Raw genomic sequence first — 1153433 nt, forward strand, 5'->3', positions numbered from 1 at the left:
AATCGGGGTCCACAAAATACACTATTGCAATGCACAGCTCAGGCCCCATTTAACAGTATTTTTATCTCATACGGAAAACACGGGGTGACAGGTTCCCTTTAAGTTGACTGTCCGATAAATTGATATCTACTAGTGGTAAGCGAATAGCATTGTTGATCGGGTCTCCCCGAGCATGCTCGGGTGATCTCCAAGTATTTGTTAGTGCTCGGAGATTTAGTTTTGTCGCCTCAGCTGCATAATTTACAGCTGTTGGACAGCCTGAATACGTGTGGGAATTCCCTAACAAACAGGCATTCCTCACATGTATTCAGCCTGTCTAGCAGCTGTAAATCATGCAGCTGTGGAGACGAAAACTAAATCTCCGCTCACTAACAAATACTCAGACCACCGGAGTATGCTCGGGAAAACCCAAGCAACGAGTATACTCGCTCATCACTAATATCTACCCTTCAAGCCAAGCAATCAGAAAACCCATAACCTCATACCATTCTCTGAAAGACTGCGTTCAAAAATTTTGCTCCTTCCTTACCAAGCCCTTCTGTGCAGCTAAACAGTAGTATTCCCCCACATATGGGGTATGTGCATACTCAGGAGAGATTGCATAAAAAAAATTTGAGTTCCATTTCTTTCTGTTACCCTTGTGAAAATATAAAATTTGGGGTTAAAACATTTTTGTGGTTAAAATATTTTTTATTTTCACAGCTCAATGTTATAAACTTCTGTGAAGCAGAATGATTGGTCTAGTTTCCAAAATGGAGTCACTTTCCATTGTCCAGGCACTTTGGGGGCTCTCCAAAGGCGACATGGCAATCTTGATTCCAGCTGCTTTTGCGTTCAAAAAGTCAAACAGCACTTCTTTCCTTCCATGTAGTTTTTACCCAGATATGGGGTATCAGCATACTCCTTTCAGAACAAACTTTGTGGTACATTTTCTCGTTACCCTTGTAAAAATAAAAAATGTGGGGCTAAAGTAACATTTTTGTGGAAATTTTCTTTTAAAAATAATTAAAAAATTGTAAATTGTTTTCATTGCACGTTGCTTTAATTCCTGTGAAGAACCTGAATGGTTAATCAACGTCTCAAATGTGGTTTTGAGAACTTGGGGAAAGTGGGGGCAGTTTTTAGAATGGTGTCACTTTTGGGTATTTTCTGTCATACAGGACCCCCCAAAGTCACTTTAAATGTGATGTAGTTCATTAAAAAAAATGCTTTTGTAATTTTTTTTTTTAGGAAAAATGAGAAATTGCTGGTCAACTTTTACCCCTTCTAACTTCCTAACAAAAATAATATATATAGGTTTCAAAAATGATACATATGTAAAGTAGACCTGGGGTAAATGTTATCTATTAACTATTTTGTGTGACATAACTCTAGGTTTAAAGGCAGAAGAATTGCAAAAGTTGCAAAATTTTCACCAAATTTAAAAGAAAGCCATACCACACAAATTTTACCACTATCATGAAGTACATCAGGAAAAGAAAAAAATCTCAATCACTGGGATCCGCTGAAGAGTTCCAAAGTCATTACCCCATAAAATGTGACTGCTCAGACTTGTAAACTTTGGTCTGGTCATGAAGGTGAAAACTGGCTTGGGGGCTGAAGGGATTAAGCAGCTTTCCCCTATCCTCAATAGTGGCCAAAATGTGGACCTCACTCACATCTATATTTTGTAAATGCTGAGGGCAGATATAACAAAACAATTTTTAATTAAGTGATTTTTTCCTAGAATGATCCAAAACAGACCATCCTGCCATATGTAATAACCACTGAAAGTTTTGGAAGTGTTACATTATTTTACAGTTCTTGTTGGAATTAGACAATACCATGGGTATCAAAAGAAAAAAAAAAACTGAAAAATTACAGTATTTTTAAAATCTGTCCTAAATGCATCAAATGGGTTTAGCAGTATCTAGTTTATCATGTTGTCCAACAACAACCACACTTTAAAAAGATTACTAAAGTAACAGAACTGTACATTAAAAACCTTCTAAAGAACAAACTTTTACACTGTCTAAAAGAATAGAAGCTTCAAAAGCACATTTTAAACAAAAGGTTCACTTTTATAAAAATTCCAACAATTGTGACTCATCCATGAAATCCAAGAGGCTACATTAGTTGTTCTGCGTCATTTGTTGCATTACAACTGCAAAAAGACTGAGCATTTGTAGGTATTCATCAGCTCCATCGGCCAAACACTTGTCCACTTCCTGTAAAACAAAGCCAACAAAAAATCTCTTAATTTAAAATTTACAAGGTAACTTATACAGTCAATAAGTTGTTTTTTTTGTTTTTTTTAACAAGTATGTTGTATATGTGTTTTCAAAGGATAGAACACACACACCCATTACAGTTGTGGCCAAAAGTATTGACACCCCTGCAATTCTGTCAGATAACACTCCGTTTCTTCCTGAAAATGATTGCAATCAGAAATTCTTTGGTATTATTATCTTCATTTAATTTGTCTTAAATGAAAAAACACAAAAGAGAATGAAGCAAAACATTGCTCATTTCACACAAAAGTCCAAAAATGGGCCAGACAAAAGTATTGGCACCCTCAGCCTAATACTTGGTTGCACAACCTTTAGCCAAAATTACTGCGACCGACCGCTTCCGGTAACCATCAATGAGTTTCTTACAATGCTCTGCTGGAATTTTAGACCATTCTTCTTTGGCAAACTGCTCCAGGTCCCTGATATTTGAAGGGTGCCTTCTCCAAACTGCCATTTTTAGATCTCTCCACAGGTGTTCTATGGGGTTCAGGTCTGGACTCATTGCTGGCCACCTTAGAAGTCTCCAGTGCTTTCTCTCAAACCATTTTCTAGTGCTTTTTGAAGTGTGTTTTGGGTCATTGTCTTGCTGGAAGACCCATGACCTCTGAGGGAGATCCAGCTTTCTCACACTGGGCCCTACATTATGCTGCAAAATTTGTTGGTAGTCTTCAGATTTCATAATGCCATGCACACGGTCAAGCAGTACAGTGCCAGAGGCAGCAAAGCAACCCCAAAACATCAGGGAACCGCCACCATGTTTGACTGTAGGGACCGTGTTCTTTTCTTTGAATGCCTCTTTTTTCTCCTGTAAACTCTATGTTGATGCCTTTGCCCAAAAAGCTCTACTTTTGTCTCATCTGACCAAAGAACATTCTTCCAAAACGTTTTAGGCTTTTTCAGGTAAGTTTTGGCAAACTCCAGCCTGGCTTTTTTATGTCTTGGGGTAAGAAGTGGGGTCTTCCTGGGTCTCCTACCATACAGTCCCTTTTCATTCAGACACCGACGGATAGTACGGGTTGACACTGTTGTACCCTCGGACTGCAGGGCAGCTTGAACTTGTTTGGATGTTAGTCAAGGTTCTTTATCCAACATCCGCACAATCTTGCGTTGAAATCTCTTGTCAATTTTTCTTTTCCGTCCACATCTAGGGAGGTTAGCCACAGTGCCATGGGCTTTAAACTTCTTGATGACACTGCGCACGGTAGACACAGGAACATTCAGGTCTTTGGAGATGGACTTGTAGCCTTGAGATTGCTCATGCTTCCTCACAATTTGGTTTCTCAAGTCCTCAGACAGTTCTTTGGTCTTCTTTCTTTTCTCCATGCTCAATGTGGTACACACGAGGACACAGGACAGAGGTTGAGTAAACTTTAATCCATGTCAACTGGCTGCAAGTGTGAATTAGTTATTGCCAACACCTGTTAGGTGCCACAGGTAAATTACAGGTGCTGTTAATTACACAAATTAGAGAAGCATCACTTGATTTTTCGAACAGTGCCAATACTTTTGTCCACCCCCTTTTTTATGTTTGGTGTGGAATTATATCCAATTTGGCTTTAGGACAATTCTTTTTGTGTTTTTCCATTTAAGACAAATTAAATTAAGATAATACCAAATAATTTGTGTTTGCAATCATTTTCAGGAAGAAACTGAGTATCACCTGACAGAATTGCAGGGGTGTCAATACTTTTGGCCACAACTGTCTAATGGACAGTTTACAGGTCAGTGTTTTTTGTTTTGTTTTTTTACAGTGTCTGCAAAGAAGAGAAAAAAAATCAAGAAAAAAAGGAAAAATCTTGGACTTCAAAAATCACCAATAAAAGTCTTACAGACCCAGAAAACCACAGCACATGTCAACGGTCCATGTGATGTGCTGTCCATTTTTAACATGTGTTTGCCTATGGTTATCTGAGCACAGCTGGAGTCAGTTAAAGCCCCCGTCTCACTAAGCGAGATCGCTAGCGAGATCGCTGCTGAGTCACAAGTTTTGTGACGCAACAGCGACCTCAGTAGCGATCTCGCTATGTGTGACACGTAGCAGCGACCAGGCCCCTGCTGTGAGATCGCTGGTCGTGTCGGAATGGCCTGGACCTTTTTTTGATCGTTGAGGTCCCGCTGGGTAGCACACATCACTGTGTTTGACACCTTACCAACGACCTCGTTGACGACTCAGAAACTGAATCTTCATAATAGCTCCCATGTGACATCGTTGTACAGGTCGCTGGTGAGATGTCAAACAGTGAGATCGCAGCAGCGATCGTTGGGAAGATCTCACTGTTTGACATCTCACCAGCGACCACATAGCGACGCAGCAACGATCCCTGACAGGTCGTATCGTTAGCGACGCTAAAGCGATCCCGACAAGTGAGACGGGGCCTTAACACAGCAGCGCTCAAGTCTATCCAGTACAGGAGTAATCCTCCTCCTTCACAGTGGGTGCAAAGCATGGTAGAGTCACAAAACATAAAGAAATCTAACTAAAGATTAAAAGAAAAAGAAAAGGCTGCAATTTCTCCCAAGCACCATCAGCAGAGAAACTTATCTGTTATACCCATAAACAACAAGCAAGTGATATCTGTCACTGGTAAGTGCCTAATCCTCTTCAGGGGTGGATGTAGCCATTTCTAGATCTAGTGGATGTACTGCTCAGTACATCTATGAGATTGCAGAGCCAATGCGTCAACCACCACCTAAAATACTGTGGTCAATAGCAGCCATGGCAATTTAAGGAATCTGTATCAAATTAAAAATGGCATAGCCCAAAGTTTACCAGTCAGTGTAAAAATTAAAACGTATAAAAAAAAAAAAAATTAAGAAAAATAGAGATTTTTTTGTTTGTTTTTTAAAGAACATTACTCTAGGTGCTTTCATGCATGCCATTTCAATGCTGGATTTATTGCCAGAACTAGATTAGCACAAAACATGTGTGAAAGCATATTTAAAATCCACCTTAACTGTTCTTGCCACAGATTGTACATACACAGGCCGAAAACCCTATTTATACATCCCATACAAAGCCTATATATTTAGTGCTCAGTAAATGTTGTAAACAAGACTAAAAGCATTTAATGTTCGGAGAACAATAAAATTCAGAGTTCGTGGGTGTAATGGTTTCAAAGGCTGGATGGCCGATGTTCTAGCCAGAAATAGAAGAAAAGTAGCACACTCTACACGGTGTTCCAAATTATTATGCACAAAGAGTTTATGAGTGATAAGGTTAGAATTTTTTTGTTTGTCAATTAAACTCATTGATGGTGATGTGTGTCAGGGCTCTTTATATCACTGAAAGCAATTGCAGATACCTGTGCAAATTAGTTTGGCAGGTGTGTCCAAATAAAGGCAAGACTACTTAAGAAGGCTGTTCCCCATTATTAAGCAGCCTACATTTTTTGCCAAAATGGGAAAGAAAAAGGATGTGTCGGCTGCTGAGAAGCAACAAATTGTGGAGTATTTAGGTCAAGGTATGGCTACAATCAACATTGCCAAGACACTTCATCGTGATCATCACACAATCAAGAAGTATGTAGCCGATTCCCAGCACACACGTGTGCGTGCTGATAAGGATAATTGAGGACTCTTTCCAACAGGCAATTGCGTAAGGTTAAAAGAGCAGCTGAAAAAATGCCTCGTCATAGCAGCAGACAAGTTATTGAAGCTGCTGGTGCCTCCAACGTCCCCAGAACAACAAGATGCAGGGTCCTTCAGAGGTTTGCAGCTGTGCGTAAGCCATCCTGTCGACCACCTCTATCCACTGAACACAAGCAGAAACGGCTCCAGTGGGCCAAACTATACATGAAGACTGACTTCCAAACTGTTTTGTTCACCGATGAGTGCCATGCAACGCTCGATGATCCAGATGGATGGAGTGGAGGATGGCTGGTTGATGGACACCCCATGAAAACACGGCTAAGCAGGGTGGATAAAAATCAATGTTTTTAAAAAAATCAAAAAAATCGGATTTTTTTGATTTAAATCGGATTTTTTTCAATAAACTGCTTTTTGAGGAAAATATTTTACCATCCAAAGGTTCTTCCATCATGAGATAAAGCTGAGTTGTTTAACCCCTTCCTGACATCCGACGTACTATCCCGTCGAGGTGGGGTGGGCCCGTATGACCGCCGACGGGATAGTACGTCATCATCGATCAGCGGCGCTCACGGGGGGAGCGCGGCCGATCGCGGCCGGGTGTCAGCTGCATATCGCAGCTGACATCCGGCACTATGTGCCAGGAGCGGTCACGGACCGCCCCCGGCACATTAACCCCCGGCACACCGCGATCAAACATGATCGCAGTGTACCGGCGGTATAGGGAAGCATCGCGCAGGGAGGGGGCTCCCTGCGGGCTTCCCTGAGACCCCCGGAGCAACGCGATGTGATCGCGTTGCTCTGAGGGTCTCCTACCTCCCTCCTCGCCGCAGGTCCCGGATCCAAGATGGCCGCGGCATCCGGGTCCTGCAGGGAGGGAGGTGGCTTACCGAGTGTCTGCTCACAGCAGACACTTGGAAAGCCTGCAGCCCTGCACAGCAGATCGTCGATCTGGCAGAGTGCTGTGCACACTGCCAGATCAATGATCTGTGATGTCCCCCCCTGGGACAAAGTAAAAAAGTAAAAAAAAAATTTTTCCACATGTGTAAAAAAAAAAAAAAAAAAATTCCTAAATAAATAATAATAAAAAAAAATATATTATTCCCATAAATACATTTCTTTATCTAAATAAAAAAAACAAAACAATAAAAGTACACATATTTAGTATCGCCGCGTCCGTAACGACCCAACCTATAAAACTGCCCCACTAGTTAACCCCTTCAGTAAACACCGTAAGAAAAAAAAAAAAAAAACGAGGCAAAAAACAACGCTTTATTACCATACCGCCGAACAAAAAGTGGAATAACACACGATCAAAAAGACTGATATAAATATCCATGGTACCGCTGAAAACGTCATCTTGTCCCGCAAAAAACAAGCCGCCATACAGCATCATCAGCAAAAAAATAAAAAAGTTATAGTCCTGAGAATAAAGCGATACCAAAATAATTATTTTTTCTATATTTTAGTTTTTATCGTATAAAAGCGCCAAAACATAAAAAAATGATATAAATGAGATATCGCTGTAATCGTACTGACCCGACGAATAAAACTGCTTTATCAATTTTACCAAACGCGGAACGGTATAAACGCCTCTCCCAAAAGAAATTCATGAATAGCAAGTTTTTGGTCATTCTGCCTCACAAAAATCGGAATAAAAAGCGATCAAAAATGGTCACGTGTCCGAAAATGTTACCAATAAAAACGTCAACTCGTCCCGCAAAAAACAAGACCTCACATGACTCTGTGGAGCAAAATGTGGAAAATTATAGGTCTCAAAATGTGGAGACGCAAAAACTTTTTTGCTATAAAAAGCGTTGCTGGTTTCACACTTGCGTTTTTGTCTGCAGCGTTTTTTGCACAAAAAAACGCATGCGTTTTTTCCCTATATTTGACATGAAAAACGCATGCGTTTTTTTTGTACGCGTTTGGTCGCGTTTTCAAACGCATGCGGTTTTTTTCTGCATGCGTTCATTTTCAGAAATACAACCTGCAGTATTTTCTTGCATTTTTAAGCACATGCGTTTGTTTGCGTTAAAAACGCATGCATTTTTATCGAAAAAAAACAGAAAACACACTGAAAAGCCACCCACCACCATCAAGGTGATAAAGGGATCCAAACCCTAATCCTACCCCTAAACTCATCCCTAACCGTTTAATGAACATTTTCTGACAGTCATAGTGCCACGTATTTCAGTGCCACGTATTTCAGTGCCACGTATTTCAGTGCCACGTATTTCAGTGCCACGTATTTCAGTGCCACGTATTTCAGTGCCACGTATCACGTATTTCAGTGCCACGTGTTTCAGTGCCACGTATTTCAGTGCCACGTATCACGTATTTCAGTGCCACATATTTCAGTGCCACGTATTTCAGTGCCACGTATTTCAGTGCCACGTATTTCAGTGCCACGTATTTCAGTGCCACGTATTTCAGTGCCACGTGTTTCAGTGCCACGTATTTAAGTGCCACGTATCACATATTTCAGTGCCACGTATTTAAGTGCCACGTATTTCAGTGCCACGTATTTCAGTGCCACGTATTTCAGTGCCACGTATTTCAGTGCCACGTATTTCAGTGCCACGTATTTCAGTGCCACGTGTTTCAGTGCCACGTATCACATATTTCAGTGCCACGTATTTAAGTGCCACGTATTTCAGTGCCACGTATTTCAGTGCCACGTATTTCAGTGCCACGTATTTCAGTGCCACGTATTTCAGTGCCACGTGTTTCAGTGCCACGTATTTAAGTGCCACGTATCACGTATTTCAGTGCCACGTATTTCAGTGCCACGTATCACGTATTTCAGTGCCACGTGTTTCAGTGCCACGTATTTAAGTGCCACGTATCACGTATTTCAGTGCCACGTATTTCAGTGCCACGTATTTCAGTGCCACGTATTTCAGTGCCACGTATTTTAGTGCCACGTATTTCAGTCACGTTTAGGGTTAGGGTTAGGGGTAGGGTTAGGGTTGGAGGTAAAGTTAGGGTTAGGGTTTGGATTACATTTACGTTTGGATTAGGGTTGGGATTAGAATTATGGGTGTGTCAGGGCTAGGGGTGTGGTTAGGGTTACCGTTGGGATTAGGGTTAGGGGTGTGTTTGGGTTAGGGTTTCAGGTAGAATTGGGGAGTTTCCACTGTCCAGGCACATCAGGGGCTCTCCAAGCGCGACATGGCGTCCAATCTCAATTCCAGCCAATTCTGCGTTGAAAAAGTAAAACAGTGCTCCTTCCCTTCCGAGCTCTCCCGTGCGCCCAAAAAGGGGTTTACCCCAACATATGTGTTATCAGCGTACTCGGGACAAATTGAACAACAACTTCTGGGGTCCAAGTTCTCTTGTTATCCTTAGGAAAATAAAAATTTGGGGGGCTAAAAATCATTTTTGTGGGAAAAAAAAGATGTTTTATTTTCACGGCTCTGCGTTATAAACTGTAGTGAAACACTTGGGGGTTCAAAGTTCTCACAACACATCTAGATAAGTTCCTTGGGAGGTCTAGTTTCCAATATGGGGTCACTTGTGGGGGGATTGTACTGTTTGGGTACATCAGGGGCTCTGCAAATGCAACGTGACGCCTGCAGACCAATCCATTTAAGGCTGCATTCCAAATGGCGCTCCTTCCCTTCCGAGCTCTGTCATGCGCCCAAACAGTGGTTCCCCCCCACATATGGGGTATCAGCGTACTCAGGACAAATTGGAAAACAAATTTTGGGGTCCAATTTATTCTGTTACCCTTGTAAAAATACAAAGCTGGGTGCTAAAAAATCATTTTTGAGAAAAAAAATAAAAATTATTTTCACGGCTCTGCGTTATAATCTGTAGTGAAACACTTGGGGGTTCAAAGCTCTCAAAACACATCTAGATAAGATCCTTAGGGGGTCTACTTTCCAAAATGGTGTCACTTGTAGGGAGTTTCAATGTTTAGGCACATCAGGGGCTCTCCAAACGCAACATGGCGTCCCATCTCAATTCCAGTCAATTTTGCATTGAAAAGTCAAATGGCGCTCCTTCCCTTCCAAGCTCTGCCATGCGCCCAAACAATGGTTTACACCCACATATGGGGTATCAGCGTACTCAGGACAAATTGGCCAACATTTTTTGGGGTCCAATTTCTTCTCTTACCCTTGGGAAAATAAAAAATTGGGGGCGAAAAGATCATTTTTGTGAAAAAATATGATTTTTTATTTTTACGGCTCTGCATTATAAACTTCTGTGAAGCACTTGGTGGGTCAAAGTGCTCACCACACATCTAGATAAGTTCCTTAGGGGGTCTACTTTCCAAAATGGTGTCACTTGTAGGGAGTTTCAATGTTTAGGCACATCAGGGGCTCTCCAAACGCAACATGGCGTCCCATCTCAATTCCAGTCAATTTTGCATTGAAAAGTCAAATGGCGCTCCTTCCCTTCCAAGCTCTGCCATGCGCCCAAACAATGGTTTACACCCACATATGGGGTATCATCGTACTCAGGACAAATTGCACAACATTTTTTGGGGTCCAATTTCTTCTCTTACCCTTGGGAAAATAAAAAATTGGGGGCGAAAAGATCATTTTTGTGAAAAAATATGATTTTTTATTTTTACGGCTCTGCATTATAAACTTCTGTGAAGCACTTGGTGGGTCAAAGTGCTCACCACACATCAAGATAAGTTCCTTAGGGGGTCTACTTTCCAAAATGGTGTCACTTGTAGGGGGTTTCAGTGTTTAGGCACATCAGGGGCTCTCCAAACGCAACATGGCGTCCCATCTCAATTCCAGTCAATTTTGCATTGAAAAGTCAAATGGCGCTCCTTTCCTTCCGAGCTCTGCCATACGCCCAAACAGTGGTCTACCCCCACATATGGGGTATCAGCGTACTCAGGACAAATTGTACAACAACTTTGGGGGTCCATTTTCTCCTGTTACCCTTGGTAAAATAAAACAAATTGGAGCTGAAATAAATTTTGTGTGAAAAAAAGTTAAATGTTCATTTTTATTTAAACATTCCAAAAATTCCTGTGAAACACCTGAAGGGTTAATAAACTTCTTGAATGTGGTTTTGAGCACCTTGAGGGGTGCAGTTTTTAGAATGGTGTCACACTTGGGTATTTTCTATCATATAGACCCCTCAAAATGACTTCAAATGAGATGTGGTCCCTAAAAAAAAATGGTGTTGTAAAAATGAGAAATTGCTGGTCAACTTTTAACCCTTATAACTCCGTCACAAAAAAAAATTTTGGTTCCAAAATTGTACTGATGTAAAGTAGACATGTGGGAAATGTTACTTATTAAGTATTTTGCGTGACATATGTCTGTGATTTAAGGGCATAAAAATTCAAAGTTGGAAAATTGCAAAATTTTCAAAATTTTCGCCAAATTTCCATTTTTTTCACAAATAAACGCAAGTTATATCGAATAAATTTTACCACTAACATGAAGTACAATATGTCACGAGAAAACAATGTCAGAATCGCCAAGATCCGTCAAAGCGTTCCAGAGTTATAGCCTCATAAAGGGACAGTGGTCAGAATTGTAAAAATTGGCCCGGTCATTAACGTGCAAACCACCCTTGGGGGTGAAGGGGTTAACTCAGTAGAATAAAGGCTGTATATGTGTAACATTCACAATGCCATGCTCTTCCAGAGGTTTCTGTAGGATGCTGACTATCCAACAAGTTTGGGCATGTCAACTGAATGGAAAAAGAAACTAAACCAAAAGTGAAACCAAGCTAGAAGTGTGGAATTAAAGGGGCAGTATGAACAAAATGTGGAGGCTATTAATAGTTTATACAATTAAGACATGCTGCTTTTAAACACCTACCTATTGCCATATAGTAAAACAAAAAAGATTTTTACTTACTTTGGGGTCCCCCCCTCACCCTGGCGTTAGATCGTTGCCCCTAGTTTCGTCCGTGTAACTATGGGCGCACATGCGCACTGCTCTCACTTCTCATTTTAATCGTGATTTATATTAAAAAAAATCTTTTGATTTAAATCGTGATTTAAATCATGATTTAAATCGGCGTGATTTAAATCAATCCACCCTGCGGCTAAGGCGCCAACAAGGAGGAGGTGGAGTAATGTTTTGGGCTGGAATCATGGGGAGAGAGATTGTCGGCCCCTTTATGATCCCCTAAAGGGGTAAAGATGAACTCCATAATCTATGTGGAGTTTCTAAAACAACACTTCCAGCCATGGTTCAAGAGGAAGAACCGTGCTTTCCGCAGCAAGATCATTTTCATGCATGATAATGCACCGTCTCATGCTGCAAAAAACACATCTGCATCTCTGGCTGCTATGGGCATAAAAGAGGACAAACTTATGGTGTGGCCACCATCTTCCCCTGACCTCAACCCCATTGAGAACCTCTGGAGCATCATCAAAAGGAGTGTCTATGATTGCAGGAGGCAGTTCACATCTAAGCAACAGCTCTGGGAGGGTATTCTGTCCACATGCAAAACAATTGAAGCAGAAACCATCCAAAAACTGACAAATTCAATGGACGAGAGTTCAGAAGCTTCTTTCGAACAAGGGGTCCTATGTGCAAATGTAACATCACCTAGAATAAAGCTTTCACTTGAAAACTGTTTGATTTCATTTTGTAATAAGCTGATAATGCTTATAACTTCACAATTGACCATTTTTTGTTCAAAATAATAAAAAAAAGGTTAAAAACTGCTGTGCATAATAATTTGGAACATTCATTTTGAGTGTTTAATTTTTTAAAAAATTCATAGGCAGTTTGTTCCAAAACATTGCAATTATACTAGAATAGTAGATGACTGGAAAATAATGACTGCAATTCAGATAGGTAATTTAGAGAAAATATGCGGAAAAATTATTTGCATAATAATTTGGAACACAGTGTAAAAAGTCCACTGAAGAACTATAGATTCACGTACTGCTCACAAGTACTGGTGAACAATGGGTGAAAAAAATCCTCAGTTTTTCACTGAACCTTTGGTCACTTTATCTAGAATACTGTCACAATAAACATTCACAGTGATATCAGACTTACGGCAAGTTTCTCTGTAATGACTGCCTTCTGTTTATCAGTCAGATCTTCTCGCTCCAGTACAATATCATGAAGCTGGTTTACGAGCTGGGTTGCAGCATGGCCATTATTTATCAAATTCTTGGCAAGTCAAATTGAAAGGGAACAAAAAACAAAACACAATCAGCATTTATGGGATTGATAGAACAAATTGAATCTTGATGGTGAGCACTTTTCATCAAGTTTTTCATGCTGAACGTGACATACAATGCATGTATATTTATTGTGTATAATGTGTATAATATGTATATGCATATTTATTTATTTTTTTTTTTTTTCAACTTTCTCCCCTCACTGGGACTCTGTACTTTTCCCTGTATGATGATGTTGAACCAAAAGAAGGCAGCAACAAACTGGAGAAAGTAGAACACACCCCAATAGCAGGTTTCTCAGCACGTGAGAAGTACAACAGACCTGATATCCTGGTCTAACCTCCCGAATTATTATAAAGTGCTGCGAATAGAGTACAGATGACTCGCACCTTTTAGATAAGGTCCTGTCAGACCATGGGGGGCAGCACAGACGAGTTTAGCTGTGTCACATTATAAACCCTTCTATTAGCCCATCTCCTCTCATAGTACTGTAACCTCGGCTGTACTGTACCTCACACCACACTGCCTGTTCAGAGCCAAGGACACTGTCAGTAACTGTTCAGGGCAACTTGTTATTCCTCTGAAGTGAGATCAGAACAAGGTGTCATTAAGTCTCATACAGGAGTACCTCAGAACAGGCAGGTTCACTCTTGTGTGAGATATAATGACAGACAATCCAATCTCATTGCAGAGGGATTACAAGTTGCGATGAGCACAGCAGACAAAAGTTTGATTATCGACACCTTCGAGTTCTTTTGTTCCAAGCAGTGTGGAAGAAGGGGGTATTACAGCAGTGGTGAAAATGCAAGAGAGGAGACAGCTGATAGGCAATGAGGAAAAGATGGTTCTCCAGCGGGGAAAAAGTAAAATTTTATCTTTAATGAAAAATTCATAAAAATAGGCACAATGTGGATAACATGTAGATCCCGAGGGGCTACCAATCGACGCATTTCGACAATACAGTCTTAATTCCCCCAGGATCTACATGTTATCCACATTGGTACTATTTTTATGAATTTATCATTAAAGACAAAATTTTACTTTTTCCACGCTGGAGAGCCATCTTTTCCTCATTTTTGGCACCTGCACGTCCAAGCCAGGGCGGCTCCGTGCGTGGAACGCATTCCTAGGAAGAGACTGCAAATGGTGATCTGACTTTCCTTGTCCCCCCATCCCTTTCTATACAGCTGATAGACAAGTATGTAAAGTAATCGTACAATTTTACAGTAGTTTGACTTTTTTTTTTTTTTTTTTTAACAAAACACTATTTGGTTCAGCATAGTCCTGGCGATGCTTCTCCACACACTGGAGAATAAACAGCTTCGGGTCATTAACAAACTGAATGTACTCATGAGTGCAATGGAGCATTCAACGGCATCATTCATGATTTTAAATCTGCCGACTTTTGAAGATGCACTGATGTAACTTGCATTACTATTCCCACAGACAAGCACCTTGATGAAAAAAATACTGGTTTATTTCCAGTGCAACGAACAGCTTTTTTTGTTGCTGGATGACATGAATTGATTAAGCTTTTTGTGTAACAAAAAGTTCTTGGCAAGTTGCACGTGAGTTGAGCAGACATCATTGCCTTCCTCTGCAGAGCCAGTACCAACCCTTTCCGCGGTTGGAACCTATACACGGTGTTTCAAATTATTATGCACAAAGTTTATGAGTGATAAGGTTAGAATTTTTTTGTTTGTCATTTAAACTCATTGATGGTGATGTATGTCAGGGCTCTTTATATCACTGAAAGCAATTGCAGATACCTGTGCAAATTAGTTTGGCAGGTGTGTCCAAATAAAGGCAAGACTACTTAAGAAGGCTGTTCCACATTATTAAGCAGCCTACATTTTTTGCCAAAATAAGAAAGAAAAAGGATGTGTCGGCTGCTGAGAAGCAACAAATTGTGGAGTATTTAGGTCAAGGCATGACTACAATCAACATTGCCAAGACACTTCATCGTGATCATCGCACAATCAAGAAGTATGTAGCTGATTCCCAGCACACACGTGTGCGTGCTGATAAGGATAATTGAGGACTTTTTCCAACAGGCAATTGCGTAAGGTTAAAAGAGCAGCTGCAAAAATTCCTTGTCATAGCAGCAGACAAGTTTTTGAAGCTGCTGGTGCCTCCAACGTCCCCAGAACAACAAGATGCAGGGTCCTTCAGAGGTTTGCAGCTGTGCGTAAGCCATCCTGGCGACCACCTCTATCCACTGAACACAAGCAGAAGCGGCTCCAGTGGGCCAAATTATACATGAAGACTGACTTCCAAACTGTTTTGTTCACCGATGAGTGCCATGCAACGCTCGATGGTCCAGATGGATGGAGTGGAGGATGGCTGGTTGATGGACACCCCATGAAAACACGGCTAAGGTGCCAACAAAGAGGAGGTGGAGTAATGTTTTGGGCTGGAATCATGGGGAGAGAGATTGTCGGCCCCTTTATGATCCCTGAAGGGGTAAAGATGAACTCCATAATCTATGTGGAGTTTCTAAAACAACACTTCCTGCCATGGTTCAAGAGGAAGAACCGTGCTTTCCGCAGCAAGATCATTTTCATGCATGATAATGCACCGTCTCATGCTGCAAAAAACACATCTGCATCTCTGGCTGCTATGGGCATAAAAAAGAGGACAAACTTATGGTGTGGCCACCATCTTCCCCTGACCTCAACCCCATTGAGAACCTCTGGAGCATCATCAAAAGGAGTGTCTATGATTGCAGGAGGCAGTTCACATCTAAGCAACAGCTCTGGGAGGGTATTCTGTCCACATGCAAAACAATTGAAGCAGAAACCATCCAAAAACTGACAAATTCAATGGACGAGAGAGTTCAGAAGCTTCTTTCGAACAAGGGGTCCTATGTGCAAATGTAACATCACCTAGAATAAAGTTTTCACTTGAAAACTGTTTGATTTCATTTTGTAATAGGCTGATAATGCTTATAACTTCACAACTGACCATTTTTTTGTTCAAAATAAAAAAAAAAGGTTGAAAACTCTGCTGTGCATAATAATTTGGAACATGCATTTTGAGTGTATTTTTTTTTTTTTTAAAGATACTGTTTTCATAGGCAGTTTGTTCCAAAACATTGCAATTATACTAGAATAGTAGATGACTGGAAAACAACAATGACTGCAATTCAGATACAGTTATATGAAAAAGTTTGGGCACCCCTATTAATCTTAAGCTTAATGTTTTATAAAAATAGTTTTTTTTTGCAACAGCTATTTCAGTTTCATATGTCTAATAACTGTTGGACACAAATGTTTCTGCCTTGAAATCAGGTTTATTGTACTAACAGAAAATGTGCAATCTACATTCAAACAAAATTTGACAGGTGCATAAGTATGGGCACCTAACCAGAAAAGTGACTTAAATATTTAGTAGATCCTCCTTTTGCAAAAATAACAGCCTATAGTCGCTTCCTGTAGCTTTTAATGAGTTCCTGGATCCTGGATGAAGGTATTTTTGACCATTCCTCTTTACAAAACAATTCCAGTTCAGTTAAGTTTGATGGTCGCCGAGCATGGACAGCCCTCTTCAAATGATCTCACAGATGTTCAATGATATTCAGGTCTGGGGACTGGGATGGCCATTCCAGAACAGTGTAATTGTTCCTCTGCATGAATTGAATGCCTGAGTAGATTTGGAGCGGTGTTTTGGATCATTGTCTTGCTGAAAGATCCATCCCCTGCGTAACTTCAACTTTGTCACTGATTCATGAACATTATTGTCAAGAATCTGCTGATACTGAGAGGAATCCATGCGTCCCTCAACTTTAACAAGATTCCCGGTGCCGGCACTGGCCACACAGCCCCAAAGCATGATGGAACCTCCACCAAATTTTACTGTGGGTAGCAAGTGTTTTTCTTGGAATGCTGTGTTTTTTTGCCGCCATGCATAACGCCTTTTTGTATGACCAAACAACTCAATCTTGGTTTCATCAGTCCACAGGACCTTCTTCCAAAAAGAAATTGGCTTCTCCAAATGTGCTTTTGCATACCTCAGCCGACTGTTTGTGGCGTGCTTGCAGAAACGGCTTCTTTTGCATCAGTCCCAACACATCAGTCCCAACGGTGGCAGCATCGGACACCGTACCAGGGGCCTCCCCGCTGCCAGTATTCGGACTGGCCGGCCCCGGATCTTCTATTCTTCTAAAGGTACCGTCCAGACTGAAGGTTACCCGTCGCGGACAGGAAACCAACTGATGCGAGGGAGAGGAACCGCCCTTTTATCTGTAGGTTCCCTGTCCCTGAAGGGCGGATCCCCTCTCTCCATGGTGCTGTCATGGGGGATAGAGAAATATACATACACATACCTACAAAAACACATTCACCATGCAGTATGAGTAATAGGACAGTTTTATTACACTAAGTTATATTAAGTCAGTACGATTAAAGTGGGACAAGGTTTAGTGTTTTTTTTGTTTTTTGTTTTTTTTAAAAGTGTCACTTTTATGCACTAAAAAATGTTTTGGTTTTGTTGGAAAAAAAAAATGTTTTCTTTCCCTAATCTCTAAGATTTATAACTCTTACTTTTTCTCCAAACAGACCTGTATACCAGCTTGTTCTTTGAGAGACAAAGTTGAAGTTTTTATTAAACCCTTTTCCCCCAAGGGTGGTTTGCATGTTAATGACCGGGCCAAATTTTTACAATTCTGACCACTGTCCGTTTATGAGGTTATAACTCGAACGCTTCAACGGACCCTGATGATTCTGACACTGTTTTCTCGTGACATATTGTACTTCATGATAGTGGTAAAATGTCTTTAATATTACCTACGTTTGTGAAAAAAACGAAAATTTGGGGAAAATTGTGCAGTTTTCCAACTTTGAATTTTTATGCCCTTAAATCACAGATATGTCACACAAAATACTTAAAGGGAACCTGTCACCCCCAAAATCGAAGATGAGCTAAGCCCACCTGCATCAGGGGCTTATCTACAGCATTCTGTAATGCTGTAGGTAAGCCCCCGATGTATCTTGAAAGATGAGAAAAAGAGGTTAGATTATACTCACCCAGGGGCAGCCCCTCTGTGGTCCGGTCCGATGGGCGTCGCGGTCTGGTCCGGGGCCTCCCATCTTCTTACGATGACGTCCTCCTCTTGTATGCACACTCCGGCTCCGATGCAGGCGTACTTTATCTGCCCAGCTGAGGGCAGAGCAAAGTACTGCAGTGCGCAGGCGCCGGGAAAGGTGAGAGAGGTCCAGCACCTGCGCACTGCAGTACTTTGCTCTGCCCTCAACAGGTAGACAAAGTACACCTGGCACTGGAGCCGCACCGTGAAGACAATAAGAGGACCGGACCGCGACACCCATCGGATCAGACCACCCACCCAGGTGAGTATAATCTAACCTCTTTTTCTCATCTTTCAGGAGACATAGGGGGCTTATCTACAGCATTCCAGAATGCTGTAGATAAGCCCCTGATGCTGGTGGGCTTAGCTCATCTTCGATTTTGGGGGTGACAGGTTCCCTTTAACCCCTTCATGACCCAGCCTATTTTGGCCTTAATGACCTTGCCGTTTTTTGCAATTCTGACCAGTGTCCCTTTATGAGGTAATAACTCAGGAACGCTTCAACGGATCCTAGCGATTCTGAGATTGTTTTTTCGTGACATATTGGGCTTCATGTTAGTGGTAAACTTAGGTCGATAATTTCTGAGTTTATTTGTGAAAAAAACGGAAATTTGGCGAAAATTTTGAAACTTTCGCAATTTTCACATTTTGAATTTGTATTCTGTTAAACCAGAGAGTTATGTGACACAAAATAGTTAATAAATAACATTTCCCACATGTCTACTTTACATCAGCACAATTTTGGAAACAAATTTTTTTTTTTGCTAGGAAGTTATAAGGGTTAAAATTTGACCAGTGATTTCTCATTTTTACAACAAAATTTACAAAACCATTTTTTTTAGGGACCACCTCACATTTGAAGTCAGTTTGAGGGTTCTATATGGCTGAAAATACCCAAAAGTGACACCATTCTAAAAACTGCACCCCTCAAGGTGCTCAAAACCACATTCAAGAAGTTTATTAACCCTTCAGGTGTTTCACAGCAGCAGAGGCAACATGGAAGTAAAAAATGAACATTTAACTTTTTAGTCACAAAAATGATCTTTTAGCAACAATTTTTTAATTTTCCCAAGGGTAAAAGGAGAAACTGGACCACGAACATTGTTGTCCAATTTGTCCCGAGTACGCTGATACCTCATATGTGGAGGTAAACCACTGTTTGGGCGCACGGCAGGGCTCGGAAGGGAAGGAGCGCCATTTGACTTTTTGAATGAAAAATTGGCTCCAATCTTTAGCGGACACCATGTCGCGTTTGGAGAGCCCCCGTGTGCCTAAACATTGGAGCTCCCCCACAAGTGACCCCATTTTGGAAACTTGACCCCCCAAGGAACTTATCTAGAAGCATAGTGAGCACTTTAAACCCTCAGGTGCTTCACAAATTGATCCGTAAAAATGAAAAAGTACTTTTTTTTCACACAATTTCTTTTAGCCTCAATTTTTTCATTTTCACATGGGCAACAGGATAAAATGGATCCTAAAATTTGTTGGGCAATTTCTCCTGAGTACGCCGATACCTCATATGTGGGGGTAAACCACTGTTTGGGTGCACGGCAAGGCTCGGAAGGGGAGGCGTGCCATTTGACTTTTTGAATGGAAAATTAGCTCCAATCGTTAGCGGACACCATGTCGCGTTTGGAGAGCCCCTGTGTGCCTAAACATTGGAGCTCCCCTACAAGTGACCCCATTTTGGAAACTAGACCCCCCAAGGAACTTATCTAGATGCATAGTGAGCACTTTGAACCCCCAAATGCTTCACAGAAGTTTATAACGCAGAGCCATGAAAATAAAAAATAATTTTTCTTTTCTCAAAAATGATTTTTTAGCCCACAATTTTTTATTTTCCCAAGGGTAACAGGAGAAATTGGATCCCAAAAGTTGTTGTCCAGTTTCTCCTGAGTACGCTGATACCCCATATGTGGGGGTAAACCACTGTTTGGGCACATGCCGGGGCTCGGAAGGGAAGTAGTGACGTTTTGGAATGCAGACTTTGATGGAATGGTCTGCGGGCATCATGTTACGTTTGCAGAGCCCCTGATATGCCTAAACAGTAGAAACCCCCCACAAGTGACCCCATTTTGGAAACTAGACCCCCCAAGGAACTTATCTAGATGTGTGGTGAGCACGTTCAACCCCCAAGTGCTTCACAGAAGTTTACAACACAGAGCCGTGAAAATAAAAAATAATTTTTCTTTCCTCAAAAAAGATGTTTTAGCAAGCAATTTTTTATTTTCACAAGGGTAACAGGAGAAATTGGGCCCCAATATTTGTTGCCCAGTTTGTTGCGAGTATGCTGGTACCCCATATGTGGGGGTAAACCACTGTTTGGGCGCACGTCAGGGCTCGGAAGGGAAGTAGTGACATTTGAAATGCAGACTTTGATGGAATGGTCTGCGGGCATCACGTTGCATTTGCAGAGCCCCTGATGTGCCTAAACAGTAGAAACACCCCACAAGTGACTTTATTTTGGAAACTAGACCCCCCAAAGGAACTTATCTAGATGTGTGGCGAGCACTTTCAACCCCCAAGTGCTTCACAGAAGTTTATAACGCAGAGCCGTGAAAATAAAAAATAATTGTTCTTTCCTCAAAAAATTATGTATTAGCAAGTAATTTTTTTATTTTTGCAAGGGTAACAGGAGAAATTGGACCCCAACAGTTGTTGCCCAGTTTGTCCTGAGTACGCTGGTACCCCATATGTGGGGGTAAACCACTGTTTGGGCGCACGTCGGGGCTTGGAAGGGAGGGAGCACCATTTGACTTTTTGAACGCAAGATTGGCTGGAATCAATGGTGGCGCCATGTTGCGTTTGGAGACCCCTGATGTGCCTAAACAGTGGAAACCCCTCAATTCTAACTTCAAAACTAACCCCAACACACCCCTAATCCTAATCCCAACTGTAGCCATAACCCTAATCACAACCCTAACCCCAACACACCCCTAACCACAACCCTAACCGCAACACACCCGTAACCCTAATTCCAACCCTAATCCCAACCCTAACCACAACTGTAACCCCAACACACCACTAACCCTATCCGTAACCCTAACCACAAGCCTAATCTTAACACTATTTCCAACCCTAGCCCTAATTCCAACCCTAACTAATTCCAACCCTAACCCTAAGGCTATGTGCCCACGTTGCGGATTCGTGTGAGATTTTTCCGCACGATTTTTGAAAAATCTGCAGGTAAAAGGCACTGCGTTTTACCTGCGGATTTACAGCGGATTTCCAGTGTTTTTTTGTGCGGATTTCACCTGCGGATTCCTATTGAGGAACAGGTGTAAAACGCTGCGGAATCCGCACAAAGAATTGACATGCTGCGGAAAATACAACGCAGCGTTTCTGCACGGAATTTTCCGCACCATGGGCACAGCGGATTTGGTTTTCCATAGGTGTACATGGTATTGTAAACCTGATGGAAAACTGCTACGAATTCGCAGCGGCCAATCCGCTGCAGATCCGCGGCCAATCCGCAGCGGATCCGCGGCCAATCCGCTGCGGATCCGCGGCCAAATCCGCACTGTGTGCACATGCCATAACCCTAACCCTACCCTAACCCTACCCCTAGTTCTAATCCTAGTTCTAACCCTAACCCTAGTGGAAAAAGAAAAAAAAATATTTTCTTTATTTTATTATTGTCCCTACCTATGGGGGTGATAAAGGGGGGGGGGGGTTATTTATTATTTTTTTTATTTCGATCGCTGTGATAGAACCTATCACAGCGATCAAAATGTACTTGCAACGAATCTGCCGGCCGATTCGGCGGACGCACTGCGCATGCGCCCGCCATTTTGGAAGATGGCGGCGCCCATGGAGAAGACGGATGCACACCGGGAGCCTCGGTAAGTATAAGGGGGGGCTGTAGATCGGGGCATGGGGGGGGGGGGGCGTCGGAGCACGGGGGGGTGGCATAGGTGCACGGGGGGAGCGGACAGGAGGACGTGGGAGCGGAGCACAAGACGGAGGGGAGCGGAGCACAGATCGGTGGCTTGGGGGGGGTCACATAAGTGTTTCCAGCCATGGCCGATGATATTGCAGCATCGGCCATGGCTGGATTGTAATATTTCACCAGTTTTTTAGGTGAAATATTACAAATCGCTCTGATTGGCTGTTTCACTTTCAACAGCCAATCAGAGCGATCGTAGCCACGGGGGGGTGAAGCCACCCCCCCGGGCTGAAGTACCACTCCCCCTGTCCCTGCAGATCGGGTGAAATTGGAGTTAACCCTTTCACCCGATCTGCAGGGACGCGATCATTCCATGACGCCACATAGGCGTCATGGGTCGGATTGGCACCGACTTTCATGACGCCTACGTGGCGTCAAAGGTCGGGAAGGGGTTAATAAGTAACATTTCCCACGTGTCTACTTTACATCAGTATAATTTTGGAACCAACATTTTTTTCGTTAGGAAGTTATAAAGGTTAAAAGTTGACCAGCAATTTCTCAATTTCTCCAGCGACCAACGATGCCGAAGTCCCCGGGTAACCAGGGTAACCATCGGGTTACTAAGCGCAGGGCCGTGCTTAGTAACCCGATGTTTACCCTGGTTACCATCGTAAATGTAAAAAACAAACAAACCGTACATACTCACATTCCGGTGTCCGTCAAGTCCCTAGCCGTCTGCTTCCCGCACTGACTGAGTGCCGGCCGTAAAGTGAAAGCAGAGCACAGCGATGACAGCAGGAGATCCAGCGACGAAATAAAGTTACAAACGATCTGCTACGACGTACGATTCTCAGCAGGGTCCCTGATCGCTGCTGCGTGTCAGACACAGCGATATCGTATGGATATCGCTGGAACATCACAGATCGTACCGTCGTAGCGACAAAAGTGCCACTGTGAGACGGTACCCTAAGATCAGAGAGGGGTTAATACCATTTTGGGCTCGGCCACACGGAACCCCGAGGATGCTCTGGAAAACCCGAGCAACGAGTATATTCGCTCATCACTACCCTTAAGGTGATTTTCAGGAATTAATGCAACGTGGCATGACAGGAATGAAAAGTGTATGTTTACCCACCTAAATGTTGCGAACTTCTGAACAGGTCACTATAGCCGGCAGACTCTGCGGCCGTGAATTGCCATGGCAAAAATCAGGATAACACAATCATGATCTCAGGGTGCCGCTGGGGTTAAAGAGGAACACCCCCCTCCCCCCCCCCGTTAACCATTTATATGATGTATTCACTATTGACAGAAGCATCTAAGGGGTTAAACGACCATAGTTGATGCCAACACTGATTGTGGCTGATACAGCAAGTTGTCAGCTATAGTGTTCAGCCGACAGTTGCTGGATTGTCACCTGTATGGGAATGCTATTCTTTTATATATCACAGGTCAGTAAAAAGACATATCGTCAGTCATTAAAGGTTTAATATAGATTACTATAATAATTAGGGCATAGTATATTGACCAAATATCAAATAAAACCGTTATCAACTTTCTTACCTTCACTACAATTTCTAATTTCTCAAAGGATCCACTCTGGCAAGCTGCCAAGACTCCCTCAATGGTTTCCTTTGGGATTACCTACATGATAGTGTAGGGAGAAAGGCAATATTAATCCCAATATTTCAGTTACCGAACTACAAATGATACAAATGATAAATGTATAGATACACAAAGAACAGATGCATTTATTAACTAATATGAGCACATCCTCTATTAATAGAAGAAGTTCTAAACAAGTAAATCACCGAGGGAGAAATAGAAACATGGTAGCATCTTACCCCAGCTATTTCTGTTACCACTTGTTCGGTTATCTCCTTTCCTGCATTAAGCCTGGTGGCACTTTGAAGAAATGTAATCGCTTTCCTCAAGTCTCCTTCCGAAACCTCAACCAGATGACTTACTGCCTACAGAAAAGTACATTCAAGAAGAGTCCATCAATATTGGAGCTCTGCATCTGTTAATAAGGTTTTAATATACAGCCATTTCTCAACACACTGAAGAGTAATTCCAGTTAATACCTTTAGTGATTGGATCGTAGGCTACCAAGGCCCCAATTCATCAAGACCAGAGATTTTCACACCAGTATTTTTTGTATTTTTTTATTTAACCCCTTTCTGCCAGCTGACGGAATAGTACATCAGCTGGCAGAACCCCTGCTGTGAGGTGGGCTCCGGTGGTGAGCCCACCTCAAAGCTGCGACATGTCAGCTGTTTTGTACAGATGACATGTGCGCGCAATGAGCGCAAGCGGAATCGTGATCCGCCCGCGCCCATTAACTAGTTAAATGCCGCTGTCAAACGCTGACAGCAGCATTTAACTAGCGCTCCCGGCCGAAAGTGCTCGCACCGCTGACCCCCGTCACATGATCCGGGGTCATCGGTGCATTGCCATAACAACCAGAGGCATGGTTGTTGATGGCCGATTGCTTTGAGCGCCACCCTGTGGTCGGCGTTCAAAGCAACCCTGCATTTCTGCTACATAGAGGTGCTCTGTGCTTCACCTCTATGTAGCAGAGGCGATCGTGTAATGCATGCTTCTAGCCTCCTATGGAGGCTATTGAAGCATGCCAAAATTAAAAAAAAAAATGTTTAAAAATATAATAAAAATAAAAAATGTATAAAAAGTTTAAATCACCCCCCTTTCGCCCCATTCAAAATAATAAAAAAAAAAAATCAAACCTACACATATTTGGTATCGGCGCGTTCAGAATCGCCCGATCTATCAATAAAAAACAAAGGATTAACCTGATGGCTAAATGGTGTAGCAAGAAAAAAATATCAAAACGCCAAAATTACTTTTTTTGGTCGCCACAACATTGCATTAAAATGCAAAGGGCGATCAAAAGAACGTATTGTGATAGAAATATATATATATATATATATCATGTAGATCTCACTTGCATGTATACTCCTCTATAATCATATATACTCATATATCCACAGCTAATATATTATTCAGCTAGTTTATAATCAATGGTTTAAAATGGCTGACAAACTGATATAAGCCAGATTGTATGGGGTTTTCCATGCAAAAGCGGAACAACGCCAGATGTACTAAGTGCTGATCAGATGTCTCAACTCTGTCCTAGATGCAGAAAGCTCAATTTTAGTTGCTTAATCAGCATTCATATGTGCATTAATCACAATATTCCATATATGTTTAGATAACCAATGACAGAGGAGCTAGACAATATGGTTATTAACTAACCACCCCTAACCACTCCTTTCTATATGCAATTATAAAACTATGTATGTACAATAAAGTATCAGTATTGGTGGAATGTTATTGACACAACAATGGTGTGCAGTCTCATTCCTTGAGCGCTCACAATACCTAGTCTTACTGGGAACGGCCGCAGCACACACACAGGGATAAATTTATCCAAACCAAATTTCCATGACAAATGGTGCCCAAGATCCGGGAGAGGAAAGGAACAGTGACTGTTTTGCTTGTGGTTGCTTGGTAACAGACCGCAGGAGGTCAAATCGCTCGATAAGTTATTGCAGGATTCCCGTGCATAGGAGGGACAGGTAGAGTCCCGGGGCAGGTAGTCCCAGGCTCCATGCACGGGTAGTGATAACTTAGAGGGCTACTGCAGATTCCCGTAGTGCCGGCGATCCAGTCAGGACGACCGGACCGGGGTGGTAGATTTCCCGCTTGTTGTGCTTCTCACTCAGGTGGCCCGGGCACAGGTGTGCCCAGTGCGATTGGCAGTAGTCTGCTCCCAGCGCAACCTGAACAGAATAATAAAGGGGCATCTCCCGGACGTCTATTTCTGCTTGTCATGTATCGCTGCTTTAAGAGCATGCAATTGTAAAAGAACGTGTTTTTTTTTTCTCTGTTCTGAACTTCCCCTATTCCACTCTGCTAGCAGAGATATATGCATTGTAAATCACACTGTCACATCTATTTTTTTTTCCTGGCTGTTTCTGCAATCCAGACTATGGTGTAGCTATTTGTGAAGACGTGAAACAAATTGTATCTATCATTTTTGATGCGACATACTTGTTTTCAGATACGTGATTTTAGAGACATTGGATACAATAGCATAAGAAAAGGGGAAGTGTGTGTCTCTGACTGCGTTGAGCGCAGAGGGAAAAAAAATATATAGCTGTTTTTTTTTTTACTCTACTCTTTTGAAGGTCTTTATTCTGGTTTTTTATATTTTTAAAGTTTAAGGTTTTTTTTTTATTAAGTTTTCCTTCAATCTGTTTACCTTTTACTTTTTTTGAAAAAGGGTTTTTTCCTTTTGTATCGAAATTTTGAGTTTTTGATCGTGTACCAGGTTTTTGATGGTTTTCTGTTCTTTGGGGGGTTTTTTTGGAGATTTTATATACTCATTTTTAGAAGTTTTTGCTGTTTTTTTTTCTTTTTTTTTGTTTGTTTTTTATTTGGTTTTTGCCATGGGGTATAAGGTGGCCCAGCAACAGGAGGGTCTTTTACTTCCTGATGAGAAAACCGCCCCCCAGATAGTGGCAGAACACGAAGGTGTTAAGTATGTGAAGAATTTTGGAAGGTATAAAGTATGTGAAATTCATAAGAATGGCAGACTTCAAGCTGCGGAATGGCATGACGTAGAAAGGAAAATAAGGGAAGTTAGCTGATGTTAAATTGCTGAATACTAATACATGGTATACAGTAGCAGCAGAGCTTACATCGTTTAGGTGGTACAGAAAGATATGTGAGCAAACCAGGAAGTGATTTTTTGTGTGTATAAGACGGGAGATATTGGATCTGCGCAGTCTGCTCTCAGCAGAATCCATGGTATATAGGGAGTTGTTTTTTGCACAGTATGTGGCGCGCCCCGTCCCTCCCTACAGGGAGAAGGCATCATTGCTCCTCTCTACTGTTCTTGTTGTTCTTCTCTATCCTCCTTTTTCTCTGTCACTCTCTCCTCCTTCTCTCTCACTCTCCTTTCCTCTCCTCTTTCTCCACACTTTTCTCTTCTCTCTCTCCTCCACACCTCTCTACTCCTCCATCTCCTTCTCCACACTTCTTCCCCCAACACACCTATCTTCTCCACCGGTTTCTTCTCCACTCCAATCTACTCCTGCTGCTTCTCCTTACCCTCTCTCTCTCCTTCTCCACTCCCCCACCACACCAATCTCCTCCTGCTCTTCCTTCTCCACTCCTCCTCCTCTCTCTTCCACACCTCCCATCTTCTCCCTCTGTTCCTCACTCATCAACCCCTCCGCCTTCTTCCTCTTCTTCTGCTGGGCCAACGCCCAGTCCAAACAATGTGGTGCTTACAGCACAAGGCACCCCTTCTATGTCCCTGGCACAATCCAGCCATTGCCAGTTGTGATATCGGGGAAAGAAGGTGAAAATCCCCCTACACACAATGCAGTGGGCAGCCCCCAGACACATTACGTAGCAGACAGCTCAGCCCTGGGTGCAGAGGAAGGGGGGAGGACTGATATCACAATCTATTGATAATGTACAAGTTACTTCAGCACCGGTCAGAGCTGCCTACATTCACAACAACAAAGCCTAATCCATCACAGCTTCAGCAAGGGGGAAGACATCCTCACAAAAAAAAAAAATAGTAGTTACCGATAACGGTGTTTTTCTGAGCCCATGACGGCACCACGGAGAGAGGGGCTCCGCCCACCAAGGACAGGAAACCTACAGATAAAAAGGCGGTACCTCTCTCCCGCATCAGTTTGTTTACAGAGCATAAAGAGAACATCAGGTTAATGATTACAAATGTTTCAACATTACTAAACCTTTAATAAAGATACCGCGTGCTTATTGATTATATACATAACTAAACATTATAAGAATGTGCACACCCACGCGTGAGGGAGGGAATGTACGGGTGCCGTCATGGGCTCAGAGAAACACCGTTATCGGTGAGTAACTACTATTTTCTCTGTCCCCCATGACGGCACCACGGAGAGAATTGCAGAGACTGTACACTAGGGAGGGACTACCGCTTCCAGAACCCTTCTACCAAAAGTAAGGTCTGAAGAAGAAGTTAAGTCCAACCGATAGTGCTTAAAGAAAGTCGAGGGTGAAGACCAAGTAGCAGCTCTACATATCTGGTCTATTGTTGCTCCGGCTCTCTCTGCCCAGGAGGCCGCCATCGCCCTAGTTGAGTGAGCTTTAACTTCCCCTGGAGCTGGCATCCCGCTTGAGGTATACGCGAGGTTGATGGCATCTCTGATCCATCTTGCCAATGTACCCTTGGAGGCCTTTTTGCCTTTCCGAGGGCCCTGAAAACACACAAAAAGAGATCCTTCCTCTCTACACTCCCTAGTAGCCTCCAGGTAATGGATGAGACACCTTCTAACATCCAATGTGTGTAGTGATTTTTCCCCCTCGTTCTTAGGGTTAGGACAAAAGGAGGGAAGGGAGATCTCTTGGGACCTATGGAACCGGGAGGCCACTTTTGGTAAGTATGCCGGATCAGTTTTTAATACCACCCTGTCCTCCAATATTAGTGTGAAGGGTGGCCCGGCTGACAAGGCTTGTATGTCGCTAATTCTTCGGGCTGAAGTGAGGGCTACCAAAAGGGAGGTTTTAAAGGATAAGGGAAGGATTTAAGGGAAGTTCTTTTAAGGGCTCAAAGGGGGCTTTGGTAAGGGCTGTGAGAACTAGATTTAAATCCCACTGTGGGGCTCTACGTGAGGGTAGAGGCCTAGATCTTTCTGCCGCCTTAACGAATCTGGAAATCCAACGATTCTTTGCTAGATTGTAATTAAACAGTGCCCCAAGTGCGGCAATATGAACCTTCAGTGTATTAGTGGCTAGGCCTTTTTCCAGCCCATTTTGCAGAAATTCTAACACCGATTTGAGAGGGATTCCTTCGGAGACTTTAGCCCCTGAGGAAGAGAGGAATTTTTTCCAGATTTTACCATACTGCTTAGTAGTTGTTAATTTTCTACTTTTTAAGAGGGTTGACACTAGACCTTGAGAAAAGCCTTTCTCTATCAGTAACCCCCTCTCAAATTCCAAGCTGTCATGTGCAACCTCGCTACCTGCGGGTGTGATACTGGACCCTGGAAGAGGAGATTGGGCAGGTCTGGGAGTATCCAAGGGTCTGTTATGGACATTCTTCTGGCCCAGGAAAACCAAGTTCTCTTCGGCCAGAAAGGGGCAATCAATATCACCCGGGCGCTGTCCTCCCTTATTTTCCTCAGAACCGCTGGTATCAGTGTGATAGGGGGAAATGCATAAGCCAGTTTGTACTTTCAAGGAGTCATGAAAGCATCCAGCGCCACCGGGTTCCCTGCTGGGTTTATGGAACAAAAGGTGGTCACCTTCCGATTTAGGTTGTTTGCGAAGAGATCTATTGTCGGAGATCCCCACATGTCCGTTATCTGATTGAATATGGACTGGTTCAGTTCCCATTCCCCGTTTTAGGCAGACCCGACTCAGGTAGTCTGCCTTGAAATTGTCCACCCCTTTTATGTGAAGTGCCGTCAAGGATGCTAAATTTTTCTCGGCCATCTGTAAGATTGAATGTGTCATTTCCATCAGTGGTTGAGAGTGTGTTCCCCCCTGATGGTTTATGTAGGCCACTACCACCCTGTTTGTCTGAAAACCATCTTACATGATGTGAGTGAAGGGGTTTTTGGAATTCTGTAAGAGCGAATTTTACTGCCAATAATTCCCTCATGTTGGAGGATGCTTCTTTTACGTCGTCTGACCATGTCCCCTGAACCACTAGATTGTGTAGGTGAGCCCCCCAGCCGATGGGACTTGCGTCTGTGGTTACCACCTTTGACACTGGGATTACTCATGGTAGACCGCGGCCCAAATTGCTGTCTTTTGTCCACCAATCTAGAGAGAGAATTGTGTTTAACGAGAAGGTGAACTGACTTTCTAAATTTCCCTTCAGGGAAATTTCTTCTGCTAATATTTGCCATTGCAGTTCCCTTGTATGTGACTGGGCCCATTGGACGGCAGAAATGCAGGCTGTCATGGACCCGAGGAGAGACATTGCTTCTCGAAGCGATATAGAGGGGAGATCTCTTGCCCTGGACACTAACCCTACCATCTTTTGGATCTTTTCTTGGGGTAGGCGACATTCCTGGGAGATGGAATCCATCGTGGTTCCCAGGTACTCCTGAATCTGATTCGGTATTAGCCTGGACTTCTTCAGATTCAGGAGCCACCCCAAGCTTTCCAATGAGTTCATAACTAACTCTAGTTGGTTTTTGCAATGTTGGGGAGAGTTGCCTATTATCAGGAAATCGTCCAGATATGGGACGATTAGGGTGTTTTGTTTTGTTTTCTCAGGTCTGCCATGACTTCCGCTATCAATTTGGTAAATACCCTTGGGGCTATTGCGAGACCGAATGGTAGGGCTGTAAACTGATAATGCTTTACCATCCCCCCTATTTCGATTGCCACCCTGAGGAATTTTTGGAAGTCTTTGTGAATGGGGACGTGGTAGTATGCGTCCTTTAAGTCGAGTACTACCATGAAACAATGCGGAAACAACATTTTGACTGCTGTCTTTATTGTTTCCATTTTGAAAGGTTCCACAATCAGGTGTTTGTTTAAGTTTTTTAAATTGATGATTGTCCTGAAAGACCCGTCTGGCTTTTTCCTGAGAAAAATCGGAGAGTAGAACCCTCTCCCTTTTTCCTGGAGGGGGACCTCCCGAAGAACCCCTTTGCTCAATAATGTTGTGACTTCCTGTTCCAGGGCTATCTGCTCCTGCGGAGAAGCTCTCTGAGATGTCACCAGGAAGGACGGCTGAGGGAATGTAAGAAATTTGAATTTCAGTCCCGATTGTACTAAGTCCAGAATCCAGGCACTGCTGGTTATCTTTTCCCAGGCTGAGAGGAAGAGGGACAATCTTCCTCCCACCTGGGGCAAAAGTTCATTGTGAGGGTTTTTTGGTGTCGGTGGGGCTTTTGTTGAAAATAAACCCTTTATTCTTACTCTTTGTCTTCCCATCTGTCCTGTAGCCTAGGGGGCTTCCTACGGAAGAATTTTTTACTCCGAAAAGGACGTTTGTAAGATGGGTATTGCAGGACGGGAAAGGACTTCTTTTTGTCCCCTGCCTTTTCCAAAATATCATCCAGAGTAGAGCCGAAAAGAAATTCTCCCTCACAAGGAATATTACAAAGTTTTGCCTTCGTTTGGAGGTCTCCGGGCCAACATTTGAGCCAGAGGGCTCTTCTGGCTGCACTGGAGAACACCGCTGACCTGGCCGAAAGCCTGATGGAGTCTGCTGACGCATCGGCCAGAAAAGCGGCTGCCCCCTTCATTACTGGTAGGTATTTAGTATACTGTCTCTGGATGCTTTATCCTTGAGCTGGGATTCCAGCTGGTCAAGCCACACCATAAGGGAGCGGGAAGTGCAAGCTGCGGCCACCGCTGGTTTTAGGCCCCCTCCTGCTGCTTCCCAGGAACTTTTTAGGAAAGCATCCGCTTTTTTATCCATGGGATCTTTTAAGACCCCCATGTCTTCAAAAGGTAGGGCAAACTTTTTTGACGCTTTAGCGATTGCTACGTCTAATTTGGGTGCTTTTTCCCAAAAGGAGCATGCAGGGTCTTCAAAAGGGTATTTCCTTTTGGGTGTAAGCAGGGCCTTTCTTAAAGGTTTTTTCCACTCTTTGTTTATTAAGGCTTGTATTTTATCATTAAGGGGAAACACCCTTCTTTTTTTCTGCTCCAGTCCACCGAACATGATATCTTGGACTGATTTTTTTAGTGTGGGAATCAGCAAGACCCATGGTACTTCTGACCGCTTTAATTAGGGAGTCCGTTTCTTCTAATGGGAAGCAACTACGACCTACCTGAGAAGAGGATGATGAAGAGGATGATGAAGAATTGGAGGAATTTGAACTAATCTCCCCGCTATCCGAGTCACTAGAGTCAGATATAGGGGTTTTTTGTTTAATTTTTTTACGTTTTTTACCCTCCTGGAGAGACTTAAAGGTATCTTCCACCTGACTTTTAATTAGTGTTTTGAGTTCTGTGGCGAACCCTGGAAGCCCTTCACAGAGTCTCCTCCATACAGGATTTACATAATCTTGTTTCCCATGAGGCAGGTAAATCTTCTTTACAGAGTGCGCAGATCCTGTGTTTGGACTTTCCTGCGCTCTTCCTTCCCTAAAACAAGCAAGAGAAAGGTAGGCTCTATTAGCCAGAGCATTCACGGAGATCACTCCACCTGGTGTACCCTCAGTACCGGCTGTGGATGGTCCGTATCAACTGTATGGTGCTCCTTTGATCCGGATGCAGCACTAGAATTTTTGCTGTGCTGAGATCCAGACCGTGCTCCAGCTCCACGCCGCTGGACATGAGAGGCCCCTTGCCCCTGCTGCCGGCGTTTCTGCTGCTGCGGTGCCTGAGGTTGCTGCGCTGGTGAGCCCTGCAATTCGGGGTCACTCATAGCTGCTGGGGAACGCTGGCTGTACTCCATTAGAGCAACTAGCCAGGGAGTCAGGCCCCATTTAAATATTCTGCGCGCCGATTTCCGCACACTCCCCGACGCTTAGCCGTGCGCATGCGCGAATCCCAGCATGCCCCGCGTTGTCCCAGCAAGCCCTGCGCCGCCCAGAATGCCCTGTCCGACCAGAAGGCATTGCGGCACCCGTGCATGCGCATTTCAACCAGGAAGTTCAGCAACACGCCGCTGGTGTCTCCTGATGCGCCGTTTGAGCGCGCATTGCCGCGCCGTGCTCCACCTATGGAGGGACCCCTCACAGTGGATTTCGCGCGGGTGTGCCATTTGGAACCCCCACAAAGTGAGGATTCCTCTAGGAGCCGCAGCGCTGCTGCTGCGGTCTCCCGCTCACCCTAGAGACCTACTGATCCCAGCGGTGGCGCTTCGGGTGGCCCAGGCTAGCCGAGGCAGGGAACCCCCGCTGCCTGAACCGGTCTGACTGGCCCCGGAATCCAACGACGATCTGAGGTAAGATCTGCAGGTCCCGTCAAGGACAGGAAACCAAACTGATGCGGGAGAGAGGTATCGCCTTTTTATCTGTAGGTTTCCTGTCCTTGGTGGGCGGATCCCCTCTCTCCGTGGTGCCGTCATGGGGGACAGAGAAAAAAGCAACTTCTAAGTCCAAAATCAGTCAGTGTATGACCCCAGTACACGCTATCACAACTATTTCTCGGATGAAGATTAAGAGGGAACATCATACATGTTGTCCAGTACTAGGAAAAGAAACCCACAGGCACCAAGAATGCAGGGGCGGATAGAGGCACCACCATTACACTACGCACTGCACTTCAAGTCAGGTGACAATCCTCCAGACCCAGGGATGCATCCCATGCCATTTTACCGAAGAATGTAGCAGAACTAGCGAACATATGCAGCCACCTGGAATGATCTCTGGGCCATGAATGGAAATAGAAGCAGGTGATGCACTCTGGCCAATCATGAAGGAACAATTCAAACTTCCAGCAGAATTAGATGTACACGCTTGGGAGTCAGGGCCACAGCTAATTGAACAGCTCAGAGAGTGGGCCAAAGGCAGATTGGCAGGACAAGCCCTCAGCTTACATGACATGAGCCAAGACAAGACAGTCTGTAAAGAAGTTTCGAGTAATGCAAAGTATTCCAAGAATGGACTGAGACAGCCAATCAGGAAAACACTGATAGTGGTTAGGCCTGAGAACAGGTCAATGGCAGTGGACTGACCCAGCAAAATGGTTTATGTGCGCCTAGGAGACTGTTTATTGCCAATTGTCGCCAAAACTGCTGCCATTATAGCACCACAAAGAGTGCGAAGAAGGAAATGGGTGCCGTGCTGCTGAGAACGCCAGAAGGGGAGCCAGAGGTGAAGATGCTGCAAAGTGCCGAGCGACACACCGGAAGAACCGCTGCAGACTCCGGAGAGGAGACACCGACCTCAATAAGGTTAGCAAAGGGGGAAGTGATGGCAGATGCAGCCGCAGCCCCTGTAATGCCCCAAGACCTTGGGTTGGATGCAGCCGCCGGTCTCATGGCACCCCCGGGCCTCGCCACGGACGCACCTGCAGGCCCCTTCTTACCACCGCAGCTTCAATCAGCAGGCCGAACCCCGCCGCCGCTATAGTGCCCATCATGCCGTTGTCCACAGTAGCCAAAGGGATTGAGTCCCAACCAGGGGTGAAGAAGACAGCCCCTCTCATGGTGACCACTGACCTGGAAGCGAAACCACCCTATAAAGACAGAAGAAGTGGCAAGTGTTGCAACTGTGGCAAGTTTGGCCATTTCCGGAACCAGTGCAGAGCATCCATGCAACCCAAGAGTTGGTCCAGAGAAACAGGTCAAGGAAGAAGTACAGAAAGCAGTGAAGTACCCCGTCCATAGGACAGGGGCAAGCAAGCCAGGTCCGCAAGATACTACGCTCCTGACATGTAAAACCTCATCTGCAGGACCAATACCTCAAATTACCCTTAAAGTGGATGGCGTTGTCAGATCTTTTCTTCTGCACACTGGTGCAGCCAGAAGTGTGATGAGACCTGTGGAACTCACTGTTCCCACCTGCCTATCAGAATCCTCTGTGTCTCGCATGGGCATTGATGGTCAAGTCAGACATTCTCAGCTTACAAAGCCACTGAGCCTGTGCACTCAGCCAGGACACTCTATCCTGTCACAGTTTGTGGTGTCAAGGACTTGCCACTCAACCTGCTGGGGACAGACCTACTGCAGAAGCTGAAGGCAACCACAGTGTTCCAGGAAGATGGGACAGTGACACTTCATCCCTGACCCAAGAAGAATCATGATGGCGCCCCTACAAGAACCTTAAACAACCGATGAGGCCTACCCAAGGAGGTACTGGACGTAGTACCAGAAAGTCTATGGTCTAAGGGACCCCAGGACGTGGGAAAACCTCAAGTTGCCCCAGTACGGGTGTCACTCAAGCCAGGTACCCCGTACCCTCGTAAGGCCTAGAGTCAAGCTGCCTCTGACCAACTGAAGGTCTACCTGGAAATAGGAATCATTGTTCCTTGCACATCACCTTGCAATACTCTGCTTTCCCTGTCAAGAAAAATACTGTAAAAGGAGAGCCAGCCAAGTTCAGAATGGTACATGACCTGAGAGCTGTGAATGATGTTACGGTGTTTGAAACTCCAATTGTGCCGAATCCGCACACTCTGCTCTCAAATGTGCCTTCCACAACAAAAGTGTTCAGTGACCGACCTGGCTAATGAATTCTCCAGTGTTCCCCTTCATCCGGAAGACCAGTTCATGTTTGCCTTAACGCACCAGGGGAGACACCACACATGGACAGTGATGCCACAGTGGGCCCAGAAGAGCCCTTCACAGTTCACCAAAGCAATGTCCACAGTCCTCACCAACTGGGTCACAGAATATGCAGAAGTAACCCTGCTACAATACGTGGACAATCTACTCCTTTGTGCAGTTGGCTTTGGCCCATTTCTTGTATCTCCTACTCTACCTGGTGGAGCAGCATTGCAAAGTCTCAAAGAACAAAGTCCAGTGGTGGCTGAAGCAAATTACGTTCCAGAGACACTGTATTGCTCACCAGGCGAAACGCCTGACAGATGACCGGAAGACCACAGTGGAGAAGATGGTTCCTCCAACAACTCCAAAGGTGCTACAGGCCTTCCTTGGTCTAGTTTCGTATTGCAGAGCCTGGATCCCTGATGCTTCAGTCCTAATGCAGCCTCTGTGTGAATACATCAGCGTGACCCCGTTCCTCCTGACAGATGCAGCCTTCAGCTCGTTCAACAAGTTAAAAGGTTCTGTAGTCTCAGCGCCAGTACTAGGCCTACCTGACTTAGAGAATCCATTCCGTCTCTACTTGATGGAAAAAGAAGGCCTTGCTACTGGAGTCCTGACGCAGCTTCAGGGGGGAAAGCAGAGACCTTTTGACTACTTTTCAGTTACAAGGGGAGCCTCTTCCTCCTGCATGAGAGTAGCAGTTGCAGCACACGCCCTCCTGGACAGGACTGCTGACATCATTGGAAAAACCATTGGAAATCCTGGCTCCGCATGACATCTCCGCAATCCTCAACCAAACCCAGCCAAAACATCTCTCCACCGCCAGGCATCTTCGCCTCCAGTGCTCTTTACTCCTGCCCGACAATGTCACCATCTCCAGATGCACAGTCCTCAATCTGTCCACTCTACTCCCACTCCCAAGGGGGGATACAGACATGGACACTCAGATAAAAAGTCTGATCAAAATCTGCATACCACCTTCTGCAGGGATCTGGATTTGCTTCGGACGGATGACCATGATTGCTTCAGCATCATGCAACAGGAAACAGCAGGACTACCCAAAGTGGCAGAAGAGCCACTGACCAACCCAGAATTGATCCTCTATGTGGATGGCTCCAGATTTGCAGATGATGAAGGAAGATTCCACATGGGATGTGCAGTGATCAGCAATCAAGAGATCCTGTGGTCCAGAAGTCTGCTGCCTAGTCTGTCAGCCCAGGAAGCAGAACTGATAGCGCTGACGAAGGCCTACCAGATGGCAGAAGACAAGACTGCGAAAATCTATACCGATTTGAGGTACTCGCATGGCATAGCACATGACTTTGGGCCCATCTGGGCTGCAAGAGACTTCATCACAGCAAGCGGAACAACCGTGAAGCATCATGGAGCCATTAAGGACCTGCTGAACGCACTTCAACTTCCAAAAGTGGTGGCAGTACTGAAAGTCAAAGCGCATGGAAAACTAAACACAGTAGAGGCACGAGGAAACAACATGGTGGATATGGCAGCCAAAGAAGCAGTCAAAGGAAGACAATATGGAAAAATGGGAGAGGTCGTAGAGCCGGACGGCTACTACATGACGACTGAAGACAAGAAACCTGACCAGATGACGTCCTGGGATCTGCTCAAAAGCTGCAAGAGCAAGCCCCAAAGGACAAGAAGGAATGCTGGATGTGGAAGGGAGCAACACATGAAGTGGGAAGGGTATACTCAATGGACGACAAACCCTGTTTACCCCGAAGCATGTACCCTATGGTGGTCCAGTGGGCACATGGGCTCACACACAGATTAAAGACAGATGAATGATCCGATTGGTGCTTACTGGTTCGCTCCAGGGATCTCCACCCTAACAGCCAAGTTCACTAGCAGCTGTCTGACCTGCGGCAAATGCAACCCTGGAAGAATGGAGAAAGTTCCCACACATCGTCTTGCCAGACCACTGTACCCCTTCCAGAGGGTCCAGATAGACCACATCCAAATGCCACCAAGTGGAGGATTCGAATATGCCCTTGTGGTCGTGGACGTGTTCTCAGGATGGCCAGAAGTTTTCCCAGTGAGGAACCAGTCAGCAAAGACTACTGCAAAGAAGCTACTCTCAGAGACGAGATATGCAGCTATGGGGTCCCAGAAGTGATAGAGAGTGACCAGGGACCCGCATTCACAGCAAATCTCACACGAGAAATCTGGTTAGCAGTAGGGTCAGACTTAGGCCTACACACTCAATCACACTACTCAGTGTTAGGCACACTCTCAGAGGCCCAGAAAAGCTGTCACCATATGAAATTTTGTTTGGGTCTAGTCCCAGGTTAGGTTTCCCTCAGCAGCTGACAATGTAATATGATACTTTGTCTGCTTATGTAATTGAACTCACCAAGAAACTTGCTAACATCCATTATCGAGTTTTTTTCTTCATTGCCAGATCCAGATACAATGTCCGGTACGCACTCCTTGAAGCCAGGAGACCGGGTGTTGGTGAAAAAAAGTTTGTAAGGAGAACACCACTCGATCCCAGATTTGATGGTCCTGTTCAAGTGCTGCTGATGACACCAAACTCTGTGAAACTGGAGGGAAGACCCACTTGGATCCACTCATCGCATTGCAAGAAAGCTCCCCTACAAGACACCCAAGCGACAATGATGTTGTGGATGCCCTGCCTGACCGAATAGATGACCTACCTGATAAAGAATACACTACACATGCTATTGACTAAGAGACTGATTGCAACGAACCCCCGTTAGGGACAGATCTCCTGACCGCCCATTTGCGAAAAGTCTGTACGGAGTGGGGCGTAGGCGTTAGGCTTGCATCAGTTCACCGGCAGCATAAAAGAGTTGCAGCGCTTTGGGACAGGAGGCTAGGATTAGGGCAAGTGATATCTAAGGGGGGCTTGTGATAAAAATATATATATCATGTAGATCTCACTTGCATGTATACTCCTCTATAATCATATATACTCATATATCCACAGCTAATATATTACTCAGCTAGTTTATAATCAATGGTTTAAAATGGCTGACAAACTGATATAAGCCACACAGGGATAAATTTATCCAAACCAAATTTCCATGACAGTATCTGCACCAAAATGGTATCATTAAAAACGCCAGCTCGGCACGCAAAAATTAAGCCCTCACACGACCCCAGATCACGAAAATTGGAGACGCTACGGTTATTGGAAAATAGCGCAATTTTTTTTTTTTTATTAAACTTTGGAATTTTTTTTTTTACCACTTAGATAAAAAAAAACCTAGACATGTTTGGTGTCTATGAACTCGTTAATGACCTTGAAAATCATAATGCAGGTCAGTTTTAGCATTTGGTGAACCTAGCAAAAAAGCCAACACAAAAAACAAGTGTGAGATTGCACTTTTTTTGCAATTTCATCACACTTGGAATTTATTTCCCGTTTTCTGTTACACGGCATGGTAAAACCAATGATATCGTTCAAAAGTACATCTCGTCCCGCAAAAAATAAGCCCTCACATGGCCATATTGACGGAAAAATAAAAAAAAGTTATGGCTCTGCGAAGGAGGGGAGCAAAAAACGAAAAAAGCTCTGGGGGTGATGGGGTTAAATACACTTCAATTTTTACAGGAAAAGAAAAAATATATAGCCATTTTAAATTTTTCACTATCATTTATAGGTTGTCAACCAATGTTATTCCATAATAACATATTTAAAGATTTTCAAGTGTATAAAGTGTAAAAGCTCATGAACGAACAAACACAGACTCAGACAAAAAGGAAAACAGGGAATATGATCTAGAATGTTGTGACCTATTATTATCCAGCTCATAGAGGTCATATTTTTAACATGGCCCAAAAGGAATCCCAAGAAAAGCAAACAAGGTTAAATCTCTCTACAGTATTGTCATTAAGGGCGGCTGGTACTCAAAACTCCCGACATCCTTGATGCGAGAATATAGATCTAGTTGGGAAAGTGGAGAGGTTTGCTTCCAGTGGTAAACAATCAAACAGCGAGCTGCTGTCAGCATATGTAAAGGCAGTCTAATGGATCTCTTAGATATGGACTCAGGGGAAATATTCAATGGACTCAGGGGAAATATTCAATAGACAGAGCCGAGGATCTAGATGGACTTCTACCCCTGAAAACTTGCTTACTGAGGTTTTGGACTTTCATGCAAAACAGTATATTTAAAGGGCAGTCCCCAAAAATATGAAAAATAGAACCTCTAGATAAGGTGCACTGCCAGCAAAAGGGGAGGAATAGATGGGTCCATTTTATGTAAAAATTCAGGTGTTCACACCAGTCTTGATGAGGGGGTGTAGTGGAATCAGACACTCCCAATACATTAAGAAAGTAATGCCTCTTAATGAATTAGAAATGTCTGACAAGTGGCATGCATCTTGCCACTAATCTTACTGAAGTCAGGAACTGGAATAAAATTTGTGGTGAAAGGAACACAGTCATTCATCATGGATAAGGTGAGCTGTGGCATCACAACACCCCTGCACCCATGAAAGAATCAATTTGCAGGACTCTAGTCCATCGGCCAGGTCAGTAATGTGTGACGCTGGACAGGAGGCCTGCTAATCGCTTTTCAGTTTTCTCTGCCCCTGCAGACAATGTATACAGTTTCCCCACTCACCACTGTTGAGATCTGTGTAACACCTCCAGTCACACAATGCCAATACAATTTAGGAAAAAGTGGGATGTACAATAACAAATTATATTGTGGTACTTGTTAGCCAGAAAAATCGATGTAAATACTTTTCTGCCCAATGACGACAAAAGTATTCTGGGAGTGATACCTTTATTGGCTAACCAGAAAATAATATGTTTGCAAGCTTTCAGAGTACAGAGGCTCCTCCTTCAGGCAGGATTACAAATAGATTAAAGAGACTCTGTCACCCCCTCCAGCCATTAGAAACTAAAAGAGCCACCTTGTGCAGCAGTAATGCTGCATTCTGACAAGGTGGCTCTTTTAGTTATTGGTGCAGTCAAAGCAGAAATAAAGCGTTTTATAATTTCGCAAAAATACCTGTCTTTAGTCGTGGAGGCAGGTCTTAACCCCCCTGCTGCACATGCCACACAGCCGTCACTCAAGGCTTCTTCGATGCCGGGCGTCGCCCCCTCCGTGCTGTTTTCAAATCCAATCCGGCGCCTGCGCGGTTTTGTTCTGCCTGGGGCAGGCGCAGTGAGCGCTGCCCGACTGACCTCAGATGCAGTCTCACAGACTGCGCCTGTGCGGCCACCCTGCCTGTGAATCCCAGCCCCGCAGTGTGTTATGCATTATGCATAGTGCGGGGCTGGGATTCACAGGCAGGGTGGCCGCACAGGCGCAGTCTGTGAGACTGCATCTGAGGTCAGTCGGGCAGCGCTCACTGCGCCTGCCCCAGGCAGAACAAAACAGCGCAGGCGCCGGATTGGATTTGAAAACAGCATGGAGGGGGCGGCGCCCGGCGCCGAAGAAGCCTTGAGTGACGGCTGTGTGGCATGTGCAGCAGGGGAGTTAAGATCTGCCTCCACGACTAAAGACAAGGTATTTTTGCGAAATTATAAAACGCTTTATTTCTGCTTTGACTGCACCAATAACTAAAAGAGCCACCTTGTCAGAATGCAGCATTACTGCTGCACAAGGTGGCTCTTTTAGTTTCTAACGGCTGGAGGGGGTGACAGAGTCCCTTTAATAAGAAGAAAGCACAACATTTAAAGAATACTACAGTAGGACATTTGTTAGGGGGTGGGAAGTGTGATGAGTCCATAGATAAGCCAAGGAAATCAAATTAAGCATTCTCTTACAAATGGAGAGGCAGTGGGAATGATGTTCTTAGTTATCTGGAGTCCGTCTGGTGGAGGTGTGAATTGTATCCATGTAGTGAGTCATAAATCCAGGTGTTAAATTGAGTCCTAATGTTAAAGAATTGTACATCTTCATTAGTTTGGATTCCCAAATTTTTCTTTTCCTGTGGTCCTTAACCCCTTAAGCCCGTATGACGTACTATCCCGTCGAGGTGGGGTGGGCCTTAATTCCCGGTGACGGGATAGTACGTCATACGCGATCGGCCGCGCTCACGGGGGGAGCGCGGCCGATCGCGGCCGGGTGTCGGCTGCATATCGCAGCTGACATCCAGCACTATGTGCCAGGAGCGGTCACGGACCGCCCCCGGCACATTAACCCCCGGCACACCGCGATCAAACATGATCGCGGTGTACCGGCGGTACAGGGAAGCATCGCGCAGGGAGGGGGCTCCCTGCGGGCTTCCCTGAGACGATCGGTACAAGGTGATGTACTCACCTCGTACCGAACGTCTTCTCCCTGCAGGCCCCGGATCCAAAATGGCCGAGGGGCTGTATCCGGGTCCTGCAGGGAGCACTTCCGGGTCGGAGCAGGCTGCAGATGAAAGCTGCAGCCTGCTCCGATGAAAGTATGATCGCGGATCTGATAGAGTGCTGTGCACACTATCAGATCTGCGATCTGTGATGTCCCCCCCTGGGACAAAGTAAAAAAAAAAATTTCCACATGTGTAAAAAAAAAAAAAAAAAAAAAATTCCTAAATAAATAATAATAAAAAAAAAAATATTATTCCCATAAATACATTTCTTTATCTAAAAAAAAACAAACAAAAACAATAAAAGTACACATATTTAGTATCGCCGCGTCCGTAACGACCCAACCTATAAAACTGGCCCACTAGTTAACCCCTTCAGTAAACACCGTAAGAAAAAAAAAAAAAAAAACGAGGCAAAAAACAACGCTTTATTACCATACCGCCGAACAAAAAGTGGAATAACACGCGATCAAAAAGACGGATATAAATAACCATGGTACCACTGAAAACGTCATCTTGTCCCGCAAAAAACGAGCCGCCATACAGCATCATCAGCAAAAAAATTAAAAAGTTATAGTCCTCAGAATAAAGCGATGCCAAAATAATTATTTTTTCTATAAAATAGTTTTTATCGTATAAAAGCGTCAAAACATAAAAAAATGATATAAATGAGGTATCGCTGTAATCGTACTGACCCGAAGAATAAAACTGCTTTATCAATTTTACCAAACGCGGAACGGTATAAACGCCTCCCCCAAAAGAAATTCATGAATAGCTGGTTTTTGGTCTTTCTGCCTCACAAAAATCGGAATAAAAAGCGATCAAAAACTGTCACGTGTCCGAAAATGTTACCAATAAAAACGTCAACTCGTCCCGCAAAAAACAAGACCTCACATGACTCTGTGGACCAAAATGTGGAAAAATTATAGGTCTCAAAATGTGGAGACGCAAAAACTTTTTTGCTATAAAAAGCGTCTTTTAGTCTGGTTTCACACTTGCGTTTTTATCTGCATGCGTTTAAAAAAACCGCATGTGTGAAAAAATGCATGTAAACGCGGTAAAACGCATGCGTTTTTATAGAAAAACACAAGAAAACAAGAAAAAAACAAAAAACCCTAACCCTACCCCTAACCCTACCCCTAACCTGAAATACGTGGCACTGAAATACGTGGCACTGAAATATACGTTTATATACGTATATACGTATATAAGTGCCACGATATTTCAGTGGCCACGTATATAAGTGCCACGTATATAAGTGCCACGTATTTCAGTGCCACGTATTTCAGTGCCACGTATTTCAGTGCCACGTATTTCAGTGCCACGTATTTCAGTGCCACGTATTTCAGTGCCACGTATTTACGTGCCACGTATTTACGTGCCACGTATTTACGTGCCACGTATTTACGTGCCACGTATTTACGTGCCACGTATTTTTCAGTGCCTGAAATACGTGGCACTGAAATATCGTGGCACTGAAATACGTGGCACTGAAATACGTGGCACTTAAATACGTGGCACTTAAATACGTGGCACTTAAATACGTGGCACTTAAATACGTGGCACTTATATACGTGGCACTTATATACGTGGCACTTATGACTGTCAGAAAATGTTCAGTAAACGGTTAGGGGTGAGGTTAGGGGTAGGGTTTCAGGTAGAATTGGGGAGCTTCCACTGTTCAGGCACATCAGGGGCTCTCCAAACGCGACATGGCGTCCAATCTCAATTCCAGCCAATTCTGCGTTGAAAAAGTAAAACAGTGCTCCTTCCCTTCCGAGCTCTCCCGTGCGTCCAAAAAGGGGTTTACCCCAACATATGGGGTATCAGCGTACTAGGGACAAATTGAACAACAACTTCTGGGGTCCAAGTTCTCTTGTTATCCTTGGGAAAATAAAAATTTGGGGGGCTAAAAATCATTTTTGTGGGAAAAAAAATATGTTTTATTTTCACGGCTCTGCGTTGTAAACTGTAGTGAAACACTTGGGGGTTCAAAGTTCTCACAACACATCTAGATAAGTTCCTTGGGAGGTCTACTTTCCAATATGGGGTCACTTGTGGGGGGTTTGTACTGTTTGGGTACATCAGGGGCTCTGCAAATGCACCGTGACGCCTGAAGACCAATCCATTTAAGTCTGCATTCCAAATGGCGCTCCTTCCCTTCCGAGCTCTGTCATGCGCCCAAACAGTGGTTCCCCCCCACATAGGGGGTATCAGCGTACTCAGGACAAATTGGACAACAACTTTTAGGGTCCAGTTTATCCTGATACCCTTGTGAAAATACAAAACTGGGGGCTAAATTTCATTTTTGTGAAAAAAAAAAAAAATAATATTTTCACGGCTCTGCGTTATAAACTGTAGTGAAACACTTGGGGGTTCAAAGTTCTCACAACACATCTAGATAAGTTCCTTGGGGGGTCTAGTTTCCAATATGGGGTCACTTGTGGGGGGTTTGTACTGTTTGGGTACATCAGGGGCTCTGCAAATGCAACGTGACGCCTGCAGACCAATCCATTTAAGTCTGCATTCCAAATGGCGCTCCTTCACTTCCGAGCTCTGTCATGCGCCCAAACAGTGGTCCCCCCCACAAATGGGGTATCAGCGTACTCCAGACAAATTGGACAACAACTTTTGGGGTCCAATTTATCCTGATACCCTTGTGAAAATACAAAACTTGGGGGCTAAAAAATCATTTTTGTGAAAAAAAAAAATATTTTTATTTTCACGGCTCTGCGTTATAAACTGTAGTGAAACACTTGGGGGTTCAAAGCTCTCAAAACACATCTAGATAAGTTCCTTAGGGGGTCTACTTTCCAAAATGGTGTCACTTGTGGGGGGGTTTAATGTTTAGGCACATCAGGGGCTCTCCAAACGCAACATGGCATCCCATCTTAATTCCAGTCAATTTTGCATTGAAAAGTAAAATAGCGCTTCTTCCCTTCTGAGCTCTGCTATGCACCCAAACAATGGTTTACACCCACATATTGGGTATCAGCGTACTCAGGACAAATTGTACAACAACTTTTGTGGTCTAATTTCTTCTCTTACCCTTGGGGAAATAAAAAAATGGGGGTGAAAAGATCATTTTTGTGAAAAAATATGATTTTTTATTTTTACGGCTCTGCATTATAAACTTCTGTGAAGCACTTGTTGGGTCAAAGTGCTCAACACACATCTAGATAAGTTCCTTAAGGGGTCTACTTTCCAAAATGGTGTCACTCGTGGGGGGTTTCAATGTTTAGGCACATTAGGGGCTCTCCAAACGCAACATGGCGTCCCATCTCAATTCCAGTCAATTTTGCATTGAAAAGTCAAATGGCGCTCCTTCCCTTCTGAGCTCTGCCCTGCGCCCAAACAATGGTTTACACCCACATATGGGGTATCAGTGTACTCAGGACAAATTGCACAACAATTTTTGGGGTCCAATTTCTTCTCTTACCCTTGGGAAAATAAAAAATTGGGGGTGAAAAGATCATTTTTGTGAAAAAATATGATTTTTTATTTTTACGGCTCTGCATTATAAACTTCTGTAAAGCACTTGTTGGGTCAAAGTGCTCACCACACATCTAGATAAGTTCCTTAGGGGGTCTACTTTCCAAAATGGTGTCACTTGTTAGGGGTTTCAATGTTTAGGCACATCAAGGGCTCTCTAAATGCAACATGGCGTCCCATCTCAATTCCAGTCAATTTTGCATTGAAAAGTCAAATGGCGCTCCTTCCCTTCCGAGCTCTGCCCTGCGCCCAAACAATGGTTTACACCCACATATGGGGTATCAGCGTACTCAGGACAAATTGTACAACAACTTTTGGGGTCTATTTTCTCCTGTTACCCTTGGTAAAATAAAACAAATTGGAGCTGAAATAAATTTTGTGTGAAAAAAAGTTAAATGTTCATTTTTATTTAAACATTCCAAAAATTCCTGTGAAACACCTGAAGGGTTAATAAACTTCTTGAAAGTGGTTTTGAGTACCTTGAGGGGTGCAGTTTTTAGAATGGTGTCACACTTGGGTATTTTCTATCATATAGACCCGTCAAAATGACTTCAAATGAGATGTGGTCCCTAAAAAAAAATGGTGTTGTAAAAATGAGAAATTGCTGGTCAACTTTTAACCCTTATAACTCCGTCACAAAAAAAAATTTTGGTTCCAAAATTGTGCTGATGTAAAGTAGACATGTGGAAAATGTTATTTATTAAGTATTTTGTGTGACATATGTCTGTGATTTAAGGGCATAAAAATTCAAAGTTGGAAAATTGCGAAATTTTCCAAATTTTCGCCAAATATTCGTTTTTTTCACAAATAAACGCAAGTTATATCGAACAAATTTTACCACTAACATGAAGTACAATATGTCACGAGAAAACAATGTCAGAATCGCCAAGATCCGTTGAAGCGTTCCAGAGTTATAACCTCATAAAGGGACAGTGGTCAGAATTGTAAAAATTGGCCTGGTCATTAACGTGCAAACCACCCTCGGGGCTTAAGGGGTTAAAATTACCTTTCAGTATTAAAGGGAAGGTGCCATCAAAAAAATGTTTTTTACAGCAATTGCAAAAATGTAAAGAATTAATGTTTACATTTTCTTAAAAAATATTATCATTTGTTCATAATTTAGTAAAATATGAAAAATAATTTGAAAAGTTTTGGAATTTCCACTTTTAAACACTAGGGGGAGCAGCTGCTGAAATTTCAGAAAAACCTAGTGTACAACTAGCTCACATTACTGCACTGCAGTAATTATGGGCGGAGTCTGCTGACGTGTGTGATGTCTCCTCCCCTTCTGGGTGTTTGCTAAGGGATAAGAGGATGATATTCAGGAACCCAGTGAGCAGCCATTTTGTTGGTGACTGCAGAGTAAGGCTGCCGTCACACTAGCAGTATTTGGTCAGTATTTTACATCAGTATTTGTAAGCCAAAACCAGGAGTGGAACAATTAGAGGAAAAGTATAATAGAAACATATGCACCACTTCTGCATTTATCACCCACTCCTGGTTTTGGCTTCCAAATACTGATGTAAAATACTGACCAAATACTGCTAGTGTGACGGCAGCCTTAGGCTACTTTCACACTAGCGTTGATGGCTGTACGTTGCAAAGTTTGCGTCGTGTTTCGGCGGACCACCGCCACAAAAAACGTTACGAAACTCCACCCCCTCCTCCCCAGACCTTGCAATGGGGCAGCGGAAGCGTCGTAAGACTGCTTTCGCTGCCCACGTCGGGCATTTCTTCCACAGCATGCGTCGGTACGTCAGCCCGACGCACTGCGACGGGCCCGTACAGACGCTAGTGTGAAAGCAGCCTTATACTGACAAGCAGACAGTCAACGAGGATGGCAAGCAGCAAGGATTCTGGGAGATATATGGTGGAGGGAGCAGGGTGACAGCAGCACAGAGTATTTCAGGAGAGCAATGTGCTGGTCTATGGGGGCACCCTGTTTGGTGCGCGGAGCAGCCAGGGATTGTACATAGAGCGCTGTCTTTTATACACGTGGATGGACCGTCTGTTCCACAGAAATCCAGGAAACATTTCTGCGGATTGATGGCCTGTTCTGATCCAGACTTTGCATGCAGACCCCATTCCCCTCCTCAGATCCTGTCTTCTCCATCCTGTCCTGGTGATGTGTGAAAGCGAGGTGACAGGCGAAGTACGGGGTGACGCTGGGGGGAAATGTAGCCATATAGTAACGATAAAAATGAGACCCCTCTCTTCAGCTGCCTCACCAACCTTCCCCTGACTGCACCTAACTGGAGGTCATGCTGCCCCCTCTATTACCCCAGACCCGCGTGCAGGTGCTAAGCCAGAACCACCATAGAATGGGTCCGCTTTCTGAAGATAATACTGCCATAGTGTTCTCACATAATACCGCCATATAGATCACACATAATACCGCCATATAGATCACACACAATTCTATCAAATAGATCACACAATACTGTCTCATAGTTCTCACATAATACCACCATATAGATCACACATAATACCGCCAGTGTTCTCACATACCGCCATATAGATCACACACAATACCACCATATAATTCTCACAATACTGATCAAGCATAATACCACCATACAGATCACATAATACCGTCATATAGATCTCACATAATGCCATAATACAGCATGACCCCTGCAGCTCCTGTTATCGCACGCATTGAGTTGTGTGTGCAATGGGGAAAGATATGCAGGGGGGAGAGGAGTGCATAGGACAGGATTAGATACACGGTTCACCAGACAGTATCACACAGGAGAGGATTAGATACACGGTTCACCAGACAGTATCACACAGGAGAGGATTAGATACACGGTTCACCAGACAGTATCAGACAGAAGAGGATTAGATACACGGCTCAGCAGACCATATCACACAGGATAGGATTAGATTAATGGCTCAGCAGACCATATCACACAGGATAGGATTAGATACATGGCTCAGCAGACAGTATCACACAGGAGAGGATTATTAGCTACACGTCTCAGCAGACAGTATCACACAGGAGCGGATTAGATACACGGCTCAGCAGTTAGTATTCCACAGGAGGATTAGATACACAGGTCAGCACAGTATAGGATTAGATACACGGCTCAGCATAGTATCACACAGGATAGGATTAGATACATGGCTCAGCATAGTATCACACAGGATAGGATTAGATACACGGTTCACCAGACAGTATCACACAGGAGAGGATTAGATACACGGTTCACCAGACAGTATCACACAGGAGAGGATTAGATACACGGTTCACCAGACAGTATCAGACAGAAGAGGATTAGATACACGGCTCAGCAGACCATATCACACAGGATAGGATTAGATTCATGGCTCAGCAGACCATATCACACAGGATAGGATTAGATACATGGCTCAGCAGACAGTATCACACAGGAGAGGATTATTAGCTACACGTCTCAGCAGACAGTATCACACGAGCGGATTAGATACACGGCTCAGCAGTTAGTATTCCACAGGAGGATTAGATACACAGGTCAGCACAGTATAGGATTAGATACACAGCTCAGCATAGTATCACACAGGATAGGATTAGATACACGGCTCAGCATAGTATCACACAGGATAGGATTAGATACACGGTTCACCAGACAGTATCACACAGGAGAGGATTAGATACACGGTTCACCAGACAGTATCACACAGGAGAGGATTAGATACACGGTTCACCAGACAGTATCAGACAGAAGAGGATTAGATACACGGCTCAGCAGACCATATCACACAGGATAGGATTAGATTAATGGCTCAGCAGACCATATCACACAGGATAGGATTAGATACATGGCTCAGCAGACAGTATCACACAGGAGAGGATTATTAGCTACACGTCTCAGCAGACAGTATCACACAGGAGCGGATTAGATACACGGCTCAGCAGTTAGTATTCCACAGGAGGATTAGATACACAGGTCAGCACAGTATAGGATTAGATACACGGCTCAGCATAGTATCACACAGGATAGGATTAGATACACGGCTCAGCATAGTATCACACAGGATAGGATTAGATACACGGTTCACCAGACAGTATCACACAGGAGAGGATTAGATACACGGTTCACCAGACAGTATCACACAGGAGAGGATTAGATACACGGTTCACCAGACAGTATCAGACAGAAGAGGATTAGATACACGGCTCAGCAGACCATATCACACAGGAGCGGATTAGATACACGGCTCAGCAGTTAGTATTCCACAGGAGGATTAGATACACAGGTCAGCACAGTATAGGATTAGATACACGGCTCAGCATAGTATCACACAGGATAGGATTAGATTTAGAGCCCCATCGGGGAAAGCGATGATAATGTGTGCAAACTGCAAAGTGCTGCGGAATATGTTAGCGCTATATAAAAATAAAGATTATTATTATTATACACGGCTCAGCAGACAGTATCACACAGGAGAGGATTAGATACATGGCTCAGCATAGTATCACACAGTATAGGATAAGATACACGGCTCAGCATAGTATCACACAGTATAGGATTAGATGCATGGCTCAGCAGACAGTATCACACAGTATAGGATTAGATGCATGTCTCAGCATAGTATCACACAGATAGGATTAGATACATGGCTCAGCAGTCAGTATCACCAGCAGCGTTAATTAGATAGCAATGAGCGTGCCGAGCGTTAGCTGGCTGGAAACATCTAGTTACCTTATAGTCCTGATTTGTGTTTGGAATGTGGACTAGATTTGTTGGCAATATGTGGGTACACGTTTTGCATTTTTTATTGTTATAGTGGAATGTGCCAGTCACTGATGATGATGATGAGAGGACACTTCTGACAAGCAGATTCCTTAAGTTAGGGGGCTGTTTATAGGAGAGAAGTGATAGTTCTGGGAATAAGTCTTTCAATTTGTGGTCTCTGTGGAATATGGGTTGGAGATCAGCACCAATTTTCCTTAGGATGCTCATGTGGGGGTTGTATGTGACCACAAGAGGCACCCTGTTATCCCCTCTCAGTTTGTACTCCAAGAGGCTGTTTCTTGGGATCCTTGTAGCCCTGTGATCTATTACCTGTGGATGGTATCCTTGTTGTAGGAATGTATTCCTCAGTGATAGCAGCTGTAGTTCCCTGTCTTTACTGTCTGAGCAGATCCGAATATATCTCAGAGCTTGACTGTAGATGATGGATTTTTTTGTGTTGGATGAAAGCTGTTCCATCTAAGATAAGCCGGACGTCCGGTGGGCTTGTGGTAAATGGATGTCTGTATGGCATTGTCCTTGATGTATATGGTCATGTCCAGAAAATGTATTTGGGTCTTTGAAAAGTTGAGGGTGAGTTTGATGGTTGGGTGGTACTTGTTGAAGTTATTGTGGAAGCTGAGTAGATCATCTTTTGAGCCTGTTCATATTATTAGCAGATCATCAAGCATTTCAGTGCGAAACGCGCGTCGGGTGATGGTGGGCTTCCAACAGCGCTCCTCCTGGTAACTATACCATTACTCTCCTGTGTATATTCTTACCTGTGTAAGTTTCTTACTATGTATCACTGCTTACTATGTATTACTGCTTATTTGCACATGATCGTTTGCACAATGATTTAATCACATGGACATACTATTGCTTGTATCTGTGATATTAATGTGTATGGAGTGTCTGTCTGGTTAGCCCTCCGTGTTCCTGTGTCTTAGGAGTTTACCCAGATTTTGATTGTCATTTATTGTATTGTGGTTAATAAAGCTGTTCAATTTTTTATTGCCTCATATGAAGTTGGTTTCTTGGTGCTGGATCATCAATGTAGCGGAAGTATGCAAAAGGTTGAACAGAGCAAGATGACAAAAATTCTTCCTCCAGTTTCGCCATAAATAAGTTAGCATATTGTGGAGACATTTTGCTTCCCATGGCGCTACCCATACACTGTTGGTATAAATTGTTCCCAAAAGAAAAATAGTTGTGATGGAGCACAAACCTGATAAATTGCAGTGTTGGTTCTGTGGCTACATTGTTCTTTTGAAGGAAATACTTACATGCTGCAATTCCATCCTCATGATGAATGTTGGAATAGAGAGACTACATCCATGGTGGCTAGTATCTTGTCCTCTGGAAGTGAGCCCAGCGCTGACAATTTGCAAAGAATATCTGTTGTGTCCTGGATATACTGTAGCTGGGTGTGCGCCTCACCAAGAGTTTCAGAATGTTCTCCACCCAGCCTGAGATATTCTCAGTTAGAGTCCCAATACCAGAGATGATAGGCCTCCCAGAATTACCTTCTTTATGTATTTTAGGCAACATGTAGAAGGTACCTGTTTGGGGATTGTCTGGTATTAGCTCCAGCAGTGAGGATGAAGTAGAATCAAATACCTTGATGATATTTGTTAGTTCCTCTGTGTACTTTTTGGTTGGATCTCCCTGAAGTGGAGTGTAGTATTTTATATCCAAGAGTTGTCTGTTTGCTTCCTGGATGTAATCTGCCGTGTTCATTATGACTACAGCTCCTACTTTGTCTGCTGGTTTGATGAAAAAGTGGAGTGTAGCAGAAAGCAGTCACAACCAGGAACTGACCGTTTTATAACAGTTTTTCAGACAGTGAGCTAGATAAAGGATTTCCAGAAACTCTACAACAGTAAAATGGTAATTACGGTATGTTCTGGATTATTAATTGTATGTTTGAAATTACACAACCAAGAATAAAACAAATTCTATGAAGTTCCTACGTTTCCCTTCTCAAACCCATTCCTATTGTGCAATGTACCTTTACCATGTATTTGGACTAAAAGAAAAAAACTTCAGTGCAAACAAATTCCTTTTTGTTTTTTAAAACCCTAAAAGCTGAATATTTTCTTATTTTGTCATTCAATATAACAATGTTTCTTGTAGTGAGAAAGATCAAATAATTTTACAACTGTCAAAAAAGAAAAAAAAAACAAAAAAAAACAAACACATACCTCTGTTGTAATGAGTACATTTTCCTTTTTGCAGATGTCAAGAACTCTCTTTGTTTGTATCTCATCCGAAAGAGGTTTAAAGCGAAACTTAGAGCAACGAGATGTTAAAGGTTCAATAATTCTAGCAGAAAAAAAAGTGGTTTAGCTGTTGTCATTTACTGCCCCACCGAAAAATTTGAAGTAGGAACTAAAGAATATTGTAATTGTGTTTTATTGCTGATGCTGCCCATTTAAGCTAGAGCACTGGTGTCAACAGCTCCAATCCGCATTAGTCACATAGGAATATACCAAGGTTAACATGTAATTATCACTTTATAAGTCTTTATGCATTTCAGATGCTGCAGTGTTGAGGATCTGTGGCGAGACCTCCATTGACCACTTAAAATACCTCTCAGAATTCCACAGCACCTGCATGAGCTTTGCACATAGAGCGGTTTACCAGCTCATTAGTAGCTCTATGGATCCATATACAGCTCTGTGAGGGTAAATGTACTGACCCAACTACTATTCAGGCCCTAGCCCACTCCAATCAAACAATAGGCATGTCTGGAATATATAAAAGCTTTTATAAAATGTCAGGTATACATTAAGAAAGAGTCAATATAGCACCATGGACAAAAAAAAAATAAAAATACCAAGCAGACATAGATAAAGATTGGAACGCCTTAGGCTACTTTCTCCTGGGAGTCACTATTTTGCATCAAAATTTGTAGGCCAAGATAAGGTAGCGGTAAAGAAAACCTTTCCATTATACTTTGTGTAGCTTCCACTGATGGATATGGCATAGAGACCCCAACAATACAAAATGGAGAGGTGACTGGGACAACTCTACATTGCCAAGCACCGTACTATGCAGATGGCATGCGGGTAAACTGAGCCGAATAGGTTGCAGCGTTAATCAGCTGTTTAAAGGGGGCCATACAGCTTGTCTAATAGGAATGGTCCACCTTACGTATAGGCCAACCAAATTATTAACATAGAAGTGCCCTTTAGGGTATGTGCACACGTTCAGGTTTTCGCGCTTTTTTCGCGATAAAAACTCATTAAAAATGCATACATTATGCATCCTATCATTTAGAATGCATTCTGCATGTTTTGTGCACATGGTGCGTTTTTTCCCGCAAAAAAAACGCATCGCGGTAAAAAAAGCAGCATGTTCATTAATTTTGCGGATTTTCCGCGTTTTTCCCGCAATTCTATGCATTTGGAAAAAAACGCACAAAAAAAGCATGAAAAAACGGAAAAAAAACGCATGCGGTTTTCTGGCAGAAATGTCCGGTTTTTGTCACTAAAATTTCTGCAAGAAATCCTGACGTGTGCACATACCCTTATAGAAAATCAGGCAGCTCAGATAAAATTTATTTTTGCAATGTATACAGTATACATGGCTCTGTGTATGTTACAGATACTTTTCACTAGTTGCCTCTGGTTTGAGTTCAGAAAAAAACAAAAAACATGAAACACTGATTGGAGCAATCCACAGGCACGGGGCGTTTGTCCTCAATATGTTTTCATGATTTCTCTGCAAATTGTCAGCATCAGTTTGTCTCAAGTTGCACAACATCCTGCCCTCCACTCCATTACTAGAGAGTGACTCACAGTAAAGCGGGCTTGCTCATCATGTGCCAGCCATTCTGTCCAAAATATTAGAAGAACTTACCTACTGACATAATTACAAATGAGACAAAATCTGGTGGTTTTGGACTCTTTTTCCATGGTGCGTCTCAAAGCAGCCTGTGCTGCTGAGGTCATCGAGTCTGCTTCATCCAGAATAACAATTTTAAATGGGGGACATGCTTTGCCACTACAAACAAGAGACATGGAATTTGTAAAAATCCGTATAAAACATTATGCTAGTCGCAGATATAGGTGCCATGTAAATTCTACAGTGAGGGACACAAATATTGGAGACTAAGCCCGAAGCTGGAAGGGAATATTAAAGAACTGGAATAACATGCGTGTATTAGCCAAACTTATGCGCAGTACTGTTTTAAAAACTTGAACAATCCCATTAAAATCATAGACACATACAATGATTGTTAGAGGGAACCTGTCAGCAGGATTGTGCACAGTAACCTACAATGTCAGGTCGGCGCCGTTATACTGAAAATCATCCCTTGGTTGAGGAAATTTGTCTTGTGGTTGTTCTTCAATCTTTATTTGCAGTTTTCAGTTAATGAGATTTGTGTGTGGTGTTCTGATTACATATTCATCCTTCTAGGCTTATGACAGGTCACTGATCCTTCAGGGACCTGCCCCCTATTTTACATACAGCATCTTATTGTTTGGAAAAAACTGTCATTTCATATCAAGTGGTCCAAATATGAATATTTTTTTACCTGACGTCTTTAGATTTTTTTTATTTTTTGTTTTTATGAAGTACAACTTTAGTTAATTACAAATTAAAAGTTTAAAATTTTTCTCTTTATCAGTTAATTATTTACAGATTTTTAAAGTTTTGAAAAAGTGCGGATTTTGGCCTGGTATGGCTACCTTTTTTATCATATCTCGGGCTGGAATTAAGATAAAGAGGTGGGAGAGGCATCATTTTTCTCAGAACGACGGTACCAGCTTTTATTTGATATGTCACAAGACTGTTTCTTTATATTTTGTTTTGGAGAAATCAAATTCAAAATTTTGATGCGCAATTGTGAAAAAAACGTATGTTTTAAAATTGTGAAAACATGCATGTGTGTTACTTGTGTTCTTGTTTATATTTGCAAAGGGATTCAACTTGGGACCCATCAAATTTTTTTATTTTTTTTTTTTAAGCATTGAATCATTTGATTTTATGTTTGTGTGTGTTTCTTCCCTTTTTCTTTTCAAATTACAACTTATTGAATTCAACATTTATATGCAACAATAAAGAAACAAAAAACAAATACCAAAGTGCCAGAATAAATACATCTTAATCATCATAACACAACTTGCTCAGCATTTTCAACCTGAATTCATTGAACAAACCAAAAGAAAAAAAAAAAAAGGTGATCATATCCTGAAGTGTGGTTTTCTAGATACCGTATATACTCGAGTATAAGCCGACCCCCCTAATTTTGCCACAAAAAACTGGGAAAACTTATTGACTCGAGTATAAGCCTAGGGTGGAAAATGCAGCAGCTACCGGTGAATTTCAAAATTAAAAATAGATGCTCCATACCGTTCATTATGGCCCCATAGATGCTCCACATAAAGCTGTGCCAGATATAATGCTCTGCACCGTTCATTATGGCCCCATAGATGCTCCATATAAAGCTGTGCAACATATAATGCTCTGCACCGTTCATTATGGCCCCATAGATGCTCCATATAAAGCTGTGCCACATATAATGCTGCACCGTTCATTATGGCCCGATAGATGCTCCACATAAAGCTGTGCCATATATATATATATAATGCTCTGCACCGTTGCCCCATAGCTGTGCCATATATATAATGCTCTGCACCATTGCCCCATAGCTGTGCCATATAGTGCTCTGCACCGTTGCCCCATAGCTGTGCCATATATATAGTGCTCTGCACTGTTGCCCCATAGCTGTGCCATATAGTGCTCTGCACCGTTGCCCCATAGCTATGCCATATATATATAATGCTCTGCACCGTTGCCCCATAGCTGTGCCATATAGTGCTCTGCACCGTTGCCCCATAGCTGTGCCATATACAGGTCCTTCTCAAAACACCGGATTACGTACCGGTAATGCTCTTTTATAGAGCCACGACAGCACCCACTGAGAGAGGGGATCCGCCCCTAGGAACAGGAAACCCTATGGAGAGATAAAAGGGGCGGTCCCCCTCGCTCCCACAGTTTGGGTTACAGAGATTGCGAGGAACCGCCCACCAGTATTAGTAGGCAATTATTATCATTTTATCTTAAACTACTAATATTTACAAGAACCAATCACCCTTATCCGTGCTCATATGCAAACTAATATATAAGGGAGGGAAGTGAAGGGGTGCTGTCGTGGCTCTATAAAAGAGCATTACCGGTACGTAATCCGGTGTTTTCTCTTCGCCACGACAGCACCCACTGAGAGACTTTCAGAGATAGTCATTTGGGGGGGATTATTGTGTTAAGAACTGATCTACCGAAACACAGGTCAGTGGAGGCAGATAAATCTAGTCTATAGTGACTATAGAAGGTAGTAGGAGACGACCAGGTTGCGGCCTTACATATGAGTTCTATCGGAACCTCTGCTCGCTCTGCCCAGGATGATGCTATCGCCCGGGTGGAATGTGCCTTTACAGTCTCAGGTGGATCTTCCCCTTTAGACGAATAGGCCAGGTATATCGCCTCCCGAATCCATCGGGATAATGTGCCTTTAGTAACACCAGCTCCTTTCCTTTGACCCTGGAAGTAAACAAAGAGCCCTGCTCTTCCTCCAGGGACTAGTCCTGTCTAGATAGGTTATCACAGCCCTTCTCACATCTAAAGTATGGTACTTTTCTTCTTCTTGATTTGTAGGGTTATTATAGAAGGTAGGAAGAAGAATTTCTTGAGATCTATGGAATTTAGTACACATTTTAGGCAAGTAGGAAGGGTCTGTTTTTAGGACAATCCTATCTGGCAATATTGACATGAATGGAGGATCTACTGATAGCGCCTGTATGTCACTTACCCTTCTTGCCGATACTAAGGCGACAAGAAGAGCAGTCTTGAGGGAGACATGTTTAATGTGAGCAGAATGTAGAGGCTCAAACGGGTGGTCTGTCAAGGCTTCAAGGACCAGATTAACATCCCAAGGTGAGTGGGGAATTTGGACCGGTTCTGCTCTCTGGCAGGCTGAAATGAATCTGGATATCCACCTATCTCCCGCAACGTTGTGACTATACAAGGCCCCTAGTGCAGAAACTTGCACTTTTAAGGTATTAACCGAAAGGCCTAAGTCCCGTCCTTTCTGGAGAAATTCGAGAATGATAGAGACTGGAATTTCCTTTGACAGGGCTGAGGGATAGAGGCTTAAAAAAATGTTTCCATACTTTTACATAGATCGATGTAGTGGATCTTTTCCTACTCAGCAGTAGGGTATCAATTACTCTATCAGAGAAGCCCCTTAGTTTTATCTAGTATAGACTGAACTTTATTCCTCACCGTTATCTGTTTAGATTCTGGGAGAAAACATTTTTGACTTATAGAACCTAATATAATCCCCAAAAATACTTGCCGAGTCGTTGGGATCAGCCTAGATTTTTCCCAGTTTATTATCCATCCTAAGTTCTGCAAGGATGAAATCATGTGACTTAACCTTTGCTGACATTGTGAGGGGGATTTTCCTACCACTAAAAGGTCGTCTAGGTATGGGATTATGAGGGTGTCTTTTAATCTTAGATATGACATGACCTCTGACATTAGTTTAGTGAATACCCTTGGAGCAATTGATAGTCCAAAGGGCATTGCCGTGTACTGAAAGTGCCGTATATATCCTTTTATCACAACCGCCACGCGGAGATATTGTTGATGTTTTTTAAAGATTGGGAGATGGTAATACGCATCTTTCAAGTCCAGAACCGTCATAAAGCAATGGGGAAACAGGAGTTTTATGGTGGATCGGATAGACTCCATTTTAAAGGTTTGATTTTCTAAGAAGGTGTTTAATTTCTTAAGGTTTATAATGGTTCTGAATGATCCATCCGGTTTTGGTATTAGAAATAAAGGGGAGTAAAACCCTTTGCCCTCCTGAAGAAGTGGAACTTCCACCAAAACCCCCTTGGACAGAAGACTCATTACTTCCTGCTCCAATGCCTCCTGTTGTGATTGAGATTTTAATGAAGTCAATAGAAATGAGTCCGGAGGGACTCGGGAAAATCTTAATTTTAAGCCGGAGGTGACAAGATCATTGGCCCAACTATTTGATGTTATCAGCCGCCATTTATCTGAGAAGGAGGATAATCTACCTCCCACAGGTAGATCCGCTCTAACGGGGTTTGTCCTCAGGTTTGAAAGGGCGCTTCCCAAGAATGCACCCCTTTGTTTGGTGTCTCTAGAGGCCCAGCGGTCTTGGTTTTTAAAATCTTTCCTTCTATTAAACACAGGCTTCCGGAATGCTCTCCTATAGGATGGAAGGTAATTAACGTTAGGGAAGCCCTTCTTCCTCTCTCCCGCTTTAGTTAAGATCTCGTCTAGTTTAGTACCAAACAGGTACTCACCCTGACATGGGAGGCCACACAATTTAGATTTTGTTTGGGGATCACCCTTCCATCCTTTAAGCCACAGGGCTCTGCGTGCTGCATTCGTGAGTCCTGCTGACTTAGCCGCCAAGCGTATAGAGTCAGCAGATGAGTCCGCCAGGAAGGCTGTAGCCCCTCTGATCAGGGGTATAGAGGACATTAATTTGTCTCTAGAGAGACCGCTTTTTAGTCCCTCCTCCAAATCATTTAGCCAGACTAGCATGGACCTAGCGGTGCATGTAGCCGATATTGCCGGCCTAAAGGCTCCCGTACATGACTCCCAGGCTCTTTTTAAAAGAGAGTCGGTTTTACGGTCCAGTGGGTCCTGCAATGAGCCCGAATCCTCCACGGGCAGTGAGGATTTTTTGGATGTGGATGCCACTGCTGCATCCACCTTCGGGGCTTTTGACCATAATGAGAACTCTTCATCATTGAAGGGATAACGTCTTTTTGAGGTTGGTGGTAAACCCCTTTGCCCCTGGCTTTCCCACTCTTTCTTGATTAGATCTTTTACCGCTGCTATTACAGGAAAGGAGGGCCTTCTCTTTTCCGACAGACCAGCAAACATTATATCCTGCTGCGTTTTAACAACCTTAGAATCTTCAATGCCCATGGTGTTGCAGACTGACTTTACCAGGTTATCAATGCTATCGGTGGGAAAGCACGTATCTTGATCCTCATCTGAGGAAACGTATTCACGGGAAATGTCAGAGTCTGCATTTTCTCTATCAGACGACTGGTCAGATATAGGGGAAACGTACCCCTTTTTCCCTTTAGTACGCGGCTCTTTGTCAGAACTATGTAAGGCTCGTAATACTTCTCTAATCATGCCCCTAATGTCCTCTGATCTAACCGAGGCTTCTTCACGTTAGGTAGAGTCAATACACGGTTTACAAAGCCTCTTTTTATGACTATCCGGAAGGGGCTGGAGACATAATGCACACTGTCTGTGTTTCGTTTTTTTCAGTCCTTTTGGCCTAGGGTGTGAGGGAGAGGGAACAGTAATCAGCCTAAATAGGGAAGATACACACTCACCCAGTGAAGCTGTCTGTGAAGGTACCGGCTGATGAGGAGGAGACTGAGGCACAGGTTGAGGAATAGCACGATCCGACTTGCTCTTCCTAGAAGATCCGCTCTGCTTAGAGCGGCTGGTGCTGGCATGGCTGCGTGGAGTGGATGCGGTGGCTTCTAAGGAAGACATCACAGCGTCCTGCGCAGAATCCATAGTGGACGCCGGAGCGACATCGCCGGCGTCCTTTCATATGGGGGCCGCCATCTTCTTCCGGTTGTACCCGGAAGCGCTAGTCACTTCCGGGTCGCGGCCATATTGTATGCGCCTGCGCTGCCGCCGGTGTCAGCGCAGGCGCTGTCCTCCTCCATCACCCTGGAAGTTTACCTGTACTTCCGGGGGAATACACTGGGGCTCCATGCTGTGTATGCGTCCGCCGAGGACGGCGCGACGCTGACCGCACTACAGCGCTGCTCCCGCAGACGAATCCGGCTGGTATCCCGTGAGCCAGCAACCACCCGTCCTGGCCTCACGGCGTCTGCCAGCAGAGGGGGGAAACTGAGCCAGGACCCCCGACGCTGCTTCCAGCCCTGGAGCCCTTGCCGTCCTCTAAGGTAAACCGCGCAAGCGGCATCCAGGCTGGGTATCCTCTTCTCTCCATGGATTCCCGTAGGAACAGGAAACCAAACTGTGGGAGCGAGGGGGACCGCCCCTTTTATCTCTCCATAGGGTTTCCTGTTCCTAGGGGCGGATCCCCTCTCTCAGTGGGTGCTGTCGTGGCGAAGAGAAAAAATTAGCATATAGTGTTAAATTTCATTATTTACCATAATGTAATGATTACAATTAAACTTTCATATATTATAGATTCATTATCCACCAACTGAAATTTGTCAGGTCTTTTATTGTTTTAATACTGATGATTTTGGCATACAACTCCTGATAACCCAAAAAACCTGTCTCAATAAATTAGCATATCAAGAAAAGGTTCTCTAAACGACCTATTACCCTAATCTTCTGAATCAACTAATTAACTATAAACACATGCAAAAGATACCCGAGGCTTTTAAAAACTCCCTGCCTGGTTCATTACTCAAAACCCCCATCATGGGTAAGACTAACGACCTGACAGATGTCAAGAAGGCCATCATTGTCACCCTCAAGCAAGAGGGTAAGACCCAGAAAGAAATTTCTCAGCAAATAGGCTGTTCCCAGAGTGCTGTATCAAGGCACCTCAATGGTAAGTCTGTTGGAAGGAAACAATGTGGCAGAAAACGCTGTACAACGAGAAGAGGTGACCGGACCCTGAGGAAGATTGTGGAGAAGGACCGATTCCAGACCTTGGGGAACCTGAGGAAGCAGTGGACTGAGTCTGGTGTGGAAACATCCAGAGCCACCGTGCACAGGCGTGTGCAGGAAATGGGCTACAGGTGCCGCATTCCCCAGGTAAAGCCACTTTTGAACCATAAACAGCGGCAGAAGCGCCTGACCTGGGCTACAGAGAAGCAGCACTGGACTGTTGCTAAGTGGTCCCAAGTACTTTTTTCTGATGAAAGCAAATTTTGCATGTCATTCGGAAATCAAGGTGCCAGAGTCTGGAGGAAGACTGGGGAGAAGGAAATGCCAAAATGCCTGAAGTCCAGTGTCAAGTACCCACAGTCAGTGATGGTGTGGGGTGCCATGTCAGCTGCTGGTGTTGGTCCACTGTGTTTCATCAAGGGCAGGGTCAATGCAGCTAGCTATCAGGAGATTTTGGAGCACTTCATGCTTCCATCGGCTGAAATGCTTTATGGAGATGAAGATTTCATTTTTCAGCACGACCTGGCACCTGCTCACAGTGCCAAAACCACTGGTAAATGGTTTACTGACCATGGTATTACTGTGCTCAATTGGCCTGCCAACTCTCCTGACCTGAACCCCATAGAGAATCTGTGGGATATTGTGAAGAAAAAGTTGAGAGACCCAAGACCCAACACTCTGGATGAGCTTAAGGCCGCTATTGAAGCATCCTGGGCCTCCATAACATCTCAGCAGTGTCACAGGCTGATTGCCTCCATGCCACGCCGCATTGTAGCAGTCATTTCTGCCAAAGGATTCCCGACCAAGTATTGAGTGCATAACTGAACATTATTATTTGATGGTTTTTTTGTTTGTTATTAAAAAACACTTTTATTTGATTGGACGGGTGAAATATGCTAATTTATTGAGACAGGTTTTTTGGGTTATCAGGAGTTGTATGCCAAAATGATCAGTATTAAAACAATAAAAGACCTAACAAATTTCAGTTGGTGGATAATGAATCTATAATATATGAAAGTTTAATTGTAATCATTACATTATGGTAAATAATGAAATTTAACACTATATGCTAATTTTTTGAGAAGGACCTGTATAGGACCTAGCCTATACCCTGTGACCCTCCACATCAGACAAGCAGTCGGTCTACTGAGGAAGGTCTCATTGTTTTGACCGAAACGTTTATGCTGGACTGCTATCCAAGTAATAAATATTTATTTCTTAAAATCATCACCATACACAAGTTGAGTGCCAAGTTATTTACTTCCTATATGTTTACTGGTGTGGGCAACCTATCTTGAGCACCGACACAGCTGTGCCACGATATACTTTACAAATGACACATGCGTCACAAAACGCTTGACAACGCATGCCGGCGCATGTCCATGCGCCCCCCATCTTAAAGATAGGGGCGCATGACGCATGCGTCGGTATCAGTCGACGACGCTGCGCCCAACACCACAAATGTGAACGTTACCTTACTAGCAATGGCCATTTCCTTTTGTGTCAGAGTATGTGAGGCCTGTCATGGTGTCCGGCTCCACCTGAGTTACCGTATTTTTTCGACTGTAAGACGCACTTTTTCCCCCTAAAAATTGTGAGGAAAATGGGGGGTGCGTCTTATAGTTGGAATGCAGGCTTACCGGCAGCGTGGCGGCGGCAGAGGTGCAGGGATGATGTGGCGCGGTGAGCGGTATGGCGTGAGCCAGGGTCCCTTCCACATTTGAGGTGACGCCGCGGCCCGGTATTGAAGGAGAGCAGCAGAGCTGGGTGAGTCACGGCTTTCCCGGTGGCAGCGGCCACCTTCCTGAGGCCGCACGTGCGCAGATTGAGTTTTCTGCTTCCCGGGGCTTCAGGAAAATGGCTGCAGGAGGCCGCTCGTGCGCAGATTGAGATCGCGGTGGCCATTTTCCTGAAGCTGAGTTCGCAGATTGAGATCTCAGCTTCAAGAAAATGGCCGCCGCGATCTCCATCTGCGCACACGCGGCCATTTTCCTGAAGCCCTGGGAAGCAGAGTACTGAATCTGCGCACGCGCGGCCTCAAGAAGATGGCCGCCACCACCGGGAAAACCGTGACTCACCCAGTTCTGCTGCTCTTCTTCAATACCGCCGCGGCGTAACCTCAAATGTGAAAGGGACCCTGGCCGCCACCACATGAAGAAGTGACCGCACATCTGCCGCCGCCACAGCACTGCCGCAACCTCCTCATGGACACCAGGCCATGGCGTCTCCCACCTAAGCAGGAAGGGACCCTGCTCAGGTGCACGCCGTACCGCCCACCGCGCCTCAGCATCACCGCACCTCTGCTGACACCATGCCTCCTGTGACCCTGCTCTGCCACTGCCAGCCCTCAGGTAAGATCTTAAATTCGGAAAATAAGACGGACCCCCATCTTATAAAAAAAAATTCTTTTTTTCTGCAATTTTCACCCCAAATTTGGGGTGCGTCTTATGGTACGGTGCGTCTTATAGTCCGAAAAATACAGTAATATCTTATTTTTGTTAACTTTTACAACGTCTTGTTTTCTTGGATACACAAAGGATGGCGCTGGACCAGAAGGTGCAGAAAAGTCCTTTCTACGTCTTCATTTTCACAATCTTTGGAGAGTACAGTAGCCACCAGCGGCAATCATATTCACAGGTCACATCACCAGTTCTGTCATCCATGGCCGATCTCGTGCCGCCTTCTACCACTTCATGGACTTCACTGTCTTTGCTGAATGAGAAAATCCTTGTTTTTATTTCTGTGTCACTACATGGGATGACAGTCCGGTATTGCCGAGTCCCTGTGATGGGTTCTGCTTCCTGTAACCGATGTTTTCACAAACTCTCCTCCTCTTCGTAGTCCTGGTTCGTATAATACATGAACTGGATGTTAAGAATATTTTACTCCATTTGAGGAGTTGCCTGGGTGAATGTGGCCTCTGGAGGCTGGAACTGGTGACCTGTCATCTGTTCTGCAGTCACTGTCTACCCCTGTTCATTCTCAGGTTGAGCCCTAACAAAGCTTTCTCCTCTGTTCTCTCCTGCTTCTAAGGCTACTTTCACACTAGCGTCGGGCTCGGCCCGTCGCAGTGCGTCGGGCTGAGGTTACTGACGCTAGCGTTGTATACGCAGCACAACGGGGGCAGCGGATGGGAGGTGGGGGCGGAGTTCCGGCCGCGCATGCGCGGTCGGAAATGGCGGTCCGTCGGCAGCAAAAAACGTTACATGTAACGTTTTTTGCATCCGACGGTCCGCCACAACACGGACGTGTGGCAATGCGTCGCTAATGTTAGTCAATGGTGAAAAAACGCATCCTGCAAGCACTTTTGCAGGATGCGTTTTTTCGCCAAAACGACGCATTGCGACATATTGCAAAAAACGCTAGTGTGAAAGTAGCCTAAGTGGTAACATAAAATACTACAGGGATATCTAACAATCATGGATTATTTGGTAAATATGGACCCCACACTTTTAGACCACAGGCTGAACAGATCTGAAATCAAGATTTTTGAACTGACACTGTAATAGTTTTATTTTTTTAAATATGATCCCATCACGATCCCAGCTTATATTTTGGTACAGATGTGGCAAGGAGCATAGCAGGCACATGTGCAGTTTTTGAAAATTTTAAATTAAACTTTTTCTCGGAAATGCATTTTAAAGTTTTGCGCTTGCGTTCGCATAGGTAAAATATCAAAAATACTCTTATAACATTTAGTGAAAGCCTGTACAGTTCTGAGTAGAATGGTGTTTATTTTGTTTCTCTATCTTTTTTCTAGCCTGAGTTATGGGGAGAAATGTAAAGGCAGGCAACACCGAAATTCACACTTTTTCCGAACTTTGAAAATCAATAAAAAAAAAAAATATCTAGAATATTTTCTTTCTTCACATTTTGCATTCTCTGACACACTATTACCAAATAACAAAATCTCAAAAGAATTAAAAATATAGTGGTAAAAATCACTTGACATGGAATGACCCAAAAAAAAACATTAGTCATGCAGGCGCTGATGCTGTAGCAAACACAATCTATAATATCCATATTATCATTTGATTTGGTCATATAAATTTCTTGGGAAAAAAAAAGTCATCTTAATTAAAGTGGTGCCGGCGGCTGCGCTATTCGGAACGCAATAGTTGCTACTGCGCAGGCGCAGCTGGCACCATTTTGCTAGAAAGAAAAAAAAAAAGGCTCCATAAAGGCGGCGCCTGTGCAGTAGCATCTATAGGAACGTGATAGATGCTACTGCACAGGCGCCACCGCATGATGAATGTAATTTTTTATGTGCAGTATGAAAAATAGGGGGTGGGTCAGTGAGGGATCAGTGACCTGTTATTAGCCATACAGATGCATATGTATGCAGAGCACCACATAAAGCCCCCCACAGGCCACCACGAAGCACGTGAATCTCATTAACTAAAGATTATACAACAACCACACGATTGATTTCATCAACCAACGTATCATTGTAACCAGTATAACGGCGTCACCTTGACACTGTCCGTAGTTTACTGAGCAAAATCTTGCTGACTGGTTCCCTTTAAGACAATGAGACGCGCTTAATGGTAAACAGTGCTTTGGCACTGGATATTTGACAGACTGAAGCTATTTTGCCCTGCATAAAAATCATCTTATGAGGAAAGAACAATCTATTGCTTACTCAGAACGCGTCCCGCCAACTGTCAGCTGAGCAAAGTTCTTTACTTTCTCACGAACCACTTGTATTCCTCTTTCATCAGATGCATTTAGTTCCAGAACACGTTGTCGAAACAATTCTGGCCTGAAAATATTTAATAAAATCAAGACAGTTGTAAAAAATAATACATACACACTGTATAATATATTATGTAAAACACTATACATATTTAAATGAGACGTGTATGTGTTGTAACAAAGCCAAGTACGCTAGGGTTAAATCCTAGCTCTACAGGTTCTGATTAGATCACCTGGCCAGCCTTGCATATAACCATGCTAGCTGCTCTACTTAGTTAGCTTAGGGAAGCTGACCAGACAAGGGGTGTCTTGGAGCTGAAGAGAGATTGTCCATAATCCCTTTCTGAGAAGAGTCTACACAGGCCATGTCCAGAGAACAGAAAACATCAGTGGGTGCTATGGACAATAGCAGTTTTGTTCAACTGAGCTGAGGCTAGCTCACCTTTGTGAGAGTAGCCAGGGTCTGTTCTGTTTAGTCAGCACCTGGACAAGGTTAGGGATTAGTGATGAGCGAGTGTACTCGTTGCTCGGGTTTGATCGCCGAGTATTTGTTAGTGTTCAGAGATTAAGTTTTCATCGTGGCAGCTGAATGATTTACAGCTACTAGACAGCTTGATTACATGTGAGGATTCCCTAGCAACCAGGCAACCCCCACATGTACTCAGCCTGGCTATTAGCTGTAAATCATTCAGCTGAGGAAATGAAAACTTAATTTCCGAACACTAACATACTCGGAGATCACCCGAGCGTGCTCGGAAAAACCCGAGCAACAAGTACACTTGCTCATCACTATTAGGGATTTATGTTTACAAGATTGTTTTGGTGCTGTGCAACCTGTGGAAAGCAACAACAACAAAAAAAACTGCACGTGTTTGGACTAAAACTGCATTGCCTGTGTGAAGGTTACATATACACACAGATTTTCGATTGTGTGCACGCCCGTTTGTCCATGGCCCCCATGTGCCTTCATAATAGAGCCCCAGAGACATAACTATAATTTTTCACTTGTCCATGGTTTATGAGTCAGGAAAACCATAATTTACATGTTCCCAGAGAAGTATGAGTATTGAAGAGGGCAAGGATGTTCTATGTAAAATCCTCAAATCACCGTCTGACCACTGTGGGAAGTAGCATTATTCAGGCCTGTAACTGTTGGGACTTGTGAAACCAGCCTGACATTCGTGGTCTGGACAAGTAAGTACTCAGACTGAATGCTGGAAGTACGAAAATGATCTTACTAGTGTATACTTTATATTACCGTATATACTCGTGTATAAGCCGAGGCACCTAATTTTGCCACGAAAAACTGGGAAAACGTATTGACTCGAGTATAAGCCGGGTATGCATTGTCCCCTCATCCCCATCCTTGTCTGCATGGCTCCTCATCCCAATCCTTGTCCGCATGGCTCCTCATACCTGCGCTGGTATGCATGGTTTCTCATACCTATCCTTGTATGTATGGACCGCAATGGAAAAGCATTAAAAAAAAAAAGACCCACAAAGGCAAAAACCATACTACTTGCCTTCTATGCACGCCCTCGCAGCATCTTGTTCCCGCGCCAGCAGCATCTGCGGCCGAGCGATCACGTGTACCTGCTCATTAGGGTAATTAATATTCACCTCTCCACGCCTATGGGAGTGGAGAGAGATTAATATTCGTTACCTTAATGAGCGGGCACCCATGATAGCCCGGCAGCTGCTGGAAGCAGGCGGCTGACAAAGTGCACGCTTTAAGAGAAATGAATATTCACTGCTAGTGCTGTGAAAATTCATTTCTCTTTAGCAGCGGGCATTGTCAGCAGCAGTCACACGTTCCTGCCTTCTGTGACCCTCTGCTCCCCCTCCCCCCGCAGTCTTCTTGGACAATGACTCATGTATAAGCCCAGTTAGGCCTTTTCAGCACACAAAAAAAAGTGCTGAAAAAAACTCATCTTATACATGAGTATATACAGTAAAAGAAAAAAAAAATTCCTGTGTCTCCGACACGTGGTGGACCAGAAGTAAGAAGAATTTCCTTACGAAGCTACACTTTTAAAAGATATAGGCAATAATTTGCACCCAACCATAACCTAGTAATTTTGCAGGTAAACAGGCTCGAAGTTTCTCATACGCAGTGTACATAGGACATTGGTATAATCCAGCTAAACAAATACACCTTTACACATAATGCTGAAGAACTGAGCACAAACTAGGAGGCAATGAAATGACCAGAATCAGACTCGGCAATTAATGGGGGTTTTGCACTTTGTTTTCTATTGTCACATACCCATACAGCTCTCTAGCTGCTGCCAAAATTGTAGATGTTTTCCCAGTTCCAGGTGGCCCATAGAATAGCAGATTAGGGAGCTGGTAAAGGGGTAGAAGAAAAGACTTTGTAAGCAAACGCATCAAAACAGTCAGTGCAAACAGCACATTCTGACATATCAGAAGAAAACCACCAGATACTCAACTAGTTCTACTTATTTATGGCACCTGTGATCCAGCTTGAGAGATCAAAGTGTACCATGGCAGGTAAAGGGTTAAGGATCACACACCTGACCATGTTCAGTTACCTTGCAGTGCATTTTTCGTATATGCATTTTCCATATTACTATTGGTGTTTCGGGCAGTGTCTATATCTTTGCACACGAAACCCACTTTTACCCTTAGCCCTCCCATCAGCTCACACTGCTGCCCAGTGTTATAGATGGTTGTGACTGACATTACATCATTCCATATATTGTACTTTGTTCTGTACCTTGTCTCATGTTGATTTACTTGCTTTTGCTAAATCTAAAGTTGCCACACACATTAGGTAGTGGGAAAGCATCCGCTGACAGTCTCCTCCGACAGTGGCTTATTTCCAACCTGCTGGAATCACCCCCACAGAGCACCTGCTAGAGCACCTGCTGTAACACCTCCATACACACGCTGCATTTATATCTAGTTTGTTGAAAGCACAAATGTTGATGGGGTAATTTACGCTATTTAGACAGCCACTTCAAGTGAGGCAAATCCCTATGTGGTATAGAGGGCTATAGATGTTAATCATTATATAACAGACTTGCAAGAAACCAAAAGCGAACATACAGATGTGATCAAGTTTACTGTGACAAATAATGATCCATCCTGATAACTTGTTACAGAAGCGCATTGATGGCCCAGATCGGAGAGGTCAGTCTTCTGGCAACGCAGCCAATCAAGTGGTGCCATGGCGGCTGGATGTGATCAGTTGTGGAGCGGAACAGCTCAGCAGTGTCATCTGTATAATGGCCGCAGTAGGGCACTGCAGATCCTCCGCTGTTCATTTGGATAGGAGCAGGAGTGGGGTAGTCAGCCGTGGTCACTACACAGTGGAAAGAGCTGTACTGTTCCACTCTGCAATTGATCACATCTGGCAGCACCCGGCACAAGCTGATCGGCTGGGGTTGCCAATGCAGCACTCTCACATATATGGTCTTAAATTACCTATGCTAAGGCACAAGCATAGAATTATGACAACCCCTTTAAGAGGATTACCATATGTTACCTTAAAGGGATTCTGAGCATAATATACACTCACCGGCCACTTTATTAGGTACACCATGCTAGTAACGGGTTGGACCCCCTTTTGCATTCAGAACTGCCTCAATTCTTCGTGGCATAGATTCAACAAGGTGCTGGAAGCATTCCTCAGAGATTTTGGTCCATATTGACATGATGGCATCACACAGTTGCCGCAGATTTGTCGGCTGCACATCCCAAAGATGCTCCATACAAGGCAGGATGGATCCATGCTTTCATGTTGTTTACGCCAAATTCTGACCCTACCATCCGAATGTCGCAGCAGAAATCGAGACTCATCAGACCAAGCAACGTTTTTCCAATCTTCTACTGTCCAATTTCGATGAGCTTGTACAAATTGTAGCCTCAGTTTCCTGTTCTTAGCTGAAAGGAGTGGTACCCGGTGTGGTCTTCTGCTGCTGTAGCCCATCTGCCTCAAAGTTCGACGCACTGTGCGTTCAGAGATGCTCTTAGGCCTACCTTGGTTGTAACGGGTGGCGATTTGAGTCACTGTTGCCTTTCTATCAGCTCGAACCAGTCTGCCCATTCTCCTCTGACCTCTGGCATCAACAAGGCATTTCCGCCCACAGAACTGCCGCTCACTGGATTTTTTTTCTTTTTCGGACCATTCTCTGTAAACCCTAGAGATGGTTGTGCGTGAAAATCCCAGTAGATCAGCAGTTTCTGAAATACTCAGACCAGCCCTTCTGGCACCAACAACCATGCCACGTTCAAAGGCACTCAAATCACCTTTCTTCCCCATACTGATGCTCGGTTTGAACTGCAGGAGATTGTCTTGACCATGTCTACATGCCTAAATGCACTGAGTTGCCGCCATGTGATTGGCTGATTAGAAATTAAGTGTTAACAAGAAGTTGGACAGGTGTACCTAATAAAGTGGCCGGTGAGTGTAGAGAGACCCAGTAATGCGTTATCTGCGTTCATGTAAATTTGGCTACATCTATATTTTATGCACCTGCCACTCAGGGAACACAAGAAATCTAATAGATATTTTTATTTTTTTTTAATGTTCACATTACGCGTGCAATAAACAGGTAATCATGTGACTAGTTAATAACGCCAATGGCACTAACACACTGTGCATGCATTTAGGACAAGCAGCCAGTATTAGATTTGTGGTGTTCATTGACCAGCTGCAAGCTGTGTCCCCTAGTCATTGTAGTGGCTGGGCCTCGTCCTACACCTTTGTCCTATTTAAGCCAATACAATAAAGCTGCAAAACACAGCTTAGCCACCAAAGTTATGCAGTACAGGGCACCATAAACATGAAGGGAAAACATCTGCCTCCTAGACATGCCACAGCTTACTGATGGAAAGGAGGATAATCATTCTCCCAATAGTCTATTACTGTGGCCTATCCTAAAGAAAAGCCCTTCATGTTATAGAACAAGAATAAGGCCGGGGTCACACTCGCGAGGGCAATGTGAGAAACTCGCACGAGTCTCTCGCATCAATACCCGGCACTGCCACCGGCACTCGGACCGAAGCGTGCGGAAGCATGTATTTCTATGCAGCTGACATCCGGTCCCGAGTGCCGGTGGCAGTGCCGGGTAGTGATGCAAGAGACCAGGGCCGCCATCAGGGCATTACAGCCGTGACTGGCGTATGGGGCCCGGTGGGCAGAGGGGGCCCCTCATCTGCTCACCGGGCCCCTACCGGCAGCCGCAGGCTGAACCGGGCCCTTAGCGGCGGCCGGCGCTGCAGCTGTTTAACGCTATTGACGTGCGGGCCCGCTCCCGCACGTCAATAGTTCACAGCCGCCAGCCAATCTGAGGCTGGCAGCTGACGTCAGCCGCAGCGTGCATGTCGCCGGCGTCTGAAGTCATTGTCAGTCGCCAGCGAGTGCACGCTTCAGCTGCGTGGAGAGAGCAGGAGCGCGGCAGGTAAGCAGAACTTTTTTTTTTTTCTTATTTTGAGCGGCGATCCGGGGGGCCCAGGGCAGAACGCTGGACACACTTGGGGCAGAACGCTGGAGACAGATGGGGCAGAACGCTGGAGACACAGGGGGCAGAACGCTGGAGACACAGGGGGCAGAACGCTGGAGACACAGGGGGCAGAACGCTGGAGACACAGGGGGCAGAACGCTGGAGACACAGGGGGCAGAACGCTGGAGACACAGGGGGCAGAACGCTGGAGACACAGGGGGCAGAACGCTGGAGACACAGGGGGCAGAACGCTGGAGACACAGGGGGCAGAACGCTGGAGACACAGGGGGCAGGACGCTGGAGACACAGGGGGCAGAACGCTGGAGACACAGGGGGCAGAACGCTGGAGACACAGGGGGCAGAACGCTGGAGACACAGGGGGCATGACTGGAGACACAGGGGGCATGACTGGAGACACAGGGGGCATGACTGGAGACACAGGGGGCATGACGGTGATACGGGCATGATTGGAGACACTGGAGGCAGGATTGGAGACGGATGGGGCAGGATGCATACGATGGAGACAGATGGGGCAGGATGGGGAGATCATATGAGGCAGGATGGATACTCATTAGGGCAGGATGGGAGAACATATGGCTGACGCCAGGAATGAGACACACGGGGGCTAGGATGGCGAATATTATTACCATAGGGGCTAATTAAGGGATATTATTACTGCAGTGATGTATTTATTTTATTTTTTGAGTACTGTTTTAAATGGAGGGGCGGTCCTACCTACTGTGTAGAGTGATACTATGTCGCCTTCTTCATGTGGTGTAATGTAGAAGTTGGGAAAATTAATGTGTTCTGCAAGCGGAACTCGAGATAACTGTTATTTCCTGCAGAGACGAGTCCTGGCTGGATGAAGTGATGGCGGTCTGTGCGGGATGAAAGATGAAGGACTTCACCTAGAGACGTCACTGGTGAGTCAGTGTGTTACCTATACACTGACACTATACACTGTATACTATACTATACTGTGTATAATGTCACCGGTGATCACTGGATTACCTATACACTATATACAGAGCTCCTGTGTATAATGTCACTTATGGTGATAGTATTGTGGGGGGTTTTTTTATTATTGATCAGTATTGTAGTATTCAGTCACTATGTGGTGGTAATATGTGGTCTGGTCATGATGTTGTGGTATTTGTTCCTTGTATTTGATATTATTCGATCACTGTGGTGGTAATATGTCATCTGGTCATGGTGTGGCGGTATTTCTGCCTTGTAGATAGTATTATAGGTCACTGTGGTGATAATATGGTGTCTGGTCATGGTGCTGTGGTATTTGCTCCTTGTATGTGGTATTATAGGTCATTTTAAAAATTGAAAAATAAATAAAAAAATACCTAAATTGTATTGCATATTTTAACAAATATTTAATAGGTTACAGTAGAGTAGTGCCTGGCCAAAAGTGTCTACCTTGTCATTTTGGTGGCTTAAAAAATCTTCTGGCCAAAACAAAAGCTGCCGGCTATATGTGTGATCTGGTGATGGGAACTGTCAATGTGTGATAGGTGAGAAGTGGAGATTTTCCAAGAGCGGTGGGACTGTGGACAGTTTGAGGGGTGGAGCGTGGAGGCGGGGCTGGGGTGGAGACTGGGCGGAGTCTCAAGGGGGCCCCGGAAATTTTGCCAGTATGGGGCCCCGAAATTTCTAGTGGCAGCCCTGCAAGAGACGCGTGAAAGTTTCTCACATTGCACTCGCAAGTGTGACCCCGGCCTAAAGAGAATGGGAAGTCAATTAATGCTCCTATGAGGGATAGAGAACTGTATTATGTGCTGTCCGGTGTTACTTCAATATACAATTTAACCTGGGAAATAGCACTGAATCTTTCTGCTCCACTTTGAAGATACTTAACTTCCCTCAAAGTGGATATATTTTAGGAAGTAAATAATAGCAATTGTGTAATTCACAAAGGGGTTGTCCATTGTGTCAACCTCTTCCTGACATAGCCAATTTCTGTTTTTCCTCCCCTTCTTCCAAGAACCATAACTTTTTTAATGTTCTGCACATTTTAATGACACCACTCATTTTACCACATGGTGTACTGGAAATCAGGAAAAAAAATTCTAAGTGCCAAGAACTGGCGGGGGGACACAAAAAGACAACTAACTTTTTTTGGGAAATGTTTTTTTATGGCACACATTGTTGTAAAAATGACGTGGTAATAGGATTTTGATCATCAATACAATTACAGCAATACTAAACTTACCCAGTTTTATTATTATTTTTATCGTGAAAAAAATTTTTCTTCATTTTCCATGACAACTTTAATTTTTTTATATACCATTTTCAGATAGATATGACATTTTGGTTGTTTCTTACTACATTTTACTGTGTCGACCAAAAACAATGTAATTGGTGATTTTTTTTTTTCGTATCGTTTTCTTGAGCCAACGTTCAACAATGAGATCCCTTTACTGCGTGGCAAGCCATATAGGGACCGTGGCTTTTGCTGTAAAATGCTACAATCACATCCCCAATTATAAGAGGGTGTTCACAATTCTGCAACCACATTATTTTATTCTCCCCCCCCAATAGAATTTCAGTTTCTTAATGGATTTGGACTTATTAAAAGTGACATAAAAGGAACAAAAAGTTAAATTTGAAAAGAAAAAATAAAACAGTAGTGGCCACTATGTAAAACTGAAAGGTTTCTATATTATATTTTTAATACAGACGGTGATGAGCAAAAAACAAAAACATTGCCAACATTAACATATTAAACAAAATGTAATTTAAACAAACAGCAAGTGATTTTCTGAATATAATTTTGGTAATAACATCCATGACATCCTGCAGCAGCACAATAACAATATCATTTAACAGAGAGAATGATGTGTGGCTAGTGAGATTCTACTACTTTGTAAATCAATCTGAATACTAAAATTACAACTGGCATTTAAATATTGACCTACTAAGCTTACTTAAATGTCTTGGATAGCTACCTACTATATTTTTAGAAGCCAAAAAGCTCAGTCAGTGTCTTTTACCATCACCATAAGAACATTTTTACACAGCCAAAAAGGTTATTGGTATCACTAGCTACCTTGAGAATATACTTGGGCCTTTAGAGTGGATAGACTTTACAGTAGTTCTGTACAGCAAACAAAGGACAGAGTGCAAGAGGTATATCATTTTCTCTCCGAACATACAGACATGCGAATATACAGTTATATGAAAAAGTTTGGGCACCCATATTAATCTTAAGCTTAATGTTTTATAAAAAATTTTTTGCAACAGCTATTTCAGTTTCATATATCTAATAACTGTTGGACACAGTAATGTTTCTGCCTTGAAAAGAGGTTTATTGTACTAACAGAAAATGTGCAATCTGCATTCAAACAAAATTTGACAGGTGCATAAGTATGGGCACCTCACCAAAAAAGTGACATTAATATTTAGTAGATCCTCCTTTTGCAAAAATAACAGCCTCTAGTCGCTTCCTGTAGCCAAAAAGTCATAACTTTAAAAGGGCCAATCTAATCAACTATAAACACAAAATAGGAACCGGAGTACAAAAAAAAAAAAAATACATTTCAGCAGGTGGTCTGGACTAAAGTCAAAATGAAAAATATTTGGCTGCAACAAAAGGCAGTTTGTACACAGGAGGGCTAGAGAGCCTTACAGTACAGAGTGTTTGCAGTCAACAATGAAGCATGGTGAAGGTTCTTTGCAAGTTTGGGGCTGATTTGGATATATGGGCAAGATTAATGGTGACTTCAATGTTGAGATATGCAGGCAGATAAATATCCATCATGCAAAATCATCAGGGAGGTGTCCGATTGGTTCCAAATTTATTCTGCAGCAGTTAAAAATACAAACATACAGCCAATGTGATTAACCCTGTCACACCATTCGCAGTACATGTGCGTTGCGGGAAGTGCGTTCCGACAAACCACCGTACAAACACAGTGACTGAGTCATGTTGACTGCTGTCTCGGATAGTAGACTTTCCTTGCACGTCATCAGGAGGGCTGTAACGCCACTCCGTGTCAGCGATTGCTGTGATTGACCAGTCAATCACAGCATTTTAACAATTAAGTTAAAAAAAATAAATCAATGTGGCATGCTATGATTGGTGGGCTGAGAAATTTGCATTCTGCGCTGAGCATCCATACTCAATTTTTGGCACGCTTTCTTTTGTGACACTAATGTGTGCGCTTCCCATGTTTGCAGTGCTAATAAGTATTGCTGATCAAAGTATGCGCCAAGGGACTCTTTCTACATGTCCCTTCCACTGTGAATTTTCTGCTTTGATACTTGGGGACAACCTCCTTTAGGCTGTGTGCACACGTAGCATATTTTTCGCGTTTTTTTCGCGTTTTTTCGCTATAAAACCGCGAAAAAAACGCTTACATTAAGCATCCTATGTAATAGAATGCATTCCGCATTTTTTGTGCACATGCTGCATTTTTTTCCTGAGCGGAATCGCATTCCAGAAAAAAACGCAGTATGTTCATTAAAATTGCGGAATCGCGGCGATTCTGCACACCTAGGAATGCATTGATCTGCTTACTTCCCACACGGGGCTGTGCACACCATGCGGGAAGCAAGCAGATCATGTGCGGTTGGTACCCAGGGTGGAGGAGAGGAGACTCTCCTCCACGGACTGGGCACCATATAATTGGTCAAAAATAAAGAATTAAAATAAAAAATAGTCCTAATACTCACCCTCTGATGGCCCCCGAAGTGTTCCCGCCTCTCATTGGTGCATGATCTCTCTTCCGTTCCTATAGATGACGTCAATGTCTTGTGATTGGTCGCGTGACCGCTCATGTGACTCACGCAACCAATCACAAGACAGTGACGTCATCGCAGGCCCTTCACTGCACTCCAGCTATAGGAACGGACGCCGCAGAGGTCTGCAGGTGAGTATAACCATTTTTTTTATTATTTTTAAACATTCGATCTTTTACTATAGATGCTGCATAGGCTGCATCTATAGTATAAAGTTGGTCACACTTGTCAAACACTATGTTTGACAAGTGTGACCAACCTGTCAGTCAGTTTTCCAAGCGATGCTACAGATCGCTTGGAAAACGCTAGCACTCTGCAAGCTAATTATGCTTGCAAAACACTAGTTTTCTGCGGGTATATGCATGCTAATTCTGCATGCGATATACCCGCGGCAGGAGGCGCAGAATTGCCGCGGAAATTTCCGCGGCAATTCTGCAACGTGTGAACTTAGCCTTAAAAGGGAACCTGTCACCCCCAAAATCGAAGGTGAGCTAAGCCCACCAGCATCAGGGGCTTATCTACAGCATTCTGGAATGCTGTAGATAAGCCCCCCCATGTATCCTGAAAGATGAGAAAAAGAGGTTAAATTATACTCACCTCGGGGGGCGGTCCGATCCGATGGGCGTCGCGGTCCGGTCCAGGGCCTCCTATCTTCTTACGATGATGTACTCTTCCTGTCTTCACGCTGCGGCTCCGGCGGACTTTATCTCCCTGTTGGGGGCAGAGCAAAGTACTGCAGTGCGCAGGCCTCTCTGACGTTTCCCGGCGCCTGCGCACTGCAGTACTTTGCTATGCCCTCAACAGGGCAGACAGAGTACGCCTGCACTGGAGCAGGAGCATGAAGACAAGAAGAGGACATCATCCTATGAAGATGGGAGGCCCCGGACCAGACTGCAACGGGACCACCCCTGGATGAGTATAATCTAACCTCTTTTTCTCATCTTTCAGGATACATCGGGGGCATATCTACATGTGGTGTTAATATGATCACTGCACCCAAAGCTGAACTCATCGAGAAGGGTAGTTTATAAAATGTCAATGACTGGGGATTTCAGTTGTTCTGGCACTTCAGGAAATCTGCCAATGTGACATCGCAACCTCAAACCAGTGCAGAAAAATCTGGCGCTTCTTCCCTTCTGACATTTGCACTGTACCTGCAAAGTAGTTTTCGACCATAATTGGGGCATCTGCGTATTCAGGATACTTTGCACACAACAAGTTTTGGGGTCCATTTTGTCTTATTCCCCTCGTGAAGATAAATTTCAAGCTAGAAGAAAATGTGTGTGAAAAATGTTTTTTATTTTCACGGTTCCATATTAACTTCTGTGAAGCAGATGGGGGTTCAAGGTGCTCACCACACTTATAGATACATTCCTTGAAGGGTCTAGTTTCCAAAATGGGGTCACGTGGGGGGGGGGGGGGGGGTTTCCACTGTTTAGGCACATGAGGGGCTCTCCAAAAGCGACATCACACCCGCAGACCATTCCATCAAAGTTTGCGTTCCAAAACGTCACTCCTTTCCGGAGGCATGCCAGGTGCCCAAACAATAGTTTTTCCCCCACATATGGGGAATCAGGGTACTCAAGAAAAATTGCACAACAAATTTCAGGGTCCATTTTCTCCTGTTACCCTTGTGTAAATGCAAAATGTGGTGCTAAAAACCATTCTTGTGTGAAAAATATATCTATTTTTTTTATTTTCACAGCTCAACGTTATCAAATTCTCTAATGCACCTGTGGATTCAAGGTGCTCACCACACCTCTAGACAAGTTCCTCAGGGAGTATAGTTCCCAAAATGGTGCCACTTTTGGGAGTTTCCATTGTTTAGGCATGTCAGTGGTTCTACAAACGCGACATGACTCCCTTATCTGTTCCAGACAATTTTACGTGTAAGAAGTCATATGGTGCTCCTTCCCTGCCATGTGCCCAAACAAAATTTTTTCCCCACATCAGTGTACTCAAGAGAAATTGTACAACAAAGTTTGGGGTCAATTTTGTTCTGTTATCCTTGCGAAAATGAACAATTTGGGGATTACTCAATATTTTTGTGGGAAAATGTATTAATATTTTTTTCATTCCACATTGCTCCAATTCCTGCGACACACCTAAAGGGTTAATACACTTCTTGAATGTGGTTTTGAGCACTTAAGGGTACAGTTTTTAAAATGGTGTCACTTTTGGGTATAGTCATATAGACCCCTCAAAGTCACTGCAAACGTGACGAGATGCCTAAAAAATAATTTGTTTTTCAAGTTTATGGGAAAAAAAAAAAAGAAATTGCTGATAGAAGAGTTAACTTATCTTCCTAACAACAAAAATGATGCAGATGTAAAGCAGACAAGTGGTAAATGTTATTTATTGACTATTTTGTGTGATAACTCGTTTAAGGGCATACAAATTAAGAAAAAAAAAAAAAAAAAAGTGTTAAAATTGTGGGGGGTTTTGCCAAATTTCCAATATTTTTACAAACAAAAAATATTGACCTAAATTTATCACTACCATAAAATACAATGGTTAACGGAAAAACATCCTAAAAAACTTTGGGATACGTTGAAGTGTTCCAGAGTTATTAGCACAAAATGACACTGGTCAGAATTGTAAAATTTGGCCTGATCAGGAAGCTGAAAACACAGCCCTCATCTCAACATTTCTGTCTCTGATTACGTGAAGAAATAAAACGACTTGTACAAGCTTACATCCACAGAAGATGTGTGGTTAGGCATCCATGATGTTTGGAATAACCTCCTTGCCGAGTTCTTTCAAAAGCTGTGTTTAAGTGCAAACTGGAAGAATTGATGCGTTCTGAAGGCAAAGTTCGGCAACACCAACTATTGATTCATTTTACAGTTCATGATTAATCACTAGCTTGTTTACTTTTATCAATAACCAAAACGAATTTGTACTTTGCAGCATTTTTCCCCACAAAGGCCCAAAACCTTTGTACAATACAGTATACCCATTTCTCTTGTTAAAGGAGGTTGTCCCCAAGTATCAAAGCAGAAAATTCACATTGGTAGGGACATGTACTGATCTATTGGGAAGAATACATGGCGGCTTGCTAAAGTATTCGCCGTCCACCCCCCTTGGGTTTTTAACTATTTTGTTACATTACAACCTGTGTTTAAATATTTTTGATCTCCAATTTGTGTGTGATCCATCAGCATTAAATAGTCTATGTTGGTGAAGTGAGAAAAATGAAAGCATAAATTACATTATTGGGATCAAAACTAAAAATTGGCCTGTGCATATGTATTCACCCCTTTTGCTATGAAGCCCATAAAAATTTCTGATGCAAGCAATTACCTACATAAGTCACAAGCTTAGATAGTACAAGGAAGTGTGTGCAAGGAAGTGTGTGCAAAGTGCCACATGGTCTGTGAACCCACAGATACGACACAGAATTTGAGAACATTAAATTGTCATACTTGAATATGTCGTCATTGGTACTGAGAGCAAGTGCTCGCTACTCCAGTTTGCATTGGGTGCTCAGGTATGCACTGAATATCGCGGGTGCTCAAGCGACATGCTCATCTCCCTGCCCTGCATGTTTCACGGGTGTTAAGACACCCCAACAAAAAAAAAAAAATCTGGGGATTCACGATACCACGTGCATACCGAAGCACCTGATGCAAACTCGAGTAGGGAGCACTTGCGCTCAGCAATAGCCGCTATATTGTCATTTGTTTTACTTTTGAAAACAACCCCAATTCTAACCCTAACCCCATCACAACCCTAGACCTAGGATCTACCACAGCTATCAAAAGGAACCTATAGGAAAAATTCCCTATTGTTGCCATGTATTGGTTAGCAGATCTCTGTGGGCGCACTGAGCGTGCACCCTACATTTATAATAATAATTTAAAAAAATAAAATAAAAGGATGACGCGGAGGACCAGGGGGATGGCGAAGGTATTTCTCTCTTCTCTGATTATGTTAGATTATAATCAGAGGAGTGAGAAATCAGACCTTTTTTTGTGACTGCCATTATTCGGTAAATAATGGCAATCACTGGACAGGGACCAACCCTGAGGTATAGCCTCATTTCTCAGCACCGCTAAAAAGCAGCGCTGAGGAATAAGTACCCTTAACTGCCACCCATTAAAAAGGCATATCTGCAATCCTTAAGGGGTTAAGCAAGAAGCACCACTAACCAAACACCATGAAGGCCAAGGAGATCTCCAAACAAGTCAGGTACAAAGTTGCTGAGACGTACAAGTCAGGGTGGGGTTATAAAAAATATCCCCATCTCTGATGATCCCCCGGAGACCCATCAAATGGAAAGAACATGGTACCACAACAAACCTGCCAAGAGACGGCCGCCCACCAAAACAACCACAATAAGACGTACGCTCCATAGAAGTGGCTTTTATGGGAGAGTGGGCAGAAAATATCGGATTACGTACCGGTAATGCTCTTTTATAGAGCCCACGACAGCACCCACTGAGAGAGGGGATCCGCCCCTGGGAACAGGAAACCTACAGAGAGATAAAAGGGGCGGCCCCCCCTCGCTCCTCAGTTGTTTTACAGAGAATAAGGAGGAACCGCCGCCAGGCTTATTAGTTCAACAGGTTCAGTTATATATACATATTTACAACTTCATAGCCTCTTACTCTATTATATACATCTCCCTACAAGACACCACGTGCAACTAAATAAAGAAAAGGGAGGGAATCGAATGGGTGCTGTCGTGGGCTCTATAAAAGAGCATTACCGGTACGTAATCCGATATTTTCTATTCGCCACGACAGCACCCACTGAGAGATTTACAGAGATTGTAGATTGGGTGGGTTAACTGAGTCAAGAACCGAAACCCCAAAGGTTAGATCAGAAGCAGCAGATAGGTCTAGTCTATAGTGCTTATAGAAGGTATTAGGCGAAGACCAAGTTGCAGCCTTACATATAAGGTGTATTGGCACGTTCGCTCTTTCTGCCCAGGAAGTCGACACGGCCCTAGTGGAGTGTGCTCCGATATGCAGAGGAGGATCTCTTCCCTTAGATTTGTACGCCAAGATTATAGCATCCCGGATCCAGCGCGACAGTGTGCACTTTGTGACTCTGGATCCTTTGTTTTTCCCCTGGAAAGACACAAAGAGAGACCTACTCTCCCTCCAGTCCCTAGTTCTTTCTATATAGGTTAGAATAGCTCTTTTAACGTCTAGGGTATGAAGCCTAGCTTCTTCTGGAGTCGAGTGGTTCTCATAAAAGGTAGGTAACAAGATCTCCTGAGACCTATGAAAACTAGTGGCTACCTTAGGGAGATAACATGGATCTGTTTTTAAAACTATTCTGTCAGAAGTCACTGATAGGAATGGAGGATCTACTGATAAGGCATGGAGATCACTCACCCTTCTGGCAGATACTAATGCCACTAGTAATATCGTTTTTAATGAGATATGCTTCAGAGAGGCTGTCTGAAGAGGCTCAAAAGGGCTTTGTGTCAATGCATCCAGGACTAACGTCAGATCCCACTGAGGAATCTGTGGTACTCTAATAGGTTTTGATCTCTCGCAAGCAGAAATAAACCTAGATATCCATCTATTGCCTGCAATATCAGAATTAAATAGAGCTCCTAGAGCCGAAATTTGGACCTTTAATGTGCTAACCGAGAGTCCCAAGTCCAGACCCTTCTGTAGAAATTCTAATATTGAGAATATAGGAACTTCCGAAGAGAGTTGTGCAGTATGGAATTCAAGAAATTTCTTCCAAATCCTAACATAAATTCTGGTAGTGGAAGGCTTTCTACTCCTCATGAGGGTATTTATTAGCCCCCTAGAGAACCCTCTAAGCTCTAGTAATTGCCTCTCAAATTCCAGACAGTCAAGTTCATTCCTTTCACTTGAGGATGTAGGAACGGCCCCTGAGATAGAAGGTCTTTGGTCTGAGGCAGAATCCAGGGGTCTGAAATTGACATCGCTCTGAGCCACGAAAACCATGGCCTCTTGGGCCAGAATGGGGCTATCAGCAGAACTCTTGCCCCTTCTTCCCTTATCTTTCTTATGACCACTGGCAGTAGATTCCATGGAGGGAATGCATAGGCTAGGTCGAATGCCCATGTTATATGGAGGGCATCGAATATGTCTGGATTGTCCTCTCTGCATAGAGAGGCGAACATCCTCACCTGACGGTTTGCTCGTGTGGAGAACAAGTCTATCTGGGGTACACCCCATTTGGCTGTTATTAACTTGAACACTTTCCTGTTGAGCATCCATTCCCCCTGATGCAGAGTGTGGCGGCTGAGGAAGTCTGCACGAAGATTGTCTATGCCTCTGATATGAACTGCCGACAAGGATAGTAGGTGACCTTCGGCTAGCTCCATGATGTCTGAAGCAACTCCCATAAGATTTTCTGACCGAGTACCTCCTTGACGGTTCAGATAGGCCACTGCGGTTGTGTTGTCGGAGAAGATCCTTGTGTGAGAGCCTCTCAGCTGAGGGAGAAAGTGGAGCAGGGAATAAAATATAGCCTTCAACTCTTTTACATTAGAGGAATTTTCAAGCTCTGCATAAGACCAGAGACCCTGGGCTACCTGATCCTGAAAGTGTGCTCCCCAGCCATCGGGACTAGCGTCCGTGGTAACGTTAGTGGATGAAGTGATAACCCATAAAACTCCCTTAGATAGATTGTCCCAATCTAACCACCATGCAAGGGAGTGTATTACATCTGACGTTAGAACGACTGTGTCATCCAGCTTTCCTTCCCTCCTAATGTCCTCTTGTAATACAAATTTCTGTAGCTGTCTAGTGTGGAATTGCGCCCATTGGACAGCGGGAAGACAGGAAGTCAGGGAACCTAATAAAGACATGGCATTCCTCAATGACATACTACGCTTACTGATGGCTATACTCACTTTATGTATTATGGTGGTCTTTTTCTCATCAGGAAGCCTACATATCTGGTCAACTGAGTCCAATAGGAGCCCCAGAAATTTCTGACATGTCACAGGCTGGAGCCTGGATTTTTCCCAGTTTATAATCCAGCCCAGTTTTTGCAAAGAAAATACTACTTCCCCCAACCTCCTCTCACACTGTAGGGAATCTCTACCTACAATCAACAGGTCATCTAGATACGGAATTACTAGTGTGTCCCTTACTCGTAGGAAGGACATTACCTCTGATAGTAATTTGGTAAAAACCCTTGGAGCCATGGATAAACCAAATGGCATAGCCCGGTATTGTAGGTGACAGACCTGCCCCTCTATAACCACTGCTACCCGGAGAAATTTTTGGTGTAACTGGTGTATGGGGAGATGGTAGTAAGCATCCTTAAGATCCAATACTACCATGTAACAATTTGGAAACAAATTTTTAATAGCTGAACGAATAGATTCCATTTTAAATGTTCTGGGTTTTATAAAGGAATTTAATTTTCTCAAATTGATTATGGTTCTGAAAGAGCCGTCCGGCTTAGAAATTAGAAATAAGGGGGAGTAGAAGCCCTTCCCTATCTGGGATGGTGGTACTTTTATTAATACGTGTTTGGATATGAGGGATCTAATTTCCGTTTCCAGGGCCTCCTGCTGAGGCCTAGATTTTAAGGATGTAAGAAGGAAGGAATCCGGAGGTGTTTGGATGAAATCTAAAGCGAGGCCTGAAGAAACTAAATTGATGGCCCACGGATTGACCGTTATTTCCTTCCATTGCTCTGCAAAGTGTAGAAGTCTAGCTCCCACTGGCAGAACCGGGTCAACGGAATTTATCCGCTGGCTTAAAGGGACGTTTATTGAATAGATTTCCTTTTTGTTTGAATTCTTTATTATTATTCCATCGGTCTTTAAAGCCTCCCTTCTTGCCGAATGGTGGCTTCCTGAACGCCCTTCTGTAAGAAGGAATAAAGGGATTAGGGAACCCCTTCTTCCTTTCACCCGCCTTAGTGAGTATTTCGTCTAACACTGTTCCGAAGAGGTACTCACCCTGACAGGGTATGGCACACAATTTGGACCTGGACTGGGCATCTCCTTTCCAGTTTTTTAGCCATAAGGCTCTACGAGCCGTGTTAGTAAGACTGGCCGTTCTGGCCGCTAGACGGAGTGAGTCAATAGAGGCATCAGAAATAAATGCTGCAGCCCCCTTAATTAAAGGAATAGCGGAGCGCAATTTTTCCCTGGAAACTCCGGCCTTAATGTTTTGGTCCAGCTGGTCGAGCCAAACTAGCATAGACCTGCTAGTAGATGTGGCTGCAATTGCAGGTTTAAAGGCAGTTACACAGGTCTCCCATGACTTTTTAAGTATTGTGTCAGATTTCCTGTCCATAGGATCTGATAATGAACCTGCATCTTCGACTGGCAGGGAGGAACGGCGGGAGGTGGATGCCACAGCCGCATCCACTTTAGGTACTTTGGACCAAGTGGTCAAGTCCTCATCATCGAAGGGGTATCTCCTTTTACATGAGACTGGCACAAACCCTTTTTGTCCTTTATTCCATTCCCGTTTAACCAGGTCCTTGATGGCCTGATTCACTGGAAATACATGGCCTTTCTTTTGCGAAAGACCAGCAAACATAGCGTCCTGAGGTGTCTGAGGTTCTTTAGACTCTGATACTCCCATAGTACCCCTCACTGACTTAATCAGACTATTTACGCTGTCTGTAGGGAAACAGACGTAATCCTCGTCATCCGAGGAGCCCGATCTTTGAGAAACGTCTGAGCTGACCTCCCCACTTTCTGCTGACGTGTCTGCTGCAGGAGAAGGCGCCTTCCTGGTTCTTTTTCCCACATTCACCGCCGGACTACTACCCAAGGACTGAAGTTCTTCCCTTATCATGAGACGAATCTCCTTCATCCCTACCGAACTCTCCTGCTGCAAGGTGTAATCTATGCAACTCTGACATAATCTTTTAATATAGGAGTCCGGCAGGGGCTCATTACACATCGCACACTGCTTGTGCCTAGATTTCTCCGTCCGCTTACCCTATAAGATAGAAGCAGGAGAAACTACCATTAGCCCCCATAAAGCCAGCTACACATTTACCCAGGAGTAAGGTTAAATACCGTCTGCCGGGTTGTACGATCAGCTTTTGGTGCAGAGCGGCCTGACTTTTTCACCGATTTCTCAGTGGAGTCACTCCTCTTTGAGTGTCCACTGCCTTTCTCTTTGGCATCACCACTAGGCAGGATTAAATCCTCCAGTGGGCGCTCGATATCCTCCTGGGACGACATGTTGCGCAACCAGGAGAGCTCTAAACTGCCTTATATAGCACCGCCTGTGCCTCACAGCTGAGAAAGCACTCCCCTTTTTTTTTTTTTTTTTATACCTGATCAACAGAGGAGATCAGCGATTATCCCAGGTGTGTGGCCCGCAGTCTCCTTCTCCAGCCGCAGATGCTTGCAGTAATTACCGGCAACCGCTGCGCCCATAGACGAGCCCAGGCTGCCCCCGCGACCCCGGAAGTTGAACCAAGCATTTCCGGGACGCCGCTGCTACTGCGCATGCGCCGGCGTCTCTGCTACACGCTGGAAGACGCTCTAGCGCTGTACCTGCAGCCCTGTTAGCTTCACTCTGGAGGGACCAGGAGGGGAACAAAAAAACCCCCGGGGAGACGCCAGCCTACCGCAGCTCCACCAGGAGCATATCTTCCTACCTGCCCCGGACCCCGGGCTGGACGAGGTAGGTGCCGCTCTGCAACATCGGTGGCCTCATACAACAGTGTCCCAGCAGGGAGACTGTTGATGGCTTCAGCAGATGAGGGGTCCACAGGATCATCCCCCCGTCTCTGTTTACCCGCTCTGGAGCCCCTGCCGCTCAGCAGAGTCGTACAGGCGGCAGTCCAGGCGGGTCTTCCTCTTGATAGCAACTCCATAGAGTCTTCTCTGTGGGTTCCCGTCTAGGAACAGGAAACCAACTGAGGAGCGAGGGGGGGCCGCCCCTTTTATCTCTCTGTAGGTTTCCTGTTCCCAGGGGCGGATCCCCTCTCTCAGTGGGTGCTGTCGTGGCGAATAGAAAAAAAGCCTTTACTTACCATTTGTGTGTGTAAGGCTTGCTTTGCGTTTGCTAAAATACATGTGGGAGACTCCCCAAATGTATGGAGAAAGGTGCTGGTCAGAGGTGACCAAAATTGAACTTTTAAACCAACAAGGTAAACGCTATATCTGGCATCAAACCAACACAGTTCATAACCCCAATAACACCATCCCCACAGTGAAACATGGTGGGGACATCAGGCTGCAGGGATGTTTTTCAGCAGCAGGGACAAGGAACATGGCCCAAGTTGAGGGGAAGGTGGATGAGGCAAAATGGAGGGATATCCTTGAGCAAAATCTGTTTCAATTTGTCAGTGATTGGAGAGTGATTTAAGTGGAAACGTGTAAATGTTTTGGAGTAGCCTAGTCAAAGCCCAGACCTTAATCCAATTCAGAATCTATGGCCAGACTTGATTACTGTTCAGAGGAAAGGAGGAGCTGGAGAATTTTGCCTTGAAAAATGAGCAAAAATCTCAGTGACAAGATGTGGAAAGCTCAGAGACTTATCAAACGCGACTTACAACTGGAATTGCCACAAAAGGAGGGTCTACAAAGTACTGACTTTAGGGGCGGGGTGGGGCGAAATGCACAAATACATTTTCAGTTATTTTGTCCTATTTGTTGTTTGCTTTGCAATAAAAAAAAATCTAATGTTCACAGTTGTAGGTATGTTATGAACATGAACTGATGCAAACCCTCATAAAAAAACAACAAAACATTGAAATTGTAGGTTGTGAGGTAGAAAGACACGGAAAATGCCAAGGGTGTGAAAGCTTTCGCAAAAGACTGCCTCTTTAGAGAAAAACAATTTGAAGATGACAGATTTCAAATGGAGAAAGGGGAAAAACAGAATAAAACCTGAATATGTGTGTTTGGGTCTCACTGACTACAGTGGCTAAAACCCATACCTCTGTACACAACCTGTGCATTTTGCAGGAAAATCATGTCGCTGTCTATGTCTGTCCTTGTGTTTTAGTATGCATTAAAGATACTGTATTTGTGAATATATTGTTTTGGTAATCCAAAACAAGCTCTCTATGACTTACTTACATCAGCTCCTTCCAGTGACTTCTTCAGCACAGCCACCACCTCTTCTTGGAAAGCAACTTCATCCACACATTTGGGACGGCTGCACAGAAACCATATGATGAATACAAGATGAAACAAAAAGCACGATATGCAATCACAATCAGGAATTCAAGCCATGTTTCTTACTGTCACAAAACTAATGTAGGTTTTGTAGTCAAATGCATTAGTCGAGTAGAGTATTAAAAGGTTTATAAAATCAAAGAAAAAGAAAAAAAAAACACACAATTACAATAAAGGATAGTGTAAAGATAATAAAATGTTACGTTAGAGTGCCCTCATATGACAACTACAAACATTACACCAAATAGAAAATGTGAAACAATTAAAAAAAAAAAAAAAAAAACACAGAAAGCAAACCAGATTACCAGCAAATCCAAAAAGACACAGGACTTTTAATAAGTACAGCAAATACTTTGTGATAACAAATCTCATGATACCGAGGTGGATGCCAACAATGGAAAAAAAAAAAAAAAATCAAAAAGTCAACCACGGGTCATTCCATATCAAGTGATCCAAATATGAATATTTTTTTTACCTTACGTCTTTAGATTTTTTTTATTTTTTGTTTTTATGAAGTACAACTTTAGTTAATTACAAATTAAAAGTTTAGAATTTTTTTCTTCATCAGTTAATTTTTTACAGATTTTTAAAGTTTTGAAAAAGCATGGATTTTGGCCTGGTATGGCTTTACATTTTTTATCATATCTCGGGCTAGAATTAAGATATAGAGGTGGGAGAGGCATCATTTTTCTCAGAACGGTACCGGCTTTCATTTGATATGTCACAAGACTGTTTCTTTATATTTTGTTTTGGAGAAATCAAATTAAAAATTTTGAGGCGCAATTCTGAAAAAAACGTATGTTTTAAAATTGTGAAAACATGCATGTGTGTTACTTGTGTCCTTGTTTATATTTGTACTGGAATTCAACTTGGGATCTATAACATTTGTATTTTTTTTTTTAAGCCTTGAATCATCTGATTTTATGTTTGTGTGAGTTTCTTCCTTTTTTCTTTTCAAATTACAACTTACTGAATTCAGCATTTATATGTATCAATAAAGAAACACAAAAAACTACTGAAGTGCCAGAATAAATACATCTTAATCATCATAACACAACTTGCTCAGCATTTTCAACCTGAATTCATTGAACAAACCAAAAGATAAAACGTGATCACATCCTCAAGTGTGGTTTTCTAAATACAGTCTGATCCTAATTATATGTTAAAAACAAGATTAAAAGAACCAATATTTCTACCACCTATTTATACATGGAACGATTTTTTTTCTACTATATCACTAAACATGTCATTTCTGAAGTGTTTAAGAAGAATAGTCCAGTAGTTAAATAAAATATGAACTAATCAAACAATTAGTAGGTTTTTACACTGGCGTCATCAATGTGTCCCTTCTAGTGGGTGAAATGTCATCTTGCCCATAAGTGCTCACTAGCAATGGCCGTTTCCTTCTGTGTCAGAGTATGCACGGCCTGTCATGGTGCTCGGCTCCACCTGAGTTTTATCTGATTTTTGTTCACTTTTACAATGTCTGATTTTCTTGGATACACAAAGGACGGTGCTGGACCAGAAGGTGCAGAAAAGTCACTTCTACGTCTTCATTTTCACAATGTTTGGAGAGTCCAGTAGCCGCCAGCGCCGATCATATTCACAGGTCACATCACCAGTTATGTCATCCATTGCCGATCTTGTGCCGCCTTCTACCACCTCATGGACGTCACTGTCTTTATTTCCACTACATGGAATGACAGTCCGGTATTGCGGAGTCCCTGTGATGGGTTCTGCTTCCTGTAACTGATGTTATAACAAACTCTCCTCCTCCTCTTCGTAGTCCTGGTTTGTACAATACATGAACTGGATGGTAAGAATATTTTTCTCCCTCCATTTGAGGAGTTGCCTGGGTGATAAGATTTGGTGTGAATACGGTCTGTGGAGGCCCGAGCTGCCGGCCTGTCTTCTGCTCTGCAGTCACTGTCTACCCCTGGTCATCCTCAGCCCTAACAAAGCTTCTCCTCTGTCCTCTCCTGCTTCTAATACTCTGTAACATAATAAATAATACCGTAATATCTAGCAATCATGGATTATTTGGTAAATCTAGACCTCACACTGTTAGACCACAAGCTGAGCAGATCTGAAATCAAGATTTTTGAACTGACACTGTAATAGTTTTATTTTTTAAAATATGATCCCATCATGATCCCATCTTGTATTTAGGTACAGAAGTGAATAGGAGCATAGCAGGCACATGTGCAGTTTTTGAAATTTTTAAATTAAACGTTTTTTTCGGAAATGCGGTTTAAAGTTTTGCGCTTGCGTTCGCATAGGTAAAATATTATCAAAGATACTCTTGTGACATATCTGGTGAAAGCCTGTACAGTTCTGAGTAGAATGGTGTTTATTTTGTTTCTCTATCTCTTTTCTAGCCTGAGTTATGGGGAGAAATGTAAAGGCAGGCAACACCGAAATTCGCACTTTTTCCGAACTTTGAAAATCAATAAAAAATTTAAAAAAAAAATCTAGCATTTTTTTTTTCTTCACATTTTGCATTCTCTGACACACTATTACCAAATAACAAAATCTCAAAAGAATTAAAAATATAGTGGTAAAAATCATTGGTTCACTTGACATGGAATGACCCCCACCTCAGATAGTGTAAAGTGTATCCTTAAGGTACCTTCACACTAAGCGACTTTACAACGATAACGATCCGTGACGTTGCAGCGTCCTGGATAGCGATATCGTTGTGTTTGACACGCAGCAGCGATCAGGATCCCGCTGTGATATCGCTGGTCGTTGCTGAAAGTTCAGAACTTTATTTGGTCGTCAGATCGGCGTGTATCGTCGTGTTTGACAGCAAAAGCAACGATACCAGCGATGTTTTACAATGGTAACCAGGGTAAATATCAGGTTACTAAGCGCAGGGCCACGCTTAGTAACCCGATATTTACCCTGGTTACCATTGTAAAAGTAAAAAAAAAAAAAAAAAAAAAAACACTACATACTCACCCTCTGATGTCTGTCACGTCCCCCGGCGTCCGCGCTGCTGCTCAGAGCTACCTGCACTGAATGTGTCAGTGCCGGCCGTAAAGCAGAGCACAGCGGTGACGTCACCGCTCTGCTGTTAGGGCCGGCGCTTACACAGTGCAGGGAAGCGGACGCCTGGGGACGCGAATGTAAGTATGTAGTGTTTGTTTTTTTACATTTAACACTGGTAACCAAAGTAAACATCGGGTTACTAAGCGCGGCCCTGCGCTTAGCAACCCGATGTTTACCCTGGTTACCCGGGGACTTCGGCATCGTTGGTCGCTGGAGAGCGGTCTGTGTGACAGCTCTCCAGCGACCAAACAGCGACGCTGCAGCGATCGGCATCGTTGTCGATATAGCTGCAGCGTCGCTTAGTGTGAAGGTACCTTTAGTGTACAAACAGATTTACATAGTGTTAATGAAATGGTAGACTCCAAATTAAGCAGTCTGGTGTAAATTACACAAAAAAAAAAAAAACACAACAACTGAAGTAATAGGAACGAATAAATCCAACAGTCTCTGAAAGACCAAAAGATTCAAGTTGAAAACCTTTATTGATAACAGTAGAGCAATTTGTTAAAGGGGTTTTAAGGTTTCTCATGAAAGTCTGCAGACATGTGAAGTGCGCACAGTGCTGCAGTTATCAATGGATGCCTCCTGCACAGCACAGCCGGCACACACTGTGTATGGAATGGGCTCAGCTCTAGAGCCCAATATAGAATGCACTGCTACATCCTACCGGGACTGTGGAGTCGGTGTCCATTCTGGTGGAGTTGGTATAAAATGGATCAACTCAGACTCCCAAAATATATAATACATTGGGTACAGACAGTAGTACAGTGCAGAATGTGCTGCAAATGTTGTCATAAGAATCTGGGAAAGTTATGAAATGTCCTATAACTGTCTGTTCTGTTCCTGATCTAAGGATCTCGGCTTTTAGCTGAGAGGAATCTGTGCTGCACTTTATGTAAATGATCAGTAGTGACCAGTGCTGTGAGGTCGGGAGTCAGGGAAATGGAGGAGTTGGAGGTTTGGCTTACCGCCTCCACAGGCTTGCATCCTACGTCAGAAAGGGCATATACAAACATTACGAAAACAGTGAAAGATTGATATAGAAAATATACCAAACAATCTTAGGAATGTTCATTCTACAAGGAGTAACACATTTTCTGGAACCAGAATATATTTAAAGGGAACCTGTCACCCCCCCAGGCGTTTGAAACCAAAATTGCCACTAAAAGAGCTGCATTCTTTCTGAGAAGGTGGCTCTTTTAGTTATTGGTGCTATAACTGCAGAAATAATCAGTTTTTTTAATTTGTCCTAAATACCTTTTCTTCAGTCCTGGAGGCAGGTCTTCCCCCCCCCTGCAGACGCCACACAGCCGTTACTCAAGTCTTCTTGGCGCCGCCTCCTCGCCGCTGTTTTCAAATCAGCCGGCGCCTGCGCTCTTTTGTCATGCCTTAGGCAGGCGCAGTGAGCGCTGCCCGTCCTCTGTCCTCATATGCAGTCTAGCTGACTGCGCCTGTGCGGCCGCCCTGCCTGTGAATCCCAGCCCCGCAGTGTCTTCTGATTTATTCTCACTGCGTTTTTTCACCCATTGACTTGAATGTGTGTTGAAAAAAGCGCAGCAAAACTGCAGGTATCATTTGCTGCTGAAAATCCAAGGACATTAGCATGGACAAAGAAAAAAAACGCACTAAAAAAACGCACCAAATACGCAACAAAAAACGCACCAAAAACACACCTAGACCTGCGTTTTTGACGCAGCTTCTTTCCTGCCAAGAAGATCAGGCTTTGCTGCAGAAAAAACGCCCTGTGTGAACTTACCCTAACTGTGTAAGGCTATGTGCCCATGTTGAAAAAATGGATGCAGAAAATTCAGCACAATTTCTAATCTCTCGGCAGGAAAAACGCAGCTGCAAAAACGTGAATTTTTGCCCTGCGCTTTTGACTGATTTGTGAAGTCAATGGTGAAAAACACAGGGCTAAAAACACACAAAATTGACATGGTGCAGATTATTTTCTGCACCAAATTTGCAAGTCACAAATAAGCAACATGTGCATGACACTTCAGGATGCTCATTCACTTTACTGGCATCAGGTTTGCTTCAGGTTCTGACAGCAAATCTGCAACGCATGAACAAGCCCTAACACATTTAGGCCATGTTCACACTTTGCGGTTTTTACCGCAGATCCGCAGCGATTTTGATGATGCGGGTCCGCAGCAGTTTCCATAGCGTTTCCATTTACATGTAAACCCTATGGAAACCGCAAACCGCTGTGCACATGCTGCGGGAAAAACCGCGCAGAAACGCAGCGGTTTAAAACCCGCAGCATGTCACTTCTTTGTGCAGAATTGCTGCGATTCTGCACCCATAGAAATGCATTGAACCGCTTACTTCCCGCATGGGGCTGTGCCCACGGTGCGGGAAGTAAGCGGTTAATGTGCGGGTGGTACCCGGGGTGGAGGAGAGGAGACTCTCCTCCAGGCCCTGGGAACCATATTTGGGGTAAAAAAAAAATAATAAAAATTAAAAATCATGTTATACTCACCTCTCAGCGCTGCACGCAGCCGGCCGGTCAGAGTTGCTGTGCGAACAGGACCTGCGGTGACGTCGCGGTCACATGACCGTGATGACGCCCGGGTCACATGACCGTGACGTCACGAAGGTCCTTCTCGGCACAGCATCTTTGGAACCGGAGCGCCGCATGCAGCGCCGAGGAGATCCGGACATCGGAGGGTGAGTATAACCAATTTTTATTATTTTTAACATTACTATTGATGCTGCATATTGCTGCATATGCAGCATCAATAGTATAGGAGTAATCCTGCAGCGGAAACCGCGGAACAAACCGCAATAAATCTGCAGGGATAACCGCAGCGGTTTTACCCTGCAGATTCATCAATTCCGCTGCGGGAGAACCCGCAGAGGGACGCCGCAAAGTGTGAACGTGGCCTTACACCATGGGCGCACAAAGCTATGGGACACGGACCAGCACTGGTAGTCTGCTCTTGCTTCCTGCGCTTCAGTCGCTTTGAACTTGTGTGTCCTCGTCTCTGGCGACATCCAGTTATATCTCTCTCCGCAGAAATGATTACAGTCTAGTTACACCAATTGTAGGAAAAAACCCTCTAAATTTAGTCATGCCACAAACGCAGAAGGCACCAAGAGTAAAACTGATTAAGTAGGTTTACAAAGCAATCAGTTTTAGATATTCCAGGCGTCTTTATTCTGATCCGCTTTAATGAAATATTCCTACCAAATCCAATCTAGTTATTAATGTTGCAGTAACTTTATCCAACTATATTGAAGGCTCTTTATTAAGGTGTACTTACTATCAAAGGTGAAATATCAGTATGAAGCAACTTGTGTGTGCCGGGTTGTTAACTACAGAAAACTACCTGCTATATAGTCCTCTGTAGTTTTTAGTTCAACCAGATTTCAGGAACCCCAGGAGGCAATTGGAGGGGAGTATAAAGGTACCGTCACATTAAGCGACGCTGCAGCGATATAGACAACGATGCCGATCGCTGCAGCGTAGCTGTTTCGTCGTTGTGTGGTCGCTGGAGAGCTGTCACACAGACAGCTCTCCAGCTACCAACGATGCCGGTCCCTGGGTAACCAGGGTAAACATCAGGTTACTAAGCGCAGGGCCGCACTTAGTAACCCGATGTTTACCCTGGTTACCAGTGTAAATGTAAAAAAAAATAAATAAAAACACTACATACTTACATTCCGGTGTCTGTCGCGTCCCCCGGCGTCCGCTTCCCTGCACTGTGTAAGCGCCGGCCCTAAAGCAGAGCGGTGACGTCACCGCTGTGCTCTGCTTTACGGCCGGCCGGCGGTGACACATTCAGTGCAGGAAGCTCTGAGCAGCAGCGCGGACGCCGGGGGACGTGACAGACATCAGAAGGTGAGTATGTACTGTTTTTTTTTTTACTTTTACAATGGTAACCAGGGTAAATATCGGGTTACTAAGCGTGGCCCTGCGCTTAGTAACCCGATATTTACCCTGGTTACCATTGTAAAACATTGCTGGCATCGTTGCTTTTGCTGTCAAACACAACGATACACGCCGATCTGACGACCAAATAAAGTTCTGGACTTCTAGCTCCGACCAACGATATCACAGCAGGATCCAGATCGCTGCTGCGTGTCAAACACAACGATATCGCTATCCAGGACGCTGCAACGTCACGGATCGCTGTCGTTAAGTTGTTCAGTGTGAAGGTACCTTAAGCTTTATTATTTTATGGAGGCCAAACATTTTGATCAAGAAGGGGTTGCCCTAGTAGAGGACAACCCCTCTAAGGTGACATGGTTGTATTGCCATCATTTTTAAGATGCATAAGAATTAGCAGCTTGTGCAAAGGTCTACACTACCATGCGCCATTTGATATTGGTTACCTGTTCTTTTGAACATTGGGAAGTGTGTCAAAAAATGTTGCAATTTGTGCAAAATGTATTTCATTATCACACTATTCTCAATCTTTTCTCTAACAGTGAGGCACGTACTACCATGCTTATCAATTTACATCAAATGTATCATTATTAAGCTTTGATAAATGTGGAGTGGCAAAGTTGAAGCATGGTCACTAAAAATGTAACGCAAATACCTACATTTATAAAAAAAAAAAAAAATGGTGTTAAGTGTCTACAGCTATGCTGTAAAACTAAAGCAAAGGAACTCAAGCAGGAGAACATAAGGGCAGATTCATTATTAGTAGTATGACTTGAATTTTTTGCAGACTATGACATGTTGGCGCAAGTTGTCACATCTAGTTTTGGACACATTTAGGCTATGTTCACAAGTTGGGTCTTTGCTGCATTTTTTTTTTTACACAAATCTTCAGCTGCATTTTACAGCACCAGCAAAAGCTATGAGATTTCAGAAATCTCACGCACACACATTGCTTTGCTTTTTTCTGACTGATTTGGAAAATTCCAAAGACATACTGATCGGAGACAGGATGATACTACCGGTTAGAGGAGGTGCTTGAAGCTGGATGTGACTGTGCTGGGAGTGCGTGATGGGAGAATGCTGAATGTGGTGGGAACCCTTGGATCTCGGTATACTGCTTTTGGGTGATTTGTGTGGAAAAGCATTGGTTATCATTATACCCATAATGGGGGCTTTGGTTGCCACTACTGTGAGGGAGGGGCAGTAGCTGGATGTGGCTCTCAAGGTCAGAAAGGTTGGGACCACTGCTCTAAGGCAACACTCACACGTTGCGTTTTTTGCTGCATTTTTCAGCAGGCAAAACCTGCTCTCTTGACAGTAAAGAAGCTGCTTACAAAAAAGTTTTGCTGCGTTATTATTGCATCTTGTGCATGCTGATAAGTTTGGTGCCACAAAAAAAAAAAAAAAAAAAACATTATGTAACTTTCTTAGGTTTTTGCACCAAAACCTGATACTTGCGTTTTTAATGCATTTTTGTAGTTACTCATTGCTTTCTATGGGTGAAAAAATGCTGAAATAAGTGACATGTTTCAGTTTGCAAAAACACAGCAGTTTTCCAATTCAGCCAGGAAAAAAAAAAATGTGTGTGCATGAGACTGTAGATTGCCTGTTTTTTGGAAAAACTGTCTAAAAGCTGGAATAGTAATAACATAAAAAGGGCAAATACTTATTTGCAGGAGATTGAGTAGGGCATTGCATTATGTTAGCACGTATCTAGCTCTAAGCACTCAGACATCAGTTTTACATATCCATACTCTATCAGTGTTTTTCAGATAGAACACATATCCATCATAGTCTGTGGGCTTCTCACAGCTACTGTATGGTACACACACAAAGAAGAAAAGAAAAAGATGACAATCTGTCTGCCTTTCGTTTAAGTTGTGGATCAAACTCACCAATGCAAGTCTATGGGTTTGTGACAACAATGGACAGTATGTGGATAATGTCATCTGTGTATTCTGCTTTAAACATTGTAATGGGTAAAAGACTGACTTTTTTTTGCTTACAAGAAAATCATTGATGTAAGGCCGGAGACACACTGCTGTGAGATACGGCCAAGTCTCGCTGGTTAAAAGCAAGCTGTGGCACCGTCACTCCGGAGCGGAGCGTGCAGCTCCATGTATTGCTATGCAGCTGCACGCTCCGCTCCGGAATGCAGGTGCCACAGCTTGCTTTTAACCAGCGAGACTCGGCCGTATCTCGCACCAGTGTGTCTCCGGCCTAATACAGACACTAACCAAACCCGGATGGAGATCTGATCCAAACACTGGGCTAATGCTGAAGTTACTAGAAGTGAATAACAGGGATCTGAACACATCAGCGCACATCTATCTGATGATGTATTCGTGTAAACGATGCTATGCTCAGAAACCTGCCATGAGATGCATCAAATATCTATTTGTTTGGGCAACACAACACCAAGAGTCCTTAACCTGGCGGTATACTTTTTGTTTTGTTTTTTTAAACCCCTTTCCGACACTGGATGTACTGGGTATACCTTGGCTACAATTTCCGTTAACAGATGACAGGCCTGAGTGGGGACTTGCTTTTTTGTGGATTGAGTTGAAGCTTTTGTGAGGGACATTTTACATGACATTTCGGATCACATTTATCCAGCAATCTACCCTGAGCACTTACATCAGGGTTTTCATCTAAATCTCCAAGTGAAGTGACAGATGAAACCCCTGAGGGATCCATTCACTATAATGAGGCAGCAGAGGTACTCTGGACTCCGTCTGGTCTCTGTTCAGCTGTGTCGTTCTTTTAAGAAGTGCATAAAACTGTTGTGGACCGCCGGATCATAGGCAGCCAGACAGCGTCCACAGTGCCTCCATCTGCCTCATAGGGAATCTTTCGCCAGAGGTTCTGTCTGAATCGCTTATTTCAAAGATTTACACAGAAACCTCGACACAAGAGCTCAGCGCAGAGAGCAGGATAAATGTGCACCAAGCCTTACTGCGATCTTTGAGAGACAGGGGAAAATAATAATAATTCAACAGCAGGTGAAGAATAGGTTTTATTTATTTTTTATGTTGTTCCTTGTGTGGTATAAGGCTACGTTCACATTTGCGGTCAGCGCCGCAGCGCCGCCGCATGCGTCATGCGCCCCTATATTTAACATGGGGGCGCATGGACATGCGTTGTGCTGCGTTTTGCGCCGCATGCGTTGGACGCAAGAAACGCTTCAAGTTGCATTTTTTTTGCGTCCAACTTTCGGCCAAAAAGGACGCATGCGGCGCAAAACGCAGCGTTTTAGCGTGCGTTTTGCCGCGTTTTTGTTTGCGTTGTGCGCTGCGGCGCCGACGCTGCGGCGCACAACGCAAATGTGAACGTAGCCTAAGTGATTAGATGACTATTCTTCGGGTTTGTGCAATTACAGCTATACCAGATGTATAGCTTTTTTTGTGTTTGGCTGCTGTCACACACTAAAAAACGCTTTTTATTGCAAAAACAAGTTTTGCATCACCATATTTTCATAACTATAATTTTTCCATATTTCGGTTGATAGTCACATGAGGGCTTATTTTTTTGCAAGAGGAGTTGAAGTTTTTATTTGTAACAATTTTAAAGCACATGATATTTTTTGATCACTTTTTATTCTGATTTTTGGGAGGCAGAATTAACAAAAACCAGCAATTCAGAAATTGTGGGTTTCTTTTTATACTGTTCCGGTTGTGGTGAAATTGTTAAAGGGAACCTGTCGACCCCCCAAGGCGTTTGTAACTAAAAGAGCCACCTTGTGCAGCACTAATGCTGCATTCTGCTAAGGTGGCTCTTTTAGTTGGGGTCCCTGCCACCACTTAAAGAATCGCTTTTATAATTTGCCCCTCATACCTGTAGTTTGTCAGGGGGGAATGTCTTTCCTCCCAGGACACAAACGCCTCCCAGCCATCAGTCATTTCCTCCTTTCCCCTGGGCGCCGCCTCCTCAGCGTTCAGTTATGTCCCCGGTGCCTGCGCTGTATTTGTTTTTCTCGGGCATGCGTACTTAGCGCTGCCCTTCCACTGACAGCACATGATGTCTTAATTCTCGTGCTTGCGTGTACTCGTGGCCCGAGATCCCGCCCCGCAGTCTCTTCTGATTTATTCACACTGCAGGGCTGGGAATCTTGGGCATGCGCAGTAGTTCTCTGCAGCTCTCCCTCATCTCCCGCCGCCTCGGACGATTCCTATGACACTGCACCGTAGGAAAGAGGCGGCCCATGCTTTCAGTGGTCGAAGGGACCCCAACAAAAAGAACCACCTTGACAGAATGCAGCATTAGTGCTGCACAAGATGTCTTTTACATACAAATGCCCGGGGGTGGGGCGACAGGTTCCCTTTAAGACAGCTTTATTCTCTTCGGGTCAGTACAATTACAGCAACTCCCCATTTATATTTTTTATATTTTGGTGCTTTTACACAAAAAATATATTTTAGAGAAAAAAAAAACAATTATTTTTGCATTGCTTTATTCTGAGAGCTATAACGTATTTTTCCACTGGAGGAGCTGTATGATGACTTGGTTTTAGCGGGACAAGATGAGGTTTTCAGAGATTTCATATTTGTCTTTTTGATCACATTTTATTCCACTTTTTGTTCAGAGGTTTGATGATAAAGCATCATTTAGTTTATTTACTAGTGCTTTATTGAAGGGGCTAACTAGCGGGACAGGTTATGACAGCGGCACCACAGGATCGCGGTGCTAGTGGTCGCTGATTGGCTGGTGGGGTCATGTGGCATGCCATCACACAAGCCCAGGTGCCACTGTGGGGCAGTATGAGGGAACACGGGAAATGAGAAGGGTGCTCAGAGTCTTCCCACTGACCCCAGTGTTAGTAATGGTCAGCAGCGCTGCAGCCAATCAGTGGCTCGGAGAGGTTCGTACTAACTACTTAGGGAAAGCCGCTGAGCTCAGTGATTGTCTGCAGCACTGGGGACAATAGGAGACACTGGGAGCAGCGGTGGAGACAAGTATCAGGGCTGGGTATATTACTGGGATCATTGGGGGCCACTGCCCTAGCAGTGAAGACCCCTGGAAGTGTCCGCTGCTTTATAGCCATTTACATGATCGGCAGAGGCTAGAAATGACAGACGTGGGGGCGACGAGGGCTGTGACTGGCAGACTGCCGGCCGGCCGCCCGGAGGTGGGACGTGCGGGAAAACTCACTATTTCTCCACCCAAGGAATTGGCTTCTGCTTCTTGCCGTCAGCGCCAGAGGTGGAGGCCGAAGTCTTCTCCTTCAGTGGCTTCGTGCTGATGGACGTCCCGCCTTTCAGAAACGCCTGCATTCTCCAGCTGTAAGGCCGCGCTGACCGCCGCACACTGCACTGCCGCTCTCAGCTTCAACTCCGGCAGCCAGCGCGCCAAAACCGCGCCAATCACTTCCCGGTCACGTGGCTGCCTGCGCCAACAACATTAGTAAACGAGTAGCCATGTGACCGGACCTACCAGTGACATCACTGAGTCATGTGACCGCCGCCGCCTTCTCCTGTCCTCCCTCAGTGTGAGTGTGTGATGTGGAGCACGAGTGTCGCATACACTGGTCTAAAGGAGAGGAGGCGGCCAAATACTCCGCCGAATACAGGCTGGGAGGCGGACAGTCACTAGAGAGAGGAAATGGGGTAACTCTCCCCTACAGACGAGACTAAATAGCTCATAATTGTAAATATAGGCTACTTTCACACTAGCGTTGTTGGCTGTACGTCGCAATGCTTTGTTTAGGAGAAAAAACTAAGGCTGCTTTCCTTACCTCCCAACTTTCGAAGAAGGGAACGAGGGACAAAGTCAGCGTCGCGCACAGCGTGCCGCAGCAAATTTTAGGCCACAACTCTGACCACACCCATTTCACAACTAGTCACGCCCCAACCACACCTATTTAGCACTTCTGATCACAATGTTTCGTAAACAATAATTATAAACAAAAAAAATATGGCCACACATGATGCTCCATACTGTATAATGGCCACACATGACGCTCCATACTGTATAATGGCCCCAAATGCTGCTGCGTAGTGTACTGGCCCCACATGATGCTCCATACAGTATAATGGGCCCACATGATGCTGCATACTGTATAATGGCCACACATGATGCTGCATACTGTATAATGACCACACGTGATGCTCCATACTGTATATTGGCCACACAGTGCTCCATACTGTATAATGGCCACACAGTGCTCCATACTGTATAATGGCCATACATGATGCGATACTGTATAATGGCCACACATGATGCTCCATACTGTATAATGGCCACATGATGCTCCATACTGTATAATAGCTACACGTGATGCTCCATACTGTATAATGGCCACACATGATGCTTCATACTGTATAATGGCTCCACATGATGCCCCATACTGTATAATGGCCACACATGACGCTCCATACTGTATAATGGCCCCAAATGCTGCTGCGTAGTGTACTGGCCCCACATGATGCTCCATACAGTATAATGGGCCCACATGATGCTGCATACTGTATAATGGCCACACATGATGCTGCATACTGTATAATGACCACACGTGATGCTCCATACTGTATATTGGCCACACAGTGCTCCATACTGTATAATGGCCACACAGTGCTCCATACTGTATAATGGCCATACATGATGCGATACTGTATAATGGCCACACATGATGCTCCATACTGTATAATGGCCACATGATGCTCCATACTGTATAATAGCTACACGTGATGCTCCATACTGTATAATGGCCACACATGATGCTTCATACTGTATAATGGCTCCACATGATGCCCCATACTGTATAATGGCCACACATGATGCTCCATACTGTATAATGGCTCCACATGATGCTCCATACTGTATAGTGGCCACACATGATGCTCCATACTGTATAATGGCTCCACATGATGCTCCATACTGTATAATGGCCACACATGATGCTTCTTACTGTATAATGGCTCCACATGATGCTCCATACTGTATAATGGCCACACAGTGCCCCATACTGTATAATGGCCACACATAATGCTCCATACTGTATAATGGCCACATTATGCTCCATACTGTATAATGGCCACACATGATGCTCCATACTGTATAATGGCCCCAAATGATGCTGCGTACAGTGTACTGGCCCCACGTGATGCTCCATACAGTATAATGGGCCCACATGATGCTGCATACTCTCTGCCTCTCTTGAGGAAGGACTATCCGAAACGCGCGTCGGGAGGTGGGGGACGCCGCATCACATACCCGGTCAATACTGTCATCAGGTATGCTACTGGTCCGCTGTGCTTTTGCCCGCTGCTACTTATTTTCCCACTGTTGGGTTATCTTGTGTATATATATATATGTATGAGCAGGGGACTCTCTTGGGCTCTTATGGACTAGTATACCTTTACTTGAAGGTTATGAGTTGCTGTGTCCCTCTTGTATGTGCAATTTGAGGGCTGGTTGTTTACCCCTCGTCATTTTAGCCTTTTTTGTATATGGTTGTATTTCAATAAAGCTTATATTCTTTTTTACTCTGGACTAGTACACCTTCTTTTTGTGGTTGTATACTGTATAATGGCCACACATGATGCTCCTTACTGTATAATGGCCACACAGTGCTCCACACTGTATAATGGCCACACAGTGCTCCATGCTGTATAATGACCACACATAATGCTCCATACTGTATAATGGCCACATGATGCTCCATACTGTATAATGGCCACATTATGCTCCATACTGTATAATGGCCACACATGATGCTCCATACTGTATATTGGCCACACAGTGCCCCATACTGTATAATGGCCACACATGATGCTCCATACTGTATAATGGCTCCACATGATGCTCCATACTGTATATTGGCCACACAGTGCTCCATACTGTATAATGGCCACACAGTTCTCCATACTGTATAATGGCCACACAGTGCTCCATACTGTATAATGGCCACACATGATGCTCCATACTGTATAATGGCCACACATGATGTCCCATACTGTATAATGGCCACATGATGCTCCATACTGTATAATGGCCACATGATGCTCCATACTGTATAATGGCCACACATGATGCTCCATACTGTATAATGGCCATTGGCCACATTATGCTCCATACTGTATAATAGCCCCACATGATGCTTCGTACTGTATAATGGCCACACATGATGCTGCGTACTGTATAATGGCCAAACATGATGCTCCATACTGTATAATGGCCACACATGATGCTCCTTACTGTATAATGGCTCCACATGATGCTCCATACTGTATAATGGCCACACAGTGCCCCATACTGTATAATGGCCACACATAATGCTCAATACTGTATAATGGCCCCACATGATGCTGTGTACGGTATACTTGCCCCACGTGATGGTCCATACAGTATAGTGGCCCCACATGATGCTTTGTACAGTATAATGGCCCCATACGTTGCTGGGTACAGTATAATAGCCACACATAATGCTGGGTACAGTATAATGGCCCCTCACAATGCTCCATACAGTATAATGGCCCCACACAATGCTGGGTGCAGTATAATGGCCACACATGGTTACCCCACCCCCATCATTGCCTTCTCCATCACTACACACACACACCTTTCACCGCGCTCCCTCGCAGCAGCCGGCAGCTTCCACTCCCACGGAGCTGAATGGTGTCATCCAGCTGCGCCGCTGACTGCTCACGTCGCTGCAGCTGTGATACGCCACTGATAAAGACCTCCTGTGCCAGTCAGTGTCAGAGCGAGGAGCAATATCTGCTCCGATCCGACACAGCCAGCGTCCGCTCCGTACACCTCGTACACATGCGACTCCGCTCCATACACCTCGTACACACACGACTCCGCTCCATACACCTTGCACATGCGGCTCCGCTCCGCACACCTCATACACACACGGCTCCGCTCCGTACACCTCATACACACATGGCTCCTCCCCATACACCTCGCACACACACGGCTCCACTCCATACACTTCGTACACACACGGCTCTGCTCCATACACCTTATACACACACGGCTCCGCTCCGTACACCTCATTACACACACACGGTTCCTCTCCATACATCTCGTACACACACGGCTCCACTCCATACACCTCGTACACACATGGCTCCGCTCCATACACCTCGTACACACACGACTGCGCTCCATACACCTTGCACATGCGGCTCCGCTCCGTACACCTCGTACACACACAGCTCCGCTCCGTACACCTCATACACACACACGGCTCCACTCCGAACACCTCGCACACACATGGCTCCACTCCGTACACACACGGCTCCGCTCCATACACATTGCACACGCTGCTCCGCTCCGTATACCTTGCACACACGGCTCCGCTCCGTACACTTCATACACACATGGCTCCGCTCCATACATCTCGTACACACACGGCACCACTCCGTACACCTCGTACACTCACGGCTCCGCTCCATACACATTGCACATGCTGCTCCGCTCCGTATACCTTGCACACACATGGCTCTGCTCTGTACACCTCATACACATACGTTTCCTCTCCATCTCGTACACACACTGCTCCACTCCGTACACCTCGTACACACACAGCTCCGCTCCGTACACATTGCACACGCTGCTCCGCTCCGTATACCTTGCACACATGGCTCCGCTCTGTACACCTCATACACACATGGCTCCGCTCCGTACATCTCGTACGCACACGGCACCACTCCGTACACTCACGGCTCCGCTCCATACACATTGCACACGCTGCTCCGCTCAGTATACCTTGCACACACACGGCTCCGCTTCGTACACCTCATACACATAAGGCTCCTCTCCATACATCTCGTACACACATGGCACCACTTCGTACACACACGGCTCCTCTCCATACACCTCATACACACACGGCTCCACTCCGTACACCTCGTACACACACAGCTCCGCTCCATACACATTGCAGACGCTGCTCCGTATACCTTGCACACACATGGCTCCTCTCCATACACCTCATACACACACGGCTCCTCCCCATACACCTCATACACACACGGCTCCTCCCCATACACCTCGTACACACACGGCTCCACTTCGTACACACACACGGCTCCGCTCCGTACACCTCGTACACACACAGCTCCGCTCCATACACATTGCAGACGCTGCTCCGTATACCTTGCACACACATGGCTCCTCTCCATACACCTCATACACACACGGCTCCTCCCCATACACCTCATACACACACGGCTCCTCCCCATACACCTCGTACACACACGGCTCCACTTCGTACACACACACGGCTCCGCTCCGTACACCTCATACACACACGGCTCCTCTCCATACATCTTGTACACACACGGCTCCGCTCCATACACCTTGTACACACACGGCTCTGCTCCATACACAGGGGCCACGCAGTATATAACACAGCCCAAACAGTATACAACACAGCCCACGTACTATATAACACAGCCCATGCAGTATATAGTAGCCACGCAGTATCTAACACAGGCGACGTAGAAAACCCTTTCAAAGATTGGCTGTAAAAACAGTCAATATATAGTTTTCCCTAGTTTCCAGTAGTCAATCACATTTAGGAGACTCCCATTTTTTGGCAGGGAAAACGGATCCATTTACGCCTATGCAGCATCAATAGTAAAAAGATCTAATGTTAAAAATAATTTAAAAAAAAACCCCTGCTATTCTCACCTTCCGTCGTTCGACAATGCGCTCGCGCCTGCCGCCATCTTCCGTTCCCAGAGATGCATTGCAAAATTACCCAGAAGACTTAGCGGTCTCGCGAGACCGCTAAGTCATCTGGGTAATTTCGCAATGCATCCTGGGAACGGAAGATGGCGGCAGCCGCGCGCGCAATGCCAGAGCTTCGCTGGATCCCGGCGGGTGAGTATATAACTATTTTTTATTTTAATTATTTTTTTTAACAGGGATATGGTGCCCACACTGCTAAATACTACGTGGGCTGTGTTACATACTGTGTGGCTGCTATATACTACATGGGCAGAGTTATATACTGCGTGGGCTGTGCTATATGCTACATCGCCTGTGTGCCTGTGTTATATAATGCGTGGCTGCTATATACTGCGTGGGCTGTGCTATATACTACGTGCTCTGTGTTATATACTGCGTGGCCTGTGTTATATACTACGTCGCCTGTGTTATATACTACGTCGCCTGTGTTAGATACTGCGTGGCTGCTATATACTGCATGGGCTGTGTTATATAGTACGTGGGCTGTGTTGTATACTGTTTGGGCTGTGTTATATGCTGCGTGGCCCCTGTTATATACTGCGTGGCCTGTATTAACGCATCAGGTATTCTACAATATGTATGTATATAGCAGCCACATAGTATATAGCACAGGCCACGTAGTATTTGTCTGCTATATACTACATGGCTCCTATATACTACATGGCCTGTGCTATATACTATGTGGCTGCTGTATACATACATACATATTCTAGAAGACCCGATGCGTTAGAATCGGGCCACCATCCAGTGCACAATATATATCAACTACAGAGCTAATACATGAGCAATAAACTGCTGATTCATGCCCGAAACATAGCTAATATATGTGCAGTACATACCCAATATATGGCCAATAAATAATACATGTGCAAAATAGGCTCCATAATCTGTCTCCCCCATATACAGGTGCTTCTCACAAAATTAGAATATAATAAAAAAGTAAATTTCAATTCTTCAATATAATAAGTGTAACTCACATATAGTAATTTAGTCATTACAGAGTGATCTATTTCAAGTGTTCATTTCTGTTAATGTTGATGATTATGGCTTACAGCCAGGTACGGACTGGGGCTAAAATTCAGCCCTGGCATTTGAAATCATACAGGCCCATGGTGTCCCCGCCCCTGAGCACCAGATGGGCATATATTACTAATATTACCCTGGATGGAGGAAAGCAAGATTTACTACAAGACCAATATTTCTAATGATACCTGTGGCCTGCTGGGGTAAGTGACGGAGTTAGCGACCTTGTGCTTCGTCACAACTCTTAGCAGTAAGGATGTCTTGAGAACATAGATTTTGCTATCAACGTAGCAGACAAGGCAGCCCACAACTAGACAGGCCCTGCTGGCATTTGCCAGATGGCCAGTCCGGCAATGATTACAGCCAATGAAAACCCATAAGTCATTATCTCAGTAAATTAGAATAATTAACAAAAAAACACCTGCAAAAGCTTCCTAAGTGTTTTAAAAGGACCTTCGTCTGTTTCAATAGGCTCCACAATCATGGGGAAGTCTGCTGACTTGACAGATGTCCAGAAGGCAGACATTGATACACTCCACAAGGAGGGTAAGCCACAAAAGGTCATTGCTAAAGAAACTGGCTGTTCACAGAGTGCTGTATCCAAGCATATTAATGGAAAGTAGAGTTGAAGGAAAAAGTGTGGTAGAAAAAGGTGCAGAAGCAACCGGGATAACCGCAGCCTTGAAAGGATTGTTAAGAAAAGGCTATTTAAAAATTTGAGGGAGATACACAAGGAGTGAACTGCTGCTGGAATCATTGCTTCAAGAGCCACCACACACAGACCTATTCAGGACATGGGCTACAAGTGTCGCATTCCTTGTGTCAGGCCACTGTTGACCAATAGACAATGCCAGAAGCGTCTTACTTGCCAAGGAGAAAAAGAACTGGTGTAACGCCCACAGGGCGTAGGGAAATATAGTGGACTCACTAGACCACTGATGAAGCAGTGGTAGCTGTATACCCGGTACACAAGAGACAGGAGAATGTGCTTCCAAAAAGCAAAGGTATTTATTTAAATGAAAAACAAACAGAAAGAGGTGCCTGAGAGAAGAACCCTTCTGGACCACAACACAGAACCATGTAGTGGAGCACCGGGCAAGGTGTACCCCTATACAGGGATTCCCCCGTCACAACACCAGATGGCCAAAATGCCGCAGTACCCGGACCAGAGGGACGACCCGTACAGACCGTATAAACAAGATGGTGGAACTCAGGCTCAGTCAATGAAGAGGATCCTGGAAGCTCTGTGAAGTTTTTGGAAAGGCTGATCCAGCCGGCAGCCAAATCTGGATGGTTCAGTGAGGAGCAGCTTAGCCAGCCTGAAGTGGAAACCGGAGAGTCCAGGAGGATCCAGAATAGAGAACTGCCAGCGGAGGATACTGAGGAGACAGAGGGATTAGCAACCAAAATTAAAACTATACAGAGCAGAGCACAGCAGAGTGTGGCCTGGGCAGAAGGCCACAAACAATGGAATGAACACATTGCCCAAGCACCTCCCTAAAGGTACCGTCACACTAGGCGATATCGCCAGCGATCCGTGACGTTGCAGCGACCTGGATAGCGATATCGCTGTATTTGACACGCAGCAGCGATCTGGATCCCGCTGTGAAATTGCTGGTCGCTGCTAGAAGGTCTGCACTTTATTTGGTCGCTAGGTCGCCGTGTATCGCCGTGTTTGACAGCAAAAGCAAGGATACCAGCGATATTTTACACTGGTAACCAGGGTAAACATCGGGTTACTAAGCGCAGGGCCGCGCTTAGTTACCCGATGTTTACCCTGGTTACCAGCGTAAAAGTTAAAAAAAACAAACAGCACATACTCACCAGCGCGTCCCCCAGCCTCTGCTTCCTGACACTGACTGAGCGCCGGCCCTAAACTGAAAGTGAAAGCACAGCGGTGACGTCACCGCTGTGCTGTTAGGGCCGGAGCTCAGTCAGTGTCAGGAAGCAGAGGCTGGGGGACGCGCTGGTGAGTATGTGCTGTTTGTTTTTTTAACTTTTACGCTGGTAACCAGGGTAAACATCGGGTTACTAAGCGCGGCCCTGCGCTTAGCAACCCGATGCTTACCCTGGTTACCCGGGGACCTCGGCATCGTTGGTCGCTGGAGAGCGGTCTGTGTGACAGCTCTCCAGCGACCAAACAGCGACGCTGCAGCGATCGGCATCGCTGTCGCTATCGCTGCAGCGTCGCTTAATGTGACGGTACCTTTAAGGGGAGGGTGCTTTTTATACACAGAGCATCACAACACAGACAGCCCTAATAACGAACAGGTGTCCTGCTGTTTCAAGTATGTGCAGGAAGCAGGGCGCGGCTCCTAAGAGCATTTCCAGGAGACCTGCCAAGAGGATGCAGGTTCCTAGCAGAGAAAGAAGCCGCTGATCGTCTGGAGCCACGGACAGGGTGAGTAAGGGTGTGTGATAGGCGCCGGTCTCCCTGCACAGCGGAGACTGGGCCTGCGGCTGAGGGCATGACAGTACCCCCCCTCTTATGCCCCCCCTTCTTCAAACCTGTCAGGAACCTTCTAAGAAGAACTGGGGCATTAATGTTCTCCTCAGGCTCCCAGGATCTCTCCTCAGGACCGTATCCCTTCCAGTCAACCAGAAAGAGTGACCTGCCCCCTCTTTTCTTCATGGCCAGGATGTCCTTCACTTCATAAACATCCTCGGAACTGACAGGAGAAGGAAAATTACCTGGATCCTGGGTGAAGCGGCTGAGAACAACTGGTTTTAGCAGGGAAACATGGAAAGAGTTATGGATCCGTAAGGAAGCAGGCAATTTCAAACGATAGCACACATCGTTGATTTGGTGGAGTACTTCAAAAGGACCAATGAAACGAGGAGCCAGCTTATAAGAAGGGACTTTAAGTCGGATGTGCCTGGAAGACAGCCATACCTTATCTCCGGGATGGAAAGGTGGAGGATCCAGACGTCTCTTATCCGCATGTTCCTTGGTTCGAACCGATGCCTGCTCCAGCGAGGTCCTCGTCTCAGTCCAGACTTTTGTGAAGTCCTTGGCCAGGGACTCAGCTGCAGGATTGCCGGAAGCAAGAGGCAGTGGAGTCGGGATCTTAGGATGCTGTCCGTAAACAATGAAAAATGGGGAGTTAGAGGAGGACTCACCGACATGATTATTGTAGGAAAACTCAGCCCATGGCAGCAGGTCGGCCCAGTCGCTGTGGTGACCATTCACGAAGTGTCGCAGATAGTTGGTGAGGACTTGATTCACTCTCTCCACTTGGCCATTAGATTGTGGGTGATAGGCCGAGGAGAAGTCCAGGGTGACATCCAACAGTTTACAGAGGGATCGCCAGAATCGGGAAATGAATTGGACTCCTCTATCGGAAACAATGTGAAGTGGAAGTCCGTGAAGACGAAGGACATGCTGGATGAAGAGCTCTGCGAGTTTAGGAGCGGAAGGAAGACCAGACAGTGGAGTGAAATGTCCCATCTTGGAGAACCGGTCTATAACAACCCAGATTACTGTACAACCAGATGATGCTGGCAGATCTGTGATGAAATCCATGGCAATGTGTTGCCAGGGAGCAGACGGAATCGGGAGCGGAAGGAGGTGACCGGCTGGCAGTTTCTTGGGTGTTTTATTACGAGCACAGGAGGGACAGGCTGCAACAAAGTTCAGAACGTCTTGGCGCAAGGTGGACCACCAGTAGTGTCGAGAAATTAGTTGTAACGTCTTCTTTTGACCAGCGTGTCCGGCAAGCTTAGAAGAATGACCCCAGCGCAGAACTCGCTTCTTGTCTCTTTCAGTTACAAGGGTCTTACCGGGAGGGAGCTGCGACAGCCTGACTGGAGCCACCGTGATCATCTTGGACGGTTCAATAATATGTTGAAGCTCCTCTTCAAGGTCGTCTGACACGAAGGACCTGGAAAGCGCATCTGCTTTGATATTCTTCTCTGCAGGACGGAAATGGAGAGAGAAATTGAACCGAGCAAAGAATAATGACCAACGAGCCTGGCGAGGATTGAGCCTTTGAGCAGACTGAAGATAGGACAGATTCTTATGATCAGTGTAAATGATGACTGGATGAACTGCGCCTTCAAGCAGATATCGCCATTCCTCTAAAGCTAGCTTAATTGCCAGTAACTCTCTATCGCCAATTGAGTAGTTACGCTCACAGGGTGAAAATGCCTTGGAGAAGAAACCACAGGTCACCATCTTACCGGTAGGCAGTTTTTGTGTGAGGACTGCTCCGGCTCCGGATGACGAGGCATCCACTTCAAGAAAAAACTGTTTGTTGACCATAGGCCGATGAAGAGCTGGTGCGGTTGAGAAGGCTTGTTTGAGAGAGGCGAAAGCTGATTCGGCCTCAGGAGGCCAATCCTTAGGTTTGGCACCTTTACAAGTCAGGGCAGTGAGTGGTCTTACCAGAGAGGAGAATTGGGGAATGAATTGCCGATAGTAGTTGGCGAATCCAAGGAACCGCTGAATGGCCTTGATTCCTTCAGGTTTTGGCCACTTTAAAACGGCAGAGACCTTCTCTGGATCCATCTCGAGACCTGTATCGGAAATAATATAGCCAAGAAAGGGTAAAGACCTCCGTTCAAACAGACATTTCTCAAACTTTGCGTAGAGACGATTCTCCCTCAATCTTTGAAGAACGAGACGAACATTCCTCCTGTGAGTTGGTAAGTCAGGAGAAAACACCAGGATGTCATCCAGGTAGACCACCACACAAACATAGAGCAGGTCACGGAATACATCATTGACAAACTCCTGGAAGACGGCGGGTGCATTGCTTAACCCGAAAGGCATGACCAGATATTCGTAGTGACCATCACGCGTGTTGAAGGCGGTTTTCCACTCATCCCCGGATCGTATCCTGATGAGGTTGTAAGCCCCACGGAGATCCAACTTGGTGAAGATCCTGGAACCTCGAAGTCGATCAAAGAGCTCTGGAATTAAGGGAAGAGGGTATCTGTTTTTTACCGTAATTAGGTTGAGACCACGGTAGTCGATGCATGGGCGAAGAGACCCATCTTTCTTCTTGACGAAGAAGAACCCAGCTCCAGCTGGGGAGGAGGATTTCTGGATAAACCCTCGAGCCAAATTCTCCTTGATGTAATCGGACATGGCTTGAGTCTCAGTAGGAGAAAGAGGGTAGATCCTACCTCGAGGCGGAGTAGATCCAGGGATTAGATCGATGGGGCAATCGTAAGGCCTGTGCGGTGGAAGTGTCTCGGCTTCCCTCTTGTTGAATACATCTGCGAAGGACCAGTAGGCAGACGGTAACCCAGGTAAAGCTGCCGGAGGCCGTGGGGTAGAACCAGGCCGTACTGATTTGAGGCAGTGTTCGTGACAAGACTGACCCCATCGAAGGACATCTCCAGACCGCCAATCCAGGACAGGTTCATGGAGGCGCAGCCACGGAAGACCTAGAAGGAATGGTGGAGAAAGATTCGGTAACACATAGAAGGAAATTTTCTCCCTGTGGAGTGCCCAGATTAGAAGCTCGACTTCTTCGGTGATACCGATAATGGCATCTTTCAGGGGTCTACCATCTACGGAGGTGATGCGCCAGGGCCGCTGCAGTGGAACAATAGGAATCCCGAATCGCCTGGCCACAGCTTCCTGGATGAAATTTCCACCAGATCCTGAGTCCAGATAGGCCGTCTCGGAGAACCGCACCTTCCCGAAGACCACCTGTATGGATATGGTTAGCGGGAGAGAAGAGTCATTCTCATCTAGGGAGGTCTCCCTTACCTGTCCTAGGCGGACGAGTTTTTCTGACCTCTCAGGTCCACTGCATTGACCGGAAGTGGAGCGTCCACTGTAACGATATGGATTCCTGGAGGGAATCTCCTCCTGCTGATTCCTCTTCACCTTTACGCGGTCAAGCTCCACGGGCTCATCCTTAAAGACCGGAGCAGGACAAGGCGGAAACCGAGGTTTCGGTGAAGAAGATGCTGGATGAGGAAATTGCTTCTCGAGAAGCCTCTCTCTGGAGCGCTGCTGAAGACGCAGGTCAATCCGAATGGCAAGGGATATGAGATCATCCAGGGTTTCGGGTAGGTCCCTGCCTGCCAATTCATCCTTGATTCTTCCAGATAACCCACGCCGGAAGACTCCGACCAGGGGCTCATTGGTCCACTGGAGCTCCGAAGCCAAGGTGCGGAAACGGATGGCATACTGACCGACAGAGAGAGAGCCCTGTTGCAAATCGAAGAGAGACTCCATGGCAGATGTGGCACGACCAGGCTCATCGAATATCTTGCGGAACGTGACCAAGAATACCTGCAGATTAGACACGATGGGATCATTCCGCTCCATTAGGGGGTTGAACCAAGCTAAAGCCTCTCCCTCCAGATGAGAGGCAAGGAAAGCCACCTTGGCCATGTCTGTCTGAAAATGCTGAGGCAAAAAATGAAAATGCAGCAAGCATAAGTTGAGAAATCCTCTGCATAACTTGGGGTCACCATAGTAACGAGGAGGTTTGCAAAGACGAGGACAGGGTCTCATGGTGGGTTCAACCGTCGGATGCTGTACCTTAGTTAACCGATCATCCACAGAGGTCATGAAGTCCAACAAGCGGGTCTGCGTCTCATGTTGGCGATTGAATTCCAGACGGAGCTCTGCTAGCTGGGTCACGTTAGTGGACTCGGCAGCCTGTAGGGTGGATAAGCGGGTATCCAGAGTTTGCATGAATGCAATTAGCTGATCCTGACTCTGACAAAGCGTAGCCAACTCTCTCTGGACTGAGTATCGGGTATCAGCGGAGTCCATGGCTTGGGCAAACTGTAACGCCCACAGGGCGTAGGGAAATATAGTGGACTCACTAGACCACTGATGAAGCAGTGGTAGCTGTATACCCGGTACACAAGAGACAGGAGAATGTGCTTCCAAAAAGCAAAGGTATTTATTTAAATGAAAAACAAACAGAAAGAGGTGCCTGAGAGAAGAACCCTTCTGGACCACAACACAGAACCATGTAGTGGAGCACCGGGCAAGGTGTACCCCTATACAGGGATTCCCCCGTCACAACACCAGATGGCCAAAATGCCGCAGTACCCGGACCAGAGGGACGACCCGTACAGACCGTATAAACAAGATGGTGGAACTCAGGCTCAGTCAATGAAGAGGATCCTGGAAGCTCTGTGAAGTTTTTGGAAAGGCTGATCCAGCCGGCAGCCAAATCTGGATGGTTCAGTGAGGAGCAGCTTAGCCAGCCTGAAGTGGAAACCGGAGAGTCCAGGAGGATCCAGAATAGAGAACTGCCAGCGGAGGATACTGAGGAGACAGAGGGATTAGCAACCAAAATTAAAACTATACAGAGCAGAGCACAGCAGAGTGTGGCCTGGGCAGAAGGCCACAAACAATGGAATGAACACATTGCCCAAGCACCTCCCTTAAGGGGAGGGTGCTTTTTATACACAGAGCATCACAACACAGACAGCCCTAATAACGAACAGGTGTCCTGCTGTTTCAAGTATGTGCAGGAAGCAGGGCGCGGCTCCTAAGAGCATTTCCAGGAGACCTGCCAAGAGGATGCAGGTTCCTAGCAGAGAAAGAAGCCGCTGATCGTCTGGAGCCACGGACAGGGTGAGTAAGGGTGTGTGATAGGCGCCGGTCTCCCTGCACAGCGGAGACTGGGCCTGCGGCTGAGGGCATGACAACTGGACTGTTGCTCAGTGGTCCAAGGTGTTGTTTTCAGATTAAAGTGAATTTTGCATTTCATTTGGAAATCAAGGTCCCAGAGTCTGGAGGAAGAGTGGATAGGCCACAATCCAAGCTGCTTGAGATCTAGTGTGAAGTTTCCACAATCAGTGATGGTTTGGGGAGCCATGTCATCTGCTGGCGTAGGTCTGCTGTGTTTTATCAAGACCAAAGTCAGTGCAGCCGTCTACTAGGAAATTTTAGAGCACTTCATGCTTCCCTCTGCTGACAAGCTTTATGAAGATGGAAATTTTATTCTCCAGCAGGACTTGGCACCTGTCCACACTGCCAAAATACCAATACCTGGTTTAAAAACAACAGTATCACTGTGCTTGATTGGCCAGCAAACTCGCCTGACCTTAACCCCATAGAGAATCTATGGGGTATTGTCAAGAAGAAGATGAGAAACACCAGACCCAACACTGCAGACGAGATGAAGGCTGCTTTCAAAGCAACCTGGGCTTCCATAACACCTCAGCAATGCCACAGGCTAGTCGCCTCCATGCCACTCCGCATTGATGCAGTAATTGATGCAAATGGAGCTCAGACCAAATATTGAGTGCTTTTACTGAACATACATTTCAGAAGGCCAACATTTCAGATTTTAAAATCATTTTTAAAGCCGGTGTTATAAAGTATTCTAATTTACTGAGGTAATGACTTTAGTGTGTTCATTGGCTGTAAGCCATAATGATCAACATTAACAGAAATAAACACGAGAAATAGAACACTCTGTTTGTAATGACTCTATATAATATATGAGTTTCACTTTTTGTATTGAAGAAGTGAAATAAATTAACTTTTTTACTATATTCTAATTTTGTGAGACGTACCTCTGTCTCCTAAATAATCCCCAGATACCTTCCTACACATACCCGCCTGTCCTCCCAAGACCTCTTCCTCTCCTCAACACTGATATGTTGCTCACCCAGTCACCTCTAAGACTTCTCCCGAGTGTCCTGCATCCTTTGGAACTCTGTGCCCCAACACATCCGATTTGCTGCCATACTCAGAACCTTCAGACAGAACTTAAAAACCCATCTCTTCAAGAAAGCTTACAGCCTGCAATGACCCCACTGCCACCTCACCACCACCAGAGCTGCAGCATTCTCCCTAACCTACTGTCTCCTTCTCCATTACCCTGTAGATTGTAAGCCCACAAGGGCAGGACCCTCTCCCATCTGTACCAGTCTGTCATTGTTAGTTTGTTCATATTTTATGTTTTTGTATGTATGCAACCGCTTCTCATGTACAGCATCATGGAATCAATGGTACTCTAAAAATAAATAATATCAAATACATGCTCGGTACATGCCCAATATATATATATATATATATATATATATATATATATATATATATATAGTTCAAAATGGATAAAGATAACCGAAACGTCGCCACGCCGTTCAGGCATTAAAGCCCTTTTTTTTCTATTTTTTTTGTGCTGTCTTTCTTTTTTTCATCTATATATATATATATATATATATATATATATATATATATATAATACATGCAGTACCCAATATATGTGCTACGCTCGCGCCCTTGGGTGGCGTGAGCGAAGGGATTGTGGCCCCACTGTGCCACAACCAGACTACCCTGGAAGGGGCGTGACTAAGGCTACTTTCATGCTAGCGTTAACTGCATTACGTCTCAAAACGTCTTTTTTCATAAAAAACGCATCCAGCAAAAGTTTTTGCTGGATGCGTTTTTTCCTGCAGGATGACATCAAGTGACCTACAAAAAGGAATGACAAATGGCAGCTGGGGAGAAGTGCATGGCAAGAACAGTTCATAACAGGCTCCTAGAGGCAGGACTCAAGTCATGTAAAGCTAGAAAAAAGCCTTTCATCAATGAGAAGCACAGGAGAGCCAGGCTGAAATTTGCCAAAGACCATAAGGATTGGACCTTAGAGGACTGGAGTAAGGTAATCTTCTCTGATGAGTCAAATTTTTAGCTTTGCCCAACAACTGGTCGTCTAATTGTTAGACGGAGACCTGGAGAGGCGTACAAGCCACTGTGAAATTTGGTGGAGGATCGGTGATGATCTGGGGGTGCTTCAACACGGCTGTAATTGGGCAGGTTAATCTTTGCGAAGGACCAATCAAGCCACATACAAGGTTATCCTGGAAAAACAGTTGATTCCTTCTGCTCAGGCAATGTTCCCCAACTCTGAGGACTGTTTTTTTCAGCAGGACAATGCGCCATGCCACACAGCTAGAATAATCAAGGTGTGGATGAAGGACCACCACATCAAATCCCTGTCATGGCCAGCCCAATCTCCAGACCTGAACCCCATTGAAAACCTCTGGAATGTAATCAAGAGGAAGATGGATAGTCACAAGCCATCAGACAAAGTAGAACTGCTTAAACTTTGGTACCAGGAGTGACAGAAGGTCACCCAAAAGCAGTGTGAAAGACTGATGGAAAGCATGCCAAGACGCATGAAAGCTGTGATTAAAAATCATGGTTATTCCACAAAATATTGATTTCTGAACTCTTCCCAAGTTAAAACAATAGTATTGTTGTTTCTAAATTATTATGAACTTGTTTTGTTTTTTTGCATTATTTGAGGTCTGCAAGCAGTGCATTTTTTTGTTATTTTGACCATTTCTCATTTTCAGAAAATAAATACAAAATTTATTGCTTGGAACTTTAGACATGTTGTCAGTAGTTTATAGACTAAAAAAACAATTTACATTGTACTCAAAAATATACCAATAAAGAGAAAAAAAATGACAATTTTGCAGGGGTCTCTTACTTTTTGCCAGAACTGTAGTATAACAGGGTCTGTTGGGGGTCATAATAGAGTATATAAGGGGCTGTGGGGGCCATAACACAGTATTATATGGGGCCATAGTACAGTATATAAGGGGCTGTTGGGCCCTAATACACTATATACAGGGCTATGGGGTCGTAATACAGTATACAAGGGGTTGTCGGGGTCATAATGCAGTATATAAGCTGTTGGGGCCACAATAGAGTAGGAATAGGGCTGTGGGGACAGTAATACAGTATATACAGGGCTGTGGGGACCATCATACAAGTTATAAAGTGAGCTGTGGGAATATCATACAGTATATAGGGAGCATGTGGTGGCACTCAGCATATTATTCGTTTTAAATAGGTGCATTATTAGCTTTGATTGGGGCTTTCAGGGGCATTGTTACCTTTTTGGGCGTGTGGTATTATTACTTAAAGGGGACACTGTTGCTTGAAGGTGGGACTTGGGATATTATAACTTTCAAGGTAACATATTGGGAATTATAACTTGCTATGTACCACAGTGAGGGCACTGCTACTTTCTATGGGACAGTTGTTTTTAGAGGCTAACTCTATCTGGCATGCTGTCTTCGTAGAATTAATTGGTGGAGGGGTAATCATAGTAATGACAATTTTTAAAGTATTAAGGTCGCTGTTCTGCACCAGAAGAGCAGGCAGCATGGGGAGGATGTGCAAGTTAGGAATAGATAGAAATGGTGCTGGAAATATAAGAAGTCAAATGTGACTTTATTGTAATCTCTGCAGACGAGTGGTGGCTGGAGATGACGTCTTGTTGGTCTGAGCCAGATGGAAAAGAAGGAAAAAGTGAACGACTGCATCAGAAAGAACAACAGCTGTAAAGCCTTATACTATATATACAGTGCCTACAAGTAGTATTCAACCCCCTGCAGATTTAGCAGGTTTAATAAGATGCAAATAAGTTAGAGCCTTCAAACTTCAAACAAGAGCAGGATTTATTAACAGATGCATAAATCTTACAAACCAAAAAGTTTTGTTGCTCAGTTAAATTTTTATAAATTTTAAACATAAAAGTGTGGGTCAATTATTATTCAACCCCTAGGTTTAATATTTTGTGGAATAACCTTTGTTTGCAATTACAGCTAATAATCGTCTTTTATAAGACCTGATCAGGCCGGCACAGGTCTCTGGAGTTATCTTGGCCCACTCCTCCATGCAGATCTTCTCCAAGTTATCTAGGTTTTTTGGGTGTCTCATGTGGACTTTAATCTTGAGCTCCTTCCACAAGTTTTCAATTGTGTTAAGGTCGGGAGACTGACTAGGCCACTGCAACACCTTGATTTTTTGCCTCTTGAACCAGGCCTTGGTTTTCTTGGCTGTGTGCTTTGGGTCGTTGTCTTGTTGGAAGATGAAATGACGACCCATCTTAAGATCCTTGATGGAAGAGCGGAGGTTCTTGGCCAAAATCTCCAGGTAGCCCGTGCTATCCATCTTCCCATGGATGCGGACCAGATGGCCAGGCCCCTTGGCTGAGAAACAGCCCCACAGCATGATGCTGCCACCACCATGCTTGACTGTAGGGATGGTATTCTTGGGGTTGTATGCAGTGCCATCCAGTCCAAACGTCACGTGTGTGGTTGGCAGCAAAGATCTCGATCTTGGTCTCATCAGACCAGAGAACCTTGAACCAGTCAGTCTCAGAGTCCTCCAAGTGATCATGAGCAAACTGTAGACGAGCCTTGACATGACGCTTTGAAAGTAAAGGTATCTTACGGGCTCGTCTGGAACGGAGACCATTGCAGTGGAGTACGTTACTTATGGTATTGACTGAAACCAATGTCCCCACTGCCATGAGATCTTCCCGGAGCTCCTTCCTTGTTGTCCTTGGGTTAGCCTTGACTCTTTGGACAAGCCTGGCCTCGGTACGGGAGGAAACTTTCAAAGGCTGTCCAGGCCGTGGAAGGCTAACAGTAGTTCCATAAGCCTTCCACTTCCGGATGATGCTCCCAACAGTGGAGACAGGTAGGCCCAACTCCTTGGAAAGGGTTTTGTACCCCTTGCCAGCCTTGTGACCCTCCACGATCTTGTCTCTGATGGCCTTGGAATGCTCCTTTGTCTTTCCCATGTTGACCATGTTTGAGTGCTGTTCACAAGTTTGGGGAGGGTCTTAAATAGTCAGAAAAGGCTGGAAAAAAGAGATAATTAAACCAAACATGTGAAGCTCATTGTTCTTTGTGCCTGAACTACTTCTTAATACTTAGGGGAACCAAACAGAATTCTGGTGGGTTGAGGGGTTGAATAATAAATGACCCTCTGAAAAGACTTTTCACAATTTAAAAAAAAAATAAACAAAGAAATAACATTCTTTTTTGCTGCAGTGCATTTCACACTTCCAGGCTGATCTACAGTCCAAATGTCACAATGCCAAGTTAATTCCAAATGTGTAAACCTGCTAAATCTGCAGGGGGTTGAATACTACTTGTAGGCACTGTATCTGTACTGTACTCTCTGTAATATAGTCAGCAGGACTGGTATCCATCACTATATGGTGGTAGTGCAGCGCCCCAGGGTCCTGCTCGTTGCAGTAATATCATTCTCCTCTAGGGGGGAGTGATGTTACGTTTGGAGGCAATAAAGGAAATCTCTTTACCAGGTATCATAAACATACAACACATTTCAAACTCCAGTCCACCAGGGGGAGCTATGCTCCTACTTATTAGGGCACTCTTCACTCTTAGGCAAAACTGATGGCCTGGAGAGGAAGTTAGGCAGTTGCTGTCTGAGTTTTGCTCAGGTAGTTGGTCCCTGACAGTGATCCAGACAGAAGGTCACAGAGCTGCGCCTGCCCCACGTGCGGCCGTTCCTAAGGACACGAAAGTAAACTGTCTTGTAGAGAGGGTGAGAAAAGAAGTCATAGCAAAAGGAGTGGAAACCAGAAGGAGTTCTGCCCTGCACAGGCTGCCTCCTTCTGAGGCGCAGAATCCCGGTAGCTGGAACACTGAGGGAGCAACCGTCCTTTATGCCTTGCTCCAGAGACCGGCAGGACAGCTAATTTTACGTTACTGATCTGCCCCATACCTAGGAGGCAAGGTGGTACCCACGAGAGGCCGGGGCATGATAGAGTCCCTGTAAAAAGCCTCAAGCCACCGGTCATATGGGTTTGTCCTATCCATCTGGGGGACAGAGAGAGAGAGAGAGACATAACATCTACAACATCTGTGAGGACCTTATGAGAGGCTCAGCAATAAGGTACTACAACACCATGGCGCTAGAGAAAGGCTACTGATTTCTACCTGGATAAGGGGACTTTGGATTTGCCTCCAAACCGGCCGGACTCTGCCTGCACTGTGATCTGTGCTCTGGACTGTGGATCCTGAAGCCTTCAGTAAAAAGGTAAAGAGACTGCAACCTTGTGTCCTCGTTCTTCACTGCGCCTCTCACCATCCACCATCTACACACTGGGAAGCCCTGGGGATACACTTCACCTGTGGGAAGGTATACCATCTAGCTGCAATAACATCACCCCAGCGGACCCCTTAAAAGCAGCGTCAGTCACCCTGACCGAATACCACAGGTGGCATCACGAACACTTCCCCTTTAAAGACCTTTCCCTTTTACACGGGCGTCCCTAGGGCCACGGACCAGGTCAGCCACTGTGACATCCCCCCTGTGAACCAAAGGACCCGATACAGAGTACTGTTGTGATTTTGCTTTTTGCTCCCTCTAGTGGTCATTAGTGATTTGACTCTGGAGCTTCTGTCTTTTCCTATATCCTCACCTGGGCCGTTAGTTCAGGGGCGTTGCTATATAAGCTCCCTGGACCTTCAGTTCTATGCCTGGCATCGTTGAAATCAGAGCTAATCTGTTGTGCTCTTGTCCTATGATCCTGGTTCCTGTATTTCAAGCTAAGTCTGCTTTTTTGCTTTTTGCTTTTGTTTTGTTTGGTATTTTTGTCCAGCTTGTTCCAATCTGTATCCTGACCTTTGCTGGAAGCTCTAGGGGGCTGGTGTTCTCCCCCCGGACCGTTAGACGGTTCGGGGGTTCTTGAATCTCCAGCGTGGATTTTTATAGGGTTTTTGTTGACCAGATAAGTTATCTTGCTATATTCTGCTATTAGTAAGCTGGCCTCTCTTTGCTGAACCTGGTTCATTTCTGTGTTTGTCATTTCCTCTTACCTCACCGTTATTATTTGTGGGGGGCTTGTATCTTGCTTTGGGGTCCCTTTCTCTGGAGGCAAGAGAGGTCTTTGTTTTCTTCTCCTAGGGGTAGTTAGATTCTCCGGCTGGCGCGAGTCATCTAGCGATCACCGTAGGCATGATCCCCGGCTACTTCTAGTGTTGGCGTTAGGAGTAGCTATTTGGTCAACCCAGTTACCACAGCCCTATGAGCTGGATTTTTGAATCTCGCAGACTTACACGTTCCTCTGAGACCCTGTCCACTGGGGTCATAACAGTATGCCAGGCCAGTATTAAATGTTTAATGCATTGCAGAAGTGGGATTATAAGAAAGAAAATTTTGAGTTTTTTTTTTTCCCTCTCTCTCATTTTTTTTTTTTTTTTTTTCTTTTCCCCTTTACCTCAGAGTGGCTTAAGCTTGCTGCAGACATGAATGTCCAGACCTTGATTACAAGTGTGGACCAGCTTGCTGCTCGTGTGCAGAGTATACAAGATTATGTTATCAGAAATCCTAGGTCTGAACCCAAGATTCCGATTCCTGAACTGTTTTCAGGAGACCGATTTAAGTTTAGGAATTTCAGGAATAATTGTAAATTGTTTTTGTCCCTGAAACCTTGTTCGTCTGGAGACTCTGCTCAACAAGTTAAAATTGTTATTTCATTCTTACGGGGTGACCCTCAGGATTGGGCTTTTTCGTTGGCGCCAGGAGATCCGGCATTGGCTGATATTGATGCGTTTTTTCTGGCGCTCGGTTTACTTTATGAGGAACCCAATCTTGAGATTCAGGCAGAGAAAGCCTTGCTGGCTATGTCTCAGGGCCAGGACGAGGCTGAGGTGTATTGCCAAAAATTTCGGAAATGGTCCGTGCTGACACATTGGAACGAGTGTGCACTGGCCGCTAATTTTAGAAATGGCCTTTCTGAGGCCATTAAGAATGTTATGGTGGGTTTTCCCATTCCCACAGGTCTGAATGATACCATGTCCCTGGCTATTCAAATTGACCGGCGGTTGCGGGAGCGCAAAACCGCAAATTCCCTCATGTTGTTGTCTGAACAGACACCTGATGTGATGCAATGTGATAGAAAAACCGCAAATTCCCTCATGGTGTTGTCTGAACGGACACCTGATTTGATGCAATGTGATAGAATCCTGACTAGAAATGAGAGGAAAATTCATAGACGCCGGAATGGCTTGTGCTACTACTGTGGTGATTCTACACATATTATCTCAGCATGCTCTAAACGTATATCTAAGGTTGTTAGTCCTGTCACCGTTGGTAATTTGCATCCTAAGTTTATTCTGTCTGTAACTTTGATTTGCTCACTGTCATCTTATCCTGTCATGGCGTTTGTAGATTCAGGTGCTGCCCTGAGTCTTATGGATCTCTCATTTGCTAAGCGCTGTGGTTTTATTCTTGAACCATTAGAAAATCCTATCCCTCTTAGGGGTATTGATGCTACGCCATTAGCAGAAAATAAACCGCAGTATTGGACACAGGTTACCATGTGCATGACTCCTGAACACCGCGAGGTGATACGTTTTCTCGTTCTACATAAAATGCATGATTTGGTTGTTTTGGGGCTGCCATGGTTACAGACCCATAATCCAGTCCTTGACTGGAAGGCTATGTCAGTGTCTAGTTGGGGCTGTCGTGGTATTCATGAGGATTCCCTGCCTGTGTCTATTGCTTCTTCTACGCCTTCGGAAGTTCCGGAGTATTTGTCTGATTATCAGGATGTCTTTAGCGAGTCCAGGTCCAGTGCATTGCCTCCTCATAGGGAATGTGACTGTGCAATAGATTTGATTCCAGGCAGTAAATTTCCTAAGGGAAGACTTTTTAATCTGTCGATACCTGAACATACCGCTATGCGTTCATATATCAAGGAGTCTCTGGAGAAAGGACACATCCGTCCGTCTTCTTCCCCTCTTGGTGCGGGATTCTTTTTTGTGGCTAAAAAGGACGGATCTTTGAGGCCTTGTATTGACTATCGGCTTTTAAATAAGATCACTGTCAAATTTCAGTATCCTTTGCCGCTGTTGTCTGACTTGTTTGCCCGGATTAAAGGTGCCAAGTGGTTTACCAAGATAGACCTTCGTGGTGCGTACAATCTTGTGCGCATTAAGCAAGGAGATGAATGGAAAACCGCATTCAATACGCCCGAAGGTCATTTTGAGTACTTGGTGATGCCTTTTGGGCTCTCTAATGCCCCTTCAGTTTTTCAGTCCTTTATGCATGACATTTTCCGGAACTATCTGGATAAATTTTTGATCGTTTATCTGGATGATATTCTGGTTTTTTCTGATAATTGGGACTCGCATGTGGAGCAGGTCAGGATGGTCTTTAAAATTTTGCGTGAAAATTCTTTGTTTGTCAAGGGCTCAAAGTGTCTTTTTGGTGTACAGAAGGTTCCCTTTTTGGGGTTCATTTTTTCCCCTTCTGCTGTGGAGATGGACCCAGTCAAGGTCCGAGCTATTCTTGATTGGACTCAGCCCTCGTCAGTTAAGAGTCTTCAGAAGTTCTTGGGTTTCGCTAACTTCTACCGTCGTTTTTTCGCTAACTTTTCTAGCATTGTGAAACCTTTGACGGATATGACCAAGAAGGGCTCCGATGTGGTTAATTGGGCTCCTGCTGCCGTGGAGGCTTTCCAGGAGTTGAAACGTCGGTTTACTTCGGCGCCTGTTTTGTGCCAGCCTGATGTCTCGCTTCCCTTTCAGGTTGAGGTGGATGCTTCAGAGATTGGAGCAGGGGCCGTTTTGTCGCAGAGAGGCCCTGATTGCTCTGTTATGAGACCTTGCGCCTTTTTCTCTAGGAAGTTTTCGCCTGCGGAGCGAAATTATGATGTGGGCAATCGGGAGTTGTTGGCCATGAAATGGGCATTTGAGGAGTGGCGTCATTGGCTCGAGGGTGCTAAGCATCGTGTGGTGGTCTTGACTGATCACAAAAATCTGATGTATCTCGAGTCTGCTAAACGCCTGAATCCTAGACAGGCCCGCTGGTCATTGTTTTTCTCCCGTTTTGACTTTGTTGTCTCGTTTTTACCAGGTTCAAAAAATGTGAAGGCCGATGCTCTTTCCAGGAGCTTTGTGCCTGATGCTCCTGGAGTCGCTGAACCTGTTGGTATTCTTAAGGATGGTATTATCTTGTCAGCTATTTCTCCTGATCTGCGACGTGTGTTGCAGAGATTTCAGGCTGATAGGCCTGATTCTTGTCCACCTGACAGACTGTTTGTGCCTGATAAGTGGACCAGCAGAGTCATTTCCGAGGTTCATTCCTCGGTGTTGGCAGGTCACCCAGGAATTTTTGGCACCAGAGATCTGGTGGCCAGATCCTTTTGGTGGCCTTCCTTGTCTAGGGATGTGCGGTCATTTGTACAGTCCTGTGGGACTTGTGCTCAAGCTAAGCCTTGCTGTTCTCGTGCCAGCGGGTTGCTCTTGCCCTTGCCTGTCCCTAAGAGACCTTGGACACATATCTCCATGGATTTAATTTCTGATCTTCCGGTGTCTCAAGGCATGTCTGTTATCTGGGTGATATGTGATCGCTTCTCCAAGATGGTCCATTTGGTTCCTTTGCCTAAGCTGCCTTCCTCTTCCGATCTGGTTCCTGTGTTTTTCCAGAACGTGGTTCGTTTGCACGGCATCCCTGAGAATATTGTGTCAGACAGAGGATCCCAGTTCGTTTCCAGATTCTGGCGATCCTTTTGTAGTAGGATGGGCATTGACTTGTCGTTTTCATCTGCTTTCCATCCTCAGACTAATGGACAGACGGAGCGAACTAATCAGACTTTGGAGGCTTATTTGAGGTGTTTTGTCTCTGCTGATCAGGACGATTGGGTGACCTTCTTGCCGTTGGCTGAGTTTGCCCTTAATAATCGGGCTAGTTCCGCCACCTTGGTTTCGCCGTTTTTCTGCAACTCTGGTTTCCACCCTCGTTTTTCTTCGGGTCATGTGGAACCTTCTGACTGCCCTGGGGTGGATTCTGTGGTGGATAGGTTGCAGCAGATCTGGAATCTTGTGGTGGACAACTTGAAGTTGTCACAGGAGAGGGCTCAGCGCTTTGCCAACCGCCGCCGCGGTGTGGGTCCCCGACTACGTGTTGGGGATTTGGTGTGGCTTTCTTCCCGCTTTGTTCCTATGAAGGTTTCCTCTCCCAAATTTAAACCTCGTTTTATTGGTCCTTACAAGATATTGGAAATCCTTAATCCTGTATCCTTTCGCCTGGATCTTCCTGTGTCGTTTGCTATCCACAACGTATTTCATAGGTCCTTGTTGCGGCGGTACGTTGTGCCTGTGGTTCCTTCTGCTGAGCCTCCTGCTCCGGTGTTGGTTGAGGGCGAGTTGGAGTACGTGGTGGAGAAGATCTTGGATTCTCGTCTCTCCAGGCGGAGGCTTCAGTACCTGGTCAAGTGGAAGGGATATGGTCAGGAAGATAATTCCTGGGTGGTCGCCTCTGATGTTCATGCGGCCGATTTAGTTCGTGCCTTTCACGCCGCTCGTCCTGATCGCCCTGGTGGTCGTGGTGAGGGTTCGGTGACCCCTCACTAAGGGGGGGGTACTGTTGTGATTTTGCTTTTTGCTCCCTCTAGTGGTCATTAGTGATTTGACTCTGGAGCTTCTGTCTTTTCCTATATCCTCACCTGGGCCGTTAGTTCAGGGGCGTTGCTATATAAGCTCCCTGGACCTTCAGTTCTATGCCTGGCATCGTTGAAATCAGAGCTAATCTGTTGTGCTCTTGTCCTATGATCCTGGTTCCTGTATTTCAAGCTAAGTCTGCTTTTTTGCTTTTTGCTTTTGTTTTGTTTGGTATTTTTGTCCAGCTTGTTCCAATCTGTATCCTGACCTTTGCTGGAAGCTCTAGGGGGCTGGTGTTCTCCCCCCGGACCGTTAGACGGTTCGGGGGTTCTTGAATCTCCAGCGTGGATTTTTATAGGGTTTTTGTTGACCAGATAAGTTATCTTGCTATATTCTGCTATTAGTAAGCTGGCCTCTCTTTGCTGAACCTGGTTCATTTCTGTGTTTGTCATTTCCTCTTACCTCACCGTTATTATTTGTGGGGGGCTTGTATCTTGCTTTGGGGTCCCTTTCTCTGGAGGCAAGAGAGGTCTTTGTTTTCTTCTCCTAGGGGTAGTTAGATTCTCCGGCTGGCGCGAGTCATCTAGCGATCACCGTAGGCATGATCCCCGGCTACTTCTAGTGTTGGCGTTAGGAGTAGCTATTTGGTCAACCCAGTTACCACAGCCCTATGAGCTGGATTTTTGAATCTCGCAGACTTACACGTTCCTCTGAGACCCTGTCCACTGGGGTCATAACAGAGTACCCTGCCGCCCTGGGGGCGCTCCAGTAACATCAGTCTTTTTAATAGCGTTTTTTTAATTTAATAACAGCCTTATGCATCTCAGTCATTATGAAGCGGTAGGTGTATGTCAATATTGGCAGTATTGGTCTTTGTATATTATGTTTTGTTATGCAGAGTTAATGGTCATATATAATACTAGCTATTGAACCCGTTCTACGCCCGGGTGGCGAGCATTTATATTGGTATATGGTCTCCATCCGGGTATGTGCTTCTCCCATCTTGCTCTCCCATCCTGTCATGTGCTGCTCCATCATGCGCCCCCATCCTGTCATGTGCTGCTCCACCGTGTCATGTGCTGCTCCATCCTGCGCCCCCATCCTGTCATGTGCTGCTCCACCGTGTCATGTGCTGCTCCATCCTGCATCCCCATCCTGTCATGTGCTGCTCCACCGTGTCATGTGCTGCTCCATGCTGCATCCCCATCCTGTCATGTGCTCCCATCCTGCGCCCCCATCCTATCACGTGCTGCTCCATCCTGCGCCCCATAGTGCGGGCGGCTGTGCTGAGTGCGGGCGGCTGTATGTGGCTGTGCTGAGTGCGGGCGGCTGTATGTGGCGCGGCTGTGCATGGCTGTGCTGGGTGTGGGCGGCTGTGCGTGGCTGGGCTGGGTGCGGCGGCTGTGGACGGCTGTGCTGGGTGCAGCGGCTGTGCGTGGCTGTAGGCGGCTGTGCGTGGCTGTGCTGGGTGCGGCGGCTGTGCTCGGTGCGGCGGCTGTGCTGGGTGCGGCAGCTGTGCGTGGCTGTGGTGGGTGCGGCGGCTGTGGGTGGCTGTGCTGGGTGCGGCGGCTGTGCTGGGTGCGGTGGCTGTAGGTGGCTGTGCGTGGCTGTGGGCGGCTGTGCGTGGCTGTGGGCGGCTGTGCGTGGCTGTGCTGGGTGCGGCGGCTGTGCTGGGTGCGGCGGCTGTGCGTGGCTGTGCTGGGTGCGGCGGCTGTGCTGGGTGCGGCGGCTGTGCGTGGCTGTGCTGGGTGCGGCGGCTGTGCGTGGCTGTGCTGGGTGCGGTGGCTGTGCTGGGTGCGGTGGCTGTGGTGGGTGCGGCGGCTGTGGTTGGCTGTGCTGGGTGCGGCGGCTATGGACGGCTGTGCTGGGTGCGGTGGCTGTGCGTGGCTGTAGGCGGCTGTGCGTGGCTGTAGGCGGCTGTGCGTGGCTGTGGGCGGCTGTGCGTGGCTGTGCTCGGTGCGGCGGCTGTGCTGGGTGCGGCGGCTGTGCGTGGCTGTGGTGGGTGCGGCGGCTGTGGGTGGCTGTGCTGGGTGCGGTGGCTGTGCGTGGCTGTAGGCGGCTGTGCGTGGCTGTGGGCGGCTGTGCGTGGCTGTGCTGGGTGCGGCGGCTGTGCTGGGTGCGGCGGCTGTGCGTGGCTGTGCTGGGTGCGGCGGCTGTGCTGGGTGCGGTGGCTGTGCTGGGTGCGGTGGCTGTGGTGGGTGCGGCGGCTGTGGTTGGCTGTGCTGGGTGCGGCGGCTATGGACAGCTGTGCTGGGTGCGGTGGCTGTGCGTGGCTGTAGGCGGCTGTGCGTGGCTGTGGGCGGCTGTGCGTGGCTGTGGGCGGCTGTGCGTGGCTGCTGGGTGCGGCGGCTGTGCTGGGTGCGGCGGCTGTGGTGGGTGCGGCGGCTGTGGGTGGCTGTGCTGGGTGCGGCGGCTGTGCTGGGTGCGGTGGCTGTGCGTGGCTGTAGGCGGCTGTGCGTGGCTGTGCTGGGTGCGGCGGCTGTGCTGGGTGCGGCGGCTGTGCGTGGCTGTGCTGGGTGCGGTGGCTGTGCTGGGTGCGGTGGCTGTGGTGGGTGCGGCGGCTGTGGGTGGCTGTGCTGGGTGCGGCGGCTATGGACGGCTGTGCTGGGTGCGGTGGCTGTGCGTGGCTGTAGGCGGCTGTGCGTGGCTGTGCTGCGTGCGGCGGCTGTGCTGGGTGCGGCGGCTGTGCTGGCTGTGGTGGCTGCGGCGGCTGTGGGTGGCTGTGCTGGGTGCGGCGGCTGTGGACGGCTGTGCTGGGTGCGGTGGCTGTGCGTGGCTGTAGGCGGCTGTGCGTGGCTGTGGGCGGCTGTGCGTGGCTGTGCTGGGTGCGGCGGCTGTGCTGGGTGCGGCGGCTGTGCGTGGCTGTGCTGGGTGCGGTGGCTGTGCTGGGTGCAGTGGCTGTGGGTGGCTGTGCTGGGTGCGGCGGCTGTGGACGGCTGTGCTGGGTGCGGTGGCTGTGCGTGGCTGTAGGCGGCTGTGCGTTGCTGTGGGCGGCTGTGCGTGGCTGTGGGCGGCTGTGCGTGGCTGTGCTGGGTGCGGCGGCTGTGCTGGGTGCGGTGGCTGTGCTGGGTGCGGCGGCTGTGGGTGGCTGTGCTGGGTGCGGCGGCTGTGGATGGCTGTGCTGGGTGCGGTGGCTGTGCTGGGTGCGGTGGCTGTGCTGGGTGCGGTGGCTGTGCTGGGTGCGTCGGCTGTGGACGGCTGTGCTGGGTGCGGCGGCTGTCGCCACCTGGATTCACTTCCGCCGCCATTTTCTTGGTCCTGCTCCCAGAATCGGCGCCTGCGCAGTCCGCGCTTTCCGGCGCCATTTTCTTGAAGACACACTGCAATGTGTCTTCAAGAAAATGGCGCCGGAAAGCGCGGACTGCGCAGGTGCCGATTCCGGGAGCAGGACCAAGAAAATGGCGGCGGAAATGAATCAGGTGGTGTAAGTAACAAATAGCTGTGGCATGAAGTGCCACAGCCTCATGGCACAGCAATTTGTTACTTGCGCTACCTCATTCATTTCCGGAGCCATTTTCTGTGTCCTCCTGGTGCCGGAATCAGCGCCTGCGCAGTCCGCGCTTTCCGGCGCCATTTTCTTGAAGACACACTGCAATGTGTCTTCAAGAAAATGGCGCCGGAAAGCGCGGACTGCGCAGGCGCCGATTCCGGGAGCAGGGGGACATTCATGGCCCGGAATCGCGTCGGTGGAACGGGACAGGTAAGTATACTCACCCTCCGCCTCCCGGCTCGTCCCTGCTTCTCCGTTGGAGATCGCGGTGTGCGTTCAGCGCTTACGCATACCGCGATCTCCTGGGAGCGTCGCTCTGTGGGGTCCAGACTGCGCCGGCGCTTGCGCTTGCGCAGTCTATAAAGGCTTCGGACAGAGTGACACTCCCAGCGTTATATTATAGATTATGTACTAACTGTGTAGCGGTAATTTCAGGGGACATTGTGTAGCGGTATTATTTTGACCTTGTATAGTAGTAAGTTTAATAAATGTCAGGACTCTGAACATTTTTTTACCTTTTATGCATTACTGCCCTTTTCCAAGATGACGTCTTTGGTCTCATGTGCACTGTGTCTTCCTGCTATAAAACTCCACCCCAGCCTTCAGTCTGTGCTAGAGTGTTCTGCCTTGCATCCAGCTCCTGACTCTGATTACTCCCTGGCTATACACCTGCTCCTGTGAACCTGTGTGGTGATCCTGCTACTCTGCAGTAGCAGCAAGGTAGTAGTATTAAATAAAAAATAACTTTTAATAAATATCTTAAAAGAGGACTCAAGGACTTTAAGATATTTATTAAAAGTTATTTTTTATTTAATACTACTACCTTGCTGCTACTGCTAACTATTGGGATTGGTAGTTTTTTGTGATAGATCCTGCTACTCTGCTCTGAGTTCCTGCTGCATACATCAGTTTCCAGTAATCCTCCTTCATCTGCTGCTCGTGTTTACTTCCATCTGCATTTGCTGGACATGTAAGCTGTTGCTGCTCTGCAAAAACCTGAGACTATTACCCAGGCCTCCCTGGTTGAGATAAGATATTATTTGAACTGCCTTATAAGCATATCTATCTGTGTTTTGGACTAAGCAAGGACTTATTCGTGTCAAGTATCCTCAAGAATAATTGTGCTTCATAGACTTTCTGCGTGATTGCATTTTCCTCTGAAGTTTCCTATAGACTGCTAAGCTGCGTTTAATATTTACACCAAGTGTTGTGAACTTGAGTTTCTCTCTGCACCTGTTTGAATCACCGTGTGATAATATAGGCTTTACCACTTATAAAACTGTGTCCTGTAGTTGTCTTGTTCCATGCAAAGAGTCTCCTGAGTTATCCCCTATAATTATTACAATAATATTGTTTTTTGTATAGTGTGTTTTAGGGTTAGCAACAGTGGTATACTGTAATTATATGTGTATAGATCCTCTCTTAATTGGCGGAGAGGTCATATGAGGAGACATGTACTTTTGGGCTTGGGCCTTTGATATTTTCGGACCCTAGCAATGCCCTTGCCCAGTACATATCCAATGTATACCCAACACAAAGCTAATAAATGCTCAGTATATACCCAATAAATAGCTACTATATGAACAGTACATACCCAATATGTGACCAATGCATAGCTAATAAATGCCCTGTACATACTGTAGTGATGAGGCAGTGACCCAGCAAAGTTCAAAGCAAAAGTCTCTTTACAGGGAACCTGACACCCCCCCCCCCCCTCCCAGGGCGTTTTAAGTAAAAGAGCCACCTTCAGCACTAAGGCTGCATTCAGTGAAGGTTGCTGTTATGTTTAGCATCCCTAGGAATGCTGAAATAATCTCTTTTATAAATTTGGCGCCATACCTCTACTGAGTCAGGGAGATGATGATTTCTCCCTGACTCAAGCGCCTCGCAGCCATCCATCATCCCACCGGGTGCTGCCTCCTCTCTGTCGTGACGCCACCGGCGCCTTCGTGTAGCTGAGACCCCAGATCCCTCCCCGCAGTGTGTTATGACGTATTCACACTGTGCGGCTGGGAATCTGGCGCCTGCGCAGTGGAGCGGGTCACCGTGCTCCATTGAAGATAGTGCCGAAGTCTCGTGAGATTTGTGAAGTAAGAGGTATGGTGCCAAATTTATAAAAGTGATTATTTCAGCATCCTAGGGATTCTAAACATAAGAGCCACCTTCACAGAATGCAGCCTTAGTGCTACTGAAGGTGGCTCTTTTACTTAAAAACGCCCTGGGGGGTGACAGGTTCCCTTTAATGTTTAACTCACAAATAATGCACAGCACACGACATCCTCTGGATCGCAGCTGGGAACCATATCCTCCTGTTTACAGCCAATAAACACGCCAGTCCACCTCCGAGACCAGATGCTGTGGGCGACTGCACCGCTGTGTATACTCTGGGTGTCAGACCTCTCAGCTCCCTTGGCTGTTTGGCTCCAATTGCCCGTGTTGTCTCACACAGGTGGAGCTCTGCAGAGCTGACTGCTCTGCACTCTAGCAAACACCAAACTGACTCTGGCCCTGACACACCCAAACTCTTTACTGCAAGGATTTTAACTAGAATCAGTGGCCATGGGCCACATGGAAAACCCAGGCCGGGAACGAAACGGACTGCCACACAACCATCCTGCAGTTTGTTTCAAAACAAAAATGCTCAGAGCAGGTTTTCCCTAAATCTGCCCTAGACACATAGCCCAGGACCAATACTCACTTTTATTCTGCATTGCAATCACAGCTACACCTGTCCTGCAATGCACTCCCATGGCCTCAATACGCCTCTGTGCGTATCCTGTGGGGAACACACAGTGACCCTCACATGTAACACCAGTTACTGCCTCACAATACCCAATATATGACCAATACATAGTTATTACATGCCCAGTACATACCCAATTTATGACCAATGCATAGCTGATACAAATATCCAATATACTGTATGACCAATACATAGTTAACACATGACCAGTACATACATAATATATGCCCAATACCAAGGGGTAACAACCACGGTCTTAAAGACTGCGATCAGGCCCATGCAGGTAAAGAATCCGCTAATGGCATCACAAACTGCAACTGGATGTGCATCCTGTGCAGCTGAAGTGTATAGCAGCGCATAGACCTCTGCACGGCAATACATACTGCTGTTCCATCAAAGGCCTAATACAAATAGAGAACAAAACCAGTACATCCAAGCTAGTGTGAACAGGCGCCAACCAAAAAAAATATAAGTTGAAAAATGATAAAGGTTACACCATTATTTAAGAATGATTACTCTAGAACATTGAAAATGCATTACTGCCATAGAAAATAGGAAAAAAGCGCTATATAATGTACACATGAAATATTTATCTGAAAAAATTGCTATGAAAAAGGAAGGTACTTTGCGCATAAATTGGCAAATGTATATGAGCCCAATTGCCACGTCAAGGCGTCCTTCGTAATTGGGTCCCTGTCCTGTTTTGTCACCTCTCCTGGGCAAAAAAGCCTACAATTTATGAGTCAGGAGTGGACCAGCTAATTACTTAAAATCACCTGTCGCTATTGGGAATGGGAGTGCACATGTCCGAAAAGGCTTAATACAAATAGAGAAAAAGACCAGCACATCCAAGCTAGTGTGAACAGGCGCCAAGCAAAAAAACATATAAGTTGAAAAACGATAAAGGTTGCACCATTATTTACCAAGAATTATTACTCTAGAACATCGAAAATGCATTACTGCCATAGAAAATAGGAAAATAGCGCTAAATAATGTACACATGAAATATTTATCTGCAAAAATTGCTATTAAAAAAGGAAGGTACTTCGTGCTTAAATTGGCCAATGTATGTGAGCCCAATTGCCATGTTAAGGCGTCCTTCATAATTGGGTCCCTGTCCTGTTTTGTCACCTCTCCTGGGCAAAAAAAGTCTACAATTTATGGGTCAGGAGTGGACCAGCTAACTACTCCCCCGGAAGAAGGCACATGGCCGAAACGTACGTTGGGGCAGGTGGCACCACAGAGTGTCAGGTACCATTAAGGTAATTATTATCTCTTGCTATTTTTTCTTTGCTCAGCACCGCTTTCCTGAGATGTGGTTTACAGCCCTCTTGGATACTTCTCGCACTTTACGGTCTGGTTAATGATTTCCAAGGCTATTAGTAGATATGTCATATTGTTATCATGTATGTGCAATATTTGAGCTAAAGTGTTTATTTTTATATACCTTTTGGCTACTTGCCCTGTTTGTGGTTCCATCCCTTTCTTGGTTTACCGCTGTCACATTCCTATGTACTACTAGTTTTATGATTTTACTTATTGTTATCAATAAAGTTTCTATTTTTTACTACTTGGATCTTTTTGGTGCTTGCTCCTATATGATCTTTATACAATTTGGTACTGAACCTGCTCTACCCATCTTTGTTAATTCACATTGGTTGTGGGTGTTGGCCTTCTTATAGGTTATACTATACTGTGTGTGAGGGGACTGCACTATACTGTGTGTGTAGGGGTGGCATTATACTGTGAGTGGAGGGAGCTGCATTATACTGTGTGGGGGGCTGCATTATACTGTGTGTGGCTTCATTATACTCTGAGGGGTCTGAATTATACTCTGTGTGGGGGTGCATTATAATCTGGGGGGCTGCATTATACTGTGTGTGCGGAGCTGCAGTATACTCCGAGGAGGGCTGCATTGTACTCTGAGTGGGGCTGCATTATGCTCTGAGCGGACTACATTATACTCAGGGGGGCTGCATTATACTCGGAGGAGTCTACATTATACTCTGAAGAGGTTGCATTATACTGTGTGTGTGGGGGGCTGCACTGTACTCTGAGGGGGCTGCATTATATTCTATGAGGGGACTACATTATACTCTATGAGGGGACTGCATTATACTCTCAGGGGGCTGCATTATACTCTGAGGAGGGCTGCATTATGCTCTGAGGGGACTACATTATACTCTGAGGGGGCTGCAGTATACTGTGAGGAGGCTGCATTATACTCTGAGGGGGGCTGCATTATGCTCTGAGGGGACCGCAGTATACTCTGAGGGGGCTGCAGTATACTGTGAGGGGGCTGCATTATACTCTGTGAGGGGTTGCATTATGCTCTGAGGGGACTACATTATACTCTGAGGGGTGTTAGGGCTAGCGGAACGCACCAAATAATTAGAAAGATAGTGTAAGGTGTGTTCGCAGCCCGGGGTCCACCGCGCAGAGATGGAACCTGCTGCTAAGTAATGACGGACTATATGGCGGTATAATAAAGATTCACACATGGGTTAACTTCACCCAGTATGAAGAAAGTGAACCCTGTTGCGTCACAGGGCCGCGGTACCGCACAAAGAGCGCAAGCAAGGAGACACAACTCTACCCCAAGACTCGGGATAGAGTACAACTAGACCTCTTGCGGTTGACACCGCAACTGGGGTGTCAGAGTAACAGAAATAATAATTAAGATGCACGAGAGTGCGTGCAGTGCCGCACTGGCGGACGCCACTAACCACCCAGACTTGGGTTAGGAAAGCACTGTGATAGCGCACGGCGCTGCACTGGCGGTCACAGCAAATAGACACTGTTTCGTGTGTTCTAGTGCTCATAACAAGTCGGGCGCTAGATAGAAATCATCCACCTTTCGCAAGCAGTCAAACACAAGGGAGGGGATAATTAAAGAGCGACTTTCTCTCATCAACACACACACGTTCCCAAGTGTTCCCGAGCGGCCATGCGAACCTTTTATAGCGCCAGTGCTACAAGACCTTTCAGATGGACCAATAGGAGCCGCAAAAGGACCTGAGCATGTGACCCCCAGCCTCCAATTGGAGGTCGACCCGTGGGCATGCTCAATATGTGAAAAGCAGGACTTCGTCCCAGAAAGTTCTGCTCACTGCTGAACATTGCTGGCTACAGGGACAGAGCCTGGAAGGGCAGTAGTAATCAGTCGTCCAGTATCAGCCTGAGCTAGATGCTGGGACCGATTTCTCTGCTGAGCAGACTCCACTGCGGCTGGAGAAGAATGGGAGACCGCAGCAGAGATGGTTTGAGATTCCCCCTGTGCAGAGGCGGGAACTTGACACCTAACAAGGGAGCTGCATTATACTCTATGAGGGGTGCTGCTCTATATGAGACCTGCATTATACTGTATCAAGGACTATCTGGACCCATCATTCTTCCTCAGCTGGTGTAAAGAGGCTGGGAAACAAGCATTGAACTACTTCAATATTGTCAATCACGCTTGTTTAAGTGGCCTGAACTCAGAAAATGTAAATACAATAGAAATGTTTCTGTGTGATGGTCCAATATGTGAGTATTTGGGGCCCCACTTTGTCTGAAACCAGCCCTGGATATGATGGCACTACAACTGCATAGTGTGAAGGTGGAGAGTAGAAAGAAAAATACATGTTGACTACAGTGAAACATAGTGGTGGCCAGGGCCGGACTGGCCATCGGGCACTTCTGGCAAATGCCAGAATGGCCGGTCCCTCTAATGGGCCGCTCGATCACCTCCACTCCCTCTTCAGCGTGCATGTCTGGCAGGCGCAGCATTAGCTTGCCTGCACACACAATCACGCTGCACTGATGAAACCAGCAGGACCAGGAAAGGGGCGGCACTGTGCTGTTCTGTGCCGCCCCTTGGCTCTGCTGATTTCAATTCTGCAGCGCGATCATGCACAGGGGGCGCTGTGCAGGTCTGCCCCGTGCAGAAGTTTTAGGCCTCCCAGCACTGTACTGTACCATCAAGTTGTACAAGTGCCGGCCCGGACATCCCAGGATTGCAGACACACCACATGATGGAGGGTGGACGTCACCTGCGAGCCGGCTGGGCTGAGAGGAGCTTCAGTGATGAGGTCAGCAGAGCAGGGGGCCGGGGCAGGAGGTCTCTGACAGAATCGGATCTTGTCTTGCCGTGGTGTCTGCAGTCAAGCTGAGGCAGGTGAGATGATTTATTGTCCAGCTTGAAGCTTCACACAGATGGGGTCGCCCTGTCAGTGGGGTCATCAGCTCCAGTGTGGCCTGATCTGTGTGCAGGAACAAGCTTCAGCAATAACTCCCAGCAGACAGCTGTATACAGGATCATAGGCTGACTGCTCCTGAGCCTGGCTGCAGGACATCATACACTATATATATATATATATATATATATATATATATATATATATATATATATATATATATATATATATATCCACTGTATATTATATCATGTATGTCCTGTACTCAATACAAAACTCACAAAAATTAATACATATGCGTGGCCGAGAGACAAGGATTGTTATATCTCTCCCAATATTTCTGTCCGAAACAATAGGACAGTCTAGGAAACTCCCCAATAAATACAAAACAACAGAACGGAGTATACAAGTCCCAATACGCATTTTATTTAAAAATTGTATAATTTTATTTATATTATCAAAATATATAATTCAAACTGAGTAATCAAATATAAATACAATACATATAAATAACAGGATTAGTGGAGAAGGAAACACTATAATAGTGGCGGAGCGGATGACAACACCTATCACATCATATCACAAGGACTGCTATTGTGGGAGCCATAGTATGAAAACAGTCTGTGGCAATAGCCCTAATCATCATAGCTATATTGCTCAAAAAGAAAAGAAAAAAAAAAAAAAAAAAAAAAGTTGCAACAGTGCAGGTTATATCACTAGCTAAAGTGCCATAGTGCCTACAGGACTCATCACCTCATATCATATAAAGCAGCTTACCCATTAGGTCTGAGATGTCTCACCACGCTCCACACACCACCCCCTGACGCACGTTTCGCGGTCGCTTTCTCAAAAAGGGGTTTCAAACCCCTTTTTGAGAAAGCGACCGCGAAACGTGCGTCAGGGGGTGGTGTGTGGAGCGTGGTGAGACATCTCAGACCTAATGGGTAAGCTGCTTTATATGATATGAGGTGATGAGTCCTGTAGGCACTATGGCACTTTAGCTAGTGATATAACCTGCACTGTTGCAACTTTTTTTTTTTTTTTTTTTTTTTTTTTCTTTTCTTTTTGAGCAATATAGCTATGATGATTAGGGCTATTGCCACAGACTGTTTTCATACTATGGCTCCCACAATAGCAGTCCTTGTGATATGATGTGATAGGTGTTGTCATCCGCTCCGCCACTATTATAGTGTTTCCTCCTCCACTAATCCTGTTATTTATATGTATTGTATTTATATTTGATTACTCAGTTTGAATTATATATTTTGATAATATAAATAAAATTATACAATTTTTAAATAAAATGCGTATTGGGACTTGTATACTCCGTTCTGTTGTTTTGCATGTATGTCCTGTAGCCTGGTCCAGGAGCAATCGGTCAATGCATATATCATAATATACAATACACAGTGCACATAGTATACACAGTGCACATAGTACACATACTGTACAGGAGAATATGTCACTCATATCCTATACTATGTGCACAGACATCTGATCTTATATACAGGATAATATGTGATGATATAAGATCTGATGTCTGTACTCATAGTGTAATATACAACATGACATATAATCCTGTATATAGCATCTGATGTGTGTACACATAGCATAGGATATATCAGGGATATGATATAAGTGGTGCACAGATATCAGAAGTTATATACAGGGAACTATGTGACTGGTGTAACGTCTTATGTCTGTAGCCACAGTATACAGCAGCGCAGCAACCAGGTTGCAGAGTGGACGGTTACCCTGGGCCTCAGGGGTCACACCCAAAGCTGCACTACCCTTAATTAATCAGCATGTATAATGTGCATATACAGTTGAGCCCTGCAGTAGATCTCCCTGCACTACCGCTCTCTGTTCTGTAGACCGTAGACCGCTTTATGCCTCAGGTCTACCGAACCACCGAGGCGCTGACGCACGCTGGGGACGTCAGAGTCCTGGCGCATGCTACACTGCGTTACCTTGCCACTGGACTTGTCAGGATCCTGGGTTAGATGAGTACCGTATTTTTCGGACTATAAGACGCACTTTTTTTCCTCCAAATTTGGGAGGAAAGTGTGGGTGCGTCTTATAGTGCGGATGTAGCATGTGGGGAGGGGGGCAGCAGTGAGTGGGATCGCATTGTTATCCCACTTCAGGATGTCCCCACTGCCCGGAATCAGCTGCTGGGGAAACTACATGGCCCCGCTGATTAAGTGCAGTGAATATTTATTAGCTGCTCCCCGCCCACCGATCAGCTGAGCGGTGAGCCGGGAGCAGCAAATGAATACTGCACTTAAGCAGGGACACACAGTTTCCCCAGCACTGATTCCGGGGAGAATCTGTGTGTCCGGGGGAGGAGGAGGCAGCAGCAGGGGCCAGGAGATCGCTGTCTACCTGCCTGTGCTGGACGCTGAGCTGTCTGGTGCACAGGGAGGACCTGTGTGATGTCAGAAGTGGGCGGGCTGGAGCATCACATGGCAGCTCAGAGCCCTCCCTCTTCTGACATCATCACAAGTCCTTCAGACTCCCACCTAGAATCTGCAGCTTCCTCTTATGTCCTGCGCTGTGGAAAGGCAACAACAACAGGGAGGGCTCTGTGTGTGTGCAGCCATGGGATGCTCCAGCTTTTACCTCGCAACAGTGTGGCTGGCTGCCACAATTAAGAGGTCAGTCTTTACAAAACACAATAAAGCACTCTGCCACTCCTTTGGTAAACTATAACTCCCAGCATGTCATAGGATCTGCAGGACATGCTGGGAGTTATAGTTCTCCCATGGTATTTTAAAGCAGCACTCCAGTGCTATTTTGCAGTGCTGGAGTGGTGCTTTCACTATAAGCCCTGTGCACCCATTCTTAGGGCTCATTTCCACATGCGAGGCACACGTCCGTATCTCGCATGTGGAAACCAAGCTGTGGAGCCGGCACTCCAGAGCGGAGCGTGCGGCCGCATAGGAACACATGGAGCTGCACAGCTCCGCTCCAAAGTGCCGGCGCCAGAGCTTGGTCTCCACATGCGAGATACGGACGTGTGCCTCGCATGTGGAAATGAGCCCTTATACTCACTCTCCAGCGTCTTCATATCGTACTTCACAGACACCACACTGGTCCCGCAGCTTCCAACATAATAACATACTATTATACATAATAACACCACATATAATAGTATGTTATTTATGTTATTAAATATTTTACCACATTTTTTTTGCTTCAAATATTTTTTTCCATCTGTAAAACCTGGGTGCGCCTTATATTCCGGTATGTCTTATAGTCCGAAAAATACGGTATATGATTTTTTTTAATTAAAACTTGTGATGTGATGTGGGGGCATCATAAACAATGGGAGACCCTTCTACGTAGTGTGTGGGACTCTGAAACTTTGTGGGGGGCCCTCAAACAATTCAGGGACTAATTCAGCATCTGTTATACAGCTTGTGGACTAATGCAAGGGTCACTATACAGCTTGAGGACTAATGCGGGGGCCATTATACAGATTGGGGACTAATGCAGGGGCCATTATACAGCTTGGGGACTAATGCAGGGTGTTGTGGATTCTGTTTTTGGGCTCCCTCTGGTGGTTACAGCTGGTACTGGGTGACTTTGGTGGGTTGCGTTCTCTGGTTTCCACCTGTCCATCAGAGGCTGGGTGTTTCCTATTTAACCTGGCTTTCCTGTTATTCCCTTGCCGGCTATCAATGTATCAGTGTGTCTCTGTTACCTTTGCTACCTGCTCCTAGGCCTTCAAGACAAGCTAAGTCTGGATTTCCCTGTTTCATGTTTGCTTTCATGTTTTTAGTCCAGCTTGCAGATATGTAATTCTCTGCTGCTGGTTGCTCTAGTGGGCTGAAATTACCACTCATGTACCATGAGTTGGCACATGAGTTCAAGTAATTTCAGGATGGTATTTTGAAGGGTTTTAAGCTGACCGTGCAGTTTACCTTTTGTATCCTCTGCTATCTAGCTTAAGCGGGCCTCATTTTGCTGAATCTGTTTTCATAACTACGTTTGTGCCTTCCTCTCATTTCACCGTCATTATATGTGGGGGGCTGCTATTTCTGTGGGAATATTTCTCTGGAGGCAAGATAGGTCTGTGATTCTTCTGATAGGGGTAGCTAGATCTCCGGCTGGCGCGAGACGTCTAGAGTCCCCCCAGGAACGTTCCCCGGCTGCTGTTAGTTGAGTGTTGAGGTTCAGGATCGCGGTCAGCTCAGGTTCCATCACCCTAGAGCTCGTCCTGTTTTTGCCCGTGTTATGTGTTTAATTCCCTGCCATTGGGAACATGACAGCAGGGGACATTTTACAGCTTGAGGACTAATGCGGGGGCCATTATACAGATTGGGGACTAATGCAGGGGTCATTATACAGATTGGGGACTAATGCAGGGGCCATTATACAGCTTGGGGACTAATGCAGGGGCCATTTTACAGCTTGGGGACTAATGGAGGGGCCATTATACAGCTTGAGGACTAATGCAGGGGACATTTTACAGCTTGGGGACTAATGCAGGGGCCATTATACAGCTTGAGGTCTAATGCGGGGGTCATTATACAGATTGGGGACTAATGCAGGGGCCATTATACAGCTTGGGGACTAATGCAGGGGACATTTTACAGCTTGGGGACTAATGCAGGGGCCATTATACATCTTGAGGACTAATGCGGGGGCCATTATACAGCTTGGGGACTAATGCAGGGACCATTATACAGTTTGGGAGCTAATGTGGAGGAGCATTATAGTGTACAGTTTGTGAGCTAATGTGCGGGGGCCATTATGCAGTTTGGTGACTAATTTGGCGGTCATTATACAGTCTGAGGGCTACTGTGGTAGTCAGTATTTTGGGGGAGCAGTGGGGACATCATACTCTGTATAGCGGAGCTGTGGGCCCAATATACTGTGTATAGGGGAGCTGTGGGACCACCATACTGTGCATTGAGAAGCTGTGGGCCCACCATACTGTGTATTGGAGAGCTGTGGGCCCACCATACTGTGTATTGGGGAGCTGTGGGCCCACCACACTATGTATAGTGGAGTTTAAGGCCCATAATGCTGTGTAGAGGGCAGTTGTGGGAACATCATATTGTGTATAGAGTAACTGTGGGTGTATTATACTGTATATAGGGGAGCTGTTTGCCCATCATAATGTATATAAAGGAGTTGTACATTGGGGACTCAGGGGACTTTAGTAGATGTTAACTGGGCACTTAAGAAGCATCATTGTTATAGGGGCACTCAGAGTATTATGGCAGTCATGTGCACAAGGGGCATTATTACTTTCTAGGGGAAAAATGTGGATACTGTTTTCAAGTGCATTTGCACAGTGCATTAATATTTTCTAGTGGGGGCAATTTTACCATATAGAGGGCACAAAGGCATTATTACTATTTAAAGGGCACAGTGGTGGCATTATTATGTAGGGCAGTAAAAGGAGTGCTGTTTTTGTACCACACAGCAGGTGCAGTAATAGGGACACATACGGCAGCAGCGGCTCAGTATTGGGGTATCAGGGGCAGTAATAGGGACACATATGGCAGCAGCGGCTCAGTATTGGGGTATCAGGGGCAGTAATAGGGACACATATGGCAGCAGAGGCTCAGTATTGGGGTATCAGGGGCAGTAATAGGGACACATATGGCAGCAGCGGCTCAGTATTGGGGTATCAGGGGCAGTAATAGGGACACATGGCAGCAGAGGCTCAGTATTGGGGTATCAGGGGCAGTAATAGGGACACATACGGCAGCAGCGGCTCAGTATTGGGGTATCAGGTGCAGTAATAGGGTCACATATGGCCGCAGGGGCTCAGTATTGGGGTATCAGCAGGATGAGGAGTTTGTGCAGGTTGGGAATAGATGGTGATGAGGCTGGAAAATGAGAAGTGAAATTTGTCTTTGTTGTATTCTCTGCAGACGAGTTGTGGCTGGAGAAGTTGTCATGTCGGTCTAGGCCAGATGAAAAAGATGGAAAAAGTGAACGAGTCAATCAGAAAGAAAGTAATCTGTAAGTCATTATCTGTAACTGTGCTGTGATCTCTTATATGTTATGCAGAGCTGATATCTACTGCTATATGGTAACGATATGGTGTTAATACAGATCTTGGCCTTTGTAGAGATTTTTGGTGGCTCAGTGGTTAGCACTGTTGCTTTGCAGCGCTGGGGTCGTGAGTTCAAATCCCACCAATGACAACATCTGCAATGAGTTTGTATGTTCTCCCCGTGTTTGTGTGGGTTTTCTCCGGTTCTCTGGTTTCCTCCCACATTCCAAAGACTCATAGGGAATGTAGATTGTGAGCCCCAATGGGGACAGTGATGATATTGTCTGTAAAGACCTGTGGTGCTATATCAGTGAGTAAAATAAATACATAAATATTAGCTCATTGGTATCTGACCCTTTGCATCACTGTCCATCAGCTACTGTGTAAGAAGAGGCCGCAGCACCATGTAGAGCGCAGCATCATCTTCATTATCTATGAGACCCCACTCTGTGTGTAAAATAGCAGTTTTGCCCGCTCCTGCACCTGCAAGAGCAATAAATAGGACTGAGCTGTAATACTGGGCACAGCTGTGACTATATGTTATATAGTCGTGTTACACGCACCTCACTTCTTGTGACTTACAGGTGCACAAAGATATTACATATTCACCATGTGACAAGTGGGCCTGTGTACCTTCAAATGCCAGGGCTGAATTTTAGTCCCAGTCCGGCCCTGGTGGTGGCAGTGTCCTTATGTGGGGCTGCACGACTGCTGCTGGTGCTGGGGAGGGCCATGTCATTGATGGTATTTTTCTATGTTAGACAACCCCTCTAAAAGGGTTGATCAGGCTTTGTTTAAAGGGAATCTGTCACCCCAAAAATGGCCTATAAACTAAAGCCACCGGCATCAGGGGCTCATCTACGGCATTCTGTAATGCTGTAGATAAGCCCCCGCCCCCTGATGTATCCTGAAAGATAAGAAAAACGGGTTATATTATACTCACCCAGGGGCGTTCCCGCTGCAGTCCGGTCCGATGGGCGTCGCGGTCCGGTCCGGGGCCTCCCATCTTCATAGGATGACGTCCTCTTCTTGTCTTCACGCTCCGGCGCAGGCGTACTTTGTCTACCCTGTTGAGGGCAGAGCCTCTCTGACCTTTCCCGGCGCCTGCGCACTGCAGGACTTTGCTCTTCCCTCAACAGGGCAGACAAAGTACACCTGCACAGGAGCCGCGGCAAGAAGACAAGAAGAGGATGACATCATATGAAGGTGGGAGGCCCCGGACCTGGACCACAGCAGGACCGCCCCTGGGTGAGTATAATATAACCTGATGTTCTTACCTTTCAGGATACATCGGGGGCTTATCTACAGCATTACAGAATGCCGTAGATGAGCCCCTGATGCTGGTGGCTTTAGTTTATAGGCCATTTTTGGGGTGACAGATTCCCTTTAAAAGTCTGCAGTTACTTTGGGAGACTGTAGACTTCTGAATTCTAACAGTGCACTCTCCGCACGCTGACAGGATTCTCCAGGGAGAGAGGGTGATCTCGTGGCTGCAAGTACGCAATGTGCATACTTCCAACTACATTCCAACTAGACATTATTGTCCACTTTCAATGCACTTTTATTGAGAAAGGATAAATCGCATGCTTGCTGTCACATGACTGCCCACTGTCACATACAACACCAGAGAATCCTGACAACGTGCACACTGCAGGGATTCAGAAATCTGCAGCCACATAGAGTTCCTGCAGACTTTCATCAGAAGACCAGACAACCCCTTTAAGTTCAGTAAGAGAAGAATCATAGGAAAAAATAAAGGCTTGATGATAAAAATAAAGGTGGGACAAAACTGACTGAATGCAGTATATTGCTGCTTTCTGCAAAGTTACTGGGAATTCATCCATAACGTTAATGACACAGATATTTTTGCAAGTTTATCGCACTCATTACCATGGAAACCAGTCCTTAGACCTCTGTAATTTTCTCCCTGGTGGTGATTGCTTGCTGTTTTAGTAAAATGTCTCACTAGAGGCTCACTTAAAGCCTAAAGGAATTAAAATAAACTGAAAGAAATGTGGCCAAGTCTCAGGAGGGAATAAAAGACATTCTCATAGCTTGATGGTGGTTTGCATATCCTGAACTGCCAGCACTTTAATTAAGCAGAGTTATGATGTCAGTCACTAATGCTCTTACAATGTAACATGATAACCTCTTCTACTATTCTAAAAGTTTCCACATCATGTAAAAGCCTTCTAATTACATTATTGTCTTCACCTAAAAGTTGTTTCCATGTAGTTAAATACACTATATGGACAAAAGTACAGGGACAGCTGCACTTTTCACTTGCTCATTACACCCACAGTTTTTTGACTGCCCATTCCAAAGGTAATATGGTAATATAGAATTTGTGCCCACTGTGAGATTCTAACAGATTTCACTCTTCTGTGAAGGTTCTAGAAAATTTTGGAGTCTGTTTATGAGAATTTTTGCCAGTTCATCGAGAAGAGCCTTTGTGAGGTCAGAGACTCCCGATGAACACCAGGTGCCACTCCAAGACAGACCAATGGACGTGCAGCAGCTGTACCCATAGGACAGTCTGGAGGAAGCAGCAGACAGAGTTTGCACCAGAGTGCAGCAGGCAGAATCTGCTTTAGAGTGCAGCAGGCAGTGTTTGTATCAGAGTGAGGCAGGCAGGATCTGCATCAGAGTGCAGCGGGCAGGATTTGCACCAGAGTGCAGCAGGGACTGGTATGCAATCTTACACAACTTAGACTGCAAAACAGGAAGCTTGCTCAGGCACCTCCCCAATGGGGAGGAAGCAGTATATACATAATGTCCCACAGCTATTGGCTGGGGAGGAAATAGCAAGTGCAAGCGCTGACCCTTTAAGAGGGCGGGAGTGCCACCCACTGATGCCCTAAGGACATGGCCAGAGGACCGGATAGAAGCATGCAGAGCATGGGGAAGGGAAGAACTGACTGCAGCACGGGTGAGTGAAGAGACACGCCAGAGACCCTGCCTGTCAGAGCATGACTCCGATGTGGTGCTAACAGTACCTCCCTTTATGACCCCTCCTCTTCAGGCCATCGAGGAATTTCTGTAGGAGAATCAGAGCGTGAATGTTCTCCTTTGGCTCCCAGGATCTCTCTTTGGGACCAAATCCCTTCCAGTCAACGAGGAAGAAGGTCTTGCCTTTCACCCTCTTCATGGCCAAGATTTTCTCCACTTCAAAAACATCATGCGAGGCTGTTGGCATGGGCGTGGTACTGGGATCCTTGAAGAAGGGACTCAGGATGACCAGCTTTAGTAGAGATATATGGGAGCAATTTGGAATCCGTAAAGAAGGAGACAGCTTCAATTTATAGGAGACCTCGTTGATCCACTTCAGCACCTCGAAAGGCCCGATAAAACGAGGACCCAACTTGTAAGAAGGAACGTTCAGTCGGACGTACCTGGACGAGAGCCATACCTTGTCACCAGGATGGAAGCACAGAGGATCCAGATGCCTTTTGTCTGCATGTCTCTTCATACAGGCAGAGGATGCTTCCAAAGTGGCTTTGGTGTCCTCCCACAACTTACATCCGCCGCAGGGACATCAGAAGGAACCGTCACCGGGAGGGGAACCTTGGGTTGCCGAACTAACACAATGTAGACCGGTGATTCTCCTGAGGCTTCACCAACGTGTTTGTTGTATGAGAACTCAGCCCAGGGAAGCAACTTCACCCAATCATTATGGTGGGCATTGATGAAGTGTTGCATGTAATTGCCCAGGACCTGGTTGACACACTCCACTTGCCCATTGGACTGGGGTGACTGGGGGTGATAGGTGTTATGATCCTAGTGGCAAGGATCGCAGGTCGGACTAGCTAAGTAACTGGACAGACGACTAGCTCTGGGGAAGTGGTAACTAGATTGACCGCAACCTGATCCTATCCGCAAACAACTATAGGTAGCCGTGGAACGTTACCTGAAAATCCTAGACGTCTCTTCACGGCCTGAGAAACTGACTATTCCTGGAGGGAAAGAAAGTCCTCTCTTGCCTCAGTGGAATGACCCCAAAGAAATAGAATAGCCCCCCACAAATATTAACGGTGAGTTAAGGGGAAAGCACAAACACAGAGATGAAATTAGATTTAGCAAATGAGGCCCCGCTAATACTAGATAGCAGAAAATAGGAAGGGAACTGTGCGGTCAATAAAAATACCCTATTCAAAATATCCACGCAGAGATTGCTCGAGCCCCCGAACCAACTAAAGGTGCGGGGGAAGCAACTCCGTACCCCAGAGCTTACCAGCAACAAGAAATCACATATTAGCAAGCTGGACTAGACTCATCATACACAGAAATCATATTGCAGGCAGATGAGCAAAAAATATTCAAACAGAACTTAGCTTATCCTGAAGAGGCAGAAAACGAGATAATCAGGAGTAATCAGAATAGCACTGAATACATTGACAGCCGGCAACAAGTGGAAGTGAAGCAGAGCGAAATAGGAGCCTCCCTGGTGAATAACGAGGCAGCTGATCCAGCCAGACCCGCAGGATAATAAACCAAACCACCAGGGGGAGCCAAAAAACCAAAAGTCACACAATACCATCTGTGACCACAAGAGGGAGCCTGAAAACGGAGTTCACAACAGATAGGCTGATGAGAAATCCAAGGCGATATCCAGATGTTTACAGAGAGCTCACCAGAATCTGGAAGTGAACTGTGAACCTCGATCAGACACAATGTGATGAGGAAATCCGTGCAGGCAGAAAATATGTTTGATGAAGCTGTCAGCCAGTTTAGGAGCGGACGGTAGAGTAGATAATGGGGTAAAGTGCGCCATTTTGGAGAAGCAATCCACGACAACCCAGAAGACAGTGCAAGCCTCGGATACTGGCAAATCCGTAATGAAGTCAATAGCTATGTGCTGCCATGCACCAGATGGTATGGGTAATGGCAGGAGAGAACCATCAGGAAGTCGTCTGGGGAAAAATTAGACAGGCAGCCAAGTAAGCATGGATCTCTCTCCTCATGGACGGCCACCAGTAGCGGCGAGAAATCAACTGTAGAGTCTTCCTTTGTCCCGCGTGACCAGCCACCTTGGATGAGTGGCCCCAAGACAAAACTTGATCCTTCTCGGATTCAGCCACAAGGGTCTTCGCTGGGGGAATTCGTGACAGACTGACTGGAGCGACAGTGATCATCTTGGATGGTTCAATGATAAATTATGCATCCTCCTCTTGATCCTTAGACAGAAAAGAGGGAGAGAGGGCATCGGCTCTGACATTCTTGTCACCGGACCTGAAATGTAAAAGAAAACAAAATAGCGAGCAAAAAACAAAGACCGCCTACCTTGGCGTAGATTAAGTCTCTGGGCGGACAGGACCTCTTAGTCAGCCGAACAACTCAGGAATCAGTGGGATAGGGTGTGAAGAAACCAGATTGTATCTTAATTTTCCCAGACAACCATGTTTTTGCAAACCAAAAGAACCGTCTTTTTATCTGTATATTGGCTTGTGAATTTAAGTGTTTGTGTCTGGTGGGTCAAGAAGACAGGCTTGCCAACTGATATACTATCTAACATACTGTGTAAGTCTGTAATAGTGACTGTACATAGAGTGTGTTAAGCTTTGTTTATTGATGTGTTCTGATATGCTAATAGTGCTACCTTGATCCCATCACCATTGTTTACCTTATCTTCATGTTGGACTGAAGGACCCTGGGTAATTCTAAAAATAGCTTACATGCCTAGTCAAGAAGACAGACTTGCCAACTGATATACTATCTAACATACTGTGTAAAGGTACCTTCACACTGAGCAACTTTCCAACGAGAACGACAGCGATCCGTGACGTTGCAGCATCCTGGATAGCGATCTCGTTGTGTTTGACACGCAGCAGCGATCAGGATCCTGCTGTGATATCGCTGGTCGGAGCTAGAAGTCCAGAACTTTATTTCGTCGCTGATCACCCGCTGTCATCGCTGGATCGGCGTGTGTGACGCCGATCCAGCGATGTGTTCACTTGTAACCAGGGTAAACATCGGGTTACTAAGTGCAGGGCCACACTTGGTAACCCGATATTTACCCTGGTTACCATTGTAAAAGTTAAAAAAAAAACAGTACATACTCACATTCTGATGTCTGTCACGTCCCCCAGCGTCCACAGGGTTAAAACTGCTTTCGGCAGGAGCGCATGCTAATGCTGTGCTGCTGCCGAGAGTTTCCTGCACTGACTGTGTCAGCGCCGGCCGTAAAGCAGAGCACAGCGGTGACGTCACCGCTGTTACTGCCGGCACTGACACATTCAGTGCAGGAAGCTCTCGGCAGCAGCGCAGCATTAGCAAGCGCTCCTGCGAAAGCAGTTTTAACCCTGTGGACGCCGGCGGGGGACGTGACAGACATCAGAATGTGAGTATGTAGTGGTTTTGTTTTTTGTTTTTATTACTTTTACAATGGTAACCAGGGTAAATATCGGGTTACTAAGCGTGGCCCTGCACTTAGTAACCCGATGTTTACCCTGGTTACCCGGGTGCTGCAGGGGGACTTCGGCATCGTTGAAGACAGTTTCAACGATGCCGAAGTTGTTCCCCTGATTGTTGGTCACTGGAGAGAGCTGTCTGTGTGACAGCTCCCAAGCGACCACACAACGACTTACCAACGATCACGGCCAGGTCGTATCGCTGGTCGTGATCGTTGGTAAATCGTTTAGTGTGAAGGTACCTTTAGTCTGTAATAGTGACTGTACATAGAGTGTGTTAAGCTTTGTTTATTGATGTGTGCTGATATGCTAATAGTGCTACCTTGATCCCATCACCATTGTTTACCTTATCTTGATGTTGGACTGAAGGACCCTGGGTAATTCTAAAAATAGCTTACATGCCTTGGGTATAAAAAGACTCAGAGATCACATCCTGGGAGACTGAAGTAACACAGAGCTATCAGCCAGACTTTCTGCAAACCACCCAACAGACAAGAGAAAGGACTGCAGCCAATTCATCATGGCACCATCACGAGGACACTGATCTATGATTCTATAGGAAACAACCCAGGGGTTTTCGGCTCTGGTTGGAAGGACACAGATCTGATCCAGTGACATCTCTGAACCATGGATATGTTTGGAGAAAGCCAGGGTTGGGACCCGCTGGTCGCCTGGTTTCATGGAGATGGTCAGATAAGCCAGGTGGTGACTCTCGTGTCAACTGGCTTTGGACCTTGTATGGACTCTATGGACAGTTGTTGGTCATCTCCATATGCTTGTCCTTACCCCTTCTCTGTGCGTGCATCCACAAATGGAGTAGCGACCCTGAGAGCTCTGACATCATGTCAACTGGCTTTAGACCTTGTATGGACTCTATGGACAGTTTTTGGTCATCTCCCTATGCTTGTCGTTACCCCTTCTCTGTGCGTGCATCCACAGATGGAGTAGCGACCCTGGGAGCTCTGACATCATGTCAACTGGCATTGGACCTTGTGTGACGCTATGGACAGTTCTTATAATAATAATAACAATTTTTATTTATATAGCGCCAACATATTCCGCAGCGCTTTACAACTTATAGAGGGGACTTGTACAGACAATAGACATTACAGCATAACAGAAATCACAGTTCAAAACAGATACCAGTAGGAATGAGGGCCCTGCTCGCAAGCTTACAACCTATGAGGAAAGCTGAGACACGAGAGGTGGATGGTAACAATTGATTTAGTTATTTGGACCAGCCATAGTGTAAGGCTCGGGTGTTCATGTAAAGCTGCATGAACCAGTTAACAGCCTAAGTATGTAGCAGTACAGACACAGAGTGCTATTAACTGCATAAAGTGTATGAGAACATGATGCGAGGAACCTGATTATGTTTTTTTTTTCTTTTTTTTTTTTTTTTAATAGGCCACACAGGGATAGTTAGGTTAATGCGTTGAGGAGGTAGGCCAGTCTGAACAAATGCGTTTTTAGGGCACGCTTAAAACTGTGGGGATTGGGGATTAATCGTATTAACATGGGTAGTGCATTCCAAAGAATCGGCGCAGCACGTGTAAAGTCTTGGAGACGGGAATGGGAGGTTCTGATTATTGAGGATGCTAACCTGAGGTCATTAGCGGAGCGGAGGGCATGGGTAGGGTGGTATAGAAGGGGTGTTATTTGGCGTGCACTCGGCCTGGTGAAACGAGGTGCTGGTGTAATGGACCAGTAAGCCCTGAATTAGCAATTAATCAAATTCACCGCACTCTCTTTGGATATATGAAGAAATTGCAATAGTTTATTAAACCTGATGGGAGCGTAACAGAATATTACAGCATATGCGATTAACAACGTTTCGGCTCAACCTGAGCCTTTCTCACGTTATCGCTGTGGAAAAAGTACATAAACAAAATAAATACAACAAATGGTAGGTATATAGAACAGCAAAAAAACAAAAAGAAATCCTAGGCAGTAGACAAGAGAATAGCAGGGTCAAAACACTGCATAGGTCCACCGATCGGGACATAGGAAGGTGTCCAAGAAGGTGAAGAGTCAGGGATTAGAACCTGAGTAGGGTGAGGAGAATTTCATAAATCCTGTGGGTAGGGACGGTAAAGTGAGTGAGATTCAATACAACAACATAGCATAATATCATAGTGTGTATATAGAGACATAGCATTGCTCTAGTCAGACATGGTACCACAAAGTATAACTACATGTGTCAGAATGGTAAGGTGACATGCTGCAATCATATAGCATAGTACACAAGAGATATGACTGCCAGGAATCATGGCGCAGAGGGTTTTTACCTTATTCCAATAGAAGATAGTGTATAGGAAGGGATAAGTCCCAGTGGTGCAGCAGGTTCTGCAGAGAATAGTGAACAAGGGTTAGCCAGTGTAAATCATAGCAGTGCCCATTGTATTGTATGTTTACCTTTAAGTAATAGGATTGATATGTAAATAGCGGTTCCCCTTGTGGAGGGTATGGACCTAATGGGAAGTAAACAATGCATATTCATATGGGTGTCTAAAGTGGGCAATAGAAGGTGGAGACCCACTATACTGGCATTTACCTTGTAGATCTAGATGGAGAGCGGCGCTCCCGCGCTGTGCTCGGTCTCTGCGTTTGTCAGGTGCATTTAATGGGACCATGTGTAAGGTTAATATAGCGCCGTACCGGAAGTGGACGGCGCAAACCGGAAATGACATAGCGCCACTGTGTGTAGTCTCTGTGCGCATGTCTGGGGTTGATTGTGGACACCTAGCAACTCGGCGCTTGTCAATCAAGCTCAGGGCGGAGCCATGGGACTAGGGCAGAGTGCGCATGTCAGAAACTAGTTGTAACAACCCTGTAATTAAGCGCTGTTGGTGGCTAGGAATAGAGCGCTGTGTTAGGTATCTAGTGCCTGTGGATCAGGCAGAGGCCGCAAAAGGACAATGTGAGCACTGAAAATAATGTCTAAGTGCTATGTAGTAAAACTTAGTTAAATTGACAGGATACCAGAGGGAAAATCAAAAATAAAAGTAAAAATAATAGAAACAAGGAAAAAAAAAGGTAAAAAGTAACATTGGGGGCAGAACTAATCAGGGGACTGGGGGCAACTCACCCATCTAAGTACATTGAGTCCTAGGGGATAATGTTTTAGCGGGTCTGTAGAAAGAGAATAAAGTTGTAAGATTATTGGAGCTCATGTATAAGCAAGTCTGTAAAAGGAAAATATGGTTATTAACAAGGGCTCATATTAATCAATCCATTCACGAGGGCTCATATTAACCAATCTATTTCCCTGTTTAATCCTTTGGGGGCCAGGGTGTCTAATTTGTAGATCCAGAAGGTTTCACGGGCTCTGAGCAATTTCACATGGTCACCCCCTCGTCTAGGGCGGTGGACTTTTTCAATAACCTGGAATTTAAGTTGAGCCACAGTATGTTTAAACTTAGAAAAATGATCCGGTACAGGCAACCAGTTCTTGCCACACCTGATGGTGGATTTATGACTGGAGATTCTGTCTTTTATATGTTGGGTCGTCTCCCCTACATAGAGGAGACCACATGGACATTTGATAAGGTATATGACAAAATTAGAGTCACAGGTATGAAAGCCGCGTATTGGGTACGTTTTGCCAGTTCTAGGGTGAGTAATGGTACTGGACTTGATGACATTTGAACAAGATGCACAATTGAGGCATGGGAAAGTACCATTGCGTTGAGCACCTAATAGTCTCTGTGTGGTGACCGGTCGTTTACTGCCAATATCCGCTCTCACGAGTTGATCCCTGATATTAGATGGTCTCTTATTACACATCAAGGCTGGTTCCTTGAAGGAAGGTACGTTCGGATACGCTTTAGCTAGAAGTGGCCAATGTCTCTTGATGATAGAATGAACTTTAGGAACTAACGGATGGAATCTATGTACGAATGGGATCCTCTCTATTGTATTTCTCGGAAGCCGAGGAGGTGGAGGTGATAGAATGCGTGCTTTCTCGTCGGTGAGAAGTTTGGGGGGGTAGCATCGCTCCTGAAATTTAGATGACATCTCGTCCAATCTATCATTGAGTTTAATGGGATTGGAGACAATGCGGGCTACTCTGTTAAGTTGGGAGCGCGGCAAACTATTTTTAAGTGAACGCGGGTGGCAGCTAGTATAGTGCAAGAGACTATTGCAGTCAGTGGGTTTTCGGTACATATCTGTAGAAAGATCTCCATTGGTATCCTTAATGACAATAGTATCTAGGAAGGGTACTGAATCGGTATCGTGATGGATAGTGAACTGGAGCTCTGGGAGGATGGAATTAAGGTAGGAGTGAAAAGCCACTAATGTATCAGGGGGGCCTGTCCAAATAAGAAAAATGTCGTCAATGTAGCGGTGATAACATAGTGCATGTTGTGAATAAAGTTTGTTGGTATATACATGAGTTGTTTCAAAGTGGTTCATGAATGCATTTGCATAAGCTGGCGCTACATTTGAGCCCATAGCGGTCCCGCACTTCTGGATGTAGAAGGTGTCCTCAAACAAGAAATAATTCTCATATAGCACTAGGGTAAGTAGGTCTAGGCAAAATTGGATGGCGTCATCTGGTATTGTGGATTGATGAAGTAATAATTTAGTAGCCTCGATGCCCTTAGTGTGTTGGATAGCCGTATAGAGGCTATTGACATCTAGTGTAACTAGGGTACTGTGGGGTGGTACTGTGCCCAATCGTCTAATGATGTCTAGAAAGTGACCGGTATCGAGGAGAAAAGATTGAGTAGTTTTGACCATGGGTGTCAAGATCCTTTCCAAAAAGATAGACAAAGGGGACAAGATCGAGTCTGTGGAGGCCACAATGGGGCGGCCAGGTGGGTTTCGTAGGGATTTGTGGATTTTAGGTAATACGTAAAATACAGGTGTTATCGGGTGGGGATTAACCAGAAAGGTCGCTGTTTTTTTGTCGATAGTGTGTTTGACTAGATATGTGTCAATCACATTTTGGATTTTGCGACTGATGGTTGCCACCGGATCTCTGGGTATGGTACCGTAAGTGTTGGTATCCGCCAGTTGGCTATATATTTCGCCAATGTACTGTGTACGATTCATTACCACAATCGCTCCCCCTTTGTCTGCCGGCTTCACTACAATAGAGTTGTTAGTGTGAAGAGAGGACAGAGCTTGTTTTTCAGTGGTAGAGAGGTTAGAGTGCAGAGGAAAAAAGCCAAGGCGTTGCTGGTGAATAAGAGAGTCAATTTCTTTATCAACCAAAGAGATAAATGTTTCGGCTGCGTGATAGGTCCTCGGTGGACAGAAGTTGCTTCGGTTACGAAGTCCAAGGGTGGTGATTGACAGCGCTGGTAGTGTGTCTTCCCTTGTAGGTAACGGGGTATGTAAATTGTCCGTAGCGAGGCCAAAGTGGGTTTTTAGTCTAATAGTCCGGTAGAAATTTTCCAAATCCTTTTTCAATTGTAAGGCGTCCCAATTTGGTGTCGGGCAGAATGAGAGCCCCTTTTGAAGAACCGCAAATTCTGTGGGGGAAAGAAGATGATCTGATATATTAATTACCAGGTTGGTGGTCTCACCTGAGATCTTGTTGCCATTCTTTCGCCTTGCTCTCCTTGTGGGTCTCCTTCGTGATGTCCTCCTCTCCGTCCCTTGGATAAAAAACGTCGCCGGTTGAAATTGGAATTGGTTGAGGAGTCGCTGCCGGAGCTGTAATATCCATCTCTGCGCGGATAACGTGATTGGCGCCTGGTGGAGGTAGAGGAGTCGGTCCATTTATAGACCCTGTTGTTAGCGTAGTCCTCGGTGTCACGTTGGAATTTGGCTCTCTTGCGTTCCTGTAGGACCTTCTGGTGTTCTGCCAAGGTTTTCTCTGTCTTTGTTTTCAAAGTAGACCACTCCGTTGAGGATAAAGTTGATGAAAGTTGTGTCTCTATATTCTGAATATTCTGTTTGGTTTCTATGATTGCTTTCTGGAGAAACTCTATTGTTAGTATAATAATATCCAAAGAGCACTTGTTAAGAATCCTCTTATATTTTTCACAGTATTCCGGAATGTCCGAGAATAAAGTGGGGTGCAAGTTGCACCTAAGGCCCCTGGGTATTTTGTTCTGCTTATAGTATTCAGCTAGGGTTGTACAATGAAGGTCGTAGGAAATGAGCCTACGCCTTTCTTTTTCAAAATCCCTGGTCCTCAGTTCGTGGACTGGGGTCCTGAGAAATTCGCTAGATCCTGTCACGTGGGACAGTATATCTGAGCTTGTGGCCACATCAAATGCAAACGTGTCGGTAGACATGGAAATATTGCACAGATTATAATAGGAATGGTCGGTGCTACAGCCAATGTAATAGTATAGAAGGGGTGTTATTTGGCGTGCACTCGGCACCACCCTACTCAGGTTCTAATCCCTGACTCTTCACCTTCTTGGACACCTTCCTATGTCCCGATCGGTGGACCTATGCAGTGTTTTGACCCTGCTATTCTCTTGTCTACTGCCTAGGATTTCTTTTTGTTTTTTTGCTGTTCTATATACCTACCATTTGTTGTATTTATTTTGTTTATGTACTTTTTCCACAGCGATAACGTGAGAAAGGCTCAGGTTGAGCCGAAACGTTGTTAATCGCATATGCTGTAATATTCTGTTACGCTCCCATCAGGTTTAATAAACTATTGCAATTTCTTCATATATCCAAAGAGAGTGCGGTGAATTTGATTAATTGGGTAGGGTGGTAGACTGAGACCAGAGAGGAGATGTAGGGTGGTGCTGAGCCATGGAGTGCTTTGCGGATGAGGGTAGTAGTTTTGTACTGGATTCTGGAGTGGATGGGTAGCCAGTGTAATGACTGGCACAAGGTAGAGGCATCGGTGTAACGGTTGGTGAGGAATATGATTCTGGCAGCAGCATTCAGGACAGATTGGAGCGGGGAGAGTTTGGTAAGAGGGAGGCCAGTAGAGAGTTACAATAGTCCAGACGAGAACGAATAAGTGAAACAGTAAGAGTTTTTGCAGAGTCGAAAGTAAGAAAAGGGCGAATTCTAGAAATGTTTTTGAGATGCAGATAAGAAGAGCGAGCCAGTGATCGGATGTGGGGGGTAAATGAAAGCTCGGAATCAAGGATGACCCCAAGACAGGGGGCATGTTGCTTTGGAGTAATGATGGAACCGCACACGGAGATGGCAATGTCAGGCAAAGGTAGGTTAGTAGAGGGAGAGAACACGAGGAGTTCAGTTTTTGACAGGTTCAGTTTCAGATAGAGAGAGGACATGATGTTAGAGACAGCGGTAAGACAATCACTGGTGTTTTCTAAGAAGGTCGGCGTGAAAGCAGGAGAAGAGGTGTATAATTGGGTGTCGTCAGCATAGAAATGGTACTGGAAACCAAATCTACTGATTGTTTGTCCAATAGGGGCAGTATACAAAGAGAAGAGGAGGGGGCCTAGGACTGATCCTTGAGGAACCCTAACAGTAAGGAGAAGGTGAGAGGAGGAGGAACCAGCAAAACATACAGTGAAGGATCGGTCAGAGAGATAGGAGGAGAACCAAGAGAGAACGGTGTCCTTGATGCCGATGGAGCGGAGCATAGTGAGGAGGAGCTGATGATCCACAGTGTTGAATGCTGCGGAGAGATCCAAGAGAATTAGCATGGAGTAGTGACCATTAGATTTAGCTGTTAGTAGGTCATTAGAGACTTTAGTGAGGGCAGTTTCAGTAGAGTGTAAAGAGCGGAAGCCAGATTCAAGAGGGTTGAGAAGAGAGTTATCTGAGAGATAGCGGGTAAGACGGGAGTGGACCAGGCGTTCGAGGAGTTTAGAGATGAAGGGAAGATTAGAGACAGGTCTATAATTAGCGGCACAATTTTGGTCGAGGGAGGGTTTTTTAAGTAATGGATGTATGATGGCATGCTTAAATGAGGAGGGAAAAATACCGGAAGTGAGGGAAAGGTTGAATATTTTTGTTAGGTGAGAGGTGACAGCCGGGGAAAGGGACTGGAGGAGATGTGACAGAATGGGGTCACTGGTGCAAGTGGTCGGGCGAGAAGATGCAAGGAGCCTGATTACTTCTTCTGTAACTGGTTCAAAGTTAGAGAGTGAACTAGATGCAGTGGGGGAGGGAGGACAGTGCATGGTATGAAGAGATTGGGAGATGATTTCCTGTCGAATGTGGTCAATTTTTTCTTTGAAGTAATTGGCCAGATCGTCAGCGCGGAGATCTGTAGTTGGGGCCTGATCTCTTGGGTTGAGTAGGGACTGGAAAGTGTCGAAGAGACGTTTAGGGTTCTTGGTCATCTCTCTATGCTTGTCGTTACCCCTTCTCTGTGCGTGCATCCACAGATGGAGTAGCGACCCTGGGAGCTCTGACATAACATCTACAATTATCTCGGCGAGTCAGCGGAAGGGTGAGGCCCTGTAATGTGCACCATCTTGGGGTAATTGGTGGGATTGTTCTGTTTGCTATTGTGTGTTGTGGATCAAAAAAGTATTGCCACACTGTTTTACCTTAACCCTGAGTTGTCTGTGTAGTGTATTGCCCACTGGGAGATAGAGCGGGCGTTCAATGGTATGAGCCGTGGTCCATGCAGTCTTGCTAAAGACAGCCGGGCCAGTGGACGAGAGCACCCACTGACCCCGTTTCTCCACAATTGGTGGCAGCAGTGGGATACTACTCAGCCCGGCGGAACAGGGGGAGCTACAGGGGACTGGTGTTCTCACACACCATCCAGGGCTCCAGAACAAGGGAGGTATACAGACAGACCCAGCAGACCATTGATGAGGCATGCACAGCAGGTTTTGGATGCCACTATATCCAACCCCACCAAATCGGCCTTGGGAAGAGGACCAGAGTGGCTATATGACCTCAACAAGAAATGGAAACTACAGGAGATGTTCCAGCTTCAACAGATTGAATAAAATGTAATGCAGGAACTACAGAATGTGGAGGAAGCCATGCGTGGACCCAATGGATACCAGTAGTTACTCTTCAATTACGTATGGAGTTTATTCTCGTAAGGAGCATATGGAATATGCTCTAGGGAAACTGGATGATCAGAAGCCTATCATGTCTGGTTAATAAAGATGGGGAGGAATGTGAAGAAACCAGATTTTATCTTAATTTGCCAGACAACCATGTTTTTGCAAACCAAAAGAACTGGCTTTTTATCTGTATATTGGCTTGTGAATTTAAGTGTTTGTGTCTGGTGGGTCAAGAAGACAGGCTTGCCAACTGATATACTATCTAACATACTGTGTAAGTCTGTAATAGTGACTGTACATAGAGTGTGTTAAGCTTTGTTTATTGATGTGTTCTGATATGCTAATAGTGCTACCTTGATCCCATCACCATTGTTTACCTTATCTTCATGTTGGACTGAAGGACCCTGGGTAATTCTAAAAATAGCTTACATGCCTTGGGTATGAAAAGACTCAGAGATCACATTCTGGGAGACTGAAGTAACACAGAGCTATCAGCCAGACATTGTGCAAACCACCCAACAGACAAGAGAAAGGACTGCAGCCAATTCATCAACGCACCATCACGAGGACACTTGTTATGACCCCAATGGCAGAGGGTCTCAGAAATAAATACCAAGTCTGCAAACACAAAAAACCAGCTCATAGGGCAGTGGTAACTGGGCTGACCGTATATCTAATCCTAGCACCACAAATAGCAGCAGCCGGGGAACGTGCCTACGTTGGTTCTAGACGTCTCGCGCCAGCCGGAGAACTAACTAACCCTAGAAGGGAAAAGATAGACCTTTCTTGCCTCCAGAGAAAAGACCCCAAAAGTTGGATACAAGCCCCCAACAAATAATAACGGTGAGGTAAGAAGAAAAGACAAACGTAAGAATGAACTAGGTATTTAGCAAAGAGAGGCCCACTGACTAATAGCAGAATATAGTAAGATGACTTATACGGTCAGCAAAAACCCTATCAAAATTTCCACGCTGGATATTCAAGAACCCCCGAACCGTCTAACGGCCCGGGAGGAGAATACCAGCCCCCTAGAGCTTCCAGCAAAATCAGGAATCACATTTAGTACAAGCTGGACAAAAAATAAGAGCAACACAAATAACCAAAAAACAAGGAAGCAGGACAGCTTAATTTTGCAAAAACCAGGACCAGCAGACAGGAGCAAACAGAAAGGACTGATTACAACGATGCCAGGCACCAGACTGAGAATTCAGGAAGTTCAAATAGCAACACCCCTGGACTAACGACCCAGGTGGGTGCCAAACTGAGGAAAGACAATCCCAGAGTCATATCACTAGTGACCACAAGAGGGAGCCAAAAAAGTCTAATTCACAACAGTACCCCCCCTTTAAGGAGGGGTCACCGAACCCTCACCAAGACCACCAGGGCGATCAGAATGAGCAGCGTGAAAGGCACGAACTAAATCGGCCGCATGTACATCAGAGGCAACCACCCAGGAATTATCCTCCTCACCATAGCCCTTCCACTTGACCAGATACTGAAGCCTCCGCCTGGAGAGACGAGAATCCAAGATCTTCTCCACCACGTACTCCAACTCGCCCTCAACCAACACCGGAGCAGGAGGCTCAACAGAAGGAACCACAGGTACAACGTACCGCCGCAACAAAGACCTATGGAACACGTTGTGAATGGCAAACGACACCGGAAGATCCAAGCGAAAGGACACAGGATTAAGGATTTCCAATATCTTGTAAGGACCGATGAAGCGAGGCTTAAATTTAGGAGAGGAGACCTTCATAGGAACAAATCGAGAAGACAGCCATACCAAATCCCCAACACGAAGTCGGGGACCCACACCGCAGCGGCAGTTGGCAAAACGCTGAACCTTCTCCTGTGACAACTTTAAGTTGTCCACCACATGATTCCAAATCTGCTGCAACCTATCCACCACAGAATCTACCCCAGGACAGTCAGAAGGCTCCACATGTCCCGAGGAAAAACGAGGATGGAAACCAGAGTTGCAGAAAAATGGCGAAACCAAAGTAGCGGAACTAGCCCGATTATTAAGGGCAAACTCAGCCAACGGCAAGAAGGTCACCCAATCATCCTGATCTGCAGAAACAAAACACCTCAAATAAGCCTCCAGAGTCTGATTAGTTCGCTCCGTTTGTCCATTAGCCTGAGGATGAAAGGCAGACGAAAACGACAAATCAATGCCCATCTTAGCACAAAAGGATCGCCAGAACCTGGAAACGAACTGGGATCCTCTGTCAGACACGATATTCTCAGGAATGCCGTGTAAACGAATCACATTCTGAAAGAACAAAGGAACCAGATCGGAAGAGGAAGGCAGCTTAGGCAAAGATACCAAATGGACCATCTTGGAAAAGCGATCACATACCACCCAGATGGCAGACATGCCCTGAGACACCGGAAGATCTGAAATGAAATCCATGGATATGTGTGTCCAAGGCCTCTTCGGGACAGGCAAGGGCAAGAGCAACCCGCTGGCACGAGAACAGCAAGGCTTAGCTCGAGCACAAGTCCCACAGGACTGCACAAATGACCGCACATCCCGTGACAAGGAAGGCCACCAAAAGGACCTAGCCACCAAATCTCTGGTGCCAAAAATTCCCGGATGCCCTGCCAACACCGAGGAATGAACCTCGGAAATGACTCTGCTGGTCCACTTATCAGGAACAAACAGTCTGTCAGGTGGACAAGAGTCAGGTCTACCAGCCTGAAATCTCTGCAACACACGTCGTAAATCCGGAGAAATGGCTGACAAGATTACTCCCTCTTTAAGAATACCAACTGGTTCTGTGTCATGAATCCCCAATGGCTAGGGATAGCACAGGACAAGCAAAGTATAACAAATATCGGACGAGCTCTAGGGTGATGGAACCTGGGCTGACCGCTGCCCTACGCCTGACCAAACGCAACTAGAGATAGCCAGGGAGCGTGCCTATGTTGGTTCTAGACGCCACGCACCAGCCTAAGAGCTAACTAGTACTGCAGAGAAAACAAGACCTCACTTGCCTCCAGAGGAATTAACCCCAAAAGGTATAGTTGCCCCCCACATGTATTGACGTTGAAATGAGAGGAAGGCACACACATAGAGATGATGTATATAGCTTTAGCAAATAGAGGCCCGCTGAAAACTAGAAAGCAGAATGATACAAAAGGGGACTGAGCGGTCAGCAAAAAACCCTAATCAAAAAAACCATCCTGAGATTACAAGAACCCATGTGCCAACTCATGGCACATGGGGAGAACCTCAGTCCACTAGAGCAACCAGCTAGCATAGAGACTTTCTAAGCAAGCTGGACCAAAAACCAAACAACTGAAAATCAGCACTTAGCTTATCCTGAAAGATCTGGGAGCAGGTAGGCAGGAACCAAACAGAGCACATCTGAACACATTGATAGCCGGCAAGGGAAATGACAGAAAGGCCAGGTAAAATAGGAAACACCCAGCCTCTGATGGACAGGTGGAAACCAAAGGCCGCAACCCACCAAAGTCACCCAGTACCAGCAGTAACCACCAGAGGGAGCCCACAAACAGAATCCACAACAGTACCCCCCCCTTGAGGAGGGGTCACCGAACCCTCACGGGAACCCCCAGGGCGATCAGGGTGAGCTCTATGGAAGGCGCGGACCAAATCAGTCGCATGAACATCGGAGGCGACCACCCAGGAATTATCCTCCTGACCATAACCCTTCCACTTAACCAAATACTGGAGTTTGCGTCTGGAAACACGAGAATCCAAGATCTTTTCAACAACATACTCCAATTCTCCCTCCACCAGCACCGGAGCAGGAGGCTCGACCGAAGGAACAACGGGCACCTCATACCTCCGCAACAACGACCGATGGAACACATTATGAATAGCAAACGATGCTGGGAGATCCAAACGAAAAGATACAGGGTTAAGAATCTCCGAGATCCTATAAGGACCGATGAACCGAGGCTTGAACTTAGGAGAAGAGACCTTCATAGGGACAAAACGAGAAGACAACCACACCAAGTCCCCAACAAGAAGTCGGGGACCCACGCGGCGACGGCGATTAGCAAACTGCTGAGTCTTCTCCTGAGATAACTTCAAATTGTCCACCACCTGATTCCAAATCTGATGTAGCCTGTCCACCACCACGTCCACTCCAGGACAATCCGAAGATTCCCCCTGACCAGAGGAAAAACGAGGATGAAACCCCGAATTACAAAAAAAAGGAGAGACCAACGTGGCAGAACTAGCCCGATTATTAAGAGCAAATTCGGCCAGTGGCAAAAAAGCAACCCAGTCATCCTGATCAGCAGAAACAAAACACCTCAAATAAGTTTCCAAGGTCTGATTAGTTCGCTCCGTCTGGCCATTCGTCTGAGGATGGAATGCAGACGAGAAAGACAAATCAATGCCCATCTTGGCACAAAACGTCCGCCAAAATCTAGACACAAACTGGGATCCCCTGTCAGAAACGATATTCTCCGGAATCCCATGCAAACGAACCACGTTCTGAAAAAACAAAGGAACCAACTCAGAGGAGGAGGGCAACTTAGGCAAGGGCACCAAATGAACCATCTTAGAAAAGCGGTCACACACAACCCAGATAACGGACATTTTCTGTGAAACCGGGAGATCAGAAATAAAATCCATGGAAATGTGCGTCCAAGGCCTCTTCGGGATGGGCAATGATAACAACAACCCACTAGCCCGTGAACAGCAAGGCTTAGCTCGAGCACACACTTCACAAGACTGCACAAAGGTACGCACATCCCTAGACAAGGAAGGCCACCAAAAAGACCTGGCCACCAAGTCTCTTGTACCAAATATTCCAGGATGACCAGCCAACACAGAAGAATGGACCTCGGAGATGACTCTACTGGTCCAATCATCCGGAACAAACAGTCTTTCTGGTGGACATCGATCCGGTTTATCCACCTGCAACTCCTGCAATGCACGTCGCAAGTCTGGGGATACGGCGGACAATATTACCCCATCCCTAAGGATACCAGCAGGCCCAGTGTCTCCAGGAGAGTCAGGCACAAAACTCCTGGAAAGAGCATCTGCCTTCACATTCTTTGAACCTGGCAGGTATGAAACCACGAAATTGAAACGAGAAAAAAATAACGACCAACGAGCCTGTCTAGGATTCAAACGCCTGGCAGACTCAAGGTAAATGAGATTCTTGTGATCAGTCAAGACCACCACGCGATGTTTAGCACCCTCAAGCCAATGACGCCACTCCTCAAATGCCCACTTCATGGCCAAAAGCTCCCGATTACCCACATCATAATTGCGCTCGGCGGGCGAGAATTTTCTAGAGAAGAAAGCACATGGCTTCATCACCGAGCCATTAGAACTTCTCTGTGACAAAACCGCCCCCGCTCCAATCTCGGAAGCATCAACCTCCACCTGAAAAGGAAGTGAAACATCTGGTTGACACAACACAGGAGCAGAAGAAAACCGGCGCTTAAGTTCCCGAAAGGCCTCCACGGCCGCAGGAGACCAATCAGCAACATCAGCACCCTTTTTAGTCAAATCAGTCAAAGGTTTAACAATACTGGAAAAATTAGCAATGAACCGACGATAAAAATTAGCAAACCCCAAGAACTTCTGAAGGCTCTTAACAGATGTAGGTTGTGTCCAGTCACAAATAGCCTGAACCTTAACGGGATCCATCTCAATAGTAGAAGGAGAAAAAATGTACCCCAAAAAAGAAATCTTCTGGACTCCGAAGAGACACTTTGAGCCCTTCACAAACAGAGAATTGGCCCGCAAAACCTGAAACACCTTCCTGACCTGTAAAACATGAGACTCCCAGTCATCAGAAAACACCAAAATATCATCCAAATACACAATCATAAACTTATCCAGATATTCACGGAAAATATTGTGCATAAAGGACTGAAAGACTGACGGAGCATTGGAGAGTCCAAAAGGCATTACCAAATACTCAAAATGGCCCTCAGGCGTATTAAATGCGGTTTTCCACTCATCACCCTGTTTTATCCGCACCAGATTATACGCACCACGAAGATCTATTTTAGTGAACCACCTAGCCCCCTTAATGCGAGCAAACAAATCAGTAAATAATGGCAATGGATACTGGTATTTGACTGTAATCTTATTCAGAAGGCAATAATCTATACAAGGCCTCAGGGAACCATCTTTTTTTGCCACGAAAAAAAATCCTGCTCCCAGAGGGGACGAAGATGGACGAATATGTCCCTTTTCCAAGGACTCCTTAATATAATTCCGCATAGCAGTATGCTCTGGCAGTGACAGATTAAATAAACGACCCTTAGGGAACTTACTGCCAGGAATCAATTCTATAGCGCAGTCACACTCTCGATGAGGAGGGAGCGAATTGAGCTTAGGCTCCTCAAAAACATCCCTATAATCCGACAAAAACGCAGGGATCTCCGAAGGAGTAGATGAAGCGATAGAAATCGGAGGTGCATCATCATGAACCCCCTGACATCCCCAGCTTAGCACAGACATTGTTTTCCAGTCCAGGACAGGATTATGAGTTTGTAACCATGGCAGACCAAGCACTAGTACATCATGTAAATTATACAGTACAAGGAAGCGAATCACCTCCTGATGAACGGGAGTCATGCGCATGGTCACTTGTGTCCAATACTGCGGTTTATTCATAGCCAATGGTGTAGAATCAATTCCCTTCAGAGGAATAGGAACTTCCAGAGGCTCTAGACTAAAACCGCAGCGTTTAGCAAATGACCAATCCATAAGACTCAGGGCAGCACCTGAATCCACATAGGCATCGACGGAAATGGAAGACAGTGAAAAAATCAGAGTCACAGACAAAATGAACTTAGACTGCAGAGTATCAATGGCAAAAGATTTATCAACCCTTTTTGTGCGTTTAGAGCATGCTGATATAACATGAGCTGAATCACCACAATAAAAACACAAACCATTTTCCCGCCTATAATTTTGCCGTTCACTTCTGGACTGAATTCTATCACATTGCATAGTCTCAGGTGCCTGTTCAGAAGACACCGCCAACTGGTGCACGGGTTTGCGCTCCCGTAAACGCCGATCAATCTGAATGGCCATAGCCATAGACTCATTCAGACCTGTAGGCGCAGGGAACCCCACCATAATATCCTTAATGGCCTCAGAAAGACCATTTCTGAAGTTTGCAGCCAGGGCGCACTCATTCCACTGAGTAAGCACCGACCATTTCCGAAATTTCTGACAATATATTTCCGCTTCATCATGCCCCTGAGAGAGGGCTAATAAAGCCTTTTCAGCCTGAATCTCTAGGTTAGGTTCCTCATAGAGCAATCCCAATGCCAGAAAAAACGCATCCACACTGAGCAACGCAGGATCCCCTGGTGCCAATGCAAATGCCCAATTCTGAGGGTCGCCTCGTAGGAACGATATAACAATCTTGACCTGTTGAGCAGGGTCTCCAGAGGAGCGAGATTTCAAAGAGAGAAACAATTTACAATTGTTCCTGAAATTCAGGAAGGTAGATCTATCTCCAGAAAAAAACTCTGGAATAGGAATTCTAGGTTCAGACATGGGAGTGTGAACAACGAAATCCTGTATGTTTTGAACCTTTGCCGCGAGATTATTCAGGCTGGAAGCCAAACTCTGGACATCCATGATAAACAGCTAAGATCAGAGCCATTCAAGGGTTAAGAGGAGGTAAGAAGCAGCTAGACAGCAATTAAGGGCTAGGCAGCAAAACTCTGAAGGAAAAAAAAAAAAAAAAAATTTCCCTTGAACACTTCTTTTTCTCCTGCTTCAGCCCAAACAATTAACACTTTGTGGGCCGGCTATACTGTCATGAATCCCCAATGGCTAGGGATAGCACAGGACAAGCAAAGTATAACAAATATCAGACGAGCTCTAGGGTGATGGAACCTGGGCTGACCGCTGCCCTACGCCTGACCAAATGCAACTAGAGATAGCCAGGGAGCGTGCCTACGTTGGTTCTAGACGCCACGCACCAGCCTAAGAGCTAACTAGTACTGCAGAGAAAACAAGACCTCACTTGCCTCCAGAGGAATTAACCCCAAAAGGTATAGTTGCCCCCACATGTATTGACGTTGAAATGAGAGGAAGGCACACACATAGAGATGATGTATATAGCTTTAGCAAATAGAGGCCCGCTGAAAACTAGAAAGCAGAATGATACAAAAGGGGACTGAGCGGTCAGCAAAAAACCCTAATCAAAAAAACCATCCTGAGATTACAAGAACCCATGTGCCAACTCATGGCACATGGGGAGAACCTCAGTCCACTAGAGCAACCAGCTAGCATAGAGACTTTCTAAGCAAGCTGGACCAAAAACCAAACAACTGAAAATCAGCACTTAGCTTATCCTGAAAGATCTGGGAGCAGGTAGGCAGGAACCAAACAGAGCACATCTGAACACATTGATAGCCGGCAAGGGAAATGACAGAAAGGCCAGGTAAAATAGGAAACACCCAGCCTCTGATGGACAGGTGGAAACCAAAGGCCGCAACCCACCAAAGTCACCCAGTACCAGCAGTAACCACCAGAGGGAGCCCACAAACAGAATCCACAACAGTTCTGCGACTCCAGGAGAGTCAGGCACAAAGCTCCTTGAAAGAGCATCAGCCTTCACATTCTTTGAACCTGGTAAATACGAGACCACAAAGTCAAAACGGGAGAAAAACAATGACCAACGGGCCTGTCTAGGATTCAGGCGTTTAGCAGACTCGAGATACATCAGATTTTTGTGATCAGTCAGGACCACCACACGATGCTTAGCACCCTCGAGCCAATGACGCCACTCCTCAAATGCCCACTTCATGGCCAGCAACTCCCGATTGCCAACATCATAATTCCGCTCAGCAGGCGAAAACTTCCTAGAGAAAAAAGCACATGGTCTCATTACAGAGCAACCAGGGCCTCTCTGCGACAAAACGGCCCCTGCCCCAATCTCAGAAGCATCCACTTCAACCTGAAAGGGAAGTGAGACATCAGGCTGGCACAAAACAGGCGCTGAAGTAAACCGGCGCTTCAACTCTTGGAAAGCTTCCACGGCTGCAGGAGCCCAGTTAGCAACATCAGAACCTTTCTTGGTCATATCCGTCAAAGGTTTAACAACGCTAGAAAAATTAGCGATAAAACGACGGTAGAAGTTAGCAAAACCCAAGAACTTCCTAAGACTCTTAACTGACGTGGGTTGAGTCCAATCATGAATAGCTCGGACCTTGACTGGGTCCATCTCCACCGCAGAAGGGGAAAAAATAAAATCCAAAAAGGGAATCTTCTGTACTCCAAAGAGACACTTTGAGCCTTTAACAAACAAAGCATTCTCACGCAAGATCTGAAACACCATCCTGACCTGCTCTACATGCGAGTCCCAATCATCAGAAAAAAACAGAATATCATCCAGATAAACAATCATAAATTTATCCGGATACTTCCGGAAAATATCATGCATAAAGGACTGAAACACTGAAGGAGCATTAGAGAGCCCAAAAGGCATCACCAAGTACTCAAAATGACCTTCAGGCGTATTAAATGCAGTTTTCCATTCATCTCCTTGCTTAATGCGCACAAGGTTGTACGCACCACGAAGATCTATCTTGGTGAACCACTTGGCACCTTTAATCCGGGCAAACAAGTCCGACAACAGAGGCAAAGGATACTGAAATTTAACCGTGATTTTATTCAGAAGCTGATAGTCAATACAAGGTCTCAAAGATCCGTCCTTCTTGGCCACAAAAAAGAATCCCGCACCAAGAGGGGAAGAGGATGGACGGATATGCCCCTTCTCCAGAGATTCCTTGATATACGAACGCATTGCGGTATGCTCAGGTACAGACAGATTAAATAATCTTCCCTTAGGAAATTTACTACCTGGAATCAAATCTATAGCGCAGTCACAGTCCCTATGAGGAGGCAGAGCACTGGACCTGGACTCGCTGAATACATCCTGAAAATCAGACAAATACTCAGGAACTTCCGAAGGAGTAGAGGAAGCAATAGACACCGGTGGGGAATCATCATGAATTCCCTGACAGCCCCAACTTGACACAGACATTGTCTTCCAATCCAAGACTGGATTATGGGTCTGTAACCATGGCAGACCCAAAACGACCAAATCATGCATTTTATGCAGAACAAGAAAACGAATCACCTCCCGATGTTCAGGAGTCATGCACATGGTTACCTGTGTCCAAAACTGCGGTTTATTTTCCGCCAATGGCGTAGCATCAATACCTCTAAGAGGGATAGGATTTACCAACGGCTCAAGAACAAAACCACAGCGCTTGGCAAATGACAGATCCATAAGACTCAGGGCAGCACCTGAATCCACAAACGCCATAACAGGGTAGGAAGACAATGAGCAAATTAAAGTCACAGACAAAATAAATTTAGGTTGCAAATTACCAATGGCGACAGGACTAACAACCCTTGTTAGGCGTTTAGAGCATGCTGATATAACATGTGTAGAATCACCACAGTAAAAACACAACCCATTCTGACGTCTATGATTTTTCCGTTCATTTCTAGTCTGAATTCTACCACATTGCATTAAATCAGGTGTTTGTTCAGACAACACCACAAGAGGATTAGCGGCTTTGCGCTCCCGCAAACGCCGGTCAATTTGAATAGCCAGCGCCATGGAATCATTCAGACTTGTAGGAATGGAGAAACCCACCATCACATTCTTAATGGCTTCAGAAAGGCCATTTCTGAAATTTGCGGCCAGAGCACACTCATTCCACTGAGTAAGCACGGACCATTTCCGAAATTTTTGGCAATACACTTCAGCTTCATCCTGGCCCTGAGAAATAGCCAGCAAGGCTTTTTCTGCCTGAATTTCAAGATTGGGTTCCTCGTAAAGCAATCCGAGCGCCAGAAAAAACGCATCAAGATTTGCCAATGCCGGATCTCCTGGCGCTAGCGAGAAGGCCCAATCCTGAGGGTCGCCCCGTAAGAAAGAGATAACAATTTTAACTTGCTGAGCTGAGTCTCCAGATGAACGGGGTCTCAGAGATAGAAACAATTTACAATTATTCCTGAAATTCCTAAACTTAAATCGGTCTCCAGAGAACAGTTCAGGAATAGGTATTTTAGGTTCAGACATAGGACTACTGGTAACAAAATCTTGCATGCCCTGCACACGAGCAGCAAGCTGGTCCACACTTGTAATCAAGGTCTGGACATTCATGTCTGCAGCAAGCTCAAGCCACTCAGAGGTAAAGGGGAGGAAGAAAGAGAGGAAAAAAAAAAACTCAGAATTTCCTTTCTTATTATCCCACTTCTGCAATGCATAAACATTCAACTTTGGCCTGGCATACTGTTATGACCCCAATGGCAGAGGGTCTCAGAAATAAATACCAAGTCTGCAAACACAAAAAACCAGCTCATAGGGCAGTGGTAACTGGGCTGACCGTATATCTAATCCTAGCACCACAAATAGCAGCAGCCGGGGAACGTGCCTACGTTGGTTCTAGACGTCTCGCGCCAGCCGGAGAACTAACTAACCCTAGAAGGGAAAAGATAGACCTTTCTTGCCTCCAGAGAAAAGACCCCAAAAGTTGGATACAAGCCCCCAACAAATAATAATGGTAAGGTAAGAAGAAAAGACAAACGTAAGAATGAACTAGGTATTTAGCAAAGAGAGGCCCACTGACTAATAGCAGAATATAGTAAGATGACTTATACGGTCAGCAAAAACCCTATCAAAATTTCCACGCTGGATATTCAAGAACCCCCGAACCGTCTAACGGCCCGGGGGGAGAATACCAGCCCCCTAGAGCTTCCAGCAAAATCAGGAATCACATTTAGTACAAGCTGGACAAAAAATAAGAGCAATACAAATAACCAAAAAACAAGGAAGCAGGACTTAGCTTAATTTTGCAAAAACCAGGACCAGCAGACAGGAGCAAACAGAAAGGACTGATTACAACGATGCCAGGCACCAGACTGAGAATTCAGGAAGTTCAAATAGCAACACCCCTGGACTAACGACCCAGGTGGGTGCCAAACTGAGGAAAGACAATCCCAGAGTCATATCACTAGTGACCACAAGAGGGAGCCAAAAAAGTCTAATTCACAACAGACACTGATCTATGATTCTATAGGAAACAACCCAGGGGTTTTCGGCTCCGGTTGGAAGGACACAGATCTGATCCAGTGACCATCTCTGACCCATGGATATGTTTGGAGAAAGCCACGGTTGGGACCCACTGGTCGCCTGGTTCCATGGAGATGGTCAGATAAGCCAGGTGGTGACTCTCGTGTCAACTGGCTTTGGACCTTGTATGGACTCTATGGACAGTTCTTGGTCATCTCCCTATGCTTGTCGTTACCCCTTCTCTGTGCGTGCATCCACAGATGGAGTAGCGACCCTGGGAGCTCTGACATCATGTCAACTGGCTTTGGACCTTGTATGGACTCTATGGACAGTTCTTGGTCATCTCCCTATGCTTGTTGTTACCCCTTCTCTGTGCGTGCATCCACAGGTGGAGTAGCGACCCTGGGAACTCTGACATCATGTCAACTGGCTTTGGACCTTGTATGGACGCTATGGACAGTTCTTGGTCATCTCCCTATGCTTGTCGTTACCCCTTCTCTGTGCGTGCATCCACAGATGGAGTAGCGACCCTGGGAGCTCTGACATAACATCTACCATTATCTCGGCGAGTCAGCGGAAGGGTGAGGCCCTGCAATGTGCACCATCTTGGGGTAATTGGTGGGATTGTTCTGTTTGCTATTGTGTGTTGTGGTTCAATAAAGTGTTGCCACACTGTTTTACCTTAACCCTGTGTTGTCTGTGTAGTGTATTGCCTACTGGGAGATAGAGCGGGCGTTCAATGGTATGAGCCGTGGTCCATGCAGTCTTGCTAAAGACAGCCGGGCCAGCGGACGAGAGCACCCACTGACCCCGTTTCTCCACATAGGGTATTTATTTTTCACCATGATCTGGTTAAGACTTCGATAGTCAATACGTGGTCGGAGTTATCCATCCTTCTTCTTAATGAAGAAATCCAGGCCCCAGCATTAGAGGAGGATTTCTAAATGAACCCCCTGGCCAAATTCTCCTGAATATAGCCCGACAGAGCTGAAGTCTCAGCTGGGGACAGAGGTTAAATTCGGCCTCTAGGTTGTGTAGATCCTGGAATCAAGTCGATAGGGCAGTCATACAGCCTGTGTGGCTGCAAAGTCTCTGCGTCCTTCTTGTCAAAAGCATTGCAAAGGACCAATAGGCAGATGGCAAACCAGGCAGCAATGCCAAACAAGACAGGGCCTTAGCCCAAGTACTGGAGCCAGACACTTCTCATGACAGGAATGTCCCCAGCGGAGCGCCTCTTCAGTTCTCCAGTCCAACACAGGTTCATGCCACCGTAGCCATGGTAGGCCTAAGAGAAATGCGTGAGAAATGTGGGAAAGAACATAGAAGGCAATCCTCTCAGCATTAAGCATCCCAATACGGACCATAAGCGGCTCAGTAGCCAGACGAACCGTCTCCCGAAGAGTTCTCCCATCGACAGATGTTATTGCCAGGGGGTTCTTGAGCGGATGAACTGGGATTTGGAACCAATCAGGGGTTTATGGAGCTCATTCAAGTTCTTGCACACCATGGCTTCATGGACCGTGCATTGAGCACAATCATGCTGGAACAGAAAAAGGGACTTCCTCAAACTGTCCTCATAAAGTTGGGAACATTCAATTGTCCAAATCTTTTATATGCGCAAGTATTAAAGGGATTGTCCACTACTTTCATTCCCCACACGTGGCCCCGATAAAATAAAAAAGCCTTTACTCCCCTACCGTGAGGAAGATTCAGGTTGCAACCACTTTTGGACCAGGTGTAGGAGGTCGAATATTTGGGACTCGGGAGGTTTGTCACTGCAATAAGCCCAGTGGTGCACCTGTTGCACGCTGACAGAGTCACTACTAAGGGCACCAAGATCTCAGTTTTCAACTTGGCATACACTTTTGCATCCTGCAAGACCAGATCATAATAGACCTTCTGCGGTTCCCCTGTTAAATATGGCACCAGAACCTCTACCCATTGCTCCAAAAGCAATTTCTCCCATTCCGCCACCCTTTCAAAAACTGACAGGAACGCCTCATCGTCATCACCCAGGGCATCTTTTGTAAGACTTTCCTTACCATTTTACTCACGTATGAGTCATCACCTGGCTTTCTGGTTGGGGCTGTTGCCTTGCCACGGATCGCCTCAAGGGGTGAAAAAGGCATTACCGGCGAAACGTGCGTCGGGGAGGGTGCTCCTGGACTTACTCCTGGCTATTATTCAGGTAATAGCATCAGTTGAGGCACTCTGGTAAACATTTTTGATTAGTATAGGAGTTTACTATGGGGTTAGACGTGGCCATATGTGGAAGATGCAATACTGAGGATGATTATATGTAATATTAGATTTCTCTAGCCACCATATCCCTGAATACTATGTCTTTGTGAGCGCCATATTTTTCGCATGTGCTATTTGGTGTAACCGCCCTTTTTCTTCCTGTACCTGTGTATTTAATAAAACGATTTTTTGCATTTATAAAAAAATTTCCTTGGAATTTTTGATCGCGGTTTTTCTTTTGGATTATTATGTTTTTGGTGATTTTTCCAGCACTGTCCATGGATGCATGATCATGTAAATTATATTACTAAAGATCATAGAGTATTTGTATTGTGATACATGTGTTTCTCAAGAGGTGTTTATACAACCTGGACGATGCATATTTCCCCTCAAGAACATGTCCAGTGGGCTATCTTACAGTGTGTATATAATAGTGTACAGGTGCTTTATCATGCTACAGAGAGAAGAAATAACCTGGGAGTGGATCCTCTGAGTCATGGCCCCAGAGCCCCCAAGGGCGAGCAAACCTGGTGGATGCCCCCCATATACAGGAGCGTTAGGAGTAGGCCCTAGGAGGATGGAACCGCAACTGCGGGAGCCAAAGGGACGAAGTAGCAGGACGAAAGGGAATATGCAGGAACCAATGATGGCTGAGGCGGAGAGCTGAAAATGAAACAGAAAGAGTAAATGACGGGTACACTGGAGAAAACGGACACAGAGAAGGACCATAGGACATGGACAGGACGAGACTGGGAAAGGACGGAAATAGGGAAAACAAAGGAGTGGTAACAAACTAGCAAAGAAGGAAAAGAGCACGTAAGGCCGATAAATGAGAAAACAGGAATGGCCTGAGGACGATGAAGGGACATCTAAACAAACGGCGTCACACCAGCGAAGATTCACAGGCGCCTTACCTGGGTAAGCGCCGAACAGAAATACCCGGTGGGCGGCGCCATTTTGGAGGCGGAGCAACCGGGTCACGACCTCCCAGAATCCCAGGCAGTGGAAGAAGCGCTACGGCACATGCGCTAAGCGCCAGGAGCTGGAGAAGCCGGGCAGAATGCGGCCAGGAGGGACATCGGGAGCGCGCCGGCTGGACAGGTAAGTATGAGCGGTCATGACAGTACCCCCTCTCTTACTCCCCCTCTTTTTAAAGCTGGAAGGAAACCTCTTTAAAATATGGGGTGCATTGATGTTCTCCCGGGGTTCCCACGATCTCTCCTCAGGACCAAATCCCTTCCAGTCAATTAAAAATAAAGTCCGACCCCTAACAGTCTTTTGGGCAAGAATATCCTTAACCTCGAATATATCATCAGTAGTGGAAAATGAGGGGAAATGAGTTTGGGACAAGTAAAAACGATTGAAGACTGCGGGTTTAAGAAGCGAGGACCTAGTTTTTGAGAGGGAATCTTTAATCTAATGTAACGAGAGGAAAGCCAGACCTTATCCCCCAGTTGATATGGAGGAGAGTCAAGACGTCTCTTGTCAGCATACTTTTTCATTCGATTACCAGCTTTTATAAGAGCCTCTTTAGTCTCTTGCCAAATTTTGGAGAACTCCAAGGACAGAGAATCCGCCGCCGGTACGCCTGAGGTGCAAGAAACGGGAAGAGGAATGCCGGGGTGTTGCCCAAAGACCACGAAAAATGGAGACTTGGAAGAGGATTCACTGGGGTGATTGTTGTAGGTGAATTCTGCCCATGGAATCAGGGAAACCCAATCATTCTGATGAGCATTGGAGAAATGTCGTAGATAGGACGTGAGAACTTGGTTAACACACTCAACCTGGCCATTAGACTGAGGATGATAAGCGGAGGAGAAATCAAGAGTCACTTTCATTAAACCGCTCAAAGCCCTCCAGAATCGAACTGTGAACTGGACTCCTCTGTCTGAAACAATATGCAGGGGGAAGTCGTGAAGTCGGAAAATATGATGGACGAAGATCTTTGCCAATTCGGGAGCAGACGGTAGTCCAGATAAAGGAATGAAGTGGGCCATCTTGGAAAATCGATCCACAACTACCAAGATAACGGTGCAATTTGAAGAGCGAGGGAGATCCGTGATAAAATCCATAGCCATATGACTCCATGGAATTGAGGGCACGGGAAGTGGATGCAAGAGCCCAGAAGGTAATTGCAGAGGAACCTTGTTTCTGGCGCAAGAGGAGCATGAAGCGGTGAAATCTAGGACATCTTGGTGAAGAGTCGGCCACCAATAATGACGTGAAATAAGAGAGAGAGTCTTCCTACCTCCAGCGTGCCCAGCAAACTTGGAGGAGTGACCCCACTGCAGAACTCTCATTCTGTCACTGCTTGCCACGAAGGTCTTCCCTGGAGGAGGAGAAACAACATTTAAAGGAGCCACGGAAATGATCCTAGCAGGATAAATAATATGTGCAGAATCCTCCACTTCATCCAAAGGCTGAAAGGATCTTGAGAGAGCGTCGGCTCTGATGTTTTTATCACCAGGAAGAAAGTGGAGCTCAAAGTCAAAACGTCCGAGGGTTTAGCCTTTGGGCAGACTGAATGTAAGCCAGATTCTTATGATCCGTAAAAATGATAAAGGGATGAACAGCCCCTTCGAGAAGATAACGCCAACTTAATGGCCAACAGTTCTTTGTCACCAATGGAATAATTACGTTCAGAGGAGGAGAAGGATTTAGAGAAGAAGCCGCAGGTGACGATGCGTTCGGAAGAGGATCTTTGAAAAAGAACTGCTCCAACTCCTACAGAAGATGCATCCAAAAGGGTTTGTTGGCATCCGGACGGTGCACTACTGGGGCGGCAGCAAATCTTTGTTTCAAAGTTTGAAAAGCGCCCTCTGCCTCCAGGGGCCAGTTGTTGGAATCGACTCCCTTGCGGGTGAGAGCAGAGATGAGCCTGGTTAAGGAGGAGAAATGAGGACTAAATTGCCTGTAATAATTGGCAAAGCCAAGAAAACGTTGAATGGCCTTTACCCCAACGGGCCGTGGCCAATCGAGAACAGCAGACACCTTAGCTGGATCCATCTTCAGACCAGAATCAGAGACAATAAATCCAAGAAAGGGTACACTAGACTGCTCAAAAACACACTTCTCGATCTTGGCGAAAAGATGATTCTCCCTAAGACGTTGTAAGACTAGACGAACGTCTTGACGATGAGTGGAGAGATCCAGAGAGAAGACAAGAATGTCGTCCAGATAGACTACGACACTAGAATAGAGACAATCTCTGAAGACATCGTTGACGAACTCTTGAAAAACAGCAGGAGCATTACAGAGACCAAAAGGCATGACTAAGTATTCGTAGTGACCATCACAGGTGTTGAAGGCGGTTGTCAGGACTCTGAACATTTTTTATTACCTTTTTGTGCATTACTGCCCTTTTCCAAGATGGCGTCTTTGGTCTCATGTGCACTGTGTCTTCCTGCTATAAAACTCCACCCCAGCCTTCAGTCTGTGCTAGAGTATTCTGCCTTGCATCCAGCTCCTGACCTCTGGTGACTCCCTGGCTATATACCTGCTCCTGTGAACCTGTGGGGTTATCCTGCTACTCTGCTCTGAGTTCCTGCTGCATACACCATTTCCAGTAATCCTCCTTCATCTGCTGCTCGTGTTTGCTTCCATCTGCATTTGCTGGACATGTAAGTTGTTTCTGCTCTGTAAGAACCTGAGACTATTACCCAAACCTCCCTGGTTGAGCTAAGATGCTAAGATATTATTGGAACTGCCTTATAAGCATATCTATCTGTGTTTTGGACTAAGCAAGGACTTATTCGTGTCAAGTATCCTCAAGAATAATTGTGCTTCATAGACTTTCTGCGTGATTGCATTTTCCTCTGAAGTTTCCTATAGACTGCTGAGCTGCATTTGATATTTGCACCAAGTGTTGGACTCGAGTTTCTCTCTGCACCTGTTTGAATCGCCGTGTGATAATATAGACTTTGCCACTTATAAAACTGTGTCCTGTAGTTGTCTTGTTCCACGCAAAGAGTCTCCTGAGTTATCCCCTATAATTAATACATACAGTTCTTAGGTTATATAATCTCTCCCCAGGGGCTGAACATGGAATCTGGTAAGATTCAGGCTATCCTTGACTGGCCGGTACCCAAGAACGTTAAGGAGGTCCAACGTTTTATTGGTTTTGCAAATTTCTACGGACGCTTCATTCGAAATTTTTCTGATATTGTCTGTCCCATTACTTCCTTGACAAAGAAGGAAAAGCCCTTTAAGTGGTCATCACAGGCTCAAGAAGCTTTTGATCGGCTTAAGATCTGTTTCACATCAGCACTGCTGTTGATACACCCAGATCCAACACTTTCTTTCATTGTGGAGGTGGACGCTTCTGATAATGCTTTGGGGGCTATTCTCTCCGAAAGAACTGGAGAGAAGGGTCTGCTACATCCTTGTGCTTTCTTTTCCCATAGACTAACCTCAGCAGAGAAGAATTACGACGTGGGAGACAAGGAATTGCTGGCTATTATTGCGGCTTTCAAAGAATGGAGGCATCATCTGCAAGGAGCTGCACAACAGATCATAGTGCTAACTGACCATCACAATTTAGAGTTCCTTAGATCCGCTAGATGTCTTTCTCCTCGTCAGGCTCGTTGGAACTTATTTTTAAATCAATTTAACTTTGTTATCTCGTACCGTCCAGGTTCTCGTAATGGGAAGGCTGATGCTTTATCCCAAATCCATGCTGCGGATTCCGTACCTAGAGCCCCGTCCAAGACCATTCTATCTGATGCCAATTTCATCTGAGTTATCCACGATCAGGACTTTTGGAAGGAGTGCAGAGAGGCCTATAACAGTGATGTATTTCTGGTCAACCCACCTGTGGATATTAGTCTTGTCTTTAAGGGTGGCATGTGGTTCAGAGATCGACGTATCTACGTCCCTGAGGTCGTCCGTCTGCAGATCCTCAAGTTGGTACATGACTCCAAGTTGGCTGGTCACAGGGGGGTACAGAAGACACAAGAGTTCCTGAGCCGATTCTTCTGGTGGCCAACTTGCCTGAAGGATACCAAGGACTATGTTCTCTCTTGCGAGGTATGTGCTCGTTACAAGACTTCTACAACCATTACCTGTCCCGTCCCGCCCTTGGGGGTCTATATCAATGGACTTTATTGTGGAGCTGCCTACATCGGGGGGCATGAATACAATCATGGTGGTAGTTGATCGCCTGACTAAAGCTGCTCATTTTGTTCCGTGCACCGGCCTCCCCTCAGCTAAAGATACAGTGAACTTGGTTATACAAAATGTCTTTCGGTTGCATGGGATTCCGGATGAGATCATCTCTGACCGTGGAGTGCAGTTCACTTCAAGATTCTGGAAGGGGTTTTGCTCTGCACTCAATATTAATGTCTGTCTCTCTTCTGCTTACCATCCCCAGACAAATGGTCAGACTGAGCGTACCAACCAGACGCTGGAACAATATCTAAGATGCTATGTCAGCCATCTCCAGGATGATTGGTTGGAGTTGCTGCCGTTAGCCGAATTTTCATATAACAATTCTCAGAGTGCCTCCACTAAATTTACACCTTTCTTTGCCAATCTGGGTTATCATCCGTGTATCTTACCTAGGTCTCCAATTAATTCTCCGGTTCCGCAAGTGGAGGAAAGGCTGACTGCGATGAGGCAAAATCTGGAGGTTCTGAAGGAATCCCTGACCACAGCTCAAGAACGTTATAAGAGATCGGCTGATAGATGTCATAAACCTGCACCCATGTTCAAGGTAGGAGATTCCATGTGGTTAGCAGCTAAGAATCTGAAGTTAAACGTTCCTTCTCAAAAACTTGGACAGAAATTCATTGGCCCTTTCAAGATCAACGGTATTGTGAGCTCTGTGGCCTGCCGCCTGAAGCTGCCTAGGACTATGAAGGTACATCCAGTTTTTCATGTATCTTTACTAAAGCCTGTATCTCCTAATACCTTCCAGGGACATGTTGTGCCACCTCCGCAGCCTGTGGTGATTGATGGGCAAGAACAATTTGTGGTGGAGGAAATTATTGATTCCAGAATTCGCAGGAATCGGCTCCAATATCTGATAAGATGGCAGGGATATCCCCTTGAGGAAGACTCTTGGGAACCTGTGGAAAACATCAATGCCCAACAGAAGATTTCTCTTTTTCATCAGAGATTCCCTGAGAAACCAGGTCCAGGATCGTCCTGAGGCCGCTTCTAAGGAGGGAGTAATGTCAGGACTCTGAACATTTTTTATTACCTTTTTGTGCATTACTGCCCTTTTCCAAGATGGCGTCTTTTGGTCTCATGTGCACTGTGTCTTCCTGCTATAAAACTCCACCCCAGCCTTCAGTCTGTGCTAGAGTATTCTGCCTTGCATCCAGCTCCTGACCTCTGGTGACTCCCTGGCTATATACCTGCTCCTGTGAACCTGTGTGGTGATCCTGCTACTCTGCTCTGAGTTCCTGCTGTATACACCAGTTCCAGTAATCCTCCTTCATCTGCTGCTCGTGTTTGCTTCCATCTGCATTTGGTGGACATGTAAGCTGTTTCTGCTCTGCAAGAACCTGAGACTATTACCCAGACCTCCCTGGTTGAGCTAAGATATTATTGGAGCATATTTATCTGTGTTTTGGACTAAGCAAGGACTTATTCGTGTCAAGTACCCTCAAGAATAATTGTGCTTCATAGACTTTCTGCGTCATTGCATTTTCCTCTGAAGTTTCCTATAGACTGCTGAGCTGCATTTGATATTTGCACCAAGTGTTGTGGACTTGAGTTTCTCTCTGCACCTGTTTGAATCACCGTGTGATAATATAGACTTTACCACTTATAAAACTGTGTCCTGTAGTTGTCTTGTTCCATGCAAAGAGTCTCCTGAGTTATCCCCTATAATTATTACAGTGGTCTTCCACTCATCCCCTGCACGAATACGAACCAGATTGTAGGATCCTCGAAGATCAAGCTTAGTAAATATTCGTGCCCCTCTAAGACGGTCAAAGAGCTCAGAGATTAGCGGTAATGGATATTTATTTTTCACCATAATGTTATTCAAACAACTGTAATCTATGCAAGGACGAAGAGAGCCATCCTTGTTGTGAATTCCGTTCTCGAACTCCCTCCTGTGGTCATGAATGGTACTTCGGTGAGTTCTGTCCGTGGACTCCCTCTGGTGGCTGTGAGTGGAGCTGCTGGTTCTGAGATTCCTTCTCCAGCTGCCCTCGTTTGGGGCTAGGCTGATTCTCTATTTAACTCCACTCAGATCGTTACTCCATGCCAGCTGTCAATGTTCTAGTACTGGTTCAGATCTCTCCTGGATCTTTCTGAGGACCTGTCTACTCCAGCACAAGCTAAGTTCCTGCTTGTTCATTTGTTACATATGGTTTTTCTTGCTAAGTTCTAGTCCAGCTTGCTATCATGAAACTACCTGGCTAGCTGGAAGCTCTGGGGGTGCAGAGTGGCACCACCGCATCGTGAGTCGGTGCGGGGGTATTTTTTGCACACTCTGCGTGGTTTTTGTAGCTTTTTGTGTTGACCGCAAAGATCCCTTTTCTATCCTCAATCTGTTTAGTTAGACTGGCCTCTCTTTGCTAAAACCTATTTCATCCTGTGTTTGTGATTTCCTCTTATCTCACAGTCAATACTTGTGGGGGGGCTGCTTTTACCTTTGGGGAAATTTCTCTGAGGCAAGTAAGGCTTTGTTTCCTTTCTTTAGGGGTAGTTAGCTCTTAGGCTGTGAAGAGGCGTCTAGGCAGAGTCAGGCACGCTCCACGGCTGTTTCTAGTTGTGTTGATAGGAGTAGGGTTTGTGGTCAGCAGAGTTCCCATTTCCCCAGAGCTCGTCCTGATTCCGTGTTTAACTATCAGGTCATTCCTGGTGCACCTAACCACCAGGTCCATAACACATCCTTCTTTTTGCCGAAAAAGAAGCCAGCACTGGCAGGAGAAGAGGATTTCCGAATGAAGCCTCTGGCGAGATTCTCTTGAACATACTCAGACATGGCTTGAGTCTCTGCTGGCGAAAGGGGATAGATTCTTCCTCTCGGAGGCATAGTTCCAGGAATGAGTTCTATTGGGCAGTCGTAGTTGCGATGCGGAGGAAGATTCTCTGCTTCCTTTTTATTGAAGACATCAGAAAAGGAACTGTAAACAGAAGGCAAACCAGAAGGAATGAGGGAAGGGCGAGAAACACCAACAGGACGCACCGGCAGCAGACACCGAGCCCAACAGGAATCTGCCCAACAAAGAATATTGCCATTATGCCAATCCAAAGTGGGTTCGTGGGTCCGCAGCCAAGGTAGGCCGAGGAGTACTGGATGCGAAATATTGGCCAAAACATAGAACGCTATTTTCTCCTTATGCAGGACCCCTACCTGAAGTTCAACAATCTGCGTGATTTGGGTTATAGTCTCCTGCAGAGGCTTGCCATCCACAGAGGCGAGGAAGAGGGGATTTTCTAAGGTCCTAACAGGAACAGAGAATTTAATTACCTCCTCTAGCCTAATAAAATTCCCCGCAGCACCCGAGTCGATATAGGCTAGCAAGGAAAAACGTTTACCAGAAACGTGCAATAAGACTGAAAGAGTGAGGGGTAGAGAGGTATCACATGCACCTAGGGAGGCCTCTCTTACCTGGCCTAGGTGGAGGAGGAGTTTTCCGGACGATCAGGGCAAGCACGAAGAAGATGGGAGGCACTGCCGCAGTAAAAACAAAGACCTTGGGTGCGTCTCTCCTGGCAACGTTGCTCAGACATTTTGAGCCGATCTACTTGCATCAGTTCCTACGCCGGTACGGAGGTGGACACCCTGGAACGAGGACTAGGTGGTCTACAAGAAGACTGGGAAGGCCGAGGATTCCTCCTCTCACAGGCTCGCTCCTGAAATCGAAGGTCAATACGGGTAGCCAAAGAGATAAGGTCCTCTAAATTGGTTGGTGTATCGCAACCCGCTAACTCATCTTTAATACTCCCGGATAAGCCTTGCCAAAATGCTCCCACCAAAGCTTCATTGTTCCAACTTAAATCGAAGAGTGGGGTGCGGAACTGAATGGCATACTGACCCACAGTTAAAGACCCCTGCTGTAAATTAAATAGGGACTCAGTAGTAGAGGCCAGATGACCAGGTTCGTCAAATACTCGACGGAAGGTCTCAAAGAAATTAGCTAACTGCGAAATTACAGGGTCATCATGCTCCCCGAGAGGATTCACCCACGCCAACGCATCTCCCTCCAGATGAGAAATTATGAAAGCTATCTTGGCCCGATCAGTAGGGTATTGTAAAGGCAGAAGCTTAAAATGGAGGCGGCACTGATTTAAGAATCCCCGACATGATTTGGGATCACCGTTATAGCGTGGTGGTTTAGCCAGACCGGGAAGAGGGTGAGGAGCTGAGAGAGGAGCGGCAGCAGACTGCAAGGAGAGAAGTCGAGTATCTACGGAAGCCATGAAACTTAAAATATGGGCCTGAGTGTCTCGCTGTTGCGCCAGCTCTTGTTGTAAGCTGGCCAACTGAGAAGCATTACTGGGGTCTGAGGTCTGAAGAGCGGACAGACGAGAGTCCATGGACTTCATAAAGGACATCATATGGGACTGGTTTTCACGTAAAAATATTAACTCTTTCTGGGCAGCTGAGGCTCCAGCGGGATCAAAGGCCTGTGATTACTATCACACTACAGAGAGATGAAATAACCCGGGAGTGGACCCTCTGGGTCACGGCCCCAGAGCCCCCAAGGGTGAGCAAACCTGGTGGATGCGCCCCCTATACAGGGAGTGTTAGGAGCAGGCCCTAGGAGGATGGAACCGCAACTGCCGGAGCCAAAGGGACGACTGGGTCAAGGCGAAGTAGCAGGACGAAAGGGAATATGCAGGAACCAATGATAGCTGAGGCGGAGAGCTGAAAATGAAACAGAAAGAGTAAATGATGGGTACACTGGAGAAAATGGACACAGGGAAGGACCATAGGACATGGACAGGACGAGACTGGGAAAGGACGGAAATAGGGAAAACAAAGGAGTGGTAACAAACTAGCAAAGAAGGAAAAGAGCACGTAAGGCCGATAAATGAGAAAACAGGAATGGCCTGAGGACGACGAAGGGACACCTAAACAAACGGCGTCACAGTAGCGAAGATTCACAGGCGCCTTACCTGGGTAAGCATCAAACAGAAATACCCAGTGGGCGCCGCCATATTGGAGGCGGAGCCACCGGGTCACGACCTCCCAGAATCCCAGGCGGCGGAAGAAGCGCTACGGCGCATGCGCGAACCGCCGAAGCGCCTGGAGCCGGAGAAGCCGGGCAGAATGCGGCCAGGAGGGATGTCGGGAGTGCGCCGGCCGGACAGGTAAGTATGAGCGGTCATGACATGCTTCTCATAAAATTAGAATATCATCAAAAAGTTAATTTATTTCAGTTCTTCAATATAAAAAGTGAAACTCATATTATATAGAGTCATTACAGAGTGATCTATTTCAAGTATTTATTTATGTTAATGTTGCTGATTATGGCTTACAGCCAATGAAAACCCGAAAGTCATTATTATCTCAGGAAATTAGAAAACTTTATAACACCAGCTTGAAAAATGATTTTAAAATCCGAAATGTTGGCCTACTGAAATGTATGTTCAGTAAATGCACTCATTACTTGGTTGGGGCTCCTTTTGCAACAATTACTACATCAATGTGGTGTGGCATGGAGGCGATCAGCCTGTGGCACTGCAAGGAGTTATGGAACCCCAGGTTGCTTTGATAGCAGCCTTGAGGTCGTCCGCAGCATTACTTGGTCGAGGCTCCTTTTGCAACAATTACTACATCAATGTGGCGTGGCATGGAGGCGATCAGCCTGTGGCACTGCAAGGAGTTATGGAACCCCAGGTTGCTTTGATAGCAGCCTTCAGGTCGTCCGCAGCATTGTTGGGTCTGGTGTCTCTCAACTTCCTCTTGAAAATACCCCATAGCTATGGGGTTAAGCAGGTCAGGCGAGTTTGTTGTCCAATCAAGCACAGTGATACTGTTGTTTTTAAACAAGGTATTAGTACTTTTGGCAGTGTGGACAGGTGCCAAGTCCTGCTGGAGAATGAAATTTCAATCTCCAAAAAGCTTTTCAGCAGAGGAAAGTATGACGTGTTCAAAAATGTCTTGGTAGACATTGGAGTCAGTATGGGTAAATGTACATGTTGATGGCAGTAATGAGAATCTACTAATTGGAGTTTGCTACAAGCCTCCTAATATACAGGGAGGAAAATAAGTACTTGATACACTGCTGATTTTGCAAGTTTTCCCATCTACAAAGAACAGAGAGGTCTGTAATTTTTAACGAAGGTACACTTCAACTGTGAGAGGCAGAATGTAAAGATTAAAAAAAAAAAACAGAAAATCACATTATAGGATTTTTAAATAATTAATTTGCATTTTATTACATGAAATAAGTATCATCTACCAATCATCAAGAATTCTGGCTCTCACAGATCTGTTAGTTTTTCTTTAAGAAGCCTCCTACTCACTCATTTCCTGTATTAATTGCACCTGTTTCAACTTGTTACCTGTATAAAAGACACCTGTCCACACACTTAATCAATCACCCTCCAACCTCTTCACCATGGCTAACATCATCGAGTTGTATAAGGACACCTGAGATAAAAGTGTAGTCCTGCACAAGGCTGGGATGGGCTACAGGACAATAGACATGCAGCTTGATGAGAAGGCAACAACTGTTGGCACAATTATTACAAAAAGGAAGAAACATAATATGACTGTCAATCTTCCTCAGTCTGGGGCTCCATGCAAGAACTTGTCTCATGAAGTAAGGATGATTCTGAGAAAGGTCAGAAATCATCGCAGAACTACATTGGAGGACCTAGTCAATGACCTGAATAGAGCTGAGACAACAGTCTCAAACATTACTGTTAGTAACACGCTTTGATGTCATGGATTAAAATCCTGCAGGACATTCAAGGTACCCCTGCTCATGCCAGCACATATCCAGGCCTGTTTGAAGTTTGCCAATGACCATCTAGATGATCCAGAAGTGGCATGTGAGAAGGTCATGTGATCAGATGAGACCAAAGTAGAACTTTTAGCTATTAACTCCAACCGCCATGTTTGGAGAAAGAAGAAGCATGAGCACAATCCCAAGAACACCGTTCCATCTGTGAAGCATGGTGGTGAAAACATATTTTGGGGGTGCTTTTCTGCAAAGGGAACAGGACGACAACATCGCATTGAGGGGAGGATGGATGGAGTCATGTATCGCGAGATACAACCTCCTTCCCTCAGTAAGACGAGGCTGTGGCTCCATAATAATCATTTCAAGGTCCTGGAATGGCTGAAACCTGAAAGATCTGGAGAAGTTCTGTATGGAGGAGTGGACCAAAATCTCTGCGGCAGTGTATGCAAACTTGGTTAAGAACTACAGGACCTCTGTAATTGCAAACAAAGTTTTTTCACAACTCCCGGGTATTACTACTGCGGGGAGAGCTGCACGCTGCAGCAAGGGAGCTAAGAGCAGAGCGGCCGGGATCTCACCGGCTAGCAAACAGGACCTGAACCATGTGAAAGGGAAGGAGGTGGTTGAGGGCGGCGCCAGACGCCGGGGTGCAGAGGAGACGATATACACTGGAGAGTAGTTAAACATGCCAAGATCAAAACCAAGAGATAATGAGGTAACCAAGGGGTGAGACGGATGGATAATCAGAAAAGGAAATCAAAGGTCAGAAAGCCAGAAGAACAAACCAGCAATTGCAAACCGAGCACACACTCAAGGGGTCAGACACACAGACTAAAGGAAAATATAGCTGACAGGGAATCCTAGTCTAGAGTGAGTATAAATACCCCTCCCAGATCCAAATAGAAGCCAGCAATATCAAACTTGAGAGAGCAGGACTTGAACCATGTCCTATACCATGACAGTACCCCCCTCTTAATGGGGGCCACTGGACCTCCTGGCTTCTCAGGGTATCTGGCATTAAAAGCCCACACCAGTCGATCAGCATGCACAGAACTGGCCGGAACCCATGACTGATCCTAAAGGGTTGATCACCTCCACAATCTTGTACGGACCTATAACCCTGGGGCCCAGTTTCATAGAGGATATCTTAAGCTTGATGTTATTTGTGGACAACCACACCTTCTCCCCACTGCCAACATTGGAGCTGACCCCCTCCTCCTGTCCGCAAATCATTTGTACCTTTTCTGGGTTTTAGAGATGTTCCCCTGGACCTCCCTCCAAAGGGTTCTCAAATGTTGTACCATGGCCTCAGCACCAGGGCAACCTGAATCCATGAGGGAAAATTCCCCAAGCTGCGGGATAACCCCATAATTGACCTGAAAGGGTACTTTACAGTAGACTGATTTATACGACAAATGAACGCAAATTCTGCCATGGGTAATACCTCACACCAGTCTTCCTGTCTGGATGAGGCCAGGCATCTCAGAATTTGCTCCAATGATTGATACCTGTGTTCAGTCTGTCTGTTAGATTCTGGGTAAGCAGAGGAGAATGATAACGTGACCCCCAACTTCTTACAAAATGCTCTCCAAAACCTGGCCACAAATTGCACCCCCCTGTCTGACACCACATTCACCGGTACTCTATGCAACCGAACTATGTGTTGTATAAATAAGTGGGCCAAGGTTTCAGCAGCTGGTAACGCGGGTAACGGTACAAAATGGGCTCGTTTAGAAAACCTATCAACCACCACCCATACCACAAAGTTGCCCTTGGAAGGAGGAAAATTAGTGATAAAGTCCATGGACAGATGTGTCCATGGCTTATCCGGAATTGGCAAAGGCACCAATTCCCCGGCCGGCCGGCCGGACCTTGGAGCATTTAAAGTGAGCACATACCTCACAAGTATTCACAAACTTTTTGATATCAGCAACCATAGAGGGCCACCAAAAACCTCTAGCCATTGACCCCCTGGTAGCTGCAGTGCCAGGGTGTGCACTTAACACAGCATCATGAAACTCCTGCAGGAATGTAAGATGGAAATGTTCGGGTACAAACAATTTACCGAGGGGGTTTATTCCTGGAAGCTCGTGCTTGTGCATCCAGAATCTCTCTCTGTAGCTCAAATGAGACTTCTGCCACAACCACTCCCAGTTGAAGAATGAAGGAAGGATGTTCTGGAGGGGACACAGAATCAAAATTTGGGATAAGGCATCCGCCTTTTTTCATTTTTAGCCCCTTGTTGGAATGTAATGGTAAAATCAAATTGAGAAAAAAAAAGTGCCCACCGAGCCTGTCTGGGGGTCAATCTCTTAGTGGACTCGATATAGGCCAAATTTTTATGATTAGTGATGACTAGTGTTGAGCGATACCATCCGATACTTGAAAGTATCGGTATCGGATAGTATCGGCCGATAACCGAAAAGTATCGGATATCGCCAATACCGATACCCGATACCAATACAAGTCAATGGGACACCATGTATCGGAAGGTATCCTGATGGTTCCCAGGGTCTGAAGGAGAGGAAACTGCCCTTCAGGCCCTGGGATCCATATTAACCCCTTAACGACCTTTGACGCATACGCTGCGTCATGAAAGTCGGTGCCAAAACGACCTATGACGCAGCGTATGCGTCATGGAATGATCGCGTCCCTGCAGATCGGGTGAAGGGGTTAACTCCTATTTTACCCGATCTGCAGGGAGAGGGGGAGTGGTGCTTCAGCCCAGGGGGGGTGGCTTCACCCCCCCGTGGCTACGATCGCTCTGATTGGCTGTTGAAAGTGAAACTGCCAATCAGAGCGATTTGTAATATTTCACCTAAAAAACTGGTGAAATATTACAATCCAGCCATGGCCGATGCTGCAATAACATCGGCCATGGCTGGAAATACTAAAGTGCCCCCCCCCCCACACCCACCGATCGCCCCCCCAGTGCTCCGTTAGTCCTCCGGTCCCCTCCGTCCGCCTGCCGGCTCCCCCGTCCTGCTGTCCGCTCCCTCCTTGCTCAGATCCCTCCCCTGTGCTCCGATCACCCCCCCTGTGCTCCGATCCACCCCCCCACCACCCCTTCATACTTACCGATCCTCCCGGTGTCCGGCCGTCTCCTCCCTGGGCGCCGCCATCTTGGAAAATGGCGGGCGCATGCTCAGTGCGCCCGCCGAATCTGCCAGTCGGCAGATTCCTTACAAGTACATTTGATCGCTGTGGTAGGTTCTATCACAGCGATCAAAATAAAAAAAATAATAAATAACCCCCCCCCCTTTATCACCCCCATAGGGACAATAATAAAATAAAGATTTTTTTTTTTTTTTTTTCCACTAGGGTTAGGGTTAGAACTAGGGTTAGAACTAGGGGTAGGGTTAGGGGTAGGGTTAGGGTTACGGGTAGGGTTAGGGGAAGGGTTATGGCATGTGCACACAGAGCGGATCGGCCGCGGATCCGCAGCGGATCGGCAGCGGATCGGCAGCGGATCGGCAGCGGATCCGCAGCGGATCGGCCGCGGATCCGCAGCGGATCGGCCGCGGATCCGCAGCGGATCGGCAGCGGATCCGCAGCGGATTGGCCGCGGATCCGCAGCGGATTGGCAGCGGATTGGCCGCGGATCCGCAGCGGATTGGCAGCGGATCCGCAGCGGATTGGCAGCGGATCGGCAGCGGATTGGCCGCGGATCCGCAGCGGATTGGCAGCGGACCCGCAGCGGATTGGCCGCGGATCCGCAGCGGATTGGCCGCGGATCCGCAGCGGATCGGCAGCGGATCCGCAGCGGATCGGCAGCGGATCCGCAGCGGATTGGCCGCGGATCCGCAGCGGATTGGCAGCGGATTGGCCGCGGATCCGCAGCGGATTGGCAGCGGATTGGCCGCGGATCCGCAGCGGATTGGCAGCGGATCCGCAGCGGATTGGCAGCGGATCGGCAGCGGATTGGCCGCGGATCCGCAGCGGATTGGCAGCGGACCCGCAGCGGATTGGCCGCGGATCCGCAGCGGATCGGCAGCGGATTGGCCGCGGATCCGCAGCGGATTGGCCGCTGCGAATTCGAAGCAGTTTTCCATCAGGTTTACAGTACCATGTACACCTAAGGAAAACCAAATCCGCTGTGCCCATGGTGCGGAAAATTCCGTGCAGAAACGATGCGTTGTATTTTCCGCAGCATGTCAATTCTTTGTGCGGATTCCGCAGCGTTTTACACCTGTTCCTCAATAGGAATCCGCAGGTGAAATCCGCACAAAAAAACACTGGAAATCTGCTGTAAATCCGCAGGTAAAACGCAGTGCCTTTTACCTGCAGATTTTTCAAAAATCGTGCGGAAAAATCTCACACGAATCCGCAACGTGGGCACATAGCCTTAGGGTTAGGGTTGGAATTAGAGTTAGGGTTGGAATTAGGGCTAGGGTTTGAAATAGGGTTAAGATTAGGCTTGTGGTTAGGGTTACGGATAGGGTTAGGGGTGTGTTGGGGTTACAGTTGTGGTTAGGGTTGGGATTAGGGTTACGGTTGGGATTAGGGTTAGGATTAGGGTTGGAATTAGGGTTACGGGTGTGTTGCGGTTAGGGTTGTGGTTAGGGGTGTGTTGGGGTTAGGGTTGTGATTAGGGTTATGGCTACAGTTGGGATAAGGATTAGGGGTGTGTTGGGGTTAGTGTTGAAGTTAGAATTGAGGGGTTTCCACTGTTTAGGCACATCAGGGGTCTCCAAACGCAACATGGCGCCACCATTGATTCCAGCCAATCTTGCGTTCAAAAAGTCAAATGGTGCTCCCGCCCTTCCAAGCCCCGACGTGCGCCCAAACAGTGGTTTACCCCCACATTTGGGGTACCAGCGTACTCAGGACAAACTGGGCAACAACTGTTGGGGTTCAATTTCTCCTGTTACCCTTGCAAAAATAAAAAATTACTTGCTAAAACATAATTTTTGAGGAAAGAACAATTATTTTTTATTTTCACGGCTCTGCGTTATAAACTTCTGTGAAGCACTTGGGGGTTGAAAGTGCTCACCACACATCTAGATAAGTTCCTTCGGGGGTTTAGTTTCCAAAATGGGGTCACTTGTGGGGTGTTTCTACTGTTTAGGCACATCAGGGGCTCTGCAAATGCAATGTGACGCCCGCAGACCATTCCATCAAAGTCTGCATTTCAAATGTCACTACTTCCCTTCCGAGCCCTGACGTGCGCCCAAACAGTGGTTTACCCCCACATATGGGGTATCAGCGTACTCACAACAAACTGGGCAACAAATATTGGGGTCCAAATTCTCCTGTTACCCTTGTGAAAATAAAAAATTGCTTGCTAAAACATCTTTTTTGAGGAAAGAAAAATGATTTTTTATTTTCACGGCTCTGCGTTGTAAACTTCTGTGAAGCACTTGGGGGTTGAACGTGCTCACCACACATCTAGATAAGTTCCTTGGGGGGTCTAGTTTCCAAAATGGGGTCACTTGTGGGGGGTTTCTACTGTTTAGGCATATCAGGGGCTCTGCAAACGTAACATGATGCCCGCAGACCATTCCATCAAAGTCTGCATTCCAAAACGTCACTACTTCCCTTCCGAGCCCCAGCATGTGCCCAAACAGTGGTTTACCCCCACATATGGGGTATCAGCGTACTCAGGAGAAACTGGACAACAACGTTTGGGGTCCAATTTCTCCTGTTACTCTTGCAAAAATAAAAAATTCTGGGCTAAAAAAATATTTTTGAGGAAAGGAAACACATTTATTATTTTCACGGCTCTGCATTATAAACTTCTGTGAAGCACTTGGGGGTTCAAAGTGCTCACCACACATCTAGATAAGTTCCCTTGGGGGTCTAGTTTCCAAAATGGAGTCACTTGTGGGGAGTTCCTACTGTTTAGGCACATCAGGGGCTCTGCAAACGCAACATGATGCCCGCAGAGCATTCCATCAAAGTCTGCATTTCAAAACGTCACTACTTCCCTTCCGAACCCCGACGTGTGCCAAAACAGTGGTTTACCCCCACATATGGGGTATCAGCGTACTCAGGAGAAACTGGACAACAACTCTTGGGGTCCAATTTCTCCTGTTACTCTTGCAAAAATAAAAAATTCTGGGCTAAAAAAATATTTTTGAGGAAAGGAAACACATTTATTATTTTCACGGCTCTGCATTATAAACTTCTGTGAAGCACTTGGGGGTTCAAAGTGCTCACCAGACATCTAGATAAGTTCCCTTGGGGGTCTAGTTTCCAAAATGGGGTCACTTGTGCGGGAGCTCCAATGTTTAGGCACACAGGGGCTCTCCAAACGCGACATGGTGTCCGCTAATGATTGGAGCTAATTTTCCATTCAAAAAGCCAAATGGCGTGCCTTCCCTTCCGAGCCCTGCCGTGCGCCCAAACAGTGGTTTACCCCCACATATGGGGTATCATCGTACTCAGGACAAACTGGACAACAACATTTGGGATCCAATTTCTCCTATTACCCTTGGGAAAATAAAAAATTCTGGGCTAAAAATCATTTTTGAGGAAAGAAAAATTATTTTTTTATTTTCACGGCTCTGCGTTATAAACTTCTGTGAAGCACCTGGGGGTTATAAGTGCTCACTATGCATCTAGATAAGTTCCTTGGGGGGTCTAGTTTCCAAAATGGGGTCACTTGTAGGGGAGCTCCAATGTTTAGGCACACAGGGGCTCTCCAAACGCGACATGGTGTCCGCTAACGATTGGAGCTAATTTTCCATTCAAAAAGTCAAATGGCACGCCTCCCTTTCCGAGCCTTGCCGTGCACCCAAACAGTGGTTTACCCCCACATATGAGGTATCGGCATACTCAGGAGAAATTGCCCAACAAATTTTAGGATCCATTTTATCCTGTTGCCCATGTGAAAATGAAAGAATTGAGGCTAAAAGAAATTTTGTGTGAAAAAAAAGTACTTTTTCATTTTTGCGGATCAATTTGTGAAGCACCTGGGGGTTTAAAGTGCTCACTATGCCTCTAGATGAGTTCCTTGGGGGGTCTAGTTTCCAAAATGGGGTCACTTGTGGAGGAGCTCCAATGTTTAGGCACACAGGGGCTTTCCAAACGCGACATGGTGTCCGCTAACGATGGAGATAATTTTTCATTCAAAAAGTCAAATGGCGCTCCTTCCCTTCCGAGCCTTACCATGTGCCCAAACAGTGGTTTACCCCCACATGTGAGGTATTGGTGTACTCAGGAGAAATTGCCCAACAAAATTTAGGATCCATTTTATCCTGTTGCCCATGTGAAAATGAAAAAATTGAGGCTAAAATAATTTTTTTGTGAAAAAAAAGTACTTTTTCATTTTTACGGATCAATTTGTGAAGCACCTGGGGGTTTAAAGTGCTCACTATGCTTCTAGATAAGTTCCTTGGGGGGTCTAGTTTCCAAAATGGGGTCACTTGTGGGGGAGCTCCAATGTTTAGGCACACGGGGGCTCTCCAAACGTGACATGGTGTGGGCTAAAGATTGGAGCCAATTTTTCATTCAAAAAGTCAAATGGCGCTCCTTCCCTTCCGAGCCCTGCCGTGCGCCCAACCAGTGGTTTACCCCCACATATGAGGTATCAGCGTACTCAGGACAAATTGGACAACAACGTCCGTGGTCCAGTTTCTCCTTTTACCGCTGGGAAAATAAAAAAATTGTTGCTAAAAGATCATTTTTGTGACTAAAAAGTTAAATGTTCATTTTTTACTTCCATGTTGCTTCTGCTGCTGTGAAACACCTGAAGGGTTAATAAACTTCTTGAATGTGGTTTTGAGCACCTTGAGGGGTGCAGTTTTTAGAATGGTGTCACTTTTGGGTATTTTCAGCCATATAGAACCCTCAAAATGACTTCAAATGTGAGGTGGTCCCTAAAAAAAATGGTTTTGTAAATTTTGTTGTAAAAATAAGAAATCACTGGTCAAATTTTAACCCTTATAACTTCCTAGCAAAAAAAAAAAATGTTTCCAAAATTGTGCTGATGTAAAGTAGACATGTGGGAAACGTTATTTATTAACTATTTTGTGTCACATAACTCTCTGGTTTAACAGAATAAAAATTCAAAATGTGAAAATTGCGAAATTTTCAAATTTTTTGCCAAATTTCCGTTTTTTTCACAAATAAACTCAGAAATTATCGACCTAAATTTACCACTAACATGAAGCCCAATATGTCACGAAAAAACAATCTCAGAATCGCTAGGATCCGTTGAAGCGTTCCTGAGTTATTACCTCATAAAGGGACACTGGTCAGAATTTCAAAAAACGGCAAGGTCATTAAGGCCAAAATAGGCTGGGTCATGAAGGGGTTAATGTGTAAAATAAAGAATAAAAATAAAAAATATTGATATACTCACCCTCTGACACGCCCTGGTTGTAACCGCCAGCCTCCGTTCATAAGAAAGTCCTTAGATGACGTCGCGGCCTGTGATTGGTCGCGTTACCACAAAAGTATCGGATCTCGGTATCGGAATTCCGATACAGCATTTATCGGCCGATACCCGACACTTGCGGTATCGGAATGCTCAACACTAGTGATGACCGTAATGCCTCCATTCTTCGAAGGCCTATTTAACCGCCAACAATTCCCTGTTGCCGACGTCATAGTTCTCTCGGCTGAAGAGAATTTTTTAGAGAAAAAGGCGCAGGTATTGAGGTTAGTGAGGCTGGGAGGGCCCTGGGATAACACTGCCCCCACCGCCACCTCAGAAGCGTCAACCTCTACAATAAAAGGTCTCGACAGATCGGGTTGTACCAACACAGGGGCTGAAGTAAAACATTTCTTCAGTGTCAGGAAGGAATTTTTTGAAGAAAGGACCAATTTTTTACATCCGCCCCTTTGAGAGTGAGGTCCGTCTAGGGTTTCACCACCTGCGAAAACCCTTTAATGAACTTCCTATAGAAGTTAGCGAAGCCCAGGAATCGCTGCAACCCCTTCAGGTCATGAGGCTGCACCCAATCCGTAATGGCCTGAACCTTCCCAGGATCCATGCGGAACCCCTCCCCTGATATGATTAATCCGAGAAAAGACAGTTCCTGCACAAAGAACGAGCATTTGTCCAGTTTAGCGCATAAGTGGTTCTCTCTGAGTCTCATGAGAACCATACGCAGATGATGTAAATGAGACTGACTGTCCTCCGAGTATATCAGAATGTCATCCAGGTAGATGACTACATAACGCCAATCAGGTCAGAAAAAATAACATTAATAAAATTCTGGAAAACAGCAGGGGCGTTAGTGAGACCGAAAGGCATTACCAGGTTTTCAAACAGTCCCTCGGTTGTCAGGAATGCTGTTTTACATTCATCCCCCTCCCGGACCCTAATAAGGTTATAAGCCCCCCCATAAATCGAGCTTAGAGAACCATTTGGCCCCCGTGAGTTGGTTGCATAAATCGGGAATCAGAGGGAGAGGGTACGCGTTCTTTGTAGTAATTTTGTTCAGTTCCCGAAAATCGAGACACTGACGCAAACCACCATCCTTTTTCTTTACAAAGAAAAACCCTGCTGCCACGGGTGAGACAGAAGGCCGAATATGCCCCTTGCGGAGGCTCTCTGAGATCTACTCTTTCATGACTTGGCACTCAGGCACGGATAAATTAAACAGACAGGCCTCGGGTAATTTGGCTCCTGGGACTAAATCAATGGCACAATCAAAAGGTCGATGTGGTGAAAGTGCCTCAGCTTCGCTTTCGGAGAGCATGTCTCGAAATCCTTAAGGTATTCCGGAATACCCTCCAGACCGACAAACGACACAGATACAGATTTTACCGGGTTGACAAAAGGTCCCAGATTACAACATGGACCGTTATCCTTACATGCCCACTGAGTGATCTCCCCCGTCACCCAATCAGTGACAGAATTGTGGCGTTGCAGCCAAGGCATCCCCAGTACCAGTCCTGCAGGCAAATTATTCATAACAAAACAACTTAATTTTTCCATGTGAGTGGAACCCACTTTCAGAGAACAGACATCAGACATGAAACAAATTCCATCCCGAATAAGAGGGGATGAATCAACAGCCACAATTTTAACAGGGTCTTTCAGCCTGACAATCCCTATCTTATTAAGTGTCACAACTTGGGCATCAATCAGATTAATGGAGGAACTGCAGTCAACAAAGGCGGTGGTCATGACAGGACCGCTAGCAAGTTCCAATTCCACCTGGAGCACAATTTTAGCAAGTGAGGAAAAATGTACCTTGGAGTCTGGACAACCTCCTCGATTGTTGCCCAGACTCAGTCATTTTCCAATGGTTTCACTGAAGAAGGGCAGGAGGGACAGTCCCTTTTCCAATGTCCAGAGGCTCCACAGTAAAATCATAGTAGGTTGTTTCTACAGTGCCTTCTCTCTTTTTCCTTTACCAAAATAGCCCCAATCTCCACGGGCTCAGGTACCAATGTAGTGTCACACAATTTGGAGTAAAAGGGAGTTTCTTGTTGCATCACTCCTCTAGCACGGAGTCTCCGATCCATACAAACCGCCTGCGTCATTGCATCCTTCAGGGTATCTGGAGGAGGATGTAATGCCAGAGTGTCCTGTAGACAGTCGGACGTGCCTCCATGTGACAGGGAAGGAGGTGGTCGAGGGCGGCGGCAGACACCGGGGTGCAGAGGAGACAATAAACAATAGAGAGTAGTTAAACGTGCCAAGATCAAAACCAAGAGATAACAAGGTAACCAAGGGGTGAGACAGATGGATAGTCAGAAAAGGAAACCAGAGGTCAGAAAGCCAACAGAACAAACAAGCAATTGCAAACCGAGCACACACTCAAGGGGTCAGACAGACAGACTAAGGGCTCATACTCACTTGTGAGCAAAACGGACCAGTGCAATTCGATAAAAAATAGGTCAATAGGTGACATCTCATTTGCAATTTTTTTCTCAGCCGAAATCGAACTGAGAAAAAAATCGCAGCATGCTGTGATTTGCTGTGAGTCTCAGACAAGACTCGCCAATGCAAGTCAATAGGTGCGAGAAAAAAATCGCACAGCACTCGCACCATGCGAGTGCTGTCCGATTTTTACACATCGGTGTTCTTTGAAAAGCCGGTAATTCAGCGCGGTGTACAGTAAAATCACACTGATAGGTTAGAATAGAATAGATATATACACATAGAATAGGTATATATATATATATATATAGAGAGAGAGAGAGAGAAACAAAAAAAAGGAACAGCACAGTATAATACTTATCTTCGGGTGCAAGGCCCCTAGACAATCTGTCCAATGATTATCCAACCTTCATAGAATTCCAAGAAAGAGGCAGCACTCCATTGTTTTAGTGGGAAAATGTGCAGGATTTTAATCAACCCACATGTCTGGGCGTCATTTCGGCTACAAATGAGCCTTTCTCAAGCTTGAGAAAGGCTCATTTGTAGCCTAAACATCGCCCAGACATGTGGGTTGATTAAAATCCTGCACATTTTCCCACTGAAACAATGGAGTGCTGCCTCTTTCTTGGAATTATATATATATATATATATATATATATATATATATATATATATATATATATACAGTGTATATATATATATATATATATATATATATATACATACAGGTCCTTCTCAAAAAATTAGCATATAGTGTTAAATTTCATTATTTACCATAATGTAATGATTACAATTAAACTTTCATATATTATAGATTCATTATCCACCAACTGAAATTTGTCAGGTCTTTTATTGTTTTAATACTGATGATTTTGGCATACAACTCCTGATAACCCAAAAAACCTGTCTCAATAAATTAGCATATTTCACCCGTCCAATCAAATAAAAGTGTTTTTTAATAACAAACAAAAAAACCATCAAATAATAATGTTCAGTTATGCACTCAATACTTGGTCGGGAATCCTTTGGCAGAAATGACTGCTTCAATGCGGCGTGGCATGGAGGCAATCAGCCTGTGACACTGCTGAGATGTTATGGAGGCCCAGGATGCTTCAATAGCGGCCTTAAGCTCATCCAGAGTGTTGGGTCTTGCGTCTCTCAACTTTCTCTTCACAATATCCCACAGATTCTCTATGGGGTTCAGGTCAGGAGAGTTGGCAGGCCAATTGAGCACAGTAATACCATGGTCAGTAAACCATTTACCAGTGGTTTTGGCACTGTGAGCAGGTGGCAGGTCGTGCTGAAAAATGAAATCTTCATCTCCATAAAGCATTTCAGCCGATGGAAGCATGAAGTGCTCCAAAATCTCCTGATAGCTAGCTGCATTGACCCTGCCCTTGATGAAACACAGTGGACCAACACCAGCAGCTGACATGGCACCCCACACCATCACTGACTGTGGGTACTTGACACTGGACTTCAGGCATTTTGGCATTTCCTTCTCCCCAGTCTTCCTCCAGACTCTGGCACCTTGATTTCCGAATGACATGCAAAATTTGCTTTCATCAGAAAAAAGTACTTGGGACCACTTAGCAACAGTCCAGTGCTGCTTCTCTGTAGCCCAGGTCAGGCGCTTCTGCCGCTGTTTATGGTTCAAAAGTGGCTTTACCTGGGGAATGCGGCACCTGTAGCCCATTTCCTGCACACCAGACTCAGTCCACTGCTTCCTCAGGTTCCCCAAGGTCTGGAATCGGTCCTTCTCCACAATCTTCCTCAGGGTCCGGTCACCTCTTCTCGTTGTACAGCGTTTTCTGCCACATTGTTTCCTTCCAACAGACTTACCATTGAGGTGCCTTGATACAGCACTCTGGGAACAGACTATTTGTTGAGAAATTTCTTTCTGGGTCTTACCCTCTTGCTTGAGGGTGTCAATGATGGCCTTCTTGACATCTGTCAGGTCGCTAGTCTTACCCATGATGGGGGTTTTGAGTATTGAACCAGGCAGGGAGTTTTTAAAAGCCTCAGGTATCTTTTGCATGTGTTTAGAGTTAATTAGTTGATTCAGAAGATTAGGGTAATAGGTCGTTTAGAGAACCTTTTCTTGATATGCTAATTTATTGAGACAGGTTTTTTGGGTTATCAGGATTTGTATGCCAAAATCATCAGTATTAAAACAATAAAAGACCTGACAAATTTCAGTTGGTGGATAATGAATCTATAATATATGAAAGTTTAATTGTAATCATTACATTATGGTAAATAATGAAATTTAACACTATATGCTAATTTTTTGAGAAGGACCTGTATATATGGGTTGGACAAAATAATGGAAACACCTGGAAACATCAACAAAAGTTAGTTTAATATGGTGTAGGTCCACCTTTTGCGGAGATTACAGCCTCAATTCTCGGAGGTATGGATTCATACAAGGTGTGAATTGTTTCCAAAGGAATTTTAGCCCATTCTGCAGTTAAAACACCCTCCAGTTCTTTGAGCGACGATGGTGGCGGAAATCGACGTCTAACTTGAATCTCTAAAATCCACCATAAATGCTCAATAATGTTGAGGTCTGGGGATTGTGGGGGCCAGATGAGATGCTCAACTTCATTAGACTGTTCCTCGTGCCATGCTTTAACGATTCTAGCTGTATGAATTGGTGCATTATCATCCTGACAGTGCTTGAACCATTGGATGCACTTGGTCGCCCAAAATGCCTAAATAATCTCGGCTGTTAATTCTTCCATGAAGGCAGGGCCGGACTGGCCATAGGGCACTTCTGGCAAATGCCAGAAGGGCCGGTGCCAGTGGTGGGCCGCTCAATCCGCCGCCCCCGCCGTCGCATTCAACTATACCGGCGTATAGACGCCGGTACAGTTGAGTGCAATGATGGAGGAGAGAGCGTCTACAGACGCTCCTCTCCCATCATTCCCCGCTCTGCCTCTGACACTGCGGGTGCGCGATGATGTCATATCATCGCGCACCTGCTGTGTCCCGGGCAGACTGCAGCTGCTGAGACAGGAGCAGGAACCAGGAAGCAACGCTGGGCACGAGGAGAGGTGAGGAGAGTTTTTTTTTTTTCTGGACTGTGGGGCCATTCTCGGAGGAGGTGAGGGGAGGAAGAGAAGAGATGTGGGCTGTATATAGTTCTCTGTGGGCTGTGCTCTGTGCTGTATACTGCTGTGGGCTGTATATAGTTCTCTGTGGGCTGTGCTCTGTGCTGTATACTGCTGTGGGCTGTATATAGTTCTCTGTGGGCTGTGCTCTGTGCTGTATACTGCTGTGGGCTGTATATAGCTCTCTGTGGGCTGTGCTCTGTGCTGTATACTACTGTGTGCTCTGTGCTATATATAGTTCTCTGTGGGCTGTGCTCTGTGCTGTATACTGCTGTGGGCTGTATATAGTTATCTGTGGGCTGTGCTCTGTGCTGTATACTGCTGTGGGCTGTATATAGTTCTCTGTGGGCTGTGCTCTGTGCTGTACACTGCTGTGGGCTGTATATAGTTCTCTGTGGGCTGTGCTATGTGCTGTATACTACTGTGGGCTGTATATAGCTCTCTGTGGGCTGTGCTCTGTGCTGTATACTACTGTGGGCTGTATATAGTTATCTGTGGGCTGTGCTCTGTGCTGTATGCTACTGTGGGCTGTATATAGTTCTCTGTGGGCTGTGCTCTGTGCTGTATATAGTTCTCTGTGGGCTGTGCTCTGTGCTGTATACTACTGTGGGCTGTATATAGTTATCTGTGGGCTGTGCTCTGTGCTGTATGCTACTGTGGGCTGTATATAGTTCTCTGTGGGCTGTGCTCTGTGCTGTATATAGTTCTCTGTGGGCTGTGCTCTGTGCTGTATACTACTGTGAGCTGTATATAGTTATCTGTGGGCTGTGCTCTGTGCTGTATGCTACTGTGGGCTGTATATAGTTCTCTGTGGGCTGTGCTCTGTGCTGTATATAGTTCTCTGTGGGCTGTGCTCTGTGCTGTATACTACTGTGGGCTGTATATAGTTATCTGTGGGCTGTGCTCTGTGCTGTATGCTACTGTGGGCTGTATATAGTTCTCTGTGGGCTGTGCTCTGTGCTGTATATAGTTCTCTGTGGGCTGTGCTCTGTGCTGTATACTACTGTGGGCTGTATATAGTTCTCTGTGGGCTGTGCTGTATATAGTACTCTGTGGGCTGTGCTGTATATAGTACTCTGTGGGCTGTGCTGTATATAGTACTCTGTGGGCTGTGCTGTATATAGTACTCTGTGGGCTGTGCTGTGTATAGCACTCTGTGGGCTGTGCTGTATATAGTACTCTGTGGGCTGTGCTGTATATAGTACTCTCTGGGCTGTGCTGTATATAGTACTCTCTGGGCTGTGCTGTATATAGTACTCTCTGGGCTGTGCTTTATATAGTACTCTGGGCTGTGCTGTATATAGTACTCTGGGCTGTGCTTTATATAGTTCTCTGTGGGCTGTGCTGTATATAGTTCTCTGTGGGCTGTGCTGTATATAGTTCTCTGTGGGCTGTGCTGTATATATTACTTTGTGGGCTGTGCTGTATATATTACTTTGTGGGCTGTGCTGTATATATTACTCTGTGGGCTGTGCTGTATACTACTGTGTGGACTGTGCTGTATACTTCTACGTGGGCTGTGCTGTTTACTACTGCGTGGTCTGTGCTGTATACTACTGTGTGGTCTGTGCTGAATACTGCTGTGTGGGCTGTGTTATCTACTACGCGAGCTGTGCTATAGTATGCAGGCTGTGCTGTATACTATGCGGTTTGTGCTATATAATATGCGGGCTTTGCTATATACTATGGGGAGTATATTATATTCTATGGGGGAGGCCATGTTATGTACTATGTGGCTGTGTTATATACTATTGTGGGGGTATATTATATTCTATGGGGGAGGCTGCGTTATATACTATGGGGGGCTGCATTATATTCTATGGGGGGCTACATTATATATTATGGGGAGGTGGGCTGTATTATATTCTATGGGGGTTACATACTGTGGGGTGGCTGCATTATACTCTGGGGTGGCTGCATTATACTCTGGGGTGGCTGCATTATACTATATGTGGGCTGCATTATACTGTATCGAGGACTATGGGGAATACGTTATACTATATGAAGAACTATGGGGTGCATTATACTATGGGAAGTGAATTGTACTACATGGATGACTGTGGCGGTGCATTATACTATATGGAGCACTATGAGGATTGTATTATGCTATATGGAGGACTATGAGGATTGTATTATGCTATATGGAGGACTATGAGGAGTGTATTATACTATGTGGAGGACTGAGCAGTGTATTTTAATATATGGAGGACTATAGGGAGTGTATTATACTATATGGAGGACTATGGAGCACATTATAATATATGGAGGACTATGGGGTGTATTTTACTAAACAAGTAAAATGCTACATATTCGGATTGTTTTTGCTGGAACAAAAAGCCTTGTTGTCAGCAGCACATTGCCAGTGTAAACTGTAGATGTGCTGCTGAAAACATGATACTGTATGGTGATCTATTAGTGATCGTTCTGTCTCATCATTATTCCTCAGCTGGTGGAAAGAGGCCGGGAAACAAGCGTTGAACAACTTCAGTATTGTCGATCAAACTCGTTTAGCGGCCTGAACTCAGCGCATGTAAATACAACAGAAAGGCTTCTGTGTGATGTGCAATATGTTAGCATTTGGGGACCCATTTTAAACTTTGCCTAGGGCCCCACTTTGCCTAAAACCGGCCCTGCCTACAAGTGTACAAAGATATTATACAGTCACCATGTGACAAGTGGGCCTGTGTAACTTCAAATGCCAGGGCTGAATTTTAGTCCCAGTCCGGCCCTGCATGAAGGGATATCATTCGCCTGGCGGATCTCCACGAAATAGCACCCCAGATCATCACAGAACCTCCGCCATGTTTTACAGTTGGGAGAAGGCAGTCTGGATGGAACGCTTCTTTTGGCTATCTCCAAGCGTACACTCGTCCGGAGGTCGGAAATAGGGTAAACGATGATTCATCTGAGAATATCACGTTTCCACTGCTCGAGGGACCAATTTTGGAGGTTTCTACACCATTCTAAACGCTGGGAAACATTTGTCATTGAAAGCAGCGGTTTTCTAATTACAGCTCTTCAGTGGAATCCAGATTTGTGCAGCTCCCGACGAACAGTTTTCATGGAAACTGGGTTCTGTAGGTGTTCATTGAGCTCAGCAGTGATTTTCAGAGCCGTGGTCTTGCGATCCTCTCTCACAATTCGCTTTAGAGTCCGACGGTCTCTCTCAGTCAACTTTGACTTTCGGCCGGACCTGTGCTTTGCTGCGGATGTTTTTTCTTCTCTTTCAAACGCAGTCATTACTTTGGAGACAGTATTTTTGACACGCCAAGCTTTCGGGCACTTTCTGTTACTCTAGCGCCTGCCATATGAGCACCAACAATTTGGCCTTTTTGAAAAACCGAAAGAGGTCTGCCATTGGTATCAGGTTCTCATCAATGTTCTTACAATTATGCAAAACAAACAGTTAATTTACATACACATATCACATTACACAAATAATCAACTACAAAACATTACTACCATATGTCACGGTTTGCATGCTTATAACATGTTCGAATATTATGATGCCAAAACGTTAGGTGTTTCCATTATTTTGTCCAACCCCTGTATATATATATATATATGTGATATATATATATATATATGTCAGTGAGGCACATATATATATTTATATTTCATACAGCGCTAGATAGCAGTAAAGCCGGTAATTCAATTGCCGGCTTTTGCTATCTCCTTCCCAAACCCGACAGGATATGAGACATGGTTTACATACAGTAAACCATTTCATATCCCTTATTTTTTTACATATTCCTCACCATATTCCTATTTCTAGCCGGGGGGGGGGGGGGCAATAACCATGGGCCCTCTCTAGGCTATTAATATCTGCCCTCAGTCACTGGCTTTTCCCACTCTGGCGGAGAAAATTGCGCGGGAGCCCACGCCAGTTTTTTTCCGTGAATTAACCCTTTCTTTTAACAGCTAGAGCCCCCAAATTTTGCACACATACACTTGTAACATTATTAGTGCGGAATATGTAAAAAAAATAAGGGATATGAAATGGTTTACTGTAAGTAAACCATGTATCATATCCTGTGGGGTTTGGGAAGGAGATAGCAAAAGCCGGCAATTGAATTACCAGCTTTTCTGCTATCTAATGCTGTATGAAATATAAATATATATATGTGTCTCACTGAAATATATATACTGTATATACCTACAGTACAGACCAAAAGTTTGGACACACCTCATTTAAAGATTTTTCTGTATTTTCATGACAATGAAAATTGTACATTCACACTGAAGGCATCAAAACTATGAATTAACACATGTGGAATTATATACTTAACAAAAAAGTGTGAAGCAACTGAAATTATGCGTTATATTCTAGGTTCTTCAAAGTAGCCACCTTTTGCTTTGATGACTGCTTTGCACACTCTTAGCATTCTCTTGATGAGCTTCAAGAGGTAGTCACCAGGAATGGTCTTATAACAATCTTGAAGGAGTTTGCCTTCACTCTGCGGTCTAGCTCACCCCAAACCATTGGGTTCAGGTCTGGTGACTGTGGAGGCCAGGTCATCTGGCGTAGCACCCCATCACTCTCCTTCTTGGTCAAGTAGCCCTTACACAGCCTGGAGGTGTGTTTGGGGTCATTGTCCTGTTGAAAACTAAATGATGGTCCAACTAAACGCACACCAGATGGAATAGCATGCCACTGCAAGATGCTGTGGTAGCCATGCTGGTTCAGTATGCCTTCAATTTTGAATAAATCCCCAACAGTGTCACCAGCAAAGCACCCCCACACCATCACACCTCCTCCTCCATGCTTCACGGTGGGAACCAGGCATGTAGAGTCCATCCGTTCACCTTTTCTGCGTCGCACAAAGACACGGTGGTTGGAAACAAAGATCTCAAATTTGGACTCATCAGACCAAAGCACAGATTTCCACTGGTCTAATTTCCATTCCTTGTGTTCTTTAGCCCAAACAAGTCTCTTCTGCTTGTTGCCTGTCCTTAGCAGTGGTTTCCTAGCAGCTATTGTACCATGAAGGCCTGCTGCACAAAGTCTCCTCTTAACAGTTGTTGTAGAGATGTGTCTGCTGCTAGAACTCTGTGTGGCATTGACCTGGTCTCTAATCTGAGCTGCTGGTAACCTGCGATTTCTGAGGCTGGTGACTCAGATGAACTTATCCGCAGAAGGAGAGGTGACTCTTGGTCTTCCTTTCCTGGGGCGGTCCTCATGTGAGCCAGTTTCTTTGTAGCGCTTGATGGTTTTGGCCACTCCACTTGGGGACACTTTAAAAGTTTTCCCAATTTTTTGGACTGACTGACCTTCATTTCTTAAAGTAATGATGGCCACTCGTTTTTCCTTACTTAGCTGCTTTTTTCTTGCCACAAAACAAATTCTAACAGTTTATTTAGTAGGACTATCAGCTGTGCATCCACCAGACTTCTGCACAACACAACTGATGGTCCCAACCCCATTTATAAGGCAATAAATCCCACTTATTAAACCTGACAGGGCACGCCTGTGAAGTGAAAACCATTCCCGGTGACTCCCTCTTGAAGCTCATCAAGAGAATGCCAAGAGTAGCAAAGCAGTCATCAAAGCAAAAGATGGCTACGTTGAAGAACCTAGAATATGACTTATTTTCAGTTGTTTCACACTTTTTTATTAAGTATATAATTCAACATGTGTTAATTCATGTTTTGATGCCTTCAGTGTGAATGTACAATTTTCATAGTCATAAAAATGCAGAAAAATCTTTAAATGAGAAGGTGTGTCCAAACTTTTGGTCTGTACTGTATACTATGTGTAGACATTTATTTTATCTATTTTATTGCAACCTGTCAGTGTGATTTTACTGTAAGTGCACAGGAATTGCCGGCTATCTATCTATCTATCTATCTATCTATCTAGCACAGAAAAAGGAACAGCACAACAATTTTACTTATCTTCGGGTGCAAGGCCCCCAGGTAATCTGTCCAGCGATTAACCAAGTTCATAAAGATTCAAAAAAGAGGCAGCACTCCATTCCTGAAGGAATGGAGTGCTGCCTCATTTTTGAATCTCTATCCATCTATCTATCTATCTATCTATCTATCTATCTATCTATCTATCTATCTATCTATCTATCTATCTGTCACATATATACAGTATATATATATGTGTGTGTTTTGAACAATATTTCGTTGTAAATCGATGTGTAAATGTCAAAGAACTGCTTTATGTAAAAGCTCATGTTAAAATCGAATTGCACCCGGATTGCATACGGATGTAATACGGATGTCATACGGATGTTGCGATAAAAAATCGCATTGACATCGCATGACACTCGCATGTTTTGCCTCCGTTTTTTCGGTCCAGAAATCGGACCGGTTTTTTTTCTCACATATGGGTATGAGCCCTAAAGGAAAGTATAGCTGACAGGGAATCCTAGTCTGGAGTGAGTATAAATAACCCTCCCAGATCCAAATAGAGGCCAGCAATATTATCCCTGAGAAAGCAGGATATAAACCATGTCTGTCATGCTCGCGCCCAGACTGGTTGGCGCGGGCGTGCGGGGGAGTGGCCCCACTGGACCACAGACCAAACCTCCCTGGAAGAGGCGTAACTAAGTAGCTTCCTAGGTGTTCGCTGGAGCCTCTGATGGTGAGGTCAGACTTGTGCAATAGGAAGTTACCAGGTACCACTCCAGGGTGGAGTCTGGTTGTGGCTGCTGATCCCACCGGGGAACGGAACATAGACAAGCAAGCGGGCACGGCTGGCACATAGGCAGGCAGACGGGTACAACAGGAACACTGTCAGGCAGGCGGGCACGGCTGGCTCTCTGGTAGGCAGGCGGGCACGGCTGGCTCTCTGGCAGGACTGGTGGACAAGACTGGTACACTGGAAGAACCGGTAGGGACCGGTCTGCAGGCAGGTATGTAGAACGGGTAAGAACCTGTTCAGACACGAGGACCTAGGAATAAGTAGATAAAGACCGCAAGAGCGGATGCAGAGCGAAAGCACAGGAGCTAGAGCCAAGAACAGAAATGCAGGAGGCGGAGCCAAGAGCAGGAGGCGGAGCCAAGTGCAAAACCGCAGGAGGCAGAGCCAAGAGCTGGAGGCGGAGCCAAGTGCAAAACCGCAGGAGGCGGAGCCAAGAGCTGGAGGCGGAGCCAAGTGCAGCCAGGCAGGAGGCGGAGCCAAGAGCTGGAGGCGGAGCCAAGTGCAGACAGGCAGGAGGCGGAGCCAAGGGCTGGCGGCGGAGCCAAGTGCAGGAGAAGTAGAACCGCAAAGAGCGGAGCCAGGTAGAACCGCAAGGAGCGGAGCCAGGTAGAACCGCAAGGAGCGGAGCCAGGTAGAACCGCAAGGAGCGGAGCCAGGTAGAACCGCAAGGAGCGGAGCCAGGTAGAACCGCAAGGAGCGGAGCCAGGTAGAACCGCAAGGAGCGGAGCCAGGTAGAACCGCAAGGAGCGGAGCCAGGTAGAACCGCAAGGAGCGGAGCCAGGTAGAACCGCAAGGAGCGGAGCCAGGTAGAACTGCAAGGAGCAGAGAGGAGCTGCGGGAGGGGTCTCTGCAGCAAAGCTGAGCAGAGCCACAAAGAATGTGGAGAGAAGCTGCAGCAAGGGATAACTGCAACAGCAGAAGATAAGCTGAGTAGAAAGGAGCAGAAACGCAGAAGTGAGGAGCAGAGGTAAAGTCACAAAGGTTCAGAGCAGGCAGAGCTGCAAGAGTGCGGAGTGAAAGCAGACTGAGAATACAAGGAAAGACAACAGGGAAGGAAGCCAAAGACTAGGAGACAGAGATAAGACTAAGTACAGACAAGGCAATGGAACAAGACACAAGGACAAAGACACTGGGACCAGGATATTCTGCCTCCTGGTGGGCGGACAACAAGACCAAGGAAATAACACAGAGAATCCTCCAGAGAGGGAGTAACTCAGAGCAAGGCCAGGCAAACTCAGAAGCAAGACACTAACTGAGCTAACACATTGCACAGGCCCAGAACACTGGGTGGAGCTGCACTATATACTGGAGGCCTCTTGACAATTGGTCAGGAACAGATTGGACAGATGCACCTGATTCCTATAAGAACCAGAGAGTTCAGGCGCCGGCCCCCTATACACACACAGCCATGAAGCATGCAGAGAGCAGAGTCACAGAACATGGAGCTGGCAAGAAACAGAAACCACATCATGACCTGGAGCAGTGGGTAAGATAGTGTGAGAAATGCGAGGCCATGCCGTGATGCCAGCAGAGTTGTTACAATGTCCTTTACCATGACATTTCTGTGCTAAATATTAAGTTCTGTTTTTCTATTGTATCAAATACTTATTTCATGTAATAAAAAGCAAATTAATTATGTAAAAATCATACAATATGATTTTCTTTTTTTTCTTTTTTTAAGATTTTGCCTCTCACAGTTGACGTGCACCTACGATAAAGATTACAGACCTCTCCATTATTTGTAAGTGGGAAAACTTACAAAATCAGCAGTGTATCAAATACTTATTTTCCCCGGTGTAGCTGCACACAAAGACGATGAAATGCTTCAACAAATTAAAAAGGAAGCATATAATAATAGGGTCCTTATCCTTATTATGGGGGATTTTAATTATCCAGACATTCAATGGGACACAGAATCTTCTGTTAGGGTACCGTCTCACATAACGATTTACCAACGATCACGACCAGCGATACGACCTGGCCGTGATCGTTGGTAAGTGGTTGTGTGGTCACTGGGGAGCTGTCACACAGTCAGCTCTCCAGCGACCAACGATGCCGAAGGCCCCGGGTAACCAGGGTAAACATCGGGTTACTAAGCGCAGGGCCGTGCTTAGTAACCCGATGTTTACTGTGGTTACCAGCGTAAAAGTAAAAAAAAACAAACACTACATACTCACATTCCGGTGTCTGTCCCCCGGCGTTCTGCTTCTCTCCACTGTGTCTGTGCCAGCCGGAAAGCACAGCGGTGACGTCACCGCTGTGCTCGCTTTCCGGCCGGCCGGCGCTCACAGTGCAGAGAAGCAGAACGCCGGGGGACAGACACCGGAATGTAAGTATGTACTGTTTGTTTTTTTTTAACTTTTACGCTGGTAACCACGGTAAACATCGGGTTACTAAGCGCGGCCCTGCGCTTAGTAACCCGATGTTTACCCTGGTTACAAGCGAACGCATCGCTGGATCGCTGTCACACACAACGATCCAGCGATGACAGCGGGAGATCCAGCGACGAAAGAAAGTTCCAAACGAGCTGCTACGATGTACGATTCTCATCAGGGTCCCTGATCGCTGCTGCGTGTCAGACACAGCGATATCGTATGGATATCGCTGGAACGTCACAGATCGTACCGTCGTAGCGACAAAAGTGCCACTGTGTGACAGTACCCTTACTGCTAAAAGCTGCAAGTTCTCATCCTCATTTGAGGACAATTACCTCTCTCAGCTGGAAGATGAACTAACCAGGGGAGATAATCTGCTCGATCTGGTTATGTCAATAAACCAGGTACATTTTCAAATCTACAGGTCGGGAAGCATTTGGGATGTGGTGACCATAATATGCTAAGTTTAAATGTAATTTTCAATCAAACATTGAAAAGGAGAAATGCAAACACCTGGAACTTTAGGAAAGCTGATTTCAACGAATTATGGGAAGAGCTTAATTGGGTAGACTGAGACCATGTCATGGTAACTGGGGATACCAAACATAAATGGGGCATGTTTAAGAATCCTGTAGAAAACTCATACCCTCTGGTAATAAAGTGTTAAGGAATAAAAAGACACCATTATAGATAAATAAGACAGTGCAAAGTTTAATAAGACAAAAACAAAGGGCATTCAAAATCTTGAAGACTGAGAATACAGAACTAACATTTCAGGAGTATAAAGCTCTAAATAAGAAATGTAAAAAATAAATCAAGCTAGCAAAGTTACAGTTGTGCTCAAAAGTTTACATACCCAAGCAGAATTTTTGCTTTCTTGGCCTTTTTTTCAGAGAATATGAATGATAACACCAAAACCTTTTTTCCACTTGTAGTTAGTGGTTGGGTGAAGTCATTTAATGTCAAACTATTGTGTTTTTTCCTTTTTAAATCATAATGACAATCCAAAACATCCAAATGACCAAAAGTTCACATACCCCATTTCTTAATACCGTGTATTGCCCCCTCTAACATCATTGACAGCTTGAAGTCTTTTGTGGTAGTTGTCGATGAGGTTCTTTATTTTGTCAGATGGTAAAGCTGCCCACTCTTCTTGGCAAAAAGCCTCCAGTTCCTGTGAATTCCTGTGCTGTCTAGCATGAACTGCGCGCTTGAGGTCTCCCCAGAGTGGCTCAATGATATTGAGGTCAGGAGACTGAGATGGCCACTCCATAACTTTCACTTTGTTCTGCGGTAGCCAATAGCAGGTCGAATTGGCCTTGTGTTTGGATCGTTGCCATGTTGGAAGGTCCAAGTACATCCCATGCACAGCTTCCAGGCTGTTGAGTGCAAATTTGCCTCCAGTATTTACTGATAATGTTTTGCATTCATCTTTCCTTCAATTTTGACCAAGTTTCCTGTGCCTTTCTAGCTCACACAGCCCCAAAACATCAGTGGTTGGCGCTCATAGCAAGTCAGTAATTCTGCTATGTAGAGGCGATCTGAACATTGCCTCTATGTAGCAGAGCTGATTGGGCTATGGCAGCTTCAAGTCTCCTATGGAGACTATTGAAGCATGCCAAAAGTAAAAAAAAATGTTTTTAAAAATATATAAAAAAAATAAAAAAATACAAAAGTTCAAATCACCCCCCTTTCCTTCCATTCAAAATAAAACAATAAAATCAAACATACACGCATTTGGTATTGCCGCATTCAGAATCACCTGATCAATTAAAAAAAAGGATTTACCTGATTGATAACGGCGTAGCGAGAAAAAAGTCAAAACACCAAAATTGCGTTTTTTTTGGTTGCAGCGACATTACATTAAAATGCAATAACGGGCGATCAAAAGAACGTATCTGCACTAAAATGGTATCATTAAAAACGTCAGCTCGGCACACAAAAATTAAGCCCTCACCTACTGTTACTGTATTGATTATCTTGCAGAGTTTAGTGTCATCTGCAAATATTGAAATACTACTCTGTATGCCCCCTACAAGGTCATTAATAAATATGTTAAAAAGAAGAGGGCCTAATACTGACCCCTGTGGTACCCCACTGCTGTGACCCAGTCTGAGTATGCTCCATTAATAACCACCCTTTGGTTCCTATCCTTGAGCCAGCTCTTAACCCACTTACACATATCTTTCCCTATCCCCATTGTTCTCATTTTATGTATCAAGCCTTTGTGTGGCACCGTATCAAAAGCTTTTGAAAAGTTCATATACACCACGTCCACTGCATTTCCTTGGTCCAGTCCAGAACTTACCTCTTCATAGAACCTGATCAGGTTAGTATGACAGGAACAGTCGATCGTAAACCCATGTTGATATTGGGTCATAGCATCTCTTAGAATACCCTTCATGATTTTACCCACAGTAGAGGTTAAGCTTAGTGGCCTATAATTTCCTAGTTCAGTTTTTGTCCCTTTTTGAATATTGGCACCACATTTGCTATACGCCAGTCCTATGGTACTATGGTGTAATTGAATGCTTCAAAAAAATGGAAGAGTGTCTCTATATCTCTCTCTCTCCCCACCCCTGCAGCTGCTGCTGCTCCAACTAATGTTGCTCCAACAGACGTACTGGCATGCAACAGAGGCTTCAGGCCAGTGTCGCACTGGTCCACCAGAGAACCGGATTCTCCGGTGGACCCAGGCACTGACACCTGCTGGCATACTGGCCAGGAGCTGCCTAAGACCCTCACTGCTCTAGGGGCCCCCAGCCAGTGGTTAGGGGCCCGAGTCAAGGTGGCCCACCCTGTGCCAGTAGAGCAGCAGTGGGTGACAGGAAGCCACGCCTGTCCCCGCTGCTAAAAAGAAATGAATATTCATGCTTCTCCACGCCCCCATGGAGGTGGAGAGGAGTGAATACCATTTCACTTTAATAGCGGGCAGCGTTAGCCGCAGGCTGCAGCTAACACTACCCGCATGTAAAGCCCCACCACCACGGCACCACTCTCTCACACTCACACACAAAGCACCGAACCACACCACATACACACACGCACGCAGACAAACACACAGCACCACTCACCTCTCGCAGCACATCCCGATGTCCTGCTTCCTGCCCGGCGCTTCCTGTCTGAGACAGCGCAGCTGGATGAGGTCATGATTCATCGAGTGGCTGTTTCAGACAGAAAGCTGAGGAAGAGGCTGCCGGGATGTGCTGCGAGAGGTGAGTGGTGCTGTGTGTCTGTCTGCATGCGTGTGTGTATGTGGTGCGGTGCTGTGTTTGTGAGAGAGTGGTGCGGTGGTGTGTGTGTGTATGTGGTGCGGTGCTTTGTGTGTGAGAGAGTGGTGCAGTGCTGTGTGTGTGTATTGGAGATGTGTGTATTGGAGATGTGTGTATTGGAGATGTGTGTATTGGAGATTGGCAATGATAGGGTGGTTGAGAAGGACGATGGCGGTGGTGGGGAAGGAGGCAATGATGGAGGTGGTGAAATGGGCAATGAAGGGGTGGTGGGGAAGAAGGCAATGATGGTTGTGGTGGAAACAGGGGTGGATTAAGGGTAGCCAGGGCCCCGGGCTGTTCAGACACTGTGGGCCCCCCCGGTCATGTGACGGGGTCATGTGACGGGGTCATGTGACAAAGATTTTGTAAGCCGCCACCATAACACGGTAGACACTTTTGGCCGGGCCCTACTCTACTGTAACCTATTAAATATTTGTTAAAATATGCAATACAATTTAGGTATATTTTGATTTATTTTTCAATTTTTAAAATGACCAATAATATCACATACAAGGAACAAATACCACCGCACCATGACCAGACCACATATTACAACCACAGTGATCGAATAATATCACATACAAGGAACAAATACCGCTACACCATGTCAAGACCACATATTACTACCACATGGTGACCAAATAGCACATACAAGGGACAAATACTGCAACACCATTTCCAGACCACATGTTACCACCACATAGTGACTGAATACTACAATACTGATCAGTGATAAAAAACAAAAAAACACAATACTATCACCATAAGTGCCAGTATTCACAGGAGATCTGTACTTAGTATGCAGTGTCTGTGTAGAGGTTATACAGTGATCACCGGTGACATTATACACAGGACCTCTGTATATAGTATACAGTGTATAGTGTCAATGTATCGGTAACACTGACTCACCAGTGATGTCTCTAGGTGAAGTCCTTCATCTTTCATCCAGAACAGACTACCATAATTTCTTCCAGCCAGGGCTCGTTTCTGCAGGAAATAACACAGTTATCTAGAGCTCCGCTTGCAGAACACATTACTTAATTTTTCCCAACTTCTACATTACACCACATGAAGAAAAAAAGGCGACAGTGTCACTCTGCACAGTAACAGGACCGCCCCCCCATTTAAAACAATATACTCAAAAAATAAAATAAATACATCACTGCAGTAATAATATCCCTTAATTAGCCCCTATGGTAATAATATTCCCTATCCTGCCCCGTGTATCTCATTCCTGGCTCCAGCCATATGTTCTCGCATCCTGCCCTCATGAGTATCCATTCTACCCCATAGGATCTCCCCAACCTGCCCCATCTGTCTCCATCATATCCATCCTGCCCCATGATCCTATCCTGCCCCATGTCTTTCATTCTGCCCCGTGTCTCCAATCATGCCCCGTATCTACATTCTGCCCATGCCTCCATTCCTGCCCCCAGTGTGTCCAGCATATTGCCCCCCGTGTGTCCAGCAATCTGCCCCAGTGTGTCCAGCATTCTGCCCCAGTGTCTCCAATATTGCCCCCAATCTGTCCAGCAATATGCCCCAGTGTGTCCAGCATTCTGCCCCAGTGTCTCCAGCATATTGCCCCCAGTGTGTCCAGCAATCTGCCCCAGTGTGTCCAGCAATCTGCCCCAGTGTGTCCAGCAATCTGCCCCAGTGTGTCCAGCATATTGCCCCAGTGTGTCCAGCATTCTGCCCCAGTGTCTCCAATATTGCCCCCAGTCTGTCCAGCAATCTGCCCTAGTGTGTCCAGCATTCTGCTCCAGTGTGTCCAGCACATTGCCCCCAGTGTGTCCAGCATATTGCCCCCAGTGTGTCCAGCAATCTGCCCCAGTGTGTCCAGCAATTTGCCCCAGTGTCTCCAATATTGCCCCCAGTCTGTCCAGCAATCTGCCCCAGTGTGTCCAGCAATCTGCCCCAGTGTCTCCAGCATATTGCCCCAGTGTGTCCAGCATTCTGCCCCAGTGTCTCCAATATTGCCCCCAGTCTGTCCAGCAATCTGCCCCAGTGTGTCCAGCATTCTGCTCCAGTGTCTCCAGCATATTGCCCCCAGTGTGTCCAGCATTCTGCCCCAGTATGTCCAGCATTCTGCCCCAGTCTGTCCAGCATATTGCCCCAGTGTGTCCAGCATTCTGCCCCAGTGTCTCCAATATTGCCCCCAGTCTGTCCAGCAATCTGCCCTAGTGTGTCCAGCATTCTGCTCCAGTGTGTCCAGCACATTGCCCCCAGTGTGTCCAGCATATTGCCCCCAGTGTGTCCAGCAATCTGCCCCAGTGTGTCCAGCAATTTGCCCCAGTGTCTCCAATATTGCCCCCAGTCTGTCCAGCAATCTGCCCCAGTGTGTCCAGCAATCTGCCCCAGTGTCTCCAGCATATTGCCCCAGTGTGTCCAGCATTCTGCCCCAGTGTCTCCTATATTGCCCCCAGTCTGTCCAGCAATCTGCCCCAGTGTGTCCAGCATTCTGCTCCAGTGTCTCCAGCATATTGCCCCCAGTGTGTCCAGCATTCTGCCCCAGTATGTCCAGCATTCTGCCCCAGTCTGTCCAGCATATTGCCCCCAGTGTGTCCAGCATATTGCCCCCAGTGTGTCCAGCAATCTACCCCAGTGTGTCCAGCAATCTGCCTGAGTGTGTCCAGCAATCTGCCCCAGTGTCTCCAGCATATTGCCCCCAGTGTGTCCAGCATTCTGCCCCAGTGTCTCCAATATTGCCCCCGTCTGTCCAGCAATCTGCCCCAGTGTGTCCAGCATATTGCCCCCAGTGTGTCCAGCATTCTGCCCCAGTGTCTCCAGCATATTGCCCCCAGTGTGTCCAGCATTCTGCCCCAGTGTCTCCAATATTGCCCCCAGTCTGTCCAGCATATTGCCCCCAGTGTGTCCAGCAATCTGCCCCAGTGTGTCCAGCATATTGCCCCCAGTGTGTCCAGCATATTGCCCCCAGTGTGTCCAGCATATTGCCCCCAGTGTGTCCAGCATTCTGCCCCAGTGTCTCCAGCAATCTGCCCCAGTGTCTCCAGCATATTGCCCCCAGTGTGTCCAGCATTCTGCCCCAGTGTCTCCAATATTGCCCCCAGTGTGTCCAGCATATTGCCCCGTGTGTCCAGCAATCTGCCCCAGTGTGTCCAGCATATTGCCCCCAGTGTGTCCAGCATATTGCCCCCAGTGTGTCCAGCATATTGCCCCCAGTGTGTCCAGCATTCTGCCCCAGTGTCTCCAGCAATCTGCCCCAGTGTCTCCTCCCCAGCATTGCCCCCAGTGTGTCCAGCAATCTGGCCGTTTGTAAAGAAAAAAAACGAGTTCTCACCTGGCCTGTGCGCTCCAGCGGCGAGCTCCCTCCAGCAGCTCGCAATCGCCGGCGACTGACAATGACATCAGATGCCGGCGACGTGTGTGCTGCGGCTGCTGCCGACTTCAGCTGCCAGCCTCCAATTGGCTGGCGGCTGTTGTTTACTATTGCCCGCATGTCAATAGGTGAAACTACCGCAGCGCCGGTAGGGCCCCCTCTCTGCCCACCGGGCCCATACGCCAGTCAGGGCAGTAATGCCCTGACTGGCGGCGGGCAATCTGAGCGGTAGCCGAGGGCCCCCCCACACCGCTGGGCCCTGGGCTATTGCCCAGATTGACCCTATTATAATCCACCCCTGGGTGGAAAGGACAATGATGGTGGTGGGGGAGACAATGATGGAGGTGTTGAAATGGGCAATGATGGGGGTGTTTTAATGGGCAATGATGGGGGTGGTGGGGGAGAAAGCAATGATGGTTTTGGTGTAAATGACAATGATGGTGGTGGTAGAAAAGACAATGGTGGTTGTGGAATGGGCAATGATAGGGGTGGTAGGGGGAACGATGATGGAGTTGGAGAGGGGATGCATTATACTTTATGAGGGGGGCAACATTATATTCTGTGGGGAGGACTGCATTATTCTCTCAGGCGACTACATTATATTCTGGGGGGCTACATCATGCTATATGAGGGGGCTACAGTATACTCTATGGGGGGGCTACATTATATTCTGTGGTGGGGCTGCATTATTCTCTCAGGGGACTACATTATATTCTGGGGGCTACATCATACTATATGAGGGGGGCAGCATTATGCCCAATGAGGGGGATACAGTATACTCTATGGGGGGGCTGCATTATACTATATAAGGGGCGCTGCATTATACCCTATGAGGGTGCTACATTATATTCTATGGTGGGGCCTGCATTATACCTTATGAGGGGGTTGCATTATATTTTGTAGGGTGCTGCATTTTATTCCATGAGAGGGGGCTGCATTATATTCTATGAGAGGGGGCTGCATTATATTCTTTGAGGGGGGGCTACATTATTTTATGAGGGGGCTGCATTATATTCTATGAGGGAGGCTACATTATATTCTATGAGGGAGGCTACATTATATTCTATGAGGGGGCTACGTTATATTCTATGAGGGGGCTGTATTATATTCTATGAGAGGGGCTACATAGTGGGCCCCAAGAATGATTTTCTCTGGTGGGCCCAAGGTGCTTCAGTCAGACACTGCTTCTGGCAGAAGGACACATCGCCGGTTATATTATAGGTAGGAGCTAATGTGGGACCCATTAGATAGTGTGGGAGATAATGCAGAGACCATTGTACAGTTTGGAGCTTACTGTGGGTTCTTTTATATAGTTTGGAGGATAATGTGAGCGCCATTATACAATTTGGTGGCTAATGCGGGGCACTTTTTACAGTGTGGGGGCTAATGTGAGAGACATTATACAGTATGCAAGCTCATGTGGGGGCTATTATACAGTTTGGTGACTAAAACAATGGCCATTGTACAGTTTGGGGGCTAATGTGGGAGCAATTATACAGTGTGGGGGCTAATGTGGGAGCCAATATACAGTGTGCAAACTCATGTGGGGGCTATTATACAGTTTGGTGACTAAAACAATGGCCAATGTACAGTTTGGGGCAATTGCACAGTTTGGGGGCTAACATGAGGCCCATTATACAGCTTAAAACGTAATGTAGGGGGCCATTATACAGTTTGGGGGCTAATGTGTGAAAATTATACAGTTTGGGGGCTAATGTGAGGGCCATTATAGAGTTTGGGGCTTACTGTGGTGGCCATTGCAGTGTTGAAGCTAATACTGAGGCCATTATTTAGTTAGATGACTAGTATGGGGACTATTGTGGAGGACACTATACAGTGTCAGGGCCATTACACAGTGTGAGCACTTCTGTGCGAGTCATTATACTGTGTTTTGGGGGAGCAGTGTGAATATCATACTATGTATAAAGGAGCTGTGGGGGTACCATACGTGTACAGCGGAGCTGTGGGCCAAATATACTGTGTATAGGGAAGTTGTGGGGACATTATACGCTGTATAAAGAAGCTATGGCCCACCATACGGTGTACAACGGAGCTGTACATTGGGGGACTCAGTGGACATTCTTAAATGTAAAGTGTTTACTTTGAAAGCATTATTATTATGGCACTCAGAGTATTGAGGCCATCAAAGTGGCAAAATGTGGACACTTTTCTAGGGCATTTGCACAGGGCCTTCATTTTTTCTAGGGGGCAATTTTACCATCTAGAGGGCACAAAGAAGGCATTATTATTATGTAAGGTGCACAGTGGTGGCATTATTATGTAGATCACTAGGAGGAGCCCTGTTATTGTGCCAAACAGCAGGCGCATTAATAGGGACAGATCAGCAGCAGTGGCTCAGTATTGGGGTATCAGTAGGATGAGTGAGGGGTTTGTGCAGGTTGGGAATAGATGGGAACGGTGCTGGAAATGTGAGAAGTCAGATGTGTCTTTGTTGTAATCTCTGCAGACGACTCGTGGCTGCAAGTACTTGTCATGTAATGTTGGTTTGGGCCAAATGGAAAAGATCTGAAAAATGAACGAGTCAATCAGAAAGAACGCCAGCGGTAAGTCACTATATATAACTGTACCTTAACCACTTGTATGTTCTGTAGGACTGGTATGTACCACTATATGTCCCCATATGGCAGTAATATCAGTGTGCCACTGCAGCGCCCCAGAGTCCTGGTCGTTGCAGTACTGTGGCTCCGCCACTATGGGGAGCTATGGTGCGTCTGATGGCACTGAAGGAGTTCATCGGATCAGGTATCACAGACACCAATACATTTCACAGCCGGGCCTCCGGGGGGAGCTAAGGGTGCTATTCATTAGGCCACTCCCCACCATAGTGGGTAAACTGGGGGTCAGGCAGGAAGTTAGATCAGAAAGCTGACTGGGTTGGAACCAGGCAACACCTTGTGGCAGAGGGTGTTGTGGGGGAAGATACAGTAGGGTCTCTGTCAGGGGTGGGATCCTGACAGAGGCTTGGCAACTTGAACGAACGTAACGGGACCGTGCCTGCTCAGGATAGCGGCGGTGCCCAAGGAAGGACTAGAAGAGAGATAGATTGTGCTGAGTGAGAAACGAGATCACGCAAAGGAGAAATACCAGTAGGAGTCGTGCTGTAAGACCGAAGCAACATCCTATTGAGGCGCACTACCGGTGGCCGGAACGCCGAGGGAGTATCATAACATTCAGCTTCAAGCAATACTCCAAACAGCGGCAGGACAGTCAGTCTAAGGCGGGCTGTCTAACTTATATCACCTATGCAGTCTTGGGGGGCAACTTGTGGAGAGGGGCGACTCTAGGGTCCCGGAAGAGCTCCGAGCCTACCCGTCAAACGGGTGCCGTCCCAACCAGAACATCAGGGAGGGACGGGGGATTAGCAGAACATCATCTAATCGAGTTGTGAGGGAACTTAAGAAACAGACACAACAGTTGTGGGGGACTTTCCGTAAGCACAGCAGGGAAGGACCACAACACATAGCGCTAGTAGGAAGGCACCGATTTCCACCTGTGAAGAGAACTCTGGAGGTGCCATTGGACCGGCCGGACTTGCGCAGCCTGGTGAACCGTGTTCCGGACTGAGGACTCAGAGATCTTCAGTAAAGAGGTAAAGAGACTGCAACCTGGTGTCCTCGTTATTTACTGCACTGCACCACTACAGCGTCACCACCATCATCCATATCTATTATTCACTGAGCGCCCCACGGCAGGGTCACGGACCGGGGCCTAGCCGCCGTGACAACCCCAGAGCAGAGACTCAGAGGCCCGGTACCGGGTACCCCTCGGCCCTGCGGCGGTGGGGGCGCTACAAAACTTGGCGTCACGAACAGGATCTACTTAAGCCTGAAGAATCAGGTCATGTGTGCCTTGGAACTGTGATTTACTGTACTTTATTACAAAAACAAAACAAAACTGTGGATTGTCACTTGCCGCCAAAAGTTCGCGCCAAAACCGCCGCCATTGCGGTGTCACAGGGAGCGCAGAGGAAGAAGAAGGGCGTGTCATGAGGGACCAACTACCAGCATGGGTGCCGGGGGACAAAGATCACCCCCAGACTTGGAAGAATAAGCCTCGATACCATGAATATGTAAATAGTTCTTTGACTGTTTGTTGGTTTCCTGTTTTGCTGCTAAACCCGTCCAGGGTTAACTCTTAAAGGGATCCTTCTGTTGACCTGGGATCCCTATTGTTTGCTTTTGTTTGTTTTTCCAAAGTTTCGCACAAGTTTTTAGTTGAAAAGAACTGCTGAAATCATGAACAGTGCATGATCCGAACTTCTTGTATATAGTTTGCACCTTATTAAAGGCGCTCCCTACTGGTTTCACTTAAAGAAGGACTCTTTGTGAAGATACCACACTGGAACCTTTGCTGAGTATGGACTGGTGGCTTGAGGAGACACGCTACCTCATAGAGACTTGGTCCCCTCTTAAAGGGGATGTTCATTTGTTGCGCTTAGACCGTGATATTGCTTTAAGACTGGAAGCAATAATGTCTTGACCAAAGAAAGTGATGATAATGTTTATGTGAGTAAGTTATATGTATTTAACTAGTTGATTGTGAAGAAATGCTGATGATGTTCTCTGAAAAGAAAAAGTGAAAGATAGTGAGAAAGATAATGAGAAGGCTTAATGTTTAGTAGAGAATGTTCTGATAATGTTGATAGGTAGTTAGGATAGAAGGTAAACCCTGAGTCCTCATAGGAGTCATGTAGAGATGGCTCAGTGCTCTTAAACTGAAAGTAATGTTATGTTCTATACTGTGTATAGTAGTGGAAAAGGCAGTAGGCCCGGGCTGAACGGGGCGGTCCTGTATAGAAAGGAGAGGCAGTAGGTCTGGTGCCGTTAGGACAGGCGGTCCTGCAGATTTAAAGAAGGAGAATGAAAAAGTTAAATTACCTTATGTCACGATTCACACCGTGACTGTCAAGATCCCTTAGCCGCTGCCCACAATATGTCACGGATTGGGGTGATTTTAAACCAACAGACGGCTATCACATGTGCAGGGGGCTTATCTTAGTTATCCCTCCACTGCCTCAATGTGATGAAAAACCACACACGAGGCTATTGACCTCTTAGTTTACAGCAGGGGCTTATTTTAGGTATCCCACTGCTCTTCAATATACCATGAACTGCAGGGATTTGTGTCTATCCCGCTTACAGTTCCACTTAACACTTGCAGCTCTCTGGCGCCCCCCCTTACTCTCAGGTCAGATTAGGTACTGCACATAGGGTAATTGGTCGCCAGAAACGCTGCCTGCTATGTACTGGCTATTGGGCACGCTGCAGCGACGCGATAACTACTCCCACTCAGGCAGGAACAATAATTATCAAGCCGCAGTCGCTACAGTGAAACCCAAAGGCCTGCACAGTACACGGTATCACTGCCACCAGCCTCGATTAAACGGGTCCGAAGCAAACCCCAAAACAGTAGCGTACTTTCCCTTCAAGAGACAGGGTACGTTTTTAGAGCATGGAGAAATAACTGGCATGAAATAATATACCCATAAAGTTTATGCAGTGTTTATCAAAATATTTTACAAAGATGTTATAAATGAGACAATTGCAAATATGTACAAGGTAATTATGAAAATAAAGGGATTAAAGGAAGAAAAGATAACTCACATGTTCTTAGTTCATATCAGTTCAGGCAAACACCATGCTAGGGGGGAGGGGCTCCCAAAAATCCCAATGCATGAGGTACAGCTCTTCAGGTCAGACCCCCATGTTCTTCCAGCAACAGACTCACTGCTGGAGTCCGGCCAAAACAGTTATAGTTTTAGCCTGGTGACCTCACCAAAAGGGCTGGCTATCCCAGTCCCTCCTCTCTCTGCATTCTGACTAAGTATAAGCTAAATCTTTCTAAGACTTGTAATTCCGCTGCTGAACATCTCATAGCCGTAATACAACCAGCATTCATCTCGTATTATCGCTGGCATTCTAGTGAGACCAAATATGTCCTATTTGGGATGTATATTTACAGAGAAATCCCTACTTCTTCCCCTGATGGAGTTAAAAGCTCATGTTTAGAGTGATGGGTAGCTCCTTCGATGGAGATTACAAATATATGTTTTCGTGGTCTTAACTTAAACGATTTGCCTAATATCTTCCAAAAACAGAACAAAAGACTTTCATTTTCTGGAAGGTTCTAGTCCAGTGATACCTGGACACGAGCTTACACGGCAGGAAATGCCGGTCGTAAATGCCTTTCTTCAATAAAACTCCCCTCTCACATACATTGGCAAGGCAGCTCTTGGCTGAGTGAAAGGGAAGGGGGGTTTTTAACCCACAGCTTGCTAGCAACAGAACTAAACTTATATGATATTTCATACCATATCGTGACACCTTATAATGTGATTATAGGAAGGTCTTTAGTGGATTCAGAGTGTATGTCCTTAAAGGCAATGTTAAATTATTGTTCAACAATTTTGCACTTAGTAGAATACCCGGTTGGGTAAGAAGAGTTATTTATAGCATGTTGCTATGATATTTTACCATGTTTGTAACGTTCAAGTGTCCTCACCTCCCATAAAGGGAAGCCTGTTTAAGTATACTTATTGTTATTGCACTCAACAAAACTGTATGTCTTTTTGCTAACTTGTATTGTTGTTTTCTTACCAGTCCCGGAGTACTGTGTTTAACCAGGGGGGAGTGCAGCACCCCAGAGTCCTGGTCGTTGCAGTACTGTGGCTCCGCCACTATGGGGAGCTATGGTGCGTCTGATGGCACTGAAGGAGTTCATCGGATCTGTCACGATTCACACCGTGACTGTCAAGATCCCTTAGCCGCTGCCCACAATATGTCACGGATTGGGGTGACTTTAGACCAGCAGACGGCTATCACATGTACAGGGGGCTTATCCTCGTTATCCCTCCACTGCCACAATGTGATGAAAAAAAAAAAAACACACACGAGGCTATTGACCTCTTAGTTTACAGCAGGGGCTTATTTTAGGTATCCCACTGCTCTTCAATATACCATGAACTGCAGGGATTTGTGTCTATCCCGCTTACAGTTCCACTTAACACTTGCAGCTCTCTGGCGCCCCCCCTTACTCTCAGGTCAGATTAGGTACTGCACCTAGGGTGATTAGTCGCCAGAAACGCTGCCTGCTATGTACTGGCTATTGGGTGCACTGCAGCGACGCGATAACTACTCCCACTCAGGCAGGAACAATAATTATCAAGCCGCAGTCGCTACAGTGACCCCCAAAAGCCTGCACACGGTCGCTGCCACCAGCTCCAATTGAACGGGTCTGGAGCTAACCCCAAAACAGTAGCGTAATTCCCTTCAGAGACAGGGTACGGTTTAGGGCAGGAAGAACGAACTAGTATTAAATATTATACCCCATAAATGATTTTTAGGCAGTGTTTATAAAATATTTTACACAGATGTTACAAATGAGACAATTGCAAATATGTACAAGGTAATTATAAAAATAAAAGGATTAAATGAAGAGAAGGTAACACTCACATATTCTCAGATCATTGCATTGCAGGCCACAGGCTATGATAGCTTTCCATCTATCCCAGTGCATTTGCACTCGCAGTCTGGTCGCTTCAGGTAAAAACTCACAACTCCCCCCCTGGAAGCCTGCCAGCAACTTTATAACCTACAGCCTGTGACCTCACAGAAAGGGCTGGTTTTTCCAACCCCTCCTACTTCTTCAGTATTACTCACTGGGCATTAAATATATCTGATGCCCGTAACTTCGCTACAGAACATAAAATAATCGCACCATACCCATCATTCATCTCGTAGTATCGTGGGCATTCCGATGAGATCAAATATGTCCTATTTGTCACGCACACTGACAGAGAAATCCCTACCTCTGTACCAGATGGAGTTAAAAGCTCATGTTTAGAGTGATGGGTAGCTCCTTCGATGGAGATTACAAATATATGTTTTCGTGGTCTTAACTTAAACGAGTTGCCTAATATCTTCCAAAAACAGAACAAAAGACTTTCATATTCTGGAAGGTTCTAATCTAGTTAAAGCTGGGCACTTTCCACCACAGGAAATACTGGTCGTAAATGCCTTTCGTCAATAAAACTCTCTTCCCCTATCTACATTGGCAAGCAAGCTCAACTCTGAAGTAAAAGAGAAGGGGGGTTTCTTAGCCCACATCCTGGGCTGACAAGAGAAACTAACTTATGATATTTCATACCATATCGTGACACCTCCCCCTTTTGGCGTGCGCTACGGCGGCAGAACCTCTCGGTATGCCTCCATGCGCACCTCCGTGGGTTCACCCTGGCGGGAGAGTCCATCTGCATTCCCATGCTCTTTGCCTGCTTTGTGTTTAATGGTGAAGTCAAATTGCTGAAGGGCAAGGCTCCAGCGTAGCAACCTGCCATTGGTTCCACACATGGTGCTTAGCCAGCGCAGAGGGTTGTGGTCGGTCACCACGGTGAAGGTGCGACCGTACAAGTAGGGCTGCAAGCGCTGCAGGGCCCAGACTATGGCCAGGCACTCCTTCTCAATGGTGGAGTAGGCCACTTCCCTCGGCAAAAGTTTCCGGCTCAGGTACAACACGGGGTGCTCTTGGTCCTCCGAGTCAACCTGGCTGAGCACAGCACCAAGGCCAAACTCACTGGCGTCGGTCTGTACCAAGAACGGTCGACTGCTGTCGACTGCTTTCAACACAGGGGCGTTGCACAGTGCTGTTTTCAACGCCTGGAAGGCCCCCTCACAGCCATCTGTCCAGTTGACGATGTGGGGTAGCTTCTTCCTGGTGAGGTCCGTCAAAGGTTTTGCCAGGCTACTATAGTGCTGCACGAAGCGCCTATAGTACCCTGCAGTGCCCAGGAAGGACATCACATGTTTCTTGGTCCTGGGAGTGGGCCAGTTCACGATCACGCCCACTTTGTCAGGCTCTGGTTTTAGGGTGTTTCCGCCTACCCGGTGCCCCAGGTAGTGAACCTCCCTCATGCCCATCTGGCACTTTCCCGGCTTGATAGTCAGGCCTGCTTGGTGAATTCGCCTGAGCACCTCCTCGAGATGCTGCAGGTGTTCTTCCCAGGAGGGACTGAAGATGGCAATGTCATCTAAGTACGCCACGGCGTACTTCTCCAGTCCCTGAAGCAGGAGATTGACCATCCGCTGGAAAGTGGCAGGGGCATTCTTCATACCAAAGGTCATGACCGTGGACTCGTACAGTCCAAAGGGTGTGATAAAGGCGGACTTCTCCTGCGCCTCGGGGCTCAGGGGAATCTGCCAGTATCTGCGACTCAGATCCATGATTGTCAGGTATTTTGCGCCAGCTAACTTCTCAAGCAGCTCCTCGATGCGCGGCATTGGGTGCGCGTCAGAGGCGGTAATGGCGTTGAGCCCCCTGTAGTCCACGCAGAACCGGGTGGTCCGGTCCTTCTTTGGCACGAGAACTACAGATGAGGCCCACGCGCTCTTTGACCGTCGAATCACCCCCAGCTGTAACATCTCATCGATCTCCTGGCGCATAATCTGCTGCACCTGGTCAGAGATTCGATAGCGTGTTCGCCGTAGTGGGGCGTGATTCCCGGTGTCCACCTCGTGGACCGCTAACTCAGTCCTTCCAGGCCGGTTGGAGAACACGACCCGGAAGGGTTCCAGTGTGGTTTGCAACTGCAACCGCTGTGGTTCATCTAGCGAGGCGCTTACCTCCACGTCCTCAATGGACCCATGGGCCTTGGCTTGGGCCAGCATGTCCAGGAGGGTGTCTTCCTCCCCTTCTTCGGGTGCGCTGCAGACCGGTAGGACGAAAGGTTCACGTTCGTGATGAGCCTTCATCATGTTGACGTGAAAGGCTTTTCGCCTACCCCGAGTGTGGTCAAGCGTGACCACATAGGTGACCGGGTTGAGCTGTTGGTGGACGACGTACGGGCCCTCCCAGGCTGCCTGAAGCTTATCTGTTGGTACAGGAACCAGCACCCAAACCTTTTGACCCACGTGGTAGGTCCGCTCCCGGGCGTTTTGGTCGTACCAGTGCTTCTGATCAGCCTGAGCCTGCGTCATGTTGTCATGCACCAACTGCGTCAAGGTCTGCATCTTGTCACGGAAGCGCATGACATACTCCACTATGGACACTTCAGAAGGGTTCGGCTCCTCTTCCCAGGATTCTCTTACCAACCCAAGGGGTCCCCGGACTCGCCTACCGTACAGGAGCTCGAAGGGGGAGAACCCCGTCGAGGCCTGCGGAACCTCTCTGTAAGCGAATAGCAGGTGTGGGAGGTACCGCTCCCAGTCGCGCCCTTGTGTCTCAACCAGCATGCGTAGCATCTGTTTGAGGGTACCATTGAAGCGTTCACACAAGCCATTGGTCTGTGGGTGATACGCACTCGATACCAGGTGCTTCACCTGCATTTTCTTACAGAGAGCCTCCATTAGGTGAGACATAAATTGGGTCCCTCGATCAGTAAGCATTTCCCTGGGAAATCCTACACGTGAAAAGATGGCCAACAGGGCATCCGCCACCTTATCTGCCCTAGTTGACGACAGAGCTACTGCCTCTGGGTACCGGGTAGCGTAGTCTACCACAGTAAGAATATATCGCTTTCCAGAGCTGCTGGGGACGGCCAGCGGGCCCACAATGTCCACCGCGATCCTCTGGAAAGGCTCCTCTATCACTGGCAAAGGGATCAGGGGAGCCTTAAGAGCAGGCCCCGCCTTCCCCACTCTCTGACAGGTGACACAGGAGCGGCAGTAGTTTGACACATCTGTCCCCATCTTAGGCCAATAGAAGTGTTGAGACAGCCGGGCCTTAGTTTTGCTGATCCCCAAGTGTCCACCTAGCGGGATCTCATGGGCAATCCGCAACAACTCACCCCGGAATTGCTGTGGGACGACCAGCTGTCTTTCCCTCAACCACTCCTTTTGTGATTCTCCGGGTACTGTCTCCCGGTACAACCTTCCTCCTTCCCAGAACACCTTCTCCTTATCAGTCTCGGAGAATGACGTCCCGGCGAGTCGTCTCAAACTCTCTAGGCTCGCATCTGTGTGCAGAGCGGCCTGAAACTCCTGGCTAGGGGAAGCCAGAAGCGATGTCAGGGTCCCTTCCCCACGGGAACCCTCTGGGACCTGCTCTGGGTCCACCTCTGGTTCAGTCACACTGATGACTGAGGAGGGTCCGGAAGGCAGACAGGTATCTGCGTTCCGGGCACTCTGACTGCGGGTGACAGCAGCTACATAGGCTGTCTCCCCGGGGGTTTCTACAGACCCATCAGCCGACGCTGCTATGGGCTCTACCTCCCCATCCACCCCCATTTCCTCAGGAGCATTGCTACTTATGGGCCAGTTACCTTCCTCGGTGGCACTGGTCAATTGCATGGCATCACCTTCCTCACGGTTCCCATGTATCTCCCCATTTCTTGTAGCACCGACACTTGCCCCTGCTAGGGGTTCCTCAGCCGTCTCACTCCGCAGAGCAACGTGGCTGAGCACTCCTGTACCTATGGACACATCAACTTTCACAGAAACATCATTATCAGGTACAGTTGGCACAGGTACAACATTTTCACCATCAGTCCTAGGGAAAAAATGGTTAACAGATGCATCATTACAAGATAAAGCATGGTCAGGTAACACATGCGATTTCCCATCATCATCATCATCATTAGGGTTAACTTTACCCTCATTAGTAGATTGGGGAGGAGGGTCATCCACGAAGTATGCAACCAACCTCCCCAAATCAGTCCCCAACAAAACATCAGTGGGCAAATTATCAGACAGCCCCACTTCCTTCACCCCGCTCCCGGCACCCCAATTAATATAAACCCGGGCCATCGGTAAGGGACAGCTGATGCCCCCAATCCCAGTGACAGTTAGGGTTTTCCCCGGAATGATTTCTTCAGGGGCCGCCAGTTCGGGTCGGATGAGGGTTCGTTCAGCCCCGGTGTCTTTGAGGCCTGTAGCAACATGACTCCCCACAATGACATGCTGTACGTTATCACACCCCCTCCCAGCCACACCACCCACCAAAAGAACTGCTGCATTAGGCCCTGGGGCCTGGGATGAGGGGTTCTTCTGCTTGGCTGGACATCGGTGACTGAGGTGTCCAGTCTGCCTGCAGTGGTAACACTGGCGAAGTTCGGTGGTAGGTCTGGTGCTGTTGGCCACGGGGACAGGACCTCTGGTGTGTTGGCTGGCAGGGGTACTGGCGTTGGATGCAGGCTTACCCCCTCTCCAGCTGGAGGTGACTGGCTTCCGCACTTCCGATCTACGGTTGGCCTCATAGGCATCGGCAATCTGCGCTGCTTTCGTCACGTCTTTGGGTTCTCTGTCCATCACGAACTGTCGCACCTCAGTTGGGCAAAGACGGAAGAACTGGTCTTTGATCATCAGGTCTCGCAGCTGTGCAAAGGTGGTCACTGACAGTCCTTGGGTCCACTGGTCAAAGTGGGTCCCCAGTCCATGCACCACATCACTGTAACTGTCGTGTGGGCCACGTTGGAGGGTCCGAAACTTTTTACGGTACACCTCGGGTGTAAGCTGGTACTTGGCTATGAGGGCCTGCTTGATAGCCTCATAGTCACCATCTTGTTCTTGAGGGAGGGCAGCAAACGCCTCCAGAGCTTTTCCTCTCAGCCCTGGTGTCAGGTACCGTGCCCATTCTTGTGTAGGCAGCTGGTACTGTCTGCAGGCTTTCTCAAAGGCCCGCAGAAAAGTGTCCAAGTCCCCATCCTTTTCCATAACAGGAAAGTGGTCGGGCCGGGGCTTTGGTGTCTGAGCGCTGCTGGGCTCACGGCTCTGGGCAGTGGAAGGCATCCCCCCCCGCCGGAGCATCTCCAAACTTATTTGCGCAGAGTTCTCGCAAGAACTTTCTGCAAGTTTTTAGTGAGAGGAATGATTGCTCAAACCAAATCACTAATGCTCTAATATCCCACCGCTGCCACCAATATGTCTCGATTCACACCGTGACTGTCAAGATCCCTTAGCCGCTGCCCACAATATGTCACGGATTGGGGTGACTTTAGACCAGCAGACGGCTATCACATGTACAGGGGGCTTATCCTCGTTATCCCTCCACTGCCACAATGTGATGAAAAAAAAAAAACACACACGAGGCTATTGACCTCTTAGTTTACAGCAGGGGCTTATTTTAGGTATCCCACTGCTCTTCAATATACCATGAACTGCAGGGATTTGTGTCTATCCCGCTTACAGTTCCACTTAACACTTGCAGCTCTCTGGCGCCCCCCCTTACTCTCAGGTCAGATTAGGTAATGCACCTAGGGTGATTAGTCGCCAGAAACGCTGCCTGCTATGTACTGGCTATTGGGTGCACTGCAGCGACGCGATAACTACTCCCACTCAGGCAGGAACAATAATTATCAAGCCGCAGTCGCTACAGTGACCCCCAAAAGCCTGCACACGGTCGCTGCCACCAGCTCCAATTGAACGGGTCTGGAGCTAACCCCAAAACAGTAGCGTAATTCCCTTCAGAGACAGGGTACGGTTTAGGGCAGGAAGAACGAACTAGTATTAAATATTATACCCCATAAATGATTTTTAGGCAGTGTTTATAAAATATTTTACACAGATGTTACAAATGAGACAATTGCAAATATGTACAAGGTAATTATAAAAATAAAAGGATTAAATGAAGAGAAGGTAACACTCACATATTCTCAGATCATTGCATTGCAGGCCACAGGCTATGATAGCTTTCCATCTATCCCAGTGCATTTGCACTCGCAGTCTGGTCGCTTCAGGTAAAAACTCACAACTCCCCCCCTGGAAGCCTGCCAGCAACTTTATAACCTACAGCCTGTGACCTCACAGAAAGGGCTGGTTTTTCCAACCCCTCCTACTTCTTCAGTATTACTCACTGGGCATTAAATATATCTGATGCCCGTAACTTCGCTACAGAACATAAAATAATCGCACCATACCCATCATTCATCTCGTAGTATCGTGGGCATTCCGATGAGATCAAATATGTCCTATTTGTCACGCACACTGACAGAGAAATCCCTACCTCTGTACCAGATGGAGTTAAAAGCTCATGTTTAGAGTGATGGGTAGCTCCTTCGATGGAGATTACAAATATATGTTTTCGTGGTCTTAACTTAAACGAGTTGCCTAATATCTTCCAAAAACAGAACAAAAGACTTTCATATTCTGGAAGGTTCTAATCTAGTTAAAGCTGGGCACTTTCCACCACAGGAAATACTGGTCGTAAATGCCTTTCGTCAATAAAACTCTCTTCCCCCATCTACATTGGCAAGCAAGCTCAACTCTGAAGTAAAAGAGAAGGGGGGTTTCTTAGCCCACATCCTGGGCTGACAAGAGAAACTAACTTATGATATTTCATACCATATCGTGACAGATCAGGTATCACAGACACCAATACATTTCACAGCCGGGCCTCCGGGGGGAGCTAAGGGTGCTATTCATTAGGCCACTCCCCACCATAGTGGGTAAACTGGGGGTCAGGCAGGAAGTTAGATCAGAAAGCTGACTAGGTTGGAACCAGGCAACACCTTGTGGCAGAGGGTGTTGTGGGGGAAGATACAGTAGGGTCTCTGTCAGGGGTGGGATCCTGACAGAGGCTTGGCAACTTGAACGAACGTAACGGGACCGTGCCTGCTCCGGGTAGCGGCGGTGCCCAAGGAAGGACTAGAAGAGAGATAGATTGTGCTGAGTGAGAAACGAGATCACGCAAAGGAGAAATACCAGTAGGAGTCGTGCTGTAAGACCGAAGCAACATCCTATTGAGGCGCACTACCGGTGGCCGGAACGCCGAGGGAGTATCATAACATTCAGCTTCAAGCAATACTCCAAACAGCGGCAGGACAGTCAGTCTAAGGCGGGCTGTCTAACTTATATCACCTATGCAGTCTTGGGGGGCAACTTGTGGAGAGGGGCGACTCTAGGGTCCCGGAAGAGCTCCGAGCCTACCCGTCAAACGGGTGCCGTCCCAACCAGAACATCAGGGAGGGACGGGGGATTAGCAGAACATCATCTAATCGAGTTGTGAGGGAACTTAAGAAACAGACACAACAGTTGTGGGGGACTTTCCGTAAGCACAGCAGGGAAGGACCACAACACATAGCGCTAGTAGGAAGGCACTGATTTCCACCTGTGAAGAGAACTCTGGAGGTGCCATTGGACCGGCCGGACTTGCGCAGCCTGGTGAACCGTGTTCCGGACTGAGGACTCAGAGATCTTCAGTAAAGAGGTAAAGAGACTGCAACCTGGTGTCCTCGTTATTTACTGCACTGCACCACTACAGCGTCACCACCATCATCCATATCTATTATTCACTGAGCGCCCCACGGCAGGGTCACGGACCGGGGCCTAGCCGCTGTGACAACCCCAGAGCAGAGACTCAGAGGCCCGGTACCGGGTACCCCTCGGCCCTGCGGCGGTGGGGGCGCTACACCACCATAGTTCGAATCAGGGTTACCTGAATAGGGGCCCACTCAGATGTTTCGTCCCTCTGAGCAGAAGCCCTAGCTATGCCTCTGGTGCACACTGCTAGTATTTCCCAATTTTATAGACATTATTCATTTTTGTTTATTTTTTATGAATTAATGTTCCTGTCGTCGTTTTGCTCGTGACATGCAGATATGTTTGCTGGCCTTCCACCTGCTGATGTACAATTGATCTGATGCTAGCAGAGCCTGTGTTGCCAGAAGATAAGGCTTGGAGGATTGCAGTTTTTCACTTGACTTGTTTACCATCTGGGGCCAGATCTGATGTAGGAAAGCACCATTATACACACAGTCGTCCAGCGAAGCAGAAGGATGGACAGGCCCCAAGGGTGCAGAGTCTGGTCTCTGTAAGCACAAGCAGCTGCTGCCCACCCTCCTCATCACTCCCCTTCCCTACAAGAAAGAGGAAGAAAATCATAAATGTGAAAAGATATTCTATAATACAATACAACTAGAATAATATGACACACAAACCATGCAATCTGTGTAATGTTTATGTCATTGTGAGACCTATGTATAAATAAGGTACACGGCAGAGAAAGAAATAAGTGCTGCCATGTGCTAACCAAGCATCACTGGTGTGCGCCATGCTGTGTTCTCCAACCCCACACACCAGCCTTACAAGAGATAGGAGCACAGATTATGTCTGCCTTATAGAGAGGATGTTAGTACATCAGTCACACTTTTTTGAGAGAATAGTTGTCCCTATATCCCTTTTCCAATACAAATGAAGGCACGTTCTACCTGGAACAATAGTGGTGTTCATGCTGGACAGGTATACTTACACTGACAGTATGGACTAGTATGGACTGGTATACTTACACTGACAGTATGGACTAGTATGGACTGGTATACTTACACTGACAGTATGAACTAGTATGGACAGGTATACTTACACTGACAATATGGATTAGTATGGACTGGTATACTTACACTGACAGTATGGACTAGTATGGACTGGTATACTTGCACTGACAGTATGGACTAGTATGGACTGGTATACTTACACTGACAGTATGGACTAGTATGGACTGGTATGCTTGCACTGACAGTATGGACTACTATGGACTGGTATACTTGCACTGACAGTATTGACTGGTATACCTGCACTGACAGTATGGACTAGTATAGACTGGTATACTTGCACTGACAGTATAGACTAGCATGGACTGGTATACTTGCACTGACAGTATAGAGTAGTATGGACTGGTATACTTGCACTGACATTATGAACTAGTATGGACTGGTATACTTGCACTGACAGTATGGACTAGTATGGACTGGTATAATTGCGCTGACAGTATGAACTAGTATGGACTGGTATACTTGCACTGACAGTATAGACTAGTATGGACTGGTATACTTGCACTTATAGTATAGACTAGTATGGACTGGTATACTTGCACTGACAGTATCGACTAGTATGGACTGGTATACTTGCACTTATAGTATAGACTAGTATGGACTGGTATACTTCCACTGACAGTATGGACTAGTATGGACTGGTATACTTGCAATGACAGTATCGACTAGTATCGACTGGTGTACTTGCACTGACAGTATGGACTAGTATGGACTGGTATACTTGCACTGACAGTATAGACTAGTATGGACTGGTATACTTGCACTGACAGTATAGACTAGTATGGACTGGTATACTTGCACTGACATTATGGACTAGTATGGACTGGTATACTTGCACTGACAGTATAGACTAGCATGGACTGGTATACTTGCACTGACAGTATAGAGTAGTATGGACTGGTATACTTGCACTGACAGTATGGACTAGTATGGACTGGTAAACTTGCACTGACAGTATAGACTAGTATGGACTGGTATACTTGCACTGACATTATGGACTAGAATGGACTGGTATACTTGCACTGACAGTATAGACTAGCATGGACTGGTATACTTGCACTGACAGTATCGAGTAGTATGGACTGGTATACTTGCACTGACAGTATGGACTAGTATGGACTGGTAAACTTGCACTGACAATGTGGACTAGTATGGACTGGTGTGCTTGCACTGACAGTATAGTCTAGTATGGACTGAAGCAAAAAAACAAGAGAACAAACAAACTGGTGCACTGGTGGACTGGTATACTTGCACTGACAGTATAGACTAGTATGGACTGGTATAGTTGCACTGACAGTATGGGATAGTATGGACTGGTATACTTGCACTGACAGTATGGACTAGTATGGACTGGTATACTTGCACTGACAGTATAGAGTATTATGGACTGGTATACTTGCACTAACAATATGAACTAGTATGGAGTGGTATACTTGCACTGACAATATGAACTAGTATGGACTGGTATACTTGCACTGACAGTATGGACTAGTATGGACTGGTATACTTGCACTTATAGTATAGACTAGTATGGACTGGTATACTTGCACTGACAGTATGGACTAGTATGGACTGGTATACTTGCACTGACAGTATCGACTAGTATCGACTGGTGTACTTGCACTGACAGTATGGACTAGTATGTACTGGCATACTTGCACTGACAGTATAGACTAGTATGGACTGGTATACTTACACTGACAGTATGGACTAGTATGGACTGGTATACTTACACTGACAGTATGAACTAGTATGGACAGGTATACTTACACTGACAATATGGATTAGTATGGACTGGTATACTTACACTGACAGTATGGACTAGTATGGACTGGTATACTTGCACTGACAGTATGGACTAGTATGGACTGGTATACTTACACTGACAGTATGGACTAGTATGGACTGGTATGCTTGCACTGACAGTATGGACTACTATGGACTGGTATACTTGCACTGACAGTATTGACTGGTATACCTGCACTGACAGTATGGACTAGTATAGACTGGTATACTTGCACTGACAGTATGGACTAGTATGGACTGGTATAATTGCCCTGACAGTATCGACTAGTATGGACTGGAATACTTGCACTTATAGTATAGACTAGTATGGACTGGTATACTTGCACTGACAGTATCGACTAGTATGGACTGGTATACTTGCACTGACAGTATCGACTAGTATCGACTGGTGTACTTGCACTGACAGTATGGACTAGTATGGACTGGTATACTTGCACTGACAGTATAGACTAGTATGGACTGGTATACTTGCACTGACAGTATAGACTAGTATGGACTGGTATACTTGCACTGACAATATAGGCTAGCATGGACTGGTATAATTGCACGGACAGTATGGACTAATATAGACTGGTATACTTGCACTGACAGTATAGACTAGCATGGACTGGTATACTTGCACTGACAGTATAGACTAGTATGGACTGGTATAATTGCACGGACAGTATGGACTAATATAGACTGGTATACTTGCACTGACAGTATAGACTAGCATGGACTGGTATACTTGCACTGACAGTATAGAGTAGTATGGACTGGTATACTTGCACTGACAGTATGGACTAGTATGGACTGGTAAACTTGCACTGACAATGTGGACTAGTATGGACTGGTGTGCTTGCACTGACAGTATGAACTAGTATGGACTGGTATACTTGCACTGACAGTATGGACTAGTATGGACTGGTATACTTGCACTGACAGTATGGGATAGTATGGACTGGTATAATTGGACGGACAGTATGGACTAGTATGGACTGATATATTTGCACTAACAGTATAGAGTATTATGGACTGGTATACTTGCACTGACAATATGAACTAGTATGGAGTGGTATACTTGCACTGACAGTATGGACTAGTATGGACTGGTATACTTGCACTTATAGTATAGACTAGTATGGACTGGTATACTTGCACTGACAGTATAGACTAGTATGGACTGGTATACTTGCACTGACATTATGGACTAGTATGGACTGGTATACTTGCACTAACAGTATAGGCTAGCATGGACTGGTATAATTGCACGGATAGTATGGACTAATATAGACTGGTATACTTGCACTGACAGTATAGACTAGCATGGACTGGTATACTTGCACTGACAGTATAGAGTAGTATGGACTGGTATACTTGCACTGACAATATGAACTAGTATGGACTGGTATACTTGCACTGACAGTATGGACTAGTATGGACTGGTATACTTGCACTGACAGTATAGACTAGTATGGACTGGTATACTTGCATTTATAGTATAGACTAGTATGCACTGGTATACTTGCACTGACAGTATGGACTAGTATGGACTGGTATACTTGCACTGACAGTATCGACTAGTATCGACTGGTGTACTTGCACTGACAGTATGGACTAGTATGGACTGGTATACTTGCACTGACAGTATAGACTAGTATGGACTGGTATACTTGCACTGACAGTATAGACTAGTATGGACAGGTATACTTGCACTGACATTATGGACTAGTATGGACTGGTATACTTGCACTGACAGTATAGGCTAGCATGGACTGGTATAATTGCACGGACAGTATGGACTAATATAGACTGGTATACTTGCACTGACAGTATAGACTAGTATGGACTGGTATACTTGCACTGACAGTATAGACTAGTATGGACAGGTATACTTGCACTGACATTATGGACTAGTATGGACTGGTATACTTGCACTGACAGTATAGGCTAGCATGGACTGGTATAATTGCACGGACAGTATGGACTAATATAGACTGGTATACTTGCACTGACAGTATAGACTAGCATGGACTGGTATACTTGCACTGACAGTATAGAGTAGTATGGATTGGTATACTTGCACTGACAGTATGGACTAGTATGGACTGGTAAACTTGCACTGACAATGTGGACTAGTATGGACTGGTATACTTGCACTGACAGTATAGACTAGTATGGACTGGTATATTTGCACTGACAGTATGAACTAGTATGGACTGGTATACTTGCACTGACAGTATGGACTAGTATGGACTGGTATACTTGCACTGACAGTATGGGATAGTATGGACTGGTATAATTGGACGGACAGTATGGACTAGTATGGACTGATATATTTGCACGAACAGTATAGAGTAGTATGGACTGGTATACTTGCACTGACAATATGAACTAGTATGGACTGGTATACTTGCACTGACAGTATGGACTAGTATGGACTGGTATACTTGCACTGACAGTATAGACTAGTATGGACTGGTATACTTGCATTTATAGTATAGACTAGTATGGACTGGTATACTTGCACTGACAGTATGGACTAGTATGGACTGGTATACTTGCACTGACAGTATCGACTAGTATCGACTGGTGTACTTGCACTGACAGTATGGACTAGTATGGACTGGTATACTTGCACTGACAGTATAGACTAGTATGGACTGGTATACTTGCACTGACAGTATAGACTAGTATGGACAGGTATACTTGCACTGACATTATGGACTAGTATGGACTGGTATACTTGCACTGACAGTATAGGCTAGCATGGACTGGTATAATTGCACGGACAGTATGGACTAATATAGACTGGTATACTTGCACTGACAGTATAGACTAGTATGGACTGGTATACTTGCACTGACAGTATAGACTAGTATGGACAGGTATACTTGCACTGACATTATGGACTAGTATGGACTGGTATACTTGCACTGACAGTATAGGCTAGCATGGACTGGTATAATTGCACGGACAGTATGGACTAATATAGACTGGTATACTTGCACTGACAGTATAGACTAGCATGGACTGGTATACTTGCACTGACAGTATAGAGTAGTATGGATTGGTATACTTGCACTGACAGTATGGACTAGTATGGACTGGTAAACTTGCACTGACAATGTGGACTAGTATGGACTGGTATACTTGCACTGACAGTATAGACTAGTATGGACTGGTATAGTTGCACTGACAGTATGAACTAGTATGGACTGGTATACTTGCACTGACAGTATGGACTAGTATGGACTGGTATACTTGCACTGACAGTATGGGATAGTATGGACTGGTATAATTGGACGGACAGTATGGACTAGTATGGACTGATATATTTGCACGAACAGTATAGAGTATTATGGACTGGTATACTTGCACTGACAATATGAACTAGTATGGACTGGTATACTTGCACTGACAGTATGGACTAGTATGGACTGGTATACTTGCACTGACAATATAGACTAGTATGGACTGGTGTACTTGCACTGACAATATGAACTAGCATGGACTGGTATAATTGCACAGACAATATAGACTAGTATGTACTGGTATACTTACACTGACAGTATGGACTAGTATGGACTGGTATAATTGCACGGACAATATAGACTAGTATGTACTGGTATACTTGCACTGACAGTATAGACTAGTATGGACTGGTATACTTGCACTGACATTATGGACTAGTATGGACTGGTATACTTGCACTGACAGTATAGGCTAGCATGGACTGGTATAATTGCACGGACAGTATGGACTAATATAGACTGGTATACTTGCACTGACAGTATAGACTAGTATGGACTGGTAAACTTGCACTGACAGTATAGACTAGTATGGACTGATATATTTGCACGAACAGTATAGAGTAGTATGGACTGGTATACTTGCACTGACAATATGAACTAGTATGGACTGGTATACTTGCACTGACAGTATGGACTAGTATGGACTGGTATACTTGCACTGACAGTATAGACTAGTATGGACTGGTATACTTGCATTTATAGTATAGACTAGTATGGACTGGTATACTTGCACTGACAGTATGGACTAGTATGGACTGGTATACTTGCACTGACAGTATCGACTAGTATCGACTGGTGTACTTGCACTGACAGTATGGACTAGTATGGACTGGTATACTTGCACTGACAGTATAGACTAGTATGGACTGGTATACTTGCACTGACAGTATAGACTAGTATGGACAGGTATACTTGCACTGACATTATGGACTAGTATGGACTGGTATACTTGCACTGACAGTATAGGCTAGCATGGACTGGTATAATTGCACGGACAGTATGGACTAATATAGACTGGTATACTTGCACTGACAGTATAGACTAGTATGGACTGGTATACTTGCACTGACAGTATAGACTAGTATGGACAGGTATACTTGCACTGACATTATGGACTAGTATGGACTGGTATACTTGCACTGACAGTATAGGCTAGCATGGACTGGTATAATTGCACGGACAGTATGGACTAATATAGACTGGTATACTTGCACTGACAGTATAGACTAGCATGGACTGGTATACTTGCACTGACAGTATAGAGTAGTATGGATTGGTATACTTGCACTGACAGTATGGACTAGTATGGACTGGTAAACTTGCACTGACAATGTGGACTAGTATGGACTGGTATAGTTGCACTGACAGTATGAACTAGTATGGACTGGTATACTTGCACTGACAGTATGGACTAGTATGGACTGGTATACTTGCACTGACAGTATGGGATAGTATGGACTGGTATAATTGGACGGACAGTATGGACTAGTATGGACTGATATATTTGCACGAACAGTATAGAGTATTATGGACTGGTATACTTGCACTGACAATATGAACTAGTATGGACTGGTATACTTGCACTGACAGTATGGACTAGTATGGACTGGTATACTTGCACTGACAATATAGACTAGTATGGACTGGTGTACTTGCACTGACAATATGAACTAGCATGGACTGGTATAATTGCACGGACAATATAGACTAGTATGTACTGGTATACTTGCACTGACAGTATAGACTAGTATGGACTGGTATACTTGCACTGACATTATGGACTAGTATGGACTGGTATACTTGCACTGACAGTATAGGCTAGCATGGACTGGTATAATTGCACGGACAGTATGGACTAATATAGACTGGTATACTTGCACTGACAGTATAGACTAGTATGGACTGGTAAACTTGCACTGACAATGTGGACTAGTATGGACTGGTATGATTGCACTGACAGTATAGTCTAGTATGGACTGAAGCAAAAAAACAAGAGAACAAACAAACTGGTGCACTGGTGGACTGGTATACTTGCACTGACAGTATAGACTAGTATGGACTGGTATAGTTGCACTGACAGTATGAACTAGTATGGACTGGTATACTTGCACTGACAGTATGGACTAGTATGGACTGGTATACTTGCACTGACAGTATGGGATAGTATGGACTGGTATAATTGGACGGACAGTATGGACTAGTATGGACTGGTATATTTGCACTAACAGTATAGAGTATTATGGACTGGTATACTTGCACTGACAATATGAACTAGTATGGACTGGTATACTTGCACTGACAGCATGGACTAGTATGGACTGGTATACTTGCACTGACAATATAGACTAGTATGGACTGGTGTACTTGCACTGACAATATGAACTAGCATGAACTGGTATAATTGCACAGACAAGATAGACTAGTATGTACTGGTATACTTACACTGACAGTATGGACTAGTATGGACTGGTATACTTGCACTGACAGTATAGAGCAGTATAGACTGGTATACTTGCACTGACAGTATGGACTAGTATGGACTGGTATACTTGCACTGATAGTATAGACTTGTATGGACTGGTATACTTGCACTGACAGTATGGACTAGTATGGACTGGTATACTTTCACTGACAGTATGGACTAGTATGGACTGGTGTACTTGCACTGACAGTATGGACTAGTATGGACTGGTATACTTGCACTGACAGTATAGACTAGTATGGACTGGTATACTTGCACTGACAGTATGGACTAGTATGGACTGGTATAATTGCGCTGACAGTATCGACTAGTATGGACTGGTATACTTGCACTTATAGTATAGACTAGTATGGACTGGTATACTTGCACTGACAGTATGGACTAGTATGGACTGGTATACTTGCACTGACAGTATCGACTAGTATCGACTGGTGTACTTGCACTGACAGTATGGACTAGTATGGACTGGTATACTTGCACTGACAGTATAGACTAGTATGGACTGGTATACTTGCACTGACAGTATAGACTAGTATGGACTGGTATACTTGCACTGACATTATGGACTAGTATGGACTGGTATACTTGCACTGACAGTATAGGCTAGCATGGACTGGTATAATTGCACGGACAGTATGGACTAATATAGACTGGTATACTTGCACTGACAGTATAGACTAGCATGGACTGGTATACTTGCACTGACAGTATAGAGTAGTATGGACTGGTATACTTGCACTGACAGTATGGACTAGTATGGACTGGTAAACTTGCACTGACAATGTGGACTAGTATGGACTGGTGTGCTTGCACTGACAGTATGAACTAGTATGGACTGGTATACTTGCACTGACAGTATGGGATAGTATGGAGTGGTATAATTGGACGGACAGTAGGGACTAGTATGGACTGATATATTTGCACTAACAGTATAGAGTATTGTGGACTGGTATACTTGCACTGACATTATGGACTAGTATGGACTGGTATACTTGCACTGACAGTATAGGCTAGCATGGACTGGTATAATTGCACGGACAGTATGGACTAATATAGACTGGTATACTTGCACTGACAGTATAGACTAGCATGGACTGGTATACTTGCACTGACAGTATAGAGTAGTATGGATTGGTATACTTGCACTGACAGTATGGACTAGTATGGACTGGTAAACTTGCACTGACAATGTGGACTAGTATGGACTGGTATACTTGCACTGACAGTATAGACTAGTATGGACTGGTATAGTTGCACTGACAGTATGAACTAGTATGGACTGGTATACTTGCACTGACAGTATGGACTAGTATGGACTGGTATACTTGCACTGACAGTATGGGATAGTATGGACTGGTATAATTGGACGGACAGTATGGACTAGTATGGACTGATATATTTGCACGAACAGTATAGAGTAGTATGGACTGGTATACTTGCACTGACAATATGAACTAGTATGGACTGGTATACTTGCACTGACAGTATGGACTAGTATGGACTGGTATACTTGCACTGACAGTATAGACTAGTATGGACTGGTATACTTGCATTTATAGTATAGACTAGTATGGACTGGTATACTTGCACTGACAGTATGGACTAGTATGGACTGGTATACTTGCACTGACAGTATCGACTAGTATCGACTGGTGTACTTGCACTGACAGTATGGACTAGTATGGACTGGTATACTTGCACTGACAGTATAGACTAGTATGGACTGGTATACTTGCACTGACAGTATAGACTAGTATGGACAGGTATACTTGCACTGACATTATGGACTAGTATGGACTGGTATACTTGCACTGACAGTATAGGCTAGCATGGACTGGTATAATTGCACGGACAGTATGGACTAATATAGACTGGTATACTTGCACGGACAGTATGGACTAATATAGACTGGTATACTTGCACTGACAGTATGGACTAGTATGGACTGGTATACTTGCACTGACAGTATCGACTAGTATCGACTGGTGTACTTGCACTGACAGTATGGACTAGTATGGACTGGCATACTTGCACTGACAGTATAGACTAGTATGGACTGGTATACTTACACTGACAGTATGGACTAGTATGGACTGGTATACTTACACTGACAGTATGAACTAGTATGGACAGGTATACTTACACTGACAATATGGATTAGTATGGACTGGTATACTTACACTGACAGTATGGACTAGTATGGACTGGTATACTTGCACTGACAGTATGGACTAGTATGGACTGGTATACTTACACTGACAGTATGGACTAGTATGGACTGGTATGCTTGCACTGACAGTATGGACTACTATGGACTGGTATACTTGCACTGACAGTATTGACTGGTATACCTGCACTGACAGTATGGACTAGTATAGACTGGTATACTTGCACTGACAGTATGGACTAGTATGGACTGGTATAATTGCCCTGACAGTATCGACTAGTATGGACTGGAATACTTGCACTTATAGTATAGACTAGTATGGACTGGTATACTTGCACTGACAGTATGGACTAGTATGGACTGGTATACTTGCACTGACAGTATCGACTAGTATCGACTGGTGTACTTGCACTGACAGTATGGACTAGTATGGACTGGTATACTTGCACTGACAGTATAGACTAGTATGGACTGGTATACTTGCACTGACAGTATAGACTAGTATGGACTGGTATACTTGCACTGACAATATAGGCTAGCATGGACTGGTATAATTGCACGGACAGTATGGACTAATATAGACTGGTATACTTGCACTGACAGTATAGACTAGCATGGACTGGTATACTTGCACTGACAGTATAGACTAGTATGGACTGGTATAATTGCACGGACAGTATGGACTAATATAGACTGGTATACTTGCACTGACAGTATAGACTAGCATGGACTGGTATACTTGCACTGACAGTATAGAGTAGTATGGACTGGTATACTTGCACTGACAGTATGGACTAGTATGGACTGGTAAACTTGCACTGACAATGTGGACTAGTATGGACTGGTGTGCTTGCACTGACAGTATGAACTAGTATGGACTGGTATACTTGCACTGACAGTATGGACTAGTATGGACTGGTATACTTGCACTGACAGTATGGGATAGTATGGACTGGTATAATTGGACGGACAGTATGGACTAGTATGGACTGATATATTTGCACTAACAGTATAGAGTATTATAGACTGGTATACTTGCACTGACAATATGAACTAGTATGGACTGGTATACTTGCACTGACAGTATGGACTAGTATGGACTGGTATACTTGCACTGACAATATAGACTAGTATGGACTGGTGTACTTGCACTGACAATATGAACTAGCATGGACTGGTATAATTGCACAGACAATATAGACTAGTATGTACTGGTATACTTACACTGACAGTATGGACTAGTATGGACTGGTATAATTGCACGGACAATATAGACTAGTATGTACTGGTATACTTGCACTGACAGTATAGACTAGTATGGACTGGTATACTTGCACTGACATTATGGACTAGTATGGACTGGTATACTTGCACTGACAGTATAGACTAGCATGGACTGGTATACTTGCACTGACAGTATAGAGTAGTATGGACTGGTATACTTGCACTGACAGTATGGAAGCAAAAAAACAAGAGAACAAACAAACTGGTGCACTGGTGGACTGGTATACTTGCACTGACAGTATAGACTAGTATGGACTGGTATAGTTGCACTGACAGTATGAACTAGTATGGACTGGTATACTTGCACTGACAGTATGGACTAGTATGGACTGGTATACTTGCACTGACAGTATGGGATAGTATGGACTGGTATAATTGGACGGACAGTATGGACTAGTATGGACTGGTATATTTGCACTGACAATATGAACTAGTATGGACTGGTATACTTGCACTGACAGTATGGACTAGTATGGACTGGTATACTTGCACTGAAAGTATGGACTAGTATGGACTGGTATACTTGCACTGACAATATGAACTAGTATGGACTGGTATACTTGCACTGACAGTATGGACTAGTATGGACTGGTATACTTGCACTGACAATATAGACTAGTATGGACTGGTGTACTTGCACTGACAATATGAACTAGCATGGACTGGTATAATTGCACAGACAAGATAGACTAGTATGTACTGGTATACTTACACTGACAGTATGGACTAGTATGGACTGGTATACTTGCACTGACAGTATAGAGCAGTATAGACTGGTATACTTGCACTGACAGTATGGACTAGTATGGACTGGTATACTTGCACTGATAGTATAGACTTGTATGGACTGGTATACTTGCACTGACAGTATGGACTAGTATGGACTGGTATACTTGCACTGACAGTATGGACTAGTATGGACTGGTGTACTTGCACTGACAGTATGGACTAGTATGGACTGGTATACTTGCACTGACAGTATAGACTAGTATGGACTGGTATACTTGCACTGACAGTATGGACTAGAATGGACTGGTATACTTGCACTGACAGAATGGACTAGTATGGACTGGTATACTTTCACTGACAGTATAGAGTAGTATGGACTGGTATACTTGCACTGACAGTATGGACTAGTATGGACTGGTATACTTGCACTGATAGTATAGACTTGTATGAACTGGTATACCTGCAGTGAGAGTATGGAGTAGTATGGACTGGTATACTTGCACTGACAATATAGACTAGTATGGACTGGTGTACTTGCACTGACAATATGAACTAGCATGGACTGGTATAATTGCACAGACAATATAGACTAGTATGTACTGGTATAATTACACTGACAGTATGGACTAGTATGGACTGGTATACTTGCACTGACAGTATGGAGCAGTATAGACTGGTATACTTGCACTGACAGTATGGACTAGAATGGACTGGTATACTTGCACTGACAGTATGGACTAGTATGGACTGGTATACTTTCACTGACAGTATAGAGTAGTGTGGACTGGTATACTTGCACTGACAGTATAGAGTAGTATGGACTGGTATACTTGCACTGACAGTATAGACTTGTATGGACTGGTATACTTGCACTGACAGTATGGACTAGAATGGACTGGTATACTTGCACTGACAGTATGGACTAGTATGGACTGGTATACTTTCACTGACAGTATAGAGTAGTATGGACTGGTATACTTGCACTGACAGTATGAACTAGTATGGACTGGTATACTTGCACTGACAGTATAGAGTAGTGTGGACTGGTATACTTGCACTGACAGTATAGAGTAGTATGGACTGGTATACTTGCACTGACAGTATAGATTTGTATGGACTGGTATACTTACACTGACAGTATAGAGTAGTATGGACTGGTATACTTGCACTGACAGTATGGAGTAGTGTGGACTGGTATACTTGCTCTAACAGTATAGACTAGTATGGACTGGTATACTTGCGCTGACAGTATAGAGTAGTGTGGACTTGTATACTTGCACTGACAGTATGGACTAATATGGACACAGTATGGACTAGAATGGACTGGTATACTTGCACTGATAGTATAGACTTGTATGGACTGGTATACTTGCACTGAGAGTAAGGACTAGTATGGACTGGTATACATGCAGTGACAGTATAGACTAGTATGGACTGGTATACTTGCACTGAGACTATGGATTAGTATGGACTGGTATACTTACACTGACAGTATAGAGTAGTATGGACTGGTATACTTGCACTGAGAGTATGGAGTATTATGGACTGGTATACTTGCACTGACAGTATAGAGTAGTATGGACTGGTATACTTGCACTGACAGTATGGACTAGTATGGACTGGTATACTTCCACTGACAGTATGGACTAGTGTCACGATATGGTATGAAATATCATATAAGTTTAGTTTCTCTTGTCAGCCCAGGATGTGGGCTAAGAAACCCCCCTTCTCTTTTACTTCAGAGTTGAGCTTGCCTTGCCAATGTACATGGGGGAAGAGCGTTTTATTGCCTAAAGGAATGTTTACGACCAGGTAGAAGCTTCCTCCAGCAAGAACTGGATTCTAAGTCTCTAGAACCATGCGGTCCTTTGTTCCATTCTTGTAAGATATTAGGCAAACGATTTAAAATACGAACACAAAAATATATCGTCATAATCACACTCGGAGGATCTACCCATCACTCTAAGCATCAGCGTCTAACTCCATCGGGTGAAGAAGTAGGGATTGCTCTGTAAATAATAGGACATATTTGATCTCCTTACAAAGCCCACGGTAATCTGAGATGAATGCTGGGTTTGTCAGGACTATGATATGTTCAGCAGCGGAATTACAAGTCTTAGAAAGATTTAGCTTATACTTAGTCAGAATGCAGAGAGAGGAGGGACTGGGATAGCCAGCCTTTTTGGTGATGTCACCAAGCTAAGCTATAACTGTTTTGGCCGGACTCCAGCAGTGAGTCTGTTGCTGGAAGAACATGTGGGTCTGACCTGAAGAGCTGTACCTCATGCATTGGGATTTTTGGGAGCCCCTCCCACTAGCATTGTGTTTGCCTGAACTGATATGAACTAAGAACATGTGAGTTATCTTTTCTTCCTTTAATCCTTTTATTTTCATAATTACCTTGTACATATTTGCAATTGTCTCATTTGTAACATCTTTGTATAATTTTGATAAAGCACTGCCTAACCTTTCTGGAGTATAATATTTAATGCTAGTTCTTCCTCCCTGCTCTAAAAACGTACCCTGTCTCTTGAAGGGAAATTACGCTACTGTTTTGGGTTAGCTCCGGACCCGTTTGATCGGAGCTGGTGGCAGCTTACCGTGTGCAGACTTTTGGGGTGTTGTTTCAGCGACTGCAGCTTGATAATTATTGTTCCTGCCTGCGTGGGAGTAGTTATCGCGTCGCTGCAGCGTGCCCAATAGCCAGTGTTGTGAACTATACTTCTTGGCTCCCTCTTGTGGTCACTAGTGATTTGGCACTTGGATTGTCTTTTACCAGGTTGGTACTCACCTGCTTCGTTAGGCCTGGGGTGTTGCTATTTAGACTTCCTGGATTCTCAGTCCAGTGCCTGGCATCGTTGTAATCAGTTCATTTCTGTTTGCTCCTGTCTTCAGGTCCTGGTTCTTTGCAAGATAAGCTAAGTCCTGCTTCCTTATTTTTTGTTATTGTACTTTGTTCATATTTTTGTCCAGCTTGTACAAAATGTGATTCCTGATATTGCTGGAAGCTCTAGGGGGCTGATATTCTTCCCCCTCACCGTTAGTCGGTTTGGGGGTTCTTGGATATTCAGCGTGGATATTTTGCAGGGTTTTTTGCTGACCATATAAGTCATCTTACTATTTTCTGCTATTAGTCAGTGGGCCTCTCTTTGCTAAAATCTAGTTCATTCTTACGTTTGTCTTTTCTTCTTACCTCACCGTTATTACTTGTTGGGGGCTTGTATTACTTTGGGGTCTTTTCTCTGGAGGCAAGAGAGGTCTTATTTTTCCTGATAGGGTTAGTTAGTTCTCCGGCTGGCGCGAGACGTCTAGGATCAACGTAGGCACGTTCCCCGGCTACTGTTAGTGTTTGTGCTAGGATCAGGTATATGGTCAGCCTAGTTACCACGTCCCTATGAGCTGGTATTTATGTTTGCAGACTCTTGCTGTAATCTCTGAGATCCTTGCCATTGGGATCATAACAGTATGCCAGGCCATGAATAGTTAATGCATTGCAGAAGTGGGATTAAAAGAAAAGGAGTTCTGAGGTTTTTTTTTTGTTTTTTTTCTCCTCTTTCTTCCTTCCCCTTTTTCTCAGAGTGGCTGTAAGCTTTGCTGCAGACATGAATGTTCAGACCTTGATTACTAGTGTGGATCATCATTCAGGATTTTGTTGTTAGCAGTCCTATGTCTGTGCCTAGGATACCTATTCCTGAGCTGTTCTCTGGAGATCGATTTAAATTTAGGAATTTTAGGAATAATTGTAAATTGTTTCTATCTTTGAAACCTCGTTCGTCTGGAGATTCAGCTCAGCAAGTTAAAATTGTTATCTCCTTTTTGCGTGGCGACCCTCAGGATTGGGCTTTCTCGTTAGCGCCAGGAGATCCGGCATTGGCGGATATTGATGCGTTTTTTTCTGGCGCTCGGATTGCTTTATGAGGAGCCTAATTTTGAAATTCAGGCATAAAAAGCTCTACTGGCTATCTCTCAGGGCCAGGATGAAGCCGAAGTGTATTGCCAAAAATTTCGGAAATGGTCCGTGCTTACTCAATGGAATGAATGTGCTCTGGTCGCAAATTTCAGAAATGGCCTTTCTGAAGCCATTAAGAATGTGATGGTGGGTTTCACAATTCCTACAAGTCTGAATGATTCTATGGCGCTGGCTATTCAGATTGATCGGCGTTTGCGGGAGCGCAAATCCGCTAATCCTCTGGCGGTGTTGTCTGAACAGACACTTGTTTCAATGCAATGTGATAGAAACCCCGATCCAGAAATGCAATGTGATAGAATCCTGATTAGAACCGAACGACAAAATCATAGACGACAGAATGGGCTGTGTTTTTACTGTGGTGATTCTACACATGTTATATCAGCATGCTCTAAACGCCTAACCAAGGTTGTCAGTCCTGTCTCCATTGGTAATTTGCAGCCTAAATTTATTTTGTCTGTGACTTTAATTTGTTAATTGTCTTCCTACCCTGTTATGGCGTTTGTGGATTCAGGTGCTGCCCTGAGTCTTATGGACTTGTCATTTGCCAAGCGCTGCGGTTTTGTCCTGGAGCCTTTAAAAATTCCTATTCCTCTTAGAGGAATTGATGCTACGCCACTGGCGGAAAATAAACCGCAGTTTTGGACACAAGTGACCATGTGCATGACTCCTGAACATCGGGAGGTGATTCGTTTTCTTGTTCTGCATAAAATGAATGATTTGGTCGTGTTGGGTCTGCCATGGTTACAGACCCATAATCCTGTTTTGGATTGGAAGGCTATGTCTGTGTCGAGTTGGGGTTGTCAGGGAAATCATTGCGATTCTCCACCGGTGTCTATTGCTACTTCTACTCCTTCAGAGGTTCCTGAGTATTTGGGTGACTATCAGGATGTATTCAGTGAGTCCAGGTCCAGTGATCTTCCTCCTCATAGGGACTGTGACTGCGCTATAGATTTGATTCCTGGCAGTAAATTTCCTAAGGGACGATTATTTAATTTGTCTGTACCCGAGCATGCCGCGATGCGTTCTTATGTCAAGGAGTCTTTGGAGAAGGGGCATATTCGTCCATCCTCTTCCCCTCTTGGTGCGGGATTCTTTTTTGTGGCCAAGAAGGACGGGTCTTTGAGACCTTGTATAGACTATCGGCTTCTGAATAAAATCACTGTTAAGTTTCAGTATCCTTTGCCACTATTGTCAGACTTGTTTGCTCGGATTAAGGGTGCCAAGTGGTTCACCAAGATAGATCTTCGTGGTGCGTACAACCTTGTGCGCATTAGGCAGGGAGATGAATGGAAAACTGCATTCAATACGCCCGAAGGTCATTTTGAATACTTGGTGATGCCCTTTGGGCTCTCTAATGCTCCTTCAGTGTTTCAGTCCTTTATGCATGATATCTTCCGGAAGTATCTGGATAAATTTATGATTGTTTATCTGGATGATATTCTGTTTTTTTCGGATGATTGGGATTCTCATGTAAAGCAGGTCAGGATGGTGTTTCAGGTTTTGCGTGATAATGCTTTGTTTGTGAAGGGCTCAAAGTGTCTCTTTGGAGTGCAGAAGGTTTCCTTTTTGGGTTTTATTTTCTCCCCTTCTGCTGTGGAGATGGACCCAGTCAAGGTCCGAGCTATTCATGATTGGACTCAGCCCACGTCTGTTAAGAGTCTTCAGAAGTTCTTGGGGTTTGCTAATTTCTACCGTCGCTTTATCGCTAATTTTTCTAGCGTTGTTAAACCTTTGACGGATATGACCAAGAAAGGTTCTGATGTGGCTAATTGGGCCCCTGCAGCCGTGGAGGCCTTCCAGGAGCTGAAGCGCCGGTTTACTTCGGCGCCTGTTTTGTGCCAGCCTGATGTCTCACTTCCCTTTCAGGTTGAAGTGGATGCTTCTGAGATCGGTGCTGGGGCTGTTTTGTCACAGAGAGGCTCAGGTTGCTCTGTGATGAGACCATGTGCCTTTTTCTCTAGGAAGTTTTCGCCTGCTGAGCGGAACTATGATGTCGGTAATCGGGAGTTGTTGGCCATGAAGTGGGCATTTGAGGAGTGGCGTCATTGGCTCGAGGGTGCTAAGCATCGTGTGGTGGTCTTGACTGATCACAAAAATCTGATGTATCTCGAGTCTGCTAAGCGCCTGAATCCTAGACAGGCTCGTTGGTCATTGTTTTTCTCTCGTTTTGACTTTGTGGTCTCGTACCTGCCTGGTTCGAAGAATGTTAAGGCTGATGCTCTTTCTAGGAGCTTTGTGCCTGACTCTCCTGGAGTCTCGGAGACAGCTGGTATTCTTAAAGAGGGAGTAATCGTGTCGGCCATATCTCCTGATTTGCGACGTGTGTTGCAGAGATTTCAGGCTGGTAGACCTGACTCTTGTCCACCCGACAGACTGTTTGTTCCTGATAAATGGACCAGCAAAGTCATTTCCGAGGTTCATTCCTCGGTGTTGGCAGGGCATCCGGGAATTTTTGGTACCCGAGATTTGGTGGCTAGGTCCTTTTGGTGGCCTTCCTTGTCACGGGATGTGCGGTCATTTGTGCAGTCCTGTGGGACTTGTGCTCGGGCTAAGCCTTGTTGTTCTCGTGCTAGCGGGTTGCTTCTGCCCTTGCCCGTCCCGAAGAGGCCTTGGACACACATTTCCATGGATTTCATTTCTGATCTTCCGGTGTCTCAAGGAATGTCTGTCATCTGGGTGGTGTGTGATCGTTTTTCCAAGATGGTCCATTTGGTACCCTTGCCTAAGTTGCCTTCCTCTTCCGATCTGGTTCCTTTGTTTTTTCAGAATGTGGTTCGTTTACACGGCATTCCGGAGAATATCGTGTCCGACAGAGGATCCCAGTTTGTGTCCAGATTCTGGCGATCTTTTTGTGCTAAAATGGGCATTGATTTGTCGTTTTCATCTGCCTTCCATCCTCAGACTAATGGTCAAACGGAGCGAACTAATCAGACACTGGAGGCTTATTTGAGATGTTTTGTTTCTGCGGACCAGGATGATTGGGTGACCTTCTTGCCATTGGCGGAGTTTGCCCTTAATAATCGGGCTAGTTCCGCTACTTTGGTTTCGCCATTCTTCTGCAACTCTGGTTTTCATCCTCGTTTCTCCTCGGGTCATGTTGAGTCTTCTGACTGTCCTGGGGTGGATTCCGTGGTGGATAGGTTGCAGCGGATTTGGAATCATGTGGTGGACAATTTGAAGTTGTCGCAGGAGAAGGCTCAGCGTTTTGCCAACCGCCGCCGCGGTGTGGGCCCCCGACTTCGTGTTGGGGATTTGGTTTGGTTGTCTTCTCGGTATGTCCCTCTGAAGGTTTCTCTCCTAAGTTTAAGCCTCGCTTTATTGGTCCTTATAAAATTTTGGAAGTTCTTAACCCGGTTTCTTTTCGTTTGGATCTTCCGGTGTCGTTTGCCATTCACAACGTGTTCCATAGGTCTTTGTTGCGGCGGTACGTTGTGCCTGTGGTTCCTGCTGTTGAGCCTCCTGCTCCGGTGTTGGTTGAGGGCGAGTTGGAGTACGTGGTAGAGAAGATCTTGGATTCTCGTCTCTCTAGACGGAGGCTTCAGTATTTGGTCAAATGGAAGGGCTATGGTCAGGAGGATAATTCCTGGGTGGCCGCCTCTGATGTTCATGCGGCCGATTTGGTTCGTGCCTTCCACGCTGCTCATCCTGGTCGCCCTGGTGGTCTTGGTGAGGGTTCGGTGACCCCTCCTTAAAGGGGGGGTACTGTTGTGAACTATACTTCTTGGCTCCCTCTTGTGGTCACTAGTGATTTGGCACTTGGATTGTCTTTTACCAGGTTGGTACTCACCTGCTTCGTTAGGCCTGGGGTGTTGCTATTTAGACTTCCTGGATTCTCAGTCCAGTGCCTGGCATCGTTGTAATCAGTTCATTTCTGTTTGCTCCTGTCTTCAGGTCCTGGTTCTTTGCAAGATAAGCTAAGTCCTGCTTCCTTATTTTTTGTTATTGTACTTTGTTCATATTTTTGTCCAGCTTGTACAAAATGTGATTCCTGATATTGCTGGAAGCTCTAGGGGGCTGATATTCTTCCCCCTCACCGTTAGTCGGTTTGGGGGTTCTTGGATATTCAGCGTGGATATTTTGCAGGGTTTTTTGCTGACCATATAAGTCATCTTACTATTTTCTGCTATTAGTCAGTGGGCCTCTCTTTGCTAAAATCTAGTTCATTCTTACGTTTGTCTTTTCTTCTTACCTCACTGTTATTATTTGTTGGGGGCTTGTATTACTTTGGGGTCTTTTCTCTGGAGGCAAGAGAGGTCTTATTTTCCCTGATAGGGTTAGTTAGTTCTCCGGCTGGCGCGAGACGTCTAGGATCAACGTAGGCACGTTCTCCGGCTACTGTTAGTGTTTGTGCTAGGATCAGGTATATGGTCAGCCTAGTTACCACGTCCCTATGAGCTGGTATTTATGTTTGCAGACTCTTGCTGTAATCTCTGAGATCCTTGCCATTGGGATCATAACAAGCCAGTACATAGCAGGCAGCCTTTCTGGCAACTAATTACCCTAGGTGCAGTACCTAATCTGACCTGAGAGTAAGGGGGGCGCCAGAGAGCTGCAAGTGTTAAATGGAACTGTAAGCGGGATACACAAAACCCTGCAGTTCATGGTATATTGAAGAGCAGTGGGATACCTAAAATAAGACCCTGCTGTAAACTAAGAGGTCAATAGCATTGTGTGTGTTTTTTTTATCACATTGTGGCAGTAGAGGGATAACGAGGATAAGCCCCCCTGCACATGTGATAGCCGTCTGCTGGTCTAAAGTCACCCCAATCCGTGACCTAATGGTGGCAGTGGTCAGGAATCCCTGTGGATTTTCGTGACAAACTGCGGGCCACGGCTAAGGGATCGTGACAATTGGTGACAGTCACGGTGTGAATCGTGACAACTAGTATGGACTGGTATATTTGCACTGACAGTATTGACTAGTATGGACTGGTATACTTGCACTGACAGTATAGAGTAGTGTGGATTGGTATACTTACACTGACAGTATAGAGTAGTGTGGACTGGTATTCTTACGCTGACAGTATAGAGTAGTGTGGACTGGTATACTTACACTGACAGTATAGAGTAGTGGTATACCTTCCCACAGGTGAAGTATATCCCCAGGGCTTCCCAGATGTGTAGGTGGTGATGATGGTGGACGATGTAAGGCGCAATGAATGACGAGGACACAAGGGTTGCAGTCTCTTTGCCTTTTACTGAAGACTTCAGTGCGGCGCGCCCCCACACCGCCGCAGGGCCGAGGGGTACCCGGAGCCGGGCCTCTAGTTCTCAGTCTCGGGGTTGTCACGGTGGCTAGACCCGGTCCGTGGCCCTGTCCGTCAGTGGGGGACGTCCGGTGTAATAGGTGGTAGTAATGGTAGCGATGTAGCGGTGCGGTTGTGGGGTGTAAGTCGCGGTAAATAACGAGGACACCAGGTTGCAGTCTCTTTACCTCTTTACTGGAGATCTCTGAGTCCTCAGTCCAGAACACGGTTCACCAGGCTACGCAAGTCCGGCCGGTCCAATGGCACCTCCAGAGTTCTCCTCTCAGGTGGAAATCTGTGCCTTCCTTCTAGCGCTATGTGTTGCAGTCCTTCCCTGCTGTGCTCACGGAAAGTAACCCCACAACGGTTGTGTCTGTTTCTTAAGTTCCCTCACAACTCGATTTGATGTTCCTCTGTAATCCACCCCTTCCCTGTATTCAGGTTGGAATGGCACCCGTTTGTCAGGTAGGCCTGGAGTTCTTCCGGGACCCTAGAGTCGCCCTTCTCCCGCAATTGCCCCCCAAGACTTCATAGGTGATATGTGGTAGACAGCCCGCCTGAGACCGACTGTCCTGCCGCTGTTTGGAGTATGGCTTGAAGCTGTATTCTAATCCACTCCCTCGGCGTTCCGGCCACCGGTATTGCGCCTCAGCAGGGTGCTGCCTCTTTCAACAAAACCCCTGCTGGTATTCTCCTTCTGCTTGATCTCGTTTCTCACTCAGCACAATCTATCTCGCTTCTAGTCCTTTCTTGAGTCCCGCCGCTTCCAGGAGCCTGCGCGGACCCGTTACGTTCTTTCAATGCCAAGCCTCTGCCAGGATCCCACCCCTGGCAGAGACCCTACAGTCTCTCCCTTCACAACACCCCCTGCCACAGGGTGTTGCTCCGTTCAATCCCGTCAGCGTTCTCTCTAACTTCCTGCCTGACCCCCAGTTTACCCACTATGGTGGGGAGTGGCCTAATGAATAGCACCCTTAGCTCCCCCCGGAGGCCCAGCTGTGAAACATATTGGTGTCTGTGATACCTGATTGGAGGAACTCCTTCGGTGCCATCGAATGTACCATGGCTCCCCTTAGCGGCGAAGCCACAGCACTGCAACGACCAGGACTCTGGGGCGCTGCACTCCCCCCTGGTTAAACACAGTACTCCGGGACTGGGAAGAAAAACAACAATACAGATTAGCAAAAAGACATACAATTTTGTTGAGTGCAAAACGATAAGTATACTTGAACAGGCTTCCCTTTATGGGAGGTGAGGACACTTTTAACGTTACAAACATGGTCAACATTATAAATTACAGGCTATGCATAACTCCTGTTACCCAACCGGGTATTCTACTTAGTGCAAATTCTGGAACAATAAATTAACATTGCCTTTAAGAAACATACACTCTTAGTTTACCAAAGGCCTTCCTATAATCACATTACAGGGTAAGGTAACTTCACATTCTCCTACTTTGAACCTGCAGGACCGCCTGTCCCTATGGCACCAGACCTACTGCCTCTCCTTTCTTTTACAGGACCGCCCCGTTCAGCCAGGGCCTACTGCCTTTCGCTACTATACATAGTATAGACATAACATTCCTTTCGTTTAAAGAACTCTGAGCCCGCTCTACTCGGCTCCTTTAAGGACTCAATCTCTAACCCCTACGGGTTCGCCTTCTGTCCTTAGTAACAAAGTAACTTTCTATGGGGACGCAGGGTTGACCTTCTATCCTCACCTTCATCATTACTTCCTTACTTTCAGCTATGCAGATCTCTATCTCTACCCCTACGGGCTCTCTGCATCTTTTCTTTTTGCAAAACATTATTTAGATTTCACATTTCAACAAATTCAACACATATAACTTAGCATGTAAAACAGTTACATTTCTTTTTCAAGCTTCATTATCACATTACTGTTCTGCAACAGTATCTTTCTCAAGTTCAATTTCACACATCCCCTTTAAGAGGGGACCAAGTCTTTCTGAGGTAGCTCGTCTTCTCAGCCTACCAGCCCACGCAAAGGTTCCGGTATGGTATCTTCGCAAAGTGTCTTTAACTAGAACCGGTAGGAAAGGTATCTTCACAAAGTGTCTTTGGCTCAAACCAATAGGGCAAATATCTTCGCAAAGTGTCTTTGGCTAAAACCAGTAGGGAGCACCTTTAAGAAGGTGCAAACTATTTACAAAAGAAAGTTCGAATCATGCACAGTCCATGATTTCTGCAGTTTGTGTAACTTGGTGCAAAAACTTGTATAAACTTCAGGAAAACAACAGTGACCCCGGGTCAACAAAGGGGTCACCTTTAACCCTGAACGGGTCTAGCAGCAACTTGGAAGAACAGTAACTATGTACATTTAGCAGTAATATTACTTTACCGTTGAGATGTGGCCGGGGGTCTTCTCTCCGGCCTCACCAAACCAACAGATCGTTCCGGTGAGCCAGGGCGTCGTTCCGGTCCCAGCAGTGCCAGAATCCCCCGCTGGGAGATCCTCGTTGTCGGCAACCGTACACGTTCCCCCGGGGCACGGTGAGGTCGAGCTTCTGATGGTTCCGCGGGACCGGGCTCTGCAGCTTTCCTCGCCGGAGTATCGTCTTCCGGTGCCCCTGCAGCAGCCTGGAGGGCAACGCATCGCTGCACGCCTCGGGCTATCCAGCCCGTCTCACCCGCGGCCCTCCTCCACCGCGTGTAGGTGACAGCATCACCTGGCTCTAAGTTGCAATCGAACCTCCCGCTGCTTGGTTCCACCTCTATCCGATCCACACGGACCTGTAGTGGCTCCCCAATCTCCTGGATTATTCCCCGTCCAGACTGGGGATTGAAGGCCACCACTACACCCCAGTGCAACGGTGGGATCTCTGGGGGGCTTACCAGGTCAATCTGCTCGGCGGGCTGGGGCCGGCTCCGCCAGGCTGCCATCAGACGCCGGAAGTGTTCCGCATCCGGAATTATTTTCAAGTCCGGCGTCGGTGGTGTATCTTCGGACGCGGCCAGGTGGGAAGGAGCAGGGGACACTGGGGACAGGCGGATTTCTGTTGGCTGCCCCATCCGAGCTAGCACACGGGTGTCATTCTTTAGGCGGCGTGCCAGCTGTCGGGTCTCGGCTGCAGCCGCACACTCCGCAGACATCGTCGGAGGGGGTCGTCCCATCGGTGGCCCTGCCAAGGCCGAACCCCGCAATGTGGGCGCCCCTGAGGCTACCCCAGGCTGCGTATCCTCAGGCTGAGCCGGGTCAGCTCCGCGTGGTACTCTGAATGTCGCCATCTTTTTCTCCTCTTCCGCGTCGTCTTCCCGCGGTCTCTTCCGTGGGCGGCCCCGTCCCCATGGTCTCCACCCTCCGGCCAGAATCAGGAGGCGGACCTCGGCAGTTGACGGGCACGTCCTCAGGACACAAAAATACTTAGACTGGGCGGCCATTATTCTTCGCGCTCTCCAGCTCGTCTACGCCCACTCCACGCCCCTCTTCTCTTCCTGCGCTTTCCTCAGCGCTGCAATGGCGGCGGATTTTGGCGGCAACTGGCGCAGCACAGTCTTTGTAATAAAGTACAGTCCAAGCACAACAAATCACAGTCTCTAGGCACACATGACCTGATTCTTCAGGCTTAAGTAGATCCTGTTCGTGACGCCAAGTTTTGCGGCGCGCCCCCACACCGCCGCAGGGCCGAGGGGTACCCGGAGCCGGGCCTCTAGTTCTCAGTCTCGGGGTTGTCACGGTGGCTAGACCCGGTCCGTGGCCCTGTCCGTCAGTGGGGGACGTCCGGTGTAATAGGTGGTAGTAATGGTAGCGATGTAGCGGTGCGGTTGTGGGGTGTAAGTCGCGGTAAATAACGAGGACACCAGGTTGCAGTCTCTTTACCTCTTTACTGGAGATCTCTGAGTCCTCAGTCCAGAACACGGTTCACCAGGCTACGCAAGTCCGGCCGGTCCAATGGCACCTCCAGAGTTCTCCTCTCAGGTGGAAATCTGTGCCTTCCTTCTAGCGCTATGTGTTGCAGTCCTTCCCTGCTGTGCTCACGGAAAGTAACCCCACAACGGTTGTGTCTGTTTCTTAAGTTCCCTCACAACTCGATTTGATGTTCCTCTGTAATCCACCCCTTCCCTGTATTCAGGTTGGAATGGCACCCGTTTGTCAGGTAGGCCTGGAGTTCTTCCGGGACCCTAGAGTCGCCCCTCTCCCGCAATTGCCCCCCAAGACTTCATAGGTGATATGTGGTAGACAGCCCGCCTGAGACCGACTGTCCTGCCGCTGTTTGGAGTATGGCTTGAAGCTGTATTCTAATCCACTCCCTCGGCGTTCCGGCCACCGGTATTGCGCCTCAGCAGGGTGCTGCCTCTTTCAACAAAACCCCTGCTGGTATTCTCCTTCTGCTTGATCTCGTTTCTCACTCAGCACAATCTATCTCGCTTCTAGTCCTTTCTTGAGTCCCGCCGCTTCCAGGAGCCTGCGCGGACCCGTTACGTTCTTTCAATGCCAAGCCTCTGCCAGGATCCCACCCCTGGCAGAGACCCTACAGTCTCTCCCTTCACAACACCCCCTGCCACAGGGTGTTGCTCCGTTCAATCCCGTCAGCGTTCTCTCTAACTTCCTGCCTGACCCCCAGTTTACCCACTATGGTGGGGAGTGGCCTAATGAATAGCACCCTTAGCTCCCCCCGGAGGCCCAGCTGTGAAACATATTGGTGTCTGTGATACCTGATTGGAGGAACTCCTTCGGTGCCATCGAACGTACCATGGCTCCCCTTAGCGGCGAAGCCACAGCACTGCAACGACCAGGACTCTGGGGCGCTGCATCAGCATCCACAGTCCAGAGTACCGTTCACAGGGCAGGCAGGATCCGGCCGGTCCGAAGGCACATCCAGAGTTCCCTTATGCAGGTGGAAATCAGTAGCCTTCCTACTAGCGCCTATGTGTTGTAGTACCTCCCTGCTGAGCACCACGGGATAGTCCTCACAACTTTCGTGGATGTTTCAGATCTTCTCTCTCTCTGTCCCCCAGATGGTATGGATAGGACAACCCGTATGACGGGGTAGGCCTGGAGCTTATTTATAGGGATCCTAGTGACGCCCCTCTCCCACAATTTGCCTCCGTGTCTTCTTAGGTATTAAGGTTGGGCAACCAACTTGGAATTGACTGTCCTGCCGGTCTCTGAAGTAAAGCGTAGAGTCAATTACTCCCTTGGTGTTCCGGCCACCGGCTACGCGCCTCAGAAGGAGGCTGCCGATCTTGGGGCAGAACTCCTCCCGGTATTATCTCCTTGTGCTGTGACTTCGTTTCTCAGTCTCCACAATACAATTCCTTTCTTGTCCTTTCTTAGGATGCTGCCGCAATGAGTGCAGGCGCAGCTCCGTAACGTTCTATCTCGTGCTTGGCCTCTGTCAGGATCTGAAAGGATGTTTCTCCTTTCCCCTGTCTGCCTGACAGGTCCTCTCTGGGTCAAACCCAGGCAGCTTCTCCCTCACTTCCTATCCAACCCATCAGTTTTACCCGTGTGTGAGGAGTGCCCTAATAGAAAGAAGCAAGGCTCCCCCTGGTGGACTGGAGTGTGAGGTGTAGTGTGTGACTTGTGATACCTGGCAAGGTGAACTCCTTTAGTACCATCAGACGTAATATCACTCCCCCTGGTGGAAGAGCGACATTACTGCAACGACCAGGACTCTGGGGCGCTGCATCTCCCCCTTGCAGTTCCTTGTAACACTGATGATCAATAATTAGATCTAGAGCGTAAAAAAGTACTCTGTCCTGAACTGTCGCATACATGGGCCAAGTCGATCTCCACACTCACATTGAGGAATTCCATTTGTCTTTTCGGTTTAGAAACAAAAGAAGTTGGCCTCCACAACGGTTCCCTTATCGTAAGTAACACAAGCGGAAGCAGAAGGGTCCATTTTTGGCAGTTATTAGACTCTGTTCACACATCTGTATGGATAATTCATTTAGCTGTTTTATTGTAGGAACAGATCAATGGAATAAGTGATCTGCTACATTACTTATGGAAACGGAAGAAGAGGGTCCCAACCTGTTATAAGAGGGTCCGAGTTCTGTTTGTTAGAAAGGAAGAAAAAGTTGTGTATGTAGGAGTCTTTCTATTCTAAAAAGAGAAACTAAACAGACCCCATAATTATCAATGAGGCATTGGGGGCCTCTGTGTCTGTATTTATCAGTTATGAAAAAGATTTGTCTGTTGTATATCTAATATATAAAGCTGAATGTGTGTGTGTGTGTATGTATGTATGTATGTATGTATGTCCGGGATTGGCATCTGAACCGTAGCAGCTACAGCCACAAAATTTTGCACAGTCACACGTCTGGACCCCGAGAGCGTCATAGGCTATGTTGTGAGGTGAAATTTTAACCCCGCGCTTTCCAATTCACCAAACAATTTTGCCCCTATCTACATAATGGGGAAAAAGTGAAAGGAAAAGTGTTGGAGGCGTCGCAGCTACAGGCACAAAATTTTGCACAGTCACACGTCTGGACCCTGAGAGCGTCAAAGCTATATTGTGAGGTGAAATTTTAACCCCGCGCTTTCCAAGTCACCAAACAATTTTGCCCCTATCTACATAATGGGGAAAAAATGAAAGGAAAAGTGTTGGAGGCAAATTAACAGCTGCCAGATGTGAACAAGGGGGACTTAAAGAATGACAGCGATGGCACCAAAGAGTATATACTGTACAGTTGCTAAGGTGGGGCCCCAACATGGGATAATCACACCACCACGGGGATATGAACACACACACAAAATGCGCCACACACTACCACGTGCTCGAACACATATACCACCCTCAGTGCACATTTCACCACACATACACCAACCTCGCCACATAAAAGTAGAAACACAAAAGTCGCCGCTCAAAACTCGCCACGCGCAAAACTCTCCACATGCAAAACTCGCCACACGTGCAAAACTCGCCACACGCAAAACTTGCACACGCAGAAAAATTGCCACACGCAGAAAAATTGCCACATGCACAAAAGTTGCAACACATGCAAAAGTTGCCTCACACAAAACTTGCACATACTCAAAAGGCACCACACATAAAACTCGCCACGCGCAAAACTCGCCATGCGCAAAACTTGCTGCACACAACTTGCTACACTAACCTGTCACATGCAACTCGACACACAAAAAGTTGCTACACGCATGTCGCCACACAAAACTCATCTCACAAAAGTCCCTACATGCATGTCGCCACACGCAACTCAACACACACAACTTGACACACGAAACTCGCCCTAAAACACACACAAGTCTGGTATCCTTCAAAAATAAAAATCTGATTAATAAGCAGACAAACTACAAGAGCAACAAATGTACCATATAGGAATCCGGCAGCTGTCAGTCACATGACCAGTCTATTATGTGTATGTGTGAGCTAATATATACTGCCAGGGGGTGGGCTTACTGTTGGCTGGGGATTTATCAGGCTGCCATTTTAGCTTACAAATACTGAGGTAAAAATACTGACCAAATAACGTGTGAACGAGGGCTAATACAGGAGGAGATGGCATACAGCTATATACTATATACAGGAGATGACACACAGGTATATACTATTTACAGGGGAGATGACACACAGGTATATACTATATACAGGAGGAGATGACACACAGATATATACTATATACAGGAGAGATGACACACAGGTATATACTATATAGAGGAGGAGATGACATACAGGTACATACTACATACAGGAGGAGATGACATACAGGTATATACTATATACAGGAGGAGATGACACACAGGTATATACTATATACAGGAGCAGATTACCTACAGGTATATAGTATATACAGGAGGAGATGACACAGGTATATGCTATGTATAGGAGGAGATGACATACAGGTATATACTATATACAGGAGATGACACACAGATATATACTATATATAGGTGAGATGACACACAGGTATATACTATATACAGGAGATTACATACAGGTATATCTAATATATAAAGCTGAATGTGTGTATGTATGTATGTGTGTATGTCCGGGATTGGCATCTGTACCGTCGCAGCTACAGCCACAAAATTTTGCACAGTCACACGTCTGGACCCCGAGAGCGTCATAGGCTATGTTGTGAGGTGAAATTTTAACCCCGCGCGTTCCAATTCACCAAACAATTTTGCTCCTATCTACATAATGGGGAAAAAGTGAAGGGAAAAGTGTTGGAGGAAAATTGACAGCTGCCAGATGTGAACAATGAGGACTTAAAGAATGAGAGCGATGGCGACAAAGAGTATATACCGTACAGTTGCTAAGGTGGGGCCCCGACATGGGATACTCACCACACACGGGGATATGAACACAAACACAAAATGCGCCACACACTACCACGTGCTTGAACACATATACCACCCTCAGCACACATTTCACCACACACACACACCAACCTCGCCACATAAAAGTCGAAACACAAAAGTCACCACTCAAAACTCGCTACATGCAAAACTCGCCATATGCAAAACTAGGCTCACGCAAAACTCGCCACACGTGCAAAACTCACCTCATGGAAAACTCACCTCATGCAAAACTTGCACACACAGAAAAATTGCCACATGTACAAAAGTTGCACCACATGCAAAAGTTGCCTCACACAAAACTTGCACATACTCAAAATGCACCACACATAAAACTCGCCACGCGCAAAACTCGCCATGCACAAATCTTGCTGCACACAACTTGCTACACTAACCTGTCACATGCAACTCAACACACAAAATGTTGCTACACGCATGTCGCCACACAAAACTCATCTCACAAAAGTCGCTACATGCATGTCGCCACACGCAACTCAACACACACAACTTGACACATAAAACTCGCCCTAAAACACACACAAGTCTGGTATTGTCCTTCAAAAATAAAAATCTGATTAATAAGCAAACTACAAGAGCAACAAATGTACCATATAGGAAATACGGCAGCTGTCAGTCACATGACCTGTCTATTATGTGTATGTGTGAGCTAATATATACTGCCAGGGGGGAGGGCTTCCTGTTGGCTGGGGATTTATCAGGCTGCCAATAGCAACCAATCACAGCTCAGCTTCTATTTTGCTACAGTTAATTAACCTGAGCTCTGATTGGTTAATATAGGCAACAAAGACATTCTCAGTATAACAAAGCTAATATATGTTGTGAAATGCTTCTATTTGCTTAGTTTTTGCCTTTTAATAATTACATTTCTATCTATTTGTTTTGTGGTTTTTGTGTGCAGAATAAATTTTTGTTAACACATTCTATTTTGCTAACAGCAGTCATTAACCCGGGCGAAGCCGGGTAGTACAGCTAGTCTAATATATAAAGCTGAATGTGTGTGTGTGTGTATGTATGTATGTATGTATGTATGTCCGGGATTGGCATCTGAACCGTAGCAGCTACAGCCACAAAATTTTGCACAGTCACACGTCTGGACCCCGAGAGCGTCATAGGCTATGTTGTGAGGTGAAATTTTAACCCCGCGCTTTCCAATTCACCAAACAATTTTGCCCCTATCTACATAATGGGGAAAAAGTGAAAGGAAAAGTGTTGGAGGCGTCGCAGCTACAGGCACAAAATTTTGCACAGTCACACGTCTGGACCCTGAGAGCGTCAAAGCTATATTGTGAGGTGAAATTTTAACCCCGCGCTTTCCAAGTCACCAAACAATTTTGCCCCTATCTACATAATGGGGAAAAAATGAAAGGAAAAGTGTTGGAGGCAAATTAACAGCTGCCAGATGTGAACAAGGGGGACTTAAAGAATGACAGCGATGGCACCAAAGAGTATATACTGTACAGTTGCTAAGGTGGGGCCCCAACATGGGATAATCACACCACCACGGGGATATGAACACACACACAAAATGCGCCACACACTACCACGTGCTCGAACACATATACCACCCTCAGTGCACATTTCACCACACATACACCAACCTCGCCACATAAAAGTAGAAACACAAAAGTCGCCGCTCAAAACTCGCCACGCGCAAAACTCTCCACATGCAAAACTCGCCACACGTGCAAAACTCGCCACACGCAAAACTTGCACACGCAGAAAAATTGCCACACGCAGAAAAATTGCCACATGCACAAAAGTTGCAACACATGCAAAAGTTGCCTCACACAAAACTTGCACATACTCAAAAGGCACCACACATAAAACTCGCCACGCGCAAAACTCGCCATGCGCAAAACTTGCTGCACACAACTTGCTACACTAACCTGTCACATGCAACTCGACACACAAAAAGTTGCTACACGCATGTCGCCACACAAAACTCATCTCACAAAAGTCCCTACATGCATGTCGCCACACGCAACTCAACACACACAACTTGACACACGAAACTCGCCCTAAAACACACACAAGTCTGGTATCCTTCAAAAATAAAAATCTGATTAATAAGCAGACAAACTACAAGAGCAACAAATGTACCATATAGGAATCCGGCAGCTGTCAGTCACATGACCAGTCTATTATGTGTATGTGTGAGCTAATATATACTGCCAGGGGGTGGGCTTACTGTTGGCTGGGGATTTATCAGGCTGCCATTTTAGCTTACAAATACTGAGGTAAAAATACTGACCAAATAACGTGTGAACGAGGGCTAATACAGGAGGAGATGGCATACAGCTATATACTATATACAGGAGATGACACACAGGTATATACTATTTACAGGGGAGATGACACACAGGTATATACTATATACAGGAGGAGATGACACACAGATATATACTATATACAGGAGAGATGACACACAGGTATATACTATATAGAGGAGGAGATGACATACAGGTACATACTACATACAGGAGGAGATGACATACAGGTATATACTATATACAGGAGGAGATGACACACAGGTATATACTATATACAGGAGCAGATTACCTACAGGTATATAGTATATACAGGAGGAGATGACACAGGTATATGCTATGTATAGGAGGAGATGACATACAGGTATATACTATATACAGGAGATGACACACAGATATATACTATATATAGGTGAGATGACACACAGGTATATACTATATACAGGAGATTACATACAGGTATATCTAATATATAAAGCTGAATGTGTGTATGTATGTATGTGTGTATGTCCGGGATTGGCATCTGTACCGTCGCAGCTACAGCCACAAAATTTTGCACAGTCACACGTCTGGACCCCGAGAGCGTCATAGGCTATGTTGTGAGGTGAAATTTTAACCCCGCGCGTTCCAATTCACCAAACAATTTTGCTCCTATCTACATAATGGGGAAAAAGTGAAGGGAAAAGTGTTGGAGGAAAATTGACAGCTGCCAGATGTGAACAATGAGGACTTAAAGAATGAGAGCGATGGCGACAAAGAGTATATACCGTACAGTTGCTAAGGTGGGGCCCCGACATGGGATACTCACCACACACGGGGATATGAACACAAACACAAAATGCGCCACACACTACCACGTGCTTGAACACATATACCACCCTCAGCACACATTTCACCACACACACACACCAACCTCGCCACATAAAAGTCGAAACACAAAAGTCACCACTCAAAACTCGCTACATGCAAAACTCGCCATATGCAAAACTAGGCTCACGCAAAACTCGCCACACGTGCAAAACTCACCTCATGGAAAACTCACCTCATGCAAAACTTGCACACACAGAAAAATTGCCACATGTACAAAAGTTGCACCACATGCAAAAGTTGCCTCACACAAAACTTGCACATACTCAAAATGCACCACACATAAAACTCGCCACGCGCAAAACTCGCCATGCACAAATCTTGCTGCACACAACTTGCTACACTAACCTGTCACATGCAACTCAACACACAAAATGTTGCTACACGCATGTCGCCACACAAAACTCATCTCACAAAAGTCGCTACATGCATGTCGCCACACGCAACTCAACACACACAACTTGACACATAAAACTCGCCCTAAAACACACACAAGTCTGGTATTGTCCTTCAAAAATAAAAATCTGATTAATAAGCAAACTACAAGAGCAACAAATGTACCATATAGGAAATACGGCAGCTGTCAGTCACATGACCTGTCTATTATGTGTATGTGTGAGCTAATATATACTGCCAGGGGGGAGGGCTTCCTGTTGGCTGGGGATTTATCAGGCTGCCAATAGCAACCAATCACAGCTCAGCTTCTATTTTGCTACAGTTAATTAACCTGAGCTCTGATTGGTTAATATAGGCAACAAAGACATTCTCAGTATAACAAAGCTAATATATGTTGTGAAATGCTTCTATTTGCTTAGTTTTTGCCTTTTAATAATTACATTTCTATCTATTTGTTTTGTGGTTTTTGTGTGCAGAATAAATTTTTGTTAACACATTCTATTTTGCTAACAGCAGTCATTAACCCGGGCGAAGCCGGGTAGTACAGCTAGTCTAATATATAAAGCTGAATGTGTGTGTGTGTGTATGTATGTATGTATGTATGTATGTCCGGGATTGGCATCTGAACCGTAGCAGCTACAGCCACAAAATTTTGCACAGTCACACGTCTGGACCCCGAGAGCGTCATAGGCTATGTTGTGAGGTGAAATTTTAACCCCGCGCTTTCCAATTCACCAAACAATTTTGCCCCTATCTACATAATGGGGAAAAAGTGAAAGGAAAAGTGTTGGAGGCGTCGCAGCTACAGGCACAAAATTTTGCACAGTCACACGTCTGGACCCTGAGAGCGTCAAAGCTATATTGTGAGGTGAAATTTTAACCCCGCGCTTTCCAAGTCACCAAACAATTTTGCCCCTATCTACATAATGGGGAAAAAATGAAAGGAAAAGTGTTGGAGGCAAATTAACAGCTGCCAGATGTGAACAAGGGGGACTTAAAGAATGACAGCGATGGCACCAAAGAGTATATACTGTACAGTTGCTAAGGTGGGGCCCCAACATGGGATAATCACCACACCACCACGGGGATATGAACACACACACAAAATGCGCCACACACTACCACGTGCTCGAACACATATACCACCCTCAGTGCACATTTCACCACACATACACCAACCTCGCCACATAAAAGTAGAAACACAAAAGTCGCCGCTCAAAACTCGCCACGCGCAAAACTCTCCACATGCAAAACTCGCCACACGTGCAAAACTCGCCACACGCAAAACTTGCACACGCAGAAAAATTGCCACACGCAGAAAAATTGCCACATGCACAAAAGTTGCAACACATGCAAAAGTTGCCTCACACAAAACTTGCACATACTCAAAAGGCACCACACATAAAACTCGCCACGCGCAAAACTCGCCATGCGCAAAACTTGCTGCACACAACTTGCTACACTAACCTGTCACATGCAACTCGACACACAAAAAGTTGCTACACGCATGTCGCCACACAAAACTCATCTCACAAAAGTCCCTACATGCATGTCGCCACACGCAACTCAACACACACAACTTGACACACGAAACTCGCCCTAAAACACACACAAGTCTGGTATCCTTCAAAAATAAAAATCTGATTAATAAGCAGACAAACTACAAGAGCAACAAATGTACCATATAGGAATCCGGCAGCTGTCAGTCACATGACCAGTCTATTATGTGTATGTGTGAGCTAATATATACTGCCAGGGGGTGGGCTTACTGTTGGCTGGGGATTTATCAGGCTGCCATTTTAGCTTACAAATACTGAGGTAAAAATACTGACCAAATAACGTGTGAACGAGGGCTAATACAGGAGGAGATGGCATACAGCTATATACTATATACAGGAGATGACACACAGGTATATACTATTTACAGGGGAGATGACACACAGGTATATACTATATACAGGAGGAGATGACACACAGATATATACTATATACAGGAGAGATGACACACAGGTATATACTATATAGAGGAGGAGATGACATACAGGTACATACTACATACAGGAGGAGATGACATACAGGTATATACTATATACAGGAGGAGATGACACACAGGTATATACTATATACAGGAGCAGATTACCTACAGGTATATAGTATATACAGGAGGAGATGACACAGGTATATGCTATGTATAGGAGGAGATGACATACAGGTATATACTATATACAGGAGATGACACACAGATATATACTATATATAGGTGAGATGACACACAGGTATATACTATATACAGGAGATTACATACAGGTATATCTAATATATAAAGCTGAATGTGTGTATGTATGTATGTGTGTATGTCCGGGATTGGCATCTGTACCGTCGCAGCTACAGCCACAAAATTTTGCACAGTCACACGTCTGGACCCCGAGAGCGTCATAGGCTATGTTGTGAGGTGAAATTTTAACCCCGCGCGTTCCAATTCACCAAACAATTTTGCTCCTATCTACATAATGGGGAAAAAGTGAAGGGAAAAGTGTTGGAGGAAAATTGACAGCTGCCAGATGTGAACAATGAGGACTTAAAGAATGAGAGCGATGGCGACAAAGAGTATATACCGTACAGTTGCTAAGGTGGGGCCCCGACATGGGATACTCACCACACACGGGGATATGAACACAAACACAAAATGCGCCACACACTACCACGTGCTTGAACACATATACCACCCTCAGCACACATTTCACCACACACACACACCAACCTCGCCACATAAAAGTCGAAACACAAAAGTCACCACTCAAAACTCGCTACATGCAAAACTCGCCATATGCAAAACTAGGCTCACGCAAAACTCGCCACACGTGCAAAACTCACCTCATGGAAAACTCACCTCATGCAAAACTTGCACACACAGAAAAATTGCCACATGTACAAAAGTTGCACCACATGCAAAAGTTGCCTCACACAAAACTTGCACATACTCAAAATGCACCACACATAAAACTCGCCACGCGCAAAACTCGCCATGCACAAATCTTGCTGCACACAACTTGCTACACTAACCTGTCACATGCAACTCAACACACAAAATGTTGCTACACGCATGTCGCCACACAAAACTCATCTCACAAAAGTCGCTACATGCATGTCGCCACACGCAACTCAACACACACAACTTGACACATAAAACTCGCCCTAAAACACACACAAGTCTGGTATTGTCCTTCAAAAATAAAAATCTGATTAATAAGCAAACTACAAGAGCAACAAATGTACCATATAGGAAATACGGCAGCTGTCAGTCACATGACCTGTCTATTATGTGTATGTGTGAGCTAATATATACTGCCAGGGGGGAGGGCTTCCTGTTGGCTGGGGATTTATCAGGCTGCCAATAGCAACCAATCACAGCTCAGCTTCTATTTTGCTACAGTTAATTAACCTGAGCTCTGATTGGTTAATATAGGCAACAAAGACATTCTCAGTATAACAAAGCTAATATATGTTGTGAAATGCTTCTATTTGCTTAGTTTTTGCCTTTTAATAATTACATTTCTATCTATTTGTTTTGTGGTTTTTGTGTGCAGAATAAATTTTTGTTAACACATTCTATTTTGCTAACAGCAGTCATTAACCCGGGCGAAGCCGGGTAGTACAGCTAGTATATATATATATACAGATAGATATATCTAATATATAAAGCTGAATGTGTGTATGTGTGTATGTCCGGGATTGGCATCTGAACTGTCGCAGCTACAGCCACAAAATTTTGCACAGTCACACGTCTGGACCCCGAGAGCGTCATAGGCTATGTTGTGAGGTGAAATTTTAACACCGCGCTTTCCAATTCACCAAACAATTTTGCCCCTATCTACATAATGGGGAAAAAGTGAAAGGAAAAGTGTTGGAGGCGTCGCAGCTACAGGCACAAAATTTTGCACAGTCACACGTCTGGACCCCGAGAGCGTCATAGGCTATGTTGAGGTGAAATTTTAACCCCGCGCTTTCCAATTCACCAAACAATTTTGCCCCTATCTACATAATGGGGAAAAAATGAAAGGAAAAGTGTTGGAGGCAAATTAACAGCTGCCAGATGTGAACAAGGGGGACTTAAAGAATGAGAGCGATGGCGCCAAAGAGTATATACTGTACAGTTGCTAAGGTGGGGCCCCGACATGGGATAATCACCACACCACCACGGGGATATGAACACACACACAAAATGTGCCACACACTACCACGTGCTCGAACACATATACCACCCTCAGCGCACATTTCACCACACATAAACCAACCACGCCACATAAAAGTCGAAACACAAAAGTCGCCGCTCAAAACTCGCCACGCGCAAAACTCTCCATATGCAAAACTCGCCACACGTGCAAAACTCACCTCATGGAAAACTCGCCACACGCAAAAATTGCCACATGCACAAAAGTTGCAACACATGCAAAAGTTGCCTCACACAAAACTTGCACATACTCAAAAGGCACCACACATAAAACTCGCCACGCGCAAAACTCGCCATGCGCAAAACTTGCTGCACACAACTTGCTACACTAACCTGTCACATGCAACTCGACACACAAAAAGTTGCTACACGCATGTCGCCACACAAAACTCATCTCACAAAAGTCGCTACATGCATGTCGCCACACGCAACTCAACACACACAACTTGACACACGAAACTCGCCCTAAAACACACACAAGTCTGGTATTATCCTTCAAAGATAAAAATCTGATTAATAAGCAGACAAACTACAAGAGTAACAAATGTACCATATAGGAATCCGGCAGCTGTCAGTCACATGACCAGTCTATTATGTGTATGTGTGAGCTAATATATACTGCCAGGGGGTGGGCTTACTGTTGGCTAGGGATTTATCAGACTGCCAATTTAGCTTACAAATACTGAGGTAAAAATACTGACCAATTAACGTGTGAACGAGGTCTAATACAGGAGGAGATGACATACAGATATATACTATATACAGGAGGAGATGACACACACGTATATACTATTTACAGGGGAGATGACACACAGGTATATACTATATACAGGAGGAGATGACACACAGATATATACTATATACAGGAGAGATGACACACAGGTATATACTATATAGAGGAGGAGATGACATACAGGTACATACTACATACAGGAGGAGATGACATACAGGTATATACTATATACAGGAGGAGATGACACACAGGTATATACTATATACAGGAGCAGATTACCTACAGGTATATAGTATATACAGGAGGAGATGACATACAGGTATATACTATGTATAGGAGGAGATGACATACAGGTATATACTATATACAGGAGGAGATGACACACAGATATATACTATATATAGGTGAGATGACACACAGGTATATACTATATACAGGAGGAGATTACATACAGGTATATACTATATATAGGAGGAGATGACATACAGGTATATACTATATACAGGGGAGATGACACACAGCAGGTATATACTATATACAGGGGAGATGACATACATGTATATACTATATACAGGAGATGACATACAGGTGTATACTATATATAAGGGAGATGACAAACATGTATATACTGAGGTGAAAATGAGAGGTGTGAGGTGAAAATGAAAAGGTGTGAGTGCAAAATGAGAGGAGTGAGGGAAAATAGTGGAGTGATCGGAAAATGACAGATGTGAGGTCGAAATGACAAGTGTTAGGGGGGAATGAGAGGAGTGAGGGGGAAAATAAGAGGAGTGAGGGGGAAAATGAGAGGTGTGAGGGAGAAAATGAAAGATGTGATGGGGAAAATGAGAGGCGTGATGGGAAAATAAGAGAAGTGAGGTGCTATAACTAACCACATATATTTACTATGCCCAGGCAACGCTGGGCTCTTCAGCTAGTAAATATATAAAAATGGAATAGCAACACTCCAATTTCAAAGAAATGAACATTTGAGTTCATGTGTGAAGCTTTGCTTAAGAAAAGCTGCTATTCCATTTTTAACTGGTTCTGCATCTCATTTTGACTTTTTACACAGATAGACGGATAAACAAATGACTAGATGATAGATAGATAGATAATAGAGATAAATTATGTGATATATAGATATATAGATAAGAGATACATAGAGATAGATGATAGATATTAGATACCGTAGATAGATAGATAGATAGATAGATAGATAGATAGATAGATAGATAGATAGATAGATACAGAGATAGATAGATAGATAGATAGATAAATATTTGGTAGAAAGCTAGGTAGATAGATATGAGATAGATAGATAGATAGATAGATAGATAGATAGATAGATAGATAGATAGATAGATACAGAGATAGATAGATAGATAGATAGATAGATAGATAGATAGATATTTGGTAGAAAGCTAGGTAGATAGATATGGGATAGATAGATAGATAGATAGATAGATAGATAGATAGATAGATAGATAGATAGATAGATACAGAGATAGATAGATAGATAGATAGAAAGATCGATCGATCGATCGATAGATACAGAGATAGATAGAGATAGATATTTGGAAGGTAGATAGATAATGTGATATACAGCTAGCTAGAAATGAGCTATTAGATAGAACTGTGAGTCCCTTCCGTTACTAAGTAGATCGTACACAGCAGTAGTCCAGTCCCTATGGCCTGTAGTCGGGTTGCGCACATTTCAGCTGCTGTGCTCTCTTGTTGGTATAATATGCAGTCACAGCAGCTTGCACTCGTTCACACTTGTTTTATTCCATACTTTATAGACAGCTGATTTCATTCCAATGGATGCATTTGTAGTGACCCCCGAGGAGCCCCTGCCAGACCCCTTCCATGGACGGATGACTGCTGTGTGCAGGACTGGCCCTCAGGCTCCGTACATCCGGGCTCCTCGCCATTAGCATCTCCCTCCCCGCAGCCCCCGGCAGGTGTGAGCCGCAGCCATGTCCTGCCTCACACACAGCGGCCGGGGATTGCAGCATCAGCAGCCCGGCCCATTGTGTGCTGCGCTCTCTGCTGCCAGCGTGCGTTGCCTAGTGACAGGTGGCTGTCAGCCTGGCGAGCTGGGAGTGGCACCCGGGCTTTGTACGCTGCTCACCGGCACATTGCGGTCTGGCGCCGAGCATCTTTCACTGGAAATGCTTTTTTGGCTGAAACAAGAAGAGATGTCACATCAGGAGCTCACACAGAGGCTGTCCACGGTCATCACCCATGTCGGTAAGAGCGGTTACATCATGTCTGACAGGAGAGGAGACGTTTGTGTGCCAGGGCTGTATCATCTAGGATGTGTGTAGTGTATATACCAGGCTTATTATATAGGATGTGTATAGTGTATATACCAGGCTTATTATATGGGATATGTGTAGTGTATATACCAGGCTTATTATATGGGATATGTGTAGTGTATATACCAGGCTTATTATATAGGATGTGTAGTGTATATACCAGGCTTATTATATGGGATATGTGTAGTGTATATACCAGGCTTATTATATGGGATATGTGTAGTGTATATACCAGGCTTATTGTATAGGATGTGTAGTGTATATACCAGGCTTATTATCTGGGATATGTGCAGTGTATATACCGGGCTTATTATATGGGATATGTGTAGTGTATATACCAGGCTTATTATATGGGATATGTATAGTGTATATACCAGGCTTATTATATGGGATATGGGTAGTGTATATACCAGGCTTATTGTATGGAATATGTGTAGTGTATATACCAGGCTTATTATATGGGATATGTGTAGTGTATATACCAGGCTTATTATATGGGATATGTGTAGTGTATATACCAGGCTTATTATATAGGATATGTGTAGTGTATATACCAAGCTTATTATATAGGATATGTGTAGTGTATATCCCAGGCTTATTATATAAGATGTGTAGTGTATATACCAGGCTTATTATATGGGATATGTGTAGTGTATATACCAGGCTTATTATATAGGATATGTATAGTGTATATACCAGGCTTATTATATAGGATGTGTAGTGTATATACCAGGCTTATTATATGGTATATGTGTAGTGTATATACCGGGCTTATTATATAGGATATGTGTAGTGTATATACCAGGCTTATTATATGGGATGTGTGTAGTGTATATACCAGGCTTATTATATGGGATATGTGTAGTGTATATACCAGGCTTATTATATGGGATATGTGTAGTGTATATACCAGGCTTATTATATGGGATATGTGTAGTGTATATACCAGGCTTATTATATAGGATGTGTAGTGTATATACCAGGCTTATTATCTGGGATATGTGCAGTGTATATACCGGGCTTATTATATGGGATATGTGTAGTGTATATACCAGGCTTATTATATGGGATATGTATAGTGTATATACCAGGCTTATTATATGGGATATGGGTAGTGTATATACCAGGCTTATTGTATGGAATATGTGTAGTGTATATACCAGGCTTATTATATGGGATATGTGTAGTGTATATACCAGGCTTATTATATGGGATATGTGTAGTGTATATACCAGGCTTATTATATAGGATATGTGTAGTGTATATACCAGGCTTATTATATGGGATATGTGTAGTGTATATACCAGGCTTATTATATGGGATATGTGTAGTGTATATACCAGGCTTATTATATGGGATGTGTGTAGTGTATATACCAGGCTTATTATATGGGATATGTATAGTGTATATTCCAGGCTTATTATATAGGATATGTATAGTGTATATACCAGGCTTATTATATAGGATGTGTAGTGTATATACCAGGCTTATTATATGGTATATGTGTAGTGTATATACCGGGCTTATTATATAGGATATGTGTAGTGTATATACCAGGCTTATTATATGGGATGTGTGTAGTGTATATACCAGGCTTATTATATGGGATATGTGTAGTGTATATACCAGGCTTATTATATGGGATATGTGTAGTGTATATACCAGGCTTATTATATGGGATGTGTGTAGTGTATATACCAGGCTTATTATATGGGATGTGTGTAGTGTATATACCAGGCTTATTATATAGGATGTGTAGTGTATATACCAGGCTTATTATATAGGATATGTGTAGTGTATATACCAGGCTTATTATATGGGATGTGTGTAGTGTATATACCAGGCTTATTATATAGGATGTGTAGTGTATATACCAGGCTTATTATATGGGATATGTGTAGTGTATATACCAGGCTATTATATGGGATATGTGTAGTGTATATACCAGGCTTATTATATGGGATGTGTGTAGTGTATATACCAGGCTTATTATATGGGATATGTATAGTGTATATTCCAGGCTTATTATATAGGATATGTGTAGTGTATATACCAGGCTTATTATATAGGATGTGTAGTGTATATACCAGGCTTATTATATGGGATATGTGTAGTGTATATACCAGGCTTATTATATGGGATATGTGTAGTGTATATACCAGGCTTATTATATGGGATATGTGTAGTGTATATACCAGGCTTATTATATGGGATGTGTGTAGTGTATATACCAGGCTTATTATATGGGATATGTATAGTGTATATTCCAGGCTTATTATATAGGATATGTATAGTGTATATACCAGGCTTATTATATAGGATGTGTAGTGTATATACCAGGCTTATATGGTATATGTGTAGTGTATATACCGGGCTTATTATATAGGATGTGTGTAGTGTATATACCAGGCTTATTATATGGGATGTGTGTAGTGTATATACCAGGCTTATTATATGGGATATGTGTAGTGTATATACCAGGCTTATTATATGGGATGTGTGTAGTGTATATACCAGGCTTATTATATGGGATGTGTGCAGTGTATATACCAGGCTTATTATATGGGATGTGTGTAGTGTATATACCATGCTTATTATATAGGATGTGTAGTGTATATACCAGGCTTATTATATGGGATATGTGTAGTGTATATACCAGGCTTATTATATGGGATATGTGTAGTGTATATATCAGGCTTATTATATAGGATGTGTGTAGTGTATATACCAAGCTTATTATATAGGATATGTGTAGTGTATATCCCAGGCTTATTATATAAGATGTGTAGTGTATATACCAGGCTTATTATATGGGATATGTGTAGTGTATATACCAGGCTTATTATATGGGATATGTGTAGTGTATATACCAGGCTTATTATATGGGATATGTATAGTGTATATACCAGGCTTATTATATGGGATATGTGTAGTGTATATACCAGGCTTATTATATGGAATACGTGTAGTGTATATACCAGGCTTATTATATGGGATATGTGTACTGTATATATCAGGCTTATTATATAGGATGTGTATTGTGTATACCAGGCTTATTATATAGGATGTGTAGTGTATATACCAGGCTTATTATCTGGGATATGTGCAGTGTATATACCGGGCTTATTATATGGGATATGTGTAGTGTATATACCAGGCTTATTATATGGGATATGTATAGTGTATATACCAGGCTTATTATATGGGATATGGGTAGTGTATATACCAGGCTTATTGTATGGAATATGTGTAGTGTATATACCAGGCTTATTATATGGGATATGTGTAGTGTATATACCAGGCTTATTATATGGGATATGTGTAGTGTATATACCAGGCTTATTATATAGGATATGTGTAGTGTATATACCAGGTTTATTATATGGGATATGTGTAGTGTATATACCAGGCTTATTATATGGGATATGTGTAGTGTATATACCAGGCTTATTATATGGGATATGTATAGTGTATATTCCAGGCTTATTATATAGGATATGTATAGTGTATATACCAGGCTTATTATATAGGATGTGTAGTGTATATACCAGGCTTATTATATGGTATATGTGTAGTGTATATACCGGGCTTATTATATAGGATATGTGTAGTGTATATACCAGGCTTATTATATGGGATGTGTGTAGTGTATATACCAGGCTTATTATATGGGATATGTGTAGTGTATATACCAGGCTTATTATATGGGATATGTGTAGTGTATATACCAGGCTTATTATATGGGATGTGTGTAGTGTATATACCAGGCTTATTATATGGGATGTGTGTAGTGTATATACCAGGCTTATTATATAGGATGTGTAGTGTATATACCAGGCTTATTATATAGGATATGTGTAGTGTATATACCAGGCTTATTATATGGGATGTGTGTAGTGTATATACCAGGCTTATTATATAGGATGTGTAGTGTATATACCAGGCTTATTATATGGGATATGTGTAGTGTATATACCAGGCTTATTATATGGGATATGTGTAGTGTATATATCAGGCTTATTATATAGGATGTGTGTAGTGTATATACCAAGCTTATTATATAGGATATGTGTAGTGTATATCCCAGGCTTATTATATAAGATGTGTAGTGTATATACCAGGCTTATTATATGGGATATGTGTAGTGTATATACCAGGCTTATTATATGGGATATGTATAGTGTATATACCAGGCTTATTATATGGGATATGTGTAGTGTATATACCAGGCTTATTATATGGAATACGTGTAGTGTATATACCAGGCTTATTATATGGGATATGTGTACTGTATATATCAGGCTTATTATATAGGATGTGTATTGTGTATACCAGGCTTATTATATAGGATGTGTAGTGTATATACCAGGCTTATTATATGGGATATGTGCAGTGTATATACCGGGCTTATTATATGGGATATGTGTAGTGTATATACCAGGCTTATTATATGGGATATGTATAGTGTATATACCAGGCTTATTATATGGGATATGGGTAGTGTATATACCAGGCTTATTGTATGGAATATGTGTAGTGTATATACCAGGCTTATTATATGGGATATGTGTAGTGTATATACCAGGCTTATTATATGGGATATGTGTAGTGTATATACCAGGCTTATTATATGGGATATGTGTAGTGTATATATCAGGCTTATTATATAGGATGTGTAGTGTATGTACCAGGCTTATTATATGGGATATGTGTAGTGTATATACCAGGCTTATTATATGGGATATGTGTAGTGTATATATCAGGCTTATTATATAGGATGTGTAGTGTATATACCAGGCTTATTATATAGGATGTGTAGTGTATATACCAGGCTTATTATATGGGATATGTGCAGTGTATATACCGGGCTTATTATATGGGATATGTGTAGTGTATATACCAGGCTTATTATATGGGATAAGTGTAGTGTATATATCAGGCTTATTATATAGGATGTGTATTGTGTATACCAGGCTTATTATATAGGATGTGTAGTGTATATACCAGGCTTATTATATGGGATATGTGTAGTGTATATACCAGGAGTATTATTTAGGATATATATAGTGTATATACCAGGCTTATTATATAGGATGTGTGTAGTGTATATACCAGGCTTATTATATGGGATATGTATAGTGTATATGCCAGGCTTATTATATGGGATGTGTGTAGTGTATATACCAGGTTTATTATATGGGATGTGTGTAGTGTATATACCAGGCTTATTATATGGGATATGTATAGTGTATATACCAGGCTTATTATATAGGATGTGTGTAGTGTATATACCAGGCTTATTATATGGGATATGTATAGTGTATATACCAGGCTTATTCTATGGGATATGTATAGTGTATATACCAGGCTTATTATATAGGATGTGTAGTGTATATACCAGGCTTATTATATGGGATATGTATAGTGTATATACCAGGCTTATTATATAGGATATGTGTAGTGTATATACCAGGCTTATTATATAGGATATGTGTAGTGTATATACCAGGCTTATTATATGGGATATGTGTAGTGTATATACCAGGAGTATTACGTAGGATATGTGTAGTGTATATACCAGGAGTATTATGTAGGATATGTGTAGTGTATATACCAGGCTTATTATATGGGATATGTATAGTGTATATACCAGGCTTATTATATAGGATATGTGTAGTGTATATACCAGAAGTATTATATAGGATGTGTGTAGTGTATATACCAGGCTTATTATATGGGATATGTGTAGTGTATATACCAGGCTCATTATATAGGATATGTGTAGTGTATATACCAGGCTTATTATATAGGATGTGTGTAGTGTATATACCAAGCTTATTATATAGGATATGTGTAGTGTATATACCAGGAGTATTATATAGAATGTGTGTAGTGTATATGCCAGGCTTATTATATAGGACTAGATGGTGGCCCGATTCTAACGCATCGGGTATTCTAGTATATGCATGTCCACGTAGTATATTGCCCAGTCACGTAGTATATTGGCCAGTCACGTAGTATATTGCCCAGCCACGTAGTGTATTGCCCAGTCACGTAGTATATTGCACAGCCACGTAGTATATTGCCCAGCCACGTAGTATGCTCCATGCAGTTATGGCCCCATAGATGCCCCATATAATGCTCCATGCAGTTATGGCCCCATAGATGCCCCATATAATGCTCCATGCAGTTATGGCCCCATAGATGTCCCATATAATGCTCCATGCAGGTACCACGTGACCGCTGAACAGAGGAAGAGCTGCAGCGCGGGAGACCATGGGACAGGCTGGGACAGCGTTAGGAGCGCCAGGAGCAGGTGAGTATGCGACAGTCCTCTCTCCCCCTCACCCGCCGACCATGACTCGAGTATAAGCCGAGAGGGGCAGTTTCAGCCCAAAAATTTGGGCTGAAACTCTCGGCTTATACTTGAGTATATATGGTAGTTGGGGACACAAAGGGTTAATAGCAGCGGTAACGGAGTGCGTTACACCGCAGCCCGTTACCGCTGCCATTAACCGTGTGTGAGCGGTGACTGGAGGGGATTATGGAGCAGGGAGATGGTCCCTCCATCCACCCCCCTCCTTGTTTCCACTCATCTGTTGGTAAGCGCTGCATTTCTTGCCATGCACTATTGCACCTTAGATGTTAGATAGACAGGTGTAACTTTATTCCCGATCATCTGGTTCATGCATGCTGCTTCCCTGACGTCCATGTTTGGACTCACTATCTTTTCCCTGAGTTACGGTCTTTGGACCTTTATTTATTTATTTTTCCAGGGACTGAAGTGTATATGTGGGGTGGGGATAGGTGTGGGTGGGGTTCATAACAGTCTGCATTGTTTTTTGGTGTTCTATATATTATTGTGACATTTTACCTTTTCTATGATATAATAAAATTATATTATATCTTTTAGATATAATCAGTTTGCTCTTTTTGTCCTCCTGCTGTTATCTGATATGTGTAGTGTATATACCAGGCTTATTATATAGAATATGTGTAATGTATATACCAGGCTTATTATTTAGGATGTATGTAGTGTATATACCAGGCTTATTATATAAGATGTGTGGGAATGCTGTAATTCTTGTGGTGGTGGATAGGTTCAGTACAATGTCTCATTTTATCGCTTTACCATTATTTCGTCAGGGAGATAATTAGATTGCATGGGATCCTGACAGATATTGTTTCTGATCGAGAGGTGTAGTTTGTCTCCAAATTTTGGAGGGCATTTTGCACCCGTCTGGGGATCCATTTGTCCTTTTCTTCCGCAGTCTATCGGGTAGACTAAATGGGTTAACCAGAATCTAGAGATGTACCGTATATACTCGAGTATAAGCCGAGATTTTCAGCCCAAATTTTTGGGCTGAAAGTGCCCCTCTCGGCTTATACTCGAGTCATGATCGGTGGTGGGGTCGGCGGGTGAGGACTGTCATATACTCACCTCACCTAGTCCCGGTGCTCCTGACGCTCCCCCTGCCTGTCACACGGTCTCCGGGTGCAGCAGCTCTTCCCCTATTCAGCGGTCACGTGGGACCGCTCATTAGAGAAATGAATAGGCGGCTCCACCTCCCATAGGGGCGGAGCCGCATAATTCATTTCTCTAATCAGCGGTGACGGTGACCGCTGATAGAGGAAGAGGCTGCGGCACCGAAGACCAGCTGTCCGGGGGAAGGAGCGGGACGCCGGGAGCAGGTAAGTATCTCATAGTCACCTGTCCTCGTTCCACACGCCGGGCGTCGCGCCATCTTCCCGGCGTCTCTCCGCTCTGACTGTTCAGGCAGAGGGCGCGATGACGCATATAGTGTGCGCGCCGCCCTCTGCCTGATCAGTCAGTGCGGAGAGACGCCGGGAAGATGGCGCCGAGGAGCTGCAAGCAAGACAGGTGAGTATGTGTTTTTTTTTTTTTTATTGCAGCAGCAGCAGCAATGGGGCAATAATGGACGGTGCAGAGCACTATATGGCACAGCTATGGGGCAACGGTGCAGAGCACTATATGGCACAGCTATCTATGGGGCAACGGTGCAGAGCACTATATGGCACAGCTATGGGGCAACGGTGCAGAGCACTATATGGCACAGCTATGGGGCAACGGTGCAGAGCACTATATGGCACAGCTATGGGGCAACGGTGCAGAGCACTATATGGCACAGCTATGGGGCAACGGTGCAGAACACTATATGGCAGCTATGGGGCAACGGTGCAGAGCACTATATGGCACAGCTATCTATGGGGCAACGGTGCAGAGCACTATATGGCACAGCTATGGGGCAATGGTGCAGAGCACTATATGGCACAGCTATGGGGCAACGGTGCAGAGCACTATATGGCACAGCTATGGGGCAACGGTGCAGAGCACTATATGGCACAGCTATGGGGCAACGGTGCAGAACACTATATGGCAGCTATGGGGCAACGGTGCAGAGCACTATATGGCACAGCTATCTATGGGGCAACGGTGCAGAGCACTATATGGCACAGCTATGGGGCAATGGTGCAGAGCATTATATATATGGCACAGCTATGGGGCAACGGTGCAGAGCATTGTATATATGGCACAGCTTTATGTGGAGTATCTATGGGGCCATAATGAACGGTGCAGAGCATTATATGTGGCACAGCTTTATGTGGAGCATCTATGGGGCCATAATGAACGGTATTGAGTATCTATTTTTAATTTTGAAATTCACCGGTACCTGCTGCATTTTCCACCCTAGGCTTATACTCGAGTCAATAAGTTTTTCCAGTTTTTTGTGGCAAAATTAGGGGGGTCGGCTTATACTCGGGTCGGCTTATACTCGAGTATATACGGTATCTCAGGTGTTTTGTGTCTGAAAATCAAGAGGACTTGGTTATGGAGCGCCCCACGTGTAAGGGCAATGGGGTACTCGGTACCGGGTCTATCTCTCTCGGTTCTGAGGATGTCACGGTGGCCCGACACGGCCCGTGGACCTTCCGAGGGGCATCCAATTAAAGGTGAAGTTTGTCTGGTGTTCGTGACGCCACCTGTGGTACTCGGTCAGGGTGACTGACGGTGCTTAGGGGTCCGCTGGGGTGATGGAATGGCAGCTAGATGGTATACCTTCTCACAGGTGAAGTATGTCCCCAGGGCTTCCCAGAAGTGTAGGTAGTGATGGTGGACGATGTAAGGCGCAATGAATAACGAGGACACAAAGGTTGCAGTCTCTTTACCTTTTACTGAAGACTTCAGCGTCCACAGTCCAGAGTACCGTTCACAGGGCAGGCAGAGTCTGGCTGGTCCGAATGCATATCCAGAGTTCTCTTAACCAGGTGGAAATCAGTAGCCTTCCTACTAGCGCCTGTGTGCTGTCGTACCTCCCTGCTGAGCACCACGGGATAGTCCTCACAACTCTCGTAGATGTTTCTGATGTTCTCTCTCTCTCTGTCCCCCAGATGGTATGGATAGGACAACCCGTATGACTGGGATAGCCTGGGGCTTGTTTGTAGGGACCCTAGAGACGCCACGACCCCCACAATTTGCCACCGTGTCTTCTTAGGTATTAAGGTCGGGCAGCCAACTTGGAATTGACTGTCCTGCCGGTCTCTGAAGTAATGCGTAGAGTCAATTACTCCCTCGGTGTTCCGGCCACCGGCTACGCGCCTCAGAAGGAGGCTGCCGATCTTGGGGCAGAACTCCTCCCGGTATTATCTCCTTGTGCTGTGACTTCGTTTCTCACTCTCCACAATACAATTCCTTTCTTGTCCTTTCTTAGGATGCTGCTGCACGTAGGGGCAGGTGCAGCTCCGTAGCTTTTTATCTCGTGCTAGGCCTCTGTCAGGATCCCACCCCTGACAAGGGCCCTCTGCAGCTCAGATGTTCCTCCTTTTCCCCCCCTGTCTGCCTGACAGGTGTTGCCTGGGCCAAGCCCAGTCAGCTTCTGACTAACTTTCTATCCAACCCACCAATTTTACCCATGTGTGAGGAGTGCCCTAATAGATAGAAGCAAGGCTCCCCCTGGTGGACTGGAGTGTGAGGTGTAATGTGTAACTTGTGATACCTGGGAAGGTGAACTCCTTTAGTACCATCAGACGTAATATCACTCCCCCTGGTGAAAGAGCGACATTACTGCAGCAACCAGGACTCTGGGGTGCTGCAGTTACCTACTTACTGTTGACCGAATTAGCTGTAAATAATCGTTGTCAGGAAAAATTAAAAACTAGAGTTCCAGATTGCGAAAATCTTGGACTCTCGTCTCATCCGTCGTTGCTTCAGTATCTGGTACATTGGAGGGGGTACGGTCCTGAAGACAGGATGTGGGTACCAGCATCTGACGTTCACACGGCGAGACTGGTCCAGGCTTTTCATGTGGCACACCCTAATAAACCTGGTCCTGAGGTTCCGAAGGTCCCTCATAGAAGAGGGGCTACTGTCACAGGGTTACCGCAACAGAGTGGAGCCAGAGGACCACAGATTCTGATTGCTCCTACTCCGGTGCTGAGAAGAAGCACTTCTCCGTCATATAATGTGTGTATTTCTTCTGGCAGAACAGGGGTTAATCAGACATGTTGGGACTCCCTGTGCTCAGCTGTGCTCGGTTAGGCTACTTTCACACTAGCGTCGGCCCGGCGTACCGACGCACATTGTGAAATAAATGCACAATGGGGGCAGTGGATGCAGTTTTTCAATGCATCCGCTGCCCCATTGTAATGTCCGGGGAGGAGGGGGCGGAGTTTCGGCGCGCATGCGCGGTCGAAAATGGTGGACACGACGCACAAAAAACATTACATGGAACTTTTTTTGTGCTGACGGTCCGCCAAAACACGACGCATCCGTCGTACAACGTCGCAATGCGTCTCTAATGCAAGTGTATGGAGAAAAACGCATCCTGCGGGCAACTTTGCAGGATGCATTTTTTCTCCAAAACGGCGCATTGCGACATGCGTCACACGACGCAAGTGTGAAAGTAGCCTTAGCCACTCCTTTCCCCTATATAATCTGGGCTCTGCTACTAATCCTCCTCAGAGCTAGATTTTGCTGCATTGCTAACGGAGGGAATGGAGTTGGTATGAGAAGGGGAGCTGGAAGAGTTATTAGTGACTGTTGTTTGGTTTGTAAGCGTGGTAATTCCCTATCCTTCTCTGTTTTGTTTTTTCCCCCTCCTACACACCCTGATGGCAAAAACTGCTACCGCGCCGGTGCGGACAGTGTCATCTTGGAGGAGGATTTTTTTTTCTCTAGCAAGATGGTGTCGCCGGTGCCTGAACATTAGCAGCTATCGGATCACCTCTATATACACCAACTGCTGCTACTGAAAAGGCATGGCGGGCTTCACTTTAAAAAGCTCAACCACATGTAGTACCTACACATTAAACATGCGAGTATGTTGCAGGGCAGGTGCCATGGCTGGCGCCAACCTGCTGAAGGTTTTTTTTTCTTCAGTATGTACAGGTATTCATTATGCAGACTAGGGGACAGGTCAGTGAGGGATCAGTGACCAGTCTGCATTTTGAATACCTAATCAGATCACCACATAAAGAATAGAGATGAGTGAATTTGTTCGGCTCCTTCCTGATTCGGCAAGCTATAGCGCTTACCGAATAAGCTGCAGAGGGATCAGCTGTCCGGTGCCGCAGCTGCATGTGTCACGGCTGTGTGACATTCACAACACATGCATGGAGAGCCTGTTTGTTGCTTCCCCCCAAGCCCATTTAATTTTATTAAAAAAATGTAAGAAAATTTCATACTTACCTGTCATGATCCACTTCTAGTGTCCTCCAGGAGTGGTGCGCGTATATGCTGGCACGTCGCAGAAGAGGTGGAGGATGGCCCTCAGGAGCGTCACCTGACACGCTCTCCTCCCTCATTGCATCTAACTGTATCTGCATCTATGATGCTGATACAGTGGAATGCACGATTCAGGTTGGGTGGGGGACTGAAGCCAGTGCTGGCATCGGGCCCCCCGACTCACGTGCCCCATAGCGGCCACATGGTCTTTCGCTATTAGCAGCATGCCACTGACTGGGAGCCCCTGTGTGAGTGGCGGCCCTAGGCAAATGCCTGGTTTGCCTGCCCCTAACACTGGATCTGGCTATTAACTCTTTCACGACATCCGCTGTACATGTACGGTGCTGTGGAAGGTGCGATCCAGCAAACCGCCATACATGTATTGCGTGACGATCATGCGGGCTCACTTTGAGCCATCAAAAGTGGGTGTCAACGCTATATGAAACTTGACGCACTGCATCAACTCCCACGAATGCTGATCACGGGAGCTTAACCCCTTTGGTGACAGTGTCGATAGTGACAGCCACATCAATCGGGTTGCAGAGGGAGGAAGCTCCTTCTCTACTCTGATTGGCACAAGGTGACCCTAAGCAGAAAGATGGTGGCAGGGTCATTAAAGTACAGTGATCACCAAGGTATGGTGGCCTGTAAGTTCTTACTCAGAACATGTGTGTGTACTGATCTAATCACCTGATCTAATGCCCTGCAATGCAAAAACATTGCAGAGTATTAGATCAACGATCAGGGCAGGGAAAGTTGATGCCCCATCCTGGGACAAGGTAGAAAGGTAAAAAGAAAAGTTTTAAAAAAATTGTAAATCTAATATATAAAGCTGAATGTGTGTATGTATGTATGTATGTATGTGTGTATGTCTGGGATTGGCATCTGAACCGTCGCAGCTACAGCCACAAAATTTTGCACAGTCACACGTCTGGACCCCGAGAGCGTCATAGGCTATGTTGTGAGGTGAAATTTTAACCCCGCGCTTTCCAATTCACCAAACAATTTTGCCCCTATCTACATAATGGGGAAAAAGTGAAAGGAAAAGTGTTGGAGGCGTCGCAGCTACAGGCACAAAATTTTGCACAGTCACACGTCTGGACCCCGAGAGCGTCAAAGCTATGTTGTGAGGTGAAATTTTAACCCCGCGCTTTCCAATTCACCAAACAATTTTGCCCCTATCTACATAATGGGGAAAAAATGAAAGGAAAAGTGTTGGAGGCAAATTAACAGCTGCCAGATGTGAACAAGGGGGACTTAAAGAATGACAGCGATGGCGCCAAAGAGTATATACTGTACAGTTGCTAAGGTGGGGCCCCAACATGGAATAATCACCACACCACCACGGGGATATGAACACACACACAAAATGCGCCACACACTACCACGTGCTCGAACACATATACCACCCTCAGCGCACATTTCACCACACATACACCAACCTCGCCACATAAAAGTAGAAACACAAAACTCGCCGCACAAAACTCGCCACGCGCAAAACTCTCCACATGCAAAACTCGCCACACGTCCAAAACTCACCTCATGGAAAACTCGCCACACGCAAAACTTGCACACGCAGAAAAATTGCCACACGCAGAAAAATTGCCACATGTACAAAAGTTGCACCACATGCAAAAGTTGCCTCACACAAAACTTGCACATACTCAAAACGCACCACACATAAAACTCGCCACGCGCAAAACTCGCCATGCGCAAATCTTGCTGCACACAACTTGCTACACTAACCTGTCACATGCAACTCGACACACAAAATGTTGCTACACGCATGTCGCCACACAAAACTCATCTCACAAAAGTCGCTACATGCATGTCGCCACATGCAACTCAACACACACAACTTGACACATGAAACTCGCCCTAAAAGACACACAAGTCTGGTATTGTCCTTCAAAAATAAAAATCTGATTAATAAGCAGACAAACTACAAGAGCAACAAATGTACCATATAGGAAATACGGCAGCTGTCAGTCACATGACCTGTCTATTATGTGTACAGGTCCTTCTCAAAAAATTAGCATATAGTGTTAAATTTCATTATTTACCATAATGTAATGATTACAATTAAACTTTCATATATTATAGATTCATTATCCACCAACTGAAATTTGTCAGGTCTTTTATTGTTTTAATACTGATGATTTTGGCATACAACTCCTGATAACCAAAAAACCTGTCTCAATAAATTAGCATATCAAGAAAAGGTTCTCTAAACGACCTATTACCCTAATCTTCTGAATCAACTAATTAACTCTAAACACATGCAAAAGATACCTGAGGCTTTTAAAAACTCCCTGCCTGGTTCATTACTCAAAACCCCCATCATGGGTAAGACTAGCGACCTGACAGATGTCAAGAAGGCCATCATTGACACCCTCAAGCAAGAGGGTAAGACCCAGAAAGAAATTTCTCAACAAATAGGCTGTTCCCAGAGTGCTGTATCAAGGCACCTCAATGGTAAGTCTGTTGGAAGGAAACAATGTGGCAGAAAACGCTGTACAATGAGAAGAGGTGACCGGACCCTGAGGAAGATTGCTGAGGAAGCAGTGGACTGAGTCTGGTGTGGAAACATCCAGAGCCACCGTGCACAGGCATGTGCAGGAAATGGGCTACAGGTGCCGCATTCCCCAGGTAAAGCCACTTTTGAACCATAAACAGCGGCAGAAGCGCCTGACCTGGGCTACAGAGAAGTAGCACTGGACTGTTGCTAAGTGGTCCCAAGTACTTTTTTCTGATGAAAGCAAATTTTGCATGTCATTCGGAAATCAAGGTGCCAGAGTCTGGAGGAAGACTGGGGAGAAGGAAATGCCAAAATGCCTGAAGTCCAGTGTCAAGTACCCACAGTCAGTGATGGTGTGGGGTGCCATGTCAGCTGCTGGTGTTGGTCCACTGTGTTTCATCAAGGGCAGGGTCAATGCAGCTAGCTATCAGGAGATTTTGGAGCACTTCATGCTTCCATCGGCTGAAATGCTTTATGGAGATGAAGATTTCATTTTTCAGCACGACCTGGCACCTGCTCACAGTGCCAAAACCACTGGTAAATGGTTTACTGTCCATGGTATTACTGTGCTCAATTGGCCTGCCAACTCTCCTGACCTGAACCCCATAGAGAATCTGTGGGATATTGTGAAGAGAAAGTTGAGAGACGCAAGACCCAACACTCTGGATGAGCTTAAGGCCGCTATTGAAGCATCCTGGGCCTCCATAACATCTCAGCAGTGTCACAGGCTGATTGCCTCCATGCCACGCCGCATTGAAGCAGTCATTTCTGCCAAAGGATTCCCGACCAAGTATTGAGTGCATAACTGAACATTATTATTTGTTGTTTTTTTGGTTTGTTATTAAAAAACACTTTTATTTGATTGGACGGGTGAAATATGCTAATTTATTGAGACAGGTTTTTTGGGTTATCAGGAGTTGTATGCCAAAATCATCAGTATTAAAACAATAAAAGACCTGACAAATTTCAGTTGGTGGATAATGAATCTATAATATATGAAAGTTTAATTGTAATCATTACATTATGGTAAATAATGAAATTTAACACTATATGCTAATTTTTTGAGAAGGACCTGTATGTATGAGCTAATATATACTGCCAGGGGGGAGGGCTTCCTGTTGGCTGGGGATTTATCAGGCTGCCAATAGCAACCAATCACAGCTCAGCTTCTATTTTGCTACAGTTAATTAACCTGAGCTCTGATTGGTTAATATAGGCAACAAAGACATTCTCAGTATAACAAAGCTAATATATGTTGTGAAATTCTTCTATTGGCTTAGTTTTTGCCTTTTAATAATTACATTTCTATCTATTTGTTTTGTGGTTTTTGTGTGCAGAATAAATTTTTGTTAACACATTCTATTTTGCTAACAGCAGTCATTAACCCGGGCGAAGCCGGGTAGTACAGCTAGTATATATATATATATATGCTGCCGTCCTGGTGCTGCCTGACTGCTGTGCTGTTGGACTACTGCGTGTAATGTAAGTATTGGTGTCCATTTTTTCTTTTTCTTGTGCTACATTGTGATTGGCTCTTAAAAAGTTACATTTTTCTTATCTGTTCTTTTCTCTAGTGTTTCACTTGACTGCTGCCTGCTCTTCCTACATGTCCTCCACTGAAGCTTCCGAAAGTGGACATGACACAGATTATGTAATCACATTTGATACACTGATTGTTAAGTATTGACTGTCAATACTAGACATGTGTTAAATCATGTATTTTTTTTACAGGTACCTGACAGTGCAGAAGAGCAGGAGCAGTCTAGTGGAAATGATTCTTTCCAGGGTCGTCGGCCTCAAGTTGCTGAGGAGGAAAGGGCCTTTATCATAGTTGTAATTGAATTTGTTTTCAGTTTTACTTACAAATTTTTTTTTGTATTTTTTTGGTATTGCTGTAAATGTTGGTGTCTTTTTACAATAAATTTTTTTCTCTTCCCCCTTCACAGTGAAGAGAATAAAAGTCAATAAGGACTTCAATAAGGACATGAGAGAAGAGATTTCGGTTCGAAGTGGTGCTGCTCAAAAAGTCCGAAAGTGTAAGTACCATCAGCGGCTTTTTTTTTCTGAGGCCTGCGCTTGCTCAACGAACGTGAGTATTTTTTGTGTTGTCTTACTATTATTTAAACTTTTATTTTTTTTCTAATGTTTTTCATTTATTTTCCACACAGAACCTGGTGCAGCACCACAGAACCTGGATCGTCCTCTGTTGGAGCTGCCCCTAATCGACCAGCCAACAAACAGGCCCAGTCCCAATCATCCACCAGTGATGGAGCAACCAGGCAGGTTTCACAGGCTGGGAATCAGAAAGCCGGTCCATCTGCTCTTCCACTCTCAAAGCCCCCTGACACTAGTTTACTTGGGTCTGCTCGCCAGTGGCTGAGGGCCTGGGAGAGGTCAGTCATGCCCGAGGTTATTCACTTAAGCTCGGTCTTCCAGGCTGGGATGAAGGCAGTTGTAGAAAGACTGGATAGTGGGTTTACTCAGGTGAACACACGTTTCCAGGACGTTCACAGACGCCTTGACCGTCTGGAAGCAGACCTTAATAGACCGGCGCAACATTTTCCAATATAGAACAGGGCGTGACGGAAAACCTTAGTCCTGATCTCCAGCTCTATGTGATGAAGGCCTGCCAGGATGCTTATACTGAGGCCATGCAGTGGTCCCGATATCAGCAGCAGGCACAAAGTTCTTTCCCTACAGGACAACAAGTTCCAGGACAGCATCAGTGGCACTATCCACCACAACCACCGCTGGACATTAGGACTGTTCCACCAGTACCCAGCAACACCCTGCAGCCGAGTGCAGCAGCCCAGCCTTCCCCTTCAACCACGCAGCCGAGTGCAGCAGCCCAGCCTTCCACTTCTACCATGCAGCCGAGTGCAGCAGACCAGACTTCGACTCCCACCACGCAGCAGCAGGAAGGAAAAGGCTGAGGAGCAGCAAAACCAAGTCCAGGAAACGTAAAACTGAAAAAAAAAATTAAACACCCCCTCTACCCTCACCTCCGAATGTGTCTTTTTTTTCAAGTCTGTCCACACCTTCCCTTGGTTCTTTCCCATCCAATGTGTCAATCCCTTGCAACTTATTTTCCACTATTAATGTGTCCTCTTCCCCCAATGTGTCCTCTGCCAATGTTTCTGACTCAATCCTCCAATTGTCTGCCACTTCCACTTCCCCTACTTCCCCAGCCACTCCAAGCCTACCATCAAAGCCCGACACCCCCAGGTTCACCATGTCACTCCCTCCCGCAGAACCCGAAAGTAATCACATTTTCTTTTTTTTTTTCATTTAAAGGGAACCTGTCACCACGTTTTTGGAAGATGGGATAAAAATAGCGTTAAATAGGGGCAGAGGTGGGCGTTACATTAGTGTGTGTGTTATGCGTTTATTACCCACCTAAGTTGCCGAAATAACTTTGCAAAGTCTCCGTTTTCGCCTGTCAATCAGGCTGGTCAGGTCACATGGGCGTGGTGTCTTCACCCAGATTTGGCGTAGTTTTCCGTTGGTGGCGTAGTGGTGTGCGCATGCCCAAAGTCCGGAATCCTCTTCCAGGGGATTTAAAATAGCGCGGTGTTCGTTATTGCATTGGTGATCGGTGGGCGCGGCCATCTTCCTTTGGCCGCGCGTGCGCAGAAGCGGCGCTCTGCTGGCCGCGGCTTCAGGAAAATGGCCGCGGGATGCCGCGCGTGCGCAGATGGATATCGCGGCGGCCATTTTCCTGAAGCCGCGGCCAGCAGAGCGCCGCTTCTGCGCACGCGCGGCCAAAGGAAGATGGCCGCGCCCACCGATCACCAATGCAATAACGAACACCGCGCTATTTTAAATCCCCTGGAAGAGGATTCCGGACTTTGGGCATGCGCACACCACTACGCCACCAACGGAAAACTACGCCAAATCTGGGGGAAGACAACGCCCATGCGACCTGACCAGCCTGATTGACAGGCGAAAACGGAGACTTTGCAAAGTTATTTCGGCAACTTAGGTGGGTAATAAACGCATAACACACACACTAATGTAACGCCCACCTCTGCCCCTATTTAACGCTATTTTTATCCCATCTTCCAAAAACGAGGTGACAGGTTCCCTTTAAAATTGTTTTTATTTTTGTTAATAAAATTTCTTTTGATTCACAATAACTGTCTCACTGTGTTTTATTTAGCTCTTTATTTAAACATGTGTGTATTGTTGAGTGTATTGTTGAGTGAAGTTTTTATATCTATTTACACATGTGTGTATTGTTGAGTGAAGTATTAACGGGTGTTACAGTTAAGGTATTTATTATTGAAGTTACATTCAAGGTGTCAGTATTCCAGTCAGAAAAAAGAACAGGTACATAACATTCCTGGTACATTTTAAACCATTTCATCTTGCTATGACACACATCCAATATTAGAGGCAGCCAATTTATCTTCAGAGGGTGATCATGATAATCTGGCAATGTGGTATTAAAAGGTTCCTCAAGTTCGAAGTGGGGTTGCTCTTTTGCCAGGATGTAATTATGCAGAACAACACACGCTTTCACAACCTCATCAATTGTCTCTTTTTTAAGATTGATTGGTGTTCCCAAAATGCACCATTTAGCTGCCAGCAAACCAAAGGCACACTCCACAGTTCTTCGTGCCGTTGTCAGCCTGTGGTTGAAAATCCTTTGGGTGTGATTCAAGTCCCGACTTGAGTATGGTTTTATGAGGTTGGCGCACATTTGAAATGCCTCATCCCCAACAACAACAAATGGCATTGGCGACCCTTCAGTGTTCGGAAGAGGTTGTAGCGGTGGAAAATTAAAATTATTCGCATACAAACGATGTCCCATGTCATAGTTTTTAAAAATCTGTGAGTCATTTCATCGTCCAAATGAACCAATGTCAGACAAATCGACATTTAGCATCCGCAATCGCCATGAGAACAATGGAAAATAATTTTTTATAATTGAAGTACTCGGATCCACTTTCAGCAGGTTTTAGAATCTGAATGTGTTTGCCGTCCACTGCCCCCACACAGTTTGGAAAATTACGAATTTCCTTAAATTTTTCATCATTTTTCAGCTAGAGTTCATTTGTGGGTTGGGGGAGGAATTCTGCACGGAGAACGTCACACAATGCACGGCAGGTGTCTCCATCAATCCCAGAAAGGGTGGACAATCCAATCCGAAATTGAAAATGTAAAGATCTTAAGGTCTCTGCGGTAGCCAGGATTCTGTGGAAAAGAAATTGGGGGAAAAAAATCAGTACATGGCTTTTATAACAAGAATATTAATGTCAGGTGTTTCTTTTTCTAAATTACGTACCTTATGGTCACCAACAGATGTTCCGCAGCAGGAATTGCTAAACGTAGTTATGTGTCCTGCCTGGTGATGGATCCTCGCACACGATGCAGCAATTCATCGAAGCTCTGGTCAGACATCCTCGTGTATTCAAAAACCATTTGTGGGTTTTCACGAAGCTCGGTGTACAATGAGTGGTAGGCTCCACGTCTCTCTCGGACTTCAACAATGGGGTGTTGCCAATAGCGACAACGACATCTTCTCCGTCTTTCTCTTCTCCTTTCTTCCTCACAAGCCACATCAAAAGCAAAAGCCAATTTCAATGATAAATCCAGATTCAGATTCAAGCTCTCCACGCTAAGATCCATCTTGCAGCAGGATACAGCAACAAAAGAAGAGGATCTCATCTGTGCAGGGTCTATATATAGAAATCCCATAAGCCACGCCCATTGGGAAAGACAGTACGCATGCGCATAAACAACGCAAATGCATGCAAAAACACATACAAACGCATTCACACGCAATGTTTTTTTGCCGTCATGCGTAAGATCATGTGGATAAAAAACGCTGCGTAAACATGCGTTTGCATGCGGTTTGACATGCGTTTGCGCATGTAGATGATACGCTGCGCACATAAATGTTAATGTGAACCTAGCCTAAGAAAATGGGGCCGCATGCGCAGTGCACCCGCCGAGATCTGCTGAACGGCACCTGGCAGCAATAGGAGATTTTTTCCTATTGGTTCATTTTGATCACTGTGATAGACCCTATCACAGTGATCAAAATAAAAAAAATAGTAAATGAACCCCCACTTCATCAACCCTTTAGATAGGGAAAAATAATGAAATAAAAAAATATATTTCCACTTTTCCATTAGGGATAGAGTTGGGCTAAAGTTAGGGTTAGTGTTGGGGCTAAAGTTAGGGTTAGGGTTGGGATTAAGGTTAGGATTAAGGTTAGGGTTGGGAATAGGGTTAGGGCTAGGGTTGGGATTAGGGTTAAGGTTGGGATTAGGATTAGGATTGGGATTAGGTTTAGGGTTGATATTAGTGTTAGGGTTGGGTTTAGGGTTAGGATTAGGGTTGTGATTAGGGTTATGGTTAGGGTTGAGATTAGGGTTAGGGGTGTGTAGGGGTTAGGGTTGGAGTTAGAACTGGGAGGTTTCCACTGCTTAGGTACATCAGGAGTCTCGAAACACGACATGGCGCCACCATTGATTCCAGCCAATTTTGCGTTCAAAAAGTCAAATGGTGCTCCCTCCCTTCTGAGCTCTGCCGTGCGCCCAAACAGACCATTACATCAAAGTCTGCATTCCAAAACATCACTACTTCCCTTCCGAGCCCCGACGTGTGCCAAAACAATTGTTTTCTCCCACATTTGGGCTACCAGCATCCTCAGGACCAATTGGACAACAACTCTGGGGTCCAATTTCTCCTGTTACCCTTGTGAAAATAAAAAAAATTGCGGGCTAAAAAAAAATCATTTTTGTGGGAAAAAAATGATTTTATTTTCATGGCTCTGCGTTATAAACTTTAGTGAAACACTTGGGGGTTCAAAGTTCACACAACACATCTAGATAAGTTTATTAGAGGGGGTCTAGTTTCCAAAATGGGGTCACTTGTAGGGGGTTTCTACTGTTTATGGCGTCTGATCTCATTCCAGCCAATTCTGCATTGAAAAAGTCAAACGGCGCTCCTCCCTTCCGAGGTCTGCAGTGCGCCCAAACAGTGATTTACCCCCACATATGGGGTATTGGCGTACTCAGGACAAATTGCACAACTTTGGGGGTCTAATTTCTCCTGTTACCCTTGTGAAAATTAAAAATTTTGGGGCGAAAAGATCATTTTTGTTGAAAAAATATGATTTTTTTTCACGTCTCTACGTTATAAACTTCAGTGAAGCATGAGGCACTTGGGCGTTCAAAGTGCTCACCACACACCTAGATAAGTTCCTTAAGGGGTCTAGTTTCTAAAATGGTGTCGCTTATGTAGGCACATCAGGGGCTCTCCAAATGCACATGGAGTCCAATCTCAATTCTAGCCAATTCTGCATTGAAAAAGTCAAACGGCACTCCTTCCCTTCCAGGCTGTGCCGTGCGCCCAAACAGTAGTTTACCCCACATATGGGGTATCGGCGTATTCAGGAGAAATTGCACAAAAATGTTGTGGTTCATTTTCTCTTTTTTTTTTAAATAAAAAAATTGGTTCTGAAGTAAAATATTTGTAAAAAAAAGTTAAATGTTAATTTTTTCCTTCCACATTGCTTCAGTTCCTGTGAAGCACGTAAAGGTTTAATAAACTTCTTGAATGTGGTTTTGAGCACCTTGAGCGGTGCAGTTTTTAGAATGGTGTAACTTTTGGGTATTTTCTGTCATGTACACCCCCCCAAAGTGACTTTAAATGTGAAATGGTCCCTAAAAAAATGGCTTTGTAAATTTTGTTGTGAAAATGAGAAATCACTGGTCAACATTTAACCCTTATAACTTCCTAACAAAAAAAAATTGTTTCCAAAATTGTGCTGATGTAAAGTAGACATGTAGGAAATGTTATTTATTAACTATTTTGTGTGACATATCTCTCTGATTTGAAGGGAACCTGTCACCCCCAAAATCGATGATGAGGTAAGCCCACCGTCATCAGGGGCTTATCTACAGCATTCTGGAATGCTGTAGATAAGCCCCCGATGTATCCTGAAAGAGGAGAAAAAGAGGTTAGATTATACTCACCTGGGGGGGCGGTCCCGCTGCTGGTCCGGTCCGATGGGTGTCTCAAGTCCGCTCCGGCACCTCCTAGCTTCATCCCATGACGTCCTCTCCTGGTTTTCACGCCGCGGCTCCGGCGCAGGCATACTTTGTCTGCCCTGTTGAGGGCAGAGCAAAGTACTGCAGTGCGCAGGCGCCGGGCCTCTCTGTCCTTTCCAAGGCCTGCGCACTGCAGTACTTTGCTCTGCCCTCAACAGGGCAGACAAAGTACGCCTGCGCCGGAGCCCCGGCGTGAAGACCAGGAGAGGACTTCATGGAATGAAGATAGGAGGCGCCGGAACGGACCTGCGACGCCCATCGGAGCGGGACCGCCCCTGGGTGAGTATAATCTAACCTCTTTTTCTCATCTTTCAGGATACATCGGGGGCTTATCTATGGCATTACAGAATGCTGTAGATAAGCCCCTGATGACGGTGGGCTTACCTCACCATCAATTTTGGGGGTGACAGGTTCCCTTTAAGGGCATAACAATTCAACGTTTGAAAATTGCAAAATGTAAATTTTTTTGCCATATTTCCGTTTTTTCATAAATAAATGTAAGTAATATTGAAGAAATTTTACCACTACCATGAAGTACAGTATGTCAGGAAAAAACAGTCTCAGAGTCAACGGGATCCGTTAAAGCGTTCCAGAGTTATAATCTCATAAATTGACACTGGTCAGAATTGTAAAAATTGGCCTAGTCATTGAGCTGCAAATTAGCTCTGTCATTAAGGGGTTAAAGTAACTTCTGGCTGTGAAATCTTAAAAAAAATAAAATAAGCAAGAATAAATTGCAAAAACTCCATCAAAATGCATTAAAAAGCTTCACAAAAACATAGTATGGAGATCTAATGATGGGTGCAGATGAATGAAGGCCAGTTTTCCATAAAAGATGTTTATTTTTAATCAATTTTCATTTTTCCATAAATTAAAAAAAAAACAAAGCAAAAAGTCTGTCCTGTGAACCCATACTAAGTGAAGTCCATTATGTTTGTGTTTACACCAACATGTACTGTAGATATTATTTATTTTCTTTTTTACATCTTACAATGTTCGTGTTATATATGTATTAACATATTTATTTTATTATTAATTTACACTGTAAAAATATAAAGAATATGAAAATAATGTAGTATACCATTTCTAGAAAGGGAAACTAGATTAGGATAATAGCTATGAAAGCTAAGATACGGTAGGTGGGGATGAATGAGCAGTGTTAACTTGCCAGGTGGAGGCAGTATTGGAGCACAGACCATAGACACAAGAGACTGAGATTCTGAATACTAAACTTGTCATAGGCACAAGTAACTTTAGTCCCATAGATGGTTAATCAGGTTGACCCAATATACTCACAAACAGCGGTGGTGCTTCACCACAAACGAGAAGAAACTACACACTATCCAAACAATACAAAAAGTTGGGGAATGTCTCTTACATAACCCCGATATTTGGGGTGTAGTTTACACAAATCGTATGATCTCCGTAATGGTGGCAGTATTTTTTAAGCGATATGCTTCATATAAAGAAGTGCAGGATCCTAAATATATAAATCCTGAAGCACCAAAATTCCCATCAAAACAGCTAGAATACACACAGAAAAGACTTTGGGGTATACGTTCACATCGGCTGTTACTGTATATGGGATTAAGGAAAGATATATATCTTGGTACCGTGTTAGCCAGTAGATAAAAAAATATTTAGAAATGAGTCCTCAGTGCTTGATACCTTTTATCTTAATTTAATTCTGCTTCATGTCACCTGTCTTATCCATTTTTTTTTTTTTCTGTGCTATGTTGTGCATAAATATGTGATTCTTCAGAACTTGCTTTAGTCTTTGCCTGATGGAGAGACCTGTGTAGTCTCGAAAGCTTGCAATTTGTTACCATCTTTTCAGTTATCCATTAAAAGGTATCAACCACTGAGGACTCTCAATTCTAAATATGGGATTTATGCATAAGTCAGATTATTTTATACTCATCTGCCATTTCTTGGTTACTTTCCCAGTCTTATGCAGGTTGAGTTTAACTGAACCGTCTTGCGGCTTTCAAAAAGATCCGCATATTTTCTTTCAGATCCTATTCATCAAAGCATGCCTCCCAACGCGTTTCATCCTGTATAGACTTATCGGGGGTTACGGCATATGTTCAGTTCAAGTGAGCAATCGCACCTTCATGACCAGGCCAAATTTTAGAATTTTGACCACTATCACTTCATGAGGTAATATCTCTGGAGCGCTTCATCAGGTCCCAGTGATACTTACCGTATATACTCGAGTATAAGCCGAGATTTTCAGCCCATTTTTTTTGGCTGAAAGTGCCCTCTCGGCTTATACTCGAGTAATTGTCCCAGGGGGTCGGCGGGGGAGGGGGAGTGGCAGTTGTCAAATCATACTTACCTGCTCCCGACGCATCTCTCCATGTTCCTGCTTCTCTGGAGCCCGCAGCTTCTTCCTGTGTTCAGCAGTCAAGTGGTACCGCTCATTAAAGTAATGAATATGGACGCATATTCATTACTTTAATGAGCTGTACAATGTGACCGCTGAACACAGGAAGAAGCTGCGGGCGCCAAAAATCACCTGTCAGTGAGAAGCTGCCAGGGACCGCGCCGGTAGCAGGTGAGTATAATGGGGACTGGATGATGAGTATTGCGTGATATTCACCTGTCCACGTTCCACCACTGGGCGCCGCTGTGTCTTCTGCATCTTCTGCCTGTGACGTTCAGGTCAGAGGACGCGATGACGCGATTAGTGTGCGCGCCGCCCTCTGCCTGAACAGTCAGTGCAGAGGACGTGGAAGACACAGCGGCGCCCAGTGGTGGAACGCGGACAGGTGAATATTGCAAGTGCCAGGGGCCTGCTCAGGACAAGAATTGAGTATGTAATTTTTTTTTTTTATCGCAGCAGCCGGCTATGGGGCAAATGTTTCTATGGAGCATCTTATGGGGCCATAATCAATCTATGCAGCATTGTATGGGGCACATTATCTATGGAGCATCTTATGGGGCCATAATCAACCTACGCAGCATTGTATGGGGCATATTTTCTATGAAGCATCTTATGGGACCATCATGATCTGTATGGAGCATTACAGTATATGGGGCTCCTGATTCAATATGGATATTCAAAAACACGTAACCTACTGATGTCTCAATTAAGTTTACTTTTATTGGTATCTATTTTTATTTTTGAAATTTACCGGTAGCTGCTGCATTTTCCACCCTAGGCTTATACTCGAGTCATTAAGTTTTCCCAGTTTTTTGTGGCAAAATTAAGGGTCTCGGCTTATACTCGACATATTGTACTTCATGATAATGGTAAACTTTATTCAATATGACTTGCGTTTATTTGTGAAAAAAAACCACGGAGATTTGGTGAAAATTTTGCAATTGTAAAACTTTTAATTTGTATGGCCTTAAATTAGAGCGCTACTACACACAAAATAGTTAATAAATAAAACTTCCCACATGTCTACATCATCACAATTTTGGAAGCATATTTTTTTTGTTAGGAAGTTATAAGGGTTAAAAGTTGACCACCGAATTCTCATTTTTTTTACAAAATTTACAAAACCATTTTTTCGGGACCAACCACTTCACATTTGAAGTGACTTTGAGGGGCCTCTATGACAGAAAATACCCAGAAGTGACACCATTGTAAAAACTGCACCCCTCAAGGTGCTGAAAACGACATTCAAGAAGTGTATTAACCATTCAGGTGCTTCGAGGAATTAATGGAATGTTTATTTTCGCAATTGTAAGAAGAAAAAATGGACCACAAAATTTGTTGTGCAATTTCTCCTGACCATGCCAATATCCCATATGTGGGGGAAAACCACTGTTTCGGCCATATCGCGTTTGGAGAGCCCCTGATGTGCCTAAACAGTGGAAACCGCCCACAAGTGACACCATTTTAGAAACTAGACCCCTCAGGGAGAAACTTATCTAGACTTGTGGTGAGCACCCTGAATCCCCAGGTGCTTCACACAAGTTTAAAATATTGAGCCGTGAAAATAAAAAAATCAAATTTTTCCCACAGAAATGTTCTTTTAGCCCCAATAAGTGATGTTTTGGAATGCAGACATTGATGGAGTGGTGTTATGTCACGTTTGGAGAGCTCCTGATGTGCCTGAAGAGTGGAAAACCTCCACAAGTTACCCCATTTTGGAAACTAGTCCCCTCAAGGAATTTATCTAGATGTGTGGTGAGCACCTTGAACCCACGCGTGCTTCACAGAATTTTATGTTGAGGTGTGAAAATGAAAAAAACATTTTTTTTCCTCCAAAAATGTTGTTTTAGCCCCAATTATTTTCATTTTCACATGGATAGCAGGAGAAAATGTACCACAAAATTTGTTGTGCAATTTTTCCTGAGTACGCCGATAACCTATATGTGGTCAAAAACTACTTTTGAGGCACAGGGCACAGCTTAGAACTGAAGAAGCGCCATATTGCAATGCAGATTTTGCTGGACTGGTTTGAGGGTGCAATGTCACATTGACATTGGCAGAGCCCCTGAGGTACCAGAACTGCAGCATCCCCAATAAGTGACCCCATTTTAGAAACTACACCTCACAATGAATTCATCTAGGGGTGCAGTGATCATATTAGCCTCAGATTTTACATTTTCACATGGGTAAAAAATGGTACCAAAATTTGTCCTTCAATTTCTGCTGAATGTAAAAATACCCCATATGTGGCTGCTTAGCCATACAGCGAGACTTGGGGGGACGGAGCACTATTTGCCTCCTGGAGCACAGATTTTCCTACAATAGTTTGCAGACTCCATATACAGAGCCCCCAAGTGCAAGAAGAACATAATTTTCCTTCAAGTGACCCAATTTTGGAAATTATACCCCTTAGGGAATTTATCAATCTCCAGTGACTCCATTAGTGTTGACTCCATGGCTGGATGTTGCTTAGTGAAAATTTAAAACTGCCGTTATAGTGACCAGTATGTTGTAATCCCCGGTATATTGTGCCCAGCTCATGTTTCTGGAGATGCCAAACATGTGGATGCTAAATGTGGTTTAGGCACACTGGGACTCATAAATGAAGGTGCATTTGGACTTGGGAGTGCAGAATTCACTGGATTTATTTTGTGTGGCGAAGAGCCATTTTGCTTTTTTCAGAGCCTTTGTTCTACCAGTAATGTGGAAGCCACATATTTCCATTGACAAATGACTGTCCTGAGTGGGGACTTGCTTCTTTTTGGGAATTGATTTGAAGCTTTTGTTAGGAACGTTTGACATAACATTTGTGATCACATTGTGATCTGCTCTACCCTGAGCACTTATATTGATGTTTCCATCTAAATCTCTGAGTGACGTGATTCAGATAAAATCCCTGAGGGCTCCATTCACTATAATGAGCAGAGTTGCTATGGACTCCATCTGGCCTCTGGTCAATGGTGTTTTTTTTTTTAAGAGGTGCACAAACCTGTGCCTGATAGCACTTTTATGCATGCCTAAAAAGACGCACACCACTGGATCATAGGCCAGACAGCATCCACAGTGCCTTCATCTGCCTCATTAAGGGAATAGGGAATCACGTATTTCAGAGATTTACACGGAAACCCTGGTGTAAGCGATCTTATGCACCGAGCCTTTCCGCGATCTTTGGGAGGCAGAATGAGCAAATCAACAGTAGGTGAAGAATTGGTTTTATTTATTTTTTACGACGTTCCTCGGGCGGTATAAGTGATTAGACAACTTTATTCTTCGGGTCGGTGTGATTACATCGATACCAGATTTATATATTTTTTTTATGTTTGGCTGCTGATCGCGATTCCACCTGCCGCTATTTCGGGCACATGTCAGCTGTACAAAACAGCTGACATGTCCCGGCTTTGATGCGGGCTCACCGCTGGAGCCTGCATCAAAGCAGGGGTTCTGACCTCGGACGTACTATCCCATCCAAGGTCAGAAAGGGGTGAATACATAGTAACATAGTTAGCAAGGCCGAAAAAGACATTTGTCCATCCAGTTCAGCCTATATTCCGTCAGAATAAATCCCCAGATCTATGTCTCTCTAAAGAACCTAAGAACTGTATGCTACAATATTGTTGCGCTTCAGGAAGACATCCAGGCCTCTCTTGAACCCCTCGACTGAGTTCACCATCACCACCTCCTCAGGCAAGGAATTCCAGATTCTCACTGCCCTAACAGTAAAGAATCCTCTTCTATGTTGGTGGAAAACCTTCCCTCCTCCAGACGCAGAGGATGCCCTCTTGTGACTGTCACCTTTCTTGGTATAAACAGATCCTCGGAGAGATATTTGTATTGTCCCATTATATACTTATACATGGTTATTAGATCGCCCCTCAGTCGTCTTTTTCTAGACTAAATAATCCTAATTTTGCTAATCTCTCTGGGTATTATAGTTCCCCCATCCCCTTTATTAATTGTGCTGCCCTCCTTTGTACTTGCTCTAGTTCTATTATATCCTTCCTTAGCACCGGTGCCCAAAACTGTACACAGTAGTCCATGTGCGGTCTAACCAGGGATTTGTACAGAGGCAGTTTAATGCTCTCATCATGTGTATCCAGACCTCTTTGAATGCACCCCATGATCCTGTTTGCCTTGGCAGCTGCTGCCTGGCACTGGCTGCTCCAGGTAAGTTTATCATTAACTAGGATCCCCAAGTCTTTCTCCATGTCAGATTTACCCAGTGGTTTCCCGTTCATTGTGTAAGGGTGACATTGATTCCTTCTTCCCATGTGTATAACCTTACATTTATCATTGTTAAACCTCATCTGCCACCTCTCGGCCCAAGTTTCCAACTTATCCAGATCCATCTGTAGCAGAATACTATCTTCTCTTGTATTGACCGCTTTACATAGTTTTGTATAATCTGCAAATATCGATATTGTACTGTGTGAACCTTTTACCAGATCGTTAATAAATGTGTTGAAGAGAACAGGTCCCAATACCGACCCCTGCAGTCCCCCACTGGTCACAGCGACCCAGTTAGAGAATATACCATTTATAACCAAGCCAGTTACTTACCCATTTACACACATTTTCCCCCAGACCCATCATTCTCATTTTGTGTACCAACCTCTTGTGCGGCACGGTATCAAACGCTTTGGAAAAATCAAGATATACCACATCCAATGACTCACCTTGGTCCAGTCTATAGCTTACCTCTGGAGCAATTCCTCATAAACCCATGCTGATATGGAGTTAAAAAGTTATTCTCGTTGAGAATAATTATGATTATCCTAATTGACTTAAAACAGGAAAAGTTTATTCTAATTTCATGTCAGATATTGAGAAAAGCATGCATATGTGTGTTTTTATATAGTGTAAACTTCTGGTTTCAACTGAATGTCACCATTTCTAGTGGATGGTGGGATATTCCCTTGTACATTATATATTCCTTTCTTTAAAAAAAAAGAAAAAAGGATGGACTACATGGAATGCAGGATTATAAAGGGATTTACCATGATATCTCAGAGCAAACTCTGCAGACATTCTATTAAAAATTTAACAGTAAAATGTATTATGGATGATTACTTGGATGACTATCTGCACCATAATGTAGTAAGGTATTGGTGTTGAAACTGCTTATCTGCTCAAATAAATCATTGTACAGTATCTCATATGAAGGAGGACATTCTGCAGATAGAAATAGCCATACAGATAGAAGGAAGTGGAAATACTATTCCCAGGATGGCTCAGAAATCCTTGTTATTCAATGAACTCAATATTCTGTTGCTTACTAGGAAGCAATAGAACATGAAGCTCCAATAAAGCTATTAATGTAGATTATTTATAGGTGATGTCTGGAACCCATCTGGATTATGAATGCACCAGCACAGACCAGCTATATACGTCCTCTCTTACAACTACTTATTATTATTGTGCTCAGAGGAATGTAACATCTATGTGCAGGGAGAACCTTAAAGGCAATCAGTCAGCAGATTTTTGCTATGTAATCTGAAGACAGCATGAGGTAGGGGATAAAATACAGATTTCAGCAATGCCTCTTATCAAGCTCTGAGGTTCTGTTTGCTTACAATGAATCTTTTAGCACCAGTAGCTCATCATTGCTGAGACACAGCAGCATTTCCATGATAGTCCGACACGCCCCCTCCTGCGATAGGGACCTCACTCTTTATAGACATTTTATATATTGAGCCGGGTGTGGGCAGGGTTAGCTTTCTCAGCTCTGCTTCATTCTAAATATAAAGACTCTGATTGTATCAGAACTGCTACACCCATTAATCTAAGTGATACATCGTTGGATTCAGCTTCTCTTTGCCTACATCAGGCTGCTCTCAGATGAGGTAGCAAAAGCCTGCTGACAGATTCCCTTTAACAACACTGTTAGGTTCACTTGGTGGGATGGATTCAGAATGCTTCAGGCTGTACGTGTGACTGGGCCTTAAGAGAACTAGTGAGATGATGTCACTGAGATGTGCTGGGAAACTTGTAAAATCCGTCATTGAGCACAGCAAATGACAGTGGCCAAAAGGGAAAGGAGCAGAGCGTGGTCCAGTCAGGACAGATACGTAACACTTTGAGTTCAGGATTGAGGCAAGACTTCCTCCCATCCCCTCTTAGATTCCACCTTTCAGTTAGTTATACCGTATGACCGTACTAATGACTCACCTTTACTCTGGTATATACAAAACAAGAGGGGATTATAGGGAGAGAAATGGGAAGCGCAGACTTCTGAGTGTAGCAGTTAGTTTCCAAAGATGTATACTCAGTGTGAATCCACTCTCCTTTTTGGTGTCCTGAGATACTGCGTATAGAGCCAATCCATGGATCACTCCATTCCTCTTTCCATTCAGTTTGATGCAGAGATCTGGGAACTGATGAGCGCACTGAACACTGCTTTCATAGGCGATAACACTTTGTAAATATTTTTCCCAGCAATATGCGCTCCTGAAGGATGATGATGGAACTGGATATTCTGATTCAAGGATGATTTTTATTTCAAACTAAAATACAACCGGTTGCATGACATTATACCTAAGGAAGACTCCAAGAAGTTGAAACCGGTTGTATTTTAGTTTGAAATAAAAATTATCCTTGAATCAGAATATCGAGTTCCATCATCATCCTTCAGGAGCGCATATTGCTGGGAAAAATATTTACAATGTGTTACTCTGTCTGGTGGGATAATTTCCAGGTGTTCTGCTTTGATGCTTTTGCTTTTAGCATTTTCAGGTTAATGTGTTGCAACTGTTGTTCGTAGACAGCTGTTCACATAGTCACAAGAAGATATACGTTACCATCAACTCCCAAAAGAGGTGACATGTTCTGTCTGTGTTAAGGAGAATCTGTTGTGGCAGTCTGCTTATCAGAAAGTATCATGTCATACTGGAACAATGGAAACAAGGGTGCAGGGAAAGCAGTGGTTTTGCCCACAGCAATCAGAAAGCTAGATCATTTTCTGACCTTCACTAGCAAAATGTGAGTTGAAATAAGGATACTTGCCATAAGGAACATCACTCCTTTGGTTCACCAATTTTGTGTCTTGCCTTCACATCGTCTTTTCCACATCTGAGACTACATAATTTCCAACAGGTAGAAAATAATCATGTTTTATGTTTACTTAGCTTACAATCCAATCCAACTCTGAAGTAGCATGGGTAGCCAGCACCTGGGGCAAGGAAAGTAGTGCTCTTCCTAACCCCATAATATTATGAGAGTTCCCTCGCAAAACGAGTAATGGCACTTAATATATAGAACCAGCCACATTTAAATACAAAAGGTCACCAATATATTAACTCAAACTAAATATTGAAGAAATAGGAGAACTAGATTTTTCATATATTTAAAGAGTTCTACTGTTTATGTCAAAAAAGTTTTTTTTAAATGCACATTATACAAAAATTATATACATAAATAAATAAAATGTTTAATTACATATCATATTCATAGAGATTGATCCTAAAAGGTGATAACAGAGCTGCCGCCAGCCGGGACAAATGTAACACAGTGCTGAAAACTATGTCTACATGAATCATATGTCAAGTCATGGGCTCACAATCCTAGTACAATAGGAAAAAGGTAATAGCAAGATGCTAGTTAAGCCATGCAATTAATCCTAAGCAAAAACGACACAGTTCATTTCTTGTCGTAATGCAGCGCTGTTGCAGAGAAACATACACACATTAACAAAATAAGGGGTTAATTACCCATGACGGTGTCTCTGTTTATGTCCAGTCCCGGGGGCGACCACTCACCCCAACGTGTGTGTAGCGAGCGTGATTGTCGCTTCCTCAAGGAAGGTAATTAACCCCTTATTTTGTTAATGTGTGCGGAAAAAGTGGTATAATGTATTTCCGTCATTCCCGTCATTCTTCTTCCTGCTCCAGGATGCTCCCATGTTGAGTTCTAGTACACCCAGCCAAAAGTCGGTGGCATTTGCACTGCCCCTAATCTTCGGTGCCAGTTGAGCTCAGGATTTGGACAAGGTATTTTGATGCCCTTGGCAGATGAAGCTGATGTCACTCCACGATGAACCCTTAGCACCCAAGTAAAGGAATGGGCCACAGGATAAAGTAACAGGAGCCCTAACACATTCTTCTTCCCCCTACGATGGGTCAGGTAACAAGCTCACACAACTACTTTCATTAGAATTGTTACTTTTATCACCAAAAAATACCAGCATAAGTTAAAAAAAAAGTGGTGTACTGTACGGGTGAGGCTCAACAGGGAGTGCATTTTCACAGTTAGATATGATTATGGTAATTATTGTTTGTGAACCATTGACATAATACGAGGGACAAATAGTGATATTTATCCCTGACATCCTATATTTTAAATCTTAAACCCAAGGACGGTCATGGAAGCTAATATAGCTTAACTATAAAGACAGCTGTTTGGTTTCAATTAAGGTGTCTAGCTTTTGGCAGATATCTTAATGGAAAGGAAACACCCCCCCATCAAGGGATATGTATGATGGTTTTTATGTCCATCTTGCAACAAACACAGTTTTCAAAACTGATAGTGGTTCTTGTGCCATATTCGTTTATAGATAGTGGTGACTTATTCATGTACTGATGGTGGTACTGGTGTAGTGTTCCTGCATTGATGGTGGTTGTGGTGACGTTTATATGTAGTGATAGTTGTTCTGCTGCTGTATTCATGTACCACTGATGGCTCTGGTGATGTATTTATGTAGTGATTATGGTTCTGGTGCTGTATTAATCACCAGAACCATCATCAATACAGGAATACAAACTCAAAATTATCATCAGAGCATAAATAGAGCACTAGAGCAATCAATAGTACATAAATAAGGTGCAAAAACCATCATGAGTAAATAAATAGGTCACCAGAACCACTATCAGTATATGAATGCATAGCCAAAATCACCATTAGTACAAGAATATGGCACCAAACCACCATCAGTAGATTAATGCATTAACATGAATACATCATCAATACCACCTACATGAATGCGTTACCAGAACCACTGTTAGTACATTAATGTGTCATCAGAACCTCATGAGTAAATGAATGCATCACCAGAACCAGTACATGAATATATCATGAGAACTGCTATCAGTAAATGAAACACCAGTACCATCATCAGTGCATGTATACATCACCAGACCACCATCAATTACATGACTACATCACAAGAACCACCATCAGTAATCAATTATACTGTCAAGTTAGGCCCATATACATTTGTATTTCATTAACCTACAATTCTCAGTATTTCCTTAAAGGGAACCTGTCATGTAAAATAACGCTATTAACCTGCAGATATTGGATTAATCTGGAGGTTAATAGTATTCTGACACCTCTATGACACCTCTATGACTGAACGCTGAAATAACGCTGCCCCTGATGAAGTCACAACACACGTCGGGCTAACAGGAGCCGGTCTCTGCCTCTACACCCTAATTACTGCACAATGGGTTTGGTTCTGTGAGCATATCTTGAGATCTTAGCTACTTATGCTAATTAGATGGTTATTTGCTTGATAGGTTATTGTTATATTGTGCATGCTGAGCTCTGAATCTATCTTTCTGGGACCATATACATTTGATGTTGTTGGTCTATTTTCTTTGAATACAGATCATTAGGTGGCTTTAGTGACTCTTAAACATTGACGCTCATGTTTGGATAACCAGCTAATATACAACACATATACATCTTTTTGTATTCGGTGCCAATCAGTTTCACTTGATGAATGTGATATATAATAGGTTTTTATCCTATTTTGAACCACAATATTACCTATAATCAGTATCTTTATGAACCCCTTTATAGCGACACAGACCCCCATTGTTTGATATTGTATTATATGTGTTATTTATAGGTGCTAGTTGTTAATCTGCAGCTCCTGCACACAATAAGCATATATTATGCAATATTCATTTTAAATGTTTTTAAATTTCATATGTGGTTTTAAATGTACTAATAAAATTTCCATTTTTATGGTGATCCCTGCTTTCATGTATGTCTCTTTGTCTCTGGATGCTATTTGTCAGTTTTATAAGACATACTGCAGGTTGATCCCTTTCTACATAAGCATGATGGTGCCCTCCTTTTGTGTTTTTAAAGGGGCAATTTTAGTTAATTTCCTTCCGGCATAGGGGCTCTCAGTGCGGTGTCTGCTCTTCTGTCTGGTACAGCAGTGTGCGCTGGGTGGCACAATGACATCATTGCATCCATCCGACGTCCCCTGTGTGCGCCATCTCCAACAGGGCGCAGGCCGGAAGTTCCTGCATTCTGATAGAGATCCCAGTGGAGCAGGCGGCTGATGGCAGCTCCAATGCTCCTGTTCCAGGTGGTGCTGACAGCAACTGTATTCACATCTGATGTCAGTGACTGACCTCTCCCCTGTGTGCCTTCACCCCGGCCGTTACTGTGCTGAATGCCTTCAGCAGGAGGAAGGTGCCGGGTGGCCACAGGCATTCAGCAATGTCAGTTTTTGTCTTTTTTTTCCCAAAAAGTGCTCCCCTCTATGGGAGGTAAGAGGTAGCACCCTAGGCGAGTGCCTACCCTGCCTACACCTCATACCAGCCCTGGATGTGCTAGTTATTTTTTCTTTTGCATTTTTACACTTTTAAGAATTTCATGCCCAGATCAATCTCGACCTTCCTTATACAATGAGCACTGTCATATCTTAATTGACAGAACTCAAGTAAGTGGTGCCTGAACTCTGTAGCTACACTCACTTAGTGTTATTGCAGTCAGTCATTGCTGGCTCATGTGTGTAGTACAGTACCAAGCAGCAGCTGCAGACAGGAGCCAGTGACGAGAGCCGGCAATAATACTATGTGAGCGCAGCTGCGTGTCCGTGTGGAGGTTCAGATCTACTGGTTGTCATATGTTTATTGACTGTTCTGAACTGAAATAGCGTCTCTGCACTTCACATAGTATCATTGCCGACTGTCAACATTAGCTTTTCACTTGGAATTTATTTCTAGGTTGTTGTATTTTATATGGTAAAATTAATGATGTAATTCAAAACTACAACTCGCCCTGCAAAAATCAAGCTCTCGTATTTCTATGTAGACCAAAAAATAACAAAGTTATGGATCTTGAAACAAAAGAATGAAAAAGTGCAGAAATGACAAAAGTCTGAAAACTTTTAGAGGGAGTTGAAAGTCCGTGTTGCCCAGCGACAGGCCCAAAACATCACTGCTGTAGAGGAGTGGGCCAACATACCACCAACAGTGTGTGCCAACCTTGTGAAGACTTACAGAAAACGTTTGACCTCTGTCATTGCCAACAAAGGATATATAACAAAATATTGAGATGAACTTTTGTTAATGACCAAATACTTATTTTCCACCATAATTTGCTAAATATATCTTACCAAATCAGACAAGGCGATTTTCTGGATTTGTTTTCCCATTTTGACTCCCAGTTGTGGTCTACCTATGATGTCAATTACAGGCCAATTGGTGGCTGACTAAATACTTTTTTTCCCCGCTGTAAATTTTCTAGTAAAATTCCCAGGGCGTTTTAAGCATGCTTATTACAGGATCATCCACTTCCCACAATCCCCATGTATGATAGAAGAGTCCACAAATGATGAACTAGTCCGATAGCATCCTCTTGCTGACCCCCCGGTGATCATCTTTGGGGGAGCCGCGCAGCAAGTGTTCAATATTTCAGTACCACCCGGGTTGAAAGAAAGGTTAATACAGATCTCACTTGAATATATGGTTTTCTGTATCACATTTGTCTAGCAATTAGATTTCTTTCATACCAGATAAAGCTTTTTCCTAGCGATAGCATTTTACTTTATTGTACACAGTGGGTTAGAAATTGCATATACTAATAATATTGCAGTAACGCAATAACCGAGTGTTACCAGTGCGATCTTCCTAATGGTAATGTTCTGTACATGTGAGATGTGCTGCAATTGGCAATGGGAGCGCTTGTGCGCAGTGCTCGGACCTGAACTGCTCAGTAGGGTGTGATTCTGTGTGACTGCACACCCATAAAATGTGCGGGGATAGATGACTGCGCACATCTTGTGTTCCCACATGGCTTATATCAACATTTTTAATTTTTCTTTCATATTGTCTTGGCTTACATTAGTGCATGGGAATTAGAATCTGTCACTTTAATTTTTTTGAGGGGGCTGCTCTCAAAATATATCATTAATAGGGTATATTTTGTTTCTGGTGCATGGCGCTGTCACACTTTGTTAGTTGTCATGGTTACATTATAGATATTGCTAGAAAATTGAAGTGGAGCAGTTTAGCAGCGAACTGAAGCTTTTCTTCACAATGTTCTTTTATGACATACTGTATAATTAAACAAGAACTTTGAATGTCACCAGTGACGGGTTGCATTCAGAATGTTTCTTTCCAAAATGAAAGAAAAAGTAGATATTAGCAGTTATTATTGCTCGATACACATGTAAATCATCAGATTAAATGGGATTATTAAATTAGACAAGTGACCTACTGTATTTGGACACAGCTATATAAACTGTATAATATGCAATGACAAATTTAGCCCAGATTGCTGTGCATTACTGATTGTGGGGTCTACCAGTTACCCCCATATTGATCGGCCTTATACAAAAGCTATTATGCAGTGTGCCTTCACTGCGTCAAAAACACAGCATTTTACATTTTCAGAAAAGTGGAGCTGCGGTGCGAGTTTCAGATCCGCAACAATACATGTCAATTTCTTCTACTTGTACACGGAGTTTTACGTGTAGATTTTTCCCATAGACTTGCCTTAGATACAAAAAAAATATGTAGAGCAGAAACGCATTAAAAACGCATGTAATCCTCACATGACTATATCAATAAAGTTTTGTCAAAGCCAAATACCAGGAAGTATCAAAAACAAAGAAACTTTATTAAGAAATGACATACCAACCAAAGACAAAAAAACACAATAAAAAATGTAAAAAACGCGCTCAAAAGCACAATGAAAAAAAAAAAAACAAAAAAGAAAGGAAAGAAGTTATGTAAACTCAGAGGATCATCATAAGCAAACATTTATCTTTTTTCTTATATTGATTCTATAAATTATTGTTTTTGGTGATCCTCCATGTTACATACCTTCTTATTTTCATCTCTCCATTTGCGCCTCATTTAACCAGTTCAAGTATAGGCCATTTAGCCCCATTCTTGACATTTTCATTTTTTTCATACAAGAGCAATAAAACGTTTTCTCGTTCAGATATTCAAGCAGTTTTTGCAACTTTTTTTGTGATACACAAGGCAAATAAAGGATACAAGTGTCTGTTTTTCCCCATTTTTTTATGATCACAAATAATTACTGAAATACATAAACAATTTTTCCCCCCATTCTATATCTAATAGTTTTATATATTGGACATGGTTTTTTTTTATGGGGGCAGGCCTCATAACAGCAATTTGGATTGTCATTGGAATTTTTTATTTAATCAATTTCCTTATTTTTACCGATTATTTTTATTTATTCACTTATTTTTCATTTGTTTTACAAGACCTTTGGAGGGGGCGTTCTTATTTCCCTTGTAAATGGGGCTTGTTTTTTAGCCTCAGTTACATGGGAAATGCCTTCTGGCTGTATAGCAGGGCTGTCTGGCCTCCTATGACCCAGAGCTCCGGCTCACTCTCTGTACAATGACACACAGTAATCATGTGACCGCGATGTATGGAGGAGGAAGTGCAGTCAGCGCTTCCTATTACTGTGCACAAAACACTTTTTTAGCGCTGTGTATAAAGTGACAGAACAGGCAAAGACAGTAATATAATGTCTCCGACAGCCAGATCCTGCTGCCACAGTGACGTGTAAGAACCCGGAAGTTTAAACTCTATGGGCAGTCGGAAAGCAGTGAAAGTCTTAGGTTTAGTTTAGGGTCTCCAGATGTTTTTATCTGATTCGTTCTTTGCGACTCTTAAAAAAGTTGAAACATTTTTCACAAATGTACGCCATTAGTGATTTTATGCACAACTGAAATTTTGATGCATTTTTTTGCTCCATTTTAGCGGAACATGCATCTTTTTTTAGTCTAAATGGTTGCAAAACAGTTTAAAGACAAAAATATAGACCAATTTTTATTGTGCACAAAATTCAGGAGCCGTGTGCGCTATTTTGATGAATTTTGGGGGAAAAAATGTCATTGAATGCCACAAGACAAAAAAATGACTTAAAAAAAAAAATCACAAATAATGAGTCTGGCCCTTAGACCGGGGTCACACTTGCATGTGCAATGCCATAATAATAAAGACACAACCATATTGTTATTTGGTAAAAATCAAATACACTAAGGCCGGGTTCACACTCGCGAGTGCAATGTGAGAAACTCACGCGAGTCTCTCGCATCAATACCCGGCACTGCCACCGGCACTCGGGACCGGAGCGTGCGGCTGCATGTATTTCTACGCAGCTGAACGCTCCGGACCCGAGTGCCAGTGGCAGTGCCGGGTATTGATGCGAGAGACTCGCCCGAGTTTCTCGCATTGCACACGCAAGTGTGACCCCGGCATTAGTGTATTTGATTTATACCAAATAACAATATGGTTGTGTCTCTTTATTATTATTATTGTTTATATAGCACCATTAATTCCATGGTGCTGTACATGAGAAAAGGGGTTACGTACAGAATTATTAATAGTTTTAGAGTACCGTATATACACACAGGTCATAGATGAAAATCTGCAGTGTAATCCACTAAAAGGAAACACAGCAGCATTCATTACAGAAACGGTGTAGATTTTCGCTATATGATAAGCAACATAAATTGACTAGCTGGAGATTTCAAGTCCACATTATTGCTGAACCCCTTCATGACCTTGGGATTTTCCGTTTTTCCGTGTTCGTTTTTCACTCCCCTCCTTCCCAGAGCCATAACTTTTTTATTTTTCCGTCAATTTGGCCATGTGAGGGCTTATTTTTTGCGGGACGAGTTGTACTTTTGAACGACATCATTGGTTTTAGCATGTCGTGTACTAGAAAACGGGAAAAAAGTTCCAAGTGCAGTGAACTTGTTTTTTGGTTTACTTTTTTGCTAGGTTCACTAAATGCTAAAACTGACCTGCCATTATGATTTTCCAGGTCAGTACGAGTTCATAGACACCTAACATGACTAGGTTATTTTTTACCTAAGTGGTGAAAAAAAATTCCAAAGTTTGCTAAAAAAAAAAAAAAGAAATTGCGCCATTTTCCAATACTCGTAGCGTCTCCATTTTTCATGATCTGGGGTCAGTTGAGGGCTTTTTTTTGCGTGCCGAGCTGGCGTTTTTAATGATATCATTTCGGTGCAGATACGTTCTTTTGATCGCCCATTATTGCATTTTAATGCAATGTCGCGGCGACCAAAAAAACGTAATTCTGGCGCTTCAAATTTTTTTCTCGCTACGCCGTTTAGCGATCAGGTTAATGCTTTTTTTTATTGATAGATCGGGTGATTTTGAACGCGGCAATACCAAATATGTGTAGGTTTGATTTTTTTTTATTGATTTATTTTTATTGGGGGCGAAAGGGGGGTGATTTAAACTTTTATATTTTTTTTATTTTTTTCACATTTTTTTTTACTTTTTTTTTAACTTTTGCCATGCTTCAATAGCCTCCATGGGAGGCTAGAAGCAGGCACAGCGCGATCGCCTCTGCTACATAGCAGGGATCTGCTGTTTGCTGCTATGTAGCAAAAAATCAGGTGTGCTGTGAGCGCCGACCACAGGGTGACGCTCACAGCTGCCGGTGATCAGTAACCATAGAGGTCTCAAGGACCTCTATGGTTACTATTCTGAAGCATCGCCGACCTCCGATCATGTGACGGGGGTCGGCGATGCCATCATTTCCGGCCGCCCGGCCGGATGCGGTAGTTAAATGCCGCTGTCTGCGTTTGACAGCGGCATTTAACTAGTTAATAGGCGTGGACAGATCGCGATTCTGCCTGCGCCTATTACGGGCACATGTCAGCTGTTCAAAACAGCTGACCTGTCCCGGCTTTGATGCGGGCTCACCGCCGGAGCCCGCATCAAAGCGGGGCTTCTGACCTCAGACGTACTATCCCGTCCGAGGTCAGAAAGGGGTTAATTCACACTGCAGATTTTCTCTCATTGTAAAATGAGAATTCGTAAAATATCATAGATAAATATTGGATCAAACTCAGACATGCTTTCCTGGTCCAAAGAAAAAATCGTACATGTGCACAGCTCCATAGACTAACATTGGTCCGATGTTTTCTCAGATTAGCTCGGAGCGAAAATATGCTTGTCTGTACCTGCCTTAAGAAAGACGAATTAGGCTATGTGCACACGTTAAGTACAATTTTTGTACCATTTCTGCATCTCTTGGCAGGAAAAACACAGCGGCAAAAAAGCGTGTTTTTGCCTAATTTTTGGTGTGTTTTTGCTTGTGTTTTTGACTGATTTCAGTGAATTCAATGGTGAAAAACGCAGGGCAAAATTGCACAGAAATTTGACATGCTGCAGATTATTTTCTGCACCAAATTTGCAAGTCAAAAATAAGCAACGTGTGTATGACACTTCTGGTTCCTCATTCACTTTGCTGGCATCAGGATTGCTTCAAGTTTATCTAGAAAATCTGCAAGGAAAAAACGCACCAAATCTGCAACGTGTGCCTTATACGGACTGATCCCAGTTCAGATGAGTACTGAATGAACTGTAATAAGGCCATGTGCACACGTTGAGTATTTGGTGTTTTCTGTTACCTCAGTATTAGTAAGCCAAAACCAGGAGTGGAACATTCAGAGGAAAAGTATAATAGAAACATGTCACCACTTCTGCATTTTTCACCCACTGCTGGTTTTGGTTTACAAATACTGAGGTAAAATACTGACCAAATACTGAACGTGTGCACGTGTCCAGAAAAACGCACTCTGACGTTCCGTAATTTTATTACTTCAGGGAAAGGAATTCAACTGCCTGTTTCTTCCTACTTTATGGTTTTGCAGCTTCATACAAGGCCTTTATCATCTAAGTAATTTACCATAAGATCTTATTACTTCATACATTAATTATGAAAGTGTGTAAACCTGCAAACTGCACCTGGTAAAAGTATAGTGAAAAGCCTTACTTCCCATTCACCTCCTGTATTCATCCACGTGACTCCCATCATAGTGCAATACCATTTCCCTCAGTGATAATCCCCTGGCGATGCCGAGATAAAGCGGCCGAGGATTTGCCTTGATCCAAACTATTTATACAGCAGTGTGCACCTGCTCTGTGTGTCTGGTGTCTCCATCGCACAGTCACCTACAGGTCACACAGAAATGATGTAGATTAAATCATGTAATATAAGTCCAGTGATAAATAATCACTAATCTGTGCAAATCACCTTTGGCTTAAAGGGGTGTTCCTGTCTGTCCATAGGATATGTCATATATGCCTGATATTTGTAGATTCCGACTCTGGTACTTTCACCTCTGGGGGGTCCAGTGACCCAGTATGTGGATTCTGGCTGCAACACTATCCATACGCTGCAATGGAAAGGTGGCTACACTTGTGAGCGTCCCACTACATTGTAATCTATTAAAGCTGTGGGAAAAGTTGAACTTTTAGGAAAAGATTGTGAGCCCAGTGATCATGATGTTTGTAAAGCACTATGGAATTACCGTAATATACATATAGCGAGTAAAATAAAATAAATAGTGTACTTTATTTATCCGCTAAGGCACCTCAATCCCACGCTCTGTCTGTACCTCATCCTAATACCTGTTTTTTTTCCAATATGTAAGGTTACAACTGTTTTGAGTGTAATAGTTTTAACGTTTGGCGCCAGGTGAGCTGGAACACTCCTTGTTTATAGATCTAATTTATGGGGTGTATGATAGTTATGCTTTTGGCTCAGACATTACAGATATTTAAGTTGTATGATTTAGAATTCAGCATCTCTACATTGTTATCACTTGATATTAGGTACAATATTTAGAATCATTCCTCATTATTCAGCCGATTCCTGCAAAGCGTGTTCTTTAATGAGGACGATCACTAGCATCATAAGGGAAGCACGACAGCCATTAAGCTGTGAAGGTATTAACCTGCTTCACCAGTGAGTTGTCTCCTAAGAATATATCCTCCTGAAGTCTTAAGAGAGATAAGTTGCTGGCTTGGGAATAAGACTTTGTGCTGTGCAGGCTATGTATCACAGCTCCTTCCTCCTCTGCCCATGTCATACTGGTGTTCAAGATGTGGCCAACAGATGCCAAAAAATGTAAAGCTTTTCACCTTGGTTCGAATAACAGAAGGAGAGATGGCATCATATCATTATTTCCTTGGAAGGTGCCTTAATCTTGAATATGCCGCAAGGAAATGTACGTACACATGCTGTCTCATACTCTTTATTGTCACTTTAGACACTGCTTCATGATTGATGTTTTCTTGAGCATTTACATCTTCATCTATGTTCTATATGGCTGTTTATTGGTATTTCTGCAAAGGCCTGTGACCACTGACTTTATTGTAAATTGGATGACACAGAATATATATACTGTATAGTACAAAGGGACTTGCAACCGTATTTCATGCCCTCCATACATTGTATTTTAGATTATCCAGCTAATGTTGACCGGTGTTATTTATAAAACAGTATGTCTTTTTTTAATACTTGCACGATGGTGACCTGCTATGGATGGGCAGCAATCTTTATTGGCTCAGATTAAAGTCCACTGATTTTGGCAGTCTAGACCATCATGTAATGTGTATAGGGGCGTCTCAACTTTCCACTGATGATGATGATGTAGGTCAGAATTTGGAAACTTGAATTTAAATGCATGGTCATTTTGTTCTACCTGTAGATCAGACACCAAGATGGGTGTCTACAGTGGATTTTTCACCTTCTCCCCACCGAAAACACAAACGCTCAACTGAGCTAAATGTCCATGTATATCGGAAGTTGGGAGAGATATCAGTCAGCCAAACAAGTGTTCTAAGGTGTATGGCATTTATGGATTGATACCCCTGAAAACTGCACTGTTATGTTGTTCTAGTGGAAATCAGTGCTTTCAAATTGACTATAAAAGTCGTTTTGTGAATAAAAACGGCAGTTTACCTATGTCATTGCATGACCATTAATTGCACCCAACGTTTGCTGAAAATTCCATGTTTTCACTATTTTTGCAGAATTACCACCCTGTCACTTCATCATTTCATAGCTTTATAGGAGTTACATCTTGGATTTAGTGTTTTCTTTACTCTACATATTGTGCTATAATAACTAGTGATGAACGAGTATACTCATTACTTGAGATATCCTGAGCATGCTCGGGAAATCTCGAGTAACGAATATACTCGCTCATTACTAATAATAACCCCTGAAAAGTATTAATCTACATTTTAGCATACTACTATGAAAATTAAAATCTTGGCTTAAAAGGGTATTACCAACTCGTACATAAATGTATAGTAGATACAGGTTCCATTAGAGTGATCTGGATCTATCTCAAGAATGGGGCCTCGTTTTTCATCAATGTCAGTGGGAGGGGTGGTCTTATTGGTGGGCCCTGCATCTATTAAACATTTATAGCTTCATTGATTTCTGTTCTGCATTGTTGATAAGGCCAAATTCACACATTTGAGTTCCATGGTCTGAGTAAGGACCCAAACATGACGTAGAAGCATTTTGGGTTTGGGTCCAGACCCCCCAACTAGTCTGTGCATTGCGGTTCGAGTACAGCAAAACATGGATGTGTGAAACCGACCTAACAGTGGCATAGCGGCACTGAATGAATGTTAATCACATTCATGGGAGTGGTACTAGGCAGGGAATGATGCTGATCAATGAGTCTGACTACATGAGTACAATAGTAATGATCTGTCAACAGATATTTTTTCTATCAAGAAATACATTGCAAAGTAAGCCAAATGTGATATACCCATAGACCACAACAGGGAATCTGCTTTAATTATTCATATTTGGTATAGAAGGAGAATACAAAAATCAATATTGCGGTTCCCAGAATGACTTATTCTTGTATTATCCTTTTTGGTCCAGTTCCAGAACCCATCCAATATCCTACCTTACTGTACTTTATTTTAAGCTTCTCGTCAGTAGTAGACAGTGTACGTGTGTCTGCAGTTTCACTATGATTCAGCCTTGGAGATGTTGTGTTCCAGTTCTTTAATTTAACAAAGTGGTTTAGAAGAGGGAATAGGAACAAGAGAAGCAGTCAGTGGTGTAAGGGAAAATCCACCTAATTTTCTCCCTATTCAGCTAATCCAGCATCATTTTCTTGTTCCCACGTGACACAATCATCGTCTGAACATTCACTTACTTTGTGTACTGTTGGGGAATTTGAGGTGGATTTCTCCTCGTCTATACATTTCGAGATGTGTCCTCCATCAAGCCTTCTAGTTAAATGACTTTATCCTTTATTTTTAGCATAAGTTAATTCTTTATTCCATTTCAGAATTTTTCACTATAACACAAGCATGAAAGAATAAACTTCTGAAAGTTCAGTGAGCACAGTGTGTAACAAAGAGATCCCAGTGTAAGTAGTGCAGCCTGATGAAGGAGCTCGGTCCTGGCGGCTGTCTACCACACAGCAAAGCCATTCAGCGCAGACTCAAGCCTGGTTTTCATAGAGTGCTCAGGGGCAAAGGCTGGTCACAGGCTGTGCGCTGAGGTTAGCAAGCCTCAGTTCTCAACGTGGAACAAGGAATGGACCTAATTGTCAGCTATGCATGAATAATGACTGCGCTATGTCTGTATGGGGTTATGTCTTTTTCGCGCTGAATAACTACGGAGGGGATGGAAAGTTGAGACACTCAGTACAGATTTTTCAGGAAGAAGTTTGTTTACAGCTAGAAATCACATGGAAACATCTGAGCTGTTGCTTTCTTTTTCATATCGCATGTTTTGTCAATGATCTGACTTAATCAGGATTTTTCATTTTCTACAGATGAAATTATGCAGCAAGAGATCAGGCCACTGCTCGCTGTCGATATTATGGAACAACTGCACAGACAGTTTGCTACCTTGCCGGGTAAGTTCTACATTGTTCTGTCAAATGTATGTAAGGCCTAATTCAAATGTCTGAGAATCTGCACGTATGCAAAAAATGGTAGCGGTGTCATCAGTATTTTGGATCCTAGGTTCATCGATAAAAGGTCATTGAGGGCTGTAAACGGCCTATGGATCTGAGGTTCCGCACCCCTGGCTTAGGCAGTTTGACTTTAGACAGAAATTCCCCCATTTCGGATTAATTTTTTGGGTGATCTAGGGGAGTATAATGTAGAGTAATAGTCATGAAAAACCTTTAGTATTTCTTTGTTTTCCGTGGCAGTTAACCTCTTTTCATTAATTATTGTTGAAATGTAAGGGGAACCATCTTGAGCCCTAATAATTGTAGCTAAGAGATGTCCAGTGCTCTCTCCCACCTCAAAATATTTCTGCTTAATAAAGAGTCTTTTATGATCTGCATATAACTTCTAGGCCTCTTCCCAATTTAGTCTTTTTACTTTTTGATGGATCGCTAAGAAATAGGTGTTCTGAATGATTTACTTCTTCCTGAAGCTTGTTTGTTACTATTTTAGATTTAGTTTTAAATTTGCTAATAAATGCCTTTATTGTTTCCCACAATATGTCCATGGAAGTAGAATCTGTATTGATATCAAAATACTCCTGTAGATAATTTAGAATACTCTGCCAAGCCACCCCAGTTGGTCAATTGCCTCTCCCAGATTTATCTTAACTCTAATATTTGAAAGATCTGAAACACTTCACATCAAATATTCTACACCAGCGATTACAGGTACCATAGATTCAGATCCAACAGCTAGGTCTATCCTAGACAACGTATGGTGAGATGAGAAATAACACGAATATGTCTTATCTTTAGGGTTTCTTACTCACCATACATCGTTATATTCCATCTCATGTAGAATTGATGCCATTGAGGTAGGAGAAACTGATTCATTGTTAAAATCACCAATAATGAGAACAGTGCCAGGGAGCAGGTGGCAAGAAGCAAAAGATCTTTTTAAGTATTTCGCCAAAATAGGGGGGAGGAATATAAAGTGCAACCAGAATTATAGTTATATTAAAGATGGAGCACACAAGACATACATTTCTCCCATCCGCATCTATGGATGATTTCATAAAAGTAAAAGAGATAGAGCGGGGTACTAATATACTCACCCCATGGGCGTGAGTTTAGTAAACTGAATGGTAGGAAAATCTCACTCATGGGCAACTAACGATTTGAATCTTATCTTTTATCAAATGTGTCTCAGAGAGGCATATTATAGCGGGCTAGAATTGTTGGAGTAGTGAGAAGAACACATATCTCTTATTCGCATCCCCCATACCTCTCACATTCCATACAACAACATTTACATTTTGAGACATATCATAATCAAAGACAAATAATGTAGTGAATTGATCCGTATTATCTATAATTACCGTATTTTTCGGACTATTAAATGCTCCGGACCACAAGATGCACCCCAAGTTTAGAGGAGAAAAATAGGAAAAAAATATTTTTTATCCTGCTATCCGGATCAGGCATGTCAGGAGTCACAGGTGCATCTCACAGTCCGTATGTAGCAGCGGTGGAGCGGGGTCACAGAAGGGAGGTAGGAGCAGGGTCACATTTGTGTCATTTTACATCAGAAGTGGGAGTGATGCTCCAGGCCCTGGGCTAGGAGGAGGGAGGTCCCGACGGTGCAAGGCAGGAGCGGAGTCCCTGTTGCACACATTGATCTTGTGACACGCTTCAAGAAAGTAGACTCAAGTAGATGAACAGCGCTCCAACCAGGTGTAATCATCAAAGTGAAAAATTTATTAAGCCATGATACAGCAACGTTTTGACCAAAAATGTGGTCTTTTTCAAGCATACATATCAACACACAACATGCTGGCTTATATAGTGTGGATACCACGCAGGGCACCAATCACCATCCAGCCATCAATTACACTACATAGAAAAACAACACAAAATATATATCAAATAACCATATGATAAATACACATCGTTAAAAAACAATTCCCCACATAGATAATATAAATATATAGTCATATACACAAGAAGGATGATTTGTTTATCTTCCGGTCAGCGAATAGAAGCAAGGCATCCCCGTTTCCATAGTAATGTTCCTCCAATGTCCATGTGCATAAGGGAATCCGCAAGACCAATCGCATATCAGCATAATCCGGCGCCAAAAAACACAGGTAGCGAATAGTAACAGCACACATAAAGTGTGCTGCCTAGAATACCAATCAGACGCTCTGTTACATAGTACCTCCATACCTTCGTTATACAAATGCGTCCATCACCAGGATCCACCACCGGGTCATAGGTCCAGCAGGCACCGCATCGTGAGAGCGCAAGCGCACCATCCGCTAGGCACGCCCACATCACATGACCGCGATGCGAACATGCCCAGCGACGCAGCGAAAGCCGCTCCCACCACCCGGAGCCCACGTGACCGAGACTGGAAGCGGTAACCTAGGTAACCGCAAGCTGTGACACCAAATTGCATGTCACGCAGGCACCGCGACATGTAGGTGCCCGCACATCATCAGCCCGATGAACCCCCATCGTGATTCACGAGGTGGACAGATCAGGCAAAAATGTGCACGCAACCCACAAGCGCGTATCTACATGACCGCGGCAAGGCAGCAGCCTAAATGCTTTAAGGGAAAAATTTTTTTTATTGCGGAACAACCTTCAAATATAAGGATGACATACAGAATACAAATTGTATCAAAACAAACCACATAACACACCCTATGACCTTATAATGAGGCAGTCGGGAGACAATATACCAGAGGCCAATATACAAAATCCATGTATTCCTCATTGCGTAGAAGACATAATCTTAAATGCAATTTCCAAAGAACTCCAATGGTCTGTCCACCGACTGTCACATCCTTTACCTATTAGGAAGAATAGGATAAAAAATACAAACAAAAATGTGTTATTAAAAACAAGAATACCAATGACAACACTACAACAACTCGGAAGAGCAAAATTAATCTTTGGAGACACATACTTGTAAATTGAAGTCTAGATTCAGACCCCTAGGTTGTAAGGACCCCCAATTCATAGATCCATCTCATCTCCTTCCTTTTCAGCAATGTTAACCTATCACCTCCTCTTCTAAGAGTAGGGACACTGTCTATTACTCTAAAACGTAACTGATTGACCGAATGTTTATTATCCAAAAAATGTTTGGGAATTGGCAGATCAATAAGACCTGTTCTGATAGTGCTTTTATGCTTGCTGATACGGGCCTTCACCTCCATTGTGGTCTCACTCACGTACAGCAAACCACATGGGCAAACAATCATGTAGACCACAAAACTGGAGGTGCAGGTATACCGTCCCTTTAAAAAGATCTTTTTTCCTGTATGAGGATGATAGAAAAATTCCCCTTTCAGCAAATTATTGCAACAAGCACAACCCAGGCATGGAAAATTCCCATTCGCTTCAAGAAAATGGCACCACCTTCAGCAAAAAATCACCTTCAGCAGGTAGGCGCTGGTGGCGGCGCCTGCGCTGCAGCATGCTTGCATGTATAATTTTCATTAAATTGTTTTATTTAGTCATATATATTGATTCTGAAAAAAAAATCTTTCTCAAAATTGCGATGGCAGCCCCTGCGCAGTAGCATCTATTGACGATCCGATAGATGCTACTGCGCCGATGCCGCCAGCTCCATCTTGGTGGAGACAATTTTTTTTTTCCTCTAGCAAAATGATGCCATCAGTATGAATACATAAGCAGAGCACCACATGAAGACCCCCCAACAGGCCGCCCCGGAGCACGAGAATCTCATTAACTCAAAACTGAAAATAAAGATTAAACAATGGATTTCATCAACCCAGGTATCATTTAAGCTTATATGATCAGAAGATCATAGGCACTCAGCCATAACCACTTCTCTCTACATGGATCACCGCTCGTCATGTCCTAACCGCGCTTCCTTGAACTCCATCCACAGAAGAGCTTCTTTGGAGGATCCTAATATATGGACTTCAGCAGTTCCTACACTGCCAAGTAGGATACAGCATTGTATAGGCGACGTCTAAAACACGCAAGCGTTTTCTTTATATCCATAAAGTGTGCTCTCTATTTTTGAACCTCCACAGAGAAATCTGGAAAAAAGGTTATTTTCTTTTCCTCAATAATCAGATTGTGTAAGATAGTGTCCCGATCCTTAAAATGCAGCAGCTTAATCAGCACAAAGTGAGGTTGTGCCCCAGGAGTTAATGGGCTCTGGGGAACCCTGTGGGCCCTCTCTGGCAAACAGAGGCGAAAGAGTGTTCTTTCCAAAGCACTGTATGAGACAATTTTCAAAAAAGGCCAACGTCATCTCTTTCCTCCTCCTTTTCTGGAACCCCGTCCAGTTGTATATTATTCTTTCCGAGTCTGTTTTCCAGATCATCCATCTTCTTTAAGAGCATATTAACATTCTGTACATTCCAATTAGCTACTTTCTGGGATTATAGGAATCTGGTCTTCAAGTGTACTCACTCTGCCTTCAACCGCTTTAATTCTCTCATTCACTTTTTAAGTCTCGTTTTATGAGGGACGTGTCCTTTTTGAGACTGCCCATATGTATATTCATGGAGGCCTAGTGGAATTACGGGGGGAAACTGCTGCAAATGCATCACGTGTAGTTGGTTCTACACGTAAAGGGCTCATTTCCACTGGCGAGGAAAACGGACGAGTGCAATCCGATAAAAAATCGGATTGCACTCGGACCAATGTTATTCAATAGGTGTCTTTTCATTTGCGATTTTTTTCTCAGCCAAAATCGGACTGAGAAAAAAATCGCAGCATGCTGCGTATTGCTGCGATTCTCGGACGAGACTCGCCAATGCAAGTCAATGGGTGCGAGAAAAAAATCGCACAGCACTCGCACCATGCGAGTTCTGTCCGATTTTTACGCACCAGTGTCCTTTGAAAAGCCGGTAATTCAGCGCGGTGTACAGTAAAATCACACTGCAGGTTAGAATAGAGTAGATATATACGCATAGAATAGGTATATATACATATATATATGTCAGTGAGACACCTATATATGTATATTTATATTTAATGCAGTGCTAGATAGCTTAAAAGCCTCTAATTCAATTGCCGGCTTTTTCCTTCTCCTTCACAAACCCGACAGGATATGAGACATGGTTTACACACAGTAAACCATCTCATATCCCCCTTTTTTTATTACATATTCCTCTTCACTAATGTAACAAGTGTCTGTGTGTCAAATTTGGGGGCTCTAGCTATTAAATTAAAGGGTTAAATGGCGGAAAAAATTGGCGTGGGCTCCCGCGCAATTTTCTCCACCAGAGTAGTAAAGCCAGTGATTGACGGCAGATATTAATAGCCAGGAGAGGGTCCATGGTTATTGGCCCCCCCGTGGCTAAAAACATCTGCCCCCAGCCACCCCAGAAAAGGCACATCTGGAAGATGCGCCTATTCTGGCACTTGGCCACTCTCTTCCCACTCCCTGTAGCGGTGGGATATGGGGTAATGAAGGGTTAATGCCACCTTGCTATTGTAAGGTGACATTAAGCCAGATTAATAATGGAGAGGCGTCAATTATGACACCTATCCATTATTAATCCAATAGTACGAAATGGTTAATAAAACACACACACACATTATTAAAAAGTATTTTAATGAAATAAACACACAGGTTGTTTTAATATTTTATTGCTCTCTCAATCCATTTGAAAACCTTCAAAACGTAATAATTGACGCCTCTCCATTATTAATCTGGCTTAATGTCACCTTACAATAGCAAGGTGGCATTAACCCTTCATTACCCCATATCCCACCGCTACAGGGAGTGGGAAGAGAGTGGCCAAGTGCCAGAATAGGCGCATCTTCCAGATGTGCCTTTTCTGGGGTGGCTGGGGGCAGATGTTTTTAGCCAGGGGGGGTCAATAACCATGGACCCTCTCCTTGGCTATTAATATCTGCCCTCAGTCACTGGCTTTACTACTCTGGCGGAGAAAATTGCGCGGGAGCCCACACCAATTTTTTCCGCGAATTAACCCTTAAATTTAATAGGTACAGTGCCGAAATTTTGCACATACACACTACTAACATTAGTAGTGTGGAATATGCAAAAAAAAGGGGGATATGAGATGGTTTACTGTATGTAAACCATGTCTCATATCCTGTCGGGTATGGGAAGGAGAAATGAAAAGCCGGCAATTGAATTAGCGGCTTTTATGCTATCTAGCGCTGCATTAAATATAAATATACATATATAGGTGTCTCACTGACATATATATATGTATATATACCTATTCTATGTGTATATATCTACTCTATTCTAACCTGTCAGTGTGATTTTACTGTACACCGCGCTGAATTACCGGCTTTTCAAAGGACACCGGTGCGTACAAGTCGGACAGTAATACGGATGTCATACGGATGATGCGATTAAAAATCTCATTGCACTCGCATGACACTCGCATGACAATCGCATACGCTACATCCCTTTTTTCGGTCCAGAATACGGACCAATTTGTTTCTCGCCAGTGTTTCTCCACACCTCTCAGATCAGTGTCAAGCTGCACACCTTCGCTCTACTGGTGGTGCTGGAGGAAAAAGTTGCCATCTTAGAATCATCCTCTCGAACATGTGCTCCCTAGTCTCCTGGCTGTTCCTCTGGTCCCTCACGAGCCACTCTGGCTTGCTCCAGACGTGAAGCAACATCCGTCGCTCTGTCTTTTTCAGACGGCTCCATGTTGGAGAGCTCATCCTCACTCTGCTCTACTGTTGGATCATAATGCAGATTTTCATGCACATAACAAGGTGTGAGGCCACACGATTATAGCAGAGAGCTTGCAGGAGACTTTTATAAATAAATTAAGGATTATTGCAGGAATTCCTCTGCACAAGTCTTCTCACATCTCCTTGCAGTCCAACCCTTGTGTGTGTTAGAGATTTTCATATAAAGTGGGGGAAATAAGTATGTGATACATCACCGATTTTGCAAGTGTTCCCCCCTACAAAGAATGGCGAGGTCTGTAATTTTTATCATAGGTACACTTTAAAGGGGTTGTCCACTACTTTCAATTATCCCCCCAATGTATCCCCCCGGGGCCCCTGATGAATTGTGTAAATACCTTGCGTTGCCTTTTTCCCCTGTGAGCGGCGCTATGCTGGTGGCTGAGTCCGGGTCACGTGACCCCCAGGCTGCAGCCACCGCTAATTTCCGCCGACGTCACGTCAATTTCCAGACTCTGGAAATTGACGTGACGTCAGTGACAGGCGTGTCTCAGCCGCACAGTCAGCAGTCACTCAAGAGTGACTGGGCTGTGGGCGGGACTGTGCTGTACTGGGGGCGGGCGGGGCTGTGCACTGCAGGTGTCTGGTGCTGGGATCTGCTTGCCGAGATGTGCTGCGGCGGCGGCGGCTGGTGCTGAAGGTGGCTGTGCGGTGGTGGCGGCGGCGTTGTCTCTGTGTGCAGGCATGTCCGATGGGACTACAAGTCCTATCGGGCTCTGCCTGCTACAGTGACAGTGAGTGACACATTAGCCAATGATGGGACAGTAGTAGTCCCATCATCCGGCTAATGTGTTGAATGTAAAAAAAAAAAACAGAAAAAAAAACAACACATATACAGTACATACATACATAGAACACATACAGGACATGCGCCATGCGCCGACATGCTGCATGCGACGACATGCGCCATGCGACGACATGCTGCATGTGACGACATGCGCCATGCGACGACATGCGCCATGCGACGACATGCGGCATGCGACGGCATGCGACGACATGCGCCATGCGACGACATGCTGCATGCGACTACATGCGCCGACATGCTGCATGCGACGACATGCTGCATGCGACGACATGCTGCATGCGACGACATGCACCATGCGACGACATGCTGCATGCGACGACATGCGCCATGCGACATGCTGCATGCGACGACATGCGCATACAGTACATACATACAGTACATACATACAGACATACAGTACATACATATAGACATACAGTACATAAAACAGAGTACATACTCACCATCACTTGTCACTTTGATCCCCGAAGCCATTGTCATCTGTAAAAAATATTAAAATAATAAACAAACAATACACTCCCTGATCCGCAGAAATCCAATTAAAACGAGTGTCCCACGACGATCTCCCGTAGAGAGCAGGAGCATCAGCTGACGCAACCACTCTCCCGGGGCTCCAGGAACACAATGAGGGGAGGAAGGTATCCTTCCACAATGTATTCCCCACAATGTATTCCTACGCCCCTGTGAGAAAATAGTCCCTAGTCTCACTTTATGGCATGCTGTATGAGAAAGTTCCCACGCAGCTTTTTGCCATAAAGTCAGACCAGTGAACTATAGTAACCTCAGTGATGCACTACAGGAGCCATTGCCTCCTGTCAGTGTGTCACTGAGGGTCCTATAGAGCAGTGACATCACCCGATGTCACTGCTCTATAGGGAAGATCGTCGTGGGACACTCGTTATTAATTGGACTACAGCGGACAGGTAGTATATGGTTTATTATTTTACGTTTTTTGCAGGCACTGAAGTATGGTAAGTATGGTTAAATGAAGAATATTAAAATACTTTTTCCTAATGTGTGTGTGTGTTTTATTAACCCTTTTTTAGTATTGGATTAATAATGGATAGGCGTCTTATTGACGCCTCTCCGTTATTAACCCGGCTTAATGTCACCTTACAATAGCAAGGTGACATTAACCCCTTATTACCCCATATCCCACCGTTACACGGGAGTGGGAAGAGAGGGGCTAAGGCTGGTTTCACACTTGCGTTTTTATCTGCATGCGTTTTATAAAAAACCGCATGTGTGAAAAAACGCATGTAAACGCGGTAAAACGCTGCGTTTTTTAGACGCATGCGTTTTTGCATGTAGAAAAAAAAACGCGGCGTTTTGCTGCGTTTACATGCGTTTTTTTCATGCGTTTGCGTTTTTAAAACGCATGCTGAGAAGTGTGTGACAGCTGCCAATCATCAAAATCCACAAGAAAACCCACTATAAATAGAAATAGCTAGGGTTAGGGGTAGGGCCTAACCCTAACCCTAAACGTGACAGAAATACGTGGCACTTTAATACGTGACACATAGGTGGCACTTAAATACGTGGCACTGAAATACGTGGCACTTACATAGGTGGCACTTAAAAACGTGGCACTTAAATCCGTGGCACTGAAATACGTGGCACTTAAATACGTGGCACTGAAATACGTGTCACGTGGCACTTAAATATGTGGCACTTATATACGTGGCACTTACATATGTGGCACTTATATACGTGGCACTTACATACATGGCACTTAAATACGTGGCACGTGGCACTTACATACGTAGCACTTATATACGTGGCACGTGGCACTTACATACGTGGCACTTATATATGTGGCACTTATATACGTGGCACTTAAATACGTGGCACTGAAATATCGTGGCACTATGACTGTCAGAAAATGTTCATTAAACGGTTAGGGGGGAGGTTAGGGGTAGGGTTAGGATCCCTTTATCACCCTGATGGTGGTGGGTGGTTTTTCAGTGTTTTTTCTGTTTTTTTTCTATAAAAACGCATGCGTTTACATAGACAGCAATGCATTTTTTTGCCGCAAATAAACGCATGCGTTTTTTGCGGCAAAAAAACGCAGCTAAAAATTAACTACAGGTTGCATTTCTGCAAATGAACGCGCGCGTTCAAAACGCATGCGTTTTTAATGTTAAGTATAGGAAAAAAAACGCATGCGTTTTTTAGCGCTAAAACGCAGCGTCCAAAAACGCAAGTGTGAAACCAGCCTCAGTGCCGGAATCTGTAAGATGCGCCATTTCTGGGGTGGCTGCGGACTGGTATTTGTAGCCGGGGGGGGGGGGGGACCAATATCCATGGCCCCTCTCTAGGCTATGAATATCAGCCCGCAGCTGTCTGCGTAGCCTTTCTGGCTATAAAATATAGGGGGACCCCACGTCATTTTTTTTGGGGGGGTCCCCCTATTTTAATAGCCAGTAAAGGCTACGCAGACAGCTACGGGCTGATATTTATAGCAGGCTACAAATATTGGCCCCCGGCCGTCGGCTTTCCCCCTCTTGCGCAGAAAATTGCGCGGGAGCCCACGCCGTTTTTTTCAGTTTTTAATTAAATTAAACGCTCATTAAGGCCTGTTTCACACTTGCGTCGGCACGGGTCCATCGCTATGCGTTGGGCCGACGTACCGACACACGTTGTGAAATTTGTGCACGTCGTGGGCAGCGGATGCAGTTTTTCAACGCATCCGCTGTCCATTCTGAAGCCCGGGGAGGAGGGTGTGGAGTTTTGGCCGCGCATGCGCGGTAGAAAATGGCAGACGCGACGGACGTGCCAACGGTCCGCCAAAACACGACGCATCCGTTGCACGATGGACGCGACGTGTGGCCATCCGTCGCGATCCTTCACTAATACACGTCTATGGGTAAAAAACGCATCCTGCGAGCACATTTGCAGGATCCGTTTTTTTCCCAAAAAGACGGATTGCGAAAAACTCAAGTGTGAAAGTAGCCTTATAGAAACATCGGCCTTTCTATTATATATCTATGGATATATCTATCTATAGATATATTTATCTATAGATATATCTATAGATACATAGATGTATCTATCCATATATTTGGGTGCTTTCACACATCAGGTTTTTGCCGTGAGGCACAATCCGGCGAGTTTTGAAAAAAACGGATCCATTTTTTTCCGTCGGATCCGTTTTTTTCTCAGAGAGTTTCATCCGTTTTTTCCGGATCCGTCAAAAAAGCTGTTTCCGCCGGATGGAAAACACATACAGAGGAACATTTTTTCTGTCCGGCGAAAAAACGCACAGCGACGGATCCGGCAAAAAAACGTATGAAACTGAGCTGTGAAATGATGAATCCGGCCTTGGAATCCGTTTTTTCATGCATGTTTCCATTCAAATCATGCACATTTTCCGTTTATTTACTTATTTCCAAAAACGGCATTAAAACCGCGCATAAACCGCACCAAAACTGCACCAAAAACTGCATCAAAACTGCACCAAAAACTGCATCAAAACCTGGTGCAGTTTTGGTGCGGTTTTGATGCAGTTTTTGGTGCGGTTTTGATGCAGTTCTTGGTGTGGTTTTGGTGCGGCTTTTTCCGCAGCATGTGCACAACAAGTCTGCGGCTCCCATAGGCTTACAATGGTTGTGCACTACACTGCGGATTTGATGCAATTCAGTGCAGCAAAAAACGCTGCGGATCTGCAATCAGATCCGCAACGGGTGCACACAGCCTTAGCATTTAGTGAACCTAGCCAAAAAGCCAAGCAAAAAACAAGTGTGGGATTGCACTTTTTTACCATTTCATTGCACTTTGAATTTTTTTCACATTTTCTGCTACACGACATGGTAAAACCAATGATGTCGTTCAAAAGTAGAACTTGTCCCGCAAAAGATAAGCCCTCACATGGCCATATTGATGGAAAAATTATGGCTCTGGAAAGAAGGGGAGCGATAAACAAAAACAAAAAAGCTCCAGGGGGTGAAGGGGTTTAGAAACATGGATATGGACATACCTATGGAAATAGACATAGATATATAGATATATCTGTATCTATCTATCTATCTATCTATCTATCTATCTATCTATCTATCTATCTATCTATCTATCTATCTGTCTATCCCATATCTATCTATCTGTCTGTCTATCCCATATCTATCTATCTATCTATCTATCTATCTATCTATCTATCTATCTATCTATCTATCTATCTATCTATCCCTCTATCCGTGTGTAATGGAGTGTGGGTTGGACAAATGTAATGAGGTTGGACAGAAATGACATCACAAATCTTTTTGAAGATAGAGGGGGGAGAGGAGGGAGGGGTTGGGGTGTGTTTTGGAGTGGCTGTGGTAGGTTCGTGCTTAGTAGCAGTGCAATGCATCATGGAACTTGTAGTATTAGAGCACAGTAACTCAGGAGAAAGGAAGTTGTCGATTAACCCCATGAGAGCTGAATCCAGCACTGAAGATGTGCTGCTACAGCATGATAAAAGGTAATATTGCTAAAATAAACACAGTAGATGTTTTCAGTGGCCTATAATAGCAAGATTTATGAAAAAAAAAAAAAGTTATAGTAGTGGACAACTTCTTTAACTGTGAGAGACAGAATTTTTTTAAAAATATCCACAAAATCACATTGTATGATTTTTTTGCATAATTATTTAGCATTTTATTGGATTAAATAAATATTTGATACGATAGAAAAACAGAACTTAACATTTGGTACAGAAACCTTTGTTTATAGTTACAGAGGTCAAGACATTTCCTGTAGTTGTTGACCAAGTTTGCACACACTGCAGCAGGGATTTTGGCCTGTTGCTCTGTACAGATCTTCTCCAGATCTTGAAGGTTTCAGGGCTGTCGCTGGGCAACATTGAGTTTCCGCTCCCTCCAAAGATTTTCTATTGGGTTTAGGTCTAGAGACTGGCTAAGCCACTCCAGGACCTTGAAATGCTTCTTACGGAGCCACTCCTTAGTTGCCTTAGATGAGTAATTTTGGTCATTGTCATGCCGGAAGACCCAGCCACGAATCTTTTTCAATGCACTTACTGAGGGAAAGATGTTGTTGGCCAAAATCTCAAGATACATAACCCCATCTGTTATGACCCCAATGGCAGAGGGTCTCAGAAATAGTTTCTAAGTCTGCAAACACAAAAACCAGCTCATAGGGCAGTGGTAACTGATCTGACCATATATCTAATCCTAGCACCACAAATAACAGCAGCCGGGGAACGTTCCTACGTTGATTCTAGACGTCTCGCGCCAGCCGGAGAACTAACTAACCCTAGAAGGGAAAAGAAAGACCTTTCTTGCCTCCAGAGAAAAGACCCCAAAAGTTGGATACAAGCCCCCAACAAATAATAACAGTGAGGTAAGAGGAAAAGACAAACGTAAGGATGAGCTAGGTATTTAGCAAAGAGAGGCCCACTAGCTAATAGCAGAATATAGTAAGATAACTTATATGGTCAGCAAAAACCCTATCAAAAATATCCACGCTGGATATTCAAGAACCCCCGAACCGTCTAACGGCCCGGGGGGAGAACACCAGCCCCCTAGAGCTTCCAGCAAGGTCAGGAATCACATTTAGTACAAGCTGGACAAAAATGAGAGCAAGCAAATAACCCAAAAAACAAAGAAGCAGGACTTAGCTTAATTTTGCACGAACCAGGACCAGCAGATAGGAGCAAACAAAAAGGATCTGATTACAACGATGCCAGGCACAGGACTAAGAATCCAGGAGGTTTATATAGCAACACCCCTGGACTAACGACCCAGGTGGGTGCAAACTGAGGAAAGAAAATCCCAGAGTCATATCACTAATAACCACCAGAAGGAGCCAAGAAGTCTAATTCACAACAGTACCCCCCCCCTTAAGGAGGGGTCACCGAACCCTCACCAAGACCACCAGGGCGATCAGGATGAGCAGCGTGAAAGGCACAAACTAAATCGGCCGCATGCACATCAGAGGCAACCACCCAGGAATTATCCTCCTGACCATAGCCCTTCCACTTGACCAGATACTGAAGCCTTCGTCTGGAGAGACGAGAATCCAAGATCTTCTCCACCACGTACTCCAACTCGCCCCCAACCAACACCGGAGCAGGAGGCTCAACAGAAGGAACCACAGGTACAACGTACCGCCGCAACAAGGACCTATGGAACACGTTGTGAATGGCAAACGACACCGGAAGATCCAAGCAAAAGGACACAGGATTAAGGATTTCCAATATCTTGTAAGGACCGATGAAGCGAGGCTTAAATTTAGGAGAGGAGACCTTCATAGGAACAAATCGAGAAGACAGCCATACCAAATCCCCAACACGAAGTCGGGGACCCACACCGCGGCGGCGGTTGGCAAAACGCTGAGCCTTCTCTTGTGACAACTTTAAGTTGTCCACCACATGATTCCAGATCTGCTGCAACCTATCCACCACAGAATCTACCCCAGGACAGTCAGAAGGCTCCACATGTCCCGAGGAAAAACGAGGATGGAAACCAGAGTTGCAGAAAAATGGCGAAACCAAAGTAGCGGAACTAGCCCGGTTATTAAGGGCAAACTCAGCCAACGGCAAGAAGGTCACCCAATCATCCTGATCTGCCGAAACAAAACACCTCAAATAAGCCTCCAGAGTCTGATTAGTTCGCTCCGTTTGTCCATTAGTCTGAGGATGAAAGGCAGACGAAAACGACAACTCAATGCCCATCCTAGCACAAAAGGATCGCCAGAACCTGGAAACAAACTGGGATCCTCTGTCAGACACAATATTCTCAGGAATGCCGTGTAAACGAACCACATTCTGAAAGAACACAGGAACCAGATCGGAAGAGGAGGGCAGCTTAGGCAAAGGCACCAAATGGACCATTTTGGAAAAGCGATCACATACCACCCAGATGACAGACATGCCCTGAGACACCGGGAGATCAGAAATGAAATCCATGGAAATGTGTGTCCAAGGCCTCTTCGGGACAGGCAAGGGCAAGAGCAACCCGCTGGCACGAGAACAGCAAGGCTTAGCTCGAGCACAAGTTCCACAGGACTGCACAAATGACCGCACATCCCGTGACAAGGAAGGCCACCAAAAGGACCTAGCCACCAGATCTCTGGTGCCAAAAATTCCCGGATGACCTGCCAACACCGAGGAATGAACCTCGGAAATGACTCTGCTGGTCCACTTATCAGGAACAAACAGTCTGTCAGGTGGACAAGAGTCAGGTCTACCAGCCTGAAATCTCTGCAACACGCGTCTCAAATCAGGAGAAATGGCTGACAAGATAACTCCCTCTTTAAGAATACCAACTGGTTCTGCGACTCCAGGAGAGTCAGGCACAAAGCTCCTTGAAAGAGCATCAGCCTTCACATTCTTTGAACCTGGTAAATACGAGACCACAAAGTCAAAACGGGAGAAAAACAATGACCAGCGGGCCTGTCTAGGATTCAGGCGTTTAGCAGACTCGAGATACATCAGATTTTTGTGATCAGTCAAGACCACCACACGATGCTTAGCACCCTCGAGCCAATGACGCCACTCCTCAAATGCCCACTTCATGGCCAGCAACTCCCGATTGCCGACATCATAATTCCGCTCAGCAGGCGAAAACTTCCTGGAGAAGAAAGCACATGGTCTCATTACCGAGCAACCAGGGCCTCTCTGTGACAAAACGGCCCCTGCCCCAATCTCAGAAGCATCCACTTCGACCTGAAAGGGAAGTGAGACATCAGGCTGGCACAAAACAGGCGCCGAAGTAAACCGGCGCTTCAACTCTTGGAACGCCTCCACGGCTGCAGGAGCCCAGTTAGCAACATCAGAACCTTTCTTGGTCATATCCGTCAAAGGTTTAACAACGCTAGAAAAATTAGCGATAAAACGACGGTAGAAGTTAGCAAAACCCAAGAACTTCTGAAGACTCTTAACTGACGTGGGTTGAGTCCAATCATGAATAGCTCGGACCTTGACTGGGTCCATCTCCACAGCAGAAGGGGAAAAAATAAACCCCAAAAAGGGAACCTTCTGTACTCCAAAGAGGCACTTTGAGCCCTTAACAAACAAAGCATTCTCACGCAAAACCTGAAACACCATCCTGACCTGCTCCACATGTGAGTCCCAATCTTCAGAGAAAACCAGAATATCATCCAGATAAACAATCATAAATTTATCCAGATACTTCCGGAAAATATCATGCATAAAGGACTGAAACACTGAGGGCGCATTAGAGAGCCCAAAAGGCATCACCAAGTACTCAAAATGACCTTCGGGCGTATTAAATGCAGTCTTCCATTCATCTCCTTGCTTAATGCGCACAAGGTTGTACGCACCACGAAGATCTATCTTGGTGAACCACTTGGCACCTTTAATCCGGGCAAACAAGTCCGACAACAGAGGCAAAGGATACTGAAATTTAACAGTGATTTTATTCAGAAGCCGATAGTCAATACAAGGTCTCAAAGATCCGTCCTTCTTGGCCACAAAAAAGAATCCCGCACCAAGAGGGGAAGAGGATGGACGGATATGCCCCTTCTCCAGAGACTCCTTGATATACGAACGCATTGCGGCATGCTCAGGTACAGACAGATTAAATAATCTTCCCTTAGGAAATTTACTACCTGGAATCAAATCTATGGCGCAGTCACAGTCCCTATGAGGAGGCAGAGCACTGGATCTGGACTCGCTGAATACATCCTGATAATCAGACAAATACTCAGGAACTTCCGAAGGAGTAGAGGAAGCAATAGACACCGGCGGGGAATCAGCATGAATTCCCTGACAGCCCCAACTTGACACAGACATTGCCTTCCAATCCAAGACTGGATTGTGGGTCTGTAACCATGGCAGACCCAAAACGACCAAATTACCAATGGCGACAGGACTGACAACCCTTGTTAGGCGTTTAGAGCATGCTGATATAACATGTGTAGAATCACCACAGTAAAAACATAACCCATTCTGATGTCTATGATTTTTCAGCTCATTTCTAGTCTGAATTCTATCACATTGCATTAAATCAGATGTTTGTTCAGACAACGCCACCAGAGGATTAGCGGTTTTGCGCTCCCGCAAACGCCGGTCAATTTGAATAGCCAGCGCCATAGAATCATTCAGACTTGTAGGAATGGGGAAACCCACCATCACATTCTTAATGGCTTCAGAAAGGCCATTTCTGAAATTTGCGGCCAGAGCACACTCATTCCACTGAGTAAGCACGGACCATTTCCGAAATTTTTGGCAATACACTTCAGCTTCATCCTGGCCCTGAGAAATAGCCAGCAAGGCTTTTTCTGCCTGAACTTCAAGATTGGGTTCCTCGTAAAGCAATCAGAGCGCCAGAAAAAACGCATCAATATTTGCCAATGCCGGATCTCCTGGCGCTAGCGAAAAAGCCCAATCCTGAGGGTCGCCCCGTAAAAAAGAGATAACAATTTTCACTTGCTGAGCTGGATCTCCAGATGAACGGAGTCTCAGAGAAAGAAACAATTTACAATTGTTCCTGAAATTCCTAAACCTAAATCGGTCTCCAGAAAACAGTTCAGGAATAGGTATTTTAGGTTCAGACATTGGACTACTGGTAACAAAATCTTGTATGCCCTGCACACGAGCAGCAAGCTGGTCTACACTTGTAATCAAGGTCTGGACATTCATGTCTGTAGCAAGCACAAGCCACTCAAAGGTAAAGGGGAGGAAGAAGGAAAAAAACAACAACTCAGAATTTCCTTTCTTATTATCCCACTTCTGCAATGCAATAAACATTCAATGTTGGCCTGGCATACTGTTATGACCCCAATGGCAGAGGGTCTCAGAAATAGTTTCTAAGTCTGCAAACACAAAAACCAGCTCATAGGGCAGTGGTAACTGATCTGACCATATATCTAATCCTAGCACCACAAATAACAGCAGCCGGGGAACGTTCCTACGTTGATTCTAGACGTCTCGCGCCAGCCGGAGAACTAACTAACCCTAGAAGGGAAAAGAAAGACCTTTCTTGCCTCCAGAGAAAAGACCCCAAAAGTTGGATACAAGCCCCCAACAAATAATAACGGTGAGGTAAGAGGAAAAGACAAACGTAAGGATGAGCTAGGTATTTAGCAAAGAGAGGCCCACTAGCTAATAGCAGAATATAGTAAGATAACTTATATGGTCAGCAAAAACCCTATCAAAAATATCCATGCTGGATATTCAAGAACCCCCGAACCGTCTAACGGCCCGGGGGGAGAACACCAGCCCCCTAGAGCTTCCAGCAAGGTCAGGAATCACATTTAGTACAAGCTGGACAAAAATGAGAGCAAGCAAATAACCCAAAAAACAAAGAAGCAGGACTTAGCTTAATTTTGCATGAACCAGGACCAGCAGATAGGAGCAAACAAAAAGGATCTGATTACAACGATGCCAGGCACAGGACTAAGGATCCAGGAGGTTTATATAGCAACACCCCTGGACTAACGACCCAGGTGGGTGCAAACTGAGGAAAGAAAATCCCAGAGTCATATCACTAATAACCACCAGAGGGAGCCAAGAAGTCTAATTCACAACACCCATCCATCCTCCCTTCAATACAGTGCAGTTGTCTTGTCCCCTTTTGTAGAAAAGCACCACCAAAGTATGATGTTTCCCCACCATACTTCACGGTTGGGATGGTGATCTTGGGGTTGTACTCATCCTTCTTCCTCCACACATGTTGAGTGGTGTTCATACCAAAAAGTTCTATTTTGGTCTCATCTGACCATATGACCTTCTCCCTTGCCTCCTCTGGATCATCCAGGTGGTCATTGGTGAACATCCCGTGTAGTTCTGGGCTGATTCCTGACCTTTCTCAGAATCATCCTTACCCCACGAGGTGAGATTTTGCATGGAGTACCAGACCAAGGAAGATTGACAGTCATCTTTTGTTTCTTCCATTTTCTAATAATTGTGCCAACAGTTGTTGCCTTCTCACCAAGCTGCTTGTCTATTGTCCTGTAGCCCATCCCAGCCTTGTGCAGGTCTACCATTTTGTACCTGGTTTCCTTAGACAGCTCTTTGTTCTTAGCCATGGTGGAGAGGTTGCAGTGTGATTGATTGAATATGTGGACAGGTGTCTTATATACAGGCTATGAGTTCAAACAGGTGCAATTAATACAGGTAATGAGTGCAGGGTAGGAGGGCTTCTTAAAGAAAAACTAACAGGTCTGTGAGAGACAGAATTCTTGTTGGTTGGTAGGTGATCAAATATTTATTTCATGGAATAAAATCCAGTTTTATTATTTAAAAATCAAACAATGTGATCTTCTGGGTTTTATTTTTAGATTCTGTCTTTCACAGTTGAAGTGTACCTACAATAAATATTACAGACCTCACTATTCTTTGTAGGTGGGAAAAATTGCAAAATTGGCAGCGTATCAAATATTTATTTTCCCCACTGTGTGTGTGCATGTGTATATATATATATATATATATATATATATATATATATATATATATATATATATATATATATATATATATAATATATAATTGCCTAGAATACTACTTCCTGCAATTTGTGCCAACTTCCGTGGCTTTGTCCGGAGATAATGTCCGGAGATAATGTCCGGAGCTAATGTCCGGAGCTAATGTCCGGAGATAAGTGACGTCACCAGTGTCCTACACCCAGGCAGAGCACAGGGGGCCCAGGCAGCATATGGGGCCCCAGGCAGAGCACAGTGGCCCCAGGCAGAGCACAGGGGCCCCAGGCAGCATATGGGGCCCCAGGCAAAGCACAGTGGTCCCAAGCAGAGCACAGGGGCCCCAGGCAGCCTATGGGGCCCCAGGCAGAGCACAGTGGCCCCAGGCAGAGCACAGGGGCCCCAGGCAGCATATGGGGCCCCAGGCAGAGCACAGGGGCCCCAGGCAGCATATGGGGCCCCAGGCAGAGCACAGTGGCCCCAGGCAGAGCACAGGGGCCCCAGGCAGAACATGGGGCCCCAGGCAGAGCACAGGGGCCCCAGGCAGAGCACAGGGGCCCCAGGCAGCATATGGGGCCCCAGGCAGAGCACAGGGGCCCCAGGCAGCATATGGGGCCCCAGGCAGAGCACAGTGGCCCCAGGCAGAGCACAGGGGCCCCAGGCAGAACATGGGGCCCCAGGCAGAGCACAGGGGCCCCAGGCAGAGCACAGGGGCCCCAGGCAGCATATGGGGCCCCAGGCAGAGCACAGGGGCCCAAGGCAGCATATGGGGCCCCAGGCAGAGCACAGTGGCCCCAGGCAGCATATGGGGCCCCAGGCAGAGCACAGTGGTCCCAGGCAGAGCACAGGGGCCCCAGGCAGCTTATGGGGCCCCAGGCAGAGCACAGTGGCCCCAAGCAGAACATGGGGCCCCAGGCAGAGCACAGTGGCCCCAGGCAGAGCACAGGGGCCCCTTGCAGAACATGGGGCCCCAGGCAGAGCACAGGGGCCCCAGGCAGAGCACAGGGGCCCCAGGCAGCATATGGGGCCCCAGGCAGAGCACAGGGGCCCCAAGCAGCATATGGGGCCCCAGGCAGAGCACAGGGGCCCCAGGCAGCATATGGGGCCCCAGGCAGAGCACAGTGGCCCCAGGCAGAGCACACACCAAATCGGAGGCCGAGGGGCCCCGCCAACCAAATCGGAGGCCGAGGGGCCCCGCCAACCAAATCGGAGGCCGAGGAGCCCTGCCCACCAAATCGAAGGCCGAGCGGCCCCGCCCACCAAAGCGGAGGCCGAGGGGCCCGGCCCCGCCCACCAAAGCGGAGGCCGAGGGGCCCCGACCACCACATCGGAGGCCGAGGGGCCCCGCCCACCAAATCGGAGGCCGAGGGTCCCCGCCCACCAAATCGGAGGCCGAGGGTCCCCGCCCACCAAATCGGAGGCCGAGGGTCCCCGCCCACCAAATCGGAGGCCGAGGGTCCCCGCCCACCAAATCGGAGGCCGAGGGTCCCCGCCCACCAAATCGGAGGCCGAGGGTCCACACCATCCAAATCGGAGGCCGAGGGGCCCCGCCCACCAAATCGGAGGCCGACGGGCCCCACCCATCAAATCAGAGGCCGAGGGTCCCCGCCCACCAAATCGGAGGCCGAGGGTCCCCGCCCACCAAATCGGAGGCCGAGGGTCCCCGCCCACCAAATTGGAGGCCGAGGGGCCCCACCAACCAAATCGGACACCGAGGGGCTTCGCCAACCAAATCGGAGGCCGAGGAGCCCCGCCCACCAAATCGAAGGCCGAGCGGCCCCGCCCACCAAAGCGGAGGCCGAGGGGCCTGGCCCCGCCCACCAAAGCGGAGGCCGAGGGGCCCCGCCCACCACATCGGAGGCCGAGGGTCCCCGCCCACCAAATCGGAGGCCGAGGGTCCCCGCCCACCAAATCGGAGGCCGAGGGTCCCCGCCCACCAAATCGGAGGCCGAGGGTCCTTGCCCACCAAATCGGAGGCCGAGGGTCCCCGCCCACCAAATCGGAGGCCGAGGGTCCCCGCCCACCAAATCGGAGGCCGAGGGTCCCTGCCCACCAAATCGGAGGCCGAGGGTCCCCGCCCACCAAATCGGAGGCCGAGGGGCCCCGCCAACCAAATCGGAGGCCGAGGGGCCCCGCCAACCAAATCGGAGGCCGAGGAGCCCCGCCCACCAAATCGAAGGCCGAGCGGCCCCGCCCACCAAATTGAAGGCCGAGCGGCCCCGCCCACCAAAGCGGAGGCCGAGGGGCCCGGCCCCGCCCACCAAAGCGGAGGCCGAGGGGCCTCGCCCACCACATCGGAGGCCGAGGGGCCCCGCCCACCAAATCGGAGGCCGAGGGTCCCCGCCCACCAAATCGGAGGCCGAGGGGCCCCGCCAACCAAATCGGAGGCCGAGGGGCCCCGCCCACCAAATCGGAGGCCGAGGGGCCCCGCCCACCAAATCGGAGGCCGAGGGTCCCCGCCCACCAAATTGGAGGATAAGGGGCCCCGCCCACCAAATCGGAGGCCGAGGGGCCCCGCCAACCAAATCGGAGGCCGAGGAGCCCCGCCCACCAAATCGAAGGCCGAGCGGCCCCGCCAACTAAAGCGGAGGCCGAGGGTCCCCACCCACCAAATCGGAGGCAGAGGGACCCCGCCCACCAAATCGGAGGCCGAGGGGCCCCGCCCACCAAAGCGGAGGCCGAGGGTCCCCGCCCACCAAATCGGAGGTCGAGGGTCCCCGCCCACCAAATCGGAGGCCGAGGGTCCCCGCCCACCAAATCGGAGGCCGAGGGGCTTCGCCAACCAAATCGGAGGCCGAGGAGCCCCGCCCACCAAATCGAAGGCCGAGCGGCCCCGCCCACCAAAGTGGAGGCCGAGGGGCCTGGCCCCGCCCACCAAAGCGGAGGCCGAGGGGCCTGGCCCCGCCCACCAAAGCGGAGGCCGAGGGGCCCTGCCCACCACATCGGAGGCCGAGGGGCCCCGCCCACCAAATCGGAGGCCGAGGGGCCCCGCCCACCAAATCGGAGGCCGAGGGTCCCCGCCCACCAAATCGGAGGCCGAGGGTCCCCACTTACCAAATCGGAGGCCGAGGGTCCCCGCCCACCAAATTGGAGGCTGAGGGTCCCCGCCCACCAAATCGGAGGCCGAGGGTCCCCGCCCACCAAATCGGAGGCCGAGGGGCCCCGCCAACCAAATCGGAGGCCGAGGGGCCCCGCCCACCAAATCGGAGGCCGAGGGTCCCCGCCCACCAAATCGGAGGCCGAGAGTCCCCACCCACCAAATCGGAGGCCGAGGGGCCCCGCCAACCAAATCGGAGGCCGAGGGGCCCTGCCCACCAAATCGGAGGCCGAGGGGCCCCGCCCACCAAATCGGAGGCTGAGGGTCCCCGCCCACCAAATCGGAGGATAAGGGGCCCCGCCTACCAAATCGGAGGCCGAGGGGCCCCACCAACCAAATCGGAGGCCGAGGAGCCCCGCCCACCAAATCGAAGGCCGAGCGGCCCCGCCCACCAAAGCGGAGGCAGAGGGACCCCGCCCACCAAATCGGAGGCCGTGGGGCCCCGCCAACCAAATCGGAGGCCGAGGGTCCCCGCCCACCAAATTATTCTTACATTTAAATAAATAAAGTATATATGGATTCTAGACTCCCGATTCTTTAGAATCGGGCTGCCATCTAGTATATATATATATATATATATATATATATATATATATATATATATATATATATACATATATATATATATATATATATATACGCACTGCTCAAAAAAATAAAGGGAACACTTAACAGAATATAACTCCAAGTAAATCATAGTTCTGTGAAATCAAACTGTCCACTTAGGAAGCAACACTTTGACAATCAATTTCACATGCTGTTGTGCAAATGGAATAGACAACAGATGGAAATTATTGGCAATTATCAAGACGCACTCAATAAAGGAGTGGTTTTGCTAGTGGGGACCACAGACCACATCTCAGTACCAATGCTTTCTGGCTGATGTTTTGATCACTTTTGAATGTTGGTTGTGCTTTCACACTTGTGGTAGCATGAGACAGACTCTACAACCCGCACAAGTTGCTCTGGTAGTACAGCTCATCCAGGATGGCACATCAATGCGAGCTGTGGCAAGGTTTACTGTGTCTGTCAGCGTAGTGTCCAGAGGCTGGAGGCGCTACCAGGAGACAGGTCAGTACACCAGGAGACGTGGAGGTGGCCGTAGGAGGGCAGCAACCCAGCAGCAGGACCGCTACCTCAGCCTTTGTGCAAGGAGGAACAGGAGGAGCACTGCCAGAGCCCTGCAAAATTACCTCCAGCAGGCCACAAATGTGCATGTGTCTGCACAAACGGTTAGAAACCGACTCCATGAGGATGGTCTGAGTGCCTGACATCCACAGATGGGGGTTGTGCTCACAGCCCAACAACGTGCAGGACGCTTGGCATTTGCCACAGAACACCAGGATTGGCAAATTCGCCACTTGCGCCCTGTGCTCTTCACAGATGAAAGCAGGTTCACACTGAGCACATGTGACAGAGTCTGAAGGCGCCGTGGAGTGTGATCTGCTGCCTGCAACATCCTTCAGCATGAACGGTTTGGCAGTGGGTCAGTAATGGTGTGGGGTGGCATTTCTTTGGAGGTCCGCACAGCCCTCCATGTGCTTGCCAGAGGTAGCCTGACTGCCATTAGGTACTGAGACCTCAGACCCCTTGTGAGACCATATGCTGGTGCGGTTGGACCTGGGTTCCTCCTAATGCAGGACAGTGCCAGACCTCATGTGGCTGGAGTATGTCAGCAGTTTCTGCAAGATGAAGGCATTGAATCTATGGACTGACCCACATGTTCTCCACACCTGAATCCGATTGAACTCATCTGGGATATCATGTCTCGCACCGTCCACCAACATCACGTTGCACCACAGACTGTCCAGGAGTTGGTGGATGCTTTAGTCCAGGTCTGAGAGGAGATCCCTCAGGAGACCATCCGTCGCCTCATCAGGAGCATGCCCAGGCGTTGTAGGGAGGTCATACACACTACTGAGCATCATTTCCTTGTCTTGAGGCATTTCCACTGAAGTTGGATCAGCCTGTAACTTCATTTTCCACTTTGACTTTGAGCATCATTCCAACTCCAGACCTCTATGGGATGTTATTTGTGAGGTACGTTGACAATTTTTTGGTTTTATTGTTGTCAACACATTCCACTATGTAATGAATAAAGATTTAAAACTGGATTATTTCATTCAGTGATATCTAGGATGTGGGATTTTAGTGTTCCTTTTATTTTTTTGAGCAGTGCAACTAAAGACACAATAATTTGTCATAGGCCATATATGCATATTGATGGAGATTTGAATTGGGGAGTTTAAATCTTAAAGATGCCTATCGATTTTGAAAGTGTATTGCTATCTGTGGAGATATAGTATTTTGTGAACTTCGCTCTGATATATAGGCTTTTTTGGTACGGAGGATTGACTCCAAGACGTGTGTTTTGTTTTTTTTTTATCTGTGCCTCTGTCATCCTAATATAGAGTGAAACCATATGATAGTTTTCAATTATCTATGAGAACTACTCGGACATTGGGAGTGATATCTTACCCTAATAAAGGATTCGTATATGCAACTGGAATCTTTCATTAATATTATTGTCTGGAGAGATTATTACAATATATATTGAGGGGTTATTACTATATATTTTTTTTTGAATACTATATTCTCCTGCACTCCAGCACCTTACATTACGTCTATGCATTGCCCTGATATTATTTTATTAGGGTGATTTTTTGCTTGTCGAGGAGCGGGGGTGCCATTTACCGTAAAAGTTTAGGCTGCCGACCTCCGCTGTAAGGCAGGGACAGAAGTAGGGACAGTTTATCTCTCACTAGTCCCTAGTCCTGACATTTAATACATTCATTTTTTCTACCCACTCCCTATAGGGATTTGTATGGTTAGAAGGGACAGTCGACGGTGAGCGGGGGCGCCATTGCGCAGGTCTAGGGTGCCAACCTCCGCTGTCAGGTAGGGAGCTGACGAGAGATAGGCACCTAGAGATATAGTGGTATTTTCTAATACATATTATGTATGCTTTTGGTGATGATTTTGTGCGCACTAGTTTTTAATATTTATGTAATAAAGGTATTTTAGCTATTTTGGGGGTATTCCTGTGAATTGTTTATTTAGTTTTCACTCCAATATTTTTATCAAGTTTTTTCTGTGAATTTTAGGATGTGGGATTTTAGTATTCCCTTTATTTTGTTGAGCAGTGTGTATGTATAGTTATTTTATGTAGTAAGCCTGGTCAACCTCTTCAAAATATGGCCTACTTATGTCTGGTCCATAGATAGGGAGAGTTAACTAGGGATCTATCTACACACTAGGTACTAAACTCTGTTGCAATCTCCATTAGAATTGATGGTGAGAATGGTGTAAAGTCCAGTTCTCTTCTCCTTGTCAAACAACAAACATATTGTATGAGTCAATTGAAAGTTGTATGGTGGATCCAGCAGTGCAGCGTGGCTTTCAATTCATATGGAAGGGATTGTTAGTGCTCTGGAGTTTAATGAATGTTCTCCTGAGTATTTCTATAAAGTTATTTTCTTTCTAATCGTAAAATAGGAAGTAGAAATGCACAAATGCACGTTGACTCTAGGTGGCAGCATATTGTCATACAATCCAACAGCAAAATGTGTAGCTGTTGAATACTTTGATGATCTGATGAATGATCATGCCTCAATCTGTTGGGTGTATGTCAGATGGTGATAAACACTGGCAGAAAAAAAAGGGATGGTTTGGGTTTTTTGCATAGCCGCTTGCTGAGCAACACTTCCTTCTGATATAAGGTGTGTGTTACTTTTAGAGCTGTTTGCAGATGCAAAGCTGAGTGATACAAATACTTCATGTGCTGTAAGTGGCCAAAGATTTCCCATCTACATGAATAGAAACCTCAGAAAATGTGCAACCCAATTGTTTCTGCATGAAGTCTGTGCGGTTAATTAATTTACACCATCAGTTTTCACTTATTTTCTCAGATCCTTATATGCTAGTTGCTTTTAATTTTATGCCTGTAAGTAGGTCCATTCCTTTATGTATTCTGCCTTCTATGCAGAAAAAAAAACGCGCAAGAAAATACTGCAGGTAGCATTTCTGAAAATGAACGCATGCAGAAAAAACGCATGCGTTTTTAAACGCGACCAAACGCGTACCAAAAAAACGCATGCGTTTTTAATGTTAAATGTAGGGAAAAAACGCATGCGTTTTTTTGTGAAAAAAACGCTGCAGACAAAAACGCAAGTGTGAAACCACCCTAAGACAGTGATTGGGTCTGTGATGTGCTTATCCCTTGATTGGAAAAACAGTTATAACCTGTGTATACTTAAACATTTTTTATAATGTATAGAACCTTATAGGCACCAAGGTGCATGGTTAATGTATTGCTATAATAAGTGGATGACTCGATGTGTTCAGATAAATGTATTTTAGATATAGGGAAAGGATAAGATTAGTACATAGGACATAGGTTTAGATATAGCGATAAGATAGGGATGAGATGAGAGATTGTGCCGGGTCATTGCTCCTGAACTGTCGGAGTCGTTATAAGTTGGCCATTGGGCCGTTGTGTTTTCATATGTGCATACTGTGTCTGGATACCTGGAAAAGTGGAATTAAAAGTGGCATTGGGTCATGCAGACCCATGTTTAAAAGGAAATGGGACACTTTGTGTCAGAGTTCCACATTGCTGGAACTCATGCAACAGGCAGATGACCCATAAGCATGCCGAGTTGAAGAGAAGGACTGTGCCCATGTGTGTTTGGATGATTATTTGTGTGGGCCAAAGGTCCGGTGTAAGAAAAGGACTCTAACAAAAATAGTCTTAAATTTTATGCCTATATAAATGTGTTTGGTGTCTCACAGGTGTCGTCATCGTTGGGACGACAATGTTTTAAGAGGGAGGAATGTAAGAGGGTGACCAAGACGGTCATGTGCTTCTCCCTTGATTAGAAAGATGGTTATACCCTGTGTAAACGAAAAAGTGTTTTATATTGCATAGAACCTTATAAATGTGTTGGGAAAGGATAAAATTAGGACATAGGACATAGGTTTAGATTTAGCTACAAGATAGAGATGAGATGGGAAGACTGAACTTTTGGAGTCCAAATCCAGAGGGCTGAAAAGCTCAGGAAAACATGATCTTTTGGCGCAGTATGCGAATGTGTTGTGAATTTGCTTTTTGCTCCCTCTAGTGGTTACTAGTTTTTTGACTCTGGTTTTTCTGTCATTCCTTTTATCCGCACCTGGGTCGTTAGTTAGGGGTGTTGCTATATAAGCTCCCTGGACCTTCAGTTCAATGCCTGGCAACGTAGTTATCAGAGCTAGTCTGCTGTGCTCTTGTCTACTGATCCTGGTTCCAGTTATATCAGCTAAGTCTGCCTTTTGCTTTTTGCTATTTGTTTTGGTTTTGTATTTTTGTCCAGCTTGTTCCAAATCTACATCCTGACCTTTGCTGGAAGCTCTAGGGGGCTGGTGTTCTCCCCCCGGACCGTTAGACGGTTCGGGGGTTCTTGAATTTCCAGTGTGGATTTTGATAGGGTTTTTGTTGACCATATAAGTTACCTTTCTTTATTCTGCTATCAGTAAGCGGGCCTCTCTGTGCTAAACCTGGTTCATTTCTGTGTTTGTCATTTCCTCTTACCTCACCGTCATTATTTGTGGGGGGCTTCTATCCAGCTTTGGGGTCCCCTTCTCTGGAGGCAAGAAAGGTCTTTGTTTTCCTCTACTAGGGGTAGCTAGATTCTCCGGCTGGCGCGTGTCATCTAGAATCAACGTAGGAATGATCCCCGGCTACTTCTAGTGTTGGCGTTAGGAGTAGATATATGGTCAACCCAGTTACCACTGCCCTATGAGCTGGATTTTTGTATTCTGCAGACTTCCACTTTCCTCTGAGACCCTCGCCATTGGGGTCATAACAGTTTGCCAGGCCAGTATTAAATGTTTAATGCATTGCAGAAGAGGGATTATAAGAAAGAAGATTCTGAGTTTTTTTTTTTTTCTTCTTCCCCTTTACCTCAGAGTGGCTATGCTTGCTGCAGACATGAATGTCCAGACCTTGATTACAAGTGTGGACCAGCTGGCTACTCGTGTGCAGGGCATACAAGACTATGTTATCAGAAATCCTATGTCAGAACCTAAAATACCGATTCCTGAACTGTTTTCCGGAGACAGGTTTAGGTTTAGGAATTTCGTGAATAATTGTAAATTGTTTTTGTCCCTGAGACCCTGTTCATCTGGAGATTCTGCTCAGCAAGTAAAAATTGTTATTTCGTTCTTACGGGGCGACCCTCAGGATTGGGCTTTTTCGCTGGCACCAGGAGATCCGGCATTGGCTGATCTTGATGCGTTTTTTCTGGCGCTCGGTTTACTTTATGAGGAACCCAATCTTGAGATTCAGGCAGAAAAGGCCTTGCTGGCTATGTCTCAGGGGCAGGACGAGGCTGAAGTGTATTGCCAAAAATTTCGGAAATGGTCCGTGCTGACACATTGGAACGAGTGTGCACTGGCCGCTAATTTTAGAAATGGCCTTTCTGAAGCCATTAAGAATGTTATGGTGGGTTTTCCCATTCCCACAGGTCTGAATGATACTATGGCACTGGCTATTCAAATTGACCGGCGGTTGCGGGAGCGCAAAACCGCAAATTCCCTCATGGTGTTGTCTGAACAGACACCTAATTCGGTGCAATGTGATAGAAAAACCGCAAATTCCCTCATGGTGTTGTCTGAACAGACACCTGATTTAATGCAATGTGATAGAATCCTGACTAGAAATGAGCGGAAAATTCATAGACGCCGGAATGGCTTGTGCTACTACTGTGGTGATTCTACACATGTTATCTCAGCATGCTCTAAACGTATAGCTAAGGTTGTTAGTCCTGTCACCGTTGGTAATTTGCAACCTAAATTTATTCTGTCTGTAACTTTGATTTGCTCACTGTCATCTTATCCTGTCATGGCATTTGTAGATTCAGGTGCTGCCCTGAGTCTCATGGATCTCTCATTTGCTAAGCGCTGTGGTTTTACTCTTGAACCATTAGAAAATCCTATCCCTCTTAGGGGTATTGATGCTACACCATTGGCAGCAAATAAACCGCAGTATTGGACACAGGTTACCATGTGCATGACTCCTGAACACCGCGAGGTGATACGTTTCCTGGTTTTACATAAAATGCATGATTTGGTTGTTTTAGGGCTGCCATGGTTACAGACCCATAATCCAGTCCTGGACTGGAAGGCTATGTCAGTCTCAAGTTGGGGCTGTCGTGGTATTCATGGGGATTCCCTGCCTGTGTCTATTGCTTCTTCTACGCCTTCGGAAGTTCCGGAATATTTGTCTGATTATCAGGATGTCTTCAGTGAGTCTGAGTCCAGTGCACTGCCTCCTCATAGGGACTGTGACTGTGCTATAGATTTGATCCCAGGCAGTAAATTTCCTAAGGGAAGACTGTTTAATCTGTCGGTACCTGAACATACCGCTATGCGTTCATATATCAAGGAGTCTCTGGAGAAAGGACATATTCGTCCGTCTTCTTCCCCTCTTGGTGCGGGATTCTTTTTTGTGGCAAAAAAGGACGGATCTTTGAGACCTTGTATTGATTATCGGCTTTTAAATAAGATCACTGTCAAATTTCAGTATCCTTTACCGCTGTTGTCTGACTTGTTTGCCCGGATTAAGGGTGCCAAGTGGTTCACCAAGATAGACCTTCGTGGTGCGTACAACCTTGTGCGCATTAAGCAAGGTGATGAATGGAAAACCGCATTCAATACGCCCGAAGGTCATTTTGAGTACTTGGTGATGCCTTTTGGGCTCTCCAATGCGCCTTCAGTTTTTCAGTCCTTTATGCATGACATTTTCCGGAAGTATCTGGATAAATTTTTGATTGTTTATCTGGATGATATTTTGGTTTTTTCTGATAATTGGGATTCGCATGTGGAGCAGGTCAGGTTGGTCTTTAAAATTTTGCGTGAAAATTCTTTGTTTGTCAAGGGCTCAAAGTGTCTCTTTGGTGTACAGAAGGTTCCCTTTTTGGGGTTCATTTTTTCCCCTTCTGCTGTGGAGATGGACCCAGTCAAGGTCCGAGCTATTCTTGATTGGACTCAGCCCTCGTCAGTTAAGAGTCTTCAGAAGTTCTTGGGCTTCGCTAACTTCTACCGTCGTTTTATCGCTAATTTTTCTAGCATTGTGAAACCTTTGACGGATATGACCAAGAAGGGCTCCGATGTAGCTAACTGGGCTCCTGCTGCCGTGGAGGCTTTCCAGGAGTTGAAACGCCGGTTTACTTCGGCGCCTGTTTTGTGCCAGCCTGACGTCTCTCTTCCCTTTCAGGTTGAGGTGGATGCTTCGGAGATTGGGGCAGGGGCCGTTTTGTCGCAGAGAGGCCCTGGTTGCTCTGTTATGAAGCCTTGTGCTTTTTTCTCTAGGAAGTTTTCGCCTGCCGAGCGAAATTATGATGTGGGCAATCGGGAGTTGTTGGCCATGAAATGGGCATTTGAGGAGTGGCGTCATTGGCTCGAGGGTGCTAAGCATCGTGTGGTGGTCTTGACTGATCACAAAAATCTGATGTATCTCGAGTCTGCTAAACGCCTTAATCCGAGACAGGCCCGCTGGTCATTGTTTTTCTCCCGCTTTGATTTTGTTGTCTCGTATTTACCAGGTTCAAAGAATGTGAAGGCCGATGCTCTTTCTAGGAGCTTTGTGCCTGATGCTCCTGGAGTCGCTGATCCTGTTGGTATTCTTAAAGATGGAGTTATCTTGTCAGCTATTTCTCCGGATCTGCGACGTGTGTTGCAGAGATTTCAGGCTGATAGGCCTGAGTCTTGTCCACCTGACAGACTGTTTGTCCCGGATAAGTGGACCAGCAGAGTCATTTCCGAGGTTCATTCCTCGGTGTTGGCAGGTCACCCGGGAATTTTTGGCACCAGAGATCTGGTGGCCAGGTCCTTTTGGTGGCCTTCCTTGTCAAGGGATGTGCGGTCATTTGTGCAGTCCTGTGGGACTTGTGCTCGAGCTAAGCCTTGCTGTTCTCGTGCCAGCGGTTTGCTCTTGCCCTTGCCTGTCCCGAAGAGACCTTGGACACATATCTCCATGGATTTCATTTCTGATCTTCCGCTATCTCAGGGCATGTCCGTTATCTGGGTGATATGTGATCGCTTCTCCAAGATGGTCCATTTGGTTCCTTTGCCTAAGCTGCCTTCCTCTTCCGATCTGGTTCCTGTGTTTTTCCAGAACGTGGTTCGTTTGCACGGCATCCCTGAGAATATTGTGTCAGACAGAGGATCCCAGTTCGTTTCCAGGTTCTGGCGATCCTTTTGTAGTAGGATGGGCATTGATTTGTCGTTTTCGTCTGCTTTCCATCCTCAGACTAATGGACAGACGGAGCGAACCAATCAGACTTTGGAGGCTTATTTGAGGTGTTTTGTCTCTGCTGATCAGGACGATTGGGTGACATTCTTGCCGTTGGCTGAGTTTGCCCTTAATAATCGGGCTAGTTCCGCCACCTTGGTTTCGCCTTTTTTCTGCAACTCTGGTTTCCATCCTCGCTTTTCTTCGGGTCATGTGGAGCCTTCTGACTGTCCTGGGGTGGATTCTGTGGTGGATAGGTTGCAGCAGATCTGGAATCATGTGGTGGACAACTTGAAGTTGTCACAGGAGAAGGCTCAGCGCTTTGCCAACCGCCGCCGCGGTGTGGGTCCCCGACTACGCGTTGGGGATTTGGTATGGCTTTCTTCCCGCTTTGTTCCTATGAAGGTCTCCTCTCCCAAATTTAAACCTCGTTTTATTGGGCCTTACAAGATATTGGAAATCCTTAATCCTGTATCTTTTCGTCTGGATCTTCCTGTGTCGTTTGCTATTCACAATGTATTTCATAGGTCCTTGTTGCGGCGGTACATTGTGCCTGTAGTTCCTTCTGCTGAGCCTCCTGCTCCGGTGTTGGTTGAGGGCGAGTTGGAGTACGTGGTGGAGAAGATCTTGGATTCTCGCCTCTCCAGGCGGAGGCTTCAGTACCTGGTCAAGTGGAAGGGCTATGGTCAGGAGGATAATTCCTGGGTGGTCGCCTCTGATGTTCATGCGGCCGATTTAGTTCGTGCCTTTCATGCCGCTCATCCTGATCGCCCTGGTGGTCGTGGTGAGGGTTCGGTGACCCCTCACTAAGGGGGGGGTACTGTTGTGAATTTGCTTTTTGCTCCCTCTAGTGGTTACTAGTTTTTTGACTCTGGTTTTTCTGTCATTCCTTTTATCCGCACCTGGGTCGTTAGTTAGGGGTGTTGCTATATAAGCTCCCTGGACCTTCAGTTCAATGCCTGGCAACGTAGTTATCAGAGCTAGTCTGCTGTGCTCTTGTCTACTGATCCTGGTTCCAGTTATATCAGCTAAGTCTGCCTTTTGCTTTTTGCTATTTGTTTTGGTTTTGTATTTTTGTCCAGCTTGTTCCAAATCTACATCCTGACCTTTGCTGGAAGCTCTAGGGGGCTGGTGTTCTCCCCCCGGACCGTTAGACGGTTCGGGGGTTCTTGAATTTCCAGTGTGGATTTTGATAGGGTTTTTGTTGACCATATAAGTTACCTTTCTTTATTCTGCTATCAGTAAGCGGGCCTCTCTGTGCTAAACCTGGTTCATTTCTGTGTTTGTCATTTCCTCTTACCTCACCGTCATTATTTGTGGGGGGCTTCTATCCAGCTTTGGGGTCCCCTTCTCTGGAGGCAAGAAAGGTCTTTGTTTTCCTCTACTAGGGGTAGCTAGATTCTCCGGCTGGCGCGTGTCATCTAGAATCAACGTAGGAATGATCCCCGGCTACTTCTAGTGTTGGCGTTAGGAGTAGATATATGGTCAACCCAGTTACCACTGCCCTATGAGCTGGATTTTTGTATTCTGCAGACTTCCACTTTCCTCTGAGACCCTCGCCATTGGGGTCATAACACGAATGGCTGCAACAAACTTCTGCGGACCTTCCCGGGATGTTCGAGGCCTACTGTTCTAATTAGATAGAGAAGAGAATGCCTTATTCAAATTCTAGCTAAACCATGAGTGTAACCCAATTCACACAATGCACAAGGGAGGCAGGACATTATTTATTTGTGGGATACCAGGGAGCAGGAACACAGCAGCTCCTCGACAATGACTACACCTTACGCCCCAATTCATAATTTATGGAAGGTTTAAATATTTTTTGTCTTGTCCTTCTTTATGCGATAGTGGATTTGGGGCCAAATACATAAGCTTTAAAATGTCACAGGTTAGTCTACAGGGTACTGGAGAAAGATTAGCGGTGGTGTCCGAGTGCTGCTAACAATGTTTCAAGTATTGATGAAAATTATTTCTTTAACACAACGCATTTCCTCAGATATCCCTTACCTAAGGAAGGAGTTTAACCCACTCCAAAACGCATTGTTATAAATTGTGTTCATCAATACCTGAAACATTGTTGGCAGCACATGGACACCACCGACAATCTTCCTCCAGTAGTCTGTTTCTCTCTCCACCCAGGTGGGTGTGAGTGCAATGGGGTGGGTGAGTGTGAGTGCAGTGGGGTGGATGGGGTGAGTGCAGTGGGGTGGGTGAGTGCAGTGGGGTGGATGGGTAGGAGTGCAGTGGGGTGGGTGAGTGTGAGTGCAGTCGGGTAGGTGGGTATGAGTGCAGTGGGGTGGGTCGGTGTGAACGCAGTGGCCGGAGCAGCAGCCGTTCAGTGTTTTTACAACAGAGTTGTTCTGCACACAACTTACCCAGGTGAACAGTTCTCATCCCACCACCCTCCCAGCTGTCTTGCGTTTTACACAGGGAGCACCTATTTTCTGTTCTTCTTTTACACACGTTAGTCTACAACGCAGCAAAAAGATAGACATATTGTAGTCCAGTACAGCACTATAAAGTATAATTGCTCTAAAAGTTTGTGACATTTCAAAAAGTCACAAATGATGAATTAGATAAAACCTCTTGATAACCAAAATACTGTACAAGATATAAAACAGACAAAATACAGTAAGTAAAGTTAACTTAAAGAAGGTGCATATTAAATAATGAGTAAGTCGTAAATGAAATACAAAGTCAACATTAGGTCACGTTCACACAAAATTGTCAGAGTTTAATACAGAAAAGCAAATTTATATGATAAAATATATTACAGAGTTTCTCATTTTCACATGAACTATTGATTAATGGAAAAAAAAAATATAATTAAAATGACGATTACTCATAAAACTCTGTGGTTGGTTGTTGACACTTTGCCATAAGAAGCTTTAATTACTATATTCTTTTAATTTGATATGTGTGAAATGTATGTGAAATTAGAAGAAAACAGTAAATGATATTTTCTATTTTCAGGTGGCAGAGGAAAAGATGGAGCACCTATAATATCCTTTCCGGAATATCCCAACTTCACAGAGATTCCTGACGATGATTTTCTGAATGTTGTTACCTATTTAACAAGCATCCCAAGGTAAGCATGCCAACAGGCAAAACCAATTGGTGCAGATGGGAAATGCATTCTGATTGGATTATTTTCATCTAATGACTAATTTCAGACGATCCTAAAAAGAAATCAATAATGCGAAGTACAACATAGGTCACAGGAGTTAAATCAGATTGTGAATGTAGAACATATTTTCATGTTACATTCACAATATGTGATCTGTTACTCATCAGTTAATGACCCAAACGAGCAGATACTGTATGAGATCTGAGCAGTGTCAGACTGGGGTGCCAAGGGCACACAAGTATGCAACTCCAGGGCCCCAGTTTTCAGCTACATGCAAATGTGACATTATCCTCAATCACAAATTTACATAACAATGAACTGGGCAGATTGTTAAATGAATAAGATGCTGCCTTTATCTGTACATAGTGATTCAAGTATATTATGCCAAATACTGCTCCTATAAGAGGGTGGTGGCCCACTCTTGTGCAGGTGCCAACTGGATGATTCTCCAGTTCTCCTGTGGTCCAGTCCAAGCTTGGATCTGAGCCATGAGGAAAAGGTGTCCATGCCGTCCCTTGCATTCAGTGATCATCCACATGCCATTATTGTGGGCAACACGTCCACTTTTCTCCCACTTAATAAAATTGATACATGCGGTCTGGTAAATGTAGTAATTACATTTATAAATTGGATTTTAATTCTACTGTATAGATTATGGTGGTATGGTAGATGTGAGATCTTCATATGCTCCCTAGAGGCTTTCTGTAGGATCTGCCTTCAAAATCAGATCAGTGGAGGTCCAAATCCCAACTCTCAAGAAGATTGAAGGTACTCGAGCATGTAGCCTGTCCTGTTGATTTTCGGGCAAAGCTGTTTTAGTTCTGTTATATACTGGGTGATGAATAAGGTGGTGTTTCTCCTACACATATTTTGTATATAAATGTACAGTTGTGTCGTTTGCCAAAAAAACTTTTGGCTGACAAAGTGTTGGTCTACCAGAAACTGTTTGACAAAGGCCCTCATCTAGACCCTCACCTGACAAGTATTCCCATAGTTCTAGCTTAAGCAAATAGTCTCCTTCACAAAGGAAAAGAGCAAAGACTCTAGCGCCACCTATTGGACATAGTAATCCTAAAAGTTAACATTGACTCTTTAAAGGGCCTTACGACATGACTTAAGGTACCTTCACACGAAGCGACGCTGCAGCGATAGCGACAACGATGCCGATCGCTGCAGCGTCGCTGTTTGATCGCTGGAGAGCTGTCACACAGACCGCTCTCCAGCGACCAACGATGCCGAGGTCCCCGGGTAACCAGGGTAAACATCGGGTTGCTAAGCGCAGGGCCGCGCTTAGTAACCCGATGTTTACCCTGGTTACCAGCGTAAAAGTAAAAAAAACAAACAGTACATGCTCACCTTCGCGTCCCCCAGCCTCTGCTTCCTGACACTGACTGAGCTCCGGCCTTAAAGTGAAAGTGAAAGCACAGCGGTGACGTCACCGCTGTGCTGTTAGGGCCGGAGCTCAGTCAGTGTCAGGAAGCAGACGCTGGGGGACGCGCAGGTGAGCATGTACTGTTTGTTTTTTTTACTTTTACGCTGGTAACCAGGGTAAACATCGGGTTACTAAGCGCGGCCCTGCGCTTAGTAACCCGATATTTACCCTGGTTACCAGTGTAAAATATCGCTGGTATCGTTGCTTTTGCTTTCAAACACAACGATACACAGCGATCGGACGACCAAATAAAGTTCTGGACTTTATTCAGCGACCAGCGACATCACAGCAGGATCCTGATCGCTGCTGCGTGTCAAACGAAACGATATCGCTAGCCAGGACGCTGCAACGTCACGGATCGCTAGCAATGTCGTTTCGTGTGAAGGTACCTTTAGGATAAGAGGCCAAACAGATCCTCTATTTGCATGTTCTGTTTTTTTCCACCCTTGTAAGTGCAAAACATGAGAACTGGTTGGCTGGGAGAGATTCCTTTGATAGTGTGCCAAGTCAGGAGAAGGAGCCTTATAAGCCATGCAATTCTCCCCAGAAAATTCAATGTGCAATAGTTTTTACTGTAATTATGCAAGTATGAAAAGGAGCATACAAGAAACATATTTCCAATATTCTTTTGTCTCAGCCACACATGCTTTTTTGTAGTGAAGTAAGCCTAGCTGTTGTTATCATTGTCATTTATGACTAAGAAAACTTAGAGTAGATGTTCTAGATGATGGCTCAGTTTCCATCCATTGGACCTGACAAATTTAGCCAAATGTGGCAATAGATTAATATTGTTATCATTTGTGTAAGGTTACCTACGTTTGAAAAACTTGTTCTTATTTTAGCAAAGTATTTTTGGGTGTAAATGCAGTCCATCTGGTTCAGATTAAGACTGTTAATACTGTTTCTACATATGAACCAGGCCGCAGTGGCGTAAAATAAGGAGTTGTGCTTTTCCAGCAGATGTAGGCTGTCATGAAAGCCAGCCAAAATTTTCATGGGGCAGTCACACCATATGACACATCTCCTATGCTCTCATGTTCTTTTTGTGTAGTAAACGTTCTCTTGCCGTAGCTGAATATGTCAATCAATGGTTTCCCGTTCTACGGCTCCTCACTCTGACACAGAGACTTTCCTTTGAGAATCATAATATTAAAGTACAGAATACCCAAGGTTTTTGCTGTACACATTGGTATTCTGCAGTAGTAGTGTTGTTCTGACTCAGTGACTTGTGCAGTATTTCCCTGTCAGCCTGTCTTTTCTGCGAATACATTTTCTATTTTGGTTATAGTGACATAATTCAGTCAACAAGTATGGACTGTGCTTCTTCCAGGTCAGTTTACTTCTTGCGGCCTCCTGCTGTTTTATTAACCATTCATAGCTGCCCTGATGTCAATATACAGGTACACTGCCAAATGGAAGTGTAAATACGAGGCAAGTCCACAATGTTATATATATATATATATATATATATATATATATATATATATATATATACTGTACATATCTACATATATTTATTTTTTCATATTATCCTACACTAGATACTTCCCCCTCATATAGTATGAAAAACAATGCCCTATACACATTGAATACGCTGCTCCCTGAAAGTACTGTAATCCAAAAAATACAAAACAGACAACAGCACCAGGATCTTGAAAAATTGAAAAATGTATAACAACCTAATAGTCTTCGAGGTGTCAGCTCAACAATGAGCCTTTCTCCAGGTTTGTTGCCATTGTTGACCTGAAAGACACACATGTATATAAATATATCTCAGTGGAGACAATCATTCCTCATGCATGCAAAAGTTTAAGTGCTCCTGACCCCACATCTCCTGGCCAAGTGAGGAAGCAAGCAAAAGAGAGTATATAGACAGAACAGGAGGGGATCGCAGCTGCTGCTTTCTGTGAGGTAAAACATTTCCCTGCCTGTTTAAAAATAATGTTTTACCTCACTGAAAAAATAGTTTTTCTTCACAGAATCGGCTGTGATCCTATGTTGTCCTGTCTGTATACTCTTTGGCTTCCCCCCCGCCCAGGAGCTGTGGTATGATCAGACCATGTTCCTGCACTGTAAGACACAGCTATTACACAGTACACAGCAGGGGCAGATTTATGAGATTTGCTCAGCATAGGAACATTTTTTTACTCATCCAAATGTGGAACATATTATCCTATTGATTAAAATGCACTTTGGCCCTGAGAAAACCATTTTAAAGGTTTCTGTACTGGCATGTCAAGTGGTATATGCATGAGTGTGCGATTTTCTAGGCACTCTGTGAGCCAGAAGGGCAAAGAATAATGAATCCATGCAGCTTCAGTGTCCTGAGGGTGCAGGTTTGCTACTTAGAAATTATAGGACAGCTCTATGGCTGCTTTGCACTTTTTCCTCCTGTTAACAACTAATCAGAAATCCAACAAAGAAGACTGATATAAAGTCAAGACATGAATAAAAGAATGTAACCTTTATTCAACAAGAATAAAGTGGGTGCGGTGGAAAAACAACAAGAAAAAGAGCACACATGGAATAAACAAGAATAAAAAAGTATGACATATAAATACAATTGTAAAACAGTTGTAAAAAACTGGCAGGGCTTGACAAAGACTACTCCGAAACGTGACTTCTTCCTTGGAGTCTGCTACCACTAAGGTACATTACGACATATTAGCCCAGAGCATATACATCTTTATTTCACATCTTTTTTGCTATTCAAATGACTATTACCCAGTATCACTAATAACGTCCACATTATTTACTTACCTGTTTCAGGTCCCACTATGGTATTACGATGAACTCTGGTTTATCACATACCATATATCATTCCATCATAGGATTCTCTTTTCTCACTGTGTAGCTTTTTCTCTCAGTTTTTTTTACTAAATGTATATGAAATTTTATTCCATTTCCCTGTACAGCTTACCGTATATAAATGTGTGTGCATTTTACATTATCTTGTGCTTTTACGCTAAGCAACTAATAAGGTAGACTAGTTTTAACCTCTTCCCTCTTGCCTGAAGTCACACAGCAGTGAGGCTGTCAGTCAAGCAGCAGAAGTCGTAACTGGGAGGAAAATAGAGCTGGAGTGACAGAGGCTTCACATCTACAGCCTCATTTCCATATCAATTCAAATGCTGATTTCTCAGTAGGGGAGGAAGGGACTGACCATGTAAAGGTATTGCTAGACTTGTCTTTGAAAGCTCTACATGCTGTGAGGCAGTGAGGGGAATTATATGTGAGGGACTGTATGTGTCCCCCAGGATGCGCAGAGAAGCGTGCTGAGCCCGCTGTAGTGCATTGCAGTCACAGACATAGCTGTGATTGCAGTGCAGTATAAAAGTAAGTTTGGACTTGGTCAAGCTATTTGGCCAAGGCAGATTTAAGAAAACCCAGTATGGGCTTTTATTTTTGGAGTGAACTACAGGATGGCAGTGGGGCGGTTCCCTCACTCCAGCCGGGTCCTACAAGTGGCCCATGGCCACATATCCCCATTTAAAAACCCTGCAGCAATGAGTTGGGTGTGTCAGTGTTTGCTTGCAAGCGGCAGAGCAGGTGGCGCTGCAACAACCGGCTTGTGTGAAGTCAACACTGAGCCGAGGGAAGCATAACTCCTGGCGCCCCCTCAGCGTGACGGTGGTGCAGTTGCCCACGGCAAATTGTCTCGGGTACGGACTGTTTTGACGCCCGGCTGCAGTCCGCAGGATACCGTTTTGACTTTAAGTTGTGAGTTTTTTGACACTAATGACATTTGCATTGAACTTTACTGGGTCGCTGCCTCATTATAGCATGGTGTGAACACCGCCACACTACAATGCGCATATTAATAGTTTTGAGGAGTGAAATACTGCTGACAGATTCCCTTTAAAATTGTTTTTCAGTAATGTATACAAAAAGTATTTTGTGAGACTTTGCTATACTTTGCTAGAAAATGCAGACATATTTGCTTTTGTAAATGTTTAAGAATCAAAGTTAAACATGGAATAATAATTTCTTTCACCATCCATATATAGAACGCTAGATAAATTATGCTGTCAAATATATGACATGTTAATGCTAGAACTGGTCATCAGTATGAGATTGGTGGAGGTCCAGTACCCCAACCTATCAGCTGAAAACTGCTCTTGCAGTGGCTAAATATAAGTGAGGTCATGGCGGTACACGTCAGTGTGTACAGGGCGGTATTCATAGCCTACTGGCTGCTGTTGAGTGCTGCGCTTTATCTGCCATTCAAGTTTAAAATTAAAGGGGTTGTCTGCTACTCGGATATTCACTTCTCAATCACTATATTTCCTCAGTGTAAAATAATAACAGCTATGCTCACCTCTGGTAAAGGTGCCATTCTAGGGACGTCAACACCTGTTTTCCCAGGCTAGCATGACGCTGTCATGCCAGTCCTGCAGCCGATTACTCTTACTTCCTTTGAACAAAGTTGTCATCCGGAACAGGTGAAAGCTGACGCTGGTCTCTGACTTCCTCCGAATGTCAGTTATGTCTGAAGGAGGTGACAATGAAGTGGTTTCTGATTGGCTGCGGGGGTTCATGTGACAGCAACGTTATGCAAGCCCCAGAGAGCAGGTGCTGCCGTTCCTTTAACAGCAGCGGCACCAGAGGTGTGTATAACTGTTATTAATTTACATGGGGGAAATATAGTGACTGAGAAGGGGGTTGTCCGAGTAGCATACGACCCCTCTAATATAAGTTGTATAGAGCTGCCTCAGAAAATCTTGGGTGCTATTTGATAGCATTCATTGTTGTTTCTGACAGAATACTCATGCTCATTCACGCATTGCATTTTTGCTGCTTTTTTCCTCACGTTTTTGCAGTGGAATAAAGCACAGCACAGCACAATACCAGCCAAACCATTGTGAAATCTCGTTTTTTCTCCTTGTGCATTTCCAGCTGCGGTGCATTGTTTCAAATCTGCAGCATGTCAATTCTTTTAGCATTTTTGCATCGTTTTTTAACTAGTGATGAGCGAACGTGCTCGGATAAGGTGTTATCTGAGAATGCTTTAAAAATATATCCGAGTTTCCCGCAGCTGCATGTCTCACCGCTGTTCAACAGCCGCATAACATACAGAGATTGCCTAACAAACAGGGAATCCCTGCATGTGTTGCGGTTGTCAAACAGCGGCGAGACATGCAGCCGCAGGGACTTGAACACATTATTCGAGCATGCCAAAGACACTTGGTTAGCACACGTTATCCAAGCTTGTTCCCTCATCACTATGTTCAAGTCATTAAAAAATATAGGGAAAATGCACATAAAAAGCATTTAAAAAATGTATATAAAAACATGTCAAATATGTATTTTCTGCAGTGTTTTTCATACAAACACCCTGTTTTTCTGGTGGAGAAATGTCGGCTGTACGTATACTACGCGTCCTCATGGCCTATCAATATATTGAATTGTCAGAGTTGCAGTAATCTGTAATAATTCATTTGTGTTCAGAATATCTTCTCGTGTTTCATTTTCATGCTGTTCCTCCTTTCACCTGTGTATTTCCATATTGTACGTTATCCATTGAGTCACTGTGAACAGGACAATCAATATACATGGGTATATTGTCATTAACTCCTTCCTTGTACCACCCATTTTATGGCTATTTGCATAATTATTTTATTGTATATTACTTAGGAAACGGTTTACGGAGACATGGAAGAGGCAGCTGGTAATTAGGAGAGCAGCCACATGTACTTTGTATCTCTTAGTATTCCTATTACACACAGCAGTGAAATGGATATGATATCTTCAGAGCTGCAAACATTTTGAACAGTTCAGCTTTAAATAAATTTGATATTTGTTACATTTTGAGTGTGTTTACATTATGATTTTTAATATATACTTTTTATATAATTTCTACAATCTCTTTATTGCAGTCAGAGCTCTGATTTTCCTGTAGAGGTAGCTAAATCCTCTCCAAATTCATAGTTACTTGTTAGGCTGCCGTCACACTAGCAGTATTTGGTCAGTATTTTACATCAGTATTTGTAAGCCAAAACCAGGAGTGGGTGATAAATGCAGAAGTGGTGCATATGTTTCTATTATACTTTTCCTCTAATTGTTCCACTCCTGGTTTTGGCTACAAATACTGATGGAAAATACTGACCAAATACTGCTTGTGTGATGGCAGCCTTAAAACTTTGTCTTTTTTTTTTCTAAACAAGTGGACTAATGTAACTTTTCAAATTCTGTTCTTCTTTGGAGATGAGCGGATCGATCTGCGGAGGATCGAGTTTGAATCGTATTTCCTGAAATTCTTGGTTTCATGTAAAGTTGAACATTTTGAAATGTGATTTGCTGTTCGCAAACAGAAAAAAAACATGCCTGGCACAATTTCCCATATGGTCAGCGGGGTCCTCTTTCTTTCTCCTCTCCCCCACGTGTATTCTCTGAACGATTACAAGCTTTCCATTGAGATTCATGCAACTGTATTCATCACGAATCAAGTTTAAAACAATCCACTCATCCTTACTCTGCATTCTTTGATGACACACACAAAAAATGGATAAGTATTATGTCATTCTGTAATGCTGTAGATAAGCCCCGATGTATCCTGAAAGATGAGAAAAAGAGGTTAGATTATACTCACTTGGGTGGGGGTCCGATCCGATGGGCGTCGCAGTCCGGTCTGGGGCCTCCCATCTTCATAGGATGACGTCCTCTTCTTGTCTTCTCGCTGCAGCTCCCGCGCAGGCGTACTTTGTCTGCCCTGTTGAGGGCAGAGCAAAGTACTGCAGTGCGCAGGTGCCGGGCCTCTCTGACCTTTCCCGGCACCTGCGCACTGCAGTTCTTTGCTCTGCGCTCAACAGGGCAGACAAAGTACGCCTGCGGCGTGAAGACAAGAAGAGGACGTCATCGTAAGAAGATGGGAGGCCCCGGACCGGACCGCGACGCCCATCGGACCCGGACTGCATCGGTACCGCCCCTGGGTGAGTATAATCTAACCTCTTTTTCTCATCTTTCAGGTAACATCGGGGGCTTATCTACAGCATTACAGAATGCTGTAGATAAGCCCCTGATGCCGGTGGGCTTACTTCATCTTCAGTTTTGGGGGTGACAGGTTCCCTTTAATGGGTAAAAAAATGAGCTTTTTTGAATTTAACAAATGGCTGCAATGAAACAAAGAGTGAAAAATTTAAAGGGGTCTGAATACTTTCTGTACCCACTGTAGATAGATAGATTAAAAGCCGGCAAATGATCTGCCACGTATAGTATAATCACATAGTGACAGGTTAGAATAGAATAGATGGAATAGAAATATACACATAGAATACATATGTATATACATGTCAGTAACACACATATGTATATGTATTTATTTTGCACAGAAAGATAGATAGAAGAAAAGCCGGTAATTCATCTGCTGGCTTCTGTAAAATCACTGCAGGAGCTGACAGGATAGAAGAGATGGATTACATACAGTAAATGTGTGTATGCAAATTAGGGAACATGTATGCAATTGATAAAGTAATTAATAAAAGATTCTTCTTGGGGAAAAAAATGTCGTGGGCTCCTGCGCAATTTTCAGAACCAGCATAGGGAATGCCAGTGCCTGGGGGCTGATATTAATAGCCTAGGAAGAGACCATGGTTATTGCCCCCCCCCCCCACACACTAAAAACACACGCCAATTCTGGCACTTAGCCTTGCTCATCCCATTTGCCCAGTAGCGGTGGCAAGTGGGGTAATAGTTGTGGAGTTGATGTCACCTTTGTATTGTAAGGTGACAGCAAGCCCACGGCTTAGTAATGGAGAGGTGTCAATAAGACCATCTCGGCTGAAACTACTGGTGAATTAGGAGATGCTGGGAGTGGAGCTTCAGTGACTAGCGGTGACGTCACTGATGCTGCGCTACCTCACAGCCTGACCTGCGCTGAACTTTGGAGCGTGGGAAAATGCCAGTTCAAATGTTACCATATACAGTGTGACGTGATAACAGTCATTCAAGGTATAGTTGATCTTTAGAACCATCTGCATACAATTACAAGCATATTAGTTCCGGTATTGCGCAATTGCAACCTGAATTCTTTCAGCTCCATCTTGGTAAAGCTTCTATGAAGTTTTCCTTCCTGACATGCACATTGTAACCTATAGGATGCTGGTTTTCATTGCAATGTACTGTTAGACAGATGGGATGAGCCATGTACTGTACTTAATTGTATACAGCTGGTTCTAATGATCAATTATATCTTGAAGCACTGATATCACGTCACACTGTTTATGGTAATATTTTTTTGCACTGTATCACTTTATGTAATCATGCTCTGACATATTATTATGTGAATCATGTTGTTACACTGCTGTATTTTTATATATTGATGTTAAATGCTTTGCTAATCAAGTTACCTTAAATATTCTGCACATGCACTTTTGTAAATGTCCACGCTTGGGATTGAAACGTTGCCACATGGGCTATTAAAAGAGCACTTAATTGCTATAGTTGGTGTGGTGCCTCAACTCTATTTATATATATTTATATGTATATATCCCATTCCTCACCCATCCCCTGCAGACTGTGAGCCCTCGCGGGCAGGGTCCTCCCTCCTTCTGTACCTTTTAGTGCCTTGTTTTTTGCTCATGTTTATTGTATTTGTCTATTTGCCCCCTTTTCACATGTAAAGCGCCATTGAATAAATGGCGCTATAAAAATGTATAATAATATATATATTTATGCGCTAAGAATCTTCATTTCATCTATTACTGTAAGTTTTATGAAAAAAAAATTTTGGGAAAAAATTTGTGAAAAATATTTTTGAGAAGTATAATTCATATTGAATATTTGTCTGTGTTTTCACATGACCTAGATTCATGTACATGTGCTGCTGTGTTCTTTTATATATATATATATATATATATATATATATATATATACAGTATATATATATATACACACACACACACACACACACACACACACACACACACACACACAAACTCCCGCACAGTACAGGACCTGTGTTATCATCATGGTCACATGACTGCGATGTCACCAAAGGTCCTTATGCAGTCTCAACATCACAAATTACATTGATATTGCAGAGCTATTAATGTAATTTCTGATGTAGACACTGGGGGAGTGGGAGCCCTGGGCAATTACCCAGTTTGCTGTCTCTACTAACGCCAGCCCTTGATGGGTGCTTAGTGCCAGGAGAACACATTGTAATTGGGGTATTTAAATATAGGGTTAGGAATGAAAACTGAACTTTTACGTGAGATGTCCTTCTTTTACTAGCTGAAATTATTTGGCACTCATTAATGTTTTATAAATATGTTTAACCATTCACGCCGCAGACCATTTTTATTTTTGTGTTTGTTCTTTGCTCCCTTGCTTCTCAGAGCCTGAACTTTTCTATTTTTCTGTCAATATGGCCATGTGAGGGCTTGTTTTTGAGGGACGAGTTGTACCTTTGAACGACACCATTGGGTTTTACCATATTGTTTACTGGAAAACAGGAAAAAAAATTCCAAGTGCTATGAAATTGCAAAAAAATGCAATTCCACAACAGTTTTTTGTTCTTTTTTACCATGTCCATGAAATGTCCATTCTGATTTTCCAGCTCATTAAGAGTTTGTAGATGCCAAACATGTCTAGGTTCTTTTAAATTTAAGTGATGAAAAAAATCCAAAGTTTGTTAAAAAAAAAAAAAAAAATTGCGTCATTTTCTGAGACCCATAGTGTCTCCATTTTTCGTGATCTGGGGCTGGGTGAGGGCTTATTTTTTGCGTGCTGAGCTGACATTTTTAAATATATCATTTTGGTGCAGATATGATCTTTTGATCGGCCGTTATTGCATTTTCATGACCAAAACAAATGTAATTCTAGCGGGTTTTTTTGTTCACTATGCAGTTCACTTATCGGATCTTGATAGATCGGGCAATTCTAAAAGCAGCGATACCAAATATGTGTATTTTTATTTTTAAAAAATAGTTTTATGAATGGGGGAAAGGGGATATTTGAACTGTTATATATTTTTTATTTTTTAAATATTTTTAAAAACATTTTTTCTTACTTTTCACTTGGTTCAATAGTCTCCATGGAAGACTAGAAGCTGTAATAATCCGATTGCTTCTGCTACACATAGGCCATGATCAGATCGCCTGTGTGTAGCAAAAATGCTCACTTCCTATGAGCTCAGGGTGGTGCTCATAGCAATCTGGCGCTGACAACCACAGGGGTCTGCTGCAGACCCCAGGTTGTCATGACAACCCATTGGCGACCCGCGGTCATGTGACTCCGGGCGCGGATGGGCGGGATTAGTGACATGCTTCCAGCGTCATCACATTAAATGCTGCTGTCGGAGAATGACAGCGGCATTTAACAGGTTAACAGCCATGGGTGGATTGCAATTCCACCCGCGGCTGTTGGGGGCACATGTCAACTGTTCAAAAAAGCTAAAATGTGGCAGGAAAGATGTGGGCTCAGTCCCGGAGACCACATTAAAGGGAGAGACACAACATGCGCAGTACATGTACAGCGCATGTCGTGAAGGGGTTAATATGTGCAGACATAAAACTGTGTACACAAGACATGTGAATGCTGATATTTGCACTTGTTTCTGTTTACACCCTTTCCCATGGTGTTCTGGTGTCTCTGTGTTTATCCTTGGCAGTGCCACAAATTTATCATGGTTTTTTCCACGGACATGTATTGTGATTACACACAGATTACATTATTTTATTTGATTATGTTAAGTCCAAGTTTAAAAAGGTTTATAAGTTCAGGAAATAAGCCAAGTTACTGTCAATTCAAAGTAACAAAATAATTAACACAAAAGAGCTGTGACTTGAGGCTACAGATAACAACAGATGACGTCTGTGTTCCTGACTACCTTAGATAATCAGTTTTAGCACCTATAAAATCTTTGTAAATAATCTGTATCCAATATATACATTGAATTAAAACACCAAAAAGGAAAACTTGTGGAATTATGGGAATCACAGGATCAATAGACATGTTAATCTTATGAAAAGAATTAAAAAAATTGAAACATTTTCAAAACATTTTTCTACAAAATGTCCCAGGAGCATTTTTTCAACACAACAACACTAGGCTTCATGTTGCTTGTGCTACTGTTAGCAACCTGTGTAGCTTAAAGGGAACCTGTCACCCCCAAAATCGAAGGTGAGCTAAGCCCACCGGCATCAGGGGTTATCTACAGCATTCTGGAATGCTGTAGATAAGCCCCCGATGTATCCTGAAAGATGAGAAAAAGAGGTTAGATTATACTCACCCAGGGGCGGTCCCGCTGCGGTCCGGTCCGATAGGCGTCGCGGTCCGGACCAGCACCTCCCATCTTCTTAAGATGACGTCCTCCTCCTGTCTTCATGCTGCGGCTCCGGCGCAGGTGTACTTTGTCTGCCCTGTTGAAGGCAGAGCAAAGTACTGCAGTGCGCAGGCGCCTGGAAAGGTCCGAGAGGCCCGGCGCCTGCGCATTTCAGTACTTTGCTCTGCCCTCAACAGATCAGACAAAGTACGCCTGCGCCGGAGCCGCAGCGTGAAGACAAGAAGAGGACGTCATCCTATGAAGATCGGAGGCCACAAACCGGACCGCGACGCCCATGGGATCGGACCGCCTGCCCAGGTAAGTATAATCTAACCTCTTTTTCTCATCTTTCAGGATACATCGCGGGCTTATCTACAGCATTACAGAATGCTGTAGATAAGCCCCTGATGACAATGGGCTTAGCTCATCTTCGATTTCGGGGGTGACAGGTTCCCTTTAAATGTTCTACCATGGCCTGCATCGTCTGTGAACTTGTCCCCCATCGAACACATCTGAGATATCATTGCTCAGCAATTTTTGTGTGTAAGTAAATACTCTTCCATAAAGGCCAACTCTATGGATTGTACAGCTTATGGTGGTCATATGGACACTCCAGTCTCATATTGGGAACTCTGCAGCTCCTTCAGGGTTACCTCTAGTCTATGTTCTGCCTCTCTCATTAATGGTCCCCTTATACAGCCTGAGAGTTTTGAGACTGGAATATTTTTTTATCACCCAACCCTGACTTGTACTTCTTAATAACTTTGTCCCCGACTTGTTTGGAGACCTCTTTGGTCTTCATGGTGTTGTTTGGTTAGTGGTGCCTCTTGCTTAATGGTGTTGCAGCCTCTGTGGCCTTTCAGAAAAGGTGTATATATACTGACAGACCATGTGACTTATGAAGGTAATTGCTTTCAACACAGAGGTGTAGCTAGGGTTTTGGCCCAGGGGGGGCGAAACTTCTGAGTGGGCCCCTAACCAGATAACCTTGATTACAACTCGGTGACGCGCCCTATAGTGGAGGAGAACCTCAGCAGATGACTGTTCTGTTACTGAAGATAATCTCTATATAACGACCAACATGGATATTACCGCCATATGGTCAGTGGTACATACCAGCCTTACAGAACATATAAAAGATCACTGCACAGTTACAGATAATGTCTTACCGCTGATGTCCTTTCTGATGGAATCGTTCACTTTTCCCATCTTTTCCATCTGGCCCAGACCAACATGACAACGTCTTCCAGCCACGAATCATCTGCAGAGAATACAACAAAGACACATTTCACTTCTCATATTCCAGCCCCATCACCATCTATCCCCAACCTGCACAAACTCCTCATCCTACTGCTACCCCAATACTGAGCTGCTGCTGCCGTATGTGTCCCTATTACTCCACCTGATACCCCAATACTGAGCCGCTGCTGCCGTATGTGTCCCTATTACTGCACCTGATACCCCAATACTAAGCCACTGCTGCCGTATGTGTCCCTATTACTCCACCTGATACCCCAATAGTGAGCCGCTGCTGCCGTATGTGTCCCTATTACTGCACCTGATACCCCAATACTGAGCCACTGCTGCCGTATGTGTCCCTATTACTGCACCTGATACCCCAATACTGAGCCGCTGCTGCCGTATGTGTCCTTATTACTGCCCCTGATGCCCCAATACTGAGCCGCTACTGCCGTATGTGTCCTTATTACTGCCCCTGATACCCCAATACTGAGCCGCTGCTGCCATATGTGTCCCTATTACTTCACCTGATGCCCCAATACTGAGCCGCTGCTGCCATATGTGTCCCTATTACTCCACCTGATACCCCAATACTGAGCCGCTGCTGCCGTATGTGACCCTATTACTGCACCTGATACCCCAATTCTAAGCCACTGCTGCCGTATGTGTCCCTATTACTGCACCTGATACCCCAATACTGAGCCGCTGCTGCTGTATGTGTCCCTATTACTGCATCTGATACCCCAATACTGAGCCGCTGCTGCCGTATGTGTCCTTATTACTGCACCTGATACCCCAATACTAAGCCACGGCTGCCGTATGTGTCCCTATTACTGCACCTGATACCCTAATACTGAGCCGCTGGTGCCGTATGTGTCCTTATTACTGCCCCTGATACCCCAATACTGAGCCGCTGCTGCTGTATGTGTCCCTATTACTGCACCTGATACCCCAATACTGAGCCGCTGCTGCCGTATGTGTCCTTATTACTGCCCCTGATACCCCAATACTGAGCCGCTGCTGCCGTATGTGTCCCTATTACTGCACCTGATACCCCAATACTGAGCCGCTGCTGCCGTATGTGTCCCTATTACTGCACCTGAGACCCCAATACTAAGCCGCTGCTGCCGTATGTGTCCCTATTACTCCACCTGATACCCCAATACTGAGCCGCTGCTGCCGTAGGTGTCCCTATTTTTGCATCTGATACCCCAATACTGGGCCGCTGCTGCCGTATGTGTCCCTATTACTCCACCTGATACCCCAATAGTGAGCTGCTGCTGCCGTATGTGTCCCTATTACTGCACCTGATACCCCAATACTGAGCCGCTGCTGCCGTATGTGTCCCTATTACTGCACCTGATACCCCAATACTGAGCCGCTGCTGCCGTATGTGTCCTTATTACTGCCCCTGATACCCCAATACTGAGCCACTGCTGCCGTATGTGTCCCTATTACTGCTCCTGATACCCCAATACTGAGCCGCTGCTGCCGTATGTGTCCTTATTACTGCCCCTGACACCCCAAGACTGAGCCGCTGCTGCCGTATGTGTCCCTATTACTGCACCTGATACCCCAATACTGAGCCGCTTCTGCCGTATGTGTCCCTATTACTGCACCTGAGACCCCAATACTAAGCCGCTGCTGCCGTATGTGTCCCTATTACTCCACCTGAGACCTCAATACTGAGCCGCTGCTGCCGTATGTGTCCCTATTACTCCACCTGATACCCCAATAGTGAGCCGCTGCTGCCGTATGTGTCCCTATTACTGCACCTGATACCCCAATACTGAGCCGCTGCTGCCGTATATGTCCCTATTACTGCACCTGCTGTGTGGTTCTCTGTGCCCTCTAAATTCTAAAGCACCCCTCCATAATATAGTAATGCCGGGTGCAAGTGCCTTAGAAAACAGTGCCCATATTTTGCCCCTAGAAAGTAATAATGCCATGTGTGCCCCTTTGATAGCCACAGTAACCTGAGTTCCCCTATAACAATAAGTGCCCACTTTACATTTAATAAAGTCCCGAGCCTCCCCCATGTACAGCTCCCCTATACACAGCATGATGCTCTCTTATACACAGTATACTGACCCCTTAGTAGCCCCCAAACTGTTTGATGGCTCCAACAATGTATAATAACCCCCACACTGTAATCTCCATACTGTATGATGGCCCCCTAGATAGCCTCCATATACAGTAGCATAATGCACCAAATAGTCCACAATATAGTATAATGCACTCTCCATAGGCAGACACTGTAATAAGGCAGCACCCCCATATAGGCAGACCTTGTAATAAGGCAGTACCCCCATAGTCATACTCTGTAATAAGGCAGCCCCCATAGTCAGACCCTGTAATAAGGCAGCACCCCTACAGGCAGACCCTGTAATAAGGCGGCAGACCCTGTAATAAGGCAGCACCCCCATAGTCAGACCCTTTAATAAGGCAGCCCCCATATACCCTGTAATGAGGCAGCCCCCCCATAGTCAGACCCTGTAATAAGGCAGCACCCCCATAGTCAGACCCTGTAATAAGGCAGCACCCCTATAGTCAGACCCTGTAATAAGGCAGCACCTCCATAGTCAGACCCTGTAAAAAGGCAGCCCCTGTAATAAGGCAGCACCCCCATAGTCAGACCCTGTAATAAGGCAGCACCCCCATAGTCAGCCCCTGTAAGGAGGCAGCACCCCCATAGTCAGACCCTGTTATAAGGCAGCCCCCATAGTCAGACCCTGTAATAAGGCAGCACCCCCATAGTCAGACCCTGTAATGAGGCAGCACCCACATAGTCAGACCCTGTAATAAGGCAGCCCGCATAGTCAGACCCTGTAATGAGGCAGCACCCCTATAGACAGACCCAGTAATAAGGCAGCACCCCTATAGGCAGACCCTGTAATAAGGCAGCCCCCCATAGTCAGACCCTGTAATGAGGCAGCAGCACCCATTAAAATAAATAAATAAATAAATAAATACTCACCTCTCTTCTTCCTGGTTCCTGCGCTGCTCCAGCTGATCTCCTGATAGCGGGCGCCGGGCAGTGACGTCATCGCGCCCGCTGTCAGTGTTGGCGACGTCAGACGCTGACACTGACAGGGGGATGATGGGAGAAGGAGCGTAGCGCTCCTTCTCCCATCATTGCGATCAGCTTTATCGGCTAAATGCCGGTACAGCTGATCTTCCGATGACGGCGGGGGGCCCACTGCTGGCACCGGGGCCCCCCGCCTGCTCAGGGGCCCCATAGCGGCCGGCGGCAGAGCAGGGAGATCGATTCTCCCTGGTCTGCCGCAGAAGTTAACTGTATCGGCACGCTGCGAGCGCCGATACGGTTACAGTGGCGTAGCTGCGGGTGGTCCCCCTCAGAGCACCGGGCCCGGGGTGCCCGCACCCTCTGCCCCCCCGGTAGCTACGCTACTGTTGCAACAGAAATTTTTAGGGTCTCCTTTGGAAAAGATGTGAATACATATGCACATGCCAATTTTTAGCTATTTTATCCCATAAATGTAATTTATGCCTATATTTTTCTCACTTTACTTCATCAACTTAGACTACTTAGTGCTGATGGATCACACACAAATCGGATTACAAAAATATTTAAACACAGGTTGTATTGTAACACAATAGGTAAAAAGCCAAGGGGGTGAATACTTTCGCAAGCCACTGTATAACCCTCTCTTTCTTATTTTACAGTCTCGAGGCTGCCAGCATTGGGTTTATCATCATTATAGACAGACGGAAGGATAAGTGGAGCTCAGTGAAAGCATCGCTTACACGTATAGCGGTATGTCCACAATTTGTCTGTTGTTCCTTGAAATTGTCTCCAATCATGTCTCATAGCCATTCTCTCATAGAAAACTAGTCTTCAACCTAAATCTTTTCTCTTCCTGGATATCTCTACTAGTGATGACAGAGAACTAAAATGCTGGAGTTCTCGAATCGAGCTGTTGGATGCTCGGATGGGCTTGACTTGAGTGCCAAGAATAATGCAGGTTAATGGGAAACTCAAGAATTTTTCCGAAAGATCCTGAGAAGAGAGATAAGGAGGCAGGAAAATTGCTGCTGAAATTCATGGAAACAGCGCTCAATTGGAATGGGAACTGCATGTGGAAGACGCCTGGATGCATCTCTGACTTCCAGGTTGCTTCTGGGAACATTGTTGTCAGAGTATTGCTCTACTTTTACGGACTGTCAATAAAACATTCAAAACCGAATATAAAATGGATTTTAAAGGAACAAATGTTAGGAAATGACTTGTATATAAGGCAAAATGAAAACAAAAAGGTTCCTCACCCCTTAATAGCTGGGCCATCTCTCACTGTATTTCCTCGTCGCCTTTGACTACAGTAGATGACATAGTGAAATAAAACTACACCCACAGGTAGATGTAATTTTAAGATTTTACTACCTTATCTGGGCATGTGGTGTGTATGACATGGTCATTACACATCCTGTTTAATTTATGAAGGAAGGATTCTGAAACTCATAACCCATGCGGACAATGCAGGAGCTGACAAAAATTAGAAGGAAGAGAGACACCAATACATCCTGTATTGGACATAAAGGAGGGCCTCATAAACATTCTGTTAAAACTTTTAGATAGTGGATCTCTGTCACGGATGTGGTTTGTGGAACCACTGTGTCACGGACCAGGAGAGCCTGGAGGGGCTTGACTAAGTGAGCACCGAACTGTTCACTAGAGCCTCTGATGGTGAGGTTAAGCTTGGCTCACGATAAACACCAGGTGCCACTCCAGGACAGACCAACGGACGCGCAGCAGCTGGACCCAGTAGGAAAGACAGAATGGTGCAGCAGGCAGAGTTGGTATCAGAGTGCAGCAGTTAGAGGATGAATCAGAGTGCAGAAGGCAGAGTTGGTATCAGAGTGCAGCAGGCAGAGTTGGTATCAGAGTGCAGCAGGCAGAGCTTGAATCAGAGTTCAGCAGGCAGGATCTGCACCAAAGTGCAGCAGGCAGGATCTGGACCAGGGTGCAGCAGGCAGGATCTGCACCAGAGTGCAGCAGGCAGGAACTGCACCAGAGTGCAGCGAGCAGGATCTGCACCAGAGTGCAGCAGCAACTGGTACGCAACCTTACGCAACTTATACTGCAGAACAGGAAGGTTGCTCAGGCATCTCCCCAGTGAGGAGGAAGCATTATATACATAATGCCCCACAGCCACTGGCTGGGGAGGAAATAGCAAGTGCACGCGCTGGCCCTTTAAGAGGACAGGAGCGCGCACACACGTGCCTTAAGGACATGGCTGGGAGCCCAGCTGGAAGCATGTAGAGCATGGGGAAGGAATGAACCGACTACAGCGCGAGTGAGTGAAGTGACACGCTGGAGACCCTGCCTGTCAGAGCAGGGATCCAGCGCAGTGCTAACAGTCTCCTAGACTCATAAAGCCTATGCACTAAGTGCAAGGGCTGCAAAAATGTAGAAAGAGGGACTGTAATACATCCTGGAGGACGCGTAGAGCAGGGCCTCAGAAAACCTTTTTTCTCACATTTTAAGGAGTAGGACTCCTAGACTGCTAAAGCCTATACACTAAGTGCAAGAACTGCCAAAAATTAGACCTTGGTGGTGGTCAGGCTGGTAGTGGTCAGGCCCCTGCTGATCTTGGCACCACACAGATTGAAAATGACCGTTCTTTTATCTTCCGCACATTCTTTAAACATTCACCAGACTGGTGAACTCCTAACCCTTGGCCTAGGAACTTGCTGCATGTGAGTGCTCTGGTGAACAGTTGCCCTCCTTCTCCCTCTTGCCTCCCCACTACCTCTTCCTACCTGTTGCAGTGCTGCAGATTCCTCACCCTCTGCACTGCTGTCCTTGCTCTGAACAGCACCTTCCCAGATTGGGTCAAGTGACTCTCCCGCCTTGTCTTCCACTTCAGCACTCTAGTCCTCTTGATTGTGGCCCACGGCCTCGGCCTCTGCATGCACCATCAGCAACACGTTCACTTCCCCATCCCTTACCGCATGCCTTGCTCATTTTAAATTAAGTACATAGCATTTGCTTGTAATCTTTCTGGTATTAATAGGGAAAAGAAAATATGTAGCCCTGAAAAGGACTTTTGCTTTTAGGTTGTAGCAGCAGTATACCTATAGAAGGACTGCAATAAACCCTGTCTATATGCCTTAACAACATCATTGTTTGCAAATGAATTTGGAGCATCTTTCAACTGTCATGCACCCCCACCAAAAATTTACGTCAGCCAGAGACTGGAATACATTTCCAGTGTAATTTACAACACCTTAGTAATGGAAATTATTTTTAATTAAATGAGTGCGCTTGGTCATGCTCCATCCCGCCCTCCTCAGCCCACTTTTCTAAAAGTTGGAGCCCATCTGGAGTGGTGTAAAAACGACAAACGTCACAGTGTTTTTGCTCAAACACTTTCCTACATTTCAAGGTGTTTTACACTAGGATTTTGGTGAAAACAGCTTGATGAATTGGGCCCAAAGTGTTTAAAGGTGGCTTTTGTTGTAGTGGCGCTGGGTGGTGTATGCCTGGAAGTCTGTCGGAAGTTTAAGTCATGAAATGCTTTCAACATACAGTATACCTCTGATGGAAGGACAAACCAAGATTAGAATGCTGCAGTTGTGCTAGGTAGTTTCTCAGAAACTGCCCCACAAACCAGCTGAATAAACAAGAACTTGACCATAACTGGATAAAATAGGACAAAGGTGATGCACACAGTAATACTCTTCTCAACATTGGAATTGCAGTTAAAGGAAATGTAATGGAATTATGAAAATCACAGTCCGAGCAAGGAGGGCATTAATCAGAGAGGCCGCACAGAGACCAAAGGTAACCTGAAGAAGCTGCAGCGTTCCCAAGCAGAGACTGGAGTATCTGCCCATATGAGCACAATAAGCCGTACACACCATAGAGGTGGCCTTTATGGAAGAGTGGGCAGAAAAAAGACTTTACTTGTATACAAAAATTTCCTACCAATGAGATCTCAGATGTACTTGATGGAACAGAAGTCCAAAGACGATGGTAGAACATTTAGGCCACGCAGGTTGCTCACAGTAGCACAAGCAATATGTGGCCTGGTGTGGTCGTATTGAAAAATAGGCTCCTGGGACACTTTGGTGAAATGGCTATACTACTGGATCCACCACCAAATCAATGTAACGCCGAGCTGTATTTGTAATGAAGACTAGAGATGTCCGACTACCGTACATTATGCTACCCCACACTGATTCCAATAAATCTTTTATCTTCACGATTTAGTTTCTTCTACTGTTGGATTGCAATATGATAAAAGTCAATAATACTTACATTTCTCATTGGTAAATATAACTAACCAGTGTAATAATTATTCAGTACTGTGTGCTATGTAATGATTAGATTATTCCAATGGCTTGTAATGAAATGTGAAGAAAGGGGAAAAGGACACAGTGTTTTAATAATATTCATATATCTTCTGATTCTTCTTAGGGTGCCTTCCCAGGGAATCTGCAGTTAGTTTTTATTTTGCGCCCATCTCGGTTTATACAAAGGACTATTGCAGACATTGGAATTAAACTCTACAGAGATGACTTTAAAATGAAGGTACCGGTAAGCGTGTATTTTCATCTTGTGTTCAGCGGCATGTGCTCATGTATATCACTTTGTGTCACTGATCCTTGATTCTACTCCTTACAACAGCAGTTTCTGCAACCCATGTGAGAAGTCATTGGTTCTGATCCTGATGTTGTTACACAATTCAAACCCAATTCACATCTCTTCAGGTACATAGAAACATGCAGAAACATCAAGTGACATTTTTTGGTGTTTATTGAAAAAAGTCACGAAAAATCAGATGGACCAACGCAGATCTATAAAACTGCAGTGCAAATGACCAATATAGGCAAAACATTTTGTCTATTTTATCAAGTTCACGAATATATCTAAGGGTAAATACATGGCATTCTCTCCCCGGTCTTGTGTAGTGGAAACCCCCTTTAAACATAGCATATATTAACTTTAAGTTTGCTTAATTTATTTAGGCTTTGTACATGAAATGGATCTTCCTATCTAACAAATGAACTGCAAATCATTACTTTTGGATTAGTGGAGGTCTGATCTCTGGGACACCCAATGATCTTTAAAATTAACTGTATTAGTGCTTTGGCCCCTGTAGTGCAGCGGTAGCACACTTATGCAGTGATGAGGCAGTGACCCAGCAAAGTTCCAAACAAAAGTCTCTTCAATGCATTTACTTCACAGCATGAATGTCCAATTCACACAAGTATGCATCCTTAAAGTCCAATTCACAGCACTACATAGTACTGGTATCCTCCGGATCGCTGCCAGAACCATATCCTCCGGATTACAGTCACTAAACACACCAGTGCACTTCTGACCAGTTGCCATGGGTGACTGCACCATCATGTTAACCCCTTCACCCCGAAGCCTGTTTTCACCTAAGTGACAGGGCCAATTTTTACAATTCTTACCACTGTCACTTTATGAGGTCATAACTCTGAAACGCTTCAACGGATCCTGGTGATTCTGACATTGTTTTCTCGTGACATATTGTACTTCATGATAGTGGTAAAACTTCATCGATATGACTTGCATTTATTTGTGAAAAAAACAGAAATTTGTCGAAAATTATGAAAATTTAGCAATTTTCAAATTTTTTGTTTTTATGCCCTTAAATTAGAGAGTTATATCACATAATATAGTTAATAAACAACATTTCCCACATGTCTGCTTTACATCAGCACAATTTTGGAAACATATTTTTTTTTGTTAGGGAGTTATAAGGGTTAAAAGTTGACCATCGATTTCTCATTTTTGCAACAAAATTTGCAAAACCATTTTTTTTACGGACCACCTCACACTTGAAGTGACTTTGAGGGGTCTATATGACAGAAAATACCCAAAAGTGACACCATTCTAAAAACTGCACCCCTCAAGGTACTCAAAACCACATTCAAAAATTTTATTAACCCTTCAGGTGCTTCACAGTAATTTTTGGAATGTTTAAAAAAAATTGAACATTTAACTTTTTTTTTACAAAATTTTTACTTCAGATCCAATTTGTTTTATCTTACTAAGGGTAACAGGAGAAATTGGACCAAAAAAGTTGTTGTACAATTTGTCCTGAGTACGCCGATACCCCACATGTTGGGGTAAACCAATGTTTGGGCACATGGCAGAGCTTGGAAGGGAAGGAGCGCCATTTGACTTTTCAATGCAAGATTTGCTGGTATTGAGATCGGAACCCATGTCCCGATTGGAGAGCCCCTGACGTGCCTAAACAGTGGAAACCCCCACAAGTGACACCATTTTGGAAAGTAGACCCCCTAAGGAACTTATCTAGATGTGTGGTGAGGACTTTGAACCTCCAAGTGCTTCACAGAAGTTTACAATGTAGAGCCGTAAAAAAAATTTCATATTAATTTTCACAAAAAATGATCTTTTCGCCCCAAATTTTTTATTTTCCCAGGGGTAACAGGATAAATTGGACCCCAAAAGTTGTTGTGCAATTTGTCCTGAGTACGCTTATACTTCATATATGGGGATAAACCACTGTTTGAGCGCATGGCAGAGCTCGGAAGGGAAGGAGTGCCGTTTGACTTTTCAATGCAAAATTGGCTGGAATTGAGATCGGAACCCATGTCGCGTTTGGAGAGCCCCTGACGTGCTTAAACAGTAGAAACCCCCCACAAGTGACCACATTTTGGAAAGAAGACCCCCTAAGGAACTTATCTAGATGTGTGGTGAGCACTTTTAACCCCCAATTGTTTCACTAAAGTTTAGAATGTAGCGCCGTGAAAATTAAAAAATCATTTTTTCTTTCCACAAAATGATGTTTTAGCCCGCAATTTTTTTTCCCAAGGGTAACAGGAGAAATTGGACCACAAAAGTTAGTGTCCAATTTGTCCTGAGTACGCTGATACCCCATACATGGGGGAAACCACTGTTTGGGCGCACGGCAGAGCTCGGAAGGGAAGGAGCGCCGTTTGAAATGCAGACTTAGATGGATTGGTCTGCAGGCGTCATGTTGCATTTGCAGAGTCCCTGATGTACCTAAACAGTAGAAACCCCCCACAAGTGACCCCATATTGGAAACTAGACCCCCCAAGGAACTTATCTAAATGTGTTGTGAGAACTTTGAACCAACAAGTGTTTCTCTACAGTTTATAACGCAGAGCCGTGAAAATAAAAAATATTTTTTTTCCACGAAAATGATATTTTAGCCCCCACATCTTTTTTTCCCAAGAGTAACAGGAGAAATTGGACCACAAAAGTTGTTGTCCAATTTGTGCTGAGTACGCTGATACCCCATATATGGGGGGGAACCACTGTTTGGGCGCACGGCAGAGATCGGAAGGGAAGGAGCACTGTTTTACTTGTTCAAAGCAGAATTGGCTGGACTTGAGATCGGACGCCATGTCGCATTTGGAGAGCCCCTGATGTGCCTAAACAGTGGAAACCCCCCAATTCTAACTGAAACCCTAGCCCTAGCCCTAACCCTAGCCCTAACCCCAACCCTAACCCCAACCCTAACTCTAGCCCTAGCCCTAACCCTAGCCCTAACCCTAACCCTAGCCCTAATGGGAAAATGGAAATAAATACATTTTTTTAAATTTTATTATTTTTCCCTAATTAAGGGGGTGATGAAGGGGGGTTTGATTTACTTTTATAGCGTTTTTTTGGCAGATTTTTATGATTGGCAGCCGTCACACACTAAAAGATCCTTTTTATTGGAAAAAATAGTTTTTGCATCACCACATTTTGAGAGCTATAATTTATCCATATTTTTGCCCACAGAGTCATGTGAGATCTTGTTTTTTGCGGGACGAGTTGACGTTTTTATTGGTAACATTTTCGGGCACATGACATTTTTTGATCGCTTTTTATTCTGATTTTTGGGAGGCGGAATGAACAAAAAACAGCAATTCCTGAAATTCTTTTAGGGGGGGCGTTTATAGCGTTCCACGTGTGGTAAAATTGATAAAGCAGCTTCATTCTTCAGGTCAGTACGATTACAGCGATACCTCATTTATATAATTTTTTTATGTTTTGGCGCTTTTACACAATAAAAACTATTTTATATAAAAAAAATAATTGTTTTTGCATCGCTTTATTCTGAGAGCTATAACTTTTTTATTTTTTCTGCTAATTATCCTGTATGGTGGTTTTTTCTTTGCGGGACAAGATGACGTTTTCATCGGTACCATGGTTATTTATATGCGTCTTTTTGATCGCGTGTTATTCCACTTTTTCTTCGCCTGTATGATAATAAAGCGTTGTTTTTTGCCTTGTTTTTTTTTTTTTTTTTTTGCGGTGCTCACTGAAGGGGTTAACTAGTGGGATAGTTTTATAGAGCGGGTCGTTACAGACGCGGCGATACCAAATATGTGTACTTTTATTGTTTTTTTTAGTTTACATAAATAAATGGATTTACTGGGAAATTTTTTTTTTTCCTTTATTTGGGGATTTATTTTTTTTTATACATTCTATTTTTTTTTTTTACTTTCTACTATTGTCCCAGGGTGGGACATCACTGTATTACATCTGATCGTTGATCTGACAGTGTGCATAGCACTCTGTCAGATCAACGATCTGACAGGCAAGCTTAGGAGGCTTTCCGGCGCCTGCTCTCAGCAGCTTTTGCAGGCGCCGGCAAGCCAGGTCATTTTATGACCCGGAAGGAGTCCCACGGCCATCTTGGATCCGGAGACTCCTTCCGGATCACCGGAGCAACGCGATCTCATCGCGTTGCTCCGGTGGGAGAGCGCAGAGAGCCCCCGTCCCTGCGCAATCCCCCTCTATGCCGCTGTCACTACTGACAGCGGCATCAGAGGGGTTAGATGCCCGCGATCGGCGCTAGCGCCGATCGTGGGCATCGCTGCGGGGTGTCAGCTGTCATATACAGCTGACACCCGCACCCAATCAGTGATGATCGGTGCGCCGTACTAGTACTGCGGCTGGCACAAATGCAGTGCCGGCAGCGCAGTACTAGTACGGCGCATGGCGCGAAGGGGTTAATGTCTCTTTACTCACAGCTTTCCACAGTACACAATATCTTTCAGTTTACAATCACTAAACACGCCAGTTCCTTTCTGACGAGTTACCAGTTGCCACTGTAACTGTAGCTGCTGCAACTACAGTGCCTTTTGCTGCTGCTGCAGGAACTGCAGCACCTCTTGCTTCTGCTGCTGCCACTGCTACTGCTGAGACTCTCGCTGCTGCCGCACCTCTTGCTTGTGCTGCTGCTCCATGAGGACCAACTCCTTCAAAAGCTCCTCCATTTTTCCAACAGGTTTGAGCTGTATCGATGCCGGTTTGCTCACTGATCTTCAGCATGCTTTGTGGTATGCCTCAAATCACACTGCCTACATTCTCCACCATATGTAGAGCAGCGGTGGCACACTTAAGCAGTGATGAGGCAGTGACCCAGCAAAGTTCCAAACAAAAGTCTCTTTAATGCATTTACTTCACAGCATTAATGTCTAGTTCACACAAGTATGTATCCTTAAAGTCCAATTCACAGCACTACTTAGTACCCGGTATCCTCTGGATCGCTGCCGGAACCATATCCTCTGGATTACGGTCACTAAACACTCCAGTCCACCTGTGACCAGTTGCCGTGGGTGACTGCACCACCATCTCAATGTCTCTTTACTCACAGCTTTCCACAGTACACAATATCCTTCAGTTTACAGTCACTAAACACACCAGTCCTCTTCTGACCTGTTACCGTGGGCAACTGCACCGCTGTGCACACTGTGGGTGCCAGGCGTCTCAGCTCCCCTGTCTGCTTGGCTCCACTTGCCTGTGTTACCTCACACAGGAGCTCTGCAGAGCCGAGTGCTCTGCCCTCTAGCTTACACCAGTCTGATACTGACTCTGATCCTGACACACCCAAACCCTTTACTGCAGGGATTTTAACTGGGATCTGTGGCCTTCAGCCACATGGAAAACCCAGGCCTGGAATGAAATGGACTGCATGACTACCATCCTCATATCATCAACAGCCCCCGGAAGAAGCCTACACGAACTGCGCGTCGGGGCATAGTGTGCGGCACCTTTGACAGCGATGGGGATTTACATGGGGTTATGACCCGGTGACATTTTAGCGAGGGACAGACTGTTTCTTTACACCTCACTTGGGGATTTACTATGTCTTTGCTGATATGATCTCTGGGGCCCCTTTCTTTACCTTATCTTTGCACTGACACTTTATGTATATTTAAGAGTATACTTGAATCATGCTGTCACACTATTGGTGCAGCAATTGTGTTGCACCGGTGTCTCTCATCAGTATTCTGTCTTAATTTTTGCCTTTATGTTTGTTTAAAACCTTTGTGAAATTATTACGCATAAATATATTAATTGAATTTTATCAGTGGATTTGCACTCTGTTGTCTTGCATGTTTAAAAATGACTACAATCCTGCAGTCTGTTTCAAAATACAAAAACCCCAGAGCAGGTTTTCCCAACTCAGCCTTGGACACTACCATGCCCAAGACTAACACTTCTTTTTTGTCTGCATTGTAATCACAGCTACACCTGTGCCTACAATGCACTCTCATGGCCTCAATACACCTACACCCAGAGGTCAGACACCTACAGTTGTGGCCAAAAGTATTGACACCCCTGCAATTCTGTCAGATAATACTCAGTTTCTTTCTGAAAATGATTGCAATCACAAATTCTTTGGTATTATTATCTTCATTTAATTTGTCTTAAATGAAAAAACACAAAAGAGAATGAAGCAAAAAGCAAAACATTGATCATTTCACACAAAACTCCAAAAATGGGTCAGACAAAACTATTGGCACCCTCAGCCTAATACTTGGTTGCACAACTTTAGCCAAAATAACTGCGACCGACCGCTTCCGGTAACCATAAATGAGTTTCTTACAATGCTTGGCAAACTGCTCAAGGTCCCTGATATTTGAAGGGTACCGTCTCCAAACTGCCATTTTTAGATCTCTCCACAGGTGTTCTATGGGATTCAGGTCTGGACTCATTGCTGGCCACCTTAGAAGTCTCCAGTGCTTTCTCTCAAACCATTTTCTAGTGCTTTTTGAAGTGTGTTTTTGGTCATTTTCCTGCTGGAAGACCCATGACCTCTGAGGGAGACCCAGCTTTCTCACACTGGGCCCTACATTATGCTGCAAAATTTGTTGGTAGTCTTCAGACTTCATAATGCCATGCACACGGTCAAGCAGTCCAGTGCCAGAGGCAGCAAAGCAACCCCAAAACATCAGGGAACCTCCACCATGTTTGACTGTAGGGACCGTGTTCTTTTCTTTGAATGCCTCTTTTTTTCTCCTGTAAACTCTATGTTGATGCCTTTGCCCAAAAAGCTCTACTTTTGTCTCATCTGACCAGAGAACATTCTTCCAAAACGTTTTAGGCTTTTTCAGGTAAGTTTTGGAAAACTCCAGCCTGGCTTTTTTATGTCTCGGGGTAAGAAGTGGGGTCTTCCTAGGTCTCCTACCATACAGTCCCTTTTCATTCAGACGCCGACGGATAGTATGGGTTGACACTGTTGTACACTCGGACTGCAGGGCAGCTTGAACTTGTTTGGATGTTAGTCGAGGTTCTTTATCCAACATCCGCACAATCTTGCGTTGAAATCTCTTGTCATTTTTTCTTTTCCGTCCACATCTAGGGAGGTTAGCCACAGTGCCATGGGCTTTAAACTTCTTGACGACACTGCGCACGGTAGACACAGGAACATTCAGGTCTTTGGAGATGGACTTGTAGCCTTGAGATTGCTCATGCTTCCTCACAATTTGGTTTCTCAAGTCCTCAGAGAGTTCTTTGGTCTTATTTCTTTTCTCCATGCTCAATGTGGTACACACAAGGACACAGGACAGAGGTTGAGTCAACTTTAATCCATGTCAACTGGCTGCAGGTGTGATTTAGTTATTGCCAACACCTGCTGGGTGCCACAGGTGTTGTGAACTCTGTTTCCGGGCTCCCTCCTGTGGTCATGAGTGGTACTGTGTGAGTTCTCTCTTTGGGCTCCTCCTGGTGGCTCTTTTTGTTATTTTGCAGGTTTCTGGCAGGATCAGCTGTCTCGTCATCTGCTAGTTAGGTTTCCTATTTAATCCACCTGGTCCTTCATTCCTTGCCTGTTGCCGTTGTATTCAGTGCTATTCTGATTGCTCCTGTCTACATCCGTTATCAGTCTCTCCAAGAGAAGCTAAGTTGTGTTTGCTTATTTTTGCTCATCTGTGTTCAAGATGTTTCCTAGTATATGATGAGTTTTTGTCCAGCTTGCTAATATGTGATTTCCCTGCTTGCTGGTGCTCTGGGGTGCTGAGTTGCTCCCCCCACATCGTTAGTTGGTGTGGGGGTTCTCGCATTCAATTTTTGCATAGGGTTTTTTTACTGACCGCACAGATCCCTTGCTATTTTCTGCTATCTAGCGTTAGCGGGCCTCATTTGCTTAACCTGTTTCATCTCTGCGTTTGTCTTTTCCTCTTAACTCACCGTTATTATTTGTGGGGGGCATCTATATCTCTGGGGGATTTCTCTGAGGCAAGTGAGGTCTTTACTTTCTCTTTAGGGGTAGTCAGTTTCTCAGGCCGTGAAGAGACGTCTAGGATTTCAGGAAACGTTCCACGGCTGCCTATAGTGTGTGCGGTTAGGATCAGGTTTGCGGTTAGTCCAGTTACCACATCCCCAGAGCTCGTCCTATTATTTTCTACTTAGCTGGTTAGATTTGTGATCCTAAGCCACTAGGATCATAACACACAGGTAAGTTACAGGTGCTGTTAATTACACAAATTAGAGAAGCATCACATGATTTTTCGAACAGTGCCAATACTTTTGTCCACCCCTTTTTTATGTTTGGTGTGGAATTATATCCAATTTGGCTTTAGGACAATTCTTTTTGTGTTTTTTCATTTAAGACAAATTAAATGACGATAATAATACCAAAGAATTTGTGATTGCAATCATTTTCAGGAAGAAATTGAGTATTATCTGACAGAATTGCAGGGGTGTCAATACTTTTGGCCACAACTGTACATACCATAAAATTATGGCACATAATAATAATATGCTATTCATACAAAATCAGAATAACCATTTACACAAAACTTTTTTTCTTATTACAGAAAAAATAATCTTTCCTAATTTTTCATTTACTTCTTCCCTCCTGCACTAATCTTTCACACTCAAAAATTGCTTAAATCGGTCTACAGTTCTGTCTTCAGTGAAGGATCAAATCTTACCTGCTAACTATTAAAGAGGGAAGGGATGAAAACAAAGGGAGAAAAAGAACACAAAGTGACACTGTCAAGGGTTCTAGTGGCTAGAATGAGGAAACTGCTAAAATCGCTGGATACAAGTCAAATATTGATTATCCTCATGTACACATATAACAGCCTATTCAGAAAAGTTATAAGAAAGTGCAGTTACCCTTTAACCCACAGTGGCTCAGACATTTGTCTTTCAGCCATTTGGGAATGGAAGGAAGATTCTAAATACAGTCATGGCCGAAAGTGTTGGCACCCTTGAAGTTGTTCTAAAGAATGAAGTATTTCTCCCAGAAAATCATTGCAATTACACATTTTGTTATACACATGTTTATTTATTTTGTGTGTATTGGAACAACACAAAAAAAATGAAAAAAAGAAGGAAAATTGCACAGAATTTCACACAAAATCCCCAAAATGGGCTGGACAAAATTATTGGCACCCTCAATTTAATATTTGGTTGCACACGCTTTGGAATAAATAACTGAAATCAATCGCTTCCTATAACTATCACCAAGCTTCTTACACCTCTCAACTGGAATTTTGGACCACTCTTCTTTTGCAAACTGCTCCAGGTCTCTCATATTTGAAGGGTGCCTTCTCCCAACGGCAATTTTAAGATCTCTTCACAGGTGTTCAATGGGATTTAGATCTGTACTTATTGATGGCCACTTCAGAACTCTCCAGTGCTTTGTTTCAATCCACTTCTGGGTGATTCTTGAAGTATGTTTGGGATCATTGTCCTTCTGGAAGACATATGACCTAGGATGCAAACTCACCTTTCTAACACTGTGCACTACATTGTGACCCAAAACAAGTCAAGACACCCAGTTCCAGAGGCAGCAAAACATCCCTAAAACATCTTTGAACCTCCACCATATTTGACTGTACGTACTGTGTTCTTTTCTTTGAAGGCCTCATTCTGTTTTCGGTAAACAGTAGAATGTTTTATTTACCAAAAAGCTCTATCTTGGTCTCATCTGTCCATAGGACACTTTTCCAGAAGGATTTTGACTTGCTCACATACATTTTGGAAAACTACAGTCTAGTTTTTTTATGTCTCTGTATCAGCAGTGGGGTCTCCTGCCATAGCGTTTAATTTAATTCAAATGTTGACGGATAGTTCACGCTGACTCTGATGCACTCTGACAGCTTGAATTTCTTTAAAACTTGATTAGGGTTATTCATCCACCATCCGGACTATCCTGTTTTGCAATCTTTCATCAGTTTTTTTCTGTCGTCCACATCCAGGAAGATTAGCTACAGTGCCATGGGTTGCAAACTTCTTGATTATTTGCACACTGTGGACAAAGGGACATAAAAATCTCTGGAGATGGACTAATAACATTGAGATTGTTGATATTTTGCAATAATTTTGGTTCTCAAGTTCTCAGACAGTTCTCTTCTCCTGTTTCTGTTTTCCATGCTTAGTGTGGCACACAGACACACAATGCAAAGACTGAGTCAACACCTCCCCTTTTTATCTGATTTTCACATTGCCCACACCTGTTACTGGCCACATGAGAGTTTGAATGAGCATCACATGTTTAAACCAAAGTTGTTTACTCACATTTTGGAAAGGTACCAACCATTTCTGTGGTTTTGTGTGAAATTATGTTCAATTTGCCTTTTTTTCTCACGTGTAATTGCAATAGTTTTCTAGGTGAAATACATTATTTTCTGGAACAATTCTAAGGGTGCCAACACTTTCGGCTATGACTGTATATTCGATTTTCAGATCTAATGATATTTTTTTATTCTGCCTCAACGTTCTCTATTTGTATTATTCCCTTAATTTCTGTTACTACTTTTTCTGATGTTGAGAGATTCAAATCAGTGCTCTAAGCAAAAGGAAGAAAAGATGAAAGGGAAATTGATGGTTTATGTTTCCTCTGGGTTTAGCCTTTGCCAGGGGAACATTTGATTGATTTTTCTCTTGCTTGCCAGCCTCTTGATATTAGTGAGTTTCCCGTAGTTTTTTCTCTTGGTTACAATTATATTTTAGAAACTAAAGTAGCTTAAGATTACATAGTTAAATTGAGAAACAAAAAAGAGACAGAGAGAGATTTGTATTGATCACACAAATGTAAATGAGATCATCTTTAAGACATCTTTTTCTTAACTGAATGTAGTCTGATTTTTGCTGCCTCTCATTGTCATAGAGACCTTCCATTAAATGTAATAATTGAGTTGACTTTTCACCTCTTGAGCACTCTAATGTTCTTTTTAAAATTTTACAATGTGAACTTCAAAAATGAATCCCATACTCAACATGAAATCTTATATAAGGGATTTATAGAGGGGTCATATTACATTGGGATCATTGGTTTTATTTCTCTTTTTGCCTTATTCATTTCTGTTGCTTCTGAAGTCTTTCTCTTCAGTTATTTTCCATTTTTTGCATTATTATGATTACTGCATCCCAGGTTGATTACTTGATATTTTACTATATTTGGTTGAATCTGGCATGTTCTTGCCCATTTTGACAGCTAATTTAGGTCTTTTATGTCATATTTTACAATCAAGTTTAGTTTTAACTATCCGATAAAGTTTTATGTCATCAGGAAAAACTGACACTTTTCTTTGAATCCCAAACATAAGATCATTAATAAAGAGATTAAAAAGAATTGGGTCTATAACTAATTGGGTCTTATACTGATCCTTATGGTTTCATAATACTGACTTTAGTCCACATAGAATATGTATCATTTGCAATTACAATTTGTTTTTGTTCATTAACGGGGTTATCTCTTTTCAGAAAAAATTATGCCAAAAACTAAGTCAGTTAAAAAAAACAACAACCCAGAAATCTACAAATACTTTCCCTCCCCACCTCCAGCACCAGCTCTGGACAACCCCTTTTAAATCTGTGGTTGATTATGACACAGTTGGGTTTTACAGTATCAAATACTTTCTCAAAATCTAGAACACACTATATGCATAAATGTATTGGGATAATGTTCCTAATTTTTCGGTTCACGTTTTCCATTCATTCCCATTGACAAGGTGTATCACATCAAACTCCTCACCATGCAGTCTGCCAAAACAAATACTTTTAAAAGAATGGGTCGTTATAAAGAGCTAATTGAATTTGAGTGTGGAACTATAATAGGATACTGCCATGGTTGCAGCTAGTCAGTTTTGAGATTTTTTCCTCCTAAATACTATCAACTGTGAGTGTTATTATTAAAATTATAAAAATTGTGCATTGGGAGCTTTATGGTATAGGATTCTATGGCAGAGCATCTGCATGCAAACCTTACATCACTAAGCACAATGCAATGCACCAGATTGTTGTTGTAAAGCTTGACACAACTGGATTCTGGAGCAGAAGAAACGTGTTCTATGGATTGGCGAATCATGTTATTTGTTGGGTATGCTAATGGACAGGTTTTAGAGAATATTACCTGCCTGATAGCATTTAGTCACCTGTACAGTTTGGTCAAGGAGGGATAATGCTATGGGATTGTTTCTTAGGGGTTGGCATAGGCCGCTTAGTACAGTTTAAGCCTATCAAGACATTTTGGACAATTGTTTGTTCCTAAACTTTGTGTGCGGCAACAGTTTAGAGAAGGTTCTTTTCTGTTCCAGCATGATTGTGCTTAGTGCACATAGCAAACTCCATAAAGACATGGTTAGGATAGTTTTCCTGTCGAAAAACTTGACTGGCCACAGAGAGTCCTGACTTCAACCCCATCAAACACCTTTTGGATTAACTGAAATGGAGATTGTGAGCCAGAGCTTCTCATTCAACATCAGTGTCTGACCTCACAAGTGCTCTTTTGGATGAATGGGCAAAACTTCACACAAACACACTCCAAAATTTTGTAGAAATCATTCCCTGAAGAAAGGATGCCATTTTTGCTGCTACGGGGGAACCAACCCAGTATTAATTCTTATGGATTCAGAATGTGATGTAATTTAAGCTCCTGTAGGAGGAATGTGTCTCAATACTTTTGTCCGTGTCACATCATTTGCATGACCAACATTCAGATTAGCAATTAACTTCTCATTAAATCTAAGTATGTTGGTTAGACGTGACCTGTCATACATGAAATTTTGCTGATTATCAGTTATTACATTATTCACGAGCATAGTCTCTTCTTCTGGGCCATTTATTTCTTATCCATAAAATTGTCAAAATAAGATCTGACCAATCTGATAATCGCCTTCTTCAGCACACCCTACCTGTTCTTGAGATCTGAAAAATCTGTGGAAATTTTCTGTATGTCAGCACATAGTCAAAATCTACATAGTTGATAAGTGGTATACACTTTTGGGTAGGGAACATCTGATTGTCAGTGAAGAGAAGATAACAGTTCCTGCCTCATTGAAGCATTTATCATTAGGACCATAAAGGCTTGCTCACACTAGCATATAGCGTGTTTTATCGGATAGCACATGGCCCAGTGCTATATTCTGGGGCAGTGCAGGTCTGCGTGCTGCGAGTGCATCTGATAATCGGATCATGCGCCCCATACAAGTCTATGGATGCGTGTTAAACATCGGACTGCACTTGGATGACACAGACGATGGAGAAGATCGAGAAACTAAGTTCTCCGTCTTTTGCATGTGTGCTGCAATTCTCTCATGCGAGAAAACGGATTACAATAACATGACACTCAGATCAAATTCTGAGAGAATTTGAGCATAGTGTCATTAGCGTAATCTGCCCTATCCTCTCACCTGAGAGAATCGAGAGCTGTGTGACCCTGGCCTAAGAGTCAGCCCGGGGATATGTCTTCACAAAGTATTAATTACTAATACGCTTTTAAAGATGTTATCACTTGTGTATTTGATATTCTCAGGACGTGTTCTATATTGATCCAATTGGTTCTGTGGTTCACACTGTTGCCTTCTAGTTATGGGACATTAAAGCACCACTCAAATGTTCTTTTAATTGCAGTGCTGGAGTGGTGCCACTAAGCTAAGTTCCTTGAACCTAGTCTTCTACTTATCAGCTGCCATCTTCACCTCTTCCCTACACATCTCTGGTCCCACATATTGTGGCCGCAATTTCTGACTGAACAGTAGTCAGAGGTAAGAGTCACAAGCTGTCAGTGAAAGTCTATAAGGGCCTCGTTCTAACTTTCACAAACTGGAGAAGTGAATTGAGAAGTGTTTGTCAATGGCTTGCATGGCTTGCCATGCTAAAACTGTCTTCACAACCTGCTGAAGACCACCGAAGCGGCGCTGATAACCAATGAACATGGTGGCTGATAAATATCATTCTAAGGACAGGGAACTTAGATTAATGAAACCACTCCAGCAATAAAATTAAAAAAAAATGATGCTTTAACTCTTTTCTTATTGTAACGAGATAAAACTGGGGGCTTAGCAAGAGTTTCTGTGGTAATCACCCCAAAAGTGGTATAGCGCATCAATCAAAGAAGACAACACTAGTGAAAAATTTGGTATGCAAAATATGCTGACACTTGCAGCAAATGCTTAGAAATTCAGTTAATAGCAGAAGAAACTGGGAGGCACATGGCTTGAACTGTCTTTAGTTGGATGAAATGTGGTTGTTGCTGCAATATCACAGGCTTCCAACCTTCTGTCTTTTGTCAGGCCAAGGCTAAAGCTCTTTTTCTGGCTGTAGGCTCACAGACATCTGCACTGCAGCCGCGTAATGGCCCCAAACACTTTGATCAATGTTACTCTCCTTACAAGGCAGTCTAAAATATGGGAATTCATTACATCCAAGCTAGGTACTGAAACAGCAACATATTAATCCACAGAGATCAAATGCAGCAATAACAAGTTTCTACGGTTTAAACCCTGTTCAGTCTGTTCCTGACCTGCACCCTGGTAGATGCGGTGCTCACTGCACACAGAACACTGCCACAACTCTTTGTAGGGTCCTCACTCTGTCTTTTTTCATCATTGTGTGACAAGTTTCTGCTACATCTTAGCGCACCCTTCACCTCTGACCCTGCCACCATTCATCACACCACGGTAAACAGCTCAACATCACACTTGTCATCATTATCATCATAGACTGTTTAGTTACACACATGATTAGGACAAAACATCACCATTTAGTTCATATCCACCACCAAATTAAAAATTTAATACATTTTCATACTCAACATTTCTGTATATTTGTCTCTTTTGTGTATAGATTTAGTAGAATAATTATATGTAATAATGTTTCTCCTTGTTAAAAAAAATTATAGATTATTATGGTAAATTCTGTCTCGGATCTTCATGGATATATTGATAAAAGTCAGTTAACCAATGAGCTGGGTGGGACCTTGGACTACAGCCACGGTCAGTGGATACAGCATAGAACAGTAAGTGATTATTATGGCTGGCTATTTTTCAATATGTGATTTTTCAACAATAGTAATATGTCACATTTAGTATAAACAATTTTAACGAGTGCTTAGATATAGTGTTTTTTTTTTCTTTTGTTAAACATCGATATCAATTTCTTAGCATTTGCCTTTGAAGTTGTCAAAGTTGTCTCATATAGAGGAATCACAGGCAAGTCATCAATGTCAGGTAGGAAACTATTGACCAGAGATTTTAGCGGGTCTGAGGTCCACCGGATTGAACTGTAGGGTATTTAAAATGTACAGGTCCAGCAGTTGTATGGGCACTTCAGAGATTTCTCAGCCACAGTCTGGTATATTCCTTCAAAGGTGGGAGCTTACCCTACTAGAGAGGTGGAAATAAGCCAGCATTGATGAATAGGCCTATGTGGGGACTCCATTACAGGACATGGAATAGTGATGGCATGATGAAGATCTGCACTACAGCAGAACCATGGCAAAACTGCATGTAGGTACAAGTGTTTTGCTGTTTTGTTATAGCAAAGCCTGTATTTAAAGTGACATGTCAAACCAGGATTACATATTAAAGGACATCTGTCAGCAGGTTTTTGTTACTTTATCTGAGCGCAGCCTGATGTAGGCAGAGAGACCCTGAATCCAGCGATGTATCACTTAGATTACTGGGTGCTGCGATTCCAATACAATCAGGGTTTATAGATTTAGCAATGAAGCAGGGCTGAGGCACTCTGTCACCTGGCTATGAATTTTTCGAGGCCCTATACTACACGTAATTGCCATATATAGTCTTTTGTTACACTTCCCTTTTCAAACATTTTAAACTAATCATTGACCACATTTTGTTCCTAAAATGTCCTTTTTTAAGATTCTTTGCACTGTAACAAGTTAAATTTGGAATTTATTTAAATGATGTATAAGATACATACTTCTCTTTTTTTACACAATGTTAACTGGTGGATAAAGACTCCACTGTTTCACCAAAAGCTTGTACTAACAGCAAATAAAAGCTTTATGTGCAATACAACGCATTTCATACATAATGTGCTAACCAGACTATCTGCAAATCATTTTGTTTTTCAAAATTATGTAGTCTTAAAGGGAACCTGTCACTCTGAAATTGCAGTCCAATCTGCTGTCACCATGCTATAGAGCAGGAGGAGGAGCAGAATGATCATTTTGTAAGAAAAGTATAACCTGAATTTTAATCATTTACACCTCTACCCTTTCTGGGATTTTTGGCCCAGTGGGCGGTCCTATCAGTGACTGACAGCTATGCACTGATAGGACCGCCCACTGGGCCAAAAATCCCCAAAAGAGCAGAGGTTTAAATGATGAAACACAGGTTATACTCAGGCGTTTATCACAAAACTATATATTAATCTGCTCAGCTCCCCCTGCTCTGTGCCTGCAGATTGGATGACATTTTCAGAGTGACAGGTTCTCTTTAAACTTCAAAAATTAGCCCAATATGCCGGTCACAAGGTGTCTCTGTTCTGTCTAACTTGCTGCTCATTGCCTGTTGTTGAGTGTAATCTGTATGTAGTCGCTGAAAAAGATTGCAGGAAATGTGAACAATTCTTGATTTCTCTGCTCCTGTTCTGCTGTCTGTCAAGCACCATGTAAATATGTTAGAACAGCATCTGTGTTCCAGGTAAGCTCACGTACTATGATATATATTCCCTGAAACAGGCCATTGAGAGCTTTGCTCAAGTTGTGAAAACGACAGCCCAGAATTTGCAGACATTTGGAACTAGCCTGGCAGAAACCGAACTCCCCAATGATGTCATCTGCACAGAGGAGCTACTCTTGTCACATACAGAGCATCAGACCAAGCTGAAAGTAGGTGCTGCATGTCCTTCTCCTTGTAATGTACTTTATTGTATTACTAAAAGGTGTTCTAGCACATAATAATCTCTTAACGTGGATCTGTCAGACTGTAAAGGTAGCATGGTTCGGGGACAGGAGCGCGCTCATATACACTGTGTTCCAAATTATTATGCAAATAATATTTCCTCATATTTTCTCTAAATTACCTATCTGAATTGCAGTCATTGTTATTTTCCAGTCATCTACTATTCTAGGATAATTGCAATGTTTTGGAACAAACTGCCTATGAAAACAGTATCTTTTAAAAAAAATAAACACTCAAAATGCATGTTCCAAATTATTATGCACAGCAGAGTTTTCACCCTTTTTTTTTATATTTTGAACAAAAAATCGGTCAATTGTGAAGTAATAAGCATTATCAGTTTATTACAAAATGAAATCAAACAGTTTTCAAGTGAAAACTTTATTCTAGGTGATGTTACATTTGCACATAGGACCCCTTGTTCGAAAGAAGCTTCTGAACTCTCTCGTCCATTGAATTTGTCAGTTTTTGGATGGTTTCTGCTTCAATTGTTTTGCATGTGGACAGAATACCCTCCCAGAGCTGTTGCTTAGATGTGAACTGCCTCCCGCCATCATAGACACTCCTTTTGATGATGCTCCAGAGGTTCTCAATGGAATTGAGGGCAGGGGAAGATGGTGGCCACACCATAAGTTTGTCCTCTTTTATGCCCATAGCAGCCAGAGATGCAGATGTGTTTTTTGCAGCATGAGACGGTGCATTATCATGCATGAAAATGATCTTGCTGCGGAAAGCACGGTTCTTCCTCTTGAACCATGGCAGGAAGTGTTGTTTTAGAAACTCCACATAGATTATGGAGTTCATCTTTACCCCTTCAGGGATCATAAAGGGGCCGACAATCTCGCTCCCCATGATTCTAGCCCAAAACATTACTCCACCTCCTCCTTGTTGGCGCCTTAGCCGTGTTTTCATGGGGTGTCCATCAACCAGCCATCCTCCACTCCATCCATCTGGACCATCGAGTGTTGCACGGCACTCATCAGTGAACAAAACAGTTTGGAAGTCAGTCTTCATGTATCGTTTGGCCCACTGGAGCCGTTTCTGCTTGTGTGCAGTGGATAGAGGTGGTCGACAGGATGGCTTACGCACCTCTGAAGGACCCTGCATCTTGTTGTTCTGGGGACGTTGGAGGCACCAGCAGCTTCAAAAACTTGTCTGCTGCTATGACAAGGCATTTTTGCAGCTGCTCTTTTAACCTTACGCAATTGCCTGTTGGAAAGAGTCCTCAATTATCCTTATCAGCACGCACACGTGTGTGCTGGGAATCAGCTACATACTTCTTGATTGTGCGATGATCATGATGAAGTGTCTTGGCAATGTTGATTGTAGTCATGCCTTGACCTAAATACTCCACAATTTGTTGCTTCTCAGCAGCCGACATATCCTTTTTCTTTCCCATTTTGGCAAAAACTGTAGGCTGCTTAATAATGTGGAACAGCCTTCTTAAGTAGTCTTGCCTTTATGTGGACACACCTGCCAAACTAATGTGCACAGGTATCTGCAATTGCTTTCAGTGATATAAAGAGCCCTGACACACATCACCATCAATGAGTTTAAATGACAAACAAAAAAATTCTAACCTTATCACTCCTAAACTCTATGTGCATAATAATTTGGAACACAGTGTAAACACAAGTGGCAAACAAACCTCCTATATAGTCAGACATGGCTTTGGGGAAGCATTTATGCATAGGGTGTTTATGCACATTTTATTCCAAGTGCATTTTTTCAAAGTGCCTTGCAGTTAGTCATGGCAGTAAGACAGGGCAGGAGACAGGTAAGACATTTAACCCCTTTAAAACCTTAAACGTATAGTTACGTCTAAGGTTGGCTACCATCAGGTTTGCTGCAGGCTCCGGCACTGAGCCCGCAACCTTTCCAGCACGTCAGCTGATTTCATTAGCTGACATGTGCCCCCAACAGCCGCTGGTGAAATCGCGATCCACCGCAGCTGTTAACTTCTAAAATGCCGTTGTCAATCTCTGACAGTGGTATTTAACATGCTCATGCTGGAAGGGCATCACTAATCACGCCCATCGTCGACCATGTCACAAAACCGCTGGTCGCTGACGGGTTGGCATGACAACCCACGGTCTGCGGCAGACCCCTCTGGTTGTCATTGCCAGATAGCTATGAGCATCGCCCAGCAGTCAGCCCTTACAGCAAGAGAGCTGAAGCCCTGCTCTGTGTAGCACAATTGATCGCATAATCGCAGCTTCTAGTCTTCCATGGAGACTATTGATGCAAGTGTAAAGTAAAAAAAAGTTTTTAGAAATATAAAAAAATATAAAAGTCCAAATTACCCCCCCATTCGCCCCATTCAAAATAAAACAATAAGACAAATACACATATTTGGTATCGCCGTGAACAGAATCGCCTGATCTATCAATATATAAATAGAATTAATTAGATTGTTTAATGGTGTATTGAGGAAAAAAATCAAAATGCCAGAATCAAGTTTTTGTTTTGTCGCCGCAACATTGCATTTTATAATGGGCGATCAAAAGATCGTATCTAAACTAATATGGTATCAATAAAAATGTTAGCTCAGCACGCAAAAAATAAATCCTCACCCAGCCCCAAATCATGAAAAATGGAGACGCTATAGGTCTTGGAAAATGGTGACTTTTTTTTTTTTTTTTTTAGAAACTTTGGATTTTTTTCCACCACTTAAATAAAAAGGAACCTAGACATGTAACTACTAAATAATAGCAGGTCAGTTTTAGCATTTAGTGAACATGGTGAAAAAAAAAAAGAAAAACTATGGTGGAATTGCACTTTTTTTGCAATTTCACCGCTCTTTGAATTTTTTCCCATTTTCCAGTACACTATATGGCAAAACCAATGGTGTCATTCAAAAATACGACTCGACCTGCAAAAAACAAGCCCTCACACGGCCATATTGACCAAAAAATAAAAAAGTTATGGCTCTGGGAAGAAGGGGAGCAAAAAACGGAAACTCAATAATGGAAAAAACCCAAGGTGGTGAAGGGGTTAAAAAAACTATTTCCAGAACATTTGGATTGCAACAAATATTCACCTTATTTATTGGTATAATTTATATCCTGGCTGCTGCAATCACTCATATTCACTGTCCTTGCACAACTCTTTACACCCCATCCTTATCAGCCCTTCTGTCCTCTCCTCTCCTGTGTACAGCATTTACGCTCTTTTCACAATGCTAAACTGCACAGATCCATTCAGTCCCACCATAACACACAATAGACGCTGTCACAAATCACTTAACCATCTGCTCACTCTTTCTGTCCTCCTTCTCCTAGTCGCAGGAGATATCTCTCCCAACCGTGGCCCTTCATGTTGTAGTAAGTCGAACCCCTCACCTACTATACTCAGAAACCCTGCAAATCTCATTAATATTCTATGCATGCCTTCTGTCTCTTTTAAAGGGAACCTGTCATCCATTTGGCCAATATGAGTTACGGCCACCTCCTTTCAGGTCTTATCTACAGCATTCTATAATACTGTAGATAAGCCCCCCGGTCCGACCTGCAAGAGAAGAAAAACAACTTTTATTATACTCACCTGAGGGCGGTCCGGTCCGATAGGCGTCGCAGGTCTTGGTCTGGCGCCCCCCATCTTCTTGCGATGCTGCCCTCCTGCTTGCTTCACAGGCTCCCAAGCATTGTGCTCCTGCACAGACGTACTTATCTGCTCTCAGAGCAAAGTACTGCAGTGCGCAGGCGCTGGACCTCTCTGACCTTTCCCGGCGCCTGCGCACTGCACTATTGTAATCTTCCTCTTGGCATCTGTTGATATATGTCATTATTATTGTTCTGTAATGTCTTTTATTGTCTGTACAATTCCCATCTAAAATGTAAAGTGCTGTGGGATATGTTGGCGCTATAGAAATAAAATTTTTATTATTATTATCATTATAAGTGGCACAAAAATATGCCATTTTGCCTATAGGAGCCATGGAAGACTCTTAGTTCACTGTATTTATGGTGTAAGCTCTCTTCCTTCCACCCTTGCCCCAATTACCTGTGACTGATGGCTGACTAGTGTATATGAAAAACACTTACATTCTGTTTATATTGTTTTAGCGCTTGGTCCACTTCTGATGCCCACATAATTTCTCTTTTTTATGTTTCTTCCTTTTTTCCTCTTTGAAAGCTCCAAACTTGTGGGCTTTTTTTGTTCCTTTTATCTGCTGTACATCTCTCTTCTGGTTTTGTAAATTATTAGCTAAAGTTCTCTTTATATTTTTCTTCCTGCCATAAACAGTCTTAGACAAAAGTTTTGAGATTGAGAAAAGATTTGTTTTTTACAAAGTTTGCTGGTTCTGTCACGCTGCTGCTATGCAAGTAGAAGCAACTCCCCTAGATGGCAATAGAGTGGAGGGAGGACTGCACACAGCAGGAGCAGACCTGCAGCGCAGCAGAGAGGCCACCACCAGGTGGCAGTGGAATAGTAAAACAAGCTGGGTCGATGTTAGTCTGTAGCGCAGTACAAAAGGAATCACCAAGCACAGAGTCAGAAACAAGCCAAATGTGTCAATACTGGTAAGGAGCAGATATGCCAAAGACAAGACATGACACAGCAGGTCAGAGTCCAAGCCAAGTCAGGTACCAGGGAATCCAAACATGAGAGTGGAACTCAGTCGGACAGGTGACGGAAGGGATGGAGGCTCAACAGCGGAAGGTACAAATGACTTCAGGAGGGACTTATGGAACACATTGGGAATCTCTCACTGTATTACACCTCTCTCCCGCAACCTCCGATCCATCCGAATGGCCTGAGTCATAGCCTCCTCCAAGGAGCTGGATGGAGAATGGAGAGCCAAAGCATCCTTAAGATGATCCGACATTCCCCTCTTGAACTGGCATCTTAGTGCAGAGTCATCCCAGGTCACTTCAGTGGACCACTGCCTAAACTCTGAGTAGTACCATTCGGCAGTGAGTTTACCTTGGGATAGACCCATAATAGTGTCCTCTGCCACCCTGACCCAGTCCGGTTCATCAAAAATCAGTCCTAAGGCCTCAAAGAACCTATCCACCGACACACGTTCAGGGGCAGAAGCAGATAAAGAGAAAGAGAAAGCCCATGTTTGGAGACCCTCCCGCAGTAACAAAATAATTATCCCCACCCGTTGACTCTCGTCTCCAGAGGATCGGGGTCTAAGAGAGAACAGAAGATTACAGCTCTCCCTGAACGTATGGAATTTCTCCTTTTCTCCAGTGAAAGTATCTGGGAGCCTGACCGTAGGTTCAGGAGAGTGTAGCAAAACATCTACAGGGTCAGAGTGCTTACAGGTAGTTTGGGAAATAGAACGCTGAAGGGTGTTAACAGTCACAGAAAGCTCCCTCTGCAGACGATTATGGGACATGGCCAGGGCTCTATGTTCCACAGACAAATCCTGCAACATTAGTGTCAGGCTAGACATCTGATCCACCAAGGTACTGAGCGGACCCAAAAATAGAGAAGCAAGGAAAAAAAAACCTGTCTGCGGTCAGTTATAATGTCACACTGCTGCTATGCAGGTAGAATCTGCTCCACTAGATGGCAATAGAGTGGAGGGTAGACTGAGCAGCAGCGACTCCACTGCTAGGTGGCAGTGGAATAGTAAAACAAGCTGGGTTGATATTAGTCTGTAGCGCAGTACAAAAGGAATAACCAAGCACAGAGTCAGAAACAAGCCAAATGGGTCAATACAGGTCAGGAGCAGATATGCCAAAGACAAGAAACGAAACAGCAGGTCAGAGTCCAAACCAAGTCAGGTACCAGGGAATCCAAACACGAGAGGGGAACACAGAGTCCGGACAGGAAGAGGGGAATAAACAGACAAGGGTACAGTCAGCAAAAGCAGTAGGACGAATCAGGGTACGCAGAGTCAGCTACACACGCCGTAGGCAGAAACTATAACTGACACCGCCTGCAAGATACAGCAGAGCTAAATAGCAAACCTGAACCCAGAATGAGGCAGAGCAAAGTTAACCCCTGACATAATCAGCCCGGGAAAAGGGCAGACAGAACTCAAAACCCGGACTGGATCATGACAGCTTCAGTATTTTTAGATTTTTTTGCAGATCAAAGACTACTGCATTTTGCCTTGGCATGCTGCATATCAATGCCATTGAGAACCTGTGGTCAATTCTCAACAAGCAGGTGTCAAACAAAACATAGAAATTGAGAGAAACTCCAAGCATAGATTAGACAAGAATGTGTTGCTATTAGGGATGAGCGGACATGTGGACGTGCAGGAACAAAGTTCGGTTCTGGTACTAGAGCTGTATGTGAACTTGAACCAGAACCTGAACCCCATTCAAAAGAATAAGGACCTGGAATTTTGAGCTGGAAAATGTTCCCTCTCTCTCTTTCTTCCTCCTCAATGGACTTACCCCGGAACGCTGAACATTGTAACAGACTTCTAGGAGAAGTCCGTGTTCGGCATTTAGCACCGGACACTAACTGTCCAGTACAATCCCCAAACTTTTAAGTTCGGGTTTGCTCATCTCTAGTTGCCATCAGTCAGAATTTGTCCCAGAAATTGATGTCCAGCTGTCAGGGCAAAGAGCAGAAGTTTTGAAAAATACGGGTCTACATTGTATATTTATAGTCTTTTCCTAAACTTGTATGTTTTCGTGTTTATAATTGTGCATCAGCAATCAAAAAAGATCTGATGGAAAGATTAAAAAACAATGACGCAGCAAACTTTGTGAAAATTAAAATTTGTGTTAGTCTCAAAACTTTTGGCCACGGCTTTAGTCACATTAACAGTCATATGTATTTCCTATGCTGTGATCCGTTACCACATATGCTGAGACCATATGTATAGACAACCACTCTGTATGGCTATCTATGCTTTTACCGACTGCACTTCTACTTTTTAGAAATCGCCACCAAGATTTCTATTGCTCTAATAAATCTATCGTTTTACAATATCCTGTCATTTTGTCTGTACAACACCTATTCAGACCTATGAATTTCCATGGTTACAGACATAAGCTCTGTTCTTGATGAATACTGGATCCAATAGCCCATACTAAAATAACCAAAACCTTTTTTTTTTCTATTAATCAGAGTCCTCCCAAAACAATATAAACCAATAATCAATTCATCAAATAGATACTATACTCAAGAATGAAGCAATAGAAAAACTCATATGCATAAATAATTGTATTAATATTAAATAATTTTAAGCACACAAAAATTCCAACACCTAAAAACACCCCATTTTAAGCTGGAAAAGTGTGGTCAATGGTATATCATAACATGGCAATAAGAATAATAGATACCGTATATACTCCAGTATATGCCAACCTGAGCATAAGCAGCTAATTTTGCCACGGAAAACTGGGTAACCTTATTGACTCGAGTGTAAGCCGGGTATGCATTGTCCCCTCATCACTGTCCTGCTATGCGTGGCTTCCCCTGTCATTGTCCTGCTATGTGTGGCTCCCCCCCGTCACTGTCCTGGTATGTGGCTCCCTCGTCCTGTCCTGGTATGTGGCTCCCTCGTCCTGTCCTGGTATGTGGCTCCCCCGTTTTGTCCTGGTATGTGTGGCTCCCCCGTCCTGTCCTGGTATGTGTGGCTCCCCCCATTCTGTCCTGGTATGTATGGCTCCTCTGTCTTGTCCTGCTATGTATGGCTCCCTCCCGTCCTGTCCTGGTATGTGTGGCTCCCCCTGTTGTATGCATGACTCCCCTGGTCCCACATGGCTCACCCCCCCATCCCATCGTTGTATGCATGGTTCACTCCCCACCCATCCTACTCACCCTCCTCACGCTGTCACTGCATCTCCATTGTCTCAGCACGGCAGCTCTCCTGTGCTGAGCGGTCACGTGGTACCGCTCATTAAGGTAACGAATATGCACTCCATGCCTATGGAAGTGGAGACGCGTGCATATTCATTACCTTAATGAGCAGTACCACGTGACCACTCAGCACAGGAAGAGCCGCCAGCGCTGGGACGGAGATGCAGGGACGGAGATGCATCGACGGCGCAAGGAGGGTGAGTATTATGTCTTCTGTTAGCCAAACTCCTGCGGCTGCTCCACCGCTCCCCCTTCCTCCATTGGCTTTCTGTCCAATGACTCATGTATAATCCAAAGGTGGCGTTTTCAGCACAAAAAATTTTTTTTTTAAATCTCGGCTTATACACAAGTATATACTGTAATTAAATCAATAGTAAATAAAAAAAATCTATGATTTTAAAGTGCTTGCACAAAATCAATCAGACACAATAATACTCGGGGAGCAATGAACATACTTATATCAAAGGTAATATAAAAAAACATGCAAAAAGACCCTTCAGTGAAACTCTGACCATCTACCTATCTATAATAAAATATAAAGCAATTTATACACAAAAGAGAGCCCAAACCAGAGCTTCAAATTAAAGTGCATTAGCACCAGTACCCACCAGCATTTGACATCATAAAAGTACCATATGAAGGACCACACTGTTCAGCACCCCAACGCACATTTCGCGTATTAGCTTTGTCAGGGGGTTCTTTTCATGGTCTGATTTTTCTAATCCACTGGGACTGATTTACTAAACTATCCGCGCCACAAATCTTATATGCATAAAGAGGTTTTCCACTTTTAGAACAATAAAACCCAAATGATCACATAGTAATAGTACTAATCCTCACTCGCTCCAGTCTCGGCTCCCAGATGCTGTTCCGGTGCCTGTAGTCTGACTGAGGTGGTGATGTCATAACTACAGCATGCCTCACTGCTGCAGCCAATCACTAAGCTTAGCAGCTCTGCTGTTGTTGGCACAAGCCTCGAAGTTCAGTGATTGCTTGCAGTGGTGATGCGTTCTTCAGTAGTGATGTTACTGCTGAAGTCAAAACCAAGGAATCAGGACAGCAGTGGGGACCAGCACTGAGGGAGGTTGAGTACTATGCCTATAGATTTTCGTACTACTTTCTGTTTGGTTGAGGTCCACTTTTCTAAAAGTGGAAATCCCTTTTAAATGTGTATAAGAAAACTGTTTTGCACTACGTTTTAGGCTACTTTCACACTTGCGTCGGTATGCGGCCGTCGCTAAGCGTCGGCGCGACGTACCGACGGACGTTGTAAAAATTCTGCACAACGTGGGCAGCGGATGCAGTTTTTCAATGCATCCGCTGCCCATTGTAGAGTCCCGGGGAGGAGGGGGCGGAGTATCGGCCGCGCATGCGTGGTAGGAAATGGCGGACCCGACGTACGAAAAAACATTCCCTTGAACGTTTTTTCCGTGACGGCGGTCTGTCAAAATACAACGCATCCAGTGCACGACGGACGTGATGTATGGCCATACGTCGCGATCCGTCGGCAATACAAGTCTATGGGAAAAAACGCATCCTGCGGGTACATTTGCAGGATGCGTTTTTTTTCCCAAAACGACGGATTGCGACGGAGGCCAAACGACGCAAGTGTGAAAGAGGCCTAATTGATTTAAAATTTTTTATGCAAATTGATAAAAAAAACAAATAAAAACTATATATAAAAAATATGGTGGCAATCTCGAACGTCTGCGATCATCAGGAGTGAAGATATCGCATAAGATGGGCATTTCATAAAATCTTGAAGGGCTGAAAACATCCCATAACCCGACCCATGTGAAGTGATCACTGGGGGATGTGTGGATTTAACCCAGGTGCTGACTAAAAGATCCAGACAAATTATTATTATTATCATTTTTCAATCAAAGTACTCTCCTTCCCTAGACCGAATCATATCTGTGATCACCGCAGTAAGTTTCATTTGTTTTATCCATTTTATTTTATGTAACTGTATATGCTGTATTGTTTTGTCTCCTTTGTAAATTTTTTTGTATATTTTTCTTATAAACACTGCCTATCGTTTTGGATTAAGTATAACATTTAATAGTTCTGTTCCTTTTGTTCTGTAACCTGCACCCTGAAACCATACGCAACCAGAACCAGACCTCCAGTCAGCTTGTATAAAACAAGACTGGTGGTGGTGCAGCACCCCAGAGTCCTGGTTGTTGCAGTACTGTGGCTCCGCCACTATGGGGAGCTATGGTACGTCTGATTGCACTAAGGAGTTTCTCTGACCAGGTACATTCTCACCACACTTCACACTCCGGCCACCAGGGGGGGGTGGTCCTATCTAGTAGGCCACTCCTCACAACTCTGGTAAAACTGGGGGTTGGACAGGAAGACAGGGAGAAGTAGCTGGGAAGAGCTAGTGAGAGGACCTGTCAGGGATGGGGATCCTGGCAGACTCCTCAGAGCAGAACTAACCAGCAAACAACGGGAATACAGAAAAGGAGAATACCAGCAGGGGTTTTGTTGAAAGAGGCAGCACCTTGCTGAGGCGCAAACAATCGGTGGCCGGAACGCCGAGCAAGTAAGAGACTTTAAGTACATTGCAAACCACGGCAGGACAGCTAATTACAGGTTGGCTGTCTCACTTAACACCTAAGCAGACAACGGAGGCAGCTGTGGGAGAGGGGCGACTCTAGAGTCCCGGAAGAACTCCAGGCCTACCCCGTCATACGGGTGCGTCCTACCATATCACCTGGAGGACGGAGAACGAACAGTAGAGACAGAAAGAAACAGTTGTGAGGACTATCCCGGGAGCTCAGCAGGGAAGAACTACAACACACAGCGCTAGAAGGTAGATACTGATTCCCACCTGTGAGGAGAACTCCTGATGTGTCGTTGGACCGGCCGGTCTCTGAAAACCCAGTTAACAGCGCTCTGGACTGAGGTCTCCAACATCTTCAGTAAAGAGGTAAAGAGACTGCAAACTGGTGTCCTCGTTATTTACCGCGACCTGCACCGTTACCACACCACTTATTGCACCGGACGTCCCCCATTGACAGACAGGGCCACGGACCGGGTCTAGCCACCGTGACAACCCCAGGACTGAGACCTAGAGGCCCGGCTCCGGGTACCCCTCGGCCCTGCGGCGGTGTGGGGGCGCTCCAACTTGGCGTCACGAACAGGATTTACTTAAGCCTGAAGAATCAGGTCATGTGTGCCTTGGAACTGTGAGTTATTGTGCTTGGACTGTACTTTATTGAAAAGACTGTGCTGTGCCATTTGCCGCCAAAATTCGCCATTGCCGCGCGCGGAGGGAGGAGCCTTAGCTACGTGGGCGGGATCAGCCAAAAGAAGCGCGGAACGGAAAGCGCGGTGAGGTGCCAATCCCGGAAGAGGAACTCCAACCTCCAGCAGGTTAGTGGGAGGAAGGGACGGCCATGTCCGAGTCGGGAGGAGAGGAGGTGGCGGTCGCAGCCGCGGACGCAGAGGCAGCTCCGGTCCCCGCAGCGGGCGAAGCCGCGGCCCTAATACCACCACTGACTGCCGCAGAACCCGCTGCCCCCATCAGCCAGTCGGACACTGCCGCTAATGCAAAAGCCATAATGCCCTTCTCCATGCCCTACCTGCCCGGAGCGGCCTGGCTCCCACGATACTCTGGGGAGGCGCATACGTTCACTGACTTTAAAGAAGGGCTCTGCAGCCTGCTCGAGTTCTATCCCCTAACCGAGCCCCAGAAGGTCCATATGATAACCGGCCAACTCTTTGGGGCGGCTCTGAGGGAATTGAAATCCTGGCCCGCTGAGGATAAAGGAACTGCACAACAGATTTTTGCCAAGCTTAAAGCCACCTTTGACACTCGCACTGCTACAGAGATTAAACTGACTTTTTATGGATGCAAACAAAAGTCACAGGATAGCTTGCGGGACTATGCCCTTAATCTCCAGGAAGCGATGCGGGCCATTAAGCAGAGTGACCCCGGCAGCATGCAGGATGAAGATAAAATCCTGAAGGAGCGGTTCATTGAGGGGCTCCTGTGCAGTCACCAGCGGGGCCAATTGCACTTTCTGGCCATGCAAAATCCAGACTTGACTTTTGCGCAGTTTAAAGATAAAGCTATCCAGGCATTGCAGGAGCGACAGCCCAGCCGCGCAGTACCACCCAGGCGCCCCGCTCTCACATACCACCAGGAGGTGGCATCGGATACCCCAGTTGCCGCGGAGGCCGACGCCCAGAGCTTCGAGGACGACTCCCCTGCAGGACTTCGTCTCCAGATGCAAGAGCTAACCAAGAGCGTTGCTGCCCTGGCCCGGACGGTGCAGTCCCTACAGGAGGCCCCCAAAGAGAAGATCCAGTTGGCTTCCAGCCCGGAGGATGTCCCTTGGATGCGACAGAGGAGGACTCCGCCGACCAGGAGCCGGCCCGACGATCGCTTCCACCAGGATGGACGACCCATCTGCCGCCGCTGTCACCAGGTGGGCCATCTTGCAAGGTACTGTCCTTTAAACGAGCAACCCCTGGGGCAAAGGGCCAACCCCCAGGAGTAGGATGGTCAGGCCCGCAGCATTGGAGAACCAAGTATATTGGAGGACGACCAGTTCTCCCTGTAGTGATTGATGGAATCCCCTTGAATGCTTTGCTGGACACCGGTTCTCAGGTGACGACTATACCTTACGTGCTCTACAAACGGTATTGGGAGGACGCTGATATTACTCGTGGCCCTGATGATGATTTCACCATAATCGCCAGTAATGGTCAGCCATTGCCACAAGTGGGGTATAAGGAGGTCACCATCAAAGTGGGGCGGGTGGAATTGAAAGCCCAAGGGATTGTGATTGTAGATATTGATCGTCGAGAATGTAATCCCATGATGACTCTTGGTACTAATGTTATAGAAAATTGTCTTGCAGAAGTGATTGTTTTGTTGCAACAGGTGGCAGAAAACGCTGGCCACAGTGAGCAACGTGCCCTGCAGAAGGAAATCAGAGCTCTGATGCAGAGACAGCAGGTAGAGCTGACTGGTGGTGAGATTGGTCGTGTCACTGTAAGTGATTCAAACCCCATCGCGATACCTCCCAAGAGTGAAATGTTAATATGGTGTCGAGCAGCCATAGGCCTCAGGGGTAAGGACTACCAGGCCTTGGTAGAACCTGTATATTCAGACAATAGGCCTACTGTTCTGACAGCCCGGGGGGTGGTAGACGTCCGACAGGGGAGAGTGCCTGTACGTGTCCTCAATTGTGGGGAAGAAGAGGTCCACCTAACCAAGTATACTACGCTCGCCAAACTGTTCACTGTCAATAATAGTGTAATACAGACACCTGAACCCTTGGGCCCGTCAAACGTGGCGGAGAACAAAGGTTCTGCAGAGCACTCGAAAGATTGGTGTCGGGAATTGCATGTGGGCACTGACTCTACCCCATCTCATCAAATACAGGGGGCTTACAGGGTGGTACACGAGTACGAACAGGTATTCAGCAAACACCCCTCAGATTTTGGGCAGGTGAAAGGGATCCAACATCACATCCCCACGGGAGATCATCGACCCATAAAAGAGAGATATCGCCCTGTACCCCCAGCTCATTACCAGTGTGCCAAGGACATGTTGCGGGAAATGAAGGAGGCTGGGGTGGTGAGAGACAGCTGTAGCCCCTGGGCGGCTCCGTTAGTCCTTGTTAAAAAGAAAGATGGTACAATGAGGATGTGTGTTGATTACAGACAGTTGAATCGCATTACACATAAGGACGCATACCCACTGCCCAGGATAGAGGAGTCTCTGGCTGCTTTAAAATCTGCTAACTATTTCTCTACCTTAGATCTCACCAGTGGGTACTGGCAGGTTCCTGTGGCGGAGGCGGACAAGGAAAAGACGGCCTTCACGACGCCAATGGGCCTCTGTGAGTTCAACTACATGCCCTTCGGATTGTGCAATGCTCCCGGAACGTTCCAGAGGATGATGGAGAGCTGCCTGGGACACCTGAACTTTGAAACCGTGCTGCTATATCTGGATGACGTCATAGTCTTCTCTAAAACCTACGAAGACCATCTGAAGCACCTGGCCGAGGTGTTTGAAGCCTTGTCCAAATTCGGCCTAAAAGTGAAACCGTCCAAGTGTCATCTGCTGAAACCTAAAGTGCAGTACCTGGGCCATGTGGTGAGCGCTGAAGGAGTGGCCCCAGACCCCGACAAGGTCACAGTGATCCAGGACTGGCCAAAGCCTAGTGACCTCCACGAAGTCCGGCAGTTCCTCGGGTTGGTAGGTTACTACCGGAGATTCATTAAGGATTTCACCAAGAAGGCCGCACCCTTGCAAAATCTGCTGGTGGGCCAACCAAAGAAGACCAAGGGGAGGAAAACCCCCTTTGATTGGAACGAAGAGCTGGAGGAATCCTTCACCTGCTTGAAGTCGGCGCTGACGGGGGAAGAGGTACTGGCTTACCCCGAATACGACCAACCGTTTGTGCTGTACACAGATGCCAGTAATGTGGGACTAGGAGCCGTGCTGTCTCAGGTCCAGAACGGCAAGGAAAGAGTGATCGCTTACGCCAGCAGGAAACTCCGTCCCACGGAAAGGAACCCTGACAACTACAGTTCCTTCAAACTGGAATTCCTTGCCCTTGTCTGGGCAGTGACGGAGAGGTTTAAGCACTACCTGGCTTCCGCGAAATTCACCGTCTTCACGGACAACAATCCGCTAACGCATCTGGATACCGCCAAACTCGGGGCCTTGGAACAGCGGTGGATGGCCCGGCTGTCCAACTATGATTTCACCATCAAATATCGGGCAGGGCACCAGAATGCCAATGCCGATGCTTTGTCCCGAATGCCCAATTTACCAGAAGTGGGAGAAGACCCGGAGGCACTTGAAGAGGTGGAGCTGCCTGCCTTCCATCGCCCCAAAGCCACTCAGAGCTCTCACCATGTGAAGAACAGGCACAAGAACCAACCGGATGCCACGCTGAATCCCCTGCCCCACCACGGATGGGCAGAAACCCAGGATAGTGACCCCGCGGTCCGTCAGGTGAAGGAGCTCTTGACGCAGGCTGGGTTGCACCCTGGCCCAGATGATCCACAAGAAACCCAACAGCTGTGGAAGGGAAGAAGCAAGCTGTTTATCCATGATGGCAAGCTGTGCAGGAGGAGCATCGACCCACGTACTCATGAATTGGTGTGGCAGATAGTGGTGCCAAGGCGAGATGCGCCCATGGTTCTGGGAGCCTACCATGATGGAGCCGGACACTTCGGATGGAAGAAGCTGGAGAAGCTACTCCGAGGGAGGTTCTATTGGATTGGCATGAAGAGAACCATTGAGAAGTGGTGTCGGGAGTGTGGTCCATGTAGTCTGCGCAGAAAGGACCGTGACAGCCAACGGGCCCCCCTGCGGCCTATCATCACCAAACGGCCGCTTGAACTGGTCGCGCTGGATCATGTGAAGCTGACACCTAGCCGGTCGGGCTATATCTACGCCCTTACCATCGTGGACCACTACTCCAGGTTTCTGGTGGTTGTGCCTGTTAAAGATCTAACGGCCAGGACTGCCGCCAGGGCCTTCCAGCAGCACTTTTGTAGGCCCCATGGCTACCCAGAGAAGGTACTGACCGACCAGGGACCTGCCTTTGAAGCAGAAGTATTCCAAGAATTCTGCCAGTTGTACGGGTGTAAGAAGATCAGAACTACACCGTACCACCCTCAAACCAACGGGATGTGCGAGAAGATGAACCAGGTAGTAATCGATTTATTGAAGACCTTGCCTGTGGAGGAACGGAATCTGTGGCCGACAAAGTTGCCTGACTTGGTGGATATGTACAACCACATCCCAGTAAGTTCCACCAACTGTACTCCAGCGTACCTGATGCGAGGAAGGTCTAGTCGGTTACCCGTTGATCTGGACATGGGGGTCCTAGTACCCGAAGATACCTCGCCGGATGCGGATTGGGATGCAGAAAGGCAGCGAAGGTACCGCGAAGTGCAAGAGTGTGTGGAGAGAAGTCTCGCCCAGGCTAGGCAGAGGCAAGAAAGGGACTACAACCAACACGCTCCTGCGATTCCCCTGTCACCTGGTGAGCAAGTGCTTAAACGAAAGAGGAGGTTACACAAGCTCGATGACCAATGGGAAGCGGAACCGTATACCATCTTGCCATCCGACTTCGACAACACTAAGGTCTGTCTCATCAGCAAGGACAAAGGGGAGACCTCGACAGCGGTATCCAGGGATCACCTTAAGGTCTGCCCCGATAAATTGAAAGAGAGGGGCACGGCCCCAGAAATCTCCCCGCCGGTGGAAAAGGAGAAAATGTTCCATACGGTCCTTGGTGACTTTCCCCAGTCCTGGACTCTGATAAACCAAGCCGTTGCGGTACCTGTTGTAATGTTTGAACAGCCGGACCCGCCAGAAACAATGGTGGAACCAGATCATCCGGCCCCGCAACCTCAACAAGCCTTGCCTGAAGAAGCCATGCCAACCGTTGAACCGGCAAATCCTCCCTCTGCTATCAGTGAGCCTGCCGTACCCACTGTTGATAGCAGCAGCTCTGAGAGCCCCAACCTGCCAGTGCTACCCAGACTCACTAGAAGTGTAGTTAGAAGACAGCGCACTACACCAGCGGTAGCAAGCATAGCGGGCCCTGTTAGGCCAATAGCAACCCCTGCGCTGCGAAGGTCCACACGCAGCACACAGAACCAAACTCCCCTCCGCTACAAAATGTGGAGGTATTGATAAGGGCTGCTATTTCATTAAAAATGTTTGTATGCATATCTTTTTGTTACAGGTTGTTAAAATGGACAATAGAGTAATGGACAGTGAATTGCTCAAAAACTTTCATAAGGGGGACCCCTTTGTTTACCCGGGGTCCCCGCTGTTTCAACCACTGAACTGAGAGTCATAAACTGTGCATGACCTAACTTTTGCAACGTTCAAGAATCCTCACCTCCCGTAAAGGGAAGCATTGTTATGTTCAATTGTTATGCTATTTCAAAAGTTTGTGTGTTTCCTGTTAACATGTATTATTGTTCTTGTTTTCCCAGTCCCGGAGTACTGGATTTAACCGGGGGGGAGTGCAGCACCCCAGAGTCCTGGTTGTTGCAGTACTGTGGCTCCGCCACTATGGGGAGCTATGGTACGTCTGATTGCACTAAGGAGTTTCTCTGACCAGGTACATTCTCACCACACTTCACACTCCGGCCACCAGGGGGGGTGGTCCTATCTAGTAGGCCACTCCTCACAACTCTGGTAAAACTGGGGGTTGGACAGGAAGACAGGGAGAAGTAGCTGGGAAGAGCTAGTGAGAGGACCTGTCAGGGATGGGGATCCTGGCAGACTCCTCAGAGCAGAACTAACCAGCAAACAACGGGAATACAGAAAAGGAGAATACCAGCAGGGGTTTTGTTGAAAGAGGCAGCACCTTGCTGAGGCGCAAACAATCGGTGGCCGGAACGCCGAGCAAGTAAGAGACTTTAAGTACATTGCAAACCACGGCAGGACAGCTAATTACAGTTTGGCTGTCTCACTTAACACCTAAGCAGACAACGGAGGCAGCTGTGGGAGAGGGGCGACTCTAGAGTCCCGGAAGAACTCCAGGCCTACCCCGTCATACGGGTGCGTCCTACCATATCACCTGGAGGACGGAGAACGAACAGTAGAGACAGAAAGAAACAGTTGTGAGGACTATCCCGGGAGCTCAGCAGGGAAGAACTACAACACACAGCGCTAGAAGGTAGATACTGATTCCCACCTGTGAGGAGAACTCCTGATGTGTCGTTGGACCGGCCGGTCTCTGAAAACCCAGTTAACAGCGCTCTGGACTGAGGTCTCCAACATCTTCAGTAAAGAGGTAAAGAGACTGCAAACTGGTGTCCTCGTTATTTACCGCGACCTGCACCGTTACCACACCACTTATTGCACCGGACGTCCCCCATTGACAGACAGGGCCACGGACCGGGTCTAGCCACCGTGACAACCCCAGGACTGAGACCTAGAGGCCCGGCTCCGGGTACCCCTCGGCCCTGCGGCGGTGTGGGGGCGCTCCAGTGGCAGCGAGAAGTCTGGGGTTATTGCGGAGTTTGCAGGGACTGTATCAGGGGGTGTACACATATATTCTATGCTTGGGAATTGGCGGTGTGTATAGCATACACTCACTGTTAGTTTCCCGATAACCGGCCTAGTAGTGGAAACAGCCTGCGGCCTTCGTTGATTGTTGGTCAATCGCTTAATTGTCCGGATGATAGGGGGCAGCAGAGAGCTGTTCACTCTAAAGATAATAGCGGGTGGATCTGCGCGACCTCGCAGGCTGCAATCTTTGACAACTTTGAACAAAAAGCTGTAGCTGATGACCTTTTACTTCTACTTGCAAACCCAAAGCAATTCTTCCCCTAACTTACAGAACGTTTCGAAAAATTTGGTGAAATATCAAACTTTAGAATCAATGTAGATAAATCAGAAGCCCTCAACCTCTCGCCCCCAAAAAGTGATATTGTGACTCTCCATAAAATACCCCATTTAAATAGCCATCAAAACATATAAAATACTTAGGAGTTAAAATTACCAACGATGACCCAAGAGCCTTATACCAGAGCAACTTTCTACACTTTATCAACGCTATAATAGCCCTTCTAAAATCCTACGACTTACCTTGGTTGTCTTGGATGGGTACAAAAAAAATAATAAAGTCCTACATAATGGAGCTCAATGAAAACAGAGGCTGGACAGACATCTGTCTCAGATGGTTTAGTGAAACCTGCATTGAACAGGGGGTACACGATGACCCTTGAGGACCCTTCCAACTCTAACATTCTATGATTCTACCTCTTAAAATATTATATACGATGAACATGCCATCCTACTATAAAGCAATCCACCTTGGTGAGTGGTTGAAATTGGTTCAAACTTAAATACAAACTAGAAAATATAACCTTGAACTACTTCTACTTGGCAGATAATCACATCAATATATATTTTAACTAATAATTCTCCAACAGCAGGCTCTAAATTAGATTATATCACTACCATGACCATAAAAATTAGAAGAGATCTAGTAAATGCTCCATCAGCTTTAGCCCCCATTTGCATCATACCGTACCTTCTCGATCCCACCTATGTAGATATATATGACCTGTGGTCCTATTTGCCCATATACACTATTTCCCAATTTTTAACAAAGACCCATGGAATAGTCCTAGCTAAAGGAAGCAAAGAAACACCCTTCCAACTTCCTGCAACAAATCCACGTTACTCACATATTTTAACAATTTACCCCTTCAAGTCGCGGCCCTTTTTCGTTTTTGCGTTTTCGTTTTTCACTCCCCTCCTTCCCAGAGCCATAACTTTTTTATTTTTGGCCATGTGAGGGCTTATTTTTTGCGGGACAAGTTGTACTTTTGAACGACACCATTGGTTTTACCATGTCTTTTACTAGAAAACTGGAAAAAAATTCCAAGTGCGGTGAAATTGCAAAAAAAGTGCAATCCCACACTTGTTTTTTGTTTGGATTTTTTGCTAGGTTCACTAAATGCTAAAACTGACCTGCCAGTGTGATTCTCTAGGTCATTACGTGTTCATAGACACCTAATATGTCTAGGTTATTTTTTATCCAAGTGGTGAAAAAAAATTCAAAACTTTGCTTAAAAAAAAAAAAGTGCCATTTTCTGATACTCGTAGCGTCTCCATTTTTCGTGATCTTGGGTCGGGTGAGGGCTTATTTTTTGCGTGCCGAGCTGACGTTTTTAATAATATCACTTTTGTGCAGATATGTTCTTTTGATCGCCCGTTATTGCATTTTAATGCAATGTCGCGGCACCAAAAAAATGTAATTCTGGCGTTTTGAATTTTTTTCTCGCTACGCTGTTTAGCGATCAGGTTAATGCTTTTTTTTATTGATAGATCGGGCGATTCTGAATGCGGCAATACCAAATACGTGTAGGTTTGATTTTTTTTTATTGTTTTATTTAGGATGGGGCGAAAGGGGGGTGATTTAAACTTTTTATGTTTTTTATATTTTTTCATATTTTTAAAAACATTTTTTTTACCTGTGCCATGCTTCAATAGCCTCCATGGGAGGCTAGAAGCTGGCACAACTCGATTGGCTCAGCTACATAGCAGCGATCATCAGATCGCTGCTATGTAGCTGAAATGCAGGTGTGCTGTGAGCGCCGACCACAGGGGGGCGCTCACAGCAGGCCGGCATCAGTAACCATAGAGGTCTCAAGGACCTCTATGGTTACTGTCCTGACACATCGCCGACCCCCGATCATGTGACAGGGGTCGGCGATGACGTAATTTCCGGCCGCCCGGCCGGATACGGTACTTAAATGCCGCTGTCTGCGTTTGACAGCGGCATTTAACAGGTTAATAGCGGCGGGTGAATAGTGATTTCACCCGCCGCTATTGCGCGCACATGTCAGCTGTACAAAACAGCTGACATGTCGCGACTTTGATGTGGGCTCAGCGCCGGAGCGCACATCAAAGCAGGGGACCCGACATGCGCAGTACATGTACGGCGCATGTCGTGAAAGGGTAAAATTCTCGACTGAGAAGCTGGTCCTGGCTTGACTTACTCTCCAAGATCCCCTTCCCCAAAATGATGTTTAAAATATATAATTATCTAACCACATCCGCAAAAGCTTATAAACCGATATATCTGACTTCTTGGAAAGAGGAACTTTATATGAATTTAACTGATAGTGAAGTCAAGAATATTCTTTCTAATTCGCATGACTTTTCTAGATGTATGCTTTTACAGGAAAACTCTTACAAAATACTATCTCGCTGGTATAGGACCCCTATCTAACTCCAATTTGTGCTTGAAATGTGGTACCCATATATTGAACCTATTGCATATAAATTGGCATTGCCCTAGTTTACAACAATTCTGGACAGATATTAACTGTACTTTAAGTAACCTAGGTTTAATAACAAGAAACCAAATGCAAGATGAAGTACTATTGTACTGCCCCTTCACAAATTTTAAAACAAAAAACATAAAATTTTGCCACTAGACAAAATATGTATGATTTACTGACTAGAAGAATTATCTTGTTGGGAAGTGCACACACATTCATCATTCTGGAAAACTTAGACACTGTGGACACTAAAATTCGGCACAGACACCTAACCGATATATTATCTCTGACCTTACTTTGCCCTACTCCCCTTCCTCCCTTGGCCACCATCTCTTATTCACCCCTTCTTATTTACCCCAATTTTATTGACATTATTCTATTCAGTCTTTATATCATTCTCTTACCCAGATTTGATGGACTCACCTAGTTTATTCTGTTCTAGTCATTTGTTATTATTTTTCTCGTTTGTACATAACAACTCTTTGATATGGTTTTGTATCCTTCCTATATACCCTGATTCATATTATTAATTTTCAATCACATGTATATACAATTGGTTGTTGTTACTTTATATGTTATTTAAGTAAAGAAAAAGTCAGGGAGAAAATACAATAAATTAAAGGAATAATAAAAATAGAAAACTTTCATTATTTTGCAGTCTGCCACCTCGTGGTTTACCTTGTAGCACATATGGGACCCAGCCAAGGTTACCAACTTCATTTTTTATTTTTTCTGGGCAGCCTTTCAAAAAAAATGATGGACAGACAATATTTTTTACAGACACATTGGAAAATCATAATAAATCATTAACATTATCACTACAGCTCATTATTGCTATATGAAGACATCATCTGTATTCACTGTGAACTATAAAAGGATGTTAATTACAGTCAAAATATTATTGTACAAGATTCTTACGCTTCAAAAAAATCATGGACACCTTAATTATTTCTTATGGGCAAGGCAAAAAAGCCCCCTATTTTTACGGACTGTCCTGGAATTTTTAGACAGGATGCAGCAGCTAGGATGCCTGATGAAACATTTGCCATTGGTGTTAGGGGCATCATCAATACACCTTGCCATGGGCAGGGTATGTCAATACCAGGCTAAAAACTAAATCTCTGCCTCACTTGAAGGGAGTTCTAAACTTGTGTGCAAAGTGAAGTGGCTGGTGAAGACACACAAAGGGACATCTGTCTTTGACTACGTTATAGCATAGGTAATAAGATGGTTTCAGTATTTTCCTTATTAGATAACGCCAGCAATGACTCAGGTAATATCCTATGTAATTAATAAGATGAGATCCATTGAAACTATATTTGATCTATTTTTGGGGGATTTATTTTTTTATATATATATTCAAAGTAAATAAAATGAAAGCAAGAGAGGTATGCAGATAAATATGAGAGTGACCAGTCCAGGATTCTTCTCATTGAAACTTTCCAAGGCTGATTTTGCATTTTTTTTCCAAAGTTAAATCCAGAGACAATATACTGTATGGACAAAAACAACATAAGTAACCTCCTTATACCGGCTCAATATTTATTTTCCAGGATGATTTAAAGCTAGCAGTGCAACAAGGTGGGACCCTGCTCTCCTGCATAAAGGAGCCTGTGTCCAAAGACCCAAACTGCAAACTGACAGCGGATGAGCTGGAGAACATGGCTACTGTTGAAAGGTCTGTACAGTGCTCACAAGTTCTCATTAAATCATCCCCATTTAGTTTAAAATGGCAAATCTCTGAGTGAGATCTAGCAAGACCATAACAGTTACATATTTGTAGGACTGACTTAGTCATGGATTACCCAAGTAGCTGTAAACATACGTCCTTCTGTGAGTATGTCCATCAATATTTCACTACAGATTGTTTTGCTAAAGTATTAGGAACAGCGAGAAAGTAAGTAATTTATTCCTTTCTCTTTCTTATGGAATTTTTACTTGTAGAGATTATAACACTTTCAGGACACTAGTCTATATCTAGGACGTATGAAAAGTTGAAGTATGTGGAAATATTCTGCTTTCATTCATTTCATTCCTCAATGCACTTTTTTTCTGTTGCCTTTGTTAAAATAATTGATTAGTTATTAAAGAGAGATTCCAAAATTGAAGAAGCCCAGCACAAGGGTTTATTAAGACAACTGTTTTTCACGGCTAGAACATATACCCATTATAGCTTATGGAGCTGTTCACAAGTCGGTCCTTTTTTTGCAATTCATGTGTCCAACCAAAAAAATCACAAAGATATGTCCATCTCTGATCCAAGTCACTGATCAAAATCACCTATACAAGTTTCATGGTCAGTGAAAGCCACGTGCAGCACATGTGTGTCATCTGTGTGCAACCCATATGCAGTTTGTTTTTAACATTGCATCGGGTCGGAGGGCAACAGCATTTGAGACTTTTCAAGGTGACTATACAGTTAGGTCCATATATATTTGGACAGAGACAACATTTTTCTAATTTTGGTTATAGACATTACCACAATGAATTTTAAACAAAACAATTCAGATGCAGTTGAAGTTCAGACTTTCAGCTTTCATTTGAGGGTATCCACATTAAAATTGGATGAAGGGTTTAGGAGTTTCAGCTCCTTAACATGTGCCACCCTGTTTTTAAAGGGACCAAAAGTAATTGATTCTCAATTAAGCAGATAAAAAGGCCTGGAGTTGATTTGAGGTGTGGTGCTTGCATTTGGAAGGTTTTGCTGTGAAGAAAACATGCGGTCAAAGGAGCTCTCCATGCAGGTGAAACAAGCCATCCTTAAGCTGCGAAAACAGAAAAAACCCATCCGAGAAATTGCTACAATATTAGGAGTGGCAAAATGTACAGTTTGGTACATCCTGAGAAAGAAAGAAAGCACTGGTGAACTCATCAATGCAAAAATACCTGGGCGCAAACGGAAGACAACAGTGGTGGATGATCACAGAATAATCTCCATGGTGAAGAGAAACCCCTTCACAACAGCCGACCAAGTGACCAACACTCTCCAGGAGGTAGGCGCATCAATATCCAAATCTACCATAAAGAGAAGACTGCATGAAAGTAAATACAGAGGGTTCACTGCACGGTGCAAGCCACTCATAAGCATCAAGATAAAAAGGCTAGACTGGACTTTGCTAAAAAACATCTAAAAAAGCCAGCACAGTTCTGGAAGAACATTCTTTGGACAGATGAACCCAAAATCAACCTCTACCAGAATGATGGAAAGAGAAAAGTATGGCGAAGGCGTGGTACAGCTCATGATCCAAAGCATACCACATCATCTGTAAAACACGGCGGAGGCAGTGTGATGGCTTGGGCATGCATGGCTGCCAGTGGCACTGGGTCACTAGTGTTTATTGATGATGTGACACAGGACAGAAGCAGCCGAATGAATTCTGAGGTATTCAGAGCCACACTGTGTGCTCAGATCCAGCCAAATGCAGCCAAACTGATTGGTCCTTGTTTCATAATACAGCTGGACAATGACCCAAAACATAAAGCCAAAGCAACACAGGAATTTATTAAAGCAAAGAAGTGGAATATTCTTGAATGGCCAAGTCAGTCACCTGATCTCAACCCTATTGAGCATGCCTTTCACTTGTTAAAGACTAAACTTCAGACAGAAAGGCCCACAAACAAACAGCAACTGAAAACCACCGCAGTGAAGGCCTGGCAGAGCAACAAAAAGGAGGAAGCACAGCGTCTGGTGATGTCCATGAGTTCAAGACTTCAGGCAGTCATTGCCAACAAAGGGTTTTCAACCAAGTACTAAAAATGAACATTTTATTTAAAATTATTTAATCTGTCCAATTACTTTTGGTCCCTTTAAAAACAGGGTGGCACATGTTAAGGAGCTGAAACTCCTAAACCCTTCATCCAATTTTAATGTGGATACCCTCAAATGAAAGCTGAAAGTCTGAACTTCAACTGCATTTGAATTGTTTTGTTTAAAATTCATTGTGGTAATGTCTATAACCAAAATTAGAAAAATGTTTTCTCTGTCCAAATATATATGGACCTAACTGTATGTAATTTCCACTTAGATCTATCCTGCTTATATTGAGATTTTTTTTTGATCTGTCATCAAAATATGCTGCCCTATATAAGCACAGTATATTAAAGCTAAAAATGCATAGTGCACTGTAATGTTATGAGATTTTACTGCTAGGAGCCCTAAAACATTAGTGTAGTCAGGGCATCAACTGACAGGCTCCTGTTTATGTACATACAGTATTTACAGCAGTCCGTGAAAGCAAGGTTGGGTGGAGGTGAGCGCTCTCCTAAACTATGGGCCGCGGATTCATCAATACTGGTATTAAATACACACTTTGTGATGGAGAGTGTGCTGGAGTAACATGCTTTCTTAACCAGGATGGCTGATGGAGAATTTGCTCTTTGGGTGGGGGGATAAAAATTATGGGGGATAAATATACAATTTTTCATATTTTCTGTTCATGTTCTGCATTTGCTTACATTTTTTCTGCCTTGTTCTCACCAGGTTGCTGGCTCAGTTGGATGAAACAGATAAAGCTTTCAACCAGTTTTGGAGCCGTCATCATCTGAAACTAGAACAGTGCTTACAGCTGCGACACTTCGAGCATGATTTCAGAGAGGTAATTAAAGTGTAACTGAGACTCATTGGGGCATATTTATGAGAAGTGTCTAAGTTTACACTATTTAAAACTTAGACATGCAGTGTTGGTTTTATACATATTTATGATTCTGGCATAAATTGTGTCCATAATTGACTTATTCAGTATTGAGTATGAGTGCCACATGCAGAAATATCTGTCTTGGCTGCTATCAATGAGGTTATGAATGGTTGTCTTAGGAATGTTCTCCCATCCTGAATGCACGCAATTTATCAAGATCCACTGCTGGAAGCTTCATTTGCCGTTGCCGACCAATGACATCCCAGATGTGCTCAACAAGGCCACGCAGTCTGCTCACAGTAGCATGAGCAACATGCAGCCTGGCATTGTTGTGTTGAAAAATGGCTCCTTTGACATTTTGGAGAAATGTTGGTACCACTGGTTCCACCACCAAATAAATGGAATGCCAAGCTGTTAGTGTATTTGGAATGATGACTAGAGGGGTCCGAGTATTGTCAATGTTCCTACTTCTCACCATAAGCCCAAGAGAAGGACAGATGATGCTCTCTTGTGAAGGTCCACATAGTTGTATCAGATTAGAAGAATGGAATATAACGATCTATTTTGAACTGCAAGCGAAATTAGGTACTACATACTAAGCGTAAGGAGTTAAGGAGCATCTAGACCATTGTTTCTCAACTCCAGTCCCCAAGACCCACCAATAGGTCAAGGTTTCAGGATATCCTTAGTATTGCACAGGTGATAATTTCATCACCTTCTCAAGCATTAATTCCATTACCAGTGCAATACTAAGGAAATCCTGAAAACATGACCTATTGGTGGGTCTTGAGGGCTGGAGTTGAGAAACACTGGTCTAGACAAACCATGAGAAGGCATTTCATAACATTGGACTACAGGCAAAATGTCTAGCTACTGGTGCTTCATTGACTTCACGGGATTTCTTTCATAGGCTATCACAGTACCGAAAAAACTGTGAGTCAAAAGACCCAAAGGAAACGACCAAAAGAAATCCAAATGATGATGAAGTAAAAAATATATATAACCTTTATTATGCATAAATATTATAATAGAACCATCACAATTAAGAAACAGGTGAGGCAAAATGCCACAGGGTGTGCACAGACACCACTAGAGAAACATACACAGGACGCACGGAGCCGGGATCCCAACCCCCACCCATAAGTGTGCATAGTGGACCAGAGAAAGATCCATACTATAATGCTCCAAGCTGGATAACGCATGCAGGCATATAAATAAAGAAGGAAAAAACACCAATATCAAATATCAAAATATGCACATTACCTAAATGGAGACGAATAAGTGGGGTGGATCCAGGGTCCGTGCGCCCTCCCCGACGCACGTTTCGGTAGTAAAACCTTCCTGAGGAAGGTTTTACTACCGAAACGTGCGTCGGGGAGGGCGCACGGACCCTGGATCCACCCCACTTATTCGTCTCCATTTAGGTAATGTGCATATTTTGATATTTGATATTGGTGTTTTTTCCTTCTTTATTTATATGCCTGCATGCGTTATCCAGCTTGGAGCATTATAGTATGGATCTTTCTCTGGTCCACTATGCACACTTATGGGTGGGGGTTGGGATCCCGGCTCCGTGCGTCCTGTGTATGTTTCTCTAGTGGTGTCTGTGCACACCCTGTGGCATTTTGCCTCACCTGTTTCTTAATTGTGATGGTTCTATTATAATATTTATGCATAATAAAGGTTATATATATTTTTTACTTCATCATCATTTGGATTTCTTTTGGTCGTTTCCTTTGGGTCTTTTGACTCACAGTTTTTTCGGTTCTATGTTACAGCGACTTATCCTTATGTAATGGTCCGTTCTATGTTGTGGTTTGTTATGTATCTAATCATAGGCTATCACAGTGTAGAGCAGGACCGCAATGGAGGCCAGAATAGAGGTCTATAGTTTTCAGTGATGAGTCCTGTTTTTGTCTTCGTTGCTATAATAGCCAGACATTGGTCTTGAGACCACGTGGGCAACACCATGAAGTTGCCTTCACAAGTGAACAAGAAAGTGTCCTAGGAGTGCTTTTAAGACATGACAATATCAGGTCAACACACAGCTGTTCGTGCTACTGTTAGCATACTGCATGGTCTAAACATGGTACCATGGACTGCAGCATCTCCTGACTTGTCTCCCATCACACATATCTGGTTTGAGATGTCATTGGTCAGCAATTACAAAGGGAGCCGTTGGTAGTGGATCTTTGATGATTTGTGTGCCACTTGCTTTCGGCGTGGCGGAGCATTCCTCACACAATCATTAATAACCTCTTTGAAAGCAAGCCAAGGTGTGTAAGTGTTTGCATTTCACTTATATTCATTAATTAATAAATCAAAATGTTTTGAAAATATTATTTACATTTTTTCATCATTTGCTCATCATCAACATGTCGTTCTCAGTCGCTTCATTGGGGGACATGGGAACCATGAGTTAACATGCTGCCACCTGGAGGCTGACACTAACAATACATCTTATTAATAAAAGCTGATTCCTCACTACCAGACTACACCTGAGCAGCTGACACCCTGCTATTAGTTTTCCCAACCTCGAGACAGCTTTACGACATTACATGGTTCCTGTGTCCCCAAATAAAGTAACTAAGAAATAAAGATTTTTGGTACAGTAATATCGCTTTCTTGTAGTCTTCAACGGGGGACATAGCGCCCTATATTTTTTGGTGGAGGGTCTTATTTCTGTTCCTCCTACTGCTTTTGCACTATGGAATAACTGACTGTCAACTGCCCAGCTAAATTCTGGTGGGGAGGAGTCAGCTATTTTTTTAAGATGTATTCTTAGTGTCACACTTCAGCATATGGTTCCTCTGTCTCCCAATAAAGGCTATGAGAAAGAGATCTTACATTGAGTATCTTTATATCTATCCTGTGAACTCCATAATTCCTGGTCAATGCCAGGATTCAAACCAACATCCTGTGATTTGGAAGGCAAAGCTCTTAGCACTGAAGGTCCGTTTACAGGAACTGACCGGCGGTGCCATATGACCACTGATCAGTAAACCTTTACCTATTGGCAGTTTACACAGGGAGATGAAAGTAAATGATGCGCACTAAGCGATCTGTGATAGATCACTTGGTGCTCATAGGCTACCATGGTTATCAGCAGTGCGACTCCTGTTTACACAGGACGATGCAACAGCTAAAACAATCATTTTTTGTGCAGCGCAAAAGACAATTTCAACAGATAAACTAAGAGTTTTGCTCTTTGACCAGGTGATCGTCAGCCTGTTTACACTGCATGATAATAGTGAAACGAGCGTTTTCAAGAACGCTCTTTTATGTTTATCTTTCAAGTGTAAATGCATCTTAAGCCACAAGCTGTAGTAATACAATGTATTCTAGAAAATTTCCACACCGCTTCTTGTACTCAAGTCCTACAAAAAGGTGTATATTCATACAAAAGAAAATAAGATTTACCTTACTGATATTAACGGTAATGCCATTTTTCATTCTTTCAAAAAGAATGCTCATGTTTGTTATTTTTTTTACATTACACACTTGAGTACAGACATCGAAGAATTTGAAGCTTCAGTCCAAAGTCGACTGAAGGGTGGAATTTTTTACATTTTGTAATTAATATGCATGCAAGGAGTATGCCACTTTTAAGCTATTAAATAGGAATGGATATAGACGGAGGAGACAACTTGATGGACACATACATGAAATCTTCACCCAGGTACCTGTAGCTGGCCAGCAGTATTTGTAAGTACATAGTCAGCAGTTCTGAAATACTTGCTGCTGATGAAGTGATTGTATTTATGAGATTTGACAGCTAACAACTAGGCCCATAAAGCTGTATGCATCTATAATGCAGCACTGTTGGATATTTATGACTTCAACCAGTCAAATGAACAGTAAAAAAAACAAGTGGAAAATGCATCAAAATGCATCGAAAAATGCACCGATTTTATGTAGCGTTTTTCCAGCCTACAGCTGCAAATACTCAGAATGTGCAGATACCCTTACAGTAATGGTTCTGCTAAATGGGAGAATACTGGAATACTTGTGTATCGCTGAGTGTGGTGCTTCTGCATTGCAGACCCTAACGTGCCATGATATTATGGCCATCTAAACTGCTTGTGCACATTATTCTGCAGTACTTTACTGTATTGAGTGCCGTAGTGGAAATAGTCCTTCTGTGGGGGGAATATGATGCCCCAAGTGGCTCTCAAATAAATCTGCTTTGTATTGAGAAGTATGTAGTGGATATGAAAGAAGGCATTGTGCAGATTATTGGAAAAGTGAGCTCTTCCATAGCACTCTGTGTTATGTACATATTCCCTTCAGACACTCATTCATATGACTGTATTTCGGCCTCAAATCCTAGCATTTTTCTGATTTTACCAACCGTAAGTGACAGCACCTTACATTCTGACATCTGGGACGCCGGGAAACTGATGATCGGGTAAGATGTCTATTGGGCATGTCAGATTTCGGACTGATCGCATTGTCCTCCCTGAGATAACCGCCGGCTGATGTGTCAGCAGGAGGCTCTCATAGAGAACACATGAGCGCCCAGCCGAACAAGCCGTCCTGTGTATGGGAGAGTCGCCTGAGATCTAATGTGTATGGGGCCCTGACGCAGTGTGCTCTTAGCCTTGTCGGTTGCACTCCACCAGCCTATGATGGGATTTAGCTTCCATTTAACACTAGGGTACTCTGATGATGGACATAGTAGCTTCTGTATAGCCAGTAAGTTCAGCTTGTAATGTTTGTGAGCTGAGATCATAGTTTCTGCTATGATATCCCCTTACACTATGCTACGTCATCTCACGCTGTTCTTATTGTTATTTTGTTTCTACTGAGTTCAGTTTGAGAGAGCTCCTTCCTATAAGCAGATAGTGATACCCAAGGCCGAGGGACGCTGAGCCTGTTACACATGTATTTCATTTCTGCATTTCTGCATTAGAACAGATAGAAGTAAAGTGACATGCTAATTCACAGTGTATTACTGATATTCATGTCTATAAAGTATGAATGTAAAATATATTTTTATTTATTAGAATCACCACCTCTATAGTATAGTTGTAGCAACATAACAGGACACGCTGTATTTTTGGCCTTAATCCTGGTGTGTTAGTCAGCGGCTTCAATCTGCTTCTTTGGGGATGAGTCAGCGCTATAAATGACATCTGTTTATCTCCCAAAGCAGAACCAGCTCTGCCATTTAGTTTAGTACAGTTGTGTAATGAAGCTTAAAAATACTTTGACACACATCTTTAAAACATTTTTCATGAACAGAACTTTTTTACAACTCGTACACATCATTTTTGCTGGGTTTATTAAAAGTGCACATAAAGGTACATATTTTCCCAGGATCAGATAAGAATAAGGGAGTGGAATAGTCACTAGTGACTGACTGTCTGTGTCCTGTGACCACAGGCTCTTATATCACCAGGCTGTTAGTGAGGCCATTAACCAAGGTGACTTCACAATGCACAAGTTTGTAATCTACCATGGATCCCATGACTGGAATTGTGGGACGTCCCTTTGAGATGTAACTTTTGTAGGGTTTCTCTCAGGTAGTGCTTGAGGTAGGCCTTAGGCAGCATTCACACAGGCAACATTTTGAGTCCAACAAGGCAAGGTTTATTAGCTTCATAAACCGCGGTGGGATTTCACACAAAACAGCGGTGCTTTGGCACAATACTCCGGCAGATATAGGTCCACCCAAACACAGGTCAGTATGAGATCTCCCCAGCTTCACGCTTATAGCTGGTGGATGTAACCAAGGAGAACCAATTCAAACAGTGAATGTTCCACTGAATATTTATTGTTAGAGAACTTGTCATCTGTGCACTTCTTAAATACGTGTATCTATGATCATTCGTTATTTTAAACAATGAGGTTAATTATGGGGAATGTCTGGGGAGACAATCCTGCTGATGTCATCATAAAAAAATACTTTTATACATTTTGTTAAGAGTGTGGCATTGCAAGACTTGGAATTTTTACATTTTTAGGTTCAATTACATTTTTGTTTTCTTGATATATGTACCAGCGCCTTTCTATTTTTCATCAGGTAAAGAAATATTTTATATGAACATAATACATTTGGCCTTAATGTGAATAAATTACTTGACAACAAAACTGATCACAGGCGAATGAGAGGATGATTCAGAATATCGGAACGTAAAAGCAGCCAAACTACTGTGCATTGTTTTACATTTAATATCCCTGCATCTATTGGTAGATCTGGTAAAAAACAACCAAGGACTTTTTCTAAATTCTCCCAATTTCTCAAACTTTACCTGGTAATCCAGGCACTTACCACCCCTGCCAACACTGATATTTTGTGTGCTCTTGGCTCCTGCAACTCTATCTTACTGGGAATTTGACTGCCACAGTATGTTGTTCAGTTCGGTGCCCTGTGTGCGAAATATCGTCCCGTGGATGCATGCTCCATAGTATGGCGTAGAATAAGAAACATGCTATCCGATACCTAAAGAATCAAACAGAATACATCTATATACTGTATATATGATTGTCTAAGGGGTTCTTCCGGCTGGCCGCGACCTATCAGCGACGGGGACAGTCCTGCCGCGAATTCACCCTTTTTTATTTTCGTCCAGTCAGTGCCCCCTCCCTACTCCCCAGTCAGTGCCCCCATAGCGGTTTAGCAGTCCGTTAAACGGACTGCGTTACACTGCGGCATAATGCAGTGTAACGCAGTCTGTTAACGCTGCTATTAACCCTGTGTGACCAACTTTTTACTATTGATGCTGTCTATACAGCATCAATAGTAAAAAGATCTAATGTTAAAAGAAATTAAAAAAATAAAAAATCATTATATTCTCACCTTCCGGCGCCTTTCCCTCTCCTTGCGACGCTCCGGTCCCAAGAATGCATTGTGGCAATGACCAGAAATGACGTAGCGGTCTCGCGAGACCGCTACATCATCACGTGTTATTGCTGCAATGCATTCTTGGGACCGGAGCGTCGCGAGGAGAATTGCTAAACGCCTGCGCTGGATCCGGGGACCGTCGGAAGGTGAGTATATAACTAATTTTTATTTTAATTCTTTTTTTTAACAGGGATATGGTGCCCACATTGCTATATAGTACGTGGACTGTGTTCTTATGCTACGTGGGCTGTGTTATATACTGCATGGATTGTGTTATATATTGCGTGGCCTGTGTTATATACTACGTCTCTGTGCTATATACTATGTGGGCTGTGCAATATACTACGTGGCTGTGTTATATACTGCATGGGCTGTGTTATATACTGTGTGGGCTGTGTTATATACTAAGTAGGCTGTGTGATATACTACGTGGGCTGTTATATACTACGTGGCTGTGCTATATACTACGTGGGCTGTGTTATATACCACATGGCTGTGCTATATACTACGTCGCTGTGCTGTATACTACGTTGCTGTGCTATATACTACGTGGCTATGCAATATACTACGTGGCCTGTGTTATATACTACGTGGCTGTGCTATATACTACGTGGCTATGCAATATACTATGTGGGCTGTGCAATATACTACGTGGGCTGTGCTATATACTACGTTGCTATGCAATATACTATGTGGGCTGTGCAATATACTACGTGGGCTGTGCTATATACTATGTGGCTATGCAATATACTACGTGGGCTGTGCTATATACTACGTGGCCTGTGTTATATACTGCGTGGCTGTGCTATACACTACTATACATATTCTAGAATACCCGATGTGTTAGAATCGGGCCACCATCTTGTACTCTGTATAATTCTGTATGAAAATGAAGAAATGTTGAGGTGCAGTAAGGACCTAAGTACATCTATAAGAGACCTATGACTACTCTCGCATACTTGAGACTTAATTCATACAATATCTAGTGAAATGTCAAGGATATAGTGAAAGGAAATAAATGATATTTACTGTAATGTTGACTGATACATTTTGAGCACAATAATGGTGTGTCAATGTTTAGAAAAATGGAACCTAATACCAAAAGAAGAAAAGTAAAGAGAATTATCTGTATTTCTCTCACAGCTAAAGCTGACACTGGATGGCCTGATGGATGCTCAAGCTTCATTTACAGACATAGGAGACAGCGTGTCGAGAGTGGAGCAACTTCTCAAAGAGTTAAAACTCCAAGAGGAGAAAGGACAGGTAAACATTACAAATCATCCATCCACTAGGTAAAGAAAACCAAAGCAATATTGGATAGGAAATGTAAACAATAATACTGACTAATCAAGTTCATGGCCAATAGGGAGTATGAAAAAGGAAATGCAAATGTGAACCCAAAAAGGTATCCAGGGAGAAAGGTGACAACACTGGTCACAATTCATAAGTTTCAGTTGTGAAAAGTCGATTCAAACTTTTCATCCAACCTTATTATAGTCTATGTTCTAGATGTCTCCTACATAAGAATTCTGTTTTGTACTTACCTTCCCTGAAAATCTTACAGAAATTACCAGGTTCCCAATTTAGTTACACCATCTGATGAACTTGATTAAAAGACAGGGCATAATGGGAAAGAGCAGTGTTGGACTGGGATACAAGGAGCCCACCAGTAACAATGAGTAACAATGCCTCTGGTGGCCCACTGTTTAGCTACATGTAATAATACCGGACCTTCATTCACACATTTACCTTTCTTCTATATGATAATAAACTGGGTAAGTTGATAAATGAATGATGAGATGCTGGCTTGTTCTGTGCATAGTCAGACAAGTGTGCTGTGACAGCTTCTTATCATATGGGAGAGTGGAGGGCCAAGTTGTGCACAGGGGCCCACCAGGGATCCACCAGTTCCACTGTGGGCCAGTCCAAGTCTGGGAAAGAGATATTTCTGTGAGCATTTATTTCCATGGTTCTAAATAATTGATGTTCTAGAGAGGTAATATTCATCAGCTGTCGGTGACGAACTCTGTGGTTTACCAGCATTTAATGCTCACTTCTCACTCGAGCCATCTGAATTTTGATAACCTGCTCATCTGATCCATCCTTTGTATCATGCAGAAAAAATCTTCAGCCAAGCATTTAAAAATATGGTATTATTTTATTGTACAGATTTGGACTAAGGGCGTATTCACATGGTCTGGTTTTATGAGAAATGTGTACATTTATAATTATGTATGATACAGGAAAGAAATATATCTTGGTACCGTGTTAGCCAGTAGATAGAAAAATATTTAGAATTGAGAGTCCTCAGTGATTGATACCTTTTAATGGCTAACTGAAAAGATGGTAACAAATTCTCGAAAGCTTGCAATTTGTTACCATCTTTTCAGTTAGCCATTAAAAGGTATCAACCACTGAGGACTCTCAATTCTAAATATTTTTCTAATTATGTATGAAAATAGCTTAATTGGTTATGTAAATTTGTAACCTCCTATACACAATTCTGTAAGAAGTAATGCTTTTATGGAAAGTTGTAAACTGTGTGCATTACTTCAAAATCGGACAGAACTTGATGCTTCAAGGAGAAAATTGTGTAAATAAATGATATGTTGTGCAGGAACCTGTATTGTCTCTTCTACAGCCAGAATCTCCAGGCATCTACATTCAGTGTGGACCGGGTCGATTTAAATTTATACTGACCCTCTCTAATTAAGAAAAGATCACATTCTAAGCACAAAAAACCTCCAAAATGTAAACAAACCTTCAAAATATAACCAACATATTTCAAAATACAACACAACACAAATATAGTGAAACATTACAAAGGTGAAAAAGGCGATAGAAGAACATCTTGTGTTAAAGCTAAGGTTTTCACAATGAAATTCAGAAAGGAGGTCAACAATTTTAGGTCGGATTTGGTGTTATTTTTCTCCACTTTCTAATTAGGAAAAAAAGACAGAAAATATTAAAAGGAATCTGTCAGTAGGACCAACGCTCTTAAGCCATCTGTACGGGCTTATGGATCATAGGAAGCTGAATAAAATCATACCTTGATATCTGTGATCTGATGTTTTATTCCAGAGAAATCCATGTTTCTCTTATGTATAAATGAGCTATGGTTGGACAAGGATCTGCATGAGAATCTGCCTACAGTGAATATTTCTAATAAAAGAAGGCGTTACCAGTGTGAGACATGTAATGCCTGACAGTCTGCTCTCTTAATCTACATGTCTCACACTGGTAATGCCCCTTTTCATTTAAAATAAGCTCTGGAGGCAGATTCTCATGCAGATCAGTGTCTGGCCCATAGATCTTAACAGCTCATTTACATATTAATAAAAACATGGATTTCTCTGGATTAAGACATCGGATTGCAAATATCAAGGTATCATGTTATTCAGCTTCCTATGACCTACATTCCCATATAGACGGCTTAGGAGGGATGATCCTACTGACAGATTCTCTTTAAATGTCACATGTCAGATTTTTCAATGTATCGATGCCACAAATCCTACATCTTTGTAGTTGCATACTTTTACCAAAATTAAAGATCAGTGTCCAAATCTGTCATTGTCTCATTGTATCCTGGTTATCTGCAGATATTTCTATAATCAGTATAGCTTTTAGTTTTCTAGTTACCGTACTCCATAATAGATATATATTTTTTTTTTCAAATTATCTTTCACAACAGAAACCTATACGAATATTTGCCAATTTATTTATATAAGTTTTTACTTACATGAGTTTTGAATACATTGAAAAATGACATTTTACATTTTCACCAGGTCTGATATTGTATTGTTTTAACCATTGCATAATATTAATTAATAAGACATGCACCCAGCTAATTATTATTGCAGTAGAAAAAAAGAACAATAATTTTTTCATTATTTTTTATAGTACCTCATTCATTCCTGCATCAGCCATAACATCAGCATTCAAATATGATATTCATTCATTTTATTTGCCATTTGCACCAATAATTTCCACAGTGCTATGCAGAACTTATTATGGTTGTCCCCATGAGAAGTAAAAAGTCCAAATTAGCCATATACGTGTTAGGATAATACCCAAATAGGAAGAAAAGACAACAGGTTTCTTGCTGATCACGTAGTATACTGAAGACACTACATTGTATTACTGAGCCAGGTGTAATGCCAGTTACAACATGTGATATCACAAGAATGCTCACAGAATATGCACACACCAGTTGGACAGTTTGGAAAAAGGAGAAGTTGTCTTACTGCAGACATATTTCAATTTTTTCACAACGATTTCAAAAAGAGCCATCGTGACCTTTTAAGGAACATGCAATCAGTAAGATGGCGAAACGGGAATTTAATACAGAGAAAAATGAAGCATAACTGATATTTCAAAATGTGTAGTAATAGTGTAAAGTGAATGGTGGCTTTCAAAACTACAACCTGTTCGGCAAACACAAGCTTCTCTCAAGAGAGAAAGGGTTATGACACTCGGAAGAAATTACAAAATGGTAAAAATGACAACTGACTGCGAAAAGAAAGAGTTAAACATGTACTGACAATCCTTTATGTAGAGAAAACCAAATTCTATGTAAAAAGACTCAAAACTATAAAATTGCAAAATATATCCAATAAGTTCCAATATACAGCACTAATCAAATATATACTTATGTAATGTTATGTTACAATGTTGAAAAGGTGATATATAAGAATAATGTATAATGTATATGTGGAGTTCACAAACTAGTACCACAATGCCACATCAGACCTGTCACTGTCTTCCTACACTTTTCTAATTAGAATATCAATTATGTAATAAATCAATGTCAGACAACCTACAGCTTCAGTATACTGTATATCGTTACACCTAATTCTCTAATCCTCTCATTGTCTTGGTTTATCCTGTTTATCTGAATGTATCTCTATAATCAGAATAATATCTCTATAATCAGTATAATTCTTTTGTTTGTTTTCAGGGTTTTTTAATCATCTTTCTTTAAGGGTGATGTCGAAATACATTTGTCGTAAATACATTGAAAAACGTAATATTTTCCATGAGTTCTCACCTGGCTATTTAACCCATGTGCCACATTTATCAACCTGACATGCACCCTGGTAATAAAAGTGGTACTCATTGCACTGAATGAAAAGATCCAATAAATCTTCCTTGTCTCTAATATCTTCATAGAATGATTTGATGAGTCAAAAACTATTAGAGAGGTTGTGTTTTATTTTTTATCTGCTGGATTTTCTGGTAATATCTTTAAAAGGAGACTGTCAGCTGTTTAAACCTAGATAGGAGAGGTGTAGAGATTTGGGGTTTTGCAGCTCATGAAATAAAATGTTTAGTTTTCATGTGACCAAATGGCCCAAAAGGTGATCAGCACTGGTGGAGTGACCTTAGCTCGTTGCAGTTTTTGCTCCACAACTCTTGCCCTCTGCACTTTAGTGATGGCTGTAGCTCCAACCAGAAGCCCATAACAGCAGCAAAGGGTACTTCATGTTCTTCATTGTTTTAATAGATGTAAGGTGTTACAAAGTTAATTTCATAATAGCTTGGCAGCTCTTAATAAGACTTCCACTGACAGACATTGCACTAACTACTCCACTTAGTAGGTCACAGGGGAACCCTGGCCATCATCCTTTACAGGGATATGGACTTACGCAAGCTTCCTAGGTTACATCCATGGAGTGGCTGGTGGAGCAGGCTGGTATCGCATAGTCATATTAATCAGGTCAAAACCAGAGACCAAACAACACAGGAGACAGAGACAAAGTCAGGGGTCTGCCAGATTCAAAAGCAGTAGGTCGATGTAAGGGGCAAAATCTTTAGGCAGAGAAAGGATCACATCATTCCAGGGTGAGCCATAAATATAGCAAGTGGATCTGGTAGTCTGAACCAGGGTTAGGATAGGTCTATAATGGGCAGCTTGAGACAGACTTCTAGGGGTTTGAATAGGAAGGAGACTTGTCCTTAGCTCCCAGCAGATAGAAAATTACATCTGATAACCAGCTCTCTGTAGCAAAACAAAGGTTGATTGAATGGAAGGGCCAAAAGTCTCAGCTATACTAAAGTTTCATTGAAACATGCTTAAGTTGCTTGGGGAAATCCACAGTATCAGTACGACGCTGCCTAGTGACAGAAACAATGTTAGAAGGGGCTTGTTCAGACACAAATGTGACACAAGGCTTGTCTGTATGAGCAGCTGTCTGGTAATGCAGATTACCTCCATTAAAATAGAGGAACTACTGTGCCAGTGCGAATAACAAAGCGGGAAGTCCCGAGCATTGGATCTCCCACCATTAAAACAATGATGGCATATGCTACAGTCATGAAAATTCCTTTAATAAAAATCTTAATCAAAGATGTTTTACCAGAAGATGCAACTAAAGTAATCACAGTTCACAACTACCCCTTGTACCCAATTCTTTCACAACTACCTCTTGTAACCAGTTGTCCTCCATTACCCACACCTTGGTGTTCATTAGTGATGTTAGAAACTCCATAACTGTTTACTTCTCATAACTATCACTTCCACAAAAAAAATCATAATAAGTAACGTGGTAAGAAATTTCCTTAAAGATACCTTTCTTATTTGTGTATACAGGAGTATTCTATCCAGATATGCATGCGTAGCACAGAAATCTTCATATTAACAATTACATGTGAAAATGTGAACCTTTTGACTTAATTCTTGTATTGGTTTATCCCCAGGGTATACTAGAGAAAGCCCAGCTACATGCCCTTCATGGAGATCAGCTGATACAAAATAACCACTATGCTGTAGACTCCATTAGACCAAAATGCATAGAGCTTAGGCGCATCTGCGATGACTTTAGCAATGAAACCAAGAAAAAATATGACATTCTGGGAAAATCATTGGAGCTACACCAGCAACTTGACAAAGTAAGTCATTTCTCTTGATTGTTGGTTATTTTATCTTAGTGATATATTCTATGAATTTATATGCTTGGTGGCAGGACATATATTGAGGGAGTTTTACTAAACAAAGTCTAAAATTGAGCCAAAACTCAAACATACAGTGGGAAAAGTTAAGTATTTGATTTACTGCTGATTTGCAAGTTTTCTCACCTATAAAGTTTGGAGAGGTCTGTAATTTTTATCGTAGCTAAACTTCAACTGTGAAGGATAGATTCTAAAGATTCTTTTCTGCAAAGGTGACAGGACAACTGCACCATATGGAATGGAGGATAGATGGGATCATGTATCGCAAGATTTTGGCCAACAACCTCCTTCCCTCAGTAAGAGCATTGAAGATGGGTCGTGGTTGGGTCTTTCAGCATGACAATCATCAGAAACACACAGCCAGAAAAACTAAGGAGTGGCTCTGTAAGAAGCATTTCAAGTGTAGTGTAGCCAGTCTCCAGACCTGAACCCAATAGAAAATCTTTGGAGGGAGCTGAAACTCAGTGTTGCCCAGTGACAGCCCCGAAACCTGGAGAAGATCTGTATGGAGGAGGGGGCCAAAATCCCTGCTGCAGTGTGTGTAAACTTGGTCAAGAACAACATGAAACATCCAACCTCTGCAATTGTAAACAAAGGTTTCCGTACCAAATATTAAGTTCTATTTTTCTATTGTATCAAATATTTAATGAAATAAAATGCTAATGCTTTATGTAAAAATCATGCAATGTGATTTTCTGGATTTTTTTTAAGATTCTGTCGTCACAAATTGAATTGTACCTATGATAAACATTACAGACCTCTCCATTCTTTGTAGGTGGGAAAGCTTGTAAAATCGTCAGTGTATGAAATACTTATTTTCCCCACTGTACATCCCAGGTGCCATATTTATTAAAATGGACTCTGTCAGTAGGATCCATTCTCCTAAGCCATGTACATGCAGGTCATAGAAAGTTAAATAAAATACCTTGATATCTGCAATCCGATGACTTATTCCAGAGAAATCCACATTTTTCTTAATATGTAAATGCGGCGCGCCCCCACACCGCCGCAGGGCCGAGGGGTACCCGGAGCCGGGCCTCTAGTTCTCAGTCTCGGGGTTGTCACGGTGGCTAGACCCGGTCCGTGGCCCTGTCCGTCAGTGGGGGACGTCCGGTGTAATAGGTGGTAGTAATGGTAGCGATGTAGCGGTGCGGTTGTGGGGTGTAAGTCGCGGTAAATAACGAGGACACCAGGTTGCAGTCTCTTTACCTCTTTACTGGAGATCTCTGAGTCCTCAGTCCAGAACACGGTTCACCAGGCTACGCAAGTCCGGCCGGTCCAATGGCACCTCCAGAGTTCTCCTCTCAGGTGGAGATCTGTGCCTTCCTTCTAGCGCTATGTGTTGTAGTCCTTCCCTGCTGTGCTCACGGAAAGTAACCCCACAACGGTTGTGTCTGTTTCTTAAGTTCCCTCACAACTCGATTTGATGTTCCTCTGTAATCCACCCCTTCCCTGTATTCAGGTTGGAATGGCACCCGTTTGTCAGGTAGGCCTGGAGTTCTTCCGGGACCCTAGAGTCGCCCCTCTCCCGCAATTGCCCCCCAAGACTTCATAGGTGATATGTGGTAGACAGCCCGCCTGAGACCGACTGTCCTGCCGCTGTTTGGAGTATGGCTTGAAGCTGTATTCTAATCCACTCCCTCGGCGTTCCGGCCACCGGTATTGCGCCTCAGCAGGGTGCTGCCTCTTTCAACAAAACCCCTGCTGGTATTCTCCTTCTGCTTGATCTCGTTTCTCACTCAGCACAATCTATCTCGCTTCTAGTCCTTTCTTGAGTCCCGCCGCTTCCAGGAGCCTGCGCGGACCCGTTACGTTCTTTCTATGCCAAGCCTCTGCCAGGATCCCACCCCTGGCAGAGACCCTACAGTCTCTCCCTTCACAACACCCCCTGCCACAGGGTGTTGCTCCGTTCAATCCCGTCAGCGTTCTTTCTAACTTCCTGCCTGACCCCCAGTTTACCCACTATGGTGGGGAGTGGCCTAATGAATAGCACCCTTAGCTCCCCCCGGAGGCCCAGCTGTGAAACATATTGGTGTCTGTGATACCTGATTGGAGGAACTCCTTCGGTGCCATCGAACGTACCATGGCTCCCCTTAGCGGCGAAGCCACAGCACTGCAACGACCAGGACTCTGGGGCGCTGCACTCCCCCCTGGTTAAACACAGTACTCCGGGACTGGGAAGAAAAACAACAATACAGATTAGCAAAAAGACATACAATTTTGTTGAGTGCAAAACGATAAGTATACTTGAACAGGCTTCCCTTTATGGGAGGTGAGGACACTTTTAACGTTACAAACATGGTCAACATTATAAATTACAGGCTATGCATAACTCCTGTTACCCAACCGGGTATTCTACTTAGTGCAAATTCTGGAACAATAAATTAACATTGCCTTTAAGAAACATACACTCTTAGTTTACCAAAGGCCTTCCTATAATCACATTACAGGGTAAGGTAACTTCACATTCTCCTACTTTGAACCTGCAGGACCGCCTGTCCCTATGGCACCAGACCTACTGCCTCTCCTTTCTTTTACAGGACCGCCCCGTTCAGCCAGGGCCTACTGCCTTTCGCTACTATACATAGCATAGACATAACATTCCTTTCGTTTAAAGAACTCTGAGCCAGCTCTACTCGGCTCCTTTAAGGACTCGCTCTCTAACCCCTACGGGTTCGCTTTCTGTCCTTAGTAACAAAGTAACTTTCTATGGGGACGCAGGGTTTACCTTCTATCCTCACCTTCATCATTACTTCTTTACTTTCAACTATGCAGATCTCTACTTCTACCCCTACGGGCTCTCTGCATCTTTTCTTTCTGCAAAACATTATTTAGATTTCACATTTCAACAAATTCAACACATATAACTTAGCATGTAAAACAGTTACATTTCTTTTTCAAGCTTCATTATCACATTACTGTTCTGCAACAGTATCTTTCTCAAGTTCAATTTCACACATCCCCTTTAAGAGGGGACCAAGTCTTTCTGAGGTAGCTCGTCTTCTCAGCCTACCAGCCCACGCAAAGGTTCCGGTATGGTATCTTCGCAAAGTGTCTTTAACTAGAACCGGTAGGAAAGGTATCTTCACAAAGTGTCTTTGGCTCAAACCAATAGGGCAAATATCTTCGCAAAGTGTCTTTGGCTAAAACCAGTAGGGAGCACCTTTAAGAAGGTGCAAACTATTTACAAAAGAAAGTTCGAATCATGCACAGTCCATGATTTCTGCAGTTTGTGTAACTTGGTGCAAAAACTTCAAGAAAAAGAAAAACAAACAAAGGGGATCCCGGGTCAACAAAGGGATCCATTAACCCTGGATAGGTTTAGCAGCAACTTAAAAGAACAAACAGTAACTATTTACATTTTCATGGTATCGAGGTTTATTCTTCTTCTGGTGGCTTGGGTTCTGGGGCCCCGGTCACTGCAGCGCCAGCATCCGCGGTTCGAACATGCAGATGAACCCGACTGGCCAATTCCGGGGCTGCTACTAGGCGTACCGTTGCGATGGTGACAAGTTCGGGTGCCCCCGGGACCAGGTCTGGGGCTGCAGGTGCCGCAGGTCCAGACATACACCGCCGAACATTCCGTGCATACCACCCAAGTGGGTTCAAGTGGCGGCTGTAGGTCACAGGATCCCCCTTCTGTAACGGTTCTCCGCTTCGGCCACAACAGGGAGCCCTCACGTTACAATGCGCAACGAAAACATCAGTATCCAGTCCCGGCTCGTGTATGAGGCCCCACCCCCTTTTTACATGGTAGGCCAACACAGTGCCCCGCCTTACCGCGTCTCTGTCATCCCATGCCGGGGGGGGTTGTTGTACTTTCGATGGGCCCATCGACTCAGCTCCTTTCCGTCCTTTCCACTGCAGAATCAAGCACTGTCTATATTGCTCCCATGTAAGCACCGCAAGGGTGGACCCGTTCTCCCGGGATCCATCTGCTCTAAACCAGGGGGTGTCCCACCGAAGAACTACTCCATCTAAGCTCACGTCCACGGGCTCCCCCACTCCGGTCGACATCGGTGGCACCATCCTCCCCAGATCATCGGGGGATAGCACCATTAGCCCTGCCGAGATAAGTCGCTCCCTACTGAGATGGAGGTGGGTCATAGAAGCGGGCTCGTGAAGGGGAGCAGGGACGTCGGCCATACCTGCGCCTAATGTGGTTCCATCGGTGTCGCTCTGGTCCGTTAACGAGGACGCTGGAGTCGGCTGCAGCCCGGACCGGGGCTCCTCCAATGGGATACTCGGACTCCGCTCCGCTTGCTGTGGTTCCTCCTCCTCTAACTCCGAGGTCGGGATTGGTGGACGTAGCTTCGCTGTCGGATCCGCAGGCTTCCGGTCCATCTCCGGTGAAGAAAGGCAGGCCTGAACCGCTTCTTCCCCGCTCAGGCACTCGCCGTTCATCATCGCCACCTGATAGTCGCTGGCAGTGCATGCACCTAACTCCGCCATTTCTCTGAGGTCGGGCTTCTCCGTCACCAGCCTCTCGCCGTTACATATCAAGGGGTGTTTCTCTTCTGCTTTGGGGCAGGTCATTCCTCTGCAGCCAGAAGTGCAGGGGGCGGTAGCCATTTCTCGCGCCACACTGGGAGTCTCCGCCCATAACACGCCCTCCTTCCCCTTGGGTGTAGCAATGGCGGCGCCTTTTGGCGGGAACTTTTGGCGGCTAATGGCGCAGCACAGTCTTACAATAAAGTACAGTCCAAGCACAACAAATCACAGTCTCTAGGCACACATGACCTGATTCTTCAGGCTTAAGTAGATCCTGTTCGTGACGCCAAGTCTGCGGCGCGCCCCCACACCGCCGCAGGGCCGAGGGGTACCCGGAGCCGGGCCTCTAGTTCTCAGTCTCGGGGTTGTCACGGTGGCTAGACCCGGTCCGTGGCCCTGTCCGTCAGTGGGGGACGTCCGGTGTAATAGGTGGTAGTAATGGTAGCGATGTAGCGGTGCGGTTGTGGGGTGTAAGTCGCGGTAAATAACGAGGACACCAGGTTGCAGTCTCTTTACCTCTTTACTGGAGATCTCTGAGTCCTCAGTCCAGAACACGGTTCACCAGGCTACGCAAGTCCGGCCGGTCCAATGGCACCTCCAGAGTTCTCCTCTCAGGTGGAGATCTGTGCCTTCCTTGTAGCGCTATGTGTTGTAGTCCTTCCCTGCTGTGCTCACGGAAAGTAACCCCACAATGGTTGTGTCTGTTTCTTAAGTTCCCTCACAACTCGATTTGATGTTCCTCTGTAATCCACCCCTTCCCTGTATTCAGGTTGGAATGGCACCCGTTTGTCAGGTAGGCCTGGAGTTCTTCCGGGACCCTAGAGTCGCCCCTCTCCCGCAATTGCCCCCCAAGACTTCATAGGTGATATGTGGTAGACAGCCCGCCTGAGACCGACTGTCCTGCCGCTGTTTGGAGTATGGCTTGAAGCTGTATTCTAATCCACTCCCTCGGCGTTCCGGCCACCGGTATTGCGCCTCAGCAGGGTGCTGCCTCTTTCAACAAAACCCCTGCTGGTATTCTCCTTCTGCTTGATCTCGTTTCTCACTCAGCACAATCTATCTCGCTTCTAGTCCTTTCTTGAGTCCCGCCGCTTCCAGGAGCCTGCGCGGACCCGTTACGTTCTTTCTATGCCAAGCCTCTGCCAGGATCCCACCCCTGGCAGAGACCCTACAGTCTCTCCCTTCACAACACCCCCTGCCACAGGGTGTTGCTCCGTTCAATCCCGTCAGCGTTCTTTCTAACTTCCTGCCTGACCCCCAGTTTACCCACTATGGTGGGGAGTGGCCTAATGAATAGCACCCTTAGCTCCCCCCGGAGGCCCAGCTGTGAAACATATTGGTGTCTGTGATACCTGATTGGAGGAACTCCTTCGGTGCCATCGAACGTACCATGGCTCCCCTTAGCGGCGAAGCCACAGCACTGCAACGACCAGGACTCTGGGGCGCTGCATAAATGAGCTGTTAAGATATTTGGGCCATACACAGGTGGCTGTTTTTATCAGTAGTTTGCACCTGTGCAGCCCCTGACTTATTAGTGTTGGCCTGCTGCATCCTGCTACACAGTACAGACCAAAAGTTTGGACACACCTTCTCATTTAAAGACTTTTCTGTATTTTCATGACTATGAAAATTGTACATTCACACTGAAGGCATCAAAACTATGAATTAACACATGTGGAATTATATACTTAACAAAAAAGTATGAAACAACTGAAATTATGTCTTATATTCTAGGTTCTTCAAAGTAGCCACCTTTTGCTTTGATGACTGCTTTGCACACTCATGGCATTCTCTTGATGAGCTTCAAGAGGTAGTCACCGGGAATGGTTTTCACTTCACAGGTGTGCCCTGTCAGGTTTAATAAGTGAGATTTCTTGCCTTATAAATGGGGTTGGGACCATCAGTTGTGTCATGTAGAAGTCTGGTGGATACACAGCTGATAGTCCTACTGAATAGTCTGTTAGAATTTGTATTATGGCAAGAAAAAAGCAGCTAAGTAAAGAAAAACTAGTGGCCATCATTACTACAAGAAATGAAGATCAGTCAGTCCGAAAAATTGGGAAAACTTTGAAAGTGTCCCCAAGTGCAGTGGCAAAAACCATCAAGTGCTACAAAGAAACTGGCTCACATGAGGACCGCCCCGGGAAAGGAAGACCAAGAGTCACCTCTGCTTCTGAGGATAAGTTTATCCGAGTCTCCAGCTTCAGAAATCGCAGGTTAACAGCAGCTCAGATTAGAGACCAGGTCAATGTCACACATCTAGCAGCAGACACATCTCTACAACAACTGTTAAGAGGAGACTTTGTGCAGCAGGCCTTCATGGTAAAATAGCTGCTAGGAAACCACTGCTAAGGACAGGCAACAAGCAGAAAAGACTTGTTTGAGCTAAAGAACACAAGGAATGGACATTAGACCAGTGGAAATCTGTGCTTTGGTCTGATGAGTCCAAATTTGAAATCTTTGGTTCTAACCACCGTGTCTTTGTACGACGCAGAAAAGGTGAACGGATGGACTCTACATGCCTGGTTCCCACCGTGAAGCATGGAGGAGGAGGTGTGATGGTGTGGGGGTGCTTTGCTGGTGACACTCTTGGGGATTTATTCAAAATTGAAGGCATACTGAACCAACATGGCTACCACAGCATCTTGCAGCGGCATGCTATTCTATCCGGTTTGCGTTTAGTTGGACCATCATTTATTTTTCAACAGGGCAATGACCCCAAACACACCTCCAGGCTGTGTAAGGGCTATTTGATCAAGAAGGAGAGTGATGGGGTGCTACGCCAGATGACCTGGCCTCCACAGTTACCAGACCTGAACTCAATCGAGATGGTTTGGGGTGAGCTGGACCGCAGAGTGAAGGCAAAAGGGCCAACAAGTGCTAAGCATCTCTGGGAACTCCTTCAAGATTGTTGGAAGACCATTTCCAGTGACTACCTCTTGAAGCTCATCAAAGAGAATGTGAAGAGTGTGCAAAGTTGTCATCAAAGCAAAAGGTGGCTACTTTGAGAAACCTAGTCTTATTTAATATAAGACATAATTTCAGTTGTTTCAGACTTTTTTGTTAAGTATATAATTCCACATGTGTTAATTCATAGTTTTGATGCCGTAATTGTGAATGTACAATTTTCATAGTCAAGAAAATACAGAAAAATCTTTAAATGAGGCGTGTCCAAACTTTTGGCCTGTACTGTATATCAGAGGTGTCAAACTGCATTCCTCGAGGGCCGCCAACAGGTCATCTTTTCAGGATTTCCTTGTATTGCACAGGTGATAATTTAATCACCTGCACAGAATGATTCCAGCACCTTGTGGAATGCTAAGGAAATCCTGAAAACATGACCTGTTGGCGGCCCTCGAGGAATGCAGTTTGACACCTCTGCTGTACATTATATATATATATATATATATATATATATATATATATATATATATACAAACACACACACAGTTGAAACTAGAAGTTTACATACACTATATAAAAAGACCCATAGGCATGTTTTCTCAATATCTGACATGACATCAGCATAAACCTTTCCCGTTTTAGGTCAATTAGGATTACCATAATTATTAATATTTGCCAAATGCCAGAATAATGAGAGGGAGAAAATGTTTTAAGGCATTTTTATTACTTACTGCAAGGTCAAAAGTTTACATACATTTCATTAGTATTTGGTACCATTGGCATTAAAATGACTTGGGTCAAACGTTTGGGATATCTTTCCACAAGCTTCTCACAATAGTTGGTCGGTATTTGGGCCCATTCCTCCTGACAAAACTGGTGTAACTTATTTCCTCTGGGAAATAATAATGTCCCAGAGGAGCATGCATGACCTATAAGTCTCCTCACTCTGACATGCCAGGCCTGGTTTGTCACTGCCCACAAGTTTAAACAGTAAGTACACAGTCTTTGAATTCTATGGTTTCATGTATCAGAACATAATAAAAAAAAATATCTGGTCCTCAAAAGGTCTTGAGCAGGGCCGGACTGGGACTAAAATTCAGCCCTGGCATTTGAAGTCACACAGGCCCACTTGTCGCATGGTGACTGTATAATATCTTTGTACACTTGTAGGCTACAAGAAGTGAGGGGAGTGTAACACGACTATATAACATATAATTACAGCTGTATCCAGCATTACAGCTCAGTCCCCATAGAATGTAATACAGCACAGCCCCCATAGACTATAATACAGCACAGCCCCCATAGACTATAATACAGCACAGCCCCCATAGAATGTAATACAGCACAGCCCCCATAGAATGTAATACAGCACAGCCCCCATAGAATGTAATACAGCACAGCCCCCATAGAATGTAATACAGCACAGCCCCCATAGAATGTAATACAGCACAGCCCCCATAGAATGTAATGCAGCCAGCCCCATAGAATGTAATACAGAACAGCCCCATAGAATTTAATGCAGCACAGTCCCCATAGAATGTAATACAGCACAGCCCCCATAGAATGTAATGCAGCCAGCCCCATAGAATGTAATGCAGCACAGCCCCCATAGAATGTAATGCAGCCAGCCCCATAGAATGTAATAAAGCACAGCCCCATAGAATATAATGCAGCACAGCCCCATAGAATATAATGCAGCACAGCCCCATAGAATATAATGCAGCACAGCCCCATACAATATAATGCAGCACAGCCACCATACAATGTAATGCAGCCAGCCCCATAGAATATAATGCAGCACAGGCCCATGGAATGGAATGCAGCCAGCCCCATAGAATATAATGCAGCACAGGCCCATGTAATGGAATGCAGCCAGCCCCATAGAATATAATGCAGCACAGGCCCATGGAATGGAATGCAGCCAGCCCCCATAGAATGTAATGCAGGCAGACACCATACAATATAATGCAGCACAGCCCCCATAGAACGTAATGCAGGCAGGCAGCCCCCATAGAATGTAATGCAGGCAGGCAGACCCCCATAGAATGCAATGCAGGCAGGCAGCCCCCATAGAATGTAATGCAGGCAGGCAGCCCCCATAGAATGTAATGCAGGCAGGCAGCCCCCATAGAATGTAATGCAGGCAGGCAGCCCCCATAGAATGTAATGCAGGCAGGCAGCCCCCATAGAATGTAATGCAGGCAGGCAGCCCCCATAGAAAGTAATGCAGGCAGGCAGCCCCCATAGAAAGTAATGCAGGCAGGCAGCCCCCATAGAAAGTAATGCAGGCAGGCAGCCCCCATAGAAAGTAATGCAGGCAGGCAGCCCCCATAGAAAGTAATGCAGGCAGGCAGCCCCCATAGAATGTAATGCAGGCAGGCAGCCCCCATAGAATGTAATGCAGGCAGGCAGCCCCCATAGAATGTAATGCAGGCAGGCAGCCCCCATAGAATGTAATGCAGGCAGGCAGCCCCCATAGAATGTAATGCAGGCAGGCAGCCCCCATAGAATGCAATGCAGGCAGGCAGCCCCCATAGAATGCAATGCAGGCAGGCAGCCCCCATAGAATGTAATGCAGGCAGGCAGCCCCCATAGAATGCAATGCAGGGAGGCAGCCCCCATAGAATGTAATGCAGGCAGGCAGCCCCCATAGAAAGTAATGCAGGCAGGCAGCCCCCATAGAAAGTAATGCAGGCAGGCAGCCCCCATAGAAAGTAATGCAGGCAGGCAGCCCCCATAGAAAGTAATGCCCTCCCCCCCCCAATAGCTCCACAATCCAGTCATCACTCATTGATAAAAAAAAACAAACACTCTACTCACCTCTCTCCTCGTGCCCCGCGCTGCTCCTGGCTCCGGCCTCAGCAGTCGCAGTCTGCCCGCCCGGTCACACAGCAGGTGCGCGATGATATGACATCATCGCGCACCCGCAGTGTCAGCGGCAGGCAGAGCGGGGAATGATGGGAGAGGAAGCGTCAGCAGACGCTCTCTCCTCCATCATTGCATTCAACTGTACCGGCGTCTATGACGCCGGTTTAGATGAATGCGGGGCCGGGAGTGTGCCGCGACAGCGTGGGGAGTGTGCCGACAGCGGCACATTCGAGCGGCCCACTACTGCCATCGGCCCTTCTGGCATTTGCCAGAACTGCCCTATGGCCAGTCCGGCCCTGGTCTTGAGGTTGAGTAAATCAAACCTCAGCTGAACAATGGCCTATGACAAATTATTGTGTCTTTATTTACACTGCTCAAAAAAATGATAAAAGGAACACTAAAATACCACATCCTAGATATCTCTGAATGAAATATTCCAGTTGCAAATTTTTATTCATTGCATAGTGGAATGTGTTCAGAACAATAAAACATAACAATTATCAATGTAAATCAAAATGAATATCCCATGGAGGTCTGCATTTGGAATGATACTCAAAATCAAAGTGGAAAATCAAATTACAGGCTGATCCAACTTCAGTGGAAATGCCTCCTGACAAGTCAAAATTATGCTCAGTAGTGTGTGTGGCCTCCACGTGCCTCTGTGACCTTCCTACAATGCCTGGACATGCTCCTGATGAGGAGCTGGATGGTATCATGAGGGATTTCCTCCCAGACCTGGACCAAAGCATCCGCCAACTCCTGCACAGTCTGTGGTGCAACATGACGTTGGTGGATGGAGCGAGACATGATGTCCCAGATGTGCTCAAGCGGATTCAGGTCTGGGGAATGGGCAGGCCAGTCCATAGCTTCAATGCCTTCATCTTGCGGGAACTGCTGACACACTCCAGCCACATTAGGTCTGGCATTGTCCTGCATTAGGAGGAACCCAGGGCCAACCGCACCAGCATATTGCCTCACAAGGGGTCTGAGGATCTCATCTCGGTGCCTAATGGCAGTTAGGCTGCCTCTGGCGAGCACATGGAGGGCTGTGCGGCCCTCCAAAGAAATGCCACCCCACACCATTACTGACCCACTGCCAAATCCGTCATACTGAAGGATGCTGCACGCAGAAGATTGCTCTCCACAGCATCTCCAGACTCTGTCATGTCTGTCACATATGTTTAGTGTGAACCTGCTTTCATCTGTGAAGAGCACAGGGTGCCAGTGGCGAATTTGCCAATCCTGGTGTTTTGTGGTAAATTCCAAGTGTCCTGCACGGTGTTGGGCTGTGAGCACAACCTTTTGATGTCGGGCACTCAGACCATCCTCATGGAGTCAGTTTCTAACCATTTGTGCAGACACATGCACATTTGTGGCCTGCTGGAGGTCATTTTGCAGGGCTCTGGCAGTGCTCCTCCTGTTCCTCCTTGCACAAAGGCGGAGGTAGCGGTCCTGCTGCTGGGTTGTTGCCCTCCTACAGCCCCCTCCACCTCCTGGTGTACTGGCCTGTCTCCTGGTAGTGCCTCCATCCTCTGGACACTACGCTGACAGACACAGCAAACCTTCTTGCCACAGCTCGCATTGATGAGCAATCCTGGATGAGCAGCACTACCTGAGCCACTTGTGTGGGTTGTAGAGTGTGTCTCATGCTACCACGAGTGTGAAAGCACAACCAACATTCAAAAGTGACCAAAACATCAGCCAGAAAGCATTGGTACTGAGATGTGGTCTGTGGTCCCCACCTGCAGAACCACTCCTTTATTGAGGGTGTCTTGATAATTGCCAATAATTTCCATCTGTTGTCTATTCCATTTGCTCAACAGCATGTGAAATTGATTGTCAATCAGTGTTGCTTCCTAAGTGGATAGTTTGATTTCACAGAAGTTTGATTTACTTGGAGTTATATTCTGTTGTTTAAGTGTTACCTTTTTTTTTGAGCAGTGTATTTAACAAAAACTAAGACTAGAGAAGCAGTGTGTGAAGAATTACAAATTTGCCTCCAGCAATTAAGAGGGTAAGCATCAGTTAGGAGCTGTTAATCAAGTGTCCTTGATTAATTGCTCATCAGTAAGTGTGATCACCTATATAAAAGCAGAAGTTTGGGCAGTTTGCTGGTCTGGAGCATCCAGGTGTATGTTAACACAACGCCAAGGATGAAACAAATCATCAATAATCTCATAGAAGAATTATCCCTTATTGATAGATCTTTAATCTTACATTGTGCTTTGGTTTGTCACAGGCTAACCAGTGGTGTGAAGATGGAATCTACCTCCTAGCCTCTCAAGCTGTGGATAAATGTCAGTCTCAGGATGGCGCGGAGTCGGCTCTACGAGACATCGAGAAATTTATTGGTAGTTCAAAAGTCCACCAGCTGTCCAATCCTACTGATTTTTATCACAAGTATGAAGTTATCCTCACTGCTGAAATAAAGGTAAGAAGACCTTCTAATATTAGGTATGTTATTGTGTACATCATGCTATCCTGAAAAATAAAACACTAGATTTCTAAGCCAGTTACATGGCTCGAATTTTATTAATTACCCCTGACATGTAATTTTACACACAAAAGGTAAAAAATATGAAATACCTTGCAATTAGCCAGACTATGGTGTCCTGTTTGTCACACAAAGAAGGACAAAGACTAAGGTTATGTTTGGTTGACTACCCATATTTTCCTTACTTAAGAAGGTAGGCGTAAAACACATACTAAACAATCTTTAGCTATATAGACCAATTTACAACTGCTGTATATTAGTAATCTTGTGTAAATCTGTATAGCCTTTGGTATTAGGCTTACCACTGCTCTCACCATACCACTGAGACAGCTATCTTGGAAGCAAGTCGAAAGGAACTCATGAGCAGATGAGGCAGTAAAATGGAGGGCACCAGGTTGGGTGACTATACATGAGAAATATACAGTTACTTTTAAGTCCCAGAATGAAGGGACACTTCAGTATATATTTAATATATATATATATATTACTGTGTGACATAGTCATCCTCAGTGACATTCTTCTATGACTGTTGTCCCAGCATATCTAGTCTTTCCTTGTAGAGGTCTATCTTGTCTTCTTATAGCCAGTCACTGGACTCAGTAGTTTGGGGTTGACATAACTGCTGAGCCCAGTGTCTGATTTCAGCAATCAAGTTGTCTGTAGTCATGACATTACAACTGCAGCTTGACAACAAGGACTGGGGGCTGCAGCAGGGAGGCAGCACTTGATCGCAGAAAGATGAGAAGAATGCTAAAATCATATTTAACCATAATAATCGTACAAGGAGAAAAAAACCATAGACCTTTCTCTTCATGTCACCAATGCCACGTGTGTTCCTTTTTGTGTGAAAGGGAGCAAGCTGCTGCCAATTTGCTGGTGAAGGTTTCTATATTTTCTAAGAGCAAAATAATTGGTCATCCTGCCAGTTGCTTTCTGGGGAAAATTGGGGGCCCTCATACCTATCTAATGATCAGCTGGGCCCATTTAAATTGGTTTGGTTGACATTAATCTAAAGTGTACGGACAGTTTTTACCTGTCATTAGATGATTAATGAGATACGGTCATATAAAATCTTACTTGTTCACTATATGTAATTACATACATCAATAAGATCTTCAAAACCTGTTAATTGTATGTATAAGATTCTTCCTGCAGGCAGGTGTCAGTAAAATATAAAACGGCAGCTTGTGGGAACGTGGTCCTAAATTGATATTTGCATTAGGCTGCGTTCTCACTTTGCTGCCAATAGCGATTGTGGCAAAAACCGCACCATTTTGCTGCATTTTACTGCTGCAAAAAAATGAATCTCTACTGCTTTGTGCTCTTAAAACCTAGCTCTGTACCCACGCCAGCTGCATTAATAGATCAGTTATTGGGAAATTATCAGAAAGTCAAATAAAAGCCTGCACTGGGCGAGTACGGTATCCAGATTTCATACTGATCAGAGTACTAATTATATGCAGATAAAAGAACGTTAGACAGCAATGTGGACATTTTATATTTATATGTATATACTTTCTTGAATTAGATCACTCGATGACCAAGAACGTAGGTGCAGCATATTTATCAATAGGTGACCCACCTGAATGGAGAGGGAGAAACAGCATTTGGTCATACATGAAGAAATCCTTAAGGAGTGTACAACCAGAAAGTGCTACGATGGTAGCATGGCATCCTCCTGAGGCGGGCAAATGTCAATGCAATTGTGATGCAAAATCTTGCAGCAATTGGCCATGGCGATGGGTGGAAGTGGGCCAAATGTGGTCTGATGCACCCCAAAAGATACTTCTGGAGCTATCTGAATAGATTAGTATGGAGAAGGAAGGTTGCCGCAAATTTCTTGGACACCCCTTTTCAATAGGCAGTGAAATTACTCACATTGTTGAAGGAGTTTTCCTTTTTTCATCACTGGCACAGGAACAGTTCAGCATAGAAGCTCAGGTCCCAGAACTGGGTATGCCAACATAGGGTTTAGCAGCTGGTTTTAATAACATAGGGTATGCTAGCTAAGGCTGCTTTCACACCAGTGTCGGTACGGGGCCGTCGCGCTGCGTCGGCCCGACGTACCGACACATACTGTGAAAAAAATGCCTGACGTGGGCAGCGGAAGCAGTCTTACGACGCTTCCGCTGCCCAATTGTAAGGTCCGGGGAGGATGGAGTGGAGTTTCGGCCGCGTATGCGCGGTCGAAAATGGCAGACACGACGTGCAAAAAAATGTAACGTTTTTTGTGCCGACGGTCCGCCATAACACGACGCAACCGTCATACAACGGTTGCGACTTGTGACAATGTGTCGCTAATAAAAGTTGCGGGCAACTTTGCAGGATGCGTTTTTTCTCCAGAACGACGCATTGCGAAGTACAGCCAACAACGCTAGTGTGAAAGTAGCCTAAGCCCGCTACATGACTGTATGTCGCACTGGGTTCAGGGGTACAGTAACAAGAAATATATGCTGCACATGTTGAAGAGGCAAGGGGCATGAGATTTGGACTGGATCAAAGTTTGCACTGGGGCCCAAAGGACTCTAGTTGCTATGAAGGTCTTATATGTTATATGCAGCATGAACAGTGAACTGAATTAGAACTGGAATCAAGGCAAACAGACCCCACTCTTATGGTATATAATATGCCAACTTATTAATATGTTGTTGATGGTAAGGTACAAACCAAAGGAAATTTTTTTAAAAAAGTGCGGTAAGTGTTTGTGAAGCAGCAGGGGTTATGACCTTGATAATGTGCAAAGTAGGGTGACATACATTTCTTACAGTTTGATATTGTATATCCAAATGCCTGGTACTTTACGTTTCATTTATTCATGACTTCCAGGCTAGTGTTCAGAAAGTACTACAGAAGCTGGCTGATGTTCAGGAAATGTTTGAGAAGAGGCAAGCAAGCCTGAAGAAGCTGGCAGCCAAACAGACAAGGCCTGTCCAGCCTGTAGCTCCACATCCAGAGTCATCTCCTAAAAGGGTATCTCCGAAAACAGCTCGGCCAACATCTCTGGGTAAGATTTTAAGGCTTGTGTGTGCTTTTCTAGTGTCAGGGAAAACATCTGTAAATAGGTGAAAGTAATGAGCACAAGATCCAGTGTAGCGCACGGTCACAGCTAGCTAGAGGAGAATTCAGCCAAAACTAATTTTGAGGATTGGGTGTAGGCAGAGATGATCCTATAATTAAGAAAAAAATGATTTTGCTGTTTCCCCTTGTTTTCTATTCTTTAGTGGAAAAATTCTATGACAATAAGGCCATCAGTAATGGTCTGTGACATGCGACTTAAGTCAATTGCTAAGTTGAAAAGGCTCTGTCCCTCTCTAATGTACCTAAAGGAGTTGTACCATGAATAACATCTGATTCAGTCAACTAAAGAATGTAATTCTTAACACATTTTGTATTGACACTTTTAACCCCTTTACCCACGAGGGTGGTTTGCACGTTATATGACCGGGCCAATTTTTACAATTCTGACCACTGTCCCTTTATGAGGTAATAACTCTGGAATGCTTCAATGTAAATCCCACCACAAGTGACACCATTTTGGAAACTAGAGCCCCAAAGAGCTTATCTAGATGTGTGGAGAGCATTCTGAACCCCCAAGTGCTTCCCAGAAGTTTATAACAAAGAGCTGTTAAAATAAAAAAAAATCATGTTTTTTCCACAAAAATGATCTTTTCGGACCCAATTTTTATTTTACCAAGGGTAGCAGGAAAAACTGGACCCCAAAAGTTATTTTGCAATTTCTCTTGAGTACGCTGATACCCCTTATATAGAGGAATTCTACTTTTGTGACATAGTGCAAAGCTCGGAAGGGAAGAGGCTTTTGCTGGAATGGTTTGAGGGTGCCATGTCACATTAGCAGAGCCCCAGAGGTGCCAGAACAACAGAACCCCCCATATAGGAACTGATTTTACATACTACACTCTCCAATTAATTAATCTAGGGGTGCAGTGCTCATATTAACGCTACTTGTGCCTCACAGAATTTTATACCACTAAAATGTTGTTTTAGCTCCACGGTTTCAATTTTTCTAAAGGCTAATAGGAATTTTTTTTTACAACAAACTGAGATCCATTTTTTCCTGACTGCTCCAATAGCCTACATGTAATCGAGAAATATTTATCAGGCACAGTGCAAAGCTCAGAAGGCAAGGAACGCCAGATTTTACTGTTGTGGATTGCAGGTGCCATGAACCACTGGGAGAGCCCATGAGGTGCCAGAACAGCAGAACACCCCATAAGTGACCCCATTTTACGAACTATACCTCTCAATAAATTCATCTAGGGGTGCAGTGATCATAGTGACACCATGGGTGTGACACAGAATGTTATACCATTAAGCAGTTTAGACAAAATAACTAAATTTTTATCACCAAAATTTTGTTTTAGCCCCAGATTTTACATTTTCACACAAGAAGTGGGTAAAAACAGCACCAAAATTTGTCCCACAATTTTTACAGAACGTGGCAATATCCCATATGTGGCTGTACAGTACTACTTAGCCATACGGAGAGACTCGGGAGGTATGAAGCTCTATTTGCCTATTCAAGTGAATGGGTCTGTGCACATGTCAGTGTGTTTCCATGGAATGCTGGCATCGGTCGCCGGGGAAGAAGCGTTACAGTAAGCGCTGTTCCCTGGCGCCAAGTCCTGAACCTGGCTCTCATCATTCTCCTCTGCTCTGCTGGCGATCGAGGGAAGAATGATGAGAGTTACATTTAAGTGAGGTTGTCATTATGATTTAAAAAGAGAAAACACAGTAGTTTGACAATAAATGGCTTCACCCAACCACTAAGCATGAGTGGAGAAAAAGTTTTGGTGTTATCATTCATACTCTCTGAAAAAAGGCCTAGAAAGCAAAAATTCTGCCGGGGTATGTAAACTTTTGAGCAGAACTGTATATAGTAATCTTCAATTCTCACGCTGGCCACTAGTGCTATTTTACACTGATTCTTCCTGTCCTTTCAGGAAGATTTGTCACCACGGCTCCTTATCATCATAGGCAAGATTACAATTGCTGGTAACTCCTCCATACACAGTTGGTAACACAGGATCAACTATTCACAATAAACAATGTCATGCCTAACCTTTCTCCTCTCCCTTCACAATGCCCTTTCCACCCACTCAATACAAAAATGTTGGTGTCCGGGTCTCACCATTGTGTCTATGTACATTTGTTGTTTCCTGATGCAAAAGGTCGATGTAGTCTAAAGAGCTTCTCTTTAAACACTATTTAATTTTCTGATGATCACTTCCCTTTAACAATGCAAGCTATGGAGCGGCCTCAACATGTGTGCCCTGCCTTAACACACATTTTCCACACCTACCTTCCCAATTATTATCAATTATTATTCTACGAGTGTTATCTATATTCCATCAAGCAGGAAAACAATACATTTAGAATTGTATACATGACTACATTATACGTAAATACTTGTCTGTAATTGCTGGTAAGCTGTTAACAGCACTTGTATTGGCGATTGTCAATTATCAGCTTGTAAAAATGGGCCTTTATGTGATTGATTTTTAGCATGCTCAAGTTTAGCCTTAATCTTTTTATCTAGGGAAATACCAAGAAATACCTCCAGTGAAGCCACTTGCAAGTAGGAGCAATCATCAATTCGGGAGAAATCCTTCCCATCTACAGAATGATTCCTTCTGTATCAATATTTGTCTGGAACTGAATACTTAAATGTCCTAATATTATTGTGAACTGCTTATAAGAGGTGTGAGTTTATTGTAGCAGTGACTGACAGCTTGATTTACTTGGCAGCTTATTCTTATCTGGAGTTAGATAAGACACATCTCAAGGTGAAACATGAAAGAAACCTCCCAGGCATAGCATAGTATATATAGTCAATATCATCAGGGACACAATATCATAAACAATGATCAACAGTGTAAATCATCGAGTTATTTTACTCTGCAAATACCAAGCTACCAGCAATAATAAAGTTATGTCTATTATTCTTTCCCAGTTTGAATAGGGCTTATTGGGGGTCAGATAACATTATACTACATTGTTTATCTTCTGACTACAATCTGCCCAAACCCACCATTTACAAATGTCCAAGTGTGTTCTGTTGAGTAAATACTGGACTATCTCAAATATCTATATATATAAGAGGCATCGTGATTACTCGCTAATCCCGCCCCCTGCACAGTAGCTCCGCCCCCACCACATCACTACACATAATCCTGCCCCCACCCCATTACCACACACAATCCGACCACATCACCACACACAATCCCGCCCCCCAACACATCACCACACATAATCCCGCCCCCCAACACATCACCACACAATCCCGCCCCCCAATACATCACCACACAATCCCGCCCCCCCAACACATCACACAATCCCGCCCCCAACACATCACCACACATAATCCCGCCCCCACACCCCATTACCACACATAATCCCACCCCCCACCGCATTACCACACATAATCCCGCCCCCACCACATTACCACACATAATCCCACCCCCCAACACATTACCACACATAATCTCGCCCCCCCACCACATCACCACACATAATCCCGCCCCCACCCCATTACCACACACAATCCCGCCCCACCACATCACACATAATCTCGCCCCCACCACATTACTACAGACAATCCCGCCCCCCCACCACATCACCACACATAATCCCCCCACCCCACCACATTACTACACATAATCCCGCCCCCATCACATTACCACACATAATCCCGCCCCTCACATTACCACAGATAATCCTGCCCCCCCACCACATTACCACACATAATCCCGCCCCCCACCACATTACTACAGACAATCCCGCCCCCCCAACATATCACCACACATAATTCCCCCCCACCCCATTACCACACATAATCCCGCCCCCCCACCACATTACCACACATAATCCCACCCCCCACCACATTACTACAGATAATCCCGCCCCCCGCCACATTACTACACATAATCCCGCCCCTCACATTACCACAGATAATCCCGTCCCCCCACCACATTACCACACATAATCCCGCCCCCCATCACATTACCACACATAATCCCGCCCCCCACCACATTACCACACATAATGCCGCCCAACACCACATTACCACACATAATCTCGCCCCCCACCACATTACCACACATAATCTCACCCCCACCACATTACCACACATAATCCCGCCCCCACCACATTACCACACATAATCTCGCCCCCCCACCACATTACCACACATAATCTCACCCCCACCACATTACCACACATAATCCCGCCCCCCACCACATTACCACACATAATCTCACCCCCACCACATTACCACACATAATCTCGCCCCCCCACCACATTACCACACATAATCTCGCCCCCCCACCACATTACCACACATAATCTCACCCCCACCACATTACCACACATAATCCCGCCCCCCACCACATTACCACACATAATCCCGCCCCCCACCACATTACCACACATAATCCTGCCCCCCACCACATTACCACACATAATCCCGCCCCACACATCACCACACATAATCCCGCCCTGACCACATCACCACACATAATGCCGCCCTCCACATTACCACACATAATCCCGCCCTCCACATTACCACACACAATCCCGCCCCCACATTACCACACATAATCCCGCCTCCCCACCACATCACCACACTATTATTATTAACTTCATTTTAAGTTAATTTACAACCTGCGCTAATGAATGTTGTCATTATTTACTTTACTTTAATCACCAGCAGCGTTAATTAGATAGCAATGAGCGTGCTGAGCGTTAGCTGGCTGGAAACATCTAGTATTATTATATGCTGTACCAAGGAGCAGTAGCCAGGGTCCTGGGTAGTTTAGAAGGTGGGACCCCAGGTACCTGATGTATCCCGGGATATGTCACATGATCCCCTTTGATAGATCATGTAAGTAATACACAGGTGCTCTGGGGCACATCCGCATACGTAAAACGTCAGAGACAGCTTTTTTCCCTTATTTATAGCACTATATTTAACATAGGGCTATACAAAATAGAGCAAGGGTGGCAGATTAATTTTCCCAAGGGGACACATGAGAGACCGTGACTATTGTGGAGGCCAAACCAATAAACCAATAGGCTGAAATTAATTTTGCTCAATATTAATATAATATAAACAAATCATTAATAATTGTGTGACTTAATATTGAGCAGATTTAAGTATGTCGACGTCCCGCTATATACAGTATGACTCGCCGCATAGCGCCCTCAATCAACAATCAAAGCAATCAACCTACGGGGCTTTTATACATGTAAACCATAAAAAGAAAACTTAAAACATTCTATCTTTATTTAGTTAGTTTAAAAACCATATAAGGGGAGATAGGGGCTAGTTTTGCCATTCACACTACCTGACAGCGTAGGTTGGCGCCCTAAGTTGAAATCATATGGTGCCCCTGTTCTACACAGTATGAGTCTGCATATAGCCTCCGATATACAGTATAAGCCCTTAAATAGCCTCGTATATGCAGTTTGAGTCCACACATAACTCCCTATATGCGGTATGTGCCCACATATAGTCCCTTGTTTATACATAGTATGAGCCCCTATATAGTCTACTATATGCAGTATGAGCAAGTACAAAGCCTCCTATAGTATTAGCCATCATATAGCCTTCTATTTACAGTATGAGCCATTATATAGCCTCCTATATGCAGTATGTGCCCCTTTATAGGCTCCTATATATACAGATAACCACAAAAAGAAGGTGTACTAGTCCAAAGTACGTATAAATATAAATTTTATTGAAATGCAAACATGTATACAAAAGGCTAAAATTGACGAAGGGTGAAAACCGGCCCTTGGATAGCACATAAGAGGGGGACCCAGCAAATCACATAAACCAGACAGAGGAGTATATAGATGCACACTAGTCCATAAGAACCCCCTGCTCACACTTATATTTATATATGTAGACACAAAGTGACCCAACAATGGGGAAACAAGTAGCAGTGGTAAAAAATAACAGAGGACCAGTGGCATACCTGATGATAGTATTAGCTGGATATGTGATACAGCATCCCCCACCTCCCGACGCGCGTTTCGGTTAAACCTTCCTCAAGAGAGGCATGTCCATAATGCAGAAACCCCATCCTTTTATGTCCGCTGTTTCCGGAAATCCATCCGCCATTCGAACCGCCCACCACGTTGGTACACATGGGCCCATGTGACCAGACGCGGGGAGACGGCAGGGAATAGCAGAGGAATAGCAAATCGCATACTGCGCATGGCCGGAAGTGTAGTCGCGGCCATCTTGGAACAGGTATAGTATGCCCACATCGCAGATATATGTTCCATGTAGATAAAATTACATTTACACAGGTGGCCGCACCTCAAAAACAATAAAGCAATAAAGCATAAAGTTGCCATTATATATATATATATATATATATATATATATATCTCAACAAGGGAAGACGGCTATCTAATTAGAACAGAAAAGTGCGACGTATAATGCCATATGCATAGAGTCATATATATAGAAAAGTACAGCACACAAAAAAGAGAGCAATATAGGCATATATTAAACAATATTATGACCGGTATACATAACACAAATAGAACAAAAATATATCATAAATATACAAATAACCGTAATAGGGACACAATGGCACATTGCCATATAAAGGTTACTGACTAACATATCACATATCAGCCATAAACGACAGTTGTTGAAGAAATATATGACTAATGCTGATACATGATGTCGACGTAATCTATTCAGATGGGGAATAACGGCCACATGCTTGAAACTGCAAATAATAAAGGAAAAATTAGAAACAAAGATTAAAACCATGGTAAAAACAGGTGCAACCAAGTGCACTATTCTGGTGCACAGCAGCCAGCAGACATCAATTTAAAGAAAGGGAGCAAAGGAGAGTCCCTCATTTAACCCAAACGGATGAATAGTATTAAGTTGCCAAATCCATCTGGTCTCCAGTCTACCCAATCTTTTTGTAAGGCCACCCCCCCTGATGTTGATTTTAAGGGCATCAATCCCTTTAACTTTCAGGGAGGTACCATCACAGTTATGAAACTCCTTAAAGTGGCGGGGTAGGGTCTTAAGTGTGGATGTATCCGTGTGGGTGCGTGCCGCCTCAATGCCCAGTACGTGTTCTCTTATGCGGACCTTTAGTTGGCGCGTTGTTAGTCCAACATAAATTAATCCACACGGGCATGTGGCATGATATACCACATACCTCGTGGTACAAGTAATCCGCTGTCTAATTTTGAATTGTTTGGTGTTATCAAAGTTAGAGAATTCACTACATCGCATAACATTGGGGCAGGCGACACACCCCCCACACGGAAAACATCCAACACTCCTGGAGAATTTGTCAAGAAACGTAGCCACCCCGTCACTAGAGTAATGACTGGAGACCAGATGGTCCCTCAGATTTTTAGCACGCCGAAAAGCCAAAGATGGCCTCTCAGGGAGCAATTTGGCAATACTAGAGTCCACCCGTAAAATGGGCCAAGCCCTTTGGAGGATAGATCTAAGCCTATCCGAGTGTGAGCTAAAGGTAGTAACGAATCTTAGTATAGAGGGATTATCAGTGTTAGGCTGTGCTGTATTGCCAAATAAGAGATTCTGGCGAGTAGCATGTTTGGCACGATTGAAGGCCCGTTTGATAGACCGATTACTGTACCCGCGGGATCTAAACCGATCACTCAAATCCTCCGCCCGTAAGAGGAAATCCGCCTCTGATGAACATATCCGGCGTAAACGGAGAAATTGCCCCACAGGTACAGAATTGATCATGTGGCGTGGATGGCCAGAAGAGGCGTGTAAAAGTGTATTTGTGGAGGTTTCCTTTCTGTAAATGTCCGTCTGTAGGGTTCCGGAGGGATCTCTCCTTATTGTCACATCAAGAAAATCCAAAGACTCACCACTATATATGAATGTAAGATGGATATTGAGATCATTGTTGTTAAGGGTGTGAATCAACCGCTCAAGATCGACTGGAGTGCCCTGCCACATGAAGAAGATATCGTCAATGTACCGAGTCCAAAAGGGGACCCGGTCCATAGACCCCAATTCATCAGACAGGAAGAGTTCCCTCTCCCACAGCCCCAGAAAGAGACCGGCATAGGCAGGCGCAAATGCCGCCCCCATGGCGGTCCCCTGGAGCTGCAGGTAGAAGTTGCCCTTAAACACAAAGAAGTTGTGTGTGAGGGTAAACTCCAAGAGTTCCAGCAGGAGGTCCCTAAATCCAATAGATAAAGATGAAGTAGAAAGGAAAAAACGGACCGCAGATAGCCCATCCTTATGTTTGATGTTAGTATACAGGGATTCCACATCTGCTGAAACTAGTAGAGTGTCACCCTCAATTTGCAGTCCATCGATCCTGCGCAGAAGATCACCCGTATCCTTGAGAAAGGAGGGGAGGCCCGAGACAAGAGGTTTGAGGTGATAATCAATCCACTTGTTGATATTCTCCAAGAAGTTACCCCTACCCGAAATAATCGGTCTGCCTGGTGGAGAGGATGAGCTCTTGTGGATCTTCGGGAGGAGATAGAGGGTGGGAATAGTCGGTTCAGAAACCATCAGAGCGAGTCTAAGGTCACGGGTGATAACGTCACTCTCCAGCGCACGTTTCAAAATGATGTCTAGTTGACCCGAATATGCCGAGAGTGGATTATAGGTAAGCCTCCGGTAGCAAGTGCTGTTATTAAGCTGACGGAAAGCCTCCCTCTCGTACATATGTGCTATCCAAGGGCCGGTTTTCACCCTTCGTCAATTTTAGCCTTTTGTATACATGTTTGCATTTCAATAAAGTTTATATTTATACGTACTTTGGACTAGTACACCTTCTTTTTGTGGTTATCTAGATATCTTGGTGTGTCCTGCACATTGGTTCCATTTGGCTTCTATCTATGGCACTATGTTGCTTTATTGTGGTAGAAGCCATATATGCTTTCCGTGTCTTTATCCTATATATACAGTATGAGCCATTATATAGCCTTCTATATGCAGTATGAGCCCGCACATAGTTCCCTATATTCAGTATGTGGCCACATATAGCCTCCTATATATAGTATGAGCCCTCTCATCCCATACACATTAATACAAATAAAAAAAACACATACAGACATACTCACCTCGCTCCCATTCCCCTGGCGCTCTGCTCCGGTCTCCAAGGCTCCGCTTCTACTGGCCGGCGCGTACATGTTAGCGCAATGATGTCATCAGGCTGGTATGTCACAGCAGAGGTAACGGGAGCTTCCCTGGAGCTGCGCTGCCATTCTGCATCATCGGCCACGCCAAGAAAGCTCCCTACCAGGATACGTACAAATTGGCGGTGCACAAAACATAATGTGGGCAGTCTGGCGATGGCCTCCCCTGTGGCCTTGGGTGGAAGCCCAGATTGTCCTCCTAATAATCCACCTGTGTGCTGGACTAGGTCACAGTGATAGTATTGTCAAATGATGAAAATCAGCACAATTGATCCATACACTGGCCATGTGCCATTTAAAAATTGTGGATTTTATTTTTTTCTACTGTGGCCAAGGTCCTTTGCCCCCTTTTAAGGCCGCAGGGCCTAGGTGCAATTGTTACCACTCTACCCATTATAGCTACACTCCTGGTGTAATCCTGAGTTTATAGTTAGTTTTCTCATGTCAGGTATCTATGGGTTACTTTTATAGGGTTTCACTAAGACTTTAGATCAGTTCATAATGAACTCATGATATGAAATGCACTTTTCATGCTAAACTGATCTCAAAAGCAACAATGCAAACATTTTATTATTAATCCAAGCCAATCTATTAATACCTGTATGTCACATCAAGAATTTAACAAAAAATTACAGTACTTTTTATGTTAAAGGTAATCTGTCACCTCATTTTTCGCATATAAGCTGCGACCACCGCCATTAGGGGCTTATCTACAGCTCTCTGTAATGCTGTAGATAAGCCCCCGATGTAACCTGAAAGATAAGAAAAACAAGTTAGGGTACTGTCACACTCTGCAACTTTCCAACGATCACGACCAGCGATACGACCTGGCCGTGATCGTTGGAAAGTCGTTGTGTGGTCGCTGGAGAGCTGTCACACAGACCGCTCTCCAGCGACCAACGATGCCGAAGTCCCCGGGTAACCAGGGTAAACATCGGGTTACTAAGCGCAGGGCCGCACTTAGTAACCCGATGTTTACCCTGGTTACCATCGTAAAAGTAAAAAAAAAAAAAACGTACATACTCACATTCCGGTGCCCGTCAGGTCCCTTGCAGTCTGCTTCCCGCACTGACTGAGTGCCGCCGTAAAGTGAAAGCAGATCACAGTGGTGACGTCACCGCTGTGCTCTGCTCTTACTTTCCGGCCGGCAGTCAGTCAGAGCGGGAAGCAGACGGCAAGGGACCTGACGGACACCGGAATGTGAGTATGTACTGTTTTTTTTTTTTTACTTTTACGATGGTAACCAGGGTAAACATCGGGTTACTAAGCGCGGCCCTGCGCTTAGTAACCCGATGTTTACCCTGGTTACAAGCGAACGCATCGTTGGATTGGTGTCACACACAACGATCCAGCGATGACAGCGGGAGATCCAGCGACGAAAGAAAGTTCCAAACGATCTGCTACGACGTACGATTCTCAGCAGGGTCCCTGATCGCTGCTGCGTGTCAGACACAGCGATATTGTATGGATATCGCTGGAACGTCTCGGATCGTACCGTCGTAGCGACAAAAGTGCCACTGTGAGACAGTACCCTTAGATTATACTCACCCGGGGGGCGGACCTGCACCTGTGACGCCCATCGGACCCAGACCGCCCCTGGGTACGTATAATCTAACTTGTTTTTCTTATCTTTCAGGTTACATCGGGGGGCTTATCTACAGCATTACAGAATGCTGTAGATAAGCCCCTAATGGCGGTGGCTGCAGCTTATATGCGAAAAATTAGGTGACAGAATTTCAATCATATGGATACCTTTGGTAAATGTTGTTTTTCAGTTAAACTAATGTGTGTTTAGCTAAGAAAAAAACATTTTTGCAGTAGGGTATCTTTAAAATTATTTGGCTTCTACAGCGTCTATGCATAACTGTACATAGCAGACTGCAGAATTTTCAGTTAAATCTGTCAATGACTCGTTCTGAGCCCGATTGAGAGAAGTGCCTTATTTGGAAAGCCTAGTAATGAATTGGATTTTAGATGCTCATCTGGCTCACCCTGAGCTCTATTATTAGGCCGGGGTCACACTTGCGAGTGCTATGCGAGAAACTTGCGCTCGATACCCGGCACTGCTGCCAGCACTCGGACCGGAGCGTGCGGCTGCATGTATTTCTATGCACGCAACCACAGTCCCTGAATCCAAACTATTGTAGACTATATTACAGAGGTCAATGCACAAAAATCTTTATGACATCCCAGCAATGTTTTATATATAAAAGTATATTCTCAGAGGACAGTTCAAAGGAAAATAAATATTTCTGAGTAATCTTATTCAATGGAAATATTTAGCGCGTTACTAGGAAATTTGCTTAGAATAGAGAATGTTTGGAGAGTAGAGACCACTCAGAATATTTACGACCAATTTCTTAAAAAGACAAGTTTTTTTTAAATGTTTCCCTTTATTACTCATGAGAAATTATAACGTCAACTGTGAGAAATAGGTATGATATCTTAGATCACAGAAACCCTTGTAACATCCAACAGGAAATGTACAAGATGAACATTTGTAGCATATATAGATTGTATACAGGATTGATGTCTGTAAATATAAATGATATACAGTGGATACGGAAAGTATTCAGACCCCTTTCAATTTTTTTTCACTCTTTGTTTCATTGCAGCCATTTGGTAAATTCACAAAAGTTCATTTTTTTCACATTAATGTACACTCTGCATCCTATCTTCACTGAAAAAAGCAGAAATAAAGAAATTTTTGCAAATTTAATAAAAAAGAAAAACTGAAATATCACATGATCATAAGTATTCAGATTCTTTTCTCAGACACGTCTTTCTCTAATCAAACTCTTATACTACCTTACTGAAAAAAACATTTTAAAGAGTTAATGGGCAATAGATAATACTGGGCTTACTGAAATAAGTGGGTTTAACAGGGATGGCCAGCTTTCAAGGGAAACTATCCATAAGATTTTGCAATATAATCTAAGAGCATCATTATACAGAGGCAAATACTGTGATTACGGTGATGTATCACTTATTGGCCTATGTTTTGCTGTTTCGATACAATCAGCATTTTATCAGCAAGAGATTATCATTACAGGACAACTATGCACATGCAGGGTAGTCCAACCACACTCCCAGTACTGATTACCAGCTCTGTGTCACTATACCATGTACACTGAAGCTGTGGGTGGCAACTATCATGACTGCTGCACCCAGTACGCTAAGCGATACATCGCTGGAATCGGGGTCTTTGTCCCTTCATCATGGTGCGCAAAAACCTGCTGACGGATTCCCGTTAAAAGCTGCCCACATATACCTTCTGTTTTATCGGATGTGATTTAGGATACCAACAAGTCTGACTAGAGCAATAACTAGCTTATTTAGCACTTCATAATACTATCTTGATCTTTCAATGAAAGGAGTTGTCCATTTTCAGGAAAGTGATTCCCAATAGCTAATATAACTAAAATAACAAATTCAGGAGGAATTCACATTCCCTAAGTCTAGCGTTGGCTCCTCACTGCTACTCCTGTTTGGGTGTTCTGGTAACACGCATCACCCACTGTAGCGAATCATTCAGCATTAGTGGTTGTGTCTAGGTTGATGCCACGTGCCGCTGAGCTCAGAGATTGGCGGGAGGAGTGACGCGCACCGCTGGCATAACGTCACCGCCATAGCCAAAGTTCAGAGAACAGAGCAGCAGCTGGGAGCTGGTGAATGGGTTCATTAGTACTTAGTCAGTAATGGATGGTGGGGGAGAGAAAAAATAAGCGAAAAAAAGCAAAAAAAGAAAAATGCAGAGAGGTTGCTGAGTTATAATAAAAGCATAATGTGTTGTGGGAGAGAGTTTGGACACAGATGAAAGATAGCATGTAACCACCTCCTTCTTCTGTCCTCCGTGGTGGATGGAAAGTCTGCTACACAGGAAAGTTCAATCCCACTTTGCGATAACATTCTGTATGGTTTCTCTAACCACCCAGGGTTGCTGCGCTCCATAGTACTTTCCATATTAGTCATGTGCCGCAGGAGTTTTGCATTGAATATACTGATGTCTTCAGAAACGAAACTTTTTCAAACCATTTTTTGTTGATGTGATATTATGTTTTTGGAAAATGCCTATGTGAATAAATCTGACCAATAAAAGCATAAATTACAAGCACTGGCCCCGATTTCTCTTTTTGGAAGAATTAAAAGAATCTTGTACGCATGAATCTGTGTTCTGGGTATTGCTCGGTTAGCGGCACATTAACCATCTGTATCCGGTTCTTGAGATCCAAATAAGATCACAAACGGCCAAATTTGATGCAGAATATATTTACATAGTATGGTGAGGCATGCCCATCAAAAGTAACTGCAAGTGATCATCAGGTATTACATTTTACAAATTAATTATCGTTTGTATAAACATTAAATTGACAACATCATCAGCAATAAGGTTTTATTTTTTAAAGCAGATCTGAAAAAAGAACTTGCACTTTTAATTCATGAGGAAGAGTAATACATTACCATAGACGGACGGCTGCCCACCAAGAGGAGCACTACAAATAAATGAAGTGTCCACTCCAATTATAAAATTAAAATATAAAATTCTTAGCATAAAAGAGAGACAGGATCAGCCCGTCCATGGCTTTTTGTTTTAATAAGGACACTGTTAGGCTTACCCAAATTAATCCGTGGGAAACTAGGATAGGAGTTATTAGTAAACACAGCTGCGTGTGAGCAATTTCTGTTCCCATTGTCCATCATCCACAATTTGTGTTCTCATGTTTACACTCATGCAATTCATTACTTAATATGTGTAATGCTTTGATTCTTTAAACTCAATAAGTGGAGTTTCTGCATTTGGTGAATTGTTGACTAAACACGAGATAAGTTAATAATGGCTTCTGGGCGTTTATACAAGGATAAAAGAGCGCTCAGTGGAGTGTATCACACAGGATGAGATTAGATACACAATATCTAATGTATGGAATGTTTGACATCACTCCATCCACTTCTGTGGGAGCAGTGGTGTAATGTGTGACACCGCTCCATCCACTTTTAGGGGATCAGTGCTAATGTTGACACCGCATTGTCCACTTCTATGGAAGCAGTGGTGTAATGTGTGACACCGCTCCATTTACTTCTAGGGGAGGAGTGGTGTAATGTGCAACACTGCTTTGTCCACTTTTAGGGGAGCAGCGATAATGTATGACGCAGCTCTTTCCACTTCTACGGGAGCAGTGGTGTAATGTGATGGGCATTGGATACAGGTCCCTGGGACGCACCACACATTCTAGCATTAGATACATTGATATAGCAAAGTTATGTCAGTGATCAGAGCACAGCCGCATGATGATAACTCTGTTGTGCTCTGAACATAGCGGCAGCAGGGAGCAGCGATCAGCCGTCTGGTTTTCTACTACTGTCAGGCTGCTAACACCGCCACAGATACTCGACTCATCCCAGCACTGCTTGCACTGAGCACTGTGGGTGGTGACAAGGGGAAAGTCAAGCATAGCTGCAGGCTTCAAAAAAATGGTGCCCATCTCCTCCCACAGCTGTGACCTAGACAGCCCAGGCCACAGCTGGAGGCAGCCACAATACAGGTGATGCGGTTGGACACCGACTGCAGTCTCCTATGTACATGTACAGGGGCTGCCGTATTTGAGGTGTCTAAGTGTCGTGCTCAGACACTTACACACCACCAAATGTAAATGGCAGCCCCCAGTGAAAAATAATTGATTACATAATTAGTAAAATACTAACTATGGTTTATATCTATCCTTCAAAGAAAAGAAGCGAACATAATCTCTATAGAATGGATACAGGGTGCACAAAAATTAAAGAAATGTTATTCATTATTATTTACAGTTGAATACAATCTGCGCTATATTTTATCTACGCACACAAGATAGCTGTCTGCCACCTCTCCCAATTCCACAGCTGGCCCTAATGCTGAGCCGCTGTGCTGTCAGTGAGAGCCAGAGGCTCGATTTCCGCCCTCTCTATATATATATATACAGGGCGGTGAATGAATCCACTTTTTAAACATATCCAATTGTGTATATTATTATTTCAAGATGAATTGGTTAAAATCAAGTTTAAAATTAACTTTCTTAGTGGGAAAACCCCTTTAACATGCAGATTAACACCATATCTGTAGGTTAATAAGAGTTTTTTCAGGAGACAGGTTCTCTTTAAAGGGGTTCTGTTGTGTAAACATTTTATTAAGGCTGTAGGCTTGCAGACTTCTAAAATAAACTCAACTTTTACTTGATGGCCTTCATCCACTGCTCCAGTTTTTTTTTGATCGACTGCTGTAATGACAATTTCTACAGGGCTTGTAATCGCTGCAGTTATTTGCTGGATTCAGCCTCTTTAAGCTGCTAACCTTTAATATTCCTTTAAAGCGAATCTGTCACCACTTGAACACTTTTATGCTATTACTATGAGCATACAGGTAACAAAATGGTTAAAATAGTCTTCCCTGTATGCCTCATAGCTGCGCTGTGACTCCCCAGTGCCTGAGCAGTAGCAGTATGAAGACACTGCCCATAGTAGGCTAAGGTACTCAGAACAGATTATATATATATACTAGCTGTACTACCCGGCTTCGCCCGGGGTAATAACTGCTGTTAGCAAAATAGAATGTGTTAACAAAAATTTATTCTGCACAAAAAAAACGCAAAACAAATAGATAGAAATGTAATTATTAAAAGGCAAAAACTAAGCTAATAGAAGCATTTTACAACATATATTTCAACACCAGAGATATTCCACACAGATTTAACTAAATTGGCCAAGTAATGTGAAGTAATCTTCTACTACTTATTCGAGAGCCTTTTGATAAACGACATTCTTAGTTTTTCCTTCAGGTGCAAAGACAAACAGATTTTTGGCTGTTCCAACTCTTGAACAGGCCACATAAAGTTGACCATGAGAAAAGCATGGAGATTGTAAATCTAAGCTAGCTGAAGAGCCCGGCGTTGCCTGGGCATAGTAAATATCTGTGGTTAGTTATAGCACCTCACTTCTCTTATTTTCCCATCACGCCTCTCATTTTCCCCATCACATCTTTCATTTTCCCCCTCACATCTCTCATTTTCTCCCTCACACCTCTCATTTTCCCCCTCACTCCTCTCATTCCCCCCTAACACTTGTCATTTCGACCTCACATCTGTCATTTTCCGATCACTCCACTATTTTCCCTCACTCCTCTCATTTTGCACTCACACCTTTTCATTTTCACCTCACACCTCTCATTTTCACCTCAGTATATACATGTTTGTCATCTCCCTTATATATAGTATACACCTGTATGTCATCTCCTGTATATAGTATATACCTGTATGTCATCTCCCCTGTATATAGTATATACCTGCTGTGTGTCATCTCCCCTGTATATAGTATATACCTGTATGTCATCTCACCTATATATAGTATATATCTGTGTGTCATCTCCTCCTGTATATAGTATATACCTGTATGTCATCTCCTCCTATACATAGCATATACTTGTATGTCATCTCCTCCTGTATATACTATATACTTGTAGGTAATCTGCTCCTGTATATAGTATATACCTGTGTGTCATCTCCTTCTGTATATAGTATATACCTGTATGTCATCTCCTGCTGTATGTAGTATGTACCTGTATGTCATCTCCTCCTCTATATAGTATATACCTGTGTGTCATCTCTCCTGTATATAGTATATATCTGTGTGTCATCTCCTCCTGCATATAGTATATACCTGTGTGTCATCTCCCCTGTAAATAGTATATACCTGTGTGTCATCTCCTCCTGTATATAGTATATATCTGTATGTCATCTCCTCCTGTATTAGACCTCGTTCACACGTTATTTGGTCAGTATTTTTACCTCAGTATTTGTAAGCTAAATTGGCAGCCTGATAAATCCCCAGCCAACAGTAAGCCCACCCCCTGGCAGTATATATTAGCTCACACATACACATAATAGACTGGTCATGTGACTGACAGCTGCCGGATTCCTATATGGTACATTTGTTGCTCTTGTAGTTTGTCAGCTTATTAATCAGATTTTTATTTTTGAAGGAAAATACCAGACTTGTGTGTGTTTTAGGGCGAGTTTCGTGTGTCAAGTTGTGTGTTGAGTTGCGTGTGGCGACATGCATGTAGCGACTTTTGTGAGATGAGTTTTGTGTGGCGACATGCGTGTAGCAACTGTTTGTGTGTCGAGTTGCATGTGACAGGTTAGTGTAGTAAGTTGTGTGCAGCAAGTTTTGCGCATGGCGAGTTTTGCGCGTGGCGAGTTTTATGTGTGGTGCCTTTTGAGTATGTGCAAGTTTTGTGTGAGGCAACTTTTGCATGTGTTGCAACTTTTGTGCATGTGGCAATTTTTCCGCGTGTGCAAGTTTTGCGTGTGGCGAGTTTTCCATGAGGTGAGTTTTGCACGTGTGGCGAGTTTTGCATGTGGAGAGTTTTGCGCGTGGCGAGCTTTGAGCGGCGACTTTTGTGTTTCAACTTTTATGTGGCGAGGTTGGTGTATGTGTGGTGAAATGTGTGCTGAGGGTGGTATATGTGTTCGAGCACGTGGTAGTGTGTGGCGCATTTTGTGTGTGTGTTCATATCCTCGTGGTGGTGTGGTGATTATCCCATGTCGGGGCCCCACCTTAGCAACTGTACAGTATATACTCTTTGGCGCCATCGCTCTCATTCTTTAAGTCCCCCTTGTTCACATCTGGCAGCTGTTAATTTGCCTCCAACACTTTTCCTTTCATTTTTTCCCCATTATGTAGATAGGGGCAAAATTGTTTGGTGAATTGGAAAGCGCGGGGTTAAAATTTCACCTCACAACATAGCTTTGACGCTCTCGGGGTCCAGACGTGTGACTGTGCAAAATTTTGTGCCTGTAGCTGCGACGCCTCCAACACTTTTCCTTTCACATTTTCCCCATTATGTAGATAGGGGCAAAATTGTTTGGTGAATTGGAAAGCGCGGGGTTAAAATTTCACCTCACAATATAGCCTATGACGCTCTCGGGGTCCAGACGTGTGACTGTGCAAAATTTTGTGGCTGTAGCTGCGACGGTTCAGATGCCAATCCCGGACATACATACATACATACATACATACATACATACATACATACATACATACATACATACATACATACATACATTCAGCTTTATATATTAGATATATATATATATATATATATATATATATATATATATATATATATATATATATATATATACTAGCTGTACTACCCGGCTTCGCCCGGGTTAATGACTGCTGTTAGCAAAATAGAATGTGTTAACAAAAATTTATTCTGCACACAAAAACCACAAAACAAATAGATAGAAATGTAATTATTAAAAGGCAAAAACTAAGCAAATAGAAGCATTTCACAACATATATTAGCTTTGTTATACTGAGAATGTCTTTGTTGCCTATATTAACCAATCAGAGCTCAGGTTAATTAACTGTAGCAAAATAGAAGCTGAGCTGTGATTGGTTGCTATTGGCAGCCTGATAAATCCCCAGCCAACAGGAAGCCCTCCCCCCTGGCAGTATATATTAGCTCACACATACACATAATAGACAGGTCATGTGACTGACAGCTGCCGTATTTCCTATATGGTACATTTGTTGCTCTTGTAGTTTGCTTATTAATCAGATTTTTATTTTTGAAGGACAATACCAGACTTGTGTGTGTTTTAGGGCGAGTTTTATGTGTCAAGTTGTGTGTGTTGAGTTGCGTGTGGCGACATGCATGTAGCGACTTTTGTGAGATGAGTTTTGTGTGGCGACATGCGTGTAGCAACATTTTGTGTGTTGAGTTGCATGTGACAGGTTAGTGTAGCAAGTTGTGTGCAGCAAGATTTGTGCATGGCGAGTTTTGCGCGTGGCGAGTTTTATGTGTGGTGCATTTTGAGTATGTGCAAGTTTTGTGTGAGGCAACTTTTGCATGTGGTGCAACTTTTGTACATGTGGCAATTTTTCTGTGTGTGCAAGTTTTGCATGAGGTGAGTTTTCCATGAGGTGAGTTTTGCACGTGTGGCGAGTTTTGCGTGAGCCTAGTTTTGCATATGGCGAGTTTTGCATGTAGCGAGTTTTGAGTGGTGACTTTTGTGTTTCGACTTTTATGTGGCGAGGTTGGTGTGTGTGTGTGGTGAAATGTGTGCTGAGGGTGGTATATGTGTTCAAGCACGTGGTAGTGTGTGGCGCATTTTGTGTTTGTGTTCATATCCCCGTGTGTGGTGAGTATCCCATGTCGGGGCCCCACCTTAGCAACTGTACGGTATATACTCTTTGTCGCCATCGCTCTCATTCTTTAAGTCCTCATTGTTCACATCTGGCAGCTGTCAATTTTCCTCCAACACTTTTCCCTTCACTTTTTCCCCATTATGTAGATAGGAGCAAAATTGTTTGGTGAATTGGAACGCGCGGGGTTAAAATTTCACCTCACAACATAGCCTATGACGCTCTCGGGGTCCAGACGTGTGACTGTGCAAAATTTTGTGGCTGTAGCTGCGACGGTACAGATGCCAATCCCGGACATACACACATACATACATACACACATTCAGCTTTATATATTAGATATACCTGTATGTAATCTCCTGTATATAGTATATACCTGTGTGTCATCTCACCTATATATAGTATATATCTGTGTGTCATCTCCTGTATATAGTATATACCTGTATGTCATCTCCTCCTATACATAGCATATACCTGTGTCATCTCCTCCTGTATATACTATATACCTGTAGGTAATCTGCTCCTGTATATAGTATATACCTGTGTGTCATCTCCTCCTGTATATAGTATATACCTGTATGTCATCTCCTCCTGTATGTAGTATGTACCTGTATGTCATCTCCTCCTCTATATAGTATATACCTGTGTGTCATCTCTCCTGTATATAGTATATATCTGTGTGTCATCTCCTCCTGTATATAGTATATACCTGTGTGTCATCTCCCCTGTAAATAGTATATACCTGTGTGTCATCTCCTGTATATAGTATATAGCTGTATGCCATCTCCTCCTGTATTAGCCCTCGTTCACACGTTATTTGGTCAGTATTTTTACCTCAGTATTTGTAAGCTAAAATGGCAGCCTGATAAATCCCCAGCCAACAGTAAGCCCACCCCCTGGCAGTATATATTAGCTCACACATACACATAATAGACTGGTCATGTGACTGACAGCTGCCGGATTCCTATATGGTACATTTGTTGCTCTTGTAGTTTGTCTGCTTATTAATCAGATTTTTATTTTTGAAGGATACCAGACTTGTGTGTGTTTTAGGGCGAGTTTCGTGTGTCAAGTTGTGTGTGTTGAGTTGCGTGTGGCGACATGCATGTAGGGACTTTTGTGAGATGAGTTTTGTGTGGCGACATGCGTGTAGCAACTTTTTGTGTGTCGAGTTGCATGTGACAGGTTAGTGTAGCAAGTTGTGTGCAGCAAGTTTTGCGCATGGCGAGTTTTGCGCGTGGCGAGTTTTATGTGTGGTGCCTTTTGAGTATGTGCAAGTTTTGTGTGAGGCAACTTTTGCATGTGTTGCAACTTTTGTGCATGTGGCAATTTTTCTGCGTGTGGCAATTTTTCTGCGTGTGCAAGTTTTGCGTGTGGCGAGTTTTGCACGTGTGGCGAGTTTTGCATGTGGAGAGTTTTGCGCGTGGCGAGTTTTGAGCGGCGACTTTTGTGTTTCTACTTTTATGTGGCGAGGTTGGTGTATGTGTGGTGAAATGTGCACTGAGGGTGGTATATGTGTTCGAGCACGTGGTAGTGTGTGGCGCATTTTGTGTGTGTGTTCATATCCCCGTGGTGGTGTGATTATCCCATGTTGGGGCCCCACCTTAGCAACTGTACAGTATATACTCTTTGGTGCCATCGCTGTCATTCTTTAAGTCCCCCTTGTTCACATCTGGCAGCTGTTAATTTGCCTCCAACACTTTTCCTTTCATTTTTTCCCCATTATGTAGATAGGGGCAAAATTGTTTGGTGACTTGGAAAGCGCGGGGTTAAAATTTCACCTCACAATATAGCTTTGACGCTCTCAGGGTCCAGACGTGTGACTGTGCAAAATTTTGTGCCTGTAGCTGCGACGCCTCCAACACTTTTCCTTTCACTTTTTCCCCATTATGTAGATAGGGGCAAAATTGTTTGGTGAATTGGAAAGCGCGGGGTTAAAATTTCACCTCACAACATAGCCTATGACGCTCTCGGGGTCCAGACGTGTGACTGTGCAAAATTTTGTGGCTGTAGCTGCTACGGTTCAGATGCCAATCCCGGACATACATACATACATACATACATACACACACACACACATTCAGCTTTATATATTAGATATATATATATATATTTTTTTTTTTTTATATATATTTCAGAGAAAACCAGTTTAAAAGCCCCTGGAGACCAAGCCACATAGGAAACTAGTCAGACAGGCGGCTCCATGGAAGCTTCTCCCCACCGAGTAGGTCTCTCCCTGCATGCACACGTATGGAGAGACTTGTCACTCCAGGGAAGCAGGCAGGAAGAAGCCAGCTGTCCAACTAGTCACCCGTGTAGCTCAATCTCTGGTGGCTTGTAAACTACTGCTGCGGCATTTCAGAGTGAAACATACATGGCTGAACTGATACAGACCTGGTCAGATACATGTTACTTGTGGTTTGGGCTGCATGCATCTGCTGTCAGGTTTCTACAAAAGATATTGTAACTCATACTTGGCTTTATTATAACCATTATTACCATATATAGTTATATGTTTATGAGCATATGATTTCATGGTAATGAGACTGTTGTGAATGTATTAAATCAGATGGTTTTCCCAGTTTTGAATTTTAGCTAACTACTTGATCAGGTTGCAAAAGTGAATAAAAGTATCACATGTACAGTGGGGAAAAAAGTATTTAGTCAGCCACCAATTCTGCAAGTTCTCCCACTTAAAAAGATGAGAGAGGCCTGTATTAACATCATAGGTAGACCACAGCTATGAGCGTTAAAATGAGGAAACAAATCCAGAAAATCACCTTGTCTGATTTGGCAAGATTTATTTTGTTAATTATGGTGGAAAATAAGTATTTGGCCATCTAAAAAAATGAAAGATTTCCAACTCCCGCAGACCTGTAACTTCTTCTTTAAGAGGCTCCACTCATTATCTGTAGTAATGGCACCTGTTTGAACTTATCAGTATAAAAGACACCTGTCCACAACCTCAAGCAGTCACACTCCACTATGGTGAAGACCAAAGAGCTGTCGAAGGACACCAGAAACAAAATTGTAACCCTGCGCCAGGCTGGGAAGACTAAATCTGCAATAGGCAAGCAGCTTGGTGTGATGAAATCAACTGTGGGAGCAATAATAAGAAAATGGAAGACACACAAGACCACTGATAATCTCCATCGATCTGGGGCACCATGCAACATCTCACCCCGTGGGGTCAAAATAATCACAAGAACGGTGAGCAAAAATCCCCGAACCACATGGGGGGACCTAGTGAATGACCCGCATAGAGCTGGGGCCACTGTAACAAAGGCTACCATCAGTAACACACTATGCCGCCAGGGACTCAGATTCTGCAGTGCCAGATGTGCCCTCTTGCTTAAGCTAGTACTTGTCCGGGCCTGTCTGAAGTTTGCTAGAGAGCATTTGGATTATCCAGAAGAGTAATGGGAGAATGTCATATGGTTTGATGAAATCAAAGTAGCGCTGTTTGGAAGAAACAAAACTCGTGATTGGAGGAGACAGAATGCTGAGTTGCATCCAAAGAACACCATACCTACTGTGAAGCATGGGGGTGGCAACATCATGCTTTGGGGCGGTTTCTCTGCAAAGGGACCAGGACGACTGATCTGTGTACATGAAAGAATGAATGGGGCCATGTATCGTGAGATTTTGAGTGCAAACCTCCTTCTATCAGCAAGGGCATTGAAAATGAAACGTGGGTGGGTCTTTCAGCATGATAATTATCCCAAGCACACTGCCAGGGCGAAGAAGGAGTGGCTTCATTAGAAGCATATGAAGGTCCTGGAGTGGCCTAGCCAGTCTCCAGATCTCAACCCCACAGAAAACCTTTGCATGGAGTTGAATGTCCGTGTTACTCAGTGACAGGCCCAAAACATCACTGCTCTAGAGATCTGCATAGAGGAATGGGCAAACATATCACCAACAGTGTGTGCCAACCTTGTGAAGACTTACAGAAACGTTTGACCTCTGTCATTGCCAACAAAGGATATATAACAAAATATTGAGCTGAACTTTTGTTAACCCCTTTCTGACATGTGACGTACCATCCCGTCGAGGTGGGGTGGGCCCGTATGCGCACCGACGGGATAGTACGTCATAGCGATCGGCCGCGCTCACTATCGCAGCTGACATCCGGCACTATGTGCCAGGAGCGGTCACGGACCGCCCCTGGCACATTAACCCCAGGCACACTGCGATTAAACATGATCGCAGTGTTCTGGGGGCATAGGGAAGCATCGCGCAGGGAGGGGGCTCCCTGCGGGTTTCCATGAGACCCTCGGTACAATGTGATATGCTCGCATTGTACCGAGCGTCTCCTCCCTGCAGGCCCCGGATCCAAAATGGCCGCGGGGCTGCATCCGGGTTCTGCAGGGAGGTGGCTTACCAGCTGGTAAGGGGCTGGTAAGCCTGCAGCACTGTAAGTCTGATCAGCGATCTTACACTATAACATGATGCCCCCCTGGGGCAATGTTATAGTGTAAAAAAAAAAAATAAATTCCTAAATAAAAAAAAAAATATATTGTTCCCATAAATACATTTCTTTATCTAAATAATAATAAAAGTACACAATAAAAGTACACATATTTAGTATCGCCGCGTCCATAACAACACGACCTATAAAACTGTCCCACTAGTTAACCCCTTCAGTGAACACCGTAAAAAAACAAAAAAAGAGGCAAAAAAACGCTTTATTATCATACCGCCGAACAAAAAGTGGAATAACATGCGATCAAAAAGACGGATATAAATAAACATGGTACCGCTGAAAACGTCATCTTGTCCCGCAAAAAAGGAGCCATCATACAGCATCATCAGCGAAAAAATATAAAAGTTATAGTCCTCAGAATAAAGCGATGCAAAAATAATTATTTTTTCTATAAAAGTTTTTATCGTATAAAAGCACCAAAACATAAAAAAATTATATAAATGAGGTATCACTGTAATCGTACTGACCCGAAGAATAAAACTGCTTTATCCATTTTACCAAACGCGGAACGGTATAAACGACCCCCCCCAAAGAAATTCATGAATAGCTGGTTTTTGGTCATTCTGCCTCACAAAAATCAGAATAAGCGATCAAAAAATGTCACGTGCCCGAAAATGTTACCAATAAAAAACGTCAACTCGTCCCGCAAAAAACAAGACCTCACATGACTCTGTGGACCAAAATATGGAAAAATTATAGGTCTCAAAATGTGGAGACGCAAAAAATATTTTTTGCAATAAAAAGCGTCTTTTAGTGTGTGACGGCTGCCAATCATAAAAGTCCGCTAAAAAAGGCTATAAACAGTAAATCAAACCCCCCTTCATCACCCCCTTAGTTAGGGAAAATTAAAAAAATGTATTTATTTCCATTTTCCCATTAGGTTTAGGGCTAGGGTTGGGGCTAGGGTTAGGGTTTGGATTACATTTACGGTTGGGATTAGGGTTAGGGGTGTCAGGGCTAGGGGTGTGGTTAGGGTTATGGTTGGGATTAGGGGTGTGTTGGAGTTAGGGGTGTGGTTAGGGTTGGGATTAGGGTTAGGGGTGTGGTTGGGGTTAGGGGTGTGGTTGGAATTAGGATTAGGGGTGTGTTTAGGTTAGGGTTTCAGTTAGAATTGGGGGTTTTCACTGTTTAGGCACATCAGGGCTCTCCAAACGCAACATGGTGTCCCATCTCAATTCCAGTCAATTTTGCACTGAAAAGTCAAACGGCGCTCCTTCCCTTCCGAGCTCTGCCATTCGCCCAAACAGTGGTTTACCCCCCACATATGGGGTATCAGCGTACTCAGGACAAATTGCACAACAACTTTTGGTGTCCAATTTCTTCTCGTACCCTTGGGAAAATAAAAAATTGGGGTCGAAAAGATCATTTTTGTGAAAAAAATATGATTTTTTATTTTTACAGCTCTGCATTATAAACTTCTGTTAAGCACTTGGTGGGTCAAAGTGCTCACCACACATCTACATAAGTTCCTTATGGGGTCTAGTTTCCAAAATGGTGTCACTTGTGGGGGGTTTTAATGTTTAGGCACATCAGGGGCTCTCCAAACGCAACATGGCGTCCCATCTCAATTCCAGTCAATTTTGCATTGGAAAAGTCAAACGGCGCTCCTTCCCTTCCGAGCTCTGCCATGCGCCCAAACAGTGGTTTACCCCCACATATGGGGTATCGGCATACTCAGGACAAATTGTACAACAACTTTTGGTGTCCAACTTCTCCTGTTACCCTTGGTAAAATAAAACAAATTGGAGCTGAAGTAAATTAAGTTAAATGTTAAAAATTTTTTTTAAAACATTCCAAAAATTCCTGTGAAACACCCGAAGGGTTAATAAACTTCTTGAATGTGGTTTTGAGCACCTTGAGGGGTGTAGTTTTTAGAATGGTGTCACACTTGATTATTTTCTATATATAGACCCCTCAAAATTACTTCAAATTTGATGTGGTCCCTAAAAAAAAATGGTGTTGTAAAAATGAGAAATTGCTGGCCAACTTTTAACCCTTATAACTCCCTAACAAAAAAAAATGTTGGTTCCAAAATTGTGCTGATGTAAAGTAGACATGTGGGAAATGTTACCTATTAAGTATTTTGTGTGACATATCTCTGTGGTTTAAGGGCATAAAAATTCAAAGTTGGAAAATAGCAAAAGTTTCAAAATTTTCACCAAATTTCCCTTTTTTTTCACAAATAACTGCAGGTAATATCAAAGAAATTTTACCACTATCATGAAGTACAATATGTCACGAGAAAACAATGTCAGAATCACCGGGATCTGTTGAAGCGTTCCAGAGTTATAACCTCTTAAAGGGACAGTGGTCAGAATTGTAAAAATTGGCCCGGTCATTAACGTGCAAACCACCCTTGGGGGTAAAGGTGTTAATGACCAAATACTTATTTTCCACCATAATTTGCAAAATAAATCTTGCCAAATCAGACAAGTTGATTTTCTGGATTTGTTTTCTCATTTTGACTCTCATAGTTGTGGTCTACCTGTGATGTCAATTACAGGTCTCTCGCATCTTTTTAAGTGAGAGAACTTGCACAATTGGAGGCTGACTAAATACTTTTTTTCCCCACTGTATACATGGCTTAAACATTAGTAGTTACGAAGTTTATAACTTGTAAAATATACTTTTTTTTTCTTAGCTACAACTCGAAGAGCTCCAGATATTCCCTCTGCACCTCCAAAATCACTGTCCGAAGCTGATCTGTCAAGAAAACGAAACAATAAAAAGGCAAAAGGTGGCATAAAGGTAAGGCGATATGTTTAACTACATTCTTCCTGTCATCGCTGGGTCATTTCTTACAATGGGGACAAACGAGTTGGAAAGTAATATTTGCTGATCTTTAGGCCGGACACAGTATTACAGTACTTGCTTTCTTTTTTTCACAAAGAACGTTTTATTTAACAAAACTAGTCTAGACAATTGCTAATAATCCAAGAGGCAGAACTACAGTGCTGGGTTAGGCTTCTTTCGGGCCCTTGTGGCTCTGATTAGAGAAGGATGGAAGTGTTCACTTAATTTTTATCTCTCATTTGCCATAAACTCTAGATTGAAGTCATGCATGAAGCAAGTCAAGGTGGGACAAGCCGATCCCTAGTGATGAGTGAAAGTGAGGAGAATCTTTGCACTAGAAAAAGGTAGGCCAATAACCGGCATGGTGATTTTTCGTTTTTTTTCTTTCAGCTCAAGTTTGTTTATTAATGACTGCCTATGCTTTGAGAAATATTGCACAATAAATACGTCATACATACAAGAAGGCACAATTTTACAACAGAAAACATAACAGCTTTCAATCACTGGTTAAGGAATCATCTTTTAGCAAACCTTGCATCAGATATGTCATTACAAGATGTTTGTTTTTTGTTGACTACTGGACTACATTACTTATATCCAGATCTGCCTTCACAAATTTCAAGACCCCGTACATTGAAATTGTCTGTGATTCCATTACGCTAATTAGTGGGAGAGGATGTAGGGAGAAGAGACAAAATAGCAGGGGTTAAGGTTGAGAACGACATACATAGATGTATGTAATTTTTATTTAGTTTTTAGCTTTGATATACACAAGTGCTTTACACTATTCTTGCTTAAAAAAATAAAATGCTACAGATTTTGCGCTAATATCTTGTGACTTATTTTGCATAGCAAAAATGCTAATTCTTTCCCTCACTACTTTTCAAAAGTGGTAGCAGAAATGGCTGGCTTGTAGCATGAGGACAGGCCCACCCTCCGCCATTGCTGACAAATTATGTATAATTTACACCAGTAATTTGTGTAATTTAGAGCATGGTAATGTTTGAGACTGTGGTCATCTAGTGTTTCTTCCATTTTCTAATAATTGTGCCATCAGTTGTTGCCTTCTCACCAAGCTGCTCGCCTATTGACCTGTTTCCCATCCCAGCCTTTGCAGGTGTTCAAATTCATCCCTGGTGTCTTTAGACAGCTCCTTGGTCTTGGCCATGGTGGAGAGGTTGGCGTGTGAATGATTGAGTGTGTGGACAGGTGTCTTTTATACAAGTAACCCGTTCAAACAGGTGCAATTAATACAAGTAATGAGTGCAGAGATGCAACGGTCCAGGGTAAGAACCACTGGGGAATGAGATGCTGCGTTTTTCACCCATTGACTTGAATGGGTGTTGAAAAAACGCAGGTATCATTGTTTGCTGCTGAAAATTCAAGGACATTAGCATGGACAAAGAGAAAAAAAACGCACCAAAGATGCACCTAAACATGCGTTTTTGACGCAGCTTCTTTCCTGCCAAGATCAGGTTTTGCTGCAGAAAAAAAAAAGCCCTGTGTGAACTTACCCTTAATCTCAATATCGACTCTTTAATGAGCCTTGCAATATGACTTAGGCTAAAAGCCAAACCAGAATCTAATTTGCAAACAAGATGTTTCATGGTGTTGGCCATCATCAGTGCAACTTAGGGGATCTGATTTGGTCTAGTGAGAGGCTCTGGACTCGGGTGTAAGGGGTAACATTTCTCCTTGTTGAGAGTTTGGCCTCTTTCACACTTCCGTCTTTTAGAATCAGTCACAATCCGCAAAGTGTTGAAAAGACGGATCCTGTGCAGATTGTAAAAAACGGATGCACTGGATCCTGTTTTTTTACAGATCCGTCAATGCAGCAGCTGCAGGAAAAATGGGTTAAATTAAAGGAATAGAAATCCTTCCAGGCATGCTCAGTGTAAAAAAGCGGAATATGTTGCTGGATTCCATCATTTGACAGACAGCAACGGTCCTGCGCCCATAGGCTTCCTTTCTAGCCAACGACGGACACCGTAGGATCCATCGCTGTACGTTTTTTCGACGCAGACAAAACAATGTTACATTGAACGTTTTTTTCCAGACGACGGTCCGCCAAAACACGACAGATCCGTCGCACGACGGATGCGACGTGTGGCCATCCATCGCTAATACAAGTCTATGGGAAAAAAATGGATCCTGCGGGCACATTTGCAGGATCCGTTTTTTTCCCAACACGACGCATTGCAACGGATCTGAAAAGACGGAAGTGTGAAAGAGGCCTCAGGGTAAGGTTCCACGTTCCGGATTGCCGGTGCTTTGGACGGAGCGGAAAAGCGCCGCCCCCTTCTGTACGGGCGGTGATTCCAGATGTGTTTATTGCACACATCCGGAATCTCCGCACCCCACACATAGGGCCCTGTGATTTACCTTGTGTCGCCGCAAGGTAAACGGACATGCTACGTTCTAAAAAGACGCGCCGCATGTCAGGAAACACAGGGCCGCCGGGTGCGTGTTCACACGCATAGTGGAGACGGGATTTCATTAAATCCCCTCCACTATGCTGTAATATCTGGACACTGCGGATTGAACGCTGCGGTTGTACACAGCGTTCAATCCGCAAATATTCTGGATGTAATCCGGCACGTGGAAACATACCCTAACAAGTCTGGCATGTCAGAGTGAGGAGACTTATAAACCATGCATACAAAATGTTTTGAAATTCACTTCCTTTTTAAAGGCGTTTGTAACTAAAAGAGCCACCTTGTGCAGCACTAATGCTGCATTCTGACAAGGCGGATCTTTTAGATATGATGCCTGCACACGCTGAAATAATCACTTATAAAATGTGCCCCCTCATACCCTGAAACCGTCCGGGAGGCGGGACTTTTCTTCCTAATCAGATGCAGCACAGCCGTCACTCCGGGCCTGTGCGCGCCGGGCGCCGCCTCCTCTTGCAGCATTATCGTCCCCGGTGCCTGCACATTAAGTTTTTTTTTCGGGCATGCGCAGTTGCGCTGCCCTTCGTACTTACAGCGCAGGTGCCGGGGACGATAATGAAGCAAGAGGAGGCGGCGCCCGGCGCGCACAGGCCCGGAGTGACGGCTGTGCTGCGTCTGATTAGGAAGGAAAGACCTGCCTCCGGGACGGTTTCACGGTATGAGGGGGCACATTTTATAAACATTTATTTCAGCATGTGCAGGGAGCATAACGAAAAGAGCCACCTTGTCAGAATGCAGCATTTCTGCTGCACAGGTGGCTCTTTTAGTTACAAACGCCTGGGGGGGTGACAGGTTCCCTTTAAAGCTTACAGTATGTATCAAAACAAAACACAGCCATAGATGTGCATTCGTGTCAGTAGACAAGTAACATTTAGTTATGCAGAAATGGTTTTTTTTTTTTTATAACCTACAGATTTTGGCGAGGGGCCGGCCCGGTGGTTGTTACCTCAGCTGGATCCTGTGAATTAATATGCTCTTCTCATTTACTTAGTGGGCAGACATCTTGCAAGAGCTGTGATGTGTGCTCTCAGGAAAACAGATGTCTTCACCATCTCACAGCACGTGTAACACAGACACATACAGGTCCTTCTCAAAAAATTAGCATATAGTGTTAAATTTCATTATTTACCATAATGTAATGATTACAATTAAACTTTCATATATTATAGATTCATTATCCACCAACTGAAATTTGTCAGGTCTTTTATTGTTTTAATACTGATGATTTTGGCATACAACTCCTGATAACCCAAAAAACCTGTCTCAATAAATTAGCATATCAAGAAAAGGTCCTCTAAACGACCTATTACCCTAATCTTCTGAATCAACTAATTAACTCTAAACACATGCAAAAGATACCTGAGGCTTTTAAAAACTCCCTGCCTGGTTCATTACTCAAAACCCCCATCATGGGTAAGACTAGCGACCTGACAGATGTCAAGAAGGCCATCATTGACACCCTCAAGCAAGAGGGTAAGACCCAAAAAGAAATTTCTCAACAAATAGGCTGTTCCCAGAGTGCTGTATCAAGGCACCTCAATGGTAAGTCTGTTGGAAGGAAACAATGTGGCAGAAAACGCTGTACAACGAGAAGAGGTGACCGGACCCTGAGGAAGATTGTGGAGAAGGACCGATTCCAGACCTTGGGGAACCTGAGGAAGCAGTGGACTGAGTCTGGTGTGGAAACATCCAGAGCCACCGTGCACAGGCGTGTGCAGGAAATGGGCTACAGGTGCCGCATTCCCCAGGTAAAGCCACTTTTGAACCATAAACAGCGGCAGAAGCGCCTGACCTGGGCTACAGAGAAGCAGCACTGGACTGTTGCTAAGTGGTCCCAAGTACTTTTTTCTGATGAAAGCAAATTTTGCATGTCATTCGGAAATCAAGGTGCCAGAGTCTGGAGGAAGACTGGGGAGAAGGAAATGCCAAAATGCCTGAAGTCCAGTGTCAAGTACCCACAGTCAGTGATGGTGTGGGGTGCCATGTCAGCTGCTGGTGTTGGTCCACTGTGTTTCATCAAGGGCAGGGTCAATGCAGCTAGCTATCAGGAGATTTTGGAGCACTTCATGCTTCCATCGGCTGAAATGCTTTATGGAGATGAAGATTTCATTTTTCAGCACGACCTGGCACCTGCTCACAGTGCCAAAACCACTGGTAAATGGTTTACTGACCATGGTATTACTGTGCTCAATTGGCCTGCCAACTCTCCTGACCTGAACCCCATAGAGAATCTGTGGGATATTGTGAAGAGAAAGTTGAGAGACGCAAGACCCAACACTCTGGATGAGCTTAAGGCCGCTATTGAAGCATCCTGGGCCTCCATAACATCTCAGCAGTGTCACAGGCTGATTGCCTCCATGCCACGCCGCATTGAAGCAGTCATTTCTGCCAAAGGATTCCCGACCAAGTATTGAGTGCATAACTGAACATTATTATTTGATTGTTTTTTTGTTTGTTATTAAAAAACACTTTTATTTGATTGGACGGGTGAAATATGCTAATTTATTGAGACAGGTTTTTTGGGTTATCAGGAGTTGTATGCCAAAATCACCAGTATTAAAACAATAAAAGACCTGACAAATTTCAGTTGGTGGATAATGAATCTATAATATATGAAAGTTTAATTGTAATCATTACATTATGGTAAATAATGAAATTTAACACTATATGCTAATTTTTTGAGAAGGACCTGTACATGCAGGCACTGTGTTCAACTGAGCGTTCATGTATTTTCCACTGGGAAAGAAGAAACTCACTGCTAGACTCCTTTGGCAGTGCCTTATCTCCAAGAAGAAAGGATTTGTCAGTTGGTTGTTCAGTCCCGTAGAGATCAGCAGGTTCAGACGATTCGTCTAAGGCAAAGTTCACATTTGCATATATGGGTGCAGCATATCATCTGCATACGCAAATTCATGTTTACGGAGCGTTTATCTGCATCATCTTACGCATGACAGCAAAAAAAAGCTGCGTGTGCATGCTTTTTTTGCCTGCGTTTGCGTTTTCTTATGCGCATGCCATTCAATATTTCCAGGAGGGAGTGTCTCAATCAGTTCCTGGACATGCGTAGTCCAAAGTACGCAACGACATGCATATGCATGCGTTCCTAAAGACCAGGGGTGGGGAATCTTTTTTTCTGCCAAGGGCTATTTGGATATTTATACCATCCTTCGGGGGCCGTATAAACTCCGACCACAAAGTACATCCTGACTCTGGCACTGGTTTCAGGAAGTAATCTTTCATTGCATGCCCTTCAGTGTTCAGTAGTGAACACCGAGTGTGTGCTAACAGAGCAAGAAGAAAGTAATGAGCTGGTGACAATCAAAATACAGCTCCCTGCCCAAGAATGCGGTCCCTGAGAATCTCCTCGGGGGCCTGATAAAAGGTCATCGAGGGCCGTAAATGGCCGTGGGGCCTGAGGTTCCCCATCCCTGCCAGACAGTAATGCATTTTTTTAATGCACTCATTCGCATGCCTGCCTTCGCTTACTTGACGCTTCCAAAAATGCAACATGTTGCGTTCGCTGGACCCCGCCGCACACCACGAAATGACACATGCGTACGCAAAAGCATGCGAACGCATGTCCATGCATATACCATGTTAAATATATGTGCACATGACGCATGCCGATCAAAACACTGCACGAACAGACGCAAATGTGAAACCAGCCTAATTTCTACAAGAGTCTTAGGAGTTTCTTTTTTTTTTTCTTTTGTTGAGCCCTAACCTTTGCAGGCTTACACATCTACAGATTTTAGGGAAGTATTTTTAAAGCAGAAGTGGTTAAAGAATAACCAGAAGAGTATAAACCCTTAAAAATTATTTGATTGAATTAAATAATTAAAATTGTTTACATACAAAAATACTACTGCACATTACACAAGAATGGGGATGCCAATCCATACATCATGTCATAGTGCCCTGTGCCTTATCAAGCTAGTTGTACCTAAGAGAATATAATAGTATCAGGGATTTACTTTCCCCACATAAATCAATAATTATACTCTATTTTTATATAGCGCTAACATGTTCTTGAATCCATACATTATAACATCAAAAAGCAAGATGGCAGCTAGTGATGAGCGAATATACTCGTTACTCGAGGTTTTACCAAGCACGCTCAGGTGACCTCCGAGTATTTTTTAGTGCTCGGAGATTTAGTTTTCCTCACCGCAGCTGAAGGATTTACATCTCTTAGACAGCTTGATTACATGTGGGGATTCCCTAGCAACCAGGCAACCCCCACATGTACTTATGCTGGCTAACAGATGTAAATCATTCAGCTGCGGCGATGAAAACTAAATCTCCAAGCACTAAAAAAAATAATCGGAGGTCACCTGAGCGTGCTCGAGAAATCTCGAGTAATGAGTATATTCGCTCATCACTAATGGTAACACTTACTTAGATATAAACTTGAAGGAGACGTCCCCAACCACTCCAACTCACGTTTCGTGTCCATATATGACATGATGTATGGATTGGTATCCCCATTCTTGTGTAATGTCCAGTAGCATTATTGTATGTAAACTATTTTAATATTTAATTCAATAAAATAATTTAAGGGTTTATACTCTTCTGGTTATTCTTTAACCACTTCTGCTTTGCAAAGTATATCTCATGAGTTAAAGTACCCATAAATTCTAGTGGGTTGTGTTTGTGTTTTATAGCTCAAAATTTTAGGGAAGGCAGGGCAGAGGGGAGATGTTTATTTTCCTCTGTTGGATTCTGTGAATTTTTTAGGTGTTCTCTTAGCAAGAGCTTCTATGTGTGCTCAGGCAAAATTATGTCTTCCATACTATCCCCAATCACAGCACAAAGCTCTCACACAGACACGGAGAGGTACTGCTGCTGCACCCCCTACTCCGGAGTCTTATCTACAGTTCTACATTATGCAAATATTTTTAGGAGTTTTATAAAAATTTCCAATGACGAGAAAAATATGTCTCTAAAATATATAATTTGCTCTATTTAAAAACCCATGCAGCAAGAAAAAAAAATGCTTCAATGGTATTTTATAGTCAAAATAGATCTCCTCTGTCTGGTATACAGATTTCTCATCCCTGCAAGCAAAGTAGCAGTACAAGAGGATCAATGTGTGTTGTTGAGTAATCATTTCAAAGCCATTTTTCTAAATCATTTAATGAAAACTGTTAGAAAGAAAACTTTACAAAAAAATAGCTGAAATTATTTCTAGCATTAATATAAATAACATACAAAATTAATAATATACAAAGAAAAATAATCACATCACACACATGTTACTCATCCCATGTTACCTAGGACAATGGTCATATTTATTAACATGGTGGAAAGATGTATGATCGCTTTAGCAACTAGACATAACATTCTAGGACAGTTATATGGTATTGCCATATATAATCCATGTTTCACTACAAACTAATGTGTGCTTTTCAAGAGCAGCAGCATTTGAGCACCTTGTTTTGTAATTTTCAGAGATGGACAACAGGGCTGCATGCTCTCCATTTTTGCTCGATAATACCTGGAAGATTATGGTGAAAGACTAGGGGTGCCCATAAATATAGTGGTAGTGTGCTGCAAAGCAAAGATCTGCAATGTGGTTTTTGACTGTGGTTTCTAGAGGTATGACAGTTAAAACCATGTGGGGGGTTTTCCAGGATAAACTGTAAAACCAGGTCAATTCAATGGAAAGATCTGTGCAGTTTTGCATTGCTGTTCTTTGCCTGCGTGGCCCAGTACCGCTATACACACCCGAAATCTGTGTTCACACTGTAAACTTTTATATATATTATTCTACTACACAAAAGTAAAGCCTAAACTGAGAAATTCTACTGAATTATAAAAAAAAGAAAAAAAAATCCAAATCTAAAAAGTTTGATAACAGTCACAGCAGCAGAACAGGTTTTCCAGGTCTGCGTTGGATAGGTCCCAAGCAGATAAACAGTGCACGCCTAGGTCCTTTCATCAAGATTAGTGACCACAAGGTGCGAAACAGTATTACAGTTCAGGCCAGTTTCCATTGCATGCCTTCATAACTATAAGAATAAATAACCATTTTCATTGCCATAGAAAAATAAATGTATTTTTGAACAGACCTGCTGTATTTCACGCTACTCTCACATTGACAAGCAAATGCCAATTGTAAATATAAAAGCTCTATCGACAAAAAAACAACAAATATTATCATAAGGGAACAGCATTTGATAAAATGTTATCAGCTAGCGAGTGCTCAGCAGAACAAGCTAGACGGAGATAGGCCTAAACCTAAACAAATTGTGCCAACCTTGAAGACTGACGTGTATTCACTGAACATCAACTGCAGAAAGTAGAAAACCAGTGCAACACTACGCGCTCACTAATTCCCATCTCCTCCTCTACTAGGGCCTTGTGTTCAGGATTAGAATATGGCTCTTTAACGTTTGCAGCGCTGTATTATCTCACTAATAAAAGGCTGAAGGCTCGTTCTCTACCTCATTATGTGCCCAATTTCATACAACGGCATATGGAGGTTTTTGTACTGTCGAGCCATAAGCACTAGACCCGTAGGTTTACTACAGAGCCATTAGGACATGGATTATTATATAGTATGTCAAAATACAAGTTCTGTGACCATGGCTCATTTCCGACATGTACATAGAGATCTAAGAAAAATGTACAGAAGAAAGTATCAAATGTACAACATACTAAGGTGCTCTGTTTGACTTTTCCAGTGATCATTATTCCATGATAAAGGAGGAGTTTTACAGCCCCAACAGCTGAGAATATAAAAAGGAGTAATACTCAATTTACCAATGCACAGCTGCTCCCAGGCCAATGCCTCCCAACCCCCTGCTGGTCTCCGCATACCTGGCTCCAGCAATGACAAGCCATCTTAATACCACTAGGCCAGTGATCGGCTGCAGCGGTCACATACTGAGATGACACAACATAGCTGAAGTCAGGTAAAAAGACACCTGCAGGGATCAGCATTGAATCAGCATAGAATTGGCAAGGTAAGTTGCTTTTGTTGTTTTATATATATTTTTTCACCATCACTGGCTGTTTGAAAACCCTTTAAAAAAAAAAAAAGAAGAGATATCTTTTGGCTATCAAATGAAGAATTGTTATTTGCCAACTAAGAGTAAGGATAGAAAAAGAAACATTTATTACATGCTCATTTGCAACCACACGACTGAGGGGCACACCAACTGGGTTAAAAATTTAAGTTAAAGGGAACCTGTCACCCCGTTTTTTCAATATGAGGTAAAAATAGTGTTCAATAGGGACTGAGCTGTGCTGGACAATAGTGCCTTTATTATCCCCTGATTCCCCATCTTTGCTGCCAAAATACCTTAGTAAAGTCGCCGTTTTCGGCTGTCAATCACACAGGTCTGGTCAAAAGGGCGTGGTGAAATCACGGTTTCTCCCCGGCGTTGGCGTAGTGTTTCACGCATGCATAACAGCCGAATGCACTGCGCAACGGCAGAAAAAGAGCGCGATCTTTGCTTTTCAGTGGTTTATCGGTGGCGGCGGCCATCCTCCTGAGGCCGCGCGTGCGCAGATGAAGTGCTCTGCTTCCCGGGGCTTCAGGAAAATGGCCGCCGCGATCTCCATCTGCGCACGCGCAGCATCCCGCGGCCATTTTCCTGAAGCCCCGGGAAGCAGAGCACTCCATCTGCGCACACGCGGCCTCAGGAAGATGGCCGCCGCCACCGATAAACCACTGAAAAGCAAAGATCGCGCTCTTTTTCTGCCGTTGCGCAGTGCATTCGGCTGTTGCGCATGCGCGAAACACTACGCCAACGCCGGGAAGAAAAGCAAGAGGTGGGGGAGAAACAGTGATTTCACCATGCCCATTTGACCAGACCTGCGTGATTGACAGCCGAAAACGGCGACTTTACTAAGGTATTTTGGCAGCAAAGGTGGGGAATCGGGATAGTAAAGGCACTATTGTACAGTACAGCTCAGACCCTATTGAACACTATTTTTACCTAATATTGAAAAAACGGGGTGACGGTTTCCCTTTAAAAATCACATTTTGCAAATGACGCATGGAGTGTAGCAGACACTGCCATCCACTTGCCAGAGAAATACTAATCCTGTGATCTTCACATGAGTCAGAGGTATATTAAAACATCATGCAGTCAGCAGCAGATGCCAGGGAGCTGTGGGACCTCTGCCCTCCTGTGATACTTTCTGCTTACACGGCTTGTAAAATGCAAAACAAAGCAGTTCGTGCCTTCATCATAGTCAATCCACAGACTGCAGAGATGCAGAAATGAGCATGTGTAAAAAGGCAACAGTTTTAATAAAAGAAACAAAACAACAAAAGTGACACTTTTATAGGCATATGATGGAGAGAAAAGCAACAAAGTGCACAGAGTAAGGCCATTTACAGTATCCACAACTAAATGTGTGGAACATAGTAAGGGAACAGAAGATAGAAAATAATAGGTCTCTAATAATACAAAGTACCAGATATTTTAAATAATCTATTGCAGTTTTTGCAAAGAAGCTTCAGAAGGAAATTAAAGCTGTTGAATAACTGATCTTACATACAGGTTACAGGTAGAGAAAGAACGTTCAGAAGATGTATTGTTTGGTTACTGTGGTTGTCTGGGACTTTAACATTGTTGGCCTATCCTCTATGTCTGATCAGCGGCGGTGCGACACACGGTACCCATGCCGATGAGCTGTTCCCTGTGTCACCAGAGGCAGGAACTGCTCAGTTATGGAGCTGCACAGCACAGTTCTATCGCCAGAATAGTATCTTCAGCTGGATTCTACATATCCACCACCTATTCATATCTATAGGGGTGCGAAGGTGCAGTACTCGGATGCAGACACTATTCTGTTGATGTGCAGCTCCATAACTGATCAGTTCCAGCCGCCGCTGACACCTGAAACAGCTGATAAGCTATCCTAAGGGTAGGCCATCAATGTTGAAGTCCCAGACAACCTCTTTAAACTAAACAAATGCATCCAACCAATGTTGCTGGGCATCAAATATAGCCTTCTAATTGCTATTGGGATGTATACAGAGTATCCACAACTAAATACCAAACAAAAATTACATTTATGTGCATCAGTAAAATTCTTCAGCAGTCTAGTAGAGTGATCTGCAAGATTTCCTAGTTATGCCTTTTTCTTCATAAATGCCATAAATATGAAATAGCATAATCAACTCCATTGTAAAGAAAGCATGAAAAATATGACACTGTCACAAGCAGGGGACACAAACAATTTGGCATTTTAAAAAATGATGTTACAGCTTGAAGATCAATTGTGGGATTGGGCACAAAAATACAATATTTAGGTAATAGATCATTTATTCAAGTATTAGGACCATGCTGCAGAACATGGATATGTATCCACGTATCGAATCCTACAAAGGAGCATCATATTTACTAATCTACAGTAAGCATCGCCCCAGAAGCCAGATGTCAATTCCTTCACTTTTGGATCTGTGGCTTGCTTCCATAGATAATGAAGGTCATCTAGATGTCCATGGGAAGTCATCATTCTGTTATAGATGCATTGGTGATAAGGTGCCTTTCCTTCCCCTGAAAAGAAATGATGATACAGAGGCACAACTCCCACTTTATTGGCACAAATTCCCATAAAAACATCATCTATGTAAAGACTGGTATTTAAAGTTTGTGAGGCTTCATACACTTTAGCGGCCACATCCTGAGAAACAACATAGGCAGCCCCTGCGGTGTAATCAGGGTAGGATGACCACTGATACATTTCATAAGGCACATAATACTTGCTATTTTTATTCCTAACGGGAGGCGATCCTCGGTGGACTCTACCAATCCAGAAGTCCTGGACGCCAATTCGGTCCAAACCTTTTAAGTAGGAAACCAGATTGGGTGTATGAATAAAAATGTCATCATCTGCAGTCATTATAAATTTTGCATTGGGACAGTATGTATTCACCCATCCAAACTGCAGAAGAAACTTCAATGTTAAGTTATGGAAAGTGTCCAGAAAGTCTTGTTGTACCAAGTCATTATATACTTTGTTTTCATTTTCAAGTTGCTTTTGGAGCAAATTGCGTTTTGTATGGTCTCTTTCAACCCCAAGGGCAAACATAACTTTCATGTTGGCATCATATTGGGAACGTATATAATGCACATTACCCCATGTCCGCCTTATGGCATCCCGGCGTCTTCGGTTCTCCGGTGAGGTTTTTACAAAGAGAAGGAGGAGCACATCTTCTTTCCGACACTTATCTTTGTTGCTGATCAAGTAATTGTAGCCGTGTGCATCAGATTTATCCCGTACTATAGTCATGCTGTTATTCACAAAATTATAGCTATTAATGAGGTATCTGTAAGAGTAGGATTTGATGTGGTTCACAACATCATTGTCATTCTGAACCCACATGAGCATTAAGGACATGACAAAACAAGATGCCAAAACATGTAACAACTGGCATCTTTTTAGCCGCCTAGTACTAATAAACATTCTGGGGAAATGGGAATCTTGCAGACTGAAAAACGTCTGATCAGTTCATGAAGTTTATTTCTGAAAGGTTTACAACTGAGAGATAAAAAAATGTCATTGTTAGTGCAGGCAACAAATCAAGTCATCATGGGACCACGTGTCTTGAATCCACTCATCTGTCTCAGCAGCTGTATGTAGGTTGGTGTCATCCAGTCAGTGTCGAGTAGCAGAATAAGCACCACCACCTGAAAAAGCAACAATACATTATTTTCTGTTACACACTTTATTCACAATACATTAAATCAGCATTTCATTTAAAAACACATCTAGTTATCTTTGTTGAATGGTTTGTAAAAATCTATTTTTTGTGATAGGTTGCTTCTGCAGCTTGCTGTGATATTATCGGGCTACGTTCACCTGTCCAGTAGTTAATTACGTTTTCGGATGAAAGATAGATATACAGGTGCTTTTCACTTAATTGGAATACCATCAAAATGTTAATTTCAGTTCTTCAATACAAAAAGTGAAACTCGTATATTATATAGAGTAATTACAAACAGAGTGTTCTATTTCTTGTGTTTATTTCTGTTTAGGTTGATGATTATGGCTTACAGCCAATGAAAACCCAAAAGTCATTATCTCAGTAAATTAGAACACTTTACAAACACCAGCTTGAAAAATGATTTTAAAATCAGAAATGTTGGCCTACTGAGATGCATGTTCTGCAAATGCACTCAATACTAGGTCGGGGCTCTTTTTGCATCAAATACTGCCTCAAAGCGGCGTGACATGGAGGCGATCAGCCTGTGGCACTACTGAGGTGTTATGGAAGCCCAGGTTGCTTTGATAGTAGCCTTCAGCTCGTCTGCATTGTTGGGTCTGGTGTCTCATCTTCCTCTTGACATACCCTATAGATTCTCTAAGGGGTTAAGGTCAGGAGAGTTTTCTGGCCAATCAAGCACAGTAATACTGTTGTTTATAAACCAGGTATTGGTATTTTGGCAGTGTGGACAGGTGCCAAGTCCTGCTGGAGAATGAAATTTCCATCTCCAAAACGCTTGTAGGCAGAGGGAAGCTTGAAGTGCTCTAAATGTCCTGGTAAATGGCTGCGCTGACTTTGATCTTGATAAAACACAGTGGAGCTACACCAGCAGATGACATGGCTCCCCAAACCATAACCGATTATGGAAACTTCACACTAGACGTCAAGCAGCTTGGATTGGGTGCCTCTCCACTCTTCCTACCAGACTCTGGGACCTTGATTTCCAAATGAAATGAAAAATTTACTTTCATCTGAAACCACCTGGGACCACTGAGCAACAGTCCAGTTCTTTTTCTCTGTGGCCCAGGTAAGACGCTTCTGGTGTTGTCTATTGGTCATGAGTTGGTTGAGATAAAGTAGCCCATGTCCTGGATACGTCTGTGTGTGGTGGCTCTTGAAGCAATAGCTCCAGCAGCAGTCCACTCCTTGTGAATCTCCCCCAAATGTTTGAATGGCCTTGTCTTCATCCTTTCAAGGCTGCAGATATGCCGGTTGCTTGTGGACCTTTTTCTACCACACTGTTTCCTTCCACTCAACTTTCCATTAATATGCTTACATATAGCACCCTGAACAGCCAGTTTCTTTAGCAATGACCTTTTGTGGCTTACCCTCCTTGTGGAGTTTGTCAATGACTGCCTTCTGGACATCTGTCAAGTCAGCAGCCTTCCCCATGATTGTGGAGCCTACTAAAACAGACTAAGGGACCTTTTTAAATGTTTAGGAAGCCTTTGTTGGTGTTTTTTGTTAATTATTCTAATTTACTGAGATAATGACTTTTCGGTTTTCATTGGCTCTAAGCCATAATAATCAACATTAACAAAATAAACATTTGAAATAGATCACTCTGTTTATAAGTTAACTTTTTGATGATATTCTAATTTTGTGAGAAGCACATAGCAAAAAAATTGAAGGAAGCACACCAGTAGATAAAGATTCACATGCAGCTTAATGGCCCATGTGCAAAAATGTAAGTTTGGGTAGAGTTCTGGTGCCTGAATCGAAATTTGGACTAAAGTACGGTTGATCCCAAACAGTCACTGGTCAGCTCATCCCTGCCCCAGAGCAAATACTTTGTAGGACCACCTTTCGCTGCAATTACTGCTGCAAACCTTTTTCGGTATGTCTATCTGCTTTGCACATCTAAAGGCTGCAATTTTTGCCCATTCTTCTTTGCAAACTAACTTTAGCTTTTTGAGATTGGATGGATAGAGATAATGTGAACTGCAATTTTCAAGTCTTGCCAAAGATTCTCAATAGGATTTACCGTATATACTAGAGTATAAGCCGACCCGAGTATAAGCCGAGGCACCTAATTTTGCCACAGAAGACTGGGAAAACGTATTGACTCGAGTATAAGCCTAGGGTGGGAAATGCAGCAGCTACTGATACATTTAAAAAAAATAAAAATAGATATCAATAAAAGTAAAATTAATTGACACATCAGTAGGTTAAATGTATTTGAATATCCATATTGAATCAGGAGCCCCATAAGATGCTCCAAACAAAATATGCCCCATATAATGCTCTATATAAAGTTCTTGATGTGCCCCATAAGATGCTCCATACAAAATACGCCCCATATAATGCTCTATATAAAGTTCATGATGTGCCCCATAAGATGCTCCATACAAAATACGCCCCATATAATGCTGCATAAAGGTTAATGATGGCCCCATATGATGCTCCATATTAAAATATGCCCCATATAATGCTGCTGCGATTTAAAAAAAAAAATAAAAAAATGACATACTGTACCTCTCGTTGCAGCCCCTCAGCATCGCCGGCTCTCTACAGTGACTGTTCAGAGGGCACGCACTAACCACGTCATCGCGCCCTCTGACCTGAAAGTCACAGCCAGAGGACCCGGAAGACACAGCGCGGCGGTGGAACGGGGACAGGTGAATATTGCATGACTCACCATCCCCCAGTCCTGCTCACCCTCCTGGCGCTGCATATCAGTTCCTGCATCTTGGGCGCTGGCATTTCTCTTCCTGTCTTCCTTCCTGTGCTGAGCGGTCAGTGATACTGCTCATTAAAGTAATGAATATGCGCTCCACGCCTATGGGAGTGGAGACGCGTGCATATGCATTACCTTAATGAGCGGTACCACGTGAACGCTCAGCACAGGAAGGAAGCCAGGAGCAGAGATGCCGGTGCCTGAGATGCAGGGACTGATATGCAGCGATGACACAAGGAGGGCGTGTATGATGTCTTCTGCTCCCCCCCTCCTTTCCCCGCTGGCAATGACTCATGTGTAAGCCGAGAGGGGCGTTTTCAGCACAAAAAAAGTGCTGAAAATCTCGGCTTATACACGAGTATATACGGTAGGTATGGACTTTGAGTGGTCCATTCACACACATGAATAAGCTTGATCTAAAGCAGCGTTTCCCAAACTCCAGCCCACACGGCCCCCCAACAGATCACATTTTCAGTATTCCCTTAGTATTTCACAAGTGACTGAATTTTATCGAGGCATCAAAAATTAGCATATGTTCTCTCACCTGTGCAATACTAAGGAAATACTGAAAACATTATCTTTTTGGGGCCCTGGATACTGCAGTTTGGGAAACACGGATTTAAACCATTCCATTGTAGCTCTGGCAGTATGTTTAGCATCGTTGGCTTGATGGAAGGTGAATATACTTCACAGTCTCAAGTCTGTTGCAGCCTCTAACAGGTTTTCCTCCAGGACTGCCCGATATTTAGCTCCATCCATAGTCATATAATCTCTGACAAGCTTCCCTATCCCTGCTGAAAAAAAGCATACTGTTGCCACCATCATTTTTGACAGTGGGTAAGGTGTTTTGAGGGTGATGTTCAATGCTAGTTTTCTGCCACACATAACGTTTTGCATTTAGCCCAAAATGGTTCTACTCCGGTCTCATCTGAGCAGAGCAACTTTTTATAATAGTTGTCCTGTAGAGATTCTCCCACCGGAGCTGTGGATCCCTGCAGCTCTTCCAGAGTGACTGTGGGCTTCTTTGGCTGCTTCTCCTAGTAGAGATAAGCTAACGTGTTTGGAAAATGTTCTTCAATCTCAACTTCGGCTCTAACGTAGCACACTTAGATTTGTGTTTACATTCACAAGCATTTTTATTCAGTCAGCAAAAGTCGGTCACAGTTCGGTATATCATCATATATTCCACTAATGCTTTTGTATTACTTTGGCTACAATATCGGTGCTGTATGAGTGGGAAAAATTGGGGGTGAGAGATGTGTTTCATAAGGGAGGGGGTGTGGAGAGGTTAAAGGAGCGTCTCAAGAGATTACAGGAGTGGTACACGCTTTTTTTTTACCTTAACTAAGTGTGTTGATTCCATCAACTAACCAGGGCACAGAAACCATCCACAATATCATGACACAAGGTTTTCTGTGATTGTCCCTCGGCATATAAAAAAAGTACATCTTGTTTTGCTGGCGCCATTTGCTCAATGTCAAAAGAATGACAAAATCCAGAGAAGGAAAGCATCTGCACCGATGCCCAAAATATTTTCATGTTGGGTACAGGATCGGACCAAGTAGGGTCCAAACAGAATCCAGACCCTCATCACCAGACGTTAACCACAAAGGGTGGAGGTGATCCTGAGAAGACTCAGATACCAGGAGCGCACGCAGACTGTACTGTAATGTCAGGGCAGGAAAAGGAGGAGGGTGACTCTCAGGGTGAGCAGTGTGAGTACAGAGAGGATGACGATGAGGTTGTACATCCTACTTGGTATGAAACCAGAGGTAGACAACTGAGTAGCTCAGCAGAGGAAATGGAGGAGGAAGATGAGGTTACATTGCGGCTTCCCACACAGACATGAAGTGATGCAACCACGACAGGCACTGCTTGTGTGCAGTTTGCAGGGTGGAAAGGGTTGCCTTGCCTAGGCATTTTTTGAGACCGCAAACAATGACCCAACACACGTGATCTGTCAAATTTGAAGAAAAAAAAATACTCTGTAGAGGCAAAAATTGCAATAATTTAACAACTACATGCATGAACCGGCACATGCGCGATCAACATGCCTTAGTGTGGGAATCCCACTGCACTAAAATGGGCCTCTCCAACCACCAGCCGTTCCATCAACCTTATCTGCTGCTGCTTCTTCCTCCATCAACATTCCAAGTGTTCACAGGTCTCCGGCCGCAGAAACTACAATTGTTTAGCTACCACAGTTGGGGTTAGTGAAAGCCGGTCAGCTGTTATGGACGTAGACTGCTGCTTTTGTGTCACCTAGCACAAACACATCTTTCTCAATCCACCATAACATCTCTGCCTGCACCTCACACACAGTTCAGCAGTTTGTCCTACTCTCCGTACTCCGCCGCCCTCTCTCAGCACAGCAGCCAGCTCTCAGTCCCACAGTTGTGGTCACGTAAAAGAATGTTCCTCCTACACATGGCAAAGCTAAGAGCTATAACTCCATCTCCAATCTCTTGGCCACGGAAACAATATCTTTCCGCCTGGTGGATACAGACGGTTTCTGAAAGTTGATGGCTGTCGCAGTCCCCCAGTACCAGTTGCCCAATTGCCATTACTTCTCAAAGAAAGCAGTGCCTGCGCTAAACCATAATGTCACAGACATCACCCATTCCCTGAAAAAAATCTATGTCTGCCAAGGTACATTTCACATCTGGACGAGCAAACCTGGGCAGGGGCATTACGTCTCGCTGACTGGGCACTGGGTGACTCTGGAGGCTGTGGGGGCACGCAGTCAAGGGGCTGCTCCACAAATCTTGCAATACCCAAGGCTAGTGGGACAAACCTCTGTATCTAATAGTTCCTCCACTGCTTCTGCCTCCTCCAGGGCCTGCACCTGTGCCCTCAACCTCTACCTTAATCAGACACACGTTCCAACAGTGCAGATAGAATCTCCTCCAGCTCTATACTGCATTGGAGATCACAGTCACACAGCTCAAGAGTTGTGGACAGGTGTCCAGGCAGAGTTAGAGCAATGTCTCCATTAAACCTGGAGTCAGAGAAGTCCATGTACAATAACGGTGCAAACCTGGTGGTTGCCCTATGCCATTGCAACCGCACACACATGCTCTGCATGGCTCACGTCCTCAACCTGGTGGTACAGCAATTTCTCCACCACTATCCCAGCCTCGATGCACTGCTGCAGAAACAGTTGCTGTGTGCTCACTTCCAAAGATTGCTTCCCGCAGGTCATCGACTTGCATCGCTACAGAGGTCTTTCGGCCTACTGGTTAACCGTTTGATTAGCGATGTTCTGACATGGTGGAATTCCTTTCTGCACATTTTGCAGCAGCAGTGGCAGCAGTGACAAGCCCTGGTGCAGCATAACCTGAACCAATGCAGTACAGTCGTAGTGCAAATCACGCTTGCGGAGTGGGCTCAGGTGAAGGACCTCTGCACCCTTCTGCAGTTTTGAAATGGCTACCAAGATTGTTAGTGCTGATGATGCAGTCATCTACATGCTTTTGCACACTTTGAATAGTCTGCGTGAGGAGGTGATGGTCCCAGAGGAACAGCTGGAAGCAGAGCGTATGCAGAGGGGATAACAATATATCAAATTTCCAGACTGTCGTTGCATAGGCAGGTGCCATGGGAGGGTGGCTTACAGCAATCAAGGGGGGCTAATGGTACTAAAAAAAACTGTTAGTGAAGATGCAGGCACCAAGGAACAAATGGAGGAGAATGAGATGGACGTGCAACAGTCAGGAGATGAAGAGGATAACGATACGCTCTGTTGTCCGTGGTTGGCAGGAGGTGACAGAGAGAGAAACCTTGAGTGTTACCCCGCCACCAACACAGCATGGACTTGGACCTCATCATGGAAGCTCCCGACACATGAGCACCTTCTTGCTGCACTGTCTTAAACACGATGTCCGCATTCTTAGAGTTAGAAATAGTGCTGACTACTGCGCTGCCACTCTGTTAGATCCACGGTAAAAGAATAAATTTAGCCAGATGCGCGCCCCCCCCGGAAAGGGATGTGCGCATGCTGGAGTATCGAAATACGCTTACAGACAATCTTAAGCGTGGTTTTCCCCAAGACAGCAGTGAGACACACAGTGTGCATCCCAGTTTTACACATCCCACCCCGGAAACCTCAAGGCGTCATCGCAAACACATTAGCAGCAGCGTATGTTGCATAAGCAATTTCTGCGAGTCGTTTAACACATTTTTTACACCAGCCTGTGCACCAGCAAAACAGAGTACAAGTCTGACAAGAACAACTTGAGAGGATGGTGCAGGAGTATCTGGAGCTGAATATCAATTTTGGACTCTTACATTTTGGTCTTCAAAATTGGAAGAGTGGCCTAAGCTCGCCTGTCATGCCTTGAAGGTTTTGTTATGCCCAGCAGCCAATGCTCTCTCAGAACGGGTCTTCAGCGCTGCTGGTGGCGTCCTGATGGCTAAGCGCATCTGGCTGTCCCCTCAAAGTGCAGACTGCCCAACTTTAAAAAAAATTAAAATGAACAAGTCATGGATCTGAGATGACTTTTGCACCCCAGTCACAGATTGGGCAGACTAGGCGATGGTGTTTTTAGTGTCATGTATTCATGTCACATTATTGCAGTCTGTGCCCTCTTTGTGGTGTCTTCTGTGGTGTTGCTACTGCTGCTGATTTTACAATTTTTTGAAATGTGGAGACTCCAAGTTGGGTCTCCATCTGGTGGGTTGCTCGTGTAAGTAGGTCTTTCAGTCAGGCCTGCACTTTTAGTCAACTGCCTGAATTACGTTCCATACATTTTTGCACCAATATTACTGTATGAAACTGATGTATGTGCCATCTGTGTGTAGCTGGAATAATAAAAAAATAATTGGAAGTGTTGTATGAGGTGTCCCGACTAAGAAGGCTTACATCGCTCCCTTATCCACCAGGTCCTCATTGAAACTTCAATTCCAAGCTGTAAATTGCTGGGCCAGGCCCTGATACCTCATGCATGGCTGACTGCTGCTGTGCCATTTGCAAATTTCTACTGTGGGTCAATTGATGCCACTTTTCATGGTGTCTGCCCCTAATTTTAGCTGTTTGGAAGCTTTTTGTCACCACTTAAGGTGTTGTCTATGCGTTTGGTTTTACCTGCCATTGAATCAGCGAACGGAAGGCCGTTCAGCGAATCTCAACCGAATCTTGAAAGGTTCGCTCATATCTACAAATTAGTGCTCTCCTTGCTTGGGATGCCATGTCGTGGTAGGTCTTTAGTTGGGCCAGATTCCTTCTATTTTTGGATAATGAATTGAACAGTGCTTCTTGAGATGTTCAGAGATTGGGCTATTTTTTTTTTTATTTTTTTTTTATTTTATAACCCAACCCTGCTTTACTTTCTCCACAACTTTATCACTGACCTATCTGGTGTATTCCTTGTTTTTCATGATGTGGTTTGATCCCTAATGTTGTCTGAGGCCTTCATAGAACAGCTGTAATTATACTGGGGAGGTGGACTCAGTTTACTAATTATGTGACTTCTGAAGGCAATTGTTGAATCAGGAATGTATTTAGTTTCATTAGGACTACAGTACATCGTGCGGAATAGAAATGCACATGAAATTTTCAGATTTATATTTTTCAAATATAACCAGAAAACCATGTATCATTTCCTTTGCACTTCATACATTTGTTACTTTATGTTGGTATATCATGTAAAATCCCAATAATATACATTTAAGTTTGTGGGTACAACATGAAAAATATGGAAAAGATTATGGGGTATGAATACTTTTCCAAGGCCATATACGACAGTGGTAAGAGTAGTGGTGAGGCATACACCACTTTGCGCCATACCCGATTCATTAACTCCTTCACGAGATATGACGTACAGTTACATTATATGTTGTGTCTCTACCTGTCATGCTGGCTCGCATGGCGAGCCTGCATATTTTCCAGCAGATGATGGCTGATTTAATCAACTATCTGCCTCTTAACAGCCGTGGGTGGAACGAAGCTGAGCTGTTACTTCTGACAGTGGTATTTAACACGCTTCGGCATGGGAGGAGCATCATTCCCCGTGCCAATCGACACACCCGTGACGACCATGGGTTTCCATGACAGCTGGGGGTCTGCTGAAAACCCCCATATCTGTCATTACGATACTCCTGTAAGCGTTTAGCTGAAGTTAATAGAATTTCGAGATTTTAGCTATACATAGCAGCACTATGCATCAGGATGCATGAGGAGCTGCAGCCGGTTTACATCAGCCACCCCTGTACCAGAGAGGAGATTGTGAGTTGTGTATATGAGCTGGTATCTCTGGTGTGTGTGTGATATCTGTAGTATGTGTGTGTGTGTGATATCTGAAGTGTGTGTGTGTGTGTGTGTGTGTGTGTGTGTGTGTGTGTGTGATATCTGTAGTGTGTGTGTGTGTGTGAGGCAGCGGCGTAACTACCACGGTCGCAGCTGCAAGCGGCTCTGGCAGGTCAGGGGGCCGTGTGTCCCCTTGAGCCTGTCTCCCTTATGCTTGTGTCCCCATGTGCCAGTCTCCCTTTCCCACTTGTCCCTGTGTGTCCCCTTGTGCTTGTATCCCTTGTCCCCTTGTGTCAGTCTCTTGCCCACTAGTCCCTGTGTGTCCTATTGTGCCTGTCTCCCTTGTCCTCCCCTTGTGCTTGTCCCTTGTCCCCGTGTGTCCCCTTGTGTCAGTCTCCATTGCTCACTAGTCCCCTTGTATCAGTCTCCCTTGCCCACTATTCCCCGTGTGTCAGTCTCCCTTGCCCACTAGTCCCTGTGTCCCCGTGTGCCAGTCTCCCTTGCCCACTTGTCCCCGTGTGCCCCTTGTGTCAGTCTCCATTGTCCCCTTGTGTCAGTCTCCCTTGCCCACTAGTCCCCTTGTAACCTTCTCCCCTGCCTCCTAGCCCCCATGTGTCCCCTTGTGCCTGTCTTCCTTGCCCCCTTGTGCCCTCTCCCCTGCCCCCTCGTCACCATTTGCTCGTGTCTTTCTCACTGCCCCTGTATGGAGGGGCTGCATTATACTATGAGGGGGGCTGCATTGTATTCTATGGGGGTTACATTGAATTGTATGGCGGGGGGGGGGCCCATTTGGAAGTTCGCACCGGGGCCCATAACTTTGTAGTTACGCCACTGGTGGTCCTGATGTTTGCCATGGCAGTTCATGGCCAAATAGCGGCCTTAGAGTCTCCCAGCTACAGCGGTCTGTTCAGAAGTTAGCGACATTTAGGTGGTAAACAAACACTTTTTCATTCCTGCTACACCAATTTGCATTAATTCCTGAATATCACCTGAAGGGTTAATAAACTACCTGACAGCAGTTTTCAATATGTCAAGGAGTGCCGATTTTAAAATGGTATCACGTTTGGGGGGGGTTTCCAATATATATAGGACCCCCAAAGTCACTTCAAACCTGGATAGGTCCCTAAAAAAAATAAGTTTTGAAAATTTCCTTGAAAAAATGAAAAATTACTGCTATATTTTTAAACCTCCTAAAATGCTAACAAAATAAATTAGCGTTTTAAAAATGGTGCTGATGTAAAGCAGACATGAGGGAAATATTATTTATTAATGTTTTTCTGTGGTATGACTATCTGGATTAATGGGATATTCAGTCAAATTTTGAAAACTATAGGTAAACATAATACCCCAGCCCATTCTCCTATACCTAGGGTGGGCAACACGTCATCAAATATACAAACATACTGACCATTTGGATATTAAGCCAAATGAAATAATGAAGTGTCCTTAACTCTTTACTTAAAAAATTAACCTTTATTTACATATATAAAAACAATACATTCAACAATACGATATTGTCTCTACAACAATAGCAAATAGTTCTTAGAGGTCAGCTGGAAATTGCACATACAGCAATTAAAGGTACATTGTTTGGGAATAAAACAACTGTCTGCTACTCATATACTCATTATACGTTACTTATCAGTAATATAAAGGGCATTCCTATTCCACTTAATAGCCAAACACAGGTTATACAAAAATCTGTTATCCTAGAAATAACTGCACGAAAAAAACCGTATTGGCCCCCCAGGAAGAAGCACAATGCGCAACGCGCGTCGGGCAGTAGAAGGTTCAGCGTGTCACTCGGCATCACGTTTAGGAAGCTGTACATCTACTAAGGTAATATGAATTGATTGGGATTGGCATATGACCGTGAGTCGAACGGCATTATCCATGATAGAGGGTGCAGTGGTATATTAATGGATTCAGCAATGGATTCACTTGTAGAATTGAGCTTGTTACACACGTGCATTATCGGATGATAGCCGTAGAATGGAGTGGATCCTGTGGTGTAGTGGATTTGCCACGTATTTATAGGATTGTGTTACAGTTTGCACATAGCCATACCCTGTACACACGCTCTCAACTTAGCCTTACCATATGCTCCTTGTTTTGGATATTTTGAATAGAGTTTTTTTCAGCAGTTATTTCTAGGATAACAGATTTTTGTATAACCTGTGTTTGGCTATTAAGTGGAATAGGAATGCCCTTTATATTACTGATAAGTAACGTATAATGAGTATATGAGTAGCACAGTTGTTGTATTATTATTATTATTATTTATTGTTATAGCGCCATTTATTCCATGGCGCATTACATGTTTATTCCCAAACAATGTACCTTTAATTGATTGTATGTACAATTTCCAGCTGACTTCTAAGAACTATTTGTTATTGGTGTAGAGGCACTATCTTATTGTTGAATGTATTGTGTTTTTATATATGTAAATAATGGTTAATTTTTTAAGTAAAGAGTTAAGGAAGTACTTCGTTTGTCCATTCTCTGGTTTCCGGAAGTGGTACGAGTGTCTCAGACTCCAGAGATTTTGGAGGTTTTTGCGGATTTTTACGAGGACCTATATTCCTCTCGGGTGGATGGGACGGTGGGAGACACAGTGGCGTTCCTTGAGGGTCTGAAGCTCCCGAGGTTGAGTGATGCAGATAGAGAGGGCTTAGAGGCTCCTATCACGGAGGAGGAACTGGGTCGGGCATTACAGTCTATGGCTAATGGGAAGGCGCCTGGAGTAGATGTGTTTCCTGCTGAGATCTATAAACATATGGGGGAGGTGCTAATTCCCAGATTAAAGGCGGTCCTAGAGGAGGCTAAGACTAGAGAGTGTCTGCCTGCATCCATGAGGCCATAATAGCGGTGATTCCTAAGGAGGGGAAAGACTTGGGGCAACCTGAGTCATTCCGGCCAATCTACTTGCTCACTATAGATGTCAAGCTTCTGGCCAAGGTATTGGCGATGAGGTTGACGAGTGTAATCTCCGGCCTGGTGCACCCATACCAATCTGGCTTTATGCCTGATAGATCCACGGCGGTCAACCTACGGAGGCTATTTATGAATCTGCAGCTTAGGTCTGATAACTGTGGCCAGAGAGCTATTGCATCTTTAGACGCCCATAAGGCGTTCGACAGTGTGGAATGGGGATATATCTGGCAGGTGTTGCAATATATGGGGTTTGGCTCGCAGTTTGTGTCCTGGATTCGGCTGCTGTATTTGCAGCCGATGGCCAGAGTCCGGGTGAATGGGGAGTTATCACGGACTATACAATTAGCTAGAGGGACAAGGCAGGGGTGTCCGCTCTCTCCTCTTTTGTTTGCTCTGGCCATGGAGCCATTGGCTGCTAAACTTCGACAGTCTGACGAGGTGTCTGGGTTTAAATATGGGATGATTGAAGAGAGGGTGGCGTTGTATGCGGACGATATTCTACGGTTTCTAGCTGACCCGGTTGCTTCCTTGGGGGGGGGGGCTATTGGGATTATTGAAAGATTTGGCTCACTGTCAGGACTGACGATAAACTGGAGTAAAGCCTAAGTCACACTGAACGACTTACCAACGATCACGACCAGCGATACGACCTGGCTGTGATCGTTGGTAAGTTGTTGTGTGGTCGCTGGGGAGCTGTCACACAGACAGCTCTCTCCAGCGACCAACGATCAGGGGAACGACTTCGGCATCGTTGAAACTGTCTTCAACGATGCCGAAGTCCCCCTGCAGCACCCGGGTAACCAGGGTAAACATCGGGTTACTAAGTGCAGGGCCGCGCTTAGTAACCCGATATTTACCCTGGTTACCATTGTAAAAGTAAAAAAAACACTACATACTCACATTCTGATGTCTGTCACGTCCCCCGCCGGCGTCCACAGGGTTAAAACTGATTTCGTCAAGAGCGCTGCTAATGCACGCGCTGCTGCCAAGAGCTTCCCTGCACTGAATGTGTCAGCGCCGGCAGTAACAGCGGTGATGTCACCGCTGTGCTCTGCTTTACGGCCGGCGCTGACACAGTAGGGAGGCTCTCGGCCGAAAGCAGTTTTAACCCTGTGGACGTGACAGACATCAGAATGTGAGTATGTACTGTTTTTTTTTTTTTTTTTAACTTTTACAATGGTAACCAGGGTAAATATCGGGTTACTAAGCGCGGCCCTGCACTTAGTAACCTGATATTTATCCTGGTTACAAGTGAACACATCGCTGGATCGGCGTCACACACGCCGATCCAGTGATGACAGCGGGTGATCAGCGACCAAAAAATGGTCCTGATCATTCCCCAACGACCAACGATCTCCCAGCAGGGGCCTGATCGTTGGTCGCTGTCACACATAACGAGATCGTTAGCGGGATCGTTGCTACGTCACCAAAAGCGTGACTTTGCAACGATATCGTTTACGATATCGTTATGTGTGACTCAGCCTTAAGTCAATTTTGTTTAAAGTGGATGACGTAGGGGAGGAGGGGAGTGAGCTGCTGGAGGATGGGCGACTGAAGGTGGTAAGTCAATTTAAATATCTTGGGATATGGGTATCTATGCCGGTTACGGATTACATACATAGGAATCTGACTCCGATCTTAGGTGTTCTTAAGGCAAAAGTGGATGCTTGGGTTAAGCTGCATTTATCTGTGGTGGGCAGGGTGAATCTTATCAAAATGATTTTGATGCCGAAGATTCTGTATGTTCTTCATAATGCGCCAGTTTGGATACCGCGCGGGAAATTTTGGCAGATTAACTCCCTGTTCAGGAATTTGGTATGGGGGAGACAACATCCACGTATCAGACTGGAGACACTTCAGCGACCCAAGGAAGATGGGGGCTTGGCATTGCCTAACCCTGAAGTATATTTTCTTGCAGCCCAGAGTACTTAAAGGGCTGGGCGCATGAAAAGTCGGCCGGGGCGGTACAGCAATTAATGGAAAAGGTGACAAAAAGTAGGCCAGCAGTACAATGTCTGGAGGATGGCTCCCTGGGGGCTTTGGGGAAATTGTATCCAACTAGGTTATTGATATGTACGGTAAGCTGTGGGGTAGACTAAAACATATACGTGGGATTACGGGTCTGACCAGATTCTCCCCGCTATGGCATAATAATAATTTAAAGGAGTTTGTGGCAATGGGGGTATTACCAGAATGGCAGTTCAAGGGGATTCAATGTCTATCAGATAATTGAGCAGGGAGAGTTGAAATCCTTTTCCCAATTGCAGGTGGAATTTGATCTCGGGCCTGCGGGGGAATATCAATATTTGCGGATGAGACACGCATTTGGAGCTCAGAATAGGGACAGAGGCATCAGTATTCAAAGGGATATAGTGTTAGAGTATGTGTGTGGTGAAGGGACTACTGGGGGGGTTATTTCCACTCTTTATAAAGACTTGCTGCACACTTTCCTGTTAAGGTTTCCAATACTGGCGAGAGCTAAGTGGGAGAGGGATCTGGGCCCAATGGAGAATGAAACTTGGGAGTCTGTGCTGGAGTGGATTCCACGGCTATCTCTGAGCGAACCGTATAGGCTGTCACAGCTTTATGTAATACACAGAGTTTACAAATCTCTGAAGGTGTTATATAAGGCAGGCTTGCGTGATGATTCTGAGTGCCCGAGGTGTAAATCTACAGATGCAGATACAGTGCCTACAAGTAGTATTCAACCCCCTGCAGATTTAGCAGGTTTACACATTTGGAATTAACTTGGCATTGTGACATTTGGACTGTAGATCAGCCTGGAAGTGTGAAATGCACTGCAGCAAAAAAGAATGTTATTTCTTTGTTTATTTTTTTTAAAAATTGGGAAAAGTATTTTCAGAGGGTCATTTATTATTCAACCCCTCAACCCACCAGAATTCTGTTTGGTTCCCCTAAAGCAGGGGTCGGGAACCTATGGCTCGCGAGCCAGATATGGCTCTTTTGATGGCCGTATCTGGCTCGCAGACAGGGCTCCTACCTGTCTATGGGAAGGATGCATGCACCGCGCTCCATCAGGCCGCGGTGCACGCTGATATTGGTAGTTCTTTGATGGCCTGATAAGCATTGGCGGCAGTGGTGAGCGGCAGGGAGCATGGACTACATTTCCCATAACTCCTTGCATAGCCGCGCCGTCTGCAAGCACGCACCTGCGTCCCCTAGTGAAGCGGCATCTGCCTCCTCCCTTGTGTCTCCCTTGGACGTTCCAGAAACCCCTGGCTGTGCTGCTGCTTTGAAGGTGAACATTATAACATGGAAATTGTTACACAGCCTCATGGTCAGCAGCAGTGAGCTGCATCAATAAAGGGGCTGTGTAATACAGTGTGTCCCACCAACCCCCCCTTCCCACTTCACCCCTGAAAATAATCCCACATAATCCATTATATAGCCCCCCCCCCAAAAAAAAAATATGGCCTTAAAAAACATCTGCCACCCATATTACACTCTTGGGGGCTTTAAATTAATCTCTTGTGGGCATAAGAAACTGATTTAAAGGACCACTATCAGGGCAAAAATCTGTTCTGAGCGCTTCTTTACAGTTCTGGAGGTCTCCCAGAGCTGTAATAAAGCGCTCAGGAACGGCGCCCGTGCTATATGTTATTGGGGCGCTAGCCCCTGTTTTTACCTTCTCCCATAATGCAGCGATTCCACCCGATGACGTATCTGTGTGGGATCGCTGCATATACTTTCACTCTAGCACGCATGCGCCGCCGGCTCTGCCTCCTCGGCGCTTGCTGAACCGAGGAGACATGAGCTTCATAACCCCCTCCATTTATATTCGTTGTGCTCCGCAGCTCTTACTTCCGCGTTGAACCGTGCATCTTACGTCGTGCTGCCACTGGTGCGCATACGCTGCCAGCAGATTCCATTTACCTCTGAGAGAGGGAGCAGCGTGACGTAAGATGCAGGGATCAACCCGGTAGTCGGAGCTGCAGAGCACAACGAATATAACTACATATTCGGCAGGTACCGATCGCTGCTAGTTCACTCTTGGGGGGCTTTAAATCAGTTTCTTATACCCCCAAGAGATGATTTAAAAGCCCCCAAGCATGAAATATAGGTGGCAGAAGTCCTTTAATTCCAGGGGAGTCCTGAGGGAGAGGTTTTATTTGGGGATATGGCTATGTTCACACTGTAGAACAGATTTTATCTGTCGCTGAATCAGCGGCAGATAACATCTGCCGTAATCAAAATTTTCTCTATGCAGATTTCACTGCATTATGCTGATGCTTATTTATATTTACGGGAATGCAATCTGCAGCCCCGTAGAAGTCTATGGGACTTCCGCCAAATATAGGACACTGCAATAGGTTGAATCGCAGCAGATTCTGCAACTGTGGCATGGATGCAGAATCCGCAAGTCTCCATAGACTTCTATGGATAGCAGATAAAATCAGCGCATATGTACCACTTTAAGTAGTAAATGCTTTAGTTCCCTATGGGTCTGAGCCTCTCTTTTTTGTTCATTTTCTGTAAGACCAACACTTTTAAAAGGGCCACTGACAGATACAATTGCTCCAGCGGTCACTTAGTACACAAAGGAGTGTTCCTCTCTGCTGCACTAAGCCACCGCTGGACCTAAACAATAATTCGCTGTAAAATAATAAAATAGATAATTGACATAACTGACAATGCGTTGTGTGACATGTCCAACATTCCAGCTTCTTTCTTCTGCGAATGCCTCAAAGCTGGCATTCTCTCAACATCAGGTGGGAAGAATGCCAGCTTCCAGTCATGCGCAGGAAAAAGAAGAAGCCAGACTGCTGGACTGATGTCATGCATCGCAAGCTCACAATGTAAGTTATTTATTTAATTTTTTTACTGCTAATTACCATTGTTTCAGTCCAGTTGTGGCTTTATACAGCAGGGAGGAGCATTCCTTGCTGTACTAAGTGAACATTGGAGCGATTGATCTGTCAATGGCCCTTTAAACATATTGTACGGCTCTCGCGGAATTATATTTCAAAATATGTGGCGTTTACGGCTCTTAGCCAAAAAGGTTCCTGACCCCTGCCCTAAAGTATTAAGAAGTAGTTCAGGCACAAAGAACAATGAGCTTCACATGTTTGGATTAATTATCTTTTTCCAGCCTTTTCTGACTATTTAAGACCCTCCCCAAACTTGTGAACAGCACTCATACATGGTCAACATGGGGAAGACAAAGGAGCATTCCAAGGCCATCAGAGACAAGATCGTGGAGGGTCACAAGGCTGGCAAGGGGTACAAAACCCTTTCCAAAGAGTTGGGCCTACCTGTCTCCACTGTTGGGAGCATCATCCGGAAGTGGAAGGCTTATGGAACTACTGTTAGCCTTCCATGGCCTGGACAGCCTTTGAAAGTTTCCTCCCGTGCCGAGGCCAGGCTTGTCCGAAGAGTCAAGGCTAACCCAAGGACAACAAGGAAGGAGCTCCGGGAAGATCTCATGGCAGTGGGGACATTGGTTTCAGTCAATACCATAAGTAACGTACTCCACCGCAATGGTCTCCGTTCCAGACGAGCCCGTAAGGTACCTTTACTTTCAAAGCGTCATGTCAAGGCTCGTCTACAGTTTGCTCATGATCACTTGGAGGACTCTGAGACTGACTGGTTCAAGGTTCTCTGGTCTGATGAGACCAAGATCGAGATCTTTGGTGCCAACCACACACGTGACGTTTGGAGACTGGATGGCACTGCATACGACCCCAAGAATACCATCCCTACAGTCAAGCATGGTGGTGGCAGCATCATGCTGTGGGGCTGTTTCTCAGCCAAGGGGCCTGGCCATCTGGTCCGCATCCATGGGAAGATGGATAGCACGGCCTACCTGGAGATTTTGGCCAAGAACCTCCGCTCCTCCATCAAGGATCTTAAGATTGGTCATCATTTCATCTTCCAACAAGACAACGACCCAAAGCACACAGCCAAGAAAACCAAGGCCTGGTTCAAGAGGCAAAAAATCAAGGTGTTGCAGTGGCCTAGTCAGTCTCCTGACCTTAACCCAATTGAAAACTTGTGGAAGGAGCTCAAGTTTAAAGTCCACATGAGACACCCAAAGAACCTAGATAACTTGGAGAAGATCTGCATGGAGGAGTGGGCCAAGATAACTCCAGAGACCTGTGCCGGCCTGATCAGGTCTTATAAAAGACAATTATTAGCTGTAATTGCAAACAAAGGTTATTCCACAAAATATTAAACCTAGGGGTTGAATAATAATTGACCCACACTTTTATGTTTAAAATTTATAAAAATTTAACAGAGCAACAAAACTTTTTGGTTTGTAAGATTTATGCATCTGTTAATAAATCCTGCTCTTGTTTGAAGTTTGAAGGCTCTAACTTATTTGCATCTTATTAAACCTGCTAAATCTGCAGGGGGTTGAATACTACTTTTAGGCACTGTATATTTCATATGACGTGGACGTGTCCGAGACTGGCTGCTTTTTGGTTGGTAGTTTTGAGTCGTGTGGAAGGAACATACAGATGCACGGTGCCAAGGGACCCGATGGTGTGCTTGTTGGGGTGCGTGGATGAAATTGGAGTGGATAACAACCTGAAGACAGCTATTGCCAGATTGCTGTACATGGCCCGGAAGGTAATAGCGTGAAATTGGATTAAGGACGAGCTGCCTTCAAGAAGAGAATTCCTCCAATATGTGAAGCAGGGCCTGAAACTGGAAAAGGGGTTTTATCAGAAAAGAGGGAAAATTGAAATGTTCGATAAGCTGTGGTCTCCGTGGCTTGCCATGGGATAGGTTTGTTATAGAGACCGGGTGAATCAAGACCCTGAATTGGTGAAAACATAACACGTGGCCTATGGTCCTAACTGAGGGGATAGTCATCCTATAGATTTGAGTGAGGAGCTATTAAACAAGGTGGGCTGTCTTATTGGGGGGGGGACAACTTTGTACTGAAAACAAGAATGTAACATGTCAACTGTAATGTTATTCTTAATAAAAATGTATTTGAGTTAAAAAAAAAAAAAGTAAAGAGTTAAGGACACTTCTTGATTTCATTTGGCTTAATATCCAAATGGTCAGTATGTTTGTAAAACTTGAAAACTGCATTTTTTTTACATTGTCAAGTTTTTAGGTTGATTTGTGTTTATTTATAAAAAAAAAAAAAAAAAAAAAAATCATAAACTTACCGTCATAAATTAAAAATGTGCCACGAAAAAAACAGTCTCAAAATGAATGGGATTTGTTGAAGCGTTCCAGAGTTATCACCACATAAAGTGACACTTGTCAGAATTAAAAAAAATTGGCCTTGTCACCATGAGGTTAAGTTCCAAGTGATTTCTGAGTCTGAAGCCCCTGCCTTTCGTTAGTGCAGTGATTGACTGTTTTGCACAGGATCATTGGATGTGGTAGGTATGCATAATATGTAACTGACATGTTTCTAATGGCGTTTGTCCAGTAATTATTGTGCTTGTGTGGTGTGAATACTGTGCTTATTAAATTGTGAGCAAAAACAGCAGCTGAAAAACAGAGAGCGCCACGCACCAGTGGTACGTGAAGATACAGCACTATATTGTGGTCGTCACATAAGAGGAGACCGAGGTAAATGACTTACCACTTTATGGATGGAACAAGTACATGAAAAACGGATGTCTGAAGGAGGTTTAAGTGTTGGTGTACTGCTGCCACTTAACCCCTTAACGACCTTTGACGCATACGCTGCGTCATGAAAGTCGGTGCCAAAACGACCTATGACGCAGCGTATGCGTCATGGAATGATCGCGTCCCTGCAGATCGGGTGAAGGGGTTAACTCCTATTTTACCCGATCTGCAGGGAGAGGGGGAGTGGTGCTTCAGCCCAGGGGGGGTGGCTTCACCCCCCCGTGGCTACGATCGCTCTGATTGGCTGTTGAAAGTGAAACTGCCAATCAGAGCGATTTGTAATATTTCACCTAAAAAACTGGTGAAATATTACAATCCAGCCATGGCCGATGCTGCAATATCATCGGCCATGGCTGGAAATACTAAAGTGCCCCCCCCCCCACACCCACCGATCGCCCCCCCAGTGCTCCGTTAGTCCTCCGGTCCCCTCCGTCCGCCTGCCGGCTCCCCCGTCCTGCTGTCCGCTCCCTCCTTGCTCAGATCCCCCCCCCCTGTGCTCCGATCACCCCCCCCTGTGCTCCGATCCACCCCCCCACCACCCCTTCATACTTACCGATCCTCCCGGTGTCCGGCCGTCTCCTCCCTGGGCGCCGCCATCTTGGAAAATGGCAGGCGCATGCTCAGTGCGCCCGCCGAATCTGCCAGTCGGCAGATTCCTTACAGGTACATTTTGATCGCTGTGGTAGGTTCTATCACAGCGATCAAAATAAAAAAAATAATAAATAACCCCCCCCCCTTTATCACCCCCATAGGGACAATAATAAAATAAAGAATTTTTTTTTTTTTTTTTTTTCCACTAGGGTTAGGGTTAGAACTAGGGTTAGAACTAGGGGTAGGGTTAGGGGTAGGGTTAGGGTTACGGGGAGGGTTAGGGGTAGGGTTATGGCATAGCGGATCGGCCGCGGATCCGCAGCGGATCCGCAGCGGATCGGCCGCGGATCCGCAGCGGATCGGCAGCGGATCGGCAGCGGATCCGCAACGGATCCGCAGCGGATCCGCAGCGGATCCGCAGCGGATCCGCAGCGGATCGGCCGCGGATCCGCAGCGGATTGGCAGCGGATTGGCCGCGGATCCGCAGCGGATTGGCCGCTGCGAATTCGAAGCAGTTTTCCATCAGGTTTACAGTACCATGTACACCTAAGGAAAACCAAATCCGCTGTGCCCATGGTGCGGAAAATTCCGTGCAGAAACGCTGCGTTGTATTTTCCGCAGCATGTCAATTCTTTGTGCGGATTCCGCAGCGTTTTACACCTGTTCCTCAATAGGAATCCGCAGGTGAAATCCGCACAAAAAAACACTGGAAATCTGCTGTAAATCCGCAGGTAAAACGCAGTGCCTTTTACCTGCAGATTTTTCAAAAATCGTGCGGAAAAATCTCACACGAATCCGCAACGTGGGCACATAGCCTTAGTGTTAGGGTTGGAATTAGAGTTAGGGTTGGAATTAGGGCTAGGGTTTGAAATAGGGTTAAGATTAGGCTTGTGGTTAGGGTTACGGATAGGGTTAGGGGTGTGTTGGGGTTACAGTTGTGGTTAGGGTTGGGATTAGGGTTACGGTTGGGATTAGGGTTAGGATTAGGGTTGGAATTAGGGTTACGGGTGTGTTGCGGTTAGGGTTGTGGTTAGGGGTGTGTTGGGGTTAGGGTTGTGATTAGGGTTATGGCTACAGTTGGGATTAGGATTAGGGGTGTGTTGGGGTTAGTGTTGAAGTTAGAATTGAGGGGTTTCCACTGTTTAGGCACATCAGGGGTCTCCAAACGCAACATGGCGCCACCATTGATTCCAGCCAATCTTGCGTTCAAAAAGTCAAATGGTGCTCCCGCCCTTCCAAGCCCCGACGTGCGCCCAAACAGTGGTTTACCCCCACATTTGGGGTACCAGCGTACTCAGGACAAACTGGGCAACAACTGTTGGGGTCCAATTTCTCCTGTTACCCTTGCAAAAATAAAAAATTACTTGCTAAAACATAATTTTTGAGGAAAGAACAATTATTTTTTATTTTCACGGCTCTGCGTTATAAACTTCTGTGAAGCACTTGGGGGTTGAAAGTGCTCACCACACATCTAGATAAGTTCCTTCGGGGGTCTAGTTTCCAAAATGGGGTCACTTGTGGGGTGTTTCTACTGTTTAGGCACATCAGGGGCTCTGCAAATGCAATGTGACGCCCGCAGACCATTCCATCAAAGTCTGCATTTCAAATGTCACTACTTCCCTTCCGAGCCCTGACGTGCGCCCAAACAGTGGTTTACCCCCACATATGGGGTATCAGCGTACTCACAACAAACTGGGCAACAAATATTGGGGTCCAAATTCTCCTGTTACCCTTGTGAAAATAAAAAATTGCTTGCTAAAACATCTTTTTTGAGGAAAGAAAAATGATTTTTTATTTTCACGGCTCTGCGTTGTAAACTTCTGTGAAGCACTTGGGGGTTGAACGTGCTCACCACACATCTAGATAAGTTCCTTGGGGGGTCTAGTTTCCAAAATGGGGTCACTTGTGGGGGGTTTCTACTGTTTAGGCATATCAGGGGCTCTGCAAACGTAACATGATGCCCGCAGACCATTCCATCAAAGTCTGCATTCCAAAACGTCACTACTTCCCTTCCGAGCCCCGGCATGTGCCCAAACAGTGGTTTACCCCCACATATGGGGTATCAGCGTACTCAGGAGAAACTGGACAACAACTTTTGGGGTCCAATTTCTCCTGTTACTCTTGCAAAAATAAAAAATTCTGGGCTAAAAAAATATTTTTGAGGAAAGGAAACACATTTATTATTTTCACGGCTCTGCATTATAAACTTCTGTGAAGCACTTGGGGGTTCAAAGTGCTCACCACACATCTAGATAAGTTCCCTTGGGGGTCTAGTTTCCAAAATGGAGTCACTTGTGGGGAGTTCCTACTGTTTAGGCACATCAGGGGCTCTGCAAACGCAACATGATGCCCGCAGAGCATTCCATCAAAGTCTGCATTTCAAAACGTCACTACTTCCCTTCCGAACCCCGACGTGTGCCAAAACAGTGGTTTACCCCCACATATGGGGTATCAGCGTACTCAGGAGAAACTGGACAACAACTTTTGGGGTCCAATTTCTCCTGTTACTCTTGCAAAAATAAAAAAATTCTGGGCTAAAAAAATATTTTTGAGGAAAGGAAACACATTTTTTATTTTCACGGCTCTGCGTTATAAACTTCTGTGAAGCACTTGGGGGTTCAAAGTGCTCACCACACATCTAGATTAGTTCCTTGGGAGGTCTAGTTTCCAAAATGGGGTCACTTGTGCGGGAGCTCCAATGTTTAGGCACACAGGGGCTCTCCAAACGCGACATGGTGTCCGCTAATGATTGGAGCTAATTTTCCATTCAAAAAGCCAAATGGCGTGCCTTCCCTTCCGAGCCCTGCCGTGCGCCCAAACAGTGGTTTACCCCCACATATGGGGTATCATCGTACTCAGGACAAACTGGACAACAACATTTGGGATCCAATTTCTCCTATTACCCTTGGGAAAATAAAAAATTCTGGGCTAAAAATCATTTTTGAGGAAAGAAAAATTATTTTTTTATTTTCACGGCTCTGCGTTATAAACTTCTGTGAAGCACCTGGAGGTTATAAGTGCTCACTATGCATCTAGATAAGTTCCTTGGGGGGTCTAGTTTCCAAAATGGGGTCACTTGTAGGGGAGCTCCAATGTTTAGGCACACAGGGGCTCTCCAAACGCGACATGGTGTCCGCTAACGATTGGAGCTAATTTTCCATTCAAAAAGTCAAATGGCACGCCTCCCTTTCCGAGCCTTGCCGTGCACCCAAACAGTGGTTTACCCCCACATATGAGGTATCGGCATACTCAGGAGAAATTGCCCAACAAATTTTAGGATCCATTTTATCCTGTTGCCCATGTGAAAATGAAAGAATTGAGGCTAAAAGAAATTTTGTGTGAAAAAAAAGTACTTTTTCATTTTTGCGGATCAATTTGTGAAGCACCTGGGGGTTTAAAGTGCTCACTATGCCTCTAGATGAGTTCCTTGGGGGGTCTAGTTTCCAAAATGGGGTCACTTGTGGAGGAGCTCCAATGTTTAGGCACACAGGGGCTTTCCAAACGCGACATGGTGTCCGCTAACGATGGAGATAATTTTTCATTCAAAAAGTCAAATGGCGCTCCTTCCCTTCCGAGCCTTACCATGTGCCCAAACAGTGGTTTACCCCCACATGTGAGGTATTGGTGTACTCAGGAGAAATTGCCCAACAAAATTTAGGATCCATTTTATCCTGTTGCCCATGTGAAAATGAAAAAATTGAGGCTAAAATAATTTTTTTGTGAAAAAAAAGTACTTTTTCATTTTTTCGGATCAATTTGTGAAGCACCTGGGGGTTTAAAGTGCTCACTATGCTTCTAGATAAGTTCCTTGGGGGGTCTAGTTTCCAAAATGGGGTCACTTGTGGGGGAGCTCCAATGTTTAGGCACACAGGGGCTCTCCAAACGTGACATGGTGTGGGCTAAAGATTGGAGCCAATTTTTCATTCAAAAAGTCAAATGGCGCTCCTTCCCTTCCGAGCCCTGCCGTGCGCCCAAACAGTGGTTTACCCCCACATATGAGGTATCAGCGTACTCAGGACAAATTGGACAACAACGTCCGTGGTCCAGTTTCTCCTTTTACCGCTGGGAAAATAAAAAAATTGTTGCTAAAAGATCATTTTTGTGACTAAAAAGTTAAATGTTCATTTTTTACTTCCATGTTGCTTCTGCTGCTGTGAAACACCTGAAGGGTTAATAAACTTCTTGAATGTGGTTTTGAGCACCTTGAGGGGTGCAGTTTTTAGAATGGTGTCACTTTTGGGTATTTTCAGCCATATAGAACCCTCAAAATGACTTCAAATGTGAGGTGGTCCCTAAAAAAAATGGTTTTGTAAATTTTGTTGTAAAAATAAGAAATCACTGGTCAAATTTTAACCCTTATAACTTCCTAGCAAAAAAAAAAAATGTTTCCAAAATTGTGCTGATGTAAAGTAGACATGTGGGAAACGTTATTTATTAACTATTTTGTGTCACATAACTCTCTGGTTTAACAGAATAAAAATTCAAAATGTGAAAATTGCGAAAGTTTCAAATTTTTTGCCAAATTTCCGTTTTTTTCACAAATAAACTCAGAAATTATCGACCTAAATTTACCACTAACATGAAGCCCAATATGTCACGAAAAAACAATCTCAGAATCGCTAGGATCCGTTGAAGCGTTCCTGAGTTATTACCTCATAAAGGGACACTGGTCAGAATTTCAAAAAACGGCAAGGTCATTAAGGCCAAAATAGGCTGGGTCATGAAGGGGTTAAAAAAAAAAATAAACAAACTGGGGGGGGTATTTTTTTATGGCTTTGTGGATTTTTTTTTTGCTTTGCCAAGAATGCTGTAGTCAAACTTCAGCTCTCCAAAACTACCTGGGTTTTTCTAAACAGGCTTCAGCAGTGATGTCGTGATGACTACACCGCATGTGATCCATTACTTTGCTCAGTGGTCTCGCGCTGTCTGCCTTGTCATGACCACTGATCCGAGGAATTCGTAACAGTGGGCACATGCTGTGTAGTCATGACGTCACCACCGCAGTCCATCAAACTACAGGAGTACTGATGGAAAGGCAGTGCTGGACATGGGGAGGACGTGTTGGTGCATTTGCTATTATCTATATCTGCAAGCCAAGGGGCAAATACAAATGAATCCTGGACAACCTGTTTAAGTAGTGAGGGTCATGACAAAGTAAGGCAAAGTTCACCAAACCTAGCATTCACGCTGCTGTTTTTCCTTTATGGGTGGTGGCGACAAACATGACTGGCCCACCTACATGCTATGTGTCGAGGCTCAGTTTTAGTCCCTGGTCCTGGACCCAAAGATTACATTTAGGCTTCAAAAATGCATACGGTAATACTTTCCAGATATAAACTCATAAGAAAAATGGAACTCTGATTTCACCATGCTGCTTTCTTTACAAATTTATTTCATGAATCCCACCTTCCATTTGCAGCCTATATTCTGACTACAGAAGTCTGTGTTAAAACATTCAAAGAACGAAGCCACCCCCCCATATCACAGCATAAAAATATGAAAAAATATTCTTCTGAAGTAATTTAATGGCAAAAAACAATGTAGTAGCATCCGCAAGAACAGATATACATTGTTTACAAGGGTAATCAGACCTGCAATGATTATCCTTACTCTGTCTCAAATGTAACTGAAGAGTTTGAAAACCTGTGTAGTATAGGCAGAGGCAAATCTGAATATAACTGGACCCAGGACAAATATTCCGTTGTCCCGTCCTATGCACAGCTTAAGGGCAAGTCCAGGTGGGACGGTCAAGCCTCAGTCCTAGTGCAGCTGCAGAAGGTTGTTTTTGTTTTTTGTAATTGATGGTTAGTCTGCGTTCATACATGGCAGTCATGTCGCGATTTATTTTTCATAATAAAGCCACAATATTTTGTTATGATTGAGAAAAAAAAAAGGCAAAAAAATGCTGACAGCACCAACTATACCAACAAAAACAGTAATGACAATACCAACAGCGGTGACAATACCAATACAGGCAGTATCAATAACATCAGCAAAACCAACTTTTACAAACAATATAGTGATAGAATATACAAAGAAAGTAGCGGGCACCACAAAGCATAAGTCAGTCAGGGATCAACCATATGCATATGAGAAAGACTATCAAGAAAAACTAAGAAAAGGATATGCATAACACTGGGATCGACCATCAAACGATAACAACTGTATTCATACAAAGAGGCACATCAAAACAAGACATACATTTAAAAGCATTTAAAAACGGAAAAAACAGCACATGGCTAGTAAGCTATATGCAACCCCCCAGACAGTTGGAGACAAATGTCGTTTTAGCACTGAACAATGTGACAAATATTTAGAGAAGGTGCGTGCATATGAATTGAAACACGTACACTAATATATACTCATATACCCTACAGACATCAAACAGTATTGAGGACAAAGGTATAATATATTCAAAAATATTGGCTCAGAGTATGCCCCCTCATGCTCCCTAAAAATTCCAATGACAGCAAAACAATATACCGTATATACTCGAGTATAAGCCGAGATTTTCAGCCCAAATTTTTGGGCTGAAAGTGCCCCTCTCGGCTTATACTCGAGTCACGGTCGGCGGCAGGGTCGGCGGGTGAGGGGGAGAGAGGATTGTCGCATACTCACTTAGTCCCGGCGCTCCTGACGCTGTCCCTGCCTGTCACACTGTCTTCGGGTGCCGCAGCTTTTCCCCTGTTCAGCGGTCACGTGGGACCGCTCATTAAAGTTATGAATATGGACTCCACTCCCATAGGGGTGGAGCCGCATATCATTTCTCTAATGAGCGGTAACAGTGACCGCTGACAGAGGAAGAGCTGCGGCACCCGAAGACAGTGTGACAGGCAGGGACAGCGTCAGGAGCGCCGGGACTAGGTGAGTATTTTATATTCACCTGTCCACGTTCCACCCGTTGGGCGCCGCTCTGTCTTCCGCGTCCTCTTGCTCTGACTGTTCAGGTCAGAGGGCGCGATGACGTACTAGTGTGCGCGCCGCCCTCTGCTTGAACAGTCAGTGCGGAGAGACGCCGAGACGGGACGCTGAGGAGCTGCAGGCAGCAAGAGAGGTGAGTATGTGTTTTTTCTTTTTTATTGCAGCAGCAGCGTTATATATGGCACAGCATTAAATGGAGCATCTATGGGGCAATAATGAACGGTGCAGAGCATATATGGCACAGCTTTATAAGGAGCATCTATGGGGCCATAATGAACGCTATAGAGCATATATGGCACAGCTTTAAATGGAGCATCTATGGGACCATAATGAACGGTGCAGAGCATTCTATATGGCACAGCTTTATAAGGAGCATCTATGGGGCCATAATGAACGGTGCAGAGCATTGTATATGGGGCATCTATGGGGCCATAATGAACGGTGCAGAGCATTGTATATGGGGCATCTATGGGGCCATAATGAACGGTGCAGAGCATTGTATATGGGGCATCTATGGGGCCCATAATGAACGCTATAGAGCATATATGGCACAGCTTTAAATGGAGCATCTATGGGGCCATAATGAACGGTGCAGAGCATTGTATATGGGGCATCTATGGAGCCATAATGAACGGTGCAGAGCATTGTATATGGGGCAGCTATGGGGCCATAATGAACGGTGCAGAGCATTGTATATGGGGCAGCTATGGGGCCATAATGAACGGTGCAGAGCATTGTATATGGGGCAGCTATGGGGCCATAATGAACGCTATAGAGCATATATGGCACAGCTTTAAATGGAGCATCTATGGGGCCATAATGAACGGTGCAGAGCATTCTATATGGCACAGCTTTATAAGGAGCATCTATGGGGCCATAATGAACGGTGCAGAGCATTGTATATGGGGCATCTATGGAGCCATAATGAACGGTGCAGAGCATTGTATATGGGGCATCTATGGGGCCATAATGAACGGTGCAGAGCATTCTATATGGCACAGCTTTATAAGGAGCATCTATGGGGCAATAATCAACGGTATGGAGCATTATATATGGCACAGCTTTATATGGAACCTCCTTTGGGGCCATAATGAACGGTATGGAGCATCTATTTTTATTTTTGAAATTCACCGGTAGCTGCTGTATTTTCCACCCTAGGCTTATACTCGAGTCAATAAGTTTTCCCAGTTTTTGGTGGCAAAATTAGGGAGGTCAGCTTATACTCGGGTCGGCTTATACTCGAGTATATACGGTATAAGATGTTAACCAGAAAACTGGGGGTAAGATAACCATGTATTAGATCAAGATATACCACCCAGAAACAATAGCCAAGTTATAAAGGAATATATCACCTAAAGACCAGGAGCGAAGCAGATAGTAAACTCCAAAAGAGCCTAAAGTGCAAAAATGCCAAGTAGAGATGAGGTAGTTCAAATATAAAGTGCTAATACTGGGGAGAACTTGAGCCCCACGCGTACCGATGCTACAAGGGCATCTTCCTCAGGGGAAATGTGCAATATTGCCTTGCGCTGGCGTGTACTCCGGAGGACAGAGAATGAACTTCAATCCAATATTGCGGCCAGCATGCAGCCAGCGGGTAAGGAAAGGGTGAATCAAACACCCGAAAACCCCGCCCATATGACCCAAAACCGGTCCCGCCAAATTCAGGTGACAGGTTCCCTTTATGAAAATTAAGTTCCGTGCGTTTTTTCATTGCGTTTAAGTGCGTTGTTTTAAAGTGCATTTTGCAAATCACTTTTTTGTTTTTTTTATAGGAATTCTGTAGGAAAAAAAAAAATACACAAAACTCAAGTGTACTCAAGAGAAATTGACATAAGGTTGATCTGACACATGCACCGCAAGTCAGTTTATGCCGACTATAAAAAAAGCACATTGGATGGGAGTTCTAGAAATCTGATGCCCACTTTGCTAGAACTGTATTTTTGAGGCAGCTAAAATACACAACATCAAAAACTCATTGTGGGCACACAGCCTTAGTCCAGGGGATGTGAATAATAAAAAATACCTTACAAAATAAAAATCATCATTACGCACATGTTAAATCACCATGCCACTAATACTGACCCTTAGTTTTTCTATGGCACAAAACAGCTGAGGCGAGCGATTATCAGTAGTGGTCAGGATGGAAGTATTTGGCAACAAAGATTGGCGAGGAGTACCGGAGCATCAGTACTAAAGGGCCGATTCTAACAGAGTAATGGTAATTTTTTTTTTAATCCTTTAAGGGCTGGCCACATTTTTTTTTTTTTTTTTAAGCACTTTCATTTTTTTCTCCCCTTCTTCAACGAGCCATAACTTTATATTTTTTCTGCCGACATAGCCATATGAGGTCTCATTTTATTGTAGGACAATTTGTATTTTCGAATGAAACCATCCATTTTATAATGCAATGTACTGGAAACAATATTTAAAGTTTGGTGAAATTGCAGAAATTCTCATTTGCGTTTTTGGGACTTTGTTTTTATGACATTCATTGTGCAGTAAAAATGATTTGGCAATAAGATTCCCCAGGTTAATGAGAATACGGCAATACCAAACTTCCATAATATTTTGAGTAATGAAAATTAAATTAGAAATTTCTAAAGCCCCATGCAGTAAATGCTGTGGCTGTTGGAGACATGATTGCTGAATAACACAGCCATCATTTGCCAGGTATACTGCAAGTAGGGCGCTTGATGTTAAGGGGTTAAATTATCACATTTCCTATTGTTAGGCTAATTTTTGAGGCTTCAGAAAACTCTTGCAGGATAGGTCTACAAGGGATTAATCTGCATAGTAGGAAAATCTGTATCAAGTCATATGAGTAAGATACAGAAATGCTGCAGCTGAGAGACACTTGAGCAGCTACTATTGCAATCACTTGTGGACTCCTGTGTCTTCGGTGCCCCTTGCTTGCTGCACATGCCCCTTCTTCCAACCCTGTCCCCAGCCAGTTACACCCCTGAGGATAGGTCTTATGAAAAATCTTGTATCCTACAGATGTTCTAATTTTACATAAGATAAGGTATGAAAAACCTGGAGACTTACATGTTTATGTTCTCACTCATATTATACACACACAGTACTGTGCATAAGTTTTAAAGGTAACCTGTCACCCCCAAAATGGAAGATGAGCTAAGCCCACCGGCATCAAGGGCTTATCTACAGCATTCTGTAATGCTGTAGATAAGCCCCCGATGTATCCTGAAAGATGAGAAAAAGAGGTTAGATTATACTCACCCAGGGGCGGTCCCGGTCCGGTCCAATGGGTGTCGCGGTCCGGTCCGGCGCCTCCTATCTTCAACAGATTACATCCTCTTCTGGTCTTCATGCTGCGGCTCCGGCGCAGGCGTACTTTGTCTGCCCTGTTGAGGGCAGAGCAAAGTACTGCAGTGCGCAGGCGCCGGGCCTCTCTGACCTTTCCCGGCACCTGCGCACTGCAGTACTTTGCTCTGCCCTCAACAGGGCAGACAAAGTACTCCTGCGCCGGAGCCGCAGTGTGAAGACCAGTAGAGGACGTCCTCCTATGAAGATGGGAGGCCCCGGACCGGACCACAACGCCCATCGGATCGGACCGCCCTGAGTATAATATAACCTTTATTTCTCATCTTTCAGGATACATCGGGGGGCTTATCTACAGCATTACAGAATGCTGTAGATAAGCCCCTGATGCCGGTGGGCTTAGCTCACCCTCGATTTTGTGGGTGACAGGTTCCCTTTAAGCAGCTGGGGAAAGAATGCTTTGAAAAACAGTGTCAATAGTGTATTTTCTAAATTAAAATTCAAAGCGAATTCACAAAAGAGCTCTAAAGCACATCAATATTTGGTGTGAACGGGCATGGTTTCCTAAATAGCTTGAATTCTAGGTACACTTGACGGTTTTGAAGGAACTCTGCAGGGAGGTTGATCCAAATATCTTGAAGAACAGATCTTCTGAGGAGGCAGGCTTGTGCTAATTTTTCTGTCTCTTTGTAATCTCACACAGACTGGTTGATATTGAGATCAGGGGCCAAATCACCACTTTCAGGACTTTTTTTCTTGGTAGCAATTTTTGCACAGTATCTATATTAGTCTGATTTACAAGATGAGAGATCAGATTTTCTTGTAGGGGCTGTCCACCATCTGAGGACACTGAGCTTGTGATGAAAAGCATTTCATGGGACAGCTCACACAATGCTTCTGTCCTGTTGTCTGGATAGGATCCTGGCCGGACAGTTGCTGAGTATTTAGTTCTTGTACACCCCTTTGTTTTAGATGAGTGCTCAGCATTTCTGCGCGGTCAGGTACGCCGTTCTCTTTGTGTCGCACATCCACATTACAACTGCTGCATGCACATTTTGTTGGAGGAATTTCCAGGCCTAGCTGGATTGAACTATTATAAATATATTTTGCTCAGCAATTTACTTCCCTCCTTTTGATGTGTGCTCTGATTTACTAGATAAATACCTCCTGAAATGTACCAGTTTTTAAAAGCTAAAACCACAAACCAATTTTAAATTTGCCAATTACCATGAAAAACAAAATTACCGTATATACTCGAGTATAAGCCGACCCCCCTAATTTTGCCACAAAAAAACAGGGAAAACTTAATGACTCGAGTATAAGCCTCGGGTGGAAAATGCAGCAGCTACTGGTAAATGTCAAAAATAAAAATACATACCAATAAAAGTAAAATTAATTGAGACATCAGTAGGTTAAGTGTTTTTGAATATCCATATTGAATCAGGAGCCCCATATAATGCTCCATACAGTTCATGATGGCCCCATAAGATGCTCCATGCAAAATACGCCCCATATAATGCTCCATACAGTGTATGATGGGCTCCATAAGATGCTCCATATTAAAATATGCCCCATATAATGCTGCACAAATGTTGATTATGGCCCCATAAGATGCTCCATAGAGATATTTGCCCCATATGCTGTTGCTGCAATTAAAAAAAAAAAAAAAATTACATTCTCACCTCTCAGGCCCCTGGCACTTGTTGTACCTTTCCCGTTCCACCGTCGGCGCCGCTGTGTCTTAACCGTCCTCTGCACTGACTGTTCAGGCAGAGGGCGGCGCGCACTAATCGTGTCATCGCGCCCTCTGACCCGAGCGTCCGGGCAGAGGACACAGCGGCGCCGACGGTGGAACTGGGAGCAGGGGAATATCGCGCACTGCGTTATACTCACCTGCTCCTGGCGCGGTCCCTGCACGTCTGTTCCCTGGCGCCGGCAGCTTCTACCTGTAGTGAGCGGTCACATGGTACCGCTCATTACAGTAATGAATATGCGGCTCCACCCCTATGAGAGTGGAGTCCATATTCATTACTGTAATGAGCGATACCATGTGACCGCTCACTACAGGAAGAAGCTGTCAGCGCCCGGAGAACGAGGGACGCCTAGGGACCGTGCCAGGAGCAGGTGAGTATTATTAAACAGTCCCTGCTCCCCGTCCCCTGCTGACCCATGGGTATGTCTCGAGTATAAGCCGAGAGGCAATTTCAGCCTAAAAAAATGGGCTGAAATTCTCGGTTTATACTCGAGTATATAGGGTATACTGCTCTTGTTTTAGATCATGAAAATAGCCATACATATACACAGATGAGTATATATTGAAAGTCATTGAATGCATCAATTCTCTATCGGGACATTAAAAAAAAACAACACATTTTTATTCCAGGAAATTATTGAAATTGTATTATTGCTGTGCTCTTCTGTAATTTCCTTAAGCTAAGTAGAATGGTATATATTATTGTGGGAAAAAAGTCAGTATAATTTGTTTTTCATTCATTGAAATCCCTGATGTTTCTACATATGTCCGGTGGGCGGTCTTACTCATTGACTGAAAGCTATGTGTGCATACACGGTCACACAGGGATGCCTGCCAGTCACTGAACAGGACCATATCTGGACTCCTGCAATGAATAAAATACAAGGTTTACTAAAACCTTTCCCACAAAAATGTATATAATCAATCTGATCAGCTTCTCCTGCTCTATATTAGATACCATTTTCAGCATGACATGCTCTTTAAGGCTGTGTGCACGTTGCGTTTTTTTGCTATAAAAACGCATAAAACACGCATACATTATGCATCCCATCATTTAGAATGCATTCCGCAATTTTTGTGCACATGATGCTTTTTTTTTCGCAAAAAAAAACACATTATGTTAAAAAACGCAGCATATTCATTAATTTTGCGGATTTTTCGTGTTTTTCCCCACTATTTAATGCATTGGAAAGCTCCGGAAAAAAATGCGTCAAAAACGCGGGAAAAAACGCATGCGGATTTCTTGCAGAAAATGTCCAGTTTTGCTCAGGAAATTTCTGCAAGAAATCCTGAATGTGTGCACATAGCCTAAAAGGGACACAAAGACCTTCCAATTTTATAATGATTCCTGCCTGGTGATGATCACCTAGGTCCTGCTGCCATTCATTCATGTAACATATGGATAGGTCAAATTGGCCGGCGTGTTGGTGATACATACAGGTGCTACTCACAAAATTAGAATATCATCTAAAAGTTAATTTATTTCAGTTCAATACAAAAGTGAAACTCGTATATTATATAGAGTCATTACAAACAGAGTGATGTATTTCAAGTGTTTATTTCTGTTAATGTTGATGATTATGGCTTACAGCCAATCAAAACCCAAAAGTCGTTATCTCAGTAAATTAGAATTCTTTATAACACCAGTTTGCAAAAAGGATTTTAACCCCTTCATGACCTTGGGATTTTCCGTTTTTCCGTGTTCGTTTTTCGCTCCCCTCCTTCCCAGAGCCATAACTTTTTTATTTTTCCGTCAATATGGCCATGTGAGGGCTTATTTTTTGCAAAACAAGTTGTACTTTTGAACGACATCATTGGTTTTAGCATGTAGTGTACTAGAAAATAGGAAAAAAATTCCAAGTGCGGCGAAAATGCAAAAAAAGTGCAGTCCCACAATTGTTTTTTGTTCGGCTTTTTTGCTAGGTTCACTAAATGCTAAAACTGACCTGCCATTATGATTCTCCAGGTCATTACGAGTTCATAGACACCTAACATGTCTAGGTTCTTTTTTTATCTAAGTGGTGAAAAAAAATTCCACACTTTGCTTAAAAAAAAAAAAAATTGTGCCATTTTCCGATACCTGTAGCGTCTCCATTTTTCATGATCTGGGGTCGGTTGAGGGCTTATTTTTTGCGTGCCGAGCTGGCTTTTTTAACCCCTTTCTGACATTGGACGTACTATCCTGTCGAGGTGGGGTGGGCCCGTATGACCACCGACGGGATAGTACGTCCAGCGCGATCGGCGGCGCTCACGGGGGGAGCACGGCCGAGTGTCAGCTGACTATCGCAGCTGATATCCGGCACTATGTGCCATGAGCGGTCACGGACCGCCCCCAGCACATTAACCCCCGACACGCCGCGATCAAACATGATCGCGGTGTGCCGGCGGTACAGGGAAGCATCGCGCAGGGAGGGGGCTCCCTGCGGGCTTCCCTGAGACCCCCGGAGCAACGCGATGTGATCGCGTTGCTGCGAGGGTCTCTTACTTCCTCCTCGCTGCAGGTGCCCGGATCCAAGATGGCCGCGGCATCCGGGTCCTGCAGGGAGGGAGGTGGCTTACCGAGTGCCTGCTCAGAGCAGGCGCTTGGTAAGCCTGCTGTGCTGTAAGTCAGATCGGTGATCTGACAGTGCTGTGCAAACTGTCAGATCACCGATCTGTGATGTCCCCCCCTGGGACAAAGTAAAAAAAAAAAGTTTCCACATGTGTAAAAAAATAAAAAGAAAAAGAAAATTCCTAAATAAAGAAAAAAAATATATATATATTATTCCCATAAATACATTTCTTTATCTAAATAAAAAAAACAAACAAACAATAAAAGTACACATATTTAGTATCGCCGTGTCCGTAACGACCCCACCTATAAAACTATATCACTAGTTAACCCCTTCAGTGAACACCGTAGGGGGGAAAAAAAAAAAAACGAGGCAAAAAACAACGCTTTATTATCATACTGCCGAACAAAAAGTGGAATAACATGCGATCAAAAAGACGGATATAAATAACCATGGTACCGCTGAAAACGTCATCTTGTCCCGCAAAAAACGAGCCGCCATGCAGCGTCATCAAAAAAAAAAATAAAAAAGTTATAGCCCTCACAATAAAGCGATGCCAAAATATTTATTCTAAAAGTTTTTATCGTATAAAAGCGGCAAAACATAAAAAAATGATATAAATGAGGCATCGCTGTAATCGTACTGACCCGAAGAATAAAACTGCTTTATCAATTTTACCAAACGTGGAACGCCTCCCCCAAAAGAAATTCATGAATAGCTGTTTTTTTGTCATTCTGCCTCACAAAAATTGGAATAAAAAGAGATCAAAAACTGTCACGTGTCCAAAAATGTTACCAATAAAAACATCAACTCGTCCCGCAAAAAACAAGACCTCACATGACTGTGGACCAAAATATGGAAAAATTATAGGTCTCAAAATGTGGAGACGCAAAAACTTTTTTGCTATAAAAAGCGTCTTTTAGTGTGCGACGGCTGCCAATCATAAAAATCTGCTATAAAAGTAAATCAAATCCCCCTTCATCACCCCCTTAGTTAGGGAAAAATAATAAAATTTAAAAAATGTATTTATTTCCATTTTCCCGTTAGGGTTGGGGCTAAAGTTAGGGTTAGGGTTGGGGCTAAAGATAGGGTTAGGGTTGGGGCTAAAGATAGGGTTAGGGTTGGGGCTAAAGATAGGGTTAGGGTTGGGGCTAAAGATAGGCCTAGGGTTTGGATTACATTTACGGTTGGGATTAGAGTTAGGGGTGTGTCAGGGTTAGGGGTGTGGTTAGGGTTACCGTTGGGATTAGGGCTAGGTATGTGTTTGGATTAGGGTTTCAGTTAGAATTGGGGAGTTTCCACTGTTTAGGCACATCAGGGGCGCTCCAAATGCGACATGGCGTCCGATCTCAATTCCAGCCAATTCTGCATTGAAAAAGTAAAAGAGTGCTCCTTCCCTTCCGAGCTTTCCTGTGGACCGAAACAGGGGTTTACCCCAACATATGGGGCATCAGCGTACTCGGGACAAATTGGACAACAACCTTTGGGGTCCAAGTTCTCTTGTTACCCTTGGGAAAATATAAATTTGGGGGGCTAAAAATCATTTTTGTGGGGAAAAAAAAGGATTTTTTATTTTCACGGCTCTGCGTTATAAACTGTACTGAAACACTTGGGGGTTCAAAGTTCTCACAACAGATCTAGATAAGTTCCTTGGGAGGTCTAGTTTCCAATATGGGGTCATTTGTGGGAGGCTTCTACTGTTTGGGTACATCAGGGGCTCTGCAAATGCAACGTGACGCCTGCAAACCAATCCATCCAAGTCTGCATTCCAAATGGCGCTCCTTCCCTTCCGAGCTCTGCCATGCGCCCAAACAGTCGTTTACCCCCACAAATGGGGTATCGGCGTACTCAGGACAAATTGCACAACAACTTTTGTGGTCTAATTTCTTCTCTTACCCTTGGGAAAATAAAAAATTGGGGGCAAAAAGATAATTTTTGTGAAAAAATATGATTTTTTATTTTTATGGCTCTGCATTATAAACTTCTGTGAAGCACTTGGTGGGTCAAAGTGCTCACCACACATCTAGAGGAGTTCCTTAGGGGGTCTACTTTCCAAAATGGTGTCACTTGTGGGGGGTTTCAATGTTTAAGCACATCAGGGGCTCTCCAAAAACGCAACATGGCGTTCCATCTCAATTCCAGTCAATTTTGCATTGAAAAGTCAAATGGCGCTCCTTCCCTTCCGAGCTCTGCGGTGCGCCCAAACAGTGGATTACCCCCACATATGGGGTATCAGCATACTCAGTACAAATTGTACAACAACTTTTGGGGTCCATTTTCTCCTGTTACCCTTGGTAAAATAAAACAAATTGGAGCTGAAATAAATTTTGTGTAAAAAAAAAGTTAAATGTTCATTTTTATTTAAACATTCCAAAAATTCCTGTGAAACACCTGAAGGGTTAATAAACTTCTTGAATGTGGTTTTCAGCACCTTGAGGGGTGCAGTTTTTAGAATGGTGTCACACTTGGGTATTTTCTGTCATATAGACCCCTCAAAATGACTTCAAATGAGATGTGGTCCCTACAAAAAATGGTGTTGTAAAAATGAGAAATTGCTGGTCAACTTTTAACCCTTATAACTCCCTAACAAAAAAAAATTTTGGCTCCTAAATTGTGCTGATGTAAAGTAGACATGTGGGAAATGTTACCTATTAAGTATTTTGTGTGACATATCTCTGTGATTTAATTGCATAAAAATTCAAAGTTGGAAAATTGCGAAATTTTCAAAATTGTCGCCAAATTTCCGTTTTTTTTCACAAATAAACGCAAGTTATATCGAAGAAATTTTACCACTACCATGAAGTACAATATGTCACGAGAAAACACTGTCAGAATCGCCAGGATCCGTTGAAGCGTTCCAGAGTTATAACCTCATAAAGGGACAGTGGTCAGAATTGTAAAAATTGGCCCGGTCATTAACGTGCAAACCACCCTTGGGGGGTGAAGGGGTTAATGATACCATTTTGGTGCAGATACGTTCTTTTGATCACCAGTTATTACATTTTAATGCGATGTCGCGGCGACCAAAAAAACGTAATTCTGGCGTTTCGATTTTTTTTCTTGCTACGCCATTTAGCGATCAGGTTAATGCTTTTTTTTATTGATAGATCGGGCGATTCTGAACGCGGCGATACCAAATATGTGTAGGTTTGATTTTTTTTTATTGATTTATTTTGAATGGGGCGAAAGGGGGGGGTGATTTAAACTTTTATATTTTTTTTATTTTTTTCACATTTTTTTTTTTTACTTTTGCCATGCTTCAATAAGCTGGCACAACTCAATCACCACTGCTACATAGCAGCGATCATCAGATCGCTGCTATGCAGCAGAAATGCAGGTGTGCTATGAGCGCCGACCACAGGGTGGCGCTCACAGCTACTGGGGATCAGTAACCATAGAGGTCTCAAGGACCTCTATGGTTACTATACAGAAGCATCGCTGACCCCCGATCATGTGACGGGGTCGGCGATGTGCTCATTTCCGGCCGCCTGGCCGGAAGCGCCGGTTAAATGCCGCTGTCTGCGTTTGACAGCGGCATTTAACTAGTTAATAGCAGCGGGTGAATCGCGATTTCTCCCGCCGCTATTGCGGGCACATGTCAGCTGTTCAAAACAGCTGACATGTCCCGGCTTTGATGTGGGCTCACCGCCGGAACCCTGCATCAAAGAGGGGGATCTGACCTCGGACGTACTATCCCGTCCGAGGTCAGAAAGGGGTTAAAATCCGAAATGTTGGCCTCCTGAAATGTATGTTCAGTAAATGCACTCAATACTTGGTCAGGGCTCCTTTTGTATCAATTACTGCTTCAATGTGGCGTGCCATGGAGGTGGTCAGCCTGCTGAGGTGTTATGGAAGCCCAGATTGCGTTGATAGCAGCCTTCAGCTTGTTTGCATTGTTGGATCTGGTGTCTCATCTTCCTCTTGACAATGCCCCATAGATTATGGGGTTAAAGGGAATCTGTCACCTACTTTTTCATATATAAGCTTCGGCCACCACCATCAGGGGCTTATCTACAGCATTTTGTAATGCTGTAGATAAGCCCCCGAAGTAACCTGAAAGAAAAACAAGTTAGGTTATACTCACCTTTGGGGGGCGGTCCGGTGCTGTCTGATGGGCGTCGCGGTCTAGAACTTCCCATTTTCATGCGATGACTTCCTCTTCCTTGCTTCCTGTCGTGGCTCCTGCGCAGGCGTACTTTATCTGCCCTGTTGAGGGCAGAGCAAAGTACTGCAGTGTGCAGGGAAAGGTCCGAGAAGCCCAGCGCACTGCAGTACTTAACTTGGGTTTTCATTGGCTGTAAGCTATAATCATCAACATTAACAGAAACAAGCAATTGAAATAGATCACTATTTGTAATGACTATATAATATATGAGTTTAACTTTTTGTCTTGAAAAACAGAAATAAATTAACTTTTTGATGATATTCTAATTTTTTGAGAAGCACCTGTATATCTGTACTGGTCTGGGTCACAGGGAGGAAGGCTCAATTAAGGACAGTGTCAATATCTCAAAATAGGGGTCATCTTTAAAGGGCCACTGTCACCCCCTCCAGCCGTTATAAACTAAAAGAGCCACCTTGTGCAGCAGTAATGCTGCAGTCTAACAAGGTGGCTCTTTTAGTTTTTGATTAAGTTATTACCTCAATAAAGCGATTTGAAAATTGTCCACAAAGACCAGCTATTGTACCGGGAGGCGGTCCGAAGCGTCCTGTATGAATCCCCCAACGGCCGTCACTCTTCTCTTCAGGGGCGCTGGTTTCCGCCCCCTGAGCGCTGTTATCTTCTGAAATCCGGCGCTTGCGCTGTTCTTTCCTGCCTGGGGCCTGCGCAGTGTTTACTGTGAGTCACAGCACAGACGCAGGGTGCCTGACTGCGCCTGTGCCGGCAGTGCGGCCGCCCTGTTACTGAATCCCCGCCCCGCACTGTGCATAATGAATAACACAGTGCGGGGCGGGGATTCAGTAACAGGGCGGCCGCACTGCCGGCACAGGCGCAGTCAGGCACCCTGCGTCTGTGCTGTGACTCACAGTAAACACTGCGCAGGCCCCAGGCAGGAAAGAACAGCGCAAGCGCCGGATTTCAGAAGATAACAGCGCTCAGGGGGCGGAAACCAGCGCCCCTGAAGAGAAGAGTGACGGCCGTTGGGGGATTCATACAGGACGCTTCGGACTGCCTCCCGGTACAATAGCTGGTCTTTGTGGACAATTTTCAAATCGCTTTATTGAGGTAATAACTTAATCAAAAACTAAAAGAGCCACCTTGTTAGACTGCAGCATTACTGCTGCACAAGGTGGCTCTTTTAGTTTATAACGGCTGGAGGGGGGTGACAGTGGCCCTTTAAACAACCAAATAAAATAACCTGTTTGGAGCTAATAAAATGTTTTAGATGCAAACTATAAGATGCCAAATATTGGAAGCAGCATGTTAGGTGATATTCCTAGGTGATGCTGCTGTGAATACCAATGCCACTATGTTGCCATTGTAGAATTGACAATGATGCTATGATGCCGAAAGCAAAAAAAAAACACTTTTTAATTTTAAGTGTAGCTACTTAACTTTAGTCAGTCTCTCCACATGGACAATAGATTTTTGTGGAAAGGGGAGCCAGGCTCAAAATTAGGGTATTTGCCCACAATCTTGTATTTATGCAACATCAAAACCGCAGTGGCAAGATGTTACAGCATAGTGGATGGGATTTCAAGATATTCCAAGTCCACTATGCGTCCACAGATGCCCGGGGATCACCCGCAGAGACAGACGTGTGGCACAGCTTTCCAGACCGCAGCATGTCAATTACATCATAGAATGTATTGAATGCGGTGAATCTGCACGGTTCAGTGAACACATGCGGATTCGCCTGCATTCAATAGAACATGCACTGGGTCCAAAGCCCTGCTACTTCTGGATCGTGGGTCCCCGGCCTTAGTCAGGTTATGTGCGCATGGCGCCTTTTAAACACCAGTGCACACAAAGACTTATCAAAGGAGAAGTCCCTATAGGAAAATATTGGCAATGTTTTTTTCCTGAAGAGTCTCCTTTGGTTTCTCATCTGTTGTTTCTACAATGGCTTCTGTGTCGGTTTCCAAGCTGAAGCTGCCAGAAGAATGGTCTGACCACTTTCTTTTAACTACTCTGCGGCAGTCGAAGCCTGGAGCTTTAAAAAAAAGGCAGAACATGTGCACAGATACGGTAGTTATTTTGACATTACTGTGCATATGTTCATTCTTTTTGGCAGCATTTTTTAGAGCGTTAAAAGCAGAATCTACCTAAAAAAAAAGTGTGCACATACCCTAAGACGGCAAAGTTTGTGACCTAATACAAGATGTCCAAGATTCGTGTGTGGGGTTCAGAGAGGTGTGCCATTTTGGTGATAATTCACTAGAGGGGCACTGGTCAGAAGGAAATCCATTATCTGTGTGTTCCCTGCTGGCCCCATATTTAGATTACGGATATAGTAATAATAATCTTTATTTATATAGCGCCAACATGTTCCGCAGCACTTTACAGTTTAACAGTTTCAAACACAACAGTCATAGGTAACAATGTTAACAATACAGTAATAAAGCAAAATAAGACAAAATAAGACGACCCTGCTCGTGAGAGCTTACAATCTACAATGAGGTGGGGAGATACAAAGTACAGGTGTGTATTTACAATGATGTATTTACAATGATGGTCCAGCCATCTTCAGGGGGTGGGGGGTAGATGGAGATAGTGAATGGGCTACACACACACACACACACACACACACACACACACACACACACACACACACACACACATAAAATGACTGATTAGGGAACGTGATAGGCCGCTCTGAACAAATGAGTTTTGAGCGAGCGCCTAAAACTATGCAAGTTGTGGATGGTCCTAATATCTTGGGGTAGAGCATTCCAGAGGATTGGCGCAGCACGGGAGAAGTCTTGGAGTCGGGAGTGGGAGGTACGGATTAGTGCAGAGGTTAGTCGAAAGTCGTTTGCAGAGCGCAGCGGTCGGCTAGGCCGATAGACAGAAATGAGGGAGGAGATGTAAGGGGGTGCCGCACTGTGGAGAGCTTTGTGGGTGAGAACAAGTACTTTGAATTGTATCCTGTAATGAATGGGCAGCCAGTGTAACGACTGGCGAAGAGCGGACACGTCCAAGTAACGATTAGCCAGATGGACGACCCTGGCTGCTGCATTAAGGATAGACTGGAGAGGGGAAAGTCGCGTGAGGGGGAGGCCAATTAATAGAGAGTTGCAGTAGTCCAGACGGGAGTGGATTAGGGCGACAGTGAGAGTTTTTGTGGTCTCCATGGTGAGAAAAGGGCGGATTCTAGAGATGTTCTTTAGGTGTAAGCGGCATGAGCGGGCAAGAGATTGTATATGGGAGGTGAAGGAGAGATCAGAGTCAAACATAACACCCAGACAGCGTGCCTGCTGCCTAGGCGTTATTATGGTGCCACCCACGGAGAGGGAAATGTCAGATTTAGGGAGGCTAGTAGAAGGCGGGAGCAGAAGAAGTTCAGTTTTGGAGAGGTTGAGTTTCAGATAGAGAGCGGACATGATGTTAGAGACTGCAGACAGACAGTCAGTGGCGTTCTGTAGTACAGCGGGGGTAAGGTCAGGGGCTGACGTGTATAGTTGTGTGTCATCAGCATAAAGATGGTACTGAAAGCCAAATCTGCTGATGGTCTGTCCAATTGGGGCCGTGTAGAGGGAGAAGAGAAGGGGGCCAAGGACTGAGCCCTGAGGTACCCCGACAGTGAGAGGAAGAGGAGATGAAGTGGAGCCGGAGAACAGAACACTGAAGGAGCGTTCAGAAAGATAGGAAGAGAACCAGGAGAGAGCAGTGTCCTTAATGCCTAGTGACTGGAGCCTAGAGAGTAGGAGAGGGTGGTCAACAGTGTCAAAAGCTGCAGAAAGATTGAGAAGAATGAGCAGAGAGTGGTCACCGTTACATTTTGCTGTCAGAAGGTCATTGGTTACCTTGATGAGTGCAGTTTCTGTCGAATGTAGGGGGCGGAACCCGGACTGTGAAGGGTCTAGGAGGGAATGAGTGGAGAGGTAACGGGTAAGGCTACTTTCACACTAGCGTCGGGCTCGGCCCGTCGCGGTGCGTCGGGCCGAGGTCCCCGACGCTAGCGCTGTCTCCGCCGCACAACGGGGGCAGCGGATGCATTTTTCCAGCGCATCCGCTGCCCCATTGTGAGGTGCGGGGAAGTGCGTGGAGGTGGGGGCGGAGTTCCGGCCGCGCATGCGCGGTCGGAAAAAGACGACCATCGGGAGCAAAAAACGTTACATGTAACGTTTTTTGGTCCCGACGGTCCGCCACTGCACGACGCACCCGTCACACGACGGGTGCGACGTGTGTAAATCCGTCGCAATGCGTCGTCTAATATTAGGCTATGGGGAAAAAACGCATCCTGCAAACACTTTTGCAGGATGCGTTTTTTCGGCAAAACGACGCATTGCGACGGATTGCAAAAAACGCTAGTGTGAAAGTACCCTTAGGCGGGAGTAGACTAGGCGCTCCAGGAGTTTTGAGATGAAGGGGAGATTGGAGACCGGTCTGTAGTTGTTTGCGCATGATGGGTCAAGGGTGGGTTTTTTTAGTAATGGAGTAATGATAGAGTGTTTGAAGGAGGAGGGGAAAATGCCAGAGGAGAGGGAGAGATTAAAGATTGTAGTTAGGTGAGTTGTGACGACTGGAGAGAGAGACTGGAGGAGGTGTGAGGGAATGGGGTCGGTGGTGCATGTAGTTGGACGAGAAGAGGAGAGGAGCTTGGAGACTTCTTCTGTGATGGGATCGAATGTGGAGAGTGAGCCAGGGGAGATGCAGGGAGGAATGGGAGTCATTGCACTTGGTGTCTGGGAGCGGATTTCCTGATGGATATTGTCTATTTTCTCTATAAAGTGGGAGGCCAGGTCATCAGCACAAATGTCTGTGATAGGGGCTTGTGCTTTTGGCCTGAGGAGGGAGTGAAAGGTGTCAAAAAGTTTCTTGGGGTTGTTGGATAGTGATCAGATCAGAGTGGTGAAGTAGGTCTGTTTGGCAAGGTGAAGGGCAGAGTTATAGGTCCTTAACATAAATTTGAAGTGTATGAAGTCTTCTGGGGTGCGAGTTTTCCTCCATAAGCGTTCAGCACACCTAGAGCATCGCTGGAGAAATCGGGTTTGCGATGTGAGCCAGGGCTGTTTCACTCTGTGTTTGGAGGTTCTGAGGGTGAGGGGAGCTACTTGGTCTAGGGTGCTTCTAAGAGTGTCATTGTAGTGATGTACCGCCAGATCAGGACAGGAAAAAGAGGAGATTGGGGACAGTGATGAGTGTAAGGAGTCTGAAAGTGTATGAGGGTTAATGGTATGTAGATTTCTGAATGTGTGGTAGGTAGGAGGGTGCTGGGGTGGGCGAGGAGTTGTGAGTGTGAAGGAGAGAAATGTTGTGGTCAGAGAGGGGAAGTGGTGAGTTATCTAGGTAAGAGATTGAACAGAGTCGGGCAAAGACCAGGTCCAGGGTGTTACCGTCTTTGTGTGTTTCAGAGGTTGAGAGCTGTGAGAGGCCTAGGGAAGTGGTTAGTGATAGAAGCTGGGATGCAGATGTGGAAGTGGAGCTGTTAATGGGAATGTTGAAGTCTCCCAGGATAAGGGTTGGTAGTTCTGAGGACATGAAGTGCGGCAGCCAGGCTGAGAAGTGGTCCAGGAAGTGGGTGGGTGAGCCTGGGGGCCGGTATATGACCGCTACTCTGAGGGAGAGGGGACGGAAGAGCCTGATGGTGTGGACCTCAAAAGAAGGGAATGAAAGTGAAGGAACTGGGGGTATAACCTGGAACGTGCATTGGGGGGACAATAGTATGCCGACTCCACCACCAGGTCTATTAGTGGGTCTTGGGGAATGGGAGAATTGTAAGCCACCATGGGAAATAGCAGCAGGGGAGACAGTGTCAGAGTCTTGGATCCAGGTTTCAGTGAGGGCCAACAGATTGAGAGAGTTGTTCAGAAAGTAGTTGTGCAGGAAAGGGAGCTTGTTACATACAGACCGTGGATTCCAAAGGGCACAATTGAAAGGGAGAGGTGAGGGAGTGCAAGTAATATTAATAAGGTTAGTATGGTTTTGATATGAGGTAGGGTAGCGGTTGAGGTTGGGGGATATGTCCCCCGAAATCAGTAGGAGTAACAAGATAAAAAGCAAATAGTTTTTTGAAGCATTTGAAGTTTTTTTGTGCAGTGTGTTTGGGTAAGATGGGCTGAGGTTTTTCAGGAAGGTGAGAAGTGCATGGGAGCTGTACATGGGAGATGGAAGCAGTGAGGAGCTGATGTGTATGAGTCGTGGTGGAGGGGGGATTGGGCGGTGAATGTGCATTGCAAGGGAGCATAGGAGGATAGGAATGAAGCACATGGATAGAAGGGAGAGCAGAGTGTGGGTTACCTGACTCCTGCCCTGACTCACTTCCATGAAATAACTGCGGTATAACGACGCTTATCTTCCGTGACGCTTTGCTTATGTGACGCGTGCACCCCCACTAGCGTGCCCCCCTAAGGATGGTTCTACATTTATAGTCCAGTGATGGGTCAGAAGAGATGGATTATGGGACCAGGGTGGGGATAATTTGGCAGCTGGGGCCAGCACACCAGGGGGTGGTTAAATGATCAAAGGCATTGTGGCTGGCAACATGCTATAAGGGTACCGTCACACAGTGAAATTTCCATCGCTGCGACGGCACGATTCGTGACGTCGCAGCGTCGTATGAATATCGCTCCAGCGTCGTAGACTGCGGTCACACTTTGCAATCACGGCGCTGGAGCGATGCCGAAGTCCCCGGGTAAACATCGGGTTACTAAGCGCAGGGCCGCGCTTAGTAACCCGATGTTTACCCTGGTTACCAGCGTTAACGTAAAAAAAAAAAAAACAGTACATACTCACATTCCGGTGTCTGTCCCCGGCGTTCTGCTTCTCTCCACTGTGTAAGCACCATAGCCAGAAAGCAGAGCGGTGACGTCACCGTGTCACCGCTGTGCTCGCTTTCCGGCCGACAGGAGCTCACACAGTGCAGAGAAGCTGAGACGCCGGAGGACAGACACCGGAATGTGAGTATGTACTGTTTGTTTTTTTAACGTTTACGCTTGTAACCAGGGTAAACATCGGGTTACTAAGCGCGGCCCTGCGCTTAGTTACCCGATGTTTACCCTGGTTACAAGCGAACACATCGCTGGATCGGTGTCACACACAACGATCCAGCGATGTCAGCGGGTGATCAAGCGACGAAAGAAAGTTCCAAACGATCTGCTACGACGTACGATTCTCAGCGTGATGTCTGATCGCAGTAGCGTGTCAGACACAGCGATATCGTAACGATATCGCTAGAACGTCACGAATCGTGCCGCCGTAGCGATGGAAATTTCACTCTGTGACGGTACCCTAACACCTTCACCTGATTGTATCTAGAGTGGCTACAGTAATGGATATACATCAAACAGTGAGTACATCCTACAATACAACCAATGAATTATACCAAACATTACGCAGGCACATTAAAATAAGTTGATAGATGGTACAGTGGCAGATGACAGACAGCAAGCAGAGGTGGGAAGCTATACCATTAGAGTCTATTGCAGCAGATGAGACATGAGACAGCAAGCAGAGGTGGGAAGCTATACCATTAGAGTCTTCATTGTTACCAGTGATCTGTATACATACACATACTGTACAGTGAAGACAGACTGTTTTACAGGTCAATATGTAAGACATTCTACTGGAAGGAGAGTATAATATAATTAACCGCTTCTAAAAGTAGAAATTCCAGTCTGTATGCCATCTTTCCAGAATATCCTATTTATTCCAATAGGCAAGTCTCCAAAGTGGAATGAAGAAACCAGTCTGCCTGAGAAGATCAGCTGATATTACCTTACCATGGAGTTCCGTTCAGTATCGGAGGATAATAAAGGACTGCATTTACTTCAGTGTGCAAAATCACTTACTAGAATCATGTGCACTGCTGTAAATTTGAGTGAAAATAATGTGAAATAAAAACTATACTATTATCAGCTTTAAGTAATATATTGGAGCACATTTATGCAAATATCTTCTCATTATAAATATTTGGTAGAACAAAAATGGCTTCGACAAATAGAATTAAACATGCCCATGGAGCACTTTGTAAATGTTGCCTTAAACTGGAGATAGACAAAAAAAGGAAAAGCGCTACTTGAATTTGCCTCACTGGCCAGTGATTTTAATCCACACTGGTTCCCATTACTCTTTCCTTGTATCTTGAGGAGCACACCACTGCCTTGGCCTCTAAGCTTCCCGCTTGCTGTGGGGCAGTGCCTCCTAATATTTGACAGTTCGGACCGCAGCTTGTTGGAGCGGTGCGCTCTCCCAGGATGTTGGCGGAGTGCAGGGGCACTGAATCTGGTTCAGATCCAGCCAGCTTCAGGGAAATCCGACACTGACCCTTTAACAGAATTGAACATTTTTTTCAGTAAATTTTATAGACCGTATTTGGGACTGTATAGCAAACCAATACGGGCCCCACAGTACCTTCCCAATACAGGCTCAAACAAGAGCTGTATGTATGGCATTATCATTCCATACAAATAATGCTTCTAAGGGCTCACACAAGCGTATAAATTGGACAAGTGTAATCTGATTCTACACAGACCAATGTTATTCTCTAGGCAAGGCTGTGATTATTTTCTCATGCCAATTCAGCATGAGAAAAACAATCGCAGCATGCTGAGCCTGCATCCGAGAGTCAGATCATAGTCACCTATACAAGTCTATGAGTGCATGTGAAACATCGGACTGCACTCAAATGACATCCAAGTGCAGTCTGATTACCGCAGATGCCGGAAATGGATAAATTTCTCCTCCACACCTGTGCTGTGATTCTCTCATGCTCTAACAAAGTTTGGGCCAAGTGTCATTTATATAATCGGCCTCTCACATGAGATCCCGGCATAAAAGTGTGAATACTAGTGGTGAGCGAGTGTACTCGTTGCTCGGGTGACCTCCGAGTATTTTTTTAGTGCTCGGAGATTTAGTTTTCATCGCGGCAGCTGAATGATTTACAGCTACTAGCCAGGCTGAGTACATGTGGGGGTTGCCTGGTTGCTAGGGAATCCCCACATGTAATCAAGCTGTCTAGTAGCTGTAAATCATTCAGCTGCCATGATGAAAACTTAATGTCCGAGCAGTCATAAATACTCGGAGGACACCCGAGCGTGCTGGGAAAACCAGAGCAACGAGTATATTCGCTCATCACTAGTGAATACCTATTGAACTCAATGGAGCATGCCGTTTTATTCTATAAAGTAACTCCTATCTTTATTGGGACCGTGGCCCTTAGCAACAATGAGGTTGTATACAGTTATCTGGTTGTGTGTATGACGTCTTATATTGTTTTTCCTTCTTCCCACCATTCGTTTTGTCCAAGGTCCTGTTCCCCGAGTTCCTACAAGAGCTTCCGTAAAGCTGTCTAGTCTATTTTTGATCTGGTAAAGTAAATTGTCAGCACTGGTAATAGCTGTGGAGGTGCCAGTAAGAAGAATCAGCTGAATATATTTTAGAAGTACAGCTCTCTCCAGTTCTTGTTTTTTTGAAATTAAAAGGATTGGATAGGCAAAATAACAGAAATCAGCTCAGAGATTTATTGCTTTTTGTGATATATTGTGCTGTGTCGGCCCCTTCCTGAGTCTTGATCTCACTGGAGAGTGCTGTATTTCTAGAATATATTCATAGATTATTTTTTTATGGTAGCCCACAATGTGATTCTTGCCATGAAAAACATTTGTGTCTACAGTATAAATCCATATTTGAAGTATCTGCTATTTTGCAATATCAGGTTCACATAGAGCAGTCGGGTGCTGTTTGTGATTATTGTTTCAGTCAAAAGCCAGGAGTAAAAATACTAGAGAAAGGAAAACCATTAAAGACTTTGAATACAAGTGTGTGAACAAGTCCTTACAGGGAATCTGTCAGCAGGTTTTTGTTACCTCATCGGAGAGCAGCACAATGTAGAGAAAGAGACCCTGAATCCAATGAGTACTGGGTGCAGCAGTTCGGATATAATCACAGTTTTTAGACTTAACAATGAAGCAGAGGTGAGAAAGTTCCCCACCCCCCATAACCAGGTTCTACAATATATACAATGTCTATAGACAGTGAGCTGCTTATCACAGATGGTGGTGGAGTTGGACCAGGAGGTACAGTGCTGCCGAGTCCATGCTAAAATAATTATTGCAAGTAAACGAAACCACTGGTCTTGATAATAGACATCTTTATCTGTGTTTTAACCTCTTCAGCACGAGTTGTTCAGATTACATATCAAATACCAGCTGACAGATTCCCTTTAAAATGGACTGTCTAATCTCAGCAAGTTATCGTCTACCCACATGTTAGGCGATATTTGGTGAGGGTCCAACCAGCGAGACCCGCTGACCAGTCCCCAGAATAGGGCTCTAAAATGCAGTGCTAGCATGGAGCCAATTATCCATTTATTGCTCATGGGTCTGCCAGAGCTAGAGTACAGCTCTAAAATGCCCTGCTACAATGGAGTAGTTGCCACTCATGCATGCCACTGCTCCATTCATTGTCTAGATGACTGCTGGCAATAGCCAAGTACAACAGTCACTGATCCATTCTTACAGAGCTTTTTAGAGACATCCCTGTTTGATTGTATGTACTGAACCATAATATTATGCTTTTTTTATACACAGCTGACATAGGAACCCAATACAGAGTCATATAGGTCTCAGATTTTCTAGAATTTTTTTTTCCTGAAGGACAAATTGTGACAATCTCCCTATGTATATTAGTATTATCCCCTAAACATGGTTTCTAAAACAGAATAGCCCATAGAATCCCTGCGGCTAGTGTGAATGAAGCTGTAGAGCTTTCTGCTAGCCACCATAGGCTATGGGCAGGCAGTGCTGATGTACACATTACCAACGCATGCACGGTTTGTTATCTGCTTGTAATGGATCCAGTGTGTGGGGAAAAAAAAAAAGAAAACAATTGGATCTGATACAAATGGAGCAAACACGGATCGGATGCGCACTTTGGTTTTCGTTTGGCACCCCTTTTATAGCGTTTGTACTAGAGGTGTGTCTGAACACTCCTATTAGTCTGTGCATGTGCAGAACTTAAAAACGGATCTAATAAAGAATGATGTAACAGATGAAATGCGTTATTTTTTTATAGATTTCAATGCTAAAGAGACAAAGAACAGAAAAGAACCCAAACAGATCAAACTGCTATTTTTTTCTTTTTGTCTCAAAAAAAAAAAAAAAAAGTCGTGCAGACTTTTTTTGATCCTACTTAAAAACAGATTGCAGTCAAATGGAAAATATTTTGGGACATTTCTGTCCCCATTCTTATTAATGTATCTTGTACTAAATCATTTTTATCGTTTCCATTTCTAACCATCCCAAAATAGATACAACAATGGAAATAACTACTAGAGAAGTTAATATAGCTTAACATTCTTAAGCAGCTCCATTTGAAAAAGAGACTCGCTTCCCTCCTCACCTTTATTTGGCGTATTCATTGTTTGGTCAACCACCATGTATAATCTACGTTCATCGCAATTCACTTCGCAACTAACTAGCCAAATGACAGGTTTTTCCAGGTAAAGCAGCATAGTTATTACAGAAGCTTTCTTCACGCTTCTTGTTAGATAGTATTTTAAATTGTTCAAGAAAAAAAGACAAATGTGGTCTGCTGGCTTTGCTCCATGGGACTATGGACACCGTAGTGACATGGTATTGAACAAGATACAGTAAATACACTGCTCAAAAAAATAAAGGGAACACTAAAACATCCTAGATATCACTGAATGAAATATTCCAGTTGTAAATCTGTAATCATTACATAGTGGAATGTGTTGAGAACAATAAAACCTAAAAATTATCAACGTAAATCACAACTAATATCCCACGGAGGTCTGGAGTAGGAATGATGCTCAAAATCAAAGTGAAAAATTAAGTTACAGGCTGATCCAACTTCATTGCAAATACCTCAAGACAAGGAAATGATGCTCAGTAGTGTGTATGGCCTCCACGTGCCTGTATGACCTCCCTACAACTCCTGGACATGCTCCTGATGAGGCGGCGGATGGTTTCCTGAGGGATCTCCTCCCAGACCTGGACCAAAGCATCCGCCAACTCCTGGACAGTCTGTGGTGCAACATGACGTTGGTGGAGCAACATGGATGGTGTGAGACATGATGTCCCAGATGTGTTCAATTGGATTCAGGTCTGGGGAACGGGCGGGCCAGTCCATAGCTTCAATGCCTTCATCTTGCAGGAACTGATGACACACTCCAGCTACATGAGGTCTGGCATTGTCCTGCATTAGAAGGAACCCAGGGCCAACTGCACCAGCATATGGTCTCACAAGGGGTCTGAGGATCTCATCTCGGTACCTAATGGCAGTCAGGCTGCCTCTGGCGAGCACATGGAGGGCTGTGCGGCCCTCCAAAGAAATGCCACCCCGCACCATTACTGACCCACTGCCAAACCGGTCATGCTGAAGGATGTTGCATGCAGCAGAACACTCTCCACGGCATCTCCAGACTCTGTCACGTGCTTAGTGTGAACCTGCTCTCATCTGTGAAGAGCACAGGGCGCCAGTGGCGAATTTGCCAATTCTGGTGTTCTGTGGCAAATGCCAAGCGTCCCGCACGGTGTTGGGCTGCGAGCACAACCCCCATCTCTGGACTTCGGGCACTCAGACCATCCTCATGGAGTCGGTTTCTAACAGTTTGTGCAGACACATGCACATTTCTGGCCTGCTGGAGGTCATTTTGCAGACTCCTTGCACAAAGGCTGAGGTTGTTGCCCTCCTATGGCCCCCTCCACATCTCCTGGTGTACTGGCCTGTCTCCTGGTAGCGTCTCCAGCCTCTGGACACTACGCTGACAGACACAGCAAACCCTTCTTGCCAAAGCTCGCATTGATGTGCCATCCTAGATGAGCTGCACTACCTGAGCCACTTGTGTGGGTTGTACAGTCCATCTCATGCTACCACGAGTGTGAAAGCAAAACCAACATTCAAAAGTGACCAAAACATTAGCCAGAAAGCATTGGTACTGAGATGTGGTCTGTGGTCCCCACCTGCAGAACCACTCCTTTATTGAGTGTGTCTTGACAATTGCCAATAATTTCCATCTGTTGCCTATTCCATTTGCACAACAGCATGTGAAATTGATTGTCAATCAGTGTTGCTTCCTAAGTGGACAGTTTGATTTCACAGAAGTTTGATTTACTTGGAGTTATATTCTGTTGTTTAAGTGTTCCCTTTATTTATTTTTTGAGCAGTGTATAATAGACGAAATATGCATCCAAGGCCAGGGACATCACGTGCCATACTATATATTACCAGGTTTGGGAGCATGCACACTACAGTATTTGCAGTAATAATCCTATAATATTAAGAACTCATTTGAAGCCATGGGTGTAGTAAATATAGCTTAAATAGTCATCAAAAATTCTGCAGAAAAAGAATTAAAGGGAACCTGTCACCCCCCTCAGGTATTTGCAACTAAAAGAGCCACCTTGTGCAGCACAAATGCTGCATTCTGACAAGGTGGCTCTTTTAGTTATGATGCCTGTACACACTGAAATAAACGTTTATAAAATGCGCCCTTCATACCCTGAAACCGTCCCGGGGCGGGACTTTCCTTCCTAATCAGACGCAGCACAGCCATCACTCAGGGCCTATGCGCGCCGCCTCCTCTTGCTGCATTATCGTCCCCGGCGCATTAAGTTTTTTTTTCAGGCATGCACAGTTGCGCTGCCCTTCGTACTTAATGCGCAGGCGCCGGGAACGATAATGCTGCAAGAGGAGGCGGCGCGCATGGGCCCTGAGTGATGGCTGTGCTGCATCTGATTAGGAAGGAAAGTCCCGCCCCAGGACGGTTTCAGGGTATGAAGGGCGCATTTTATAAACGTTTATTTCAGTGTGTACAGGCATCATAACTAAAAGAGTCACCTTGTCAGAAGGCAGCATTTGTGCTCCACAAGGTGTCTCTTTTAGTTACAAACACCTGAGGGGGGTGACAGGTTCCCTTTAAGAATGTTCCTACGTCATCTGAAATCTCCTAGCACAAGTACCATTTAGAAAAACTTCATTCGTATTATAAAAGGGTATGTTCACACTAATATGATATTGTTGCAGAAATTTCAAGCATAAAAAATGTGTTCCATTCATCTAAATTGGTTTGTTTTTACATTCAAAAAGCCATTCGAGTAATTGGGACACTCACAGGAATTTCTACAGCAAGTTTGCCACATGTGACTGTACGCTCAGCTGTTGAGTGTTCGGTGTTTTATTTTAATGAAACTTAGGGTATGTGCAGACGATCAGTAATCGCTGCGAGTTGGACACTGTGTACTTGTGCAGCGTCCAAAAATGTTACAGCATAGTGGGTGGGATTTCAAGAAATCCCATACCCTGTATGTGTCCGCAGACGCCCATGGCTCACCCGTGGAGACAGACATGTGGTGCGTCTATCCAGACTGCAGCATATCAATAACATCATAGAATGTATTGAATGCGGTAAATTTGCACTGTTCAGTGATCATATGCGGATTCACCTGCATTCAATAGAATATGCGCTGCGTCCAAAGCCCTGCTACTTCTGGATCGTGGGCCCCCGGCCTTAGGCCGGGTTCACAATAGCGTTTGAGTCTGCAGCGTGGTGCTGTGGATTTTTTATCCTTAGCTTCGCCTACTTCCACATGCGTCCTGCATACCTATCTTTAACATTGGGTACACAGGGACATGCGTTGTATGCGGATGCGTCCATTGTTTTGACATGCCCGCTGAACGCAAGAAAATGCAACATGTTGCGTTCGGCGAGCACGTCAAAACGACGCATGCGGACGCATCCGCATACAACGCATGTCCCTGTGTACCCAATGTTAAAGTACGCAGGACGCATGTGGAAGTACACGAAGCTTAAGGAAAGAAGTCCCCAGCACCACGCTGCGGACTCAAACGCTAATGTGAACCTAGCCTTAGTCAGGTTATGTGCGCATGGCGCCTTTTAAACACCAGCGCACATAAAGACTTATCAAAGGAGAAGACCCTACAGGAAAACATTTTTTCCTGAAGGGTCTTCTTTGGTGTCTCATCTGTTGTTTTCCCAATAGCTTCTGTGTTTGCTTCCAAGCTGAAGCTGCCAGAAGAATGGTCTGACCACTTCTTTTAACCACTCTGCAGCTGAATGGCGTCTTTGCAAGTTAAATTTTACCAAGAAAATGTATGGGACGCGGTGAATCCACACGGTTCAGTGAACACATGCGGATTCACCTGCATTCAATAGCCGGCAGCGCTGTAGATTCAGCGTACATGCACTGTACATCCAAAGCGCTGCTACTTCCGGACCATCTGAACATATCCTAATAGATTTTTTACAAGATAATTGCTTGAGTCATTGAAGCCAATAGCTGGTCCTTGCACTCGGACCCCAATAATGCTATTTTCGAAAACATCTTTAAAAGACATTCCAGAAGGTGTACACAATCCTAAAAAAAACAACAGCAGCAGCCGAAATCTGATAATTGTATTAGTTTTACTTGCTTCAAATTTTACGCCTTGTTGTTATTTATTATGCCCATTTTATGCAAAAGTTACAAACAGTAAGGGAGATTCTATTAGTTGTCACTTTTCAATTCCCAAGAAATAAATGGCTTATTTAATGCCAAAGTGAAGGCATTATCAACTAAAGGTACCTTCACACTAAGCGACTTTGCAACGATAACGATAGCGATCCGTGACTTTGCAGCGTCCTGGATAGCGATATCGTTGTGTTTGACATGCAGCAGCGATCAGGATCCCGCTGTGATATCGCTGGTCGTTGCTGAAAGTTCAGAACTTTATTTGGTCGTCAGATCGGCGTGTATCGTCGTGTTTGACACCAAAAGCAACTATGCCAGCGATGTTTTACAAAGGTAACCAGGGTAAACATTGGGTTACTAAGCGCAGGGCCGCGCTTAGTAACCCGATGTTTACCCTGGTTACCAGTGTAAAAGTAAAAAAAACAAACAGTACATACTCACCTTCTGCTGTCTGTCACACGTCCCTCGCCGGCGGCTTCCCGCACTGACTGTGAGTGCCGGCCGTAAAGTAAAAGCAGAGCACAGCGGTGACGTCACCTCTGTGCTGTGCCTTACGGCCGGCAATCACAGTCAGTGCAGGAAGCAGACGGCGAGGGACGTGTGACAGACATCAGAAGGTGAGTATGTACTGTTTGTTTTTTTTTACTTTTACACTGGTAACCAGGGTAAACATCGGGTTACTAAGCGCAGCCCTGCGCTTAGTAACCCGATGTTTACCCTGGTTACCCGGGGACTTCGGCATAGTTGGTCGCTGGAGAGCTGTCTGTGTGACAGCTCTCCAGCGACCACACAGTGACGCTGCAGCGATCGGCATCGTTGTCGATATCGCTGCAGCGTCGCTTAATGTGAAGGTACCTTAACTTATAAGCAACAGTCAGCAATTCCTGTTGCCACCTTTGCAAAAATGGCTACCAAAAAGGAAAAAAAAGCCGGATTACTCACCGGTAATGCTCTTTTAATGAGTCCACGACAGCACCCCACATGAGAGAGAGGGATCCGCCCATAGGAACAGGAAACCTACAGAATAAAAGGAGGCGGTCCCCTCTCCTCCTCAGTTTAGTTTACAGAGTACAAAAAGGGAACCGCAAAAGCTTTAGTATTAATTCTTATTCAGCAAAATAACTTAAACTCTATACAACCATTATTTGTGAATTTAAAAGGAAGAGCTGTGCATAACTTAGGGAGGGTAGTAAATGGGTGCTGTCGTGGACTCATTAAAAGAGCATTACCGGTGAGTAATCCGGCTTTTTACCCTTCGCCACGACAGCACCCCACATGAGAGATTTTCAGAGATTCATTATTTGGGTGGGATTACTGTATTAAGAACAGCTCTACCAAAGGTCAGATCAGAAGATGTAGATAGATCAAGTCTATAATGGTTGTAAAAGGTAGAAGGTGTAGACCAAGTTGCGGCCTTACATATTAAATGGATCGGTACATCCGCTTGTTCCGCCCAGGAGGAAGCCATGGCTCGTGTTGAGTGCGCTTTAATACCCGCTGGAGGAATCTCGCCTTTTGACGTATAGGCCAAGCAGATAGCATCTCTGATCCATCGAGATATGGTAGCTCTCGTGACCCCATGTCCTTTCTTGTGGCCCTGAAAGGAGATAAACAGAGCCCTACTCTCCCTCCATGTCTGACACCTTTCTATATAGGTCAGGATGGCTCTTCTGACATCTAAGGTGGAATTTATGCTGTTCTGGAGTTACAGGTGAATCAAAAAAGGAAGGGAGAAATATCTCTTGGGACCTGTGGTAGGTGGACGCTACCTTAGGGAGGTATGAGGGGTCTGGTTTTAGGATTATCCGATCATGGAATATCAGTAAGAAGGGTGGGTCTACTGATAGGGCCTGGATGTCGCTAACCCGTCTAGCTGAGGTTAGGGCTACCAAGAGGGCTACTTTATATGTCAGGACTTTTAAAGGTATTGAATCTAGTGGCTCAAATGGGGAGCTGGTTAAGGCCTCTAGTACTAGATTTAAATCCCACGGAGGTAGACGGGGAATATGGACCGGTTTACTACGTTCACAAGATTTTATGAATCTGGAGATCCACCTATTAGCTGCTATATTGCATCCATATAGGGCTCCTAATGCCGAGACCTGAACTCTTAAGGTATTTACAGATAACCCCAACTCTCGGCCTTTTTGCAAGAACTCTAGAATAGGTGTGACTGGAACTTGCTTAGTGAACGGTACCGTGTAAAAGTCTAAGAATTTATTCCATACCCTACTATATATCAGGGTGGTGGATCTTTTCCTGCTCAATAAGAGGGTGTTTACTAGTTCTGCTGAGAACCCTCTTGATCTTAGTAGTTGCCTCTCAAATTCCACGCCGTCAAGTGAAGACCTTTCACTTGCGGGTGGAAAAAGGGGCCTTGGGACAGCAGTTTCTTGTCTGATGGGAGAATCCATGGATCGCATAGGCACATGGTCTGGAGACAAGAGAACCATGGTCTTTTCGGCCAGAATGGTGCAATGAGGATCACTCTTGCTTGTTCCCTCCTGATTTTTCTGATCACTAGTGGAATCAGAGACATCGGAGGAAAGGCGTATGCCAGCTGGAACCTCCAAGGATGGTGGAGAGAGTCCAACATATCTGGGTGATCCATGGCGTTCAGGGAAGCGAACCTTCTTACTTGCCGGTTGTCTCTTGTGGCAAATAGGTCGATTTGTGGTATCCCCCATGATTCTGTTATCATACTGAATATGGATCTGTTTAAGGTCCATTCCCCTTGACGTAACTCGTTTCGGCTGAGGTAGTCTGCCCTGATGTTCTCTACACCTCTTATGTGCAGGGCTGTTAGGGATGTTAGATGAGTCTCTGCCAGCTGGAAGATGTCTGCAGCTATGGTCATTAGACTTCCTGACTTTGTACCACCCTGACGGTTCACATATGCCACTGTGGTGGAATTGTCCGAGTAAATTCTTACATTTGCTCCTTGAATCTGCGGAAGAAAGTGATTTAAGGCATATTCTACCGCTTTTAACTCCTTCCAATTGGAGGAACATGACAATTCTGCCTGGTCCCAAGTATCTTGGGCCAGACTGTCTTCCATATGTGCTCCCCGCCCAATAGGGCTGGCGTCGGTGGTAATTATTTTAGACGGGTCTATTATCCATGGCACACCCTCTGAGAGGTGGTCCATGTCTAGCCACCAGGATAGTGATTCTAAGACATCTTCGGAAAGAGATATTCTGCTTTCTAGATGTCCGTCTTTTCCCTGAGCCGACAATACCTCATACTGTAATTGACGAGTATGAAATTGTGCCCATGGTACAGCAGGGATACATGATGATAATGACCCCAGTAAAGACATGCCCTTCCTTAGTGTCATGTAGGGGTTGCGTATTGCGTCTGATACCCTTGATTGTATAGTCAGTTTCTTTGCCTGGGGAAGGAAGCATCTCTGACTTACGGAGTCTAGCTGGATTCCTAGAAATGTCTGGACGGTTTCTGGATTCAGCCGGGATTTTTCGAAGTTGACGATCCAACCTAACTCCTGTAGGGACGAGATCGTATTAGATAGACGAGTTTTACACTGAAGCATAGAGTTTCCCACCACTAGAAAGTCATCTAGGTAGGGTATTATCAAGGTATCTCGTTGACGTAGATGAGCCATCACTTCTAATATCACCTTAGTGAAGATGCGGGGGGCCATAGAAAGCCCAAATGGCATTGCAACATACTGAAAGTGATGAACCTGTCCTTCCAGGGTGACTGCTACCCTTAGATACTTTTGATGTTCGGCATGTATGGGAAGATGATAATAGGCATCCTTTAAGTCTATTCCAGCCATGACACACCTAGGAAACAAGAGTTTTATGGTTGAACTAATGGATTCCATTTTGAAGGTATGATTACGTAGGAAGGCGTTAACATCTTTTGAGATTTATGATGGTTCTAAATGAACCATCAGGCTTATTGATCAAAAATAAAGGGGAATAGAACCCCTTCCTTTCTTGATCCTGGGGAACTTCTATCAGGACTTTTTTAGACAGAAGAGATAGGATCTCTGATTCCAGAGCCCTTTGTTGGTCTTGACCTTTTGGAGATGTTACTATAAAGGAATCCCAAGGGATTCGGTCAAATTCCAATTTTAGGCCGTGTTGCACAATGTCCAGAATCCACTGGCTGGATGTTATTTGTTTCCACCTGGGGAGGAAGAATTTTAATCTGCCGCCCACCTCCTGGTTAGCGGTATTTGCGTTTCGGGTTATGGGACCCGCTAAAAAAGGCACCTTTTTGCTTCGGGTCCTTCGACTCCCATCGCTCCCTTTGTTCGAACGGCTTGTTCCTGGTAAAGGGACGTCTTTTGAAGGCTCTCCTGTAGGATGGAAGATACTGGTTAGGGAAGCCTTTTTTCCTTTCTCCTGCTTTACTCAGGAGTTCGTCCAGCGCTTTTCCGAAAAGGAACTCACCCTGGCAGGGGATCGCACAAAGTTTTGCTTTGGCCTGTGCGTCCCCTTTCCAGTTCTTTAGCCAGAGTGCTCGCCGGGCTGTGTTCACTAGGCCGGCTGACCTGGCTGCTAGGCGTAGCGAATCCACAGAGGCATCAGCCAGGAATGCTACTGCTTCTTTGATTAGAGGGAATTTCGGCAGGATTGACTCTCTCGAAGTTCTACCTCTAATTTGTTCCTCCAGTTGCTCCATCCACACTAGTAGTGACCTCGCAGTGCAGGTACTAGATATGGCGGGCCTGGACGCCCCCGTGTTGGCTTCCCACGACCTTTTTAGTAAAGCTTCTGCTTTATGGTCCAGCGGGTCTGTCAGGACTCCTGAATCCTCCACCGGTAAGACCGACTGTTTGGTTGTGGAGGCTACAGCGGCATCAACCTTCGGCACCTTTGACCAGGTATTTAGCTCCTCGTCGCTGAAGGGATAGCGTCTTTTAGAGGATGATGGTAGAAAACCTCTATTTTGCTTATCCCACTCTTTTTTTTACTATTTCTTTAATAGTTTTTATGACGGGGAAGGACCTACGTTTCCTCTGTCCTAACCCCGCGAACATGATGTCCTGAGCCGATTTACTTTCTTTCTCATCTGAGCACCCCATCGTGCTTCTGACAGATTTTATTAAATGGTCCATACTGCTGTTGGGAAGACAAAGTCCCCCTTCAGTCTCGGATGAGCTCGGCTGGGATTCCGCTTCACCTGAGGATATACGTACATCCTCTGACTGTGAACTGACTGGAGACTTGGACCTACTAAGCTGACGGGTACTGGTGGTACTTGTCTGCGCCAACCCCTGCATTTCTTCCCGGATTATAGCTCTGACATCTGATGGCGTCATTATGTTTTCCTGCCGTAAGGTTTGCATGATACACTCCGAACACAGTTTTTTAACATAATCATCCGGGAGGGGCTGCGTACATAAAGCACATTCCTTGTGCTTGGACTTGTGTGTCCTTTTCTTAGTCTAGAGCAAAGATACAGGAGGAACATATATCAGCATATAGGAAGAGACTCTTTCAAAAACTCACCCAGTGAAGCTGACAGGTACCGGTTCTGGAGGCGGATTTCGTTTGTTGGTAGAACCCTTCTCTGGAGGTCGACCACCACTCTTTGTGCTGCTCTTAGCGCTTCTCTCCTTGCTAGGAGAACGCTGTTGCACTGCGGGCAAGTGCGCATCGTCGGCCGGTGAAGCCATCTTACACACACCGGCCCGACGCTAGCGCTGCATTTTTGAATCTGCCGCTCATTCTCCTGCCTCCCCGGACCAACCCGGAAGTGCTCCAGCGACATCCGGGTTAGACGCGCCGCTCTCACTCACCATGCGGCGGCTAGGGATATTAAGCCGGCCGCAGCAGCGCGCGCGTCCTCACGGTGCCGGGCGGACCCACGGTGACCGGACCCGGACCGTGGATGCTTGGCCAGACGAGGGGGGAGGCTGCAAGCAGGGGCTCCCCCGCCGCTGCTTCTGGAACCGCAGCCCCTGCCGTTCCCTTAGATACCGACGCAGGCGGGTGCATGGCCCAGGGATCCCTCTTCATCTGTAGGTAAGCTGGGTCCCTGTAGGAACAGGAAACCTAAACTGAGGAGGAGAGGGGACCGCCTCCTTTTATTCTGTAGGTTTCCTGTTCCTATGGGCGGATCCCTCTCTCTCATGTGGGGTGCTGTCGTGGCGAAGGGTAAAAAAATCTGTTTATACGAAAAAAACAAACATAGTAAATGTAAGCAACTGATCTAATTTATAATTCCACAATGATGGCCAATTATGCGGCTACGAGTCCACTTAAGTGACAAACCATATTCACGCTGCAACTTTGAACTGCAGCAACCCTGTACCAGAGCGTTCTTTCCACTGTTTTCCTGCATGATGAAGTGGCGCAGGGCTGCTGGTGTTAAGTCACAACATGACTGCTGTATGCGGGTGCAGCCTTGTAGGAACTTTTACATGTTCCAATTAAATGCATGTTTTTCAATACAATGTCAGAAATAGATTACAATTGTAGGGAAATTATACAAAAACACTTTAGTACCTTCCTAATTTTAGCTTTCAAAGCTGTATAAAAAAAGGCATTAAAAAGGTACAAAAACGCCATTCCAGTGAGTAATTACATATTCCTGTTAACTGTATGAGGTTATAGAGACGTTGCTCTGGATGTGCTTGTGTTTGGAGCCTGCAGAAGTTGTTGCGCTTAATCCAGAATATTCAGGCGCTACATTGTATAGTGAAGAATCCGGAAGCGAGATTAGCAAAAGGGTTAAATTATTCAGAGCCCTCATTATATTTCTAGGTAGGAGAGGCGCTAAACTGACATTATACTTACTAGTTGTCAAGCGAAGCTCATTAATGTTTCAAGCAAGCTTCTGGAAGGAAATCATGGTCTCCATGTTCCCCCTTTGTTGTTGACTACCATAGCATCGGTAATAATTAATCACATTGTCACTGTTATTCCTGGAGACAACAGTTGTTACTCTTAAGAGGACATCAGCTATGTTCACACAATGCAGTTTAAAGTGTCCCTTCAGGTATATTCTCCCTGCCCAACATACGGTAAGTCACGTAGAGATAACTGCAAGCAGCACACTGGCCGAGGCAACCATACAATGGCCAACACAAGTCCCCTGTAATTAGAATGGGACATGTGCACAATGCAGTTGTACAAGTATTAGTGTCTCTCCAAGTCTCATCTAAAATTGGTGGAACCTGTTGGCCAACAAGTTGTTACCCAACAGAAAAAAATATATCAGGAATTAAAATTTAAAACTACTCAATACTTTCACTACCAACTATTAATCTGAGGTGGTGGGGGTGGAAGTACGGCGGCCCCCATACACATCACTGTTCCCATCGAAATTACTAACAAATACAAATGGGATCCTTAAAGTTTCATACCCATGACAAAGCCATGCCAGATGCTTGTATGATGTGCCCTACTGTCCAACAGGTGTATGCCCCCCAAACAAAGAAAAAAATACTTTTCAGACCCCAGTCACATCAGATTCCCTGTTGCACCAGATTGATTCTCTGCAACATAACTATCCAATGTGTCCGGGTCCAGTAATTCACATGCTTAATTTTCACAGGTTAAAGTAGCAGTTCTTATAAACGGAGGTTAACATATGACTGTGCATTCAAACAAGTTATGTCACTGAAGAAAAAAAAAACTGGCCCGTCACGATAGTAACCATGTGATTTTACATTGTTCAAAAGTTTACTTTTCTCCTCAGTGAAACAGAACATTACATAATAGCAAGTTAGGCTATGTGGTGTCTGTGCCAGGAAAGCTTTGGGGACATATGTGAAACATATCCGCAGATTCCAAGTCACCAGATAAAGTTTAAAAGTCTCACCAGTCCGCCACTACTCCTGATAGGGCTCATACTCACTTGCGAGAAACTCAGATGAGTCTGGCACGGCGATACCCGGCACTGCACCCCGCACTCAGGAGCGGAGCGTGCGGCTGCATGTATTGCTATGCGGCCGCACGCTCCGATCTGAGTGCCAGCAGCAGCGCCGGGTATTAACATGCGCGAGACTCATCTGAGTTTCTCGCAAGTGAGTATGAGCCCTTACACTGTTTCACTGGTCTCATGCTCCCGTACGGCACTTGACTATCGCTGTCAGTCCTGTAGACTGGGGAGTGGGGAATCTTTTTTTTTTTTTGCCAAGAAGCGCCATTTGGATCTTTATACCATCCTTTGGGGGACGTTCAAATCGTGCACTAACTCCACCCACTACGGTCCCTGGTGCCCGGGTAAAAGGTCATCGAGGGTCATAAATGGCCCCCTGGCCTGAGTTTCCCCACCCCTGCTGTAGACAAAAAGAACAGCATCACACCTGCTCATCCAATCACTATAGGAAGATGAGGAATAACGGGATCAGTCCCCCTATTCTAGCGACTGTGGGGTTACAGAGGTTGGACTCTCACTGATCACACATCTAAGCATAGGAAAGGTTAGAAGTGATAACTTTCCTTGGTAGTAAAATTCATTTTAAACATGTCCTTTAAATGTTTAGCTTCCGGTTACTATAAAACCAGGTGTGATGTGATATGCCAAACTCATAACTTACTTAAATGCTTTTCCTCAGCGACACCACGTGTAGGCCAGACATTTGTGTTACAGGTATGCGAGGTATTTTGTATCGAATCTACAGGAGAAAATCCTGCTCATCATATTTCTAAAAGTCAATTCTGTAACATCGCACAATACATTTGTTGCAAATTGACAGTGCAAAATCCACTTCATCTGAACAAAGCCATACACGCTGTGCTTCCTTGTGATGGAGATAAGAATCCATAAACCTTTTGTTTCCTCATTTGCAAGTAACACAATCTGGCCAGACACCTCAGCGATCTGTCAGCAGAATATTCACGTGGCCATCAGTTCTTTCTCCCAGGCAAGTGTGCTCTACGGACAGTGTGCTCTACGGACAGTGTGCTCTACGGACAGTGTGCTCTACGGACAGTGTGCTCTACGGACAGTGTGCTCTACGGACAGTGTGCTCTACGGACAGTGTGCTCTACGGACAGTGTGCTCTACGGACAGTGTGCTCTACGGCGGGAGAACAAAAGGATTGGGCGATAGACTTCTAATCACCCAAATCCTTATCTCTCCTTTGCCTACTCCAATATTTGTACAGAGCCCCCATCCCATCCATATTTAGAATACATTCACATGTCCAGTAATCAATAAAACTGATTCATTCATTTTTACTTACAGGGAACCTGACAGCTGCTACAAGTGGCCCGATCCCCTGGCAGCATGTCTCAGACACTGGCTGTACCATTCCAGGCATAAATATTTCATTCTAAAACACGGCAGCGCTTCAGAGTTAAACAGTTTAATAGCTGTAAGGGACCGAGCCGCGCTGTAAACTTCCCGTTCACTGATCTGGAGTGACATGTGTCAGGTCCCCCCTAAACAGTTTAATAAATGGATCCAGCAGCAATTGTTTTTTTTAAGCCTGCCCAAAAATTTTTGCCAAGCTAAAATCTGATTGCTGCTGGATTCGTTAGTGAAGTCATTAAAGTAATCGTGAACAAATTAATTTAAGGGCTCATACAGACGACTGTGGATTTTGGTTTGATCTCAGACCGCAATGCACGGACCGGCCGGCCAGAGCGTGACAGCTCCATATTCTTCAATGAGACTGTCACACATGTTAGGAGAGCTGCAGCTTATAAATTCTTCCAGGGTTTTTCACACATTCAAATGTATGGAAAAAAACATGCAGGTTTTACACAGTGTTTTACTGCAGAAAAATCCGTTGCAAATACTTAACCTGTGCACAGAGCCAAGGATAGTTGGCCGATCCAACCAAAATCAGTGGGTCTGCCCAACTTTTATCTAACGTTTATGTATGTATCTTTCAGTTACCAAGAGACTTACACATTCTAAAGGTACGTGCACACGCTGAGGATTACTCTGCAGATTTTTCCGGACTGATTTTTGTAAATCCGCGTTTTTTGCGTTTTTTGTGCGGATTCCTATTATGGAGCAAGTGGAAACTGCTGTGGAATCTGCACAAAGAATTGACATGCTGTGGAATAAACAACGCTAGGTTTCCGTGTGTTTTTTCCGCAGCATGTGCACTGCGGATTTTGTTTTCCATAGGTTTACATGGTACTGTAAACTCATGGAAAACTGCTGCGAATCCGCAGTGGCCAATCCGCTGCGGATCTGCAGCAAAATCCACAATGTGTGCACATAGCCTAAGGGCTCGTTCACATGGCTGGATTGTTGGTTTGAGTGCTGTCTGTGGAAACTCGGGGACAGTACCTTGACCAATATTATTTATTCAATGGGGCAGTGCAGATGAGTGGGTCCCCCCCCCCCGACAGAATCTGCGTGAAAACAAATTAAAAATTACAGCATGTACTAATGTTTGTTCCGAAAATCGGATGAGACTCGCCCATTCAAGTCTATAGGTGCGCAAAAAGAATTGGATATCACACGGAGCCACAGTATAATATCTGATTATTACAGATACAATTCTGTAACAAAGGAAACTATAAATAATTAATAGCTGCTGGGAAGAAAAAACGTATTGTATACACTCGCTCGTGTGAACCTACCGAAAGGGTGAAGTAACTGACCGGCCTTCTACTTATCGGACACCATGTGGCTGACCTCCAGATAAGGGCTACTGCTATTAGAAATTGGTGGTCCTGCACCATGGAATCAGGGACATAGAGGGAATAGGTGTTGTGCACTACATGGCCAGGTATCAGACAGCCCCCTCTTTCCGGTTATGTTAGATGTAGCTTTAGGCGAGGAGGATTTCGTCTGTAGGAAGGGTCTGATGGGACCTGAACCTTTCCTGAGGCCGCTGTCAGCTCTGATGGGATCAGAGGTCTTTGTCCCATTTCATCATAAATAACGTGCAGCTTCATACTGTTGTTACCTACCTGGCATTAAGGAACTGATGTAATCAATTTCTAATCTAAAGATATCCCCAACATAATGAGCCGGAAAGTTTGAGGACGAACTTCTTGGTTCAGATTGATAAGGTCTGAAATGCGCTTAGATATAATGTACAATCTGTGAAGTTGTGGCTGTAACATCACTCTGCAGTGTGTGATCGAGAGCGTGAGCGTCCAATTCACGTGTATCGTGGGAATTCCGGGACAGAATCCATCCCGAATCTGCACTGTGTGGACTGGACACAAATCAGTCCTATATTTAAAGAGGATTTCCAGTCCAAACCGATGTGACTTTGGTCGGAGAGATTCTAGCGCACACTGTGGAGGCAACTGTGCAATGTCCTGTGAGAATAACATACACCTCTATGGCGGACAGATGCCAAGCGATTCCACTAAGATCGTGGGCACCTTGGGCTGTATACGCCTGGCACAGTCTGATCGCAGCCAGATTTCCATGTCTAATAGACAAGGGAGATATATATATATATATATATGTATATATAGATATATAGATATATATAGATATATATAGATATATATATATATCTCACACATACTACAGTCGCCGACAGTCTAGTATGTAGGGGGGGGGCTGCGATAGCATTAGAACATTTACAACCGATGGACAAAAATCCCCTGGAACTGAAAACAATCATTTTAGTAACACATATAACAAAAAGAAACAAACCATAATGTGGAAGTGACTGCTGCTGGGGAAAGAGAATGGATGGCCGGCCATGTAACGTAATGGTGAATCCTGAAAAGAGGCGCTGTCTGTACAATGTCCTAAGAGGGCGCACGGGCCGGGTTCTCCTATAATTGTTTTGCTATAGAAAAATCAATAACGACCACTAAAAGGAACAAATAGCAGACACCAGAGCGCCTGCTCGGGAAGGATGCAGGGGTCCTAAACAATCCACCAACTGCGCCCCAGCCGGGAGTGTGCGCCCCTCAGGCAGACCTCCTAGTGAGCCAGCAGCACTCAGTGCCACACACTGCCCTACAGCACCACGCTACATACACGACCCATTACTAGATAGATACACACCGTGCACAGGGGGCTCCGCGGACGGGACTGGCCGGAGGAGCGGTCTCCACAGACGGCAGCGTGCTGAGTGCTGAGCTCCGTGTACTGATCCGGGGAGGGTTACTGGCAGCCAGTCACGTGCTCCCTGACACCGCGGCACTGTCCAGTCTTCGCCTGAGGATGGAGCGAGCTGCGGACTGAACGCCGCCAACTGTTAGGATGGAGACAGTGCCGCCCGCTGTGTGCCGGAGCTATGGCGGATGACAATGAGCCTCACAGTGTGCACGAAGCCAACTGGCAGCCATGCAAAGCTGCGCCCCTCCGAGCCTGCTGCTGATTGTCCCGGCTGTGCGCAGTGCGAGGACAATATGGGAGTCCGGGCTGCGCTCCAACTTGTTGATAAGGCCGGCGTCACACTAGTGAGTTTTACGGACGTATGAGCCCAGAAAATACGGATTACACACGGCCCAATGATTCCCTATGTCCCAGCTCCTATCTGCCGTATTTTACGGATCCGTATTATACGGTCTTGTACGGCCGTAGAAAATCGCAGCATGCTGCGTTTGTCACTGTATTGCGCAAAAAAATCGCCAATGAAAGTCTATGGGGGCGAAAAAAATACAGATTACACAAGGACCAGCAGTGTGACCTGCGAGCAGGGGCTGGCTGGCACTTTTCAGCCTGGGGGGCAATCACAAGGCAGTGGCCCTTGAGTTGCGGTGGCCCTCCTTTTCCCTGCTTACCTCTGGCCATTGCATTAAAGCAGCAGACATAACAGGCTTTAAAAACAGGCTGGTACAGAGATATGGGAACAGAACTGAGCTTGCTGCATAGATATGGGAGCAGAACCAAGCTTACTGCAGAGATATGGGAGCAGAACGGAGCTTACTACAGACATATGGGAGCAGAACCGAGCTTACTACAGAGATATGGGCGCAGAACAGAGCTTCCTATAGAGATATAGGAGCAGAACAGCTTACTGCAGAGATATGGGAGCAGAACGGAGCTTACTACAGACATATGGGAGCAGAACGGAGCTTACTACAGACATATGGGAGCAGAACGGAGCTTACTACAGACATATGGGCGCAGAACGGAGCTTACTACAGAGCAGTATAATATAGTAAAATATATAGATGAATTAGAAATGGCGACACACGCAAACGTCATCTGCATTAGTAATACATGCACCATTACATAATTAGTTGTAGGCTGGGTTCACAAGAGTTAAGTTTACATTCTGTATACGCACCACAACCTCCAGCCTCGCGGAGGGTATCCCTCCTGTAAACCCAGCCTGACGGGGACAACCCCTTATAAATGGAAGTGTGCTCCTCTAAACCATGCAATCACTGGCAATCCTCCAACCGTAAGTGGTGAATTTCCAGAGCTGGGAAATGGAATTTCAATATTAGAACACGTCAACTTTGGTTCCCGTCCCTCCTCAAGGAAGTAAGGCAGACAGGTGTGATAAGACTATTAGAAAAACTACTGCCACACACACGGCAGTACATACTGGCAGAAGTGTGAGGGCATTAGTGCCTGTGTATGGACATGTCAGAGGCTAGAGAGAAGAAAGTTTGGTCCCTCTTAGCTTCTGGCAATGTTTTACCTCAGCTCACATTTGGGCCATGCCATTGTAAAACAGGTAGACACATTTACCCACTGACCCTACTATTCATAAGGAACTGCTGTCTACCCCTTAGTTGCCCACTGTATATAGTCAGTGTGGGGATGTGGGCTACAGAACAACACAGGGCGATGACACTGCTACCTGAACCCTTCAGCTGCCCCACAATATGCAGGGAGTAAAACCAGTACAAAGTATGGCAGCCTCCCTGCAGAGCTGTCCAGGGCCGGACTGGGACAAAAAAGGAGCAATGCCACACAAACCCCACCAGCCCACAGACTATAAAGGTACCTTCACACTCAGCAACTTTACAACGAGAACGACAACGATCCATGACGTTGCAGCGTCCTGGATAGCGATCTCGTCATATTTGACACGCAGCAGCGATCTGGATCCCGCTGTGATATCGCTGGTCGGAGCTAGAAGTCCAGAACTTTATTTGGTCGTCAGGTCGGCGTGTATCGTCATGTTTGACATCAAAAGCAACGATGCCAGCAATGTTTTACATGGAGCTAATGACCTGTGAGAACTATAAATGAGTCACCGTTACGTCACTGGATCGCTCCTGCATCGTTGTGGAGCTGCTGTGTTTGACGTCTCTACAGCGACCTAAACAGCGATGCTGCAGCGATCGGCTCGTTGTCTATATCGCTGCAGTGTCGCTGAGTGTGACGGTACCTTAACACTCCCCCCACACCCGATCAGTGGATTTTCCTATACTGTGTTGTGCCCTTCAATGCTCCTCTTAAAGGCGTTATTTGAAGAGCTATGTGTGAATGTCGCCACAGTGCCCACGATTGATCGCTTCTTTAGAGCGCCGGTTCTCGAGATCATGGGGGTCCCAGCGGTCGGACCCAAGCAACTACAAAGTTCTCGGGAAAGGGGATTACTTGGTATAATCCATTTAAATGTGTTTTCCAATATATATATATTTTATTTTCCCATAGTATTCCTGAAAATAATAAACCAATATTAACCCTCCCAAAGACCAATGTCACCTATCCGAGAACAGGACAGGAACAGGATTGGCAGGAGGAGTGGTACTGTGCAGTGTATATATACAGGACAGGAGGAGTGGTACTGTGCAGTGTATATATACAGGACAGGAGGAGTGGTACTGTGCAGTGTATATATACAGGACAGGAGGAGGGTACTGTGCAGTGTATATACACAGGACAGGAGGAGGGTACTGTGCAGTGTATATATACAGGACAGGAGGAGTGGTACTGTGCAGTGTATATATACAGGACAGGAGGAGTGGTACTGTGCAGTGTATATATACAGGACAGGAGGAGGGTACTGTGCAGTGTATATATACAGGACAGGAGGAGTGGTACTGTGCAGTGTATATATACAGGACAGGAGGAGGGTACTGTGCAGTGTATACAGGACAGGAGGAGTGGTACTGTGCAGTGTATATATACAGGACAGGAGGAGTGGTACTGTGCAGTGTATATATACAGGACAGGAGGAGTGGTACTGTGCAGTGTATATATACAGGACAGGAGGGGTGGTGCTGTGCACTGTATATATACAGGACAGGAGGAGTGGTACTGTGCAGTGTATATATACAGGACAGGAGGAGTGGTTCTGTGCAGTGTATATATACAGGACAGGAGGAGTGGTACTGTACAGTGTATATATACAGGACAGGAGAAGTGGTACAGTGCAGTGTATATACACAGGACAGGAGGAGCGAACTGTGCAGTGTATATATACAGGACAGGAGGAGTGGTACTGTGCAGTGTATACACTCACTGGCCACTTTATTAGGTACACCATGCTAGTAACGGGTTGGACCCCCTTTTTCCTTCAGAACTGCCTCAATTCTTCGTGGCATAGATTCAACAAGGTGCTGGAAGCATTCCTCAGAGATTTTGGTCCATATTGACATGATGGCATCACACAGTTGCCGCAGATTTGTCGGCTGCACATCCCAAAGATGCTCCATACAAGGCAGGATGGATCCATGCTTTCATGTTGTTTACGCCAAATTCTGACCCTACCATCCGAATGTCGCAGCAGAAATCGAGACTCATCAGACCAAGCAACGTTTTTCCAATCTTCTACTGTCCAATTTCGATGAGCTTGTACAAATTGTAGCCTCAGTTTCCTGTTCTTAGCTGAAAGGAGTGGTACCCGGTGTGGTCTTCTGCTGCTGTAGCCCATCTGCCTCAAAGTTCGACGCACTGTGCGTTCAGAGATGCTCTTAGGCCTACCTTGGTTGTAACGGGTGGCGATTTGAGTCACTATTGCCTTTCTATCAGCTCGAACCAGTCTGCCCATTCTCCTCTGACCTCTGGCATCAACAAGGCATTTCCGCCCACAGAACTGCCGCTCACTGGATTTTTTTTCTTTTTCGGACCATTCTCTGTAAACCCTAGAGATGGTTGTGCGTGAAAATCCCAGTAGATCAGCAGTTTCTGAAATACTCAGACCAGCCCTTCTGGCACCAACAACCATGCCACGTTCAAAGGCACTCAAATCACCTTTCTTCCCCATACTGATGCTCGGTTTGAACTGCAGGAGATTGTCTTGACCATGTCTACATGCCTAAATGCACTGAGTTGCCGCCATGTGATTGGCTGATTAGAAATTAAGTGTTAACAAGAAGTTGGACAGGTGTACCTAATAAAGTGGCCAGTGAGTGTATATACAGGACAGGAGGAGGGTACTGTGCAGTGTATATATACAGGACAGGAGGAGTGGTACTGTACAGTGTATATACACAGGACAGGAGGAGTGGTACTGTGCAGTGTATATATACAGGACAGGAGGAGGGTACTGTGCAGTGTATATATACAGGACAGGAGGAGCGGTACTGTACAGTGTATATACACAGGACAGGAGGAGTGGTACTGTACAGTGTATATACACAGGACAGGAGGAGTGGTACTGTGCAGTGTATATATACAGGACAGGAGGAGGGTACTGTGCAGTGTATATATACAGGACAGGAGGAGCGGTACTGTGCAGTGTATATATACAGGACAGGAGGAGTGGTACTGTGCAGTGTATATATACAGGACAGGAGGAGGGTACTGTGCAGTGTATATATACAGGACAGGAGGAGTGGTACTGTGCAGTGTATATATACAGGACAGGAGGAGGGTACTGTGCAGTGTATATATACAGGACAGGAGGAGCGGTACTGTGCAGTGTATATATACAGGACAGGAGGAGTGGTACTGTGCAGTGTATATATACAGGACAGGAGGAGGGTACTGTGCAGTGTATATATACAGGACAGGAGGAGTGGTACTGTGCAGTGTATATATACAGGACAGGAGGAGGGTACTGTGCAGTGTATATATACAGGACAGGAGGAGTGGTACTGTGCAGTGTATATACACATATACTTAGATTTACACCACGCAGGCAATATATATATATAACTGAGCAGCACCAAATATTTAAGGGCTTGTCCACTACTAGGACAACCCCTAAATGTTCGGCCCCGATAAATTAATAAAGCCTATACTCACCTCCTGTGCCGCGCCGTTCCCACAGTGGCTGTGATGTGGTGTTATGACATGTGATGCCCGGAACCAATCAGTGCTGGTGTCACTGTCTCAATCTTCGCACAAACTGAACATGAAGAGGACGTCCGGGATCAAGCAGCTCATCCTGCACTTCCTCTTCATGTTCAGTTTGTCTGAAGGCAGAGACAGTGACACCAGCACTGATTGGTTCCAGGCAACATGTGGCATAACACCACATAACAGCCACTGTGGGAACGGCGCGGCACGGCAGGTGAGTATAGGCTTTATTAATTTATCGGGGCCGAACATTCAGTTTAAGACGAGGTTGTCCTAGTGGGAGACAATCCCTTTAAGCAATGGACTCTTTATTAGCCCATATTCTTGGCCATATTCTCGGAGTCCACCGCACACACACAGGGAACCGTGGAATTACCGGGGCTCTGGCCTGTCGCAAAATGGCAGCGCCGGACACCCACGCAGCACTGCTGGGCCCCGGAGACACCCGCAGCACCGGCCAGCAACCGCCAGGCACCCAGAGACACCCGGCAGCAGCATCGGACATGCACCAGCACAAGACCCCCCACACCATCACGTCGCACATCAGAGCCCCCCTCATCCTGGCCTGCAGCAGCACCCCACTCCTGCCTCCTCCAGCAACGACCCTGAGACCCCCCTTCACTGCACCCACTACTCCCAGTAAGCAATAAGACGCATGGATTATAAGAAGCACCACCATTTTATTAAAAAATATTTTTTTCTTATTATTTGGGGTGCGTCTTATAATCCGGAGCCTCTTATAATCCGAAAAATAAGTGGTGTGTATAATTATATATATATATATATATATATATATATATATACATATATATATATACATATATATATATATATATACACACAGATAGACACACACACACATATACAGTGCCTACAAGTAGTATTCAACCCCCTGCAGATTTAGCAGGTTTAATAAGATGCAAATAAGTTAGAGCCTTCAAACTTCAAACAAGAGCAGGATTTATTAACAGATGCATAAATCTTACAAACCAAGAAGTTTTGTTGCTCAGTTAAATTTTTATAAATTTTAAACATAAAAGTGTGGGTCAATTATTATTCAACCCCTAGGTTTAATATTTTGTGGAATAACCTTTGTTTGCAATTACAGCTAATAATCGTCTTTTATAAGACCTGATCAGGCCGGCACAGGTCTCTGGAGTTATCTTGGCCCACTCCTCCATGCAGATCTTCTCCAAGTTATCTAGGTTCTTTGGGTGTCTCATGTGAACTTTAATCTTGAGCTCCTTCCACAAGTTTTCAATTGGGTTAAGGTCAGGAGACTGACTAGGCCATTGCAACACCTTGATTTTTTGCCTCTTGAACCAGGCCTTGGTTTTCTTGGCTGTGTGCTTTGGGTCGTTGTCTTGTTGGAAGATGAAATGACGACCCATCTTAAGATCCTTGATGGAGGAGCGGAGGTTCTTGGCCAAAATCTCCAGGTAGGCCGTGCTATCCATCTTCCCATGGATGCGGACCAGATGGCCAGGCCCTTTGGCTGAGAAACAGCCCCACAGCATGATGCTGCCACCACCATGCTTGACTGTAGGGATGGTATTCTTGGGGTCGTATGCAGTGCCATCCAGTCTCCAAACGTCACGTGTGTGGTTGGCACCAAAGATCTCGATCTTGGTCTCATCAGACCAGAGAACCTTGAACCAGTCAGTCTCAGAGTCCTCCAAGTGATCATGAGCAAACTGTAGACGAGCCTTGACATGACGCTTTGAAAGTAAAGGTACCTTACAGGCTCGTCTGGAACGGAGACCATTGCGGTGGAGTACGTTATTTTTTGTATTGCATGAAACCAATGTCCCCACTGCCATGAGATCTTCCCGGAGCTTCTTTCCTTGTTGTCCTTGGGTTAGCCTTGACTCTTCGGACAAGCCTGGCCTCGGCACGGGAGGAAACTTTCAAAGGCTGTCCAGGCCATGGAAGGCTAACAGTAGTTCCATAAGCCTTCCACTTCTGGATGATGCTCCCAACAGTGGAGACAGGTAGGCCCAACTCCTTGGAAAGGGTTTTGTAACCCTTGCCAGCCTTGTGACCCTCCACGATCTTGTCTCTGATGGCCTTGGAATGCTCCTTTGTCTTTCCCATGTTGACCATGTATGAGTACTGTTCACAAGTTTGGGGAGGGTCTTAAATAGTCAGAAAAGGCTGGAAAAATAGATAATTAATCAAAACATGTGAAGCTCATTGTTCTTTGTGCCTGAACTACTTCTTAATACTTTAGGGGAACCAAACAGAATTCTGGTGGGTTGAGGGGTTGAATAATAAATGACCCTCTGAAAAGACTTTTCACAATTTAAAAAAAAAAATAAACAAAGAAATAACATTCTTTTTTGCTGCAGTGCATTTCACACTTCCAGGCTGATCTACAGTCCAAATGTCACAATGCCAAGTTAATTCCAAATGTGTAAACCTGCTAAATCTGCAGGGGGTTGAATACTACTTGTAGGCACTGTATATACATACGGTATATACATAGACACACATAATTACACACACACACACACATAGACAGACACACACATATATATATGTATATACATACAAACACATACATACATAGACACACATACATGCATACGCACGCACACACACACATACATAGACACACACACACACATATATATGTATTATATATATATATATATACACATACACACACACATATAGACACACACACACATATATATATACACATACATACATGCACACACACACATATATATATACATACATACACACATACATGCACACATACATAGACACACTCACTCACACATTATATAGGTGAAACTGCGACTGCGATACGTACATTATATAGGTGATACCACTGTGTGTAATATACTGCGACCGCTATGTATAGCCCATATAGGCCAGGCGCTCTGTGTGTGTATGTGTATATATATATATATATATATATATATATATATATATACACACACATATACACACACACACACATATACACTGCGGCTGACCTATATGGGCTATACACAGCGGTCGCAGTATATTACACACAGTGGTATCACCTATATAATGTATGTACCGCAGTTTCACCTATATAATGTATATAGACTGCTGTACATACATTATATAGGTGATACTGCTACTGCGGTATATAATCGCAGTATCACTTATATATTGCATATACAACAGTCAATATACATTAGACAGGTCAAACTGCAAATGCTGCATATACATAAAAAAGTTTTCATCTTGGGTCTCATCTGAGATAGGGGAGGATGAGGAGGGTCCACTGTCCAGCCAGCATCGGAGGTGCGGAGGATGTGGAGCAGATGCAGGCCGGGGATTGGTGAGGAGAGCACTGTTCTCTGACACTGGTTCTGACCAGGGTCAGACACAGTAAGGCTCAGGCATCTCTGCGCGCGGTGGCGGCCTTTTCAAACCTTTGCACAGGCCCTGGTGCGTGCGCTCTCCTGTTTTCCCTCACTGACAAAGGCGGCAGCCATGTACGCAAGCAAGAACGAGGGCCGTGCTCATGTGGGCCGCCACGGCCTTGGTCAGCGCGTTCACCAAGAGAGCACGCACCATGGCCTGTGCAGAGGATTTAGAGGGCCGGCGGCCCATTTTGTAGCTCAGCGTGCTTAGGGGCCCCTTAGCACTCCGGGCCCCGCTGCAACCTCTGTAGTTACGCCCGATAGGGGTATACTATAGGCACAGGTACACAATGTTATATACACTGGATGGATCAATCCTGCACCTGGCCCACGACATACATGCACTGTATATATACGGGGCCATGTATATAGCATGTGATGTCCAGTCACCAGGTTCAGGCGTGATCACTCCAGTGCTGGGTTCTGTAGACAGTCTCTGCTCACTCTCAGTATAGGGAGATTTATTGCAGGAGACTGAACTTTCCTGCAGTCTGGTAACTCTGGAGCCGATGACCTGGCACTGACAGGGTGAAAGTTCAGACTCCTGCAATAAATCTGTGAGCATCAGCAGAGCGGCCACTGATACTATAGGGACCGGCCCCGGACTAATCAGGAGGTGAGCAGCAGCGTCCATCCCCTCACCGCACACAGAGCTGAAGGTACTCACTGATGTGTGAGCCGTCCACATGCAGATCTCCAGCAGTTACATGCAGCAGTGTTCCCTCTTCCTCAGCAGCCGGCCGGCCGCACACAGGGGCAGGGGGCGTGTCTGCTCCACTGTGAGGCAGCTGCCAGGACACAGAGAACACAGCGCCGGCCACCAGCAGCCCGAATCAGCTGCTTGGTGACCGGCCCGGGGGGCACATGCCCCTTTGCCACCCGGCCCAGTCCGCGCCTGCCTGCGAGAAATACGCAGCGGTGTTCTATAGAAAAGTCGGTAATTCAATTGCCGGCTCTTCATTTCTCCTTCACAAACCCGACATGATATGAGACATGGTTTACATACAGTAAACCATCTCATATCCCCTTTTTTTTTTTGCATATTCCACACTACTAATGTTAGTAGTGTGTATGTGCAAAATTTGGGCGCTGTGGCTTGTAAAATAAAGGGTTAAATCGTGGAAAAAATTGGCGTGGGCTCCCGCGCAATTTTCTCCGCCAGAGTGGTAAAGCCAGTGACTGAAGGCAGATATCAATAGCCTAGAGAGGGTCCATGGTTATTGGCCCCCCCGGAAGATGCGCCTATTCTGGCACTTGGCCACTCTTCCCACTCCCATGTAGCGGTGGGATATGGGGTAATGAAGGGTTAATGTCACCTTGCTATTGTAAGGTGACATTAAGCCAGGTTAATAATGGAGAGGCGTCAATTATGACACCTATCCATTATTACTCCAATAGTACTAAATGGTTAATAAAACACACACATTATTTACAAGTATTTTAATGAAATGTCCTCCTGAACTGGAGCCTGGTAAAAGTTCCCACGCTCGAGTATATATGAGGACATCCAGCAGAGGGCGCCTCACTGCAACTCAAGGTAACTACAGGTCACCCTGCGCTCCATTCATTCCCGGGGGTTTTACAGCCACGAGCACTGCTTTAGCACAGCTCCTGGCTGTAAAATGATTTAACCCCTTCAGATGGATTTACTTCGTGGGACTTGACATGAGCGTCGGAAAGTATGAGATATTGTTGTTTTTTTATTTTTCCTTTGTTACAGAACGAGGGTCATCAGGTGGATTACCAGTATAATAAAATATTACAACACCCTGTGTCTTTATTTCATTAAAATACTTGTAAATAATGTGTGTGTGTTTTATTAACCATTTCGTACTATTGGATTAATAATGGATAGGTGTCATAATTGACGCCTCTCCATTATTAATCTGGCTTAATGTCACCTTACAATAACAAGGTGACATTAACCCTTTATTACCCCATATCCCACCTCTACACGGGAGTGGGAAGAGAGTGGCCAAGTGCCAGAATAGGCGCATCTTCCAGATGTGCCTTTTCTGGGGTGGCTGGGGGCAGATGTTTGTAGCCAGGGGGGGGGGGCAATAACCATGGACCCTCTCTAGGCTATTAATATCTGCCCTCAGTCACTGGCTTTACCACTCTGGCGGAGAAAATTGCGCGGGAGCCCACGCCAATTTTTTCAACCATTTAACCCTTTATTTTACAAGCTACAGTGCCCAAATTTTGCACATACACACTACGAACATTAGTAGTGTGGAATATGCAAAAAAAAAAAAAGGGATATGAGATGGTTTACTGTATGTAAACCATGTCTCATATCATGTCGGGTTTGGGAAGGAGAAATGAAAAGCCGGCAATTGAATTACCGGCTTTTCTGCTATATCGCACTGAATTAAATAAATAAATATATATATATATATATATATATATATATATATATGTGTCAATGACATATATATATACTGTATATATGTTTTACCGAACATTTGAGCCCATAAATCCATTAGATGTCGGTTTTGCAAGCCTGCGAGAAAATATCGCAGTATGGATGCCATACGGATTACATACGGAGGATGCCATGCGCAAAATACGCTGCCACACCCTGCCTACGGATGACATATGGATGACTATTTTGGGAACATTTCTGCGTATTACGGCCGTAAAAAACGGACCGTATTGTCTTACGTCTAGTGTGGACAGAGACGTACAAACTGCTGCCGGGAAAGTGCTCTCCGCGCCGACCAATCACCTTACAGCTCTTACCTGGAAAGTTGGAAGCTATGAGCCGTGATCTGATTGGCTGCGGCGGTGCTATGGCTACCTGCTCCACATTTATATTGTACTAGATGGAGGCCCGATGCTATCGCATCAGGAGGGCGGTAATGTCACGATGGGGGCAGGTATGCGGCGCTGTTGTTGCCTAATGGCATCCTGTGATAATCTAATGACTTTTGCATCAGGGGACTCATGTACTTGATGCCTACACTTATATGCATTGTTTTTGTCCCAGCGATGCAGTTGCTCTTCAAGAGTCTCATTTGCCCGTTGTTGTCTTCAACGTTGTGTCCTTGCTGCTTTCCTTTCATTGTCATTGGCGTACTTTTTATGAGGAGCCATGTTGGTGTTGATAATTGCTTTTTAAAGGGGTTTTCCCACGAACAAAAGTTCATTTTAAAAATTGACTGTGTCTGACCATGTACAGAGCATACAACATCTCCTGGGCAGGGGAGGTAGCAAAAGACCATACTGATATTACAGCAGGAGATCGCAGATGATACATTTTGTGAGGTAAAATATTTTTAAAAAACTGTAATATTTTACCTCACAAAGTGAATCCACTGTGATCCCCTGCTGTAATGTCAGTATTGTCTTTTGCTTCTTCCCCTGCCCAGGAGATGTGGTGTGCTCCATACACGGCACAAGGCAATCTTGCCTTACGCAGGCGTGTACTATGGAGGACAGAGAATGAACTTCAATCCAATATTGCAGCCAGCATGCAGCCAGCGGGTAAGGAAAGGGTGAATCAAACACCCGAAAACCACGCCCATATGGCTGAAAATTGTTCCCTCCAAATTCAGGTGACAGAGTCCCTTTAACATAAATTATCATCACTGTCCCAATTGGGGCTCACAATCTAAATTCCCTATCAGTATGTCTTTGGAGTGTGGGAGGAAACCGGAGTACCCGGAGGAAAACCACGCAAACACGGGGAGAACATACAAACTCCTTGCAGATGTTGCCCTTGGTGGGATTTGAACCCAGGACCCCGGCGCTGCAAGGCTAACCACTGAGATGGGATTTATAGAAATCTGCTCGTTGATATTTTTTTAACTTGGCATAAACTGAGCTGCGATGCCAGTTTCAAAGCCGCAACATGTCATCTCTTGCAGATACGCTGAGTGTTACGTGCGTCCCGTAGACTGACATCAGATGCAGATAATCTGCAAGTAAAAAAAAAAAGTGAATTTTTAGTGCATTTCTGTGGCGGAAACACCTCCATCACGCATGTAATCTGCACATGACTGTATCAATAAAGTTTTGTCAAAGCCACATAAAAAACAAAGCATCTTAGTTTAAAACATGACAGACCACAAAGAGTCAAAAACGCAGCGTTAAAAATGAATTAAAAACACAATGAAACGCAGCGTGCTACAGTTCCAGCAATTATTTTTTTTATTTAGTGTCATCGCGCTTTTTTAAGCATTGTAAACTGCCCTGCGGTGCGTTTTTGAAATCCGCAATGTCATTTTCTCTTGCGATAAAGAAGCTATTTATTTGCAAAATTACGTCATAGACTTGAATGAGATCCGCAGGTAAAATAACGCATCCAGGTGCTTCGGAAATGCACTAAAATGCATGTAATCTGCACATTACATCAAATAAAGTTTTATGAAAGCCAAAATCAAAGCAGCTTTACTTAAAATATGTCATGTCAAAAGGGAACAAAAACTGCCGTGCCAGAAATGCAATAAAAACACATGTAAAAAACACAAGTGAACTAAATTTAGCTAATAAGTGCAGAAATTCTGCAACATCAAAACTTGTCATGAGAACTTAAGGTACCTTCACACGAAGCGACGCTGCAGCGATAGCGACAACGATGTCGATCGCTGCAGCGTCGCTGTTTGGTCGCTGGAGAGCTGTCACACAGACCGCTCTCCAGCGATCAACTATGCCGAGGTCCCCTGGTAACCAGGGTAAACATCGGGTAACTAAGCGCAGGGCCGCGCTTAGTAACCCGATGTTTACCCTGGTTACCAGCGTAAAATCTAAAAAAAACAAACAGCACATACTTACATTCACGTCCCCCTGCGTCCACTTCCTGACTGACTGAGCGCCGTACAGTGAGAGCAGAGCGGTGACGTCACCGCTGTGCTGCTTTCACTTTCACTTTGCGGCGCTGAGTCAGAGGAGGAAGCAGACTGCAGGGGACGCAATGTGAGTATGTGCTGTTTGTTTTTTTTACATTTTACGCTAGTAACCAGGGTAAACATCGGGTAACTAAGCGCGGCCCTGCGCTTAGTAACCCGATGTTTACCCTGGTTACCAGTGTAAAATATCGCTGGTATCGTTGCTTTTGCTTTCAAACACAACGATACACAGCGATCGGACGACCAAATAAAGTTCTGGACTTTATTCAGCGACCAGCGACATCACAGCAGGATCCTGATCGCTGCTGCGTGTCAAACGAAACGATATCGCTAGCGAGGACGCTGCAACGTCACGGATTGCTAGCGATATCGTTATAATGTCGTTTCGTGTGAAGGTACCTTTAGCCTGAGGCTGTGTTCACACGTTGCGGTTTTGCAGCTTTTTTATGCCAAATTTCCGCTGTGTTTAAGCTACGTACAAAAAGCAGGTTTAGCTTAGTTTTTGCTGTTTTTTAGGCTTAGTTTTTGCAGCGGTTTTGCACTATCCATGAAAGAGGCTGCAAGAACGCTGAAAGAAGTGACATTCTGCATTTTGCAAAAACAAAGCTGTTCTGATAAAACAGAAAAAAACAATGTATGCATGAGATTTCTGAAATCTCAGATCTTGCTGGTACTGTAAAATGTAGCTGAACAAAAAAAGGCTGAAAAAAAGCTGCTGAAAAAATGCAACATGTGAACATTGGGCTCATACAGACGTCTGTGGCTCTCAGTACGTGATCAGATTGCAATGTACAGACTGGCCACAGGTCAGCATGACCGCTTCATGTATTTCTATGGCACTGTCACGTTTGGGTCAGGAGCCGCCAGTCCGTGCATTGCAGTCTGATCTCGGACCGAGGTACACAGATGTCTGCATGAGCCATTAGGATTCCTACGCCTTTTTTTTTCAATTAAGACTTGCAATGCAATGAACTTCATGCAGGTTTTAAAGGGGTTTATTTCATTATTTTGTTCATACATTTCAGTAATACATTTTTTTCACAAATCTTTTTTTCTACAGAGCAGCCTATGGGGAACACACCCCAACTAAACATACTTAGTTTTAAAAAATAAGATATGCTATAAATGAAAGAAAAAAGTGACTCAAAAACTCAAAAAAGAGTATGTGCACATTCCTATTATATACTATAGTGGGTACATGCTCTATTTTTGGAAAACATAGATAGGAAAGGTACATGAACCATGTGAATGACGTCGGTCTTATATATTTCTTCACCATATTCCTTGCAATGCCGCACGTTGTTTGAAGAATGTAATATTGATACTTTATTGCACATTTTGTTCCTTTTTAATTAGAAAACTGAAGGACTTTGGCTCCTTTTCCTCATTTGCAATTTGTATTGAGTCACTTTTTTGTCCCATGGTAGTTGGCCCTTTTTTAAGTCTTTGATCTGTTTTGTGACTTTTTAGTGCAAAAAGTCACACATTGCGCCAAAATACCTAATCAAACAAAGTCCAGCTCACCATGGTCGACATCCTTGGAGACTCGGAGCACGGAACCGCTGTGTCAGGGCGTGGAAGAATCAAGAAAATGATGAGGAATCCAGCTCAACAAGAAGTGAAAAAAGCTTTTCTTTATTCACTTGGAAAATGTGTTCAGTGGAGGATAAAAACATCAGCAATTACAGAGAATAAAATGCGATATCAACGCGTTCCTGGTGACCAAGCACCGTTAGTCATGATAATCATGAGTGATGTTTTTATCCCCCACTGAACACATTTTCCAAGTGAATAAAGAAAAGTTTTTTTTCACTATCTTGTTGAGCTGGATTCCTCATCATTTTTTTTCCAAAATACCTAACATGCATAAAATCTAGTGCTGAGCGAATATACTCGTTACTCGAGATTTCCCAAGCACGCTCGGGTGTCCTCCGAGTATTTGTTAGTGCTCGGAGATTTAGTCTTCATCGCCGCAGCTGAATGATTTACAGCTATTAGCCAACTTGATTACATGTGGGGATTCCCTAGCAACCAGGCAACCCCCACATGTACTCAGCCTGGCTAATAGCTGTAAATCATTCAGCTGAGGTGATGAAAACTAAATCTCCGAGCACTAAAAAATACTCGGAGGACCCCCGAGCGTGCTAGAGAACTCTCGAGTAACGAGTATATTTGCTCATCACTAATAAAATCACTGGGTGGGGAGAGGACTGGAGTGCTTTTGTGTCTCATTTTATGATTGAAATCAGGCCCTTGGTGGATAAATCAATATTTGGCCTATTAGCAAAACCAATATTCCTAGCACACCTTACCATTTTAGAGTACAGAATATGTATACATGTGCCTGTCTTTGTGAAATTCATTGTTTTTTTGTTTGCCAAACCCCAGAAAATATTGTAATTTGTCCAGAGAAATAGCAAACAGTAGAAGCTAAAGGTTTCTCAGAAATAATACTACCACTTTATGGCATGCAGGTCTCTCAACTGTTACACAGGAAGACATCGCCACATGTACGTGGCAGCTGGTTGGCTGCGTGTGAATACAACCATTTCCATTCATCTTCCTGCAGTGCTGTTTTACAGCCATAAAGTCAAAATGATTGCCAGTCAATGCCATTGTATTTAGATCTATTTATTCCTATGCCAAAGGTCAGCAAATGAGGAAGGACTCAGTCTAGCAAAAGTTCAAATGGTGGAATAAGAAAGCATAACTTTTTGATAGTCGTGTACTCACCCTAGGCAAAGTGTAACATCGGTGATACTTCCTGACAATGGAATACTTCCTCCACTACATCCTAGATAGTCAAGGGTACTAAATAGTGATGAGCGAACGTGCTCAGATAAGGTGTGATCCTGGCATGCTCATGTGCTAATCGAGTGTCTTCAGCGTGCTCAAAAACTATGTTCGAGTCCCCGAAGCTGCATGTCTCGAGGCTGTTTGACAGCTGCAACACATGCAGAGAATCCCTGTTTGTTAGGTGTCTATGCTTGTCACATTCTTTTTCTAGCCTTGTAATGAGGTGGAGTTGGTAATGCTTGCTTCAGTTATTTCCACTTACAAAATTGCTGTAAAGTATAAATAAGGTATTATTACCTCGTAAAAAGGAAGCAGTTTAAGGCCAGTCTCACACGTCCAGATAATTCCGGTACCGGAAAAATCGGTACCGGAGTTATCCGTGTCCGTGTACTCACGTGGCACATCAGTGTGGCACACGTGCGGCAGCCGTGTGCCGCCCGTGTGGCAGCCGTGTGCCGCCCGTGTGCCGACTGAGGACCACACGGACCATGCAGGAGACAGCGCTACAGTAAGCGCTGTCCCCCCTGCGTGTGGTGCTGAAGCCGCCTTTCATTACTTCTCCCCAGCAGCGTTCGCTGGAGAGAAGGAATGAAAAATCATGTTTTTTTAATTTTTTTTGTTTTTAAAATAAAGTTCCCGATCACCTCCCGCATCCCACCCCCTGTGCGCCTGCCCGCTTGCATTACAATACTCCCATAGGGGTGGAGCCGCATATTCATCCCTGTAATGAGCAGTACCATGTGACCGCTCATACAGGACAAGCTGCGGCGCTGAAAGGAAACATCGTGGGAGCTGGGTGAGTATTTTAATGCAAGCGGGGGAGAAGGAATGAATGGCGGCTTCAGCACCACACGCAGGGGGGACAGCGCTTACTGTATCGCTGTCTCCTGCACGGTCCGTGTGGTCCTCAGTCGGCACACGGACAGCACACGGACGGCATCCGTGTGCGGTATGTGTTGACACGCACCCATTGAATTTAATGGGTCCGTGCGCTCCCACGAAAACTGACATGTCTCCGTGTTTTGCACACGGACACACGGTCCGTGAAAACATGCTGACATGTGCAGAGAGACATTGATTTTAATGTGTCTACATGAGTCAGTGTCACCACACGTACCGGAGCCACTGACGTGTGAAACAGGCCTAAGAAAAAGACCAAAAAGCGACGCTCCATAATGTGGAGGTTTTGGGTAAATGTAGTGACTGAGGGCTCGCTTACACTAGTGTATACCACAGCCGAGTTCTATGTGATGTTTTATTGGGTAGAACTAGGCCCAATGTTATACTATGTTGCAGTGCAGATCTGCAATTTTTTTTCTTACGCTGATTCGGTATGAGAAAACAATTGCAGCATGCTGTGAGTGCATTCGATAATAGGATCACGTGCACCCATGCAATTCTATGGGTGCGTGTGAAACATCAAACTGCACTCAGATGTCATCCGAGTGCAGTCCAATTACCACGGACACAGACAATGGAGAAGATGGAGAACTTAAGTTCTCTGTCTTCTCTACACCTGTGCTCCGATTTTCTCATGCAAGAGAATCACATCACACTAAGGTAACAGAGTTTGATCAGAGTGTCATTAGTATAATCGGCCCAAGTTTCTCGCGTGAGAGAATTGACAGCCATGTGAGTGAGCCTTGAGAGTAAATGGAACTGGTCACCTTAGCAAGGTACGTGAAAAACAGACGTGTAAGCATTTAGTGAATGAATCTGATTTCACATGTCTCTTTACCGTGTTCATTCAAATGCTGCACTTTGTTTAACCCTTTAGCACAATATAATATACATAATTATGGGGGTGATCATGTGTGGACATGGCTCAGGAACGAAGCGCTCTCCAAATGTGGCAGATACTGGCTATATTAATCTGTCTCTTTATCCATTTAAATGCTGCTGTCAAAATTATGGGGACACAACTTTGTCTCAATCATGTGATGCTTGTTCAAACTCACTGTCACGGGTTTACCACGACAGAGAGAAGCCAGAAGACCGCAGCATCTGATTTCTCCTATTCCTGCACTGATTAGAAGCACTTCACCTTCATATTAAATGGTACAAGTTTCTTTTAGCAGTGCAGGGGTTAATCTGTTCATTTGAGAGCTCCTGGAAGCGTTCCTGCATTAAGGCTCTTGGCTGTTCACCATTGACCACTCCCATCTCCTATATATTCTGGGCCCTGACTAGTACTCATTGTCAGAGCTAGCTTTTGCTGCATGGCTGGTAGTACTTGCTGGTTGTTATTGGTGAAAGCATTTGGTGGATTCATCTGGGACTGTTGCTAGGGTTTGAGTGTGTGATAATTCCCTTCTACTTTAGTTTAAATGTTTGCATTGTGTGTCTGTGTGGCCCACTAAGCATGGAGAACAGAACTGTTTGAGGACCTGAGAACCAAATTGTTTAAAAATATTAACAGTAATGAAGTTTACAACTCATGGCACTGTAGCTATTCTCCTTGGACATAGAGAGCACAGAAAAATTCATAAAAGTTTACTCTTGATGCCTTGACTGTGTGCAATTTATTGTGTTTATTGGTGGGTCCGAAACGTCATTTTTTCATAACGCTTTATGATTGCATTTTGTACAGTGATGCTACGTTGTTTATGTACGCAATAAATTGTTCATGTGTTGCATGATATTCCACTTGTGAGTGCGGTATAATTCTAAGTTACTATTATTTGGGACCTTGGTCCACTATACCAGCACCACCCATCTACCTTTCTAAAAAGTGTGCAGACCAATTATCTATATATTGACTGTGTGCAAGGCATCATGAACTCTGAAGTTCACCAAAGGATTTTGGGTTTCAATGTAGTGTCCAGTGTCAGAACACTGAGTTTGTGTCCTAGGTTATGTGTCTTCCAGCAGGACAATTACCTCAAACATACTTCAAGAAGCACCCAGAAATGGATGGAAAAAAGAGCTGTAGAGTTTTGAAGTGGTTCCGGATCTAAATCCCATTGAACACCTGTGGAGAGATCTTAAGATTGTTGTTGGGAGAAGGCACCCTTCAAATATGACAGTTTGCAACAGAAGACTGGTTCAAAATTACAGTTGTGAGGTGTAAGAAGCTTGGTGATGGTTATAGGAAGCGATTAATTACAGTTATATATTCCAAAGAGTGTGCAACCAAATATTAAATTGAGTGTGCCAATAATTTTGTCCTGTCCATTTTGGGGGGTTTGTGTGAAATGATGTCCAATTTTCCTCTTTTTCCTCTGTTTTTTTTTGTGTTGTTCCAATACATGCAAAGTATTATTGCAATATTTTTCTGGGAGAAATATTTCATTTTCTGGAACCAATACCAAGGGTGCCAAAACGTTTGGTCAAGACTGTATTTATACAATGTGCTGCAATATTTTTGTCTTGCTGTATACACTACAAGTGATCGGACAATCGCAGATTCAAATCCCCTAAGTGATCTAATAAATAAAATAAAAAATACATTTAAAAAAAAAATAGGCTGAAATCATCCTCCCTTTTTACTCATTGAAATTTATTTTTTATTTTTTTTAAAAAGACACATACGTGGTATTGGTCCAATCTATCAAAATATAAAGATAATTAACCTGATCGGTAAACTCTGCAACGAGAAAAAAAGAAAATGTGGGTTTTTTTGGTCACTTTTCCTCCCTAAAAAAATGCAATCAAAACCTTGTATACAGCCAAAAATGGTATTAATAAATTTCAGTTTGTCACTCAAAAAATAAGCCCTTGCCAGTGCATTCGATTTAAATACAAATAGGATACAGGTCTCAGAAAATGGCGACTCAAAGCAAAAAAATATTTTTTACAAATGTTTTATCTTTTTTCACTTAAAGGGTATCTGTCATGTGGAAAAAACAACCCCCGGTTTTTTTTTGTTTTTCGCTCCCCTTCTTTCCAGAGCCATAATGTTTTTATTTTTCCGTCAATATGGCCATGTGAGGGTTTTATTTTACGGGACGAGTTGTACTTTTGAACGACATCATTTGATTTTGCATGTCGTGTAACAGAAAGCGGGAAAAAAAATCCAAGTGCAATGAAATTGCAAAAAAAGTGCAATCCCACACTGTTTTTTGTTTGGCTTTTTTGCTAGGTTCACTAAATGCTAAAACTGACCTGCCATTATGATTCCCAGGTCATTATGAGTTCATAGACACCAAACATGTCTAGGTTCTCTTTTATCTAAAAGATAAAAAAAAATTCCAAAGTTTGCTAAAAAAAATAAAATAAAATTGCGCAATTTTCCGATACCCGTAGCGTCTCCATTTTTCGTGATCTGGAGTCGGGTGAGGGCTTATTTTTGCGTCCCGAGCTGACATTTTTAGTGATACCATTTTGGTGCAGGTACGTTCTTTTGATCGCCCATTATTGCATTTTAATTCAATGTCGCGGCGACCAAAAAAACTTAATTTTGGCGTTTTGATTTTTTTCTCATTACGCCATTTAGCGATCAGGTTAATTCTTTTTTTTTTGTTGATAGATCGGGCGATTCTGAACACGGCGATACCAAATATGTTTAGGTTTTTTTTTTGTTGTTGATTGTTTTATTTTGATTGGAGCGAAAGGGGGGTGATTTGAACTTTTGTATTTTTTTTGTATTTTTTTTATATTTTTAAACCCTTTTTTTTTTAAATTTTGGAATGCTTCAATAGCCTCCATGGGAGGCTAGAAACATCCACTACTCGATCGCCTCTGCTACATAGAGGTGATGCACAGGTCACCTCTATGCAGCAGAATTACAGGCTTGCTATGAGCGCCAATCACAGGGTGGCACTCATAGCAATTTGCCATCTGCAACCATAGAGGTCTCGATCACGTGACGGGGTCAGCGGTGCGCGTACTTCCGGCCACGTGACTGGCAGCGCTAGTTAAATGCCGCTGTCAGAGTTTGACAGCGGCATTTAACTAGTTATTGGGCGCAGGTGGATCGCGATTCCGCTCACGCCCATTGCAAGCACATGTCAGCTGTTGAAAACAGCTGACATGTCGTGGCTTTGAGGTGGGTTCACCGCCGGAGCCCACCTCAAAGCGGGGGGATACTGCCAGCTGACGTACTATCCCGTCAGCTAGCAGAAAGGGGTTAACCTGAAGATGTGGGGTTAATATGCAGGTTAATAGCATTCTGAACCTGCCCAGCACCTGCACTGAGAGCCCCAGAAGGAAATTAACTTTATTCCTCCCAGCAGTGATCGGGTTTAAGTAACGGGGGTGGCGCTGGCGCGGGATCGGTCGTCACTCTGTTTATAGAGAGCAGCGGCTCTAACCTTGCTCTGGCACTGACTAACAGCCAGCTCTGCAGTGCATCAGTACAGAGCCAGCTGTCAGTCAGCTCTGAAAGCCCGGCTGCTGGGAGGAAATTGACTTATTCCTCCTGGCAGATGGGCTTTCGGTGTGGCGGCCACTCAGCTTTAGGCCAGTTTCACACGTCCATTTATTTCCGGTGCTATAAAAACTGGTACCGGAGATATCCGTGTCCGTCCATGTGCCGCATCAGTACCACACGGACAGATGTCAGGGAAGAAGCGCTACAGTAAGTGCTATTCCCCGGCACTGGGTGCTGAAGCCCGCTCTCATCATTCTCCCCTGCTCTGCCGGCAATCACAGCAGATCGCCGTGACAATTTCTGCTATTTGCAGTGAAGATAGTGAGCTTGAACTGAGGTGACCTCATCATTGGCATTTCCCACGGTCCTGAGGTCACCGCAGTTCAGCCCGGCTGGGAACCTCGATGATGTCACCGCTGGTCAATGATGCTGCGCTAGCAGCAGCTCATTCACCAGTGGTTCTCAGCCTGGATGGTCGCATCTTGGCACCGTCCAGGTTGAAAACTATTTATCCCCCAGACATGGATTACGGCGTGGGACAGAACGACATACAGGTATGGTATATTGTTTTTTTTAATTTTAGTCTTATTACAGGAGAACAAGGGCTTCGGTGGAATTAGGTGTTTGGTGAGTATAACTGTTTGTTATTTTTAAATATAAAAGGAAAACTGTTTTGTTTCTAATAAAAGACTTTATTCTGGCTGTGTCTTTATTTACCATATAACTATAAGATTAGTAATGGATAGGTGTCTTATAGACGCCTCTCCATTACTAAACCGTGGGCTTGATGACAGTACAAAGGTTGACATCTACCCCACAAATATGAACCCCACTCACCACTGCTACAGGGCATCTGGGAAGAGCCAGGCAAAGCGTCAGCATTGGCACATCTAACAGACGCACCTTTTTTGGGCAGCTGTGGGCTGCTATTTTTAGGCTGGGAGGGGCCTATATCAATAAAATTAGCAAAAACAGACATCACATGTTTCTTATGTGTATCAAATCCATTTCCTGCACAATTCTAATCACTGAACTGCTGCCACTTTTACCTTTCCTCTATGCTCCATAATTGCTTGTCTGTAATATGGCCTCTGATGAAGCATTTGTGAAACGTGTGTCGGGTATTTGGTGGGTGAGCTTACTACAACTGACTCTCCATATTTATTACCCATTACCTCCCTGTGAGGTACACTAACTTTTCCTGGTATTGAAACCTTTACATAGTTGTTTGTTTATATACTCTTGAATATTGATTCATTCTTAACTGTATTTCATATTTATCTGTGATCCATACATTATACCTTTATCCATATATTATACCCACGGGTGCTCACCCACCAATTTTAATCCTTGTCAGTACTGCCGGATTTAATTGTATGTTGTTGTTTTTATTAATTGTACTTAATAATGTTCATTATATTTTAATTATTGATATGACTTATTTTGTCCTGGCACACATCCCCTTCTTAATTTTTTTCTATTTCTATAGTGCCTTTTTGAGACACCTACACTTCCTAGGATTGCAGGCTTTAGTAGCTTATAATATGGCTTTGTAATACGGACATGGTGTGATTCAAGATGCATCAGTATTTGCATTCATTTTCTACATTTTCAGCAAACAGCACACTATTTTATATAGAAAATTATACCAATGAATGCAAACACTGATGGACTACCAATAAAATACTGATGCATCTACTATATAATTGTCTATTTCTCTCTGTTTGTCTGTAACGGAAATCCCGCGTCGCTGATTGGTCGCCACATAGTTCGTTCACGTTTACTGAACAAGTGCTGTCAGTCACAGTGCCACGCAGTTCAGTCACGTTTACTGAACAAGTTCTGTCAGTCACAGTGCCACGTAGTTCAGTCACATTTACTGAACAAGCTCTGTCAGTCACAGTGTGATGTAGTTCAGTCACGTTTATGGGACAAGTTCTGTCAGTCACAGTGCCACGTAGTTCAGTCACATTTACTGAACAAGTTCTGTCAGTCACAGTGCCACGCAGTTCAGTCACGTTTACTGAACAAGTTCTGTCAGTCACAGTGCCACGTAGTTCAGTCACATTTACTGAACAAGTTCTGTCAGTCACAGTGCCACGTAGTTCAGTCATGTTTACTGAACAAGTTCTGTCAGTCACAGTGTGATGTAGTTCAGTCACAGTGCCACGTAGTTCAGTCACGTTTACTGAACAAGTTCTGTCAGTCACAGTGCCACGTAGTTCAGTCATGTTTACTGAACAAGTTCTGTCAGTCACAGTGCCACGCAGTTCAGTCACGTTTACTGAACAAGTTCTGTCAGTCACAGTGCCACGTAGTTCAGTCACATTTACTGAACAAGTTCTGTCAGTCACAGTGTGATGTAGTTCAGTCACAGTGTCACGTAGTTCAGTCACGTTTACTGATCAAGTTCTGTCAGTCACAGTGCCACGTAGTTCCGTCACGTTTACTGAACAAGTTCTGTCAGTCACAGTGCCATGTAGTTCAGTCACGTTTACTGAACAAGTTCAGTCAGTCAATGTGATGTGCAAAAATATTTTGGGTTGATATTCTTAACAAATATAGTGTCTGTACTTCTTTCGTCCAATGATTTATTTAAATACAGTTAGATATTCATGTAATGGTTTATATATTTTGATGATCTGTTTAATAATTTCGTTCAGTTGTATTGCATTATTCTTTAAATCTTCATAAATAAACTACATACATACTCTAGAATACCCGATGCGTTAGAATCGGGCCACCATCTAGTTGATATTATAAATACCCTCCAAAGACTATATTGGATGTATGCTATCTGTAAAAGAAATTAATACAGAATATGTTTTTTTCAGTAAAACACCATGTAATAGAACATTAGATTTATATTTACCATATTACGAGCTACAAAAAAGAAAGGATACACATTTAAAAAACGCTGTCTGAAAGAATTAGATAGCCCAAATTATTCCCATTAATAAGCACCAATCAACAATATACAAGTTGATCAGCACTCGTTTACTGGCCTCTTTACTCAGACGAGAGAACAATGGAAACAGAACGATCGTTAATATATGATCATTCTTTCCCCATGACGCATCATGTTATCAGTAGCTCATCTCTGGGTAATATGCCACTAGGTTCTATCCAATTACGCGACAAATAATCGTTTTGCTCCTTTGTCCAATGATCACCAGCATGTTTATACAGGTCGATAATCAAGAACAAGAGTTCCAGTAAATGCTCGTTCAATGATTATTTGCCTGTCTAAATGAACCATTACAGTATGTATCTACAAAGTTGTGGTAACACTGTAATTTTAATATAGAAATATGGGAATATGACTATGCGATATATTAATGTCGCTAAATAAGTTTTATTTGACTGACTCTTCCCACACTTGAGTCTTCAAGTAATTTAAGGTTTGATATTATTCCTCCTGTCATGCCATAATGTAGCGTTTACCAACCATCTATTATTCCAATCCATCCTCTGTATAAATGTTACATATTAAATGGCCAATTTCTCTACAAATAGACTAATGCAATCAAAAACATAATTTTAAAAACTCCAGTAAAATGCACCACAGTTCATGAGTGCCGCTAATCGTTTGTGCTGAAATAGGGACTAACAATTTGACCTCACCTGATATTCCTAAAAATATTTTTTTACTTACCAAAGACCACAGACTTGAACCAAATGGGATTGTAAATGGTGTATTGCAAACTGAATTTTTCTTCTATTTGTATAAAGTTAATGTTAATCATTGCATACAGGATAAAGATCAATATGAGGTTTCCACCAGTGATGAGGAAACATGCTTGGATAAGGTGTTATCTGAGCATGCTCGGGTACTATTCGAGTGCTGGAAAAATATGTTCAGGTCCCCACTGCTGCATGTCTCGCTGTTAGAAAGCGCAACACATGCAGGGATTGCCTAACAAACAAGCAATCCATGCACGTGTTGCAGCTGTCGAACAGCCGCGAGACATGCAGCCGTGGGGACCCGAACATATTTTTCGAGCATGCCGAAGTCACTCGGTTATCACCCAAGCATGCTCAGCTAATACCTTATCTGAGCAAGTTCGCTCATCGCTAGTTTCCTTTACTCATTTCCTTTTATACTGGTTGTAAGAACTGTTCGGAGAAATGATGCTATGTGGTTAGTTATTCCTTACATTATATTAGGCAGGCATGTGACAGTTTATAGGCGCACGTATAAAGTGTGATTGTGACAGTTTACACATCATGTCGTAAAGATCAACACTATATTCCAATAAAGAATATGAAGTGAGTCTTAAACTAACTTTATACTTTTTTTTTTTTACAGCCATATTATAAATGAACTGATAGAAACAGAGCGTGTCTATGTTGAAGAGCTTCAAAGTATCATAGAGGTAAGAGCCTTTCAAAACCACTACTCAATGCATTCAACATTCATCTAGTAATTCCATTTTAATCCACCTTCTGTTTTATAATTACTTATTTATGACATTTATGACATTTTCAAGATTCTTGCTAATTATTATATTAGTTGACATTTCATTTTTCTCTTATACAATATACAAGTGTTTTTCACTAAATTGGAATTTCATCAAAAAGTTCATTTATTTCAGTTCTTCAATACAAAAAGTGAATGTCATATATATAGTCATTACAAACAGAGTGATCTATTTCAAGTGTTTATTTCTGTTAATGTTGATGATTATGGCTTACTGCCAATAAAAACCCCAAAGTCATTATCGCGTTAAATTAACAAATACCTGCCAAGGCTTCCTAAACATTTAAAAAGGTCCCTTAGTCTGTTTCAGTAGGCTCCACAATCATTGGGGAGACTGCTGACTTGACAGATGTCCAGAAGGCAGTCATTGACACACTCCACAAGGAGGGTAAAGGTAATTGCTAAAGAAGCTGGCTGTTCAGAGTGCTGTATCCAAGCATATTAAAGGGAAAGTTGGGTGGAAGGAAAAGTGTGGTAGAAAAAGGTGCATAAGCTACTGGGATAACCGCAGCCCTTAAGGGATTGTTAAGAAAAGGCCATTAAAAAATTTGTAGAGATTCACAAGGAGTGGACTGCTGCTGGAGTCATTGCATCAAGAGCCACCACACACAGACGTATCCAGGACATGGGCTACAAGTGTCACATTCCTTGTGTCAAGCCACTCATGACCAATAGACAACACCAGAAGCCTCTTATCTGGGCCAAGGAGAAAAAGAACTGGACTGTTGCTCAGTGGTCGAAGGTGTTGTTTTCATATGAAAGTAAATTTTGCATTTCATTTGGAAATCCCAGAGTCTGGGGGAAGAGTGGAGAGGCCACAATCCAAGCTGCTTGAGGTCTAGTGTGAAGTTTCCACAATCAGTGATGGTTTGGGGAGCCATGTCATCTGCTGGTGTAGGTCCACTGTGTTTTATCAAGACCAAAGTCAGCGCAGCCGTCTACCTGAAAATTTTAAAGCACTTCATGCTTCCGTCTGCTGACAAGCTTTATGGAGATGGAAATTTCATTCTCCAGCAGGACTGGCACCTGTCCACACTGCCAAAATTACTAATACCTGGTTTAAAAATAACAGTATCACTGTGCTTGATTGGCCAGCAAACTCGCCTGACCTTAACCCTATAGGTAATCTATGGGAAATTGTCAAGAGGAAGATGAGCGACTCCAGACCCAACAATGCAGATGAGCTGAAGGTTGCTATCAAAACAACCTGGGCTTCCATAACACCTCAGCAATGCCAGAGGCTGATTGCCTCCATGCCAGGCTGCATTGATGCAGTAATTAATGCAAAAGGAGCCCTGACCAAGTATTGAGTGCATTTACTGAACATACATTTCAGGAGGCCAACATTTCGGATTTTAAAATTATTTTTCAAGCTGGTGTTATAAAATATTCTAATTTACTTAGATAATGACTTTTGGGTTTTCATTGGCTGTAAGCCATAATCATTAACATTAACAGAAATAAACACGAGAAACAGATCACTGTAATGACTCTATATAATATGAGTTTCTCTTTTTGTATTGAAGAACTGAAATAAATTAACTTTTTAATGATATTCTAATTTAGTGAAAAGCACTTGTAGTTTTTCTGTGGCATTGCCAGGGTCAAGTCCAGAGAATGAGGCTATGTGCACACAAAGTTTTTTTTAGTAGTTTGGGCTGTCCAATTTAGAATAAAACACCTGAAAAATAGCTTCAAAATGCCTGAAAACGTTCTTATTAATTTTTATTCTAAAAACCACATTGCACTTTATACGTTCAGTCTTTTGAGCATTTTTTCTGCCTTTATATTTTGAAAACTGTTATATAAAAAGTAAGTGCATGTCATATTTTTGATGCAGGTCCTGATCTAAAACGTTCTTAAAAGGGTAAAAAAGTGCATCGGGAAAAAAACTATTCAAACCTTTTCAGGACACACTTCAGAATGAGAAAACTTCTCCAAAAACTCCCCACAGAAGGAGCATTTTTTGAAGTGGCTTCTACTCGTTTTATGCAGGCATTCAAAATATGTGCACATGGCTTTAGGGAGAGACGTGAGGCAGAAGAGTGAACTTAACAATCCCCAGTGGAATCAATGAAGGCATTCAAGGGGTTAATAAGCAGAGTAGTCAAAGTACTCCAGACATGTCAGTCATCATGCAAAGGTTGCAACCAAATGTAGCACATCTTTAACCCCTTTCTGGCATTGGGCATATTATTCTGTCATTGTGACCTGGGACTTAATTCCCATGGACGGAATAGTACGTTATAGGTGATCAGCCACGCTCACGGGGGGAGCGTGGCTGATCGCGGCTGTGTGTCAGCTGATTCTCATAGCTGACACCCGACATTAAGTGCCAGGAGCGGTCACGGACCGCTCCCGGCATATTAACCCCCAGAACACTGTGATCAAACATGATTGCAGCGTTCCGGAGCCGGGGTCCCGATCGCTGCCATGGAGACCCGATGTTGTCATGACGACATCCAGGTCTCCAGAGCTGAGAGACTTCCTGTCATGCGCAGTGCATGTCAGGAAGTCTCTAAGGTCAGTGTACAGAAGCTGCAGTGCTGACAGCTTATATAGCATATAAACATAAGGGTGAATGACCTCGGGGAGATCAAAACATCCAACACCGTGGAGACACCATCACGTGTTTCTCAACGCAGTGATCCAGAACACTGCCCCCATCCCTAATGGGAAATATGCAAATGCATGTAGAAAAGCCGCGGAGACACCATCACGTGTTTCTCAACCCAAGCAATGAATAGCCAGGTCTTTCACCAGGAAGGAACCACGGGAAGGGCAGCATCCAAGAAAGGAAAACCACCTATGCCAAAACATGCTATCCATCCACAGACAGCTGTTTCGGGGTATTTGCCCCTCATCAGTGTGGAGTAGGAAACTGGCTATTAGGAGCAGTGCCTAGTAAAAGGACTATAAACATAAAGGTGAATGACCTCAGGGAGATCAAAACATCCAACACCGCGGAGACACCATCACGTGTTTCTCAACGCAGTGATCCAGAACACTGCCCCCATCCCTAATGCTATAGAAGCGATCAACCTGCACAAAATGAGTGTCCCATAGTGGGACAAAGTGCAAAAGTAAGAATGAACTAAAAAATTGGTTTTTAATAATTGTAAAAATATTTTAAAAAATAATAATAAAAATATCTATATTTATTCCATCAATAAATAAATATTTGAATTAAAAAAATCTAAACAATAAAAGTAAACCTATTTAGTATCACCGCGTCGGTAACGACCTGACCTATAGAACTGTCCCTCTAGTTAACCACTTTAGTGAACACCATTGAGAAATAAAAAGGCAAAACAACAATGCTTTATTATCATAGCGCCGAACAAAAAGTGGAATAACACGCGATCAAAAATATGGATATAAATAACCATGGCACCGCGGAAAACATCATCTTGTCCCGCACAAAACAAGCCACCATATAGCTCCATCACCAGAAAAATAAAAAAATGATAGCTCTCAGAATAATGCAATGCAAAAATAATTATTTTTTATATAAAATAGCTTTTATTGTATAAAAGTGCCAAAACATAAAAAAATAAATGAGGTATCACTGTCATCATACTGACCTGAAGAATGAAACTGCTTTATCAATTTTACCACGCGCAGAACGGTATAAACCCCCCCAAAGAAATTCATGAATTGCTGGTTTTTGTTCATTCTGCCTCACAAAAATCGGAATAGAAAGTGATCTAAAAATATCATGTGTCCAAAAATAGTACCAGTAAAAACGTCAACTCGTCTCGCAAAAAACAAGACCTCACATGACTCTGTGGGCCAAAATATGGAAAAATTATAGCTCAAAAATGTGTTGATTTAAAAACCTATTTTTTGCAATAAAAAGCATATTTTAGTGTGTGACAGCTGCCAAACATAAAAACCCGCTATAAATTCCCACTATAAATAGTAAATCAAACCCCCCTTTATCACCCCCTTAGTTAGGGAACAATAATAAAATAAAGTATTTATTTCTCTATTCCCATTAGGGTTAGGGTTGGGTCAAAAGTTAGGGTTAGGGTTGGGGCTAAAGTTAGGGTTAGGGTTGGGGCTAAAGTTAGGGTTGGGGCTAAAGTTGGGGTTAGGGTTACGGTTGGGATTAGGGTTAGGGGTGTGTTAGGGTTAGGTTTGTGGTTAGGGTTATGGTTAGGGTTGGGAATAGGGTTAGGGGTGTGTTGGGGTTAGGGATGGGGTTAGAATTGGGGGATTTCCACTGTTTAGGCACATCAGGGGCTCTCCAAACGCGACATGGCGTCCGATCTCAATTCCAGACAATACTGCATTGAAAAAGTCAAAAGGTGCTCCTTCCCTTCCGAGCTCTGTCATGCGCCCAAACAGTGGTTTACCCGCACATATGGGGTATCAGCGTACTCAGGACAAATTGCACAACAACTTTTGGGGTCCAATTTCTCCTGTTACCCTTGGGAAAATAAAAAAAAATTGGAGCTGCAGTAAATTTGTGAAAAAAAGTTAAATATTAATTTTTTTAAACATTCCAAAAATTCCCGTGAAGCACCCGAAGGGTTAATAAACTTCTTGAATGTGGTTTTGAGCACCTTGAGGTGTGCCGTTTTTAGAATGATGTCACTTTTGTGTATTTTCTATCATATAGACCCCTCAAAGTGACTTCAAATGTGATGTGGTCCCAGAAAAAATGGTGTTGTAAAAATGAGAAATCGCTGGTCAACTTTTAACCCTTATAACTCCCCAACAAAAAAAAATTTTGGTTCCAAAATTGTGCTGATGTAAAGTAGACATGTGGGAAATATTACTTATTAAGTATTTTGTGTGACATATCTGTGTGATTGGAAAATTGCAAAATTTGCTAAATTTACGTTTTTTTCACAAATAAACGCAAGTCATATGAAAGAAATTTTACCACTAAAGTGAAGTAAAATATGTCATGAGAAAACAATGTCAGCATCACTAGGATCTATGGAAGCATTCCAGAGTTACTACCTCATAAAGGGACAGTGGTCAGAATGGTAAAAATTGGCCTGGTCATTAACATGCAAACCACCCTTGGGGGTAAAGGGGTTAATGAATTTGGCACATCTTTCAACTGTCTTGCACCACTTCCAAAAATGTACCCCAGGCAGAAATTGGAGTAGATCTCTGACGTAATTTATGCCACCTTTGTGCTCAAGTCTTGTCTACTTTTCAAAACGTTGTCAGGGCTGGCCAGGACTGCTGTAAAAATGTCAAAAGACACAAACATTTTGCAACGTTTCATGCAGTTTTACTCCAAAATTCTAGCAAAATCTAATGAACCGGGCCCTAATCATTTCAAGAATTGGGGTAATTTAAGTATTTCTATGTAGTAATTATACAAAACTGATAATGATATAAACACACTGATGTAAAATACTGACCAAATACTGAACATGTGAACGTGGCATTAGAGTTTGAGGAGAGTGTCAGCTGAGTGTGATCCGATTCTCTTGCATGAGAAAATTGCTACACAAGTTCGGAGAAGATGGAGAATTCATTTCTCCATCTTTTCCATTGTCTGTGTCCACGTACATCGGATTGCACTCGGATGACATCCAAGTGTAGTTTGATACTTCGCACGCACCCATAGAATTGCTCCGATAATGGGATGCACTCGCAGTATGCTGCAATTGTTTTCTCATGCAGGATCGGCGTAAGAAAAAAATTGCAGATTTGCACTGCCCCAGAATATAACATTGAGCTAAGTGCTAGCCAATAAAACATCACATAGCACTCGGCCGTGGGGACCTAGCTGCACGCTTACATCTTAGGTAAAAATGAAATCCTTATCTCCTTTCAAGCCCATTGCACATGCACTTTACTCAGGCTAATTTTATATTAGCCAGCACCCATTGTGCTCACATGCTTGGTCGTCATGGCTACGGCATTACCATGTATGGCAGGCAATCCCCGCGTCTTCATTAGTTGAAACATAGACTCGAGTATGGCGCTTGTTGTGGATTCTGTTTGTGGGCTCCCTCTGGTGGTTACTGCTGGTACTGGGTGACTTTGGTGGGTTGCGGCCTTTGGTTTCCACCTGTCCATCAGAGGCTGGGTGGTTCCTATTTTACCTGGCCTTTCTGTCATTCCCTTGCCGGCTATCAATGTATTCAGATGTGCTCTGTTTGGTTCCTGCCTACCTGCTCCCAGATCTTTCAGGATAAGCTAAGTGCTGATTTTCAGTTGTTGTTTTTTTTGTCCAGCTTGCTTATTATGTCTCTATGCTAGCTGGTAGCTCTAGTGGACTGAGGTTCTCCCCATGTGCCATGAGTTGGCACATGGGTTCTTGTAATCTCAGGATGGTTTTTTTTGATTAGGGTTTTTTGCTGACCGCTCAGACCCCTTTTGTATCATTCTGCTTTCTAGTTTACAGCGGGCCTCAATTTGCTGAACCTATATATATCATCTCTATGTGTGTGCCTTCCTCTCATTTCACCGTCAATACATGTGGGGGGCAACTATACCTTTTGGGGTTCATTCCTCTGGAGGCAAGTGAGGTCTTTATTTTCTCTGCAGTACTAGTTAGCTCTTAGGCTGGTGCGTGGCGTCTAGAACCAACGTAGGCACGCTCCCTGGCTATCTCTAGTTGCGTTTGTCAGGCGTAGGGCAGCGGTCAGCCCAGGTTCCATCACCCTAGAGCTCGTCCGATATTTTGTATTACTTTGCTTGTCCCTTGCTATCCCTAGCCATTGGGATTCATGACAGGCGCTCCAGCACTCGCGATACTTGATTAAGTAGCGAGCGTACCCAAGCACTCTCGCTCATCACTAAGCGTGACCTCTTCTTGCCTCAGCAACCTTGGTATTTTCAGTATTAGATCAGAAACACTGGGTAAACAGTAGTGTGGACAGCCTCTTACCTCAACACACCCAACATTAGGTCAGAAAAACAGACTTGACTGTAGTGTGAGCAGCATCTTATTACATCAGCAGTCCTTGTATCTCCAGTATTAGATCAGAAAGACACAGTAGACAGCCATATGCGCATCCTCTTCTTACCTCAGCCACTCTCCAGTACAGGTTCAGAAGGACAGGTTGGACAGCAGTCTGAGCAGCCTCATCTTACCTCAGCACTTCTGGCATCTCCCGTATTAGATCAGACAGGGTGGACAGCAGACTGAACAGCCTCATCTTACCTCAGCACTTCTGGCATCTCCCGTATTAGAACAGACAGGGTGGACAGCAGTCTGAGCAGCCTCATCTTACCTCAGCACTTCTGGCATCTCCCGTATTAGAACAGACAGGGTGGACAGCAGACTGAGCAGCCTCATCTTACCTCAGCACTTCTGGCATCTCTTCTGTATTAGATCAGACAGGGTGGACAGCAGGGTGAGCAGCCTCATCTTACCTCAGCACTTCGGCATTTCCCTTATTAGATCAGACAGGGTGGACAGCAGTCTGAGCAGCCTCATCTTACCTCAGCACTTCTGGCATCTCCCGCATTAGATCAGACAAGGTGGACAGCAGTCTGAGCAGCCTCATCTTACCTCAGCACTTCTGGCATCTCCCGTATTAGATCAGACAGGGTGGACAGCAGTCTGAGCAGCCTCATCTTACTTCGGCACTTCTGGCATCTCCCGTATTAGATCAGACAGGGTGGACAGCAGTCTGAGCAGCCTCATCTTACCTCAGCACTTCTGGCATCTCCCGCATTAGATCAGACAGGGTGGACGGTGGTGTGACAATGCCTTTTCTTATATCAGAACCTAACCTTACTACTTGCACACAGTTTGAATTACAGTAACAATATATCCTTTGCATGAATAAAATCTCTTTAAATAAACATTAAAGTCAGGCTATTTTTTGCATTATTTTCCATTATATGTATTTTGTATGGTTTTGGAGACGAAGGGAGGGTTCCCTGTAACTTAAAAAGTTGTTGTGATAGAGAAAAACTGGGATCACTTTTGGATATAGAAGTGAAAAGTTATTCAAAAACAAGTATCAGATCTACAGTAACTAAATGAAAATTGTGTTCCCCAGTGTAATAGGAGCGTTATTTGTTGATTGATCAGTTCCACAGAGAATGTTTTCTATTATTTCTAGTATTTATGTTATAAATATCTGTAATAAAAGCATAATATCCATAAGAAAATAATTGTCATATATCTGTCATATATAGAATCAAACATAATTCTGTACTAAAAAATATACTAAAGTCCTACCAGTTTGACTGAACAAATAAGAATTGCAAAGCATTTAAAGGAAATCTGTCAGTAAGATCAACCCTTCTAAGCTACTATGGTCACTTACTGTAGCCCTGATGTTCTCGCTGCAGCTATGTCGGCAAAGATCGGTGGGCTGCCTCAACGAGGCACTGCTGTCGCTGCAAGGGTTAAGTAATGATTATTTTGCAAGTCTATGGAATAAAAAAAATTGGAAACCCTTTTTAAACAGAACCAGTCAGCAAGTTTTTACATGTGGAAGTAGGAGTGTGGCTGCATAGACGCTTGTCCCCCACTAAAAATGATATTGTATGGTAGAGATCCAATATGCGAGTGATAAGAAATATAGCCATATGCAAATCAAGCTGGAAGTGCACTGGAGGCATTTCCATTCGTATGGAAGGATTCTTTCGAGTACAATGACATTGCCAATTACCGATCATCTCTGCTTTCTGAGGTGGCCAGTCTTCTAGGCAAGGATCAGTGTTTGCAAGCTCTTTGCTACAAAGTTTTGAACTGCTAGCTTCAGTGCCCTTGCATTACTATCATAGTCTAAGGCAAAGCTGCCTCTACTTGCAGCATGTGCGAGCCCGCAGCTTAGGCCAGTAGTATGGCCATGTCACTGGTTTGAACTGTCAATCATTAGGGGCGCTGGCATGCATCTGGGAGGCAGGGGAGCAGTGAAGATAGAAGACAAATCCACCCCTTAAAGGATAGGATATGGTTGGGACCAGCATTATCTGGAACTACACTAACGTTCAAAAGTTTAGGGTCACCCAGACAATTTTGTGTTTTCCATGAAATCTCATACTTTTAGTAATCAAATGAGTTGCCAAATGAATTGAAAATCTAGTCCAGACATTGACAAGGTTCTAAAAAATATTTTTATTTGAAATAATAATTTTCTCCTTCAAACTTTGCTTTCATCAAAGAATGCTCCCTTTGCAGCAATTACAGCATTGCAGACCTTTGGCATTCTAGCAGTTAATTTGCTGAGGTAATCTGGAGAAATTTCACCCCATGCTTCAGAAGCCCCTCCCACAAGTTGGTTTGGCTTGATGGGCACTTTTTGCGTACCATGCGGTCAAGCTGCTCCCACAGCAGCTCAATGGGGATGAGATCTGGTGACTGCGCTGGCCACTCCATTACAGATAGAATACCAGCTGCCGGCTTCTTCCTAAATATTTCTTGCATAATTTGGAGGTCTGCTTTCGTCATTGTCTTGTTGTAGGATGAATTTGGCTCCAATCAAGCGCAGTCCACAGGGTATGGCATGGCATTGTAAAATGGAGTGATAGCCTTCCTTATTCAAAATCCCTTTTACCTTGTACTAATCTCCCACATTACCAGCACCAAAGCAAACCCAAACCATCACATTACCTCCACTGTGCTTGACAGATGGCGTCAGGCACTCTTCCAGCATCTTTTCAGTTGTTCTGCGTCTCACAAATGTTCTTCTGTGTGATCCAAACACCTCAAACTTGGATTCATAGAAACATAGTAACATAGTTATTACGGTTGAAGAAAGACTTTAAGTCCATCTAGTTCAACCCATAGCCTAACCTAACATGCTCTAACATGTTGATCCAGAGGAAGGCAAAAAAAACCCATGTGGCAAAGAGTAAACTCCACATTGGGGAAAAAAATTCCTTCCCGACTTCACATACGGCAATCAGACTAGTTCCCTGGATCAACGCCCTATCAAGGAATCTAGTATATATAACCTGTAATATTATACTTTTCAAGAAAGGTATCCAGTCCCCTCTTAAATTTTAGTAATTAATCACTCATTACAACATCATATGGCAGAGAGTTCCATAGTCTCACTGCTCTTACAGTAAAGAATCCGCATCTGTGATTATGCTTAAACCTTCTTTCCTTCAGACGTAGAGGATGCCCCCTTGTCCCTGTCTCAGGTCTATGATTAAAAAGATCAAAAAGGTCTTTGTACTGTTCCCTCATATATTTATACATTAAAATAAGATCACCCCTTAGCCTTCCTTTTTCCAAACTAAATAGCCCCAAGTGTAATAACCCCCCAGTTCTCTAATAACCTTGGTCGCTCTTCTCTGCACCCGCTCTAGTTCAGCCATGTCTTTCTTATACACCGGAGACCAGAACTGTACACAGTATTCTAAGTGTGGTCGACCTAGTGACCTGTATAGAGGTAAAATTATGTTCTCCTCATGAACATTTATGCCTCTTTTAATGCATCCCATTATTATATTTGCCTTTGTAGCAGCTGCCTGACACTGGCCACTAAATGTGAGTTTGTCATCCACCCATACACCCAGGTCTTTTTCATTGACGGTTTTGTCCAGAGTTTTAGAATTAAGCACATAGTTATACATCTTATTACTTCTACCCAAGTGCATGACCTTACATTTATCCCCATTAAAGCTCATTTGCCATTTATCAGCCCAAGCTTCTAGTTTACATAAATTATCCTGTAAAATAAAATTGTCCGCCTCTGTATTGATTACCCTGCAGCGTTTAGTGTCATCTGCAAATATTGAAATTCTGCTCTGTATGCCCCCTACAAGGTCATTAATAAAAAGGAGAGGGCCCAATACTGACCCCTGTGGTACCCCACTGCTAACCGCGACCCAGTCCGAGTGTGCTCCATTAATAACCACCCTTTGTTTCCTATCCCTGAGCCAGCTCTTAACCCACTTACACATATTTTCCCCTATCCCCATTGTTCTAATTTTATGTATCAACCTTTTGTGTGGCACCGTATCAAAAGCTTTTGAAAAGTCCATATACACTACGTCCACTGGATTCCCTTGGTCCAGTCCGGAACTTACCTCTTCATAGAAATTGATCAGATTAGTCTGACAGGAACGGTCCCTAGTAAACCCATGTTGATATTGGATCATAAGGTTATTCCTCTTCAGATACACCAGTATAGCATCCCTTAGAATACCCTCCAGAATTTTACCCACAGTAGAGGTTAACCTTACTGGCCTATAATTTCCGAGTCCAGTTTTTGTCCCCTTTTTGAATATTGGCACCACATTTGCTATACGCCAGTCCTGTGGTACAGACCCTGTTATTATGGACTCTTTAAAAATTAAAAATAATGGTCTATCAATGACTGTACTTAATTCCTGCAGTACTCGGGGGTGTATCCCATCCGGGCCCGGAGATTTGTCAATTTTAGTGATTTTTAGACGTCGACGAACTTCCTTCTGGGTTAAGCAGGTGACACTTAATGGGGAATTTTTGTTATCACTGATCATATTGTCTGCCATGGGATTTTCTTGTGTAAATACTGATGAAAAAAAGTCATTTAGCATATTGGCTTTTTCCTCATCCTCATCAACCATTTCACCCAGACTACTTTTAAGGGGGCCAACACTATAATTTTTTAGTTTCTTACTATTTACTTAGTTAAAGAATATTTTGGGATTATTTTTACTCTCTCTGGCAATGAGTCTCTCTGTCTCAATTTTTGCTGCCTTGATTTGCTTTTTACAGAATTTATTAAATTTCCTGTATTTATTTAATGCCTCCTCACTACCTACTTCCTTTAATTCTCTAAATGCTTTCTTTTTGTCACTTATTGCGCCCCTTACAGCTCTATTTAGCCATATTGGTTTCCTCCTATTTCTAGTATGCATATTCCCATACGGTATATACTGTGCACAGGTCCTATCCAGGATGCTAATAAATGTCTCCCATTTTCTTTGTGTATTTTTATGTCTCAGGATATCATCCCAGTTAATTGCACCAAGATCCTCTCTCATCCGTTGGAAATTTGCCCCCCTGAAGTTTAGTGTCCTTGTAACCCCTCTACTACACATCTTATTAAAGGATACATGAAAACTTATTATTTTGTGATCACTATTCCCCAAGTGACCCCCAACCCTTATATTTGATATGCGGTCTGGCCTGTTGGTTAATATTAGGTCTAGCAGTGCCCCCCTTCTTGTTGGGACCTGAACCAGTTGTGAAAGGTAATTGTCTCTCATAGTTGTCAAAAACCGATTACCTTTGCTGGAACTGCAGGTTTCTGTTCCCCAATCTATTTCAGGGTAGTTGAAGTCCCCCATAATAATGACTTCTCCTTGAGTTGCAGCTTCATCTATTTGCTTTACGAGGATATTCTCCGTTGTTTCCATTATTTTTGGAGACTTCTAGCTAACCTCCCTAATGTCCCGTTGCCTCTCTGGCGTGGCACGTGGTACAGGCAGTATTTCGGAAAATACCACGTTGGAGGGCCTTGCTTTCAGCTTGCAGCCTAATTCCCTGAAATCATCTTTAAGGACCTTCCACCTACCTCTAACTTTGTCATTTGTGCCAATGTGCACCATGACCGCTGGGTCCTCACCTGCCCCTCCCAATAATCTGTCAACCTGATCAGCGATGTGTCAGACTCGAGCGCCGGGTAGGCAGCACACCGTTCGACGATCCCTGTCTTTGTGACAGATTGCCCTATCTGTTCCCCTAATAATTGAGTCCCCCACTACCAGCACCTGTCTGGTCTGCACTGCTCTGCTATTTCCCTCCTTACTGTAGCAGTCACTCCCCCGGCTTTCAGAGGACATGCCTGGCTGCAGCAGAGCTACCCCTGTACCGTCACCCCCCTCATCTGCCAACTTAGCAAACTTATTGGGGTGTGCCAGATCAGGACTAACATCCCTGGCACTCTTCCCTCTACCCGGCCTTCTAACTGTCACCCAACTTGCTGCTCCACTGTCCTGCAGCTCCATCCTACCATTCCCCCCTCATCTATCCCATTGAGCAACTGCTCAGTGAGCAGAAGACTCCTTTCCATATTGTCAGTGGATCTCAGTGTTGCCAGCTGCACATTTAGATCCAGAATCTGGGCTTCCAAATGCACAACGTGCTCACATCTCGCACAGCAGTATGCACCCTCGACCGGCTGATCAAGGACTGCATACATGTGGCAAGATGTGCACTGGATGGCATTAACAATGGTGGAGCACATTTCCTAATGGGGATTGCACCAGACAGAAAAGTTAAATTAAAAATAAATACAAAGTATTAATAAAATAGACAGCAATTCAGTAATTCCTCCCTTGGAAACTCCCTGAATCCAAAGTCACTGAATCACAAGTCACACACTTACCGCCATTCACACTTACGCTCAGGTCACACTCAGCTCGTTCACACTCACTAAGCTGAAGATTAAAAGAGATTTTTTTCTTTTTCCCTTCAGCACCAATGCACCTTGCTGTTCAATGCACTTCCAAATGTCCGTAACATTTTTTTCCAATCTTCCTCTGTCCAATGTGTTCTTTTGCCAATATTAATCTTTTTCTTCTGTTAGCCAGTCTCAGATATGGCTTTTTCTTTGCCACTCTGCCCTGAAAGCCAGCATCCCGGAGTCGCCTCTTCACTGTAGACATTGACATTGGTGTTTTGCGTGTACTATTTAATGAAGCTGCCAGTTGAGGACCTGTAAGGCGTCGATTTCTCAAACTACAGACTATTGTACTTGTCTTGTTGCTCAGTTGTGCAGTGGGGCCTCACACTTCTCTTTCTACTCTGGTTAGAGCCTGTTTGTGCTCTCCTCTGAAGGGAGTAGTACACACCGTTGTAGGAAATCTTCAGTTTCTTGGCAATTTCTCGCATGGAATAGCCTTCATTTCTAAGAACAAGAATAGACTGTAGAGTTTCTCATGAAAGTTCTTTTTTTTCTGGCCATTTTGAGAGTTTAATGGAACCAACAAATGTAATGCTCCAGATTCTCAACTAGCTCAAAGGAAGGTCACATTTATAGGTTCTCTAATCAGCCAAACTGTTTTCAACTGTGCTAACATACTTGCACAAGGGTTTTCAAGGGTATTCTAACCATCTATTAGTCTTCTTACAAAGTTAGCAAACACAAAGTACCATAAAAACACTGGAGTGATGGTTGTTGGAAATGGGCCTCTATACACCTATGAAGATATTGCATTAAAACCAGACGTTTGCAGCTAGAATAGTCATTTACCACATTAACAATGTATATAGTATATTTCTGAATCATTTAATGTTAGCTTCATTAGAAAAAAATGTGCTTTTCTTTCAAAAATAAGGAATTTTCTAAGTGACCCTAAACTTTTGAACGGTAGTGTAAATACATTGGATAGTATGTAATAGACGATTATAACAAAGTAATTGTATTTGTTCGTACATAGTAGTTTACATGCACAAATGTATCTATTTACAAAAATATTCAAAGGCAAAATACAGAGTAGGCAAAATGACACGGCCCTCTGACATGATCAATTGTCAATATCAATATTCCAGACACTGCTGCTACAGAGCAATGTGTGTTCGTATAGTGCTTCTAATGATAGGATTAGATATACTGTGCCAGTAAAAAAAACTTTGCAGGTTCAACAAAACCAAAAAATCATAACATTCAAGTGTTTTATTGTGAATATTTTGTTACAATTAGCATTGAGAAGTGAACGCTGAGCTTTGATTGTTTGCTATGAGCAACCAAGCTAGTTTTGCTATTATGCAGTTTTCAAATATCTCCCCCCGTCGTGTGCAGTTTTAAGAATTGAAATCATTACAAGGATTTTAACTGTAACGGTTTTTTTTTGCCACACAAATGTAAAGATTTTTTTTTGCAATGTACTCTCAGTTGGTGAAATAGCCTTCAAGGTAGACGGACTGCTACATCACTAGTGTTTGCAGCAAGGGAGTGTACTGACTGTATAACAGAGAACCTAAGATAAAAACAGAACGAGAAAATACCCTTATACCAACATGTGCTCTGCCTCATGTTTTTGGCTTTGGTATAGTTTTTTGTAGTTTGTACAAACAGGGGCACTGTTTTTGGATTTTTTTTTTACCATTTCTCCTTTTCAGAAAAAAAAATACAAAATGTATTACTTGGAAATTTGGAGACGTTGTCAGAAGTTTATAGAATAAAAGAACCATGTACATTTTACTAAAAAATATACCTATAAAGAGAAAAAACAGAAAAAAATGAACATTTTACAGTGATCTCTTAAGTTTTGCCAGAGCTGTATATTGTTTTATATTTCGTTTTTTATTCTCTTGTTGTGTAATTAGGTTTTATTTTTCTGTTGTGTAATCATGCTTTAATATTCATTAGTAAAGTATTATATTGTACATTTTCTCTCTGAATACATTATTTGGTTGGTGAGTTTTAGTAGAGGACCTATGAATACAGATTAACGAATTTGTTCCACCAACAAAGTACATTTTAATCAATATATTTTATAATAATAATAACTTCCATAATTGGATGTGTTTAAATAAAATGTCCCTGCGCTGAGATAATCTTATACATGTGCCCCTGCTGTGTACTGTGTAATGGCCGTGTCTGACCGTACAGGGACACGATCTGATCATACCACAGCTCCTGGGCAGGGGAGGAAGCAAAAGAGTATACAATCAGGACAGGAGGGGATCACAGCTGATATTTTCTGTGAGGTAAAACATTTCCCTGCCTGTTTAACCCCTCTCTGACCTTAGACGTACTATCCCGTCGAGGTGACCTGAGCCTATCTGACCCTCGACGGGATAGTACGTCATAGCGATCGGCCGCGCTCACGGGGGGAGCGTGGCCGATCGCGGCCGGGTGTCAGCTGACTATCACAGCTGACATCCGGCACTATGTGCCAGGAGCGGTCACGGACCGCCCCTGGCACTATGTGCCAGGAGCTGTCACGGACTGCCCCCGGCACATTAACCCCCGGCACACTGCGATCAAACATGATCGCAGTGTTCCGGCGGTACGGGGAAGCATCAAGCAGGGAGGGGGCTCCCTGCGTGCTTCCCTGAGATCCTCGGAGCAATGCGATGTGATCACGTTGCTCCGAGCATCTCTTACCTCCTATCCCTGCAGGCCCCGGATCCAAAATGGCCACGGGGCTGCATCCGGGTCCTGCAGGGACTACTTCCGAGTCCAGAGCAGGCGCTGGTAAGCCTGCAGCACTGTAAGTCAGATCGCTGATCTGACAGAGTGCTGTGCAAACTGTCAGATCAGCGATCTGTGATGTCCCCACCTGGGACAAAGTAAAAAAGTTTAAAAAAAAATTCCACATGTGTAAAAAAAAAAAAAATCCTAAATAAAGAAAAAAATATATATATATTATTCCCATAACTATTTCTTTATCTAAATAAAATAAAAAACAATAAAAGTACACATATTTAGTATCGGCGCGTCCGTAACGACCCAACCTATAAAACTATCCCACTAGTTAACCCCTTCAGTGAACACCATAAGGAAAAAAAAAAAAACGAGACAAAAAACAACGCTTTATTATCATACCACCGAACAAAAAGTGGAATGACACGGCATGGCATCCCATCTCAATTCCAGTCAATTTTGCATTGAAAAGTAAAATGGCGCTCCTTTCCTTCCGAGCTCTGCCATGCTCACAAACAGTGGTTTACCCCCACATATGGGGTATCAGCATACTCAGGACAAATTGTACAACAACTTTTGGGGTCCATTTTCTCCTGTTACCCTTGGTAAAATAAAACAAATTGGAGCTGAAGTAAATTTTTTGTGTAAAAAAGTTAAATGTTCATTTTTATTTAAACATTCCAAAAATTCCTGTGAAACACCTGAAGGGTTAATAAACTTCTTGAATGTGGTTTTGAGCACCTTGAGGGGTGCAGTTTTTAGAATGGTGTCACACTTGGTTATTTTCTATCATATAGACCCCTCAAAATTACTTCAAATGAGATGTGGTCCCTAAAAAAAATGGCGTTGCAAAAATGAGAAATTTTTGGTCAACTTTTAACCCTTATAACTCCCTAACAAAAAAAATATTGGTTCCAAAATTGTGCTGATGTAAAGTAGACATGTGGGAAATGTTACTTATTAAGTATTTTGCGTGACATATCTCTGTGATTTAAGGGCATAAAAATTCAAAGTTGGAAAATTGCGAAATTTTCTAAATTTTCGTCAAATTTCCATTTTTTTCACAAATAAACGCAAGTTATATCAAAGAAATGTTACCACTATCATGAAGTACAATATGTCATGAGAAAACAGTGTCAGAATCGCTAAGATTTGTTGAAGCGTTCCAGAGTTATAACCTCATAAAGGGAGAGTGGTCAGAATTGTAAAAATTGGCCCGGTCATTAACGTGCAAACCACCCTTGGGGGTAAAGGGGTTAAAAACAATATTTTACCTCACAGAAAGAATCAGCCATTGCACAGTATATAGCAGGGCACATATATGATAAGATTATCTCAGCACAAGAACATTTTTTTAACACTTCCAATTGTTGATTAAAATGTACTTTGATCGTAGGACTACACGTTAAATATACATTGTTTATGAAATTATATGAGTGTCTTCTGTATCTGTCGTTGATTACAGGGGTATGTAACGTCGCTGGACAATCCAGAAATGAATCCTTTGATTCCTATCGTATTACAAAACAACAAAGATGTACTTTTTGGAAACCTTCCTGAAATCTATGAATTTCATAAAAGGTATGTAGAATGTGTTTTAAAATCACTTGTGAAATGTAGAGCAATAAGGCAAAAAGAATGCATTGTAATATTGAATTCTTACATAATTACATAGGTTGAAAAAGACCTAGGTCCATCAAGTTCATCCTTTCTCCACTAATTATAGATTTTTTATCACTAAATTATCTCTAACCCACAATGTTATTTGTACTGAGGAAAGCATCCAGCCCTTGTTTAAAAGCTGTTATAGTTTAAAAAATGCAAAAAGGAAAAAGGACCAATGCAAAAGTTTGGGCGCCCTTGGAGACTTTTGTGTTCAGACACCTTTAACTAAGGTTTCAGACCTTAATTTGCCTGTTAGGGTTGTGGCTTGTTCACTAGCATCACTGCAAAAGGCCAAGTGATTTCCCAGCTTTATAAAAACCAAGCCTCCTCTAGAACCTTGTGAAGAAAATTGCAAAGCATTTTCAAGTTGACTGTTCCTAAGTTTGAAATGTAATTAAGAAATGGCAGTTGACAGGAACAGTGGCGGTCAAGATAAGGTTTGGAAGACCAAGAGAAATTTCAGTGAGTTCTGCTGGTAGGATGGCTTCAGAAAGATTTAGTAGACTCTCTGGAGTTATAGTAGATTGTTCTACTACAGAGACACCTTCACAAATATGGCCTTCATGTAAGAGTCAGCAGAAAAAAACCTCTTCTACGTCCTCACCATAAAATTCAGCATCAAAAGTATGCAAAATAGCATTTAAACAAGTCTGATACATTTTGGAAACAAGCCCTATGAACCGATGAGGTTAAAATAGAACTCTTTGGCCACCATGATCAATGTTATGTGTGGAGAAAAAAGGGCACAAAATTTCAGGAAAAGAACATCTCGCCAACCATTAAGCATGGGGGTGGATCAATCATGCTTTGGGATTGTGTTACAGCCAATGGCACGGGGAACATTTCATGGGTAGAGGGAAGAATGGATTTAATGAAATTTCAACAAATTCTTGATGCAAACATATCATCTGTAAAAAAAAGCTGAAGTTGAAAAGAGGATGGCTTCTACAAATGGACAATGATCCTAAACACACGTCAAAATCTACAATAGACTACCTCAAAAGGTGCAAACTGAATGGCCTCGCCGTACACTGATCTGAACATCATTGGAAACCTGTGACTAGAGCTCAAAATAGCAGTACATGCAAGACGACACAGAAATCTCACAGAACCGGAAGAATTTTTCAAGGAAGAATGGATGAAAATCAAACGAACAAGAATTGAAAGACTCTTGGCTGGCAAAAAAAGCGTATACAAGCTGTGATACTTTCTAAAAGGGGTGCTAGTAGGTACTAAACATGCAGGGTGTCCAAACGTTTGCATCTGACCAATTTCCTTTTTGTAATTTTCAAAATGTAAAAGTTGAAAATATATATTTTTTTTGCCTGCAATACAAACCAGGTGTGTCATCTCTAACTTTTAGGCCTTTTAGAGATAATTTAATCTTCAACTTGCTTAACTGTTCTCAATAGTAATTTTGACCAGGGTTGCCCAAACCTTTACATGCCACTGTAGGTGGTAATAGTGCACTGAGCTGTACCAATAGCACATCATAGTGCATGCCACGATGCACAAATCAGCCACGGACATCCGGACCCAACTCGGCTACCTCAAAAGAATATATGAAAATACTGAATTCTGGTCAGGAGAACCATCGATGATTCCTGCATTGCAGGCTGTACTCGGAGCTCGACACACGGATGTGTCTAGTTTTATAAGGATTAGGTATTTTGAAATAGTGACATCAATATTACTAATTAAAGGACTACTCTGTTTTATGCAAATATGCATTATGTGTTTTCATAATTTGTAATCTTTTACTTTTAGAACAATGATTAGATATTACAAATTGGGCCTTATCCTTGCACTCTTTTTTTATGCAAATAAAGGATCAAATTTGCCATGCCAGGGATCTGCTCTTGAGACCTGATCTTCTGAATAAATTGCCCATATGGGGGGATATTTACAAAGATAAATGTAACAGAATTCTGGCGTAATTGGCAGCAACCAAAAAAATGGTCTTTCATGACTTGCACAATATTAATTGTGTGCTTTAGACTATTTCTACACCTTAGTCGACAAGAGAGTGTGGGCTCTATGAATAATGGTATGGTTTAAAGGAAAAAGGCACAGCCTAACATTCAACACCATAAAGCAAAAAAATGCACCATCATTTTGCTACAAATTTCTGGCACAAAGTAAGTCTATTAGGTAGTGCAAACTTATACTAGACAATTTAAAAAAGGACCATACTGATACATTTTCCCCTTTTTTATTCTGTCTAGTCTAAGTTTGCACTGTCTGAGCATAACACAATATTAATTGAATAAATATGCCTCAATATGAGCACATACCTTGGCTTTTAAAACCAGTTCACTGCATTTTTTTTAAATAGATTTTTGTTTTCTTACTGCAGAACCTTCTTAAAAGAGCTGGAAAATTGCATTGAAGATGCAGATTCTCTTGGAAGATGCTTTTTAAAAAGGGTAATTTAATTATCACTGCATTTCACTAAAAAAACGCTTGCAGAGCAATGTTAGTCACCAGTTGAAGGCTTGACAGCAAAATTAGTTTGAGATATGTAAGTAGAAGGGTCGTATTGCTCTGCTGAGGTTATACAGCTGCGTAGTTGGGAGAAGGGCCTAAGTGTCAGTTGAACTTGCCTAATTTACATTGAGGTATGGATGTGAAGGAGAATGCGAAATTACGGTACCTTAAAGTCCTGCCTTCTTGTTTTCTTGACTTATAGTAGGAAGAACTTTTTACAAGCTGTTGTAGCTTGAAGTAGGCAGCAGTTTTGTTAAAGCAGTTGTTTCAAGTTATTAAATGTTTAAAATTGCTTATTGAAAATCCTCTCTGTGGATCACGGAGTCCAACCAGCTTCAGCGCCTCTGCACTTCTCCTGCACTTCTCCCAGGGCTGCCACCAGGAATTTCAATGCCCCATACTGGCACAGTTTTTGGGCCCCCTTGAGACTCTGCCCAGGCTCCACCCCAGCTCCGCTTCCACCCCTTGAGCATTCCACAGTCCCACTGCCCACTCTTGGAAAAACTTCACTTCTGCACCACGGCCTCAACAAATCACAAATTAACAGTTCCCATCAAACACCATATCACACACATAACCAGCGTTTTTTGTTTTGGCCAAAAGATTTTTTAACCCCTTAGTGACAGAGCAAATTTGGTACTTAATCACCAAACCAATTCTGACCACTGTCACTTTATGAAATCCTAGCTTTCGAAGACTTCAACGTATCCCACTGATTCTGAGACTGTTTTTTCGTGATATTTTGTACTTCATGTTAGTGGTAAAATGTATTCAATATAACATGCTTTTATTTATGAAAAAAATGGAAATTTGGCAAAAATGTTGCAATTTTCAAACTTTTAATTTTTGTACCCTTAAATCAGAGAGTGCTGTCACACAAAATAGTTAATAAATAACATTTCCCACATGTCAACTTTACATCAGCACAATTTTGGAAACATTTTTTTTTGTTAGGACGTTATAAGGGTTAAAAGTTGACCAGCGATTTCTCATTTTTCCAACAAAATTTACAAAACAATTTTTTTAGGGACCACCTCACATTTGAAGTTAGTTTGGGGGGGTCAATATAACAGAAAATACCGCAAGATGTCACCATTCTAAAAACTTCACCCTTCAAGGTGCGCAAAACCACATTCAAGAAGTTTATTAACCCTTCAGATGCTTCACGAGAACTAAAGCAATGTGGAAGGAAAAAAATGAACATTTTACTTTTTTCACAAAAAATTTAGTTTGGAGCCATTTTTTTAATTTTCACTGGGGTAAAAGGAGAAAATGAACAGATAAAGTTGTTGTGCAATTTCTTCTGAGTACGCCGATACCCCGTATGTGTCAGAAAGCCACTGATTGGGCACATGGCAGGGCTCAGAAGAGAGGGAGCACCATTTAACTTTTTGAACGCAAAATTAGCTGGAATCAATGGTGCGTGCCATGTTCCGTTTGGAGACCCCCTGATGTATCTAAACAGTGCGCGCAATGATAGGGGGAAAGTGGAGCCCACAGCATACACTACGAGCTCCACAAAGATGGCTGCAATCTCCTCCCACAACTGTGACCTGGACAGCCCAAGGGGCGTGCCCAGGTAACAGCTACGAGGCAGACGGAGCGGCCTCCATACAAAAGATGCTGTCGCAGTCCGACCACAGTCTTATGCCCAGGGGCAGCCGTAAGTGATCTCACTGTTCTGCTCAGACTCTTACACTCCCCCAAATAAAAATGGGAGCCCCCAGTGGCTAAAGTAAAAATGAATACATAGAAAACTAATAAAGTTGTGCACTTAATTAAATATGTATACAGTGAGTACGGAAAGTATTCAGACCCCTTTACATTTTTCACTCTTTGTTTTATTGCACCCATTTGGTAAATTCAAAAAGGTTCATTTTTTTCTCATTAATGTGCACTCTGCACCCCATCTTGACTGAAAAAAATCAGAAATTAAGTAATTTTTGATAATTTATTAAAAAAGAAAAACTGAAATATCACATGGTCATAAGTATTTGCTCAGTAATGAGTAGACGCACCCTTTTGAGCTAGTACAGCCATGAGTCTTCTTGGGAATGATGCAACAAGCTGTTCACACCTGGATTTGGGGAGCCTCTGCCATTCTTCCTTGAAGATCCTCTCCTGTTCTGTCAGGTTGGATGGTGAACTTTGTTGGACAGCCATTTTCAGGTCTCTCCAGAGATGCTCAGTTGGGTTTAGGTCATGGCTCTGGCTGGGCCAGTCAAGAATGGGCACAGAGTTGTTCTGAAGCCACTCCTTTGTTATTTTATCTGTGTGCTTAGGATCATTGTATTGTTAGATGGTGAACCTTCGGCCAAGTCTGAGGTCCAGAGCACTCTGGTAACGGTTTTGATCCAGGATATCTCTGTACTTGGCCCCATTCATGTTTCCTTCAAGGACAACCAGTCGTCCTGTCCCTGCAGCTGAAAAACACCCCCATAGCATGATGCTGCCACCAGTATGTTTCACTGTTGGAATTGTATTGGCAGGTGATGAGCAGTGCCTAGTTTTCTCCACACATGCCACTTAGAATTATCACCAAAAAGGTCAATCTTCGTCTCATCAGACCAGAGAATCTTATTTTCTCATAGTCTGGGAGTCGTTCATGTGTTTTTTTTAGTAAACTCTATGCGGGCTTTCATATGTCTTGCACTGAGGAGAGGCTACCGTCAGGCCACTCTGCCATAAAAGCCCGACTGGTGGAGAGCTGCAGTGATGGCTGACTTTGTGGAACTTTCTCCCATCTCCCTACTTCACCTCTGGAGCTCAGCCACAGTGATCTTGGGTTTTTTCCTTATCTCTCTCACCAGGGCTCTTCACCCTCGATTGCTCAGTTTGGCTGGACAGCCAGGTCTAGGAAGACTTCTGGTGGTCCCAAACTTCTTCCATATTATGGAGGCCACTGTGCTCATAGGAGACTTGAATACTGCAGAAATTCTTTTCTAGCCTTGGCCAGATCTGTGCCTTGCCACAATTCTGTCTCTGAGCTCCTTGGCCAGTTCCTTTGACCTCATGATTCTCATTTAGTCTGACATGCACTGTGAGCTGTGAGGTCTTATATAGACAGGTATGTGCCTTTCCAAATCAAGTCCTATCAGTTTAATTAAACACAGCTGGCCTCCAATGAAGGAGTAGAACCATCTCAATAAGGATCACAAGGAAATGGACACCATGTGATTTAAATATGAGTGTCTCAGCAAAGGGTCTGAATCCTTATGACCATGTGACATTTCAGTTTTTCTTTTTTATTAAATTTTTTAAAATTTTTACATTTTGCTTTTTTCTGTCAAGATAGGGTGCAGAGCGTGAGAAAAAAATGAACGTTTTTGTATTTACCAAATGTCTGCAATGAAACAAAGAGTGAAAAATTTAAAGGGGTCTGAATACTTTCCGTACCCACTGTACAACTAAATATTAGGTTAGTGATTAACCCCTTAAGCCCCGAGGGTGGTTTGCACGTTAATGACCGGGCCAATTTTTACAATTCTGACCACTGTCCCTTTATGAGGTTATAACTCTGGAACGCTTCAACGGATCTTGGCGATTCTGACATTGTTTTCTTGTGACATATTGTACTTCATGTTAGTGGTAACATTTCTTCGATATAACTTGCGTTTATTTGTGAAAAAAACGAATATTTGGCGAAAATTTTGAAAATTTCGCAATTTTCCAACTTTGAATTTTTATGCCCTTAAATCACAGACATATGTCACACAAAATGCTTAATAAATAACATTTCCCACATGTCTACTTTACATCAGCACAATTTTGGAACCAAATTTTTTTTTTGTGACGGAGTTATAAGGGTTAAAAGTTGACCAGCAATTTCTCATTTTTACAACACCATTTTTTTTTAGGGACCACATCTCATTTGAAGTCATTTTGACGGGTCTATATGATAGAAAATACCCAAGTGTGACACCATTCTAAAAACTGCACCCCTCAAGGTACTCAAAACCACTTTCAAGAAGTTTATTAACCCTTCAGGTGTTTCACAGGAATTTTTGGAATGTTTAAATAAAAATGAACATTTAACTTTTTTTCACACAAAATTTATTTCAGCTCCAATTTGTTTTATTTTACCAAGGGTAACAGGAGAAAATAGACCCCAAAAGTTGTTGTACAATTTGTCCTGAGTACGCTGATACCCCATATGTGGGGGTAAACCACAGTTTGGGCGCATGGCAGAGCTTGGAAGCAAAGGAGCGCCATTTGACTTTTCAATGCAAAATTGACTGGAATTGAGATGGGACGCCATGTTGCGTTTGGAGAGCCCCTGATGTGCCTAAACACTGAAACCCCCCACAAGTGACACCATTTTGGAAAGTAGACCCCCTAAGGAACTTATCTAGATGTGTGGTGAGCACTTTGACCCAACAAGTGCTTTACAGAAGTTTATAATGCAGAGCCGTAAAAATAAAAAATCATATTTTTTCACAAAAATTATCTTTTCACCCCCAATTTTTTATTTTCCCAAGGGTGAGAGAAGAAATTGGACCCCAAAAATTGTTGTGCAATTTGTCCTGAGTACGCTGATACCCCATATGTGGGTGTAAACCATTGTTTGGGCGCAGGGCAGAGCTCGGAAGGGAAGGAGCGCCATTTGACTTTTCAATGCAAAATTGACTGGAATTGAGATGGGACGCCATGTTGCATTTAGAGAGCCCTTGATGTGCCTAAACATTGAAACCCCTAACAAGTGACACCATTTTGGAAAGTAGACCCCCTAAGGAACTTATCTAGATGTGTGGTGAGCACTTTGACCCAACAAGTGCTTTACAGAAGTTTATAATGCAGAGCCGTAAAAATAAAAAATCATATTTTTTCACAAAAATGATCTTTTCACCCCCAATTTTTTATTTTCCCAAGGGTAAGAGAAGAAATTGGACCCCAAAAATTGTTGTGCAGTTTGTCCTGAGTACACTGATACCCCATATGTGGGTGTAAACCATTGTTTGGGCGCAGGGCAGAGCTCAGAAGGGAAGGAGCGCCATTTGACTTTTCAATGCAAAATTGACTGGAATTGAGATGGGACGCCATGTTGCGTTTGGAGAGCCCCTAATGTGCCTAAACATTGAAACCCCCCACGAGTGACACCATTTTGGAAAGTAGACCCCTTAAGGAACTTATCTAGATGTGTGTTGAGCACTTTGACCCAACAAGTGCTTCACAGAAGTTTATAATGCAGAGCCGTAAAAATAAAAAATCATATTTTTTCACAAAAATGATCTTTTCACCCCCAATTTTTTATTTTCCCAAGGGTAAGAGAAGAAATTGGACCCCAAAAATTGTTGTGCAGTTTGTCCTGAGTACACTGATACCCCATATGTGGGTGTAAACCATTGTTTGGGCGCAGGGCAGAGCTCAGAAGGGAAGGAGCGCCATTTGACTTTTCAATGCAAAATTGACTGGAATTGAGATGGGACGCCATGTTGCGTTTGGAGAGCCCCTAATGTGCCTAAACATTGAAACCCCCCACGAGTGACACCATTTTGGAAAGTAGACCCCTTAAGGAACTTATCTAGATGTGTGTTGAGCACTTTGACCCAACAAGTGCTTCACAGAAGTTTATAATGCAGAGCCGTAAAAATAAAAAATCATATTTTTTCACAAAAATTATCTTTTCACCCCCATTTTTTTATTTCCCCAAGGGTAAGAGAAGAAATTAGACCACAAAAGTTGTTGTGCAATTTGTCCTGAGTACGACGATACCCCATATGTGGGGGTAAACCACTGTTTGGGTGCATAGCAGAGCTCGGAAGGGAAGGAGCGCTATTTGACTTTTCAATGCAAAATTGACTGGAATTAAGATGGGATGCCATGTTGCATTTGGAGAGCCCCTGATGTGCCTAAACATTAAAAAACCCCACAAGTGACACCATTTTGGAAAGTAGACCCCCTAAGGAACTTATCTAGATGTGTTTTGAGAGCTTTGAACCCCCAAGTGTTTCACTACAGTTTATAACGCAGAGCCGTGAAAATAAAAATTATTTTTTTTTTTCACAAAAATGATTTTTTAGCCCCCAGTTTTGTATTTTCACAAGGGTATCAGGATAAATTGGACCCCAAAAGTTGTTGTCCAATTTGTCTGGAGTACGCTGATACCCCATTTGTGGGGAGGGACTACTGTTTGGGCGCATGACAGAGCTCGGAAGGGAAGGAGCGCCATTTGGAATGCAGACTTAAATGGATTGGTCTGCAGGCGTCACGTTGCATTTGCAGAGCCCCTGATGTACCCAAACAGTACAAACCCCCCACAAGTGACCCCATATTGGAAACTAGACCCCCCAAGGAACTTATCTAGATGTGTTGTGAGAACTTTGAACCCCCAAGTGTTTCACTACAGTTTATAACGCAGAGCCGTGAAAATAATTTTTTTTTTTTTTCACAAAAATGAAATTTAGCCCCCAGTTTTGTATTTTCACAAGGGTATCAGGATAAATTGGACCCTAAAAGTTGTTGTCCAATTTGTCCTGAGTACGCTGATACCCCCTATGTGGGGGGGAACCACTGTTTGGGCGCATGACAGAGCTCGGAAGGGAAGGAGCGCCATTTGGAATGCAGACTTAAATGGATTGGTCTGCAGGCATCACGTTGCATTTGCAGAGCCCCTGATGTACCCAAACAGTACAAACCCCCCACAAGTGACCCCATATTGGAAACTAGACCCCCCAAGGAACTTATCTAGATGTGTTGTGAGAACTTTGAACCCCCAAGTGTTTCACTACAGTTTATAACGCAGAGCCGTGAAAATAAAAATTATTTTTCTTTTTCACAAAAATGATTTTTTAGCCCCCAGTTTTGTATTTTCACAAGGGTATCAGGATAAATTGGACCCTAAAAGTTGTTGTCCAATTTGTCCTGAGTACGCTGATACCCCCTATGTGGGGGGGAACCACTGTTTGGGCGCATGACAGAGCTCGGAAGGGAAGGAGCGCCATTTGGAATACAGACTTAAATGGATTGGTCTGCAGGCGTCACGTTGCATTTGCAGAGCCCCTGATGTACCCAAATAGTACAAACCCCCCACAAGTGACCCCATATTGGAAACTAGACCTCCCAAGGAACTTATCTAGATGTGTTGTGAGAACTTTGAACCCCCAATTGTTTCACTACAGTTTACAACGCAGAGCCGTGAAAATAAAACATATTTTTTTTCCCACAAAAATGATTTTTAGCCCCCCAAATTTTTATTTTCCCAAGGATAACAAGAGAACTTGGACCCCAGAAGTTGTTGTTCAATTTGTCCCTAGTACGCTGATACCCCATATGTTGGGGTAAACCCCTTTTTGGACGCACGGGAGAGCTCGGAAGGGAAGGAGCACTGTTTTACTTTTTCAACGCAGAATTGGCTGGAATTGAGATTGGACGCCATGTCACGTTTGGAGAGCCCCTGATGTGCCTGAACAGTGGAAACTCCCCAATTCTACCTGAAACCCTACCCCTAACCTCACCCCTAACCGTTTACTGAACATTTTCTGACAGTCATAAGTGCCACGTTTATAAGTGCCACGTATATAAGTGCCACGTATTTAAGAGCCACGTATTTAAGAGCCACGTATTTAAGAGCCACGTATTTAAGTGCCACGTATTTCAGTGCCACGTATTTCAGTGCCACGATATTTCAGTGCCACGATATTTCAGTGCCACGTATTTCAGTGCCACGTATTTCAGTGCCACGTATTTCAGGCACTGAAAAATACGTGGCACGTAAATACTTCAGTGCCACGATATTTCAGTGCCACGTATTTCAGTGCCACGTATTTCAGGCACTGGTAAATACGTGGCACTTAAATACGTGGCACTGAAATACGTGGCACTGAAATACGTGGCACTGAAATACGTGGCACTTAAATACGTGGCACTTAAATACGTGGCACTTAAATACGTGGCACTTATATACGTGGCCACTGAAATATCGTGGCACTTATATACGTATATAAACGTATATTTCAGTGCCACGTATTTCAGTGCCACGTATTTCAGGTTGGGGTAGGGTTAGGGGTAGGGTTAGGGTTTTTTGTTTTTTTCTTGTTTTCTTGTGTTTTTCTATAAAAACGCATGCGTTTTACCGCGTTTACATGCATTTTTTCACACATGCGGTTTTTTTAAAAAACGCATGCAGATAAAAACGCAAGTGTGAAACCAGACTAAAAGACGCTTTTTATAGCAAAAAAGTTTTTGCGTCTCCACATTTTGAGACCTATAATTTTTCCACATTTTGGTCCACAGAGTCATGTGAGGTCTTGTTTTTTGCGGGACGAGTTGACGTTTTTATTGGTAACATTTTCGGACACGTGACCATTTTTTATCACTTTTTATTCCGATTTTTGTGAGGCAGAATAACCAAAAACCAGCTATTCATGAATTTCTTTTGGGGGAGGCGTTTATACCGTTCTGCGCTTGGTAAAATTGATAAAGCAGTTTTATTCGTCGGGTCAGTACGATTACAGCGATATCTCATTTATATCATTTTTTTATGTTTTGACGCTTTTATACGATAAAAACTATTTTATAGAAAAAATAATTATTTTGGCATCGCTTTATTCTGAGGACTATAACTTTTTTATTTTTTTGCTGATGATGCTGTATGGCGGCTAGTTTTTTGCGGGACAAGATGACGTTTTCAGCGGTAACATGGTTATTTATATCCGTCTTTTTGATCGCGTGTTATTCCACTTTTTGTCCGGCGGTATGGTAATAAAGCGTTGTTTTTTGCCTCGTTTTTTTTTTTTTTTCTCTTACGGTGTTTACTGAAGGGGTTAACTAGTGGGCCAGTTTTATAGGTTGGGTCGTTACGGACGCGGCGATACTAAATATGTGTACTTTTATTGTTTTTGTTTGTTTTTTTTAGATAAAGAAATGTATTTATGGGAATAATATTTTTTTTTTTTATTATTATTTATTTAGGAATTTTTTTTTTTTTTTTTTTACACATGTGGAAATTTTTTTTTTTACTTTTTTACTTTGTCCCAGGGGGGGACATTACAGATCGCTGATCTCACAGTGTGCACAGCACTCTGTGAGATCTCCGATCTCACTTACAGCCGTGCAGGCTGCAGCTTTCATCTGCAGCCTGCTCCGACCCGGAAGTGCTCCCTGCAGGACCCGGATACAGCCCCTCGGCCATTTTGGATCCGGGGCCTGCAGGGAGAAGACGTTCGGTACGAGGTGAGTACATCACCTTGTACCGATCGTCTCAGGGAAGCCCGCAGGGAGCCCCCTCCCTGCGCGATGCTTCCCTGTACCGCCGGCACACCGTGATCATGTTTGATCGCGGTGTGCCGGGGGTTAATGTGCCGGGGGCGGTCCGTGACCGCTCCTGGCACATAGTGCCGGATGTCAGCTGCGATATGCAGCCGACACCCGGCCGCGATCGGCCGCGCTCCCCCCGTGAGCGCGGCCGATCGCGTATGACGTACTATCCCGTCACCGGGAATTAAGTCCCAGGTCACCTTGACGGGATAGTACGTCATACGGGATTAAGGGGTTAACAGGAATGCTAAATCGACAAAAAAAATGCATATTGTGAGTTTGTAAAGCAAATGCAGACACCGCTGTTTTTTAGAGCAGCCCAATGTTCATTTTTTGTTATTTTCTGTAAAGTAGTTAAAAATTATGTACATTTCTCTTCATGTTTTCAATGAGAAAACCGTGTGCAATGTTCCCAATGCATAGAAATAAAAACTAGTCTAAAGATTTTGTGATTAACTCATGTTTGTGAAGACACTGTTATTATTTTGAACACTACTGTATGTTTGTGTTAAGCATGGACAGAAATCCTACCAGACACACATGATTTGCTTGCTTGATTACCAGCTGGAATATCATATCTTCTTTTCTTAGTTTAGTTTGAAAATTAGAAAATATGACAAATCTGTTTCTTCCAATTATGAGGAATATTATTGCTTTGAGAAAAATAAAAGCTTAAATAGGAAAATATTTCAAAGTCGTGAACAATATGCTATATTCTATATCATATTATAATTATTCTGCTCCGCATGCCAGTCATTCTAAGCAAATGCTTGTACTTTTTCTTCCTTATCTCAATAATAATATAGAACGTGACATGACTTAAACTGCTTTTACAAGGTGAAGTTAATCTATCCATAAACTGCATTTTTAATAAGTTGTTGATCACTTGAATTTAAAAGGAAGTAAAATACAACTGTAATTTATACCTATACACAGAGATCCGTGAACTAAAGAGCATGAAAATATTAATTTTTTAAAAATACAGTCATAGGGAAGAAAAGAACATTCCCTTTAAAGGTTATGTGTTGTTATATACAATACAATACGATATGATACACTTTATTGATCCCGGGGGAAATTACGGTATTACAGCAGCAATACAAACAGCAGTACATAAAATATTAGGACACAAATCTTACACAAGTATACCAACATTACATAACAAATAAATGTGGGTAGTTCAGGTATATAAGTCACTGTTAATTGACATTAGTACACCAGCAATCAGTAATTGTTGTCTACCACCCATAGGAAATTATTATACATCCCCATAGCAGTAGGTACAAACTATTTTCTGAATTTCTCCTTCTTACACCTTAGTAGGATTAGGCGGCTGCTGAATTGCATAGTGATATTGCAACCACTAGGGGCAGCACCGGCAGGTAGCGTAGTCAGGGATAGCCAAGGAGTCGACACACAGGAACAGCAGTGTAGTTTGAAGGAATAAGCAGTAATTGTAGTCAGGAAAGCCAGAGGTTAATATCAGGAACAGCAGTGTCGTTTGAAGGAATAAGCAGTAATCGTAGTCAGGAAAGCCAGAGGTCGATATCAGGAACAGCAGCGTTATTTGAAAGAATAGGCAGCGGGTGGAAGGACGCTTGACTAGAGGCTGGTAGCTCAATAATCGTGCAAGGAAATGAAAGCAAGGCCAGGTTTAAATAAGGTGTGCAATCAGGATGAGCCAATCAGGAACTCAGGGTGGTAGCCAACAGGAAACTCAGGGTGGAGACATCAGAAACAACATAGGTACAAGTATTTGGATTAGCACCGAACTGTCCAGCGAGCTGAATAGCTCAGAGGGAAGAGCTGCCATCTGGTGCACAGGAGCTGCTAGGTTCAAATCGTGACAGTACTCCCCTCCTTCCAGGATGGCCTCTAGACATCTTAGGTGCTGGCTTCTTTGGATGTCCAGATGAAAAGCTCCTGTAAGCATGGGTGCATGGACGTATACCTCCGGCTCCCATGTATTATCTTCTGGTCCGTAACTCCTCCATTGTACCAAATATTGTAGTCTCTATCTAAATGTTCTAGAGTCCAGAATTTCATCCATGATGTACTTTTCTTCACATGGACTTTTTTCTGGTGGAGGAGGTGGCTGAGTTCTTCCTGGAAATGGGTTCTCATTGAATAGCTTGAGCAAGGACACATGGAACACAGGGTGAATTTTAAGGCTGCTAGGAAGTTTTAAACGGAAAGCAACTGGGTTAATTTGTGCGGAAATTTGAAAACGTCCTATGAATTTTTGACCCAATTTAGAAGACGGTACATTTGTTTTCAGATTTGTGGTAGAAAGCCAAACCTTGTCACCGACCTGAAGGGTAGAAGGGGCTTTGCGACGTTTATCTGTTGTTTCTTTGTATTCTTCTTGGACCTTTTGTAACATCTCAGTTAGTTCTTTTTGAGCTTTCTGCAACTCTGTAAGTCTGTTTGTAACAGCCGGAACCGAGGTATTAAATGGAAGATTAGGAATAAATACTGGATGCAAGCCATAGTTAGCAAAAAATAGGCTTTGGGATGTAGAACTGTGTTTGGAGTTATTATATGCACGTTCTGCTGTTGGTACACAATCCACCCAGTGATCCTGTAGGTAAGAAATAAAACAGTGCAGGTATTGTTCAAGTGTGTGGTTAGTTGTTTCAGTCTGGCCATTGAATTGTGGGTGGAAGGCAGTAGACAAATTGACAGTAACTCCTAACACTGTGCAGAAGGTTTTCAAAAATCTTGATGTAAACTGAACACATCTATCAGAAACGACATTGTCAGGAATTCCATGCAGTCTGAATATCTCTTTGACCACTAATTCTGTGGTTTGTTCAGCGGTAGGAATTCCTTTAGTCGGAATAAAATGGGCAATCTTTGTGAGCCGATCCACTACAACAAGGACAACGGTCATTTCTTTTGAAGGAGGTAGGTGCACGATAGAATCTATTGACATTGATCCCCACGGCCTAGATGGAACTGGAAGAGGGTGAAGAAGCCCTAGAGGAGAATATTGTGGTGTCTTGTTTAGAATCATGGACACGTTTGTGGACTTCAAGTCGAGCAGATTTGGGGACATATACTTGGTGGTTCTGCATCCAAAATCCCTCCTTAAAAGAAATGTCACTGTCTTTAGAAGGATGGCTAAGAAAGAAGTCAATTTGGTATCCCTCTTTAACTTTCGTCAAAAATTCTTTGGAGTCCAGTATTCCCAAAAAATGTTTTGAACGTAGAATGGAACAGTCAGTGCTAGACATCTCCTGAGGTTCAGGTTCAGCAAAAATCCTTGACAGAGCATCAGCCTTGCCATTTCTTGAACCAGGCTGATAAGAATGTATAAAATTAAGCTTGGAGAAAAATAAGGCCCAATATGCTTGTCTTGCAGACAACCTCTTAGCTGTATGGATAAATTCTAAATTTTCTTGGTCATTTAGAACAGTCACCGGATGTTTGGCTCCTTCCAAAGACGCCTCCATTCGGAGAAGGCAACTTTAATGGCTAAAAGTTCCTTAATCCCAATGTCATAGTTCTTTTCTGCAGCTAACATGGTATGAGAAAGAAATGCAAAATGATGAAGCTGCATTTTGTCTCCAACTCGCTGTGATAAAACGGCTCCCACCACAGAGTCTGAGTCATCTACTTCAACAACAAACGGCAGTTCAGGGTTTGGATGGACAAGTAATGGTGTGGAAGTAAAAAGTGTCTTTAGTTTGTCAAGCGCTATTTGTGCCTCTGAAGACCAAAAAAGCACTCTGGTTTTCTTTGTGAATGAAGCAATTGGTAAGATTATTTTAGAAAAGTTTTTAATGAATCTTCTGTAGAAATTTGCAAATCCTATAAAGCGCTGAACTTCTTAAATTTCTTGGGGTAGGCCAGTCAACTACCGCTCTGATTTTACTGGGATCCATGCTGAGATCTTCTGGGGAGATAATATACCCCAGAAATTGAGTTCTGGTTTGTTCAAATTCACATTTTTTGAGTTTGATATAGGGATGGTTTTCCAGTAGACGTTCCAGGACTAATTGGATATGTCTGCAATGCTCCTACAGGGTTTCTGAAAATATAAGACTGTCATCGAGATAAACAACAACAAATTGATCCAAAAAATCCAGAAAAACATCATTGATGAAGTGCTGAAAGGTGTCAGGGTCGTTGCTAAGGCCGAAAGACATAACCAGATATTCAAAATGTCCATTTCTTGTTCTACAGGTAGTTTTCCACTCATCTCCCGGGTGGATTCGTATGAGATTAGAAGCCCCCCTTAGATCGAGTTTGATAAAAAGTCTGGCAGAACGCAGTCTCTGCAGCAACTCAGGGATTAAGGGGGGTGGGTAGCGATTCTTAATGGTAATTTCATTGATTTCTCTATAATCAATACATGGCTGCAGGGTTGAGTCCTTTTTTGCTACAGAAAACAAGGGTGCTCCAGCTGGCGAAGAAGAAGGTTGAATAAAGCCTTTGTCTAAATTATCATCTAGGTATTCCGTTAATACTTTTAATTCTGGCTCAGAAAGATTGTAAATTTGCCCAAATGGAATCGACGCTCCAGGAAGCAATTCAATGGGACAGTAATAAGGACGATGAGGAGGCAGTTGATCGGCTTTCTTCTTACTGCAGACCTCACTGAACTGTTGGTACTGAGGTAGTAGTTTATCAAAATTGTGATGAGAAATTTTGGAAATTTGAATTTGTTTGGAAACAGAAACATTAGCATGGCAATTGTTCTTACAGTTCTCAGAGGGAAAGGTAATGGTCCTTGATGCCCAGTTGATAGATGGGTTATGAATTGAAAACCAGGGAATTCCTAGAATAACTGGAAATTTTGGAGATGAAATAAGATGAAAACTAACCGCTTCATGATGATTCGGTTCAATAAAGATTTCCAGTTCAAATGTCTCATTAGTAACAGGTCCAGACAATAAATGTGATCCATCCACAGTTTCCATATCGATGGGCATGGATTTAGTCCTACTTGCAGTGTTTTTGTCAAGTGTGAATTGTAAGTCCATGAAATTCCCTCCTGCTCCAGAATCTTACATGGCAGAGCATTGTGTTTTTCGGCTCCCAATTATGACCTGTATGGGAATGACAAATGAGATGATAGTGATTGCTCTTTGCCTTTATCTTGCATTACGGACGAGATGGCCTGCAGAACTGGATCTGGCAATTTAATGAGGTCTAAATCACTTTCAGTCCTGACATTTGTGAAGGTTATGGTTTTTTTTATTAGGACAGTTGATGGCAAAATGGCCAGTGCCCCCACAATAGAGACATAGATTCTCTGTGCACCGCCTCTCCTTCTCTACTGCAGTGAGAGGTATACGGATTATATCAATTTGCATAGGTTCAGAAACTCTTTCCTTTTCCTGTTGTTTTTTTAATGCTGATTGAGCAAAGGAGTAGTTAGGGGTGTTTTCAAATACTTGCGGTCTTTCCTTTCTTCGTTCAGTGAGTCTCTGGTCAATTTGGATACATAGGTGAATAAAGTCCTCCAAATTATCAGGGGTCTCAACCCTTGCAAGTTCATCTTTTATTAGCTCTGATAATCCTCATCAAAATTGACTCCCCTGGGCAGCCAAATTCCATGTGGTGTCCGCCACCCAGAGGCAGAATTCGGAGGTACATTCAGCTACAGAACGCCGCTCTTGACGTAGGTTAAGCAATTTGGTTTCACCTGTAGCTCAACAATTTGGGTCATCAAACACTTGGTCTAAAGCAGTGATTAAAGAAACTAAGTCCTTTAGGGGCTTGGAATTCTTCTCATAAGGTGAAGCCCATGCAAGAGCCTCATCAGTCAGGAGATTAATGATAAATAGAACCCTTTTCCTGTCACTGGTAAACAGAGAAGGATGCATCTGGAAATAGATACATAATTGATTTAGGAATCCACGATAGTGATAACGATTCCCGCTGAACTTTGCAGGTAGCGGCATGAGTGCCTTTGATTTTGGGCCAGAGTTGCTCAATTTCAGAAGTTGCCTCTGCAACTCAATAATTTCCTTTTGCTGACCCAACACCTGTGTTTGCAACTTAGAAAATTTTTCTTGGTATGTGGTACCAAAATTCTGAAGTTCAGCAACTTCTTGCCTCAGTTGGGCTACAACAGACTCCATTTTGTGCACGTGATTATTCTGTTAAGGACTGACCTGGTTTGCGGTAGTGATATTGCAACCACCAGGGGCAACACCAGCAGGTAGCATAGTCAAGGATAGCCAAAGAGTCAATACACAGGAACAGCAGTGTAGTTTGAATGAATAAGCAGTAATTGGAGTCAGGAAAGCCGGAGGTCGATATCAGGAACGCCGGAGGTCGATATCAGGAACAGCAGTGTCGTTTGAAGGAATAAGCAGTAATCATAGTCAGGAAAGCAAGAGGTTGATGTCAGGAACAGCAGTGTAGTTTGAAAGAATAAGCAGTAATTGTAGTCAGGAAAGCCAGAGGTCCGTATGAGGAACAGCAGTGTTGTTTGAAGAAATAAGCAGTAATCGTAATCAGGGAAGCCAGAGGTCAATATCAGGAACAGCAGTGTTGTTTGAAGGAATAAGCAGCAGGTGGACTAGAGGCTGGTAGCTCAATAATCACTAATCAATAATAGGACATCAGCAACATCATAGGTACAAGTATTTAGGTTAGCACGGAACTGTCGAGCGAGTTTAATAGCTCAGAGGGAAAAGCTGCTGTCTGGTGCACAGGAGCTGCTAGGTTTGAATCCTGACTGGCTCATTCTTCGGGTGAAATGTTTCTTAAGCTTGCTTAAAAATCATTGTTCTCAGCAGCACATTGTCCTATGTAAACAGGTGATGTTCTGCCAAAAACAATAATATTATATATCCGAATGATTGTTTCGACAATCGTGTGCACATGGAAGTGTGGTTGGTTTGTGCAAAAAGGATGTTAAACATGAATGTAACTGATCGAAGGTCCAACATTCCAAATTCTTTTTTTTCCTGGAGGTTTAATTAGGATATTACATACACATTAATTGGTCCCATTGTCCTACTGAGATCAGTGGGCTTGGTGGACATTCATCTTGTGTGACTTTCATCTAGAAACTATTTGCGTTATTACAGATTCCTAAAGGTGGCCATACACATTAGCCAAAATATTTAATGTGAATGGAGGTTTCTCACCTCTCACCCAAATGTCATTCAGGGCAAAGGAGGATCTGTCATGTTGGATTTAGGCATTTTTCTCAAAGGAGACAATCCACCACTTGAGATGACATCAGCTATATTCCTGTAGCTATTCAGAACATGCATACTCAGCAAAATAGTGATATGTATAGGGGGATTGAAAGTAAAACTTATTGGTCACACAAGTGTTCAGCCATTTGCTATTTAATGTGTAAGCTTTAAATCAGGTCACGATATGATCAGAGTTTTAGCCTCATTACTTTTTGTTAGATGATATGGAATTTCTTTTCTCTTACCTTTTTTTACTGAAATCAATTGCATGTATATTTAATAAGAAGATACATATTTATCTCCTCTCTGTAGAAGGAAGACCTTCAAATTTATGAAAAATATTGCCAAAATAAGCCAAGATCTGAAGCCCTTTGGAGACAGTGTGCTGAAAGCATTTTCTTTCAGGTAAGGTGCATTTTTTAAAATTATAAATAATATACAAGTTTTAAAAAGTTTTTTTTAAAACAATGTTCTACACCAGGCACCATATTTTTACTTATATGGCATTATTGGTTATTATTGCTGTACTTCATGGGTGCTTATAGGCATTTTGAAACCTTTATACATATTTTCAGTTGTATATTTTTATGTAAATCGTATCATTTATAACTTTCACTTGCCTCATTCTCAGCTTGTTTCCTTTAATGCAGACTGCCAATGACTATCTACTATCTATCTATTGTACTTGTTTTTATTATGTATACTCCTCTTCACATGTAAAGCGCCATGGAATAAATGGCGCTATAACAATAAATAATAATAATAAATAATAATAATATTAGAAACAGCAAAAAACCTAACAGGTCACATAGTATGACCTAGGGATGTCTATATTTGATTCAACTTAATTCAAATTTGTTTATACTGTATGTAAATCTTTAATGCAATGCTGTATGATTTTTACATTGTAACCTTTATTGTCTCTTGTTTGCTATCTTTAAGGAGTGCCAAAGGAAACTGGATCACAAACTTTCTTTAGATGCTTATCTTTTGAAACCTGTACAGAGAATAACCAAGTATCAGCTACTTTTAAAGGTTTGTGTTCAATACTTAATTTTTAATTACTTTATTTTATTTAAAATTTAGATTTTTATAAATTAAACCTGATTTCTATCTTCTAAATCCTCCAACACCACATGATTGGTTACTTGATTTCTCAAACAAATTGGTGTGGTCTATGTTCTTACAGCTCTGAGTTGATTTTACCCTCTTCCTACCAAATAATATAACTGTCAATAATGTAATATTAATAATATTTATATTGCTATACCACCAACATTTTCCTCAGACCTTACAATTCAGAGGGGACATGTACAAATTGTATAAGACTTTACATAGGGGTGACAACCCTGCTGGTAAGTTCACAATCTATGAAGAAATAAGGAGGACACAAAAAGTAAAAAGTGCTTGTTGTGTATGGTTCAGCTATCATTCATTTTGATAGATAAATATACCATATTTTGCGGTTTATAAGACACACTCTTAATTTTAAATTAATTTTTAAATTAATTTTTGTGATTTTAAATCACAAATTTTGGGAAGGAAAATATGATTTTGTTTTTAAATAAAATGGTACATGTTATAATATGGTTTTGCTGTAGCTTACCTGGGGGGCAATGGTGGTGGAGCGGGGTCCCAGGTGGAAGGGTTGCTGCAGGCAGGGGCAGGGGATCCTGCGGGCTCCAGGCTGGTAGGACGGGGTGTTTGGCGGCAGCAGGAGTCGGGCCATGGCTGCGGGCCCCAAGCTGGTACAAGTGGGTGTTCAGTGGTGCGGGGGCTCCATCGACATTTTGTGACAGTCCGGAACCCAGCACCTTCCATACTTTCTAATGTGGTGGACTCCGGGAAAATTGCCGCCAGTTGTGGCACATGCGCAATTGAGATATCGGAGGATGAGATCTTGGTGCTGAGATCTCAATTTGCGCATGCTCCGCCTCCAGCGATCATTTTCCCTGAGTCCACCACATAGAAGAGCATGGAAAGTGCGGGGCTCTGGGTTGTAACAAAATGTTGGCGAGGCCACCGCACCGATGACCAACTCGTCATACCAGTGTGGGGCCCACAGCCATCATCCAATTCCTGCCTCCGCTGGCACCAGAAGCTTCGGGCAGCAACGACCCTGGATCCTACTCCACCACAGGCGGTAAGCTCCACCACAGATACACTTCAGATTATAAGATGCACCCCCATTTTCCCAACAAATTTGAGGGAAAAAAGTGCATCTTATAATCCGAAAATGATAGTCAGGGTATGGGAAAAGATAATGAAGAGACCAGATTCTGAGGAAAAGTTAGGAAGTGAGAACGAAATAGAGTAGTGAGGGGAGGTAATAGGCCAGTCTAGAGAAATCTTTTTTTGAACACTTATAAAACCGTTGATCCTGGGAATTAACACATTTGTCCAGGGTGGTGCATTCCAGAGAACTGGCACAGAACAAGAGACATCTTGGAAACAGAAGTTTAATGCTTGGATTATGAAGGATTTTAGCCATAGATCATTAGTAGAACAGAAAGTATGGGTTGGGTGATAGACAGAGATGCAAGAGGACATGTAGGGGAATGCAAAAAAGAGGAGAGCTGTGTGGGTTAGCGTGAGAAGTTTATATTGTACTCTGAAATGGATAGGCAACAAGTTCAAAGACTGGCACAGGGTGGAGGCATTGGTGTAGTGTCTGGGCATAAATGTAATCCTGGCACTGCATTCAGAAATGATTGGAGAGTATAACATGAGGGAGACCGATTAATGAAGAGATGCAGTAGTCCAGGTGAGAATGAATAAGAGCAACAATAAGAGTTTTTGCCATGTCAAAGTTAAAAATAGGATGGATTCTCGAGAACTTTTTGAGGTGCATGTGACATAAGGGAGCAAGTGATTTAAAATAGGGAGGCAGTGAAAGAAAGCTCTGAGTCAAATATAAACCCTAAACAGTGAGTGCCTTGCTTGGGAGTTATTGTAGAACATGCCATCGAAATAGCAATTTTGGGCTTAAGTAGGATAATAAAGGTATGAAACACAAGTAGTCCAGTTTTGGACAGAGAGAGTGGTATCCTTGAGAGCAATAGAGTGGAGCATAGTGAGGAGGAGTTTATGTTCCACATTTTAGTTACAGGTGTTTCTCAGAATCACCCGATCGCTAAATGGCGTAGCAAGAAAAAAACCTCAAAAACATCAGAATTAGGTTTTTTTTAGTCGCCGCTACATAGTAACATAGTAACATAGTTATTAAGGTTGAAGGAAGACTTTAAGTCCATCTAGTTCAACCCATAGCCTAACCTAACATGCCCTAACATGTTGATCCAGAGGAAGGCAAAACAACCCATGTGGCAAAGAGTAAGCTCCACATTGGGGAAAAAAATTCCTTCCCGACTCCACATACGGCAATCAGACTAGTTCACTGGATCAATGCCCTATCAAGGAATCTAGTGTATATACCCTGTAACATTCATAGTCTCACTGCTCTTACAGTAAAGAACCCGCGTCTGTTATTATGCTTAAACCTTCTTTCCTCCAGACGTAGAGGATGCCCCCTTGTCCCTGTCTCAGGTCTATGATTAAAAAGATCATCAGAAAGGTCTTTGTACTGTCCCCTCATATATTTATACATTAACATAAGATCACCCCTTAGTCTTCGTTTTTCCAAACTAAACAGCCCCAAGTGTAATAATCTATCTTGGTATTGCAGACCCCCCAGTCCTCTAATAACCTTGGTCGCTCTTCTCTGCACCCGCTCTAGTTCAGCTATGTCTTTCTTATACACCGGAGACCAGAACTGTGCACAGTATTCTAAGTGTGGTCGAACTAGTGACTTGTATAGAGGTAAAATTATGTTCTCCTCATGAGCATCTATGCCTCTTTTAATGCATCCCATTATTTTATTTGCCTTTGTAGCAGCTGCCTGACACTGCCGAGTTCCGAGTTCAGTTTTTGTCTTCTTTTTGAATATTGGCACCACATTTGCTATACGCCAGTCCTGTGGTACAGACCCTGTTATTATGGAGTCTTTAAAAATTAAAAATAATGGTCTATCAATGACTGTACTTAATTCCTGCAGTATTCGGGGGTGTATCCCATCCGGGCCCGGAGATTTGGCAATTTTAGTGATTTTTAGACGCCGTCGTACTTCCTGCTGGGTTAAACAGGTGACACTTAATGGGGAATTTTTGTTATCACCGATCCTATTGTCTGCCATGGAATTTTCTTGTGTAAATACTGATGAAAAAAAGTCATTTAGCATATTGGCTTTTTCCTCATCTTCATCCACCATTTCACCCAGACTATTTTTAAAGGGGCCAACACTATCATTTTTTAGTTTCTTACTATTTACGTAGTTATAGAATACAATGCAATAAAATGCAATAATGGACGATCAAAAATCATATCTACAACAAAATGGTATAAATGCAAACGTCAGCTTGGTGTGCAAAAAGTAAGTCCTCAGCCAGCCCAAGATCACGAAAAAATTGAGACGCTACAGGTCTTGGAAAATTGCGCCATTTTTTTTTGCCAAATTTTGTATTTTTTTTTACCACTTAAATAAAAAAAGAACCTAGACATGTTTGGAGTCTATGAACTCGTAATGACCTGGAAAATCATAATGGCAGGTCAGTTTTAACATTTAGTGAACATAGTAAAAAAACCTGTGGAATTGCACTTTTTTTGCAATTTCACCACACTTGGATTTTTTTTTCCCGTTTTCCAGTACACAGTATGTTAAAACCAATGGTGTCGTTAAAAAGTACAACTTGTCCCACGAGAAACAAACCCTCACATGGCCATTTTGACCAAAAAATAAAAAAGTTATGGCTCTGGGAAGAAGGGGAGCAAAAAACGAAAACAGAAACACCCCTGGTCATTAAGGGGTTAAAAAAGACAATGAAAAACTGGAGCAAGTTCAGAGAAGAGCTACCAGGATGGTGAGCGGACTGCAAACTATGTCCTATGAGGAATGATTATAGGATCTGGGAATGCTTAGCTTGCAAAAAAGAAAGCTAAGAGTACAGTTAACAGCTGTCTACAAATATCTAAAGGGATGTCACAGTGTAGAGGGATCATCATTTTTCTCATCTTTCATGAGATGAGAAGACATGATCCTGATGCTGTTGTAACTTGACGTATTATGGTAATTGGTCCCTCTTAGCCGGTCAGCGGATCTCAGAAAGGTAATTTGATGCAGTCTTATCTTTAATATGCTCCATTGCTCCTATTCTAACAGTGGACATGTACTTTATAAATGGCCACACACCTCAGATCCCAGTGAAGAACCTCCGTTTTTTATAATGACAGATTATATTTAAAATATAGATAAGACATAGGTGTTTGTTAATGCTTTTAAAAATTAATAATTTATTTGTTTTATTGTTGGTTCGCTTATAGCTTGACTGCAAAGTTAAAATTTTAGCATCCATTAATCCACGGGCCTATTGGCAAACTCTTTCCGTTCAACTTTAAGGCAGGTTTCAAATAATATGATAAGGCTTCATTTAATCATCTGTATTACATGTGCGAGGCTTGGACCCCTCCTGTGGGTTTATTAAAGAAACTAAAACTTTCATTCGTTTGTCTGATACCAGTCTTAATATCTTCTGTAATTGCGTCAGCACATATAAATTATGTCTAGAAAGCATGTACGGTACGTTATTTGTCCTTGTGGTGCAACGTAATGCATTGGAATGTTGATGTCAGTTCTGAGATTAATAATTTTCAAAAGGAAACCGAACTAATTTAGGCATTCCCCTTCCCCCAATCTTCCCGCCCAATAGCTCACATCCTATGTTCTCCCCCTTACTCCCCACTCAGATTCATTAATTCTTTGTTTGAAAAAAATAAAGATTATTTGAAACAAAATTTTTCAAGAGGAGGAAACAGCTCTGTAAAGGAACAAGTCAAACTATTGTTGTTTTGTGAACTAAATACTATTTCATGTGCTAAACTATCTTAGTTCAAGATTTCATGTATGATTATTACTGACTTAAGCGATGAGGGGCCTAAGTGGAACTAATCAGAAAAACAAGTAAGAGGATTCACACATCAGAGGATGCAGTTGGAGAAACAAAGACATAGGGTCTAACATTTGGAGATTCATTCATGTGAAATACCAGTGTCATCTGCAAAAGCAAAAATAAAGTTCCTGGTGGTAGTATTAAAGGCAAGGTTGCAAATAAAGAGCCACAAATAAAACTGGAAAAAGAATAAAATGGGCAAGAATACACAGGCATTGGAATTTGGATATGAGGAAAAGAATATTAATGATGGAATTTGAAGAATTAAGTTTGATGTATTAAAGGGTTTTGCCAGGATATAGAGAAAATAAACTACCATAATGAAAAAGTACATTATTTTTTAATAAATGGAGAAATATGTATTATTAGAAATACTTATTATTAATTATTTACTCTTTCTACACTAATGTCTCAGCAGCCATTATAAAAGCATAATTTGTGCTCCCTAGACAAAATAAAGGTAATTAAATAATAAAAAACTAATATAGAGCTCCATAATGTAGTGACTCAGAACCTGATTTCAGGGATGTGTCACTTACTGGGCTCCTTGGTGCTTTATTGCTAGAATCCCTGTTTTCTCTGTTGTAGATGCAACAGTTGCCAGATTGCTAAACTTTGTCTAACCCCGCCCACAACGCTAACTGGCAGCTTCTTGTGTACATTGTGCATTGTTGGAAAGCTGCCAATCAGTGGTGGGAGACCTAGTCCTGTAGTGATAATCACCTTCAGGTAAAACACTGATTGTATTGAAACTACAGCACACAGCCTAATAACTGACACATCCCTCTAATCAGGCTTTTATGCCATACATTGATGCTGCTCTCTGAATAAATAGCAAAACCATACTTACATTTTCCCTTTAATTCATTTTCTGTTATTTCATGGAAAAACTCTTTTAGAAGAATATATGACCGATGTAGACGTAAAAGATGCTGAAATATTCCTTAATTATTTGTGTAAAGTTTAGAAGAGGAAATGTAATGGTATAGGGTGACTTTAATTTTGGCAGGATGGCACATTTACACAAAGTGTAGTAAACCTGAAAGAATAATCGGACAATCCTATATTTTCTGTCATGCTGCATCCTATGGACAGGGCTCAATTAATGTATATTTTAATATGTAGTAGGACATTGGTCAAAAGCACACCTCTACATATGTTACCTGTCTCAACTAACTGTAAACGTGCATGCTTGGCCTGAATGAACAGACGTGTTGTTCTAAATGAGGAGAGGGGAGTAAGCAGCTGTCTTACTCATCTAGTTGGAACAAAGAATCAGCATATTATAATCAAATGTGTTTAATGTTTCTTATTCCCTGACATCTGCTTTTGGGGAACATTCGGAGTCCGTCATACACATTAGATTACGATCTGACTGGTATAAATTAGTGGATTCAGAAAAATGGACATTTTAAGAGTTGTGTTTTTGTGGACAATCATAGAGTGGGTGGGAGGTTGTCCACCTTATCTCCACCCTAGGGTGTGGTCTGAGGCTTAAATAGTCGGCCTCCAGAAGCATTGAGTGTTCAGTAGGGCTGGAGAGAGGAACTCCAGTGATTTGTGTCCTGAGAGGGAAAAACTAAACCAGTGAGTGGTTATTATCCTGATTGGTCAGATACCTGCAAATGCAGAAACTGTATACCATTTTGTTTTGTTTTTTCTTGTTTTGCCCAAAGCCCTGTGTTTATTTTCACTTTGTCTTCCTTTATGCAACCTGTATAATAAACCAACAGAAGAATTAAAGAGACAATGTTTACCGGTGTCTACCTCTTACCACAGTACAAGTGCTTCTCACGAAATAGGAATATCATCAAAAAGTTAATGCATTTCAGTTCTTCAATACAAAAAGTGAAACTCCTCTATTATATAGAGTCATTACAAACAGAGTGATCTATTTCAAGTGTTTACTTCTGTTAATGTTGATGATTATGGCTTGCAGCCAATGAAAACCCCAAAGTCATTATCTCAGTAAATTAGAATAATTAACAAAAAACAAATGCTTCCTAAGCATTTTAAAAAGGTCCCTTAGTCTGTTACAGTAGGCTCCACAATCATGGGGAAGACTGCTGTTATGACCTGGTGGTTAAGAGGCCATACTGATATGACCTTGTGGCTAAAACGCAACATGGGACAAGCTCTGAGAAGGTGGTATCTCTACTGACCGCAGTCCCTAATCCTAACAACACTAGTAATAGCCGTGGGATGTTCCTGACTCTCCCTAGACACCTCTTCACAGCCTAAGAACTAACTACCCCTAAAGAAGGAAATAGAAAGCTATCTTGCCTCAGAGAAAACCCCAAAAGGAAAGACAGCCCACCACAAATATTGACTGTGAGTGAAGAGGGAAATGACGTACACAGAAATGAAATCAGATTTCAGCAAAGGAGGCCAATACTAAACTTGATAGACAGAGAGAAAAGGATACTGTGCGGTCAGTATTAAAAACTACAAAATCCACGCAGAGTTTACAAAAATGAACTCCACACCGACTCACGGTGTGGAGGGGCAAATCTGCTTTCCCAGAGCTTCCAGCTAGCCTGAATATGACATAGTGACAAGCTGGACAAAAAGAGACATATTTGCAGAGCAATAGAGTCCAGGCAAATGGACAAACAAAAACTTAGCAAAAACTTATCTTTTGCTGACAAGGACAGGCCATATGAGAAATCCAAGGAGAGAACCAAATCCAACCAAGAACATTGACAGCTGGCATGAACTAAAGCCCAGAGCAGGTTTAAATAACAAACCCAGGCAAGGCGATTAGTGAAGGCAGCTGCCACAGCTACCTAAAGAAGCAGCAGTTCCACTCGAAACCACCAGAGGGAGCCCAAGGGCAGAACTCACAAAAATACCATTAACAACCACAGGAGGGAGCTCCAGAACGGAATTCACAACAGACTGCTGACTTGACAGGTGTCCAGAAGGCAGACATTGACACACTCCACAAGGAGGGTAAGCCACAAAAGGTAATTGCTAAAGAAGCTGGCTGTTCACAGAGTGCTGTATCCAAGCATATTAATGGAAAGTTGAGTGGAAGAAAAAAGTGTGGTAGAATAAGGTGCACAAGCAACCGGGATAACCGCAGCCCTGAAAGGATTGTTAAGGAAAGGCCATTCAAAAATTTGGGTGAGATTCGCAAGGAGTGGACTTCTGCTGGAGTCATTGCTTCAAGAGCCACCACACACAGACGTATCCAGGACATGGGCTGCAAGTGCCGCATTCCTTGTGTCAAGCCACTCATGACCAATAAACAAGGCAAGAAGCGTCTTACCTGGGCCAAGGAGAAAAAGAACTGGACTGTTGCTCAGTAGTCCAAGGTGTTGTTTTCAGATGAAAATAAATTTTTCATTTAATTTGGAAATCAAGGTCCCAGAGTCTGGAGGAAGAGTGGAGAGGCACACAATCCAAGCTGCTTGAGGTCTAGTGTGAAGTTTCCACAATCAGTAATGGTTTGGGGAGCCATGTCATCTGCTGGAAGCCAGGAAGTATGCACACACCAAGCAGAGGACACGTGGTTTACAGCATGGAGCAGGTGGAGGACAGAACTTACAGCATGGCCCTGAGTGGTGAGTAAGTCGGTGTATCAGCCTAATGGGAGATGGGAAGCCATGCAGTGATGCCAGCAGGGTTGTTACAGGAGGTAGACACAGGTACACTGTCATGAATAAAAGTGTTGGCAACCTTGAAATCGTTCCAGAAAATGAAGCATTTATCCCAGAAAATTATTGAAATTACCCATATTTTATTATAAGCATGTTTGTGTGCTTTGCAGCAACACAAAAAAAATAGACAGAAAGGCAATTTGGAAATAATTTCACACAAAATCCTCAAAATAGGCTGGACAAAATTATTGACACACTCTTCTTAATATTTTGTTGCACACTCTTTGTAGACAATAACCGCAATCAATATGTTTGGGGTCATTGTCCTGAAATACCCATGACCTAAAACGCAAACCCAAGTTTCTGACACTGGGCACTACATTGCGACCGAAAATCCTTTGGTAATCTTCAGATCTCATGATACCTTGCACATAGTCAAGGCACCCAGTGCCATAGGCAGCAAAACAACCCCAAAACATCTTTGAACATCCACTGTATTTGACTGTAGACACTGTGTTCTTTTCTTTAGAGGCCTCATTCTGTTTTCGGTAAACAGTAGAATGATGTGCTTTAGCAAAAAGCTCTAGTTTATTCTTATCTGTCCACAAGACAGATGGATTTTGGCTGCTTTTTGGGCCGTTAGAAGGTGTGCATGCCTTTGTTTTTACCTCCCATTGACTGTAATAGCGATCGGTCATGTTTGTCGAATATTTGACAAATAAATCGGCAAATATTGCAAATTTGGTGATCGTACTCCGAACATTGAAATATTCGCTCATCTCTACTGGGGATGCGGTTAGACTAGGATGCACAAGGACAGTTGTCCCATAGTGATAATTACCTGTTGATAAAACACTGATTGCATTGAAACAACCAAATGCAGCCTAGTAAGTGAAATATCACTGTAATCAGGATCTTCTCCAAAACATCATGGTGCTCTCAGATTATGAAAAACATGTTGACAGATTCCATTTAAACAAAGAGAGCATCACCATCATAAGAGGTGGGTGCAAAAAACCTCCAAGCATATGAGCTAACACTATAGTCCTCAATATTGATATTGCAACAACAAGAAGGAAAAGTCATGAAATTATTTTTCCACAGAGCAACACCAGGCTGCATGTTGCTCAAGCTACATTAAGAAGCCTGTGGCATCTGAAAGTGCTACTATCGGATGCATAGTCTCCAGACTTATCTCCCATCAAACACCTCAGGGACATCATTGGTCAACAATTGCCAAGGAGCTGTCAGCAGCGCAACTTGATGATGTGCGTGATCAAGTATTATCAAGCATGGCAGTACATTCCTCAGAGAGCCATTATTATCCTCTTCTTATGTATTTCTCTACGTGGCACTCATAATGAAAATTAACTAATTTGAGATGTGTTGAAAATTTTGTTTACAATTTTACATTTGCATATCAATAGCATGTCTATAGATTCTGTAATTTCCATAATTTCACAATTTTTCCATCAAGGTGTTGTAATTTAAATGATGAGGAATCTACATAGTACTGTACAAACGTTTTAGGCAGGTGTGGAAAAAATACTGCAATGTAAAAATGCTTTAAAAGTGTAAGTAGTTTGTTTTTCTCAATCAACAAAATGCAAAGCGAATAAACAAAAGAGAAACCTAAATAAAATGAATGAAAAACATTTTGGCAAACTGCAATGTAGCTTTTTTACGTGTTTGTGTCACCAGTGGGGTCCTCTTTGGTCTCCTGGCATAGCGTTTCATTTAATTCAAATGTTGATAGATAGTTTGCGCTGACACTGATGCACCCTGAGCCTGCAGGACAGCTTGAATTTCTTTGGAACTTGATTGGGGCTGCTTATCCACCATCCAGACTATCCTGCGTTTGAACCTTTCAACAATTTTTATCTGCCGTCCACGTCCAGGGAGATTAGCTACAGTGCCATGGGTTGTAAAATTCTTGATTTTGTTGCGCACTGTGTACAGAGGAAACATGAAGATCTCTGGAGATGGACTTGTGACCTTGAAATTGTTGATATTTTTCAACAATTTTGGTTCTGTATTCAACAGACCGTTCTCCTCTCTTCTTTCTGTTTTCCATGCTTAGTGTGGCATACATACAGTACAGACTGTTATGATCCCAGTGGCTTAGGATCACAAATCTAACCAGCTAAGTCAGAGACAATAGGACGAGCTCTGGGGATGTGGTAACTGGACTGACCGCAAAGCTGATCCTAACCAAACACACTAAAGGTAGCCGTGGAACGTTTCCTGAAATCCTAGACGTCTCTTCACGGCCTGAGAAACTGACTACCCCTAGAGATAAAGTAAGACGTCACTTGCCTCAGAGAAATAACCCCAAAGAAATAGAACAGCCCCCCACAAATAATAACGGTGAGTTAAGAGGAAAAGACAAACGCAGAGATGAAACAGGTTAAGCAAATGAGGCCCGCTAACACTAGATAGCAGAAAATAGCAAGGGATCTGTGCGGTCAGTAAAAAACCCTATACAAAAATATCCACGCAGAGAATGCGAGAACTCCCACACCAACTAACGATGTGGGGGGAGCAACTCAGCACCCCAGAGCTACCAGCAAGCAGAGAAATCACATATTAGCAAGCTGGACAAAACTCATAATATTCTAGGAACATATTGAACACAGATGAGCAAGAATAAGCAAACAGAACTTAGCTTCTCTTGAAGAGACTGGTAACGGATGTAGACAGGAGCAAACAGAATAGCACTGAATACAACGACAGCAGGCATAGACTGAGATTCCAAGTGAGCTTAAATAGAAAACCAGCCCACAGATAACGAGACAGCTGATGCCAGTCACAAACCTGCAGAAAGACAGCACTCACACAGTACCACTTGTGACCACAAGAGGGAGCCCAGAAATAGAGTTCACAGCAGTACCCCCCCCCTTGAGGAGGGGTCACCGAACCCTCATCAAAACCCCCAGGGCGATCAGGACAAGCCACATGGAAGGCACAAACCAAATCGGCCGCATGAACATCAGATGCGACAACCCAGGAATTATCCTCCTGACCATAGCCCTTCCACTTAACCAGATACTGAAGCCTCCGTCTAGAAATACGAGAATCCAAGATCTTCTCCACCACGTACTCCAATTCGCCCTCCACCAGCACCGGGGCAGGGGGCTCAACAGAAGGAACCACAGGCACCACATACCTCCGCAACAAAGACCTATGGAACACATTATGAATGGCAAACGACGCTGGGAGGTCCAAACGAAATGACACCGGGTTAAGGATTTCCAAAATCTTATAAGGACCGATGAAGCGAGGCTTGAATTTAGGAGAGGAAACCTTCATAGGAACATACCGAGAAGACAGCCATACCAAATCCCCAACACGAAGTCGGGGACCCACACCGCGACGGCGGTTGGCAAAGCGCTGAGCCTTCTCCTGTGACAACTTCAAATTGTCCACCACATGGTTCCAAATCTGCTGCAACCTATCCACCACAGAATCCACCCCAGGACAGTCAGAAGGTTCAACCTGACCCGAGGAAAAACGAGGATGAAAACCAGAATTGCAGAAAAAAGGTGAAACCAAAGTAGCAGAACTAGCCCGATTATTAAGGGCAAACTCGGCCAATGGCAAAAAAGTCACCCAATCATCCTGATCAGCAGAAACAAAACATCTTAAATAAGTTTCCAAGGTCTGATTAGTTCGCTCGGTTTGGCCATTCGTCTGAGGATGGAAGGCCGACGAAAAAGACAAATCAATGCCCATCTTAGCACAAAAGATCCGCCAAAATCTGGACACAAACTGGGATCCTCTGTCAGACACAATATTTTCAGGGATGCCGTGCAAGCGAACCACATTCTGAAAAAATAGAGGAACCAAATCGGAGGAGGAAGGCAACTTAGGCAAGGGCACCAAATGGACCATATTAGAAAAACGATCACACACCACCCAGATGACAGACATTCTCTGAGAGACTGGAAGATCCGAAATAAAATCCATGGAAATGTGCGTCCAAGGCCTCTTCGGGACAGGCAAAGGCAAAAGCAAACCGCTGGCACGAGAACAGCAAGGCTTAGCCCGAGCACAAATCCCACAGGACTGCACAAAGGAACGCACATCCCGCGACAAGGAAGGCCACCAGAAGGACCTAGCCACCAAATCCCTGGTACCAAAAATCCCAGGATGGCCTGCCAACACCGAAGAATGAACCTCGGACATAACTCTGCTGGTCCATCTATCTGGGACAAACAGTCTCTCTGGTGGGCAACGGTCAGGTTTATCCGCTTGAAATTTCTGCAGCACTCGTCGCAAATCTGGGGAAATGGCAGACAAAATCACTCCCTCTCTGAGGATACCAGCCGGCTCTGAAACTCCCGGAGAGTCAGGCACAAAACTCCTAGAAAGAGCATCAGCCTTCACGTTCTTCGAACCAGGCAGGTACGAGGCCACGAAATCGAAACGGGAGAAAAACAACGACCAACGAGCCTGTCTAGGATTCAGCCGCTTGGCAGACTCGAGATAAATCAGATTTTTGTGATCAGTCAAGACCACCACACGATGCTTAGCTCCCTCGAGCCAATGTCGCCACTCCTCAAATGCCCACTTCATAGCCAACAACTCCCGATTACCAACATCATAATTCCGCTTGGCAGGCGAAAACTTTCTTGAAAAGAAAGCACAAGGCTTCATCACAGAGCCATCAGAGCTTCTCTGCGACAAAACAGCCCCTGCTCCAATCTCAGAAGCATCAACCTCGACCTGAAAAGGAAGAGAGACATCAGGCTGACACAAAACTGGAGCCGAAGAAAACCGGCGCTTCAGCTCCCGAAAGGCTTCCACGGCCGCAGGAGACCAATTAGTCACATCAGAACCCTTCTTGGTCAAATCCGTCAAGGGTTTAACCACGCCAGAAAAATTAGCAATGAAGCGACGGTAAAAATTAGCAAAACCCAAGAACTTCTGAAGACTCTTAACAGATGTAGGCTGAGTCCAGTCATGAATAGCCTGGACCTTGACTGGGTCCATCTCAATAGTAGAAGGAGAAAAAATAAAACCCAAAAAGGAAACCTTCTGTACTCCGAAGAGACATTTTGAGCCCTTCACAAATAAGGCATTAGCACGCAGGACCTGAAATACCATCCTGACCTGCTTCACATGGGACTCCCAGTCCTCAGAAAAGACCAAAATGTCATCCAGATACACAATCATAAATTTATCCAGATATTCTCGGAAGATGTCATGCATGAAGGACTGGAACACAGAAGGAGCATTAGAGAGTCCAAAAGGCATCACCAAGTACTCAAAATGGCCCTCGGGCGTATTAAATGCTGTTTTCCATTCATCCCCCTGCTTAATACGCACAAGGTTATACGCACCACGAAGATCTATCTTGGTGAACCAACTGGACCCCTTAATCCGAGCAAACAGATCAGATAATAATGGCAAAGGATACTGAAATTTGACCGTGATTTTATTTAGAAGACGATAATCTATACAAGGTCTCAGAGAACCATCCTTCTTGGCCACAAAAAAGAATCCAGCACCAAGAGGGGAGGAGGACGGGTGAATATGTCCCTTCTCTAAAGACTCCTTTATATAACTCCGCATTGCGGCATGTTCTGGTACAGACAAATTAAAAAGTCGTCCCTTGGGGAACTTACTACCAGGAATCAAATTTATAGCACAATCACAATCCTTGTGAGGAGGCAGGGCACCGGATCTGGGCTCATCAAATACATCCTGGTAGTCTGACAAAAACTCAGGGACCTCAGAAGGAGTGGAAGAAGCAATTGACACCAAAGGAGCATCGCCATGAATCCCCTGGCAACCCCAACTTGAAACAGACATAGCTTTCCAATCCAGAACTGGATTATGGGCCTGCAGCCATGGGAGACCCAAAACGACAACATCATGCAGATTATGCAGCACAAGAAAGCGAATCACCTCCTGATGTACAGGAGTCATGCACATGGTCACTTGAGTCCAATACTGAGGCTTATTCTCAGCCAATGGTGTAGCATCAATACCCCGCAGTTGAATAGGGAATTCCAAAGGCTCCAGGACAAAACCACAGCGCCTGGCAAACGACACATCCATCAGGTTCAGTGCAGCACCCGAATCCACAAAAGCCATAACCGAGTAGGATGACAAAGAACAAATTAAAGTAACAGACAAAATGAATTTAGGCTGTATAGTACCAACGGTGACAGATTTAGCGATTTTTTTTACGCGCTTAGAGCATGCTGAGATAACATGAGTTGAATCACCACAGTAAAAGCACAACCCATTTTGACGTCTATGATTTTGCCGCTCAATTCTGGTCAGAATTCGGTCACATTGCACAGACTCAGGTCTCTGTTCAGAAAACACCGCCAGATGGTGCGTAGATTTGTGCTCCCGCAAACGCCGATCAATCTGAATGGCCAAAGCCATTGAGTCATTCAGACTTGCAGGCGTAGGGAACCCCACCATAACATTCTTAATGGCTTCAGAAAGACCTTCTCTGAAATTTGCAGCCAGGGCACACTCATTCCATTGAGTAAGCACCGACCATTTCCGAAATTTTTGACAATACACCTCAGCTTCATCCTGGCCCTGAGAGAGAGCCAGCAAGGCCTTTTCTGCCTGGTTCTCAAGATTAGGTTCCTCATAAAGCAGTCCAAGCGCCAGAAAAAACGCATCCACATTCAGCAATGCAGGATCTACTGGCGCCAGGGAGAAAGCCCAATCTTGAGGGTCGCCGCGTAACAAGGAGATAACAATTTTAACTTGCTGAGCGGAATCACCAGAGGAACGAGGTCTCAAAGAAAGAAATAATTTACAATTATTCTTAAAATTCAGAAACCCAGATCTATCTCCAGAAAACAACTCAGGAATAGGTACTTTTGGCTCAGACATAGGACTGTGAACAACAAAATCCTGAATGCTTTGCACCCTTGCAGCAAGATGATCCACACTAGAAGTCAGACTCTGAATATCCATGTCTGCAGCTGAACTCAAAGCCACCCAGAGATTAAAGGGATGAGAGAAGCTGGACAGACTGCAGCAAAGGGAGAGGAGAAAAAAAAAATTGTACTCAGGACTTCTCTTATCCCACTTCTGCGATGCATTAAACACTTTTCAGGCCTGCTGTACTGTTATGATCCCAGTGGCTTAGGATCACAAATCTAACCAGCTAAGTCAGAGACAATAGGACGAGCTCTGGGGATGTGGTAACTGGACTGACCGCAAAGCTGATCCTAACCAAACACACTAAAGGTAGCCGTGGAACGTTTCCTGAAATCCTAGACGTCTCTTCACGGCCTGAGAAACTGACTACCCCTAGAGATAAAGTAAGACCTCACTTGCCTCAGAGAAATAACCCCAAAGAAATAGAACAGCCCCCCACAAATAATAACGGTGAGTTAAGAGGAAAAGACAAACGCAGAGATGAAACAGGTTAAGCAAATGAGGCTCTGTGTGGCATTGACCTGGTCGCTAATCTGAGCTGCTGTTAACCTGCAATTTCTGAGGCTGGTGACTCGGATAAACTTATCCTCAGAAGCAGAGGTGACTCTTGGTCTTCCTTTCCTGGGGCGGTCCTCATGTGAGCCAGTTTCTTTGTAGCGCTTGATGGTTTTTGCCACTGCACTTGGGGACACTTTCAAAGTTTGCTCAATTTTTCAGACTGACTGACCTTAATTTCTTAAAGTAATGATGGCCACTCGTTTTTCTTTACTTAGCTGCTTTTTTCTTGCCATAATACAAATTCTAACAGTTTATTCAGTAGGACTATCAGCTGTGTAGCCACCAGACTTCTGCACAACACAACTGATGTTCCCAACCCCATTTATAAGGCAAGAAATCCCACTTATTAAACCTAACAGGGCACACCTGTGAAGTGAAAACCATTCCCGGTGACTACCTCTTGAAGCTCATCAAGAGAATGCCAAGAGTGTGCAAAGCAGTCATCAAAGCAAAAAGTGGCTACTTTCAAGAACCTAGAATATAAAACATCATTTCAGTTGTTTCACACTTTTTTGTTAAATATATAATTCCACATGTTAATTCATAGTTTTGAAGCCTTCAGTGTCAATGTACAATTTTCATAGTCATGAAAATACAGAAAAATCTTTAATTGAGAAGGTGTGTCCAAACTTTTGTCTGTACTGTACACACAATGCAAAGACTGAGTCAACTTCTCCCCTTTTTATCTGATTTTAGTTGTGATTTTCATATTGCCCACACTTGTTACTTGCCACTGGGGAGTTTGAGTGAGTATCGCAAGCTTGAAACAAAGATATTTACCCACAATCTTGGAAAAGAGCCAAAAATGTTGTACGGTCCATTTTGGGGGTTTTGTGAGAAATTTTGTCCAATTTGCTTTTTTTCTGTTTTTTTTTTGTGTGTTGTTCAAAAAACACACATAGGAAATAAACATGTAAATAACAGAACGTGTAATAATATAGCATCAATTTTCTGGAACAATTTCAAGGGTGCCAACACTTTAGGTCATGACTCTATATAGTATATTATACATCATTGTTTAGTTCATTGTTGCAAAGATTTGATGTCCAGAAGATTTTTTCTGTACATGATTCTCAGTAGATTTATTATTGTACATATCAATATTTTAATATTACATGGCATTTATTTAATGTCACTATATTTTGTGATGCTGGAATATCCTACTTACAGTAATGGATTATAGAAATACTCTTCCTAGAAGCGATTGTTTCATCTGAATCTGTACGACTCCAGTAGAGTAAAATTGTACTCCGCAAGTTGCTCAGTATGGTTGCATAGACTTTAATGGTTGCTATTAGGGATGAGCAGACTTGTGGAAGTTCGGGTTCTGGTACCCGACCTGAGCTTTATTCCAAAATTCAGTTTGGGTACCAGAACTGTACCTGAACTTCCACCACAACCTGAACCCCATTGAAAACAATGGGGACCTGTACTTTTGAGCTGGAGAATTCTCTCTCTCTGCAACTGACTTTCCCTGCAATTCTGTTGTGAAATTGGATTTTGGGCTCCCCCGGTGGCCACTGGTGGAATTGAACTGGTGTGCATCATCCCCTCCGTTCACCTGTTTCCATCAGGATGTGGGAGTCGCTATTTAGCCTTGCTCCTCTGTCACTTCCATGCCGGTCAACATTGTAATCAGAAGCCTTTCTGTGCATGTTCCTGCTACTAGACAACTCCCAGCTAAGTTGGACTCTAGTCCTCGTTTGTTTTTGCATTTTGTTCCAGTTCACAGCTGTAGTTTCGTTTCTGTGTCTGGAAAGCTCTTGTGATCTGAAATTGCCACTCTGATGTTATGAGTTAATACTAGAGTCTTAAAGTAATTTCAGGATGGTGTTTTGACAGGGTTTTCAGCTGACCATGAAAGTGCCCTTTCTGTCTTCCTGCTATCTAGTAAGCGGACCTCAATTTTGCTAAACCTATTTTCATACTACGTTTGTCATTTCATCTAAAATCACCGCCAATATATGTGGGGGGCCTCTGTCTGCCTTTCGGGGAAATTTCTCTAGAGGTGAGACAGGACTATATTTTCCTCTGCCAGGATTAGTTAGTCCTCCGGCCGGCGCTGGGCGTCTAGGGATAAAACGTAAGGCAACGCTACCCGGCTACTGTTAGTTGTGCGACAGGTTTAGTTCATGGTCAGTTTAGTTTCCATCCTTCCAAGAGCTAGTTCTTAAGTTTGCTGGGCTATGTTCTCTTGCCATTGAGAACCATAACAGTTTGACCGGCCCGAAAAGGGTTAAATTAATTGACAGAGAAAGGAGAGAAAAGAGAAGTCTGCTGAAGATTTTTTTTTTTCTTTTTTTTTCTTCCCTTCAGTTCTGAGTGTGCTTGTAATTGAATCTCTTGCAAGTCTGCCTATATTGCAGCCTTTCTCTCTCTCTCTCTCCTTCTAATCCTGGAATGGCTCTGTGTTCACCTGTTTAAAATGGATATTCAGAGTTTAGCTGCAGGTTTGAATAATCTCACCACGAAAGTTCAAAATTTACAAGATTTTGTTGTTCATGTTCCTATATCTGAACCTAGAATTCCTTTGCCTGAATTTTTCTCGGGGAATAGATCTTGCTTTCAAAATTTCAAAAATAATTGCAAGTTGTTTTTGTCCCTGAAATCTCGCTCTGCTGGAGATCCTGCTCAGCAGGTCAGGATTGTGATTTCCTTGCTCCGGGGCGACCCTCAGGATTGGGCTTTTGCATTGGCTCCAGGGGATCCTGCGTTGCTCAATGTGGATGCGTTTTTTCTGGCCTTGGGGTTGCTTTATGAGGAACCTCAGTTAGAGCTTCAGGCGGAAAAGGCCTTGATGTCCCTATCTCAGGGGCAAGACGAAGCTGAAATATACTGCCAGAAATTCCGTAAATGGGCTGTGCTTACTCAGTGGAATGAGTGCGCCCTGGCGGCGAATTTCAGAGAGGGTCTCTCTGATGCCATTAAGGATGTTATGGTGGGGTTCCCTGTGCCTGCGGGTCTGAATGAGTCCATGACAATGGCTATCCAGATCGATAGGCGTCTGCGGGAGCGCAAACCTGTGCACCATTTGGCGGTGTCTACTGAGAAGACGCCAGAGAATATGCAATGTGATAGAATTCTGTCCAGAAGTGAACGGCAGAATTTTAGACGAAAAAATGGGTTGTGCTTCTATTGCGGCGATTCAACTCATGTTATATCAGCATGCTCTAAGCGTACTAAGAAGCTTGATAAGTCTGTTTCAATTGGCACTTTACAGTCTAAGTTTATTCTATCTGTGACCCTGATTTGTTCTTTATCATCTATTACCGCGGATGCCTATGTCGACTCTGGCGCCGCTTTGAGTCTTATGGATTGGTCCTTTGCCAAACGCTGTGGGTATGATTTGGAGCCTCTTGAAACTCCTATACCCCTGAAGGGGATTGACTCCACCCCATTGGCTAGCAATAAACCACAATACTGGACACAAGTAACTATGCGGGTTAATCCGGATCACCAGGAGATTATTCGCTTTCTTGTGCTGTATAACCTACATGATGTGTTGGTGCTTGGATTGCCATGGCTGCAATCTCATAACCCAGTCCTTGACTGGAAAGCTATGTCTGTGTTAAGCTGGGGATGTAAGGGGACGCATGGGGACGTACCTGTGGTTTCCATTTCATCATCTATTCCCTCTGAGATTCCTGAATTCTTGACTGAATATCGTGACGTTTTTGAAGAACCTAAGCTTGGTTCATTACCTCCGCACCGGGAGTGCGATTGTGCCATAGATTTGATTCCGGGTAGTAAATACCCTAAGGGTCGTTTATTTAATCTGTCTGTGCCTGAACATGCTGCTATGCGAGAATATATAAAGGAGTCCTTGGAAAAGGGACATATTCGTCCTTCATCATCTCCCTTAGGAGCCGGTTTTTTCTTTGTGGCTAAGAAAGATGGTTCTTTGAGGCCGTGTATTGATTATCGGCTTTTGAATAAAATCACGGTTAAATATCAATATCCGTTGCCACTGCTGACTGATTTGTTTGCTCGCATAAAGGGGGCCAAGTGGTTCTCTAAGATAGATCTCCGTGGGGCGTATAATTTGGTGCGAATTAAGCAGGGGGATGAGTGGAAAACCGCATTTAATACGCCCGAGGGCCACTTTGAGTATTTGGTGATGCCTTTTGGTCTTTCAAATGCCCCTTCAGTTTTTCAGTCCTTTATGCATGACATTTTCCGTGATTATTTGGATAAATTTATGATTGTGTATCTGGATGATATTTTGATTTTTTCGGATGACTGGGACTCTCATGTCCAGCAGGTCAGGAGGGTTTTTCAGGTTTTGCGGTCTAATTCCTTGTGTGTGAAGGGTTCTAAGTGCGTTTTTGGGGTTCAGAAGATTTCCTTTTTGGGATATATTTTTTCCCCCTCTTCCATCGAGATGGATCCTGTCAAGGTTCAGGCTATTTGTGATTGGACGCAACCCTCTTCTCTTAAGAGTCTTCAGAAATTTTTGGGCTTTGCTAACTTTTATCGTCGATTTATTGCTGGTTTTTCTGATGTTGTTAAGCCATTGACTGATTTGACTAAGAAGGGTGCTGATGTTGCTGATTGGTCCCCTGCTGCTGTGGAGGCCTTTCGGGAGCTTAAGCGCCGCTTTTCTTCCGCCCCTGTGTTGCGTCAGCCTGATGTTGCTCTTCCTTTTCAGGTTGAGGTTGACGCTTCTGAAATCGGAGCTGGGGCGGTTTTGTCGCAGAGAAGTTCCGATTGCTCCGTGATGAGACCTTGTGCTTTTTTCTCGCGTAAATTTTCGCCCGCCGAGCGGAATTATGATGTTGGGAATCGGGAGCTTTTGGCCATGAAGTGGGCTTTTGAGGAGTGGCGTCATTGGCTTGAGGGGGCTAGACATCAGGTGGTGGTATTGACTGACCACAAAAATCTAATTTATCTTGAGTCCGCCAGACGCCTGAATCCTAGACAGGCGCGCTGGTCGTTGTTTTTCTCTCGGTTTAATTTTGTGGTGTCCTACCTGCCGGGTTCTAAGAATGTTAAGGCGGATGCCCTTTCTAGGAGTTTTGAGCCTGACTCCCCTGGTAATTCTGAACCTACAGGTATCCTTAAGGATGGAGTGATATTGTCTGCCGTTTCTCCAGACCTGCGGCGGGCCTTGCAGGAGTTTCAGGCGGATAGACCTGATCGTTGCCCACCTGGTAGACTGTTTGTTCCTGATGATTGGACCAGTAAAGTCATTTCTGAGGTTCATTCTTCTGCGTTGGCAGGTCATCCTGGAATCTTTGGTACCAGGGATTTGGTGGCAAGGTCCTTCTGGTGGCCTTCCCTGTCTCGAGATGTGCGAGGCTTCGTGCAGTCTTGTGACGTTTGTGCTCGGGCCAAGCCTTGTTGTTCTCGGGCTAGTGGATTGTTGTTGCCCTTGCCTATCCCGAAGAGGCCCTGGACGCACATCTCGATGGATTTTATTTCGGATCTTCCTGTTTCTCAGAAGATGTCTGTCATCTGGGTGGTGTGTGACCGTTTCTCTAAGATGGTCCATTTGGTTCCCCTGCCTAAGTTGCCTTCTTCTTCCGAGTTGGTTCCTCTGTTTTTTCAAAATGTGGTCCGTTTGCATGGTATTCCGGAGAATATCGTTTCGGACAGAGGAACCCAATTCGTGTCTAGATTTTGGCGAGCATTCTGTGCTAGGATGGGCATAGATTTGTCTTTCTCGTCTGCTTTCCATCCTCAGACTAATGGCCAGACCGAGCGGACGAATCAGACCTTGGAGACATATTTGAGGTGTTTTGTGTCTGCAGATCAGGATGATTGGGTTGCTTTTTTGCCTTTAGCGGAGTTTGCCCTCAATAATCGGGCCAGCTCTGCCACCTTGGTGTCTCCTTTTTTCTGTAATTCGGGGTTTCATCCTCGATTTTCTTCTGGTCAGGTGGAATCTTCGGATTGTCCTGGAGTGGATGCTGTGGTGGAGAGGTTGCATCAGATTTGGGGGCAGGTAGTGGACAATTTGAAGTTGTCCCAGGAGAAGACTCAGCTTTTTGCCAACCGCCGGCGTCGGGTTGGTCCTCGACTTTGTGTTGGGGACTTGGTGTGGTTGTCTTCTCGTTTTGTCCCTATGAGGGTTTCTTCTCCTAAGTTTAAGCCTCGGTTCATCGGCCCGTACAAGATATTGGAGATTCTTAACCCTGTGTCCTTCCGTTTGGACCTCCCTGCATCTTTTTCTATTCATAATGTTTTTCATCGGTCATTATTGCGCAGGTATGAGGTACCGGTTGTGCCTTCCGTTGAGCCTCCTGCTCCGGTGTTGGTTGAGGGCGAGTTGGAGTACGTTGTGGAAAAAATCTTGGACTCCCGTGTTTCCAGACGGAAACTCCAGTATCTGGTCAAATGGAAAGGATACGGTCAGGAGGATAATTCTTGGGTGACTGCCTCTGATGTTCATGCCTCCGATCTGGTCCGTGCCTTTCATAGGGCTCATCCTGATCGCCCTGGTGGTTCTGGTGAGGGTTCGGTGCCCCCTCCTTGAGGGGGGGGTACTGTTGTGAAATTGGATTTTGGGCTCCCCCGGTGGCCACTGGTGGAATTGAACTGGTGTGCATCATCCCCTCCGTTCACCTGTTTCCATCAGGATGTGGGAGTCGCTATTTAGCCTTGCTCCTCTGTCACTTCCATGCCGGTCAACATTGTAATCAGAAGCCTTTCTGTGCATGTTCCTGCTACTAGACAACTCCCAGCTAAGTTGGACTCTAGTCCTTGTTTGTTTTTGCATTTTGTTCCAGTTCACAGCTGTAGTTTCGTTTCTGTGTCTGGAAAGCTCTTGTGATCTGAAATTGCCACTCTGATGTTATGAGTTAATACTAGAGTCTTAAAGTAATTTCAGGATGGTGTTTTGACAGGGTTTTCAGCTGACCATGAAAGTGCCCTTTCTGTCTTCCTGCTATCTAGTAAGCGGACCTCAATTTTGCTAAACCTATTTTCATACTACGTTTGTCATTTCATCTAAAATCACCGCCAATATATGTGGGGGGCCTCTGTCTGCCTTTCGGGGAAATTTCTCTAGAGGTGAGACAGGACTATATTTTCCTCTGCCAGGATTAGTTAGTCCTCCGGCCGGCGCTGGGCGTCTAGGGATAAAACGTAAGGCAACGCTACCCGGCTACTGTTAGTTGTGCGACAGGTTTAGTTCATGGTCAGTTTAGTTTCCATCCTTCCAAGAGCTAGTTCTTATGTTTGCTGGGCTATGTTCTCTTGCCATTGAGAACCATAACACAATTCCAAACATTGCAACGGGCTTTCTGGAGAAGTCCCCCATGTTATTTTTTTCAGGGTCCCCCCATTTATAATACCCATCAAAAGCAAAGCAGAAAAGTGGGGGCTGATAGTAAAAGGCCGGGAAGCTTCATCGATATTGGCCCCTTCCCGGCATAATAAGACCTGGTCATAGCTGCCTGCTTTCCCTTGGCTGGTTATTAAAAATAGGTGGGACCTCACTTCGTTTTTTTCATTTATGTATTAACAAGTACAGTAAACTACATACGCAAGGCATAGCTCCACTAATAAGTCCGCCTCCCGGTTCAAGATTATTATTTTTTATATTCTATGTTATTTTAAATAATTTCCCTATCCAAATTTGTTTGCAGGGCCATCGTCCTGCTGCTACCCCAATTTGCTTCCTTTTCCAGCCCCCTAGCCCCTACTACGACCAGCACCAAATTTTGGGTCTTCGTTGGCTTCTATGAGGTTGGTGGTCAAGTTCAGGTCAAGTTCTAGTACCCAAACTGAACTTTGGATGTTTGGCCAAACACAATGAACTCAAATGTCCATGGTCAGCTCATCCCAAAAGACCTATCAATCACCTGGAGTAGTGTGGGAAGAAGTTAGCTGATGGTGCTGCCGGACTAGTCACATCTCTCCTTATAATCCACGGTCAGCTGTTCACACTATGTTTTCTCTGAAGTGACGAAGCGTTTCGGAGGAAGGCATACCTGGCTGCAATCATGCAGCCAGACTCTGCCCTTTATATACTGTATAGCAGAGGTGTCAAACTGCATTCCTCGAGGGCCGCCAACAGGTCATGTTTTCAGGATTTCCTTGTATTGCACAGGTGATAATTTAATCACCTGCACAGAATGATTCCAGCACCTTATGGAATGCTAAGGAAATCCTGAAAACATGACCTGTTGGCGGCCCTCGATGAATGCAGTTTGACACCTCTGCTGTATAGCTTCTCTTTACAAAACTAATATTTATGAGATGTCTGATTAGAAGCCTGCCAGAACTTGTTTCAGTTGTTGATGATGCTGACTGTATAATTGTACATTGTCTCCAAGTTACCAAAAGCATCACTAACACTAATATGTCATTATGAACGCACTAAGCAATGCAAAGGCAATCATTGCTGAGACATTTTAGTTTTCTATTGCAGACAAATTTTAAACTTTCCCTTTAATATTTACAGAGATAGAAAGGGCTTTTATTATTTGTGAAAGGGTCTTTTGCTGTGAATGCTAAATTGAATTTTACTGATGTTTCAAGTTTTTCTTAATTCCCCTGTCGCTGGCATCCTTACATACACTGAGTGGAGATACTATACATAGTGAGCTTTCACAGCCTGTGGATTCTGGTTGGGTACAAAAATGAAGCCCAATTAGGTTGTTATATTTTCTCTCTGTATATATTGTTTCTCGTTAATTTTATGTGTTTAGGTAAACATTTTGTTAGTTTGGGTTTCATACTGCTGGTGAGAAGAAAGCTGTTTCTCGAGTGCTGCCCTGCAAGTAGCAGGAATCCCTCCTCCGCCTGTGTACAGGAGGATTTGGGCAGTAGGACTGAGCTTCTGAATACAGTGTGTACAATATGTGAATACAGCACTAGACACGTTAGGTGGACGTACTGAGAAAGAAGCCAAAATACACCAAAGGCCATAATAAGAAGTTAACCTCTTATTCTAGGCGGTTTTGTTTTCTTTTGTTTTTTTTAGTGATTGTATTTGAAAACGTTTGTAAGGTAAAAGAGTGAATGAATATTTTTTCATGGTACAACTCCATTATCAAAAGTCAAAATGGTCATCCATGTCTCTTGATTATAATTTTCTAGAAATAACTTACTGTGACAATAGCATTATAAGTGTTTCAAAGATTTTGTATACAAATGTCATATATACAGTACGTTTAGCCATTTTTTATAAACAGAATAAAAGTGGTATAAAAGCTTTTGTGTAAGAACTTAAAAAGTACAATAAACATAAAACATATAGTGTGAAGGACATTTTGTTGGGCTAAATCTATCCCCGTGTGTGCTGCATATGTTTCCAATTAAGTTAAGTATTTGAGCGCTCAAGAACGACACTTTACATCAAGGTGACAGAATAACATTCCTTCAATACTGATGCTTTATTTTAGTAACATATGTTTTTATAGTTGCATATAGAAAGGGAAGGTTAGTTAAGGATCATATGGTCAAGCTTCTCTGTTATTCGTTATCTAAATATATGGGATATTGTGGTTAAGGCATATCAACAGGCTGATTAACGCATAACTGTCGCCTTTACTACAGTTAGGCCAAAATTCTAGACATCTGGTGTTCACTTCCTCTTTATCTCGGAAAGTCCCAAGGCGTTGTCTGGTCTGTGGTGGCCATTTTAAGCAATTGACTATAATGTATATATTAGCTGTTAATATATATGCAAGTGTGTTATATATTTCTATCACAATAGAAAATAGAGCAAGTTGGTAAACTAAACAGAACAAGGCACAATAGGAAAAGATATTGAAGTAAGTATGTCTGCTACTCAGATTTTATCGTTAGTATATGCGGAAATAAGACAGACTTAGATAAGGGTGGCTAGCTATCAATAACCATAGTCAGAAAACAGTCTAGTGCAAAATAGCAACCAGTCATTCCCAAATGAACCTTGTTGATCAGCCAAGGTGTCGAAGTGCTGAGGGGTTATTAATAATTAGAGGTTTCCAGCGAAATGCTGAGCACCACCAGGCTGGCCATGATACGTAAGAAACTTGGCACTCAGCGTGAAACAGAGTCTGTTGTGATTCGGTTCGTGGGCTCCCCCGGTGGTCTCTTGTGGTACTGGTGTCCTGCAAGCTTGCCTTCTCAGTTCACCTGTTCCTATCAGGATGTGGGAGTATCCTATTTAACCTTGCTCCTCAGTCATTCTAATGCTGGCCATCAATGTATCCAGAGTGATTCTGTTGCATGTTCCTGCTCCCAGTTTTCTGCTCAGCTAAGTTGGACACTTTAGTCCTTAAGTCTATTTTTGTATGTTTTGTCCAGTTTGCACTTATGTGAATCTCTGCAGCTGGAAGCTCTTGTTGGGCTGAAATTACTACTCCAGTGGCATGAGTTGTCACATGAGTTAAGGTAATTTCAGGATGGTGTTTTGAAGGGTTTTGCAGCTGACCGCGAAGTCCTCTGTTGTATCTTTCTGCTATTTAGTTAGCGGGCCTCTCTGTGCTAAATCTGCTTTCATACTACGTGTGTCTTTTCATCTGCTCTCACCGTTATTATATGTGGGGGGCTGCTATCTCCTGTGGGGACATTCTCTGGAGGCAAGCCAGGACTGTGTTTTCTTCTACCAGGGGTAGTTAGTTCTCCGGCTGGCGCGCGGCATCTAGAGACAACGCAGGAATGCCCCCTGGCTACTTCTAGTGTGGTGTGTAGGTTTAGCATCGCGGTCAGCTCTAGTTTCCATCACCCGAGAGCTTGTCCGTTTATTCTATGCTTCTGATGTTTCCTTGCCATTGGAAACCATAACAGTATGGCCAGCCCAAATGTTTAATCTATAGGCTGAAGCAGGAGAGAAAAGGAACTGTGTGAAACCTTTTTTTTTTTTTTTTTCCTTCCTCTGAAGTTGCACTCCAGCTCTAATTGCAGTCTCCTGTTTTCCTCTCCTCTTAACCCCTGAATGGCTCAGACTTTATCTGTTGAAATATGGATCCCCAGAGTCTGGCTACCAATTTGAATAATCTTGCCTCTAAAGTTCAGAATATACAAGATTTTTTGTTACATGCTCCTCGGTCTGAACCTAAAATTCCTATACCGGAGTTTTTTTCTGGAGATCGATCTTGTTTTCTAAATTTTAAATACAATTGTAAATTGTTTCTTTCGCTGAGATCTCATTCTGCTGGAGATCCTGCCCAGCAAGTAAAAATTGTTATTTCTTTACTGCGGGGTGACCCCCAAAATTGGGCATTTTCATTGGCACCAGGGGATCCTGCGTTGCTCAATGTGGATGCGTTTTTTTCTGGCTTTGGGGTTGCTTTATGAGGAACCAAATTTGGAGATTCAGGCTGAGAAAGCCCTAATAGCCCTCTCTCAGGGGCAAGATGAAGCCGAAATATATTGCCAAAAATTTCGAAAATGGTCTGTGCTTACTCAGTGGAATGAGTGCGCTCTGGCGGCAATTTTCAGAGAAGGTCTCTCTGATGCTGTAAAAGACGTCATGGTGGGGTTTCCTGCGCCTACTGGTCTGAATGAGTCCATGACAATGGCAATTCAGATTGATCGGCATTTACGGGAACGCAAACCTGTGCACCAGTTGGCGGTGTCTTCTGAAGAGGCACCACAGAGTATGCAATGTGATAGCTTTCTGTCCAGAAGCGAACGACAGATTTATAGGCGCAAAAATCATTTGTGCTTCTATTGTGGAAATTCTACTCATGTTATATCAGCATGCTCTAAACAAACAAAGAAAGTTGATAAATCCTCTGCTATTGGCACTTTGCAGTCCAAGTTTATTTTGTCTGTAACTCTAATTTGTTCGTTATCTTCTATTGTTGCGGATGCGTATGTGGATTCTGGCGCCGCTTTGAGTCTTATGGATTGGTCCTTTGCCAGGCGCTGTGGGTTTGATCTAGAGCCTCTGGAAGTTCCTATACCTTTAAAGGGTATTGATTCTACACCATTGGCTAGTAATAAACCACAATACTGGACACAAGTGACTATGCGTATGACTCCAGACCATCAAGAGGTGATTCGCTTCCTTGTACTGTATAATCTACATGATGTGTTGGTGCTGGGATTGCCATGGTTGCAAACTCATAACCCAGTCCTTGACTGGAAAACAATGTCTGTACTAAGCTGGGGATGTCAGGGAAATCATGGGGACACATCTTTGGTCTCCATTGCTTCATCTATTCCCTCTGAAATTCCTGAGTTTTTGTCTGATTATCGTGAGGTTTTTGAGGAATCTACTCTTAATTCTCTTCCTCCTCACAGAGATTGCGATTGCGCCATAGATTTGATCCCTGGCAGTAAATTTCCTAAGGGTCGTCTATTCAATCTGTCTGTACCTGAACATGCTGCCATGCGAGAGTATATTAGGGAGTCCTTGGAAAAGGGACATATTCGTCCTTCTTCGTCTCCTCTTGGAGCGGGGTTCTTTTTCGTAGCTAAAAGCGATGGTTCTTTGAGACCTTGTATTGATTATAGACTCTTGAATAAGATCACAGTCAAGTATCAGTATCCTTTGCCATTGCTGACAGATTTATTTGCTCGCATTGAGGGGGCGAAGTGGTTCTCTAAGATTGATCTTCGCGGTGCGTATAATTTGGTGCAAATTAAGCAGGGGGATGAGTGGAAAACCGCATTTAATACGCCCGAGGGCCATTTTGAGTATTTGGTGATGCCTTTTGGTCTGTCAAATGCCCCTTCGGTCTTTCAGTCTTTTATGCACAATATTTTCCGTGAATATCTGGATAAATTTATGATTGTGTATTTGGACGATATCTTGATTTTTTCGGATGACTGGGAATCTCATGTTCAACAAGTTAGGAGGGTTTTTCAGGTTTTGCGGACCAATTCTCTGTTTGTTAAAGGTTCAAAGTGTGTTTTTGGGGTTCAGAAGATTTCTTTTTTGGGGTACATTTTTTCCCCCTCTTCTATTGAGATGGATCCTGTGAAGGTTCGGGCTATTTGTGACTGGATGCAACCGACTTCTCTTAAGGGCCTTCAGAAATTTTTGGGCTTTGCTAACTTTTATCGTCGATTCATAACTGGTTTTTCTAGCGTTGTCAGGCCTTTGACTGATTTGACTAAAAAGGGTGCTGATGTTGCAGATTGGTCTCCTGCTGCTGTGGAGGCCTTTCGGGAGCTTAAGCGCCATTTTTCTTCTGCTCCGGTGTTGTGCCAGCCTGATGTTTCTCTTCCTTTTCAGGTGGAAGTTGATGCTTCCGAGATCGGAGCGGGGGCGGTTTTGTCGCAGAAAAGTTCAGATTGTTCAGTGATGAGACCTTGTGCGTTCTTTTCTCGAAAATTTTTGCCCGCCGAGCGAAATTATGACGTCGGTAATCGGGAGCTTTTGGCGATGAAGTGGGCATTCGAGGAGTGGCGTCATTGGCTTGAGGGTGCTAAACATCAGGTGGTGGTCTTGACTGATCACAAAAATTTGATTTATCTTGAGTCGGCCAGACGTCTGAATCCTAGACAGGCGCGCTGGTCGTTGTTTTTCTCCCGGTTTAATTTTGTGGTTTCGTATCTGCCAGGTACTAAGAATGTGAAGGCGGATGCCCTTTCTAGGAGTTTTGAACCTGATTCCCCTGGTGATTCTAAACCTACGGGTATACTTAAGGATGGGGTGATATTGTCTGCTGTCTTCCCAGACCTGCGACGTGCTTTACAAGAGTTTCAGGCGGATCGGCCTGATCGTTGTCCGCCTGGTAGATTGTTTGTGCCGGATGAGTGGACCAATAGAGTCATCTCGGAGGTTCATTCTTCTGCGTTGGCAGGTCATCCGGGAATTTTTGGTACCAGAGATTTGGTGGCTAGGTCCTTCTGGTGGCCTTCCCTGTCTCGGGACGTGCGTACTTTTGTGCAGTCTTGCGATGTTTGTGCTCGGGCCAAGCCTTGTTGTTCTCGGGCTAGTGGGTTGTTGTTGCCCTTGCCTGTTCCTAAGAGGCCTTGGACACACATCTCTATGGATTTTATTTCTGATCTCCCTGTTTCTCAGAAGATGTCCGTCATTTGGGTGGTGTGTGACCGCTTTTCTAAGATGGTTCATTTGGTGCCCTTGCCCAAGCTGCCTTCCTCATCTGAGTTGGTGCCCCTGTTTTTTCAGAATGTGGTTCGGCTGCATGGTATTCCGGAGAATATCGTTTCCGACAGGGGATCCCAGTTTGTGTCCAGATTTTGGCGGGCGTTTTGTGCCAGGATGGGCATTGATTTGTCTTTTTCGTCTGCATTTCATCCCCAGACAAATGGCCAGACGGAACGTACTAATCAGACCTTGGAGACTTATTTGAGGTGTTTCGTGTCTGCTGATCAGGATGACTGGGTCTCCTTTTTGCCGTTGGCTGAGTTTGCCCTTAATAATCGGGCCAGTTCTGCCACTTTGGTCTCCCCTTTCTTTTGCAATTCAGGGTTCCATCCTCGTTTTTCATCTGGTCAGGTGGAGTCTTCGGATTGTCCTGGAGTGGATACCATGGTGGATAGGTTGCATCGTATTTGGGGGCAGGTGGTGGACAATTTGGAGTTGTCCCAGGAGAAGACTCAACGTTTTGCTAATCGCCATCGTCGTGTTGGTCCTCGTCTTCGTGTTGGGGACTTGGTGTGGTTGTCCTCCCGTTTTGTCCCTATGAGGGTCTCTTCTCCTAAGTTTAAGCCTCGGTTCATCGGTCCTTATAAGATTTTGGAAATTCTTAACCCTGTGTCTTTTCGTTTGGACCTCCCAGCATCCTTTGCTATCCATAATGTCTTCCATCGGTCATTATTGCGGAGGTATGAGGTACCACTTGTGACTTCTGTTGAGCCTCCTGCTCCTGTGCTGGTTGAGGGTGAATTGGAGTACGTGGTGGAGAAAATCTTGGACTCCCGTGTTTCCAGACGGAGACTTCAATATCTGGTGAAATGGAAGGGCTACGGTCAAGAGGATAATTCTTGGGTTACAGCTTCTGATGTTCATGCTTCTGATTTGGTCCGTGCCTTTCATAAGGCTCATCCAGATCGCCCTGGTGGTTCTTGTGAGGGTTCGGTGCCCCCTCCTTAAGGGGGGGGTACTGTTGTGATTCGGTTCGTGGGCTCCCCCGGTGGTCTCTTGTGGTACTGGTGTCCTGCAAGCTTTGCCTTCTCAGTTCACCTGTTCCTATCAGGATGTGGGAGTATCCTATTTAACCTTGCTCCTCAGTCATTCTAATGCTGGCCATCAATGTATCCAGAGTGATTCTGTTGCATGTTCCTGCTCCCAGTTTTCTGCTCAGCTAAGTTGGACACTTTAGTCCTTAAGTCTATTTTTGTATGTTTTGTCCAGTTTGCACTTATGTGAATCTCTGCAGCTGGAAGCTCTTGTTGGGCTGAAATTACTACTCCAGTGGCATGAGTTGTCACATGAGTTAAGGTAATTTCAGGATGGTGTTTTGAAGGGTTTTGCAGCTGACCGCGAAGTCCTCTGTTGTATCTTTCTGCTATTTAGTTAGCGGGCCTCTCTGTGCTAAATCTGCTTTCATACTACGTGTGTCTTTTCATCTGCTCTCACCGTTATTATATGTGGGGGGCTGCTATCTCCTGTGGGGACATTCTCTGGAGGCAAGCCAGGACTGTGTTTTCTTCTACCAGGGGTAGTTAGTTCTCCGGCTGGCGCGCGGCATCTAGAGACAACGCAGGAATGCCCCCTGGCTACTTCTAGTGTGGTGTGTAGGTTTAGCATCGCGGTCAGCTCTAGTTTCCATCACCCGAGAGCTTGTCCGTTTATTCTATGCTTCTGATGTTTCCTTGCCATTGGAAACCATAACAAGAGTCGCCTATTTGAACCAGTGGTGGACACCACGTTCAGTGCTTCCTAGTTGACCCAGGGGATAAAATGCAATCTGATATCTTTTCAGTTGGACAATAGGCACACTGAGGAAGGTCTAATGTAGGCCGAAACGTTTGTGAACCTTTATTGTTGGATTGCATATTAAATAATTTATTTACTTTCATCTACTCTGAGTGCCAAGTTTTCTTACATATCATTGAAGGGGATTGGATCCTTCTTGTGCACAGTGTACAGTATTGTCATGGTCATCTGTAATCTACTGGCCATGGTATCAAGCTCCAGTGGTGTAACTAAGTTACCGGCGTATGTGGGACAAGTAGGGGAATCTGCCTACTGTACTGGGAGGCGCACTGGCTTTAAACTTTTTTCTTTTCAATCAGTACTGCATTGTAAACAGGATTGTACGAATACAACAATGATTTGATCATTGCATAAATTGTAATCTATTCCTAATAATCAGGTTCCTCGCATCATGTTCTCATACACTTTATGCAGTTAATAGCCTCTGTGTCTGTACTGCTACATACTTAGGCAGTTAACTGGTTCATGCAGCTTTACATGAACACCCGAGCCTTACACTATGGCTGGTCCAAATAACTAAAGCAATTGTTACCATCCACCTCTCGTGTCTCCCCTTTTCCTCATAGTTTGTAAGCTTGCGAGCAGGGCCCTCACTCCTCCTGGTATCTATTTTGAACTGTGATTTCTGTTATGCTGTAATGTCTATTGTCTGCACAAGTCCCCTCTGTAATTTGTAAAGCGCTGCGGAATATGTTGGCGCTATATAAATAAAAATTATTATTATTATTATTATTATTCCTAATGGCCCTTTTTCATCATAGGAAATGCTAAAGTGTAGCAAGAATTCTGAAGGAACAGCTGAGTTAGAAGAAGCACTTGCGACTGTGTTGGATATCATAAAATCTGTGAATGACTCAATGCACCAAATAGCCATTACAGGTTACGAGGTAAGTATTGAAAAAGGCACAGGTGTAGCACGTGACTTCATTGTGTTCCATGACTTTAGCCTCTTTGTGTAGTTACGGGTAAATAAAAGTAAATGCTAAGAAAGCAGATATCTACAGATCTCCAACTACATAGCAACATTTACAGAATGAAGTGTGGACAACAATAAAACAAATCTGAGCAAATAGACCTTTACAGTAATGTTTGTGTAATACTTGCTGAATGGTCACAGCCAAGCGTCAGACCAGTTCAACCAGGTAATTCATTGTTCCACATTTCCTGGCAGTATTTTCTAAAACCAGGCAATTTAACCAATTATTATTATTACTAACAAAAACATGTTTGTAGTAACTCCTGACCTCATTTAGTTCTAAGCAAATCACAAAATCAAACAGGTAACATGTATTTTTAAGTGTCTATATGTTAAGTTTTTGACCACAGAAAAATCACAGTTTTTGCATATATGTGCTAGTTTTTAATTTTTTTATAGTATTGCCACCTTAAAAATTCTCAGTTTTTGCTAATACGTGTGTAAATTATTTTTAAGAACTACTTTTTTGAAAACATTCATGCACACCTTCTAAAAGTGGATTCTAGTAGCTGCAGGTGATCTGAGAAGGGTCCCATGCAATATTACGTACATGTAGAACATCAGAGAGAAGAAGTTAGAACACTGCGCTAACTATAATGGGTAATGGAATAAAATAAAATAAATAGAACATGTTCCAACAAAAGATCGCACTAAAGGTACCGTCACATTAAGCGACGCTGCAGCGATATCGACAACGATGCCGATCGCTGCAGTGTCGCTGTGTGGTCGCTGGAGAGCTGTCACACAGACCGCTCTCCAGCGACCAACGATGCCGAAGTCCCCGGGTAACCAGGGTAAACATCGGGTTACTAAGTTCAGGGCCGCGCTTAGTAACCCGATGTTTACCCTGGTTACCATTGTAAATGTAAAAAAAAAACAGTACATACTCACCTTCTGATGTCCGTCAGGTCCCTGGCCGTCTGCTTCCCGCACTGACTGTGAGACGCCCCCTCGTCGTCATCGGGACCACTCCCACCCAAAAGGCACATTAGTCACCGGCCACCCACCATATACACCCGGTGTACAAGACGATACCCGGCGTATAAGACGACCCCCGACTTTTAAGAAGATTTTCAGGGGTTAAAAAAGTCGTCTTATACGCCGGAAAATACGGTAATATGGCACAAATCAGCAGCTGTGGTATGAGTTGTGATTGGCACACTGGGAGCTATCTCCTGAAGTGTTCTCTTTTCTTTTTTGTCATGTTTCCATATTTGCCCATGGTGAACCCCTTATAGTATCATATGGTGGTGCCCCCCACGCCTTTCCTCATTAAACCTGTTGACATGTAATCCTTCATATTTATGAGCTCTGTACAACCCCGCCTCCATTACTGATTGGTAGCTTTCTGCCTATGCACAGTGTACACAAACATAAAAAAAAATGTTCAGGGTTATACAGGAGTCAGAAGTGGTAGATCTACAGCAGATAAAACAGCAGTAAGCAGCCCAATAAGTGACACATTGCTGGAATCAGGGGTACTATCCCTACATCATACTTCTGTCAGATGGGGTAGCCAAACCCTGGTGACAGATTCTCTTTAAGGCCGGGATCACACATACGCGAGATACGTACGAGTCTCACAGGTGAAAACCCAGCTCTGGCGCCAGCAGTCCGGAGCGGAGCGTGTAGCTCCATGTATTGCTGTGCGGCTGCACGCTCCGGAGTGCCGGCACCAGAGCTGGGTTTTCACCTGCGAGACTCGGACGTATCTCGCGTATGTGTGATTCTGGCCTTAAAGGGATTTACAACAATTTGAGAAAAAAGAGCAATAAATGCACTAAAACCCCAGTACTTACCTATTTAATCACTTGCTGATCCAGCGCAGAAATTCAGCTAGTCTTTGTTTAGATGCTGTATCAAATGTGTGGCCTCAGTGGACAGGTTCTATCTTACTGGGATTCAATTTTAAAGAAGCACTGCCATCAAAGTTATTAAATTATCTGTAAATTCCCTGCAACTCCAGTGGCCCCACCAATCCTGCAGTGATGACAGCAGGATCATCATTTACGTGCCTACTGCGGCCGGTCATTGGCCTCAGCAGTTATGCTCCCAGGTATGGCACCTTATCACACAGATCACTTGATCGGCTGCAGCAGTCATATCAATGATGGCTAAAACATCATTCATTTGGATGGAGGATCACTGAAGCTCTCACACTGGAACAGTGGATGATTGAACAAATGATTGATAATATTTTTATTAATTATTTTATACCACTAGCTGCTTTCAGGCAACTTTTTAAAATTGCCGACAACCCTTTATTCTGCCACTGACTGCTGCATTTATGCCCTTTGCTTTTAGTGTGTCTTCTACTTGCAGGGTGATCTCGGTGAGCTCGGGAAGCTGCTTATGCAGGGCTCTTTTAATGTGTGGACTGATCACAAGAAAGGCCATAACAAAGTAAAAGATCTGGCCAGATTTAAGCCAATGCAAAGGCACCTTTTTCTGTATGCCAAGACACTTCTCTTCTGCAAGAAAAGAGAGGAGAGCACAGAGGGGCATGAGAAATCTCCTTCCTACAGCTTTAAACATGCATTAAAGGTAATGTTCCCCTCATCAGTACAGTCAGGATTATATGGTTGTATGTGAGTTTACCACCGGCTATGACAAAGTGCTGGAGAATTTAGCTGTGGAAGGCTTTTGGAAGGATCTGCATATGCAGACTTTGGTGTCATGACGTTGTGAAATTGTGTTTAATCTATTCATGTTTATTTTTCTTCTACATTATATTTCATAAATCAGATGAGTTCTGTTGGTATAACTGAAAATGTGAAAGGGGATAACAAGAAGTTTGAAGTTTGGTTTAATGGCAGAGAAGAAGTGTACATAATACAGGTAATGACTATCTCTAGCTATCAATGCCATCAATATTCTAGTAACACACATTTTATTAGTTATGCCGCACATCATTTGACTTTCTCTTCTCAGAATTCCTTTAACATTTCCCTCTTAGGTTTCCTTTTGTATTTCTTTTTATGCTGTGTGTAAAGCACAGTGTACATCATAGATTTTTATGTTTTACATACTGTGTACATAATTGATTTCTATGTTTTTACAATAAGTCCTACGAACAATATATCTTTTCTGAGTTGAACTGTAAAATGAGTATGGGATGGAATGCAGACACTTATTGTAACTTAGTCTTAGTGATCTTTGTGTTCTTGAACTTAGCATTAAGTATATATATACTTTTTTTCCCCCCTTTTTCTATACTTTAACGCACCCATTTACCATACTAATACCAAAAGTAGGTTCATTAGGATTCAGGCTGGCAAGTGTGCATCTTCATACAGTTTATTTAGTGCTCTTTTCTATACAGACTACAATTTCCCATATAGAGGTTTATCACAAAAGGTATACTGTATGGCAGTGATCCCCAACCTTTCTTACCATGAGAGCCACATTCAGCTCTAAGAGTCACGAGCCACATTTAGAGCCACCACCCTTCTCGGTAGTGAGCCCCCCATTGTCAGCACGACATCCAAAGCTTTCCACAGAAATCACACCACATCTTGTGCCCTCTCCCTTATTGGTAATATACTTACATCCAGATGATCTCACTTACCCCCTTTTCAGTATTCTCATATCATGCCCACCCACCTACTATTACTGCATCAGGTGCCAATCACCTCTCTAACCAGCAGTATCCTCCGATCACCAGTTTACCATGTATATCCTCCCATGCCACCACCCACTATGTGCTCATTCAGATCTGCTTTACTGTGCGCCAAAGTCACCATCTAGAGATCTGTCCTTCATAGCTGTTTGCTAATATGGTGCTAATGCACCAAACATGTAGACAGCCGCAAGCCACATATTCTGGGCCCACAAACCACAAGTGGGGGACCCCTGCTGTATGGTCATGTACAATGGTCCCCCATGGTGGATGGATGTCTAGGCTTATTCCTGTTGAGTATATGCATCTAACACTGACAGTGGCTACAAATGCAGTATGCACTTAGTCTACAGTAAGCTCTGAGCAAAAAAATTAACAAGAAAGCATTACTTATAGGTACCAACTTATATATATAGTTTTTGGACAGTCGTTTTTAGTTTGTGAAAATGACTACTCGCATGTTCCTCATTGTGTTACAAAAATTTTAAGCATGAAATCTGTGTTCACTTCTCTGTGCAGTTCTACGGAGGGAGTAAACCATGTCCTATCAACTTAGTATATTTATATTTACATACATTAATATTTTCTATGGCTCTTCATTCTGTTTCTTTGAAAATGAGATAACCCAAAAACTTAAATCTGGATCTTTTTGTTTTTGTGTAGGCATCAACTGTTGAATTGAAAAACCTTTGGGTTTCTCAGATTCGAAAAGTTTTGACTGGTCAACTTGAAGCATGCAGAGGTAGTCTTAATTTTATAAAACAAAAGTGGGGGGGGGGGCATTTACCTTATAACCTAAAGGGACATTCCCACAATTGAAAATTCATTCTTTATCTATAAGACTGCATGACAATGCCAACTAGAGTAACTGTTTCTGGCAGTCCCATGGACAATGAGTGGATCAGCGTTTGAACATTGGCATCTGTGCACCAATCAGAAGGGGCTTACAAAGAACTTCTCTCAGGATCCAGAGCACTGTTCTCAGGAGTGTTGGGGGAGTCAACCCCTTCAATCAATAAGTTATCCAATTTCCCACTTTCAGTTGGGGCAATACCCCTTTAAGTACACTGTAAATTTTGATAATTGTACTATTATTCATAAGATAATGCATTACCTAATGAAAACAATAAGAATGTATAAAAAGCTTGAGGAGTGTCTGGAATACTTAAAAAGAAGGCTGCTGGGAATAGGGAGTACTTTAATAATGACAGTACATGCGTTGTCTGTTGTAGAACTTTTGTAGATTAAATGTGAGATCTGATTGCACCAGTGGCCTAAACTGGAAGTAGCATTTGTGTTACGTATTGTCCTGTTTGGCTTGGTGCTCATGGTTTTGACACAAATGCTTGGCATTTACAGTATGCTGATGTAAATTTTGTGGTTACAGGGCAACTCACAATAACTTAACTTGTACATAGTTATACAGGTGCTTTTCACAAAATTAGAATATTATCAAAAAGTTAATTTATTTCAGTTCTCCAATGCAAAAAGTGAAACTCATATATTATATAGAGTCATTACAAACAGAGTGATCGATTTCAAGTGTTTATTTCTGTTTATGTTGGTGATTATGGCTTACAGCCAATCAAAACCCAAAGGTCATTATCTCAGTAAATTAGAATACTTTATAACACCAGCTTGAAAAATTATTTTAAAATCCGAAATGGCCTACTGAACTGTATATTCAGTAAATGCACTCAATACTCAATCGGGGCTCCTTTTGCATCAATAACTGCATCCATGCGATGTGGCATGGAGGCGATCAGTCTGTCGCACTGCTGAGGTGGAAGCCCAGGTTGCTTTGATAGCAGCCTTCAACTCGTCTGCATTGTTGGGTCTGGTGTCTCTCATCTTCCTCTTGACATTACCCCATAGATTCTCTAAGGGGTTAAAGTCAGGCGAGTTTGCTAGCCAATCAAGCACAATGATACTGTTGTTTTTACACCAGGTATTGGTACTGTGAGGATCTGAGGTTGTGGGTTATAAAAATCACCTAGGCAGGTTAACAATGTAACTATTTTTATTCCATACATCCATGGTTGTACAACAAATACATGTAGATGGCCAACATACAGTCCACAAGTTCCCAATCTGAGATCGGTACTTCCACTGTCCCTGTACCAGGCGAAATAGCCACTGTCTCCCAACTTTTGGTTGGCCCACAGCTTTTGGTATCTCCAGTCAGTATAGTGTGTCGTCACAGCCTTTGTTCCTCCAGACGATGGATATTACGACCATAGCTCATGGATACACCACCCAACAATCAATCTCTAAAAACTCCTTAGTTCTTCCATCCATCCCAGCTTGTATCCTCTCTTCGAAGTCCCTCCAACAACTGCCTGATTCAACCCTGCTTACAGAACAAAGCATATTCCATCACCCGGGACTGTATGTGAAACCCTCTGTGGTGACAGCTCCCCTGGGTCTACTATCTCCATCCACACAATGGGCCTAGGCTGATAGTTCAATGGCGTGAGACCTTGAGATACAAAGGGATTTGATAAGATGATTGCTTTACAAGTACCTTTAGCAATCTACTGTTTACATAAGATCCAGCCTGCTCATCTTCCTCTGCTTATTGTCACTGGATGTAAACATTGATTCCTAAGGGTACCGTCACACATTGAAATTTCCATCGCTACGACGTTACGATTCGTGACGTTCTAGCGATATCGTTACGATATCGCAGTGTCTGACACGCAGCAGCGATCAGGGATCCTGCTGAGAATCGTACGTCGTAGCAGATCGTATGGAACTTTCTTTCGTCGCTTGATCACCCGCTGACATCGCTGGATCGTTGTGTGTGACAGCGATCCAGCGATGTCTTCGCTTGTAACCAGGGTAAACATCGGGTAACTAAGCGGTGCTGCGATCTGCTCTCACTGTACGGCTGCACTCAGAGCAGGAAGCAGACGGCAAGGGACCTGAAGGACACCGACGGGTGAGTATGTACTGTTTGTTTTTTTACGTTTACGCTGGTAACCAGGGTAAACATCGGGTTACTAAGCGCGGCCCTGCGCTTAGTTACCCGATGTTTACCCTGGTTACCCGGGGACTTCGGCATCGCTCCAGCGCCGTGATTGCAACGTGTGACCGCAGTCTACGACGCTGGAGCGATATTCATACGATCGCTGCGACGTCACGGATCGTGCCGTCGCAGCGATGAAAATTTCAATGTGTGACGGTACCTTAAGGGTACTGTCACACAGTACCATTTTAATCGCTACGACGGCACGATTCGTGACGTCGCAGCGTCGTATGATTATCGCTCCAGCGTCGTAGACTGCGGTCACACGTTGCAATCACGGCGCTGGAGCAATGCCGAAGTCCCCGGGTAAACAGGGTAAACATCGGGTTACTAAGCGCAGGGCCGCGCTTAGTAACCCGATGTTTACCCTGGTTACCAGCGTAAACGTAAAAAAAACAAACCGTACATACTCACATTCCGGTGTCTGTCCCCCGGCGTCTCAGCTTCTCTCCACTGTGTAAGCAGCAGAGCCGGAAAGCACAGCGGTGACGTCACCGCGTCACCGCTGTGCTCGCTTTCCGGCTGGCCAGCGCTCACAGTGCAGAGAAGCTGAGACGCCGGAGGACAGACACCGGAATGTGAGTATGTACTGTTTGGTTTTTTTTACTTTTACGCTGGTAACCACGGTAAACATCGGGTTACTAAGCGCGGCCCTGCGCTTAGTTACCCGATGTTTACCCTGGTTACAAGCGAACACATCGCTGGATCGCTGTCACACACAACGATCCAGCGATGTCAGCGGGTGATCAAGCGACGAAAGAAAGTTCCAAACGATCTGCTACGACGTACGATTCTCAGCAGGATCCCTGATCGCTGCTGCGTGTCAGACACAGCGATATCGTATGGATATCGCTGGAACGTCACGGATCGTACCGTCGTAGCGATCAAAGTGTGACTGTGTGACAGTACCCTTAGGTACCCTTACGCTCCAACAGCACGATCCGTGACGTTGCAGCGTCGCTTGATTATCGCTCCAGCGTCGTAGACTGCGGTCACACTTTGCAATGCACGGTGCTGGAGCGATAATTTCATGACGTAGTTGCGATGTAGAATTCATACGGGACATTGGGAATATCGTGCACACCTTTGTTACACGCTGCGACGAAATAAAGTTTCAAACGATCTGCTACGACGTACGATTCTCAGCGGGGTCCCTGATCGCAGTAGCGTGTCAGACACAGCGATATCGTAACTATATCGCTGGAACGTCACGGATCGTGCCGTTGTAGCGACCAAAGTGCCACTGTGTGACAGTACCCTAAGGACTGTAGACTCCACTCTATGTCCATTTAGTAAGCTGCCATATCCTCACAGGTACTTTTGGCAGTGTGGACAGGTGCCAAGTCCTGATGGTGATTTTAATTTCCATCTCCAAAAAGCTTGTCAGCAGAGAGAAGCATGAAGTTGTCTAAAATTTCCTGGTAGACAGCTGTGCTGACTTTGGTCTTGATTAAACACAGTGGACCTACACCAGCAGATGACATAGCTCCCCAAACCATCACTAATTGTGGAAAATTCACACTAGACCTGTCACGGGGATACAAGGAGGGCGAGAGCTAATAACCCGGGCCCCTGCAATTTCCCTCAGACTAGGGAAACCCTGTCTGACCCTCTACCTGAAGTTTACACTGAAGGTGTGCATGTTCAGGCCTCCACCCTCACCCTGACTCCTGATTCAGCCCTAGACTGAACACCACTGCCCACCACCCAGTGAATGCAATAGACCAATACCCACAGTTATAACAAACAAGGATAAAGGAAAATATACACCACGCCGCAGTCAATCAGGAATACACTATAAAGGTGCAGGGCAAAATAAATACAAATATAGGAAGGAGTAAATAAGACAAAGGAAAATACACCACCAGCAACGATTCTCCAACAACCAGCTCTCCACTCCGGACCGAGATAACTACAGATAAGACAGAAGCTATAATCGGCGACGCCCAAAGATCAGGAGAACCATTTAAAGGAAATGGGCATGGCCCAGCTTCCAATCCGAGGATCAGATAAATTAACCCCGGAGCAGCCAGACGAAAACTAGCCGACGTCAATGAGCAAACAGTGGTCAAACGCGGAATTACCGCTGTCTGTCAGACGACCTGGTCTGAACAGTGCCCGACATGACAGTACCCCGCCTTCTACGAGGGACCCCAGGGCCCTCACGGCTTATAGGACCCGGCTTGTCCGGATGGTGACGATGAAAACACCTGACCAGCCGATCCGCATGAATGTCTGAGGCTGGTACCCAAGACCTCTCCTCAGGCCCATAACCACGCCAGTGTACCAAATATTGTAAAGTGCGGCGCACCACACGAGAGTCAACCACCCTGGAGACTTCAAATTCTAGGTTACCATCCACCAAGACTGGAGGTGGCATAGGCGCCGCGTCCACAGAACCCACCACCTTCTTAAGAAGAGACCTGTGGAACACGTTGTGTATTTTATACACCGTAGGGAGCTCCAGTCGGTACGCTACTGGGTTAATGACGGCGGTGACCCTAAATGGACCAATAAACCGTGGACCCAATTTAAGGGATGGTATCTTGAGTCTTATGTTTTTTGTGGATAACCACACCCAGTCATCCATACTCAGGTCCGGACCTGGCACACGCCTACTGTCAGCCACACGTTTGTACCTAGCACCCACACTCAGCAGGCGCTGTTTCACTCTCCTCCAGACTGATGACAATTGTGTTCCTAACTGGTCTTCCTCCGGAACGCCGGAAGAGCCTCTCTGACTAAACGTACAAAACGGAGGATGTAGCCCGTAAACACAAAAAAACGGAGACTCCCCAGACGACTCCTGGCAGTGATTATTGATGGCAAACTCAGCCAAAGGAAGAAAGGTAGACCACTCCTCCTGGTTATCAGAGACAAAGCAGCGCAAGTACTGCTCCAAATTTTGGTTCATACGCTCGGTCTGACCATTTGACTGGGGATGAAACGCTGACGAATGAGACAACTTGATCCCCAGCCGTGAGCAAAATGCTTTCCAAAATTTTGATACAAACTGAGTACCCCTATCTGACACGATGTCAGACGGAACTCCATGAAGCCTGGCCACCTCCTGCACAAACACCTGAGCAAGAGTCTTAGCGTTAGGTAAAGAAGGCAAAGACACAAAGTGCGACATTTTTGAAAAGCGATCCACAATCACCAAAATGACCGTGTTCCCAGCTGAGGGAGGCAAATCAGTGATGAAATCCATGGAGATTTCCATCCATGGCTTACTAGGTACCTCCAGAGGAAGTAGTGTGCCAACAGGACGGGAGCGGGGCGTCTTCGCCCTAGCGCACGTGGTGCAAGCTGACACATGAGACCACATCCTGTCGGATTTTGGGCCACCAAAACTGACGTGACACCAACTCCAAAGTACCTCTAACCCCTGGGTGGCCAGCCAGGACAGTATCATGATGCTCCGCCAACACCTTTAGGCGGAGATGAAGCGGTACAAAAGATTTGTTGATGGGAAGCTCAGATGGTACCTCCTCCTGAGCCTCGGCAATCTCAGCCTCAACCTCCGTAGTGAGGGCTGAAACCACAACACCCTTTTGGAGAATGGGTACTGGGTCTTCCCGAGGTTCTCCCCCCGGAAAACACCTGGACAGAGCATCCGCCTTAGTGTTTTTAGACCCTGGTCTGTAAGTGACAACAAAGTTGAACCGCGTGAAAAACAATGCCCAGCGAGCCTGCCTGGGAGACAGACGCTTGGCAGACTCCAAATACAGCAGATTCTTATGGTCGGTAATAACAGTGACCTGATGTACCGACCCCTCCAAGAAGTGTCGCCATTCCTCAAAGGCCAACTTAATAGCCAACAACTCCCTGTTGCCGATATCATAGTTACATTCAGCGGACGACAGTTTTTTTGAGAAATAGGCGCACAGACGCAAATCACTTAAAGATGAGCCTTGAGATAGTACCGCCCCTACACCAACCTCAGACGCATCGACTTCCACGACAAAGGGTTTAGATACGTCTGGCTGCACAAGAATGGGGGCTGAAACAAAACTGTTCTTGAGAAATTCAAATGCGCGAACAGCAGCCTCAGGCCAAACAGAGAAATTGGTACCCTTTTAGTCATGTCAGTTAGCGGTTTAGCAATGATAGAATAATCCTTGATAAATTTCCTATAGTAGTTAGAAAACCCAAGGAACCGCTGAAGTGCTTTCAGGTTATCAGGACGTTCCCAATGCAGCACCGCTTGCACCTTAGCGGCGTCCATTTTAAAACCAGAAGCAGACACAATATAACCCAAGAACGGCAACTCTTGAGCAAAAAATACACATTTCTCAAGTTTAGCATACAGCTTATTCTCTCTGAGAAGCTGTAACACCTGCCTAACATGATCTAAATGAGCATCACGGTCGCAAGAATATATGAGGATGTCATCTAGGTACATGATAACGAATTTCCCCAAAACATGCGAGAACACATCATTGATGGAATGTTGGAACACTGCAGGTGCGTTAGTTAACCCAAAAGGCATCACCAAATTTTCAAAATGACCCTCAGGGGTATTAAAAGCCGTCTTCCACTCATCACCTTGACGGACTCTTATGAGGTTGTACGCCCCCCTGAGGTCAAGCTTGGTAAACCACTTAGCACCTGCCACCTGGTTGAACAAGTCAGGTATCAGTGGCATAGGGTATGGATCACGAACCGTAATCTGGTTCAACTCCCTGAAATCCAAACACGGGCGTAATCCGCCATCTTTCTTCTTCACGAAGAAGAACCCTGCTGCCACCGGCGAGGATGACGGCCTGATGTGCCCTTTGCTCAAACTTTCAGAAATGTAATCCTTGAGCGCTTGTCTCTCCGGACCGGAGATGTTGAACATCCTTGCTTTAGGCAACTTGGCCCCTGGTTTCAACCTGATTGAACAGTCATAGGAGCGGTGTGGCGGCAACTCTGAACAACCCTTCTCAGAGCACACATCCGCATAATCCTGAAGTGACTCAGGAACGCTTGAAGTAACAGCGGACAGACATGTGGCCAGGCAATTCTCCTGACAGAAATCACTCCACTGGATTATGTCCTGAGTTTTCCAGTCAATCACCGGGTTGTGTGTAGACAACCATGGAAAACCCAGAACCAATTGTGCCGGAAGACTCTTGAGCACCTTACATGTGACCTGCTCGAAATGAAGAACCCCAATGTTGAGTTTAACCTCAGCCACGAACTCAGTAATCTCCCCCTGTGGAAGAGGAGCAGAATTGATGGTGACCACACGGATAGGATGAGGCAGTTTTTCAATCTTAAAACCAGCAGTGCGCGCAAACTCCTCATCAATGAGATTTGTGGCGGAACCACTATCTACAAAAATAGTGATTGGTATCTCTCTGCCAGCGACAACAACTTTGGCAGGGAGCATGCACTGAGAAATCATCATGGAGGATATACATAAGCTCAGATTGGACTCCTCCACACCCTCTGAGCTCAGAAGTTTTCCGCCGTTGCGTTTTTCTTTAACAGCAGAGGACAGATATCAATAAAATGACCAATTTTACCGCAGAAAAAACAGGCTCCCTGCTTCCTGAGTACAGTGGTACGATTCTTAACATGTGACACCCCTGCGATTTGCATAGATTCCGTGGGCTCACTTGCAGCAACCTCACATGAACCTAAACCTTCACCCACAGGCGGCGTCTCATGATTCCCCTGACGCAAACGGCGATCAATGCGGACAATAAGACTCATAGCGGAATCTAGTGAAGCAGGAGTCTCGTACATCAGGAGGGCTTTTTTAACCCTATTAGAAACTCCATGAATAAAGTGACTCCGCAATGCTGGCTCATTCCACTGAGTGTCAACCGCCCAGCGGCGAAATTCAGAACAGTAATCCTCTGCAACACGCTCCCCCTGGCAAATAATGCGTAACTTAGATTCTGCTAGAGCCATTCTGTCTGGATCGTCATAAATGTGTCCTAGAGCAGAAAAGAAACTCTCCACTGAGTTAAATGCAGCAGAATCAGACGGCAACGAAAATGCCCATGCTTGGGGATCCCCGCTTAATAATGACAACACCAGGCCCACATGTTGAGCCTCATTACCAGAGGAGATCGGGCGCATACGGAAATACAGTTTGCAAGCCTCACGAAAAGAAACAAATTTACTGCGTTCCCCAGCAAATTTTTCAGGCAAAGGAAACTAGGGCTCATTAACTCCTCCTGTCGCTCCAGTTTGTATATTAGATACTGCTAGTCCCTGTTGCTGCACTGCTCCCCTCAACTCAGTGACCTGTAGGGACAGCGCCTCCAACTGGCGGGTTATGGAAGTCATGGGATCCATGACAAAACACAGAGAAGAAAAAAAAAAAAAAGGAACCCCTTTTTTTTTTTTTTTTTGTTGGGCCGATTATAATGTCACGGGGAGACAAGGAGGGCGAGAGCTAATAACCCGGGCCCCTGCAATTTCCCTCAGACTAGGGAAACCCTGTCTGACCCTCTACCTGAAGTTTACACTGAAGGTGTGCATGTCCAGGCCTCCACCCTCACCCTGATTCCTGATTCAGCCCTAGACTCAACACCACCGCCCACCACCCAGTGAATGCAATAGACCAATACCCACAGTTATAACAAACAAGGATAAAGGAAAATATACACCACGCCGCAGTCAATCAGGAATACACTATAAATGTGCAGGGCAAAATAAATACAAATATAGGAAGGAGTAAATAAGACAAAGGAAAATACACCACCAGCAACGATTCTCCAACAACCAGCTCTCCACTCCGGACCGAGATAACTACGGATAAGACAGAAGCTATAATCGGCGATGCCCAAAGATCAGGAGAACCATTTAAAGGAAATGGGCATGGCCCAGCTTCCAATCCGAGGATCAGATAAATTAACCCCGGAGCAGCCAGACGAAAACTAGCCGACGCCAATGAGCAAACAGTGGTCAAACGCGGAATTACAGCTGTCTGTCAGACGACCTGGTCTGAATAGTGTCCGACATGACAAGACCTCAAGCAGCTTGCATTGTGGCCTCTCCACTGTTCCTCCAGACTCTTGGACCTTGATTTCCAAATGAAATGCAAAATTTACTTTAATATGCAAATAATACCTTGGACCACTGAGCAACAGTCCAGTTCTTTTTCTCCTTGGCCCAGGTAAAACACTTCTGGCATTGTCTGTTGGTCATGAGTGGCTTGACACAAGGAATGTGACATTTGTAGCCCATGTTTTGGATATGTCTGTGTTTGGTGGTTCTTGAAGCAATGACTTCAGCAGCAGTCCCCTCCTTGTGAATCTCCCCCAAATTTTTGAATGGCTTTTTCTTAACAATCTTTTGAAGACTGTGGTTATCCCGGTTGCTTGTGCACCTTTCTTTACCACACTTTTTCCTTCCACTTAACTTTCCATTAATATGCTTGGATACAGCACTCTGTGAACGGCCATCTTCTTTAGCAATTACCTTTCGTGGCATGCCCTTCTTGTGGAGGGTGTCAATGACTGCCTTCTGGATATCTGTCAAGTCAGGAGTCTTCACCATGATTGTGGAGCCTACTGAAACAGACTAAGGGACCTTTGTAAACGCTTAGGAAGCCTTTGCAAGTGTTTTTTGTTAATTATTCTAATTTACGAGATAATGACTTTTGGGTTTTCATTGGCTGTAAGCCATAATCATCAACATTAACAGAAATAAACACTTGAAATAGATCACTCTGCTTGTAATGACTCTATATAATATATGAGTTTCATTTTTTATATTGAAGAACTGAAATAAATCAACATTTTAATGATATTCTAATTTTGTGAGAAGCACTTGTATGTAAGCCACAGGTCTCTGGTCATACTGCTTAGGGCTGGGGGGGGGGGTCATATGGCTTCTGTTCATTTACTCCAGGTCAGGTCCATCCCACAGTTTACACAGATTACACCAAATTGGGTCAGCAACTATTCACTTGAATGTTTAGGAGGACACTGCAAATGATGAGAAACCATTTGGCAACATACACATGGTCTTTGCCTTTGGAGGTGATGAAACCTGACTGGCCTCAAAAAAGATGGCAGATGGGTCAATCTACACTGACTCTATGTGACACACTACTCTCTAGAGCCCCCAAAAGTTACAGTCTTTAGTCTGTCTCCACCCTAGCACAGAGCCTCTGCTGTGCCACGCTCCTTGATCCACATACATGACCAGATATCCCTCTTTACCTATGGTGCTTCTTGTAACTGTGCAATCACATAATCAATGTAAAATTTACGGAACCTTAAAACAAATACATGTACTGCCCACAACATGCAGTAGCAGCACAATTTTACATAACAAGGTAATCCACTTAGTTTGCAAACATCCAATATAATAATTATCCAATTTCTTGTATTTTATAGAGGCAAGCCAATTACATCAGAGGATAACAGAGAGTGTATACCACGCTCCTATGAATTCTTGTGTTATCAGGTAAGAGTCCAAATATTTCCCAAATCACTTCTCAAGTAAACTTTGAATGTAAACCTATCAAAGGAATTATCAAGGGCTATCATTCTGATAATCTATCTTAAGAACAGGTCATCACTTTCAGATTGTTGGGTGTCTGATACGTTGCATCCTGAACCCCCCCCCCCCCCCCAATCATCTGGTAGCAGTTCCTGCAGCTCCTGGAAGTGCTGTGTAGAGCTGAAACACCACTGCTCCATATAACATGTAGTGGATGTTCTGCAGTACTGCAGCTCAGCTCCAATTTACTTCAGTTCAATGTTAAATGGTTTCACTTTTTGAAATATGATTATTTGGCGGTCACAGAATAATAATACAAGATAATAAAAAGTAAATTATATTTTTATACATATATATATATATATATATATATATATATACTCCCCCACCGTATCCCTGCCGTTTCTCATTAGTGCTGCCCTTGTCTCCCATTGGTTTCCTGAGTTTCTCTTCCATCATGGAATGCCATAGGACCACTGCAGCTAGAAGTCCGGTCAGGGATTTGGGCAGTGATAACAAGGAATATCGGTGGTTTGATAAGTACTGTATTTTTCAGACTATAAGATGCACCAGACCATAAGACCAAATTTTCAGAAGGAAAATAGGGAAATAAATAATGTGTCAAATGGGGGTCCATCTTACAGTCCGAATTCAGCTTACCAGGGAAGGGATTGGCACAGGTGGAGGAGTGGTCACGGGTGTCGTTCGGTGGTCCAGGCTGGTGCAGTGGCCTCAGTGAAATCCCATCCCAGGCTGGTGCGGCGGTGCTCTGTGTGGTGGCGGTGCTCCAAGGGGTGACTGGGCTCTGTGGGGTGGCTGGACTCTGTGGGGCGGCGGGGCTCTGTGGACCAGCAGCGCTCTGTGGGGCGGCAGCACTCTGTGGTGTGGTGGTGGCGGGGCTCTGTGGTAGTGGCAGGGCTCCACCGGCATTTTGTCAAAGCCCGAAAGCCCCCGCTGCCCCATTGCTGTTATGTGGTGGCTCCGGCAAAATGGCTGCCAGGGGCTCAGATTCAGATCTTGGCAACGAGATCTCATCCCTAGATGCTGTGATGCAATGCGGTGGCCTCCGGGCTTTGACGAAATACCAGTGGAGCCCCAACACCACAGAACCCCGCCACCACCACACCACAGAGCACCGCCACACCAGCCTGGGAAGGGAGGCTGCATCTGGACCGCCACCACCAGGACCGCCGCCACAGGATTTGTAAGTATATTCCTACCATTAGACGCGCCCCCATTTTCCCCAAAAAATGTTGGGAAAAAAAGTTTGTTTTATCGTCCAGAAAATACTGTAGTAAATGTTTTTTTTTTTAGTTAATTTTAAGATCACCATGAGCAAATGTTTTAAATAAAAAATAGAGTGAGCTATCCATTTTAGTGTGCATATAAGATTTCATTGCAAGCTCTTCATGAAAAGACAAGCTATTGAGAGCTGTTTATACAGATAAACTACTCAAGTGAATGTTTTAGTCCTAAACTGAAAAATGACATTTATCAGTTATACATAGTAAAGCTTGTGATAAAACATAATATCTTACCACTACGTTTCTACTGTTTGGTAAGAATGGTATGTATCAATGTTTCTTGGATCTGACTGCATACAGGCATTCCTCTTTCTGTGGGCCTTGTGATTGACATTGGCACTGTGTTTTTTTCCTTTACGTTTTAGGGTCACCTTTATATATTTTAGCGTTTTACATGTTCTTCAACTAAATTGTAGGTCGACTTTATATAAGCCAGATAATAATTGAAAATGAAAAAAAGGATGTTTGAGCTAAAATGTGGATCAAAGAGCCAGTGAATATGAGAAGAGAGGAAATTATTGCTTATCGTTTCAAGTTATACAGTGGGTATGGAAAATATTCAGATCCCTTTAAATTTTTCACTCTTTGTTTCATTGCAGCCATTTGGTAAATTCAAAAAAGTTCATTTTTTTTCTCATTAATGTACACTCTGCACCCCATCTTGACTGAAAAAAAATGTAGAAATTTTTGCAAATGTATTAACAAAGAAAAATTGAAATATCACATGGTCATAAGTATTCAGACCCATTGCTCAGACACTCGTATTTAAGTCACATGCTGTCCATTTCCTTGTGATCCTCTTTGAGATGGTTCTACTCCTTCATTGGAGTCCAGCTGTGTTTAATTAAACTGATATGACTTGATTTGGAAAGGCACACAACTGTCTATATAAGACCTCACAGCTCACAGTGCATGTCAGACCATATGAGAATCATGAGGTCAAAGGAACTGGCCAAGGAGCTCAGAGACAGAATTGTGGCAAGGCACTGATCTGGCCAAGGTTATAACAGAATTTCTGCAGTACTCAAGGTTCCTAAGAGCACAGTGGCCTCCATAATCCTTCAATGGAAGAAGTTTGGGACCACCAGAAGTCTTCCTAGGACTGGCTGTCCAGCCACACTGAGCTATCGTGGGAGAAGAGCCTTGGTGAGAGATATAAAGAAGAACCCCAAGATCACTGTAGCTGAGCTCCAGAGATGCAGTAGGTTGATGGGAGAAAGTTCCACAAAGTCAACTATCACTGCAGCTCTCCACCAGTTGGGTTTTTATGGCAGAGTGGCCCAACGGAAGCCTCTTCTCAGCGCAAGACATATGAAAGCCTGCATAGAGTTTGCTAAAAAACACGTGAAGGACTCCCAGTCTATGAGAAATAAGATTCTCTAGTCTGATGAGATAAAGATAGACCTTTTTGGTGATAATTCTAAGCGGTATGTGTGGAAAAATCCAGGCACTGCTCATCACTTGCTCAATACAATCCCAACAGTGAAACATGGTGGTGGCAACATCATGCTATGGGGGTGTTTTTCAGCTGCAGGGACAGGAGGACTGACTGTCATTGAAAGAAACATGAATGCAGCCAAGTACAGCGTTATCCTGGATGAAAATCTCTTCCAGAGTGCTCTGGACCTCAGACTTGGCTGAAGGTTCACCTTCCAATAAGACAATGACCCTAAGCACACAGCTAAAACAACAAAGGAGTGGCTTCAGAATAACTCTGTGACCATTCTTGACTAACCCACCCAGAGCCCTGACCTAAACCCAATTCTCCATCTCTGGAGAGACCTGAAAGACCTGACGGAACTGGAGAGGATCTGCAAGGAAGAATGGCAGAGCATCCCCAAATCCTGGTGTGAAAAACTTGTTGCATCATTCCCTAGAAGACTCATGGCTGTACTAGCTCAAACGGGTGCTTCTACTCAATACTAAGCAAAGAGTCTGAATACTTATGATCATGTGATATTTCAGTTTTCTTTTTAAATAAATTTGCAAAAATTTCTAAATTTCGTTTTTTTTTTCAGTCAAGATGGGGTGCAGAGTGTACATTAATGAGAAAGTAATAAACTTTTTAAATTTACCAAATGGCTGCAATGAAACAAAGAGTGAAAAATTTAAACGGGGTGAGAATACTTTCCGTACCCACTGTAGCTGGGCTCAAGTACATTTAATAGTGTTGGATTTGTTAGTTTTTGCTGCTTGTGGATTTTTGTACTCCATTATTTGCTTATATTTATGAAATCTTGCTATTATCTTGGAGTGTTTTAATTGATTCATGCACACAATAATATATGATAGATTTATTTTACATTTCTGTTTTATTGAAAAAGGCCAAATAAAGCATCATTAAACAATCAAAACAAGGCAGAATCAGCCAGCAATAATAACAAGAACAGAACATCAAGTCCAGTTGGAAGACAAGCTAAAGGTAAGTTCACGAATATTAGCTGATGGCATACCCAAAAAAATCCACTATTATTATTCAGCTGTATTTTTATATGGTCTTTTGTGATAAAAACAATAAAGCTTGAATTCATTGTAAATGTTGCAGAAGGTGGTAAAAGTGATTTCAGATCTCTCCTAGTTCTACAGTGCACAGTGTGATTTGTAGAAGTGAAAACTTACGCATTGAGATCATGAGGATGATTAAAACAGAAAAACAGATACTGTAATATGAAAGTTGTGAAAAAAACAGGAAGGGCGTCTAAAATCGAGGAGCCTTAGAGACTGTGCAGTCGGTCACCTTCTCAATAGTGCTTTATATAAAATAATGCAAAAATGTTCACTTTTAGAAGAATGATAAAAATGTATTTTTTTTTATTTTTTAATTTATCAGTAGTTGTGCTATATAGGTACATATTTAGGTTGAGACCTATATGAAACACAAATTTCAATCTAGTAAAGTTTTTTATAACTTGCACTTGCACATCACCATGTAAATACATACTCCGTTAATAAATCATTTTGTGGCTTAAAATTTAAAGAGGGATGGCCGGATAATTTGTCTTCCAAGGGTTAATTCATCCATAATGTACAAATAATGAATAAAAAGATATCTAATTAATGAGAATAGATGTCATCAGTTGCATTAGCTGTTCTGTCCATCATCCCATTCATTCTAAAACAGTATTTCTAGTTTTTCTGTCATTTTTCTGTCATTATTTTACACCATACTGTAGATTATTATTAAGGATTTTAACATATTGCAAACATGATACTTTACAGAAACATTAATACAAGCATGTAATCAAAAGGAGCCATAAGGGGGACGTATATATTAAGGGTCTGGGAGGAGAAAAGGATGAAGGGAAGGGATCATGTCTAATCATTGCTGGATATTTCATGAAGAGCCTGATATATCAGGAGTTTTAAGGCAAAAGGGGGCATGGTAAAAGGGGTAGAGTTGTCGTATTCTGCCCAAAGGGAACCAAACTTTCTTTCATTTTTAATTTTTTGTTAATCATGTACCATGAGAGATGTCTCTCGACTTCAGTTAGGTCTAGACCTGATTTTTTCCAGGCCGAGGTTATGTCATGTTTAGCCGCTGGATATATAAGCGAGATTAGGGTTTGAGGATATCAGGTATACAATTTGTTAAGTAAAGCTTCCCAGCAGTGGCGTAACTACAAAGTTATGGGCCCCGGTGCGAACTTCCAAATGGGGCCCCCCCCCCCCACCTCCGTGACGCCCCCCCACCCCCTTCCCCTAGATACGCCTCGGACTGTTGCAGGAATCTCCTGCACTGCAACATGGTGTTGGGTGCCAGCACAGCCCGCACAGTGGTATATCCAGCACAGCCCGCACAGTGGTATATCCAGCACAGCCCGCACAGTGGTATATCCAGCACAGCCCGCACAGTGGTATATCCAGCACAGCCCGCACAGTGGTATATCCAGCACAGCCCGCACAGTGGTATATCCAGCACAGCCCGCACAGTGGTATATCCAGCACAGCCCGCACAGTGGTATATACAGCACAGCCCGCACAGTGGTATGTACAGCACAGCCCGCACAGTGGTATATACAGCACAGCCCGCACAGTGGTATATACAGCACAGCCCGCACAGGGGTATATACAGCACAGCCCGCACAGGGGTATATACAGCACAGCCCGCACAGGGGTATATACAGCACAGCCCGCACAGGGGTATATACAGCACAGCCCGCACAGGGGTATATACAGCACAGCCCGCACAGGGGTATATACAGCACAGCCCGCACAGGGGTATATACAGCACAGCCCGCACAGGGGTATATCCAGCACAGCCCGCACAGGGGTATATCCAGCACAGCCCGCACAGGGGTATATACAGCACAGCCCGCACAGGGGTATATACAGCACAGCCCGCACAGGGGTATATACAGCAGAGCCCGCACAGGGGTATATACAGCACAGCCCGCACAGTGGTATATCCAGCACAGCCCGCACAGGGGTATATAGAGCACAGCCCACACAGGGGTATATACAGCACAGCCCACACAGGGGTATATACAGCACAGCCCGCACAGGGGTATATACAGCACAGCCCGCACAGGGGTATATACAGCAGAGCCCGCACAGTGGTATATACAGCACAGCCCGCACAGTGGTATATCCAGCACAGCCCGCACAGGGGTATATCCAGCACAGCCCGCACAGGGGTATATACAGCAGAGCCCGCACAGGGGTATATACAGCAGAGCCCGCACAGGGGTATATACAGCAGAGCCCGCACAGGGGTATATACAGCACAGCCAGCACAGGGGTATATAGAGCAGAGCCCGCACAGGGGTATATACAGCACAGCCCGCACAGGGGTATATACAGCACAGCCCGCACAGGGGTATATAGAGCACAGCCCGCACAGGGGTATATAGAGCACAGCCCGCACAGGGGTGTATACAGCAGAGCCCGCACAGGGGTATATACAGCACAGCCAGCACAGGGGTATATACAGCACAGCCGGCACAGGGGTATATACAGCACAGCCCGCACAGTGGTATATACAGCAGAGCCAGCACAGGGGTATATAGAGCACAGCCCGCACAGGGGTATATACAGCACAGCCCGCACAGGGGTATATACAGCACAGCCCGCACAGGGGTATATACAGCAGAGCCCGCACAGGGGTATATACAGCACAGCCAGCACAGGGGTATATAGAGCACAGCCCGCACAGGGGTATATACAGCACAGCCCGCACAGGGGTATATACAGCACAGCCCGCACAGGGGTATATACAGCAAAGCCCGCACAGGGGTATATACAGCAGAGCCCGCACAGGGGTATATACAGCAAAGCCCGCACAGGGGTATATACAGCAAAGCCCGCACAGGGGTATATACAGCACAGCCAGCACAGGGGTATATACAGCACAGCCGGCACAGGGGTATATAGAGCACAGCCAGCACAGGGGTATATAGAGCACAGCCCGCACAGGGGTATATAGAGCACAGCCCGCACAGGGGTATATACAGCAGAGCCCGCACAGGGGTATATACAGCAGAGCCCGCACAGGGGTATATACAGCACAGCCCGCACAGGGGTATATACAGCACAGCCCGCACAGGGGTATATAGAGCACAGCCCGCACAGGGGTATATAGAGCACAGCCCGCACAGGGGTATATACAGCAGAGCCCACACAGGGGTATATACAGCAGAGCCCGCACAGGGGTATATGCAGCACAGCCAGCACAGGGGTATATAGAGCACAGCCAGCACAGGGGTATATAGAGCACAGCCAGCACAGGGGTATATAGAGCACAGCCAGCACAGGGGTATATAGAGCACAGCCAGCACAGGGATATATACAGCACAGCCCGCACAGGGATATATACAGCACAGCCCGCACAGGGATATATACAGCAGAGCCCGCACAGGGGTATATACAGCAGAGCCCGCACAGTGGTATATACAGCACAGCCCGCACAGTGGTATATACAGCACAGCCCGCACAGGGGTATATAGAGCACAGCCCGCACAGGGGTATATACAGCAGAGCCCGCACAGGGGTATATACAGCAGAGCCCGCACAGGGGTATATACAGCAGAGCCCGCACAGGGGTATATACAGCACAGCCAGCACAGGGGTATATAGAGCAGAGCCCGCACAGGGGTATATACAGCACAGCCCGCACAGGGGTATATACAGCACAGCCCGCACAGGGGTATATAGAGCACAGCCCGCACAGGGGTATATAGAGCACAGCCCGCACAGGGGTATATACAGCAGAGCCCGCACAGGGGTATATACAGCACAGCCAGCACAGGGGTATATACAGCACAGCCAGCACAGGGGTATATACAGCACAGCCGGCACAGGGGTATATACAGCACAGCCCGCACAGTGGTATATACAGCAGAGCCAGCACAGGGGTATATAGAGCACAGCCCGCACAGGGGTATATACAGCAGAGCCCGCACAGGGGTATATACAGCACAGCCAGCACAGGGGTATATACAGCACAGCCGGCACAGGGGTATATACAGCACAGCCCGCACAGTGGTATATACAGCAGAGCCAGCACAGGGGTATATAGAGCACAGCCCGCACAGGGGTATATACAGCACAGCCCGCACAGGGGTATATACAGCAGAGCCCGCACAGGGGTATATACAGCACAGCCCGCACAGGGGTATATAGAGCACAGCCCGCACAGGGGTATATAGAGCACAGCCCGCACAGGGGTATATACAGCAGAGCCCACACAGGGGTATATACAGCAGAGCCCGCACAGGGGTATATGCAGCACAGCCAGCACAGGGGTATATAGAGCACAGCCAGCACAGGGGTATATAGAGCACAGCCAGCACAGGGGTATATAGAGCACAGCCAGCACAGGGATATATACAGCACAGCCCGCACAGGGATATATACAGCACAGCCCGCACAGGGATATATACAGCAGAGCCCGCACAGGGGTATATGCAGCACAGCCAGCACAGGGGTATATAGAGCACAGCCAGCACAGGGGTATATAGAGCACAGCCCGCACAGGGGTATATAGAGCACAGCCCGCACAGGGGTATATACAGCAGAGCCCGCACAGGGGTATATACAGCAGAGCCCGCACAGGGGTATATACAGCACAGCCCGCACAGGGGTATATACAGCACAGCCCGCACAGGGGTATATACAGCACAGCCCGCACAGGGGTATATACAGCAGAGCCCGCACAGGGGTATATACAGCACAGCCCGCACAGGGGTATATAGAGCACAGCCCGCACAGGGGTATATAGAGCACAGCCCGCACAGGGGTATATACAGCAGAGCCCACACAGGGGTATATACAGCAGAGCCCGCACAGGGGTATATGCAGCACAGCCAGCACAGGGGTATATAGAGCACAGCCAGCACAGGGATATATACAGCACAGCCCGCACAGGGATATATACAGCACAGCCCGCACAGGGATATATACAGCAGAGCCCGCACAGGGGTATATGCAGCACAGCCAGCACAGGGGTATATAGAGCACAGCCAGCACAGGGGTATATAGAGCACAGCCCGCATCTCATCTCCCCCCCCCCCCCGATAATGGCCCCACAGTCCGGTGAAAAAGAAAAAAAAAAACTCTCCTCACCTTTCCTTTTGCCCGCGCTGCTCCTGGTGGCTGCAGTCTGCCCAGGACACTGCAGGTGCGCGATGATATGACGTCATCGCGCACCCGCAGTGTACTGTCAGAGGCAGAGCGGGGAATGATGGGAGAGGGAGCGTCAGGTGACGCTCTCCTCCATCATTGCATTGAACTATACCGGTGTCATAGACGCCGGTATAGTTAAATGCGGCGGCGGCGGCGGCGGCGGCGAGGAACAGTGCAGCGGCCCACTACTGGCATCGGCTCTTCTGGCATTTGCCAGAAGTGCCCGATGTCCAGCCCGGCCCTGCCCTGACCTGCCGGCCCGGGGCCCCTGACCTGCGGGGCCCGGTCGCAATGGCGACCGCTGCGACCGCGGTCGTTACGCCCCTGCTTCCCAGGTTTGAAGGTTAAAGGGAATTTGTCACCCCAAAAATCGTATATGAGCTAAGGCCACCAGCATCAGGGGCTAATTTACAGCATTCTGTAATGCTGTAGATAAACCCCTGATGTAACCTGAAAGGTAAGAAAAACAGGTTATATTATACTCACCCAGGGGAGGTCCTGCTGCGGTCCGGGTCCAATGGGCGTCGCGGTCCGTGTCCGGCGCCTCCCATCTTCATACGATGATGTCCTCTTCTTGTCTTCCTGCTGCGGCTCCGGCACAGGTGTACTTTGTCTGCCCTGTTGAGGGCAGAGCAAAGTACTGCAGTGCGCAGGCTCCGAGAAAGGTCAGAGAGGCCTGGCGCCTGCGCACTGCAGTATTTTGCTCTTCCCTCAACAGGGCAGACAAAGTACGCCTGCGCCAGAGCCGAGGCAGGAAGACAAGAAGAGGATGTCATCTTATGAAGATGGGAGGTGCTGGATCTGGACTGCGACGCCCATCAGACCGGACTGCAGCCGGATCGCCCCTGGGTGAGTATAATCTAACGTGTTTTTCTTATCTTTCAGGATACATCGGGGGCTTATCTACAGCATTACAGAATGCTGTAGATAAGCCCCTGATGCCGGTGGGCTTAGCTCAAATACGATTTTTGGGGTGACAGAGTCCTTTTAATATATGTAACAGAAAGAATAAGGTGGTATACTCTAATCCAGAGTCTGCAAACTATTGGGCATAACCACCATATGTGGATCATGTCACTGGTGAAATTACAGCCTCTAAGACAGTTGGAGAGTAATTAGGGACTGCTGTGGTTTCTCTAGCTGGGGTCAAGTACCAGATACTTAACACCTTATTGTTCGTTTCCAACATTAAGGTATTTAATATTCCTCCAGTACATGAGGACCAAATTTGAGACCATTCTGAGTCAGTTAAAGTGGATCCAATGTCAGATTCTCAACGGGAGGTAAAAGTCAAATTATGTAAATGCGATGTGTGATTTATGTGAGACTAAAGGAGATAAATGGTTCCAGAAGTGTGTATTTTTATGTCATTATCAAAACCAATGGGATAACAAATGGATGTCCTCTCTGACATTTGCCATTTAAATCCATCATCTCATTGGCTTTGGTTTAGAAAATATCAGTGAGATGATGGCTCCTATGATGGACATTATTTGCTCCTGATACAGTTGCATATTGACTCTGATCAGCCATAACATTAAAATCACTAAGATGTTAAGGGAATTACCATTGCTTATTTTATTGGAGTGGCAGCATGGGGGGATTTATTAGGCATCTAGTAAAAAGTCTTTATTTTTAATAGAATTCATGTGTTAGAAGTAGGAAAAAAATGAGCAAGTGTAAGGGTAGGAGAAACATTCTAAAAAGCTAAAATGTGCTGCTAGACAGCTGGATCATAGCATCTCCAAAACATCAGGTTTTGTGGGGTGTTCCTGATATGCAGTGGGGAAAAAGGATTTAGTCAGCCACCAATTGTGCAAGTTCTCCCACTTAAAAAGATGAGAGAGGCCTGTAATTGACATCATAGGTAGACAACTATGAGAGTCAGAGTGAGAAACAAATCCAGAAAATCACCTTGTCTGATTTGGCAAGATTTATTTTGCAAATTATGGTGGAAAATAAGTATTTGGTCACCTAAAAACATGCAAGATTTCTGGCTCTCTCAGACCTAAACCTTCTTTAAGAGGCTCCTCTGTCCTCCATTCATTACCTGTAGTAATGGCACCTGTTTGAACTTGTTATCAGTATAAAAGACACCTGTCCACAACCTCAAATAGTCACACTCCAAACTCCACTATGGTGAATACTAAAGAGCTGTCGAAGGACACCAGAAACAAAATTGTAGCCCTGCATCAGGCTGGGAAGACTGAATCTGCAATAGGCAAGCTGCTTGGTGTGATGAAATCAACTGTGGAAGCAATAATTAGAAAATGGAAGACATGCATGACTGATAATCTCCCTCGATTTGGGGCTCCACGCAAGATCTCACCCCGCGGGGTCAAAATGATCACAAGAACGGTGAGCAAAAATCCCAGAACAACACGGGGGACCTAATGAATGACCTGCATAGAGCTGGAACCACTGTAGTAAAGGCTACCATCAGTAACACACTACGCAGCCAGGGACTCAGATCCTGCAGTGCCAGATGTGTCCCCCTGCTTTAGCTAGTACATGTCCGGGCCCATCTGAAGTTTGCTAGAGAGCATTTGGATAATCCAAAAGAGTATTGGGAGAATGTCATATGGTCTGATGAAACCAAAGTAGAACTGTTTTGTAGAAACAAAACTCGTCGTGTTTGGAAGAGCCAGAATGCTGAGTTGCATCCAAAGAACACCATACCTACTGTGAAGCATGGGGGTGGCAACATCATGCTTTGGGGCTGTTTCTTAGCAAAGGGACTAAGACGACTAATCCGTGTACGAGAAAGAATGAATGGGGCCATGTATCGTGAGATTTAGAGTGCAAACCTCCTTCTATCAGCAAGGGCATTGAAGATAGGTCTGTCAGCATGATAATGATCCGAAGCACACTGCCAGGGCAACGAAGAAGTGGCTTCGTAAGAAGCATATGAAGGTCCTGGAGTGGCCTAGTCAGTCTCCAGATCTCAACTCCATAGAAAACCTTTGGAGGGAGTTGAAAGTCCGTGTTGTCCAGCAACAGGCCCAAAACATCACTGCTCTAGAGGAGATCTGCATGGAGGAATGGGCCAACATACCACCAACAGTGTGTGCAACCATGTGAAGACTTACAGAAAACATTTGACCTCTGTCATTGCCAACAAAGGATATATAACAAAATATTGAGATAAACTTTTGTTAATGACCAAATACTTATTTTCCACCATAATTTGGAAAATGAATCTTGCCAAATGAGACAAGGTGATTTTCTTTTCTTTTCTCGGTTTGACTCTCATAGTTGTGGTCTACCTATGATGTCCTGTCTCATCTTTTTAAGTGGGAGAACTTGCACAATTGGTGGCTGACTAAATACTTTTTTCCCAAAACTGGTCCACTGAAGAACTAGGTACAGGACCATGAGGAACTTAGGATAGCCTATCTAGTCCAATTCTACAGAACGGCTGAACGGCTCCTGTAACACAAATGGTTTAAAAGCTAATTGTGGAGACACAAAGGTCAGTGAGTGCTCTCGTCCTTTAGCTGAAACCGCATGAAGCAGGGCTCATCCCACCAAACGCCCGCTCTCCTTTTACCATGGGCATAATACTACTCAGACAACATAGAGTGGCAAACAGTGTTGCAATAATTTATTGAACCAACAAACAATAACACATAGAACAGTCCCAGCAAAATACCCAAGATGATGCAAAATTGTAGTCTTACTCTTCCGCTGACTCCCTGGGATTAAAACCAGCTGCGACTTACTGTGGGTAAAATCCTGGAGGGCATTCTAAGGGATGCTATGCTGCAGTATCTGAAGAGGAATAACCTCATGACCCAATATCAACATGGTTTACTAGGGACCGTTCCTGTCAGACTAATCTGATCAATTTCTATGAAGATGTAAGTTACGGACTGGACCAAGGGAACCCAGTGGACATAGTGTATATGGACCTTTCAAAAGCTTTTGATACGGTGCCACACAAAAGGTTGATACATAAAATGAGAATAATGGGGATAGGGGATTATATATGTAAGTGGGATTAGAGCTGGCTCAGGGATAGGAAACAAATGGTGGTTATTAGTGGAGCACACTCGGACTGGGTTGCGGTTAGCAGTGGGGTACCACAGGATTCAGTATTGGGCCCTCTTCTTTTTAACATATTTATTAATGACCTTGTAGGGGGCATACAGAGTAGAATTTCAATATTTGCAGATGACACTAAGCGCTGCAGGGTAATCAATACAGAGGAGGACAATTTTATATTACAGGATGATTTATGTAAACTAGAAGCTTGGGCTGATAAATGGCAAATGAGCTTTAATGGGGATAAATGTAAGGTTATGCACTTGGGTAGAAGTAATAAGATGTATAACTATGTGCCTAATTCTAAAACTCTGGGCAAAAACGTCTATGAAAAAGACCTGGGAGTATGGGTGGATGACAAACTCACATTTAGTGGCCAGTGTCAGGCAGCTGCTACAAAGGCAAATAAAATAATGGGATGCGTTAAAAGAGGCATAGATGCTAATGAGGAGAACATAATTTTACCTCTATACAAGTCACTAGTTCAACCACACTTAGAATACTGTGTACAGTTCTGGTCTCTGGTGTATAAGAAAGACATAGCTGAACTAGAGCGGGTGCAGAGAAGAGCGACCAAGGTTATTAGAGGACTGGGGGGTCTGCAATACCAAGATAGAGTATTACACTTGGGGCTATTTAGTTTGGAAAAATGAAGGCTAAGGGGTGATCTTATTTTAATGTATAAATATATGAGGGGACAGTACAAAGGCCTTTCTGATGATCTTTTTAATCATATACCTGAGACAGGGACAAGGGGGCATCCTCTACGTATGGAGGAAAGAAGGTTTAAGCATAATAACAGACGCGGATTCTTTACTGTAAGAGCAGTGAGACTATGGAACTCTCTGCCATATGATGTTGTAATGAATGATTCATTACTTAAATTTAAGAGGGGACTGAATGCCTTTCTTGAAAAGAATAATGTTACAGGTTATATATACTAGATTCCTTGATAGGGTGTTGATCCAGGGAACTAGTCTGATTGCCATATGTGGAGTTGGGAATGAATTTTTTTCCCCAATGTGGAGCTTACTCTTTGCCACATGGTTTTTTTTTTGCCTTCCTCTGGATCAACATGTTAGGGCATGTTAGGTTAGACTATGGGTTGAACTAGATGGACTTAAAGTCTTCCTTCAACCTTAATAACTATGTTACTATGTTACTATGACTTTCAGGACCAACTACCCCCACCTGTGGCATTCACAGAGAGAAGGCAACGACAAGCTTAGATAACTGACAGTCCATTGAGGTATAAGGCCAGGTGACCTGAGGGTCACAACCTGGCTTCTCTGAACATCTCCTTGGAGCCAGGTGACTGGTGGCTTTCCCAAATGTATCCATGGGTTCAATGATGGTCAGTGAAGCAGATCTGAATTCTTTCAGTCGGGGCCATGGTCTCCTAAGCTGGCATCCTGTAGAATGTCAAATCTGTGTCCCTTGTGATGGAGTCATGATCTGGCAGATATCCTGTAGAGTCTTCCTGGCTGTGGTTTTGTAAAGAGTCTGTGGATCTCTTGGATGTCTGGATGTGCATTGTTACAGAGGCGTACCCCCTTTTTATAGTTCACAACTGTTCTTCAAGCCATTATTCACAGGTTAATGGGAAGAGGTGGTGAGATTACCTGGCATTTTTTGATTATTTAGTTTATCCTTCAATGTTTGCAAATCAAGAAACTGCATGGCCTGGTATAATGTGTAATCAATATATCAGCAAATATCATTGTTCAGTGACCCTGCATCCCTGTTTTGCAAATTTACGATTGTAATAAATCATAGGAGCTGATATAAGAGGTAAATATCAACTATTCATCAATTTACAAATATCAATTCAACCTACAAGAAGAGTCAACAAAAAGATAAGTCTTTGCCTCCTTGCTGACTGAAAATAGACATCTAGATAATGAAGATAAAATGCTTTGTCATCAGTGATGACTCATCACACTAATGCTATCTTCGAAAGATAGTGTTTGGTGCATATGCTTCTTATACAGTTGTATGTTGACAGTGATCAGCCATAAGGCCATGTGCACACGTTCAGGATTTTTCGTGTTTTTTTCGCGTTTTTTCGCTATAAAAATGTGATAAAAACGCAAAAAAAACGCTAACCTATGCCTCCTATTATTTACAGTGTATTCCGCATTTTTTGTGCAAATGTTGCGATTTTTTCCGCGAAAAAATTGTATCGCGGAAAAAAAAGCAACATGTTCATTAAAAATGCGGAATTGCGGGGATTCCGCACACCTAGGAGTCCATTTATCTGCTTACTTCCCGCACGGGGCTGTGCACACCATGCGGGAAGTAAGCCGATTATGCGCTGTTGGTACCCAGGGTGGAGGAGAGGAGACTCTCCTCCACGGACTGGGCACCATATAATTGGTCAAAAAAAAAGAATTAAAATAAAAAATAGTCATATACTCACCTTCGATGTCTTCCCGCCTCTCAGGTGCATGCTGCCGCTTCGGTTCCTGTAGCTGGTGTGCGGTGAAGGACCTGCGATGACGTCACGGTCCTGTGATTGGTCGAGACCGCTCACGTGACCGCGACGACATGGAAGGTCCTGCGTGCACACACCATCTATACGGAACGGACGCCGCTGAGGTCTGCAGGTGAGTATAAGCATTTTTTTATTTTTTTTATTTTTTTTAAACATTCTATCTTTTACTATAGATGCTGCATAAGCAGCATCTATAGTAAAAAGTTGGTCACACTTGTCAAACACTATGTCAGTCAGTTTTCCAAGCGATGCTACAGATCGCTTGGAAAACTTTAGCATTCTGCAAGCTAATTACGCTTGCAGAATGCTAAAAAAAAAACGCAAAAAAAACGGAAAAAAAACGCAAAAAAAAAAATGCGGATTTCTTGCAGAAAATTTCCGGTTTTCTTCAGGAAATTTCTGCAAGAAATCCGGACGTGTGCACATACCCTAACATTAAAATCAACTATATGTGAAGTGAAATAACATTGACTATCTTATCAAAATGGCATCAGTCATTGGAGAGATATATTAAGCAACTAGTGAATAGTCTTTGTTCTTAGGAGAATGCATTTGTTAGAATGAGGAAAAAAGGCTAGTATCCCTGGTCCAATCCTACAGAAGAGCTGCTGCATATATAGTACTATGTAGCCATAGACCTATCACAGTCTCAATGCTTATTCCTGACCATCACTGAAACCTCCTACAATGGACTTGTGAGCACAAGGCAATGGATCATGACACAAAGGAAGATGATGGCCTTATAAATTACGTTTTCTTTAACATCATTTGAGTGGCCAAGTTTTTCTGTTTTTCTGCATTTCTTCTTGTGTGTTTGTGAAATCTCTAAAAATAATAATATGGTACTGTTTTTCCCTTCATAGCAGTGTCCTGTCCAACCACTCTGTAGGAAACTGCAACACAGCCCCATTCATAGAGTTATGGTGTATCACTTAAATGGGATAGCGATTTAAAGGATCTGCTTTAAGCATTTGGGAGCCATATAACACAGGACAAGTTTAGAGGTTTTATGGAGCCCATGCTTCAACAGGTCAGAGCAGTTTTGGTGGCACAGTTGGTACCTACCCAGTATTAAACCGATGGTTTTAATGTTATGGTTGTTTTTTTATTTTAATTCAATTTGTAAAACAAAATTATCGTAGTTGGAAAAGTTCATTTATTCTTTTTTGATTAATTTTGCTGTGTGGTTTTGGGCACAAGTTAAAATAGCACATTGGGGAAGTGGAGGAAGAAAAGCAACTAAACAAAAACATTTGAGTCATGAAAGAATATACAAATTGCCTCTTAAGAGAAAAAGAGGACTTAAACTCTATAGCGCCACCTGTTGGAAGTAGCGATCCTACAAGTCACATTCAACCCATTAACGAGTCTTGCAATATGACTTAGGATAAAAGCCAAATCAGTATCTCAATTCACAGACACGGTGTTTCGGGCTGTTGGCCCTCGTCAGTGCGAAGCATGATAACTGATTTGGCTAGGTGAGTCATGAAAGAACTCAGTTATCAGCTAAAAGTTGTTTAAATGAAGAGAATGGCACAAAGCAATATAATATCCTTATGTGCTGTAAATATGCTCCTGTCAAAATTTTATGACAGTGCAGTCTATTTGTAAACCAAACAAAGAACACAACTCCACCTCTTGCTGGAGCTGCAAAGTTAAAGGTAATGTGTCAGTAGGATCAACCCTCATAACCGTCTAGAAGGTCATACAGGTCGTAGGAAGCTGAATAAAATGATACCTTGATATCTGAGATCCAATGTCTTATTCCAGAGTAATCCACATTTTTCTTAATATGTAAATGAGCTGTTAAGATCTATGGGACGGACACAGATCTCCCTTAAAATTTTTAAATGAAACAGTAATGACTGACAGTCTGCTCTCCTGATCATATATGTCTAACATTGGCAATGCTCGTTTTCATTTAAAATAGGCTCTGGAGGCAGATTCTCATGTATATCACTGTTAGCACCATGCTGGATCCCTGCTCTGACAGGCAGGATCTCCGGCGTGTCACTTCACTCACCCACGCTGCGGTCGGTGCTTCCCATCCCCATGCTCTGCATTCTTCTAGCATAGCTTCCATTTGGGCCTCCATCAATGTCCTTAGAGCTTGCACGCTCTCCCTCCCTCTTAAAGGGTTAGCACTTGCTACATCCTTCCCAGCGAAGGCTGTGGGGCATTATGTATATGTTGCTTAGTCCCCACTGGGGAGGTGCCTGAGCAACCTTCCTGTTCTGCAGTCTAAGTTGTGTAAGGTTGCGTACCAGTCCTTGCTGCACTATGGTGCACATCCTGCCTGCTGCACACTGGTGCAGATCCTGCCTGCTGCACTCTGGTGTAGATCCTGTCTGCTGCACTCTGGTGCAGATCCTTTCTGCTGCACTCTGACCCGAACTCTGCCTGCTGCACTCTGATACGTACTCTACCAGCTGCACTCTGATTCAAACTCTGCCTGCTGCACCATCCAATCTGTCCTTCTGCGTCCAGCTGCCAAGCGTCCGTTGGTCTGTTGTGAATTTGGATTCTGGGCTCCCCCGGTGGCTACTGGTGGAATTGAACTGGTGTCTTCATCTTCTCTGTTCACCTGTTCCCATCAAGATGTGGGAGTCGCTATATAACCTTGCTGCTCTGTTAGTTGCTTGCCGGTCAACAATGTTATCAGAAGCCTCTCTGTGCTTGTTCCTGCTCCTAGACAACTACTAGATAAGTTGGACTCTTGTCCATGTTTGTTTTTGCATTTTTGTTCCAGTTCACAGCTGTAGTTTCGTTACTGTGTCTGGAAAGCTCTTGTGAACAGGAATTGCCACTCTGGTGTTATGAGTTAATGCCAGAGTTTTAAAGTAATTTCTGGATGGTGTTTTTGATAGGGTTTTCAGCTGACCATGAAAGTGTCCTTTCTGTCTTCTGCTATGTAGTAAGTGGACCTCAAATTTGCTAAACCTATTTTCATACTACGTTTGTTATTTCATCTTAACTCACCGCCAATACATGTGGGGGGCCTCTGTCTCCTTTCTGGGTATTTCTCTAGAGGTGAGCTAGGACTAATATTTTCCTCTGCTAGCTTTATTTAGTCCTCCGGCTGGTGCTGGGCATCTAGAATCAACGTAGGCATGCTACCCGGCCACTGCTAGTTGTGCGTTAGGTTTAGTTCATGGTCAGCTCAGTTCCCATCTTCCAAGAGCTAGTTCCTATATATACTGATGCTATGTTCTCTTGCCATTGAGATCATGACTGTTTGACCGGCCCACTAAAGGGTTAAAATCCTTGGCTGAGAAAGGAGAGAAATAAGTAGTCTGCTGAAATTTTTTTTTCTCTCCTTCTAATCTTTGAATGGCTCTGTGTCCACCTGTTTGTAATGGATCTTCAGAGTGTAACTGCAGGTTTGAATAATCTCGCCACGAAGGTACAAAATTTGCAAGATTTTGTTTGTCATGCACCTGTATCTGAGCCGAGAATTCCTTGGCCGGAATTTTTCTCGGGGAATAGATCCGGGTTTCAGAATTTTCGAAATAATTGCAAATTATTTTTGTCCCTGAAATCTCGCTCTGCCGGAGACCCTGCACAGCAGGTCAGGATTGTGATTTCCTTGCTCCGGGGCGAACCTCAAGACTGGGCTTTTTCATTGACACCAGGGGATCCTGCGTTGCTCAATGTGGATGCGTTTTTTCTGGCCTTGGGGTTGCTTTATGACGAACCTCATTTGGAGCTTCAGGCAGAAAAAACTTTGATGTCCCTATTTCAGGGGCAAGATGAAGCGGAAATTTACTGCCAAAGATTCCGTAAATGGTCTGTGCTTACTCAGTGGAATGAGTGCGCCCTGGCGGCGACTTTCAGAGAGGGTCTCTCTGATGCCATTAAGGATGTTATGGTGGGGTTCCCTGTGCCTGCGGGTCTGAATGAGTCCATGACAATGGCTATTCAGATCGATAGGCGTTTGCGGGAGCGCAAACCAGTGCACCATCTGGCGGTGTCCACTGAGAAGTCGCCAGAGAGTATGCAGTGTGATAGAATTCTGTCCCGAAGCGAGCGGCAGAATTTTAGACGGAAAAATGGGTTGTGTTTCTATTGTGGTGATTCTACTCATGTTATATCAGCATGCTCTAAGCGCACTAAAAAGCTTGGTAAATCTGTTCCCATTTGCACCTTACCGTCTAAGTTTATTCTATCTGTGACCCTGATTTGCTCTTTGTCATCTATTACCACGGACGCCTATGTCGACTCTGGCGCCGCTTTGAGTCTTATGGATTGGTCCTTTGCCAAACGCTGTGGGTATGATTTAGAGCCTTTGGAGACTCCTATTCCTCTGAAGGGGATTGACTCCACCCCATTGGCTAATAATAAACCACAATACTGGACACAAGTAACTATGCGTATTAATCCGGATCACCAGGAGATTATTCGCTTTCTGGTGCTGTATAATCTACATGATGATTTGGTGCTAGGATTGCCTTGGCTGCAATCTCACAACCCAGTCCTCGACTGGAGAGCTATGTCTGTGTTGAGCTGGGGATGTAAGGGGGCTCATGGGGATGTACCTGTGGTTTCCATTTCATCATCTATTCCCTCTGAAATTCCTGAGTTCCTGTCTGACTATCGTGACGTCTTTGAAGAATCCAAGCTTGGTTCGTTACCTCCGCACCGAGAGTGCGATTGTGCCATAGATTTAATCCCGGGTAGTAAATACCCAAAGGGTCGTTTATTTACCGTATTTTCCGGCGTATAAGATGACTGGGCGTATAAGACGACCCCCCAACTTTACCAGTTAAAATATAAAATCTTCTTAAAAGTCGGGGGTCTTCTTATACACCCTATGTCGTCTTATAGGGCCGGTGAATATGTGCCTTTTGGGGGGGGGGGGGGGAGTGATCCTGATGACGAGGGGGCGTCTCACAGGAAAGTGAGTGTCCCCCATTACCTTATCGTAGCGGTGCAGCGTGGGGGTCTCAGTGCTGGGAGTGGCGGCGGCGGCTGCTGTGCTCTGGTGCGGCGGCTGCTGTGCTCTGGTGCGGCGGCTGCTGTGCTCTGGTGCGGCGGCTCCTCTTCTGTGTGGGGCCCCTGTGCTGTGGGGTGGCGGTGGCATATCTTTATCCAGTTGGGGCTCCTCCGGCATCTCCTTAGCCCTGGAGGCCCCGCCGCAACTCCATCGGTGCAATGCAGCGGCCATTTTCCCGGAGGCAGCTCAATAGGTGCGATGCGGTGGCCTCCGGGAAAATGGCCGCTGCTCAGATTCAGATCTCGTCCCGAAATCTCGGGACACGAGATCTGAATCTGAGCAGCGGCCATTTTCCCGGAGGCCACCACATTGCACCGATGGAGTTGCGGCGGGGCCTCCAGGGCTAAGGAGATGCCGGAGGAGCCCCAACTGGATAAAGATACGCCGCTGCCGCCGCCACCCCACAGCACAGAGGCCCCACACAGAAGAGGAGCCGCCGCACCAGAACACAGCAGCCGCCGCCGCTCCCAGCACTGACACCCCCACGCTGCACCGCTAGGATAAGGTAATGGGGATTACTCACTTTCCTGTGAGACGCCCCCTCGTCATCAGGATCACTCCCCCTCCCCACCCACCATATACACCGGCGTACAAGACGATTCCCGCCGTATAAGACGACCCCCGACTTTTAAGAAGATTTTCGGGGGTTAAAAAGTCGTCTTATACGCCGGAAAATACGGTAATCTGTCTGTGCCTGAACATGCTGCTATGCGAGAATATATAAAGGAGTCCTTGGAAAAGGGACATATTCGTCCATCGTCATCTCCCTTAGGAGTCGGTTTTTTCTTTGTGTCAAAAAAAGACGGCTCTTTGAGACCATGTATTGATTATCGGCTTTTGAATAAAATCACTGTTAAATATCAATACCCATTGCCGTTGCTGACTGATTTGTTTGCTCGCATAAAGGGGGCCAAGTGGTTCTCTAAGATTGACCTTCGTGGGGCGTATAATTTGGTGCGAATCAGGCAGGGGGATGAGTGGAAAACCGCATTTAATACGCCCGAGGGCCACTTTGAGTATTTGGTGATGCCTTTTGGTCTTTCAAATGCTCCGTCAGTTTTCCAGTCCTTTATGCATGATATTTTTCGCGATTATTTGGATAAATTTATGATTGTGTATCTGGATGATATTCTGATTTTTTCGGATGACTGGGACTCTCATGTCCAGCAAGTCAGGAGGGTTTTTCGGGTTTTGCGGTCTAATTCTTTGTGTGTGAAGGGTTCTAAGTGTGTTTTTGGGGTACAGAGGATTTCCTTTTTGAGATATATTTTTTCCCCCTCTTCCATTGAAATGGATCCTGTCAAGGTTCAAGCTATTTGTGATTGGACGCAGCCCTCTTCTCTTAAGAGTCTTCAGAAATTTTTGGGCTTTGCTAACTTTTATCGTCGATTTATTGCTGGTTTTTCGGATATTGCTAAGCCATTGACCGATTTGACTAAGAAGGGTGCTGATGTTGCTGATTGGTCCCCTGATGCTGTGGAGGCCTTTCGGGAGCTTAAGCGCCGTTTTTCCTCTGCCCCTGTGTTGCGTCAGCCTGATGTTGCTCTACCTTTTCAGGTTGAGGTCGACGCTTCTGAGATCGGAGCTGGGGCAGTGTTGTCGCAGAAAAGTTCTGACTGCTCCGTGATTAGGCCTTGTGCCTTCTTTTCCCGTAAATTTTCGCCCGCTGAGCGGAATTATGATGTTGGGAATCGGGAGCTTTTGGCCATGAAGTGGGCTTTTGAGGAGTGGCGCCATTGGCTTGAGGGGGCCAGACATCAGGTGGTGGTATTGACTGACCACAAAAATTTGATTTATCTTGAGACCGCCAGGCGCCTGAATCCTAGACAGGCGCGCTGGTCATTATTTTTCTCTCGGTTTAATTTTGTGGTGTCATACCTACCGGGTTCTAAGAATGTTAAGGCGGATGCCCTTTCTAGGAGTTTTGAGCCTGACTCGCCTGGTAACTCTGAGCCCACAGGTATCCTTAAGGATGGAGTGGTATTGTCAGCCGTTTCTCCAGACCTGCGGCGGGCCTTGCAGGAGTTTCAGGCGGATAGACCTGATCGTTGCCCACCTGATAAACTGTTTGTTCCTGATGATTGGACCAGTAGAGTCATCTCTGAGGTTCATTCTTCTGCGTTGGCAGGTCATCCTGGCATTTTTGGTACCCGGGATTTGGTGGCAAGGTCCTTCTGGTGGCCTTCCCTGTCACGAGATGTGCGAGGCTTTGTGCAGTCTTGTGACGTTTGTGCTCGGGCCAAGCCTTGTTGTTCTCGGGCTAGTGGATGATTGTTGCCCTTGCCTATTCCTAAGAGGCCTTGGACGCACATCTCGATGGATTTTATTTCAGATCTGCCTGTTTCTCAGAAGATGTCTGTCATCTGGGTGGTGTGTGACCGTTTTTCTAAGATGGTCCATTTGGTTCCTCTGCCCAAGTTGCCTTCTTCTTCCGAGTTGGTTCCTCTGTTTTTTCAAAATGTTGTTCGTTTGCATGGTATTCCTGAGAATATCGTTTCTGACAGAGGGACCCAATTCGTGTCTAGATTTTGGCGGGCATTCTGTGCTAGGATGGGCATAGATTTATCTTTTTCGTCCGCTTTCCATCCTCAGACGAATGGCCAGACCGAGCGGATTAATCAGACCCTGGAGACATATCTGAGGTGTTTTGTGTCTGCTGACCAGGATGATTGGGTTGCTTTTTTGCCATTGGCGGAGTTCGCTCTCAATAATCGGGCCAGCTCTGCCACTTTGGTGTCCCCGTTTTTCTGTAATTCGGGGTTTCATCCTCGATTTTCCTCTGGTCAGGTGGAATCTTCTGATTGTCCTGGAGTGGATGCTGTGGTGGAGAGATTGCATCAGATCTGGGGGCAGGTGGTGGACAATTTGAGGTTGTCCCAGGAGAAGACTCAGCTTTTTGCCAACCGCCACCGTCGTGTTGGTCCTCGGCTTTGTGTTGGGGATTTGGTGTGGTTGTCTTCTCGTTTTGTCCCTATGAGGGTCTCTTCTCCTAAGTTTAAGCCTCGGTTCATCGGCCCGTATAAGATATTGGAGATTCTTAACCCTGTTTCCTTCCGTTTGGACCTCCCTGCATCCTTTTCTATTCATAACGTTTTTCATCGGTCATTATTGCGCAGGTATGAGGTACCGGTTGTGCCTTCCGTTGAGCCTCCTGCTCCGGTGTTGGTTGAGGGTGAGTTGGAGTACGTTGTGGAGAAAATCTTAGACTCTCGTGTTTCCAGACGGAGACTCCAGTATCTGGTCAAGTGGAAGGGATACAGCCAGGAGGATAATTCTTGGGTGAATGCATCTGATGTTCATGCCTCTGATCTGGTTCGTGCCTTTCATAGGGCCCATCCTGATCGCCCTGGTGGTTCTGGTGAGGGTTCGGTGCCCCCTCCTTGAGGGGGGGGTACTGTTGTGAATTTGGATTCTGGGCTCCCCCGGTGGCTACTGGTGGAATTGAACTGGTGTCTTCATCTTCTCTGTTCACCTGTTCCCATCAAGATGTGGGAGTCGCTATATAACCTTGCTGCTCTGTTAGTTGCTTGCCGGTCAACAATGTTATCAGAAGCCTCTCTGTGCTTGTTCCTGCTCCTAGACAACTACTAGATAAGTTGGACTCTTGTCCATGTTTGTTTTTGCATTTTTGTTCCAGTTCACAGCTGTAGTTTCGTTACTGTGTCTGGAAAGCTCTTGTGAACAGGAATTGCCACTCTGGTGTTATGAGTTAATGCCAGAGTTTTAAAGTAATTTCTGGATGGTGTTTTTGATAGGGTTTTCAGCTGACCATGAAAGTGTCCTTTCTGTCTTCTGCTATGTAGTAAGTGGACCTCAAATTTGCTAAACCTATTTTCATACTACGTTTGTTATTTCATCTTAACTCACCGCCAATACATGTGGGGGGCCTCTGTCTCCTTTCTGGGTATTTCTCTAGAGGTGAGCTAGGACTAATATTTTCCTCTGCTAGCTTTATTTAGTCCTCCGGCTGGTGCTGGGCATCTAGAATCAACGTAGGCATGCTACCCGGCCACTGCTAGTTGTGCGTTAGGTTTAGTTCATGGTCAGCTCAGTTCCCATCTTCCAAGAGCTAGTTCCTATATATACTGATGCTATGTTCTCTTGCCATTGAGATCATGACATTGGTCTGTCCTGGAGTGGCACCTGGCATTCATCGGGATCCAAGTCTAACCTCACCATCAAAGGCTCTAGTGAACAGTCCGGTGCTCACTTAGTCACGTCCTTCCAGGTTCTCCGCAGTCCGAGGCACAGTGGTTCCACAAACCACATCCGTGGCAATCTGTGACCTACCCATAGATCTTAACAGGTCTGTGATGCTAGTCACTACTCACAGACAAGCAGTGAGGCTGGGTAGTGAGGAGGTCTGAGGTCAAAAGCCACAAGAATACGTCATATATAGAGGGGTGGGACAAAGGTGTAGTCAGGTAACAGTCCAAGGTGGGAATTCCAATAAGGTAGCATATCATTACAAAAGGGTTAGGCAAACGGATGGTCAAGGCAAATCTAAGGATGAGCAGAAAAGATCAGAATACATAACTAGGATCACAGAACAAACACACATCTCTTCAGCAAAGCTTCAGTTGGGAGCAATCTAAGGCAGAGAGCTAGCTAAATAGCTAGGTAATAACTGTGAACATGGATGAAGTCCTGGAGCACCCTGGTCCTGATTTGACGGCTAAACTGTCACTCAAGACACTGACAGCTCAGCATGTCCTAGCATCCGATTGGACAGCTGAGCTGTCAATCACCATACAGACAGCTCAGCACATCCCTGTCCTAGATTGGATGGCAGAACTGTCATTCACTGCATACTATCACACTGATAGGAGGTATCGTGATAGGTCATTTACAGTCATGGTCAATAGTGTTGGCACCCGTGAAATTGTGCAAGAAAATGAAGTATTTCTCCCAGAAAAGTACTGCAATTACACATGTTTTCGGAAAAAGGCAAATTTGACATCATTTCACACAAAACTCCAAAAATGGGCCAGACAAAATTGTTAGCACCCTCAACTAAATATTTGGTTGCACACCCTTTGGAATAGATAACTGCAATCAATCACTTCCTGTAACCATCAACAAGCTTCTTACACCTCACAACTGGAATTTTGGATCACAGTTCCTTTGCAAACTGCTCCAGGTCTCTCACGTTTGAAGGTTGCCCTCTCCCAACAGCAATTGTAAGATCTCTCCACAAGTGTGCAGTGGGATTTAAATTCAGACTCATTGCTGGCCACTTCAGAACTCTTCAGTGCTTTGTTTCCATCCATTTTTAGGTGCTTCTTGAAGTATGTTTGGGGTCATTGTCCTGCTTTAAGGCCCTGACCTAAGACGCAAACCCAGCTTTTTGGCACTGGGCACTACATTGCAGCCCAAAATCCTTTGGTAATCTTCAGATTTCATGATGCCTTGCACACAGTCAAGGCATCATGAACCTCCACCATATTTGATTGTAGGTACTATGTTCAGCAACTTTAATCTTTTATCCACATCTAGAGAGATTAGCTTCAGTGCCATGAGTTGTAAACTTCTTGGTTATGTTGTGTACCGTGGGCAAAGGAACCGTAAGATCTCTGGAGATGGACTTGTGTTGTGGATTCTGTTTGTGGGCTCCCTCTGGTGGTTACTGCTGGTACTGGGTGACTTTGGTGGGTTGCGGCCTTTGGTTTCCACCTGTCCATCAGAGGCTGGGTGTTTCCTATTTTACCTGGCCTTTCTGTCATTCCCTTGCCGGCTATCAATGTATTCAGATGTGCTCTGTTTTGTTCCTGCCTACCTGCTCCCAGATCTTTCAGGATAAGCTAAGTGCTGATTTTCAGTTGTTTGTTTTTTTTGTCCAGCTTGCTTATTATGTCTCTATGCTAGCTGGTAGCTCTAGTGGACTGAGGTTCTCCCCATGTGCCATGAGTTGGCACATGGGTTCTTGTAATCTCAGGATGGTTTTTTGATTAGGGTTTTTTGCTGACCGCTCAGACCCCTTTTGTATCGTTCTGCTTTCTAGTTTACAGCGGGCCTCTATTTGCTAAACCTATATATATCATCTCTATGTGTGTGCCTTCCTCTCATTTCACCGTCAATACATGTGGGGGGCAACTAAACCTTTTGGGGTTCATTCCTCTGGAGGCAAGTGAGGTCTTTATTTCTCTGCAGTGCTAGTTAGCTCTTAGGCTTGTGCGTGGCGTCTAGAACCAACGTAGGCACGCTCCCTGGCTATCTCTAGTTGCGTTTGTCAGGCGTAGGGCAGCGGTCAGCCCAGGTTCCATCACCCTAGAGCTCGTCCGTTATATATTTGTACCTTGCTTGTCCTGTGCTATCCCTAGCCATTGGGATTCATGACAGTATAGCCGGCCCACAAAGTGTTAATTGTTGGGGCTGAAGCAGGAGAAAAAGAAGTGTTTAAGGGAAAATTTTTTTTTTTTTTTTTTCCCTTCAGAGTTTTGCTGCCTAGCCCTTAATTGCTGTCTAGCTGCTTCTTACCTCCTCTTAACCCTTGAATGGCTCTGATCTTAGCTGTTTAACATGGATGTCCAGGGTTTGGCTTCCAGCCTGAGTAATCTCGCGGCAAAAGTTCAAAACATACAGGATTTTGTTGTTCACACTCCCATGTCTGAACCTAGAATTCCTATTCCAGAGTTCTTCTCTGGAGATAGATCTACCTTCCTGAATTTCAGGAACAATTGTAAATTGTTTCTTTCTTTAAAATCACGCTCCTCTGGAGATCCTGCTCAACAGGTCAGGATTGTAATATCTTTCCTGCGGGGCGACCCTCAGAGTTGGGCATTTGCATTGGCACCAGGGGATCCTGCATTGCTCAGTGTGGATGCGTTTTTTCTGGCATTGGGATTGCTCTATGAGGAACCCAACCTGGAGATTCAGGCTGAAAAGGCTTTGTTAGCCCTCTCTCAGGGGCATGATGAAGCGGAAATATATTGTCAAAAATTTCGGAAATGGTCGGTGCTTACTCAGTGGAATGAGTGCGCCCTGGCTGCAAACTTCAGAAATGGTCTTTCTGAGGCCATTAAGGATATTATGGTGGGGTTCCCTACGCCTACAGGTCTGAATGAGTCTATGGCTATGGCCATTCAGATTGATCGGCGTTTACGGGAGCGCAAACCCGTGCACCAGTTGGCGGTGTCTTCTGAACAGGCACCTGAGACTATGCAATGTGATAGAATTCAGTCCAGAAGTGAACGGCAAAATTTTAGGCGGAAAAATGGATTGTGTTTTTATTGTGGTGATTCAGCTCATGTTATATCAGCATGCTCTAAACGCACAAAAAAGCTTGATAAATCTTTTGCCATTGGTACTCTGCAGCCTAAGTTCATTTTGTCTGTGACTCTGATTTTTTCACTGTCTTCCATTTCCGTTGATGCCTATGTGGATTCGGGCGCTGCCCTGAGTCTTATGGATTGGTCATTTGCTAAACGCTGCGGTTTTAGTCTGGAGCCTCTGGAAGTTCCTATTCCTCTGAAGGGAATTGACTCTACACCATTGGCTATGAATAAACCGCAGTATTGGACACAAGTGACCATGCGCATGACTCCCGTTCATCAGGAGGTGATTCGCTTCCTTGTACTATATAATTTACATGATGTACTAGTGCTGGGTCTGCCATGGTTACAAACTCATAATCCTGTCCTGGACTGGAAAACAATGTCTGTGTTAAGCTGGGGATGTCAGGGGGTTCATGATGATGCACCTCCGATTTCAATCGCTTCATCTACTCCTTCTGAGATCCCTGAGTTTTTGTCTGACTATAGGGATGTTTTTGAGGAGCCTAAGCTCAATTCGCTCCCTCCTCATAGAGATTGTGACTGTGCTATAGAATTGATTCCTGGCAGTAAGTTCCCTAAGGGTCGTTTATTTAATCTGTCACTGCCAGAGCATACTGCTATGCGGAATTATATTAAGGAGTCCTTGGAAAGGGGACATATTCGTCCATCTTCGTCCCCTCTGGGAGCAGGTTTTTTTTTCGTGGCAAAAAAAGATGGTTCCCTGAGGCCTTGTATAGATTATCGCCTTCTGAATAAGATTACAGTCAAATATCAGTATCCATTGCCATTATTGACTGATTTGTTTGCTCGCATTAAGGGGGCTAGGTGGTTCACTAAGATAGATCTTCGCGGTGCGTATAATTTGGTGCGGATAAAACAGGGTGATGAGTGGAAAACCGCATTTAATACGCCTGAGGGCCATTTTGAGTATTTGGTAATGCCTTTTGGACTCTCCAATGCTCCGTCAGTCTTTCAGTCCTTTATGCACAATATTTTCCGTGAATATCTGGATAAGTTTATGATTGTGTATTTGGATGATATTTTGGTGTTTTCTGATGACTGGGAGTCTCATGTTCTACAGGTCAGGAAGGTGTTTCAGGTTCTGCGGGCCAATTCTCTGTTTGTGAAGGGCTCAAAGTGTCTCTTCAAAGTCCAGAAGATTTCTTTTTTGGGGTACATTTTTTCTCCTTCTACTATTGAGATGGATCCCGTCAAGGTTCAGGCAATTTGTGACTGGACACAACCTACATCTGTTAAGAGCCTACAGAAGTTCTTGGGGTTTGCTAATTTTTATCGTCGGTTCATTGCTAATTTTTCCAGTATTGTTAAACCTTTGACTGATTTGACTAAAAAGGGTGCTGATGTTGCTGATTGGTCTCCTGCGGCCGTGGGGGCCTTTCAGGAACTTAAGCGCCGGTTTTCTTCTGCTCCTGTGTTGTGTCAACCAGATGTTTCACTTCCTTTTCAGGTTGAGGTTGATGCTTCCGAGATTGGAGCGGGGGCGGTTTTGTCACAGAGAAGTTCTAATGGCTCGGTGATGAAGCCATGTGCATTCTTCTCTAGAAAATTCTCGCCCGCCGAGCGCAATTATGATGTGGGTAGTCGGGAGCTTTTGGCCATGAAGTGGGCATTTGAGGAGTGGCGTCATTGGCTTGAGGGTGCTAAACATCGTGTGGTGGTCTTGACTGATCACAAGAATCTCATTTACCTTGAGTCTGCCAGGCGTTTGAATCCTAGACAGGCTCGTTGGTCGTTGTTTTTTTCTCGTTTCAATTTCGTGGTTTCATACCTGCCAGGTTCAAAGAATGTGAAGGCAGATGCTCTTTCCAGGAGTTTTGTGCCTGACTCTCCTGGAGACGCTGGGCCTACTGGTATCCTTAGGGATGGGGTAATATTGTCCGCCGTATCCCCAGACTTGCGACGTGCATTGCAGGAGTTTCAGGTGGATAAACCGGATCGTTGTCCACCAGAAAGACTGTTTGTTCCGGATGATTGGACCAGTAGAGTCATCTCCGAGGTCCATTCTTCTGTGTTGGCTGGTCATCCTGGAATATTTGGTACTAGAGACTTGGTGGCCAGGTCTTTTTGGTGGCCTTCCTTGTCTAGGGATGTGCGTACCTTTGTGCAGTCTTGTGAAGTGTGTGCTCGAGCTAAGCCTTGCTGTTCTCGGGCCAGTGGGTTGTTGTTATCCTTGCCCATCCCGAAGAGGCCTTGGACGCACATTTCCATGGATTTTATTTCTGATCTCCCGGTTTCACAGAAAATGTCCGTTATCTGGGTTGTGTGTGACCGCTTTTCTAAGATGGTTCATTTGGTGCCCTTGCCTAAGTTGCCTTCCTCCTCTGAGTTGGTCCCTTTATTTTTTCAGAACGTGGTTCGTTTGCATGGGATTCCGGAGAATATCGTTTCTGACAGGGGATCCCAGTTTGTGTCTAGATTTTGGCAGACGTTTTGTGCCAAGATGGGCATTGATTTGTCTTTCTCGTCTGCATTCCATCCTCAGACGAATGGCCAGACGGAGCGAACTAATCAGACCTTGGAAACTTATTTGAGGTGTTTTGTTTATGCTGATCAAGATGACTGGGTTGCTTTTTTGCCACTGGCCGAATTTGCTCTTAATAATCGGGCTAGTTCTGCCACGTTGGTCTCTCCTTTTTTTTGTAATTCGGGGTTTCATCCTCGTTTTTCCTCTGGTCAGTTGGAGTCTTCGGATTGTCCTGGAGTGGACGTGGTGGTGGACAGGCTACATCAGATTTGGAATCAGGTGGTGGACAATTTGAAGTTATCTCAGGAGAAGACTCAGCAGTTTGCTAATCGCCGTCGCCGTGTGGGTCCCCGACTTCTTGTTGGGGATTTGGTGTGGTTGTCTTCTCGTTTTGTCCCTATGAAGGTCTCTTCTCCTAAGTTCAAGCCTCGGTTCATCGGTCCTTATAGGATCTCGGAGATTCTTAACCCTGTATCTTTTCGTTTGGATCTCCCAGCATCGTTTGCTATTCATAATGTGTTCCATCGGTCGTTGTTGCGGAGGTATGAGGTGCCCGTTGTTCCTTCGGTTGAGCCTCCTGCTCCGGTGCTGGTGGAGGGAGAATTGGAGTATGTTGTTGAGAAGATCTTGGATTCTCGTGTTTCCAGACGCAAACTCCAGTATTTGGTTAAGTGGAAGGGTTATGGTCAGGAGGATAATTCCTGGGTGGTCGCCTCCGATGTTCATGCGACTGATTTGGTCCGCGCCTTCCATAGAGCTCACCCTGATCGCCCTGGGGGTTCTCGTGAGGGTTCGGTGACCCCTCCTCAAGGGGGGGGTACTGTTGTGGATTCTGTTTGTGGGCTCCCTCTGGTGGTTACTGCTGGTACTGGGTGACTTTGGTGGGTTGCGGCCTTTGGTTTCCACCTGTCCATCAGAGGCTGGGTGTTTCCTATTTTACCTGGCCTTTCTGTCATTCCCTTGCCGGCTATCAATGTATTCAGATGTGCTCTGTTTTGTTCCTGCCTACCTGCTCCCAGATCTTTAAGGATAAGCTAAGTGCTGATTTTCAGTTGTTTGGTTTTTTGTCCAGCTTGCTTATTATGTCTCTATGCTAGCTGGTAGCTCTAGTGGACTGAGGTTCTCCCCATGTGCCATGAGTTGGCACATGGGTTCTTGTAATCTCAGGATGGTTTTTTGATTAGGGTTTTTTGCTGACCGCTCAGACCCCTTTTGTATCGTTCTGCTTTCTAGTTTACAGCGGGCCTCTATTTGCTAAACCTATATATATCATCTCTATGTGTGTGCCTTCCTCTCATTTCACTGTCAATACATGTGGGGGGCAACTAAACCTTTTGGGGTTCATTCCTCTGGAGGCAAGTGAGGTCTTTATTTCTCTGCAGTGCTAGTTAGCTCTTAGGCTGGTGTGTGGCGTCTAGAACCAACGTAGGCACGCTCCCTGGCTATCTCTAGTTGCGTTTGTCAGGCGTAGGGCAGCGGTCAGCCCAGGTTCCATCACCCTAGAGCTCGTCCGTTATATATTTGTACCTTGCTTGTCCTGTGCTATCCCTAGCCATTGGGATTCATGACAGACTTGTAACCTCGAGATTGTTGATATTGTTCACAATTTTGTTCAATGTTGGGGCAGGGTCACTTTGAACCCCCATATCTCTGAGGGAAAGCGCTGCCAGCAAACTGTTGGCAAAATTTTTGTAGTTTTCCCTTCACAAACTATGTAACAAATTGCATTAATTTCTGCTTTAACAATGAATTACATAGTAAGCAATACTTCATGTGAATGTTCTTATGTTTCCTTATTGATAACATATGACATTTGAAATTTATGTGAATATTTTAAAAAAAATATTATCAGGCATAATCATTACATTTTCCCATCTCTTATGCAATAAAGTACAAATTGAAGCAAATTTCTGTGTTTGATATTTAGTGGCGACCAAAAGTTTTGCATTTTTTTAAAGTGTGATTACTTCTGTCTGGTTGTTTTGATGCCATTTTCCTAGTGATAAGTTGAAAGTGCATGAAGTTGTCGTCATGCAAGACCTTAATTTTAACCAGTATGCTTTAGAATATAGATATGGTCATTTAATGAAAGAAAACTGAATGCCAAAAGTTTTGGACAGACTATTTATTGATCACAACATAGAGAGTAATTAATTGTTTACAATGCCATAACTTAGTATTTTGTAGCATAACCTCTTGCTTTATTTACTGCACCTCACCGACGGGGCATTGAAGCCACTTGGGTATTCAAGACATCCTGAGGGATCTTGCTCCATTCCATTTGCAAATCTGCAAACAATTAATCTTTATTGCTATGGGTACGGGCCCCAGCTTGTTACCCTAACTAATCTCAAAAGTGCTGTATAGGGTTTAAATCAGGTGATTGGCTTGGCCATTGCAACAGGCGAACATTTTTCTTTGCTGACCAATTTTTGACTAAATTGGATGTGTGCTTAGGATCATTGTCTTGCTGGAATTTCTAGTCCCTGCCTACTTTGGTTTTATCATGTGGCAGCATTACATTCTTCAGTATATCCTTGTACATGATAGCATTCATATTTCCATCAGTTCTATGCAGAGAGCCAATAGCAGATGCAGAAAAGCAGCCATAAATCATGACAGTGCCACCACCATGTTTCACTGTAGGTGTTTGGTACTTTACATCATTATGTTTTCCAATTAGGCGGTATATATAGTGCTTACCATCACTACCAAACAGATTGAACGTAGATTCATCTGACAACACCTTAGAGCAATTTGACTCTTTCGATTGGCTGTGTTCTTTGGCAAACTTGTTGTGAATTTGGATTCTGGGCTCCCCCGGTGGCCGCTTGTGGAATTGGACTTGTCATCCTCTTTCCTGTTTCACCTGATTCCATCAGTAGTGGGTGTCGCTATTTAAGCTCATTTCTCTGGTGGTTTCTTGCCGGTCAACAATGTTATCTGATGCCTCTCAGTGCTTGTTCCTGCTTCTAGACTACTACTAGATAAGTTGGACTTTTGTCCATGTTTTGTTTTGCCTATTTGTTCCAGTTCACAGCTGAAGTTTTGTTACTGTGTCTGGAAAGCTCTCGTTGATCAGGGATTGCTACTCTGGCGTTATGAGTTAATGCCAGAGTTTAAGGTAATCTCTGGATGGTGTTTTGTTAGTGTTTTTCTGCTGACCATGAAAGTATACTATCTGTCTTCTGCTATCTAGTAAGCGGACCTCAAATTTGCTAAGACTATTTTCCTGCTGCGTTTGTTGTTTCATCTGAACTCACCGTCATTATATGTGGGGGGCTACTGTCTTCTTTGGAATATTTCTCTAGAGGTGAGCCAGGTCTTATATTTCCCTCTGCTAGCTATTTAGGTCTTAGGCCAGAGCTGGGCATCTAGCGATAAATAGGAAATGCTACCTGGCTATTTCTAGTTGCGCGGCAGGCTTAGTTCATGGTCAGTATAGTTCCATCTTCCGAGAGCTTGTCCCTCTATAGGCTTGCTATGATCTCTGCCTGCAGAGATCATGACAGTTTGACCGGCCCGTAAAGTGTTAAAGACCCAGGTTGAGAAAGGAGAGTTATAAGAAGTCTGCTGAAATTTTTTTTTTTTTTTTTTTTCCTCCAGTCTGCCTTGCTGCAGTCTTTTCTCTCTCTCTCCTCCTAATCTCTGTATGCTCTGTGTGCACCTGACAATAATGGATCTCCAGAGTGTAACTGCGGGTTTGAATAATCTCATCACGAAAGTACAAAATTTACAAGATTTTGTGGTACATGCTCCGGTATCTGAGCCGAGAATTCCTTTGCCGGAGTTCTTCACAGGGAATAGAGCTAGCTTCCAGAATTTCCGAAATAATTGTAAGCTTTATTTGTCCCTGAAGTCTCGTTCAGCTGGAGACCCTGCTCAGCAGGTTAGGATTGTGATTTCCTTGCTCAGGGGTGACCCTCAAGATTGGGCCTTCTCATTGCCAGCAGGGGATCCTGCGTTACGCGATGTGGATGCGTTTTTTCTGGCCTTGGGCTTGCTTTATGAGGAACCTCATTTGGAACTTCAGGCAGAAAAAACTTTGATGGCACTATCTCAGGGGCAAGACGAAGCTGAAGTTTTCTGCCAAAAATTCCGTAAATGGTCTGTGCTTACTCAGTGGAATGAGTGCGCCTTGGCGGCAACTTTCAGAGAAGGTCTCTCTGATGCCGTTAAGGATGTTATGGTGGGGTTCCCTTTGCCTGCAGGTCTGAATGAGTCCATGACAATGGCTATTCAGATTGATAGGCGTCTGCGGGAGCGCAAACCGGTGCACCATCTGGCGGTGTCTATGGAAAAGACGCCAGAAAGTATGCAGTGTGATAGAATTCTGTCCAGGAGCGAGCGACAGAATTTTAGACGGAAGAATGGATTGTGTTTCTATTGTGGGGATTCTACTCATGTTATATCAGCATGCTCTAGGCGTACAAAGAAGCTTGATAAGTCTGTTTCCATTAGCACCATTCAGTCTAAGTTTATTTTGTCTGTAACCCTGATTTGCTCTTTGTCATCCATTGCCACGGACGCCTATGTTGACTCTGGCGCCGCTCTGAGTCTTATGGATTGGTCCTTTGCCAATCGTTGTGGTTTTGATTTAGAGCCTTTGGAGACTCTTATTCCTCTGAAGGGGATTGACTCCACCCCATTGGCTAATAATAAACCACAATACTGGACACAAGTAACCATGCGTATCAATCCGGATCACCAGGAGATTATTCGTTTCCTGGTGCTGTATAATTTACATGACGATTTGGTACTGGGATTGCCATGGTTGCAGTCTCACAACCCAGTCTTGGACTGGAGAGCAATGTCTGTGTTGAGCTGGGGATGTAAGGGTATTCATGGGGACGTACCTTTGGTTTCTATTTCGTCGTCCATTCCCTCTGAAGTCCCTGAGTTCCTCTCTGATTATCAAGACGTCTTTGACGAACCCAAGCTTGGGTCGTTACCTCCGCACCGTGAGTGCGATTGTGCCATAGATTTGATACCGGGTTGTAAATATCCAAAGGGTCGTTTGTTTAATTTGTCTGTGCCGGAACATGCTGCTATGCGGGAATATATAAAGGAGTCTTTGGAAAAGGGACATATTCGTCCATCCTCTTCTCCCTTGGGAGCTGGGTTTTTCTTTGTCTCAAAAAAAGACGGCTCTTTGAGACCATGTATTGATTATCGGCTTCTGAATAAGATCACTGTTAAGTATCAATACCCATTGCCATTGCTTACTGATTTGTTTGCTCGTATAGAGGGTGCTAAGTGGTTCTCTAAAATTGATCTTCGTGGGGCGTATAATTTGGTGCGGATCAGGCAGGGGGATGAGTGGAAGACCGCATTTAATACGCCCGAGGGCCACTTTGAGTATTTGGTCATGCCTTTTGGTCTTTCTAATGCCCCTTCAGTTTTCCAGTCTTTTATGCATGATATTTTCCGCGATTTTCTGGATAAATTTATGATAATATATCTGGATGATATTCTGATTTTTTCTGATGACTGGGACTCTCATGTCCAGCAGGTCAGGAGAGTTTTTCAGGTTCTGCGGTCTAATTCTTTATGTGTGAAGGGGTCTAAGTGCGTTTTTGGGGTCCAGAAAATTTCCTTTTTGGGGTATATTTTTTCTCCCTCTTCCATTGAGATGGATCCCGTCAAGGTGCAAGCTATTTGTGACTGGACTCAGCCCTCCTCTCTTAAGGGTCTTCAGAGATTTTTGGGCTTTGCCAACTTTTACCGCCGATTTATTGCTGGTTTTTCGGATGTCGTTAAACCACTGACTGATTTGACCAGACAAGGCGCTGATGTTGCTAATTGGTCCCCTCATGCTGTAGAGGCCTTTCAGGAGCTTAAGCGCCGTTTTGCCTCTGCCCCTGTGTTGCGTCAGCCTGATGTGAATCTGCCTTTTCAGGTTGAGGTTGACGCTTCGGAGATCGGAGCTGGGGCAGTGTTGTCGCAGAAAGGTTCCGACTGCTCCGTCATTAGGCCTTGTGCCTTCTTTTCTCGCAAATTTTCGCCCGCAGAGCGGAATTATGATGTTGGGAATCGGGAGCTTTTGGCCATGAAGTGGGCGTTTGAGGAGTGGCGCCATTGGCTCGAGGGGGCTAGACATCAGGTGGTGGTATTGACTGACCACAAAAATTTGATTTATCTTGAGACTGCCAGACGCCTGAATCCTAGACAGGCGCGCTGGTCTTTATTTTTTTCTCGCTTTAATTTTGTGGTGTCATACCTACCGGGTTCTAAGAATGTTAAGGCAGATGCCCTTTCTAGGAGTTTTGACCCGGACTCTCCTGGTAATTCTGAACCCACAGGTATCCTTAGGGAGGGAGTAATTTTGTCGGCCGTTTCTCCTGATCTGCGGCGGTCCTTGCAAGAGTTTCAGGCGGATAGACCGGATCGTTGTCCGCCTGATAGACTGTTTGTTCCGGATGATTGGACCAGCAGAGTCATCTCTGAGGTACATTCTTCTGCATTGGCAGGTCATCCCGGAATTTTTGGTACCAGGGATTTGGTGGCAAGATCCTTCTGGTGGCCTTCTCTGTCACGAGATGTGCGAGTCTTTGTGCAGTCATGTGACGTTTGTGCTCGGGCCAAGTCTTGTAGTTCTCGGGCTAGCGGACTGCTGTTGCCCTTGCCTATTCCTAAGAGGCCTTGGACACACATCTCGATGGATTTTATTTCAGATCTGCCTGTTTCCCAGAAGATGTCTGTCATCTGGGTGGTCTGTGACCGTTTCTCTAAAATGGTCCATTTGGTTCCTCTGCCCAAGTTGCCTTCTTCTTCTGAGTTGGTTCCTCTGTTTTTTCAGAATGTTGTCCGATTGCACGGTATTCCTGAGAATATTGTTTCTGACAGAGGTACCCAATTTGTGTCTAGATTTTGGCGGGCATTCTGTGCTAGGATGGGCATAGATTTGTCTTTTTCGTCTGCTTTTCACCCTCAGACTAATGGCCAGACCGAGCGGACTAATCAGACCCTTGAGACATATCTGAGGTGTTTTGTCTCTGCTGACCAGGATGATTGGGTTGCTTTTTTGCCATTGGCAGAGTTCGCCCTCAATAATCGGGCCAGTTCTTCCACCTTGGTGTCCCCGTTTTTCTGTAATTCGGGGTTTCACCCTCGATTTTCCTCCGGTCAGGTGGAATCCTCGGATTGTCCTGGAGTGGATGCGGTGGTAGAGAGATTGCATCACATTTGGGGGCAGGTTATTGACAATTTGAAGTTGTCCCAGGAGAAGACTCAGCGTTTTGCCAACCGTCATCGTCGTGTTGGTTCTCGGCTTTGTGTTGGAGATTTAGTGTGGTTGTCTTCTCGTTTTGTCCCTATGAGGGTCTCTTCTCCTAAGTTTAAACCTCGGTTCATCGGCCCTTATAGAATATTGGAGATTCTTAATCCTGTTTCTTTCCGTTTGGACCTCCCTGCGTCCTTTTCCATTCATAACGTTTTTCATCGGTCGTTATTGCGCAGGTATGAGGTACCTGTTGTACCTTCAGTTGAGCCTCCTGCTCCGGTGTTGGTTGAGGGTGAGTTGGAGTACGTTGTGGAGAAAATTTTGGACTCTCGTGTTTCCAGACGGAAACTCCAGTATCTGGTCAACTGGAAGGGTTACGGCCAGGAGGATAATTCTTGGGTCAATGCATCTGATGTTCATGCTTCTGATCTTGTTCGTGCCTTCCATAGGGCTCATCCTGGTCGCCCTGGTGGATCTGGTGAGGGTTTGGTGCCCCCTCCTTGAGGGGGGGGTACTGTTGTGAATTTGGATTCTGGGCTCCCCCGGTGGCCGCTTGTGGAATTGGACTTGTCATCCTCTTTCCTGTTTCACCTGATTCCATCAGTAGTGGGTGTCGCTATTTAAGCTCATTTCTCTGGTGGTTTCTTGCCGGTCAACAATGTTATCTGATGCCTCTCAGTGCTTGTTCCTGCTTCTAGACTACTACTAGATAAGTTGGACTTTTGTCCATGTTTTGTTTTGCCTATTTGTTCCAGTTCACAGCTGAAGTTTTGTTACTGTGTCTGGAAAGCTCTCGTTGATCAGGGATTGCTACTCTGGCGTTATGAGTTAATGCCAGAGTTTAAGGTAATCTCTGGATGGTGTTTTGTTAGTGTTTTTCTGCTGACCATGAAAGTATACTATCTGTCTTCTGCTATCTAGTAAGCGGACCTCAAATTTGCTAAGACTATTTTCCTGCTGCGTTTGTTGTTTCATCTGAACTCACCGTCATTATATGTGGGGGGCTACTGTCTTCTTTGGAATATTTCTCTAGAGGTGAGCCAGGTCTTATATTTCCCTCTGCTAGCTATTTAGGTCTTAGGCCAGAGCTGGGCATCTAGCGATAAATAGGAAATGCTACCTGGCTATTTCTAGTTGCGCGGCAGGCTTAGTTCATGGTCAGTATAGTTCCATCTTCCGAGAGCTTGTCCCTCTATAGGCTTGCTATGATCTCTGCCTGCAGAGATCATGACACAAACTCAAGTCAGACCTTCTGGTTCTTTGCAGAGATGAAAGGCTTTTTGACTGGAACTCGTGCATTCAACCCTACTGCTCTTAGCCGTTGCACCACATTTTAGCAACTCACTTTGACCCCATATTCTTCATTCATTTCATGCAAAATCTGTACAGCTCTTTTATGGACATCAGATAATGGCTTTCTTAATAATATGATCAACTTTGGAGGAAGTTTTCCGTGTTCGTCCACTTGTAGGTTTGTCAGCTATTCCATAACCTTCTTTTTCTTTCTGTAGTATACAGTACATGACACTCGACTCTGAGAGCGGTTGAAATCCCTAGTTATCTCTTTTTGGCTTTTGCCTGACTTCACTCTCAGAATAATAAGCTTCCTGACATCTGGTGATAAATTTGTCTTTGTCTTTTCCATGTTTTAACCGAAAAACACACAAACCAAAAATTTTTTTGCCAGAATTCGACTACCTATGATAAAATATGCAAAACATTTGGACTAGAAAATGTAGGAAAAATAACATATACAGGGATGAAACAATGTCAAACACAATTTTCATCCTTACAGCTGACAACCATTTCCTTCCAGTGTACTAAAATCACCAGGAAAATGACATCACAGCAACTAGACAGAAGTAATTACACTTGTAAAAAAAATGCAAAACTTTTGGTCACCACTGTATATCTTTAGTCAAGAGGATACTCACAATCTGTCCCAGACACACACAATGGAGTCTTTTTTTCACATAAAGCTATTTAACCTATCCATATGTTATTATGGTTGGGCAGAAACCGAAGTACAAGTATAATACTGTATACTGACTCAACACTGTAAGCCAACAACATGCAACTGTGCTCTCCTGCGCTTTGGTCCAGATTTTTGAGGTGATTTTATTATTTCATTTATTTGAATCAGATCCAAATAGAGGTAATAATAACTAAATGATTAAATATGGTTTGTTATAGCTAACCCTTCATCTACACTCCACAGTTTCTAATAGAAATTTCTGCACAAAAAATAGTGAGGTCATCACCATCCAACCTTTCCCTTGTGTGCTTGCTGGTTATCCTAACTAACCTCACTCCCCTCCAGCTTTACTGCTTTCCCTCTCCCTCTCTCCTAGCTGATAATCCTGCCAGTCATAACCTTGAGCGCTCAGCGCTTGCTAGAAAGAGGTTCACATTGCAGGGCCTTTCGAACCGCAGAACTCCACCCAAAGGTAACCTCAACAATTTGCACTTTGTGGTGTCTTGTCTGCATGACCTCATGAAGTTGTTCCATCAGCATTCACCTTTCTTCTTGTCGCATCATCATTTATGTCCAAGCCACTAATAAAGAACATCCTGTAGGTACAATAGCATAGTCAGTCTACTGCAGGTTCATTTTTGAGTATGTCTGTGACTCCACTTTTATCCAGTAATTATCTTAGTAATTTAAGGAGGTCACCTTCTGTGGTTAGCAGAAAGTATGACCCTATAACAGTATTTTCACACCGAGTTTTCTATAGATGGAAAAATCTGACATTATATTCAAAAGAAAGCTACATCTGAAATCCATACAGTGTTCCAACAATATTTCTGTTTAATTTTTACATTTTTTTGTAGTCTTTTAACTTGAATCTAAAGTTTGGTGCAGATTTCCAGAAGAATCAGCATCAAAGAAAGGTCACATCCCGTTTTTTGTTTGTGCCACTAGTGTAAAAACCTTGCTGGAATAAAAACTACATGAACAATAATCAGGGTTTCTCATTGAAATTAATAGGGAACTTATTCAAAGAGTATTTGAAGCAGATTTCATGTTTTTTTTTTATCAGAATCTACAAAGAAATTCACTTAAAAAAACCTCCCTAGGAGCATAACCTAGTGATTGCAATTAGTGATTGGTACCTAGCATCTGTTTCCTGAAGAGACATCAAATAACTCAGAAAAGCTGCCAAGAAATAAAAAAAAGACTTTATGTTACGATATCTCATTGACCTGTACTTACGGGTGTCTTTACCAAGAGGCAAATGCTTTTTAATGTATAGCATTATATGATGTTGATGGCTTCTCAATAACATGATACTTAGTCTTACTCAGTCTTACCACAAGAAACAATACGTTTCTCAAATAGCTTTACCTTTCATAGCACTTAAATTGCTAGAGACAGGTGCACAGAAACACTCTGGGTGTAGCAGAGACATTATAGTCACCAGATGTGTTTGTTTTTCATAACTATATCCGTGAATACTGTACTTCTGTTTAGTTTCTATCTGTGTGCACAATGTGAAAATCTGCCATTGTAGAATGTGCTTATTAAGATCTGCCGGTAAATTTACTGAACAAAATGCTATAAATACTATAAATATTTAATGTTACCTACATACATGGTGCTAAAATTTTAATCTATTTGCATATGATTATAAAATAGCAAAGGGAATTTCTATTTTTATCATTATGTTGCTTTTAGGTCCACAAGTGTGGACTGAACTTTTTTCTGATACAGCACTTTAACCTTCATACATAGACATACATTTCAAATGATATTGTGCTGTGTCTGTAGCCAACATTAGTGGGAGCACATGATGTTATTGCATGGTACTTTATTATAGTAAAGTAGGGGTGCACAACATTTTTTTTGTTTAAGGACCATATTGCCATACTGAACCAATACCTAGGGCTGGAAAATGTTTAAACGTGGTAGTTACATGAATACACCACCAGAAACATCATCAGTACATTAATACATCACAAATTTTGAGTATTTGAGAAGGATTTGGAGAGTTTCTTCTCGGTTTCTTTGTGACCACACGCTAACTTAAACTGAGTTTTTTGGAGTAGAAACTCTCAAAATCCTCTTCAATCTCAAATCACCATTAGCACACGAGTGCAGCAACAGAACCACAATAAAGACATGAATGCAGAATCAGAACTACCATCAGTATATTAATGCAGCATCAGAACGGCCATCATTAAATGAATACAGCACCAGAACCACCATCAGTACATGAATACAGCACCAGAACCACCATCAGTACATAAATGCAGCACCCGAACCACCATTAGTAAATGAATGCAGTGCCAGAACTATCTTATCATATATAATTGTATCGTGTGAACCTACAACTCCCCGCATGTCATTAATAATGGTCAGGAGATACTGGTCGTTGTTACCAGCCATTGTCAGACTGTGGACCAGTCAAAAGCCACAATACTGATAAGACTCAGTATGGGTCACAAATAAACATTTACACCCAGGTACCATATAGGTTACATCTTCTCTGATTAGAGTTGTGCCTATCCGTTTTATCTCCATGAAGCACAGATGCCATGATGAGATTTCATGCCCAGAGTACCTGCACAAAATACCCCCTTCCACTCTGCCCCTCTCCTTAATATACCCCCCACACAGCCCCTCTCTGTGCTGTCCCCCACATACTACCCTTCTCCATAATACACTCTCCATAATTTTCCCCCACAAACTGCCCCTTTACATATCTTTGCCACACTGCTTCTCTGCATAAATCCCCCCACCCCACTGCCCCTCGCTATACTATGCCCCATTTCACAATCCCCCTAATTTCCCCTTAATGTCCTAAATTACACCATAGTATCTCAAATAGCCCCATAATGTCCTCCTTTAACCCATAATGTCCCCCCTTGCCACATTATGTGACCCCATAGTAACACAACTCTCCCATTTCCCTCATCTAAAATATCATAGAATTTAATCTTCAGCTCCTCCATGGAGTGCTTACCAGGGCATGATGCCTCTGTTGCCTGTGCAGCGCTGGTAGCAGTGTGATGACATCAGCAGCGTGCTGACCTCATCACGTCACTGCATGTCAGGGCCTGGCTGACAGGCGCTCCTCTTCCCAGTCCCGGCACGCAAGTGAGCAAATACATTTGAATATAGGAAGGAAAGAATGGCATGTCCCGGACAGCTACGATGGCTGCAATAAACCCTTTGGCGAGCCGTATGCATAGATTGTGCAGGTGTCACACACCACAGGTCCAACAATGTACCTCCACAATTTCTCCGGTGATTGTTTGCTGTGGCAGTGACATCATGTTAGTTGTACTGTCACCAATCATGGGGCTCATTGACTCGTGCCATGGAAGTTGACAGTGCCATTGAGCCCAGTGATTGGCTGCAACCCTGTTGACATAGGCATGACTCAGAAGCGGACACAGAAAGAAGAGAGCCCCTGTTCAATAAGAATATATGGCCCTTTGTAGTTCAAAAGTTAATCATAAAGCATAATTCCACCTGTTTTGGAGACGGGAGTGGGCCCCCTTACCTCTAGCTGCACAAATTGTTTGTCCATCTCTGACCTGACCAATTAACCAGTAACAATCACTGGCGCAGTGGCAAAAATTAAGTGCTGGACTCGGGGATAGAGAATACCTAGTGTTTCTTTTCATTTTAACATGTGAATGCTAATGGCATGCAGACTGGTGAAAGGGGAAACCCCCTTTAAATATAGAAATGGAACAAGCACATGGACACCAAAAATATACAGATTTAGTTGTATGTCTCAAGGAAATAATAGAGTATGTAAATTCTGTTATGAAAGAAAAGCATAAAAAAGGAAATTATGACAGTCACAACTGTTTCAGAATTAATTTCTAGAATCCACCTGTTGAAAGTAGAGCCAGTGGTGGCTTTGAGGACATTAATATTATCATTTGCCACCTTGCATTACAACATTCATAATTTCTTTATTATACTATGTTCAGTGGCATGTAAAAATTTGGGCACCCTTAGTCAAAATTACTGATATATATACTGTATATACTAGATGGTGGCCCGATTCCAATGCATCGGGTATTCTAGAATATGCATGTCCCTGTAGTATATGGACAATGATGATTCCAGAATTCGCGGCAGACTGTGCCCGTCGCTGATTGGTCGAGGCAACCTTTATGACATCATCGTCGCCATGGCAACCATTATGACATCTACGTCGATACTGTGCCCGTCGCTGATTGGTCGAGGCGAATTTGCGGCAGACTGTGCCCGTCGCTGATTGGTCGAGGCAACCTTTATGACATCATTGTCGCCATGCTGTGCCCGTCGCTGATTGGTCGAGGCCTGGCGGCCTCGACCAATCAGAGACGTGGGATTTCCAGGACAGACAGACAGACAGAAAAACCCTTAGACAATTCTATATATAGATATATTTACATTTTAAATACTACAAAAAGAAAAATGGGCTGATGCAAAAGTTTGGGCACCCTTGGAGATTTGTGTGGTCAGATAACCTTGACCAAGGTTTCAGAATTTAATTAGCCTGTTAGGGTTGTGGCTTGTTCAGTAACATCGTTAGGAAAGGACAGATGATGCAAATTTACCAGCTTTAGAAAATCCCAGGCTCCTCTAACCTTATTCCAAAAACTGCAACTATTAGTTCTTTTAAAAAGCTGCCTAGCACTCTGAAAATGAAAATGGTGAAGGCCCACAAAGCAGGAGAAGGCTATAAGAAGATAGAAATGCATTTTCAAGTTGCCCCTTCCTCAGTTTGAAATGTAATTAAGAAATGGCAGTTAACAGGAACAGTGGAGGTCAAGATGAGGTCTGGAAGACCAAGCAAAATTTCAGTGACAGCTGTTAGCAGGATTGCTAGAGAGGCAAATCAGAACCCTAGCTTCACAACAAAAGACCTCCAGAAATATTTAGCAGACTCTGGAGTTGTGGTATATTGTTCTACTTTTAAGAGACACTTGCATGAATATAGCCTTCATGGAAGAGTCAGCAGAAGAAAACCTCTCCTGCATCGCCACCATAAAATTCAGCATCAGAAGTACACAAAAGAACATCTAAACAAGCCTGATGCATTTTGTAAACAAGTCCAGTGGACCAATGAAGTTAAAATAGAACTCACTGGCTACAATGATCAAAAGTATGTGTGGAGAAAAAAGGGCACAGAATTTCAGGAAAAGAACATCTCGCCAACCATTAAGCATGGGCGTGGATCAATCATGCTTTGAAGTTGTATTGCAGCCGATGGCATGGGGAACATTTCACAGGTACAAGTAAGAATGGATTCAATTCAATTTCAACAATTTCTTAATCAAACATAACCCCATCTGTAAAAAAAGTTGAAGTTAAGAAGAGTATGGCTTTTACAAATGGATAATGATCCTAAACACATGTCAAAATTCACAATGGATCACCTCAACAGGCACAATCTGAAGGTTTTACAATGGCCCTTGCAGTCCCCTGATCTGACTATCATTGAAAATCTGTGGCTAGACCTCAAAATAGCAGGGCATGCAAGATGACCCAGAAATCTCACAGAACTGGAAGAATTTTCCAAGGAAGAATGGATGAAAATTCCTTGAACAAAAGTTCAAAGACTCTTGGCTGGCTACGAAAAGCGTTTACAAGCTGTGATACTTGCAAGAAGGGGTGCTGCTAGGCACTAACCATGCAGAGTGCCCAAACCTTTGCATCAACCCATTTTTATTTTTGTAATTTTTAAAATGTAAAAAGATGAAAAATATTTTTTTTGCCTAATACAAAGGAAACATGTCATCTTTAACTTTAGGCCTTTTAGAGATAATTTAGTCTTCAACTTGCTTAACTGTTCACAATAAAAGTAATTTTGACCAGGGGTGCCCTAACTTTTACGTGCCACTGTAAGTGCGATGTTTTGGTACATATACATACTGTACGTTTTTCAATTTTACTAGCTTTTATTTTGTAAGAAATGCAAAAAATGTTTTTCCACTGCAATTGTTATTATTTTTAAGGCATTCACACTGGGTTGTGTTTTTGTATCATTTTTTGTAATATTTCTTATTTTTAATCCTTTGGGTGTTCTGTTAATTCTGATCATGTTTGGCTTATATCATTAGGTTTGCACATTAGTCAGTGCACCGATAGTATATGTATACAAGAAACTGTTAAGACACACCTAAATATAAATCCAAAAAATATGGCATATTGTCAGACGTTAAATTATGGACATGCATAATCTCAGACAGGTCCTTTTTAAACTTTTTAAAGCGATGGTGCTGTAAAAAAAGAATTCAACTATTGAAAAAGTGTAAAGTATTAATGTTTTAATTAAAAAAAAATATTATCATTTGTTTTTAATGGAGTAAAATATAAAAAATAATTTTAAAAGATTTGATATTTTCCACTTTTAAACACTAGGGGGAGTAGCTGCCAAAATTCGCCCTGAAAACCTAGTGTACAACTAGCTCACATTGGGACTGCAGTAAATTGGGGTGGGATCTGCTCACATGGGTGTGACATCACTCCTCCCCTTCTGGGCATTTCCAAAAGGATAAGGGAGGATTTAATTTAGGATTGCAGTGCAAATGAATGAACGAAGTGTGCAAAATAGTTAAGATTATCAAATATAAAAATACATTATTTAAAATGCTAGAACAAACAGTGACATACTGTAATTCTAACAGCAATTAAAAAGCAAAAAGACTAAGATAATCCACCGGATGTGTCCATGTTAGGACTAACAGCCCTCCACCAATGTCCACACCAAGGTAAAATGTTAACCAAATAGAATGGTGACCACAGTAAATGATGTACTACCATGGAGCATGCAAAATGTTTCTGTACGAAAAACCTAAAAAGTGCATAATATTTACAAATGTGTACAACAGTGAAGTAAGTCATAGACTAGAGACATATGAGTCCTGCAAGTAGAATTCAGGTGTATAAGATCAGATAAAGATCCACGTGCTACAAGACGAACATGTAACAACTATGTCCAATGAACACATAAAACAAAGAGGTCAGAGATGGAAGCAAACATGCTCCACAAGGATGATAATATAAATGACTGTGAGGAAAGAGATGAGGCAAGATGACCATCTATCAGTAGAGCTGGTATGCACGGACAAAGTGTCTGTGAGGAGTAGGAACCCGATGCGTATCACCACCAGAATGGTGGCTTCCTCAGGGGTAATGGTCACAGAGACATTTTGTTGGTGACTGCAAAATGATACTGAGATGTGGACAGTGTCACCGAGGATGGCTGACAGCACTGATTCTGTTACTTGGTGTTACTCACTGTATCATCAACTGGGGTCAAATACGCGCAGTGTATCATGTGGTGCGATTAATCCCAGCGTGTGTTACACTCTGCGTATCTAATCGCAGCACATAATACACTACACTGAGCCCTCTAGATATGCAGAGTGTATCACATTATGGGATTAGATACATGAGTCTGGGGCGTATCACAAATGATGGGATTTGATAAACCGATCTGGGGCATATCACGCATGATATGATTAGATGCCCGGGTCTGGAGCATATCATGCATGATGGGATTAGATGCACTGGTCTGGAGCATATCATGCATGATCGGATTTGATACACAGGTCTGGGGCATATCACGCATCATGGGATTAGATGCACCAGTCTGGGGCATATCACGCATCATGGGATTAGATACATGGGTCTGGGGTGTATCACACACGATGGGATAAGCTACACGGGTCTAATCTACATATTGAGATTCTATAGATGACGCGGGGCATATGGCTGCTCCTGTACACTAATACAAGTTATTTGTCAAGGTAATCAACAGATGTATCTTAAAATATATTGACAACAAATGGGACATTTTCTTTAAATTCTCTTTTTTTGTGCTAAAATCAATTTTAGCAATTCATTTTCATTGAAAATGTTGTACCATTTACCTTTCGTTGCATTGTTTACTGCTGGTTGCAGGATAATTAGATTTCAGCTTTGAGGCAAGGGTGTACATGGAAATCATGGGGCCACATAGCAAAGGGTCTAAATGGACCCACCCCTCCCAAATAAAATAAAATAAATAATATTCAGCGGGGTCACAGAAGATTATGTCTCACAATTTTGTAGCCATTATAATGTAATTTTGCTCCTATTGAAGCCCCTAGGTTCCCCTTTCATTGTCCCCATAAAGTATGATGCCAATAAAAGTGCCCTACAAACACAGTATTACACCCCGACAGTGAATTCTTTGACATTACCCTCCATAAGCATGGTGTGATGACCTTACTGTAAACCCCTCAACTCCGCAGGCAAAGTATTGTGAACCCAATGCAAAATGATCCTTCAACTGTGACCCTCCATATAATGTTCCATATATTGTAATGAGTCTACATACAGTATAAATGCCCCCACACCTCTTCACACTGTATATTGGCCCCTACTAGCTTTCCAAACACTATTATGGCCCCCACACAAACCTTCACACTGTATAATTGCTTGCATACAGTAGAATGACCTCCACATAGTCCTCCATAAAGTATAGAGGCTCCCATCTAGCCTTCCAAATATAATGGCCCCCACATAGCCTTCCATATAGTGTAACGGCCTCCACATAGCTTTCCATATAGTATAATGCTCCCCCATAGTCCTCCACAATGTATAATACACCCCCATAGTCGTCCACAATGTATAATGCACCCCATAGTACTCTATATAGTATAATGCACCCCATAGTCCTCCATATAATATAATGCACAACCCATAGTATAATGGCATTACATACACAGCTCTGCTATGGAAATGTACGTAATATGCCACTATCTTACACTGACTGACCTGAGATGATATCTAGAAGTGTTTATAATCACACTCAGCTCTGAACTATACTATTCCTTAGCTGCAGAGATTAGTGCTGAAAGGTAGGCGTCTTCTTTTTTCCCCTGCATGATGTCATCTGCTTCTGATTGGTTAACCTTATATAGGAGACAAAGTACACAACCCCAGAGAAGAATCTCTGGTAACCACCATGTGGGCTTATGATAAATTATTATCTAGACCAGTGGTCCTCAACCTTTCTGACCTTGAGAGCCACATTCAGCTTAGAGAGAGGGTCGCGAGCCACATTCAGCACTGAGAGAGGGTCGCGAGCCATATCCAGCTCCCACCCCCTTCAAAGTAGTGTCAACCAAAGCCCCCATTACAGGTATAATGATAACCAAAGCTTTTCCACAGAAATCACTCCAAACTGAGATCCATGGGTTCCCACAATACCCCCATTCAGTATTCTCCCATCAAGGACTCCCAACACACTGTCACATCCAGTTTTGAGCACCTCCTCTAACAGGTAGTACCATCTTCTAGTGTACCATACCTAAAACATCTCTAAACCTTTAAGATCAGTAAATGTGCATCCAGATCTGCACTTCTGTGCAGGGCTACTCACAAAATTCACCATTTTGAGATGTGCTATTCATACCAGTTTGCTAGACATGGAGCTAATGCATCAAGCTGGCAGACATTCGCGAGCCGCAATTCATGGGACCGCGAGCCATATGTGGCTCCCGAGCTACAGGTTGGGGACCCCTGATCTAGACTTTACAATTTAATAGCTCCGCAACAGAGAGGAGAAATTAAAAAATAAAGAAGAAGCTTTACTTAGCAGCCATTATTCCATGATGGTTGGCAGCATTGGCTCAATCTCTTCAGCATTGGTAAATTTAAAACTTGCTTCTGTGTTTCCCTATAGATCATAGTTTATCTCTATGATCAGCCTCAATCAATCCCCACCTTTATTGTGTATTTTCCAAAGTGAGCAATCCCTTTATACTTACATAATAATCAGCGAATATCTAAAAATCCCCGCTAACAAATGAGAAAGGTGTGCCCGTACAAGTACCATCATTGCCATGATGAATATCATTGTCTCACTCACATTGATGGCTGAACTGATGCATCTGTTTGTCCGTGTTACAAGAGGCTTATGGATCTTTAATTACATGGTTGTCTCCTGTATTGTAACAAAGTCTTGCTATGAATCTGTGTCCATTAGAGTCCGAATCTAAGGAGAAAGAAGCTGCTCGTCGCTTTTCATTAGCTTCTTCTATCAGTTCAACAGCCATTAGAGTTCCTGCTCGCACAAAAGGTAGAGATCCCAAACCTTTGCATCCATTCTTATGTACATGTGCTGCTCTTTTATAAATGTGTCGGTACATTCTACAATGACTTTGTTTTTTTTTATATGTCATAGCACTGAAATTGATCAGTATAATCTGTGTTAGTATTGTCTGCAAGTTTCAAAATGCCTATCTGCAGTGTAGTAAATTATTAATCTTTAGCCAGAACAGCCCTCTATGTACACTGAGACTAAATCTCTCTGCATATACAAGGTATGAATACATAGAGTCATTCACCAGCTGGCATTTCAGAGTTAGAGACTAGTGATGAGCGAACATGGTCGGAGACGGTGTTATCAGGAGAGTTGAGTGACTTTTTCAAAATTCGGTTCCAATTACGATCGGCGGCCAATATTGTTTTTGGAATATTCACCGAACTCAACCGAAGGTCAATGGAGTCAATGGGACTCGAAATTACCGAATATGTTCGGAACCGAACATCAGACATAAATTTGGCACGAATAGAGTACCAATATGGCACGAATATGGCAGATTCCGATTCAACGACCGATTCCGAACATATTCGCTCAACTCTAGTTATCAAAGCATGCTCGTGTGCTAACTGAGTTTCTACGGCGTGCTCTAAAAATATGCTCTAGTCACCACGCCTGCATGTATCGCGGCTGTTCAACAGCCACAACACATGCAGGAATTGCCTAACAAAGAGGTAATCCATGCATGTGTTGCGGGCATCGAACAGCTGCGATATATGCAGCCGCGGAGGATGGAACAAATTTTTCGAGCACGCCGTAGACACTCGGTTAGCACCCAAGCATGCTCTGATAACACCTTATCCAAGCACATTCACTCATCACTCTTTGAGACATGGTACTGCTCTGTAAATGGCTGAACTATAACTTCGCAAGGGATGAAGAATTTGTACTTCATTATTATAACATACTGTTATATACAAAATCTGCTTAGGCAAATGCTGCCTCCAAGTATGTAAGCTGGTAATCAGTATTCTCCATAGAAAAAAAAAAGAAATGTATCGTTAATATTTTGACCATGGCTCTCCATTGTCTTCACTTTATGCCTGGGATGTACAGTTCTCACCCTATTATAATACAGCAGGATATATGCTATTTGTAGGTTTATTAAAGTTTTCTGTAAATGATAAATATGTATTAAAAAATCTGATTTATTAACAGCCCTTAATCTAAAATACAGTTTCATATTTTCCCTTAACATCTATTGGGCTTTGCTGCATTTACAGCTTTGTGATTTATAAAAGGAGTTGGATGGAGTTTACTGAGCTCATAGCCGAGAAATGATCAAGGCTGCTGCTGTTTTTACCGAATTATTCCCACTACACAAGCAATCATCATCTTGCTTTATAAACTGGAAATCATGTGAAATTGTAGTGTTGCACCCTGTTTTAGGAAGAAAAGTTTCAAGAACAGTTATTGCCTTACATAGGTTTAGCAAGAATCCGCCACACTGCATCCCGAAATCACAATCACAGGGTTAGTGGCAAAGTCACAAAGTTCGCCCTGACCGGATGTTTCAATCCTGATTTGATTTTGGATTTATCCTCTTTTCGCTTCCTTCGTTGCTCAGTTATGGAACTGACAATACTAATACTTGTGTTTTATTGTCCAGATACAATTGACAAACGTCCAGGAAGAATGAAATGTCCAGTCGGGTCTATCTGTGCGATGCACAGTGTGCCAGTCGCATCATTGTTAGCTTCCGCACATGTTTAGTAAATACTAAAGCCAAATATAAAGTTCCATGATGCTCCAGAATTAAAAGCAAACATGTTAGGAAAATAGACAGGTCCACTTTAAGCTGTGTAAAAGTTAACCTGAGCGAGACGTCCATTTTATTTTTTCATACATGTAGAAACAGACAGTTGTTCATTTCTGTGCTGAATACAACCTTCATCCTTTCTTGGTCCGTGTGTCCGGTTTTGCCATCAGTGTGACATCCGTTTTTTCTCATATGCGGACATGAGTAAATTCCACGCTTCTCCTACCCACTAAATTTGAAAAGCGGACAGCACTCACATAACCCATGGATGTTAGCTTTTGTGCTGCCGTTTTTTTTTTTCATTGATCCATTGATTTGAGTCTGATCCATTCATCCGGATGAAAAACAGACATGTCCTTTTTTAATGTGGACCCTTCTGGGCCAATTCAGAAAGATTTGCATAGCGCACAATCGCACTACGTCAGTCTTGCTGAAATTGAAGGCGCCAAATCTATTAAGAGGCTTCTCAGAGGAGATCTGATAGGTATGAATACATGTGTGATCAATACAGAGGACTGGCACACGACTTATTCCTTCCAAAGACCATACAAAGGACTAGGGAGCACTCATTACGGGTGGAAGAAAGGTGATTCCGGCAGCTAAATAGGAAAGGGTTCTTTACAGTTAGAGCAGTCAGGGACTGGAGAAGCATTTTTCATGTACAAAGCACTGGCATGTTTGATTAATCTGATGGGGAACATGGTCCTTTAGTATGCAAAAAACATGGACATATGAGCAGCCCCATGAACTATGCTGGATACATGTTCATAATACATGATACTTAAGTGAAAAACGACTTACAACTGAGTCTTAAGTGCCAGCGATGCATAATGTATGTCTGTACTAATTTAAAGTATAACAAAACCCGGCACTCAATGTGAGTGCCGGGTTTTGTTATACTTGCAGTTTAAGGTGTGGGAACCTACCCGTGCACCTATGTAGCAGTGCTCACGGTTTAGTTCACTGTACTAATTTAAAGACCAAAAGTGCATGATATGTTGTTAAAACCAAAAGTTACGGTATTATTTATTGGTATTTTACAATTATTTTTACACAATATTTGGACTCAATTGTGTTCCACATTTGTAAACTTAATAGGTCCTCTTGGTCCAGATGTTAAAGCAAAAAGGCATGAAATTAAGAGTGACCCAACACCGCTGGGTCTTGAAGGTATAAGTGCTGTGATTTTGCATGTAGGTGTGATTTCCTGTTTGTTTTGTCCTGCACATAATATGTTGTGTTTTTTCTTTATTTTTCTCCCCTCATGGTATAATAAATACAAATGAAGAATGAACATATCATAATGTGTTTTGAAAATCAAGATTAATTTGTCATGTACTGGTTGATAACAGAAACTAGTCATACAATTGACTGTTAGTAGTTAGGTACTAAAGTTTTCCCAGGATGAGGCCAATCAATAAAAGGAATGTGTCACCAGGTTTTTGCCACTTAATCTGAGAGCAACATAATGTAGAGACAGAGACCCTGATACCAGCGATGTGTCACTTACTGGGCTTCTTGACGTAGTTTTGGTAAAGTCACTGTTTTATCAGCAGGAGATTATCATTGGAGCACTAGTAAACCTGCTGTCAGGTAGTCAGACAAATTCATGAGCTCTGTATAACCTCGCCACCACTGATTGGCAGCTTTCTGTGTTCAATGTACATGGGCAGAAAGCTGCCGATCAGTGGTGGGGGCGGGTTATACAGAGCTCCGTATTCTGAGAACTGCTACATCTGCAGCAGAGAAAACAGTGATTCTATCAAAATGCTATCAAGCAGCACAGTAAGTGACACATCACTGGAATCAGGGTCTCTATCCCTCCCTACATTATGCTGCTGTCAGATGGGGGGGCAAAAACCCAATGACAGATTCCTTTTAATGATAATTCTTAAATCTAGGATGAGTCTATGTAAGACTGAGTCCGATCAATGGAAATCTGTTCATTCTTCAATTTTTTTTTCATTGTGTAGGAAAATAGATGTGGAGCTATGAGCAATTCAAGGGAAAAAAATAGCATGCCAATTTAGGAAAAACTGCTTGTCATGATCACATTGTTACGTCTGTGTAATGTCTGTAATATAAATCACTTACTGATGATAGTCAGGCACTTTATGCTTTCCATATTCGCTGACATACAGAGCAGGGCTAGGGGAGTTATAATCCATCAGTTCTGAAATATGAGTGGACCGAGAGATCTGCGAAAAATGTGGCACAGTGTGGTGCTGGATGAATGTTCCACATGGGGGCTTCCCGATAAATACAGGGAGGGGGATACCACCTTTTGGCCGGATTCACACAGTCCAGTGTTCCTGCATTGTCTGCATAGATCCTAAAATAGAAGAAAAGAATTTCCTTTATACTTTCTTACCTTTGGGATCCCCTTAGCTTTATCTCAGAAACACACGAGAACTACCCTAATCTTCCCTGTGTGAATCAGGCCTAACTGGTTATGTCTCTGAGCCCATGTAACAAAAGGTTAGTCCAGACTAAACTTGTCTGAGCTGCATTGTATTACTTTGTATATATTGTATTGTACATATTATATTTGTATATACTCGGGTTTAGTGGCGTAACTCATGGGCCCCGATGCAAAAGCTCCAGCGGGGCCCCCAAATATTTTAAATCTTTAATAGCAATAGTCTTTTTCTATAGGCCAAAGGGACTTTTAGGGCCCCCTAGGCTCCAGGGCCCAAGTGCGATTGCAACCCCTGCACCTGTTGTAGTTATGCCCCTGCTCAGGTTAAGTTCCCATGATGACCCACTGTGCTTATTTTTTTAGCCAGCATAAACTGACCTGTGGTGCACATTTTAAATCTGCAACATGTCAACTTCTCTTGTTGATACCCTGAGTTTTATGTGCGGATTTTGTCCATACAATTGCATTAGATGTGGAAAATCTGCATATAAAAATGCTTGTGTTTCTAATGCGTTTCCGCTTCGGAAACACACCGACACCGCTTGTAATCTGCACATGACTGAATCAATTTGTCAAAGCCAAATACCAATAAGTATAAAAAAGCAGCTTTATTTAAAACATGGCATCCGAAAAAGGCAAAAACCGCAGCATCAAAAAAGCAATAACAAAGCATGTAAAAAACACGTAAACTGATTTATATAATAGGTGCAGAAATCTGCAACATCAAAAACTCACCAAACGCTCATCGTGGGTACGTAGCCTTAGTGAGTCTAATTCCTCCCTGCAATCCTGGCCACAGACGGACACAAAAAAAGTTAAAATATTTTTTTAGTACAAATTGTGCACAGGATACCGTAATTGGGAATGGAAACAAATACATATATGGAAAAACTGCAGAAAACCAAAACAGGGCGCACAAGATGGGAGCAATAGAATGATATACCTGGAACTCACTAGACTGGTGCTAGTGCTACTAGGTAGTATGTATATATATACATATATGTATGTATAGAATCCTGCATAGAAAAGATGGAATGGGTGATAAATGTGTCAAGGCTCAATATCAAGTAATCCCTATACAGTTGTGCTCAAAAGTTTACATACCCCGGCAGGATTTTTGCTTTCTTGGCCTTTTTTTCAGAGAATATGAATGATAACACCAAACCTTTTTCTCCACTCATGGTTAGTGGTTGGGTGAAGCCATTTACTGTCAGACTACTGTGTTTTCTCTTTTTAAATCATAATGACAACCCAATACATATACTAGCTATAGATTTTGTTTGGCTTTGTGCTTCCATAGGGGGTATATAAATGCAAATCTGAATGATTATAAACAATATATTTGAGAACTTGCAAATAAATTAATTTCTGCATGGTTTGAAAATAAATGACAGTAATGTAATTTTGTTTGTGTCCGTCGCATGTTTTTTGTATACATAAATGTTCATGTTTTTGTGTTTGATTTACATATTGTTATGTTATATATTGTTGTTCTCAGATGAATAAAATGAGGTCAAAATGCGAAAGCTGTAACTAGCCCCATGGTCCTCCAATGTGCAGATGAGTTGTTGCGACGCCAGTGCCCAGGCATAGTTGTGTCCCTTATTCAACGGCAGTAAAATATATTTGTTAAAGTGCCAGGTGAAAAGACCAAGACTTGGGTTCTCAACACAAAACTCCAGTTAAAGTGGTTATCCTGGACTATATCCCTTTTTTTTACCAAGGGTCTAATAACTATCAGGCAGGTAGTTGCTAACTATCATGTCTGTTGTACTCGATGCCGAACAGACCACTGCTGTCAGCAATTCAGCGGCATTCGCTAATGTCACTTTGACAGAGCAGTGGCTTCTCTTCCCCTCTGTTCTGTTAACAGGGCGTGACTGTCAATGTCATGTTGATTGACTGTCAATGTTGTGCTGATTGACAGCAGACTCTGAGCCTGGTAGAACATGAAGGTGGTCTGTTAGCAACTACCTGCCTGTTAGTTTTTTGGCCTAAAGTAAAAAATATACAGTAGTCTTGAACAAGCCTTTAATAATGAAAAATCCTATTTATTGAGCACATTGCAAAAATTTGACTTCATTGTATTCTCTACTACAATTTCTACATTGTTGCTGCCAGCAGTTATTTCCTTGACACGTTTCCCATAGTATGATAAGATTGTGACCTAACTAGAACAAAAAACACATTACAGATCTGCAATATTGATTTTCTAAAATAATTGACATTGTGTATCAGTGTAACATTATGTAATGACTGGAGCATATCATGAAACACTGCAGCCACGCTGCCATGATTAGTGTTGAATTTTTTTCTGTAACTGGAATCCTTCATGTTGTCTCTGCAGCAATCAGTCACGCCCTCCTGACGATGCCTTCCTGACGATGTCCTCCTGACGATTTCCTCATGACAATGCCCTCCTGACATTGCCCTCCTGACAATGCCCACCTGACAATGCCCACCTGACATTGCCCTCCTGACGATGCCTTCCTGACGATGTCCCCCTGACGATTTCCTCATGACAATGCCCTCCTGACAAGGCCCACCTGACAATGCCTTCCTGACGATGCCCTCCTGACGATGTCCTCCTGACATTGTCCCCATGACAATGCCCTCCTGACAATGTCCTCCTGAGGATGTCCTCCTGACAATGTCCTCCTGACAATGCCCTCCTGACGATGCCCTCCTGACGATGTCCTCCTGACGATGTCCTCCTGACTATGTCCTCCTGACAATGCCCACCTGACGATGCCCACCTGACGATGCCCTTCTGACGATGTCCTCCTGACTATGTCCTCCTGACAATGCGCTCCTGACGATGCCCAAAAATTACAGTTTAGTAAGGCATTGTACATGAAAAGTCTATGTGATATTATATTAAATAGGAACTGAACTTTTTCTATTCAGCACATATTTCCTAGCAGTACTATTAGTAGACTGGGACGAAAACCTTTAACATTGAGATATCAAATATATTTCTGTTTTTTTTCTTCTGTAGATTGGCCAAAGCATCTTAATTCTCTGGAAACATATGAAGATTTTTCTGCTATTCCTTCTAGCAATGATGAACTTTCAAATTCTGATCTTGATGAAGAAACCACCACAACCAAAGTAATATATTCACACCCTGCAACTGGGTTTCTCACTTTGGGTTATGTTGTAGGCCATGTTTGTCTAATGGTAGATGTTTCTGGTTTGGATTTAGACTTTTCACTGAAGACTCATTCAGAAGAAGTTTAATAGATGCTTACAGGGGTTGTCCGGCCTTAGGACTCTTTCAGACTGTCTGTGATCATCGGTCCAATGTTGGATCACAATTCATGGGCTAACTGCGAGTCTCCCAAATCGAGTGTGACAGCCTCATATATATGAAGCTCGGGTAAAGAGGTGCATGGCCTGCCGGTCAGTGCATTGCTATCTGAGATCGGAGAGATGATCATGGACGTCTGGAAGCACCCTTAAGGTACAAGTCTGCAGTCACTCTATGTGACTGCAGACTTGTGACTCCTCACAATGAACACACTGCTTGCTTTTAAAATTCTCCAGTGCTGATAATGGCAGTGAACGGTCTTGAGATCTGCATACATGTGGCCACATTCTGACTAGGCTTTTTCGGCCTCGCTCAATACACTGCTTTGAGCAATGCCGCGCCCATGTCGTTGACACATGACGGCATGTATGGAAATCACATACTTGTGGTCATTTGCTCTCCGCTCCTAGCGCTGGCACCCGAGAACCCTCACAGCGCCATGCACCCGATGTGAGGATTCACAAGTCTGCAGCCATGTAGAGTGACTGCAAATTTATAGCTCGAGGCTAGACATCCCAATTAAAGGGAATCTTTTTCCAGATTTTTGCCTCGTCATCTGAGAGTAGCATGATGTAGGGGCAAATACCCTGATTCCAGCGATTTGCCACTTACTGGGCTGCTTGCTGTAGTTTTGATAAAATCACTGTTTTATCATCAGGAGATTATTACTAGAGGACCAGTAACCTGCTGCCAGGTAGTCTTCCATATTTATGACCTTTATATAACCCCATTGCCACCAGTGATTGGGAACTTTCTGCCTATGTACAGTGTACACAAAAGGCTGCCAATTAGTGGTGTGTGCAGGGATATACAAAGCTCAGCATTCAGATAAAACGTTGATTTTATAAAAAATGTCTGCAAGCAGCCCAGTAGGTGACACATCATTAGAATTAGGGTCTTTGCCCCTGCATCATGCTGCTCTCATAAATTAAACCTAGTGATAGATTGTCTTTAACAAAAAAGATAGAGACCTCTATTGATACTGTAGATGGACTAATAGGTGCAGCTCATGTTCTCAGTTCACTTGTTTGAGATTCTTCATTTACAGAAGTTATTTATTTATTTATAGATATTAACCCCTTAGTGACAGAGCCAATTTGGTACTTAATGACCGAGCCAATTTTTACAATTCTGACCAGTGTCACTTTAAGAGGTTATAACTCTGGAACGCTTTATCGGATCCCGCTGATTCTGAGATTGTTTTTTCGTGACATATTGTACTTCAAGTTAGTGGTAACATTTCTTCGATATTACTTGCGATTATTTATGAAAAAAATGGAAATATGGCGAAAATTTTTAAAATTTTGCAATTTTCAAACTTTGTATTTTTATGCCCTTAAATCAGAGAGATATGTCACAAAAAATAGTTCATAAATAACATTTCCCACATGTCTACTTTACATCAGCACAATTTTGGAAACAATTTTTTTTTTTGTTAGGGAGTTATAAGGGTTAAAAGTTGACCAGCAATTTCTCATTTTTACAACACCATGGTTTTTTTAGGGACCACATCACCTTTGAAGTCATTTTGAGGGGTCTATATGATAGAAAATAACCAAGTGTGACACCATTCTAAAAACTGCACCCCTCAATCTGCTCAAAACCACATTCAAGAAGTTTATTAACCCTTTATGTACTTCACAGGAACTGAAACAATGTGGAAGAAAAAAATGAACATTTAACTTTTTTTTGCAAACATTTTACTTCAGAACCATTTTTTTTAATTTTCACAAGTGTAAAAACAGAAATTTAACCATAAATGTTGTTGTGCAATTTCTCCTGAATACGTCGATACCCCATATGTGGGGGTAAACCCCTGTTTGGGCGCACCGCAGAGCTTGGAAGTGAAGGAGCACCGTTTGACTTTTTCAATGCAGAATTGGCTGGAATTGAGATCGGATGCCATATCGCGATTGGAGAGCCCCTGATGTGCCTAAACAGTGGAAACCCCCCACAAGTGATACCATTTAGGAAACTAGACCCCTTAAGGAACTTATCTAGATGTGTGGTGAGCACTTTGAACCCCCAAGTGCTTCACAGAAGTTTATAACGTAGACCCGTGAAAATAAAAAAATCGCATTTTTTCTACAAAAATTATCTTTTTGCCCCCAAATTTTTATTTTCACAAGGGTAACAGGAGAAATTAGACCACAAAAGTTGTTGTGGAATTTCTCCTGAGTACGTCGATACCCCATATGTGGGGGTAAACCACTGTTTGGGCGCACCGCAGAGCTTGGAAGAGAAGGAGTGTCGTTTTACTTTTTCAATGTAGAATTGGCTGGAATTGAGATCGGACGCCATGTCACGTTTGGAGAGCCGCTGATGTGCCTAAACAGTGGAGACACCCACAAACGACACCATTTTGGAAACTAGACCCCTTAAGGAACTTATTTATATGTGTGGTGAGCACTTTAAACCCCCAGGTGCTTCACAGAAGTTTATAATGTAGAGCCGTGAAAATAAAAAAATCGCATTTTTTCTACAAAAATGATCTTTTTGCCTCCAAATTTTTATTTTACCAAGGGTAACAGGAGAAAATGGACCCTTGAAGTTGTTGTTCAATTTGTCTTGAGTGCGCCAACACCCCATATGTGGGGGTAAACCACTGTTTGGGCGCATGGCTGAGCTCGGAAGCAAAGGAGCGCCATTTGACTTTTCAATGCAAAATTGACTGGAATTGAGATCGGACGCCATGTCGCGTTTGGAGAGCCCCTGATGTGCCTAAACAGTAGAAACCCCCCAAAAGTGACCCCATTTTGGAAACTAGACCCCCCATGGAATTTATCTAGATGTGCAGTGAGAACTTTGAATGCCCAAGTGCATCACAGAAGTTTATAATGCAGAGTCGTGAAAATAAAAAATATATTTTTTTTAACAATAAAGATTTTTTAGCCCCCAAGTTTTTATTTTTACAAGGGTAACAAGAGAAATTGGACCCCAAAAGTTGTTGTCCAATTTGTCCTGAGTATGCTGGTACCCCATATGTGGGGGTAAACCACTGTTTGGGCGCACGGCAGAGCTCGGAAGGGAAGGAGCGCCATTTTGAAATGCAGGTTTTGATAGAATGGTCTGCGGGCGTTATGTTGCATTTGCAGAGCCACTGATGTACCTAAACAGTAGAAACCCCCCAGAAGTGACCCCATTTTGAAAACTAGACCCCCCAAGGAACTAATCTAGATATGTGGTGAGAACTTTGAATGCCCAAGTGCTTCACAGAAGTTTATAATGCAGAGTAGTGAAAATAGAAAATATTTTTTTTTCCACAAAAAAGATTTTTTAGCCCCCAAGTTTTTATTTTCACAAGGGTAACAAGATAAATTGGATGCAAATATTTGTTCTACAATTTGTCCTGAGTATGCTGGTACCCCATATGTGGGGGTAAACCACTGTTTTGGCACACGGCAGAGCTCGGAAGAGAAGGAGCGCCATTTTGGAATTCAGACTTTGATAGAATTGTTTGTGGGTGTTATGTTGTGTTTGCAGAGCCCCTGATGTACCTAAACAGTAGAAACCCCCCACAAGTGACCAAATTTTGGAAACTAGACCCCCTAAGGAACTTATCTAGATATGTGGTGAGAACTTTGAATGCTCAAGTGCTTCACAGAAGTTTATAATGCAGAGTAGCGAAAATAAAAAAATATTTTTTTTTCCCCACAAAAAAGATTTTTAGCCCCCAAGTTTTTATTTTCACAAGGGTAACAGGATAAATTGGACCCCAAAAGTTGTTGTCCAATTTATCCCGAGTACGCTGATGCCCCATATGTGGGGGTAAACCACTGTTTTGGGCGCACGGCAGAGCTCAGAAGGGAGGGAGCACCATTTGACCTTTTTAGCGCAAAATTGGCTGTCGTGTTTGGAGACCCCCTGATGTACCTAAACAGTGGAAACCCCCCAATTCTAACTCCAACCCTAACTCCAACACACCCCTAACCCTAATCTCAACCTGATCCATAATCCTAATCACAACCCTAACAATAATCACAACCCTAACCCCAAAACAGCCCTAATCTCAACCCTAACCATAACCCTAATCAAAACCCTAAATCCAACACACCCCTAACCCTAATCCCAACCCTAATCCCAAACGTAACCCTAATCCCAACCCTAATCCCAAACGTAACCTAATCCCAACCCTAATCCAAACCCTAACCCTAATCCCAACTCTAACCCTAACTTTAGCCGCAACCCTAACCCTAACTTTAGCCCCAACCCTAACCATAACTTTAGCCCTGTCGTCACAAAAAAAGTTCAATGTAACCTTTTTTTTGTATGTCGCATCCGCCATTTCCGCGCATGCGTGGCCGTAACTCTGCCCCCTCCTCCCCAGGACATAGACTGGGCAGCGGATGCGTTGAAAAACTGCATCCGCTGCCCACGTTGTGCACAATTTTCACAACGTGCGTTGGGCCGACGCATTGCGACCGCCCCGTACCGACGCAAGTGTGAAAGAAGCCTAAGGCTACTTTCACACTAGCGTCGTACTCAGCCCATCGCAGTGTGTCGGGCCGATGTACCGACGCTAGCGTTGTAAGCGCCGCACAACGGGTGCAGCGGATGCTGTTTTTTCAACGCATCCGCTGCCTTTTTGTGAGGTGCGGGGAGGCGGGGGCAGAGTTCCAGCCGCGCATGCGCGGTCGGAAATGGCGGACACGTCGCACAAAAAAGTTACATGTAGCTTTTCTGTGCCGACGGTCCGCCAAAGCACGACGCATCCGTCGCACGACGGATGCGACGTGTGGCAATCCGTCGCAATGCGTCGCTAATGCAAGCCAATGGAGAAAAAACGCATCCTGCAAGCACTTTTGCAGGATGCGTTTTTTCTCCAACGACGCATTGCGACGGAAGCCAAAAAACGCTAGTGTGAAAGTAGCCTAACCCTAGCCCTAACCCTAGCCCTAACCCTAAATTTAGCCCTAACCCTAGCCCTAACTCTAACCCTAACCCTAAATTTAGCCCCAACCCTAACCCTAACTCTAACCCTAAATTTAGCCCCAACCCTAACCCTAACCCTAGCCCTAACCCTAACTCTAACCCTAACCCTAACCCTAAATTTAGCCACAACTCGCCTCTCCTGCCGGCCGGCAGATGGCAGCAGATGGCGGGCGCACTGCGCATGCGCCCGCCATAAGGAAAAAGCCGGCCGGAGGAGACAGAAGAGGACCCAGGGACACCGGGTGAGTATCATAGGGTCCCCGAATCCCCCTATTTCTCTGTCCTCTGATGTGCGATCACATCAGAGGACAGAGAATAACAGATCGCTTTTTTTTTTTTTTTTGCGGTCACCGGTAACCTGTTAATTACCGGCGATCGCAAATCAGGGGTCGGTGCAAACCGACCCCGATCATGTTCTTTGGGGTCTCGGCTACCCCCGGCAGCCGAGACCCCAAAGATCTTCCGGGTGCCAGGCGGCGGGCGCACTGCGCGTGCGCCCGCCATTTTTTCCCGGAAAAAAGATGGCGGCGCCCATCGGGAGCCACGAGGAGCACCGGGGAGAGGTAGGTGAGTATTGGGGGGCTATCGGGGGCCATCGGGGACCCTATTTCTCTGTCCTCCGATGTGCGATCACATCGGAGGACAGAGAAATTAAATGGCAAATCGCGTTTTGTTTTTTTTTGTTGCGACCGCCGGTAAACGGTTAATTACCGGCGATCGCAACTCGGGGGTCGGTAAAACCCCCCCGAATCATGTTCTCTGGGGTCTCGGCTACCCTCGGCAACCGAGACCCCAGAGAAAATCCGACTCTGGGGGGCGCTATTCACTTTTTCCACAGCGCCGTTAATTAACGGCGCTGTGGTTTAAGTACCCTTAGCGGCCGCCGTTAAAAGGCGTATCGGCGGTCGTTAAGGGGTTAAATATCTCTTCCTCATAGAAGCATTAGCAGGGACTGACCATGTAAGGCTATGTGGAAGATATAGTACACCGCACACTCTATAAGTATTTTGCAACAGTGAAAATTTTCACTGTTGCAAAATACTTATAGAGTGTGCGGTGTACTATATCTTCCATGTACACGGGGCTCCTCACAGCCCACTACACCTGCACCTCGCTCCCTCATCATCCTGAGTGCGCGCCAATTTTCTTCATGTAAGGCTATGTACACACGTTGCGGATTTGCTGCGGATCCGCAGCGTTTTTTGAGGTGCAGAAACGCTGCAGATCCGCAATTGATTTACAGTACAATGTAAATCAATGAGAAAAAAAAATGCTGTGCACACTTTGCGGAAAATCCGCTGCGGAAACGCTGCGGTTTAAAAGAAGTAGCATGTCACTTCTTTTTTGTGGATCAGCAGCGTTTTTGTAGTCACTCCATTATAGAAAACCACAGGGTTAAAAACCGCAGCAAATCCGCAAGAAAACCGCAGCAAAAACGCACAAAAAAACGCTGCGGAACCACACTAAAAACCGCAGGTGCGTTTTCTGCCAGGAGAGGCAGAATCCGCACCAGAAATTCCTAAGCCTAATCCGCAATGTGTGCACATAGCCTAAGGGTTTTACTGAACTTGTCTTTGATAGAGCTGTACACACATATACATAGTTTGACTTGTGAAATCCTGCTGACAGATTCACTTTATGCTGTTAAGATGCAATTAGAATTTTAGAAGGTTCATGTAAGCCTCAATATGGCTTCCGTTACAAAAGTAAAAAAAAAAAATATTTACATGTGTAAAGAAAAAAAAATCCTAAGTAAATAAAAAAATATATATATCGTTCCAATAAATACATTTCTTTATGTAAATAAAAAAAGCAATAAAAGTACACATATTTAGTATCTCCTCGTCCGTATTGACCCGACCTATCAAAAACTGTCCCACTAGTTAACCCCTTCAGTGAACACCGTAAAAAATAAATAAACTAGGCAAAAAACAATGCTTTATCATCATATCGCCGAACAAAAAGTGGAATATCACGCGATCAAAAACACAGATATAAATTAACATTGTACAGCCGAAAACATCATCTTGTCCCACAAAAAACGAGCCACCATACAGCGTCATCAGCAAAAAAATAAAAAAGTTATAGCCCTCAGAATAAAGCGATGCAAAAATAATAATTTTTTCTATATTATATATTTTTATTGTATAACAGCGCCAAAACATAACAAAATGATATAAATGAGGTATCGCTGTAATCGTACTGACCTGAAAAATAAAACTGCTTTATCAATGTTACCAAATGCGGAACGGTATAAATGCCCCCCCCCCCCCAAAAAAAAAGAAATTCACGAATTGCTGGTTTTTGTTCATTCTGCCTAACAAAAATCGGAATAAAAAGCGATCAAAAAATGTCATGTGCCCGAAAATGATACCAATAAAAACTTCAACTCGTGTCGCAAAAAACAAGACCTGACTTGACTCTATGGACCAAAATATGGAAAAATTATAGCTCTCAGAATGTGGTAATGCAAAAAATATTATTTGCAATAAAAAGCATCTTTTAGTGTGTGACAGCTGCCAAACATAAAAACCCACTATAAAAACCCGCTATAAATAGTAAATCAAACCCCCCATTATCACTGCCTTAGTTATGGAAAAATAATAAAATAAAAAAATGTATTTATTTCCATTTTTCCATTAGGGTTAGGGTTAGGGTTGGGGCTAAAGTTAGGGTTGGGGCTAAAGTTAGGGTTAGGGTTGGGGCAAAAGTTAGGGTTGGGGCTAGAGTTAGGGTTAGGGTTTGGATTACGTTTACGGTTGGGTTAGGGGTGTGTCAAGGTTAGGGGTATGGCTAGGGTTGGGATTAGGGTTAGGGGTGTGTTGAGGTTAAAGGTGTGTTGGGGTTGGGATTAGGGTTAGAGGTGTGTTCGGGTTAGGGGTGTGGTTAGGGTTGGGATTAGGGTTAGGGGTGTTTTGGGGTTAGGGGTGTGGTTAGGGTTGGGATTAGGCTTAGGGGTGTGTTGGGGTTAGGGTTGAAGTTAGAATTGGGAGGTTTCCACTGTTTAGGCACACCAGGGGCTCTGCAAATGCAACATGACGACCAATCTCAATCCATATAATTCTGCGTTGAAAAAGTAAAATGGTGCTCCTTCTCTTCCGAGCTCTGCCATGCGCCCAAGCAGTGGTTTACCCCCACATATGGGGTATCAGCGTACTCAGGACAAATTTGACAACAACTTTTGGGGTCCAGTTTCTCCTGTTACCCATGGAAAAATACAAAACTGGGAGCTAAAAAATATTTTTTGTGGAAAAAAAAAGGATTTTTTATTTTCACGGCTCTGCATTACAAACTTTAGTGAAACACTTGGGGGTTCAAAGTGCTCACCACACATCTAGATAAGTTCCATGGGGGGTCTAGTTTCCAAAATGGGGTCACTTGTGGGGGTTTCTACTGTTTAGGTACATCAGGGGCTCTGCAAACGCAATGTGACACCCGCAGACCATTCCATCAAAGTCTGCATTCCAAAACGCCACTTCTTCCCTTCCAAACTCTGCCATGCGCCCAAACAGTGGTTTACCCCCACATATGGGGTATCAGCGTACTCAGGACAAATTGCACAACAAGGTTTGGGGTCCAATTTCTCCTGTTACCCTTGGCAAAATTAAAAATTGGGGGCAAAAAATAATTTTTGTGAAAAAAAATGAGATTTTTTATTTTTACGGCTCTACATTATAAACTTCTTTGAAGCACTTGGGGATTCAAAGTGCTCATCACACATCTAGATAAGTTCCTTAGGGGGTCTACTTTCCAAAATGGTGTCACTTGTGGGGGGTTTCAATGTTTAGGCACATCAGAGCTCTAGAAACACGACATGGCGTCCTATCTCAATTCCAGCTAATTTTGCATTGAAAAGTCAAATGGCGCTCCTTCCCTTCCGAGCTTTGCCAAGCGCCCAAACAGTGATTTACCCCCACATATGGGGTATCGGCGTATTCAGGACAAATTGTACAACAACTTTTGTGGTCCAATTTCTCCTGTTACCCTTGATAAATTAAAACAAATTGGATCAGAAGTAAATTTTTTGTGAAAAAATGTTAAATGTTCATTTTTTTTTTAACATTCCAAAAATTCCTGTGAAACACCTGAAGGGTTAATAAACTTCTTGAATGTGGTTTTGAGCACCTTGAGGGGTGCAGTTTTTAGAATTGTGTCACACTTGGGTATTTTCTATCATATAGACCCCTCAAAGTCACTTCAAATGTGATGTGGTCCCTTAAAAAAAAATGGTGTTGTAAAAATTAGAAATTGCTGGTTTTAACCCTTATAACTCCCTAACAAAAAAAAATTTTGGTTCCGAAAATGTGCTGATGTAAAGTAGACATGTGGGAGTAGACATGTGGGAAATGTTACTTATTAAGTAGTTTGTGTGACATATGTCTGTGATTTAAGGGCATGAAAATTCAAAGTTGGAAAATTGCAAAGTTTTCAAAATTTTTGCCAAATTTCCGTTTTTTTCACAAATAAACTCAAGTTATGTCAAGGAAGTTTTAACACTAACATGAAGTACAATATGTCATGAGAAAACAAAGGCAGAATCACCGGGATCCGTTGAAGCGTTCCAGAGTTATAACCTCATAAAGTGACAGTGGTCAGAATTGTAAAAAGTGGCCCGGTCATTAACATGCAAACCCTTGAGGGTAAAGGGATTAATCAGTCAGACTCTAACCTCTACAACATGGGCTAGAGCAAAGAGCTTTATAAGGCTGTCAGGGACAAGATCACAGACCTGCACAAAGCTGGAATGGGCTGCAAAACCATAAGTAATATGCTGGGTGAGAAGGAAACAACTGTTGCTGCAATAGTAAGAAAATGGAAGAAATACAAAATGACTGTCAATCGACATCAATCAGGGGCACCATGCAAAATCTCACCTCGTGGGGTATCCTTGATCATGAAGGTGAGAGGTCAGCCTAAAACTACACGGGAAGAACTTGTTAATGATCTCAAGGCGCTGGGGCCATAGTCACCAGGAAAAACATTGGTAACACATTACGCTGTAAAGGTTTAAAATTCTGCAGTGCCCACAAGGTCCCCCTGCTCAAGAATACACATGTGCAGGCCCGTCTGAAGTTTGCCAATGAACACCTGGATGATTCTGTGAGTGATTGGGAGAAGGTGCTGTGGTCAGATGAGACAAAAATTGAGGTCTTTGGCATTAAATCAACTCGTCGTGTTTGGAGGAAGAGAAATGCTGCCTATGACCCTAAGAATACCGTCCCCACTGTCAAGCATGGAGGTGGAAACATTATGTTTTGGGGTGTTTCTCTGCTGGTGTTTCTGAAGACTACTTCACCGCATCAATGGGAGAATGGATGGAGCCATGTACTGTAATATCCTGAGTGACAACCTTTTTCCCTCCACCAGGACATTAAAAATGGATTTTGGCTAGGTCTTCCAGCAAGACAATGACTCAAAACATACAGCCAAGGCAACAAAGGAGTGACTCAAAAAGAAGCACATTAAGGTCATGGAGTGGCCTAGCCAGTCTCCAGACCTTAATTCCATAGAAAACTTATGGAGGGCGTTGAAGCTCTGAGTTGCCAAGTTACAGCCTCAAAATCTTAATGATTTAGAGATGGTCTGCAAAGAGGAGTGGACCAAAATTTCTCCTGGCATGTGCACAAACCTCATCATCAACTACAAAAAACGTCTGACTGCTGTGCTTGCCAACCAGGGTTTTGCCACCAAGTCTTGTTTGCCAGAGTCTTTTATAAAGGTGACTATGTAAGACAGGTGTCTTTAATGCAGGTAACGGGTTGATTAGGAGCGTCTAACTGGTCTGTAGAAGCCAGAACTCTGAATGGTTGGTAGGGTATCAAATTCTTATTTCTCACTGCAAAATGCAAATGAATTTATATAATTTATACAATGTGATTTTCTGGATTTTATTTATGATATTCTATCTCTCAACATTAAAGTTAAACTACCCTTAAAGAAGTTGTTCACTACTATAACCTTTTTTTTTTTTTTTTCATAAATCTTGCTATTATGGGCCACTGAAAACATCTACTGTGTTTATTTTAGCAATATTACCTTTTATCATGCTGTAGCAGCACATTTTAGTGCTGGATTCAGCTCTCATGGGGTTAATCGACAACTTCCTTTCTCCTGAGTCATTGTGCTCTAATACTACAAGTTCCATGATGCATTGCACTGCTACTAAGCCTGAACCTAGCGCACCCTCTCCAAAACACACCCAAACCCCTCCCTCCTCTAGCTTCAAACAGATTTGTGATGTCATTTCTGTCCAACCTCCTCTTTTACATTTGTCATATGGGATGGATAGATAGATAGATAGATATGGGATAGATAGATAGATAGATAGATAGATAGATAGATAGATAGATAGATAGATAGATATGGGATAGATAGATAGATAGATAGATAGATAGATAGATAGATAGATAGATAGATAGATATGGGATAGATAGATAGATAGATAGATAGATAGATAGATAGATATGGGATAGATAGATAGATAGATAGATAGATAGATAGATAGATAGATAGATAGATATGGGATAGATAGGTAGATAGATAGATAGATAGATAGATAGATAGATAGATAGATATGGGATAGATAGATACAGATACAGTGCCTACAAGTAGTATTCAACCCCCTGCAGATTTAGCAGGTTTACACATTTGGAATTAACTTGGCATTGTGACATTTGGACTGTAGATCAGCCTGGAAGTGTGAAATGCACTGCAGCAAAAAAGAATGTTATTTCTTTGTTTATTTTTTTTTTAAATTGTGAAAAGTCTTTTCAGAGGGTCATTTATTATTCAACCCCTCAACCCACCAGAATTCTGTTTGGTTCCCCTAAAGTATTAAGAAGTAGTTCAGGCACAAAGAACAATGAGCTTCACATGTTTGGATTAATTATCTCTTTTTCCAGCCTTTTCTGACTATTTAAGACCCTCCCCAAACTTGTGAACAGCACTCATACATGGCCAACATGGGAAAGACAAAGGAGCATTCCAAGGCCATCAGAGACAAGATCGTGGAGGATCACAAGGCTGGCAAGGGGTACAAAACCCTTTCCAAGGAGTTGGGCCTACCTGTCTCCATTGTTGGGAGCATCATCCGGAAGTGGAAGGCTTATGGAACTACTGTTAGCCTTCCATGGCCTGGACAGCCTTTGAAAGTTTCCTCCCATGCCGAGGCCAGGCTTGTCCGAAGAGTCAAGGCTAACCCAAGGACAACAAGGAAGGAGCTCCGGGAAGATCTCATGGCAGTGGGGACATTGGTTTCAGTCAATACAAAAAGTAACGTACTCCACCGCAATGGTCTCCGTTCCAGACGAGCCCGTAAGGTACCTTTACTTTCAAAGCGTCATGTCAAGGCTCGTCTACAGTTTGCTCATGATCACTTGGAGGACTCTGAGACTGACTGGTTCAAGGTTCTCTGGTCTGATGAGACCAAGATCGAGATCTTTGGTGTCAACCACACACGTGACGTTTGGAGACTGGATGGCACTGCATACGACCCCAAGAATACCATCCCTACAGTCAAGCATGGTGGTGGCAGCATCATGCTGTGGGGCTGTTTCTCAGCCAAGGGGCCTGGCCATCTGGTCCGCATCCATGGGAAGATGGATAGCACGGCCTACCTGGAGATTTTGGCCAAGAATCCCCTCTCCTCCATCAAGGATCTTAAGATGGGTCGTCATTTCATCTTCCAACAAGACAACGACCCAAAGCACACAGCCAAGAAAACCAAGGCCTGGTTCAAGAGGCATAAAATCAAGGTGTTGCAGTGGCCTAGTCAGTCTCCTGACCTTAACCCAATTGAAAACTTGTGGAAGGAGCTCAAGATTAAAGTCCACATGAGACACCCAAAGAACCTAGATAACTTGGAGAAGATCTGCATGGAGGAGTGGGCCAAGATAACTCCAGAGACCTATGCCGGCCTGATCAGGTCTTATAAAAGACGATTATTAGCTGTAATTGCAAACAAAGGTTATTCCACAAAATATTAAACCTAGGGGTTGAATAATAATTGACCCACACTTTTATGTTTAAAATTTATAAAAATTTAACTGAGCAACAAAACTTTTTGGTTTGTAAGATTTATGCATCTGTTAATAAATCCTGCTCTTGTTTGAAGTTTGAAGGCTCTAACTTATTTGCATCTTATTAAACCTGCTAAATCTGCAGGGGGTTGAATACTACTTGTAGGCATTGTATATCTATATATCTATGTCTATTTCCATAGATATGTCCATATCCATGTTTCTAAACCCCTTCACCCCCTGGAGCATTTTTGATTTCCTTTATCGCTCCCCTTCTTTCCAGAGCCATAATTTTTCCGTCAATATGGCCATGTGAGGGCTTATCTTTTGCGGAACAAGTTCTACTTTTGAACGCCATCATTGGTTTTAGCATGTCGTGTAGCAGAAAATGTGAAAAAAATTCAAAGTGCAATGAAATGGCAAAAAAAGTGCAATCCCACACTTGTTTTTTGCTTGGCTTTTTTGCTAGGTTCCCTAAATGCTAAGGCTGTGTGCACCCGTTGCGGATCTGATTGAAGATCCGCAGCGTTTTTTGCTGCACTGAATTGCATCAAATCCGCAGTGTAGTGTACAACCAATGTAAGTCTATGGGAGCCGCAGACTTGTTGTGCACATGCTGCGGAAAAAGCCGCACCAAAACCACACCAAGAACTGCATCAAAACCGCACCAAAAACTGTATCAAAACCGCACCAAAACTGCGAAACTGCACCAGGTTTTGATGCAGTTTTTGGTGCAGTTTTGATGCAGTTTTTGGTGCAGTTTTGATGCTTTTTTTGGTGCGGTTTATGCGCGGTTTTAATGCCGTTTTTGGAAATAAGTAAATAAACGGAAAATGTGCATGATTTGAATGGAAACATGCATGAAAAAACGGATTCCAAGGCCGGATTCATCATTTCACAGCTCAGTTTCATACTTTTTTTGCCGGATCCGTCACTGTGCGTTTTTTCGCCGGACAGAAAAAAACGTTCCTCTGTATGTGTTTTCCATCCGGCGGAAACAGCGTTTTTGATGGATCCGGCAAAAAACGGATGAAACTCTATGAGAAAAAGACGGATCCGACGGAAAAAAATGGATCTGTTTTTTTCAAAACTCGCCGGATTGTGCCTCACGGCAAAAACCTGATGTGTGAAAGCACCCAAATATATGGATAGATACATCTATGTATCTATAGATATATCTATAGATAAATATATCTATAGATAGATATATCCATAGATATATAATAGAAAGGCCGATGTTTCTATAAGTCTACTTTCACACTTGCGTTTTTCGCAATCCGTCTTTTTGGGAAAAAAACGGATCCTGCAAATGTGCTCGTAGGATGCGTTTTTTACCCATAGACGTGTATTAGTGAGGGATCGCGACGGATGGCCACACGTCGCGTCCATCGTGCAACGGATGCGTCGTGTTTTGGCGGACCGTTGGCACATCCGTCACGTCTCCAATTTTCTACCGCGCATGCGCGGCCAAAACTCCGCCCCCTCCTCCCCGGACTTCAGAATGGGCAGCGGATGCGTTGAAAAACTGCATCCGCTGCCCACGACGTGCACAAATTTCACAACCTGCGATGGACCCGTGCCGACGCAAGTGTGAAACAGGGCTTAATGAGCGTTTAATTTAATAAAAAACTGAAAAAAAACGGCGTGGGCTCCCGTGCAATTTTCTGCGCCAGAGGGGGAAAGCCGACGGCCGCGGGGCCAATATTTGTAGCCTGCTATGAATATCAGCCCGCAGCTGTCTGCGTAGCCTTTACTGGCTATTAAAATAGAGGGACCCCCCCAAAAAAAATGACGTGGGGTCCCCCTATATTTTATAGCCAGAAAGGCTACGCAGACAGCTGCGGGCTGATATTCATAGCCTAGAGAGGCCATGGATATTGGTCCCCCCCCCCCCCGGCTACAAATACCAGTCCGCAGCCACCCCAGAAATGGCGCATCTGTAAGTCTACGTTCACATTAGCGTTCGGCTCCGCAGCGTCGCCGCATGCGTCATGCGCCCCTATATTTAACATGGGGGCGCATGGACATGCATTGTGCTGCGTTTTGCGACGCATGGGTTTTTTTGGCCGCAAGCGTTGGGCGCAGAGGACGCAGCAAGTTGCATTTTTTTTGCGTCCAAACTTTCAGCCAAAAAGGATGCATGCGTCGCAAAACGCAGCGTTTTAGCGTGCGTTTTGTTGCGTTTTTGTTTGCGTTGTGCGTTGCGTCTCCAACGCTGCGGCTCACAACGCAAATGTGAACGTAGCCTTAGATGCGCCAATTCTGGCACTGAGGCTGGTTTCACACTTGCGTTTTTGGACGCTGCGTTTTAGCGCTAAAAAACGCATGCTTTTTTTTTCCTATACTTAACATTAAAAACGCATGCGTTTTTTCGCATGCGTTTTGACGCGTTTTCGGCAACGCGTGCGTTTTTGAACACGCGCGTTTGTTTGCGTTAAAAACGCATGCGTTTTTATAGAAAAAAAAAAACAGAAAAAACACTGAAAAACCACCCACCACCATCAGGGTGATAAAGGGATCCAAACCCTAACCCTACCCCTAACCTCACCCCTAACCGTTTAATGAACATTTTATGACATAGTGCCACGATATTTCAGTGCCACGTATGTAAGTGCCACGTATGTAAGTGCCACGTATGTAAGTGTCACATATGTAAGTGCCACGTATATAAGTGCCACGTGCCACGTATATAAGTGCCACGTATGTAAGTGCCACGTATGTAAGTGCCACGTATTTAAGTGCCACGTGACACGTATTTCAGTGCCACGGATTTAAGTGCCACGGATTTCAGTGCCACGTGCCACGGATTTAAGTGCCACCTATGTAAGTGCCACGTATGTAAGTGTCACGTATGTAAGTGCCACGTATATAAGTGCCACGTATGTAAGTGCCACGTGCCACGTATATAAGTACCACGTATGTAAGTGCCATGTGCCACGTATGTAAGTGCCACGTATGTAAGTGCCACGTATGTAAGTGCCACGTATGTAAGTGCCACGTGACACGTATTTCAGTGCCACGGATTTAAGTGCCACGGATTTCAGTGCCACGTGCCATGTATTTCAGTGCCACGGATTTAAGTGCCACCTATGTAAGTGCCACGTATTTCAGTGCCACGTATTTAAGTGCCACGTATGTAAGTGCCACGTGCCACGTATTTCAGTGCCACGTATTTCTGTCACGTTTAGGGTTAGGGTTAGGCCCTAACCCTACCCCTAGCTATTTCTATTTATAGTGGGTTTTCTTGTGGATTTTGATTGGCAGCTGTCACACACTTCTCAGCATGCGTTTTAAAAACGCAAACGCATGAAAAAACGCATGTAAACGCGGCAAAACGCCACGTTTTTTTCCTACATGCAAAAACGCATGCGTCTAAAAAACGCAGCGTTTTACCACGTTTACATGCGTTTTTTCACACATGCGTTTTTTAAAAAAACGCATGCAGATAAAAACGCAAGTGTGAAACCAGCCTAAGCCCCTCTCTTCCCACTCCCGTGTAGCGGTGGGATATGGGGTAATAAGGGGTTAATGTCACCTTGCTATTGTAAGGTGACATTAAGCCGGGTTAATAACGGAGAGGCGTCAATAAGACCCTATCCATTATTAATCCAATATTAATAAAGGGTTAATAAAACACACACACATTAGGAAAAAGTATTTTAATATTCTTCATTTCACCATACTTACCATACTTCAGCCCCTGCAAAAACGTAAAATAATAAACCGTATACTACCTGTCCGCCGTAGTCCAATTAATAACGAGTGTCCCACGACGACCTCCCCTATAGAACAGTGACATCGGGTGATGTCACTGCTCTATAGGACCCTCAGTGACACACTGACAGGAGGCAATGGCTCCTGCAGTGCATCACTGAGGTTACTATAGTTCACTGGTCTCACTTTATGGCAAAAAGCTGCGTGGGAACTTTCTCATACAGCATGCCATAAAGTGAGACTAGGGACTATTTTCTCACAGGGGCGTAGGAATACATTGTGGGGAATACATTGTGGAAGGATACCTTCCTCCCCTCATTGTGTTCCTGGAGCCCCTGGAGAGTGGTTGCATCAGCAGATGCTCCTGTTCTCCACGGGAGATCGTCGTGGGACACTCGTTTTAATTGGATTTCTGCGGATCAGGGAGTATATTGTTTGTTTATTATTTTAATATTTTTTATGACACTGGCTTCGGGGATCAAAGTGACAAGTGATGGTGAGTATGTAATCTATGTTACATGTACTGTATGTCTATATTTTTTTTTATGTCTGTACTGTATGTATGTACTGTATGTATGTATGTACTGTATGCGGCATGTCGCATGTTGTCGCATGTTGTCGCATGGCGCATGTCGTCGCATGGTGCATGTCGCATGTCGTCGCATGCTGCATGTCGCATGCCGTCGCATGGTGCATGTAGTTGCATGGTGCATGTCGTCGCATGGTGCATGTAGTTGCATGGCGCATGTCGTCGCATGGTGCATGTCATCGCATGGTGCATGTAGTTGCATGGCGCATGTCGTCGCATGGTGCATGTCATCGCATGGTGCATGTAGTTGCATGGTGCATGTCGCCGCATGCTGCATGTCATTGCATGGTACATGTCGCATGACGCCGCATGGTGAGTGTCATTGCATGGTGCATGTCGCCGCATGGTGCATGTAGTTGCATGGTGCATGTCATCGCATGCTGCATGTCTCGCATGTCGCATGACGCCGCATGGTGCATGTAGTTGCATGGCGCATGTCGTCGCATGCTGCATGCCTCGCATGTCGCATGTTGTCGCATGCTGCATGTCGCCGCATGGTGCATGTAGTTGTATGGCGCATGTCGTCGCATGGTGCATGTCGCATGTCATCGCATGGTGCATGTAGTTGCATGGTACAAGTCGCATGCCGCCGCATGGTGAGTGTCGTTGCATGGTGCATGTCGCCGCATGCTGCATGTCTTGCATGTTGTTGCATGGCGCATGTCGTCGCATGCTGCATGTCGCCGCATGGCGCATGTCATGCATGTTGTTGCATGGCGCATGTCGTCGCATGCTGCATGTCGCCGCATGGCGCATGTCATCGCATGGCGCATGTCATTGCATGGTGCATGTCGCATGCCGTAGCATGGCGCATGTCGCCGCATGGTGAGTGTCGTCACATGGCGCATGTCGTCGCATGGTGTGTGTTGTATGTATGTATGTATGTATTTTTTTTTTTTTATTATTATTACATTCAACACATTAGCCGGATGATGGGACTACTACTGTCCCATCATTGGCTAATGTGTCAGTCACTGCCACTGTAGCAGGCAGAGCCCGATGGGACTTGTTGTCCCATCGGACGATGCCTGCATACAGAGACACACACACACACACCCGAGCACATACCGGTACGCACAGCGCCGGCGCCCGGGACCGCACAGCACCCGCGACCGCACAGCGCCGACACCCGCGACCGCACAGCGCCGGCGCCCGGGACCGCACAGCGCCGGCGCCCGGAACCGCACAGCGCCGGCGCCCGGAACCGCACAGCGCCCTGGGACCACTCGGCACCTGCGACCGCACAGCGCCGACACCCGCGACCGCACAGCGCCGGGGACACACAGCACCGGCGCCCGCACGCACATCCCTGATTAGCCCCGCCCGCCCCCAGCACAGCCCCACAGGCAGCCTCAGCCCCGCCCACAGCCCAGTCACTCTTTATGAGTGACTGCTGTCTGTGGAGCCTGGGGACACGCCTGCTACTGACGTCACGTCAATTTCCAGAGTCTGGAAATTGACGTGACGTCGGCGGAAATGAGCGGCGGCTGAAGCCTAGGGGTCACGTGACCCGGACTCAGGTACCAGCATAGCGCCGCTCACAGGCGAAAACGGCTAAAGAAGGTAATTACACAAATCATCAGGGGCCCTGGGGGGATACATAGGGGGGTTAATTGAAAGTAGTGGACAACCCCTTTAACCCCTTAATGACCGCCAATACGTCTTTTAACTGACCTGAGATATAAGAGACTAGCCTCTCCATACAGGTGACAATCTAGCAGCTGTCGGCTGTACACGATAGCTGACAAATTGCTGCATCAGCCACGATCAGTGTTTGCACCGTCCAAACCTGTTTAACCCCTTAGATGCTGCTATCAATAGTGACTACATCATTATAAATGGTTAACAGAGTGTGGGGGATTCCTATTATCCCAATTGGTGCCCTCAGATCATGATTTTGTGGTCCTGATGTTTGGCATGACAATTCACGACCAAATAACGGTTTTAGAGTCTGACGGCTGTTGTAACCTGTTCAGAAGTTAGAGGCATTTAGGTGGTAAAAATACACATTGTCATTTCTGTCATGCCACTTTTAATTAACCGCCTTTGGTGGGACCTTAGTTCACTGAAAAACTATAAAGAAAAAAATGTCATCCCAAGAGGGTTGAGAGTGAAGAAAATTCCTAGCACTGTGTTTTCAGACACCTTTGTTCAGGAGTGGAACACAATTTTATCTGACTGTTCGTTGACACTAATTGCACTGATAATACAACACGAGGAAAATTCTCTGATTCAGTTGCAACAAAACATCGAGACTATGACCAGAGAAGTGAAGGACAAAATGACATCAGCACAATTCGATGAGTTCATTAACACCAGTAACTCTAAAATCTCTAAAGCGGAGGAAGCTATTATGGACATAAAAAAACGCAAGTTGGATCGTGATCTTTATGACTATGCTAATGAACAGGTTTATGAGTGGGGAAGGTGGGATAAAATGAACCAATCCCAAAGCTCAATCCTTAAACCCCACAGAAACCGCACGCATAGAAATCGCATGCGAAGACAGGTCACTTTCAGCTCGTCAGATTTGGATACTTCAACTGGAGCCACGGAGGACTCAGACTCTGAACCTGCACAGAGTTCAAAAAACTCCTATTACAAAAAAAGCAAACCTCCGTTTTTCAACAGAAGAAGATCTATCGAAGAAAAGGAAGGAAACACCGAAGCAAACAGAAATCCTCCGAGATATCATCTCAGACGCCAGCGTTAGGTCATTACAATGTTGTCAATATGTCTTCTTTTTCCCTTACAGATGACCAACAAGAACTTCTATCATATGGCCTTAATTTTGTACCAAGCTGCAATTTTGACCTTTTTTCCACGGTTTGTGATGTGAATAGATTTTGTCATGATCTCAATGGCAAGAGATCATAGCATCAGCATATATAGGAACTAGCTCTTGGAAGATGGAAACTGAGCTGACCATGAACTAAACCTAACGCACAACTAGCAGTGGCCGGGTAGCATGCCTACGTTGATTCTAGATGCCCAGCACCAGCCGGAGGACTAAATAAAGCTAGCAGAGGAAAATATTAGTCCTAGCTCACCTCTAGAGAAATACCCCGAAAGGAGACAGAGGCCCCCCACATGTATTGGCGGTGAATCAAGATGAAAATACAAACGTAGTATGAAAATAGGTTTAGCAAATTTGAGGTCCACTTACTACATAGCAGAAGACAGAAAGGACACTTTCATGGTCAGCTGAAAACCCTATCAAAACACCATCCAGAAATTACTTTAAAACTCTGGCATTAACTCATAACACCAGAGTGGCAATTCCTGTTCACAAGAGCTTTCCAGACACAGTAACGAAACTACAGCTGTGAACTGGAACAAAAATGCAAAAACAAACATGGACAAGAGTCCAACTTATCTAGTAGTTGTCTAGGAGCAGGAACAAGCACAGAGAGGCTTCTGATAACATTGTTGACCGGCAAGCAACTAACAGAGCAGCAAGGCTATATAGCGACTCCCACATCTTGATGGGAACAGGTGAACAGAGAAGATGAAGACACCAGTTCAATTCCACCAGTAGCCACCGGGGGAGCCCAGAATCCAAATTCACAACAGTACCCCCCCCTCAAGGAGGGGGCACCGAACCCTCACCAGAACCACCAGGGCGATCAGGATGGGCCCTATGAAAGGTACGAACCAGATCAGAGGCATGAACATCAGATGCATTCACCCAAGAATTATCCTCCTGGCCGTATCCCTTCCACTTGACCAGATACTGGAGTCTCCGTCTGGAAACACGAGAGTCTAAGATTTTCTCCACAACGTACTCCAACTCACCCTCAACCAACACCGGAGCAGGAGGCTCAACGGAAGGCACAACCGGTACCTCATACCTGCGCAATAATGACCGATGAAAAACGTTATGAATAGAAAAGGATGCAGGGAGGTCCAAACGGAAGGAAACAGGGTTAAGAATCTCCAATATCTTATATGGGCCGATGAACCGAGGCTTAAACTTAGGAGAAGAGACCCTCATAGGGACAAAACGAGAAGACAACCACACCAAATCCCCAACACAAAGCCGAGGACCAACACGACGGTGGCGGTTGGCAAAAAGCTGAGTCTTCTCCTGGGACAACCTCAAATTGTCCACCACCTGCCCCCAGATCTGATGCAATCTCTCCACCACAGCATCCACTCCAGGACAATCCGAAGATTCCACCTGACCAGAGGAAAATCGAGGATGAAACCCCGAATTACAGAAAAACGGGGACACCAAAGTGGCAGAGCTGGCCCGATTATTGAGAGCAAACTCCGCCAATGGCAAAAAAGCAACCCAATCATCCTGGTCAGCAGACACAAAACACCTCAGATATGTCTCCAGGGTCTGATTAATCCGCTCGGTCTGGCCATTCGTCTGAGGATGGAAAGCGGACGAAAAAGACAAATCCATGCCCATCCTAGCACAGAATGCCCGCCAAAATCTAGACACGAATTGGGTGCCTCTGTCAGAAACGATATTCTCAGGAATACCATGCAAACGAACAACATTTTGAAAAAACAGAGGAACCAACTCGGAAGAAGAAGGCAACTTGGGCAGAGGAACCAAATGGACCATCTTAGAGAAACGGTCACACACCACCCAGATGACAGACATCTTCTGAGAAACAGGCAGATCTGAAATAAAATCCATCGAGATGTGCGTCCAAGGCCTCTTAGGAATAGGCAAGGGCAACAACAATCCACTAGCCCGAGAACAACAAGGCTTGGCCCGAGCACAAACGTCACAAGACTGCACAAAGCCCCGCACATCTCGTGACAGGGAAGGCCACCAGAAGGACCTTGCCACCAAATCCCTGGTACCAAAAATGCCAGGATGACCTGCCAACGCAGAAGAATGAACCTCAGAGATGACTCTACTGGTCCAATCATCAGGAACAAACAGTTTATCAGGTGGGCAACGATCAGGTCTATCCGCCTGAAACTCCTGCAAGGCCCGCCGCAGGTCTGGAGAAACGGCTGACAATACCACTCCATCCTTAAGGATACCTGTGGGCTCAGAGTTACCAGGCGAGTCAGGCTCAAAACTCCTAGAAAGGGCATCCGCCTTAACATTCTTAGAACCCGGTAGGTATGACACCACAAAATTAAACCGAGAGAAAAATAATGACCAGCGCGCCTGTCTAGGATTCAGGCGCCTGGCGGTCTCAAGATAAATCAAATTTTTGTGGTCAGTCAATACCACCACCTGATGTCTGGCCCCCTCAAGCCAATGGCGCCACTCCTCAAAAGCCCACTTCATGGCCAAAAGCTCCCGATTCCCAACATCATAATTCCGCTCAGCGGGCGAAAATTGACGGGAAAAGAAGGCACAAGGCCTAATCACGGAGCAGTCAGAACTTTTCTGCGACAACACTGCCCCAGCTCCGATCTCAGAAGCGTCGACCTCAACCTGAAAAGGTAGAGCAACATCAGGCTGACGCAACACAGGGGCAGAGGAAAAACGGCGCTTAAGCTCCCGAAAGGCCTCCACAGCATCAGGGGACCAATCAGCAACATCAGCACCCTTCTTAGTCAAATCGGTCAATGGCTTAGCAATATCCGAAAAACCAGCAATAAATCGACGATAAAAGTTAGCAAAGCCCAAAAATTTCTGAAGACTCTTAAGAGAAGAGGGCTGCGTCCAATCACAAATAGCTTGAACCTTGACAGGATCCATTTCAATGGAAGAGGGGGAAAAAATATATCCCAAAAAGGAAATCCTCTGTACCCCAAAAACACACTTAGAACCCTTCACACACAAAGAATTAGACCGCAAAACCTGAAAAACCCTCCTGACTTGCTGGACATGAGAGTCCCAGTCATCAGAAAAAATCAGAATATCATCCAGATACACAATCATAAATTTATCCAAATAATCGCGAAAAATATCATGCATAAAGGACTGGAAAACTGATGGAGCATTTGAAAGACCAAAAGGCATCACTAAATACTCAAAGTGGCCCTCGGGCGTATTAAATGCGGTTTTCCACTCATCCCCCTGCCTGATTCGCACCAAATTATACGCCCCACGAAGGTCAATCTTAGAGAACCACTTGGCCCCCTTTATGCGAGCAAACAAATCAGTCAGCAACGGCAATGGGTATTGATATTTAACAGTGATTTTATTCAAAAGCCGATAATCAATACATGGTCTCAAAGAGCCGTCTTTTTTTGACACAAAGAAAAAACCGGCTCCTAAGGGAGATGACGATGGACGAATATGTCCCTTTTCCAAGGACTCCTTTATATATTCACGCATAGCAGCATGTTCAGGCACAGACAGATTAAATAAACGACCCTTTGGGTATTTACTACCCGGGATTAAATCTATGGCACAATCGCACTCTCGGTGCGGAGGTAACGAACCAAGCTTGGATTCTTCAAAGACGTCACGATAGTCAGACAGGAACTCAGGAATTTCAGAGGGAATAGATGATGAAATGGAAACCACAGGTACATCCCCATGAGCCCCCTTACATCCCCAGCTCAACACAGACATAGCTTTCCAGTCGAGGACTGGGTTGTGAGATTGCAGCCAAGGCAATCCTAGCACCAAATCATCATGTAGATTATACAGCACCAGAAAGCGAATAATCTCCTGGTGATCTGGATTAATACGCATAGTTACTTGTGTCCAGTATTGTGGTTTATTATTAGCCAATGGGGTGGAGTCAATCCCCTTCAGAGGAATAGGAGTCTCCAAAGGCTCTAAATCATACCCACAGCGTTTGGCAAAGGACCAATCCATAAGACTCAAAGCGGCGCCAGAGTCGACATAGGCGTCCGTGGTAATAGATGACAAAGAGCAAATCAGGGTCACAGATAGAATAAACTTAGACGGTAAGGTGCAAATGGAAACAGATTTACCAAGCTTTTTAGTGCGCTTAGAGCATGCTGATATAACATGAGTAAAATCACCACAATAGAAACACAACCCATTTTTCCGTCTAAAATTCTGCCGCTCGCTTCGGGACAGAATTCTATCACACTGCATACTCTCTGGCGATTTCTCAGTGGACACCGCCAGATGGTGCACTGGTTTGCGCTCCCGCAAACGCCTATCGATCTGAATAGCCATTGTCATGGACTCATTCAGACCCGCAGGCACAGGGAACCCCACCATAACATCCTTAATGGCATCAGAGAGACCCTCTCTGAAAGTCGCCGCCAGGGCGCACTCATTCCACTGAGTAAGCACAGACCATTTACGGAATCTTTGGCAGTAAATTTCCGCTTCATCTTGCCCCTGAGATAGGGACATCAAAGTTTTTTCTGCCTGAAGCTCCAAATGAGGTTCGTCATAAAGCAACCCCAAGGCCAGAAAAAACGCATCCACATTGAGCAACGCAGGATCCCCTGGTGTCAATGAAAAAGCCCAGTCTTGAGGGTCGCCCCGGAGCAAGGAAATCACAATCCTGACCTGCTGTGCAGGATCTCCGGCAGAGCGAGATTTCAGGGACAAAAATAATTTGCAATTATTTCGAAAATTCTGAAACCCAGATCTATTCCCCGAGAAAAATTCCGGCAAAGGAATTCTCGGCTCAGATACAGGTGCATGACAAACAAAATCTTGCAAATTTTGTACCTTCGTGGCGAGATTATTCAAACCTGCAGTTACACTCTGAAGATCCATTGCAAACAGGTGAACACAGAGCCATTCAAAGAGAGAGAAAAAAAAAAAAAAAAAAAAAAAAATTTCAGCAGACTACTTATTTCTCTCCTTTCTCAGCCAAGGATTTTAACCCTTTAGTGGGCCGGTCAAACTGTCATGATCTCAATGGCAAGAGATCATAGCATCAGCATATATAGGAACTAGCTCTTGGAAGATGGAAACTGAGCTGACCATGAACTAAACCTAACGCACAACTAGCAGTGGCCGGGTAGCATGCCTACGTTGATTCTAGATGCCCAGCACCAGCCGGAGGACTAAATAAAGCTAGCAGAGGAAAATATTAGTCCTAGCTCACCTCTAGAGAAATACCCCGAAAGGAGACAGAGGCCCCCCACATGTATTGGCGGTGAATCAAGATGAAAATACAAACGTAGTATGAAAATAGGTTTAGCAAATTTGAGGTCCACTTACTACATAGCAGAAGACAGAAAGGACACTTTCATGGTCAGCTGAAAACCCTATCAAAACACCATCCAGAAATTACTTTAAAACTCTGGCATTAACTCATAACACCAGAGTGGCAATTCCTGTTCACAAGAGCTTTCCAGACACAGTAACGAAACTACAGCTGTGAACTGGAACAAAAATGCAAAAACAAACATGGACAAGAGTCCAACTTATCTAGTAGTTGTCTAGGAGCAGGAACAAGCACAGAGAGGCTTCTGATAACATTGTTGACCGGCAAGCAACTAACAGAGCAGCAAGGCTATATAGCGACTCCCACATCTTGATGGGAACAGGTGAACAGAGAAGATGAAGACACCAGTTCAATTCCACCAGTAGCCACCGGGGGAGCCCAGAATCCAAATTCACAACAAGATTTATTAGAAATATCACTCTTAAATTGCATTTTAAGGATGATTCATCAGAGGTAAAAAGCAATACTAATTCTCATAATAATGTATTCAGATCTCTTGACTTTTCAGACCAGTTATCACTCATGTGTCTATTAGAACTACAGGAAGAAAGTTTAGAGGCGAGTAAAGATTTAACTATTCCAAAAAATGTAATTAAAGTGCCTAACCCTCATTATTATCCTGTCCAAGCACGCAAACCTGCTATGGACAGATTTCAAAATGTGATGGAATCTCAGTTGAGAAATCTCTCTGAAGGCACGCGGGACAGACACCTGCACAATAGTAATCTTAAACCCAGGTTACAGAAGGCATTTCGTGAACTACAAAATAATGACGCCCTTGTCATTAAAAACTCTGACAAGGGTGGGTCCGTTGTTATAATGGACAAAGCTAATTATATCACATGGGTTAATGACATGCTCATGGATTCAACTGTATACAAGTGCCTGCCTGCCAATCCCACTCTACAAATACAAAATAGAATCCATAGTCTGATAGACGAGGGGCTTAATTTGGGATTATTTAACAAAAAGGAAGGTGACCATCTGAAAGTTTTAAATCCAGTAACTCCAATTTTGTATGCCTTACCCAAAACCCACAAAAATAAATATCCACCACCCATGAGGCCGATTGTATCGGGTATTGGATCTCTGGGTGAGAGGCTGGGGGAGTGGCTGGATCTGCTCCTCCAGCCTCTCGTCCAGAGAACTCCTGGCTATCTTAGGGACAGTACTGATGTCCTCAACTTCATGGAGGAGTTCATATGGCAGCCAAACTTTTCATGGATCACCTCAGATGTCACTTCGTTATATACCTCTATACCATATGAAGTGGCGTTATTTGCTCTTAAATTTCACATGCAGAAATATAGTGATTTCTCTGCGGACCTTCAGTCCTATGTTATAAAGGTCACCTCTTTTCTCATGACCAACAATTTTTTCTGCTTTAATCAAATGTATTTCATGCAAATTAGCGGAGTGTCAATGGGTGCTAAATACTCACCTTCCATTGCCAATTTGGTAATGAGTTGGTGGGAAGAATCCTATATATACAATGATGAAAACCCATTTAAGGACTGCATATGTTGGTACGGTAGATACATCGATGATTTGATATTAATCTGGAATTCTGATGTATCTACCGTACAGGATTTAACAAATTATTTCAACGGCAATCCCTTTAATCTTGAATTTATTTCTCGCCAAGATTACACCTGTATAGAGTTTCTAGACCTAAAATTGAAGGGCATACCATATGCTCCTATTGTTACCTCCACATTTCGGAAAACCACGGCAGGAAACACGATATTGCGCGCAAACAGTCACCATCCCAAACATACAATTAAAAGTATTCCTGTGGGGGAAATGGTAAGAGCAAAACGTAACTGTAGCACACAGAAAGATTATTCACAAGAAATCGAGGGTATAAAAGAAAGACTTTCACAGAGAGGCTATAGTGACTGGCACTTAAAAAGAGCAGAAAAAATCGTCGCACGACGACCACGTTTTCACAAAAAACAAAACCAAAGTCTACTTCCTCAAGATCCAATCACTATAGTTCTCCAGTATAGTAATCAGTTTAATTTAATAAAAAAAACGATTATTAATAATTTGACTATTCTAAAAGAGGATCCTGATATAGCCAAAATTTTGAGTAATGGATGTAGAATTGTATCCAGAAAAGCACCTTCTTTGGGTTCCAGCTTATCACCGAGCTCTCTCAATACCCCTATTGCACAGCCCTCTCATTGGCTTAGTACGAAAGGCTTTTACAAATGTGGTGCGGTGACATGCAAAACTTGCAAATTTTCGGGAAAACGCTGTAATTTTACTGATGCTAGTGACCAGAATACTTTCCCTATCAAAACATTTTTGAATTGCAACACCAAAAATGTGGTATATATCATGGAATGCACAATGTGTAACCTCAAATATGTGGGGAGTACCATACGTTCCCTAAAAACACGCATCCGTGAACACATTTATGATGTTGAGAATATCAATGTCAACAGAAACATATCACAAGTTTCACAACATTTTATTAATTTTCATCATTCAAATCTTGAGTCACTTAAAGTTTATGCGATTGAAAAAATTCATAAATCATTTAGAGGAGGAGATGTTGAGGTGATCCTTAGAAATAGAGAAACATGGTGGATCTTCAAGCTTGGTACTAGAATACCACATGGCTTAAACAAAAGAAAGGATCTAATGCTCTTCTATTAATCTTCTGACAGCTTATGGACTGCGCATTCGTTTATCTGCTTACTATATGTATAGGTTACATTTTCTGTATGTTTCCCTGTTTTCCTGTTATGTATAATATTTTTTTATTTATTTATCTATTATTTACTATCCATTTAAAATGATTCCTTCCTGTCGGCCGCTTCTACATTGTAACGGCGTCTCCTGCTGTGCACTAATTCACTTCGACTTTGATTGCCTCTAATTTGTTTACTTTGCTCTTTCAGCCTTGGCCATCTATAAGTCCGTAACATTCCAAGGCCGACTCTCGAGTCAAAGAAGCTTGTAGCTCCGTTCATTACGAGATTTACATGCATGTCTCACCTCCGAATAAAGAACTCATATGAGTTCGTGTCCCACTTCAGGCGATTTTGTTTTCCCTTGTAAATTTCTCTCCCTCCCATGTAAAATTGTCATCAACTCAAGTGGATTAGGTTGCTTCCACAAATTTAATTTATATTTAAAAATAGTATTTTTTTCATATTGTCATTAGAATATATTTTATTATATATCATATAAATAATTTTTTCTATATATTTTAGGTTATTTAATTACAATTATAATTAAACTTTGTATAGATCTATTTATTTAATTAATTATTTCAGTGTTAAATTTTGTATGTAGTTTTTCTATGCTTTTTCTGTATTCCTTTTTCCGTAATTCCATCCAACTAGAACATTTGCCTTAGTTCTATTACCATGCTTGTTTTGTGCTTATTTTTCATGTGTGTCCATTCTATTGGATTGATTAATTGTCATGCCGGTGTGCCGACCGGATACCAGTATAAAAGTACGAGACATGACATGTGCCAGGTATCATGATTAAGGGTGCTTAGTCACCGGAAACGCGTTGATCTTGGTTTTTAACCCTTTTGTATGCTGATGTTTTGTCCTTACACCATGCTATTTTCGAGGTGAAATAAAACTATGGACTTTTCACTATATCGTTGAGCTGGATCTTCTCCTTTTTTCCTGTTTGTTCACGCCCTGACACAGCGGTTCCGTGCTCCGAGACCTGGGGAATGTCGGTATGGTGAGCTGGACTTTGTTCCTTTACTCTGTTTATTTGTGTCTCCGTGCTTGCCTGGACCCCCATTATTTATTTTGGCAAAAGGATTTATCTTATCTAAACATCAGCATAACGGACTTTGATGCAACAAAATGGATAGGTCAAAAAGACAAAACAAAGCAGAGAAATTGTTTGCATCGTCAGCCACGGAGGAAACTCCTGTGACTAGTAATAAGGATGGATTACTTGATAATTTATTATCTTCAATGCTTAAGGAGAACCGCCTTTGGTGGGACCTTAGTTCACTGAAAAACTATAAAGAAAAAAATGTCATCCCAAGAGGGTTGAGAGTGAAGAAAATTCCTAGCACTGTGTTTTCAGACACCTTTGTTCAGGAGTGGAACACAATTTTATCTTACTGTTCGTTGAAACTAATTGCACTGATAATACAACACGAGGAAAATTCTCTGATTCAGTTGCAACAAAACATCGAGACTATGACCAGAGAAGTGAAGGACAAAATGACATCAGCACAATTCGATGAGTTCATTAACACCAGTAACTCTAAAATCTCTAAAGCGGAGGAAGCTATTATGGACATAAAAAAACGCAAGTTGGATCGTGATCTTTATGACTATGCTAATGAACAGGTTTATGAGTGGGGAAGGTGGGATAAAATGAACCAATCCCAAAGCTCAATCCTTAAACCCCACAGAAACCGCACGCATAGAAATCGCATGCGAAGACAGGTCACTTTCAGCTCGTCAGATTTGGATACTTCAACTGGAGCCACGGAGGACTCAGACTCTGAACCTGCACAGAGTTCAAAAAACTCCTATTACAAAAAAAGCAAACCTCCGTTTTTCAACAGAAGAAGATCTATCGAAGAAAAGGAAGGAAACACCGAAGCAAACAGAAATCCTCCGAGATATCATCTCAGACGCCAGCGTTAGGTCATTACAATGTTGTCAATATGTCTTCTTTTTCCCTTACAGATGACCAACAAGAACTTCTATCATATGGCCTTAATTTTGTACCAAGCTGCAATTTTGACCTTTTTTCCACGGTTTGTGATGTGAATAGATTTATTAGAAATATCACTCTTAAATTGCATTTTAAGGATGATTCATCAGAGGTAAAAAGCAATACTAATTCTCATAATAATGTATTCAGATCTCTTGACTTTTCAGACCAGTTATCACTCATGTGTCTATTAGAACTACAGGAAGAAAGTTTAGAGGCGAGTAAAGATTTAACTATTCCAAAAAATGTAATTAAAGTGCCTAACCCTCATTATTATCCTGTCCAAGCACGCAAACCTGCTATGGACAGATTTCAAAATGTGATGGAATCTCAGTTGAGAAATCTCTCTGAAGGCACGCGGGACAGACACCTGCACAATAGTAATCTTAAACCCAGGTTACAGAAGGCATTTCGTGAACTACAAAATAATGACGCCCTTGTCATTAAAAACTCTGACAAGGGTGGGTCCATTGTTATAATGGACAAAGCTAATTATATCACATGGGTTAATGACATGCTCATGGATTCAACTGTATACAAGTGCCTGCCTGCCAATCCCACTCTACAAATACAAAATAGAATCCATAGTCTGATAGACGAGGGGCTTAATTTGGGATTATTTAACAAAAAGGAAGGTGACCATCTGAAAGTTTTAAATCCAGTAACTCCAATTTTGTATGCCTTACCCAAAACCCACAAAAATAAATATCCACCACCCATGAGGCCGATTGTATCGGGTATTGGATCTCTGGGTGAGAGGCTGGGGGAGTGGCTGGATCTGCTCCTCCAGCCTCTCGTCCAGAGAACTCCTGGCTATCTTAGGGACAGTACTGATGTCCTCAACTTCATGGAGGAGTTCATATGGCAGCCAAACTTTTCATGGATCACCTCAGATGTCACTTCGTTATATACCTCTATACCATATGAAGTGGCGTTATTTGCTCTTAAATTTCACATGCAGAAATATAGTGATTTCTCTGCGGACCTTCAGTCCTATGTTATAAAGGTCACCTCTTTTCTCATGACCAACAATTTTTTCTGCTTTAATCAAATGTATTTCATGCAAATTAGCGGAGTGTCAATGGGTGCTAAATACTCACCTTCCATTGCCAATTTGGTAATGAGTTGGTGGGAAGAATCCTATATATACAATGATGAAAACCCATTTAAGGACTGCATATGTTGGTACGGTAGATACATCGATGATTTGATATTAATCTGGAATTCTGATGTATCTACCGTACAGGATTTAACAAATTATTTCAACGGCAATCCCTTTAATCTTGAATTTATTTCTCGCCAAGATTACACCTGTATAGAGTTTCTAGACCTAAAATTGAAGGGCATACCATATGCTCCTATTGTTACCTCCACATTTCGGAAAACCACGGCAGGAAACACGATATTGCGCGCAAACAGTCACCATCCCAAACATACAATTAAAAGTATTCCTGTGGGGGAAATGGTAAGAGCAAAACGTAACTGTAGCACACAGAAAGATTATTCACAAGAAATCGAGGGTATAAAAGAAAGACTTTCACAGAGAGGCTATAGTGACTGGCACTTAAAAAGAGCAGAAAAAATCGTCGCACGACGACCACGTTTTCACAAAAAACAAAACCAAAGTCTACTTCCTCAAGATCCAATCACTATAGTTCTCCAGTATAGTAATCAGTTTAATTTAATCAAAAAAACGATTATTAATAATTTGACTATTCTAAAAGAGGATCCTGATATAGCCAAAATTTTGAGTAATGGATGTAGAATTGTATCCAGAAAAGCACCTTCTTTGGGTTCCAGCTTATCACCGAGCTCTCTCAATACCCCTATTGCACAGCCCTCTCATTGGCTTAGTACGAAAGGCTTTTACAAATGTGGTGCGGTGACATGCAAAACTTGCAAATTTTCGGGAAAACGCTGTAATTTTACTGATGCTAGTGACCAGAATACTTTCCCTATCAAAACATTTTTGAATTGCAACACCAAAAATGTGGTATATATCATGGAATGCACAATGTGTAACCTCAAATATGTGGGGAGTACCATACGTTCCCTAAAAACACGCATCCGTGAACACATTTATGATGTTGAGAATATCAATGTCAACAGAAACATATCACAAGTTTCACAACATTTTATTAATTTTCATCATTCAAATCTTGAGTCACTTAAAGTTTATGCGATTGAAAAAATTCATAAATCATTTAGAGGAGGAGATGTTGAGGTGATCCTTAGAAATAGAGAAACATGGTGGATCTTCAAGCTTGGTACTAGAATACCACATGGCTTAAACAAAAGAAAGGATCTAATGCTCTTCTATTAATCTTCTGACAGCTTATGGACTGCGCATTCGTTTATCTGCTTACTATATGTATAGGTTACATTTTCTGTATGTTTCCCTGTTTTCCTGTTATGTATAATATTTTTTTATTTATTTATCTATTATTTACTATCCATTTAAAATGATTCCTTCCTGTCGGCCGCTTCTACATTGTAACGGCGTCTCCTGCTGTGCACTAATTCACTTCGACTTTGATTGCCTCTAATTTGTTTACTTTGCTCTTTCAGCCTTGGCCATCTATAAGTCCGTAACATTCCAAGGCCAACTCTCGAGTCAAAGAAGCTTGTAGCTCCGTTCATTACGAGATTTACATGCATGTCTCACCTCCGAATAAAGAACTCATATGAGTTCGTGTCCCACTTCAGGCGATTTTGTTTTCCCTTGTAAATTTCTCTCCCTCCCATGTAAAATTGTCATCAACTCAAGTGGATTAGGTTGCTTCCACAAATTTAATTTATATTTAAAAATAGTATTTTTTTCATATTGTCATTAGAATATATTTTATTATATATCATATAAATAATTTTTTCTATATATTTTAGGTTATTTAATTACAATTATAATTAAACTTTGTATAGATCTATTTATTTAATTAATTATTTCAGTGTTAAATTTTGTATGTAGTTTTTCTATGCTTTTTCTGTATTCCTTTTTCCGTAATTCCATCCAACTAGAACATTTGCCTTAGTTCTATTACCATGCTTGTTTTGTGCTTATTTTTCATGTGTGTCCATTCTATTGGATTGATTAATTGTCATGCCGGTGTGCCGACCGGATACCAGTATAAAAGTACGAGACATGACATGTGCCAGGTATCATGATTAAGGGTGCTTAGTCACCGGAAACGCGTTGATCTTGGTTTTTAACCCTTTTGTATGCTGATGTTTTGTCCTTACACCATGCTATTTTCGAGGTGAAATAAAACTATGGACTTTTCACTATATCGTTGAGCTGGATCTTCTCCTTTTTTCCACTTTTAATTAATCCCTGAAAAACACCTGAAGGGTTAATAAACTACCTGACTGCAGTTTTCAATATGTCAGGGGGTGCTGTTTTTAAAATGGTATAACTTTTGGGGGTTTCCCAATATATAGGACCCCTAGAAAAGGCACTTCAAACATGGATAGGTCCCTAAAAAAGTAAATTTTGTAAATTTCCTTGAAGAATTGAAAAATTGATGCTACATTTTTAAACCTCCTAAAATGCTAACAAAGTAAAAGAACATTTTACAAATGGTGCTGATGTAAAGCAGACATGTGGGAAATATTATTTATTAACTAGATGGTGGCCCGATTCTAACGCATCGGGTATTCTAGAATATGTATGTCCACGTAGTATATTGCCCAGCCACGTAGTATATTGCCCAGGCACATAGTATATTGCCCAGCCATGTAGTATATTGCCCAGCCACGTAGTATATTGCCCAGCCACGTAGTATATTGCCCAGCCACGTAGTATATTGCCCAGTTATGTTGTATATTGCCCAGTTACATTGTATATTGCCCAGTGACGTAGTATATTGCCCAGTTACATTGTATATTGCCCAGTGACGTAGTATACAGCACAGAGCCACATAGTATATTGCCCAGTTACGTAGTATATTGCCCAGTGATGTAGTATATTGCCCAGTGACGTAGTATATTGGCCAGTGACATAGTATACAGCACAGAGCCACGTAGTATATTGCCCAGCTGGAGCTCCCCCGTGTGTAAGGGCAATGGGGTACTCGGTACCGGGTCTATCTCTCTCGGTTCTGGGAATGTCACGGTGGCCCGACCCGATCCGTGGCCCTTCTGAGGGGCGTCCACTTAAAGGGGTAGTTGTTTGTACGGTGTTCGTGACGCCACCTGTGGTATTCGGTCAGGGTGACCGACGCTGCAAGGGGTCCGCTGGGGTGATGGAATGGCAGCTAGATGGTGTACCTTCCCACAGGTGAAGTATGTCCCCAGGGCTTCCCAGATGTGTAAGTGGTGACGGTGGACGTCGTAAGGCGTGGTGAATAACGAGGACACCAAGGTTGCAGTCTCTTTACCTTTTACTGAAGACTTTAGAGTCCACAGTCCAGAGTACTGTTCACAGGGCAGGCTGAGTCTGGCCGGTCCGAAGGCACATCCAGAGTTCCCTTATCCAGGTGGAAATCAGTATCCTTCCTACTAGCGCCTGTGTGTTGTAGTACCTCCCTGCTGAGCACCACGGGATAGTCCTCACAACTTTTGTGGATATTTCTGATGTTCTCTCTCTCTCTGTCCCCCAGATGATATGGATAGGACAACCCATATGACGGGGTAGGCCTGGAGCTATTTTATAGGGACCCTAGAGACGCCCCTCTCCCACAATTTGCCTCCGTGTCTTCATAGGTATTAAGGTCAGGCAGCCAACTTGGAATCAACTGCCCTGCCAGTCTCTGAAGTAATGCGTAGAGCCTATTACTCCCTCGGTGTTCCGGCCACCGGCTACGCACCTCAGAAGGAGGCTGACGATCTTGAGGCAGAACTCCTCCCGGTATCTCCTTGTGCTGTGACTTCGTTTCTCACTCTCCACAATATACTTTGCTTCGTGTCCTTTCTTAGGATGCTGCCGCAATGAAGTGCAGGCTCAGCTCCGTAACGTTCTATCTCGTGCTTGGCCTCTGTCAGGATCCCACCCCTGACAGGGACCCTCTGTCTGCAGCTCAGATGTTCCTCCTTCTCCCCCTGTCTGCCTGACAGGTCCTCTCTGGGTCTAACCCAGGCAGCTTCTGACTCACTTCCTATCCAACCCACCAGTTTTTCCCGTGTGTGAGGAGTGGCCTAGTAAATAGAACCTTTGCTCCCCCTGGTGGACTGGTGTGTGAAGTGTAGTGTGTGACTGTGATACCTGGTCAGGTGAACTCCTGTAGTACTATCAGATGTAACATCACTCCCCCTGGTGGAAGAGCGACATTACTGCAACGACCAGGACTCTGGGGCGCTGCACAGCCACGTAGTATATTGCCCAGTGACGTAGTATACAGCACAGAGCCACGTAGTATATTGCACAGCCCATGTAGTATATTGCCCAGCTATGTAGTATCTTGCCCAGCCACGTATGACACAGGTTAAAAAAATAAAAAATAAACATATACTCACCTTCCGCAGGCGCGTTGTAGCTCTGTCGCCTGTGTGGGGTGCAGGTGGCAGCTTCCAGTCCCAGGGTGTGATGACGTCGTGGTCACGTGACCGTGTCACGGTCACATGACCATGACGTCACTTCAGGTCCTTGTCGCGAAGGACCTGTGATGAAGTCGTGGTCACATGACCGTGTAGCGGTCACATGACCGTGATATCACGGCAGGTCCTTTCCACGCAGGCACGCAGGACTTTTGATGACATTGCAGTCACATGACCGTGACGTCATGGCAGGTCCTTCTGCCAGACCATCCTTGCCACCGGAACGTGCCGCTTGCATCGCGAGGAGCGGGAAAGGCGGCGTAGGTGAGTATATAATCATTTTTTATTTTTTTTATTATTTTTAACATTAGATGTTTTTACTATTGACGCTGCATAGGCTGCGTCAATAGTAAAAAACTTGGTCACACAGGGTTAATAGCAGTGGTAACGGAGTGCGTTACCCGCGGCATAACGTGCCCGTTACCGCCGGCATTAACCCTGTGTGAGCGGTGACCGGAGGGGTGTATGCGGGTGCCGGGCAGTGAGTGCGGGGAGTAAGGAGCGGCCATTTTCTTCCGGACTGTGCACGTCGCTGATTGGTCGTGGCAATGGTCGTGGGCGTTTTGCCACGACCAATCAGCAACTTGGATTCCATGACAGACAGAGGCCGCGACCAATGAATATCCGTGACAGACAGAAGGACAGACAGACAGACAGAAAGACGGAAGTGACCCTTAGACAATTATATAGTAGATGTTTTGCTGTGGTATGACTATCTGGATTAAAGGGATAATCATTCAAAGTTTGAAAATTGCTAATTTTTTTACATTTTTCTGAAATTTCTGATATTTGTTATAAATAAACACAAAACATATCAACTCAAATTTATTATCATAAAGCATAATGTGTCACAAAAAAGCAATCTCAAAATCACTGGGATTTGATTCCAGAGTTATTACCACATAAAGTGACACTGGTCAGATTTCAAAAATTTGGCTCCGTCACTTATAGACTGTTCATGTCTATGTCAGTGGGCAAACTTACAAAATCAGCAAGGGATCAAATACTTTTTTCACCCACTGTACTTTACATTGTATTACGCGTATTTCAGGATATAGGGGGCTCTGTGTCTTCCACCTTCTTATAACATTGGTGGTTTTTCTATCTATTGAATGAGGATTTTTCCTATCTGTTTGTAATTCTATGTGGATATTATTTTACATTATTGTACATGTGACCTAACATAAAGGGGCTTGAGAACATTTATTTGTAGCATATCTTTTTGGGAATTTGCATATTCAAATTATAGTACTAGCTTGGTCTATTGTGGACCTATGAGGTGTCATTTATGGAATCATTTGGTTTTTAAATGCTTTTGACGTGTGTTTTCTATGGTGCTTAATAAAATATATACTATTAATAGTATCCAGGTGTGCTCATCGCTTATGTATTCTCTTTCCCCTTATGTACTGTTTGATACTTTACATGATGTAGCACCCTATTCATTATTTCTGTATTTAGTGGTCCACTCTGCGTTGCATGCATACCACGTTATGTCATGTTAGCCCTACAGCCAGTCAGTGACCGCTTCACTCTCACTTCCTTCTAACAAAACAGACATCTGGAAGAAGTGGGAACTGCTTTTGCCTTCTCACTTCCTTTGAATGTCAGTTATGTCTGAAGGCCCGAGGTGAGAACAGGCTGGTTTTTAAACATGGAGGAATAAAGCAAAATAGAAGGGATTGTGGTGATTCAATTGTTATTTTTACTTAATTTTTTTAGCCCCCTCGGGGCCTTGCTCTAAACACTGAACTTACAGTGGGTCCGGAAAGTTTTCAGACCCCTTTAAATTTTTCACTTTTTGTTTCATTGCAGCCATTTGGTAAATTCAAAAAAGTTCATTTTTTTCTCATTAATGTACACTCTGCACCCCATCTTAACGGAAAAAAACAGAAATGTTGAAATTTTTGCAAATTTATGAAAAAAGAAAAACTGAAATATCTCATTGTCATAAGTATTCAGACCCTTTGCTCAGACACTCATATTTAAGTCACACGCTGTTCATTTCCTTGTGATCCTTGAGATGGTTCCAGCTGTGTTTAATTAAACTGATATGACTTGATTTGGAAAGGCACACAACTGTCTATATAAGACCTCACAGCTCACAGTGCATGTCAGACCATATGAGAATCATGAGGTCAAAGGAACTGGCCAAGGAGCTCAGAGACAGAATTGTGGCAAGGCACAAATCTGACCAAGGTTACGACAGAATTTCTGCAGTACTCAAGGCTCCTAAGAGCACAATAGCCTCCATAATCCTTAAATGGAAGAAGTTTGGAACCACCAGAAGTCTTCCTAGACCTGGCCGTACAACCAAACTGAGCAATCGTGGGAGAAGAGACTTGGTGAGAGAGGTAAAGAAGAACCCCAAGATCACTGTGGCTGAGCTCCAGAGATGCAGCAGGGAGATGGGAGAAAGTTCCACTAAGTAAACTATCACTACAGCCCTCCGCCAGTCGGGCCTTTATGGCAGAGTGACCCGACGGAAGTCTCACCTCAGTGCAAGACATATAAAGGCCCGCATAGAGTTTGCTAAAAAAACACATGAAGGACTCCCAGACTATGAGAAATAAGATTCTCTGGTCTGATGAGTCGAAGATAGACATTTTTGGTGATAATTCTAAGCAGTATGTGTGGAGAAAACCATGCACTGCTCATCACCTGCCGAATACAATCCCAACAGTGAAACATGGTGGTGGCAGCATCATACTATGGGGATGTTTTTCAGCTGCAGGATGACTGGTTGCCATTGAAGGAAACATAAATGTGGCCAAATACAGAGATATCCTGGAGGAAAACGTCTTCCAGAGTGCTCTGGACCTTAGACTTGGCCGAAGGTTCACCTTCCAACAAGACAATGACCCTAGGCACACAGCTAAAATAACAAAGGAGTGGCTTCAGAACAACTCTGTGACCATTCTTGACTGGCCCAGCCAGAGCCCTGACCTAAACCCAACTGAGCATCTCTTGAAAGACCTGAAATTGGCTGTCCAACAAAGTTCACCATCCAACCTGATTGAACCGGAGAGGATCTGCAAGGAAGAATGCAGAGGATCCCCAAATCCTGGTGTGAAAAACTTTTTGCATCATTCTTGTTGCTTTGTACTACAGTAGCTCAAAAGGTTGATTCTACTTAATACTGAGCAAAGGGTCTGAATACTTATGACAATGTGATATTTCAGTTTTTCTTTTTTAATAAATTTGCAAAAATTTCTACATTTCTGTTTTTTTTTCAGTCAAGATGGGGTGCAGAGTGTGCATTAATGAGAAAAAAATTGTGTTTTTTTGAATTTACCAAATGGCTGCAATGAAACAAAGAGTGACAAATTTAAAGGGGTCTAAATACTTTTCGTACACACTGTATGTTTCCTGCCATTGTCACTGCTGTGTTCAGAGCTCAGTAGTGACATCATCATAATGCTGTGCTTTGAGCACTGACTGCGTTCATTCATTCAGATGTCTCAGTCGTTACTGCACTCTGTAGATTAAAGTTCGATATGCAGAGCATTGTAGCCAGTGACAAAGTAATCAGGTCTGCTTCAATTTGCAGACACAGCAGTAAAGCCTCATTCAGATATCCATGCATCACATGGCGTTATACTGACTATATGATTATTAGAATCTGAGCTCAGAACACTGCACTGTACTAATACCAGGCTACTGACCTGTTCTCACTTCTAGAAAAAGTTACAGCCACAATCATTCTCTAACCATTTATAGCAGATCAGCGGTGGTAACTTCCTTCAGTGGATGGTAGTCTGGCATTAGAACAGTGCTAGGCTGCCTGGCTTATTGTCTCCGCCGCTGCAGTGCGCTGTTGCTAGGACCTTTGTACACCTCTGATCACTGTAAGTAGCGGGTTAGTGGTGACAAGGGAAATTGTAGTTGAGAACATAACGCTGACCACAATAAAATTGTGCCTGGCGCCCCCCAGAGCTGTGAACAGGACAATCCAGGGGGTTTACACTGTTCACAACTGGAGCAGTCCGACCCTATCTCCTATACAGTGGCTGCCACATTTGCTGTGTGTAAGGCTACTTTCACACTAGCGTTAACTGCATTCCATCACAATGCGTCGTTTTGCTGAAAAAACGCATCCTGCAAAAGTGTTTGCAGGATGCGTTTTTTCACCATTGATTAACATGAAGCGACGCATTGTGACGGATTGCCACACGTCGCACCTGTCCTGCGACGGATGCGTCGTGCAGTGGCGGACCGTCGGGAGCAAAAAACGCTACATGTAACGTTTTTTGCTCACGACGGTCCGCTTTTTCCGACCGCGCATGCGCAGCCGGAACTCCGCCCCCACCTCCCCGCGCTTCCCCGCACCTCACAATGGGGCAGCGGATGCGCTGGAAAAATGCATCCGCTGCACCCGTTGTGCGGCGGAGACCACGCTAGCGTCGGGAACGTCGGCCCGACGCACAGCGACGGGCCAAGCCCGACGCTAGTGTGAAAGAAGCCTTAGTGTTGTCGTCAGATGCTTATACACCAGCAAATAAATGTTTTTCATAAAAAGAAAATCTGACATCAGTGTCATAGTTTTTGCATTTCTTTTGCAAATTTTTTTGTGAAAGATGAATAATTGTTTATATTTTTTAATACAAAAGTAAATTGCAGCGGAATCGGAGAATCCTCACAGTGCACAGTGTGTGCGATGTGAGGATTCACAAGTCTGCAGTCATACAGAGTGACTGCAGACTTGTAGCCTAAGGCTAGATAACCCCTTTATGAATGTGGAACCCACTAGTAAAAGCAGAACCAGTACTGGCACCTTTCTTCCAGGTAGTAACACTACGAAGTGCAGGCTACAATTGGGTTGCCTACTGCAAGTCCATTAGTGAGGAGGTAAAGGCCATGAGCAATTGTCCCACTGTTTGAATGGTATATAGCAGCATAGCAGGTTGACACTTTGCCTAATCGAGTCTGCAGTGGTGACATGACATTATAGCATACAGTGGATCCCGGGATATCTAACATTGGGTGCCTGGGTATATCTGCCTGCTCCAAATACTCCCATGTCACCATCACAGACCCCCTATACAAGCACTGCACTTTAAACAATTGTCCTATAATTGAGGCTCTATATGGCATTGTTGATATTTGCTAATTGGTTTATGTACGATGATTAAAGTGTTTTTATTGATGTCCCCAGCCAATAACGTTCCTCACAGTTGAGTCATTCGTTTTAATCTTGTGATCATTGAATGTTTATTTTTGAATAATTAATAAAATTTTAATTTTTTAACTCATTTAATATTTCCTTGTGCATTTCTGGCCACTTTCTCTGTGTAGGGTATGTAGTCTAACAGATGGAGATTAATTGCTAAGCTGTAAGCACCGGATACTACAAGGATCAAAGAGTTTTGATTTAATTCTACATACGCACTTGTCTTTTAGAACTATGTGGATTTTCCGCCTCTAACCACAGTCTATTCAGGGATAGTACTCAGAGGAGATTAGCATTTCCGTTACAGAAATTGACATGCTGCGGCTTGTAAACCCACACCGCATGTCAGTTTACGCAGTGTTAAAAAGAAGCACAGTGGCCATGAGTTTTCTATAAATCACATCCACTGTGCTTGTAATGTAGAACGCAGCGAAAATACACTGCCTCCAAAATGCTACTATTCCGGATTGTGGGCACCTACACTTAGAGTTTTGAATTACATAACTCATGTTTGGCAATAATACTGTGACTATTGTGCTCCTCTAAGTAGTGCGTTCTTCCTCTTGTGAATTTTATTGAACTTGACCTGAAAATATCTACATACTGTATACATTTATTTTTGTTTTACTTTTGCAGATTTCTAGCCTTTTCTGTGTGGAAAGTAGTTTTGAAACGTGTTCACCTACAGCCTTTTCCCTTCAACCAGGGGATGTAGTACAGTTTCAGCAATGTGGAGAGAATGGACAGTGGTAAGTATAACAACATGTGATATCATGTATCTTTATTCAGTAATTAGTGTACTCAGAACAATGTCATTTTATACTGTATCATATATATTCTGAAACTATCGCCGTTCCCCTATTATTCTTCCTGCAAATAGTTACCCACTGAAATGCAATACTTTATTCTTCCAGTAAAATCTTTTAGTTTCTGGGTTATGCTTCCTGGCTTCTCTATCAGGAAGCTCTATCTTTCATTGTGTAGTGCTGTGAGAGTGTGAAAGAAGTAACGGCATTGCAGGCAAAAGGATGTACTTGTTCCCCTAAAAGAGTGACTACCTCATTACACAACACATTAAGTTAAATTATGAATTTCTACTGCAGGCAAAAAGGACTGTGATCTCAGATGCCCAGAAAGAATCTAAAAAAAGTACCTGGTGGTCATTCACTTTGCTAGACAAACATACAGTAATGTGCAAAAGTTTTAGGCAGGTGCAAATACTGCAAAGTAAGAATGCTTTAAATATCGAAATTTTAATAGTATATTTTTTTATCAGCTAACAAAATGTAAAGTAAGTTAACAAAAGATAAGCAAAAATCAACTAAATATTTGATGTGACCTGACCACCCTTTGTCTTTTTTATCACCATCATGTATCCAGGTACACTTGCACAAAGTAAGGGATTTTGTAGGCATATATTCATCATTTTTATTTGTAGATTGAAACAGTCATTTACTGAAACAGAAAGAGTTGGGTAACAGGCTTGAAAGTGGGTGAGGAACTGCCAACTTTACTACAATTTCATGTCACAAGTCATACATGCATCATGGCATGTGATCCGAGCGAAGCTGTCTGAAGTGTCTTCCCCGGCAGCTGCATTCTGCCGCCCACCGGACTGGGAGTCAGCAGTTCTTTAAGCTGGCTGTCAACTGCAGTGCATCTGCTCCCAGAGATCAATTGTACTTACATCTAACAGACGCGAGTACAATTGTTACTCTACCCCCGGGTCAGTGCGACACCAGCAGTGTGAATATGTCATGTGATCATTCTGCTAAGTATAGAAAAACTGACTGAACAGCCATCTAGTCTGAACTGGTGCATAACCAAAAAGTCTTACATAGCAAATAGATAATGGCTGCACTCAAGTTTATTGTGCTAAAGCAAGGAAATGTGCAATACATGAAATGTGAACAGCATAATGGCTTGTGAAATTTATGAAAAAACACATGAGATTTTTAGCACAAAATTTGGCCAAAAGTTGTGAGCCCATTCACCAAACGTCAAGGTAATCTCAGATCGAATGGGTAACTAACCTGTCTGCCTAGTGTGAACACTTACCTATGGCTAATAAAATGGTAAAGCCTGCATTTATAGAGGAGGTTAGAACCAACTGTGTTTGGATGTAATTAAAATCACAGCATGGTGAAGGGCGGGGCGTTCAAGTCAGAAAAAGCAATACATAGTAAATATAGAAAAACTGACTGAACAGCCATCTAGTCTGAACTGGTGCATAACCAAAAAGTCTTACATAGCAAATAGATAATGGCTGCACTCAAGTTTATTGTGCTAAAGCAAGGAAATGTGCAATACATGAAATGTGAACAGCATAATGGCTTGTGAAATTTATGAAAAAACACATGAGATTTTTAGCACAAAATTTGGCCAAAAGTTGTGAGCCCATTCACCAAACGTCAAGGTAATCTCAGATCGAATGGGTAACTAACCTGTCTGCCTAGTGTGAACACTTACCTATGGCTAATAAAATGGTAAAGCCTGCATTTATAGAGGAGGTTAGAACCAACTGTGTTTGGATGTAATTAAAATCACAGCATGGTGAAGGGCAAGTGCTGACATCACTTGCCGGCCCCGCCGAGGTGCATACTGGTGGTAAATGCCCCACACTGGAATTGAAAATACCGGAGATATAGGGAGGTGTATTTACTGCTTGGAGGGGTATTTCATTCATGGGGGTGTATTTACTGTGTGGAGGGGGTATTTAATTGGTGTAGGTGGTGTTTACTGGAGGGGTGCATTTACTTTGTTTGTATTTACTGTGTGTGGGTGGAAAGGTATTTACTGGGTGTGGGTGGTGTTTACTGGGGGTGGTGCATTTACTGTGTGTTTGTGGTTGTATGTAGGGAGGTATTTACTGTGTGTGGGGTGTATTTACTGTGTGGAGGATATTTACTGTAATGGGGCTGAAGGAGATTTACTGTGATTGGGTATTTAGTGTAACAGGGCTGGATGAGATTTCATGTAACGGGGGAGGATTTGAGGACAAGTTTGGGGAGCAAGGAAGGGATAGGTGCCGACCCAATATGAGGAGCCAGAGAAATTTGATGACACAATAAGAGGAGGAAGGTATGAGATGGGGGCATGTGTGGGGGGGATGGGTGCAGACACAGTATGTGGAATGAGGGGAAAATGTATGAGGACACAGTTTGGGGAGCGAGGGTGATGTGATAGGTGAGGATACAGTATGGGGAGTGGATGTGTGATGAGGCAGTATGTAAAGTGAGAGGGTAAGTGAATGAGGAGGGAGAGGGAAATGTTGGATGATACTATTGAGGGGAACAGTGTGAGGAGACAATATGGGAGGAAAAAGTTTGCATGAGCACAGAATAGAGACTTAGTAGTGTGGGAGTGTAGCATGGGGGAACAGTGTAAGGGCACAACCAGGAGGCGACAGTATACCAAGGAAGGGGAGTGTGATGAGGGGGCACAGTTTAGAGAGTGGGGCCTATAGGGGGACTCAGTGTGAGAGAATAGCATGAAGAAGTGGGCCCAGTATGGAAAGGAGTGAGCAGTGTGGAGAGCATGTACCATAAGAGGGACAGTGTGGCGATCATATTTTGTGCAGAGAATATAGTGAGGGGCAATTATTCATTCAGGGGCTCAGTGTAGGGCAGATATTTTTATTCGGGGGTATTATAATAACACTGCTATCTATAAGGTCGTTGTGTGGGGATGTGCTGCAGAGGACCAGAGAAGATGGAAGTCTGCAGCGATGAGCTGTGAATGAGAAAACTCATGGAGTCTGGACAAGATGAAGAATCAAGTCCCATCAACTTAATTAAACACAGCTGGGCTCCAATGACGGAGTAGAACCATCTCATGGAGGATCACAAGGAAATGGACAGCATGTGGCTTAAATAACAGTGTCTGAACAAAGAGTCTGAATACTTATGACCATGTGATATTTCAGTTTTTCTTTTTTATTAAATTTTCAAAAATTTCTACATTTCTGTTTTTTTCAGTCAAGATGGGGTGCAGAGTGTACATTAATGTGAAAAAAATGAACTTTTTTGAATTTACCAAATGGCTGCAATGAAACAAAGAGTGAAAAATTTAAAGGGGTCTGAATACTTTCCGTACCCACTGTATATGGGTTTCATTTTTTTTTTTTTATTAAAGAACTGAAATAAATTACTGTATTTTTCCGACTATAAGACGCACTTTTTTTCCTCCAAATTTGGGAGGAAAGTGTGGGTGCGTCTTATAGTACGGATATAGCATGTGGGGAGGGGGGAAGCAGCGAGTGGGATCGCAATGATATCCCACTTCAGGATGTCCCCGCTGCCCGGAATTAGCTGCTGGGGAAAGCACATAGCCCCGCTGATTAAGTGCAGTGAATATTTATTAGCTGCTCCCCGCCCACCGATCAGCTGAGCGGTGAGCGGGGAGCAGCAAATGAATGCTGCACTTAAGCAGGGACACACAGTTTCCCCAGCACTGATTCTGGGGAGAATCTGTGTGTCCGGGGGAGGAGGAGGCAGCAGCAGGGGCCAGGAGATCGCTGCATACCTGCCTGTGCTGGACGCTGAGCTGTCTGTGGTACACAAGGAGGTCCTGTGTGATGTCAGAAGTGGGCGGGCTGGAGCATCACATGGCAGCTCAGAGCCCTCCCTCTTCTGACATCATCACAGGTCCTTCAGACTCCCACCTAGAATCTGCAGCTTCCTCTTATGTCCTGCGCTGTGGAAAGGCAACAACAACAGGGAGGGCTCTGTGTGTGTGCTGCCATGGGATGCTCCAGCTTTTACCTCACAACAGTGTGGCTGGCTGCCACAATTAAGAGGTCAGTCTTTACAAAATACAATACAGCACTCTGCCACTCCTTTGGTGAACTATAACTCCCAGCATGTCATAGGATCTGCAGGACATGCTGGGAGTTATAGTTCTCCCATGGGATTTTAAAGCAACACTCCAGTGTTATTTTGCAGTGCTGGAGTGGTGCTTTCACTATAAGCCCTGTGCACCCATTCTTAGGGCTCATTTCCACATGCGAGGCACACGTCCGTATCTCACATGTGGAAACCAAGCTGTGGAGCCGGCACTCCAGAGCGGAGCGTGCGGCCGCATAGGAACACATGGAGCTGCACAGCTCTGCTCCAAAGTGCCGGCGCCAGAGCTTGGTTTCCACATGCGAGACACGGACGTGTGCCTCGCATGTGGAAATGAGCCCTTATACTCACCCTCCAGCGTCTTCATATCGTACTTCACAGACACCACACTGGTCCCGCAGCTTCCAACATAATAACATACTATTATATATAATAACACCACATATAATAGTATGTTATTTATGTTATTAAATATTTTACCACATTTTTTTGCTTCAAATATTTTTTTCCCTATTTTCCACCTCTAAAACCTGGGTGCGCCTTATAGTCCGGTGCGTCTTATAGTCCGAAAAATACGGTAACTGTTTGATTATATTCTAATTTTGTGAGAAGCGCATGTATACCACCAGTTTGGGTATACAATTCTGATGACAGGTTCCATTTACTGTAAGTCTGTATTATTTGCAATAGAATATTTGCTCTTCAAGTAACAGGATGTTTGAGTCAACCACAGACTAGTGGTTTCTCAAGATGTTTGTCAGAAATAGATGAGTCCTTCGATAAATAACTATGGCAACATTCAGTGAACTTTAATACCTCTAAATTTCTGCTCATGTTTTTGTTATTATCATTGTTATTTTTAATTTAAAAAAAATAACAGGCACATTTATTTAAAATTTCTTCAAAGGATTGGTGAATAATAGATAGTAATAAAAGTGTTTACCTCACTTTGGATTTTGTTCTAACTTCTGAGCTTCAAGTTAAACAGGCAACACATACAGGACTGACTTGACAAGTAATATTTTTTCTATTAATAGTGTAGTATTCTTTAATTGTAAGTAATGCCACCCATACAGGTAAAGAATCATACAGGTGGCGCAGGGCTGCCACTAGGAATTTCGGGGCCCCATACTGACAAAATTTTTGGGGCCCCCTGAGACTCCACCTAGGCTCCACCTCAGCTTCGCCTCCTCCCCTCGAACTATCCACAGCCCCACCTCTTGGACAAACTCCACTTCTCACCAATCATACCTTAACAGTTCCCATCACCAGATCACACATATAGCCAGCAGCTTTTGTTTTGGCCAAAAGATTTTTTAAGCCGCCACCACGACAAGGTAGACTCTTTTGGCCGAGCACTACTCTTCTCTAACCTATTAATCATTTATTAAAATATCCAATACAGTTTTGGTATATTTTTATTTATTTTTCGCCTTCAATAAAAATAAAAAAAAACTTTCTTCTTACCTTGCTGTGCTCTTGCGATGAAGTTCCCTCCATGCAGTTCCAGCACGCACTCAACGGCAAATGACAATGACGTCAGCTGCCAGCCTGTTATGACCCCAATGGCAGAGGGTCTCAGAAATATTTACTAAGTCTGCAAACACAAAAACCAGCTCATAGGGCAGTGGTAACTGGGCTGACCATATATCTAATCCTAGTACCACAAATAACAGCAGCCGGGGAACGTGCCTACGTTGATTCTAGACGTCTCGCGCCAGCCGGAGAACTAACTAACCCTAGAAGGGAAAAGAAAGACCTTTTTTGCCTCCAGAGAAAAGACCCCAAAAGTTGGATACAAGCCCCCAACAAATAATAACGGTGAGGTAAGAGGAAAAGACAAACGTAAGAATGAGCTAGGTGTTTAGCAAAGAGAGGCCCACTAGCTAATAGCAGAATATAGTAAGATAACTTATATGGTCAGCAAAAACCCTATCAAAAATATCCACGCTGGAAATTCAAGAACCCCCGAACCGTCTAACGGCCCGGGGGGAGAACACCAGCCCCCTAGAGCTTCCAGCAAGGTCAGGAATCACATTTAGTACAAGCTGGACAAAAATGAGAGCAAGCAAATAACCCAAAAAACAAAGAAGCAGGACTTAGCTTAATTTAGCACGAACCGGGACCAGCAGATAGGAGCAAACAGAAAGGATCTGATTATAACGATGCCAGGCACTGGACTAAGGATCCAGGAAGTTTATATAGCAACACCCCTGGACTAACGGCCCAGGTGGGTGCAAACTGAGGGAAGAAACTCCCAGAGTAATATCACTAGTAACCACAAGAGGGAGCCAAAAAGTCTAATTCACAACACCAGCCTCCGATTGGCTGGCGGCTTTTAACTATTGCCGTGTGGGCCTGGGCAATAGAGTTTAACTTCAAAACACATCAACCAGGACTTTGAATCTTTTTTGTTTGGGATTTTATCCTTGGATGATACAACTACCTATTTGATGATGTGTATTTTCTTTTGAGCAATGTTTTCATTGATGAAATAAATTTTGCATTTTATCTGAAGTGCTTGATCAATCCCTCTTTTTTTGTGGACTACCTTATTAGTTTATTATTGTAAAATGTTACATAAACTGTGATGTATAGTGTGACTTGTATGTTAAAGGTGTTAGCAATATTGATGTGTGTAGTTTGACAATAGGGATAGTAAGAGTTAATGGTTGGGACTAGCTTAGAATGAAAGGGGCAGGATTAATTTCTTGTCAGAGAGTCAGATAGGGCATGGCTACATAGCATGTGAACCTAAAGGACCGAGGTGAGCAGTGCCACAATTTGGGGTGTCCCTGAGTGAGAGGAGAACGAACTATAGGATTATCGAGATCTGGAGCAGAAGTGACTAAGAGAGTGATCCTCTGGAGACGGGTCCTGGCAGAGGACGCCTAGCAGAGAGGCCTGGAGTTGGCAGCACTCCAAATAATGAGCCTGGACAAAACTGAGTACGAGAGACAAGTTGATTGTCCCAGGCAGGAATTACAGAGCATCAGAGAGCTTGAAGCTATGTTCAGCCATACTGGCAACCTAAGGTGAAAGAAGACGCGGGGTGAGTAAAGGACTGTTGTTAAGCAGGACTATAAAGTTAAAGCTGGGTTTTAGTAAAGTAGTGAGAACCAGTGGACACAGAGTGCAATAGAGAAATGAAGGAAGGAAACTGTGTGGAACATGTTTCAAGCTGAAAAGGAAACATTCATAAGACTGTGTACCTGCTATCTCTGGTAAATATTCCCTACCAGGTTCCCACTCAGTAAAAAGTTTATTTTTGAATGGTGGTCTCATTGAACGGTGAAACATCTGATTCTGGTAAACCAGCAACATCGGTTACATGCGGCCTGCTCGGGCATAGCGCCCTCACAGCACAAGTCCACAAACCCATCCAGGAAGCCCTCTTTCCTGTGACCTGCTGGAGCATAAGAGATGAGGATCGTAACCCACAGCGACCACGTTACAAGATAACATCAAATTTTAATGTGTAGTGAAATAAGAAGCACATAGAAGCTGAACTGTGCAACTTTTTAAAGAAACACAATTGCAAAAATAATTTTTAGCTCTAAATGCGTGCTTTTAAGTAAAAATAAATTTGTCCCCAAAGATAAAAAAAACCCCTTTAATATGTATACAGTGGATGGGTGATAACTTGTTTAAGCCGAAATACCTCTGTCAATAAACCAACCCCCATCAGAAAATAATTACCGTATATACTCGTAAATAAGTTGACCCGGGTATAAGCCAAGGCGTCTAATTTTGCCTTGAAAAACTGGGAAAACGTATTGACTCGAGTATAAACCAGGTATGCATTCTCCCCTAATCCCTATTCTGGTATGCATGGCTCCTTATCCCCATCCTTGTATGCATGGCTCCTTATTCCCATCCTTGTCATCCTTGTATGTGTGGCTCCTTTGTTATGATCCGGTGACCTAGGAGCCGCATGAGAGACGTTCTCAGGAGTAAGTGGTATCTGTACTGACCGCGAACCCTAAACTGACACCGCAACTAGAAGTAGCCGTGAGGTGTGCCTGACCCGTCCTAGACACCTCGACACAGCCGGAGGACTAAATACCCCTATAGGTGGAAATGGGAATTCTATCTTGCCTGAGAGCAGAGCCCCAAAAGGATAGACAGCCCCCCACAAATATTGACTGCGAGTATAAGAGGAAAGACACACGCAGACAGAAAAACAGAATTTAGCAAAAGAGGCACTTCTAGCTAAATAGAAAAGGATAGGACAGAATTCTAAGCGGTCAGTATTAAAATCCTAAAAATATCCACAACAGAAAATACAAATATACTACATCTAACTAAAGACATAGCAAGTATATCTGCAACTCCTGAGAATCCAGCATGACTGAAAAATCCAGACAAAGTGTAAGCTGGACAAAAACACAAATGAATTGCACTGAATTACAAGCACACTGCATGTGTGCACAGAGACAAAAAACCAGACACTTATCTTAGATGAATTGGCAGCAGAGCATGAGGAACCAGAGAGAGAAGCAATCCCTCCAAGAACAATGGACAACTGGCACTGACTAATGAATCCAGCAGCCCTAAATACCCCAGTCAGGCCTGCAATCAGCAGGAACACCTGACCATGATTGCAAGCCAGAGACAGCTGCAATACCACCAACAACCACCGGAGGGAACCCAAGAACAGAATTCACAACACTCCTTATCCCCATCCTTGTATGCATGGCTCCTTATCCCCATCCTTCTATGCATGGCTCCTTATTCCCATCCTTGTCATCCTTGTATGTGTGGCTCCTTATCCCCATCCTTCTATGCATGGCTCCTTATTCCCATCCTTGTCATCCTTGTATGTGTGGCTCCTTATCCCCATCCTTGTATGCATGGCTCCTTATTTCCATCCTTGTATGCGTAGCTCCTTATTTCCATCCTTGTATGCGTGGCTCCTTACTCCCATCCTTGTATGTGTGGCTCCTTACTCCCATCACTGTATACATGGCTCCTTACTCCCATCCTTGTATGCGCGGCTCCTTATTCCCATCCTTGTATGCATGGCTCCTTGTCCCCATTGTTGTATGCATGGCTCCTTCTTTCTATTCTTGTATGCGTGGCTTCTTACGTCCATCCTTATATGCATGGCTCCTTATTCCCATCTGTGTATGCATGGTTCCTCATCTCCATCCTTGTATGTATGGCCACCTATGAGAAAAGTATAAAAAAACAAAAACATCCTACTTATCTTCCCGCTGCGCCCTCGCAGCATCTTGTTCCAGCAGGTCTTCCGGCCAGGTGATCACTTGTCCCTGCTCATTGTTATTCACCTTTCTCCAGCCTTTGGGAGTGGAGAGAGGTGAATATTCATTACCTTAATGAGCGGGCACCTGTTAGAGCCCATCAGCTGCGGGAATCCGGAGGCTGCGGCTGAAACTGCGCGCACTATAAGAGAAATTGATATACATTGCCAGTGCAGTGAACATTCATTTCTCTTAAGCAGCGGGCACAGGCTTTAGCTGCAGCCACCGGCCCCTGCCTCCTGTGACCCGCTGCTCCACCACTCCCCTCTCCCGCCATAAACTGGCTCGTGTATAAGCTGAGGGGGGCATTTTCAGCACAGAAAAAAATGTGCTGAAAAACTCGGCTTATGCACGAGTATATACGGTATGTCGACTCGTAATATTTCTGCATCCAGCTAGGAGTAGACTTCCTTGTTGCAGTTACCAGTTACAGTGGTGTTCAAAAGTCCTGCATAGGTATAGGATAAATTGATTTTTCAAGTTTTAAACATTTTCTGTCGAATATCTTTGATGCTAATATGACATATTATATATGGTTTTGTTCAGAATACAATTTTGCATTCTCTCCCTGTAATATTTTTAGCTTTTGAAGCAGTTTTGCCTGATATTATTGCAACAATATGGGAATTGAAAGCACAACTAAATATTGTACAGCTTCAGATCCAAAATTAGCCAATCACAGATGAGGTTCTTGTGACCAATCATAACCTGGATATGGCAGCCAATCACATTACATCCCATCTGCTGCTTTGTTTGTTTGTTTTATCTGTTGGTCTATCTAGCTGAGTCATACTGTAGAGTTTTATGATGGGAGCCTTCAGATTTTTGTCAGTGGAGGATCGTGTGCGAGTTGTGGTGCTACATGAAGAGGGTTATACTGGCCCCCAGATCGCAAGGAAGGTCGGCTGTAATCAGAGTACAGTCGTAAAAATTTTGCAGAAACATAAGCAGCTTGGAATTACCCAGGACAGGCCCAGATCTGGTCGGCCCAGAAAGTCAACTAAAAGGGAGGATAGAGTACTGATAAGAACATCCCTTGCCAATCGAAAGCTCACCTCTCCTCAGCTTCTGCGAGAATGGCAAGAAAAGTGCAATATTGAGGTAACAACATCAACTGTTAGGAAAAGATGTTTGGAAGCAGGATTGAGAGGGTGCAAGGCCCCAAAGAAGCCATTGATGACAGCCATACAAAGACAAAGGCGAAAACTGTGGGCATTGAAATATTTAAAATGGAGGAAGGAGGAGTGGGAAAAAGTGCTATTTAGTGATGAAAGCACTTTTTGCATTTTAGGAAATGATGGCAAGTCTTATGTGAGAAGGTTCCCACATGAAGAGTACAAGCCAGAGTGTTTGAGCTTCTCTGTGAAACATCCGATGAAAGTAATGGTCTGGGGCTGTATGGCAGCCAATGGTGTTGGAAGGCTTCATATTGTGGAGGGTATGGTTAATTCAAAAAAATACATGGACATCCTTAATAAGAAAATGCTTCCTTCTGCTCAACACCTTTTTTCAGGGGATTACATCTTCCAGGATGATAATGCTCCTTGTCACAGAGCTAAGACAGTAACGGAATGGAAAAAAAAGAACAAGGTGGCTACTATTGACTGGCCAGCTCAGTCCCCGGACCTCAATCCAATTGAAAATTTGTGGCACAAGGTATCATTAGAGATATCTAGAAAACAGCCAAGGACCAAGAGTGAGTTGATTGAGGCTCTGATACAGGCCTGGAACCACATCATCACTCGTGAACATCTGCAGAAGCTTGTTCACTCAATGCCACAGAGATGCAAGCTGGTGCTCAAGAGCAAAGGCTGGCCAATAAAGTATTAGAAGCTAAAGATGCACTCTAAAGGCCCTTTTCAGGACTCTGAATTAAATAAAAAATAATAAATCTTAAAAAGTTAAATCTGTGTGAACTTGCATTGGAAGTTAATGAACTTAGAAACCTGTTCACCATTCTACACACTGTACTGGTGTAGGTATGGTTATGCTGTAAAAAAATTATCAAAAATGCGCTTACCATAACAATGTATACACTTGGGACATTCAAAAATGAGTATGGCATACAATGAGGGATTACAAAAACATATATATCCCACCAGTTTCACTGTAGAGATGCAGAAGTATGAAACATATAGTTTTCTTCACGCCTATGCAGGACTTTTGAACACCATTGTAAACATGTACCACTCACATGTATAGCAAAAACATGATGTGACCATAGCATTTAGGTTGGGTTCACACCACAACTTGCTTCCCATTCATGTCTCATTCTGGTGCTGCCACATACTTCATTTTGGTGTCTGGCTAAGGCCCCTTTCACATTATTTTCTTCCCCATGGTCAGTGGTCCCGCCTAGGCTTACCTCTGAACCTCCCAAATCAGGGTTCAGGTCAATGCACTGATGGGGTCATGGGGGACTATAATAGAGCTGACAGTCAACTTGTGTTCTGAAATGCATCATTTTCAGGTGTATATGTCTACTGGAGGCAGACACTCTGATGTAGTAGACTGCCTGTGAGTGTCGGCCTCCAGTAAGTGATATGCCCTAAAATGATGCACATCAGAGCACAAATTGACTCTGCTGGCTCCATTACAGTCCATGTCCCCGTCGACATGTACGTCCAAATCCCGTTTTGCAGGAGGTTCAGACTTAAAGCCCCAATGGGACCACTGAGCTTGAGGAGTAACACAGTGTAAAACCTAAAACAACTCTGCTGGAATGAAGGTCAAGTGGACTCCAAAGTTTCTAATTTTGGACTCCATTTACATCAATGAATTCCTTTGCTCTATCAAAGATACGTTTGGATCCCATTCTTTTGAGTATTCAATTGGAAGCCCCCAATTGATTCATGAATATGGACAAAAATGCTGTAAAAGATTAAGGCAGCCAACACAATTGTGTATACAGGTCCATATTATATTATGGGCTGTAACTCAGGATAAGTAACAGATAAGTAATGCAATGTATTTGCAAATTCTCTTAATGGGGTATTCCGGTCTCCAAGATCATGTCTCAGTATGTGGAAGATGTAATGATAATAATAGCAAATACCTCAAATTAGAAATGTAGTATAGATCTTCTGATTCATAATGTCGCGTATCCCATGTACAGTAGGCCATTGCAGTAACTTAGGTGTCCATGCTTATGACCACTCATATAGTGACAGTTAGTTAGCTGTTAGTGGTCTTAACCATGGATACCTAATCTATTGCAAAGCTCTACATGGGGAAGCAACATAGCAAATCTGAAGAACTATACTACATTTCTAATTGGAAGTATTTACTAAGATTATTATTATTACACCACCTATGTTGGGATAGGATCTTGGAGATGGAAATACCGCTTTAACTTTTTACATTTATCCTATGTGTGAATATTAGAAGGAGAACATATGCTTTAAAATCTTTATACAGTAATGATGAATATTTTGTAATGTAGCCATTTATTTTTGTTTTACTTCCAGGTTAATTAAAGAGCTTATTTCAAAGAAAAAGGCCTGGGTACCTTCCAGTATATTAACACCAAAAATGTCTGCCAATAAATGTCTGAAAGATAACAGTGCAGGTAATGGTCACTATATTTCTGCTGACTTTTTTTTTTTTATCTAAAGGAGTTTTCCAGTTTGTCTACAAATTTCTGCCGTCACTTTATATGACTGCAAATAACTGAATCGTGACAGTGTGCAATGCACCAACGGTAATGATTCCCCTGCTGTCCCGGTGTTAATTTAAAGGTAACGAAAAGCAAGTATGCTGTTTGCCAACTAGATTCTCATCTGCTTCTCTCAATGTTCTATTGAAAGAAGTGGATGAGAATGACTACAAGTATGCAAACATTGAGAGAAACAGGTGCTTATTTAGTGACTGTAATAATGAGAACCACATGCTTGCCGGCATGTGAAAAAACCTGTGTGCATTATATATGTACAGCTCTGGCAAAAATTAAGAGACCACTGCAAAATGTTCAGTTTGTCTGATTTTTCTCTTTATAGGTATATTTTTGAGTAAAATGTAAATTGTTCTTTTATTCTATAAACTACTGACAACATGTCTCCGAAGTTCCAAGCAATACATTTTGTTTTTATTTTCTGAAAATGAGAAATAGTCAAAATAACAAAAAATGTATTGCTTTCAGACCTCAAATAATGCAACAAAAGAAACAAGTTCATAATCATTTAGAAACAACAATACTAATGTTTTAACTCAGGAAGAGTTCAGAAATCAATATTTTGTGGAATAACCTTGATTTTTAATCACAACTTTCATGCGTCTTGGCATGCTTTCCACCAGTCTTTCACACTGCTTTTGGGTGACCTTATGCCACTCCTGGTACAAAACTTTAAGCAGTTCTTCCTTGTTTGATGGCTTGTGACTATCCATCTTCCTTACATTCCATAGGTTATCATTGGGGTTCAGGTCTGGAGATTGGGCTGGCCATGACAGGGAATTGATGTAGTGGTCCTTCATCCACACCTTGATTGACCTAGCTGTGTGGCATGGCACATTGTCCTGCTGGAAAAACCAGTCCTCAGAGTTGGGGAACATTGCCTGAGCAGAAGGAATCAACTGTTTTTCCAGGATAACCTTGTATGCGGCTTGATTTATACGTCCTTCGCAAAGATTAACCTGCCCAATTCCAGCCTTGCTGAAACTTCCCCAGATCAACACCTGGTCGCCCAATGGTTATTCTGGTTTCACACGTGTACGTGTGGTGACAGTTTCCTCACGTACCAGAGACACTGACTCACGTAGGCACATTAAAATAAATGTGTCTCTGCACATGTCAGCGTGTTTTCACAGACCGTGTTTCTGTGTGCAAAACACGGAGACATGTCCGCGTTTCTCCGGGAGCACGGTCCGCAAAGCGTCCCGCACACGTGCACACGGAGAACAGTGTGCACTCTCCTCCGTGTGCACGTACCGCTGCAGGAGAAACAGCACTAGAGTTAAGCGCTGTCCCCTGCTTTTGGTGCTGAAGCCAGCATTCATTCCTTCTCCCCAGCAGCGTTAGCTGGAGAGAAGGAATGAAAAATCAAGGTTTTTTTATTTTTTTGTGTTTAAAATAAAGTTTGGGGTCACCTCCCTTCTCCCATCCCCGTGCGCCCGCCCACTTGCAGAGAAATACTCACCCAGCTCCCTCGATGCCTCCTCTCAGCGCCGGCAGCTTGTCCTGTGTGAGGGGTTACGTGGTACCGCTCATTACAGTGCTGAATGTGCGGCTCCACCTCCCATTAACTGTAGTGCTGTCTCCTGCACAGTCCGTGTGGTCCTCAGTCAGCACACGGGCGGCACACGGCTGCCACACGTGTGCCACACTGATGTGCCACGTGAGCACACGGACACGGATAACTCCGGTACCGATTTCTCCGGTACTGGAATTATCTGAACGTGTGAGACTGGCCTTAGATGGAGACCTGGAGAGGCGTACAAGCCACAGTGTCTTGCACCCATTGTGAAATTTGGTGGAGGATCGGTGATACTAGATGTAGTATCTTTGATGTGGGGTGTATACATTGTTACATCAACTAGTTTGAATAAAACTGAAGATTTTGTAAAGAAAGCTGTATTATTAACCTTACTTTCATGTTATGGGTTAAAAAAAATATTCTAGGAAACTTATCAAAATTTTGGATATTGTTCTTGTGTTCAGTGAGATATTCAACAAAATCTTATTTTCAAAGGGAGTGTACTCATGTATGCGAGCACTGTATACATTTACACATGCTCATCTTTTGTGTACTGTATAAATTACTACTTCAATAACCAGGCTGTTCAAATGAGTTTTGAGATAAAAGCACAATAATGTTTTTTTAATTCTTCTTTTTTCATATGTGAACATAATGCACTTGTTATTTCCTCTTTCCAGAGGGAAATATTGCATTTTTCATTTCTTTGAATTGTGTAGCTAAGATACTTCTGATACCTATAAGTTTGGGTTAAGTGTTTTTAAGTTAAGTTTTTAAGTTTTACATTCCTGAGTAATACAGGGATCCACATTCATGTAAGGGAATCTTACAGGTCATTCTTACTGCTGAACCACAAGCTCATGAATCGGGGGGCAAGCTCCCTTACTGCATGTATCAGTGGCTAGTGTTATCAGTCACCTGTTTGCTGCCACCCTGTATGTAGTTTGGTTCCTGTGTTTCGGAGTAAATAATAGGTATGTGCAATATTGCAGACTGTCGCTTGTTTGGATAGAATGAATCACCTGCCCAGAATCTTTTTTTTTTCTTGCTTGACCATGCCCATTTTTCTCCCAACCTACTCTTAATTTTTTTTTTTACCAATTTTCGTTGTAAAGTTTTAATCTGTGCAATATCTGCACAAAAGAATAGTAATTGTGAGCTTTATAAACCTGTTCAAACAGATCATATATTACGCCACCACAACTAATATACCTCTTTACGATTGTATCTTCTTAGCTTACAGTGGCATGAGCCAGATGACATCCACCAATTTGAAAGAGAAGCAGAATGAGCATAAAAGAAGTCTTGTTGCGGAGCAGAAGGCTGTAAGTTGAACTTGGTTGAGCTGGCATCCATTTAATCCAGTAAACTGCCCATGATCTACAATGCAGCCCAAGTTGCCTCTCCCGTCGTGGATCTACAGATAAATTGCTACTGGTACAAGTTTTGGAAAAACTATGAGACGATCTGCAGAGCTTTTCATCCCTACAAAATGCTGTATGTTCTTTTCTATAGTGGCCTACATTAGGTCTAGAACAGAGAGAAATATGAACTATGCACGTAGCTCTGCGCAGCTTCTTGGCTCCTGCATTGGCAGACTATAGTATTTATATAGTGTGATGATTGACCTTCATTACATAAATGCACAGATCAAAGCTTTACTGCAGGAATAACTAGAAGCACCTTTCCAAAATGTCAACAAATACCAAGGCTGTGCAGCTCCACCGATCAGGACTTAGAAATGTATCGCATCTTGGGTGTATTTGGGGCGGAGTATATTCTAAGGGACTTACCATATCGCTTCTTTGTGTCGCCGTTTGTGAGGATCATCTCTTTCTGGGAACACTATCATCTTACAACAGAACTGAATGTAGATTAACGGGCATTTTCCAACCTGCACATTGAAATGTTCACTTTCTAATGGATTATTTTATATGACTGAAATGGTTTACCTTGACGTGTCCAGTTGTGTATTATTCGGGCTCGGTTGTGCATTTGTTTTACTGACATAAGTAGTAGAGCCTACGTTTTTCTGGATATTATTACACAGGGAAATTATTTTTCGAACATGAACTGTTCACTATTTCGCAATCTTAAAAGTCTGGAGCTTCTTCTGTACTTCAGGCTTCAGTGTGTTGGGTTTCATACATTTTCTTACATATGGATACAGATGTTCAATTAACGGGAACCTGTTGACTTATTCATACTGCCGGAACCATGGGCAGCATAAATCAGAGACCAGTTCCTGCATTCTAAACATCTATGTCACAGGGCTTTCAGAGATAGTCGTGAGTGTGGACAGTGATGAGGTGACTGGTCCAAAGCTAAGGTTCCCGTCTGCTTTTTACTTGTCCGCTCAACTAGGCTGACCGATTTTTCCCTACACACAAGGAGAGATCTATCAGTCTTGCTGAGCAGGCAAGGAGAAGCTGGCGGAGACTTCCCTCTTGGATTGTCCTGGCTGTGCTTTCTAACTATGCTTATCTTTGAAATGCTGCTACGTTTCGGAGTGAAGTATAGATATTTAAGATGCAGGCGTCATGAATCAGCCAACAAGTTCCCTTTAATTATATTACAGTTTGTATTAATACTATAAAAGCCTCAAATTATACCACTGTGCTGCTGGAGGACCCCATTCCTCCCCAAGTCAGAATATCGGTCTGTGGTTTGTAAATGTTTTTCTGTTTTCACCTACATACTTTTCACCATACGACTTTCTGGTACCAGTAATGTTCTGTTATGGGATCACACTAAATGGCATTAATGTGAACTTACCTAAAATGGACAACAGTGAAATGTATCTACAGTTATAATCATATGTAGGCTCTAAAAGGTGTCTATTATTCATTTATGTAAATGGAGACCAACAACCAAAGTAAAAATGAACATTTACGGTAAATCCATAAGAGGAAGAGTTTACTGTTTTAAGTTGGCAAAACTCCTGCACAAAATGTATGTGTTACACATGGATTTTACTGCAGTTTTGAAAAAGATTTACCCTTTCCACTAAGAATGAAATTAGCTGGGGGATTTATGGTTTTTCCAAAGTGTAATGGGCATGCAGCAGATTTCTGAGTAGAGTTTTCCTGCAACATGTAAATGGGGTTTTCAAGACCTTCATCCGCATGTATTGTGCTTGAAATTGCTGCAGATTTGTGGTGTAGAATAATCACCGCACATTTGCAGCTTTTAATTTTAATATCATATTTTATTATAGATTTTAAGTGAAATACAACATTTTTATATCAATAAAGTATCAACAAACAGAACAAGAGAAGTATATAGATGGTATCTACACTGGGTATACAGATAGTGTGAAGGAGAAAATGTCTAATGAAATCAATTATTAAACCTTATATAAGTCAGTTCAGATATGGGATATGGTGTAGCAAGATGGCGATTGTGTCTTTGAAGCTGTCTTGGAGATCCTTGAAACTGACCTGGAAGGAATCTTTGGAATGCAGGAGTGAAGGCACTGGAATACCCCACATTCGGAAACAAAGTTGGAATGAACCAATCAGAGTGACACTAACTATTCAGAAGTTGTGCGACCTCCCCCATTTCCTGTTTTTAGTATCATCCTTTGTTCAGAATAAAGTTCAGTTGGGCATCATCTTTGACTGAGAGAGGCTGTGTGTATCGTCTTTGTGAATCTGATGCATTCTTATCCTCTAAGCTAGCACTCAGCTTATATTTGGTCAGGTACAAGCAATCATATTGATCTCACTTTAAGAGATCACCCTCACAATAGCGCTCATCTCTCAATCTTAAAGGAAGCCATCTGTGTGACTGACACTTCATATAAGGTGCACAAAGGACACCATTGACATAATATCGTCCACCAGATTTCTGCCAGGTTTTCATTTATTTACTAATATTTATGCCATTCTAAGCTATGGAAAAGTGACCAAACACCTGATGGATGCACCAAATCCTTGTGTGAACATACAGTATACAAAAAATGATGACTTTTAGGTTTCTAATCTGGCAATTTGGTTCAGCGTTCCACCGGTAGATCCTAATTCATAGAAGTGCAATGAACTTGCAGGCCGGGACATGTCTTCTTTCGTTTCAGAACTGATAGAATCCATGCCATGAATACGAACTATTGGTTTGAAAACGTGCCAACGTACCCCACCTTCCTGTCTTTTTGTATGTTATTTTATTGGTTTTAAATAAACTAAAACATTTCTAGTTTTTAAAGGGAACCTATCACCCCGTTTTTTAAAGATTAGATAAAAATAGTGTGAAATAGGGGCAGAGCTGGGCTTTACATTACTGCCTTTTCGGTGCCTTTACACCCCCGTTAGGCTGCCGAAATACCTTTGTGAAGTGGCCGTTTTGTCCTGTCACTCAAGTTGGTCAGGTCGGATGGGCGTGGTCACAGCGCTGTTTCTCCCCCAGATCAGGCTCATCATTACGTTGGTGGCGTAGTGGTGTGCGCATGTCCAAGGTCCCGAATCCTGCACAGGGGTGTGAAAATAGCAGCGATGTCCGTTATTTCATTGGTGGTCGGTGGGCGCGGCCATCTTGCTTTGGCCGCGCGTGCGCAGAAGCGGCGCTCTGCTGGCCGCGGCTTCAGGAAAATGGCCGCGGGCATCCGCGCGTGCGCAGATGGCTATCGCGGCGGCCATTTTCCTGAAGCCGCGGCCAGCAGAGCGCCGCTTCTGCGCACGCGCGGCCAAAGCAAGATGGCCGCGCCCACCGACCACCAATGAAATAACGGACATCGCTGCTATTTTCACACCCCTGTGCAGGATTCGGGACCTTGGACATGCGCACACCACTACGCCACCAACGTAATGATGAGCCTGATCTGGGGGAGAAACAGCACTGTGACCACGCCCATCCGACCTGACCAACTTGAGTGACAGGACAAAACGGCCACTTCACAAAGGTATTTCGGCAGCCTAACGGGGGTGTAAAGGCACCAAAAAGGCAGTAATGTAAAGCCCAGCTCTGCCCCTATTTCACACTATTTTTATCTAATCTTTAAAAAACGGGGTGATAGGTTCCCTTTAAGAAACGGCTGGGTTGCGTTGTGCATTCTTCTACCACAGTTTGTGAAGCCTGTCTATACAGTCCTAATGTTGGTAATTTGTTCTAGGGCATACTGTAGGTAATAGCACACTATAACATAAAATTACAATTCCTTTCTTTATATGTGACAATTTTTTTTTTACTTTTCCCTTTATTCCTGATGATTTTCAAATACCTTTTTTGCGGTATGCAGATGAAGAAATGTCTGTTGAGCCTACAATGATCTACAATGGTGTTTGAAGGCGTCCATATCACATGAGCTATAGCCATAAAGAGTGGGATCCTCATCACAAACTATGGAAGGGCTGTTTTTTTTTTATTTAAAATTCTGTGGACAATGTATATTCATTTATAATTTGACCTTGAGTTGGCCTATAATATGACAATTGCTAAAATATGCCTAGTGCAATAACAGAACCACAATATCTGTGGAGCTGGAAGACAACTGAAAACTAACTGCAGAATTTATTGTATACAGAAGCACAAAAATGTGACTTTAACAGTGTTTACTCATGTGCAAAACTAGAATATCAATAATTGATGTACCGAAATATATTACATGACTGTGTTTAAGGTCTTCTATATTTTTTTCCATTTTCTGACTATTTAATGTCTTTGAATGTTACTTGGAGAACTATGTAAGTGCAGAAGATTTTCTCCTTAAGGGTCAGTATGTATCCTTGTTACATTAATATAAACACATGTAGGGGTCATGTATGAAAGTTCACACAATGTTTGTTTTTAGGCAAGAAAGCAAACCTTGTCACCGATATTATACAAATATCTTTACACATAGTTACCTCTGAGCTGTCAGGAACTCATCTATGTAGATGACGTTGAGACATTTCAATATCTCAGAAGTCATGTCTTCTGTTCTGCTGCCAGGTTAGAACAGTTTTCATACATAATCCCATTGTTTTTATGACTATGTACTATTTGAATGATGTAAATATATTGGCAATGTGTTTTTAAACTTAATAAATTACAAATTCTTCATTATTTTTGAAATATGTTTTTTTTTTTTTCTTTTGGGTCCTTATTGAATTCTTTTTTGAGCTAACCAAGACTTGCGATAAGGTGCTGGACTGTCCATTGACTACCGTATAGACTCGAGTATAAGCCGACGCAAGTATAAGCCGAGACCCCTAATTTTGTCACAAAAATCTGGGAAAACTTACTGACTCAAGTATAAGCCTATGGTGGGAAATGCAGCAGCTACTGATAAATTTCAAACATAAAAATAGATACCAATAGAAGTAAAATTAATGGAGATAGAGCGCCCCCAGGGGCCGTGGGGTACTCGGTACCGGGTCCTGCGGTTCACAGGGGGATGTCACGGTGGCTGACCCAGTCCGTGGCCCGAGACATCCGTATTAAAGGGGAAGGGTCTTTAACCCCTTTCTGACATCTGACGTACTATCCCGTCGAGGTGGGGTGGGCCCGTATGACCACCGACGGGATAGTACGTCATACGCGATCGGCCGCGCTCATGGGGGGAGCGCGGCCGATCGTGGCCGGGTGTCAGCTGCATATCGCAGCTGACATCCGGCACTATGTGCCAGGAGCAGTCACGGACCGCCCCAAGCACATTAACCCCCGGCACACCGCGATCAAACATGATCGCGGTGTGCCGGCGGTATAGGGAAGCATCTCGCAGGGAGGGGGCTCACTGCGGGCTTCCCTGAGACCCCCGGAGCAACGCGATGTGATCGCGTTGCTCCGAGGGTCTCCTACCTCCTTCCTCGCTGCAGGTCCCGGATCCAAGATGGCCGCGGCATCCGGGTCCTGCAGGGAGGGAGGTGGCTTACCGAGTGCCTGCTCATAGCAGGCGCTGGTAAGCCTGCAGTGCTGTGAGGCACATCGGTGATCTGACAGAGTGCTGTGCACACTGTCAGATCACCGATCTGTAATGTCCCCACCCTGGGACAAAGTAAAAAAGTACAAAAAAAAATTTTCCACTTATGTAAAAAAAAAAAAAAAAAACCTAAATAAAGAAAAAAAAAATATTATTCCCATAAATACATTTCTTTATCTAAATAAAAAAAAAACAAACAATAAAAGTACACATGTTTAGTATCGCCGCGTCCGTAACGACCCAACCTATCAAACTGCCCCACTAGTTAACCCCTTCAGTAAACACCGTAAGAAAAAAAACAAAAAACAAAACACGAGGCAAAAAACAACGCTTTATTACCATACCTCGGAACAAAAAGTGGAATAACACACGATCAAAAAGACAGATATAAATAACCATGGTACCGCTGAAAACAAAAAAGTTATAGTCCTGAGAATAAAGCGATACCAAAATAATTATTTTTTCTATAAAATAGTTTTTATCGTATAAAAGCGTTAAAACATAAAAAAATGATATAAATGAGATATCGCTGTAATCGTACTGACCCGACGAATAAAACTGCTTTATCAATTTTACCAAACGCGGAACCGTATAAACGCCTCCCCCAAAAGAAATTCATGAATAGCTGGTTTTTGATCATTCTGCCTCACAAAAATCGGAATAAAAAGCGATCAAAAAATGTCACGTGCCCGAAAATGTTACCAATAAAAACGTCAACTCGTCCCGCAAAAAACACGACCTCATATGACTCTGTGGACTCAAATATGGAAAAATTATAGCTCTCAAAATGTGGTAACGCAAAAAATATTTTTTGCAATAAAAAGCGTCTTTCAGTGTGTGACGGCTGCCAATCATAAAAATCCGCTAAATAACCCGCTATAAAAGTAAATCAAACCCCCCTTCATCACCCCCTTAGTTAGGGAAAAATAAAAAAATAAAAAAAATGTATTTATTTCCATTTTCCCATTAGGGTTAGGGCTAGGGTTAGGGCTAGGGTTAGGGTTAGGGCTAGGGTTAGGGTTAGGGCTAGGGTTAGGGCTAGGGTTAGGGCTAGGGTTATTGCTAGGGTTGGGGCTAGGGTTGGGGCTAGGGTTAGGGCTAGGGTTAGGGCTAGGTTTAGGGCTAGGGTTAGGGTTGGGGCTAGGGTTAAGGCTACAGTTAGGGTTGGGGCTAAAGTTCGGGTTAGGGTTTGGATTACATTTACGGTTGGGAATAGGGTTGTGTGTGTCTGGGTTAGAGGTGTGGTTAGGGTTACTGTTGGGATTAGGGTAAGGGGTGTGTTTGGATTAGGGTATCAGTTATAATTGTGGGGTTTGCACTGTTTAGGCACATCAGGGGCTCTCCAAATGGGACATGGCATCCGATCTCAATTTCAGCCAATTCTGCGTTGAAAAAATAAAACAGTGCTCCTTCCCTTCAGAGCTCTCCCGTGTGCCCAAACAGGGGTTTACCCCAACATATGGGGTATCGGCATACTCAGGACAAATTGGACAACATCTTTTGGGGTCCAATTTCTCCTGTTACCCTTGGGAAAATACAAAACTGGGGGCTAAAAAATAAGTTTTGTGGGAAAAAAAAGGATTTTTTATTTTCACGGCTCTGCGTTGTAAACTGTAGTGAAACACTTGGGGGTTCAAAGTTCTCACAACACATCTAGATAAGTTCCTTGGGGGGTCTAGTTTCCAATATGGGGTCACTTGTGGGGGGTTTGTACTGTTTGGGTACATCAGGGGCTCTGCAAACGCAATGTGACGCCTGCAGACCAATCCATTTAAGTCTGCATTCCAAATGGCGCTCCTTCCCTTCCGAACTCTGTCATGCGCCCAAACAGTGGTTCCCCCCCACATATGGGGTATCAGCGTACTCAGGACAAATTGGACAACAACTTTTGGGGTCCAATTTATCCTGATACCCTTGTGAAAATACAAAACTGGGGGCTAAAAAATCATTTTTGTGAAAAAAAAAAGAATTTTTATTTTCACGGCTCTGCGTTATAAACTGTAGTGAAACACTTGGGGGTTCAAAGTTCTCACAACACATCTAGATAAGTTCCTTGGGAGGTCTAGTTTCCAATATGGGGTCACTTGTGGGGGGTTTGTACTGTTTGGGTACATCAGGGGCTCTGCAAATGCAACGTGACGCCTGCAGAACATACCATTTAAGTCTGCATTCCAAATGGCGCTCCTTCCCTTCCGAGCTATGTCATGCACCCAAACAGTGGTTCCCCCCCACATATGGGGTATCAGCGTACTCAGGACAAATTGGACAACAACTTTTGGGGTCCAATTTATCCTGATACCCTTGTGAAAATACAAAACTGGGGGCTAAAAAATAAGTTTTGTGGGAAAAAAAAGAATTTTTATTTTCACGGCTCTGCGTTATAAGCTGTAGTGAAACACTTGGGGGTTAAAAGCTCTCAAAACACATCTAGATAAGTTCCTTAGGGGGTCTACTTTCCAAAATGGTGTCATTTGCGGGGGTTTTTAATGTTTAGGCACATCAGGGGCTCTCCAAACGCAACATGGTGTCCCATCTTAATTCCAGTCAATTTTGCATTGAAAAGTAAAATAGCGCTCCTTCCCTTCCGAGCTCTGCTATGCGCCCAAACAGTGGTTTACCCCCACATATGGGGTATCGTCGTACTCAGGACAAATTGCACAACAACTTTTGAGGTCTAATTTCTTCTCTTACCCTTGGGGAAATAAAAAAATGGGGGCGAAAAGATCATTTTTGTGAAAAAATATGATTTTTTATTTTTACGGCTCTGCATTATAAACTTCTGTGAAGCACTTGTTGGCCAAAGTGCTCAACACACATCTAGATAAGTTCCTTAAGGGGTCTACTTTCCAAAATGGTGTCACTTGTGGGGGGTTTCAATGTTTAGGCACATCATGGGCTCTCCAAACGCAACATGGGTCCCATCTCAATTCCAGTCAATTTTGCATGGAAAAGTCAAATGGCGCTCCTTCCCTTCCGAGCTCTGCCCTGCGCCCAAACAATGGTTTACACCCACATATGGGGTATCAGTGTACTCAGGACAAATTGCACAACAATTTTTGTGGTCCAATTTCTTCTCTTACCCTTGGGAAAATAAAAAATTGGGGGCGAAAAATCATTTTTGTGAAAAAATATGATTTTTTATTTTTACGGCTCTGCATTATGAACTTCTGTGAAGCACTTGTTGGGTCAAAGTGCTCACCACACATCTAGATAAGTTCCTTAGGGGGTCTACTTTCCAAAATGGTGTCACTTGTGGGGGGTTTCAATGTTTAGGCACATCAGGGGCTCTCCAAATGCAACATGGCGTCCCATCTCAATTCCAGTCAATTTTGCATTGAAAAGTCAAATGGCGCTCCTTTCCTTCCGAGCTCTGCCATGCGCCCAAACAGTGGTTTACCCCCACATATGGGGTATCAGCGTACTCAGGACAAATTGTACAACAACTTTTGGGGTCCATTTTCTCTTGTTACCCTTGGTAAAATAAAACAAATTGGAGCTGAAATAAATTTTGTGTGAAAAAAAGTTAAATATTCATTTTTATTTAAACATTCCAAAAATTCCTGTGAAACACCTGAAGGGTTAATAAACTTCTTGAAAGTGGTTTTGAGTACATTGAGGGGTGCAGTTTTTAGAATGGTGTCACACTTGGGTATTTTCTATCATATAGACCCCTCAAAATGACTTCAAATGAGATGTGGTCCCTAAAAAAAAATGGTGTTTTAAAAATGAGAAATTTCTGGTCAACTTTTAACCCTTATAACTCCCTAACAAAAAAAAATTTTGGTTCCAAAATTGTGCTGATGTAAAGTAGACATGTGGGAAATGTTACTTATTAAGTATTTTGCGCGACATAGGTCTGTGATTTAAGGGCATAAAAATTCAAAGTTGGAAAATTGCGAAATTTTCAAAATTTTCGCCAAATATTCGTTTTTTTCACAAATAAACGCAAGTTATATCAAAGAAATTTTACCACTATCATGAAGTAAAATATGTCACGAGAAAATAATGTCAGAATCGCCAAGATCCGTTGAAGCGTTCCAGAGTTATAACCTCATAAAGGGACAGTGGTCAGAATTGTAAAAATTGGCCTGGTCATTAACGTGCAAACCACCCTTGGGGGTGAAGGGGTTAAAGGGATAAAATTTATGTTCGTGACGCCACCTGTGGTATTCGGTCAGGGTGACCGACGCTGCTTTGAAAGGTCCGCTGTGGTGATGTTATGGCAGCTTCCCACAGGTGAAGTATAACCCCAGGGCTTCCCAGTGTGTAGATGGTGAATTGTGAATGGCGCAATGAAGAGCGAGGACACAAGGTTGCAGTCTCTTTACCTTTACTGAAGACTAAAAAGAATCGTGCTTATAACATGGTGAGGCCAAGAAACCATTCACAACAGAGAATATACTGTATATAATTAAAGTATTTATTTATTACAAGGTATACATCAATTTAAAAAAACAAATATTAAAACATTTTTTCATATACATGTATGTAATATTCGTGCCCATACCTATTTGGCTGCCATCCTATATAATATATATATACCCATAAGGACTCCAAATTACTTGTTATAATATAAAATAATAGTGTAAAAAGAAAAAACTGAATTTAGCAAAAATTAATGTAAGAGTTCCTATTATATTAAAGTGCAACAATGTGCATACAAGCAAGGGGACAAGGTAAAGTGCAATCAGTGAAAAAAGTGCAGCTGCATTAGGTGCAAAAAAGAGCCCATATGTATAGAGTGCTAACAATTGGATCCACATATGAAGTCACTTACTTTTGGATATAGGGGATTAAAAGATGTACCGCCAATAAGGTATGGTGCACCCCGATGCGCATTTCGGACGCACAGCTCCTTCGTCAGGGGGACGAAGGAGCTGTGCGTCCGAAACGCGTGCAGCGATATGCAGCGATGACACCAGGAGGGTGAGTATGATGCTTTCTGCTTCTGCACCCCACCTCCCCCACCGGCAATGACTCGTGTATAAGCCGAGAGGGGCATTTTCAGCACAAAAAAATGTGCTGAAAATCTTGGCTTATATACGAGTATTCACTATAATGGTGACCAGACATCAATAAAGAGTGATCTCCAAAGTAGTACTTTTCATTAAAATATTGCTTTATTTATAAACATTAAAAATCAGTGTACATAAACAGAAGGGTACTGGATCCTAAGAAGAGGGACTCAATTACCATAGGGTATTCCAAAATATTGACCGCATACACAATTAAGTAGACATCTCTTTGTAGTTAAAAATAAAGTTCAGCCTCTAGTAATTACCTTTAATACAAGTTGGTTTCACACCATGTAAGAGTTAATGGAATTCTTTATGCATTATTGCTATATGTGGGGGCAGAAAATCAACTATTAGTACATTTCTTTGCTAGATTAGATCTGTTTTTATCCGCCTATGCCTATGTGCATAATGATATAACATGATTTTGCTCAAAAGGTAATTACTAAATAGAGTTTATGTTACCTATTGTGCAGCCACGTGGAGATCCCTCGGCGTCCCTCTGCCCCGACGCATGTTTCGCACTGCTTCTTCGGGAGGATTATATACGAGTATATACGGTATTTGCTCTTAGTGTGGCCCCATAAATACATCTTGCTGCCTATGTATTAATGCCAGCATATGTTCAAGGTATGTCAAGTATGATTTTACAGTCTAGCTTCCTCTAATCAGTCACCTTTAGAAGAAGAAGGAACAGATGGATGAAAATGTCACATCAGGCTACACATACTGTACTTGGTTATTTGTAGTCTGTCACCAGGGAGCCACATTAGTTTGCATTCCAGAATGCTGTAGATAAGCCCCTGATGCCAGCGGGCTTAGCTCACCTTCGATTTTGGGGGTGACAGGTTCCCTCTAATAATATTATGATCCGTTAAAGGATATCAGCTATAAGAATAAATATTGTAGATCTCTTTGTTAAAATCTCTGCATGGATTTCTTCTTCTCATTTGACTTGATATTGATTATACAACACCTAATAATATCCACTTAATAAAGCCATGAAGTGAGATAATGCAGCACCAAGAAACCAACTTCACATAAGGCAATAAAAAACTTTATTAACTACATTACAATAAATTACACTCAAAATCTGGGTAAACTCCTAAGACACAGGAACTTGGAGGACTAACCAAACAGGCACTCCATAAACATAAGTTCACAAATACAGGCAATAATATGTTCATGTGATTAAATCATTGTGCAGATGATCACGTGCAAATCACGTGATCATCTGCACAATGATTTAATCACATGAACATATTATTGCCTGTATTTGTGAACTTATGTTTATGGAGTGCCTGTTTGGTTAGTCCTCCAAGTTCCTGTGTCTTAGGAGTTTACCCAGATTTTGAGTGTAATTTATTGTAATGTAGTTAATAAAGTTTTTTATTGCCTTATGTGAAGTTGGTTTCTTGGTGCTTGATATTGATTATGCATTAGTGATGAGCGAACATGCTAGGATAAGGTGTTATCAGAGCATACTCGTGTGCCAACCGAGTGTCCTGGACGAGCTCGAAAAATATGTTCGAGTCCCCACTGCTGCATCTCGCAGCTATTCCACAGCTACAGCACATGCAGGGATTGCCTGTTTGTTAGGTAATTCCTACATGTGTTGCAGACCGCGGGACATGCAGGAGCAGGGACTTGAATATTTTATTCGAGCATGCCGAAGTCACTCGGTTAGCATGCGAGCGTGCTCGGATAACACCTTATGTTATAGTAATTATATTGTACATAATTACTTTTAATAAGGTTTATTTCTTAGAAACTAAAACATTAACATACAGGAAATAATTTTCTTCTGTTCTTTGGAAATGCAACTATAATCAAAGATTATGTGGTTCATCCAGAAGGATTATAAAATATATCATTCATATGTAAACAGAGAGTGTTTCCTGTCCCTCCATAGGTCCCTAGCTGCCTGCTGAGTATTTTAATCAGTTTGAGTCATCTACCCCTTTATTTTGAACAGTATTATGTGGTGTGTTTGTGGGATTATTCAGCAACAGAGACCTGTCGAAACCTTTCTGTTTCCATTATTACAGCTTTCAGTTTGCAGACCTAGACTGCCATGATGTCTTCTCCAACACTGTGGGGTCTGACGTCACAGTTTCTCCCTGTGACTTGCAAGCAGAGTCTGGTGAGTTTACTGGCCTGACAGCATCTCTTGCTTTTTCTATACTTCCCGGACCTGTAGGGTTGTGTCTGGTGTGTGCACAATCGACTGCCAGCACTGCTCTCACCATGGCCCTTGCCAAACTTGGTGAGTGATGAGTGCACAGGTGCCTGTCAGCACTGCTCGCGTTATCATGATGAGCAGTCTAAGTGCCTCGCACCACATACATCGTAGGACGGTGACTTGGGTAGATTCCCTCCTCTTTTTGGCATCAATGCTAGGTACATGCTCAGCGCTGATACACTTTAACAAGGCACAATTTTCAGTTTATGTGTTGCACCTTTGCCAGGCAGTAACACCTTGCTGTCAGTAATGTAATTACTTTTGCTGAAGTGCAGCCCAAGGCGCATCATGGTATTTGCTCTTGCTCACGCATTGATTTTTTTGTTTTGGATGTCCAGCTTAAGTTATCTAATATATAATTGCCTAGAATACTACTTCCTGCAATTTGTGCCAACTTCCGTGGCTTTGTCCGGAGCTAATGTCCGGAGCTAATGTCCGGAGATAAGTGACGTCACCAGTGTCCTACACCCAGGCAGAGCACAGTGGCCCCAGGCAGAGCACAGGAGCCCCAGGCAGAACATGGGGCCCCAGGCAGAGCACAGGGGCCCCAGGCAGAGCACAGGGGCCCCAGGTAGCATATGGGGCCCCAGGCAGAGCACAGGGGCCCCAGGCAGCATATGGGGCCCCAGGCAGAGCACAGTGGCCCCAGGCAGAGCACACACCAAATCGGAGGCCGAGGGGCCCCGCCAACCAAATCGAAGGCCGAGCGGCCCCGCCCACCAAAGCGGAGGCCGAGGGGCCCGGCCCCGCCCATCAAAGCGGAGGCCGAGGGGCCCCGACCACCACATCGGAGGCCGAGGGGCCCCGCCCACCAAATCGGAGGCCGAGGGTCCCCGCCCACCAAATCGGAGGCCGAGGGGCCCCGCCAACCAAATCGGAGGCCGAGGGGCCCCACCAACCAAATCGGAGGCCGAGGGGCCCCGCCCACCAAATCGGAGTCCGAGGGTCCCTGCCCACCAAATCGGAGGCCAAGGGGCCCCGCCAACCAAATCGGAGGCCGAGGGGCCAAGCCCACCAAATCGGAGGCCGAGGGGCCCCGCCCACCAAATCGGAGGCCGAGGGTCCCCGCCCACCAAATCGGAGGATAAGGGGCCCCGCCCACCAAATCGGAGGCCGAGGGGCCCCACCAACCAAATCGGAGGCCGAGGAGCCCCGCCCACCAAATCGAAGGCCGAGCGGCCCCGCCCACCAAAGCGGAGGCAGAGGGACCCCGCCCACCAAATCAGAGGCCGTAGGGCCCCGCCAACCAATGCGGAGGCCGAGGGTCCCCACCCACCAAATCGGAGGCAGAGGGACCCCGCCCACCAAATCAGAGGCCGAGGGGCCCCGCCCACCAAAGCGGAGGCCAAGGGTCCCCGCCCACCAAATCGGAGGTCGAGGGTCCCCGCCCACCAAATCGGAGGCCGAGGGTCCCCGCTCACCAAATCGGAGGCCTGTCCCCGCCCACCAAATCGGAGGCCGAGGGTCCCCACCCACCAAATCGGAGGACGAGGGGCCCCACCAACCAAATCGGAGGCCGAGGAGCCCCGCCCACCAAAAGTAAGTGCGGCCCCAAAAGTAAGTGCGCCCCCGGTTGCAAAAGTAAGTGCGCACCCGGGTGCAAAAGTAAGTGCGCCCCCGGGTGCAAAAGTAAGTGCGCCCCCGGGTGCAAAAGTAAGTGCGCCCCCGGGTGCAAAAGTAAGTGCGCCCCCGGGTGCAAAAGTAAGTGCGCCTCCGGGTGCAAAAGTAAGTGCGCCCCCGGGTGCAAAAGTAAGCGCGCCCCCGGCCCCGGGTGCAAAAGTAAGCGCACCCCCCAGTCCTGTGTGTGAAAAGTGCTGCTGTAAAGCTGGTAGCGCTGTTCAAGCACCATGTATTTCCTTCAAAAAATGCCCATCTAATATATAATTGCCTAGAATACTACTTCCTGCAATTTGTGCCAACTTCCGTGGCTTTGTCCGGAGCTAATGTCCGGAGATAATGTCCGGAGCTAATGTCTGGAGATAATGTCCGGAGCTAATGTCCGGAGATAAGTGACGTCACCAGTGTCCTACACCCAGGCAGAGCACAGGGTCCCCAGGCAGCATATGGGGCCCCAGGCAGAGCACAGTGGCCCCAGGCAGAGCACAGGGGCCCCAGGCAGAACATGGGGCCCCAGGCAGAGCACAGGGGCCCCAGGCAGAGCACAGGGGCCCCAGGCAGCATATGGGGCCCCAGGCAGAGCACAGGGGCCCCAGGCAGAGCACAGGGGCCCCAGGCAGCATATGGAGCCCCAGGCAGAGCACAGGGGCCCCAGGCAGCATATGGGGCCCCAGGCAGAGCACAGTGGCCCCAGGCAGAGCACAGGGGCCCCAGGCAGAACATGGGGCCCCAGGCAGAGCACAGGGGCCCCAGGCAGAGCACAGGGGCCCCAGGCAGCATATGGGGCCCCAGGCAGAGCACAGGGGCCCCAGGCAGCATATGGGGCCCCAGGCAGAGCACAGTGGCCCCAGGCAGCATATGGGGCCCCAGGCAGAGCACAGTGGCCCCAGGCAGAGCACAGGGGCCCCAGGCAGCATATGGGGCCCCAGGCAGAGCACAGTGGTCCCAGGCAGAGCACAGGGGCCCCAGGCAGCTTATGGGGCCCCAGGCAGAGCACAGTGGCCCCAGGCAGAACATGGGGCCCCAGGCAGAGCACAGTGGCCCCAGGCAGAGCACAGGGGCCCCAGGCAGAACATGGGGCCCCAGGCAGAGCACAGGGGCCCCAGGCAGAGCACAGGGGCCCCAGGCAGCATATGGGGCCCCAGGCAGAGCACAGGGGCCCCAGGCAGCATATGGGGCCCCAGGCAGAGCACAGTGGCCCCAGGCAGAGCACAGGGGCCCCAGGCAGCATATGGGGCCCCAGGCAGAGCACAGTGGCCCCAGGCAGCATATGGGGCCCCAGGCAGAGCACAGTGGCCCCAGGCAGCATATGGGGCCCCAGGCAGAGCACAGTGGCCCCAGGCAGAACATGGGGCCCCAGGCAGAGCACAGGGGCCCAAGGCAGAGCACAGGGGCCCCAGGCAGCATATGGGGCCCCAGGCAGAGCACAGTGGTCCCAGGCAGAGCACAGGGGCCCCAGGCAGCCTATGGGGCCCCAGGCAGAGCACAGTGGCCCCAGGCAGAACATGGGGCCCCAGGCAGAGCACAGGGGCCCCAGGCAGCCTATGGGGCCCCAGGCAGAGCACAGGGGCCCCAGGCAGCATATGGGGCCCCAGGCAGAGCACAGTGGCCCCAGGCAGAGCACAGGGGCCCCAGGCAGAACATGGGGCCCCAGGCAGAGCACAGGGGCCCCAGGCAGAGCACAGGGGCCCCAGGCAGCATATGGGGCCCCAGGTAGAGCACAGGGGCCCCAGGCAGCATATGGGGCCCCAGGCAGAGCACAGCGATATTTTGGACCACTGTGCGGTGTTTCAGACCCCCTGTGTGATGTCTGGGGCCCTGTTCTTAAGTATATTAAAGATTAAAGTAACGTATATTAAAGTATATTATAGATCAAATTTGACACGTTTATGAGCACCATTGAGTGATATACTCAAGAATGACATAATTTTTCAACATTTTATGGTTTCAAACTGTAAACACTCAGAGTTTTTTTTACTTCAACCAGAAAACCTTAACGGTTCATAAAAAACTTGACTGTTCAGGATATGATAAAAGTCATAGTATTCTGAATCTTTAACTTATAAAGATACCTTTACATGGGGTGATTATTGGTTCCAGAGAGGCTTTCGGCCGATAATCGTACACATGGCTGGTGACAGGACAATACAATATAAACGTTCAAAGGTAAACACTGATAACATTAAAATCTAATATATAATTGCCTAGAATACTACTTCCGGCAATTTGTGCCAACTTCCGTGGCTTTGTCCGGAGATAATGTCCGGAGATAAGTGACGTCACCAGCGTCCTACACCCGCTCAGGGTGGACAAAGATATATGCCTTCGTGGTGCGCGGCACTTTTCTGATTGGTTGCCACCTGCCGCGAGCGACCAATCAGAAATGTGCCGTACTGTCAAGAATTGTCAAGAGCTGGTGAGTGCAGCCATTTTTTGTTCTTTCTTACTATTATTTATTAATTGTATTATTCTTACATTTGAATAAATAAAGTATATATGGATTCTAGACTCCCGATTCTTTAGAATCGGGCTGCCATCTAGTTAAGTATATAAAAGACCTGGAAAATGTCCCTACAGATTCTTCCAAGAATGTCAGCAAACTCTCCCTGATTGATGTTGTGAGAGGCATGCTGTCTGTGTTATAGAAGATCCACCTTCTAATTCAGAAGCGAGACAATTCTTTTTTTGTTTTTTAAAACTCTCCTAAAATAATACTCTACTAATAAAATAGGCCCTAGACTAAAAAGAGGAGGAGAGATGTGAATCTATCCTCCAGTTCTGACGATCCACGTAAGAGTCTCTCTGAAGGTCAGCGAGTTTCTAATTCCTCATCTGAATCATGGTAACTTTTTTAAGTCTACTTGCATTTTTTTATAGTACAAAATAAGTAAATTTGAATAAAAACAGTATGTGCAGTTGTAGCGCCCCCACTGCCGCAGGGTCGAGGGGTACCCGGTACCGGGCCTGTGAGTCTCTGCTCTGGGGTTGTCACAGTGGCTAGGCCCGGTCTGTGACCCTGCTGAGGGGCGTACAGTAATAGATGTGGATAGTGGTAGTGGTGGTGGTGGTGCAGTGCAGTAAATAACGAGGACACCAGGTTGCAGTCTCTTTACCTCTTTACTGAAGGCTTCAGGGTCCTCAGTCCGGAACACAGTCAACCAGGCTGCGCAAGTCCGGCCGGTCCGATGGCACCTCCAGAGTTCCCTTTGCAGGTGGAAATCTGTGCCTACCTTCTAGCGCTTGTGTGTTGTGGTCCTCCCCTGCTGTGCTTACGGGATAGTCCCCACAACTGTTGTGTCTGTTTCTGATGTTCCCTCACAACTCGATTAGATGATGTTCTGCTAATCCGTCCCTTCCTGATGTTACGGTTGGGACGCACCCGTATGACGGGTAGGCTCGGAGCTCTTCCGGGACCCTAGAGTCGCCCCTCTCCACAGGTTGCCCCCTATGTCTTCTTAGGTGATTTAGGTGAGACAGCCCGCCTATGACTGACTGTCCTGCCGTTGGTTTGAAGTATTGCCTAAGGCTGTATATAGAAATACTTCCTCGGCGTTCCGGCCGCCGGTTGTGCGCCTCAGTAGGATGTTGCCTCGGTCTTACAGCACGACTCCTACTGGTATTCTCCTTCTTGCTTTGATCTCGTTTCTCACTCAGCACAATATATCTCGCTTCTGATCCTTTCTTAGGGCACCGCCGCTATGCTGAGCAGGCACGGTGCCGTGACGTTCTTTCTCGTTGCCAGGCCTCTGTCAGGGTCCCAAATCTGACAGGGACCCTACCGAATCTTCCCCCACAACACCCTCTGCCACAAGGTGTTGCCTGGTTCCAACCCAGTCAGCTTTCTGTCTAACTTCCTGCCTGACCCCCAGTTTTACCAGTATGTGAGGAGTGGCCTAATGAATAGTACCCTTAGCTCCCCCTGGAGGCCCGACTGTGAAATGTATTGGTGTCTGTGATACCTGGTCAGATGAACTCCTTCAGTGCCATCAGACGTACCATAGCTCCCCTTAGTGGCGGGGCCACAGTACTGCAACGACCAGGACTCTGGGGCGCTGCACAGTCACATAATGAACATTGCACTCTTTCCCCTTCTACTTGAGCCAAAAAAGAATGGCAAAAAAAACCAATTCCATATCCTCCAGAATGACCCCAAGTCACCTCATAAATTATTCAGAATCAGCCATATATTTTCAAAATCTGAAATCTTTTCACTACTATTATACCAGGTTTTCTCATATTCCATTGTTCACCAAAGTCTATTTCATCATTTTTTGTATAGTTGGAGTATTAGCTGTGCCCCACGATCTGTCTATCAAAGTCTTTGCAGCTGTTAGCCTGTTGTTTAACATCTGTAGTTTTCATCCCAGCGGCCAAGCCCAATCTTGTGAACAAGCCAATATCGCAATCTTTATCTCAAAAGGCTCCAACTCCTAAATACTTTCTCCCCAAAATTCTGATGACCTCACAGCTCCGTATTACATGAATGAAATCTGCTTCTGGCTCATCATATTTCACCCATTTTCTTGACTTTTTAGCTGGATTCAACCTGTTGATTAGTGGAGGGTATAATTCTAACGTGGAAAATATGCAGAGAGAATCCATCCACCTCTTCGGCTTTAACAAAAGCTTTTTTGGAATCTAAGTGTCACTATTTAATATCTTTTAATCAATCCAGCTAGGGCGAGCATTTAACATGTGTATCATTTGGGACAGTAGCACCATTTTCACCAATGTCACCCTGTTTGCTCTGAACAAGGAATCCTTGTCCACACTGACATTTAGCCTTTATTTTCCCCAAAGTGGCATGACATTCTGTTCTACTGTGAGTCAGCAGATATACTAACCATTGCTAAATGCTGGATAAATAAATCAAAAGGTAATGGGGAGAGGGTACATCCTTGACTATTTTGTCGAGAAAGTTGAAATGATTCAATGACTTCCCCATTAATCCTGAACGTGGCTGTGGAACAATATTGCAACAACTGCACCCGTCTGCTAAAGCTGTCACATTACCTAACTATAGAAATTCAAAAATGCTTTATTCTGTAAATATTTGCCCTTTTTTGGGTTAAAACAGTAATGCCTTCCTTCATTGATCCTGGGGGAGATCTCTCCTTCAATGAAATATATAAAACCTCCAGGAAAAATACAGATTTTTTTGTGCCTATACTTACTGTACAGTATGTGTTAAATGGTAGACCACCAACTCCCAGAGCATACAGTGGCATATAAAAGTTTGGACACCACTGGTCAAGATTACTGTTTGTGTGAACAGTTAAGCAAGATGAAGATGAAATGATCTCTAAAAGGCCTAACGTTAAATATGACACATTTCCTTTCTATTTAGCCCCCCCAAAAAATTATATTCATTTTTTTTCATTTTAAAAATTACAAAAAGGAAAATGGGGTGATGCAAAAGTTAGGGCACCCTTGTGTGCTCAGACCTTAATTAGCCTGTTAGGGTTATGGCTTGTTCTCTATCATCATTAGGAAAGGCCAGGTGATGCAAATTTCCCAGCTTTATAAGTGTTCTGTCTCCACATAAGGCAAATGGATGTATCGATGACTGATAAGGTGCTGTGAGATTTTCCTTCCTCCATATCCAAGATGAGGAGCAGATAGCACCAGCACAGACTCATTGTCCGTAGACCCAAATGTAGAACCACAGCATGGGTACAATTGAAGACTTGGTTCAGCTAAACCCAGATACAGAAATAATACTTGTTGGTACAATACTGTACTTCCTGAAATTGAAAACTTCACAAGCTCAGCACTAATGGTCCCTGTCTCACAGCCATCGGGCTATAAAATGGCTGTCAAGAGCAATGACCCATGAACAGCTGGGTAAAGCCACACCCAGTTTGAACCAACTTAATTGGAATAAACAAGAGCAGTTGGTAAACAAACACTAGCCAGCAGATGGCGGCGTAGCAAGATAATTAGGTAACAAACAAATGCAGAACTTATTTTCTAAGGTTTACAAACCAAACAGCTGAATAGTAATTATATCTGGTTTAACAGCATAATAAAAACCCAGCCTCTTCTAACCTTGTGTACAAAACCAGGAGCCATGGTTCTTCTAGCACTCTGAAAATGAAAATGGTAAAGGCTCAGAAAGCAGGAGAAGGCTAAAAGAAGATAGCAAAGTGTTTTCAAGTTGCCCTTTCCTCAGTTCAAAATGTAATTAAGAAATGGCAGAAACAATGGAGGTCAACATTGCGTGATGATTTACCCTCTGTTAAGAGTTTGATAATCCTCTCCTTTGTTTCAATTGACATCTTTGGTGTTGGAGCCATGATTCATGTCAGTCTACTTGGAGCAACAGCTCTCCAAGGTGTGATCACTCCTTTTTAGATGTTATTTTTGGGTATGAAAATTTACAGGGTGGTTCCATAATTTTTCATCAGAATTGAGTGACTCCATAATTTTTCCCTTATGCTTGGTTAAAAAGGTAACCATTACTGACTACCACATTTTTTGTTCTTGATTTCTTTTAGTGTTTGTTAAAGGCAGAAAGTTGCCATTTGAAATGACTTTAGTTTTATGCCATGTCTGTGATCTGCTTTTTTTCTACAAAATTAAACAACTGAATGATCATCCTCCAAGGCTGGTGATTCCATAATTTTTGCCAGGGGTTGTCGATAGAGCGTTGATCCAGGGAACCAGTCTGATTGCCATATGTGGGGTCGGGAAGGAATTTTTTTCCCCATGTCGAGGTTACTGTTTGCCACATGGGTTTTTTTGCCTTCCTCTGGATCAACATGTTAGGGCATGTTAGGTTAGGCTATGGGTTGAACTAGATGGACTTAAAGTCTTCCTTCAACCTTAAAGGGAACCTGTCACCTGAATTTGGCGGGTCCTTTTTTGGGTCATATGGGCGTTTTTTGGGGGGTCTTTTAGTAACCCCTTTATTTCCCGCTGGCCGCACGCTGGTCGCGAAATTGACTTGCTGTTGATTCGCTTTCCTCCCTAGTTAACGTGTGCGCAAAGCAATCTTGCCTTGCGCATGCGCAGTATGCTTTGCCCAACTGCGGGCAAAGCCAAAAAACATTAGTGCACAGGCACCAGTGCACTATGTCCCGGAAGTATTTCGCTGTGTTCCGGGACATAGTGCGCCGGCGCCTGCACACTAATGGTTATGGTGAATAAAGTCCACAGGGATGAATGGAGTATTGATGGTCATTGTAGCAAAACTATACTATATGTCTCATATGCGGCAAGCCCAAGTAAACCTACACACATACATAAGATTAAAAGTATAGGCATGTGAATAATAAGGTACCTGGAGAGACAGTATCTAAACAAGACGTGCTCTAAAGAGAACATACATGTTTAATCAAACATACTGTATTTTCCAAACTATCATTTAGTCCATATGGTTGTAATGTATTCAATTTATAAGTCCAAAACATCGCCCAATGCTTGAGAAGGTTGCAGTTATTATCAATACTAACAAATTGGATCACACATGCGCTCCATTAGATAAATAAGTGGATGCACAGTTAAGAAATTTAGAAATACAAAAAAACACACAGTTCACAGAAATCTAAAATTGTTTTACATGGCAACGCAACATTTACATCTGTTAAGGTTTTATTTGTAGCTTCCTTTGCATGTCGATATTATGGATTGTAATCAAAAAGAACCTAGCACTCAACTTGTTGCCTTTAGCGTGAGTTTTATTGTAGTGGTACAAATTAAACGTTTCGGTCCCACACTTGGACCTTCGTCAGTAACTACATGTGAAACATAACAAAAATGTGACAATGAAAATCATAACAAAAATAGAAATATTTTACAAAAAAAGAAGTATATACATAAATGCTGAGGATAATATTTTGGCATAATTCACAACAATGGTCAAGTGTATACTGGAGACATATGCTAGAGGGACGTCCTGAGTATCCAGGATAGAGTGCTCCAATGGTTATAAGACAATTTTTGAGAAGTGTGAGTGCCCCAAACAAGTTAGAGAGGTGAGATACATACCGTACTGCTGTAATAGCGTGGGGAGACAAAAGGGATGGAAGACACACAGTAACGGCGTCTGTAGGCATGTAAACAGAATCCCAAGCGGAAATGGTGAGGATTGTTAGATGGTAAGTGGGTATAGAGAGTTAAGGGCTATAAGGTGGACCATACCTTAATGCTGTAATACACAGGGACGGTACTATTGGTGTACAAAAGAGGAAAAAAGACGCAGTGGAGGGTTAGAAATGCCTCCTCATTGTGAGCCGGGAAGATACACTACATGCTGCTGTGAGGAATTTACCTTGTAGAGACCGTGGCTGGATATGGTGGGAGCAGACGCGGATTCCACCGCTGGTCTGCCGGTGTGCGGTAGTATCGCCCTTACATAGAGGAAGGGGCGGGACTGACAGCGCTGAAGAGCCAATCGGCGACGGCGCCGTAGACCGGAAGTGACGTCGCGCTAGACTAAGCCGCTCGGTACAGCTGTTTGCAGAGCTGTATGGCGTGGTGAGCGGATGTGACGTCCGGTTGTCAGAGTAACCGGTAAACACAGTCAGTGATTGCTGGTAGTTGCAGTGTTGTAGCGCTAAAGAATAGTGCTTAGAGTCCTGCGGTAAGAGGGCGCTGTAGTGAAACCCAAAATAAACATGCAAGTGCAGAGTACTTGAGAGTATGAAAGATGAATGAACTTAGAAAGGAAGTGCCCACATGGATATTGTGGTAGATTCCTTGTTGGTGGTGATCCTAGGAGGTATCCTTGTGACACGTGAGATGGTAGACAGATGTGAGTGGAAGGACGGTCCAATACAACAAGCAGAGATGAAATATATTTCAATAAAGACGATTCTAATGGCAAAAGAGGAAAACAGAATTAGCCAACAGTAAATACATATTGCAATAGTACATAAGCAAAAAATTGGCTAAAGTCCGTACACATCTGTACATAACCCCATATGGTGGAACCATCAGTAGGCAGCATGATTTCTTTGTTAGATAAAAGAGGCTAAATCATAATCTCTATTGAGTCCCAAGGGGTGAAGTGTTTCTAAGGTATGGATCCAAAATGCCTCCCGTCTCTTCAAACGGGCTACCCGGTCTCCACCCCTCCTGAATGGGGGGACATGCTCTATAACCTGGTATCGTAGTTGTGTGACAGTGTGGTCCTGGTTATGGAAGTGAAGGGGAAGGGGTAACAACAGATTCTTGCGGCGGATCGTAGACTTGTGTTTAGAAACACGGTCCCTTATTGGTTGTGTAGTTTCCCCTACATACAGGAGTCCGCAGGGGCACTTGATTAGATATATCACCCATGATGAGGCACACGTAAAAAAATTTGGGATGTGGAACGATTTACCGGACCGGGGGTGGTGGAAAGATGAGCCTTTAAGGACATTGTTACATTGGGCACAGTTAAGGCATGGGAAGGTCCCCATGCGTGGATTCTGTAAGAACCGCTGGCGAGGTGTGGAAGAGTTTGTTCCCAAGTCTGCCCTGACTAGAGAATCCCTGAGATTAGGTGGACGTTTGAAGCAGGGAAGGAACGGGTTCTGAAACTCGGGAACTTTTGGGTATCCCTTTGATAGCAGATGCCAGTGTTGGCGTATTGACCTATGTAGTATATATGAGAATGGGTGGTATGCATGGATGAATGGAATTCGGTTGAGGGCTCTGTTGGGTCGTGGGGTGGGAGGGACTGTAGCCTTTGCCAGTACCGAGGGTGGATAACCCCGTTGGGAAAATTTGGTGGCCATCTCTTGGAGGCGTACTGGTTTAAGTTCTACGTCCGACACAATCCTGGAAACTCTTTGGAATTGTGATTTTGGGACTGAATTTTTGGTAGCCGGAGGATGGAAGCTTGTAAAATGCAACAGACTGTTGCGGTCCGTGCTTTTTGTATAGAGGTCAGTGGTTATCGTGCCATTTGGTTGTAAGATGACCAGGGTATCCAGAAAGTTAATCTGTGTGGTACTGTGCGTCATTGTAAAGGAGATACCCGGCCAAGCTGTATTGAGCCATTCGAAGAATGCCGCGAGGGCTTCCAACGAGCCCCCCCATATGCAGAATACATCATCAATGTAATGACACACTGGCCAAATATATCGAACTAGGGGTCTTGGACCCCAAAACACGGGATTTCCTTACAAAATTACACCCTATAACACCAGTGTTCTACACTATCCCCAAGATCCACAAAAACCTAGAGAAACCACCGGGGAGGCCTATAGTCGCATCCACCGACTCTATCCTTTCTCCTCTAGCCATCTACCTGGAAAAGATACTGACCCCAATGATCAGGTCATCCAAATCCTTCATTCTGGATACGGGCTCATTCCTCCAGACACTGAAGGACATCTGTCCCATTCCGGCACACTCTATACTGGTAACTATGGATGTAAAAGATCTATATACATCCATCCCTCATACCGAGGGTATCAACTCTGTCTACAAACTCCTGACCCAATCCGGTCTCTCATCCAACCAAATACAGCTATGTACCGATCTACTTACTATCATACTCACCCGTAATTATTTCCTGTTCCAGGATGACTTTTACTTACAGATCCGTGGCACCGCGATGGGCTCTAACGTAGCGCCCCCATATGCAAATTGCTACATGGCGGATTTTGAGGAGAGTCTGATTTACCCTCACCCGCTGTTCCGTGACAACGTCATCATGTGGAAACGTTACATTGATGATGTATTCTGCATATGGGGGGGCTCGTTGGAAGCCCTCGCGGCATTCTTCGAATGGCTCAATACAGCTTGGCCGGGTATCTCCTTTACAATGACGCACAGTACCACACAGATTAACTTTCTGGATACCCTGGTCATCTTACAACCAAATGGCACGATAACCACTGACCTCTATACAAAAAGCACGGACCGCAACAGTCTGTTGCATTTTACAAGCTTCCATCCTCCGGCTACCAAAAATTCAGTCCCAAAATCACAATTCCAAAGAGTTTCCAGGATTGTGTCGGACGTAGAACTTAAACCAGTACGCCTCCAAGAGATGGCCACCAAATTTTCCCAACGGGGTTATCCACCCTCGGTACTGGCAAAGGCTACAGTCCCTCCCACCCCACGACCCAACAGAGCCCTCAACCGAATTCCATTCATCCATGCATACCACCCATTCTCATATATACTACATAGGTCAATACGCCAACACTGGCATCTGCTATCAAAGGGATACCCAAAAGTTCCCGAGTTTCAGAACCCGTTCCTTCCCTGCTTCAAACGTCCACCTAATCTCAGGGATTCTCTAGTCAGGGCAGACTTGGGAACAAACTCTTCCACACCTCGCCAGCGGTTCTTACAGAATCCACGCATGGGGACCTTCCCATGCCTTAACTGTGCCCAATGTAACAATGTCCTTAAAGGCTCATCTTTCCACCACCCCCGGTCCGGTAAATCGTTCCACATCCCAAATTTTTTTACGTGTGCCTCATCATGGGTGATATATCTAATCAAGTGCCCCTGCGGACTCCTGTATGTAGGGGAAACTACACAACCAATAAGGGACCGTGTTTCTAAACACAAGTCTACGATCCGCCGCAAGAATCTGTTGTTACCCCTTCCCCTTCACTTCCATAACCAGGACCACACTGTCACACAACTACGATACCAGGTTATAGAGCATGTCCCCCCATTCAGGAGGGGTGGAGACCGGGTAGCCCGTTTGAAGAGACGGGAGGCATTTTGGATCCATACCTTAGAAACACTTCACCCCTTGGGACTCAATAGAGATTATGATTTAGCCTCTTTTATCTAACAAAGAAATCATGCTGCCTACTGATGGTTCCACCATATGGGGTTATGTACAGATGTGTACGGACTTTAGCCAATTTTTTGCTTATGTACTATTGCAATATGTATTTACTGTTGGCTAATTCTGTTTTCCTCTTTTGCCATTAGAATCGTCTTTATTGAAATATATTTCATCTCTGCTTGTTGTATTGGACCGTCCTTCCACTCACATCTGTCTACCATCTCACGTGTCACAAGGATACCTCCTAGGATCACCACCAACAAGGAATCTACCACAATATCCATGTGGGCACTTCCTTTCTAAGTTCATTCATCTTTCATACTCTCAAGTACTCTGCACTTGCATGTTTATTTTGGGTTTCACTACAGCGCCCTCTTACCGCAGGACTCTAAGCACTATTCTTTAGCGCTACAACACTGCAACTACCAGCAATCACTGACTGTGTTTACCGGTTACTCTGACAACCGGACGTCACATCCGCTCACCACGCCATACAGCTCTGCAAACAGCTGTACCGAGCGGCTTAGTCTAGCGCGACGTCACTTCCGGTCTACGGCGCCGTCGCCGATTGGCTCTTCAGCGCTGTCAGTCCCGCCCCTTCCTCTATGTAAGGGCGATACTACCGCACACCGGCAGACCAGCGGTGGAATCCGCGTCTGCTCCCACCATATCCAGCCACGGTCTCTACAAGGTAAATTCCTCACAGCAGCATGTAGTGTATCTTCCCGGCTCACAATGAGGAGGCATTTCTAACCCTCCACTGCGTCTTTTTTCCTCTTTTGTACACCAATAGTACCGTCCCTGTGTATTACAGCATTAAGGTATGGTCCACCTTATAGCCCTTAACTCTCTATACCCACTTACCATCTAACAATCCTCACCATTTCCGCTTGGGATTCTGTTTACATGCCTACAGACGCCGTTACTGTGTGTCTTCCATCCCTTTTGTCTCCCCACGCTATTACAGCAGTACGGTATGTATCTCACCTCTCTAACTTGTTTGGGGCACTCACACTTCTCAAAAATTGTCTTATAACCATTGGAGCACTCTATCCTGGATACTCAGGACGTCCCTCTAGCATATGTCTCCAGTATACACTTGACCATTGTTGTGAATTATGCCAAAATATTATCCTCAGCATTTATGTATATACTTCTTTTTTTGTAAAATATTTCTATTTTTGTTATGATTTTCATTGTCACATTTTTGTTATGTTTCACATGTAGTTACTGACGAAGGTCCAAGTGTGGGACCGAAACGTTTAATTTGTACCACTACAATAAAACTCACGCTAAAGGCAACAAGTTGAGTGCTAGGTTCTTTTTGATTATGGTTTATGAAGGTTTGGGATCCTAACCTAAGCACCACCCCTCTCAGTAGTGCACACGGTATTTTGTATGATATTATGGATTGTACACATGAAAGGGGGGGTTTGCATAATTTGCTAGGTGCAACATAGATTTTGATATTCCTCGTCTGAAAATGATTTTGGGGCAGCATGGTATTTTGTCTTTGAAATATGGGTCATTTAATGAAACAAGCCAAAGTGTTATGGGTTTATTGCAACCAAGAGGAGCCAGAAACCCACTGCGTCTGATTTCTCCTACTCCTGCACTGATTAGAAGACCTTCATATTAAATGGTGTAAATTTCTTTTAGCAGTGCTGGTGTTAATCTGCTCTGTTGAGAGCTCCTGGAGCATTTAGACTCTCAGCTGTGCACTGCTAGCCACTCCCATCTCCTATATAAACTGGATCCTGGCTATCACTCATTGTCAGAGTAGCTTATGCTGCATGGCTCAGGGTTGTTGTTGCTTACTATTGGAGAAGGTGTTTGATTGATTTATCTGTGACTGTTGCTAGGTTTTGAGTGTGTGATAATTCCATTTCTTCTTCTACTCCGTTTTTTACCATCCTCCACTCCCTGGTGTTTACCTATGTTGTTTATGTGTGTCTATTTGCATGATTGGCATTTTCCCTGTTTGTATTACCTTGTTAGTCTGGTTGGTGTATTACAGTACACTACTACTCTCCTCTTCCCTGGGTGGGGGAAGGGTACTGAGGGCGGATTCATGAGCTAAGGTGAGGTACGTTGCACGTGCGTTTTCGCAATCAGAAGGCATCTGGGGAACAGAGCGAGTTAGGGCGCCCCTTGGGTTAGGGACAGGGAACGAGCCCCTGATCCTGGTGACACCCGACAACATAGTAGTGACACAAAGCTTATCCATAATTCTAGGTATATTGTTTTGTGGTTGATTGCATGTGGTAACAAAATTGCCACTAAAGATTTCTTGCTGACAAGTTTGATTTGGAGTTTAACGCAGTATTCTTGGGAAAGAGATTTGGCTTTCTCATATGCTGAATTCATTAACCTTATAGAGTATCCCTTTACTTTGAATCAATTTGTCAAAAGTTTGTTTTGCTGGACAAAATCAGAATCATTTGTGTAATTGCCCAAAAGCACAGCGTAAGGCCGGAGTCACACACAATGTATAAAAATAGACCTGCGGTTCTGCGCCCTCTGCTGGCAGAAACTCATATGAACTCGAGCGTGAGAAAATACTCAGAAAAATTCCCACGCTTGAGTTCATATGAGTTTGTACCAGCAGGGGGCGCAGCACCGCAAATCTAGGTAGCTATGTTCCCCTGCGTTCCATTCATTCCCCACTTTTTACAGGCAGGAGCACAGCTACATTAGCAGGCTACTGCTTGTAAAATTATTTAACCCCTTCTGATGGATTTACATCGTGGGACTTGACAGTAACGCCGGAGAGGTATGGGATATTGTTGTTTTTTTATTTTAACTTTATTTCAGGTGACATGGGTCTTCAATTGGATTGAGCGTTTAATAAACTATTACAACACCCTGTGTCTTTATTTCATTAATATACTTTTTTCCTAATGTGTGTGTGTTTTCTTAACCCTTTAAGAACATAGGATTAATAATGGATAGGTGTCTTATTGACACCTCTCCATTATTAACCTGGCTTAATGTCACCTTACAATAGCAAGGTGACATTAACCCCTTATTACCCCATATCCCACTGCTACTTGGGAGTGGGAAGAGAGAGGCTAAGTGCTGGAAAAGGCACATCTTACAGATGTGTCTTTTCTGGGGTGGCTGGGGGCAGATGTTTTGAGCCAGGGGGGTCCTATAACCATGGTCCCTCTCTAGGCTATTAATATCTGCCCTCAGTCACTGGCTTTCCCACTCTGGTGGAGAAAATTGCGCGGGAGCTTACGCCAGTATGTTCCGTGATTTAACCCTTTATTTTAACAGCTAGAGCCCCCAAATTTTGCACACATACACTTCTAACATTACTAGTGAGGAATATGTAAAAAAATAAGGGATATGAAATGGTTTACTGTATGTAAACCATGTCTCATATCCTGTCGGGTTTGGGAAGGAGATAGCAAAAGCCAGCAATTGAATTATCAGCTTTTCTGCTATCTAGTGCTGTATGAAATATAAATATATGTATCACTGTCTCACTGACATATATATATACCTATACTATATGTAGACATTAATTTTATCTGTTCTATTCTAACCTGTCAGTGTGATTTTACTGTACACCGCACTGAATTGCCGGCTTTTCTATAGAACACCGGTGCGTATTTCTCGCAAGTCACACTGATGGTCCGTGTGTAATCCATTTTTTTCTCGTACCCTTAGGGTACCGTCACACATTGAAATTTTCATCGCTGCGACGGCACGATCCGTGACGTCGCAGCGATCGTATGAATATCGCTCCAGCGTCGTAGACTGCTGTCACACGTTGCAATCACGGCGCTGGAGCGATGCCGACGTCCCCGGGTAACCAGGGTAAACATCGGGTAACTAAGCGCAGGGCCGCGCTTAGTAACCCGATGTTTACCCTGGTTACCAGCGTAAACGTAAAAAAACAAACCGTACATGCTCACCCGTCGGTGTCCTTCAGGTCCCTTGCCGTCTGCTTCCTGCTCTGAGTGCAGCCTTACAGTGAGAGCAGAGCGCAGCACCGCTGTGATCTGCTCTCACTTTCCGGCCGGCACTCAGAGCAGGAAGCAGACGGCAAGGGACCTGAAGGACACCGACGGGTGAGCATGTACGGTTTGTTTTTTTACGTTTACGCTGGTAACCAGGGTAAACATCGGGTTACTAAGCGCGGCCCTGCGCTTAGTTACCCGATGTTTACCCTGGTTACAAGCGAAGACATCGCTGGATCGCTGTCACACACAACGATCCAGCGATGTCAGCGGGTGATCAAGCGACGAAAGAAAGTTCCATACGATCTGCTACGACGTACGATTCTCAGCAGGATCCCTGATCGCTGCTGCGTGTCAGACACTGCGATATCGTAACGATATCGCTAGAACGTCACGAATCGTAACGTCGTAGCGATGGAAATTTCAATGTGTGACGGTACCCTTAGACTTGCATTGGCGATTCTCGGCCGAGATATGCTGACAATCGCAGCATGCTGCGATTTCACTCAGATCCTGAATACGGCCGAGAAAACAACGGATAGGAGCTGCCCCATAGATTAACATTGGGCCGAGTGCTATGCGATTTTTTATCGCATTGCACTTGTCCGTATTACGGTCTAGTGTGAGTCCAGCCTAAGCCCGTGACTCTGATGAGCATTGTTGTCACTACCCAGTGTCTGAAACTTTACTGCTATTCCCAGATGCCGAAGCAGGATTCAAGGAACAATGCATTACATTGGAGCTGCGTGGGAACATTTTTGTTAAAAAATTGATGAACAAGCAACCGGGTGTTGTGTTTTTTTTTCTCTCTTTTTATGTTTTTCAGGTATCCATTTCTGGACTACATTGGATTATTTGGATTATGGCGGACCTGCCTGGGATTTTTTTTCAGGGTATAGTGTGGGGGAGTCTTTATTCAAATAAAGATTTTTGTGTGTGTGGTTATTTTCTTATTAATGGGTCAGTAATAGGGGTGTTTGATAGACAATTTTCTATTACTAACCCCAGGGCTTGGGCTTGATGCCAGCTGGGATTTTTGACAATTCCCAGCTGACATCAACCCCCATACCATTACCCCAAACCAATTGCCAACGCACCAGGGCAATCGCAAAGAGCAGGGCAAAGCACAAGAATTGGCACATCTAATGGATGCGCCAATCCTGGGGTGGCTGTGGACTGGAATTGTTAGGCTGGGAAGGGCCCAATAACCATGGACCTACCCAGCCTAGCAATATAAGCTCCTAGCGAAGTGTCTTACCTTTGCTGGTTATCAAAAAAGGGTGTCTCCAGATAGTTTTTTTCATTTATTTATTTACTAGCTTAATACAAGTGCAGTAAGCCATACACATAAATCACTGATTAAATACAGTTAAAACTATAAGTTTACATACTCTATGTAAAAAGAGACATTGTGCATGTTTTTCTCAATATCTGACTTGAAATCAGAATAAACCTTTCCCGTTTTAGGTCAATTAGGATTACCAGAATTATTAATATTTGCCAAATGCCAGAATAATGAAAGAGAGCGTAAGTTTTAAGGTATTTTTATTACTTACTGTAAATTCAAAAGTGTACATACATTCCATTATTATTTAGTAGCATTGCCCTTAAACTAAATGACTTGGATAAAACGTTAGGGATATCCTTCCACGAGCTTCTCACAATAGTTGGTCATAATTTGGGCCCATTTCTCCTGACAAAACTGGTGTAACTGATCCAGGTTTGTAAATGACCAAAAACTGACTGGCACATCCAGACTACTGTCAATAGGTGCATTCCAGGAGGAGCTACCTCCATGTACAATATGCAAAAAAAAGGTCTATCATGCTAATGTAATAGGGTGCAGGGTTGAGTATGTCACCATGGGACAGACAGACCAACTGTTGAGGGGTTTAATAACAGGAATCAGGTTCTCCTCGCAGGGAGGAAGCAGTAGGATATAACTAACAATAAAACAGTACAAAAATATGGGAGTCAAACAGTGTAACAGAAGTAAGCAGGATTTCTTGAGAAAAAGAACACTTATCAGTCTGATGAGGACTTGCTTGAAGGGTCGTCTTCTCCAACGTAGGCGCCGAGAAACAGAGGCACTTGTCGCCCCTCTGTTGTCCGTGAGCTGTGTAGTCTCTGGGAACCCGCAGCCAGGGGGTTTTGGGAGTTAATGTGATAGACAGAGGGGATGCTAGGCAAACAGGTTCCCCTCGGCTCTGAATCTTTAGCTTTCACAGCACAGCCTATCCCAGGAGAATGATGTGCAGCGCCCCCACTGCTGCAGGGCCGAGGGGCACCCGGTACCGGGCCTCTGAGTCTCTGCTCTGTGGTTGTCACGGTGGCTAGACCCGGTCCGTGACCCTGCTGAGGGGCGTACAATAATAGATGTGGATGATGGTGGTGGTGCGGTGCAGTAAATAACGAGGACACCAGGTTGCAGTCTCTTTACCTCTTTACTGAAGGCTTCTGAGTCCTCAATCCGGAATACGGTTAACAGGGCTGCGCAAGTCCGGCCGGTCCGATGGCACCTCTAGAGTTCCCTTTGCAGGCGGAAATCTGTGCCTACCTTCCTGCGCTTGTGTTGTGGTCCTCCCCTGCTGTGCTTACGGGATAGTACCCCACAACTGCTGTGTCTGTTTCTCGTGTTCCCTCACAACTCGTTCCTGATGTTCTCCCTCTATGTCCCCCTGATCTTACGGTTAGGACGCACCCGTATGACGGGGAGGCTCGGAGCTCTTCCGGGACTCCAGCGTCGCCCCACTCCTGTTGTTACCCCCCTGTGTCTTCCTGGGTCTGGGTGAGACAGCCCGCCTGTAACTGACTGTCCTGCCGTAGGTTTGAAGTTTGGCTTGGAGCTCTATACTTCCTCGGCGTTCCGGCCACCGGTTATGCGCCTCAATAGGATGTTGCCTCGTCTTACAGCACGACTCCTACTGGTATTCTCCTTGTGCGTTCATCTCGTTTCTCACTCGGCACAATAAATCTTGCTTCTTATCCTTTCATGGGGTACCGCCGCTATATCGTGCAGGCGCGGTACCGTAACGTTCTCTCTGGTTGCTAGGCCTCTGTCAGGATCCCACCCCTGACAGGGACCCCTCCGAATCTTCCCCTACAACACCCTCTGCCACAAGGTGTTGCCTGGTTCCAACCCAGTCAGCTTTCTCTCTAACTTCCTGCCTAACCCCCAGTTTTACCAGATTGTGAGGAGTGGCCTAATAAATAGAACCCTTAGCTCCCCCTGGAGGCCAGACTGTGAAATGTATTGGTGTCTGTGATACCTGGTCAGATGAACTCCTTCAGTGCCATCAGACGTACCATAGCCCCCCTTAGCGACGGAGCCACAGTACTGCAACGACCAGGAATCTGGGACGCTGCACTCCCCCCCCCCCCCCCCCGGTTAAATCCAGTACTCCTGGACTGGGAAGAAAACAACAATACATGTCAGCAAAAAGACATACAATTTTGAAAATGCAAGTACAAGTAAACTTTTTAACAGAGCTTCCCTTTATGGGAGTTGAGGACACTTGAACGTTACAAACATGGTTAAATACTTTAAATAACATACTATAAATACTTTTCTTACCCAACCGGGTATTCTACCGAGTGCAAATTCTGAACAATAGTTTAACATTGCCTTTAAGGACGTACTCGCTAAATCCACTAAAGATCTTCTTATAATCACATTATAAGGCTAATCAACTTTTATGCATTCTCCTTCTTTACGTCTGCAGGACCGCCTGTCCTAACTGCTCCAGACCTACTGCCTCTCCTTTCTGTACAGGACCGCCCCTTTCTGCCCGGGCCTACTGTCCTTCCACTACTATACACAGTATAGAACATATCATTTTTCTTTCAGTTCAAGATCACTGAGCCATCTCTGTATGGCCCCTAGGAGGACTCACTAACTAACCCCGTACGGGTTCACTTCCTGTCCTCGTTCTTCTATCAACATTATTAAACATTTCTTACAATCAACTAGTTAGTTACATTTAACTTTCACATATCAGCATCATCAGTACTTTCTTTTCAAGACATTATTGCCATTCAACCATCTCAAGGCAACACTGTTCATAAGTGCAATACGTGAACATCCCCTTTAAGAGGGGACCAAGTCTCTATGAAGTAGTGCAACTTCTCAAGCTGCAAGTCTGTTTGCAGTAAGGACTCCAATGCTGGTTCTGCGACCAGTGTCTTCCCAAAAAGAGTCCTTCCGTTTGTAAAACCAGTAGAGAGCACCTTTAAGAAGGTGCAAACTATTTACAACATCAGTTTTTGAATCATTCACCATCCATGATTCGGCAGTCTTTGGATAACTGAGCAAAAGGTAGAAAACAAACAAAAACAATAGGGATCCCGGGTCAACAAAGGGATCCCTTTAAGAATAACCCTGGACGGGTTTAAAGCAGCAAAGTTCAGGGAAACAAACAGTTAACTATTTACATATCCATGGCATCGAGGTTTACTCTCGCTCTGGCGGCCGTAGCTCCACATAGACCTCGCTCGGCAAGGTGATCGGCGAGATCGGGGCCTTTAAGAAGTGCCCCATACCCGTGGCCCGATCCCAGGGTGTAAGGCGCCGGAGTCTATAGGTCACAGGAAGAGGGGGTACCGCGACGGGGCCTATCAGCAAGTCCTCTGCTGGCGAGGCAGGGTCGTTCTTCATACCTGCTTCAGATGCGGTCCCTCCGGTGCCGATCTGCTCTGTCTCCGCTGGGATCTGGAGCGCTGGTTGCAGGGCCTTGCGCTGCGGCGTTGTCATCTCCGTTAGCAGCATCTCGCTTTCCGGCAGGGCCTTGCTTTCCAGCTTCGGAGCGCTGGACCTTCTTTCCTGCTCCAGACCAAACGAGGCTGCCGACAGGCGTCTGGCGAGGCTCCCGATGAAGATCTTCTTCCACCCGGCCTCAGTGCTCAGCTGTGTCCGCAGGAGTTGGTCGCTGAGCTCTTCCACGCCAGCCTGCAGGAGATCAGCATCAGCAGTGGAGGCCTGGTTGCGGTGCCCCTCCGGGTAGCTGGGGGAGTCCTCTGCTGCTACCCCACGCTCCGGCTCCGGGTGGCTGGCCATGGCGTCCTCCATGTCGCTGACTTCTTCTTCCTGGTCCTTTTCCCGCTCTCTCCTTCGTGGGCGGTTTCGCTTTGTTTGTCTCTGCCCACCATTGAGGATCAGGAGGCGGATCTCGGCTGCTGACGGACACGTCCTCAAAGGGCCGAAATATTTAGACTGGGCGGCCATTGTCTTTCGCGCTCTTCAGCTTGTTTACGCCCACTCCACGCCCCTCTTCTTCTCCTGCGCTCTCCTCAGCGCTGTAATGGCGGCGGTTTTGGCGGGAACTTCTGGCGGCAAGTGGCAATACACAGTCTTTGCAATAAGTCACAGTCCAAGCACAATAAATCACAGTTCCAAGGCACACATGACCTGATTCTTCAGGCTTAAGTAGATCCTGTTCGTGATGCCAAGTTTGCAGCGCCCCCACTGCCGCAGGGCCGAGGGGCACCCGGTACCGGGCCTCTGAGTCTCTGCTCTGGGGTTGTCACGGTGGCTAGACCCAGTCCGTGACCCTGCTGAGGGGCGTACAATAATAGATGTGGATGATGGTGGTGGTGCGGTGCAGTAAATAACGAGGACACCAGGTTGCCGTCTCTTTACCTCTTTACTGAAGGCTTCTGAGTCCTCAATCCGGAATACGGTTAACAGGGCTGCGCAAGTCCGGCCGGTCCGATGGCACCTCTAGAGTTCCCTTTGCAGGCGGAAATCTGTGCCTACCTTCCTGCGCTTGTGTTGTGGTCCTCCCCTGCTGTGCTTACGGGATAGTACCCCACAACTGTTGTGTCTGTTTCTCGTGTTCCCTCACAACTCGTTCCTGATGTTCTCCCTCTACGTCCCCCTGATCTTACGCTTAGGACGCACCCGTATGACGGGGAGGCTCGGAGCTCTTCCGGGACTCCAGCGTCGCCCCACTCCTGTGGTTACCCCCCTGTGTCTTCCTGGGTCTGGGTGAGACAGCCCGCCTGTAACTGACTGTCCTGCCGTAGGTTTGAAGTTTGGCTTGGAGCTCTATACTTCCTCGGCGTTCCGGCCACCGGTTATGCGCCTCAATAGGATGTTGCCTCGTCTTACAGCACGACTCCTACTGGTATTCTCCTTGTGCGTTCATCTCGTTTCTCACTCAGCACAATAAATCTCGCTTCTTATCCTTTCTTGGGGTACCGCCGCTATATCGTGCAGGCACGGTCCCGTAACATTCTCTCTGGTTGCTAGGCCTCTGTCAGGATCCCACCCCTGACAGGGACCCCTCCAAATCTTCCCCTACAACACCCTCTGCCACAAGGTGTTGCCTGGTTCCAACCCAGTCAGCTTTCTCTCTAACTTCCTGCCTAACCCCCAGTTTTACCAGATTGTGAGGAGTGGCCTAATAAATAGAACCCTTAGCTCCCCCTGGAGGCCAGACTGTGAAATGTATTGGTGTCTGTGATACCTGGTCAGATGAACTCCTTCAGTGCCATCAGACGTACCATAGCCCCCCTTAGCGGCGGAGCCACAGTACTGCAATGACCAGGACTCTGGGGCACTGCAGATGCTCAGTCTATTATTAAGTCTCTTAACAGGAATCAGGGGCTCTGCACTGATACAGTGGGTACCAGGGGTCACAGTCTGCACGGGCCACTGTCTCTGTACAGGCCACTGTCTCTGCACGGGTGTCAAGGCGCCCCTCTCCAGTCACAGCAGAGTCTGCTTTCAAGTACTCACAACATGCAGTCTTTCTGGGCAATCTCCCTGCATTTGTCCTCTGACCGGGAGCCCTCTCTCTCTCCTGGAGCGCAGCTGCGCCCTGCTCTGACCACTGCTCACATGCTCATGCTGCTCTGCTCCTTGAGCGCGTGCCTTTCCTGCTCTCTGCCCGGCTTCCTTCTTGTCCCAGTCTCTAAGCCTGCCCCCTGGGGAACCTGTAGCACAGCTCAATGGTTCCAGGCATAGAGCAGAGAAGGTAACCGCCCCCGGACTCTTCTTGTGTTCCACCTCCTTACATTCCCCCTCTCTTAAAGCCCGCCATTCCACGGGCGAGGACTCTTCGTGCTTCTCTTTGCTCATTTGAGGGGAGACAGATTCCTGCAATTCTCGCATCTCTTTCTGCCTTTCTCCTTGCACATATTGCCAAACTAAATGGTCGAGGAGTTGTTCATCAGTCAGGTTGAGATATGCCTCCTCTACTTCATCGACAACTGCTGGCCTCTTCTTTTTCTTCTTCTTCTTAGCTTTGCCGCTAGCAGATGTCTGCGTGGATGATTCATCCTTTTCCTTGTCGCCATCGGAAACTCTAGGGGTTTCTTGCTTGGGCTCCTCAGTTTGGGGGCTTAGTAAAAGTAATTCTTCTCCATAGCTCCCCCTCTCTTTGACAGGAGCATTCTTGTCCAAAGTAGAATCAGATGAATTAAGACCATGCAAGCCGGATTTTTCGTCATCTGCACTGGGCTCTGCGGGCATCACTTCCCAGGGCTTCTCATACACACGCCCCATCTCACACAGCTGTTCCACGTCCTCCACCCGATCAGGATTTTGTGAGCTGACAGCCAGCACACTCTTCACCTCAGGGGATGATATTAATGGTTCCTCCTTCTCATCGACGAGGACCTCGAAAACGAGCGTCGCAGGAACACTTGGCACTTTCCTTCTTCGGGAACTCGTGCTGGGTAAGGTAGTAAAGCACTTTGGTGGTCTTCTCGAGTGGACGTCCCTTTCTTTCCTCCGGGCTGAGTGTCACAGACAAAACCTTCAGACCCAGGCTGGAGTTCCACCAGGCTCGCCTTCACGCATCGGGACAGCGCAGTCATTACACCAGAGATGCTTGACACCTTCTCCACCTCTCCTTGGCGTCCGACATTGTGGTACTGTCTTGCCTTAGGTGGAACTCTTCTCTTCCTGCCGTACCATTCTCTCCAGGGGCAAAGTTCCCTCCAGTTAGCAGGACCCTCAGAGGGGTGAGCGGATCTCTGCCACCGCTCTTCTTGGGTAGGGCAATTTCTGGACATTTGTCCCTCCCACTTTAGTCTGGATCATCGACCTCGGCGGGAGACATCTCTCATCTGCGGTTGCTCTTCACCCCAGAATACGGAGTTACACTCTGGGGCCACCACTGAAGCCTTCTTCATGCTATGCACCTCTCCTCTATCTCTTTCTGGTGGCTTCCGTACGTTACCTCTGGGTATGCCGCTGGTCCCCAAAAAGGCAGTAAGGGCTTTCCCCAGACTCTCAATCTCCTCCCAGATTCTTCTTATCTTCAGCTGGGAATCTCGGGTCCACATCGAGGCATCAAGGCGCCCCTCTCCAGTCACAGCAGAGTCCGCTTTCATGTACTCACAAGATGCAGTCTTTCTGGGCAATCTCCCTGCATTTGTCCTCTGACCGGGAGCCCTCTTTCTCTCCTGGAGCGCAGTTGCGCCCTGCTCTGACTACTGCTCACGCTGCTCTGCTCCTTGAACGCGTGCCTTTCCCGCTCTCTGCCCGGCTTCCTTCCTGTCCCAGTCTCTAAGTCTGCCCCCTGGGGAACCTGTAGCACAGCTCAATGGTTCCAGACATAGAGCAGAGAAGGTAACCACCCCCGGACTCTTCTTGTGTTCCACCTCCTTACACTAAGGCATGTCAATGTGAATATATGAAATATAAATAGCAATGCGGCTTTTGAATATTTGGAAAAATATTTTGAGGTGCTTAGCATAAAATTTGGCCAAATTATGTCTGCCCATCAACCATCGTCAAGGTGATCTCAAAACTGATGGGTACATACGTGTGTGAACACCTCTCTTAGGCTGGGGTCACACTTGCGAGTACAATGCGAGAAACTCACATCAATACCCGGCACTGCTACTGGCACTCGGGACCTGAGCGTACAGCTGCATGTATTTCTATGTAGCCACACGCTCTGGTCCCGAGTGCCGACGGCAGTGTCAGGTATTGATGCGAGAGACTCATGCGAGTTTCTCGCATTCCACTCACAAGTGTGACCCCAGACTTAGGCTGATATCTGAATTTCTGGGTGAATGTGGACATCTCTGTCAGCAATGCCTGCATTTATGGGTAAGTAGGAACCTGCTATAAATAAGATCACTAGATGTTGAAGGGCGGAGTGCTCAGTCAGTAAGCTAACATACAAATGACAAAAACTGACTGGCACATTCAGACTAGTGTGAGTAGGTGCATACCAGGAGGAGCTACCTCCATGTACAATATACAAAAAAAGTTGCACTCTATCATGCTAAGGCATGTTAATGTGAAATATATGAAATATGAATAGCAATACGGTTTTTGAATACATGTTGCCTAAAATACATAAAGAAGGTAATCCTGGGAGGCCTATCATCTCTGGTATTGGGACTTTAACTGAGAATATCTCAGGCTGGGTGGAGAACGTTCTGAAACCCTTGGTGAGGTGCACACCCAGCTATATCCAGGATACAACGGATATTCTTTGCAGATTGTCAGCGCTGGGCAGGGCCGTATTTAGGGTTTCTGCTGCCCTAGGCACTTTTAGTGCTGCCTCCCCCTTTTGTGAGTATGACACTATCGGCAGTGACTTTAGCAAGAATCGCTGATGTGAAAGTCGCCTTTTGCAGCAGATCCGGCAGTTTTTCTGCATGTGCCGCGTAACGGATCACTTACAGCAACACTGCGTTTGGCCTCATTCATTCCCTATGGGATTTGCGGCACTTGCCATGATCTGGCAAATGCGGTACCATACCTCCCAACTTTTGAAGAAGGGAAGGAGGTACAAAGTGTGCGGCACGCATTTTTTAGGCCACGCCTCTGACCACACCCATTTCACAACTAGTCACACCCATATCCACGTCCCAACCACAGCCATTTAGCACTGCTGATCACACTGTTTTATATACAATAATTATAAATGAAACAATATGGCCACAGTGCTCCAAACTGTATAATGGCCACACATGATGCTCCATACTGTATAATGGCCACAAATGATGCTCAATACTGTATAATGGCCACACATGATGCTCCATACTGTATAATGGCCATTGGCCACACATGATGCTCCATACTGTATAATGGCCACACATGATGCTCCATACTGTATAACGGCCACACATGATGCTCCATACTGTATAACGGCCACACATGATGCTCAATACTGTATAATGGCCACACATGATGCTCCGTACTGTATAATGGCATTTGGCCACACATGATGCTCCATACTGTATAACGGCCACACATGATGCTCCATACTGTATAATGGCCATTGGCCACACATGATGCTCCATACTGTATAACGGCCACACACGATGCTCAATACTGTATAATGGCCACACATGATGCTCCATACTGTATAAAGGCCACACATGATGCTCAATACTGTATAACGGCCACACATGATGCTCAATACTGTATAATGGCCACACACAGTTCTCCATACTGTATAATGACCCCCCTTCCTGTATGCATGGCTCAAATTCCCCCCCTGTATGCATGGCTCATATTCCCCCCCTGTATGCATGGCTCATATTCCCCCCCCGTATGCATAGCTCATATTCCCCCCCTCTATGCATGGCTCATACTCCCCCCCTGTATGCATGGCTCATATTCACCCCCCCTGTATGCATGGCTCATATTCACCCCCCCGTATGCATGGCTCATATTCACCCCCCTGTATGCATGGCCAGGGGGGGGCGGGGGGGTATGTGGCGTTGGGGCGGGGGTCGGTCGGGAGGTGACCCAGCTTTAAAAAACAAACAAAAAAAAAAACAACCGAACCTTGCTCAGGTGCCGCCCCCTGCATTGTCCCCGCCCTAGGCACGTGCCCTCACGTGCCTAGTGGCAAATACGGCCCTGGCACTGGGCCCACTTCCAGAGGACACTGTACTGGCCACCATGGATGTAGAGTCTCTCTATTCCAACATTCCTCATGAGGATGGAATTGCAGCATGCAAATATTTCCTTCAAAAGAACAATCAAGCCACAGAACCAACACTGCAATTTATTAGATTTGTGCTCCATCACAAGTATTTTTCTTTTGGGAACAATTTATGCCAATAGTATATGGGCAGCGCCATGGGAAGCAAAATGTCCCCACAATATGCTAACTTATTTATGGTGAAACTGGAGGAGGAATTTGTCATCCTGCTCTGTTAAACTTCTTGCATATGAGTCGCCCCAAGGGCAGTGGGATACTCGGTACCGGGTCCGGTCACAAGGGGGGCTGTCACGGTGGCTGCAACCCAGTCCGTGGCTCTGGGCCTCAACGTTAAAGAGGGTTAAATGTTCAAAGTTTGTCATGACGCCATCTGTGGGGTTTTGTCAGTATTGGGACCGACGCTGCATTAGAGGAGTCCCCTGGGGGATGTTCGGCAGCCCAGATGTTACACTTCCCACAGGTGAAGCGGGGTCCTCACGGGTCCTATGGTGTGTGGCGTAGATGGTGTAGCCGGTGGTGAATAAATGGAGGAGACAAGTGATAAGTCTTTACCTGGTTTACTTGTGGGTGACAGGCCACAGTCCAGGGTACCAGGCACGGATGATGGTGGTCCGGCCGAATCAGAGGCAAATTAGTAGAGGTCCATGAGCCTTTCCTACATGCGCCTTTCTAAGTGAGGTCTCTGCTGCTTTAAGCTTCCTACAAGGTCCTCCAGCTTCCCCCTGTCCTGGGACAGGTACCTGCACGACAGGCAGCTCGAGCCTTTTTACAGGGACTCTCAGATGCCCCTGGCTCCTCCAGTGCTGCTGCATCTCAGGCGTGATGCAGGCAGGTGACGTGTAATGTTATGCCCTCCGGTTCTGCTCTGTGTCATAGAGTCCACGAAAGCCTCAGGCTCCTGGTACCCGCTTTCTGCACTTCAGCTCTGAGGGTGCCCTGCCACAGTTCCCCTCTGAGCTCTGCCTCTCTCTTATGCTCCTTCCTTCCGGCTGCTCCACATGCAACCCAACAGCTTACTCCTTCCCAGAGGCTACAGCTCCCTCGTGGCTGCAAGCCCTCTCACGTTTGCTCCAGACGTCCTTCTCCTTCTCTGTTTCCCTCCAACTGAACTAACTCCTCCTCCAAGTCAGGAAACATAAAGCTTAGTGAAGCTCCCCCTGAATCTGGGTCATGAGCTCCCCCTCCTGGCCTGGATTTAGAATGTGTTGCATGTGTGTGCCTTACCTGGTGAAGAGAACTCCTTTGCCTCTGAGCATGACATCACCTTCCCCGAAAAAAAAGCAACATCACTGCAGCATCCGGTTACCTGGGGTGCTGCACTCCCCCCCCCCCCCCCCGTTAACACCAGTACTCCTGGACAGGGAAAAGAAAATGTAAACATTACAGGTAAAAACAATTTTGAGACATGCATGTCAACAGGTGAAACAGATTAACTTAAGCATCCCTTTATGGGAAGTACGATTTCTTGAACGTTGCAAACAATAACATAACAATTACTTAAGTGCACACAGGTTAAATGCAAACATTGTGATGGGCAAGGCACATTGACCGGTCCTGGTCTCTTCTGTGCCATGCAGTTCTGCTCCTAAAAAGCAAAACAGGTATTCACATATATACAGTTCTGCTCACGCTACCAGCGCGAGGCGTTATCTAAGCAAAAGGCACCGGAACAGGTGCCAGACTATTTATAAACAGTTTCCAGGGAAACATCTTATCCATATAAACTGCAAAAAAGAAGAGCATCAAAACAACATATATACATCAGTTACTTCACGCAGGTGAATGTTCTTTACATTTGCTTTTCCCAGGGCAGGTCCTGGTTTCACAGCTTCCTGACTGGGAAGTCCATATGTAGGGGTCACAACTGGTGACGCTGTTTAAAACAGTTCAGCATTTGGAATTTGTGTAGCCTGGGTCTGCATTTCAGTTCCACTTTCAGTGGCTACACGGGTATGGTTAGGATGTCCATGGCACCGTTTCACATGGAGGGCATATTATCCCCTTTCTCCATGGTGCCGGGTATAAGCGACTCTATCACCAGGGTATAAATCGCGGTCAGGGTGTCCTCTTAACAGGTGTGACTCCACATCCCTGCGGTTAACAAACAGTTCTCTATGTCCAATTTGTTCTCTTATGAATCCCCAACCTCTGTCCAAGTCAAAGGATACTACAGTTCCAGTTCTAGTGGGCCCTCTACTGGCAGGTTTAATTAAATGGGATTGAGCTTTAGCTGTTGTTCTTTTGCTCTATGGCCTCACATTTATTTTGCCGTTGTCTCTGTTCCGCTGCTAACTTACAAATCTGCTGTTTACAAAAGTCTTCTGAGTCAGTCAATTGTACATTATTAGCTGCTGATATGGCCTCCAATGGGAATCCTATAAGATCTGGGGTGTTTCCAGTGTAATGTCTCTTTAGGCCTACATGCTACTGGGATCATAGGGTCAGTCAAGGTGTCACATGCATCAGTTATGCAGTCACAAGTCATGGCAGTAGTTACTTGTTTGAGCACTAAGGTTGGCAAGGGTGCTAGTGGTCCCACTAAGGTGTTTTCAGCTACCGGGGCAGTGAATATACCTGTCTCACCGGTGCCAGTACTCCATTTCATCTCCGCTGGGGTCTGGATGTCTGGTTGCCGCAGTGCTTGGTCCACGGGCTGCAAGGCCTGGTGCTGCGGCATTGTCGTCTCCGTGTTCGGCGTCTCGCTTGTCGGCATTTCACTTTCTACCTGGGCCTCACTTTCTGGTTCTGTCGGGGCGGCAGTCACAAGATCCAGGTTCTCTGTTAGCGGTGCAGGCTCGCGTTCCGGCAGGGTCTTACATTCCTGCTTTGTCGGGACTGTAGGAGCGGGGATCTCCCGTCAGCGGTGTCGTCTTCTCCATCAGTGCATCGCTCTCCGGCTCCACCGAGGTCGATGGTGCAGGCCCCGCCGGGGCTGGGGACGCGGCTGGTAAGTGCTGGTGTGGCAGCTGGGCGGTCTTCATTCTCCGGACCAGGGAATCTTTCCAGGCGGCCACCGCTGTCATCTGGGTCTTCATCAGTTGCTGGGCCAGCTCCTCCATCTCTGCGGCGAGGAGCTCCGGGTCCAGGGTAGGTTGCAGGTCCGAGGTTTCATGCCGCTGTGGACCGGGGACATCTTCTGGGGTTTCTCTCAGTTCTGGCAGCGCTTCTTTGCTGTTAACCAGGGTCTTGACCAGGTTGCGTGCAGCCATCCTGCTGCCACGCTGTTCTACGTGCTTCTTCTTTCTGTGTTTTACACACTTTCCAGCCCGCTCCCTTTGAGGGCGGACCCGTCCTGGTGACGGACATCTTTGTTTTGCACTACAGTCTCTGTAGGGGGTGGATCCAGCTTTCGTGCTAGTTCCTGAACTCCACCCATAGCAACACATCTCTTCCGGCCTTCTGTCCTCTGTTGTGAACTCTATTTTTGGGCTCCCTCTAGTGGTCACAAGCGGTACTGTGTAGTGTTGTCTTTCTGCAGGTTGGCAGCATCAGCTGGTTCGTTATCCTTGGTTGGTTTCCTATTTAGCTCACCTGGATACTCAGTTCCTTGCCTGCTCTCAATGTATTCAGTGCTCTTCAGATTCCTTGTGACTACCTTGCTCCCAGTCTCTCCAAGACAAGCTAAGTTTTTGTTTGTTCATTTTTTGATTATCACTCAGCATTCATCATGTTTCTTGTCCAGCTTGCTAAAATGTGATTTCCTCGCTTGCTGGTTGCTCTAGGGGACTGAGTTTCTCCCCCCACACCGTTAGTTGGTGCGGGGGTTCTTGAAATCTCAGTTTGGATATTTTGTAAGGGTTTTTTACTGACCGCACAGACCCCTTTTCTATTTTCTGCTATCTAGTATTAGTGGGCCTCATTTGCTGAATCTGCTTTCACCCCTGTGTATGTGCCTTCCTCTTACCTCACCGTTATTATTTGTTGGGGGCTTCTATATCTTTGGGGATTATTTCTCTGGAGGCAAGTGAGGTCTTTCTTTCTCTCTAGGGGTAGTTAGTTTCTCAGGCTGGCTCGAGACGTCTAGGATTTTAGACACGTTCACCGGCTACCTTTAGTGTGTTGGATAGGTTCAGATTTGCGGTCAGTCCAGTTTGCCACCTCTCTAGAGCTTGTCCTATGTTTTGTTACTTAACTGGAGTATTTTGTGATCCTCAATCACTAAGGATCATAACAGTAGAGCAGGCCCAAAAGTGTTTAATGCATCGCAGAAGTGGGATAAAAAGAAGACCTGAGTAAATTTTTTTTTTTTCCTCCCGCTTTTCCTTTGCTGCAGTCTGTTTAGCTTCTTTCATCCCCTTGAACTCTGGGTGGTTTTGAGCTCAGCTGCAGACATGGATGTTCAGACTCTGGCTTCTAGTGTGGATCATCTTGCTGCACGGGTGCAAAGTATTCAGGATTTTGTTATTCATAGCCCTATGTCTGAACCAAAAATACCCATCCCTGAGTTGTTTTCTGGAGATAGATCTAGGTTTCTAAATTTTAAGAATAATTGTAAGTTATTTCTATCTCTGAGACCTCGTTCCTCTGGTGATTCCGCTCAGCAAGTTAAAATTGTTATCTCCTTGTTACGTGGCGACCCTCAAGATTGGGCTTTCTCTCTGGCGCCAGGAGATCCTGCATTGCTTAATGTAGATGCATTTTTTCTGGCTCTTGGACTGCTTTATGAGGAGCCTAATCTTGAGAATCAGGCAGAAAAAGCGTTGCTGGCTATCTCTCAAGGTCAGGATGAAGCAGAGGTGTATTGTCAAAAATTTCGGAAATGGTCGGTGCTTACTCAATGGAATGAGTGTGCCCTGGCTGCAAATTTCAGAGAAGGTCTTTCTGAGGCCGTTAAGAATGTTATGGTGGGGTTTCCCACCCCTACAAGTCTGAGTGATTCTATGGCTTTAGCCATTCAGGTTGATCGGCGTTTGCGGGAGCGCAAATCTGCTCATCCTTTGGCGGTATTTTCTGAACAGAGACCTGAATCTATGCAATGTGACCGAACTCTGACCAGAATTGAGCGACAAAGTCATAGACGTCAAAATGGGTTGTGCTTTTACTGTGGTGATTCTACTCATGTTATCTCAGCATTCTCTAAACGCTTAAAAAAAATCGTTAAACCTGTCACCATTGGTACTATGCAGCCTAAAGTTATTTTGTCTGTTACTTTGATTTGTTCTTTGTCGTCCTACACGGTTATGGCTTTTGTGGATTCGGATGCTGCCCTGAATCTGATGGATTTGTCGTTTGCCAGGCGCTGTGGTTTGGTCCTGGAGCCTTTGGAATTTCCCATTCCTCTGAGGGGAATTGATGCTACGCCATTGGCTGAGAATAAGCCTCAGTATTGGACGCAAATGACCATGTGCATGACTCCCGTACATCAGGAGGTGATTTGCTTTCTTGTTCTGCATAATTTGCATGATGTTGTCGTTTTGGGTCTGCCATGGCTGCAGGCTCATAATCCAGTTTTAGATTGGAAAGCTATGTCTGTGTCAAGTTGGGGTTGTCAGGGAATGTATTTGATGAGCCCAGGTCCAGTGCCCTGCCCCCTCATAGGGATTGTGACTGTGCTATAAATTTAATTCCTGATAGTAAATTCCCTAAGGGACGACTTTTTAATCTGTCTATACCAGAGCATGCCGCGATGCGGAGTTATATAAAGGAGTCTTTGGAGAAGGGACATATTCGCCCATCCTCTTCCCCTCTTGGTGCAGGATTTTTTTTTGTGGCCAAGAAGGACGGTTCTTTGAGACCTTGTATAGATTATCGTCTTCTGAATAAAATTACAGTCAAATTTCAGTATCCTTTGCCACTATTGTCTGATTTGTTTGCTCGGATTAAGGGTGCCAGTTGGTTCACCAAGATAGATCTCCGTGGTGCGTATAACCTTGTGCGCATTAAGCAGGGAGATGAATGGAAAACAGCATTTAATACGCCTGAAGGCCATTTTGAGTACTTGGTGATGCCTTTTGGACTCTCTAATGCTCCTTCTGTGTTTCAGTCCTTCATGCATGACATCTTCCGAGAATATCTGGATAAATTTATGATTGTTTATCTGGATGACATTTTGGTCTTTTCTGATGATTGGGAGTCCCATGTGAAGCAGGTCAGGATGGTGTTTCAGGTCCTGCGTGCTAATGCTTTATTTGTGAAGGGCTCAAAATGCCTCTTCGGAGTACAGAAGGTCTCCTTTTTGGGTTTTATTTTTTCTCCTTCTACTGTGGAGATGGACCCAGTCAAGGTCCAGGCTATTCATGACTGGACTCAGCCCACGTCTGTTAAGAGTCTTCAGAAGTTCTTGGGTTTTGCTAATTTTTACCGTCGTTTCATCGCTAATTTTTCTAGCGTGGTTAAACCTTTGACGGATTTGACCAAGAAGGGTTCTGATGTTACTAATTGGTCTCCTGCGGCCGTGGAGGCCTTTCGGGAGCTGAAGCACCGGTTTTCTTCAGCTCCAGTCTTATGTCAACCAGATGTCTCTCTCCCCTTCCAGGTCGAGGTTGATGCTTCTGAGATTGGAGCAGGGGCTGTTTTGTCGCAGAGAAGCTCTGATGGCTCTGTGATGAAGCCATGTGCTTTCTTTTCAAGAAAGTTTTCGCCTGCCGAGCGGAATTATGATGTTGGTAATCGGGAGTTGTTGGCTATGAAGTGGGCATTTGAGGAGTGGCGACATTGGCTCGAAGGAGCTAAACATCGCGTGGTGGTCTTGACTGATCACAAAAATCTGATTTACCTTGAATCTGCAAGCGCCTGAATCCTAGACAGGCTCGTTGGTCGTTGTTTTTCTCCCGTTTCAACTTCGTGGTCTCATACCTGCCTGGTTCGAAGAACGTGAAAGCTGATGCACTTTCTAGGAGTTTTGTGCCTGACTCTCCGGGAGTTTCTGAGCCGGCTGGTATTCTCAGAGAGGGAGTGATTTTGTCTGCCATTTCCCCAGATTTGCGACGAGTGCTGCAGAAATTTCAGGCGGATAGACCTGACCGTTGTCCACCAGAGAGACTGTTTGTCCCGGAGAGATGGACCAGCAGAGTTATTTCTGAGGTTCATTCTTCGGTGTTGGCGGGTCATCCTGGGATTTTTGGTACCAGAGATTTGGTGGCTAGGTCCTTCTGGTGGCCTTCCTTGTCGCGGGATGTGCATTCCTTTGTGCAGTCTTGTGGGATTTGTGCTCGGGCTAAGCCTTGCTGTTCTCGTGCCAGCGGTTTGCTTTTGCCTTTGCCTATTCCGAAGAGGCCTTGGACGCACATTTCCATGGATTTTATTTCGGATCTTCCAGTATCTCAGAAAATGTCTGTCATCTGGGTGGTGTGTGATCGTTTTTCCAAGATGGTCCATTTGGTGCCCTTGCCTAAGTTGCCTTCTTCCTCCGATTTGGTTCCTCTATTTTTTCAGAATGTGGTTCGCTTGCACGGCATTCCTGAAAATATTGTGTCTGATAGAGGATCCCAGTTTGTGTCCAGGTTTTGGCGGACTTTTTGTGCTAAGATGGGCATTGATTTGTCTTTTTCGTCGGCCTTCCATCCTCAGACTAATGGCCAAACCGAGCGAACTAATCAGACGTTGGAAACTTATTTGAGATGTTTTGTTTCTGCTGATCAGGATGATTGGGTGACTTTTTTGCCATTGGCCGAGTTTGCCCTTAATAATCGGGCTAGTTCTGCTACTTTGGTTTCGCCTTTTTTCTGCAATTCTGGTTTCCATCCTCGTTTTTCCTCGGGTCAGGTTGAGCCTTCTGACTGTCCTGGGGTGGATTCTGTGGTGGATAGGTTGCAGCAGATTTGGAACCATGTGGTGGACAATTTGAGGTTGTCACAGGAGAAGGCTCAGCACTTTGCCAACCGCCGCCGCGGTGTGGGTCCCCGACTTCGTGTTGGGGATTTGGTGTGGCTGTCTTCTCGGTATGTTCCTATGAAGGTCTCCTCTCCTAAATTCAAGCCTCGCTTCATCGGTCCTTATAAGATCTTGGAAATCCTTAACCCGGTGTCTTTTCGTTTGGATCTCCCAGCATCGTTTGCCATTCATAATGTGTTCCATAGGTCTTTGTTGCGGAGGTATGTGGTACCTGTGGTTCCTTCTGTTGAGCCTCCTGCTCCGGTGCTGGTCGAGGGCGAATTGGAGTACGTGGTGGAGAAGATTTTGGATTCTCGTATCTCTAGACGGAGGCTTCAGTATTTGGTTAAGTGGAAGGGCTATGGTCAGGAGGATAATTCCTGGGTTGTCGCCTCTGATGTTCATGCGGCCGATTTGGTTCATGCCTTCCACGCGGCTCATCCTGATCGCCCTGGGGGTCTTGATGAGGGTTCGGTGACCCCTCCTCGAGGGGGGGGAACTGTTGTGAACTCTATTTTTGGGCTCCCTCTAGTGGTCACAAGCGGTACTGTGTAGTGTTGTCTTTCTGCAGGTTGGCAGCATCAGCTGGTTCGTTATCCTTGGTTGGTTTCCTATTTAGCTCACCTGGATACTCAGTTCCTTGCCTGCTCTCAATGTATTCAGTGCTCTTCAGATTCCTTGTGACTACCTTGCTCCCAGTCTCTCCAAGACAAGCTAAGTTTTTGTTTGTTCATTTTTTGATTATCAGCATTCATCATGTTTCTTGTCCAGCTTGCTAAAATGTGATTTCCTCGCTTGCTGGTTGCTCTAGGGGACTGAGTTTCTCCCCCCACACCGTTAGTTGGTGCGGGGGTTCTTGAAATCTCAGTGTGGATATTTTGTAAGGGTTTTTTACTGACCGCACAGACCCCTTTTCTATTTTCTGCTATCTAGTATTAGTGGGCCTCATTTGCTGAATCTGCTTTCACCCCTGTGTATGTGCCTTCCTCTTACCTCACCGTTATTATTTGTTGGGGGCTTCTATATCTTTGGAGATTATTTCTCTGGAGGCAAGTGAGGTCTTTCTTTCTCTCTAGGGGTAGTTAGTTCCTCAGGCTGGCTCGAGACGTCTAGGATTTTAGACACGTTCACCGGCTACCTTTAGTGTGTTGGATAGGTTCAGATTTGCGGTCAGTCCAGTTTGCCACCTCTCTAGAGCTTGTCCTATGTTTTGTTACTTAGCTGGAGTATTTTGTGATCCTCAACCACTAAGGATCATAACAGTCCTCCTCGTGGTACAGCAATGGCGGCCATAATTCAATATCACACAGTATAATACAGTCCATTGTAATCCATGGCACACAGTACCTGGCAATGCCAGGGCACAAAATCCTGTTCATGACACCAAAAAGTTGAGTTGCCCCCAGGGCAGTGGGGTACTCAGTACCGGGTCCGGTCTCAAGGGGGGCTGTCACGGTGGCTGCGACCCGGTCCGTGGCCCTGGGCCTCAATGTTAAAGAGGGTCAAATGTTCAAAGTTTATCGTGACGCCACCTGTGGGGTTCGGTCAGTATTGAGACCGACGCTGCATTAGAGGGGTCCCCTGGGGGTTGTTGCAGCAGCCCAGATGTTACACTTCCCACAGGTGAAGCGGGGTCCCCAGGGGTTCTATGGTGTGTGGCATAGATGGTGTAGCTGGTGAATAAATGGAGGAGACAAGTGATAAGTCTTTACCTGGTTACTTGTGGGTGACAGGCCACAGTCCAGGGTACCAGGCACGGATGATGGTGGTCCGGCCGACTCATAGACAAATTAGAGTTCTCTTTTCCCAGTAGAGGTCCATGAACCTTTCCTACTTGCGCCTTTCTAAGTGAGGTCCCTGCTGCTTTAAGCTTCCTTCAAGGTCTTCCAGTTTCCCCCGTCCTGGGACTGGTACCTGCACAACGGGCAGCTTAAGCCTTTTTACAGGGACTCTCTGATGCCCCTGGCTCCTCCAGGTGACGTGTAGTGTTATGCCCTCCGGTTCTGCTCCGTTTCATAGAGTCCACGAAAGCCTCGGGCTCCCGGTACCCGGTTTCTGCGCTTCAGCTCCAAGGGTGCCCTGCCACAGTTCCCCTCTGAGCTCTGCCTCTCTCCTATGCTCATTCCCATCCTGCTGCTGCACATGCAACCCAACAGGTTACTCCTTCCCAGAGGCTGCAGCTCCCTCGTGGCTGCCAGGCCTCTCACGTCTGCTCCAGAAGTCTTTCTCCTTCTCTGTTTCCCTCCAACTGAACTAACTCCTCCTCCAGGTCAGGAAGCATAAAGCTTAGTGAAGCTCCCCCTGAATCCTGTTCTTGAGCATCCCCTCCTGGCCTGGATTTAGAATGTGTTACATGTGTGTGCCTTACCTGGCGAAGAGAACTCCTTTGCCTCTGAGCATGACATCACCTTCCCCAAAGGAAAAGCAACATCACTGCAGCATCCAGTTACCTGGGGTGCTGCACATACTTCCGCTACATTGATGATCTGCTAATAAACTGGACATGCTCAAAAGATCATCTACTCACCTTCCACAATAACTTCAACAAGTACCACCCAACCATCACGCTCACCCTCAACTTTTCAAAGGCCCAAACGCATTTTCTGGACATGACCATATACATCAAGGACAACGCCATACAAACATCAATTTACCATAAGCCCACAGGACGTCCGGCATATCTTAGATGGAACAGCTTTCACCCAAGACACAAAAAAAAAATCCATCATCTACAGTCAAACTCTGAGGTATATTCGGATCTGTTCAGACAGTAAAGACAGGGAACTACAGCTGCTATCACTGAGGAATACATTCCTACAACAAGGATACCATCCACTGGTAATAGATGAACAGATCCACAGGGCTACAAGGATCCCAAGAAACAGACGCCTGGAGTACAAACTTAGAGAGGATAACAACATGGTGCCTCTTGTGGTCACATACAACCCCCACATGAGCATCCTAAGGAAAATTGGTGCTGATCTCAGACCCATATTCCACAGAGACCACAAATTGAAAGACATATTCCTAGAACTACCACTTCTCTCCTATAAACAGCCCCCTAACTTAAGGAATCTCCTTGTCAGAAGTGTCCTCTCATCATCATCAGTGACTGGCACATTCCCCTATAACAATAAAAAATGCAAAACGTGTACTCAAATTTTACCAACAGATATAGTCCGTGTACCAACCACAAGTCAGGACTATAAGATCACGGGTTCCTTTTCATGTACATCCTCCAATGTGGTGTACATGGTACAATGTACGAGGTGCCCTGGAAGTATCTATATTGAGGAAACCATGCAAAAACTACAAACAAGGATGAACCTACACAGACACACAATCAGGAATAAAATAGACATGCCTGTGGGACAACATTTCTCTGGACCTGGACACAGTATGACAGATTTAAAAGTCTTAATACGAAAAGGTCATTTTAAGGATGACAGAGAAAGACAAATTTGGGAATTCAAACTAATGAAGATGTTCAATTCTTTGACACTAGGACTCAATTTAACACCTGGATTTATGACTCACTACATGAATACAATTCACACCTCTACCAGACGGACTCCAGATAACTAAGAACATCATTCCCACTGCCTCTCCAGTTGTAAGAAAATTCCTAATTTGATTTCCTTGCCTTACCTTTAGGAGGCATCACACCTCCCACCCCCTGAACAAATGATCCAACTGTAGTATCCCTTAAATGTTGTGTTTTTTTCTTATTAATCTGTTTGTAATCATGCCTGAAGAAGGAGCATTGTGCTCTGAAAGCTTGCAAACATTATTTTCTGGTTAGCCAATAAAGGTATCAGTCCAAGAATACTTTTGTCATCATTGGGCAGAAAAGTATTCACATCGAATACTAGGAAAACATTTTTGAGATGCTTAGCTGTCATGAATCCCAATGGCTAGGGATAGCACAGGACAAGCAAAGTACAAATATATTACGGACGAGCTCTAGGGTGATGGAACCTGGGCTGACCGCTGCCCTACGCCTGACAAACGCAACTAGAGATAGCCAGGGAGCGTGCCTACGTTGGTTCTAGACGCCACGCACCAGCCTAAGAGCTAACTAGCACTGCAGAGAAAATAAAGACCTCACTTGCCTCCAGCGGAATGAACCCCAAAAGATATAGTTGCCCCCCACATGTATTGACGGTGAAATGAGAGGAAGGTACACACATAGAGATGATATATATAGTTTTAGCAAATTGAGGCCCGCTGTAAACTAGAAAGCAGAACGATACAAAAGGGGACTGAGCGGTCAGCAAAAAACCCTAATCAAAAAAAACATCCTGAGATTACAAGAACCCATGTGCCAACTCATGGCACATGGGGAGAACCTCAGTCCACTAGAGCTACCAGCTAGCATAGAGACATAATAAGCAAGCTGGACAAAAAACCAAACAACTGAAAATCAGCACTTAGCTTATCCTGAAAGATCTGGGAGCAGGTAGGCAGGAACCAAACAGAGCACATCTGAATACATTGATAGCCGGCAAGGGAAATGACAGAAAGGCCAGGTAAAATAGGAAACACCCAGCCACTGATGGACAGGTGGAAACCAAAGGCCGCAACCCACTAAAGTCACCCAGTACCAGCAGTAACCACCAGAGGGAGCCCACAAACAGAATCCACAACAGTACCCCCCCCTTGAGGAGGGGTCACCGAACCCTCACGAGAACCCCCAGGGCGATCAGGGTGAGCTCTATGGAAGGCGCGGAACAAATCAGTCGCATGAACATCGGAGGCGACCACCCAGGAATTATCCTCCTGACCATAACCCTTCCACGTAACCAAATACTGGCGTTTGCGTCTGGAAACACGAGAATCCAAGATCTTCTCAACAACATACTCCAATTCTCCCTCCACCAGCACCGGAGCAGGAGGCTCAACCGAAGGAACAACGGGTGTTGTGAATTTGCTTTTTGCTCCCTCTAGTGGTTACTAGTTTTTTGACTCTGGTTTTTCATTTCCTTTTATCCGCACCTGGGTCGTTAGTTAGGGGTGTTGCTATATAAGCTCTCTGGACCTTCAGTTCAATGCCTGGCAACGTAGTTATCAGAGCTAGTCTGCTGTGCTCTTGTCTACTGATCCTGGTTCCAGTTATATCAGCTAAGTCTGCCTTTTGCTTTTTGCTATTTGTTTTGGTTTTGTATTTTTGTCCAGCTTGTTCCAAATCTATATCCTGACCTTTGCTGGAAGCTCTAGGGGACTGGTGTTCTCCCCCCGGACCGTTAGACGGTTCGGGGGTTCTTGAATTTCCAGTGTGGATTTTGATAGGGTTTTTGTTGACCATATAAGTTACCTTTCTTTATTCTGCTATCAGTAAGCGGGCCTCTCTGTGCTAAACCTGGTTCATTTCTGTGTTTGTCATTTCCTCTTACCTCACCGTCATTATTTGTGGGGGGCTTCTATCCAGCTTTGGGGTCCCCTTCTCTGGAGGCAAGAAAGGTCTTTGTTTTCCTCTACTAGGGGTAGCTAGATTCTCCGGCTGGCGCGTGTCATCTAGAATCAACGTAGGAATGATCCCCGGCTACTTCTAGTGTTGGCGTTAGGAGTAGATATATGGTCAACCCAGTTACCACTGCCCTATGAGCTGGATTTTTGTATTCTGCAGACTTCCACGTTCCTCTGAGACCCTCGCCATTGGGGTCATAACAGTTTGCCAGGCCAGTATTAAATGTTTAATGCATTGCAGAAGAGGGATTATAAGAAAGAAGATTCTGAGTTTTGTTTTTTTTTTCTTTCTCCTTCCCCTTTACCTCAGAGTGGCTATGCTTGCTGCAGACATGAATGTCCAGACCTTGATTACAAGTGTGGACCAGCTGGCTACTCGTGTGCAGGGCATACAAGACTATGTTATCAGAAATCCTAGGTCAGAACCTAAAATACCGATTCCTGAACTGTTTTCCGGTGACAGGTTTAAGTTTAGGAATTTCGTGAATAATTGTAAATTGTTTTTGTCCCTGAGACCCTGTTCATCAGGAGATTCTGCTCAGCAAGTAAAAATTGTTATTTCGTTCTTACGGGGCGACCCTCAGGATTGGGCTTTTTCGCTGGCGCCAGGAGATCCGGCATTGGCTGATCTTGATGCGTTTTTTCTGGCGCTCGGTTTACTTTATGAGGAACCCAATCTTGAGATTCAGGCAGAAAAGGCCTTGCTGTCTATGTCTCAGGGGCAGGACGAGGCTGAAGTGTATTGCCAAAAATTTCGGAAATGGTCCGTGCTGACACATTGGAACGAGTGTGCACTGGCCGCTAATTTTAGAAATGGCCTTTCTGAAGCCATTAAGAATGTTATGGTGGGTTTTCCCATTCCCGCAGGTCTGAATGATACTATGGCACTGGCTATTCAAATTGACCGGCGGTTGCGGGAGCGCAAAACCGCAAATTCCCTCATGGTGTTGTCTGAACAGACACCTAATTCGGTGCAATGTGATAGAAAAACCGCAAATTCCCTCATGGTGTTGTCTGAACAGACACCTGATTTAATGCAATGTGATAGAATCCTGACTAGAAATGAGCGGAAAATTCATAGACGCCGGAATGGCTTGTGCTACTACTGTGGTGATTCTGCACATGTTATCTCAGCATGCTCTAAACGTATAGCTAAGGTTGTTAGTCCTGTCACCGTTGGTAATTTGCAACCTAAATTTATTCTGTCTGTAACTTTGATTTGCTCACTGTCATCTTATCCTGTCATGGCGTTTGTAGATTCAGGTGCTGCCCTGAGTCTCATGGATCTCTCATTTGCTAAGCGCTGTGGATTTACTCTTGAACCATTAGAAAATCCTATTCCTCTTAGGGGTATTGATGCTACACCATTGGCAGCAAATAAACCGCAGTATTGGACTCAGGTTACCATGTGCATGACTCCTGAACACCGCGAGGTGATACGTTTCCTGGTTTTACATAAAATGCATGATTTGGTCGTTTTGGGGCTGCCATGGTTACAGACCCATAATCCAGTCCTGGACTGGAAGGCTATGTCAGTCTCAAGTTGGGGCTGTCGTGGTATTCATGAGGATTCCCTGCCTGTGTCTATTGCTTCTTCTACGCCTTCGGAAGTTCCGGAGTATTTGTCTGATTATCAGGATGTCTTCAGTGAGTCTGAGTCCAGTGCACTGCCTCCTCATAGGGACTGTGACTGTGCTATAGATTTGATCCCAGGCAGTAAATTTCCTAAGGGAAGACTGTTTAATCTGTCGGTACCTGAACATACCGCTATGCGTTCATATATCAAGGAGTCTCTGGAAAAAGGACATATTCGTCCGTCTTCTTCCCCTCTTGGTGCGGGATTCTTTTTTGTGGCAAAAAAGGACGGATCTTTGAGACCTTGTATTGATTATCGGCTTTTAAATAAGATCACTGTCAAATTTCAGTATCCTTTACCGCTGTTGTCTGACTTGTTTGCCCGGATTAAGGGTGCCAAGTGGTTCACCAAGATAGACCTTCGTGGTGCGTACAACCTTGTGCGCATTAAGCAAGGTGATGAATGGAAAACCGCATTCAATACGCCCGAAGGTCATTTTGAGTACTTGGTGATGCCTTTTGGGCTCTCCAATGCGCCTTCAGTTTTTCAGTCCTTTATGCATGACATTTTCCGGAAGTATCTGGATAAATTTTTGATTGTTTATCTGGATGATATTTTGTTTTTTTCTGATAATTGGGATTCGCATGTGGAGCAGGTCAGGTTGGTCTTTAAAATTTTGCGTGAAAATTCTTTGTTTGTCAAGGGCTCAAAGTGTCTCTTTGGTGTACAGAAGGTTCCCTTTTTGGGGTTCATTTTTTCCCCTTCTGCTGTGGAGATGGACCCAGTCAAGGTCCGAGCTATTCTTGATTGGACTCAGCCCTCGTCAGTTAAGAGTCTTCAGAAGTTCTTGGGCTTCGCTAACTTCTACCGTCGTTTTATCGCTAATTTTTCTAGCATTGTGAAACCTTTGACGGATATGACCAAGAAGGGCTCCGATGTAGCTAACTGGGCTCCTGCTGCCGTGGAGGCTTTCCAGGAGTTGAAACGCCGGTTTACTTCGGCGCCTGTTTTGTGCCAGCCTGACGTCTCACTTCCCTTTCAGGTTGAGGTGGATGCTTTGGAGATTGGGGCAGGGGCCGTTTTGTCGCAGAGAGGCCCTGGTTGCTCTGTTATGAAACCTTGTGCCTTTTTCTCTAGGAAGTTTTCGCCTGCCGAGCGAAATTATGATGTGGGCAATCGGGAGTTGTTGGCCATGAAATGGGCATTTGAGGAGTGGCGTCATTGGCTCGAGGGTGCTAAGCATCGTGTGGTGGTCTTGACTGATCACAAAAATCTGATGTATCTCGAGTCTGCTAAACGCCTTAATCCGAGACAGGCCCGCTGGTCATTGTTTTTCTCCCGCTTTGATTTTGTTGTCTCGTATTTACCAGGTTCAAAGAATGTGAAGGCCGATGCTCTTTCTAGGAGCTTTGTGCCTGATGCTCCTGGAGTCGCTGATCCTGTTGGTATTCTTAAAGATGGAGTTATCTTGTCAGCTATTTCTCCGGATCTGCGACGTGTGTTGCAGAGATTTCAGGCTGATAGGCCTGAGTCTTGTCCACCTGACAGACTGTTTGTCCCGGATAAGTGGACCAGCAGAGTCATTTCCGAGGTTCATTCCTCGGTGTTGGCAGGTCACCCGGGAATTTTTGGCACCAGAGATCTGGTGGCCAGGTCCTTTTGGTGGCCTTCCTTGTCAAGGGATGTGCGGTCATTTGTGCAGTCCTGTGGGACTTGTGCTCGAGCTAAGCCTTGCTGTTCTCGTGCCAGCGGTTTGCTCTTGCCCTTGCCTGTCCCGAAGAGACCTTGGACACATATCTCCATGGATTTCATTTCTGATCTTCCGCTATCTCAGGGCATGTCCGTTATCTGGGTGATATGTGATCGCTTCTCCAAGATGGTCCATTTGGTTCCTTTGCCTAAGCTGCCTTCCTCTTCCGATCTGGTTCCTGTGTTTTTCCAGAACGTGGTTCGTTTGCACGGCATCCCTGAGAATATTGTGTCAGACAGAGGATCCCAGTTCGTTTCCAGGTTCTGGCGATCCTTTTGTAGTAGGATGGGCATTGATTTGTCGTTTTCGTCTGCTTTCCATCCTCAGACTAATGGACAGACGGAGCGAACCAATCAGACTTTGGAGGCTTATTTGAGGTGTTTTGTCTCTGCTGATCAGGACGATTGGGTGACATTCTTGCCGTTGGCTGAGTTTGCCCTTAATAATCGGGCTAGTTCCGCCACCTTGGTTTCGCCTTTTTTCTGCAACTCTGGTTTCCATCCTCGCTTTTCTTCGGGTCATGTGGAGCCTTCTGACTGTCCTGGGGTGGATTCTGTGGTGGATAGGTTGCAGCAGATCTGGAATCATGTGGTGGACAACTTGAAGTTGTCACAGGAGAAGGCTCAGCGCTTTGCCAACCGCCGCCGCGGTGTGGGTCCCCGACTACGCGTTGGGGATTTGGTGTGGCTTTCTTCCCGCTTTGTTCCTATGAAGGTCTCCTCTCCCAAATTTAAACCTCGTTTTATTGGGCCTTACAAGATATTGGAAATCCTTAATCCTGTATCTTTTCGTCTGGATCTTCCTGTGTCGTTTGCTATTCACAATGTATTTCATAGGTCCTTGTTGCGGCGGTACATTGTGCCTGTAGTTCCTTCTGCTGAGCCTCCTGCTCCGGTGTTGGTTGAGGGCGAGTTGGAGTACGTGGTGGAGAAGATCTTGGATTCTCGCCTCTCCAGGCGGAGGCTTAAGTACCTGGTCAAGTGGAAGGGCTATGGTCAGGAGGATAATTCCTGGGTGGTCGCCTCTGATGTTCATGCGGCCGATTTAGTTCGTGCCTTTCATGCCGCTCATCCTGATCGCCCTGGTGGTCATGGTGAGGGTTCGGTGACCCCTCACTAAGGGGGGGGTACTGTTGTGAATTTGCTTTTTGCTCCCTCTAGTGGTTACTAGTTTTTTGACTCTGGTTTTTCATTTCCTTTTATCCGCACCTGGGTCGTTAGTTAGGGGTGTTGCTATATAAGCTCTCTGGACCTTCAGTTCAATGCCTGGCAACGTAGTTATCAGAGCTAGTCTGCTGTGCTCTTGTCTACTGATCCTGGTTCCAGTTATATCAGCTAAGTCTGCCTTTTGCTTTTTGCTATTTGTTTTGGTTTTGTATTTTTGTCCAGCTTGTTCCAAATCTATATCCTGACCTTTGCTGGAAGCTCTAGGGGACTGGTGTTCTCCCCCCGGACCGTTAGACGGTTCGGGGGTTCTTGAATTTCCAGTGTGGATTTTGATAGGGTTTTTGTTGACCATATAAGTTACCTTTCTTTATTCTGCTATCAGTAAGCGGGCCTCTCTGTGCTAAACCTGGTTCATTTCTGTGTTTGTCATTTCCTCTTACCTCACCGTCATTATTTGTGGGGGGCTTCTATCCAGCTTTGGGGTCCCCTTCTCTGGAGGCAAGAAAGGTCTTTGTTTTCCTCTACTAGGGGTAGCTAGATTCTCCGGCTGGCGCGTGTCATCTAGAATCAACGTAGGAATGATCCCCGGCTACTTCTAGTGTTGGCGTTAGGAGTAGATATATGGTCAACCCAGTTACCACTGCCCTATGAGCTGGATTTTTGTATTCTGCAGACTTCCACGTTCCTCTGAGACCCTCGCCATTGGGGTCATAACAAACGGGCACCTCATACCTCCGCAACAACGACCGATGGAACACATTATGAATAGCAAACGATGCTGGGAGATCCAAACGAAAAGATACAGGGTTAAGAATCTCCGAGATCCTATAAGGACCGATGAACCGAGGCTTGAACTTAGGAGAAGAGACCTTCATAGGGACAAAACGAGAAGACAACCACACCAAATCCCCAACAAGAAGTCGGGGACCCACGCGGCGACGGCGATTAGCAAACTGCTGAGTCTTCTCCTGAGATAACTTCAAATTGTCCACCACCTGATTCCAAATCTGATGTAGCCTGTCCACCACCACGTCCACTCCAGGACAATCCGAAGGCTCCACCTGACCAGAGGAAAAACGAGGATGAAACCCCGAATTACAAAAAAAAGGAGAGACCAACGTGGCCGAACTAGCCCGATTATTAAGAGCAAATTCGGCCAGTGGCAAAAAAGCAACCCAGTCATCTTGATCAGCAGAAACAAAACACCTCAAATAAGTTTCCAAGGTCTGATTAGTTCGCTCCGTCTGGCCATTCGTCTGAGGATGGAATGCAGACGAGAAAGACAAATCAATGCCCATCTTGGCACAAAACGTCCGCCAAAATCTAGACACAAACTGGGATCCCCTGTCAGAAACGATATTCTCCGGAATCCCATGCAAACGAACCACGTTCTGAAAAAATAAAGGGACCAACTCAGAGGAGGAAGGCAACTTAGGCAAGGGCACCAAATGAACCATCTTAGAAAAGCGGTCACACACAACCCAGATAACGGACATTTTCTGTGAAACCGGGAGATCAGAAATAAAATCCATGGAAATGTGCATCCAAGGCCTCTTCGGGATGGGCAAGGATAACAACAACCCACTGGCTCGAGAACAGCAAGGCTTAGCTCGAGCACACACTTCACAAGACTGCACAAAGGTACGCACATCCCTAGACAAGGAAGGCCACCAAAAAGACCTGGCCACCAAGTCTCTAGTACCAAATATTCCAGGATGACCAGCCAACACAGAAGAATGGACCTCGGAGATGACTCTACTGGTCCAATCATCCGGAACAAACAGTCTTTCTGGTGGACAACGATACGGTTTATCCACCTGAAACTCCTGCAATGCACGTCGCAAGTCTGGGGATACGGCGGACAATATTACCCCATCCCTAAGGATACCAGTAGGCCCAGAGTCTCCAGGAGAGTCAGGCACAAAACTCCTGGAAAGAGCATCTGCCTTCACATTCTTTGAACCTGGCAGGTATGAAACCACGAAATTGAAACGAGAAAAAAACAACGACCAACGAGCCTGTCTAGGATTCAAACGCCTGGCAGACTCAAGGTAAATGAGATTCTTGTGATCAGTCAAGACCACCACACGATGTTTAGCACCCTCAAGCCAATGACGCCACTCCTCAAATGCCCACTTCATGGCCAAAAGCTCCCGATTACCCACATCATAATTGCGCTCGGCGGGCGAGAATTTTCTAGAGAAGAATGCACATGGCTTCATCACCGAGCCATTAGAACTTCTCTGTGACAAAACCGCCCCCGCTCCAATCTCGGAAGCATCAACCTCAACCTGAAAAGGAAGTGAAACATCTGGTTGACACAACACAGGAGCAGAAGAAAACCGGCGCTTAAGTTCCTGAAAGGCCTCCATGGCCGCAGGAGACCAATCAGCAACATCAGCACCCTTTTTAGTCAAATCAGTCAAAGGTTTAACAATACTGGAAAAATTAGCAATGAACCGACGATAAAAATTAGCAAACCCCAAGAACTTCTGAAGGCTCTTAACAGATGTAGGTTGTGTCCAGTCACAAATAGCCTGAACCTTGACGGGATCCATCTCAATAGTAGAAGGAGAAAAAATGTACCCCAAAAAAGAAATCTTCTGGACTCCGAAGAGACACTTTGAGCCCTTCACAAACAGAGAATTGGCCCGCAGAACCTGAAACACCTTCCTGACCTGTAGAACATGAGACTCCCAGTCATCAGAAAACACCAAAATATCATCCAAATACACAATCATAAACTTATCCAGATATTCACGGAAAATATTGTGCATAAAGGACTGAAAGACTGACGGAGCATTGGAGAGTCCAAAAGGCATTACCAAATACTCAAAATGGCCCTCAGGCGTATTAAATGCGGTTTTCCACTCATCACCCTGTTTTATCCGCACCAGATTATACGCACCGCGAAGATCTATCTTAGTGAACCACCTAGCCCCCTTAATGCGAGCAAACAAATCAGTCAATAATGGCAATGGATACTGATACTTGACTGTAATCTTATTCAGAAGGCGATAATCTATACAAGGCCTCAGGGAACCATCTTTTTTGGCCACAAAAAAAAAACCTGCTCCCAGAGGGGACGAAGATGGACGAATATGTCCCTTTTCCAAGGACTCCTTAATATAATTCCGCATAGCAGTATGCTCTGGCAGTGACAGATTAAATAAACGACCCTTAGGGAACTTACTGCCAGGAATCAATTCTATAGCACAGTCACAATCTCTATGCGGAGGGAGCGAATTGAGCTTAGGCTCCTCAAAAACATCCCTATAGTCAGACAAAAACGCAGGGATCTCAGAAGGAGTAGATGAAGCGATAGAAATCGGAGGTGCATCATCATGAACCCCCTGACATCCCCAGCTTAACACAGACATTGTTTTCCAGTCCAGGACAGGATTATGAGTTTGTAACCATGGCAGACCAAGCACTAGTACATCATGTAAATTATAAAGTACAAGGAAGCGAATCACCTCCTGATGAACGGGAGTCATGCGCATGGTCACTTGTGTCCAATACTGCGGTTTATTCATAGCCAATGGTGTAGAGTCAATTCCCTTCAGAGGAATAGGAACTTCCAGAGGTTCCAGACTAAAACCGCAGCGTTTAGCAAATGACCAATCCATAAGACTCAGGGCAGCGCCCGAATCCACATAGGCATCGACGGAAATGGAAGACAGTGAAAAAATCAGAGTCACAGACAAAATGAACTTAGGCTGCAGAGTACCAATGGCAAAAGATTTATCAACCCTTTTTGTGCGTTTAGAGCATGCTGATATAACATGAGCTGAATCACCACAATAGAAACACAATCCATTTTTCCGCCTATAATTTTGCCGTTCACTTCTGGACTGAATTCTATCACATTGCATAGTCTCAGGTGCCTGTTCAGAAGACACCGCCAACTGGTGCACGGGTTTGCGCTCCCGTAAACGCCGATCAATCTGAATGGCCATAGCCATAGACTCATTCAGACCTGTAGGCGTAGGGAACCCCACCATAATATCCTTAATGGCCTCAGAAAGACCATTTCTGAAGTTTGCAGCCAGGGCACACTCATTCCACTGAGTAAGCACCGACCATTTCCGAAACTTCTGACAATATATCTCCGCTTCATCATGCCCCTGAGAGAGGGCTAATAAAGCCTTTTCAGCCTGAATCTCCAGGTTAGGTTCCTCATAGAGCAATCCCAATGCCAGAAAAAACGCATCCACACTGAGCAATGCAGGATCCCCTGGTGCCAATGCAAATGCCCAATTCTGAGGGTCGCCCCGCAGGAAAGATATTACAATCTTGACCTGTTGAGCAGGGTCTCCAGAGGAGCGAGATTTTAAAGAAAGAAACAATTTACAATTGTTCCTGAAATTCAGGAAGGTAGATCTATCTCCAGAAAAGAACTCTGGAATAGGAATTCTAGGTTCAGACATGGGAGTGTGAACAACAAAATCCTGTATGTTTTGAACTTTTGCCGCGAGATTACTCAGGCTGGAAGCCAAACTCTGGACATCCATGTTAAACAGCTAAGATCAGAGCCATTCAAGGGTTAAGAGGAGGTAAGAAGCAGCTAGACAGCAATTAAGAGCTAGGCAGCAAAACTCTGAAGGGAAAAAAAAAAAAAATAAAATTTCCCTTAAACACTTCTCTTTCTCCTGCTTCAGCCCAAACAATTAACACTTTGTGGGCCGGCTATACTGTCATGAATCCCAATGGCTAGGGATAGCACAGGACAAGCAAAGTACAAATATATTACGGACGAGCTCTAGGGTGATGGAACCTGGGCTGACCGCTGCCCTACGCCTGACAAACGCAACTAGAGATAGCCAGGGAGCGTGCCTACGTTGGTTCTAGACGCCACGCACCAGCCTAAGAGCTAACTAGCACTGCAGAGAAAATAAAGACCTCACTTGCCTCCAGCGGAATGAACCCCAAAAGATATAGTTGCCCCCCACATGTATTGACGGTGAAATGAGAGGAAGGCACACACATAGAGATGATATATATAGTTTTAGCAAATTGAGGCCCGCTGTAAACTAGAAAGCAGAACGATACAAAAGGGGACTGAGCGGTCAGCAAAAAACCCTAATCAAAAAAACCATCCTGAGATTACAAGAACCCATGTGCCAACTCATGGCACATGGGGAGAACCTCAGTCCACTAGAGCTACCAGCTAGCATAGAGACATAATAAGCAAGCTGGACAAAAAACCAAACAACTGAAAATCAGCACTTAGCTTATCCTGAAAGATCTGGGAGCAGGTAGGCAGGAACCAAACAGAGCACATCTGAATACATTGTTAGCCGGCAAGGGAAATGACAGAAAGGCCAGGTAAAATAGGAAACACCCAGCCACTGATGGACAGGTGGAAACCAAAGGCCGCAACCCACCAAAGTCACCCAGTACCAGCAGTAACCACCAGAGGGAGCCCACAAACAGAATCCACAACACTTAGCATAAAATTTGGCCAAATTTATATCTGCCCATCAAACATCGTCAAGGTGGTTTCAAAAACTGATGAGTACCTATGTGTGTGAACACCTCTCTTAAGGTACCTTCACACTAAGCGACGCTGCAGCGATACAGACAACGATGCCGATCGCTGCAGCGTCGCTGTTTGGTCGCTGGAGAGCTGTCACACAGACAGCTCTCCAGCGACCAACTATGCCGAGGTCCCCGGGTAACCAGGGTAAACATCGGGTTACTAAGCGCAGGGCCGCGCTTAGTAACCCGATGTTTACCCTGGTTACCAATGTAAAATGTAAAAAAACAAACAGTACATACTCACCTTCGCGTCCCCCGGCGTCCGCTTCCTGCACTGACTGTGAGTGCCGGCCCTAACAGCAGAGCGGTGACGTCACCGCTGTGCCGTGCTTTCACTTTACGGCCGGCGCTCAGTCAGTGCAGGAAGCGGACGCCGGGGGACGCGAAGGTGAGTATGTACTGTTTGTTTTTTTACATTTTACACTGGTAACCAGGGTAAACATCGGGTTACTAAGCGCGGCCCTGCGCTTAGTAACCCGATATTTACCCTGGTTACCATTGTAAAACATCGCTGGTATCGTTGCTTTTGCTGTCAAACACAATGATACACGGCGATCTGACGACCAAATAAAGTTCTGAACTTTAACCAACGACCAGCGATATCACAGCAGGATCCTGATCGCTGCTGCCTGTCAAACACAACGATATCGCTAGCCAGGATGCTGCAACGTCACGGATCGCTAGCGATATCGTTTAGTGTGAAGGTACCTTTAGGCTGATGTCTGAATTCCTGGGAGGATGTGGACATCTCTGTCAGTAATGCCTGCATTTTTGGGTAAGTAGGAACCTGCTATAATTAAAATCACCACATGTTGAAGGCTGGAGTGCTCAGTCAGTAAGCTAACATACAAATGACAAAAAACTGACTGGCACATCCAGATTAGTGTGAATAGGTGCATACCAGCAAGAGCTACCTCCATGTACAATATGCAAAAAAAAGGTTGCACTCTATCATGATAAGGCACACCTTAGCATGATAGAGTGCAATCTTTTTTTTTTGTATATGATCCAGGTTTGTAGGTCGCCTTGCTCGCAGCGGCCTTTTCAGCTTTGCCCATAAATTTTTGAGATCAGGGGTTTATGATGACCACTCCAAAACATTGACTTTGTTATCCTTAAGTCACTTTGTTACCATTTTCACAGTATGCTTTGGGTCAGCGTCGGACTGGAGCACCTTGGGCCCACCAGAGAAAATCATTCTTGGGGCCCACTATGTAGCTACATAGAAACAAATACAAGACCACCAATTGTGCGGTAAAACACACTAATATCAGGATATAATATAAGGTAGTACATGTCTTAATTATGTAGCAGGGGTTGGGGTAGCCCCCTCATAGAAGATAAAGTAGCCCCCTCATAGGGTACATTGTATCCCCCTCACAGAATATAATGCAGCCCCCTATAGAATATAATGTAGTCTCCCCCATAGAATATAATGCAACCAGCCTTAGAGTATATTATTCAGCCGATGGTATTATCCCAGAAAATTATATCAACAACTCATATAGGATAAAATATAACTTTTACTTCTTATCTTCAAAGCCTTAAGCTCCCATTAAAAATGCAGAGTGCATAGTACAAACATACAGATAACTGTGGAAATTAGCGCTGAAGATCCTTTTCGGAAAATTATACCCTATAGCCCTGATCTGTTATTCAGGAATATTCAAATAGGGTACAACAGCACAGAACCTCTATGGTCACTAATATCCTGTAGCATAAGCATAGCGCATCATTACTACCATCAAAGTAAGAACCTTGGACATGTGACACCACTAAGAGGTTTTTTTTCTTTCCAGTCTAGCAGTAAAACCATAATTATTTATACACTGCAGTCTGGAATACAACAATGGTTTCACACTTGCCAAAATTACATCGATATTCAGTCTATCCAAGACTCATCCGTAACCTTAATAGGCTCACTAAAAAACCATTGGTTGTGGCTGGTTTATGTAGAAATAATAAAGAACGATCTCACCCGCATCAAGCCATAGTCATTCGCTGTACTCTATTATACTGGTGGCGGTGGATGTTTTCCCCTTTTGTTCCGACGCGTTTCGTTTTCAACTCCTCAGGGGATATCAGCGGGGTTAATATAGTGTTAATATAGTTTCTCTCAGAGAAATAACATGCACATAATATGGTGGTAAAACACTAGGGATGCAGGATAAATGATATTTGGTAAATGCATCACTTGGTGATTTACGCATGGAAACTGGGTTGCTATTTGTTACAGTTATCAACAGTTATCAGGCGGTATTTAAAATGAATAGATGATCGCAAATTGATAGCGCAGGCGCTTGAAGAGTGTTTGGTTCCATAAGATACTGCAAGTTAGAGCGCATGCGCATAGAAAAGCTTGCGTTCCAGAGTAGTTATGGTATACAGCTGACTTACCCTTCAGTCAGCTGATGCGGTCAGATGATCTCACATCCGGCCGGATGTTCAGCTTCGGGCGGTACACGGACAGGATGTCGGTATGCGAGATGCATTATATAAAAAGCGGGCATGCATATACCTAACACGCGCATGGATTGGCAGCGTCGGCTGGACGGACACACTATATTAACCCTGCTGATATCCCCTGAGGAGTTGAAAACGAAACGCGTCAGAACAAAAGGGGAGAACATCCACCGCCACCAGTATAATAGAGTACAGCAAATGACTATGGCTTGATGCGGGTGAGATCGTTCTTTATTATTTCTACATAAACCAGCCACAACCAATGGTTTTTTAGTGAGCCTATTAGCCCTAATGTTCTGTTCGAGTCATAGTGACCCGAACAGACTTTTGCGGCCCTGTAGATTTTTTTCTGTAAGTCTATAAAACTTGAGACTCCTTGACTTTTCCTCATTTGGGGGGACCTACCTATGAGTATTTTTTTTTTTTTTTTTCGTTTACTTTTTGTTACACGCAAAAAGTTACACTTGTTGTGTTCGGGTCATAGTGACCCGACATCGTTTTTTACAGCTGTGAGGCCATATTTTCAGTGAAATAAAGGAGTTATAACCTCAGTTGGGTCTATTTATTGCATCTACTATTGTATATCAATTGATTTATTTCCTAAATTATTTCAATGGGGTCGTACACGCGCTCTACCGGGGGTATGCATTGAGATCTGCGCACCATAAAAATGGCTTTATATTGATTATTTTTGGTGTGCAGTCTATTCTAAAATGTAGAGTGCATCCGGAGAGATCACTAGGTGTGCACTACACATGTATATTATGCGCAGAGCGGACTGCTCAGAACGCGCTGTCTAAGACGTTTTTTTTTGTAAAGCTGAGCTGTAAAGTCTTGCAAATAATTTTTTTTTGCTAAGTAAGTCTGTCTTCCTGGCTTATCTGCTTGTTTTCAGAAGGGTTCTTATCTTCCCTGCTCTTATCAGTACACGTTTTGTTTTTGTTTTTTTACAAAATATGTGTAGTTTTCTATTTTCGTTTTGCTCATTGATCTGTTTTTTCAGAATAAAAACAACAAAAAAAGATTTCTAGTTCATTTTTCTTTTTTTTTTACTACCAAACATGTTCACAAACAGTCTAGTAAGCAAAAAGTATAAAAAAAAATGGAGTTAGAGTGTCTAAAATCAAGGTTTAATAAGCCGGGTCATAGTGACCAGGAACACTACAAGTGTATAGTAAATGCGAACAAAACAGCAGGGTTAAGGTTACTGATGAGTCTTGGATAGACTGAATATCGATGTAATTTTGGCAAGTGTGAAACCATTGTTGTATTCCAGACTGCAGTGTATAAATAATTATGTTTTTTACTGCTAGACTGGAAAGAAAAAAAAACTCTTAGTGGTGTCACATGTCCAAGGTTCTTACTTTGATGGTAGTAATGATGCGCTATGCTTATGCTATAGGATATTAGTGACCATAGAGGTTCTGTGCTGTTGTACCCTATTTGAATATTCCTGAATAACAGATCAGGGCTATAGGGTATAATTTTCCGAAAAGGATCTTCAGCGCTAATTTCCACAGTTATCTGTATGTTTGTTTGTACTATGCACTCTGCATTTTTAATGGGAGCTTAAGGCTTTTAAGATAAGAAGTAAAAGTTATATTTTATCCTATGTGAGTTGTTGATCAGCCTTAGAGTATAATGCAGCCCCCTGTGATGGTGTGATATGCTATTTGGGCATCATTTTTGTGTATATTTCTATTTTACTTATTTTCATGGGGTTCTCTTGTAGGATGAGTTGTTATTTGACATCTGATATTCTCCCCACAGTTCTGTATTGTTATCTCTCCACAGGGTCAGTGAATAATGTTGTTTGCTAATTTGCTAATAACACGTTGACCTAGCTTGTTGAAACAATGAGCCCCTGAGACCTTCCCCCTCCTGACCTGTGAATGAGGAGGGAGACTTGTAAATGTCAGGGAGGTGAGACACAGATCCCATCCTGTGTGGAACCATGATGTGAAGACAGCATGTCAGAGAGAGAAAGAATGGAATATGGACTGTTATCTTCTGTGCTGGATTGTTGGACTTTTATTCTGTAACTGAACTGCATTCGGGTTCTGGACTATTTTATTCTTTGTGTGGTGGATGATATATGGACCTTTCGTATTTTTGCCTATATAAAGGTTCTTGGATCTTTTCACTCATCTCTCGCTCTGTTGATTGTGTGATACTGGAGAAGGAACCTGTGACACCCCCATAGGGTATAATGTAGCCCCCTTAGAGTATAGTGCAGCCCCTTCATGGAATATAATGTAGGCCCCTCATAGGGTATCATGCAGCTCACCCTCATAGGGCATCTTACAGCTCCCCCCCATAGGGCATCATGCAGATCACTCCCCCCATAGGGTACCAGAGAGCTCACCCCCCCATAGGGTATCAGGCAGCTCACTCCCACATAGGGCATCATGCAGCTTACCCTCCCCATAGGGTATCAGGCAGCTCACCCTCCCCATGGAGTATCAGGCAGCTCACTCCCCCCATAGGGCATCATGCAGCTCACTCCCCCCATAGGGTATCAGGCAGCTCACTCCCCCATACGGTATCAGGCAGCTCACTCCCCCCATAGGGCGACATGCAGCTCACTCCCCCATAGGGTAACATGCAGCTCACTCCCCCATAGGGTATCAGGCAGCTCACCCCCCCATAGGGAATCAGGCAGCTCACTCACCCCATAGGGCATCATGCAGCTCACCCTCCCCATAGGGTATCAAGCAGCTCACCCTCCCCAAAGGGTATCAGGCAGCTCACTCCCCCCATAGGGCATCATGCAGCTCACTCCCCCCATAGGGTAACAGGCAGCTCACTCCCCCCATATGGTATCAGGCAGCTCACTCCCCCATAGGGTATCAGGCAGCTCACTCCCCCCATAGGGCATCATGCAGCTCACTCCCCCCATAGGGTAACATGCAGCTCACTCCCCCATAGGGCATCATGCAGCTCACTCCCCCCATAGGGTAACATGCAGCTCACTCCCCCATAGGGTAACATGCAGCTCACTCCTCCCATAGGGTAACATGCAGCTCACTCCCCCCATAGGGTAACATGCAGCTCACTCCCCCCATAGGGTAACATGCAGCTCACTCCCTCCATAGGGTAACATGCAGCTCACTCCTCCCATAGGGCATCATGCAGCTCACTCCCCCCATAGGGCATCATGCAGCTCACTCCCCCCATAGGGCATCATGCAGATCACCCCGCTTGCCCATAGGGCATCATGCAGGTCACCCCCCCTTACCCCATAGGGCATCATACAGCTCACTCCCCCCATAGGGTATCAGGCAGCTCACTCCCCCCCATACGGTATCAGGCAGCTCACTCCCCACATAGGGCATCATGCAGCTCACTCCCCCCATAGGGTAACATGCAGCTCACTCCCCCATAGGGTATCAGGCAGCTCACTCCCCCATAGGGCATCATGCAGCTCACTCCCCCCATAGGGTAACATGCAGCTCACTTCCCACATAGGGCATCATGCAGCTCACTCCCCCATAGGGCATCATGCAGCTCACTCCCCCATAGGGCATCATGCAGATCACCCCCCCATAGGGTAACATGCAGCTCACTCCCCCCATAGGGTAACATGCAGCTCACTCCTCCCATAGGGTAACATGCAGCTCACTCCCCCATAGGGTAAAATGCAGCTCACTCCCCCCATAGGGTAACATGGAGCTCACTCCCCCCATAGGGTAACATGCAGCTCACTTCCCACATAGGGCATCATGCAGCTCACTCCCCCATAGGGCATCATGCAGCTCACTCCCCCATAGGGCATCATGCAGATCACCCCCCTTGCCCCATAGGGCATCATGCAGCTCACCCCCCTTGCCCCATAGGGCATCATGCAGGTCACCCCCCTTACCCCATAGGGCATCATACAGCTCACTCCCCCCATAGGGTATCAGGCAGCTCACTCACCCCATAGGGCATCATGCAGCTCACCCTCCCCATAGGGTATCAAGCAGCTCACCCTCCCCAAAGGGTATCAGGCAGCTCACTCCCCCCATAGGGCATCATGCAGCTCACTCCCCCCCATAGGGTATCAGGCAGCTCACTCCCCCCATAGGGCATCATGCAGCTCACTCCTCCCATAGGGCATCATGCAGCTCACTCCCCCCATAGGGCATCATGCAGATCACCCCCCTTGCCCCATAGGGAATCATGCAGGTCACCCCCCCTTACCCCATAGGGCATCATACAGCTCATTCCCCCCATAGGGTATCAGGCAGTTCACTCCCCCCCCATACGGTATCAGGCAGCTCACTCCTCCCCATAGGGCATCATGCAGCTCACTCCCCCCATAGGGTAACATGCAGCTCACTACCCCATAGGGTATCAGGCAGCTCACTCCCCCATAGGGCATCATGCAGCTCACTCCCCCCATAGGATAACATGCAGCTCACTCCCCCCATAGGGCATCATGCAGCTCACTCCCCCATAGGGTAACATGCAGCTCACTCCCCCATAGGGTAACATGCAGCTCACTCCTCCCATAGGGTAACATGCAGCTCACTCCCCCCATAGGGTAAAATGCAGCTCACTCCCCCATAGGGTAACATGGAGCTCACTCCCCCCATAGGGTAACATGCAGCTCACTTCCCACATAGGGCATCATGCAGCTCACTCCCCCCATAGGGCATCATGCAGCTCACTCCCCCATAGGGCATCATGCAGATCACCCCCCTTGCCCCATAGGGCATCATGCAGCTCACCCCCCTTACCCCATAGGGCATCATGCAGCTCACTCCCCCCATAGGGTATCAGGCAGCTCACTCCCCCATACGGTATCAGGCAGCTCACTCCCCCCATAGGGCATCATGCAGCTCACTCCCCCATAGGGTATCAGGCAGCTCACTCCCCCATACGGTATCAGGCAGCTCACTCCCCCCATAGGGCATCATGCAGCTCACTCCCCCCATAGGGTAACATGCAGCTCACTCCCCCCATAGGGCATCATGCAGCTCATTCCCCCCATAGGGTAACATGCAGCTCACTCCCCCCATAGGGTAACATGCAGCTCACTTCTCCCATAGGGTAACATGCAGCTCACTCCCCCCATAGGGTAACATGCAGCTCACTCCCCCATAGGGTAACATGCAGCTCACTCCCCCCATAGGGTAACATGCAGCTCACTCTCCCATAGGATAACATGCAGCTCACTCCCCCCATAGGGTAACATGCAGCTCACTCCCCCCATAGGGCATAATGCAGCTCACTCCCCCCATAGGGCATCATGCAGCTCAGTCCCCCCATAAGGCATCATGCAGATCACCCCCCCTTGCCCCAGAGGGCATCATGCAGCTCACCCCCCCCCCCCTTGCCCCATAGGGCATCATGCAGCTCACCCTCCCCCTTGCCCCATAGAGCATCATGCAGCTCACCCCCCTTGCCCCATAGGGCATCATGCAGCTCACCCCTCTTGCCCCATAGGGCATCATGCAGCTCCCCCTCCCCCCTTGCCCCATAGGGCATCATGCAGCTCACCCCCCTTGCCCCATAGGGCATCATGCATCTCACCAACCCCTTGCCCCATAGGGCATCATGCAGTTCACCCCCTTGCCCCATAGGGCATCATGCAGCTCACCCCCTTGCCCCATAGGGCATCATGCAGCTCACCCTCCCCCTTGCCCCATAGGGCATCATGCAGCTCACCCCCCTTGCCCCATAGGGCATCATGCAGCTCACCCTCCCCCTTGCCCCATAGGGAATCATGCAGCTCACCCCCTTGCCCCATAGGGCATCATGCAGCTCACCCTCCCTCCTTGCTCCATAGGGCATCATGCAGCTCACCCCCCCCTTGCCCCATAGGGCATCATGCAGCTCATCCTCCACCCTTGCCCCATAGGGCATCATGCAGCTCACCCTCCCCCCTTGCCCCATAGGACATCATGCAGCTCACCCCCCTTGCCCCATAGGGCATCATGCAGCTCACCCCCCTTGCCCCATAGGGCATCATGCAGCTCACCCCACCTTGCACCATAGGGCATCATGCAGCTCCCCCTTGCCCCATAGGGAATCATGCAGCTCACCCCCTTGCCCCATAGGGCATCATGCAGCTCACCCTCCCCCCTTACCCCATAGGGCATCATGCAGCTCACCCCCCCTTGCCCCATAGGGCATCATGCAGCTCACCCCCCCTTGCCCCATAGGGCATCATGCAGCTCACCCCCCTTGCCCCATAGGGCATCATGCAGCTCACCCCCCCTTCACCCATAGGGCATCATGCAGCTCACCCCCCCTTGCCTCATAGGGCATCATGCAGCTCACCCCCCCATACAACCAGGACTCAATAATAAAAAGAACACAAAAAAGCACAATACTCACCCCTCCTCCTCGCTCCCACGCTGACTCCAGCAGCGGCTCTGCTCCGATGTCAGGAGCTGCGCTGCTGTCGGCCTCACACAGCAGGTGCGTGATGAAGTGACGTCATCACACTCCTGCTGTGTGTCAGTGGTGAGGGGAATCATCTGACGCTCTCTCCCCATTAACGAGCGCTGGGGGGCGGCGTTGGCGCCGGGACCCCTGGCTTACGGCCCCATAGTGGTCGTGTGAGCTGGGGCCCCTGAGGGAGCGGGGGGGGCCCTGGTCTGCGGGCTCTGATAGCGGACAGTGTTTAGCCGCAGTTTGCGGCAAACGCTGCCCGCTATTATAGTGAAATGAATTCACTCTTCTCCACGCCCATGGGGGCGTGGGGAAGCGTGAATAATAATATTCATTTCACTTTAGCAGCGGGGACAGGCTTAGGCTTCCTGTCACCCGCTGCTTCTCCGCTGGTACTGGGTGCCCCATAGCAGCTGCGTGGTGTGCGCTAATAGCGACACCCCACTTATGCCAGCACTGTATGCCAGCAGGTGTCAGGGCCTGGGCCCACCGGAGAATCCTCTGGTTCTCTGGTGGGCTAGTCCGACTCTGCTTTGGGTCATTGTCCATTTGGAAGATCCATTTCCACCCAGCTTTAACTTCCCGGCTGATGTCTTGAGATGTTGCTTCAGTATTGCCACATAATCTTCTGTTTTCATGATGCCATCTATTTTGTGAAGTGTACCAGTCTCTCCTGCAGCAAAACAACCCCACAACATGATGCTGCCATCCCCTTATTTCATAGTTGGGATGGTGTTCTTAAGCTTCAAAGATTCTCCCTTTTTCCTCCAAATATAGCAATGATCATTATGCCCAAAAGGCTCAATTCTAGTTTCATCAGACAACAGGACATGTCTCAGAAAATTAAGGTCTATGTTCCTGTGTGCATTTTCAAACATTAATCTGGCTTTTTTATGTTTCTTTTGTTGTAATGGCTTCTTCCTGGCAGAGTGGCCTTTCAGTCCATATTAACCCAGTACTCATTTCACTGTGGATATTGATACAATCTCACCAGCTTCCGCCATCATAATCACAAGGTCTTTTGCTTTTGTCCTTGGGTTGAATGCACATGTCAGACCAAAGCACATTCATCTCTGGGACACAGAACCCATCTCTTTCCTGAGCGGTATGATGGCTGGACATTCCCAACTTGTTTGTACAGATGAACAAGGTACCTTCAGTTATCTTGAAATTGTACCCAAGGATGAGCCAAACTTGTTTAAGTCCACAATTCTCTTCCTGATATCTTGGCTGATTTATTTAGACTTTCCCATTATGCTACACAAAGAAGCAGTGTACTTCAGGTGTGCATTAAAATACATCCACAGGTGTGTCTATAATTAACTCAGATGTTGCCAAAAAGAAGCTTCCAACATGACATCATCATATGGGCAGTCCAGAATTGTTTAAAGGCATAGTAATCTTAGTGTATGTAAACGTTTGACTTTATAGTAAGTACTAAAAATGCCTTAGAACATTCTCTCTCTCTCTCATTATTCTGGCACTTGGCAAATATTAATAATTCTGGTAATCCTAATGGACCTAAAGCGCGAAAGGTTTATTCTGATTTCATGTCAGATATTGAGAAAAACATGCATATGTGACTTTTTATATAGTGTATGTAAACTTCTAGTTTCAACTGCATCTCGCGGGTATCTCTCTACCTCATATCTCTCTACTTCATATCTATCTATCTATCTATCTGGAGCGCCCCCACTGCCGCAGGGCCGAGGGGTACCCGTTACCGGGCCTCTCTGTCTCAGTTCTGGGGTTGTCACGGTGGCTAGACCCGGCCCGTGACCCTGCTGAGGGGCGTCCAATGAAGGTGGAGAGTGATGTGAGGTTGTGGTGCGGTGCAGGTCGCAGTAAATAACGAGGACACCAGGTTGCAGTCTCTTTACCTCTTTACTGAAGGCTTCAGGATCCTCAGTCTGGAATACGGTTAACCGGGCTGAGTGAGTCCGGCCGGTCCGATGGCACCTCCAGAGTTCCCTTTGCAGGTGGAAATCTGTGCCTACCTTCTAGCGCTTGTGTGTTGTGGTCCTCCCCTGCTGTGCTTACGGGATAGTCCCCACAACTGTTGTGTCTGTTTCTGAAGTTCCCTCGCAACTCAAATTTTGATGTTCTTCTTCGTCCCCCCAGATGATATGGCTAGGACGCACCCGTATGACGGGTAGGCTCGGAGCTCTTCCGGGACCCTAGTGTCGCCCCTCTCCAACTGTTGCCCCCTATGTCTTCTTAGGTGATTTGAGTGAGACAGCCCGCCTATAACTGACTGTCCTGCCGTAGGTTTGAAGTAAGGCCTGGAGCTCAATACTTCCTCGGCGTTTCCGGCCACCGGCTACGCGCCTCAGTAGGATGTTGCCTCGTCTTACAGCGCGACTCCTACTGGTGTTTCTCCTTGTTGCGTTGATCTCGTTTCTCACTCAGCACAATAAACCTCGCTTCTTGTCCTTTCTTGGGGTACCGCCGCGATGAAGTGCAGGCGCGGTCCTGTAACGTTCTTTCTGTTCGCTAGGCCTCTGTCAGGATCCCACCCCTGACAGGGACCCCCCTGAATCTTCCCCTGCAACACCCTCTGCCACAGGATGTTGCCTGGTTCCAACCCAGTCAGCTTCTCACTAACTTCCTACCTAACCCCCAGTTTTACCAGATTGTGAGGAGTGGCCTAATACATAGCACCCTTAGCTCCCCCTGGAGGCCAGACTGTGAAGTGTATTGGTGTCTGTGATACCTGGTCAGGTGAACTCCTTCAGTGCCATCAGACGTACCATAGCCCCCCTTAGCGGCGGAGCATCAGTACTGCAACGACCAGGACTCTGGGGCGCTGCATATCTATCTATCGTAAGATTGTAGTAGCATTGTACGTAGTGAGGAGGCAGTGACCCACAAAGTTCCAACACAAAAGTCTCTTTAATGTGTTTCCTCACAGCATTAAAGTCCAATTCACACAAATGCATATAACTTCAGTGTATATTATCAGTGTTCAGTTCACACCAGTTCATAGCAATACATATCGTATGGCTTTAGATTTACAGTCCCTAAACAGGCCAGACTTCCCTTGTCCAGTTTCCCTGGGCAACTGCACACCATATTAAAGTTCCCATACACACAGCCTCATATGTTGCAGACACTACACAAGCCAGCCCCCTCCGACTAGTTCTCGTGGGGGTCCTGCATCACTGTATCACAGTCTCCTACAGTCTCTTTACTCACACAGCCATACACAGCCCAGGATATCCTCCGGATAGCAGCCAGGCACCATATCCACCTGTTTGCAATCATTACGCATGCTAGTCCTCTTTCAGGCACAGGACATCCACCTCCGGGCACAGGACTGTCCACATCCATCTCTTTCAGGCACAGGACATCCACCTCCAGGCGCAGGACACATCTGACTCCTTCGGACACAGGACATCCACCTTCAGGCACAGGACTGTCCACATCCATCTCTTTCAGGCACAGGACATCCACCTCCGGGGACAGGACTGTCTATATCCGACTCCTTCGGGCACAGGACATCCACCTCCGGGCACAGGACTGTCCACATCCGATACCAGTACCATGAACGACTTGCATAGCTGTGTATGCTGCGGGTGCCAGGCTATTCAGCTGCCCTGGGTGCTGGCTCCACTTGCCTGTGCCTCCATGCACACACCAGACTGACACCTGACTTTGCACCTGACACCTGGCACACCCATACCTCTTACTGCAGGGCTTTTAACACACACAAACCTGTGGGCTTCAGCCACATGGAAAACCCAGAACGGAAATCCGTGACTCCCATGCACACCTATGGACTCCATCAGTCTGCATGCACAACCTGGGGAGAACAAACAGTGCCCCCTAGCTGTAACAGGGGTCACTGCCTCACACTATCTATCTATCTCTTTGCACATTTTTAACGCCTAAGCATCTGTCATTTCTATTCTGCATTCTATTCCACTACGTGTCACACGGATGGTGCACACAGATGGCACATGGATGCCACACAGATTACGCACATATTCACATGGACACGAATGACACTGGTACTGATTTTTTCAGTACCGGAAATATCAGGATGTGTGAAGGAGGCCTAAGGTTGCTTTGTAGAGAATCTTATTTCTCATAGTCTCAGAGTCCTTCATGTGTTTTTTAGCAAACTCTATGCAGGCTTTCATATGTCTTGCACTAAGGAGAGGCTTCCGTCGGGCCACTCTGCCATAAAGGCCCGACTGGTGGAGGGCTGCAGTGATTGTTTACTTTGTGGAACTTTCTCCCATCACCCTATTGCATCTCTGGAGCTCAGCCACAGTGATCTTGGGGTTCTTCTTTACCTCTCTCACCAAGTCTCTTCTCCCATAATTGCTCAGTTTTTCTGGACAGCCAGGTCTAGGAAGACTTCTGGTGGTCCCAAACTTCTTCCATTTAAGGATTATGAAGGCCAATATACTCTTAGGAACCTTGAGTACTGCAGAAATTCTTTTGTAACCTTGGCCAGATCTGTGCCTTGCCACAATTCTGTCTCCGAGCTCCATGACCAGTTCCTTTGACCTCATGATTCTCATTTGGTCTGACATGCACTGTGAGCTGTGAGGTCTTATATAGACAGGTGTGTGCCTTTCCAAATCAAGTCCTATCAGTTTAATTAAACACAGCTGTACTCCAATGGAGGAGTAGAACCATCTCAAGGAGGATCAAAAGGAAATGGACAGCATGTCAGGTGCAGAGTTTACATTCATGAGAAAAAAAATAAACTTTTATGAATTTACCAAATGGCTGCAATGAAACAGAGTGAAAAATTTAAAGGGATCTGAATACTTTCCGCACCCACTGTACAGTGGTATTTTTTGCATTTAGCCCAAAAAGTTATACTTTGGTCTCATCTGACCATAACACCTTCTTCCACATGCTATCTGTGTTCCCTGCATGGATTTTTACAACATTGCAACCAGAACTTCTGATGGCTTGCTTTCAAAAATGTCTTTCTTCTTGCCACTCTTCCATAAAGGCCAGATATGTGGAGTATATGACAAAGGGTGCGTGTCCATGGTCCGGATTGTTGGTGCTTTGGACGGAGAACCCGCTCCGCCCAAAGCATCGCCCCCTTCTGTACGCGCGGTGATTCTGGATGTGTTCATCCGGAATCGCTGCACCCTATATATAGGACCGTGTTATTTACCTTGTGATGATGGAGCGTCGCCGCAAGGTAAACAGACATGCTGCGTTCTAAAAAGACACGCCATATACAGTATGGAGCATCATGTGAGGCCTTTATACAGTATGGAGCATCATGTGAGGCCATTATACAGTATTGAGCATCATGTTGGGCCATTATACAGTATTGAGCATCATGTGTGGCCATTATGCAGTATGGAGCATCATGTGAGGCCATTATACAGTATGGAGCATCATGTGCGGCCATTATACAGTATGGAGCATCATGTGAGGCCATTATACAGTATTGAGCATCATGTGGGGCAATTATACAGTATTGAGGAACAGCATGGGTGGCCATTATGCAGTATGGAGCATCATTTGAGGCCATTATACAGTATGGAGCATCATGTTTGGCTATTATTCAGTACGGAGCACTATGTGGGGCCATTATACATTATGGAGCACTATGTGTTGCCATTATACAGTATGGAGCACTATGTGGGGCCATTATACAGTATGGAGCATCATGTGAGGCCATTATACAATATGGAGCATCATGTGAGGCCATTATACAGTATGTAGCACTATGTAGGGCCATTATACAGTATGGAACATCACGAGTGGCTATTATACAGTATGGAGCATCATTTGAGGCCATTATACAGTACTGAGCATCATGTGTGGCCATTATGCAGTATGGAGCATCGTGTGCGGCCATTATACAGTATGGAGCATCATGTGAGGCCATTATACAGTGTGGAGCATCATGTGTGGCCATTATACAGTACAGAGCACTATGTGGGGCCATTATACAGTATGGAGCATTATGTGAGGCCATTTTACAGTATGGAGCATCATGTGAGTCCATTATACAGTACAGAGCACTATGTGGCGCCATTATACAGTATGGAGCATCATGTTAGGCCATTATACAGTATGGGGCATCATGTGAGGCCATTATACAGTACGGAGCACTATGTGGGGCCATTATACAGTATGGATCACTATGTGGGGAAATTATACAGTATGGAGCATCATATGAGGCCATTTGTTAGGAGACGAGTTCCCGCCGCTGCACAAGGGGAATCTCGAACCATGTCTGCTGCGGTCTCCCATTTACATCAGCCGCAGTGGAGCCTGCTCAGTGGAGACGTCGCTCCCAGCGTCTCACTCAGCATCTGATACTGTGCAAAGGGTTACTGCTGCCTTTCCAGGCTCTGCTGTTGTAGCCTGCACTGGTCAGCGGCGAGCAAGCTTTTCTGGGACTAAGTCCTGCTTTGCACACACTGAGCATGCCCATGGGAGGACCTCTCATTGGAGGTCAGGGGTCACACGCTCAGGCCCTGTAGCAGCTCCCATTGGACCACTAAGAAGGTCCTTGTCTGCTGCAGCTATAAAAGGTTTGCATGGCCGCACGGCCATGCGCTAGTATCAACCTGTGTTATCAGCTTTGCTACTTTGTGGTCATGTCTGCATGTGGTTAGGGTTGGCTGAAATAAGCCCCTAGAATAACGGCACCTCCAGTGAGGAGTTGTTTGTGTGCTATGCTGACTGCATGACCACTCTTTGCTTTGCTCAGTTAGGTAGCTGTGATCCTCTGTGAGGTTAACAGGGCACGGTGGACCCCGGGCTGCGAACGCACCTTGTTGTTTCCTTTCTATACTTGGTGCGTTCCGCTAGCCCTAACTGTATACTAGCGCCAGGGTCTGGCTAAGTAATGGTGGACAAACAGTGATTGCAGGGTTACATCTAGCAGCTGGAGGGCAGATTGGCGACTCTCGAGCGTGCAACCTCAGCTGTGGATGTAACCGCAATAGCTGTTCAGGCTTCTAACATGGCTGTAGCAACTTTGTCCACTGCCACCTCTGTTCCGACTTTGTCCCATCTCCCGCTGCCAGAGAAATACTCTGGTGACAGTAAAACCTGTAGGGGTTTCGTGAGCCAGTGCGGTATACAACTCAAGCTTCTGGCTGCACATTTTCCTACAGAGCGGGCAAGGGTGGGATTTATAATCTCTCTTCTGTCGGACAGGGCGTTGGAGTGGGCTACGCCGCTGTGGGAGCGCGATGATCATGTGGTGCAGAGTGCTTCTCGGTTCTTGAGCACTTTGAAGCAGGTATTTTTAGGACCTCAAGTGTTGTGAATTCTGCTCTTGGGCTCCCTCCGGTGGTTGTTAGTGGTAGTGCAGTGGTCTCTGGATTATAGGCCAGGGCAGGTGTTTCTGCTTATTGCAGCTCTATTAGGTATTTAGGTTTGTAGGATCCATCAATCCCTGCCAGTTTGCCTTTGTATTTTGGAGGGATTGCATCTCTGTCTGGCTCCACTGCCCTGCTGTCATTTCAGCTAAGATAAGTGCCTTGTTTTGGTTCTCTGTAGCACGCATGCAGTGTGCTTTTATGTGCAGTGCAATCTATTGTGTTTTTGTCCAGCTTGACTTGTTTGGATTTTTCTGTCATGCTGGTTTCTCTGTAGATGCAGATATACATCCTATGTCTTTAGTTAGATGTAGTATATAGTATTTTCTGCTGTGGAATGTTCTAGTGTTTTAATACTGACCGCTTAGAACTCTGTCCTATCCTTTCTATCTAGCTAGAAGGGCCTCTTTTGCTAAACTCTGTTTTTTCTGCCTGTGTACGTATTTCCTCTTAAACTCACAATCAATATTTGTGGGGGGCTGCCTATCCTTTTGGGCTCTGCTCTGAGGCAAGATAGGATTTCCCATTTCCATCTTTAGGGGTATTTAGTCCTCCGGCTGTGTTGAGATGTCTAGGCCTGGTTAGGTACATCCCACGGCTACTTCTAGTTGCGGTGTCAGTATTAGGATTGCGGTCAGTACAGGTACCACCTACTCCAGAGATAGTCTCATGCGGCTCCAGGGTCACCGGATCATAACAGTACAACTGGCCAACAATGAGTTAAATGCATCTCAGAAAAAGGGAAGAAAAGTCCTGAGCCATTTTTTTTTCTGCAGTCTGTTTTGTCTTTCCTTCCCTCTTTTCCTCTGGGTGACTGAGGAGCTGTGTGCTAGCATGGATGTTCAGGGATTAGCTTCTCGTGTAGACCAACTAGCTGCTAGAGTACAGGGTATTTCCGATTATATTGTTCAGACTCCGGTTTTAGAGCCTAAGATTCCTACTCCTGAGTTATTTTTTGGGGACAGGTCTAAATTTTTGAGTTTTAAAAATAACTGTAAACTGTTTTATGCTCTGAAACCTCGTTCTTCTGGTGATCCCATTCAGCAGGTTAAAATAGTCATCTCCCTGCTGCGTGGCGATCCTCAGGATTGGGCATTTTCCCTGGAATCTGGGAATCCTGCCTTGCTTAATGTAGAAGCCTTCTTTCAGGCTCTAGGGTTATTATATGATGAACCAAATTCTGTGGATCATGCTGAGAAGACCTTGTTGACCCTGTTTCAGGGTCAAGAAGCGGCAGAATTGTATTGTCAGATATTTAGAAAATGGTCTGTGCTGACTAAATGGAATGAGGATGCTTTGGCGGCAATTTGCAGAAAGGGTTTTTCTGAATCTGTTAAAGATGTTATGGTGGGGTTTCCCACGCCTATTGGTCTGAGCGATTCTATGTCTCTGGCCATTCAGATTGATCGGCGCCTGCGTGAGCGCAGAGTTGTGCGCGCTGTGGCGTTGTCCTCGGAGCAGATACCTGAGCCTATGCAGTGCGATAGGATTCTGTCTGGAGCTGAACGACGGGGATTCAGACGTCATAATGGGTTGTGTTTTTACTGTGGCGATGCTTCTCATGTCATTTTGGTCTGCCCTAAGCGTATTAAGAGAATCGCTAGTTCAGTTACCATTGGTACCGTACAAGCTAAATTTCTGTTATCTGTGACATTGATCTGCTCATTGTCGTCATTTTCTGTCATGGCGTTTGTAGATTCTGGCGCCGCTTTGAATTTAATGGACTTTGAATTCGCTAGACGTTGTGGTTTCCCCTTGTAGTCTTTGGAGAACCCTATTCCTTTAAGGGGCATTGATGCTACACCTTTGGCTAAAAATAAACCCCAGTTTTGGACACAGGTGACCATGTGCATGGCGACAGCCCATCGGGAGGATTGTCGCTTTTTGGTGTTGCATAATTTGCATGATGCTATTTTGCTGGGTTTTCCATGGTTGCAGGTACATAATCCGGTGTTGGATTGGAAATCTATGTCTGTGACTAGTTGGGGTTGTCAGGGAGTTCATGGTGACGTTCCTTTGATGTCAATCTCCTCTTCCCCCTCTTCTGAAGTTCCAGAGTCCTTGTCTGATTTTCAGGATGTGTTCAATGAGCCCAAGTCCAGTTCCCTTCCACCGCATAGGGACTGTGATTGTGCTATTGACTTGATTCCAGGTTGTAAGTTTCTTAAGGGCCGACTTTTCAACCTGTCGGTGCCTGAACATACCGCTATGCGGAGTTATATTAAGGAGTCTTTGGAGAAAGGGCATATTCGGCCATCGTCTTCACCATTGGGAGCGGGATTTTTTTTTGTTGCCAAGAAGGATGGCTCCTTGAGACCTTGTATTGATTATCGCCTTTTGAATAAGATCACGGTCAAATTTCAATACCCTTTGCCTTTGCTTTCTGATTTGTTTGCTAGGATTAAGGGGGCTAGTTGGTTTACTAAGATTGACCTTCAAGGGGCATATAATCTTATTTGTATTAAGCAGGGTGACGAATGGAAAACTGCGTTTAATATGCCCGAGGGCCATTTTGAATACCTTGTGATGCCCTTCGGGCTCTCTAATGCTCCATCTGTTTTTCAGTCCTTCATGCATGATATCTTCCGGAATTATCTTGATAAGTTTATGGTTGTATAGTTGGATGACATTTTGATTTTTTCCGATGATTGGGAGTCTCATGTGAAACAGGTCAGGATGGTTTTTCAGATCCTTCGTGACAATGCTTTGTTTGTGAAGGGGTCTAAGTGTCTTTTTGGAGTGCAGAAGGTTTCTTTTTTATGCTTTATTTTTTCTCCCTCATCTATAGAGATGGATCCGGTTAAGGTTCAGGCCATTCATGATTGGATTCAGCCCACGTCCGTGAAGAGTCTTCAGAAATTTTTGGGCTTTGCTAATTTTTATCGCCGTTTCATTGCTAACTTCTCCAGTGTGGTTAAACCCCTGACCGATTTGACGAAAAAGGGTGCTGGTGTGACGAATTGGTCCTCTGCGGCTGTCTCTGCCTTTCAGGAGCTTAAACGCCGATTTACTTCTGCTCTGGTGTTGCGTCAGCCAGATGTTTCTCTTCCATTTCAGGTTGAGGTTGACGCTTCTGAGATTGGGGCAGGGGCCGTTTTGTCTCAGAGGAATTCTGATGGTTCCTTGATGAAACCATGTGCCTTCTTTTCCCGAAAGTTTTCGCCTGCTGAACATAATTATGATGTCGGCAATCGGGAATTGTTGGCTATGAAGTGGGCGTTCGAGGAATGGCGACATTGGCTTGAGGGAGCCAAGCATCGCATTGTGGTTTTGGCCGATCATAAAAATCTGATTTACCTCGAGTCTGCCAAGCGGCTGAATCCTAGACAGGCTCGATGGTCTTTGTTTTTCTCCCGTTTTGATTTCGTGGTCTCGTATCTTCCGGGTTCTAAGAATATTAAAGCTGATGCCCTCTCTAGGAGCTTTTTGCCTGATTCTCCGGAGGTCCTTGAACCGGTCTGCATTCTAAAGGAAGGGGTGGTTCTTTCTGCCATCTCCCCTGATCTACGACGGGTCCTTCAGGAATTTCAGGCTGACAAACCTGACCGCTGTCCAGTGGGGAAACTGTTCGTTCCTGATAAATGGACTAGTAGGGTGATTTCGGAGGTTCATTGTTCCATGTTGGCTGGTCATCCTGGTATTTTTGGTACCAGAGATTTGGTTGGTAGGTCTTTTTGATGGCCTTCTTTGTCGCGGGATGTGCGTTCTTTTGTGCAGTCCTGTGGGACTTGTGCGCGGGCTAAGCCTTGTTGTTCCCGCGCTAGTGGGTTGCTTTTGCTTTTGCCGGTCCCTGAGAGGCCTTGGACGCATATTTCTATGGATTTTATTTCAGACCTTCCGGTTTCCCAGAGGTTGTCAGTTATCTGGGTGGTTTGTGACCGGTTTTCTAAGATGGTTCATTTGGTGCCTTTGCCGAAGTTGCCTTCCTCTTCTGATTTGGTTCCATTGTTTTTCCAGCATGTGGTTCGTTTGCATGGTATTCCGGAGAATATTGTGTCCGACAGAGGTTCCCAGTTTGTTTCTAGGTTTTGGCGAGCCTTTTGTGCTAGGCTGGGCATTGATTTGTCTTTTTCTTCCGCATTTCATCCTCAGACAAATGGCCAAACCGAGCGAACCAATCAGACTTTGGAAACTTATTTGAGATGCTTCGTGTCTGCTGATCAGGATGATTGGGTGGCTTTCTTGCCATTGGCCGAGTTTGCCCTTAATAATCGGGCTAGTTCGGCCACCTTGGTTTCGCCTTTTTTTTGTAATTTTGGTTTTCATCCTCGTTTTTTTTCAGGGCAGGTTGAGCCTTCTGATTGTCCTGGTGTGGATTCTGTGGTGGACGGGTTGCAGCAAATTTGGGCTCATGTGGTGGACAATTTGGTGTTGTCTCAGGAGGAGGCGCAACGTTTTGTTAATCGTCGTCGGTGTGTTGGTTCCCGGCTTCGGGTTGGGGATTTGGTCTGGTTGTCTTCTCGTCATGTTCCTATGAAGGTTTCTTCCCCTAAGTTTAAGCCTCGGTTTATTGGTCCTTATAGGATTTCTGAGATTATCAATCCGGTGTCTTCGTTTGGCCCTTCCGGCATCTTTTGCTATCCATAATGTTTTCCATAGATCTTTATTGCGGAAATATGTATTGCCCGTTCTTCCCTCTGTTGATCCTCCGGCTCCTGTGTTGGTTGATGGGGAGTTGGAGTATGTGGTTGAGAAGATTTTGGATTCTCGTTTTTCGAGACGGAAGCTTCAGTACCTTGTCAAATGGAAAGGTTGCGGCCAGGAGGATAATTCTTGGGTTTTTGCCTCTGATGTCCATGCTGCTGATTTGGTTCGGGCCTTTCATCTGGCTCGTCCTGATCGGCCTGGGGGCTCTGGTGAGGGTTCGGTGACCCCTCTTCAAGGGGGGGTACTTGTCATGGTTCCCAATGGCAAGGGAACGTAAAAAACACATAAGTAACGAACGAGCTCTCGGGTGATGGAAACTCGAGTTGACCGTGAGCTAAATCTACCACACAACTAACAGTAGCCAGGGAGCATACCTACGGCTTCCTATATGCCACGCGCCAGCCGGAGGACTAACTTCGCCTGGTAGAGGAAGAAACAGACCTGGCTTACCTCTAGGGAAATACCCCAAAAGATGATAGCAGCCCCCCACATGTAATAACGGTGAATTAAGAGGAAAAGACATACACAGTATGAAAGTAGATTTAGCAAAGAGAGGTCCACTTTCTAGATAGCAGAAGGATACAAAAGAGGACTTCACGGTCAACTGAAAACCCTTTCAAAAAACCATCCTGAAATTACTTTAAGACTCCTGTGTCAACTCATGACACAGGAGTGGCAATTTCAGCCCGCAAGAGCTTCCAGCTACAGAGAATCACAAAAACTGCAAACTGGACAAAAGGTACAAAACAAAAGGACAAAGTCCACTTAGCTGATCAGCAGACTAGTAGCAGGAACATGCAACCGAAGGCTCTGGTTACAATGATGACCGGCAAGGAAATGACTGGAGAGCAAGGCTAAATAGGAAACTCCCAAACACTGATGGAAGCAGGTGAACAGAAGAAGCAAAGTGCAAACAAGTCACCAGTACCACCAGCAACCACCAGGGGAGCCCAAAAAGCGGATACACAACAGTACCCTCCCCTTAAGGAGGGGGCACCGAACCCTCACAAGAACCGCCAGGGCGATCTGGATGAGCCCTATGAAAGGCACGAACCAAATCCGAGGCATGAACATCAGAGGCAGTTACCCAAGAATTATCTTCCTGACCATAGCCTTTCCATTTAACCAGATATTGAAGTCTCCGTCTGGAAATACGGGAGTCCAAGATCTTCTCCACGACGTACTCCAATTCACCCTCCACCAGCACAGGACCAGGAGGTTCAGTAGAAGGAACCACCGGTACCTCATATCTCCGCAACAACGACCGATGGAACACATTATGGATAGCGAAAGATGCCGGGAGGTCCAAAAGAAAGGAAACAGGGTTAAGAATCTCCAAAATCCTATAAGGACCGATGAAACGAGGCTTAAATTTGGGAGAAGAAACCCTCATAGGGACAAAACGGGAAGACAGCCACACCAAGTCCCCAACGTGAAGGTGGGGACCAACACGACGACGACGGTTAGCAAACTGCTGAGTCCTCTCCTGGGACAATTCCAAATTATCCACCACTTGTCCCCAAATCCGATGCAACCGATCCACCACCGCATCCACTCCAGGACAATCCGAAGATTCAACCTGACCAGATGAAAAACGCGGATGAAACCCTGAATTGCAAAAGAAAGGAGAAACCAAAGTGGCAGAACTAGCCCGATTATTAAGAGCAAACTCCGCCAACGGCAGAAAGGCAACCCAATCATCCTGATCCGCAGACACAAAACACCTCAAATAAGTCTCCAAAGTTTGATTAGTTCGCTCCGTCTGGCCATTGGTCTGAGGATGGAATGCAGACGAAAAGGACAAATCAATGCCCAACCTGGCACAGACTGCCCGCCAAAATCTAGACACGAACTGGGTACCCCTGTCAGAAACGATGTTTTCCGGAATACCATGCAAGCGAACCACATTTTGAAAAAAACAGAGGGACCAACTCAGATGAGGAAGGCAACTTAGGCAATGGCACCAAATGAACCATTTTAGAAAAACGGTCACACACCACCCAGATGACAGACATCTTCTGAGAAACAGGGAGATCCGAGATAAAGTCCATAGAGATGTGCGTCCAAGGCCTCTTCGGAATAGGCAAGGGCAACAACAACCCACTAGCCCTAGAACAACAAGGCTTGGCCCGAGCACACACATCGCAAGACTGCACAAAAACACGCACATCTCGAGACAGGGAAGGCCACCAGAAGGATCTAGCCACCAAATCTCTGGTGCCAAAAATTCCCGGATGACCTGCCAGAGTAGAAGAATGAACTTCCGAGATGACTCTAGTGGTCCACTCGTCAGGAACAAACAGTCTACCAGACGGACAACGATCAGGTCTATCCGCCTGAAATTCTTGCAAAGCACGTCGCAAATCTGGAGAGACAGCAGACAAAACCACTCCATCCTTAAGGACACCAGCAGGTTCAGAATTCCCAGGAGAGTCAGGCTCAAAACTCCTAGAAAGAGCATCTGCTTTCACATTCCTAGAACCCGGTAAGTACGAGACCACAAAATTAAACCGGGAAAAGAACAACGACCAACGTGCCTGTCTAGGATTCAGGCGCCTGGCAGACTCCAAATAAATTAAATTCTTGTGATCAGTCAAAACTACCACCTGATGTCTGGCACCCTCAAGCCAATGACGCCACTCCTCAAATGCCCACTTCATGGCCAAAAGCTCCCGATTACCAACATCATAGTTTCGCTCGGCGGCCGAAAATTTTCGCGAAAAGAACGCACAAGGTCTCATCACTGAGCAGTCGGAACTTTTCTGCGACAAAACCGCCCCCGCTCCGATCTCAGAAGCATCGACCTCAACCTGAAAGGGAAGAGAAACATCAGGCTGGCGCAACACAGGGGCAGACAAAAAGCGGCGCTTAAGCTCCCGAAAGGCCTCCACGGCAGCAGGGGACCAATTGGCAACATCAGCACCCTTTTTAGTCAAATCCGTCAGAGGTTTAGCAACGCCAGAAAAACCAGCTATAAATCGACGATAAAAATTAGCAAAGCCCAAGAATTTCTGGAGACTCTTCAGAGAAGTAGGCTGCGTCCAGTCGTAAATAGCCCGAACCTTGACAGGGTCCATCTCAATAGAAGAAGGGGAAAAAATATACCCCAAAAATGAAATTTTTTGAACCCCAAAAACACACTTTGAACCCTTTACACACAAAGAATTCTCCTGCAAAACCTGAAAAACCCTCCTGACCTGCTGAACATGAGACTCCCAGTCATCAGAAAAAATCAAAATATCATCCAAGTACACAATCATAAATTTATCCAAATATTCCCGGAAAATATCATGCATTAAGGACTGAAAGACAGAAGGTGCATTAGAAAGGCCGAAAGGCATTACCAAATACTCAAAATGGCCCTCAGGCGTATTAAATGCGGTCTTCCACTCATCCCCCTGCTTAATTCGCACCAAATTATACGCCCCACGAAGATCAATCTTAGAGAACCACTTAGCCCCCCTTATGCGAGCAAACAAATCAGTCAGCAAAGGCAACGGATACTGATATTTGACTGTAATTTTATCAAACCCACAGCGCCTGGCAAAGGACCAGTCCATAAGACTCAGAGCGGCGCCCGAGTCCACATAGGCATCCACGGTAATAACTGATAATGAACAAATCAAGGTTACAGACAAAATAAATTTGGACTGTAAAGTGCCAATTGAAATGGACTTGTCAACCTTCCTAGTACGCTTAGAGCATGCCGATATAACATGAGCAGAATCACCACAATAGAAGCATAACCCATTTTTACACCTATAATTCTGCCGCTCGCTTCTGGACATAACTCTGTCACATTGCATTTTCTCTGGCGTCTCTTCAGAAGATACCGCCAAATGGTGCACGGGTTTGCGCTCCCGCAAACGCCGATCAATCTGAATTGCCATTGTCATGGACTCATTCAGACCTGTAGGCGCAGGGAACCCGACCATAACATCTTTAACGGCATCAGAAAGGCCCTCTCTGAAATTTGCCGCTAAGGCGCACTCATTCCACTGAGTAAGCACAGACCACCTACGAAATTTTTGGCAGTATATCTCCGCTTCATCTTGCCCTTGAGATAGGGCTATCAAAGCTTTTTCAGCTTGAATCTCCAAATTAGGTTCCTCATAAAGCAACCCTAAAGCCAGGAAAAACGCATCCACATTGAGCAACGCAGGATCCCCTGGTGCCAATGAAAATGCCCAATTTTGAGGGTCACCTCGCAGCAAAGAGATTACAATCTTAACCTGCTGGACAGGATCTCCTGAGGAGTGAGGTCTGAGAGAAAGGAATAATTTACAATTATATTTGAAATTCAAAAACCGAGATCTATCTCCGGAAAACACCTCTGGTGTAGGGATTTTAGGTTCAGAAATAGGAGCATGTATAACAAAATCTTGTAAATTTTGAACCTTCGTAGCAAGATTATTTAAACCTGCAGCCAAACTCTGGACATCCATGTTAAACAGCTAAGGTCAGAGCCATTCAAGGGTTAAGAGGAGGTAAGAAGCAGCTAGACAGCAATTAAGGGCTAGGCAGCAAAACTCTGAGGGAAAGAAAAAAAAAAAAAATTCCCTTCAACACTTCTTTTTCTCCTTTTTTTCTCCTGCTTCAGCCCAAACAATTAACACTTTGTTGGCCGGTCATACTGTCATGGTTCACAATGGCAAGGGAACGTAAAAAACACATAAGTAACGAACGAGCTCTCGGGTGATGGAAACTCGAGTTGACCGTGAGCTAAATCTACCACACAACTAACAGTAGCCAGGGAGCATACCTACGGCTTCCTATATGCCACGCGCCAGCCGGAGGACTAACTACGCCTGGTAGAGGAAGAAACAGACCTGGCTTACCTCTAGGGAAATACCCCAAAAGATGATAGCAGCCCCCCACATGTAATAACGGTGAATTAAGAGGAAAAGACATACACAGTATGAAAGTAGATTTAGCAAAGAGAGGTCCACTTTCTAGATAGCAGAAGGATACAAAAGAGGACTTCACGGTCAACTGAAAACCCTTTCAAAAAACCATCCTGAAATTACTTTAAGACTCCTGTGTCAACTCATGACACAGGAGTGGCAATTTCAGCCCGCAAGAGCTTCCAGCTACAGAGAATCACAAAAACTGCAAACTGGACAAAAGGTACAAAACAAAAGGACAAAGTCCACTTAGCTGATCAGCAGACTAGTAGCAGGAACATGCAACCGAAGGCTCTGGTTACAATGATGACCGGCAAGGAAATGACTGGAGAGCAAGGCTAAATAGGAAACTCCCAAACACTGATGGAAGCAGGTGAACAGAAGAAGCAAAGTGCAAACAAGTCACCAGTACCACCAGCAACCACCAGGGGAGCCCAAAAAGCGGATACACAACAGGTACTGTTGTGAATTCTGCTCTTGGGCTCCCTCCGGTGGTTGTTAGTGGTAGTGCAGTGGTCTATGGATTATAGGCCAGGGCAGGTGTTTCTGCTTATTGCAGCTCTATTAGGTATTTAGGTTTGTAGGATCCATCAATCCCTGCCAGTTTGCCATTGTATCTTGGAGGGATTGCATCTTTGTCTGGCTCCACTGCCCTGCTGTCATTTCAGCTAAGATAAGTGCCTTGTTTTGGTTCTCTGTAGCACGCATGCAGTGTGCTTTTATGTGCAGTGCAATCTATTGTGTTTTTGTCCAGCTTGACTTGTTTGGATTTTTCTGTCATGCTGGTTTCTCTGTAGATGCAGATATACATCCTATGTCTTTAGTTAGATGTAGTATATAGTATTTTCTGCTGTGGAATCTTCTAGTGTTTTAATACTGACCGCTTAGAACTCTGTCCTATCCTTTCTATCTAGCTAGAAGGGCCTCTTTTGCTAAACTCTGTTTTTTCTGCCTGTGTACGTATTTCCTCTTAAACTCACAGTCAATATTTGTGGGGGGCTGCCTCTCCTTTGGGGCTCTGCTCTGAGGCAAGATAGGATTTCCCATTTCCATCTTTAGGGGTATTTAGTCCTCCGGCTGTGTCGAGGTGACTAGGCCTGGTTAGGTACATCCCACGGCTACTTCTAGTTGCGGTGTCAGTATTAGGATTGCGGTCAGTACAGGTACCACCTACTCCAGAGATAGTCTCATGCGGCTCCAGGGTCACCGGATCATAACACTCAAGTCACCCATGATACGGCGCTCCAACTGCTGGCATTGACTCAGGGGTCATCCATGGTCAGCCATTTTGCCATCTGTTTCCGGACCCTAGCCTCTGAGCTGGAGTGGCCGGATAAAGCTCTCATCCCGGTATTTTGGATGGGGCTGGCTGACCATGTGAAGGACGCTTTGGCCACTAGGGAGATTCCCACCACACTGGAGGAGCTCATAGCTATATCAACTCGCATCAACCTTCGTTTTCACGAGCGAAGGTTGGAGCGAGCCCAGTGTAGGCAGAGGTTTCGTCAGGCTCCCACCTTCGCCAAACCTCTGGAAACTCCAGTCCAGGCATCCGAGTCACATGAGGCCATAGAGGTGTCACCAGCAGGATCCAAGTCCTGGTCCGCTCGTGCACTTAAGGTCTGTCATATTTGCCGGCAGTCAGGACATCTTGCCTCCAGGTGTTCTCAGCTGTTGGGGGAACGTCGGCGTCTAGTGGTAGTTGGAGGTGGGTCACTAAGACACGGAGACATTTTCCTCTAAATTGTCCTTCAAGGGGACAATTACCATAGGCCCATCCACTCTTATGGTAGAGCTTTGTAAGGACTCCGGGGCGGAAGGCAACTTTATGTCATCTGCTTTCGCCCAGCGTCACGCAATACCCCTGGTGATGCTCGCCAAACATGTGACCATTCGATTGGTAAATGGGTCGACACTACCTCGCAGATTACACACCAAACCATTCCATTCACTCTCTCCATGCCTCCATCTCATCAGGAGATTACTTCCCTACTTGTCATTCCTGAGGGAATTGATGAGGTCCTGTTGGGGATACCATGGTTACGCTACCACTCTCCTCATATAGAGTGGTCCTCAGGGAGAATTCAGGGATGGAGTAAATCTTGTGAGGGTAGATGTCAGAGGGAGTGTGTTCAGGTTGCTTCAACTGAGGTACCCGCAGATCTTTCCTCTCTTCCCAAGCACTATTGGTCCTATGCAGACGTGTTCTCCAAAAATGCTGCGGAGACACTTCCGCCTCACCGCCCTATGACTGTCCTATTGACCTCTTGCCTGGTGCAGAGCCTCCCCAGGGTCGAGTCTATCTGTTATCTCTTCTGGAGAAGGAGGCAATGTCCCAGTATATCCGAGAGAATCTGGCAAGAGGATTCATTAGGAAGTCAGTGTCACCTGCAGGGGCTGGGTTCTTCTTTGCACAGAAGAAGAGTGGAGAACTGAATCCATGCATAGACTACAGGGGTCTTAACGCCATCACCATTAAGAATAAGTACCCACTACTCCTGATATCTGAGCTTTTTGATAGACTACGAGGAGCAAGGGTATTTACTAAATTAGATCTGCGGGGTGCTTACAACCTGATGCGCATCCGTGTGGGGGTCGAATGAACGACGGCTTTTAACACCAGGGATGGGCACTATGAATATCTGGTGATGCCCTTCGGGCTTTGTAATGCCCCAGCCGTTTTTCAAGACTTTGTTAATGACATCTTCCGGGATATGCTCTCCAATTTGGTCATAGTTTATCTGGATGATATTCTCATCTACTCTCCAGATATTGACTCCCTGGGCTGCCACTAGAAATTTCGGGGCCCCATACTGGCAAATTCTTCGAGGCCCCCTTGAGACTCCGCCCAGGCTCCACCCCAGCCCCACCTCCACGCTCCACCCCTCAAACTGTCCACAGTCCCACCGCTCTCTCTTGGAAAAATTCCACTTCTCACCTATCACACATTAACAGTTCCCATCACCAGATCACACATATAGCCAGCAGCTTTTGTTTTGGCCAAAAGATTTTTTAAGCCGCCATCATAACACGGTAGACACTTTTGGCCGGGCCCTACTCTGCATTAACCTTTTAAATATTTGTTAAAATATGCAATACAATTTAGGTATATTTTTATTTATTTTTCAATTTTTAAAATGACCAATAATATCACATACAAGGAACAAATACCACTACACCATGTCAAGACCACATATTACCACCACAGTGATCGAATAACATCACATACAAGGAACAAATACCACAACACCATGACCAGACACCATATTATTACCACATAGTGACCAAATAGCATATACAAGGGACAAATACCACCGCACCATGACCAAACCACATATTACCACCAGTGACCGAATAATATCACATACAAGGAACAAATACCACCGCACCATGACCAGACCACATATTACCACCACAAAGTGACCGAATACAATACTGATCAGTAATAAAAAAAAACACAATACCATCACCATAAGTGCCATTATACACAGGAGATCTGAACTTAGTATGCAGTGTCTGTGTACAGGTAATACAGTGATCACTGGTGATATTATACACAGGAGCTCTGCATATAATGTATAGGTAATACAGTGATCACTGGTGACATTATACACAGGACCTCTGTATATAGTATACAGTGTATAATGTCAGTGTACAGGTAACACACTGACTCACCAGTGACGTCTCTAGGTGAAGTCCTTCATCTTTCAACTTTCATCCAGCACAGACCGCCGTCACTTCTTCCAGCCAGGACTTGTCTCTGCAGGAAATAACACAATTAGCTCGAGCTCCGCTTGCAGAACACATTACTTAATTTTTCCCAACTTCTACATTACACCACATGAAGAAAAAAAGGCGACATAGTATCACTCTACAAAGTAACAGGACCGCCCCCCATTTAAAACAGTATACTCAAAAAATAAAATAAATACATCACTGCAGTAATAATATCCCTTAATTAGCCCCTATGGTAATAATATCCCCCATCCTGGCCCGTGTGTCTCATTCCTGGCTCCAGCCATATGTTCTCGCATCCTGCCCTCATGAGTATCCATTCTGCCCCAAATGATCTCCCCCAAATGATCTCCCCATCCTGCCCCATATGATCGCCCCATATGATCTCCCCATTCTGCCCCATATGATTTCCCCATCCTGCCCCATATGATCTCCCCATCCTGCCTCATCTGTCTCCATCGTATCCATCCTGCCCCATGATCCTGCACGATCTGTCTCCAATCCTGCCCGCAGTGTCTCCAATCATGCCCTCATGTCTTTCATTCTGCCCCGTGTCTCCATTCATGCCCGTATCTCCATTCTGCCCCCAGTGTCTCCAGCATTTCTGCCCCCAGTGTCTCCAGCATTTCTGCCCCCGGTGTTTCCAGCATCTCTGCCCCCAGTGTGTCCAGCATTCTACTTTCCAAAACAGTGCTAAAACCAAACCAACACAGTAAGGGTTAATTTCCAAGGAAAATCACCAAAGCATGGGATTATTACAATAAGCCTTTATTTATAGGTCTGGCAATAGTTACAAAATGTGCAAATACATATAAAATTAATTATAAAATATCCATTCAAAAGATAGCGCGGCACCAGGATTATAAAATGTGTAATATCTTTCCCCACTTATATCAAGGTAATCTCACTTGTTCTATACAAATCAATCTTTGTGTAATAAAATGTGAAAAGGAAAAATCAAAACCAAAATTTGGAAAAAGTGGCGTGCACTATTACAACATATATAATAATATAATATAAAGTGACTAAGTGCAATTTCAATTACCAACTATTACTGTGCAAAAAGGAAAAGAAGTTGAGAAACCACTCATTAGGTGTCAGACTAAGCTGAACACGTGTATAGATAATTGTATAGCAGCAATATGGTTATATCTACCTGGGGGGATTTTAGATCCTGTGCCAGCGTCTCACCCGACGCGCGTTTCGTCTTCCCCTGACGAAGGATAACGATTTCCGAAACGCGCGTCGGGTGAGACGCTGGCACAGGATCTAAAATCCCCCCAGGTAGATATAACCATATTGCTGCTATACAATTATCTATACACGTGTTCAGCTTAGTCTGACACCTAATGAGTGGTTTCTCAACTTCTTTTCCTTTTTGCACAGTAATAGTTGGTAATTGAAATTGCACTTAGTCACTTTATATTATATTATTATATATGTTGTAATAGTGCACGCCACTTTTTCCAAATTTTGGTTTTGATTTTTCCTTTTCACATTTTATTACACAAAGATTGATTTGTATAGAACAAGTGAGATTACCTTGATATAAGTGGGGAAAGATATTACACATTTTATAATCCTGGTTCCGCGCTATCTTTTGAATGGATATTTTATAATTAATTTTATATGTATTTGCACATTTTGTAACTATTGCCAGACCTATAAATAAAGGCTTATTGTAATAATCCCATGCTTTGGTGATTTTCCTTGGAAATTAACCCTTACTGTGTTGGTTTGGTTTTAGCTCGGTTTAGACTGTGGTTTCCACAGAAGTTGTCACACAGCGCACCCTGGTGGTTAATATTAAATATGGTATAAAAAATTTTTCATGTGTATATATATATATATATATATATATATATATATATATATATATATATATAGAGGTGTGGATTGGAGCAATTTTTTCCACCGGTGGATACGCTGTGATTTCTATTAATATTTCCAAAACAGTGTCACTTGTGGGGGGTTTCAATGTTTAGGCACATCAGGGGCTCTCCAAACGCAACATGGCGTCCCATCTCAATTCCAGTCAATTTTGCATTGAAAAGTCAAATGGCGCTCCTTCGCTTCCGAGCTCTGCCATGCGCCCAAACAGTGGTTTACCCCCACATATGGGATATCGGCGTACTCAGGACAAATTGTACAACAACATTTTCTCCTGTTACCCATGGTAAAATAAAACAAATTGGAGCTGAAGTAAATTTTTTATGAAAAAAAGTTAAATGTTCATTTTTATTTAAATATTCCAAAAATTCCTGTGACACACCTGAAGGGTTAATAAACTTCTTGAATGTGGTTTTGAGCACCTTGAGCGGTGCAGTTTTTAGAATGGTGTCACACTTGGTTATTTTCTATCATATAGACCCCTCAAAATGACTTCAAATGAGATGTGGTCCCTAAAAAAAAATGGCGTTGTAAAAATTAGAAATTGCTGGTCAACTTTTTACCCTTATAACTAGTGTTGAGCGATACCTTCCGATATCGGAAAGTATCGGTATCGGAAAGTATCGGCCGATACCGTCAAAGTATCGGATCTAATCCGATACCGATACCCGATCCCAATGCAAGTCAATGGGACGAAAATATCGGAATTAAAATAAACCCTTTCTTTCCTTGTAGGTTCATTCTACATGAAGGAAAACAACTAAGAATAATGTAGGATGTATTGGGGGACGTGGCGGAGACATTAAAGGCACAGAGGTTTAGCCCAATCTAATAGAATAGCAGGATTTTGTTTTGTTTTTTATGACGTTCGGCGTTAGAAAGATTTTGACTATGTTAATTTTTTTTTTATTTTGTCAGATATTGATGTTTCACTACTTCCACGCCCTTCACCTTCTTTTTTACTTCTCCCACACTTTCTTCTTCATTATCCTCATCATCAGCTTCTTTGACATCAACTTCTTCACCTTATTCATCTTCTTCTTCATCTTCTACCTATTATTTTTTTGGTTACATTGTTCATATTCTTTTTATTTTACTATTATCTTCATCATATTCTACTTCTTCATCATATTCTTATTTGTGACAGGCATTCCCGTAGTTGTTATCTATAAAAGTTTGAAGATTACACCTTCCGTTCTGCCTGTCACAAAACAGTTACATTTGTCCGCGTTCAGTTTGGCCTGCAGCATCAGGCTTTATCCAGGGGCACCACGAGGAGGAACGGACTCACCCCCATACACTGCTTAGTCTTCTTCTGCTTATAATTTAGATAATATCTTTTGCTCTGATATTTAGTGTTATGCTTAATGTTCTTCTGCTCTTTGTTCTGCAGCCTCTTGTTCTTCTGCTTCTCGGTCTTCCAGGTCGTCGTCGTCTCCAGGGTCGTCGTCTCCGGGGTCGTCGTCATCGGGGTGGTCTTCAGGGTCATCGTCTCCAGGGTCGTCGTCATCACGGTGGTTGTCGTCTCCGGGGTCGTCGTCATCGGGGTGGTCTTCAGGGTCATCGTCTCCAGGGTCGTCGTCATCACGGTGGTTGTCGTCTCTGGTGTCGTCGTCATCTTAGGGGTGGTCTTCCGGGTCATCGTGTTTAGTCTCTTGAACTTGGAAATGTAGCAGAAGGTACAAGAAGGCTGAGAAAATGCCGAGAAACAGCTGATGGAACTGGAACTCGGATGGCTACCCGAAGGTCCAAGAGCCAATGGAACTACCGAGGACCAGCTGATGTTACTGGAACCCGGTTACTAAGCAGGAGGTACCCGTGCCTGAAAGCACTACCAAGGACCACCTGACGTTGGTGGAACTCGGATACCCAGAGGGAGGCACCTAAGCCAAAGGCTCTGCCCGGAACCAGCTGACGGTACTGGAACCAGGATGGGGAGCAGAAGGTACAAGAGCAAAAGACACTGCCGAGAACCAGCTGACGGTACTGGAACCCGGATGGGTAGCCGAAGGTCCAAGAGCCAATGGAACGACCGAGGACCAGCTGACGTTACTGGAACCCGGTTACTAAGCAGGAGGTACCCGTGCCTGAAAGCACTACCAAGGACCACCTGATGTTGGTGGAACTCGGATACCCAGAGGGAGGCACCTAAGCCAAAGGCTCTGCCCGGAACCAGCTGACGGTACTGGAACCAGGATGGGGAGCAGAAGGTACAAGAGCAAAAGACACTGCCGAGAACCAGCTGACGGTACTGGAACCCGGATGGGTAGCCGAAGGTCCAAGAGCCAATGGAACGACCGAGGACCAGCTGACGTTACTGGAACCCGGTTACTAAGCAGGAGGTACCCGTGCCTGAAAGCACTACCAAGGACCACCTGACGTTGGTGGAACTCGGATACCCAGAGGGAGGCACCTAAGCCAAAGGCTCTGCCCGGAACCAGCTGACGGTGCTGGAACCAGGATGGGGACCTATTCAAGCTTGTCTTCCTAGAGCCCCAACTAGCAGTGTTGGAGCAAAGGGTCAGCAGGAGGAGGAGAGGGAGCAGAGTGTAGGCCGAAGCCTGCAGTGGCGGCAGCTTTGGGTCTGTTGTGTCTGCGTGGCAGTTGCAGGACACGTTGCCAGCTGCACAGCAGGGGAACAGCTGGCGGTGCTGAACCCCACTGACACATTGGCTGGTGTTTTTCTCTGTGCAGCTAGCAGTACCGGGCCCCAACTGGCGGTGTTGGAGCCCGGGCTCTGCAGGTGGAGCAGAGTGTAGGCCGAAGCCTAATTGAACCAATTTCAAAGGTAACCTTTAACCCCCCCTCAGGGGTTACAAAGTAGAAGAGCCACAGCTTATGCAGCAGTAGTGCTGCACAAGTCAAAGGTTGCTCTTTTAATTTTTCTCCTTGCACACGCTGAATGAAACACGTATAACATTTAGCCCTTTACACAGTCAAACTGGGTTGGAGGCGCGAGTTCCCTTCGTAATGAGACGCAGCACAGATGTCAAGAATCCCACCTTGGTGCTGGGTGCAGCCTCCTGAGCGTTGTTATTTGCTGTACAGGAGTCTGCGCTGTCGTGTTATCCCCTGGCCTAGCGCTGTTAGCGCTGCCCATCTTCTGACATCATTTAATGTCGGCTGGTGCGGTTCGCGATGACCATGAATCCCAGCCCCGCAGTGTCTTAACATTGTTAAAACACTGCGGGGCTGGGATTCATGGCCTGGCGCAGCACATATGTTCGCCTCTCACACTCGGGTCCTTACACCCGCTTCAGACTGTGCGGCGTCAGCTGATCCCTTATTGCATGCCGCGGCCATGAAGCCGCACAGTCTGAGGAAGGCAGAAGGAGATGAGGGACAGGCGAACATATGCACTGCTCATGCCCATCAATCACACCCTCGCAGTCAAAATAAATAAGACACCGAGGGGCGTTGTGTCGGGCAGGGCTGCCGCAGAGGCGCAGCCAGCCAAACAATGATGCCAGAAGACGGGCAGCGCTACCAAGGGGGTTGCAGCGTGTCATTACAAAGGAAAGTCACACCTCCGGGACGGTTAAATGGTCACACAGAGGACACATTTTAGACGTGTTTTCAGTTCCACATGTGCGAGGAGAATACGTTTATGAGCCACCTTGCACACATGCAGCATTACCGCTGTACAAGGTGGCTGTAAAACATACAAACGCCTGGGGGAGGGGGGACAGGTTCCCTTCAATTTCAGTTCTTGTGTCTGCGGGGCTTTTGCAGGACACGATGCCGGCTACACAGCAGGGGAACAGCTGGCGGTGCTGAACCCCACTGACACATTGGCTGGTGTTTTTCTCTGTGCAGCTAGCAGTACCGGGCCCCAACTGGCGGTGTTAGAGCCCAGGGTCAGCAGGAAGAGGAGAGGGAGCAGAGTGTAGGCCGAAGCCTGCAGTGGCGGCAGCTTTGGGTCTGTTGTGTCTGCGTGGCAGTTGCAGGACACGTTGCCGGCTGCACAGCAGGGGAACAGCTGGCGGTGCTGAACCCCACTGACACATTGGCTGGTGTTTTTCTCTGTGCAGCTAGCAGTACCGGGCCCCAACTGGCGGTGTTGGAGCCCGGGCTCTGCAGGGGGAGCAGAGTGTAGGCCGAAGCCTAACTGAACCAATTTCAAAGGTAACCTTTAACCCCCCCTCAGGGGTTACAAAGTAGAAGAGCCAAAGCTTATGCAGCAGTAGTGCTGCACAAGTCAAAGGTTGCTCTTTTAATTTTGCTCCTTGCACACGCTGAATGAAACACGTATAACATTTAGCCCTTTACACAGTCAAACTGGGTTGGAGGCGCGAGTTCCCTTCGTAATGAGACGCAGCACAGATGTCAAGAATCCCACCTTGGTGCTGGGTGCAGCCTCCTGAGCGTTGTTATTTGCTGTACAGGAGTCTGCGCTGTCGTGTTAACCCCTGGCCTAGCGCTGTTAGCGCTGCCCATCTTCTGACATCATTTAATGTCGGCCGGTGCGGTTCGCGATGACCATGAATCCCAGCCCCGCAGTGTCTTAACATTGTTAAAACACTGCGGGGCTGGGATTCATGGCCTGGCGCAGCACATATGTTCGCCTCTCACACTCGGGTCCTTACACCCGCTTCAGACTGTGCGGCGTCAGCTGATCCCTTATTGCATGCCGCGGCCATGAAGCCGCACAGTCTGAGGAAGGCGGAAGGAGATGAGGGACAGGCGAACATATGCACTGCTCATGCCCATCAATCACACCCTCGCAGTCAAAATAAATAAGACACCGAGGGGCGTTGTGTCGGGCAGGGCTGCCGCAGAGGCGCAGCCAGCCAAACAATGATGCCAGAAGACGGGCAGCGCTACCAAGGGGGTTGCAGCGTGTCATTACAAAGGAAAGTCACACCTCCGGGACGGTTAAATGGTCACACAGAGGACACATTTTAGATGTGTTTTCAGTTCCACATGTGCGAGGAGAATACGTTTATGAGCCACCTTGCACACATGCAGCATTACCGCTGTACAAGGTGGCTGTAAAACATACAAACGCCTGGGGGAGGGGGGACAGGTTCCCTTCAATTTCAGTTCTTGTGTCTGCAGGGCTTTTGCAGGACACGATGCCGGCTACACAGCAGGGGAACAGCTGGCGGTGCTGAACCCCACTGACACATTGGCTGGTGTTTTTCTCTGTGCAGCCAGCAGTACCGGGCCCCATCTGGCGGTGTTAGAGCCCAGGGTCAGCAGGAGGAGGAGAGGGAGCAGAGTGTAGGCCGAAGCCTGCAGTGGCGGCAGCTTTGGGTCTGTTGTGTCTGCGTGGCAGTTGCAGGACACGTTGCCGGCTGCACAGCAGGGGAACAGCTGGCGGTGCTGAACCCCACTGACACATTGGCTGGTGTTTTTCTCTGTGCAGCTAGCAGTACCGGGCCCCAACTGGCGGTGTTGGAGCCCGGGCTCTGCAGGGGGAGCAGAGTGTAGGCCGAAGCCTAATTGAACCAATTTCAAAGGTAACCTTTAACCCCCCATCAGGGGTTACAAAGTAGAAGAGCCACAGCTTATGCAGCAGTAGTGCTGCACAAGTCAAAGGTTGCTCTTTTAATTTTGCTCCTTGCACACGCTGAAAGGAACACGTATAACATTTAGGCCCTTACACAGTCAAACTGATTTTGATGCGTGAGTTCCCTTCGTAAAGAGACGCAGTACAGCTGGCAAAAATGCCACCTTGGTGCTTTGCGCGGCCTCCTGAAAATCGTTATTTGTTGCACAGGAGTCTGCGCTTTTGTGTTATACCTTGGCCTTGCGCTGTTAGCGCTGCCCATCCTCTGACATCATTTAATGTCGGCCGGTGCGGTTCGCGATGACCATGAATCCCAGCCCCGCAGTGTCTTAACATTGTTAAAACACTGCGGGGCTGGGATTCATGGCCTGGCGCAGTACATATGTTCGCCTCTCGCTTGGGTTCTTACACCCGCTTCAGACTATGCGGCGTCAGCTGATCCCTTATCGCATGCCACGGCCATGAAGAAGCACAGTGCGAAGAAGGCGGAAGGAGATGAGGGACATGCGAAGAAATGCACCGTTCATGCCCATCAATCACACCCTCACAGTCCAAATAAATAAGACGCCGAGGGGCGTTGTGTGGGGCAAGGCGGCCGCAGATGCGCAGGCAGCCAAACAATGATGCCAGAAGACGGGCAGCGCTACCAAGGAGCTTGTTGCGTGTCAATACAAAGGAAAATCACACCTGAGGGACTTTTTAATGGTCGCAGAGGACTTTCCTTTGTGATGTGACGCAGCACAGTCGTCATTCTTACCCCCTTGGCACCGTGCGCCGCCTCCTCAGCGTTGTTTGAATCAGTCCCGGAGCCTGCGCTGTTAGGTTAGCCCTTGGCCATCCACACATTTTGCGCTGCCCGTCTTCTGACATCATTTGGTGTCAGACTGGCTGCGCCTGTGCGGCTGCGCTGGCCGAAAGCCCGCCTCGCAGTGTCGTCTAATGTAATCCCACCGCGGGCCTGTGATCCGTGGCCATGCGCAGTGCATATCCTCACCTCTCACTCCCCTCCCTACGGCTTCTTAAGACTGTGCAGTGTCAAGGCCGTGGCATGCTATTAGGGACCAGCTGACACCGCACAGTCTGAAGAAGCCATAGGGAGATGAGTGAGAGGTGGAGGTTCAGATATGCACTGCGCATGTCCATGTATCTCAGGCCCCCAGTGGGATTAAATCAGAAGACACTGCGAGGCGGGCTCTCGGCCAGCGCGGCCGCACAGGCGCAGCCAGTCTGACACCAAATGATGTCAGAAGACGGGCAGCGCAAAATGTGTGCATGGCCAAGGGCTAACCTAACAGCGCAGGCTCCGGGACTGATTCAAACAACGCTGAGGAGGCGGCGCACGGCGCCAAGGGGGTAAGAATGACGGCTGTGCTGCGTCACATGTTACAAAGGAAAGTTCCACCAACCGGACGGTATTACGGTAGGAGGGGACACTTTTCATAAGTGTTAGGTTCAGCATGTGCAAGGAGCACCACGAAAAGAGGCACTTTTTCCCTTTGCATCATTACTGCTGCACAAGGTGGCTCCTTCAGTAACAAACGCCTGGGGGGGGGACAGGTTCCCTTAAATTTAACTTGTTGTGCCTGCGTGGCGGTCGCAGTACACGTTGCCGTATACACAGCAGGGGAACAGCTGGCGGTGCTGAACCCCACTAACACATTGACGAGGTGTTTGGCTCTGTGCGGACAGCACTTCTGGACAACAACTAGCGGTGTTGGAGCCCAGGGACAGGTGGAGGAGGAGGAGGTGGAGGAGGTAGGAGGAGTGTCATGATTCCCAATGGCAGGAAATTAAACACACGGGCAAAAACAGGACGAGCTCTAGGGTGATGGAACCTGAGCTGACCGCGATCCTGAACCTCAACACTCAACTAACAGCAGCCGGGGAACGTTCCTGGGGGGACTCTAGACGTCTCGCGCCAGCCGGAGATCTAGCTACCCCTATCAGAAGAATCACAGACCTATCTTGCCTCCAGAGAAATATTCCCACAGAAATAACAGCCCCCCACATATAATGACGGTGAAATGAGAGGAAGGCACAAACGTAGTTATGAAAACAGATTCAGCAAAATGAGGCCCGCTTAAGCTAGATAGCAGAGGATACAAAAGGTGAACTGCGCGGTCAGCTTAAAACCCTTCAAAAATACCATCCTGAAATTACTTGAACTCATGTGCCAACTCATGGTATATGAGTGGTAATTTCAGCCCACTAGAGCAACCAGCAGCAGAGAATTACATATCTGCAAGCTGGACTAAAAACATGAAAGCAAACATGAAACAGGGAAATCCAGACTTAGCTTGTCTTGAAGGCCTAGGAGCAGGTAGCAAAGGTAACAGAGACACACTGATACATTGATAGCCGGCAAGGGAATGACAGGAAAGCCAGGTTAAATAGGAAACACCCAGCCTCTGATGGACAGGTGGAAACCAGAGACCGCAACCCACCAAAGTCACCCAGTACCAGTTGTAACCACCAGAGGGAGCCCAAAAATAGAATCCACAACAGTACCCCCCCCTTGAGGAGGGGTCACCGAACCCTCACGAGAACCCCCAGGGCGATCAGGATGAGCTCTATGGAAGGCGCGGACCAAATCAGTCGCATGAACATCAGAGGCGACCACCCAGGAATTATCCTCCTGACCATAACCCTTCCACTTAACCAAATACTGGAGTTTACGTCTGGAAATACGAGAATCCAAGATCTTCTCAACAACATACTCCAATTCTCCCTCCACCAGCACCGGAGCAGGAGGCTCAACCGAAGGAACAACGGGCACCTCATACCTCCGCAATAACGACCGATGGAACACATTATGAATAGCAAACGATGCTGGGAGATCCAAACGAAAAGATACAGGGTTAAGAATCTCCAAGATCTTATAAGGACCGATGAACCGAGGCTTGAACTTAGGAGAAGAGACCTTCATAGGGACAAAACGAGAAGACAACCACACCAAGTCCCCAACAAGAAGTCGGGGACCCACGCGGCGACGGCGATTAGCAAACTGCTGAGTCTTCTCCTGAGACAACTTCAAATTGTCCACCACCTGATTCCAAATCTGATGTAGCCTGTCCACCACCACGTCCACTCCAGGACAATCCGAAGGCTCCACCTGACCAGAGGAAAAACGAGGATGAAACCCCGAATTACAAAAGAAAGGAGAAACCAAAGTAGCAGAACTAGCCCGATTATTAAGGGCAAATTCGGCCAGTGGCAAAAAGGCAACCCAGTCATCTTGATCAGCAGAAACAAAACACCTTAAATAAGTTTCCAAGGTCTGATTAGTTCGCTCCGTCTGGCCATTCGTCTGAGGATGGAATGCAGACGAGAAAGACAAATCAATGCCCATCTTAGCACAAAACGTCCGCCAAAATCTAGACACAAACTGGGATCCCCTGTCAGAAACGATATTCTCCGGAATCCCATGTAAACGAACCACGTTCTGAAAAAATAAAGGGACCAACTCAGAGGAGGAAGGCAACTTAGGCAAGGGTACCAAATGAACCATCTTAGAAAAGCGGTCACACACAACCCAGATAACGGACATTTTCTGTGAGACAGGGAGATCTGAAATAAAATCCATGGAAATGTGCGTCCAAGGCCTCTTCGGGATAGGCAAGGATAACAACAACCCACTGGCCCGAGAACAGCAAGGCTTAGCCCGAGCACACACTTCACAAGACTGCACAAAGGTGCGCACATCCCTAGACAAGGAAGGCCACCAAAAAGACCTGGCCACCAAGTCTCTAGTACCAAATATTCCAGGATGACCAGCCAACACAGAAGAATGGACCTCGGAGATGACTCTACTGGTCCAATCATCCGGAACAAACAGTCTTTCTGGTGGACAACGATCAGGTTTATCCGCCTGAAACTCCTGCAATGCACGTCTGGGGAGACGGCGGACAATATTACCCCATCCCTAAGGATACCAGTAGGCCCAGAGTCTCCAGGAGAGTCAGGCACAAAACTCCTGGAAAGAGCATCTGCCTTCACATTCTTTGAACCTGGCAGGTATGAAACCACAAAATTGAAACGAGAAAAAAACAACGACCAACGAGCCTGTCTAGGATTCAGACGCCTGGCAGACTCAAGGTAAATCAGATTTTTGTGATCAGTCAAGACCACCACACGATGTCTAGCACCCTCAAGCCAATGACGCCACTCCTCAAATGCCCACTTCATGGCCAAAAGCTCCCGATTACCCACATCATAATTGCGCTCGGCGGGCGAGAATTTTCTAGAAAAGAACGCACATGGCTTCATCACCGAGCCATCGGAACTTCTCTGTGACAAAACCGCCCCCGCTCCAATCTCGGAAGCATCAACCTCAACCTGAAAAGGAAGTGAAACATCTGGTTGACATAACACAGGAGCAGAAGAAAACCGGCGCTTAAGTTCCTGAAAGGCCTCCACAGCCGTAGGAGACCAATTAGCAACATCAGCACCCTTTTTAGTCAAATCAGTCAAAGGTTTAACAACACTGGAAAAATTAGTAATGAACCGACGATAAAAATTAGCAAAACCCAAGAACTTCTGAAGACTCTTAACAGATGTAGGTTGTGTCCAGTCACAAATCGCCTGAACCTTGACGGGATCCATCTCAATAGTAGAAGGAGAAAAAATGTACCCCAAAAAAGAAATCTCCCGGACTCCGAAGAGACATTTTGAGCCCTTCACAAACAGAGAATTGGCCCGCAGGACTTGAAACACCTTCCTGACCTGTAGAACATGAGACTCCCAGTCATCAGAAAACACCAAAATATCATCCAAATACACAATCATAAACTTATCCAGATATTCACTGAAAATATTGTGCATAAAGGACTGAAAGACTGAAGGAGCATTTGAAAGTCCAAAAGGCATTACCAAATACTCAAAATGGCCCTCAGGCGTATTAAATGCGGTTTTCCACTCATCACCCTGCTTTATCCGCACAAGATTATACGCACCGCGAAGATCTATCTTAGTGAACCACCTAGCCCCCTTAATGCGAGCAAACAAATCAGTCAATAATGGCAATGGATACTGATATTTGACTGTAGTCTTATTCAGAAGGCGATAATATATACAAGGCCTCAGGGAACCATCTTTTTTTGCCACGAAAAAAAAACCTGCTCCCAGAGGGGACAAAGATGGACGAATATGTCCCTTTTCCAAGGACTCCTTAATATAATTCCGCATAGCAGTATGCTCTGGCACTGACAAATTAAATAAACGACCCTTAGGGAACTTACTGCCAGGAATTAATTCTATAGCACAGTCACAATCCCTATGAGGAGGGAGCGAATTGAGCTTAGGCTCCTCAAAAACATCCCGATAGTCAGACAAAAACGCAGGGACCTCAGAAGGAGTAGATGAAGCGATTGAAATCAGAGGTGCATCATCATGAACCCCCTGACATCCCCAGCTTAACACAGACATTGTTTTCCAATCCAGGACTGGATTATGAGTTTGTAACCATGGCAGACCAAGCACTAGTACATCATGTAAATTATACAGTACAAGGAAGCGAATCACCTCCTGATGAACGGGAGTCATGCGCATGGTCACTTGTGTCCAGTACTGCGGTTTATTCATAGCCAATGGTGTAGAGTCAATTCCCTTCAAAGGAATAGGAACTTCCAGAGGCTCCAGACTAAAACCGCAGCGTTTGGCAAATGACCAATCCATAAGACTCAGGGCAGCGCCCGAATCCACATAGGCATCGACGGAAATGGATGACAGTGAACAAATCAGAGTTACAGACAAAATGAACTTAGACTGCAGAGTACTAATGGCAAAAGATTTATCAACCTTTTTTGTGCGTTTAGAGCATGCTGATATAACATGAGCTGAATCACCACAATAAAAACACAATCCATTTTTCCGCCTATAATTTTGCCGTTCACTTCTGGACTGAATTCTATCACATTGCATAGTCTCAGGTGCCTGTTCAGAAGACACCGCCAACTGGTGCACAGGTTTGCGCTCCCGTAAACGCCGATCAATCTGAATGGCCATAGCCATAGACTCATTCAGACCTGTAGGCGCAGGGAACCCCACCATAATATCCTTAATGGCCTCAGAAAGACCATCTCTGAAGTTTGCAGCCAGGGCGCACTCATTCCACTGAGTAAGCACCGACCATTTCCGAAATTTTTGACAATATACTTCCGCTTCATCATGCCCCTGAGAGAGGGCTAATAAAGCCTTTTCAGCCTGAATCTCCAGGTTAGGTTCCTCATAGAGCAATCCCAGTGCCAGAAAAAACGCATCCACACTGAGCAATGCAGGATCCCCTGGTGCCAATGCAAATGCCCAATTCTGAGGGTCGCCCCGCAGGAAAGATATTACAATCTTAACCTGCTGAACAGGGTCTCCAGAGGAGCGAGATTTCAAAGAAAGAAACAATTTGCAATTGTTCCTGAAATTCAGGAAGGTAGATCTATCTCCAGAAAAAAAACTCTGGAATAGGAATTCTAGGTTCAGACATAGGAGTGTGAACAACAAAATCCTGTATGTTTTGAACTTTTGCAGCAAGATTATTCAGGCTGGAAGCCAAACTCTGGACATCCATGTTAAACAGCTAAGTTCAGAGCCATTCAAGGGTTAAGAGGAGATAAGAAGCAGCTAGACAGCAATTAAGGGCTAGGCAGCAAAACTCTGAGGGGAAAAAAAAAAAAATTTCCCTTCAACACTTCTTTTTCTCCTGCTTCAGCCCAAACAATTAACACTTTGTGGGCCGGCTATACTGTCATGATTCCCAATGGCAGGAAATTAAACACACGGGCAAAAACAGGACGAGCTCTAGGGTGATGGAACCTGAGCTGACCCCGATCCTGAACCTCAACACTCAACTAACAGCAGCCGGGGAACGTTCCTGGGGGGACTCTAGACGTCTCGCGCCAGCCGGAGATCTAGCTACCCCTATCAGAAGAATCACAGACCTATCTTGCCTCCAGAGAAATATTCCCACAGAAATAGCAGCCCCCCACATATAATGACGGTGAAATGAGAGGAAGGCACAAACGTAGTTATGAAAACAGATTCAGCAAAATGAGGCCCGCTTAAGCTAGATAGCAGAGGATACAAAAGGTGAACTGCGCGGTCAGCTTAAAACCCTTCAAAAATACCATCCTGAAATTACTTGAACTCATGTGCCAACTCATGGTATATGAGTGGTAATTTCAGCCCACTAGAGCAACCAGCAGCAGAGAATTACATATCTGCAAGCTGGACTAAAAACATGAAAGCAAACATGAAACAGGGAAATCCAGACTTAGCTTGTCTTGAAGGCCTAGGAGCAGGTAGCAAAGGTAACAGAGACACACTGATACATTGATAGCCGGCAAGGGAATGACAGGAAAGCCAGGTTAAATAGGAAACACCCAGCCTCTGATGGACAGGTGGAAACCAGAGACCGCAACCCACCAAAGTCACCCAGTACCAGTTGTAACCACCAGAGGGAGCCCAAAAATAGAATCCACAACAGTACCCCCCCCTTGAGGAGGGGTCACCGAACCCTCACGAGAACCCCCAGGGCGATCAGGATGAGCTCTATGGAAGGCGCGGACCAAATCAGTCGCATGAACATCAGAGGCGACCACCCAGGAATTATCCTCCTGACCATAACCCTTCCACTTAACCAAATACTGGAGTTTACGTCTGGAAATACGAGAATCCAAGATCTTCTCAACAACATACTCCAATTCTCCCTCCACCAGCACCGGAGCAGGAGGCTCAACCGAAGGAACAACGGGCACCTCATACCTCCGCAATAACGACCGATGGAACACATTATGAATAGCAAACGATGCTGGGAGATCCAAACGAAAAGATACAGGGTTAAGAATCTCCAAGATCTTATAAGGACCGATGAACCGAGGCTTGAACTTAGGAGAAGAGACCTTCATAGGGACAAAACGAGAAGACAACCACACCAAGTCCCCAACAAGAAGTCGGGGACCCACGCGGCGACGGCGATTAGCAAACTGCTGAGTCTTCTCCTGAGACAACTTCAAATTGTCCACCACCTGATTCCAAATCTGATGTAGCCTGTCCACCACCACGTCCACTCCAGGACAATCCGAAGGCTCCACCTGACCAGAGGAAAAACGAGGATGAAACCCCGAATTACAAAAGAAAGGAGAAACCAAAGTAGCAGAACTAGCCCGATTATTAAGGGCAAATTCGGCCAGTGGCAAAAAGGCAACCCAGTCATCTTGATCAGCAGAAACAAAACACCTTAAATAAGTTTCCAAGGTCTGATTAGTTCGCTCCGTCTGGCCATTCGTCTGAGGATGGAATGCAGACGAGAAAGACAAATCAATGCCCATCTTAGCACAAAACGTCCGCCAAAATCTAGACACAAACTGGGATCCCCTGTCAGAAACGATATTCTCCGGAATCCCATGTAAACGAACCACGTTCTGAAAAAATAAAGGGACCAACTCAGAGGAGGAAGGCAACTTAGGCAAGGGTACCAAATGAACCATCTTAGAAAAGCGGTCACACACAACCCAGATAACGGACATTTTCTGTGAGACAGGGAGATCTGAAATAAAATCCATGGAAATGTGCGTCCAAGGCCTCTTCGGGATAGGCAAGGATAACAACAACCCACTGGCCCGAGAACAGCAAGGCTTAGCCCGAGCACACACTTCACAAGACTGCACAAAGGTGCGCACATCCCTAGACAAGGAAGGCCACCAAAAAGACCTGGCCACCAAGTCTCTAGTACCAAATATTCCAGGATGACCAGCCAACACAGAAGAATGGACCTCGGAGATGACTCTACTGGTCCAATCATCCGGAACAAACAGTCTTTCTGGTGGACAACGATCAGGTTTATCCGCCTGAAACTCCTGCAATGCACGTCTGGGGAGACGGCGGACAATATTACCCCATCCCTAAGGATACCAGTAGGCCCAGAGTCTCCAGGAGAGTCAGGCACAAAACTCCTGGAAAGAGCATCTGCCTTCACATTCTTTGAACCTGGCAGGTATGAAACCACAAAATTGAAACGAGAAAAAAACAACGACCAACGAGCCTGTCTAGGATTCAGACGCCTGGCAGACTCAAGGTAAATCAGATTTTTGTGATCAGTCAAGACCACCACACGATGTCTAGCACCCTCAAGCCAATGACGCCACTCCTCAAATGCCCACTTCATGGCCAAAAGCTCCCGATTACCCACATCATAATTGCGCTCGGCGGGCGAGAATTTTCTAGAAAAGAACGCACATGGCTTCATCACCGAGCCATCGGAACTTCTCTGTGACAAAACCGCCCCCGCTCCAATCTCGGAAGCATCAACCTCAACCTGAAAAGGAAGTGAAACATCTGGTTGACATAACACAGGAGCAGAAGAAAACCGGCGCTTAAGTTCCTGAAAGGCCTCCACAGCCGTAGGAGACCAATTAGCAACATCAGCACCCTTTTTAGTCAAATCAGTCAAAGGTTTAACAACACTGGAAAAATTAGTAATGAACCGACGATAAAAATTAGCAAAACCCAAGAACTTCTGAAGACTCTTAACAGATGTAGGTTGTGTCCAGTCACAAATCGCCTGAACCTTGACGGGATCCATCTCAATAGTAGAAGGAGAAAAAATGTACCCCAAAAAAGAAATCTCCCGGACTCCGAAGAGACATTTTGAGCCCTTCACAAACAGAGAATTGGCCCGCAGGACTTGAAACACCTTCCTGACCTGTAGAACATGAGACTCCCAGTCATCAGAAAACACCAAAATATCATCCAAATACACAATCATAAACTTATCCAGATATTCACTGAAAATATTGTGCATAAAGGACTGAAAGACTGAAGGAGCATTTGAAAGTCCAAAAGGCATTACCAAATACTCAAAATGGCCCTCAGGCGTATTAAATGCGGTTTTCCACTCATCACCCTGCTTTATCCGCACAAGATTATACGCACCGCGAAGATCTATCTTAGTGAACCACCTAGCCCCCTTAATGCGAGCAAACAAATCAGTCAATAATGGCAATGGATACTGATATTTGACTGTAGTCTTATTCAGAAGGCGATAATATATACAAGGCCTCAGGGAACCATCTTTTTTTGCCACGAAAAAAAAACCTGCTCCCAGAGGGGACAAAGATGGACGAATATGTCCCTTTTCCAAGGACTCCTTAATATAATTCCGCATAGCAGTATGCTCTGGCACTGACAAATTAAATAAACGACCCTTAGGGAACTTACTGCCAGGAATTAATTCTATAGCACAGTCACAATCCCTATGAGGAGGGAGCGAATTGAGCTTAGGCTCCTCAAAAACATCCCGATAGTCAGACAAAAACGCAGGGACCTCAGAAGGAGTAGATGAAGCGATTGAAATCAGAGGTGCATCATCATGAACCCCCTGACATCCCCAGCTTAACACAGACATTGTTTTCCAATCCAGGACTGGATTATGAGTTTGTAACCATGGCAGACCAAGCACTAGTACATCATGTAAATTATACAGTACAAGGAAGCGAATCACCTCCTGATGAACGGGAGTCATGCGCATGGTCACTTGTGTCCAGTACTGCGGTTTATTCATAGCCAATGGTGTAGAGTCAATTCCCTTCAAAGGAATAGGAACTTCCAGAGGCTCCAGACTAAAACCGCAGCGTTTGGCAAATGACCAATCCATAAGACTCAGGGCAGCGCCCGAATCCACATAGGCATCGACGGAAATGGATGACAGTGAACAAATCAGAGTTACAGACAAAATGAACTTAGACTGCAGAGTACTAATGGCAAAAGATTTATCAACCTTTTTTGTGCGTTTAGAGCATGCTGATATAACATGAGCTGAATCACCACAATAAAAACACAATCCATTTTTCCGCCTATAATTTTGCCGTTCACTTCTGGACTGAATTCTATCACATTGCATAGTCTCAGGTGCCTGTTCAGAAGACACCGCCAACTGGTGCACAGGTTTGCGCTCCCGTAAACGCCGATCAATCTGAATGGCCATAGCCATAGACTCATTCAGACCTGTAGGCGCAGGGAACCCCACCATAATATCCTTAATGGCCTCAGAAAGACCATCTCTGAAGTTTGCAGCCAGGGCGCACTCATTCCACTGAGTAAGCACCGACCATTTCCGAAATTTTTGACAATATACTTCCGCTTCATCATGCCCCTGAGAGAGGGCTAATAAAGCCTTTTCAGCCTGAATCTCCAGGTTAGGTTCCTCATAGAGCAATCCCAGTGCCAGAAAAAACGCATCCACACTGAGCAATGCAGGATCCCCTGGTGCCAATGCAAATGCCCAATTCTGAGGGTCGCCCCGCAGGAAAGATATTACAATCTTAACCTGCTGAACAGGGTCTCCAGAGGAGCGAGATTTCAAAGAAAGAAACAATTTGCAATTGTTCCTGAAATTCAGGAAGGTAGATCTATCTCCAGAAAAAAAACTCTGGAATAGGAATTCTAGGTTCAGACATAGGAGTGTGAACAACAAAATCCTGTATGTTTTGAACTTTTGCAGCAAGATTATTCAGGCTGGAAGCCAAACTCTGGACATCCATGTTAAACAGCTAAGTTCAGAGCCATTCAAGGGTTAAGAGGAGATAAGAAGCAGCTAGACAGCAATTAAGGGCTAGGCAGCAAAACTCTGAGGGGAAAAAAAAAAAAATTTCCCTTCAACACTTCTTTTTCTCCTGCTTCAGCCCAAACAATTAACACTTTGTGGGCCGGCTATACTGTCATGATTCCCAATGGCAGGAAATTAAACACACGGGCAAAAACAGGACGAGCTCTAGGGTGATGGAACCTGAGCTGACCCCGATCCTGAACCTCAACACTCAACTAACAGCAGCCGGGGAACGTTCCTGGGGGGACTCTAGACGTCTCGCGCCAGCCGGAGATCTAGCTACCCCTATCAGAAGAATCACAGACCTATCTTGCCTCCAGAGAAATATTCCCACAGAAATAGCAGCCCCCCACATATAATGACGGTGAAATGAGAGGAAGGCACAAACGTAGTTATGAAAACAGATTCAGCAAAATGAGGCCCGCTTAAGCTAGATAGCAGAGGATACAAAAGGTGAACTGCGCGGTCAGCTTAAAACCCTTCAAAAATACCATCCTGAAATTACTTGAACTCATGTGCCAACTCATGGTATATGAGTGGTAATTTCAGCCCACTAGAGCAACCAGCAGCAGAGAATTACATATCTGCAAGCTGGACTAAAAACATGAAAGCAAACATGAAACAGGGAAATCCAGACTTAGCTTGTCTTGAAGGCCTAGGAGCAGGTAGCAAAGGTAACAGAGACACACTGATACATTGATAGCCGGCAAGGGAATGACAGGAAAGCCAGGTTAAATAGGAAACACCCAGCCTCTGATGGACAGGTGGAAACCAGAGACCGCAACCCACCAAAGTCACCCAGTACCAGTTGTAACCACCAGAGGGAGCCCAAAAACAGAATCCACAACAGAGGAGGTAGGAGGGATTGCCACACACACAGCTGGGGAACAGCAGACGTTACTGAACCCCAATAACAGAGGAGGGACTGTTGGGACTGTGCGGACAGCACTTCTGGACGGCAACTAGCGGTGTTGGAGCCCAGGGACAGGTGGAGGAGGAGGAGGTGGAGGAGGTAGGAGGAGGTAGGAGGGATTGCCACACACACAGCTGGGGAACAGCTGACGTTACTGAACCCCAATAACAGAGGAGGGACTGTTGGGACTGTGCGGACAGCACTTCTGGACGGCAACTAGCGGTGTTGGAGCCCAGGGACAGGTGGAGGAGGAGGAGGTGGAGGAGGTAGGAGGGACTGCCACACACACAGCTGGGGAACAGCAGACGTTACTGAACCCCAATAACAGAGGAGGGACTGTTGGGACTGTGCGGACAGCACTTCTGGACAGCAACTAGCGGTGTTGGAGCCCAGGGACAGGTGGAGGAGGAGGAGGTGGAGGAGGTAGGAGGAGGTAGGAGGGATTGCCACACACACAGCTGGGGAACAGCAGACGTTACTGAACCCCAATAACAGAGAAGCGACTGTTGGGACTGTGCGGACAGCACTTCTGGACGGCAACTAGCGGTGTTGGAGCCCAGGGACAGGTGGAGGAGGAGGAGGTGGAGGAGGTAGGAGGGATTGCCACACACACAGCTGGGGAACAGCAGACGTTACTGAACCCCAATAACAGAGGAGGGACTGTTGGGACTGTGCGGACAGCACTTCTGGATGGCAACTAGCGGTGTTGGAGCCCAGGGACAGGTGGAGGAGGAGGAGGTGGAGGAGGTAGGAGGAGGTAGGAGGGATTGCCACACACACAGCTGGGGAACAGCAGACGTTACTGAACCCCAATAACAGAGAAGCGACTGTTGGGACTGTGCGGACAGCACTTCTGGACGGCAACTAGCGGTGTTGGAGCCCAGGGACAGGTGGAGGAGGAGGAGGTGGAGGAGGTAGGAGGGATTGCCACACACAGCTGGGGAACAGCTGACGTTACTGAACCCCAATAACAGAGGAGGGACTGTTGGGACTGTGCGGACAGCACTTCTGGACGGTAACTAGCGGTGTTGGAGCCCAGGGACAGGTGGAGGAGGAGGAGGTGGAGGAGGTAGGAGGAGGTAGGAGGGATTGCCACACACACAGCTGGGGAACAGCAGATGTTACTGAACCCCAATAACAGAGGAGCGACTGTTGGGACTGTGCGGACAGCACTTCTGGACGGCAACTAGCGGTGTTGGAGCCCAGGGACAGGTGGAAAAGCAGAGGAACACAATGTAGGCCGAAGCCTGATTGGAGAAAGTCGAAAGGGAACCTTTAACCCCCCCCCAAGGCGTTTGTAGCTGAAAGAGCCAGCTTGTGCAGCACAAAAGATGCAAAAGGAAAAGGTGGCTCTTTTCATTATGCTCCTTGCAAACACAGAACTAAACACTTATAAAATGTGTCCCCTGAAACCGTGAGACCGTCCCGGAGGTGGGACTTCCCTTCGTAATATGGCGCAGCACAGCCGTCATTCCTACCCCCTTGGCGGCGTGCCCCGGCTCCTCAGCGTTGTTTGATTCCGTCCCGGAGCCTGCGCTGTTATGTTAGCCCGTGGCCAGGCACACTTAGCGGTGCCCGTCTTCTGACATCATTTGGTGTCAGGATGGCTGCGCCTGTGCGGCCGCGCTGGCCGAGAGCCCGCCTCGCAGTATCGTCTAATGTAATCCCACCGCGGGCCTGGGATCCGTGGCCATTCGCAGTGCATATCCTCGCCTCTCACTCCCCTCCCTACGGCTTCTTAAGACTGTGCGGTGTCACGGCCGTGGCATGCTATTAGGGACCAGCTGACACCGCACAGTCTGAAGAAGCCGTAGGGAGATGAGTGAGAGGTGGAGGTTCAGATATGCACTGCGCATGTCCATGGATCTCAGGCCCCCAGTGGGATTAAATCAGAAGACACTGCGAGGCGGGCTCTCGGCCAGCGCGGCCGCACAGGCGCAGCCATCCTGACACCAAATGATGTCAGAAGACGGGCAGTGCTAAGTGTGCCTGGCCACGAGATAACATAACAGCGCAGGCTCCGGGACGGAATCAAACAACGCTGAGGAGCCGGGGCACGCCGCCAAGGGGGTAGGAATGACGGCTGTGCTGCGTCATATTACGAAGGAAAGTCCCACCTCCGGGACGGTTTTACGGTATCAGTGGACACATTTTATAAGTGTTAAGTTCTGCGTGTGCAAGGAGCTAAACAAAAATAGCTACCTTTTCCTTGTGCAGCATTACTGCTGCACAAGGTGGCTCTTTCAGTAACAAACGCCTTGGGGGGGGGGGACAGATTCCCTAACATTTCACTTGTTGTGTCAGCATGGCGGTCGCAGGACACATTGCCGGCTACACAGCTGGGGATCAGCTGACGTTACTGAAACCCAATAACACTGGGTCGTATGTTTTGACTGTGCAGACGGCACTTCTGAGCCTCAAGTGGCGGTTTTGGAGCCCAGGAATTTAAGTTCAGGTGGTAGAAAGATGAACACAACAGGAGACCTGGATAACGTAGACAGTGACCTAATTATTTAATCAGGAAGAGGAGTGGCAAATTCCTGCGAGATCCAGGCCTTGTTCATTTTCAGGAAAGTAAGCCGGTCAACGTTATCGGAGGATAGTCGCATGCGACGGTCAGTTAGTACACCACCTGCAGCACTAAAGACACGTTCCGATAATACACTGGCCGCAGGGCAAGACAGCACCTCCAATGCATACTGGCTTAGCTCTGGCCATGTATCCAGCTTTGAGACCCAAAACTTGAAAGGTGAAGAGCCGTCTGGGAGTACAGCAAGAGGGCAAGACATGTAGTCTGTCACCATCTGACGGAACCGTTGCCTCCTGCTGACTGGAGCCGTCTGTGATGGTGTAAACTTTTGTGGCGGGCACAGAAAACTGTGCCACAGTTGGGCCATACTGGTCTTGCCTTGGGCAGAGGCACTGCTTCTGCTCCCTCTTTGTGCAGAGCCTCCACCACTGCCTGGACGCACTGAGCTGCTTTGGAATGCACTAGCAGCACTTCTCTCAGTTGGAATGGAGAAGATGATGGAATTCACCAGTGTGTCTTGGTACTCCCGCATTTTTCGCTCCCGATTCAACGGTGTGATGAGGCTTTCTACGTTGTCCCGGTAGCGAGGATCGAGGAGGGTGAACACCCAATAATCAGACATGTTGAGAATGTGGGCGATGCGGCGGTCGTTTCTCAGGCACTGCAGCATGTAATCCACCATGTGCTGCAGACTGCCAACTGCCCAAGAAACGCTGTCCCCTGCTGGAGGCGTGATCTCTGCCCGCTCGTCATCACCCCACCCTCGCTGTACACACTGAGTACTGGACAATTGTGTAACTCCCTCCTCTGGACGGATGTCTTCCTCCTCCATTGACTCCTCCTCATCCTCCTCACAAACTGTCCCCTGCCTACGCGTTTGTGAGGAACCACGTGGCGCTGACTGTCCAGAAGATGATGGAAATGCTGAATCCTCATCCTCCACCTCTTCCACAACATCATCCCTTAGCGCTTGCAGTGATTTTTCAAGCAGGCAGATAAGGGGGACAGTCATGCTGACTAGTGCATCATCTGCACTCGCCATCCGCGTGGAATAATCAAAGGGACGCAAAACCTGGCAGACGTCATTCATAGTGGCCCACTCTGTGGTTGTGAAGTCTGTACGGCGCTGAGTGCGACTTCTTTGCGCCTGAAGCAGCTGGTACTCCATTACAGCTTGCTGCTGCTCACACAACCGCTCCAACATATGTAACGTGGAATTCCACCTGGTAGGTAGGTCACATATGATGCGATGTTCCGGCAGGCGGTGTCGGCGCTGTAGAGCCGCAATGCGCGCTTTTGCCGTGCTGGAACGCCGCAAGTGAGCACACTCTAGGCGGACCTTGTGCAGCAGTGCATCAAGATCCGGATAGTCCCTCAAAAAACTCTGCACGACCAAATTGAGCACATGTGCCAGACATGGGATGTGAGTGAGGTTGCCGAGGCCCAGAGCTGCCACCAGATTTCGGCCATTATCACACACTACCATGCCTGGCTGGAGATTCGCTGGCACAAACCACACATCGCTCTCCTGCTTGATGGCATTCCAGAGCTCCTGCGCTGTGTGGCTTCGATTCCCCCAAAAAATTAATTTCAAGACGGCCTGTTGACGTTTGGCCACGGTTGTGCTCATGTCGGTCGTAACAGGTAAACGTTCATCACGGGTCCATGTGGAGGTGGACTGTGACGGCTCCTGCAGCGATGATTCTGAAGAACTGGTGTAAGAGGAGGAGTCAATGCGTACAGAATGGATTCCTGCAATCCTTGGAGTGGGCAGGACACGTCCTGCGCCACTCGCACGATCTGTACCCGGCTCAACGACATTAACCCAATGGGCAGTGAGGGAAAGGTATCGCCCCTGTCCATGTTGACTGGTCCACGCATCGGTGGTGAGGTGGACCTTGCTACTGACGGCGTTCAGTAGCGCGTGTTTTATGTGTCCCTCCATATGCTTGTGCAGGGCAGGGACGGCTTGCCTGCTGAAGTAAAAGCGGCTGGGCACATTGTACTGTGGGACTGCCAATGACATCAAGTCACGGAAGCTGTCAGTCTCCACCAGCCTGAATGACAGCATTTCCAGTGACAGAAGTTTGGCAATGCCTGCAGTCAGAGCCTGTGCTCGTGGGTGGTTTGACGAGAAAGGCCGCCTTTTCTCCCATGCCTGTACTACCGATGGCTGTAGACTGGGCTGGGAGTGTGTGGATGACTGGGAAAGTGGTGCTGCGGGTGGAATTAGAGCGGGTCTCTGGACAACAGGGCCAGAGGTTCTTCCACGGCGATCCTGGGAGGAAGCCGAACCAGCTGCGTGTGAGCTGGAGGAAGAGGCAACACGAGCTGAAGAGGTGGTAGCTGCCGCTGTTGGTTGGCCTAGCTCTTCAGTGTGTTTTTCTAACTCCGCCGGGTGCCTGGTGCGCACATGTTTCCACATGTTGGAGGTATTGAGGTTGCTGACATTTTTCCCTCTTTTGACTTTGTGATGACACACCTTGCATTTGACATATCAAATGTCATCTGCAACTGTGTCAAAAAAGGACCAGGCACTGCAAGTCTTGGGAGCGCCCTTTTTGGCTTTTGGAAGAGACATGCTCCTAACGGGTGCCAAAGCGGAGGCTGCAGGATCCGCAGTCTTCCCCCTCCCTCTCCCTCTTTGGGCCGTACGGGGAATCTCTTCCTCAGAGCTGCTCCCACCACATTCCTGTCCCTCACGCCAAGATGGGTCAAGGACCTCATCATCTACACTACCCTCTGCCCCCAACTGCTCCTCCTGGGTAGTCTCAGCAGCAGAGCACGCACCAGTAAGTGGCACCTGAGTGTCATCATCAGCTGATGCGGCCTGCGATGTGGTGACCGGAGCCACTGGCCCACCCGCCTCTTCAGAGGAAGAGAGAAAAAGCTGTTGGGCATCACTGCACCCTGCCTCTTCTTCCATTTCTCCAATGCTGCTTGGCTGGCCCCCTGTTTCCAAGCCAAGAGATTCAGAGAACAGAAGTAGAGACGGCTCCTGTCCTGGGCTCTCTGTCTGCCTGGGCAATTTGGCAGGTGGTGAAGAGACAGATGGCTGCTCTCCAGTGCTCTGTGTCTGAGAGGATGTGGCACTAATTGAAGTTGATGCATTAGCTGCCATCCATCCGACAACGGCTTCAATTTGTTCTTCACGCAGCAGAGGTGTACGGCGCTCTGCCACAAAGCTGCGTATGAATGACTGTTCCCTGGTGAAAGTGGGTGCTGATGAGTCACCGGTGCCCGCAGCAGGCACAGAATCCCCACGTCCCCTCCCTGCTCCGCGCCCACACCCACGCCCACGTGCCTTACTCACTGCCTTCTTCATCTTGGTTGACTGATAAAGATAAGCAGAAAAGTACTAACGGCTTTGTGTGCTTATTCCTGAACAACTCCTCCTAACAGGTATAAGAAACACTAATTTTCTAAAGTGTGGACTAGACTTTAATATGAGCTAATGTGGCCTACACAAATGTAAAGTGGTGTCACTGGTGTGTTTGGTGAACTTTATTATTTATTTATTTTTTGGGGGCTGAACTGACAACAGATAGAGCTGCAGTCACACGGAGACCGTGCAGACAGCCGTAAACGGCGCTGCAAGGCCCAAAAACCCTCCTCTACGTTATCCTATGTAGTGTTTTTCCACAAATTAGCTGGAGACGGGTGGAAAGACACTAATAGGAATTTTTTGAAAAAATGTGCAGCAGCCTGCACTACTTAAAACTAAATGAAAATTGATTTTGCGGTATGACGCAGTGAAGAACCCTGAGCTGGAGACAACCAGGCTATGGCTGCTCACAGACTACAGGGCGAGCTGCAGTCACACGAAGACCGTGCAGACAGCCGTAAATGGCGCTGCAAGGCCCAAAAACCCTCCTCTATGTTATCCTATGTAGTGTTTTTCCACAAATTAGCTGGAGACGGGTGGAAAGACACTAATAGGAATTTTTTGAAAAAATGTGCAGCAGCCTGCACTACTTAAAACAAAATGAAAATTGATTTTGCGGTATGACACAGTGAACAACCCTGAGCTGGAGACAACCAGGCTATGGCTGCTCACAGACTACAGGGCGAGCTGCAGTCACACGGAGACCGTGCAGACAGCCGTAAACGGCGCTGCAAGGCCCAAAAACCCTCCTCTACGTTATCCTATGTAGTGTTTTTCCACAAATTAGCTGGAGACGGGTGGAAAGACACTAATAGGAATTTTTGTTAAAAATTAGCAGCAGACTACACTACTTGGAAAAAAAAAAAAAAAAAGAACAGTATGAGGCAATGAACCACCCTCCCTGAACTGAATACAACCAGCTATGGATGGCCTATGTGGCTGCACTCAGACTAGAGAGTGGGCTGCACTCACACACAAACACACACAGACCTTGCAGATCGCTGTGAAAACAGCGCTACAAGGCAAAAGCAAGGTGAATAGTAGGTGAACACAGCGGTTGCTAAATTAGCCTTTGGAAAGCACAAAGAAGCAAATCGCTATCTCTAAACTGGCCCTCAGTCAGCAAACAGCGTCCTGTCACTAACTGAATTCACAGCAGAGTGATCGCAAAATGGCGCCAGCGACTTTTAAACTGCATCATGACATCATTTCAGCAGCCAATCACAGCCATGCCAGTAGTTTCATGCCCTCCATGCTGAACAGGATGTGCCCACACTTGAAATCATTCTCATTGGCTGAATTTGTGCATTTTGAATCTGGGAACTTCCGATTCCGGTATCCGATACGCGGCAAGTATCGGAATCCCGGTATCGGAATTCCGATACCGCAAGTATCGGCCGATACCCGATACTTGCGGTATCGGAATGCTCAACTCTACTTATAACTCCCTAACAGAAAAAAATGTTGGTTCCAAAATTGTGCTGATGTAAAGTAGACATGTGGGAAATGTTACTTATTAAGTATTTTGTGTGACATATCTCTGTGATTTAGTTGCATAAAAATTCAAAGTTGGAAAATTGCGAAATTTTCAAAATTTTCGCCAAATTTCCATTTTTTTCACAAATAAACGCAGGTAATATCAAAGAAAGTTTACCACTATCATGATGTACATGTCTTGAGAAAACAATGTCAGAATCACCAGGATTCGTTGAAGCGTTCCAGAGTTATAACCTCATAAAAGGACAGTGGTCACAATTGTAAAAATTGGCCTGGTCATTAACGTGCAAACCACCCTTGGGGGTAAAGGGGTTAACCCCCCCTCAGGCGTTTGTAACTGAAAGAGTCACCTTGTGCAGCACTAATGCCGCACAAAGAAAAGTTGGCTCTTTTATTTATGCTCCTTGCAAACGCAGAACTAAACACTTATAAAATGTGTCCCCTGATACCGTGAAACCGTCCTGGAGGTGGGATTTTCCTTTGTAATGAGACACAACACAGCCGTCATTCCTACCCCCTTGGTGCCATGCGCCGCCTCCTCAGCGTTGCTTGAAACTGTCCCAGAGCCTGCGCTGTTATGTTAAACCTTGGTCATGCGCAGTTAGCACTGCCCGTCTTCTGACATCATTTTGTGTCAGGCTGACTGTGCCTGTGCGGCCACGCTGCTCGAGATCCCGCCTCGCAGTGTCTTCTGATTTAATCAAACTGCGGGCCTGGGATTCATGGCCATGCGCAGTGCATATCTTCGCCTCTCACTCATCTCCTTCTGGCTTCTTCAGACTGTGCGTCGTCACGGCCGTGGCATTCGATTACGGACCAGCTGACGGCACACAGTTTGAAGAAGGCAGAGGGAGATGAGTGAGAGCCTGAGGTGAAGATATGCACTACGCAAGGCCATGAATCCCAGCCCCGCAGTGTGAATAAATCAGAAGACACTGAGAGGCGGGATATCGGGCAGCGCGGCCGCACAGGCGCAGTCAGCCTGACAACAAATGATGTCAGAAGACGGGCATCCATAACTGCGCATGGCCAAGGTTTAACATAACAGCGCTGGCTATGGGACAGATTCAAACAACGCTGAGGAGGCAGCGCACGGCGCCAAGGGGGTAGGAATGACGGCTGTGTTGCGTCTCATTACGAAGGAAAGTCCCACCTCCGGGACGGTTTAACGGTATGAGGGGACACATTTTATAAGTGTTAAGTTCAGCGGGTGCAAGGAGCATAACTAAAAGAGCCACCTTTTCCTTGTGCAGCATTACTGCTGCACAAGGTGGTTCTTTCAGTAACAAATGCCTGGTCGGGGACAGGTTCCCTTAAATTTCTGTTATAGTGTCAGCGTGGAGGTAGCAGGACACATTGCCAGATACACAGCTGGGGATCAGCTGACGTTACTGAAACCCAAGAACACTGGGTCATGTGTTGACTGTGCAGATGGCACTTCTGAGCAGCAACTGGCGGTGTTGGAGCCCAGGGATTGCAGTTCAGGTGGTAGAAACATGAACACAACAGGAGACCTGGAAACTGTAGCCAACCAATTATTTATTTTGGAAGAGGACTGGCAAATTCCTGCGAGATCCAGGCCTTGTTCATTTTCAGAAAAGTAAGCCGGTCAACGTTATCGGAGGATAGTCGCATGCGACGGTCTGTTAGTACACCACCTGCGGCACTAAAGACGCGTTCCAATAATACACTAGCAGCAGGGCAAGCCAGCACCTCCAATGCATACTGGCTAAGCTCTGGCCATGTATCCAGCTTAGAGACCCAAAACTTGAAGGGGGAAGAGCCGTCTGGGAGTACTGTAAGAGGGCAAGACATGTAGTCTGTCACCATCTGACGGAAACGTTGCCACCTGCTGACTGGAGCCATCTGTGATAGTGTAGACATTTGTGGCGGGCACACAAAACTGTGCCACAGTTGGGCCATACTGGTCTTGCCTTGTGCTGAGGCACTGCTTCTACTCCCTCTTTGTGCAGAGCTTCCTCCACTGCCTCGACGCACTGAGCTGCTTTGTAAAGCACTAGCAGCACTGCTCTCAGTTGGACTGGAGAAGATGATGGAATTCACCAGTGTGTCTTGGTACTCCCGCATTTTACGCTCCCGGTTCAATGGTGTTATGAGGCTTTGTAAGTTGTCCCGGTAGCGAGGATCTAGGAGGGTGTACACCCAATAATCAGCCGTGTTGAGAATGTGGGCAATGCGGCGGTCATTTCTCAGGCACTGCAGCATGAAATCAACCATGTGCTGCAGACTGCCAACTGGCCAAGAAATGCTGTCCCCTGCTTGAGGCGTGATCTCTGCCTGCTCTGCATCACCCCACCCATGCTCTACACACTGACTACTGGAGAATTGTGTTACTCCTTCCTCTGAACAGATGTCTTCCTCCTCCATTGACTCCTCCTCATCCTCCTCACAAAGTGTCCCCTGCCTAGGCCTTTGTGAGGAACCACGTTGCGCTGACTGTCCAGAAGCAGATGGAATTGGTGACTCCTCATCCTCCACCTCTTCCACAACATCATCCCTTAGCGCTTGCAGTGTTCTTTCAAGCAGGCAGATAAGGGGGACAGTCATGCTGACAAGTGCATCATCTGCACTCGCCATCCGCGTGGAATCATCGAAGGCACGCAAAACCTGGCAGACGTCCTTCATAGCGGCCCACTCAGTGGTTGTGAAGTCTGAACGGCGCGGAGTGCGACTTGTTTGCGCCTGATGCAGCTGGTACTCCATTACTGCTGGCTGCTGCTCACACAACCGGTCCAACATATGTAACGTGGAATTCCACCTGGTGGGTAGGTCACATATGATGCGATGTTCTGGAAGGCGGAATCGGCGCTGGAGAGCTGCAATGCGCGATCTTGCCATGCTGGAACGACACAAGTGAGCACACTCTAGGTGGGCCTTGTGCAGCAGTGCATCAAGATCCGGATAGTCCCTCAAAAAACTCTGAACGACCAAGTTGAGCACATGTGCCAGACATGGGATGTGAGTGAGTTTGCCTAGGGCCAGAGCTGCCACCAGATTTCGGCCATTGTCACACACTACCATGCCTGGCTGGAGATTCGCTGGCACAAACCACACGTCGCTCTCCTGCTTGATGGCATTCCAGAGCTCCTGCGCTGCGTGGCTTCGATTCCCCAAAGAAATTAATTTCAATGTGGCCTGTTGACGTTTGGCCACAGCTGTGCTCATATCGGTCGTAACAGGTAAGCGTTCACGGGTCCATGTGGAGATGGACTGTGACGGCTCCTGCAGCGCTGATTCTGAGGAACTGGAGTATGAGGAGGAGTCAATGTGTACAGACTGGGTTCCTGCAATCCTTGGAGTTGGCAGAACACGTACAGCGCCACTCTCACGATCTGTACCCGGCTCCACAACATTTACCCAATGGGCAGTGAGGGAAAGGTATCGTCCCTGTCCATGGTGACTGGTCCATGCATCGGTGGTGAGGTTAACCTTGCTACTGATGGCGTTTAGTAGCGCATATTTAATGTTTCCCTCCACATGCTTTTGCAGGGCAGGGACGGCTTGCCTACTGAAATAAAAGCGGCTGGGCACGTTGTATTGTGGGACTGCCAATGCCATCAAGTTACGGAAGCTGTCAGTCTCCACCAGCCTGAATGACAGCATTTCAAGGGATAGTAGTTTTGCAATGCCAGCATTCAGAGCCTGTGCTCGGGAGTGGTTTGCGGAGAATGGCTGCCTTTTCTCCCATGCCTGTGCTACCGATGGCTGTAGACTGGGCTGGGAGTGTGAGGATGACTGGGAACGTGGTGCTGTGGGTGGAATTACAGTGGGTCTCTGGACAACAGTGCCAGAGGGTCTTCCATGGTGATCCTGTGAGGAAGCCGAACCAGCTGTGTGTGAGCTGGAGGAAGAGGCAACAACACGAGCTGAAGAGGTGGTAGGTGCCGCTGTAGGTTGGCCTAGGTCTTCAGTGTGTTTTTGTAACTCCACCGCGTGCTTGGTCCGCACATGTTTCCACATATTTGTGGTATTGAGGTTGCTGACACTTTTCCCTCTTTTGACTTTCTGATGACACACCTTGCATTTGACAAAGCAAATGTCATCTGCAACTGTGTCAAAAAAGGACCAGGCACTGGAAGTCTTGGGAGCGCCCGTTTTGGCTTTTGGAAGAGGCATGCTCCTAACGGGTGCCGAAGTGGAGGCTACAGGCACCGCAGTCTTCCCCCTCCCTCTCCCTCTTTGGGCCATTCGGAGAATCTCTTCCTCAAGGCTGCTCCCGCCACCTTCCTGTACCTCACGCCATGATGGGTCAAAGACCTCATCATCTACACTACCCTCTTCCACCAACTGCTTCTCCTGGGTAGTCTCGGCAGCATAGTACACACCGGAAAGTGGCACCTGAGTCTCATCATCAGATGCGTACTGAGGTGTGCTGACCGGAGGCACTGGCCCACCCGTCTCTTCAGAGTCAGACAGAAAAAGCTGTTGGGCATCACTGCATACTGCCTCTTCTTCCATTTCTCCAATGCTGCTTGGCTGGCCCCCTCTTTCAAAGCCAAAAGATTCAGAGAACAGAAGTAGAGATGGCTCCTGTCCTGGGCTCTCTGACTGCCTGGGCAATTTGGCAGGTGGTGAAGAGACAGATGGGTGCTCTTCAGTGCTCTGTTCCTGAGAGGATGTGGCACTAATTGAAGTCGATGCGTTAGCTGCCATCCATCCGACAACGGCAGCAGCAGTGGGGCACGGCGAGCTCCGACAAAGCTGGGCATTAAGGACTGTTCCCTGCTAAAACTGGGGGATGATGATGAGTCACCGGTGCCCGCAGCAGGCACAGAATCCCCACGTCCTCTCCCTGCTCCACCTCCACGCCCACGCCCACGTGCCTTACTCCCTGCCTTCTTCATCTTCGTAGACTGATAAAGATAGGCAGAAAAGTACTAAGGGCTTAGTGTGCTTATTCCTGAACAGCTGCTAACAGGTATAAGGAACACTAATTTTATCAAGTGTGGACTAGACTTTAATATGAGCTAATGTTGCCTACACAACTCTAAAGTGGAGTGTTTGGTGAACTTTGTTAACTGTTTGCTTTTCCACAGAACAGACTACAGACTGAGCTGCACTCACACAGAGACCATGCAGACAGCCGTTAACGGCGCCGCAAGGCCAAAAAAAGCTCCTCTATTTAATCCTATATAGTGTTTTTCCACAATCTAGCAGGATACAAATGGAAAGCCACTAATAGGATAAATTTGAAAAAATGTGCATCAGGCTGCACTAATTGAGAAACAGACAATGGAACGGTATGAGGCAGTGACGCACCCTGAGCTGACTACAACCGGCTGTGGCGGCAGAACAGACTACAGAGTGAGCTGCACTCACACGGAGACCGTGCAGACAGCCGTAAACGGCGCTGCAAGGCCAAAAAAAAACTCCTCTATGTAATCCTATATAGTGTTTTCCCACAATCTAGCAGGATACGGATGGAAAGCCACTAATAGGATAAATTTGAAAAAATGTGCAGCAGGCTGCACTATTTGAAAAACGGACAATGGAACGGTATGAGGCAGTGACGCACCCTGAGCTGACTACAACCAGCGGTGGCTGCAGACCGGACTACAGAGTGAGCTGCACTCACACAGACACCTTGCAGACAGCCGTGAACAGCGCTGTAAAGCAAAAAAAAGGTTCTCACACAGCGGTTGCTATATTAGCCTGGGTAAAGCACAATGAAGCAAATCGCTATCTCTAAACTGGCCCTTAGTCAGAACACAGCATCCTGTCCCTAACTGAATACACAGTAGAGTGAACCCAAAATGGCAGCGGCAACTTTTATAGTGCACCATGACATCATTTCAGCAGCCAGTCACAGCCATGCCAGTAGTTACATGCCTACCATGCAGAACAGGATGTGCCCACACTTCTAATTAGTCCTCATTGGCTGAATTCTGGCTCTGTGAATTATGGGAACTTCCGATTCCAGTATGCGATATACTGAAAGTATCGGAACTCCAATACCGCAAAAATCGGCCGATACCCAATACTTGTGGTATCGGAATGCTCAACACTAGTTATTGCACATGAGTAAAAAGCTGTGTTCACTTTAGCCAAAGTCCATTCGTGTGGTGATCCCCGTTTATATGACCTTCGCTTTTCTCTTTGTTCTTTTATGGTATACAATGTGGTTGGTCAGGGAGCAGATCCCACCTCTTTGACTGTGGTGCCCCCTTAATGTTTATATCTAATGTTTGCATGACATGTAAATATTTCTTACTTATTCATAATCTGTGGTGACTTTGCGAAGAAAAAATTATTCAGGGAAAAAGATCAGTTTAAGCGGGGAATGCAGAAAAAAATTGACTATGAGATCTTTACATCGCCCTTAGTGATTGATTAGGACGCATTCCATTCCTTCAGCTTGTGCTCAATATCTGAATTCATGAATTCAAAGGTTCAAGAATAGAAGGCAGCTATACAGAGTAATGTGTCACACAGGATTTTCTGTCCATCTGGAAATAAGCAACACAAAAATAATCGAAGAACATCCTTTTCACATCAGATGAACACCTCCCCATTCTTCCATCTCAGAATTCCGGCATGTCTACAATGCACAGGAGTCAGGCTACATTATTGGAACTTTATCACCTACAAAAATACCAGGAGAACAACAGCCAAAATAAAATTAAATAAATCTTTATTGAGAACACATAATGACAAGATAAAGAATACTTTGAAAAAAGATGTCAAAACAGAGGCTGACACCAGAATAGGCTCCTTATTTGCCAACAGCCAAATTTACATTTACAAATTTCTGATCAGTAATCAGTATGCAAATCCCAATGACGAGTAGTATAGCAATATCAAAAGCTAATGAACAAGTATCAAAGAAATTCCCCATAAAGAGGGGATGCTGGAGAATACCTAGGGTAAATCAGGTAGAAAATCCCATGAATACGTCATATAGCACTATAATAAGACCAAGGGGCCCAATGAGCCTAATGGAAAGATTGATAAACAGCTAGATAAGTCAAATGACTAGTCCCACATTGGATCAGTTGGCAGTGTCGAAATCCATTGATAAAGTCAGACGTAGTGTTATTGCAAGAAGAAACCCGTGGAACGAATCCTACAGGAATGATGGTAGAAACATACAAGACACCCTGGGACATCGATCCAAGTAATCATATAAATATGCTCAGGGGTGGACACTGACAGCTTGGGGCCCCTGTGCAAGAAATGTGTCTGGGCCCCCTCCTTTATAGCGACAAAATTACGGTACATATATATATATATATATATATATATATATATATATATATATATATATATATATACAGTATATACACTCACTGGCCACTTTATTAGGTACACCATGCTAGTAACGGGTTGGACCCCCTTTTGCCTTCAGAACTGCCTCAATTCTTCATGGCATAGATTCAACAAGGTGCTGGAAGCATTCCTCAGAGATTTTGGTCCATATTGACATGATGGCATCACACAGTTGCCGCAGATTTGTCGGCTGCACATCCCAAAGATGCTCCATACAAGGCAGGATGGATCCATGCTTTCATGTTGTTTACGCCAAATTCTGACCCTACCATCCGAATGTCGCAGCAGAAATCGAGACTCATCAGACCAAGCAACGTTTTTCCAATCTTCTACTGTCCAATTTCGATGAGCTTGTACAAATTGTAGCCTCAGTTTCCTGTTCTTAGCTGAAAGGAGTGGTACCCGGTGTGGTCTTCTGCTGCTGTAGCCCATCTGCCTCAAAGTTCAACGCACTGTGCGTTCAGAGATGCTCTTAGGCCTACCTTGGTTGTAACGGGTGGCGATTTGAGTCACTATTGCCTTTCTATCAGCTCGAACCAGTCTGCCCATTCTCCTCTGACCTCTGGCATCAACAAGGCATTTCCACCCACAGAACTGCCGCTCACTGGATTTTTTTTCTTTTTCGGACCATTCTCTGTAAACCCTAGAGATGGTTGTGCGTGAAAATCCCAGTAGATCAGCAGTTTCTGAAATACTCAGACCAGCCCTTCTGGCACCAACAACCATGCCACGTTCAAAGGCACTCAAATCACCTTTCTTCCCCATACTGATGCTCGGTTTGAACTGCAGGAGATTGTCTTGACCATGTCTACATGCCTAAATGCACTGAGTTGCCGCCATGTGATTGGCTGATTAGAAATTAAGTGTTAACAAGAAGTTGGACAGGTGTACCTAATAAAGTGGCCGGTGAGTGTATATATATATATATATATATATATATATATATATATATATATACAGTGGGGCAAAAAAGTATTTAGTCAGTCAGCAATAGTGCAAGTTCCACCACTTAAAAAGATGAGCGGCGTCTGTAATTTACATCATAGGTAGACCTCAACTATGGGAGACAAACTGAGAAAAAAAAATCCAGAAAATCACATTGTCTGTTTTTTTATCATTTTATTTGCATTTTATGGTGGAAAATAAGTATTTGGTCAGAAACAAACAATCCAGATTTCTGGCTCTCACAGACCTGTAACTTCTTCTTTAAGAGTCTCCTCTTTCCTCCACTCATTACCTGTAGTAATGGCACCTGTTTAAACTTGTTATCAGTATAAAAAGACACCTGTGCACACCCTCAAACAGTCTGACTCCAAACTCCACTATGGAGCTGTCAAAGGACACCAGAAACAAAATTGTAGCCCTGCACCAGGCTGGGAAGACTGAATCTGCAATAGCCAACCAGCTTGGAGTGAAGAAATCAACAGTGGGAGCAATAATTAGAAAATGGAAGACATTCAAGACCACTGATAATCTCCCTCGATCTGGGGCTCCACGCAAAATCCCACCCCATGGGGTCAGAATGATCACAAGAACGGTGAGCAAAAATCCCAGAACCACGCGGGGGGACCTAGTGAATGAACTGCAGAGAGCTGGGACCAATGTAACAAGGCCTACCATAAGTAACACACTACGCCACCATGGACTCAGATCCTGCAGTGCCAGACGTGTCCCACTGCTTAAGCCAGTACATGTCCGGGCCCATCTGAAGTTTGCTAGAGAGCATTTGGATGATCCAGAGGAGTTTTGGGAGAATGTCCTATGGTCTGAAGAAACCAAACTGGAACTGTTTGGTAGAAACACAACTTGTCGTGTTTGGAGGAAAAAGAATACTGAGTTGCATCCATCAAACACCATACCTACTGTAAAGCATGGTGGTGGAAACATCATGCTTTGGGGCTGTTTCTCTGCAAAGGGGCCAGGACAACTGATCCGGGTACATGAAAGAATGAATGGGGCCATGTATCGTGAGATTTTGAGTGCAAACCTCCTTCCATCAGCAAGGGCATTGAAGATGAAACGTGGCTGGGTCTTTCAACATGACAATGATCCAAAGCACACCGCCAGGGCAACGAAGGAGTAGCTTCGTAAGAAGCATTTCAAGGTCCTGGAGTGGCCTAGCCAGTCTCCAGATCTCAACCCTATAGAAAACCTTTGGAGGGAGTTGAAAGTCCGTGTTGCCAAGCGAAAAGCCAAAAACATCACTGCTCTAGAGGAGATCTGCATGGAGGAATGGGCCAACATACCAACAACAGTGTGTTGCAACCTTGTGAAGACTTACAGAAAACGTTTGACCTCTGTCATTGCCAACAAAGGATATATTACAAAGTATTGAGATTAAATTTTGTTTCTGACCAAATACTTATTTTCCACCATAAAATGCAAATAAAATGATAAAAAAACAGACAATGTGATTTTCTGGATTTTTTTTTCTCAGTTTGTCTCCCATAGTTGAGGTCTACCTTTGATGTAAATTACAGACGCCTCTCATCTTTTTAAGTGGTGGAACTTGCACTATTGCTGACTGACTAAATACTTTTTTGCCCCACTATATATAGCGCCACACACACATACATGTATCTATAAGCACTCTCACACCACTGATTGACAGCTTTCTGTGTTCTGTGAAGCTGCCAATCAGTGCTGAGAGAGGGATTAGACAAAGCAGGAGGACTGAATGTCATGAGACAGCTGCACCTCTAGTGATTATTATTATTATTATTTATTTATATAGCACCATTGATTCCATGGTGCTGTACATGAGAAGGGGTTACATACAAGTTACAGATATCACTTACAGTAAACAAACTAACAATGACAGACTGATACAGAGGGGCGAGGACCTGCCCTTGCGGGCTTACATTCTGCAGGATTATGGGGAAGGAGACAGTAGGTTGGGAGTGATCATCTGATAATGAAAGAAATCTGTGTTTTAACCCCTTCTCGACATGTGTTGTATATATACATCACATGTTGTGTCTCCCTCTTTGATCTGGGCTCCAGTGCTGAGCCCATATATTTTCCTTCACATGTCAGCTGATTTGATCAGCTGACATGTGCCCCTAACAGCCTTGGGTGGAATCGTGATCCACCTACGGCTGTTAACATGTTAAATGCCGATGTCAATCTCTTACAGCTTAATTTAGCATGCACTAGGCAGAAGCACGTCACAAACCAGGGCCATTAGCAACCCTTTCACATGATCGCAGGGCGCCGATGGGTTGGCAAAACAACTCGGGGTATGCAGGAGACCCCTGTGGTTGTCATTGCCAGAATGTTATGACAGCCGCCCTATGTATAAAAAATATAAATATTTAGTATCGCCGCATTTATAAATGCCTGCTATATCAAAGTATAAAAATAATGAATGTGATTGGTAAACGAAGTAACAAGAAAAAAATTACAATGCCAGACTTTTGTTTTTTTCGTCGCTGCAACATTGCAATAAAAAGCAATAACAGGCGACCAAAACATTGTATCTACACCAAAATAGTATCAATAAAAATTTCAGCTCAGTGTGCAAAAAATAAGCCCTCACCCAGCCCCAGATCACGAAAATTGAAGACGCTATGGGTCTTGGAAAATGATACAATTTTCTTTTAACAAATTTTTGATTTTTTTTCACCACTTAAATAAAAAAAGAACCTAGACATGTTTGGTGTGTACAAACTCATAATAACCTGGAGAATCACAATGGATTGCACTTTTTTGCAACGTGACAGCACTTTATATGGTAAAATCAATGGTATAGTTCAAAAGTACAACTTTTCCCTTAAAATCAAGCCCTAAGGCCTGTGCCACACGCCCAGATAATTCCGGTACCGGAAAAATCGGTACCGGAGTTATCCGTGTCCGTGTATCTGTGTGCTCACGTGGCACATCAGTGTGGCACACGTGCGGCAGCCGTGTGCCGCCCGTGTGCCGACTGGGTACCACCCGGACCGTGCAGGAGACAGCGCTAGAGATAAGCTCTGTCCCCTGCATCTGGTGCTGAAGCCGGAATTCATTCCTTCTTCCCAGCAGCGTTCGCTGGAGAGAAGGAATGAAAAATCATTGCTTTTTGGGTTTTTTTGTGTTTAAAATAAAGATCCTTGTCACCACCCCCCTCCCACCCCCTGTGCGCCCGCCCGCTGGAAATAAAATACTCACCCGGCTCCCTCGATGCTTCCTCCTGTATGAACGGTCACGTGGTACCGCTCATTACAGTGATGAATATGCGGCTCCACCCCTATGGGAGGTGGAGCCGCATATTCATCACTGTAATGAGCGGCACCGCGTGACCGCTCATACAGGACAAGCTGCGGCGCTGAGAGGAAGCAATGAGGGAGTCGGGTGAGTCGGCACACGGGCGTGAAAACACGCTGACATGTGCAGAGACACATTGATTTTAATGTGTCTACGTGAGTCAGTGTCTCCGGTACGTGAGAAAACTGTCACCACACGTACCGGAGCCACTGACTTGTGAAACCGGCCTAACAAGGCCATATTGACTGAAAAATAAAAAAGATATGGCTCTGGGAGGAAGGGGAGAAAAAAATAGAAACACAAAAATGGCCCAGGGATGAAGGGGTTAAGTACAGCCCAGTAAGTGACACATCACTGTTATCAGGGTTATTGCCCCCACATAATGCTGCTGTCAGATTAAACAGCAAAAGCCTGCTGACAGATTCCCTTTAGGTGAGCAATGCTCAGCATACTTTCCTTGCAGCTTTTGAGCCTTCGCATGCACTGCCCGTGCCCTCTACCTTTTATCGGTCTGTCATTTAGCCATGTTTATTATTACTTCTTTTATATTTCACGCTATTATTTACGTTATCTATTAGAATATGAATGGTGTGTACTACATATAGTAATCATCCTGGAATTAAGGGCACACTAAATAAGAATAATAGATAAATATTTATGCGGGAAGCAGAATTCATGGAATGACAGCTCTTCTGGTTGGGAGATTTGTCAGGGCTTCTGTAAATAATATAAAGTCTGAACCTGAGAAGAACCACACACTTGTTTGTTCATTAAAATTGAAAATAACTTTACGGTCAATGCTTTCAAACTGTGAAACTAAATTATCATACCCACCACTGTTTTCTCATTGTATTTATTCTTCAGCAGCTGTAATAATAATATTTTGTCACTAGATGTCAGTAAGATGATTTGCTTCTAAAGCATTTTTTTACATCATAACGTGCAGAATTATAAGACTCCCCAGTAGTCAGACACTTGCTGACATTCTTCAGCTTAAACTTGATCTAACTGATAGACATAAATGTAAAGTATAAATATATATATATATTGTATATATATGTTCTGCACTTTGAAGGTGAAAGAATATATGCAGATATGCAATATTTGAATGTAGCATTAATACTAATATTTTGATCACACTGTGTGAGCTCATATACAGTTGTGCAAAAAAAAGTATTTGCCCTTTCCTGATTTCCTATTCTTTTGCATGTTTGTCACACTTAAATGTTTTAGATCACCAAACAAATTAAAATATTATACAAAGATAGAACAAAATGCAGTTTTTAAATGCAGGTTTACTATTAAAGGAAAAAGAAATCCAAACCTACAGGGCCCTGTATGAAATAGTGATTTGCCCCTAAACCTAATAACTGGTTGGACCACCCTTAGCAGAAACAACTGCAATCAAGCCTTTGCGATAACTAGCAACTTTGCAGAATTGTTGTAATTCAGCCACACTGGAGGGTTTTCAAGCATGAACCGTCTTTTTAAGGTGATGCCACAGCATCTCAATTGGATTAAATTCAGGACTTTGACTAGGCCACTACGAAGTCTTAATTTTGTTTTTCTTAAGCCATTCAAAGGTGGACTTGCTGGTGTGTTTTGGATCATTGTCCTGCTGCATAACACAAGTGCGCTTCAGCTTGAGGTTACAAACAGATGGCTGTATATTTTCCATTAGGATTTTTTGGTAGACAGCAGAATTCATGGTTCCATTTACCACAACAAGTCTTTGAGGTCCTGAAACAGCAAACCAGCCCCAGACCATCGCAGTACCACCATATTTTACTGTTAGTGTGATGCTCCTTTTCTGAAATGCTGTGTTACTTCTACTCCAGATGTAATGGAACACACACTTTTCAAAAATGTCAACTTTTCACTCCATAGAGCATTCTCCCAAAAGTCTTGGGGATCATTGTGATGTTTTCTGGCAAAACTGAGAAGAACCTTTATGTTCTTATTGCTCGTCAGTGGTTTTCGTTGTGGAACACTGCCATGCAGGCCATTTTTGCACAGTCTCTTTTATATGGTGGAGTCATGAACACTGACCTTTGACAGATCTCAATTACTTTGCTTCTCATTTATTCCAGAATTTCTTTGGATCGCGGCATGATGTCCTCATCTTTTGGTCTACTTCATTTTGCCAGGCAGATCCTATTTAAGTGATTTCTTGATTGAAAACAGGTGTGGCAGCAATCAGTCATGGGTGTGGCTAGGGAATTTGAACTGAGCTTTCCAAAGATGTGATAATCCACATTTAAAGGGACCCTGTCTGTTGTGAACTGTGTTTCTGGGCTCCCTCTGGTGGTCACTAACGGTATTGTGTTAGGCATGTCTTGTTGCAGGCCTGAGCTCCAGCTGTGTCATTAAGCAGCGGGTGTTCCCTATTTAAGTCTCCTCCGGACTCAGTCTCTTGCCTGGCATCGTTGTATCCAGACCTATATGGTCTCCTCCGGATTCCTTTCAGTCTGTCTCATGCAAGAAAAGCTAAGTCCGTTTTGTATAATTTGGATCGTTTGCATTTTTCAGTGTCTTTGTCCAGCTTGCTTAATATTTGATTTTCTGGCTCGCTGGAAGCTCTAGGGTGCTGATATTCTCCCTCCGCACCGTCAGTCGGTGTGGGGGTTCTTGAATGTTCAGCGTGGATGTTTTTGTAGGGTTTTCTGCTGACCGCATAGTCCACTATCTATTTTCTGTCTATCTAGACTAGTGGGCCTCACTTTGCTGAATCTAGTTCATCTCTACGTTTGTGTTTTCCTCTTGCCTCACCGTTATTATTTGTTGGGGGCTTTCTATATCTTTGGGGTTCAATTTCTCTGGAGGCAAGTGAGGTCTTATTTTCCCTCTAGGGGTAGTCAGTTCTCCGGCTGGCTCGAGACGTCTAGAACCTACGTAGGCACGTTCACCGGCTGCTTCTAGTTGTGTGTGTTAGGATCAGGTATGCGGTTAGCCCAGTTTCCACCTCCCTAGAGCAGTATTTATGTTTTTGCTATCTTGCCGGAATATCAGAGATCCTCTACCACTGGGATCATAACAGTATGCCAGGCCGAAAGAAAATGTTTATTGCATCGCAGAAGCGGGATTAAAAAGAAGTTCTGAGTTTTTTTAGTTTTTTTTTTGTTGCTGCAGTTTGCCTAGCTTCTTCCATCCCCTTTTTCTCTGAGTGGCTGGAACTCTGCTGCAGATATGAATGTCCAGACTCTGACTTCTAGTGTGGATCAGCTTGCTGCTAGGGTGCAAAGCATTCAGGATTTTGTTATCCATAGCCCTATGTCTGAACCAAAAATACCTATTCCTGAGCCGTTTTTTGGAGATAGATCTAAGTTCCTGAATTTTAGGAATAATTGCAAATTGTTTCTGTCTCTGAAACCTCGTTCCTCTGGTGATTCCGCTCAGCAAGTTAAGATTGTTATTTCCTTCTTGCGCGGCGACCCTCAAGATTGGGCCTTCTCTCTGGCGCCAGGAGATCCTGCATTGGTGAATGTTGATGCGTTTTTTCTGGCACTTGGTTTGCTTTATGAGGAGCCTAATCTTGAAAATCAGGCTGAAAAGATGTTGTTGGCTATCTCTCAGGGTCAGGACGAAGCTGAGGTATATTGTCAAAAATTTCGGAAATGGTCCGTGCTTACTCAATGGAATGAGTGTGCACTGGCCGCAAATTTCAGAAATGGTCTTTCTGAAGCCATTAAAGATGTGATGGTGGGGTTTCCTATCCCTACAGGTCTGAATGATTCAATGGCTCTGGCCATTCAAATTGATCGACGTTTGCGGGAGCGCAAATCTGTTAATCCTTCGGTGGTGCTGTCTGAACGGTCACCTGATTCTATGCAATGTGACAGAATTCTGACCAGAGTCGAGCGACAAAATCATAGACGTCAAAATGGGTTGTGTTTCTACTGTGGTGATTCAACACATGTTATCTCAGCATGCTCTAAACGCTTAAAAAAAATTGTTAATCCTGTCGCCATTGGTACTTTTCAGCCTAAGTTTATTTTGTCTGTGACTTTAATTTGTTCATTATCTTCTTACTCAGTTATGGCTTTTGTGGATTCTGGTGCTGCTTTAAGTCTGATGGATTTGTCGTTTGCCAAGCGCTGCGGTTTTGTCCTGAAGCCTTTGGAAAATCCTATTCCTCTTAGAGGAATTGATTCTATGCCATTGGCAGAGAATAAACCTCAGTATTGGACGCAAGTGACCATGTGCATGACTCCTGTACATCAGGAGGTGATTCGTATTCTGGTACTGCATAAAATGCATGATGTTGTCGTTTTGGGTCTGCCATGGTTACAGGCCCATAATCCAGTTTTAGATTGGAAAGCTATGACTGTGTCTAGTTGGGGGTGTCAGGGGATTCATGGCGATTCTCCATTGGTGTCTATTGCTTCTTCTACTCCTTCTGAGATCCCTGAGTTTTTGTCAGACTTTCAGGATGTATTTAATGAGGCCAGGTCCAGTGCCCTTCCTCCTCATAGGGACTGTGATTGTGCTATAGATTTGATTCCTGGTAGTAAGTTTCCTAAGGGACGACTCTTTAATTTATCTGTGCCAGAGCATGCCGCGATGCGGAGTTATATAAAGGAGTCTTTGGAGAAGGGACATATTCGCCCATCCTCTTCTCCTCTTGGTGCAGGATTCTTTTTTGTGGGCAAGAAAGACGGGTCTTTGAGACCTTGTATAGATTATCGTCTTCTGAATAAGATCATGGTTAAATTTCAGTATCCTTTGCCATTGTTGTCTGATTTGTTTGCTCGGATTAAGGGATCCAGTTGGTTCACTAGAAGATAGATCTTCGTGGTGCGTATAACCTTGTGCGCATAAAGCAGGGAGATGAATGGGCTCCCTCTGGTGGTCACTAACGGTATTGTGTTAGGCATGTCTTGTTGCAGGCCTGAGCTCCAGCTGTGTCGTTAAGCAGCAGGTGTTCCCTATTTAAGTCTCCTCCGGACTCAGTCTCTTGCCTGGCATCGTTGTATCCAGACTTATATGGTCTCCTCCGGATTCCTTTCAGTCTGTCTCATGCAAGAAAAGCTAAGTCCGTTTTGTATAATTTGGATCGTTTGCATTTTTCAGTGTCTTTGTCCAGCTTGCTTAATATTTGATTTTCTGGCTCGCTGGAAGCTCTAGGGGGCTGATATTCTCCCTCCGCACCGTCAGTCGGTGTGGGGGTTCTTGAATGTTCAGCGTGGATGTTTTTGTAGGGTTTTCTGCTGACTGCATAGTCCACTATCTATTTTCTGTCTATCTAGACTAGTGGGCCTCACTTTGCTGAATCTAGTTCATCTCTACGTTTGTGTTTTCCTCTTGCCTCACCGTTATTATTTGTTGGGGGCTTTCTATATCTTTGGGGTTCAATTTCTCTGGAGGCAAGTGAGGTCTTATTTTCCCTCTAGGGGTAGTCAGTTCTCCGGCTGGCTCGAGACGTCTAGAACCTACGTAGGCACGTTCACCGGCTGCTTCTAGTTGTGTGTGTTAGGATCAGGTATGCGGTTAGCCCAGTTTCCACCTCCCTAGAGCAGTATTTATGTTTTTGCTATCTTGCCGGAATATCAAAGATCCTCTACCACTGGGATCATAACACCTGTCACCAGATTTGGCCGATATTAGATAGGGCCACCGCCTTTCAGGGCTTATCTACAGCATTCTATAATGCAGCTGTAAAACACACAGTTTTGGTGCTTTTTTCCTACGTGTTTGATTGATTGAAGTGAAGTCAATGGTGAAAAACGTTGTAAAAAATGAACAGAGAATTGACATGCAGCAGATTTTTTTCTGTACCAAATCTGAAAGTCAAAAATACTCAACGTGTGCATGAAACTACAGGTTTTTAATTCACTTTGCTGACATCAGGTTTTGCTTCAGGTTTTGTCACAAATTCAAGCAGAAAAAACATGACAAAAATTCACGAAATCTGCATCGTGTGCACACAGCCTAATACAGATACATATTTTAACAAGTTTTTTGAGACTTATATTGCAATGAAATGTACCCAAGAAGATGTAATACACTATGGGTGAGCAATATGATACCAATACATTTTTAAACATTATTTTGAGGAACATATACCAACGAAATGTCCTCCAGACCACAGAATAATCTATGCGTGAGCATTAAAATAGCGATAAATTTTGAACAAGTTTTTGAGGTTTATATAGCAACAAACCGTACTCCAGACCACGAAATAGTCTATGGATAAGCGATATAATACCGATAAATTTGGAACAAGTTTTTTGAGGCTTTTATAGCAACGAAATGTACCCAAGAAGAAGTAATACTGTATGGCTGAGAAATGTAACCCAACATAATTTGTAAACTTTTTTTTTGACAACGAAATGTACCCAAAAAGATGTAATACCAACGAAATGTACTCCATACCATGGACTAGTCTATAGGTGAGCATTATTATTACCGATAAAAAATTTTAAACGTTTTTGCAGGATTATATAGCAACTAAATGTACTCAAGAAGATGTAATACCCTATGGGTGAGCAATATAATACTGATACATTTTTAAAATGTTTTTTGAAGGTTATATACCATTGAAATGTACCCCAGACCACAAAATAGTTTATGGATGAGCATTAAAATAACGATACATTTTGATCAAGTTTTTTGAGGCTTATATAGCCTTTTTGGTAGAGCATTGAACAGCAAGGTGGATTGTTACTGAGGGGAAAAAAAAAATAAAAATCTTTAAATCTTCAGCTTAGCGAGTGTGAGCGAGCCAATCACTTTCATGCCCTTCTCTAAGATGGTGGGGACCGAGACCTATGTCATCACGCTGCCCACACTCTGCGTCCTCCTTCATTGGCTGAAAAATGGCGCTGAAAGTGTCATACGAAACGCGACTTTTGCGCGCAGATCGGCGACCTCATGGCCGATCCCACACTAGGATCGGGTCGGGTTTCATGAAACCCGACTTTGCCAAAAGTCGGCGATTTTTGAATTTGTCTGATCTGTTTCGCTCAACCCTAGTGAGCAATATGATACCGATAAATTTTTAATACGTTTTTTGAGGGTTATATGCCAAAAAAATATAATCCAGACCACAGATTACCCTATGGGTGAGCAATATAATAACTATAAAATTTGAACAAGTATTTTAGGGTTATATATCAACGAAATGTACCCAAGAACATGTGATACTGTATGGCTGAGAAATGTAACCCAGCAAAATTTGTAAACTTTTTTGAGTCTTATATATCGCAAAAATGTACTCCAGAATGTGAAATAGTGTATGGGTGATCAATATAATAACGATAACATTTAGAAAAAGTTTTTGGAGGGTTATATACCAACGAAATATGCCCAAGAACTTGTAATACTGTATGGCTGAGAAATGTAACACAGCAACACTTCTAAACATTTTTTGAGCCTTATACATCACAAAAATGTAATCCAGACCACAGAATAATCTGTGGTTGATGAATATAATAATGACAACATTTTGAAAATGTTTTTGGAGGGTTATATACTAATGAAATGTACCCAGCAACACGTAATTCTGTATGACTGAAAAATGTAAACCAGAAAATTTTTTAAACTTTTCATGAGTCTTATATGTCATAAAAATGTACCCCAGAACACAGAATAATGTATAGGTAAGAAATGTGGAGAAACAAGCAAACGCTTTTTTCTACTGTTATACTGTATACCACAAAAATATGACATAAAGCAAGTAATACTGTATGGATGACTAATCTAGTCCGAAACTATTTTTCTATGCTCTTTGTACATTTTACATACCACTGAAATGCAACAATAACTGTGTTAAACTGTATGGATGAGTCATTGAATCCATAACAACATTTTGAACAAAAATATTTTGAAAGTGTAGTTGATGTACTTATACAGTCATTAAGGCTTTACAGAAAGTGCAAAGCCAAACAAAAAATATGATTAGGGACATCCATAGACCCTTGAAAAGCAGCAACTGGCAGGCCTCATTAAAATATTGAATATTACAAACACTTTTTGTGCTGCTGTCATCTGGTGGTGGTCTATCTATTATGACCCCGGTGACAGCACTAAAACCCCGCTCAGACAAGATGCTAGTGGCAAGACAACACAACACCGCCAAGGCGGAGGGACAGCTCATGCCAAGTGTCCAGCTTTGAGACCCAATATTTGAAAGTCATAGTGGAATTAGAAAGTACACTGGTTTGGTTGGCCAGGTATTGCTTGATCATCTTTAAAAACTTTTCCCTTCTTGTTAAAAATAGCTGGTCAAACAGCTAACACTTCCCTGTCTCCACCTTGATGACAACTCTCCATCTCCTCCTCCCTCACATCCTCCTCATTCCCATCCTCAGCTCAATCACGTAGGAGAGACGGAACATAGGTTATGAGGCTACTAGCCTCTGTTGCGCTAGCCATCCGCTCCTGTTCCTCTGCTTTCTCATCCTCAGCGTTTACCTCCTCATTGTCACCCACTCTGCGTAGAGTAAATGAGATGAGACTTGGCTGGCTACAATATCTCTGTGTTATGACTTCCTCCATCCCCATCTGGTCCGCATGCCAAGCTTCATGTTTAATTGTGAGCAGCAACTGTTCAAGTAGGCACAGAAGTGAAATAGTTGCGCTTTGTTGAGTCCTCAAAGTCTTGGTGAACCAAACAAATATCAGACATCTGTGAGGGGGTGGTTGAAGATTCCCACTCCATACGACTTCTAAACTGTTTTAGTAGATACGAGTGACGTCACGCCCTTTGGGCGCACGTGGTGATTACAAACCACGCAATGGGGTGTAACCACGCAGCAGACTGACCTCGCAATGGGGTGTACCCACGCACCAGACTGGCGTATGTGCAGACTAATAGCAAACATTAATACCTGGCATACCTCTCCTGCCACTCCTACCTTGTGTAAGAAAAAGCTCTGTAATTAATACTGTTCGGGAAGAGCTATCCGATAGCGCTATCCATGAAGAATGGGTAGAGCTATCCCATAGCCCTATTCCTAAAGGAAATGAACGGGTAGAGCTATCTGATAGTGCTATTCCTCAATGTTCCTCAAGCTATTTCACATGCTTGAGTGCACTTGGGATCTGCCCCCAAGGCCCTGCCCATGCCCAATGTTTGGTCCGCAGACAGCGGCTAGAAGTTAAAGAAAAAAAGACAGCTGACAGCACATCAGAAGAAAAGATGCACGCTCCAAGTCCACAGACCCAAGTGGACGTGGTAACTCCAAGGTAAAATAAAGAACAACATCCAGTTCAGGTGAAAAATTAGAAAAAACTTTATTCCGCCAACATACAACGTTTCGACCAGTAATGGTATTTATCAAGTATTACTGGTTGAAACGTTGTATGTTGGCGGAATAAAAGTTTTTTCTAATTTTTCACCTGGACTGGATGCTGTTCCTTATTTTACCTCGCAGCTAGGAGTTAGTTCCGCTTTTGAGTACAACATTTTTTGGCTTTTAAAATTGTTAAAAAGCTTAATAAAAGACTTCTTTGTACACTCAGTTGACAGTAAACCATTTGTAAACTTTAGGACTAAGTTTACGTTGCTTCTGTGTCTCAAATATTTTGACCCTTATTTATTGGCTTTTCCTTCCCCTGGAGAAAGCCACATATAACTACCCTTGTGAAAACACTAGGAGAGGCAAATAAATTCCTACAATATCCAAGGACTGTCCCTGAGATTTATTGATGGTCATTGCAAAAGCCAACATGACAGGAAACTCACGCATCTGGACTGGAAAGTTTTTATCTTTTGAAATCAGGTCAATGCTAGGAATAAGAACTGTCTGACTCTCTGCTTTTCCATTTAAAGCAACGGCATGAATAACATTTGCTTTTAAGCTTTTCACATAAAGCTTTGTGCCATTACAAAGGCCACGCTTTCTGTTAAGATTACGCAGGAACGTAATTACAGCTCCTGGTTTCAGCTTTAGTTCATGAGGAGGCATCCCAGTGGGATTCAAAGAGTTAAGAAACTCTACAGGGTAATCTGTGAGAATAACACCCTCCTCTTCCGCAATTGTATCGACGGAGCGATATGTTGAGTGTTCACCTTGAACTTGACTAAGAATTTTGTCCTTCAAGGCATGAACGTCATCATTCAATGGCGTAAGAATTGCTTTATTGGCAATTGCTTCTACCGTTGTATCGGTAATCTCAATTGAATTGCCAAAAATAGCAGTAATTAAATCACCCTCTTCAATAAAAGAATTCGGGATTTCAATTGTGTCTTCTGGTAGACCATATACATTTGACAACTCTTCATTGCCAAGTTTCAGTGCACACATTTTTATACGTGTCATGTATGACTCCATTGACAGTCCTTAAGTCAACATAAGAATTTGCTCCTCTTACGTCAAGTAAAAGGAGTCTTAGGTAATACATCTGTTAAAGAGACTGTATACATTCGGGCAATTGTTTTCCCAAATTGAGCTCGTTGTTTTTTTCCATTCTTCTGGTACAGCTTTTCTATCCCAGACATAGTGTTCAGGGATTTCTGGTAGACCATATACATTTGACAACTCTTCATTGCCAAGTTTCAGTAACCACGAGTTGTACTCAACTTCGTCCTGAGACGTTCTCATATTCTGTTGTAACTGGGACCAAGAAAACTGATTCCAGGATTTTGAGTATTTAATGGTGGACTGTACAATTTGGGCTCTTTTTCCACCTTCCGCTATTGGTAGGGTTTGATGAAAGTCACCACCGTTTATGAAAACTTTTCCACCAAATGGTTTTTTTTTCAACATATGTCTTGGAACAAATTATCCACAGTGTTCATATTAAAACAGGGAGTCATTGTTACTTCGTCCCAAATAACGACAGATGACTCCCTAAGCTCCTTTGCTTGAAGTGAGGTTGGCTTAATTTTTGAAACTGTGGTCTCATTTGTTGTAATTCCAAGGCCAAACTTGGAATGGTAGGTGCTACCATTTTGAGCAAATATACTTCTTTTCTGCTTGTAGTGTCTTGTGCAAGCAGTTGTACAAAAATGTCTTCCAACCGCCTCCTGGGCCGTCCAGAAAAAAACAGTGTGAGCTAGTGTCGTCTGGCTGTGATGCAGCATTGACTGCTTGCATAATTGCATCGAAAGCTGATTTCTGAGCTTCATTAAGCATAGCTTTCAATTGCTCAGCCTCCTGCTTTATTACAGCATAATTCAGTTGGTCCAGTGTTTCATCTGAAACATTTACTGGAGTTGGCAATCCGTAGTCAACACAGGACTTTTTATTGCTTAAGAGCACTTCATCAATATCACGAAGAGCCAGATGCTCAGCAATTTCTGGAGTATACTGCCTGGTGTAATCCTCTATAATTTCGGTTTTATATTTTTGCCATAATGCCAATGGTTTAGCTGGTTCCCCATATACACAAATTATAGCAAATAATTCATGAAGTTGCTAGGGCATTTGGAAAGAGATCAATGCACGCATTTTTATACATGTCATGTATGACTCCATTGACAGTCCTTAAGTCAACATAAGAATTTGCTCCTCTTACGTCAAGTAAAAGGAGTCTTAGGTAATATATCTGTTAAAAAGACTGTATACATTCGGGCAATTGTTTTCCCAAATTGAGCTCGTTGTTTTTTTCCATTCTTCTGGTACAGCTTTTCTATCCCAGACATAGTGTTCAGGGATTTCACTGTACAAATATTGACGGGCGGAAGCGTCAACTCTGTTTACCTCAAAATAAGTCTGCAGAGTAGAGACTTTTGAGTCTGAAATAACCATATCCACATTATCATCTTCGAAAAACACTTGCTGCATGTTTTCAAGGTGAGCAGCAAGGCTTTTAATGGTATGTAAAGCATCATGCATTTTATTTTTTCTGATTCTCCACATGCCCTCCGGGGCGCTTATATACTGAGAATCTAGGTACATGGCTGGTTCATTCCAGTTCAATGTATCAAACTTGATATTGGCACAGTCATGTCCTTTGTATACATATTTGAAAAGATATTTAACACTTTTTATTGAAGCACATATCTGAACATTGATTGGCTTCCAATGAAAGTGGACAGAAAATTACTGGTGTCCCAACTTTTAGCCCTTGGTGTAACGCAGCATTATGGATGTGATCCATAACGCCGGCATAACTGTCTACGCGTAATGCCTTTTGATTTTGTTTTATACATTCGATCCTGTCGGATTCAATTTTGACGTAATTGTCAACGATAAATTGTTGCGTCAACTTCCCAGCATTTAAAAGGGGATTGAACTCGTCACAAATGGCAAGCCTGTATGCATTGTACTGCAACAGGGTGATTCTTTCTTGTCGATCTTGATCCACTGGTATGGATGGTAGATGAATGTCACCAATTCCTTGATGTTGCACACTTAGGGCAATTGGAGTTGTCAAATTTATTGTCCATCCACTGTCCCCATATGGGAATAGAAGTGGATATGTCATTGCATCACACTTTCTGTGAAGAAAGCTGATTTGAAGAGTTTGGTTTTCACTTTTGAGGTGAACTCTGATGTCCCTAGTAAATGGGGGTTCACCCAATGCATTTTGATAAATTATAGCTACTTCATTGCACCTTGGTGTATTGTAGCTCCTCTGGTCATCATTGTAGTCATTTATAATGGACATTGTTATTTCGAGTGGATCGCAATTTTCTAATTCAGCAATCCTCTCTTCCTCCATTTCAAATTCCCTCATCATTGTGAAGGCTCTTGCAAGTGGGTTAATTGCTTTCATTTTCTCTCCAAGAGATGATAGCAGTGCTGGAAGGCACTTTTTATTTGCTTTACTTCTTGTACTTAATGCTCCTTCACTGTCCAAAATATAAATCTGGGCAAACTTGAGAGTACTACCCACAGTGGGATGCAATGGGGCCGTTCTGTGGTAAATTTGTCCATGAATTCGAAAACAGTATGGACCATGCCGAGGAGGTGGCGCTACTTGTGCTCCCATTGATTACAAAACAAGTGAGCTATTGTATTGCCTTATGTTAGCCATAAAGTTATTGGAGTGCTGATGCTCTCCTTTCATCAACTTGACTAATTGATCATCCATACGAATGGGACGTAATTGGATGCGTCCTCTCTTGCAGCAGGAAGGGAATGTTTTGTCCTGCGCCATTTTGTCTTTGAAATTTTTAGATTGGCAGAACTGACATCGAAATGTCAGTTCCCCGGCATAGTCCTCTTCAATATGTGTCTCATCAATTTGATTGAGAAGTCCTCTAGCGGCAAATGTAACTTGCCATCGTCGAGTGGCTCTTGCATTTTGGGCACGTATTCTATCTTGTTCTCTTTTTTGTGAAATATGTGTATCACTTAGTGAATTGCGTGTTGCTCGTTGTTGTGCAGCATTAGATGCTCTACGTGATTCATTTACTTCATTAATTTCTCTTGCTCTGGCCGCCCAATGTCGGGCTGCATCAGCAGTTCTTCGACAATTACATTCGTCTTATGTTTCATTAAGACGCTGTTACGCATCCGTATGCAATTCGCTTCTCTACGTTCAGCAGCACACTCAATTTCATCCATCTTTGCAATGTTGCCTCACACTGTTGCCTCAGTGTTGCCTGAGTGTTGCAAAAAAGGCTTATGCCTTAACTCGCCACCAGGGAGAGCTCCTCTCCTTAGGTATCCATGGTTATGCCCAGGCAGTTAGCTGCTAGTGGTAGTAACTATGGATACCTAAGTTACTGTTCAGCTGTGGATGACTCATTGTGCACAGACACACGGACACGTCCAAATTAGGTATATTGATCACTAGATGGTGGCCCGATTCTAATGCATCGGGTATTCTAGAATATGCTTGTCCACGTAGTATATTGCACAGCCCATGTAGTACACTGCACAGCCCACGTAGTATATTGCCCAGCCATGTAGTATATTGCCCAGCCACGTAGTATATTGCCCAGCCACGTAGTATATTGCCCAGTTACATAGTATATTGCCCAGTGACGTAGTATATTGCCCAGTGACGTAGTATATTGCCCAGTGATGTAGCATATTGCTCAGCCACGTAGTATATTGCCCAGTTACGTAGTATACAGCACAGAACCACGTAGTATATTGCCCAGTTACGTAGTATATTGCCCAGTTATGTAGTATATTGCCCAGTGACGTAGTATATTGCTCAGCCACGTAGTATACAGCACAGAGCCATGTAGTATATTGCACAGCAACGTAGTATACAGCACAGAGCCACGTAGTATATTGCCCAGCCACGTAGTATATTGGCCAGTCACGTAGTATATTGCCCAGCTACGTAGTATATTGCCCAGCCACATATGTCAGAGGTTAAAAAATAAAAAATAAACATATACTCACCTTCCGAGGGCACCTTGTAGTAGTTCTGTCGCCTGTGTGCGGTGCAGGCGGCAGCTTCCGGTCCCAGGGTGTGATGACGTCACGGTCACATGACCGTTACGTCATGGCAGGTCCATCTCGCGCAGGCGCGCAGGACCTGTGATGACGTTGCGGTCACATGACCGTGATGTCATGGCAGGTCCTTCTCGCAGACCATCCTTGACACCGGAACCTGCCGCTTGCATGGAGCGGTCACCGGAGTGTCGCGAGGAGCGGGAAAGGTGAGTATATAATGATTTTTAATTTTTTTAATTATTTTTAACATTAGATGTTTTTACTATTGACGTTGAATAGGCAGCATCAATAGTAAAAACTTGGTCACACAGGGTTAACAGCAGCGGTAACGGAGTGAGTTACCCACAGCATAACGTGGTCCGTTACCGCTGGCATTAACCCTGTGTGAGCGGTGACTGCGGGGAGTATGGAGCGGGCGCCGGGCACTGACTGCAGGGGAGTAGGGAGGGACTAATCGGACTGTGGCCGTCGCTGATTGGTCGTGGCAGCCATGACAGGCAGCTGGGAGACCAATCAGTGACTTGGATTCCATGACAGACAGAGGCCGCAACCAATGAATATCTGGAGCGACCCCCCCTCCACGTATTAGGGCAATGGGGTACTCGGCACCGGGTCCTTCAGTGTTCTGCGGGGATGTCACGGTGGCTCGACCCGGTCCGTGGCCCTTTGAGGGGCGTCCAATAAAGAATAGAGTTTTTGTGGTTTTGGGAAAGGTCTTTAAAGGGATAGTTCGTGACGCCACCTGTGGTATTCAGTCAGGGTGACCGACGCTGCTTAGGGGTCCGCTGGGGTGATGTGATGGCAGCTAGATGGTATACCTTCCCACAGGTGAAGTGTTTCCCCAGGGCTTCCCAGATGGGTAGATGGTGATGGTGGATGATGTAAGGCACAGAGAATAACGAGGACACAAGGTTGCAGTCTCTTTACCTTTACTGAAGACTTCAGCATCCACAGTCCAGGGTACAGACCACAGGGTAGGGAGAGTCCGGCCAGTCCGAAGGCAAATCCAGAGTCCCATTATCCAGGTGGAAATCAGTAGCCTTCCTACTATCGCCTGTGTGTTTTAGTACCTCCCTGCTGAGCTTCCCGGTAAGGTCCTCACAACTCTTGTAGATGTTCTAGATGTTATTTCTTCCTCTCTGTCCCCCAGATGGTGTGGATAGGACAAACCCGTATGACTGATGGCCTGAGGCTTGTTTATAGGGACCCTAGAGACGCTGCGACCCCCACAAGTTGCCACTGTGTCTTCTTAGGTATTAAGGTCGGGCAGCCAACTTGGAATTGACTGTCCTGCCGGTCTCTGAAGTAAAGCGTAGAGACAATTACTCCCTCGGTGTTCCGGCCACCGGCTACGCGCCTCAGAAGGAGGCAGCCTATTTCAGGGCAGAACTCCTCCTGGTGTTTTCTCCTTGTGCTATGACTTAGTTTCTTACCCTCTACAACACAATTCTCTTCGTGTCCGTTCTTAGGATGTTGCCGCATGTGGGGCAGGCGCAGCTCCGTAGCTTTCTGTTCTAGCTAGACCTCCGACAGGATCCCACCCCTGCCAGGGGCCCTCTGTCTGCAGCTCCGATGTTCCTCCTTTCCCCCTGTCTGCCTGACAGGTGTTGCCTGGGCAAAACCCAGCCAGCTTCTCTCTAATTTTCTATCCAGCCCACCAGTTTTACCCTTCTGTGAGGAGTGCCCTAGTAGATAGGAGCAAGGCTCCCCCTGGTGGTCTGGAGTGTGAAGTGTGGTGTATGGTTTGTGATACCTGGTAGGAAGATCTCTTTTATTGCCATCAGACGTAATATCACTCCCCCTGGTGGAAGAATGACATTACTGCAACGACCAGGACTCTGGGGCACTGCATATCCGTGACAGAAAGAAAGACAGAAGGACAGACAGAAAGACGGAAGTACCCCTTAGACAATTATATAGTAGATTACCTGTGTAAACATAAAAGTGTTATTGGTGTTTTAGCCACTAGATGGCAGGGTTTTGCAGATTCATAGGACTGTCACCTGTATGTCAGTTGGCACACAGGGAGATAACCAGTTTGAGCTGCCCCCAGAGACAGTTGGAAAAACTGAAGGATGACAGAGAGTTGCTGGCGGCCATCTTGGAGTGCAGTTAGTAAGAGACAGATGTGACAGGAGCACAGGAGAGAAGAATCACATTGGGGAAACAACTATGGTTGCATACAGAGTTAAATTAATAATAATAATAATAATAATTTTTATTCATATAGCGCCAACATATTCCGCAGCACTTTACATTATAAATTCCACCAAAAGCATCATCTGTGACGTGAATTGCCTTCTGCTAGCCTGTCAGACAAAGTCTTCACTCCAGGTTACAAGCCCAGGATACACTCCACGGTCTCCCAGCTAAACGGACGTTTGGACGATTAGACAGCCACTTCTGTGTTCAGTTAACGGCCGGTAAGTCGTGAGCTGAGGCCCCACCACAGGGATCCCGGTGGGAGCATGCACGCAGACTTTAGATAGAGTTTGGCACCAATCAATCCTAAACTCTCAGTTAGAGACATTGTTTCCTAAGGGCTATGTGAACCTCAGCAAGGTACTCCCCTAGGTGAGCTTATATATAGATAGCATAACAGAATTGTACTTATAGAGAAATGTTAAGTTTGTGCACAGCTGCAGGGGCCGCCTCTTGCACTTATCAAATTACACCCCTGCCATGGGTAACTCCCAGTTTCCTGCTTTAGGCAGAACCAAAGGTCAGGCAAATTATAGTGTATCAGATAGAACATACTGGGCCTATTGGTTGTGCAGTGCAGGGGTCCTAGCTGATCTGGGCTAGGTGTGTGTGATAGTTAACTGTGCTTATTTCTTGCTGTTTGTGGGGTAACACAGTTTTCGTTGTTGTTAAAAACTAGTTCCTTAACAAATTGCCTGGTCATGTTCTTTGTCCTCGGCCTGTTGTATTCTGGGAGAGACCACCCCGGTACACGGTCTACACATCCATGCCTGCTCTTCAGTTCTTAAGTGTGGAGGTTTAGCAGAATACCAACGGGCGTGTTGGAGCTGGTACTCAACCACTGACCTCTTCTGCTTACAAAGCCTTGCCAACATATGCAGCACATGGTGACGTCGCACACCAGTCGGTGAGCTGCCACTTGCATGCACTGCTGCAGCACTGCCAGAGTGGCAGCAGCTGTATCCCACTTGCAGAATTGGGTGCTGACACAGTGTACCTTGACCAGAAGCTCTGGAAAATCTGGCGATGTTTTTAGAAACCGCTGAACTACTCAGTTGAGCACATGTGCCAGGCATAGTAGGTGTGTGAACTTGCCAAGGTTTACAGCCACCATCAGGTTACGTCCATTATCAAACACGACCATGCCTGGTTGTAGATTCAGCAGCAAAAAAAATAGATCTGTCTTATCTGTTATTCCTTTAAATAACTCTGCCGCGGTGTTTGGTTTGTCTCCTAGACAAATTAGCTTCAAGAGAGCCTGTTGCCGCTTTGCTGAGGTAGTGCTGCAGAGCTTCCAGCTTCTGGCTGATGTGCATGACGTGCTCTGACTCAGAAATACCACATCGGAGACGGAGGATGAAATGGAGCAGGAGGGGGTGCAGGACTGCTGTAGGAGGTGGAGGAAACCCAGATAGAAGTGGGGCAAGCATTATTCCTGGGCTTCAGAAGCACAATCGCTGTGCCAGGGTATGACTCTGCCCCAGCCTCCACCATGTTCACCCAGTGTGCCCTCATGGAAATGTGGCATCCCTGGCCACAAGTGCTTGCCCATATATCGGTCGTTAAGTGGACAATGCCAGTAAGTGCGTTGGTAAGGGCATGGGTGATGTTCCTGGACATATTCTGGTACAAGGCGGGGACACCACACTAGGAGAAAAAGTGGCAGCTGGGGACCGAGTACCTAGGGACGGCTGCTACCCTAAGTCAGCAGAAATTCTCCATGTCTACCAGCATAATGGCAAGCAGCCTGGAAATGTGTTCGCTTAGCATTTGGGCCTGTGGGTAGGTCACTGGGAACTTTCTTTTTCATTCCAAGGCCTGTGGTAGGGGCAACTGAACACTGGGCTGGGACAAGGATTTGGGAGTCTCTGATGATGGTAAGTCAGAATGCACAAAGATAAGTGCAGGGCAGGAGGCATCTGCATCAGTGGTTTGGACAGAGGATTGGGATGCACCTAGCGCCGAGGAGAGGAAGTGGTGTCACCCGATGGCACCAATCGTGGACCAGGCATTTGGCCCTTCGAGTCAGGTGTTGAGATAACATGTGCCTGATCATGCTGGTTGTGGTTAGGTTCTTAGTGGTTAAGGTACCTTCACACGAAACGACTTTGTAACGATATCGCTAGCGATCCGTGATGTTGCAGCGTCCTCGCTAGCGATATCGTTTAGTTTGACACGCAGCAGCGATCAGGATCCTGCTGTGATGTCGCTGGTCGCTGAATAAAGTCCAGAACTTTATTTGGTCGTCCGATCGCCGTGTATCGTTGTGTTTGAAAGCAAAAGCAACGATACCAGCGATGCTTTACACTGGTAACCAGGGTAAACATCGGGTTACCAAGCGCAGGGCCGCGCTTAGTAACCCGATGTTTACCCTGGTTACCAGCGTAAAAGTAAAAAAAACAAACAGTACATGCTCACCTGCGCGTCCCCCAGCGTCTGCTTCCTGACACTTACTGAGCGCTGGCCCTAAAGTGAAAGTGAAAGCACAGCGGTGACGTCACCGCTGTGCTGTTAGGGCCGGGGCTCAGTCAGTGTCAGGAAGCAGACGCTGGGGGACGCGCAGGTGAGCATGTACTGTTTGTTTTTTTTACTTTTACGCTGGTAACCAGGGTAAACATCGGGTTACTAAGCGCGGCCCTGCGCTTAGCAACCCGATGTTTACCCTGGTTACCCGGGGACCTCGGCATCGTTGGTCGCTGGAGAGCGGTCTGTGTGACAGCTCCCCAGCGATCAAACAGCGACGCTGCAGCGATCGGCATCGTTGTCGCTATCGCTGCAGCGTCGCTTCGTGTGAAGGTACCTTTAGTCCTCTGCTGTTCTTTGTTATTGGCAGGGATGGTGTTAGGGGCAGGCAGGCTAGGCAGTCACTATGGAGCCGTGAGTAAGAGGGTCAGATGACGATCAGTCTCCCATCATTCCCCCTCTGCTTCTGACTCAGTGGGCGTGCAATTACATTACTTCATTGTGTGCCATGCTGTGCCAGTAGTGTTATATTATACTATATGAGGGCTGCATTATACTCTATCAAAGACCATAAAGAGTTCATTATACTTTATGGGACCTGCATTATACTGTATTGAGGACTATGGGGAATGCCTTATACTATATGAAAGATTATGGGGTGCATTATACAATGTGGACGACTACGGGATGCATTGTACTATATGAAGGACTATGGGGAGTGCATTATACTATGGGGAGTGTATTATACTATATGGAGGACTATGGGGAGTGTATTAAAGTATATGGAGGGATATGGGGCACATTATACTATATGGAGGACTATCGGGCACATTATACTATATGGGGTGCATTATACTATGTGGAGGACTATGGAGTGTGCATTATACTATGTGGAGGACTATGGGATGTATTATACGAAACAAACAAAATGCTGCCTATTCATAGAATGATTGGATTGTTTATGCAAGAACAGAAATCATTGTTCTTGGCAGCACATTGCCCGGTGTAAATTGCAGACATGCTCCTCATAACATTATATTGTATGGGGACAGATTGATCAACTCAGCCGATGTAACGAAGCCAGGAAACAAGTGTTGAACGATGTTATTATTGTTAATCCCACTGGTTTAACGGCCTGAACTCGCCGCATGTAAATTCAGCCAAAATATTTCTGTGTGATGGTGCAATATGTGAGCATTTGGGACCCCACTTTAAACTTTTGCCCAGGTCCCCACTTTGTCTAAATCCAGCCCTGCTTAGCGACAACTGTGTCTCATCATCATCTTCCTCCTCCTCGTTATCCAAATCTTGCCGTTCCCCACCATCATGTTCTTGTGGCTGTGGCTGCTCTAAGTTTTGTGCATCACTAAACAGCATGTTGTCCTGTCCCTCTTGGTGTATGCAGGTTGAGAGGCCACAATCAAGAAATGTTGTGGTAAATAGCTCCTTGGAGTGTCCTAGTGTGTGATCACTAGTCTTCTGGGATTCAACACGGTAGGATGAAGCTCAAGATGAGGATTAAGTGACCCAGAGTTTATTCTGGTGAGACTGCACCGTGTGAAAGACTGTGTGGTGCTGCCAAGGCTGCTGGAAGCATTATCTGCTATTCAAACACCTGTTCGCACTTCTCTGGCTTCAGAAGTGCCTCCCTGCAATGTAGGACAGGAAAATTTGTCATGGATGGGCGTGTTTCTTGTGCTCCAGCAACAAGCGTAGTTGCATCTGCCCCACATCCTCGGCATCTGCGTGCACCATCATCAGCACTTCCACTTCCTCGTCCTTTAATGCACCCCTTAGACATTTTGTAGGTCTCTTGAAACCAAGCTTATTTTTAATAAAAGAAAAAAATGGTAACCTGCAGCAATTAAAGCGGATTTTACTCCACCAAAATGTAACAGAAAGAACACAAAAGTGTATGGATGACAATCAAATTCAATCCACACAATGTTTCAATGCTTTTTCTCGGTTTTAGAGATCAGAGAAATGTTCACAGACTACATAACACTGTATGTCTGAGAAATGGAGACCTACAATATTTTTCAAAGTTTTTTTTGAAGTTTTGCAGATCACATAAATGTTCACAGACCACGTAACACTGTATGTCTGAGAAATTGCGGCCTACAATTTTTTTAAAAGCTTTTGTTAATTTATAGAAATCACAGAAATATTCCCAGACAAAATAACACTGTATGTCTGAGAAATGGAGGCCTGCAACATTTTTAAAAGCTTTTTTGCAGTTTAACAGATAACCGAAATGTTCACAGACCACATAACACTGTATTTCTGAGAAATAGAGGCCTGCAACACTTTCTAAAGCTTTTTTTTAGCAGTTTTACAGATTACAGAAATGTTCACAGACCACGTCGCACTGTATGTCTGAGAAATGGACTCCTACAAAAAAATGTTTTGTCCCCACACCCCTGCTACTCTGCACCATTGTTATTTCTCTCATGCCCGTGCTCCATGCCCACATGTGGATATCCCTTCTGACTTGTCACTAGTCGGCAGCTCTAGGATCAGGTATACTATCAGAGACTTTATATTTTGAAGTCACACTCTATTCTTTTTATTTGACTTCTGGTCTCTGTTCTCTAACAGTTCTCCTTTACCACTTCATCATATGGATCTGACATCAGCCCGTACGCTATGCATATTTTTTGTATTTGACTCTTCCTTAGGGACGCCCATGGTTGTGCGATGTTGACAGCTTTACATATAGATACAATTATCTGACCTAGTGAACATAAGTCTCATACAAATGTGACGTATTAATTATCCCCATGTCACATGTTTGTTTGTGTGCCTATTAGTCATACCATCCTGATATGACACTTATTGCAGTCGTCCTTAAAGGATTTTGCAGATACATACAGAGACTATTATTTACTAGCATTGCCTAAACAACATTTGTTGACTGTTATATGACCAATTGTCTTATTATTGTTGTGTATCTGTTAGTCATATTTCTCTTATATGACACTCACCCTAGTTCTCTTGAAGGGATTATACATAGGCATAGTGAGTTAGCTATCCATTGACATTACACTTTTAATGTTCATCGCATGATATATCGCGTGCTACTACTGTGGTGTGGAGCGCCCCCAGACGCAGGGCCGCGGGGTACTCGGTACCGGGCCTCTCTGTCTCTGTCTTGGGGTCGTCACGGTGGCTAGACTCGGTCTGTGACCCTGCTAAGGGGCGTCCAATGAAAGGTGATGGTGCGTGGTGCAAGGCGCGAAGAATAACGAGGACACAGGGTTGTAGATGTAGTAGATGGCCCTCTGATGCAGCACTCTTATTTTTCTATTTTGGGCTGTCTCCCGCCCTGTTTGTGTGTTCTGTTTTGCTCTGTACCTCTTTTTCCCCTCTAAATCGGCTCCCCCCCTCCCCCCCCTCCTATCTGCCCTTCTTTTCCTTTGGACGATCACCTCTCCGGCTACAAGAGGAGTGCCCTCCTCCCAGTTGTTTATCTTTCTTCACGCACATGTTACACACAGACCGGCCCCTTTTCTGGTGGCTGGAGATTGTCAGGCTCTGCTGGCATGATTGTGCACGTGCATCTTTTCCTTGACCTGGGGGGAAAAAAAAGGGGGGGTGTGTCTACTCCTCACTGCTGGGCGACGCATGCCTCTTTTTTAAGTTCCATACTTCCGGTAGGACTGGCGTTTCTATCCACCTGCGCCTCATTAGGTAAGCCATATACATACTATTTATACGGGGGTCCTTTGACACACGGCACCTTCCCCTGACGAAGCCCTCTTGAGAAGGGCGACACGCGTTGGGCGGTCTCTCGTTTTGGCACATACTTCGTCTGCGTCTGGAGCTGGCGTGCCTGCCTTCTCCACCTTGGGTATGTTCAGCCCACCCATCTTATTAGAGATATGGGATTTACTGGGACTGCATAAGTTATCATAGGTATCACTGAATTTGGGTGGTCTTGCCCCCGCACGTTGGGCGTCCACACTTCAGCAGTTTTCCCAGGTTGGAGGATAGTTTCTTTTGGCTGTTCATAAAGGTGGTGCACTTGTCTGGTCATTCATTACACTGGTCAACAGCATTTTTGGTGCCAAAGATATTTCATCGAATTTAGGGTATTTTTGGGGTGCTGATTCTGAATATGTCATCAGTTTTGCCAGATTGGCTCAAGTTTTTGAGATTTTTGGTATCTTATTTATAGCACTTGTTGGTAAATGCGACGCATCATCTCATTAATTTCTTTGGATTAGTACTTGAACTGAGCAGTTCTCAATATAGTTTTGTGTTAATTAGTGTTCTAAAAGTTTGTTCATAGCTTGATTTTTGCACTAACTTTATGTTGTTGTCTGTTTTCCAGTGAAAAGCATGAACTCATCAAGAAGAAGTTGTCTTAACGATCCAGACTCATTCTGTTACATTTGTGGTGAATACACACTGCCAAAACATAGAAGAAACATAACAGACTTCGTAAAAAAAGTGTATTTTGCCTATTTTGGGGTTATGCTTGGGGACCAAGACAAGTTTTGGGAACCACACATAGTGTGCAAAGCATGTATCGAATTATTACGAAAATGGAGCAAAGGACAAAGAAAAAGCTTCAAATTTGGTGTTCCAATGGTGTGGAGAGAGCCAAAAAATCATCATGATGACTGTTATTTATGGTAAACACAGGTACAGGCACATCTTCACAATGAGGGACAGGCCTTCTTGCAGATTCCATGTTACTCCCATTTTCGTTTCTTATGCTTATTGAATCCTTGCACTTGCACACAGAAATAACAGTCATCATGATGATTTTTTGGCTCTCTCCACACCATTGGAACACCAAATTTGAAGCTTTTTCTTTGTCCTTTGCTCCATTTTCGTAATAATTCGATACATGCTTTGCACACTATGTGTGGTGCCCAAAACTTGTCTTGGTCCCCAAGCATAACCCCAAAATAGGCAAAATACACTTTTTTTACGAAGTCTGTTATGTTTCTTCTATGTTTTGGCAGTGTGTATTTACCACAAATGTAACAGAATGAGTCTGGATCGTTAAGACAACTTCTTCTTGATGAGTTCATGCTTTTCACTGGAAAACAGACAACAACATAAAGTTAGTGCAAAAATCAAGCTATGAACAAACTTTTAGAACACTAATTAACACAAAACTATATTGAGAACTGCTCAGTTCAAGTACTAATCCAAAGAAATTAATGAGATGATGCGTCGCATTTACCAACAAGTGCTATAAATAAGATACCAAAAATCTCAAAAACTTGAGCCAATCTGGCAAAACTGATAGCATATTCAGAATCAGCACCCCAAAAATACCCCAAATTCATTAAAATATTTTGAACACCAGAAAAAAAATTTTTTTTTGTTGACCTGTGTTATCAGCTCCATGAGCCAGAGGGTTACTCCTGCTATTTACATGCTGGTTTTTGCAGACTTGCACTCTGTATTTTGCACACGTTATCTATCTATGTGCCAATTGTACTTTGCATTGTTTTTAATTATGTTTTATATGTATTGAAGTTGCTGTGTGTCAATAAAAATCCCTTGTTTATATTATACATATATATATCTTTGTTTTATTTTCTGTGGTGTGCATCCTTTGGAGCAGCGTCTTTTCCTTGTGTATTTCTCTTTACCTTTTTACTGAAGGCTTTGGGATCCACAATCCAGAGCACTGCTAACAGGGCTGGCTGAGACCGGCCGGTCCGAAGGCACATCCAGAGTTCCCTTTTGCAGGTGGAAATCAGTGCCTACCTACTAGCGCCTGTGTGTTGTAGTTCTTCCCTGCTGAGCACCACGGGATAGTCCTCACAACTGTCATATCTGTTCTGATGTTCTCTCTCTCTGTCCCCCAGCTGATATGGCTAGGACGCACCCGTATGACGGGGTAGGCCTGGAGTTATTCTGGGACCCTAGAGATGCCCCTCTCCCACAATTGCCTCCGTTGTCTTCGTTAGGTGATTTAGGTGAGACAGCCAACCTATAGTTAACTGTCCTGCCGCTGTTTGAAGTAATATGTAGAGTCTCTTACTTCCTCGGTGCTCCGGCCACCGGCTACGCGCCTCAGAAGGATGTTTCCACGGTCTTAAGGGCACGACTCCTTCTGGTTCTATCTCCTCTGTGCTGTGATCTCACTTCTCACTTCTCCACAATATACTCCGCTTCGTGTCCTTTCTAAGGAGCCTGCCGCTATACCTTACAGGCACAGCTCCGTAACGATCTGTCCTTTTCGCTAGGCCGCTGTCAGGATCCCACCCCTGACAGGTCCTCTCCCGAACTCTCCCGGGCTGCTTTCTTCCTAACTTCCTGTCCAACCCCCAGTTTTACCAGAGTGTGAGGAGTGGCCTAATAGATAGAACCCCCCCCCCCTGGTGGCCAGAGTGTGGAGTGTAGTGTGTGTCTGTGATACCTGGTCAGGTGAACTCATTTAGTGCAATCAGACGTAACATCACTCCCCTTAGTGGCAGAGCGACATTACTGCAACGACCAGGACTCTGGGGCGCTGCACTCCCCCCGGTTAAATCCAGTACTCCCGGACTGGGAACAGGAGAGCAACATTACATGTTATTAGAAAACACACAAAATTTTGAAACACTATAAACAAGTAAATGCTATGAACAAGTAAATATATAACAGTGCTTCCCTTTATGGGAGGTGAGGACGCTTGAACGTTGCAAAAGTTTGGTCATGCACAGTTCATGACTCCCAGTTCAGTAGGTGCAACCTTGAACAGCAGGGACCCCGGGTAAACAAAGGGGCCCCCGTGAAAGCTTTGGAGCAATTCACTGTCCATCACTCCATTGTCCATTTTTTCACCCTGTAACAAAGAGATTTACACAAACATTTTCAACCAAATAACAGCTTAGTATCTCCAAGTTTTATAGCGAAGTGGAGTTTGATTCCTGGTGCTGCGTGTAGACCGCCGCAGTGCAGGGGTTGCTATTGACCTAACAGGGCCCGCTATACTTGCTACCACTGGTGTAGTGCACTGTCTTCTAGCTACACTTCTAGTGAGTCTGGGTAGCACGTGCAGGCTGGAGCTCTCAGGGCTGCTGTTACTACCGATGGGTACGGCAGATTCACCGATAGCAGAGGGAGGGCTTGCCGGTTCAACGGTTGGCATGGCATCCTCCGGTGGGATTCGCTGTGGTTGCTGGTCCGGATGACCTGGCTCCACATTTAGTTCTGGCGGTGTCAGTTGGCGAAATGTTAGGACAGGCACCACAATGGCCTGATTTATTTGAGTCCAAGACTGGGGAAAATCGCCAAGAACAGTGTGTATCATCTCCTCTTCCATGGGCAGAGACGTCCCGGGGCCTGTTTCCCCATCTCTCAGCTTATCAGGGCATATCTTAACATGGTCTCTGGATATTGCCGTTGAGGTTTCTCCTCCATCCTTGCTGATGAGGCAGACCTTTGTATTGTCAAAATCAGATGGCAGGGTGGTATATGGTTCAGCTTCCCATTGATCATCAAGCTTGTGTAGTCTCCGCTTTCGTTTGAGTACCTGCTCCCCGGGTGACAAGGGAGTCGCAGGAGCATGCTGGTTGTAATCCCTTTCTTGTTTTTGTCGGGCTTGGGCGAGACGTCTTTCCACACATTCTTGTACTTTGCGGTACCTTTTCTGCCTCTCTGTATCCCAGTCCGCATCTGGCGAGATATCTTCGGGGGTCAGGACCCCCATGTCCAGATCAACAGGTAACTTGCTAGACCTCCCTCGCATCAGGTACGCTGGGGTGCAGTTGGTGGAATTCACTGGGATGTGGTTGTACATATTCACCAAGTCTGTTAACTTTGTGGGCCACAAGTTCCGTTCCTCCACAGGTAAGGTCTTCAGTAAGTTGATCACCACCTGGTTCATCTTCTCACACATCCCGTTAGTTTGTGGATGGTATGGCGTGGTTCTGATCTTCTTACATCCATACAGATGGCAGAACTCCTGGAACACTTCCGCTTCGAATGCTGACCCCTGATCGGTCAGTACCTTCTCCGGGTACCCATGGGGTCGACAGAAGTACTGCTGGAAGGTTTTGGCGGCCGTCCTAGCCATTAGATCTTTGACTGGCACGACTACCAGGAATCTGGAGTAGTGGTCCACGATGGTGAGGGCATAGATATAGCCTGACCGGCTAGGTGTTAACTTCACGTGATCCAGCGCGACCAGCTCGAGCGGCCGTTTGGTGACGATGGGCTGCAAGGGAGCCCGCTGGCTGTCACGATCCTTCTGGCGTAGGCTGCATGGGCCACACTCGCGGCACCACTTCTCGATGGCTTTCTTCATACCAATCCAGTAGAACCTCCCTCGGAGCAGCCTCTCCAGCTTCCTCCATCCGAAGTGTCCTGCCTCATCGTGGTATGCTCCCAGGACCATTGGCACATCTTGTCTTGGGACCACGATCTGCCATACCAATTCGTGAGTGCGTGGGTCAATGCTCCTCCGGCACAGCTTACCATCGTGAATAAACAGTTTGCCCCTCTCCTTCCACAACTGTAATGCCTCTGGTGGATCATCCGGGCCGAGATGCAAACCTGCCTTCGTCAGGAGCTCTTTCACCCGACGGACCGCAGGGTCACCATCCTGGTTCTCTGCCCACCCGTGATGGGGCAGGGGATTCAACGGGGCGCCCTGTTTATTCTTGCGCCTGTTCTCCACCTGATGGGAACACTGGGTGGCTTTGGGGCGATGGAAAGCGGGCAGCTCGACCTCTTCAAATGCTTCTGGATCTTCCTCCGTCTCGGGTAAATGAGGCATTTGGGACAATGCATCGGCATTCGCATTCTTGTGCCCTGCCCGGTACTTGATGGTGAAGTCGTAATTGGACAACCAGGCCATCCACCGCTGCTCCAAGGCGCCGAGTTTTGCTGTGTCCAAGTGCGTTAATGGATTATTATCCATGAAGACGGTAAATTTTGCTGAGGCCAGGTAGTGCTTGAACCTCTCCGTCACGGCCCAAACGACGGCGAGGAACTCCAGCTTAAAGGAACTGTAGTTGTCAGGGTTCCTTTCAGTGGGGCGAAGTTTCCTGCTGGCGTAAGCGATTACTCTTTCCTTGCCTTTCTGGACCTGAGACAGCACGGCTCCCAGCCCTATGTTGCTGGCATCCGTATACAGTACAAACGGTTGGTCATATTCTGGGTAGGCCAGTACCTCTTCTCTCGTCAGCGCCAACTTTAAGCAGGTGAACGATCCTTCCAGTCCGTCATTCCAATCAAATGGGGTATTCCTACCTTTGGGTTTCTTGGATTGGCACACCAACAGGTCCTGCAACGGCGCCGCCTTCTTGGTGAAGTCCTTGATAAACCTCCGGTAGTAGCCCACCAACCCGAGGAACTGCTGGACTTCATGGAGGTTACCGGGCTTCGGCCAGTCCTTGATCACCGTGACCTTGTCGGGGTCTGGGGCCACTCCTTCGGCACTCACCACATGGCCCAGGTACTGCACTTTGGGTTTTAGTAGATGGCATTTGGATGGTTTCACCTTTAAGCCAAAGTTGGACAGTGCTTCGAACACCTCGGCCAGGTGCTTCAAATGGTCTTCATAAGTCTTAGAGAAGACAATGACATCGTCCAGATAAAGCAGCACGGTTTCAAAGTTCTTGTGTCCCAGACAGCACTCCATCATCCTCTGGAACGTCCCCGGGGCGTTACACAATCCGAAGGGCATGTAGTTGAACTCGCAGAGACCCATCGGCGTCGTGAAGGCCGTCTTCTCCTTGTCTGCCTCTGCCACGGGAACCTGCCAGTACCCACTGGTGAGATCCAAGGTAGAGAAGTAGTTAGCAGATTTTAAAGCAGCCAAGGACTCCTCTATCCTGTGCAGGGGGTATGCATCCTTATGTGTAATGCGATTTAGTTGCCTATAATCCACACACATCCTCATGGTGCCATCTTTCTTCCTAACGAGGACTAATGGAGCTGCCCAGGGGCTACAACTGTCTCTCACTACCCCAGGTTCCTTCATCTCTCGCAACATGTCCTTGGCACACTGATAATGAGCTGGGGGTACAGGACGGTATCTCTCTTTGATGGGTGGGTGATCTCCCGTGGGGATATAATGCTGAATCCCTTTTACCTGCCCAAAATCTAGGGGGTGCTTGCTGAATACCCGCTCATACTCATGAACCACCCTGTAGGCCCCCTGTGTCTGGTGAGATGGGGTAGAATCAGTGCCCACATGTAGTTCCCGACACCAATCTTTCAATTGCTCTGCAGAGCCGTTGTCCTCCGCCGGACTGGATGGAACCAAGGGCCCAGGTGCCTGTATCATACTATTATTAACAGTAAACAGCTTGGCAAGCGTGACATATTTGGTTAAGTGGACTTCTTCCTCCCCACAGTTAAGAACACGTACTGGCACCCTCCCCTTACGGACATCAACCACCCCTCTGGCTGTCAGGAGGGTAGGCCTATTATCTGAGTACACAGGTTCTACCAGGGCCTGATAGTCTTTACCCCTAAGGCCTATGGCTGCCCGACACCATATTAACATTTCACTCCTGGGGGGTATCGCAATGGGGTTCGAATCACTCACTGTGACCCGACCAATCTCACCACCAGTCAACTCCACTTGCTGTCTCTGCATCAGAGCTCTGATTTCTTTCTGCAGGGCACGTTGTTCACTGTAACCCGCTGTTTCGGCGACCTGCTGCAACAAGACAATAACTTCTTCAAGACAATTTTCTATGACATTGGTACCAATGGTCATCATGGGGTTACATTCACGTCGGTCAATATCAACAATAACAATTCCCTGGGCCTCCAATTCTACCCGCCCCACCTTAATGGTGACCTCTTTATACCCCACTTGTGGCAGTGGCTGACCATTACTATCTATTATGGAGAAATCATCGTCAGGGACACGGGTAATGTCGGTGTCCTCACAATAACATCTATAAAGGATGTAAAGCATAGTCGTCACCTGGGAACCGGTGTCCAGCAAAGCGTTCATGGGGATACCGTCGATCACGATGGGGAGAACCGGTCGCCCTCCGATGTACTTGGCTCTCCAATTCTGCGGGCCTGAACGTCCTACTCCTGGGGGTTGGCCCTCTGCCCCAGGGGTTGCTCGTTTAAATGACAGTACCTTGCAAGATGGCCCACCTGATGGCAGCGGCGGCAGATAGGTCGTCCATCCCGGTGAAAGCGATCGTCGTCTCTGCCTCTGGTCGATGGAACCCTCCTCTGTCGCTGCCAGGGGACATCCTCCGGTCTGGAAGCCAGCTGGATCTTCTCCTTGGGGGCCTCCTGTAGGGACTGGATGGTCCGGGCTAAGGCGGCAACGCTCTTGGTCAGCTCCTGCATCTGGAGGCGTAGTCCTGCAGGGGAATCATCTTCCAGGATCTGGGCATCGGCCTCAGCGGAGACGGTTGCTTCCGGCGCCACCTCCTGGTGGTACGTGAGGGCTTGACGCTTGGGAAGTACGGCACGGCTGGGCTGTCACTCTGGTAGCGCCTGGATGGCTTTATCTTTGAATTGCGCAAAAGTCAGGTCTGGATTCTGCATGGCCAGGAAGTGGAGCTGGGCCCTTTGGTGACTGCACAGGAGCCCCTCGATGAACTGTTCTTTCAGGATTTTATCTTCATCTTGCATGCTGCTTGGGTCACTCTGCTTGATTGCCCGCAGTGCCTCCTGAAGATTAAGGGCATAGTCCCGTAAGCTATCTTGCGGCCTCTGCTTGCACCCATAGAATGTCAATTTAATTTCTGTAGCGGTGCGGGTGTCAAAGGTGGTTTTAAGCTTTGCAAAGACCTGTTGTGCAGTTCTCTTATCTGCGGCGGGCCATGATTTCACTTCCCTCAAAGCCGCTCCAAAGAGTTGGCCTGTTATCATATGAACTTTCTGAGGCTCTGTCAAGGGATAAAACTCGAGCAGGCTACAAATCCCCTCTTTAAAGTCAGTTAACGTATGGGATTCTCCAGAGTATCGCGGGAGCCAGGCAGCTCCGGGTAGATATGGCATGGAGAAGGGCATTATGGCTGTCGTAGCTGCGGCAGTGTCTGGCTGGCCAATGGGAGCGGCAAGCCCTGCGGCCTCCGGCAGTGATACAAGGCCCGCGGCTGCGTCGACTGCGGGGTCTGGAAGTGCCCCCGAGTCTGCGGCTGCGACTGCCGCCTCCGCTCCTCCAGGGTCCGACATGGCCGTTCCTCTTCCGGGATCGGCACCTCACCATGTCTTCTCGTTCTTTTTGGCCAGCTCCGCCCACGAAGCTATGGCTCCTCCCCTCTAGCTCCACACGGCGCGGCGATGGCGGATTTTGGCGGGCACTTTTGGCGGCAAGTGGCAATACACAGTCTTTGCAATAAGTCACAGTTCAAGCACAATCCAACACAGTTCCAAGGCACACATGGCCTGATTCTTCAGGCTTAAGTAGATCCTGTTCGTGACGCCAAGTTGGAGCGCCCCCAGACGCAGGGCCGCGGGGTACTCGGTACCGGGCCTCTCTGTCTCTGTCTTGGGGTCGTCACAGTGGCTAGACCCAGTCCGTGACCCTGTCAAGGGGCGTCCAATGAAAGGTGATGGTGCGTGGTGCAAGGCGCGATGAATAACGAGGACACAGGGTTGCAGTCTCTTTACCTTTTTACTGAAGGCTTCGAGATCCACAATCCAGAGCACTGCTAACAGGGCTGGCTGAGACCGGCCGGTCCAAAGGCACATCCAGAGTTCCCTTTTGCAGGTGGAAATCAGTGCCTACCTACTAGCGCCTGTGTGCTGTAGTTCTTCCCTGCTGAGCACCACGGGATAGTCCTCACAACTGTCGTATCTGTTCTGATGTTCTCTCTCTCTGTCCCCCAGATGATATGGCTAGGATGCACCCGTATGACGGGGTAGGCCTGGAGTTATTCTGGGACCCTAGAGACGCCCCTCTCCCACAATTGCCTCCGTTGTCTTCGTTAGGTGATTTAGGTGAGACAGCCAACCTATAGTTAACTGTCCTGCCGCTGTTTGAAGTAATACGTAGAGTCTCTTACTTCCTCGGTGCTCCGGCCACCGGCTACGCGCCTCAGAAGGATGTTGCCACGGTCTTAAGGGCACGACTCCTTCTGGTTCTATCTCCTCTGTGCTGTGATCTCACTTCTCACTTCTCCGCAATATACTCCGCTTCGTGTCCTTTCTAAGGAGCCTGCCGCTATACCTTACAGGCACAGCTCCGTAACGATCTGTCCTTTTCGCTAGGCCGCTGTCAGGATCCCACCCCTGACAGGTCCTCTCTCGAACTCTCCCGGGCTGCTTTCTTCCTAACTTCCTGTTCAACCCCCAGTTTTACCAGTGTGAGGAGTGGCCTAATAGATAGAACCACCCCCCCGGGTGGCCGGAGTGTGGAGTGTAGTGTGTGTCTGTGATACCTGGTCAGGTGAACTCCTTTAGTGCAATCAGATGTAACATCACTCCCCTTAGAGGCAGAGCGACATTACTGCAACGACCAGGACTCTGGGGCGCTGCAGGTGTACTTATATGTATTTTCAGGGGTGTGGGTGCACTGCAGCTTGTGTGTGCTTTTAAATGGTTTTATATCCCCGTTTGTCAATTGGTGTTAATAAAGCATTTATTTTTATTGACCCTTTTGTAATCATCCATGGCAAATAACACACCCCAATAACTAATATATGAGTAGGGAAGGGGAAGAAAGTAAGGAGATGAAAGCGGACAAAAACACACATAAATATCATAAAGATATATTATAGAAATATAGTTGTAGCGCCCCCACTGCCGCAGGGCCGAGGGGTACCCGGTACCGGGCCTCTGAATCTCTGCTCTGGGGTTGTCACGGTGGCTAGACCCGGTCCGTGACCCTGCTGAGGGGCGTACAGTAATAGATGTGGATGATGGGGGTAGTGTAGTGCCGGTCGCAGTCAATAACGAGGACACCAGGTTGCAGTCTCTTTACCTCTTTACTGAAGGCTTCAGGTGTCCAATCCAGGGCACTGTTAACCGGGCTGTCTGAGACCGGCCGGTCCGAAGGCACATCAGGAGTCCCCTTCACAGGTGGGAATCAGCGTCTACCTTCTAGCGCCTGTGTGTTGTAGTCCTTCCCTGCTGAGCACCCCGGGATAGTCCTCACAACTGCTTCTGTCTGTCTCTGATGCTCGTTCTCTCCGTCCCCCAGATGATATGGCTAGGACGCACCCGTATGACGGGGTAGGCCTGGAGTTCTTCCGGGACTCTAGAGTCGCCCCTCTCCCACAGCTGCCTCCGTTGTCTGCTTAGGTGTTTTAGTGAGACAGCCAACCTATAATTGGCTGTCCGGCCGTGGTTTGAAGTAATGCCTGTAGTCTCTTACTTGCTCGGCGTTCCGGCCACCGACTGTTGCCCCTCAGAAGGATGTTGCCTCGATCTTACAGCACGACTCCTTCTGGTTCTATCACTTCTTTGCTGTGTCCCCGTTGCTCACTGGTTTGTGCTATTCTTAGGAGTCTGCCAGGATCCCATCCCTGACAGGTCCTCTCACTAGCTCTTCCCAGTTACTTCTCCCTGTCTTCCTGTCCAACCCCCAGTTTTACCAGAGTGTGAGGAGTGGCCTACTAGATAGAACCACTCCCCCTGGTGGCCGGAGTGTGAAGTGTAATGTGAGTGTTACCTGATCAGGTGAACTCCTTTAGTGCAATCAGACGTAACATCACTCCCCTTAGCGGCAGAGCGACGTTACTGCAACGACCAGGACTCTGGGGCGCTGCACTCCCCCCCCGGTTAAATCCAGTACTCCCGGACTGGAAAAATAAGAACAACAATACATGTTAACAGGAAAACACACAACATTTTAAAAGATTATACACAATTAAACATAACATTGCTTCCCTCTAGGGGAGGTGAGGACTCTTGAACGTTGCAAAAGTTAGGTCATGCACAGTTTATGACTCTCAGTTCAGTGGTTGAAACAGCGGGGACCCCAGGTAAACAAAGGGGTCCCCTTTTAGAAGTTTTTGGAGCAATTCACTGTCCATTACCCCGTTGTCCATTTTTAAAACCTGTAACAGAAGATATGCACACAAACATTTTCAACTAAATAGCAGCCCTCATTAATACCTCCAAGTTTTGTAGCGGAGTGGAGTTTGATTCTGAGTGCTGCGTGTGGACCTTCGCAGCGCAGTGGTCGCTATTGACCTAACAGGGCCCGCTATGCTTGCTACCGCTGGTGTAGTGCACTGTCTTCTGGCTACACTTCTAGTGAGTCTGGGTAGCACTGGCAGGCTAGAGCTCTCAGGGCTGCTGCTACCAACAGTGGGTACGACAGATTCGCCGATAGCAGAGGGAGGACTTGCCGGTTCAACGGTTGGCATGGCATCTTCAGATTGGATCTGCTGAGCTGGCTGAGGCTGCGGGGCCGGATGATCTGGTACCACCATTGTTTCTGGTGGATCCGGCTGTTGAAACATTAGAACAGGTACCACGATGGCCTGATTTATCTGAGTCCAGGACTGGGGAAGGTCACCGAGGACAGTGTGGATCATCTTCTCCTTTTCTTCAGGTGGGGAGATTCCTGGAGCCGTTTCCCTCTCTTTCAACTTATCAGGGCAGACCTTAAGGTGATCCCTGGATATCGCCGTTGAGGTCTCCCCTCCGTCCTTGCTGATGAGACAGACCTTCGTGTTGTCGAAATCGGATGGCAGGATGGTATACGGTTCCGCTTCCCATTGGTCATCGAGATTGTGTAATCTCCTCTTTCGTTTGAGTACTTGCTCACCAGGTGACAGGGGAATCGCAGGCGCGTGCTGGTTGTAGTCCCTTTCCTGTTTTTGCCTAGCCTGGGCGAGACTCCTCTCTACGCACTCCTGTACCTTGCGGTACCTTTGCTGTCTTTCTACATCCCAATCTGCATCCGGTGAGGTATCTTCGGGGACTAGGACCCCCATGTCCAGATCAACGGGTAACTGGCTAGACCTTCCTCGCATCAGGTACGCTGGAGTGCAGTTGGTAGAATTTACTGGGATGTGATTGTATATATCCACCAAGTCAGGCAACTTTGTTGGCCACAGGTTCCGTTCCTCTACGGGCAAGGTTTTCAATAAGTCAATCACCACTTGGTTCATCTTTTCACACATCCCATTGGTTTGAGGATGGTACAGTGTAGTTCTGATCTTCTTACACCCGTACAGTTGGCAGAACTCTTGGAACACTTCTGCTTCGAAAGCTGGTCCTTGATCGGTCAGTACCTTCTCCGGGTAGCCATGGGGCCTACAAAAGTACTGCTGGAAGGCCTTGGCGGCAGTCCTGGCCGTTAGATCCTTGACAGGTACAACCACCAAAAATCTGGAGTAGTGATCTACGATGGTAAGAGCGTAGATATAGCCTGACCGGCTAGGTGTCAGCTTCACATGATCCAGCGCGACCAGTTCGAGCGGCCGTTTGGTGATGATAGGCCGCAGGGGAGCCCGTTGGCTGTCACGGTCCTTCCGGCGTAGGCTACATGGACCGCACTCCCGACACCACTTCTCAATGGCTCTCTTCATGCCAATCCAATAGAACCTCCCTCGGAGCAGCCTCTCTAGCTTCCTCCATCCGAAGTGTCCGGCTCCATCATGGTAGGCTCCCAGAACCATGGGCACATCTCGCCTTGGCACCACTATCTGCCACACCAATTCATGAGTACGTGGGTCGATGCTTCTCCTGCACAGCTTGCCATCATGGATAAACAGTTTGCTTCTCCCCTTCCACAGCTGTTGGGTTTCCTGTGGGTCATCTGGGCCGGGACGTAACCCTGCCTGCGTCAAGAGCTCTTTCACCCGACGGACCGCGGGGTCACCATCCTGGGTTTCCGCCCACCCGTGATGGGGCAGGGGGTTCAGCGTAGCACCCGGTTGGTTCTTATGCCTGTTCCTCACATGATGAGAATTCTGAGTGGCTTTAGGGCGATGGAATGCGGGCAGCTCCACCTCTTCAAGTGCCTCCGGGTCTTCCTCTGCTTCTGGCAAATTGGGCATCCGAGACAAGGCATCGGCATTCGCATTCTTGTGTCCTGCCCGGTACTTGATGGTGAAATTGTAGTTGGACAGCCGGGCCATCCACCGCTGCTCCAAGGCCCCGAGCTTGGCTGTATCCAGATGCGTTAGCGGATTGTTATCTGTGAAGACGGTGAATTTCGCAGAGGCCAGGTAGTGTTTGAACCTCTCTGTCACTGCCCAGACGATGGCAAGGAACTCCAGTTTAAAGGAACTATAGTTGTCAGGGTTCCTTTCTGTGGGACGAAGCTTCCTGCTGGCGAAAGCAATCACCCTCTCCTTGCCTTTCTGGACCTGGGACAGCACCCAATCCCACATTGCTGGCATCCGTGTACAGCACAAACGGTTGGTCGTATTCAGGATAGGCCAGTACCTCTTCTCCCGTCAGTGCCGACTTCATACACGTGAAGGACCCTTCCAGCCCCTCGTTCCAGTCAAATGGGGCGTTCTTCCCCTTGGCCTTCTTTGATTGGCCCACCAACAGGTCTTGCAAGGGTGCGGCCTTCTTGGTGAAGTCCTTGATGAACCTTCAGTAGTAGCCTACCAATCCGAGGAACTGCCGGACTTCGTGGAGGTTGCTGGGCTTCGGCCAGTCTTGGATCACCGTGACCTTGTCGGGGTCTGGGGCCACTCCTTCGGCACTCACCACATGGCCCAGGTACTGCACTTTGGGTTTCAGCAGATGACATTTGGACGGTTTCACCTTTAAGCCAAAGTTGGACAGGGCTTCGAACACCTCAGCCAGGTGCTTCAGATGGTCTTCGTAGGTCTTAGAGAAGACAATGACATCATCCAAATACAGCAGTACGGTCTCAAAGTTCTTGTGTCCCAGACAGCACTCCATCATCCTCTGGAACGTCCCCGGGGCATTGCACAATCCAAAGGGCATGTAGTTGAACTCGCAGAGACCCATCGGTCTCGTGAAGGCCGTCTTCTCTTTGTCCGCCTCCGCCACGGGAACCTGCCAGTACCCACTGGTGAGATCTAAGGTAGAGAAGTAGTTAGCAGATTTTAAGGCAGCCAGAGACTCCTCTATCCTGGGCAGTGGGTATGCGTCCTTATTTGTAATGTGATTCAACTGTCTATAATCAACACACATCCTCATTGTACCATCCTTCTTTTTATCCAGGACTAATGGAGCTGCCGAGGGGCTACAACTGTCTCTCACCACCCCAGCCGCCTTCATTTCTCGCAACATGTCCTTGGCACACTGGTAATGAGCTGGGGGTACAGGGCGGTATCTCTCTTTTATGGGCCGGTGATCTCCCGTGGGGATATGGTGTTGGATCCCTTTCACCTGTCCAAAATCTAAGGGGTGTTTGCTAAATACCCGCTCGTACTCGTGAACCACCCTGTAAGCCCCTTGTTTTTGATGGGATGGGGTAGAGTCAGTGCCCACATGCAATTCTCGACACCAATCTTTCGTGTGCCCTGCAGAACCGTTGTCCTCCGCCACGTTTGATGGGACCAAGGGTTCAGGTGTCCTTATCACACTATTGTTGACAGTGAACAGTTTGGCGAGCGTGGCATACTTGGTGAGATGAACCTCTTCCTCCCCACAATTGAGGACACGTACGGGCACCCTCCCCTGGCGCACGTCGACCACCCCCCGGGCTGTCAGAATAGTAGGCCTATCGTCTGAATACACGGGTTCTACCAAGGCCTGGTAGTCCTTTCCCCTGAGGCCTATGGCTGCCCGACACCATATTAACATTTCACTCCTGGGGGGTATCGCAATGGGGTTTGAATCACTCACAGTGACACGGCCAATCTCACCACCAGTCAGCTCTACCTGCTGTCTCTGCATCAGAGCTCTGATTTCTTTTTGCAGGGCACGTTGTTCGCTGTGGCCAGCGGTTTCGGCTACCTGTTGCAACAAAACAATAACTTCTGCAAGACAATTTTCTATAACATTGGTACCGATAGTCATCATGGGATTACATTCTCGGCGGTCAATATCAACAATCACAATCCCCTGAGCTTTCAATTCCACCCGCCCCACTTTGATAGTGGCCTCTTTATACCCCACTTGTGGCAATGGCTGACCATTACTGGCTATTATGGTGAAATCGTCATCGGGGCCACGAGTAATATCGGTGTCCTCCCAATACCGTTTATAGAGTACATAAGGCATAGTCGTCACCTGAGAACCGGTGTCCAGCAAAGCATTCAGGGGGATGCCGTCAACCACTACAGGAAGAACTGGTCGCCCTCCAATGTATTTGGCTCTCCAATGCTGTGGGCCTGACCGTCCTATTCCTGGGGGTTGGCCCTTTGCCCCAGGGGTTGCTCGTTTAAAGGACAGTACCTTGCAAGGTGGCCCACCTGATGACAGCGGCGGCAGATGGGTCGTCCATAGTGTTGAGCGATACCGTCCGATACTTGAAAGTATCGGTATCGGAAAGTATCGGCCGATACCGGCAAAGTATCGGATCCAATCCGATACCGATACCCGATACCAATACAAGTCAATGGGACTCATGTATCGGACGGTATTCCTGATGGTTCCCAGGGTCTGAAGGAGAGGAAACTCTCCTTCAGGCCCTGGGAACCATATAAATGTGTAAAAGAAAGAATTAAAATAAAAAATATCGCTATACTCACCTGTCCGACGCAGCCGGGACTTCAGCGAGGGAACCGGCAGCGTTGTTTGTTTAAAATTCGCGCTATTACTTGGTTACGTGAATTCCCGGCTTGTGATTGGTCAGGTCGGCCATGTTGCCGGGACGCGGACCAATCACAGCAAGCCGTGACGAAATTACGTCACGGCTTGCTGTGATTGGTCCGCGTCCCGGCAATATGGCCGCCCTGACCAATCACAAGCCGTGACGTCACGGGAGGCTGGACACGCGCTCATTTTAAAATGGGCGCGTGTCCAGCCTCCCGTGACGTCACGGCTTGTGATCGGTTGCGCCGCGGTCAACCAATCACAAGCCGGGAGGCTGGACGCGCTCATTTTAAAATGGGCGCGTGTCCAGCCTCCCGTGACGTCACGGCTTGTGATTGGTTGCGCCGCGGTCAACCAATCACAAGCCGGGAGGCTGGACGCGCTCATTTTAAAATGGGCGCGTGTCCAGCCTCCCGTGACGTCACGGCTTGTGATTGGTCAGGGCGGCCATATTGCCGGGACGCGGACCAATCACAGCAAGCCGTGACGTAATTTCGTCACGGCTTGCTGTGATTGGTCCGCGTCCCGGCAACATGGCCGACCTGACCAATCACAAGCCGGGAATTCACGTAACCAAGTAATAGCGCGAATTTTAAACAAACAACGCTGCCGGTTCCCTCGCTGAAGTCCCGGCTGCGTCGGAGAGGTGAGTATAGCGATATTTTTTATTTTAATTCTCTCTTTTACACATTTTAACATTAATGTTGTTGCGATACCCGATACCCGATACCACAAGAGTATCGGAATCCCGGTATCGGAATTCCGATACAGCAAGTATCGGCCGATACCCGATACTTGCAGCATCGGAATGCTCAACACTAGTCGTCCATCTTCATGGAAGCGATCGTTGGACCGGCCTCTGGTCGGCGGGGTCCTCCTCTGTCGCATCCAAGGAACATCCTCCGGTCTGGTGGCTAGCTGGATCTTCTCCTTGGGGGCCTCCTGTAGGGACCGCACCGTCCGGGCCAGGGCAGCAACGCTCTTGGTCAGCTCCTGCATCTGAAGGCGGAGTCCTGCAGGGGAGTCGTCTTCTAGGCTCTGGGCATCGGCCTCGGCGGCGACTGGAACATCCGACGCCACCTCCTGGTGGTATGTGAGAGCGGGACGCCTAGGAGGTGCTGCACGGCTAGGCTGTCGCTCCTGCCATGCCTGGATAGCTTTATCCTTGAATTGCGCAAAAGTCAGGTCTGGATTCTGCATGGCCAGGAAGTGCAGTTGACCCCTTTGGTGGCTGCACAGGAGTCCCTCAATGAACCGCTCCTTCAGGAGTTTATCCTCATCCTGCATGCTGTCAGGGTCACTCTGCTTAATGGCCCGCATCGCCTCCTGAAGATTAAGGGCATAATCCCGTAAGCTATCCTGCGGCCTCTGCTTGCACCCATAGAAAGTCAGTTTAATTTCGGTAGCAGTGCGGGTATCAAAGGTGGCTTTAAGCTTTGCAAAAACCTGCTGTGCAGTTCCCTTATCCGCGGCGGGCCAGGATTTCATTTCTCTCAGAGCCGCCCCAAAGAGTTGGTTTGTTATCAGATGAACCTTCTGAGGCTCTGTCAGGGGATAGAACTCGAGCAGGCTGCAGATCCCTTCTTTAAAGTCAGTGAATGTATGTGAATCCCCGGAGTATCGTGGGAGCCAGGCCGCCCCGGGCAGGTATGGCATAGAGAAGGGCATTATAGCGTTTGCGGTAGCGGCGGTGTCCGACTGGCTGATGGGGGCAACGGGCTCCGGGGCTGCCAGTGGTGGTATTAGGGCCGCGGCTTCGCCCGCTGCGGGGACCGGAGGTGCCCCTGCGTCCACGGCTGCGGCCGCCACCTCCTCTCCTCCCGACTCGGACATGGCTGTCCCTTCCTCCCACTAACCTGCTGGAGGTCGGAGTTCCTCTTCCGGGATTGGCGCCTTACCGCGCTTTTCCGTTCCGCGCTTCTTTTGGCCGGTTCCGCCCACAAAGCTAAGGCTCCTCCTTCCGTGCGCGGCAATGGTGAATTTTGGCGGTAAATGACTATACACAGTCCTTGCAATAAGTCACAGTAGTTCCAAGCACAGTAAATCACAGTTCCAAGGCACACATGACCTGATTCTTCAGGCTTAAGTAGATCCTGTTCGTGACGCCAAGTTGTAGCGCCCCCACTGCCGCAGGGCAGAGGGGTACCCGGTACCGGGCCTCTGAATCTCTGCTCTGGGGTTGTCACGGTGGCTAGACCCGGTCCGTGACCCTGCTGAGGGGCGTACAGTAATAGATGTGGATGATGGGGGTAGTGTAGTGCCGGTCGCAGTCAATAACGAGGACACCAGGTTGCAGTCTCTTTACCTCTTTACTGAAGGCTTCAGGTGTCCAATCCAGGGCACTGTTAACCGGGCTGTCTGAGACCGGCCGGTCCGAAGGCACATCAGGAGTCCCCTTCACAGGTGGGAATCAGCGTCTACCTTCTAGCGCCTGTGTGTTGTAGTCCTTCCCTGCTGAGCACCCCGGGATAGTCCTCACAACTGCTTCTGTCTGTCTCTGATGCTCGTTCTCTCCGTCCCCCAGATGATATGGCTAGGACGCACCCGTATGACGGGGTAGGCCTGGAGTTCTTCCGGGACTCTAGAGTCGCCCCTCTCCCACAGCTGCCTCCGTTGTCTGCTTAGGTGTTTTAGTGAGACAGCCAACCTATAATTGGCTGTCCGGCCGTGGTTTGAAGTAATGCCTGTAGTCTCTTACTTGCTCGGCGTTCCGGCCACCGACTGTTGCCCCTCAGAAGGATGTTGCCTCGATCTTACAGCACGACTCCTTCTGGTTCTATCACTTCTTTGCTGTGTCCCCGTTGCTCACTGGTTTGTGCTATTCTTAGGAGTCTGCCAGGATCCCATCCCTGACAGGTCCTCTCACTAGCTCTTCCCAGTTACTTCTCCCTGTCTTCCTGTCCAACCCCCAGTTTTACCAGAGTGTGAGGAGTGGCTTACTAGATAGAACCACTCCCCCTGGTGGCCGGAGTGTGAAGTTTAATGTGAGTGTTACCTGATCAGGTGAACTCCTTTAGTGCAATCAGACGTAACATCACTCCCCTTAGCGGCAGAGCGACGTTACTGCAACGACCAGGACTCTGGGGCGCTGCATATTATAAACATCATTCAATGTCTGTGTCTAGTTATCAACTGAATTCAGTCCCCACACCTTCATCCACCTCCAAACCACCTACATATCCATAGATATTGATAAAATCACATATACAGACAATGACAAGAACATGAAGGCGATTGTGTTCAGACTATTTTGTAAATTATTCTGTAATCCTGTAGCTAAGCCTCCGATATAACCTGAAAGATAAGAAGAACATGTTAGATTATACTCACCTGGGGGCAGTCCGGTGCGGTCCGGTCCAATGGGCATCGTGGTCCAGCGCCTCCCATCTTCATACGATGTCGTCATCCTCCTTGCTTCTGTTGTGACTCCTCCGTCTGAGATTACATGAAAAGACAAAAGGACTTTCACAAGCATACAGCCACAGAAAATCTCTGATTAGTTCTCCAAGATGTTTGGAAAAACCTCTCTGCTGTGATCCTTCAAAAACTGTGTAGCTGACAAGGGGGCCAAGGAGCTAGTCCTGGCGAGGGGCAGCTGTTCTGGCATACCCCGGAGCCCCGCTACATTAACAAAGTGTCCCTTGTCTGGTGTGGTATGTGTGCACTGTATTTCACTCACTTGGGAATCATAGTCCTCCTCAGATTGCAAGGTCCTGGTCTTCTGAAGTAACACACAATAACCATCAGAGTCCAAGTTCAATTCAAACATAACAACTTTACTGAGCTCATCCAGTTTAGATACAGACACCGCACAGCAATCTTCATACAGAATGGACATTCTTTCCCCTGAAATGTCCCTGGTTCTTCCTGTCACCATTTGTTTCTGTACCGTATCCTTCGGTACTGCAGCTCCCTGAGTAGCTGGGCTAGCTTGATCCTGGTGCTCCCCATACATTTTCCCCATCCTGGGCGAAATTAAAAGATGCCACTGCCAATCCTCGTCATACCGTAGGTCATGGACATCACGGAAGTGTCCCATAAGCCTAGCTCTCATGCTGCCCAAATCTGTTCGTGCCTGTGTGTGTATCTGTCCTATATTAACCCTTAATAACACTGAGCCTTACTATATCTCCTTATCTCTATCCCTAACCCATAAAGATATATAGTTTACACAACACATGAACATTTTGACATGTTAACACACAATAAAACAATATCACATTACATGACACTTTATATGCAACACGTACCCGATTTTATTAAGAAGATGAGCACAGGGATGCAGAGCACAAATTAGCCCCAGCACACCCCCTACATGGACGTGTACCTAGAAGAATTGATGCTATTTTGAAGGCAAAGGGCACTACATCAGTTGTCACTGGGCCAGCTCTGCTACATCAGTCATTGTTGTACTAGTGTAAGGAGGTTGCTTTCCCTGCTCCTTACCTGGAACCACTTAGTCAGACAGCTGGGTTGTCGGGGGGAAGACTTTCTGCCCTGGACAGAAGGGACCATGTGACTGCTGGGGGCAGAGAGGAAGAGAGGGGGGTGTGGTCAGAAAAGAGCGGGAGAGCAAAGCGCGCCAGACAGAGGGGACAGCTCGCCAGACAGAGAGCAGGCTGCAGCGCCGCGCTCCCCGAAAGAGAGTGCTCCCCGTGAGGGCACTGAGGCTGAGATACCAGCCGTAGTGGAGGCTGGATGTGAGAGCATGGACTTGGAAGCCTCCATAATCAGAGAAGACGTATCCCCTGACAGTGACCTGAGCGCGTAGCCCCGGTGACCGCAGTGACAAGCCAGGACCCCTGAGTGTGACAAGTAAACTGCTCGGTGTGTGTGTAGCATTGCTACTGCAGAAAGCCTGCAAGCCTGATATACAGAGACTCCTGCAGAGTTGCTGATTTACTTCCTGCTTTCAGCTTCACTGGAAGAAAAGACTTAACTCCGGAGTCTCCAGTTCTCAGGACACAGAGGAGAGACTTCAGGATCTCAAGCGCTTCTGGTGATTGTACCCATGTTGGAATTAGGACCCTCCAGTCAGGACCTCCCTGGACTGGTAAGTTACAAGAACACTCATTAACCCTTTTGATTCCGCTTAACTGTTTACTGTTTGATTTATCTCTATTAACCCCCTGTTTACTCCCTGCAAGGAGAATCTTACTCCTGTTAATAAATTCCCCTCAACAGTTGGTCTGTCTGTTCCGTGGTGACATACTCAACCCTGCACTCTATTACACTTGACGTAGTCGGCAGGATGTCACATGGTAGGGCAGAAGGGGCAGACCAAGCAGTTGAGGGAGGCCCCAGGTCTAGGATCTCCCTGGGAGCCATGTTAGTTAACCTGCCAAAATGCTCGGGAAGCGATGTCATGTTGTGGAGTTGGATGGAGTGCATCCGAGGGATGATGCGGATGCATCCTATGACACCGACTCTGCAGGCGGAAATAGCTGTGATGGCCCTAGAGGGGGATGCACGGGACTGTTATGCTCAGATCCCCCAAGGCGAGAGATACCCTGGACAAAGTATTACGTGTACTTGAGGAGATGCATCTAAATCTAAAGTTCTCACTCGCAACTGTCGCGTAGTCATGCCAATATAAATCTGATCGCAAGGACAGGACGCGAGTGGGGTCAATTGACGTTGTGCTGTGAGACCAATTGGTGACAGGCTTGCGAGATGTGTTGATGAAACAGGCCCTGCGAGAGCGCATGCGCGTTAAGCCAGATATGACTTTCTCTGAGGTTGGGAGTGAGGCACGCACCTGCAAGCAAGAGCCAGGGGTGACAGTGCCAGTGGGAAAGGTATGGAGTGGGGAGGTAACTGCCCCTCAATGGGTTGAAGACTTGAAGAAGGAGGTTAAGCGAGTCCGTGAGGAAGTAGCTGAATATAAGAAGACCCCTGCTGCAGAGTACAGCCCTCCGGTGCGAGAAGAGAGACCGGCCCCCAAAGTGAGACTAGTGCCACTTGGCGAAGAAGACTGCCTACATGCTACAACTGCAGAGCACCCAGTCAAAATGAAGAGGAGGCGATGTGGACCCGAGATTCCCAGCTGAAGATAAGAAGAATCTGGGAGGAGATTGAAAGTCTAGGGAAAGCCCTTACTGCCGTTTTGGGGACCAGCGGCATACCCCGAGGTAACGTGCGGAAGCCGCCAGAAAGAGATAGAGAGGTGCGCAGCATGAAGAAGGCTTCAGTTGTGGCCCCAGAGTGTAACTCCGTATCCTGGGGTGAAGAGCAACAGCAGATGAGAGATGTCCCCCGCTGATGTCGACGATCCAGACTGAAGCGCCCTCCAGACAGACGCAGACGTGAGTGCTGGTTGTGCAGAAGGGTGGGACACGTCCAGAAATTGCCCTACCCGAGAAGAGCGGTGGCAGAGATCCGCTCACCCCTCTGAGGGTCCTGCTAACTGGAGGGAACGTCGCCCCTGGAGAGAATGGTACGGCAGGAAGAGAAGAGTTCCACCTAAGGCAAGACAGTACCACAATGTTGGACGCCAAGGAGAGGTGGAGAAGGTGTCAAGCATCTCTGGTGGAATGACTGCGCTGTCCCGATGCGTAAAGGCGATCCTGGTGGATCTCCAGCCTGGGTCTGAAGGTTTTGTTTGTGAGACAGCCCGGGAGAAAGAAAGGGACGTTCACTCGAGAAGACCACCGAAGTGCTTTACTACCTTGCCCAGCACGAGTTCCCGAAGAAGGAGAGAAAGTGCCAAGTGTACCTGCAACGCTCGTTTTCGAGGTCCTCGTCGATGAGAAGGAGGAACCACTAATATCATCCCCTGAGGTGAAGAGTGTGCTGGCTGTCAGCTCACAAGATCCTGATCAGACAGAGGAAATGGAACAGCTGTGTGAGACTGGGCGTGTGGCTGAGAAGCACTGGGAAGTGATGCCCACAGAACCTGGCGCAGATGACGAAGAGTCCGGCCTGCATGGTCTTAATTCATCTGATTCTAGTTTCGACGAGAATGCTCCTGTCAAAGAGAGGGGGAGCTATGGAGAAGAATTACTTGTACTAAGCCCCCAGACTGAGAAGCCCGGGCAAGAAGTCCCTAAAGTTTCCGATAACGACAAGGAAAAGGATGAATCGTCTATGCAAGCATCTGCTAGCGGCAAAGCTAAAAAGAAGAAGAAAAAGAAGAAGAGGACAGTGGATGTCGTTGGAAAATCTAATGCGACAACACAAAATTCGTCTGAGGAATTTTCTTCTATGGCTGCCGATGAGGTAGAGGAAGAATATCTCAACCTGACTGATGAACAACTCCTAGACCATTTAGTTTGGCAGTATGTGAAGGAAGAAAGGCAGAAGGAGATACAAAAACTGCAGGTATCTGACTCCCCTCAAAAGAACAAAGAGAAGAACGAAGAGTCCTTGCCCGTGGAATGGTGAGCTTCAAGAGAGGGGGAATGTAAGGAGGTTGCTTTCCCTGCTCCTTACCTGGAACCACTTAGTCAGACAGCTGGGTTGTCGGGGGGAAGACTTTCTGCCCTGGACAGAAGGGACCATGTGACTGCTGGGGGCAGAGAGGAAGAGAGGGGGGTGTGGTCAGAAAAGAGCGGGAGAGAAGAGCGCGCCAGACAGAGGGGACAGCGTGCCAGACTGAGGAGCAGGCTGCAGCGCCGCGCTCCCCGAAAGAGAGTGCTCCCCGTGAGGGCACTGAGGCTGAGATACCAGCCGTAGTGGAGGCTGGATGTGAGGGTGTGGACTATTACACTAGCTCTGCAAAATCAGTCATTGCTGTTGCAGCTCTATTACATCAAATCAGCATCATCTCACCTCCAACCTGCTACACCTTTGAAACAATTATACCCCAACTGTCCTGCTTCACCAGCACCGATTGTCTATGATGCTGAGAAACTGCTCAGTCAAACCCAGGGCTTCAAGGATTTACCGTATTTTTCGGACTATAAGACGCACGGACCATAAGACGCACCCCCAAATTTTCAGAAGGAAAATAGGGGAAAAAAATAATGTGTCAAATGGGGTCCGTCTTACAGTCCGAATTCAGCTTACCAGGGAAGGGATCGGTACAGATGGAGGAGTGGTCAAAGGGGTAATTCGTTGGTCCAGGCTGGTGTGCTGGCCTCTGGGAAATCCTATTCCAAGCTGGTGCGGTGGCGGCAGCTCTGTGCTGGGGCAGGGGTGGCGGCTCTGTGCTGGGGCAGGGGCTCTGCGCTGGGGCAGGGCCTCTTTGCTGGGGCTCTGTGCTGGGGCTCTGTGCTGGGGCAGGGGCTCTGTGCTAGGGCAGGTGCTCTGTGCTGGGGCTCTGTTCTGGGGCAGGGGTTCTGCGCTGGGGCTTTGTGCTGGGGCAGGGGCTCTGTGCTGGGGTAAGGGCTCTGTGCTGGAGCTTTGTGCTGGGGCAGGGGCTCTCTGCTGGGGCAGGGACTCTGTGCTGGGGCAGGGGCACTGTGCTGGGGCAGAGGGGCCGTGCTTGGGCAGGGGGGCTGTGCAGTGGCAGCAGCTCTCTGTGCTCCATGGGGGGCTCCGCCAGCATTTCATCAAAGCCCGGAGACCACCGCACATCCGTTGCTGCCATACTGTGGTGGCCTTCGGGAAAATGCCTCCAGGAACCTGGCCGACGAGCCAGGGGCGGCACATGCTCAGATTCAAATCTCGGCAATGAGATCTCATCCCAAGATCTCTTCTCCCGAGATCTAAATCTGAGCATTATTATTATTATTATTATTATTATTATTTATTGTTATAGCGCCATTTATTCCATGGCGCTTTACATGTGAGGAGGGGTATACATAATAAAAACAAGTACAATAATCTTAAACAATACACTGTGTTCCAAATTATTATGCAAACTGGATTTAAGTGTCATAAAGATTTAATTGTTTTGTTTTTCAAATAAACTCGTTGATGGTATTGTTTCTCAGGGCTCAATGGATCACTGAAATCAATCTTAAACACATGTGATAATTGGCTTTCCAGGTGATTCTAATTAAAGGAAAACTACTTAAAAATGATGTTCCACATTATTAAGCAGGTCACAGTTTTCAAGTAACGTGGGAAAGAAAAAGGATCTCTCTGCTGCTGAAAATAAAATAGTGCAATGCCTTGGTAAAGGGATGAAAACATTAGAAATTTCCGGAAAACCTAAGCGTGATCATCATACTGTTAAGAGATTTGTGGCTGAATCTGAGCACAGATGTGTTTATGCTGATATAGGCATAATGAGGAAGATTTCTGCCAGGCAAGTTCATCGGATTAAGAGAGCAGCTGCTAAAAAGCCATTACAAAGCAGCAAACAGATATTTGAAGCTGCTGGTGCCTCTGGAGTCCCTCGAACCTCAAGGTGTAGGCTCCTTCAAAGGCTTGCTTTGGTGCATAAACCTACTATTCAGCCACTCTTAAACAGTGTTTGCAAGCAGAAATGGTTGCATTGGGCCCACACATACATGAAGACTAATTTCCAAACAGTCTTGTTTACTGATAAGTGTTGAGCAACCCTGGATGGTCCAAATGGATGTAGTGGATGGTTGGTGGATGGCCACCATTTCCCAACAAGGCTGCAATGACAGCAAGGAGGTAGAGGAGTCATGTTTTTGGCCGGAATCATGGAGAAACTGCTGGTAGGGCCCTTTAAGGTTCCTGAGGTGTGAAAATGACCTCTGCAAAGTACATAGAGTTTCTGACTGACAACTTTCCTCCATGGTATAAAAAGCAGAAACGTGCCTTCAGGAGCAAAATCATCTTCATGCATGACAATGCACACCTCTGAAAACCTCATTGGCTGCTATGGGCATAAAAGGAGATAAACTCATGGTGTGGCCACCATCTTCCCCTGTCCTCAACCCTATAGAGAACCTTTGGAGTATCATCAAGCAAAAGATCTATGAGGGTGGGAGGCAGTTCACATCAAAACAGCAGCTCTGGGAGGCTATTCTGACTTCATGCAAAGAAATACAAGCAGAAACTCTCCAAAAACTCACAAGTTCAATGGATGCAAGAATTGTGAAGGTGATATTAAAGAAGGGGTCCTATGTTAACATGTAACTTCGCCTGTTAGGATGTTTTGGAGTTAAATAGCTTTTTTGTTCAGTGAATGTGACCTCCTAATGCTGGAAATTCCACAAATGAGCATTTTCAGTTCTTTAAAACATATCAAATGTTTAGAAATTCTACTGTGCCTAATAATTTGGAATAGTGCATTTTGAGTTTTTATTCAGTTTGGAGATTATACTGTTATCATTGGGAGGTTTATTCAATAAAATTCGATGTATACTCTAACGGGTGATTACTTTTAATTACTGACTGTCATTTGCACTGACCATTTAGGAAAATCAGAGAAAAATGTCATTTGCATAATAATTTGGAACATAGTGTACAAGTCATAACTGGTACAGGAAGAGAGAGGACCCTGCCCGTGAAGGCTCACAATCTACAAGGGATGGGTGAGAATACAGTAGGTGAGGATAGAGCTGGTCATGCAGCGGTTTGGTTGATCGGTGGTTACTGCAGGTTGTAGGCTTGTCGGAAGAGGTGGGTCTTCAGGCTCTTTTTGAAGGTTTCGATGGTAGGCGAGAGTCTGATGTGTTGTGGTAAAGGGTTCCAGAGTAGGGGTGATACGCGAGAGAAATCTTGTATACGATTGTGGGAAGAGGAGATAAGAGGGGAGTAGAGAAGGAGATCTTGTGAGGATCGGAGGTTGCGTGTAGGTAAGTACCGGGAGACGAGGTCACAGATGTATGGAGGAGACAGGTTGTGGATGGCTTTGTACATCATGGTTAGGGTTTTGTAGTGGAGTCTCTGGGCAATGGGGAGCCAGTGAAGGGATTGACAGAGGGGAGAGGCCGGGGAATAGCGGGGGGACAGGTGGATTAGTCGGGCAGCAGAGTTTAGAATAGATTGGAGGGATGCGAGAGTGTTAGAGGGGAGGCCACAGAGCAGGAGGTTGCAGTAGTCAAGGCGAGAGATAATGAGGGCATGGACTAGGGTTTTTGCAGATTCTTGGTTGAGGAATGTACGGATTCGTGAAATATTTTTGAGTTGAAGTCGGCAGGAAGTGGAAAGGGCTTGGATATGTGGTTTGAAGGAGAGATCAGCATCAAGGATTACCCCGAGGCAGCGAGCTTGTGGGACTGGGGGAGAGTGGGCAGCCATGCGCATGCATGCGCCGCCCCCAGCCCGGCAACCACGTTCTCGGAGGCCACGGTGGGAGCCCCCCACGGAACCCAGAGAGCCGCTGCCACTGCCCCGGAGTACAGCCCACCACCACCACACCACAGAGCCCAGCCGAACCACCACAGCCGCACGATTTGTAAGTATATTGCGAGCATAAGACACACCTCATTTTCCCCAAAAAATTTTTGGGAAAAAAGTGCGTCTTATGGTCCGAAAAATACGGTACCTATCTGAGCAATTAATAGAAATAAAAATTGTTCAGATTATTTCAGTAGTATTTAACATTAATATGGTAATTTATTGTCAAGAAGTTCTGGTACTCTAGTTTGCTTGATTATAGCTTGTAGCCTCACAAAAACACAGAGAGATTATTGAGATAAGGATTTTAAAAAGTGGTAATTAGTGTTGAGCATTCCGATACCGCAAGTATCGGGTATCGGCCGATACTTGCGGTATCGGAATTCTGATACCGAGTTCCGATATTTTTGTGGTATCGGAAATTGGAATCGGAAGTTCCCAGTGTATGGTTCCCAGGGTCTGGAGGAGAGGAGACTCTCCTTCAGGCCCTGGGATCCATATTCATGTACAAAATAAAGAATTAAAATAAAAAATATGGATATACTCACCCGTCCGGCGGCCCCTGGACCTTACCGATTGTAACCGGCAGCCTCCGTTCCTAAGAATGAGGAGTTTAGGACCTGCGATGACGTCGCGGCTTGTGATTGGTCGCGTGAGCGGTCACATGAGCGGCACGCGACCAATCACAAGCCGCGACGTCATCGAGGGTCCTAAACTCCTCATTCTTAGGAACGGAGGCTGCCGGTTACAATTGGTTAGGTCCAGGGGCCGCCGGACGGGTGAGTATATCCATATGTTTTATTTTAATTCTTTATTTTTTACATGAATATGGATCCCAGGGCCTGAAGGAGGGTTTCCTCTCCTTCAGACCCTGGGAACCATCCAGGATAGCTTCCGATACTTGTGTCCCATTGACTTGTATTGGTATCGGGTATCGGTATCGGCGATATCCGATATTTTTCGGGTATCGGCCGATACTATCCGATACCGATACTTTCAAGTATCGGAAGGTATCGCTCAACACTAGTGGTAATATGTTATATGGTGGGATTGTATTTTCTGCTGTACTTCTGGAGGGTTTCCATTATAGATGAGCTAATATTTCAATGTTCGGTTCAGATTTGCAATGTTTGCCGAGTAGAATATTCGCCAAACAAAGCCGAATGCCATTACAGTCAATGAGAGGCAAAAGCAAACGCATGAACTACACCTTCAAACAGCCCCAAAAGCTCCCAAAACACATCAAAGGAGGGACCGACACCAAGACAGTGGCCTCAATTCACCCACAGTGCAAATTGCAGTAAAAAGTCCAGCACCAAGAGGTGGCACTCCAATAATGTTTATTCCAAAATCTTCATATAAAAGCATAGACAACCGACAATAGAAAAAATGGCATAAATAGTAGGGGTCCCAAACCGGTGTCTAGGACCCCTGCTATTTCTACCATTTTTTCTATTGTCGGTTGCCTATGCTTTTTACTACTTATTGGATTTTCGTGGGATGGCAGCCATGCACAGAGTGGACAGGTGAGCTGAAAACCTTTTTTATTTACTAGTACAAGTTGTAGCATGGCACTGCAGCAATCAGCCAGGCATGAGGTACCAGGAACTGGGACAGCATTTACAGCTTTCAATTGAACGTCACAGTAAGACGAGGTGGGTGAAGGATCAATGTAGGCCTCCTTTTCTGGGAGACCTGATACCACATGCAATCCCTCTACCTGCTTTCATGCTGAACCACACTTAGGTGGCACAAATATAAGTTTTGTAGACTACTATGGTCAGAAAACTCTAAAAATGGTAACACGGTTAGTTGACTCAATGGTAGTGGAGGCCTGATGAGCTCGGATGCCTACTGCTACAGGCAACACGCATAAAGGAGACCGAACCAGGAGTCTACACATTTACCAAAATAAGTGGCAGAAACCAACAAAGTGGCATCAATTGCAATAGAGTAGGACAAGCATAGTGGGGACTGAAACCTCTTCCACTACAGCCAACCCAGCAGATAGAGACTGTAATGGGCAAGGTGGTGGAACCCTTGTGCTGTATTCCTCAGAAAGTCTGGAGGAGCATAAGTAAGTGGCCTACCAAATCCCAGCTTGAATAAGTGTAGCAGGGGAAAACTGTGACCCAAGGAAAATCATAGAGGTGGCACCAGGTGCTACTGTAGGGCTGACCTACGGAGGGTGGCAGCTGACTCCCCAGAGTGGGTAAGATGCTACAGCCCGAAGGAGGGATGAAGAATGCAGGCAGGCACTGTAGGGACACTGGATCCACAGGTGCAGATGAGACCGGCTAAAGAACAGAAAAGCTCTGGCAGGTGTGGACTGGACCGGATGTTAGACTGATGGGCACTGACAGGTGCGATCTGGACAGGATGAAGGACAGAAGAGCACAGAAAGGTACGAGCAGACGGGTACAGGGCAGACAAGTGTAAAGACCAGATCCAATGGGTCACAAACCAAGACTGAGGCAGAAATCCCAAAAGAGTCTTTACTCACACAGCAGATAAAGTAGAACTTAGTATATAGAAGAAACAGATTGAAATACCCTTATACAGTACACTCACTCAGCCAGAGCTGAAATCACTATGCCAATCCAAGGTTCCACTGAGCTGTAAGGAAAGACGGACGGCACAGCCAGTGCTGCTGATTTCTGTGCTGTCAATGTCATACCATACTTCAGGCTCAGCCTTATGACCCGGGTGCTAGTCCAGGAAAGCACAGTGTCATAAATCCTCCAAAGAAAAGCAGATAGCACTCACCGGCCAAAAAGCATGTTGGCTGGGGGAGTGAGGACGGGAGTGGGCAGAGGCTTGACGACGGCCGTTTCGCGCCTGCTAGCGCTTCCAGGTGTCAATAAATTTACCTATCAGAAAGGTCAATTCAGGTACTCAGAGAACAGGTGTAAATAGAATGTGGTGATATCAAGGGACCCCCTGGAATGGCACACTGAGTATAACCTACACAAATCTACAATAACAATGCATATAAATATAATACAAAGGTCCTTAAGCACTTCAACTAGGGATACCCTGGTATCTATGACTTTGGCAACTTTAACCTGAGGTGAGTCTCCTCTCAGGCATATAGATTGTAGTGGCTGCAGCCAGTCCCAAAAATTTAGCGCCAATCAGTTGCAGCAACACAAGGTTCCTCGTCTTGTCAGCGGATGCCAAGCCCAAACGCCGGGGACTTATAGTTCTGTAGCCTCAAGATGCCATCTCTCCTCCTATAGTCCTCAAGAATTCTCCTAGAAGCAATACGCCTGTTTCTGTATAAAATGTCTGTCTAATATTGCTTCTCAGCTCATCACAACAGGGACTCCACAGAGCTCCACAGTCACAAAGCTCTCAGGAACGCTCTCAGGATACCTCAGGAATAAAGGTATATATACCTTTATTTTTAGGATGAAATCCTTTTTTTACATCTTTTGCACTGCACTTTATTAATTAATCATGTGTATGTCCATTTAAAAATGTTTTTCAGTTGATTATATTCATTTAAACATTTGGACACTACACATATTATGTATGGATTAATTTTTGTTGAATAATTTGGATTTATTTACCTATATGGTTTCACATCGGCGGCAACTCCTGTATTTCATCTCCTCTGTACCTATATTTGTTTAACAATTTTTTGTTTTTTAATTCATTACCAATAAATATTATAAATTTTACTTTGGACTCAGCACTTCTATTTTTTCTTGTAGGTTTTTTCTGATTCTTTTGAAGTTTGCCCTCACTTATTTGTAGCCTCCCCTCTTGTTTCTACGAATTATTCATCAGGAAATCTGTTTGGGTGCTGTTGCTTGAACACCGGGATTTTGTCATGCTGTCATGTGCATGACAACGTGGCAAACACTGCTTCTGATCTGTGGTAAAATCATCCTCGCCGGCCAGAGAGCTGCGGTTCCCACATTGTCAAAAGACAGCGCGAGCGCTCAGCTGTGATCGGAGGTATAACGTTTATGCATGGCCCCTTACCAACCTGAGAATACCCGGCCCTAGCTGTCTGCTTTATCAAGGCTGGTTGTCGAAAATGGGGGGGACCCAATGCCGTTTCTTTTTAATTATTTATTTATTTGGGGACCCCTCTATTCTTGATAACCAGCCTTACTGAAGCTGACAGCTGAGGGTTGCAGCCCCCAGCTGTGAGTTTTGCCTGGCTGCTTATCAAAAATACAGGGGAAACCACACCGGAATACTCCCATCAGTCGCTCCTGCTCTGCTGTTATTAGTGGCAGCAGGCATCAGCTGATGAGAGCAGTAGTTTAATCAGCTGACACCAGTGACCGGAGGTAAATTTTATACCTCCGATCACAGCTGAGCGATCACACTGTCTATTGACAGCGTGGGAACCGTGGCTCTCTCACTGGCGGGGATGATTTCACTGCCGAGCAGAAGCGTTGTTTCATGCCGATGACAGCGTGGAAAAAACTGGATGTTCGGGCCCTCCATTCAAGTGAATGGGGTCCGGGTTCAGGTCTGGTTACTGTTCTGGTACCCGAACCCGAACTATTTGTAACTGTTTGGCTAAACCCACCGGACCCGAACATCTAGGTGTCCACCCATCTCTAGAGCAGATCCAACAAAGGGCCAAGTCTTTAATGGCAAGAGATCAGAAAGTCTGTAAGTAAGAGGGAATGGTCCACAGTGTCAAAGGCAGATGCCAGGTCCAGGAGAAGGAGGAGGACAAACTAGTGTCGCTTTGATTTGGCCGTGAGTAGGTCGTTGGTGACTATAGTCAGGGCAGTTTCAGTGGAATGGTGTGGTCTGAAGTCAGATTGTAAGCGGTTAAAGAGAGAGCAAGAGGAAAAGTGGGAGTCAATTCAAAATGGAAGCGTTGTTCCGGTAGTTTGGAGGCATAGGGGAGAAATTAAATGGTGCAATAGCTAGAGTCAAGGGTGGGCTTTTTGAAGATGGTGTGATCGAGGTATGCTTAAATCATGAGGGGAAGACACCAGTTCTTAGTGACAGGTTGAAGAGGTGGGTTAGGCTTGAGATGAAGACTGTGCTAAGGTTTGGAATGAGGTGGGACGTTATTCAAGGGTCAAGTTCACAGGTGGTGAGGCAAAGTCTTCAGCTGAAATGAGAGGAGAGGGAGGGGGAGCTGGTGGATGGAGGAGAGTATTGAAAGTACTGAATAGCTGTTTATGGTTGTGAGACAGGTATGATATGAGGGATGAGAAATAGGTTTGTTTTGCTGCAGTGAGCAATTGCGCAGCTTTTTTTACAACTTCTGTTACTGGACGGGCTACTGCACTCCCTTTCTTTGGCAGCCGCCCAGCGGTATGCTTTGTGGATGAGGAACAGAAAGAACATGTGCTCCAGTAGATGGCAAACGCTGCATGAAGTGGCCTCTGCTCCTCTTCTCCACCTTAACATTACACGCAGTACAGTCGTCAGAGGTGGCACCCTAATTACCCTTGTTTTCCCCCACATCACAACTCTCCAACCGCCCAACTGACTGTTGGGAACCACAGATGGCTGAGTCTGCAGATCTGTTCGCACATTGTATGACATGGGCATCGGAAGTGTACTCCAAAGATTCAACAGTCAAGAGGAGGAAATTATCTGCACGATGCCCAATTTTTTTTTCAGTTTGATCTAGGGCTGGAAGAGGTTGGGCCCGAGCAGAATCCAAACCCTCATCAACAGACGTTAACCCCGGTGGGTGGAGGTGATCCAATTGTGAAGACTTAGACTTAGATACTTGAGGCTCCTGCAGACTGTACTATGCTGTCAGGGCAAGAAAAGGAGGAGGGTAAGTCTCAGTGCGAGGAGTGGGAGAACAGAAAGGATGACTATGAGGTAGTAGGTTAAACTGTGTAAACCCAGAGGCATGCAGCAGAGTAGCTCAGCAGAGGAGGAGGGGGCGGAGGAGTAGGTTGAAGACAAGGAGGTTACGTTGCGGCTTCCTGCAGACACAGAGATATGCAACCACGACAAGCAATGCATCCTGAGCCCCAACTCTGGCAATGGCCAGCAGCACTCACAGGTCTGTAGTTGCCTAGCTTGGGTCATTTTTCAAATCAACAGAAAGTTAAATATCACGTTACCTGACAACTTTTAAAAAAAATTACAGAGTAGAGTTAAAAAAAAATGCAATAATTTAACTACTACATGCATGAACTTGCACATGCACGATCAACATGCGTTAATCTTGGAACGCAAAATGCAGACTAGTGGGCCTCATCAACCACTGTCCACTGTCCACCCCATCAACCACATCTTCTGATTCTTCCTCCTCCCTCACAGCGGCAAGTGTTGTCACCCAAGTCTCCAGGCGCAGAACCTCCACTTGTTTACCCCCTACAGTTGGGGTGACTGAGAGCCTGTCAGCTGATACAGAAGCAGACATCTCTGCTGTTTTTGACTGATCTTACATATCAACAACACCCCATCTTTCTTATTCCACCAAAACATCTCTGCTTGCACCTCTGTCATAGTCCAGCAGCTTGTCGCGTTCACCCTACTCCACCCTGTGTCAGCACAGCAGCGAGCCCTCTTTTGTGCAGTTGTGCTCATGTGAAAGATTTTTCCTCTTACACATGTCAAAGCTAATAGCTTGATCTTCAATCTACTAATAATAATAACCTTTATTTATATATCACAAATATATTCCACAAAGCTTTATAAGTCAGCAGTTTGTTTAAAATATTCAAAAGTGACAAAGTTTAAGATAATCTAAGAATTAAAGCAAAAATAATAACAACCCTGCTCTTCAGAGCTTACAATCTACAATGAGGTGGGGGTGACACAAAGTACAGTGCTTATTTACAGTGATAGTCCAATCATCTTGAGGAAATGGGGAGTAGATAAAGGCTGCATGAGGCTTTAGGGTACAGTTGAGTTTGATGGCGAATTATGTTCAGAGAATTAGAGAATAGGCTATATATAAAAAGGACTTTGATTAGGGAACGTGATAGGCTGCCTTAAACAGATGTGTTTTAAGGAGCGCCTAAAAATGTCTAAGTTGTGGTTATACTCCTAATTTCATATGGGACAAAGGGTAAGAGGTGAGTTATCTAGGTAGGAGATTGAACTGAGCAGGACAAAGACCAGATCAGGGGTGTTACCATTTTTGTGTGTCTCAGAGGTTGAAAGTTGTGAGAGGCCACAAGAAGTGGCTACAGATAGAAGCTGGGATGCAGTTGGGGAGGTGGGGATTTGATGTCTCCCAGGATAAGGGTTGGTAATTCTGAGGATATGACGTGTGGCAGCAAGGCAGAAAAGTGGTTAAGGAAGTGAGTGGTTGAACCTGGGGAACGGTACATGACTGCTACTCTGAAGGAGATGATAGTGTGAACCTCCAAAGAAGAATGGCATCAAATAAGCCTATATTTATAACTTTTTAAAAAAACAGGATTGTTGATGGCAGCAAGGAGTGTGGGGTTATCGTGGAGTTAGCAATGATCGTACAGCAGGATATACATGCAGCGCCCCAGAGTCCTGGTCGTTGCAGTACTGTAGCTCCGCCACTAAGGGGGGCTATGGTACGTCTGATGGCACTGAAGGAGTTCATCTGACCAGGTATCACATACACCAATACATTTCACAGTCTGGCCTCCAGGGGGAGCTAAGGGCTCTATTTATTAGGCCACTCCTCACAATCTAGTAAAACTGGGGCTTAGGCAGGAAGTTAGAGAGAAAGCTGACTGGGTTGGAACCAGGCAACACCTTGTGGCAGAGGGTGTTGTAGGGGAAGATTCAGAGGGGTCCCTGTCAGGGGTGGGATCCTGACAGAGGCCTAGCAACCAGAGAGAACGTTACGGGACCGCGCCTGCACGATATAGCGGCGGTACCCCAAGAAAGGACAAGAAGCGAGGTATATTGTGCTGAGTGAGAAACGAGATCAACGCAACAAGGAGAATACCAGTAGGAGTCGTGCTGTAAGACGAGGCAACATCCTATTGAGGCGCATAACCGGTGGCCGGAACGCCGAGGAAGTATAGAGCTCCAAGCCAAACTTCAAACCTACGGCAGGACAGTCAGTTAGAGGCGGGCTGTCTCACCCAATTGACCTAGGAAGACACAGGGGGGTAACAACAGGAGTGGGGCGACGCTAGAGTCCCGGAAGAGCTCCGAGCCTCCCCGTCATACGGGTGCGTCCTAACCATAAGATCTGGGGGACGTGGAAGAACATCAGAATCGAGTTGTGAGGGAACACGAGAAACAGACACAACAGTTGTGAGGACTATCCCGTGGTGCTCAGCAGGGAAGGACTACAACACACAAGCGCTAGCGGGTAGGCACAGATTTCCACCTGCAAAGGGAACTCTGGTTGTGCCATCGGACCGACCAGGCTTGCGCAGCCCGGTTAACCGTATTCCGGATTGAGGACCCTGAAGCCTTCAGTAAAGAGGTAAAGAGACTGCAACCTGGTGTCCTCGTTATTTAACCTGCACCACACCACCACAACATCATCACCATTCCTTCACACCTATCATTGTACGCCCCTCAGCAGGGTCACGGACCGGGCCTAGCCACCGTGACAACCCCAGAACAGAGACTCAGAGGCCGGTACCGGGTACCCCTCGGCCCTGCGACAGTGGGGGCGATACATACACATTTTATGTTTTAATCCAGAGGTGGATAAGCCATACACTCACTATTAGTTTTCCGAGAACTAGTTATTGAAAACAGCATGTGGCCTCCTAGGATGATCGTGGCCAATCGTGTCATTGTCTGGCAGATAGGGGCCAGCTGAGAGCTCTTCGATACAAAGATCACAGCGGTTGTTTCTGCGTGACTCACGGCCTGTGATCTCTGTGATTATTGCATGGCCATTCCAATATGTTGGCCATGGAAATGCAGCCTTTCTGCCTTGTGGATAGAGACAGTTTCCAAAAACTGATGGCCTTCGCAGTCCCCCAGTACCAGTTACTCAGTCACCAAGTCACCATTACTTCTCTAAGAAAGATATGCCTGCACTACACCAGCAAGTCGCAGACAACATCACCGGTTCCCTGAAAAATTCTATGTCTGCCAGGGTGCATTTCAGCACTGACACCTGGACGAGCAAGCATGGACAGGGGCGTTACATCTCAATGACTGGGGCACTGGACACTAGGTTGGAGAACTAAACCACTACACACCATAAAATGGATAACTAAACTAATAGACTTCAGGGGTTGGAGAACTAAACTAGTAAACAGCTAGGGTTGGAGAACTAACCACTACACACCATAAAATGGACACATAAACTAATAGTCTACAGAGGAACTAAACTACTAAACAGTTATGATTATAGAACGAAATAAATACACACCAGAACATGGAGAACTAAACTAATAGACAACAAGGGTTGGAGAACTAAACTACCAAACAGCTTGGATTGCAGAACTAAACTAGTACACACCAGGGGATTGAGAACTAAAGCACTAGACATCAAGATGTCACTAGATACCAAGTCTTGGAATTCCCAGCGCTTGCAGAACAAGCCTCTGTATCTAACACATCCTCCAGTGCTTCTGCCACCACCTGGGCCCTCAACCTCTGCCTTAATGAAACACACATTCCAACACTGGTGAGAGAACACCCCCCACTTCCGCTCTGCACAGCCAGGGCTTACCACAATCAGACAGTGTTTAAATTAATATGCCTTGGAGATCGCAGTCATGCAGATCAAAAATTGTGAACAGCTATCCATGCCAAGTTTGAGCAGTGGCTGTCTACACTCAACCTGGAGCCAGGGAAGGTCATGTGCGATAACGGTGCAAACCTGGTGACTGTCCTACGCCAGGCCCACCTCATACAAGTGCCTTGCATGGCTCACATCCTCAACCTGATGGTACAACAATTACTATGCCACTGTCCTAGCCTGGATGCGCTGCTGCAGAAATTACTGTTGTTGTGTACTCACTTCCACCATTCCACTTAAGTTGGTATAGAGATCTTTCTGACTACCGGTTAACCAGTTGATATGCGATGTGACCACAACCATGGAATTCAAATCTGCACATGTTGCATCGACTGTGGCAGTAGTGTCGATACCTGGTGCTGTATGACATTTTGCACACCTGCTACAACGCAGTACGGCCGTGGTGCAATTCACAGTTGCGTATTGGACACAGATGAAGGACCTCTGCACACTTCTACACATTTTCGAAATGGCTGCTAAGATGGTTAGTGGTGACAATGCCATCATCAGCATCACTATTACTGTCATCTACATGCTGGAGCTCACTTTAAATAATCTGAGTGAGGAGGTGGTGGTGGATCCGGGGAAGAGGATGAAGCAGAGGAGGATGCCTTTAGATTTAACAATATCTATAAGTTCAGGTCTGTAATGTCACAGGCGGTTGCCATGGGAGGAACAAATGTAGAAGGACCATGAAAAAGATGAGACGGAAGAAGTGATGGATGTGCAACAGTTAGGAGATGAAGACGATAATGAGTCCCTCCATGTTGTCAGTGGTTGCCTGGAGGGGATGGAGGAAGAAAGCTTGAGAGTTATCCCGCCACCAACACACTGTGGAGTTAGACCTCATGAAAGAGACCAACTCATTAGCATTTTCTTGCAGCACTATCTGCAACATGATTGTTACCCGTATAGTTTTGAATCAAAATAGTGCTGACTATTGGGTTGCACTGGCACTGTTCTATCCACCATACAAAAGCAAAATTTGACAGTTGCTTCCCCCCTGGAAAGGGACATGATTATGAATGGTCTACTCATTTATGGAGCACAATAGAAGCAGTACACAACACACTTGTATGAAATGTGCCCTGCTGTATTTGTCTGTGGACCTCAGTAATGGCACAAGAAAAAAAATCTGCTGGAAGGTCGATTTCATAGTCAACCAGGACACTAGCTAGATCAAATATCTTACTATGAAACAACCATGTAGCTAACTAGCTAAAATCTAGCTTCTAACACTGCCAGTATCAGGAGCTAAAACAAGATGTCTGCTCTTTATATGGAGAGGGACATGTGATTTCAGTAGCCTGTGACACAAGCCACTGTGTCAGGACATTATGGATGTTTCCTGTGCCTGATTGGCTAGCCAAAATATGCACACATAAAGTTGGAGGAAAGAAAAATTACTGTTTACACGCACGCAGCTCCTCTGAGCTCTGCAAACCCCCTCCCCTTATCAAACACTTGCCCCACGCTCATCATACACAACCATTAGAGTATGTGCACACGTCAGGATTTCTTGCAGAAATTTCCTGAAGAACACCGGAAATTTTCTGCAAGAAATCCGCTTTTTTTTTTTGCGTTTTTTTCCCGTTTTTTCGCGTTTTTTTTAGCAATTTGCAAGCGAACTTAGCTTGCAGAATGCTAAAGTGTTCCAAGCGATCTGTAGCATCACTTGGAAAACTGACTGACAGGTTGGTCACACTTGTCAAACATAGTGTTTGACAAGTGTGACCAACTTTTTACTATAGATGCTGCCTATGCAGCATCAATAGTAAAAGATAGAATGTTTAAAGATAATAAAAAAAATTAAAAAAATGGTTATACTCACCTGCAGACAGCCGATCTCCTCAGCGGCGTCCGTTCCTATAGATGGTGTGTGTGCAGGACCTTCGATGACGTCACGGTCACGTGAGCGGTCACATGACTGGTCTCGCGACCAATCACAAGACCGTGACATCATCGCAGGTCCTTCACCACACCATCTATAGGAACGGAAGCGACAGCATGCACCGCTGAGAGGCGGGAAGACTCCGGGGGCCATCAGAGGGTGAGTATATCACAATTTTTATTTTAATTATTTTTTTTTTACCAATTATATGGTGCCCAGTCCATGGAGTAGAGTCTCCTCTCCTCCACCCTGGGTACCAACCGCACATGATCCGCTTACTTCCCGCATGGTGGGCACAGCCCCGTGCGGGAAGTAAGCAGATCAATGCATTCCTAGGTGTGCGGAATCCCCGCAATTCCGCTAATTTAATGAACATGTTGCTTTTTTTTCCGCGATGAGATTTTTTCACGGAAAAAAATGCAACATTTGCACAAGAAATGCGGAATACACTGTAAATAATAGGAGGCATATGTAAGCATTTTTTTTGCGTTTTTATCACGTTTTTATAGCGAAAAAACGCGAAAAAAACGCGAAAAATACTGAACGTGTGCACATGGCCTTAAGGCAGCCAAAGTGCTGAAAATACTTTAGTGGCAATGCATATATTTTTCTGCACTTTTTACAGAATGTTACCAATTTTTTCCGATTTTATAAAATTTTGCTCGTGTTTACGATCACGAATCCGAATGTGACATACTGTAATAATTATGGGGGATAACTCAGGAGACTCTTTGCGTGGAACAAGACAACTACAGGACACAGTTTTATAAGTGGTAAAGTCTATATTATCACACGGTGATTCAAACAGGTGCAGAGAGAAACTCAAGTCCACAACACTTGGTGCAAATATCAAATGCAGCTCAGCAGTCTATAAGAAACTTCAGAGGAAAATGCAATCACGCAGAAAGTCTATGAAGCACAATTATTCTTGAGGATACTTGACACGAATAAGTCCTTGCTTAGTCCAAAACACAGATAGATATGCTTATAAGGCAGTTCAAATAATATCTTAGCTCAACCAGGGAGGTCTGGGTAATAGTCTCAGGTTCTTCCAGAGCAACAACAGCTTACATGTCCAGCAAATGCAGATGGAAGTAAACACGAGCAGCAGCTGAAGGAGGATTACTGAAACTGGTATATGCAGCAGGAACTCAGAGCAGAGTAGCAGGATAACCCCACAGGTTCACAGGAGCAGGTATATAGCCAGGGAGTCACCAGAGGTCAGGAGCTGGATGCAAGGCAGAATACTCTAGCACAGACTGAAGGCTGGGGTGGAGTTTTATAGCAGAAAGACACAGTGCACATGAGACCAAAGATGCCATCTTGGAAAAGGGCAGTGCAGCGCCCCAGAGTCCTGGTCATTGCAGTAACGTCGCTCTGCCGCTAAGGGGAGTGATGTTGCGTCTGATTGCACTAAAGGAGTTCACCTGATCAGGTAACACTCACACTACACTTCACACTCCGGCCACCAGGGGGAGTGGTTCTATTTAGTAGGCCACTCCTCACACTCTGGTAAAACTGGGGGTTGGACAACAAGACGGAGAAGTAACTGGGAAGTGCGAGAGAGAGGACCTGTCAGGGATGGGATCCTGGCAGACTCCTAAGAGAACAACGCAACAAGTGAGCAAAGGGAATACAGTAAGGAGATAATAGGACCAGAAGGAGTCGTGCTGAAAGATCGAGGCAACATCCTTCTGAGGCGCAAACAGTCGGTGGCCGGAACGCCGAGAAAGTAAGAGACTTTAAGCAATACTTCAAACCACGGCAGGATAGCCAATTATAGGTTGGCTGTCTCACTTAAACACCTAAGCAGACAACGGAGGCAGCTGTGGGAGAGGGGCGACTCTAGAGTCCCGGAAGAACTCCAGGCCTACCCCGTCATACGGGTGCGTCCCAGCCATATCATCTGGGGGACAGAGAGAACGAACATCAGAGACAGACAGAATAAGTTGTGAGGACTATCCCGGGGTGCTCAGCAGGGAAGAACTACAACACATAGGCGCTAGCAGGTAGACGCTGATTCTCACCTGTCAAGGGGAACTCCTAATGTGCCTTCGGACCGGCCGGTCTCAGACAGCCCGGTTAACAGTGCTCTGGATTGGCTAACTCGAAGCCTTCAGTAAAGAGGTAAAGAGACTGCAACCTGGTGTCCTCGTTATTTAACCTGCATCGCACCACCACAACATCATCACCATCACGCACACCGATCATTGTACGCCCCTCAGCAGGGTCACGGACCGGGTCTAGCCACCGTGACAACCCCAGAGCAGAGACTCAGAGGCCCGGTACCGGGTACCCCTCGACCCTGCGACGGTGGGGGCGCTGCAATTTTGGCGTCACGAACAGGATCTACTTAAGCCTGAAGAATCAGGTCATGTGTGCCTTGGAGCTGTGATTTATTATACTTGGACTGTGACTTATTGCAAAGACTGTGTATTGCCACTTGCCGCCAAAACCAGCCGCCATTACAGCGCTGAGGAGAGCGCAGGAGAAGAAGAGGGGCGTGGAAGTGGGCGGAACCAGTCAAAAAGAAGCGCGGAACGAGAAAGCGCGGTAAAGTGCCAGCCCCGGAAGAGGAACTCCGACCCCCAGCAGGTTAGTGGGAGGAAGGGACAGCCATGTCCGAGTCGGGAGGAGCGGAGGCGGCGGTCGCAGCCGTGGACGCAGGGGCAGCTCCGGCCCCCGCAGCGGACGAAGCCGCGGCCCTAATACCACCACTGGTGGCCGCAGAACCCGCTGCCCCCCTCAGCCAGTCGGACGCTGCCGCTACCACAAAGGCCATAATGCCCTTCTCTATGCCATACCTGCCCGGAGCGGCCTGGCTCCCACGATACTCTGGGGAGTCGCATACATTCACTGACTTTAAAGAAGGGATCAGCAGCCTGCTCGAGTTCTATCCCCTGACAGAGCCTCAGAAGGTTCATATGATAATCGGCCAACTCTTTGGGGCGGCTCTGAGAGAAGTGAAGTCCTGGCCCGCCGCGGATAAGGGAACGGCACAGCAGGTTTTTGCAAAGCTTAAAGCCACCTTCGATACCCGTACTGCTACAGAAATTAAACTGACTTTCTATGGATGCAAACAGAGACCGCAGGATAGCTTACGGGACTATGCCCTTAATCTCCAGGAGGCGCTGCGGACCATTAAGCAGAGTGACCCCGGCAGCATGCAAGATGAGGATAAACTCCTGAAAGAGCGGTTCATTGAGGGGCTCCTGTGCAGTCACCAAAGGAGCCAATTACACTTCCTGGCCATGCAGAATCTAGATTTGACTTTTGCGCAATTCAAGGATAAAGCTATCCAGGCGCTGCAGGAGCAACAACCCAGCCGCACAATACCACCCAGGCGTCCTGCTCCGCTCTCACATACCACCAGGAGGTGGCGTTGGATGCCCCAGTTGCCGCCGAGGCCGATGCCCAGAGCCTAGAGGACGACTCCCCTGCAGGACTCCGCCTCCAGATGCAGGAGCTGACCAAGAGCGTTGCTGCCCTGGCCCGGACGGTGCAGTCCCTACAGGAGGCCCCCAAGGAGAAGATCCAGCTGGCCTCCAGACCAGAAGATGTTCCCTGGATGCGACAGAGGAGGACTCCACCGACCAGAGGCCGGGACAGCGATCGTTTCCATCAGGACGGACGACCCATCTGCCGCCGCTGTCACCAGGTGGGCCACCTTGCAAGGTACTGTCCTTTAAACGAGCAACCCCTGGGGCAAAGGGCCAACCCCCAGGAGTAGGACGATCAGGCCCACAACATTGGAGAGCCAAATACGTTGGAGGGCGACCAGTCCTTCCTGTAGTGGTTGACGGTATCCCCATGAACGCTTTGCTGGACACTGGTTCTCAGGTGACGTCTATGCCTTACGTGCTTTATAAACGGTATTGGGAGGACACCGATATTACTCGTGGCCCCGATGACGATTTCACCATAATAGCCAGTAATGGTCAGCCATTGCCACAAGTGGGGTATAAAGAGGCCACCATCAAAGTGGGGTGGGTGGAATTGAAAGCCCAGGGGATTGTAATTGTTGATATTGACCGTCGAGAATGTAATCCCATGATGACTATCGGTACTAATGTTATAGAAAATTGTCTTGCAGAAGTTATTGTTCTGTTGCAACAGGTAGCAGAAACCGCTGGCCACAGTGAACAACGCGCCCTGCAAAAAGAAATCAGAGCTCTGATGCAAAGACAGCAGGTAGATCTGACTGGTGGTGAGATTGGTCGTGTCACTGTGAGTGATTCAAACCCCATCGCGATACCCCCCAGGAGTGAGATGTTAATATGGTGTCGGGCAGCCATAGGCCTCAGGGGAAAGGACTACCAGGCCCTGGTAGAACCCGTCTATTCAGACAATAGACCTACGCTCCTAACAGCCAGGGGGGTGGTCGACGTCCGCCAGGGGAGGGTGCCAGTACGTGTCCTTAATTGCGGGGAGGAAGAGGTCCATCTCACCAAGTATGCCACGCTCGCCAAACTGTTCACCGTCAATAATAGTGTGATACAGACACCTGGACCCTTGGCCCCATCTAATCTGGCGGGGGACAACGGTTCTGCAGGGCCCTCGAAAGATTGGTGTCGGGAATTGCATGTGGGCACTGACTCCACCCCATCCCATCAGAAAGAGGGGGCCTACAGGGTGGTTCACGAATACGAGCGGGTATTTAGCAAACACCCCTTAGATTTTGGACAGGTGAAAGGGATCCAACACCATATCCCCACGGGAGATCACCGGCCCATAAAAGAGAGATACCGCCCTGTACCTCCAGCTCATTACCAGTGCGCTAAGGACATGTTGCGAGAAATGAAGGGGGCTGGGGTGGTGAGAGACAGTTGTAGCCCCTGGGCAGCTCCGTTAGTCCTTGTTAAAAAGAAAGATGGCACCATGAGGATGTGCGTTGATTACAGGCAGTTGAATCGCATTACACATAAGGACGCATACCCACTGCCCAAGATAGAGGAGTCTCTGGCTGCCCTAAAGTCTGCTAACTACTTCTCTACCTTAGATCTCACCAGTGGGTATTGGCAGGTTCCCGTGGCGGAGGCGGACAAAGAGAAGACGGCCTTCACGACACCGATGGGTCTCTGCGAGTTCAACTACATGCCCTTCGGATTGTGCAATGCCCCGGGGACGTTCCAGAGAATGATGGAGTGCTGTCTGGGGCACAAGAACTTTGAGACCGTACTGCTGTATTTGGATGATGTCATTGTCTTCTCTAAGACCTACGAAGACCATCTGAAACACCTGGCTGAGGTGTTTGAAGCCCTGTCCAACTTTGGCTTAAAGGTGAAACCGTCCAAATGTCATCTGCTGAAACCCAAAGTGCAGTACCTGGGCCATGTGGTGAGTGCTGAAGGAGTGGCCCCAGACCCCGACAAGGTCACGGTGATCCAGGACTGGCCGAAGCCCAGCAACCTCCGCGAAGTCCGGCAGTTCCTCGGGCTGGTAGGCTATTACCGGAGGTTCATTAAGGACTTCACCAAGAAGGCAGCGCCCTTGCAAGACCTGTTGGTGGGCCAATCAAAGAAGACCAAGGGGAAGAACACCCCATTTGATTGGAACGAGGGGCTGGAAGGATCCTTCACTTGCTTGAAGTCGGCACTGACGGAAGAAGAGGTACTGGCCTATCTTGAATACGACCAACCGTTTGTGCTGTACACGGACGCCAGCAATGTAGGATTGGGAGCCGTGCTGTCCCAGGTCCAGAAAGGCAAGGAAAGGGTAATCGCTTACGCCAGCAGGAAACTTCGCCCCACAGAAAGGAACCCTGACAACTACAGCTCCTTTAAGCTGGAATTCCTTGCCATCGTCTGGGCAGTGACAGAGAGGTTCAAACACTACCTGGCCTCAGCGAAATTCACCGTCTTCACAGATAACAATCCGCTAACGCATCTGGATACCGCCAAACTCGGGGCCTTGGAACAGCGGTGGATGGCCCGGCTGCCCAACTATGACTTCACCATCAAGTACCGGGCAGGACGCAAGAATGGAAATGCCGATGCCTTGTCTCGAATGCCAAATTTGCCAGAAACGGGGGAAGACCCGGAGGCACTTGAAGAGGTGGAGCTGCCTGCATTCCATCGCCCCAAGGCCACTCAGAACTCCCATCACATGAGGAACAGGCACAAGAACCAACCGGATGCCACACTGAATCCCCTGCCCCATCACGGATGGGCGGAAACTCAGGATGGTGACCCCGCGGTCCGTCGGGTGAAAGAGCTCTTGACGCAGGCAGGCCTGCATCCCGTCCCAGATGATCTACAGGAGACCCAACAGCTGTGGAAGGGGAGAAGCAAACTGTTTATCCATGATGGCAAGCTGTGCCGGAGAAGCATCGACCCACGTACTCACGAATTGGTATGGCAGATAGTGGTGCCAAGGCGAGATGCGCCCATGGTTCTAGGAGCCTACCACGATGGAGCCGGACACTTCGGGTGGAGGAAGCTGGAGAGGCTACTCCGAGGGAGGTTCTATTGGATTGGCATGAAGAGAGCCATTGAGAAGTGGTGTCGGGAGTGCGGTCCATGTAGCCTACGCAGGAGGGACCGTGGCAGCCAGCGGGCTCCCTTGCAGCCTATCATCACCAGGCGGCCGCTCGAACTGGTCGCGCTGGATCATGTGAAGCTGACACCTAGCCGGTCAGGCTATATTTACGCTCTTACCATCGTAGATCACTACTCCAGATTTTTGGTGGTTGTGCCTGTCAAGGATCTAACGGCCAGGACTGCCGCCAAGGCCTTCCAGCAGTACTTTTGTAGGCCCCATGGCTACCCGGAGAAGGTACTGACCGATCAGGGACCAGCATTCGAAGCAGAAGTGTTCCAAGAATTCTGCCAACTGTACAGGTGTAAGAAGATCAGAACCACACCGTACCATCCTCAAACCAATGGGATGTGCGAAAAGATGAACCAAGTGGTGATCAACTTATTGAAGACCTTGCCCGTAGAGGAACGGAACCTGTGGCCGACAAAGTTGCCTGACTTGGTGGATATATACAATCACATCCCAGTAAATTCTACCAACTGCACTCCAGCGTACCTGATGTGAGGAAGGTCTAGCCAGTTACCCGTTGATCTGGACATGGGGGTCCTAGTCCCCGAAGATACCTCGCCGGATGCAGATTGGGACGCAGAAAGGCAGCGAAGGTACCGCAAAGTACAGGAGTGCGTGGAAAGAAGTCTCGCCCAGGCTAGGCAGAAACAAGAAAGGGACTACAACCAGCACGCTCCTGCGATTCCCCTGTCACCTGGTGAGCAAGTACTCAAACGAAAGAGGAGACTACACAAGCTCGATGACCAATGGGAAGCGGAACCATATACCATCCTGCCATCCGATTTCGACAACACGAAGGTCTGTCTCATCAGCAAGGACAGAGGGGAGACCTCGACGGTGATATCCAGGGACCACCTTAAAGCCTGCCCTGATAAGCTGAGAGCGAAGGAAATGGATCCAGGAACCTCCCCACCTGTAGAAAAGGAGAAGATGATCCACACTGTCCTTGGTGACTTTCCCCAGTCCTGGACTCAGATAAATCAGGCCATCGTGGTACCTGTTCTAACGTTCCACCAGCCGGACCCACCAGAAACAATGGTGGTACCAGATCATCCGGTCCCGCAACCTCAACAAGCCCTACCTAAAGATGCTGTGCCGACCGTTGAAATGGCAAATCCTCCCTCTGCTATTGGCGAGCCTGCCGTACCCACTGTTGGTAGCAGCAGCCCTGAGAGCTCTAGCCTGCCAGTGCTACCCAGACTCACTAGAAGTGTAGCTAGAAGGCAGTGCACTACACCAGCAGTAGCAAGCATAGTGGGCCCTGTTAGGCCAGTAGCAACCCCTGCGCTGCGAAGGTCTACGCGCAGCACTCAGAATCAAACTCCCCTCCGCTACAAAACTTGGAGGTATTAGTGAGGGCCGCTATTTAGTCAACAATTGTTTGTGTGCATATCTTTTGTTACAGGTTTTAAAATGGACAACGGAGTAATGGACAGTGAATTACTCTAAAAACTTCTAAAAGGGGACACCTTTGTTTACCCGGGGTCCCTGCTGTTTCAACCACTGAACTAAGAGTCATAAACTGTGCATGACCTAACCTTTGCAACGTCCAAGAGTCCTCACCTCCCATAAAGGGAAGCACTGTTATGTTTAATTGTTTATGATGTTCCAAATTTTGTGTGTTTTCTGTTAACATGTATTGTTGTTCTTATTTTCCCAGTCCGGGAGTACTGGATTTAATCGGGGGGGAGTGCAGCGCCCCAGAGTCCTGGTCGTTGCAGTAACGTCGCTCTGCCGCTAAGGGGAGTGATGTTGCGTCTGATTGCACTAAAGGAGTTCACCTGATCAGGTAACACTCACACTACACTTCACACTCCGGCCACCAGGGGGAGTGGTTCTATTTAGTAGGCCACTCCTCACACTCTGGTAAAACTGGGGGTTGGACAACAAGACAGGGAGAAGTAACTGGGAAGTGCGAGAGAGAGGACCTGTCAGGGATGGGATCCTGGCAGACTCCTAAGAGAACAACGCAACAAGTGAGCAAAGGGAATACAGTAAGGAGATAATAGGACCAGAAGGAGTCGTGCTGAAAGATCGAGGCAACATCCTTCTGAGGCGCAAACAGTCGGTGGCCGGAACGCCGAGAAAGTAAGAGACTTTAAGCAATACTTCAAACCACGGCAGGATAGCCAATTATAGGTTGGCTGTCTCACTTAAACACCTAAGCAGACAACGGAGGCAGCTGTGGGAGAGGGGCGACTCTAGAGTCCCGGAAGAACTCCAGGCCTACCCCGTCATACGGGTGCGTCCCAGCCATATCATCTGGGGGACAGAGAGAACAAACATCAGAGACAGACAGAATAAGTTGTGAGGACTATCCCGGGGTGCTCAGCAGGGAAGGACTACAACACATAGGCGCTAGCAGGTAGACGCTGATTCTCACCTGTCAAGGGGAACTCCTAATGTGCCTTCGGACCGGCCGGTCTCAGACAGCCCAGTTAACAGTGCTCTGGATTGGCTAACTCGAAGCCTTCAGTAAAGAGGTAAAGAGACTGCAACCTGGTGTCCTCGTTATTTAACCTGCATCGCACCACCACAACATCATCACCATCACGCACACCGATCATTGTACGCCCCTCAGCAGGGTCACGGACCGGGTCTAGCCACCGTGACAACCCCAGAGCAGAGACTCAGAGGCCCGGTACCGGGTACCCCTCGGCCCTGCGACGGTGGGGGCGCTGCAGCAGTAATGCACAAAAAGGTGATAAAAAATGTTCAGAGTCCTGACACAGCTCAGGCAAAAATTAAGAGACCACTGCACAGTTTTATAAAAATCAGCTTCTCTACATGTCTGACAGCCATTTCATTCCAGTGTCAGTTAAATTCCAACAAGAGTACACCTCATTCTACATAATGTGCTTCCGATTAGGTGATCACCAGACCCAAATCTTATTTAACGAAGGAAAGTATAAAAAACACTGCTGTGATGTTCACAATCCACTTGCAATAGGACTAGCTGGATGGCAAAACAAGTACTATTAATATCCCAAAAGTAATAGGAATGAAAAAATAACTTTTATCCATGCCAAAGGAGCTGAAAAGTATTGAGTAAGGAAAAGAATCGCTCAATTCTGACTTTACTAGCAGAGGGACACAGTGAGTGTCATGTTGCCTCCATTCATAACATTTATAAGACAGCAGTCTATTACAACAAGGTCAAGCAGCAGACATTGGGACAACGAAGCTACAGACCGGCAGAGGGTGAAAACGAATCTCCACTGATTGGGATGACCGTCATCTTATTCGAATGTCACTCAGCAACCGCAGGATGACATCAAGTGACCTACAAAAGGAATGGCAAATGGCAGCTGGGGTGAAGTGCACGACAAGAACAGTTTGTAACAGGCTCCTAGAGGCAGGACTCAAGTCATGTAAAGCTTGAAAAAAGCCTTTCAGCAATGAGAAACAAAGGAGAGCCAGGCTGAAGTTTGCCAAAGACCATAAGGATTGGACCATAGAGGACTGGAGTAAGGTAATCTTCTATGATGAGTCTAATTTTCAGCTTTGCCCAACACCTAGTCGTCAAATGGTTAGGCCACTGTGAAATTTGGTGGAGGATCGGTGATGATCTGGGGATGATTCAGCAAGGCTGGAATTGAGCAGGTTGTTCTATGCGAAGGACATATTAATCAACCTGCATAAAAGATTATCCTGGAAAAAACAGTTGATTCCTTCTGCTCAGGCAATGTTCCCCAACTCTGAGGACTGTTTTTTCCAGCAGGACAATGCGCCATGCCACACAGCTAGGTCAATCAAGGTGTGGATGAAGGACCATCACATCAAATCCCTGTCATGGCCAGCTCAATCTCCAGACCTGAACCCTATTGAAAACCTCTGGAATGTAATCAAGAGGAAGATGGATAGTCACAAGCCATCAAGCAAAGAAGAACTGCTTACATTTTTGTACCAGGAGTGGCATAAGGTCACCCAAAAGCAGTGTGAAAGACTGGTGGAAAGCATGCCAAGACGCATGAAAGTTGTGATTAAAAATCAAGGTTATTCCACAAAATATTGATTTCTGAACTCTTCCTGAGTTAAAACATTAGTATTGTTGTTTCTAAATGATTATGAACTTATGTTTTTGCATTATTTGAGGTCTGCAAGCAATGCATTATTTTGTTATTTTGACCATTTCTCATTTTCATAAATAAATACAAAATGTATTGCTTTGAACTTCGGAGACATGTTGTCAGTAGTTTATAGAATAAAACAACAATTTACATTTTACTCAAAAATATACCTATAAAGAGAAAAATCAGACAAACTGAACATTTTGCATGGGCCCTCATAATTTTTGCCAGAGCTGTATTCCTGCCAAATTTATGTTTGGCGATCATTTTTCTAACAAATTCGCTAATCATTAGTCTCTATCCTTACAAGAATAGTTCACATACTTTTTATGACAGTCTGGTGTACCACAGTTTTTAAAGTGTTTGTCTCATGAGAACAACCCCTTTCCACATGCCCTATTGGGGAATTTGGACATAATAAAGAAATCACCACTTGGGAGCCCAGTATATGAGCGAAGAGACAAATTAAACTACTTTACCTGTAGTTATTGAATATTTTTTAATAAAAGTAGTAATGAGGGATCTTTCACACGTGCACATTGGTACAGTTTTTATGGCCAAAACTAGAAGTGAAACAATAGAGGTAAGTTTAATATTTCCATTGCAATTTCCTTTTTTACATGTGAATTCTAATTAAAGTTGAGCAAAATGATTTGCAGGACCTTGGTCAGATGGTGACACTGGTAGTTCATGGTGACACTGGTAGTTCATGGCCACTTTCCCATGGAGGAGGCAGATTGACAGGACTGGTCACTTGTTCCCTCTCCACAAGTGCAGGCGGAGAATCTGTTACATACATTGCAAACAGCAACAAAATCACGTTCCTGACATATTTGATCAAGTAAACACAGTGGCCAATTCCTTTAACTGCTAGACAGAATATGCTACAAAGCGTTCTGACTCGTTTAACCAGTATCAGAGCTTGTTCTGACAGGCAGTCCGGCTACTATCAGTACAACATGGCCATGTGACTGTCTTAGACTAGTAGAACACCACTCCTATTCCGCTATGCTCAGATTACTTTTCAGTATGCTTTTTCATTTCCTTGTGAACACTGTATGATGCAGCAGAGATCTTGAGAATAGTGAAAGGAAAGCATCAATAATAGCATTTTATTAATAATGTATTATTCTAAGACAGTGCAAACTTTACAATAGACTCTCTATAAATACTTTAATGCCCAATCATGACAAAAATATTCTTGGAGTGATACTTTTATTGGCTAACCAGAAAAATATATGTTTTTCTGGTTAACCAATATTTTTCTGGTTAGCCAATAACAGTATCACTCCGAGAATACTTATGTCATCGTTGAGCATAAAAGTATTTACATCGATTTTTCTGGCTAGCAAGGTACCACAATATAATTTTTTATTGTACATCACAATAGACAGACTAAAATACACCAGGTTTATCACTGTGGATTCTGCTGTTTGGTAAATGTGGAATATCTTTGAACTGTCTAGTCTTTGTTCAGATCACCTATTAGTTGACTTTGAGGCACTAAAATTTTGATACATTTTCGTGAAACCATGCCCCTTTCTGGGGGCCATGCTCTGGCACTGAGTGGACAGTGGAAAGCAGCGCTCCCGGTATCCTGGACAGATAGCCTGTCTTAAAACCCACATTCCTTGTCACTAGCTGCACTATACCGGTCGAGGAGGTAAGAGTTGGTAGCACTGCTGTGGCGCGCTCAGAAGTGAGGGCAGTCACCTTACAGGCAAAGACCAGAAGGCTCCAGCGATGTCGAACGTTAGTCTTGTATTATTAAAATATAGCTTTTATTTGAGTCATTAAAAGAGCAAATTGAATCCACATCTTAGCATACTTGGTTGCAAATCTGTAGAGATACTTAGAAATGGGACCTATGCGTTTTGACTTTTGTGTTAATCATGGTCTTACCTTCTAGTCTGAAAACATCTATATATCTCAAGGGGTGTAGCCTCATAGTTGTTTGATTGGCCAAACAGAGAACATTAAAAGCAAATTAAAACAACAGGTGTTCCCGAACACAAAATGAATGGAGATAGATAATGACAAGCCTATGCTGGAGGGAAAAAAAAAAATATGAAAAAATATATATGTATTTAAAAAAATAATATTGCAGGATTAAATCTTGTCTTGAATAGAGTAAATGGGGCATTCGGGTCTCTAGCGAAAATATCCAACATAACTCTGTATTTAACAATTTGCGTCTCTGATCACCCCCACTGTAAGATCTGTACACCTTTTCTATACCACAGAACTTAAAACCACTGATATCACCTTTATGTGTGTTTGCAAAGTGTTTTAAGGCTGCAGACGTGGATACTGCAAGTGGATTGTTTGCATCAGAGAGATGTCGTCTGATGCATATTTTCAGTGGACCTGTACGTTGGCTGGAAGAGATGCTGCTCCATAATGCCCTGGCATGTTACAGGAAAATCACGTCCCAGTCCCAATGTGCTGGCAGGTGTGGTGTGTATCCCACTCACTTGGAGGCCACCGCACATAACTCAGGGGACACACAGTTCGTTTTAACAACCAAAAGTTTGTTGGACAGTTCAAGTTCATCAGATTTCAACACGCAGTATTGGGCACCACATTATTCCTTGTTTCCTTAACACTCCTACATTCCTTCCCTCTTTGAATATACAGTCATCTTCGAGCATTCCCGAAGCCTAGAAGGCAACAATGCAACATCAAGCATGCAAAATCCATATAAAATGAAATTTTTCTTCCTCCATAGGTTTATAGTTTCTATTACTTGTTGGCACTGACACTGGAACATAGAGTTCTTTGGACCAGTGGGCCAACATAAAAACATCTGCTCAACAGTCCATGGGCATCTACCAACTCCTAATCCTGCACATTACTTAAGTTTTACAGTTTTTCGCCAGTCAAGACCACTAAACACTAAAGACCCTGAATCGCTGTCTGCACAATATTTACATTACTGAACGTATCTCAATATTAGCCGGTCCTCTCTGTTAAGACCGCAGAACTGATGTTCATCTGAGTTCATGTTCCTTTTTAAAACAAAAGCCCTTAGACCCACACAACAATGTCCCATCAGTTTATGGGCACAATCCATTATCTTCAAATTGGTTGGAACATTGGGTCATCCATCCCATTCACCAAATATTCATCCTTGTGGCAAGGACCTTCCACTTTCAACTGCCATTTTGGATTCCGTGGTCACTCTCACATCCAGGTCTCCTAGGCCTCAGATTGCCCCATGTAGGTGGTCGACCAGGACCCCTGGAACAAAATGACAGCTGTCGGCGCACTTGCCACCTCTTATAGAGGGGCCTTTGTGCTCTCATTGGAGGACGTGGTGCTGGAGGTGGTCTCCCCACTACTCTTGCAAGTACGTCCATCAGAGCCCACAAGTATAGGGCTCGTGGGCGTGGGAGCCCTGGATGGGGGCACCTCTTGCTGTGGTTAGGCAGCTGACTGAGGATCCTCCTCTTCCGGCTGGAACAATGTCACCACCACCGTGCCCGTCTTCTTTCATGAAGCTGACGTGGTCCCACATTTGCAGGGTGGACCTTGCTCAGGAATCCGTTGTTCACATATACCCAGTGGCCGGTCATGGCCTCCTGGATGAAGCCGTACCCTTTTAGGAGTTGAAGTACTGGACATGACCTCGTGTCATCCAGGTACCGCCCTTGCGGCGCTCCAGTTAAGCCCTTACCCACTTATTCATTTTCCCCTCGATAACCTGCTCCACCCAATTGGGTTTAGCAGGTTTCGGGGCCAGCTAATATTCCACGTACATTTGTGGCCAGTGTATGAAGGCTGCCTCTTGGACCGGCACCTCACTGGGGGGCTGTGAGGTGCTCACCGGCCAGTATGCCATCAGAGCCTTCAGTCAATCCACCCTGCTACATGGCCTTGGCTACAACAACACCACAGCCTCTGCCTTGTAAAGTGACTGAGGGCGATAGCCATGGAGCTGCTGCTCCATAACGCCCTGTCACTTTGAAGTGAAATCATGTTCCAGTCCCAATGTGCTGTCACCTGTGGGGTGCATCACACACCCTTGTAGGTCGCAGGCCTCCACTGCTGCCAGGCCTTCATCTTCAGGAGCTGCTGCACATAACTCAAGGGACATGCACTTTGTTTTAACAACCAAAAATTTACTGGACAATTCAAGTTCATCAGATTGTAATATGCAGTATCGGGCACAACATTTCTTATTCCTTGTTTCCTTAATACAGTACGTTTCCAGCATTATTATCCGCTTCTCCTGGACTAGCCCTACATTTTCTGGTTGTTTCAACCGTAGGAACTTGCTGTCCAATTCCACAGTGCACCCAGGATCCATTACTTTCTCTTCAGGCAGTTCCATGTAGATTGTCCACTGTATGCCAGAGGATAAGGCATTTTTTGTAGTACCTGTATCAAGCCTTGAGCTCCGGACGTTGCAGGAATGTCAGCAAGGGATCCCAGTTAAGCCTTACGCTGCCCCAAACAATAGCTTCTTGCCCACTGCAATTTGAACTTTGTGCCAGTACTTCTTTTTCTGACCTACCAAGAAGCAGTCCCTTTTTACTTGAGCTTGTCCCTCCCACTATGGACTGTGTCCAACTATAACCTCGTTACCCTCCCCCCCAAGGCTGTTTGCACGTGATCAGGCCAACTTTACAATTCTGACCAGTGTCACTTTATGAGGTAATACCTCTGGAATGCTTTAATGGATCCCAATGATTCTGAGACTGTTTTTTCGTGACATATTGTATTTCATGATAGTGGTAACATTTCTTTGATTTGGCTTTCATTTATGAAAAAATTGGAAATTTTGGCAAAATTGTTGCAATTTTCAAACTTATTTTTTATGCCCTTAAATCAGATACAGTGATGTCATGATTAAGGGAGCTTAGTCTCCAGAAAAACGTTGAGATTTACACCCATATGGCTTGTGCTTAAGTTTGTATCCTCGATGCTACAAGTTTGTGAATAAAGAAACCTTTTTTCTCACGGATTCGGTGAAGCTGGACTTTTCTTCTTTTGGATCCTATACAGGTCCTTCTCAAAAAATTAGCATATAGTGTTAAATTTCATTATTTACCATAATGTAATGATTACAATTAAACTTTCATATATTATAGATTCATTATCCACCAACTGAAATTTGTCAGGTCTTTTATTGTTTTAATACTGATGATTTTGGCCTACAACTCCTGATAACCCAAAAAACCTGTCTCAATAAATTAGCATATCAAGAAAAGGTTCTCTAAACGACCTATTACCCTAATCTTCTGAATCAACTAATTAACTCTAAACACATGCAAAAGATACCTGAGGCTTTTAAAAACTCCCTGCCTGGTTCATTACTCAAAACCCCCATCATGGGTAAGACTAGCGACCTGACAGATGTCAAGAAGGCCATCATTGACACCCTCAAGCAAGAGGGTAAGACCCAGAAAGAAATTTCTCAACAAATAGGCTGTTCCCAGAGTGCTGTATCAAGGCACCTCAATGGTAAGTCTGTTGGAAGGAAACAATGTGGCAGAAAACGCTGTACAACGAGAAGAGGTGACCGGACCCTGAGGAAGATTGTGGAGAAGGACCGATTCCAGACCTTGGGGAACCTGAGGAAGCAGTGGACTGAGTCTGGTGTGGAAACATCCAGAGCCACCGTGCACAGGCGTGTGCAGGAAATGGGCTACAGGTGCCGCATTCCCCAGGTAAAGCCACTTTTGAACCATAAACAGCGGCAGAAGCGCCTGACCTGGGCTACAGAGAAGCAGCACTGGACTGTTGCTAAGTGGTCCCAAGTACTTTTTTCTGATGAAAGCAAATTTTGCATGTCATTCGGAAATCAAGGTGCCAGAGTCTGGAGGAAGACTGGGGAGAAGGAAATGCCAAAATGCCTGAAGTCCAGTGTCAAGTACCCACAGTCAGTGTGTTTCATCAAGGGCAGGGTCAATGCAGCTAGCTATCAGGAGATTTTGGAGCACTTCATGCTTCCATCGGCTGAAATGCTTTATGGAGATGAAGATTTCATTTTTCAGCACGACCTGGCACCTGCTCACAGTGCCAAAACCACTGGTAAATGGTTTACTGACCATGGTATTACTGTGCTCAATTGGCCTGCCAACTCTCCTGACCTGAACCCCATAGAGAATCTGTGGGATATTGTGAAGAGAAAGTTGAGAGACGCAAGACCCAACACTCTGGATGAGCTTAAGGCCGCTATTGAAGCATCCTGGGCCTCCATAACATCTCAGCAGTGTCACAGGCTGATTGCCTCCATGCCACGCCGCATTGAAGCAGTCATTTCTGCCAAAGGATTCCCGACCAAGTATTGAGTGCATAACTGAACATTATTATTTGATGGTTTTTTTGTTTGTTATTAAAAAACACTTTTATTTGATTGGACGGGTGAAATATGCTAATTTATTGAGACAGGTTTTTTGGGTTATCAGGAGTTGTAGGCCAAAATCATCAGTATTAAAACAATAAAAGACCTGACAAATTTCAGTTGGTGGATAATGAATCTATAATATATGAAAGTTTAATTGTAATCATTACATTATGGTAAATAATGAAATTTAACACTATATGCTAATTTTTTGAGAAGGACCTGTACTCCTGGACACAGCGGGTCTGTGCTCCCGAAGTTCAGCTTATGCATCACGGCTGAGCTGGTTTATATTCCTTCACCTAAAAACATGCAAGATGTTAGGGTTGGCGGAACGCACCGAGTATATATCAGAGTATATATATGTATTATTAGGTGCGTTCGCAATCCGGGGTCCACCGTGGAGGAGAGGAACCTGCTGCTGGCAAATGGCGGCGCTATATGGCGGTATAAGCGAACTCTGTTAACTCCACAGAGTCGCTAGGAACAAGATGCTGTGCCCTGTTAACCTCAGAGGTACACAGCTACCAACCAGAGAAAACTGGGGTAATATAGTCAGAGAAAACAGACAAACAACTCCTCATCGGAGGTGCCGGTATTCTAGCGGCTTATTTCAGCCAAGGCCCTGAATACACTCATACAAACTCCTCACCGGGGGTGCCGATATTCTAGGGACTTATTTCAGCCAAACCCTAACCGCATCCAAACATGACCACACTGGCGCTGAGCTCATAGACATTGGTTTGATACTAGTGCATGGCTATGCGGCCATGCAAACCTTTTATAGCTGCAGCAACTTCAGGACCTTCCTAGAGGACCAATTGGAGCTGCTACAGTACCTGAGCAACATCAGGACCTTCCTAGAGGACTACAAAATTCAAAAACAACAAGGATCCCTAAAATGTAACTTTTATTATACAATAATAAAAAAACTCTTTCCAGAATCAAAATAGAAGAAATAATATTGGGGCAATAATTTGTGTACCTAAAGAGCCCTAGGAAAAAACTACACTTAGTTCTACCTGGCAGTGGGGGTAGGCACCCTACTTTACTGCGGTGGGCGCCCCCACTCATCGTCGACTCGCCCTCAGAAATCCCTAGGATTCCCTGATTATGGAACCCTGAAAAGGCCCTAAAAGAACCCTATGAAAGGGCCCTACCTAGCAGTGGGGGTTGGCACCCTAATGTAAAACGGTAGGCGCCCCCACTCACCGTCGACTAACCCTAGGGACCCTACAAAGTCCCTAAAATAGGGAAAGAATAAAGAAATGTCCCACAAACACCCAAAAACCCGAAAATACAAAAATACAAAACGAAAAAAATGATAAGGAAAATAGACTGTATCTCAACTAATCCACACAAGGATCATTTGTTTAAACATTGGGCATATAGGATAAGATAAAATATATCCTTATTAGCCCAAAAAAAAGGAAATGGGTGAACAAGATGTATTAATGAAAAAATTGTTCAAGATGTCCCAAATACTCAGTTTCCCAAATAGAGGAGTGAAAAAATGATAGATGTCTCAATCATATGAGGACATCATGATAGCAGTAATAACAAATATCAGTAAAAAGTATCTACTCCTAAAAAAAGCGGAAACCAAGACAGGATGAGACCAGCAGTAAATATTAGTAACAATCAGCACGTGCTCATGATATAACCTTAGAGCAGCATATAAAATTACTACTGCTCAAACATACATAATGCAATAATCAATCCAATATGTCACTCAGGCCTGGGATCCCAGAAAGACAATGCTTCCCAGATGGAGACATAATTATCACCATTGCCATAGAATAGATATCATAGCCATAATACTCATCTACAGGATTCCCAAGGATTTTGTGCACCGCTGCAAAGATTCCAGTGTCACATCAAATGCTGGACATCCATCTCCCCAAGTATTACCCGACGCGTTTCCCCCCCATTTGTATAACGGGGGTTCATCAGGGGTACAGTGGCCGTAGTAAAGATAGAGCCTCTATCTTTACTACGGCCACTGTACCCCTGATGAACCCCCGTTATACAAATGGGGGGGAAACGCGTCGGGTAATACTTGGGGAGATGGATGTCCAGCATTTGATGTGACACTGGAATCTTTGCAGCGGTGCACAAAATCCTTGGGAAGCCTGTAGATGAGTATTAAGGCTATGATATCTATTCTGTTGTGGATTCTGTTTGTGGGCTCCCTCTGGTGGTTACTGCTGGTACTGGGTGACTTTGGTGGGTTGCGGCCTTTGGTTTCCACCTGTCCATCAGTGGCTGGGTGTTTCCTATTTTACCTGGCCTTTCTGTCATTCCCTTGCCGGCTATCAATGTATTCAGATGTGCTCTGTTTGGTTCCTGCCTACCTGCTCCCAGATCTTTCAGGATAAGCTAAGTGCTGATTTTCAGTTGTTTGGTTTTTTGTCCAGCTTGCTTATTATGTCTCTATGCTAGCTGGTAGCTCTAGTGGACTGAGGTTCTCCCCATGTGCCATGAGTTGGCACATGGGTTCTTGTAATCTCAGGATGGTTTTTTTTGATTAGGGTTTTTTGCTGACCGCTCAGTCCCCTTTTGTATCGTTCTGCTTTCTAGTTTACAGCGGGCCTCAATTTGCTAAAACTATATATATCCTCTCTATGTGTGTGCCTTCCTCTCATTTCACCATCAATACATGTGGGGGGCAACTATATCTTTTGGGGTTCATTCCTCTGGAGGCAAGTGAGGTCTTTATTTTCTCTGCAGTGCTAGTTAGCTCTTAGGCTGGTGCGTGGCGTCTAGAACCAACGTAGGCACGCTCCCTGGCTATCTCTAGTTGCGTTTGTCAGGCGTAGGGCAGCGGTCAGCCCAGGTTCCATCACCCTAGAGCTCGTCTGTAATATATTTGTACTTTGCTTGTCCTGTGCTATCCCTAGCCATTGGGATTCATGACAGTATAGCCGGCCACAAAGTGTTATTTGTTTGGGCTGAACAGGAGAAAGAGAAGTGTTTAAGGGAAATTTATTTATTTTTTTTTCCCTTCAGAGTTTTGCTGCCTAGCCCTTAATTGCTGTCTAGCTGCTTCTTACCTCCTCTTAACCCTTGAATGGCTCTGATCTTAGCTGTTTAACATGGATGTCCAGAGTTTGGCTTCCAGCCTGAGTAATCTCGCGGCAAAAGTTCAAAACATACAGGATTTTGTTGTTCACACTCCCATGTCTGAACCTAGAATTCCTATTCCAGAGTTCTTTTCTGGAGATAGATCTACCTTCCTGAATTTCAGGAACAATTGTAAATTGTTTCTTTCTTTAAAATCTCGCTCCTCTGGAGACCCTGCTCAACAGGTCAAGATTGTAATATCTTTCCTGCGGGGCGACCCTCAGAATTGGGCATTTGCATTGGCACCAGGGGATCCTGCATTGCTCAGTGTGGATGCGTTTTTTCTGGCATTGGGATTGCTCTATGAGGAACCTAACCTGGAGATTCAGGCTGAAAAGGCTTTATTAGCCCTCTCTCAGGGGCATGATGAAGCGGAAATATATTGTCAGAAGTTTCGGAAATGGTTGGTGCTTACTCAGTGGAATGAGTGCGCCCTGGCTGCAAACTTCAGAAATGGTCTTTCTGAGGCCATTAAGGATATTATGGTGGGGTTCCCTACGCCTACAGGTCTGAATGAGTCTATGGCTATGGCCATTGAGATTGATCGGCGTTTACGGGAGCGCAAACCCGTGCACCAGTTGACGGTGTCTTCTGAACAGGCACCTGAGACTATGCAATGTGATAGAATTCAGTCCAGAAGTGAACGGCAAAATTATAGGCGGAAAAATGGATTGTGTTTCTATTGTGGTGATTCGGTTCATGTTATATCAGCATGCTCTGAACGCACAAAAAGGGTTGATAAATCTTTTGCCATTGGTACTCTGCAGCCTAAGTTCATTTTGTCTGTGACTCTGATTTTTTCACTGTCTTCCATTTCCGTCGATGCCTATGTGGATTCGGGCGCTGCCCTGAGTCTTATGGATTGGTCATTTGCTAAACGCTGCGGTTTTAGTCTGGAACCTCTGGAAGTTCCTATTCCTCTGAAGGGAATTGACTCTACACCATTGGCTATGAATAAACCGCAGTATTGGACACAAGTGACCATGCGCATGACTCCCGTTCATCAGGAGGTGATTCGCTTCCTTGTACTTTATAATTTACATGATGTACTAGTGCTTGGTCTGCCATGGTTACAAACTCATAATCCTGTCCTGGACTGGAAAACAATGTCTGTGTTAAGCTGGGGATGTCAGGGGGTTCATGATGATGCACCTCCGATTTCAATCGCTTCATCTACTCCTTCTGAGATCCCTGCGTTTTTGTCTGACTATAGGGATGTTTTTGAGGAGCCTAAACTCAATTCGCTCCCTCCGCATAGAGATTGTGACTGTGCTATAGAATTGATTCCTGGCAGTAAGTTCCCTAAGGGTCGTTTATTTAATCTGTCACTGCCAGAGCATACTGCTATGCGGAATTATATTAAGGAGTCCTTGGAAAAGGGACATATTCGTCCATCTTCGTCCCCTCTGGGAGCAGGTTTTTTTTTTGTGGCAAAAAAAGATGGTTCCCTGAGGCCTTGTATAGATTATCGCCTTCTGAATAAGATTACAGTCAAGTATCAGTATCCATTGCCATTATTGACTGATTTGTTTGCTCGCATTAAGGGGGCTAGGTGGTTCACTAAGATAGATCTTCGCGGTGCGTATAATCTGGTGCGGATAAAACAGGGTGATGAGTGGAAAACCGCATTTAATACGCCTGAGGGCCATTTTGAGTATTTGGTAATGCCTTTTGGACTCTCCAATGCTCCGTCAGTCTTTCAGTCCTTTATGCACAATATTTTCCGTGAATATCTGGATAAGTTTATGATTGTGTATTTGGATGATATTTTGGTGTTTTCTGATGACTGGGAGTCTCATGTTCTACAGGTCAGGAAGGTGTTTCAGGTTCTGCGGGCCAATTCTCTGTTTGTGAAGGGCTCAAAGTGTCTCTTCGGAGTCCAGAAGATTTCTTTTTTGGGGTACATTTTTTCTCCTTCTACTATTGAGATGGATCCCGTCAAGGTTCAGGCGATTTGTGACTGGACACAACCTACATCTGTTAAGAGCCTTCAGAAGTTCTTGGGGTTTGCTAATTTTTATCGTCGGTTCATTGCTAATTTTTCCAGTATTGTTAAACCTTTGACTGATTTGACTAAAAAGGGTGCTGATGTTGCTGAATGGTCTCCTGCGGCCGTGGAGGCCTTTCAGGAACTTAAGCGCCGGTTTTCTTCTGCTCCTGTGTTGTGTCAACCAGATGTTTCACTTCCTTTTCAGGTTGAGGTTGATGCTTCCGAGATTGGAGCGGGGGCGGTTTTGTCACAGAGAAGTTCTAATGGCTCGGTGATGAAGCCATGTGCATTCTTCTCTAGAAAATTCTCGCCCGCCGAGCGCAATTATGATGTGGGTAATCGGGAGCTTTTGGCCATGAAGTGGGCATTTGAGGAGTGGCGTCATTGGCTTGAGGGTGCTAAACATCGTGTGGTGGTCTTGACTGATCACAAGAATCTCATTTACCTTGAGTCTGCCAGGCGTTTGAATCCTAGACAGGCTCGTTGGTCGTTGTTTTTTTCTCGTTTCAATTTCGTGGTTTCATACCTGCCAGGTTCAAAGAATGTGAAGGCAGATGCTCTTTCCAGGAGTTTTGTGCCTGACTCTCCTGGAGACTCTGGGCCTACTGGTATCTTTAGGGATGGGGTAATATTGTCCGCCGTATCCCCAGACTTGCGACGTGCATTGCAGGAGTTTCAGGTGGATAAACCGGATCGTTGTCCACCAGAAAGACTGTTTGTTCCGGATGATTGGACCAGTAGAGTCATCTCCGAGGTCCATTCTTCTGTGTTGGCTGGTCATCCTGGAATATTTGGTACTAGAGACTTGGTGGCCAGGTCTTTTTGGTGGCCTTCCTTGTCTAGGGATGTGCGTACCTTTGTGCAGTCTTGTGAAGTGTGTGCTCGAGCTAAGCCTTGCTGTTCTCGGGCCAGTGGGTTGTTGTTATCCTTGCCCATCCCGAAGAGGCCTTGGACGCACATTTCCATGGATTTTATTTCTGATCTCCCGGTTTCACAGAAAATGTCCGTTATCTGGGTTGTGTGTGACCGCTTTTCTAAGATGGTTCATTTGGTGCCCTTGCCTAAGTTGCCTTCCTCCTCTGAGTTGGTCCCTTTATTTTTTCAGAACGTGGTTCGTTTGCATGGGATTCCGGAGAATATCGTTTCTGACAGGGGATCCCAGTTTGTGTCTAGATTTTGGCGGACGTTTTGTGCCAAGATGGGCATTGATTTGTCTTTCTCGTCTGCATTCCATCCTCAGACGAATGGCCAGACGGAGCGAACTAATCAGACCTTGGAAACTTATTTGAGGTGTTTTGTTTCTGCTGATCAAGATGACTGGGTTGCTTTTTTGCCACTGGCCGAATTTGCTCTTAATAATCGGGCTAGTTCTGCCACGTTGGTCTCTCCTTTTTTTTTGTAATTCGGGGTTTCATCCTCGTTTTTCCTCTGGTCAGGTGGAGCCTTCGGATTGTCCTGGAGTGGACGTGGTGGTGGACAGGCTACATCAGATTTGGAATCAGGTGGTGGACAATTTGAAGTTATCTCAGGAGAAGACTCAGCAGTTTGCTAATCGCCGTCGCCGCGTGGGTCCCCGACTTCTTGTTGGGGATTTGGTGTGGTTGTCTTCTCGTTTTGTCCCTATGAAGGTCTCTTCTCCTAAGTTCAAGCCTCGGTTCATCGGTCCTTATAGGATCTCGGAGATTCTTAACCCTGTATCTTTTCGTTTGGATCTCCCAGCATCGTTTGCTATTCATAATGTGTTCCATCGGTCGTTGTTGCGGAGGTATGAGGTGCCCGTTGTTCCTTCGGTTGAGCCTCCTGCTCCGGTGCTGGTGGAGGGAGAATTGGAGTATGTTGTTGAGAAGATCTTGGATTCTCGTGTTTCCAGACGCAAACTCCAGTATTTGGTTAAGTGGAAGGGTTATGGTCAGGAGGATAATTCCTGGGTGGTCGCCTCCGATGTTCATGCGACTGATTTGGTCCGCGCCTTCCATAGAGCTCACCCTGATCGCCCTGGGGGTTCTCGTGAGGGTTCGGTGACCCCTCCTCAAGGGGGGGGGGGTACTGTTGTGGATTCTGTTTGTGGGCTCCCTCTGGTGGTTACTGCTGGTACTGGGTGACTTTGGTGGGTTGCGGCCTTTGGTTTCCACCTGTCCATCAGTGGCTGGGTGTTTCCTATTTTACCTGGCCTTTCTGTCATTCCCTTGCCGGCTATCAATGTATTCAGATGTGCTCTGTTTGGTTCCTGCCTACCTGCTCCCAGATCTTTCAGGATAAGCTAAGTGCTGATTTTCAGTTGTTTGGTTTTTTGTCCAGCTTGCTTATTATGTCTCTATGCTAGCTGGTAGCTCTAGTGGACTGAGGTTCTCCCCATGTGCCATGAGTTGGCACATGGGTTCTTGTAATCTCAGGATGGTTTTTTTTGATTAGGGTTTTTTGCTGACCGCTCAGTCCCCTTTTGTATCGTTCTGCTTTCTAGTTTACAGCGGGCCTCAATTTGCTAAAACTATATATATCCTCTCTATGTGTGTGCCTTCCTCTCATTTCACCGTCAATACATGTGGGGGGCAACTATATCTTTTGGGGTTCATTCCTCTGGAGGCAAGTGAGGTCTTTATTTTCTCTGCAGTGCTAGTTAGCTCTTAGGCTGGTGCGTGGCGTCTAGAACCAACGTAGGCACGCTCCCTGGCTATCTCTAGTTGCGTTTGTCAGGCGTAGGGCAGCGGTCAGCCCAGGTTCCATCACCCTAGAGCTCGTCCGTAATATATTTGTACTTTGCTTGTCCTGTGCTATCCCTAGCCATTGGGATTCATGACACTATTCTATGGCAATGGTGATAATTATGTCTCCATCTGGGAAGCATTGTCTTTCTGGGATCCCAGGCCTGAGTGACATACTGGATTGATTATTGCATTATGTATGTTTGAGCAGTAGTAATTTTATATGCTGCTCTAAGGTTATATCATGAGCACGTGCTGATTGTTACTAATATTTACTGCTGGTCTCATCCTGTCTTGGTTTCCGCTTTTTTTAGGAGTAGATACTTTTTACTGATATTTGTTATTACTGCTATCATGATGTCCTCATATCATTGAGACATCTATCATTTTTTCACTCCTCTATTTGGGAAACTGAGTATTTGGGACATCTTGAACAATTTTTTCATTAATACATCTTGTTCACCCATTTCCTCCTTTTTTTTGGGCTAATAAGGATATATTTTATCTTATCCTATATGCCCAATGTTTAAACAAATGATCCTTGTGTGGATCATTTTTTTCGTTTTGTATTTTTGTATTTTCGGGTTTTTGGGTGTTTGTGGGACATTTCTTTATTCTTTCCCTATTTTAGGGTCTTTGTAGGGTCCCTAGGGTTAGTCGACGGTGAGTGGGGGCGCCTACCGTTTTACATTAGGGTGCCAACCCCCACTGCTAGGTAGGGCCCTTTCATAGGGTTCTTTTAGGGCCTTTTCAGGGTTCCATAATCAGGGAATCCTAGGGATTTCTGAGGGCGAGTCGACGTTGAGTGGGCGCGCCCACCGCAGTAAAGTAGGGTGCCTACCCCCACTGCCAGGTAGAACTAAGTGTAGTTTTTTCCTAGGGCTCTTTAGGTACACAAATTATTGCCCCAATATTATTTCTTCTATTTTGATTCTGGAAAGAGTTTTTTTTTATTATTGTATAATAAAAGTTACATTTTAGGGATCCTTGTTGTTTTTGGTTTTTGTAGTGTTCTAGGTTCTCGATATATACGGTTTTTGGTCAGTTTCCTTCCTAGAGGACCAATGGGAGCTGCTGCAGTATTTGAGCATGTGACCCCCGACCTCCAATGAGAGGTCTTACCCTGGGCATGCTCAGAAGGAGAAAAGCAGGACTTAGTCCCAGAGACATCTGCTTGCCGCTGACCAGTACTGGCTACAAAGGCAGAGCCTGGAAGAACACTAGCAACCAGTCGCCCAGTATCATCCTGAGTCAGACGCTGGGACCGACGTCTCCGCTGAGCAGGCTCCACTGCGGCTGGAGAAGAATGGGAGACCGCAGCAGAGGTGGTTTGAGATTCCTCCTGTGCAGAGGTGGGAACTTGACACCTAATACAAGTTTTCTGGCTCTCACAGACCTGTAACTTCTTCTTTAACCCCCAAAGCTTTTTCGTTTTTGTGGTTTGATCCCCTTCTTCTCAGAGCCATAACTTTTTTATTTTTCCATCAACACGGCCATGTGAGGGCTTGTTTTTTGCAGAATGAGTTGTACTGTTGAACTACCTTTCACGGAGGGTAATGCCATGCCTGGAGACAGGAGGGATCCCTTTGGCAGGTAATCTTACATGCAACATTTTCTGACTCCAGGCCAGAAGGGGGGCTCTAAACCCAGTTTAAAGGGTACTTCCCTATATACATCCTGGTCTGGAGGAGGAGTTAATTAGTCTGGTGCAGACAAGAGACAGTGAAGGAGCACAGGAGAACTGGAGAGCTAGAGGAGGGCTGCGATTGGGCCCCTCTAAGCTGAGCGCAGAAAGCGGGCACCGGGAGCCCGAGGCTGTGTGGAACTACATGTCCCACAGCAGAACCGGAGGGCTGGAAGCTAAAAGCGACTTGCCCACATAATACCTGAGGTACAGAAACAAGAAGAGCCCGGAGTCACCGTGTACAGAGACCCCAAGGGAACGGCTCAAGTTGCCTACCATGCAGGGACTGTCCTAGGACAGAGAGTAACTGAGGACCTTATTAGGACACTACAGGCAGCAAGGGACCAGTAATCAGCGCAAAGTGGAAGGCTCCCAAACTGACCTGGCAAAGGGATTTCCTCTTGTCTTCAGGCTGCCTGGACCCTATCGACACCTGTTGCTGGTACCCTGGACTGAGGCTGACTACAACATCAGTAAACCAAATAAAGGCTGCAACCCTGTGTCCTCCATTTATTTGCCGGCCTTCATTATCCCTGCCAAACACACCGGGAGCCCTGGGGACCCCACTTCACCTGTGGGAAGCATCACCATGTTTGCTGCAGTAAGATCGCCCCAGAGGACCCCTTTAAGCAGAGTCGGTCCCCTCTGACCGAGAACTACAGGTGGCATCACGATCACAAACTTTATTACAACTCCCTTAAAAGACCTTTCCCTTTTACTTGAGTGCACAGGGCCACGGACCGGGTTGCTGCCACCGTGACCACCTCTTTAATTGCGACCGGACCCGGTACCGAGTATCCCCACTGCTCTGGCGGGCGACTCAGTCATATACTAGAAAACGGGAAAAAAAATCCAAGTGCGGTGCAATTGCAAAAAAAGTGCAATCCCACACTTATTTTTTGTTTGGCTTTTTTACTAGGTTCACTAAATGCTAAAACTGACCTGCCATTATGATTCTCCAGGTCATTTCGAGTTCATAGACACCAAAAATGTATAGGTTCTTTTTTATCTAAGTGATGAAAAAAAATTCCAAACTTTGTTAAAAAAAAAAAAAAAATTGCGCCATTTTACAATACCTGTAGTGTCTCCACTTTTCGTGATCTTGGGTTGGGTGAGGGCTTATTTTTTTCGTGCCGAACTGACATTTTTAACGATACCATTGTGGTGCAGAAACAATCTTTTCATCGCCCGTTTTTTTTCATCGTGCATTTTAATGCAATGTCGAGGCGACAAAAAAACATAATTCTGGCATTTTTACTTTTTTTTATCGCTACGCTGTTTAGAGATCAGGTTAATCCTTTTTTTATTGATATCCAAATATATGTATGTTTGATTTTTTTAAATTATTATTATTTTTAAAAACCTTTTTTTTACTTTTGGCATGCTTCAGTAGTCTCCATGGGAGACTAGAAGTTGCCACACCCTGATCGGCTCTGCTACATAGAGGCGATGATCAGATCGCCTCTATAAAGCAGAATTACTCACTTGCTATGAGCACCGACCACTGGGTGGTGCTCACAGCAAGCCAGCACTGACAGCTAGAGAGGTCCCCAGGAGACCTCCAGTTGTCATGCCAACACACGTGTGCGTATTTCGATTGCCGGAAGCGCTTGTTAAATACCACTGTCAGAGTTTGACAGTGGCATTCAACTGGTTAATAGCCATGGGTGGATCGCAATTCCACCTGCGGCTATTGCGGGCACATGTCAGCTGTTCAAAACAGCTGACATGTCCCAGGAAAGGTGTGGGCTCACCGCCAGAGCCCACATCAAAGGGAGGGAGTCTGCCATCGGCGTAAATGTACGCCCAATGTTGGAAAGGGATTAAGAGGCTCCTCTATCCTCCACTCATTACCTGTAGTAATGGCACCTATTTGAACTTGTTATCAGTATAAAAGACACCTGTCCACAACCTCAAACAGTCACACTCCAAACTCCACTATGGTGAAGACTAAGAGCTGTCGAAGGACACCAGAAACAAAATCTGCAATAGGCACTCAGATCCTGCATTGCCAGACGTGTCCCCATACATAAGCCAGTACATGTCCGGGCCCTTCTGAAGTTTGCTGGAGAGCATTTGGATTATCCAGAAGAGTATTGGGAGAATGTCATATGGTCTGATGAAACAAAAGTAGAACTGTTTGGTAGAAACAAAACTCGTGTTTGGAGGAGACAGGATGCTGAATTGCATCCAAAGAACACCTTACCTACTGTGAAGCATGGGGGTGGTAACATCATGCTTTGGGGCTGTTTCTCTGCAAAAGGACCATGACGACTGATCCATGTACATGAAAGAATGAATGGGGCCATGAATCGTGAGATTTTGAGTGCAAACCTCCTTCCATCAGGAAGGGCATTGAAGATGAAACGTGGATTGGTTTTTGAGCAGCCCAGCTACAGGCCCAAAACAGAACTGCTCTAGAGGAGATCTGCATGGAGGAATGGGCCAACATACCACCAACAAAGTGTGCCAACTTGTGAAGACTTACAGAAAACATTTGCCCTCTGTTATTGCCAACAAAGGATATATAATAAAATATTGAGATGAACTTTTGTTAATGACCAAATACTTATTTTCCATCATAATTTGCAAAATAAATCTTGCCAAATCAGACAAGGTAATTTTCTGATATATTCAGCACGTGGTGTAATCCTAATAATTTACTGCATAGGATTAAAACATAACTTTTACTATCATTTTTTTTTTTTTTTTTAAAGGCACATAGTATACCCAAGTTATTCACCTTAACAAAGTGCAAAGTGCATATGACAGACAAACACTAAACAATGTGTGAATTGCGCTTTGGATCAGTATTTGGACACGGTCTGTATACCCTAATCCAATTTTAAAAAGACTGATCTTACATTAACAAATATCTTAAAGTAGCCTCTCAGCTCCTTCAGCTACTAATAACCATTTACAACTAAGTCTCCAAAGCGTGGTTACCCTAATATAGTGCAAAACATACTGAAGTAAAACAACACTCACGTTCTGGGTAAAAAAAAAATTGGTATGTAAACCCTAGTGAGTGTGATTACCCCCTACTATGGATTTTTTTCTTCATATATCCGTTTTTAACCACAATAGGATTTAATCCCAAGTCAGATGTGCTATGCAATCAATTATCATCAACTTAGGGTTTAAACGTGTAAATGAATTCCCAGATTTCATCTATTCCAACACACCACAACACCCCAATTGTATATTAATCAACGAGGTAAAGAGCCTTTTCTTTAAAATATAAATACTTTATTATACATAGACAAAATTGACATATATAGAAGTAAAGTACCACCCACCAAAATCAGGTACATAGGGAAATAGAACCAGGTATAATAGTAGAAAACAATCAGTATCATAGATGCTTTAAATATATTATTCCAAAGCCATAAATATTTGGACCGTATATATTAATAGAAAAATATTTTGAAACAAATAATATAAATGGCCCTTTAAAAAGGGGAGGTAAGCAAGGAGGTGAAAGCTGCCTATATAATATAGAATTAGTTCCAAGTGTTAATTATAACACATGAGAACCCAGAGAATGAGCTGTCAGTGCAGCGTACAAAATCCGGCTATAAATACTAGCAACATAAAGGTGCCGATAGTACCAATACTCCCCACTAAACTTAATTCCAATTAGAGCCCTGGACCTTTAACCTGGCGCCCCAGAAAAATATATTTTAATTCTAAGGAACAAATAATATGACTGGCCCTTTGAAAGGGAAGTAAGCAAGGGGGTAAAGGCTGCCTATATAATGTTAAATTAATTTCCAAGTGCTATTTATAGCGCATGAGAACCCAGCAAATGTGCTGTCAGTGCAGCGTACAAATCCAGCTATAAGTACTAGCGACATAAGGTGCTCATGGTGCCAATAATACCCACTACACTTACTTCCAACTAGAAACCTGGACCCTTGACCTGGCGCCCCGACGTGCGTTTCGCCTTTCTTCTTCAGGAGGCGTGGCTTAACATAACACAAACATCCGTATATATAGTTTGAGGGAACCAATGATATAAGTGCCGTTCCTAATTGGTATCCGGTAATGTAAGGCGCATGCGCGAGTATTCCCCGGCCCCATCTGGGCACTTCCTCCTTCGCTCCTGAGACGCAAGCAATCCACCGCTGCAATACTACCAACTTCTATCACCGCAGAGATAGCATAAAGAGGCGTGATATTTGTTCTTATGTCTATGTGGACATACATTTAAATGGTATATTCAACAATAAGAGCTGATGACAGAATAAATCAAAGTACAAGCATGCACAATAGTAAAAATACATAAATACAGCATTAACAATATAAGTGAACAAAACCAATACCTCTATAAATATAAATAATGAAAATATAGGTATAAAAAAATAATTATTATATAATAATAATAAATATATATATCAGTGCATAAATATTCAAAAGACTAATGGCCCAAATTTGACCATATAAAATATGAATAAATAAAGTGAAATGTGCAATATAAATTACTGATAATTATAAAGTACAGTTTTATCAGTAAACACCATCAAATTACAAGAATGATCTGCATAATATAAATATAAATAAATAAAGTGAAATGTGCAATATAAATTACTGATAATTATAAAGTACAGTTTTATCAGTAAACACCATAAAATTACAAGAATGATCTGCATAATATAAATATAAATAAATAAAGTGAATTCCACAATATAAATTACTGATAATTATAAAGTACAGTTTCATCAGTAAACACCATAAAATTACAAGAATGATCTACATAATATAAATATAATAAACCTAACAATACAGTTGTGCATAATTATGCTTGATAGCTCTTCAAATCCAGCGTATATCCTTCTTCAGCTCACTTCATCCACATTCAACATATTTGGTCACTCAAATATATAGATAAACATATCTAAAAAGATAATTGAACATGTAAATTAAAATTTTAAAACCGAATAAAACATATACGAACATACTAAAAACTAGGGGATAGTAATCCTATAGTGAACACTATTTCAAAGGAATGAACCTAATCCATGACTCTCATTTAAACCATTAGGAACTAAAGTGTTCAGCCTATAAATCCAACGGCTTTCCACTTGAGATAATACTCTAAACAAATTGCCTCCCCTGATCCCCAAGGTCACTTGGTCAATTGCCATAAAATGGAGGTTAGTAGCATCAGAATTATGAACAGCTTTGAAATGTCTAGCCAGAGTTTTAAACTGTTCATTTTCATTTGGATCTTTAGATTTTTCTATGTCGCGTATATGCTCACGTATCCTGATGCGAAACTCACGAGTGGTCATGCCGATATACGATTTGTTACAAGGACAATAGGCTAGATAAATTACTCCTTGTGATGTGCAAGTAAGATATTTCTGGATAGAAAAAGTACGTGAGTGGTCAGAATTGTGAAAAACCTTACTCTTGATCGTATTCGCACAAGCCTTGCATTTTTTACAGGGAAAGAAACCTTGCACTTCACCAAAGGGGTTCATCTGGATGGATTTTTTGGACCGTAATGACTCCTTACCAACAGATCAGACAGATTTTTTGATCTTTTAGCTGTTATAAGGGGTTTAGGAGTCAAAGTTTTTCTCAAAATAGGATCAGTTAATAAAATGGCCCAACGATCTTGTATGATGTTTGTTAGTTCTTTCCATTGGCCACTAAAATTCGTAATCAGTCTTACTTTATCGAATTCAGGTTTCTTGTCTTTATTCATATAAAGAAGCTGATTCCTTGTCACCTTGCGGGCTCTATTATAGGCATGACGGATTAGTCGATGACCATATCCCCTTTCCCGAAACCTAGAGTACAAATCAGATGCTTGAGTTTGGAAGGCATCTTCAGTAGAGCAAATTCTTTTTGCCCTCAAATATTGTCCTACTGGAATGGACCTAATAGTAGAAGGTAAATGAGAGGATTCGGCGTGTAGTAATGAATTGGTGGAAGTAGGTTTTCTAAAAATGGTGGTAAAAATTGAACCATCTGGATTCACCGATACATCAATGTCCAAAAACGTAACTCTCCGTCCAGAGGAGTATGTCAAATGTATATTTAATTCATTATTATTAAGGTGTCTCATGAGGTCAGTGAGTTCATCTTCAGTGCCCTCCCAGACAAACATAATGTCGTCGATATATCTTATCCAGTTGTGGATTTTGTCCACACCTGGAGTGGGAGAGCACTGAAAAATATCCCGCTCCCAAAGACCTAAAAATAAATTCGCGTATGAGGGGGCACAAGCCGCCCCCATCGCAGTTCCTTGTAATTGTAGAAACACCTGTTCCTTAAAGGTAAAGCAATTATGCGTGAGCATGAATTCCAGAAGTACTAAAAGAAATTTTACCAAGTCATTATCCAGATTACTATTATGCAGGAACCAAGATACAGCTGCCAGTCCTTGAGAATGTCTAATCGACGTATATAATGCCTCTACGTCGGCTGTAACTAAGATCATATTATCTTCTAAATGAAGTTGATCTAACCTCCTTAAGGCTGCTGTTGTGTCGAGGGTGTGTGAGGGCAAGCTAAAAACTAGAGGTTTTAAATAATAGTCAAGAATTTTACAGACTAATTCATTAAGTCCCTCATTCCCCGACACAATGGGCCGGCCAGGTGGATCACTAGGATTCTTATGCAGCTTAGGTAGCAGATAGAAGGTTGGCAATTTAGGTTTTAAGGATTCAATAGATTCTAATAATTTTTTAGGAATAATTCCATCACCATATGCGTCAAGCATAATATTAATCAACTCTCTTTGAAACTCTTGTAAGGGAATATATGATAGTTTTTTATAACACCTGGTATCATAGAGCAGCTTAAATGCCTGTTTCTCATAGAGATGGTTAGGCCAGATAACTAAATTGCCGCCCTTATCTGCCATTTTGAAAGTTACATCTTTCCACCCTTGCAATTCTTGGATGATTTTTCTTTCCTTAACCCCTTCCCGACCCATGACGCCACGTAGGCGTCATGAAAACCCGTGCCAATCCGACCCATGACGCCTATGTGGCGTCATGGAATGATCGCGTCCCTGCAGATTGGGTGAAGGGGTTAACTCCCATTTTACCCGATCTGCAGAGACAGGGGGAGTGGTGCTTCAGCCCAGGGGGGGTGGCTTCACCCCCCCGTGGCTACGATCGCTCTGATTGGCTGTTGAAAGTGAAACTGCCAATCAGAGCGATTTGTAATATTTCACCTAAAAAAATGGTGAAATATTACAATCCAGCCATGGCCGATGCTGCAATATCATCGGCCATGGCTGGAAATACTTAAGTGACGCCCCCCACACCCACCGATCGCCCCCCCAGTCCTCCGTTATGGGGTCCGGTCCCCTCCGTCCGCCTGCCGGCTCCCCCGTCCTCCTGTCCACTCCCTCCTTGTTTAAATTCACCCCCCCTGTGGTCCGATCACCCCCCGTGTGCTCCAATCCACCCCCCCACCACCCCTTCATACTTACCGATCCTCCCGGTGTCCGTACGTCTCCTCGCTGGGCGCCGCCATCTTCCAATATGGCGGGTGCATGCTCAGTGCGCCCGCCGAATCTGCCAGCCGGCAGATTCCTTACAAGTACATTTTGATCGCTGTGGTAGGTTCTATCACAGCGATCAAAATAAAAAAAATAATAAATACCCCCCCCCTTTATCACCCCCATAGGTAGGGAGAATAATAAAATAAAGAAAATATATATTTTTTTTCTTTCGTTTTCCACTAGGGTTAGGGTTAGAACTAGGGTTAGGGTTAGAACTAGGGGTAGGGTTAGGGGTAGGGTTAGGGTTACGGGTAGGGTTAGGGGTAGGGTTATGGCATGTGCGGATTTGGCTGCGGATCCGCAGCGGATTGGCCGCGGATCCGCAGCGGATTGGCCGCGGATCCGCAGCGGATTTGGCTGCGGATCCGCAGCGGATTGGCCGCTACGAATTCGTTGCAGTTTTCCATCAGGTTTACAGTACCATGTACACCTATGGAAAACCAAATCCACTGTGCCCATGGTGCGGAAAATTCCGTGCAGAAACGCTGCGTTGTATTTTCTGCAGCATGTCAATTCTTTGTGCGGATTCCGCAGCGTTTTACACCTGTTCCTCAATAGGAATCCGCAGGTGAAATCCGCAAAAAAAACACTGGAAATCTGCTGTAAATCTGCAGGTAAAACGCAGTGCCTTTTACCTGCGGATTTTTCAAAAATCGTGCGGAAAAATCTCACACGAATCCGCAACGTGGGCACATAGCCTTAGGGTTAGGGTTGGAATTAGAGTTAGGGTACCGTCTCACAGTGGCACTTTGATCGCTACGACGGTACGATCCGTGACGTTCCAGCAATATCCATACGATATCGCTGTGTCTGACACGCAGCAGCGATCAGGGACCCTGCTGAGAATCGTACGTCGTAGCAGATCGTTTGGAACTTTCTTTCGTCGCTGGATCTCCCGCTGTCATCGCTGGATCGTTGTGACAGCGATCCAGCGATGCGTTCGCTTGTAACCAGGGTAAACATCGGGTTACTAAGCGCAGGGCCGCGCTTAGTAACCCGATGTTTACCGTGGTTACCAGCGTAAAAGTAAAAAAAATAAAACCGTACATACTCACATTTCGGTGTCCTTCAGGTCCCTTGCCGTCTGCTTCCCGCTCTGACTGTCTGCCGGCCGGAAAGTGAGAGCACAGCACAGCAGTGACGTCACCGCTGCGCTCTGCTCTCACTGTACGGCGGCACTCAGTCAGAGCGGGAAGCAGACGGCAAGGGACCTGAAGGACACCGAAATGTGAGTATGTACGGTTTTTTTTTTTTTACTTTTACGCTGGTAACCACGGTAAACATCGGGTTACTAAGCGTGGCCCTGCGCTTAGTAACCCGATGTTTACCCTGGTTACCCGGGACCTTGGCATCGTTGGTCGCTGGAGAGTGGTCTGTGTGACAGCTCCCCAGCGACCACACAATGACTTTCCAACGATCACGGCCAGGTCGTATCGCTGGTTGTGAACGTTGGTAAATCGTTATGTGAGACGGTACCCTTAGGGTTGGAATTAGGGCTAGGGTTGGAAATAGGGTTAAGATTAGGCTTGTGGTTAGGGTTAAGGATAGGGTTAGGGTTGTGTTGGGGTTACAGTTGTGGGTAGGGTTGGGATTAGGGTTAGGATTAGGGTTAGGGTTGGATTTAGGGTTACGGGTGTGTTGGGGTTAGGGTTGTGGTTAGGGGTGTGTTGGGGTTAGGGTTGTTATTAGGGTTATAGCTACAGTTGGGATTAGGGTTAGGGGTGTGTTGGGGTTAGTGTTGAAGTTAGAATTGAGGGGTTTCCACTGTTTAGGCACATCAGGGGTCTCCAAACGCAACATGGCGCCACCATTGATTCCCGCCAATCTTGCGTTCAAAAAGTCAAATGGTGCGCCCTCCCTTCCAAGCCCCGACGTGCGCCCAAACAGTGGTTTACCCCCACATATGGGATACCAGCGTACTCAGGACAAACTGGGCAACAACTATTGGGGTCCAATTTCTCCTGTTACCCTTGCAAAAATAAAAAATTACTTGCTAAAACATAATTTTTGAGGAAAAAACAATTATTTTTTATTTTCATGGCTCTACGTTATAAACTTATGTGAAGCACTTGGGGGTTGAAAGTGCTCACCACACATCTAGATAAGATCCTTTTGGGGTCTAGTTTCCAAAATGGGGTCACTTGTGGGGTGTTTCTACTGTTTAGGCACATCAGGGGCTCTGCAAATGCAACGTGACGCCCGCAGACCATTCCATCAAAGTCTGCATTTCAAATGTCACTACTTCCCTTCCAAGCCCTGACGTGCGCCCAAACAGTGGTTTACCCCCACATATGGGGTACCAGCATACTCACAACAAACTGGGCAACAAATATTGGGGTCCAATTTCTCTTGCTACCCCGGGGAAAAAAAAATTGCTTGCTAAAACATCTTTTTTGAGGACAGAAAAATGATTTTTAATTTTCACAGCTCTGCGTTGTAAACTTCTGTGAAGCACTTGGGGGTTGAACGTGCTCACCACACATCTAGATAAGTTCCTTGGGGGGTCTAGTTTCCAAAATGGGGTCACTTGTGGGGGGTTTCTACTGTTTAGGCACATCAGGGGCTCTGCAAACGTAACATGATTCCCGCAGACCATTCCATCAAAGTCTGCATTCCAAATCGTCACTACTTCCCTTCCGAGCCCCGGCATGTGCCCAAACAGTGGTTTACCCCCACATATGGGGTATCAGCGTACTCAGGAGAAACTGGACAACAACTTTTGGGGTCCAATTTCTCCTGTTACCCTTGGGAAAATAAAAAATTGTGGGTTAAAAAATCATTTTTGAGGAAAGAAAAATAATTTTTTATTTTCATGGCTCTGCGTTATAAACTTCTGTGAAGCACTTGGGGGTTCAAAGTGCTCACCACACATCTAGATTAGTTCCTTGGGAGGTCTAGTTTCCAAAATGGGGTCACTTGTGCAGGAGCTCCAATGTTTAGGCACACAGGGGCTCTCCAAACGCGACATGGTGTCCGCTAATGATTGAAGCTAATTTTCCATTCAAAAAGACAAATGGCGTGCCTTCCCTTCCGAGCCCTGCCGTGCGCCCAAACAGTGGTTTACCCCCACATATGGGGTATCATCGTACTCAGGACAAACTGGACAACAACATTTGGGGTCCAATTTCTCCTATTATCATTGGGAAAATAAAAAACTCCGGGCTAAAAATCATTTTTGAGGAAAGAAAAATATTTTTTTTATTTTCATGGCTCTGTGTTATAAACTTCTGCGAAGCACCTGGGGGTTTTAAGTGCTCACTATGCATCTAGATTAGTTTCTTGGGGGGTCTAGTTTCCAAAATGGGGTCACTTGTAGGGGAGCTCCAATGTTTAGGCACACAGGGGCTCTCCAAACGCGACATGGTGTCCACTAACGATTGGAGCTAATTTTCCATTCAAAAAGTCAAATGGCGCGCCTTCCCTTCCGAGCCTTGCCGTGCACCCAAACAGTGGTTTACCCCCACATATGAGGTATCGGCGTACTCAGGAGAAATTGCCCAACAAATTTTAGGATCCATTTTATCCTGTCGCGAATGTGAAAATGAAAAAATTGAGGCTAAAAGAAATTTTGTGTGAAAAAAAAGTACTTTTTCATTTTTACGGATCAATTTGTGAAGCACCTGAGGGTTTAAAGTGCTCACTATGCATCTAGATAAGTTCCTTGGGGGGTCTAGTTTCCAAAATGGGGTCACTTGTGGGGGAGCTCCAATGTTTAGGCACACAGGGCCTCTCCAAACCTGACATGGTGTCCGCTAACTATGGAGATAATTTTTCATTCAAACAGTCAAATGGCGCTCCTTCCCTTCCGAGCCTTACCATGTGCCCAAACAGTAGTTTACCCCCACATATGAGGTATTGGCGTACTCAGGAGAAATTGCCCAACCAATTTTAGGATCCATTTTATCCTGTTGCCCATGTGAAAATGAAAAAATTGAGGCTAAAAGAAATTTTGTGTGAAAAAAAAGTACTTTTTCATTTTTACGGATTAATTTGTGAAGCACCTGGGGGTTTAAAGTACTCACTATGCTTCTAGATAAGTTCCTTGGGGGGTCTAGTTTCCAAAATGGGGTCATTTGTGGGGGAGCTCCAATTTTTAGGCACACGGGGGCTCTCCAAACGCGACATGGTGTCCGCTAAAGATTGGAGCCAGTTTTTCATTCAAAAAGTCAAATGGCGCTCCTTCCCTTCCGAGCCCTGCCGTGCGCCCAAACAGTGGTTTACCCCCACATATGAGGTATCAGCGTACTCAGGACAAATTGGACAACAACATTCGTGGTCCAGTTTCTCCTTTTACCCTGGGGAAAATAAAAAAATTGTTGCGAAAAGATCATTTTTGTGACTAAAAAGTTAAATGTTCATTTTTTACTTCCATGTTGCTTCTGCTGCTGTGAAGCACCTGAAGGGTTAATAAACTTCTTGAATGTGGTTTTGAGCACCTTGAGGGGTGCAGTTTTTAGAATGGTGTCACTTTTGGGTATTTTCAGCCATATAGAACCCTCAAACTGACTTCAAATGTGAGGTGGTCCCTAAAAAAAATGGTTTTGTAAATTTTGTTGTAAAAATGAGAAATCACTGGTCAAATTTTAACCCTTATAACTTCCTAGCAAAAAAAAAAATTTGTTTCCAAAATTGTGCTGATGTAAAGTAGACATGTGGGAAATGTTATTTATTAACTATTTTGTGTCACATAACCAGGGCCGGACTGGGACTAAAATTCAGCCCTGGCATTTGAAGTTACACAGGCCCACTTGTCACATGGTGACTGTATAATATCTTTGTACACTTGTAGGCAGGGCCGGTTTTAGGCAAAGTGGGGCCCTAGGCAAAGTTTAAAATGGGTCCCCAAATGCTAACATATTGCACATCACACAGAAGCATTTCGGTTGTATTTACTTACATGCGCTGATCTCAGGCCGCTAAATGAGTTTGTTCGACAATACTGAAGTTGTTCACCGCTTGTTTCCCGGCCTCTTTCCACCAGCTGAGGAATAATGATGAGACAGAACGATCACTAATAGATCACTAACAGATCACCATACAGTATCATGTTTTCAGCAGCACATCTACAGTTTACACTGGCAATGTGCTGCTGACAACAAGGCTTTTTGTTCCAGCAAAAACAATCCGAATATGCAGCATTTTACTTGTTTAGTAAAATACACCCCATAGTCCTCCATATATTATAATGTGCTCCATAGTCCTCCATATAGTATAATACACTCCCTTTAGTCCTCCATATATTAAAATACATTGCTCAGTCCTCCACATAGTATAATACACTCCTCATAGTCCTCCATATAGCATAATACAATCCTCATAGTCCTCCATATAGCATAATACAATCCTCATAGTGCTCCATATAGCATAATACAATCCTCATAGTGCTCCATATAGTATAATGCACCGCCACAGTCATCCATGTAGTACAATTCACTTCCCATAGTATAATGCACCCCATAGTTCTTCATATAGTATAACGTATTCCCCATAGTCCTCGATACAGTATAATGCAGCCCACATAGAGTATAATGCAGCCACCCCACAGAGTATAATGCAGCCACCCCACAGAGTATAATGCAGCCACCCCACAGAGTATAATGCAGCCACCCCAGAGTATGTAACCCCCATAGAATATAATACAGCCCACCTCCCCATAATATATAATGTAGCCCCGGTTAGAATATAATGCAGCCCCCCATAGTATATAACGCAGCCTCCCCCATAGAATATAATATACCCCCACAATAGTATATAACACAGCCACATAGTACATAACATGGCCTCCCCCATAGAATATAATATACTCCCCATAGTATATAGCAAAGCCCGCATATTATATAGCACAAACCGCATAGTATACAGCACAGCCTGCATACTATAGCACAGCTCGCGTAGTAGATAACACAGCCCACACAGCAGTATTCAGCACAGACCACACAGTAGTATTCAGCACAGACCACACAGTAGTATACAGCACAGACCACACAGTAGTATACAGCACAGCCCACGTAGAAGTATACAGCACAGTCCACACAGTAGTATACAGCACAGCCCACAGAGTAATATATACAGCACAGCCCACAAAGTAATATATACAGCACAGCCCACAAAGTAATATATACAGCACAGCCCACAGAGAACTATATACAGCACAGCCCACAGAGAACTATATACAGCACAGCCCACAGAGAACTATATAAAGCACAGCCCACAGAGAACTATATAAAGCACAGCCCAGAGTACTATATACAGCACAGCCCAGAGTACTATATACAGCACAGCCCAGAGAGTACTATATACAGCACAGCCCACAGAGAACTATATACAGCACAGCCCACAGAGAACTATATAAAGCACAGCCCACAGAGAACTATATACAGCACAGCCCACAGAGTACTATATACAGCACAGCCCACAGAGAACTATATACAGCCCACAGTAGTATACAGCACAGAGCACAGCCCACAGAGAACTATATACAGCACAGAGCACAGCCCACAGAGAACTATATACAGCACAGAGAACAGCCCACAGAGAACTATATACAGCCCACAGTAGCATACAGCACAGAGCACAGCCCACAGAGAGCTATATACAGCCCACAGCAGTATACAGCACAGAGCACAGCCCACAGAGTACTATATACAGCCCACAGTAGTATACAGCACAGAGAACAGCCCACAGAGAGCTATATACAGCCCACAGCAGTATACAGCACAGAGCACAGCCCACAGAGTACTATATACAGCCCACAGTAGTATACAGCACAGAGCACAGCCCACAGAGTACTATATACAGCCCACAGCAGTATACAGCACAGAGAACAGCCCACAGAGAGCTATATACAGCCCACAGCAGTATACAGCACAGAGAACAGCCCACAGAGTACTATATACAGCCCACAGTAGTATACAGCACAGAGAACAGCCCACAGAGAGCTATGTACAGCCCACAGCAGTATACAGCACAGAGCACAGCCCACAGAGTACTATATACAGCCCACAGTAGTATACAGCACAGAGCACAGCCCACAGAGTACTATATACAGCCCACAGCAGTATACAGCACAGAGAACAGCCCACAGAGAGCTATATACAGCCCACAGCAGTATACAGCACAGAGCACAGCCCACAGAGTACTATATACAGCCCACAGTAGTATACAGCACAGAGAACAGCCCACAGAGAGCTATATACAGCCCACAGCAGTATACAGCACAGAGCACAGCCCACAGATAACTATATACAGCCCACAGTAGTATACAGCACAGAGCACAGCCCACAGAGAACTATATACAGCCCACAGCAGTATACAGCACAGAGCACAGCCCACAGAGAACTATATACAGCCCACAGTAGTATACAGCACAGAGCACAGCCCACAGAGAGCTATATACAGCCCACAGCAGTATACAGCACAGAGCACAGCCCACAGAGTACTATATACAGCCCACAGTAGTATACAGCACAGAGCACAGCCCACAGAGAACTATATACAGCCCACAGCAGTATACAGCACAGAGCACAGCCCACAGAGAACTATATACAGCCCACAGTAGTATACAGCACAGAGCACAGCCCACAGAGAGCTATATACAGCCCACAGCAGTACACAGCACAGAGAACAGCCCACAGAGAGCTATATACAGCCCACAGCAGTATACAGCACAGAGCACAGCCCACAGAGTACTATATACAGCCCACAGCAGTATACAGCACAGAGAACAGCCCACAGAGAGCTATATACAGCCCACAGCAGTATACAGCACAGAGCACAGCCCACAGAGTACTATATACAGCCCACAGCAGTATACAGCACAGAGCACAGCCCACAGAGAACTATATACAGCCCACAGCAGTATACAGCACAGAGCACAGCCCACAGAGTACTATATACAGCCCACAGCAGTATACAGCACAGAGAACAGCCCACAGAGAGCTATATACAGCCCACAGCAGTATACAGCACAGAGCACAGCCCACAGATAACTATATACAGCCCACAGTAGTATACAGCAGAGCACAGCCCACAGAGAACTATATACAGCACACAGTAGTATACAGCACAGAGCACAGCCCACAGAGTACTATATATAGCACAGAGCACACAGTAGTATACAGCACAGAGCACAGCCCACAGAGAGCTATATACAGCCCACAGCAGTATACAGCACACAGCAGTATACAGCACAGACCACAGCCCAGAGAACTATATACAGCCCACAGTAGTATACAGCACAGAGCACAGCCCACAGAGAACTATATACAGCCCACAGCAGTATACAGCACAGAGCACAGCCCACAGAGAACTATATACAGCCCACATCTCTTCTCTTCCTCCCCTCACCTCCTCCGAGAATGGCCCCACAGTCCAGAAAAAAAAAAAACTCTCCTCACCTCTCCTCGTGCCCAGCGTTGCTTCCTGGTTCCTGCTCCTGTCTCAGCAGCTGCAGTCTGCCCGGGACACAGCAGGTGCGCGATGATATGACGTCATCGCGCACCCGCAGTGTCAGAGGCAGAGCGGGGAATGATGGGAGAGGAGCGTCTGTAGACGCTCTCTCCTCCATCATTGCATTCAACTGTACCGGCGTCTATACGCCGGTATAGTTGAATGCGGGGGCGGTGGATTGGGCGGCCCACCACTGGCACCGGCCCTTCTGGCATTTGCCAGAAGTGCCCTATGGCCAGTCCGGCCCTGCACATAACTCTCTGGTTTAACAGAATAAAAATTCAAAATGTGAAAATTGCAAAATTTTCAAATTTTTCGCAAATTTCCGTTTTTTTCAGAAATTATCGACCTAAATTTACCACTAACATGAAGCCCAATATGTCACGAAAAAACAATCTCAGAACCGCAAGGATCCGTTGAAGCGTTCCTGAGTTATTACCTCATAAAGGGACACTGGTCAGAATTGCAAAAAATGGCAAGGTCATTAAGGCCAAAATAGGCTGGGTCATGAAGGGGTTAAAATGGAATAATATATTTAAAGCATCTATGATACTGATTGTTTTCTACTATTATACCTGGTTCTATTTCCCTATGTACCTGATTTTGCTGGGTGGTACTTTACTTCTATATATGTCAATTTTGTCTATGTATAATAAAGTATTTATATTTTAAAGAAAAGGCTCTTTACCTCGTTGATTAATATACAATTGGGGTGTTGTGGTATATCGTATCTTGAGCTTATTTAAATATTGAATTGAGAGATCCCATGGTGTTTAATTGATTGGTTTTCTGTTTTATAACAGTATTGGATTTCTGAAAATGGATTTCAAAGCCAGAGAAAAAGTTTGGCTGGATAAAGCAACTGATCTGTTCAAACAAAGTACCACTACCAATTTTAATACTACCTATAGTGACAATAAGGAATTGATGAATAAATATAAAAATGTTTATAACAAAAAATTAAGAATTTGGTGGACTAAGACTACTCTAAATAATTATATACAGCAGGGTATTGTTCCACGTGGACTCAGGATACAACTCTATCCAACTTTTGGATTAGATGATGTGGAACTAACAAGTAAATGGATTAATGCAGCCTCACTGTGCTCTATATCTTTCATGGAAATTATTAATGCTAAAAACACAATGTTATTGGACGAAATTGATATAGAACTTAATCAAATATATAAAGATTTGACATCCAAATTAACAGCTGAAGAATTAGGTAAATTCACTGTGGATGTCAATGCACAGATTGAGAAATGGGAACAACAAATTAGCACTGCTAAGATGAAAAAATATAAACGTGACAGACAGGATTTTGAACAGAAAAAGATCTTCCATTGGCAAAGTAAATCAACGGGGAGTGAGAAATCTGGTCCCCAAAATAGAAGTCCATCAGTCTCCTCTATCTCGTCAGTGTCTAGCAATGCACCTTCTATTCAAGAACAGGAATATCGTAATCCAAGACATATGAAAACCCGTTTTGGTGGGAGAGGTGGTCATCAGGGGAGACGTGGTTTCAATCATGGCAACAAGAGGAATGACCAATATAAGGTAATTAATTTATCCTCCCATGTCCTCTCTGATGACCACTTATCCTTATTGCAAAAGGGTTTAACTTTTTCTCCTCCTCAACCTATAGACCTCTTCACGACTGTGAAAGATATCCATTTATTTGCAAGAAAGCTAATTTTAAAAAGATTTCATGAAAAAAACAGTATGGGATTGAAGTTGGACTCCATAAAGGAATCTGAAGTACTTGCAGCTCTTGAATCACTTGCAGAAGAAAATGACTCCCAGGAGATGGTGAGCAAATTTCCAAATTTTCTGTTCAATAAATCAAAAAAATTTCTGAATATTAATACCTGCCCTGCGGTAGAGATATTTGTTAAAATGGTGACCAATGATTTGGAAAACATGAATCATAAATTTTATGGTGGACCCTCTCATTTTAAGGAAAGATAAATCATCCAAGAATTGCAAGGGTGGAAAGATGTAACTTTCAAAATGGCAGATAAGGGCGGCAATTTAGTTATCTGGCCTAACCATCTCTATGAGAAACAGGCATTTAAGCTGCTCTATGATACCAGGTGTTATAAAAAACTATCGTATATTCCCTTACGAGTTTCAAAGAGAGTTGGTTAATATTATGCTTGACGCATATGGTGATGGAATTATTCCTAAAAAATTATTAGAATCTATTGAATCCTTAAAACCTAAATTGCCAACCTTCTATCTGCTACCTAAGCTGCATAAGAATCCTAGTGATCCACCTGGCTGGCCCATTGTGTCGGGGAATGAGGGACTTAATGAATTAGTCTGTAAAATTCTTGACTATTATTTAAAACCTCTAGTTTTTAGCTTGCCCTCACACACCCTCAACACAACAGCAGCCTTAAGGAGGTTAGATCAACTTCATTTAGAAGATAATATGATCTTAGTTACAGCCGACGTAGAGGCATTATATACGTCGATTAGACATTCTCAAGGACTGGCAGCTGTATCTTGGTTCCTGCATAATAGTAATCTGGATAATGACTTGGTAAAATTTATTTTAGTACTTCTGGAATTCGTGCTCACGCATAATTGCTTTACCTTTAAGGAACAGGTGTTTCTACAATTACAAGGAACTGCGATGGGGGCGGCTTGTGCCCCCTCATACGCGAATTTATGTTTAGGTCTTTGGGAGCGGGATATTTTTCAGTGCTCTCCCACTCCAGGTGTGGACAAAATCCACAACTGGATAAGATATATCGACGACATTATGTTTGTCTGGGAGGGCACTGAAGATGAACTCACTGACCTCATGAGACACCTTAATAATAATGAATTAAATATACATTTGACATACTCCTCTGGACGGAGAGTTACGTTTTTGGACATTGATGTATCGGTGAATCCAGATGGTTCAATTTTTACCACCATTTTTAGAAAACCTACTTCCACCAATTCATTACTACACGCCGAATCCTCTCATTTACCTTATGCTATTAGGTCCATTCCAGTAGGACAATATTTGAGGGCAAAAAGAATTTGCTCTACTGAAGATGCCTTCCAAACTCAAGCATCTGATTTGTACTCTAGGTTTCGGGAAAGGGGATATGGTCATCGACTAATCCGTCATGCCTATAATAGAGCCCGCAAGGTGACAAGGAATCAGCTTCTTTATATGAATAAAGACAAGAAACCTGAATTCGATAAAGTAAGACTGATTACGAATTTTAGTGGCCAATGGAAAGAACTAACAAACATCATACAAAATCGTTGGGCTATTTTATTAACTGATCCTATTTTGAGAAAAACTTTGACTCCTAAACCCCTTATAACAGCTAAAAGATCAAAAAATCTGTCTGATCTGTTGGTAAGGAGTCATTACGGTCCAAAAAAATCCATCCAGATGAACCCCTTTGGTGAAGTGCAAGGTTTCTTTCCCTGTAAAAAATGCAAGGCTTGTGCGAATACGATCAAGAGTAAGGTTTTTCACAATTCTGACCACTCACGTACTTTTTCTATCCAGAAATATCTTACTTGCACATCACAAGGAGTAATTTATCTAGCCTATTGTCCTTGTAACAAATCGCATATCGGCATGACCACTCATGAGTTTCGCATCAGGATACGTGAGCATATACGCGACATAGAAAAATCTAAAGATCCAAATGAAAATGAACAGTTAAAAACTCTGGCTAGACATTTCAAAGCTGTTCATAATTCTGATGCTACTAACCTCCGTTTTATGGCAATTGACCAAGTGACCTTGGGGATCAGGGGAGGCAATTTGTTTAGAGTATTATCTCAAGTGGAAAGCCGTTGGATTTATAGGCTGAACACTTTAGTTCCTAATGGTTTAAATGAGAGTCATGGATTCAGTTCATTCCTTTGAAATAGTGTTCACTATAGGATTACTATCCCCTAGTTTTTAGTATGTTCGTATATGTTTTATTCGGTTTTATAATTTTAATTTACATGTTCAATTATCTTTTTAGATATGTTTATCTATATATTTGAGTGACCAAATATGTTGAATGTGGATGAAGTGAGCTGAAGAAGGATATACGCTGGATTTGAAGAGCTATCAAGCATAATTATGCACAACTGTATTATTAGGTTTATTATATTTATACTAGATGGTGGCCCGATTCTAACGCATCGGGTATTCTAGAATATGCATGTCCACGTAGTATATTGGCCATTTACGTAGTATATTGCCCAGCTACATAGTATACAGCACAGCGACGTAGGATATTGCGCAGCTACGTAGTATATTGCACAGAGCCACATAGTATATTGCACAGCTTTGTAGTATATTGCCCAGCCTTGTAGTATATTGTCCAGCCACGTAGTCTTGTAGTATACAGCAGAGCCACGTAGTATATTGCCCAGCCTTGTAGTATATTGCCCTGCCACGTAGTGTATTGCCCAGCTACATAGTACACAGCACAGCGACGTAGGATATTGCGCAGCTACGTTGTATATTGCACAGAGCCACATAGTATATTGTCCAGCCACGTAGTATATTGCCCAGCCTTGTAGTATACAGCAGAGCCACGTAGGATATTGCCCAGTGACGTAGTATATTACCGAGGCACGTATGTCACAGGGCCAAAAAATTAAAAATAAACATACTCACCTAACGATCCGAGGGCCCCTTGCAGTGTATCATACTCACCATTCTTGTCGCTGCTCCTCGGCGTCCCGTGACTCCTCTTCCTGGGATCCTGTGCAGATGGTAGTGCTCGGCTTCAGGAAAATGGCCGCGGGATGCCGCGCATGCGCAGATCGAGATCGCGGCAGCCATTTTCCTGAAGCCGAGTTCCATTGCAAGTGCCAGGGCTGGTGGGAGCAGGACCTATGAAGACATCGCGCTCACATGACCGTGACGTCACGGCAGGTCCTTGCCGCACACCGGCCCTGGGACGGGACCGAACCGCAAGCTGACGGTTGTAATGGAGCGGTCCGGGGAGCGTGGCGAGGAGCGAGAAAGGCGGCGGAGGGTGAGTATAGCAGGTTTTTTTTTTTTATTTATTATTTTTAACATTAAATTTTGTACTATTGATGCCGCATAGGCAGCGTCAATAGTACAAAGTTGGGGACACACAGGGTTAATAGCAGCGGTAACGGAGTGCGTTACCCGCGGCATAACGCGGTCCGTTACCGCCGGCATTAACCCTGTGTGAGCTGTGTATGCGGGCGCGCCGGCAGTGAGTGCGGGGAGTAAGCGGCCATTTTTTCTGGACTGTGCGCGTCGCTGATTGGTCGCGGCAGCCATGACAGGCAGCTGCCGAGACCAATCAGCGAACGAATAACCGTTACAGAAGGACAGACGGAAGTACCCTTAGGCAATTATATAGTAGATTATGTAAATCATTCTTGTAATTTTATGGTGTTTACTGATGAAACTGTACTTTATAATTATCAGTAATTTATATTGTGGAATTCACTTTATTTATATTTATATTATGCAGATCATTCTTGTAATTTTATGGTGTTTACTGATAAAACTGTACTTTATAATTATCAGTAATTTATATTGCACATTTCACTTTATTTATTTATATTTATATTATGCAGATCATTCTTGTAATTTGATGGTGTTTACTGATAAAACTGTACTTTATAATTATCAGTAATTTATATTGCACATTTCACTTTATTTATTCATATTTTATATGGTCAAATTTGGGCCATTAGTCTTTTGAATATTTATGCACTGATATATATATTTATTATTATTATATAATAATTATTTTTTTATACCTATATTTTCATTATTTATATTTATAGAGGTATTGGTTTTGTTCACTTATATTGTTAATGCTGTATTTATGTATTTTTACTATTGTGCATGCTTGTACTTTGATTATTGTTGAATATACCATTTAAATGTATGTCCACATAGACATAAGAACAAATATCATGCCTCTTTATGCTATCACTGCGGTGATAGAAGTTGGTAGTATTGCCGTTCATGTCTTTGGTTCAGGTCTGTGCGCATGCCCGGGGACTCCCGAGCCCGGACCTTCCAGATTCGCTCACGTGATACGTTGGCGTCCCCCGCTGCTAGGCAGCGGTGGATTGCTTGCGTCTCAGGAGCGAAGGAGGAAGTGCCCAGATGGGGCCGGGGAATACTCGCGCATGCGCCTTACATTACCGGATACCAATTAGGAACGGCACTTATATCATTGGTTCCCTCAAACTATATATACGGATGTTTGTGTTATGTTAAGCCACGCCTCCTGAAGAAGAAAGGCGAAAAGCGCGTCGGGGCGCCAGGTCAAGGGTCCAGGTTTCTAGTTGGAAGTAAGTGTAGTGGGTATTATTGGCACCATGAGCACCTTATGTCGCTAGTACTTATAGCTGGATTTGTACGCTGCACTGACAGCACATTTGCTGGGTTCTCATGCGCTATAAATAGCACTTGGAAATTAATTTAACATTATATAGGCAGCCTTTACCCCCTTGCTTACTTCCCTTTCAAAGGGCCAGTCATATTATTTGTTCCTTAGAATTAAAATATATTTTTCTGGGGCGCCAGGTTAAAGGTCCAGGGCTCTAATTGGAATTAAGTTTAGTGGGGAGTATTGGTACTATCGGCACCTTTATGTTGCTAGTATTTATAGCCGGATTTTGTACGCTGCACTGACAGCTCATTCTCTGGGTTCTCATGTGTTATAATTAACACTTGGAACTAATTCTATATTATATAGGCAGCTTTCACCTCCTTGCTTACCTCCCCCTTTTAAAGGGCCATTTATATTATTTGTTTCAAAATATTTTTCTATTAATATATACGGTCCAAATATTTATGGCTTTGGAATAATATATTTAAAACATCTATGATACTGATTGTTTTCTACTATTATACCTGGTTCTATTTCCCTATGTACCTGATTTTGGTGGGTGGTACTTTACTTCTATATATGTCAATTTTGTCTATGTATAATAAAGTATTTATATTTTAAAGAAAAGGCTCTTTACCTCGTTGATTAATATACAATTGGGGTGTTGTGGTATATCGTATCTTGAGCTTATTTAAATATTGAATTGAGAGATCCCATGGTGTTTAATCTATTCCAACACGCAACTTATATTGCTTTTGGTAATAAAGGAGTGCACCATATACACATTATTCCTCGTATCCAGGGGAATTCATCTCGGCAGTAAGACCATGACTGGCATATGTATATTAGAAACGATCTCGACCGCCTGGAACCTGTCCTATTACATGATCCCTGTTCCAATGATGGCGATGGATCCTTCCCCCATCTTCTGGTCCTGACGTGTTTTGTTTTACCTCATCAAGGGATACCGTTGGGATTGTTAATACCTCTGCCGCCCAGCAGTTAATACCTTCGCACCAGACTGTAGGGTGTGTGCCAGGGATAAAAAAGACGGTGCGTGGGAAAGCGAGGCAGTTGGCGGGAAGACAGAGTGCGCAGCAGGAGAAGGTTCACTCACTCTCCGTGGAGCTATGCAATAGGCCAGACCTGCGCTGCAGCACTTCCGCCCTTGAACAGACCGACTGTGAGGAATGCATATCTGCGTGCCCTCTTACCCCAGTCTCTGGGAATTCGTCCCGCATCATTCCGCCTTCTGCCGCGGGCTCATGGCCTGAGTCAGGCCCGCTGAGTCATCCAGAGCCGGGTAGCGTCATCCCTGCCTCTGCCTGTTAACTGAGTCCCAGGCCGGCGGTACCACAGACGACTTCTCAGCATGGACATCTTCCCGGTATTCCAGGACCTTGCCTCTGAGAACCAGGATTCATCGCATCTGCCACGAGGCAGTATATTAACTTTCTTCAACATCAGGCCAGAGACTTCACACGTCACCTACGACGCCACCATGGGAGATTAAGCTCCAACAGGCCGGAACCCATCAGACTGATAAGTTTACCTGTTGCGTAACCATTTGCTCTTACCCTGTCATAATATTTAGTTTAACTCTCCTCTTAACCCTTTCTCACCCTGCGTGGAGTAACCCCTGTAATAAACCCTTTAACTCTTGCTCTGCCTCCTGCTCGTCACTGCATCTCTCATCTCTGCTATTCTTACAATGTCAGAGCCCCTGAGTTGCCAGAACAGCAGAACCTCCCATAAGAGACCCCATATTACAAACTACATCTCAATTAATTCACTTAGGGGCGCAGTGATCATATTATCACCACAGATGGGTCACTGAATTTTATACCATTGGGCAATGAAGAAAAAATAATTCCTTTTTTACCACCAAAATTTTGTTTTAGCCTCAGATTTTATATTTTCACACTGGGAAATGGGTAAAAATGGCACCAAAATTTGTCCCACAACTTCTGAGGAATGTAGAAATATCCCATATGGTGGCTGTCCAGAATTGTTTAGCCATACGGAGATACCGGGAGGGACGGAGTGCTATTTGCAAATAGCGATCCATCCCTCCTGAGTCTCGCTGTATGGCTAAACAGTACTGTTATACAGGAGGCATCCTGGAGAGCAGAATTGTCTATAATACTTTGCGGACTGCGTATATAGAGACCCTAAGTGCTAGAAGAGCAAAATCCCCCCTCAAGTGACCCCATTTTGGAAATTATAACCCTTTGGGAATTTATTGACAGCTGTAGTGAAGATTTAGACTCCATGGGTGCTTTCCAGAAACAAGCAGCAGTGGATGCTGCTGAGTGAAATTTGGCATTTGGATTTGGGGGCACAAAATTTGCTGAATTTATTTTTTTTTGGGGGGTGAGGGCCATTTCTCTTTTCCAGAGCCTTTGTACTACCAGTAACATGGAAGCCCCTATATTTTCATTGAGAGGTGAAGGACGTGAGTGGGGACTTGCATTTTTTGTGGATTGAGTTGAAGCTTTTATTGGGAATATTTTACATAATGTTTAGGATCACATTTATCCAGCGCTCTATGCTGAGCACTTACTTTGGAGTTCCCATCTAAATCTCTGAGTGACCTGACAGATGAAACCGCCAAGGGATTCAGTCATTGGTTAAACTTATTTTTTACGCCGTTCCTTGTGATGTATAAATGATTACACAACTTTATTCTTTGGGTTGATGCAATTACAGCGATGCCAGATTTATAACAGGTTTTTCTGTTTGGCTGCTGTCACACACAAAAAGACACTTTTTTTTCAAAAACTAATTTTTGCAACGCCATATTTTGAGAGCTATAATTTTTTCATATTTCGGCTAACAGAGTCATGTGAAGGCTTATTTTTTGCAGGGCGAGTTGACGTTTGTACTGATACCATTTTTGGGCTTTTGGGAGGCAGAATAAACAAAAACCAACAATTCAGGAATGTTTTTTTTTTCCCGTTTTTTTTTATGTTTTGGCGCTTTTGCACATTAAAAACTATTTTATAGAAAAAAATTATTATTTTTGCATGACTTTATTCTGAAAGCTATAACTTTTCTATTTTTTGGCTGATAGAGCTGTATGGCAGCTTTTTTTTTGTAGGACAAGATGGCGTTTCCATTTTTATTAAGATTCGTCTTTTTGATCGTGTCTTATTCCACTTTTTGTTCGGCAATAGATGATAAAGCATCTTTTTTTGTTTGTTTTTTGTTTGCTTTATGGTGTTCACTTAAGGGGTTGACTAGTGGGACTGTTTTATAGGATGGGTCGTTCCGGACGTGGCGATACCAAATATGTGTGCTTTTATTGTTTTGTTTTTTTTCATAATAATATTTATTTATGGGTACAATATACATATGTATATATTAATAATTATTTTGTGATATTAAATAAATTTTTACAAATGTTTTTCACTTTTTTTTTTTAGTTTTTTACTTAGTCCCACTATGGGAATTTCACTTTCTGCACTCTGATCGCAGTTATAAGGGCTACACGGAGGCGACACTTTGTAGTCATAACGTCACTTCTGGTGACGTGTCCATGCCAACTACACATGGGTGGCCGCAATCGGAAGTGCGTCACTAACAGGGAAATCTATCTCTGAAAACTGGGCACTAATGAACTGTGTTATGCTGCGTTATGAACTACATGTTACGTCTATATACTACTATAATTAATAGTATGTATAAACTTCTGTTATTTTGTTTTCTGTTTGTTTGAATATCACTGTTTTACTGTTGTAGTCACTGATGAAGGTCAAACGTGACCGAAACGTTTGTTTAGCGTACTACAATAAATCATCACGTCATTAAGTTGAGTACAAGGTTTCATTTCTACTATTGAAAGGTTTGGGGACCTACCTTAGCACCTCCTATAGTAGTGCTCACGGTGTTTTTTTACATATGTATATTTCCCATACGTGTAGCACACTATTTGGCCATGACCACCTCCACTTTTTCCTACAATGCAGAGGAAACCACAAGCATACTAGTAAATTGTCCAGCGGCTTTCTGAAAATCCCTCCATGGGAAATCCATGGTTGGGCCTTGAAAGGGAACTGAGACACTTTCCCAATTTTGAATTACATTGCGCTACCTTATCAGAATATTTAAGGGTTCAAAGGATCCCGAGAGGTCTTCGGGTTCCTCTGCGTCTTACACTTTTACGGGATTCACCTGATTTCTGTGCCAAATACGAACAGATATTAAATAAGTGCTCTTTTGACCTGATAACTTTAACAGTTGAATATCTACAAAAAGCTATAGAGACGAGTTTGGATCGGATCAAGAGCATAGAATCTCAGCTGGCGACAACTGGAATGACTGAAGAGTTGAGCTCCTTAAAATCAGAAATCCAGGGTCGCATTGACCGACACAGAAGGGACACAGAGAGCAGGAGACAGAACAAATTCACTAGAGATGTAGAGGACTACGAGTCTAATCGGGTGTATATATGGCAGGGCAACTACACAACAAACGTCAACCAAGTCAAACTACAGATCATCCTCAGACTACTCAACATCGGGGTTGGAACAAGAGAAAGGACCTCTTCCCTCCACCTCAGGTCGTTTCTTATTCCAGAAGAGACGTTTCAACAAAAGAAGAGGACCAGACGGGGCAATGGATATAAGAGGAAATCAAGACCAGATGAGAGTCACCAGATCACAGGTATTAACCTTCTGTCCCACATATAGATGTCGAACTTTCGACATGAAAATGGACCTTCAACGTTTCTTTCGCCCATTAAGACTAAAAGTGTACTTTTGTAAGACATCTATATTGGGCAGTAACTGTCCTCCTACCAATACAAATCCTAAGCTTTTGTCGTCACAGAGTCTAGGCTTACGGAATAAAAACATCACTTCCGTCCACCTCATGCCTCTCATGCCGTCGAGCCGTTTATTGGTACAAAACTTTTTTCAGACCCTAAGAAAGGATATTGAGAATGGTAAATTATTCTCTCCACCTAATCTCTCAATGGCAGAAAGACATGCGCTGAAAAATCTACAGGAAGACAAAAACCTTATCCTCAAACCAGCCGACAAAGGCAGAGCATTGGTGGTAATGGATAGATAAAAATATATGTCAGAGGTGTTTAGACAATTAAGTGTCAACTCTATATATCTCAAATTAGAAAAAGATCCTACCAGTGATATAGGCCGCCGTATTAACGTTATTCTTAAACAATACTCCAGTTTGGGGGTTCTGGATCTAAAAACCTGTGAGTTCCTTACTAAGAACAATCCAATTGTCCCAGTATTTTACACTCTACCAAAAATTCATAAAAATTTAGAGCATCCCCCAGGTAGACCCATCGTAGCCTCTACAGAGTTCATTCTATCACCCATCTCGATCTACCTAGAAAAAATATTTACACCGCTCATTCAGATGACAAGGTCTTTTCTCTTGGACACTGGAGCCTTTCTCAAAGTCATTAAAGAACTAGGTACAATCCCCAGAGAGGCATTGTTGGTATCCTTCAATGTGAAAGACCTCTACACTTCGATCCCACACCTAGAGGGTACAAAATCGGCACATTGCCTACTCACTGCCTCAGGGATGGACAGTGATCAAATCAATCTATGCATTGATCTTCTAACTTTGATACTTACATCTAACTTTTTTTGTTCCAGGATGACTTCTACCTCCAAACAAGTGATACCACCATGGGCTCCAATGTAGCACTCGGTATGCAAACTCTTACATGGCGTAGTTTGAACAGAGTATCATTTACAAGAACACTCTATATCAGAATAACGTTATACTTTGGAAACGTTACATTGGCGATAATTTTGCATATGGGGTGGCTCATTGGAGTCCCTACTAACCTTCTTTGACTTTTTAAACTCAGCATGGCCTGGTATCACATTCACAATATCCTTTGACCTTAACCAGATGAATTTTCTGGACACTTTGGTCATCAAAAACACGGAGGGTACCATATCCACGGACCTCTATACAAAAACCACTGACCGTAATAGCCTCCTGCATTTCCATAGCCTACATCACTCATCAATCTAACGGTATATTCCGAAATCTCAATATCAGAGTGTAAAAAGGATAGTTTCTGATAAAGATCTCCGGGAACAACGTCTAAATGAGATGTCTACCAAATTTCTAGAGAGGGGCTATCCACCGTCACTATTGAAGGAGTCGGTGACACCCATAACTACAACCACAGCTCCGAACAGGACCACAAATCGTATACCATTTGTCCACTCCTTCCACCCTTTTTCATATATGATTCACAAATAAATCTGCAGACACTGGCATCTGCTTGTAACTGACTGAACTGATGTTCCTGAATTCCATCAACCCTTTCTCCCCTGTTTTAAACGAGCACCCAATTTGAAGGATTCTCTTGTAAAAGCAGGCATAGGGACCAGAACACAAACACAACGACAACGGTTTCTACAGAAACCAAAAACTGGAACATTTCCATGTCTACACTGCGCACAATCTAGCAATGTACTCAGGAGAGATAGATACCATCATCCACAATTGGGAAAAGACTACAGGATTAGGGACTTCTTTACATGTGACACCTCATATGTCATCTATCTTATAAAATGCCCATGCGGACTGCTGTGCGTCAGAGAGACTGAAGGGATTGACAAATCGGAGTGTCTAAGGAATAGCAGGGGGATAGGGGCATTAGTCGGGTTGAGATTAGAATAGATTGGAGGGGCACAAGAGTGTTAGAAGGGAGGCCACAAAACAGGAGGTTGCAGCATTCAAGGCGAGAGATGGTGAGTGCATGGACTAGGGTTTTTGCAGATTCTTGGTTGAGGAATGGTTGAGGAATGTACAAATCCAGGAAATATATTTTAGTTGAGTTGGCAGGAAATGGAAAGGGCTTGGATATGTGGTTTGAAGGAGAGATCAAAGACAAGAGTTATCCCGAGGAAACGAGCTTGTGGAACTGGGAGAGTGAGTAGCCATTTATTTTAATGGATAGGTCCATTGAGGGGTTGAGTGAGATGGGGGTAAAATAATGAATTCTGTTTTGTCCATATTAAGTTTTAGAAATCTAGCAGAGAAGAAGGATGAAATAGCGGATAGACAATGTGGGATTCTGGGTAGTAGGGAGGTTATCAGGTCCAGAGAGGTAGATCTGTGTGTCATCAGCATAGAGGTTATACTGAAAGCCGTGAGATTCTATGAGCTATCCCAGGCTGAAGGTCTAAATGGAGAGGAGCAGGGGCCCTAGGACTGAAATTTGCAGGACATCAACAGATAGGGGGTGAGGTGAGGAGGTGGTGTACGCTGAATGTCTGGTCTTTTAGGTATGATGAGATCCAACATAGGACCAAGTCTGTGATGGCAAGAGATGAGAGGGTCCAGGGTCGGACTGGGGTGTCTGGGGTGTCTGGGGCCCACCAGGGGAATGGACTCTAGGGGCCCATCCTAAAGCTATATGCAAATATCTGTCAGTCGTTATCCCCATTATAGTGGAGCATCAGCTGTAAAACACAGGTGGCTCCCCCATAACTGGGATGTATAATTACGGTAGCTTCCATTAATGGGGTTCTTTGGTTAAAACAAGTTATCACCGATCCATGGGCTCCATAGGATAGGTGATTACTTAAGTCCGACCATTAGAAACTACACCGATTGGAAGAATTAGGAAGTTTTATCGTTGATAGGACACTTATCTCCATTTTAAAATAGAGCGGCAGGAGGGAAATCTGACAGCAGCTCCATTCATTTTCTTTGGGGCTTCTAGAAAAAAACAAGTGCAGCCACTGAGAGAATGAATAGATCAGTGGTCAGACCTGCCACTCCAGTCTAATGGGGATAAAAAACCGTAAGTGCCAGTATTCACAGGAGATCTGTACTTAGTATGCAGTGTCTGTGTAGAGGTAACACAGTGATCACCGGTGACATTATACACAGGAGCTCTGTATATAGTATACAGTGTATAGTGTCAGTGCATATATAGCACACTTACTCACCAGTGATGTCTCTAGGTGAAGTCCTTCATCTTTCATCCAGCACAGACCGCCATCACTTCATCCAGCCAGGACTCGTCTCTGCAGGAAATAACACAGTTATCTCGAGCTCAGCTTGCAGAACACATTACTTAATTTTTCCCAACTTCTACATTACACCACATGAAGAAAAAGAGGCAACATAGTGTCACTCTACACAGTAACAGGACCGCCCCCCCATTTAAAAGTGTCCTCAAAAAATAAAATAAATACATCACTGCAGTATTAATATCCCTAAATTAGCCCTATGGTAATAATAATATCCCCTATCCTGGCCCCGTGTATCTCATTCCTGGCATCAGCCACATGTTCTCCCATCCTGCCCTCATGAGTATCCATTCTGCCCCATATGATCTCCCCATCCTGCCCCATCAGTCTCCATCATATCCATCCTGCCCCATGATCCTGCACGATCTGTCTCCAATCGTGACCCATGTCTTTCATTCTGCCCCATGTCTCCAATCATGCCCCGTATCTACATTCTGCCCATGTCTCCAATCCTGCCCCATCCGTCTCCAGCCCTGCCCCCAGTGTGAACAGCATCTCTGCCCCCAGTGTCCAGCATCTCTGCCTTCAGTGTCCAGCATCTCTGCCCCCAGTGTCCAGCATCTCTGCCCCCAGTGTCCAGCATCTCTGCCCCCAATGTGTCCAGCATTCTGCCCCCAATGTGTCCAGCATTCTGCCCCAGTGTGTCCAGCACATTGTCTCCAGTGTGTCCAGCAATCTGCCCCAGTGTCTCCACCATATTGCCCCCAGTGTGTCCAGCATTCTGCCCCCAGTGTGTCCAGCATTCTGCCCCCAGTGTGTCCAGCAATCTGCCCCAGTGTGTCCAGCATATTGCCCCCAGTGTGTCCAGCATTCTGCCCCCAGTGTGTCCAGCATTCTGCCCCCAGTGTGTCCAGCATTCTGCCCCAGTGTGTCCAGTATATTGCCCCCAGTGTCTCCAGCATATTGCCCCCAGTGTCTCCAGCATATTGCCCCAGTGTCTCCAGCATATTGCCCCAGTGTGTCCAGCATTCTGCCCCAGTGTGTCCAGCACTCTGCCCCCAGTTTGTCCAGCATTCTGCCCCCAGTGTGTCCAGCAATCTGCTCCCAGTGTGTCCACCATATTGCCCCCAGTGTGTCCAGCATATTGCCCCCAGTGTGTCCAGCATTCTGCCCTCACTGTGTCCAGCATATTGTCCCCAGTTTGGCCAGCAATCTGCCCCAGTGTGTCGTGCATATTGCCCCCAGTGTGTCCAGCAATCTGCCCGTGTCTCCAGCATATTGCCCCCAGTGTGTCCAGCAATCTGCCCCAGTGTCTCCAGCATATTGCCCCCAGTGTGTCCAGCATTCTGCCCCAGTGTGTCCAGCATATTGCCCCCATTTGTCCAGCATTCTGCCCCCAGTGTGTCCAGCATTCTGCCCCCAGTGTCTCCAGCATATTGGCCCCAGTGTGTCCAGCATTCTGCCCCCAGTGTCTCCAGCATATTGCCGCCAGTGTGTCCAGCATTCTGCCCCCAGTGTGTCCAGCAATCTGCCCCCAGTGTGTCCAGCAATTTGCCCCATTTGTCCAGCATATTGCCCCCAGTGTGTCCAGCAATCTGCCCCCAGTTTGTCCAGCATATTGCCCCCAGTGTGTCCAGCATATTGCCCCAAGTTTGTCCAGCATTCTGCCCCCAGTGTGTCCAGCATATTACCCCCAGTGTGTCCAGCAATGTGCCCCAGTGTCTCCAGCATATTGCCCACAGTGTGTCCAGCATATTGCACCAGTTTGTCCAGAATTCTGCCCCCAGTGTGTCCAGCATTCTGCTGGCGGCTGTTATCTATTGACGTGTGGGTGCGTGTCCGCACGTCAATAGCGTTAAACTGCCGCAGCGCCGGTAGGGGGGGCCCGGTGAGCAGATGAGACGGTGCCCGATGCGGGCCCCCTCTGCCCACCGGGCCCATACGCCAGTCAGGGCAGTAATGCCCTGATGGCGGCGGTCAATCTGAGCGGTTGCCCAGGGCCCCCCCTCACACCACTGGGCCCTGGGCTACTGCCCAGATTGACCTCATTATAATCCGCCCCTGTGTACATGTAATACACTGACTCACCAGTGACGTCTGTAATCGAAGTCCTTCATCTTCGCTTTTCTTCTTCAACCAACACAGACCGTCATCACTTCTTCCAGCCAGGACTCAGTCTCTGCAAAAAATAACACCGTCATCAATAGCTCATTACTTCCAGAACACTTTCCCCACTATTTCCCTGACTTCTACACTGCGTCAGATGAAGAAGAAAATCGATAAAGTACCGCCCTGCACAGTACCAAGACCTCCTTTTTGTTCCTCCATGGAAAACCATTTCCTAAAAAGTAAATTATATTACAGTAGTAATAATGTTCCTAATTGGACCCTAAAGAAATGATGTTCCCCACTTGTTACCATAAACTAATATAGCATGTTCCTCATTTTGGCCCCCAAACAGTAATTAAGTCCCTCGTCCTGGCCTCTTTTAGTTAATAATCTCACCCAGCCTAGCCCCCTATATTTTATAATATGCTCCAGCCTGGTTTCCTTTATTTTATAATATGCCCCAGCCTGGCCCCCTATGTCCCCAGATATCCATCCCGCTTCCCCGCCTTCATATGTCTCTTGTCCTGCCCCAGCATATATCTCTCCTGGACCCCCATATATCCTTCCTGGTCCCTTGTCCTGGCTTCCTCATATATATGCAACCTGCCCCTCCCCCCATATATATGCTTCCTGGTCTCTTGTACTGCCCCCCCACCATATATCCATCCTGGCCCCATATATATGCAGCCTGCCCCCCCATATATATCCATCCTGCCCCCCATATATATGCATCCTGGTCTCCTGTCTTGCCCCCCTCCCCCATAATTCCATCTTGACCCTCCATATATAGACCCTCCATATATATGCATTCTGTCTGTACCATACATATGCATCCTGGCTCCCCATATATCCAGCCTGGTCCTTGTCCTGTCCCTCCCCCATATATCCATCCTGGTCCCCCATATCTCCATCCTAGCCACCCCATATATGCATCCTGGCCTCCCATATATATGCATCCTGGTCCCTTGTCCTGCCCCTGCCATAAATCCATCCTGGCCCCCGATATATATGCATCCTGGCTCCCCCATATATCCATCTTGAAGAAAAAAATGTGAGGTCAGGCAGAACGCTTAAGGCCCCGTCTCACTAAGCGATTTACCAACGATCACGACCAGCGATACGACCTGGCCGTGATCGTTGGTAAGTCGCTGTGTGGTCGCTGGGGAGCTGTCACACAGACCGCTCTCCAGCGACCAACGATCAGGGGAACGACTTCGGCATCGTTGAAACTGTCTTCAACGATGCCGAAGTCCCCCTGCAGCACCCGGGTAACCAGGGTAAACATCGGGTTACTAAGCGCAGGGCCGCGCTTAGTAACCCGATGTTTACCCTGGTTACCAAAAAAAACAAACAGTACATACTCGCCTTTCGGTGTCCAGGTCCCTTGCCGTCTGCTTCCTGCTCTGACTGAGCCGCCGTACTGTGAGAGCAGAGCGCAGCGGTGACGTCACCGCTGTGCTCTCACTTCTCACTGTACGGCGGCAGTCAGTGAGAGCAGGAAGCAGACGGCAAGGGACCTGACGGACATCAGAAGGCGAGTATGTACTGTTTGTTTTTTTGGTAACCAGGGTAAACATCGGGTTACTAAGCGCGGCCCTGCGCTTAGTAACCCGATGTTTACCCTGGTTACCAGTGAAGACTGTTATGACCCCAATGGCGAGGGTCTCAGAGGAACGTGGAAGTCTGCAGAATACAAAAATCCAGCTCATAGGGCAGTGGTAACTGGGTTGACCATATATCTACTCCTAACGCCAACACTAGAAGTAGCCGGGGATCATTCCTACGTTGATTCTAGATGACACGCGCCAGCCGGAGAATCTAGCTACCCCTAGTAGAGGAAAACAAAGACCTTTCTTGCCTCCAGAGAAGGGGACCCCAAAGCTGGATAGAAGCCCCCCACAAATAATGACGGTGAGGTAAGAGGAAATGACAAACACAGAAATGAACCAGGTTTAGCACAGAGAGGCCCGCTTACTGATAGCAGAATAAAGAAAGGTCACTTATATGGTCAACAAAAACCCTATCAAAATCCACACTGGAAATTCAAGAACCCCCGAACCGTCTAACGGTCCGGGGGGAGAACACCAGCCCCCTAGAGCTTCCAGCAAAGGTCAGGATATAGATTTGGAACAAGCTGGACAAAAATACAAAACCAAAACAAATAGCAAAAAGCAAAAGGCAGACTTAGCTGATATAACTGGAACCAGGATCAGTAGACAAGAGCACAGCAGACTAGCTCTGAAAACTACGTTGCCAGGCATTGAACTGAAGGTCCAGGGAGCTTATATAGCAACACCCCTAACTAACGACCCAGGTGCGGATAAAAGGAATGACAGAAAAACCAGAGTCAAAAAACTAGTAACCACTAGAGGGAGCAAAAAGCAAATTCACAACAGTACCCCCCCCTTAGTGAGGGGTCACCGAACCCTCACCACGACCACCAGGGCGATCAGGATGAGCGGCATGAAAGGCACGAACTAAATCGGCCGCATGAACATCAGAGGCGACCACCCAGGAATTATCCTCCTGACCATAGCCCTTCCACTTGACCAGGTACTGAAGCCTCCGCCTGGAGAGGCGAGAATCCAAGATCTTCTCCACCACGTACTCCAACTCGCCCTCAACCAACACCGGAGCAGGAGGCTCAGCAGAAGGAACTACAGGCACAATGTACCGCCGCAACAAGGACCTATGAAATACATTGTGAATAGCAAACGACACAGGAAGATCCAGACGAAAAGATACAGGATTAAGGATTTCCAATATCTTGTAAGGCCCAATAAAACGAGGTTTAAATTTGGGGGAGGAGACCTTCATAGGAACAAAGCGGGAAGAAAGCCACACCAAATCCCCAACGCGTAGTCGGGGACCCACACCGCGGCGGCGGTTGGCAAAGCGCTGAGCCTTCTCCTGTGACAACTTCAAGTTGTCCACCACATGATTCCAGATCTGCTGCAACCTATCCACCACAGAATCCACCCCAGGACAGTCAGAAGGCTCCACATGACCCGAAGAAAAGCGAGGATGGAAACCAGAGTTGCAGAAAAAAGGCGAAACCAAGGTGGCGGAACTAGCCCGATTATTAAGGGCAAACTCAGCCAACGGCAAGAATGTCACCCAATCGTCCTGATCAGCAGAGACAAAACACCTCAAATAAGCCTCCAAAGTCTGATTGGTTCGCTCCATCTGTCCATTAGTCTGAGGATGGAAAGCAGACGAAAACGACAAATCAATGCCCATCCTACTACAAAAGGATCGCCAGAACCTGGAAACGAACTGGGATCCTCTGTCTGACACAATATTCTCAGGGATGCCGTGCAAACGAACCACGTTCTGGAAAAACACAGGAACCAGATCGGAAGAGGAAGGCAGCTTAGGCAAAGGAACCAAATGGACCATCTTGGAGAAGCGATCACATATCACCCAGATAACGGACATGCCCTGAGATAGCGGAAGATCAGAAATGAAATCCATGGAGATATGTGTCCAAGGTCTCTTCGGGACAGGCAAGGGCAAGAGCAAACCGCTGGCACGAGAACAGCAAGGCTTAGCTCGAGCACAAGTCCCACAGGACTGCACAAATGACCGCACATCCCTTGACAAGGAAGGCCACCAAAAGGACCTGGCCACCAGATCTCTGGTGCCAAAAATTCCCGGGTGACCTGCCAACACCGAGGAATGAACCTCGGAAATGACTCTGCTGGTCCACTTATCCGGGACAAACAGTCTGTCAGGTGGACAAGACTCAGGCCTATCAGCCTGAAATCTCTGCAACACACGTCGCAGATCCGGAGAAATAGCTGACAAGATAACTCCATCTTTAAGAATACCAACAGGATCAGCGACTCCAGGAGCATCAGGCACAAAGCTCCTAGAAAGAGCATCGGCCTTCACATTCTTTGAACCTGGTAAATACGAGACAACAAAATCAAAGCGGGAGAAAAACAATGACCAGCGGGCCTGTCTCGGATTAAGGCGTTTAGCACACTCGAGATACATCAGATTTTTGTGATCAGTCAAGACCACCACACGATGCTTAGCACCCTCGAGCCAATGACGCCACTCCTCAAATGCCCATTTCATGGCCAACAACTCCCGATTGCCCACATCATAATTTCGCTCGGCAGGCGAAAACTTCCTAGAGAAAAAGGCACAAGGTTTCATAACAGAGCAACCAGGGCCTCTCTGCGACAAAACGGCCCCTGCCCCAATCTCCGAAGCATCCACCTCAACCTGAAAGGGAAGTGAGACGTCAGGCTGGCACAAAACAGGCGCCGAAGTAAACCGGCGTTTCAACTCCTGGAAAGCCTCCACGGCAGCAGGAGCCCAGTTAGCTACATCGGAGCCCTTCTTGGTCATATCCGTCAAAGGTTTCACAATGCTAGAAAAATTAGCGATAAAACGACGGTAGAAGTTAGCGAAGCCCAAGAACTTCTGAAGACTCTTAACTGACGAGGGCTGAGTCCAATCAAGAATAGCTCGGACCTTGACTGGGTCCATCTCCACAGCAGAAGGGGAAAAAATGAACCCCAAAAAGGGAACCTTCTGTACACCAAAGAGACACTTTGAGCCCTTGACAAACAAAGAATTTTCACGCAAAATTTTAAAGACCAACCTGACCTGCTCCACATGCGAATCCCAATTATCAGAAAAAACCAAAATATCATCCAGATAAACAATCAAAAATTTATCCAGATACTTCCGGAAAATGTCATGCATAAAGGACTGAAAAACTGAAGGCGCATTGGAGAGCCCAAAAGGCATCACCAAGTACTCAAAATGACCTTCGGGCGTATTGAATGCGGTTTTTCTATCACATTGCACCGAATTAGGTGTCTGTTCAGACAACACCATGAGGGAATTTGCGGTTTTGCGCTCCCGCAACCGCCGGTCAATTTGAATAGCCAGTGCCATAGTATCATTCAGACCTGCGGGAATGGGAAAACCCACCATAACATTCTTAATGGCTTCAGAAAGGCCATTTCTAAAATTAGCGGCCAGTGCACACTCGTTCCAATGTGTCAGCACGGACCATTTCCGAAATTTTTGGCAATACACTTCAGCCTCGTCCTGCCCCTGAGACATAGACAGCAAGGCCTTTTCTGCCTGAATCTCAAGATTGGGTTCCTCATAAAGTAAACCGAGCGCCAGAAAAAACGCATCAAGATCAGCCAATGCCGGATCTCCTGGCGCCAGCGAAAAAGCCCAATCCTGAGGGTCGCCCCGTAAGAACGAAATAACAATTTTTACTTGCTGAGCAGAATCTCCTGATGAACAGGGTCTCAGAGACAAAAACAATTTACAATTATTCACGAAATTCCTAAACTTAAACCTGTCTCCGGAAAACAGTTCAGGAATCGGTATTTTAGGTTCTGACCTAGGATTTCTGATAACATAGTCTTGTATGCCCTGCACACGAGTAGCCAGCTGGTCCACACTTGTAATCAAGGTCTGGACATTCATGTCTGCAGCAAGCATAGCCACTCTGAGGTAAAGGGGAAGGAGAAAAAAAAAAAAAAAACTCAGAATCTTCTTTCTTATAATCCCTCTTCTGCAATGCATTAAACATTTAATACTGGCCTGGCAAACTGTTATGACCCCAATGGCGAGGGTCTCAGAGGAACGTGGAAGTCTGCAGAATACAAAAATCCAGCTCATAGGGCAGTGGTAACTGGGTTGACCATATATCTACTCCTAACGCCAACACTAGAAGTAGCCGGGGATCATTCCTACGTTGATTCTAGATGACACGCGCCAGCCGGAGAATCTAGCTACCCCTAGTAGAGGAAAACAAAGACCTTTCTTGCCTCCAGAGAAGGGGACCCCAAAGCTGGATAGAAGCCCCCCACAAATAATGACGGTGAGGTAAGAGGAAATGACAAACACAGAAATGAACCAGGTTTAGCACAGAGAGGCCCGCTTACTGATAGCAGAATAAAGAAAGGTCACTTATATGGTCAACAAAAACCCTATCAAAATCCACACTGGAAATTCAAGAACCCCCGAACCATCTAACGGTCCGGGGGGAGAACACCAGCCCCCTAGAGCTTCCAGCAAAGGTCAGGATACAGATTTGGAACAAGCTGGACAAAAATACAAAACCAAAACAAATAGCAAAAAGCAAAAGGCAGACTTAGCTGATATAACTGGAACCAGGATCAGTAGACAAGAGCACAGCAGACTAGCTCTGAAAACTACTTGCCAGGCATTGAACTGAAGGTCCAGGGAGCTTATATAGCAACACCCCTAACTAACGACCCAGGTGCGGATAAAAGGAATGACAGAAAAACCAGAGTCAAAAAACTAGTAACCACTAGAGGGAGCAAAAAGCAAATTCACAACAGAAGACATCGCTGGATCGGTGTCACACACACCGATTCAGCGATGTCAGCGGGGCCTCAACGACCAAAAAAAGGTCCAGGCCATTCCGACACGACCAGCGATCTCGCAGCAGGGGCCTGATCGCTGGTACGTGTCACACATAGCGAGATCGCTATGGAGGTCGCTGTTGCGTCACAAAACTAGTGACTCAGCAGCGATCTCGCTAGCGATCTCGCTATGTGAGACGGGGCCTTAAGTCAATGTAAGTTGTTCCTGGCACTGTGCGTTGGTTGTAGAAGGAAGATGATTAGCGATCAATGTTGGGAAAGCTGGGTGCACTGGCGATTAGGAGAGCCACACCATAAAGACTGCTGTGGACAGCTGGGTGTGATGATAGCGATCTGGCTGTGCTGCTATGGTCAGGTATACTATCCCTGAAGAAGGAATCTGTTAGCTCCCGAAATTCATCGGATTGAGACCCTTACATTGACTGATATACCTGACCATAGCAGCAATAGTGGTTTCTATCCATCTTCTTTTTACAACCAACGCACCGGGACAGGAACAACCTACATTGACTAAGTGCTCCGCCAGACCGCACATTTTTTTCTTCATTTACCTACACTCCGTTGTGAGTTGCAGATGGAGCAGCACAGGCATCACCACTAGGAGATCCACAGTACCTGTGGTCATGTGGCCCAGTCACATGTCAGCTTGGATTCCATGCCCCCCAGCTTGATAGCCGGCCTCTCACTTACCGCAGGCTTCTTCCGAGGTTGTGCAATGGAGCACAACCCGGATAGGTGAGTGGATCTCAGCTTTATTGGACACTTCATTTGACCATCGGATGTAATCCTATGAGTGCCCCCTTGCTCTGTTTTTCTGTTTCACATATCCATTTTGGCACCCCATATATCCATCCTGGTCCCTTGTCCTGCCCCCATATATCCATCCTGGCACCCCATATATCTATCCCGTTCCCTTGTCCTGCCCCCATATCTCCATCCTGGCCCCCCATATGTATCCATCCTGGTCCCTTGTCCTGCTCCCCCATATACCCATCCTGGCCCCCCATATGCATCCATATGGCTCCTTGCCTTGCCCCCCATATCTCTATCCTGGCCCCCATATGTATTCATCCGGCCGCTTGTCCTTCCCTTCCATATGTATCCATTTGGCCCCTTGTTCTGCCTCCCATATGTATCCATCCTGGCCCCTCCATGTGTATCCATCCGGGCCTCTTGTCCTGCCCCTGGCCCCCCTTATGTGTATCCATCCTGGCCCCCCGTATGTGTACCCATCATGGCCCCCTGTATGTGTATCTATCCTGGCCCCCAGTATGTGAATCCATCCTGGCCCCTCGTATGTGTATCTATCCTGGCCCCCTTCCCCAGTATGTGTATCCATCCTGGCCCCCTTCCCCCGTATGTGTATCCATCCTGGCCCCCTTCCCCCGTATGTGTATCCATCCTGGCCCACTTCCCCGTATGTGTATCCATCCTGGCCCCCTTCCCCCAGAATGTTTATCCATCCTGGCGCGCTTCCCGATATGTATATTCATCCTGGCTCCCTTTCCCCCGTATATGTATCCATCCTGGCCCCCTTCCCCCAGTATGTGTATCCATCCTGGCCCCCTTCCCCCGTATGTGTATTCATCCTGGCCCCCTTCCCCCACTGTCTATCCATCCTGGCCCCCTTCCCCCAGAATGTTTATCCATCCTGGCCCCCTTCACCATATGTATATCCATCCTTGCCCCCTTTCCCTCGTATATATCCATCCTGGCCCCCTTCCCCATATGTATATCTATCCTGGCCCCCTTTCCCCCATATATGTATCCATCCTGTCCCCCTTTCCCCTGTATATGTATCCATCCTGGCCCCCTTCCCCCAGTATGTGTATCCATGCTGGCCCCCTTCCTCCCGTATGTGTATCCATCCTGGCCCCCTTCCCCCATATGTATGTCCATCCTGGCCCCCTTCCTCCATATGTATATCCAGCCTGGCCCCCTTCCCACGTATGAAAGAGAGAGAGAAAAAAAAACCATTCCTCTTACCTGCCTGCGCTCCCGGGGGTGGTGGCGTCCTTGTCCTCCTCCTCTGCAGGTAGGCGCGCACATACTAACATGGCCGCCGACATAGCAGAGGCTGGTAGTGAATGTGGGCCCCCCGAAGAAGCATTGTGCGAAAAGCGCATTGGGGTCTCCCTTCCTCCATGTCCTCTGCAGGTTGGTCTATCTGGGCAATAATTATTATTTACCATTTCCTTTTGATTTCATCTCAGTGTTGTGGTGTCTCCTATATGATTAGGTTCCTTTGCCCTCCTCTTATTTTTTGACACCCATATATATATAAAAGAACATATTTATCTTTTTTAGCCTACTGTGGCTATATTATTCCTTACTCTGTATGGCACTATGCACCTTATTGAATCTATTTATACAATTGTCTAAGGGTCTGTTTGTCTGTAACCGAAATCCCGCGTCGGCCTCGACCAATCAGCGTTCATAAATAAACTACATACATATACTAGAATGAGAATAACATGAAGGACAGTCTGTGAGGGAGAGAATAACATGGAGGACAGTCTGTGAGGGAGAGAATAACATGGAGGACAGTCTGTGAGGGAGAGAATAACATGGAGGACAGTCTGTGAGGGAGAAAATAACATGGAGGACAGTGTGTGAGGGAGAGAATAACATGGAGGACAGTCTGTGACGGAGAGAATAACATGGAGGACAGTCTGTGAAGGAGAGAATAACATGGAGGACAGTCTGTGAGGGAGAGAATAACATGGAGAACAGTCTGTGAGGGAGAGAATAACATGAAGGACAGTCTGTGAGAGAGAGAATAACATGGAGGATAGTGTGTGAGGGAGAGAATAACATGGAGGAGAGTCTGTGAGGGAGAGAATAACATGGAGGACAGTGTGAGGGAGAGAATAACATGGAGGACAGTCTGTGAGGGAGAAAATAACATGGAGGACAGTGTGTGAGGGAGAGAATAACATGGAGGACAGTCTGTGAGGGAGAGAATAACATGGAGGACAGTCTGTGAGGGAGAGAATAACATGGAGGACAGTCTGTGAGGGAGAGAATAACATGGAGGACAGTCTGTGAGGGAGAGAACAACATGGAGGACAGTGTGCAAGGGAGCGAATAAAATGTTTCCCCCTTTTTAAGTTTATCATATGGTAAAATAAATGTTGTCTTTAAAAACTATAAGTCATCCTGTAGAAAACAAGCTGTCATACAGAGATAGATGACTAATAAAGTTTTGGCAGTGTGTCCATTGGGTTAAAACATAAATGTAAGCACCAATGTTTATATGAATACTAGATGGTGGCCCGATTCTAACGCATCGGGTACCTACTATATAATTGTCTAATTCTGTCTGTTTGTCTGTAACGGAAATCCCTCGTCGCTGATTGGCCTCGCCAGCTGCCCGCGACCAATCAGCTTCAGGCGCAGTCTGGACGCAAATTGGCATGGGATTTGAACCACGCTTCACCGATTGGTCGCGCCCGGCCGGCCGCGACCAATCAGCAACAGGCACAGTCCGGCCGCGAATTGGGGCGGGATTTGAACCACGCTTCGCTGATTCATCACGCCCGGCCGGCCACGACCAATCAGCGACATTGGCACGAGATTTAAACCCCGCTGCGCTGACTGGTCGCGCCCAGCCGGCCGCGAGCAATCAGTGATATTGGCGCTGGATTTAAACACAGCTTCATTGGTAATGTATATATTTTACCTGGAAAATCCTGTGTATTCATTGCATTATTCTTAAATCTTCATAAATAAACTACATACATATTCTAGAATACCCGATGCATTCGAATCAGGCCACCATCTAGTCTATTTATAATATTGGCTCTGTTGTAATTTGATTATGCTCTGAGTCTTTACAATATTTATATATGCATGGTTTAATTACTGAGGTGCAGTTACATATATTAGGTAGGACAGTGTGGTTCGATGTGCGCCCTGTAGCCGGTCACGTGATCTATCACGTGTTAGTGACGTCACGCAAGGTCCTGCAGGCACGCTGCGCCTTGCTGGCTCTATCTTAGAACTGAGCCCTTACTGCCAGTGCACGGCAGACTTGTTTTTTCCCAGGAGGTACACCTGTCACCGGCCGGGACAGCGCCATCCGGATAATTGTTTTTTCTCCATCAACATCACTATTTATCGCTTTCTGGCATTTGGCCTAATTGGGACACAGAAACCGAGTGGACGCTATCTGAAGGACCTTCTAGGATGCAGGAGAGATTATCTAAATACAGTCTACAGGATCGAGGTACCATATACTTGCCCCCACGTCATTATTTGTGAAAAGTTAACACGGTGTTATGTCTATATTTATGTTTTTACTGAAATTTTAGCGCAAATATTTTAAATACTTATATATCAGTTATATATATTGTTTACAATTAGGTCACTGGGACTATATATTTTCTATAAATGTTTCTTTATATATAACTTAAACTATACGGCGTATTATCTCCAACTTGTTTGATCACATCCTCTGTATTTACATCTTGACTGATATTGCTTGGTTCAAAACATAGGCTCGTATACTATTTTCCTCCTGCTTGGACGTGGCACTTTGATGTTGTCTCCTGTTTTGAAGTTGTCTTTGTCTTTATTGCATTTGTTTATTTTTGTTTAATGAATGTGTAATAAAATTAAGATAATTTTACTTAGCTCAGGTGTTCAATTTTCTTGGGTTCTCTTATAGCCTTGCATGGCAGAGCTTGTTTATTGTATGCCCTCCTTTTTGGTTTAGATAAATGCCTAATCAGAGCACCACATGAAGATCCCCCCCCCCCCCATCCACAGGCCGCCCCAGAAAACGAGCATATCATTAACTCAAAACTGAAAATACACTGTGTTCCAAATTATTATGCAAATAATATTTCCTCATATTTTCTCTAAATTACCTATCTGAATTGCAGTCATTGTTATTTTCCAGTCATCTACTATTCTAGTATAATTGCAATGTTTTGGAAAAAAACTGTCTATGAAAACAGTATCTTTTTAAAAAAAATAAACACTCAAAATGCATGTTCCAAATTATTATGCACAGCAGAGTTTTCAACCTTTTTTTTTTATTTTGAACAAAAAAATGGTCAGTTGTGAAGTTATAAGCATTATCAGCTTATTACAAAATGAAATCAAACAGTTTTCAAGTGAAAACTTTATTCTAGGTGATGTTACATTTGCACATAGGACCCCTTGTTCAAAAGAAGCTTCTGAACTCTCTCGTCCATTGAATTTGTCCGTTTTTGGATGGTTTCTGCTTCAATTGTTTTGCATGTGGACAGAACACCCTCCCAGAGCTGTTGCTTAGATGTGAACTGCCTCCCGCCATCATAGACACTCCTTTTGATGATGCTCCAGAGGTTCTCAATGGGGTTGAGGATAGGGGAAGATGGTGGCCACACCATAAGTTTGTCCTCTTTTATGCCCATAGCAGCCAGAGATGCAGATGTGTTTTTTGCAGCATGAGACGGTGCATTATCATGCATGAAAATGATCTTGCTGCGGAAAGCATGGTTCTTCCTCTTGAACCAATGCAGGAAGTGTTGTTTTAGAAACTCCACATAGATTATGGAGTTCATCTTTACCCCTTCAGGGATCATAAAGGGGCCGACAATCTCTCTCCCTATGATTCCAGCCCAAAACATTACTCCACCTCCTCCTTGTTGGCGCCTTAGCCGTGTTTTCATGGGGTGTCCATCCTCCACTCCATCTATCTGGACCATCGAGCGTTGCACAGCACTCATCGGTGAACAAAACAGTTTGGAAGTCAGTCTTCATGTATAATTTGGCCCACTGGAGCCGTTTCTGCTTGTTGCAGTGGATAGAGGAGGTCGACAGGATGGCTTACGCACAGCTGCAAACCTCTGAAGGACCCTACATCTTGTTGTTCTGGGGACGTTGGAGGCACCAGCAGCTTCAAAAACTTGTCTGCTGCTATGACAAGGCATTTTTGCAGCTGCTCTTTTAACCTTACGCAATTGCCTGTTGGAAAGAGTCCTCAATTTTTCCTTATCAGCACGCACACGTGTGTGCTGGGAATCAGCTACATACTTCTTGATTGTGCGATGATCACGATGAAGTGTCTTGGCAATGTTGATTGTAGTCATGCCTTGACCTAAATACTCCACAATTTGTTGCTTCTCAGCAGCCGACACATCCTTTTTCTTTCCCATTTTGGCAAAAAAATGTAGGCTGCTTAATAATGTGGAACAGCCTTCTTAAGTAGTCTTGCCTTTATTTGGACACACCTGCCAAACTAATTTGCACAGGTATCTGCAATTGCTTTCAGTGATATAAAGAGCCCTGACACACATCACCATCAATGAGTTTAAATGACAAACAAAAAAATTCTAACCTTATCACTCCTAAACTCTATGTGCATAATAATTTGGAACACAGTGTAAAGATTAAACAACAACCACAAGATGGATTTCATCAACCAAGGTATAATTTTAATCAGTATAACGGCACCGACCCGACACTGTCTGTAGTTTACTGAGCGCAATCCTGCTAGTAACAGGTGTACGTATATTGGGGGCAGCGCCAGCACCCCGGGTCCTGTGTGTGAGAAATCACCTGGACGCTGCTGCTGTGCTGCTACTGTATGGATGGGATAGACCTTCTCCTAGATGAATTGAGGAAAAGGATGAGTGAAGAGGAAGCCATGGCATGCCTGCAGAGAGACTCAGTGTCCCCGCTGGGAGATCCAAGAGGTACAGAGGTCAGCACAGGTATGAGCAGAGAACAGTAAGTGGCTACCGATGACACGGCTGGAGGATCGCTGAGAGAGATGACATCATTGGGAGATGCAGGCTGTTAGGTGTCGCGTTCCCACTGCTGCATAGGGGGCATGCGCTAGCGATGTTCTGTCATTCCGTGACGGACCCTTGGACGCTGGCTGCAGCATTTCCGGGTCTGTCACCACTAGCGCAGATAGAGCATCTGCGCTAGTGCGATCGCATAACGTGATCTTTTTTGGCACTTATGTGGCGCCCCAGGGTCCTGGTCATCACAGTGGTATTGCTTTCCTCCCGGGGAGAGTGATGCTACTTTTGGAGGCAAGGAAGGATAACTGCATCCAGGTACCATAAACATGCAACACTTCACACTCCAGGCCACCAGGGGGAGCTTCTGCTCCTATTTATTAGGTCACTCCCCATATAGAGATATAACTGGTAGTCTGTAGGGAAAGTTAGTCAGTTCTTGAGGGAAGCTGTTCCTGGCAGGAGCGAATTCCTGTCAGAGGACAGAGGAGAGGGTCAACGGAGCTGTGCATGCCCACAGAGCTGCAGCTCCCAGAAAGAGACATTTTGAAGGCCGAATTGTTTGCAGCAAGCGTGCAGGAGAGGAAACACAGGAGAGGATACCAGAAGGGGACCAGCCCCGAGCAGGCGGCCTCCTTCTGAGGCGCAGTACCGCCGGTGGCCGGTATACCAAGGTTGTGAGGACCTCTACACCTTACATCAAAGACCGGCAGGACAGCTAATTGCACGTTACCTTTCCGCACTTACACCCAGGAGGCACGGTGACACCCATAGAGCCGGGTCATCTAAGAGATCCTATAAACAGGCTCAAGTCACCAGTCATACAGGTTTTGTCCTATCCTATATGGGGGACAGAGATAGAGATGCCATAGGCAGTAAGGGACTACACCACTGCAGCGCAAGGGAAGGCTACTGATTTCCGCCTGGACAAGGGGACTCTGGACTTGCCTCCAAACCGGCCGGACTCTGCCTGCCCTGTGATCTGGTGCTCTGGACTGTGGATGCTGAAGTCTTCAGTAAAGGTAAAGAGACTGCAACCTTGTGTCCTCGTTCTTCATTGCGCCATTCACCCACGGGGCGACTCACTTGCGTTCTGCAGTAATGCAATGTGAACCCAGCCTTAATGAAGCTGCACACACACCAAGGATTACGGGTGCCACTTCCAAAGAAAGAGAATCTGTATGTCCATAAAGAAGAAAGCGGATTGGCACATACCGTCCCATGCAGCAAAATCCTTTATTGTGGCAGGACAGAGCTCACAGAATAATTATAAGCAACCATTGCCCTTGTCCCACCCACCATCAGGTGAAAGCATATCATTAATTGTGAACAAGTGAAAAGCAGATACATGCAATACAAAAAATACTGTTAAAACAAATAAATATAAAAAAGTCACAAAAACACAGCCATGTCGAGTTTGTCATTAAAGCCTGATGGACCTTGAGCACGAGTCCGAATAACCCATCTAGCCTCCTTTCTTAATAATAATTTATTGAGGTCACCTCCTTGCGCAGGCATTTTAACGGTTTCAATCCCTGCAAACCGCAAAACAGGATTGCCTGCATGTTTTTTCCTTATATGTTCAATTAGTCTAGGGACCCCTGTACCCGAGGTGATGGAATTAAAGTGCTCACGGAAAAGTACAAATAAGGGACGAATAGGGTTTCCGATATAATGAAAACCGCATGGGCAAAAAACAACGTATACAACGTAATTTGTGCGGCATGTTATAAAATCTTGGGCCTTAGGGTACTGTCACACAATGCAATTTTGATTGCTACGACGGCACGATTCGTGACGTTGCAGCGTCGTATGATTATCGTTCCAGCGTCGTAGACTGCGGTCACACTTTGCAATCACGGCGCTGGAGTGATGCCGAAGTCCCCGGGTAACCAGGGTAAACATCGGGTTACTAAGCGCAGGGCCGCGCTTAGTAACCCGATGTTTACCGTGGTTACCAGCGTAAAAGTAAAAAAAAAAAAAAACTTACATACTCACCATCTGATGTCCGTCAGGTCCCTTGCTGTCTGCTTCCTGCTGTGACTGAGTGCCGCCGTACAGTGAGAGCGCAGCACAGCAGTGACGTCACCGCTGTGATCTGCTCTCACTTTCCGGCCGGCAGACAGTCAGAGCGGGAAGCGGACGTCAAGGGACCTGACGGACATCAGATGGTGAGTATGTACGGTTTTTTTTTTTTTACTTTTACGCTGGTAACCACGGTAAACATCGGGTTACTAAGCGCGGCCCTGCGCTTAGTAACGCGATGTTTACCCTGGTTACCAGCGAACGCATCGCTGGATCGCTGTCACACACAACGATCCAGCGATGACAGCGGGAGATCCAGCGACGAAAGAAAGTTTCAAACGATCTGCTACGACGTACGATTCTCAGCAGGGTCCCTGATCGCAGTAGCGTGTCAGACACTGCGAGATCGTAAAGATATCGCTAGAACGTCACGAATCGTGCCGTCGTATTGATCAAAATTGCACTGTGTGACAGTACCCTTATGTGAAATACCTCCCATCTCTAAATATTTGGTGGTAAGATGGAAGGAACAGAAAGAACAATTTCCGCATTTATGATTGCCTACAGGCATATTTTTTTGCAGCCAGTTATTAGATTCGATTTTAACACGATTCTGAAATAGAATACACTGTGTTCCAAATTATTATGCACATAGAGTTTAGGAGTGATAAGGTTAGAATTTTTTTGTTTGTCATTTAAACTCATTGATGGTGATGTGTGTCAGGGCTCTTTATATCACTGAAAGCAATTGCAGATACCTGTGCAAATTAGTTTGGCAGGTGTGTCCAAATAAAGGCAAGACTACTTAAGAAGGCTGTTCCACATTATTAAGCAGCCTACATTTTTTGCCAAAATGGGAAAGAAAAAGGATGTGTCGGCTGCTGAGAAGCAACAAATTGTGGAGTATTTAGGTCAAGGCATGACTACAATCAACATTGCAAAGACACTTCATCGTGATCATCGCACAATCAAGAAGTATGTAGCTGATTCCCAGCACACACGTGTGCGTGCTGATAAGGAAAAATTGAGGACTCTTTCCAACAGGCAATTGCGTAAGGTTAAAAGAGCAGCTGCAAAAATGCCTTGTCATAGCAGCAGACAAGTTTTTGAAGCTGCTGGTGCCTCCAACGTTCCCAGAACAACAAGATGCAGGGTCCTTCAGAGGTTTGCAGCTGTGCGTAAGCCATCCTGTCGACCTCCTCTATCCACTGCAACAAGCAGAAACGGCTCCAGTGGGCCAAACGATACATGAAGACTGACTTCCAAACTGTTTTGTTCACCGATGAGTGCTGTGCAACGCTCGATGGTCCAGATAGATGGAGTGGAGGATGGACACCCCATGAAAACATGGCTAAGGCGCGAACAAGGAGGAGGTGGAGTAATGTTTTGGGCTGGAATCATGGGGAGAGAGATTGTCGGCCCCTTTATGATCCCTGAAAGGGTAAAGATGAACTCCATAATCTATGTGGAGTTTCTAAAGCAACACATCCTGCCATGGTTCAAGAGGAAGAACCGTGCTTTCCGCAGCAAGATCATTTTCATGCATGATAATGCACCGTCTCATGCTGCAAAAAACACATCTGCATCTCTGGCTGCTATGGGCATAAAAGAGGACAAACTTATGGTGTGGCCACCATCTTCCTACGTGCAAATGTAACATCACCTAGAATAAAGTTTTCACTTGAAAACTGTTTGATTTCATTTTGTAATAAGCTGATAATGCTTATAACTTCACAATTGACCATTTTTTTTGTTCAAAATAAAAAAAAAGGTTGAATACTCTACTGTGCATAATAATTTGGAACATGCATTTTGAGTGTTTATTTTTTTTAAAAAGATACTGTTTTCATAGACAGTTTTTTTCCAAAACATTGCAATTATACTAGAATAGTAGATGACTGGAAAATAACAATGACTGCAATTCAGATAGGTAATTTAGAGAAAATATGAGGAAATATTATTTGCATAATAATTTGGAACACAGTGTATCTTTGATATTTTTTGTCCTCCTATATGTAACAAGTGGACCCCTGGACACTATATCCGCAATTTCTTTTTCTCCCTCTAGCAAATGCCAACTCCTGTTGATCGCAGATCTAATCTAACTGTCTATAGGACCAAATCTAAAATTAAAAATGAATCTTTTTTCCTTCTGTTGTACCCAGCGTTTCTTTTCAGGTGAAACAGGAGGACTTTCCTCAACCCTCTTTAATGCGGTGTCAAGAACAGATTTGGGGTAACCCCTATCGGAAAAACGTTTATAAAGGTCCAAAGATTGTTCTTTAAACCTGATGGGATCAATGATAATCGTTTTCAGCCGTAGAAACTGGCTGGAAGGCAGTGATTTTTTCAAAAATGGCGGGTGAGCGCTGTCAAAATGCAGAAGAGAATTGGTGGAGGTTGGTTTGCGATATACTTCTGTTCTTAAAGAGCCATTAACAATATGCAATTGTACGTCCAAGAATTCAAGATTATCACCCCCAAATTTAGCAGTGAACCTCATATTCATATTGTTGGACGTATTCAAAAGATCCACGAAGTGATGGAACGAATCCTGAGACCCGTCCCATACTATGAATATATCGTCCTCAGAAGCAGTTTCATTTGCTTGAAAAAACTATTTTTTGTTGAATACATAAATTTTTCTTCAAAAATCCCAAGATAAAGGTTTGCGAAGGTACATGCAATGGGTTACCCATTGCAGTACCCACTCGCTGCAGGTACCATGCATCCATAAATTTAAAGGCATTGTGCCCCAACACAAATTTTAATCCCTCACATATAAAATCCACAAAGTCCTCTCCATTGTCTGTTCTAGGTAAAGCTGTTCTAACTGCATCTACCCCTTCTGAATGTGGCATTCTTGTATAAAGACTTTCTACACCGATGGAGGTTAATGAAAAACCTTCCTGCCATGTAAAATCTTTTAGGGCCGCTAAAAATTCACCTGTGTCTTTTATATACGAGGGTATAGATTTTAGAAGAGGGCGCAGCAGCCAATCAAGATATTTAGACAATGGTTCTGTAAGAGATCCTATCCCTGCGACGATTGGATGCCCGGGAGGGTGTGAAGAGGATTTGTGGATTTTGGGTACATGGTACCAATAGGGCTTACGCCCTTTTCAACCTGTTTTCTGAGGAAAGGCCTAAGATCGTTTTTATATTTATTACTGGGATCACTTGATATCATTTGATATGTAATTTCATCCGACAACTATCTCTTTGCCTCATTTACATAAAACTCTCTGGATAATAAAACCGTGTTGCCCCCCTTATCGGCTCTTCTTACAATGGTGTCCTTCCAATCTCTAATCATTTTTAGAGCCTTTTTCTCTTTCTTATTTAGATATGAGGGCATTTTTGAATAAATAAGGGACTCAACATCTCTAATAACTAAATCTGCGAATAAATCAATGGCATTACCTGGGGACATTGGGGGCATATATGTTGATTTTGTACCACCTGTAAACAGACCTTCTGCTGATTTTATATTCTGAATTGATGTGGCATTTGAGGCTGCAGTCAGACTGCATAAGAGTGCAGCATCATTTGCAATCGCACTTAAAGGTTCTTCATCTTAAACCAGTTACCATAAAGCCCAATGGTCCTATGGAACATGGTTTCTCCCCTTCTAACACTGTAGTATTTACTGTATTGCTATTTGCAAAGGTTTTGCATAAATGCATCTTCCTAGTAGCTTTAAACATTTATTGTTTTTTATTGCATGTATCTGCTTTTCACTTGTTCACAATTAATGATATGCTTTCACCTGATGGTGGGTGGGACAAGGGCAATGGCTGCTTAGAAATATTCTGTGAGCTCTGTCCTACATATGACCTGTTGAAGCGCAATGTAAGCATGAAACGATCGTCGTCTGTATTTGCTCCACTGTTTTATCTGTCTGCTGTTGGTATGATGATGCCACAATAAAGGATTTTGTTGCACGGGACGGTATGTGCCAATCCGCTTTCTTCTTTATTGTACATACAGATCTGCAATCATTGCTGCCAGCATCTAAAGACTTTTTAGCTAAAATTGATAAGAAAGAGGACGAGCATAGGCGCAGACCTATCCCTCAGTCTTTTAATAATTGGTTACTGGCATTCTGTATCTATGCCAGCGAAATGGGTGAAAAGTTTCAAAAAAATGTTCTGGATTATTTAATCAAGTGGACATAGTTTTGGAAGATTATAAACATTTTAGCAGGATTAATTGGTTCTTCTACGATGAAAACTTTAGGAAAAAGCTAGCAGTGTACCCCTCTTTGAAGTGGGGTGTAAAGGATGTGGGTCTTTGGCTGAATTTAATGCTACCAACGTCCGGTAGTGTGCAGAGGCCCACATCTGTATCCCAAACTGTTTTTAGAAAGGGCAAATGCTTTGCTTTTAATGAGACTCAGTGCAAATGGCCTAATTCTTGTAGGTATAGACGTGAGTGCTCCTTTTGTGGAGGAGGGCATCCAATGGTATGATGTTTCAAAAAGGCTAATATACCAGTGCAGCCCTCCACAAAAGAATACCTTACTAAAAGCGGAGACGCCAGTAAAGCTGGAGAATATGTTAGCATGGTTAGAGCAGTATCCAAGCCGCAAGAAAGCCAAGCTCTTAATTGACGGTTTTGCAGTTGGTTTAAGGGTATGTGCACACGTTGCGGAATTTGCTGTGGATTCGCAGCGGTTTTGATGCTGTGGATTCGCAGCTGCTTTCCATGAGTATACAGAAACGTAGCGTTGTTTATTCCGCAGCATGTCAAGTCTTTGTGCAGATTCCGCAGCGGTTTACACCGGCTCCATAATAGGAATCCGCAGGTGTAAAACCACAGGCGGAATCCGCACAAAAAACGCATAAAATCCGCAGTAAATCCGCAGTTAAAACGCAGTGCTTTTTACCTGCAGATTTCTCAAAACAGGAAAAATCTGCAGAGGTTCAATCTACATGTGCACCATACCCTTATGGTTCCCCCTTTTACTGGTTCAGGCTGTAATTGGGTGAATAACTTAAGATATGTGAAACTGCATCCGGGGGCGGTGTTAGCAAAGTTAGAAAAAGAAATTAAGGCCGGTAGAATTGTGGGGCCTTTTAATAATATACCGTTTGTCAATTTGTCGTTTATCACCTCTGGATGTAGCTCCTAAAAAAAGAACCAAATTCGTATAGATTAATTCACCATTTCTCATTTCCTTATGGGTCCTCTTTGAATGATAGTTGAAAGTTTAAAGGGAAACTGTCACCCCCAAAATCGAAGGTGAGCTAAGCCCACCGGCATCAGGGGCTTATCTACAGCATTCTGTAATGCTGTAGATAAGCCCCCGATGTATCCTGAAAGATGAGAAAAAGAGGTTAGATTATACTCACCCAGGGCTGGTCCCGCTGCGGTCTGGACCGATGGGCGTCGTGGTCCGGTCCGGTGCCTCCTATCTTCTTACAATGACGTCCTCTTCTTGTCTTCATGCTGCTGCTCCGGTGCAGGTGTACTTTGTCTGCCCTGTTGAGGGCAGAGCAAAGTACTGCAGTGCGCAGGCACCGGGAAAGGTCAGAGAGTCCCGGCACCTGCGCACTGCAGTACTTTGCTCTGCCCTCAACAGAGCAGACAAAGTACGCCTGCGCCGGAGCCGCAGCATGAAGACAAGAAGAGGACATCATCCTATGAAGATGGGAGGCCCCGGACCGCGACGCCCATCGGATTGGACCGCCCGCCCAGGTGAGTATAATCTAACCTCTTTCTCATCTTTCAGTATACATCGGGGGCTTATCTACAGCATTACAGAATGTGGTAGATAAGCCCCTGATGCTGGTGGGATTACCTCACCTTCGATTTTGGGGGTGACAGGTTCCCTTTAAAATCGGTTTGTTATCCTTCTTTTGACCAAGCGCCAGAGATAGTTGGAAATTTTGGCCCTGGAGCGTTAATGGCAAAAGCAGATATAGAGGCAGCTTTTAGATTGCTACCAATACATCCAGATGGTTTTAATTCTTTGGGTTTCCAGTTTAATGGCTCGTTTTATGTGGACAAATGTTTACCCATGGGATGTTTATTATCGTGTTCTTATTTTGAGATTTTTTCATCTTTCTTAGAATGGGTAGTGGCTATGCATTGTATGAAAGGTGGAATTGTGCATTATTTGGATGACATTTTGTTTGTAGTTCCAAAAGGTAGTGGTGTTTGCAATGAATTGTTGAATACCTTTATGTTAGTTTGTAATGATTTTGGTATTCCGCTTGCAAGTGGCAAGACAGTTTTTCCTTCGAGTTGCACAGAGTATCTGGGCATACTAATTGATACGGTCAAGGGTGAATTTAGACTTCCAGTAAATAAAGTTGAGAAATGTGTGCATGTTTTATTTTCTATTTATAGAAGTAAGAAGTCTACTGTTAAAGAGGTTGCATCTTTGCTGGGTTTGCTTGCTTTTGCTTCCAGAGTTATCCCGATGGGCAGGGTTTTCCACAGGAGATTAGCTATGCATATTGCTGGTATAAGGAATTCTTCTTTTCATGTCCAGATTACTAGGGAAATTAAGGAAGATTTAGAAGTTTGGTTAGAGTTTTTAAGAGACTTCAATGGTATTGCTGTTTGGAGAGATCCTTTTGTTACAGCTAGGGACTTGAATTTGTTCACGGATGCTTCAGGTTCAGTTGGGTTTGGTGCGTACTGGAATGGTAAGTGGAGTTGGTTGTGCTACATGGCATCGGTCCTGGGTGGTTTATGGAGTAACTAAGAACATGGTTCTGTTAGAGCTTTTTCCGGTAGTGGTTGCATTGGCGCTGTGGGGCAGTAGGCTGGCTAACAAGTGCATTTTGCTTAGATCGGATAATAAACGTGTAGTTTTTGCCGTCAATTGTCTTTCTTCCCACTGTATTTTAGAGGTTAAACTACTCAGGCATTTGGTTTTGTTGTGTCTTAGACTTAACATTTGGTTGAAGGCTGTGCACATTGACGGTAAATCTAATGTAATAGCTGATGCGGTTTCTCATTTGAAGTTTGTCAAGTTCTCTATCCTCGTGCTAGACGCCAAAAGAATGGGAACAGACTGTCCGGAATATTTATGGGGCTTAATTTGACCCTCGTAATGAATCTTTTGGAGTGTTCAGTGGCGGCCTCTAGTGGAGCGGATATGTGTCAGCTTGGGACCAATGGACATCTTTTTGTAGGAGTATGAATTGTGATTTGTTTAAGAGTAGTGATGAGTGAATATACTCGTTACTCGAGATTTCCCGAGCAGGCTCGGGTGTCCTCCGAGTATTTTTTAGTGCTCGGAAATTTAGTTTTTATTGCCGCAGCTGAATGATTTACATCTGTTAGCCAGCATAAGTACATGTGGGGGTTGCCTGGTTGCTATGGAATCCCCACATGTACTTATGCTGGCTAACAGATGTAAATCATTCAGCTGCGGCAATAAAAACTAAATCTCCGAGCACTAAAAAATACTCGGAGGACCCCCAAGCATCCTCGGGAAATCTCGAGTAACGAGTATATTCACTCATCACTATTTAAGAGCTCTGAACATCTGGCGTTGTTTTTTTGCATGAGATTGTGTGAAAAAGGTTTAGCGTACTCGACGGTAGTTAAACTGTTGGCAGGTGTTTCCTTTTTCTTCAAATTTTTTAGTGCACTACCATTGAAGAGTTACTTTATAGTAAAGCAGGTTTTAAAAGGGTATAAATAATAGATATGTTAGGAATGGTAGGTACCCTATTACCCTGGCTATTTTGAGGAATGTCAGTGCAGTTTCTTTGTCTTGTTCTTTTGACATATTTGAGTCTATGATTTTTTCAGCAGCTGCTTCCCTTTTATTTTTCAGCGCTCTAAGGATTGGGGAATTGCTCCCGAAGGGTAATATGGGTGCAGGAGATCTTAGGTTGCAATATTTGTCGGTGAGAGTGGAGCGCCCCCAAGGGCTAGGGGGTACTTGGTACCGGGTCCTTCGGTTCTCACGGGGGATGTCATAGTGGCTGACCTGGTCCGTGGCCCTAGGGACGTCCGCTGTAAATGGGAAAGGGATAGTGTTCGTGACGCCACCTGTGGTATTCGGTCAGGATGACCGACGCTGCTTTAAGGGGTCCGCTGGGGCATGTTATGGCAGCTAGATGGTATACCTTCCCACAGGTGAAGTGTATCCCCAGGGCTTCCCAGAGTGTAGATGGTAGATGGTTAGAGGTGTAGTGAAGAACGAGGACACAAGGTTGCAGTCTCTTTACCTTTACTGAAGGCTTCAACATCCACAGTCCAGGGTACAGACCACAGGGTAGGCAGAGTCCGGCCGGTCTGAAGGCAAATCCAGTCCCCTTATCCGGGTGGAAATCAGTAGCCTTCCTCTAGCGCCTGGATGTTGTAGTACCTTACTGCTGAGCCTCTCATAAGGTCCTCACAACTGTTGTAGATGTTCTAGATGTTATGTCTTTCTCTCTGTCCCCCAGATGAATAGGAACAACCCGTATGACTGATGGCCTGAGGCTTTTTACAGGGACTCTAGCACGCCCCAGCCCCCACAAGTTGCCACCGTGCCTCCTAGGTATAGGTCGGGCAGGTAACATGGAATTATCTGTCCTGCCAGTCTCTGGAGCAAGGCATGGATACAGTTGCTCCCTTGGTGTTCCGGCTACCGAGTCCCACGCCTCAGAAAGGAGGCAGCCTTTTGCAGTGTAGAACTCCTTCTGGTTTCCTCTCCTTTTGCTATGACTTCGTTTCTCACCCTATACAATACAATTCGCTGTTCATGTCGCTTTCTTAGGATGCTGCCGCATGCTGGGCCGACGCAGGTCCATGGCCTTCTGTCTAGGCCTCTGACAGGATCCCACCCCTGTCAGGGACCACTCTGTCTGCAGCTCTTAGATGTTCCACCTTCCCCTCTGGCTGCCTGACAGGTGCTGCCTGGGTGAAGCCCAGTCAGCTTCTGCCTAACTTCCTATCCAGACCACCAGTTTTACCTAATTGTGAAGAGTGCCCTAATAGATAGGAGCATAGCTCCCCTTGGTGGACTGGAGTGTGAAGTGTGTTGCATGGTTTGTGATACCTGGTAAAGAGATCTCCTTTATTGCCTTCAGACGTAACATCACTCCCCCTGGTGGAAGAATGACATTACTGCAACGACCAGGACCCTGGGGCGCTGCAAGAGACACACATATGGGAATTCATATTGCAAGGTCCAAAACAGATCAATAAGAGAGAGGTGTTAGTGCGGCGCCCCAGGGCCCTAGTCGTCGCAGTGGTATTGCTTTCCTCTCGGGGAGAGTGATGCTACATTGGGGGCAAGAAAGGATTACTGCATCCAGGTATCACAAGCATGCAACACATTCATACTCCAGGCCACCAGGGGGAGCTTCTGCTCCTATTTATTAGGTCACTCCCCACATATATATAACTGGTAGTCTGTAGTGGAAGTTAGTCAGTCCTGAGAGAGAAAGTTCCAGACAGTAGTCTGAGGAGGACAGAGGGTCAACGGAGCTGTGCATGCCCTCAGAGCTGCAGCTCCCAGAAAGAGACATTTAAAAGCAGAATTGTATTGCAACGAGCGTGAAGGAAGTCGAAGCAAAGGAGAGGATACGAGAAGGGGACCAGCCCCGAACAGGCTGCCTCTTTCTGAGGTGCAGAATCCCGGTAGCCGGAACACCGAGGGAGTAAGGACCTCTACGCCTTATTTCAGAGACTGGCAGGACAGCTAATTGCAGGTTACCTGTCCGCACCCAGGAGGCACGGTGACACCCACAGAGCTGGGTTAATACGGACGTCCCAGGGTCACGGACCGGGTCAGCCGCCGTGACATCCCCCTGTGAACCGCAGGACCCGGTACCGAGTACCCCACGGCCCCTGGGGGCGCTCCATTAGTCTTAAATTAATGTGTTTCCCGGATGCTCAAATATGTCCGACTTTTTTGATTAAAGCTTATTTAAAAGTGCGCTCCAGAAGGGGTGAGCATCTGTTGTTGCACCAGTCTGGTATGCCTCTGTCGCAGTTGAAATTCACAAGCATTTTACGTAAGTTCTTGTTTAATTTGGGTTTGGGTGGTAAATATTTTTCTACTCATTCGTTTCGAATTGGAGCTGCGACAGAGGCGGCAAGATTGGGATTGCACAAATCAATTATAAAACGGCTGGTTAGGTGGGAGGCGAACTGCTATCAGCTGTACATTAGAAAGTAATAATCTGTAACGTTCTTAGTATATAGTTTTTGCAGGTTTCACGGTTTGGATTCTCGGTCATTCCTACGTACACTGGGTGGCACAAAGAGCAGAAGATTGGTGCTATGTACAGAATCTGTCATTGCCACCTGATCGTATAAGAGTATGTTGGATGGGAGTCAGAGGGCAGAAATGGGACGGTTTTATTGATGAAGTGTTAACGATGAATGACAAATTTCCTACACCAGACATTATTATTCATTTAGGAGGTAACGACATGGGGAAGATGGGTACAGTTGATCTTCTGTTTATTATGACAAAGAATTTGCAAACAATTTCTGTGTTATTTCCTGGAGTTCGAATAATTTTTTCAGAAATTATACCTAGAATTTTGTGAGTCTAGTCTGCAGAGCTGAAGTTCTGTGAGAAGATAAGGAAGTGTCTGAACCGGGCGCTTTATAAATTTTTGCTGTCAATTGGCGGATTTTCCTTTCGTCACATTGATAGTGATCTAGTGCATTTGTCGGCAATTGGTAATGACATTTTTAATATAGATCTGCAGGCTATGGTGGAAATCAGTGGCTTATCCGGGGGGGGGGGGGGGGGCAGCCGAGGCATGTGCCCCGGGCGCAGCCGACAGGGGGGCGCCAGCGGGCCGCCTGATGATGGGGCGGTTCAAGGAGGCTCCTCGCCCTGAACTGAGCGGTCACATGGTACCGCTCATTACAGTAATGAATACGCTCCTCCACCTCCCATAGGAGTGGAGCCGCATATTCATTACTGTAATGAGCGGTAACGGTGACCGCTCAGTACAGGAAGAAGCTGCCGGCGCCGGGGAAGCAGGGACTGCACCGCGCCAGGAGTAGGTGAGTATAGTGGGGAGGGGAGCGCTGCGCGATATTCACCTGCTCCTCGTTCCGGCGTCGATCCGTTTTCAGCAGTGACGCTGAGGTCAGAGGGCGTGCACTAACTGATCCTTTGCCCCGGGTGCAGGAAAGGCTAGATACACCTCTGGTGGAAATAACCCTTGGTGGGGTGGGGCCATACTTGCATCTGTAGGCAAGATGGCTGGTTGTGGAGGTTCAGGGAGCTGAATCGACAGAAAGTTCTGAGTTAACGGCTTGAACTTTTGTGGCTGAGCTGCGGTGTTTCGTTAACCCCTTTTTTCGTTTTTCGCTCCCCTTCTTCCCAGAGCCATAACTTTTTAATTTTTCTGTCAATATGGCCATGTGAGGGCTTGTTTTTTGCAAGACGAGTTGTACTTTTGAATGACACCATTAGTTTTACCATGTCGTGTACTAGAAAATGGGGAAAAAATTCCAAATGTGGTGAAATTGCAAAAAAAAGTGCAATCCCACACTTGTTTTTTGTTTGGCTTTTTTACTAGGTTCACTAAATGCTAAAACGGACCTGCCATTATGATTCTCCAGGTTATTATAAGTTCATACACACCAAACATGTCTAGGTTCTTTTTCATCTAAGTGGTGAAAAAAATTCCAAACTTTGTTACAAAAAATTGCGCTATTTTCTGATACCTGTAGCGTCTCCATTTTTCGTGATCTCGGGTTAGTTGAGGGCTTTTTTTTTTGCGTGCTGAGCTGAAATTTTTAATGATGCCATTTTGGTGCAGATACGATCATTTTGATCATTTTAATGCAATGTCGCGGCGACCAAAAAACGTAATTTTGGTGTTTCAATTTTATTCTTGCTACACTGTTTAGCAATCAGGTTAATCTTTTTTTATTGATAGATCGGGCATTTCTGAATGCGGTGATACCAAATATGTGTATATTTGAGTTTATTATTATTGTTTTATTTTGAATGGGGCGAAAGGGATGATTTGAACTTTTATATATTTTATAAGATTTTTAAAAACATTTTTTTTTTACTTTTGGCATGCTTCAATAGTCTCCATAGGAGATAAGAAGCTGCTATAGCCCAATCGGCTCTGCTACATAGAGGCGATGGTCAGATCGTAGAATTGCTGACTTGCTATGAGCGTCGACCGTGGGTGGCGATCGCAGCAATCTGGCACTGACAACCATAGAGTTCTCCAGGAGACCTCGGGTGTCATGCCGACACACCGGTGACCCGCGATCACATGACACAGGTTACCGGTGTGCATATTTCCGGTGCGATTGCCGGAAGCGCCATTTAAATGCTGCTGTCAGAGTTTGACAGCAGCATTTAACTAGTTAATATTTGCGGATTGATCGCGATTCCACCTGCGGATATTGTGGGCACATGTCAGCTGTTCAAAACAGCTGACATATCCCTGGAAAGATGTGGGCTCACCGCCGGAGCCCACATCAAAGGGAGGGATACCGATATCAACGTAAATGTACACCCGATGTCGGTAAGGGGTTAAAGTTGATTTATGAAGTTGGAAGTTATTGATCATTTTGATTGTATGTTACTGAATTAATAAAAGGCCGTGGCCAAAATATTCTCCACCTAAATCAATGTGTCTGTGTGTTCTGTTTAGGTAATGAAGGTATCAAGGTGATTTGTATAATGACAAGAATTATTCTCAAGTTGTCTCTTGTGCAACACTCAGCTTTCTAGTCTTTTTCACTTCCTGGTTTTGGGAAGGGCGAGCTCTCCTCCTTCGTTGCCAGTTCTGGTGAGTAGCAGAGCTGTAGTATTAGGCCATGTTCACACGTTCAGTATTTGGTCAGTATTTTACTTCAGCATTTGTAAGCCAAAATCAGGAGTGGAACAATCAGGGTAGGTGCACACGATCAGTAATTAGCAGCCCTTTGGACGCAGCGCATGTCCGTTGCGTCCAAAGTGCTGCCGGCTATTGAACGCAGGTGAATCCACATGTATTCATTGAACCATACGTATTCACTGCGTTCAATACATTGTACGGGTGAAATTGTATCTTGTGGAGGCTCGCGTCTCTGCATGATAAAAAGACATGCCGCAGTCTGGAAAGACGCGCTGCATGTCTGTCTCCGCGGGTGATGTATGCTGTAACATCTGGACACTGCGGGTTGGATGCTGTATAAGTGTAAAGAGCTGCGGGTACCTGTACTGAATCGGGTTCGGAACTGTTGAGGTTGACTCCCATGTTGCCTGGGGGAAGAATGAGGAGCCGCACCGACCTCATGACCCGAGTAGGAGGGGCAGCTTAACAGAAAAAAGCGCGCAGTTTCAGGCAGTTTGGCACAAACAAGCAGTAGCGCACAGCCAGGTGAGCAGGGTGCTCCGTCCTCTGAGAACCGGCGTCGTGACGGACTGGGTTGGTTGGTTCCTGCCACCTCGAACGGGACCGCTGCAGAGAGAAGTACGGTCAGTAGCTGCCAGAGACAGGAGTGCCGTGCGCTCAGTGACTGTGATTATTGCGCACGTACAGAGGCAAGAAGGCTGAGTACCGGACAGACTTTTGCGGCCTTCCTTGCCACTTGCTTCCCGCCCATTTATGTTTTAATTCTGAGAGAGCATCAGCCTTGTTTGTTTCGGCCGCACATGCTTATGGACTGGGGACTCAGCGGAAGGTACCGGAGACCGACCACTGCCACCAGAAGAAGGACCATTGTTTAAAGGACCCCATCTGAGGACATCACCCGGACTGCTATTGTCTTACATTTGTTATCCCTACTTTAAAGGGAACCTGTCACCCCCCCCCCCCCCAGGTGTTTGTAACTAAAAGAGCCACCTTGTGCAGCCCTAATGCTGCATTCGGACAAGGTGGCTCTTTTAGTTATGCTCCTTGCACACGCTGAAATAAACACTTATAAAATGTGTCCCCTCATACCATGAAATCGCCAGGGAGGCGGGTCTTTCCCCCCTATTTAGACGCAGCACAGCAGTCATTCATGCCCCCTTGGCACCAGGCGCCGCCTCCTCAGCGTTGTTTGAAACTGTCCCGGAGCCTGCGCTGTTATGTTATCCCTTGGGCATGCAGAGTTAGCGCTGCCCGTCTTCTAACATCACCGTGGCATGCAATTAGGGATCAGCTGACACCGCACAGTCTGAACAAGGCGGAGGGAGATGAGTGAGAGGCAAATATATGCACTGCGCATGCCCATGAATCCCAGCCCTGCAGTGTGAATAAATCAGAAGACACTGCGGGGCGGGATCTCAGGCAGCGCGGCCGCACAGGCGCAGTCAGCCTGACATCAAATGATGTCAGAAGATGGGCAGCGCTCACTGCGCATGCCCAAGGGATAACATAACAGCGCAGGCTCCGGGACAGTTTCAAACAACGCTGAGGAGGGGACGCCAAGGGGGCATGAATGACGGCTGTGCTGCGTCTAATTAGGGGGGAAAGACCTGCCTCCCTTTTAGTTACAAACACCTGGGGGGGGGGGGGGTGACAGGTTCCCTTTAACCATTAACCTCCCTGCGAGGAGTGAATACCTTGCTTTATTAAATTGTTACATCTTGGTAACCCTTGCTCTGCCTTCTGTCTGTCACTGCATCCCGCAACCTGCTTACACAAGTACGCAGTGTCCAACTCGCAGCATTTACTGGCAGTGTGCACCTACCCTCAGGGGAAAAGTATAATAGAAACACGTCAGCACTTCTGTATTTATCACCCACTCCTGGTTTTGGCTTACAAATACTGAGGTAAAATACTGACCAAATACTGACTGTCTGAACGTGGCTTTAGTAGAACTATGAAACGCAGCACTAGTTCTGCTATAAGGCTATGTTCACAGGTGGCGTTTTTGCAGTGATGTTTTTTCTGCAGATAAGTTGCATTTTACACTACCAGCAATAGTTGAGATTTCGGAAATCTCATTCACATGCAGCATTTTTTTTTTCCCGACCAATTTTGAGCACTGCAGCGTTTTTGAAAATCTGCAGCATGTCATTCTTTCAGCGTTTTTGCAGCATTTTTACCCATTTAAAGTAATGAAAAAACACAGCATAATATTTGTGCTGTGCTTTTTCAGCATTCATTGTGAATACAACTACCTATATTAACATGCACTGTGGACAAATCACGCAAGAGATCTGCACGAAAAATGCAGCAGATACCTGCGCTTTATACACAGCATTTTTACTACCAATAGTAAAGGATTTGCTACAAAAAAGATATTGCAAAACGCCACTCATGAACATAGTCTAATACATTCAGATATCAGTAATTTGCTCTGAACTCTACACTGCTGTCACAATGTTTGCACATAGGCGTAACAGCGCATTTGTACAAGCTGCCATAGGTGGGGACTGGTGATTTTCTTTGTAAGGAGCTAAGAGAGAGGGAGAGCATCAGCTAACTACTGTATAGAAATAAATAGGCTGCATAGAAGTGGCTAGGATCTTAGGAATTAACAAACTCCCCTGGAATGTAACTCCTGCACACTCTCGGTTATGGTCTGGACAACTACTAGTGGCCGAGCTCCATGGATACAAGCTGTATACTGTGTAAGATAAAAATTCTCAGTGCAGGAGAATGAGAGCAGATAGAAAAAGAAATAAATTAGCAAATTTTCATGCTAACTAAAGCAATTTAATAATATGAGAATACCCCTTATTATTTAGTTTGCTTTACTTATATAGCACCATCATATTTCGTAGTCCGTTATATACCGTACATTATCATCACTGTCCTCATTGGAGCTCACAATCTAAGTTCCCTAACAGGATATCATTGGAGTGTGGGAGGAAACAAGAGAACCTGGAGGAAACCGACAAAACACAGAGAGAACATACAAACTGCATGCAGATGTTGTACTTTGAATGCAGGACCACTGAGCTGCAAAGAAACAATGAGAAAGAAGCAATCACAAGATTGTGCTATAGTTTTTGTCCTCATTTGGCCATTTTCATCAGCCCCATTCATAGTGAGCATGTTTGCTTATTTGTGATTTATCTCATTGAAGTCTATGGAATAGAACAGCGCATGCTTGTTCTGTTCTCCAGCAAAGAATAAAGACTAAAGACCCCATATTTTTTAGCAGTGGGAGTCTCGGAGGTCTAATCCTCACCTGACTTACTTTTATAATCTATACAAAACCTACAAGAAACAAAATGAGTAAAAACCCTGCTGTAACTAAATAAGTCAAAAGCAAAAGTGCATTTAAATAACACAGGGTTCTCAGTAATACTGTTTTTGATCAAAAATAGCATAAAAGCCATCCCACCATTGACAAGGTGACTCTGATCGGGATGGGACTTACACTGTCTAATATTAAAAACCTTACCATGTGTCAGAGTTGACCTCAGTGTGTGAATAAGGGCAGACAAAAGGACTAGGACCCAACGAGTGGACACCAATCCCCTTGAAAAAGCAACGTAATCCGTGGGCGAAACGCGCGTTGGGGACTGTGCCTGTGGATCCTACCCGGTGTGCTCCTCCTTGGTGCCTTGCAGTGGTAAGAGCAGCTTGTATATATTTGTCACTTTATGCCGTCTTGGCTTTTTACATACACAGCTTCACATGCATGTATAGCAGTAGGTCTCTACTACTATTGATATGTATGCTGGCCCTATAGATGGCGCACACCGGGGGATTCTCACCTATCCTTTTTACCATCCTGGTATTTTACTGTATTTTTTGTATGTTTTGCATTGACGAAGTAATATGTAAATTATATGTGCATTAATAAAGTATCTATTACCTATACACTCCTAGTTTTCTCCTATTCCTGTGGCTCTCATGGAGTTGGTTCTTTTTGGTGAGGGGTTGTTTGGCACTATTTAGAGCTATCATCTCCCCCTCAGTATCTAGTATGTTGCCTGGTTTTGGTATTACCAATCTAGGGAAGCCTTTAAATGTAATTTCCAGCTCAGGAGAGGGAGGCCACACCCCGGCTTGCACAGAATGCAAAAATAGAAAGAAAAAACACAAAAATTGAGCTTGGTTTGAGTTGGTATACATACAGCACATAAACGCATGTTCACATTGGCCATAAAGCATACAAAACCTTTACTTTTATAATCTGTCTGATTGGTAGGTTTTAACAAGTAAAAAAAAAATTGTTTTTCTCTTTAGGACTTTAAAAATGCTCAAGATCCCATTCCATAAATACCTGATAGATGTGATTCCCACCTCTTTATAGAGCAAGAGTCCTCCGACTTCCCATTTTGCCTGATGTAAAAGCTGCATCTATAACACAATTATGAATTATCCTGCCACGGTAGTTGTAAAAGGATTTCCATTTTGAAAGCCTTTTATTAATTAGGATTATTTCCTGCAGATCTACATATGTTCTAAACTGTTCTTATTGGAGAATAACACTGATACTTCACAGTATGAACTAACTGAAGGCCAGTACACAAAGGGTTACACATCCAGCTTCCTTGTGCACGTCATGCTGTATTATCGGACGGTCTAAGCCCTGCGCCCCTATTATGGATCCTTAGCGCTATTCGAGCAGATCTATGCAGTGCTGTATGAGTGAGACTTTACGAAAAAGACCCCACTCTTATTAATGATGACCTGGTTCTAAAAGCCCTCCTGACATTATTTATACAAGGGGCCTGATACATTGACCTTATGTGTCACTTCTGCAATGTCCACAGCCACATCACTGATTTCCTCCCGAAAATGTGATTTTATATGTACAAAACAGTCAGCATTAACTTCTATGCGATCACACATTTTAACATCGAGCATTATAGACATAGAAATCACCACTTGTAGGAGGAAGATACAAAATATCCAGCACTAATGACTTTCATCATCCCTGAATGCGGAATAAGAAACTTCAGTTCCTAAAACTCACGTGACAGCAACTGTGCAGAGTTTTAAACTTCCTCCTACTTCTAGATAAGGTCGCAGAGCTGCACCTCTTTCCCCACAGAGGAGTAGCTGCTGACACTGAGCCATGGCGAGCCTGACTCTGATCTGTTTTCTGCTGTTCCCAGGTGAGTGTGGCTTTATATCTGTACTAACTTTTGTATCTTTTGTGCACTTATATATTTGGGGAGTGACATAATACACTGCTTCAATGTATACAAGGCATCTAGAGCTGTCTCTGTTCTGTAAGTAGAGTCCGTAACTGAAAAATAAAGAAGGTTCTTTGCCTATAAGAACACCATATTTTCATATCCAGAGGGACGTAGTAAGTAAAATGATGCTGTTCATTGAATCATACAGCTTGAAACTCATATATAAGCTGTTAGGTCTGACTGCGCCCACGCATTCCCAATGTTACTGGAAACAGACTCAGAATTAATCTGCAGTATGGGAAAATAACTGCACATAATGGAAACGGTTTAGAACAGAGAAATCCCGCTCCAGAACAGATCACTGCAATCATCTGTTTTATTTAAAAGGACAGTTATTTATATATTTTACTCACTTGTATAGCGCCATTAATTCCACAGCGCTGTACGGACATCAGCATCGCTGTCCCCAATGGGGCGCACAATCTACAGTCCCTATCTGTATGTCTTTGGAATGTGGGAGGAAACCTGAGAGCCCAGAGGAAACCCACCCAAATACGGGGAGAACATACAAACTCCTTACAGATGTTTTCCTCGGTGGGATTTGAACACAGGATTCCAGTGCTGTAAAATCCAAAAAGGAAAAACACAGCAGCATAAAAGTATAAAAGTCCACTTACACATTTCAATATATCCAAAGCATAATTGGGTTAGATGGAAAAAGTGCTGTGTCCCTCAAAAGGGGTTGTAACCAAGATTACAAATTTTCACCTATCTACAGTGTGGAGACACAAGGGTCAGTGGGTGCTTTCATCCACTGATCCAGCTGTCTTTAGAAAGACCACACAGGCTGGGCTAATCCCACTGAACTCCTTCCCCAAGCTTAGGAAGTGGCAAGCTTAGGAATCTGACCAAGCACAGTGAGGTATGTAGCCAGGCGACCTGATTGCCCCATCCTGGGTTATCCAAATTACTTTGTGTGCTCAGTGTTGGGCAGTGTAGCAGATCTGTATTCCACCAGCTGGAACCATGGTCCCTGGGCTGATTTCCTGTAGAATCAAACCGGTGACAGGAGCAGGGCCCTTTTATAAACCTCAGCTCCCATTCCAGGGCATTGTCCCATGGGATTGGGGGGAGGTAGCCATGGCTGTTCGCTCATTGTTCAGTCAGTCTGCATAATTCTCCTCCAAGTGGTGCAGACTCATACACCGCAGAAAACCTGTATAGAAGGAAATAGTAAAATATCATCAAAATATTCTAGAAAGCATACGAATATATCAAACATTAAACCTATACAAAATATCCAGAATTAGGCAATATCTCTTTATAAAAATAATGACTTTTATTAAACCAGAATACAGCACACAAGATTTCATAAAAAGGGGAGGGGAACAAGGGAAAAGGAAGTAAAGGAAAGCGGGAATGGAGAAATAAAAATAGGGGAGGGGGATGTATGTGCACCAAAGAGTACATAAGCTAGTTTCATAATCAAATATATGAATGTCCAGATCAAAAATGTAGAAAGAGGTAAGTATTAATCGCTGGATAATAATGGGAATGTTGGTGAAGGATCCCCAATATATATGCCAAAATCAGACCTCATATATAAAACAGTCAATGTCAGAATCAAACGGAAAAGTGCTGAGTGCAACAATTGAAAAGTAATGCACATGTTTGCATAGTCACATGAAATTAGTCTCATTTAAGAATTAATATAAACAAGCAATGCATAATATGATATTCCAAAAAATAGATAAATGTAAGTATGCAAGTCACATGATTATACACATGAGAAAGACCAAATATTGCACAACCCCAAAAACAGATGCCAAGTGGGACAAAGTCATGAGGGCAAGATGTAAATATATAAAAAAACAGCACAAAATGTACAGTATATAGTTCATCAAGAATTGCACATACTAGCCATGGAGGCACACCACATCCCCCTTCACCTACTCCAACGCAAATCGTCAGGGAGTAACTTACATCTTGCCCTTGACTTTGTCCCACTTGACATTTTGTTATCTATCTGTTTTTGGGGTTGTGCTAAATTTGGTCTTTCTCATGTGTATAATCACGTGGCTTGCAAACTTACATACATTTATCTATCTTTGGAATAATCTTATTATGTTATTGCTGGTTTATATTAATTCTTAAAAGAGATTAATTTCATGTAACTATGCAAACCTATGACCATTACTTTCCAATTATTGCACTCAGCACCTTTTCATATGATTTTGACATTATCTGATTTTGATAGTGTGTGTGTGGGTGGGTGGGTGGGTGGGTGGGTGGGTGGGTGTGTGTGTGTGTGTGTGTGTGTGTGTACAGCTCTGGCAAAAATTAAGAGATCACTGCAAAATTTTCAGTTTGTCTGATTTTTCTCTTTATATGTATATTTTTGAGTAAAATGTAAATTGCTATTTTATTCTATTCTATAAACTACTATTTATCTTCTGAAAATGAGAAATGGTCAAAATAACAAAAAAATGCATTGCTTGCAGACCTGAAATAATGCAAAAATAAAAAAATACAAGTTCATAATCATTTAGAAACAACAATACTAATGTTTTAACTCAGGAAGAGTTCAGAAATCAATATTTCCACCAGTCTTTCACACTGCTTTTGGGTGACCTTATGCCACTCCTGGTACAAAAATGTAAGCAGTTCTTCTTTGTTTGATGGCTTGTGACTATCCATCTTCCTCCTGATTATATTCCAGAGGTTTTCATTGGGGTTCAGGTCTGGAGATTTGGCTGCCCAATGCAGGAATTTGATGTGGTGGTCTTTCATCCACACCATGATTGACCTAGCTGTGTGGCATGGTGCATTGTCCTGCTGGAAAAACCAGTCCTCAGAGTTGGGGAACATTGCCTGAGCAGAAGGAATCAACTGTTTTTCCCCATTGAAAACCTCTGGAATGTAATCAAGAGGATGATGGATAGTCACAAGCCATCAAACAAAGAAGAACTGCTTACATTTTTGCGCCAGAAGCAGTGTGAAAGACTGGTGGAAAGCATGCCAAGACGCATGAACGCTGTGATTAAAAAATCATGGTTATTCCACAAAATATTGATTTCTGAACTCTTCCTGAGTTAAAACATTAGTATTGTTGTTTCTAAATCATTATGAACTTTTTTTTGCATTATTTGAGGTCTGTAAGCAATGCATTTTTTTGTTATTTTGACCATTTCTCATTTTCAGAAAATAGATACAAAATGTATTGCTTGGAACTTTGGAGACATGTTGTCAGTAGTTTATAGAATAAAAGAACAATTTACATTTTGCTCAAAAATATACCTATAAAGAGAAAAATCAGACAAGCTGAAATTTTGCAGTGGTCTCTTAATTTTTGCCAGAGCTATATATATATATATATATATATATATATATATATATATATATATATATATATATATATATGATTTATTTATACTGGGGATCTTTCATCAACAGTCCCATTATTGTCCAGCAGTTAATACTTACCTCTGCCCAGGGGCGTAACTACCGCGGTCGCCAGTGCGACCGGGCCCGGCAGGTCAGGGGCCCGGGCCCGGCAGGTCAGAGGCACCCAACACCATGTTGCAGTGCAGGAGATTCCTCCTGCACGGCAACAGTCCGAGGCGTATCTAGGGGGAGGGGGCAGCCGGGGCACGTGAGAGACAGGAAGCAGCTCCAGTCATCATGGTGAGACTGTCAGCTTCTGCTCTGCAGCCCCGGGACAGAAGGTGAGAGCAGGGGGGAGGTGCGGGACAGAGCCGCTTTAGTCAGGAGAAGCTGAGGAGCTGCAGCCGATTTACATCAGCCACCCCTGTACCAGAGAGGAGATTGTGAGTTGTGTATATGAGCTGGTGTGTGTGTCTGATATCTGTAGAGTGTGTGTGTGTGTGTGATATCTGTAGTATGTGTGTGTGTGATATCTGTAGAGTGTGTGTGTGTGTGTGTGTGATATCTGTAGTGTGTGTGTGTGTGATATCTGTAGTATGTGTGTGTGATATCTGTAGTGTGTGTGTGTGTGTGATATCTGTAGTATGTGTGTGTGATATCTGTAGTGTGTGTGTGTGATATCTGTAGTATGTGTGTGTGATATCTGTAGTGTGTGTGTGTGTGTGTGTGTGATATCTGTAGTGTGTGTGTGTGTGTGATATCTGTAGTATGTGTGTGTATGTGATATCTGTAGTGTGTGTGTGTGTGTGTGTGTGATATCTGTAGTGTGTGTGATATCTGTAGTGTGTTTGATATCTGTAGTATGTGTGTGTGTGTGGTATCTGTAGTATGTGTGTGTGATATCTGTAGTGTGTGTGTGTGATATCTGTAGTATGTGTGTGTAATATCTGTAGTGTGTGTGTGTGTGTGTGTGTGTATCTGTAGTGTGTGTGTGTGTGATATCTGTAGTGTGTGTGTGTGTGTGTGAGGCAGGGGCATAATTACCACAGTCACAGCGGTCACCGCTGCAAGCGGCTCTGGCAGGTCAGGGGCCCGTGTGTCCCCTTGAGCCTGTCTCCCTTGTCCCCTTATGCTTGTGTCCCTTGTCCCCGTGTGCCAGTCTCCCTTGCCCATTAGTCCCTGTGTGTCCCCATGTGCCTGTCTCCTTTGTCCCCTTGTGCTTGTGTCAGTCACCCTTGCCCACTAGTCCCTGTGTGTCAGTCTCCCTTTCCCACTTGTCCCTGTGTCCCCTTGTGCTTGTATCTCTTGTCCACTAGTCCCCGTGTGCCCCCTGTGTCAGTCTCCCTTGCCTACTTGTCCTCGTGTGCCCCTTGTGTCAGTCTCCCTTGCCCACTAGTCCCCTTGTAACCTTCTCCCCTGCCTCCTAGCCCCCATGTGTCCCCTTGTGCCTGTCTTCCTTGCTCCCTAGCCCCCCTATGTTACCCTTGTGCCTGTCTCCCCTAGCCCCCTTGTGCCCTCTCCCCTGCCCCCTCGTCACCATTTGCTCATGTCTTTCTCACTGCCCCTGTATGGAGGGGCTGCATTATACTATGAGGGGGGCTGCGTTGTTTTCTATGGGGGTTACATTGAGTTGTATGGCAGGGCTGCAGGGGGGGGGCCCATTTGGAAGTTTGCACCGGGGCCCATAACTTTGTAGTTACGCCACTGCCTCTATTTTAGATCTGAACATCCATATATTTGCTTATGAAACTAACTTATGTGCCCTTTGCTGCACATAGCCCCTCTCCCTCATTTTTATATCCTCATTCCTGTTTTTCTTTACTTCTTTTTTCCTTCCCCTCCCCTTTGTATGAATTCTTGTGTGTTGTATTTTGTACATGGTTTAATAAAAGTCATTATTGTTATAAAAATTTTTTACACTGCATGGCATGGGCTTATGCAAACCGTAATCAGCAGGCATTCCACAAATTAACATACAAAAAGGGTCATTGGACAGTCTCACATGAAACAATGGCTCATGTCCTTTAACTTACTGAACAAAGGAATAGCATGTCTGACATAATTAAGAATAATTCACCCCGCACAAGTGGCCAGACTGACACCGAGTCCTCACATACAGGATAGCTGTTGACTTGCTGATTGCTGGAGATCTGGGCACTGGCACCCCTTCAATGAAGGGGTCAAAAGTTCCCATTTGACTGGAGCAGCGCTCAAGAATGTGCTGTACTCCCATTTAATGTCTGTACTACAGTTAGAGATTTCTTGATTTAACAGGCTAGACTATGTATTTACAGAACACTATTACAATAGATGTTTGATAATATTAAAGGGAATCTGTCACCAAGTATTTGCTACCCAATCTGAGAGCAGCATGATGTAGGAACAGAGACCCGGTTTCCTGCTATGTATCACTTACTGAGCTGCTTGCTGCAGTTTTGATAAAATTATTGTTTTATCTGCTGCAGATCCACCAGATCTGGGAATACTGAGCTCTGTATAACCTCACCCGCACCACTGATTGGCAGCTGTCTGTGTGCACTGTGCATAAGCATAAAGCTGCCAATCAGCAGTGAGGCCGGGGTTATACAAAGATCATGACTATGGATGACGACATGGCAGGAGGTTACTAGTCTTTTTGTGAAAATCTGTAATTGTATTAAAACTACAGGAAGCAGCTCAGTAAGTGACACATCTCTGGAATTAGAATCTTTGTCTCTAAATTATTCTGCTCTCAGATTAGGTGGCAAAGACCTTTTTACAGAATCCCTTTAAAGGGTTTGCCCTACGAACATTGATCAGCTATCCACAGGATAGGGGATGAATGCATTATTAAAGGCCCCCATACACATTAGACTAATGTTGGCCGATCCCACCAATATCGACAGTCTAATGTGTGACAGATGATTGTTGGGGGAGATAAGGATTTGACATGTCCTATTTCAGATCCTTTTCTTCTCTAAGGGTACCGTCACACAGTGAAATTTCCATCGCTGCGACGGCACGATTCGTGACGTCACAGCGTCGTATGAATATCGCTCCAGCGTCGTAGACTGCGGTCACACTTTGCAATCACGGTGCTGGAGCGATGCCGAAGTCCCCGGGTAACCAGGGTAAACATCGGGTTACTAAGCGCAGGGCCGCGCTTAGTAACCCGATGTTTACCCTGGTTACAAGCGTAAACGTAAAAAAAAACAAACAGTACATACTTACATTCCGGTGTCTGTCCCCGGCGTTCTGCTTCTCTCCACTGTGTAAGCGCCATAGCCGGAAAGCAGAGCGGTGACGTCACCGTGTCACCGCTGTGCTCGCTTTCCGGCCGGCAGGCGCTCACACAGTGGAGAGAAGCTGAGACGCCGGAGGACAGACACCGGAATGTAAGTATGTACTGTTTGTTTTTTTTACGTTTACGCTTGTAACCAGGGTAAACATCGGGTTACTAAGCGCGGCCCTGCGCTTAGTTACCCGATGTTTACCCTGGTTACAAGCGAACACATCGCTGGATCGCTGTCACACACAACGATCCAGCGATGTCAGCGGGAGATCCAGCGACGAAAGAAAGTTCCAAACGATCTGCTACGACGTACGATTCTCAGCAGGGTCCCTGATCGCTGCTGCGTGTCAGACACTGCGATATCGTAACGATATCGCTAGAACGTCACGAATCGTACCGTCGTAGCGATGGAAATTTCACTGTGTGACGGTACCCTAAGAGATAAGCCACCACCAGAGCTATTTGGCAGTGGATCTCATAGAGAACAAAGGATGTCTTTGCAGGGCGAGCTCTCCTGTGTATGGGAGATTTGGGTGAGATAGCTGTTCTGCAGCAGCTATCTAATGTGTAATGCGGCCTTAACTGATCAGACATTACCTATAATCATCTGTCACAGTAAGTAACGTTGTTAAAAAGCTAAAATATCAGCGAAAAATGGGAATTAAAGGTATATTCACATGTGACAAATCTGTTCGAGAAATCAGTGACTGAAAATCAGTTCATTCATTGATAGAGTGGTATTTTGAAGCCAGAAGATGATCTTCAGCAGCATAATAGAAATAAACTAATTCACTGTCCTTGATACTGAGGCTTTATCATTTACCTTGCTTATAGTACCCTGCTGGGTGTCCCTCTAACACCATAGAAGTATGTACAGTAATCAAGCAGTGGCTGTAGGGTCCTGTGAATTGTCCTACACTTACCAGACAACCGAGGCATTGATGTCAGTAATTTCACCCCAGTTGCATTTGAAATTTTATCTTCTTAAAGGGGTATTCACATGTGGCAGATGAGCCTGCTGCAGAAACAACCCCACTCTTATAAACATCTCTATAGCATAAAGAGAGGTATAGCGGGACCAGATCGGCGGCCTACGGGTCATTGGAGACATCTCCTATCATGCTAAGGCTTTAGGCCATAATCACACTGGACGGTTTAGTTCAGTTTTTGTTTTTGTTTTTACAGGTGATACACTGCAAAAGAGAGTAAAAATATAAAAAAAAAAAAAAAAAAAAAAAAGAGTTTTTTTGTTCCATTTGTTTTTGTGCTGTTAGCTGTTTGTTGTAATAGTGCATCATATATAAACAAATTAAGAGAAATCGGGCAATGGTAAATATGGAGGAACCATGGAGCAGAACATGGCATGCTTTATGTGTGGGGAGCTTCATACAGTCGCAGAGTGCACAACTTTTCTGTATACATGAGCCTTTATCTTGGCATATGTCACTAAGGTTTTTCATATCGAGACAAAACTCATCCCTCGTGTATCGTTCATATAAATGACACATTTTTTCTTACTTGTGTCTTAAAGTTACAATACTTGGTGGACATTACTCAAAAAAGAACAAATTATCACCCCAGGCAAATCCGATATACTGTGTTACTGCTAGTGCCGTGCCTGTGGGGTGGTGCATAATGCAGACATTCAATAGGCACCAAAGAGAGAATGCCAGTGTCATGTACCACATCGTAGGCAAGGCACGAGGAATAACCCAGTGGAGTAGGGTCCCCTGACTGTCCCCAAATGCTACTATAGCAGGATGCCTGCTGGTTACTTTACCCTTAACAGATAGCAACATTAGTACGGCACAAACTATTTTTTACAAAATGACTTTTATTTTGCAGCTCTGCATATGCTTATGAAGCAGGACTAGCCCAGTGGGTGACCTCCTCTTAGACTAGTCCTGCCTCGGATCCTCTAATCATACCCATCTAGATAACAGTGTACTTGCAAACCTGGTTATGGTAGCACCATTGGAAATCTTGCACATAAGCATGGCGTGCCGGAAGTTCTGCCATAATGGAGAGTGTATGGAGGCTGTGCCTCACGTACAGACAGGCATGATTAGGGGACTGAAGGCATGACTTTGGGAAATGTCACCCTTCCAGACTAGTCCTGCTTGCAAAGTATATGTAGAGATGCAAAAAATACGTTTATAAAAAAACCCTTACCATTCGTAGGGCACATAAAATACCTTTAAAGAACGAAATATTTGGCACGCATACCTCACAGATGGCTCACGCAGTCTTACAGATTTGATGCATGTAGCTAGACATCTTAGACACTTGGCTGGTTTACTTCAGATCAATATTTTGCACCAATAATTTGGCTCATGTTAAAGGGGTTGTCCGGGTTTTGTTTCCAAAGTTGTCACAATCCAGGGAAAGCATGAAAATAATAAAATAACTTCCACTGACTTGTTATCTCCCTACCTGCTCCAGTGGCTCTGCTAGTGACCACTGCAGCCAATCACTGGCCTCAGATGTGATTTTTAAAAAATCAGCTGAAAACCACTACAGTAAATCCAGCGAATGGCTGTAGTGGTCATGTGTGCACCATAGGAACATCATCACTTACAGTTCACAGAAACCCAGGAGACCACCAGAGCGCTGAGGCAGAATTGTAATAGAAGGTATAAAGAGCAGAGAATGCTCCTGTTTCCCTTACTCTGTAATTACTAAGGGTCACTACATCACATGTCTGGGAAAGTCACGGTCCGCTGTGCTGGCTAATATAGACGGTTCTGCTCGTTATGTGTGTAACACTACAGGAGACACACTGACTGTATCTCTAGGTTGCACTTATGAAAACTTCCTGTTATCTGCCACAAGAAGACATGGTCAGAATTCATATCCTCATTTGGGAACTTCCTTATTTTGCTTTCATTCTTCATGTTACCTTGTTGTGACACATTTGTATCTTTTAGTTTTTCACGTGTTGATTAAAAGGAAATAGAAACGAGGTGTTTACTAGTAATCACACACAAAAGGTTCTGTAAACCAGTCCTGAATGCTGTGTCACTTACAATCTCATACCGGTAAAAATGATAAACGATAAAGTAAAATATATAGTTTCTTATATTATTAGAAGGGTTGTCCGCCTCAAAAAATATCTTCAGCTGAACTGAATACGCTTTGAAAAGTCAGATTTTAATCAATCTTTCATTGAACACAAGAACAATTTCCAATATTTTGACAAAACTGAGTTTCAGAGAACATTTTTTAACCCATAACATGAAAGTCAGGTAAATAATATAACTTTCACTGCAGAATCTTCGGTCTCCAATTAGCTGATGTAAAAATAAGCCCAACCCACATCAAAAACGATTACATCAACTGTTTTGTATGACCTCCATGATTTTTAAGGACACCACCAAGGCCTTTAGGCATGGAATGAACAAGTTGACGACATATTGCAACATCGATCTTTTTCTGTTCTTTAGGAATGACCTCCTTCAGAGTAAAGATGCTGGATAGAGAGTGATTCTCAAGTTGTCTCTTTGGAACTCTCAGGTGTTCAGTTGGGTTCAGATCAGGAGACATACTTTGCCACTGAATCACTTTCACCCTGTTCTTCTTCAGAAATGCAACAGATATGTGTTTTGGATCATTATGATATTGGCAAAGTGCCCATGTACTACGGGCATGGAGTGATGGTAGTATCTTTACTTTCAATATACAGCAGTAAAACCTTGAATTTATGATACCATCATGCACTCATGCAGACACATAAGGACACTGCCCCCACTATGTTTCTCTGCAGGCATCATGTATGTAGAAAAATACTTAAGTTTATAGCTTGGGTCGTTACACTTGCAGTGATATTTACATTTACTTGTTTATTTATTATTTAACAAAGCAGGAAAGGATTTTATCTTTTTTTTATATATATCTTTTAACATTCTATTAAACGTTTTCTTTTAAAGGGATCCTGTCATGTCAAAAATCGCTATCCTGTAGACTAATAGCATTCTAAAGCTGCACAGCTACCGCGCTGACAGCCTAGCTGCCAGGAAGAAATTAACTTTATTCCTCCCAGCAGCTACAGACTTTCAGTCATGGAGCGTGGCTTCAGTCACCAATCAGCCTATAGTGAGCGGCGCCTGCAACCACGCCCTGACACTGACTGACAGCCAGCGCTGTACTCATGTACTGCTGACCCAGTTGTTAATCAGTGCCTTTTCCTCCCGGCAGACTGGCTTTCAATATAGCAGCCATATGACTTTAGAACTATATTAATCAGCAGATTAACTCCATATCTGCAGGTTAATAGCATTTTGGGACATGACAAGTTCCTGTTAAGTTTTCTTTTAACCCTACAAGGGGAGTTGATAATTTGTATAACACAATGCAATACATCAGTTATTGTTAAACCTACTGGACTTTGCTTCTGCAGCGTTTTATCATAAATGTAGAAGGTCAGAAAAAAAATGCCACAGAAAACAAGTGAAAGCTGTAGGCATGACACCAGCTTTAATATAGTAAAGGCTAGACTGAATATTTGAAGTCTTTCTTGTCATCTCTTTTTGGACAAATTAACCAACTAAAGATTACTCAGTAGATGAAAACAATTTGACTCAATGGATTGTTGAACTGTTTGATTACATTTGGATTAAATGCCTTTGTGAGCTATTTGCTAATTTCATTTTGAGCACAAGACCATCGTGGATAGGCAGCCTCCTGCTTTGTAGAGCAGTAATGGCAAAGACGAGCGCAGTATATTGGAAATATTTTCATGCTAATTCAGCTGTAAAAATATTTGAAATAACTGTGATTGTTGAGTGAACTAGGGCAGGAGCTACAGACAGGGTTTAGAAGGTAAATATGTTGCTATAGAAAACTAGTAATGTCTTCAATACACATAGAATGTGGCCAACTTGAACACTAATAGGCAAAGTATGAAGACAGAAAATAAATGGATCCAAACAAACATGACCCTATAGATCAATTAACATTGTGCTTCCAGTACAATTCATTGCCTTCTTTTGCTTTCTCCCTCCCAAACACTATGATTCAGGACAGTTTCAGTTTTCTAGATTATGCTCCTTTAGAAGCTCCTTTCATCTGCTGCTCAGTAAGATCTCTACATTGCATTCAAACAGTTAAAGTTTGGGAGTTCCCCTGTTTCAGTTGAGGGTGGGAGTAGACACTATCAATAACCTGATTTCATTCCATTTATAGGGAAAATACTATATAAACCCTGATCCATTTCACATCATTCTCCTCTACTCAACTTACAAGCAGGAAAGCTGGCTCATAGTTGAGTTCCATTTATAAACTTTTAATCACGGATGACTACAAAAAGTAAGGAACAGATCAATAGACAGTTCTGCAACTTTTTGGCATAAATAAAACTACTACTTTGAATATAAAAGTATGTACATTTTTAAATCTTATACTAGAGGAATACACTACATATACAAGGAAACAGTTTAAAGTTGTTTTTGTCAGCAGTATCAACCTACTTACCAGTCTTTATGGCTACGCAGATCAAAGAAAGTAGAATACAATGATACCTTGATATCTGCTATTCAGATTTACCTCACAATGGCTGCTGCATTCCCTGCCTCTGCTTTTATACAGGCTACTCCTGATTGGCTGCGCTCTACCCTGTGATGTGATAGCTGCATGGCATTATGCACAGGGCCGTATTTGCCACTAGGCACTTGAGGGCACATGCCTAGGGCGGGGCCATGCGGGGGGGGCGGCACCTGAGCAGGTGTGTGTGCTCTTTTTTTTTATTTATTTTTTTAATGCAAAGTCCGGTCCGGCCGGGGTCACCTTAAGGCTTAAGCCCCTCCCCCCTCCCCCTCCCCCTCGCCGCCACCGCCGCCCCCCCGCCGCTGCCTCATTGCCCATACACACTATGATTGATGCATACTCACCTCACCTGCTCCAGCGACGCCTGGTCTGCTCTCAGTGACTGCACCCTCGCTGTGTGAGCGGTCACATGGTACCGCTGATTAAGGTCATGACCTTAAATCAGCGGTACCACCTGACCGCTCATACAGGACGACGAGGGTGCTGCACCGGGACACAGCACAGAGGTGGAGGATCCCGTTCTTCTGCGCACCGTGCGCGGTGTGAGGTGACACAGCCAGGTGAGTATGATGACAGCCAGGGACGGGGGGAGCCGGGGAGGATGAAGGAGGGGGATCGGGGAGCCCGGCAGGTGGCAGCCACAAGATAGATGGGGAGCGGCGGGGCAGGCTGCTGATGAGCCACGCATGGGGGATGGGAGATGACGAGCCAGAGCCACCAATGCCACCATGCATGCATGCATACAGGGGGGGATGGGAGAGGAGATGAGCCATGCATACAGGGGGGTGGTGGTGAATATGAGCCATGCATACAGGGGGGGGGTGAATATGAGCCATGCACACAGGGGGGGGTGTATATGAGCCATGCATACAGGGGGGGGGTGTATATGAGCCATGCATACGGGGGGGGGGGGTGTATATGAGCCATGCATACAGGGGGGGTGTATATGAGCCATGCATACAGGGGGGGGTGTATATGAGCCATGCATACAGGGGGGGTGTATATGAGCCATGCATACAGGGGGGGGTGTATATGAGCCATGCATACAGGGGGGGTGTATATGAGCCATGCATACAGGGGGGGTGAATATGAGCCATGTATACGGGGGGGGTGAATATGAGCCATACATACGGGGGGGGGTGAATATGAGCCATGCATACAGGGGGGGAATATGAGCCATGCATACAGGAGGGGGGGTCATTATACAGTATCATGGAGAACTGTGTGGCCATTATACAGTATTGAGCATCATGTGTGGCCATTGTACAGTATTGAGCATCATGTGTGGCCATTATACAATATGGAGCATCATGTGTGGCCGTTATACAGTACGGAGCATCATGTGTGTCCATTATACAGTATGGAACATCATGTGTGGCCATTATACAGTATGGAGCATCATGTGTGGCCATTATACAGTATGGAGCACTGTGGCCATATTTTTTCGTTTATAATTATTGTATATAAAACAGTGTGATCAGCAGTGCTAAATGGCTGTGGTTGGGACGTGGATATGGGTGTGACTAGTTGTGAAATGGGTGTGGTCAGAGGCGTGGCCTAAAATTTGCCACGGCGCGCTACGCGCGCCGCACACTTTCTATCTCCTTCCCTTCTTCAAAAGTTGGGAGGTATGGTACCGCATTTGCCAGATCATAAGTGCCGCAAATCCCATAGGGAATGAATGAGGCCGAACGCAGTGTTGCCGTAAGTGATCCGTTACGCGGCAGATGCAGAAAAACTGCAAAAGGCGACTTTGACATCAGCGATTCTTGCTAAAGTCACTGCCGATAATGTCATACTAACCAGGGGGGGGCAGCACTAAAAGTGCCTAGGGCAGCAGAAACCCTAAATACGGCCCTGATTATGCAGATGCCCGAGGTAATGTGGGCTTTCTCTGGCTGCTGCACTTTTATGCATTATCTAAAATGGCAATGGCTATTCACTGCGTTCACTGAATACCTAAAGAGTCAACACAAGTTCAATTTGCATCAAATTAATTTCCTCATCTCTAATAAATGTAAATTGGATATAACTTATATTAATGAAATGAAAAAGAGTAAAAATGGATAGTTTGCTTTAGGTTGTAAGGCAGCAGGCCCAGATGAGCTACCTTATAGGGGTTGTCCAGCTGCAATGAAAAGTCTGCAATCACACTGTGAAGCGCACACTGCCACAATTTCCTTGTTTTTCCCATGATGGTGAGCGTTATAGTGTACTTATTGGGGGAATGGCGACAGTGTACTTATTACAGGAATTGTGACAGTGTGCATATCACAGATTGAAAGTTTTTATTATTTGCAAAGTCAATTTAAAATTTCTAACACAGCGTATCTAGAACAACAACATGCAATTAAACACACAATTAATATGCGAGTATATATAATTAATGTGTATTTTTGAGCCTGTGAAAAAAGTGCTGTAATTTCTGAACAGTTTATGTAAAATGTTGTCAACTCTTTTGTGGTGGTGTATAAAATTTGCCACCGCTCTGGTGGCAGTGATGATGTCTTGTGCAACGTTACCCTGACCGGTGCAGCCAATCACTGTCTTCAACAAGTAGAAAATCAAAATGATTTGTGATGCACTGTTTGATAGTGAACATTTCATCAACAAGTTCACACCTAAGGTAGAAATATAGAAATATCTATCTTATGTTTCTAGATGAAGGGTGTGACTGCAGATCTGACTTCACACAGTTTCTTTGTAGTCTGTAACCACTGAAACACATAGATCTATAAAGAATCTGTATACGCCAAACGGCTGTATGTTTTTTACAAATACAATATGAAGTTGCTTCAATTTTTTTAAGATGCATTAATGAAATGTTAATTAGTTGCAGATTTTTAATGTTTTCACTACCTAGGACACATTCAATACAACTGCATTCTAAATACTTGCCATATCTAGAATATACAACTTTCGACAACACATGGTACAAGGCTTTATAAATTAAGTTTGTATTTGTGAATTGTTTAACAATTGTCTTAACAGAAAAAGAAGCCGTACACTTGAGATAGTTGTGGCCTGAGCTAAGTCTCTGACAAACACAACTGGTAGAAGCATGTCTCCCCAATCAGCAAGGATTGAGCATGTCAATATAACCAATCCCCCTCCCCTTCCATGACCTCTGCCTATGGGGGAGGGCTGGTAGAACACTATACAGGGCTGGTGGAACACTATACACTTAAGATTGTTGGTTTTTGCACAATGCAGAGTTGCATGAACATCTTGTGACTTTTGCCGTTTTCACATCTGTTTAAAGCCGCTCCGCCAAAATGGTTAGATCTGGGGAGGAGGAGGGACATAATGGGGCGCGGCTACACCCACCTGTCAAATTCATTAAAAGTGCCTGCGTTTCTTACACCAGAAATGCTACTCCAGACCTTGACAAAAGTAACATTTCTGGAGAGGCGTACAAAAGCACACGCCAATGAGAAGATACTCCAAAGTCATTAATAAGTGGCTTGTGTCAATGAATGTGGTGCATCGTATTCCAGACTGGCGAATGCAATGTATGTCTTAATGAATTGGCCCCTATATGTTTCTCTGGTACCCTAGAGCATGAAGCCAATATATTATTTGTTTGTTTATCATTCCAATAATTGAGCTACATTAAAAAATTTTTGAACAAGTACAGCATTTCTAAATGTGTATAACTGTGTAGTTTTTCAAAAGCTTTCACATATATTGCAATCTGATCAGATCTTTCTTTTGCTGTTTTTAGGAACTTTTCTGGTTTATACTTCTGCCCAAACATCATCTATGCTAAAAGTTTTGCCTGTCTCTTCGGGTCCTGTACAACCCACCACCAAGGCACCAGCAAACACCACCACTCATGCACCAGCAAACACCACCACACAAGCACCATCAAACACCACCACACAAGCACCATCAAACATCACCACCCATGCACCATCAAACACCACCACCCATGCACCATCAAACACCACCACACAAGCACCATCAAACACCACCACACAAGCACCATCAAACACCACCACACAAGCACCATCAAACACCACCACATCAAACACTACCAGTCATACAACAACTCATGTTATTCCAACATTACCCCCAACATCTGGACCACCAGAATCTGGCAACTACACAGTAAAAGATGACAAAGGAGCATGTATTATTGCAGATATGGGACTAGAGCTTCAAGTAGATGTTTCAATAAAAGGAAAAACAGTAAGTATATGGATTGATACTTGCATGTTGTTGAGTAGCAAATGATAGCTAAACCAGGAAACATTTGATTACATGATAAAACTAGTTAATTGAGTCCATTGCAAGGCTAGTCAAGTTACATTATAGCATGGCAAGTTCACCTGGATAAGAAAAATATGGGAGTTATATTTGTATTCTCAATATATCATTCTGGATTACATTTCCTCCACTATACTCTTTTAACATCTTTCAATGGGTCTGAAAGTGAAAATCAAATATTTTAGAAACACATCTGTAACACTAATAGTGGTAAAAGGGATGAAATACAGAATGCAATGGGAAAAGCTGGTGTAGAATAACCAATGTATCCTTATGTTCCATCCCATAAAACAATAAAAAAAATGTATAACTGTAAGAGCAAAAAAGAAGAAAATGTTCCTGCTTCTGGTAAAATTTTCAGAGTAATCTTTATTCCATAAAAAAAAAAATATAGTGGACAGGAACACGAGCAAGCGATGTGTTTCGAACACGGTTGTTCTTTATCAAGCGTGATAAAGAACAACCGTGTTCGAAACGCGTCGCTTGCTCTTGTTCCTGTCCACTATATTTTTTTTTAATTTTTTTTTTTGATGGAATAAAGATTACTCTGAAAATTTTACCGGAAGCTGGAACATTTTTCTTCTTTTTTTGCAATTGCTACACGAGTGGTCGGTTGGTGGTTCCGTGCACGCTGGACTCCTATAAACTGTGAGCTGGCATTATCCTTTCTGTTTTCTATAACTGTAAGAGGTAAACAAAGCAAACCATAAAGGTGGAAATATCTACAGCAAATGTTCACATTTAAAGGAAACCATGTAATAGGAAAGTAACACATTTGAGAACCTTTCAGTGCCTACTGGCAAAAAGCTTTACACCCCATCTGCCAAACACTTAGCTTTACATTAGAACCAAAAGGAGCAAATTACCTTATTTGTATCCTGAAACCAAACTATTCTTGGGGGTAATTCATTTATTTTGGTATTATGATACCACCCCCCATTTTCCAGGCAGTTTGTAACTTGTCTGTATATTGTATTTTACAGGAGAAAAGATATTTAAACATCAAACCAAAAGAGACCAATGCAAATGGCACATGTGGCGCATCCAAATCAAATCTTCTCTTGCAATTTCCAGAAGGTTTTATTAATTTTACATTTGTTAAGGTAAGTTTAAATAAAACATGGTGTCCTTCCCATCATCAATGGACTAGTATAAGCCTAATAACATTACTGCTAAGTAATACTTTCAGAATCCCATACATTACAAACATGGGACTGTATGAGGGCATTGTATGGGACAAGTGGCTGCAATATGTGATAATGGCGGCCATCCAGAGTTCCACAAAAAAGCCCACCCCTAATGGCTGGTGATATTACTGCACTTCCATCTGGTATGTATACTGTCCAGTAGACAGTTGCTATATACTTTGAGACACTTAGGTGCGGTATTTTCATAGTTGACCAATAGAGCACTAGGCAGTACCCTGATTGTAATACAGAAATGCTCTATGCAGGCAAAATTAGTTAGATATCCTAAAATGTTGCAGCTTGTCTAATGATCGCGATTAAGTGCCCATTGGGAAACAATCTAAGAAACAAACGGTTATTAAGACGTTCTGTGCTAGAAGTTAATGCCAGAGTGATTATTGTGCTGAGGTTGTAGAGTGGACTGCATTTTATACAGCAGCTGGTTTTCTAAGTAAAGATTCAGATAATCGAGTTGCAGGTGAAATGAGGTTTGCTGGAAAGATTTTGTAAGAAAAATCTGAGGTTTTATATGTTGTCAGACATTGAGTAAGGGTCATGAATGAATCACGAGCCACTTACCGCACAAGCTCGGGGACAAGAAGCATAAGATCACTTGAGAAGCTTACACACTTTTCAGCTGTCTGCAAACATTGAGCAATGATCTGACATCTTTAGTTAGCTATGTAAGCCTTAAAGGAGTTGTTCCATTTCAATTAAGTTTCTATCCCAGCTGTAGTTTATGATAAAACAACTTCCCCATGACCATCACTGAGTCTCCGCCAGTGCTCCTGGTGTCGTTCACCGTGGAAAGCGTGGCAGCCAATCAGTGAGCTCAGATGTCCTGAAGGGGGCATTGTGTCTACACAGGCAGAGCTGCTGAGCTCACTAATTGTCTAACTTGCTGTTCAGATGACATCAGCGCCGAAGCCAATGCCAGATACCAGGAGCAGTGGTTATTTTAGAACACACTGCAGCCAGGGCAGAAGCGAAAGGGAAAAACCTCTTTAAACTGTTTGTTCTGAAATTTATCCATCTGAGTTTGGTAATTCTTAACTTGCTGATAAGAGCTCTTATTTCTTGCAATAGCTTGCCACTTTATTTTCACAATTCACAAGCTCTAGTGTTGTGCCATACAATCCTTGACAGTTGAAGTCATGGAAAAGATAATGCATAAAAGTATTATTTGCAGAGCCAGCATTAGGGGCAGGCAAACTAGGCATTTGCCTAAGCCCCCCATTCCCCCAGGCCTAGTTGTCACTATGGGGCCTGTGAGTCAGGGGGGCTCTGGCACCCCCACATCGCGCATTTAACTGTAACGGCATCATAGATTAAAATCAATAATGGAGTAAAGAGTGTCCAGTTACTCTTCCTCTCCCATCAGTCCCTCTCTGCTTCTGATGCAGTGGGCGCAATGATGTCACTTCATAACATGTCACGCTGTGTCGAGCAGTAGAACTGCTGAAAAGACGCGCTACAGAGACAGGAGCAGCGGGGAAACAGGGGGAGGTGCGTCTTGTATTTATTTTTAAATCAGTGACTACATGGTGGCCATAATATTGGAGGAATATGGGGTGTGCATTTTACTCTATGAGGCTGCATTATACTCTATTGGGCTGCATTATACTGTATGGGGCTGCATTATGCTCTATGGGGCTATATTATACTCTATGGAGGCTGCATTATATTCTATGGGGCAGTATTCTACTCTATGGGGATGCATTATACTCTATGGGGCTGCATAATACTGCATGCGGTTGCATTATACTGTATGGAGCTGCATTACACTCTGTGGAGCCTCATTATATTATATGGGGGCTGCATTCTACTGTATGGGGTTGCATTATACTATATGGAGGCTGCATTATATTCTATGGGGCAGTATTCTACTCTATGGGGCTGCATTATACTACATGGCGCTGCATTATACTCTATGGGGCTGCATAATACTGTATGCGGTTGCATTATACTGTATGGAGCTGTACTATACTCTGTGGAGCTGCATTATACTATATGGGGGCTGCATTCTACTATATGGGGCTGCATTATGATGTATGGGGCTGCATTATGCTGTATGGGGCTGCATTATACTGTATGGGGCTGCATTATACTATATGGAGGCTGCATTATACTCTATGGGGCAGTATTATACTCTATGGAGACTGCATTATACTTTATTATTGCTAAATTATACTCTATCACCGGGGTAACACTTGCGAGTGCAATTCGAGAAACTCGCACGAGTCTCTCACATCAATACCCAGCACTGCCATTGGTGGTTTGGACCGGAGCGTTCAGCTGCATAAATTTACATGCAGCCGCACACTCCAGTCCTGAGTGTCGGTAGCAGTGCCGGGTATTGATGTGCGAGTTTCTCGCATTGCACTCGCAAGTGTGACCCTGGCCTATCAAGGACTATTGGGATGTATTACACTATGTGGGGGCTGTATTATACTGTATGGAAGACTATGGGAAATGCATTATGCTATTTGGAGAACTATGGGGTGTGTATAATACTATATGGAGGACTATGGGGAGTGTATTATACTATATGGAGGACTATGGGGAATATTATACTATGTGGAGGACTTTGGGGCACATTAAACTTTATGGAGGACTATGGGGTGTGTATAATACTATATGGCTGACTACGGATTGCATTATACTATGTGGAGGACTATGGGTTTGATTATATTAAACAAGCAAAATGCTGCCTATTCATCGAGAGATTGGATTGTTTATACCGGACAGAAATTATTGTTCTCAGCACCACTATAAACTGCAGGTGTGCTGCTGATAACATTATACTATATGGACTCTATGGGGCTGCATTATACTTTATGTACTCAATAAGGCTGCATTATACTCTACGAGGCTGCATTATACTCTATTGGGCGGCAATACACTGTATGGGGTCACATTATACTCTATGGGGCTGCATAATACTGTGTGCGGTTACATTATACTGTATGGAGCTGCATTATACTCTGTGGGGCTGCATTATACTATATGGGGGCTGCATTCTACTATATAGGGCGGTATCATTCTCTATGGGGCTGCAGTATACTGTATGGGGCTGCAGTATACTGTATGGGGCTGCATTATACTATATGGTGCTGCATTATACTCTATGGAGCTACATTATACTCTATGGGGCTGCATTATACTATACGGAGGCTGCATTATACTATATGGAGGCTGCATTATACTATATGGAGACTGCATTATACTCTATGGGGCAGTATTATACTCTATGAGGGCCGAATTATACTCTATCAAGGACTATCGGTGTGCATTATACTATATGGGGGCTGTATTATACTGTATGAAGGACTATGGGAAATGCATTATGCTATTTAGAGAACTATGGGGTGTGCATTATACTATGTGGAGGACTATGGGGCATATTATACAATATGGGGTGTGTATAATACTATATGGCTGAATATGGAGTGTATTATACTATGTGGATGACTATGGGGTTCATTATAGTAAACAAGCAAAATGCTGCCTGTTCATCGAGATATTGGATTGTTTATGCCGGAACAGAAATCATTGTTCTCAGCACCACTGTTAACTGAAAACTGCAGATGTGCTGCTGATAACATCATACTATATGAGGACAGATTGATCTACTAGTGATCGTTTTGTGCCCATCATTCTTCCCCAGCCAGTGTAACGAGGCCGGAACACCAGCATTGTATGATTTAAATATTGTTGGTCATGCTCATTTTTAATGACCTGAACTCAGCGCATGTAAATACAACCAAAATGTTTCTGTGTGATAGTGCAATAAGTCAGCATTTAGGGGCCACTTTTGCCCAATGCCCCACTCTGTCTGAAACCGGCCATGATTATTTGTATATCTAATATATAAAGCTGAATGTGTGTGTGTGTGTATGTGTGTATGTGTGTGTGTGTGTGTGTATGTGTGTATGTGTGTGTGTGTGTGTGTATGTCCGGGATTGGCATCTGCACCGTCGCAGCTACAGCCACAAAATTTTGCACAGTCACACGTCTGGACCCCGAGAGCGTCATAGGCTATGTTGTGAGGCGAAATTTTAACCCCGCGCGTTCCAATTCACCAAACAATTTTGCCCCTATCTACATAATGGGGAAAAAGTGAAAGGAAAAGTGTTGGAGGCAAATTGACAGCTGCCAGATGTGAACAAGGGGGACTTAAAGAATGAGAGCGATGGCGCCAAAGAGTATATACCATACAGTTGCTAAGGTGGGGCCCCGACATGGGATACTCACCACACACGGGGATATGAACACACACATAAAATGCGCCACACACTACCACGTGCTTGAACACATATATCACCCTCAGCACACATTTCACAACACATACACCAACCTCGCCACATAAAAGTCGAAACACAAAAGTCACCGCTCAAAACTCGCCACGCGCAAAACTCGCCACATGCAAAACTAGGCTCACGCAAAACTCGCCACACGTGCAAAACTCACCTCATGGAAAACTCGCCACACGCAAAACTAGCACACGCGGAAAAATTGCCACATGCACAAAAGTTGCAACACATGCAAAAGTTGCCTCACACAAAACTTGCACATACTCAAAACGCACCACACATAAAACTCGCCACGCGCAAAACTCGCCATGCGCAAAACTTGCTGCACACAACTTGCTACACTAACCTGTCACATGCAACTCGACACACAAAAAGTTGCTACACGCATGTCGCCACACAAAACTCATGTCACAAAAGTCGCTACATGCATGTAGCCACATGCAACTCAACACACACAACTTGACACATGAAACTCGCCCTAAAACACACACAAGTCTGGTACTATCCTTCAAAAATAAAAATCTGATTAATAAGCAGACAAACTACAAGAGTAACAAATGTACCATATAGGACATACGGCAGCTGTCAGTCACATGACCTGTCTATTATGTGTATGTGTGAGCTAATATATACTGCCAGGGGGGAGGGCTTCCTGTTGGCTGGGGATTTATCAGGCTGCCAATTTAGCTTACAAATACTGAGGTAAAAATACTGACCAAATAACGTGTGAACGCGGTCTAATACAGGAGGAGATGACATACAGATGTATACTATATACAGGGGAGATAATACACAGATATATACTATATACAGGAGAGATGACACACAGGTATATACTATATACAGGAGGAGATGACATACAGGTATATACTATATACAGGAGGAGATGACACACACATATATACCATATACAGGGGAGATGACACACAGGTATATACTATATACAGGAGGAGATGACACACTGGCATATACTATTTACAGGGGAGATGACACACAGGTATATACTATATACAGTAGGAGGTTACACACAGGTATATACTATATACAGGAGGAGATGACACACACATATATACTATATACAGGGGAGATGACACACAGGTATATACTATATACAGGAGGAGATGACACACAGGTATATACTATATACAGGGGAGATGACACACAGGTATATACTATATACAGGAGGAGATGACACACAGGTATATACTATATACAGGGGAGATGACACACAGGTATATACTATATACAGGAGGAGATGACATACAGGTATATACTATATACAGGGGAGATTATACTATATACAGGAGATGACATACAGGTGTATACTATATATAAGGGAGATGACAAACATGTATATACTGAGGGGAAAATGAGAGGTGTGAGGTGAAAATGAGGGGTGTGAGGTGAAAATGAAAAGGTGTGAGTGAAAAATGAGAGGCGTGAGGGAAAATAGTGGAGTGATCAGAAAATTACAGATGTGAGGTCGAAATGACAAGTGTTAGGGGGGAATGAGAGGAGTGAGGGGGAAAATAAGAGGAGTGAGGGGGAAAATGAGAGATGTGAGGGGGAAAATGAGAGGCGTGATGGGAAAATAAGAGAAGTGAGGTGCTATAACTAACCACAGGTATTGACTATGCCCAGGCAATGCCGGGCTCTTCAGCTAGTACTATATATAGCTTACATAAGATAGCTGTAAACTATAAGAACATATGAATTAGGCTGGGTTCAGATGGCCGTACTAAAACTCTGGTCAGTCACGTCCGCAAATTGCATTGCAGACAAATGCAGTAGCTATTTACATGCACTAGTCTGGTCCATAAATCAGCACGCTGAGATTTTATTTATGCAGACCGTTGGTCCGTTTAGAATTGCGGACATATGAACTCGCACACTGGCTATCGGTATCATGGTCAGCTGAATGAACCCTTAACCCCTTTCTGACATTGGGCGTAATAGTACGCTGATGTCGGACTCCCTCCCTTTGACGTGGGCTCTGGCGATGAGCCCACATTTTTCCTGGCACATGTCAGCTGTTTTGAACAGTTGACATGTGCCTCTAACAGCTGCAGATGGAATCGCGATCCACCCATGGCTGTATGCCGCTGTCAAACTGTGACAGCGGCATTTAACACACGCTACCGGCAAGCGCCCTGGAAATCCCGCCCATCGGTGATCCCGTCACGTGACCGTGGGTCACCGATGGGTTGACATGACAACCAGAGGTCTCCAGCAGACCTCTATAGCTGTCACTGCCGGATTGCTATGAGCGCCGCCCGATGGTCGGTGCTCATAGCAAGTCAGTAATTCTGCTACATACAGGCGATCTGATCATCGCCTGTTTGTAGTAGAGCCGATCGAGTTACGACAGCTTCTAGTCTCACATGGAGACTATTGAAGCATGCCAAAATTAAAAAAAAAGTTTTTAAAAATATAAAAAAAATTAAAAAATTTAAAAGTTCAAATCGCCCCCATTTCGCCCCATTCAAAATAATAATAATAAAAAAAATCAAACATACACATATTTGGTATCACCGCGTTCAGAATCGCCCAATCAATATAAAAAAAAAGAATTAACCCGATCGCTAAACGGCATAATGAGTTAAAGTCAAAACGTCAGAATTACGTTTTTTTGGTTGCCGCAATATTGCATTAAAATGCAATAACGGGTGATCAAAAGATTGTATTTGCACCAAAATGTATCATTAAAAATGTCAGCTCGGCACACAAAAATAAGACCTCACCCAACCCAAGATCACGAAAAATGGAGACGTTGCGGGAATCAGAAAATGCCACATTTTTTTTTTTTTTTTAACAGACTTTGGATTTTTTTTTCACCACTTAAATAAAAAAGAACCTAGACATGTTTGGTGTCTATGAACTCGTAATGACCTGGAGAATCATAATGGCAGGTTTACCAGTTAGTGCACATGATAAAAATAAAAAAACAACTGTGGGATTGCATTTTTTTTGCAATTTCACTGCAATTTTTTTCCAGTTTTCTAGTACACGACACGGTAAAGCCAATTTTGTCATTCAAAATTACAACTCGTCCCGCAAAAAACAAGCCTTCACATGGCCATATTGACTAAAAAATAAAAAAGTTATGGCTCTGGGAAGATTGGGAGCAAAAAATGAAAATGCAAAACAAAAAAATACTTCTGGTCGTTAAAGCACCACTCCAGTGTTTTTTTTATTGCACCATGAGAAGGGCTATAGAGTCGGGAGTGGTGGAGCCGGTGTCCAATTGGGGGAGTCGAAGTTGAAGGCGGTATGAAATGGACCGTCTCCAACTCCTAAAATATATAATAAATTGTGTACAGTAGTTCAATGCAGTATTTGCTGTAAATGTTTTCAGAAGAATTTGGGAAAGTTATGAAATGTACAATAAATGTCTGTTCTGTTCCTGATCTAAGGATCTCGGCTTTTAGCTGAGATGAATCTGTACTGCACGTTATGTAAATGCTCAGTAGTGAGGCGGTGCTGTGGGGTCAGAAGTCAGGGAAATTGAGGATTTGGAGTCAGAGTCGGAGTCTTTGGTTTGGCTTACCGACTCCACAGCCCTGGGAGAAGAGATTCAGTATAGCCTATTAATCTTCTAAACCTCTGCTCTTTCTGTTATCAATGGAAGGTCCCATCAGTGACTGACAGCTTTGTTTGTATACACTTGCATACAGTGATAGCTGTCAGTCACTGATAGGACAGCCCACTGGACTCAAAATCCCAAAAAGAGAAAAGGATTAAAATGATTAAAGAATAGGTTTTACTGAGTCTTTTCTCACAAAACTATATATCAATCTGCTCCTCTACCCCTACTCTATAACATACTGCCTGTAGGTTTGATGGCATATTCATGGTGACAGGTTCCCTTTAAAGGATATCTTGATGAATATTTTGTTTAACCCCTTTCTGGCATTGGACCTACTACTCCATCCATGTGACCGGGGACTTAATTACTATGGACTGAATAGTACGTCCAATGCGATCAGCGGCGCATTGATTCTCGCATTGATTCTCACAGCTGACACCCGGCACCAAGTGCCAGGAGCGGTCACAGACCGCTTCTGGCACTTTAACCCCCGGAACACTGCGATCAAACAAGATCGCAGCGTTCTGGTGGCAAAGAGAAGCATCGCACATGGAGGGGGCTCCCTGCTCGCTTCCCTCAGAACAACGCAATGTAATCCATGGAGACCCCGGCACCAAGATAGCGGCCTGGTCCTTCCGGGTCCTGCATGGAGGTGGCTTCTCAGTGCCTGCTAAGAGCAGGTGCCAGCAAGCCTCCTTCACTGCCTGTCGGATTGCTGATCTGATACAGTGCAGTGCAAAGTGTCAGATCACTGATCTGACTTTATATAGTGACGTCCCACCCTGGGACAATATAAAAAAAGTAAAAAAAAATATTGGCATGTGTAAAAATATATTTTTTTAAATTCCTAAATAAAGAGAAAAAAATATATTTTTCCAATAAATACATTTCTTTATGTAAATAAAAAATAAATAAAAGTACACATATTTAGGATCGCCGCGTCCGTAACAACCCGACCTATAAAACTGTCCAACTAGTGAACCCCATAAAAAACCAAGGCAAAAAAACAATGCTTTATCATCATACAGCCAAATAAAAAGTGGAATAACACACGATCAAAAAGACGGATATAAATAAACATGGTATTGCTGAAAATGTTATCTTGTACCACAAAAAATGAACCGCCATACAGCGTCATCAGCGGAAAAATAATAAAGTTATAGCCCTCAGAATAAATATATATGGCGGTACTACGCCATAATAGACACGGGCTCTGTCACCCGGTCTGTATAGGAGCGAACTCTGTTGCTTCACAGAGTCGCAGGGACTAAAGGTAACTCTGTGCCCTGTTAGCAGTCACAGGGTGCAACAATTGGATACTAGTGGCATCCCTGCAATTCACCCCCACTATGCTGGTGATTGATCCCGCTCTGACCCTCGGTGGCTTTTGAGCCCGCGCCTGAGGACACCCTGAGTCAGACGCTTGGATCAAGCGGGAGTTTCCACCCTACACTGACTGATTGTCAGGAGACACTTGAGATAGTCACACAGAGTGCGTACAGCACCGCACTGGCGGACGCAGTATAGATTGTGCCTGGTGCTGGATGGCAATATCTGGCGCTAGACAGCTCCAACATTTGTGAACATTCATCAACTCTAGGGATGGGAATGATTCGGAGCTTTCACCAGAACACGTATACACACACACAATTACTGATTTATACTAGCGCATGGCGGTGCGGCCATGCGAACCTTTTATAGAGGAAGCTCTCCAGGACCTTTGTAGTGGTCCAATAGGAGCTGCTACAGGGCCTGAGCATGTGACCACCGACCTCCAATCAGAGGTCTTCCCTTGGGCATGGTCATTAGAGGCAAAGCAGGACTTGGTCCCAGGAGCTTCTGCTCGCCACTGAACAGTGCTGGTTACAATGACTAAGCCTGGAAGATCAGCAGTAACCAAGCGCACAGTATCTGCCTGAGCCAGATGCTGGGACCGATGTCTCTTTTGAACAGGCTCCACTGCGGCTGGAGAATAATGGGAGACCGCAGTGGAGGTGGTTCAAGATTCCCCCTGTGCAGTGGCGGGAACTCGACACCTAACATCCGCTATAAATAGTAAATCAAACCCCCCTTTATCACCCCATTAGTTAGGGAAAAATAATAAAATTTAAAAAATATATTTATTTCCATTTTCTCATTAGGATTAGGGCTAAACTTAGGTTTATGGTTGGGGCTAAAGTTAGGGTTGGAATTACATTTACGGTTGGGATTAGGGTTAGGGGTGTGTTGGAGTTAGAATTGGAGGGATTTCCACTGTTTAGGCACGTCAGGGGCTCTCCAAACGCGACATGGCGTCCGATCTCAATTCCAGCCAATTCTGCGTTGAAAAAGTAAAATGGTGCTCCTTCCCTCCTCTGCTCTGCCGTGCGCCCCAACAGTGGTTTACCCCACCACATGTGAGGTATCAGCGTACTCAGGACAAATTGGACAACAACTTTTGTGTTCCAATTTCTCCTGTTACCCTTGGGAAAATAAAAAGTTGGGGGCTAAAAAAATCATTTTTTGTGGGGGGAAAAATGATTTTTTATTTTCACGGCTCTGCGTTATAAACTTTAGTGAAACACTTGTTTGTTTAAAGTTCTCACAACACCTCTAGATACGTTCCTTGGGGGGGCTAGTTTACAAAATGATGTCACTTGTGCCTAAACAGTAGAAATTCTCCACATCAGTGGCTCTGCAAATGCAACATGAAGCCCGAAGACCATTCCATCAAAGTCTGCATTCCAAAACGTTACTACTTAACTTCCGAGCCCCGACGTGTGCCCTAACAGCAGTTTTATCCCAAATATGGGGTATCAGCGTACTCAGGACAAATTGGACAACAACTTTTGGGTTCCAATTTCTCCTGTTAACCTTGTGAAAATACAAAATTGGGGCTAAAAAAATCATTTTTGTGGAAAAAAAATGATTTTTTATTTTCACGGCTCTGCGTTATAAACTTTAGTGAAACACTTGGGGGTTCAAAGTTCTCACAACACATCTAGATAAGTTCCTTGGGGGGTCTAGTTTCCAATATGGGGTCACTTGTGGGGGGTTTGTACTGTTTAGGTACATATGGGGTATCAGAGTGCACAGGAAAAATTGTACAAGAACTTTTGGTGTCCAATTTCTCCGGTTACCCTTGGGAAAATAAAACAAATTGGATCTGAAGTAAATTGTTTGTGAAAAAAAGTTAAATGTTCATTTTTTTAAAAACATTCCAAAAATTCCTGTGAAGCACCTGAAGGGTTAACAAACTTCTTGAATGTGGTTTTGAGCACCTTGAGGGGTGCAGTTTTTAGAATGGTGTCACTTTGGGGTATTTTCTATCATATGGACCCCTCAAAGTGACTTCAAATGTGATGTGGTCCTTAAACAAAATGGTGTTTGTAAAAATGAGAAATCGCTGGTCAACTTTTAACCCTTATACAGTAACTCCCTAACAAAAAAAAATTTTGGTTAAAAAATTGTGTTGATTTTAAAGGAGACATGTGGGAAATGTTACTTATTAAGTATTTTGTGTGACATACAGTATCTGTGTTATTTAAGGGCATGAAAGTTCAAAGTTGGAAAATTGCGAAATTTTCGCGAAATTTCCATTTTATTTACAAATAAACGCAAGTCATATCAAAATTTTTTTACCACTGTCATGAAGTACAATATGTCATGAGAAAAGATTCACCGGGATCTGTTGAAGTGTTCCAGAGTTATAACCTCATAAAGGGACAGTGGTCAGAATTGTAAAAATTGGTCTGGTCATTAACATGCAAACCACCCTTGGGGGTAAAGGGGTTAAAATGTACCTGTAATATGAAGCAATAATGGCACTGACATTTCTAAACTGTCTGAAACACTTCTTTGTAGAGGTCACAAATATCTCTGAAGTTCACCAATTAACTTTTTTTTTTCCATTCTGTTAATTCTTAGAATATTTTTCATGTATGGCTTGAAGTGTATATATGTGGACAAAGACCATGGTAAGAAGTACAAAATGGAGTATATACAGACAGAATTGCAAGGTCTCACAATCAGAGTGAGCTTCTCGGGAGGTACACACGTTAGACCAGTGGTGGTTTATCTACAATGTTGTGAAGTTTGGAGATCTCGGCCTAGAGGGAAAATAATAAGTTGCTTTAAGAATATCCAAAGGGGCAAACATGAGCAGCCACCCCACCGCTTCAAATGTGGGTTCCTTATAGCCAAACATCCGATCATTAAATGTTTAGGGCAACAAGTAAAGTGCTCTCATTGATCTGAATAGGGAATGTCATACTTCTTTATTCGTCACATTGTACTATTATTCATTTGCAGGATGAAAAGATTTATTACATCGAAGAGGTTTCTGTACAACTGTATGTGGCTTCAGAAGGTAGGATAATGTGATGAACATGGTTTATGGTGTCTTCTAGCGTATGAACTAAATCTTTATTGGCACTATTAAAATGTTATTAAAGCACCACTCCAGCATTTTTTTATTGCAGTCCTGGAATGGTGTCACTAATGTAAGTTCCATGCCTCACGTTGTATACTTACCTGCCACCATCTTCATCTTTTATTGGTGCCGCTCCAGTAGTTTCTGCACTGCCATATCGCTCCATTGTTTGCTGGAAAGATCCAGAAGTCACAACTCAATTATTAGAACCAAAAGGAGGCTAAAACGAGGCTCTCATAGACTTACAGCGAGATGTCGTGACCGTTATAACTCACTTCTTGTCAGTCAGAAGTTGTGGTCACAAGAAGGTGGGGACTGGAGCAGCAGCATATATTATAACATAATATACTGGTGTGTACATGACTATGGGCAGGGAACTTAGATTAGCAGCACCACTCCAGGGCTCAAATAAAAAGATACGCTGCAGTGCTGCTTTAAATTCTATTGTCTATTGTGAACAAACTTGTAATTTAGTGGCACTATAGTATAGTAACTTCTCTGAAGGCAGTTAATGGAATAAAATGGTAAATGAGGTGATGACACCACTTCCCAATCACGTGAACACAGCAGACAATAACAGGCCTCAGTGGTCACGACCAAAGGATGGGACATCATGTCTTCTGAGTTGAGAACACTGGATCGACCTGTGCTGAAGCGAGGCATGCCTCTCATATTATTTTATATCATTATTGGCCCATATAACCATTTTTATTTAGGTTGGAAAATCCTCCTTACTTCTAAAACTGTTTCAGGGTTTTTTGGAAACTAGTAGAGTTGAGCAAAAAGATTTGCAGGACCCTAGTCCAGTGGCTACGTCGGTAGTCTACAGCCACTGGACCACCGTTGTGTGAACTTTCTCCTACCTGCCGGCATATTCGATGCTTCTTATGATTAGTGAGCCCAACTCAATGACATCCATGCATCACTCTACAACTAAAACAGCCTACCATTCAGTAGAGGCACCACTGATACTGGCAAATATGAGGAGGTTCAAAATGCCCTGGCCCGTTGACCACGGACTATCGATGTAACCACTGGACTAGTGCCCATGAATCTCCTCATACCTGTTGGCATTCTGGTACTTTTTATGATTAGTGGACTCTACTCAATGTCATGCATGCATCACTTTTCAACCCAGTCTACTAATCAGTAGAGGCACCAATGATGCTGGCAGATAGAAATAGGTTCTCAAAGGTTTAGTCCAGTGACCACAGACCCTGCTCATTTTTTGTCAAATCTAGAAAGCAGGATATTAGACAGTTTAAGACTGAGACTGTAAAGGTAACACTATTAACCTGAACGTAAATGTAATAAAGATAATATACCTCACACTGATGCTTTTTGCCCTGAAGACCAAAACATGGAAACATTGTTTTACTTGCCATCATGTTTCTGTATTGTTTTAAGGACGATGGAATGGCACTTCTGGCAAACTGAAGCTGCTGTCTACAGATGTTGGGTACTCTGTGGCATGTAAAAGAACACCAACAGTAAAGCTGGCAGATAACTTGGAACTTGTATTGGCAGAGGTCAAACTTCAGGCTTTTGACATTAAGGATGGAAACTTTGGCAAAGGTGAGTGGATAAAATGAACATTATGTAAATGAATGGCAATCCTAGAATGGGCACAATTACAGCAGTATTAAGCACCAGGAATAACTTTACTCTAAGGGTAAGGTCACACGCAGGTAATTGCAGCATTATTGCTGCATATTTTATTCAGTATATTTGGTGCATAAAATACCTAGCATGTTACAAAATCAATGAGAACTCCCATCCAGACGCTACTTGTTTTTTTTAGTGCGTTCCTGGAGCCCAGCTGCATTTTTTTCATCTCCAGCACGACAATGCTTTCAGCGTTTTTCACACATTCAAATGAATGAATTAAAAAAGCTAGTAAAAATGTAAAAAGGCAAAAAATGTGGCAAACATGCACATATTGTACACAGCGTTTTTCCTGCCGCCACTTTGGTTTTTGGTGCCGAAAAATCTGCTGCAATTATGCCACATGTGAACATACCCATGAGGAGAGGTAGAATATACTATGAAATTATGATGTATTTAGATAGGGGGTATTGAAATTGTACAAAAAATAGATATCTTGATTCTGTTTTCTACATTGAAGTTTAGCATTAGTGATGAGCGAACATGCTCTGGTAAGGTGTTATGCGAGCATGATCGTGTGGTAAGTGAGTGACTTCAGCGTGCTCCAAAAATATGGTCGAGTTCTGGCGCCTTCATGTCAGCTGTTCATCAGCCGCACACATACAGGGATTGCCTGGGCCTGGAACATATTTTTTGAGCACGCCAAAGTGACTCGCTTACCACACGCGCATGCTCGCATAAGACCTTACCAGAGCATGTTCGCTCATCACTGTTGTGCGCCAAAAGCTGTCATGTAGGTCATGTTTGCCTGTCACACCAGGTAGTGTGCACATGAAGTCATTGGCAAAACTGCTTTTTTGTCTGGAACGACAGCCGGACAGAGCTGGTTTTAAAAACCACACAGTCTGGCTGTTGCTGTGGTTGAAAGCACAGCCATAGTTGGTCAAGGCCAGCACAACTTTGAGAGTTTACTTGCAGCAATTTGCCAGCTATGGTTGGGTTTTGACTGTAGCAACAGCCAGACCATGTAATAGCATGCAAACTATCAGCAGCATAACAAGGTGGGTATCAGGCTGCCCTCACACTATCAGTATTTGGTCAGTATTTTACCTCAGTATTTGTAAGCCAAGACCAGGAGTGGAACAATTAGAGGAAAACTATAATAGAAACATATGCACCACTTCTGTATTTATCACCCACTCCTGGTTTTGGCTTACAGATACTGATGTAAAATACTGACCAAATACTGCTAGTGTGACGGCAGCCTCATACCTACCTGGCAAGATGTAACATGCCCAAATATGTTTAAGAGGAAAATTCCAAAACGCGTAATGACCAAGTGTGGCTGAGGCAGTTAAAATGTACCGCGCCTAGCACCATGGCTGGTGGTAACGAATAGTATCTTTCTTCTTTATTTAATACACCCTAGAATAAAAACAATGCATAGAGCTCTACTGCAAGTAAATAGTAACACATTAAAAATCATAGGGTACACTTTTTGTAAAATCTAAAAAGAATGAAAGTTGTGTCACCGCAACAAGGTGAACCCTATCAGTAGAACCTGTACATGGCTCACAAATGTCTGCGTGAGGCCTAAAGCTCAGTAAATAGGGCGAATTGTGTTTAGGTGCAGGGTTGGCCGTATACTTTCAGCAAGGAAACACCTGACAATGGCCACTGTCAGGATGGCATCTGTCACCCATAGGGACGACGTACTGTATATATGTATATAAACCTTACCCTGCATGGTGTATGATTTTTGCTGTGGCTCTCAGTATATGTGCAGAATACAGTCTTTCCTCAACAGTGAAACAAAGGGTATAAAGCCATATACCAGCCTGACACACTTTTGGCCTTCGTGTGGTGAATCATGGCCTATGGAACATTAAAGGGGTTGTCTGGCCTTAGGGTACACGTCTGCAGTCACTCTATGTCGGCATTCTCCGGTGCTGAGTAGACATGTGGGGCCTCACTCCTTGCAAGTGAATTGAGCAAGGCCGGACACATCCAGTCAGAATCTGTACGGAAGTATGCAAATCGTATACTTGCGGCCACATGATCGCCCGCTCCCGGAGAATTCTCACAGCGAGCTGTGAGGATTCACAAGTATGCAGGTACATAGAGTGGTGGCAGGCCTGTACCCTAAGGCCAGACAACCCCTTTAATGCTAGGGCTACACGGCAACTTTGGCCTCTCAACAACTATTGTGCCGCAAAAGTTCTCTAAGTGTTGCTGCTACATTGCAGAGCAATACAGGTGAAAGGGGTCACATTGTGACGATGTGGGTAACGTGACAGCAGCTAGTCATAAAGAATCCAACCGCACCAGATTTTTTTACTTGATTGTCACAGTCCTGGTAACGTTGTATTGCGCTGCACCCTGCAATCTTTGGCCATGCGAAATGTGTTGTGGAAAAAGTCACTGTGAAGCCCCAGCCTAAAGTATACATTGGGAAAAGCTGGCGACATATACTTTAGGCTAAGTGCGCAGACACAGTGTGCAATGAGAGTACCCTGAATGTAGCAGTCGCAGACACCAGGAGACGTGGCTGACAGTTATCAGGCTGTTGTATGAGAGACCGCGCAGCTCAATCTACTCCAGATGTGACGTTTCATCTGCCAATTTCTGCTGTGACTTTACTTGCAGAAAGAGTCTGTTTTGCAGACAGAAACAAACTGTTAATCCCAGTGGGTGTGTCCTTGGCAGTTGTGGGGCTGATACTTATAGTCCTCGTCGTGTTCCTGCTTACAAGAAGAAGACGGCGGATTTCAGGATATGAACAAATCTGAATGTCTCACCATTACTTATCCTAGATGACTTCATCAGTTGGTTAACTCCTTGCACTGCCGGCCTGTTCTCCTGGGAGTAATGGATGCATATTTTTCCTTTGCAGTATTTATCATAACCAACGTAACAAACAAATTGACAGTCTTTATAGCTTAGAGAGAAGTTATTGGGAGAAGCTTTTTGGATTAAAGGGATTTTCTGGTTAAAACAAGTTATCACTTATCCAAAAGGATATGTGAGAATTTGGTGATTGATGGGTCTCCCACCGCTAGACCCTGTGCCGATCAGGAGATTGAAAGGGGGTTTTCTGAGACTAACAGACAGGTAGTTGCTAACTACCAGTCTGTTATACCTGACACCGTTTAGTGGTCACAGACTGCTCCTGCTGGCAATTAGGCTGCCTCACCTCAGCAGAACAGCTCTTTCTCTTCTGGGCTGTTTGGTGATGAGGCATAACTGCAGATATCATGCTGACTGACCGCTGGCTTCCTGCAGGTAGGCTGTGGGGAGTCAGCTGTCATCGGCGGTTGTAAGGGAGCACTCTAACGAGTATTACTTCAGTGTCCCCAAACACTATATGATAGTTTACCTGACTGGATGTGTGTTATGACCTCATTTCTATGCATCTACAGACCACACACTGCCAATTTAGGTGACAGCCAGGACCCAACGGCTTCCAGATGAACGAGAGAAACGTGGATACGAAAATACATTTTTCTTTACTGGATGAACTTGTAAAACACATATACAAATGTTAGCAGGCATGACACTGTTAGGTTATCTTCTGTGAAAAACAGTTGTATAATCTTGACGGTTGACATAGCTTGTGAAGGACATTACAATTATACAGCAAATTTCCCTGAGCACTTTCATCCTGTCAGTATAAGAGTCACACAGGTCAATATGTGTCGCTGTGACTTCCCACACACAATCTTACGGTCTTTGTATATAAGGGTCAGTCTCCCAACTGCCATCCCTATATGAATGTGTCCCAGCCTGCACGGTCCCATATTTCTTCACTAAGGCCTTCAGGTCTGGCAAACACAGACTTTCTTTGCAAATTTCCACTCTATAGGTGACCACTTGCCTGCTGTAGGTAGGAACTTCTCACACTTTTAGTTGCTTGCTTTCAGGACTTACTACCTGAGTACTCCAGCACGCTATTTCTCATCTCTCTCCTCTACACGCAACTCCGAACTGTGCTGGTCTGCAATATGGAGGTTTCATCTCCTTCAGAACTAGCTTAGTAACTGCCTAGAAGGGGAACTCCATGCCTAATGCCCACCTAACTCCTCCCCACCTGGGCTGTGACTAATAGTTAACCATGTCATCTCCAATCGCTCAGGAAAACAGCAGCTCATATAAAATCAGACACATAAAAGCATAAAAGCAGCAGGTCAGACAATAATACATGAGAAACCCTCAGGAAGGGTGTCCAGATGATTTCTCTGCCTTTACACAATCATCACGGCTCTTTGCTGCCTAGTCGGCAGTCAAGAGAGCAGAGCGAAAGAGAAGCAGCTGCTCTGTCGATATGGCGTCAGCAGAATCACCAGAAGGAGCGGTCTGTGACTGCTCTGAGCTGGCAGAGATTGGCAGCAAGCAGAAGAGGCAGCTACTTAGTTACCTGTTAGTTCTTAGGTCCACTGTAAAAAAAATAAAATAGTTCGGGATAACCCCTTTAATTCACTTGACGTTTACCACCATATAAAGCCGATGGAAAAGAGTGGAATGGTATGGAGGAAAAAAAATGCATTTTTTTAAATACCACAATATCTTTTCAGCTGGTGCACACTGTCCGAACCATGGCCGTATGAATCAGACATTGGCTGCACTATTGTAGCCATGTATGTTTAACTATGAAATGATTTATGTTCTAGGAAAAACATTTTAAAATGTCAGCCGGAGACTAGTTCTAAAGTACTTCTCTATGTCCCACTCATGTAGTGTTATATAGGGTGAGATCTATCAAACTAGCTGAGTGGGGAGGAGAGCAGCAGGTGGGCACATACTTCCATGAGTAGTAATCTTAGTTACATGGTCAAGATGCCATTTTAAGCTATGTTCTCTGAAACATCACAGCAGAGATAAATATACCTGGCTGCAATAACAGTGCCGATCTCTGATTCATGCTGCCCGGCGTGAATCAGCTGACAGGTTCCATTTCACCAGTTTAGGCATATTAGACCGGACACATCATGGAATAGTGGCCGCAGAACTGAATGAAACGGTATTTGTTTTATTTGTCTTCTCCGTTACAAAAAAGCTTTTAAAGTTTATATGCTAAATTCTTCTTCAACCAAAAGGGACGTTATTAGAAATTCTTCTCTGGGGAAGATTTACTTTGTCTCCTGTATGGTGGTGCCAATCATAAACAAGCAGCATCATACAGGAGAAAAAATGCCCGCAGTGAAAAGCAGATCTGTCTCAGTTTCATATGGTAAGAAATGTAATGTACAGATCACACTGCCAACTACAGTGATTACAAGTGGGGAGGAGAGCAGAGCTACGTGTCATTACAAACACCTCTCTGCATCTATCCCAGACATTGGGGAATACTGCCCAAACAGCTGGCACAGATCCAGAGCAGTTTGTGACACACTGCGGCTCTCCCCCACACTGTCAGTGCCATGAGTAGCTATAGTATGTCACATTCACAGCTCTGGATCTGTGCCACCTATCAGTATTTGATGACTGCTGGGATAGATGCAAAGAAGTGTTTGTAATGACACATAGCTCTGCTCCCAGCTTGCACTCACAGTAGGTGTCAGCAGTGAGATCTGTGTGACCTGCGGAGGAGAGCAGAGCTGTGGGTCCTTACATATCTGATCATGTCACACTGAGAAAGACGATTCTGCCTTTTACCTTTTTTTTTATAAAAAAAATGTCAAATAAGTACCCTCTGTTATTTACATGTATTACTACTATTTATCTACTGCAGGGAACCTATTCATTGTTTTTATTCTAGATTATATTTACAATTGTTTTGTTAACTTTCTCCTAATTTGTTAAGATTGTTATATATCTTGATGATGTAATGGTTTTGATATTATGTATACATACTAAATGGCATTTTACATTTTATTCTGGTAGTGATACAAGTATCAATCAGCACCCTTGAAATAGCAAGGACAGTCTGACCAGTGGCAGACTTGGCCTTTCTTATTGTCCCTGGTATGTCCTTGGCAGGCAACAGTTGCTTGCAGTGTCCATGTACTACAAGAGACCACAGAACAGGGTCTCACGGTGATTTTAGCGGTGTTGCAGGTCTTGGCACCTTAGGAGACTAAAGCACAGTTGTGCAGCAGAAAACAGAATCAGCGCTGCTACTCCTTTTTTATAGGATTAGTAGGGGATCTGTGATGGGAAACCCATGACACAATAGCCAAAAAGCCCAATGTCATTATTTTAGTGCATCTTTATAAGAAACCCCCAATGAACTGCCTTTTCTCATGCATGGATATTAGCAGCATTGCCGTGAACTGAGGATCTCCTCTCCCCATATTCCATATTATTTACATATTAATGACTTACATGTTGAAATACAAGTATATTCATAATATCCTATAAATCCTTTATTGCCTCATGTTGTGAAATCTGAATGTAATTATTTTACCGATGCTTTAACTATAAAAACTCTTACTGGGAAGTGAATAGAACAGTACATTATATGACTCGTTATTTATTCTTGATAATAGTTTATTGTATGGAAGTATTGCCTTATTTCTGAATAAAATGATGGTGGCCATACACCAGAGATAAATGTCTGACATCAGTTATTCCCTGACATCTATACACTTGCCGTCTGCTTTCATTTGGATAAAAAACTGCCAGAAGACTATAGTAGTGGATTGCATCCCACAGGCAAAATTAAATTCAACATGTCTGAACTTTGTTTTCTTGGGCATCTGTCACTGGGAAACAGTGATGAACCCCCACATACATCAGATAATCAGCAGTTTCCCTCGGACCACCGGCAGACAGTTGTTGATATTGGGATCGGTCACCAGATTTCCCAAGACAAACTACCATCATTAGTTATGGGTTACACCCCCCCAAAAAAACAAGCTTTCCCTCATTTATAGGATATAGGATAACTCGCTGATCACTGGGAGACTTGCAACTGGGAACCCAAGTATTGATGGGCAAACATGCTCGGATAACGTCTTATTCCAGCATGCTCGGATGTTATCCAAGTTTCTTGTAGCGCTCATATGTTATGTCCCAGTCCCCGCGGCTGCATGGTTTGCAGCTAATAGACAGCCTGAACACGTGGGGATTGTCTGTTAGACAGCCTGAAGACATGGGGATTCCCTAACAGCTGCAATCCATGCAGCCGCGGGGACTGGAACATAATATATGAGCACTACAAGAAACTCGGATAAGACTCGAGCATGCTCGAATAAGACGTTATCAGAGCAGGTTCGCTCATCACTAAACCCCAGCAATCCTGAGATCAGGGCTGTCACGGGGAGACTAGGTAGGCTAAGGCTAGTTACCCGGGCCCCTGCGATATCCCTCAGACTAGGGAAAACCCTGTCTGTCCCTCTCCCAGAATTTACACTAACGGTGTGCTTGTCTGGGCCACCAGGCCTGGCCCTGACTCCTGTTTCAGCCCTATGCTGAAACCACCACCCGCCACCCAGTGAATAGACCTCACACCAACCCCCACAGAAAGCACAGACAGGGAAAACTAAAAAACGCACCACGCCGCAGACACACAGGAAAACACAATAATGTGCCCAGGGCAAAACAAATACAAATATAGGAAGGAGAAATATAACAAAGGATAATACACCACCAGATACGATATTACTTCTCCAAGACCACCACTCCAGACCGGAATCACTAGGCACGAGGCACAAGCTATAATCGGCGACGCCCAATGTCCAGCAAAACTATTTAAAGGCCGTGGGCGTGACCCAGCCTCCAACCCGAGTACCAGCTAGATTAACCCTGGGCAACCTGGATAAAGATCTAGCCGGCGCCACTGAGCGTATAGTGGACGAATGTGGAATTACCGCTGTCTGTCGGACGCCCTAGTGTGAATAGCGTCTGACATGACAAGGGCTCCTTCATTACATGGGACTGCAAGAGAAAGTAGAGTACTGTGCTAGCAGTCCCAGACAATGAATGGAGTGGAAGTGGAGCATGTGCACCTCTGCTCCATACAAGACAGTGGTCTGCAGATCTATTAGACTTGGTGTGGCTGGAGTGCTTAGCTTGAAAATCCACATTAAAATAAATGGGTATTTTTCATGCTTTTTAGTCTGATATTAAAATATTACAATAATACAGCCATTCTAACATGAATTTTCAAAGTAAGTAAATTTTGGTGCAAAATATTGCCATGCACTACGTCAAACAAAATGGTATAAAATATGGTATAAAATTAGACAAAGGTTGTGACGCATCCAATTTATCATCCAGCATGATAACCTGGCGTGTTTTAACATTTTCTAGCATAAGTTTATGCTGCTGATATTTAACACATTTCATAAATCTTCCCCATTGCTTTTTATTTTATTTTTTAATGTGTTGCTGCAACATTAACTTCCTCTTCACCCTACACAACTTGTGATTATCACAGTGCCATTTTGAAACAAAAACCACATATCATGTGAATGAATTCAAAATAAGCTGTCGCATGTTCTGCTTTTCTGTTCTGGCTTGCTGTCAGGTGTATTGTCCATGAAATAACCAACAGGCATGAAGTCAACACACAGCTTTATATGTATTACAGTAGATAAAATCTAGATGTCAGTCATTATTAACAGTAATCTTCACTGAATCAATTGTTACGAGAAGAGTCTCCCCAGTGTGTGAAGGTTGAGAACAGAAGAACATTTGTACTTGGCTGCACTTCACAGTAGTCATTAGTCATAGCAGACCCAGATCAGATCTGCAAATTACTATAACTAAGTCCTTCTGCGAATCCTAAGAAAAACATAGAAGAAAAAATGCATTGGAAAGGATGAAATCCATAATTCACATCATTTTCCGACTTTTACCATAGTTTATTGGTGAGATTTTTTAATTTACAGTCCAAAGCAAATGTCATAGTTGAATCTAAGAAACACATAAAATGCTATTAATAATCAGAAGCATAGTCAATGTGCCCAAGTAATAACTAATCAATTAGCTTGTGTGAGCCAATGGATACATTTTTTGGTCTGAACGTTATCACTGTAGAGTCGTATTTTGGAGGTGCTTTCCTGCAGCTGATTGACATTTGTTTTGTCTTTGCAGAGGAGGTGTGTTCGTATGATCGTAATTTCACTGCTGTGATAATTGCTGCAGTAGTGATTGTCATCATAATTCTAGCAATAGCAGTCTACTTCATCTGGCACAAGAGAAAGTCATCCGGATATCAACAGATCTAAAACGCACAAGAATCTGTGGTCGAAAAAGGGATCTTACACCCGAGGACTCGAACATGGCAACTACGGTGTAGAAGTTGTTAAGAAAGACAAACTAAAAAAAAAAGTCAACATTAAGTAAAAGTATGAATTTTGCAGCTGAGAAAAACAAAGCCAGAATCACAGGCACCTGCATGGGACAATGACATGATGATTAATGTGATAGTGTTGCAGTATGGTACTTGGGGAATAGAAATTGTACAATACTTGCACATATTAGGAAATTTTACAGAAAACAAAAAATAATTTAACTCTTTTACCTTAGTTATCCAAAGTTTACCTACCCTAGGGAAAAACTGTACGAGTCATCTGCCAATCCCTAAAAATGGCTTCACTAGAAGTAACTTAAAGACGGAGGCGCTACTGATGCGGTAATGACGGCTGCTTGTCAGGTCCCGTGCACCTGTCCTACTAGTGTAGGCCTGGCGAGCAAGCAGCAGTCACCACCACCTCCCAATGCAGGAATAAGAGGTGTTGGATAATCCCTTTAACTGCCCAATGCCTTAAAATATCAGTAAAGTACAAACCTCCTTCTGTATTTTTCAATGTTAAATTCAGACTGTACACTGATGCCATGCGTCCGTGAGCTGGACGTGGTTTTCACAGACCCATAGACTTGTATTAGCACTTCCCATCCATGATACTGGGAAAAAACAGACATTTGAAAAAACACAGACAAGTGAATCGCACCATAGATTATAATCTATCAATAATTCGGAGTTTCCGCTCCAAATACTCAGCAAGAACAATCAGTGTGTACATACACTAAAAGAAAGTCCATCAAAAACTCTTTTAAAATATTCATTTCTATGGCAAATCCACTTCAGGCTATGTGCACACGGTGTCTTCTTGAGGCTCAAAAGTGTCTCATAAAATTAACTACATGCACAGTAATGTCAAACCGACACTGCTGTGTACATGTTGTCCTATGTTCCGAAACCCTGAATCTGTTACCAGAAGTGAGATGCTCCTTCTCGTGACAATGTAGAGTAAAAGACGCCGGCGGTGAAGCCCCTTCAGGCAAATGGCTTCCCTGGAAAGACTCAGTGTGCATATAGCCTAACTGTTCATATGAGGAGTTTTTTTTAGCTTTTTTTTTCCCCTGAAGAGATTTTGAAAAAGTATTAGGAGGAAAAAATGAGTGTGTTACTTCTTTGAAGCAGATCCTCAAGGAAAAGTCTCCAAACTAGGCACTGTCCAATCAAAACTCTTCAAAACTGCTGGAGGAGAAGAAAAACTCCTCCAAAACAGGATAGTTTCCAGAATTGGTTTCTGCTTGAAAGCTTGTGGGTTTTCAAGCCCCAATAACACTCAGCAGTGCAGAGCTGACTGTCAGTGAAAATATCGGGGCGTGCTTTCAGCTGCCACTCATGGTGCCGAGAGCAGTGACTGCACCCACATTGGTGTGCCTTTGTGACTGAATGCCGGCGGCTCCTGGGAGAAATGAAGTTAGTTTTTTTTCTAAGTGATGCCCCTTTAGTACGGCTGATGGGCACCTTCTACCTTGCAGATTAACCCCATATCTGCAGGTTAATAGTGTTAATCTGAAGTGACAGTTGCCCTTTAGTTGTAATTCAAAATGAAATTCAAGGCTCTGCAGCACCACCTAGTGGCTACAAGTAGTAGTTCAGGCATTTATAATGAGCAATAGGGAACACAACAGGTCACCATGATGCTGCTGGAGGACACCTCGCTGCTGAATCTTGCACACATCCCATCTATATTGCCCATGTCTGAGGCAGTGGTTATGATGAAGAAAATTGTATTATTATGGATTTTATAATTACAATGTTATAGGTCTAAAATTAAAACAATGTTGTGTGATGTCAAGAGATTTCTAAGATTCAATATATGTGATTTAAAGGAGACAGAATAATGAAACAAATGTCAGAGTAATAAATATTGTGGAGTTTTTGTTTCTGGATCATTGTCCGGGTTGTTACATGTTATTATTACTTTGCATAATGTTGACTCTAATGTGGTCTGGTGCTTTTCTATGTTATTTTTTTATGGGAACTACTGGTTATTCTTCTCAATAAAGCGGTGTTCTTTATGTCTTGTGTTAACACAGAACACATGAACTTCTCCAATATCTTAATAAAACAGAACAGCTTTCTTCCCCATTTGTTTCAATGCTTTGTGCACCTCCAGCAAAAACTGGAAATCACGTGGAAAGAAGTTACCATAAAGGATGTTTCTTCTCTTCTTTGAGCTGAGGTCTACAATCTTTCTGGGTAAAAGGGCTTTTTTTCTTGATATTTAACCCCTTAAAGGAACTGGCAATTTTTTTGTTCATTTCACAAAAAAAAAAAATCAACGTTTATCGGTACTGCATAATGCTTGAGGAGCATGTTAAATGTCGAGTTAAATGTTATTAGGAAGCATGGTGGCGTGTCAAGCTCTCATGAGAAAACCTAAGACAGAGAAAATGCATAGAATAGAGAAGGCCCTCACTGGCTACTAAACTTTCCTCTATAGCTCAGTCATAAAAACAGACAAAAAGCGGCATAGGAGGGGAGAGATCCAGAGGCTGAGAGGTGAGGACCGTTTCGCTTCCCATAAGCTTCAACAGGCCTAACAGGGAGGCCTGCTGAAGCTTATGGGAAGCGAAACAGTCCTCGCCTCACTCTCTGGATCCCACCATTGATATACATTGGCTTGATTTTTTGTTTGCACACTTTCGTTTTTTTCCTTGCCTTCTTCGAAGAGCCATAACTTATTTTCAAATTGACATAGATTGATGAGGGGTTATTATTTTGCAAGATTAATTGTAGTTTTGAATTAAACTATTCATCTTACCATACAATGTACTGGAAAACAGGAAAAAATACATGGGCTGGTAAAAAAAACCCCTGCAATTTAGCAATTGTTTTTATGTCATTTTTTTATGCAGTGCAAATGATGTGGCAACATGATTTTCTAGGTCAGTACTATTGCATCTGTACTAAACTTATATAGGATTTATTTTTTTCAGGTGATGACAAACTAAAAGCACATAAAATAAATAAAAAATTGGGGTTTGTGTCACCATCTTTGAGAACCCAAACGTTTTAAAATTTCCATTGACAGACCTGAGTGAGGGATTGTTTATTGAGATCATTTTTACAGTAAAAACGTTGTTCTGATCACTTTTATTTGGGGAGGGAAAATGGCAATTCTAGCACTTCAATTCTTTTCTTCATTTCATTGTTCATCATATGGGTTAAATATTTTATTAGTTCAGGAAATTACACAAGTAGCAATACCAAATTACATTAATTTTTTTTTTCATTTTTCCATTTCCATTTGGGGAAAAAGGGTGTGATTTAAACTTTTAGAATTTTGTTTGTCTTCTCTTTTTTTATTAGTTCTTCTGGGAACTTGAACCTGCGATCTAATTGCATATGCAATGCAATAGTATTACAGTGCAACGTGAAACGAGATACTATGAGCCCAGCCAAATGTAGGGTTCCATGGCATCATGGCCTACCTTCTAACACTCTCGCACCCCCCCAGTCCGCCCTTAACTCTGCTGCCTGACTAATTAATCTCTCTCCTCACTACACTCCTGCTTCCCCTTTTTGCAGATCTCTTCACTGGCTCCCAATTTCCCAGCGTATCCAGTTTATACTACTAACACTGACCTACAAAGCCATCCATAACCTTTCTCCTCCATATATTTCCGAACTAATCTCTGAATATCTTCCCTCACGTAATCTCCGGTCCTCCCAAGACCTCCTTCTCTCCTCCACGCTTATTCGCTCTTCACCCAATCACCTCCAAGACTTCTCCCGAATATCCCCCATCCTCTGGAATTCTGTGCTCCAACATATCCAGCTATCCACCACATTTGGATCCTTCAAAAGAAACCTGAAAACCCATCTCTTCAAAGAAGCTTACAGCCAGTAATGACCACACGGCCACCTCAACACCATCGGAGCTCCTGCAACCCTCGACCTACTGTCTCCTTAACCCCTTCATGACCCAGCCTATTTTGACCTTAATGACCTGGCCGTTTTTTGCAATTCTGACCAGTGTCCCTTTATGAGGTAATAACTCAGGAACGCTTCAACGGATTCTAGCGATTCTGAGATTGTTTTTTCGTGACATATTGGGCTTCATGTTAGTGGTAAATTTAGGTCGATAATTTCTGAGTTTATTTGTGAAAAAAACGGAAATTTGGCGAAAATTTTGAAAATTTCGCAATTTTCACATTTTGAATTTTTATTCTGTTAAACCAGAGAGTTATGTGACACAAAATAGTTAATAAATAACATTTCCCACATGTCTACTTTACATCAGCACAATTTTGGAAACAAATTGTTTTTTTTGCTAGGAAGTTATAAGGGTTAAAATTTGACCAGTGATTTCTAATTTTTACAACAAAATTTACAAAACCATTTTTTTTAGGGACCACCTCACATTTGAAGTCATTTTAAGGGTTCTATATGGCTGAAAATACCCAAAAGTGACACTATTCTAAAAACTGCACCCCTCAAGGTGCTCAAAACCACATTCAAGAAGTTTATTAACCCTTCAGGTGTTTCACAGCAGCAGAAGCAACATGGAAGTAAAAAATGAACATTTAACTTTTTAGTCACAAAAATGATCTTTTAGCAACAATTTTTTTATTTTGCCAAGGGTAAAAGGAGAAATTGGACAACGAACAATGTTGTCCAATTTGTCCTGAGTACGCTGATACCTCATATGTGGGGGTAAACCACTGTTTGGGCGCACGGCAGGGCTCGGAAGGGAAGGAGCGCCATTTGACTTTTTGAATGAAAAATTGGCTCCAATCTTTAGCGGACACCATGTCGCGTTTTGAGAGCCCCCGTGTGCCTAAACATTGGAGCTCCCCCACAAGTGACCCCATTTTGGAAACTAGACCTCCCAAGGAACTAATCTAGATATGTGGTGAGCACTTCGAACCCCCAAGTGCTTCACAGAAGTTTATAACGCAGAGCCATGAAAATAAAAAATAATTTTTCTTTTCTCAAAAATGATTTTTTTAGCCCACAATTTTTTATTTTCCCAAGGGTAACAGGAAAAATTGGACCCCAAAAGTTGTTGTCCAGTTTCTCCTGAGTACGCTGATACCCCACATGTGGGGGTAAACCACTGTTTTGGCACACGTCGGGGTTTGGAAGGGAAGTAGTGACGTTTTGAAATGCAGACTTTGATGGAATGCTCTGCGGGCGTCAGGTTGCGTTTGCAGAGCCGCTGATGTGCCTAAACAGTAGGAACTCCCCACAAGTGACCCCATTTTGGAAACTAGACCCCCAAGGGAACTTATCTAGATGTGTGGTGAGCACGTTCAACCCCCAAGTGCTTCACAGAAGTTTATAACGCAGAGCCGTGAAAATAATAAATGTGTTTCCTTTCCTCAAAAATATTTTTTTAGCCCAGAATTTTTTAATTTTTCCAAGGGTAACAGGAGAAATTTGACCCCAAAAGTTGTTGTCCAGTTTCTCCTGAGTATGCTGATACCCCATATGTGGGGGTAAACCACTGTTTGGGCACATGCCGGGGCTCGGAAGGGAAGTAGTGACGTTTTGGAATGCAGACTTTGATAGAATGGTCTGCGGGCATCATGTTACGTTTGCAGAGCCCCTGATGTGCCTAAACAGTAGAAACTCCCCTCAAGTGACCCCATTTTGGAAACTAGACCCCCCAAGGAACTTATCTAGATGTGTGGTGAGCACGTTCAACCCCCAAGTGCTTCACAGAAGTTTGCAACGCAGAGCCGTGAAAATAAAAAATCATTTTTCTTTCCTCAAAAAAGATGTTTTAGCAAGCAATTTTTTATTTTCCCAAGGGTAACAGGAGAAATTTGACCCCAAAAGTTGTCCAGTTTCTCCTGAGTACGCTGATACCCCATATGTGGGGGTAAACCACTGTTTGGGCGCACGTGAGGGCTCGGAAGGGAAGTAGTGACATTTGAAATGCAGACTTTGATGGAATGGTCTGCGGGCGTCATGTTGCATTTGCAGAGCCCCTGATGTGCCTAAACAGTAGAAACACCCCACAAGTGACCCCATTTTGGAAACTAGACCCCCCAAGGAACTTATCTAGATGTGTGGTGAGCACTTTCAACCCCCAAGTGCTTCACAGAAGTTTATAACGCAGAGCCGTGAAAATAAAAAATAATTGTTCTTTCCTCAAAAATTATGTTTTAGCAAGTAATTTTTTATTTTTGCAAGGGTAACAGGAGAAATTGGACCCCAATAGTTGTTGCCCAGTTTGTCTTGAGTACGCTGGTACCCCATATGTGGGGGTAAACCACTGTTTGGGCGCACGTCGGGACTTGGAAGGGAGGGAGCACCATTTGACTTTTTGAACACAAGATTGGCTGGAATCAATGGTGGCGCCATGTCGCGTTTGGAGACCCCTGATGTGCCTAAACAGTGGAAACCCCTCAATTCTAACTTCAACACTAACCCCAACACACCCCTAATCCTAATCCCAACTGTAGCCATAACCCTAATCACAACCCTAACCCCAACACACCCCTAACCACAACCCTAACCCCAACACAGCCGTAACCCTAATCCCAACCCTAGCCCTAATCCTAACCCTAATCCCAACCCTAACCACAACTGTAACCCCAACACACCCCTAACCCTATCCGTAACCCTAACCACAAGCCTAAGCGGATCCGCGGCCAATCCGCTGCGGATCCGCGGCCAATCCGCTGCGGATCTGCAGCCAAATCCGCACTGTGTGCACATGCCCTAACCCTAACCCAACACTACCCCTAGTTCTAACCCTAGTTCTAACCCTAACCCTAGTGGAAAAAGAAAAAAAAAATATTTTATTTTTTTTATTATTGTCCCTACCTATGGGGGTGATAAAGGGGGGGGGGGGGGTCATTTACTATTTTTTTTATTTTGATCACTGTGATAGGTTATATCACAGTGATCAAACTATACCTGGAAAGAATCTGCTGGCCGGCAGATTCGGCGGGCGCACTGCGCATGCGCCCGCCATTTTGGAAGATGGCGGCGCCCATGGAGAAGACGGATGGACACCGGGAGCCTCGGTAAGTATAAGGGGGTGGAGATCAGGGCACGGGGGGGCGTCGGAGCACGGGGGGTGGCATAGGAGCACGGGGGGAGCGGACAGGAGGACGGGGGAGCGGAGCACAAGACGGAGGGGAGCGGACCACAGATCGGTGGCTTGGGGGGGCGATCGGTGGGGTGTGGGGGGGTCACATCAGTGTTTCCAGCCATGGCTGATGATATTGCAGCATCGGCCATGGCTGGATTGTAATATTTCACCAGTTTTTTAGGTGAAATATTACAAATCGCTCTGATTGGCAGTTTCACTTTCAACAGCCAATCAGAGCGATCGTATCCACGGGGGGGTGAAGCCACCCCCCCTGGGCTGAAGTACCACTCCCCCTGTCCCTGCAGATCAGGTGAAATTGGAGTTAACCCTTTCACCCGCTCTGCAGGGACGCGATCATTCCATGACGCCACATAGGCGTCATGGGTCGGATTGGCACAGGTTTTCATGACGCCTACGTGGCGTCATAGGTCGGGAAGGGGTTAATCCTGTAGAATATAAGCCCGCAAGGGCAGGGTCCTCTCCCCTCTGTATCAGTCTGTCATTGTTAGTTTATTTACTGTAAGTGATATTTGTATTTTGATGTAACCCCGTCTCATGTACAGCACCATTGAATTAATGGTGCTATATAAATAAATAATAATAATAATAATCATTCGGCCAACAGCCATCTAATGTGTATGGTCAGCTTTAAGGCCCCCATACACAGACTAGTCATCTAAACCCTCAGTAAGTGACACATTGCTATAATCAGGTTCCCTGCCCCTACATCATGCTGCTCTCAGATACCATAGCAAGAACCTGCTAACATATTCCCTTTAAGCTGGACATTTACGGGTTCATTTAATTGCATAATAATAAATTTGCACACATAGATATTCTCCTAAGAAAGACAAATCCTCACTTTTACTTTCTTAAATAAACAGTTACAAAAAATTATTATCAAATTGAAACCCATTATCCTCCAGTGCTGTCATATTCCAGAACTGCAACCTCCCTGGAGTGCCCAGAAGGACAAGGTGCTCAGAGACATTGCCAAGGTATGGAAGGCTGAAACCCGACCACCGCCGAACAAGATACATAAGTTGAGATGTCAAGACAGGGCCAAGAAATATCTGAAGACAGATTTTTCAAAGGTTTTATGGACTGATGAGATAAGTGTATCTGGACGAACCAGAATGGGATCATGGCTGGGAGAGTAGTGGGCACAGACCTCGACTCAAACATCATCATGGTGGTGGTGGGGTACTGCTATGGGCTGGAATTATTAAAGGTGAACTAGTTGGACCTTTTAGAGTTGAAGATGGACACAAAATCAACTTCCAAACCTATTGCCAGTCTTTAGAAGAAATTTTTTTACGCAGTGGTGCAGGGAAAAGTTGGCATCTTTCAAGCAGGACAATGCTCCAATGCATGCGTCAAAGTACTTCACTTACTTCACTGCTTGGCTAGCCAGTAAAGGCCCTAAAGATGAACGAATAATCACAAAGCCTCCTTCCTCACCTGACCTTAACCCTTCAAATAAATAGGAGGTGGATGTGCAATATCCTGCGGTGGCCATTTTCAGGAGACAGCCAGCTCCGTAAGTGAGTACTTCTGTCCACCGGTCGCCACCACCGATAACAGCTGATTGGCGGGGGAGCTGGGTGTCGGACCCCGAACAATAAAATATTGATGACCTATCCTGAGGATAGGTCATCAATGCTATAGTAGTGGACAACCTTTTTAAGGCAAGCTTCACACTAGCGTTCGGCAGGGCTGCGGTTGAAAGCCTTCTTCCTCTGTTAAGCCCCGCCCCTTCCTTTAGCTCCACCTACGTCTGCATGCTTCCTGCGTACCCTATTTTTAACATTGGGTATGCAGGCCATGCAGATGTATGCGGATGCCTCTGCATGCATCATCTTGATGCCGCGCTGACCTGTGTCAAACACAACATGTTAGGATTTTGTTGCGGTTGGCACAGCTTCAAAATGACGCATGTGAAGGCATCTGCACACATCTGCGTGGCCTGCGTACCCAATGTTAAAGATAGAATACGCAGAACGCATGCAGACGTAGGCGGAGCTGAAGGAAGAGGCGCGGCAGTGGGCGGGGCTTCACGGAGGAAGAAGGCTGCCATCCGAAGCCCTGCCAAATGCTAGTGTGAAGCTAGCCTTAGATTTTGATCTGCTGAGAAACTTGCGTGAAAACGAATGAACAATTGCTTTTCTTTGTAAAAAATGACTTGTTATTCATATGTTCAGGATTTTGAGCATCTTTTCACCACATCAGGTTTCCAATGATGCCAAGTTGTTAAAAGACATGACCTAACCATTCTTCAGGCAATTTCCACTGTGGAGACGCTTTATACTTTACAATACAAGTCAAAGGCAAGGCTCAAAAGATGACCAGAAGCCGGGCATGTTTATGAGCATTTTTCCTTCAAAAACTGCTGCGATTTCTTCACTGTTAAATTGAGAAAGACAAATGCCAGTTAAAAAAAAAATGGTCTAAAAACCTGTCGCAGAGCAAAATAATAAAAAAGTACTCAGGAAACAAAAAATGAAAAAAAGGATGCTTCAGGAAAACCATTGGTCAATACCAACTATGCGGTAAGAAGAGACTGCTCACAATATTATGCACCTTGACGAGGCGGACAATAATATAAGCAGCCTCTTCTTACCTCGTAGTTGGTATTCAGCAATGGTACCAATAAAAACTACAGCTTGTCCCACAACAAAACAAGCCCTCATATAGAAAAGTTAAAGATCTTGAAAGGGGAAGAGGGAGAAACAAAAGGGAAATAAAACAAAAATTGCAGTGTCTCTCGGGGGGTAATTGGTAGATGCCAAATTCTAACTGCCTAGTCCACACAGGTGATTATCTACACAATGTACAGGGGGATTTTGCTGTAGATTTGAGGATGTTTCCGAAACTGTCAAATTCTGCAGGGTCTAAACTGTTCAGCACATAGAATTAAAACCCATCGCACAGTCTAGCAGCCAGGGACACACTGGGGCTGAAATTCAGCCCTGGCATTTGAAATCACAGAGGCCCATGCTGACCGAGCCGCAGATGGAGAAATATTACTAATATTACCCTGCCTGGAGGAAATCAAGATTTATCATAAGACCAATAATTCTAATAATATCAATAATATTGCTATAGAAGATTAAATAATTATTTATGTAACATGTAATTATGTAACATGTAATTATACAACAAATTTTTAATTATATTTTATTCCTGGGTACAAAGTGTGTTTTCCTAACCTGTTATGCCTGAAACAAATAGAAAATAGTTGTTGCTCCACAAAAACTTTGCTTCTGTAATCAGGACAATGACATTTTGAAATTTGTCGGTTTTCGGGAAAATTCTCGATTCGTATTCAATACTGAGTAGTCTTCTAGAATATTGTTGAACTGCTAGAATTGTGCAGAAGTTTCTACAATTTTCAAGAATTCAAGAACGGGTATCACCTGTTACCTGAGTGAATGGCGCCTATGAGTCGCCCGCCAGGGCCGTGGGGTACTCGGCACCGGGTCCGGTCAGCTTACAGGGGGATATCACAGTGGTGGCGACCCGGTCCGTGGCCCTGGGCACCCATGTTAAAGGGAATGACTTTAAAGGGGAGTTGGTGAATAAAGTTTGTATAAGTTCGTGACGCCACCTGTGGTTTTTGGTAAGTAGGAATCGATGCTGTTTAAAGGGGTCCTCTGGGGTGATGTTATGGCAGCTGAGATGGTATAACTTCCCACAGGTGAATTATGTTCCCAGGGCTCTCAAGGTGTAAGGCACAGATGGTGTGGTGGATGATATAGTAAAGAACCAGGACATAGGTTTGCAGTCTTTACCTGGTTTACTGATGGTAGTAGTCCTCAGTCCAGGGTACCAAGTGCAGGGGTAGCCATGGTCCAGCCGGAAGCAATAGGGAATCTCTATCCCAGGTGAGGTCTGTAAGCCTTTCCTATTTGCATTAGTTGGCGAGGTCCCTGCTGCTTGCAGCTTGCTGGCAAAGTCCTCTCCTGTCCTAAAACAGATGTCTGTACGATTGGCAGTGCGAGACGTTTTACAGGGTCTCTATCATGACCCGGGCTCTCAGGTTACTGCTTCACCTCAGACTTGGTGTGGTCAATTGACATACAGTCCTATGCCCTCCGGGTTTTGTCGCGCGTCCTGGGGAACAACACGACCTCAGGCTCCCGGTGCCCAGTTACTGCGCTCTGGCTCTGAGGGTGTCTGGTCGCTGTTCCCCTCTGAGCCTCTTCCTCCAGTAAGCTCCTCCACAATTCAACCTCTCAGGTTATCTCTCTCTCTTTTCCAGAGGCTGCAGCTCCCACTTGGCTGCTCGGCCTCTCCGTCTGTTCCAGACGTCCTTCTGCTCTCTCTCCATCTTGGAGAATAACCAACTCCTCCTCCAGACCAGAACTCTTAAAGTTAAGGAAGCTCCCCTGAATCCGGGTCCTGAGCTCCCCCTTCTGGCCTGGGTTCGGAATATGTTGAATGTGAGTGCATTACCTGGTAAAGAGAATCCTCCTTGCCTCCAAGCGTGATATCACCCTCCCCGAAAGGAAGGCAATATCACTGTAACAACCGGTTACCTGGGGTGTTACACCTATTTATAGACAGTTCATCCCGGAGCCTCAAAGTCGTGCTGCTTCACAAAGGAAACAACTACCCATCTCTCCCTATGGCTCACTCTGTGGATCTGAAAGAGGACTACACCAGTGTCAAGTTGTTGCTGAGTGCCTTGAAGTATGACGACTATGGATGGGAGGTCATAGGAGACTTCAAAATAGTGTCATTCCTGATGGGCCTTCAAAGCGGTTTCACAAAATTTCCTTGTTTACTTTTCCTCTGGGACAGCCGCGACACTAAGGTGCACTATCATAGAAAGGACTGGCCACAGCGGACTGAGTTCTCTGTGGGGAAGAGCAACGTCAAGTGGGAGCCGATGATAGAACCTCTGAAGGTGCTGATGCCACCACTGTACATCAAGTTAGGTCTCATCAAGCAATTTGTCACGGCTCTTGACAAGGAGTCAGCAGCTTTCAAGTACCTCCAAGATCTCTTTCCAAAGGTGTCCGAGGCAAAGGTCAAGGCTGGTATCTTCCTCGAACCGCAGATCAAGAAGGTCATAGAATGTGACAAGTTCGCCAAGCTGCTGAACAGGACGGTGAAAGCAGCTTGGAACAGTTTCGTTGCAGTAGTTCATGGCTTCCTGGGTAATCACAAGGCTGAAAACTATGTGCAGTTGGTTCAGACTCTCATAAAGAATTACGCCATAATGGGATGCAGAATGTCTCTCAAAGTCCATATCCTTGACGACCATCTTGACATGTTCAAGGAGAACATGAGAGCTTACTCAAAGGAGCAAGGCAAGCCCTTTCATCAAGATATATTGGACATTGAACGTCATTACCAAGGACAGTATAACAAAAACAAGATGGGGGACTACATTTGGGGGCTTCTTCGAGAAAGCGAATTGCAGTACACTCGCAAATCTAGAAAAACTACTCATTTCTGAACCTTATTGAGTGATTATTGACAGTCTTTGTCTATTTACCATGCAAGTGTTGTTTTTTATCAGATCGCATGAATGAAAATATAATAATTTCCTTTTTATGTCACAATAAATACTAATTTTTTCTGGCCTGTGGTCATAAAATCAAAGTTTGTGCTGAAGGTATTCGTTTTTCCATAGTCTTTAAACATAAGCCAGGAACAAAAATTATGTTACTATAAAATCAAAATTATAATATTGCAGTATTACAGATAAATACCAACAAACCATAACCAAATATTAGCAGCATATACAGTGTTAGTAACACCACCATACTGATCGTTAAAGGGGTTGAAGCTAAAGTGTATGTAGCCTAGCCCCTTTGGTCTATAAAAAAAGACTAATGCTATTAAAGACTTGCAATAATTGGGTGCCCGATTAGAGATTTTGCTTTTTACCCAGGAGAGGTGACATATAAGGACAGGGATCCAACTCTGAAGGATGCCTTGATGTGGCAGTTGGGCTCACATATATTGGCCAACCTATGCTCTAAGTACCTTCTTTTTTAATGTATTTTTCATAGCAATTTTGCAGATGAATATTTCATATATACAGTGGGGAAAAAAAGTATTTAGTCAGCGACCAATTGTGCAAGTTCTCCCACTTAAAAAGATGAGAGAGGCCTGTAATTGACATCATAGGTAGACCACAACTATGAGAGCCAAAATTGAGAAAACAAATCAAGAAAATCGCCTTGTCTAATTTGGCAAGATTTATTTTGCAAATTATGGTGGAAAAAAATTATTTGGTCTTTATCAAAAGTTCTTCTCAATATTTTGTTACATATGCTTTGTTGGCAATGACAGTGGTCAAACTGTGGTTTTCTGTAAGTCTTCACAAGGTTGGTACACACTGTTCGTGGTATGTTGGTCCATTCCTCCATGCAGATCTCGTCTAGAGAAATGATGTTTTCGGCTTGTCGCTAGGCAACACAGACTTTCAACTCCCTCCAAAGGTTTTCTGTGGGGTTGATATCTGGAGACTGACTAGGCCACTCCAGGACCTTCATATGCTTCTTTCAAAGCCACTCCTTCGTTGCCCTGGTAGTGTGCTTGGGATTATTATCATGCTGAAAGACCCATCCACGTTTCATCTTCAATGCCATTGCTGATGGAAGGAGATTCGCACTCAAAATCTCATGATACATGGCCCCATTCATTCTTTCATGTACACGGATCAGTTGTCCTGGTCCCTTTGCAGAGAAAAAGCCCCAAAGCATGATGTTGCCTCCCCCATGCTTCACAGTAGGTATGGTGTTCTTTGGATGCAACTCAGCATTTTGCCTCCTCCAAACATGACGAGTTTTATTTCTACCAAACAGTTCCACTTTGGTTTCATCAGACCATATGACATTCTCCCAATGCTCTTCTGGATAATCCAAATGCTCTCTAGCAAACTTCAGACGGGCCCAGACATGTACTGGCTTAAGCAGGGGGATGCAAGATCTGAGTCCTTGGCGGCGTAGTGTGTTACTGATGGTAGCCTTTGTTATGGTGGTCCCAACTCTATGCAGGTCATTCATTAGGTCCTCCCGTGTGGTTCTGGGATTTTTGCTCACCGTTCCTGTGATCATTTTGACCCCACGGGGTGAGATCTTGCGTGGAGCCCCAGATCGAGGGAGATTATCAGTGGTCTTGTATGTCTTCCATTTTCTTATTATTTCTCCCACAGTTGATTTCATCACACCAAGCTGTTTGCCTATTGCAGATTCAGTCTTCCCAGCCTGGTGCAGGGCTACAATTTTGTTTCTGGTGTCCTTCGACAGCTCTTTGGTCTTCACCATACAGGAGTTTGGAGTGTATCTGTTTGAGATTGCTGATAACATGTTCAAACAGGTGTCATTACTATAGGTAAGCAGTGGAGGACAGCGGTGCGTCTTAAAGATGAAGTTACAGGTCTGTGAGAGCCAGAAATCTTGCATGTTTTTAGATGACCAAATACTTACCTTCCACCATAATATGCAAAATAAATATTGCCAAATCAGACAAGGTGATTTTCTGGATTTGTTTTCTCATTTTACTCTCATAGTTGTGGTCTACCTATGATGTCAATTACAGGCCTCTCCCATAATTTTAAGTGGGAGACCTTGCACAATTGGTGGCTGAGTAAATCCTTTTTTCCCCACTGTATATATATATTATTTATTATTATTATTTATTATTATAGCACCATTTATTCCATGGCGCTTTACATGTGAGGAGGGGTATACATAATAAAAACAAGTACAATAATCTTAAAAAATACAAACCACGACTGGTACAGTAGGAGAGAGGACCCTGCCCGCGAGGGCTCACAATCTACAAGGGTTGGGCGAGGATACAAGAGGTGAGCGTAGGGCTGGTCGTGCAGCGGTTTGGTCGATCGTTGGTCCTGCAGGTTGTAGGCTTGTCGGAAGAGGAAGGTCTTCAGGTACTTTTTGAAGGTTTCAATAGTAGGCGAGAGTCTGATATGTTGTGGTAGAGAGTTCCAGAGTAGGGGTGATGCGCAAGAGAAATCTTGTATGCAATTGTGGGAAGAGGAGATAAGAGGGGAGTAGAGAAGAAGATCTTGTGAGGATCGGAGGTTTCGTGCAGGTAAGTATCGGGAGGCAAGGTTGTGGATGGCTTTGTATATCATGGTTAGGGTTTTGTACTGGAGTCTCTGGGCAATGGGGAGCCAGTGAAGGGATTGACAGAGGGGAGAGGCCGGGGAATAGAGGGGGGACAGGTGGATTTGTCGTGCAGCATAGTTTAGAATAGATTGGAGGGGTGCAAGAGTGTTTGAGGGGAGGCCACAGAGCAGGAGGTTGCAGTAGTCAAGGCGGGAGATGATGAGGGCATGGACTAGGGTTTTTGCAGATTCTTCGCTTAGGAATGTATGGATCCGTGAAATCTTTTTGAGTTGAAGGCGGTAGGAAGTGGAAAGGGCTTGGATATTTGGTTTGAAGGAGAGATCAGTGTCAAGGATTACCCCGAGGCAGCGAGCTTGTGGGACTGAGGAGAGTGGGCAGCTGTTTACTGTAATGAATAGGTTCGTTGGAGGGGTCGCGTGAGAAGAGGGAAAGGTGATGAATTCTGTTTTGTCCATGTTAAGTTTTAGAAATCTTGCGGAGAAGAAGGATGAAATAGCAGACAATGAGGGATTCTGGTTAGTAGGCTGGTGGTATCTGGTCCAGAGAGGTAGATTTCTGTGTCATCAGCATAGAGGTGATACTGAAAGCTGTGAGATTCTATGAGCTGTCCCAGGCCAAAGGTGTAAATGGAAAAGAGCAGGGGCCCTGGGACTGATCCTTGCGGGACTCCAGCAGATAGGTGTTCTGATCTGGTGGCCTAGGAGCAGCATGGACGAGCTCTGGAGTAGGTGGCCTCTATACTGTCCGCAGACCCTGAACTTAATACCACAACTATAAGTAGCCGTGGGATGTTCCTGTCACTCCCTCGACACCTCGTCACAGCCGGAGGACTAATTACCCCTAAAGAAAGAAACAGGAAAACTATCTTGCCTCAGAGAAAATCCCCAAAGGAAAGACAGCCCCCCACAAATATTGACTGTGAGAGGAGAGGGAAATTACAAACGCAGACTGAAAACAGAATTTAGCAAAGGAGGCCACGCTACCTAGAAAGAAAAGACAGGACAGAGTACTGTGCGGTCAGTATTAAAATACTACAAAAATCTCCACACCTAACTAAAGGCATGGAGGGTAACTCTGTGACTCCAGAGCTTCCAGCTTGGCTGAATAAATCCTTACACTGGACAAGAAAAAACATAGCAATTCACTGAACTATAAAGTCCACCGCATGTGGACTGCAAAAACAAAGCCAGGACTTATCTTTGATGATTTGGACAATCCAGCAGGAGAAACCAAGCAGAGATGTGAATCCTCCAGAAAAACAATGGACAACTGGCACTCACTAAAGGGTGAAGCCAGACTAAATAGTCCCGTCCAAAGTGGAAGCACCTGATGACTGCTGTGAAGGACAAACAGCAGCACTACCACTTATAACCACTGGAGGGAGCCCAAGAGCAGAACCCACAACAGAATTCACAACAGATAGGGGGCAAGGTGAGGAGGTGGTGTATGAGTGGGAAACGCAGAATTTCCGGTCTGTTAGGTATGACGAGATCCAGGATAGGGCCAAGTCTGTGATGCCAAGGGATGTGAGAGTCTGTAATGATAGGGAATGGTCCACTGTGTCAAAGGCAGAGGACAGGTCCAGGAGGAGGACAGAGTAGTGTCACTTGACCTTGGCGGTTAATAGGTCATTGGTGACCTTAGTTAGGGCAGTTTCAGTGTAAAAAATCACAGAGAAAAAAGCAGAGATGATTACCTGCTGAAGCCTCCAAACAAATGCACTATCAGGGTGCAGCGGACCCGATAAATGATGGCAAAAACACAGGTGCAAAAAATACCGATGAAACAGCCACTTTCAATCCAGTGTTGGCTGTTTGGCATTAGTGCACAAAAAGATAAGCGATAATAGTCTGTATGTGGCATTGTTCCCACAGGCAATGCAGAGCATCTGGTTTACAGCCTATTACTAACGCACATACAGGCGGGCCGCCCAATGCTACAAATGCATTTTGTAGCACTGGGCGGCCCGCCTGTATGTGCGTTAGTAATAGGCTGTAAACCAGATGCTCTGCATTGCCTGTGGGAACAATGCCACATACAGACTATTATCGCTTATCTTTTTGTGCACTAATGCCAAACAGCCAACACTGGATTGAAAGTGGTTGTTTCATCGGTATTTTTTGCACCTGTGTTTTTGCCATCATTTATCAAGTCCGCTGCACCCTGATAGTGCATTTGTTTGGAGGCTACAGCAGGTAATCATCTCTGCTTTTTCCTCTGTGATTTTTTCAATATTTTGGAGGATTTTTAAGTCCTCATTTTGTGGCAGTTTCAGTGGAGTGGTGTGACCGAAAACCAGATTGTAAGAGGTTGAAGAGGGAGCAGGAAGAGAGATGGGAGGAAAGTTCAAGATGGACGTGTGTATATATATACAGTGGGGCAAAAAAGTATTTAGTCAGTCAGCAATAGTGCAAGTTCCACCACTTAAAAAGATGAGAGGCGTCTGTAATTTACATCATAGGTAGACCTCAACTATGGGAGACAAACTGAGAAAAAAAAATCCAGAAAATCACATTGTCTGTTTTTTTATCATTTTATTTGCATTTTATGGTGGAAAATAAGTATTTGGTCAGAAACAAATAATCCAGATTTCTGGCTCTCACAGACCTGTAACTTCTTCTTTAAGAGTCTCCTCTTTCCTCCACTCATTACCTGTAGTAATGGCACCTGTTTAAACTTGTTATCAGTATAAAAAGACACCTGTGCACACCCTCAAACAGTCTGACTCCAAACTCCACTATGGTGAAGACCAAAGAGCTGTCAAAGGACACCAGAAACAAAATTGTAGCCCTGCACCAGGCTGGGAAGACTGAATCTGCAATAGCCAACCAGCTTGGAGTGAAGAAATCAACAGTGGGAGCAATAATTAGAAAATGGAAGACATTCAAGACCACTGATAATCTCCCTCGATCTGGGGCTCCACGCAAAATCCCACCCCATGGGGTCAGAATGATCACAAGAACGGTGAGCAAAAATCCCAGAACCACGCAGGGGGACCTAGTGAATGAACTGCAGAGCTGGGACCAATGTAATAAGGCCTATCATAAGTAACACACTACGCCACCATGGACTCAGATCCTGCAGTGCCAGACGTGTCCCACTGCTCAAGCCAGTACATGTCCGGGCCCATCTGAAGTTTGCTAGAGAGCATTTGGATGATCCAGAGGAGTTTTGGGAGAATGTCCTATGGTCTGATGAAACCAAACTGGAACTGTTTGGTAGAAACACAACTTGTCGTGTTTGGAGGAAAAAGAATACTAAGTTGCATCCATCAAACACCATACCTACTGTAAAGCATGGTGGTGGAAACATCATGCTTTGGGGCTGTTTCTCTGCAAAGGGGCCAGGACGACTGATCCGGGTACATGAAAGAATGAATGGGGCCATGTATCGTGAGATTTTGAGTGCAAACCTCCTTCCATCAGCAAGGGCATTGAAGATGAAACGTGGCTGGGTCTTTCAACATGACAATGATCCAAAGCACACCGCCAGGGCAACGAAGGAGTAGCTTCGTAAGAAGCATTTCAAGGTCCTGGAGTGGCCTAGCCAGTCTCCAGATCTCAACCCTATAGAAAACCTTTGGAGGGAGTTGAAAGTCCGTGTTGCCAAGCGAAAAGCCAAAAACATCACTGCTCTAGAGGAGATCTGCATGGAGGAATGGGCCAACATACCAACAACAGTGTGTGGCAACCTTGTGAAGACTTACAGAAAACGTTTGACCTCTGTCATTGCCAACAAAGGATATATTACAAAGTATTGAGATGAAATTTTGTTTCTGACCAAATACTTATTTTCCACCATAAAATGCAAATAAAATGATAAAAAAACAGACAATGTGATTTTCTGGATTTTTTTTTCTCAGTTTGTCTCCCATAGTTGAGGTCTACCTATGATGTAAATTACAGACGCCTCTCATCTTTTTAAGTGGTGGAACTTGCACTATTGCTGACTGACTAAATACTTTTTTGCCCCACTGTATATACACACAGTTGTGCACAAAAGTTTGACCAAGGCACGGGAAACTTGGTCAAAGTTGAAGGAAAGATTAATGCAGCACGTTATCAGAAAAAAATGATGCGCATGGGAAGTACTTGGAAGTTCCAACATGACAACGATCCAAAACACAAACCCAAGTCGACTTGTCATTGGCTACAACAGAACAAAGTGAAGGTTCTGGAGTGGCCATCTCAGTGTTGTGAATTCTGCTTTTGGGCTCCCTCCGGTGGTTGTAGGTGGTAATGCAGTTACCCCTGAGTTGCAGTCCTGGTCAGGTGTATCTGCTGATTGCAGTTCTGACTGGGGTATTTAGGCGTGCTGGATTCATTAGTGCTTGCCAGTTGTCAATTGTTGTTGGGAGGTGTAGGACCTCTGCCTGGTTGCTCCTGCCTTTCTGCCAAATCAGCAAAGATAAGTGTCTGTTTTTTTTTTTCCTGTGGCACACATGTTGTGTGCTTCACAATTCAGTGCTATTCTTTGTGTTTTCTTGTCCAGCTTAGATTGTGTCAGTATTTTCTCAGTCTTGTTGGATTCTCTGGAGTGGCAGATATACATTCCATGTCTTTACTTAGATTGTGGAACTTTTTGTATTATCTGCTGTGGATATTTTTGGAAGGGTTTTAATACTGACCGCCTAGTAATCTGTCCTATCCTTTCCTATTTAGCTAGAGTTGCCTCTTTTGCTAAATCCTGTTTTCTACCTGCGTGTGTCTATTCTTCTCGTACTCACAGTCATTATTCGTGGGGGGCTGCCTATCCTTTGGGGGTCTGCTCTGAGGCAAGGTAGCATTCCTATTTCCATCTATAGGGGTATTTAGTCCTCCGGCTGTGTCGAAGTGTCTAGGGTATGTTAGGCACACCCCACGGCTACTTCTAGTTGCGGTGTTAGTTCAGGATTTGCGGTCAGTACAGGTTCCACCGACTCCAGAGAAAGTTTCATGCGGCTCCAAGGTCACCAGATCATAACACTCAGTCTCCGGGCCTCAATATCATTGATCCACTGTGGGGAGATCTCAAGTGCACAGTTCATGCAAGACAGCCCAGGAATTTACAGGAACTGAAGGCTTTTTGCCAAGAAGAGTTGGCTGCTTTACCATCTGAGAAAATAAAGAACCTCATCCACAACTACTACAAAAGACTTCAAGCTGTCATTGATGTTAGAGGGGGCAATACACGGTATTAAGAAATGAAGAAATGGGGTATGTAAACTTTTGATCAGGGTCATTAGGATGTTTTGGGTTGTCATTATGATTTAAAGAGAGAAAGCACATTAGTTTGACAATAAATGGCTTCACCCAACCACTAACCATGAGTGGAGAAAAGGTTTCATATTCTCTGAAAAAAGGCCAAGAAAGCAAATATTCTGCTGGGGTATGTAAACTTTTGAGCACAACTGTGTATATATATATATATATATATATATATATATATATATATATATATATATATATATATATATATATATATATATATATATACAGTATATATATATATATATATATATATATATATATATATATATATATATATATATATACATATAGTGCCTAAAAGTAGTATTCAACCCCCTGCAGATTTAGCAGGTTTAATAAGATGCAAATAAGTTAGAGCCTTCAAACTTCAAACAAAAGCAGTATTTATTAACAGATGCATAAATCTTACAAACCAAAAGGTTTTGTTGCTCAGTTAAATTTTTATAAATTTTAAACATAAAAGTGTGGGTCAATTATTATTCAACCCCTAGGTTTAATATTTTGTGGAATAACCTTTGTTTGCAATTACAGCTAATAATCGTCTTTTCTAAGACCTGATCAGGCCGGCACAGGTCTCTGGAGTTATCTTGGCCCACTCCTCCATGCAGATCTTCTCCAAGTTATCTAGGTTCTTTGGGTGTCTCATGTGGACTTTAATCTTGAGCTCCTTCCACAAGTTTTCAATTGGGTTAAGGTCAGGAGACTGACTAGGCCACTGCAACACCTTGATTTTTTGCCTCTTGAACCAGGCCTTGGTTTTCTTGGCTGTGTGCTTTGGGTCGTTGTCTTGTTGGAAGATGAAATGACGACCCATCTTAAGATCCTTGATGGAGGAGCGGAGGTTCTTGGCCAAAATCTCCAGGTAGGCCATGCTATCCATCTTCCCATGGATGCGGCCCAGATGGCCAGGCCCCTTGGCTGAGAAACAGCCCCACAGCATGATGCTGCCACCACCATGCTTGACTGTACGGATGGTATTCTTGGAGTCGTATGCAGTGCCATCCAGTCTCCAAACGTCACGTGTGTGGTTGGCACCAAAGATCTCGATCTTGGTCTCATCAGACCAGAGAACCTTGAACCAGTCAGTCTCAGAGTCCTCCAAGTGATCATGAGCAAACTGTAGACGAGCCTTGACATGACGCTTTGAAAGTAAAGGTACCTTACGGGCTCGTCTGGAACGGAGACCATTGCGGTGGAGTATGTTACTTATGGTATTGACTGAAACCATTGTCCCCACTGCCATGAGATCTTCCCGGAGCTCCTTCCTTGTTGTCCTTGGGTTAGCCTTGACTCTTCGGACAAGCCTGGCCTCGGCACGGGAGGAAACTTTCAAAGGCTGTCCAGGCCGTGGAAGGCTAACAGTAGTTAAATAAGCCTTCCACTTCCGGATGATGCTCCCAACAGTGGAGACAGGTAGGCCCAACTCCTTGGAAAGGGTTTTGTACCCCTTGCCAGCCTTGTGACCCTCCACGATCTTGTCTCTGATGGCCTTGGAATGCTCCTTTGTCTTTCCCATGTTGACCATGTTTGAGTGCTGTTCACAAGTTTGGGGAGGGTCTTAAATAGTCAGAAAAGGCTGGAAAAAGAGATAATTAATCCAAACATGTGAAGCTCATTGTTCTTTGTGCCTGAACTACTTCTTAATACTTTAGGGGAACCAACAGAATTCTGGTGGGTTGAGGGGTTGAATAATAAATGACCCCCTGAAAAGACTTTTCCCAATTTAAAAAAAAATTAACAAAGAAATAACATTATTTTTTGCTGCAGTGCATTTCACACTTCCAGGCTGATCTACAGTCCAAATGTCACAATGGCAAGTTAATTCCAAATGTGTAAACCTGCTAAATCTGCAGGGGGTTAACTACTACTTGTAGGCACTGTATATACAGGTCCTTCTCAAAAAATTAGCATATAGTGTTAAATTTCATTATTTACCATAATGTAATGATTACAATTAAACTTTCATATATTATAGATTCATTATCCACCAACTGAAATTTGTCAGGTCTTTTATTGTTTTAATACTGATGATTTTGGCATACAACTCCTGATAACCCAAAAAACCTGTCTCAATAAATTAGCATATCAAGAAAAGGTTCTCTAAACGACCTATTACCCTAATCTTCTGAATCAACTAATTAACTCTAAACACATGCAAAAGATACCTGAGGCTTTTAAAAACTCCCTGCCTGGTTCATTACTCAAAACCCCCATCATGGGTAAGACTAGCGACCTGACAGATGTCAAGAAGGCCATCATTGACACCCTCAAGCAAGAGGGTAAGACCCAGAAAGAAATTTCTCAACAAATAGGCTGTTCCCAGAGTGCTGTATCAAGGCACCTCAATGGTAAGTCTGTTGGAAGGAAACAATGTGGCAGAAAACGCTGTACAACGAGAAGAGGTGACCGGACCCTGAGGAAGATTGTGGAGAAGGACCGATTCCAGACCTTGGGGAACCTGAGGAAGCAGTGGACTGAGTCTGGTGTGGAAACATCCAGAGCCACCGTGCACAGGCGTGTGCAGGAAATGGGCTACAGGTGCCGCATTCCCCAGGTAAAGCCACTTTTGAACCATAAACAGCGGCAGAAGCGCCTGACCTGGGCTACAGAGAAGCAGCACTGGACTGTTGCTAAGTGGTCCCAAGTACTTTTTTCTGATGAAAGCAAATTTTGCATGTCATTCGGAAATCAAGGTGCCAGAGTCTGGAGGAAGACTGGGGAGAAGAAAATGCCAAAATGCCTGAAGTCCAGTGTCAAGTACCCACAGTCAGTGATGGTGTGGGGTGCCATGTCAGCTGCTGGTGTTGGTCCACTGTGTTTCATCAAGGGCAGGGTCAATGCAGCTAGCTATCAGGAGATTTTGGAGCACTTCATGCTTCCATCGGCTGAAATGCTTTATGGAGATGAAGATTTCATTTTTCAGCACGACCTGGCACCTGCTCACAGTGCCAAAACCACTGGTAAATGGTTTACTGACCATGGTATTACTGTGCTCAATTGGCCTGCCAACTCTCCTGACCTGAACCCCATAGAGAATCTGTGGGATATTGTGAAGAGAAAGTTGAGAGACGCAAGACCCAACACTCTGGATGAGCTTAAGGCCGCTATTGAAGCATCCTGGGCCTCCATAACATCTCAGCAGTGTCACAGGCTGATTGCCTCCATGCCACGCCGCATTGAAGCAGTCATTTCTGCCAAAGGATTCCCGACCAAGTATTGAGTGCATAACTGAACATTATTATTTGATGGTTTTTTTGTTTGTTATTAAAAAACACTTTTATTTGATTGGTCGGGTGAAATATGCTAATTTATTGAGACAGGTTTTTTGGGTTATCAGGAGTTGTATGCCAAAATCATCAGTATTAAAACAATAAAAGACCTGACAAATTTCAGTTGGTGGATAATGAATCTATAATATATGAAAGTTTAATTGTAATCATTACATTATGGTAAATAATGAAATTTTACACTATATGCTAATTTTTTGAGAAGGACCTGTATATATATATATATACACTCACCGGCCACTTTATTAGGTACACCTGTCCAACTTCTTGTTAACACTTAATTTCTAATCAGCCAATCACATTGCGGCAACTCAGTGCATTTAGGCATGTAGACATGGTCAAGACAATCTCCTGCAGTTCAAACCGAGCATCAGTATGGGGAAGAAAGGTGATTTGAGTGCCTTTGAACGTGGCATGGTTGTTGGTGCCAGAAGGGCTGGTCTGAGTATTTCAGAAACTGCTGATCTACTGGGATTTTCACGCACAACCATCTCTAGGGTTTACAGAGAATGGTCCGAAAAAGAAAAAAAATCCAGTGAGCGGCAGTTCTGTGGGCGGAAATGCCTTGTTGATGCCAGAGGTCAGAGGAGAATGGGCAGACTGGTTCGAGCTGATAGAAAGGCAACAGTGACTCAAATCGCCACCCGTTACAACCAAGGTAGGCCTAAGAGCATCTCTGAACGCACAGTGCGTCGAACTTTGAGGCAGATGGGCTACAGCAGCAGAAGACCACACCGGGTACCACTCCTTTCAGCTAAGAACAGGAAACTGAGGCTACAATTTGCACAAGCTCATCGAAATTGGACAGTAGAAGATTGGAAAAACGTTGCTTGGTCTGATGAGTCTCGATTTCTGCTGCGACATTCGGATGGTAGGGTCAGAATTTGGCATAAACAACATGAAAGCATGGATCCATCCTGCCTTGTATGGAGCATCTTTGGGATGTGCAGCCGACAAATCTGCGGCAACTGTGTGATGCCATCATGTCAATATGGACCAAAATCTCTGAGGAATGCTTCCAGCACCTTGTTGAATCTATGCCACGAAGAATTGAGGCAGTTCTGAAGGCAAAAGGGGGTCCAACCCGTTACTAGCATGGTGTACCTAATAAAGTGGCCGGTGAGTGTATATATATATATATATATATATATATATATATATATATATATATATATATATATATATATATATATATATTATATATATATACTGTATATATATACGTGTGTATTTTGTGGACTATAAGACGTACCTGACCATAAGATGCACCCCAATTTTTGCAGTGGAAAATAGGAAAAAAAGATTTTTAAATAACATGGGGATGCGTCTTCTAGTCTGGTTTAACGGTAGCTTGCCAGCGTGCGGTGTCACGGGAGGCAAGGTCACTGCTTCAGGATACCGGCAGCGTCAGGAGTGGGGAGATATTGCGGGCCCTGGGCTCTCATAAGATGTTTACACCAGTGAGTGGAGACCCCTTTCCCATTGATTTCCCTGTGTTGGGCTTCAGAAATATCGCCGTCGGAGGCCGCACATGTGCAGATTAAGGTCTTGGGAGACGAGATCTTGTAAGACTAGATCTCGCCTCCCGAGATCTCAATCTGTGCATGCACCACCACTGGCAGCCATTTTTCCAAAGCTCACCGCAAGGAAATCGATGGAAAAGGAGACTCTGCTCACCAGCGCCGACATCTTCTGAAAGCCCAGGGTCAGCAGCATTGGCCCACTCCTGCTGCCTCCACCAGCCTTCTGAAGCAACGACCCTGCCTCCTGTGACCCCGCTCCACTGCAGCTGCCACTCCAGTAAGTTATCTTCAGATTATAAAACGCACCCCCATTTTCCTCCAAAATTTAGAGGGAAAAAAGTGTGTTTTATAATCCGAAAAATACTGTATGCCTGCAGAAGCAGGGGGTTGCTTTGTGAATGGTCAAGTGTCAAGTTCGCGCCCTTAATGCCAGCCTTGCATAGATGTTTAGAAGCCTTGTGGTGCATTAAATTTCCCTGTGTGTGGCTTATTCCCACTGGTAGACTCAACTTCAGATGTTCAGTGAACGATCTGTAATAAATCATTCAGTGTGCAATATTCTCGCCAGCAAATGTCCTATTTACACAGGATGAGGTGCCACCAAGAACGATGATCTTTTTGTGAGGCACAAAAGATCATTTCACCTGACAAACGAGCACTTTGCTCATTCATTAGATGATCAGCAGTCTATTTAGATGGCACAATTATCGTGAACGAGGGTCCCTAAGAAAGTCTTGTTAGTAATAATGGTGCAGTGTAAGACTATGTGCACACGTTGCGGATTAGCCTTAGGAATTTCTGGTGCGGATTCTGCATGTGTTGGCAGAAAACGCAGCTGCGGATTTGTCGCGTTTTTGTGCGGATCTGCAGCGTTTTTTTGTGCGGTTTTGCTGTGGATTTTTTGCGGATTTTCAGCGTTTTTACCCCTGTGGATTTCTATAATGGAATGGGTACAAAAACGCTGCAGATCCGCAAAAAAAGAAGTGACATGCTACTTCTTTTAATCTGCAGCGTTTCCGCACGGAATTTTCCGCACCGTCTGCACAGCGGTTTTTTTTCTCATTAATTTACATTGTACTGTAAATCAATTGCGGATATGCAGCGTTTCTGCACCGCAATAAACGCTGCGGATCCGCAGCAAATCCGCAACGTGTGCACATACCCTAAATGCACCTTTGGCAGGAGAATATCTATTGCTAATTAGATCAGCAAAGTATTCATGGAATTAGATTGTAAACTTCTAGGAGCAGGGTGTATATTAGTCTGTATGCTTTCATCAGCATGTAAATTGTATATTAGATTGTAAGCTCTTTTAATGTTACAGAAATATTTCAACTTTTATTTCCTGGTTGGATGTGCCGATATATGCCGTCAACGCAGTGAGCTCCTATACTCCCCCTCCCTCATTTACCTGTACATTATTTTGTATACTCTCAACAGCATGTAAATTGTATATTGGATTGTAAGCTCCTAAGAGCAGGGTGTATATTGTATATTGGACTGTAAGCTCCTAGGAGCAGGGTGTATATTAGATTGTAAGCTCCTAGGAGCAGGGTGTATATTAGGGCTCATACTCACTTGCGTGAAACTCGGATGAGTCTCGCATGTTAAAGGGACTCTGTCACCCCCTCCAGCCGTTAGAAACTAAAAGAGCCATCTTGTGCAGCAGTAATGCTGCATTCTGACAATGTGGCTCATTTAGTTATTGGTGCAGTCAAAGCAGAAATAAAGCGTTTTATAATTTCGCAAAAATACCTGTCTTTAGTCCTGGAGGCAGATCTTAACCCCCCTGCTGCACACGCCATACTGCCGTCAATCAAGGCTTCTTCGGCGCCGGGCGCCGCCCCCTCCTCGCTGTTTTCAAATCAAATCCGGCGCCTGCGCTGTTTTGTTCTGCCTGGGGCAGGCGCAGTGAGCGCTGCCCGTCTGACCTTAGATGCAGTCTCGCAGACTGCGCCTGTGCGGCCACCCAGCTGGTGAATCCCAGCCCCGCAGTGTGTTATGCATTATGCACAGTGCGGGGCTGGGATTCACAAGCTGGGTGGCCGCACAGGTGCAGTCTGCGAGACTGCATCTGAGGTCAGTCGGGCAGCGCTCACTGCGCCTGCCCCAGGCAGAACAAAACAGCACAGGCGCTGGATTTGATTTGAAAACAGCGCGGAGGGGGTGGCGCCCAGCGCCGAAGAAGCCTTGATTGACGGCAGTGTGGCGTGTGCAGCAGGGGGGTTAAGACCTGCCTCCAGGACTAAAGACAGGTATTTTTGCGAAATTATAAAACACTTTATTTCTGCTTTGACTGCACCAATAACTAAAAGAGCCACCTTGTCAGAATGCAGCATTACTGCTGCACAAGGTGGCTCTTTTAGTTTCTAACGGCTGGAGGGGGTGACAGAGTCCTTTTAATACCCAGCGCTGCTGCCAGCACTCAGATCGGAGCGTTCGGCCGCATAGCAATACATGCAGCCGCATGCTCCGCTCCTCTGTGCCAGGTGCAGTGCCGGGTATTGCCGTGCGAGACTCATCCGAGTTTCGCGCAAGTGAGTATGAGCCCTTAGATTGTAAGCTCCTAGGAGCAAGGTGTATATTGTATGTTAGACTGTAAACTCCTAGGAGCAGGGTGTATATTGTATCTTAGATTGTAAGCTCCTGGGAGCAGGGTGTATATTGTATATTAGATTGTAAGCTCCTAGGAGCAGGCTGTATATTGTATATTAGATTGTAAGCTCCTAGGAGCAGGGTGTATATTGTATACTAGATGGTAGCCCGATTCTAACGCATAGGGTATTCTAGAATATGTATGTAGTTTATTTATGTAGATTTTAGAATAATATAACAGCCCACACACGCAGTATATAACACAGCCCACGTAGTGTATAACACAGGCCACATAGTGTATAACACAGGCCACGTAGTGTATAACACAGGCCACGTAGTGTATAACACAGGCCATGTAGTATATTGCACATCCCACGCAGTATATTGCACAGTCCACGTAGTACATTGCATCACCCACGTAGTATATTGCACAGCCCACGTAGTATATTGCACAGCCCACGTAGTATATAGCAATATGGGCATCATATCCCTGTTAAAAAAAAGAGTTAAAATAAAAAATAGTTATATGCTCACCCTCCGTTGGCCCCCGGATCCAGGTGAAGCGTTTACCGATGCTCCTCGTGCGCTCTGGTCCCAAGAGTGCATTGCGGTCTCACGAAATGATGACGTAGCGGTCTCGCGAGACCGCTACGTCATCATTTCGCGAGACCGCAATGCATGGAGCGGTCACCGGAGCATCGCGAGGAGCGGGAAAGGCCTGTTCTAGATCCGAGGGGCCGACGGATGGTGAGTATATAACTATTTTTTATTTTTTTAATTATTTTTAACATTAGATGTTTTTACTATTGATGCTTCATAGGCAGCATCAATAGTAAAAAGTTGGGCACACAGGGTTAATAGCAGAGTTAACGGACTGCGTTACACCGCGGCATAACACGGTCTGTTAACGCTGCCATTACCCTGTGTGAGCGCTGACTGGGGGGGGGGGAGAGTATGGACTGCGGGCACTGACTACGGGGAGTAAGGCTACTTTCACACTAGCGTTTTTTTGCATACGTCGCAATACGTCGTTTTGGCGAAAAACGCATCCTGCAAAGTCGTCTGCAGGATGCGTTTTTTCCCCATAGACTAACATTAGCGGCGCATTGCGACGTATTGACACACGTCGCAACCGTCGTGTGACGGTTGCGTCGTGTTGTGGCGGACCGTTTTTTGGTGCCGACGGTCCGCCATTTCCGACCGCACATGCGCGGCCGGAACTCCGCCCCCACCTCCCCGCACCTCACAATGGGGCAGTGGATGCGTGGAAAAACAGCATCCGCTGCCCCCGTTGTGCGGCGCTTGCACAGTATGCGTCGGTACGTCGGGCCGACGCAGCGCGACGGCCCCGTACCGACGCTAGTGTGAAAGTAGCCTAAGGAGCGGCCATTTTGCAGCCGGACTGTGCCCGTCGCTGATTGGTCGTGGCCGTTTTGCCGCGACCAATCAGCGACTTGGGATTTCCGTGACAGAAAGAAAGACAGAAAGACGGAAGTAGACCTTAGACAATTATATAGTAGAATAGACTGTAAGCTCCTAGGAGCAGGGTGTATATTGTATATTAGACTGTAAGCTCCTAGGAGCAGGGTGTATATTAGATTGTAAGCTCCTAGGAGCAGGGTGTATATTGTATATTAGACTGTAAGCTCCTAGGGGCAGGGTGTATACTGTATATTAGATTGTAAGCTCCTAGGAGCAGGATGTAATTATCTTTTCCCTTCCAAATCGATGCTCTTGAGGTTATAATACATGCAGATATACAGCAATATGCAGCAGGACAGATGTGATCCAGGGAAATATCCGATCGCCACAACTGGGGTCAGGAAGGAATTTTTTTCCCCCTGAGGCAGAACTCTCCGGGGGGTTTCTTCGCCTTCCTCTGGATCTTTCGGTCCAGTGGCTGTCAGCCAATCCTCAATGCCCACAGCTAGTTCTGTGGTCTGTATAGAGCCTAACCTGAGAGTCATTGTGATCATTGTTTAATTTCTTAAAGGGCCAGTAACATTTTAATTACAGTGTTGCTTATTGCTATTCCAATAAAAAAAAATAGAAAAATAAAAGTGTCTTGTGAGTTTTTTTGTATTCACTTTCTTTTTACACAGTTACAATTATGAGAGTGATCATTACTACCCTCAATACTCTATAAGTTGAATCAGGAATTATGGGGGGCGCCATTTAAACAAGGCAGACCACATACAGCTATGGCAAAAATTAAGAGACCACCCCATCAAAAAACCCTGTCATGGGCAGCCCAATCTCCAGACCTGAACCCCAATGAAAACCTCTGGAATGTAATCAAGAGGATGATGGATAGTCCCAAGCCATCAAACAAAGAAGAACTGCTTACATTTTTGCACCAGAAGCAGTGTGAAAGACTGGTGGAAAGCATGCCAAGACGCATTGAAAGCTGTGATTAAAAATCATGGTTATTCCACAAAATATTGATTTCTGAACTCTTGCCGAGTTAAAACATTAGTATTGTTGTTTCTAAATGATTATGAACTTGTTTTCTTTGCATTATTTGAGGTCTGAAAGCCCTGTTTTTTTTTATTTTAACCAATTTTCTTTGTCAGAAAAAAATACAAAATTTTAACTCAAAAATGGTAGCTGGTAGACTCGGAGGTCGCCATGACATCGCATGGGTGCAGATCAGAAGGGAGAAAGAGCCCCCTCCCTCTTCCAGCCTCCTAACGGCAGCATTTAGCTGGTTAAATAGTCCGGGGCGGTGTGGGCACTGCTCCTGGCAGTGATAACCGGGTCTCGGCTATTACTTACACCAAGCTGCCGGCGGCGATCGTGTGGGCCTCGAACCCTCTACCTTCCATAAGTGGGTTCAGAGCTGGTACAAAGTATTTTGGTGCCCTAGGCAGATGAAGCCAATGGTGCCCCCCCATCCCAAATCAAAAGAGTTGCTCAAAAATTAACATAACAGGATCCTTAGTGCACATCCCCACTTCCCTTCCGATGGATTAGATAGCCAAATCTGTTGACTACTTCCACTAGAATTGTTAATTTTTTCACCAAAAAATGTTATCAAAAGTAAAAAAAGTGGTGCATTTCAGGAATGTAACTTAACAGGGAGTGCAATTTCAAAGTCAGATGCAGAATCATTGCAGACCATTTATACAAGGGAAAAATAGCGATATTTATCAGTGATGTTCTATAGTTTAAGTGGAGAACCCAAAGATAGCTATGGACACTAATAAAGCGTAACTAAAATTGGGGCTGTTTGGTTTCAATTAAGGTATCCAGCATTTGGCAAATACAGTAATCGAAAATAAACAGAGCCCCATTATAAATAAAGGGATACATCAGATGTTTTTGGCACCTGGCCTATATCATGGCTGTCCCATATCTAATTTTTCATTATACTCTCTATTTCTCCACACTGTCCCCCCATCTTTCTAACCCCTTTCCATATTGTGCCTCTATTTCACGCTGCATATCTATTCTGTGCCCCTTTTCACACTATGCCCTCACACTGCCCTCTTCATATTTCAAATAATGGTCACCACAGCTGTCCATACGATAGTATATTCACAATAATCCCCCAATATACAGTATGGTCACCACCACAGCTCCCATATACAGTGGGTATGGAAAGTATTCAGACCTCTTTACATTTTTCACTCTTCATTTCGTTGCAGCCATTTGGTAAATTTAAAAAAGTTCATTTTTGTTCTCATTAATGTACACTCTGCACCCTATCTTGACTGAAAAAAATAGAAATGTGGACATTTTTGCAAATTTAATAAAAAAGAAAAACTGAAATATCACATGGTCAGAAGTATTCAGACCCTTTGCTCACTCATATTTAAGGGTATGTGCACACGTTGCGGATTCTCTGCGGATCCGCAGCGTTTTTTGAGGTGCAGAAACGCTGCAGATCCGCAATTGATTTACAGTACAATGTAAATCAATGAGAAAAAAATAATGCTGTGCACACTTTGCGGAAAATCCGCTGCGGTTTAAAAAAAAGTAGCATGTCACTTCTTTTTTGTGGATCAGCAGCGTTTTTGTACCCATTCCATTATAGAAAACCGCAGGGGTAATAAACGCTGCAAATCCGCAAGAAATCCGCAGCAAAAACGCACAAAAAACGCTGCGGAACCACACAAAAAACGCGACAAATCCGCAGATGCGTTTTCTGCCAGGAGAGGCAGAATCCGCACCAAAAATTCCTAAGGCTAATCCGCAACGTGTGCACATAGCCTAAGTCACATGCTGTCCATTTCCTGGTGATCCTCGTTGAGATGGTTCTACTCCTCCATTGGAGTTCACCTGTGTGTAATTAAACTGATAGGACTGGATTTGGAAAGGCACACACCTGTCTACTGTAAAGCAGACCTTACAGCTCACAGTGCATGTCAGACCAAAGCAGAATCATGAGGTCAAAGGAACTGGCCAAGAAGCTCAGACACAGAATTGTGGCAAGGCACAGATCTGGCCAAGGTTACAAAAGAATTTCTGCAGTACTCAAGGTTGCTAAGAGCACAGTGGCCTCCATAATCCTTAAATGGAAGAAGTTTGGAACTACCAGAGGTCTTTCTAGACCTGGCCGTCCAGAATTTTTTTCAATCAAGATGAGGTGCAGAGTGAACATTAATGAGAAAAAAAATGAACTTTTTTGAATTTACCAAATGGCTGCAATGAAACAAAGAGTGAAAAATGTAAAGGGGTCTGAATACTTTCCGTACCCACTGTATAGTATGATGTCCACTACAGACCCCCATAAATAGTATGATGTTCTAAACAGCCCCCATGTATACGAAGATGATCCCCACAACACCTTGTACAGTATAATGGCCCATAAACAACACTCCAAATAGTATGATATTCCCCACAGCCCCCTATACAGAATGGTCCCCACAGGCCCCATATATAATATGGTCACCACAGATACTCATATACTTTGCTGTCCCACATTTACAGCCCATTTCTTGACATCTTCTCATTTTATGGCCCCTACACAGCCCCACATTTCATGACACACCTCCCCTGCACTGACACTCATTTCATGCACCTCTGTACAGTCCCTCATTTCATGACACCTGCCCAACCCCTCTTTTTATTCCCTCATCTGCACAGCCACTCACTTTTACCCTCCTTTTTGCAGTCCCTCAGATTATTCCCCCATCTGCATATCCCCTCAGTTTATTTCCATCTGCAGCACCTCATTTTATTTCCCCCATCTGCAGAGCCCCTCATTTTACCCCTACTTCACAGTCCCTCAGCCTATTCCTTCCATCTGCACAGCCCCTAATTTTATTCCATCTGCACAGCCCCTCATTTTATTCCCTCCTGTGCACAGCACCTCAATTACCCCCCCTGCACAGCCCCTCAGCTTATTCCTCCACCTGCATATCTCATCAGTTTATACTTCCATCTGTGCAGCCCCTCATTTTATTTCCCCATCTTCACAGCCCCTCATTTTACCCCCTCTGCACAATGCCTCAGCTTATAACCCCATCTGCACAGCCCCTAATTTTATTCCCCCATGTGCACAGCCTGTCAGTTTATTTCCTTCCATCTGCACATCCCCTCATTTTACCCCCCTCTGCACAGCCCATCAGCTTATTTCCCCATCTACACAGCCTCTCAGCTTATTCCCCATCTGCAGAACCTGTCAATTTAGTCTCACCTATCTGCCCAGCCCCTTTATTCACCTGCATCTGCACAGCCTCATTTTATCCCCCTCTGTCCAGCCCCTCAGCATATTCCCCATCTGCACAGTCCCTCATTTTATTCCATCTGCACAGCCCTCATTTTAATCACCCCTCTTCACAGTCCCTAAGATTATTCCTCCCATCTACACAGCCCGTCAGTTTATTCCCCATCTGCACAGCCCCTCACTTAATTTTATCTCCCCCATTAACACAGCCCATCACCCAATTTTATTTCCATCAGCACAACCCCTCCTCATTTTAATCCCCCATCTGCACTGCCCCTTCACTGATTTAATTCCTCCCATTAGCACAGACCCACCTTTATTTTACTCACCATCAGAACAGCTCCTCACCTCATTTAATTTCCCCCATTAGCACAGCCCCTCACCTAATTTTATTCCACCATCAGTAAAGCCCTCACCTCATTTTACAATACAAATATCTCGCTGAGGATCTGTTTATACCAAGGAAGGTGACGGTCACAAAGGGGCATTCTCTGCGTCTGGAGGAGAGAAGGTTTTTCCACCAACATAGAAGAGGATCCTTTACTGTTAGCGCAGTGAGAATCTGGAATTCCTTGCCTGAGGAGGTGGTGATGGCGAACTCAGTCGAGCGGTTCAAGAGAGGCCTGGATGTCTTCCTGGAGCAGAACAATATTGTATCTTACAGTTATTAGGTTCTTTAGAAGGACGTAGATCTGGGGATTTATTCTGACGGCATATAGGATGAACTGGATAGACAAATGTTTTTTTTCGGCCTTGCTATGTTACTAAATATTACCAGCATATACACTTATAATAATACCACCATACTGATCATCAAAGTAATCTTTATTTTTATATAGCGCTAACATATTCCGTAGCACTTTACAGTTTGCACACATTATCATCATCGCTGTCCCCGATGAGGTTTACAATCTAAATTCCCTATCAGTATGTCTTTGGAATGTGGGAGGAAACCCACGCAAACAACATACAAACTCTTTGCAGATGTTGTCCTTGGTGGGATTCGAACCCAGGACTCCAGCGCTGCAAGGCTGCAGTGCTAACCACTGAGCCACTGTGCTGCCCTTAGCGGGGTTGAGGTTAAGGTCTATGTAACTTCAGACTTCTGAATCATCATAGCGCACACTGTGAGGATTCTCCGATGCTGGCGTTGGGAGCGAGCCATCATGGCTTTGCTAATTTGACTTGCAGTGAGCGAGGCCGTGCACATCTAGTCAGCACCTGATTGCATGTATGCAAATCGCACACTTATGGTAAAATGATCAGGGGTGAAACTACAGTAGGTGCAAGGGCTGCAATCGCACCCAGGCCCTGGAGCCTAGGGGGCCCAAAAGTCCCTTTGGCCTATAAAAAAAGACTAATGCTATTAAAGACTTGCAATAATTGGGGGCCTCATTAGAGATTTTGCTTTGGTGCCCAGGCGAGGTGACATAACCCAGGACGGCGTCCCAACTTTGAAGGACACCTTGACGTGGCTTCCCGCACTGACTGTGAGTGCCGGCCGTAAAGTAAAAGCGGAGCACAGCGGTGACGTCACCGCTGTGCCCTGCTTTCCGGCCGGCACTCACAGTCAGGGCGGGAAGCAGACGGCGAGGGACCTGACGGACACCGGAATGTGAGTATGTACTGTTTTTTTTTTTTTACATTTACGATGGTAACCAGGGTAAACATCGGGTTACTAAGCGCAGCCCTGCGCTTAGTAACCCGATGTTTACCCTGGTTACAAGCGAACGCATCGCTGGATCGGTGTCACACACACCGATCCAGCGATGTCAGCGGGAGATCCAGCGACGAAATAAAGTTCCAAACGATCTGCTACGACGTACGATTCTCAGCGGGGTCCCTGATCACTGCTGCGTGTCAGACACAGCGATATCGTATGGATATCGCTGGAACGTCACGGATCGTACCGTCGTAGCGACCAAAGTGCCACTGTGAGACGGTACCCTTATTCTGTAATGTCTTTATTATCTGTACATGTCCTTTTTTAAAGGAGTTCTCCGCTACTAGGACAACCCTTCTCAATCTGAATGTTTGCCCCCATTAAAATAAACACCCCCTGGATCACCTGTGGTTATGTCACATGAGCCCAATCAGCTCCGGCTTCTCTCTCCCTGCCTTCTGATGCTTAAATAATAGGAAGTGAGCGCAGCAGCAGTTCTGACTCCCCCGTAATTAACAGTTAAGCCAGCGCTGATTGGGCAAAGGGCTCATGTGATGTAAAGGACCCATGTGAGCCCCGGGAGATGAGTATATGTGTTTCTATTTTAACGGGGGGGGTGCAAACACTCAGGTTGAGAAGGGGCTGTCTTAGTACAGGACAACCCCTTTAATTGAATGTGCAGGGAAACAAAAACCAAATAGTGCAAAATTTGGAAAGGAACCTAACTGAATAAATCACTTTGTAGCCCCAAATACCTGCATCTACACCATGTTCCAAATTATTATGCAAATTACATTTTTCTCGGATTTTCCTAAATGGTCAGTGCTAATGACTGTCAAATAAAAGTCATCACCTGTTAGAGTATACATCGAACTTTATTGAAGAAACATCCCAGTGATAACAGTATAATCTCCAAAATGAATACAAACCCAAAATGCACTGTTCCAAATTATTAGGCACAGTAGAATTTCTAAACATTTGATATGTTTTAAAGAACTGATAATGTTCATTTGTGGAATTTGCAGCATAAGAAGGAGGTCACATTAACTGAACAAAAAAGCTATTTAACTCCAAAACATCCTAACAGGCCAATTTACATGTTAACATAGGACCCCTTCTTTGCTATCACTTAAGAGTGACCATCATACTGTGAAGAGATTTGTGGTTCAAGTGTTTTTATTAAACTTTTAAACATAACAACAAACTTTATGCATTAATTTTGTATTGATATATGCTTCATCTATAGATACATATGAAGGAACATGGGGAAGGGAAGTGGTGAGATGGGGGAAGGGGGGAGAAAGGGGGAGGAAAGGTAAAAGAAATAACCGTAGTGTAGACAGACTATTATTGCTTGTAAAGATTTGTCTCCTAATCTGTCTTGTTGTCACCAGCTTCGATTTTCCTATATTAAAGGTAAACTTATATACACGTAAGGAATGCATCAACATTCCGTAACTCCACAATTAACAATTAACTTTGGTATATGGTGTTCCAAATATTCCACTTTTTTTTATATTTATGTATACAATCGTTCATTATAGCAAATTTAAGATCAAGCGCATTGTGTGTTTGTAGCCTGTCCACAACGTCATGGAGCCTTGGGGGTTCAAGTCTCTTCCAGAATGCAGCAATCAGATTTTTTGCAATCAACAGGATATGGATGATGACATGTCTTGTGGAAGGGTGGATGTCTTCCAAGTTCAATGAGAACAGTAGACCTAGCGAAGAGAGAACAAAGTCTCTGCTAATCAGTTTGCTGATGTATTCCGAAATTTCTCTCCACAAACCCCCAAGTTTCGGGCACGACCAAAAGACATGCAACATGTCACCTTTTCCTCCACAACCTCTCCAACATAATGGGGACTCGTCCTCCCTGAAATGTGCAACTCTGGAAGGTGTGAGATACCACCTGGTTAGAATCTTGAGATAGGACTCATGCAGAGGAATCGAAATTGTTGACGCATAAGTGTAGTTAATGGCAATCTCCCACTTTTTCCTAGACACCCTAAACTGTAATTCCTTCTCCCATTTTTGTATGTACCGATTTTTCCCAAACTCACTGTCCTTATTAAAAAACCTGTATATGAATCCTGTACTCCAGAAAATCTTATGTGTAGTATTTTTGAGGAGGAGGTGGGAAATTTCTGATTTAATAGTAGCTCTACCCAAGAATTTTTTTATTAAATCCTTTATTATGAAGAACTGCATGATTTCTTCTGATGGGATGTTAAATTTTTTCTTTATTTCTGAAAAGGTCTTGATCTTATTATCACAGACCAGATCACCCATCTTGTCTATACCCCCCTTTATCCAGTTTTCTGGGAAAGTGGTCCCGAAGGCAGTAGCTATTAAAGTCAATGGAAGTTTGTCTCCAGGGTTCCCCTCTGTTTTGTCCTTTTGGTTGGTCAGGGATCCCCAAGCACATACAATTGCCGATAAGATAGGATGTTTTGATTTATGAATATTTAGATTAAATATATGTTCAAGGAGGATTCTCTTTATTGGTTTGGTATCATGAATCTGTGCTTCCAAATCTATCCATGCAGGTGTTATACCCTCCATTAACCAAAATTGGCTCTGTTTGATTAAATTTGTTAAGTAATAGGCATGTATGTTTGGGACTCCCATTCCTCCACTGGACTTACTTTTGTGCATGATGTCCCTGGAGACTCTAGCTCTCTTCCCCTTCCAGATGTATTCAAAGATTTTTGTATTGCAGTCTCTGAAGAAGGTTGCTGGAAAGTTCAAGGGTAAAGTTCTGAATAAATATAACAGCTTAGGTAGAATTATTGTTTTGATTGCCAAAACTTTTCCGAACCAAGATAATCCCACATTTTCCCATGCCAGTAGATCCTTTGTAATAGTGGACAATAATGATCTTCAATTCGCGCTGACAGTATCTGCCATATTCCTCCTAAATGCAACCCCCAAGTAGCTGATTTCCTCCCTCTCCCAGCAGAAGTCCGATACCTTCTTAACAGACTCTATCAAATCGTCAGTCATGTGGAACTGCAACATTTTAGATTTATGATTGTTGATTTTAAAGTCAGAAATCAGGGAAAATTCTCTGAGAGTTTCCATTAAAGCTTTGGTAGAGTTAAGTGGGTCTGTGAGGGTCAACAACATGTCGTCTGCAAACAGACTAATCTTGAACTGTCTGAGTGTGGATTCAATTCCCGAGATATTAATATTTTGTCTCACTGCCTCCGCCAAAGGCTCAATTGCCAGTGCAAAGAGCAGGGGTGACAATGGGCATCCCTGTCTCGTACCGTTTCCTATCTCAAAAGGCCTGGAGAGGCTATTGTTAATGTAGACTTTAGCACTTGGGCTGGAGTAGAGGGAAAAGACCGAATCCACCCATGAGTTATTAAAGCCAAATTTCAGAAGGACTCTTTTTAGATAGGGCCAATTAATTCGGTCGAAAGCCTTCTCAGCATCCAAGGCTACCAGTATTGACGGGGTATGAGTGGAGTTAATTTTATGAATAATATTTATAAGCCTTCTAGTCCCATCGGATGTTTGCCTGTCTTTTATGAAACCTGTTTGGTCACTGTTGATTAACTTGGGGAGTATAACTCTCAACCTTGTGGCCATGATTTTGGAGTAAATCTTGATATCTGTGTTGATGAGAGATATTGGCCTGAAATTTCTGACCTCCTCCGCATCACTCTGAGACTTCGGGATCATTATAAGAGTAGCTTCTAGCATCTCCCCTGGGAACTGTCCGGATTGTGAAGCCCAATTAAAGACTCTAGTTAAACATGGGACAAGAGCTTCCGTAAATTTCTGATAATACTCATTAATCAGACCATCCGGGCCTGGGGATTTCTGGGATTTTAATGATTTGATTGTTTCCCTAATCTCTGATTCATTAAAGGGTTGGTTAAGAGTGAGCAAGTCTGTTTTGTCAATTTGATGGAGACTTAATCTGTCCAGGAATTCTATTGTTTGTTGGGTTCTTGTTGGAAAATCTGACTTTATATTGTACAATTCCCTATAAAAATTAGCAAATTCCTCCGCAATATCCTGCGGATGGTATTTTATGTCCCCATTGGGAGTTCTGATTTTGAGCACCCTGTTTTTTATTCTTTCTTTCTTCATTTTTGCCATCATGAATTTAGTGGGCCTATTCGTTTCAGCATATGTTTTAAATTTAAATTTATTTGAAATTTTTTCAAAGTCTTCCATGATCACCCCATTCAAATCCTGTTTTAATCTAAGAGTGTCAGTGTATATCTGTTGGGAGTTGGGGTCTTTGTTATTGATAAGGGTTTCATTTGTCCTAATCTGTGTCTGAATGGTTTTAATCCTTTCCCTCCTCTTTGAATTATTTTGTGCTGTCAGTTGGATCATCTTTCCCCTCACCACCGCTTTGTGGGCGCACCATATTGTAAGAGGGCTCATTCCCTCAGTTTCGTTCTCCTTAAAGTATAATTTCAGAGAGGACTCAATCTCTTTTCTGCACTCTGGCGTGTTCAACAAATAATTGCTGCACTTCCAAAGAGCGCTGTTTTTGAAAATAGGTCCAACTACAACTTCCGTTATGATGGGAGAATGATCTGAGAACGTCTTGGCTATAATGACTGATTTTTTTATGTTGGTGAGGGAGAAGATGTCTGTGAGAAAAAGGTCTATCCTTGATGAGGTTTTGTGAACAGAGGAGAAATGTGTGTATTCTTTTGATGATGCATTCAGACATCTAAACGTGTCGTATAATTCATTGTTCAATAGCCAATTTCCTAGGTCTCCAGATAGGTGTCTAGTCAGTGATGAAGAGTCTATTTTACTATCAGGCACCATATTGAAGTCTCCCATTATGTATAATTTCCCTTTTCTATTTTTTTTAATTTTTTTGGCAATCTTATTAAGGAAGTTCATTTGCTTTTTATTAGGGCCGTATATATTGACAATCGTGCACGTAGTTGAATTTATCTCGCAAACCAAAATGTGATATCTACCCCCTGGGTCAGTGTGTTCCTCAATGAATTTGAAGGGGACTGTGTTTTTTATTAAGGTGATCACCCCTGCCTTTTTCTTTGAGGCTGACGACTTGAACGAGTGTGCAAAGTTTCTGCTGGAGAGGTGTGGATAGTTATCATTCTGAAATTTCGTCTCCTGTAAACATGCGACATCAACCTGAAGCTGTTTCAATTCCCTCAAAAGCGTATATCTCTTCCAGGGACTATTAAGCCCCCTGACGTTGTAGGACGCGAACCTGATCATTACCGTGTGGAGATGTAAAACCTATTGGAACACTTAAACTTAGAACAAAGAAGTTAGTGAACAAGAAATTGAACAAAATAATACAATACGATCAACTGTAATATATTAACTTTAACTGTTCAGTTTCAGATCTAGATCCGAATAGGGATCTTGACCTATGGGGAAAGTTCGTGTGTGTTTCAACTCTCCCATTTCTTGTATGGGGACTAAATTTATTCAACAGCTTTCTTCTTTAGAAAATAAAGTCTCGGGGAAGAAGGACAAAAAGAATCACACTGCCTAACATGAACGCAAATTTTCAAACATTAGATGTAAAGAATGATCTTCCCTCCTCAACAGAATTAAGCACTATGAGTTTTTCTTTATGATAAAACAGGAGCTTGGTCGGGAAACCCCACTTATATCTGATGTGTTTCTCCCTTAGGATATCCGTGATAGGTTTGAAGGACCTGCGCAGGTCCAATGTGTGCTTAGATAAATCCGTGTAGATTTTAAGCTGATGGTAAGGATCTGGTAGTGCGCCATTGTCTCTGACGTAGTTCTGAATTTTTTCTTTGGTACTAAAGAAGTGAAGCCTCATAATCGTATCCCTAGGCTTATCGACATGAATTCCCTTTGGCTTAGGGAGCCTGTGAACCCTGTCAATACATAGATCCATGTTGGTAGCCTTTGGAAGAGTCTTCTTAAAGACAGTCTTAACGAAGTCCGCCAAATCCTCCTGCTTGACCTCCTCTGGAATACCCCTGATCTTGATGTTGTTACGGCGGCTTCTGTCCTCTATATCCGCCACTTTGGATCTGAGCTCATTGATTTCCTGCTTAAGGATAGTGTTCTGAGAAGCTAAAGCGTCAGTCTTTTGCGTTAGTTCTTCAATCTTTTTTTCATTTATCTCTAGTTTTTGTACTATGCCTGCACATACTTCCTCAATTTTGGTATTATATTTTGTAAATCCTTCCTCCATTTTGGTATCTATCAGAGTGATAACCTTCTGAAAAAATTCCTCCTCAGGGGTCTTTTTTACCCTTATTTGTTCTAGATCGGAACGCTCTCTTTTGAGTTTAGGATCAAATTCTTCGGATGATCTATGGTCTGGGGCACCCCTTTTAGCAGAAATGGATGAGTCCATTGCTGGTTCCTCTGATGAGTCTTTTTCAGTTAATGAGAGAGGGTCTTTGTTTATTGTGTCAGGTTTAGTTTTTCCACTAGAACGTTGTGCAGGGATAATCCTTTGGGGAAGCATTATTGATGGTTTGATAACTTTAGCTGTGTTCCCCTTTTGAGGTGATGTGGATTTGACAGGACTTAGTAAATTAGAAATATCTACGTAAGATTTAGATGCTAATTTCCTGTATGAGCTCATTGGTGCCGTTTGTTGGTATAATCACTTTATTTAGGATTCTATGGGAGTATCTATGCAGACTCCTGATACTTGTCTCAGAATGGGTTAATAATTGAACTTGAGCTAGGACTCAGTCTCTGTGTCTCAGTACGATGTTACAGCTTTGGCTCCTATCCCTCTGTAGTAACAAAGCTCTTCCCTTTTCCCGTTTCTCTTCTTTTAATATGGGGAATTAACCCTTAATCAACTGCTGTTCTTCTGCCCGGGAGTTATAGGAAAGAATGAAATTCCCCAGATCCACTGCCCTGGCTCCTGCTGTGATTCTACTTGATCTGCTAGTGGGGAGCACTGATGCTTAATAATTAAGTGGTGACCCCTAATGGGTTAATAACCTGGATGAATCCAGTGATGCTAAATGTATTATCCCTTTATGGGGGTTTATGACAGATACCCGCTGACCAAAGAGGTATAGAATGAGTTAATTAGCTGCAGGTTCCGGCTCAATGCTGTGCCTATGTCTGATAAACTTGCATTCCACAGGCGCCGCTCACAATCAGAGGTTCAGACCCAAAATGAGGGTTAATCCCAATCCCCCTAGCAGTCCTAGGACTATACCCCTGGTATCAGCAGGGTTTATGATTTGTGTGACAGTTGTTCCACAGCTTAGCTCTCGCTACAGTTCGGGCAGTATGATAGGCTTGTTGTTGACTATGTGGGACTTTGAGGTCTGCTTACCTCTGGGCCGATAGGTGTGAGATGCTCCAGAGTCGTTGGGCACCTGTCAGCTGTGTCCTCCCTCCAACTGCGGGTCACTGTCGGTCTTCGGTCGCTCCTCAGCGGTATCAGGTATCAGGTAAAGCCAACACTGCAGGCGATGAGCTGCAGACGATGAGCTGCTTGGGCCACTGTGTTAATATGGAGGAGATGCGTGGCCAAGATGGCGGCTCCAGACTCCCTCAGGCTGACAGAGAAGGGCCGGTAAGAGTAAACACCTCTGTGCTTCAGCCAGAGGTCCGTCCCTGGTCTTAAATGAAAGCCTATGTATAAAGGCTGCTTGATATCTTCAATAAAAGCGTTTTAGTCCCAATATAAAGCTTTTTAGTCGCTTTTGAAGGGAAATCTGAGAGAGCTCCAAGCTCCTGCTTCTTTACATGGCAAGAGCTAGGCCACGCCCCCCACCGTGAAGAGATTTGTGACTGAAACAGAGCACAGACAGATTTCATGCAGATAAAGGCATAATGATGAAGGTTTCTGCCAGGCAAATTCATTGGATTACGAGAGCAGCTGCCAAAATACCATTATAAAGCAGCAAACAGTTATTTGAAGCTGCTGGTGCCTCTGGAGTTCCTCGAACCTCAAGGTGTACGATCCTTCAAATGCTTGCAGTGGTGCATAAACCTACTATTCAGCCATCCCTAAACAGTGTTCACAAGCAGAAACGGTTGCAGTGGGCCCAGACATACATGAAGACTAATTTTCAAACAGTCTTGTTTACTGATGAGCAACCCTGGATGGTCCAGATGGATGGAGTAGTGGATGGTTGGTGGATGGCCATGTCCCAACAAGGCTGCAACGTCAGCAAGGAGGTGGAGGAGTCATGTTTTGGGCCGGAATCATGGGGAAATGTTATGATCCTTAGTGGTTGAGGATCACGAATTACTCCAGCTAAGTAACAAACATAGGACAAGCTCTAGGGAGGTGGCAAACTGGACTAACCGCAAATCTGAACCTATCCAAACACACTCTATAGAAGTAGCCGGTGTTGTGAATTTGCTTTTTGCTCCCTCTAGTGGTTACTAGTTTTTTGACTCTGGTTTTTCTGTCATTCCTTTTATCCGCACCTGGGTCGTTAGTTAGGGGTGTTGCTATATAAGCTCCCTGGACCTTCAGTTCTATGCCTGGCAACGTAGTTATCAGAGCTAGTCTGCTGTGCTCTTGTCTACTGATCCTGGTTCCAGTTATATCAGCTAAGTCTGCCTTTTGCTTTTTGCTATTTGTTTTGGTTTTGTATTTTTGTCCAGCTTGTTCCAAATCTGTGTCCTGACCTTTGCTGGAAGCTCTAGGGGGCTGGTGTTCTCCCCCCGGACCGTTAGACGGTTCGGGGGTTCTTGAATTTCCAGTGTGGATTTTAATAGGGTTTTTGTTGACCATATAAGTTACCTTTCTTTATTCTGCTATCAGTAAGCGGGCCTCTCTGTGCTAAACCTGGTTCATTTCTGTGTTTGTCATTTCCTCTTACCTCACCGTTATTATTTGTGGGGGGCTTCTATCCAGCTTTGGGGTCCCCTTCTCTGGAGGCAAGAAAGGTCTTTATTTTCCTCTACTAGGGGTAGCTAGATTCTCCGGCTGGCGCGTGTCATCTAGAATCAACGTAGGAATGATCCCCGGCTACTGCTAGTGTTGGCGTTAGGAGTAGATATATGGTCAACCCAGTTACCACTGCCCTATGAGCTGGATTTTTGTATTCTGCAGACTTCCACGTTCCTCTGAGACCCTCGCCATTGGGGTCATAACAGTTTGCCAGGCCAGTATTAAATGTTTAATGCATTGCAGAAGAGGGATTATAAGAAAGAAGATTCTGAGTTTTTTTTTTTTTTTTTTCTTCTTCCCCTTTACCTCAGAGTGGCTATGCTTGCTGCAGACATGAATGTCCAGACCTTGATTACAAGTGTGGACCAGCTGGCTACTCGTGTGCAGGGCATACAAGACTATGTTATCAGAAATCCTAGGTCAGAACCTAAAATACCGATTCCTGAACTGTTTTCCGGAGACAGGTTTAAGTTTAGGAATTTCTTGAATAATTGTAAATTGTTTTTGTCCCTGAGACCCTGTTCATCTGGAGACTCTGCTCAGCAAGTAAAAATTGTTATTTCGTTCTTACGGGGCGACCCTCAGGATTGGGCTTTTTCGCTGGCGCCAGGAGATCCGGCATTGGCTGATATTAATGCGTTTTTTCTGGCGCTCGGTTTACTTTATGAGGAACCCAATCTTGAGATTCAGGCAGAAAAGGCCTTGCTGGCTATGTCTCAGGGGCAGGACGAGGCTGAAGTCTATTGCCAAAAATTTCGGAAATGGTCCGTGCTGACACATTGGAACGAGTGTGCACTGGCCGCTAATTTTAGAAATGGCCTTTCTGAAGCCATTAAGAATGTTATGGTGGGTTTTCCCATTCCCACAGGTCTGAATGATACTATGGCACTGGCTATTCAAATTGACCGGCGGTTGCGGGAGCGCAAAACCGCAAATTCCCTCATGGTGTTGTCTGAACAGACACCTAATTCGGTGCAATGTGATAGAAAAACCGCAAATTCCCTCATGGTGTTGTCTGAACAGACACCTGATTTAATGCAATGTGATAGAATCCTGACTAGAAATGAGCGGAAAATTCATAGACGCCGGAATGGCTTGTGCTACTACTGTGGTGATTCTACACATGTTATCTCAGCATGCTCTAAACGTATAGCTAAGGTTGTTAGTCCTGTCACCGTTGGTAATTTGCAACCTAAATTTATTCTGTCTGTAACTTTGATTTGCTCACTGTCGTCTTATCCTGTCATGGCGTTTGTAGATTCAGGTGCTGCCCTGAGTCTTATGGATCTGTCATTTGCTAAGCGCTGTGGTTTTACTCTTGAACCATTGGTAAATCCTATTCCTCTTAGGGGTATTGATGCTACGCCATTGGCAGCAAATAAACCGCAGTATTGGACACAGGTTACCATGTGCATGACTCCTGAACACCGCGAGGTGATACGTTTCCTGGTTTTACATAAAATGCATGATTTGGTTGTTTTGGGGCTGCCATGGTTACAGACCCATAATCCAGTCCTGGACTGGAAGGCTATGTCAGTCTCAAGTTGGGGCTGTCGTGGTATTCATGGGGATTCCCTGCCTGTGTCTATTGCTTCTTCTACGCCTTCGGAAGTTCCTGAGTATTTGTCTGATTATCAGGATGTCTTCAGTGAGTCTGAGTCCAGTGCACTGCCTCCTCATAGGGACTGTGACTGTGCTATAGATTTGATCCCAGGCAGTAAATTTCCTAAGGGAAGACTGTTTAATCTGTCAGTACCTGAACATACCGCTATGCGTTCATATATCAAGGAGTCTCTGGAGAAAGGACATATTCGTCCGTCTTCTTCCCCTCTTGGTGCGGGATTCTTTTTTGTGGCAAAAAAGGACGGATCTTTGAGGCCTTGTATTGATTATCGGCTTTTAAATAAGATCACTGTCAAATTTCAGTATCCTTTACCGCTGTTGTCTGACTTGTTTGCCCGGATTAAAGGTGCCAAGTGGTTCACCAAGATAGACCTTCGTGGTGCGTACAACCTTGTGCGCATTAAGCAAGGTGATGAATGGAAAACCGCATTCAATACGCCCGAAGGTCATTTTGAGTACTTGGTGATGCCTTTTGGGCTCTCCAATGCGCCTTCAGTTTTTCAGTCCTTTATGCATGACATTTTCCGGAAGTATCTGGATAAATTTTTGATTGTTTATCTGGATGATATTTTGTTTTTTTCTGAGAATTGGGATTCGCATGTGGAGCAGGTCAGGTTGGTCTTTAAAATTTTGCGTGAAAATTCGTTATTTGTCAAGGGCTCAAAATGTCTCTTTGGTGTACAGAAGGTTCCCTTTTTGGGGTTCATTTTTTCCCCTTCTGCTGTGGAGATGGACCCAGTCAAGGTCCGAGCTATTCTTGATTGGACTCAGCCCTCGTCAGTTAAGAGTCTTCAGAAGTTCTTGGGTTTCGCTAACTTCTACCGTCGTTTTATCGCTAATTTTTCTAGCATTGTGAAACCTTTGACGGATATGACCAAGAAGGGCTCCGATGTAGCTAACTGGGCTCCTGCTGCCGTGGAGGCTTTCCAGGAGTTGAAACGCCGGTTTACTTCGGCGCCTGTTTTGTGCCAGCCCGATGTCTCACTTCCCTTTCAGGTTGAGGTGGATGCTTCAGAGATTGGAGCAGGGGCCGTTTTGTCGCAGAGAGGCCCTGGTTGCTCTGTTATGAAACCTTGTGCCTTTTTCTCTAGGAAGTTTTCGCCTGCCGAGCGAAATTATGATGTGGGCAATCGGGAGTTGTTGGCCATGAAATGGGCATTTGAGGAGTGGCGTCATTGGCTCGAGGGTGCTAAGCATCGTGTGGTGGTCTTGACTGATCACAAAAATCTGATGTATCTCGAGTCTGCTAAACGCCTTAATCCGAGACAGGCCCGCTGGTCATTGTTTTTCTCCCGCTTTGATTTTGTTGTCTCGTATTTACCAGGTTCAAAGAATGTGAAGGCCGATGCTCTTTCTAGGAGCTTTGTGCCTGATGCTCCTGAAGTCGCTGATCCTGTTGGTATTCTTAAAGATGGAGTTATCTTGTCAGCTATTTCTCCGGATCTGCGACGTGTGTTGCAGAGATTTCAGGCTGATAGGCCTGAGTCTTGTCCACCTGACAGACTGTTTGTCCCGGATAAGTGGACTAGCAGAGTCATTTCCGAGGTTCATTCCTCGGTGTTGGCAGGTCACCCGGGAATTTTTGGCACCAGAGATCTGGTGGCCAGGTCCTTTTGGTGGCCTTCCTTGTCAAGGGATGTGCGGTCATTTGTGCAGTCCTGTGGGACTTGTGCTCGAGCCAAGCCTTGCTGTTCTCGTGCCAGCGGTTTGCTCTTGCCCTTGCCTGTCCCGAAGAGACCTTGGACACATATCTCCATGGATTTCATTTCTGATCTTCCGCTATCTCAGGGCATGTCCGTTATCTGGGTGATATGTGATCGCTTCTCCAAGATGGTCCATTTGGTTCCTTTGCCTAAGCTGCCTTCCTCTTCCGATCTGGTTCCTGTGTTTTTCCAGAACGTGGTTCGTTTGCACGGCATCCCTGAGAATATTGTGTCAGACAGAGGATCCCAGTTCGTTTCCAGGTTCTGGCGATCCTTTTGTAGTAGGATGGGCATTGATTTGTCGTTTTCGTCTGCTTTCCATCCTCAGACTAATGGACAGACGGAGCGAACCAATCAGACTTTGGAGGCTTATTTGAGGTGTTTTGTCTCTGCTGATCAGGACGATTGGGTGACATTCTTGCCGTTGGCTGAGTTTGCCCTTAATAATCGGGCTAGTTCCGCCACCTTGGTTTCGCCTTTTTTCTGCAACTCTGGTTTCCATCCTCGCTTTTCTTCGGGTCATGTGGAGCCTTCTGACTGTCCTGGGGTGGATTCTGTGGTGGATAGGTTGCAGCGGATCTGGAATCATGTGGTGGACAACTTGAAGTTGTCACAGGAGAGGGCTCAGCGCTTTGCCAACCGCCGCCGCGGTGTGGGTCCCCGACTACGCGTTGGGGATTTGGTATGGCTTTCTTCCCGCTTTGTTCCTATGAAGGTCTCCTCTCCCAAATTTAAACCTCGTTTTATTGGGCCTTACAAGATATTGGAAATCCTTAATCCTGTATCTTTTCGTCTGGATCTTCCTGTGTCGTTTGCTATTCACAATGTATTTCATAGGTCCTTGTTGCGGCGGTACATTGTGCCTGTAGTTCCTTCTGCTGAGCCTCCTGCTCCGGTGTTGGTTGAGGGCGAGTTGGAGTACGTGGTGGAGAAGATCTTGGATTCTCGCCTCTCCAGGCGGAGGCTTCAGTACCTGGTCAAGTGGAAGGGCTATGGTCAGGAGGATAATTCCTGGGTGGTCGCCTCTGATGTTCATGCGGCCGATTTAGTTCGTGCCTTTCATGCCGCTCATCCTGATCGCCCTGGTGGTCGTGGTGAGGGTTCGGTGACCCCTCACTAAGGGGGGGGTACTGTTGTGAATTTGCTTTTTGCTCCCTCTAGTGGTTACTAGTTTTTTGACTCTGGTTTTTCTGTCATTCCTTTTATCCGCACCTGGGTCGTTAGTTAGGGGTGTTGCTATATAAGCTCCCTGGACCTTCAGTTCTATGCCTGGCAACGTAGTTATCAGAGCTAGTCTGCTGTGCTCTTGTCTACTGATCCTGGTTCCAGTTATATCAGCTAAGTCTGCCTTTTGCTTTTTGCTATTTGTTTTGGTTTTGTATTTTTGTCCAGCTTGTTCCAAATCTGTGTCCTGACCTTTGCTGGAAGCTCTAGGGGGCTGGTGTTCTCCCCCCGGACCGTTAGACGGTTCGGGGGTTCTTGAATTTCCAGTGTGGATTTTGATAGGGTTTTTGTTGACCATATAAGTTACCTTTCTTTATTCTGCTATCAGTAAGCGGGCCTCTCTGTGCTAAACCTGGTTCATTTCTGTGTTTGTCATTTCCTCTTACCTCACCGTTATTATTTGTGGGGGGCTTCTATCCAGCTTTGGGGTCCCCTTCTCTGGAGGCAAGAAAGGTCTTTGTTTTCCTCTACTAGGGGTAGCTAGATTCTCCGGCTGGCGCGTGTCATCTAGAATCAACGTAGGAATGATCCCCGGCTACTGCTAGTGTTGGCGTTAGGAGTAGATATATGGTCAACCCAGTTACCACTGCCCTATGAGCTGGATTTTTGTATTCTGCAGACTTCCACGTTCCTCTGAGACCCTCGCCATTGGGGTCATAACAGCCGGTGAACGTGCCTAAAAAATCCTAGACGTCTCGAGCCAGCCTGAGGAACTAACTACCCCTAGAGAGAAAGAAAGACCTCTCTTGCCTCCAGAGAAATAATCCCCAAAGATATAGAAGCCCCCAACAAATAATAACGGTGAGGTAAGAGGAAGGCACATACACAGGGGTGAAAACAGATTCAGCAAATGAGGCCCACTAATACTAGATAGCAGAAAATAGTAAGGGGTCTGTGCGGTCAGTAAAAAACCCTAACAAAATATCCACACTGAGATTTCAAGAACCCCCGCACCAACTAACGGTGTGGGGGGAGAAACTCAGTCCCCTAGAGCAACCAGCAAGCGAGGAGATCACATCTTAGCAAGCTGGACAAGAAACATGATGAATGCTGATAATCAAAAAATGAACGGACAAAAACTTAGCTTGTCTTGGAGAGGCTGGGAGCAAGGTAATCACAAGGAATCTGAAGAGCACTGAATACATTGATAGCAGGCAAGGAACTGAGTATCCAGGTGAGTTAAATAGGAAACGAACCAAGGATAACGAACCAGCTGATGCAGCCAACCTGCAGAAGACAACACTACACAGTACTGCTTGTGACCACTAGAGGGAGCCTAAAAATAGAGTTCACAACAGGGAAACAACTGGTAGGGCCCTTTAAGGTTACTGAATGTGTGAAAATGATGTGAGTTTCTGACTGACAACTTTCTTCTATGGTCTAAAAAGCAGAAACGTGCCTTCAGGAGCAAAATCATCTTCATGCATGACAATGCACCATCTCATGCTGCAAAGAATACCTCTGAGTCATTGGCTGCTATGGGCATAAAAGGAGATAAACTCATGGTGTGGCCACCATCTTCCTTTGACCTCAACCCTATAGAGAACCTTTGGAGTATCATCAAGCAAAAGATCTATGAGGGTGGGAGGCAGTTCACATCAAAACAGCAGCTCTGGGAGGCTATTCTGACTTCATGCAAAGAAATACAAGCAGAAACTCTGCAAAAACTCACAAGTTCAATGGATGCAAAAATTGTGAAGGTGATATCAAAGAAGGGGTCATATGTTAACATGTAACTTGGCCTGTTAGGAAGTTTTGGAGTTAAATAGCTTTTTTGTTCAGTGAATGTGACCTCCTAATACTGCAAATTCCACAAATGAGCATTTTCAGTTCTTTAAACATATCAAATGTTTAGAAATTCTACTGTGCCTAATAATTTGGAACAGTGCATTTTGAGTTTTTATTCATTTTGGAGATTATACTGTTATCATTGGGAGGTTTCTTCAATAAAATTTGATGTATACTCTAACGGGTGATGACTTTTATTAGACCGACTGTCATTTGCACCGACCATATAGGAAAATCCGAGAAAAATATCATTTCCATAATAATTTGGAACATGGTGTAGAGGAAAAAATGCACCAAAACCACAGAATTCAGCAAAGGGCCGAGACTCCATGGAATGTTATGCATTTTGCTTAGACATTTAGGCCGTGTTCACATGTAGTGTAAATGCTGCGTTTTTGTACAGAAACTCTGCTGCGTGCAACTGTTCAAATTGGATGTGATTTCATGAAAACTGCGGTGGTCTAAAGATGCTGCTGGACTGAGCGATTTTGGTACTTATTTTCTCTCATCTTCTATGTGAAGCCTAAAAAAAAAAAAAAACACATAAAAAACTGTAGTTTCTTTTTTTTAAGTGCAGAATCAAAGCTTTTCTTTACTGTAAAAAGCACTACGGCTATGTGCACACGTTGCGGATTTCCTGGATATCTGCAGCGTTTTTTTCCATGCAGAAACGCTGCAGATTCGCAAGTGATTTACAGTTCAATGTAAATCAATGGAAAAACAATGCTGTGCTAATGGTGCAGAAAAATCTGCACGGAAAACGCAGCAGATTAAAAAAAGGACCACTTCAATTCTTTTTGCAGATCTGCTGCCTTTCTGCACCCATTCCAAAAAGCTATGTGCACACGTTGTGGATTTACTGCGGATCCGCAGCGTTTTTTTCTGCGCAGAAACGCTGCAGATCCGCAAGTGATTTACAGTACAATGTAAACCAATAGGAAAAAAAAATGCGGTGCTAATGGTGCGGAAAATTCAGCATGGAAAACAAGCGGACTGAAAGAAGGAGCATGTCACTTCTTTTGTGCGGATCTGCAGCGTTTCTGCATCCATTCCATTATAGAAACCCGCAGGGGTAAAAACACATGAAATCCGAAGGAAAAACGCATCAAATCTGCACCTGCGTTTTCTGCCAAGAGAAGCAGAATCTGCACAGAAAATTCCAGAGGCAAATCTGCAATGTGTGCACATACCCTAATAGAAATCTGCAGGGGTAAAAAAAAAGAAGAAATCCGTACAAAAATCTGCAACATGTGCACATACTAAAAAAAAGGCGCAGATTCTGACCTGCGTTTTTTGCCAAGAAATGCAGAATCTGCACAGAAAATTCCACAGTCAAATCCGCAACGTGTGCACAATAGCCTTGAAACGCGACTTCACATGTGCACCAGAAATGCATCACATAAGGGGGAAGAGGCCAGAAATGCAGCAATAATCAGAGAAGATTGTTATTGTGTAGTTTGGTGCAGAAAACAAAAAACACAGGATTTCTGCAACGTGTGAACACGGCCTTACAGATACAAAAAGAAACATGTGGTATAAGGGTATGTTTCCACGGTCAGGAAACGCTGCTTGTTTGATGCTGCGCAGAGCTGCAGCGTCAAACAAGCAGCGTCCAGATGTTCCAGCATAGTGGAGGGGATTTTATGAAATCCCGTCTCCACTCTGCGTGGAAACCCGCACGCGGCGGCCCTGCGACTACGGACATGCTGCGCGTCTTTTCAGATGGCAGCATGTCCGTACACCTTGCGGGGACGCAGCGTCCCCGCAAGGCATATCACAGGGCGCTATGGGAGAGAGCGATCATCCCGGATGTGAAGAGTTAACACGTCCGGCATCATCGCGTCCCAGAAAGGGAGCGGGGCTTCGCCGCTGCGGCGATCCCGCCGGCCGTCCTGAACGTGGAGACATAGCCTTAGAGACTCACGGCCTCCACCCACCAGCACTGACCGGGGTCCCGGGAACCCATCCGCGCTCCCGGATACAGCGGAACGCCCGGATTTGGGTCTACGTCCCGCAGTCTCGGGTGTCTGCTGAATGTCCCCCGTCAGCGCCGCTCCTCCTGCCAAGGGAGACAATAATGGGAAATGGTTTAATGGAAGTGAAATGGGTTGTGGCCAAGATTTGTCACGACACTCTCTGCACCACATCATTTTCCCTCAAAAGTTGAGAGTTGTGGTAATAATTATATCTCTCTCCCAAAGATGGCCAACCCGTGACGCACATTACACTGCGTTTCCTCCGAGACTCCATACACACTGCACATTACTGTGCACAACCCCCGCCAACGTGTGTTGAATAAGCCGCCCGGTCTACGGTCGATCACGTGGTACGCCGAATACACGCTCACGTGGTACACTGCCTACACGGTCACGTGCTATGGTCTGGTGACGTCACGAAGGTCCTGTAGTGGGGAGGGATGCGACTGGCCGTTAGCAATAAAGTTGCATTTGTATAAAATACACCTAGTCAGTGTTAGTAATTCTCAGCACCTCGCTTTATGGCTGTGATCCAAGCTGCCCGTGTTATCGGGTCCCCTGCACGGCGAGGTGCTGAAGGGGCGTGTCCCAAGAGTCACTGGGCTGGGAGACGCTAACATGGCGGCCACCTTGGTGCTTGTCAGTAGGAGACGCTGCCGGGGCCTGTCAGCGCTGCTGCATTCCCGGTGGGTTATTGTGCTGATACCCGTGCATGAGAGCTGATAAGTAATGGCGCCCAGTATTATGTATAAAGTGGCTCCACGTCCTGGGAGAGACTGCGCCGCCGTGTGTAGAGAAGGGGAGATAGTAACTGGCGTAGTTATTCCCCACAGCTACCAATCAGATCACTGCTTACTGTCCATAGCGCCTTAGAAACGTGTTACCTGTAATGTGATTGGCTGCTCTGCCCCTCCTGTAGCTCCGGGTGTCTGGCTAAGGCTAGTTTCACATTTGTAGTTAAGTCCGCAGCGTATCGTCCGCAGACGCGTGCAATAACGCATGCAAACGTCTGATAACGCAGCGTTTTTTATCTGCATCGACTTACACATGATAGTAAAAAACCCCGCAGCGTTTGCATGCTTTTTAACGTGTTTGCGCATTTTATGCGCATGCGTTTGATATTTCCAGGAGGGTGTGTCTTTAATGGGCATGTCTAAATCAGTTCCTGGACATGCGCAGTCCGAAGTACGCAGACATGTGTACCCATGCGTTCATATAGACAGCAATGCGTTTTTTTGCCGCATTTCTTGTGCTAACCGCATACGTTTCTAGGTGGCTAATTGACGCCTCTA

General features: G+C 44.7%; 5 protein-coding genes and 1 long non-coding RNA gene across 10 annotated transcripts in view; 3 read left to right on the forward strand and 3 right to left on the reverse strand.

The window, feature by feature from the left end:
• Positions 1-674: 674 nt before the first annotated feature.
• On the reverse strand, positions 675-98805 carry RFC4 (replication factor C subunit 4). The gene is made up of 10 exons (XM_077290422.1): positions 98434-98805; positions 86244-86322; positions 67288-67367; positions 64969-65088; positions 53520-53663; positions 51860-51980; positions 23792-23917; positions 23511-23591; positions 12851-12967; positions 675-2207 (listed from the first exon to the last, which is right to left on the reverse strand). Exons 1-10 carry the CDS (start codon positions 98553-98555, stop codon positions 2112-2114), a joined length of 1086 nt encoding a protein of 361 aa, XP_077146537.1. The 5' UTR covers positions 98556-98805; the 3' UTR covers positions 675-2111.
• Positions 98806-267455: 168650 nt separating this feature from the next.
• Positions 267456-775966, forward strand: MCF2L2 (MCF.2 cell line derived transforming sequence-like 2). Of its 5 annotated transcripts, none has more exons than XM_077290424.1 (33): positions 267456-267919; positions 313549-313632; positions 347926-348040; positions 365701-365791; positions 369455-369568; positions 384411-384527; positions 386217-386366; positions 408564-408688; positions 411491-411605; positions 419635-419754; positions 425188-425379; positions 437942-438133; positions 441023-441200; positions 467695-467801; positions 468102-468190; positions 572936-573002; positions 590600-590715; positions 593156-593225; positions 610017-610109; positions 610647-610739; positions 643333-643458; positions 645870-646091; positions 646293-646385; positions 647830-647908; positions 658540-658609; positions 662274-662371; positions 698433-698528; positions 708066-708158; positions 711040-711111; positions 715359-715471; positions 757062-757174; positions 770001-770101; positions 772959-775966. In XM_077290424.1, the coding sequence occupies exons 1-33, from the start codon at positions 267646-267648 to the stop codon at positions 773054-773056; spliced, it is 3876 nt and encodes a 1291-aa protein (XP_077146539.1). In that variant the 5' UTR covers positions 267456-267645; the 3' UTR covers positions 773057-775966. The 5 variants fall into 5 exon arrangements, with proteins under 5 accessions (XP_077146539.1, XP_077146538.1, XP_077146540.1 ...); XM_077290423.1 differs by having other exon boundaries at positions 267457-267919; positions 369455-369574; XM_077290425.1 differs by lacking the exon at positions 698433-698528 and having other exon boundaries at positions 267458-267919; positions 369455-369574.
• On the reverse strand, positions 478236-547392 carry B3GNT5 (UDP-GlcNAc:betaGal beta-1,3-N-acetylglucosaminyltransferase 5). The gene is made up of 2 exons (XM_077290428.1): positions 547118-547392; positions 478236-480951 (listed from the first exon to the last, which is right to left on the reverse strand). The coding sequence occupies exon 2, from the start codon at positions 480725-480727 to the stop codon at positions 479594-479596; it is 1134 nt and encodes a 377-aa protein (XP_077146543.1). The 5' UTR covers positions 480728-480951; positions 547118-547392; the 3' UTR covers positions 478236-479593.
• Positions 775967-1058814: 282848 nt separating the features above from the next.
• LAMP3 (lysosomal associated membrane protein 3) lies at positions 1058815-1101890 on the forward strand. Its single transcript, XM_077290429.1, has 6 exons — positions 1058815-1058970; positions 1074915-1075381; positions 1076443-1076562; positions 1088836-1088893; positions 1090364-1090531; positions 1099598-1101890. Exons 1-6 carry the CDS (start codon positions 1058931-1058933, stop codon positions 1099729-1099731), a joined length of 987 nt encoding a protein of 328 aa, XP_077146544.1. The 5' UTR covers positions 1058815-1058930; the 3' UTR covers positions 1099732-1101890.
• A 48659-nt stretch (positions 1101891-1150549) lies between these two features.
• Positions 1150550-1152506, reverse strand: LOC143808121 (uncharacterized). Its single transcript, XR_013221883.1, has 3 exons — positions 1152387-1152506; positions 1152113-1152224; positions 1150550-1150688 (listed from the first exon to the last, which is right to left on the reverse strand). It is a non-coding gene; the product is annotated as an uncharacterized LOC143808121 (long non-coding RNA).
• Positions 1152507-1152526: 20 nt separating this feature from the next.
• The window catches only part of MCCC1 (methylcrotonyl-CoA carboxylase subunit 1), an 86650-nt gene continuing 85743 nt past the window's right edge, over positions 1152527-1153433 (forward strand). Inside the window, exon 1 of the mRNA XM_077290430.1 lies at positions 1152527-1152827. Coding sequence (XP_077146545.1) covers positions 1152760-1152827 — 68 coding nt within the window. The 5' untranslated portion in view covers positions 1152527-1152759. The remainder of the gene's footprint in view (positions 1152828-1153433) is intronic.

Source organism: Ranitomeya variabilis, chromosome 2 (genome assembly GCF_051348905.1).
Source record: "Ranitomeya variabilis isolate aRanVar5 chromosome 2, aRanVar5.hap1, whole genome shotgun sequence".
Taxonomy (NCBI): Eukaryota; Metazoa; Chordata; class Amphibia; order Anura; family Dendrobatidae; genus Ranitomeya; species Ranitomeya variabilis.

What these genes read in the sequence shown, in the direction of transcription:
- RFC4 (XM_077290422.1), bottom strand. Translation starts at nt 98,555, where the DNA reads ATGCAGGCGTTTCTGAAAGGCGGGACGTCCATCAGCACGAAGCCACTG. An exon ending in GTTGGCGGGACGCGTTCTGA is followed by an intron (nt 53,664 to 64,968) that starts GTAAGCAATAGA and finishes TCTTGTTTGTAG; the next exon opens with TGGCAAAGCATGTCCCCCAT. An exon ending in TGGTAACAGAAATAGCTGGG is followed by an intron (nt 23,592 to 23,791) that starts GTAAGATGCTAC and finishes ACTATCATGTAG; the next exon opens with GTAATCCCAAAGGAAACCAT.
- MCF2L2 (XM_077290423.1), top strand. Translation starts at nt 267,646, where the DNA reads ATGTCCTGCCTCACACACAGCGGCCGGGGATTGCAGCATCAGCAGCCC. An exon ending in TAGCCATTACAGGTTACGAG is followed by an intron (nt 643,459 to 645,869) that starts GTAAGTATTGAA and finishes TTCTACTTGCAG; the next exon opens with GGTGATCTCGGTGAGCTCGG. An exon ending in AAGAAACCACCACAACCAAA is followed by an intron (nt 715,472 to 757,061) that starts GTAATATATTCA and finishes TTACTTTTGCAG; the next exon opens with ATTTCTAGCCTTTTCTGTGT.
- B3GNT5 (XM_077290428.1), bottom strand. Translation starts at nt 480,727, where the DNA reads ATGTTTATTAGTACTAGGCGGCTAAAAAGATGCCAGTTGTTACATGTT.
- LAMP3 (XM_077290429.1), top strand. Translation starts at nt 1,058,931, where the DNA reads ATGGCGAGCCTGACTCTGATCTGTTTTCTGCTGTTCCCAG. An exon ending in ACTGTATGTGGCTTCAGAAG is followed by an intron (nt 1,088,894 to 1,090,363) that starts GTAGGATAATGT and finishes TATTGTTTTAAG; the next exon opens with GACGATGGAATGGCACTTCT. An exon ending in GGATGGAAACTTTGGCAAAG is followed by an intron (nt 1,090,532 to 1,099,597) that starts GTGAGTGGATAA and finishes TTGTCTTTGCAG; the next exon opens with AGGAGGTGTGTTCGTATGAT.